Source organism: Schistocerca americana, chromosome X (assembly GCF_021461395.2).
Source record: "Schistocerca americana isolate TAMUIC-IGC-003095 chromosome X, iqSchAmer2.1, whole genome shotgun sequence".
Classification (NCBI taxonomy): Eukaryota; Metazoa; Arthropoda; class Insecta; order Orthoptera; family Acrididae; genus Schistocerca; species Schistocerca americana.
The window spans coordinates 277,356,934-278,510,366 of record NC_060130.1 but is presented as its reverse complement, the minus strand read 5'-3'; the positions used below and the strand labels follow the sequence as shown (position 1 = coordinate 278,510,366).

General features: G+C 43.0%; 2 protein-coding genes and 1 pseudogene across 4 annotated transcripts; 1 reads left to right on the top strand and 2 right to left on the bottom strand.

The window, feature by feature from the left end:
- Window positions 1–445,615: 445,615 nt before the first annotated feature.
- Window positions 445,616–921,082, bottom strand: LOC124554778 (HEAT repeat-containing protein 5B). The gene is made up of 38 exons (XM_047128424.1): window positions 920,984–921,082; window positions 759,149–759,285; window positions 623,852–623,990; window positions 621,555–621,766; window positions 618,399–618,546; window positions 605,234–605,344; window positions 600,816–600,993; window positions 599,091–599,251; window positions 589,081–589,330; window positions 586,060–586,203; window positions 579,466–579,589; window positions 578,009–578,135; window positions 576,033–576,144; window positions 575,843–575,961; window positions 573,760–573,893; window positions 573,568–573,677; window positions 562,869–563,032; window positions 557,288–557,320; window positions 538,252–538,326; window positions 527,893–528,168; window positions 527,091–527,372; window positions 526,452–526,641; window positions 526,178–526,347; window positions 525,931–526,072; window positions 518,088–518,267; window positions 513,811–514,062; window positions 512,031–512,212; window positions 511,215–511,460; window positions 510,733–510,955; window positions 503,298–503,540; window positions 498,689–498,851; window positions 492,981–493,096; window positions 485,067–485,348; window positions 483,897–484,133; window positions 478,137–478,288; window positions 477,824–478,037; window positions 469,617–469,762; window positions 445,616–448,903 (listed from the first exon to the last, which is right to left on the bottom strand). Exons 3-38 carry the CDS (start codon window positions 623,981–623,983, stop codon window positions 448,727–448,729), a joined length of 6,207 nt encoding a protein of 2,068 aa, XP_046984380.1. The 5' UTR covers window positions 623,984–623,990; window positions 759,149–759,285; window positions 920,984–921,082; the 3' UTR covers window positions 445,616–448,726.
- LOC124557264 lies at window positions 805,616–805,733 on the bottom strand (annotated as a pseudogene).
- Window positions 921,083–1,002,288: 81,206 nt separating the features above from the next.
- LOC124555377 lies at window positions 1,002,289–1,148,261 on the top strand. Of its 3 annotated transcripts, XM_047129267.1 has the most exons (12): window positions 1,002,289–1,002,416; window positions 1,027,310–1,027,437; window positions 1,040,850–1,041,013; window positions 1,053,427–1,053,637; window positions 1,053,718–1,053,857; window positions 1,072,226–1,072,383; window positions 1,081,351–1,081,442; window positions 1,096,918–1,097,029; window positions 1,109,161–1,109,246; window positions 1,116,899–1,117,048; window positions 1,134,340–1,134,520; window positions 1,147,418–1,148,261. In XM_047129267.1, exons 3-12 carry the CDS (start codon window positions 1,040,943–1,040,945, stop codon window positions 1,147,465–1,147,467), a joined length of 1,251 nt encoding a protein of 416 aa, XP_046985223.1. In that variant the 5' UTR covers window positions 1,002,289–1,002,416; window positions 1,027,310–1,027,437; window positions 1,040,850–1,040,942; the 3' UTR covers window positions 1,147,468–1,148,261. The 3 variants fall into 3 exon arrangements, with proteins under 3 accessions (XP_046985223.1, XP_046985224.1, XP_046985225.1); XM_047129268.1 differs by lacking the exon at window positions 1,040,850–1,041,013; XM_047129269.1 differs by lacking the exon at window positions 1,134,340–1,134,520.
- Window positions 1,148,262–1,153,433: the final 5,172 nt, after the last annotated feature.

Here is a 1,153,433-nt window from a genome sequence, read left to right as displayed (position 1 = left end):
TTAGTTCCCAACGCCATCTGGTAATGGCAGTTGGATTCCTCACTACTACTGATCTCTATGTACGTTCAAACTAGGCTTCTATACGTATGAACTGTTTTCAATACCTTATGTGCCCACGTTCTTGTGTTTCTTTGTAAGCATTGATGCAACGGCTGACAATGTAATTATATATTTGTTCTGTGGTATGTGGCATTTCATATTGTAATTCATTCTTTTTAACACTGCTATGTTCTGATGATGATGTGTCGAAGCGCGGCAATAGATTAAACTAAGTGCCAATTTTATTCCTCTTGTCCCACTATAAACAACGTTCTTGAACAGCTTTGATCAAAATTTCAGACATTGTAAGTTATACCTGCAAACTGCAAACCGCATTCACTTACCGCAAGAAAAAGCAACCTAACTGATCAAGTCCGGCTGGCCGAATCGTGCTTCGCTCTATACCACGAGTGTGTGCGCTCACGTTGGACAATTCAACTGCTGGCGACTGTATTGTATTTTCGCGCGGTCTTCGCGCCGCGCCGCGCCGCGCTGCGTTCGCAACAGTTTGTTCACGTAGGACAGCGCCTAATACACGTGGCGTGACAAGCGAGCGATGTGACACAAGGTGTGTCAGATACGTGGAACTGACGTCACCTGTATAGCTCGACGCTAACAGAAGTGGGAATAGTTAGTGACGTGGACCACTTCTTCTTCGGACGTTGAAACTTCCCTGGCTTTAGTCGACCTATTTAACATTAATCAAAGGGTGCATCCTTTTATTGAAGTTGAGGAGTATGGCTGCAACAGTGATGGGAGAGTATTAAAATAAAACTGTTGTGAAACCACAGTGCATCCGTATTATGGTATCAATTCGGAAAATATGATGCACTAGTTGTCCGGATGTTATGGGAAAATAGGGACCCATTATCAAATTCTTAGAAATATTATTCCATACTATAATCATAATTGAATCGTGCGTTCCCGAACATGATGTGTTTTGAAATAGATAGAGAGCACATCTGGACAACCGGTGCGTCGTATTCTTCACGCTGATAAAGTTCTGTCGATAAAGCATTGTTTAGTGACGAGCTCCCACTTCCGAATCCTACTCCTTTGCCGCAAGAAGACTCCAAATTTCCTTGTTACTTCGCTGCGTAAAATGCTTTTGCTCTCACAAAACACATAATGAGATCAGATCCTCATAGAAAATTAACTGATGAAAGGGGAAGAAAGTATGTGTGTAATGTTATTTCGGTATGTCAGTGAATAAACTCAAGGTGCTGATGCAAAGGACATCACATTGAATATTTCTTTCTAGTTCGTTATCTTCAATCTTTTCCACAAATTCCTTAAATTAATTTCGATTACTGCACCTCTCTGTGACATCTCACTTGCAATTATTTCTCATTCTGTATGTTCTGTGTTGCTCCGTTCTGTATTGTTGTCGTAAATACATACTCTACAAGATCAACAGAATGAATGTTGAACTCAGGATCATCTCTTATTCTCCTAGGTACATAGACAATAGCAAAAGAAAAGGAGAAAGTCCCGTAAAGTGTTATTCATTATTATAGCACAGCCGTGCAAAAGTGCAGCATGCCACATTCGTCTGTCAGTGATGTGGAATGCCAGAAGACGCGGTTATGTCACATAAGTCTGGTATGCCGCGGCATGCTGCAGCAGCGGTTTCACATTTTTTATTCTACTACTATTGTGGGCGGCACGATAGCTCCCTTCATTTCATTCCTCCCCCGTCTCTCGCACAGTCCCAGCGAAATGAAATGTGCACAAATTTTTGAGTTTTAATTTAACATGGTTTGAAAAAAAAGAATAATACAGTGGATTCACTCACTTACATTAGATAATGTAAAAGCTTTGTTCTTATGCATATTTTTGAGAGAGACGGCTATGAAGCTAAAGATACATTATTGATAACTGGGCTTAAAGAAGTGCAGGCAGCAGGCCAGACACGCGGAAAAATTTCAACAAATAATGTGAAGAACATAATACACACATCAAAAAACGTTTTGCATCACCTCGGATCCGAGAGTTCCGGATCCTATTCAGAAGATTGAAATACAGATCAACATAAACATCTTTTCCGCCCTTTTTATTGCTCATGAAAACCACACATTGTATACTGTACCACCATACAGCGAGACCCTCAGAGGTGGTGGTCCAGATTTCTGTACACACCGGTACCTCTAATACCCAGTAGCACGTCCTCTTGCATTGACGCATGCCTGTATTCGTCATGGCATACTATCCACAAGTTCATCGAGGCACTGTTCGTCCAGATTGTCCCACTCCTCAACGGCGATTCGGCATAGATCCCTCAGAATGGTCGGTAGGTCACGTCGTCCATAAACAGACCTTTTCAATCTATCCCAGGCATATTCGATGGGGTTCGTGTCTGGAGAACATGCTGGACAGTCTAGTCGAGCGATGTTGTTATCCTGAAGGAAGTCATTCATAAGTTGTGCATGATGGGGGTGAGAACTGCCGTCCATGAAAACGAATGCCTCGCCAATATTCTGCCGATATGGTTGCACTGCAGGTCGTAGAATGGCATTCACGTATTGTACAGCCGTTACGGCGCCTTCCATGACCACCAGCGGCGTACGTCGGCCCCACATAATGCCACCCCAAAACATCACCTCTACCTTGCTGCACTCGCTGGACAGTGTGTCTAAGGCGTTCAGCCTGACCAGGTTGTCTCCAAACACATCTCCAACGATTGCCTGGTTGAAGGCATATACGACATTCATCGGCGAAGAGAACGTTGTGCCAGTCCTGAAGCGGTCCATACGGCATGTTGTTGGGCCCATCTGTACGGCGCTGCATGGTGTCGTGGTTGCAAAGATGGACCTCACCATGGACGTCGGGAGTGAAGTTGCGTATCACGCAGCCTATTGTGCACACTTTGAGTCGTAACACGACGTCCTGAGACGACACAAAAAGCATTATTATTATGGTGGCGTTGCTGTCAGGGTTCCTCCGAGCCATAATCCGTAGGTAGCGGTCATCCACTGCAGTAGTAGCCCTTGGGCGGCCTGAGCAAGGCATGTCATAGACAGTTCCTGTCTCTTTGTATCTCCTACATGTCCGAACATCACTTTGGTTCACTCCGAGACGCCTGGACACTTCCCCTGCTGAGAGCTCTTCCTGGCAGAAAGTAACAATGGGGACGCGATCGAACCGCGGTATTGACCGTCTAGGCATGGTTGAACTACAGACAACACAAGCCGTGTACCTCCTTCCTGGTGGAATGACTGGAACTGATCAGCCGTCGGACCCCCTCCGTCTAATAGGCGCTGCTCATGCATGGTTGTTTACATATTTGGGCGAGTTTAGCATCTCTGAACAGTCAAAGGGACTGTGTCTGTGATACAATATCCACAGTCAACGTCTATCTTCAGGAGTTCTGGGAACCGGGTTGAGGCATAACTTTTTTTGATGTGTGTAGATTACTTTTAAACTTCAGCTGGGTCCGAAAACTGGCCGTTTTCTAAAATATAATTGTATAACAGATTACACAGGAGAAATGATTTTAATAAACCAATGAGGTAGACAAGGGTATCGTTTACTGCTTGTTCTTTTTAATATTTATACAGACGACGCCATCCCAAAACGGAAAGAAAGTGCCACAGAACGGATGCATATGAACAAGAATAAATATATTAATATACTATTATATGCTGATGACATTGTATTAATGGAAAATTCTGAAGACGTACTACAAAAATCAATCAGTCTTTTAAACTTTATTAGAAACTATTGTAATTTTAAGGTAGCACTAAATGAAACTAAGGCAGCGGTATTCCAAGGGAAATACCCAGTACGAAACAAAACTGCAACATTTGATAGGTCGTCTAGTGAAAACATAAGACGAGAACTGAATATTTTTCCAGTTAATACGAAGTAGAAGAACACAAACAAGACTGGAACAGCTAGAATGAATGAAAGAAATGAGGATTCCAGATACGACCTTACAATACAAAGCCAGAAGGAAGAGGGACATAGAATGGCCCCTTAAAAGATGGAACTGAGGGCAGAACAGGTCGGCAGGACTAATCTGTGAAAGGCAGAAGAGGAGAAGATAATTCAGTGTAAAGCCGGACGCGGTGGCCGATGCCGGCACGGTAGCTCAGCGTGTTCGGTCAGAGGGTTAGCTGCCCTCTGTAATAAAAAAACTGAGTTAATCGATCAACTTAAACGGATGTCTTACGACATCCGCCCCGAGCAGATGCAACGAACGAAAGCGAACAAAATGAGAGAAAAAAAAAGCGGTTCTAGGCGCTTCAGGCCGGAACCACACGACTGCTACGGTCGCAGGTTCGAATCCTGCCTCGGGCATGGATGTGTGTGATGTCCTTAGGTTAGTTAGGTTTAAGTAGTTCTAAGTTCTAGGGGAATTATGAAAAAATGGCTCTGAGCACTATGGGACTTAACATCTGTGGTCATCAGTCCCCTAGAACTTTGAACTACTTAAACCTAACTAACCTATGGACATCACACACATCCATGCCCGAGGCAGGTTTCGAACCTGCGACCGTAGCGGTCACGCGGTTTCAGACAGAAGCGCCTAGAACCGCACGGCCACACCGGCCGACAGGGGAATGATGACCTCAGCTGTTAAGTCCCATAGTGCTCAGAGCCATTTGAACCAATTCAATGTAAACCATTTTTCAAGTATTTTTAACCTGCACCACCCAATCACCTGATGAAATTTTTTTCCAGGCATTCTATTTCTCTAATTCTTCCCTTACCTCTATGGATTGACCTTCACTGACATTTTGCTGTTGTTTACTAATCTTGAGACAAAACCGAGGAAATGAACTAATACGACCCGACTAGTTAAAGTCGATAGTGTTAATGGCACTGACTGGAAAGAAGTACAAAGTGTGAGGTTTAGTGGCATGTGTAGCGCATCACGCATGCGCACACTGCAAATTTGCAGCAACTAGGTAAGTGCCGCGGCAGAAAAGCGCGTCACTTTGTAACGCTTCCGCCCTTGCTCGGACGTACGTTATCTCTATAAAGCCTGTACTGCAAAAAGTTCACGGGCTTCACCTTATAAATAAGGATTTTAGTACATAAGTTGACCGCGTGTACCTAATAGAAGCAAGATCGGACTTATATTCAGTCAATAACCACAGTGATGCATCAAGCAAATGTAAAGTATAATTACTCTTTCGCATGGACAAGAAGTACACACAGTAGATACTACCTATAATTAACAATTCGGTCGCCAGCCTACTTAGGCAATGAATGAGTTTTTCCTTGTACAAGTGGGTGCATGTACAAGCATAGTAACACGTAGCAATGATGCGTTATATGGCAAAGTTTGGAACCGGAAAAATCCACTGAACTAAAGTTTTCTCTTTTTGTACTAATTTGGACGAGCTAAATTTACACAACACCACTCAGCAATGATTACTACGAACTGCATTTTGTATGTTGAGCAGACTGAAATCGGGCATAGATTGCCCTAGCATCGACAATCTTGAAAGTACACACACAATATCACTATTAATGATGGAAAAACACTAATACACTTAGGATTAATATAGACTTAGCTTTACTGGTCAAATCCGATCAACACATTTCAAGGTTTGAAAGAATGGACAAGAGAAAGGGGGCGGGGCCCTGAAACTGTTATGGTCGTTATACTGAAACTATTAAGTACTGAAGGCAAATTAACACTCAAAATTATCAATCTCTGGATAACTACTCTTTTGTCTCACTTCTGAATTATTTAACTGTCATTATTTCTGTCTCAGATTAATTAAATAACATCGCTAACTCAATCCAACAAAAACTCTCTTCCAATTTAGTCACACTTTTGTTCTTTCTCAACATTTGCAATAACACATAGAAATTTTAGGCTCCTTTATGGCATAGATTAATCTGCTGGTAATTTTCATTAACACTAACATTAAACTTTCAGTTTAGGATACTCGGATTGCACAATACGAGGTAAGGACCCTGTCTAGGACAGTGATCAGGATCAGTAATGGCTAAGGCAATTCTGGTAAAAGTCACGTTATTATTGAACAGTTAGAAACAGTTTCGACACTGGTCCACACAGATACATTTCTAAAGATGAAATAAATGTTTGACCTGTGCAAGTCGGTGCGGCGGTTGGCGGGCAGCGAGATAGCGGGCAGCACGGCACACATACAAGCACGGCTAAGGCTCACACAACATCGGCACTTTCCATCTTCTTAGCGTCGTAATCTTTCCAATTTCGTGCCTCAGAATATAGCCATGCCAAGTAGTCGTCGGAATCGGTTCATCCGAGGCTCAATGTAATCCACTTTTCCTGGGTAGCCTCCTCGGTACAGTACGTGTACTTCCGACTGTTGCTCGCCTCCGACTGTTTTACTGTGCCCGTTGTGCCGAACCGCGCCAGTGTGCGTTTTCCCGCCTCGCCTGCCTCCACCTTTTCCCGCTCCCCTACAGGTAGGGTATTCACCACAGGTTTTCTACTACACATATCCTAATGCATTACCCACGTATGGACCAAGTGTATAAATTACAATTTTCACATCTTACAATAGTATTTAACATTAAATACACTTTCCTTAGATTACCACATTATTTGAAATCTAACATAAATAATAATATTCGTTTCAAAAGTTGCTCACAGTTTCTTTAACATGACACGAAAAGAATCGAAAAAAATTCATCACATTGCTTATATTAATTTATCTAAATTCATAAAGAGAAAAAAATTATTATATGTATAGTTGTCGTTACAACTTACGCTTGATTGTCAGGAAGCGCTCGTGCGGCTGCGTTATCAGGCGAGATAGCATCGGTCATCTTTGGCCCCTTCCGCCAAAGTTAGCAAACTGTACCCACTCTGTCTCGCACACCACAGCCGCCAGCTGGCCACGCGGATAGACCACGCGCCTGGAGGGCTCTACGATGTACCCACGTAATCTTCAGCATTCTTCTGCAGCATTAAAAATCAAAAACGTCTGGTCTTTCCTTGTCTAAAGTGTTTATCATACACGTTTCATTTCCATACCAAACTACACTCCAGATTAATTAACATTTCAAATCGTATTAAAAATTTTCTCTCTTTCATAAACGATTTTCTCGCTATATATCCTCTGTACTTCGGCTATTGCCAGCTATATACCTGCCAAAATATTATAGCTCATCTGCTGCTTTAAGTGTTCCATTTTCCAAGTGTCATTCACTTACCATTGCCTGTTTTACTTCCACTACTCTTTTAAAGACACTATCCAGTCACTATATCTCCCCAACTCTTCTCCAACTGCTCTGCGTTTGTCCTCCTCGACGGAAATGAAATTAAATCGCCCATTTAGGATCAAAGTAACGTAACTCCAAAACCAGTGTTTTGAGATAATTCAATTTAAAAGCTTTGTCCAAGAAACTGAGTACTTTCTAATAGTTTTTCTCAAACCTTACTATAATAAATAAAAAGTTACTTCAGTGGCTGTTGTTTTCTATTAGGTGTAACATATTATAGTCACTCGGTGGACACTAATGAAATGTTTTATGAAATTATGCACGTAGTTACTTTTGTCGGATCCTTATCTGAATGGCTGCTGCTGTATAACATGTGAACGTCAAACAAATGATATGCAGCTTTAAGTAATATTATCATATTAAAGATTACTGCAGTTGTATTAATAATGTCTTTATAAATGCAGATTACACGGAACAAGCTGTAGGAATGTGTGCTGGTGCGATTCAATGAGTACTATAAGCAAGAGAACTGTTTTCCAGCAAGTTTATTATCACTCTATGATGGAGAATACATAAAAGACATTATTATTTTCTCTTTGCATTATTTGTCTGCAGTTAAACTGAACTTAACTATAAATAGTTTACAGGTACCAGAAATACTATTCTTGCTTTTTAATCTTCACACAATAAACATAGCAAAAAGCATTTTAACAAAACACAGTGCTCCCTCAGACCTGTTTCTCTGTTTGTGGATTACTGTTTCAAAAATAATACAACACAGACATTTAAACGAACCAAAATTAGGGGATTACATGAAATAGACAAGGTGATGATCTAGCAGCAGTAATAAAGGAGACAAAACACAGAAAATAAACATGAAGTCTATTCCTGTGATTCTTCCACGTTTTCCTCATTTTCTAAATCGTTAGCAGTATTAAGTCTTTGATATAATGTGTGATAGCTAGGAGGTATAATACCCTTATTACGTGAATCTACAAGAGCTTTTTTCTTTTCTTGACTTATGCACAGTTGACTGTCATATACTGGGCACACAGTATTGTCTTCAGGTCCTGGATTTGAAGAATTTCGTAGGCTAGGTCTTTTCTTCGTACACAAAACTTGAAAGTCACGATCATCGTAGGCATACTTGAAAAACATTATATCAGGCTGATCTTTCCTATATTTCATCCAAACAATCTTAAGCCATTTCACAGTTCCCCCATTCTCAGCGGTTTTCCTATTAAGAATTATTTTCTTCTGAAGCTGGTTGAAATCTAAAATTTGAGTGTTATCCATTTTTGTCACTCTGTACTTGCTGGAGGTCATTCTAACAACTGTATACCACCCAGTGGGATCAAAAACGTACAAATATTTGCTTTTTCCGTCGATGCTCCCATAAACTGAGTCTACTTCCATTTGTGTATGTCCAGGCTCAAAAAATCATTGGTCGATTGTTGGAGTGTCCAGTGTATTCACTGCATGAAAACACATAGTGCTCATGTTGGCATTCCTGTTCTGGGTCCCACATGTATCAGAAAATCAGTTTTCCTTGTGCACGATTTTTCAAAAAATCCCAGACATGAAATCACCTCCATGGACCCCTTTTTTTTGCTGTTGTCTCGTCCCACATGTAGCAATCGGTTTTGTTTTCTCCTACATTAAGAACTGCCAGACTGCACACAGACAGCCTTCTTTTATAGAATACTGCCTTTGCATTCACTTTAGAGCAGTAAAGCACAGCTTGTAACTCAAACTCAGCTAGCAGAGATTCGCCTTTTCTTGCCCTTCATTCCTTAATGTTCTTAAATTCCCTTGCCATTTCTTTCCTTTTCAAATGCTCTTCCTGTTCCCTTTTAAAATCTTTGTCTTCCTTTTCCTCAGCCGAAAGGTGTGAAAACTTTAAGCATTTATCACACATATCTTTTTGTGGCCTGTGGGATTTCAGACTAAATTCCTTTGTGAATATCTGCCTATACAGTAAAAATTTCTGGACTGTCTTTTCTTCCTCATGACATTGTTCCCGATGTAACTCATACATTATCTCGATACTCATATCGGCAGGTAAATAATCTGCTGTACATTCTTTCCTCTTGTAATGAGAAGGAAGGGAAGGAAAAATCTTAATGTGTTTCCTCATAGCCTTTTTACATTCTTCTGGTCTCTTTATACCTGATTCATGACATCCTCTTCGCTCTTTCTCAATTACATGATGTTCATCTCTTTTTTAATAGTAATTCTTACAAAGTTTTCAGAAATGTCAAATATCTAGAGAAAAAACTGCATATACACTCGAATTTCATCAGATCCCTTTATTAGATCAAATTTCTTGGTTCTCTTCCTTCGTGAGTTATCAGGTTTTGCCGTCACACTTCCACTAACTTATTTAGGTACTGCCTTTGTAGCACAACTGATCCTAGATCCCAGTAGGTTCTATGAATATTTTGTCTGTCTTGCTCCGTAAAAGTACTGCTACACCACCGTGGACATTTAGAGCAATCTTTTGGCTTCACATTTCTTGCAGGAACTTCGGAGCTCTTCCTAGAAATATATGCCCTACCATGCTGTCGACTGATTTTTCTTTGATTTCTTTTCCATTCCTCTTTAACTGCTATCCATTTTCGTTTTCTTGTTTTGTTACTATTCTCAATACCAGAATTATCATCTGCAATTTCCCCATCCTGATTGTGTGATTTACTTGTGCACTAACTGCATCCTCAGCAGTTTTTGTGACATTCTTTACAAGGGATGTTCCATGTTCAACACTGCCATCTGTAAAAATAACATGACAGGTAGTCAGAGGAAGGGAAAAGAAAATTAACTGGAGCTGCTATAGTGTCTAGTAATTGTTTGGCTACTCACCAGAATCTGTAGAGTTGTCCAATTCATAGAAAGGATCATCATCTGTATCTGAACCAATGAATATCCCGAGCATCTGCACATCGCGCTCTTCCTCAGATATTAATGTAAACAATAATATGATAATAATAGTAATAATAACAGCAGTAATAGCAATAATAATAATAATAATTATTATTATTATTACAGAACTTACTACCGAAATATGTACACTAAGGAACAGGTTCTAATACTTACAAGATTCCATTAAATTCTGTTCCTTCTCCAGACATATGTTCATCATCCTTCTTCCTCTGGAGTCCATAGTGCTCCCACTTGCTTATAAACCCTTTCACAGCTGAAACAATATTTATCTTCCTTGCCAGGAAGTTGCATTTCATTGTTGTCACAGAGCGACGGCGACAGTGCGACTAAAGAGAAGTAGCGGGAAAAGCAACTTCTAATAGTTCTGTTAGGATCAGAGAAACGTAAGAGCTGGTCCGTTTCACAAATTAACACTACGTCCTGTGATCTACAAACGGATCAGCTCTTCCGTCTGTCTGACCCTTACTATTTTTCGTAAAATGTAGATACGTTGACAACTAAAACGGAAACCACATAAGAAAGAGTTACGCTTGTTTGATCGCAACGTAGTCTTGATTCCGTATACCTTATGGTACTAACAACTCAAAAGTGGCAAAATGTAGTTACGTCTGTCTGATCCTAAATGGGCGAAATGATCGTGTGGCATTGTTGGCTGGGATGCTCCGTCCGGGGAAGTTCGGCCGCCAGGTGCGAGTCTTATTTCAGGTGACGGAACATGGGCGTCTTGAGCGTCGGTGATAATGAGGTGATGACGAGGACAACACAACACCCAGTCCAAGGGCGGAGAAAATCTCCAACCCGGCCGGGTATCGAACCCGGGCCCGCAGCATTGTAGGCAAGCACGTTACCACTGAGCTAAGCAGGCGGACTATTCCCGACGGAATTACAAAGTTAACGGCGAACCTCGAAGTTTTTATTTCATCTCTTTTTAGCTCCATTACGAAGTTTCTCCTTTGTTTTCTTTACTCATTTCCCAATGTGCAGACTGAAATGTCACAACCCAGTCTCACTCCCTTCTCAATTACTACTTCTCTTTCATGTCTTTCGACTGTTATAGCTTCAGTTCGGTTTGTGCACAAATTGTAGGTAACATTTCCCTCCCTGCGTTTCATCTCTGCTACCTTCGTAATTTCAAGGATTGTACTCCAGTCAACATTGTCACAAGCTTTCTCTAAATCGATAACTACTTTTTTTCTTCACTCTATCTTCGAAGACAAGCCGTAATGTTCATATATTTCTCAGGAACCGAAAACGATGTTTTTCGAGTTCGATTTTACAGACCTACCAACTCTTGTGTAAATCATCGTAGTCGGTATTTTGCAACAACGACTGAGTAAACGAAATATCCACACCTGTCAGCAACTGCCTCCTTTCTTTGTACATACATATGAAAATATTAGCACAAAGCAGATAAAGAATTATTACGTTATCAATCCAACCGAAGACTAGCACCTTTGAAGGAAAGTAGTTTTGGATATTATTTACCAAATGACCGTGGTTTATGACAGTGCTTTGCATTGCCAGTACCTCAATCACAGTCCCTAAGGCTCCATAGAAAGCCGAGCAGTTCTCTCGTCCATTTCCTGACGGCAAACGGCGGAAGAGGCGGCCGCACTCGCCGCTGCCGTCCAGGAAACTCCGGCTAATAAATATGCGAAAAAAATACCCGCGCTCCAACGGTGCATTTCTGGGAAGTGCTTCTAACTGTTGAAAAAATCCATTAAGCAGTATTAATGGCTTCGGCCAAATGCGATAGTTAGAGAAGCGGGCGCTACGAGCAATCTAGCAAGGATTGCAGAAAACGATTGAAATGAAGCGTCGTTTTTAGGTAAGGGCGCGCGCCGCCAGCGCCGCGGGCGGCGGCCTTATGAATTATTTAAATTGCGCAGCAGCACTCACCAGATTTGCGTTCCCGGGAGCGGCGCTGCGCCGCGCGGCTCGTCCTCTCGCCTCCCTTCTCCCTTCCTTCCTTCCTTTCCCGTCTTTTCCTTTCCCTCTGCTACGGAATAATAGACGTAAACGAGGCTAACAGAAATACGTTAGCAGAGGGGCGGCGCGCTGGCACGCTTTTCATTTTTGTCACTTTGCTCCAGCGCCTCCGCCACCACTACGCCTCCTACACGCTTTCAGCAGCCTCCTCCCCTCTCCCCACCCTTCGGCCCCTCCCTCACCCCCCCCCCCCCCCCCGTTTCCCGCAACGCACTGAGCTCCAGGGGCGATAAAATTTGCACTTTCGTCGAATTAACGAGAAACGGGAGTGCACGCGAAAATCCCATCATATTTAGCTTCTCATCTCGCTTGTGATACGGCGTTCGTGCCCCCTCCCCTGCGCTCGCAGACCGCTCCGACACTGCAGCCTCCATTAAACTTAGTGCAGGCATTTTCGTAGCAATTCTCCAAACACAATTCTGACACGCGCGCTCTACGTTGTAGCCGCACAAAAGGCTGACGGCCTCTGCTCGCACGGAGCCGCAGATATTGTGGATTGCACAAGGAAAGCCAGTTACCCAAAGGTGATAACTGAACCCAAAAAGACGAATCATATACAAAAAATCGACCAAGTGCCAGTAGGACTCGCTCACTGAGGGTTCTACATCTACTTAGATACTCCACAAGCTACTGTACGGCGCGTGGCGGAGGGCACCCTGTACCACCACTAGCCATTTCCTTTTCTGTTCCACTCGCAAACAGAGAGAGCGAAAAACGACTATCTGTATGCCTCCGTATGACCCCTAATTTTTCGTATCTTATCTTCGTGGTCCTTACACGCAATGTACGTTGGCGGCAGTAGAATCGTTCGGCACTGAGGTTCAAATGACGGTACTCTAAATTTTCTCAATTGTGTTCCTCGAGAATAACGTCGCCTTGCCTTCAAGGGTTCCCATTTGAGTTTCCAAAGCATATCCGTCACACTTACGTGTTGTTTGAACCTACTGGTAAAAAACTTAGCAGCCCAACTCTGAATTCCTTCGATATCTTCATTTAAACCGACCTGGTACATATCCCAAACACTCGAGCAATGCTCAAGAATAGGTCGCACCAGCGTCCTATATGCAGTCTCCTTTACAAACTTAATAATGTGTATACATAGATCAGCCATCCTAGGAATCGAGAATTTCGACAGTTTTGGCCTGTTCTCTATATCGATACAGGCAAGATATCGCTCCCGGGAATTGCAAGACCGTATCAGAATCTCTACAGTAGTTCCCGAAATTAACCCGGACAAAAAGAAGGGGACAGGGGAGTTCGGTTTCTTTGGGTAGAGAGAGAAGATTAAATTAAATATTTTTATATACTAACTAAAACATGACTACAACTTACGTTTTATGTTTGTAGGCTGTAATAACCGTCTCTTACGCTTTTCGCGGATGATGAATGCAATGTAGCTCCTAACGGTAAAAAAATATTATTATGTGATATAATTACACTTAAACAATTTTCAGATTTTCTCCGCTTAGTTGTACGTGAAACCTAGCTTCCCGCCAAATTTCATGATTCTAGGTCAACGGGAAGTAGAGTGACCTGTAGGTTTTGATGAGTCAGTTTGCGAGAATCGAAATACGTGACATTTCATGATTCTAGGTCAACGGAAGTAGAATAACCTGCAGGTTTTGATGAATCAGTTTGAGAGTATCGAAATATGTGACATATTGACAATTTGTTACTGTCTCCTTCCCCCCCCCCCCCCCAAATACACACACCCACACACACTTTTAACGTGCCACGAGATGCCCACGATTTTAATAATAAATTATTTTAATATCATAATAATTTATTTATACCAGTACTAACTACACAGAATTAGTATAACACCAAAGAAATTGTAATTGGCAGACATATAACTTTTGAAATGCATTCATCCGGAAATTTTGAGAACAATGTGTGTCATACAATTAATTTCAGAGCTATAACAGTAGTATACTCTCACAAATTCGACAACGTCATAATTCACTCAGTATAAAATCGATGTGTGCACTCACACTTTTTTGAGTCATTAGCCTTCTGCCTGGTTGGGCGGCCCACCAGTAATTCCTCTCCTATGCCAACCGCTTCATTTCAGAGTAGCACCTGCAACCCACGTCCTTAATTATTTGCTGGATGTATTCCAGTCTCTGCCCTCTCCTATAGTTTTTACCGTCTACTGCTTACTGTTGAGGTGTTTCACAGTATCGACACCACAGCAGGCAGAACGCATCCCGAGGTTCGTAGGAAACCATGCGACAGTCTAGCCAATCCGTCTCGAGGCCACACCTCCGGCTGCTCTCACACGTAGCTCCACCACCGAGCAGGGATAAGCGGCCGGCCCAGTATAGTAGCAGCCTACGAGTGGAGTCAGCCGGAGCCTCAACAGTTTATAGTAGCTACATGTGATTGTGCTTAATTACGACGAACTGGACTGTGAGCGGACTCCTTTTTATCTGCTGTACAAAATTCAAGCAAAGTTATTGAGCCATTCAGATTACATGTGCGGCTACTTTTCTGCTTTGCGTCTAAGCACCCACGTATCCCTTGGCACCCACCTCTGGCGCAACCAACACCTTTATGATCGTGGAGATTATTTCTGGATGCCGTAATGCATGTCCTATCATCTTGTCCCTTCTTCTTGTCAGAGTTTTCCATATGTTCTTTTCTTCAACGATTCCCCGAGAACCTCATCATTCCTTAACTTTACCAGACCACCTGATCTTCAACGTCCGTCCGTAGCAAATCAAAATCTTCGATTCTCTTCTGTTCTGGTTTTCCCACTGTACGTGATTCACTACCATACAACGTGCTCCAGACGTGCGTTCCCTGAAATTTCTTTCTCAAATTAAGGCCTATGTTCGACACTGGTAAACTTCTGTTCCCGTGAAAGGCAAAGGTCCCGAGTTCGAGTCTCGGTCCGGTACACAGTTTTAATCTGCCAGGGAGTTTCATATCAGCGCACACTCCGCTGCAGAGTAGAAATCTCATTCTGGAAACTTCTCTTGGCGAGGACTGCTCATTTTGTCTGTGGTAGCCTGCTTTTTATGTCTTTCTTTCTTCTTCCATCATCGATTGTTTTGTTTTCAAGGTAGCAGAATTCCTTAAGTTCTTCTACTTCGTGATAACCAATTTGTATGTTAAGTTTTTTGTTGCTCTCATTTCTGTTACGTCTCATTTCTTTCGCCTTTTTCCGGCTTACTCTCAATCCATATTCTTGAACTCATTAGGCTGTTCATTGCATTCAACACATCCTGTAATTCGTCTTGTTTTGCACTGAGGATAGGAATGACATCAACGAAGCTTATCATTGATATCGTTTCACCGCGAATTTTAATGCTACTCTTGAACCTTTCTTCTATTTCCGTCATTGCTTCTTCTTTTCCTGAAATGTGCTGTCCCGAAATTTCAACAGTAAGTCTCTCCGTGATGCACAACGCCTCTCTTGTAACGTCTGCCAGTAGAGTTTGTTTAGAATCTCCGTAACGCTCTCTGGCCAGCTAAACTATGCTGTGACGAAACGCGCCTCTCTTCGTTGGATTTTCTCTATCTCCTCTATCAGTCCTACCTGATAGGGATCCCAGATAGATGAACAATGCCCAAGAATCGGGCGAACTAGCGCCTTTCATTTCGATTTCTTCACATTTTTCCTGTAGCCGTTTGGCCTTGTCTGCCCTGCATTCACTTTTTACTTCATTCCTAAGTGAACTGTATTGCTGTATTCCTGTCACTATTATCTCCATTTCACTTAGTCCTATGATTACATTCACTGGTCTGTAGACTATGGATATGTGTGAAGGAAGTGCTATTTACAAAATTGTTAAGGCTTTCGTGGCCACTTGTTGACAAACTGCCTATTGGCTTCTGTCTCGGGTTCTTCGGCCGACGTTCATCTAATGATTTTTCTGACGTTTCGCCAGCACAAGTGGAGGGTGGAGGGTGAAGCTTTGACAATGTCAGCCATTCGTGCTGGTGAAACGTCAGAAAAATCATTACATGAACGTCGGCCGAAGAACCCGAGACGGAAGCCAATAGGCAGTTTGAAGTGCTATTTCTTTCAGTGGCTTCCACCTACGTTCGGGAACTTAGTTTTTTTATTTTTTATTTATTTTTTACCTGTCTGGACGTAAGTCCATCTGTGTGGGCAAGGCCTCACACAAGCAACCGGAAACTACCCTGTGTTAAATGTAGCTTCTAATTTATAGAATCCTTTACCATCTTCGACACTCTTAGTTTTCAAGTTACTTTATTCTCCGAAAGTTAGCTGTGAAATTTGGAAATTGATTTGTGTAAAATACGAATGCTTCTGCTCAAATGTAACGTGGGGAGAGGGGGATCGTGACCCTCGCCTTGGACATGCGCCTGACATTTCCTCCTCTGTTGAAAAAGTTCTCCTGGAGACCCTAAGGGATTGGATCGGACAAGGAAGTTCAGTTGTCCGGCTCTCCTGATCACCGTTTAGATCTTTACCCGTAGGGGCACGTGAAAGGTGCCGGGTGTGTGAAGCACCCTCGAGACATATAATCACTGGGACAACGCGTTCATGCTGCTTAGCGTCGTCCGTACTATGCTGGTGCATTCGAATGGATACGGCAGTCCTTGCGACGTCTATGTTGATACCTGAAGGAATTGGTTCAAATGGCTCTGAGCACTATGGGACTTAACATCTGAGGTTATCAGTCCCCTAGACTTAGAACTACTTAAACCCAACTAACCTAAGGACATCACACACAACCATGCCCGAGGCAGGATTCGAACCTGCGACCGTAGCAGCAGAGCGGTTTCGGACTGAAGCGCCTAGAACCGCTCGGCCACAACGGCCGGCGATACCTGAAGACCAGTAGGGTCACTACGAACACCGCCTCTGGGTCACATGGCAGTGTGTCGTTCACTGGAATGTACCGCACAGGGGGTATCGCTCGGTGTTATACCTTCTCAACAACTGCCTTCCGCAGTTGTTCGATATCAGTGTGTACAATCTGAAAATCACTGTAAATTGCGTGGAAGTGCGTGCACAATATTTTATCGCAAATTGTGCCAAACGTCAATGGAAAAACCTCGTAAAATAATCTTAAGAGAGAGTAGACGCAGAGGCTATCACGAAATGGGTTCAAAAATGCATAATTATACAGTAATCCGTATGCATATATTACACAGAGCACCCAGATTCTTCCTGTTTGTGGGAATAAAATATGAGAGACAGGTAACAATATGTACGGTACACTAGTAAATATTTAACGGGAAAACTAATGTGTCCCTGAATACCGCAGAGACAGTACAAATGGGAGGTGTCTGTCCCCTGGTATGATTCAAATTCTTCATTTGTGTGGCCATTGCGTTCCTAGCTGCTTTACAATAAGTGAAGGTATTCCAACTCCGTGTTTGAAACTACAAAAAAATTCGTATTTACTTTACCAAACGCGTTTCATTTTATTCATTTATAAGGTCGTCAGTGACAGCATTTTAGCCCTACTTTCACTTATATTAAAGTGTTGTCTGCACGCACATTGCCCAGGTATTCCTGCCTTTGGCGCTGAACATTTTGACTACTCTGTTTTGGCTTGCAGCACTTACACATTTCTTCACGTAAAACACTTCAAAATATTTCACGACTAATGTTTGTTGTCGCTCTGTAAATAAACGTATGTGTGTGGCAGATCTGATATATCTTTAATAATACTGCCGGCCGGTGTGGCCGCGCGGTTCTAGGCGCGTCAGTCTGGAACCGCGTGACCGCTACGGTCGCAGGTTCGAATCCTGCCTCGGGCATGGATGTGTGTGATGTCCTTAGGTTAGTTAGGTTTAAGTAGTTCTAAGTTCTAGGGGACTTATGACCTAAGATGTTGAGTCCCATAGTGCTCAGAGCCATTTGAACCATTTTTTTTAATAATACTGTTATTTTCTGTGAGATGTAGCACAAAGGTGTACAAATGGAAAATTCTCGAAGATGCGGTATATCATTGGCTCAGCGGACGGTCATCCTCAGACCAGAGGCGTCACTGGATGTGGATATGGAGGGGCATGTGGTCAGCACATCGCTCTCCCGGCCGTATGTCAGTTTACGAGACCGGAGCCGCTACTTCTCAATCAAGTAACTCGTCAGTTTTCCTCACAACGGCTGAGTGCACCCCGCTTGCCAACAGCACTCGGCAGACCGGATGGTCACCCATCCAAGTGCTAGCCCAGTCCGACAGCGCTTAACTTCGGTGATCTGACGGGAACCGGTGTTACCACTGTACGTTATACTAGACGCCGAATATTCAAAAGAAACGAAAATAGCGTCGGGTGCGTCACAATGAAACGTAATAGGATGGATGTGTTCTCAATATGCAGTACATAAACGATTTACTAATTTGCGTCAGTATCGTTATCGAATTGTTTGCTGACTATGCTGCTGTCTACACAATTGGTCCGTATGCAGGTTTTGGTTTGTGTCTAGAATTAGTCCCCTATGAAATCTGGAAACAGACAAGATAAAGCATATAACGGGAGAGAAGATGCATAACATCTGATTACAAAATTAGTGGTAAACTTCAGAACGCTATCACGCCCTTCCGCTATCTATGTGCAATGCGGTAAAGCGATATGAAATGGGACGAATACCTGAAATCAGTAGTACAGAAGGTGAATGGGATACTTAAATTTGTTTGAGCATGATGGAAAAGTGTGGTGCATCTGTATGATCCAGCGACTAGATGCCATATCTCGAAACATGACAAAAGGCGTCGCACGAATTTCGAGACGCACTTCTACAATTACGACGGATCACTATAGAACATACAAAGCTGTAACGCTGATGCTCATGGAGCTGTAATGTAAATCTCTGGGTGAAAGACGACGTTGTTCTCGTGAAACACTGTTGGATAAATAAAGAGAATCGGTATTCGAGGAATAACTGAGCAACATTTCTATGTATGTTTCGCGTAGGAAGCACGAGAATAAGAAGTGAGGGATTAGGGCACGTATAGAATCACGTAGAGATAAATTTTTCACCCGCTATATACGTTGATATATTAGTGCCGAAACTCATTAATACGAAGTACCCCTCGCTATGCAGTGTACAGTGGTTTGTGAAGTATACACTGGATGACGAAAAAAGTGAAACATCCAGAAGACATGGTCGGATGACTATATACACTCGTGTTCAGGAAAAATAGAACATCTTAAGCGACTAGAGATAGGACATCCTTAATCACAGGACATGTACACTCGTGCTCAAAATTATCCGAACGACCTGAATTGTATTTCGCCTGATTCGCATGCAACCCACATAACGCACCTGACTAGCAGGTCCTCTAATCGTTCCTTGGTATAGTCGTTTGACTATTGAAAATGGCTCCAACAAGTCACCACTAGAAAACTCGGCTCTGTATCGCAGTAACTCAAGATGTAAAGTAATACCACGATACTAGAAATATCAGGGAACACCTTATCACAGATAAGACTGTCCTTAAGGCTTGTAAGCTCACATTTATTACAATAAATGACATACCTGAAACGTTACCACTCTCATTATTACGTCAGATAGGTAATGCACGTAGTAAGTTCGTCGTATTCATGATTCCCTCTTCAAAGTAACATACCGTACTTGTTATTTAACACAAAATGACATTAAAAACTTAAGTTATTCACGAGCAGCTAGTTGAGAATATGTATGAACTTCAAATGACACGACGAACCGTGTCGTTCTGCATTTTGATTCAAACCCAGGTCATGCAGACTAAGATTTCGTGACTGACGGAAACTAAAAGTCATTCCTGACTAGGCATACAGAGAGTGATATACCTCGATTTTACACAGGATCAGTTAGAAAATATCGACTTTAAATTACATAACGTAAACATTTTTAATGGCCGCGAATTCCTACCCAGCATCTATTGTAGCTGTTAACGAACTACGAGAGATGTTAAATATTGCTTCTTCACAAGTAACTTATTTGAAATGCCGTGATGCAAAGCTTTGTGTTGGACAGGGATTCGAACCCAGAACCTAATCGGATTGTTATCGAAGCACAATCAACTTTGACATATCGGATTTTCTCGGCAGTAGCTAGATGTATTAACTGAAATGACGAGACGAAACATTAATTTTTTCCTTCCCAGGACTCCAACCCGGAACCTGTCGCTGTTATTTATTAGAGAAAACGAACGTTAAATATGGGTTTGTTACATCAGCAGCGACATGTGAGCATGTTTGAACTAGAAATAATATGACGAAGAGTTCAATGCTGACTGGGAATCGAACCCCACACATACCGTTGTTGAATACACACAAAGAGACGTCAGCTACAGAATTTTTCTCCACCAGCATCTCGGAATAACATCCCTGAACTTAGAGTGATCTCTCAAATAGTTCTGTGTCTCACTGGGAGTCAAAAATGTCAGAGATCGTTAGTGTTGACAACGAATGAAAATGCATTAAAAATCAAAATTGTTATCCATCAGCAGATAGGTGTTCTCATGCTAGAGGCTGATAATCCATAATGAAAACTTTAGTGCGGGGCCAGCATTCGAACCCATTCCCGCGCAATATGTGGATATGTTGAGGAATCTGCAGTTTTGAACAAACAACAAATTGGAATTCGTAATACGTCTGATTCGCATTTTGGTAACCAGGTTTAGGGACTGGAGCGTAGTTACTAATAATACTCAGAACTGACTGAAAACTAAGCATCATAGATCAGTAACTCTCATAGTTGTTTTTATATTTCTTTCGTAACTGTACTCAAACCTAGGAAACTCATTCACGGACGTTTTCGTGCCTCGCCAATAGTTGAGCACACCAAACAAATAAAAAAAAAATGAGTGTGTGTGTGTGTGTGTGTGTGTGTGTGTGTGTGAGAGAGAGAGAGAGAGAGAGAGAGAGAGAGAGAGAGAGAGAGAGAGAGAGAGAGAGACAGACAGAGAAGAGAGAGAGAGAAATAAAGATAAAGCAGAATGAGAGAGAGGGTAAAAAATTGTTGTAAAGAAATTGAATATCGGTATGTAAAGAAATCTTTCATTAAAATACCACGTTCCACATCATTACGAAGTGTCGTATTCATGATCTATGGAACAAGTATTAATCCATTCTAATCTAATCAATCATATTGCTGACTAGCCGAGAAGAGTCATGAATTACCGAAATTTTCGCCAATATCCGCAACCAAATTTAAACTTGAAAATAAAAGACGACAGTTTTTGTAATAAGCCAGGACTCCTATCACGATCCTTTCATCCCTGTTAACTAACCACGAAAGATGTCTGATATACCTCCATTCACAAGTAACAAAGTGTGTATGCATTTAATGATGAATCGCATGATGTGAAGTTCTGTGACGGAGGTACGAACCCAACGCGTAATCTGATTCTTAACTAAGTAAAATCAAATGTTACGTATCGGTTTTTCTTACCAGCTGCTAGTTGTTTGAATCTAAAATGAGGATACAAATTTTTGTTCCTGAGCGACAGTCCTACCGCACTCCTATCGTTCTTCTTTATCGTCCACGAATATAGCTTAAGTATCAATTGCTTACTCACCAACAGTAATATGTGTGCGTGTTTGACCAGAAATTGTTGGCAACACATGAACAGACATTAAAAATACACGTTAATTTTCACTGGCAGGTCGGTGTGCACGTGATAGGGCTTGAAATGAAATTATGAATATTTTTGTACTGGATCAGGAATCGGACCCACATACTTACCTATGGGGGTGACCTAGAGAAGATTGCAGTCTTGGAAAAAGGAACGAAATGATTGAACTATCCTGTTCCGAGAGATTCAGATCCTCGAAAGTGGAGATACGAATTCGAATCATAGTCCAGCACCAAATTTTTCAACGTCTATAGTTCAGTGAAGTACAAGTAAAATAAGAGCCCCGTTCCTTTAAATGGCTATCGGTTCATCAAATAAAATAAACTTTTGTAATGTAAGTAAGTTTATTGGCGACAGTATTTCTGTTTACGGTGACCTCCGCCTGCGTTATTTCCCAAAGCAAACAGGCTCTGTCCAGTTGGGAATGAAGGAACGTGATGTTTAATGCGGATTCTGGATTATAACGTTTTTCTCTTGAGGTTACCAGAGGTAAAGTAAATCTGTTCGTGTCTCTTAAAAGTAAATGCTTGTACCCACGCATTGCACTTGAGATAGTTCGTTCCACCAGACCACATTTCCCAGCCCCAGGAGTGTGCTGTAACGGAAGATGTGCTTAGCTTACAAAATTAGTCACGGTGGAAAAAATGCGAGTCCATTAAATGGTTAAGTAGAAGGAAGCTTTTGACGCGGAGATTATGCTATTCTCACGTCAGCACTATGTAAAGACTCTTCTAGGCATCATAGCCTCGATGTGAAGCCATTTTGAAATTTTCACTAATTCAGGAAATATCTTAGTCCGAGAAAATCCACTATGAAGCGTGAAGTTACGGAATAATTCAATTATTACCGTACTTATTACTATCATTTTCTTCATACTGCTGGTGGAACACATGTGCTTGAAGATCATTTAATGCCTTTTGGTCATTATGGAAGTAGTTGCCCAAGAACAGGTTCTTTCCCTGTCTACGGAATCCTTTTCATGTTAATATCAAACATCAGCAATTACTCGTAGATTACATTAAAATTAAAGTAATTGATGAAGACGTTACTTGATAACAAAAGCGCTGCCTTTCTTCGTTTACTTGCGGCTAGAAATGGATGTCGAATACTGCCAAAACAAAAGCCAAGGGATCTTACTGCCTTCCGAAATACGTCGCTCTCAGTTCTTCCATATGATTTGGTCGACATGACCTGTTTCAAGTTGAGTATGACAGACAATGTTTTAGAAAATCAATTGTATTCCTTTGCAATAAACAGAAAGATTTTGATTCTAAGCTATCCAAGTTCAAAATTTTCGGAATATTAGTTCAAATTTAATATTCGCTTCTATAATGTAGGAAAGGATTTCACAGTTGCAAAACCCGCATCCGACTCATTGTCCTTACATTTAGTCGCTGACCATAAATTCAAGCTCAGAGTGACACCGGTTTAAGTAACCTAATGTAGCGAAGACTGTTTCCCAGTGCTCTTTCTCATCGGAAAATAAGCACATCACTCATTGGGCTCTATTAGTACACTGTAACAGTAATTTCTGTGTGTATGCAATGCATACGGATTGTAGAATTCAGTGGTGCTCTCTCTTCCACTTCAGTATACAATATGACTGACCTAAACGGTCCCTTTATCATTACAGGCCCTGGGCGGTGCAACATCATACTGACAACAGTAATGTGCTTATACTGACCACCTCACTGTTCGTTTTACCTGATTTTGTAATCATTTAAATAAAACAACATGACCGTCCAGAGGGAGACATTGCGTCCCCCATTTCCTCGTGTGAAATTTGTCAGTAAGCTTTTTGCCTTACAACCAGCGAAATGCGGCAGAGTACGGCCGGTAAACGATTTACAAACCACGATCTAGTGCCGTTAAGACGATTTCTTTAAACATTGGCGTAGCTGAAGGAATTCAGTTTTTTCTTAAATCGTCTTATGCAACAACGTTCACAGATATCTCAAATAGGAAAAGCTCTTTATCCAGGTACGAAGGTTGTAAAACAAACTTCCCATAAGTTGTGTCAGGTTGATCTTTTCGTCTGATAGCACTGCGCAAGTATTTTGTCTAAGAGGTATCACAAGTAGTGTTCCTGTAGCTGTGGGAATCATTGGCTGAAAACTAGTTTAACACCAGTGGGTACAGCACTGCTAAATATTCAAAATGATTATCAACCTACGTCTGAGTTCATCCACAAACAGAGGCGTATTTATAATATTGAAGCTAGACTGTGTATCGTTGTCTTCCTTGAGTGGGCATCGGAAGGAGTTTACACACACGTATACGAGGGTAATCAGAAAAGTAAGGACTCCTAAGGGACACGCATGTGCCAAAGCAGGCACAAACGAGAGATCCTTAATTTTAATGCTAAGCATAAACCACAGTAGTACCTGCATAGTGGCAAACTGGGCAAGAGAACGGATACGAAGGTCTCAGGTTCAATCCGTCGTTAGGCCCATGATTTTTATGTGCCATTTTACATTTATTTCCCGACAGGCAGTGTTTGAGGATGTGAAAAATGCCGAATTGCACTGTGGTCCGAAAGCCACGTTAAGCTGTAGGTTCCCCTATTAACTGACTAGGTAAGTCAACTCAAAGGTCGTAGGGAAGCAACGGCATACCATCATCAACAAGACCGTGCCTTTAAAGCACTGTGGTGTTCACTCTTCCGACTGATGACTGCTTTACTTTCTATGGATTCTAAAGTTAATGATCTTCGGGTTATTAACATTTTTGTGCTTTCATGCTGTAGCTTTGATACCAGTAAACGTAAGTAACCGGGCGAGCACTGTCACCGTTCGAGTTGTCAAGGTGGTAGACGACGATGCTGTCGACCCCAGTTACAGCCTTGGTCATCGCTATGTTTCAGTCGAATACCTCCATGTGACTTTCTGCGTATTTCAAGATATATTTTTATACACTTGGTACGCACCCAAATTTGTATCTGATAGAGCTGTATTTATCAACATGAATCAGATATGTTTTCCGTGCAATTCAGTGCAGCGAGATTTCGTTTGTGTGATGCGCATGGTGCAAGAAATGTTTGTGTTTTGCTTGCTTCTGTGATAGGTTTCACCCAACTGAATGCGAGAAGTTCACGAATAGACTGTCGGTAACTGGAATTACGCAATAATACACTTAAAATTTGTATTTTTGCAGTACGTATCCCAGTGAAAATAACAGTAAACAGGTTAGATGCCTACTTGCTTATTATTCGCGCTTCTCGATGCTTTCCTCAAAAAATAAAAACAAAAATAAAAAAAGAGAGACAGAGAGAGAGAAAACAGAAATGTATTTCAAATATCAGCTCGGTGACGCCATGTTCGACTCGTGATGTAAAGCAAGGATAGTTGATCGGTAATATCTCGTTGTACTAGCGATATTTATGGCTACAGGGTTCTTTCTTTTCTCTCTGCAAACAACCAGAACAGAATTCAGTAACAAAGTGGTAAGAACGCCCATGCAGTGGGCCAATTAAACACTCAGATTTTCTGGGTTATATTGTTAATTGTCTGTAATGCAGTAACATCCTTGATTATTGATTCGTTATTACTACCATCTATCGGCGAGGCACGAAAACGTCCGTGAATGAGTTTCCTATGTTTGAGTACAGTTACGAAAGAAATATAAAAACAACTATGAGAGTTTCTGATTTATGATGCTTAGTTTGTATTCAGTTCTGAGTATTATTAGTAACTACGCTCCAGTCCGTAAACCTGGTTACAGAAATGCGAATCAGACGCATTACGTATTCCAAGCCGTTGCAGCCGCGACTTGGAGACACCCGCTATGGTCACTTCCCAGCCCACTGTAACATCGGTTCGTCTTCGTACTGCTGGTACTGTAACAGATTTGGCAACAAGGCAAGGTATATTTGGCAACTCTGTGATTGACGAGTTACTTCCTGGTGTGCACGGAATTAAGCCTCAAAGTTCACTTGATTTTTCCTGACATTTCCATTGAATAATCTGAGTTATTATCGCTTCAGGTGTAACAAAAGGCTGTAAATTTACGGCTTTCAGCCCAGGAAAGTCGTTGCATGTGTAAATGGCAACTAAACTCGTCCTTTAAATAGCGGTTTACGAGTTCTAGACACTATTGGCCTCGTAAAAGAAATGGGCAACACATACGTCTTCACGAGCTCTGTGGTGACGTGCTGACATCTGAAATAGCGTGTGTTATGGTTCGCGGTTCTAGTCCTGCTGACTGTAACGTTTTTATCCCTTCCGTGAAAGAGCTACAAGCAGTCAGATCAAACATCGATAGGGAAATCGCAAGAAAATACTTTCAGCTCATAGTGCAATGGTGAAAAACTCACAATGCTGCACAACAGGTAACGCCTCGTTCCACTGCTGACAAGCAGATTTTGGGTCTCTAGGAATACCCAGTTTTATCAAAACAGACTTTCGACATAAGGTTATCGTGGGTAGTTTTATTTCATTTCTTTTAATACAGTGCACAATTTTCGTAAGGTTTCTTTTAGTGTTGTTATGAAAGAAAAATGAGTAATACAGAAGATGATTTGGTGGTCTGTTGGATTGATGATAGGTTCCTATGATGATGATCTGGATTCGATTCCAACTTCTGCACATGATTTTTAATAGGGAGAGACTGATTCTATTCTCTTCTGGCTACGCCAAGTGAAGAAGTTATAATGAGAGAGAAATTAATCATCAACGATATATGCGAATTCTCTGATGTGATCTATAACACTCTGACATTGCACATGCAGTTTATTGTGTACATGCATGTAGAAAACTTGTTCTGAGTTAAAGCTGCCAAACAAGGATTGAAGAAGAATAAAATGCCACTACCAGACGACAGCTAATGTAGAAAATACTTTTCTGACTATTTTGGCACGATGCGCTCTCCCCATACATAATGCAAAAGCTTCAAGATGCATCTGCTGCCTGGCCGTCTATTAAACCTGAAAAGAACAAAATGTCGCAGAAGTTAGCCCTTTTTCCACATGCGGCTATTATGTGTTGAGAAGCGAAAGTAATTATGTTCAAAGTTCCATTAAATTGGTAACTTCAGCAGACAGTAGAATTGCATTGTAAAGAAAGTAGCAGCGAAAGAAATGGAACTCGCGACATCTTATCTACGGTGTGTGACACTTACCGTGATGCTACTAGCTGGCATCTACCTGCAGCACCTCCAGAAGTCAACAATAGTTCCTCCAGAACTTCCGCATTCCACAGTGCTGTGAGATAATGCATATGTCCGGCTCTAGACTTCTGAGAGACAGACAGTTACAGCTTTTCTTTTGCACTGCACGACGTATTCAACAAACAGATAGTGCAATAGAGTAGCTCAAATGAAAAGGAACACTTCCTCTTTAAATTTCTGCATCCTACACTATTGGCAGTTCTGTGTAGGTGGCAGTTACATGATTTTATTTTGGTGATTACAAAACAGAGTCTAATCTATGCAGTGGGTAGCCGAGGCAGCTAGTTCGTGGCGATTCGGTCAACCAAGTAAATGAATGTACTGAACATGCTGCAAACCACTACAGCGAGCCTGTGTGTCAGAATTCTCATCGAGTGTGTCGCAACGGTGTTATGAAAGAAAAATGAGTCATACAGAAGATGATTTGGTGGTCTGTTGGATTGATGATCGGTTGCTATCATGATGATCTGGATTCGATTCCGACTTCTGCCCATGATTTTTAATAGGGAGAGACAGATTCTATTCTCTTCTGGCTACGCCAAGTGAAGAAGTTATAATGGCATTGTGGTCTGAAATTCACATAAAACATAATATTCCTTCTCTACCAAGTAGTCGTTAGGTTGCACCACAATAAAGTCAGGAGTGGCGAAATGTGGGAACTCTGTCACCAGTACCCTTTCTTATACTAGTTATTTATTTATAGTGACGAAACAAACACTATGTAGGGTCACAGGACCCTTATTCCATCTCTTATTTGAGCTTCTGTGTGTCGATAAAATTGGTTCTGAAATTGGAATGCAACTCAGACCGCCCTTAACGCGGAATTTGATCCCTTCGTGACAATACAGCTCGACTACAATTTGTTGTTTGTACAAAACTGCAGATTCCTCAACATCTACACATATTGCGCGGGAATGGGTTCGAATGATAGCCCAGCACTAAAGGTTTCATTATGGATTATCAGCCTCTAGCATGAGAACACCTATCTGCTGATGGATAATAATTTTGATTTTTAATGCATTTTCATTCGTTGTCAACACTAACGATCTCTGACATTTTTGACTCCCAGTGAGACACAGAACTATTTGAGAGATCACTCTAAGTTCAGGGATGTTATTCCGAGCTGCTGGTGGAGAAAAATTCTGTAGCTGACGTCTCTTTGTGTGTATTCAACAACGGTATGTGTGGGGTTCGATTCCCAGTCAGCATTGAACTCTTCGTCATATTATTTCTAGTTCAAACATGCTCACATGTCGCTGCTGATGTAACAAACCCATATTTAACGTTCGTTTTTTCTAATAAATAACAGCGATAGGTCCCGAGTTGGAGTCCTGGGAAAGAAAAAATTAATGTTTCGTCTCGTCATTTCAGTTAAAACATCTAGCTACTGCCGAGAAAATCCGATATGTCACAATTGATTGTGCTTCGACAACAATCCGATTAGGTTCTGGGTTCGAATCCCTGTCCAACACAAAGCTTTGCATCACGGCATTTCAAGTAAGTTACTTGTGAAGAAGCAATATTTAACATCTCTTGTAGTTCGTTAACAGCTACAATAGACGCTGGGTAGGAATTCGCGTCCGTTAAAAATATTTACGTTATGTAATTTAAAGTTGATATTTGCTAACTGATACTGTCTAAAATCGAGGTATATCACCCTCTGTATGCCTAGTCAGGAATGACTTTTAGTTTCCGCCAGTCACGAAATCTTAGTCTGCATGACCTGGGTTTGAATCCAAATGTAGAACGACACGGTTCGTCGTGTCATTTGAAGTTCATACATATTCTCAACTAGCTGCTCGTGAATAACTTAAATTTTTAATGTCATTTTGTGTTAAATAACAAGTACGGCACGTTACTTTGAAGAGGGAATCATGAATACGACGAACTTACTACGTGTATTACCTATCTGACGTAATAATGAGAGTGGTAACATTTCAGGTATGTCATTTATTGTAATAAATGTGAGCTTACAAGCCTTAAGGACAGTCTTATCTGTGATAAGGTGTTCCCTGATATTTCTAGTATCGTGGTATTACTTTACATCTTGAGTTATTCCGATACAGAGCCGAGTCTTCTAGTGGTGACTTGTTGGAACCATTTTCAATAGTCAAACGACTGTACCAAGGAGCGATTAGAGGACCTGCTGGACAGGTGCGTTATGTGGGTTGCATGCGAATCAGGCGAAATGCAATTCAGGTCGTTAGGATACTTTTGAGCACGACTGTACATTAGTATGTTCTGCAGAAATGATTAGCATTTCAGTCACCTCGGTTCAGCCTGTGTCCTGTTGCCTTGTAGGCAAAGGGTCCGCCATGAGCCCTGATAACTCGTTCCATGCGTGGTGGCATCGGCGTGTATAAGGAGCGAATGGCGTCCTGTGGTATAGCCATCCATTCTGCATTCACCTTGTTCCAAAGTTCATCTGTGGCGGTCGGCACTGTGTCACTGCGCTGCACCCGTTGTTTCACCAATCCAACACATTTTCGATGGGCGACAAGTCTGATGATCGGGCGGGGCAGAGCAAAAGATCGACGCCCTGTGACACCAAGAAGGCACGTATTCGTGCAGCAACATGTGGTCGTGCATTGTCTTGCTGAATAATGGCATCTGAGGTGGTGTGCACAAAGGGTATGGCTACATGCCGCAGGATGTCGTTCACGTAAGTCACACTGGCCACACTGCTCTGGGCTGTACCCAGCAGCACCCTACACCGTAAGGCCTCGAGTTGGCGCTGTGAGTCTTGTGTGAATTCAGTCACTGTGATGCCGCTCCCTCTGTCTGAGGCGAACCAAAATGTGACCATCATTTTCAAACATGCTGAACTTGGATTCGTCCGAAAACATTATCTGATTGCGTTCCTGTCCACATTGAAATGTCATTCCCAATGGAGAGTAAGAGTGATTTCAGGTGTGCCGCAGCGGAGTGTCGTAGGACCGTTGCTATTCACAATATATATAAATGACCTTGTGGATAACATCGGAAGTTCACTGAGGCTTTTTGCGGATGATGCTGTAATATATCGAGAGGTTGTAACAATGGAAAATTGTACTGAAATGCAGGAGGATCTGCAACGAATTGACGCATGGTGCAGGGAAAGGCAATTGAATCTCAATGTAGACAAGTGTAATGTGCTATGAATACATAGAAAGAAAGATCCTTTTCATTTAGCTACAATATAGCAGGCCAGCAACTGGCAGCAGTTAATTCGATAAATTATCTGGGAGTAGGCATTAGGAGTGATTTCAAATGGAATGACCATATAAAATTAATCGTCGGTAAAGCAGGTACCAGACTGAGATACATTGGAAGAATCCTAAGGAAATGCAATCCGAAAACAAAGGAAGTAGGTTACAGTACACTTGTTCGCGCACTGCTTGAGTACTGCTCACCGGTGAGGGATCCGTATTAGATAGTGTTGATAGAAGAGATAGAGAAGATCCAACGGAGAGCAGCGGGCTTCGTTACAGGATCATTTAGTAATCGCGAAAGCGTTACGGAGATGATAGATAAACTCCAGTGGAAGACTCTGCAAGAGAGACGCTCAGTAGCTCGGTGCGGGCTTTTATTGAAGTTTCGAGAACATACCTTCACCGAGGTGTCAAGCAGTACACTGCTCCCTCCAACGTATATCTCGCGAAGAGACCACGAGGATAAAATCAGAGAGATTAGAGCCCACACAGAGGCATACCGACAATCTTTCTTTCCACCAACAATACGAGACTGGAAAAGAAGGGAGAACCGATAGAGATACTCAAGGTACCCTCTGCCACACACCGTCAGGTGGCTTGCGGAGTATGAATGTAGATGTAGATGTAGATGTAGAGACATCGTTCCATACACCATTGCCATCTAGCACGTTTCTGCACATTTGACAGAAATGTGGACTACACACACGTAACCTGTGCCGCAAAAGACGGCGACGGTCTGTCACCTCTAGTAGTGCACGATATATTACACTGTTCCACTGTTGCGCCAGAGCCGAGGAGGAGGCAGATCTGTCCTGCCATGCCATTAGGATGATGTGTCTATCTTCTTGGGAGGTGGTCTGGGTGGTGTGATTTGACCCATCTCGTCGTGTTGTACGGCCTTCCATGAACCATTGTGAACACACCCGTTGCACTGCCGAACACTTAATCCTACACGAGCAGCAATTTCCTGGATGGATGCATCACATTCTCTCATGCCAACAATGCGCCCTCTTTCAAATTTACTGACCTGACGGTACGGTTCGCGCATACGTCTGCGAGGCACCCCGCACGTCTGCTCAAGTCATTCTGATCCATTCATTACTTTCGGTTTATATCGGCAACGATAGCCGCAGGCACATTTTACCGGTAGGTGGTGTTGCGCCGTAATATCGATGTTGACCCTAAACCCGCGGGCTGACATGGTTCAAATGTGTGTGTGAAATCTTATGGGACTTAACTGCTAAGGTCATCAGTCCCTAAGCTTACACACAACTTAACCTAAATTATCCTAAGGACAAACACACACAACCATGCCCGAGGGAGCACTCGAACCTCCGCCGGGACCAGCCGCACAGACCCTGACTGCAGCGCCTCAGACCGCACGGCTAATCCCGCGCGGCCATGGTTCAAATGCTAATCATTTCTGCAGAATATACTGTCGCACACGTCCTGTGAATATGAACGTCATATCTATAGTCGTTCAAAGTGTTCCGTTTTTTTCTCTGAACATGAGCATAATTTCGTACATGTACACACCGTCAGCGAGTATGCAAAACAATTAAAGTTCCATTTCTCTGTGGCAGGTAGAACAGCCACAATATTACATTAGTGTCGTTTGTGTTTGGTGCTGTTACAGGACCGGTAAGCTATGTAAGATGTGTGAACATCGCCAGATATTCAGTGATCGTTGCCAAGGGCACGGAGATGCCACGTACACGTGTGAGACAGCAATATCAGCAGCTAACAGTATTTGAAGGGCCTCATTTCGATTCTCCATTTCACCAGCTGGTCGAGTCGTGCAATTTCCAGATTCGCGCGGCATTCGGATGTGACAGTGGCCCGATATTTGACAGCATGTAAACGTGAGAGCTGGTATACTTGTCATCAAGGCCCCGGTCGACTACGTTTAACCCCCACAAGGTGGGATCGCCATATTATGCACCAACTGCGAGCACATTTGCATGTGCCATCTGAGAACAAGCAATGGACTCTCTGCAACATTCTGTGTGATCCCACGCAGAAGGCGAGCTGGGGAATTACCGTCCCATGCGTAGGTTGAACACCAGAACACAAACAACTGTGTTTGGAGAGGTGCCATGACCAGGAAGCATGTCTTCAGTGGCGCATTGTGTTCAGAGATGAATCATGCTTCTGCACCGCTACGGATGACGATCGTCGGCGAGTATGGCGGTGAACTGGATAGAAGTCCCAGTCTTTAAATCCTTTGGAGAGGCGCAGTGGCGTTACTCCTCGAGTCATGGTGAGGGAAGCCAGCGGGTATGACTTCCGGTCAAGGCTAGAAGTGAGTGAGAGAACCCTGAAGGCACAATGCTTCGTCATGGACAACCTGTGTCCTCATGTGTTATCTCTCAGGTGGCAGTATCACGGTGTAATTTTTCAACAGGAAAGTGCCCGTTCACACATGACACGTGTCTCCACGAACTGTCTGCGTGATGTTAAGGTACTCCCATAGACAGAAGATTCCCAGATCTGTCCCCAACAGAACATCCGTGGGACCAGCTCGGATGTCAACTCTGTCCCATGGCCAGTATTTAGGGTATCAAGGACCAGCTGCAACAGTGGTGGGCCAACTTGCCTCAGGAGAGGATACAACGGCTTCAAGAAACCTGCAAGAACCGCCCCCTCCCCCCACCGCACTGGTACTAAACCCCCAAAAATGCCTCAGTTTAGCCGGTGAGTCCGTATATGGTGGTATACGGGGAGTAGAGTATAATTAACTACGCTTTCCCACTCGAGTTTTGCGATAATTAAGCCAGTTCGTCCTTGAAGTAACTTCGTGAGCCGCCCCGTGGGAATTCTTCCTACCTGTTATGTGGAGATGCTCACGTAGTTATCGTAGTTTTACGTCCCCTTGCAGAGCCGTAGCAGCGCCGTCGGATTCTGAAAGTGCAGAACTACTGTCTATGTTGCCAGCCCGGCTAGCCGCGCGGTCTAACGCACTGCTTCCCGAGCGGGAAGGCGTGCTAGTCCCCGGCACGAATCCGCCCGGTGGATTAGTGTCGAGGTCCGGTGTGCTGACCAGCCTGTGGACGGTTTTTAAGACGGTTTCCCATCTGCCTCGGCGATTTCGGGCTGGGTCCTCTTATTCCGCCTCAGTTACACTGTGTCGGCGATTGCAGCGCAAACTCCGTTTCCACGCGCGTACACCATAATTATTCTACCACGCAAAAATTTGGGGCTACACTCGTCTGTTATGAGACGTTCCCGAGGGGGTGGGGGGGGGGGGGGGTCCACTGGAGGCCAAACAGCACAAAAACCCTGGGTTCGGTGTGGGGCGGCGGTGGGGTGGGTGGACTGCTGTGACCTGTTGTGGGGTTGTGAACCAATGAGGACTAGAGCGGAACGAAGCCTCTCCGTCGTTTCCAGGTCCCCGGTTCAATACACAACACACACACACACACACACACACACACACACACACACTGTCTATGTTTAACGTAATGAAGCGGTAAGAAGTTTTATTTGCAAATAATTCTAACAAGGAATGCCATTAAGGTGCGTTTATTTAAGAAACATCGTAAAATGAATTTGTTCACGCTGATTATAAGCTAACTATTAACGGTACGAGAGCATGGTCTGCCACATGACTACGACTGCCGACTGTGGCGTACAGTCTGTAACTTGAGCATACAGTCGATATAGTTCGTATAAGATCGTACGTCTTCGGTTATGTCGAAGTTATTCATTTATTTGTTAATATCAATGTTTCCTGGCACTGTAAAATTACTGAAAATAACAATAAGGGTAGAATAAATGTTCTTTCCATATGTATCTCTTTGCTGACTTCACGAGTGATTTCTACATCGGCACCTCATCCCACTGGCTCTGTGAAAGCGCCAGATGGCCAACCGCCTCTGCTAGCTAGTGTGGGAACCCACCGCCCGCACCTCACTGCCCACGTACTGCAGCGCTGATACGTACGTGAAATAGCAAAACTGGAAATAAATTAAAACTTCCTATTATCTGCAAATAAGGGGTATCTCACAACCTCAAACGAATCAGTGCATGCATCTGGGCCAAAGGAGGCGCAATGTCATACTAATAAATGGGCTCATGTTGCCAAGTTCCTTGTAAATTTGACTCGATTTTGTATCACTCAAATGAAATGAAATCACACACCCTCTCAACTAGCGAAGTTTCATATCAGTTTCCACTCCGCTTCTGAGTGTTTCACTTTTTTTGTCAGACAGTGTGTATGTAGATGTAGCTTGATTGCTCATATGCTTCCGTGTGAACTATTAACAATATTATTTTATCTTCACAATACCTACGAGAATGATATGTAGGGGGCTCATGAATTTTAGAGCGTTCTGACGTTGATTAACAGTTCTTGGACCATTCTAACTGGGCTGTGGCGAGATATTATTACTGTGTAAACTCAATGTCCCCTACTAGACTACCATCATACTGAGCCACACAGTTGAGATGCAGCCCAGTGTAGGTCGTACTAATGGTTCGTGAGCACTCTCATTCGTCGATGAACTGCATTTCCCAACATAATATCAATAAATCAAAGCTTACTAATCTGTTACCTACAAATAAGACTACTTAATGTCCCTGCGTATTGTTACTCCCAAATATTCACATTAATTGGAGTTGTTATCCGTTTACCTGCATTACGACCTACTTTCCTATCTCTGCACTACATATTTTGTCAAGATCTTATTGTTGGTTACTCCAATTTTCATCGGCTGACTCTTCATAGATAATTAGGACTTCCAAGTAATGTCTGAGATTTCGTTATCGTTACTCGCTAGGTAATTATTACGTGATGTGGCAGAAATTGACTTATCACACTTCGCTGAGACACACCTATCTCTCCTTTCAGGATCATAAGATGAGATCTTCCAACCGAGAAGTCGTCAGTCTAGTTTCACCCCTGGCTAGGTGTCCAATATGAACGTATTTTCTCTATCAGATGGCAATGTAATATGAAATCTAAAGTTTCTCGAAACTCTAGAAATACCTACTTCATCTTTCTCTCTCTCTTCGTGACTTTGAGAATAAAAGAACACAGCGGATGGATTCTATATGATTCATGTTTCTCATACCCATCTGATTACTATGATAAAGATCTTTTATTCCTAGAACCTCTTCGTGTTCGAACACAGGATAAGTAATGACAGAGAATAAAAACGAATTGTAATGTATATCGTCATAGAAAACATTCACAGTCAAGTTGATTTGTCTTCCAATCGCCTTTTCCTTCTTTTTTACCTAGTCAGTTACGTAACGACTATACACGAGCATTTCAGCTGTTATTTATTTACTTATTCCTTATAGCTGTATTTTTAATTTCATTTTTATGTTTATTTCATGTATGTAAAACCGATTTCGAGACAATGTTGTCTCATCTTCAAGTACCTGTTAAGCGTGCTTCACGAAGTATCTTAACTGTTATCCCACGAAAGAAGCCGAGTCTGTCATGTGTCTGCCACCATCTTTGATAATACACCGAACACCGTTTCGAAAAGAGATGTGTGACACGAATTATCAGACTGTGTACCGGACGCATTAAAGACGCCTCCCTCAATCGAACGACAATTAAGGTACAGGGTGACACGGAATAATGAGAATGTTTGAAATGAGTAGTGGCAACCATGGACAGGTGGCAGCACTGCGGGTTCGTGGCAGCGAGTAAACAGTCCGCGATTTCAGTAATCATGAATCAGTGGAAAGGACAACAACGTGCGTTAGCCATAAAAATGTTTTATAAAAATAATGATAGTTTGGTAGTGGAGCAGAGGGAGTTTCGACGTTTTTATAATTTAGGGCGTCATGATGCCGTTCCGTCGAAACACGCGATAAAATGTTGGATTAATAACTTTGAAGAGGCTGGATCTGACTTCAAGAAGAAACCAACAGAAGGACCAAGAAGTGTGCGTTCTCCAGCGAACAATGATGTTCTACGCGAGTCTGTCATACGGAGCCCACAGCGTTCAGTTCGTAAGCAAGCAGCAGTGGTTGGAACGTTCGCAGAATTATTCATCTTGATTTAAAATTTCATCCGTACAAACTACAGATGGTTCAACAACTGAAGGACAAAGATTACCGGTTACGATTAGGATTCCGTCAAGAAATTATAACAAAAATAAACAAACAATGACGATGAATTTCTAAACAAGTTGTGGATGTCAGATGAGGCACGTTTTCATGTCACAGGTTATGTGAATAAACAGAACTACCGTTACTGGGCAAACACAAATCCCAATGACGTTCATGAGTGCTCTTTACACGCTAGTAAAGTGACAGTCTAGTGTAGTGTTTCAACACATGGCATTATCGGATCGTATTTTTTCGCAGATGAACAGGGAAACACAATAACTGTCAATGCCGATCGTTACGTGTAGATGTTACGAACTTTCGTTATACCTGCGTTGAACAGCTTTCCAAACGTTCAAGAAGCCAGGTTTCAACAGGACGGAGCGACATCACACATTTCACGGCTATCAATGGCATATGTGCAAGAATTGTTTGGCAATCGTATGATCTCACGATTCGGTAACATTCCCTGTACCCCTAGATCGCCAAATTTATCCGTTTGTAATTTTTTTTTCTTGTGGGCCTACCTCAAGAGCAAAGTCTACACGACTCGACCAAGAGCCGTCGATGAGTTAAAACAGAGAATTCGGGATGCAATTCATAGTATCACAGCTGAGATGTTGCAGCGGTCAATGAGGAATCTCAACAGCAGATTTCACGAATGCATTCGTACAGGAGGACGCCATCTAAAGGACATAATTTTTAAAAAATGATAAATGTCATCAATGTTTCGTAAATGTCAAAGTTGTAATGTTTCAATTACTACGATTGCAATTTCTTTCCTTCATCACTTCTAGTTTTATTAGTTTGTGGAAACGTGCCTGTTTTTCTGTGTTACCCTGTACTTAAGGGCATCATATAGCTCTGCTCTAAAACTTGATCAGATAGTACAGCTGTGAGAAAATAACATCTTACAGACACCAGTTACGATGTCATAAGCTGAGTGGCAGTGATAACATGGAACTGAAACAGTGCTTCTGGTTTTGAAGTTAAAATACACTCATGCTGGTAATGAAGTAATGCGAGCTCTATGAACAGCTGTTGTTTTTGTTTCCTACGACACCAGCCATATAAGTAATAGAGCCATATAAGTAATAGAGGACAGTACTTCAGTCTGCAGCTATTGCAGTATTTAAATCTTCAAGGAAATCTTTGCGGTAGGTTCCGACACTCTCCAGAGATAATTTCTTCCCATCTTTTAGAAACGTGGTGAATAATTTAGATACGTTTTTGAAATAGTGCGAAAAGAAAGACGTAAGGTTAAAGCTTAACGTCCCGTCGATAATCGCTTCATTAGAGACAAAGCACAAGCTCGCGCTGAATAACAACGAGAAATAAAATTAGTCGTGAAAATTCCAAAGGACCACTGCAACGTTCTACTCTAGTGGTTTAGGAAACCCGCTCCTCCAAAGAGCCGGTCGAGTATCTTAACTATTGCGACACCCTGATCGCATCATATTTGCGGGATTTAACCCTGCTCCCAGTCAGAGCTTTAGTTCACCTCAAAAACTTCCTATGAGTTTCAGTTGGATCACTGAGAAGATCAAATCGGGAAATTCATTAGGTTTTCTTTAAACCACGATGATACTTACTTCATGGACAGTAATTTTGTCATACTGACACAGAACTACCCCCGAAAGGCAAAGGTCCCGAGTTCGAGTCTCGGTCCAGCTCACAGTTTTAATCTGCCAGGAAGTTTCATATCATCGCACACTCCGCTGCAGAGTGAAAACCTCATTCTGGAAACATCCCCAGGCTGTGGCTAAGCCACGTCTCCGCAATATCTTTTCTTCCAGGAGTGCTAGTTCTGCAAGGTTCGCAGAAGAGCTTCAGTGAAGTTTGGAAGGTAAGAGACGAGGTACTGGGAGAAATGAAGGTATGAGGCTGGGTCGGGAGTCGTGCTTGTGTAGCTCAGATGGGCCCACCGACGTCTCTGGTACACATCCCACCTCCGATGTCACATATCGGCCGTTTCTTTTTGGAGTATAGCTACATATGCACCGAGCTCCCCAGGACCAGGCAGACGACCACCCGCGACATCTATTGCCTTCTCCGAAAGTCTCCACCCCGCAACCCCGTCGAAACACGTCACCCCCAGGTTTCATGGCCTACAGTTTGGAAAGCGATGCACCAACCATATCACACCACTGACACCACCTCTATGTGGTACCTTCTCGTCAACGGCAAGTATACTACAAGACAGAAACCGCATCGCATCGCACTGGTGGACTCACCCCTGTGCCTCAAGTGCAATGTCGAAGATACAGATTTACATCGTTTTGAGTGTGGGCCAGCAGCAGCTGTCTGGACCCTCACACAGAAGATTGTGGCTTCCTACCTCCGAGTACCACCACATCACGTTTCTCCTACCATGATGATATATCCCGACTCGACCTACTTTCCATCGGCTAAGTGGCACGCCATCACATGGATCAGTGGCATGGCTGTCAACTACCTCTTCCGCAACGACATCGTCGATCCGGCAGACTTTTGGACGCGCCTCCAAATACGTCACCACACCCTTCGCCGACATCGACACTATCGGGCCACTTTCGCGAACTATTTACAGAGTATTTTCACCAACCCGCCTCAAAGCTAGAATCTCAACGAACTGTGCCAGCCAAGACTGGACGATCCCACGTTCCCCTTTAATGGTCAATGATAGAATGCATTTTGTTCTGATGGCGCGCCAAAGTGGAGCATGGCGTGGAAAGTATTCCTATTTTATTTCACTTCTCTTTCCTCCTCCTCTTCTAAGTTTTTTTTTCCTTTCACATGTAACAAAAATAAATAAATAAATAAAAGAAGGCCGGTTCGGAAATATAGCTCCCTTTTATGTTTTACGTTTTCAAAGGATATTGTGTTATTTTATGAAGAATGTCGTCTTTTATTTTCATACGCAAGAGGTTTTTATTTGTTTTCTCCTTACCTGCAACTTAAAAAAAAAGAATGTCAATCCTAATGGCCCCGGTTCGATTCCCGGCTGGGTAAAAAAAAAAAAAAAAAAATGAAGAAAGAAAAAAAAAAAAGGTTGGTAGAGCACTTGCCCGCGAAGGCAAAGATCCCGAGGGGAAAAAAAAATGGTAGAGCACTTGCCCACGAAACTCAAAGGTCCCGAGTTTGAGTCTCGCTCCGGCATACGGTTTTAATCTGCCAGGAAGTTTCCGAAGAAAATGTGATTACGAAGTGTTGCGACAGTGTGAGAAAAATTAAATCGTGTAAAATTTTTTCTTAAACGATAGTATTCATTTTGCCATGGATCAAAATTATTGGACCAAATCGAAACGTAGCATAATAGTAAAAATATATATAAAAAAGAAAGACCACTCCTGCTGTCTGGAGGACAGTCATAAGGATAAGATCAAGAAACAGCTTTTAAACTGAACAACTTGCAACTTTGATGATCTCAGAGAGAAGCGTCGCCTTTCGAAAACATGGAACAGAGTTGAGGCAGGTTGCAGGGTGGGCCAAAGTACGCGTAGCACTTGCGGGAAAATCCGAGATGCGGCCAATAACTAGCGCAACACCTTTTTTTCTGAATGCAGGTAGGTTCCAATACACCATATTACTCCCCACTCTTCTGGCTAGAAAATCCTATTTTTCAACATAATCTCCGTTGAGTGTGGCAGCCTTACTGGGAGGGTCCGTGTGCCCACATGGTACTACTCTGCGTCTTGCTGCATCAATAACCTTCCCATCATCCACTTACTGCTGCCCACGGAGTGCATTCTTCATTTGACCAAACAGATGGAAGCCTGAAGGTGCGAGATCCGGGCTGTAGAGTGGATGAGGAAGAACAGTCCAATGAAGTTTCGTTAGCTCCTCTCGGGTGTTCAGAATTGTGCGAGTCCTTGCATTGTCATGGAGAAGGAGAATTTAGTTTGCATTTTTGTGGAGACGAACACGCTCGAGTCCTTTCTTCAATTTTATGAGGTTAGCACAATACAATTCAAAGTTGTTTGTTTCACCATGAGAGAGGACATCAAACAGAATAACCCCTTCAGAGTCCTAGAAAACCGTCACCATGACTTAAGCGGCTGACGATGCAGATTCGAACTTGTTCTTCGGAGAAACGATGTGGCGCCACGCCATGGGTTAGAGTTTTGTTTCCGGTTCGAAGTGATGAACCCATGTTTCATCGCCTGTGACTATTCGACAAAAATTGTCACGATGAGCCTCGTAAAGCGCAAAAAATTGCTCACAAATGTTCCTTCGTTGCTCTTTATGGTCTTGGGTTAGGTGGCGAGGGACGCAGCGGGCATACACCTTTGAATACGCCAACTGGAGGATGAGTCTGTCAGCAATACCAACAGAGACTTGCAGATTGTGGAGCGAGGTGTTTGACTGTGACATGTCGATCAGCTGGAATGAGAGTGTCCGCACGTTTCAACGTTGCAGAAGTCATAGCTGTGTGTGGCCAGCCGGCACGCGGGAGATCGGACATGTTTGCGCGACCTTGTTGCGATGAAGACAGACGCGTCGCCCACGATTCATAAAAAAAAAAGGTCTGAGTACTATGCAGTATGTGAGTTAACATAATAAGGTTATCATCAGTCCCCTAAAACTTTGAACTACTTAAACATAACTAACCTAAGGACAGCACACACATCGATGTCTGAGGCACTGAGGCAGGATTCGAACTTGCGACCGTAGCGGTCGCGCGGTTCCAGACTGAAGCGCCTAGAACCGCTCGGCCACAGCGGCCGGCGCCCACGATTCACCGTGCTTTTGTTCACTGCCAAGTCTCTGTAGACATTGTGCCAGCGCCTATGAATATTTGCGATTCTCTGGTTTCCCGTCAAAAGAAACTCAACGACAGCTCTCTGCTTGGAACACACTGCGTTACAGACGCCATTTTGAAGCCTACGTTATGGCGCCGTCACCTATCGGAACTTCATGGAACTATAGGTGCTGAAGTGGGAATGTCCCAGAACAAATTCCGCATTTTTTTCAACCGAAACTGGCCAAGAAAAAAAAGAGTGCATTACTTATCGAACGCCTTCGTATGTAGCATGTTGAGCGGGGAGTTACGGGCGCTATGAAGCGGCAGGCAGTTAGCTGTTGGATGGTGCGGTCTTATGAACGACCTCTTAGAGGACAGCTCAACGGCTAACAAGCTCGTCAGATACAACGATTATACTGTATCTCGTTGCTGACTGAGTACCTCTCCAGACAAGAAAAGTGCGCGACAGGATGACAAGAGGCAATTCAAATGGCATACCTATATAAGCAGACCAATTAATTTGAATAATTAGAAATGCAAACAGCAAAGCGTAAACTTTGAAAGTTGTTGTTCCAGCGGATCATCCTTTAGTCACTCAACCAACCATCCAGGAAACGCACAAGAAAATGCTTTCCATATAAGACCATGAAGTGATACTCGACGTCAATGGAGAACGTGACGCAATTCGTGAAATACGTGACTAAAACCTATGTAAAAAATGGCTCTGAGCACTATGCGACTTAACTTCTGAGGTCATCAGTCGCCTAGAACTTAGAACTAATTAAACCTAACCAACCTATGGACATCACACACATCCATGCCCGAGGCAGGATTCGAACCTGCGACCGTAGCGGTCACGCAGTTCCAGACTGAAGCGCCTAGAACCGCACGACCACACCGGCCGGCTAAAACCTATGTAAAACGTTATCTACTAGGTCCCCTCTACAACCTCTAGAAGTGTGTAACAGCAACTGTGAAACAGCATTCAAATTTGTCTTATATAGAAAAAATCCGGACAAGTGTGCATAGAACTTGTGCTCTGAGCGTCGCATGCAAACTTATTAGTTCATTCATCCCGGGAATTTGGAATCTGGACGATTTTTACCTGTTATCGATATCGATACCGGCAAGACGTCTGCCCCGAGAATTCCAACACTTTCGAGAGTGTTTTAATTTAAAGTTTGAAGCTCAAATTTTTTGTATAATTTCGAATTTTCTATTGTAATTTTTTATTTATTCTTAATTCTGGAATTATATTAACATAGTTAACTGGCAACTGCAGATGAGCCGACTTCGTCTGCTCTCGTCCCTCTTGAGATTACTGGTAAGATTTGATGGAAGACTCCATAGAAGAAAGCGGTACAGTCAGCCACTGGGCTATTGTTGTTATCAAACGTCGAATTGTTCTACGGATTGCTTCAACGGATAATTTATGGGATATCGAAACGTCCTCCCAAACAATGGAAGTGCAGCCCTGAATCAATTATCAGCATTACTTGAAACATTACAGATGCTGTATGTGCCGTAGGCATGGACTGTCTGGGAATGTTTGTATGTAGAATGAGCAGTTTGTAAAGAAGCTGTGATACCAGGACCGGCGCGGCACAATAGTCGGGCGACCTTCCGCCTAGCATCGCTAGATGGCAAAGGCATCAATTTACAGTAGCTCCTTGTAGCTCAGTCAATTATTACGATATATTTGTAAATTATATTGACTAACCCTTCCTCGTGAATCACTCTATCTATTACTGAAAACCAGGACAAATTTCCTACAGTAGTTCCTGAGCTTTTTAACGTATTAAGAATGGAATGTAAGTTTGTAATAGCAAAAATATTTTTATGTGATATGATTATGTGATATGATTTCGTTTCTTTTTTTTTTACTTTATTTGTGATGTAAAACCTTGCTTCTTACCAAACCGCATAATACTAGGTCTACGGGAAGTACTCTATACGTTTTGATGAGTGATTTTACAACTGTCAAAAAATTTGCGTATTTTTTAATTGCATTGACCTAGAAGTTTAAATTTTTTACACCGCCGTGGAACCGTAAACCTTAGTATGGGACATAAATTTCAACTTGATACCTCAACCTGTTCCAAGGAAAAGTTGTCATTACAGTGAAATCAAATGGCTCTGAGCACTATGGGACTTAACATCTGTGGTCATCAGTCCCCTAGAACTTAGAACTACTTGAACTTAACTAACCTAAGGACGTCACACACATCCATGCCCGAGGCAGTATTCGAACCTGCGACCGTAACGGTCACGCGGCTCCAGGCTGAAGCGCCTAGAACCGCTCGGCCACACCGCGTTGCAGTCGGATAGACACATGGACAACGAGGTGACCATATAAGGGTGCAGTATTTACCTATTGAACCCTATAAACGGAATTTATCTCTCCATACATTGTTTCTAACGTATCTTCATCTATATGAGAAATGTTTTAGAGACGTATTTAGTGTTTTAGAAGCAAAAGTTACCGGTTGTTCGGTTCCGTCTGCACCTCCTGGGAAAAATCTGTGATGCAACCATTTGACAGCTAGCCACTGTTAAGTTCAAAAAATTTCATTGCGTGCATGTGGCCAAACATGGTGTTGAATGTATACTACCTTTTACAAAAAACTGAATAACTACGTTGCAATTGGGTGACCATTCAAAAATTCTTCCAAAGCTCGTTTAACTGGTAGGAAATGATACGGCATTGGCGTTAAAGTTCCAATACCTGTTCACTTTCGGCAATCCATCTTCACGCTTTGCGTTTTCGCCTTGTACGTGACTCAAATATTTGATACCAGTTTGAGGAAAACAGCATTCATTTCAGTTTCATTTTAAAGCATTAACATGAAGTTTACGGAACAGTGTTTCTAAACTTCTTTTACAAGGTAAGGCAGCTAAGACAACCCCACAGATAGATCCAGAAAGAGCAGCTATATCGATCTGCGGTTTTAGATAAGTTTAACAGATCATCTGAGGTCCAATGGCCAAGGTCTCATCCGGGTCTCTGGATTAGCAAAGCCTCAGCACGCACATTATTATGAGGGTTACTACTCGACGGATCGACGACCCTGCATACGAATAATTGTTCTTTACGTTTCGGAGGTGATATCTGTAACTGCAGCTCGGACTTTTGAGTTCTACTACCCATGAGCTGTATCTTTGGCCAACAAGCTTCCTATGCGGCATCTATTCCAGACGAGCAGCCGCGGACACTACATGTGTCTGATTAAAGAGATATCCAGACAATTTACAACAGATTTCTGAGTAATTCCCTTAGGAAGGAGTCGTAAAGTTTCCGGATTAGAGAACAACATGAAATATTACAGGCTTAGAAACGCATCTACAGCCTTCTCTTTCAGTCGGAGGAAACGTGGGTGGCAATATTGGCTACAGAGGTCCCAATGACTTAGTTCCTTCCTCAAGAGGTAAAACTGTTCTTATTGTATTCGCGGTTGCTGCTGCTACTGGAGTTGTTGCTTTCAAGCTGCTGCTATCCCAGAAGCTGTTGTTCCTCCAACTTCATAAACTCTGGATTCGTTATGTCTGTATGACACCACTGAATTTTGAATTCTAAAACCAATCCCACGCCACTTCAAGCGGGTAGTCTTGTCGTCATTTTAGTATCGGACACGACAGTAATGTTGAGCCATAAACATAAATACCACAAATCGCAATCAACAGCAACAAGCGAGAGGCCCTATTCCATCAACAAGGAAGAAGATCAGAATACAGAGTCGTTGGTACGTAAACCGTTTCCAAGCCAAGTCAAAAGTCATAAGAACAGTGAAAGAGAGGAGACTGAACAGATAAATTACGCAGTCCGACATAGACTGGTAACTATGGTTCAGTACACCTACTGCAAATCGTTCTGCTTGTTTTTAAAAAAAAATCTTTATTCAAATCATTACAGTATACATATCAACCCACTACCTGAGTACATTAGTGGGTCCTAATTTCACAGACAGTATTGCAGCTATTTTTCCACACTACAGGTAAATCTTAGATTTTGATCTTACCACTACAGGGTTCCTATTGTCTACTTAATCTACAAAACTTATGCTACCCGCAGCGTTACAGGTGTGCCAGTGATCTATAAACCTCATGGATGGTGGCCTGGCCCACTGAGCTAATTCCAGCACTGGGCTGGCCGCTAACTTGGTATCGCTGCAGTCTCTCCTAGAAAAACTTATCCTACCTTGCTACATGCTAACCTATTTTAAATCTAGTGTCACAATTGGTGCGTGTCCTATCCAGTTAAATGTACACCCTCCCCCCCTAGTCCAGAGCAAGGCGGATCCCAACCGTGAAGCGGCTGGCCAAGTCCAGGCCCGGCGGAACAGGAAAGATGCACGGAGTCTAAATTGGTGTGATTTTTACTGGTTGTCCCTTAGAAATTTCATAAGGACTTTTCTCGAAATCTCGTCTGTCAATTTGTTTAAGACATTGAAGGTGTTGTCTTGCCTTAGCCAATAGTACGTGTCGTTATTCGGAAGTTGTTGTCTTAGTTCGTTTGCTACGTCATCTCATACACCACATGTTCTGGCGTGCCTTGCACAGCGCCACAGTCACACGCGGGTGTAGCCTGCTTCCTAAACCGACATAGATATGTCTGGTAGGGTCCATGTCCTGTAAGAAAGTGTAGCATTCCTCTAGTAGGCATGAAGTACGTCAGCTTTACCCGTTAATCTATGTCCGGTTACAGCTCATAAGTTCTGCGCCCCGTATCCTCGTTGTTCCACTGTTCCTGCCATAGTTCTATCCCTCTCTTTTTAATTGCAGTTTTATCCCCAGCATAAACCCCCAGTATCTCCATTATCTTATCCCTTTTCTCCTTCTTCACCCAGTACCAGGCGGCCTGCTCACGGATTTTAATGTCCAGTGGACAGATCCCCATTAGCACAAGAAGCGCCCCTCTAGGTGTTGTTCCGTATGCTCCTGCTGAACGCAGGAGCATATTACGCTGCACCCTTCTTACGGCCATAGCGGCCATGTCCCTCGTGAGTCTGTGTCCGCAGACCCCTGATCCGTATCCTACTAATGATGTTGGAATACTCTTGTGGTACAGTTTTATTAGGTTGTTTAGCAGTACTGCTTGCTCTCACAAACATTCAGCGGTAATACTTCCCTGTAGTAGACAGCATCGTCAACGTACAAATCGAGAGTGCAGCTAACCGTTCATGCGAGCGGTCATGTGACCCTCCTCTGCTGGCGTAATTCATGGCTGTGAAGTGGTGTGTATGCATCAGTCGCTTGCATGGACTGAACGACGTAGCACGTTTCTATGCGAAGATTTGAAAGGATGACAGAAAGGAGTTGTCGTGTTTGGATGTGCCCGTGTATAAGTTGCCCATTTTTTTGTGTATCAACGCTTAATAACAAACGTGTCTGTAAGGAATAGTGAACCACTTGCAGTCACGCAACACGTCATAATAACACTGGTCGAAAAAAAGATTCTAAGCGATACCAATTGGAGACGAGTCTCACTTCTTGTTAATAGCAGTCTGTTTCAAACCCGACAGGAATTGATGAGTTGCTCGAAGTGGACTTGGTTTAACCTACAGCAACTACTCTACTGGCTACTAAAATTGCTACACCACGAAGATGACGTGCTACAGACGCGAAATTTAACCGACCGGAAGAAGATGCTGTGATATGCAAATCATTAGCTTTTCAGAGCATTCACACAAGGTTGGCGCCGGTGGTGACACCTATAACGTGCTGACATGAGGAAAGTTTCCAACCGATTTCTCATACACAAACAGCAGTTGACCGGCGTTGCCTGGTGAAACGTTGTTGTGATGCCTCGTGTAAGGAGGAGAAATGCCTACCATCACGTTTCCGACTTTGATAAAGGTCGGATTGTAGCCTATCGCGATTGCGGTTTATCGTATCGCGACATTGCTGCTCGCGTTAGTCGAGATCCAATTACTGTTAGCAGAATATGAATCGGTGGGTTCAGGAGGGTAATACGGAATGCCGTGCTGGATCCCAACGGCCTCATATCACTAGCAGTCGACACGACAGGCATCTTATCCGCATAGCTGTAACGGATCGTGCAGCCACGCCTCGATCCCTGAGTCAACAGATGGGGACGTTTGCAAGACAACAACCATCTGCACGAACAGTTCGACGACGTTTGCAGCAGCATGGACTATCAGCTAGGAGACCATGGCTGTGGTTGACCGTGACGGTGCATCACAGACAGGAGCGCATGCGATGGTGTATTCAACGACGAACCTGGGTGCACGAATGGCAAAACGTCATTTTTTCGGATGAATCCAGGTTCTGTTTACAGCATCATGATGGTCGCATCCGTGTTTGGTGACATCGCGGTGAACGCACATTGGAAGCGTGTATTCGTCATCGCCATACTGGTGTATCACCCGGCGTGATGGTATGGAGTGCCATTGGTTACACGTCTCGGTCACCTCTTGTTTGCATTGACGGCACTTTGAACAGTGGACGATACATTTCTGATGTGTTACGACACGGGGCTCTACCCTTCATTCGATCCCTGCGAAACCCTACAATTCAGCAGGATAATCCGCGACCGCATGTTGCAGGTCCTGTACGGGACTTTCTGGATACAGAAAATGTTCGACTGCTGCCTGGCCAGCACATTCTCCAGCTCTCTCACCAACTGAAAACGTCTGGTCAATGGCGGCCGAGCAACTGGCTCGTCACAATACACCAGTCACTACTCTTATTGAACTGTAGTATCGCGTTGAAGCTGCATGGGCAGCTGTACCTGTACACGCCATCCAAGCTCTGTTTGACACAATGCCCAGGCGTATCATGGCCATTATGGTGGTTGTTCTGGGTACTGATTTCTCAGGATCTATGCACCCAAATTCAGTGAAAAGGCACATGTCAGTTCTACTATAATACAATTGTCCAACGAATACCCGTTTATCATCTGCATTTCTTCTTGGTGTAGCAATTTTAATGGCCAGTAGTGTATTACTGCAACGCGTCGACGTTGAACCAACACAACAAACGTAACTATACTGTCCACTGACAGTATGCAGACAATATGGTGTGCGTCCCATGCTATTGTCACATTACATCGTATAGTATCCGCTCACTGATTCCATACAAATACCACTGTCGTAGCAGTATGCCCCGTAACATGATATCACAAAATTACTTACCGGAAACCTGTCATTCTATCCAGCTCAAATTTAGTCTGCTACTTCTGATATTGACAAGGCATGCTGTCTCTTGTTTCCGCTTTTCCACTTCGAGTTATGGCTTTTCATGGCTTGAGCTGATCATAATACTGACTATTCTGTACACCCCATCTGTCACCTTGTAAACGTTTTGTGGTGTCTCCCACTGTAGTCCAAGTTTGTGTGTAGGGAAGGCGAATGGACGATATCGGTTTATTGGGAGAATTCGAGGAATGTGTAGCTCATCTACACCGGGTACAGAACAGTTGAACTGTGCTCGAGTGTTGGGGATACCAACCGGGTCGGATTAAAGGAAGACATCTAAGCAAGTCAGCGACGTGCCGTTAGATATCTTACCAGCAGGTTCGATCAACACGTGAGTGTTACGGAAAGGTTCAGCGAACTCAACTGGGAATCCCTGGAGAGAAGACGACGTTCCATATGCGGTACAATATTGAGAAAGTTTAGAGAAATGGCATTTGCGACGGATTGCACAACAATTCTACTGCCAACAATGTACAAGTCGCATAAGGATAGCATAGACAAGGTAAAAAACGTACCCTTCTCTATTCACTGTATGCTGGCTTGCAGAGATGTATGTACACTGCAGGAAAAAAACGCAAGATCCTCAAGGACAAGGCCATTTTATTGACAAGTGCTTTGGGAGGTATTCATCATTGTAGGAGTATATGGTAACAAATTCAGACCAAATAAAACAGATATGTACCATACAGGATGCCTGAACAGTCGCATCAGTAAGCAGTGTTCTGCCCTCTGGCGACAACGCAGACGTGTATTATGGCATGCAAACGATCTTACAGATACCGAGTTCCCAAGCACCTTGCACCTTTTGTTACATTTCGGCTAAATATGTTGCAGGCTCTGTAGAATGAGTGATTTCACGAGGTCCGCCGGCCGGTGTGGCCGTACGGTTCTAGGCGCTTCAGTCTGGAACCGCGTGACCGCTACGGTCGCAGGTTCGAATCCTGCCTCGGGCATGGATGTGTGTGATGTCCTTAGGTTAGTTAGGTTTAAGTAGTTCTAAGTTCTAGGGGACTGATGACCACAGCAGTTGAGTCCCATAGTGCTCAGGGCCATTTGAACCATTTTTTCACGAGGTCCCATACGTGCTCAATTGACGAGAGATCTGGTGATTTTGCCAGGGCAGTAGTTACACACAATCAAGGGCACATTGCGTGGCAGTACTAGTATGTGGAAGTGCATTATCCCGCTAAACAAGCACATCACCTGCCTGCCGAAGGATTGGCAGCATGGGAATAATAACCTGTACAATGTAGTAGGCACTTGCTATTTTATCTTGCAGAAACACCATATGTCACCACCAGTTGTTAGTGATGGCCCCCACATCATGATGCCTGGGGTGGCTCAAAATGGTTCAAATGCCTCTGAGCACTATGGCACCTAACATCTGAGGTCATCAGTCCCCTAGAACGTAGAACTACTTAAACCTAACTAACCTAAGGACATCATACACATCCATACCCGAGGCAGGTTTCGAACCTGCGACCGTAGCGGTCGCGCGGTTCCAGACTGAAGCGCCTAGAACCGCCTGGCCACAGCGGCCGGCGCCTGGGGTGGGACCTGTGTGTTGTGGGCAAATTTATTCTGGTGTAGGCCGCTCACCAGATTTGTGCTGAACACGTGTACGTCCACCTTCGTGAGCGACTGCAGTCCGGAGTAGACCGTTCACCAGGTCTACGCCGAACATGTGTATGTCCACCATCATCAGCGAATGCACTCCAGTATAGGCTGTTCACCAGGTCTACACTTGAACTCGTGTGCGTCCTCCATCGTGGGTTAATGCACTCAGGTATAGGCCACTCACCAGCTCTATGCTGAACACGTGTACACCCGCCATCGTGGGCGTATGCACTCTGGTGTAGACCGCTCACCAGGTCTACGCCATACTCGTGTACGTCAACTACTCACACACACTCAAAACCTAATCTCATCGTTGAAGATAAGAGAGTGCCATTCCACTGTCCAGTCAACTCTTCCACTACACCAGACCAGCCGTGCTTGGCGGTGTCGTTATGTCAGTGGTAGCCTGGCCAGAGACACTCTTGATCTTAGTACTGCTGCAAGTAGACGATTGCCAATAGTACTTGGTGAACATGTGCCGAGATTTTTTCCTGTATGATGTTCGGTCGGCCACTGCTGCTCTCACAATGCGTTGATGTTGATGTGCATTTCACTACGCAGGCATCGAGAACCTGATCTGCGTGTGTGGTAATGTTCTGAAGACCATTGCTGAAACCAGCGACACACGCGCAGCCCGCCGATACATCCATCCAGCTTCCCACAGGCCAGTAGAGCAATGCTGTTAAAATGCCTAATCTAACTATATAGACTTTCCCGGAGTATCAACAGATCTAATTCGTGTTGGGTCTTCAGCTGGATCAAACTGTCATCTGCACACGCGGTTCACCTGACAGATGAGAAAAACTAAAGCGCTCTCGCCGATAACTGATGCGAACCGTGAACGACAGAACCTTTATATGAAGCGAAAATACACCTCTCGCCTGATGATGGCAGCAAGGTGGACCGTGGAAATATTGTGTGCAGAGGATAGTTTGATCTGGCTGAAGACCCGACAAGAATTTGATGGCTGAAGATGTTTAACAGGAAAACGTACTTGTCGGTGGGGCATGTTAATACTATATAATGAATGTTGCACACATTGTCCACCTCCTAACTCTGCACAGGTACTGCATGCATAGTCAAAATGGGGTGCGCGAAGACATGCTTCCAGAGCGCCATTTGCTCGTCGATGACCGTCATAAATGAATCACTAACACTAAAACCCCCTCATTATGTACATTTTATACCATGGTGCCATAAACAAAGGCCTTGAGGGTGTTGCATTTTTTTCCGGCAGTGTAGATGATAACCGGTGTCGTTCAGTTGCAGAAAGTCCTCGTATCAATAATAGCTGCAGAGCATCCAGTTACCTTCAGCTGTTGCGTACAGCGTACAGCTTATAAACGGTGGAATTTGTAAAGGCGTGGAGGGATACACATTGTCAAGAAATTCGGACGTGTCTCTGTGTGTGGTCAGTTAGATGACAAAATCGTCTACATCTACATCTACATCTACATGGTTACTCTGCAATTCACACTTAAGTGCCTGGCAGAGGGTTCATCGAAGCATTTTCATACTACTTCTCTACCATTCCACTCTCGAATGGCTCGTGGCAAAAAGAAACACCTAAATCTTTCCGTTCGAGCTCTGATTTCTCTAATTTTATTATGATGATCACTTCTCCCTACGTAGGTGGGCGTCAACAAAATATTTTCGCATTCGGAAGAGAAAGTTAGTGATTGAAATTTCGTAAATAGATCTCGCCGTAAAGAAGAGTGCCTTTGTTTCAGTGACTGCCGCCCCAACTCGCGTATCATATCATTGACACTCTCACCCCTATTGCGCGATAACACGAAATGGGCTGCACTTCTTTGCACTTTTTCGATGTCCTCCGTCAACCCTACCTGGTAAGGATCCCACACCGCGCAGCAATATCCCAGTAGTGGACGTACAAGTGTAATGTAGGCTGTCTCTTTAGTGGGTTTGTCGCATCTTCTAAGTGCTCTGCCAACGAAGCGCAGTCTTTGTTTCGCCTTCCCCACAATATTATCTATGTGGTCTTTCCAATTTAAGTTGCTCGTAATTGTAATTCCTAGGTATTTAGTCGAATTGACAGCCCTTAGATTTGTGCGGTTAATCGTATACCCAAAAATTATCGGATTTCTTTTAGTACCCATGTGGATGACCTCGCACTTTTCTTTGTTTAGTGCCAATTGCCACTTTTCGCACTATACAGAAAGTCTCTCTAGATCATTTTGTAACTGGAATTGATCCTCTGATGATTTTACTAGACGGTAAATAACTTTTTTTGGCACATTGTTCAACAGGTGTATGTAACCATTATTTTTATTTCTGGTTATTGATGTTTTCATGACCGTTTGTGTAATAGCAAGGTCGTGAAACCGTCTGATATACAGCTTTTAGTGTTTCTTTCTCATTTGAGAGTTGCTTTGTCTCCCTGTCTCTCGTAATAATTCTTGTAACCACTCAAAAATTCAATACTTGGAGTAAAATGGTATTGTCAGCCTATGCTAGCACAGAAAAGAGATACGTGTGGAGAAAAACGACATTTGATCACCTATTCTTTAACACTTCTCGCAGAACTCCTGCTACTCCTCAGAGGTACTTTGGAGTAAACAGTTTGCAGTATGTGAATGAATTAATGTGTGTGTCCGTGTGTGTGTGTGTGTGTGTGTGTGTGTGTGTGTGTGTGTGTGTGTGTGTGTGTGTGTGTGTGTGTGTTGGCTTGTGAGCGTACGTGCTAACATACTTGTTAACAAGTAACGTACAACGATCAGCAAAGTATTGCATTAGTGCAGTAACTAAAGTATTTTACATTTTTGAATAAAAGTATTAATGATGCAGACATCCTAATTAAAAGCAAACAATTTTAAACAGTGGTTTTTAAGAGGTGATTGAAAGAGACAATACGTGAACCTAGTTACAGTAAACATGTGTAGACCGTATGACATGGCATGAAATACTTTATCATTAGCCATTTGACGTCAACAACCGAATAAAGGCCTCCTATAGACTTTTCAGCACACGCGGCAACGGTAGTACTGCACGTTTACAAATGTCATCTCCCTACCCTCCATTAGGTCATCAACTACCTCTTTTATTGCCTTTTGGAATTCTGCAAAAAATGTTTTCTATCCATTTACTATCCACATGGCTTCATGTTCCACCCACCTCCATGTCATTAATACATCTAATACTACACTTTGTTCCCAAAGACATCCGTTTCTTTTCCAGTCTCTGCCTATCAACAGCTGCACAAAATATCTGTATTTTGTGAGCCAGTGTTATTTTACCCATAATATAATAATTCTCACAAACCTCTCTCTATTGCTGTCTTAGCAGCTCTCAGTTTTTTGGCGGGTTTCATATAAAAGTCCATGGCCTACTGCCATAAACCAAATCTCGTAGTACTGGTTGGTATCTTAATTTTGAAAATTCTGTTTAGTGTGCCACAAACACGAGGGCGAGCTGAAAAGAAATGCATCCGAAATGCTGATGTCAAAACTCTTAAGGATTTTTAAATAAAAGGAATATTATTTACAGTCTTCATCTTTATTCTTCATGCCTACATATTTGCGACCCTCTGATGGTAGAGGACTCCGAATTGTAGCGTGTAACATGGCGATCTGTCAAGTAACTATGTCAGTGCGTGAGAAACAGCGTGCTGTAATCGAGTTTCAAATTTGATGAGTTCGTCCACACACTTCTCCTTCAGCATGACAATGCAAGACCACACACGTGCGCTGCGGCGTCTACAGCCCGACATCATGGGTTCACTGTTCTCGATCGTCCTCCATATAGACCCCATCTGACCTAGTCCAATATTCATCTGTTTCCGAAACTTAAAGAACACCTTCGAGGACTGCACTTTGATAGCGATGACGCGGCGCAAGCAGAGGTGAGGTTGTGGTTCCGTCAACAAAGCCAAACATTCTACAGTGAAGGCATCAACAAAATTGTCTCTCGGTGGGATAGACTTGTGCGTCGTCAGGTCTACTATCTCGAGAAATAAATATGGAGACATGAAGAATAAAGATACAGAATGTTAATAACATTTGTTTTATTTTAAAAGTCTTAAGATTTTTCACATAATAAATTTTAAGATATTAGTTTTCAGCGCGCTCTCGTATGCCAGACCACATTTTCTCTTTAGTTCATTTCCGTTACTGTCCAGCCTGTTGTTATATTTCACTGTCATAAATATAAAAATTTATCAACTGTTTGTGTCACTTCATTCTAATTTTTTATCGTTATGTGTACCATAAGTTATTTTAGTCTTATTCTAATTAATTTTCAGTCCTAGTTTCAGATATGTTCTATTAAACTTTCTCATTCGTTGTTGAGAGTTACGTACACTTGGGGCAAACTACAGTGTCATTACCAAAGCGAACGGGTTTCAGATATGCTCCATTAGTACACATTCCTTCATCGTTTTCCCAGTTCAAGTATCTAAAAACACCCTCTAAACCTGCTGAGAATAATTTGAATGACACAGAATCTCCTTTTCTGACCCATCCCTCAGTTGTAAATTTCCACTCTAAAGTTTGATGTATATACTCTTTAGTATCCCTACATAGATTGAAGTGGGACTAACTCTGGAAGATTTCCACAAACGCATTTCGCTGAAGAATAGACACCAAGAGCACCTTGGTAATCAAGAAAAGCTACAACTAAGAACTGGAAGAACACGGACTGAAAATATGAAGGAAAAATACAGCAAACGAATTTTGGTGTACTGGGCTAGAATTAAATTGCAGCCGCAAGGAAAAGTCAAAGTTCAGTTGAATTAGACTGGCCCGAAGGTGGCCAGTACGAAAAGAATAAGAAGACAGTTTGAATAAGTGCTTTCTTTCTCCAAGGCTGTAGAGAACCGATTTCAAATTAAGTATGAAAATCTGTCGATCTCAGGTCAAGTGGTGTACACAGTGTGTCCCAGTTCTGTCGGGACAGCTTGTGTGAATTTCCAAACTGCAGCGCGACAACGACTCTGTAGAAAAAATGTTCAAATGTGTAAGAGCTCTTAAGGAACCAAACTGCAGAGGTCATCGGTCCCTAGGCTGACACACTACTTAAACTAACCTATGCTAAGAACACCACATCTGCCAGCGTATTCTTCGAATTCGATCCGAATACCGAGAGGCAGGTTCCTGGTCGCTCCTCCACGACAAGCCCCCGCCCAGTGAAGATCGTGCGCGAGTGTTTGGCCAGCAAACGGATCACAGTCCGGGATCATATGCCGTATTCGCTGCATTTGGCCCTAGCCGATTTCTGGTTGTTCCCCAAATCGAACTTGGCAATGAAAGGACACTGAAAAGATGCATCATAGGACATCCAAGTAAATTGTACTTGTTGTAACCTGTTGTGACCGTGACCGGAACGGTCGCGAAGTGGCCGAGAAAGCGCGGCGGGACCAAATGGAGAGCGGCCCGCAAACAAACAAACGGACGGAAAGGACGGACACGAAACAACGAAGGACGATGGAGAGAGAACTTACGACAACACGCAAGAAGCAATGGAGTGACAGGGACAACGAAACGAATCCAAGATGTCCACTAGTAATGAAAACAAAGAACGATAAACACGCTGTTTGTAGTCGAGGCGATGTGTTGAGACTCACGCAACGATTAGACTCGCTGGCTGAGCTTTTTTTTTTTTTTTCTTTATTGAGTTTCGATTCCCCCCGAAGGGGGCGGGCTGGCAGCAGCTTAGTATGCCACTCTTCAGCCTACAGACTTTGTTTTAAAAAGATGAAGATAATAAATAATAAAAACAGGCGATAAAATCGGAGACTTAAATGGTAATATGGCGAAAAAAAACGTGGAACTTAAAACATAGAACAAATGGATGATGATGCTAATAAAATACGCATGAAGCAGACAGGTAAAATAATAGACAGACAATTAAAAAACACAGCGACAGTCTGGTTCCTGTTCGCAAAACACATAAAATTCACACCCAGCGACAGTATGGTTTCTGTTCGCAACACTTTGGAAGGACGAACAACTCTGAACATTCACTGGAACACTGCACTAAAAAGTTGACGAATATGACATACCACAGCCGAGAGCAGGTGGGGGGAAACTGGACAGATGATGGGAAAATAAAAAGGGGGGAAGGAGAGGAAAAGCGAAGGGGGGAAGGGGGAAAGGAGCCGATGGAGGATGAGGACCCATAAGAGAGGTGGGGGGTTCAAAATGGTTCAAATGGCTCTGAGCACTATGGGACTCAACTGCTGAGGTCATTAGTCCCCTAGAACTTAGAACTAGTTAAACCTAACTAACCTAAGGACATCACAAACATCCATGCCCGAGGCAGGCTTCGAACCTGCGACCGTAGCGGTCTTGCGGTTCCAGACTGCAGCGCCTTTAACCGCACGGCCAAGAGGTGGGGGGTGTGGGGCAGACGCGACAGGGAGTGGGGCAGGCAGAGGAGGGGAATATTAAAGGACTCAGGGGGGGGAGGAGAAGGGAGGTAGGGAGAGGTTAGGCGGGGAGAAAACAGGATGGAAGGGGGGGGGGGAAGAGGGAGCCCAGAGAAAGGATAGAGGTAAAGAGGGGAGGTGAGCATCAGAGTTGATAGGAGGGATAAATGGAGAGAGAGAGGGTATCAGCCGGGAGGGGGAGTTGATGGAAGCCACCTTGAGAAAGGAGATGAAGGGTGTAGAGATGGAGGGTAGCGGGGAAACAAGAGTGCAGGCGTGGTAGGGGGCGGGGACAGGAGAGGAGAGGAGCAACCGGGGGGTGAGGGGGATCAAGGTGGTGGGAGGTGTAGGGTATGTGGATATGATCAAGGAATAGGAGCAGGTGGGGGAAAGGAATCAGGTCATAGAGGATCCGTGTGGGGGACAGGAGGCGTATACAGAAGGCGAGGCAGAGTGCATGACGCTCAAGGAACTGGAGGGACTTATAGAATTTGGGGGGGGGGGGGGGGTCCGTAGATATCCAGGTGGGACCGGCATAACAGAGGATGGGACGGATTAAGGATTTGTAGGTGTGGAGGATGGTAGAGGGGGTTGATAGGAGGGATAAACGGAGGGAGAGAGGGCATCATCCGGGAGGGAGAGTTGATGGAAGCCACCTTGGGAAATGGTTGAACTTTTTTTTTCCTTTATTGAATTTCGATTCCCCCCTAAGGGCGCGGGTTGGCAGCAGCTTAGTACACTGCTCTGCAGTCTACAGACTGTTTAAAACGTAAGAAGAAGATAAGAATCAATAAAAGAAGGCGTTAAAATGGTGGCTTAAATTGTAAAACAGTGTATATTGTGGAAAGTAAAAACATAAAAAATATGGTTGGCAACGCTAATAAAATACACAGGAAGCAAAATGGTTCTAATGGCTCTGAGCACTATGGGACTCAATTGCTGTGGTCATTAGTCCCCTAGAACTTAGAACTACTTAAACCTAACTAACCTAAGGACATCACACACACCCATGCCCAAGGCAGGATTCGAACCTGCGACCATAGCAGCAGCGCGGCTCCGGACTGGAGCGCCTAGAACTGCATGGCCACCGCGACCGGCTACACAGGAAGCAGACAGGTAACATAGCAGACACACAATTAAAAACCATGGGAACAGTCTGGTTTCTGTTCGCAAGAGATATAAAAATCACACCCAGCGACAGTATGATGTCCGTTCACAACACTTCGGACAAGACACACAACACTGAACACTCACTGTAAACACTGCACTAAAATGATGGCACAAAGATGACACACCATAGCCAAGGGCGGATTGGGGGGGGGGGGGGGCTCGACAGATGAGGGGGAAAACAAGGAGGGAGGGAGGAAAATCGAAAGGGAGGGGGAACCAAAGGAGGTAGAGGACGCAGGGGGGGGGGGGCAGACGCGAGAGGGAATGGGAAAAGGCAGAGGAGGGAAATGCAACAAAAGGACTCGGGGGAGAGAGGGGGGCAGAGAGAGGGTAGGTGGGGAAAAAAAGAGGATGGAAGGGGGGGAGAGGGAGCCCAGGAAAAGGACGGAGGAAAGGAGGGGGGTGAGGATCAGAGTTGATAGGAGGGATAAATGGAGGGAGAGAGGGTATCATCCGGGAGGGGGAGTTGATGGAAGCCACCTTGGGAAAGGAGATGAAGGGTGTAGAGATAGAGGGTAGGGGGGACACAACAGTGAAGACGTGGCAGGGGGCAGGGATGGGAGAGGAGGGGAGCAACCAGAGGGTGAGGGGGATCAAGGTGGCGGGAGGTGTAGAGTATGCGGATATGATCGAGGAATAGGAGTAGATGGGGGAAAGGAATGATGTCATAGAGGATCTGCGTGGGGGACGGGAGGTGTACACAGAAGGTGAGGCAGAGTGCATGACGCTCAAGGATCTGGAGCGACTTATAGAATTGGGGGGGGGGGGAGTAGATATCCAGGCTGGACTGGCATAACAGAGGATGGGACAGATTAAGGATCTGTAGGTGTGGAGGATGGTAGGGGGGTGCAAACCCGATGTCCAGCCAGAGAGGAGTTTGAGGAGTCGGAGGTGGTTGTGGGCTCTGGATTGGATGGAACGGAGATGAGGGATCCAGGTGAGGTGACGGTCAATGGTGAAGCCAAGGTAGGTGAGGGTGGGGGAGAGGCGGACAGGACGGGCGCAGACAGTAAGGGAGAAATCCAGGAGCTGGAAGGAGCGTGTGGTACGACCTACGATGATTGCCTGGGTCTTGGAAGGATTGATTTTCAGGAGCCACTGGTTACACTATGAGGCAAAAAGGGCTATGTGATTCTGGAGAAGGTGTTGGGACCGTTGGAGGGTAGGAGCGAGGGCAAGGAATGCGGTGTCAGCGGCATACTGCAAGAGGTGTACTGGAGCGGGGGGGGGGGGGGGTTTGGGGCATATCTGCCGTGTACAGGAGGTCAGGAGGTGGAGGAGAAGGGAGGGGAGAGGACAGAGCCCTGGGGCACACCTGCAGAGGGGTAGAAGGTGTGGGAATTGGCATTATGGGTGGTAACATAGGAGGGGCGGCGGGAGAGGAAGGAGGCCAACAGACGGATGTAGTTGACAGGAAGGGCGTAGGTTTGGACTGCCTGAGCTTTTTTCTCCTTTATTGAATTTCGATTCCTTCCTAAGGGGGCGGGTTGTCAGCAGCTTAGTACACTGCTGTGCAGCCTGCAGACTTTTTAAAACGTAAGAAGAAGATAAGAAACATTAAAAGCAGGCGATGAAACGGTGACTGAAATTGTAAAACGGCGGATAATTATGGAAAGTAAAAACATAAAACATAGGGTTGGCAACGCTAATAAAATACACAGGAAGCAAACAGGTAACATAGCAGACACACAATTAAAAAACATGGTGACAGTCTGGTTTATGTTCGCAAGAGATATAAAAATCACACCCAGCGACAGTATGATGTCCGTTCGCAACACTTCGGACAAGACACACAACACTGAATATTCACTGTAAACACTGCACTAAAATGTCGGCACAAAGATAACACACCATAGCCAAGGGCGGATGGGGGGGGGGGGGGCTGGACAGATGAGGGGGAAAACAAGGAGGGAGGAGAGGAAAATCGAAAGGGAGGGGGAACCAAAGGAGGTAGAGGACGCATAGGGGGGGGAGGGACAGGGCAGATGCGAGAGAAAATGGGAAAAGGCAGAGGAGGGAAATGTAAAAGGATTCGGGGGAGAGAAGGGGGGGCAGAGAGAGGGTAGGTGGGGAAAAAAAGAGGATGGAAGGGGGGGAGAGGGAGCCCAGGAAAAGGACGGAGGAAAGGAGGGGGGTGAGGATCAGAGTTGATAGGAGGGATAAATGGAGGGAGAGAGGGTATCATCCGGGAGGGGGAGTTGATGGAAGCCACATTGGGAAAGGAGATGAAGGGTGTAGAGATAGAGGGTAGGGGGGACACAACAGTGAAGACGTGGCAGGGGGCAGGGATGGGAGAGGAGGGGAGCAACCAAAGGGTGAGGGGGATCAAGGTGGCGGGAGGTGTAGAGTATGCGGATATGATCGAGGAATAGGAGTAGATGGGGGAAAGGAATGATGTCATAGAGGATCCTCGTGGGGGACGGGAGGCGTATACGGAAGGCGAGGCGGAGTGCATGACGCTCAAGGATCAATGGCTGAGCGACAGGCAAGCGCTTAAGTACTCTATCGGGGACGCCGCTATTGGCCGCTGGAACCACGCATTAGTGTGGGGGCGCCAAAGTGGAACAACTTTGGCGCCCCCACACTAATGCGGACAAGGAAGCGCGAGCCGCCACAGCTTGTGGCACGATGGTGCAGAGACCTCTATGGGTCTTCGACGTCCATGACGTCTGGCGGGGATTCAAATTCCGCGGCGCGTGGTACCAGAGTACTGCAGTACTAAATGCAACTCCAAAACAGGACTACGGTGACTGTTTCAAAACATTTTTAAAACGATTTCGGCTCTGTATTGATTAAGGTGCAGTCTAATTTGAATAAATGCAGTTATTTTGTGAACACACTGTAATCTATGTACTTTTGTACTTTTCATAGACACAGTCCGAACAGAACTGGGAGGAGGAGGAGGAGATCAATGTTTAACGTCCCGTCGACAACGAGATCATTAGAGTCAGAGCACAAGCTCGTTTTAAGAAACGATTTGGAAGGAAATTGGCCGTGTCCATTCAAAGGAACCATCCCGACATTTATCTGAAGCGATTTTGGGAAATCACGGAAAACCTAAATCAGCATGGTCGGACGCGGGTTTGAACCGTCGTCCTCCCGAATGCGAGTCCAGTGTGCTAGCCATTGCGCCACCTCGACCGTAACGGAACTGGGACACGCTGTATATTATTCTTGCTTAAATAAGATAATACATTAACTACTGAAGACTTCCGATTTTATATGAGTCACCGTTTAAACCTGTCAAGTATATTGAATGCAGTCTGCATAATATATCGTTACTGTTATTCAAATATTTGCCTTATCTCGTCACAACAAATATTTGAATGGAGTGATAGGCGAAGGTAGACAAAACTAGCCTTACAGGATCGCAGTGACAGCTCTGATACCATTCACTGAAGTGTTCCTTTCTCTCTCTTTTTTGTTTCTTTTTTTCAGATATATATGGCTCTTCAGTTAGAAAGGAAAAATATAAAGCACCAATTCTTCTGTCTCCTTGCAGCAAAAGCTTTGGTAGCTCGTACGATTTTAATGAATTGTCCTTTCACTTGGCTTCGTTAAAATTCCTCGCCCGGTCTGCTTTTTATTTGGAACTTCACCAGAGGCAATCCGAAAGAGACGGTTTGTGTGTGTGTGTGTGTGTGTGTGTGTGTGTGTGTGTGTGTGTGTGTGCGTGTGCGTGAGTGAGAGAGAGAGAGAGAGAGAAGCACAAAGTTTCGTCGCTTAAAATGAATAATTAAGCGGCGCAATGACGGCTTTTGGCATCAGGTTTTATTCGTCAGTGTTTTGACACCGAGAGCTCCGAGGAAAAGCGGGGCAGAGCAAGCGCGTGGGCGAAATTCCCAATATACGCTTCGTACATCATGATAAATTCAGTCGTCAGCCTTACTCTCAGACGGCAAATGGCAGACATGAATAAAAAATAAACAGACTTAGGGAATTAGTTTTGTAAATGTAACGTTGAGCGGTAATTAGATTGAGCAAGCGTGGCTCAAACCTATCGCTGCCGCATTCAGGAGCCGGACGCTGGCAACATAACCGAATATAAAGCGCTCTAAAGTGAATGAATAAAAGATGAGGCGGCTGTGTTGTGCGGGGGTCAGCAGCAGACGCGGCCCGTGGCTCCTCCGGCAGCGTCGTGCTCGCGACCGCGACCACGACCACGACCACGCCCCGCCGGCCTGCCGCCACATATTAAAACCGCCTCCTTTTCCCACACCTACGTTCAGATATAAACGGCTGACTTACTCGGTTCGCTACAGTAATCCCTTAAATTAATTCGCCGGATTTTGTGTCGCACGTACGCGCTGGCTCGTGAAAACTGATTACGCCGAGCTCGTCTCTCGCATCGTTCTCCCCTGCAGCCGTAATTCTACAAAGATTTTCTCACAATTTTTGTCGAGTAGGAAAGGAATGTTTGCCAAAAACTGTATAAGTTTGACTCACTATTATTCCACGTTCCCGCTCTGTTTTCTTCTCAAAAGTCTGATTTACGAGATTCTAACAACCCTACCACAACAAAGGTCAAAAATTAATTATGATTGTAGTGTTGCTCACGCTGCTAAATATTGCATTTTCGGGCAACAACAAAGTTATATTATGTGGCAGGTGTCATTAGAGCACAGTTAATAAACCCATTTCTTGAAATAATGGATAAGCTAGGCACTCATCTTTTCGTGTTCCCCACGCTGGTCTAGTTGTGAACTCATGGCTCAATCGTCGAAAATCTAGGTAGTGATGATTCCAACCTCGGATGCAAAGAGGCCTAGGTGTTATTCTGCGATACTCAAAAGTTTTGTAGATGTGTTTCATAAACCATTCTTGAAGATTAAACTTTTGCAAGTTAGGACAATGGTGATGTAAAAAAGTAATCAGCACTCCGAATTTAAGCAACACTTCTTTTTTATTACTTTTGTTGCAATATCACGTTACTCGATCCAAAACATCACTTCACAATATAAAACATACTTGAAAATATCTTCCACACTGTTAAAGTTCACATTTCATAAACTGACTACAATTTGCGTTCTTTTTAACATGACGACCAAAGCTTGACTCTCTAATAACCGCTTACGCGCTCAAAAATCAGAGTTACAAGTACGTGAAAGATCATAGTGAGAAAAGAAAGAATACACATAAGAATAATATCATTGCAATATATACATATCGATGTATCGAAGTACCTCTACATTAATGAAATCAAATCTGAATGTTGTCACAGAAATATGTTAACTATTTTACAGAAACACAGTAGAATATTGCTGGTATCGAGAGGTCGAGGTGAGGTGCCGTAATGGTTACGTAATTCAAATACCATTACAAGATATAAAATATCATTACAAAATATTAATCCAGCTGTTTGCGGGTTTCATTCCACAACATATTAATATTGCGCAGAATATCTATTCGCTGCAAGGTACCATTTATGAAATGAAAGTAAAGAAAAGTGGGACGCAAATATGAAACAGGAACAGTCATATACTTCTAGAATGAAATTTTCACTCTACAGCGGAGTGTGCGCTGATACGAAACTTCCTGTCAGATTAAAACTGTGTGCCGGACCGAGTTTGGAAGGTAGGAGACGAGATACTGGCAGAAGTAAAGCTGTGAGGACCGGGCGTGAGTCGTGCTTCGGTAGCTCAGGAACCGGCACGGTACCTCAGTGTGTTCCGTCAGAGAGCCGATTGGCCTCTGTAATAAAAAAACTGAGTGGAAGGATCAACCACCGAACTTGAACATGATGTCTTGCGACGTCCGCAACGACCGAACACAACGATCAATAACGAAAAAAATACAAAAAAAAAGATGGTAGAGCACATGCCTGCGAAAGGCAAAGGTCCCGAGTTCGAGCCGGCCTGTGTGGCCGTGTGGTTTAGGCGCTTCAGTCCGGAACCGCGTGACCGCTACGGTCGCAGGTTCGAATCCTGCCTCGGGCATAGATGTGTGTGATGTCCTTAGGTTAGTGAGGTTTAAGTAGTTCTACGTTCTAGGGGACTGATGACCACGGATGTTAAGTCCCATAGTGCTCAGAGCCATTTGAACCGAGTTCGAGTCTCGGTCGGGCACATAGTTTTAATCTGCCAGGAATTTTATATCAGCGCACACTCCGCTGTTGAGTGAAAATTTCATTCTAGAAATATCCCCCAGGCTGCGGCTAAGCCATGTCTCCACAGTATCCTTTCTTCTAGGAGTGCTAGTTCTGCAAGGTTCGCAAGAGATCTTCTGTGAAGTTTGGAAGGTAGGAGACGAGGTACTGGCGGAATTAAAGCTGTGAGGATGGGGTGTGAGTCGTGCTTGGGTAGCTCAGTTGGTAGAGCACTTGCCCGCGAAATGCAGAGGTCCCGAGTTCGAGTCTCGGTCCGGCACAAAGTTTTTAATCTGCCAGGAAGTTTCAGTAATATACTTTTTAATGCAGAGTTATTCAGTTTGCCATGGTACCTTTAGTTGCTTCATTTATCTCGTTTACGTCATTTTACCCATAGTGGAGGTTTTCAGAACGCAACCAGTCACAAATAGTTTTATAATGAATTATTTTACTGCAATTATGCCCAACTTCAGACAGCTACAGTTTTATTACAGCAGCCTGCATCTAGTCTGCTCCTATGCTGCATAAGAATATTTAAGGATTTGGCGCCACTTTGTACACCGCGTGGGTGGCTTGTATAATGTAGACAAATATCCTAATGTGCAAGCAGCAGGGAACATATAAAGTAATTGAGTTATGTGCTCTTCCATTTGTTCTAGTGAACGACTGTGTACCTCGAGACGTGAATGTCACCACATTTTTCTATATTATGCAAGTCATCCACGCAGTACGTAAAGTGCTGGTAACTACTCAAATGTTCTTACGCAGGGCAGCAGCAGACGACATTCTGTTAATGATTTCGATGCAAGTGTAGCCGTCTGAAGACGGGCATAATGGTAAGAAAAATAAATCTTCTTAAAACTATTTGTAGCTGTTTGTATTCTTCTTGTGGTGTCACCGCCAGACACCACACTTGCTAGGTGGTAGTTTAAATCGGCCGCGGTCCATGTAGTACATGTCGGACCCGCGTGTCGCCACTGTGATCGCAGACCTAGCGCCACCACCTAGGCAGGTCTCGTGATACGAGAGTGGACTCGACCCCAGTTGTACGAGAACCAAGCTACCGCCCAGTTGTACGCGAACCTAGCTATCGCCCAGTTGTACGAAGCCTTTCTTTCTCATTAGCCGAGAGACAGAATAGCCATCAGCTAAGTTAATGGCAACGAACTAGTAAGGCGCCAGTGGTATCAGTGCCTATAGCTTACAAGTATTCCAGAGAGATGTATTCCAAGGCCTAAATAAAAGATAAGTAAAAAGCATCTACCTACTTTTCTTCTTATTCATTTATAAGTTCTCATGTTCCAGACTTCACGCCCGTCGGCGTGTGTGTGTACGCGTGCCTGCCTTTCTTTTGGCTACTACCGTGTGGCGTAACAGTCTTGTTACGTCACTACAGATTGGCGACGAGTAAAAACTTCTTTCTGATTGCTTACATTTAATTGTGTCATGGCTTCGCCACATTCTCCAGATGTACTGTCCGAATTTTATCGCTTGCAGAATCAGCAGACGCAGGCGTTACTGGATGCCCTTGGACAGCTCGTCCAGGGTCAACGTGCGCTGCACACCGATGCGGCCGCAGCCGCTTCACCGCTACCGCAGCCACAACCTGCCGTTGCACCGCCTTTTAGGCACTACGACCCGAACCACGAGTCCTGGCAAGAGTGGTCTCGTCAGTTTGCATTTCACCTGGCTGCCTACAGAATTCAAGGTAATGAGCGGCAGCCGTTTTTGCTTTCTTGTGTCGGTGTGTCCACATACCGTGTGATAGTGAAATTGTTTCCCCGACGCGACGTAGCAACTTTGTCCTACGAGGAAATTTTGTCGGCCTTAGATGCCTATTTCAAAGAAACAGTTAATGTGGTTGCAAAACGGTATACGTTCTTTCGTACAAAACGTACGGCCGGTCAAACTAATAGGGAGTGGGTAGCAACATTGCAAGGACTTACTAGGGACTGTGCCTTTGAATGTGACTGTGGTCTTTCTTATTCAGATACGATGGTGCGTGATGCAATTGCACAGAACGTTTCTGATGTTCGCATACGGGAGCAAATTTTGAAACTAGTTAATCCCTCCCTTCAACAAGTGATAGACATATTGGATAGACAGGACACACTGGACTGTGCTCAGGAATCTTTTGAAACTTCGCCAGCCGTGTGTAACATTAACCGGCCCGCTGGACGCGCTGTGCGACCCGGTAACCGGGCCTCGCGCACGGACACACAGCGACCGCCGCGTGCTACGCCAGGTGTGCCGCGCCAGCCCACAAATGCAAGGAAATCATGCCCGCGGTGTGCTACTAGACATTCGCGTGAACATTGCCCGTCACGCCACGCTATTTGCTTTTTCTGCAATAAGAAAGGACATGTTCAAAGTGTTTGCCAGAAAAAGTTCAGATCAGACAATCACAATCATTCCAGGCCCTTTGCTTCGCGCCGGAATCGAACCAAGGACACTCAGGCTCGTGGACCTTCGCCTATGGACATTCATGTCGTTAATTCCACTTCGTCCAGTGACACTTTCTCTAACAGTGACTGTGATCGTCCCACAAAAACTGTGCGCCGACGTCGCCGGAAATCACGTCAATTAGCAAGTGATTCTGTACCAGTGTCTGTTCCAATTGCACAAAACAGTCGCTCTTGTCGTCAGCAGGACAATAAACTTTTTGTGGACTTAGACTTTGACGGCCAAGTGATACCATTCCAGCTCGATACCGGAGCTGCAGTTTCATTGCTCAATCACGACACATACAAACAACTGGGCGCACCTCCGTTGCGTGCCGCAAATGTTAAGCTAACTACATATTCCGGACAGAAAATTCCTGTGTTAGGACAGTGCAGCCTTCTTGCAACATTCAAGGGACAAACAAAACTTGTGTCATTTTACGTTCTTCGTTCTTCTTCTGCAGTGAACTTATTTGGTCTAGATTTATTTAAGTTGTTTAACATGTCTATTGTAAATCAGGTCCTATCTGTGAATCAGACTGTGCCTACAGACAGTGTTTCTCGGCTGTGTGACGAATTTGCAGACATTTTTGCACCGGGCTTAGGTTGCGCTAAAAACTATGAAGCACATTTAGAACTGAAGGTAAACGCGCAACCGAAATTTTTCAGGGCGCGCAATGTTCCCCACGCATTGCGTGATGAGGTCGCAAGAACGTTACACGATCTCGAATCACAGGGTGTAATTGAACGTGTGCAAGCTTCTCTCTGGGCCTCACCCTTAGTAATATTGCCAAAACCTTCTGGAAAATTGAGACTTTGCGTGGACTTCAGGGCCACAGTGAATCCACAGCTCGTGACTGCTACTTTTCCTTTGCCCCGCCCGGACGATCTTTTTGCTAAACTGTGCCCGGGAAAATATTTTTCAAAATTGGACCTAGCCGATGCGTACTTGCAAATACCGGTGGACGACGCATCCCAGCGCGTATTGGTGGTTAACACGCATCTTGGATTGTACCGCTTCAAAAGACTGCCATTCGGGTGTGCATCCGCCCCTGCCTTGTTTCAGCAATATTTACAAACTATTTGTGCGTCGGTCCCTACTGCAGCAAACTATCTGGACGATATAGTGATCTCCGGACAGACAGAAGAAGATCATCTTGCGAATTTACGAACATTATTTCAGGTCTTGCGGCAAAATGGTCTTCGCTTGAGGAAGGACAAATGTGTGTTTTTTGCTCGTGACTTACCATACCTGGGACATGTCATTAATGCCCAAGGCATACATCCAAGTCCAGAGCACCTCCGTGCCATACACGATTTGCCTTCCCCTCAAAATCTGAAACAGCTACAGAGTGTGTTGGGTAAAATTAACTATTATCATAAATATGTGCGCAATGCCTCTTCCATTTCAGCTCCGCTTCATCGCTTACGCCGTAAAGGTGTTCCGTTCGTCTGGACGACGGAATGTGAACGCGCCTTTCGCCAGTTGAAATCGGCGTTGCTTTCTAATACTTGCCTTACGCCATTCGATCCCCAGAAACCCCTTTTGTTGATGGTAGATGCATCGGATTTCGGGATCGGTGCTGTACTTGCGCACAAAGTTGGCTCCCATGATCGCCCTATTGCCTTTGCGTCCAAATTGCTCTCGTCTGCGCAAAGAAATTATTCACAGATCGAGAAAGAAGCTTTGGCTCTCGTGTTTGGTGTTACTAAGTTCCATGATTTCTTGTATGGTCGTCACTTTACCATCTTCACAGACCACAAACCTTTGACATCGCTTTTTCATCCGACCAAGCCTGTACCTCCACGTACAGTGCAGAAATTCATTCGCTGGTCTATTTTCCTCTCGCAGTACCGCTACGATATCTTGTATCGGTCCACTGCTAAGCACGGAAACGCCGATGCGTTGTCCCGTTTGCCTGTTGCTGAGGATAAAGCATTCGATTCTTCCGAACTTGCTTGCATGTTCATTGATTCGGAAACCGATGAAGTGGTCGAATCGTTTCCGATTGATTTTCGTCGTGTCGCTACAGCCACAGCTGCTGACCCTGTCCTTGCTACTGTTTTACGTTTTGTTGCTACGCAATGGCCTTTGTCAAAGTCTCGGATCGAGGATCCGTTGGTTCGCCGATTTTTTGCTCACAAGGAGAGACTTTTTGTTCGACGTGGTGTTTTGTTGTTGCGTTCTGATAATGATCAGTCCAGAGTCGTGGTCCCACGTTCGTTACAGTCCTCTGTTTTACGGCTTCTTCACCAAGGACATTGGGGTATAGTGCGAACGAAACAACTTGCTCGTCAGCACTGTACTTGGTTCGGAATCGATGCTGCGATTACGAATATGTGTTCTTCGTGCCCGGCGTGTGCCGAACAACAGTCCGCACCGCCGCGGAAAGTCTTTGCGTGGCCAAAAGCCACTTCCCCTTGGCAACGCTTGCACATTGATTTTGCTGGTCCATTCTGGAATGCTCGATGGTTGGTTCTGGTCGACGCCTTCAGTAATTTTCCTTTTGTTGTCCGGATGTCTTCCACGACGTCCTCCGCCACCATCCAAGCGTTGTCTGCTATCTTTTGCATTGAAGGTCTTCCGCAGACTATTGTTTCCGACAATGGCCCACAATTCATGTCCGCAGAATTTCAGTCATTCTGCCAGGCCAATGGTATTCAACATCTGACATCCGCGCCGTTTTCGCCTCAGTCCAACGGTGCCGCTGAACGATTGGTCCGGACTTTCAAGTCACAGATGTTGAAATTGAAAGAGTCGCATTCTCGGGAGGACGCATTGTTGCTCTTTTTGTATTCGTATCGCTCTCAGCCCCGAGATGGGCGCTCGCCGGCTGAGTTGCTCCACGGTCGTCCTCATCGCACCTTGATGTCTTTGCTGCATCCGCCGCATCAGGTTCCTGTGCAGCGGCAGACTCCTGCTTTTGCTCCAGGCGACGTTGTATTTTATCGCAACTATCGAGGTTCACGGCGTTGGCTCGCAGGGCGCATTCTTCGCTGCCTCGGCCGCGCGATGTATTTGGTTTTGGGGGCCTCTGGTGAGGTGCGTCGGCATCTCAATCAGCTGCGCCTCTGTCGTCGCTCGGGTTCTGCCGCTCCCCGTCTGCTTTCAGCGACGGTGCCGTCCGGTCAGCGCCCTGGGGACCCATCTACTGGCTCGCCTCATCCCCAGGTGTTACCGACGATGCCTTCCATTTTGCCCCATGGCGACGCGCCGCCGCCGCCGCAGCAGCAGCAGCTGCAGCAGCCGCCGCCGCCGCCGCCGACCGCATTCGACGCTTCGTTGCAGCCGCCAAGCGCCTCCCAGGGTCACGCGCCGCAGATCGCTTCCCGTGACCAGCTGTCCTCCGCAATGGAACTCCCGACCGCTCCGGACCACATGATGTCATCGCGCGTCGGCTACCCCGACGCCATGGAGGTGGATCCTTCGGTCCCTCCTGTCTCTTTACGGGCGCATACACCGCATGTTGACGTGCACCCTGGACTAGTTTTGCAGGCGTTTCCTAGCTCCCCTCGGACCGGATGGCCGGGTGCGGGTGGCACAGCCTCGCCTGTTGTTAGGCTCCCCACCTCATCGCATACGTCAACATGTGGTCCTCCCCACGGCGGGCGGAAGCCTTATTACACGACCGTTCGCCGATTTGCGGGGGAGGAATGTGGTGTCACCGCCAGACACCACACTTGCTAGGTGGTAGTTTAAATCGGCCGCGGTCCATGTAGTACATGTCGGACCCGCGTGTCGCCACTGTGATCGCAGACCTAGCGCCACCACCTAGGCAGGTCTCGTGATACGAGAGTGGACTCGACCCCAGTTGTACGAGAACCAAGCTACCGCCCAGTTGTACGCGAACCTAGCTATCGCCCAGTTGTACGAAGCCTTTCTTTCTCATTAGCCGAGAGACAGAATAGCCATCAGCTAAGTTAATGGCAACGAACTAGTAAGGCGCCAGTGGTATCAGTGCCTATAGCTTACAAGTATTCCAGAGAGATGTATTCCAAGGCCTAAATAAAAGATAAGTAAAAAGCATCTACCTACTTTTCTTCTTATTCATTTATAAGTTCTCATGTTCCAGACTTCACGCCCGTCGGCGTGTGTGTGTACGCGTGCCTGCCTTTCTTTTGGCTACTACCGTGTGGCGTAACAGTCTTGTTACGTCACTACACTTCTTCAACAATCCTCATTCCTATATTACTATAGTTCTAGTGTAAGCAATTGCTAAAACGCGTTACTTCATCAATAGTAGTGTTTTATGCAGTGAAACAATGTCAGTCATCTACATCTCTCTTTCATTGCGATGTTTTGCTTCAATGCACATTTCACAGATACTTGCATCTCTGCCATTGGTTTTTATTGCCCGTAGGAGTGGCCGAGCTGTACGAGGTGCATTCAAGTTCTAAGGCCTCAGATTTTTTTTCTCCGGACTGGAAAGAGATAGACACATGTGCATTGTTTTAAAATGAGGCCGCGTTCATTTTCAATACGTCCCAGAGATGGCAGCACCATACGGTAGATGGAATTTCACCGCCAGCGGCGAGAATGAGAACTGTTTTAAATACTTAAAATGGCGACGTTTTCCTTACTTGAACAGCGTGCAATCATTCGTTTCCTGAATTTGCGTGGTGTGAAACCAGTTGAAATTCATCGACAGTTGAAGGAGACATGTGGTGATGGAGTTATGGATGTGTCGAAAGTGCGTTCGTGGGTGCGACAGTTTAATGAAGGCAGAACATCGTGTGACAACAAACCGAAACAACCTCGGGCTCGCACAAGCCGGTCTGACGACATGATCGAGAAAGTGGAGAGAATTGTTTTGGGGGATCGCCGAATGACTGTTGAACAGATCGCCTCCAGAGTTGGCATTTCTGTGGGTTCTGTGCACACAATCCTGCATGACGACCTGAAAATGCGAAAAGTGTCATCCAGGTTTGTGCCACGAATGCTGACGGACGACCACATGGCTGCCCGTGTGGCATGTTGCCAAGCAATGTTGACGCGCAACGACAGCATGAATGGGACTTTCTTTTCGTCGGTTGTGACAATGGATGAGACGTGGATGCCATGTTTCAATCCAGAAACAAAGCGCCAGTCAGCTCAATGGAAGCACACAGATTCACCGCCACCAAAAAAATTTCGGGTAACCGCCAGTGCTGAAAAAATTATGATGTCCATGTTCTGGGACAGCGAGGGCGTAATCCTCACCCACTGCGTTCCAAAGGGCACTACGGTAACAGGTGCATCCTGCGAAAATGTTTTAAAAAACAAATTCCTTCCTGCACTGCAACAAAAACGTCCGGGAAGGGCTGCGCGTTTGCTGTTTCACCAAGACAACGCACCCGCACATCGAGCTAACGTTACGCAACAGTTCCTTCGTGATAACAACTTTGAAGTGATTCCTCATGCTCCCTACTCACCTGACCTGGCTCCTAGTGACTTTTGGCTTTTTCCAACAATGAAAGACACTCTCCGTGGCCGCACATTCACCAGCCGTGCTGCTATTGCCTCAGCGATTTTCCAGTGGTCAAAACAGACTCCTAAAGAAGCCTTCGCCGCTGCCATGGAATCATGGCGACAGCGTTGTGAAAAATGTGTACGTCTGCAGGGCGATTACATCGAGAAGTAACGCCAGTTTCATCGATTTCAGGTGAGTAGTTAATTAGAAAAAAAATCGGAGGCCTTAGAACTTGAATGCACCTCGTACTAGGCGCTACAGTCTGGAACCGCGCGACCACTACGGTCGCAGGTTCGAACCCTGCCTCGTGCATGGATGTGTGTGATGTTCTTAGGTTAGGTAGGTTTAAGTAGTTCTAAGTTCTAGGGGACTGATGACCTCAGCAGGTAAGTCCCATAATGCTCAGAGCCATTTGAACTATTTTTATTGTCCGTATTCTTCTTCTTTTACGTAGCACTGCCTTCCTGGATATTTTTTTCATTTTATGCGAACTGTGTTTCCTTAATAGGGCATATAGTTTCTCTTAGTTAATTTACGGTAAACAGTAAAACCATAAACGTTGGTGGCCGCACGAGGATTCGAAAAATACTCCACTCAAATGCGAATCCAATGCCTTAAGAATCATGTCGCCTCTCTGTTTCATACGGTTGGACTGGCTGTGTGTTAATTTCTCATATCTGTGCCGAACTGAACGCGCAGAGTTACACGATTCTTAAAGGTGAGAAACGTCAGAATGACGTGTATTGCTGAAAGTAAGAAACGGACAGCATATACCTACATCTGCGTAGATACTCCGCAAATCACATTTAAGTTCCTGGCAGAGGGTTCATCGAACCACCTTCACAATTCTCTATTGTTCCAATCTCGTGTAGCTCTCGGAAAGAACGAACACCTGTACCTTTTCGTACGAGCTCTGATTTCCCTTATTTTATTATGGTGATCGTTTCTCTCTACGTAGTTCGGAATCAACAAAATATTTTCGCATTCGGAGGAGAAAGTTGGTGATTGGAAATTCGTGAGAAGATTCCTCCGCAACGATAAACGCCTTTGTTTTAATGATGTCCACCCCAAATCCTGTATCATTTACAGTGACAATCTCTCCCCTATTTTGCGATAATACAAAACGTGCTGTCCTTCTTTGAACTTTTTCGATATACTCCGTCAATCCCATCTGGAATGATGCCACACCGCGCAGCAATAGTCTAAAAGAGGACGGACAAGCATAGTACATCTGTTACACTTTCTAAGTGTCCTGCCAATAAAAGGCAGTCTTTGGTTAGCCTTCCCACAACATTTTTTATGTGTTCCTTCCGATGTAAGTTGTTCGTAATTGTAATTCCTAGGTATTTAATTGAATTTACGGCCTTTAGATTTGACTGATTTATCGTGTAACCGAAGTTTAATGGATTCCTTTAAGCGCTCATGTGGATGACCTCACACTTATCTTTATTTAGGGTCAATTGCCAATTTTCACGCCGTACAGATATTTTTTCTAAATCGTTTTGCAATTTGTTTTGATTATCTGATGACCTTATTAGTCGATAAACGACAGTGTCATCTGCAAACAACCTAAGAGGGCTGCTCAGATTGTCTTACAAATCGTTTATATACATAAGGAGCAACAAAGGGACTGTAACACTACCTTGGAGAACGCCAGAATTCACTTCTGTTTTACTCGATGACTTTCCGTCAGTTATTTCGAACTGTGACCTCCTCTGACAGGAAATCACGATTCCAGTCACATAACTAAGACGATATTCCATAAGCACACAATTTCACTACAAGTCGCTTGTGTGGTACAATGTCAAAAGCCTTTCGGAAATCCAGAAATACAGAATCAGTCTGAAATCCTTTGTCAATAGCACTCAGCACTTCATGCGAGTAAAGAGCTAGTTGTGTTTCACAAGAATGATGTTTTGTAAATCCATGTTGACTGTGTGTCAATAGACCGTTTTCTTCGACGTAATTCATAATCGATATTAATGATATGGGCCTGTAATTTAGTGGATTACTCCTACTACCTTTCTTGAATATTGGTGTGACCTGTGCAACTTTCCAGTCTTTGGGTACGGATGTTTCGTCGAGGGAACGGTTGTAGCATCTCGTGGTCGTGCGGTAGCGTTCTCGCTTCCCACGCCCGGGTTCCCGGGTTCGATTCCCGGCGGGATCAGGGCTTTTCTCTGCCTCGTGATGGCTGGGTGTTGTGTGCTGTCCTTAGGTTAGTTAGGTTTAAGTAGTTCTAAGTTCTATGGGACTGATGACCATAGATGTTAAGTCCCATAGTGCTCAGAGCCATTTGAACCATTTTTTGAACGGTTGTATATGATTGTTAAGTATGGAGGTATTGCATGAGCATATTCTGAAGGAAACCTAAATGATATACGGTTTGGACCAGAAGACTTGCTTTTATTAAGTGATTTAAGTTACTTCACTACTCCGAGGATATTTACTTCTGCGTCACTCATGTTGGCAGTGGTTCTTAATTCGAATTCTGAAATATTTACTTCATCTTCTTTTGTGAAGGCATTATGGAAGCAATACCAGAAACTCACAAGGAAACAGCAGCTGCTGACTATGGTTTTACAGAATACAAAGAAAATCGTGTGTTGATGAAACGTAGTTTAGTAGTCACATAGACAGAATCTGAAGTTATGAAGTATTCATTAATATTGTTCTGTGTTCCACATGCAACTGCATACAAACCTAAACAACAGGAGGAGTTACTTTTTTATACAAAAAAGGGCGTCCTTGAAGTAACAAGGAGAAGGTATTTTTCTGCAACTCGATAACTGTGTCTTTACTAACAGCGTTCCGTTCTTCCACACATAAAAAGAGAGACGTTTTGTAGTATCTAGGATACACAATCGCTTTTAGGCTTCCCATAGGACTTATCACGTAACTGAAGGAACACTGGACGCAGAATATCACTATAGCTGCTACATATAGATTACACATCGCTGTTCTAAGTTTCTCCCGAGGGTTTGTAAGCAATGTGATTATTAGACGCAGAATGTATCTTTTTAGTCTAAGACATTTAAACGAAAGATACACGACCATTCATAGCTACAATTTACAGTCTAAATGCTATAAAGTGTTAAAATCGTGATTTATAAGTCTCTGTCACAAGCGTTAAACCTACAGGCGCTGGGTAAACGAAGTAAGGGGAAGGAAAGAACATTGGGGTTTTAATGTCCAGTTGACAGCGAGAACACTAGAGACGGATCGCAAGCTCGGATACGAAAGGAAAGGATGGGGGAGGAAATCGGTTGTGTTCTTTGCAAAGCAACCGAGAACTACTTAGGAAAAACACAGAAAACTAAATCTGGTTGACCGGACGCGGATTTGAATCGTCGTCCTCCCGAAAACGAGTCCAGTGTGGTAAAATAAAGTTTACGCATGGGTGATATTGTGTATGGCTACCTTTTTCGTCGAAAACAACTTCAGCTCTCCTGGAGATCAAGACGTACATATTCTAAATAGTAGTCGATAACACGTTGCACTCGTCATCGTGAAGAAATTGTTCTAATTCCTTGAGGCCAGCTAGTTCTTAATCATTAATCTAATACAGGGCGCAGTATCTATATGCTATTCATATGCGTCGATTATGCAGGCCGTAGAATATGGATTATTTTGTCACCATGCTAAACAAAATAATCTTGGACATTTCCAGCCGTACGATGGGGGGAATTACCATCTTGAGAGATGCAAACCTCTTGCTGGGAATAATAGTTTATGAAAAACAGAGTGCTATAAACTTCCTTTGTTGTTATCCATAGATAAACAATTCATGCGGTAGTGAACAATGTAAGATTAGACACGCTGCATCGTATTCCACTTTCTAGGGTCAGAGTATCTTGAGAGAATTAGTTACGAAGTTGATCCTATTCAAGGTGTGAAGCATCACAGTCGTGATCACATGAGTTTTACCGCAGGTACACGGGAATGTAACTCGTTCCCTTAGAGATGACAGTAAACAAACGGAACGAAAATGAAAATGCGCGCTAGTCATTCGATCAATAGTCTTAAGTTTGCAGTTAATGCTACAGAATTTAATCAAAGACTGCCTTTGCTGTGCACAACATATCGTTTAAAAGTCCTATACCCGTGTTATAAAAAAGAAAATACACCGAAGCGCTAATGAAACTGGTACAGGCATGCGTATTCAAATACAGAGATGTGTAAACAGGCAGAATACGGCGCTGAGGTCGACAACGCCTATATAAAATAACAAGTGTCTGGCACAGTAGTTTGATCGGTTACTGTTGCTACAATGACAGGTTATCAAGATTTAAGTGAGTTTTAATGTGGTGTTATGGTCCGCGCACGAGCGATGGGACACGAAATCTCCGAGGTAGCGAGACGTGAACGGATATGGAGACAACCTCATGAATCCATGGATCCTGCATGCCGCCAGCAGACTTCTCAAGCTGGTGGAGGCTCTGTAATGGTGTGGGGCGTGTGCAGTTGGAGTGATATGGGACCCCTGATACCTCTAGATACGATTCTCACAGGAGACACATGCGTAAGCATCCTGTCTGATCATCTGCACCTATTGGGCAATTCCAGCAGGACAATGCGACACCCCACAAGTCCAGGGTTGCTACAGAGCGGCTCCAGGAACACCCTTCTGAGGTTAAACACTTCCCTTGGCTACCAAACTCCCCAGACATGAACATTATTGAGCATATCTGGGATGCTTTGTTCAGAAGAGATCTCCACCCGCTCGTACTCTACGGATTTATGGACAGCCCTGCAGAATTCATGATGTCAGCTCCCTCCAGCACTACTTCAGACATTAGTCGAGTCATGCCACGTCGTACTGCAAAACTTCAGCGTGCTCGCGGGGGCCCGACTCGATGTTAGGCGGGTGTAATAGTTTCTTTGGCTCTTCAGAGTATTACTGTTCTAGTAACTTACATTCTCCATAGACGAGAAGCGTTTTTACCTTCTCTTCGGTGGTGTATAAATATGGCATCCTTAAGGAAGTGAGTGAGCAGCGTCACGTTATCGATTCCCAAACGCCAGGCGAAAGCCATTCTAGCATCCTCATTTTTGTCACTCGTCCATATTAGGCTTCCACCACACGTCATACAAATAGTCCGATCCATCCGCTATAGTTGTGCTCTACCGCCACAGAGGGCGCTGATAACACGTACTACATCTGAGCCGTGTATCGACTCGTGCTACACCTTGTGTTTAGATTGTCTTCGTTTTCCTTTTCTTCCCCTGACTTGTTTGTTTGATATGTTGTCTGTCATTAAGTGGCTGCTTGGTTGTATTTCCCCTTTGCTATCGATATATGCGTTTTTGCTTCCGGGAAACCGCTATGGAGGAAGTGAGATCTTTGACCGGTGGTAACTTCGTGTGGTGGCGCGGAAGTGGGGGTGGGTGCGCTCGGAGAGTCTGGTGGACACGGGAGGGCAGTGTGGCTCGCCAGCGTGGACCAGGCGTGGTCGGTTGTACCGAGTCGCCACGTGATGTATGTCGGTTGTGTGTAACGAGCGGGTGGAGTTGACAGAAGAGCTCCCCGCGGGTTGGTTGTATAAAGAATCGCCCCACGAGTAGTTGCTATTCATTGCACCTTGGTTGGACGTTAACAAGCTACTTTAAGTACTCCGTTACAACACTGGAGTTTAAAAAGGCGACACCTAACATGAAAGAGTGGTCACTACCCGTCAACGTTGCAGAGAAGACGAACTCCGGTGACAGAGTGTGTTGTCACGTGACCGTGGCGTGTTGGGTACACTGGCGACGCGTGCGCGGTCGGATGTGTGGATCCTTGCCATTGGAGGTCGTGTACTGCCTGTTCGAGCATAGTTGCAAGTTAAGCTAGTGGAAGGTTTAATCATTAAGTAATACGTTTGCGTAACCAGTGGCTCTTCTGCCTTGTGGCCTCCGGCGATCGGGTTTCCTGTCCCTGGCACCGGTGTAATTGAAGACAGTGATCTTTCCTCCTCCTCTCGTTACTGCCCGATGGGAGGTGTAGTTTCGGCAGTTTGTTTCGCTATTCTATCGTGTGTTATGAGTAAATTCATGCTTTTTGTTGGTTGATCTTGTGGTCGCTCATTCAGGACTGTGTGGTGATATGTTTCCTTGCACGAGGTTAGCTCTAATTCTGTCAGCAAGTTAAGCCATCTTATTACAAGTTTTCGCTGGCTAAAAGTCTGTGCAGTGTCCAGCCTGGGAGTGGCAATTGTGTTTACGGGCGTATTTAAATTGGTCAGTATTCTGCCTAGCCTGAGCATTCCTGAGTGGGTGATTTGTGGCCGCCTTACACGGGTCCGTCATATCTGTTATGTTCTAATGATATTCCAGGACACTTTTGTTTAAAAACTTTTTAAAATTCCTCCATTCCTTATTGCCATTAACCGTGTGTTTGCTGAGACCTTTGATTTTTTTTAGTGGCGGTGTTGGTAGCTTCACTACCTCACCGTACTTTAGTAACAAAGTTCTGTATTTACTTTAGTAGCCTGTTTACCAATGTTCTTTAAATTTTTTAACCTGTTGTATTGCTATAAATCACTTAATTGCCGTTAGCGGCGTGTTTTGAAAGGCTGTTATTGCCGCACTGTTAGCTTCTGTGTTTTTTTAAGAAAGGTAATTTTAAACTGTTGTATTGCTATAAATGACTGGATTGCCGTTTTTAAAAGAAATTTTTAAACTGTTGCATTGCTGTAAATTACTTGATTGCCGTTAGCGGCGTGTTTAAAAGGTTGTTTATTGCCGCACTGTTAGCTTCGGTAAGATATGAATAAAACATTTGTGTGTGAAAATCTCAACTCGACAGTAAACTATTAGATATTTGGCCCCATTTCCCAACTTGTGGTGTGGCTTGTAATAACCGTAACCACTGTGTGTGTCAACATCCTGCTCCCGCCTGACGTCAGACAAATGGTATGCAAATGAACATTCTTCCACCGACTGCACATTTAAGCGGACTCGCAACTTCACTCGGGCAGTTGCCATCAGTCACCAGCAACTCGCCGTCAGTCACCAGCTTGTTGCCATCAGTCACCGGCAAGTCATCATCAGTTGTCACGTCGCCCCAATCATCGCACGGTGTCGCAGGGTATGTTGGTGTCGATGTGTGCGGTATTAAAGAGCTAGAACTTAAGATACTATCACCGACAGTAGAGTCACACTGCAACTGCTATTAGATTAGCTAGTTTTCTATCACTGGAGTTATGTTTAGACATGTGTTCAGATCTTTAACCGCAGTTCCACACCGTCACGTCATCGCCACATTAAAGGTGAGTATTTGTATATATACGCTTTTAAAATGGTTCAAATGGCTCGGAGCACTATGGGACTTGACTGCTGTGGTCATCAGTCCCCTAGAACTTAGAACTACTTAAACCTAACTAACCTAAGGATATCACACATATCCATGCCCGAGGCAGGATTCCAACCTGGGACCGTAGTGGTCGCGCGGTTCCAGACTGAAGCGCCTAGAATGCTCGGCCACTCCGGCCGGCTATATGCTTTTAACAAGCGCTTGTTAATTGCTACTCATTGTATTGGGAACAACGTTTTTGTTGTAGTCCGATTTTGCCCTGTGACGAGACAGTTTCTGCGTGCAAGCCCGCCATCCGAATACAAAAATCCAGAATGAGATTATCATTCTGCAGCGGAGTGTGCGCTGATATGAAACTCCCTGGCAGATTAAAACTGTGTGTCGGTCTGGCACACAGTTTTAATCCGCCATGAAGTTTCATATCAGCGCACACTCCGCTGCAGAGAGAAAATCTCATTCTGGAAACATACCCTAGGATATGGCTAAGCCATGTCTCCGCAATATCCTTTCTTTCAGGAGTGGTTCGCAGGAGAGCTTCTGTAAAGTTCGGAAGGTAGGAGAAGAGATACTGGCAGAAGTAAAGCTGTGAGAACGGGGCGTGAGTCGTGCTTGGGTAGCTCAGATGGTAGAGCACATGCCCGCGAAAGGCAAATGTCCCTATTTCGAGTCTTGGTCCGGCACACAGTTTCAATCTGCCAGCAAGTTTCGAATACAAAAATGTTCAAATGTATGTGAATTCCTAAGGGACCAAACTGCTGGGGTCATCGGTCCCTAGACTTACACACCACTTAAACTAACTTATGCCATTGTGATTGGAAATACTTTGTTTGAACACCACAGAAGGCGAACACCACCTAAGTTGAATGATGGCAGGTACCAGACTGATTATATCATAATTCAAAATAGGTACAAAAACTGCCTAAGGATTTCCAGAGCATACCGTGGAGGAGACACATATTCAGACCACAACTTGGTGGTGACGGACCTGTAAATAAGGTTGAAGAGAGTGGGAGGAAAAAAACCAACAGACAAATTTGACCTAGAGAGACAAAGGAAGAAGATAATGATGCTGAGTTGGAAAACACATTTATGTCAAAATGGGATAGAGGGCCCAATGAAGAGAGTGCAAACAAGAAATGGAAGAGGATGAGACAAAACCTTAAGTAACCACAGAAGAAGTTGTAGGTGTGAGGAAGTTCGAAGAAATATGGAAAGAATGGATATCAAATGCAATGCTGCATGAGATGAAAGAAAGAAGGGAATAGAAGACAGTAGGAACTGAGGAAGAAAGAAGAATGTACAGAAAGCTGAACAATGAATTAAGGAGAGAAACAGAAAAGTCTAGGAAGACATGGGTGAAAGAGAGATGTAAAGAAATAATGAAACTGGAAAAGGAAGGAAAGCATGAAATGCTGTATGGATTAGTTGCTGATCTAGTCTTTGAAGCAAAGAAAAGCGGGACAATTAAGTGAACAGAAAGAAGTGATAGTACTATCGTTCATAAACCAGCAGAAGTGTGAGAAATGTGGCGAGAATATGAAGATTGCCTATATGAGGCTGATCAGAGACACAACGATATTAAACTAGTAGAGGAGACGATAGTTATAGAACAGGACAAAGGATGCTGTATCTTGGGAAGAGAAGTAGAAAGTACTTTAAGAGCAGTGAAGAATCATAAAACAATTGAAACAGATGGATTACCAGCGGAGTTGTTTAAGAGCCTTGTGAGTAGTGGTGTGAAAGAGTTAACATGCCTATGTAATAAGATACAAAAAAAAGTTAATGGCAGGATGAATTTCTCTTGGCATTGATGATACCGACTGACAAGAAACGGAATGTTATAATCTTAGAACTACAAGTTTGATTTCTCATGTAGCAAAAGTTTTATTACTGCTGATAAGTAGAAGACTTCACCGAAGACTGGAAAAAAGTATTGCAGAGGAACAATATGGATTGAGAGACAGTACAAGCGATGCAACTGGATTGCTGAGAATTATAATTGGGAGACACATTGAAAGAGGAAGACAAGTTTATAGTGTTTTCATTGAGTTGGAGAAAGCCTTTGATAGAGCACAGTGGAATAAATTAATGGACACTCTAAGGAAGAATAGTGTCTACTGAAGGGATAGAAAGCTAGTTAAAAACCCATATTTACAACAGAAAATTCGAGCAAAGATTGGGAATGAGACGACAGAGGAAAGCACAATTGGAGGGGGAGTGAGGCAAGACGTCTGTCTCTCCCCTATACTGTTTAACATATATTTGGAGCATATTATTCAGAAATTTTTGAAAGTGAATAGAGGAGTGCGGATTGTAGGTTGGAGGATAAAATGTATTCGATTTGCGGATGGTGTAATGTTATTTGCAGGGAGCAGAAGAACTATGACTGGAATGTTAAAAGAATTAAACAAGAGTTATAAGGAATTCGGAATAAGGATTGATAAGCAAAAGACAACGTGTGTTGTGATAAGTGCAAGAAAAGTAACAACAACTATAAAGTTAGAACAGGCAGATATAGAATAAGTTAGTGCTTTCAAATATTTGGGAGGCATTATTACGGACGACATGAGACGTAATAAGGGGGTGAAAACCCGCATAGCAAATTGCCAAGGAGGCATTTAATAAGAGTAGGTTTCTATGTGGCTGCAGGGACAGGGTCCTGAGGAGGAGACTGGCGAAGTGCTTCAGATGGAGCTTGGCATTATACGAAGCTGAGACATGGACGCAGGGGAAAGAGGAAGCAAGAAGAGTAGAAGCATTTGAGATGCGGATTTGAAGGAGGATGGAAAAGATAAAATGAGAAGACCAAGTGAGGAATGAGGAGGTGTTGAGAACAGTGGGGGAACAGGGAGAAATTTAAAGGTATTCAGGAAGAGAAAACACAACTGGCTTGGACATTAGATGAAAAGAGATTGTTTACTGATGGATGCTATAGAAGGAGCGGTGAATGGAAGGAGAAGAAGAGGACACAGAAGATGACAGATGGTGGATAGCAATTGTGAGGAAACGAAGAGAGTAGCAAACGTCAAGACTACATGGAGAACAACTTCTGAAGATCTGTCCTAGGGCGGAATACTGATGATGATGACGATGATGATGATGATGAACACGTTTCAGATTTGACCTCTCAGACTTTCTAAGTGTGACTGATTAATGGTGAACTTTCGGATGTTCAGTCAAGTTGTTGATTACATTTTTATGTAAAATATTTCGATGTGCGACGCATTAGTCTAGATGCTGCTTCACGAGCTAAGCGAGTACCAGTAATTTCTCGTTGCTGGATTTCTGAAAGATCAGACATGATGATAAATCAGTACAACACCACCGCGATCGAAGATATACTGATGATACAGAAGACTTCGAGTGCTGTTACGTTAGACAGGAAAACATATCTTCCTCGAGAAATTTAACTACAGTTCCGACCATACTGGGCACTACAGTGCTAATTCAAACTGGTTTTCGTATTTATTCGAATATGTAGGCATGGAAAATAATGTCGCTAAATACCTTCGCAGATTTTAACGACGGCTGGATATTAACGTCTTCAGGTTCAATCTTGACATTTTCTCGCCGCACTTTTCCTGACTAATTTGAAGACGTCTGACAGATGCGCAGATGAAATGTCATGCGTGGTCATAAACGATGATCGGTTGCACCCCCGAAACATCACCAAAGCGAACAGGAGAAGGTGACGGAAGCTTCTAGCAAACTGTTAAATTAAGCAAGGAGATGGTGTGTAAATTACGGAAGAAATGTCACTTTGTCGACAGCCTGGCATTCGAATATCCACCCAAATAAATAACAAGTAAAGAACTCACAGTAAGCAATCCTACGATAACACGCACAAATTTTCTAACCGCAGAGATTTCTGCGACATCCATACATATTAGAAAAGTGGATGTGCGTATGCATGTTCCACATCACTTCCTACATCACTGGATCTATTTCAGTCAAACTCTGTCCACATATCACTGGAACGAACCGCCGGGATAATAACCACTTCCCTCTCAAAGCGGTGGTGGTAGGGGTGAAAAGGTATCGACGTGCAAATAGCCAGACTATATTCCTTTAGTATATGAGAACGTACTCGATGAATATAGCCTATAGCATATGAGAATGAATGGAAGAGGACGTAGATGAAGATGAGATGGGAGATATGGTACTGCGTGAAGAATTTGACAGAGCACTGAAAGACCTAAGTCGAAACATGGTTCCAGGAGCAGACAAAATTCCGTTACAACTACTGATAGCCTTGCGAGAGCCAGCTACGACAAAATTCTTCCATTTGGTGAGCAAGATGTATGAGACAGGCGAAATACCCTCAGACTTCAAGAAGAATATAATAATTCCAATACCTAAAAAAGCAGGTGTTCGCAAGTGTGAAAATTACCGAACTATCAGTTTAATAAGTCACGGTTGCAAAATACTAACACGAATTTCTTACAGAAGAATGGAAAAATTGGTAGAAGCCGACCACAGGGAAGACCAGTTTGGATTCCCGAGAAATGCAGCAACACGCGAGGCAATACTAACCCTACGACTTCACATAGAAAACGGGTTAAGGAAAGGCAAACCAAGGTTTATAGCATTTGTAGACTTAGAGAAAGCTTTTGATAATGTTGACTGGAATACTGTCTTTAAAATTCTAAGCGTGGCAGTGGTAAAATACAGGCAGAGAAAAGCTATTTACAATTTGGATGGAAATCAGATGGCAGTTATAAGAGTCGAGGGGCAGGAAAGGGAAGCAATGGTTAGAAGGGAGTGAGACAGGGTTGTAGACTATCCCTGACGTTATTAAGTCTGCATATTGAGCAAGCAGTAAAGGACACAAAAGAAAAATTTGGAGTAGGAATTAAAATCCATGGAGAAAAAATAAAAACTTTGAGGTTGGCCGGCGACATTATAATTCTGTCAGAGACAGAAAAGGGTCTGGAAGAGCAGTTGAACGAAATGGACAGTGTCTTGAAAGGAGGGTATAAGATGAACATCAACAAAAACAAAACGACGATAATGGAATGTAGTCGAATTAAATCAGGTGATGCTGAGGGAATTAGCTTAGGAAATGAGACACTTAAATTAGTAGAGATGATGGTCGAAGTAGGGAGGATATAAAATGTAGACTGGCAATGGCAAGAAAAGCGTTTATGGAGAAGAGAAATTTATTAACATCGAGTATTGATTTAAGTGTCAGGAAGTCTTTTCTCAAAGTATTTGCATGGAGTGTACCCATGTATGGATGTGAAACGTGGATGACAAGTAGTTTAGACAAGAAGAGAACAGCAGCTTTAGAAATGTGGTGCTACAGAAGAATGTGGAAGATTAGATGGGTGGATCACATAACTAATGAGGAGGTATTGAATAGAATTGGAGAGAAAAGAAATTTGTGGCACAACTTGACTAGAAGAAGGGATCGGTTGGTAGGGCATATTCTGAGGCATCAAGGGATCACCAATTTGGTATTGGAGCGCAGCGTGGAGGGTAAAAATCGTAGAGGGATACCAAGAGATGAATAGAGTAAGCAGATTCAGAAAGATGTAAGTTGCAGTAGTTACTCGGAGATGAAGAGGCTTGCAGAGGATAGAGTAGCATGGAGAGCTGCATCAAACCAGTCTTTGGACTGAAGACCACAACAACACCATATGAGAGTGAGAGCACTTTTCTAACTAATTTCAAAACCTTACGAGACCTTTTCTCGTTGAATCCCCACCAAACTATGAAAGGAAAAAATTGATCGCTTATTAGATTTTCGCTATTCATGCATGAAACCTGTCGCATCAGGCGGGACGTTTTAATTTATTACTTCTTTACTGCTGACTCTATTCGCAGTACATTTAGCAGACAGTATCCACGTACATCACTGGATGTACCTGCAGTATATAACGTTGCACGACACATAGTTCAGGAGAGATGACGTCGTGGATAATGAGCTGTGTGAGAACTAAACTGCAGGGAGATATTCGTTAGAGATGCAGGTGAAATATGTGCACAATTATTACTAAAATATGTTAAATATTTGTGAAACATATATTTGACAAGTGCGTGAGTGGGCAAAGCTACAGGAAAAAAGCTCCGCTTAAACCCCTAGATCGATTTCAGCCAACCTTGGCACGCATATTACTTACTGTCTGGAAAGAAGTACTGTGGGGGTAAGAACCAGGAACCTTCTATTGGTATGGGGCAGAGAGAATGGGAAGAAGAATATGGATAGACAGGGGAAAGGAGGATATGGACACACACAGAGGGGAGGAGGCGACGGAGAGAGAGCTAGGGAGGGAGAAATGGACAGAGAAAAAGATGAGGAGGAGATGGACAGAGAGAGGGAGTAGGAGAGTACAGGGAGAGAGGGGTGGAAGAGATGGACAGAGAGATAGGTGGGGAGGAGGAGGAGATGGAAAAAGAGCGAGGGTTGGAAGAGGTGACCAGAAAGAGGGGGAGGAGGAGACTGACAGGGAGAGGACGGAGGAGAAGATGGATTTAGAGGGGGTGAGGAGTAGTTAGAGGGGGAGGATGAGATGGACAAAGGGGAAAGGAGCAGATGGAGAGAGGGCGCGAAGCAGGTGGAATGAGAAGAAGAAGTAGTTTGTGCAAAATGCTACTGAGAAAGTTAAGAGAAACAGCATTTGTGACAGAATGAAGAAGGTATCTACTGCCGCTGACAAACGAGGGCCTGCCGAAAAGAAATGCCCTCGATTTTTTTCTTTTTGTGAAATTCTTCAATCTTGATAAAACGAACGTTATTAACAATCTACATCTATATTCTTCATGTCTACATATTTCTAGCCCCCTGTCAGTACACGGCTTCGAATTGTATCGTGTAACATGGCGGTGTGTAACGTAACTATAGCAGTACGTGAGAAACAGCGTACCACAATCGAGTTTAGAACTCGAAGAGGTCGTCCACACACGGAGCACGATATCCTTCAGCATGACAATGTCAGATCACAAGAGCGCTGCACATCTGCAACAGTCCGACGCCTTGGGTCAACTGTCATCGATCATCCTTCATACAGTTCCGACTTAGCCCCATCCGATTTTCATCTGTTTCCAAACCTTAAAGAAGACCCTCGAGGACTTCACTTTGATAGTGATGAAGCGGTACAAGCAGAGGTGACGTGGTGGCTCCGTCAACAAAGTCAATCATTCTACAGTGACGGTATCAACAAACTCGACTCTCGTTGGAATGTGTTCGTCGCCACGGTTACTATGTTGAGAAATAAATATACAGACGTGAAGGATAAAGATGCGGGATGTTGATAACATTCGCATAAGACCTGCAAAGATACTACAAGAGAAATCAGGGCACGTAATGTAGCATATAGGAAGTTGCTTTTTCCCTCAATCTGTTTGGGAGAGGAACAGGAAAGGGAATGATTAAAAGTTGTACAAGGTACACTCGACCATTAACATTATGGTGGCTTGTGGAGTATGTACACTGAGATGATAAAATTCATGGGACAGCAATGTCTACATATACAGATGGCGGTAGTATCCCGTACACCAGGTATAAAAGGGCAGTGCATGGGCGGAGTTTTCATTTGTACTCAGGCGATTCATGTGTAAAAGTTCCTGAGGTGATTATGGCCGCAAGACGGGAATTAACAGACTTCGAGCCCGGAATGGTAGTTCGAACTAGACGCGTGGTAGATTCCTTTTCGTAAATCGTTAGCAATTCAATTTTCCAAGACCTAGAGCGTCAAGAGCGTGCTGAGAATACAAAATTTCAAGAATTATCTCTAAGAACTGACAGTAGGGTTGGAGTGTGGTGCAAGCCCCACGAAGCCATTGACCCAGGTTGTCAACAAGGCACTGTGCAATTTGGTGGTGGCTCGATAATGGCGTTTTTTTTTTTAATTTTTTATTTAATCGTATGGCTAGGGCCCCCCGTCGGGCAACCTGTTCGCCGGGTCTTTCAATTTGACACCACTTCGGAAACCTGCAGTTGATGAGGATGACAGGGTGATGATGCGGACAGCATAACACCCAGGCCCTGGGCGGAGAAAATTCTCCGACCCAGCCGGGAATCGAACCTGGGCCCAGAGGATTGACAATCCGTCACGCTGACCATTCACATACCGGGGACGGACTCGATAATGATGTTGGCTATGTTTACATGGAATGGACTGGATCCTTTGGTCCAACTGACCAGATCATTGACTGGAAATTGTCATGTTCGGCTACCTGTAGACCATCTGCAGCCGTTCATGCCAAACAACGATGGCATTTTTATAGATGACAATTTGCCATGGGATTAGCCGAGCGGTCTAAGGCGCTGCAGTCATGGACTGTGCGGCTGGTCCCGGCGGAGGTTCGAGTCCTCCCTCGGGCATGGGAGTGCGTGTTTGTCCTTAGGATAATTTAGGTTAAGTAGTGTGTAAGCTTAGGGACTGATGACCTTAGCAGTTAAGTCCCATAAGATTTCATACACATTTGAACATTTTTTTGAATGTGCCATGTCACCGGACCACAATTGTTCGCGATTAGTATGAAGACAACTCTGATCAATTCGAGCGAATGATTTGGCCACCAAGATCTCCCAACGTGAATCCCATGGAACATTAGGGACATAATCGAGAAGTCAGTTCGTGCACAAAACCGTGCACCGGCAACAGTTTCGCAATTCTGGTCGGCTATAGAGGCAGCATGGATCAATATTTCTGCAGGGGACTTGCAACGACTTGCTGAGTCCATACTACGCCGTGTTATTGCACTACGCCGGATAAAAGGAGGTCCAACACGAAATCAGGGGGTATCTCATGATTTTTGTCACGTCAGTGTATAGAGATGAAGATACCCGCCAGGGTAGCCGAGAGCGCTAACGCGCTGCTTCCTGGAGTAGGGTAGGCGCGCCGGCCCCGGATCGAATCCGCCCGGCGGATTCACGACGACGGCCGGTGTGCCGACTAGCCTGGATGTGGTTTTTCGGCGGTTTTCCACATCCTACTAGGTGAATACCGGGCTGGTCCCCACGTCCCGCCTCAGTTACACGACTCGCAGAAGTCTGAAACACATTCACACTATTTCACGATTTACACTAGACGCAGACAACTGGGGTACACTACTTCCATCCCAGGGAGTATGGGATGGCGGTAGGAAGGGCATCTGGCCACCCCTTAAAATTAATCATGCCAGTTCCGTACATATCCCTGCCAACCCTGCGCAGAATGCGGGATAAAGGCAGTAGCAAAAGAAAGAAATAAAGGAAGTGTATATAGATGAAGATCTAGATAATGTAGCATCTCCTTTGAAGAAACTTTATCTCACATTGGAAATCGGTCTTTGTATGACTAAAATCCGCAGTTAAAAAGAACAATCCCTGTACTTTAGATATGTCAACATCTGACTTCTTAAATCAGTGTTCGGCGTAGGCCTCTGAATCACTGAAGTTGTAAGAAAGCCACGCAACGGGCCTTCTTGCGAAAATCTGCTCCGGCGTCGACATTAAAAGAATGATTCATGATATTTAAAGCGGCAGAAGGGAAGCTGCAGAGGCAGAAAAAACGTCGCAGGCGGGGCATATGCTAAGAGGACAGTTTCCCCAGATGACGAGACATTCGTTTGTCAACCTCCGCCGGCTGCATTGTGTTGCAGATGAGGCCGGAGTGCTCGGCTCGTTTAAGTTGCCGGGCTGGCTGGCCTCCTCTCTCCTCGCAACACACATAAAAGGCCTAAGCGCCGAAACAAAACGCTCACGCCCGCCCCGTCACACAGCCGAAAGCTACTTGTACTCAACTTCTAAAGATTACAACTGGCCAACTTTCTCTCGTGGAACAAAGGAAGTAAGCCACAAACTGGAACGTTACATAGCCGTCTTAAACGGAAATGACTTCCCCTGCTCGTATAGCGTAACTTTTAGAGCGCTGGCTTCTGACAGAAGGAGGTAAGGAACAAACAACGGGTGTATGCTACAATAGTCGTCCTAGGCGTGATTTTTAGGAAGTTTCTGCATCTGCCTCAGGAACACAAATCACAAATATTTAAATCACGATTCGTAAAAGTATGAAGTAGACAATATTAGTTGCCGTGTTTGGATGCGTAGGAACTTCGTTTAGTGCCACAATCATGCTAAGCGGCTCTAAGGCTTCCATTCAGTCTCTTGTTGACCAGTCTGGCGTGACAGTTGAAGATAGCAAAACGAAAGCTGAAGTTTTAAATTTCACATTCAAGAAATCGTTGACTCAGGAAAATCGTACAAACATACCGCCATTTGAAACTTCCGGACCGAGACTGGAACTCGGGAACTTTGCCTTTCGCGGGCATTTCACCATCGGACAGATTTCCATATGGACGACATAGTAATAACCATTCCTGGAGTAGAGAAACAACCGAAAGATTTGAAAGCAAATAAATCACCCGTTTCGGATGGAATCCCTGTTCGATTTTACAAAGAGTTCTCTACGGCCCTTTACCAAGCTTGCATTTATCGTGAATCTCCCGCCCAGCGCAAATCCCAAGCGGTTGGAAAAAAGCACAGGTGACTCCAGTGCATAAGATCGGTAAAAGAACGGACCTCAAAATTAAAGACCTATATCCCTGACTTCTGTTTGCTGCAGAAACACTGAACATATTCTCAATTCGAATATAATAAACTTTCTTTTGACTGAGAAGCTTGTTGTTGTTGTGGACTTCAGTCCTGAGACTGGTTTGATGCAGCTCTCTATGCTACTCTATCCTGTGCAAGTTTCTTCATCTCCCAGTACCTATTGCAGCCTACATCCTTCTGAAACTGCTTAGCGTATTCATCTCTTGGTCTCCCTCTACGAGTTTTACTCTCCACGCTGCCCTCCAGAACTAAATTTGTGATCCCTTGATGCCTCAGAACATGTCCTACCAACCGATCCCTTCTTCTGGTCAAGTTGTGCCACAAACTCCTCTTCTCCCCAATTCTATTCAATACCACCACATTAGTTATGTGATCTACCCATCTAATCTTCAGCATTCTTCTGTAGCACCACATTTCGAAAGCTTATATTCTCTTCTTGTCTAAACTATTTATCGTCCATGTTTCACTTCCATACATTGCTACACTCCATACAAATACTTTCAGGAACGACTTCCTGACACTTAAATCTATACTCGATGTTAACAAATTTCTCTTCTTCAGAAATGCTTTCCTTGCCATTGCCAGTCTACATTTTATTTTGCTCCCCAAATAGCAAAACTCCTTTACTACTTTAAGTGTCTCATTTCCTAATCTAATTCCCTCAGCATCATCCGACTTAATTCGACTACATTCCATTATACTTGTTTTGCTTTTGTTGATGTTCATCTTATACCCTCCTTTCAAGACACTGTCCATTCCGTTCAACTGCTCTTCCAAGTCTTTTGCTGTCTCTGACAGAATTATAATGACATCGGCGAACCTCGAAGTTTTTATTTCTTCTCCATGGATTTTAATACCTACTCCGAACTTTTCTTTTGTTTCCTTTACTGCTTGGTCAATATACAGATTGATAGCGTCGGGGAGAGGCTACAACCCTGACTCACTCCCTTCCCAACCACTAGTTGCCTTTTATGCCCCTCGACTCTTATAACTGCCATCTGCTTTCTGTACAAATTGTAAATAGCCTTTCGCTCCCTGTATTTTACCCCTACCACCTTCAGAATTTGAAAGAGAGTATTCCAGGCAACATTGTCAAAAGCTTTCTCTAAGTCTACAAATGCTAGAAACGTAGGTTTGCCTTTCCTTAATCTTTCTTCTAAGATAAGTCGTAGGGTCCGTATTGCCTCACGTGTTCCAACATTTCTACGGAATCCAAACTGATCTTCCCCTTGGTCGGCTTCTACCAGTTTTTTCCATTTCGCTGTAAAGAATTCGCGTTAGTATTTTGCAGCTGTGACTTTTTAAACTGATAGTTCGGTAATTTTCACATCTGTCAACACCTGTTTTCTTTGCGATTGGAATTATTATATTCTTCTTGACATCTGAGGGAATTTCGCCTGTCTCATATACTTTTGTCAGGACTGGCTCTCCCAAAGAAGCTTATGTGCACGAATCAGCACGGTTTTAGAAAGCATCGCTCGTGCGAAACTCAGCTTACCCTTTTCTCACATGCTATACTGAGAACTATGGATGAAGGGCGACAGGCAGATTCCACATTTATAGATTTCCAGAAAGCATTTGACACGGTGCCCCATTGCAGGCTGTTAACGAAGATACGAGCATATGGAATGAGTTCACAGATATGTGAGTGGCTCGAAGACTTCTTAAATAATAGAAAGCAGTATGTTGTTCTCGACGGCGAGTGTTCATCAGAGACAAGGGAATCGTCATGAGTGCCACAGGGAAGTGTGGTAGGACGGCTGTTGTTCTCTATACACACAAATGATTTGTCTAACAGGGTGGGCAGCAATCTACGGTTGTTTGCTGATGATGCCATGGTGTACGGTAAGGTGTCGAAGTTGAGCGACTGTAGGAAGATACAAGACGACTTAGACAAAATCTGCAGTTGGTGTGATGACTGGCAGCTAGCCCCAAACATGTAAAAATGTAAGTTAATGCGAATGAGTAGGAAGATCAAACCTGTAATGTTCGGATACAGTATACTAGTGTCCTGCTTGACACAGTAAATTCGTTTAAATATCTGGGCATAGCGTCTCAAAGGGAAATGAGGTGGAACGAGTACGTGAGAACTGTGGTAGGGGAAGTGAATGGTCGACTTCGGTTCACTGGGAGAATTTTAGGAAAGAGTGGTTCACCTGTAAAGGAAACTGCCTTCCGGACGCTGGTGCGATCTGTTCTTGAATACCGCTCGACTGTTTGGGATCCGTGTCTGGTCCGTTTGAAGGAAGACATCGAAGCAATTCAGAGATGCCCGGCTAGATTTGTTACCGGTAGGTTTGAACAACACGTAAGTGTTACTGCGACGCTTCGGGAACTCAAATGGGAATCCTTGGAGGGAAGGCGACGTTCTTTTCGAGAAACACTATTGAGAAAATTTAGAGAACCGGTATTTGAAGCCGACTACCGGACGATTCTACTGCCGCCAAAGTACATTGCACGTAAGGACCACGAATATAAGATACGAGAAATTAGGGCCCATACGGAGGCACAGACAGTCGTTTTTCCCTCGCACTATTCTCGAGTGGAACAGGAAAGAAAATGACAAGTATTGGTACAGGATACCCTCCGCCACGCACCGTACGGTAGCTTGCACCGTATCTATGTAGATGTAGATGAAGAATCCACGGGGCCAGAGGCGGAACCGCTGCTGGCTTGACAACAGGCGAGGCCCACTGTACTGATCGTCCGCGAAAAGCCTCAAGGAACTGATGACGTTATCCATCAGGTAATCTATACATATTTTGGAAATTAATGGTCCAATAACACTCCCTTTGGGTACGCCTGAAATGACTTTCGTATATTAAGGTTTCTCTCCATTCAGAATGGTATACTGTGTTCAGTTTGGTAGGAGCGCTTCAGTCAAGTCATGCAGCAGGCCTGATATTCAGAACGCTCCTATTTTGTTCACTAGATGGCTGTGTGCAACTGCATCTAACGCCTTCAGGAAGTCAAGATACGCGGCATCAATACGGGTGCCTGTATCAATTGCTTTCTGGGTCTCGAAGACGAAGAGAACGAGCTGGGTTTCACACGATCGTGTTTCCTGTGGCCATTTTCATTCCTACAGAGAATATTTTCGTCCTCCATGAATGTTATAATACGGGAACATAAAAGACGTTCAAAAATTCTGCAACAGACTGACGTCAGAGCTTTAGGCCTATAAGTTTTTGCGTCTATTCCACGACCCTTCTTGAAAACAGGATTGATCTGCACATTTTTCCAGTCATTAGTAAAGCTTCGCTCCTCCATTGTCGGAGGAGATGCAGTCTGAATGTAGCGTGAGAGTGAACTGCGATGCATGTGGCATCTAGTGAAAGAAGTAGTACCAGTTTTGCACACGTTAGTGAGCAGACGTTAAATTATACAGAAGGAGCATCGCAACATAATTGCTTAATGTTTTATATGTTCCTATTGGCAGTAGGAGAGATGGCGTGAAGCTATGAAACAGATTCATGGAGAACTCGATTTTTAAACTTCTCCCGTTTAGTGTTGCTTTCTTTTGGTTCAAATGGTTCAAATGGCTCTGAGCACTATGGGACTTAACTTCTGAGGTCATCAGTCCCCTAGAACTTAGAACTATTTAAACCTAACTAACCTAAGGACATCACACACACCCATGCCCGAGGCACGATTCGAACCTGCGACCGTAGCAGTCTCGCGGCTCCAGACTATAGCGCCTAGAACCGCACGGCCACTCCGGCTGGCTTGATTTTTTTTACTCTTGTACTTTTGCGTAAACATTCCAGCATATTTCAGAAGTCAGAATTCTTGGTACTAACCACAGATGCACAGAACGATTGAGAAATACAAATCTTCGCTTACTCACTCTGCCCGGTGGTGATCCTTTGAAAAGAGTAAGAGAGTAATAATCAACATTGAGCGCTGACTGGACTGCCTTCAACCCTCGAGATTATTCTGCAGAAAAGAATTCCAGGCGTGCACAGATAGGCGTCTAATATACAACGAGCATAAGGCTGCAGGCCAGGTGTAGAAATTCTGGAAGAGATCGGTTGAGTAGTACTACAGTGTTATTTCAAGCCCAAGGAACCCAAACACAGCTTCAGGGAAATTGCCGCAATTATACACAGTCTAGTCACATTAATTCACGTGGCCACCTACCAAAAGACTGAAGAACTACCTTCTGCTACGCGGACCGCTGACAGACATACAGGAAGAGTGTCAATGAAGTACCGACAGGGGTTTGGAACCATGCCGACGTCCTGCTGGTGGATGTCATATTGCCGAAGAAGAAAAAAACATTCCTGTAGGGATGGACATGGTTCCCAAGGATAGAGTCATACTTGTGTTGATCTGCTGTGCCTTCCAGAATGACGAAATCACCCAGGGAATGCCACGATAGCCGGTTTGCGGTGGCCGAGCGGTTCTAGGAGCTTCATTCCGGAACCGCGCGACTGCTACGGTCGCAGGTTCGAATCCTGCCACACACATGGTTGTGTGTGATGTCCTTAGGTTAGTTAGGTTTAAGTAGTTCAAAGTCTAGGGGACTGATGAGCTCAGATGTTAAGTCCTATAGTGCTCAGAGCCATTTGAACCATTTGAATGCCACGATAACATTCCCCAGACCACAATGCTCCCTTCTCCGCCATAGACCCTTCCGACTACTGTTAAAGGGTGATTACTTTGAGAAGTTTCACGCCGTACATGCCGAAGGCCATCTATCCGATGGGGCATGAAACCTGATTCATCTGGAAACATCAACTGTCACCTTAGTGGACGTCCAGTCGCAGTACTGGCGTGCAATTTCCAGCCTTCATCGGCGGTGAGCAGCAGCCAGCATGGCTGCATGGATCAGGCGCCTGCTGCCGTGCCCGATAAGCAGCAACGTTCGCTGAAACGTAGTTGTGGAGACTGTGTTGGTCGCCCTTGGCCCATCGGGATGGTCACTTGCTCGCCATTTGCACGTCTATTCGCCCGCGCGCCTCTCCGTAGGTGCCGGTTCTGGGTAGCGTCATCTTGACATTCACGATATACACTCCTGGAAATGGAAAAAAGAACACATTGACACCGGTGTGTCAGACACACCATACTTGCTCCGGACACTGCGAGAGGGCTGTACAAGCAACGATCACACGCACGGCACAGCGGACACACCAGGAACCGCGGTGTTGGCCGTCGAATGGCGCTAGCTGCGCAGCATTTGTGCACCGCCGCCGTCAGTGTCAGCCAGTTTGCCGTGGCGTACGGAGCTCCATCGCAGTCTTTAACACTGGTAGCATGCCGCGACAGCGTGGACGTGAACGGTATGTGCAGTTGACGGACTTTGAGCGAGGACGTATAGTGGGCATGCGGGAGGCCGGGTGGACGTACCGCCGAATTGCTCAACACGTGGGGCGTGAGGTCTCCACAGTACATCGATGTTGTCGCCAGTGGTCGGCGGAAGGTGCACGTGCCCGTCGACCTGGGACCGGACCGCAGCGACGCACGGATGCACGCCAAGACCGTAGGATCCTACGCAGTGCCGTAGGGGACCGCACCGCCACTTCCCAGCAAATTAGGGACACTGTTGCTCCTGGGGTATCGGCGAGGATCATTCGCAACCGTCTCCATGAAGCTGGGCTACGGTCCCGCACACCGTTAGGCCGTCTTCCGCTCACGCCCCAACATCGTGCAGCCCGCCTCCAGTGGTGTCGCGACAGGCGTGAATGGAGGGACGAATGGAGACGTGTCGTCTTCAGCGATGAGAGTCGCTTCTGCCTTGGTGCCAATGATGGTCGTATGCGTGTTTGGCGCCGTGCAGGTGAGCGCCACAATCCGGACTGCATACGACCAAGGCACACAGGGCCAACACCCGGCATCATGGTGTGGGGAGCGATCTCCTACACTGGCCGTACACCACTGGTGATCGTCGAGGGGACACTGAATAGTGCACGGTACATCCAAACCGTCATCGAACCCATCGTTCTACCATTCCTAGACCGGCAAGGGAACTTGCTGTTCCAACAGGACAATGCACGTCCGCATGTATCCCGTGCCACCCAACGTGCTCTAGAAGGTGTAAGTCAACTACCCTGGCCAGCAAGATCTCCGGATCTGTCCCCCATTGAGCATGTTTGGGACTGGATGAAGCGTCGTCTCACGCGGTCTGCACGTCCAGCACGAACGCTGGTCCAACTGAGGCGCCAGGTGGAAATGGCATGGCAAGCCGTTCCACAGGACTACATCCAGCATCTCTACGATCGTCTCCATGGGAGAATAGCAGCCTGCATTGCTGCGAAAGGTGGATATACACTGTACTAGTGCCGACATTGTGCATGCTCTGTTGCCTGTGTCTATGTGCCTGTGGTTCTGTCAGTGTGATCATGTGATGTATCTGACCCCAGGAATGTGTCAATAAAGTTTCCCCTTCCTGGGACAATGAATTCACGGTGTTCTTATTTCAATTTCCAGGAGTGTACTTTAAACACGGCGGCATGAGATGCCAACAGTTTACAGACTTAACTGTTTCGAAAACGGTTCCACCCTTGGCCTGAAAACCAGTCATCATACCCTTTTGTACGCCAGATAAATCGCTCCATTTCCACATTACGACTGCGACTGCACTATTGTCAGCGTCCCCCCAGACACGCTTTCATACCTTCCACTGCAGGTGGAGAAATCAGAGGAATGGCCTACCTCAGGGAAGCGTCCTCGCCCCAGCTCTGTATAATATATATACAAATGACCAACCAGTGCCAAACATCACGCGCCAATTTGTGTATGCCGATGACACTGCAGTTGCAGCCCAAGGTAACAATTTTATGGATGTAGAGGAGAAATTAACCAGTTCCTTGGAAGCTCTCTCCCAGTATTATGAGGCAAACCACCTAAGGCCGAACCCTTCCAAGACGCAGGTCTGTGCATTCAATTTAAAGAACAGGGAGGCAAATCGTGAATTAAATGTAATATGGAGAGGTGAACATCTCGAGCATTGTAAAACGCCCAAATATTTTGGTGTCACGTTGGATCGCACACTGACCTATAAACATCATTGTAATGCCACAACGGAAAAAGTCTCAACTAGAAACAACATCATCAGGAAACTAATCAGCGGATCCTGGGGTGCAAACCCAAAAGTCCTGAGAACTTCAGCCCTTGCGCTCAGTGTGTCAGCCGCGGAATACGCCGCTTCAGTATGGTCTGCATCAACACACGCGAGAAAAGTTGATGTCGCGGTGAATGAAATGGCACGGATTGTTACCGGATGCTTGAGGCCAACCCTAGTCCACAAGATGTACTTAATCACGGGGATCGCACCGCGCAACATACGACGTGACATCGCTGCCGAAGTCGAAAAAACCAAGCAAGAAAAGGACATGCGTCGTCCTTTATATGGACATCAGCCTGCTGACCGACGGCTTTGTTCGAGGAAGAGTCTCCTGTCACGTACCCGAGACCTGGAAGGGTCAGCTGCAGAGAATCGTTTGAAAAGGTGGGAAATCGACCTGAGAAACCCCCATAAAGATGTAAAAGAAGAACTGGCGCCTGGTGGAGACCTACCATCCCCAGTCTGGAGAACCCTAAACCGTATTAGGGTAGAAGTGCCAAAGTGCAAGACAAACCTGCGGCAATGGGGTTTCCTAAAAGAGAATGAGAACACTCTCTGTCTGTGTGGCCCTGTCCACGATCCTCAACACCCGCTTATCTGTCCATATTTAGACCAGCCCTGCACAATGAATGACTTATGGGAGGCAAATGACAAGGCCATATTGGCTGCTGATTTTTGGAAGTCTGAAGTCTAGTTCCGGACACGGAAAGTAAGTAAGTACCTTCCACTGCCAGTTCTGTCGCCTGCCGCCTGTGAGCGATTATTGCACGTTGACGGGGAACGTAGGCGGTGATCACATTAATGATACTGGATGGTGTATTTGTTTACTGCTTACTGCAGTGTATCTGTGATGGACATCCTTGAGCTGCTGGTTGTATGTAACTCTGTGCTATAACCTTTGATACAGGGGTGCTAGTCCTGATGCTTTATACGAGAGATCGCATGGAGTTTGAATGATGTGGAGAGGATCCAGTGGCTACCTCTAGCCTAAGTCTGTCCGTGAGGAGTGCTCGGACAGTTTTAGCGTTAGCGAAGTTCTAGAGACAGTGGTAACAGATTCCAAGATGCTACTCCAGGCGGGTGTAAAAATGAATGTGCCCAACAGAAAATAATAAACGTTAAAATGAAGATTTGGCCCTGTCTGTCTACCCCCTGCAGCAGATCTTAGGATCTCTTAATGCTATAAATTACAAAAATGGTTCATATGGCTCTGATCACTATGGGACTTAACTTCTGAGGTCATCAGTCCCCTAGAACTTAGAACTACTTAAACCTAACTAACCTTACGACATCACACACATCCATGCTCGAGGCAGGATTCGAACCTACGACCGTAGCGCTCGCGCGGTCCCGGACTGTAGCGCCTAGAACCGCTCGGCCACACCGGCCGGCTATAAATTACAATCTAAACATAAATGAATGATGAGGGCGACTAATCCTACTAAATGATAAAAGTTGTTCCTGCTTATATATTTATTGTACATTAAAATAAAAACCTTTATATTACAAAGTTTACATTTCCTAAGTAAAATTACTGATCAATTGCCCAACTCTGCCTCTTTTATGACTGTGCGGTCTAATATCAAAAACGCAAAACGACTGACATCATCTTCGTACCAAACACTAGAAGACACTACTTTCAAAGATGATCTACGGTGGTGTGGAACCTCAGTGGAAATAAACTAACGTGATCACAGCAGTTTAGCTTTACAGCCCTAATAGGCCGAAGCAGTTTGTGATATCACCGTATGTACTGCGTCTGGTGCGTGGGCGTGCCGGTTCTCTTACTCGTCGGCGTCGATGGAAGAACTCCAGCCGCAAAATAAAACTCAGACACTAGTACGGCAGAAGGTGGTCCTCTGGCTAACATATTCTAATACTGTCTTCTCCTGTCTGTGTTCTACAGACGATAAACGCGCACCCCCAGCCACAAGGACGGAGTTCAGATATTACATAGAGATGGGGCCCCTCCACGCCCGCACCAACGGGGTGACCAAACCAAAAGTTCTACTGTCACCTCCGTCAACATGTTAGTTATCTAGTAAATGGATCACAGGATGCTGGGCTGTGATGTTATCCGTGCGTCTGGGTAAGACTACGCATTAACACGGTCCATCAGGTGACAGATAGTGGACGAAACGCGAGTGAGGGTAGCAATTTGAAGAGCAGAGGGAAAAAAAGTGCCAAGGCTCGTGCCGTGGGAAAAAAACCTCTGCGACAGTGGGATGGGTAGTAAGAGTAGTAGTGGCTTACTAGCTGCGATAGTTCATGCAAGGTTGGATTTGTTAGTATGGGTATCATGCATCATTACCGTGGCAAGCGATGGCGATGTATCCCAGTTGCTGCAGTTGTTCCTGGAACAATCAAGATCGTTATACAGTAGTGGGAGATCGGCCATAGATCATCTCACTGTGTGGGGGATGTGTGGAGCTTGTCTGCATGCAGTGTACGGTACGGCTTCCCTGCGTGGTGCCAGTTTTTCGGCAGTGTATTCCAGCTGGATTTGCAGTAATAGCGTCTGATTAACAGGGGCTCACCTGTACCATTGTGTTTGCGTGTGCTAGGCCATAGATGTTAGGTCCTTACAAGTATGTCTTTTGGTCTTTTATGTTTCCAGCTATGGTTGTGGTCGTAGTTCCCCAGATTCAGAATAAACGGTTTCTGCGAATGCTTGGAGTTTCTGTACAGTCTTGTGGTGAGTTTTTGGATTACCTTCTTGAGAGTCTCAAGTCGGTATTCACGGTGAAGGTCCGCGATGCGTGTGTATCGTGGAGCATTGCTTATGATTTTGAGTACTTTGTTTTGTATGAGCTGCAGACCACGCAGGCGTGTAAGCGCAGCGTATCCCCAGACAGGAGCTGCGTACGTCATCAGGGGTCGAATAAGTGTCATGTACATGGACCTCGACACCCTTCTGTTCAGTGTGCTACGCCTGTTGAGCATAGGGTAGAGCTGTTTGAGCCTCGCGCTAGCTCGGTTGGTCATATGTTGTATGTGGTCCCCCCAGAGTAATTTCCGGTCCGTCTCAACGTAAGTATAGGCAGAAGAGGTGCTTTCAATTACTGAACGCTGCGTACTCAACGACGACTTCCAGCCCGGAGGTGAAGTCCAGAATCGTATAGGTTCGCAACGGTACAGTGCCCACCTGTTCTAACTATAAACTCTTCTGATAGCAAAGACAGCAAGTCCGTCTGTACCAACAAAGCTGATATCGAGCGACCGTCACACATGGGCGCTCACAACAGAAGACCTCGTCTATCCACCGCTGGCCTCCCAGCAAGGCTCAGCTCCCCACCATCGTAATTCCGAAAGCGAATCATATTCCCGAAGCCACGGAATATTCTCCCTCTCTACAGATTCTTCCGAACGCCGACCAACCATATTTTAGTCTTTTGTCGTCCAGCGCGGAAAGTTTGCAAGTAAAAACCTATACTCGTACAATGGTACGCTTCTGAGTAAAAATCCTTGGAATTAACCCAGCCTGCGTGGTTTCCGAGGTGCAGCTTCTTCGTTCCTCGCACCTGCGTCCAAAATTTGCAGAGTTCGGAAGTATTATCCACTTATCATTCTGGCCGGTAGCTCCTGTATTGTGTCTTCGGGCTCAGGTGTCACGACGTCCGTCTAGCTACTTCCTGTGTTTAAGCAGGACCAACACACCTGTGTGGGCCTTCCATCCAGTGCTTGAGTTCCGCCTGCCGTTTCATCTCCACTGGCGTTCCAACCGCTACTAGTATAGGCAATCATTCATTACGCCATTCTGATAATAAGGACACTACGTCACCTTTCATCCAATAAGCGTTAACAATTATTTACAAGGCGCACGCGACAGTGTCAGTCTCCTTTATGTATTCACATATATACGATGTACAACCTATCAAATTATATCTAATTGCGTTTGTAGATCACAACAAAGTATGTGGATGGGTGCTTGCAAGGTGCGAAATTATAGCCACCTTACAAGGTAATAAATGTTCAGAGAGTAGTCATTTGGTACGAAAGAAAGCAATTTTTCAGTTGTATAGGCGGGGAAATCTCCTCTCTTTCATAGTACAGGTTCCTTTCTTGTAAAACGATGAAGAAACTGCGATGTTATTTCGGAGTTTTCTCACAGTTTTAACAAAGTTCTCTCGGTGGGTAGCTGTCGTTTCCTGGTACTGCAAGTGGCAACTCACGTCTCTTTCGTCGAAATACTACTTAGAATCGATGCCGACAGTGACACCGGGAGCAAAACAAAACAGAGTTACGACCCGATCGCAAAGAATTTGTAGGCAGCGAGCGTGATGGTGTTTGTAGCTGCGCCCGCTTTCGTTAAGGAGGCATCTGAAGTCGTTTCCGGCGGGCGCGCTGCGTTGTAAGCGATCTTGGCCGACCACGGACAATATTAATGCAGCGCACTCTGTCCCGGCACATCAAAGAGGGTCGCGGTTAGTTAGACTCAATCAGCAGCTTCTGTGGTAATGTTTCTGGCGAGACCTGTCGCCCGCCGAGACCGGAATGATAATGACTGCTGGTAACACGCAGGTGGAGCCCCGCACAGCCCGTCGTTACGTATTCATCATTCCCGGATTTTGCAGCTCGCTTCTGTGCCGCGCCGCACCGTAACGACGTTTCCGCTAAGACCTCGCTGTTTGCTACTCTGATTACAGATTTCTCTAATACATAGCCCGTCCTTAACGCGAGTAGAATGATAATGGATTGTGATGCAAAAATTAACAGTCTGTCAGACACTGCTATGTTACTGTTAAACACCAATGGGTGCATTTTAAAACAGTAACACTTTCCCTTTATTTGTATATGAGAATTTTAATTGTCTTCAACATAAATACTGTAACCAATGATCACTACACCGTAGATGTGGGAACACTTTATAGTTGTCAAAAGACGAATGTGATTATAAGGCGCACTGCAAAAGTGAATAACTATCCACGTGACGTTGTGGGTAGTACATATAAGGACGCAGCTAATAAATACAAAAACAAGATGACCTATGCAATAACATGGCTTCTAAAGAAAATAATAAGTTTGTTAGTTTACCTTACAAGGGAAAAATGAGTACAAGGATTGCAACTATCCTTGTAAAGTACAATGTGACAGTGTCTTTTGGAACCAAAAATCATTTAGAATGTATTTTGCAACATACTGTATATACAAAGAACCTATTTCATGCTTCTGGAGTTCATAAAAATAAAACTGATTGCCCGGACTGTGGGGCATGTTACGTTGGCCAAACTAGGATGAGGCTAGAAATTAGGTTTGGAGAATACGTCGGGTTGTACAGAATAGATGCCACAGAGAAATCGAGTATGGCTGCTCATTTACTTACAACAAAATGTAAGTTGACGACTTCGACATCTAATGTCAAGACACTGCATAAGTGCGAGAAAAGCTAGAGATTTTTTGCCATTTCAAATATGTTACCAACAGTCTAATTAATGATCAGATCATTACAAAAACTAGTTACTGAGGAGCAGCGAAGGATATTGGCAAGCACGTACAAAGTCGCTTCTGCCGTCTTGCCAATATGTAGCAGCTATTAACATAATACTGCACTAGTACAACGGTTATAACATTGAGCCTATGCAACTGTTTTCATGTTACATTAGTTTAGATGTATGTACATTGTTAATAATAGCAATTCAGTAAACTGGTATTATTGTACCTATAATTAAAATCTGTTTGAAATGGCACAGAGATCAGCACTCTTTACATACGTAACGGAACGGCCAGACACACCAACTATCCATCTTGCTGACATTTGCCACCATCTATGAAGTATTCAGTAAATAATAGGAACCACATACCACGTCGCGATGGTTAAATAAAGAGAAAAATAGTACAAAAGATAAAAATATTTAAATCAAGTCATTTGTAATAGTCACAGCATACAGCATATACCTCTGTGTTCTATAAAAAATTAAGAAAAATTGTTTACCAATTGACGTCTCCTATGTGTTTTAGAGAATAACAAAACAATTGGCCCACAAGGAGTGAGTCTGGCATCTTTTACGTCTTCTACCTTTACTCTTAAATGTGGCAGTAAGTCAGACAGCAACGTACATAATTTTATTTGTATTTTATTTTGTGTTATTCCTATGCAAATTTCAAGTTTCTTAATAGGGACCATAACTGCTTTTGTATGAGTGTTACGTAGTACGTAGTTGATATAGAGGGCCTCATGCAGCCAACCGATGGGTCCTTCGCAGCCGGCCGGTGTGGCCGAGCGGTTCTAGGCGCTTCTGACTGGAACCGCGCGACCGCTACGGTCGCAGGTTCGAATCCTGCCTCAGGCATGGATGTGTGTGATGTCTTTAGGGTAGTTAGGTTTAAGTAGTTCTGGGGGACTGATGACCTCAGCTGTTAAGTCCCATAGTGCTCAGAGCCATTTGAACCATTTTGTCCTTCGCAAAGTCCATCTTCGTTATACAGTAGTCTTGAATGAACTATGACGGAAGCCTGAACAACAGGGACTAACGTACTAGGACATGTATTGAAACTATGAAATAGTGGTATGTAATCGAATGCAAGCAAAAAAATGTTCAAATGTGTGTGAAATCTTATGGGACTTAACTGCTAAGGTCATCAGTCCCTAAGCGTACACACTACTTAACCTAAATTATCCTCAGGACAAACACATACACCCATGCCCGAGGGAGGACTCGAACCTCCACCGGGATCAGCCGCACAGTCCATGACTGCAGCGCCTTAGGCCGCTCGGCTAATCCCTCGCGGTGAATGTAAGCGATGTAGGTTATGACACGAGTTGTAACTTTTTATACTATCGCCTGACTATGTACTTCTTGTATTTTTTAGTGTTGATAATGGCTAGGCAATAGCTGAAATCTGCTTTAATAAGACCTGAAAGGAAAGGATGACTGACTGCTGGGCTCCATCATTTTGAAAAACTGTATAATCAGTCACTCAATTTGAAATTGAACCATTATGTTCACGTACTATTACGCAGCTGCTTTCTGCACTGAAATATACCCCAGACATGGGACACGACACACTAATAACACATGTTAGTAGTGTTACGAAGTTTCGGATATGGTAAAACTTTCGCAAAACGCAACGAAAAAGAAAATCGCGAGCGTGTTACTCGGAAGTAACACAGCTGAAATGAGAATCAGAAAATCTACATGACTACTCTGCAATTCACATTTAAGTGCTTGGCAGAGGGTTCATCGAACCACAATCATACTATCTCTCACCATTCCACTCCCGAACAAAAACAATGGTTCAAATGGCTCCGAGCACTATGGGACTTAAAATCTACTACTTAAACCTAACTAACCTAAGGACATCATACAGCACCCAGTTATCACGTGGCAGAGAAAATTCCTGACCCCGCCGGGAATCGAATCCGGGAACTCGAGCTTGGGAAGCGAGAACGCTACCGCACGACCACGAGCTGCGGACACTACCGAACAGCGCGCGGGAAAAATGAACACGTAAACCTTTCTGTTTGAGCTCTGATTTCTCTTATTTTATTTTGATGATCATTCCTACCTATGTACGTTGGGCTCAACAAAATATTTTCGCATTCGGAAGAGAAAGTTGGTGACCGAAATTTCGTAAATAGATCCCGCCGCGACGAAAAAGTCTTTGCTTTAATGACTTCCATCCCAACTCGCGTATCATATCTGCCACACTCTTTCCCCTATTACGTGGTAATAAAAAACGAGCTGCCCTTTTTTGCACCCTTTCGATGTCCTCCGTCAATCCCATCTCGTAAGGATCCCACACCGCGCAGCAATATTCTAACAGAAGACGTACGAGTGTAGTGTAAGCTGTCTCTTTAGTGGACTTGTTGCATGTTCTAAGTGTCCTGCCAATGAAACGCAACCTTTGGCTCGCCTTCCCCACAATATTATCTATGTGGTCTTTCCAACTGAAGTTGTTCGTAATTTTAACTCCCAGATACTTAGTTGAATTGACAGCCTTGAGAATTGTACTATTTATCGAGTAATCGAATTCCAACGGATTTCTTTTGGAACTCATGTGGATCACCTCACACTTTTCGTTATTTGGCGTCAACTGCCACCTGCCACACCATACAGCAATCTTTTCTAAATCGCTTTGCAACTGATACTGGTCTTCGGATGACCTTACTAGACGGTAAATTACAGCATCATCTGCGAACAACCTAATAGAACTGCTCAGATTGTCACCCAGGTCATTTGTATAGATCAGGAACAGCAGAAGTCCCAGGACGCTTCCCTGGGGAACACCTGATATCACTTCAGTTTTTCTCGATGATTTGCCGTCTATTACTACGAACTGCGACCTTCCTGACAGGAAATCACGAATCCAGTCGCACAACTGAGACGATACCCCATAGGCCCGCAGCTTGATTAGAAGTCGTTTTTGAGGAACGGTTTCAAAAGCTTTCCGGAAATCTAGAAATACGGAATCAACTTGAGATCCCCTGTCGATAGCGGCCATTACTTCGTGCGAATAAAGAGCTAGCTGCGTTGCACAAGAACGATGTTTTCTGAAACCATGCTGATTACGTATCAATAGATCGTTCCCTTCGAGGTGATTCATAATGTTTGAATACAGTATATGCTCCAAAACCCTACTGCAAACCGACGTCTATGATATAGGTCTGTAGTTCGATGGATTACTCCTACTACCCTTCTTAAACACTGGTGCGACCTGCGCAATTTTCCAATTTGTAGGTACAGATCTATCGGTGAGCGAGCGGTTGTATATGATTGCTAAGTAGGGAGCTATTGTATCAGCGTAATCTGAAAGGAACCTAATCGGTATACAATCTGGACCTGAAGACTTGCCCGTATCAAGCGATTTGAGTTGCTTCGCAACCCCTAAGGTATCTACTTCTAAGAAACTCATGCTAGCAGCTGTTCATGTTTCAAATTCTGGAATATTCCATTCGTCTTCCCTGGTGAAGGAATTTCGGAAAACTGCGTTCAATAACCGCTTTAACGGCACAGTCGTCGGTAACAGTACCATCGGCACTGCGCAGCGAAGGTATTGACTGCGTCTTGCCGCTTGTGTACTTTACATACGACCAGAATTTCTTCGGATTTTCTACCAAATTTCGAGACAATGTTTCGTTGTGGAACCTATTAAAGGCATCTCGCATTGAAGTCCGTGCCAAATTTCGCGCGTCTGTAGATTTTAGCCAATCCTCGGGATTTCGCGTTCTTCTGAACTTCGCATGCTTTTTCCGTTGCCTCTCAACAGCGTTCGGACCTGTTTTGTGTACCATGGGGGATCAGTTCCATCTTTTACCAATTTATGAGATATGAATCTCTCAATTGCTGTTGCTACTATACCTTTGAACTTGAGCCACATCTCGTCTACATTTGCATAGTCAGTTCGGAAGGAATGGAGATTGCCTTTTAGGAAGGCTTCTAGTGACACTTTATCCGCTTTTTTAAATAAAATTATTTTGCGTTTGTTTCTGGTGGATTTGGAAGAAACGGTATTGAGCCTAGCTACAACGACCTTGGCCGGCCGCAGTGGCCGAGCGGTTAAAGGCGCTACAGTCGCAGGTTCGAATCCTGCCTCGGGCATGGATGTGTGTGATGTCCTTAGGTTAGTTAGGTTTAAGTAGTTCTAAGTTCTAGGGGACTTATGACCACAGCAGTTGAGTCCCATAGTGCTCAGAGCCATTTGAACCATTTTACAACGGTCTTGTGATCACTAATCCCTGTATCAGTCATGATGCTCTCTATTAGCTCTGGATTGTTTGTGGCTAAGAGGTAAAGTGTGTTTTCGCAACCATTTACAATTCGCGTGGGTTCGTGGACTAACTGCTCGAAATAATTTTCGGAGAAAGCATTTAGGACAATCTCGGAAGATGTTTTCTGCCTACCACCGGTTTTGAACAAGTATTTTTGCCAACATATCGAGGGAAGGTTGAAGTCCCCACCAACTATAACCGTATGAGAGGGGTATTTATTTGTTACGAGACTCAAATTTTCTCTGAACTGTTCAGCAACTATATCATTGTAGTCTAGGGGTCGATAAAAGAAGCCAATTATTAACTTAGTTCGGCTGTTAAGTACACTTTACGTACCATTTAAGTACCATTTTCCACCCATACCAATTTGCACGGAGTACCTGCTTCGACTTCACTACAAGATAAACCACTACTGACAGACACAAACACTCCACCACCAATTCTGCCTAATCTATCTTTCCTGAACACCGTCTGAGACTTCGTAAAAATTTCTGCAGAACTTATTTCAGGCTTTAGCCAGCATTCTGTACCTATAACTATTTCAGCTTTTGTGCTTTCTATTAGCGCTTGAAGCTCAGGGACTTTCCCAGCACAACTACAACAATTTATAATTTTTCGATGACGCTGTCTCTGCGAACGCTTGTCTCGAAGTACTGCATTTACATCTCTGAAGTGCTGTGAAGTTCTTACGAAAGATAACTGCAAGTGCTGCTTATTTACGAAGGTTGGAACTTAAATAGTGGCAACTATTCATTCACAACCGATACAAAAGAGTTACATGTTTGCACCTGTTACTGTCCTTGGTTCAAATTGCTCTGAGCACTACGGGACTTAACATCTGAGGTCATCAGTCCCCTATAATTTAGAATTACTTAAACCAAATTAACCTAAGGACATCACACACATCCATCCATACCCGAGGCAGGATTCGAACCTGCGACCGTAGCAGTCGCGCGATTCCAGACTGAAGCGTCTAGAACCGCTCGGTCACCCTGGCCGGCTGTTACTGTCCTTCAAAGTAGTCACCAGCGTTGTGTAGAACCCGTTGCCAGCGATGTGGAAGACGTAGTATACCGTTAGCAGAGCCTGTTCTGTTGATGGTGCGAATGGAGCGGTCTACTGCCTATCGAATCTCTGGAACAGTTCTGAAGCGAATGCCACGAAGTGGTTCGGTTATCTTCGGGATCAAATCAAAGTCACAAGGACTTCTTCGGGGAGTATGGTGGATGGTACAGTACTTCCCAGTCCCATCGACCGAACAGAGCAACCACAACTTGCGCTGTATGCGCCCGCGCATTGTCGTGCAAAATGATGGGTGGGTTGCGCAGAAAGTGTAGCCGCTTCTTTCGCAAAGCTGGTCGCAGGTGATGCTCCAAAAACGAACAGTAATACGGTCTACCGTGTAGGAACGTAATGCGCTAGGATAACGCCATCACAATCGTACACGAGAATCACCATAACTTTAGACCGCTCCATTCGCACCATCGCCTGGGTATTGACGGTGTGCCGTGGTCTCCGTTGTTCCTGTTTCGAAAACATAGTAACATCGTTACGACACACCGCTCGCTCACAAGTGACTGTTTTCCCTCGATTGTGCGCACGCCGGTGACGTGGGACCGGCGAGTCCATTTCCTCGGAGGTAAGGTAGGAATGTCAACAACGTGTGCTATCAGCGGCAATAGTAGATTCCATTGCATCGTGTCTCCACAGCAGAGTTGCCACTATTTAAGTTCCAACCTACGTATATATCGTAACCCCCGAGCACATTGTAATATAAGTCAGTGGAGCATGTTTCATGAAGCAAATGTTAACACTGTCAGACCTGAATTTTTTTCTGGAGGATCGAAAATTTTTCTTTATGTGGTAATGCTCTTATAAAAAAAAAGCACTCGTTTTGAAAACATACTTTGTACACTTGGCTTCGTTTTATGGACGAAAATAACTAATTATGAAATATTCTGTACTGTAATAAATAGCAAAGGATCATTCAATAATTACCATGTAATTACCATGCAAAATAACAATAACAATATTCAGTTATACAGTGGAATATAGTGAACCAATCACATCCATGTATTCTAGTGGTCATGAGCTGCTGCACACTGCTACAGTGACTTGCTGATTTCTCATAATGATGCCCAACAGTTGGTAGCGCTTGTGCATGATGGAAAGGTTGCAAATGTTTACCTCACGCTTTCATTTGGAAAAAATTATTATGTTGCAGCTAAGACACAGCAAAATTCAATGTACACAATTGTAGCCAGAGGGTCTGAAAAGGTTAAGTATTCAAATATGGAGATATGGGACACGTGGTGGAATTCGTGAGCAAAGGAAAAGTGCAAGATAGTAAATTTGCAAAGGCCAGACGTATCATAAATACAGTATGAAGTCTGAAAAGTCAATATACAGAAGGTTACTGCTCGACGAACATCCCGTCCGAACATCATAGAGCCGGTCGCGGTGGTCTAGCGGTTCTAGGCGCTCAGTCCGGAACCGCGCGACTGCTACGGTCGCAGGTTCGAATCCTGCCCCGGGCATGGATGTGTGTGATGTCCTTAGGTTAGTTAGGTTTAAGTAGTTCTAAGTTCTAGGGGACTGATGACCAGAGACGTTAAGCCCCATAGTGCTTAGAGCGATTTGAACCATTTTGAACATCATAGCGTAAGTATATTCAAAATAAGATAAATAACTTCTGAAACACGATCTTGCCTGTGAGAGGAACTGTTTACTTGGATTTATGGTTGATTAACTCAAAAACGTATACTGATCACCACGTGTTCTAAAGAGATGAAAAACAAGAACAAAGCCATAACGCTTTCCACGCCTAGTTAGAATGCAAAATGCAACACGAAAGGGACGCAAAGCTACAAAATCCCAAAAACATGCGTTAGTACCGACCTTATTACTACAATCAGAATGCTCGGTGTTTGCAAAATCTCACCGCAGCAGTGAAACTTGTCCGTGGCGTCCGCCCATCTCGAATGCAGAAGACAAGTTTCAATATCACGGCCGCGTCATGTGCTGGCAGGAATCAGAGTGCTTTACGCTTAAAGTGCACGAGGCGTTAAAAAATGGTTCAAATGGCTCTGAGCACTATGGGACGTAACCTCTGAGGTCATCAGTCACCTAGAACTTAGAACTACTTAAACCTTACTAACCTAAGGACATCACACACATCCATGCCCGAGGCAGGATTCGAACCTGCGACAGTAACGGTCGCGCGGTTCCAGACTGTAGCGCCTAGAACCGCTCGGCCACTCTGGCTGGCCACGAGGAGTTCCATCTAAAAGATGTACAGTAATCATTCTTATTGACTGACGTAGGTCAAAGCTTTCACGAGTCCCTAAGAGGTACGTGCGGAATCCTACACTACTGGCCATCAAAATTGCTACACCACGAAGATGACGTGCTACAGACGTGAAATTTAACCGACAGGAAGAAGATGCTGTGATTTGCAAATGATCAGCTTTTCAGAGCATTCACACAAGGTTGGCGCCTGTGGAGACACCTACAACGTGCTGACATGAGGAAAGTTTCCAAACGATTTCTCATACACAAACAGCAGTTGACCGGCGTTTCCTGGTGAAACGTTGTGATGCCTCGTGTAAGGAGGAGAAATGCGTACCATCACATTTCCGTATTTGATAATGGTCAGATTGTAGCCTATCGCGATTGCGGTTTATCGTATCACGACGTTGCTGCTCGCGTTGGTCGAGATCCAATGACTGTTAGCAGAATATGGAATCGGTGGGTTCAGGAGGGTAATACGGAACGCCGTACTGGATCCCAACGGCCTCGTATCACTAGCAGTCGAGATGACAGGCATCTTATCCGCATGGCTGTAACTGATCGTGCAGCCACGTCTCGATACCTGAGTCATCAGACGGGGACGTTTGCAAGACAACAACTATCTGCACGAACAGTTCGACGGCGTTTGCAGCAGCATGGACTATCATCTCGGAGACCGTGGCTGCGGTTACCCTTGACGCTGCATCACAGACAGGAGCGCCTGCGATGGTGTACTCGACGACGAACCTGGGTGCACGAATGGCAAAACGCCATCTTTTCGGATGAATCCAGGTTCTGTTTACAGCATCGTAATGGTCGCATCCGTGTTTGGCGACATCCCGGTGAACGCACATTGGAAGCGTGTATTCGTCATCGCCATACTGGCGTATCACCCGGCCTGATGGTATGGGGTGCCATTGGTTACACGTCTCGGTCACCTCTTGTTCGCATTGATGGCACTTTCAATAGTGGACGTTACATTTCAGATGTGTTACGACCCGTGGCTCTACCCTTCTTTCGATCCCTGCGAAAGGCTACATTTCAGCAGGATAATGCACGACCGCAAGTTGCAGGTCCTGTACGGGCCTTTCTGGATACAGAAAATGTTCGACTGCTGCCTGGCCAGCACATTCTCCAGATCTCTCACCAATTGAAAACGTCTGGTCAATGATGGCCGAGCAACTGGCTCGTCACAATACGCCAGTCACTACTCTTGATGAACTGTGATATAGTGTTGAAGCTGCATGGGCAGCTGTACGTGTACACGCCATCCAAGCTCTGTTTGACTCAATGCCGAGGCGTATCAAGGCCGTTATTACGGCCAGAGGTGTTTGTTCTGGGTACTGATTTCTCAGGATCTATGCACCCAAATTGCGTGAAAATGTAATCACATGTCAGTTCTAGTATAATATATTTGTCCAATGAATACCCGTTTACCATCTACATTTCTTCTTGGTGTAGCAATTTTAATGGCCAGTAGTGTATTTGCAAAGATGCATCTCACCAGCAGGGAGAGTCGGCTAGCGTCGGAACGAATGACTAAATTGAGAACGTACAACAGTGTGTGGCTGGCGTTCGACTGAAATCGGGATCCGGCCACGTGAGGTCCGTCGCTCTCTACTTTTGAGATGCCATCGTATCTCGTTGTTTCCGAATTATAACTGGTGTGTTACGACACCGTTTCAAGGCAATGGCACACTGAAGACTTATCACAAATGTGTCACTCTGGGTACAATTTATTATAATTAAATGTGGGTCAATGACACATGAGCGGTAAAAGCCTTCAGGAGATCATAAGATGAACATCGAATTGATGACGGTGATGTGTCATCGCTGTGGTCTTGAGGTTAGAGATTTGCAGTTATGGAACTACAGAAAGCAGGGTCATGTCATTGCAAGTGCTAATATGTTTTTTTTTCCATCTTTGCATCTGTAACACATTTTGGGACTTTCCTGTTTCGTGTAATAGAAGTATGTCCTGCAATATTCGACGTTATTTAATGTAAGACTGTGCTCTCTCATGAAAGAGTTCCTACGGCTTTGTAACTTTAGTCTGATTGAAAAACGAAAGGTGAAATTGCTACAAGAGAAATAACCAGCAATAACATTTATATTCTCTCTCATCACAAATAATTGTCTGTTTTTTCGGATGTGTCACGATTTCTGAGGACTGGTTAGGCAGGAACCAAAAAGCACAGCCGGCCGAAGTGGCCGTGCGGTTAAAGGCGCTGCAGTCTGGAACCGGAAGACCGCTACGGTCGCAGGTTCGAATCCTGCCTCGGACATGGATGTTTGTGATGTCCTTAGGTTAGTTAGGTTTAACTAGTTCTAAGTTCTAGGGGACTAATGACCTCAGCAGTTGAGTCCCATAGTGCTCAGAGCCATTTGAACCATTTGAACCAAAAAGCACAGATAAAATTGCGGAGATGAAATGAGCAACAATGACGTTTATATGCATGCTTGTCACAAATATTTAGCTGTGATGGGGTCCTTGACAATGCTTTCGTGTAGTCGTTGGTCAAGGTAACAAAAATCCCACCACACAGCAAGCGAGGGATGTCACGTGACTCGAATACTAACCGAACACTGTTGTGGCGTCCTCATTTTAGTTGTTCTTAGCGTCGAATCATCTTCGAGTAGGCAAGAAACTTAGGTGTGGCGCGCGATTTGGCTATAACGATAGCCTTAAAGTGGCCGTCTTCCAACTAGTGTTAGATAATGTAATTAAAGGGAGTGTACATTTTTACAAAAATTTTATGTAGTATAGATGTAAATACGTGCATCTGGTTGTAAATATCGATCAATATAATACAATGCTTGTGAATAGACTGAAAGAACCGATACCATTTGCGTATACAGCCAGCAACTAGGCACTGGAATCGATAGTGGGTCTAAGGTATCCAGAACTATCTTCCTGGAGTTATATAAGATGGAAAGTACCGTAAATCTAGGTAAGACAGATGCCAGAATGATATTATCTGAAGCATCATAAGAAAGTGTACATTAGCATCCAACTTTTACTAGTGCTCTGTAGGCTTTCGCCACCAGCGTCAGCTTCCATAAAATACGCTGACCAGCCAGAACGTAATGACCACTGCCCACTGCGACGTTGGGTGCCGCCTTGTGCCGTTGCAGGCATGTACGCGGTATCAAAAGTATGTAAGCGGAGCAAACACGGACAGGAGATCACCCTAGAGAAGATAAATCGGGAAATCTGCTGAGAAAAGAGACTTTGACAGAGGGAAGATTATTATTACGCAGAACCTGTGAGTATCTCTAAAACGGCGGAGCTGGTCGAATGTTCACGTGCTACTGTCGTGAGCATCTACGGAGAGAGGGAGAAAGGCAGTAAAACTACCGCGGGGACGCTAAATGGCTGGGTGTACACGACTCTTCGCAGAACATGGGGTTCTGAGGCTTGTTTGCTCTGCAAATTAGGATAGATGGTGATCTGTGTCATCTCTGATCGCTGCCGAAAGAGCGCAATGGTGATGCACGCACAAGTGTTTCGGAGCACACCGTTCAGCGTACAATGTTGAATATGGAGCTCCACAGCAGACCAACCCTACATGTTCACATGTCGACCCAACGACATCGTCTGTTACGATTCCAGTGGGAACGACACCATCGGGATTAGAGCATCGATCAATGGAAACTTGTCGGCTCTTAGGGTGAATCACATTTTTGCTACAATAGGTTGCTGGTCGTTTCCACAAACGCTGTCATCGAGGCGAACGAGAGCTCGAATCATGCAGCACACCACGGACGCAGGCTGGTGGGAGCAGTATTATGCTATGGGAGACATTCTCCTGCATAGGACCTGTGGTAGTAAGACACGATGACAGCTGCGAACCCACTTGCACCGCTTCGTGCGTGATATCTTCCCTCACGGCGATGTCATCTTTTAGCAGTATAATTGTCTTGTCCCCCCCATGAACCATGGACCTTGCCGTTGGTGGGGAGGCTTGTGTGCCTCAACGATACAGATAGCCATACCGTAGGTGCAACCACAACGGAGGGGTATCTGTTGAGAGGCCAGACAAACGTGTGGTTCCTGAAGAGGGGCAGCAGCCTTTTCAGTAGTTGCAGGGTCAACAGTCTGGATGATTGACTCATCTGGCCTTGTAACACTAACCATAATGGCCTTACTGTTCTGGAACTGCGAACGGCTGAAAGCAAGGGGAAACTACAGCCGTAATTTTCCCCGAGGGCATGCAGCTTTACTGTATGATTAAATGATGATTGCATCCTCTTGGCTAAAATATTCCGGAGGTAAAATAGTCCCCCATTCAGATCTCCGGGCGGGGACTACTCAAGAGGACGTCGTCATCAGGTGAAAGAAAACTGGCGTTCTACGGATCGGAGAGTGGAATGTCAGATCCCTTAATCGGGCAGGTAGGTTAGAAAATTTAAAAAGGGAAATGGATAGGTTAAAGTTAGATATAGTGGAAATTAGTGAAGTTCGGTGGCAGGAGGATCAATACTTTTGGTCAGGTGAATGCAGGGTTATAAATACAAAATCAAATAGGGGTAATGCAGGAGTAGGTTTAATAATGAATAAAAAAATAGGAGTGCGGGTAAGGTACTATAAACAGCATAGTTAACGCATTATTGTGGCCAAGATAGATACGAAGCCCACCCCTACCACAATAGTACAAGTTTATATGCCTACTAGCTCTGCAGATGACGAAGAAATTGATGAAATAAAAGATATTATTCAGGTAGTGAAGGGAGATGAAAATTTAATAGTCATGGGTGACTGGAATTCGAGAGTAGGAAAAGGGAGAGAAGGAAACATAGTAGGTGAATATGGATTGGGGCTAAGAAATGAAAGAGGAAACCACCTGGTAGAATTTTGCGCAGTGCGTAACTTAATCATAGTTACTTGGTTCAAGAATCATGAAAGAAGGTTGTATACATGGAAGAATTCTGGAGTTACTAGAAGATATCAGATAGATTGTATAATGGTAAGACGGAGATTTAGGAACCAGGTTTTAAATTGTAAGACATTTCCAGGGGCAGATGTGGACTCTGACCACAATCTATTGGTTATGAATTGTAGATTAAAACTGAAGAAACTGCAAGAAGGTGGGAATTTAAGGGGATGGGACCTGGATAAACTGAAAGAACCAGAGGTTGTACAGGGTTTCAGGGAGAGCATAAGGGAAAAATTGACAGGAATGGGGGAAAGAAATACAGTAGAAGAAGAATGGGTAGCTTTGAGCGATGAAATAGTGAAGGCAGGAGAGGATCAAATAGGTAAAAAGACGAGGGCTAGTAGAAACCCTTGGGTAACAGAAGAAATATTGAATTTGTTGTGGGTTGGCAGGAGAGCCAACACCGGGTTATGAGAGGAAGCCGAAAGGCACGCGTTTTAACTCACGCAGGCTGGCGTGAGGTCTGGAACAGGTTAAGGAAATTAGAATTTAGAAACACGGACGTAGCTGGTGAAATACTTAACTTTAATCCATAATTGGTGAACGTCGCTCTTGACTGTACATTATTTACAATATCAATAGTAACTGAACATGGCGCCTTGCTGGGTCGTAGCAAATGACGTAGCTGAAGGCTATGCTAACTATCGTCTCGGCAAATGAGAGCGTATTTTGTCAGTGAACCCTCGCTAGCAAAGTCGGTTGTACAACTGGGGCGAGTTCTAGGAAGTCTCTCTAGACCTGCCACGTGGCGGCGCTCGGTCTGCAATCACTGATAGTGGCGACACGCGGGGCCGACGTATACTAACGGACCGCGGTCGGTTTAAAGGCTACCACCTAGCAAGTGTGGTGTCTGGCGGTGACACCACAGAATTTAATTGATGAAAGGAGAAAATATAAAAATGCAGTAAATGAAGCAGGCAAAAAGGAATACAAACGTCTCAAACATGAGATTGACAGGAAGTGCATAATGGCTGAGCAGGGACGGCTTGAGGACAAATGTAAGGATGTCGAGGCTTATCTCACTAGGGGTAAGATAGATACTGCCTACAGGAAAATTAAAGAGACCTTTGGAGAAAGGAGAACCACTTGCATGAATATCAAGAGTTTTGATGGAAACCCAGTTCTAAGCAAAGAAGGGAAAGCAGAAAGGTGGAAGGAGTATATAGAGCGTCTATGCAAGGGCGATGTACTTGAAGACAATATTATGGAAATGGAAGAGGATGTAGATGAAGATGAAATGGGAGATATGATACTGCGCGAACAGTCTGACAGAGCACTGAAAGACCTGAGTCGAAACAAGGCCCCCGGAGTAGACAACATTCCATTAGAACTACTGACAGCCTTGGGAGAGTCAGTCCTGACAAACCTCTACCATCTGGTTAGCAAGATGTATGAGACAGGCGAAATACCCTCAGACTTCAAGAAAAATATAATAATTCCAATCCCAAAGAAAGCAGGTGTTGACAGATGTGAAAATTACCGAACTATCAGTTTAATAAGTCACAGCTGCAAAATACTAACGCGAATTCTTTACAGACGAATGGAAAAAATGATAGAAGCGACTTCGGGGAAGATCAGTTTGCATTCCGTAGAAATGTTGGAACACGTGAGGCAATACTGACCCTACGACTTATCTTAGAAAATAGATTAAGGAAAGACAAACCTACGTTTCTAGCATTTGTAGACTTAGAGAAAGCTTTTGACAATGTTGATTGGAATACTCTCTTTCAAATTCTGAAGGTGGCGGGGGTAAAATACAGAGAGCGAAAGGCTATTTACAATTTGTACAGAAAGCAGATGGGAGTTATAAGAGTCGAGGGGCATAAAAGGCAACTAGTGGTTGGGAAGGGAGTGAGGCAGGGTTGTAGCCTCTCCCCGATGCTATCAATCTGTATATTGAGCATGCAGTAAGGGAAACAAAAGAAAGGTTTGGAGTAGGTATTAAAAACCATGGAGAAGAAATAAAAACTTTGAGGTTCGCCGACGACATTGTAATTCTGTCAGAGACAGCAAAGGACTTGGAAGAGCAGCTGAACGGAATGGATAGTGTCTTGAAAGAAGGGTAAAAGATGAACATCAACAAAAGCAAAACGAGGATAATGGAATGTAGTCGTATTAAGTCGGGTGATGCTGAGGGAATTAGATTAGGAAATGAGACACTTAAAGTAGTAAAGGAGTTTTGCTATTTGGGGAGCAAAATAACTGATGATGGTCGAAGTAGAGAGGATATAAAATGTAGACTGACAATGGCAAGGAAAGCGTTTCAGAAGAAGAAAAATTTGATAACATCGAGTATAGATTTAAATGTTAGGAATGCGTTTCTGAAAGTATTTGTGTGGAGTGTAGCCATGTATGGAAGTGAAGCGTGGACGATAAATAGTTTAGACAAGAAGAGAATAGAAGCTTTCGAAATGTGGTGCTACAGAAGAATGCTGAAGATTAGATGGGTAGATCACATAACTAATGAGAAGGTATTGAATAGAATTGGGGAGAAGAGGAGCTTGTGGCACAACTTGACTAGAAGAAGAGAGCGGTTGGTAGGACATGTTCTGAGACATCGAGGGATCACCAATTTAGTATTGGAGGGCAGCGTGGAGGGTAAAAATCGAAGAGGGAGACCAAGAGATGAATACACTAAGCAGATTCAGAAGGATGTAGGCTGCAGTAGATACTGGGAGATGAAGAAGCTTGCACAGGATAGAGTAGCATGGAGAGCTGCATCAAACCAGTCTCAGGACTGGAGACCACAGCACAACACAACACAACACAATTGTATTGTATTGGTTAAAAACAGTCTTGGTTGCAATTTAAGTATTTTATTCTTCAACGACGCGTTTCGCCTTATTTAGGCATCTTCAGGTTATCTTTTCTAGATGGACGCGAGAGGCACCAAGATCTCCATAACGCATTCCCGTTCACAGGAGCGAGTAACAGAGTAAGATGGGGGCTCAGGTAGTAACCATAATGCTTACTGTGTTACTCACTCCTGTGAACGGGAACGCGTTATGCAGATCTTGGTACCTCTCGCGTCCATCTAGAAAAGATAACCTGAAAATGCGTAAATAAGGCAAAATGCGTAGTCGAAGAATAAAAAACTAAAATTGCAACCAAGACTGTTTTTAACCAATACTGTTAAGCACTGGTTTGCTGTATGCCACATGTGGATTGGAAGAATTAATACAGTATAATTGTCCGTGTTTCGGAGTCAGAACCGTGCTACAGTGGTTTGAGGAGCGTTATAGTGAATTCACGTTGATGTCTTGATGACCAAATTGGCCTGATGTAAGTCCCATGGATCCCATCTGGGTCGCTATTGGGCACCATCTCCGCGTACGCAAATCAGCGACTCGTTATTTACGCGAATTAAATGGCCTGTGCGTAGACATCTAATGCCACATACCTCCATATAACTATCAACAAACTGCCGAATCCTTGATACGCAGAGTCAGGCATGTATTTCACTGCAAAGATGGATAACCATGCTAGTAAGCAAATGGTAATAATGTTTTGGCTCATCAGTGTACTTCTGGGTTGTAGACGACTGCTTCATGTTACAATATGATTTTATGGACACAGAACATTCGAGATCACATATATTTATTTTTATAAACCCTTCCGGACGACAAATCTCTACTTTTATACACACATCGAAAAACGTTTTGCATAACCCTGCTTCCAAGAACTCCTGAAGATAGACGTTGACTGTGGATATTGTATCATAGACTCAGTCCCTTTGACTGTTCAGAGATGTCGCTAAATCCGCCCAAAGATGTAAACAACCATGCATGAGCAGCGCCTATTAGACGGAGGGGTCCGACGGCCGATCAGTTCCAATTATTCCACCAGGAACGAGGTACACAGCTCATGTTGTCTGTCGTTCAACCATCCCTAGACGGTCAGTACTGCGGTTCGATCGCGTCCGCATTGTCACTTGGAGCCAGAAAGGGCGCTCAACGAGAGAAGTGCCCAGGCGTCTCGGTGTGAACCAAAGTGACATTGTTCGGACATGGAGGAGATACAGAGAGACAGGAACTGTCGATGACATGCCTCAATCAGGCCACACAAGGGCTACTACTGCAGTGGATGACCGCTACCTACGGATTATGGCTCGGAGGAACCCTGACAGCAACGCCACCATGTTGAATGATGCTTTTCGTGCAGCCACAGGACGTCGTCTTACGACCCAAACTGTGCGCAATAGGCTGCACGATGCGCAACTTCATTCCCGACGTCCATGGCGAGGTTCATCTTTGCAACCACGACACCATGCAACGCAGTACAGATGGGTCCAACAACATACCGAATGGACCGCCCGGGATTAGCATCACGTTCTCTTCACCAAAGAGTGTCGCATACGCCTTCAACTAGATAATCATCGGAGATATGTTTGGAGGCAACCCGGTCAGGCGAACGCCTTAGACACACCGCCCAGCGAGTGCAACAAGGTGGAGGTTCCCTGCTGTTCTGGGGTGGCATTACGTGGGGCCGACGTACGTCACTGGTGGTCACGGAAGGCGCCGAAACGGCTGTACGATACGTGATTGCCATCCTCCGACCGATAGTGCAACCAAATTGGCAACATATTGGCGAGGCATTCATCATCCTGGACGACAATTCGCGCCCCATCGTGGACATCTTGTGAATGACTTCCTTCAGGATAATAGCATCGCTCGACTAGAGTGGCCAGCATGTTCTCCTGACATGAATCCTATCGAACACACCTGGGATAGATTGAAAAGGGTTGTTTATGGACGACGTGAGCCATCGACAACTCCGAGGGAGCTACGCCGAATCGCCGATGAGGCGTGGGGCAATCTGGACCAACAGTGCATTGATGAACTTGTGGATAGAATGCCACGACGAATACAGGCATGCATCAATGCAAGAGAACGTGCTGCTGGATATTAGAGGTACCGGTGTGTTCAGCGATCTGGACCACCACCTCTGAAGGTGTCGCTGTATGGTGGTACAACATGCAATGTATGGTTTTCATGAGCAATAAAATGGTGGAAATGATGTTTATGTTGATGTCTATTCCGATTTTCTATACAGGTTCCGGAACTCTCAGAACCGAGGTGACCCAAAACTTTTGTTGATGTGTGTAATAGAACGCGGTCTACAACGCAGAAGAATTTTATGGTACCCTTACCAGCGCATACTAACGCCAGCGATAGAGAAAATTCAGAGAAGAACTGAATTATTCGTCATGGGCTTATTTAATCGGCACTAGAACCTTTAAAATGCTCAAACGTTTCTGCTGGCCACCCTACAAGAAAAACGCTATCCATCACGAAGAGCTTTACTTTCAAAATATCAAGAGGTGACGTTCTAAAGCGAGACAGAAAATACATTAGCTCCAACATATATCTCGCGCAGTGGCCACGTTGGTAAAATAGGAGAAATTTAGTAAAGGTTAGAAATGGTTGCCCAGTGAAAAATGCTGAGTTACATAGGGATCCAGAGCACATGTTACGCTGCAGGTCACCCACTATTCAGTTTAAAAGCTGGAGGAAGGGAACGGCGTACCATATCTTAAATATTGTCATGCCTGTTAAAGCACTCTTCGGTAAATATTCAGTCCTACAGGACATTGCGTATTGCTACAAATCCTAGTTAATGTTGCAACATTTCGACCGATACTACGTACATACTACGAACTACATACTCGTACATGACAATAGTCGACCACGTCACATCCGCCGGCCGGTGTGGCCGAGCGGTTCTGCGCGCTTCTGTCTGGAAACGCGTGACCGCTACGGTCGCAGGTTCGAATTCTGTCTCGGGCATGGATGTGTGTGATGTCCTTAGATTAGTTAGGTTTAAGTAGTTCTAAGTTCTAGGGGACTGATGACCATAGATGTTAAGTCCCATAGTGCTCAGAGCCATTTTGAACATGACATCCAAATGTACTTTTGCACTCCTAAATTCATTGTTTTGTGCAACTACATCAACACCCTAAAACTTCTTATGTGTGGGAGAGGATACATTTGTATATATGTTGTATGTTAACCGGGGACCTAGAGACGACGGAAAGGCTCATCCCCCCCCCTCCCCCCGCCGCAGCCTCAGTGGCCCACAACCCCACGATGACTACCGCAGTCCACTTCACCCCTCCACTGCCGCACACCGAACCCAGGGTTATTGTGTGGTTCGGCCCCCAGTGAACGTCTCACACCAGACGAGTGTAACACATATGTTTGCGTGGTAGAGTAATGGTGGTGTACGCGTACGAGGAGAACTTGTTTGCACAGCAATCGCCAACATAGTGTAGCTGAGGCGGAATAAGGGGAACCACCCCGCATTCGCCGAGGCAGATGGAAAACCGCCTAAAATCCATCCACAGACTGGCCGACTCACCGGACCTCGACCCAGGCGCTCCTTCCCGCTCCGGAAAGCCGTGGGTTAGACCACTCGGCTAACCGGGCGGGTTGAGGATACATTTACTTTACAACATATTAAAGCTGCCTCGAGTCCAACTGACGGATGGAACGTAGCAATAATAACTATGTGCACAGGTCTGTGCCACCTGTTACTAGTCTTACTTCAAATTCACTGTTGTTCAGGAGGGATATGTCGACGGTTTAAGAATATTCGTATATTCCTCCCTGAAATTCTTGCTGTAAGCAGCAAGTTTTATTATATCGAAGGCATTTCTCCAAGTGCCTGCCATTTTAGCTTTTGCAACATTTCTGTGCAGTCTCTCGCTAGTCATAAAGCGTGTAATCATTGACATTGTCCTTCGTCTTAAGTATGCTAAATGTTCCCTGCTGTCGTAAACTCATATTAATTTACGAACTTCCAGTACTCTGGAACAATTACAGGCTAGCAACTTCTGTTAATCAGCACAACAGAAAACCAGCCAAAGTTGCAAATCTCTTTTTTTGATTTACTTGACTAGTTTCGTGTCCGGACCCATTTTAAAATCATCTTACAGGACAGGAAACCAAATTTGCGATCATGAACAATACAGGTATTACCAAATTTTTAAGCACACACCAAGAGTACAGGATACATCGTTTCAAGATTTTGCGTACAGATAATCAAAACGGTATTCCAAAAATAAAAAAACCATGTCAAAAATACAGGGTGTTTCAAAAATGACCGGTGTATTTGAAACGGCAATAAAAACTAAACGAGCAGCGATAGAAATACACCGTTTGTTGCAATATGCTTGGGACAACAGTACATTTTCAGGCGGACAAACTTTCGAAATTACAGTAGTTACAATTTTCAACAACAGATGGCGCTGCAAGTGATGTGAAAGATATAGAAGACAACGCAGTCTGTGGGTGCGCCATTCTGTACGTCGTCTTTCTGCTGTAAGCGTGTGCTGTTCACAACGTGCAAGTGTGCTGTGGACAACATGGTTTATTCCTTAGAACAGAGGATTTTTCTGGTGTTGGAATTCCACCGCCTAGAACACAGTGTTGTTGCAACAAGACGAAGTTTTCAACGGAGGTTTAATGTAACCAAAGGACCGAAAAGCGATACAATAAAGGATCTGTTTGAAAAATTTCAACGGACTGGGAACGTGACGGATGAACGTGCTGGAAAGGTAGGGCGACCGCGTACGGCAACCACAGAGGGCAGCGCGCAGCTAGTGCAGCAGGTGATCCAACAGCGGCCTCGGGTTTCCGTTCGCCGTGTTGCAGCTGCGGTCCAAATGACGCCAACGTCCACGTATCGTCTCATGCGCCAGAGTTTACACCTCTATCCATACAAAATTCAAACGCGGCAACCCCTCAGCGCCGCTACCATTGCTGCACGAGAGACATTCGCTAACGATATAGTGCACAGGATTGATGACGGCGATATGCATGTGGGCAGCATATGGTTTGCTGACGAAGCTTATTTTTACCTGGACGGCTTCGTCAATAAACAGAACTGGCGCATATGGGGAACCGAAAAGCCCCATGTTGCAGTCCCATCGTCCCTGCATCCTCAAAAAGTACTGGTCTGGGCCGCCATTTCTTCCAAAGGAATCATTGGCCCATTTTTCAGGTCCGAAACGATTACTGCATCACGCTATCTGGACATTCTTCGTGAATTTGTGGCGGTACAAACTGCCTTAGACGACACTGCGAACACCTCGTGGTTTATGCAAGATGGTGCCCGGCCACATCGCACGGCCGACGTCTTTAATTTCCTGAATGAATATTTCGATGATCGTGTGATTGCTTTGGGCTATCCGAAACATACAGGAGGCGGCGTGGATTGGCCTCTCTATTCGCCAGACATGAACCCCTGTGACTTCTTTCTGTGGGGACACTTGAAAGACCAGGTGTACCGCCAGAATCCAGAAACAATTGAACAGCTGAAGCAGTACATCTCATCTGCATATGAAGCCATTCCGCCAGACACGTTGTCAAAGGTTTCGGGTAATTTCATTCAGAGACTACGCCATATTATTGCTACGCATGGTGGATATGTGGAAAATATCGTACTATAGAGGTTCCCAGACTGCAGCGCCATCTGTTGTTGACAATTGTAACTACTGTAATTTCGAAAGTTTGTCTGCCTGAAAATGTACTGTTGTCCCAAGCATATTGCAACAAACGGTGTATTTCTATCGCTGCTCGTTTAGTTTTTATTACCGTTTCAAATATACCGGTCATTTTTGAAACACCCTGTATATACGTATTGTGAAGTTGAAATGCACAGTTACAGCGCATACAGATAACTGACATTCTACTCCTGCCACTGCCGTAAGGAAATCTCGGAAAGGGGGCGCCCTATCAGGATGTAGGAAACTTGTTGTATTTACAAAATACAAAATATAAGAGGTTTCCTCTATCCTGATAAGGCACCCCTTTCCCGAAGTTTACTTATGGCAGCGGGAGGAGTAGACTGCCAGTTATCTGTATGCGCTGTAACTGGTCATCTGCACTTCATACTTTTGACATGGTTTTTGTAGTTTTGGAGATACCATTTCGACTGTCTGATATGTAAATCTTGAAACGATGCGTTCTGTTTCCTTGGAGTGAGCTTAAAAATTTGGTAATACCTGTATTGTACATGATTGTATTTTTGGTGTTTTGTCATGTACGATGATTTGAGAACGGGTTCCAGCAGGACATTAGTCATCAAGTAAATAAAAAAAGCGAAATTTGCAACTTTGGCTGGTTTTCCGTTGTATTCATACTAATTTCTCACTCTTAATAAGTATAGGCCATACAAAGTTTTATGAACAAATTATTTTGTGGATAAACTACAGTTTTCCACCTTGCCGCCAGTAAAATGAAGACTTCATATCTATAACCGAGCATAAGTGTGTTTCACTTCACATCCCAATAAACTGCCACACTCAGTGATTTGTATGGCAAGGCTGACTTAAGTTATGAATTATTACTCGTTTAGTAAATGAGTACTACATTTTTATGTTTAAAGCCGTAGTCAGTTTTATATCTTTCTACACTTGGAGGTGTTACTCTATATTTGTCAGATATATGACTACATAACGCTACAAGATTTATTGAGTAATACTTCATCATAGGCAACTAAATAATCAGCGCAAATACCGAGACTTCAACTAACGCTATCCTCTACGAGATTAATGCATACATTGAACAGTAATTTCGCTATAACAATTCCCTGAGGCACACTCAGATTACTTTTGTGTCTACCGAAGTCTTTCTGAGTATCTCAGCTTCCTCTCGGTGGTTCGGGAAACCAGTTACAATCCTCACAAGATGCCAAATACTCACACGCCATCGCTTTAACTGAACGGAGGATATCGAAAGGTTGAAGTCATTTGACGCAGCAAGTTCACTGCGAAAATTTCATGCACGATATCCGCCGTTGAAGACTTCGTGGCTACGTAGTCTTGGTATTGCAAGCACAAATAGTATTGCAGATTGAAAACAATTAAGCAGGTTTTGCATATCACATATATTAGCTGAGAGTAAAATTAAATTGCAAATTAAACGGAAATTATTTTATGTTCAACCAGTGTAGAAGGTTTTCGTGGAACGCAAAATGTTTTTTTGTTACTGATTTAACAATGGAACTGTTGTCTCTACTTAATCTGTTAGTAATGGCTCTGAGCACTATGGAACTTAACTGCAGTGGTCATCAGTCCCCTAGAACTTAGAACTACTTAAACCTAACTAACCTAAGGACATCACACACATCCATGCCCGAGGCAGGATTCGAACCTGCGACCGTAGCGGTCGTGCGGCTCCAGACTGTAGCGCCTAGAACCGCTCGGCCACTCCGGCCGACTCTGTTAGTGATCTTGCACTGTATGTAAACCAGTATCTCACCAGCGGAAGAAATATTTATTAACGTTAGGCACTTCAGATAAATTTCTTGAAAAGTGGTTCTCCTATATAGACTTGGTATTATGAACTGATTTCCAATACCTATGACTTGTTACCTCCTTGAACTGATATTCTGACATACTTATTTCATATTACTGAAAATTAATGACATTATTTAGATTATGACGACAAGCCTGTTCATAAATAAATTACAGTGGCTGCTTTAGGCCCAAATATATCTGTCGCATTGTTATCAGCAACATATCTGGCATTTCTTTCATGAATAGTTATGTCTAAAAAATATATGATCACACGCGGGTATTTAATTTCCATTTACGATGCTCTGCACTAATTATTCAACACTTATCAACATCGCTCATCAGCACCTCGCAATATGATTGTTATTAATTTAGTTTAAGGGAATTTTTTTAATATTTCACATATTACCACAAACTTCAAACCATAATGCACAAAATTTTGTTTACCATCGTTTACAAAGCAACTGACAAAGTAATCAAAATAGTCTCTTCCCTATCTAAGCCTTATTTATTCTCTGCTTGTTGGCAGCTACTTCCTGACGTATATCTGTTGGTGCAGTGCCAGCGAGATGGTAGAGGTTTACAAACAACGCGACTTGTAAAACTCTACCAAGTCGCTGGCAAATCGCCACCAGATATTCGTCATAAGTAACTGCCAACAAGGAGACAACAAATCAGGCTCAGCAGGGAAACCATACATTACATATGCAGGTCTCAGCATCCCCAAAGTTGAGGTCTAGAAGAAGTGTCCTCAGGACCACTTCAGTCCTGCAAACACCAAGTACAGCAAGAAAACAATTGTGGATTTCTCGACTTGAACATAACTCTACCTGGCCTCACCTTCGGAATCCTTCCCACCTTGGCATGAACAGAATTGGGTCGCATGGAGGTAATCTAGTCGTCTCCGTTCTGGAGTTGGAAGATCCAGGAATAATTTTCAGAAATGGTGCATCCTTGTGAACACCATCAACTGTGACAATGGAAAACCACAGACCATGGAACACCTACTGGATTATCAACTATCCCCTGCTTTTTGCACAGAAAATTATCTGCTGCTTGCGACTCCGAGCGCAATTGAAGTCATACAGTTTTGGTCAACAAAGGCTAGCTTGATAATCTTTCTTTCATTTGTTTTAATGGTAATTAACATGTATTATATTTATTTATTGCTTGAATAAAAAGAGTGCATAAACTTCTAAAAGAACATTTGTAGCTTAATGTTTGAATGCCAAATTTAAGAAAACTGGCAAACAATAAGTACCATATTCAGAATATCTACAATTTATGTTGTATCTTTGTGGAAACTTGATAGACACATCTTTCTAATGAACAATTTATACCATTGCTTTTTAAGAAGAATCTAAGACCATTTATGTGTTGATTAGAATCGGGCAAATAAAGCCAATGAAGACAGTAAAATAAAAGTAAGTGCGTTTCAGATTTATGTTTATATTTGAAGATGAACTCGTAAACAAAATAAACACGAAGTTGAAGATAAGTCGCCAATGGGGTAAAAACAAAATATTCCACGGAATGACCCAACGAAAGGAAATCACAATAGAACTGTAATGGTCACGCCATAAGTCGTGAACACAAAGACAGGTAAGAGCTTACGAATAACAAGTTTGTTTGTGTGGCCATCCTCCTCAGCAAGCATATAAATACTTGTTTTGTAAATAAAACTGCCTTTTCCTGCTGCTAGTTACCTTATTTATCCCATACGCGATTTTTTACAAAAAAAGTAATGACTTACGATTTGCTGATCTGCGTTTCCTCACATCTGGTCTGGAGGTCGCACTACCACTTTTATCACTGCCATATAATCACATCTTTGTGTTCTCGCCTTCCACACACTGTTCACCATGTTTCTCACTCTTTTTTGTGGTGGACTATTGTTCTTTTGTACACTCGTTGTACACTGCTTTTCACAGCGTAAATATTGCGAATCCATCACGTCTTTCATCTTCTTTGGTATGTTATCCTATTTGTTGCCAACCTAACGAAGTATATGTTCGTTACTAACTTCTGTTTATGATGTCTATATCTCAGCGGGCCGGAGTGGCCGAGCGGTTCTAGGCGCTTCAGTCTGGAACCGCGCGACCGCTACGGTCGCAGGTTCGAATCCTGCCTCGGGCATGGATGTGTGTGATGTCCTTAGGTTAGTTAGGTTTAAGTAGTTCTAAGTTCTAGGGGACTGATGACCTCAGCTGTTAAGTCCCATAGTCCTCAGAGCCATTTGAACCATTTTTGTCTATATCGCATTAAACATGATAGCAGGTAAGTTTCTCTGAGCATTCGCGAAACCCTTCCATAGTATTGCAACAGGGTACTGTGTGATTCATCATTACAAATCATTCGTTTCCAAGCGTCCTCTGTCGAATAACGTAGCTCTATACACCATCTCAAGCATCGCGTAGCATTGATTACAGAAATGTTTGGCATATGAGGAACTGCTCAAGCAAAGTCCTCCATTATTTTTAACTCTGTAAGGATAGGCATTGTGCTAGGTTCACTGCTGGTAGCACTTCGCGACTCTCGAGTCATTCCTTCCTCCATTTCATGCGATTTTTTACATCCATTCTCTGTAATGTTCGACGGCCCTTGTCCGTCAGTACATGATGTCTACCTGGTCTTCATTTAGCTGTAATTGTTTCTTTGCGTTTCTATTTCACAGCAAAAATGGTTCAAATGGCTCTAAGCACTATGGGACTTAACATCTGAGGTCATCAGTCCCCTAGATTTAGAACCACGTAAACCTAATTAACCTAAGGACATCACACACATCCATGAACGAGGCAGGATTCGAACCTGCGACCATAGCAGCCACGTGGTTCCGGACTGAAGCGGCTAGAACCGATTTTACGGCAACATTATCAACAGTCGACTTGGGTAGATTTAGAACAGTTAAACACTCCTGATGGAATTTCTTACTCAGGTGACACCCAATGCGTAGTCCACGTTCGAAGTAACTGAGATCTCCTGGTAGAGTTAGTGATTTAAAAATAAAGTTCTCGAAGATATTTGTCTCTCGTCTCGAATTACATTCTATAAATATTTTTATAAGCAATCGTAGCTACTGGTTCTGCTCTAAAAGTTTTTTAAAACCCACTCAACAACTGGATCGTTTTAGGGAAGGGTGTTGTAGAGGAAGCTTTGGGGTGGGGACAGAGGATCCATCGCCAACCTTGTTGGCATCAGAGATAAAATAAAAGAATTCATTAAAGCGATCTAAATCGAGATACCTTGACCAAAGCAGATAAATACTGGGAACAACAAAGTAAAAGAAAAATTCTGTTTGCGGCCTAGTTCGTGTAAGGAAATACATTAAAGGGGAAAAAATTAGGTAAGACTCCGTCCACTCCGGATGACCAGCTTTTTGTCATACAAAATAGAACCTTCATGCTGCTGTCAGGCAATCTAGGTCGATAAAAATATACTTTGATTACAGACAAATCTTCCATGTTGTACAGTCATTCTCCCTCGCACTCATATGAAAAGTAAGCTGTCACTGTGTCATGTTACATTTGTTCTTTTCGAATAAGTAAATTAAATTGTGCAGTGTTAAAATTTTTGTTTTCAACATCTACGCCTATAGACGTATTCTGCAAGCCAACGTATAGTTCAAGATGGAGGGCATCTTGTACCTCTGCGAGTCATCCCCTTCCCAGTCCACTCGCAAATAGAGCGAGGGTAAAACGACAGGGTATGTGTTTCCGTACGAACATTGATTTCTCTTGGTCTTGTCTTCGCGGTCCTTACGAGAAATGGACGTCGGCGGCAGTAGAATCATTCTGCTGTCAGCTTCAGATGCCGGTTCTCTAAATTGTCCCAGTAGTGTTTCATGAATAAAACGTCGTGTTCTCTCGAAAAATTCCCATTTGAGTTCATGTAGCATCTCCGTAATATTCGCGACCTGATCGACCGTACCGGAAACAGATCTAGCAGTCCGCCTCTGAAATGCTTCGACCTGGTGGGGAGTCCAAACACTCGAACAGTACTCAAGAATCCTGATTCGACTGAGTCTAAAGATGTGTGATGGCGTTAAAAGAATATGGTCCACTTAAATATATCAAATGCGTAACGGAAATTTGTATCGTGATTTCGAGATGACGCTCCAACCTTCACTAATCTTCTCAAGCAAGGGGTGATACTGTCAGTGATCTCATAGGTAATGTAGGAAAATGGCAGAGTGCACTATGGCGAAACAGAAAATAGACTTATGTTCCGTGAAATAAACATTTATTAGCCCTTAAGTTCTTTCTTAACTTGCTCATTATGTACCAAAAACCTTATCGATATGGTTTCTTAAAGTGGGGTAGTTAGCAAGGAATCTTTACCCAGAGGAGATAATGCGTGGATGCACTAACGAATGTAATAAACTCCAGCATTCATTATATCCAAGCGTTTACGCTAACACGGAGCTACAGGAGGAAGATACATAGCATTTGTACACCAATAGGCAACATGATTAGAGGTGAATCAAAGAGGGGTCACAAGCTAACAAGGGACTTGTCCAACCCGATAAGTCGAAACCTGCACTGAAATTTTTGTACAGGAAGAATATACCGAAAGAAACACAATGGCAAAATTTTAGCTGCTAAGACACACTGCAAATATTTTTAAAAAAGTTGTTGGAAGTTGCCAAATTCATAGCTCGCCAGGGCGATGGAGAACTGTACCCTAGCTGCAGCAGACAGCGTATCCGCAACACGACAGGCACATATCCTAGGTAAACAGATAACACAGCGCAAAGCGATAGTAATTTGGAAACCGAGTTACAGTTTCTCCTAATAGTTTGTCAGACACAAGTGTTCGCAGTTACTATTCACTAGAATTTGCAACTCATTGAAGATCCATAATAATTAGCAGTTGCCTTTGTGTTGCCGCTAAGTATTAACAACGTACATAGAGCTGTTTTTTGTATATACTTGCAAATAACATCTTTCTTTATGCAGATTGCAGAGTTCCACAGTAATATGAAATCGAATTAATGTAACCAACTTTGCAAAGCTGAAATGTGATAAACGGGTTACGCAATCGAAATCACCTACTTCTCCTGAATACCTAAATATGTGTTATTTATTAGTTAGTTTCTTGGACATTCATTCGAATGATGTCACCATTTCGTTAGAAATTGTGGGAACGTTAGAAGAAATAAGAAATAATTGTGACGATTCCTTGAATTGTGATTCGAGCAATGATTGTTGCGCTAATTAAAGGCCGGAACAAAAAGACAATATCTACCTAACCCAAAGAATATATGTATAGTAATAGCTTTCAGTGACAAAGAAACTGTTGTAAATTATTTCCTTAAATGAAGGAGGGAGAAAACTCTTAAAGTTAAGAAGAGTGGAAAACCGTTTCGTAAAACGTGAATGTGTATTGTACAAACGGGAGAAATAAATGAAGTTCGAAAAAGTGTGAAAGAAAAACTGTTCGAAAGATTTAGAACTGTGCGTGAGAGTCAATGCACCGTTACCGGAATGAGATCTTTGAGACCAGGTTCTCTAAATTGCAAGTGAGATGAACATTACTAATTTCCAGACTTCTTCGACCTAGTTAAACAGATCCCGAAAATGGTATGGAAAAGGAAGTTGCAAACTTCCGAAGTTTACTTCAAGTAAACATGAAGATGAGACATCATTAATTCAGCCGCGCGGGATTAGCCGAGCGGTCTAGGGCGCTGCAGTCATGGACTGTGCGGTTGGTCCTGTCGGAGGCTCGAGACCTTCGTCGGGCATCGGTATGTGTGTGTTTGTCCTTCGGATAATTTAGGTTAAGTAGTGTGTAAGCTTAGGGACTGATGACCTTCGCAGCTATGTCCCATACGATTTCACACACATTTGAACATTTTGAACATCATTAATTCAGCCCCGCGGGATTAGCCGAGCGGTTTGGAGCGCTGCAGTCATGGACTGTGCGGTTGGTCCCGGCGGAGGTTCGAGACCTCCATCGGGCATGGGTGTGTGTGTTTGTCCTTCGGATAATTTAGGTTAAGTAGTGTGTAAGCTTAGGGACTGATGACCTTCGCAGCTATGTCCCATACGATTTCACACACATTTGAACATTTTGAACATCATTAATTCAGCCCCGCGGGATTAGCCGAGCGGTTTGGAGCGCTGCAGTCATGGACTGTGCGGTTGGTCCCGGCGGAGGTTCGAGACCTCCATCGGGCATGGGTGTGTGTGTTTGTCCTTCGGATAATTTAGGTTAAGTAGTGTGTAAGCTTAGGGACTGATGACCTTCGCAGCTATGTCCCATACGATTTCACACACATTTGAACATTTTGAACATCATTAATTCAGCCCCGCGGGATTAGCCGAGCGGTTTGGAGCGCTGCAGTCATGGACTGTGCGGTTGGTCCCGGCGGAGGTTCGAGACCTCCATCGGGCATGGGTGTGTGTGTTTGTCCTTCGGATAATTTAGGTTAAGTAGTGTGTAAGCTTAGGGACTGATGACCTTCGCAGCTATGTCCCATACGATTTCACACACATTTGAACATTTTGAACATCATTAATTCAGCCCCGCGGGATTAGCCGAGCGGTTTGGAGCGCTGCAGTCATGGACTGTGCGGTTGGTCCCGGCGGAGGTTCGAGACCTCCATCGGGCATGGGTGTGTGTGTTTGTCCTTCGGATAATTTAGGTTAAGTAGTGTGTAAGCTTAGGGACTGATGACCTTCGCAGCTATGTCCCATACGATTTCACACACATTTGAACATTTTGAACATCATTAATTCAGCCCCGCGGGATTAGCCGAGCGGTTTGGAGCGCTGCAGTCATGGACTGTGCGGTTGGTCCCGGCGGAGGTTCGAGACCTCCATCGGGCATGGGTGTGTGTGTTTGTCCTTCGGATAATTTAGGTTAAGTAGTGTGTAAGCTTAGGGACTGATGACCTTCGCAGCTATGTCCCATACGATTTCACACACATTTGAACATTTTGAACATCATTAATTCAGCCCCGCGGGATTAGCCGAGCGGTTTGGAGCGCTGCAGTCATGGACTGTGCGGTTGGTCCCGGCGGAGGTTCGAGACCTCCATCGGGCATGGGTGTGTGTGTTTGTCCTTCGGATAATTTAGGTTAAGTAGTGTGTAAGCTTAGGGACTGATGACCTTAGCAGTTAAGTCCCATCAGATTTCACACACATTTGAACATTTTCATTAATAGATAATACTATAGGTATAGGAGAACTTGTAGCAGACATGAAGACGAAACTTTTTTGTATCAATGTGTGTGACTAGCGCTGCAACGTGCACTTCTATTCGAAGCCAGCCAATATTTTTTAGTATGTTGATGACTCCCAAGGATTGTGTGTTTTTGATTCTTTGTTATCCTCGCGGATTTTGCCGATGGTTTCATCCTACCATACGTGGATGATAGTGTGCTGTCAGGCTCGTCTTTTGACAGTGTTATGAAGGTGCTTTACCGACCATGCATGGTTCGGATCGAATGCTCATCTGCCGTCTCATCCAAGGTTTTGCCGAGGAGTGACATGTTTTTACGCGCACTTGCACCTTGGAAGCCGTGGCACATGAAGTATTAGTTTTATATGACCTGAAAACATACCTCCAAGGTATAAAACCGGACGTCATACAGCGAAAATACAATAAACCACCGTTGCAGATTTGGACTGTCAGTCAGTTTAATATAGACTTTTTTACCATCTCTGATTTTAAATTGTTTGATTGTCCTTCTTCAGCTGTGGTTGTCCGACTTATAAGGTTATTTGCAGTAACTTTAACATCCCTTGTAATACTCTATTTTAGTGCCTATGTTGTTCAGAAACACGATTCAATGCAACTGCGGCGACTACAACCGTTATAAAACACGTGAAATGTATTCGTATTTTAAAATATGGGTAACCATCAGCTGTATAATGGAGTGACGACGATAAAAATCCATGCCGGACCGGGACTCGAACCAAATTTCCCGCTTATCGTGAGCGGTCACCTCTTACCATTCGGCCATCTTTTTTTTTATCTTCCCCTTGCCACTTTTGCCCGGAGTTAAAAAAAAACACTACTTCAGGCGCTGGCCCCTATTTAATTCTGCTCCCAGTACGACTAACCTAGAGCTATGAGGAGGCGAGAGAGGATAAAGGGAAGGAAATCGAAAGAGAGCCATGAAAAGTTAAACATAATTAGTTTTTTATTTATTACTTTTTCTACGACCGCCTTGAGTAGCGGGTCCTGCGTCTGCCAGTATGTCCAAACGCGTCTTCTCGTTGAGCGCACGTAGATTCCGTTATCAGTTCTGCTCGTTTCAGGTAAGTTCAGATCAGTCTTCAGCTTCTCATGGCTTGGACGTTCCACCTACGAGGAGGATCATTAAAGATGCTCCCTAAGAAACTGGAGAAGTATAGCTGATAGCGTTGTCAGTGTGTGGGCGTTACGTTGACGAGTTGCGCAACGGATTGATCTGACAAGTACCCTTTGTCTCCTGCAAGAAGCAATTTCCACCCCACACTACTACAGAAGTTAGACAGACGCTCCTAACGTACCAAAAAGAAATGACTGAAAAACTTTCAGCAACAAATATCTTCTGGAGTCTTCCGCTGTAAGGAAAAGACACAAAAATATTCTATTTTCTTACGTAAGTAGTGGGATACTTGGATACTGGAGTATTGCTAGTTAGTGTAAGGAAAACATTAAACGAACGGAAAATATTATTTATTGCAAAATTTAAGAAAAATCAAATGAAACTTTTATTTATAAACTGATACACAAATTTCCCAGTTCTTTTCGGAATAGGAGGTTACCTCTTATGGATAGGAATCCTGTTAATGACATTTATATATAAAGTGTGGGAAAGCGCTTTTATCCCCTTTCTTTAAGAATGTTTTTACTCGGCAGAATGGCTGAGAGACGCGCCTACTCGACTTGAATAATTATCCGATTGAATTTTTCTAAGTACGGTCGAGGCTGTCGCGTGAGAAATGTAATGGAGTGATTTGAATGAAGTATGTTATTTCTAATGGAAGAAAGATGGGGCTCGCCTACGCTGTAGTGCACAATACCGTGAGCTGCGACGACTGCTGCCTGCGTCGTTCGCCGCTGAAAAATAACAAAACTATCTCTTTCCATCTGGATTGACCTGCGCCAATCGAACTCTCACTATGTCTTGATGAAGTCAAGGACTCCTATCTGCACCTAGTCTAACAATTGGCGTGGTACACCGGTCAGATAACCAGTCCATGCGATGCCACTCAATTTTCGCTCACAGGCGCTAACTAATACTCTGTCTGTGTTCACACCGCACATTAAGTGTCGCGGCCAACACAGTGAACAAACACTTAAATGCTTGTGACTCAATATAATCACTCCGATTCGCTAGCAACAGAGGTGCTGTCTCAGTGCAGTACTGAGTAGAGACTTTGTTCCTCGCTCTCTGTGTACACGCACGAGCGCACTCGCTCCAGCTAGGTGTTCCCGCTACAAGAGCGTCACCAGAACGACTTCCCTCCACACAAAAAGCGAAAGGGTATATCACCCACTGTCTTTCCCTCACTCCTCCGGCTTGTTGCGTCAGAAGTACATGGGTTGCGTGTCAGGACACAGTGTCCTTCGTTGAGATAATTCCAATATCCTAGCAGTGACTTATTGCCAGAATTAAAAAGACAACGGATCGTGAGGACACAGATCCAGTTCACAGAGTGAGTTTTGGTGGTGGGGTAAAAATTCCCCTTCAGAAACAAAAGTTAGTGGATGTCGACCTGAGCGGGTGTTTGGCGCGTAAGAAACACCCAAATACGCCGCGCAAGTGTCCAGACATCAGGCGCTGGATCACAGTGGATCAGGTGGTCGTCTGTGTCGCCCACTCCACAGAGGGCGCAGTTGGGCTAGTCGTCTAGATAGATGCGATGAGGTCGATGTCGGTTGACTTGTGAAAGCGGGCGTGGATCGCTTTCCATGTATGCCACCACACATAGTGGGGATACTTAATTTCGAAGAGGTTGGGCGGGCGGCACTGTTGTAGCACTTTGTAAACTGTCAAACTGAAACAAATGTGTAAGTAACAAAGACCGGTGGACGTAACTGAAGTCAAAGAAAAATCGTCGGATACGGTAAAAGGGGGATGGGATGGTTGATACCAAAACTGGGGCACACAAAGAGGCCGGCGCAAAGTCTTGGAACAGGAGTCCAGTGAGGCTCTGCAGCCAACGATGCCAGAGTTTGAGTTGGGAGCAAGCTGGCCGCTGTGACCGAGCGGTTCTAGGCGCTTCAGTCCGGAACCGTGCTGCTGCTACAGTCACAGGTTCGAATCCTGCTTCAGGCATGGATGTGTGTGATGTTCAAAAATGGTTCAAATGGCTCTGAGCACTATGGGACTTAACAGCTGTGGTCATCAGTCCCCTAGAACTTAGAACTACTTAAACCTAACTAACCTAAGGACATCACACACATCCATGCCCGAGGCAGGATTCGAACCTGCAACCATAGCAGTCGCGCGGTTCCGGACTGTGGGCCTAGAACCGCGAGACCACCGCGGCCGGCATGTGTGATGTCCTTAGATTAGTTAGGTTTAATTAGTTCTACGTCTAGGGGACTGATGACCTCAGATGTTAAGTTCCATAGTGCTTAGAGCCATTTGAACCATTTTTTTGAGTTGGGAGCTGACATACAAGGCCGTGACTCTGGACGGCACATGTATTAGTCCCATCCCGTGGTAGTGCAAGGGAGTCACTTTGCGCTTTGAGCGGACGAAACAGGCTAATGCCGTCAACAGACATCGGCTCAGGATAATTGGCACCGGTAGTGCCTGAGCCACGTGTGGTATACGGGTGTCCACTTGTAACTGGCTAGGTAAGTCATTTTCAAGGAAGGTAACGGCATACCACCTACAATAAGACATCGCTAGCAAAACACGATACCGTTCAAACCAACCTATGGGTTGCTGACAGTTTTACCTTCTTTCTTACTTCAGTAAGATAAAGAAAATTATGATCAGTCTTGTAAAGGGCACCGGCAAAGACTCGAAAGAAATGTAAAATCGATAATACAAGGATCATTTCAAAATTTGTGCTAATGGTAAGACATAACTGAATAAAATAATTTATTTTACAAAGTACCTTTGGAGGCCTTCAATGTAACCTCAGTTTTTTGTTAATGAAAGCTTCCTATCGTTTAGACAACTTCTATGTTATGGATAGGGAATCTTCACTGTTGAACATCCGATTACTGGGGTCACCTCACTGGAAACTTCATCAATTATATCAAAATGTTTTCCACAGAGTTGTTCCTTCAATTTTGCCAACAAATGAAAGTCTGGTGGGTTCATATCAGGACTATGGTGGATGGGGAAGTATTTCCCATCCATATTTGTCAAGTGTTTCTCTCACTGGTAGGGCCATATGTGCTCTTGCATTGTCGTCCAAAATGAGGACACCAGCTGCAGGAATGCCATGCCTTATTTATGAATTTTTGGTCGCAAAAGAAATCGTGCGGAAACTATCAGGCAGCAATTTTTTCGCCGGCTGGTGTGGCCGAGCGGTTCTAGGCCCCTCAGTCAGGAACCGCGCGACCGCTACGGGCGCAGATTCGAATCCTGCCTCGGGCATGGATGCGTGTGATGTCCTTAGGTTAGTTAGGATTAAGTAGTTCTAAGTTCTAGGGGACTGATGACCTCAGATGTTAAATCACCTCAGTTCTCAGAGCCATTAAAGCCATTTGAGCAATTTTTCTCATCTCCAACTTTTCACTTGTTGTTATTGTGGTCTTCAGTCCTAAGACTGGTTTGATGCAGCTCTCCATGCCACTCTATCCTGTGCAAGCTTCTTCATCTCCCAGTACCTACTGCAACCCACATCCTTCTGAATCTGTTTAGTGTATTCCTCTCTTGGTCTCCTTCTACGATTTTTACCCTCCACACTGCCCTCCAATACTGAATTGGTGATCCCTTGATGCCTCAGAATATGCCCTACCAACCGATCCCTTCTTCTAGTCAAGTTGTGCCACAAACTCCTCTTCTCCCCAATTCTATTCAGTACCTCCTCATTAGTTATGTGATCTACCCATCTAATCTTCAGCATTCTTCTGTAGCACGACATTTCGAAAACTTCTTTTCTCTTCTTGTCTAACCTATTTATCGTCCATGTTTCACTTCCATACATGGCTACACTCCATACAAATACTTTCATAAACGACTTCCTGACACTTAAATCTATACTCGATGTTAACAAATTTCTCTTCTTCAGAAACGATTTCCTTGCCATTGCCAGTCAACATTTTATATCCTCTCCACTTCGACCATCACCAGTTATTTTGCTCCCCAAGTAGCAAAACTCATTTACTACTTTAAGCGTCTCATTTCCTAATCTAATTCCAGCTGTATCACCTGATTTAATTCTACTAAATTCCATTATTCTCGTTTTGCTTTTGTTGATGTTCATCTTATATCCTCCTTTCAAGACACGGTCCATTCCGTTCAGCTGCTCTTCCAGGTCCTTTGCTGTCTCTCACAGAATTACAATGTCATCGGCGAACCTCAAAGTTTTTATTTCTTCTCCATGGATTTTAATTCCAACTCCGAATTTTTCTTTTGTTTCCTTTACTGCTCGCTCAATATACAAATTGAATGACATCGGGGATGGCTACAACCCTGTCTCACTCCCTTCCCAACCACTGCTTCCCTTTCGTGCTCCTCGACTCTTATAACTGCCATCTGGTTTCTGTACAAAATGTAAATAGCCATTCGCTCCCTGTATCTTACTCCTGCCATCTACGAGAGCGGAATTGTAAATTATTGCTGATTTTCGATCTGCACTGTCTACCAGTGCATTGTCATGTCTGTTCCTGATCTCAATTATAACAATTAAAGCTGCAAGCTTCGTGTAGGTGTCTTCTAGTCACTAGATGGCGAATGGTTACTACGTAGTTCCAAGCTACATTTTTTACAGTTTTACAGTGGATTTAACATACATCGCAATTACCGTGCGTTCGTTAAATAGTAGGGGTGCGTTGTTACTGTAGTACGATTTACTTGTTTTCTAAGTAGATTATATTAATATGTCCTAAATCGCTTCTGTGGCATGCTGTTCAGATACTTTCGCTCGTTGTTTTGAATTTTATTGTACTTTTAATATGGACGCGTCCCGTCGGTTTTTCCTTTTTCTTCTTTTAACGATCGACCGGGGTGGACTTATATGTGTGCCTCGAGTGTGGTGCTTAAACTCTATGATTACGATTGCCTACAAATATCCTCGGTCAGTTAATAAGCCTGTTCGAGTCACTGCGTCACAACATTTCCGTTGGAAACGTGCCGATATCAATAGTCAGGGAAAAACACCGGAAACTTAGATCTACACGCCCGCCCGAAGGCACGGTTTGACCACTCATGCCATTACAGAAAATCCACAGGGCATCAGAGTAGCAAGGATCATGTTTTACAACGGGAAAAATACTTTTGACTGTGCACTTCCGTAGACATTCTCTGTGTATGTTTTCATTCCTCTGTTGTCGAAGTATTTGGCTTATCACAATTACGAAACTTGACTTTTCCAGTCACTTTGTTTCCTAGAAGTTAAGCAATAACAGTTCGTACATGAATGTTTTATTTACACAATTCCCTTAGTTCTGCTTTCGTGGAAACGGTTTTGTATAGACTCAGCCTGGGCTCAGCAATAACTTTCCTGGAAGTGTTCTTGTTAGTAAAAGTAACAATAATCTGCAACGCTCTCCTGCTTCTCCCAGTAAATTTAGTCTACCTTTCGTTACTGTGATTATCAAAAGTTTGCTAATGAACTACGTGCACTGTCATGACACTAGCTACAGTGTCTTTAGATACTTGTCTATACATATTATAAATTAAAGTCCCGCGCTGCGTTTTTCTGTGTGTATATTACGTCTAATCACGGGAACTACTGTAGTGATTTTGTTACGGTTTTCTCTGTTAGATAGACCGATTCACGAGGAAGGTTTATGTATACGGGATGAGTCAGGAGGGAAGGTACATACTTTGAGGAGCGACAGTATTAGTGATTGTGAACAAAAAGCTTCATAGGGGCGTAAATCCTACTCCGAATGGATTCCAAGATGGAACCCATTTAATACCACATTTGTACGTATTTCTTGAATAGCTCGAAAACTGCACCCTCCAGCGAAAACGTATTGCAGTGCAAAATTAAACTACATTACATTCCTACGAAGAAAGTGATGTCTATGATTTCTCTAGGACTAATAGTTTGCGCGAAGAGAGCACGAGAATATTGAAAATCTCGCACAACACGAGATAGATTTTGTAGGCCGATTTGAAGTAGTTATTCGACTTGACAGACCAGAAGTGTCCCATATGAAACAGTTCGTCTGGACTTCCTCTACACTACTGTGATACGTTGTAAACAATGACAATGTTTGGATAATACAAAAAATAAGCAACAATGTACATTAAATCTGTTAAATGCAGGAGAACATTCGGAGGAGGAGGAGGAGATTAGTGTTTAACGTCCCGTCGACAACGAGGTCATTAGAGACGGAGCGCAAGCTCGGGTGAGGGAAGGATGGGGAAGGAAATCGGCCGTGCCCTTTCAAAGGAACCATCCCGGCATTTGCCTGAAGCGATTTAGGGAAATCACGGAAAACCTAAATCAGGATGGCCAGAGACGGGATTGAACCGTCGTCCTCCCGAATGCGAGTCCAGTGTGCTAACCACTGCGCCACCTCGCTCGGTAGAACATTCGGAATAGTGCATATGCCCATATAAAGTTTTTTGTTCAAATCAGTAATACTATTACCTCTCAAAACATATTCCTTTCCTCCTGACTCACCCTGTATAACTTAGTACCGCTACACCACGTAACTCGTCCGGCCGCAGGTACAAGGAAAACTCGCCATCCCACTCCCCTCAGATTTAGTGGTAAAAAGGTCCAGTGTATAGACCGTCATAAACTGAACACAGATCAAGCATGAAAGCAGCAGCAAGGTGTACGAAACTGTGCAAAGAGAAGCAAAATAGAAACACTGAACGGTCCAAGCTCAAAATGTGCAACATCGAGCGACTTGTAGTAAGTGAGGCATCGTGGTTGTGGGGTCACGATGTTGAATTACAAAACAGGCGATACGAATTCAAATTTCCATATTTCCCATTTTTTCACAAAATTATGAACTTTCCGTCCGGTCATTGAAGTGTCTGTTCTCCATTTGTAGTCTCGGCAATTGTCATACTATACGTTGGTTACAGAACATGAGTCGTGTCGTAAGAATATATTACCGTCGCAAGTAAAATTGTGAGAGCAGGTGAGATACCGCACAGTCCTCTCACAGAAATGAAAACAACAAATAAACGAGTGTGAACTATGTTACAACAAAGGAATTCAACAGTCAAAACTTCCAAAACGGAACGCAGGAGTCCCAACATGTGGTACATGTGTGGAACAAATCGAAGGTACGTACTTCTGGAGGTTCCTTCCTTACACCTCCCTGTTGCAGACAGGCGTTACGCCACAACACAGACACAAATTTGACTACAGCGAACAGACACATCAATGAATGGACGCGCAGTTCACAATTTTGTGAACAAAATAGGGGGCACGAGGGAGATTTGAACAGGGATCTCCCCCTTCGCCCTCCAACACCGTGACTACATAACCACGACGCTATGGCTGTTCAGAGTTCACTCGATGATTTTGGCTGGCTATCCACTGGACCATCTTACCACTAAATGTGATGGTGTTGCGATGGGAAGTTTCCCTCGCTAGTGTTACTCGTGGGAAGACAGGGCGGGTCCCTAGTATTAACTGGGCGATCTTACTCACTGTCCCATATGAGCGAGTAAAGACAACAATTTCTTGTTGGAACACTGTAAGGTCTGACATGACGGTAGATCAGAACAACACCACGACGCGGAAATACTACTAGCCCAGAATACCGGGTGATCAAGAAGTCAATATAAATTTGAAAACTTAATAAATACGGAATAATGTAGATATAGAGGTAAAAATTGTCACACATGCTTGGAATGACATGGGTTTTATTAGAACCAAAAAAAAAATTCACAAAATGTCCGACGGATGGCGCTGGACAACAAAACGTCAGTGACTGCGCATGACAATCGTGTATAAAAGGAGCTGTAATGAGACAGAGAATCAGATGCTCCAGCAGTCGCAGCATGTTGACGTTACCTGAAAAGACGCTTTTGGTGAAGCTGTATTATCAGAAAGGGGAATGAGCTAGTTCAGCGTTACGATCCTATCGCCATAGGAAGGGGATTCGAACGGGTAAAGGTCCGTTGACAAATGCAGCTGTGGCGAGAATGATTTCGAAGCCACGGGTTGTTTAGACGATAGACCCCGTTGTGGCCGACCGAGCACAAGGCGTAATGCTGCTGAGACAGTTCAGGAAGAAATGGAGACTGTAGCGGATCGTCTACGCACGGGGAAGTCAGCGCTCGTGCAGTCGCACGTCGCACCGGCATTCCATACACTACTGTTTGGTTGGCACTTAGGCGTACCCTCCGATGCTATCCGTACAAAATCCATCGGCTTCATGAAGTGTTACCTGGCCATTTAGTGAAGCGCAGGGCGTTTGCGGTGTGGGTGTTTCAAAAAATGGCGGAAGATGACGATTGGTTGAGTAACGTGTTGTGGACCGACGAAGCTCATTTCACGCTCCGAGGGTCTGTCAACGCCGAAAACTGCAGAATTTGGGCTACCGAAAATCCTAGAACTGTCGTGGAAACTCCATTGCACGTCGAGAAAGTCACGGTATGGGTTGGATTTACCACATCTACCGTTATCGGGCCTTTTTTCTTCGAGGAAATGCGTGATTCTGGTTTTGTAACTGCTACCGTGACGGGTGAGAGGTACGCCGATATGTTACAGAATCGCATCATCCCCAGCCTGGCTGATAAACACCTGCTGGAATGTACGATGTTTATACAGGATGGCGCTCCACCCTATATTGCTAGACGCGTGAAAGATCTCTTGTGCGCATCGTTTGGTGATGATCGTGTGCTCAGCCGACACTTTCGTCATGCTTGGCCTCCCAGTTCCCCGACCTCAGTCCGTGCGATTATTGGCTTTGGTGTTACCTGAAGTCGCAAGTGTATCGTGATCGACTGACATCTCTAGGGATGCTGAAAGACAATATCCGACGTCAATGCCTCACTATAACTCCGGACATGCTTTACAGTGCTGTTCACAACATTATTCCTCGACTACAGCTATTGTTCAGGAATGACGGTGGACATATTGAGCATTTCCTGTAGAGAGCATCATCTTTGCTTTGTCTTACTTTGTTATGCTAATTATTGCTATTCTGATCAGATGAAGCGCCATCTGTCGGACATTTTTTGAACTTTTGTATTTTTTTTTTTTTTTTTTTTTTGTTCTATTAAAACACCAGGTCATTCCAAGCATGTGTGTCAATTTTTACCTCTCTATCTACATTATTCCGTCATTTATTCAATTTTCAAATTTATACTGACTTTTTGATCACCCAGTATTTTTAGGAACACATTAAATGTATTCGCAGTTTCGAATACGAGCAACCATCTGCTGTACAAAGCAATGACGACAATGAAAGTTAGTGCCGTATCGGGTCTCGAATCCGTATTTTCCGGGTAACGCAAGCGGTCTCTTTAACTGTTCTGAATATCTTTCTTTCCCCCACAATTTCATCATTGTATCGTACTTCTTAACAACACAAAATCATTTTTATCCGTCGATACCAGGCAGCGACTTTCAGTTAACATATCCTCCCCCTGTACGGGAATTACTTAATGTGCACGAGTGCAGGTTGTGGAGCATGAATGATAACTTATGGAAGTTTGGGTTGCGCTCTGAGTCGTGCACGGTTAGCCAAAGCAGTTTGGGTGACCGCTCGCGTAAAGCGGGATATCCGGTTTCTAGTACCAGTCCGACACAAATTTTCATTAGCGTCATTCCATCATACAGCCGATGGTTGCCCATATTCGCAACTACCAGTGTATTTAATGACGGCTGCATTCACTGTAGTGCTTGTTCCTTCGTTAGTGCATGCATCTCCGAAGGAACACTGCATGTATCGTAGTTCTAGAAACGTTCTGATAGAGGAAGCAAAAAACGACACCATTACGTTACCGAGAGATCAGAAAATATGTGCCTGAGATTAAGAGTTTATATCGAGGTCTTCCTATAATCTTATGTAACACACGTATGCTCATATGTCCTCTCGTAGCTTATAAAAAAACACAGGAAATATTCGCATATTTGTAAATTTGTGTACGAGGGTGAGTCAAATGAAAACCTTAAATATTTTTTTCAATATTATTTATTGTGCAGAAGTGGTATAAGGCTGTATCACTTTTCAACATAATCTCCCCCACGCTCAATGCAAGTCCTCCAGCGCTTACAAAGTGCATAAATTCCTGTAAAAAAAAATTCTTTTGGTAGTCCGCGCAACCATTCACGTACCATGTGGCGTACCTCTTCATCAGAACGGAACTTCTTTCCTCCCATTGCGTCTTTGAGTGGTCCAAACATATGGAAATCACTTGGGGCAAGGTCTGGTGAGTATGGTGGATGAGGAAGACACTCAAAATGCAGGTCTGTGATTGTTGCAACTGTTGTAAGGGCAGTGTGGGGCCTTGCATTGTCATGTTGCAAAAGGACACCTGCTGACAGCAATCCACGTCGCTTTGATTTTATTGCAGGCAGCAAATGAATTTTTAGGAGATCTATGTATGATGCACTGGTGACAGTGGTCCCTCTAGGCATGTAATGCTCCAAAATGACGCCTTTTCCGTCGCAAAAGAGAGTCAACATAACCTTCCCTGCTGATGTTTCTGTTCGAAACTTCTTTGGTTTTGGTGATGAGGAATGGTGTCATTCCTTGCTCGCTCTCTTCGTTTCCGGCTGGTGGAAGTGAACCCAGGTTTCGTCCCCAGTAACTATTCTTGCAAGGAAGCCATCACCTTCTCGTTCAAAGCGCAGGAGAAGTTCTTCACAAGCATCAACACGTCGTTCTCTCATTTCAGGAGTCAGCTGCCGTGGCACCCATCTTGCAGACACTTTGTGAAACTGGAGCACATCATGCACAATGTGGTGTGCTGACCCATGACTAATCTGTAAACATGCTGCAATGTCATTCAGTGTCACTCGGCGGTTTTCCTTCACTACGGCTTCACCTGCTGCAATGTTCTGTGGAGTCACAACTCGTTGTACTTGACTTGGACGAGGAGCATCTTCCACTGAAGTCACACCATTTGCGAACTTCTTACTCCATTCGTAGACTTGCTGCTGAAACAAACATGCATCACCGTACTGAACCTTCGTTCATCGATGAATTTCAATAGGTTTCACACCATCACTACGCAAAAACCGAATAACAGAACGCTGTTCTTCCCTGGTGCTAGTCGCAAGTGGGGCGGCCATATTTATACCGATAGTGCGACGGTATGTGTGCAATCTGCAATATGCTGCCACCTACAGCCTATTCTGCACGCTGTTTATAGCACGCTTACCAACTTACTGAATTTAATTGATGAAAGGAGAAAATACAAAAATGCAGCAAGTGAAGCAGGTAAAAAGGAATACAAACGTCTCAAAAATGAGATCGACAGGAAGTGCAAAATGGCTAAGCAGGGATGGCTAGAGGACAAATGTAAGGATGTAGAGGCTTATCTCACGAGGGGCAAGACAGATACTGCCTACAGGAAAATTAAAGAAGCCTTTGGAGAAAAGAGAACCACTTGCATGTATATCAAGAGCTCAGATGGAAACCCAGTTCTAAGCAAAGAAGGGAAAGCAGAAAGGTGGAAGGGGTATATAGAGGGTCTATACAGTGGCGATGTTCTTGAGGACAATATTATGGGAATGGAAGAGGAGGTAGATGAAGATGAAATGGGAGATACGATACTGCGTGAAGAGTTTGACGGAGCACTGAAGGACCTAAGTCGAAGCAAGGCCCCGGGAGTAGACAACATTCCATTAGAACTACTGACAGCCTTGGGTGAGCCAGTCCTGGCAAAACTCAACCATCTGGTGAGCAAGATGTATGAGACAGGCGAAATTCCCTCAGACTTCAAGAAGAATATAATAATTCCAATCCCAAAGAAAGCAGGTGTTGACAGATGTGAAAATTGCCGAACTATCAGTTCAATAAGTCACAGCTGCAAAATACATACGCGAATTCGATACAGACGAATGGAAAAACTTGTAGAAGGCGACATCGGGGAAGATCAGTTTGGATTCCTTAGAAATGTTGGAACACGTGAGGCAATACTAACCCTACGACTTATCTTAGAAAAAAGATTAAGGAAAGGCAAAACTACGTTTCTAGCATTTGTAGACTTAGAGAAAGCTTTTGACAATGTTGACTGGAATACTCTCTTTCAAATTCGAAAGGTGGCAGGGGTAAAATACAGGGAGCGAAAGGCTATTTACAATTTGTACAGAAAGTAGATGGCAGTAATAAGAGTTGAGGAACATGAAAGGGAAGCAGTGGTTGGGAAGGGAGTGAGACAGGGTTGTAGCCTCTCCCCGATGCTATTCAATCTGTATATTGAGCAAGCAGTAAAGGAAACGAGAGATAAACTTCGGAGTAGGTATTAAAACCCATGGAGAAGAAATAAAAACTTTGAGGTTCGCCGATGACATTGTAATTCTGACAGAGACAGTAAAGGACTTGGAAGAGCAGTTGAACGGAATGGACAGTGTCTTGAAAGGAGGATATAAGATGAACATCAACAAAAGCAAAACGAGGATAATGGAATGTAGTCGAATTAAGTCGGGTGATGCTGCGGGAATTAGATTAGGAAATGAGACACTTAAAGTAGTAAAGGAGTTTTGCTATTTGGGGAGCAAAATAACTGATGATGGTCGAAGTAGAGAGGATATAAATTGTAGACTGGCAATGGCAAGCAAAGTGTTTCTGAAGAAGAGAAGTTTGTTAACATCGAGTATTGATTTAAGTGTCAGGAAGTCGTTTCTGAAAGTATTTGTATGGAGTGTAGCCACGTACGGAAGTGAGACATGGATGATAAATAGTTTAGACAAGAAGAGAATAGAAGCTTTCGAAATGTGGTACTACAGAAAAATGTTGAAGATTAGATGTGTAGATCACATAACTAATGAGGGCCGGCCGGAGTGGCCGTGCGGATCTAGGCGCTACAGTCTGGAACCTAGCGACCGCTACGGTCGCAGGTTCGAATCCTGCCTCGGATATGGATGTGTGTGATGTTCTTAGGTTAGTTAGGTTTAATTAGTTCTAAGTTCTAGGCGACTGATGACCTCAGAAGTTAAGTCGCATAGTGCTCAGAGCCATTTGAACCATTTGAACTAATGAGGAGGTATTGAATAGAATTGGGGAGAAGAGGAGTTTGTGGTACAACTTGTCTAGAAGAAGGGATCGGTTGGTAGGACATGTTGTGAGGCATCAAGGGATCACCAATTTAGTACTGGAGGGCAGCGTGGAGGGTAAAAATCTTAGAGGGAGACCAAGAGATGAACACACTAAGCAGATTCAGAAGGACGTAGGCTGCAGTAGGCACTGGGAGATGAAGAGGCTTGCACATGATAGAGTAGCATGGAGAGCTGCATCAAACCAGTCTCAGGACAAGACCACAAAGAACGAACCAACTTACAGGATAACGGCGCGGAATTTCGCTTTGTTATTACAAATTGACTCACCCTCGTATTTTGCCCTCCTATAGATATTTTTTTTTATGTGCTAGAAACTGTTATTCGTGTCAGACACTCTGTCTCGCACAGAATGCTGCACTGTAACATATTCGAGCAGTCTTCAGTGTTTGTATAGAGTCACAGGAGACCTCGGAATGAAACACACGCGAATTCTTTACCCGTGGCAACGAACACTGTCAAGGATTTTCTGACGCCGATCCGAATACTTCGCGCGTTGCCGGTAAAAAACTGAAAAGAGAGGAAACCCTTTTTCGACCCCTCTCGGTGCAATGAAGTGTGACTGCCACGGAGGTGCGGGCGGGACTCGGCGACATCACCGCTGTTTACTAATCGCGACACTCTGCTGCATATTCATGCAGGAGCTCGCGACACGTCTTTGTGATGCTTCAGCGTATGTGGTCGACTTTCATCCTCGCACTTTGCACGGCGTTTTATATAAATATAAGGGAAAGAGACCGCGAGTGAGTGAGAGAGAGAGAGAGAGAGAAAGAAAGAAAAAAAAAAAGAAGTGTGAGAGAACGAGGGAAAAGGAGAGCGAGAGAGAAGGAGAGGGTGGGACGATGCAAGGGGGTGGGGGAGTGGGTATCTCCGGGAGATATAAAAGAAAATTGCGCCGGAAAGAGTCGTACGGCGAGCTTCTATTAGAGAAGAGCACGCGTCAAAGCGTTTCGTTAAAGGCGTGCTAGATGGCGCGCCTGTGATGTATTATTGACATTAATTCTTGCACCATCAGCCCACTTGGAGGCGCGCTACCGCGTACACACACGCACTCGCTCGCACACAAACACACATCAACGCTCAGACAGATAAAGGTACTTCTCGTTTTTTTCCTTTTTTTTTTTTTTTTTTTTTTTTTTTTTAGAGTTAGCAAGTCGTAAGCCACTCAAAAAGCAAATACGTGTTTCAACAAAGTTTCCCCCTTACAGCGGGAGATGAGTTGCGCTGGCTGGGCTAGGGGAAACGCGGCGCGGATTCGCCAGAGGAATGATAAAATGTAATATGTTCACCGAGAATGAAGGGAAAGTGGCGAGAAATAAAGACCGGCGACAATCGGAAGAGGAGAATGGAGCTGAAATATAGATGGTAATAGCGAGTCAACTGCGGCGGCCATTGCTGGCAAGTTACGCGCCCTAACAATGGCCGCCAGTGCCGAATTTCTTTACGGAGTCGAGTTAGTAAATCACCGCACAGTAAAAAGATAAATGTTTATTGAGCTTCGCTAGCAGCGTATAAACCGCATTTCTTTCTCCAGAATCACAATTCCTTGTTGATTTTTCTGTCGAGCGCGTGGGAAGTTGCTAGAATTCTGGAACGAAGTCTGCTGTTTTGAATATGCCTCGAAGCCGAAACCCCACAAGACTCATTTCTTAGCTTTCTTTATTTTCCGTTAATACGCACAGTTTTATCACTCATCTTATATAACAAATGACTGCTCGATCATGCCTACACAGTTACATAAAAATTGTTAGGAGCGATTCAAAAGCAAAAACTAGACTAACTGTTTTTCGTCCGCAATAATAGGCTATATATTTATTACAAGTTCGTTTTGGGAACATTAGGGTATTTCCGTGTAACAACTGAATTGTGTCCAAGAAGTCACTGATATTCAACAAACCCAAACTAATATACTATATATATTATCACGCACACAACTGATCGAAATGTAGGTAAAAAATGTCATATCAAAGTCTTATCTACGAGGGTTATTCGGAAAGTAAGGAACGATCGGTCGCGAAATGAAAATACAGTGAAAATCTGATGAAGCTGTGCACAGATGCGTTGGGCACTGTGTCTAATACGCCCTTCGTTCGCATTATGTCGCTCTTTTCAGTTCTGAGCTCGTAGTGAGAACGTAAAGATAGCTAGAAATTAGCGTCTCCCGCCAAGTATGAAGGCCTGTCGAAAGATTTCGCCTGAAGCTATGCAATCCACATAACATAATTGTCTTGCGGTTCGTTCTACACGACAATTCTTGGCCGCACTCTGCAGGGGCAATGAAGATGCTCCTGCATCGTTTTCGATGGGAAATGTTTGATCACCCACAATACAGCCCGTAATTGGCTAACCCTGAGGTTCATCTCTGCTCAAATGAACCGCTGGCTATGAAGACAATATTTTGACACAGACAACCAGCTGCGGTCCAGAGTAGAAAATTATCGAAAAGCACTGGCGGCAGTCTTCTATAACGAGGGAATTGAAAAGTTGGTACAAAGCTACGACAGATGTCTAAGTCTGAGTGGCGACTGTGTAGAGAAGTAGCTGGAAGGTGTAGCTAACCGTTGCAAATAAAACAGTTTTGATTTTCACTGTGGTTTCCATTCGCGACTGTCGTTCCTTACTTTCCAAATAGCCCTCGTAGCTTTATGTGTCTCGAATGGTAAGCTACCAACGTTTTCACTAGCGGTCTTCGCTTACTATACAGCGCTACGAATATAGTACACATAAAGAAGCTTATAGTTAATATAAAGTTGCAGTGTTCCCCGAAATCACTGTACAAAGAATATATCAGGTTCTCCTTCCTACTGTTATCGACCGTATGCTCTTCTTGCAGACACTGTCATGAGTTACACTATGCTCACGTGCGCCATCTGTATAAGAACTATGTAACATTTTTTGTGTGTAGCATCGTATTTGAACTGTGTCCGTATCATTTTTCTGGCATGTAGAGTGGGGTATAGCCTGGCGTTTGAATCAAAGACCGTGTGAAGCGGCGCCAGCCACACGTCGTTAATCTTGCGCGTCGATTTGACTGACAAGGGGAGGCCGCCAATTGTGAAATTCAGATTCGATTCATACTGCGCATAATAAAAGCTCATGGCCAGAGGTGTAATGTGGCAAAGCACCAAGATGCACTTCTCAGCCTTTGTCGAGAAAATCGACAGTTAAAAGAAACCGTTGCGGTGAAATACTCTCTACGATTAACAATTTTCTACAGCGTCGTGGCGCAGCGGTAAGCGCTCGGGTTCGTAATCCAAAGGTCGCCGGATCGAATCTCGCGCCATGCAATTTTTTTATTATTAGTTTTTTGTAATTCAAATATATATATATATATATATATATATATATATATATATATATATATATATATTAATGAATTGCTTATGCATGTTGGTGAAGGCGGATCGCTCTCCAATTGTTCCGCCTCCATTTTTCCGTTTTTTTTTTTTTTTTTTTTTTTTTTTTAACAGGGTGTACCAAAGCTCTCCCGTCCGCACTGATTTTCGACGATGTTATAAGTTGCGCTAGGGACCGCATCTACCTTCTTTCGAAGTTAGCAGGCAACTACGCTGTTATGCGGCGTCTCGTTTCGGCCCATCCAACATCTGTGCTCCAAGTGTAACGAGCGAGTAACGGAGTTTATATTTCATACCTGCCACAGCAAATTTGTGTTTGTGGGGTCTCTATTCTAATTCGAACGTTTGACTTACGCTATACGTATTCGTTTCGGAATATCGTTTCTACGTCTTCCGTTAACTATACGTGGTTAACATTATGAAGACAGTTAATAACATTTGTGAAATATATATATATATATATATATATATATATATATATATATATATATATATATATATATTGAATTACAAAAAACAAATACTTAAAAAAAAAGGTTGCATGGCGCGAGATTGGATCCGGCGACCTTCGGATTACGAACCCGAGCGTTTACCGCTGCGCCACGACGCTGTAGAAAATTGTTAATCGTAGAGAGTATTTCACCGCAACGGTTTCTTTTAACTCGATTTTCTCGACAACGGCTGAGAAGTGCATCTTGGTGCTTTGCCACATTACACCTCTGGCCATGGGCTTTTATTATGCGCAGTATGAATCGAATCTGAGTTTCACAATTGGCGGCCTCCCCTTGTGAGTTCTGAGTCATCTCACTGTCCGGTAGGCAAGCACGCTGTGCATTAAGATATAGTAGCAGCTCATATAGAAGGGTTTTTCCCCCTCATCTGTCCAGGTTCACCCCCCCCCCCCCCTTGGCTGTGGTGTGTCATCTTCGTGCCAACTTTTTAGCGCAGTGTCGCAAGTGAGTGTTAAGTGTTGTGCGTGTTTTCTGAAATGTTGCGAACGGAAATCATACTGTCGCTGGGTGTGATTCTTATATCTCTTGCGAACAGAAACCAGACTGTCGCCGTGTTTTTTTTTTTTTTTTATTGTCTGCCTGCTATTTAACCTGTCTGCTTCCTGTGTATTTTATTAGCATCGCCAACTCTTTGTTTTATGTTTTAACTTCCACAATTTTCCACCATTTTACAATTTAAGTCACCGTTTTTATGGCCTGCATTTGTTTTTTATTATCTTCATCTGTTTAAAAAGTTCTGTAGGCTGAAGAGCGGCGTACTATGCTGCTGCCAGCCTGCACCCTTCGGGGAGAATCGAAGTTCAATAAAAGAAAAAAAATAGAAGGGTGTATCTGTACTACATTTCAGTTCAAACATCGTGTGTGTTCCAATTTTCATCAGCCGAATTTAAGGATAGTTCCTTTAAGAAGTCCACGTCAGATTTTTCTACTCCATCCGTGTCCATTCTGAACCAGGGTCCTGTCTCTAATGATATCGATGTGGACATTATGAAAAGGTAAGCTTTTCAATCACTTTTATATCATACATAGTAAAATATATTTAAAATATTGGAATAAACATACATATGTCTCTAAAATTGGTGTCTATATGCCTCTCAACATGCGGATACAATATTTTTACTACTGAAATAACTGAGACCAAACAACATTAACGTCATCTCCCAACACGGTATGTGGCCGCCATGAATATCCGATGTTATATCATGAATGCAGCGGGATTACTGATTCACTCTTGAGGAATTCTGTAAAGAATATTCAATACGTTTCTTATTTTACGAATTAGTTTTCTTTTGTCTGGTTACTACGTACTGCGCTTTTTTAAGTCTGTGTCCGTGTCTGCTTATACTTTAACTGTTTCCACGACGAAAAACTCGTAGCTATTCCGGGAGGTGAACTAGAACTGGAATCCCAACTACCATTCATTTTACTGAAAAAAAGTCATCAAAATTGACTATAAATATATGATAGCTGAATTATTATCACGCCGTGAATTACAATAATAACATGCCAGTTATCAACTAAGGCCTCAAATATTAGATATTACAAGTGTGATTATTCAACACCTATTAGATAAACATGTACCACCTATATAAATAAATATTTCTTGGCTCTATAGTGGTCTTCTAAAGGTATTAAGAAGTGGCTCAATATAATACAGTCTTTGCTAGGCATATGGACAGAACTTAATTAACATTTGTTTTAGCTGGGAGCATTAATTTAAAAAATGGTTCAAATGGCTCTGAGCACTATGGGACTTAACAGCTATGGTCATCAGTCCCCTAGAACTAAGAACTACTTAAACCTAACTAACCTAAGGACAGCACACAACACCCAGCCATCACGAGGCAGAGAAGCTTTAATTTATTCAAAAGATGGATTTCAATGAAAGTAAGTAAATAATCATAATCTTAATCCAGTATCTGTCCAGCGACATCTTTATCACTCTGATAACAAATCATACAACACTAACTAAACAAAAAGAGGCGATCAGAAACTTTCCGTTTGAGGGCACTGCTGCAGCGCATATGCAACGCAAGGCGACTCCGATGCGGCTCTATAAGCACCGGCGTGTTGGCAAGGGATTATTGTGACGTTAATGTCTTTCCGACGTGGGTGCGGTAAATGCAGAAACGTGAACTATGGCGACGTTAATACCAAATGCGTCCAAACAGGGCCAGCTTGCTATTATACTTTTCATGACTGCCGATGGACAAACACAGGTAGACATCCATCGGAGAATGAAGAATGTGTGTGAGGCAGCACATCTGTCGAAAACCAACGTTGTGGAGTGGTGTGCCAAGTTTAGTGAGGATCAAGTTTCGATACAAGACGACAGTCGGTGTAGGAGGCCAGCAGAAGTTACGCCAGCTCAAGCGGAAGACTTTCCAGCACCTGCGCTATAGTCCTGGTCTCTCCCCATACGAGTATCGCCCCTTCGGTCTCTTAAAAAAGCCTTGAAAAAGCGATCATTCCTGTCGTGCAAGGATGTGCAGCGGACAATTACGGACTTCACGCAGTAGGTCACTGCCTTTTACTAAACAGGTCCTCAACCTGCTGCGTCGGTGGTATGATTGTCTCACGGCGATTTTGCTTGACTGGCATAGCGATTGTGGACGTTCGGCCTTCGGACGGAAACTTTTTGATCGCCATTATATATTGCAGCTCTTATTGGAAACTAATAAGTTAATATATGCACAACAACAACGCAGACATAAACATTGAAAAAAGACATACGTCTAAAAAAAAATTGCTAAGATAAAACCGTACTTCAATGTCTAGTGCTGTCTATTATTTAGAACGTAGAAATAACGTTAATGCCTTTTTTCACTAGAGCATTCATTTCCTTATCTGATCTTAAGAATATTCATCGTCGAGCTTCTGGAAGAGCAAAAGCGTCTATCATGACTGGATGCTGTACTAGAGGGTTTCGTAAAGGTTAAATGTAAGGTGGCAGCTGTGAGGTTAGTTTCCACCATCACTCTTCGATCAAAGATGAGCAGACCCACCACTGCCCTACGCGAATAAAGTTGGGATGCTCACAACATATAAACAAGAAAAGTAAGAACTAGCACAAAAATCTGCTTTACAAATTATCACTTAACACTTGCAGTTTGATTCCCCCTAGTTGGGAAAATAATCATAACAATCTACGTCCGTGTTCTCAATTGATACTAGAATTTATTGGAGTCCAGACCAATAAGTGACCCTAATAGCGAACTGTGGTTCTACAGTCGTAGGGGTGGGTCGTCCACCGCTTTGTTTCTGCCCTATTGACTGTCCCAAATGTCTATAATAAGGTTCATCAGGCATGCACCTATATCCATGACGTTCACCATATACTGCAGTAGTTAATGAACGATAAAATAAGTTCAGTAAAAATGAGATATTCAAAATGCTTCAAATGGCTCTAAGCACTATGGAACTTAACATCTGAGGTCATCAGTCCCCTAGACTTAGAACTACTTAAACCTAACTAACCGAAGGACATCACACACATCCATGCCCGAAGCAGGAGTCGAACCTGCGACAGTAGCAGCAGCGCTGTTCCGGACTGAAGCGCCTAGAACCGCTCGGCCACATGGGCCGGCTTTGAGATATTCAGTTGAAACAAAATACTAAATAATGTGGGTAACACGATGGCGAAATTAAGTTGAATACTGAATATTGTATTTTCAGTAATAACAAAAAAAATACGATGACCTTGCATAAAATTATTAAATGCGTGTCGGTATTCACCTTAAGTTAAAGAATTAAAATCGTAGCTCAGTGCAATGAAGAATGCGTGAAACAGCGAATACTATTTGACCGATTCCCTAGTTAAAACAGCTACTTTGAAAGCAAACCGATGTCCAAGTCTTCACTATGCATTACTGTAAAAGTCAATCAGTGATGCTAAAGCTCATCATGAAATACACTTACACCCGAACCACGCTAAGGTTCTCCAGTTGCAACAGGATCCATCACTCGAAAGCTGCTGGAAATTATCTAAATCCCCACGCGCTGCTCAAATTCTATCACCCATAAAATTACAAAATTTTGAAACAGTGCATCTGGATTGCCACCCAGAGACTAAGTTCAACTCGTGCGGAAAACTACCCACGAGCAGACTGAGTGCCTGCAAGAGTTTGAAAACGGAAAACACAAAGAGCAAAATACCAAGACCAAAAGGCCATGAGATACAGCAGGGCGGCCTGTTTAACACCTCATAAACGTGACAACGCTACTTATGTTCATAACTTGTTACAAAATTGCTTTGGAAATGGTGCTTCTTACAACTAAACATACTGAAATGAGTGACTCAGCACGCTAGTCACTTTCCGACCTTCCAAGCAATTCTATCATGTATGTCACATTAAATACTGTTCTTATAACATTAAATTACAAGTAAATATGTATACATACACAAGTGTAAACTAGAGCACAATTTCCTGGTTATTTACATGGCGCTCTTGGTTTTTATTTAAAACGCATCAAATTTGGATGGCGGCTGATTTTGTTCGGTGCCTATCTAGATCAGCTTTCCTAATACTAGATTAAGTAGAGAAGTAGCTTACATATCTAAACACAAATACATTTACGACATAGGAAAGGTACAGGGTAATGCACGCTGACTTCATAATACCGCGCCAGCTAAAATGTGAAACTAAATTAATAAAAATTAGAGAAAAGTTAAGGTTATGGTTTTAACGCTTCCGGTGCTCTACATAGGCCTCTCCCATTTGAGTGCAACGCACAGAACGTTCATACAACTGTCAGAAAAGTGTTTCTTTCTACTCGTGGTTCACATTCGCACCTTCTTTGGTCTTTGCGAACCAGCAGAGAACCATTCTGAAATTTGTCGTTTTGTGGTAGTTCGTAACGTGGTGGCTTTTTCCGGAAAAGAATCCTCCGCGTTTCACATTTCAGTCAAGTCAAGGCGGGCCTCAACACGTATTTCACGAAATATATTCGCAGATGCCATTATGAACAACCATCAGCTGTGTAATAGAATGACGCCAGTGAAAATTTGGACCGGACCGAGATTCGAACCCGGATTTCCCGCTTATAGCGAGCGGTTGCCTTTCCCAGTTGGCGATCCGAGCACGACTCACGGCCATACCCAAAATTGCGTATGTCGTCAACCGTGTGTCTATGATCTATACTCGTACATCCATTACGTATATTCCCGTACAGGGGAGACATTTTACGTGAACGTCGCATGCCCGGTGTCGGCGGATAATTACGATATTGCAGTGCCTGTGTTATTCCGAATTACAATGGAATGTTCCTTCCGCTATGCATGCATGCATGTCTGAAGGGACATTGTATCGTAATTCGGAACAATACAGGTACTGCAATATCGTATCAATACGTATGTTTTGCTCGGGAGTCAAGGAATGCAGAAAAATCTTTGCTCACAGTTTTCTCTTGTTCAAAACGTTCTGGAGAATGTCTTGAACACTTGGTTTAGACATGTTGAGTTCGTTGCACCATTGCATTTTGTGACAACGTGGACGCACTACGGCAGCACGTCCACTACTCAACAGTCCCTGTTTGTAACTGACTGGTCGAATGCACGTCTGTTGTTTACAGCAGTTGGTTCACTCTGCCACGGCGGTTACCCGCAACTTCTTGTGTGGACGGTGTATGTATAATCGTGAAGCTTTTGTTCTGGTCAGTTTAATTGAGTAGTAATACTAATATGTTCGAGTATAATGACTGTTCTGAACACTAGAAATGTACTCTGTAGGAATCAACATGGTTTTCGAAAAAGACGATCGTGTGAAACCCAGCTCGCGCTATTCGTCCACGAGACTCAGAGGGCCATAGATCCGGGTTCCCAGGTAGATGCCGTGTTTCTTGACTTCAGCAAGGCGTTTGCCACAGTTCCCCACAGTCGTTTAATGAACAAACTAAGAGCATATTGACTATCCGACAAATTGTGTGATTGGATTGAAGAGTTCCTAGATAACAGAACGCAGCATATCATTCTCAATGGAGAGAAGTCTTCCGAAGTAAGAGTGATTTCAGGTGTGCCGCAGGGGAGTGTCGTAGGACCGTTGCTATTCACAATATACACTCCTGGAAATGGAAAAAAGAACACATTGACACCGGTGTGTCAAACCCACCATACTTGCTCCGGACACTGCGAGAGGGCTGTACAAGCAATGATCACACGCACGGCACAGCGGACACACCAGGAACCGCGGTGTTGGCCGTCGAATGGCGCTAGCTGCGCAGCATTTGTGCACCGCCGCCGTCAGTGTCAGCCAGTTTGCCGTGGCATACGGAGCTCCATCGCAGTCTTTAACACCGGTAGCATGCCGCGACAGCGTGGACGTGAACCGTATGTGCAGTTGACGGACTTTGAGCGAGGGCGTATAGTGGGCATGCGGGAGGCCGGGTGGACGTACCGCCGAATTGCTCAACACGTGGGGCGTGAGGTCTCCACAGTACATCGATGTTGTCGCCAGTGGTCGGCGGAAGGTGCACGTGCCCGTCGACCTGGGACCGGACCGCAGCGACGCACGGATGCACGCCAAGACCGTAGGATCCTACGCAGTGCCGTAGGGGACCGCACCGCCACTTCCCAGCAAATTAGGGACACTGTTGCTCCTGGGGTATCGGCGAGGACCATTCGCAACCGTCTCCATGAAGCTGGGCTACGGTCCCGCACACCGTTAGGCCGTCTTCCGCTCACGCCCCAACATCGTGCAGCCCGCCTCCAGTGGTGTCGCGACAGGCGTGAATGGAGGGACGAATGGAGACGTGTCGTCTTCAGCGATGAGAGTCGCTTCTGCCTTGGTGCCAATGATGGTCGTACGCGTGTTTGGCGCCGTGCAGGTGAGCCCCACAATCAGGACTGCATACGACCGAGGCACACAGGGCCAACACCCGGCATCATGGTGTGGGGAGCGATCTCCTACACTGGCCGTACACCACTGGTGATCGTCGAGGGGACACTGAATAGTGCACGGTACATCCAAACCGTCATCGAACCCATCGTTCTACCATTCCTAGACCGGCAAGGGAACTTGCTGTTCCAACAGGACAATGCACGTCCGCATGTATCCCGTGCCACCCAACGTGCTCTAGAAGGTGTAAGTCAACTACCCTGGCCAGCAAGATCTCCGGATCTGTCCCCCATTGAGCATGTTTGGGACTGGATGAAGCGTCGTCTCACGCGGTCTGCACGTCCAGCACGAACGCTGGTCCAACTGAGGCGCCAGGTGGAAATGGCATGGCAAGCCGTTCCACAGGACTACATCCAGCATCTCTACGATCGTCTCCATGGGAGAATAGCAGCCTGCATTGCTGCGAAAGGTGGATATACACTGTACTAGTGCCGACATTGTGCATGCTCTGTTGCCTGTGTCTATGTGCCTGTGGTTCTGTCAGTGTGATCATGTGATGTATCTGACCCCAGGAATGTGTCAATAAAGTTTCCCCTTCCTGGGACAATGAATTCACGGTGTTCTTATTTCAATTTCCAGGAGTGTATATATAAATGACCTTGTGGATAACATCGGAAGTTCACTGAGGCTTTTTGCGGATGATGCTGTAATATATCGAGAGGTTGTAACAATGGAAAATTGTACTGAAATGCAGGAGGATCTGCAACGAATTGACGCAAAGCGTTGGGAATGGCAAAATGGCTCTGAGCACTATGGGACTTAACATCTGAGGTCATCAGTCCCCTAGAACTTAGAACTACTTAAACCTAACTAACCTAAGGATATCACACACGTCTATGACCGAGGCAGGGTTCGAACCTGCGACCGTAGCGGTCGCGCGGTTCCAGACTGAAGCGCCTTTAACCGCGTGGCCACAATGGCCGGCAGAGAATGGGAATTGAATCTCAATGTAGACAACTGTAATGTGCTGTGAATACATAGAAAGAAAGATCCTTTATCATTTAGCTAAATACAGCAGTTCAGCAACTGGAAGCAGTTAATTCCATAAATTATCTTGGAGTAGGCATTAGGAGTGGTCTAAAATGGAATGACCATATAAAATTAATCGTCGGTAAAGCAGATGAAAGACTGTGATTCATTGGAAGAATCCCATGGAAGTGCAGTCTGAAAACAAAGGAAGTATGTTACAGTACACTTGTGCGCCCACTGCTTGAATACTGCTCACCGGTGTGGGATCCGTACCATATAGGGTTGATGGAAGATACAAAGAAAATCCAACGCAGAGCAGCACGTTTCGTTACAGGATCATTTAGTAATCGCGAAACCGTTACGGAGATGGTAGATAAACTGCAGTGGAAGACTCTGTAAGAGAGACGCTCAGTAGCTCGGTACGGGCTTTTGTTGAAGTTTCGAGAACATATCTTCACCTCCTAGGTATTTCTCGAGAAGAGACCATGAGGATAAAATCAGGGAGGTTAGAGCCCATGCAGACGCATACCGACAATCTTTCTTTCCACGAACAATACGAGACTGGAATAGAAGAGAGAACCGATAGAGGTACTCAAAGTACCCTCCACCACACACCGTCAGGTGGCTTGCGGAGTATGGATGTAGATGTAAACGTAGATAGAATACACAAAATCGTAGGTTACTGCGGATTGAGTTCCAGATAAACTATTTTGGTATTGTTCGCTGCACAGTTCAACTCCATTTTGACGTATTGTTTGTGAATGTGACAGTATTAGTTCATTAATTGTATCATTTAAAGTATTTTTTCGGTCGTTGTTTGTAGAAATCAGTGTCAATTAGAAACTTCGCACAGTTTCGTGCGATGCGGCATTGAACACGTGACGCAGAGACACATAATTTAATATCTTTATTTATAATTAGGTGTACTGACTTCAGTTTTAGCGTTTTTTTCGTGTAATATTCCGTAGCTGCAAAGTGACACTTTCCACTGACAGCCATGCATTCGGAACAGCCTCTAGCAGCAGAACTCGTTGGGGAAGTTCCACGTGGTCATGTCCACCTTTGCACTCGCGCTGGCCACGCTCCCGAAAATGCACTTCTCTGATGTGTTATACTCAGCTCTGCCCTCCGGTCGAGTCGACGGCCAGTCGGACTTGAAAACTCACACACTAAAGATCGAAAAATCTGCAAATTAAAACGAAAATAAATAACACAGCTGAAAACCAACATATAAACCGTTGCTGTCGACAACAAAGCCGGTTCACGCAAAAGCTAATGCTCGTAAAAAAGATGCAAGCACTAATAAAATGTAATGAAACATTAGTCAATCTAGATAAACACACAAATATTATTCCAATTTTGTCAGACGCCCGTGAAAAAACTACTGAATTAAGCGCTGTGTACAAACACAAAGTGCTGCTAATGGGGATTGCATCGCTACTAACCGACACCACTGCATCCTTATACAGTACACGGCGACCGTGGCAGTACTGATTGGTATAAATGGTCAGCGTAAACACCAGTTCAATTACATAGTTAAACATGGCGGCTGTGGTAAGACTAATAAGTTGGCATGGCCAGTGATTCAACCGAATTCCATAAAATGGGTAAAATGTGTGCAACTAGTAACGATTCCTGTTACTGATTTTGTTTGCTACAGCTGTGATATAAACACTTAGTCCTGCGATCTTCAGCATCAGTTCTAGGATTTGGTTTTAGATTTAAGCTTTAACCTTTTCTTGTGCACCTGCTGAACTTATGAAGTACCTCTACAAACCTTCCATCAAACTGGAGAAAACTTCGGAATACCGTAGTGAATCCTTGTTTTATTATGTATGTACCCTGCTGTTCACGACAGTTAGTAAAACTAAAATATCAAACAACTGGATAAACGGCAAATAAGTTTATTTGCCTTTTCCCTCTACTTACAACTTGACGGATCTACACAGCTCTGTTAACTCTTCAGTTAGACCAAGTAAATACATAATAAAACATTTAAATAGTAAAATAGTAAGCAGAAGAATGAAACGATATTGCTTTGTTTATTATGTCTCTTTGCATTTTGACGTGGTGATACGGATTGGAGATTCATGACTGGCGAGGTCGTGAACGGCTCTGTTGATATTATAGATGGGCGTATTAGAGGCAACTGAGAACGTTTGCAATGTATCGGAGACATTTAGATGCTGGTCGATGTTGGAAACAGGTGGGACGCATGAGTGCTACAGTTCAGAGCTAACGAAAGACTAAAGAAAAAGTGACTGCCAGAATATGGTGTCAAGTCTGCTGGAGGTAAACTTGGTTCTGCAAACAGATTACTTTTGGATTGCAGTGGAAGACGGAGCGGGCAGCAAGAGGTATTAGATGATGGGTGCGAATGCCTTGCCAGTTATGTTGTGTTCTCAACAACAGTTGTGGTAATGTCTTCGCTGGGTGTAAGACAGAGGGAAATGTTTGAATTGAGGAGTCCAGTAACTTGGGGGATGGTGATTCTGAATTCGAGCTTTTTTTTTTTTAAAAAAAAAAAAGATATAACAGCGCTTTATTTCCGAAAGGCTCAAGATATCGAAACAAGGTTTCCGGCAAATGATATGACGCAGAGGTTGCACGTAATTTTTCCACATTGTCAATAATATTAACTCTTTGTACCAATCGAGTCACTGAAGCAAGTATTTTATTTTGACTGTACAGAATGATTTGTCGGTGTTCGAAAGCTAAAAAAAGACGAGTAAAGTGACACAACTTATGTTAATATTAGTGGCGAAACTTTTCTAAAATTTGTCTGAGGAAGGAAACATTGAGAATCCAAGGCGGAGGATACTAGCTAATGCGGCTACGTAGTTAAAAGACGGACATACATATATTTAAAACAGTTCTCCTAATCTCCTTCTGATGCGCAGAAAGTTAGCATATAGTACCATTTACATAAACTATAACTGGAGCTATATCCCTGTCGTATAAAGTAGAGCCAAGAGGAAATAAGTTTTATCTTATACTGGAAGTACCCCAACTCAAACGCTGAAATTGAGTAAAAATTATTTTAAAATACGAAGCTGTGTCTATTCTACCACCCGCCACGATCATTTACCTATAAATATCTGTAATTATGTAGAATCACTTTTAGATGTGACCAGCTGATTCGCAAGTGTCACAGAGACATATTATTTAGCAAAAAGCATAAACAGTGCTTGAAATAATACATGTTAACACATACAGCACTCGCAGAGTCATATCTCACAAAATCGAAATTGTTGTGTTGATGCATGCTCTTAAATCACGGCGGAATGGAACAGAACAGTTCGTGGCAAAAATCTGGACGATGTGATCACTGTGGCTTTGATACTAGACCACAGCTGTGCGGATACACTGAAAATAAGATCGCACCACACATGACTCCCTTGTCAAGTGCACTTACTGTTCCATTCAGCTGAGTTTTGATGTCTTGATTGAAACTCAAAAATTGCACTTCGATGACGGATAAGGAAGGGACTAGAGCAACTCAGCAACTTTTTTGAGGGGGAAATATGAGTGTAGGTACTGTATATACTAACATACGAGGGAGTGCTGAAAAGTAATGCCTCTGAATTTTTTATGAGTAAACTCTTCAAGCTTTTTAAATAAAACGAACTTGATTAACATTCTTCATCTTTATTCTCCATGTGTACATATTTATTCTCAACATAGTCACCCTGGCGATGAACACATTTCTCCCAACCAGTTTATTGATACTGTCACTGCAGAAAGTCTGACTTCGTTGACGGAACCACAAGCTCACCTATGCTTGCACCACTTCATCAGTATCAAAGTGAAGTCATGGAAAGTGTTTTTAAGTTTCTGTAACAGATGAAAATTGGATGGGGGCAAGTCAGGAATGTATGGGGGACGATCGATGTCCGTGAACGCAAGGCGTCGGATTGTGCAGATTTAGCATCGCTCGTGAGTGGAATGGCATTGTCATGTGAAGCAGAGGGTGCTCCATGTGTGGACGAACTATTCGAATTCGAAACTCGATTACAGCACGCTGTTTCTGACGTACGTTACATGCTTCAGTTTGGAGCCCTCTAGCGGCAAAGGGCTGCAACTACTGTATGTAGACATAAACAATAAAGATGTAGAATGTTAATAACTTTTGTTTGATTTAAAAACCTTAAAGCTTTCACGTCAAAAATTCTGAGGCATCACTGTTGAGCACAATCTCGTACATTTCTTCGAACAAATGTTTAGCCTCTTGCCGAATACCTTACATATGACACTACCGAATGCGCTTGTCGAGACTGTACGTTACACGGTTCTGTACCTTCAGCGATTTTTGTTTTTGTTGTCGTTACATTCATAAACCTTCAAATGTTGGTTGCACATAAATTTACTGACAAATCGTCGTGATTGATGGTAGAATAGACAAATCTCGGTATTTTAAAATCTTTCTTTTTTTTCATTTTTAGCCTTTCAACAACATTCGTTGTTGACAGCACACATGTATCTTTTGGCTGCATATGAAGAGTGGAAATGGAAAATGTGCTAAGTACCAAATCTGACTTTTGGCAGGAGAATGAAAGAACAATGTGCCTCTGTTTGCACGTAACTAATTGTCATCCAAAAAAATGAAAACATATTCTGATATCACAGAATTATGACTCTCATCACATCACTGCAAAAAGTAGAGGGACAAATTAGAACATAGATACCTTATTAAGAACGCTATAAGCACCATTTCAGGAAACTGACTAGTTCTAAGAGCTAATAACAAAGTTTTTCCAACTTGATGCATGCAAAGATGAACACAGCAAACAGTCACTGTTATAATGCTATTTGTTTTTACAGAAATGACGTCGTTAATGTTCTCTAAGGGACAGGTTCATCTTCAGACGACTGTTCACATTTATATTACACTTGGTGTTGTTTACATTAATTGTAAGGTTATTTTTTTTCCAAAAACTACTGTAAACAACAACAAATGTATTATAAACGTGAACAGCAGTCTGAAGATTAATCTGTCAGTCCGAAACCGGTAAATAAATAGTGTGTAAATAAATAGTGGTTGGTTTCTGTTTTCTTCTTTGAACGAATCAGCTTACACTTGGTACGCAGCCACAATCTCATAAACGTCACTTTTTGATAACTTAGCAAGAAGAAAAAGTTTTTTCCAAGTTCCATTAATACTGAGGCACGATTTTTTATTTTTGAGAGTGCGGAAATACAACATTAGGTTTCTAACTAGCGGCCACGCGGAGTGGGCGCGCGGTTTGAGGCGCCATGTCACGGATTGCGCGGCCCCTCCCGCCCGAGGTTCGAGTCCTCCCTTGAGCATTGTTGTGTGTATTGTCCTTAGCATAAGTTAGGGACCGATGACCTCAGCAGTTTGGTCCCTTAGGAATTCACACACATTTGAACATGTTCTAACTAGCAGAACTGTAGTCAACAAACACCACTTCTCGTATCTTTTAAATTTTTATATATTTTAAATTTTGGAACTCCAGAGGGAAACGCAGCTTGGCACAAACACAATGCACCATCTACTAAGTCGTGTTTGAAAGACTGTATCCATTGTTTGACACCTGGCTCTTCTCAAGGGACTTGCAACAGAGTACCGAGAACACAACTGCAAAGAAAACGCATTTTGTGAAAAAATTGGTCTTGGAGCGCTATCTGTTTCCATTCGTCGTGTTACTGCGGTACCTGGCATAATATCCCCACTTGGCGTTATTTATACTGCAACAAAGCTTTCCACCCACCTTGTTTCTCAGTTATGGCACATTTCTTAAACAATTTTCTCAAACGTTTCAACCTTACGTTAATAAGCGTTATGTCACTGTACCCGTATTTTCGGGAGCTATTGGAAGCCGTTGAAAAGTATGTGAAGTAGAGGTTGCTCCATTTTTATTTCAATACCTCGATGGAGTCAGCCATACAAAACTACACTAGTGTCCAAATTTAAAGCAACAAACCGCTATTTCTTCGTCTTGTTTCTAATTCACGATATAATCACACAAACCCTCAACCAAATGTCCGTGCGGTTAAAGGCGCTTCAGTCTGGAACCGCGTGACCGCTACGGTCGCAGGTTCGAATCCTGCCTCGGGCATGGATGTGTGTGATGTCCTTAGGTTAGTTAGGCTTAAGTAGTTCTAAGTTCTAGGGGACTGATGACCACAGAAGTTAAGTCCCATAGTGCTCAGAGCCATTTGAACCACCTGCCAAATGTCCGTACGATCGTGTTCTGCGCGGAAGATGGCATTCCGGTCAACGAACAACCCTGCCAACGATGTCGTCGAGTCACCTATGAAACGAGGTAGTGTTTGCCGCGTAGCCCCACATCCGCAAGAGAAGATGCCTACCAGACTCTCTGCGGTGGGCGGCGATAGAAATAAAGGAAGCAGGGCAGTCGCGAACTGACGTGGCACGATGGCTTAATGTGAATCATTCTGTTAGTTCTCAGATGTGGTGAGAATTTATACAGACCTACACAGTATTCCGAAAACCAGGGCAGCGCCGACCACGTGTGACTTCAGAAGAGAGGACCGTTATTTGGCTGTAAGGCTACGACAGTACCGCCTTAGACTGCACGGCAACTGGCATGTGAGCTCGCAGCATCCACTGGACGTGTTGTATGGAGGCAAACGGTGTGCAGAAGGCTTCGGTGGAGTGGCCTTTATAGTCGGAGACATTCTGTATGCCTACCTCAGACGCGTCGTCACAGAAGGGAACGTCTAGAGTGGAGTCCAAAGAAGAGCGGCGCGTTTCGTTACCGGGTTATTTGGTAACCGTGATAGCGTTACGGAGATGTTTAATAAACTCAAGTGGCAGACTCTGCAAGAGAGGCGCTCTGCATCGCGGTGTAACTTGCTCGCCAGGTTTCGAGAGGGTGCGTTTCTGGATGAGGTATCTAATATATTGCTTCCCCCTACTTATACCTCCCGAGGAGATCACGAATGTAGAATTAGAGAGATTAGAGCGCGCACGGAGGCTTTCAGACAGTCGTTCTTCCCGCGAACCATACGCGACTGGAACAGGAAAGGGAGGTAATGACAGTGGCACGTAAAGTGCCCTCCGCCACACACCGTTGGGTGGCTTGCGGAGTATCAATGTAGATGTAGATGTAGATGTAGATGTAGAGTCATCAACATCCCACCTGGACGGTCGAACAGTGGGACAATCTTATTTTCAGAAACGAGTCCCGATTTAGTCTTGAGAGTGATTCTCGGTGGATTCGCTTCTAGAGGGAACGTGAAACACGATTTCGGGACCCAGACATCGTAGAAAGACACCGAGATCGAGGAGGATCCCTAATGGCGTGGGCAGGGATCATGTTTACCACTCGAAACCCTCTTCATGAAATTGTTTGGATGAATAGGCAAGGTTTAACTGCCGTCAGGTATTGTGACGAGATCTTGGGACCTCATCTGCGGTTGTTGCGAGGTGCTGTGAGCCCAGACGTCTTAGTGATGGACGATAATGCTCGACCTCATAGAGCATGAGTGGCTGACGTTTTCTTGGAAACAAGATATTACACGCATTGCGTTGGCTATTCGCCCTCATGATTTTAATCCTATAGAGCATATCTGAGATGCACTACGGAGACGGCTTCCATCACGTCAGCACCCGCCAACCACTCTCCAAGGCTGCAAGCAGCTCTGCAGGAAGAATGGTCGTTACTGCCTCAACGTCACACTGATGACGTCATTCACAGCATGCCCCGTCGTTCACAGTCCTGTATTGCTGCCAGAGGTGGTCACGCCCCATACTGAGCGCATTAATCAGTTGTCGGAACGTGTTTGCAAATCCGTTAAGTTGGAAAAAACGAAGAACATTTTTTTGTCTACCGTTATGCATGTTACAGTTGTTTACGTTCTGTATTCTTTACATTGTTTATAGTTTACTATCACCTGTTTATACTGTTTTGTGGCAAAATAAACGCAATCTTGCAAAATTTCTGTTTGTTGCTTTAATTTTGGACACCTCTGTATGTACCCCTCTGCATGTTATCATTCGCCATAAACCTCATTTTATACAGGGTGAAAAGTATTTAAACCGACAAACCCTGGGAGGTTGTAGGGGACATCAAAACAAATATTTTTCCCTAATGTCATTTTTTCCTATGAGGAGTATTTAAACCGGTAGAGAAAGATTTCTCTGGCGGCAAATTAATTAAACCAACAAACACTTTTCCCTTTTTTATGACCAAGAGACAACACATTGTCCGTTGCTCGTGGTCGTGCGGTAGCGTTCTCGCTTCCCACGCCCGGGTTCCCGGATTCAATTCCCGGCGGGGTCAGGGATTTTCTCTGTGCCTCGTGATGACTGGGTGTTGTGTGATGTCCTTAGGTTAGTTAGGTTTAAGTAGTTCTAAGTTCTAGGGGACTGATGACCATAGATGTTAAGTCCCATAGTCCTCAGAGCCAGCCAACACATTAACACAACCCAATTTCAATTACAGTAGATTTTCAAAAATGCCTCCATTGACACGTAAACAAAGGTTACTCCGTCGGATCATGTTCTGTCTGACACGGGCAAAAACCCCAGAAGTATCCTGAATTGTTCCTGCTGCTGCTACTATCCGGGAAACCAGATCCTCTTCTGATGCAACAGGAGTTGCGTAAACAAAGGTTGCGCATCTCTCCCCACACAAAAAACGTCCAGAGGGGACATATCTGGGGATCGAGCAGGCCACGGTACAGCACCACCTCTGCCAATCCACGTTTCTGGAAACCGTCGGTTCGGGAATCGACGCACACGACTGAAATGTGCCGGCGCCCCATCATGTTGGAACCACATGTGTTGTCTTGTAGGGAGCGGGACGTCTTCCAGCAATTCTGGCAATGCTCTGGCGAGAAAATTGTAATAGTGCCTGCCATTTAATGGCCTAGGTAGCAGATACGGCCCAATTAAACAGTCTCCAACAAGACCGACCCACACATTAACCAAGAACCGCACTTGATGTGCGCTAGTAACCGTGGCATGTGGGTTATCCTCACTCCAAACATGCGAATTGTGCATGTTGAAGACTCCATCACGCCCGAACGTTGCTTCATCAGTAAACACCACAGAGGATGGAAATGTAGGATGCATTTCACACTGTTCCAGGTACCACTGCGAAAACTGTGCTCTGGGTGAATAATCAACTGGCTCCAGGTTGTGGACACGCTGTAAGTGAAATGGACGTAACAACTGCTCTCGAAGGACTGTTCTTACATTCGTCTGATTCGTCCCCATGTTACGTGCAATTGCACGTGTGCTGATTGAAGGATCCCGTTCCACATGCTGCAAGACAGTTTCCTCAAACGGCAGCGTTCTTACCGTACGACGGCGTCCCTGTCCAGGTAATCTGCTAAATGATCCGGTCTCACGCAGACGTTTGTACACAGCAGCACAGGCCGTATGATGCGGGATACGGCGATTAGGATATTGTTGTTGATAAACCCGCTGTGCAGCTCGTCCGTTGTGGTGTGCTACGTAGTACGCACCAACCATATCAGTGTACTCACTCCAGGTGTATCGCCCCATTAGTAAACAGAGACAATGCGATACTACACTGGTGGACAGCAGTTGCCTACAACTGAAGAGCGTAATACGCCCTCTAACAACTGAAGAGTGTAATCCGGCCTCCACCAGTTTAAATAACCCCCATAGGAAAAAATGAGATTAGGGAAAAATATACTCCTGGAAATTGAAATAAGAACATCGTGAATTCATTGTCCCAGGAAGGGGAAACTTTATTGACACATTCCTGGGGTCAGATACATCACATGATCACACTGACAGAACCACAGGCACATAGACACAGGCAACAGAGCATGCACAATGTCGGCACTAGTACAGTGTATATCCACCTTTCGCAGCAATGCAGGCTGCTATTCTCCCATGGAGACGATCATAGAGATGCTGGATGTAGTCCTGTGGAACGGCTTGCCATGCCATTTCCACCTGGCGCCTCAGTTGGACCAGCGTTCGTGCTGGACGTGCAGACCGCGTGAGACGACGCTTCATCCAGTCCCAAACATGCTCAATGGGGGACAGATCCGGAGATCTTGCTGGCCAGGGTAGTTGACTTACACCTTCTAGAGCACGTTGGGTGGCACGGGATACATGCGGACGTGCATTGTCCTGTTGGAACAGCAAGTTCACTTGCCGGTCTAGAAATGGTAGAACGATGGGTTCGATGACGGTTTGGATGTACCGTGCACTATACAGTGTCCCGTCGACGATCACCAGTGGTGTACGGCCAGTGTAGGAGATCGCTCCCCACACCATGATGCCGGGTGTTGGCCCTGTGTGCCTCGGTCGTATGCAGTCCTGATTGTGGCGCTCACTTGCACGGCGCCAAACACGCACACGACCATCATTGGCACCAAGGCAGAAGCGACTCTCATCGCTGAAGACGACACGTCTCCATTCGTCCCTCCATTCACGCCTGTCGCGACACCACTGGAGGCGGGCTGCACGATGTTGGGGCGTGAGCGGAAGACGGCCTAACGGTGTGCGGGACCGTAGCCCAGCTTCATGGAGACGGTTGCGAATGGTCCTCGCCGATACCCCAGGAGCAACAGTGTCCCTAATTTGCTGGGAAGTGGCGGTGCGGTCCCCTACGGCACTGCGTAGGATCCTACGGTCTTGGCGTGCATCCGTGCGTCGCTGCGGTCCGGTCCCAGGTCGACGGGCACGTGCACCTTCCGCCGACCACTGGCGACAACATCGATGTACTGTGGAGACCTCACGCCCCACGTGTTGAGCAATTCGGCGGTACGTCCACCCGGCCTCCCGCATGCCCACTATACGCCCTCGCTCAAAGTCCGTCACTGCACATACGGTTCACGTCCACGCTGTCGCGGCATGCTACCAGTGTTAAAGACTGCGATGGAGCTCCGTATGCCACGGCAAACTGGCTGACACTGACGGCGGCGGTGCACAAATGCTGCGCAGCTAGCGCCATTCGACGGCCAACACCGCGGTTCCTGGTGTGTCCGCTGTGCCGTGCGTGTGATCATTGCTTGTACAGCCCTCTCGCAGTGTCCGGAGCAAGTATGGTGGGTCTGACACACCGGTGTCAATGTGTTCTGTTTTCCATTTCCAGGAGTGTATTTGTTTTGATGTCCCCTACAACCCCCCAAGGTTTGTCGGTTTAAATACTTTTCACCCTGTATTTACCTATCGGGTGTTTGACTGTCTTTGCATTAAACGTGTAGGGCTGATAGACCACGTCATGGGGAACAACTTTTGTTAGAAACAAAAAAAGACAAAAAAGAGTTAAGCTGACATTTTCTGGCGACCTTAGGCATCCTGTTGTATTGGTATGCCCCTGAGATGTCGCAAGGCTTGGGCACTCTGTAGCGTGCGTACGTCTTGTGTGTTGCCTATACTCCAGTCATATTCTCCATATAAAGGGGGTAGGTCCAGCAAAATTGAATTTACTGGTCCGCTTCTAAAATATTTTCGCCCGCTTAGAGACACTAATTCTTCAAGTTTACTTGTAGGAAACCACTCTATCAGTTTACTGGGACAGGTAGTATGCAGCACACCTGGTTAATAGAACCTGTTAGTTCGGTGAAGTGTCGAAGTTCCAGGGACGCTTAGCACCGCCGGGAAGCGTCAGAGAACATTTAGTCTCTAACGTAATGACGTAATCTATCACTCCTACAAGTTTCATGCAAAGACTTTCAGACACCCCGTATACTCTCCACTATCCAGTGAACACTGCTAGGTGGAGAGTATATTGTAGCAATATTATCGATATTCTTTCCTATTCCAGTTACATATTGGGACAGGGAAAATGACTTCTATATGCCTCTGTGCGTGCCCTAATCTCTCTCATCTTATTCCCAAGATTCCTGCGTAAGACATACGATGGTAGCAGCATAATGATCGCGCTGTCTTCTTCGAATACTCCTTCTCTAAATATATCCAACAGGGTTTCGCGAGAACTGCGCCGCCTATCTTTCAAGGACTGCCGTTAAAATTTCCCCGACCACTTCTGTTACAGTGATGTGTGATGTCAGACACCACATCTCTCTCTCTCTCTCCCCCCCCCCTCTCTCTCTCTCTCTCTCCCCCCCCCCCCCCTCTCTCTCTCTCTCTTTCTGTCTGTCTCTCTCTATACCGGATGTTTCCGAAGAGTGTGCAAAAATATAACAAGACATAGAGAATGCTCGACTGAACAATTTGAGATAGGGAACCTGGGGACGGAGAAGCCAGCTTAAGGAGATATGGAAGTAAACTTGTATACCGCTTTGTCTAGCATTATTGTTTCCCAGCTTATTTACAACTAACATGCGTACAAGTTTACACGTAATGTGCTGTTTATTTACATGTGTATTCTTTATTTCCTGCAAGAAAACAAGGAAGACGAGCCTGATTACTAGGAAGTCATGATGCAAGTTTTGTTTACTTTACTGGTCCATAAGGTGGCTCTGTTGTATCGTATTTACTGGGTGATCAAAAAGTCAATATAAATTTGAAACTGAATAAATCACAGAATAATGTAGATAGAGAGGTACAAATTGACACACATGCTTGGAATGACATGAGGTTTCATAAGAACCAAAAAAATACAAAAGTTAAAAGAATGTCCGACAGATGGCGCTTCATCTCATCAGAATATGGGCATTTGGATGACTGCTCGACACAAAGCTTCATGCCTCGCTTGGGCCCGTCAACACAGACATTTGACTGCTGATGACTGGAAACATGTTGCCTGGTCGGACGAGTCTCATTTCAAATTATATCGAGCGATTGGGCGTGTACGGAGTTGGAGACAACCTCATGAATCCGTGTACACTGTATGTCAGCAGGATACTGTTCAATCTGGTGGAGACTCTATAATGGTGTGGGGCATGTGCAGTTGGAGTGATATGGGACATCCGATACGTCTAGATACGACTCTGACAGGTGACACGTACGTGAGCATCCTGTCTGGTTACCTGCATCCATTCATTTCCATTGTGCATTCCATAGACTTGGGCAATTCTAGTAGGACAATGCGATACCCTACACGTCCAGAATTGCTACAGATTAGCTTCAGGAACACTCTTCTAAGTTTCAACACTTCCGCTGTCCACCAAACTTCCCAGACATGAACATTATTGAGCATATCTGGGGTGCCTTGCGACGTACTGTTCAGAAGAGATCTCCACCCCTCGTACTCTTACGGATTTATGGACAGTTCTGCAGGAGTCATGGTGTCAATTCCAGCCAGGACTACTTCAGACATTTGTCGAGTCCATGCCACGTCGTGTTGCGGCACTTTTGGACGCTCGCGTGGGCACTGCACAATATTAGGCAGCTGTACCAATTTCTTTGGCTCTGCAGTATATAAGCGAGGACGACTCTAGGAACTTTCAGTGCAGATGCTCCATAGTTTCCGAACCCCTGCGGGACTTAGCGAATGCTACGAGCACTGGGGCTGACGGATCGGAGCGCTGCGTGCACGTGACAGTTTAAGAATTTGTGTTGCACAGGAAGTGTGTCCGGATGGCCGAGGCGGTTAAGGCGACCGTTATAGGGAAGCAGATCATCAAGGTTCGAGTCACGACCCGGCACAAATTTTCGGCCTTCACCAATAATTTATTTGAATCCTTGTAGGTGGGCCGGCAGGTGTGGCCGAGCGGTTCTAGGCGCTTCAGTCTGGAACCGCGCGACCGCTACGGTCGCAGGTTCGAATCCTGCCTCGGACATGGGTGTGTGTGATGTTCTTAGGTTAGTTACGTTTAAGTAGTTCTAAGTTCTAGAGCACTGATGACCTCAGATGTTACGTCCCATAGTGCTCAGAGCCATTTGAACCTGTAGGCGGCTGGAATTTCTATTACACATTAGGATGGGCTATACCAACCCGTCACCATTGTAGCAGCGCGTCCCTGAATTCAAAAGACGTTTCTTGTCATGTCTACTTAATAAGAACTACAAACACTGGAACAATAACTTAGAAATAGTCGCTCTAGCGTTTTGTGTGCGATTTCCTTTACATACGCATTGCTTTTTACCAAAGCCCTTACCACAAATAAAGATTTCGTGTGCTCGTCGCATTTCATATCGTTTCTTAACATTACTCCTAAATACTTATATGATGTGAAGTGCTCGAGATTTTCATCACCAATCGTTTAGTTATCTAGAACGGCGTCAGAAACGCAAGGTGTGTTACGTCTTACGTAATTCAGTCTGAGTTCTAACGTGCACAACGTTATACTTCCGACTCCAATGTCAGTGTTCACTATGACCGAGCTTCATTTGTCTCCAGCTATACTTACAGCTGCGGAAACTCTGGGCGCATCTCACCAACTACTTTCAACTGAAAATAGGGAGGCTGTATCATCAGAGAGAATGAAGTGCGGTGCAGTTAAGTGTGAAGGAGAGAGTGCAGGCGAGGAAAGGCGAGGCGAGCGGGCCTAGATATTAGCAATAAATCCCGCGCTAAAAGCCAGCGCAACAAGCACGCCAGGCGACTTCCGGCGCGCCGCGCGCCGAGCCGCCTCTCCTCAGCTGATATTGTTTCTCTTTTATTTATTGTTCCGGCACTCAGCGCCGCTCCCATCTACAACTCAAATGACAACGGAAGCGAGCTATACTAAAATTCGCTTCGGGTTTAACTCACTTCTTGCCTGCATAGACAGCATATTATATCACAGTCTCACAAGCCGTGCACTGTTCTCTTGTAATATATATCGCCTTTCGGATTTCCACAGGGCTCTTTGCATTATACAGAATCCATTTGCTGCGCTATCAGGGAACGTCACAAGAGATATTCTGGGCACTTCCTCCGATTCGAGAATCGAGTGTGAGACTGCGAGTGCGTTCTAATTCTGCAAGGGGTCACGTTTTTTTCTCTCGTAAACAGAATTTCTGTTCCACACTCTTTCAGAATATTCATTCGCATATTCACATACGTTTTGATCAATATATAGGCACATTTTGATATAAACATATCGTTTCCGTAGCTCGTTTCTGCCTTATCTGTAACTATAGGATGTCTTTGAAAAGACAGAAAACTGCGAAATTCACCACAGAACGATGGCAGAATGTCTGGTCACTAGGAAGTCGTTGTCGTCGTCGTCGTCTTTGTTGTTGTTGTTGTTGTTGTAGTTTGCAGTCCGATGACTGGTTTGATGCAGCTCTCTACACTACCCTATCCTGTGCAAGCCTCCCCATATCTACTTAACTGCTGGAACCTACATCCAGTTGAACTCACTTACTACATTCCAGTCTTGTTCCGCTTCCCCCTCTAAAATTTGTAATCTCCAATTTTCTCCATTACCAGTTTGACGATTTCTTGATGTCTCAGGATGCCTTGTTGTAGTCAAGGTGTGCCTCAAATTTCTTTTTTGCCCATTTCGAATCAGTACCTTCTCGATAGTTGTTCAGTCTACATACACTACTGGCCATTAAAATTGCTGCACCACGAAGATGACGTGTTACAGACGCGAAATTTAACCGACAGGAAGAAGATGCTGTGATATGCAAATGATAAGCTTTTCAGAGCGTTCACACAAGGTTAGCGCCGGTGGCGACACCTACAACGTACTGACATGAGGAAAGTTTCCAACCGATTTCTCATACACAAACAGCAGTTGACAGGCCTTGCCTGGTGAAACGTTGTTGTGATGCCTCGTGTAAGGAGGAGAAATGCGTACCATCACGTTTCCGACTTTGATAAAGGAAGGGATTGTAACCTATCGTGATTGCGGTTTATCGTATCGGGCCATTGCTCCTCGCATTGGTTGAGATCCAATGATTGTTAGTAGAATATGGGAATCGGTGGGTTCAGGAGGGTAATACGGAACGCCGTACTGGATCCCAACGGCCTCGTATCACTAGCAGTCGAGATGACAGGCATCTTATCCGCATGGCTGTAACGGATCGCGCAGCCACGTCTAGATCCCTGAGTCAACAGATGGGGACGTTTGCAAGACAACAACCATCTGCACGAACAGTTCGACGACGTTAGCAGCAGCATGGACTATCAGCTCGGAGACCATGGCTGCGGTTACCCATGACGCTGCACCACAGACAGGAGTGCCTGCGATGGTGTACTCAACGACGAACCTGGGTGCACGAATGGCAAAACGTCATTTTATTCAGATGAATCCAGGTTCTGTTTACAGCATCATGATGGTCGCTTCCGTGTTACGCGACATCGCGGTGAACGCGCATTGGACGCGTGTATTCGTCATGCCCATACTGGCGTATCACCCGGCGTGATGGTATGGGGTGCCATTGGTTACACGTCTCGGTCACCTCTTGTTCGCATTGACGGTACTCTGAACAGTGGACGTTACATTTCAGATGTGTTACGTCCCGTGGCTCTACCCTTCATTCGATCCCTGCGAAACCCTACATTTCAGAAGGATAATGCACGACCGCATGTTGCAGGTCCTGCACGGGCCTTACTGGATACAGAAAATGTTCTACTGCTGCCCTGGCCAGCACATTCTCCAGATCTCTCACCAACTGAAAACGTCTGGTCAATAGTGGCCGAGCAACTGACTCGTCACAATACGCTAGTCACTACTCTAGATGAATTGTGGTATCGTGTTGAAGCTGCATGGGCAGCTGTACCTGTGCACGCCATCCAAGCTCTGTTTGACTCAATGCCCAGGCGTATCAAGGCAGATATTACGGCCAGAGGTGGTTGTCCTGGGTACTGATTTCTCAGGATCTATGCACCCAAATTGCGTGAAAATGTAATCACATGTCAGTTCTAGTATAATATATTTCTCCAATGAATACCCGTTTACCATCATCATTTCTCCTTGGCGTAACAATTTTAATGGCCAGTAGTGTACTTAACTGCTGGAACCTACATCCATTTGAACTCACTTACTGCTCCAGTCTTGTCCCGCTTCCCCCTCTAAAATTTGTAATATCCAATTTTCTCCATTAACAGTTTGACGTTTCCTTGATGTCTCAGGATGTGTCCTATCAACCGATGGCTTTTTGTAATCATGGTGTGCCTCAAATTTCTTTTTTCCCATTTCGAAACAGTACCTTCTCGTTAGTTGTTCAGTCTACAAATGTAGTTCTCAGCATTCTTCTGTAGCACCACATTTTAAAACCTTTATTACCATCTTGTCTGAACTGCTTATCGTTCACGTTTCACTTCCATACAAAACTAAACTCCATACAAATACCTTCAGAAAAGATTTGCTCACGCATGTAACGACCAAACTGGCTGAGGAAAGTTAATTCGTGAGATGGATTTCAATCAGACGCAACATTATTTCGGCGATTTAGCGATCTTGACCAAGAATGCAGGCTTTCTCCAATTGAATAAGATCCGTAAAATGACCCACAAGAAAAGGGACTTTTTTAAAAAAATATATTTTCTTGGAACTGCTTCCATCTACCTACTTGCTCCTCGAGGTAATTGTGGCGGAGATGTTCACAAAGAGCACCTGAAGAAATGATACGATGCACAATCATACGTAATTGTCAGGCGTTGACGAATATTAAATACAATTTTTTCCACTAGTTCTACTTCGGTTTACCACTTTCTTTTGCAGAAGTGGACTAGTTAGCCCAAACCTAAGTTCATTATATTTATTAGTCTTGGAAGACAATTAAATTTCCACTGGTACAGTCGAGTTCTATAAAACAATAAATACACATTGGTATAAAAATCTTATTTATGGTTTCTGATTTATCCAAAATCTTGAAATATTGACTTCAGCTTTCTGTAGGTACTACAGCGTGTGCGTGTGTGTCCATTATCGGTAGCACGTTTGTGATAGTTGTAGTGTTTAGCTGAGCGATGGCCATGATTTCGTCTCACAGCCCATGCCCAGACCCGAGCGCCAAAGCGCTCAGCTTCGCTTCACGTTTCCCCCATCACGATGCCGCGCTGTCTGGGTGCGAGGAAGGGGAAGAGGGAAAAACAGCGAATGCGCTGCATTTAAATGGCAGAACAGTCGTACTGCAAACGACTTGGTTTTATATTTCACATTTCTCAGCTACATAGACCACAAATAAAACAAGTTTTCAGTATTAATTAATTATTTTTGGCGCCTTAAAGACATTATTTACTTCTTATCTGGTACAAACTGTCGGCATAGGGACAGACGCAGACATTTTCACAGATTTTCGCACTCAGGTTGCCACGTAGTCGTGACTTAGTTAGCTTCCTGAGCGAAAAAACATATTTCACACAAATATGTCAATCGAAATATTGTAGCACTTTGTGCAACCTCATTATGGATACTTAGAAAATCCACCTGAGAAAAGCAATGTAGACGTCCTGGACAGTTTTAACGTAAAAAGATTTATAACTAAAACTGGAAATACCTTGCAGTTCAATCAGTTACATCTCCTCATCCACAAGAGCACTTTCAACTGAAACGGCAAACGATATCGAAAACAGCTTGAAAACAGATGTAAGATTGACAGTGTTCTCAAAACCTTTATAAGACTATAATTGTAATTCTTGCAACGAATTCTTCAAACCCCGCGCTTTCTTTAACGCCAGTGAGCTTAGGGAACTAGACTGTCTTCGTCAGAAAGTGTCCCTTCCGCAACGTGATTTTCTTTTAAGTGCATCCCCATCGAATCAGAAAGAAGTTACTTTGCAGTGTGTTACTGTGGGCAGCGTGCAGTCAAACACACTTAAAATGCGAAGTCTGCAATCCATTCTGAATGTTCTACTTTTCGTTCCTGCACTCCTTTTCCTTTCATAAATTCAACAATTTTTGACTTAACCAACGAACTTCGCAGTGATATATGAAGTCTCCATACTCAACGTTCATTTCCATTGAAAACTGTTGTAACTGAAAAGGGAACAATGAGTGTGATTTCAGACATTTTACTATTCATGCCACTAATTTCTTCAAGTACTCCATGCCTGCAAATTTAGCACAAAGTTCCCCTCGATGTACACAAGAATGAATCTCGTCTGTCAATCGTTGTAATTTTTGCTCTTTCGTTGTCATCTACTAGTTTAAATTCTTTCTGCGTGGTAATGTAAAGTTGTTTAGTAGCAAATAAGCAGTACCCGTTACTTGCGAATTGAGAATCCTCATCACAGTCTTCTGCCATTCCCATCCATTTTAAAGTATTGTGATGATAGATAGCTAGACTGCATCTTTTTGTGCAAATAGCCACTGGACCTCAGAACGTCCTTCATACGACGAACAAATAACGAAGGTTAAACGGCGCTGACACCACGATACTGCGAAACTCAGAGAATCGTGCCGAGCGCAAAACGCCCCCTCGCAATGCTAAATGAAGTCCCATAGTGCTCAGAGCCATTTGAGCAATGCTAAATAAAATGTGGCGCTGTTCCGGGTACGTCCGAGAAGGACCGAACAAAGCCGAGTGAGAAGTCGGTGCTTGGCTCGCCCGCTGTGCGCACATGCTGCACGCATTAAGTTTGACACGCCGTGGCCGGCCCTGGTTTAGCTGATCTACTGTAATGTTGGACTTGACGGTCTTCCGACGCGTGCGAACTATTTATCTCTACATAGGTAGTGTAATTATAATAGTTGTGAATGTGCTAGGGGTATCTGAAGCTAGTGTATTTAGTCAATCTGTGGTGACTGCTTACAAACTAGGACCCATCTGAGTCCACGCATGTATGCATTCGTTCCTTTCACAGCTCGACACAATTTTGCGTATCGTTTTCCATGAAGCTGCACAGGAGCACCAATGTTTTCACCTTTACCTCTTCGACAGTCGCTTTTAGTGAATATTTTAGCCGCGCGGGATTAGCCGAGTGGTCTCAGGCGCTGCAGTCATGGACTGTGCAGCTGGTCCTGGTGGAGGTTCGAGTCCTCCCTCGGGCATGGGTGTGTGTGTTTGTCCTTAGGATAATTTAGGTTAAGTAGTGTGTAAGCTTAGGCACTGATGACCTTAGCAGTTAAGTCCCATAAGATTTCACACGCATTTGAACATTTTTTTGAATATTTTATTTGCAGAAGTAGAAAATTAGTCAAACGTTGCCATCTCAGATTGAGGTGTTTCTCCTAGTTCAAACATTGTTTCACTGATAAAGCATTTTGAACGGACACATTTTTCTGAAGCAAGATTCATCCTTTCCTCCACGACAGAGGGTTCTTCTTACAAGTGTGCGCAACATCTCCAGAACTTCACTACAACGTTTTCGCTTAACTCTTTGTCCGACCCCGGTAGCTGAGAGGAACCAGCACGGTAGATCAGCGTGTTTGTTCAGAGGGCTGCGTGCTCTCTGTAATAAAAAAAAAAAAAACTGAGTCAAGGATTCAACGATCAACTTGAGCGGATGTCTTGTGACGTTCGCCCAGACCAAACGCAACGAACTACGTCTAACAAAATGAAAAAAAACTGTCAGACCTGTTAAGATCAAGAAAACACTAATGCAGTACGATAAATCGTAGCCGCCACGGTAGCTCAGCGTGTTCGGTTAGAGGGTTAACTACCCTCTGTAATAAAAAAAAAAAAACTGAGTGAACGGATCAACGAACAACCTGAACGGGTGTCATGAGACGTCCGCCACGAACACATACAACGAACAAAATAAAACAAAATGAGATCAACAAAGGAAAAAAAAAGTGGTCAGCGCGACAGAATGTCAATCCTAAGGGCCCGGGTTCGATTCCCGGCTGGGTCGGAGATTTTTCTCTGCTCAGGGACTGGGTGTTGTGTTGTCGTAATCATCATCATTTCATCCCCATCGACGCGCAAGTCGCCAAAGTGGCGTCAAATCGAAAGACTTGAACCCGGCGAACGGTCTACCCGACGGGAGGCCCTAGTCACAGGACATTTACACTTTTTGCTTAACTCTTTGACCTCTGGATAGCCAGTCTGTAATTCTAGTGGCCTTGACAAGGACGAATGAACGAATTTTGGACTTAAACATTCTGTCGACGAGTTGGTCATTAGTGACGGACCACAAACTCTGACTGGAAACTGATTGGAAACGAAACATGTCGCGTCCTTTTCAATGAAACCATTACGGAGTTTGTATTACGCGATTTAGCCAATACACGGCAAACCTCAATCTGGATATTCTGGCAGAGATTCGAATGGCTTCAATACTGCACCACATCGCTCAATCTAGATATCGAAATAAAGGATAAGCGCTTCACTGAACACCGGATGACTGATACGTGCTTCCTTCACATAGTTTTCGAATCATACTTAGAAATACACTTCCCACAATCAGTGGTAACACTGATTAAAAAACTAGGCTTTTCATTAATCCGTTCCACATTGCCAGATCAAACTTCCTCACAAGGTTTCTTTGTTTATCATACATTTTTCTGCACCGTTTTAGCACACTTGACTCCGATGTTCACCTCCTCTGTTACACTCGTGAATAGTTTCTCTGTCAATGATTAACATTTCATCAAACACTCAGTATGTAGTCTTATCTTGTTGCTTCTTGATCTTTTGGTATTTTCCTCAATTACTGACGTGCTTGGCAGGTCTGGTCGGTGGTTATCATCAGGCGTGTCCCAAGTTCAACAAATTTCTCATGCCATTCAAAGACATGCGTAAGCTCAAAACACAACCCTCCATATACTTCCGACAGCATCTGAAACGGCACTGTTTTTGAGGTTCCAAGTGTGACAAGAAACTTGGTGATTACTCTCACTGTTCGATTTTAGTACGAGCGATATTTTTTTTTTTCAGATTCCTATCGGTCGCGAAATGGAAACCACAGTGAAAATCAAACGTTTTATTTGTAAAATTTAGCTACACCTTCCAGCTACTTCCCTACATATTAGACGCTCCGACTTAGACATTTATCGTAGAGTGTTACCAAGTTCCCAATACCCTCGTCGTTGATGGGAGCCGCCTGTGAATTCCACCAATTCCCTGTGCTAGTTCGCAGCTCGTTGTCTGTGCGAAACCTTCTCAGGTTTCTTTTGATAAATAGCAGTCTGTCATCTGACTTTCCACTTTCTGGATCTCGGCTGTCATGCGAACTTAAGTCTCTCCTAACTGATACTGCAAGACCCTAAACGAATGTGACTGATTCTAGTGAACTTTCGTCGATCATTTGCTCAGACTATCTTTTAATTTATGTGCAATCTTTACACTACTAAATTTTCGTCACCCGTCAGTTGCCAGGTTTTACACCAAGCCAGGCGCGGATACAAGGCTGCGGGGGAGGGGGGGGGGGTGATGGTGTGGTGTGGTGACCATGATCCCTCCCCGCCCTGCAAAAAACAACAGATTAGTAGAAGCGTTTATACTTTTACAAACATCAGTTTTCTAAATAATAATCTTATAACTTTCGGGGAATGAAATAGCATGAAAACTAAAGTGTATCGAAAAATTATAGGCATTCTATACATTCAAGAAGTTACAGGCTAACTAAAGCAGAACAATTTTCAGCTGCTTCAGTGAGGGCCTCTTCAGGTACAGTTATTTCCACAAGAAAGTGTACGTCATAATTTTAAATGTAATGTCCGCAGTGACATCTGTGGTAGTGGTCTCGAATCTATACTCTATGTGCTTTTGCACGGTGTATAGATAAACAGTGTGAGAGTTCACTGTTTTGTTTTGTTTGTTTCAGGTTTGGCTATTTGCACTTATTTACAGCCAATTCAAAAGCTGAAAAAATGTGCAGTATTTATCAAAAATGCCTTTTGAGGTCCGTTAAGAAATATTTGCTTCAAATGAGACAAACTGTTTGCTTCAAGAGGATAATTATCCGAAACATCGCAGCCGCCTCTGTATCGCGTGGAAACAAGACAACGGGGTGTCCACGACGTATTGGCCTGCAATGTCTCCGAATGCAAATCCGATCGGAAATGTTTGGTCGTATATTAAGATGAAACTTAAAGGAAAGACAATGTTCACTTTGAAGCAGTTGTCATCTCAAATCAGGACGATATGGAGTTCGTTACCGAGAGAATATGCAGAAAATCTCGTGAAAAGCGTGCCAAAAGGTGCCAAGCAATAATCTATAGTGGCGGTGATTCGATTCAACAAATCTGTCACGATTCATGAGTCCACAGATAGAAGCAGCAAACCTCAGGTAGGTGACTAAGGGAAGACAGAGAAAAGGGCCCTCCACCAAGAAAAAGAAAAGGCTGACTTCGCAAATGCAAGCGAAAATGACCGAAAAAAATAGCATTGCTCTCATTTACCCGGTTACATAGCCACAGTCTGCACACCTGTCATCATACTCGTAGCGCTTAGTGATATATTGATTGTGGTGAGTGTACATTTAGGTTTTATATTGTGTAAATTAAAGTTGTGAGAGTTTGTTGCGATAACAGCTCTTAAACAACTGCTTGATACATGTACTGCCCAAATTTTTGGAAGAGTGCCTTTCAGATGCTATATTTCCTTTAGTTACAATTACTTGAACTTTGCGCTAAAGCGATGCATTAACGACTGGTTTTTATCGTCCTCGTGAAACACAATTTGCTCTTTATTCACACAAAATAATGAGTGTTAGTGACAGGGGATCTCAAATTGATTTCATATTTCTAGATAACCAGAAGGCTTATTGATACCGTTCCTCACAAGTGACCTCTAATCAGATTAGTCGTCGCATTTTGTGCGACTGGTTCAAGTTCAAGTGGCTCTGAGCACTATGGGACTTAACATCTGAGGTCATCAGTCCCCTAGAACTTAGAACTACTTAAACCTAACTAACCTAAGGACATCACACACATCCATGCCCGAGGCAGGATTCGAACCTGCGACCGTAGCAGCAGCGCGGTTTCGGACTGAAGCGCCTAGAACCTCTCGGCCACTCCTGCTTGTGCCACTGGATTCTTGTTTTCGTGTCTGGAAGTTCGTAGTAAATGAGAGGAAGTCATCGAGTGAAACAGGAGTGATACCTTTGTAAGTAGGCTGTTTAGGTTTTTATGTTGTTGACGTCACGTAGCGCTCTGTATGAAAATCACTGGCTGTGCCGTGTGAAATCTGTGGCTGGTTTGCATTGTTGGAATATTTGCTGTTGTAGTGTTGGGCAGCTGGATGTGAACAGCGCGTAGCGTTGCGCAGTTGGAGGTGAGCCGCCAGCATTGGTAGATGTGGGGAGAGAGATGGCGGAGTTTTGAGAGCGGATGATCTGGACGTGCGCTCTTCACATCCAACTGCCCAACACTACAATAGCAAATATTCCAACAATGCAAACCAGCCACAGACTTCACACAGCACAGCCAGTGATTTTCATACAGAGCGCTACGTGACGTTAACAACTTAAAAACCTAAACAGCCTACTTACACCTTGAGTTCCTCTAGGAAATGTTATAGGCCCTTTGTAGCTGCATATCTATATAAACAAGTCAGGAGACAATCTTAGCAGCCCTCTCAAATTGTTTACCGACGATGCTGTTGTTTACTTAAGTCTAGTAAAGTCATCAGAAGATCAAAACCAACTGCAACATCATTTAGGCAACGTACCTGTATGATGCGAAAAGTGGTGACTCTAAACAATAAAAAGTCCTAAAATGAATCCGTTGAACTTCGGTCACATGATATATCAACAAGTTTCAAAAATTGTCAGTTTAACTTAGCACCTAGGTAACATAATTACCAAAAACATAGATGGGAACCATCACACAGAAACCGTTGTGGAGAAGCTGAATCAGAGGCTACGTTTCGTTATCAGAACACACCTACTGAAGACGCAGCCACACTATGTCCGTCCGGAGGACGTCTAAAAGATTCAAAAGAGGGCTTTGTCTAGTCGCGAAATAGGAGTGAGAGTGTCACGGATATGGTTCGTGAGTTAGGGGGGCAATCATTAAAACAAAGGCGTTTTTTGTTGAGGCAACATTTTTTCACGAAATTTCAGTGACCAACTCTCTCATCCAAAAGCGAAAATTTTCTGTTGACTCCCACCTACATAAAGGGGAATGGCCGGCGTAATAAAATAAGAGAAATCAGAGCTCTTACAGAAACATTTAGGTGTTCGTTTTTCCCAGTTGCCGTTAGAGTGTGGAACGATAGAGCAATAATGTGAATATGAAGATGGCATCTGTTCCTTCATATCGTTAAAGGCTAACCAGCTGATGACCTTCAGTGCGGATGCACACGAATTGGCTCAACTCTTATGGGACTCGGAGGATTGTCTGCCGCGAGTAATGAGCATAATGACAGGGGCACTACGAATGTGGTCTGTGTACTATAAGTTGAGAATGTGGGTCTCACGGGGAGCGTGCCGGCGATAAGTCCCTACAGTCGCCCTATCCTCTGTGCCCTCCGTGGCTCAGATGGATAGAGCGTCTGCCACGTAAGCAGAAGATCCCAGGTTCGAGTTCCGGTCGGGGCTCGCATTTTCAACTGTCCCCGTTGATGTATATCAACGCCTGTTAGCAGTTAGCGGTATTGAATTAATTGTAATTTCAGTAATGTGAAAGTGGTTGCATGCACGTTCTGCCAGGTACTATAGTGTGAACTGGAGAGTAATCACGTATACATCGATGTGGATTATACTACAACAGTCAACGAAACTTCTCTAGGTATGTGACCGCACTGTCAGTGTGTCCACCCTAAGGAAGGTCAATTGCAACAGTGGCCGAAACGCTGGGGTATTTTACACATTGACAGTACCCTCACATACCCAGAAAGCTGTGACAACAGCCGCGGAAGCCTACTCCTACATATATTACAACAGTTAATACATTTTTAAGTTATTATTATTATTAAAATCGTAGGCAGATGTTGTACTCTAAAAGTCAGCATGTCGGCAAGTTACGTTTGTATAGCGGTGTTGGAGTGGGTGGGGAGAGGAGAAGAAAGAGTAACAGACAGACAGCAACAAACAATGGCCCCCTCCTCTCCCCCCTCTCAAAACTGATCGCTGAATCCTCGCCTTCACTAAGTGCTGATCATCTGCAAGCCTTTTCGTATGTCTTAAAATATTTGTGGCTCTAAGCCCACGGGACTTAACATCTGAGGTCATCAGTCTCCTAGACTTAGAACTACTTAAACCTAACTAACCTAAGGACAACACACACATCGAAGCCCGAGGCAGGATTCGAACCTGCTACCGTAACAACAGTGCGGTTACGGACTGAAGCGCCTAGAACCGCTCGGCCACACGGCCCGCGTGGTTCAGCAGTTGAATACGACCAAAGTACACTTCACACCAAGAGAAAGTTTTTGATAAAAAGAATTTCAGTATTTTCATTTGTAGATAAATTTTTATAAAAAGCGTAGAGTCTGTCCTCTCGGGTGCTAGTTACGTGGGGCTGTTGAGATCGTGCACAGTGTTGAATAAGATTCCCCATGCCCGAGGCAGGATTCGAACCTGCGACCGTAGCAGCAGAGCGGTTCCAGACTGAATCGCCTACAACCGCTTGGCCACAGCGGCCGGCTTTAAAATATTTCTGAAGTGACGTCCTTCCAGTACATAACTACGTATTCCGTAAATTGCTTCAGACAGATGCACAGGTTGTCAGCGACGCTGCTCCTGCCACACATCCTTAAGGTAAGCCGCACTATACTGACAAAGTTACATAATTAAAAACGAACGTTGTGAGTTCGTTTCCTGAGGAGTCTTCAATCCATTTACGTATCTAGTCCGATATTCCATAACCAAGTATCTTATTCCCAGAGAAATGGTGCAGGGCTACTTTCAGCGATTTCGGTCTTGCCCAACCCTTTGAATCAGCCTGTACGTGATTCATCTGCACATCACAAACAAGAAATTCGGGCGACATTGACCCAGGTGTTGACAAGATGTGGCAGATCAGCCATCGCTGCCGGGATGAGCTTATCCCCGGCGACAGAAGGGTTGCGGAGCGCGAGGGGAGCTGTAATTGGAAGTGTGTGCTGGCCGCCGGCTGAGCAAGACAAATGAGCGCGCTGGCCTCCGCACAATGCGCCGCTAAAGCGTTCCGCCGCCAACAATGCGTTTACGACCTTTTATAATTTTATACGCGTAAATCGCTACGCATTATCCCCCTCCTTTCGCTGGCCGCACGTTTCGGGACTCCTCTATTCAGCAACATAAATTTCCCTACACCACATCCGTCACAAAATCAGCAGCCGGTGGAGTGCGTTACGCCTCTGCAGGAAAAACTCACCAGTCCCTAACCGGGTTGGTTTCGCGGAGCAGCGACAGCATGAGTCTCTCTCTGCGTTTTCCACTCCTCTACCCGGGGGCGGCTGAGAAATAATGCCTCAGAATTTAGTATATGAAAACTCTTTAAAGTTTTTTTACATAAAACAAGCGTTATTACAAGGTGTACAACTTTGCTTCCGCCGTTTTTTCCCCAACATTTGAGGCTTTAATGAAACAAATTGGTTACACATGTATCATTCAAAGAATTTTCCATCGCTTGCCACTAGTTTCTCCCATCTTTCGGGCAGTGTACTAATCCCACGTCGAGAAAATTGTCATGTTTTGAAACAATCCACGAATTGATTCAACTTGTGACTTCTTCATGAGATCGGAAGTGTTGGCCAGCCAGGCCATACGCCGTTGATCTAAACAGGTGAAAGTCAGAGGGAGCAATGTCTGGAGAATCGGTGGGTTGGGTAGGACTTCCCATTTTAACTTTTCCAAGTACGTTTTGACCTCTTTTGCAACTTGGGGTCGAGCATAGTCGTGCTGCAAAATCACTTTATCGTGCCTCTCGCTGTATTGCGGCCGTTGTCTTTTAATGCTCTGCTCAAACACATTAATTGCGTTCGATAACGAGCACTTGTGATTGTTTCAAATGGTTCAAATGGCTCTGAGCACTATGCGACTTAACTTCTGAGGTCATCAGTCGCCTAGAACTTAGAACTAATTAAACCTAACTAACCTAAGAACATTACACACATCCATGTCCGAGGCAGGATTCGAACCTGCGACTGTAGCGGTCGCTCTCTTCCAGACTGTAGCGCCTAGAACCGCACGGCCACTCCGGCGGGCGTGATTGTTTCACTTGGTTTTAACACCTCATAGTACATGATGCCGAGCTGTTTCCATCAAATGCAGAGCATCATCTTGGAGCCGTGAATATTCAGTTTGGCCGTCGACGTGGAAGCATGGCTGGGATATCTCCATGATTTTTTACGTTTAGAGTTATCGTAATGAACCCATTATTCGTCCCTGGTCACAAGGCGATGCAGAAATCCCTTCCGTTTTTGCCTCTGAAGCAACTGTTCTCAAACACACAAACGCCGTTCAACGTCTCTTGGTTTCAGCTCACACGGGACCCAAGTTCCTTCTTTCTGAATCATGCCCATAGCCTTGAGTCGTTTTGAAATGGCTTGCTGTGTCACTCCAAATAATCGTGCCACTTCTTCTGAGTTTGACGCGAGTCTTCACTCAGCAGTGTGTCCAATTCTGGACCTTCAAAAACATTCTCTCTTGCACCACTATGACAGTCTACGACGTCAAGATCACCGATCTTTAAGCGTTGAAACCACTCACGACACGTTCTTTCACTAATAGCGTCCTTACCATACGTTGTTGTTGTTGTGGTCTTCAGTCCTGAGACTGGTTTGATGCAGCTCTCCATGCTACTCTATCCTGTGCAAGCTTTTTCATCTCCCAGCACCTACTGCAACCTACATCCTTCTGAATCTGCTTAGTGTATTCATCTCTTGGTCACCCTCTACGATTTTTACCCTCCACGCTACCCTCCAATGCTAAATTTGTGATCCCTTGATGCCTCAAAACATGTCCTACCAACCGATCCCTTCTTCTAGTCAAGTTGTGCCACAAACTTCTGTTCTCCCCAATCCTATTCAATACCTCCTCATCAGTTACGTGATCTACCCACCTTATCTTCAGCATTCTTCTGTAGCACCACATTTCGAAAGCTTCTATTCTCTTCTTGTCCAAACTAGTTATCGTCCATGTTTCACTTCCATACATGGCTACACTCCATACAAATACTTTCAGAAACGACTTCCTGACACTTAAATCTATACTCGATGTTAACAAATTTCTCTTCTCCAGAAACGCTTTCATTGCCATTGCCAGTTTACATTTTATATCCTCTCTACTTCGACCATCATCAGTTATTTTGCTCCCCAAATAGCAAAACTCCTTTACTACTTTAAGTGTCTCATTTCCTAATCTAATTCCCTCAGCATCACCCGACTTAATTTGACTACATTCCATTATCCTCGTTTTGCTCTTGTTGATGTTCATCTTATATCCTCCTTTCAAGACACTGTCCATTCCGTTCAACTGCTCTTCCAAGTCCTTTGCTGTCTCTGACAGAATTACAATGTCATCGGCGAACCTTAAAGTTTTTACTTCTTGTCCATGAATTTTAATACCTACTCCGAATTTTTCTTTTGTTTCCTTTACTGCTTGCTCAATATACAGATTGAAGAACATCGGGGAGAGGCTACAACCCTGTCTCACTCCTTCTCCAACCACTGCTTCCCTTTCATGCCCCTCGACTCTTATAACTGCCATCTGGTTTCTGTACAAATTGTAAATAGCCTTTCGTTCCCTGTATTTTACCCCTGCCACCTTCAGAATTTGAAAGAGAGTATTCCAGTTAACATTGTCAAAAGCTTTCTCTAAGTCTACAAATGCTAGAAACGTAGGTTTGCCTTTTCCTAATCTTTCTTCTCTAAGATAAGTCGTAAGGTCAGTATTGCCTCACGTGTTCCAACATTTCTACGGAATCCAAACTGATCTTCCCCGAGGTCGGCTTCTACCAGTTTTTCCATTCGTCTGTAAAGAATTCGCGTTAGTATTTTGCAGCCGTGACTTATTAAACTGATAGTTCGGTAATTTTCACATCTGTCAACACCTGCTTTCTTTGGGATTGGAATTATTATATTCTTCTTGAAGTCTGAGGGTATTTCACCTGTCTCATACATCGTGCTCACCAGATGGTAGAGTTTTGTCATGACTGGCTCTCCCGAGGCCATCAGTAGTTCTAATGGAATGTTGTCTACTCCCGGGGCCTTGTTTCGACTCAGGTCTTTCAGTGCTCTGTCAAACTCTTCACGCAGTATCTTATCTCCCATTTCGTCTTCATCTACATCCTCTTCCATTTCCATAATATTGTCCTCAAGTACATCGCCCTTGTATAAACCCTCTATATACTCCTTCCACCTTTCTGCCTTCCCTTCTTTGCTTAGAACTGGGTTGCCATCTGAGCTCTTGATATTCATACAAGTGGTTCTCTTTTCTCCAAAGGTCACTTTAATTTTCCTGTAGGCAGTATCTATCTTACCCCTAGTGAGACAAGCCTCTACATCCTTACATTTGTCCTCTAGCCATCCCTGCTTAGCCATTTTGCACTTCCTGTTGATGTCATTTTTGAGACGTTTGTATTCCTTTTTGCCTGCTTCATTTACTGCATTTTTATATTTTCTCCTTTCATCAATTAAATTCAATATTTCTTCTGTTACCCAAGGATTTCTATTAGCCCTCGTCTTTTTACGTACTTGATCGTCTGCTGCCTTCACTACTTCATCCCTCAGAGCTACCCATTCTTCTTCTACTGTATTTCTTTCCCCCATTCGTGTCAACTGTTCCTTTATGCTCTCCGTGAAACTCTCTACAACCTCTGGTTCTTTCAGTTTATCCTGGTCCCATCTCCTTAAATTCCCACCTTTTTGCAGTTTCTTCAGTTTCAATCTGCAGTTCATAACCAATAGATTGTGGACAGAATCCACATCTGCCCCAGGAAATGTCTTACAATTTAAAACCTGGTTCCTAAATCTCTGTCTTACCATTATATAGTCTATCTGGTACCTTTTAGTATCCATACGTACCTGAGAGCATTAGATGAGACCCAGCCGCTGTTTTCTTCATGTTGAAACAAAACAGTAACAGCTCCCACAAATGACGAGAATTAGGCTCGTAAACTTACATTTTCAATCAAGAACAACTTTATGATGCAGACACTAATGTCTGAATTAGGTTATGTTGACCGAGGTCCAAGCTAACTGCCTGACGTCTGCGATCTGTTTCTTTCGACCGCTACTTACCGTTGTCGCCACCTATCGGCAAACAGCGGAAGCAAAGTTGTAAACCTTGTAATATTTTACATCTTCATTCTTCATATCTACATACTTATTTTTCAACATAGATACCCTGGTGATTAACACATTACTCCCAACGTGTGACCAGTTGGTTGATACCGACATTGCATAAAAAGGAATGGACCAAGTCGGAACTGTATGGAGGCTGATCGATGACAGCGAACCCAAGGCGTCGGTTTGTTTCAGATGTCGCAGCGCTCGTGTGTGGCCTGGCGTTTTCATGCTGAAGGACAGGGTGCTCCATGTGTGAACCAGCTCTTCGAGTTAGAAACTCGATTAAAGGACGCTGATTCCCAAGCATTGACATAGTTACATTACAAAATGGTTCAAATGGCTCTGAGCACTATGGGACTCAACTGCTGAGGTCATTAGTCCCCTAGAACTTAGAACTAGTTAAACCTAACTAACCTAAGGACATCACACACATCAATGCCCGAGGCAGGATTCGAACCTGCGACCGTAGCGGTCTCGCGGTTCCAGACTGCAGCGCCAGAACCGCGCGGCCACTTCGGCCGGCAGTTACATTACACACCGCCATGTTATACACTACAATTCAGAGACCTCTAGCGGCAGAGGGCTGCATACATGTAAAAATTAAGAATAAAGATGTAGAAAGTTAATGACTTTTGTTTTATTTAAAAAGTTTTGTTTACACCTAAAAAATTCGGAGACGGTACTTTTCAGCACGCCCTCGTAGTAACATCACACGGGTGACGTATGAAGCTGTCAAATGATACTTTAAATTTACTGTTTCACCGATATTTATTGTTTAACATAGTGCTAAGGAAATACTTCTGTATAAGTCTAAGCGAATCAATGTAAAGAGAGGTTTTACACTTTGGCGATACGCATTTAACTGAGAAAATATAAAAAGCTAATCTCCACATTAAAAATAGATCACGTTCAGTTAAAATAAAATCATATTAGTGTATTTTTGTGCCCGTGTCACCCACGAATGTTCACTGTCTCACTAACTCCATCACCACTATTGCTACGGCTGTCTGAATCTCCAGATTTCTCTTGTTGAAGTCTTTTGTAAAATGCGTAATGCTGTTCGTTCATAACGCCCGTGCGGCAAAGATCCATGAGGTCTTTTATTTTCTCATCCTGAAGTTTTAGTGCTCAATGGTACTTCGGTTCCAACTCGAAGACTGAATTGCAATTTCGGGATTTTCTAGAAACTGGCCAACTTTTGAATTGGTGATCATGGAAATGTTAGAAAAATGTTTGATTAACATCACTTCTACGATGCTGAAGCTGGGTCACCTTAAGCCATCGTGCTCGGTTTCCTTCTCAGTGAATTTTATCATTTTCCGTTCGTTCTCCATAGCAAAGAAATCCAGGATGACCTTCTGGTCGACTTCATACAGTCTTTGTTTTGAAGCAGTCTGAATAACAGTATACCATCCTGAAGGGTCACAGATGCAAATATTTTTTGCATCCCTCTATATACTTGCCTCTTTTCAGCGGGCACAATACGTATTTAAATCCAGTTTTGAGATGTAACGGAAGGAAAGAAAGAAATGCTGAGCACTAATGATGAGAAATAAAAGTGAACAATTGCTGCATACACTCCTGGAAATGGGAAAAAGAACACATTGACACCGGTGTGTCAGACCCACCATACTTGCTCCGGACACTGCGAGAGGGCTGTACAAGCAATGATCACACGCACGGCACAGCGGACACACCAGGAACAGCGGTGTTGGCCGTCGAATGGCGCTAGCTGCGCAGCATTTGTGCACCGCCGCCGTCAGTGTCAGCCAGTTTGCCGTGGCATACGGAGCTCCATCGCAGTCTTTAACACTGGTAGCATGCCGCGACAGCGTGGACGTGAACCGTATGTGCAGTTGACGGACTTTGAGCGAGGGCGTATAGTGGGCATGCGGGAGGCCGGGTGGACGTACCGCCGAATTGCTCAACACGTGGGGCGTGAGGTCTCCACAGTACATCGATGTTGTCGCCAGTGGTCGGCGGAAGGTGCACGTGCCCGTCGACCTGGGACCGGACCGCAGCGACGCACGGGTGCACGCCAAGACCGTAGGATCCTACGCAGTGCCGTAGGGGACCGCACCGCCACTTCCCAGCAAATTAGGGACACTGTTGCTCCTGGGGTATCGGCGAGGACCATTCACAACCGTCTCCATGAAGCTGGGCTACGGTCCCGCACACCGTTAGGCCGTCTTCCGCTCACGCCCCAACATCGTGCAGCCCGCCTCCAGTGGTGTCGCGACAGGCGTGAAAGGAGGGACGAATGGAGACGTGTCGTCTTCAGCGATGAGAGTCGCTTCTGCCTTGGTGCCAATGATGGTCGTATGCGTGTTTGGCGCCGTGCAGGTAAGCGCCACAATCAGGGCTGCATACGACCGAGGCACACAGGGCCAACACCCGGAATCATGGTGTGGGGAGCGATCTCCTACACTGGCCGTACACCACTGGTGATCGTCGAGGGGACACTGAATAGTCCACGGTACATCCAAACCGTCATAGAAGCCAGCGTTCTACCTTTCCTAGACCGGCAAGGGAACTTGCTGTTCCAACAGGACAATGCACGTCCGCATGTATCCCGTGCCACCCAACGTGCTCTAGAAGGTGTAAGTCAACTACCCTGGCCAGCAAGATCTCCGGATCTGTCCCCCATTGAGCATGTTTGGGACTGGATGAAGCGTCGTCTCACGCGGTCTGCACGTCCAGCACGAACGCTGGTCCAACTGAGGCGCCAGGTGGAAATGGCATGGCAAGCCGTTCCACAGGACTACATCCAGCATCTCTACGATCGTCTCCATGGGAGAATAGCAGCCTGCATTGCTGCGAAAGGTGGATATACACTGTACTAGTGCCGACATTGTGCATGCTCTGTTGCCTGTGTCTATGTGCCTATGGTTCTGTCAGTGTGATCATGTGATGTATCTGACCCCAGGAATGTGTCAATAAAGTTTCCCTTTCCTGGGACAATGAATTCACGGTGTTCTTATTTCAATTTCCAGGAGTGTATTTCGCAAATGTTGAAACTGAACCGAAAATAATCGAGAAGACTTTTTACACATTTGTCAGTTTTCGCATTATCATTTACACCAACCCGCTTAGTCCGTCTTCATATATAGGGCTATGTCAAAGTGCCTAAACACATCGTTCAACACACACGTGTTCCTGTAATGCTTGTATCACCAGCGACCATCTGTAATAAGAGATACTTCAGAAGCACCGACAAGTCCTTTTCAGAGAAGCTGAAGTATTTGTCGTGCAGAATCTCTAATGTGGGAAACAGGCGCAGCGAAGTAGGCACCACAAATTTAGAGGTGACCATTTTTGATCATGTAATTGGGTGATTTTCGACTTACTATTGTGTACGTTCATGACTTTGGAATATTATTAACCTTTAAAGTCGTTAATTATTGCGTCCTCTCTTTAATACAATAGTATGTTAGTTTCAGATTCTATGTGCCTAGTAGCTCAGTAAATTTACGCAGTAGTTAAAATACTGGACTCTTTTTCGAATGGAATGAGGTTCACTATTTTAGAGGACCGCACTTCTTTAGTTTTTGCAGTGGTTTCCTTGCATTTCTTCAACAAATCCACTAAGATCCATTGTCTATTCCGAGCTAGTGTCCCATATCTAAAAATCTCCTTGCCAACGGAGCATTAGTCTATCCTCCCTTATATTCCCTCAAAATATTTTATGCTTTTGGTTTAGTGTTTGATGTGTTTCGTAACTAAGCAGTCTAATATTGCTGTGTACTTGCCGTTGCAGTCCCAAAAAGTCATCTACAGGCTCTTTCGCATTGGCGATCTTGTTGCAGCTTCTGCTGTACTTTAAATGTTCACAACATCTTAAAAACACGACAACTGTTCTTCGTGGCAGTGCTGGTGCAAGCTGTAAAACGAAGTATTATTTGCAGCCACGTTGTGTGGTAGTAGACTCGTTCCAGTTGTTTGCTACTTTTGTTTATACTTTTAGATACAAATTCCCAAATTTATCTATTTTATTACTGATTTCGGAATGTGCGAAGTATTCATTAAATAAATACTTAAAACTGTTGCTGCTTTTCAACGCCAGTAACATAGAAATAACATTGAATGGTGAGATTAGCTCAGTTACGATGTAATTCAGGAGAAATAAGCGCAAAGTAGAATAGAGCACAAGTAGATTCGTTTTGCGAGCTGGTGAGGTTCGGTTTCGAATACTTGTGTTTGCTTCACAGCTTACACGAATAAATGATATCGAGAGGCGCAGTGGACAGGGGGATTCATAATTAGTGCTTGGTCATCTTTCATACTTGTACTCTCTGCGATGTAACAACCTCTAACCGTAATTATTTGTCACAGTACAATCCCTTGCGGGTTTAAAAAGTAATTAGCATATTCGTCACGCGGAGACAACACGAATCATTCCACCAATTTTCCATATACACTGCTGGCCACTAAAATTACAACACCGGGAAGTATAGCAAACAACGAAATTTTAATTTTTGTGTAGCAGGAAGAATACGTGATCAAATTTGTAGGTGATTCAGGCGCATGCAGTGCAAAATTCAGTGCCGCGTTCTCTTGTTGAAAGATAACATCGCGGGGACGTCGAAGATAGGGCACAGCCTCCGACCTTCACAGGTCGGAAATATAATTGCTGCTGTCCAAATTACCAGCTGTGTGAACCAGAGGTAATCGTGTTGAGTACTTAACACCATAACGCCAGGTGCTGGGCTTGTATGACGATGACGAGTGCAATGTGTTAACTGTTGTGGCTGTGCCCTCATGTGATGTTTTGTGGTTCCTGTCTGGATGAGGAGAGGATGGTATGATAGATGGGTGGCCGGTTTCCTCTCACTACAACACAAAATGGACACGTGGTTAAAATACACTTTATTTCAGGAACCAATTCACTACTTAACTTCAATGCTTGGATCTTGTCCGAGTCCATATCATAACCACACAGCTAGCTAAGGCGCGAGACGACAGCTATGGCTGTGGAAGACTAGAGCACAGTGCGACGTTTTGAGGTGCAATGCGTAATGAGTCCCGATGCGGCGTACTGAGGTACGGACATTGAGAGACTGAGGCAGCTCGATCTGCGGCAGCAGCCTGCATGCGCGCTGCCCAGGGGGCGATAACCCTTTAATGCGTAGTGTAGCTGATCAGCTACAGACTTCAATTCTTCGATGTATCCTATACTGAGCAACATTTTGTAACAAATCTGTTATGTAGTTAAGTGTATACACTCTACAGCAGCTGATAAGCTGCTAGTAATTCTTCATAGCGATCGTAAATGACAGGATGAACTAAACCAGTTCGACAATCAGCTATGTGGATGTACTGCCGCGCGCGTGTTTTGGCGGAAAGTAGAGACTTTTTTTATGTTTGTACACTGATTTGTCGGGTTGAAAATTACTTTTTTATTTTGAAAACGTAAGTAGATATGCTGTGGAAAGTTAATTCGATTGCCTTTACGATAGATTTGAAATTAGGTCTGTTTTTGTGTTTGTAGCGACTGTCAACAATAATGCTTTGTTTATTTAATTAAAAAATTTTTCAGTATTTTTTTTGTAACGTAGGCCCTATAAACTAAGCGTGGTAATTTTTACAGCTTGAAATAAAAAATCATGCATTTAAGGGCGGCACGAAGCCTGGAGCCTGTCTTGGGTTTCTCTTGTCATAGGCGAGCGTAGTTCAGCGCCTGCTATACAGTGTTTCCTAGTGCCGACCGGTGCGCCAGCACAGTAACGTTCATTCCCCTAAGAGCCTCAGTGTATGTATCTTTCCATCTCGATTCTGTGCGCTGAATCTGAACACGTCCGAAAAGATGAAATGATGCCACTCGTGTGTCTGGTTGGGCACACCAATATCGGACCTCTTCTCTCTGCTGGTACATCAAAGGAAGCCACAAAAATGGTTGCCATGCTGACAGTTCATGGTCCTCCACAAGTCGTCGCAAGGTTCGTGTGGATACGCGTATTGTTGGAAACAAGTCCATTTCCTCACTCAACATACGTGATATCGCTGAATGATCTTGCACGGCCGATGGAGCAATATGTCTTGTACGGTTACTGCCAGTGTCAACAATTCATCTTTACTGTACTGGGAGAAAGATGAATGAGCGCGCTGCACGAGTAGCGAATAATATCCTTGACTCTGTGTTTAACTTAATCTGTGGCTCGCTTGCTCGCCAGTCAGTTGTGCAGCGCTGAGGCATTCTTATTTGAGGCGCAGTAACAAGCAGTTGAGGTTTTAGAGAAGGAGATTTGATATTTGCGATTCTGAGAGAAATTATCTGAATACTTTATTAATAAGATGAAAACTTGTTTGTAAACATATGTTATTGATTCTATTGACGGAGAAGATTTTTTGGAGGAATTTTTCAATACATGTGCAAGTATGAAATTTTTGTCAGAGCTATTAATTGCAAGTAATCTTTGTCCCACAGATAACTATTAACGTTCATGATTAGTGATAATTTGAGCTCTTTGTTTTCATTATGTCATAAATAATGCTGTTGGTTCGAATGTCTGTAATTTTTGTGTTGAGAGTATTTCGAAACTGTTAGGTTCTTCTTATGTTACACAGTCTTTTTTTGACAATAGTCAGAGTTTAATTTCTCAAGAACGACTTTGTTTAAAGTAAAACGCTCCTCCATCATTCTCAGCTAAGCTTCGAAAATTTGGTCGTGTGTACATTGCATCTTACGTCACATGAAGCCACACATTGTTTCTGAGAAACAAAAACAAATTTTGTAGCGAGTAGTTTATTTTTCTTTAGCTGCTGCATCTGCTGATTTCTATTTGCTTTCGAGAACATCAGTACACTAGACACAAAACAGCATGCTGAGCATGAGGTAAGTCACTTTTATTTCAGTATATAATCCGAATTTTCAGGTATTGTGCTAAATAAGCAAATTAATTTACTGTGAACAGTGTAGGTAATCTCAGATAGTTAATTTCTTCTGTTAGAGCAGTATTTTATTTGTGTGGATATTTCAAGTCAAAAATGGCGCTTCGTGTTATGCAACTTTCATAATGTACTTCAGTACTGAGTTTTATTTGAATAGTTTTCACTGGGAACGCAATTAGTTTCTTTTTGCATATAATTAGATTCATTATCCTTATTTCAAATTCAGTATGTCATTAAGATTAAAGATTTGTTTCACGACACTGTTCACATGAGCAACACAAGTCCAACCAACAGTGAGTATGGCTCAGCAAAAAATGGTTCAAATGGCTCTAAGCATTATGGGACTTAACATCTGAGGTCGTCAGTCCCCTAGACTTCGAACTACTTAAACCTTACTAACCTAAGGAGAACACACACATCCTTGCCCGAGGCAGGATTCGAACCTGCGACCGTACCAGCAGCGCGGTTCCGGACTGAAGAGCATAGAACCGCTCGACCACAGCGGCCGGCATGGCTCAGTAGTTGAATACGAAATCTAAAGTACACTTTACACCAAGAGAAAGTTTTTGATAAAAAGAATATTCAGTATTTTCATTTGTAGATAAATTTTTATAAAAAGTGTACAGTCTGTCCTCTCGGGCGCTAGTTACGTGGGGATGTTGAGATCGTGCACAATGTTGAATAAGGTTCCCCAGATTCCTTCTGTTCCACATTTGAATGACAGTCGTATTATCCCGACCAACACGAGCAGCAATAATGCGGAACAATAAGCAGCAGATTAGATTGGACAGAATCCTGCCACTGTCAAATTCTGTAGCGTTGTGGTACACCTTTCTTACGTGAAGCGTAACACGGTCTTGTCACAAGTAAACACTATTTCCTTATGCAAAGAATGTGTATGGCGTTTGTCCTATCTACTATGTGCGGTCATTTGCATATCAGAGCATATAGTACTCTTCATGGCAATTTCCGGTTTGTTGCATGTCAGCCTCACGGTGTTGCTATTTTAACGTCCAGCAGTGTACTTCAGATATTGTGATATTGTTTGAGATATACAGTATCTTGGTTTTAAATGTGAAATAAATATGCAAGGCTCTGAAATGAATATCCTGTTATCAAAAATCAATGAGCATCTCTTAAGTCTCCATTTCACTGGAATTGTTTTCCTGATGTCTGGGTCTGCCTTTTGCACAAGTAGCTCTACGATATTCGCCAGACTTAATGAAGCCTTCCCTATCCAGCTGCGGGGTTAGCTGCCTCGGTGGGTTCCGCCTGATTCTCGCCAACACACGTGCCAGAAGCTGTGCGCTTGGGGTAGCACAGAGCGACGGGCCCTCCACTTCGGCACGCGGTGTGCGCGGATATAAGAGTGCGTGAGACTGCGGCAAGTGTCGGTGCGTGTCAGGTGATTAATGAGCAGCACGCGCCGCGTATTGGCGGGGACGAAGCTCCGCTACTTGTTGAGTCACGGGTATCGCCCGCTCGCCCGCTCCCACGGAACGGAAGGAACGCCGCCAAAGGAGCAGCAATCCCTGACGTCTCTTCTTTATCGAACGACTTGAGCTGTTGGTGAATCTGAGGAATCTATAACGCTAAAAACTTTCCAAAGGACAATTTATCATTTACGGAGTCCAGATGAAAAACTTCTACTTCTGATAGTGAAAGACTGTACTGTTTAAGTAGAAAATACGCTCACTTTTCGACGTTGCCCCTCAATGAACTTTGTTTAGCTTTTTCCTGTGAGTAGATTTCATCGTCGAGAAGCACTCCTGAAAGGTCTACAGTATATCCATCTTTGAAGCTTCCGGGCAGATTAAAACTTTGTGCCGGACCGAGACTCGAACTCAGGAGCACTTGCCCGCGAAAGGCAAAGGTCCTGAGTTCGAGTCTCGGTCCGGCACACAGTTTTAATCTGCCAGGAAGTTTCATATCAGCGCACACTCCGTTGCAGAGTGAAAATCTCATTCTGGAAACATCCCCCAGGCTGTGGCTAAGCCACGTTTCCGCAGTATCCTTTCTTTCAAGAGTGCTAGTTCTGCATGGTTCGTAGGAGAGCTTCTGTTAAGTTTGGAAGATAGGAGACGAGGTACTGGCAGAAGTACAGCTGTGAGGACGGGGCGTGAGTCGTGCTTGGGTAGCTCAGCTGGTAGAGCACTTGCCCGCGAAAGGCAAAGGTCCTGTGTTCGATTCTCGGTCCGGCACACAGTTTTAATCTGCCAGGAAGTTTCATATCAGCGCACACTCCGTTGCAGAGTGAAAATCTCATTCTGGAAACATCCCCCAGGCTGTGGCTAAGCCACGTCTCCGCAGTGTCCTTTCTTTCAAGAGTGCTAGTTCTGCATGGTTGGCAGGAGAGCTTCTGGTAAGTTTGGAAGATAGGAGACGAGGTACTGGCAGAAGTACAGCTGTGAGGACAGGGCGTGAGTCGTGCTTGGGTAGCTCAGCTGGTAGAGCACTTGCCCGCGAAAGGCAAAGGTCCTGAGTTCGAGTCTCGGTCTGGCACACAGTTTTAATCTGCCAGGAAGTTTCATATCAGCGCACACTCCGCTGCAGAGTGAAAATCTCATTCTGGATATCCATCTTTGTTGGACTCAAAATGTGTTCGAACATGAATTTATTTTGATGTGAGAGTAGTTGACAGTCAGATGGTGCTAAATCTGGTGAATGGTATGCGTGTTATAATAATATATACTTCAAATCCCTCACATATCCCACTGTCAAAGCGCTTATGTGCTTTGTCCAGTATCTTTTAATTTCTTTTGCAATCCCAAATTCCTTACACGTATTTTTTATTTTTTCATCTATTTGGCTCTACAAAATCCGCGTAGTATTAGTTAGTTATTGTTCCGTCCCTGACGAGTTAATGAATGAGCAGAATCTACTCCGCATGCCAGAAAACTTCGGCCTCTGCCTTTAGGCAGTAGTAATCGAATTCATTTGTTTGATGCGGGGCTAACTGCTTCACCCGACCACATTGAGTGCTGTTTAATTAATGTCGTCAAACGGTGAATCCACATGTCGCCCGTAGTAAGAAATCGGTGCACAAAACCAGTTTTGTTCGTCTAAAAGGGGCCAAACGAAGCTGATAAATCTGTATTCACATTCAATGAACGCAGTACTCATCTGCCACAAAGCTTTCTCATTCTTACTTCTTCACATAATTTTAATTGTACTCTTCCTTCTGGTACGACTATGGTGTCGTACTTCTCACCCATCTTTAATCAGCGAACGACTAGTACCATATTGTGCTCCTTCTTGATGTTTTCATCTATGGGTGCAGTTTTGACACGCCTTTCACTAGGGCCATCTTCAAGAGACGGATGACGAAATTTGAATTCAGTCCTGCATTCTTAATTGTTGAAAATGAAAGAGTAGACTGTACATCAGCGCACCTGATGATGGTAACGTGGTCGATTGCCGAAATACTGTGTCCTATGCACATTCATACCAGGCTGTTCACCCGAGATTTATATCGTCAAACCTTCACCAGTTTTTCATGGATTATCGATAATGATAAACCAACAAAAGAACGTATCATACGACTGCTCGGTATTCCAGTTTAACAAATTGGGTGAATATCACAAGACAGGACGAGTATTTAAACGGTAAGCTTTCACAAAATTATTTAATCTTTGAAGCTGACTGTCATTTTATTGTGTAATTTGTACCAACGAAAACAAAACAGCACTGATATCAACGCAATATCCATGTCAGACTGGGAAATTTCCACCTTGTCCGGTGTGTAATGACGTTTATATTGAACGACTATCAGCATTGCTACCATTTCTGAAGTTGCAGCACACTTTAAATTATGTTCTCTATCAGTGTCTTTCCGTTAATCTATATCTATCTATGCTGATAATGGAACTATAAAACCGTCGTGTCCTTCTGTTGCCGACTGCAGCGGCTGAGCGGTTCTAGGCGCTTCAGTCCGGAACCGCGCGACTGCTGCGGTCGTAGGTTCGAATCCTGCCTCGAGCATGGATGTGTGTGATGTCCTCAGGTTAGTTAGGATTAAGTAGTTCAAAGTTCAAAGGACTGATGACCTCAGATGTGGAATCCCATTGTGCTCAGAGCCATTTGAACCACTTTGTCCGTCTGTTTATCGGTTTGAACACGCTAGTCACATAAAACTACTAAACATATATTTTAAGGTGTTTTCACAAGTAACCTGAGCGTAGCTTGGGGCTACATACAAGCTTTATTATAAGAAAATTGGACCCCGAGGGAAAAAAAGATAATCTAAAACCGTGGTGTCTGTATGTTTCAGCACGTTAATCTCGAAAACTACTTGACGAATTTTCGTTGGACTTTCATCGGTAACTTTAACGTAGCTTGGGGTGACGTAGACATTTTATTTCATCAAAATCGAATCACGAGGAGTCTGCTCTGCTTAGTAATTCCTGTGTTTACCTTAGTGAAGCCATGATAACGGCATAGTACACCAAAAAAACCAATAGATGGCGTTGCTAGTTTAGTAGTACACCAAAGAACCAATAGATGACGCTATTAGTTTTTTTAACCTCACAATCAGTACCAGTTTTTTCTCGAAGGTTTACGTCAGTGACAGACTTAAGAGGCGCAATCTTATGCTTGGTTTTACTTTATGTATTAAAAACTTAACGAAACTGTTTTTCTTTCAATAGGTTTTATTTATATTTGACCTGTTGGCGGAGAAAAAGTGAATCAATAAGGGTTCTGTATTTACTGACTGAGATGTTCCTGCCGTACTTCGCCTTGTGTTTCTTTGAATCGACCCAGCGTGTGGTTTTTGTGCACAGTTTTTAGATTTTTATCGCCATTTCTACAGTCACCTCTTTTTTACGCTATCTTCCATTTTGTTTCCCCTTTTATATGTCTGTTTCGCCATATTTCCTCCTTTATGTTGTTTTAAATGTGTCCCTGTTATGCACTGTCTCTCGGCTGGAGAGCGGCGCCTCTGCAGCTGCCAGCCCGTCCATTCTGGGGCATTGGAATAGAATAAAGAAAAGAAAGCTGACTGAGATGCGGAACCCCAAAAAGCAACAGTATGCATATGCCCTTCTTTAACTTCCGTTGCGAAGTGCGGGCATTTAACTAGTCTTAATTACGCTTTAGGATTCAAAAGTTAAACCAGGAAGAGGCATAGGCAGTAACACTGTCGTAAGCTGCCGATGTACAAAATTTTCCAAACATTTGTTTCGTAGGCAATCTACATCTGCACGAAGCTACGAGCCGACCCAATCACAACGTGATAGAGATGTGAAGAGAAGGAGTACACGCCCGGGTTCCCGGGTTCGATTCCCGGCGGGGTCAGGGATTTTCTCTGCCTCGTGATGACTGGGTGTTGTGTGATGTCCTTAGGTTAGTTAGGTTTAAGTAGTTCTAAGTTCTAGGGGACTGATGACCATAGATGTTAAGTCCCATAGTGCTCAGAGCCATTTGAACCATTTTTTGAGAAAGAGTAAGCAATAAAATATTTATCAACCTTCGCATTCTCTACTGCACAGCACACAAAACCTCGAATGGTATCGTCTAACACTCACTATAACACGATTTTTCTGAGAAAAAATCCCTAATCGATAATAGTCAGTGAATTCAAGTAATAACTGGTCACTATTGTTCCTTTAAATAGATTGACAGTAAATTGAGCACGCATGGACATGTTTCGAGAAATATAATTAGAGAAAAGATTTCTTTAAAAACAAATGTCAGAGGAAGCAGAAAGTACAACTATAGAGAAAGAGATGATCAGTATGGCGCAATGAACTCTTACTGTGTGTAATCAGTATAAATGTTCTTTAACAAAAGCGTGCCAGGCTTATGATACTGACTTGCATTGAGGGCTATGTTTCAGCTAAAGTTATTAGAAAAATTGAGAAAAAGTACAAATTCGCAATTAGTGGTCATTCATTCGACATTCGAATATTTCTAAAATTATGTATACAGTCTCGAAAAGAATATGGAATGATCTAGAGCAGCAGTATGAGTGACATATCACCGAAGTGAGAAATGGTGCAGATCAAATATTGTGCTAAGTCATTCAACAAGCAAGGTCACAAGACCGCTCATAGGCAAAGTTGACTCCACCGGCAGTTATATTGAGACTGTGTAGTGTGCCACTGATACTGCCTGCTGTAACATGGTTACATATCTGACTCAACATTTTTTCCTTTCGCTGTTTTCCAGTCTCAAAGGTAACATTTTACTGCCCCACGCTTCATTTCAAATACTGTGTATTTATCTTCAGGAGATAGTAAGAATTAAAACACTCATCTATGTCGAATCTGCACCATTTATTGTACCACTTTTATAATATGCCTAAATTAATGAAACTCATTCATTCAGTTGAAAGTAGCTGAAAAAATAGAAATCTCCAGATAATGGAATTAAAATGAAAAAATCTGTGTCAGTGCGAGTACGCTTCGCCGACTGAGGGTTCCGTACAAACTTAATTGTGTACGTAGATAGTTCATGCATCCCGGGAACCGAGAATTTCGATGATTTTTGCCTGTTATCGACATCGATACTGGTCAGATATCAAAATATGTAACATATATGGCTGTGACGTTTGATTGGATTGTCTAGAAGCTAGACGTTTTTACACTGCCAAAAGACCATAGGCATCAGTATGTGAGAAAAATTTCTACTTCATACGTCAACCTGTTCCTGAGGAAAAGGGGTCATAACAGACGGACAGATAACAAACGCCAAAAATTATTTTTTTCGCGGGATATAATTGCAAATTAACAATAACCGAATGTTTTCCTTTACTTGAACTGTGCAACTTCGCTTCTTGCCAAATTTCGTGATTCCATGTCAAGGGGAAGTATCCTATAGGTTTTGATGAGTGAAATTAGAATTATATTAATACCTTCAGCTGCTGACGGGCGTTGATATATATCTTCTTCTGTGCGGACGCACACATGTTCCCCGAACTCTTACGGGACTTGGTAAGAATGTCTTCTACGAGTAATGAGTGTGTTGGGGTGGGACACTACGAATGTAGTGTGTGGACATACAAGGTGAGAATGTGGGTCTCGCGGGAGGCGTGCGCGAGATGGTGCCTGCAGTCGCACTATCCTTTATGTCCTCGGTGGCTCAGATGGATAGTGTGTCTGCCATGCAAGCAGGAAATCCCGGGTTGGAGTCCCGGTCAGGGCACACATTTTCACCTGTCCACGTTGGTATATATCAACGCCCGTCTGCATCTGAAGGTATTAATATAATTCTAATTTTGTTCTACACAGCCGCAGGTCATCAATGGTGTCTGTTATTTCGGACACGTCCGAAAGAACACACACTATATCCATGTAAGTACACTACTGCCCATTAAAATTGCTACACCAAGAAGAAATGCAGATGATAAACGCGTATTCATTGGACAAATATATTATACTAGAACTGACATGTGATTATATTTTCACGCAATTTGGGTGCATAGATCCTGAGAAATCGGTACCCAGAACAACCACCTGTAGCCGTAATAACGGCCTTGATACGCCTGGGCATTGGATCAAACAGAGCTTGGATGGCGTGTACAGGTACAGCTGCCCATGCAGCTGCAACACGATACCACAGTTCATCAAGAGTAGTGACTGGCGTATTGTGACGAGCCAGTTGCTCGGCCACCATTGTCCAGACGTTTTCAATTGGTGAGAGATCTGGAGACAGAGCCACGGGTCGTAACACATCTGAAATGTAACGTCCACTGTTCAAAGTGCCGTCAATGCGAACAAGAGGTGACCGAGACGTGTAACCAATGGCACCCCTTACCATCACGCCGGGTGATACGCCAGTATGGCGATGACGAATACACGCTTCCAATGTGCGTTCACCGCGATGTCGCCAATCAGCAACATGATGCGACCATCATGATGCTGTAAACAGAACCTGGATTCATCCGAAAAAATGACTTTTTGCCATTCGTGCATCCAGGTTCGTCGTTGAGTACACCATCGCAGGCACTCCTGTCTGTGGTGCAGCGTCAAGGGTAACCGCAGCCATGGTCTCCGAGCTGATAGTCCATGCTGCTGCTAACGTCGTCGAACTGTTCGTGCAGATGGTTGTTGTCTTGCAAACGTCCCCATCTGTTGACTCAGGGATCTAGACGTGGCTGCGCGATCCGTTACAGCCATTCGGATAAGATGCCTGTCATCTCGACTGCTAGTGATACGAGGCCGTTGGGATCCAGTACGGCGTTCCGTATTACCCTCCTGAACACACCGATTCCCATATTCTACTAACAATCATTGGATCTCGACCAATGCGAGGAGCAATGGCCCGATACGATAAACCGCAATCACGATAGGTTACAATCCCTTCCTTTATCAAAGTCGGAAACGTGATGGTACGGATTTCTCCTCCTTACACGATGCATCACAACAACGTTTCACCAGGCAACGCCGGTCAACTGCAGTTTGTGTATGAGAAATCAGTTGGAAATTTTCCTCATGTCAATGCGTTATAGGTGTCGCTACCGGCGCCAACCTTGTGTGAATTCTCTGAAAAGCTAATCATTTGCATACCACAGCATCTTATTCCTGTCGATTAAATTTCGCATCTGTAGCACGTCATCTTCGTGGTGTAGCAATTTTAATGGTGATGGTGGTGGTTAGTGTTTAACGTCCCGTCGACAACGAGGTCATTAGAGACGGAGCGCAAGCTCGGGTTAGGGAAGGATTGGGAAGGAAATCGGCCGTGCCCTTTCAAAGGAACCATCCCGGCATTTGCCTGAAACGATTTAGGGAAATCACGGAAAACCTAAATCAGGATGGCTGGATACGGGATTGAACCGTCGTCCTCCCGAATGCAATTTTAATCGCCAGTAGTGTATTTGATGAGTGAGTTTGCGAGTATCACAATATGTGACATAAATTTCCGTATCTTCTGACTGCATTGACTTAGAGGCTTACATTTGCTACACCGCCACGGAACTGTAGACTTTAGTATGCGACATAAATTTCAACTTTACATATGTATTCATTCCTGAGAAAAAGAGTCTTTAATAGTCGCACAGACAGACGGACAAACAGACAGAAATAAGGCATCAAAGCGATCCTGTAAGGGTTCCGTTTTAACCGACAGAGGTACAGAACCTCAAAAAATGACTTTCATTAACACGATATTTCAGCAGTTTTGCAGAAATCTTTGTTGAGCAGCAGAATACTTGACCAAAGGCTCTATAACTCAAATCCACTTTTAACTGCTAGGCATAAAACTTTTTAAATTAGACATCTCAGCTTTGGAATCGTCAATGAGAGACAATCGATGCAGCAGCGAGTTGTATTACACATCTTTCAAAAATCTGTGTATTTGAACCACGAACTAAGAAAAAAACGTGCGTAGATAACAGAATGAATGTTGTGCTGTTAAATATCATGAAATGGAGTTGTTAACACTGTCAGTAGGTGAACTTACATCTCATTTTAGATACCTTTAAATTAGCTTCAAAATTAGTCTAATGAATCCACTAACCCTAGCATTACCAACGCATTTTGTATAACGCGCATTGCCAAGGGGGGTTGGGGTGGGGGGGGGGGGGGGGGAGAGCGGGGGTTACTGGAAGCTTTATGCCCACCCTAAAGAAATTTTAAAAACTCGTTAGTTGTTGTTGATTTATATTAACAATATACTGTTTAAAGAGGCACTGATATGTAGTGGTTGGTTCCACGATATGAAAATATTTATCAGCACACCCTTAGCAATATGAAGACTTTTGCAATAACGTGTACTATCAAGAGGGGTTATTTCATGCGTAGTCTAAAAAGAAATTAAAAATGCAAAATTCTTTAACTGTTGCTAACTTAAGTAAGACCCTGAACGTGAAAATATTGAATATGGTATTCATTGGTGAAAGTGACTTACACTACCAAGACTTAAATTTTTGGATGAAGTTTAACATCGAAATTTAACTCATGTATGAAATCTGGTAGAAGAATTCATTAGAAACAATAAACAGTTTTTCAAAATTTTAAAATATGAAGTATTGTTTGTATTGTATTGTATGTTAACCGGGGACCTAGTAACGATGGAGAGGCTCCGTCCCCGCCGCAGCCGCAGTGGTCCACTTCACCCCTCCGCCGCCCCGCACCGAACCCAGGGTTATTGTGCGGTTCGCCCCCGGTGGACCCCCCAGGGAACGTCTCACGCCTGACGAGTGTAACCCCTATGTTTGCGTGCTAGAGTAATGGTGGTGTACGCGTACGTGGAGAACTTGTTTGCGCAGCAATCGTCGACTTAGTGTAACTGAGGCGGAATAAGGGGAACCAGCCCGCATTCGCCAAGGTAGATGGAAAACCGCCTAAAAACCATCCACAGAGAGGCCGGTTCACCGGACCTCGGCACAAATGCGCCGGGCGGATTCGTGCCCGGGACCAGGCGCTCCATCCCACCCGGAAAGCAGTGCGTTAGACAGCACCGCCAACCGTGCGGGCAAAATATGAAGTAAGTGACTAGATTACATAATTTTCGAAAGGTAGACATCAGGTACCCCTTCGCTGACTAGATTACATAATTTTCGAAAGGTGGGCATCAGATACCCCTTCGCCCCCTCCCCTTGGTATTCCGAGAGTTAATTTGGGTATTATTTTCGTAACAGGAAAAGAAACTGGCAATGGTCAGCAGCTTGGGTAGTCTTTTAGAAATGTATTGCACAAGTACAAAAAGCATTTTTGTTTCATAATGGGTAATTTATTTCTGTATGACACCGCCACAGTTGTACACTTTCAGTTATGGAACAAATGGTTCATATGGCTCTGAGCACTTTGGGACTTAACATCTGAGGTCATCAGTCCCCTAGAACTTAGAACTACTTAAACCTAACTAACCTAAGGACATCACACACATCCATGCCCGAGGCAGGATTCGAACCTGCGACTGTAGCGGCAGCGCGGTTCCAGACTGGAGCGCCTAGAACCGCTCGGCCACCCCGGCTGGCATGGAACAAATGTAATATTTTTCTTCCACTTCACTTGTTTCTTATTCAGATGTGTAAAGAAGTATTCGATTCATCTAAAAATTACTCAGATCACGACGGCCTATCCTTTTCAGTGTTCAGTTAATCCGGAGATTTCCTGCCCCTCCGGGAACGACAGTTTTTAGAGCGTAGGTGGTCGAGGGGACGCTGATATCCGGCTCAATGAGACATGCGCGCATCTCGTGGTCGTGCGGTAGCGTTCGCGCATCCCACGCCCGGGTTCCCGGGTTCGATTCCCGGCGGGGTCAGGGATTTTTTCTGCCTCGTGATGGCTGGGTGTTGTGTGATGTCCTTAGGTTAGTTACGTTTAAGTAGTTCTAAGTTCTAGGGGACTGATGACCATAGATGTTAAGTCCCATAGTGCTCAGAGCCATTTGAATTTTTGAGGCATAATAACAAATGTTTAATAGTTGTAACATTACTGAAGGGAACAGCTGCAGGTAACGGTAACATACCTACCACCGTGGAGTAGCTAGCCACCTGAAGGATATGCTGCCCGGTTTGTGGCCAATCATAAATCATGGCTGCTACCGCTTTCAAGGGAGAGACAGCCCCTCGCTTCATCACCTGACGGCGTAGGCCCACTTCCTACATGAGAAACCAGACCCAGCCGGAGCAAGCAAGGGTGCGAGTGGTACAAAAGCTTCACAGACAGCTGCGTCGTGAGTCCACAGCATTCACTGTTATATCACACAAGCCATGTGTACAGCAATAGGTCCTCTCTCAATTAATTTAGACTTACTTAAACGCAATTCTATGAAGTTTTTCCCATATTACGTAACAGTAGATGCAAGATGAGTATTACACACAGGAAACTATTACCAAAGTAACCGGTGGCAAAATGTGAAAGTGCACCAAAGAAAGCAACGCCGTTTCTACTTGCAGTTTAAAGCATGGCTACTGTTTTTTGGTGTTCTCATGATGCATAGTTCACACACTACCTGCATAAGGATGGAATTGTCACCAGTGGGAATTGTACTATGCTTCAAAAATGGAAAAAGAACTGATGGATGCTGCTGAGACACTCTCCATGTATCTTAATAGTGCGATCACTTCCACTAGCGCACTCAGGTAATGGAACAAGGAACACGGTATGCAGTATGAATCAATCTTTATAAGTCTTTGTGCTCATTGCTGAGCGTCGTGACCCCATAAACCAAGCGTCTCAACCCTTGAGAGTTACCAGCTTCTCTTGAAGCCTGTTGAAGAGATAGACCACAGATCTTCTTGATTTCATCTACCCACCTGCTTGCTGATATTCGCTTCGGACTCTTGTCCTCGATCTTCCCTCCCATAATTATTTGCTCCACGTTTTCTACATCTCCTCTTAAAATATGGCCAAAGAACTGGAGTATTTTGTGGCTGAAAGGAGAAGATAGACGCCTGGAAGTACTGAGTAGCTCAAAAATGGACTATTATACGCGGCATCATGCGCCTGCACCAAACCTCTGCTGGTCTCTGGCCTTAAGTGACAATGTTTCGCAACCATAAAAGAATACGGAAAACATGAGTGTTTCAGCAATCTGGGCCTTTGTGGTGTTTGTTATTGCTCTGTCCTGCCAGATCTTGATGACCTTCTTCATATCCAATCGTCCTAACGAGATCCGTCTCCTCATCTTATCTTCACAGCTTCCCGTGTCGCATATGCTTGACCCGAGACAGATGGAAGAATACGCGACTTCCAGTTCCTTTAATCTACCTGTGAGTTGAACCTGTGCTCCGCGATCAGTTATAATGGGTTTGGACTTACTGAGATTGAGGCCCAAGACATATGTCAGACAAATGTCTTTCACTTTTGTTTGTAGCTCAGAAAATTCATCCTCGCTGCTGGCTAATGACACGGTGTCATCAGCAAATAGAGGTTGTTAGTAGTTCTGTCACCAACGGAGAAGCTTTTGGTCCAACCATCAAGAGCATTCGTAATGACATGTTCCGCATGGATGTTGTACAGTTGCGGGGTTAGCACGCAACCCTGTATGACACCTTTTGGTACACTAAAGAAGTCAGACATGCCACCATTTGTCTTCACAGCTGCGAGGGGATTATTGTATAGACTTATGATTAGTGCTTTTAGGAGTGGTGGGAGACCGAACTCAGCAAGAACCTGCCAGAACTTTTCCCAGAGAACACAATCAAAGACTTTCCTGTATTCACGGAAGTAGATGAAGACGGGAACAAAGAACTCTCATGGTTTCTCGATTATTTGTCACATGTTGCGAATCTGGATTCTCTTCACGAGTTCCTCTTCTTTCAACAGAACCTGCTTGTTTTGTGAATATGTAAGGCTGAATGTATGGCTTCAAATGCTGGTTCAAGATGTAGAGCAAAATTTAGATTGCGTGTTATATAATCCCCAGTTTCCCATACTCTTGTACTCATTGAATGTAGCACATAACACCTTCGTGCCCCATTTCCTTTGTCATCTCACCATGTATACTATCTAGACCAGGGGATTTATAGTTTTTCTGTTGTTTAATTGCGTTCTCTATTTCTTTGCGTAAAATTGTAGGTTGCGCTGTAAATTGCTCATGTGCTTGACTTTCGGTACTGTTGTTAAACCCAAAATACAACTTTTCACAGTGCAGTTACCACCTTGTCTCCGATAGCGTTGCCACTCTCATCGTCTATCACCCATTTTGGAGGGTTAAATTCACCGGTGATGCTGTGAGCTTAAAATGGCATAAGCACTATGGGACTTAACATCTGATGTCATCAGTCCCTTAGAACTTAGAACTACTTAAACCTAACTAACCCAAGGACACCACACACATCCATACCCGAGGCAGGAGTCGAACCGGCGACGTAGCGGTCGCGCGCTTCCAGACTGAAGCCCCTAGAACCGCTCGGCCACTCCGGTCGGCGTTTCTTGAAGAGCTCACGTACTTGACTATGATTTTGATGTTATTCTATCTGATCACATATACCGGTAATGAAATGTGATCTATCCTTTCTGCAATTCCGTTGTATTTCTCTGTCATGATCCTGGGTGGTGTAGATACCAGTTTTCTTCAGATTCCTTCTCTCTACAATTAGTTGCAGTGTGTACTGTGATATCCAAGAATGTTTAGAACTTTGTCGTAATTCTGATGTCGGAAGTAACGAGAAAACGATCTCCTTCACTTGGTCCCATGTTTGTGTTACTTGGTACATCTTTATCAAGACTGATGTTGTGGAGTTTTGATCTTATAAGCTCACTAAATTTCCGAAGAGGTTCCTTGTTTGTGAGTCTTAGTTGTCTTTCTCCTCTCTTCTTATTGGATTTGAGCTTAATCTACATTTTCACGGACAGCAGATTGTGAACACTTCCACAGTCAGCTTCAGGGAAAGTCTTAGAGTCCATTGGAAAGCAGTATGGTCACTGAGCGAGGGGTGCTGATACTAGTAACACATTTTAATCAGACACCAACGCACTGCATTAGTTTGATTTCCTAATAGGTAACTGTATAGGTTAAATGGTACGTATGCATATACAGCAAAGCAGAATCACAGAGTCGCTGCGGGAACAGCTCAGCATACCGTCGTTGTGCTGTTCTTCCACTGCACTCAGTGAACCCATAGACGAGCTCCATATTGGCCAGCTCTTCATCAGTAAGCTTATTCATACTGCTGTATATTACTTTTAAAAAGCAATTAGTACTACTGGAAAAACAAATCCAAGATAGGACCGAGTAGTAATCAATGTACGATATGGCCGAACAGTAAAGCGGAGATTACTGTTGACAACTGCAAAGATCGTCAGTGAATGGAACAAGTTTATTTCCAAATAAACATGGAACGCATACGTCGAAATTTGCACTGTTATATTGATACATTCAGTGCAACAGGGATGCAAAACTAATTGGGGATTTAAAAAAATAAACTAAATTCAGTAACTCTGTAACGAACTGTGGGTCGTTTTATCAATCTAAATGGCTCTGAGCACTATGGGACTTAACATCTGAGGTCATCAGTCCCCTAGAACTTAGAACTACTTAAACCTAACTAACCTAAGGACATCACACACATCCATGCCCGAGACAGGATTGGAACCTGCGACCGTAGCGGTCACGCGGTTCCAAACTGAAGCGCCTAGAACCGCTCGGCCACACCGGCCGGCTTTACCAATCTATTCAGAAGGTATACATCTACATACATTCTCCGCAAGCCACCTATGATGCGTGGTGGAGGGTACCTTGTGCCACTACTAGTCATTTCCTTTCCTGTTCCACTCGCAAATACAGCCAGGGAAACACAACTTCTATGTGTCTCCGTACAGTCCCTAATTTCTAGTATCTTATCTGCGTGGTCCTTACGCGAAATGTATGTTGGCGGTAGTAGAGTTGTTCTACAGTCAGCTTCAAATGCCTGTTGTCTAAATTTTTTCATGGACGTTTCTCGAAAAAGAACGTCGACTTCCATCGAGAGATTCCCATTTGAGTTCCCGAAGTATCTCCGTGATACTTACGTGTTGATCGAATCTACCGGTAATAAATCTAGCAGCCCACTTCTGAATTACTTCGATGTCTTCGTTTACTCCTGCCTGGGGGGAATCACGAACACTCGAGACTTACTCAATAATCGGTCGCACTAGTGTTTTATGTGCGGTCTCTTTTACACATGAACCACAGTTTCCTAAAATTCTCCCAATAAACCGAAGTCGACCATTAGCCTTCCCTTCTACATGATCGTTCCATTTCCTAATGCTTTCCAACGCTACGCCTAGATATTTAATCGATGGGGATGTGTCAAGCAGCACAATGCTAATGCTGTATTTGAAGTGTTACACGATTTTTCCCTCTCATCTGCATAAACTTACATTTTTCTACCTTAAGAACTACCTGCCATTCATCATACAACTAGAAATGTTGTCTAAATGCCGACCGATGTGACCGAGCGACTCTACGCGCTTCAGTAAGGAACCGCGCTGCTGCTACGGTCGCAGGTTTGAATCCTGCCTCGGGCATGGATGTGTGTGATGTCCTTAGGTTAGTTAGGTTTAAGTAGTTTTAAGTCTAGGGGACTGGTGACCTCAGATGTTAAGTCCCATAGTGCTTAGAGCCATTTGAACCATTTAAAGCCGGCCGAAGTGGCCGTGCGGTTAAAGGCGCTGCAGTCTGGAACCGCAAGACCGCTACGGTCGCAGGTTCGAATCCTGCCTCGGGCATGGATGTTTGTGATGTCCTTAGGTTAGTTAGGTTTAACTAGTTCTAAGTTCTAGGGGACTAATGACCTCAGCAGTTGAGTCCCATAGTGCTCAGAGCCATTTGAACCATTTTTGAACCATTTAAACAGCATGTTATTGACGCAGGAGGAAACTTCATCGAACAAAAAAATTAACAAAGATTTGACCAATAGACGGCGCTGCAAGCGGTAGAATACGCACACCAGCAGACTCGCGGCACACGTCTGTTCCTCAGTTTGCGTCCGAGACGTCCAACATGACTGTCTGCATGAAGTATCGCGCGCTGCTGGCATTGCTCTCTTACAAGAACGGTCACTGTGCGCCATCAGTCCTGTAGAGGTTCCGGCCACTCAAGGGTATAAAGAAGGCAGTGGTCCGATGTCTTCTAAAGGTCTGGAGAAAATGATTACAAAATTCGAAAAGACACTTTCTTTTGAAGTGCAGTGTGACAGAGGGAGGAAAGCAGTTGATCCGACGTCTGTCGAAGATGTGGCCACAGTACTGCAGGAGTGTCGAGCGGTGGTGTGCAAACATGCATGCAGTGCATGGTGAATTGACCGAACGTTGGACATGCCTGCGAAAACGGTGCATAAAATCCTACGAAATATCCTGCACTGCTAACCACACAAAATCACCTGTGTTCAGGAGTTGCTTCCTGTTGGCCTGCCAGCAAGACATGTCAAATGTGTGTTAATTCCTAAGGGACAAAACTACTGAGGTCATAGGTCCCTAGACTTACAGACAACTTAAACTAACTTATGCTAAGAACAGCACACGCACCCAAGCCCCACGGAGGACTAGAACCTCTAGCGGGAGAGGCCGCGCAATCCGTGACATGGCGCCTCAAACAACGTGGCCACACCGCGTGGCGCCAGCAAGACAAAATTAATGTTCTGTCTGGAATTTCTTCCACACATGGAAGCGGTCAGTGAATGGCCATGAAACATTCTGTGGACAGACGAAGCCCGTTTCCATCTCCAAGGACATGTCAGTACGCAGAATTGAAGAATATGGGCAACAGAAACTCGGTACGCACATCAACGGCAGCATTTCATTCTGCAAATGTGACTGTATGGTGCTGGTTGACGGCAGCCTGTATCGTATTTTCTCGAGGAAATGTTACCTATACTGTCAGTGGCAAACGCTATGAGAGTATTATGCGCACCAACATAATTCCAACCCTTCAACAGCATGGACGTGTGGGTAGATGAGAAACATAGAAATAGATATCCTCGGAGTAACGAAGCAGCTTAAATCACTTAATAAAGGCAAGGCCGCCGGTCCAGATTGTATACCAGTCAGGTTCCTCTCAGAGTATGCTGATAAAATAGCTCCATATTTAGCAATTATATACAACCACTTGCTCACAGGAAGATCCGTACTTAAAGACTGGAAAATTGCTCAAGTCACACCAGTACCCAAAAAGGGAAGTAGGAGTAATCCGCTGAATTACAGGCCTATATCACTAACGTTGATTTGCAGTAGGGTTTTGGAACATATACTGTATTCAAACATTATGAAGTACCTCGAAGAAAACGATTTATTGACACATAGTCAGCACGGTTTCAGAAAATATCGTTCTTGTGAAACACAACTGCCTCTTTATACTCATGAAGTAATAAGTGCTATCGACAGGGGATGTCAAATTGATTCCATATTTTTAGATTTCCAGAAGGCTTTCGACACCGTTCCTCACAAGCGTCTTCTAACCAAACTGCGTGCTTACGGAGTATCGCCTCAGTTGTGCGACTGCATTCGTGATTTCCTGTCAGATTGGTCACAGTTCGTAGTAATAGACGGAAAGTCATAGAGTAAAACAGAAGTAATATCCGGCGTTCCCCAAGGAAGTGTTATAGGCCCTCTGTTGTTCCTGATCTATATGAACGACATAGGAGACAATCTGAATAGCCGTCTTAGATTGTTTGCAGATGACGCTGTCATTTACCGTCTTGTAAAGTCATCAGATGATCAAAACGACTTGCAAAATGATATAGATAAGATAACTGTATGGTGCGAAAAGTGGCAATTGACCCTGAATAAGGAAAAGTGTGAAGTTATTCACATGAGTACTAAAAGAAATCAGCTAAATTTCGATTACGCGATAAGTCAGACAAATATGAAGGCTGTAAATTCAACTAAATACTTAGGGATTACAATTACAAATAACCTAAATTGGAACGGTCACATAGATAATATTGTGGGTAGAGCAAATCAAAGACTGCGATTCACTGGCAGAACACTTAGAAGGTGCAACAGATCTACTAAAGAGACAGCTTACATCACGCTTGTCCGCCCTACTGTGGAGTATTGCTGTACGGTGTGGGATCCGCGTCAGGTGGGACTGACGGATGACATCGAAAAAGTAAAAAAGTACAAAGAAGGGCAGCTCGTTTTGTATTACCGCGAAATAGGGGAGATAGTGTCACAGACATGATTCGTGAATTGGAGTGGCAATCATTAAAACAAAGGCGTTTTTCGTTGCGACGGGATCTTCTCATGAAATTTCAATCACCAGTTTTCTCCTCCGATTGAGAAAACATTCTGTTGGCACCCACCTACACAGGGAGAAGTGATCATCACGATAAAATAGGAGAAATCAGGGCTCGCACAGAAAAATTTAAGTGCTCGTTTTTCCCGCGTGCCGTTCGAAAGTGGAACGGTAGAGACAGCTTGAAGGTGGTTCATTGAACCCTCTGCCAGGCACTTTATTGTGAATTGCAGAGTAATCACCTAGATGTAGATGTAGGATCCTTTGTATGCAAGATGGCGGTGACCAGCACATTACACAGCCAGTGAAGAGGCTGCTGCAGAGGCATTTCGGAAATTCTGGAATTATCAGCAGTCATTTCCCTACAGCCTGGCCGTCCAGATTACCTGGCCTTAATCCGGGGTTACCTGAAAGATGTTGTGTTCAGTGCTTCACTTAAGAACGTAGCTGAACTGAAGGCACGCATCTTACAACGCTTTCCGAACGTGACCACGAGAGACTCCGATCTGTCGTGAAACAGGCTGTTTCCCGATTCCAGCTTGTGGCAGGAAACAGTGGACAGCATATTGAATGTGTCTTGCCCCAGTCTCACAAAAGTTAGAAACAGATGACATTTTTATGTCGTTTTTGACCCCAGGACAATTAAAAAGCGATGTCATTTTGCTTCTTACGCGGTTTTTGGCCCCAGGATGATTGAAAACCGATTTTTCCCATCCGATGAGGTATGACCTTGCCGTGGGGGATGGGCTTACCTAACTAACAGTGCCACGGTTGTTGAATGTCGAACTTGTTAAGTCATGCGCATTGAATAGTACGTACTGTATAATGCACAACTCAAACCATGGCCGTTGTGTTGCGATTTATCTATCGTTTGTAGGAGACTACGCTTGCATCTCCATCTATTTGTAAAATTTTCTGTAATTTTTTTTTGTTCCATGACGTTTCTCCCTGGTTCAATAATATACTGTTTAAACTTGACGTCATTCTGAGCAGTGGATCTCATTCTATAACGTTTCTAAATTGGAACTTTAATTGTGGATAACCTGTACATTCTGAATACCTTGAAAGTGTCGGGGTTCAGTATCATTACTTTGAGAGTAGTCTATGCTTATCTAAACACACACACAGCTTTCAAGGTATCGATGACTCCAAAGCAAATGAGAAATGCAGGGATACACTATGGAATTCGAGAGAAAAGTTTGCGAAACATTCGACAGAAGGAAAAGGAAAGAACATTAGTGTTTCACGTCCCAAAAATGGTTCAAATGACTCTGGGCACTATGGGACTCAACATCTTAGGTCATAAGTCCCCTAGAACTTAGAACTACTTAAACCTAACTAACCTAAGGACATCACACACACCCATGGCCGAGGCAGGATGCGAACCTGGGACCGTAGCAGTCCCGCGGTTCCAGACTGCAGCGCCAGAACCGCACGGCCACCGCGGCCGGCGTTTCACGTCCCGTCGACGACGATATCATTAGTGACAGATTACGAGTTCGCATAGGGGCAGTATGGGAAGATAAGCGACCGTGTCATTTTCTCTAAAAAATCGTCTTTAAATTTGTCTTAGTGATTTAGGGAAACAACAAAAAACCTAAATACGAATGTCCGGGCTGGAATGCGAATCGTGTGTCACACCACTGCATTACATCACTCGGTTACACTCCGCCTGGAACCGAAGCAAAACTGAGAGAGAGAGAGAGAGAGAGAGAGAGAGAGAGAGAGAGAGAGAGAGTAACATGGTGGTAACAGGCGACATCGTGACATACTCAGTCCCATGTGGACACAGAAAGGAGTGTTAGTAAGTGTGCGAGGGAAGGAGAGAGCGCGCATTAAAACCTGGCGTCGGTCCCCGGAGGATTCGCTTTGGGAGCAATAGGGCGCGTTTAGGCGGCCGCGGACAGATGGGGCTTTAACATAAATTTGCACTTGTATTGCGAGGTGCGATAACATCGGCCGCCCCCTTGTTTTGCCGGCGGCCAGGCCCCGGGCTATCGGCCATCTCCCGCGCCTAATAGAGAGCGCTCCGGTTACTCGCGCTTCATTTACCCACCGCCGCCCGGATTACCCAGCCCCGCCTCTCCCGCTGGTTTCGCTGACTGCTCGGCCCAAGAATCGCCGCAATTATTCACAGAGCACTCGCTTGGGAGAACATTGCGCCGTCATCGATGTACTTTTTACAGGGTGTCCGTGAAATAAGTGCACCACTCTAGTGTGGGGGTAGGAGACGGTCACGTGTGTCCATGCAGGGATCGGAGACCGGAGAAGCTGTTTGCAAGCCTACAGATCACCTCACCGTATGTACAAGTCATTGCAACAGCTTTTTTATTTCATATGCTCTCGGGAAAACTTCAACAGTTAACATATCTGCCAATCAAGTAGCAAAGCGTACATCTACATCTACATCTATACTCCCCAAGCCTCCTGACGGTGTGCGGCGGAGAATACCTTGAGTACCTCTGTCGGTTCTCCCTTCTATTCCAGTCTCGTATTATTCGTGGAAAGAAAGATTGTCAGTATGCCTCTGTGTGACCTCTAATCTCTCTGATTTTATCCTCATGGTCTCTTCAAAAATGGCTCTAAGCACTATGGGACTCAACATCTGAAGTCATTAGTCCCCTAGACTTACAAAAAAAAAAAAATGGTTCAAATGGCTCTGAGCACTATGGGACTTAACATCTGTGGTCATCAGTCCCATAGAACTTAGAACTACTTAAACCTAACTAACCTAAGGACATCACACACATCCATGCCCGAGGCAGGATTCGAACCTGCGACCGTAGCAGCAGCTTGGTTCCGGACTAGAGCGCCTAGAACCGCTCGGCCACTGTGGCCGGCTCATGGTCTCTTCGCGAGATATACGTAGGAGGGCGCAATAGACTGCTTGACTCCTCGGTGAAGGTATGTTCTTCAAACTTCAGCAAAAACCCGTACCGAGCTACTGAGCGTCTCTCTTGCAGGGTCTTCCACTGGCGCCTATCTATCATCTCCGTAACGCTTTCCGGATTACTAAATGATTCTGCAACGAAGCGCGCCGCTCTCCGTTGGATCTTCCCTATCTCCTCTATCAACCAGAAATCAGTCGCATTGATGTTTATTGCATATTTAGAGTTCGGTCACTTCGTGCCCATATTCAGTGCTAAAAAACATGTAAAGGACCAGTTACAATACGGTGACACGCATGCCTTCTTAAATGTAGTGCTGCATAAGCTTTCAGTGCAAGTCAGTCATATATACCAGTAAAGGTAAGTTAAAACGTTAAAAACACTTTTACATGCACGTAGACCCAACTGAACTATTCATATCAGAAGTTGAGTTCACACTGCGACTGCTGTTTACCATTACAACACAGCTGGCTTCAATGTTCGCCATACAAATCTACAGCGCCCTCCTTACACGTATGATGCACTGACGACAACATCTGTTAATATTTTTTACCGAAAAAAAAAAATGGTTCAAATGGTTCTGAGCACTATGGGACTTAACATCTGAGGTCATCAGTCCCCTAGACTTAGAACTACTTAAACCTAATTAACCTAAGGACATCACACACATCCATGCCCGAGGCAGGATTCGAACCTGCGACCATAGCAGTTGCGCGGTTCCGGACTGAAGCGCCTAGAACCGCTCGGCCACCGCGGCCGGCTTTTACCGACACAAGTCGCGTGTTTTATCACTTGATTTATTATTTTATACTTTTTAAAAACTTATGAACATAAACCAAATCAGAAGGTTGTAACTAAAAGCTGTGACTATTGTTGTACAGTTGTACATGGTGCTAACTGTCTGAAGTAGCCAGCGGCATCAGTTACTGCTGCACTTTTTTTTTTTTTTTACAGTTGAACATAGTTTTAAAATACAAAGCATGTTGTTCCAGTAACTAAGTTAATAAAATTTTATTAAACCGTGCTGCATTCCAAGCATAGTTAAAGGCGGTGGAACAGAAACTGTGGTGCTAAAAGTCGTTTTACCATCAACAGTAAGTAGAGAGACCTGGAAACTTTCTGCTTTAAAATGTCCTTTATGAGTTTCGTATAGAAATGCATCATATTTTACACAGTTTGGTGTTAAAACTAGTAAACCGTCGATTATATTACGTAATACGTAATGTGGGAAATGCCTTAACTAACATTTACTGGCATGCATTTTAAATATTATGTAACTGTACATTGAACAAGCCGTGCATGTTACCTTATTGTAACTAGTTCTTCGAATGTTTTCTGGCACGGAAGATGGCCACACAGTGACCGAAATCTAGATGTGCAATAAACATCATTGCAACTTGAAATGAATATAGTTTGCTGGGCACAACTGTTTCCCTATGGAATCAAATCTGATATATGTCAGTGTTATTGTTTTCTTTCATTGTTGAATTACATATCAGTAACAGCAACGATGGTAGTTAGGGCATCGTTTCCAGAGTTTATATATATAAAACAAGCTTTTTAGTACTTTGCTAGCCTACTGATCGATCTTCTAAACTTCAGAAAAAATGTCGTACGACCACAGCTAGGTGCCATGATATTTCTGTCCAGTGTCTTGACTACCTTCGGGAACCTGACTCTGCACCGAAATATTGTGGCACCAAGCTAGGACGTATGACAGATTTCCATAAGTTTAAAAGAACGATTAATAAGCCGTAAAAGCTTTGAAAAACTTGTCTTTTCTGCGAGGGTCATTCTAAAAGTCATGGCAACTGTGGTATATCTTGCGATAATGCGACAACACGTGAATTCCGCAGTGTGCACTAAACCGGTACGGCATTGTGTATATCAACGATAACATAAAATAGGGTTCCAGTACAGGATGTCACGATAAAGGTTGAAAGGAAACACGCCCATTGGAACTCCATGTAAATTTATGAATCAAAATCAACTACTGTGCTTCAAAATAGTCCCCCAATGCCATTGGCATTGCCATCAGTGTGTGCCACCAGATGCTGAAATCGCTACGGTCGCAGGTTCGAATCCTGCCTCGGGCATGGATGTGTGTGATGTCCTTAGGTTAGTTAGGCTTAAGTAGTTCTAAGTTCTAGGGGACTGATGACCTCAGATGTTAAGTCTCATAGTGCTCAGGGCCATTTGAACCATTTTTAGATGCTGAAATGCCGTGGAGACATTCACCTTGTTTGTAAAGCGCCTCCAGCACAGTGTTTTCCTCATTTGTGGAATGAGGTCGACGTATTGTGGACTGTGGTCTGGTGAGCAGGATGGGTTGATGAACACATTTTGTAGCACTGCCACCCTGACGCTGAATGTTTGAGGCGCAGGTACTCGACCATCCTCGCATGCGGTCGCAATCTATCGGTTGATTTTGGTAATGCTTGCCACGAATTTTCGGATGTATTTACTGCGATTACGATAATGAGATACGTTCACACGATATACCATAGTTGCCTTGATTTATGGAATGACCCTAGTATATTTTTCTTTGGCCCCTGTAAACGATTAACTATTTTTACAGAAAAGAAACAAAATAGCATGAATGACTGTGGTTACTGCGTCAGTAATATTTCTCGTTTGACATTACACATTTCGAATTCATGCCCTCTTAATAAGGTGTCTTCACATTAAATTAGGCTTCATTTTAGCTGTTTATGTAGCAATATTTCACTTTTGGTGGCATTAACTCTTCGTGTTATTGTGGTCTTCACTCTAAAGACGTTTGATGTGACTCATGACGCTAGTCTATCTTGTGCAAGCCTCTTCATCTCTGCATGATTAATGCAACCTACATCCATTTGAAATCAATTCTATAGTGAAGGCTTGCTCTCCCCCTACAATATTTACCCCCTCCTCTCTTGCACCTCTCTCCATTACCAAATGGCTATTCTTTGATGCCTCAGCATGTGTACGCTCTCAGTATTTATCCGAAATACCTACCTAATTTCCAGCATTCTTCTGTAGCACCATATTCCATAAGCTTATGTTGCCCTATGAAAAGGGTTTTCAGGAAACGGGTGTCACTCACAGATTTACGTTGATTTACTTAAATTAGCTAACAAACCAACATATTTCGAGTCTGCTGCTAAATGTCGGAATTGACATGAGGACTTGCTGAAAGACGATCAGCTGCGATCTGGTCGTGTTGGACCCAGTTCCTAAGAAACGTTAGCAGTCACGTAACATACTAATGTTTGTAAGGCCTGAGTGCCTCTTGTTGGCTGAAAGCCAGCCCAGGCTGCCGCGCAAGACGGATACCAAATGTAACACCCATATGTCACAGATACATTACTATCAACTGAGTCGCATGCTACTACTACTTAGCAAATTGTGAAGTTATTTGTGGTCTGATGCAAGAAACTGGCGCATGTCTCGTGATCAGGAAGATTAGGGTTTAGTGTGCCGACGACGACGAGGTCATATCAGACGGAACGTGATATGGAATGCCACTGTCAGTCCTTCTGTGTCGGGAAAATACCGGCGATCTCCGCCATGATTCGGGTTAAATATACCCTTGATGTCTCAATCTTCAGAAAAGTTAATGAATATGCACCACAGACTTTACTAATTCTCTGTCGTTGAATAATTTAACTATTCTGGGAAATTTTTTTATAAAAATTTCCGATCGCTTATTGACTGTTCCAAGGATGCCTCAAAGACAAGGCATATTTTTGATGCAGTGGATTTTAAGTTAGTGCTGAAGTGGAATACTTAAGTTCCTTCCACAGCTAAATCTTAATGCATTTCAAATGGGTGGCGGTGGTGTTCTACTGGGTAGACTCCTAGACTCTGGCGCTGCAATTCCCGGGTTTAGTCCCGGATAGGAGCGGGGATTTTTCCTCGTTCCACCCCCTCCAGGGATAGGGGATCCTTCCCGGTGTTAAATGGTGGCTAGCACGATGGACCCACCTGGTATTTCGGCAAAGAAAGATTGTATTCCAACGACAATTGACGACTGGGTATGTTGCAGAATTGTATCTTTAACTTTCACAAATTAAGTACAGGGTGAAACATCGTTACATCATCGATCGTTTAAGTAAAAAGAACTGAAATGTCTGACAGTTGTCGAAAACAAAGTGGAAACAGTTATTCATCCTGTCAGCCTGGGTGCTTTTCACTGGACTTTGAGAGCTTCAATAACGTGTATGCCTTCCGTGAGCTTTTATCACTGCCTGACATCGTAAAGTATACAGATGACACCGTTTGGTATCCGTTCTCATTCTTCACTGAGAAGCGATGAGAGTTCTTGGAGAGTCTGTGGTGGAAAGCGACGACCACGAACACGCCTGGCAAGCATGGCCACATATGCACGATGGGGTTTAGGTAGGGACTCATCGCTGGCCATTCCATTACTTCAATATCCAGGCTTCGCACGACATTTCTGCCGATACCCCCCCCCCCCCCCAACATACACACACACATGAGCCCTGACATTAGAAGAAAATTGAGGGAGACCACCGTGTGCAGCAGCGACTACATGGTCCAACAGGATCTGTTCGATGTATTGCCTGCCGGAAAGACGACCATGGACAACGATAGTATCCGTATAGCTGTCAACACTGAAGTCTCCCCACAACATCACAGAAGCTAGGAAGTTTGTCGATTTCCTGGACAACATTTCGCAGGTACCGTCCACCACGGCTGTCCACACTTAAGCCATCACCTTGCGTCAGATGATATCTGGACTCGTCTGTGAATAACACGGTTCTCCAGAGCCGAGGTTGCCAGTTCATATGGGCAGGACTGGAGATGAGCTGCAAGACGTTGTGTCAAGTGGTGTACTCGAACAGTCAGACCGGACACAGCGGCTCCAATTGGCCCTCTGAGATCGACTTGCAGTGCTCTGGCGGTGTCCGTAACGACGCCGCAACGCAGAGATGGCCAGGTATCGATCTTCATGTGGGATTGTAATGCTTCGAGCACCTTGTCCAGCACGCCTTGTGTACTGACCTGTCTCCCCGTAGCGTATCCACAACTTATGGATAACACATGCAGAGGCAACATCCGCAGCAACACGACCGAAAATCCATCCGTTTTGGATCAAACAGACCAGCCTCACAACTTGCACTGCGTTAAGATGCAAGAGGATGTGCTTGGTTGGATACAACGTCCACAAGTGACAACTGTCATCTGTGTACCTCACTAGAAAACACTGGGACGCAGGTACTCACTTCTTTCCGAGTGACCGCCTGACATTGCAATGCCTAACACAGCCAATATATGGCGAATGGTTTTAATTGTTGCCTTCATGGAAAGCGAAGGTCTCAAACCATGCAATAAGCCCACGGATACTGCCTGTATCAGATTTAACATACCTCCCGTTGATGTATCAAAATACATGTATCATACCGGACGTTGATACACGTGTTCCCCAAATTCTTTTGAACAGTGTACTTCAGTCGGGCCAACAGCCCGCTCACGGGCATGCACCTCAGACAGAACATTTCAAACAGCATTTTACTGACAGAAAATGAACAGTAAGTAGGGGTACATGTCAAGAAAGCCTGCTTTTTCATGTACCCCTTGTCAAAGATGAGCTATGTTACACATGTTGCACGATCGTTTGTAATCGGAAAATGTTAATATTCCAGAATGAGATTTTCACTCTGCAGCGGAGTGTGCGCTGATATGAAGCTTCCTGGCGGATTAAAACTGTGAGCTGGACCGAGACTCGAACTCGGGACCTTTGCCTTTCGCGGGCAAGTGCTCTACCAATATTCCTCCTCCGTACATTAATGTTTAAGTTTTCCCGACTCAATGTTTCTTCTTAAGATCTTACGAACGGAAAATGATTCAAATGGCTCTGAGCACTATGGGACTTAACATCTGAGGTCATCAGTCCCCTAGAACTTAAAACTACTTAAACCTAACTATCCTAAGGACATCACACATATCCATGCCCGAGGCAGGATTCGAACCTGCGACCGTACGAATGGAAAATAATATAATGCAAGTTACAACTTAATGTACCGTCAGAGACAGAGATGGAGCACTATTTCGGAGCGAAACAGATCGAGAGAAAGATTATACTACCATTCTGAGGGAACCCTGCAAACGTCGAAAGTGCTTCCTGGAAATCAGAGAAATGCTGAAGGTTGCTCCTCCCGAAAACCCCTCCTGCGACTTAACCACTGTACCAACTCAACCTGTGCTACAACTCGTCTCGTGATTTTATTTTATCTTGAGTGCCATAATCTGTGTCGAATAAATTTTTGCTCATCTTATACTGAAATTGTTTTCTTGGACAACTAAATACGAATGTGCTACATTAGAGAGTTAAAATTAGTATCTTCGTAAATTTTTATAGGTTCATAAGTGCAGTGTTAAATGGCTTTGAATAAACACGTCTATTTATTTCTGAAGCTCTATATTTGTTTATGCAGGGTTTAACAGAAAGGTACGATCAAACTTTACTCCTCACAAAATATTATATGGACATGGCTTCAGAAAGAGTTCATTTCCACTTTGGAACTCATTTCTTACAACTATACATAGTATATAAATCATGGGAAACACGCAGGAAGAGACCATACCAGAGCAATGCATGAATGTTCTTACACGGAATTTTCCAAATCCTTCAATAGCATTGATGCATGCGTCAACTCACCAACACCTTGAATATTGGATGCGCTGATGTACGAGGGCGCGCAGAAAAGTAATGATCCGAATTTTTTATGTGGAAGTTCTTAAAGTTTTCAAAATAAAACAAACGATACAATCTTTCTACATCTTTGTATTTCATGCCTACATATTTATTTCTCAACATAATCACCCTGGCGACGAACACATTTCTCCCAGCGAGACACCATTTCGTTGATAGCGCCACTGTAGAATGTTTTACTTTGTTGACAGAGTCACAGCCTCAGGTCCGCCATTGCCGTTCCCTAGCCCGGGGCCACATCCCGCAAGTCATGGGACAGGAGGAAGGGACTTAACAAAGGCATATGACTCCATCGACAGACAGACTCTTGATAGGATCCTGAAGAACAGAGGACTTGATGGAACTACACAAAGACTCATAAAATAAATTCTGACAGACACAAAAGCAAGGGTGAGATTCAGAGGAGTACTGTCAGAAGATTTTGAGATCAAGACTGGTGTTAAACAGGGAGATGGATTGTCTCCATTGTTGTTCAATATAGCACTGGACGAAGTGATCAGGCAGTGGAGAGCAATAAACGAGGAAATGGGAATACCAAAGACCCATGTGGGGGACAAAAAGGACAACAGGGCTCAAGTGGACTGCCTAGCCTTTGCAGACGATATAGCAATAGTAAGTGAGACGGGAGAAGATGCAAAGACACAACTCGACAACTTAAGCAAGGTAGCCAGAAATGTGGGACTGAGGATCGCCTATAACAAGACAAAGACATTAAATATCACTGCAGACTGGGAAACACCGGAAGGCAGTGTGCAAATGGTGGACCAATTTAAATACCTGGGAGAATTTATAACAGGAAGGGAGCAATGAGGGAATAACAGACAGGACAAAGAAGATGAGGTCAGCCTTCTGTATGACGAGAGAGATATACAATAAAAAGAATATATCCACAGAGGCAAAGGTAAGCCACTACAAGGCAACGGTGAGGAATGGAGTATTATATGCTGCTGAGACGATGACACTAGGAAGAAATGGGGCAGAACAACTAGAGAAAGAAGAGAGAAAAATACTGAGAAAAATACTAGGTCCCAAAAGAGGTGGATACGAAGACCTAGGGAAGAATTGTACCGGAACATGAGAACAATACCCGGGGAAAACAGACTCAAAAGGGCAAGGTTTGCTGGACATGTAGTTAGGATGAGTATGGACAGAATGACGAAGAGAGTGTGGGAAACAACAGGGAGGACAAGGGGAAAGACAGGAACCAAGTGGGTTGTTGAACTTCGGAAGGACTGGTTGGAATTGGGGATCAAGGTCGAAGGAAAGGAAAATTGGGGGAGCAAGTATACACTGACCAATATGCCGGAGACCAACGACAGAGAAGAATACAAGAAAAGATTAGAGTGTCACCAGTGAAGCCGACAGGAGAAAAGGACACTGAAGATCTCGGAAGAAGAGCAGGAGAGAAGAAGAGAAAGAATGAAGAGGTTCTGGGAGAAGAAGACGAAAATGCAGTCCACAAAGGGACCACCCATTGTCCTACAGAGGCCGTAACGCAAGAAGAAGAGAGTCACAGCCTCACCTCTCCTTGCATAACTTCATCACTATCAAAGTAAAGTCCTCAAGGTGTTCTTTAGGTTTTGGAAACAAATGAATATCGGATGAGGCCGAGCCGGGACTGAATGGACGATGATCGGCGACAGTGGACCCCAGGTGTCGAATTGCTGCCGATGTCACAGCACTCTTGTGTGGTCTCACATTGTCATGCCGAAGGAGTTGGTGCTCCATGTCTGGAATTTCTACGACTTCGTGTTTTCAGTTTTCTAAGGGTCTCGCAGTACCTTGCTGAGTTTTGTGGTGGTGGCTTTAGGCATAAATTCCATTTGCGCAACACCTTGAACATCCCAGAACACTGTGAGCATGACTTTACCTGTCGATGGGATGGTCTTAAACTTATTTGGCGTCGTTGATCTTTCATTCATGCTCTCTTGTTTATGGGGTCAACATGGAAGACCCAGCTTTCATCGTTTGCCACAATGTTGCTAAGGATCCAATCACCTTCTGATTCTAAACGCAAAAGAAATTGTTGAGAGATGTCCAGTCTCTCTGTTTCAAGTCAGGAGTGAGCATTCGAGGCACCCTATGTACACACAGTTTTTTTGTACTACATTTTTGCAGTGATGGCCTGTACACGCTCTCATGATATGCGACACATATATGAGAGTTGGGTCTGTGTTATCGAACTATTTTCTCTTGTGAGATCATCAACTCGATTCCGATGAGTGTCGTCAGTTGCCGTACGCAATCGTCCACTCCGAACTCTGTCAGACACATTGAGGTTAGCGCCACCGTTTCCTTCAAAATGGTTCAAATGGCTCTAAGCACTGTGGGCCTTACCATCTGAGGTCATCAGTCCCCTAGACTTAGAACTGCTTAACCTAACTAACCTAAGGACATCACACACATCCATGCCCGAGGCAGGATTCGAACCTGCGACCGTAGCAGCAGGGCGGCTCCGGACTGAAGCGCCTAGAACCGCTCGGTCACAGCGGCCGGCTCCGTTTCCTTCTTTGCGAGCACGAACAACCCGACGTCACTCATTACTGATGTCGATACAATCATTACCACACACAGCTTTCATTCTTCTATGGATTTCAATTAGAGGCACTTTTTCTGCCGCTAGAAACCCGATTACAGCACACAGTTTCTCACGCACCGACGTAGTTACGTTACACACCACCTTGTTACACGCTACAACTCACAGTCGTCTAGCGGCTGAGGTTTGCAACCTGCATCAGCGAAGCGGAAAACTCAGCCGAGTAATATGCATGACGTGTAATTTCTCAATCGACATTGAGAAAAAAATATTCGGAGGCATTATTTTTCAGTACGCTCTCATATTTCAGTGCTACACCATGTGCAAATAATTGTGTTACTGGAGTCATAGCCAACAGAACTTCACGTGCCGATAAAACCAAACTTGTCGTCCATCAAAATGCGGAACGGAAATGATGCATTCTGTGATGAGTATCTAGACGAAGTCCATGCATACTAAAGTATGGATTGCTTCAGTGTAATACACAACTCACTGTAAACAGTGTGGTAACAAACATGATAATGTCATAGCAGTGGATGGGGCGTTGAACTTGTAACGGGACATCCTCCTCTAGCATTACTTTTCCTCAATAGTAGTTGTCGATACCACCATTATTTTTCGAATTTTGAGCAGGCCAATATTGTCTCAGTTGCTTTCCTGAAAGCTTTCACATAATTTTATACACAATATGTTATATTTGAAGCTAAAATTTATTAAAAGGAATTACTTTATAAACTATTTTAGTTTCGATATTATAATCGATAAGTACTAGTTCTGGATGTAAAGTTAAAATTACTTTTTTTAAAACATTTGAAATTACGAATTATTTGCGTACTTAAAATTTCTATTATTAAGTGCACAATCCTGTACTGTTTACTATGTTTATTTCTGGATTCATTTATCAAATAATAATCGAAATTAATAATCTAACGAAAACTAGTAGGAATTCATTTGTTAAGAAACGTTGTAAACCCTTTGGAAGATTGTTATTTCCGCAGAGTGTGAGAGTCGTAAGCTTGCCTCTGATGTGATCAAACGTATTTTTGTATAATAGTGCGAACAATGTAATTTCGGCTCTGTTAACGTGAAAAATCAATATACCGTATGATATATTAATACGTGAGAAAATCAGTAGAAAATATATGTACGGAAAAAATTCTGCAACAACAATCTTCCAATTTATTTAGTTCAAACCAACCGTGAGGACCTGATGTTAGATTTTCAGCTTCAAGAATCAGACCACTAGACAAAAAGAACTGCATCCATCTCAACGCTACAAGCTACGTAAACTTGAAAGTTTATTATAATCTTTGCTCCTCTCAAAGCTTCATAAATGACCTTGCTTATTAGTTACTTGGGCTGGGCATTGTTTAATGTGGACAATAGATGGAAGAGGGAAGGAGGGGGGAGATTACAAACTAAAAAAAATTCTGCAGATCACCATAGGTCGTAAATCCACCGTTGTGGAGCTAAGGCCGTAAAACGAAAGCCTACCAGCAACGAGAGCACAAAAGTTTGTCCGTAAGCGGACGTGTCTAGATGTGTCTAGTAGCGCATATTTGTCCAAATATGCTGCTTCTCTGTTATACTTACTAACCGAAAAAGTTAATATCTTTATGGTACTTTTAGAGTAGTTGATTTAATAGTCTAGTTATACTCCGTAAGCAACACCAAGAAATTCGTGTCTTACCAGCTATGAACAGGAATTTAAAGTTTTCCCAGCTTTGACTGTTTCAGCTGAAATCATTATCTTGAGTTAACTGAATTGGTAACTGCACTCTCTAGCATAACACGTATTAGCTTGGGTCAGTTTAGATGCACACACTAGCGCAGGCTCGTCATTGATTGGCTGTCGTTCAATGGCCATTTCCCCATAACAGCACATTTCCGGCAGATGGTTTTCTGCAAAATGTGGACTAATTCTATATCCTCTGCCCTCCTCTGACCTTATTATCAGGTTTCTATCTGTCCGCCCTATATAGCGCTAGTTTATGTTGCTTTTCTAAAGCATTGTACAGGGTAATTATAAAGTTTGAAAGTTGCTTGTTAAACAGCACTTTCATTTCATTCGCAATTTTGCTTTCATTAAATCGTAAAACCATCTTTGCCTACATTTCACAGAGATGTCCTGTAATTGCTATTGGTACATCATACAAGCTCTTTGTGCTATATTTTGTGGTACATTGCTGTTGATGAGCTTTTTACCTTTGACGAGTTCTACTTGGTTCGGCCAATCAGGGGGGAGAGGGGCTTAGTGGGCCACGAGGCGGACAAAGTTTGAATAGACTAGATGAGTGTTTTGGATGTAACGACCACTAGTTTTAAGCTGATTGGAGTTGACGGTTGCAGTTGAAGATTTGGTGAGACCGTTGTACTTGTGATTCTTGAAGTTTTTCCAGCCTACTGAATATTCTATGCTGTTTCAGGATTGCTGCCGAATCACGTTGACTTCTTGCCACAATATTTCGGTTGGCAACCGTCCAGCCATCTTCAGTCACTGGCTAGTGGCGGACACTCACCTGAAGATAGGTGGACGGTTGTCAGCCGAAATGTTGGGAGAAAAAGTCAACATGATCCGACTGCAATCCAGAAATCTCATAGAATATCGTTACAGTTATTTACAGTGATTATTAATACACAACCTTTAAGATACTTCAGTTGGAGATATTAGTATTTGCACATTTAAATTGCTGTCATTTCCAATGCCAGTTTGGTGACGAAATGTGAGTGTGGACTTGTATTCAAAGACTAAGAGATTGATTGCTTTTCGTAATCCCGAAGCTGATTACAGTGCTATGTCGTTGTTAATCAATCTAAGCCTTACGCACTCAATTTAGTCACCCTCTCCCACCCTTCAGGATACTTAATGCACTGTTGGAATACGCGTTTAGATAACTTTTATTTCCGTGATTGCTGGAACTCCAGTTCATGTCCACATGTCTTCTTAAGTTCAGGTAGTGTTATTCTATTGTTTGATTCCTTTGAGGTTAATATAGTGTGTTAATTCAACATTGTTGTTACTCAATTATGCACTCCTCAACCATTTCATTAATTTTCATGCATGAAACTGAAGAACATGTCGCGACGCCATCTTCCCCAAGATGACGTTGCCAATATTCCCTTTATCCATTCAGTGATTGTCCATGAAATAATTATTGAAAAGGTTCAGTCATATTCAGTTTCTCCCACGAACTAGTAATAAATATCCCGCTCTCTTCACGTGCAATTTCCAGGATTTGAAAGGATAGTTTTTCCGATGATTCTGGGACGGAGCTTTGCCGTGTCATATTTTTGTGATGTTCCCAAGCAACCATTTGTGCAGAATATGGTGTTTTGAGTTTTTGCAATAGCATGTCTCTTTTTTGTTCTTGGTCGTCGTTATTATTTAATCACTGTAACGAAGCACTTTCTATGCTGAATGATTTTGAGATTAAAGTATTATGATTACAATCAAGCGAAATCATCCCACAGTCTTGAGTTTAGATAGAAGCTAACCACATTACACTCTTTAATTTCGAGAGGTTTTCGAGACTGATCAAACAGGTTTTTATGTTCATTAGTACAAGCTATACATATCATTTTTCCATCGCGTGGAATTTCTGTGTGTGCTACAGTGTTCACCTCTTCTGGTTATTTCGCAGTCCGATAATGTTTTAGAGTTGGTTCTTGGGTCACGAATATTCATATAAAAGAGCATACCTTCAATTAATAAGTACTTAGTCTAACTATTCATGGATAACAGAACAGACAGTACACAACATAGAAGTCCATGACGCTGCTAAAAAATCGGTATAGATAAATGGCGAAGAACAACGAAAGAAGTGATTTAACATGGGAAATACAAACTCTAAACTTTTTTTTTTTTTTTTTTTTGCAATATGTATGAGGGAAATACAAACTCTAAACTCTTTTTTTTTTTTTTTTTTTTTTTTTGCAATATGTATGAATGTTCTATGTGTCCACACATCGTTTCGTGGCCCACATCTAATCGGTAGTCCAATCCTGCTCATATCCGACCCAGAGTGGCGGCAAGAGCAGGTGCGGTGTCTTAAGTCTTGGAGGTACTATGGTAGAAGTGGAACGTAAACGCTATCATCGATGTAACCCTGCAAGAAAAAACCGCAAGAAGTCCGTTCCAAAATGCTTTTTCTACCTGGTCCACCGCCATTTACGGCAACTTCATTCGGTGGCGCCATTGCATTGTTGGTGGTTTTAAAAACTAATTTGCTGGCACCACCTTAAAAAAAAAAAGTTTGAGAGTTTGTTCTGACTTTCTGGCACCACTTTGACGAAATCTTTGTGAGTTTGTTTTTCACATTCTGTTTCATTTGTTACGTTACGTTTAGCCGTTTACTTGTATCTATTGTTTTTTAATTTTTCGTGAACTTTATAATTACAATGTATTACGAAAATCATACTATTTACGTAAAGCGAAACTGAATTCTTAGGCAGAAAAATTTCAAATCGTGCTAGCTGTGTAATAGGTTGGTTTATTATTTTTCAAAATCAGAAGATGGGTAATATCTACTTGAAGTCGGTCTAACAACCCTACCACAACAAAGGTCAAAAATTAATTATGATTGTAGTGTTGCTCACGCTGCTTTAATATTGCATTTTCGGGCAACAACAAAGTTATATTATGTGCCAGGTGTCATTAGAGCACAGTTAATAAAGTCATTTCTTGAAATAATGGATAAACTAGGCACTAATCTTTTCGTGTTTCCCACGCTGGTCTCGTTGTGAACTCATGGCTCAATCGTCGAAAATCTAGGTAGTGATGATTCCAAGCTCGGATGCAAAGAGGCCTAGGTGTTATTCTGAGATATTCAAAAGTTTGATAGATGTGTTTCATAAACCATTCTTGAAGATTAAACTTTTGCAAATTAAGACAATGGTGATGTAAAAAAGTAATCAGCACTCCGAATTTAAGTTACACTTCTTTTTTATTACTTTTGTTGCAATATCACGTAACTCGTTCCAAAACATCACTTCACAATATAAAACATACTTGAAAATATCTTCCTCACTGTTAAAGTTCACATTTCATAAACCGACTACAATTTGCGTCTTTTTAACATGACGACCAAAGCTTGACTCTTTAATAATCGCTTACGCGCCCAAAAATCAGAGTTACAAGTACTTGAAACATCATAGTGACAAAAAAAGAATACACATAAGAATAATATCATTGCAATATATACATATCGATGTATCGAAATACCTCTACATTAATGAATCAAATTTGAATGTTGTCACAGAAATATGTAAACTATTTTACAGAGACACAGTAGAATATTGCTGGTATCGAGAGGTTGAGGTGAGGTGCCGTAATGGTTACGTAATTCAAGTACCATTACATCGGTTATCAAACGTTAAAAAGTCTGTATCAACAGGAGACTGGTTTCCGTTTTGTTTAGTTTCAAACTATCACCAAAGAATATTTCAGAGAAAGGTTCAGATGTGCAAATGACAGCCCAGCAGGCGTGAGTCATTACAAATGATCGTCCAGATTTCGCAAAGGACAACAGGATGATAGGTCCCGTGCCCGTTCCTCACACTCGTAGTGTCCTGCTGCGAAATCCGGATATCTCATTATGTATAGCGCAGTGGCTATAATAACAGCAAACCAATGAAGCAAAGCATTCATAATTGACCAAATGGCTTAACCATAAGCTATTCTCGAGTATTCATTGCATGATTGCGTTAAGCGAACATTTACATGTCGTTCTGGTGTACGGGCGGGAGCACGGATTACCAAGTGAATGGGCAGGACGCGGCTGTGTGAAGAGGCCCGGGGGCTACCCCAGGGCGAAACAGATGCGCCACAGGGCTGTCCAAGCGCCACGGCGCGCTGATGCCTCCTGGCTAGACGGAGTCACACGTGGCCAAATGATTCATTTTCAATCAGACACCAAGAACAGTTGGATTCCGTAGAGATGTTGGAACACGTGAGGCAATACTGACTCTACGACTTATCTTAGAAGAAAGATTAAGGAAAGGCAAACCTACGTTTCCAGCATTTGTAGACTTAGAGAAAGCTTTTGACAATGTTGACTGGAATACCCTCTTTCAAATTCTGAGGGTGGTAGGGGTAAAATACAGGGATCGAAAGGCTATTTACAATTTGTACAGAAAGCAGATGGCAGTTATAAGAGTCGAGGGACATGAAAGGGAAGCAGTGGTTGGGGAGGGAGTGACACAGGGTTGTGCTATTCAATCTGTATATTGAGCAAGCAGTAAAGGAAACAAAAGAAAAGTTTGGAGTAGGTATTAAAATCCATAGAAAAGAAATAAAAACTTTGAGGTTCGCCGATGACATTGTAATTCTGTCAGAGACAGCAAAGGACTTGGAAGAGCAGTTCAACGGAATGGACAGTGTCTTGAAAGGAGGGTATAAGATGAACATCAACAAAAGCAAAACGAGGATAATGGAATGTAGTCGAATTAAGTCAGGTGATGCTGAGGGAATTAGATTATGAAATGAGACACTTAAAAGTAGTAAAGGAGCAAAATAACTGATGATGGTCGAAGTAGAGAGGATATAAAATGTAGACTAACAATGGCAAGGAAAGCGTTTCTGAAGAAGAGAAATTTGTTAACATCGAGTATTGACTTAAGTGTCAGGAAGTCGTTTCTGAAAGTATTTGTATCGGGTGTAGCCGTGTATGGAAGTGAAACATGGACGATAAATAGTTTAGACAAGAAGAGAATAGAAGCTATCGAAATGTGGTGCTACAGAAGAATGCTGAAGATTAGATGGGTAGATCACATAACTAATGAGGAGGTATTGAATAGAATTGGGGAGAAGAGGAGTTTGTGGCACAACTTGACTAGAAGAAGGAATCGGTTGGTAGGACATGTTCTGAGGCATCAAGGGATCACCAATTTAGTACTGGAGGGCAGCGTGGAGGGTAAAAATCGTAGAGGGAGACCAAGAGATAAATACACTAAGCAGATTCAGAAGGATGTAGGCTGCAGTAGGTACTGGGAGATGAAGAAGCTTCCACAGGATTGAGTAGCATGGAGAGCTGCATCAAACCAGTCTCAGGACTGAAGACCACAACAACAAACGACCAAGAACAGTGTGACTTGCAGTCGCTTTCCAGCCACTGTTACAGACAACGCACTCGACATTAACGGCAAGACATTAGCAAGCAGCTTCTTCACAAACAGTTCTTTCGCACGATTTGTGCTGTTCAGTATGTTCATAAGCGTCTCCTGTTCTACGAGAGAAGGAAATAATGTCACAGTCCGGCGTAAAAGATCATTTTTATGTCAGAAATGTACTTATATTTCTACTTATTCTTCTGTTATGTTAATGTGCATTGTCCGACGATTGTACAGTGAGGAAATTTCATCTCCGATTTGCGAGTCTGGAGGGTCTGCACATTTTCATCAACGCTAGAGTTTCCAAAATTTTCTGAGATATCGTTATACTGATTTATCGATACATTAGGTGAATGATATACAGATGCTGACGATATACTGGTTGCAAAAATTGATAATTTAGATATACCAAGTAATCGATGTACCAAATAGGGTGACTCTTATTTGAGGGAAAAAAGGTTTTACGTTCGTTGTAGGAAACTGTTATTTACATTTGTTCTGTGAAAAATCTGTCACTATGAAATTACAATGAAATTAATACCCCCAGCTGCATACGGGCGTTGCTATAAGTCAACTGGGACAGCTGAAAACGTGTGTCCCGACCGGGACTCGAACCCGGGATCTCCTGCTTGCATGGCAGACGCTCTATCCATCATTTTTTTTTAATCTCATTTTGTTCGATATCGTTCGTTGCATTTGTTCGGTGCGGACGTCCCATGACACCCGTTCAAGTTCACTGTTGATCCTTTCACTCAGTTTCTTATTACAGAAGGCAGCTAACCCTCTGACAGAACACGCTGAGCTACCGTACCGGCATCCATCTGAGCCACAGAGGATAGTGCGACTGCAGGGACTTATCTCTGACACGCCCCCCGTGTGACCCACATTCCCAACTTATTGTCCCGCACTATATTCATAGTGCCCCTGCCCATTATACTTATTACTCGCGGCTTTTTGCCGATTCCCGTAAGAGTTCGGGTACTGTTAGTGCATCCGCACAGAAGAAGCTGGTTCTTTTTTGCACACCACAGTTAAAGAACATTATTCGGAAGTTCGAACTAACTGGCGATTTGGGAATTTCTCCTGGGAAAGGGCGATGGCAAAACTTACCACAAATCATTGAAGAAGTTACTGTTGCCACGACTGACAAACCAGGACGCAACGTGTGATCTTGAAGCCGTGGACGAGCTGTGTCGCGACATTCCATGTTCCACCGTTGTTTCGAGCAATAGCAGAGCAATCCCTAGTGTGGTTTCAGGCTGTTTTGGATGCAAATGGTCGTCGTATTGAGCAACGTTTGTAACTTGGAACGTTAACCTTGTACGCAATTAACAAATGTTGACCTCTCATACGACGGGCTTGTTGGCCGAGCGGTTCTAGGCGCTTCAGTCCGGAACCTCGCGACTGCTACGGTCGCAGGTTCGAAACCTGTCTCGGGCATGGATGTGTGTGATGTCCTTAGGCTAGTTAGGTTTAAGTAGTTCTAAGTTCAAGGGGACTGATGACCTCAGATGTTAAGTCCCATAGTGCTCAGAGCCATTTCAACCATTTGATCCTCTCATATGGAAATTAAAAATTGTTTCTTTAAGTGGTTTATTCGTTATTTCTCTTCCACGTGTCCTTACAAATGTTTCCACGAAGTTTCATTGTCCTACGATCTCTCGTTTGTCGTGGGGGGCTCTCAAGTAGCATAAGTTTAATTGCAACCACGCTGTACTTGCTAAATAGAATTTTGAAAGTCCGATATGGCACGGAAATGCATCCATATTATTAATATTTCGATGTTATAATATCGATGTATTACTGTCGATACTATACAAAATATTAACATTTTTGGTATCTTGTTTCCATCTCTAGCAACTACTGTAATAACAATTACATTAAACGGAATATCTTTACATGTCGGAATTGGTGAAAGTCAAACGGCACAAAATTAGATTGATGTGTCGACCATATGCCCTTCAAATTCTCCCGTTTTTAATTTTTGGAGGAACAACAGGAATTTTTTTGATAGCAGATGACTGCCTTCATTTGCAATCTTGGTCTCATGTTACACTTTATTTTATAAAATACATACTTAAAACTTGAGTAGTATTAGCCGACTATTATTTTACCCTTTCCAAGGTTATCGACTACAAAAATCTCTTTATCAGCCCAGAAAACAACCGACATAACCCTTTCGGTACATGAACTCCACTGAAGCGCCAAAGGAACTGGTATAGGCGTGAGTATTCAAATACAGAGATATGTAAACAGGCAGAATACGGCGACGCGGTGAGCAGTGGCTACATCAGACAACAAGTGTCTGGCACAGTTGTTAGATCGGTTACTGCTGCTACAATGGCAGGCTATCAAGATTTAAGTGAGTTTGAACGTGGTGTTATAGTCGGCGCAGTAGCGATGGGACGTAACTTCTCCAGGGTATCGATGAAGTGGGGATTTTCCGGTACGACCATTTACGAGTGTACCGTGAATATCAGGAATTCGGTAAAACACCAAATCTCCGACATCACTGCGGCCGGAAAAAGATCCTGCAAGGACGGGAGCAACGACGACTGAAGAGAATCGTTCAACGTGGCAGAAGTGCAACCCTTCCGCAAATTTCAATGCTGGGCCATCACCAAGTGTCAGCGTGCGAACCTTTCAACGAAACATCATCCTTATGGGTTTTCGAAGCCGAAGGCCCACTTGATGACTGCATGACATAAAGCCTTACACCTCGCCTGGTCCCGTCAACACCGACATTAGACTGTTGATGACTGCAAACATGTTGCCTTGTTGGACGAGTCACGTTTCAAATTTTATCGAGCGGATGGACGTGTAAGGGTATGGAGACAACCTAGAGAATCCACGGACCCTGCATGTCAACAGGGGATTTTTCAAGTTAGTTTAGGCTCTGTAATGGTGTGGGACGTCTGCAGTTGGAGTGATATGGAACCCCTGGTACGTCTAGATACGATTGTGACAGGTGACACGAACGTAAGCATCCTATCTGATCACCTGCATCCATTCGTATCCATTGTGCATTCCGACGGTCTTAGGCAATTCCAGCAGGACTACGGGACACCCCACACGTCCAGAATTACTACAGAGTGGCTCCAGGGCCACATCTGCTGGCCACCAAACTACCCAGACATGAACATTATTTAGTATATCTGGGATGCCTTACAACGTGCTGTTCAGAACAGATCTCCACTCCCTCGTATTCTTATGGATTTATGGACAACATTGCAGGATTCATAGTGTAAGTTCCCTCCAGCACTACTTCAGACATTAGTCAAGTCCATGCGACGTCGTGTTGCGGCACTTCTGCGTGCTCGCGGGGGCCCTACACGATATTGGGCAGGTGTTCCAATTTCTTTGGCTCTTCAGCGTATATTTTTCCTGCTTTTGGTGCATGGCCACAGACTTTGACACATTGTTTTGATTGCTGATTCGTTTAAGGCGTGAAGTGGCGAAACCATGTCTCGTTCACAAATAGAAATCGAAGACCGAAATCAGTTGGATCCTTTTTACAACCGTTCAAACTTTAACGAATATTCCCGTTTGGTTTTGGCCAACAGCCGGCCGCTGTGGCCAAGCGGTTCTAGACGCTTTTCGAATCATGCCTCGGGCATGGATGTGTGTGATGTTCTTAGGTTAGTTAGGTTTAAGTAGTTCTAAGTCTAGGTGACTGATGACCTCAAATGTTAAGTCCCATAGTGCTTAGAGCCATTTGAACCTTTTTTTTTTTTTTTTTTTTTTTTTTGCCAACACTCAAAACATATGCGGATCCATCTTGCTCACTTTCTTTCTTTGTTAATTTACCGAACTCTTTCGTTTGATACGCCCATAGTGCAAGCTGTTCTACTACCAATATGTGCTAATTGTCGAATACCATATTGTGCACTTTCCCTGTTTTCTTAGATTTATGGTTGAAGATGGCGGAAGTCCTTAACGTGAATAACAATCAGCGAACTCAGCCATCCGTTTATTACCTGTTGAAACTGAAGAAGCGGATTCTCTATAAGTTTTCACCAATGCCGCATGTATTTCTGTAAGCGGTAAACCAACTAAAACATAGCGTTTTCAGACGGCAGTGTATTTCAGTTTATTCATTTGAACGAATCGCATACAAGGCAACTACGTTGGAAAATAGTGTTTCTTCGTTACCAACACAATCTCTGTGTCAGGTCCTGGAGCTCTTTTCGGGTTCTAATAACTTATGTTGATTACTATCCGAAAGTCTCTCTCAATCACACAATTCAGTCAGTAATTCATGGTTTTTTTTGTGACAACGTGGTGATGTAAGTGAATGCTGGTCATGCCCATGTGATTGTTGACAGCTTTATGTTTTTAGGAGAGCTCATCAAATGGTCCCTTGTTTGTAAATAAGGAAATCGTTTTACACATATTCGATTTACCCTACCTGTGATATTCTCGGTATCGGTTATAGACCGAGTTACAGAAGAACGTCTCCTGCCACTTCTATTGCCTATATTACCGTCCCCATGACCCCTCGTATAGTTGTCATTCCCTTCGTTATCGAGAACAATAGCGGTGACTGAGATGAAATTTATACTGAATACTAAGAAGATGAGGATACACAAATGACTCGCCCCTCATCTTACCTGTAGACACCGAGAAAGACTACGACCATGTATGGCATACTGGTCTCCTTTTCTAACTTCACTGCTGTGGGCGCTAGTCGGTTACGTCCTCCTAATGGCATCCTTTAAAGCAAACCGTCCATTCTATTTAACAATAAACAACACTCACTACCGCCTTTTTCTTTTCAACTGCATGATCCGTCCAGTCACACCACTCGATGTTCCTAAACCATCTTCTCCCATATTTTTATTGCTGCCACATCATCCATCATCATCCCAACGATCCCTCCAACTACACCTCAATAACTTGCCCTTGGAAGTTGCCTGTAGCATACGTAGACTCTCAGAGTCTCGTCTTTTCCGCGTCTGCTAACCTGCGAGCACTTTTGCTAAGGTAATCTGTGCTCACTAATCGATGTCTGAGGTGAAGACAGACATTACTGAATCGAGTTGGGCAGTTTAAGCTAGTTCCTTGGCGAGCTGCGTGTTTCGGTCAATATGAGATCATCGCGTTCTGTGCCAGTGCAACGTGTTCGGATGCGGACGGGACGTCATGATGAATCTTGCCTTTTTCTTGGGTTGTCACTTGTCTTCATAAATGTACTCAGAATTTCAAAATTACAAGAGCGCTTACAACCTCCTGATGTAACCAGTTGTATCTCTCCATTAATCCTGCAAGAACCAGTCCACCACTCTCAAATTCACCTATTTATAATACGTTGGACCAACTCTTCGTCAGAAGCTGACATGGAACCCCCACATAATAACCATCCAAAATGAAGCCCACAAGAGACAAAAACTATTAAAACAACTGACTAACTAAATATGACACTAATATTACATATCCACAAGACTCTCACCCGCCCCATCTTCATCTCTGTAGATGTTGTGTGGATCTCCGCCTCTTCAGTCTGCTTTCGGCTGCGGTAGGGCGAGGACGTCCGCTGCGCCCCGCCGTGCGCGACCGTGAGCGCTTGCTTGTGTTTACCTTCTCGCGGCGCGAGTTGTATTTGTTCCAAGTTCAGTGCGACTATGGGACACACATGGCGCCACGATACGATCAAAATTACCTTCCAACCAGATCACGCGCGTCCTCGAGCCTATGAAACAGAACAGTTCATACGCGACGATCTACGTTTAGATCCAGCGACTGTCGTCGGATTACATGTTTCTATAACGGCGAGCGTTGTTTATGTTAAAATGACCAGTGCAGAGGTCTGCGCGACAGTGTTGTCTAAATACGCGAATTCACTCAGATTCAAACATTCTGACGGGCACATCGGTGCAGCGATCGTGGATCATGCAGGCATGGGCCAGAGGACTGTAAGGGTTTTTGAGCTCCACTTCGAGGTCCCAGAGGAAGTTGTCAAGGACGCCTTCCGACCATATGGCAATGTCATCAGCCACGTTACAGAAAAGTGGCAAGCTTTTTCGACGTATAAGGTCTACACTGGTGTGCGCCAAATTAAACTTGAGCTCAAGAAACACGTGCCGTCCTATTTGAACATCGGTGGCTGTCGTGCAATCATAATGTACGAAGGTCAACCGCGTACCTGTTCCGGATGAGGGCAGGAAGGCCATGTTCGATCGAGCTGCTTACAACGTAGAATTACGCAGATACCAGTGGGAGACTCCGTTTCCCCGACGGGGTCGACAATCCTGCCCCTCACGTACGCTCAGACGACAATGCGCACCATAGATGAGGACGAAACGGGCGATCGGGCACACCCATCGACGTCAGAAGGACCGGGAGGAAGAGGAAAGACCCCCCGATGCCAACCCAGATGTCGCACCCTCCAATGCAACAACAGCTGCAACATTCCCACGGAATCCAGACGCAACATAACATTCAGGACGAGATGGACGTGGACGCCAACACTGTCCCGAACGCGGCTATCCTAGCGGAAGGTGATACGACGCTGGATTGCCTCCCACATTCGGATACGAATGTCCACGTTTGAAAGCAACGTTCGCCTCGACGACGCAAGCGACGTCGGCGGACCCCTTCTGACGATTGCCTCCAACACACGGCCGGTCAAGAAGGTGACATCTCGTCAGACGGCATGGATGCTGCGCCTGCTGAGGATTTAATGGTGTAGACGGTTCGCTTGCCCATACTACGAGTGCCCAGTTACTTCTTGCACCACAGATGCAGCAGGTCGCGTCGATGGATGGCGCTCCGTCTACCTCTTCCCAAGGCGACGTTGGTGAGAGAGATTTAGGTGCCGATCAGCTACACAGTATCGCGTTGCACCCACTGTGGTCGGACGATGTTGAGGAACTTCATGCAGAGGGCGCGGGTGACACGGGAAGGGATGGGATTGGGGATGCCACTCCTAGCGTGAAAGACTCATAATTTGTGACGGTTTCGGTGCGTTCGGCATCTCTTGCGGTTATTTTCAATTGCCATGGCGTCTACCCTCGGTGAAGAGGCTAGGCAGCACACCTTTCGCCTTGCCACAATCAATATCAATGCGATTAGGCCACCACACATACTGACAATGCTACAACGCATGCTCGATGCGGCGGACATCGACGTGGCCCTCTTACAGGAAGTATGTGTCGCTAGTTTCTCTGACTTCTAAGGATATACCGCCCACATCTCCAACGCCTCTTCTACCGATTGTGGTATGGTTGTCCTGCTATGGGAAGGCTTGGCGGCTACGGACGTACTGTAGCTACCGAGTGCAAGAGCCATGGCCGTAACTGTCAACGGTGTACGACTCATCAATGTATATGCCCCTTCAGGATCAGGGAGACGGAGAGATCGGGCCCGCTTTTTTTCGGAAGATATTACGCGTCTCTTTATGGGCCGCATAGACGATATGGTGATCGGAGGAGACTTTAGCTGTACTCTATCTACGTCTGATCAGCAGCCACATCACGTCCCGTGTGCGGAATTGGAAATGCTAGTGCGTGACCTCCACCTGATCGACACGTGGCGCCACATCCATGGCCCAGCTCCTGGTTACACCCATTATACAAGTCATTCGTCAAGTCAGTTAGACAGGATTTACGTCACAAGCACCCTTTCGACGACGACGAGAGGAGCAGAGCTCTGGCCCACTGCATTCACCGACCACACAGCCTATATTTGCACCATTGCCCTCCAACCTACACGTGTGTGGCGCAGTAGGCCCCCTGGAAACTGAACGTCACCCATCTGGACGAGCCGGCATGTGAAGGTGCTATCGAAGAGTCGTGGTCGTTACCGCTCGACCCTCAGTTGGTGGATTGAATGTGTAGGCGCACCTTCAAGGCTTACGGCCGGGAAGCGGCGGCATGGAGGAGGAGCACGAAAACTTTTATTACACCGTCCTACGGGAATGTCTTGCTATGGAGCCATCACCTGACAGGCAGGTCATAGTCAATCGCCCGAAAGCGCAGCTCGTCTCCTTCGCACGCCATCATTTACAGGGCGCTGTTATACGGTCGCGTGCTCCAGACATGATACAATCAGAAAGGCCATCTATGCACCACGTGCTCTTAGAGCGCAGGAGGCGCCGTAGGGCGCTGGTAACCTACATGGTAACGGACGACGGTCGACACGTGATAGAACAAGCAGATATAGCAGAAGCCTTCTATGGGCATTACGCTCACCTTTATACAGTAGTGCTCCCTGGTATGGCGACGGTAGACACCGTTTCAGCACATGTCCACGGTACAGTTCCACCAGACGTGGTACCGACTTTACTAGGAGAAGTGACAGAAGAGGAAGTGCTCGACGCCATTGGTAAAGGTGCCCCCCATAAATAACCAGGTATCGTCTGATTACCATTATAGTTCTATCGAGCCTTTAAACAACTGTTGGTATCGTGTTGTGTTGAAATTTGTCAGGAATTGATGTCCCCGGGTATACCGTTGCCTGCACGGTTCTTGGAAGGACTGATTGTACCCATCCATGGAATCATGTCCGCGATTATCGCCCGCCCTTAACGTTATTGAACAGCGACTTCAAGATCTTTTCGAGGCTGCTATCAGAACGTATTCGCGGCACACTATTGCACGTCCTATCCAGCGATCAGACGTCCTTGGGCGGACCCAACAACATCAGAACTGCGTTATGTCGTTACAGAGATCTCATCTCCATTGTACGGGAGAGACGTTTGCCGGCAGCACTGGCGTCTATCGACTTTAGCCAGACTTTTGACTGTGTTGGCCACACTTTCCTCAGGGCCGTACTACGGCGCATGGAATACCCCGACCCCTTTATCACAGTGTTCACACGCCTTCTGCATGGTGCCACTTCTCGAGTTCTTGTTAATGGAAGAATGACGGCACCCATGCCGATCCGCCGATCAGTACGACAGGGATGTCCATTATCTACATTGTTATTTGCATTGGCCTTAGAACCTTTGTTGTGTGGTCTCCGAGACAGGCTCACTGGGATACAGTTCGGCGGCTCCATCTATCGCTGCACCGCATATGTGGATGATTTGATCATCGTCATAGGTGGAGCTGACGATGTGGCGGCGGCTTTGGACTGGATTGCAACCTACGGTACAGCTTCTGGTAGCCAAATCAACGTTGACAAGTCCGTTGCCTTGACCATCGTGATTGGGCTACCGCAGAAACACATTGCCCCCTTACGCTTCAGTGATAACGTCCGCTGCTTGGGCTTAGATGTCATGATCGACATGCGACGCGCGACGACGCTCAATTATCGACACCTTCTTAACCAAATTCTGGCCGGAATTGCAAATCAGCGCTTGCGATAACTCAACATCGTTCAGGGGGCGCATTATGCCATTGTATACCTTGAGTCCCGCATACTGCATGTCGCCCAATTGCTACCCATTCCGAACTCCTTGGCGCGTAGCATTATAGCAGCGCTGGGATACTTCGTCAGCGCTGGTATGTTACTGAAGATCAGATACGTATCTCTTACCCTCCCGAAGGAAAAAGGTGGTCTCGGCCTAGTTAACGTCCATGACAGGGCCATTGCCCTCTACGTTAGCTCACATTTATTTCTGCTGCGTCGTTGTCCTACAAGCCTCACGAGTTTGCTTCTGACGGCGCTACGACTAAGAGCGCCGGTGCCGCTACAGGACATCCCAGCGCCCCTCCTTTATATAGGACGTTTCTATTTAAAACAAAGTTATTCCAGTGTAGCGCTCACGACACCACGAATGGCCACAACTCGACACCTATATCACGACATGCTTCAACGCCGCTCCCTAAATGTGGTAAAATATCCTGATGTACGGTGGCGCGTAGTGTGGAAGACAGTGCACGATGCCATGCTTGATTCCGATGTTGTTTCCCAATCGTAAGTAGTCGTTAATGGGAAGCCGGTGACGCAAGAACGTCTCTACAATAGCCACATGGCAGAACTTCCCAATTGTGTGGGTTGTAATTCAGTGGATTCTGACGAGCACCGCCCCAGCTGTGGAGAGGCGGAACCGGTTTGGCACCTAGTGCGGCAGATGCTGGCTTACCTCTTGCGCGTTAGGCCGGAGCATACATCTGCACGCACGTTATTGTTTCCGGATGAGACATTTTACCCCAAGACTCGGACCAACTCCGTCACCTGGATACGTGGGCATGTGGTCCATTACCTCTATCGTGACGAACACAAGAATTTACTTGACATCTGGCTCTATTTTGCAAGAAAGACATCATGCTATCGCCGGGCATACCAGATATCGACAATGTTTCGCAAACTACCTATGGTGTGCCTTTCACAGCCCGCCGTGTAGTTGGAATGTTCCGGGCAGTGATAGATGAGGTCAGAACGAACTGCAAACGATCGTACATTGAATTATCTTTGTCAGTGGGCGCAGTCGCTGGGAAGCCTAACTACGAAGTGGTGGCTTTATTTTCATGTTATTTATGTTTACTATCTTCGATGGTGTCTTCATTCTGTTTTAGTTTTCCAGGCTTGATTAACTATGACTCTTCGCACAGTGATATCTATATAAATAGAAAATAGAAAAAAAACAAAAAAGTGGTTAGCGTTGTTGCCTCAGGATCACGGGGTCCCGGGTTCGATTCCCGGCCGGGTCGCGGATTTTCCCCGCCAGTGGACTGGGTGTTTTTGTTGTCCTCCTCATTTCATCATCATTCTCGAAAATGGTGACACAGGACTATGAAAAGATTGGAAATTTGTACAGGCGCTGATAACCGCATCGCTGAGCGCCCCACAAATCAAACATCATCATCCTTCCGTTTGCCCTCCACTAACAGCACCTCGTACCAGTTGACAGTCAGCAAATCTAATTAAACAGACGAAGTACCTTCTTCAGTCCTATGGTTACAAAAAAAAAATCTAAGCGAAACAGTACACTGTAGCCTCCACCTTTGCAAAACCTGCTTTGCTGCGTCTCCTCTGACACCATATTCCACCTTCATTACATCTTCACCTTCCTGTCCCAGGAAAAATTCAACTCTCTCCATCTCCAAGACTATGAAATTTACCCATCATATTAGCTACAACCTGTCCTACTTCATCGATTCCCAATTAAGGCTCCATTCCACCCTCATCTTGTGTCACAGCAATCCTATTACCCACCTTTCACCACATGCAAAGAAGTCGGCGAAAATCCCTGATAGCTGCAGTGGACTTGGCGCAGTTGCTTAATGTGTCTGTCCCAACCAATCACATACAGAAATACTGTATACGTCTCTATGGCAATGTCTTAAAGCAGTCGCAGCTCTATAGACGACTACTGTTCCAGCCTGCAGCCGTTTGCATTACGCAGATGAAAGCTGGCAACAGCGCTGCCAACTGTCAGTGATCTTCTTTCGCCAGTTCTACTTTACATCCCGTCTCTTGACGCTTCCCAGAAGTCATTCCATTCTCATATCACTTCCTTCCCTGTCCCATTTGCAACCTAACCCCCCCCCCCCCCCTCCGCCCTCGCAAATATCAAATGTTACTAGGGGACACAGCACCATCAATATTATGTTAAGTCAACGCAACATCACAACTGTTTCATCAAGTTTAAGGTCATCGATTTTATTCCCATCAATCTATTTTTATTTTTAAAATATTTTCCAGCACATGGCAGGTATGATACACAACCAGTAATACACGATGAAGAAACGAACAGTCCAAATATTTCATGAGGGCAATTATATGCTGGGACATTCTGTATGCTCGGTATCCCATGTACCTAATAACATCTAATATTCAGTAAGTCATGTTACTTACTAGTAACTCCATTTCTGTTAAATGGGGTAATGCTACTTCTAGCGAAATGTGCGAAGGTCACTCCAAAAGAAATGCGCACTATTTTTTTTTAATCCATCTTTTATTCTACATGTTTGAAAGTTTTACAGTGTGTAGATACATCCTTTAGGAACAATATTTTCATTTCTCCACATATTTTCCATCCCTCTCAACCGCCATACGCCATCTTGGAACCAGCGCCTGTATACCCGCACGGTAAACTTCTGGACCAACCTGTTGGAGCATCTGTTTGGCAGCGTGCACAAGGGAGTCATCATCTTCAAACCTTGTTCCACGAAGAGAGTCTTTCATATTCCCAAAGAGATGATAGTCACATGGAGCCAGGTCAGGACTGCAAGGCGGGTGTTTCAGTGTTGTCCATCCGAGTTTTGTGATCGCTTCCATGGTTTGTTGACTAACATGTGGCCGTGCGTTGTCGCGCAACAGCGCTGATGTGGTCGTACACGACTTAGTCGAGCTTGAAGTTTCTTCAGAGTTGTCACATATGCATCAGAATTTATGGTGGTTCCACTTGGCATGATGTCCACAAGCAAGGGTCCTTCGGAATCGAAAAACACCGCAGCCATAACTTTTCCAGCAGAAGGTGTAGTTTTGAATTTTTTTCTTGGGTGAATTTGCATGATGCCACTCCATTGATAGCTTCTTCGTCTCTGGTGAAAAATGATGGAGCCATGTTTCATCACCTGTCACATTCTTCCAAGCAATTCATCTCCACCATTCTCGTACTGTTCCAAAAGTTCGCTGCATACCGTTTTTCTTGTTTCTATGTGAGCCACTGTCAACATCCTGGGAACCCACCTGACACAAACCTTTTTTAACGCCAACACTTTCAATATTCTGCAAACACTTCCTTCCCCTATCCCAACGTAGTGTGACAATTCGTTCACTGTGATGCGTCTGTCAGCAGTCACCAATTCGTCAACTTTCTGCACATTGTCTGGAGTGTGTGCAGTACGAGGCCTGCCGCTGTGAGGACAATCCTCAATATTGCCGTGCCCGCTTTCATCACGTAACTTGCTTGCCCACTGACTAACTGTACTGCGATCGACAGCAGCATCTCCATACACCTTTTTCAACCTCTTGTGGATGTTTCCCACTGTCTCGTTTTCACAGCACAGGAATTCTATGACAGCATGTTGCTTCTGACGAACGTCGAGTGTGGCAGCCATCTTGAAGACATGCTATGATGGCGCCACTCACGGGAATAGGTTAAACTAAGTTTGAAAACAAGCGGAAAGGATGTGTCTACACATTGTAAAACTTTCACACATGCAGAATGAAAACTGTATTTTTACAAAAATAGTGTGCATTTCTTTTGGAGTGACCGTCGTACATATTTTTTCCAGGCCAATCTGAAGATGAGTGAATCAAACGAAACGTGTCATTGGTATATAGATAATAAATAGCCTCCAGCAGCCAAGTCTGTTCTTTTCTCCATGTTTTTATTTATTTTTAATTGTTTCATTCAAGAGCTGAATACGGGCAACATGGCTGCAGATAGCTCATCACCTTTCCGGGAAAAACTAAATAACAGATAAATAAGAGGAAAACAGATGATGACGATTACATATTTGAACAGGAACAAACATAACCTAAACTTCGCGCCCCACAAACAGATCCTTGTTGCACAGAATCAAAGAACACCTAGATTTGTACCTGGGGAATCCCACTCCACACAGATAGAGCCACGTGGTACAGTGGTTTCTGACACTGACTTGCATTCGTGAGTAGCCAGATTCAATTACCCTCCCACCCATCCAGATTGCTGTTATTCGTGACGGCACAAAATAAAATGAATGCTGGAAAGGACACGGTTGATTTCTTTCCACAACCTTGTCCAATCAGATCTTCTACACCATCTCCAATGATCTCCTGGTCAACAGATCGTTAAAACCCAATTTTCGTTCCTTTTCCCCTCCCCAAAGCCATACCTATGGCTTTTAAAGAGGTATGATGAACAAATTAGTGACCACTCGTACGTTAAACATGTTCGATGGACCACACGCCATGCGAATATGCGGGTCAGTGAAACACTGAGTCTACAGTTCTTCAGAGAGAGTTGTACATCTCTCGGAACATTGGCCTCCTGCCAAAATATGGTATGTGGAGCTGTTTGAAGTAACGGCTGTTAACTCGCATTCTGAAATCTCTGTGATATAGTGATTGATACTCAGATCGCTCTGAGTACGGTACAGTTAATGTCTCATGTTGTGTCTAATGACACTTTAAGCCATGAGTTAGCGTTTTCCACTATGCCGCCAAAGAGAGCGGGTTGCCAGGTGACAGCACGGTAGCGTTCGATACATACGCTGCCATCTCTGTGAGACAGATGGAGCAGGACTTGCCCGAAAAGATAACATGTAGCGAGTCGGTACGGCAGCAAAGTGTTTCATGTGCCCGTGGTAGTCAGGCGTTTTTGGTTTCTGGACAATAGAAGCGAACCCAATGCGGTGCATGCCATAACTCCATCGCACAGCAGGCTGCGTAAGGCCATAGAACTTCGACGATCGTAGCTGTGCGGCATACTACGGCCGTGTGGACGCAATGCGATCATTAGTGATGGGGAGCCCGTGAATGAGTCGTTCAAATGAACGTTTCACTCCAGTGAAGTGTGAACTAACCACTCAATTTCAATGAACTGGTACTTCAGACTCTCCACAGATAGCATACTCCACACTATTTTTCTAGTTCGTTCACTCACTCTCTTCCCCTCTCCCTCTCCCACTACATTGGCGCTACGTCACTCATTCTCCTTTCACTTCGGTCCTCCCTCTACTGCCTGTCGACGAATCGCGCGGTGAAATACACTGACAACAACAGTTGCACTTTGCTTTCCCATCACCTAAATCAGCGAAGAAACCCCAAATTTCACTAGTTCTACGCGATCGCGAGTTGCTAGCCATTGTATAAGCGTGAACAGACACAAAAATTGCTTTCCGAATAAAATAAAGAGGGGTTTTACCTGAAATCGTACCAATGACTACAGGTGACAGTTTACGTTTTGAATTTAGAGGGTTATTATTCTCAACAAAAATAAAATCTACAGGAAAACTTCTGAATAATTACTTAACGTAGGTATATAGACTTTGTGACAGTGGTAAACATACTTATTCTATTCTGGATTAAATTTTAAAAGGAACATAAAATTGGACTGAATTTCGTTAGTAGCCCTAGTTTTCAGTCCATAAATACAATAAATAAGGTTTCACTTGGCAGATGAAGACTCTTTTTGGCGCTTCATGAGAAAATGTCGAGCAAGGTTAAATGTAATACCTTCTTTATATGTGACAGGCTTCTCTATTTATCTTTCCTTTGTCCCCTTCGACCCTTTAAGTTAACTCAGACGCTGTAAGACGCAAAACGTTGCGTGGACGTTACTTCATAGTTCGGCCATCTGTTGGTAAAATTATGAAGTATTACGAAGCTTTATTGTACGAGCGAGGCGAAGCGAGCGTAGCCGCGGCTGAGCGGCGAACTGGACAACTTCGCCAGGCTTCCGTACTTCATGAATGAACTACTTCATTTGAACGCTTCACGGCAAAGAGTGAAATGAATGAAGTACTTCACGAGAATGAACGAGTTCGACCCATCTCTAGCGATCATCCATTTCTGTATATTACAGTTCTAGTGCTAACTAAAGTACTGATGAGTGTGAATTTCGATTTTATATTGTGTAATTTATGACGTTGTCAGAGTTGTAAGTTTGCTACTATTACTGTTTACAAATCACTTGCATGACACATGTACTCCTCAAATTTTCTGACAAATCCTTTCAAATGATGTATTTCTCATAGTTGCAATTTATCGCAAGTTATGGCAAAGTGATGCACAAGACACTGAGTTAAACAAATTATTGATATTATTCTTATATTAATGTATTTTAAATGAATGAAAATCAGTCAGGAAACTATGTTACATTCTTGACACTACTCACAAACTGCATCTTGAAGCACTTTATTTGGAGGTCAACTGTTGGTCAGCTCAAAACCTGTCATCATTAATAAAAAATAGTGATCCATACGGTGTTTCTCATTCATCATACTGAAAGGTGGATGTCTATGACCACTTTCTTCTTTTTTCTTAGGGGTTTTCCTAACAGAGTCGTGTGTGTGTGCTGCACAGATGGGTTTTTCCGTGTGTTGTAATTAGCTGACACAAGAATACGTATGGCGCAACAGTATTTATTTGTTTAATCGCCAGTACCCCTTTTCTTGTACACTCCGCATCTCAGAGTAATCTCTGCAAGTATGAATGTGTGGGTATATGTGCTCGATTCTGTCGGTGAGGAAAACAGAGATTCTCACATGTTGTCTGGTAGTGCAGAGCCAAGTTCGCTAGCCTTCCCCAGAGACGTCTAGCAAGTTGTTTATTTTCGAGTAAGTGTTCTCATTGGTTTCTCTCCGAATCATTGACAATGATAATTACTCCCACACTGTTTGGCAAAAAGATTGGTCTTTGCGGTAACCACAATTGCCTGGCTTTTTTAAACGGTTGACAAAGCTTGATTCTCTGCGAATTAGAACGTTTCCCACTCTTCCATCTCAAGGATAAATTGACTGTGCACCCCACTCTTCTTAAATAAAAACAGCGAACTTCAACGAAAACACCCTTTGGCTGGCCACTCAGGAACTTGGACACTCCAATGGTAAGCATGATTTTCTTTGGACCATCTTCTGATACATCTTTGTGTTACAGTTAGTGAGGATAGAAGTAGTAGAGTAGTGGCGGCGCAAGAACACTTTTGATATCAAATTGATATTCAAATTAATTAAATTAATCAATTAATTCCTCCCTTCCCCCAGACAAAGCGCAGCCCCACACCTGAATAATGTCATGTGTTTTTCACAGCCTGCACATGCGCCCCAGCTCCCTCCCCCCTCCCCCCTCCTCATCCTTCTTCTCCACCACCCCCAACAAACCCTATTGGCAGTAATATCGAATTTTGGCAGGAATTTCGAATTTTGGTTTGAATTTACAATTTTGGAGGGAATTTCTTTGTCCCAGGGCTCTGCCCACCCCACCCTCACCCAATAACTGGTGGGAATTTAAAAATATCAGTACCCTTTCTGGGTCTCGAACACTAGTCCTCCTGGATGGAAAGCACAAGTGTAACCCCCACCCCCCAACACAATTACACCACCAGACACACTTGGCATTGATAGGAAATTAAAAATAGCAATGCTCTTTCTGCCCTGGTTCTACTGGATGGAAAGCCCATGTGCACCCCCAACAGATGGAAACTGTCCAGATGCAGGAGAGGAAGGTTATATTAGTGTACTTTATTTATTTTTGACACAAACATGAAGTAAATATACACTGTGTGATCAAAAGTATCCGGACACCTGGCTGAAAATGACTTACAAGTTCGTGGCGTCCTCCATCGGTAATGCTGGAATTCAGTTTGGTGTTGGCCCTCCCTTAGCCTCGATGACAGCTTCCAGTCTCGCAGGCATACATTCAATCAAGTGCTGGAAGGTTTCTTGGGGAATGGCAGCCCATTCTTCACGGAGTGCTGCACTGAAGAGAGGTATCGACATTGCTCGGTGACGCTTGGCACGAAGTCGGCATTCCAAAACATCCCAAAGGTGTTCTATAGGATTTAGGTCAGGACTTCCTGCAGGCCTGTCCATTATAAGGATGTTATTGACCTGTAACTACTCCGCCACAGGCCGTGCATTATGAACAGGTTCCCGATCGTGTTGAAAGATGCAATCGTCATCTCCGAATTGCTCGTGAACAGTGGGAAGCAAGAAGGTGATTAAAACATCAATGTGGTCGACCGCTGTGGCCGAGCGGTTCTAGGCGTTTCAGTCCAGAACCGCGCTGCTGCTACGGTCGCAGATTCGAATCCTGCCTCGGGCATGGATGCGTGTGAAGTCCTTAGGTTGGTTAGGTTTAAGTAGTTCTAACAAGGGGACCTCCCCATCGCACCCCCCTCAGATTTAGTTATAAGTTGGCACAGTGGATAGGCCTTGAAAAACTGAACACAGATCAATCGAGAAAACAGGAAGAAGTTGTGTGTAACTATGAAAAAATAAGCAAAATATTACAAACTGAGTAGTCCATGCGCTAGATAGGCAACATCAAGGAGATGTGTGTGCGTAGGAGCGCCGTGGTCCCGTGGTTAGCGTGAGCAGTTGCGAAACCAGAGGTCCTTGGTTCAAGTCTTCTCTCGAGTGAAACGTTTGTTTTTATTTTCAGACGATTACTATCTGTCCGTCCGTCCGATGCGAGATAACTGCGCCGTAGTATGGGGGCGTTACACCTAAACAAACATCGAAACATCCACAAGAAAACCTAAATCGGGCAAAGTAGAAGAATCTTTTTACCCATTCGCCAAGTGTACTAGTTAGATGGGTCGACAACATATTCCTGTCATGTGACGCAGATGCCGTCACCAGTGTCGTATAGAATATATTAGACGTGTTTTCCTGTGGAGGAATCGGTTGACCTATGACCTTGCGATCATATGTCTTCGGTTCCCATTCGTCTACTGATCGCACGGTTTTGCGGTGCGGTCGCAAAACACAGACACTAAACTTATTACAGTGAACGGAGACGTCAAAAAAACGAACGGACAGAACTTTGCGAAAATAAAACAACTAAAATTTTCACTCGAGGGAAGATCTGAACCAAGTGCCTGTCGATTCGCAGCCGCTCACGCTAACCACGGGACCACGGCGCTCCTGAGCAGACACGTCTCCTTATTATTGCCTATCTTGCGCATCGACTACTGAGTTTGTATATTTTGCTTATTTTTTCATAGTTCCACACAACTTCTTCCTGTTTTCTCGATTGATCTGTGTTCAGTTTTTCAAGGCCTATCCACTGTGCCAACTTATAACTAAATCTGAGGGGGGTGCGATGGGGAAGTTCCCTTGTAAGTCTAGGGGACTGATGTCAGATGTGAAGCCCCATAGTGCTTAGAGCCATCTGAATAGTCTAATGACTACTGTGGTCACTGATATGGAGTACCTGGCAGCACAATGTACCTAATATGAAAAACGTGTGTTTTGGAGGGTGTCCGGATACTTCTGATCACATAGTGTAGGTCCTAATTACGTAATTACTCATAAAGATTGGACCCAATTACACAACTATATGTGTAGCGCTACACAAGGACAGCCTAAAATCGCAAAACAGCTCAAAAACTGATGTTATCATACAACTGATATTATCCTGCTGGGAAAATTTCCGCAAAACCACTCGAAACTAGTGACAGACACACTCAAACTCTACCTTTGACCTACAAGCTGGTGGGAAAAAGGCAGGGCTGTAAGGCACTACCTTTATACTTTTTGGTGGGACATACTTTCAACTGACGAGATGCTGGTGTTGGACAGAGAGTAGTTTAAAAAGTCTATTACCTGTAAGCATACAGCTGAGGACACTATCTATCGTTGTTTGACGTCAGAGTTTGCTACAGACGCCAGCTCAAAAACCACGCTGCAGCCAAGGTAACCGAAGCCAATACACACTACCACAATTAATCGAAAAAATGCATCACAGTTTTAATTACACTTCAAAATTGTCTTGAAAAAAACCAGCACTCGTAATGAACAGGTACAATGCAACACACGTACTGAGGAAAATCATCGCCCCAAAAGACTGCAGAGGGGAAGGTAGTTGAATGTGCGTTCTCATCGACAGGCATGCACAAATTGCCTCCCTCGCTCCCACCCTCCGTCTACCTTTGGAGGGGGGGGGGGGGACAGGTTTTTTTCAAGCGGCCAGCTGCTCCGCTGAGCGCCTCGTAGTTTTTATGCAGACAACAGCTATCCTCTCATGGTCGCTGGCCACACTTGGCGTTCCTTCATACCCCCATGGACGCTAGCCACCTTGAGGCGACGATCCTTAGCCAACACAACAGCATGTACAGTCAACTAAACAGTAGGGGATAAAACGATGGCCACTCCAAGTGCAACTTGTTCGCATCAAATAGCGACACAGCTTCCACATACCGCCTTCCTGGTCAGGGGCGACCAGCCACAGACTAGGCATGCTCCCAATGCCTCCAATAGGCCTGTCGTTCTGCGATGGACAACACTTTTATTTAACTGCAACTCTTTCTTGTAATCAGTTAAACATATCTCTCAGAAAGTCTGGACCCCTCTGGAACAACAGCGACATTCTGGAGAACGCTCCAGATCGCTTTTTCAAACAGCTTGGTGCTCCTGCTCCGCAAAGCAATTTGTGTTTTTTCTGCTGCCTCACTGCCACCCCTCTGCGGTCACTGGTCTCACTAGGCATTCAGCTACCCTCTGCAGTCGCTTGCGGCATGCAGGCTGGCTTGAGGCGACGGCCCTTAGCCAACACAAAAGGGAAATTTAGCAGCACCACCCTGCTCCAAGTCTGTCCAGCGACCACCCCCAGTAGACATGCCCCCCCCCCCCCTAGCAGCCCACCGTTCTGCGATGGAGAACAATTGTAGAATGAAATTTTCACTCTACAGCGGAGTGTGCGCTGATATGAAACTTCCTGGCAGATTAAAACTGTGTGCCGGACCGAGACTCGAACTCGGGACCTTTGCCTTTCGCGGGCAATCGCTCTACCGATTTTTTTTTTTTTTTTTGGGAAGTGAGGGGGTTTTATTTATTTATTTATTTTATATGAAGGAAGGTAGGAGAAACAGAAACCTTTATTATTCACAAAATAAACATAGTACGTCCTGACACATGATAACTGTCCTGGAAGGAACCTCGCTGCCGTCCTACCATGCAGCATGAAATAACAACAAAATCAAAGTGGGGCCACCTCCGGCATCCTAAAGAAAAGTATTTATGGATATGAAAACAAAATTTGAAGTACATCCATTTGCTAACTGTTCAAGCGTGAGTGTTCCGTAGGTCGCATACTCGCATAGTGTTCTTAGTCGATCACATTACTTGGTCGGTTTCACAACGAAAGCACCGCCGCTCATCTTTGCGCACCCGGCACACCACAAGTATATGGCGGGTCCGCAAAAACCGTTACTAGGAAATTGGCATACCAATCCTTGTACTTTTGTAGCCGTAATAGTTTTGTGTGTCCATCTTGCAAGTATTGCCAGTAATCCAGGACGTTCAGTAAGTTCGTGCGTGTGTCTCTATAGATGTAATAGACCGTCATACCTGTGATCCACGTCACTGCGTTCGTCTTATGACGCGGAAAATACGTTTCCTCTGGAAAAAATACTATGTCAGATCAGACTGCTGTATAGATAGTGCGCCGCATGAACGCTATTATCTTTCTTGCAAGAGTCCAGACAGCCAATGCCTCGCCGCAGACCAGCCGATGGTCGTCCGTATCCAGCTCGCCACATTGCTGGCACAAGGGCGAATCCGCCAAATGTATTGCGTACTTTTTATCATTTGTAGGGTATTTTCGGTTGACGACAATGTACCATGTTGATCTGACTGATGTAGGTAGGTGGGGGTGGTGGACCGTGCGCCACACCACGTGGCAATTAACAGCTGGATGTTTGCGTTCCACTCTTTTCCGGGAGATCTGTCGAAGAAGCAGATGGTACACGTCCTCCGATGTCGACTGTCGGGTCGTCGGTAAACGCTCTCGAACGTAACTGTGTTCCACGATGAACGTGCGCACATACGTTAAAGGTGGCGATATATGGCCGACACTGACTGGAGGAAGATGCGATGTTGGTACGAGTTCTTCGATGATCGTCCCCGTAAGCGAGTGATTCCTGTTGCGCCACCGTTTGAGCATAGTATTAATATACATGGCACGCGCCTTCTCGTGCACGTTCACTAAACCAACGCCCCCCTCTCGCGCTGGGAGGGTAAGCGTGTTGTACTGTACCTTAAAGAGTTGTCCCAGGCACACATAGTACCCAAAAGCCGCCTGAATCCTCATAGCTATCGTGCGCGTCAAGGGGAGAAGGTGTGTCAGGTGGCACATCATGGGCGCGAGATAAAGGTTGACGAATAACACTCGCTGCAGCATATCCATCGACCGTAGAGCGTTTAGTCGTACTGCCGTGCGGACTCTGAGTAACAGTCTTCGGTAGTTGTCCGCAACCGTTCTCGCTGTCTCTTTATGAAAGGTGATACCCAAACAGCGGAGGGTTTCCACCGCAGGTAAGGGTCCTTCCGTTCCTGGTTCTAGTCCACGCCCCACATGCATGAATTGTGATTTTCGGTAGTTGACCACACTTCCAGTTGCCATCCCATACGTCTGTAGCCAATCCAGTGCTGTTTGAGTCTCCCTCTCATTCCGTACGAGGAACACAATATCATCCGCGTATGCTCTGCATTTGAATGATAAATGCCGTAGGGTGATCCCGGTAAGACGGCGGCGAAGGCCTGCGAGGCACGGTTCTAAGGCGAGCGCATAAAGGAGGATCGACGAGGGGCAACCCTGTCTCACTGATCTTAAGATCTTAAAATACTCAGTTCTCCCTCCGTTTACCACCATCGCTGATCTGGCGCCGTGCAACAGCCGCATCACAGCATTGGTCAATAATGGCGAGACACCCATCCTGTTCATCACCGCCGCGAGGTACACATGATCCACGCGATCAAAAGTATGATCGAAATCTACTGCAACCATCGCCCCCCGGAGGCGGCATGCAGCCCCGAGGGCGACGACGTCACGATAGTCTCCCAAGGCTGTGTGGATATTACTGATGCCGCCAAGACAAGTCTGATCGGCATGTATTCGATTCTCCAACGACTTTTTGATACGACTTCCCAGGATGCGCATGAAGATCTTGTAGTCACTATTAAGGAGGGTCAAGGGGCGATAATCACAAGGCCGGTTGCCACCACGGGGCTTCGGTATCGGTATCATGAGCCCTTCCGTGAATTGAATGTGAACCGGTACTTCTTGCCGCAGAAGCTCATTAAACATACATAGCCACATCGGTGTCATAATGGTCACAAAGGCACGGTAAAATTCCAACGGGAATCCGTCTGGACCTGGGGACTTGTTGCAAGCACCTCGTGTAATCGCTTCCTCCAGCTCTTCGCACGTAGTTTCAGAACACCCGTCCGCTTCCCCGGTCACACTCGTCGCGTCTGGGATCTCTTCCAGGACGTTCCCCAGCTCCCTCTGACCCTCCCCGTTGCTCGCATAGAATCTGCCAAAATGATCCGTGAACGCCTGTGCTATGCCCCTTTGTGTTGTAAAACGACGGCCATCGCCGAGATCGATCTCATGTATTAAATTACTGCGTCTTCTTCGTCTTTCCTTTATCACATAATGCATCGAGGGAACCTCGTTGGGCAGGATATCCTGCGACCTCGCGCGTATCATCGTACCTGCCATCCTCTGCGTCGCAAGTTGTACCAGCTTTGCCCTAACTCGGTGGACGGCCATCTGGCGTTCTGGTGTAGGTGGTTGAGCTAACAGTTCCCGGAGAGCGGTAAAGTAAAACTCAGTGGTCGTGCGCTGTCACTGAGAAAACTCCTTCCCGTAACCTATTAACGTCCTCCGTAAAGCTGGCTTCGCGCACTCGATCCACCACTGCAGGACAGAACCGAAAGAATTTCGTCGACGGAGGCAGCCATGCCACGCGTCCTCCACCATGCGTCGGCATTCTGAACGTCTCCGTTCATCTTCCAATTACCCCTCCGTCTCCATACCTGCTGTCTATCAAGGTTAACAGTACAAATATATGCCTCGTGGTCTGTAAACGCTGTCGGCCATATTTCTGCGTCCACCGTCGACATTGCTAACGCCCTTGAAACGTAGATCCGATCCAAACGGCCCGCGGAGTGGCTAGTAAAAAATGTATATCCTGGTTGGTTGCGATACTTCAGGTCCCATGTATCGACTAATTCCATCCCGTTGACCAGCTCCCTAAGTTCTTGGCTAGTAGTATAGTTAGGCTGTTGGTCCTTTCTGTCGAGCACACAATTAAAATCTCCGCCGAGTATGCAACCATCGTATCGCCCCTGGAACAACGGTGTAACCTCATGGGCGTAAAAATCTGCTCTGTCCCTTCTCTTATCCGAGCCTGACGGTGCGTATATGTTGATCAAACGTTTTCCACCTATGGTCACGGCCGTACCGCGGGCAGAAGGCAAATACTCTACTTCGTCTGCACGTATCCCTTCCTTTAATAGTATAGCTGTGCCAATGCCTCTCTCGTCACACGGAGAACAGTAAATGTCGTAACTGTAAAAGTCCGAGGGGGGAAGTACCCGAACTTCTTGTAATAGTGCTATGTCTAAATCCGCAGCCTTCATCATGTCACTGAGCATCCTGATTTTTACCGGCGTCCCAATGCTATTGATGTTAACAGACCCTATCCGATAAGCTTGTTGCATGGCGGTCAACGTAATAAGGTACCGTACGGTCGCTAGTTTTGGCGCACATAGGCTGCTGTCGGACTAACGTCCCCCGCCGTCCCCTCATATGGTCTTCCATTATTCCGTGCACTCTGCCGGTCTTACACCGGGAGAGTGCGTGGGAGCAGTTCCTCCGGCATCATCTGTTCCCCACGGGGGTGGCTCTTCTGACCAGTCCCCTAGTGTCCCATCGTTGTGCGGTGCAGGTGCCGTAGCCTCCTCAGTAGCCTGTTGCCGTCTATCGAGCTCCTTCGCTGTGTCTGGAGCATCGTCAGCGGTAGGACGTGCCGCCGTCCCGCTGGCCACCGTTGCATCCACGCTAGGCAGTTCTGTATCCATGGTCGTCTGTTCTGTACCCGTAAACATCTCAGAATTGTCTGCTAGATCAGAGTGGTCGTTCTCCACCGTGAGGCGGCGCTTCTTCCGGCGTTTTGGTGATCGCTGTTTACGTTGCCGGGCCTCGGAATCAGAGGTCAGCATTGTCTCCAGTTTTTCGTGAGGGGCGTCGGAATCGTGCGCCGTCGCACTATCGACGTCTCAGAGTGCCTTATCTGAAGGGGGCGCAAGCGGAACCGAAGATAGGGCGTCCTGTGACTGCTGCAGGCGGTCCAGCGCAACGTCGTCTTTCTGTGGCTCGCCACGATCCGCCGCTGTCTGTGTGTTCTGGTACGCGTCTGTCTCGCGGCCCACGTCATCGCGTAATGCGGCGACGTAAGTCATGGGGAGCACAGTCGGATGCGGCGTGAGGGGTGGATCACCCCGTGGCAGCTGTAATAACCTTCGTTGAGCACACTCAGAACGTATGTGTCCCTCCTTCCCACACCCAGAGCACGTCCTTGGTTGTCCGTCGTAAATGACAATCGCCCTACAACCGGCGATGTACAAGTATGACGGGACGTGTTTTCGGAGTTCGATCCGTATTTGTCTGACGCCATTGAGGACAGGATACATCTTGAGACTTGCCCATTTTTCAGCCACGTGGGATAGGACCGTTCCGTAAGGACGCAGGGCGTCTGTCACCAATTCTTCTGGCACTTCGAATGGAAGCTCAAAGACGCGGATCGTTCGGAGGCTCATGCCGGCGTGTTCAACTGTTACCGCTCCAACATTCCCGTCCGAATGACAGAAACGAAGTCCTTGTCGGTGTCGAAGTAGTAGTTCGTCACATGCCGCTTGATTTATGAGCTTGACATAGACAACGCTGCTGACTATAGATAAGTGTATTCCAACTAGAACGTCAGGTTCGATTTTCACCTCGTCCCGTAAATAACGTTCGATCTAGTAAGCCTTCGGTCGAGCATATTCGTTAACAAAACTAAGTTTCAGTGTCGATTTGCGGAACGACAAGGCCATGATTCGTTCTATTTATACCGCGACACACCGCTACACACTTAACGTAAACACCTCTCGCGCAGACGTGCGGCAGGGACGTAAACACCGTCCGAACCGCTGCGCCGCCGAAGGCTGACTGACTGAGCTACCCAAGCACGACTCACGCCCTCTCCTCACAGCTTTAATTCCGCCAGTACCTCGTCTCCTACCTTCCAAACTTTACAGAAGCTCTCCTGCGAACCATGCAGAACTAGCACTCCTGAAAGAAAGGATATTGCGGAGACATGGCTTAGCCACAGCCTGGGGGATGTTTCTAGAATGAAATTTTCACTCTACAGCGGAGTGTGCGCTGATATGAAACTTCCTGGCAGATTAAAACTGTGTGCCGGACCGAGACTCGAACTCGGGACCCTTGCTAGTTCTGCATGGTTCGCAGGAGAGCTTCTGTAAAGTTTGGAAGGTAGGAGACGAGGTACTGGCGGAATTAAGGATGTGAGGACGGGGCGTGAGTCGTGCTTGGGTAGCTCAGTCGGTAGAGCGCTTGCCCGCGAAAGGCAAAGGTTCCGAGTTCGAGTCTCGGTCTGGTACACAGTTTTAATCTGACAGGAGGTTTCGAGAACAATTGTATTTAACATCAACGTAACTCTTTCTTGCAATCTGTTAAACGTATTTCTGAGAAAGACTGCACCCCTCTGGAACAACATAGAAACTCCAGAGTACGCTCCAGATGGCTTTTTCAAAAGTTGGCTGCTTGGGAAAGAGGAAGCCTTCCGCCAAAAGCGACCGCAGCCTCACATCGCAATGTCTTCAGTGCAATGCGCCATGGCGAGGACATTGCTGGGTGGTCAGCGTTATCGACGCTGACAAAAACTATGCATACAACAGATTGCCACGCTAGCATCCCTCAGAACAAAATCGTTATAAATCAGAGCTATTCGGACCGCGGGTTGTTTATCTAAAGGGACAGCCGTGATCTCTTAGGGAACTTGGCCACCACGCCATTTCAAGCACTGGGCTGTAGCATTTCCTTTTAACATCAATGCGAATCCTATAATAAAGCCACTATTTAAAAACCGAAAACACAGTTGTGACGACAACAAGCGTCCTCTTTCGGCGAAAATAGGCATAGACCATTTTCTTTTAGTTTTACGACGAAAATCGGTATAGTTTTTACGTTCAGCTGCAAGATAGAATTCGCATCTCATTATTTCTCTACATCCAGCAAAGTGCGCCGCCGCCGATCACAGATGATCAAGTGTGTAATACGAACATTTCAGACACGTGAAATATCGTTAGAGAATTCAATCTTTCATGCCATTAGCTCACATGACGGAAACAAAACACAATCATTAACCGTTCAACAACAACACACTATAATTCGAGGACATAGCTGTTCTGTACGCTTGGCAGGTCTCATTTTACCATTGCGTTGCTATATCATACAGGCATTCACGAAACAAGTCGTGAGAGTCTGTCTTGTAATAGAACCTCCTATAAGATTTTACTACGCGTCTCTTCCATTACGTCGAAACTGCATGCTTACATTTGACATTTTTCATGCATAACTCACCTCTACCGACATGTCTGTAAAGTTGCTGTCATACAGTGCCAGGGACTTGTGTTCTAGTTTTGTAAGCAATTCGGTCATCACAACCTGTTTCACACAATTTACTCACATGTTGAAAAACAATAGTATCATTTCTAGGTTCCACAACGAGCTATAATTCAAGTGTTTTCTAATTTATAATTATAGGCTATGACGTATGAAATAACACCTATTTTTTAAACATGCAATCGTGATGATGATGATAATAAAAAAAAAGTCATGAGTCCACGAGAATAGAGACAGCCGATTCCTATTGGTTTTATGAGCAAAATCGGTTTAGTTTTGAGAGAACTATCTGCATCCAGGCTCTAACTAGTTATATCTCTCCTTGTTGTAGTACATCCTATAAGACTTAACCGCATCTCTCTTTTTTGATATATCGAAAAACAATTACCGTCTGCGTGTTGTCATTGAGCATATTACACATACCGAATAGCTCCATTGGAGCTGCAGGCCAGTGCTCTAAGTCCTTTGCACAGATCTGCAGAAAATTTTGTCATCTGTACTGGAAGAAGACCATATCCAGCAAACTATTAATCATATGAGAGAGTTCCTGTATTGTTCCTTCATAAGCAGTTTAAAAAAATGTCTTTCATTCTCCTTACGGCTATTGCTGCTACCCACATCAAATCCCTACCTTCCCTTACAACAGGACATAGTCATTTTCTTTGCACATGTCAGAACACCCATATACTTGTTAAGACTGCTATTCAAGGCGAATCTATCATGTATCCCTTACTACTACTGAGTATGTATGATGCTTGACCAATAACTGAATGCCGGCGATACGAAACAATACTGAGCGAAAATGAGAGATGGGTAGATATGTCTCATAGGTTTTTTTTCCTTGCGTGTGGTACCACTGTGTCTTAGAAAGGGAGACATAATCGTTCTACAAGCTTCCAGCTGTTAAAAACACCATCACAACGTCCATGTTACTGTCACATGCGGTCTAGGTTCTAGAGGTGCTCACAAGTATAGCTAACGATATTCACGTTAAACCCTATACAAGCCATATAAATCAAGGTATGGAATTATCTCCGAATGAAGTAGTTTTTCCATACAAATTCCTCGAAACTGGGTAGAGATGGTTATCGCCGGTGTGTGTATTAACAGACCGACAGTGCTGATACACGTTTCCAACGGCGTAAGCTCGTAATAAAATCACCGAATTTAGAAAGTGATTCGGCTAAGGAGTGTGGTATGAAACCTGTATTTGCAACTTCCTCATGCCGCCGGTAGATATCTCTCTAGTATTTGTAATGCATTCCGTCTCGATGCCATGTCAGAGGTTCTGCAATATATTCACTAGGTTATAGGCGATGGTTGATTGAGAATGATCACATACAGGTGGTGTGCTGATTGAGATCGAAAGAAATGTACACTGGCTTTTCACATCTCTAGTGTTACGCTTTCCGGTAGAAACGCTGACTGCGATTTGGAATCAAGTCTTTCCATTAAACAATACACATGTGTTGGATCCTATGGAGAAGTGTTTTAATGATTACAGCTGCTAGTGAATCATATTCGTGACACTCTCATATCTCGAAACGAGTCACCTTTTTCGAACCTATCTGTTACAGCAAATTCCAGTGTGGTGTTAGATAGTCCCTATGCATGTTGAGTCTGCTCCTCAGACTCTGCCCCGCCATCCCTGCAGCTTTGCGCATGTGATCGCCCCAATTTAAGTCGGAACTGAGCTGAAGTCGGAGAGAGCTATATCTACCACATTCTGCTACCCCTGTAGAAACAGAGTGAGCTGACTTAAAGCTACAGGACCGTGTTTTGCCCACTTGGTGGAAGTGGGAACATGTTGTCGTAGCTCGGCCAATTATTTACGATGTGTAAGGTCGGCGCCAAACGAAGCCTGCTGTTGCAACACAAGGTAGTATAAAAGACAGTGCGACGAGTTATGGTGCTGTTTCTTATCAGGAAAACTAGGAAGACCCAACATCATACATGTACTGCAGTCCGAAGCAGATCCGCGTCCCTCAGGATCCATTCACGTCTATCACCCAAACATTCTATTATCGTTATTCTGTAACATTCAACTCAGAAAAATTGTGAACTATAAAAGCTCCACTAACTTCATTCAACAGATTTTTACCGCATCTCTCTTCTGATATATCGGAAACAAATACCATCTGCGTGCTGGCGTCGAGCACATGTGGCGATCCTATTAAATATACAGGTAGTGACCCACTGAAGCAGGCGGCCAGTGACCGACATCACTTACACAGACCAGCGTTAAGTTTCACTGTCCGTACTGTACGAAGACCATCTTCCACAGATTATGGATAGTGGCTTTATTATAGGAGCCGTGTTGATGTTAAAAACAAATGTTACAGCCCAGTGCTCGAAACAGCACGGTGGCCGAGTTCCCTAAGAGGTCACAGCTGTTCCTTTAGACAATCAATCTGGGTCTGGGACAGTCCTCATGCAATACCATTTTGTTCTCAGGGATGCCACCGTCGCGCTCTATCGTTTGTGTAGCTTTTGTCGGCATCTATAACGCCAGCAGCGTGCTCTCCAGGGTGCATTGTACCGAAGGCACTGCGATGTGAGGCTGCGGTCGCTTTTGCCGGAAGACGTCCTCTTTCCCAAGCAGCCGACTTTCGAAAAAGCCATCTGGAGAGTACTCTGGAATTTCGATGTTGTTCCAGAGGGTTCCAGTCTTTCTGAGAAATACGTTTAAGGGATTGCAAGAAAGAGTTGCGTTGACATTAAATACAGTTGTTCTCCATAGCAGAACGGCAGGCTGCTGGGGGAGAGGGGGCCTGTCTGCTAGGTTTGGTCGTTGGACAGAGTAGCGCTCCAACTTGGAGCAGGGTGATGCTGTTAAATTTCCCTTTGAGAGGCACCCACATGCCTTGCTTATACTGTGGCATCAAGCAGTCAGGCCTGCAAGATGAGTGGTCTGCCAAGCGAGTGAATTCATTCTTATTTATCGAGTAATATGAACTCTAGTACTCACAATTAAGTTACAAATTATTCTCTTGTATGAATATTACGCAACGGAAACGCACATATGACTATTAGTAATTTACACAACTCTGTTCACTACGCACTGGCAATACCACATTTTCGTTCTTATTCAATGGCTTTGATCAACACGTGGCCATCGCACTGCATATGAATGGCGCACACATTATAAATTCTGGGTATCATGGCAACACACTGTTCGAAGGAAAAGGTCACCAATCTTTTTCTTTTCACTATCTTATTTATTCCGATAAATTCTATAACCTAAACACACAAATTCTATAACCTACAACAATAACACATGAGAAATTCCGCCCACTGGGCACTGCTTTACATGGGTGATTCTCTACCTTATGGTCTCGTAATTATTTAACGCTACAGTGCACTTTCTGGATAGGATGGTGGATCTTTTGCTATATCTCACACTTCGACCCTCACAACCACCATCACGAAACTTTCCTCCAGACCGAGCGGTACAAAAGGAACATGCATAACCCACTGCCTCTGAAACTACCTTGCTACTCTCCCATGCAAACCACACATACTTAAATTACATGACATACACCACACTGCAACATGGAATACAACACAAGGAATAGTCACAACATTATCACTTTCAGCTTTCCCACTTCAATTAGTATTTATCCCAGTTTCACACGACACTGCCCCACTTCGTAATTTTTCTTTCCTACTATGAACTCTGGAGGAGATATGCACGTCTTCCTGTGCAATGCAAGCCAAGTGGCGTTGCTGGATAGACGGCTGACTCACCTTGCTTCTCTCTCAGAGTATTATAGTTTGAATCAAGCGTCACACGGAAACATAGCACGCAAAGTAATATTAAGAACATATTCATCACACACGCGAGTCCTCAACTGATACCATGGACGAGTACTTCTCTTTATCCTTTGTCTCATACACAGATTGAGACTCACACAGTACTCACCACGTGGAAGTACTCGTCTCTAATTTCAAGTCCTGCACACGCCATTTCTTAAATATTTCAACTTATAGTACACACGCTAGTAATTCAGATTAACTTAAGCACTCTGAAGTATTTCAACTTATTGCTACACGTGGTTTCATTGTGACCGTTGGTCACTTCCGAAGATTACTACGATCCCCTTAATATTACCTGCCTGACCTTTAATTCTCCCCACAGAAGTTCCTGAAATAGAGAAATTATTATTCCAAACTACTCCTAAGTATTTCACATGCATACCATGTCTCCACTCTTTTGTCTTTACGGAGCACACCTAAGACAGATTTTACCAACACTAGATCCAGCGCCAGAGTGCTGAAACATGGCCGTTCTTCAGGTTCTCTTGCACCTCTGCCGAAGTGGGGGAGCACCTTGCTACCGTATTGGTCAGCCACATTTCAGGCGCTCAAAGCTCTGGTAAATTTCAACTCTTTGGTTCTACCAAAGGTGACCAAAGGTTCGTCTCGAAGATGATCATATATTCACATTCATTATCTGCGATTAGCAGACGACCATACATTCATTCATTTCGCAGATCTCACCAAACTGGTATTATGTAGGGATTTATTTTGTGGGAGTGCACATGTGATCAATTAAATAAATAAATTGCCATTCTTTCCCACACTGGTATCCGGCTTCGCTGTATTAATTGAAATTGAGTTATTATTAGAAAAAATATGTTGTACTGACAAGAATAACGAAGAATGTTGTACCTATTTTCAATGTCGGGCGGTACTGTACCCTTTCACCTATTGTGTTGGTTAAGGACTGTCACGTCAAGGCAGGCTGCGTGCTGTCAGCGACTGCAGAGGGTAGCGGAAAGCCTGGTCACACCAGTAACCATAGGGGGGTGGCAGTGGGTCCGCAGAAAAACGGCAAAGCTGTTCGTCGAGCAGGAGCACCTAGTGTTGTCCAACCCAGAACGACAAGCCTATTGGAGGTATTGGGAGCATGCCTAGTATGTGGGTGGTTGTCCCTGACCAGGGAGGCTGTATGTGGGGGCTGTGTCGCTATTTTAGACGAACAAGTTGCTCTTGGGGTGGCCATCGTTTTATCCCCTATTGTTTAGTTGACTACACATGCTATTGTGTTGGCTAAGGAGCGTCGTCTCAAGGCAGCCAGCATCTGCGGCGGTATGGGGGAAGGCCGAGTCTGGCCAGCGACCATGATGGGATGCCTGTTGGCTGCAGAAAAACTAGAGGCGCACAGCGGAGTAGCTGGCCGTTTGAAAAAGCCTGTGTTCCTCCCATAGATAGATAGAGGGAGGGGGGGAGGGGAGACATAAAGGAGGTAAGAGGGCATCGGTTTCCAGCAGTTTGTGGACACCTATCGATGAGAATGCACATTCAAGTACATTCCCCTCTGTAGCCTTTTGAGATGACGATTTTCCCCAGTATATGTGTTGCATTATGACACATTCATTACCAGTGCTGGTTTTTTCGCAACTATTTCGAAGTGTAATTAGAACTATGACGCATGTTTTCCATCAGTTGTGGTAGTGTGTATTGGCTTCGGTTACCTTGGCTGCAGTGTGGTTTTTGAGCTGACGTCTGTAGCAAACTCTGAAGTCAAACAACGATAGATACTGTCCTCAGTTGTATGCTTACAGGTAATACACCTTTTGAACTCTTCCCTGTCCAACAGTAGCATCTCGTCAGTTGAACATATTTCCTGCAAAAGGAATAAAGATAGTATCTTACAGACCTGCCTTTTTCCCACCAGGTTGTAGGTGAATGTGAAACGTCCCCTTTTTAAAAATTTATATACGACTGCGCTTAAACTGACACAATATTTTTAGCGCAACGCAATCTGACTTTCAAAAATCCCTACAAAAAAATGGCCCTGACTAACATTAACCTATGCGTTTCACAAATCGCTTACCTCACAAAAATCTTGGTTACTCGAACTACTGCAATACAGATAGCGCCACTACTGCCAGCTAAATAAAAGATTCAAACTATGGAAGACACTAACTACTGATAGGGATAGTTAGCAAATGAAAGATATTGATAGAGAACAAACAATGTATTTACCTTAATATCATCAAAAGTCATAATATATATAGGAGTTCATAACATCCATTCTTACAAATATCAAAACTCCGCCATTTCTCTCTCCACATCCACCACTGCTGGCGGCTCACCTCCAACTGCACAACGCTACGCGCTGTTCACATACAGCTGCCGCTGCCCAACACTACAATGGCAGACAACAATGCAAACTAGCCACAGACTGCACACAGCACACCCAGTGATTTTCATACAGAGCGCTATGTAACGTTGCCAATAAGAAAACATAAACAGCCTACTTACATAGCCCCCACGCTCCCCACAAAAAATTTTACAAATTGTTTTGGGCATTCGCCAATAATGATTTGATAAAATTTTTCATAATTACAATAACAAAGATACCAAATGCACACACTTATTGATACAATGTTGGTCAAAAGCTAAAATTTTCTCACAGTCCATAAAGACAGTCCTGATCGTTCACCACAGTAAAATAGCAGTGTTTTTCTCAAAGTCTGAGCAGTAAAAGAAAATGCACACAGAAGTAGTGGATTTCCATGCTGTCTTGAAGAAGTAGTGTTGTCCTTCCAACGGAAAGACAGTGCTGACTCTTGACATGCAGACAGGTAATGGGCCACAACAGAGCAAACCCACAGCAGAGTCAGTCGAAGTTTTGAAGAATATTGGTAAGTAGGTCATCACAGAGCAGACCCACAGTAGTGCTGGTAGAGACTATGGCATTGGTGGGCCACCAGAGGTGCAGACCCACTGTAGTCCTTGTAGAAATAATGGTATTGGTGGGTCATCAAAGATGCAGACCCACTGTAGTCCTTCTATACATGGCCAGCAGCCATCTGTTGTGACTGTGCAGATGCACAATCACCATTGAAGAGTCTTGTGGATAATGTAGCAAGTCCATAACCACCACTTGTGCACTCACAAAGATTTTGGAATTGTCCTCAGAACCAGCAATGCTGTTATCCAGTCCCTTGCTGAATTATTAACACACGTGCAAACACTAACAGTCCCTACTTCTCACATATTGTCCATATACTATGACCAACAGAAACGTGTGCAGTGAAATGTAACTTACAAGTTAATAATATGATGAACTGGTATCAATTACAATTTTATAACATAAGATTACAATTACAAAGATACAGAATACATCATTAAAGAACATAACAATACAGATAACATTTGTAGTAATAGGGGCTTTACAAAAGAATAGAAATAAACATATACACCAGTGTAACAGGAATTATGACATGAGTACATAGATAAAAGATTAGAATAACTTTCGGAATATCAACTTCACACATGAGCATTAAAACAAAACAGAACAAATAATGTTTAAACATCTTTACAAAGTAAATAACATGGTATTAGAAAAATTCTACAACATAACAACATCAGCTAAACACACAAAGACAGGAAAAACACAAATACACAAGGGAACACAAACAAATAGTGGGATAACACAAGGAAAGGACAGGGTTTCTTTTACTGCAGTATTTTGCAAACAAAACTTTCTTTACTTCTCTGAGATCTCCTTTCGTTCCTCATTATTTCCAAAAAGTCCTATCTATACCTGCTTTCTGTACTTTTTTCGTATGACTTCTCAATGCATTTCTTCCAATTCATCGCAACTCATTCTCTTATATAGTCTACCCCCTCTTAAGCTAACTTAAATCTACTGAGCTCAGATGCTAAAATAAGGGATGAGGCAATGCAGCAGCACAGAACAATTAACACAAACAGCAATGACAAAAAATACAAAAGGCAAAGCAAGCAGCATAAATTACAACTAATATAAGGCAATGAGCAGCAAACAAGAAAAATAAATCAGTAGTAAAACTGGCTTAAAAGAATAATACAAAGTGAAATTTAGTAGCACTATGCCTGGCAAACAGCAGCAGCAAATGCAAAAACTTATATCTAAACATGACATAGCTCAAGCAGAAAAAATATTACACTAAAAATGGCCATGTCTAATACCTATGTCACATCTTAACACTAGAGTGATGCACCACGAGAACTTACACTAGCAGATAAGTTACCAAATCGTAAAGAAATTATTTATGCAATTCCTGTGAAGGGAAATGTCTATTTACGTGCCCTCGTTTTCTTGGAAGTAGATCATAAATTTCTTATTGACTGGATCTGTAGGCATAAATTAACTATATTAGTACATATACGAGGGCAGTTCAATAAGTAATGCAACACATTTTTTTTCTGAAACAGGGGTTGTTTTATTCAGCATTGAAATACACCAGGTTATTCCCCAATCTTTTAGCTACATAACAATATTTTTCAACGTAATCTCCATTCAATGCTACGGCCTTACGCCACCTTGAAATGAGGGCCTGTATGCCTGCACGGTACCATTCCACTGGTCGATGTCGGAGCCAACGTCGTACTGCATCAATAACTTCTTCATCATCCGCGTAGTGCCTCCCACGGATTGCGTCCTTCATTGGGCCAAACATATGGAAATCCGACGGTGCGAGATCGGGGCTGTAGGGTGCATGAGGAAGAACAGTCCACTGAAGTTTTGTGAGCTCCTCTTGGCTGCGAAGACTTGTGTGAGGTCTTGCGTTGTCATGAAGAAGGAGAAGTTCGTTCAGATTTTTGTGGCTACAAACACCCTGAAGTCGTTTCTTCAATTTCTGAAGAGTAGCACAATACAGTTCAGAGTTGATCGTTTGACCATGGGGAAGGACATCGAACAGAATAACCCCTTCAGCGTCCCAGAAGACTGTAACCATGAGTTTACCGGCTGAGGGTATGGCTTTAAACTTTTTCTTGGTAGGGGAGTGGGTGTGGCGCCACTCCATTGATTGCCGTTTTGTTTCAGGTTCGAAGTGATGAACCCATGTTTCATCGCCTGTAACAATCCTTGACAAGAAATTGTCACCCTCAGCCACATGACGAGCAAGCAATTCCGCACAGATGGTTCTCCTTTGCTCTTTATGGTGTTCGGTTAGACAACGAGGGACCCAGCGGGAACAAACCTTTGAATATCCCAACTGGTGAACAATTGTGACAGCACTACCAACAGAGATGTCAAGTCGAGCACTGAGTTGTTTGATGGTGATCCGTTGATCATCTCGAACAAGTGTGTTCGCACGCTCCGCCATTGCAGGAGTCACAGCTGTGCACGACCGGCCCGCACGCGGGAGATCAGACAGTCTTGCTTGACCTTGCGGCGATGATGACACGCGCTTTGCCCAACAACTCACCATGCTTTTGTCCACTGCCAGATCACCGTAGACATTCTGCAAGCGCCTATGAATATCTGAGATGCCCTGGTTTCCGCCAAAAGAAACTCGATCACTGCCCGTTGTTTGCAACGCACATCCGTTACAGACGCCATTTTAACAGCTCCGTACAGCGCTGCCATCTGTCGGAAGTCAATGAAACTATACGAGACGAAGCGGGAATGTTTGAAAATATTCCACAAGAAATTTCCGGTTTTTTCAACCAAAATTGGCCGAGAAAAAAAATGTGTTGCATTACTTATTGAACTGCCCTCGTATTAAATTTTATTTTAACCAATGCTGCAGTGCAGCTAGAAACTATATATTAAAGAAAATGAGCAAATATGTACAAAGGACGGCATGAAACATCATTCATTAGCCATATGGCATTTCATAAGGCAGTAAAAATTCTCTCAATTCTCGAGAAAGACGCTTGTCATAATCAGGTGTGCAGATGTAAGTATCTTTCCAAGTAATGAGCGTGTCGTATTTGCGGTGCTTTCTACAAGGAATGTCAATAGCGAGGATCATGGCCTCCCTTTTTTTTCTTTTCTACCTGTGCCTCTGAAAAGGCACACACTAATGGCTTTTCTCCAGGCGTCTGACACAGCTGGGTGCCCACGACACATTACGTGCAGGTGGTCACTTAACTTTCTTACAGAAATATTTACGACAGCAGTTTCCACTACAGTGGCAGTCTCATATAAAAAATTTCAGAGGTCGAGAATTTGCGTTGCAAATGTGTAGATACAAAATCTTATGAATATAACAGTGTCCAAAAAATTTTCGCCGGCATTGTGATACATTCACGCATTTACACACATTTCATAACTCTTAAAGTACGATTCTTGGTTTCCAACATCCTTTTTCACAAGTCAGAGTCCCTAACCACTATTCATTACTCCTTACCTTATTACACATATAAATATTCGTCAACACTTCTTCAATATTTCATCATAACAAATACGTAGCATAATCAAATAACTCATATAGCATCAGCTTATTGATCATAAACATACCGCAACAGCATTATACACATCATCATCGTAATAATAACATCATAAAACCTCAGCCAAATCTCAAAATCGTCGTAGCTTCCTCCAATAATTTCAAAACCTAAAAAAAAAATTCTCTGCTCATGTCAAAAGTGTCATCTGCCTCAAACGTACTTTAAAAATCGTGATCCCATACCAAATATATCATTCAAAGCTCTCATAATATCACAATGGGTCCGATAAAATATGAACAGTTCACAAAGTATAATTGCGTAAACATGTGACACTGATGTAGTAAAATAATGTTTGTTTCTCTGTTAAATAATCAGGTAGCTGTGTAATTCTGTGTTGGAGAAATATGGTACCGATGTGTAAAGTTGTATAAGTAAATACCATATTAGCTAGGGCTCCTTGTGCTTGCCAAACACATGGTACACAAAGTAAGCGTGTACCCCCCTGAGGATTAATGTAATTATACCCTCAGGTGTTACAGATTACAGCAATGGAATGAAATGTATCATGGAAAACCTTTGTATCATTGTACTTCAAATATCTTTAAAAATAAATGATTTAAGTACAAAATTAATCACTCAAATACGTGTACTGTAGCGCTAAACTGTGCGTCTTGTTGTAAGATAATCTCTGTGGAAGTGTCGTAGTTATCGTCCTCCGAAAGCTAAGTTCTGCAAAAGACAATGTACTTACCTCATGATAAACAAAAGTGAAATGCTTTGCGTATAGATATCTTAGTTATTACGCTTATTGCCGTGATGAAGAAAGTACTATGCTGTAACGTATTGTTGTGCTACGGAAAAGGCAGTCTCATTGTAGCTATACCTCAAAAGTTACTACTAAAACATGTTTTAATTTCCAGAATAATACAGAAAAACTGTGCAGATATAAAACAGAAACACTGAAAAAGCAACATTGTAAATTGTCACTCATTAGTAGCGTCGTGATAAAATCGTGTGGCTGTCACATAAACTAACCACTGTGTCATCTGGTATCTCACGGAAAGTACTTTAAATCCAGAATGTATTTTCAAGTAAACCAAAATGTTGCATTAAAATCTCATTAGCAGTACCAGTATGTGTCCTAAGTATGTAAGCCTGATAGTCGTTACGTAATCGTGCAACTAACAAGCAAGAATGCACAAATACAACACTGTGTCATCTGTTCACTATAACAATTTATTCGTAATTTCTGTTTAAAAATGTTCCCTAGGTTCTAGACTGGATATTTAACTTCAAACATTGTTGCATGTTAACAGTTTCTTAAGTCTGACAAAGCATACTAGAAATGTGAAGTGAAAAGTTTTATGGCAAAGACAAAGGTAAAAAGCAGATTATCTTTCAATAAACGGTTTTACATGTGAAATGTGGTGTAAACCTTTAATCTTCCTAGTATCCAGAGTTTCAACTTCAACGCAATTGTCATGTGGTATACGTCGGATTCTGTAAGGTCCATTGTAAACTAGAAAGAATTTGTGACTCAAGTGTTTCTTCTTATGTGACAATGAATGAGCTTTAATGAGAACTTTCTGACCAATATATAATTTCTTTGCATTTGCTTTACCGTGTAGTTTTCTCCTTTTGTCTGCTGCAGATTTTATGTTTATAATAGCCAAGTCAATTATGACTTTGTGTCGAAGCTTACGTGTATTCGGGAAAGGTACAAGCTCTCTGATTCTGTTCGGTGGTTCTTCATTCTTTAGTACAAGAGTAGGTGGTAAAGCAGTGGAGTCGTGAGGCATTTCATTCAGCACGTTTTGAAATAAGTGTAAATATCTGTCCCAATGCTGATGCTTCCTGTGACAATAAAGTCTGCAAAGCTTATTGATTTCTTTCATAATCCGTTCAGACGGGTTACAATGTGGTGAGTACAATGAAATAAAAACAGGTTTGATTTTATGATTCCGAAGCATGCGTGACCAAACAGCAGATCTGAATTGCGGTCCGTTATCTGAAATGACTTTACTAACGTGTCCGACTTCACGTAAGAAATTTTTAACAAATGCGTTGGATACAGACCGTCCAGTGGCTTTACATAACGGAGTGAAAGAAACAAATTTTGAAGTAAGTTCAACAGCGACTAGAACGTACGAAAATCCATTAGATGTTCTGACAAGCGGTCCCAAGAGATCAACAGCAGCAAATTCTTTTAATTTACAAGGAAAAATAGGAAACAACGGAGCACGATGTGAGACAGTAGATGGTTTCGCCTTTTGACAAAGTTTACAAATAGACAAGACTCTTCGAATTCTCTTTTCCATATTGTTAAAATAACAAGTCGTTCGAAGAATATGATAACATTTTCGTGGGCCAAAATGTGCATAGCTGAAATGAATGTACCAAATGAGCTTATTAAAAAAATCGTCTGGAATGCAAAGTACCCATAGCTTGTCATAAACAGTGCAGCGTTTGAAGAGTATGTTGTTTCTAACCAGGTAATAATTCCGAATTTGTGTGTGTGTCTTTTCATGCCATTTGCTCTTGATGTCTTTCCAAATCGGATCTTTATCTTGTTCATGAGCAATGTCCTTTAAAGGTGTGGTGATGAAGTTTTCAAAGGCGACTTTCTGAATGTAAAGAATACTGAAATTTTTCTGGAGGTTGCCTTCTGTGTTACTTTTCTCAAGCCCAGCCGGTGAGCGTGACAGTGCGTCCGCAACAATGTTCTCCTTGCCGGGAATGTAGACTATTGTGAAGCGGAATTCTTGCAGAAACAATGCTCAACGTTTTAACCTGTCATGATTTAATTTTGAAGACATAAGAAATTGTAATGCACGATGATCACTGTATACTTTTACGTGCTTACCAGAAAGAAAGAAACGGAATTTGTTAAATGCCCAAACGATAGCTAAAGCTTCTAATTCAGTAACGGAATAATTTTTTTCAGATTTTGTTAGCACTCGGCTAGCAAAAGCAATGGTTTTCTGAATGGTAGTGTCATTTTCTATGGCTTCTTGAAATAAATGGGCACCAAGACCGACTTAGAAGAATCCGTGCTAAGGCAGAAATCTTGTGACAGATCTGGATTAGCTAGTATTGGCGCGTTAAGTAGCGATTCTTTCAAAGAATTGAATTCCAACTGTGCTTGTTCGTCCCAGTTCCAAATAGTATTTTTTACAGTGAGAGAACAAAGTTTTGGTGTAACAAGAATTTGCATATTCAGAAAACGACGGTAAAAATTTATGAGACCTAGAAAACTGCGGACTTGTCGTTTTGTGGATGGAACTGGAATGGCTCTGATTGCTTCTAACTTTTCAGGATCCAGCTGAATGCCTTCAGAAGAAATAATATGTCCCAAAAACCTCACCTTTGACCTACCGAGTTCAGACTTTTCCAAGTTAACTGTAATTCCAGATTCTGCAAAAATACGTAACAAACTGTTGAGGATGCGATTATGTTGTTCCCATGAGGCTTCTGCTATTAGAATATCATCCACATACAAGATGATGTGACGTTTTAAGAAATCAGGTAATACAGAATTTAGCCCGCGAATGAACGCTGCCGAAGAAATGTTCAAACCAAAAGGAAGTTTCCGAAACTGATAACAAACGCCGAAACAAAGGAAAGCTGTGTATTTTCTACATTCTGGATGAAGTTCGGTCTGATAAAAGCTGGATCTGAGATCAATAGAAGGCAACACATTTACACCATTAAAATTTTGAAGAAGTTCTTCTGACGTTTGCGGCCTGTCTGTTTCAGGAATGATGATAGTATTGATTTGTCTCGAATCTAAGACAAGCCTGATCGATCCATTTTTCTTCTCCACAACATGTAATGGATTGTTGTATGAGCTTACTGCAGGCTCAATAATGCCCTCGTCAAGCATAGATTGTATTCTGTTCTAACACGGTCTCTATAATGTGCTGGAATTACGTATGGTCTAACACAGAATTTAGTATGCTCACGAACACGAAATTGGTATTGAAATCCCTTGATTGTTCCTGTTTTGTGAGTAAAAACTGTGGAATGTGCTTGTAAAATCTCGAAAAGATCCTGCCTATCAGTGTCATTACAATTCTCAATTGTTTCAAGTTTATTCTGAATTAACTCATTAGTTTCAAATATGCCGTCGATATCATCCCCGTCAGTACTTGCAGAGTGATTGTTAGTGTCAAGTTCCGTCGAAAATTCCGAACTGTTGTCTAACAGGAGGTAAAGCCGATTAATTTCTTCGTCATGGTTTGAGAGCCAATCTTCAAATTTCAAAGCTACTGACTTACCTTCTTTCTCTAAACTTATTTCAGCATTGTGAAAGCTTAAGATTGCTTTGTATTCATTCAGAAAGTCTACTCCCAGTATAATTTCCGTCGACAATAATGGAACAATAAGAAAGTTCATAGAGAAGCTGTGGCTTTGTCAAAAGAATTCTAAATTGGTTTGTTGGCGTACATCTACACTTTTTCCAAAGATTGCACCTTGTAATTTAATCTTACGTAACGGAAGTGTGGGGCAATCGTTCGATATGTTGCATTTTCTAAAAGCTGTTTCACTAATTACTGAAATGGGACTGCCAGAGTCAAGTACTGCCGTAAATTTTACGTCATTTACAGTAATATGAATCACAGGATATGCAATGTTGTTATTTTTTACGTCGTGTTCCTGGAGTAAGATGTCCCTAATGTCTTCCATTTTTACGTAATTACTAGCTACGGCAGCTGCGTCGTCAGTTTCATAAGTACGTTTTGTGGCTGCCAGCGGTATGAGTCATTGCCTATTGTGTCTTCGTTGGCGCGCGTCGTTATTGGGATTTGGAGACCTAACTTTTACAAATTCACCTTGTCGAGAGGGCTCTGCTCTGTTTGAATCCCGCCAGTTCTGATGCAATTCAGGTCTGTCGTTACGATCATATCGTCTGTCGTCACGCCGGTAGATTCCATAGTTTCTTTCTTGTCGGTCACGTGGTGGAGAATTTCTCCCTGAATCGTAACTGCGCGCTGGACCGTTGCGTCTAAAGTTATTCTGTCTCCCTTGATAATAATTATTTTGGTTCCCATATTGCCTGTTTCTCTGATTGTCTCTGTGATAGTCATTACCGCGGAGAGGTGATCTTTCCCTGTAATTATTACTACTCTGCCAACGGTTGTCATACGGGTGGTGTCTGTTTCGGTCACGATTTACGTTGAAAGAATAGCCTTGTCGTATATTATTTCTGTCATCGCGGAATTGAGACGGATGTGATCTGTAATTGTTGTGCTGCTGTTTTCGCGTTCCCCGATTGTCAGTGTCAATTTCCAGTTCTTGTAACAGTCCCTGAAAAGCTTCAATGTCGTCTTTGCAACGTCCTGCTAAAATAATATGTCGTAAATGTTCAGGCAATTTGATTAAGCAAATGCGGATGAGTTCTGAGGGGCTGTATGGGTTTGAAAGATACTGATTCTTATGCAACATGTCTTCAAAATATTTGACAAGACTGGAAAATTCAGATTGTTCAAAGTGTTTATCATCATGATGCTATGTTTTACTCGGTCTTGTGTACCTTGAGACCAATATGCTGAGAGGAAGGCATGGTAAAATTCTCCTTCACTGTGACAATCGTGAATGACCGATCGCATTCTTACAGCTGGTTCATTCTCCAAGTAGCCACACATAAATTCTAACCTGTGCTCCAATGACCAGTTGCGGGGAAAACAATGAGAGAATTGATGGAGCCACGCTTGTGGATGAATGTCGTTGGCAGAATTCTTAAACGTTTTGAATTTACATGTAGTAATGAACAGCTTATCGTCAAAATCATCGTGTCGGCGAGTAACATATCGGTCATTGTTACGTCGTGTCGGCGGTTCCATCTCAAAATTCGGTGCACCTTGCCAATTTCTTTCATAATTTCTGAAATGCCCTGTGTTATTATTTTGTGGCTGTTCCGTATTTCTATGTCCCTCTTCCCGTATTGGGGCGCGAGTGTCCTCTGAAATACGTAATTCTTGTATTACCTGTGTCAGCTGATCTTGTACTTCCCGGATTTCCCTTTTGTACTGTGTATTGATTTGATTTTGATTTTGTTTGAATTTTCTAATTTGTTCGCACTCTTCTGTGTCATTAAAGACTACCGGTTTTGTGTCATTCAGATTATCATCTACCTTCGTAGATAAATTATTTAGCTGATCCGAAAGTTCAACTACTTTCTCTGATAATGAACTAATTTCCTCCATGCGTCTTTCTGAACCAATTTTCAGAGTATCTACTGTGTCCTTTACGTTTTCCTGAGTTTTTGCAAGTTGCGTAACCAAATCGGTAGATGCAACTGAGTCAATTTCAGCTTGCAAGGTCTTATGATTTTCATGTACAATGGTTTGCAGTTCTTTTATGGCTGCTTCGTGATTCTGTAATGCATTTTCATGCCGCGAAAAAATAGGTTGACAATGCTCACAAATTTGTGTTTTTACGTCATTACAGACTTTTTGACATTTCGATTCGATTTTATGTAACTCAGTAGTTAAATCTTCACGTGTGGTGTCTAACTTTTGAAGATTTTGTTCCATTGTGTCTAACTTTTGAAGATTTTGTTCCATTGTGTCTAACTTTTGTAGCTTTTGCTGTGTTTGACTCTGATTTTGTTGCATTGTGTCTAACTGTTGCTGTGTTTGTCTCTGATTTTGTTTCATTTGTTGCATTAATTGCAATAATAATGTATTACTGTCTGGAATCTGTTCCTCTATGCTTTTCGGCAGTGCCTCTGCACCGGCAACATTCACATTTTGACAAGCAGAAAATGCGTCTTGAGCTATTTGAGAAAACGGTGAGGACCCAAAACCTGAATCTACAGTATTTGCGAGATTGTTTCCTGTCATTTCGGATTCCTGAGGCGAGCTGTTGCCGACCGATCGATCGATAATGCTTCCCTGTTCACTAATTGTTTCACTGTGTACACCATTATTTGCAACTCGCTCCATTTCCCTATGCGCAATTACCAAATTACTATTTTGAACAATAGTTAATTCACTACACGGTGGCGCTAACACACTGCTTTCGTCTTCACTGTCATTTCTCAGTTTACTTTGGAGCCTAGTATTACGTTTTTCACACGTCATAATTGTCACAATATTTCACACGACAACACAGAAAAGCACAATTTGAAGAGCAAAAATAAGAGAACACATTAACATAGTACTGAAAATAATATCTAGTTAATTGCAGCTGCGAAATACTTTGTGCAAATCTACATGCGTGCCACACCTGTTTTACTGTACAACAATGAAAGACTGCAACTACAAAGGAAATTCTCTCTATAATTATGCGCTAGCAATAAACAATAGCTACACTAATTACACAAACTACAAGAAAAAAATCAGAAGATTCCAGTGAGGTATCCTAGGCTAAGGGTCGACATATGAAACGTCCCCTTTTTAAAAATTTATATACGACTGTGCTTAAAATGACACAATATTTTTAGCGCAACGCAATCTGACTTTCAAAAATCCCTACAAAAAAATGGCCCTGACTAACATTAACCTATGCGTTTCACAAATCGCTTACCTCACAAAAATCTTGGTTACTCGAACTACTGCAATACAGAAAGCGCCACTACTGCCAGCTAAATAAAAGATTCAAACTATGGAAGGCACTAACTACTGGTAGGGATAGTTAGCAAATGAAAGATATTAATAGAGAACAAACAATGTATTTACCTTAATATCATCAAAAGTCATAATATATATAGGAGTTCATAACATCCATTCTTACAAATATCAAAACTCCGCCATTTCTCTCTCCACATCCACCACTGCTGGCGGCTCACCTCCAACTGCGCAACACTACGCGCTGTTCACATCCAGCTGCCGCTGCCCGACACAACAATGGTAGACAACAATGCAAACTAGCCACAGACTGCACACAGCACACCCAGTGATTTTCATACAGAGCGCTATGTAACGTTGCCAATAAGAAAACATAAACAGCCTACTTACAAATGGTAGAGTTTGAGTGTGTCTGTCACTAATTTCGAGTGATATTGCGACATTTTTTCTCAGCAGGATAACACCAGTTGTACAGTATCGTCAGTTTTCAGCTGTATTGCGATTTTAGGCCAACTTTGCGTAGTGCTACGGATATTGTTCTGTAATTAGGCCCAATCTTTATGATTAATTATGTAATTAGGACATATGTTTACTTCATTTCCTGACCAAAATAAATAAAGTACATTAACCTAACCTTCTTCTCTTGCGTCCAAATGTTGGCGGTGCACATGGGCTTTCCATCCAGTTGAACCAGGCTTTGGGTCCTAGAAAGGGCACCGCCATTTTTAATTTGATGTCAATTCCAAGTGCCTTTGGTGGTGTAATTGTGTTGGGAATGCACATGGGCTTTCCAGCCAGGAGGACCAGAGTTCGAGTACCAGAAGAAATGCCGCCGTTTTTAATTTTCCTCCAATTCCTCTGGGTAGGGGGGGCGGGGGGGGGGACGGGTGCAAAACCCTGTGATAAAGGAACTCCCACCAAAATTCGAAATTCCCGCCAAAATTCCATATTCACACCAAAATGTGGAATTCGATATTCCTGCCAACAATGTAGGTTGGGGCAGGGGTAGGGTTGGGAGTGGGGAGGGAGCAGGTCCCTATGTGCAGGATGAGAAAAACACATTGAAGTCATCTGGCGGTGGGAGTAGGTCTGGTCGGGTCGGTGGATGTCGTGGTCGGGGGAGGAGAGGAATTAATTGACCAGGTTAATTACTTTGCATATCAATTTGATATCAAAATTGTCCTCATGCCGACACTACCCCACTACTGACAGATACTCGTTTTTGTTAGGAAACTGCTTGATTTATTTGATTCAGACCAGTATACTTAACACTGGTCTCTTGCAGAATTCTAGAGCATATTCTGAGTTCGAATATAATCATTTTCCCAGAGACTGAAAAGCTCATGTCCACGAATGCTCTAGAAAGCATCGCTCATGGGAAACCCAGCTTGCTCCTTTCTCACATGATATACCGTGTACTATAGATGAGGAGCAACAGATGAATTTCATATTTATTGATTTCCGAATAGCATTCGACACAGTACCCAAGTGCAGACCGTTAACGAAGGTCGGTGTGCATATGGAATAGGCTCTTATTCAGGGTGTTACAAAAAGGTACGGCCAAACTTTCAGGAAACATTCCTCACACACAAATAAAGAAAAGATGTTATGTGGACATGTGTCCGGAAAAGCTTAATTTCCATGTTAGAGCTCATTTTAGTTTCGTCATTCCAACGTGATCAAATTGTAAATTTTCATGATCAACATGTGTGGGCTGACGTGAATCTGCACGCAATTGTGCAATCACGTCATCAACACAGATTTTCTGTGAACGTTTGGGCAGCCATTGTTGGTGATGTCTTGATTGGGCCCCATGTTCTTCCACCTACGCTCAATGGAGCACATTGTCATGATTTCATACGGAATACTCTACCTGTGCTGCTAGAACATGTGCCTTTACAAGTACGACACAACATGTGGTTCATGCACGATGGAGCTCCTGCACATTTCAGTCGAAGTGTTCGCACGCTTCTCAACAACAGATTCGGTGACCGATGGATTGGTAGAGGCGGACCAATTCAATGGCCTCCACGCTCTCCTGACCTCAACCCTCTTGACTTTCATTTATGGGGGCATTTGAAAGCTCTTGTCTACGCAACCCCGGTACCAAATGTAGAGACTCTTCGAGCTCGTATTGTGGATGGCTGTGATACAATACGCCATTCTCCAGGGCTGCATCAGCACATCAGGGATGCCAGGCGACGGTGGGTGGATGCATGTATCCTCGCTAACGGGGGGCGTTTTGAACATTTCCTGTAACAAAGTGTTTGAAGTCACGCTGGTACGTTCTGTTGCTGTGCGCTTCCATTCCATGATTAATGTGATTTGAAGTGAAGTAATAAAATGAGCTCTAACATGGAAAGTAAGCGTTTCCGGACACATGTCCACATAACATATTTTCTTTCTTTGTGCGTGAGGAATGTTTCCTGAAAGTTTCGCCGTACCTTTTTGTAACACCCTGTATATGTGACTGGCTCAAAGACTTCTTAAGTAACAGAACCCACTATGTTGTCCTTGACGACGAGTGTTCATCGGAGACAGGGGTAACATCAGGAGTGCCTCAGGGAAGTGTGATAGGACTGTTGCTATTTTCTGTATGATCTGGCAGACAAGGTGGGCAGTAATCTGCAGTTGTTCGCTGATGATGCTGTGGTGTGCAGGAAGGTGTTGAAGATAAGTGACTGTGGGTGGATACAAGGTGACCTAGACAAAATTTCTAGTTGATTTGATAAATGGCAGCTGGCTCTTAATGTAGAAAAACGAAATTTAATGTGGATGAGTAGGCAAAACACACCTGTAATGTTCGGATACATCATTAGTTGTGTCCTGCTTGACAGAGTCACGTCGTTTAAATATCTGGACGTAACGTTACTAAGCGATACGAAATGGAACGAGCATGTGAGAGTTGTGGTAGGGAAGGCGAATGGTCGACTTCGGTTTATTGGGAGAATTTTAGGAAAGCGTAGTTAATCTGCAAAGGCGGCCGCATATAGGACGCTAGTGCGACCTATTCTTGATTTCTGCTCGAATGTTTGGGATCCGCACCAGGTCAGTTAGAAAGAACACATCGCAGCAATTCTACATCTACATCTACATCTACATCCATACTCCGCAAGACACCTGACGGTGTGTGCCGGAGGGTACCCTGAGTACCTCTATCGGTTCTCCCTTCTATTCCAGTCTCGTATTGTTCGTGGAAAGAAGGACTGTCGGTATGCTTCTGTGTGGGCTCTAATCTCTCTGATTTTATCCTCATGGTCTCTTCGCGAGATATACGTAGGAGGCAGCAATATACTGCTTGACTCCTCGGTGAAGGTATGTTCTCGAAGCTTCAACAAAAGCCCGTTCCGAGCTACTGAGCGTCTCTCCTGCAGAGTCTTCCACTGGAGTTTATCTATCATCTCCGTAACGCTTTCGCGATTACTAAGTGATCATGTAACGAAGCGCGCTGCTCTCCGTTGGATCTTCTCTATCTCTTCTATCAACCCTATCTGGTACGGATCCCACACTGCTGAGCAGTATTCAAGCAGTGGGCGAACAAGCGTACTGTAACCTACACTCCTGGAAATTGAAATAAGAACACCGTGAATTCATTGTCCCAGGAAGGGGAAACTTTATTGACACATTCCTGGGGTCAGATACATCACATGATCACACTGACAGAACCACAGGCACACTGACACAGGCAACAGAGCATGCACAATGTCGGCACTAGTACAGTGTATATCCACCTTTCGCAGCAATGCAGGCTGCTATTCTCCCATGGAGACGATCGTAGAGATGCTGGATGTAGTCCTGTGGAACGGCTTGCCATGCCATTTCCACCTGGCGCCTCAGTTGGACCAGCGTTCGTGCTGGACGTGCAGACCGCGTGAGACGACGCTTCATCCAGTCCCAAACATGCTCAATGGGGGACAGATCCGGAGATCTTGCTGGCCAGGGTAGTTGACTTACACCTTCTAGAGCACGTTGGGTGGCACGGGATACATGCGGACGTGCATTGTCCTGTTGGAACAGCAAGTTCCCTTGCCGGTCTAGGAATGGTAGAACGATGGGTTCGATGACGGTTTGGATGTACCGTGCACTATTCAGTGTCCCCTCGACGATCACCAGTGGTGCACGGCCAGTGTAGGAGATTGCTCCCCACACCATGATGCCGGGTGTTGGCCCTGTGTGCCTCGGTCGTATGCAGTCCTGATTGTGGCGCTCACCTGCACGGCGCCAAACCCGCATACGACCATCATTGGCACCAAGGCAGAAGCGACTCTCATCGCTGAAGACGACACGTCTCCATTCGTCCCTCCATTCACGCCTGTCGCGACACCACTGGAGGCGGGCTGCACGATGTTGGGGCGTGAGCGGAAGACGGCCTAACGGTGTGCGGGACCGTAGCCCAGCTTCATGGAGACGGTTGCGAATGGTCCTCGCCGATACCCCAGGAGCAACAGTGTCCCTAATTTGCTGGGAAGTGGCGGTGCGGTCCCCTACGGCACTGCGTAGGATCCTATGGTCTTGGCGTGCATCCGTGCTCCGCTGCGGTCCGGTCCCAGGTCGACGGGCACGTGCACCTTCCGCCGACCACTGGCGACAACATCGATGTACTGTGGAGACCTCACGCCCCACGTGTTGAGCAATTCGGCGGTACGTCCACCCGGCCTCCCGCATGCCCACTATACGCCCTCGCTCAAAGTCCGTCAACTGCACATTCGGTTCACGTCTACGCTGTCGCGGTATGCTACCAGTGTTAAAGACTGCGATGGAGCTCCGTATGCCACGGCAAACTGGCTGACACTGACGGCGGCGGTGCACAAATGCTGCGCAGCTAGCGCCATTCGACGGCCAACACCGCGGTTCCTGGTGTGTCCGCTGTGCCGTGCGTGTGATCATTGCTTGTACAGCCCTCTCGCAGTGTCCGGAGCAAGTATGGTGGGTCTGACACACCGGTGTCAATGTGTTCTTTTTTCCATTTCCAGGAGTGTATTTCATTTGTTTTCGGATTGCATTTCCTTAGGATTCTTCCAATGAATCTCAGTCTGGCATCTGCTTTACCGACGATCAACTTTATATGATCATTCCATTTTAAATCACTCCTAATGCGTACTCCCAGATAATTTATGGAATTAACTGCTTCCAGTTGCTGACCTGCTATTTTGTAACTAAATGATAAGGGATCTATCTTTCTATGTATTCGCAGCACATTACACTTGTCTACATTGAGATTCAATTGCCATTCCCTGCAACATGCGTCAATTCGCTGCAGATCCTCCTGCATTTCAGTACAATTTTCCATTCTTACAACCTCTCGATACACCACAGCATCATCTGCAAAAAGCCTCAGTGAACTTCCGATGTCATCCAAAAGGTCATTTATGTATATTGTGAATAGCAACGGTTCTATGACACTCCCCTGCGGCACACCCGAAATCACTCTCACTTCGGAAGACTTCTCTCCATTGAGAATGACATGCTGCGTTGTGTTATCTAGGAACTCTTCAATCCAATCACACAATTGGTCTGATAGTCCATATGCTCTTACTTTGTTAATTAAACGACTGTGGGGAACTGTATCGAACGCCTTGCGAAAGTCAAGAAACACGGCATCTACCTTGGAACCCGTGTCTATGGCCCTCTGAGTCTCGTGGACGAATAGCGCAAGCTGGGTTTCACACGACCGTCTTTTTTGAAACCCATGCTGATTCCTACAGAGTAGATTTCTAGTCTCCAGAAAAGTCATTATATTCGAACATAACACGTGTTCCAAAATTCTACAACTGATCGACGTGGAGAGATATAGGTCTATAGTTCTGCACATCTGTTTGACGTCCCTTCTTGAAAACGGGGATGACCTGTGCCCTTTTCCAATCCTTTGGAACGCTACGCTCTTCTAGGGACCTACGGTAAACCGCTGCAAGAAGAGGGGCAAGCTCCTTCGCGTACTCTGTGTAAAATCGAACTGGTATCCCATCAGGTCCAGCGGCCTTTCCTCTTTTGAGCGATTTTAATTGTTTCTCTATCCCTCTGTCGTCTGTTTCGATATCTACCATTTTGTCATCTGTGCGACAATCTAGAGACGGAACTTCAGTGCAGTCTTCCTCTATGAAACAGCTTTGAAAAAAGACATTTAGTATTTCGGCCTTTAGTCTGTCATCCTCTGTTTCAGTACCATTTTGGTCACAGAGTGTCTGGACATTTTGTTTTGATCCACTTACCGCTTTGACATAAGACGAAAATTTCTTAGGATTTTCTGCCAAGTCAGTACATAGAACTTTACTTTCGAATTCATTGAACGCCTCTCGCATAGCCCTCCTCACTCTACGTTTCGCTTCGCGTAATTTTTGTTTGTCTGCAATGCTTTGTCTATGTTTATGTTTGCTGTGAAGTTCCCTTTGCTTCCGCAGCAGTTTTCTAACTCGGTTGTGTACCACGGTGGCTTTTTTCCATCTCTTACGATCTTGCTTGGCACATACTCATCTAACGCATATTGTACGATGGTTTTGAACTTTGTCCACTGATCCTCAACACTATCTGTACTTGAGACAAAACTTTTGTGTTGAGCCGTCAGGTACTCTGTAATCTGCTTTTTGTCACTTTTGCTAAATAGAAAAATCTTCCTACCTTTTTTAATATTTCTATTTACGGCTGAAATCATCGATGCAGTAACCGCTTTATGATCGCTGATTCCCTGTTCTGCGTTAACTGTTTCAAATACTTCGGGTCTGTTTGTCACAAGAAGGTCTAATATGTTATCGCCACGAGTCGGTTCTCTCTTTAACTGCTCAAGGTAGTTTTCAGATAAAGCACTTAAAAAAATTTCACTGGATTCTTTGTCCCTGCCACCAGTTATGAACGTTTGAGTCTCCCAGTCTATATCCGGCAAATTAAAATCTCCACCCAAAACTATAACATGGTGGGGAAATCTACTCGAAATATTTTCCAAATTATCCTTCAGGTGCTCAGCCACAACAGCTGCTGAGCCAGGGGGCCTATAGAGACATCCAATTACCATGTCTGAGCCTGCTTTAACCGTGACCTTCACCCAAATTATTTCACATTTTGGATCTCTGTCAATTTCCTTCCATACTATTGCACTTCTTATCGCTATAAACACGCCTCCCCCTTCACTGTCCAGCCTGTCTCTGCGGTATACATTCCAATCTGAGTTTAGGATATCATTACTGTTTACGTCTGGTTTCAGCCAACTTTCTGTCCCTAGTACTATATGGGCGTTGTGACCGTTTATTAACGAGAGCAGTTCTGGGACCTTTCTATAGACGCTCCTGCAGTTTACTATTAGCACATTAATATTGTTATTCCCTGTTGCATTTTGCCTACTCCTACCTTGCCGCGTCTCAGGAGGCGTCTTGTCGGGCCTAGGGAGGGAATTCTCTAACCTAAAAAACCCAAATGTGCACTCCACACGTACTCCGCTACCCTTGTACTTCAGGGATGAGTTGCTATATTTGTCACCGGTAGGTTCTATCAGCATGCAAGTGTTACGGATATGGTTCGGGAGATCAAGTGGGAATCCATGGAGGGAAGAAGACATTCATTTCGAAAAACACTACTGAGAGAGTATACTGTACCAGTATTTGAAGCTGACTGCAGAACGATCCTAGTGTCGCCAACATACATTTCGCGTAGGGACCACAAAGATAAGATACTGGAAATTAGGGCTCATATGGAGGCATATAGATAGACGTTTTTTTCCTCGCTCTACCTGAGAGTCGAACAGGAAAGAAAACGACTAGTTGTGGTTCAAATGGTTCAAATGGCCCTGAGCACTATGGGACTTAACTTCTGAGGTCATCAGTCCCCTAGAACTTAGAACTACTTAAACCTAACTAACCTAAGGACATCACACACATTCATGCCCGAGGAAGGATTCGAACCTGCGACCGTAGCGGTCGCGCGGTTCCAGACTGTAGCCCCTAGAACCGCTCGGCCACTTCGGCCGGCGACTAGTTGTGGTGCAAGGTAACCTCCGCCACGCACCGTACGCCTTTTGCATGGGCGGTATGGGATGTTTCCATTGTTGGTTTTGCCGTTTGCCGTCGGGCGGTCGGAATGCCATCAGCCGGAATCTTCTTGTTGCACACTGTCAATCGGTCGAAACCTATGCTTCAGCGATTTGCTTGCGAAACACTGCAACATCCTCTGTACAGACCGGATATTTCATTGTGTGAGTTTCACATCTTGGTGACCTGAAAAACGACATGCGTGGACGTCGATTTCATTCAGAGAAGGAAGCACAAGAGTGGGTGGGGTCGTGGATCTGTCAGCAGCCACCGCGTTATGCGAAACAGGAGTTGATCCTCGTTTCTCAGTGGGATAAATGTCTTGACGCGTGTGGTGATTACTTTTGAATGAAATCTTTCTATGGTCCCATTGTGGCAGGTCATTTGATCGCCCCTTACAAATGAATAGCGTTGCAATTCCCTCTGACAGATAAAACAGCCGCCAGATTGCATTGCTGTTGTTCGTGTTTAGTGTTGTTACCGGGCCTGCTTGGGTATATAAGTGGCATGAGCAGAGTCAGATGTTGATTGGTCACTGTGAATGACCATGGAGATGCCGCGTATTCGTGTGAGACAGCGTTGTCAGCACCTGACGCAGTTTGAACGGAACCTCATTGTAGTTCTTCATTCCAAGCAGTGAGCAACGAAATCTGCTCTCGGCACTAGGAAATTTGTCTAAATATCTAGGAAGAAAATGACAAGATTATCACGGCTGCAATCCCATACAGCGTAATTCGAGCTGCCGAAATGGATATCGGGCATACTTGTAAAGACGTCTTTCTAAAATTTGGCTGACACACTCCTCGGACATGTCCGCAAGGAGTAATAGGCCAATTTTTTTTAACTTTAATTTGTTCATCAGTTGTTGCAAAAAGCGTGACAAGATATATGAACAGACTGCATCTTAGTATAAAACGTCCGTCGTTTTATTATTTCTCAAATTCAAAAAGCTGTGCTATTACTCCGTGCGCAATATTCTATAAATTAAGAAAATTTGCAAACTGCAGGACTTCCGTCATAGACACACCTCATTTTGGACAGATCACATTTAATTCCTCGAATGATGACTTAATGATGACTGAATTTCTCCAAAAAAATCAGAAAACATTGTCCAAGAATCAATAAACAATGTGCAAAGAGATTTACGTTGATTGCTTCATTAGTTTTTCCAAAAAGAATCGTAAAAGTCACTTAATTTGAGGGCTGACAGGAGATGGGGAAGGGAGCCAGACCAAGCTCTCATACGGTTTAACGACCATTGGTCTACAATTCTGGCCAGTCCGAGTGTGTTTCCTTGTTTCCCATGCTTTCCTAGGGAAACGCCGCGCTGGTCGTCAATTACCGCCCCAGGAAACCTGGTACGAGGGCACACAGAACAAAGCTTACACGATACACACAGAGATGGCACACGCGACCTCCCTCCACCCCCTCCCCCCTTTAAGTTCCCTTTTCTATTTTCTGTAAAACTTCACTCTCATAGTCCTGCAATGTATAATATCAACATCTTATCTTCTCTCTGACTTTCTGAGCTCGACATCTCACTCCTTATGGAGGGATGCTGTCCTACATTACAGGATAGTAAATGGGAAGCTGCTGTATACAAAATGAAAAAAAAATATCGCCACTGTAGCCCTGATAACAGATGATTATGTATGTAGTGTTGCACCATGAAATAAAGTGTGAATAATATGTGTAGTGTGCGCAATGACTGTTAGGGAGAAACGGATGAACAATGTAGCACTAGCCTTTCATATAAATTCTTTGTAATAACTTCTTCTAATCCTTTTCCAATTTTTCTCAGTAATTTGCAGTTTGGAGCATGTTCCATTCAAGAGTATACAGCATTTACGATCTTAATTCCATTTGTATGTCACGATGTCCGCGAGTGTCGTAAACACCGCGCGAAATATACGACACGTAATTCCAACTTAACTGTTCCAGTCTGAATTACAAATGTTCATCCATCGATAGTATCATATAATTATTCCACTATATTACTACTCTGAAGCATGTGTTTTTGTCATTGGACAAACAATTTTAATAATCGTGGTTCCCTGACGTTACACAATGTCGTGCTACTCCAGTCTGAATTAACGGAAGGAAGGATCGATGTCATTAGATACCGAACACAAGCTCTGTATGCTTCACGCATGGGGAACGAAATCAGCAGTGCCCTTTCGAAAAAACCATCGCTGCAGTTTCCTGGAGCGATTTAAGGAAGTCTGGAGAAACCTAAGTCTGGATTGCCTGACGCAGATCTGAATCGTCTTCCTCCCGAATTACTGCATCACCTCCCTCAGTTTGACTTAACGGTGGTCCCCAAGTATGTCATTTCGTCAGTTCTCTCGATTTCTGCACACTTCAGAAGTAGCTCGCCATGAATGTTATTCTTCGCGCATATGAAATTACAAATTGTATTTCCATGTATCAACATGTAAAGCATAAAATTCGATAACTTTAGTTATTCTGATGACGTGGTCTGAAGCGTCTTCCATCAGATCTGCGAACATAACAATGTTGTTAGTATTTCTGATGATGGCGAGAATTTGCTCATTAACAAGAATCCATTGTTCCATGATTGTGAGCGCTTCTGGGACGGCTGACCCCGAACTGATTCCGAAATGGACTTCTTGATTCGTATCAGCTGCTACCTATTATTCGACAACGGACGTACTGATTCCCATCAGTTGCCATCTTAATTTCCAATAGCATATGTGTTGATTCCTATTAGCTATCAATAGTGCCGTAACATTTCCCTTCCCATTCTACACAGACTTAGGTCTATCTAGATGCAGTAAGTACGGTTAAAAATGTTTGGCTTTTGATATTCTCGTAACGTAAGTGCAGCAGAAGCAAAGCTGCAATTGTCAACCATAAGTAATAAAATTAGGTAGGTGGACGAAACTTGTAGGGCATGTTTTGAAGATATTCATACCAGTTAATGGTTGAGTCAGACAGCTTTTCCATTTGTTGTTCTTTTATGGAGCTTTGTTTGCGCCGCATTTTTTTAATTTATTTTATTTTATTTTTATTTTATTTTTTTGTAGTTTTCTTCTCGCTTCTCATTTTAACGTAACTTTCAGTTTGAACATCCTTCAGTGTCTCTGACAGCTGGAATATGTTCAAATGTGTGTGAAATCTTATGGGACTTATCTGCTAACGTCATCAGTCCCTAAGCTTACACACTACTTAACCTAAATTATCCTAAGGACAAACACACACACCCGTGCCCGAGGGAAGACTCGAACCTCCGCCGGGACCAGCCGCACAGACCATGATTGCAGCGCCTAAGACCGCTCGGCTAACCCCGCGCGACAGATAGAATATGTCAGGATGGGAAGAGTGAAATTGAGCGTTCAGTTTGAAGTGGAATGTCTCACAGCGGTTAGTAGTCCGTTCAGAATTAATCGAGTGACGTTAACATTTTTTCTTATTCGAACCAAGTCCTGAGTTGTGAGAGTATCAATATCACCATTATGAAATTTTCACTCTGCAGCGGCGTGTGCGCTGGTATGAAACTTCCTGGCAGATTAAAACTGTGTGCCAGACCGAGACTCGAACTCGGGACCTTTGCCTTTTGCGGGCAAGTGCTCTACCATCTTTTTTAAATTTTTTTTAATTTTTATGCTAAGGCCAGGATTATAACTCAGGTCTCCTGCTTACTTTTTTTATTTATTTTTTATTTTTTTATGGAACAAACGCCTACTACATGAGCAAAAAGTTGCAGGTAATGAGACAACAAATAAAAACCTCTAGTATATGAAAATAAAAGAAGACCTTCTTCATAAAATAACACAATATTCCTTGAAAACGTAAAACATAAATAGGTATATTTTCGCAGCATCCTTCTTTTTTATTTTATTTTGTTTTAATTTTTGTAAACGTAAGTAAGCATACAGTCTCACCATCAGCAGCAACCCAACGTTTTTTATTTTATTTTTATGGGGATGCACAGGAGAAAGAAAACAAATTGGCTGCAGATAGGGAGCTATGTGTGAAAATTATAAACATGTGTAAGGGGAAAAAACTTGGAAGAGGAGGAGAAAGGAGAAATGAAAGAAATTAGGAATACTTTCCGCGCCGTGCTCCACTCAGAACAAAGTCCATTCTGTAACTGACCATTAGAAGGGGAACGTGGGATCGTCCAGTTTTGGCTGGCACGTTTCGTTGAGATTCCAGCTCCGAGGCGGGTTGGAGAAAATACTCTGTAAATAGTCCGCCGGATCGACGATGTCGTCCCGGAAGAGGTAGGTGATAGCCATGCCACTGATCTATGTGATGGCGTGCCATCTAGACGATGGAAAGCAGGTCGTGTTGGGATATATCATCGTGGTAGGAGAAACGTGATGTGGTGGTACTCGGAGGTAGAAAGCCACAATCTTCTGTACGAGGGTCCAAACAGCTGTTGCTGGTCCACACTCAAAACGATGTAGATCTGTATCTTCGACATTGCACTTGAGGCACAGGAGTGAGTCCACAATCGCGATGCGATGCAGTTTCTGTCTTGCAGTATACTTGCCGTTGACGAGAAGGTACCATGTCGTGGTGGTGTCAGTGGTGTGGTAAGGTTGGTGGATCGTTTTCCATACTGTAAGCCATGAAACCTGGGGGTGACGTGCTTCGACGGGGTTTCGGGGTGGGGACTTTCGGAGAAGGTGGTAGATGTCGCTGGTGGTCGTCTTCTTGGTCCTGGGGAGCTCGGTGCATATGCAGCTGTATTCCAAAAAGAAACGGCCGACGTCCGACATCGGAGGTGGGATGTGTGCCGAAGACGTCGAAACAGGTGCGAGCTTGGTCGTCAACAATCCAGTAAAACTAGCATTTTGGCTTTTCCATAATCGGAGCATAGTATTGTTGTAAAGTGCCGCAGTCCTGGCTCTCACATTAACCAGATCGAGGCCACCATCCCGCTTCGGTAAGGTGAGAGCTTCATACTGGACTTCGAAGAAATGACCAGAACATATAAAATACCCGAAAGCCACCTCTAGTCTGGCCGCCATTGTCGCAGTAATGGGCAGAATCTGCGCGATATGGGGTAGCCGGGCTGCCAGATGGGTACTGACAAAGGTGACTCTCTGGCACATATTCAGCGGGCGTAGTAGGTGATTTCGTATTTTGGCCCGGATACGTTCCAGTAGCGCCCGAAATTGGTCGCCGAGGTGCGGCAAATGTCTTGCGTGCACATCAACCCGAGACAGCGAAGGGTGTCCACTAGATGAAAGGGGACTACGCTGTCTGCGGGAAGGCCGCGGCCGATCTTCATGACGCATGATTTTGAGACGTTCATAACGCTCCCTGCCCCTGCACTGTAACGAGTAATCCACTGCATCGCAGCTTGTACGTCTGCCGCTGAACGTACGACGAGGGCCAAGTCGTCCGCGTAGGCTCGGTAGCGGAACATATGATCCCGAAGTGGAATGCCTGTCAAACGTCGTCGTAATCCTCAAATGAGTGGTTCCATCACAATGTCATATAGCACCGTCGACAGTGGGCAACCCTGCCGTACTGAGCGTTCAATCCGTGTAGGTTCTATAAGTCTGCCGTTGACGAGAAGCCTGGACGTTGACCCTCGAAGGAGCCACTTAATCACTTGCGTGAACGTTGGAGGAATCGCCATCCGGTCCATCACTGCGTTGAGGAATGCATGACTGACGCGGTCAAACGCTTGTTTGAAGTCGATGGAGATTAAAGCGCGTGGCAGTCGCGAGAGTGTTGCCACAGCGATCACATCTCGATATTCACTGAGGGCTGATTGCATATTACGATCGCGACCTAAGGATGTTTGTTCGTGTGAAACAATGTCTCGTAAGACATGTTCGAGTCGCACTGCTAGAAGGCGTGTGAAAATCTTGAAGTCGGAATTGAGTAACGTGATCGGCTGATAACTGTCGAGTCGTGTTCCTCCTGCAGGTTCCGGACTGGTACGAGTAAGCCTTCCATGAACATTGGTGGCGGGATTGCCGCGCCGGACAAAAGTTCCCACTACATGTCTCTCCATCGTGGCAACATCAAATCTTGGAAAGTTCTGTAAAATTCGAGAGGTAAACCGGGAGACCGATTCAGTGATCCTTTTGCCCACAGCGCCATGGACGTCGTCGGTGGCCACTGCCTCAGTCAGGAGGGTTGCAGCCGCGGTGTTCAGTGTACAATGTATCTCCTGGGCAACCTCAGCAATGGCCTCTGTACCAGCAGGTACTTCTTGATAGAAAAGTCTCTAGTGCGTCGTGAAGGCATCCGCAATGGTAGCTTGCGAAGTCAGCCGTCGTCCATCAGGTAGGTCTAAAGTTGTCATTAAAGCCTGTCGGCGTCGGCGAAAATTTTGAATAATATGATGCATAGAAGGCTCTTCACCGTTAATCCTATCTTGGCTGCGTGCTCGTATAATGACCCCCACTAGACGGCACCTGGTCAAGGTTAAAATCTTTGCCTTGATTCGCTGAGCTTCTTGTAGACGATCCGGGAATGGAGGATGATCCGTGAGCTCTCGTAGAGCCAGCACCCCCTGTAAAAGAAAGCCTGTCCACGTAGTGCGTGACGTCACAACATGCCTACACATGGAGTCTACCTAGTCTTCAAAAGTTTTATGGGACAGTCGGGCGCCGCGTTTCGCGTAAGGCTACTATTATAGTGAATGGTGTTCCTTCGTTAGTGTACGTGATTTGGTTGTTTACTTTCTGTTCACTAAACTGGTGATCTGTTTTTCTCGCCTGTGAAAATTTCGTTGCCTGAAAAATGCCGTTTCGATGCTCTGCGCCGAATTGTAGAGGAAATTACGACGGTGGACAGAAAGTAACTGCGTTTAAATTTCCGGAGGATGAAGCAACGAGGAAGAAACAGTTGTCAAGTATTCGCAGAGATAACTTTACTCCTTCTTCAAGTTCAAGAGTGAGGATTTGTTTTGTTTATTTCTTAAAAGAGGTTAAGTGTGCTAACAAAGAATAGACACTTACGCAGTGTGGAAGGTCAGCGACATATTGACTAATATATAAGATCTTAACTGCATAAGTGCCGAAGAAAACAGTGTTTCGTTTTCTTGTCCTAGCAATTCTACAGTTTAGCTGGTTTAGGTTGTATGAATTCTATATTCTGCAGGTTCAAGTAGTATAGTTTAAGCACATTCATACTTAAGTAGTTAAATATCTCAGTATATCTTTATACTTACTGTTTGTTGTTAGGAATAAAAGTCGGTTTGTGATTAAGTACATGCACATAAGATGCAGACGAGTTTCGATGTATTCTGGTTCTAGTATTTAGTTCTGTTTTTTTCTGCTGTAAAAGTCTTCAGGAAGTTGCCTGTTCAAAAACAAGGAATGTGGTATACCCAAAAATTGAAAATTAAGTAAAAGCGGTGTCTCAGTCGCTTGTTCTTAATAAATTATTGATGGGAATTTGAAGTTCAATGCAAGGAATGTTACTATTAGTGATTATAGTAAGCTGCCAACTTTATAATCTACTAATAAATATTTAGCTTTTAAACGATAGAAAGGAGAAAAGAATGAGTACGTGAACGGATCAGTAGGCTATCAGAAAAGGCAAAGGGAGAAACTGTGAAAACATGCAGAAAATAAAAAAAAAATACTTGTGTATTTTACAAATTCTTACTTTGTGGGTCTGGAATTTCAGATAAATGCCAGTGGCCTACACTGCTGTCTTATAGATACACAACTAAAGTACTTGAAAACAATTGTGTGCTCATGTTTAGCCTAATGGGTAGCACATAACTGGCACTGTATTAGCTACATTATATTGTCAGTTTTTATGTAAGTTATGAACTGGTATATCGGCTAGGGAATAGCAACTGAAATACAAAAGCAAAACAGTGTCTATCTCATAAAAAGCACTACCATGAAGTATTTCATAGTTCTGCAGGACACGCAGTCTGAGAGTTACTTTGAATTATTCTGTTATTATTCTGTTACTCTGTTTCACAGTTGCTTCTACGGACCACACCTGTGTGAGTTTGGTGTAATGCTTTTGTGTATCCGAGGGGTTCTTTACGAATTTTCGTCGTCCGGATCCCTTTACGGTCTACTGCTGTCGCCAAACGGACTGCGAGCAACGGCACCAGACTCTGTGCGTGACGTCACTGAGCTGGCACGCAGGCTTTCCTCTGTAGGGGGTGCTGGTAGAGCGCTATAGTAGAAATCTGTTGTGTGGTGATTCCACCTGGTTTTGGCTGTGCCATAGTGTGTCAAGGTGCGTCGGATGGCCGGTTTAGCGCACAGTAACCACCATTGCAGTGTGGTCTCGTAACGCATGATGAGTTGAACACAAGTGTGCCATGTGTCAGTGACCTGTTGTCGATATTCAGGGTCCCTCAGTAGCGTGACGTTGAGTTTCCAAGGTCCTGCACTGCGCTATATAGATTACCTACGTAGGTTCATGGCAGAGATGTAGATGTCATGATCCGAAAAGGCGAACGGCCAACGTTCCGTGTCAAGGAGAACGGATTTTAGAGCGTCAAAGATGTATATTCTACGAGTCGACTGGCGGAGTGGCTCGTGATGTGTGTATGCCCTGGGCGGTCGCCGCGTACCACCCTCGAAATGTCGAGGAGACGAAGGTGGCGGATGAGGAAGCGAAGTTCCGGACATGTGGTGAAATGAGGGTACTGGTCTGTACGCTCGAGAACAGTTGAAATCTCCACCTACAATGAGGTGATCTTATCTGCCGAGGAATAAAGGTGTGATATTTTCTGTGTAGAACTGGGAGCGATCCCTCCGCTTATCAGTACCCGATAGGGAGTAGAGATTTATGATTTTGATTCCTTCAACTGTTATGGCCACCCCTCGCGCCGTTGGGAGATATGCGACATCGGGAACTGCAATACATTCTCGGAGGAGGAATGCTGCGCCTGTGTGTTCCATAGCTGCCGGGGCAGCTTACGTCTCGTAATCCGTAACACCCGGACCAAGTTGCTGTCCTCAGTTCTTGTAACAGGGCGATGTCTTAGCGTATCACGGACCAGTTGAAGTTTAACGTAAGAACCGATATTATTAGTACTGATAGTACCTATTCGGTACGCCTGGTGGGGGGGGGGGGGGGGGGGGGAATCCATGCTGTCGATAGGCTCGTAGCTGGTGAAGATTGTCGTGGTGGATTCTGGAAGTCCATAGAAGTCGCAGGAGTCGTCGTAGAAACATCCCCCATTTTAGTGTTGGCCTAACAGAGGAACAGATCTCATTTTCGAATCAGGTGGAGGTAGGAAATCCGTGTCATCCGCCCATTAAAAATGTCCGTCAGTTTTAACATCGGTGAGAGATGGCAGCACTGGCCGAGTCGGCTCAATTGCGTCGGTGACGCCGGGCGTGCTACGTTACGTGGCTTCTGGGCGAGGGGCTTGCACATGATCTCTGTTGGACGGCTCACCGTCTTGTGGATGACGCGTTTCCATGACAGAGGAGAAAGAGTTATCGTGTACTCCGTCAGAGCAGCCATTGACATTTGTTTTACTTCTCCACATTCTTTCTTTATTGTTAGTAATTCCCCTCGAATTTGTCCTATATGCGAAATCATTGCCTGAGTGTCCTTCTTACGCTGTTCGTCAGCTTCTTCCTTCTCCTTCTTACGCTGTTCGTCAGCTTCTTCCTTCTCCTTCTTTCGCTGTTCATCATCTTCTTCCTTCTCCTTCTTACGCTGTTTCTCAGCTTCTTCCTTCTCCTTCTTACGCTGTTCGTCAGCTTCTTCTTTCATTGATCGCAGGAAGCTCAGTATTGGGTTTATGTCATCTTTTTGATCCTCTTCAACCATGGGCGATGTAACTCTGGACACCTGGGCGCTAGAGCTCTGACGTGACCGAGCTGGCCCCTGTCTGCTCTCGTTCGTTTGATTATAAACTTCTGCTGCCGTCTCGACCTGTGTGCCTGTCTCTGTTTCATCCTCTACCTCACTATCATAGTCACGGCCGCGACGTTGCTCTAAGATCGCGTCCAAATCACTGTGCTCATCAATGACCCTGTCGTCCTGTCCTGCTAAAAATGTGCCCATCTCATCTCCGAACCTATCCCCGTCAGTAAATTGCCCCTTATCCATTATGCTATCCTCTTTTGTTTTAGCTTCGCTGGATAATAATCGTGCCTTACTTCTCATGATCATTCATGAAGAACTAATTTATCTACAATGCACAATAAAAATAATCTACTCCATATATTTTTCCACATAGACATAAAATTTCAACAACGCAGTTCCAACGCTGTAATTACATGCACGATTTGTTGTGGTACAGAAACTGCACACAAACCCGACAAAATGTGATGTGGTGCGGACACCACATCAAAGAAACACATAAAACAATGAACAAACAAACAAATATATACGCTGAAAACAAAAACAGTAATCATGCGCCGCTACTTAAAACTAACCACGGAACTACAAGAAAAAGAACTTGGGTATTAATCATTAAAAAAAAGTAGAGAAAAAAAAATTGAATGTTCCTACTAAGAATACTGTTTGCTTATCAGTGATTCACAGGAAAGATCCGAGGCTAAGAGTCGCCATTTTATGCGAGGTGCCGGGGCTAGCAGTGTATTTAACACTAAATTCTTCTCGAATCTTCATATGGAAATGATGCTCTAAGCCCCCCCCCCCCTTTTCTAACTCCTACTTTTGCTGTTGCACATGGATTAAGAAGAAACGCGAACTGACTGTAACCGACCCTACAAGTGGAGTAGAAAAGAGTTTGGCACCTGCAATAATTTAATTTGATAGACATTAATTAAATAAAGGAAAGTTTCAGTAACGTAGTGAGAAATGGAAGGGTTGCTCTACCGATTAACAGAATGAAAGTTCTGTCCAAAATAACAATTTGATTTGTTATGACTAAACTCAAAATCATAAACAAAACACATGAAACATTAACAATACATCAAATTGGATCAAATTGGATACTCAAATAAATGCTGTGAAGGTGAAGTTGTCCATAAACTAGATTGTGACATTTATGATGAAGTGGTATGTGGAGCCAATTCCTTGCAACTCAAATCTTAAGAGAAACACACAGCCAACCCAACATTAATTGCTGCTACGGTAGTGATAACTCAGACAATGAACACCCAAGACAGAACAAAGTTAGAAAAGACGAATAGGCGGGCTCTGCTGAGCTCTGATTATCACAGTGCAAATTCCCTAGTCTGCCGGTGCTGCGGACATACATTACCAAGCTGTCTTCTTAACCGCAAGGACACGATCTGGCGTACCGGAAGCGATGGCTAGTTGCTTCGACGTCCCGTCGTGGTGATGATAATGTCGCGAGTATAGCCCGAAACAAATTGTCCTGGTCTGGTTGTTCCAGACTAAAGACTTCCTAGCAATACAAATGCGCCTCTGAGGGAGACGAAGAAGGCTCGCCACACAATCACTGACGGTACAGTGATTGATTTTACCAAGCGAAGTCACACAGTAACTCCAATACAGTCAACTTTAGCCAAAACTGCCCAAGACAGACAACATAGGCCGCTTGTACGCAGAACGCTCAATTGCCAACTGTACTCGGAAAGTTACGTAGAAGTCGAAACTTCAGCAACTTCGTTAAACAGTTACAATCAAATAAAAGTATATTAGACAGCCAACGGAAGGCAGGCTGTCCAGAGCAGTGAGAGCTCAGTCTTGTAACCTACTCCGGCTGAAAGGCGAGAGCCGACTCTCTCAAGAGCACCCGTACAAGCCGAACACAGAACATTCCCGTCCCCACGACAGTGGCCATGGTTAAACGTTCCAATCAGCAACTCGAAATCCGGCGGAAAATTCCACTCTATTGCCGAAGCACTACCATTCCATCAATGGAGATTCTTGGCGCCAATTTCTGCGCCGATTTTGCTACGTCACGGAAATGTGCCCTGAGCAAGCCAATCACAGTTACGATTTTGCAGAAAACACGGGAATTTGCCTGCCAAGACTGGCTGGGGACACAAGTCATTCCCACGCCTCGCTGGTAGCCTGCCAGAAAGTGTTTTCGCTAAGTTTCTTGCGAAGTAACGGAATCTCTAGCCCAGCCGCTCCTTCAGGCCCCTGCGGGCGTGTCTCCGCCGCTATTCTGACAATGTCGGCGTCTGGAAAGCATTCACTCGACTCCCTCACACCCGTCGCCTTAACCCTTTCAAGATCAGAAGAGCCCACCTGTCACCAGACCACCCGGGTGACGAGAGACGCTGCGTGGGAAGTCCGCAACTTTTCACCGCATGCAATTAGAGAGGAAAATCGAATTACTCAGAGTAAGATAGAAATATGAGAGGGGGCTTCTGCCACCTCCCACTGGCACACAGTTTTATTCTGCCAGGAAGTTTAATATCACCATTAGCTATCTCTACAGTCTGGAGCTGCGCGACCACTACGGTCCCAAGTTCGAATCCTGCCTCGGGCATGGATGTGTGTGATGTCCTTAGGTTAGTTAGCTTCAGCTATGGCTGTCCTCAGCCAATTGAAAAGTATGAAAGTCGCACGACACGAAAGTAGCGCATTTGCTGCAGGAAATACGAAACTGCCAAGACGCCTAAGTGAAGTTTTCATACTTTCTGCGACATTATTAGCGCTCTCGCACCTCATTTGTGTTTATATGGACATACTTACACAGTAGACATTCAAAATGATAAAATGTGTAGGTTTATTAGATTACAAAACACAAACTGTTTCACTGTTTCGAAACAGCGTATCGAAACATTACATTTACTGTTTCATTTATTTTGAAACAGTTACGTGTTTCAGTTTGCCCACCTCTAGAATGGAGTAGCGAAGCGTCGCCAGCCGAAAGTTAGCGGAATCAACACGGCTGTTATTATTCGGCGAACTTACCTAAAGTGGGAATCAAATCGTTCACTATTCGACCGCAGGGGGACGTAAAACGGCAGCAGCGTCCGTAACAGTGGCCTCTGAGCACAAATTGAAAACCAAAGGGACAAAAAGGCACCATCATTATGGTCCGATTTGAACGGTAGCATTTTCTGAGTTTGTACCCCCAACTTCGACATGCGCTGATTGATTCCAATAGAGGTTTGTAATAATATGTTCATCTCCGTCATCGTTCCCTATCTCCTTCTGCACGTACTTCAGTTTTCGATGTTATACCTTGTATCGAGGAAGATACAATTTCTTTGCGATTTACAGAGGTACAATCCTAGTTCCGAGACAACGAATAAACTATAGAAAATATGTTTCTCATTGCAGACATTGGACCGCAGTGGTATAGTACACGTAATGCAGTCAACCACAGTGGTAAGAATACAACAGCAGGGGCTGCGCTGTCGCGGTGAGCGAGCTCACCCTAAAGAAGTGCAGGCAATTGATTTAAAGCGACTTCCTGGGCAAACAAGTGTTTAAGAGCGTGCTTAAACTAGCGTGCGCTATCCCTTTTTGATCGTGTGTGGTAAGCACTTAACCGGCTAAGGCCGTGACGGAGCCCGGCCCATTACGGCGGCCATCCATCTTGGCAGCTCAGTGATTCACGTGGTAGCGGTCACCCCAGCCCGCCGCTGCCACAGCCAACCGCACTTCGTCACGCCCAGCCGCCGCATATATTTCGGGGGGCTCCTCCTTCTGCCATCTCAGTTCGCACGTCACTGTTCAGAGGACGCTGCCACCGGAAGGGATAAACGAATCCCATTTTCGGCCACAGGAAATACACAGCAGAAGCGTAATCTACGCACGTTCCCAAGTACACGCTGAGCGCCGATTACTCATATACGTGCGATATATCGGTGTGTCAGGACCAAAGACATTAAGCGTCTAACTGCACGGTGCTGCACATGAAGTCAATCGATATACAGGGTGTTTCAGAAGTGATGGTAAATAATTCACACATGGAAAGTACAGGCCAAACGTAGCTAAAAGGCTCCAATAAACATGGTCCACAAATCACCCGTTGTCGAGATGCAACACATTTCCTGCGGTTCACCAGTGTCTAGGAACACATGGCACCTCTAAACGTTAAAGCAGGTGTTCGAAATGTTGTCCATGCGTCTCAACGCAACACTGAACTCGTCTCTAATATGAGTTACGAATCCTCTCAGGCAGTGCCGGCAAATTCTGTAAATGCTGGAAGTCTGCTTCAATCCTAAAGCGTAATTCCTCAAGGGAGTTGACTTCGGTAGCGTAGTCCAGGCTTTTTGCACGACCGCACACACAGAAATCCATGGGATTGAAATCTGGAGACCTTGGAGGCCATGGCACAGACCCTCTCTACCTATCCAATGTTGGCCATACGTCCGAGTTAGAAGCCGACACACTCGTAAATGAAAATTTGCTGGAGCACCGTCATGCATGAACCACATGTTCAGGCGTTGGTTCAGTGGGACATCATCATGCGTATCTGGAAGTATAGTCCTCATAAACCGTACGCTGGCCGGTTAGTCTCTGTGCTAGCAAGTGTGGCCTAATTATGCGGTCTCCGAGCAGTCCTGCCCAGACATTCAAATAATAACGCTGCTGATGTCGTGATACGTGCGTTGTATTAGGACTGACATCGGCCCAAATGCGACAGGTCATGGTAGTTAAAATACCGTCACGGGTAAATCCAGCCCATCTGTGAACAGAATACTGCTTACAAACAGGGGATTCAGGGTACACTGTTGTTGCACCTATTGACAGAAATTCTCTCTAGTAGGGACGTCTGCATAGCTGAAGGCTTGCACTCACTGGAGACGCTATGTATAGAGTACTTGCCGATGTAAAAGCCGCCACACACTGTTGTGACTCAGCCCGCATCTCGTGGTCGTGCGGTAGCGTTCTCGCTTCCCACGCCCGGGTTCCCGGGTTCGATTCCCGGCGGGGTCAGGGATTTTCTCTGCCTCGTGATGGCTGGGTGTTGTGTGCTGTCCTTAGGTTAGTTAGGTTTAAGTAGTTCTAAGTTCTAGGGGACTAATGACCACAGCAGTTGAGTCCCATAGTGCTCAGAGCCATTTGAACCATTTTGTTGCGACTCAGTACACGCTCTTGGGTAACAATTCTCAATGTTGAAGTACTCGGACGTTCGTGTACAATGCATAACACCCTTCCCTCAACATCGGGTGTTATGGATCTGGATCAGCCTTCTCGTACATGGTGTGCGAAACTCCAAATTTCTCTAAGGCGCTGAAGTAACCGGCTAAATGTACGCCTGCTGGGCTGTTTGTGGAGGGGAAAAGCTTCTTCACACAATCGTGCGGCCTCAAGGGCACTGCCATTCGTTTTCCCATACATGAAGTGCATGTCAGCTGGCTCTTCATTGGTGTCACCTCTGTCCATGGAGCCCTCACTTTCGTAACTGATTGTGAGGCCGGTGTGGCACAGTGCACGGAGGGGGAAAGGGAAGTAGTTGCGCATGCGTAAACAAACAGATAGTCGATCCCAAGCCTTGAGAGACAAACGTAAATACCGCAGTATCCAAGGGCGTATACAGTTTGTTCCCAACTGGAATTAATGTAAAAGTAGCACAGAAAACAAGGAACAGATGCTAAATGCTCCACATACAGTACTATGAACTATACCAACAGTTCATGACCTCGTCATTATGATATTCATTAAACACAATCTGTGGCTTGAGGTTCAGTTGAAACTTTCGATATACCTCTGCGAAGTGCAGCTCCTACTTACATGATGTAGACACTAAATTATGCTGTCAACTCTAAATAAGAATTGAGCAGCACAAACCAACAGATTCATGCTTTGTGTTTTGGGCATATATGGAAATAAATGTCCGAGAAATCGCCGAGGCAGCTTTTTGTGAATGTTTTATGAACAATGTGGGCCTAAATAAACAGATGAAACTGGTTCACCACAAGGCTCTCATGCTTCTCAGCGCCTCAACTGGATCAACTGAAAGGGAACCAGGCTCCCGACATTTTAGAATCGCTGTTGTATTTTACCATGATTACACTGTTAAATTAACCTTTTTATTAGATCCAGCTATCGAATTTATCTCATGATGCGAATAGTTCCCACGCACTCAAAAAGAGCTCGGATCAGTCCTGTTTATAGGAAGACTAAAAGTACGGATGCAAAGGAATCCATATCAATTTCAATGACGTCCGACTATTGCAGGCTTCTAGAGCATATTCTAAGCTCTAATATTATCTTGGGGATGATAACCCGACATAATTCGCTATGGAACAAACACATGAAGTCAGTACTAGGGATGCAAACTGCAGGACTTAGATTTTTTGGGTGTGATGATCATCTGTTAAGGAAACGGGTCTCAAGCTGCTAATGCGACCTACCCTGTAGGTCTACTATATTCTTTGGATTCATTTCTAATGACTTCATCTTCAGTGAGACGTTGAACTCTAATCTCTACCTTCTTCCAGTGTTTGGATGTGACAGCATGTACTGGAACGTTGGGTTGGAGTCCACGCTACGTTCCAAACTTCATTTCACCTGATTCCACCTTAATAATAACTGCTACATAACTAATCTGATTACAAGTTAGAAGTAAGATAGTGAATAATGATGCAGAAGAAAATTTTTATTGGATAATTCCGTATAAATAACTTATTTTAAGAGCTACTGTGAATTATAACTATGCCCAGAAGGAGAGCGTATGAACTGAGACACTAAGAACCAATATGGAGAACTTTACGGTACGTCTCCCTGGAGAGGTGTAAATGGCGGGGTTTCTCATTGACGCAAAGGGAGGCGCCTATTACAGTTGGGTTCGGCGTCTCCAAGCTTCTAGAACACTGGCGCATTCATATTTCCACTGAATCCTTAGTGTACAGCGCTATTTGTCTGTGGGGATGCCACTTCACTTAAGAATAGGACCTCCGTTTACCTGGGCGGAGTAAGCCACGAAGTATTGTACAGCATATCTATATGTACCAAGCGCGTTAGTAAGAGTTGGAGAGTAGAAGGAGTGGCAAACTGCCTGAATGAGGTTTATTAAGTTTTCGAGGTATTTGCAGACAAAGATTTATTCTTAGATACAACAGTACTGAGTTATTTTATCACAATGTATTTTGTCGATGGCAGCTCCAGCGTCGTCGGAGAACTCCAGCAGCTGTTGTAACGCCGTCCACTGGTATAAGAGATGGTGACGTAGCTTCACAACTTGGTTCACCTCTGGTAAGTCCTCAACCCGCTAGCGATTCGCGACTGCGTTCTCATAACGATAGTAGATAATACTAATGTATGCTGGGTCACGGTCAGTACCGTTTCTTCCGTAAGTGTCCGGTCATTCTGTGAGTTTTTGCAAGCCGTGAGCTAATAGTAAGACCTGAGTGACGGAATCAAGATTAAAGTGCGCAATATCTTAATTTAGCAGCGAATTCTGAAAGGTGCAAAAACTTACTCCGACTGGATAGTGCTTTAAGAATTTTGTCTGGGAAGACTCGTACATGCTTGGCATTATATAGGTCGGTTGGCGCTCTCCACTTGGGCGCCACGCACAACTGTAATTTGAAAAGTAGTTTGTTGATTGAGTACAGTTCTAGGAAGCTACAGCCTTTCTAACAAGGGGAGGCCGTTTGGATCACAAATTTACTTCAAACTTTGTACGCATGTAGTATGCCATTAAAACAGCATCTTGTTCAAGTAGTAAGGTGTACTAGTCTGGCAATTCCGAGAAAATAGCAAGAGAAGTTTTACTCGTCTATTATGTTGCTTATGTATCTGTACGTAAGTGCCTGGAGTTACAGTTCATGGCGGCCAAGTGATTAGCGTTTGAGCTTCGTGAAATGAACGTGCATGAGGCGATTGTTGGACTCCCGCTCATACTTATTTAGTAAGCTATTTTTTTTATCACCGGTCATATTATTTAATTTATATGACATTTGAGAGACAATATACTGAAAAAACGATGTGTATTTGCGTAAAGTGTTTGCATGAAGTTTCAATTCATGTTTCCCATGACTGTACGAAATGTACTATCCTGCAACGTGTGATCTCGAGAGCACATCCGACGAGTAATTCTATATTACTCTTGTGGTCTGGCACATTGTGATTTACTATATTACTGATTGCGAATAACGTCATTCGCATCATTATTTATCGAGGTTTGACTTGACTTTTCCAAGCCTATCCCTCGTCCTTGAAAACTTAATTACAAATGGTAAATAGGCAAATACCGAGAAATTCACTACAACTTTATAAAAATGCATGTGGTTTTTTTTCGTTATGTTGCCTCCCAAATGTCATGTAAATTAAATATTGAGGCCAGTGACAAGTGACAGAGGTATTCTAACCGCCGACTCGTCCACGACCCTCTTGGCCACAATTACTTCTTACAATCAGCACCTTCGCACAGATACATCACGTACACAACAGATACGTAAAATTTCTCTTGCAATTTTTTCGTAATTTCCAGAGCGGTGCACCTTACTACTTGCCCATTTTGCTGTTTCAATGACCCACAAACGGTGTACAAAGTTTGGAGTAAATTCGTGATCCCAACGTCGTGGCCACCCCTTGTAAGTAAATAGTATTCCTTTTTAAATGGCGGTTATTTTCTGATTGTCCAGTCAACACAAATTAAAATAAAAACACTCTATTCCTTTTTCACAAGTGTAACAGGGAGAGTATGTCGCATGCTCGATTTTGCAATGATCAATCAGAAGGCAGGTATGGGCAGAGCTCCAGTCCTCAAGTCGGCAGGGCAATACGCAGTATTACGGCAAGTGCGTTCAGGAGGGGATTCAGTTGCACACTATCTGGGCACCAGCAAAGAGGTGGACGTGGGCATCTACCTCACTCGGCCTACCTCTCCGTCAGAATCACGCTGCGGCGCAATCAGACGCTTAAGGGATTTAAAAAAGCGCTATTGCGGTCTTAACAGACCAGTGTACAATTTTTCATCCAAGCTCAATTTTTTTTTCTTGTAGTCTCAACGCCATACTGCCATCTCTCAGTGTTTTAGGAATATTTCAGGATTTTATATGGTAAGGTTACTTATATTTAACAACATCATAAATAGTTTTAAAATTAATGTACTATTTTGATGAAGGAGTTGATGAAATCTGATTGACTGTTATATGAAACTAATTTGCTGCTTTTCAGACAGTTTACATACGAAAAAAATGTGATTCACATCCCTTACTGCTACTTCATCATGTTCACAATAAGGATTATTTCGAGCATGTCTTCGGTGAACATGATTGGGGAATGATCCATAGTAGTCCCGCTATTGCGACTTTAATTCACTTTGTTTACAATGGTCACTCTGGCACACCGAGGTCTGTGACATAGTGACATCATCATCCATATCAGTGACCTTAGTAACATCTAGGCGCTTCAGTGTGGAACCGCGCGACCGCTACGGTCGCAGGTTAGAATCCTGCCTCGGGCATGGATGTGTGTCATGTCCTTAGGTTATGTCCTAAGGTTAGTTAGGTTTAAGTAGTTCTAAGTTCTAGGGGACTGATGACCTCAGATGTTAAGTCCCATAGTGCTCAGAGCCATTTGGACCACTTGGCCGATGCGCAATGACCAGTTTTCGTCCTAAGTGCTGGGCCAGTTCATTTGTTTGTTCTAAAGGAGAGGCTGTCAATGTTTACCACCTTTCGGTTGGCCTGTGATGACAGAATCGAGACGTACGCTGAGCAATCTTTCTCAAACGATTTTTCAGAAACTATTCACTACAAAAAATTGCATTTTTGCATTGCTTATAGCATTATATATCAGCTTCATGATGATGTGCCCATCATTTCGTTAATGCTCATAATTATTGTGATATTTATGTGGAAGTAAGCGATAAAGCCAGAGTGAAATATTCACTACATTCATAAATGGTTTGAGATATGGAAACGAGATTTTAGAAAATGATGGCACGCAATGGGGAGAGTATTCTTCCACATGGTTATTATGCAAATCTTAATTATCTGTCGTATTACTCACATCTACTGACTTTTTCGATGAAGGAATGTAAGTGCCATCGATATCTGATGAAACAAGAAATGTTTCCTTAGTTTCCCACTTAACAATCTTACTAACCACTTTTTCAGAATTCTATAGCAATTGCGTGTGCGCAATTTGTTAGTGAGGTGTCATTGCGTAAATTCTGCTGTGTTATGGCAAAAGAAGCTAATTTTAACACAGCAACAAGAAAAACATGTAGGTTTTACTCGTAATTCTTCTCTCACGACGCTTCTCTGAAACTTACAAATGGTTAACAAGCCAGGCGAAAATAAATCGCTGCATTTCCAGTGGAATTCTTTTTATATACTAACCAAAGCTGAGGTGACAGATTATTTCGAATTATCACCATGCAAGTGTGGGCGTGAAGGGGGTCAATTTAATATTTAAAAAAAAACTGTGAGCACAGGTTTCAGTTTCAAATGGCACTTCCCCTCCAGCGTTCGGAATTCCCCATGCAAGATCTGCCAGTAGCCCCCACCACTACCACTCTCGCCATGCATGCCCTACCGACTGCGCATCTACCAGCCATGGTATTCTGAACGAACTCCATCTAAGTCGACTGCCCTCCCTAAGACAAACTTCAACTCAAAGGTTCAGCCCGTGTCCCCCTTTTCACATACCCACTATTGCTGAGGCTCTTTGACATTAGAATAGCACCCCAGCTTTGTATGTAATGGGGGAAACCTGCTCTTACCCCAGGCATGTGAAATCAGTGTTTAAAGGGAAACACAAACAGAATCCTTATATGGATCCGTTGACAACTGATAGCGTTTCTATGCAATTTTTGCTAGATTTTCTAGACTGGCTTGATGTGTGGAAAGCAAAAGGTTTGTCAAGTGGGTTTCTCACAAAAGAAACATTTTTTGCTATTCAGCATACAACATATGCCGTTGTAGAGATTGCTCGATACTGTACTGAAGAGCTAGGTATGAGCTATTTACTGACAGCCAAGCTACAAACAGATGTGCTTGAGCGGCGTTTTGGAAAGTATAGACAGCTTGCAGGTTCCCAATACAATGTTTCAGTGACACAAGTCTATGAAGCAGAAAAGAAGCTTCGAATTCAAAGTGTAATGCCTTTAGTTTTATGTTCTCCTTCCTATGGCAATATCACAGTAGGGGCCATAAAAAATTTTATGTTTTCTGAAGTTGAAGAAACAGACACATTAGACATAGAAGTCAGTGTAACTCAAGACGATGTTCTTTCAGTGAAAGATATTGCAACGTCTTTAACTTTCATTGCAGGCTACTGTGCTCATGCAGTGATTAAGAAGCTGAAATGTGAGAGTTGCCTTAATGAAATTGTGATTGAAAAGGAGTTGCCAATAAACGAACATTTTAGTTTGATACAGAGACTTGATCATGGAGGACTAAAATACCCATCAGACACTATTTTAAATATGATTGTCTACACTTATATTGTCATCAGCAAACTTCTCAAAGAACATGAAAGAGATTTTCTTGCCTGTACGAATCAACGTGCTATTGCCTATGCAGTAGCACTTGCTACTCTTCACGAAAATGACTTTTTATTATTTGATGGGGTATGCTGCAATGGACATTCATCTCAGGCAATAATGAAAAGTGTTGTTTAGGTTGGTGTCAATATATTTTTAAACAACTACTGTAAAAAGGTTAATGGAAAAAAAATTTCAAAAAACACTCAGCGAAAACTGCAAACTCTTACAACATAACTTTGAAATCTTTATCTTAGATTCTTTTTAAATCATTAATACAAAACCTGTCATCAGTAATATTGCCACATCAACAAATGCCTCTTAAGCTGAACTAGTCAGGTTAATCTGAAACTAGTCAAACTTACCAAATTGTAACTTATGGCTGAGAGTTTGTATAAATATTTTAATATACAGCTGCTAACAGCTATCAACACTAATAGCCTAACGTGAAATTTTTATCAAAGAAATTAATCTTTAATATAAAGAATCTTACACTAATTTTTTCTCAGTTGAAGTTGGGTGGTGAATGATACATACAGGAGGGAGGGGAGGGGGTGTGGCAGGCAGAGAGGACCAATAGTAATCTTTTTCTAGTATGTGAAACCTAAAAATCAATTCGCTTGCTTTTCCGAGTATGACTTAAACCACTTCTTTGCTGCATGCCTTATTCATAGTATTTCTAATTTGTGTAATAAAGTTATGTGGCCCAACATGGCACATGCCTTTGACAATGACAAGACAATGCCATTTTGATCACCTTCCTTTATTATTTTGAGAAAAACTTACACAAACTGTGCTATAGCAGACTCCACTTTTTTTGCAAACAAGGTTACTTTGTTTTGGTGATAAATGGGAGACAAGAGCAAAATTGCTCTATAGTTCTCTACGTTCTCTGCAACACTTTTCTTTGTATACTGAAGTTATTACTTTAGCTTGTGATACATGTGAGAAATCTGCCAATTTGTAATGATTCATTAACTGTCACTGTTGAAAAAGCTACTATAGTATTTATGGATTCTTTAGGTAGACAAATTTCGATTTCACGTAGTGTTTGTGGTGTTCCTCTGTCTTCTACTACTGTCACTGTTATGAGTGCAGATGTGCATGCTGTGACAATTGCCTCTCTTTTTCTGAGTTTACTACTTTCTCTGCAGCTGTTATAACTGTTGTTTTCTCAACATTTTCTTATGTAGATCATGTTTGCATATATTTTACTACTAATACAAATGGAGAAGCCGTTAGGGGAGGGCTTTGCAGTACTTTCATGGCCTTCTTTGTGTATAATGATTGGCAGGTCTCCTCATCTAATAGTAATGTAATTCTGGAACAGCTCTCACTTCTGTTACAAGCACTATTGAGTGCCACTAATTCTCAGGTTGACTAATTACTGAGCATTTTAAATAGATGCTTGCTCTGTGCCATAAAGTGCCTTCTTGTTAGCTCATCTTTGCTGAGGAGAAAAATATCTGAGGTGGACTCTCAGGTATGCCCTTCTGTTGGCTTTTTGAATATATTTGTTTATAAAAGAATATTAAAAAAGCTTAAGCCTGTCACAATTGCTTTTCACTCACCTAATCTAATTAATGTAACCAGATCATATTCCAACACCACTTGACACATTTTTGCCACATAACATACACTTACAGTTGGTAATTACTTGCAATTTACAGGGTGACCTAATATAATGTCTATATGCATCGCCATTTTTCTACTACAGTGCTTTCATATGCATTCTTCCTACACAAAACTTTATGGTGCAGTGTTTTATTTGCATTCTTTTAGTGTCCCACTTAAAGACCTTCCATTACTACCCTGGAGATTATAAAATAGCAATTTAATCATTAATGTTGTTCAAAATTTATCATTATTATTCCTAAAATTATGAAACTTAAGTCTCAAGAATGTGGTTATTGCTAATGTTTGGCCTTGGTGTCCATAAGTCTTAATTATTTTGTCACTACATAGTATTCATGCTGTACATTTATAATTTTCTATTGTGAACCACTATAATCTAAAATTTTTCTCATTCCATGTGTTAGTGATTATTGACAAGAGTGTATGGAAGATGAACAAAAGAAATAAATAAATTCATTCATACACAGAATTTTTTTACTTAATTTGCATTCATTCATATCAGCATGGTCAGTAGATGAAACTTGTTTTCCACTTTTAAACAATTACCAGTATATATATTTTGGAATGATGATCTGTTAAAGTATTGCAACTAAATAGAGCTGAACCACCACCCCCACCCCTTTCCCCAAACTTACATAAGGATGAAGTATCTAAGCCACTGGTGAGTGCAGCCCAAATGTGATGCCAAATGAAGGTAAGTGTTCATTTTTCACAATTATTTCATCACAGGTCACATCACGTCATAAAACTTCTCAACAGATGAAATGAAAGTTTACTTTGTAGTTGAAATTTATTTATGTGCAATTCATGCAAACTGTTTGTTTCAAAGTATATACTTCTTAGTACAGAAACATTCTTTGTTCAAAGGTATTCAGTTTAGAGCAGCGAAATTCTAACCTGGTAATCTGTATTTTGAGACCTCTTGTAATTTCAATACATAATGGAAATTTAGTTAACTTACTGGGAAAAGAGAATTCATTGAAATTTGTATTGGCATACCAAAACTTTATGGCAATACCATTACATACTCATCTCAGGTCAGTGAGATTTTCTTAATGGAAAGAAACTTTCTTAGGGAAAGGTGCACAAACTGAGAAGAGATATCATATCATTCATTAGAACTGCATTTCACTTAAAAAATATTAACAGGAGAAATTTCTTTAAATTTTAAAAAAAAGCATGAATACAAGGTTGCTGAAATGGTGGACTAAAACATATGTAGAACATGTCTTTCAGGGCAGTGTTAGTTTTTGAAACGACTCATACTACTGCTTATTACCAGTGCCTCTCTATAGGGGGTGTTATAATTCGAACACTATTTGCCCAATTTTCGTGTTTCTTTTTTTAATTAACAGGTATATCATCCAATCAGGTTTTAAAATGGATTTTGCTACATAAGGAATAAACAGCGGCAATAACAGTGTCCGTAAAATGTTAGCTGCCAGTGTGCTACTTTGCAAAGTGCCGTCCACATTATTAGACCTGCGTCAAAGTGATGCAATATTTAACTTAAAAAACAGAGCAAAACCCCTAAAAGAAAGTCCGCGAGAGTATACGAGAATCTTTCGCGGATGGCTTTCAATCAAAATTTTTGTCATTAAAAATCGTCTTACACAGGAACTGCAAAACGGAAGAATGGTGAATGGTGGTCAGCCATAAAAGATAAATGTATACCGTTGCAGACGTTTAGATTGGCCCTTTCGAGATTTACAATTTATACTACAGCACTTACAGTTTAGGAATGGTATTGGGAAAGAGCACACTGGTGGCAAACACGTGCACTTTGTGTAGCTGACGATCTTTGAACGGCTAACCAGACTGCCATCAAACAAGTCGTGACAATCCCCATTAAAGCACCTTTAAAATAAACTACAATGAAATGGGTCCATTCATTTGGGAGTTTTGATGCCTCAGATAATGAAAGTTATTACAGCCACTTTTTACGTCGGGGCTAAAAGGTATGCAGAAATAAGTTACAGACAAAAGAACTGGGTCATTTGAGAAAGGAAATCTTGTAATTCATGATAGAGGTATGTCAGATTTCTTTACGAATTTTCCTCGTACGGTTCCCGTAACAGTCTATTGCTGTGGCCAAACGGACTGCGAGCACCGGCACCAGACTACGTGCGTGACGTCACTGAGCGGGCGCGCAGGCTTTCCTCTATAGGAGGTGCTGATCAAGCACGTAAAAAGACGAGGGCTAGTAGAAATCCTTGGGTAACACGAGGGATATTGAATTTAATTGATGAAAGGAGAAAGCATAAAAATGCAGTAAATGAAGCAGGCGAAAACGAATACAAACGTCTCAAAAATAGAGATCGACAGGAAGTGCAAATTGGCTAAGCGGGAATGGCTAGAGGGCAAATTTAAGGATGTAGAAGCATACACTACTGGCCATTAAAATTGCTACACCAAGAAGAAATGCAGATGATAAACGGGTATTCACTGGATAAATACATTATACTAGAACGGACATGTGATCACATTTTCACGGAATTTGGATGCATAGATCCTGAGAAGTCAGAACCCAGAACAACCACTTCTGGCCGTAATAACAGCCTTGATACGCCTGGGCATTGAATCAAACAGAGCTTGAATGGCGTGTACAGGTACAGCCGCCCATCCAGCTTCAACACGATACCACAGTTCATCAAGAGTAGTGACTGGCATATTGTGACGAGCCAATTGCTCGGCCACCATTGACCAGACGTTTTCAGTTGTTGAGAGATGTGAAGAATGTGCTGGCCAGGGCAGCAGTCGAACATTTTCTGTATCCAGAAAGGCCCGTACAGGATCTGCAACATGCGGTCGTGCATTATCCAGCTGAAATGCACGGTTTCACAGGGATCGAACGAAGGGTAGAGCCACGGGTCGTAACACATCTGAAATGTAACGTCTACTGTTCAAAGTGGCGTCAATGCGAACGAGAGGTGTCCGAGACGTGTAACCAATGGTACCCCATACCATCACGCCGGGTGATACGCCAGTATGGCGATGACGAATACACGTTTCCAATGTGCGTTCACCGCGATGTCGCCAAACACGGTTGGGATCATCATGATGCTGTAAACAGAACCTGAATTCATCCGAAAAAAAGACGTTCTGTCATTCGTGCGCCCAGGTTCGCCATTGAGTACACCATCGCAGGCGCTCCTGTCTCTGATGCAGCGTCAATGGTAACCGCAGCCATGGTCTCCGAGCAGACAGTCCATGCTGCTGGAAACGTCGTCGAACTGTTCGTGCAGATGGTTGTTGTCTTGCAAACGGCCCCATCTGTTGACTCAGAGATCGAGACGTGGCTGCACGATCCGTTACAGCCATGCGGATAAGATGCCTGTCATCTCGACTGCTAGTGATACGAGGCCGTTGGGATCCAGCATGGCGTTCCGTATAACCCTCCTGAACCCACCGATTCCATATTCTGCTAACAGTCATTGGATCTCAACCAACGCGAGCAGCAATGTCGCGATACGTTAAACCGCAATAGCGATAGGCTACAATCCGACCGTTATCAAAGTCGGAAACGTGATGGTACGCATTTCTCCTCCTTACACGAGGCATCACAACAATGTTTCACCAGGCAACGCCGGTCAAGTGCTATTTGTGTACGAGAAATCGGTTGGAAACTTTCCTCATGTCAGCACGTTGTAGGTGTCACCACCGGCGCCAACCTTGTGTGAATGCTCTGAATAGCTAATCATTTGCATATCACAGCATCTTCTTCCTGTCGCTTAAATTTCACGTCTGTAGCACGTCATCTTCGTGGTGTAGCAGTTTTAATGGCCAGTAGTGTATAACACTAGGGTTAAGATAGATGCCGCCTACAGGAAACTAATGAGACCTTTGGAGAAAAGAAAACCACCTGTATGAACATGAAGAAAGGAAAGCAGAAAGGTGGCAGGGGTATATAGAGAGTCTATACAAGGGCGATGTACTTGAGTGTAATATTATGGAAATGGAAGAGGCCGTAGATGAAGATGAGATGGGAGATGTGATACTGCGTGAAGAATTTGATAGAGCAACGAAAGGCCTAAGTCGGAACAAGGCTCGGGCGCAGACAAAATTCTGTTAAAACTACTGATAGTCTTGTGAGAGCCAGCCACAACAAAACTCTTCCATCTGGTGAGCGAGATGTATGAGACAGGTCAAATACCCTCATAATTCAAGAAGAATATAATAATTTCAGTTCCTAAGAAAGCAGGTGGTAACAAGTGTGAAAATTACCTATCACTTTAATAAGTCACGGTTGCAAAATACTAACACGAATTTTTACAGAAGAATGGAAAAACTGGTAGAAGCCGACCAAGGGGAATATCAGATTGGAGTCCGAGAAATGGAGGAACACGGGAGGCAATGATAACCCTACTACTTTTCATAGAGGACAGGTTAAGGAAAGGCAAACCAACGTTTATAGCACTTATAGAAAGCTTTTGATAATGTTGACTGGAATACTCTCTTTCAAATTCTGAAGGTGGCAGGGGTAAAATACATGGAGAGAAGGGCTATTTACAATTTGTATAGAACCAGATTGCAGTTATACGAGTTGAGGGGCATGGAAGGAGGGAGGCAGTGGTTGAGAACGGAGTGAGGCAGAGTTGTAGCCTATCCCCGATGTTATTAAATCTGTATCCTGAACAAGCAGTAAAGGAAACGAAAGAACGATCTGGAATAGGAATTAAAGTCCAGGGAGAAGAGATAAAAACCTTGAGGTTTGCCAATGACATCATAATTCTGTCAGAGACAGCAAAGAACTTGGAAGAACAGTTGAACGGAATGAACAGTGTCTTGAAAGGAGACTATAAGATGAACATAAACAAAAGCAAATCGAGGATAATGGAGTGTAGTTGAATGAAATCAGGCGATGCTGAGGGATTCAGATTAGGAAATGAGACACTTGAAGTAGTAGATGAATTTTGCTATTTGGGCATCGAAATAACTGATGGTCGAAGTAGCGATGATATACAGTGTAGATTGGTGATGGCAAGGAAAGCGTTTCTGAAAAATTTGTTAACATCCAGATAGATTTAAGTGTCAGAAAGTCTTTTTTAAAAGTATTTGTATGGAGTGTATCAATGTATGGAAATGAAACATGGACGATAAACAGTTTAGACAAGAAGAGAATAGAAGCTTTTGAAATGTGGTGCTACAGAAGAATTCTGGAGATTAGATGGGTAGAGCACGTAACTAATGAGGAGGTACTGAATATAATTGGAGAGAGGAGGAATTTGTGGCACAACTTGACTAGAAGAAGGGATCAGTTGGTAGGACACGTTCTAAGGCATCAATGTAGTACTGGAGGGAAGAGTGGAGGGTAAAAATCCCAGAGGGCGCCCAAGACATGAATACACTAAGCAGATTCAGAAGTATATAGGTTGCAGTAGTTACTCGGAGATGAAGAGGCTTTCACAGGATAGAGTAGCATGGAGAGCTGTATCAAACCAGTCTCTGGACTGAAGACCACAACAACAACTACCCCAGGTATATGTGATCTATTGATCTGATGAAACAAATTTTTTCTAGAGAGATGTGAGTCCCAACTTTATCTTTGATAAGGATAGAAGCTGAATGAGTGAATTAAAAAGGGGAAAATGAGCTGAAGGTTTTGGTTGATGTTTGTGTTAGGAAAGGCTTTCAGTTTAGTCCATGCAGCGGTGGTAGCCACAATGCTATGCTTCTGTAATGTCTAGCACATCTGCCTAATAAGCAGGAGACCCAGGTTAAAGTCCTGGCCATAGCACAAATTTTAATTCATTCCTGCAGCTTCTATCCGTAATGAAGATTATAATAAATATAAAAACCGCCGTTTTTCGTTGCCAGTGTATTTTGCAGATGTTTTGGAATATTTTGGCACCGAAAAAGCTTCAAAGATATGTAAAATAATTAAATTAAGACACTGTTCTGTCTTAACCCAAGTGTTGGGCAAATATCGAACATTTAACACTTTCACAAGTGCAGACATCTGTTGGTGACAGTGAGTAAATGTTACAAAGAATGAACAATGCGAGTTTTTAACAGTGACGTAATTGGTGAAAGTAACCAAATGGGACATAAAACAGCAGTTGATTTGATCTCGTGTTTTTCTGGGTTTGTGGAGTAGATTTAAAAACTCATGTTCCACACCTACATATTACTAATATATTAATTGTGTTTTATAAGCAAATGTTTGTTATTTATTTATACAGAGTATTCTCATTCCAACATTCCAGAATGAATCATTTATAGCTTCAAATGAAATTTACTAATGTTGACCTTCAATCCTATGGCAGGAGAGCCCCTAAGGCTCTTTTCTCTCTCCTCCCCTGCACTCCAGAAATCCCAACAATCACTCCAAATCCACCACTATCAATTTAGATCCTGGTGTAACTAAAGGCTCCTCAAGATCAACCCCTCCAAAACCCAGGCAATAATAATTATAAGATGACTGAGACACACCTCCAGTCTCCATTACTTTTACCTTACAATTTATGACCAACCTTTCCAGTTAACTAACACACCAAAATGTCTTGGACTAACCTTTGACAGGCAACTGACATGGAAACCTCACCTACTAACCATCCAACAGAAAACGCACAACAGGCTAAAACTACTTACTGGCCAAACTTGGGGACTACATCCTTCCACCATTCTCCACACCTACTAAACCTTGCTCCAGCTCCTATGCGAATGCAATGCTGTGTCGATATCTGCCAAACCGAAGTATTATAAATCCTTCCAAATCCAGGAATGCCATGTACCCCACCTCACTTTTGGCATCCATTTATCTTCCACCACGTTCATCCTCTATCGTTTCATCAAATTTCCACTTATCTTTACCAACGTTGAACACATCTGCATCTCCTGTACTATCCGAAAATTGGATTCCAATAATCCCATTATTTCCCCTCCGATCACCAACTTCTGGTATGCTCCTGTGCCTTTACAAATACATCTCACAATCCCTACACCTACACACACTCCATATCCTATCCCAACGCAATTTCAACCAACTCCCACTCCCAGACAATGAAATCTGCAAGAATATTTATCCATCCTACCACCTATAATAGCTTTCCCCATCTATTTCCACTCCAAATCAGGGCTCCACCCCTCCTCCTCCCTCTCCATTGCACTCCATGTCTTCCTTACCTCATAACACAGCCCTGCTCACAAACCAAATATATCCTTCATTTCCATCTTCCTAATATCCACCTACCTTTTAAACCAAACTTACCCTTCGTTTCCTTATTGCTAATATCGACTCTACTACCTACCATTTTCCCATAGATACGACCTAATGGATTATAAATTTACACCAACAACCTTCCCCCCCCTTATAAAATATGTGATGTTTATTCTCCCCATAACTTTTTACCTAGTGCAGGTCCTACAGCTTTCTAATGAAAAGATTGTCCCATCCATTTTAATGGTTTAAATGTCCATTTTATCTTTTTATTTTTAGCTGCCAGACTTGTTGTTTCCTTTTTTAAACTTTAAACGACTGTGCGGTTAAAGGCGCTGCAGTCTGGAACCGCCAGACCGCTACGGTCGCAGGTTCGAATCCTGCCTCGGGCATGGATGTTTGTGATGTCCTTAGGTTAGTTAGGTTTAACTAGTTCTAAGTTCTAGGGGACTAATGACCTCAGCAGTTGAGTCCCATAGTGCTCAGAGCCATTTTTTAAACGACTATAACGAACCGTACATATGTAATTATTTCTTCATTACATTTTAAAAAGTTTTTAAATTTTGCATCCATAAATATTGTTCGTAATGTCTTCAGTCATATGTGTAAAAGTTCTGGGCTGAAGAGCAGGGTGTTGTGCCTCTCCCTCCCCCTCCCACAATCCATATGAGGCGAGGGGAATGAAATAATAAGAAAAAAAAAATTACCGATGTGACTGGTTATCCAGACCTTAAAGATTTTTTGAAAGTTAGTAAGAAAACATAGTTCATTTATACATGGTTCGGATACATGGACGTACTTTTTTATATATATTTCAAATATTTTTGAGCACAGTCTAGATGGGGCTGCACTGTAATAGTAAAACTTACCTCTGATTGGAGGAGAGGAGATAGAGGTGTGTGACGTATTTTCTGTGAACTATTCAGGTACGTTGTAACTGGCTGTTTCACTTTAATACTAGACTCTGATTGGGGGAAAGGAAAGGATACGGATGTGGGATGTGGAACACTATGCAGTGTGTATGTGCGCGTGCACAATTTTACGCGAAAATGTATATTTTTGACCTTGGAATCATTCGACGACCGTCATTGTTGTTACGCCAGAGGTACGTTTAATTCACAGTCATCTTTGACTTTCACAGGAAATATTGTAACTTGACTCCATTTTTATGAATCATAATACAAGGGTTGGAAATTTAAAACAGTCAACTATTTATTTACAATTTATACAAAATAGACACATGTTTCAAAGTTTTTCTGTCCTTCAAAGTAGTTCAAAATGGTTCAAATGGCTCTGAGCACTATGGGACTTAACTACTGTGGTCATCAGTCCCCTAGAACTTAGAACTACTTAAACCTAACTAACCTAAGGACATCACACACATCCATGCCCGAGGCAGGATTCGAACCTGCGACCGTAGCAGTCGCGCGGTTCCGGACTGCGCGCCTAGAACCGCTAGACCACTGCGGCCGGCCCTTCAAAGTAGTCACCAGCATTGTGTATTCCTCGTTTCCAGCGATGTGGCAGTCATAAGTAGTAGGGCAAAGGGGGCATCACCCCACTCTACATTGTTTGCCAAATTTATTCAAGATGGCGGATACATGATGACGACCATCGATTTGGCAATGTTGCACTGACATCATGGCAGGAAGTTCAAGTTTTGGTGGGTAAATAGGTCAATTGGGCTACCTCCACTAACCTAACTCCCCCACTCTCCCTCCCCCTCCTCCATTCACTCCCCCTCCCCTATCTGGAAATTGGTGGGAAAAGGACTCAGTGCGCGCTGGACTGCTGGATGGGATGAACATAAGTTTTTATTTTGTATGCAGTGTGGTATATTGCTCATTTAAATAGTTTGAATTGTCGTAGGTAGTAGTTCCATCCAGTGTGTTCACCTTGAGGTCCACAGCCCGAATGACTTAGTTCACAACACCACCAGCAGAGGGTGCTGTTGACCCCCTCACCTACCGTAATGTAATCCAGGATTGTGCCCCCAGAAATTGGCTGGAAATTTGCTCAGTCTGTGCTGAGCTTCTCGAGAGGATGGACATAATTGTTTACTGTTACTATGTGTGCAGTGGATGAGATGTCTACGCTGGAGAAGGAGAAATTTAAAGGGTATATTAGCTGTCATCATGCAGGTGTGTACTTAGCCAACTGCACGATGCTTGGAAAAAATGATATTTGGTGAATGTATGAAGAAGGCGAATACGCTTCACCAAATAATGAAGATGCAGCACGATGGGCTAAGTTACACTTCGCAACTCATGTTGATAAATGCATGTGCTGTAACATTAGATCATTCGATAAAAGTCCTATCAGTCTTCTGAAGTTCAAGAGGCAAGGTGTTCACCCACTCTGGTGCAAGTATCCATGTCTACAATTCAGGGAATGGTGGTGATGAGCATGGATGAATTTAATAAGTGTACTACATGCAAGCACACAGCTGAGAACTGTACCCATAGCCTCCTACACAATGAGTGGAAAGGAAAGATGATGGATGAGCATGCAGTGAATACCTTTTGACAAATAATGGTACTGCATCTGAATGGCATGAAGATGCATTTCAGAACTCACACATACAGATGCTTGTGCTGGAAATGTCTACCTTTTTTAATATTGCCTACAACCCCACATCAACTTCACCCTATTCCACAATGAATTATAGGTGTTCACCTTCAGGTTTGGAGACCAACTGGCCTAGTTCACAACACACCACCAGATGGCGCTGTTGGCCCTTCCCCACTCCCTTCCTCCTCCCTTCTGCTCTCATGGTGTAATCCAAAATGGCGGTCTAGAAATAATGATGGGAACCCAATAGGAACGTTGAATCCAGTCACACGATAGGCTTCAGCCTATAGGATGGCAGTATCTGGTGATGTCATTAAAGGAGATATAGGGCCGGACAGCAGCTCCACTACCTCAGTCAGCCAGCAGCAGCAGTAGCAGAAGAAGAATAATGAAACATCAGCAGTGGCAATCGAGATCCAGCACAGCCCTACAAACCAGGATGAAGCGGAAAAGTAAGTATTCCATATCACATCTTTGTCTGTAGTTAGCATTATTATTTCTTATTCTGTATGTAAATCTTCCTCCTCCTTGTTCAGTAGTTGCCTTCGACATGTCAAGGCCGGAAGGGGCGAGCACCAACATGTCGATCTCTGCCACATCTGGACCCGCAGCAACCTCAGCTGCCACTTGTCAAGACCTTCATGGACATCTGAACCTGCAGCAGCAACAACCTCCAGCGTGTCTGAACCTGTACTGACCACATGGATCTTGTAGCACACAAAGCCCTCTTGCTGGAGTAGTACAGGGACCTGCTATTGTCTGTCTCACTCATCGATGTGGGCAGTGAGGGTTCAGTCTTTTCCCAACACCTTGAGTGCTGTTGGTGGTTCTAAACAACAAGATGGAGATCAGTACTGGTCACCGACATATGACCCGTCTCACCAGAACATCCCTGCGTCAGTACAGTAGCAGATTGCAGATGCTGACGGAGTGCAGATGCTGTGGATAGGTTTCTGTCAGATTCCGATAGCGGTCGTGCAGGATCTGGCGGACCCAATGAAGCACGCCCGCTGAGCCACACCTCCAGTGTCTCCATACGATGAGTGTCCTCTGTCACCGTGACATTGGCCAGCCCTGGGCAGCCAGACTGCACATTCACACTTGGAGCCACTTTCCTACTTGACGCTACGCAAACACCACCTGTTGCTATTCTGACACCATCATTTGTGCTTTAGTATGGAGAGTCTCATCCCTGTTGACATTGTGAGCTGGACTCTATTTTTTGCTGCATTATTTGTAATGGGTCTTCGTACTCTTGCAGAAATACAGGTTAAGTAAATCTCCTGTTTGCTGTGGTTACAAATTTGCTAATCATTTCTGCTCCTGTCCATCTTTCCTACAACGACATTTGCCTCACCACTGTGTAGCCCACCTTTCTTACTGTTGTGTATGAAGACGTACATAACAGGGTTCTGGTCAGGACTCTGGGCAGGCCAATCCATTTCATGATTATTATTATCCACGATCAATCAGTTTACAGATGCTGCTTTATGACAGGGTTCACTGTCATGCTGATACAAACAGTCATCGTCTTGAAAGTGTTCCTCTGATGTACACAGTACACGATGCTGTGAAATGTGTTCACATCCTTCTGCACTTTGCATTTTCTTACGTGCAATAAGGCGACCACACCCTAACCACAACAAACATCCCCATACTGTAACATCACTTGCCTCTTACTTCAGTATGGCACTACACATGATGACAGCTAACGGTCTCCAGGCACTCGGCAAACCCAAACCCTTCCAGTGTATTGCTACATGGTATATCGTCATTCATCGCTCCAAAACACTCGTTCCTCGTCATCCACTATACCAATGACCTCGCTCTTTACACCTCCTTAAGCATCACAGGGTACTGACTACAGAAATGTGTGGCTTGTGAGGAGCTGCTCGCCCATCGTACCCCATTCCTTTTAGTTCCCTTCGCGCAGTCATTGGGTTAGCCAGACTGCTGGTATCACTTCAGAGCTCACGAGTGATTCCTTCCGTTGATATGCAATGTTTTACAACGACCCTCCACAGTTCTCGACGGTGTCTTGGTTTGGCTGTGGTCGTTCTTTCACGTTTCCACTTCACAACTGCATCGCCAACAGTCGACTTGGGTAGCTTTCTAAGGGTCTAAATGTTCCTGATGGATCTGTCGCTCAGGTGATATCCAGTGAATTGTCCACGTTCGAAGTGACTGAGTTTTCATGACGTTGTGTCTCTACTGACAACGCAACTCTGTCGTCTCCTTTTCTACTCACGAGTCCACTTCTCGTGACGTCTGGCGGTCAATTCTGCATTACTTAGTGGTGTTGTGATACCATTGATGAGGTAGGGCATCTCTCCCAGCGGCTAGCTTCACACGTGTAGTAAGGACGGCTTATGAACTAACGTGGGCTGAGGCCGACTGAAACAGTGATTGAGGACCTCGTAGTCGCAAGACGCAGTGTCGACTAAATGGTGTACATGTCTTCGGCACTTTCGTATTTTTGGCGTAATGCAGTTCAACATATTTCACAAATGTGTTCAAAAACAAAGAGATTATATGAAGAAAGTATTATAGGAAAGAGAAGAAGCAGTGCCAGAGCAGTATTTGAAAAGAAGGAAGATCGAAAATATCTACACAAAAAGAGCAATCGTAGCGGAAGCATTTTGCGAAGTAATAAGATATCAAATCAAGGAAAGACATTCACTTGTAAATATCAACTTCGGGGTATCTCTCTTTGAGGCTGAGTGCTTTGCGAAATGTTGAAAGCAACTCCCTATTCAACTCATCTCGTATAGAATAGAAGCACATCCGTTTTTAGAGAAGGAATGTCTAAAAATTTAACTATGTGTTATCTACTGACATGAGTCTCATGAATCATGACCAGTACCAAAATGGTTCTAATGGTTCTAAGCACTATGAGACTTAACATCTGAGGTCAGCAGTTCCCTTGACTTAGAACTACTTAAATCTAACTAACCTAAGGACATCACACACATCCATGCCCAAGGCAGGATTCGAACCTGCGACCAGGAGCAGTGCGGTTCTAGACTGAAGCGCCTAGAACCGCTCGGCCACAGCAGCCGACTTGACCACTACCACCGATCTTCTTCAACACGTAATCGGTAACAACTTCGACATACTATTTTCAGAACCATGGATACTTTCGACAACTGTCTGCACGACACCGATGACTATAGCTGAGACTGGAATATGCTTTTGAACTCTGACCAAGATGAAGTCATTTTTAAGGATCAGATTGACAGAGACTAGGCTCACTGCATTACTAATGCTCTTAGCAAAGGACATGATTCACAGCATACTTAATCTCTACTAAAGGTTTACTGAGTTGTTTTCTTCAAGGGAAGACAGAAAAATGAACTTTGTGTAGAAGAACATAGGTATGTTCCTCTATTGTGTGCGGGTAATACTCATGTAATTTTAGAACATTTTGTTTCATTTGTGGTTACATTTTGTAGTAAAACTGTATGTATTTCATATGAACTTTGTTCTGACTTTCATGAGCATTAACAATTTTCAATTCGCATTTGAACACCCAGTTGTGTAAGTTCCGACCCGTCATCTGCCTCTTCTTGCTACAGTGCTGTTCTGTAAGGTCGCAGTCCTTCTTAGATCCAGTCGTTAAGATGTTGAATTTCATCTTGTGATATAGTGTACAATGATGCTTCCACCTCTCGTCGAAACTTGGCAAAGAATTTTTTTCGTCGACATAGACTCGGCTAGAAGACGTCGTACCGTAGCCCAAACATCTCAATGATCGATAGGTCTCATGATCATGCTGGCCACGGGAATGAACAAACACCATGCAGATCGCGTTGGGTAACATGGGAATAGTGTGCAGAAGCATTGTGTGTAGCTGAAACAACACACATCCATGATGTTGTAAGGACGGTAACATAATGGCTTGATGATGTTCTGGAGGCATCCTACTCTGTTTAGTGTTTCCTCGAGAATCATTGAATGTGTGAGGTCATTGTAGGCGAAGACATTCCACACAGTGCTGGTCCTGTATGTCGCTGCCTAACACAATACAGTAGTTCCGCTCTCTTGGTCGCCATCACACTAGCAAACGACTATCATCCGAGCAAAGACAGAATGTACTCTTATCACTGAACACAGCTTTGCGTCAATCATACCAACAGTGACGGCTTTCTTTATGCCGCCAGAGGCTTCATTGCTGGAGGTTCAAAAGTGGCTCTGACCACTATGGGACTCAACATCTGAGGTCATCAGTCCCCTAGAACTTAGAACTACTTAAACCTAACTAACCTAAGGACATCACACACATCCAAGCCCGAGGCAGGATTCGAACCTGCGACCATGGCGGTCGCGCGGTTTCAGACTGAAGCGCTCGGCCACTCCGGCCGGCATTGCTGGAGGTATAAATGGTATTACCATTGTTCTATAGAAATTTATTAGGCTTTCTTTCCTCACCTTTCTATTCAGTGTTCTGTATACGTACCCATTAGTGTACCTGAATCCCTAATTTTTTTCGGTATGTCTTTCTCGTTTGTGAAGAAGTTGGAATTTTCCAAGAAGTTGAATTCATCCGCTCTCGTTACTTTTTGGTACAATTTTGCTTGTGACGGGGTCTTGACCTTCAAAAACCATGACGTTTGTTTTTTGGTCGAGATTATTAAGATATGGCTCTTGGCTGTTGTATGCAGTTAACAAATGGCTTTTTGAAGGGTGTCTGCATTGTCTCTTATAAGAAGTTGGTCATCAGCAAAGAGCGTTATTATTAGGTAATTTCATTGGTTGAAGTTATGAGTGTAAAACTAATTCCTTTAGCCATTGACCCAACATATCATCAACATACATACATTATAGTAAAATCTGAAAAACATCAGTCAAATGTTTTGTAAAACGATTTGTCTAAAAGTAAGAAATAAAGTAGATTAGAGAAACATTTGACGTACCTCATTTGATGTAAATGATTTCCAATACTATTCAAAGGCTCGTCAAATATTTCTCTAATCTATTTTATTCTTTCCTTTTAGACAAATCATTTCACGAAACATTTGACAGACTTTTTTCAATTTTTTTATTTTCAAGTTCTATTAAATTCTGCATGCTTTTCAATTATCTGTCTGATTACAAATTTGTTGTTTGGGCATAACTCTTCCTCAACCCACTTTCACTTTCCAGCAAGATATTTTCTAAAATTGTTAGTTTTTTATTATCTTAAAAAATATTTTATACAGAGTCTTGCCTAAAGAAGTGTCACTATAATTCTCATGCTATTTCTTTCTCCCTTTTTTAAATATAGACGTTACTATAACCAGTTTACAGCTGTTCGCAATTTTTTTCTTTGTCAATGTGTAGCTCTCGGGCTGACTAAACAAAGGAGTGACGAAATGCACTGTCCTCCCTGGATCTGCTTTAACTATTCTAACACCCTTGTAGTACAAAGACTCAATCACAAAATTAAAACACAACTAAACAAAAATGAAAAAAATCACAGAACACAAACGCTACATAATCCCACAAACAATACAGGCACTGCATCACACACAGAAACACAGAACAGTAACACTCGCGACATGACTAACACATAGAAGCGGTACACTTCAACATACAGGCACAAATCAACCTACAGAATAGCAAATATACTAAAGAAACAAGGATTAAACATTGTTTTACAGAACAAGAAGCACACTCCAGTCACATTTACAGAAAACAACAGACAAACCAGCTACATACCTAGGAGCAGGTATACACCAATTACAATGTCAAAAATGTGTATCAGTATATCTGGGAATAACAGGCAGGGATTTCAAAATTAGGTCTAAAGAACATATAAAAGCTGGAAGCATGAAAATAGCCATTATACCTTTGATAAACACCTGACAGAACAACGGACATGTACCATCCAACATGGACCAGAACATGAAAGTTACTAGAATGATCAATTACAACAGAAAACTCCTGACATTATAAGAAAACTGCCATATAGAAAGAGCACTTGCAATGGAAACGAAAGTAATTAGTGACGAAATCAGTATAGGCAATATCTGACTGATTGTGTTAGCCACTAAAACCATAACAAACAGAAACTCGAATCATAATAAGTAATTAATTAATTCCTCCCTGTCTCTCTCTCTCTCTCTCTCTCTCTCTCTCTCTCTCTCTCTCTGACAGACACACACACACACAAACACACACACACACAAATTTATTTACTTATTTATTTTATTTAATCGTATGGTGATTTTATACAATATACAGTTGATACAAGGCAAGTGATTTTATACAATATACATATGATATAAGACAAGATTAAACCTTAAAGTCCGTGTTTTTCAACCAATTAATGGACAGCGTTGGACTAAATGTTCAATTGCCTGCTCTTCTTGATTACATTCACACATTGGTGAACTGATCCAGCCCCATTTGTACCTGAAGTAGCTACAACAACCATGCCCAGTCCTTAACCTGTTGAGGCGGCACCAGAGGTTCCTCGGTAGGTCAAAACTTTTGGCTTCTTTGTGGGATCACGGTAATGGACTCTTGTTCGCAATGTTTTTGTTGTCCATTCATGTTTCCATCTTTCATTTAGATCAAAACCGTCCGTGATGAGTTGTCCTGCAGTAACACTTGCTGGTCTTCTTGATCCCAATCGTTGCTGTGGCGGATGACAGAATTCCTGGTGCAGTGGTAGAGAAGGTGACACAGAGATTTTCTTGGCCTCACTCAGTAGAGCTTGTTTCCTCCTTAAGTGAGGTGGAGGGATGTGACTCAGTACAGGTAACCAGTGGCATGGGGTTTATTTGATGGAACCAGCGTCGTTAAGTTTTGTGTCTACCTTCTTCACATGTACACTCTCCGACCAGGCAGGTGCACAGTACTCAGCAGCAGAGTACACAAGACTGATGCCAGTTAATCGATCGTTGCTCACGTCCGTAGGTATAACCAAAATTACCCTACACGTGACCCCTGTGTGGTGCTAAACGAGCAACAGTGTCATAGGTGATATACAATATGTCCAGAAACACACACAAATGAAGAAATATCAAACCACACAAAGCAAAGAGTAAAGATAAACACACAACAACAGTTGGCACCGCTGCACACTGTAAACACACACACCTTCAACACACAATGGGGAGTGCAAGTGAAGTGTTGTAATAAATGTGTGTGAAGAAACGCCGGAAATCGGCTATCTGGAATATGTGGGTCGAGGAAGCACATCTCCTGGATCACACACATGGACTAGCAACACTGGAAATCGTAACACCAAACGATAATTTAACCCCAGAAACTTGTACTGCAAAAGTTGTTTCTAATCTGAAAAACCAGAAAATAAAATGAGAACACGTAACACAGAAACACACTTGTAACTACTACATAATGCAAAATGGTTCAAATGGCTCTACGCACTATCGGACTTAACATCTGAGGTCATCAGTCCCCTAGACTTAGAACTACTTAAGCCTAACTAACCTAAGGACATCACACACATCCATGCCCGAGGCAGGATTCGAACCTGCGACCGTAGCGGCAGCGCGGTTCCAGACTGAAGTGCCTAGGACCGCTCGACCAAAGTGGCCGGCACTACATAATACACTTATTACACATACATAAAAACAAACATGTATTACAGGTCACTGAAGGTGTTTCATAAATAAAAGAAGCGGAACGCTTATGGCAAAAAAGAAAGTGCCTTTTATTTATATGCAAATACGGAGCATACGTCCATGAAATTATGTCCAGAGTGTTCGGAAATTTCCGTTACAAACTTCTAGGACTTGTAAAGGAACCCATGTCTGGAAACATACAGTTTCTGTTCTACGATGGTTCAGTTCAAATGTGTTATGCGTCCACGTCGTCTGAGGGAAAGAGAAAAGTCTCAGGGTTGCTCGCTACAGTCTGGAGCCGCGCGACCACTACGGTCGCAGGTTCGAATCCTGCCTTGGGCAGGGATGTGTGTGTTGTCCTTAGGTTAGTTGGGTTTAAGTAGTTCTAAGTTCTAGGGGACTGATGACCTCAGAAGTTGAGTCCCATAGTGCTCAGAGCCATTTTGTCCAGGGTTACTTTTCCTGGTATGCATTAGGGTAGAAAGGATGACGTGTACTACGTCAGACGGTCACCTGATGTCACTTAAGGGGCTCCGAAAAGGCTCAAAATCATGAAAAGTTCAATTTTTACTTTTTTGCGTTTTCTGAATCTGCAGACTATTACCTTTTAATAGATATATAATTTATTCAATTCCGAAGACTACAACTATTTTTAAATTTTTTTTGAAATGTGTTCTACATGGGCGTGACCCACTGTGGCGCTGTTAAACTGCTGTCAAATGGTGTTATTATTAACGTCCGTGTTCATCAGGTACATTTTAGTGATGTGAGATAAAGTATGTGTTGTGGCTAACCTGTGATGGTTCAATATATATCGCTGGTGTGATTGTCGATTGTTTCATGTTTATTTACTCTGTCGTTATCTCGAAAATATTCGTAATTAATTCTGTTTCTTGAGTCTCTGTTTTGTTGAAGTATAATAGTGAGTAAAAGTAAAGTTATTAGAAATCCTCTGAAGGCTTTTAAGAAAAGGAGAAATGTTGGAAAGCCAAAGGTATGTGTTATTACTGTAAACAATAAAGACGATAACCAAGTGAGTGAACCTAACCTCTCAAGTACACCTGCCCATAGCAGTCAAAGTGGGAAAGAAAATACTTCACAGAAGAAGCTTGGTTCAATGAGAGAAAACTAAGAATGTTTTATGGGCGAATAGGATGTGAATGAAATATTTGATATGTCGGTTCTCAAAGGAATTTTTTCAAACTGTGTAAGATGTATTCATTGTAGTGAAGTTGGTCTGGAACTCTCCATAATAAAGCACGTAGGACCTGCTAGTGAAATACAACTGAAATGTGATAAGTGTTCATACATGACCACCTTTTGGAACAGTGTTGCAGTAACTGCAACTGAAGAAAATGGTAGCAAAATCTACGAACACAACAACGAGCGATGCTTGCTTTAGACAAGGAACGCCTTCGGGCTGCAGACAGGGCTGTAAAGACTCTAGAAATACAAGCAAGAGTAAACAGGAGGAGGAACAAGAGGAAGCTGGAGGAGGAGTTTGCAGAGGATGAAGATAATCCATCCTATGGACCTGGAATGCACTAAAAAGTTAATCGAATCTTTGTCGCTCGATTCCCAAAACTTTTATTTTCTCATACTAATTACATGTTTTCTAAGGATCTTCCAAACATATTTGTTTCAAACTTTCAGTAAATGTTACACAGTACCTTCTGCATAATTTAACACAGCCTTTTTCCAAAAAACTGTATATTTTTGAATATATAAATAAGAAATTGCAAAAAAATGTTGTGAATTTTCATTACAATTGAAAAAAAATCATCTTTAATAACTGAACTAAAATTTTGTAAAATCCCTGTGTTAAGTTGTAGCCCATATTCCAATAAATAATCTGTAAAAAGTTCAACCTCCTACCTGAAATACTTTGTGAGGAAAGATGTAATTTATAAGCGTTATTTTAACATTGCAAGTATAGGGCGTTCCGGAGCCCCTTAACATCTTACGCAAAGTTTAATTTACGAGACTCCTGAAGGGACAGAAGAAGATCTGCTGGCACAGGTTCTCTTTACTGCACTAGAAACTCAAGACACACCAGGTGGGATGGAGAGTGTGTGCACCAGAACCTTGTTCGTAGGTACAATGTCTGTAACAACGTTGGTGGTCGCCACATAGGGCCGCTGCTGTAATGCATCAGTACTATTCTGTACGTACAGTCCCGGCGGGGTCAGGGATTTTCTCTGCCTCGTGATGACTGGGTGTTGTGTGATGTCCTTAGGTTAGTTAGGTTTAAGTAGTTCTAAGCTCTAGGGGACTGACGACCATTGATGTTAAGTCCCATAGTGCTCAGAGCCCTTTGAACCATTTTTTTTGTACGTACAGTATGCTGGATGTATTTTTGTTTTGAAATAATGTAAACACGTAATGTTTATGTGTTAATACAAACAAATGTGATTTAGTAATAAATATATGTTTCTTTTAGTTTCTTTCGAATTGTTACCTAACAATTGTATTGCATCACCCCTAGTTCAGCGGTTCTAGGCGCTTCAGTCTGGAACCGCGCGACCGCTACGGTCGCAGGTTCGATCCTGCCTCGGGCATGCATGTGTGTGATGTCCTTAGCTTAGTTAGGTTTAAGTAGTTCTAAGTTCTAGGGGACTGATGACCTCAGATGTTAAGTCCCATAGTGCTCAGAGCCAATTTTGAACCACCCCTAATTCAATTCCTCAAGCAGAAGTAGATGAGTTAAACATCTGAATCGAAACTGTAAGTTTCCAGACGTGGGTTCCTATACAAAATATCATGTTCTCGCCCCTCTACAAAACCTAGAAGATTGTAACGAGAATTTCCGGACAGGTTGGGGTGGTGGTGGGTAGTGTTTAACGTCCCGTCGACAACGAGGTCATTAGAGACGGAGCGCAGGCTCGGGTTAGGGAAGGATCGGGAAGGAAATCGGCCGTGCCCTTTCAAAGGAACCACCCCGGCATTTGCCTGAAACGATTTAGTGAAATCACGGAAAACCTAAATCAGGATGGCCGGAGACGGGATTGAACCGTCGTCCTCCCGAATGCGAGTCCAGTGTGCTAACCACTGCGCCACCTCGCTTGGTAATTTCCGGACATCCTGTATTTCATTGCTCCAGCGAGGATCGAAGTGCACACTGATGACCTCTAGTGTAGACTTGGAAAAATGAGCGTTTTGTAAGTGACCTCTTTTGTGCAGACATTACACTTCCGTCAGAGTCTGCAACAAGAGCGCATGCGCAGAAGAGACGAGAAGAGACGAGAGGGGCCGGAGAAGGCAGCAGACGGATCGGTGCAGGAGGGAGGCGGCCTAGCTAAGTCGCGGGCTTTAGCTGCGCATTGTCTGCTAAACTAATTGCTGCGCCGCCACTTTGGCGCACCGTCTGATTCGGCGCTCCCCTGCTGCGCCAGTCCTCAATTCAATTACAGTATACATGACGTTGATTAGAAGCAACCTCCACTTTACGGCTACGAGCTCCACATTAAACCAAACTTGCGCTCCTAACAGAATACTAACATATGGCGCCAGCTCCGGGCGAAGCGCGGACATGTATATATAATGTAAACTAATTGGCACAAAAGCAGCTCGGGGGTCCCCTCGCCTCAACTCGGAGCCAACTCTAACCAAAATTGAGTAATAAGAATTATCGAGTACAATGCCGGCGTCCCCCGGCCGCAATCAGGCGGAACGGATTTGCAGCCGTAACGAAGCGGAACTGCAAGTGGCTACCGGCGACGTCGTTACATTACTCCGCCTAATAAAGCCCGCCAAGATAATTCGGGAGGGGAGGCTCTTTCCGCAGGCAGTACCGAAGCGACGCGCGGCAACAAAAAAAGTAAATAAATAAAGCCAGGCTGCGTAAAGCGCTATTCGAAATTCGCTCTTTCGACGTTTTCACTTTTCTCTAGTGCGACACGGCCTGGTTCTGCTCTGATATATCGTCTCGTTGATCTGCCGTTCTTACTGTTTTACTTCTGGCCTGGAACTAATGACTGTTTAAGAAGCAAAGTTTTGCATGTCAGTCTAGATTGGGCTTGGTTGATTTGGGGGAGGAGACCAAGCTGCCGGCCGTTGTGGCCGAGCGGTTCTAGGCGCTTCAGTCTGGAACTGTGCTGCTGCTACGGTCGCAGTTTCGAATCCTGCCTCGGGCATGGATGTGTGTGATGTCCTTAGGTTAGTTAGGTTTAAGTAGTTCTAAGTTCTAGGGGACTGATGACCTCAGATGTTAAGTCCCATAGTGCTTAAAGCCATTTGAACCATTTTGAAGACCAAACTGCGAGGTCTTCGGTATCATCGGATTAGGGAAGAATGGGGAAGGAAATCGGTCGTACCCTTTTAAAGGAACCATCCCGGCATTTGCCTGAAGTGATTGAAGTAAACCACGGAAAACCTAAACCAGGATGGCCGGACGCGGGATTGAACCGAATGCGAGTCCAGTGTGATAACCATTACGCTACCTCGCTCCGTCACCTAGATTGAGCATACAAAACGGAATATAACTTGACGCAGTATTCATGCGTCCGCACTCCGTTTTGTACACTTTCATCCATTAGTTCGTCGCCAAGCAAGTATTGTTATGATCTATGTTTCCTCTTTGTTTTGTTTTTAAAAATCGAAACACAGTGTTGAGGTGTAAGTAATCTTCACGATAGTTAATACTAGATTACTAAACCCTCGTAAAACTTAGGAGTGCATTTGGTATCTCTTTGTGGTTCCCGCCAATCTGTAGACATTAGCAAGACGTGCTCTTGAGTACCTGCATGGAAAATATAGCTGTTAATAATGGCTGAACTACGTTCTCTGAGGTGACAAAAGTCGTGAGGTAGCGAAATGCACCTATACTGATGGCGGTAGTATAGCGAACATAAGGTGTAAAAGGGCAGTGCATCGGCGGTGCTGTCATCATACTCATTCGATTCATGTGAAAAGGTGTAACGGCAGCTTGACCGGAATTAACAGACTATGAACGCGGAATGGTAGTTGGAGCTAGCCGCATGGGCCATTCCATTTCGGAAATCATTAGTGCCCGCATCTCGTGGTCGTGCGGTAGCGTTCTCGCTTCCCACGCCCGGGTTCCCGGGTTCGATTCCCGGCGGGGTCAGGGATTTTCTCTGCCTCGTGATGGCTGGGTGTTGTGTGCTGTCCTTAGGTTAGTTAGGTTTAAGTAGTTCTAAGTTCTAGGGGACTTATGACCACAGCAGTTGAGTCCCATAGTGCTCAGAGCCATTTGAACCATTTTTGAAATCATTAGTGAATTCAATATTCCGCGATTCACAGTGCCAAGTTGTGCCGAGAATAACAAAATTTCAGGCATTTCCTCTCACCATGGACAACGCAGTGTCCGACAGCCTTCACTTAACGACCGGAAGCAGCGGCTTTTGCGTACAGTTTTCAGTGCTAATAGACGAGCAATACTGTTATCGCAACAGACGAGCGACGCGAGTGCCTTTGTTAACAGCACGACATCGCCTGCAGAGCCTCTGTTGGACTCGTGACCATATAGGTTGGACCCTGGACGAATGGAAAACCATGGCAGGCGCACATTTGTCCCGATCGCAATTGGTAAGAGCTGATGGTAGGTTTCGAGTGTGGCACAGGCCCCACGAAGCCATGGGCCCAATCACTGACTGGATATGGTTATGTGCGGTTACTTGGAGGCTATTTGCAGGCGTTCATGGACTTCATGTTCCCAAACAACGCTGGAATTTTTATGTATGACAATGCGCAATGTCACTGCGGCACAATTCTTCGCGATTGGTTTGAAGAACATTCTGGACAATTCGAGCTTATGATATGGCCGGCCAGATCGCACGACATGAATCAACCCGCCAGGTTAGCCGAGAGAGCTAACGCGTGCTTCCTGGACTCGGGTAGGCGCGCCGGCCCCGGATCGAATCCGCCCGGCAGATTAACGACGACGGCCAGCGTGCCGGCCAGCCTGGATGTGGTTTTTAGGCGGTTTTCCACATCCCCCTAGGTGAATACCGGGCTGATCCCCGCGTCCCGCCTCAGTTCCACGGCTCGCAGGCATCTGAACACTTTCGCACTATGCCACGGATTACACTCGTCGCAGACAGTTGGGGTACACTAATTCCGTCCCGTGGGGTACGGAGTGACGGCAGGTAGGGCACCCGGCCACCCATTACACTACCATTGCCACATCCGATTAACCTGCGTAACAGCGGGAAAAAAAGGCACAAGCAAAAGAAGAAGAAGACAGACCGCACGACATGAATCCTATCGAACATTTATGGGACATAATCGATAAGTCAGTTCGTGCACAAAATCCTGCACCGGAAACTCTTTCGCAGTTATGGACAACCACAGAGGCAGCATGGGTCAATATTTCCGCAGTTCGCATAACTACGCAGTTTTCCAGTCCATATGCACCGACATACCTGCGTAGCAACTGCAAAACGTGTGGTCGAGCCTTTAATGAGACTGGAGTGAGCGTAATGGTGTAGAGCTTGGCGCATCTGGTCAGTATTTCGAAGGAGTGGAATCCAAGTAACCGTCCGGCTTTACAAGTCAAAGTTTCGTTTATTTCACTGCATCACTTCAGTCGAGTGTCAGAAAGCTTCCTTCAGCAAACTCAGAGTCCCACCTCAAGGATGATCAGTTTCGATTTAATACTCCGTCTCGGATGTCTGTGGAACATTAAAGTCTAACCATCCTTCTTTATCATGAATCAACAACGCTATACTCGTAGTTTTCTACTGTAAACTGTGGGTCGCTGTAATTTACGCACGGCAGTCAATGACATCTCCACCATCCTCCGTAACTGATGTACTGGTGCTGCTATCAATTTTTATCACAGTGATTTAGTCAGCAGAGGTTGAGGTAAGGTTCTGATCAGCAGACCACGAGCCAATGTCCTTGGTTAAATCCCAAATCTCGCTTTAGAGTTTCACGGATATTTGGAGAGTGGAAATAGAAACCGTTCTAAGTGTCATATCTAACATTTATCAGGAAAATAAAAAAATATGTTTATCTGTTTGTACATAATTTATTTGTATTCAAAAAAGTGAGAAGGAATTCTGATACCACAGAATCACGCTACTCACCACATCTCTGCAGAAGGTTGTTAGTCAATTAAAAACATAAATACCTCATTAAGAACGTTGTAAGTACCGTACCAGGAAACTGACTGGTTCTATGAGCTAATAATAAAGTTCTTACAAGTTGATTCGTGCGAAGAAGAAAACAGCAACGGGTCACTGTTAATAATGCCATTTCTTTACACAAATAGCGCCTTTACTGGTTTCGGACCGACAGTTTCATCTTCAGACGGCTGTTAACGTTTATATTACATTTGTTCTTGTTTACATTATTTGTTGGCTGTTTTTTTCCTTACAGATAATGTAAACAACAATAAATGTACTGTAAACGTGAACAGCCATCTAAAGATAAGCCTGTCGGTTGTTTTCTATATTAGTTTTTGAATGTTTTCTTTCGAACAGCTAATGTGAACAACAACAAATCAATATCAATATACTATATGTACAAAAATGGGACGTCTGTCCGTATATTTGTAGCCAAAACTGTTCACTGCAGGCCAATGGCGTTTATGCATCAGAGTAGCCTTAAGTCTCGCACTGTACACTATGATGTTTTGGTCGCGTTGGGTGGAAGTAGGTGGTTGTGGGTGGCAAAAATTGTAATGCTGACGTAATTAAGACTTGGCGCTGCCAACCCAAACTGCGTGGTGCACTCTGTGCCTAGCGTGTCTCAATATTATTTATAATAATTATAGGAAAAAATAATAAAGCTAAAATTGCTCTCGAAAACTGTGATTCAGTTCCAATTCAACATTTAAAGGAGGAGTAATTAACATCTGTGTCTAATAATAAAGAACGTGAAAATATATTAGAGCAAAATGCCCAAATGCAGAAGTAAGTTTTCGCGACCCCGTATAGTGTAGAAAAGTCAAAAGATGGCCTGGAACAATGAAACCGATCACGAAAGAGAAGCACGTCTAGCTCTGTCATGACAAAATCCTCAACGAAGAAGAAATAATCTAACAGAACATCAACGTGAAAATATTAAGGAGACACATCTGAGAAGAAAGCAATCATACAGAAAAACAGGAAGGGGATGGGACAGTAATAAAAATTATGAATAGAATACAGAAGTAATAAAAAATCTTCGCTTAGGAAGTATATGCGCGGTACGATCACTGAAGACATCTTCAAATGCTGGATGCGCAAGGAGGCAAGTACGTCATTGTCTTAAAAATGAGGCATTTCATTACTATTTAACTATAAAATATAATGAACATCCAAGCATTGCAATTGGGAGAATGGATAAACTATGTAAATATTTTAAGGCGAAAAATTTAAAGAAGGCACATCAAGTATATGCTGCTCAAATTGTAAAAGTAAATTGCCGGCAGTAAAATTACCTCCACCTGAATTATTCAAATGGTATGAAGGGCGAAACGCTGTTATCGAAAGATTTTTTGAATAAAATAAGACGCTGCTAATTATGCTTCCAAACAACATCCTTTGGAGCAATAACAATAACCGAGGAGAAAGGATTTAGTCTGGTGTAAAGACTTTAAATGTAAGATATTTGTCGGAATTAAAACGAAACGAAACGAAAAAGTCTTTCACTGCTGTTTTTTGTCCATTATTACGTTTATACAACTACTGACAGAAAACTAAAACCCCAGCGAAACGAGTTATTATCAACTAGTTTAATATAAAAGTGGACAGCCATCTGAAGATGAACCTGTGGATAACGGCGATATTTCGGTAAAAAATATAAAAAAGACAGGTTCATTAACACTGGTTGGTTTCTGTTTTCTTCTTTGGAAAAATGAACATGTATTTTGTACCGAGCCACGCTCTCAGAAATGTCAGTTTTCGACAAAATAGCAAGAAGAACATTTTTGTTCCAAGTGCCATTATTACTGGGACACTACGTTTTATTTGTGACAATAGAAGTACAGAAATACAGCATTAGGTTTTTAAGTAGTGGAATTGTAGTCAACAAAAACAACTTCTCATATCTTTTAAATTTTGTAACTCTAGGGGAAGCACAACATCACTACTAACGCATGTCCGCCCCTGGTAGCTGAGTGGTCAGCGCGACGGAATCTCATATCTAACGGCCCGGGTACGATTCCCGGCTGGGTCGGAGATTTTCTCCACTCAGGGACTGGCTGTTGTGTTGTCCTTATCATCTTCATTTCATCCCCATCGACAAGCAAGTCGCCGAAGTGGCGTCAACTCGAAGGACTTGCACCAGGCGAACGGTCTACCCGACGGGAGGCACTAGCCACACGGCATTTCCATTATTACTAACGCATGACTAAAAGACTTTCTCCGTGGTTTGGCACCTGGATAAGGTACAGACACATGCAACAGAGTAACGAGAACACAGTAGCACTGAAAACGTGTTTTGAGACAAAATGGCACTCAGAGCATTTTCCATTTCCACCCTTACTGATGTTTCGTGCCAACATATTATTAAAAACGTAACGAAAAAAAATTTTGGTGTGACGTTGAAACGCAGCTTCAACAATATGCAAATCACAAGTAGAATCTCTCAGTGAACCTCGTTAGCCAAAGACACATAAACACCCTTTTCTTCTTCAGATCACGTTCAAATGTCGTGTGATGGTTTTGAACGATATCTAGTGGTTCCATCCCGTACACCAGAGTAAAAATTGCGGTCACACTACACTCCAAAAGGATAAGAACACGTAAAGTAGGATTGCAGCCCCACAAAGTCTTTAGAGATGGATTCAGTCGTCCATGGGTTGCCAGCAGCGTCAATGGTTCTAAAGAATCTCGCCCTGTTGCACATCGTACTGCAAATTGTCGTTTCCGACCACGAAATGTGTCAAAATAAAAGCCTCAGGACAAGGCGTGGTTTCATTCACACCCTTGACGACACCTCCTCAGGCCTTCTCATGTCGATTGTGAGCAGCAGTGCGTCCGAAATGTTTTCCTCGGACACCCGTAAGAAAACCGCTTGATTTCGACGATGGATGTCGTGGTTCTGACCTTCGTCGTAGAGGCGTCAAGAGCAGGGCTGAGATCTGGGTAATGGGATGTGTAACGACCTTCCCCTTACAACTTGCATGAACTTATGAACACTACCCCATACTTTCTCCTTTTCTTTCCACTTGCACATACCGTCACCTTACTGTCTTAAGCATCGCCGAACCTTCGGTGACGCCGCAGGGCGCCATGCTTTTGCACAACCACACAGTACAGGGATAGGTAGTAGGCACCTTCGAGCCAAATTCCGAACTTCTGCGTTGCAATCAGAGAAAATGACGTTGCTTCAAAAAAGTGACCCTTTAATTTTGTTGCGCAGTGTATTCGGTAACGGCTCCGTACCACACAGCAATACTACGGAAGAGGACGGACAAGGGTAGTTTAGGCGATCTCTATGGTAGATTTGTTGCATTTTGTGAGGTGTTCTACCAATAAAATGCAGTCCCACAACATTTTCTTTGTGATGGTTCCAACGCATTTTTTTCGTATCGTAGTGGCAACATGTTTCGCTTTATCGTAAAATTCTAGTTTCTCTGCTAAGTCTTGCTCTCTGCATTTGGTCATTTCAGAACCACTTACAAAGGAAACATGCAGGCAAAGAATTATGTGTCGTTTATTTGTTATTCTTAAACCCAATTTCCGCACAACAGAATCTATCAATTTCCCTCAAAAACTGGTATTCCATGTAGTGTTGGCAGTTTCGTAGCAACAACTAATTCAGTATATTTATTAAGTCGACCTTAGAACTTTTATAATAACCGGTTTTCATCTTCTTCTTCCCTGGGGAAGATATTTCTGTTCTATTCACCAACACGTGGTATGTACACCATAACTTTCACGCCGTCGTATTATGCTTTACCCTCTTGGAGCCACATTCGGTTACTTTTAGATCAGCACTGTCTGTACTTTTCTTCCTGTCGTCATTTAACATATTAATTTTCTCGTCACTAGTAACAATACAGTCGTTCACGAGCCAATTGATGACGAACAAGCAGAGATGCATATATTGTCACCGGCTGATTGTTGTGATTTTGGCTTAGACCATGCGGTACCCATTAGCCGATTTTTGAACCCTCCCCATTCCATGCAAATATCGCACGATGGTGCAATGATTACAGTTCATCACATCTGCCACTTTTCTAGTACACGGAAGTGGATCATTGTTGGAAAATTTTCTTTGGAAATTTGTGGTAAGGTCTTATGGGACCAAAATGCTGAGGTCATCGGTCCCTAAGGTTACGTACTACTTAATATAACTTAAACTAACTTACGCTAAGTACAACACACATCCATGCCTCAGGGAGGACTCGAACCTCCGACGGGGGTGGGGGGTTGGGGGAGGGGGGGCGTGACAAGACGTCCTAGCCCGAAGGTCTTCCTGAACATCACTGCCGGCCAGAATGGCCGAGCGCCGAGCGGTTCTAGGTGCTACAGTCTGGAACCGCGCGACCACTACGGTCGCAGGTTCGAATCCTGCCTCGGGCATGGATGTGTGTGATGTCCTTAGGATAGTTAGGTTTAAGTAGTTCTAAGTTCTAGGGGACTGATGACCTCAGAAGTTAAATGCTCAGAGCCATTTGAACCATTTTTTTGAACATTACTAATGCCAAAACGATTCTCCTTAAAACACGAGAATACCATTTTCTTGCCGTGCTCTGTGGAATGGCATTATCTCAGACACAGCATAAATGTTTCTGGCTGCCTCTGCTGCTGTTACCCCTCTATTGAACTTAAACAGAGGCATAGGTCGGAAATGTTCCGATTTCTCCACTTGCCACTCCATTTTCTAGCGTCCACAGCTCCTCTCACTATCTCCAAATGACAAAATGAAAATACGTAAACTCAAATAGTAAGAGTGAACTACAGATGAAAATGTTCAAAAATGTTCAAATGTGTGTGAAATCTTATGGGACTTACCTACTAAGGACAAACACACACACACCCATGCCCGAGGGAGGACTCGAACCTCCGCCGGGACCAGCCGCACAGTCCATGACTGCAGCGCCCCTGACCGCTCGGCTAATCTCGCGCGGAAAATGAAAATGACAATCCATAAATAAGTCCACAGCAACCGGAATAATAATATGCAAAACATAACAGCTAGGAACTTATGCACAAACCTAATATATTGAATAACAACTCTAATAGTTTTTGAGATAATGTTAAAGCGTCCGTGTATTACTTGTAAGGAGAAAAATGATTTCCGTGCCCTATTATTTAGAACCGTTCGGGCATTTACCTAGAATAATAAAATCAAAAAAATGGTTCAAATAGCTCTGAGCACTATGGGACTTAACATCGGAGGTCATCAGTCCCCTAGAACTTAGAACTACTTAAACCTAACTAACCTAAGGACATCACACACATCCATGCTCGAGGCAGGATTCGAACCTGCGACCGTAGCGGTCGCGCGGTTCCAGACTGAAGCGCCTAGAACCGCTCGGCCACTACGGCCGACAATAAAATGAAGTCAGTGTCTATACAGATACTTCACCGACCTATACAACTGTGACAAGCTAAGTTAAACGGTTCATCGCACAAGACAGCTTCACCTACGGAATAGTATGGTAGTTGTTGTATTTGCTGAAATATTCTGAAGTCGATGCACCGAAATGAAAAGCTGATAGCTAATGTTGGGACAAAGTAATCTTCAAAGATGTGTACCACTGTTATTTCTAGCTGAATGAAGTCAATAACTTGAAGAAGTATAATGTTCGTGTTCGCTTCCAAATATTATGCTCCACATTGTTACATGGAATTCCCACTTAAAGACCTCATCGTTATTACTCAGTAAAACTGTAGATCTCTTAAGCGTATTTTGTAGATGACATGTTGAAACTACGTAAAAGTTAAAACAATTGCCGACCATTAAACAACTGTGATATTTAAGCAGTTTTATTATCCGTCAGCAAAACTGAGATCTAAATGAGGAAGTTCATCAGATGGCAGCAGTACATTTATGGACGCATAAGCATTCCGTATCTTTTACAAATCTTTTGAGCCATATTATCGTTATAACAGTCCCAGTTTTTATGAAACTCTGAGTAAATAGACGCCTCTGCTACACTAAAGTTTCATACAAAATCAGTTTATCATTGTTCTTTTCACAATCGCAAATGGAACAATCCCCTGAGAAGGCTCTATTTCCATCACAGATGCTTTTCTTCGTATGACGAGGGATGTTTTAGTGTTTTGTCAATATTTATTTCATTGCTGTGGAAGACAGCATCTAGCGGTTCAAGTGTCATAGGCAGAATTCATAAAGAAAGTGTTTGTGCTAAGGGTTGTCAACAGCAGCGACATCAAGAGATCGTTGGAGATGGATCTCAGACTCAGCTGTGTCAGGTTGAGGGAAGACAGCCTTGGTCTTGCCGGGGAAGCCACCCCAACATTCGCCTAAAGTGGTTCAAGGCAATCTCTGAGAACATGTACGAGGACAGTCTAATGGGCACTTGAATACCATTTATCATGAACTCGAGCCCACCTCATCAACCACAGCATCACTTTCCTCCGTAGCTTGGTTAACAGAGAAGGGCAAGAGAGGCTCTGTCCTTTCTGATTCTGTCAAAAAATTACTAACATTAATTTTTAATGGCTATTCGCTTGACGTAATATGGGGAATCTACAGAAAATCTAAAAGGGAATGGCAAAATGGAGATTGTAAGGAAATTAGTGAAGTAGTGCTGGTTTTATAACACTGGACCCGCATTCGAAAGAAGCGTGTTTCAAATCCCCGGTTGGGCATACAGATTTTGGTTTTCGAAGCGAATTTTGAGATGATTCCGATGAATAGGCCGATTTTCTTTATTCAGCGACACATGTCCTTCGTCTCTACTAGTGACACCCACAATAGAATTTTACTCTTTAGCTTTCCTTCTTCCTTAACGAAAGAAAGGTCAGAGTTTAAGCTTTCGTCGATTCCAATACCATTAGAGACAGAGTACTAGCTCAGCTGGACAAGAATGGGGGAAGGAATTGACCTTGGGTTAGTTGGAGGGACATGCCGGGTATTCGGTTGAAGTAACTCAGTGTAATAATGGAATGTCCTACAAAACGTTGACTCGGCAGAGATTTGAGTCTGATGATTCTGGAAAGCTTTAACCACTGCGAGAAAACTAACAATTATTAAATAAAGTACTCATTTTAAAATGTAGCAATTTTACAGTTGTCTGGATCCAGATTCAGTTCAAGTTGCGGGAGTTGTAACGAGATATTTGCAACTACCGATTTTTTACTTTAATTACATACAAACTGCTATACAGTGAACTGTTATTGCTCGCATTGGTATCTTCCCTGCAAATAAATAAAATGCTTTTTTTGAGCATCTATAACATGCTCTCTACCTCTTTTATTTCCGAACCGTCTTCACAGGCAACTTTTCATGATTCATTCTTTTCATCTGTGATACTATATATAAAAAAAATGTAAATAGTAGATACCTATAAAAGCCTTTTATTTATTCTCAGAGACAGTATCCCAGATTCAGGCAGTTTTTTTAGTAACTAAGTGACCGACAGCAGACGTAGAAAAACATTCTTTACACTACTTCAGTTTTTGGAACTTGGAGAAATAATCAAATGCTGATATTTCGTCAATAAAAATCATCAACGATTCCACAAATAGAAATCTTGCGAGACTCAACTCGCTCAGTTCGTCCATGTAATCCAGAGCGCCTTAGACGTTAGCGGTCAGGTTGATGCAGTATTCTTTGACTTCAGAAAGGCATTTGATACAAAAATGTATTCGCGAATTGCGAATACGACTGATGAAAGTGTCTCAAATTCCATCGACAAAAATAAAAGAAAGAGAACACGACGTCAAGCAGTAATGACTCCCAAGATTTTCGACGCCTTTGATAAATGCAAGCTCAGTGACAGAGAACCAGTCCACATACCGATAATTACAAACGAAGTGCTAGGCCAACATGAAGATTTTGTTATCAACAGGATTTCTGGCCGCAAGTCCTGAGAGAAACTCCACGAGAATAAAGCTATTAAAATCAAAAACCGTTTTAAGGATTAAGGCATAGCACGCTGTTACCATCCATTGAGATAATAAATTACTACCATTATTAACAGATAACGATACGGTAGAAAAACTTCCTCCGATTCTTTTAAATTGTGGTGCTTAGAAACGCTTTGGAGTGCCTTCATTGCAATCTGCTACTAGGAAAGAGCGGGCTACAATTGTGTATCAAACTCTCATTAATCCTATTTTGACACAGCAGGATCAAGTACACGAACTTCCATTTTAGAAGAAAGATCTGTTACATTTACGTTACTGTCATCACATATATGAAACTATTTTCAGAAGTGTTTTTGTGGAACGATGGGCTGCAGAAACATATGTCCGACTATAACAATCTTTAAAAAATCTCAAGACGCTTGGTTTGAAATCGGTATTAATGTTTCGAATACTCGATTCCGTTTGAGGTTCATTGAAAGAGAAGTGCCGTAGACAGGACTGTAGGCAAATTTACTTTGGAGAAGCAGCATCTCGTGGAATGTATGTCGAAAGTGACTTTCTGTTCCTTCTGCAGCCAAAGCATCGTATCTGGATTTCAGTATACTTTCAATGCTTATAAACATCAGGTTGTCGATTGTATTATCTCCCAAGTAGCTTTGAATGGTACCTGTCTCCTACATTCTTTGATTATAATTTGTCTTATTCAAAACCGAAAATGATTAACGCATTGAACTCTGAGACAGAATTAACAGTCGAATATATCAAAAGGGTTAAAGTAGGAAGCGTTCAAATCGGAGAAATCACTTTTAATGGGTTCTAACAGTTTGTTTCAAATAAAACAAAATTATTTTTACTAGGTCCTTTTGAATTGGAATGAAAATGTAAACTTAATCAACGTTCTACAGCTAGTCAATAAAACGAAAGTTTTAAATGATCCGGCAGAAACAGGCGTCAGGCTCAAGGAGGATTACAATAAATTATCCGTAAAAAAATGAGAAATATAAGCAGCATTTGCTTCAGGTTGTATCAGAGTATCGCTGTAAGTTTCAAATGCGCGTTAGAGAAACTTTATCAAAGAATAAGTACTTGCAAAAGAAAATTCGAATTTATCGCAATTGCCTCAGAAACATTATACTTAGCAGTGTTGTAGACTGAATTATTACAGTCAATGAAACTAATTGGTTATTTAGCGACTTCTATGTTATATTGCTGAAATAAAAATCAAATGAGATGTTAATGCGATTTTTTTCTTTTTTCCGTTTTATAGGGACCTAGGGCCGCGAATTACCCCTTTCCTGTGTTTCCCAAATTACATATAACTCAATTTTGTGTACAGTGGAGTCAAACGAGGGAGTAGTACAAAGAAAAAATGAAACTAGAAAAATTAAAGCCACGCTAACGTGTCATACAGTTACTTTAAGAACAATAAAAGCAAACTCTCACATCTTTTACAACTTGATAATTTACACAATATACGTGGTTCAATCACATTAATGTGACAGCCGCCTATGTTCGATGTCAACTTACAATAACCACTCACAGATGGCACAGGTAGCAGCACCAGCAGTGAAGGGTCTGCAAAGCGTGTCCGGGGGACGTGAAAAAAAAAAAAAAAAAAAAAAAAAAAAAAAAAAAAGGCATGATCATTTGCTTTGTTCCTTGGTAAATATCGCTCTCCAAAACCGGCGCCGAGGAAGCTGTGGTGAAGACAATGGTGAACGACGGCTGCGGAGACGTGTACGAGCGAGCAAAGGGGCAACTGTTAAGTAACTGACCACCCAGATGAATCTAGGGGCTACAACGACCGTTCAGCGTATGATGCTACATATGGGCTTCCACAATAGGTGCCTGGTTCACGCACCCCTGCTGACTGCTGCTCATCGGCGACCAAGGCTGTAGACTTGGCCACTGTTTCTATGTTTCGATACAGTGTATCGATACGTGGAACTGTTTCAGTGTTTCGGAACGGCTGTGGTTCACTGTTTCGAAACAGTGGTGGTTTCGAAACAGTGGTGGTTCCGCCCCTGTCTCGGATAACCCGACCAGATTCGATCTCGAGCCAGACACAGAAACTGTATCGTTGTTTCAAAATAAGACTGTTTCAGTCCACCTGTGATTAGAACGAACTAATTGTATCGAAACAGTGATGTTTCATTCCGCTCTGTGTCGGACGAGATTCGGGCTCGGCACAGGTACTGAAACACAACATACCACTTCATGAAACACTTTCAAGAGTGTCGAAGTCTTTTTGACAAGCACTAGCATGAAGCTTAATATATCCGAAAATAAAGCTTCGTTTCTAGCTGACTGTCCTATTCCGAAATGGCGTAACATCTGCTTTATAAACACTAACCAAACAATAAAACAACGCATACTATTCACATTCAAAATAATAAATATGTGAAAATCACTCAGTTTAATTACACTTTTATTATAACATACGCTTCTCTGTTCATGTACAGTAATCATATTAAGAAACGCAAGTAAGCCTACAACATTTTGAATAAAAAAAGGCGTAGAGTGACAGTTATTAGACATATACATAAATTTTATGTAGGTGTAATTGCAAGCAATCTGTTTGACATATCACAGATAGTGTAATGGTGTACAGGAAGGGCTGGGAAGCATGGTGAATTTATAGTAACGGTTCGGAACACCTTGAAAGACAAAATTTTTTTCTGTTATATTTTGTTATTTATTCTAATTATTTGGCGTTATTTGTGAGTCTATAGTCACTGTGCCAATTATCCACAATGATTCCCTTTGTGTGCATGGAAAATAGCAGGATGGGTATATTACCCATACTAACGGAATGTGGGAATCCCAGTAGCATATCCGTCGTTTCTGCAGTTTGCTCCCGCCTCCAGTTCCGTTCGTGATGGTTCTTCTGTCTTCAGCTATGGCTGTGCACAGCCAATTGAAAAGTATGAAAGTCACACGACACAAAAGCAGCGCATTTTCTTCAGGAAATACGAAACTGCCAAGACGCCTAAGTGATAGTTTCATACTTTCTGCGACACGATTAGCGCTCTTGCCCTCATTTCTGTTTATATGGACATACTTATACAGTAGACATTCAAGATGATAAAATGTGTAGGTTTATTAGATTACAAAACACAAACTGTTTCACTGTTTCGAAACAGCGTATCGAAACATTACATTGTACTGTTTCATTTGTTTCGAAAAAGTTACGTGTTTCAGTTTGCCCATCTATACAAGGCTGGAATTTGCGCGCCAGTACCACAACTGTACGTCCAGTGAGTGGCAACAGGTGGCCTTTTCAGGTGACTCACGTTTTATGCTCCATCCGACAGATGTTGGTGTGTACGGCGTGAGACATCCGAATGCAAAAGTGTCCGGCCCGTAGGAGGGAGCGTTATGGTCCAGGGAATGTTTTCATGTCACTCCCAGTGTGATACAGGCATTCTGGAAGGACACTGCATCAACACAAGTATGCATCTATCTTGGGGACCATGCCCACCCCTACATGCAGTTTGTTTTTCTTCGGCACGATACCATCTACCTGACCCGTGATGCGGCTGGCTTTGGTGCTGTTTATAGGTTTCCGCCCTCTCTTGGAGGCCAGACGGTATCGTTTAGTTGGCATGGTTGCGGTTGTTTGTCTTCTTCGCGTGTTGATTGGCGCCACTCGGTTTTGCAAGCGTGTCCTGTCCGCTAGTGGCAGCAGCGGCGGTTATCGGTATTTAGTAACTGTTGCCCTATCTTTGGGGCGACGTCGTTGTTTTTCCGGGTCGTGTGAGTGTGCGAGTTCGGTTGAGTTCTCAGGAGGAGCCAGGTCCGCGCAGTGCCAGAACACACTGGGACCGCTGTCGGATGGAAGGGCTGTGGTCACGAGGGTGAACGATCTCGTGGTAAACCGGATCCAGCAAGCTTTAAGAATAGTGCATTTCAATCTAAGTAGAGAAACCTCCATCACTGTGAGTGGAGTGCTAGGGGAAGGCGGATCTGATTAGCTTTCCTCGACTTCTTATTACTATTTACTGCGTTCAAATTGTTACAATTTGTTAAGTTCAACCAGCGGTAATTTTCCTTGCCTGGTGGCCGCTAACGTCCCAGTTCAAATGGCTCTGAGCGCTATTGGACTTAAGATCTGAGGTCATCAGTCCCCTAGAACTACTTAAACCTAACTAACCTAAGGACATCACACACATCTACGCCCGAGGCGGGATTCGAACCTGCGACCGCAGCGGTCGCGCTGTTCCGGACTGAAGCACCTAGAACCTAACGTCCCACCGCCCGAGGTGGCCGAGCGGTTCTAGGCGCTACAGTCTGGAACCGCGTGACCGCTACGGTCGCAGGTTCTAATCCTGCCTCGGGCATGGATGTGTGTGATGTCCTTAGGTTAGTCAGGTTTACGTAGTTCTAAGTTCTAGGGGACTGATGACCTCAGAAGTTAAGTCCCATAGTGCTCAGAGGCATTTGAACCTAACGTCCCAGTTACCTGCTCTGGTATGTAATGGCAGTGTAAGCTTCCTCGCCTTGCCGCTGCTGTCCGGTAAGTCGTGTAGTTTTGACAGCTTTCTTGATTGTAGGCCGATTGGTGATTCTTCTGCTCTGGTGGTAGTGATTCTTTTGTCGTTCTGGTCACTCTAAGCACAGTATTCTGGGGACGTAATGCAGACCGCCGGTTCCGGCTTTGGCATACTGTTCCATCGTTGCATTTGGTTTATCGGACGTCAGGTACCTTCAGCAAGATTATCATTAGTCATTCGTTGGACTGCCACTAGTCTGAGTTACCACCTTGTGAAGTGAGTGCAACTCTTGGCTGCCTAACTCATCCCTCGCGAAAGCGTTTGTTGCCAGACCTCCTCAGAGATCGATTCCTGGAGCACCGTCTGTAGCCCCTTGGTTCTTGTAAGACATGTGTTTTCTAAAAGGAGGTCTGACGGCCAGTAGTTCAGTGTAGTGCGACTGCTACGGTCGCAGGTTCGAATCCTGCCTCGGGCATGGATGTGTGTGATGTCCTTAGGTTAGTTAGGTTTAAGTAGTTCTAAGTTCTAGGGGACTGATGACCACAGCTTTAACAGCTGTGCTCCATAGTGCTCAGAGCCATTTGAACCATTTTGAGTTCAGTGTAACGCTCCTTCAGTCCACGCCTTCTGCGGGTATAATCTGCCTCAGTACCCTTTTACGAACTTATGTTCTGGTCCTTGTGTTTTATTATTGTATTATTTATTACAATACCTTGTAATGCCTACATTAAAGGTTATATATGTCAAGTTAATAGTTCTGGTCGCCTTCTGGAGTAAATCTAGCAGTGTAGTGTTCAGTGGATGCTAAGGGTTCTATTACAAAGTTTACCATCATCTTATTTCACCCGTTTGGTGGTCAATTGCTTGATTTTTAATTAACCTTTGTTATTGTACTTGTTGTTTTACGGCAGGTTTCTAATTTTTTTTATATTATTGCCGTTGCTGGCGTATAAGGCCTTCAGCCGTTATTGTGGTCATTTGCCTCAAAATTCTAGTTTGGTATTTGTATTTTACCAGTAAGCCTTAAAACCTTATTTACTGCAATTCCTGGCGTCGAGTGCCTTCTGCTGTGTTTGTGGCGACTTACCTTTAATATTTCAATACTTGTAATTTGTAAGTTGCAGCGAGTTTTAAACAATTCTTAATTTATTGCCATTCCTGGCGTGTAAGGCCTTCTGCCCAGATCACAGTGGCTTGCTTTTAAAACATTATCTGCTGTATCTGTATTTAATGGTGATTTGCTAAACTGTAACTCACTAAAAACATTATTATTTATACAGTTGTTTATTCCTTCATTAATAATGTGTGGTATTTTTATTTATTGTTGAGTCTGTAATTACTGCTTTAAAATAAATTGTGTGTAACTGTAAAAGGCAACCAATAGTAACTGATTACGGCCCTGTCCACAATCGCAACCGAATCCTACCTTCCCTCGACTACCGGGTTTCACTACCAGCAGAACAATGCAACGGGTCACACAGCTCGCTGTGTACGTGCGTTCTTCGAGGAGCACCAGGAAGAGTTTTACCCTTCTCCCCCGGGCACAAAACTCCCCGAATTAAAACCCATTCGAGAATCTGCGGGAGCACGCCGATCACGCTGTTAGCGCCATGGATCCTCAACCTAGAAACCTAGCGCAGATGGCCGCAGCATTGAGTCAGCAGGGCTCTACATCCCTGCCGGTACCTTCCAGAGCCTCACTGACTCTCGACCTGAACGCCTCGCAGCAGTCTGTGAAAAAAACAAAAACAAAGAAAAGCTGGTTAATCACGCTTTCAATAGGTAGTCACATTAATTAACTGGTCAGTGCAAGACTGTAAACATAGGTCTGCAGGCTATAGCTATACAGGGTGGTCCATTGATAGTGACCGGGCCAAATATCTCACGAAATAAGCATCAAACGAAAAAAAAAAATTCAAAGAACGATACTCGTCTACCTTGAAGTGGGAAACCAGATGGCGCTATGGTCGGCCCGCTAGATGGCGCTGCCATAGGTCAAACGGATATCAACTGCGTTTTTTTTTAAATAGGAAGCCCCATTTTTTATTACATATTCGCGTACTACGTAAAGAAATATGAATGTTTTAGTTGGACCACTTTCTGGACGGTATTTGCTTCGTGATACATTACCCGTGTTAAAGTGGACCATTTACCAATTGCGGAAAAGGTCGATATCGTGTTGATGTATGGCTATTGTGATCAAATTTCCCAACGGGCGTGTGCTATGTATGCTGCTCGGTATCCAGGACGACATCGTCCAAGTGTCCGGATCGTTCGCCGGATTGTTACGTTATTTAAGGAAACAGGAAGTGTTCAGCCACATGTGAAACGTCAACCATGACCTGCAACAAATAATGATGCCCAAGTAGGTGTTTTACCTGCTGTCGCGGCTAATCCGCACATCAGTAGCAGACAAATTGCGCGAGAATCGGGAATCTCAAAAACGTCGGTGTTGAGAATGCTACATCAACATCGATTGCATCCGTACCATATTTCTATGCACCAGGAACAGCATGGCGACGACTTTGAACGTCGTGTACAGTTCTGCCACTGGGCACAAGAGAAATTACGGGACGATGACAAATTTTTTGCACGCATTCTATTTAGCGACGATGCGTCATTCACCAACAGCGCTAATGTAAACCGGCGTAATATGAACTATTGGGCAACGGAAAATCCACGATGGCTGCGACAAGTGGAACATCAGCGACCTTGGCGGGTTAATGTATGGTGCGGCATTATGGGAGGAAGGATAATTGGCCCCATTTTATCGATGGCAATCTAAATGGTGCAATGTATGCTGATTTCCTACGTAATGTTCTACCGATGTTACTACAAGATGTTTCACTGCATGACAGAATGGCGATGTACTTCCAACATGATGGATGTCCGGCACATAGCTCGCGTGCGGTTGAAGCGGTATTGAATAACATATTTCATGACAGGTGGATTGGTCGTCGAAGCACCGTCCCATGGCCCGCACGTTCACCGGATCTGACGTCCCTGGATTTCTTTCTGTGGGGAAAGTTGAAGGATATTTGTTATCGTGATCCACCGACAACGCCTCACAACATGCGCCAGCGCATTGTCAATGCATTGTCAATGCATGTGCGAACATTACGGAAGGCGAACTAGTCGCTGTTGAGAGGAATGTCGTTACACGTAGTGCCAAATGCATTGAGGTTGACGGACATCATTTTGAGCATTTATTGCATTAATGTGGTATTTACAGGTAATCACGCTATAACAGCATGCGTTCTCAGAAATGATAAGTCTACAAAGATATATGTATCACATTGGAACAACCGAAATAAAATGTTCAAACGTACCTACGTTCTGTATTTTAATTTAAAAAACCTACCTGTTACCAACTGTTCGTCTAAAATTGTGAGCCGTATGTTTGTGACTATTACAGCGCCATCTATCACAAAGCGTAAAAAGTGGTACAACTAAAACATTCATATTTCTTTACGTACTACACGGATATGCAATAAAAAATGGGGGTTCCTATTTAAAAAAACGCAGTTGATGTCCGTTTTACCTATGGCAGCGCCATCTAGCGGGCCAACCATAGCGTCATCTGGTTTCCCCCTTCAATCTAGACAAGTTTCGTTCTTTGTAGTTTTTTCGTTTGAGGCTTATTTCGTGAGATATTTGGCCCGGTCACGATCAGTGGACCACTATGTATAAGCGTGTAAATAAAAGTAATGCTATTTCTTTCAGTCGTTTCCACTTACTTTCGGTAAGTCCGTCTTTCGTTAGGGTTTTTTTTTCCTTAGTGGAGGTTCTTTCGCTTTCTTTCTTTCTTACTCAATTTCCTGTCATTTCTCAATTCTACTTGTAGACTTACTAAACGTGTCGGATTTGTTGTTAATAGCGGGTACGGCCTGCACGGGAATGTACGCCGTTATCTAGCTACAACTTTACCTGACAGGTCGAAAGTCCGTAAGTCCATCCACGTGGGCAGGCCCTCACTCAATCAACTGAAAAGTGTCCTGTGTTAAACACAACATGTAATTTCTAGAATTCTTTGCCATTCCAAGGTTCTATTCTTTCATGACACTTCAGTCTCCGAAAGTTAGCGGCGAAACCTGGAAATTAGTGTATGTAAAAATATAAACGCTTCTGCAGCATGCCGGACCTGCGCTTGTACCATCTACATCTTCATCTACATGGATACTCTGCAAATCACATTTAAGTGCCTGGCAGAGGGTTCATCGAACCACCTTCACAATTATCTATTATTCCAATCTCGTATAGCGCGCGGAATCTTTCCGCACGAGCTCTGATTTCCCTTATTTTATCGCGGTGATCGTTTCTCCCTAAGCAGTTCGGTGTCAACAATGTATTTTCGCATTCTGAGGAGAAAGCTGGTGATTGGAATTTCGTGAGAAGATTCCGTCGCACCGAAAACGCCTTTCTTTTAATGATGTCCAGCCCAAATCCTGATCATTTCTGTTACCCTCTCTCCCATATTTCGCGATAATACAAAACGTGCTGCTCTTCTTTTGACTTTTTCGATGTACTCCGTCAATCCTATCTGGTAAGGATCTCACACCGCGCAGCAGTATTTTAAAAGAGGACGGACAAGCGTAGTGTAGGCAGTCTCCTTAGTAGATCTGTTACATTTTCTAAGTGTCCTGCCAATTAAGCGCAGTCTTTGGTTACCCTTCCCCACAACATTTTCTGTGTGTTCCTTCCAAATTAAACTGCTCGTAATTGTAATACCCAGGTATTTAGTTGAATTTATGGCTTTTAGATTAGACTGATTTATCGTGTAACCGAAGTTTAACGAATTCCTTTTAGCACTCATGTGGATGACCACGCACTTTTCGTTATTTAGGGTCAACTGCCAATTTTCGCATCATTCAGATATCTTTTCTAAATCGCTTTGCAGTTTGTTTTGATCTTCTGATGACTTTATTAGTCGATAATGTTTGACGACATAGTTCAGTATTCGCGTCGTTGACGAACTGTTCAGTTGTTGTAGCCTACTTCGTTGCACATTGTAAGATATCATTGCTGACAACAAGTTTAATTTTGTTGAAGATTTATGGCATCTGATTTCTGAACCAATGTTCATTTGCTTTCGCCGCGCGGGGTAGCAGTGCGGTCTCAGGCGCCTTGTCACGGTTCGCGCGGCTCCCCCTATAGGAGGTTGGAGTCCTCCCTCGTGCACTGGTGTGTGTGTTGTCCTGCGTAAGTTAGTTTAAGTGGTGTGTAAACCTAGGGACCGATGACCTCAGCTGTTTGGTCCCATAGGCACGGAAAATTTTAGTTTAAAAATAATGTTGTTTGTAATGGGAAACAAACCAACACTTTCTATACACACTTGACGTCGCATGAAATACTTTACGAGCAGTAATTGTTTGACTAACTCCAGCTACACAACGCAAAAACGAAATTGCAAATATCTGCCGAAACACCAGAAAAAATGCTCCTGGCGACTCTTCGGAGAGAGATCCGGTATAAGCACCGACACGCACGCAAGGGATTAGTGTAGCATTCGTGGCTTTTCGACGTACGTGCCGTAAATGCGGATACATGAGCTATAACGACTTATTACCAATGCATCCAAGCAGGACAAATGTGCTGTTATTTTTTTCTAGGCTGCTGAAGGACGAACACTCCAGACATCCATTTGTCGAAAACCAGTGTCGTGGAATGGTACACCAAGTTCACGATAACGCACGTCCCCAGATAGCAAACCTAAGACAGAAGTTATGCCAACTCATGTGGGAGACACTCGAGCGCTGGGCCTATAGTCCTGATCTCTCCACACGTGATTACGACGCCTTAGATCCCTTAAAACGATGTGCAGCTGGAGGTTAGAGACTTCTTCACGGTTTTTTACCAAAAATGTGCCTTCAGCCTGTTGCGCAGATGGGGTGATTGCTTCAATTCAAAAATGTTCAAATGTGTGTGAAATCTTATGGGACTTAACTGTTATGGTCATCAGTCCCTAAGCTTACACACTACTTAACCTAAATTACCCTAAGGACAAACACACACACCCATGCCCGAGGGAGGACTCGAACATCCGCCGGGACCAGCCGCATAGTCCATGACTGCAGCGCTTTAGACCGCTATTTTTTTTTAATCTCATCTGGTTCACTTTCGTTCGTCGTATCTGCTCGGGGTGAACGTCGTATGACATCCGTTTAAGTTCGTTGTTGATCGATTAACTCGGTTTTTTATTACAGAGGACAGCTAACCCTTTGGACCGAACACGCTGAGCTACCGTGCCGGCTCCGCTCGGCTAGTCCCGCGCGGCGATTGTTTCAATGCTCACAGTGATTTTGCCTGATCCGCATACTGATTCTGGACTTAACAGCCTTCGAACGGAAACTTTAGATAACTCACATATCAATTCACAAAGCGATATCAACAATTCAAATTCTAAACGAAATAATATTAAAATACACTTGGTGAAAACAAAAATACAAGCCTCGCAGGAAGAAATAATCTATTAACTTATATTCCTCTTAAAAAAAACTCAACTTCTCCCGAACAGGCCATGAAGACCCAACGGTACCGACCGGTCGCCGTGCCATCCTCAGCCCATAGGCGTCACTGGATGCGGATATGGAAGGGCATGTGGTCAGCACACCGTTCTCCCGGCAGTATGTCAGTTTCCGAGACCGGTTATATTCCTCTAAAATCAAATATTGCAAAACTTATGGGCAGCGTTTCGACACCAGGAAGGTGAAGTGTTGAAACTGACTCGTAATTTAATTCTGGCTTTGCTAATATCTAGAAAGCATTTGTTAAACTAACGGGGCCTATTCAGGAAGTAAGGTCTGATAGGTCGCGAAATGTAAACCACTGTGAAAATCGAAAATGTTTTACTTGTAACAGCTAGCTACGCCTTCCAGCTATTTCTCTACATAGCCGCCGCTCCGACTTAGACATCTGACGTAGCGTTGTGGTAACTTTCCAATAACCTCGTCATTGAAGGCAGCCGCCTGTGCTTCCCACCAATTCTCTACGCTGGTCTACAGCTCGTTATCTGTGCCAAAACATTGTCTCCACAGTCAGCGGTTCATGTGAGCAAAGATGAAACTCGTGGGGCGGGGTGGGGGGGGGGGGGAGGAGGGGTCGAATTAAGGGCTATATTGTGGGTGATCAAACACTTCCCATCGAAAACCCAGCTGGAGTATCTTCATTGCCCCTGCAGAGAGCACCAGAGAACTGTCATGAAGAAGGAAATGCATGACAGTTATATTATGTGGACTGCATGACATCAGGGGAAACCTCGCACCAGGCCATAATATTCGGCAGGCGACACTAGTTCCAGGCATCTTTACGTACTCACAGTGCGCTCAAAACACGAAAGAGCGACATGACGCGATCTAGGACGTACTAGAGACACTGCCCAACAATCTCTGCAAAGCTTCATCGGATTTTCACTGTGGTTTGCATTTCGCGCCCGATCGGACCTTATTTTCCAGGTAGCCCTCGTAAATTCGATAACATAGACAAGACAGTTCAAAAGTTCAGTTGCACACACCCTCTGAAGTCACATGGTTTCAGCAGTGAATTAAAAAGAGTAATTACTTAGAGCATGAAACAACACTTTTCTGACAGAGGTAAGATGGGAAACTAACGTCCCGTTCGTGTTAGATTCACAGTAAGGATCAATGTCTGGCGTGAACTTGTACCAGTAATGGGACCTCTGCTTGGGCAACATTTTCCAGTAAGGTACTACAGATGTTCTCCATTAGTTGAAATTAACAATATTTGAAACACAGCCTCTTACAAACATTAAAGAAGTGAGTGGTACAGAAACTATGGAATGACCCACTACTCTTTTGTATCTTTATGAAAAACAGTCACAATTCGTGATAAATGTGTTCGCACGTTGTTATCCAGTACGGAATGAGTTGTAAACTCGCCCACTGCTCCAAGCAGATTGGAATGTTGTAGGCCTCTGTGAGTGCCGTGATATCTCTTACCATACATACGCGACATAACTGTCACACAGATTTAATCAAATACCGAGTCTTAAAATTTGGCCAAAGGAAATATGAAGGGCTTATTTCAATAGTGGTACAAGTCCATTTCTCTTCATATTGAGATACAGAGTCCTAAAGTTAAATGAACGCCGTAAAATCTGCAGTTGAGATACCAGAAATATTGAAGCATATGGCTTCTTGCTAGAGATGAACCTTTCTTTCTGTTTGTTTGGCTCATTAATTTCAGAAGCATTATAGACAGAAAAGTGGAGGTAATGGACTTGTACCACTATTGAAATAAGCCCTTCATATGTAACCTGGCTAAAATGTACATTATTTGAAATTACTTTTCATGGACGTCAAGACGTAGCGTAATCCTAAAACAAAGCCTTTCCAGTTCCCTGTTTCTTGTGCTCTATTGGCAAATGTGGTTCCTTTCATAAAATGATACGACTAATTTTGTTCACCATCCTTGTCCTACTCGAGCTTGGGCTCCGATTGTGGTGGGGCTTCCTAAAACATAACGATCTGTTCGCTTCGTATATATTTCGCTAACTTACTCCTAAGTTTCCATTGTTTTCGTTAGCACAACGACCACGGTGGATAACGGCACAGGGTCCAAAAATCATCTTCCTTTTAACACTTCCATATGATGCAAAGGTCTCAGCAGAACTTGGTGCACTTTTAACACAGGAAAAATTACGTTAACTGTTCCTTTCACTGGGTGTTTGAGATAACGGCCTATTTACTGACCTCTTACGTTCGGTGTTCCAATTGATATTTCCGCAGTCGCTCTGGTTATTTCTAGTATCTGGTAAAAGATGGCTTATTTTCACATTAAAAAGAAAACTAAAACCGCCGCGACAGACGAATGTCCTACCGCATCCAATCCGCCTAAAACCTTACATCTGCACAATTGTAGCACAGCGGTTATTCTGGGAGGTGCCTTAATGCATTTCTTTACGACAATGTTGGAGAATCCCGAACTGGTCGTCTGATGTGGTCTCACACATAAGTTTCACGGAACATGTCTGATACTATACTGTGAGTAATTCGTGACGTCTTCATCTGGAAAAACTGACCACCTTATCCCTTAGTTATATCCGAATTAGGCATATCTATAATACGTTTCGTGTAACATGACTGAAGAGAATGGAGAAGAGGGGAGGAAGAAAGCAGATTTTTCTGGACACTAGAGCAATTCTGCACGACTAGACACAGGTTGTTGCTATTGAGTTATGCCAGAGGTGGATATTGTTCAAAAAATAAAACAAAAATTTGAGTATAATTGAAAAGCCAGCAGTGAGCACTCTGGACATAACTAGCTACATGTCTCAATTACGTGTCTGGTGAACAAAACTTTATTCGTGACATTTGCAGGAGACAACTACTTATATTTTCGTTATGCCATAAATCTGTTTGGAAGAGATGCGTCGTCCCCAGTGTATGCTTCATTGTTAACGGTGTCAGCTATTTATTAAAAATTGTTTGTATGACAAAACATAGATATCAATTTGCTTAAGACTAAGAACTATTGCCGATCGCTGTGGCCGAGCGGTTCTAGGCGCTTCAGTCCGGAACCGCGCTGCTGCTACGGTCGCGGGTTCGAATCCAGCCTTGGGCGTGGATGTGTCATGTCCTTAGGTTAGTTAGGTTTAAGCAGTTCTAAGTCTAGGGGACATGACCTCAGATGTTAAGTCCCATTGTGCTTAGAGCCATTTGATTTGAACTAAGAACTATTAAAATGTAACTTTTTTATTGGAACATAAAATACCGGTTGGTTAAAATTAAAATGCAGCTACTCACAGAGGTCCAGTTTTAGCTGTAACTATCGTAAGGCAGCGAAATTCTAATGCGTTAATGCAGAAACGATCTACGCTGGAAGAACTTCTCATAACAAGAAAGACTAATTTTCTCTACCACACATTACACAAACAAAGAACAACGTAAAAACTCTTGCACATTGTTTCGTAAGCAGGAGAATTACTACGTCTGTGGCACTCCGATAACACTGATTTAGAGGTTACATGTTTTCTCCAGACATCTCCAAGAGAATACCGAGGTTGCTCCCCAAGTCCGTTTCTAATGTTGGGCAAAAAAAGTTAACTGTAAGATGTGAATTCTGAAACAGCTCTTCATCGAGTTTCAGCCAGCGGAGACACTGATTCTGGCACATATCACATCGCTTCACGAGCCACGAACTGCATTGAATGAAGTTCAAAGCGAAGGTTTCTGTCGCATATGAAAGCAACAGTAGTGTCTCCGACCTATTTGAAGTGTATTTGAAAAAGGATAATGTTGCTACAGATGTAACAAGAGCGTAGGCAGAACGGCTTTCGTAACATGTTACGGATGATGTAAAAAGAACGTTGTTTGTTAATTGTTGCAGAATATTCTGTCCACAGGTTGACCGGCTTTTTTTCGTACAGTAACAGTTAACAGAAAAGCAGATGTTTATCTTAACACTGCATACTTCGCCCACAGCAGTTTTATCACTACAATAATGTGATGATTCAGAGCGCATGTATATCAGGAGTCACGCAGCAGCTACTGCTCTGCCATCTACTGGCAATATTTCCAGCTACAAAGAACGCGTCGTCGGTAGATGGCAGCACATGTTGGTCACAGGATTTCAGTTCTACGCGGTGATTTTCGATTACAGTGCACATTGCGCTCATTCTCAGTGTTATTTCTTTCTTTTTCAAGCTTCTAAAAAAGTTAAGAACAACTGAGGAAAACTGTCAAAGAAAAGAACTCATAAACATTCATAATAGCGCAATTACAAGGACGGTGAACTGTCATTACACGAATAGGAAAGCCCAACAAATTAAAACTGAGGACTTGGCGGATAATAAAATCAGTGCATTAACTATTTTTCCTCTGATAATTAAGCCTTACTGTGCCTAAAGTACTCCTACGTGAACAATACTGAATGTCTCTTTTGTCAACTGATTGAGCTTTTATTGCGCTTGTTCGCATGTCTCGGTAGCGAGCGAGGTGTTACTTTGGCTAAAACACTGTATGGAGAAGTAGAATCAAATCTCTGCTTGGTCATCGTGAGCCTCATTTTACATAATTGGCTTACAACGCTCGAGGATAATGCTTCGGTGGTTTCATAACGAGGGTGGGGTTAACTGTCCATTCTAGCGTATCCAAATTCACCTAGGCTTCGTCGCTATCGACATGAGCGTCGACCCACTAAGCTCCATTGCTCTCGAAAATGTTTTTCTTCAAAGCAGAAATCTTTGATTGTACGTATTTCTGTATCGCAGAAACGTGGGTACGTAGCTGCTTGCTGCATCCTCCCAGTTTTCCATACAACTTGTAAAATGAAATGAAAAATTACAAATATCTCCAAGTGTACACTGAATCCTGCGGAAGTAATTAGTCGTTCAAGTGGCTCTGAGCACTATTGGACTTAACTGCTGTAGTCATCAGTCCCCTAGAACTTAGAACTACTTAAACCTAACTAACCTAAGGACATCACACACATCCATGCCCGAGGCAGGATTCGAACCTGCGACCGCAGCGGTCGCGCGGTTCCAGACTGTAGCGCCTAGAACCGCTCGGCCACTCTGGCCGGCAATTAGTCGTCACGTCAGACTTAGCAAACGTTAAGAAATCGTATTCACATGTATCCAGCAAACGACTCAACAAAGAGAGATGAGAATCAACGACAAGGTTATCAGAGACGGCGCACAAGTGGAAGGGGCCGTGGCCTTGCTAGGGAACATCCCACCCATAAACAATTTAGAAAATTCACGGAAAACCTAAATCTAGATGGCCTAGCGGGGATTTGGATCGCAGTCCTTCTATTCCATGGATGAATATCTATTTAAAATCTGGTAGCCCATATTTTTTTTCTTTTCTTACAGAAACCTAGTTTTTATGTGTAGTTGCATGAGCAGGATTAAAAAATAATGTGCTCGTTAATGTTAAGCGCTAATTACGTATACGTATTCTGTAAACTGACTCGTTCCACATCGTTTCGATAAAAGAATCGTTCAACTGAAGAACGGAACATGTAACTAACAACCTAACTCAAATACAGGTCGAGTGTCATACCACTGCGTTCCTCGCTCGGTGTGAACGGATCATTTCTTCCTTGCGAAAGCATAATCTACACACCCATGCGGTTGTTAGAGGAATGAATAAGCTCAACAGTTTGTGGACTAATAACCACGTCTCTCTTCATAGTTCATCTATGTACGCTTGTGAAAATATTGAAAAATCTGTATCGTCCTTAGGGGACTATCAATTAACGACAAATAATAAAAATAGATACAACTAAAGGGTTTATACATCGAACGTAATGAAATAATACACACATAAAAAAAGTTTTGCATCACCCCGGTTCCCAGAAATCCTGAAGATAGACGTTGACTGTGGATATTATATCACAGACACAGTCCCTTTGACTGTTCAGAGATGTCACTAAACCAGCCCAAAGATGTAAACAACCATGCATGAGCAGCGCCTATTAGACAGAGGGGTCCGACAGCCGATCAGTTCCAGTCATTCCACCAGGAACGACGAACACGGCTCGTGTTTTCCGTAGTTCAACCATGCCTAGACGGCCAATACAGCGGTTCGATCGCGTCCGCTTTGTTACTTTGTGCCAGGACGGGCTCTCAACAAGGCAAATGTCCAGGCGTCTCAGAGTGAACCAAAGCGATGTTTTTCGGACATGGAGGAGATACAGAGAGTTAGGAACTGTCGATGACATGCCTCAATCAGGCCGCCCATTGGCTCTTACTGCAGTGGATGACCGCTACCTACGGATTATGGCTCGGAGGAACCCTGACAGCAACGCCACCACGTTGCTTTTCGTGAAGCCACAGGACATCGCGTTACGACTCAAACTGTGCGCAATATGCCTTCAACCAGACAATCGTCGGAGACGTGTCTGGAGGCAACTCGGTCAGGCTGACCGCCCTAGACACATTGTCTAGCGAGTGCAGCAAGGTGGAGGTTCCCTGCGGTTTTGGGGTGGCATTATGTAGGGCCAACGTACGCCGCTGATGGTCATGGACGGCTCCGTAACGGCTGTACGATACGTGAACGCCATCCTCCGACCTATAGTGCAATCATATCGGCAGCATATTGGTGAGGCATTCGTCTTCATCGACGACAATTCGCGACCCCATCTTGCACATCTTGTGAATGACTTCCTTCAGGATAACGACATCACTCGGCTAGAGTGGCCAGTATGTTCTCCAGACATGAACGCTATCACACATGTCTGGAAGAAATTGAAAAGGGCTGTTTATGGAAGAGGTGACCCACCAACCACTCTGAGGGATCTACGGTGAATCGCCGTTCAGGAGTGGGACAATCTGGACCAACAGTGCCTCGATGAACTTGTGGATAGTATGCCACGACGAATACAGGCAGGCATGAATGCAAGAGGACGTGCTACTGGGTATTAGAGGTACCGGTGTGCGCAGCAATCTGGACCACCACCTCTGAAGGTCTCGCTGTATGGTGATACAAAGTGCAAAGTGTGGTTTTCATGAGCAATGAAAAGGGCGGAAATGATGTTTATGTCGATCTCTATTCCAATTTTCTGTACAGGTCTCGGAACTCTCGGAACCGAGGTGATGCTAAACTTGTTTTGGTGTGTTTATGTTCGACCTCTCCTGGTAAATCACTGGATCGATTTCAACCAAACGTGGCGCACATATCACTTATTGTCTGGAAAGAATCACTGTGGGAGTAAGAACTACCACCTACTGGTTACAAGGGCGGGGACGGAGGTGAAAACGCAAATTAGCCCATGTTCGCGAATATCTGTAGTTTAATAATGCAGTATTGGAGAATTAGAGTACTTAATGACTTACAACAAACTTTACACGTAATTTCAAACCATTACGAAATTTTTGCCACTGACATCTCCCACAAAATGATTAAAGGAAAAACTTTTATCGCTTTCTACAGTTTCACTATTCATAGAGTAATACCGTCGTATGAAGTATGACGTTTTAGTTTATTACTTCTTTACTAGTAACTGTATTCGCGACACATTTTGGCGACAATATTCGCAAATAACACTGAATGCACCAGCAAAATTATATCGTCGCACGACACATAGTGCAGGAGATTCGACGTCATAACCATTGTACTGCGTGAAAATGAAATTGCAGGACGAAATTCGCTAGAGGTGAAATAGGTGTACAAATACGCGAGAAATATGTTCATTATATGTAAAATATATTTGACATGTGCGTACGCATGCAAAGCCAGTGGTAAGAAGCTCATCCTAAACTCTTGGAGCGATTTAAAGCAAATTTGGTACTCATATCAGTAACGATCTAGAAAGAAATACTGTGGGCTGCTACTGAGGTGAGTGTGATAACGTGGAGAGAGAAGGGAGAACGAGGAGATGGCCAGACAACGCGTGGGAAGCATGAGATAGGCACAGATAGGAGGAGGAAAAGGAGATGAACAGAGATAGGGGACAGGGAATTGGTCAGAGAGAGGGGAGAGGAGGAGATAGGAGGAGGAAGAGAAATAGGTGTACAGAGTGTGTGGGAGCAGATGGACAGAGGGGGTGAAGCGTATGGACAGAGAGAGGGGGAAGATCAGATTGATAGAAAGAGGGGTAGGAGTTGATGGACAAAGAGAGGGGCAGAAGGAGATAGACAGAGAGAGGGGGAAGGAGGAGAATGACTAATAAAAGATTGGAATACATACATGCCCTGGCAACGCCGGGTACTTAGCTAGTGTTTTTATAAAGTCTTTTAAACTTTTATCAAGGTTTATGTATCTCTTTTATTCTTTTATAAAAAGGCAGGCCAATGGATTTTTTTTAAATTTCAAATGTAGACTCTATTGCTCCTCCGAACGGCGATATGCCACTCCCTTCTCTTCGCCAAGCGACTGCACCACGGCATTTCCGTCAGCTTACACAGTGAGGGCTGCAGGAGGCAACAGTGAAGATGGCAAACGAGGGAGTATCGTTCGCCTCAACTACACGCACGCCACCATTCCGGCAAAACTCATCGAGACGTTGTTTAATGGATTTACAAAGTCTATGCACTCTCCTCCCCTCAAAGCAGAACTGGAGGACCACGGATTTTTCGTGCGCGACGTGTCGCGTGCCGAGTCCCCTCAGACACATTACGAGTCACCGACACTCTGAGAACAGACGGCTCTTTCGACTGAAGAAGGTAACCAAACCCGAGGTCACCGTGGAGCCACTGAAGCAGAAGAGAGGGCTGCCACAATGCTTCAGATGCCAAAGGATGCGACGTGTGGCTCACCAGTGCTCCTTTTGGAAACAGCTCTTAAAAGTGCGCTGGCAATCACGCAAGCGCCAACTGGCCACACCCAAAGACGTGCCCAGATAAGTGCGCCAGCTGCGGCAGCCCGCACTCGGAAAACTACGGGGTGATTTTTTTTTTACCGCGTACAAACTCTAGGGACTGATCGATGACAGGATTCAGAACAAAAAAGGTCTAATGAACTTATGCTCGGAAATGCGTAGTTTCCGTGCTAGAGGCCATTTACTCAATCATACTTCGTTACAGAGACTGCCGTCTAATACGCGCTGTACCATGCAGCTACAGTTACAGTATGTGTTGAAAATGGTTTCCATGTGCCTCAACGCATGTGTGTACAAGCCGTAGCAAGTTCTGTGTCACATGGTAACATCGGCCAGGCTGCGTCCGAACAGTGTGAAAGGCAGCTTTAATACGCTGCTCCGGTGTCTCCACATCTTGAATGTGTTCTACGTACACGAGATGGCTCCACAACCAGAAATCGCACGGGTTGAGATCCGGTGAACGAGCAGGCCATGCAACTGGACCCCTTTGTTCAATCCCTGGAGCAGGGAAGACACGATTGAGATGCGTCCGAATGTTAATGGCGAAGTGGAACATCATACAGCAGTCGCATAATCGTTCGAATCATCAGTGGCACTTCTTCCAGCAGGAGAGGCAAAGTCGAAACGCCGATAGTTCCGGCCTGTTATGAGGCATGGAAGGAAGACTGGTCCCAAAATACAGTCGCCAATTGTCCCGACCCATACATTCCGGCTGCACCGATGCTGATGATTCGCTGTCACCATACCATGGGGGTTCTGCATACTATCCAACAGATGACTATTAAGAAAGTTGAAGATATCGCTCCGCGTGAAGGTGGCCTCATCTGTGAATAGGACGGACGACACAAACCCGGGATCGTGGTTGCCTGGTGAAGAAACCAGTGACAAAACTGCTCCCGTTGTGGAAAGCCTGTTGCTAGTAGGCCCTGCACACGCTATAAGTGATAAGGGTAGTAACAATTGTCATGGAGAATGTTCCACACAGCCGTCTGGTTTACCCTGTACTGGAGGGCTAATTGCCTGGTAGTGACACGGCGGTCGCCTTCCACAGTGTTAATCACATTTTCCTCCAAGTCTGGTATCCGAATATTTCGGGTACGTCCTTCATGATTTCCTGCTTGCTGAAACAACCCTGTCTCAAACAAACTGTGAAACTTTTTGGGCAACTTGGTTGTGGAGAGAAGCAGCGATTAGTATGATTAATCCATAATTCAAGAACAGTCTTAATGGCATTTATTATTATTATTATACCGCCAACCGGTTTCAACCCGACATAGGGGTCATCTTCTGGGCGTTTACACCATTGGTCGACTGCTGGTGGTGTCACTCCTGTCTACATAACGGCAGGAAAATGTAGACAGGAGTGACGCCACCAGCAGCCGACCAAGGTTCGAATCCTGCCTCGGGCATGGATGTGTGTGATGTCCTTAGGTTAGTTAGGTTTAAGTAGTTCTAAGTTCTAGGGGGCTGGTGACCTCAGATGTTGAGTCCCATAGTGCTCAGAGCCATTTGAACCTTTTTTTTTTTTTTTTTAACAGAACTGCCGAATTTTGGGTACTGTTAAACCGTGTGTTGTGCACGAACAGCCATTGTACTCGCCGTATGTGACTGTCTAGTGTGGATTCACAAGCACCTTCATTCTCGGTCCGTTCTTCTTTGAATAGAATACACCCAGAGGGCCTGTCAGGTGTACTATGATGTGTGCGTATTATCGAGACCTCCTCGTACAGCATGTGATTATTGCTCTGGAAGAGTGCAACTCTGTGGAAACCATTGTTCTCATACTAGGCGGGGCAACACCTCATGTCACTCCCAGTTAAACATGTCCTTAATGCAACCTTCCACGAACGTGCTGTCTCCAGAGGTTTCCCAGACGCATGGCAACAACTACTGATCACGTCGATTTACGTTGCAGCATCTCGTCGACGTCTCAGGTACTCATACTGAACAAATTGTGTAAGTTCAGGTTAATAACAAAATCAACATTATGCCTTTCTCACTTGTTTGACCTTTTCTGCAAACGTACCGTTCCTAATCCATTACATACGGAAACATTTCTAAATGTGTTTGTTGATTCATAGCGCCAGATTTGCACCTAGTGGCCAAAATTGTAACTAATTTTTTTCCAGCATAAATCGGTTCCACGTTAACGCATTAGAATATATGCCAAGTTTCGCTGCAGTACGAAGATTGCAGCCCACATTGGCCCTCTGTGCACTTTATTTATAATTAACAGTATAAAGTTATTTGGGCTGCATCACGATCACCATAACACCTCCTCACCATGGATCTGCACACCCACACACCCACGTACACACGCACACACACACACACACGGGTACACGGAAGGAGGGAAAGGGAGAGGGAAAGGGGGAGGGAGAGATGGAGATGGAGAGAGAGAGAGAGAGAGAGAGAGTAAAAATAAATAGTGAGTTCGTGCCAAGTGAATAGTCCTCCACCAATGCATTCCACTGTGGAAGAGCAAGGAGATAATTTCTCGGTCTGATGCAGATGGCGTTAATTTTATCTGTGAAAAAGCCAAACTGCACCGTGACCGGTATCCACTTTAAACTGTAGGTTGCTCTATAACTGGCTGGGTCAGTCAGTCAGTTCAAAGGTCGGTCGAGAACAAGGGTGCAGGAGAAGATCGAGCGGTACCAAACATGTAAGTACTATAATACGTTAACTTCACGTAATTACAACACTTGATGTCATAAGAATACACATTCGCTGATTCGTTAGTATCTATTCCACCTTTTGCGTTTTGGTAGCCACCGGCCTTGCCGCAGCAGTAACACCGGTTCCAATCAGAGAACCGAAGTTAAGCGCTTTCGGGCTTGGTAGCACTTGGATGGGTGACCCTCCGGGCTGCCGCGTGCTGTTGGCAACCAAGGTGCAGTCAAACCCTGTGAGGCAAACTGAGGAGCTACTTGACTGGGGGATAGCGCCTCCGGTCACGAAAATTGACAACGCCTCAGAGAGCGGTTTGCTGACCACATGCACCTTCTTATCCGTATGCAGTGACGCCTATCGTTTGAGGGTGACACGGTGGTCGATCAGTAATGCTGGGACTTACGAGGCCACTTCAGACGTAGTTTATTCTTAGTTTAGTTTGTGTTTTGGTCGTTTAAATTTCTGGAGGACTTTATAGGACATGATCTACTGTGTAAAAAATGTCATTTTTGCTGGAAAAAAATTAATTAGATCGTAAACGTTTATAAACTTCAATTTTTGGTCACAAGCTCAGTTAGTTTGTCAAAGACTCTACATCTTCATCTACGTGACTACTCTGCAATTCACGATTAAGAGCCTGACAGAGCCTTCATCTAACCACCTGTAAGCTATTTCTCTACCAATTAGAGTCAGATAATCAACTGCATTAGTTCTAAGTAGTTTTATTGGTTCAAAATCACGACTGATTTCTGGCAATTATAAGCCCATCTTCAGGTGTACGGGACTGCAAAAGGGAAAATGGATAAGCTGTAATAAGAGGTTGTATAAGACTTAAGACCTTTTATTATAATAATAGTGCGGACTCTCTGTCCAACTATAAATGTGAGGTATTAGGTACCGTATTAGGTCGTGTTAGTCAGAATGAAAATACGGGTGTCGCACCAGATAGCCACAAAATAATCTAAGGAAAATGTTTGTTTTATTTTTATCCAACTTTCCACTACTGGCTCGTTTATGGCTTTTTTTATATTTGTAAGAAATTTATTTTATCTTTTATATCCTTTTTAACAAATGATTGGGTACTCTCAACATTCATGCCCACGTACATAATTTTCACGTTTTTTACATTGTGACGATGTACATGTAACCATATTGTTCTTATATATTACGTATTCACCATTCGTTCTTACGCTGCTCCTCACTAGATGGCTTCGCTTTCTGTTGTGGTATGCCGGTCGCTAGCTTCGTGCGCGGCTACCTTCTATGACGGCGTCATTCCGAATTTCGGCTTCCAAGTGCGGCAGCCACCTGCCCCACGGTGTAAGTTATCACGTTAACAGGTGACGTTCTCTTAGTCACCGCCCAGTCCACTCCGTACAGCCCCTGCTACACATGTAGTCACTTTCTGTGTGTAATGGACTCCTGACCTACAGTATTAAGTGGGACCCGAAAACCCACCACCCTACGCCGCAGATCGAGGACTCCTCAGCCTACACGGCCACAGAACCGCCTGAGCCTCCGATTCCAACCATCCACTCGACTCTGTGCCAAACGTCCACAGTCGGCGACGTTACAGATGGTGAGCTCTGCCTTCATCTCGCAAGCAAGACTGGTGGCAACACTTGAGATATCCACCCGAAACCAGTGAAAATGTCTTCCCATCAAAGGCGACATACATCGTTAGTACAGATATGAACCATCACCTGCAGTTGGCTGCACCCTGTGCTCTTCGTGGCATCCGGAAGCGCCTGTTCCACAACTGAGATGACTCCCCCCCCCCCCCCCCCCAAAGCATGGACACAGAATGCCCACTGGACATCTTCCCCCCCCCCTCTCCCCAGCCCCTCCCCCCCCTTGGCAGCCATCTCCCTAAGGAGCCCCATTACGCGTTTAACACTGGAGCTGTCATTTACCAGTAATTCAACCTCTCTGAATGCCCAGATCTTGCCGGGCGACAGACTTCCTCTGAAACAGGCAAGCGACAGCATCTGGCTCAGGTATTTTGTTAGACACAGATAACGCCTGAAATCTTTTCGTCAGACGAATCGAAGAGACCCTTCAGTAGGTCCTCCAGAAAGTGTTACGCTGCCGCCACACCTTGAAACCAGCCCCTACACGACCACGGGGAGAGTCTCTACGTCAGTGTGGGCAGTAACTAGGGTAGCCACAGTGAAGGGTTGAAAGCCAGTCTGCTCACTTGTTCCTTGCTGAAGCCTGCTGTTCGCTGCTACTCGCGGATTCAGCTGACCTCGGCCTTTAGCCTTCACATCTTTTCGTAAAATGATAGCAAGTCTTTACTCGCTTTCATTTTTCTCTTGTTGAACCAAAGCCTGTTTTTTCAGTTGCTCAGAATACTTGTACTCTAGATTCAGGAATCGCCTTTACTCAAAGGGTTTAGCTGACTACCTAAATTTTTAACATGATCGTACATACTGTTTCCCTTTCATCACTGAATGTTCTCGGAAAAACTTTTTTCCATTTCCAGGAGTATATATATATACACTCCTGGAAATGGAAAAAAGAACACATTGACACCGGTGTGTCAGACCCACCATACTTGCTCCGGACACTGCGAGAGGGCTGTACAAGCAATGATCACACGCACGGCACAGCGGACACACCAGGAACCGCGGTGTTGGCCGTCGAATGGCGCTAGCTGCGCAGCATTTGTGCACCGCCGCCGTCAGTGTCAGCCAGTTTGCCGTGGCATACGGAGCTCCATCGCAGCCTTTAACACTGGTAGCATGCCGCGACAGCGTGGACGTGAACCGTATGTGCAGTTGACGGACTTTGAGCGAGGGCGTATAGTGGGCATGCGGGAGGCCGGGTGGACGTACCGCCGAATTGCTCAACACGTGGGGCGTGAGGTCTCCACAGTACATCGATGTTGTCGCCAGTGGTCGGCGGAAGGTGCACGTGCCCGTCGACCTGGGACCGGACCGCAGCGACGCACGGATGCACGCCAAGACCGTAGGATCCTACGCAGTGCCGTAGGGGACCGCACCGCCACTTCCCAGCAAATTAGGGACACTGTTGCTCCTGGGGTATCGGCGAGGACCATTCGCAACCGTCTCCATGAAGCTGGGCTACGGTCCCGCACACCGTTAGGCCGTCTTCCGCTCACGCCCCAACATCGTGCAGCCCGCCTCCAGTGGTGTCGCGACAGGCGTGAATGGAGGGACGAATGGAGACGTGTCGTCTTCAGCGATGAGAGTCGCTTCTGCCTTGGTGCCAATGATGGTCGTATGCGTGTTTGGCGCCGTGCAGGTGAGCGCCACAATCAGGACTGCATACGACCGAGGCACACAGGGCCAACACCCGGCAACATGGTGTGGGGAGCGATCTCCTACACTGACCGTACACCACTGGTGATCGTCGAGGGGACACTGAATAGTGCACAGTACATCCAAACCGTCATCGAACCCATCGTTCTACCATTCCTAGACCGGCAAGGGAACTTGCTGTTCCAACAGGACAATGCACGTCCGCATGTATCCCGTGCCACCCAACGTGCTCTAGAAGGTGTAAGTCAACTACCCTGGCTAGCAAGATCTCCGGATCTGTCCCCGATTGAGCATTTTTGGGACTGGATGAAGCGTCGTCTCACGCGGTCTGCACGTCCAGCACGAACGCTGGTCCAACTGAGGCGCCAGGTGGAAATGGCATGGCAAGCCGTTCCACAGGACTACATCCAACATCTCTACGATCGTCTCCATGGGAGAATAGCAGCCTGCATTGCTGCGAAAGGTGGATATACACTGTACTAGTGCCGACATTGTGCATGCTCTGTTGCCTGTGTCTATGTGCCTGTGGTTCTGTCAGTGTGATCATGTGTTGTATCTGACCCCAGGAATGTGTCAATAAAGTTTCCCCTTCCTGGGACAATGAATTCACGGTGTTCTTATTTCAATTTCCAGGAGTATATATATATCAATTCCTGGCAACCATCTTCAGAAACTTCCTTTTTCTGGCGGACACGCGTCCAGATCGTCCGCTTTTGGCAACCTCTCAAAACTCTGGCATCTCTCTCCCCACATCCACCACTGCTGGCGGCTCACCTCCAACTGAGCAACGCTACGCGCTGTTCACATCCAGCTGCCCAACACTACAATAGCGAATATTCCAACAATGCCAACCAGCCACAGACTGCACAGAGCGCAGTCAGTGCCATGCTGCGGTGGATACACCGGTTCCCGACAGATCCCCAGAGTTCAGCGCTGTCGAGCGTGGCCAGCACTTGGATGGTGACCATCCGGGCCGCCATGTGCTGTTGCCATTTTTCGGGGTGCACTCAGCCTCGTGATGCCAATTGAGGAGCTGCTCGACCGAATAGTAGCGGCTCTGGTCAAAGAAAACCATCGTAAATAACCAGGAGAGCGGTGTACTGACCATACGCCCCTCCTACCCGCATCCTCAGTTGAGGATGACACGGCGGTCGGATGGTCCCGATGGGCCACTCGTGGCCTGAAGACGGAGTGCTGTGCTCCATTACCATCACAAATACAGTTTGAAATTCTGTATTTCATTCGTATAGCAACACTGCAGGACTACACCGAACACAGTATCAACCTAGGAGTGATATCTACTGCCTTATGGCTCTCATAGACAACAGAGCGAGCTGAGTTCCACACAGTCACTGTTTATGCAATGCATGTTGATATTCTGTCTGCAGAAAGGTCATAAGACATGTTCGAAAATAGAACATCTGAATGACGCTAGCAATATAGACCTTTATTTCTGTGCGTCAACTCGACGACAGTTCGTAAAGTATCCTCGGAAAGTAGTTTTTGATAGCAGGACTGAACATGTGTCAAAACCCAGAACATGAACTTTGCAGTGATTTAACACCACCCTACAGTCCTTATGTAGTGATCAACACAACAGTTTCTACATATATTGGTATGTAAATTTAAAGCAATGGACTTTCTAATGAGGACAGCCAACTGACGTTAGCGATATAGGCCTATAGTTGCGTGCATCAGATCGATGACAGTTCTTGAAAATAGGAAATATGCTATGGAGTTTCTATGTCACATAAACCGCTGATAGGTTTCAGGAGGCATATGACAGTAAACTTTTAATAAATTCCAGTTCCTCAATTCTGTTTTTATGTACTGCAAGCGAGGACCTAATACTGAGGTGATTCTGCGTGACACAAGCCTTTCTTGGGTCCAGTGTGATTTTCACTATTTCAGGCAGAATGCATAGAAACCTCAAAAATTTGCAGAACTGACATCAGTAAAATGTATTTCTTGGAGAGCAACACATGTAGCAGAACATGCAGAAAGTCGTAGATATACTTACTGAGTTGTGTGAGAAAACATACATCATATAATTAAAACGATACACAGATAATTTCAATCTGGTACTATAAGGGTTACCAGTTTTCTACAAACGGATGTTACATTGTACGAGAGCGGGGAGAGAATGAGGTGGTTGTACCACGCTTCTGAAGACAATGTTCAGGTGTACAGTGGTCAGAGCTTATCAGGTGTGCGTCCAGGGCTGACAGCAAATGATAGAACAGGAGATTGGGTAGAATAAAGACAGTATGTTTCAGTGTACGGGATACATGAAGTGCACCTAGTGTAGGAAGTTATCAGGTGTTGGTCAGTCTACGAGATCGAACAAATTAAGTAAAGTGGGTTACGGGAAGAGGAGGCGGTTCAGGTTAAGTTCTGTTGGTGACTGGTCGTGGGGCGCAGAACAAGAGGCTGTACCTCCCAAGAAAGTCACCTGTTGTACTCGACATCTGGATCACAAGAGAGAGAAGCAACGGTGTTCTGCTCTGCAGAAACCTCCAGAGTCCACACATGTAACTACCTCCCACGCACTTTATTGCGAAGCCGGTGGCGCGAATTAGCTAGGAGTTTCAGCAGACGTCTGAAGGCGTCACTTGTTAACCAGGCAGAACTACCTAGGTTCTGAAAGGCAGGTAACTTGTGCCGCACAGGCACAGCCGAAGCTGCTCCAGGAGAAAACATAAAGATTTGACTGGGGCCTTTGAAGTGAAATTTGTTAAACTAATTCCCTAAAATACTCCTTGACTGGCTGCCACCTTGTACAACATAGTAACTTGCTGTGTGACCAATATCTAGCCATCTTACGGGCTTCATGGGTAGCTGCCGTCAATTCATTTAGGGAGCATGTACTTTCACGCAAATTGCAGATGAGGAGATGATCAATGATTTACTCTTTCCGCATTTGCACAGGGTTGAGTCACAAGAAATCCCCCCACTTCTTCACCCCTGTCGACTCCAGATCATAGCCTGTTGGCCAGCTTTCTACATTGCCAGAAGGTAAGTTCTCACATGGTACCATTCATTCTGTGATATTGTTGTCTTGACTAGGAATTTACTCTGATTGCCGGAGGTTGTTCAGTGAGGGTTTTTATAGCACGGAGGAGACTCCATCTTGATTTGAGATGGGCAGTTGCTGGTGAGTACTCGTACAGATAATGGGTTTCTAGACGTAGTTCTGACATGTAAGAGTACTATTTTGTTTTATCACATTAAGGGTGACCTCATTTCTGCCACATATTCAAAACTACCATGACTAGAAAGCTGAAAGTCCCACACATATTTCTGATAAACACTGGAGGTAGCTGCTTTTGTCTGTCAGGTACATGTCTATAAGCACAGTATAAACATCTCCCGTTTCGACGAGATTTACGAATCATTTGTGATTAATGTAGGTTTTCTTCATTCAACAAGGAGCTTGCATAACAAGCCTTTTGCTGTCCAAGGCTGTGGATGATGACTGTTACGACTTACACTAAATCCCACGTAACAGTTCAGAATATCCATCAGATCAATAATGTTACAAGGGATTTTTCTAGGGTTCGAGAGGTAACTGACATGGTATGTTTGCACACAACTCCATCAAATTGCATGTGTAGAGCTGATTTCCAGTAGCATCGCAGATGCATACCGGTCAGACGATTTTGATAGCTAGAACATCAACAGGTGCGCTCCATAGACCACTGTCAGTCAATTTTAAGGGTGCTTATGTAGGGAATATGCACTATAATAGTTCATAAAGGCGTGTGGTCGATGTGGCGCAGTGGATGAGATAGTAATGGTTGTTGTTGTTGTTCATTCATTTCATACACTGAAACAGCAGGACCAATGGTGAATTCAGTGAGGTAGTAGCTGTAGATTCACACTACTCATTCAAACAGATTTTCAAACAGCTGTAGTAGATTCATGCCATACATTTTCAACTAACTGTATCATAATGACCATATACTTTTCTCTGATAAATGACAGTGTTATTCTTTAATTAACATTGAATTTTTGCTGTAATGGTAAAAATTTTATATCAGTGAGGATGAAACGTTAAAAATCCAATCATCCTTCCCATAAACAAAAAGTGACCTAATGCTCAGGCTAGCATTGCATTTTTAGTGCTTATTAAGTGATTCTACACATAAATTGCATTTTATTTTGTACATAAGACAGCTAACATTTCCAGTAGTTTTCTAAATGATTACAGCTAAGGAATCTGAAGGTATGAGTGATGTATGAAGGTTTTCATGATCTTAATCGATTGGTGGGGTAGTGGGGCTTCTATTTGCAAACTTAAACGCTTCCACTAGATTTCTAACTCAGTTTCTAATGAATAACGGTATAACTCACTGAACAAGGGCGCCTGTGCAACATGTCTTTTGCTGCTCACGACAGTGAGTGTCAGGACATGTGATGTGAAACAAGCACACATGCGTAGTTCGAGAAATGCTACTACCCTAATAATTTGTAGGACATTGAAATATACTGCTACAAAAAAAAAAAAAGAAAAAAAAACACAACACCAAGAAGGAGTCGTGCTACATAAACGAAAGTTGCTGGGCGTGATTCTACATCTGAAAGATGATGTCTACTTCAATTTAGCGGTCGTGGGCGTTGGCTACCTTTGAGACTGGACGTGGTACGTTGGTCACTCAAGAACGTCTTTAAGGCGACAAGATGCTATTATCAAAACCCCACAGAGCTTGAATGAGGTTCTGTAATCTGGCTATAACAAGCTGGATGATCTTTCAGTGATATTGCAGAAAGACTTGGTACGAATGTAGCCACTGTACAGGACTGCTGGTCACGTGAATGTAATCACAAGAAGACAGGGCTCCGGACAGTCACATCTCACTACAGCCATACATCGTGTTCGACGTATGGCTGTGGCGCATCATATTGGATCTGCAGCAGCAATTGGCACCACAGTGACACAACCAAATGTCACAAATTGGTTACTTCAAGAATGGCTCCAAGTCAGACGTTCTGTTGCGTGCATTCCGCTGACCCAAAACCATCGCCGTTTGCGATTTCAGTGATGTCAAACAAGAGCCCACTGGGGAGCAGGGTTGAGATCTGTTGTGTTTTCTGATGAAAGCTGGTTCTGCCAGAATCCAGAAACAATTGAACAGCTGAAGCAGTACATCTCATCTGCATGTGAAGCCATTCCGCCAGACACGTTGTCAAAGGTTTCGGGTAATTTCATTCAGAGACTACGCCATATTATTGCTACGCATGGTGGATATGTGGAAAATATCGTACTATAGAGTTTCCCAGACCGCAGCGCCATCTGTTGTTGACAATTGTAACTACTGTAATTTCGAAAGTTTGTCCGCCTGAAAATGTACTGTTGTCCCAAGCATATTGCAACAAACGGTGTATTTCTATCGCTGCTCGTTTAGTTTTTATTGCCATTTCAAATACACCGGTCATTTTTGAAACACCCTGTAGGTTCCGTGTTATAGCGTGTTAAGTAGGAAAAGTTTAATTTTAACCACCCGGTACGTCACTAACCAACATTCTCCCAGGTGAAAGGATGTATTCGGGTACTGTGGAGCATTTGAACTGAGCGATAAAAGGGCAAATATGGATGTGTTTTAACCTTCATAGTTCTTAAAAATGGACTTATATCCTCCCACAAATCATCGACATGTTCAACTGCTCTGTCCGTGGTATATTAAAATTCTGGCCTGTTGACATACGTGACAGTGAACTTCTAACTACCGTTTATAGTCGTATTAAAATGGTAGATCGACACAAACAGAAATCTTATGTAGGTATTTCAAAACACAATACAGCATTAGAGAAATCATTCTTCCCAGACTGGTAAACGGAAATGTTTACGGTTTCCAAGGTGCAACAAACAAATCCCAGAACTTGCGTCTTGAAGGATAGTAGCAGTAGTGAAACTGCCAGCAGTTTCTCCACAGAAGAGTTATAGAGAAGCAGTGAACCAGACGTCTTCCTCGTATAACGTGTAGTAAGGCGATGTGGTGGGAGGGGGGGAGGGAGACAGTCCTTATTAAATGATTGGGATTCCCTTCACCGGTTGACAGTTGGGTGGGTGACACTGATTTGATACATAAAGCGTGCAAAATTCAAACAGCACAGTAGCATAACATACATTACTGGTAGCGTTGTTCTCAGTAATTTGCCAGCAGAACTTAATATCCCTTCATATAACTATTGTGGACCTGGAATAAGCTTGAGAAATTACTCGTGCGTGATGACAAGGGAATCAGTCTTTTAGACAAGGCCTGCAGATGTCACAATGACATGTACACAGCAAATAAGGACCTGGGAATCTCGGCATTGGTCCGTGTGTCACCACAATTTTGGTTGATAAAGTAATCCATGCAAAACTTAAATTGGGTGTGGGGTTAAATTTCAATCGAGTTATGAATGCCACTCATTTCAGACTGAAGAATGAGGATAAGAAGAAAGGCAAGTCAAGGTCATTAAGAAATGTATTCAGTGTTCATTGGCTACAGCTAAACGAGCCTCAAAAGGAAAACTGATGAACACGCCTAGAGTTCTATCGCCACCAAGCGCATCAGATGGAATCCTTCTGGTCTTAATTCCAGCCTTAGTATGGCTTTCAGTTGTTGGTTCCCTAGCCAGCGGTGCGGCAGCTATCGCCACAACAGTGAACAATGCGGAAAGCGTGTAGGAGCAGTTTGAAGAGGCCAAAAGGCATTATAGTCATGCAGTCTGTGGGTATTGGGAAAGGACTATATTTAAACTGCACAGGAAATGGCTTGGATTTTTCATTAAGGGAAACTGATAGGTATACTGCCTGAAAAGTCACTTATAAATGTGGGTCAGCTTAAATTCCTCAAAAAGTTTTCTATCCCAAGATTTCGTGGAGTGTTCGTGTGGAACACACTCCCTGACAATATGTGAAAATTCAATGAATGTGGAATTCTAAATTTAGACGTAACATGAGGTCCTGAAATTCACTAGGTGGCTTATGTTAGAAGAAGAACCGAAAATAGTGTTTATTAATTTGACCCAAATGGCGATTTACAACCTCCAGAAGAATTACGCCTCTACTTTGTCGGTAACCATATATTTCGCAATTGTAAACGCTACCAAAAGTTCATTCCGTACCTCTGCAGACATCTATGTCTCATAAGTAGATAGACAAGTAAAGACCTGGCGTGCTTAGGCCACCTACGACATCATCAATGATTCATCAGATTTCCCCACGCCTCTCCCTCCACATTCCTGACAAAGGCCAATTGCCCTGTTTAAAATGGCGGTAAATTCAAATTTTCATGAAAAATTTTAAAAAAGCCAGGAATTTCCCCCCACTCCTATGATGTCGCTATTGTACTAAACACAAATTGGCAGGAAATTCATATAGGTAAGCAACGAGGTTTGCCTTGCTTTCTGCGACCTATCCGCTTCCTCCCTCCGAAACACATGCACATAGATCACTGTAAATAGAAAATGTCTTAGGATTATTGGCAGGTTAGCGAACAAGACAAGCAAACATTCTAGTACAAAATATTTATTAGTTTCTGCACAAACATTTACACGCAGAAAACAACCCTTTCTTTATGTTCGTTTTCTGTAGTTTAAATAATATCCAGCTTAATTTTTAGCTTATAATTTAAATCCACGTTTGAATAAACTATTTCTTTCTTCAACCTGTAATTTGACAGGTATAAAGACGATATTTTCCCAGATTCCAGTAAGCATCTATTTTTTTTTGTAGTCTATCTCTTTTATGGTTTTAAGAAGTAACTCCTTTCCTTTTTGCAAATCTCCTAGCAGAGAGCATTTGGAGAATTTAATTTTACCTCTTATTTCCTGTATAACACTCCTGTCATAGCACTCCACATCTTCCTGGGTGTAAGCTACCAGCTCTTCTGCTACACATTCTTGTGGTGCTTCCATTTAGAACACAATGTTTACAGCCTTTGCAAACGAGTGGTCATTAACTGTTAGTCCGCTGGTTTTAAGCTCTGCAAATGGCTGTTTTGTTGCTAGGTGTACAACTTCTAGTACACCAGTTTTTGACACAAATTAACCGTTCTTTTTAAATAAGTGCAGGGAGATGGAGGTTCATAAACTGATTTTTTGTACGTCCTTTAATTCATTAAATGGGCTCCAATCCATCATTTTCGGCCAGGTCTCCAACATATGGCCACTTACCATTGCTATTAACAGTAAACACAGACATTTCATATTCCCCAGTCATAGCCTGATTTCTCCACACAGTGTATTTCAAGCAGTATTCAAAACCTGCTTGCACATCTACAATAGCATCTTCTTTTTCCAAATGCAGTTTACATTCTTCCTTTGCACCAGTTGTCTTCGCCATATACTCCACCTTTAGCTTCTTGACTTCGATTACCTCCATTTCCAGTTTTCCTTTCCGCACAAATAACACATTAACTGTACTCAGGGGAGTAATTTCTTTTATAGAAAAAGGTTTAAGTCTGTTTGACACATTGGCTCTTTTTCCTAATACCTATGGAATAACATTATTTGTAGGAACCACCCCCAATTCGGCAATGTCTGTATCTGACAGTTTTGTGGAGAACATTGTTTTGGTTTAAGAAAAATATGTTTCTCCTGATTTAATATAGCACTTCTATATAATACTCATATTGTATTTCTTGGAGTCAATGTGTAGTCATGGGTCCTGATTTAACATAGCACTTTTGTACAATACTCATATCATGTTTGTTGGAGTCACTGTGTAATCATGGGTCCTGTCAGATAGACGCCCAAAAAGGGCTTGAAATGTTGTGTGATGTAGCTGGTGTCTGTGAGGGTACTCGTTTTGGAATAACTGAGCTGCCTCTCTATGTTTCCATTTGCGTGATTGTACACAAACACCATCTCGGCTTGTTCCCAACATGAATTCTGCTCCTTACAGTACGCTGTGTCAATCACACAGCCTGCAGCGCATAAGGAACACGTGGCCAGAGGAACTTCCATTTGTCAGCGACATCTACCATGGCCATATAGCCAATAGCATTTAAAAAGAAATTAAAAGAATTTCTGAATGGCAACTCCTTCCACTCATTAGATGAATTTTTGTATATAGTAAGTGGGTAATTTCCCCACCCCCACAAAAAAAATATTCAGTGTCATGTAATATTTTGTGTAATGTAATATATTGCATAGACACCTTTTATTAACCTGACACGTTCCACATCATTGCGACGTGTCGTATTCATGATCTATGGAACAAGTACTAATCTAATCTCTAATCTAATCTAATGATGCATTTCCAGACACATGTTCATGGAACATTTTTCCTCCGTTGCCAGTCAGGAATCCGCCCCTTCAGTTTGTCTGCTTTATTAACGCTCACGCTGCATATGAAGGAACATTGATGATGCTTATATGACGTTGATTGCTTAGGTGGAGCCTGACGTTTCAAGGTGGGGATGTTACCTCACCAGTAACACACTGCTAACTGAAAGAATTACTTATCGACGGTATACATATTAATTTCACAATTCAGTGTTGGTAACATAGTGAAAAAACTTGTGTGATCGATGTATTGCTCTTGCATGTGAGGGAAGGAACCTAATGTTAGAATCTTTGCTAGGATTGAATATTTCGTGTTGAATCTATGGAGTGGGAAAACTACCACAACTCTCCATGGAATCTGCTTCTGAATCAATTGCCAATCACATGACTTAAATCATATTTCAGATGTATGATGGTCTAACAGAAACGCCATTAGTATACACTCATCATCTTGAAACCTCTTTATTTGCTGGCTGAGTTCTATCAGCTTTGAATCAAAGTATTCTTTGATTACCACATCTGACTCTTCAATTGTTATTAGTTATTATTATTTGACGAATTTTCTTGCTTTGATATCGCCGGAATTTGTCCATTGTATGGAATATTTGTTCACATTCCTGAGAAGTTAAACTTCTGTTGATCCGCTACAAATAATGCTGAAGATTGACCAGAAACTCCTGTCGAGTGAATAACAGGGAGGGGAAAGCATTTTAAGCTATATATATATATATATATATATATATATATATATATATTGTGGTATACACCACTTCTAACAAACACCGAACAACGATCTCCAGTACGCGGCCGCCAAATACATCGCTGGCCGCACTTCTCTGGGCGGCCCGCTGCTTCCATCGCTGGCCGTCTTCACACGCACGCACCTTACGGGGCCGAGAAATACATCGCGGCCGCACTTCTCCGGGCGGCTCGCGGCTACCATCGCTGGCCGTCTTAGCGCGCGCGCGTTTGTCAGCACACAGCGATTGGTTTTCCCTGGAAAACAGCGACCCCAGCCGACGGCTCCATTAACTAGCAAGCCTTATATAAACCCGGCCACCGCCGCCGCAAACGACAGTTCTCATCGGGAAGTGCATTACGCCGTGTTCCAGCTGCTTGTGGATGACTCGCCGCACCACTCGAGGTTACCTGGCTGCTCGGCGGAAATCTAGTGACTTCACTTGGAGATACTGAACTTCACTGGACCTCGGAATAATTACGGGACGTGCACCCCACTATGCACATTTGGACATTGGTATAACCAAACTGTAATTATGCACTACTTCTGAGTGTGAGCCTGGGTAGACGCTTGGCTAACATAATTGTTAAAGAGTGGTTTGTGATTTAACAAACCAGGCTGACGAGGTTATTGTGATATTCTTGGTTATAACACAATAAAATGGCGAGGAGCACGCACCAGGAGACGTTGGAAGATCTCCTCAAGGAACTTCTCCAGCAGCAGGACGAGAACCACAGGCTGCTACTCAACATCCTCCAGCCACTTATACAAAGGTTCATGCAGACGCAGGCCACGCAGCAAGTACCGCCGTTTCCGTCTTTTGAAGAAACGTTAGAGGACTGGGAAGCCTACGAATCCCGATTGCTGGAACATTTCCATGCTTTCAAGGTAACTGACGTTGGCCTCATGAAATCTTTGTTTTTGTCTTGGTCTAAACCTGAGATTTATCGGCTCTTGTGCAAACTGGCCCCCTTATCAAAACCTTCGGAGCTGACTTTTGCCGAGATTCGCTCGTTGCTCACTAAATATTACCAGCGCCATACCCATGTTATTTCATCTCGAGCCGCTTTTACCAATTCAAGAAACAGCCGAATCAGACGCAAAATGAGTGGGCAGCGGAATTGCAAGGTTTGGGGCGACGATGTCACTTTGTTACCTCTAAAAATAAGGATTCCTACGCCGAAGAAATGATCCGGGACATGATAATCAGGGGTGCGCCAGACAGAGAGTTCCAACATGAGGCCCTTCAGCTCGTCGACCCCTCATTGGATAAAGTCTTGGACTTGGCACAAAGCTTCGAGGTGACCCGTGCAGCAGGCAAGAAACTAGAATCATGGGTCGACATTGCAGCAGTCAATGTCAACACATCAGAGCCGGCGGCTAAGGCCCACCCGAGTGATGATTCCGAAATAGCGATACTGCGGGCAGGCCGCCGGTCCACTTAGCAGAACCGTCCGCCACCTCGCTCCAACCGCTCAAACCGGTCGTGGGGTGCCTAAACGTTTGCCATCATGTCCTGATTGTTTTAAAAAACATCAACGATATGACTGTCCTGATCGATGGGCCTTTTGCTACAAATGTTCTTCCGAGGGCCATTTAGCTTCTGTGTGTCGAAATCCCGCCGGCCGCAGCAACATTCGAATCTTCCGATGGATATTAATCTGATCGCCGCTATTGATCATCAGGAGACCACCAATAGGCTTTTTATTGAAGTCCTGATTGCGGAAAAACCGATTCAATTACAGGTCGACACTGGCGCAGCCGTGAGCATTCTAAATTACGCCACATATTTGAGACTTGGCGCTCCTCCCTTGTACGACACGCAGCGACGCCTCATGGCGTATGGTAAACATTCCATTCCAGTCCGCGGTCAAGTCGACTTGCCGACGACATACCGGAATGTCACCCGCCAGGTCACCTTCTTAGTCGTTAACAGGGATTTTCGGAAATTTGGTTTTTCAATCGACGATTCTGTGAATTTGGTGTCGGACGAGGTTCCGTACTCGGATCTGGACAGGCTTTGCCATGATTATGCAGACCTGTTCACCCCCGGCCTCGGGTCCGCAAAGAATTTTGAGGCACACATCACACTGAAACGCAATGCGCGGCCTCGGTATTTTCGTGCCCGTGCCGTTCCTTTAGCTCTCAGAGATCAAGTGAAGAAGGAGTTGGACCGCCTCACGGCAAGTGGCGTTCTTGAACCTATTCCTTCTAGTCAGTGGGCTACTCCCCTCGTCGTTGTTCGGAGGCCGTCAGGGCAGCTCCGTTCCTGCGGCGACTTTAAAGAAACAGTTAACGCCCAATCAGAGATCGAGACATATCCTATTCCAAAGCCGGAGGAGTTGCTGTCCAAATTGAAGGGTGGAAAATTCTTCTCGAAAATAGACCTCGCTGAAGCATACCTACAACTCCCACTTGATGCCGCATCTCAGCAGTTCCTGACACTCAACACACTGCACGGGTTATATCGTCTGAAACGCCTTATGTTTGGGATAGCCAGTGTCCCTGCTATTTTCCAGCGGTTTTTGGAACAATTAGTCCTTAAAGTGGATGGATGCATTAACTATTTGGACGACATCGTGGTGACGGGTCGTACGACGGAGGAACACCTTCACAACCTGTAATCTTTATTCCATGTCTTACGGGAGGCTGGCCTAAAATGTAGGAAAGAAAAATGTTGTTTTTTCCAACCTGAAATTGAGTACCTGGGCCACGTCATTTCCTGTTCGGGTGTTCGTCCGTTAGAGAAACATATAGAAGCCATCATCAAGCTGCCACGACTTACAACGCTGACACAAGTTCGTTCCTTTTTGGGGAAGATTTCATATTACCGAAAATTCTCACCCGCGGCTGCGACGGCAACTGCCCCCTTGTCTCAGTTATGCAAAAAGGGGTTCCTTTCGAGTGGACGCCGGCATGCGACCGCGCCTTCCACAGGTTGAAATCCCAATTACTACAGGCCCCGTGCCTCGCACGTTTTGACCCTACTAAGCAAATCGTCATTGCAACGGATGCCTCGCATACAGGCATCGGGGCGGTCCTGGCTCACAGGTAGGCAGATGGGTCGGAGCACCCTGTGGCCTATGCATCGAAAACATTAACCGATACGCAACGCCGGTATTCCCAAATTGAAAAAGAGGCACTGGCCATCATCTTCGCCTTAAAGAAGTTCCATGTTTTTGTGTATGGTACACAGTTTCACCTCATTACGGATCATAAACCCCTCATATCATTATTCAATCCTGCAGCAAAGATCCCTGACCGGACTGCTCACCGTCTTCAGCGCTGGGCTTTGTTTTTGGCACGATACCAGTATGAAATCCACTTTCGCAACACAACCGAGCATACCAATGCTGATGCCCTCTCCCGCCTTCCATGGGGACCGGATTTGGATTTCGACAAAGATGAAATTCTGTGGTTTTACGTTGACGAAGAAGCACAGGCCGCAGTAGAGGCGTTTCCCATTACCAGCTCTCGGGTAGCGGACGCAACCAGTAACGACGAGGTGCTCCGACAAGTCTGTCGTCACGTGCGTCATGGATGGCCCGAACGACCGCCTCCCACGGCTTCTGCGGCGTTTCGTCGACGCATATTCCAGGTTTCCATATACTGTCCGCAGCAACTCTGTTTCCACCTCCAGCACTATTGTAGCCTTAGAAAAAATATTTGCCATTGAAGGTCTACCGGAGGTTCTCGTCTCGGATAACGGTCCGCAGTTCCGCAGTGAGGATTTTCGGGTTTTCTGTGCCCGGCATGGCATTCGCCACATTCCGACGCCCCCCTTCCATCCTCAATCTAATGGCGAGGCAGAGAGGATGGTCCGCACCTTCAAAACGCAGATGAAGAAATACCTCCAGGATCACTCCCCCGACGCATCTCTTACTTTTTTCTTGAGCAGTTACAGGTCCACGCCCATCGGAGATAAAAGCCCGGCGGAACTTCTTCACGGAAGGCAGCCCCGGACCCTCTTGAACCTGCTTCTGCCGACACCTCGGTTGGCTCCGTCGCTGTCTGCTTCTCGTTTCCGCCCAGGTACTCTGGTGTGGGCGAAGGGCTTCGGCCGACAACCAGCCTGGATTCCGGCCACCATCATCCAGGGCAGGGGCAGGAAAGTCTTCCGGGTTCAACTTCCCGACCGGGAGGTTCTTCGACATGCCAATCAGCTTCGCCCTCGCCTGCCTTCCCCATCGTTTTTCTCCTCCCCCTCGGCATATTCTCCTCCCGTCCCCTGCTTCCCCCGATTCCCCACGCCAACCAGAGGTGGACACGCCAGGCAGGTCCTCGCAGTTGGCCCCCGGTCGGCTCACGGACGGCGCCTCCCAGCCAGAGCTTCTTTCCCCGGACGTGGATCAGCCCCAGCCACAGCCAGCCGGGGACTCCGAGGTCTCCCCCGATCGCCACCACCAGGTCACTCTGGATGCCGATGAAGACATGCCGTTGGTTAGTCCTGCACTGCCTCCTCTGCTGCCGCGGTCCGCACGCTATAACCTTCGCCCCCGGCCGGGGCGTTTTCGCCCGTATGCTCCTGTGCCCAGTCTCACCGCCGTCGCCGAGGTTTCGGAGGAGGAGGACGCCATGGACGTGGCGTTCATTCGCAGCCAATGTTTCCACGCTCCCCCACGGGGGAAGGGGTGTGGTATACACCACTTCTAACAAACACCGAACAACGCGCTCCAGTACGCGGCCGCCAAATACATCGCTGGCCGCACTTCTCTGGGCGGCCCGCTGCTTCCATCGCTGGCCGTCTTCACACGCACGCTCCCTTACGTGGCCGAGAAATACATCGCTGGCCGCACTTCTCCGGGCGGCTCGCGGCTACCATCGCTGGCCGCCTTCGCGCGCGCGCGTTTGTCAGCACACAGCAATTGGCTACGCCAGGAAACATTGCGATTGGTTTTCCCTGGAAAACAGCGACCCCAGCCGACGGCTCCATTAACTAGCAAGCCTTATATAAACCCTGCCGCCGCCGCAAACGACAGTTCTCATCGGGAAGTGCAGTACGCCGTGTTCCAGCTGCTTGTGGATGACTCGCCGCACCACTCGAGGTTACCTGGCTGCTCGGTGGAAATCTAGCAACTTCACTTTGAGAGACTGAACTTCACTGGACTTGGGAATAATGATGCGACGTGCACCCCACTATGCACATTTGGACATTGGTATAACCAAACTTTAATTATGCATAACTTCTGAGTGTGAGCCTGGGTAGACACTTGGCTAACATAATTGTTAAAAAGTTATTTGTGATTTAATAAACCAAACTGACGAGGTTATTGTGTTATTCTTGGTTATAACATTATATATATATATATATATATATATATATATATATGGCAGACTGGTTACTGCTTAAATACCACATGTGAATGAATGATGTGTCAGAGTGGTTTTCCACTCTGTGGAATAGCAGACTGTGGGGTGAAATTATATGGAAATACCTAGGAGGCTTAGACAAAAATCCTTTGTCTCAACACCTTTCTAAGAGTATTTTCGTGTAGGTTAACTACAAATAAGATGAAACCCAAGCATCACAAATAACAGGCAGGCTATGACATGTTTGAGATTCGAATCGCACATGAAAATGAATACCGATGCAGTTAATTATACGTCCTGGCAGTGCAGTGTGGTAGTGGTGTCTCCAGTTAATAACAGGGCAGTAGTTTCTCTAGTGACTCAAGCTAGCACACAGAGCTGGCTCCAGGCAGATTGGAGGGGTGGGGAGGGGCGTGAAGCAGCCATTACTGTGACATCACATGCTACCCTGATAGTCTATATATGCAGGCTGGCAGATGGAGCAGTGCAGTATGCAAGGTCGTGGGTGACATAGTGGTCATAGGCAGACTTTCACAAGAGTCCTAGACAATGACAGCAGTAGCTGTGTGACAGTTACGCTACAGCAGCGGCAGCAGACTCTGCATTAACCACAGTCATTTATTTATCGTATGGCAATGCATATTCAAAGATTACAAAACTACTACACGTCGACATTTAAGCACAGCTCTCCAGCATAAAATAATACAAATGATCACAGCTACATATGGGTATCAAGATTATTATTTTATTTTATAATGTCACTCGTTGCTATCAGGAAATCTTCGAAAGGATCCTTGTAGGCATGTGTTGGACATGTCGATAGAACATGACCAACTGTCTGTTGTTCCGCACCACAGTCGCTCTATGGTGATGATTTGCCTCATTTGTAGAGAGTGTGTGCACATCGTCCATGGCCCATTCGGATGTGGTTCAAGGTATTCCAAACTGCCACACAGCAGCACGCTCTTCCGTCTGATATCAGGAGGTGGAATGTGGATCAAGACAGGTAGCCAGAATGTGGGAATAAATCGTATTGACCCACTAACAATGCACATGGCCTCATTAAGTAGTATGTCTATATTTTTTATGTATGGACTGTTAAGCCAGGCACACAGTACTCTGCTGCTGAGTATATCGATCTGAGTGCTGATATCCAGAGAGTGTCAGCTGATGGTCCCCGATGAGCGCCACTGAGTTTATGGAGAACGTTGATCCTGGTTTTGGGCTTAGCAGATGTTCGTGTCAAATGCTCCTTAAAAGAAAGTGTCCAATCTAACGCGATCCCAGGATATTTTGGATACATATTTTGATGAAGTTTGTCTCCCTCAAAATAGACGTCGATAGCTCTGTGTATGCCAATCTATCGGACGGATGAAATCATGGAACTTCTGTTTTATTCGAGTTTGGTTGTAACCTCCGCTGGCCGCGGTGGCCGAGCGGTTCTAGGCGCTTCAGTCCGGAACCACACGACTGATATGGTCGCAGGTTTGAATCCTGCCTCGGGCATTGATGTGTGTGATGTCCTTCGGTTAGTTAAGTTTAAGTAGTTCTAAGTTCTAGGGGACTGATGACCTTAGATGTTAAGTCCCATAGTGCTCAGAGCCATTTGAACCATTTGGTTGTAACCTCCATTTACAGAAATAGTGACTTAAGTTGTCTAGATCAGAAGTTAGGATTTCTTCACTTGTTTCAAAAGTTTTGTGTTGGATAGCTATTGCCAGTCATCTGCATAGCCAAACTTTGTGGACTGTGTTGGAGGAATGTCAGATACATATACTTTAAACAAGAGAAGAGAAAGGACGGATTCCTGTGGTAAGCTGTTATCCAGTACTTTTGGCGAGCTAGTGTCTTTTTCTGTAGTTACTGTAAATACATGACTCACACATTCACCCCGAGCCAGTGGATGAAGCAGTGACCAGCTGGTTTCGTACGGCTATCAGCTGCAGCCCGGTCGGCAACCAGCGATTGTTAGCGTGGAGGATGGTGACGCCCGCAGCAGTGCATTCAGAGTCCATGGAGGTCATTCCTCAGTGTTCGTTTTAATAAATAAAGACTCAGCTGTTCCTACTACATAGCATTACGTTTTCAAGTTTAGACTTTAACATACGGGGAATAAGTAGGATTACGATGCTGTATGACATATGTGCTAGCCAAATTAAAAGCCGGCCTTTGTGGCCAAGCAGTTCTAGGCGCTTCAGTCTGGAACCGCGCTACCGCTATGGTCGCAGGTTCGAATTCTGCCTTGTGCATGGCTGTGTGTGATGTCCTTAGGTTAGTCAGGTTTAAGTAGTTCTAAGTTCTAGGGAACTGATGACCTCAGATGTTAATTCCCATAGTGCGCAGAACCATTTGAACCAAACTAAAACAATTGTTTAAATGGTGACATCAAATGGGAATTGCTTATCTCAGGACAGGCAATATGGAGTTACACACACTTAAAACAATTGACCTGACTTCTGTAAATAGCCCTACAAGTCCCTGTAGGACTGGGCGCTTTCTGTTAGCACAAGTGAACTAATCCCACCAGTATAATAATTTGACATTCTGGATTTTTGATTTCCCGCCAATTTATACTTACGCCGACAGGCCTACATCATAGGAGTGGGCGAAAACCCACCGAAATTTGAATTTCTCACATTGACCTGTATCAGAGGGGATAAGAGAGGGGAAATCTTTTGACTCATCGATGGTGTCATTAATGACGCCACCGATGACGTCGTAGGTGACCTAAGAATGTCTGAACTGGCACTGCCTACCTACTCACTACTTACGTAAATGAAACAGGAAGAAGCTCTAATAACTGGTAAAATGGCAAGTATCCTCTGTTGCGTACTTCACAGTGGTTTGCAGAGTGTACAAGTAGATGTTGTCATAGCGGAATACAGATTCTCGCCTAGACACCACATGTAACATGGATCCATTGCTGATCAGAAGGCTACTGTTGCGCGAATTTAGACCAACGTTGCACCTAGACTGTCAACTGTTTTTCTTCCATATCTTATAACTGTGTACTCGGCCTGCAATGGTGTGGACAACCATACAACTGGAGTGATGAATGGTGCAGTGTTGTGTTTAGTGAGGAAAGCAGATTCCGTCGTGGCATCAGCAATCATCGTTTACGAGTGTGGCGTCACTGGTGATCGCTCACTAGTGTGGCTCTGACAAGGAGAGTGGAAACTACCAGAGCGCACAAAACAGTAGCATACTGGGCTAACTTGGCTCTGAGCACAATGGGACTTAACATCTATGGTCATCAGTCCCCTAGAACTTAGAACTACTTAAACCTAACTAACCTAAGGACAGCACACAACACCCAGCCATCACGAGGCAGAGAAAATCACTGACCCCGCCGGGAATCGAACCCGGGAACCCGGGCGTGAGAAGCGAGAACGCTACCGCACGACCACGAGATGCGGGCATGGGTTAACTCTGGCCATTATTGTGTGGGAACCCATATCCTACAATGACCGTACGCCGTTGTGTATATTGAACAGTGTCGGATATATCCAGAATATCCTTTAGTCTATTTTGTTGCATATACTACTTGGCCAGGGATATGCACTCATATAGTAGGGCATCGGTCGTACACACGCTTCTTTGCACTCTCCAAGATGTTCGTCTCTTTCCTAGTCAATACAGTAGCCAGATTTTTCCCTCATCGAGAACGTCTACGCCATTACTGAAAACATTCCTTGACAATTTTAAAACAGGAGGGAGAAGAATGAAACACAGTTACCCCCGATTGCATACGACACCTTTGTGATCGTCTCTACGCACTAATGGACGATAAATACAGGTAGACTAAGGCTTACGTCGGATTTGGAGTGCATACCACTTTACACCAGAAGGGAAAACTGGAATTTATGCTGCCTTTCACCCACATATGTTGTAATCATAGTGAGAGAAAAGAACGTTTTGATTTTAAAATTCCATAATCTATGCAGAGCGCCAATGAAATATCGACGCTCGATAATAGTATCGCATATGATTGTTTGCCTCCCACATTCTATTACAGGGGATACGTACTAATTAAGAAATAAGTTAAAAAATGGCTCTGAGCACTTTGGGACTTAACATCTGAGGTCATCAGTCCCCTAGAACTTAGAAGTACTGGGTGATCAAGAAGTCAGTATAAATTTGAAAACTTAATAAACCACGGAATAATGTAGATAGAGAGGTAAAAATTGACACACATGCTTTGAAAGACATGGAGTTTTATTAGAACCAAAAAAAAAGCAAAGTATTGCTAGACGCGTGAAAGATCTCTTGCGCGCGTCGTTTGGTGATGATCGTGTGCTCAGCCGCCACTTTCGTCATGCTTGGCCTCCCAGGTCCCCAGACCTCAGTCCGTGCGATTATTGGCTTTGGGGATACCTGAAGTCGCAAGTGTATATTGATCGACCGACATCCCTAGGGATGCTGAAAGACAACATGCGACGCCAATGCCTCACCATAACTCCGGACATGCTTTACAGTGGTGTTCACAACATTACTCCTCGACTACAGCTATTGTTGAGGAATGATGGTGGACATATTGAGCATTTCCTGTAAAGAACATCATCTTTGCTTTGTCTTACTTTGTTATGCTAATTATTGCTATTCTGATCAGATGAAGCGTCATCTGTCGGAGATTTTTTCAACGTTTGTATTTTTTTGGTTCTAATAAAACCCCATGTCATTCCAAGCATGTGCGTCAATTTGTACCTCTCTATCTACATTATTCAGTGATTTATTCAGTTTTCAAATTTATACTGACTTTTTGATCACGCGGTACTTAAACCTAACTAACCTAAGGACATCACACACATCCGTGCCCTAGGCAGGATTCGAACCTGCGACCGTAGCGGTCGCGCGGTACCAGACTGAAGCGCCTAGAACCGCTCGGCCACACTGGCCGGCAAGAAATAATTCCGACGCTAGGACGTGCATAAAGACCTGTATGAAAGTTGTGGAATGTAGTGCGCGTGACTGGAGATTCGGGAGCTGAGGGCCACAGTAAGCAGCGTTGCTGATCGTCCGACACGGACAATACGCCTCGTGACAATGACGATCGCTTCTCTAAGGCCCTTGTCCTCTCTCTGTAAAGCGCGTTAAATAAGCGTCGAATGCCTTACCCGCTGTCTTGTGCTTTTTTGTGTATACCTCTTAGCGTGAAAGTGTCCTCTGGTTAGCATCCCTTCTTTGACGATTGCTGTCTGCCAGGTGCATTCTCTGATTTATTTAACAATGGCGACGGGCATCTTATGGCTCTTGAAACGTCCCCTTAGAAAAATTATTGAATTACTGTGCTGATAAACTTCTTGCGTTATTTGATTTTCAAACAGCTGAGCAGAACTGAACGTACTCAGACATTTCTCTCTTTACTTATTCTGATCAACACTAAACTGACACACAATATTTTTAGCGCAACGCAATCTGACTTTCAAAAATCCCTACAAAAGAATGGCCCTGACTAACAATAACCTATACCTTTCATGAATCACTTGCCTCACAAAAATCTTCGTTACTCGAACTACTGCAATACAGCGAGCGCCACTACTGCCAGCTAAATAAAAGATTCTAACTACTGAAGGCACTAACTACTGATAGGCATAGTTAGCAAATGAAAGATTTTGATAGAGAACAAACAATGTATTTACCTTAATAGTGTTCAAAAGTAATAATATATATAGTAGTTCATGACATCCAGTCTTACAAATTTACTGTCTTTGATGGACACACGTCCAGATCATCCGCTCTCAAAACTCCGCCATCTCTCTCCCCACATCCACCACTGCTGGCGGCTCACCTCCAACTGCGCAACGCTACGCACTGTTAACATCCAACTGCCCATCACTACAATAGCAAATTCCAACAATGCAAACCAGCCACAGACTGCACACAGCACAGTCAGTGATTTTCATATAGAGCGCTACGTGGCGTTATCAACATAAAAACCTAAACAGCCTAATTACACTCTGACTGACTTTATTTTTACCTCTGTCTTCACGGAAGAGTTCATTAACAGGATTTGCAAGAGTATTTCGATTCCCTGCAGTATCGCTGTTCCCCATAGTTTTATGGTAACTGTTACATTCTTCTTTCTGCTTCGTTACCTTGTGTACTTTTTCATTTGTCATATTATTAAATGTATTAGCGGATACATTTCCCATAAATTTAGGATCCAGATCAATCGATACGCCGACTAGGGCACTAGAGCATAGGCTCTATAACGCTCTACTTTAGACGAGAGTATGTTGTTATCAACTGGTTAATGGACTGCTCATTGAGAGCATATTATCTACACTCCTGGAAATTGAAATAAGAACACCGTGAATTCATTGTCCCAGGAAGGGGAAACTTTATTGACACATTCCTGGGGTCAGATACGTCACATGATCACACTGACAGAACCACAGGCACATAGACACAGGCAACAGAGCATGCACAATGTCGGCACTAGTACAGTGTATATCCACCTTTCGCAGCAATGCAGGCTGCTATTCTCCCATGGAGACGATCGTAGAGATGCTGGATGTAGTCCTGTGGAACGGCTTGCCATGCCATTTCCACCTGGCGCCTCAGTTGGACCAGCGTTCGTGCTGGACGTGCAGACCGCGTGAGACGACGCTTCATCCAGTCCCAAACATGCTCAATGGGGGACACATCCGGAGATCTTGCTGGCCAGGGTAGTTGACTTACACCTTCTACAGCACGTTGGGTGGCACGGCATACATGCGGACGTGCATTGTCCTGTTGGAACAGCAAGTTCCCTTGCCGGTCTAGGAATGGTAGAACGATGGGTTCGATGACGGTTTGGATGTACCGTGCACTATTCAGTGTCCCCTCGACGATCACCAGTGGTGTACGGCCAGTGTAGGAGATCGCTCCCCACACCATGATGCCGGGTATTGGCCCTGTGTGCCTCGGTCGTATGCAGTCCTGATTGTGGCGCTCACCTGCACGGCGCCAAACACGCATACGACCATCATTGGCACCAAGGCAGAAGCGACTCTCATCGCTGAAGACGACACGTCTCCATTCGTCCCTCCATTCACGCCTGTCGCGACACCACTGGAGGCGGGCTGCACGATGTTGGGGCGTGAGCGGAAGACGGCCTAACGGTGTGCGGGACCGTAGCCCAGCTTCATGGAGACGGTTGCGAATGGTCCTCGCCGATACCCCAGGAGCAACAGTGTCCCTAATTTGCTGGGAAGTGGCGGTGCGGTCCCCTACGGCACTGCGTAGGATCCTACGGTCTTGGCGTGCATCCGTGCGTCGCTGCGGTCCGGTCCCAGGTCGACGGGCACATGCACCTTCCGCCGACCACTGGCGACAACATCGATGTACTGTGGAGACCTCACGCCCCACGTGTTGAGCAATTCGTCGGTACGTCCACCCGGCCTCCCGCATGCCCACTATACGCCCTCGCTCAAAGTCCGTCAACTGCACATACGGTTCACGTCCACGCTGTCGCGGCATGCTACCAGTTTTAAAGACTGCGAGGGAGCTCCGTATGCCACGACAAACTGGCTGACACTGACGGTGGCGGTGCACAAATGCTGCGCAGCTAGCGCCATTCGACGGCCAACACCGCGGTTCCTGGTGTGTCCGCTGCGCCGTGCGTGTGATCATTGCTTGTACAGCCCTCTCGCAGTGTCCGGAGCAAGTATGGTGGATCTGACACACCGGTGTCAATGTGTTCTTTTTTCCATTTCCAGGAGTGTATAAGGGGCGTTCAAAAAGAAACGAGCCGGAGGCGTAATTACAGAAACCAGTACCTGTATGTTTGAAGTGTTGACTCTGGCTGCTGAGACATTTGTCCCACTATGACACAAGGTGGTGAATGGCTGTGTCATAAAATTCCCGGGGCTGCGATGTTAACCAGTTCCGCACGTACAGCTGGACGTCATCATCCGAGGTGAATCCTTTGCCCCTCAGAGTCTCACCTAAAATGTTCTTCTATACAATGATGAGCCAAAGCATTATGGCCACTGCCCGCCGCGAGACTAAATGCTGCCTGATGGCGCTGTGGGCACTTGACGAGTTAAGGAAATTATATAAGCGGAGCAGAGATGAATGGAGAGTCATTCTATATACGATACGGCTGCAAATCAGGAAATTCACTGACGTCAGCGACTTTGACAGAGGGCAGATTGTTATGCCCCGGCACCTAGGAATCAGAAACGGCGTAGCTGGTCGGAGGTTTGTGTGTTACTCTCGCAAGCGTCTAAGAAAAGTTGTTGAAGGACGGCAAAACCAAGAGCGGGGGACAAGGTGATGGACGTCCACGCCTCATCACAGACCGTGCAGCTTGGAGGCTTGCCCACTCTGAAAATCAGGATAGGTGGTAATCTGTAGCAGATCTGACTACAGAATACAACACTGCTACATGCTGAAGTGTTTCAGAGAACACCGTCCAGCAAACATTGTAGAAAACGCGTCTCTGCAGCAGACAAGCCATATGTGTTTCCATGTTGACTCAACCACATCGTCAGTTACAATTGCAGTGGGCCCGGGATCACCGAAAATGGATAGTGAATCGACAGAAACTTGTCTCTTGGTCGGATGAGTCACATTTCTTATTATACCAGGCCAATGGTCGTGGCTAGATACGCCGTCATCCGGGCGAACACTCCACGGGTGCAGGCTGGTGGAGTCGGTACTGTGATATAGGGGACACGTACCTGGGCGTCCATCGGACCTGGAGACTTGCACTAGGCGGCAGGTCTACCAGACGAGAGGCCCTAGCCACACGACATTTCATTTCACGGGAGCTGTGGCAGTAATAGAAGGCACTACGGCAGCTGTGGACTACGTGAACATTATTGTGGACCACGAGCATCTCTTCACGCTTGATGTCTTCACCGATGGCGATATCATCTTCAAGAAGGATAAGTATCCGTATCATAAGACCAGAATCATGATACAGTGGTTCGAGGAGCGCGATGCTGAACTCACACTGAGCTCGTGGTCTCCAACTTCAACTACTTTGAACCTCATTGAATACATCTGGGACGCTATTGGGCACCAGCTCCGCGCCCACAGACCATCGGCAGTGGTGTGACCAGTACGTACACATGGTGCCACCTACCTAGAATCCGTGCCACGCAGAATTGTTACTGTAGTTTGTTTCAAAGATGGACCAACATATTACACTACTGGCCATTAAAATTGCTACACCACGAAGATGACGTGGTGCAGACGCAAAATTTAGATGCTGTGATATGCAAATGATTAGCTTTTCAGAGCATTCACACAAGGTTGGCGCCGGTGGCGACACCTACAACTTGCTGACATGAGGAAAGTTTCCAACCGATTTCTCACACACACACAGCAGTTGACCAGCGTTGCCTGGTGAAACATTGTTGTGATGCCTCGTGTAAGGAGGAGAAATGTGTACCATCACGTTTCCGACTTTGATAAAGGTCGGATTGTAGCCTATCGAGATTGCGGTTTATCGTATCGCGACATTGCTGCTCGCGTTGGTAGAGATCCAATGACTGTTAGCAGAATATGGAATCGGTGGGTTCAGGAGGGTAATACGGAACTCCGCGCTAGATCCCAACGGCCTTGTATCACTAGCAGTCGAGATGACAGGCATCTTATCCGCTTGGCTGTAACGGATCGTGCAGCCACGTATCCATCACTGAGTCAACAGACGGGGACGTTTGCAAGACAACAACCATTTGCACGCACAGTTCGACGACGTTTGCAGTAGCATGCTGCATCACAGACAGGAGCGCCTGCGATGGTGTACTCAACGACGAACCTGGGTGCACGAATGGCAAAACGTCATTTTTTCAGATGAATCCAGGTTCTGTTTACAGCATCATGATGGTCGCATCCGTGTTTGGCGACATCGCGGTGAACGCACATTGGAAGCGTGTATTCGTCATCGCCATAATGGCGCATCAACCGGCGTGATGGTATGGGGTGCCATTGGTTACACGTCTCGGTCACCTCTTGTTCTCATTGACGGCACTTTGAACAGTGGACGTTACATTTCAGATGTATTACGACCCGTGGCTCTACCATTCATTCGATCCCTGCGAAACCCTACATTTCAGCAAGATAATGCACGACCGCATGTTGCAGGTCCTGTACGGACCTTTCTGTATACAGAAAATGTTCGACTGCTGCCCTGGCCAACACATTCTCCAGATCCCTCACCAACTGAAAACGTCTGGTCAATGGTGGCCGAGCAACTGGCTCGTCACAATACGCCAGTCACTACTCTTGATGAACTGTGGTACCGTGCTGAAGCTGCGTGGGCAGCTGTACCTGTACACGCCATCTAAGCTCTGTTTGACTCAATGCCCAGGCGTATCAAGGCCGTTATTACGGCCAGAGGTGGTTGTTCTGGGTACTGATTTCTCAGGATCTATGCACCCAAATTGCGTGAAAATGTAATCACATGTCAGTTCTACTATAATATATTTGTCCAATGAATACCCGTTTATCATCTGCATTTCTTCTTGGTGTAGCAATTTTAATGGCCAGTAGCGTATTAAGCAGGTGGTCATTATGTTTTGGCTCATCAGTGTATGTACTGACTGCCCTTGAGAAACAAATTATTGAAGCTATAGTGTCCTAGCTTATCGATACTGTCTGAGCCGGCATCTCAAAGATTCCTGTGGGCACGGTGAGCGGTGCTTTGAACATCGCCACCAATGAAGACCGCTAGGACGCAGCGGGCACCTGGGCAACAGACTTCTAGTTCAAGATAACTTCTACTTCCTAGTTGGTGGCGAACGTTACACAGATATGTTGTTAGTTAGCTCTATCGGCAAACATTCAGTGTACTTCGATGCCTCTACTTATAGCACACCACTGCTGCCACATGTTGTCAATAGTGTAGCATTTCTTCACCTACAAGTTGAGTACGATATATTTATTTGAAGTGCCCTTGTATCAATTACTTTGCTTGTCAATTCAGATTTCTGCGGCGAGAGATCCCTTGGCTACCTTCTAGCCATTTATCATTAGCAGTGAGGACATAACATTTGGCTCCCCAGAACATAATAGTTACTACTAGCATCATAACAGAAACTACCTATGGTAAAAGTTTGGAGAATAAATACACCTATGCTACAACTTTCACTAGACTTAGTTAGGATAGCGAATATCTCAGAATTAGAAGACAGGATGAAAGATTCCATATCATCAAAAATATTACCAACAGTCCTGGAGGGAGTCTTCAGGCTCTCAAAATGGGAAAACGATGGAGGAATACATGTTAAGGGGACACATCTAAATCACCTTAGATTTACTGATGGCTTTGTCAGAATATATAGACTTACTAGAAATAAAACTATGGTAGCTTCATTTTTTTTTCAAGGTAACGGGTAAATTTTACGAGTAACTAGCATTTTCTTCCAGAATCATTCCTAAGGCATCAGTAAGCAGAATTGTGAAACAACTGTTGGCCGCACTTGTTTATAAACCTTCTCTAATTTATTTGCCGGTTCCTTCAACAGAGAAACGCTTGGAAATAGGAAAGGAATTTTCGTTAAATTGGCCGTTCTCTAACTGTGCCGATGCTGTAAGTGGCAACCACATAAGGATAATTTGCTTACTTAACACTGGCTCCGTTCATTACACTCATAGAGTGCAGGGAAAGTTATTGTGAGAGAGATTGGCGAGCCACCACATCTTGTGTGGCATTCATGAGTTGCAGTTCAGTAGCTGCACATTAAACTCCTTCATTCCATTGGGTGAAAGGGAGACAAGGGCATATCACCACCAGTAAATGCCTTCTTCCTGCGGCAGTTACGTATCATTGGTCCATTTTACCGTTTTGTTGATTATTCAGGACGAACAATGGGCGCGGTGCATGACGGTATCATGAGTTGTTTACACACGATTAGTACGAATTGCGGTTAGTGTGAACATTAGCTGCTCTCTACACGAAGTTTTAAAGACACTTCTTTCACCACACTCCTACTACAATATTCCAAAAATCCTTCCAGCCGCTGTGGCCGAGTGGTTCTAGGCGCTTCAGTCCGGTACCGCGCTGCTGCTACAGTCGCAGGTTCGAATCCTGACTCGGGTATGGGTGTGTGTAATGTCCTTGGTTGGGTAGGTTTAAGTAGTTCCAAGTCTAGGGGACTGATGACCTCAGATGTTAAGTCCCATAGTGCTCAGAGCCATTTGAACCAGCCAAAAATCCAATACCACGTTGATAGTAAATTACGGCTAAACTGCTTAAGTTTTATGTAAAATGTAAATTTCGTATTGCATTGTTGGCTGGGATATTCCACGGGGTGGATTCTGCCGCCTGTTGAAAAGGGTGTTCTTCCTCCGTTCACATAGTCCCCTTCCCTTGTGGATATGTGGGACTTTCGTCGTGTATGTATTTGTAGAGTGCACTTAGCCTACCACTTTCGAAGAGCATCAGGGAAGCCGCCGAGCTTAATGTCCCTATCCGACGAACGGATCAGCATCAACAGTGCCACACGCCCTCACCTCATTTGACCGTGCGGAGAGATTTTGAGTTTAATCCACGATACTGACGCAAGGACTGGTGATCAGGAGCTTTACGCCACCACCTCTCCTCCCCGTGCCGGCCGAATACCGGCAATGAAAATTTCATTCACCACCAGGATTGGAACCGGCATACCTCAGAGTCGAGTGCCAACGCACAGGTGTGTGTTAGCAACCTCACCTACGGAGGCAGATAACTTAAGTGTAATGAACGTTCCTGGAAAATTAAAACTGAGTGTTGCATTACGACACCAGTCTGCAGCTTTGACTTTCGCGTGAAATACTGTGCTTAGAACTTATCAAGGTTCGCGACTCGATTTAAACCATTAAACTGTCAGTACCTTTATTCCTCTCACAAACTAAAGCATAGCTATGCAGAAGAAGAATCATTCGTGCCATGTGGCTATCAGATCACACTGTTCTATGCTGCTGTCCTCCTCTAGGGCAGGCGTACAAAGTTAAAATTGTTGGAGTGTGCTGAACCAATCGCAGCAGCAGTTCCCCGAACAATAGCCCTAGATGCGACTGTTGACAAATGATCAACCGCACGTGTGTAGGACGGATGTTCCGCCCGGAAAGGTGGCCATTATACTGAATCCGCCTCGGAAACTGCTCAGACATAAGGGCTTCTCCGTTCAGCGGTTAATAGATAGTTGAATGCGTGAAGTTGGAAACGCTGCAGTCATAACGAATCAGATGCGGCACGGCCGTCTTTGTTCTCGTTTGGTACTGGCGAGACGGATCATTCCCTACGCAGGCGGCTACGAGTGACACAAAAAAACAGCGGCAGGAACGGAAACAGGACGAATAGTTACGCGTAATGGCGTAAAAACACAGTGAGAATAAACGGGCTCTGCAGCAGGGGAGCGGGAATGCCGCCGTGGCGAGGTGCCATGCTTTTAACGATGGAAAATGTATACTCATCACTAAACGACAAATGCAGTAGTCTTCGATCACAGAAGTCACAACTCTCAAAGATATAATTTGATTAATGTTGCTATAAAATCCAACTATCACGCCAATACTGTAATACATAAAGAAGAGGCTTTGGTTTATTACCAGATTAGGAAAATGCAGTTCGCTGTCGAAAAAATTGCACATATGACGCTTGTGGGCTCTGCACCAGGTTGAGCTAACATATATCACACAGAGCACACAGAGAAGGGCGGCATGGCTTGGTCACGCTTATGAGAGAGCAGCAAGTAAAATCGACACTGACACACACGCAAAAAAAAGTGCAATCATCTTTTGAAAATATCCTTTATAAAATATCAGCAGCAGATTTTGAATCACGAGCCTACGAATATCCCATTAATGATATGTTGTTGTTGTTGGGGTCTTCAATCCAGAGACTGGTTTGATGCAGCTCTCCATGATACTCTATCCTGCGCAAGCTTCTTCATCTCCCAATACCTACTGCAACCTACATCCTTCTGAATCTGTTTAGTGTATTCATCTCTTGGTCTCTCTCTACGATTTTTACCCTCCACGCTGTCCTCCAATACTAAATTGGTGATCCCTTTATGCCTCAGAATATGTCCTACCAAGCGATCCCTTCTTCTAGTCAAGTTGTGATATATATTATAGTAACTACGAGGGATGTTCGGAAAGTAAGGAGCAATCGGTCGCAAAATGAAAACCACAGTGAAAATCAAAATTTTTTTATTCGCTACAGTTGGCCACACCTTCCAGCTAACACTCTAAATTGTCGCCTCTCCGACTAAGACATTTGTCGTGGCGTTGTACAAACTTTCCAGTACCCTCGTCACAGAAGGCAGCCGCCTGTGCTTTCCGCCAAATCTGTAAGCTGGTCTGCCTTTCGTTGTTTGTGTCATAACTTGTCTTCGTAGCCAGGGTTCTTGCGAGCACAGATGAACAATGGAGGGAGCCAATTAAGGGCTGTATTGTGGGTGATCAAACACTTCCCATCGAAAACGCTGCAGGAGCGTCTTTATTGCCCCTGCAGAATGCGGCTGAAACTTGTATTGAAGACAGAAACGCGTGACATTTATGTTATGTGGGCTGCATAGCTTCAGGTGAAATCTATCACCAAATCCACATACCTGGCGGGAGACTCTGTTGTTTTAGGTATTTCTACATGATCACTTTCCGTTCTGAAGTGAAAAGAGCGACGTGAAGCGATTGCCAGGCATGCTAAAGACACTGCCCGACACATCTGTGCAAAGTTGCATCGGATTTTCACGGTGGTTTCCATTTCGCATCTAATCGTACCTTACTTTCCGTATACGCCTCGTATATGAGCCATATAACCAATGAAGCTTCACATATCTCAATCGTGAGAGAAAAGAGGATAATTATGAACACAGATTTCAATGAAAAGTACGTTTTGCCAAGTGATCTTCAATGATTAGCAGAATTGAGGTGTAGATGTCTATGTAATATGTAAACAGTTCGATTAGCGAACTATGCGTACAGGAACGTAAACGAAGCAAAGTTTGGACTCCAGGCAAACAGCAGTAATCTGACTGTCAGTCCCCAGGCACACAGAATCTGCACATCATAGAATCTACCTGGGCGACTCACGCGCTCTGGCAAGGACAAGGCAATCATTGCATGCAGTCTATACAAAGAAACACTCTTTTACAAATCCAAACAATGAATTCAGATCACAGATTCTGACAGGTGATGAAATTACAAATCGAATGATTGCAATCACGCATCGATCACGTGTATATTAAGGGGAGGTTTACTATCTTTGGCCCGAAAAAAGCATGTTCTTTGAGAATTTTTTTTTCTCGGGATGTGTTATAGATATCAATGACAAATTTGGTCAAAGTGTTTATTGATATTTCCTCTACAAACTGGAATTTTTTAGACCGGGAATGTCGAAGAGCAAAGGCGGAAGTGCCGTCGGAACGAAACAAAATTTCGATGTAGATCTCCAAGCGGCGTATGTCACAGGTCAGCCGGCTCGTCTGAAATCAAAACTGAGTTGACGTTAGCGAAGTATATAAGATTTGTTAGGAGTTGTACCTCGCTTAATTTATTTGGACCATAGGAAACAAAATGGCGGTCATTTGAAAAAAATAGAGATTTTTTTCATCAATTTTTCGACTTCGTCGGCCAAGTAAAAATATTTATAGTTGATAGATCGGAATAAAAGTGCTACAACACCTAGACAATGTAGTTAGCTTCGTCGGAAACAAACAATCATGCCAATCGGTTCATTAGATTTGAAGTTACTATACTGCACGATAAAAAAATCATTTCGAGAAAAACGCATTTGAAGTTCTAACTACATATAAATGTAACATTATGCAACTTACGTTGAATCTGGTATGCCGGGTCCATAAACTAGTCCTTCCTCTTCCTCACAGAGGGCGTTCTGCTCGGTCTGGGCCATCCTGCGCTGCCCCAGAGCCGCTCGTACGGCCGGTGACAAGCGGTTTTCGGCCGCATGAATCCGCTGGTCGTCCGACGTCCATCGTTGTCATGCTCTTCAGAATTGCTGAATAACTTTCGTTGAAGCTGCTCACTGCCAGGAAAGTTGCAATCTCCGCAGTCTTGGCACCAGAATGCAAATGCTTGGGAGCTAACTTCCAAACACACACTTTCAAACTTTCATTTGAATTTTGTGTGTTTTCTCCCAAGCACCGGTACAATAACTCGTCCTCCGAAAGAAAAAAAAACTGGTGGGTGAAAAAGGCCGAATTCAGGCAGGTCCATTTTTTTGTTCAACCGCGAATAACAAACATTTCCGTTCCGTATTCGGAAAAACCGTTTCAGGGGTGGATTCTAAACACTTTTATGGATCCAAAAACGCAAGTTTTAAAAAAATCAATTTTTTGAACCAAAAGACAGTAAACCTCCTCTTAAGCAAGTACATAAACTTAATATGCAAATCTCTCCCAGATAGTCAATTAGGCGCGAAGCTCTGAAACTACTAACGAACTGTGGAAGAGGTGGATTATCAGACAGTGATGTCTGGACCATTTTGTGATTACCATAAATCACTTTCATTGAAATTCCCAGTATGATGGCAAAAGGCCGTTGACGTTCAAATTATGTGCGTGGCCCAGGCGGTCGCAAAAGGAAACGTTTATCTTCGTGTCTTACGTTGGCACTGCGTGGAGAGGGCAACCCTGAAGCTAAAACATTCCTCACCGTCTGTAATGATGTAACAGGGGCGGTAGATGGCAACCGTCACATAGAGTTGACAGTGCGGATTATGTTTTCAGACGTGGAGGCACACTACAGAAGATATGAAACTGCTGGAGACACTGCACTTCATTTCACTCTCTCACTCGAATCACTAGCGGAGTTGACGTGCACATTGGCATAGCAGTCTGCCACCGTGCTAGATAACAGCATTTACCTTGGAGTCAGACTTGCAGAGTCCAGGCTAGCTATGAATTCGACCGCATGACAAGATACAGTATCGACCAACGTCGTGGCATCCACGCACGTCTGGGGTAGACGTTACGATATGCCGCCTACTTTGCTGCTGTTAACACGTCGGTAAGCAATACAATCTCCGCCGCCACTTGTAACGAATCCCTGCAGCTCTCATAGCTAGTTAACAACTCCTCTTCATTCTCGGCATAGTTTTCTCCCGAATTCTTTTGAAATTCGAACGATATTTTTTTTTCGTTTCTTACGCTAGCGTGGTAGGTAATTGGTCAGCCGTTTATGACTTGCTATGGGTTGAAGTAAGCGAACTTTTCTATCTTGTTAGGTTTTTTTTTCCTGTTCCATTTCCCATGCGTGACTCCAAAAATGTAAAAGCTACCTAAACTTACATACGTTTTGTAGAATACAGCTAAATAAAGTTTAATTTCTACTAACTGTTTCTTGTATGTAACCGCTGTACCTGTCTCAATACAGGGTGGTTAAAATTAAACTTTCGCTATTTGAAAGGGTCCCCATGAAAAACGAGTGATTGTAGAACAATGAAACTTTGTGGACACATTGATAAGGTCATGGGGAAGAGAAATGACGAATAGACCATTGAAATAAACACATTTTAATTTTTACACTCTAGCGTAAGATTTGTTAATTGCGTATCATGTTTACGTTACAGGTTACAATTGTTGCTCAGTGTGGCGATCATCTGCATCCACGGTAGCGTGAAACCGCACTAGAGATGGCTCAACTGTTGCCAGAAACAACGATGGATCGTGGGCAGATCGTGCGCTGCTTGAAGATCGCTCATTGCGTCCAACATTCTCAGTCATGACAACAGTAACTTTTTCAACAATTTGTGGTGCAATTGGCCGTCGGCCTTTCCCAGGAGCAATTCCTAAATCGCCAGTTAATTCGAACTTCCGAATCATGTTTTTCAACCCTTTTGCGTAAAGAGGGCCTCCCCGTATTCCTTTAATGCAACTTGGTCTCCAGTGCCCACCAGTGGGCGTTCCAGCTTCCATGGTAGGCGGTACGCGGTAAGGGTTTTAAGAATATTTTCATTAGGTTTTCATAAAATTTTTGCATAAAATATTTGTTAAGTAATTACGAGGGTCATTCAATAAGTAATGCCCCACATTTTCTTTTCTCAGAACATATTTGTTGCTAAGAGGCAGAATTTGGTGACAATATACATCAACATGTCTTGTCCTTGCCCTATTTTTCTACGTAGCCTCCATCACGTTCTATGGCCGTAAGCCAGCGTTGTGGAAGAGCATGTATTCTCAATCGGTAAGGGGTCCTGTAGGCATAGCCATGTTTTAACTGCATGATTGACACTCTCATCATCTTCAAAGTGTATTCCCCGTAGAAAATCCTTAAGCGGCTCAAAGAGATAGAAGTCCCAGAGTGCCAGGTCTGGACTGTAGGGTGGATGAAGCAATGATGCCCAACCCAATTTCGCGATGTGTTCCCGGATTCTCAGATTTGCAAACGCTCTTCCAATGCAGACCGTCTACTGTAGACCCAATTGTCGGGTTGTGATGCGTCGGCTGGCACGAATAATGGCATCTCCACGATTCAGCATGTCTGGAACAGTGGTTGTGACAGGACGTCCCGAACGTGGCTGGTCATGGAGCTCTGTTTCTACATTTCCTGAGGCTGTAACTTTCTTTACCCTTCGCCCAACCGTACTCCTATCGATTGCAGCATCGCCATACACTGCACACAAATGTTTATGGATGTTCTCCACGGTTTCTTTTTCTGCACACAAGGATTCAATAACAGCGTGCTGCTAGTAACATGAGTCGCACGTAGACGCCATTTTGACACTGCACTACGGCTCTGCCATCTGCCAGAACGGTTTGAAACTTCACGGGCGCACAAAACAAACGTCAAATGTGAAGCACGAACAACGACGTTTGGCTATGTACAGGGTTATTACAAATGATTGAAGCGATTTCACAGCTCTACAATAACTTTATTATTTGAGATATTTTCACAATGCTTTGCACACACATACAAAAACTCAAAAAGTTTTTTTAGGCATTCACAAATGTTCGATATGTGCCCCTTTAGTGATTCGGCAGACATCAAGCCGATAGTCAAGTTCCTCCCACACTCGGCGCAGCATGTCCCCATCAATGAGTTCGAAAGCATCGTTGATGCGAGCTCGCAGTTCTGGCACGTTTCTTGGTAGAGGAGGTTTAAACACTGAATCTTTCACATAACACCACAGAAAGAAATCGCATGGGGTTAAGTCGGGAGAGCGTGGAGGCCATGACATGAATTGCTGATCATGATATCCACCACGACCGATCCATCGGTTTTCCAATCTCCTGTTTAAGAAATGCCGAACATCATGATGGAAGTGCGGTGGAGCACCATCCTGTTGAAAGATGAAGTCGGCGCTGTCGGTCTCCAGTTGTGGCATGAGCCAATTTTCCGCGGGCTACGCGTGAAACTTGCCCGCACGCGTTCAACCGTTTCTTCGCTCACTGCAGGCCGACCCGTTGATTTCCCCTTACAGAGGCATCCAGAAGCTTTAAACTGCGCATACCATCGCCGAATGGAGTTAGCAGTTGGTGGATCTTTGTTGAACTTCGTCCTGAAGTGTCGTTGCACTGTTATGACTGACTGATGTGAGTGCATTTCAAGCACAACATACGCTTTCTCGGCTCCTGTCGCCATTTTGTCTCACTGCGCTCTCGAGCGCTCTGGCGGCAGAAACCTGAAGTGCGGCTTCAGCCGAACAAAACTTTATGAGTTTTTCTACGTATCTGTAGTGTGTCGTGACCATATGTCAATGAATGGAGCTACAGTGAATTTATGAAATCGCTTCAATCATTTGCAATAGCCCTGTATATTAGAGGCTTTTTTTTTAAAAAAAATGGGGGGCATTACTTATTAAACGTCCCTCGTATTATTATACGCTTTAGCTCACTGAAACTCTGGTCTACAAATTTTATAAAGTAAAGTTGCTTCCCTACTTTATAAATCACCATGAATGTGGAGATGCCGGGCAGTATTAAAATTTTACTACCAACAGATACAGAAGTGGGCGGTGGATAAAAAAGGTTGACTACCCCTGCTTTAATGTGTCAATACTCATAAGAGCAGCAGCACTCCTGCTGTTGTTTTGAAAAAAAAAAAAAAAAAAAACAGCTTTACGAGTAAAGCCCTGCTTACATTATTCGGACCCATGTTGACTATCTCCTACTGTAATGCACACTGATGTATGTGTTTCGACCCTACGTCACCATTCCAGTGCCGGCTCCTAACGGTAAGTCATGACACTACACTGTTAACAATGCAAATCCTGCAGCGCACCGAGCGGTTCTAGGCGCTCCAGTCTGGAACCGCGCGACCGCTACGATCGCAGGTTCGAATCCTGCCTCGAGCACGGATGCGTGTGATGTCCTTAGGTTAGTTAGGTTTAAGTAGTTCTAAGTTCTAGGGGACTGATGACCACAGATGATAAGTCCCATAGCGCTCAGAGCCATTTGAACCATTTTGACCCTGCAGCGCACAGTCTGAACGTCATTGCTATAAAGTTGGATGCTCATACTGTAAATAGTTTTCCGCATCTACTGGCTCAAGTAGCGAAAGTTTAATTATAATCACCCTTCGTACTGATACAGCAACTTTTAGCAGAAACCCCTGCTGTAAGACAAGAAGTCCGACTCTTCCACACTCGCTGTGACAGGAGATGTTCCCAAGAGGTAAGACATTACTTAACAACGAAAAAGGAAGTAATCGGCAGCTAGGGAAAGACAACAGCCCAGGATATACAAACGTCTCAATATGTGACAACGCAATATCCCTTTGCAAGAAAGAAACACTTGGAACAGTCTGTTCGGGCCGTTTCCCAGCACTGTTCTGAACACCAGCGGCACATTAAGTATGTGAGTCCATATCAGTCAGCGGTGGTCGACACATGTAATTTATGCTTGAAATTTCTGGCTCTCAGACATCAAGGAGGCCGTGAAAATTAACCTTACTTACAGGTACAAGCTACACACTAAGCAAGGAATGGAAACAGCTGCTCGATACAGAGAGACCAGAAAGGGGTATGCGCTGTGCTGTACATCAAGATGAGAGCAATGAGGGTAGAAGACGACGGACCATCATAAACACTGGGCACTGGCCGTCACGGCAATTGTGTATTCCCGGCGTCTCTTTCAAAGATAATTGCTTTTCTGACAAATACTGGAGAATAGATTGTCAAATGTTTAGAATGAATTTTAATTCCTTCTTCGCAACTACACGAAAATGAGTGTTTTTTTTCATCAGGCACGTTTCGTTTTACTGAAATAAAACGTCATCAGTGGTGATATTTCATGTCCCTTTTGCGCTCACAACAGGAAACGCAGTCTGCTTGCACGTTTTTGAGTTATTCCTTCCTTGGGCACTGTTTATTCTGGTCTAATCCCATATTTCTACGCAGATGGTGACAAAAACATGAATTATCTTTCAGTTGCAAAGACGGGATTAAAAATGCCTTCAATAATTATAAACCAACAACAGACAATATGGTAACACAACTGAAGAATTTAAATTAGAACTGACTGAGTGGCAGGGATACCTCGAAGTTATGGTAATATGCAGGATCAACTGCCAGTCACGTAAGTGCGTGAAGTTTCTGTCGGAATACAATTGTGTCTTTCCGTCAGCTGCTGTACCAAACAGTCCAACACATTTTCGGTTTGCTTGCGGGACTAACAGGTCGATGGAGATAACTGTGTTTTAGAATGAATGTAACATTACTATGATGAACCACGAGTACCTAGCTTCACTCTTATGGAAGACTGACATTCGTGGAGAGCTTATCTCAAAGAAAGAAGATAAGACATTACTGTCTCCTGCTTGACGGAATATGCTCCTACAACTTTGCTGACGTACACATTCAAAGACTGTACGAAACAATGACTTTCACGTCAGAATCTTATTTGCAGTTGTTTATAGTGGAGCGCTGCGATGGTTCTGCCGGCCGCGGTGGCCGAGCGGTTCTAGGCGCTTCAGTCCGGAACCGCGCGACTGCTACGGTCGCAGGTTCGAACCTGCCTCGGGCATGGATGTGTGTGATGTCCTTAGGTTAATTAGGTTTAAGTAGTTCTAAGTTCTAGGGGACTGATGACCTCAGATGTTAAGTCCCATAGTGCTCAGAGCCATTTGAACCATTTTTTGTGATGGTTCTTGCCATAAAAATCTTTTTTTTTAATTTCGTGGCAATAGTAGCTGCAGATTTCTGTCAGTGTAAATCTCTCCATGCAAACATTTGGGACTGTCAGCTATGTTGCATACAAAGACTGCGCCAAGTGAGCCACCATTTATCCTTGAGCAAATACAAACATTCAGTTCCATCAGACTCACGAGTCATTGCAGCTTCCTTTCTGAATACATCTCACGTGCTCAGCCACTCCAAGTAATTTTACTGGTATTATATTTCCTAGGACGACGCAGATCAACCACAAAATGCAATACCCACGACGTTTTGAAAAGTCTCTGGTAATCCACCAAGAAAAGTGGGTCTGCAGCCCGACACGAAGTACTTGAATAATGATAACAAAACTAGGGGCTGTATTTGAATCCACGTCGTTTATTCTTTTTAACACACCTACCAGTTTCGACACCAAATGGCGTCATCTTCAAGCCCCAAGCGTAACCTGCCATACACAACCGCTTTCATGTGCTATGAACAGAATCGCTTGCAGCGGGTCAAAGCCGGCCGGGGTGGCCGAGCGGTTCTAAGCTCTACAGTCTGGAACCGCGCGACTGCTACCGTCGCAGGTTCGAATCCTGCCTCGGGCATGGATGTGTGTGATGTCCTTCGGTTAGTTAGGTTTAAATAGTTCTAAGTTCTAGGGGACTGATGACCTCAGAAGTTATGTCCCATAGTGCTCAGAGCCATTTTTAGACAGCGGGTCAAAATTAACTGGATTCCGTACCTTCCGAGGCATGCTCAGAGCCATTTTTAGACAGCGGGTCAAAATTAACTGGATTCCGTACCTTCCGAGGCAATAAAAAGCCCGCTGCATACGATTCTGTTCATTGCACACGAAAACGGTTGTGTATGGTAGGTTACACTTCGGACCTAGAGATGACATCATTTGGTGTCGAAACTGGTAGCATGTGTTGAAGAGAATAAACGACGTGGATTCAAATACAGCTGTTGGTTTTTTTCATCATTATTCAATTGGTGAAAAGCGTCTTGACACACCACTGCTCCGTGTGACCTCAGGCATTGCATAGGAGGACATTCACTATCTGATCAAAAGTACCCGGGCACCCCTATGTGATGCGGAACTGATAACTAAATATCACTATAGGCGGACCCACCAGTATGAAGGAGACAGGGATTATTGTGTTGTCGGTAAAGAAACACTAACAGCAGAATGGATCGGTCAGAACAGCTCAGCAACTTCGAACGTGGACTAGTCACTGGATGCCACCTGTGTAACAAATGCATCTGGCACATTTCAACTCTTCCAAAGCTGGCCAAATCGACCGTTGGTGATCTAGCTGAAAGTGGAAATGCGGAAGAACAACAACATTAAACACAGACCAGGCAGACCTATTCTACTGAACAACAGGGAGCATCGAACACTTCTGAGGTTGGTTGTAAAAATGTGTCTGAAATCATCGGAGGCAACCATTCATGAGTTCTTAAGTGCCACCAGTAGTTCAGCTAGAAAAATGACTGTGCGTAGGGAGTTAAAATGTATGGCGTACAGTGGTCGAGCAGCTTCTCAAGTCACACATTTTTGCAGTCAGCGCTAAACGACACTTGAGGTGGTGTAAAGATGTTTGCCACTGGATAGTGATAGACTGTAAAAGAGTAATGAATCACGCTAGGCAGTGTGGCAATCCGATGGAAGGGTTGGGTTTGGCGAATGCTTGGAGAATGTTGTCTGCCATCATACATAGTGACATAGTGACAACAGTGTTTCTCGTGGTTAGGGTGTGGTCCCTTTATTACGCTTAAGAAAACGCTAAATGCTGAATGATATCACATTTTACAGCACTGTGTTGTGCGTACAGTAGACGAACTTTTCGGAGCCTTTGACAATTTGTATCAGCATGACAATGCACCCTGTCATGAAGCAGCATATATGAGGCAGTGGTTTGTAGACAAAAGCGTACATGAATGGCTTGCCCGGAGTCCCTACCTGACCCCAATGGAACACGTTTGGATCGAGGTAGAACGTCGACTTCACTCCAGCCCTCAGCGTCCAACACCTCTAGCTTCTCCAGTTTCGGCTCCTGAGGAGGACACCTCATTGAATGTGCCCGCACCAGAGTTCAGTCCATAATAAAAGCGAAGGGTGGACACACCCCATATTAATTTCCACTACTGGGTGTCCCGAAACTTTTCATCTGATAGCGTATAATTGCAAGTAAAGTTGGTCAAGATCAAAGGCGCCTTATTTTGAGAAATCGAGTCAATGGGGAACAATGTGTCAGTTCGAACAGTACGTAACTGCGCAGTATCGCAAGTTCAGCCACGACATCCACATCTATACCGACGGAAAAAGAATTCTAAACACTAAGGAGGAGTTGTGCGACATGAACCAGAGTTGGTAAGCGTGTTTCTATACCTGAAATATGATGTCTATTCAAATTTCTAGTAGCGCCACTATGAGAATGTAACTCAGGTTTGCTTTAAATACATGTTGTAACGGTCGTGAGTATTACACTACTGGCCATTAAAATTGCTACACCAAGAACAAATGCAGATGATAAACGGGTACTCATTGGACAAATATATTATACTAGAACTAACATGTGATTACATTTTCACGCAATTTCAGTGCATAGATCCTGAGAAATCAGTGCCCAGAACAACCACCTCTGGCCGTAATAACGGCCTTGATACCCATGGGCATTGAGTCAAATAGAGCTTGGATGGCGTGTACAGGTACAGCTGACCATGCAGCTTCAGCACGGTACCACAGTTCATTAAGAGTAGTGACTGGCGTATTGTGACGAGCCAGTTGCTCGACCACCATTGACCAGACGTTTTCCATTGGTGAGAGCTGGAGAATGTGCTGGCCAGGGCAGCAGTCGAACATTTTCTGTATCCAGAAAGGCCCATACAGGACCTGCAACGTGCAGTCGTGCATTATCCTGCTGGAATGTAGGGTTTCGCAGGAATCGAATGAAGGGTAGAGCCACGGGTAGTAACACATCTGAAACGTAACGTCCACTGTTCAAAGTGCCGTCAATGAGAACAAGAGGTTATTGAAACGTGTAACCAATGGTACCCCATACCATCATGCCGGGTGATACGCCAGTATGGCGATGACGAATACACGCTTCCAATGTGCGTTCACCGCGATGCCGCCAAACACGGATGCGACCATCATGATGCTGTAAACAGAACGTGGATGCATCCGAAAAAATGCCGTTTTGCCATTCGTGCACCCAGGTTCGTCGTTGAATACACCATTGCAGGCGCTCATGTCTGTGATGCAGCGTCAAGGGTAACCACAGCCACGGTCTCCGAGCTGATAGTACATACTGCTGCAAACGTCGTCGAACTGTTTGTGCAGATGGTTGTTGTCTTGCAAACGTCCCCATCTGTTGACTCAGGGATCGAGACGTGGCTGCACGATCCGTTACAGCCATGTGGATAAGATGCCTGTCATCTCGACTGCTAGTGGTACGAGGCCGTTGGGATCCAGCACGGCGTTCCGTATTACCCTCCTGAACCCACCGATTCCATATTCTGCTAACAGTCATTGGATCTCGACCAACGCGAGCAGCAATGTCGGGATACGATAAACCGCAATCGCGATAGGTTACAATCCGACCTTTATCAAAGTCGGAAACGTCATGGTACGCATTTCTCCTCCTTACGCGGGGCATCACAACAACGTTTCACCAGGCAACGCCGGTGAACTGCTGTGTGTGTATGAGAAATCGGTTGGAAACTTTCCTCATGTCAGCAAGTTGTAGGTGTCGCCACCGGCGCCAACCTTGTGTGAATGCTCTGAAAAGCTAATCATTTGCACATCACAGCATCTAAATTTTGCGTCTGCACCACGTCATCTTCGTAGTTAATGGCCAGTAGTGTAGTTAGCGTCGAGATTGGACGTGGTGTGTTGATGTAAGTCCAGTATGCCTTTAGGACGAGAAAGACGCCCATACCAACGCCTCACTGTGTTTCAACGAGGTCGTGTAATACTGCAGATGGACTCGATAGGAATGTAGCCACTGTACATGACTGCTGGCAGCGGTGGTCGCGAGAATATACGGTCGCTAGAAGACCGTGCTCCCGACGGCCACGTGGCACTATCGAGAGGGAAGACAATCTTGTTCGGCGTATGACTCTGGCGCATCATACTGGATCTACAGCTGCAGTTTGAGCAGCAGTTGGCACCACAGTGATACAGTGAACTGCTACAAATCGGTTACTTCAAGAACAGCTCCGAGCCAGACGCCCTGTGGCGTGCATTCCACTCACCCCAAACCACCGCCATTTGCGACTTCAGTGGTGTCAAGTGATAGCTCACTGGTGATGCGTTGTGCTTTCTGATGAAAGCTGGTTCTGCCTCAGTGCCTATAATGGCTGTGTGTTGGTTAGAAGGAGGGCAGTTCAGGGCCTGCAAACAACCCTTCTGCGTCCTAGGCACACTGGACCTACATCTAGTCGGTTGGTTGGTTGATTTGGGGGAGGGAACCAAACAGTGAGCTCATTGGTCCCGTCGGATTAGGAAAGGATGGGGATGGAAGTCAGCCATGCCCTTTCAAAGGAACCATCCTAAATCAGGATGGCCAGACGTAGGTTTGAACCGTCGTCCTCCCAAATGCGAGTCCAGTGTGCTAACCGCTACTCCACTTCGCTCGGTGAGCTACACCTCAAAAATGTTCAAATGTGTGTGAAATCTTTTGGGACTTAACTGCTAAGGTCATCAGTCCCTAAGCTTACACACTACTTAACCTAAATTATCCTAAGGACAAACACACACACCCATGCCCGATGGACCAGCCGCACAGTCCATGACTGCAGCGCCCTAGACCGCACGGCGAGCTACACCTGAAGTTGTGGTCTCGGGTGCGATTTCGTATGACAGCAGGAGCGCTCCAGTGGCTCTCACGCACCCTGACTGCAAGACTGTACTTCGGTCTGGTGATTCGACCTGTTCTGCTGCCATTCGTGAACAACATTCCAGCATAACGCTCGCTCACACACCGCTGTTGTAACCAGACATGATCTACACAGTGTCAACAAGTTGCCTTGGCCTGCTCGATCACCAGATCCGTCTCTGATGAAGCACACGTGGGACATCATCGGACGACAACTCCAGCGTCATCCACAAACAGTATTAACCGTCCTTGTATTGACCGACCAAGTGCAACAGGCCTGGAACTCCATCCCCCAAACTGACATCCGACACTTCTACGACACACTGCGGGCACGATCCCATGCTTGTATTCAACATTCTGGTGGGCACAGCGGTTATTAATGTACTAGCATCTCAAATTTGCAATGGCTTATCTCGCGCTCCCATTAATCTATGATCTTGCAATGTTAGTCAATTATGTTACCTAGACATACACTCCTGGAAATGGAAAAAAGAACACATTGACACCGGTGTGTCAGACCCACCATACTTGCTCCGGACACTGCGAGAGGGCTGTACAAGCAATGATCACACGCACGGCGCAGCGGACACACCAGGAACCGCGGTGTTGGCCGTCGAATGGCGCTAGCTGCGCAGCATTTGTGCACCGCCGCCGTCAGTGTCAGCCAGTTTGCCGTGGCATACGGAGCTCCATCGCAGTCTTTAACACTGGTAGCATGCCGCGACAGCGTGGACGTGAACCGTATGTGCAGTTGACGGACTTTGAGTGAGGGTGTATAGTGGGCATGCGGGAGGCCGGGTGGACGTACCGCCGAATTGCTCAACACGTGGGGCGTGAGGTCTTCACAGTACATCGATGTTGTCGCCAGTGGTCGGCGGAAGGTGCACGTGCCCGTCGACCTGGGACCGGACCGCAGCGACGCACGGATGCACGCCAAGACCGTAGGATCCTACGCAGTGCCGTAGGGGACCGCACCGCCACTTCCCAGCAAATTAGGGACACTGTTACTCCTGGGGTATCGGCGAGAACCATTCGCAACCGTCTTCATGAAGCTGGGCTACGGTCCCGCACACCGTTAGGCCGTCTTCCGCTCACGCTCCAACATCGTGCAGCCCGCCTCCAGTGGTGTCGCGACAGGCGTGAATGGAGGGACGAATGGAGACGTGTCGTCTTCGGCGATGAGAGTCGCTTCTGCCTTGGTGCCAATGATGGTCGTATGCGTGTTTGGCGCCGTGCAGGTGAGCGCCACAATCAGGACTGCATACGACCGAGGCACACAGGGCCAACACCCGGCATCATGGTGTGGGGAGCGATCTCCTACACTGACCGTACACCACTGGTGATCGTCGAGGGGACACTGAATAGTGCACGGTACATCCAAACCGTCATCGAACCCATCGTTCTACCATTCCTAGACCGGCAAGGGAACTTGCTGTTCCAACAGAACAATGCGCGTCCGCATGTATCCCGTGCCACCCAACGTGCTCTAGAAGGTGTAAGTCAACTACCCTGGCCAGCAAGATCTCCGGATCTGTCCCCCATTGAGCATGTTTGGGACTGGATGAAGTGTCGTCTCACGCGGTCTGCACGTCCAGCACGAACGGTGGTCCAACTGAGGCGCCAGGTGGAAATGGCATGGCAAGCCGTTCCACAGGACTACATCCAGCATCTCTACGATCGTCTCCATGGGAGAATAGCAGCCTGCATTGCTGCGAAAGGTGGATATACACTGTACTAGTGCCGACATTGTGCATGCTCTGTTGCCTGTGTCTATGTGTCTGTGGTTCTGTCAGTGTCATCATGTGATGTATCTGACCCCAGGAATGTGTCAATAAAGTTTCCCCTTCCTGGGACAATGAATTCACGGTGTTCTTATTTCAATTTGCAGGAGTGTATGTATGTACAGATCTCTCACGCACAGTGCCAGCAAAATCGGGCTTTTGATTAGCCAAAAGAAAACCGAATATATGGAAACAGGTCGGGTCATAAACCCAAATCCTTACTTTGAAATTGACCAACATTCTAAATTCGGGAAAGTTCTCCAGTTCAGATACCTTGGATCACGTATCAACAGTAAAAATATCATAACAATGGCTATAAATGAAAGAATAGCCTCAGGGCCAAGATGTCGGTACGCACTAAGCAACCCACTTAAAAGTAAAGCTTTGTCAATCACCACAAAGATGAAGATATACAACACTTATCTGGCCCATAGTACTGTACAGTTCAGAAAGCTGGGCGCTTACAAAGAATGAAAGAGAAAAACTGAATGTTTTTGAAAGAAAGGTAACGAGAAAAATCTGGGGACCTGTGTTGGAGAATGGCGTATGTAGAATTCGAAAGAACAATGAAATTTATCAGTTAATGAAGCAACCCACTATCACCCAGAAATTAAAAAGTAGGAGACTGCAATGGGCTGGATATGTGGCCAGAATGGAAAACAACAGAATCACCAGGAAAGCATTTGAAGGAACTCTCCAGGTAACAAGACCATTGGGCCGACCTCGTACAAGGTGGAAAGATGACACAGGGAAGGACATCGCAGCATTAGGAATTTCCGCAGGGTGGAGAGAGGCTGCGAGAGATAGAAGGCGCTGGAAGCAGATCGTTGATGCAGCACGTGGTCTACAGGGCCTGTGATCGCTGAGAAGAGAGAGAGAGAGAAATACACTCCTGGAAATTGAAATAAGAACACCGTGAATTCATTGTCCCAGGAAGGGGAAACTTTATTGACACATTCCTGGGGTCAGATACATCACATGATCACACTGACAGAACCACAGGCACATAGACACAGGCAACAGACCATGCACAATGTCGGCACTAGTACAGTGTATATCCACCTTTCGCAGCAATGCAGGCTGCTATTCTCCCATGGAGACGATCGTAGAGATGCTGGATGTAGTCCTGTGAAACGGCTTGCCATGCCATTTCCACCTGGCGTCTCAGTTGGACCAGCGTTCGTGCTGGACGTGCAGACCGCGTGAGACGACGCTTCATCCAGTCCCAAACATGCTCAATGGGGGACAGATCCGGAGATCTTGCTGGCCAGGGTAGTTGACTTACACCTTCTAGAGCACGTTGGGTGGCACGGGATACATGCGGACGTGCATTGTCCTGTTGGAACAGCAAGTTCCCTTGCCTGTCTAGGAATGGTATAACGATGGGTTCGATGACGGTTTGGATGTACCGTGCACTATTCAGTGTCCCCTCGACGATCACCAGTGGTGTACGGCCAGTGTAGGAGATCGCTCCCCACACCATGATGCCGGGTGTTGGCCCTGTGTGCCTCGGTCGTATGCAGTCCTGATTGTGGCGCTCACCTGCACGGCGCCAAACACGCATTCGACCATCATTGGCACCAAGGCAGAAGCGACTCTCATCGCTGAAGACGACACGTCTCCATTCGTCCCTCCATTCACGCCTGTCGCGACACCACTGGAGGCGGGCTGCACGATGTTGGGGCGTGAGCGGAAGACGGCCTAACGGTGTGCGGGACCGTAGCCCAGCTTCATGGAGACGGTTGCGAATGGTCCTCGCCGATACCCCAGGAGCAACAGTGTCCCTAATTTGCTGGGAAGTGGCGGTGCGGTCCCCTACGGCACTGCGTAGGATCCTACGGTCTTGGCGTGCATCCGTGCGTCGCTGCGGTCCGGTCCCAGGTCGACGGGCACGTGCACCTTCCGCCGACCACTGGCGACAACATCGATGTACTGTGAAGACCTCACGCCCCACGTGTTGAGCAATTCGGCGGTACGTCCACCCGGCCTCCCGCATGCCCACTATACGCCCTCGCTCAAAGTCCGTCAACTGCAAATACGGTTCACGTCCACGCTGTCGCGGCATGCTACCAGTGTTAAAGACTGCGATGGAGCTCCGTATGCCACGGCAAACTGGCTGACACTGACGGCGGCGGTGCACAAATGCTGCGCAGCTAGCGCCATTCGACGGCCAACACCACGGTTCCTGGTGTGTCCGCTGTGCCGTGCGTGTGATCATTGCTTGTACAGCCCTCTCGCAGTGTCCGGAGCAAGTATGGTGGGTCTGACACACCGGTGTCAATGTGTTCTTTTTTCCATTTCCAGTAGTGTATTACCGTCGCAATTAAATTTCATAAATACTGATGGCAGGCGGGATGCTGCATATACGTCCCACAGAAATTAACAGCTGTGAACTATGGTACAACAGAGTACCTCACGAGTCAAAACTTCTGAAACGGAAGGCAAGAGTCACAACATGTGGTACTTGTGTAGAATAGGGGCTACGTACACTATGTGATCAAAAGTATCAGAAAACCCCAAAAACATACGTTTTTCATATTAGGTGCATTGTGCTGCCACCTACTGCCAAGTACTCCATATCAGCGACCTCAGTAGTCATTAGACATCGTGAGAGAGCAGAATAGGGCGCTCCGCGGAACTCACGGACTTAGAGCGTGGTCAGGTGATTGGGTGTCACTCGTGTCATACGTCTGTAAGCGAGATTTCCACACTCCTAAACATCCCTAGGTCCACTGTTTCCGATGTGATAGTGAAGTGGAAACGTGAGGGGACACGTACAGTAAAAAAGCGTACAGGCCGACCTCGCCGCGCAGGGTAGCCGTGCAGTCTAGGGCGCCTTGTCGCAGTTCGTGCAGCTGCCCCCGTCGGAGGTTCGATTCCCTCCTCGGGCGTGGGTGTGTGTGTTGTCCTTGGCGTAAGTTAGTTTAAGTTAGGTTAAGTAGTGTGTAAGCTTAGGGACCGATGAATTCAGCAGTTTGGTCCCATAGGCTCTTACAGCAAATTTCCAAAATTTTTGCCGACCTCGACTGTTCACAGACAGAGACCGCCGACAGTTGAAGAGGGTCGTAATGTGTAATAGGCAGACATCTAGCCAGACCATCATACAGGAATTCCAAACTGTATCAGAATCCACTGCAAGTAGTTTGACAGATAGGTGGGAGGTGAGAAAACTTGGATTTCATGGTCGAGCGGCTGCTCATAAGCCACACATCACGCTGGTAAATGCCAAATGACGCCTCGCTTGGTGTAAGAAACGTGAACATTGGACGATTGAACAGTGGAAAAACGTGTCGAGTGACGAATCACGCTACACAATGTGGCAGTCCGATGGCAGGGTGTGGGTATGGCGAGTGCCCGCTGAACGTCATCTGCCAGCGTGTGTCGTGCAAACAGTAAAATTCGGTGGCGGTTGTGTTGTGGTGTGGACGTGTTTTTCATGGAGGGGGCTTGCACCCCTTGTTATTCTGAGTGTTACTATCACAGTACAGGCCTACATTGATGTTTGAAGCACCAGCCAAAAAAACTTGGGCACGAGGGAGGTTTGAACACAGATCTCCCACTTCAGAGTCCAACACCAGGACCACCAACCACGACGCCGTTACTATTTCAATTTGCTCGATGTCGCTTTTCTTAAGGCTGAACCATTAATTGTTTCTATTTTGCTTCTTTTTTCCCAGTTCTGTAGACCTTCTTCCTGTTTTCATGCTTGCTATGTGTTCAATTTCTGATGCGCTACACTTAGCACTACTTCTGAGGGGGATGCGATGGGGAGTTTCCCTTGTAATAACTGCTTATTCACTCTTCCTAGCAAAAATGCTCTCCTAACCTTCTTGACGGATTTATTAACTTTAATAGCCATCGTCAATATGATGAAATCACGATCACTAATGTCTGTCACTGTACTGTTACTGTCGATAAGGTCAAGCCTGTTTTTAGCTACCAAGGTCTAAATTATTTTCATCGCGTGTGGGCTGTCGAACGAGTTGCTCAAGACAGTTATTGGAAAACGTTCAAAACTGCACTGAAGAGCCAAAGAAACTGGTACACTAGCCTAATACCGCGTAGGGCCCCCGCGAGCACACAGAAGTGCCGCAACACTACGTGGCATGGACTCGACGAATGTCTGAAGTAGTGCTGGAGGAAACTGACACCATGAATCCTGCAGGGCTGTCCATAAGTCCGTAAGAGTACCACGGGATTAGAGATTCTTCTGAACAGCACGTTGCAAGGCATCCCACATATGTTCAATAATGTTCATGTCTGGGGAGCCTGGTAGTCAGCGGACGAATTTAAACTCAGAAGATTGTTCCTGGAGCCACTCTGTATCAATTATGGACGTGTGGGGTGTCGCATTGTTCTGTTGGAAACGCCCAAATCAGGACAATGGACATGAATGGATGCAAGTGATCAGACAGTGTGCTTACGTACGTGTCACCTGTCAGAGTCGTATCTAGACGAACCTAGACGTACCACTCCAACTGCACACGCCCCACACGATTACAGAGCCTCCACCACCTCAAACAGTCACCTGCTGACATGCAGGGTCCATGGATTCATGAGATACCAATACGCGTCCATCCACTCGATACAATTTGAAACGAGACTCGTCCGACCAGGCAACATGTTTCCAGTCATCAGCAGTCCAATGTCGGTGTTGACGGGTCCAGACGAGGTGTAAAGTATTGTGTCGTGCAGTTATCAGGGTACACAAGTGGGCCTTCGGCTCCGAAAGCCCGTATCGATAATGTTTCGTTGAATGGTTCGCACGCTGACACTTGTTGATGGCCCAGCATTGAAATCTGCAGCAATTTGCGGAAATGTTGCACTTCTGTCACGTAGAACGAACGATTCTCTTCAGTTATAGTTGGCCCCGTTCTTGCAGGCTACAGCGATGTCGGAGATTTGATCTTTCTCCGGATTCCTGATATTCACGGTACACTCGTGAAATGGTCGTACGGGAAAATCTCCACTCCATCGCTACCTCTGACATGGTACGTCCCATCTCTCGTGCGCCGACTATAACACCAAGTTCAAACTTACTTAAAACTTGATAACCTGCCATTGTAGCAGCAGTAACCGATCTATCAACTGCACCAAACACTTGTTGTCTTATAGAGGGTGGTCCATTGATCGTGATCGGGACAAATACCTCACGAAATAAGCGTCAAACGAAAAAACTACAAAGAACGAAACTCGTCTAGCTTGAAGGGGGAAACCACATGGCGCTATGGTTGGGCCGCTACATGGCGCTGCCATAGGTCAAACGGGTATCTACTGCGTTTTTTTTTTAATAGGAACCCCAATTTTTATTACATATTCGTGTAGTACGTAAAGAAATATGAATGTTTTAGTTGGACTACTTTTTTTTATTTGTGATAGATGGCGTTGTAATAGTCACAAACATATGGCTCACAATTTTAGACGAACAGTTGGTAAGAGGTAGGTTTTTTAAATTAAAATACAGAACTTGGGTACGTTTAAACATTTTTTTTCGTTTGTTCCAGTGTGATACATGTACCTTTGTGAACTTATCATTTCTGAGAACGCATGCTGTTACAGCGTGATTACCTGTAAATACCACATTAATGCAATAAATGCTCAAAATGATGCCCGTCAACCTCAATGCATTTGGCAATACGTGTAACGACATTCCTCTCAACAGCGAATAGTTCGCCTTCCGTAATGTTCACACATGCATTGACAATGCATTGACAATGCGCTGACGCATGTTGTCAGGCGTTGTCGGTGGATCACGATAGCAAATATCCTTCAACTTTCCCCACATAAAGAAAGCCGGGGACGTCAGATCCGGTGAACGTGCGGGCCATGGTATGGTGCTTCGACGACCAATCCACCTGTCATGAAATACGCTATTCAATACCGCTTCAACCGCACGCGAGCTATGTGCCGGACATCCATCATGTTGGAAGTACATCGCCATTCTGTCACGCAGTGAAACATCTTGTAGTAACAGCGGTAGAACATTACGTAGGAAATCAGCATACATAGCACCATTTACATTGCTATCGATAAAATGGGGGCCAATTATCCTTCTTCCCATAATGCCCCACCATACATTAACCCGTCAAGGTCGCTTATGTTCCACTTGCCGCAGCCATAGTGGATTTTCCGTTGCCCGATAATGCATATTATGTCGGTTTACGTTACCGCTGTTGGTGAATGACGCTTCGTCGCTAAATAGAACGCGTGCAAAAAATTTGTCACCGTCCCGTAATTTCTCTTGCGCCCAGTGGCAGAACTGTACAGGACGTTCAAAGTCGTCACCATGCAATTCCTGGTGCATAGAAATATGGTACGGGTGCAATCGATGTTGATGTAGCATTCTCAACACCGACGTTTTTGAGATTCCCAATTCTCACGCAATTTGTCTGCTACTGATGTGCGAATTAGCCGCGACAGCAGCTAAAGCACCTACTTGGGCATCATCATTTGTTGCAGGTCGTTGTTGACGTTTCACATGTGGCTGAACACTTCCTGTTTCCGTAAATAACGTAACTATCCGGCGAACGGTCCGGACACTTGGATGATGTCGTCCAGCATACCGAGCAGCATACATAGCACACGCCCGTTGGGCATTTTGATCACAATAGCCATACTTCAACACGATATCGACCTTTTCCGCAATTGGTAAACGGTCCATTTTAACACGGGTAATGTATCACGAAGCAAATACCGTCCGCACTGGTTGGAATGTCACGTGATACCACGTACTTATACGTTTGTGACTATTACAGCGCCATCTATCACAAAGCGAAAAAAGTGGTCCAACTAAAACATTCATATTTCTTTACGTACTACACGAATATGTAATAAAAATGGGGGTTCCTATTTAAAAAAACGCAGTTGAAATCCGTTTGACTTATGGCAGCGCCATTTAGCGGGCCAACCATAGCGCCATCTGGTTTCCTCCAAACTAGACGAGTTTCGTTCTTTGTAGTTTATTCGTTTGACGCTTATTTCGTGAAATATTTGTCCAGGTCACTATCAGTGGACCATCCTGTATAGGCGTTGCCAACTGCAACGCCGTATTCTGCCTGTTTACAAATCGCAGTATTTGAATACGCATGCCTATGCCAGTTTCTTTGGCGCTTCAGTGTACTTCGCAAGACTGCCTTGCCTGACTGTACCACCTGCAATGAATCATAGACGTCCCAGTCTATACGCGGTTAGTTTAAGTCGCGTCGAACTAATATAGCATACTCTGGGTATTTCCGAGCTACTGAGCGTAGACTTACTTTGGATGATTCTAAAACTGACAAGGCGGCACTGAGTGGGCGGTAAAAAATCCGAGCCGGCCGAAGTGGCCGTGCGGTTAAAGGCGCTGCAGTCTGGAACCGCAAGACCGCTACGGTCGCAGGTTCGAATCCTGCCTCGGGCATGGATGTTTGTGATGTCCTTAGGTTAGTTAGGTTTAACTAGTTCTAAGTTCTAGGGGACTAATGACCTCAGCAGTTGAGTCCCATAGTGCTCAGAACCATTTGAACCATTTTTTAAAAAATCCGATAATTAACTTGAGCTCACTTAAGCCTGTTCCTCGCTTCCAGATAACTTTACAGTTAGACTCAATTTCGATTGGCAATATATTTTTGTCGACTGAAATCGACATTCCCCCCTCCTACCGCGTTTCATCTGTCTCTTCGATATACGTTCCATGTCCCGTTAAATATTTCGGAGGTTTCTGCTTCTGGTTTCATCCAGCTCTCAGTCCCGAAAGAAAGAAGGAATACTAGGATTTAAAGTTCCGTTGACATCGTGGTTATTAGAAACGGAGCACATGCTCGGCATGTTTCAAGGATAGGGAAGGAAATCGGCCGTGCCCTTTCCAAGAAACAATCCCGATATTTGCCTGGAGCGATTTAGGGACATCATGTAAAACCATAATCTGGATGGCCCGACGAGGACCTGAACAGTCGTCCTCACAAATAGGACTCGTTTCTGAGAACTATTTGAGGGCGAAAACTTTCTTGGAGAGCACTAAATTCCGGAACTTTGTTTCGAATACTTCGACGATTTACTGCTAAGTTTTGACAGTCCAAGTGTCTTTGCTTTGTACGCTGTCTGATTTTGCTCTCTGCGTATCAGCTGACGAGCGTTCATCAGATCTGAAACTACTGCCTGGCCTAAAAAAAGCCCACGTGCCCTCCACAAGTACTCTCCTACCAGAGTATCTGATTCATTTGTGTAGTATACCCCTAACCTATCAAGGGGAATCCTATAATTCTCAGCCCCACAACGCCGGTCAAGAAACCAGCAGCCAAGGCCGCCACAGAATCAATCGACCCTTTAGATATCACCCTCCACTCGGCTCCGAACCAAAGCACCTTGATCAACTCTGGGTATGATGCTGCACATTATGAACTCTGCTTGCACCCTGCGAGAATCTACGGAAAATATATGCTGCTTTTCGAAAATTACACTACTGGCCATTTAAATTGCTACACCAAGAAGAAATGCAGATGATAATCGGATATTCATTGGACAAATATATTATACTAGAACTGACATGTGATTACATTTTCGCGCAATTTCAGTGCATAGATCCTGAGAAATCAGTACCCAGAACAACCACCTCTGGCCGTAATAACGGCCTTGATACGCCTGGGCATTGAGTCAAACAGAGCTTGGATGGCGTGTACAGGTACAGCTGCCCATGCAGATTCAACACGATACCACAGTTCATCAAGAGTAGTGGCTGGCGTAGTGTGACGAGCCAGTTGCTCGGAAACCATTGACCAAACGTTTTCAATTGGTAAGAGATCTGGAGAATGTGCTGGCCAGGGCAGCAGTCGAACATTTTCAGTGTCCAGAAAGGCCCGTACAGGACCTGCATTCGCAGGGATCGAATGAAGGGTAGAGCCACGGGTCGTAACACATCTGAAATGTAACGTCCACTGTTCAAAGTGCCGTCAATGCGAACAAGAGGTGACCGAGACGTGTAACCAATGGCACCCCATACCATCACGCCGGGTGATACGCCAGTATGGCGATGACCAATACACACATCCAATGTGCGTTCACCGCGATGTCGCCAAACACGGATGCGACCATCATGATGCTGTAAACAGAACCTGGTTCATCCGAAAAAATGACATTTTGCCATTTGTGCACCCAGGTTCGTCGTTGAGTACACCATTGCAGGCGCTCCTGTCTGTGATGCAGCGACAAAGGTAACCGCAGCCATGGTCTCCGAGCTGATAGTCCATGCTGCTGCAAACGTCGTCGAACTGTTCGTGCAGATGGTTGCTGTCTTGCAAACGTCCCCATCTGTTGATTCAGGGATCGAGATGTGGCTGCACGATCCGTTACAGCCATGCGGATAAGATGCCTGTCATCTCGACTGCTAGTGATACGATCCCGTTGGGATCCAGCACGGCGTTCCGTATTAACCTCCTGAACCCCCCGATTCCATATTCTGCTAACAGTCATTGGATCTCGACCAACGCGAGCAGCAATGTCGCGATACGATAAACCGCAATCGCGATAGGTTACAATCCGACCTTTATCAAAGTCTGAAACGTGATGGTACGCATTTCTCCTCCTTACACGAGGCATCACAACAACGTTTCACCAGGCAACGCCGGTCAACTGCTGTTTGTGTATGAGAAATCGGTTGGAAACTTGCCTCATGCCAACACGCTGTAGGTGTCAGCACCGGCGCCAACCTTGTGTGAATGCTCTGGAAAGTTAATCATTTGCATATCACAGCATCTTCTTAGTGTCTGTTAATTTTCGCGTCTGTAGCACGTCATCTTCGTGGTGTATCAATTTTATTGGCCAGTAGTGTAAAACGATCTTCGGAGAGAAAAAAAAATCAGCTGTAAGAATATAAAAAGATCTGATGGCAAGCCAATATTAAGCAAAGAAAGGAAAGTTGAAAGATGGTAGGAATACACACTGAGGTGTCAAAAGTCATGGGATGCTTCCTAGTGTGTCGGATCACCTTTTGCCTGGCATAGTGCAGCAACTCGATGTGGCATGAATTCAAGTCGTTGGAAGTTTTCTGCAGAAATATTAAGCCATGCTGCCTCTATAGCCGTACATAATTGAGAAAGTGTTGCCAGTGCAGGAGTTTGTGCATGAACTGGCCTCTCGTTTATGTCCAATGAATGTTCAATGGGATTCATGACGGGTGGTCTGGGTGGGCAGATCATTCGCTTGAACTGTCCAGAATGTTCTTCAAGCTAATCGCCAACAATTGTAGCCAGGTAAGATGGCGCATTGTCACCCACAACAATTCCACCATTGTTTGGAGACATGACGTTCCTCAATGGCTGCGAATGGTCTCCAAGTAGCCAAATATAACCATTTTCAGTCCTTGATCAGTTCAGTTGGACCACAGGACCCACTTCATTCTGTGTGAACATAACCCACACCATTATGGAGTCACCATCTGACTACACAGTGCCTTATTGACAATTTGGGTCCATGGTTTCGTGGGGTCTGCGCCACACTCGAACCCTACCGTCACCTCTTGCCAACTGAAACCGCTACTCGATCTGACCAGGCCACGGTTTTCCAGTCGTCTAGGGTCCAATTGATATGGTCTAGAGCCCAGGAGAGTCGCTGCAATCCATGTCGTGCAGTTACCTAAGGCACTCGCGTCAGTCATCTGCTGCCACAGCTAATTAACGTCAAATTTCGCCACACTGTCTTCGCAAATGCCGCTGTTCTCGGTCGTTAAGTGAAGGCCGGCAGCCAATAAGTGGCCCGTGGTGAGAGGTAATGCCTGAAATTTAGTATTCACGGCACAGACTTGACACTGTGGATTTGGAATATTGAATTCCGTATCAATTTCCGAAATGGAATGTCCCATGCATCTAGTACCAACTGCCATTCCATGTTCAAAGTCTGTTATTTTCCATTGTAATCACATAACCACATAATCAACAGAGTACAAATGACAGCTCCACCAATGAACTGCCCTCTTATACCTCGTGTACGCCATACTACCACCATCTGTATATGTGCATATCACTGTCCCATTACTTTTGTCACATCAGTGCATATGTGTGCTATAGAAAAGAAATGAACTGCAAAACAGCATCGTGTATAGGGAACAGGAAGTAGATGAAGATGAGATGGGAGATGTTATATTACGAGATTAATCTGAAAGAGCACTGAAGATATTGCTGACAAGTGTGGATATTATCAAACTATCGGTTTAATAAGTCATGATTGCAAAATACTGTCGCGAATTATTTACGCTATAGATGAACGGAAAAAAATGGTAGGAGCTAACCTTGGGTTCAGGAGAAATGTTGGTACACGTGAGGCAATACTGACTCTGCAACTTACCTTAGAAGATGGGTTGAAGAAAGGCAAGTCCATGTTTAAAGTATTTGCAGATTTAGAGAAAGCTTTTGATAAGGTTGCCCGTAATACACTCTTTGCAGTTCTTAATTCAGCAGGGATTAAATACAGGGAGCAAAAGGTCATTCACTACTTGTACAGAAACCAAACTGCAGTTATAATAGCAAAGGACATGAAAGAGAAGTACTTACTTAGAAAGGACTGAGACAGTGTTGTAGCTGATCTCAAAGCCATCCAATCTGTACACTAAGCAAACAGTAAAGGAAGCCAAGGAGATGTTTGAAAAGCGAATTAATGTTCACAGAGAAAAAATAAAAATTCTCAGATTTATCTGTGACATTGTAAGTCTGTCACAGCTAGCAAAGGACTGGGATGAGCAGCTGAACAGAATGGATAGTGTCTTGAAAATCAGGTTGTAAGCTGCATGTCAACAGAAGTAAAATAAGGGTAATGAAATGTAGTTGAATTAAATCAGGTGATGCTGATATAATTAGATTATTAAAAGGGAGACACTAAAGAAAGTTAATGAGTTTTGATATTTGGTCAGGAAAGTAACAGATCATGGCCAAGGTCGAGAGGATATAAAATGCAGTTTGGCAACAGCAAGAATAGCACTTCTGAAAAAGAGGGATTTGTTAACATCCAATATTAACTTAAGAGTTAGGAAGTCTTTTTTGGAGGTATTTGTGTGAAATGTAGCCTTGTAAGGACTTTAAATGGGAACAGTAAGCAGTTCAGACAAGCAAAGAATAGAAGGTTTTGAGATTTGGTGCTACAGAAGAATGATGAAGGTTAGATGTGTAGGTCAAGTAACTAATGAGGTGGTACTGAATGGAATTGGTGAAAAACAAATTTATGGCACTACTTGACTAGTAAAAGAAGGGTTTGATTGATAAACACATCCCAATACATCAAGGAATCATCAATTTGGTACTGGAGGGAAATGTGGAAGATAATAATTGCAGCAAACCAGTGTTCATATTGAAGCCCACAACAGTAACAACAACAACAACAACAACAGTGAACATTATCCCTTTTCAGGCAGGTCACAGGTTCGAATCCTGCCTCGGGCATGAATGTGTGTGATGTCCTTAGGTTAGTTAGGTTTAAGTAGATCTACGTTCTAGGGGACTGATGACCTCAGATGTTAAGTCCCATAGTGCTCAGAGCCATGTGAACCATTTTTAAACCAATTGATAACATACACTCCTGGCAATGGAAAAAAGAACACATTGACACCGGTGTGTCAGAACCACCATACTTGCTCCGGACACTGCGAGAGGGCTGTACAAGCAATGATCACACGCACGGCACAGCGGACACACCAGGAACCGCGGTGTTGGCCGTCGAATGGCGCTAGCTGCGCAGCATTTGTGCACCGCCGCCGTCAGTGTCAGCCAGTTTGCCGTGGCATACGGAGCTCCATCGCAGTCTTCAACACTGGTAGCATGCCGCGACAGCGTGGACGTGAACCGTATGTGCAGTTGACGGACTTTGAGCGAGGGCGTATAGTGGGCATGCGGGAGGCCGGGTGGACGTACCGCCGAATTGCTCAACACGTGGGGCGTGAGGTCTCCACAGTACATCGATGTTGTCGCCAGTGGTCGGCTGAAGGTGCACGTGCCCGTCGACCTGGGACCGGACCGCAGCGACGCATGGATGCACGCCAAGACCGTAGGATCCTACGCAGTGCCGTAGGGGACCGCACCGCCACCTCCCAGCAAATTAGGGACACTGTTGCTCCTGGGGTATCGGCGAGGACCATTCGCAACCGTCTCCATGAAGCTGGGCTACGGTCCCGCACACCGTTAGGCCGTCTTCCGCTCACGCCCCAACATCGTGCAGCCCGCCTCCAGTGGTGTCGCGACAGGCGTGAATGGAGGGACGAATGGAGACGTGTCGTCTTCAGCGATGAGAGTCGCTTCTGCCTTGGTGCCAATGATGGTCGAATGCGTGTTTGGCGCCGTGCAGGTGAGCGCCACAATCAGGACTGCATACGACCGAGGCACACAGGGCCAACACCCGGCATCATGGTGTGGGGAGCGATCTCCTACACTGGCTGTACACCACTGGTGATCGTCGAGGGGACACTGAATAGTGCACGGTACATCCAAACCGTCATCGAACCTATCGTTCTACCATTCCTAGACCGGCAAGGGAACTTGCTGTTCCAACAGGACAATGCACGTCCGCATGTATCCCGTGCCACCCAACGTGCTCTAGAAGGTGTAAGTCAAGTACCCTGGCCAGCAAGATCTCCGGATCTGTCCCCCATTGAGCATGTTTGGGACTGGATGAAGCGTCGTCTCACGCGGTCTGCACGTCCAGCACGAACGCTGGTCCAACTGAGACGCCAGGTGGAAATGGCATGGCAAGCCGTTACACAGGACTACATCCAGCATCTCTATGATCGTCTCCATGAGAGAATAGCAGCCTGCATTGCTGCGAAAGGTGGATATACACTGTACTAGTTCCGACATTGTGCATGCTCTGTTGCCTGTGTCTATGTGCCTGTGGTTCTGTCAGTGTGATCATGTGATGTATCTGACCCCAGGAATGTGTCAATAAAGTTTCTCCTTCCTGGGACAATGAATTCACGGTGTTCTTATTTCAATTTCCAGGAGTGTATTTGACCCCAGATTAGGTACAGCTGCAAATTAAGCTTTAGCAATTTATATTTTTCTTACACAGTCAACTCCACATGCATTACTGGGGAAAGTTAGAGGGTAACTGCATATGTTGCACATTCTGGAAATGTTACATCAAATAGTTGGACCACTCCGCTGGTGGTCGTATGAAAAACGTTATTGTTCCAAAGCATAACACAACAGATGCTACAGTTTTGGCATTGTCAAAAGTATTTGCAATTTAGGGTTTATCGTAAGTGAAACTATTGGACAGTGACCCACAGTTCATCGTTCACTTGCTTAAACAGCATTGCAAATAAAACAGAATCAGGTGTATACTCACTCCGTCTTCCACAGGCAATCTGATGGAAAGGCCGAGGGAATGAGTAGGGCCTTCAAGACGTGTGTAAACATCAGCACACATACAGAGCCTTCGCTAGTTTTCTTAGCCCATAAAGGTCAACTTCAAGAGACGTAACAGCCATTTGGAGCTGTTCTGCTGCAAACGGCCCCATAGTCTGCCTTCTGTAGCCATTACAAGAGGATGCAGTGCTAAGTTGTGGAACGCATCTCCAATTCAAGTCTCCCCCCTGTGGGTCCGGGGGTTAGAATAGGCCCGAGGTATTCCTGCCTGTCGTAAGAGGCGACTAAAAGGAGTCCCTCCCCCTCAAGGGGGTAGTTAGCGCCTGCGTCCGGAGACGGACGGTTCCACGACCTATATTTGAGGTCATTTTGGTTTTTCACTTCTTCTCGTTTCTTCCTTCCTTTGGTTGGTTCATTTCTTTGTTCTTCTCCATCTCACTGTCTTCCTTACTCTTTCCCTTGCCTTCTTCTCCTTGCCTTCTTCTCCTTGCCTTCTTCTCCTTGCCGTCTTCTCCATGCCTTCTTCTCCTTGCCTTCTCTGGTCTCCGCCTCGGCGTTTGAGACAGTCTGTCCTCTCTCTCTTCCTTCCTCCCTGTGCGCGCCTGAAGGCCGACCCACGCGTTCGCACGCGTAGCCGGTGACGGGGTAACGCGTAATTCCCCGCCCTGGGTAGACAAGTAAGGCACGCACGTACCCCCTGGTCAAGGCCAGGCCCAGGGAGGGGTGATTGCCTGAGCTGATACCTTCTGACCATGCCGATTGGTCCCTCCGTCTGTTTCTCGGGAGGTGTGACCTGAGATGTCAACATTCACCTAAGGCGGGAGTGCCCTCTGAGAGGGTCCCCACAAGGAAGGAGCGCGCCATCGGAGACGCTGGCAATCATGGGGGATTCCTCCGCAATAGATTTCTCTTCTTCTTCTCTCTCGACTTCTGCCCACAAACGGAAACTTGACCACCCACCAGTGACAAAAGTACTACCGTCTGCCCCACAGTTCCTCGTCGTTTCTCGATCTGAGGACGGAGAGGATTTTTCCTCTGTCAACCCTTTCGTTATCCAGAAGGGCGTAGATGCCATAGCCGGAACTGTTAAGTCTTGTACCAGGTTGCGTAATGGTACCTTGTTACTAGAAACTGAGAGCGCCTTTCAGGCACAAAAACTGCTTCGAGCCACACTCCTGTACACGTTCCCTGTCCGGGTGGAGGCTCACCGAACTTTGAATTCGTCTCGTGGTGTGGTTTATACTAGATCACTCGACGGATTGACTGACGAGGAGATTCAGTCTTTTCTCGCTGAGCAGGGCGTGACGGCTGTCCATAGGGTCATGAAAAAGGTCAACAATGACCTTGTACCAACCTGGACACTTTTCTTGACTTTTGATAGTGTCAAGCTGCCATCGCGCATCAAAGCGGGCTACGAGGTTATTTCTGTTCACCCCTATGTCCCGACACCTACGCGCTGCTACCAGTGTCAGCGTTTTAATCACACTCGCCAGTCTTGTTCCAATGCGGCTAAATGTGTCACTTGTGGCAGGAATGCCCATGAGGGTGACTGTCCACCTCCGTCTCCTCGTTGTGTGAACTGTCAGGGTGACCATGCGGCATCCTCCCGCGACTGTCCCATCTACAAGGAAGAACGCTGTATCCAAGAAATTCGGGTCAAAGAGAAAGTGTCCACCTCGGCTGCTCGCAAGCTATTTGCTAGTAGGAAGCCCACGCTGCTCCCAGCGGGGAAATACAGTACTGTCCTCGCCTCTCCTCGGACTACCAGGGAGGTCGCAACCCAGACATGCGATCTGACCTTCAGCACCACGGTCGTCCGTTCGGCCAGTGCTAAGATCGCGCGGTCGACGTCTCCTCTTCCTCCCGTCACCCCACAGACACAAGCCCCTTCATCAGCTTCTGCCACGACGAAGACCCAGAAGTCAGATGCACGGGCCTTCAAGAAGGAACTGTCCCGTGCAGACTTCCTACGTACCTCGAACTCCCAGCCATCGACCAGTACTTCCACCAAACGACCTTCCAAGAAGGCTCATAGGAAGCACACTTCTCCTTCTCCGCCACGGCGCATTTCTTCTCCTGCGCCACCCAGCGGTTGCCGCCCCAGGCCGTCATCCGTTTCGCCTGGCCGCACCGCTGGTAGCCGACCATCTGGCCGTTCACCGGCGGAGGAAGCTCCCCCTCCCGGCCATCTTACCAAGATGGCCGATGAACCTATAGAACCAATGGACGATGACTGTCCGCCTACTGATAGCGGCGGCAGTGCTCGCTCGAAGCCGGGCCCTCAGCGGCCTTCGAGGTGACCCCTACACTCATCTTCCTTTTCTTCTTACGATGGCACTTATTCACTGGAATATTCGCAGCATTCGCTCCAACCGAGAGGACTTGAAGTTGCTGCTCCGCTTGCACCGTCCGCTCGTCGTAGCCCTCCAGGAAACGAAGCTACGCCCATGCGATCAAATTGCCTTGGCACACTACACCTCTGTGCGTTTTGACCTACCCCCTGTGGTAGGTATTCCGGCTCATGGAGGGGTTATGTTGCTAGTCCGGGATGATATTTACTACGATCCCATCACATTGCACACCGGCCTGCAGGCAGTTGCCATCCGAATTACTCTCCCCACTTTTACATTTTCCATTTGTACCGTTTACACTCCATCGTCGTCCGCCGTTACCAGGGCAGAGATGATGCAAATTATTGCTCAGCTACCTGCACCATTTTTGTTAACTGGAGACTTCAATGCCCACCATCCCCTTTGGGGCTCTCCAGCATCCTGCCCGAGGGGCTCCCTGTTAGCAGACCTTTTCAACCAGCTCAATACTGGCGCCCCTACTTTTCTTTCGGACACATCTCACACCTATTCCCATTTAGACCTCTCTATATGTACTACCTAACTTGCACGCCGGTTTGAGTGGTATGCACTTTCTGATACATATTCGAGCGACCACTTCCCGTGTGTTATCCAAATCCTGCAGCATACCCCCTCTCCGTGCTCATCTAGTTGGAACATCTCCAAAGCAGACTGGGGGCTCTTCTCTTCCAGGGCGACCTTTCAGGATCAAACCTTCACAAGCTGCGATAGTCAGGTCGCACACCTCACGGAAGTCATTCTCACTGCTGCTGAATATTCCATCCCTCACCCTACTTCTTCTCCACGTCGCGTACCGGTCCCCTGGTGGACCGCGGCAAGTAGAGACGCTTTACGTGCTCGTCGACGTGCTTTACGCACCTTTAAACGCCACCCTACAGTGGCGAATTGTATCAATTATAAACGATATTTGGGAGTCATAATTGACGAGAGATGGAACTTTGGAAAACACATAGAAACCGTAACACAGAAAGCCTTACAGTTATTAAACAATCTCATTTCCATTGGTCATAAACGATTTCATCTCCCCCCTCACCTCATCAAACTTTATCATAATAGCATCCTGACATCAGTAGTGGGTTACGGCTCGGGAGTCTGGGCGCACAGGCTCACGCGGGTCGTGCCCGCCATGATAGTGAGAAGAGTCCAGAGAAATATGATATTAAGATCAGTAGGGGCCTACAGGACATCACCAGGGGGAGCTCTGTTAGTTATAATGGGGCTCTGCCCGTTAGATATCAAAATAAGAGAACAAGCCGCATGGTATTGGGCGAAAAAGGGAGATGGGGGAAAAATAACAGATATCATGGGTGTGAGAGTAGAGGGTAAGAGGGAGATAAGAAACAGAGGGGAGGAACTGTGGCAGAGGAATTGGGAGGAAGATGAAACGGGGAGAAGAACATTCCAGTTCCTACCTAATGTTAAAGAACGCGGGACCATGGATTATTTCGAACCCACACGAGGACTCATCCACTTTCTCACTGGTCATGGACCCTATCCGACATACTTATGTCGGTTTGGGAAAAGGGCAACCCCCGAGTGCGACTGTGGCGCAGCGGAAGGAACTCCCGAACATGTGGTTTTCGAGTGCCCTCTCTTCAACGACGTGGCGACAACATATAGAGATAGACTTCCACACAACGAGACATACGACCTTCTAAGACAGGAAGACACTTTTCAGACCTTGAATGCTCTGGCAGAAGAGGTATCACGAAAAGTTCTAATAGAGTACCTAAGGGATCAAGAGTAGATATCAAATTTTCAACCAACCAACCGATTAAGACCTGATCCCAATCCCATACCGCCTGTGCGTGGAATGGCCGACTTTCATCTGTTGGAAACCGCCACGTACGGGATTAGGGGGATGGGATCAATCACACCAACTATGACAATGCACCAATTATGACATAGGTTAAGTTAGTAGAGTAGGACGTAGATTAGAATACTAACATAGGAAACTGCAGCGATTACTAACCTTGGCCGGCCCAGTGCCAGGGGCACGCTCCTCGGGGTTAGCTCGGGGAGCCAGGCCTTTCCAAGTAGGTTTGTACTTACTGGCACACCTGTGACGCTGCAGTTAGTAGTTATTCTTAGTTTAGAAGTAGGTTAAATTAACTGCCCATTGCTACCGTAGGAAATTAACACTAGATCAGGAACTTAACAAGTAGTATTTCACTATACAAATTGTAGAAAATTAAAGTGTCCATAGTCACTGTAGGAATTCAACACTAGCTTAGGAACTTAAATGTAGCGCACTAACACAAATTGTAATATTAGCTGCAAAAATATTCTTCAGATTCATGTAACAATTACGGCCCACTAATCATATTAGGAGGTGGGCTAAATATGTATAATTAATATTGTTGTTAATAAAGAATTTAAAAAAAAAAAAAAAAAAAAAAAAAACGATTACGTGCACAGTGTCGTCGTATTATTAAAGAAAGCAAGAAAGCCAGCTGGGCTGCTTTCACAAGCACCTTCAACAGTTTTACTCCTTCTTCTGTTGTCTGGGGTAGCCTGCGCCGGCTATCTGGCACTAAGGTCCACTCACCAGTTTCTGGCTTGACGGTCGCGAATGACGTCCTTGTGGCCCCTGAGGATGTCTCCAATGCCTTTGGCCGCCTTTTCGCAGAGGTTTCGAGCTCCGCTCATTACCACCCTGCCTTCCTCCCCTGAAAACAGGCAGAGGAGGCTAGGCCACCTAACTTCCGCTCCTCGAATCGTGAAAGTTATAATGCCCCATTCACCATGCGGGAACTCGAAAACGCACTTGCCCGGTCACGGTCCTCCGCTTCGGGGCCTGATTCTATTCATATTCAGATGCTGAAGAACCTTTCTCCTGCGGGTAAAGGTTTCCTTCTTCGTACTTACAATCGCATCTGGATTGAGGGACATGTTCCCGCATGCTGGCGCGAGTCTATTGTTGTACCGATTCCTTAGCCGGGGAAGGACAAGCACTTGCCTTCCAGTTATCGACCCATCTCGCTTACCAGCTGTGTCTGTAAGGTGATGGAGCGAATGGTTAACTCTCGTTTGGTTTGGCTGCTCGAATCTCGACGCCTACTTACCAATGTACAATGTGGATATCGTAGGCGCCGCTCTGCTGTTGACCATCTGGTTACCTTGTCGACCTCCATTATGAATAACTTCTTGCGGAAGCGCCCGACCGCGGCTGTGTTCTTTGATTTGGAGAAGGCTTACGACACCTGTTGGAGGGCGGGCAATCTCCGCACCATGCATACATGAGGCCGTCGCGGTCGCCTCCCTCTTTTTATTCGTTCCTTTTTAATGGATCGACAGTTCAGGGTACGTGTGGGTTCTGTCCTGTCAGACACCTTTCGCCAGGAGAATGGGGTGCCACAGGGCTCAGTTTTGAGCGTCGCTCTCTTCGTCATAGCGATCAATCCAATAATGGATTGCCTCCCAGCTGAAGTATCAGGCTCCCTTTTCGTGGACGATTTTACCATCTTTTGCAGCGCGCAGCGTACATGTTTCCTGGAGCGCTGTCTTCAGCGTTCTCTTGACCGTCTTTACTCCTGGAGTGTCGCCAATGGCTTCCGTTTTTCTGCCGAGAAGACGGTCTGTATTAACTTCTGGCGCTACAAAGAGTTTCTCCCACCGTCCTTACGACTCGGTCCCGTTGCTCTCCCATTCGTGGAGACAACAAAATTTTTACGTCTTACATTTGACAGGAAACTTAGCTGGTCTCCACATGTGTCATATTTGGCTGTCCGTTGTACCCGTTCTCTAAATGTCCTCCGTGTTCTCAGTGGTATGTCGTGGGGAACGGATCGAACCGTCCTACTTCGCCTATATCGGTCGATCGTCCGCTCCAAGCTGGATTATGGGAGCTTTGTATACTCTTCTGCACGGCCATCCATATTACGCCGCCTCAACTCCATACAACATCGGGGTTTACGTCTTGCGATCGGAGCGTTTCATACTAGTCCCGTCGAGAGTCTTCATGCTGAAGCTGGTGAATTGCCACTCACCTACCGGCGCGATATACTGCTTTGTCGGTATGCCTGTCGGCTACTGTCAATGCTCGACCACCCGTCTTATCGTTCCTTTTTTGACGACTCTCTCGACCGTCAATACGGGTTGTGTGTCTCTGCCCTGCTACCCCCTGGAGTTCGCTTTCGTCGCCTCCTTCAACACCTAGATTTTTCACTCCCTGCAACCTTTCAAGTGGGCGAGAGCCACACGCCACCTTGGCTCCAGGTTCAGGTTCGCGTTCACCTTGACCTCAGCTCGCTCCCAAAGGAGGTTACCCCCGGTTCGGTATACCAATCCCGTTTTGTCGAACTTCGTTCGAAGTTCATTAATATGACCTTCATTTATGCAGATGGCTCTAAGACCAATGACGGGGTCGGGTGTTCTTTTATTGTCGGGGCACCAAGTTTCAAGTACCGGCTCCATGGCCATTGTTCGGTCTTCACAGCTGAGCTCTTTGCCCTCTACCAGGCTGTTCTTTACATCTGCCGCCACCGACATTCTGCTTATGTCATCTGCTCCGATTCCCTGAGCGCACTCCAGAGCCTTAGTGATCCGTATCCGGTTCACCCTTTCGTGCACCAGGTCCAACTCTCTCTTCGGCAGCTGGTGGACGACGGTTCTCCGGTTAGCTTTATGTGGGTTCCTGGCCATGTCGGTATCCCTGGGAACGAAGCTGCAGATGCCGCGGCCAAGGCTGCGGTCCTCCAGCCTCGGACAGCTTCTTGTGGTGTCCCTTCATCAGATTGTAGCAGAGTCCTTTGTCGGCGCATTTTATCGCTGTGGCATGCCGATTGGGCTGCACTTACGGAAAACAAGCTTCGGACCTTGAAACCTCTTCCCGCGGCTAGGCCGTCCTCCTCACGCCCTTCTCGGCGGGAGGAGGTCGTTTTGGCCCGGTTACGAATTGGAGACTGCCGGTTCAGCCATCGCCATCTGCTGACGGCTGCGCCGGCGCCGTTCTGCCCATGTGGGCAATTGCTGACGGTCCGCCACATTTTAACGTCCTGTCCGAATTTTAACACACTGCGTCTTGATCTTGGCCTGCCATGTACTCTAGACGCCATTTTAGCGGATGACCCAGGAGCAGCTGCTCGCATTCTTCGTTTTATCAAATTGACAAACCTCTCTAAGGACATTTGATCATGCTGTTTTTTTAATCCTATGCCTGTCAGTCTGTCTTTTATCGTGTTTTCCCTTTTAGTTGCTGTTTTAAACTTGTGCCTCGCGGTGCATTCCTAACGTAGTCTGGGCGCTAATGACCGTTGAAGTTGTGCGCCCTAAAACCACAAAAAAAACAAAAAAAAAAAAACAATCCAAGTCTGCTCCTGTGGTACCACTCATACTTGACAGATGTCATGAATACAATCCATAAGCCCCACCAGTAGGACTACTCGGTAGAGGTCAAGGGCATCCTTCTGAGGAGTCATGTGGACTGGACAGAGCATGTTGCTACTATCATCCGTGGATGTCACCCATATTCTGTAAAAGTCAAGGGCACCTTCTAAGATGACACTCGGACTGGACAGAAGGTCATGAATGTCAACAATATTCTGCGTAAGTAGATGGCGATCTTATGAGGTGCTACTCTGACTGGAAAGGGGGTGTCATCACTAGCACATGTTGGTACCACCTGTACTCTGTGCAGGTTGAGGGTACCCTTCTATGATTCGACTTGGAATGGACAGAAGGTGTCATCACTAGTATCTGTGGACACCACTTGTGTCCTGTGTTGTCACTTGCATCCATGGATGTCACAAGTATTTTTTTAAGGTCAAGGGCGGCTTCCTGGGTTGTTGCCAAATTCACCTGCACCACCAGAGCTGTCCACTACTGCCCTCATTGCCACCAACACCACTGATTGCCCATCAACATGACAGGTTTCAATGCAGGCCACATGTTGGTGCCAATGCAGCTAGACAGCTGCCTGGACACCTACACCAGTGTGAGCCATCTACTTATCCTCATGGACTTGGACCTGCTGGCTTTGATCTTCACCCTTAACAAGCAGGAGAGGCTCCCAGCAAATGTATTATCACTACTGACTGATTCACGAACAGAGGCAATCCCTGCAGGTCAAGGCACATGCGGGGATTGCAGCATTGCTGGTTCCAAACAACAGATGCGGTATGTGCATAGAGGTGCTTTGCACTTCAAGGAAGCATGTATCCTGCCAATTATGCCTCTTGCTTGTTTGTATAGAATTTGTCATTTATCATCATCATCAGATATGACAACTCATAACAAATTGAATAGAAATTCACCAAATAACTCACTACAGTCACATTCAGTGCTCATACCACTGGCTATGACATTCACTACAGAATGTTCAGACCAGTTTATGGGTGTCCATCCTATTGTTCAGAACAGAGTTGAATGTTCACTGTCTGTCAGAGAATGCCTGAGTCTGGTGCGCAGAATGAGACTAAACTTGACCTCCTTCATTAGTGTCTTCAACTTTAATCTTTCCTTCCCTCTCTTCTCAAATGAGAAATGAGCCAGCACAAAGTTGAACACTACTGCCTGTCTGTGCCTACATGGGGGGGGGGGGGGGGGGGAGGAGATATATTTTTTCCAGTAATACTACTGTATGAAAGAAGTACAGGTATTTAATCAGGAGACTGACACTGCTGGATACAGTAATTAATAAGTACTGTGCTTCCCACAGTTGCGTGTGCTCTGTTGCAATCATTCAGCAAAATGTCAACAAACCAGTTGCTGCTGATACAGTCATAACAATCACCACAACATGAAAGCAGTTGCCTTATCAACTCAAGTTACCCAGTGCTCATTGTAAGCCATATACAGTAACTACCGACCTGTGCTTGTTGGACTACAATTTTGACATTTTTCTGCTTACTGCTAGTGGCTCAAACAGTACTTGTATTCTTGCACTAGAATAGTGGAACTCAGTAAATGCATTTTTACTTTTATTTTTATATTGTGTTCATATTCAGTTAACATAATAGCCATAAAACAAATAGAACAACAGTAAAAATTTCAATGGGATCGTTGCTGTGCTATTTACATTGCTTATAGAAACAGCAAAAAGGATGACACTTAGCACACTGCCCTTCAAGACACTAATTTCTTGTCTATAAACCAAAGGCTATGTTCCTAACTCTAGGACAAAAACAGATCTGCTAGAGGGGACTATTACAAAAGTGGAAATCAGTCACCGAAACCCTAACTGTGAGCATACCTTAAGATTTGCACCTCCACACTATTTCACAGAAATCTTCAATGTAAAGTACAAGTGTGAGGCATTGCTCGCACAGGAAAGTCTCCTGATTGCCCATTTCTAGTTTGATCAGATTATTAAGGCAAGTGATACTTTCTGAAACTACTTTGGAAGTGACTGGTGAGTTTTTACATTTCAAAAAATCTGTATTATGAATCCGTTTACCATTCCAATTGGCCTCTTTCTTTTTGAGGGCTACACCTTGATAGCTATTTGTGTCAGTGATATACACTGATGGAGAAACAATGCAACACCAAGAAGGAGTTGTGCAACAAACAATAGCTGGTAGGTGTGTTTCTATACCTGAAAGCTGATGTCTATTCAAATTTCACACCAGTCGCATAAGAATGGCGCTGTAGTGCCACTAAGATGATGCAAATCAGGTGTGCTTTAAAAACACACTGTAACAGTCGTGAGCATTTGTTACCTTTGAGAACTGATGTGAGTTGATGTCAGTCACGAATGCCTTTAAGGTGACAAGGGTGTCATTATCAACGCCTCACTGAGTTTGAATGAGGACGTGTAATTAGGCTACAAGAAGCTGAATGTTCCATCTGTGATAGTGCAGAAAGACTTGGCAGGAATGTAGCCACTGTGCATGATTGTTGGCAGCGGTAGTCACGAGAATTACAGTTGCAAGAAGACCGGACTCCAGACGGAAATGTGGCACTACTGAGAGCCAAGACCATCATGTTCAGCGTATGGTGAATCGCACAGCATCTGCAGCAGCAATCTGAGCAGCAGGTGACACTGTTTTGACACAATGAACTGTTACAAATCAGTTACTTCAAGGACAGCTCAAAGCCAAGACAGCCTGTTGCGTGCATTCCCCTGACCCCAAACCAGGGCCGGCGCAAGGCACGTGCGAAGCGTGCGGCCGCACGGGGCGGCACTTTTCGAGGGGCGGCAAATCTGCCGCCCCCCCTTTTTTTTAACATTCATGCCCAAGCTGTGGCATGGCGCCTCGACTAACTGCCGGCCGCCCCTGTTGAACAAGGGGAGGGAGGAGGACTAATTTCTTCCTTGCCACTGTGGCAGCACCGTCGTATTTACGCGGAGGAACAGAGAGTGGGAAGCAGTCTGGCTTACACGCCAGTATTATTATGAGTGGAGCGCTGCCAGCCTGTTCCCGTGCCTTTACTCACAACTAGTTTTGCTGAAGACGAAATCTAATTTGGAAATTCGAATGCAATGTTCGATACTACGGTTACATGTTAAGCCTGAAGCAATCTTGCTAAGCCCTTCAATGGCAGTTTCCGAGTGTTTTATACTTCCTGCATTATGGAAAAAAATGGTCGAACATTACTACAGTCAAACATGCCCAACACCTACAATGGCTAGAAGTATTCCGAATGGGTAAATACTTATTGTGAGCTTCTTCTTCTTGGGCGCTAGTTTAACCGTCGCCTCGCTGTACCTCGTCACGTGACCTAGTTCCTGGCACTGCCGCGTCACCAGTTCGCCTTTCCAGGCAAAAGGTATTGTTGCGTTCTCTACAACGAAAACTACAGAATTCGTTTCGGTAGTTGGCCGAGGGAGTCAAGATTGGTCAGAAGCACTTTCATTGCGTTTCGTAAGAGTAGAAGAATTGGTGCGTCCGAATTTCTTGCAACTTGGGATGTAATAGGTAAGTGCTTTTCATATAACGTACAGTTAGTATTGCGCGTGTACGTTACTCGTAAGTTAGAATTTTTTTATTTCAAGATTGCAGAATAGGAAAACTTATTTTTCTTATGATCTGTTACTTCAAAAATTGGCAAGTCGGCAGATAAGCACGCGTCGTCCCAATAGCTAGAATGAAAATAAAGTGAAGAAAAGTGAAGTGATACAGTGATGAGTAATTTGTTATCCCTTATTTCATAATCAGACACGAAAAAAGTGACACATGGACGGCTGGACCCGGCGGAGGTTCGAGTCCTCCCTCGGGCATGGGTGTGTGTGTGTGTGTTTGTCTTTCGGATAATTTAGGTTAAGTAGTGTGTCAGCTTAGGGACTGATGACCTTAGCAGTTAAGTCCCATAAGATTTCACATACATTTGAACATTTTTTTGACACATGGAAATTACGACAGATGACGAGTGTCACTTCTTTGAAATGAACAACCGCAGTGCTGTGAGTTAATATATTTCGACTAGCATTAGTACCCGTCGATGCCCGGGTGTGTATTTATTGCATTATTATGTTACTCCTTATTCTTCCTCTCTCCATTGTCTTCCGCCCCATTCTTTGACCGGTTCACCTGCGTCTGTAGTGAAATTCGGCCTGAAATTCAATTTCACGCGGCTCAGTTCTTATGACTTCATCTCCTGAACATAGTATCCTACAGTAATATAATTTTCCGTTTACATGCAGTGGAGTATCAGGAAATTGTGTGCGAAGTCTGTTGCAAATAAAGTTAGTACGCTGAAATCAACAGTTACTTTCAGGTAATCGTTCTTTATAGGCTGGATCGAAACATGTCCGACGGTAGAAAAAGACTGTCTGGCAGTGAATATAGGAAAAGAAGGGCGCTGAAGGAAAATGACGATAAGAAGCAAAAGGGTGCACTACAACGTGGGGGAATTTAGCAGCTTGCACGGTTGCACGGGGCGGCACTTAGGCTTGCGCCAGCCCTGCCCCAAACCACTACCATTTGCAACTTCAGTGGTGACAAGGGAGAACTCATTAGAGGACTGGGTGAAGGGCTGCTGTTTTTTTATGATGAAAGCTGGTTCTGCCATGGGAGTGACGGCTGGGTGTTGGTTAGGAGGAAACCAGTTAAGGGCCTGCAATGAACCTGTCGCTGTACTAGATGCACTGGACCTACACCTGGCGTTATGGTCTGTGGCACAGACAGCAGGAGCACTTTCGTGGTTATCTCATGCACCCTGACAGCAAATCTGTACATCAGTTTGGCGATTTGACTCCTTGTAATGCCATTCATGAACAGTATTCCATGGAGTGTTTTCCAATAGGATAACACTCACCCATATACTGCTGTTGTTACCAAACATGCTCTACAGAGTGTTGACATGTTGCCTTGGCCTGCTCAGTCAGTAGATCTCTCTCCAATCAAGCACATATGATACATCATTGGATAACTCCAGCATCACCCACAAACAGCATTAACTGTGCTTGTATTGGCCTCTGTACAACACAATACATGCACAATTCCATGCTTGCACTCACCATTCTGATGTTTACACTGGTTATTAATGTACCAGCATTTCACATTTGCAATGGCTTATGTCATGTTTACATTACCCTGTGGTCTTACAATGTTAATCATTTAACACATTCCAAAATTTCGTTACTCTACATTAATTATTTTTTGATGTTGTGATTCGTTTTTCGATCAGTGCATATGCCTGGATTGCAGAAAAGAATAAAGATTGCCTCCCACAAGTTGGGCTGCTGAATGTGGTTTAAAATGTCATGGAAGATCTCTTTAGTCACGTTATTCAAAGAGAACAGGAAGCAATAGTGGGTAACAACAGGTCATTTCTATAATCACAGACAATATGGATTAAATATTCCACACCAGAAAGGACTTGCACATACTTGGAAATTCCTGCAGATTGACACTGAGTACCAGACCAAGACTGACACTTGAGATCTTTGCCTTTCTTGGGCAAGTGCTCCACTGACTGAGCTACCCAAACACGAGTCAAAACTTGTCTTCACAGGAACTTTCACATCAGCACCACTCCACTGCAGAGTGGAAAATTCATTTTTTCCCATATTTATTCACTGTTGTAATTTATGTCCAGCTGCAATATATCTACAGCCTCATCTGGGATAATAAATTACGTTCTTTATTAGAGCCTGATGCTTTTGTTGCAGAAGTATTAACTGATGGAGAAGTTAACAGCCTTCCTATTTAATAGTATACCTTTGGTTTGTGATCAATGGCCTTTCCAAAGATCCCTTTGATTGTCTCTGCATTATTGTAGCTTTTGTGGAACAACTTGGGAGATTAATTAACTCCCACCTTGACACCGAGTTCTGTGGTACATTCATGAGGCGTTGAGTTATTGAGAAGTTCATGTGATGACAGGAGGTTGGAGCATATACTAATTTTTATGGGTTCATGTACAGCTAATCTGGAGAGGCCACCATGTTGTGGTAAAATACAGTCACATCTTCTGCAGTTTTCTTGCCAGTAAATTTGTCCTTCCTGCAGGAGTTGTATACTCTTACAACAGGAACTTTGGAAGGTTGGAAATGAATCTCATGAAAGAGAAGGAAAGAAGGCTATCTTAAACTGTAACTTTCAGCTACTCCATAAAGCCTGGATACAATTAGGTTTTACTCTAATATGGAAACCCTTATCAAAATGAGTTTTCCTTCTCCTTTCTCTCTCCTTTGATGATGTGTTCCTGAAAGACAGAATCTGTAGATGGACTTTCTGCAAAATCTGAAATTAAAGAAAATTAATCTGAAATTAAAGAATAAGGCTCAGATGATCTGACACATGCTTCCATTCTTATAAAGTCTTATACCTTCGTTGTTGTAGATGAGGCATGTGTCTTGCAGTAAACAGTGCTGCAATCATGTGCACCACTTTTCTGTGTAGTCACATCCCCGTTGAATGTCATGCCCATATCCCTGCAGCGGGCAGACATTTATGAAGTTTGTCTGGAAAATACATATAAAAGTTGAATAATGTCTTTTTGTTACAAGTTGCAGTCACCGCCAGGTGGGACTACTGCTATAATCAATCCCATCAACGCTCAGTTCGAGTCAGAGCACTCTGCGTGAAGGTGAGACTGTGCGGCAGCTTGTTGACAGTTACCCTTTTTCACCTGCCGTCGGCACGGAGCTCTCTCTGATTGAGGAACAGCGCGTCAACATCAAGTTTCTTGCAAAGCTAGGCAAGAATGGCCGTGAGATTTTTGAGTGTTTGAAACAGGTTTACGGAGACAATTCTCTGAAGGAACCAACCGTGAACAAGTGGTTAAAAAGGTTCCGGGATGGCCGAGAAGAAGTGAACGATGACCCTCGCCCAGGATGCCCGTCGACATCGAGTTCCGATGCAAATGTTGAACGAATTCGAGCTTGTGTTCTTAAAGACCGTAGATTGACAGTCAGAATGATTGCTGACGAGCTGTCAATCCCCAAAACAATCGTTCACGAAATCCTGACACAAAAACTTGAAATCAAGAAATTGTGTGCAAAAATCGTATCGAAGCTCTTGACGCCAGAACAGAAAGCAAAGAGGGTTGAGTGTTGTGAGGATTGGTTGGAAGCAGAGGAACAAGGGGACTTTCTCAACCGAGTCATCACTGGAGACGAGTCCTGGTTTTACGAATTTGATGTGGAGCTCATATCTCAAAGCACGGAATGGAAACTAGCAGGACAACTGAGAACAAAAAGTCGCAAAATTCAAGGTCCAATGTGAAAACAATGTTGATTGATTTCTTTGATTTTAGGGGCATTGTTCACAAGGAATTTGTCCCTCTCGGCCAGAGAGTGAACGGAAATTTTTACGTTGAAGTTCTGACACGTCTCAGAGCTCGTGTGGCCCGAGTTCGACCGGAGCTGGTAAAAGGGGGCAGGTGGATCCTCCTCCATCACGACAATGCGCCCGCTCACATGTCGCTCGTTGTGCGCGAGTTTTTGGCCCGAAGCTCAATCACCGCGACAGACCACCCACTTTATTCACCCGATTTAGCCCCGTGTGACTTCTTCATGTTCCCGAAATGCAAAATGGTGCTTCGGGGGCGGCACTTGGGAGATGTGGAAGCCATCAAGGCGGAAACGACACGGCAACTTAACAACATCACAACTGAAGACTTTCAGCAATGTTATCAACAGTGGGAACGGCGTTGGCAGAAGTGTATCGCGTCTCAGGGCGAGTACTTTGAAGGAGACCCTATTGTAATACCTGAATAATTGTAAAATAAAGTTATTATTCAACTTTTATACGTATTTTCCAGACAAACCTCGTATGGCACTGCCCAGCAATGCTACAGTCAGCACACACACTGGGCTTTTGCCAGCCACGTTCAACAGTCCATCAATCAGACTTCTTGTTTGAGCCCTTGTCTCACTGGACTCCATTTCAACCATCCTCAAGCTCATGCCTCACTGGATCTCACCATTAACCGTCCTTGAGTTCACCATCCTGCTGGACCTTGTCTTCAACTGTCCTTGAGCTCACCATCTTGCTAAGCTTCAAGAGTCAGTGACAGACTACAGTGAAGAACATTGCAGTGAAAGGTCAATTTTGACTTTTAACCTAACCAAGTAATGTGGACTCATGTCTTACAAAAATTGTGTTCTAGATTGTTCATTAGGCTTAATAAATGTATTTTCTTCAAGACTAACTTTTTTCCCTGATCACACACTTTGTACTCTGTTTAATAACATGTCATGTTACATACATTGTAGCGTATTACTCTACTTGATCACAAATACAAAATGTGGGAACCAAAACAAGTGAAATGATTTGACATGCAAGTGATTCTATTTATATGTGATCTGATTCCAGTCACTGGTATAGTTCCACAATGGCAGCTCATGGGAAAGGAAGGCTTACCACTAAAAGTCAAGAAGAGATACCCTTAGAAGCCTTCCCTTAGCTGTTAGGCGACAGATGGTTTGCCATACCTCTCTAAGCTCTTAAGCACTGGACAGTACACATAGGCACAGGAAATATCTGTCCTTGGAGAACAAGAACAGCAGAGTGGAATAGCTTTACAAATACGCAAACTGATGGTAATCTGGCCATGGTAGAAAGAACTTTCCCATGGCCACAAGCACATGCCAGTCAAACATGGAAATTTTGATCACAACATATTTATAAGCAAATTTGTTTGATGGGTGTACGAAGTGTAAACAAGGCAACTTAGTGCACGTCATAAGTTTCTCATGAAAAACAATCACTCAGTGGTCTACTTCAGATGCCACAAACCACTACAGAGACAGATGCGTCATTACACATATCTTTAATCTTTAAACATGTAGGCAAGCCTCTTAAAACTAGAGTGAGACAGATGCCCCAGATGTAATTCACTAATCATTTTTTTAAATGAACAGCTGTCTACACTTTCCCCCTACAGCATTGGTTTGTACAGTCCTTGTGATCCTCGTGGTTAGACTAAAATCTCTGCAAAGACATGCTGAGTTCCACTGGCATGTTGAACAGCAGTTACTGAGGCATGACCAGTGCTGCATCTCAGGAATCTCAGGTTCACAAGGCAAACATAGCCATTATTGTCAATAAAGTTTTTCTGGGTATGTGACAGCATTGCCAATGAGTAAAATACTCTGATGTTTTGGCCACTGTTGCAAATGGCTGTCCTCAGGGTGTTTCTTCTAATTACTGAATCAGAAAATTTTTAATTCTCATATAATGGCAGAAGAGGCTGTTACTTAACTCTGATAGGGTATTGAGGATGAGGAGGAGGGGTGTTCAACATCCTTTATTGGTGTTTCCATTATTTCTTTACACTGGTGGAAAGAAATATCCTTGATTCGTGTTTGCTTTATTGCTTGCCACTGGTGGACATAGCCAAATGAGAAATGGGAAGAAGTTGTGACATAGCACCATTTACTTGCTGCATCTGAGGCATGCCATACTCTGTGTATCTGGAGCCTCTGTGGTCTTCTGCACACCTGTTTGTGTTGCTTTCCATGAGCTGTCATTCCGTATCCCTGTTACTGCTGGCAGCTAAGACACCAGTTGTCAGTACCTGTCATCTCTTTTCACATTTGCAGGTCACTTGGCTGTTTCTAGCAGCTCTCTGATCTCCCTCATGAAGGTAAGGGCTCTTTTGCCTCTTTACAGACCTATCACAATTCTATTTGTTTGCTACTCTCATTCAGATGTTCTGCCACCGATCACTTCGTGTGTTGTCTTATTCGGATATATATTTCATGATCAGACATCAGTGTGCTGATCTAGTTTTTCAGCTGCATCTTTCACTGAGCAAAGAACATCTCTTATTCTCTCTCATTCATTTCATTTGATACTCTTCAGTTCAGTGAGCCCCACACGTCTCCATAAAAGAAATTGTTCAGTTAAAATCCATTTACTAACCCAATCACAAACAATATCTCTACCTCCACAGCTGCAACCAATTCCACACACTTTATCCGACAGTCTGTGCACCAATGGATGGCACATATGTAGTAGCAAACAGTTCCTCTCCAGATATCACTTACTGGGCTGGACCATTTTCCACTATGGCTTTAACTAATTCTTGTTGTGCTCTAGAATAAGTGATATCCTCCAAACATATCACAATGTGGTATACTAGAATTCACCCTAACTACATAGTACCCTTGTCCATCTCTATCGTACCTCTTCTCCCAGTATCCTGTTTGGTGGACTGCATCACCGTGGAAACCACGTTACTTCCACTCGCCACCTCGTGATTGCAGTCTGGTCATTAGCATTTTCTGTCTTATCTTAGGTAGACCCGACTGTGAAAATAGCCATGCTAGCCACCTACTTTTCTGCCATCACAGAACAATATTCCACATAGATATAACTGCCAACTTTCCTGGATAGATGGACATCACCAAACTGTGGCTAAGTGGCAGTTGGACCATTCAGTTCCTGAATATACTGCTCATCATAACATAGTTGACTTCAATGGCTGCTTCACCACCCATGTCACCATATTAATCACGCCCCCCCCCCCCGCCACCAAATCTCCCAGTGGTAACTTTCCTGCATCTGGATATCATCCCCGCTTTTCTGCTAATTTGTGTTATTTATGTGCCTGTGCTCAATTCATCCTCTATTCAATGAGTAGCAATGTACCCTTATGTAGATATTTATTGTAAAATCTGGAAGAACGGCTGTAATAATACACACATAACTGACCACAGTTAGTTGACAATGCATTTAAACAACAAAATGTGGAAGATTTTAAGTATGAGATCAGATTACATGAAATAGATGCTTGAGGTAGTAAGTAATTGTAGACTGCAGTAAATGGTCTAAGCAGTAAGCATGAATAAGAATTTCATGCTAATGATAAACTTTACCTCTTGGTCATTATTTCTGTAATTTGTGTGCCAATATCTGCATTCACACTGAAATCAGCATAAAGGTAGAGAGTGTGCCAAACTATTTTATTCATGAAAACAGTTACAGGAACAAACTATCCTATATACCACCCTCATCACTGTAATTTCTCTTCTCCTAATCCTATGGTAGTTCTGTGAACATAATTTTACATAAATTACTTCACTGTAAATAATATTGTAGAAACTTATTTTACTAATATTTTAACAAGAACTGCTAATGAAAATTGATCCCAGGCTCATGTCTTGCATCTACACACTCACGCAACAATCTTAACCTTTATAGATATTATATTAAGCACAGCACTGTTCCTAAAATATATTATTCCGTGAAGTCTATCCAAAAAGCAATCACCGTTTTCATGTAGCTTGGAAAGTAGTGGTTGGGAATGGAACAGTCACAACACTGACTCACACAGTAGGACAGTGAACTTAGAGCTGTGACAGTGAGAAAGACCCATTGCATATCTTTTTGTCTACAACAGTAATTTCAAAATGAGCATTGCAACTGAAAGTCCTGCTGAATGTGAAATCGATTTGGTGACAGTTGTTTATGGCAAATAATCTCAGAGTTGTTGATATTCATTGTGAAATTTGTACTATACATGAACCAACTGTGATTAGTCAAGTTTATGTTTCTTTGAATGTATAAGAAAAACAGAAAGTGAACTCCATCTGTATTTAGCTATATATTGATACAGAAAACTGATGAAAAAACTCATGAAAACTGGAATTTCATATTGTCTCAACTGTTGTACAATTTATTTTTTTATTTATTTTATTTTTTTGCTGTTTTCTCTGATCATTTTGCAAAATATTGTGGCTACCATAAATTCCGAAGGAGGATTTCCAGATGCTGTCATGCACATATTGCAAACTCAGGCAGCATAATTTTATACAGAGGGAATTTCTCATCTCATTAATAGATATGACATAAGCTTAAATCTGAATGGTAACTATGTAGAGAAGTAATACAAAGGTTTAGACTTAAAAAGTTTCCACAAAATTTTCTTGGGCTATTCCAATATTCTGTTTACAATCTGGTGGAGATTACTTTATGATTAGCCTTCGTACCTCGTAGATGCCTGCAAATCAAAGGGTGGGCAATTATGTCATTACAATTGACACAGCTATCATGTCATCATCATCAAGTTGTCGTACTCATTGCTGAGCACTGTAACCACATGAACCAAGCATCACCAACCCAAGTGGTTACTAGCTTTTTTCAGAGCCTGCTAATGAAGTAGACTGGAGGTGATATAGTTTTGATCTATTCACTTGCTCAGTGCTCCCCTCCTCAGACTCATGTCCTCGATCTTTCATTACATGGTTATTTAAGAAAGACACATGGAGATATTAAGTTGTTTAATAATTGACACATTAGCTCTTCATTCAGTCCATTTTATGCATAACATCCCACACAAGCACCAAAGCTCAAATGCATCAATACAGTGTTTGTCTCTGGCCTTGATAGACCATTTTTCACAGCCATAAAACAAGTGAAAAACAAGAGTATTTCAACAAGCTGGATCTCTGTAGTGTTCATTGTCACTCTGTTCTGCCAGATCTTAATGGGCTTTTTCCCAGTCACTAGTCCTTCTGTAATCTACCTTCTTATCTCATTTTGTCAGCAGCTTGGCAAGTTGTTTTTCACTGCTTACTAAAAGTAAGATGTCATCAGCATATCAGACGTTGTTAATGGTTCTTCCACCAACTGCAATGCCTTTGGTCCAACCATCAAGAGCTTTCTTAATAACATATGTCTGACACAGATGTTGTACTGTTGGGTATATAGGACACAACCCTGTGCAACATCTTTAGACACAGTGAAGTAATCAGGCATGCTAGCACTTGTCTTCACAGCTATATATTGATATAATACACCTTTTCAGTGACAATAGCTACACAGTTTAAAAGCATGGAATATTAACAGGGTTTAAATCTGCTAATAAATGAAATAAACAACTTAAAAAACATGACTCAGTTACTTTAATTTGATTACAAAAACTGCTCTAGGATAGTTAACCATTATTGTACACTTATTTATTGCTGCAAAATCACATTTCATTAACAAAACTCTAAATTTATTTCTAACATCAATTCTGAAGAACAAATATAATTTACTTATTTATTTGTTGGTTTAGGAAGTCATCAAACAGACATTAAAAAACAGAGTATTCTGACACATCGATTGAATACATTAACACAGCTACAAAATATTCTAGGTATCCAGTACTTTACAATTTGCTGTGCACTTTCACCGATATGTATAATAATTACATTAACTACACAGTTGTCTTTTTTCTGTATTCTTATACAGTTCAGGAAAAATTGAAATTAAGCAACAGACCCAAATCATTCAGCTTTTAGTGAAACTGAGAGGAAGACTAGAGATATCACATTGTTCAATGAACATGTGGAGCAAAATAGTGTATCTCATTACACTATATGGAAACAATGATGGATGTGTTGACAAACGATACCTGTATGTAAATAAGTAACTGAAAGTGAGCAAATCAGTTATGTGTGATGGTGATAAAAGGCAGCACAGAAAGCAACTGCATACAAGACACCCCAATGCCTGAAGTCTGGTTTCACAGACTCCTACAAGAATGATGTTCTCTCTCTGCCAGATTCCCAAGGAACCACTCCCCCTCCCCCCTCATCATAATATCATTCACGTCATACCAATCGACAATTTTTCCTGCTATGCCAGTAACAGCTCTACAACACTATTCATCACCATTATGTTGAACTATATACATCAAAAAGCATCAATGTTTAATGTCTCTTGTCTTTTCATTGCATTTTGTGAAGGCTTGTCTTTAACAATTAATTGTAGCATTTTGTATTTGTTGTCAATGCTTACAGAAGCAAACAATACCCATATGGTTTGTTCCTGTAGCACTAATGTATAGCACCTTCTTATAAAGCAACAATGAAAGCTTTATTAATTGTGTCTCATGCAGTCATAAATATGATCTTGATATATTCAACAAAAAGTTTGGAGTAACAGGTGTTGTTGCTGTGGTATACTTTAAGTATTGTCCGCTCTTTAGGTCTTGGAAGTTAATGTATCAGTATTCCTCACACAGTGCAGGAAATTCACACTGTATCAGCTACCAAATGCAAGAATTGAATGTAATTCAAATCAGGAAGACAATGGTGTGTATATACAGCATCTAATTCAAAATTAACGATGATTGAAGGACTGAAAGATGAAATAAAATCCAGTTTTTAATTTCTTATAAGCAATGGCCACAATTTGGCATAATAGTGTAAATTACTCATAAATAGTGTGACAGTGGTGATGATAGAAGTGGTGTGATTTAGCATAGACAGGGTGGAGGTCAGTAAAAACAACAAAAATTGTTAAACAATTTTAGATTACCTGATTTACAGACGTGCATAATGTACTGGGTGGTTATGAAGCAATTTGTGCTTTATGTTGAATCAAACAGTACAAACAGTAAAATTACTGATGGAATGGATGTTAAACTCTTGCTTGTTCACTCCTGAATTCTAAAATGTTTGTAGTAAAATGTGCATTTTTCTCTCATTTTTCTTTTTCCTGCATACAAGTAAAAAATCCTCTTGTGATGGAAAGACTGGTATTATGTTCCTTCTTAATTTGATGTCTGTTGCTATTGTTCATGCCTATATTTACTGTTGTATTTCAGAACCTGGAGAGGTTTTGTGAACACATTCAGGAGAGTTATTCTTTATATGATACAGTTTCTGTCACCATAATATCTTTTAAAATATCATTTCAAACTATTGAAGAGTGTGGTTAGGTGTTTCTGTGTTTAATTTGCCATTTGCTATATGGCCCAATAATGATTTCAACTATCAGCTGAATAGCAGATGTGAAGCAAACCAATTATTTTGGTTTTGTAGCGAATAAACTACTTGACCTAGAGTGTGGAACATGTGATACTGTTTAGTGTTGAAGGAATGACAAAAGTATGACTGGAAAACACATAGGTATTCAATAACTATTGCATTTTCCAAGGAAAGGGGCACTGTTGCAAAAGCAGATTGGAACCTTCACAACGTTTTTTAAAAAATCTGCAGAAATCAAAACAATGATTCACTGTAGTTTTCTTACCAGTTACATTTATCTTGTCTTCCTACATATTGATACATTGTTTAGTTGTTACTTTTATACATTCTTAGAACCTTATCTACACAATATCCGAAACATACAAATATATATCAAACCACCCACCCACACACACACACACACACACACACACACACACAAATCTAGCTCTCTCTCTCTCTCTCTCTCTCTCTCTCTCTCTCTCTCTCTACAATGTCAAACCTTAACACATTAGCTCAGTCTTAAGTCAGCATTAAAATTACTTCACATTCCTAAGGTAAAACGTAACAGCCCTCTGCCAATACTTTACAGTACCATTTCACAAGTCTCTCTTCTATTTGATGTGCTCAATTTGCACTTACAGATGACTTCAATGATTTCAGATACGGGAATCTGATATGCAAAGCCTTCTGTGGCCCTAGTCTATAATATATTTATTTATAAATATCGTTCATTACTATCATCAAACTTTGTGCACTGAAACCAGTCAGCTAAACATTTTGCGAGATTGTGGAGGTGCAATCATACTGACTGAAACACAATAAATAACATTTACACTTGGCAACCCCCATGTTGTGTATATCAAATAAATGCAGATGAATTCAGAATGCCGTCATTAAATTACTGAAATGCTGGTTTCTTCCTTAAAACAAATCAGGCAGTTATATTTGTTCCTAAAATCAAACATCAATTGAAGAAGATCCTAAAATCAAACATCAATTGAAGAACCAGTAGCAAATCTAAGAAATGGTTTTCCCATCATACCTAGCATTATGGAACCAAAAGGAACCTGTCCACACAGCATGACATAGAAGACTATTAAAAAATTAATTTTCCATTCAGACAGGTGGAATTTGTTTAGAGTTACACTCAAAGAAACTATCCTGAGAAATAGAAGTCATACAATTACACAAACAAACATTCCCCTCCACCCACCCATTCACTTTTTTTTTTTACTTCCCGAATTTCCCAATCTATCTCATGGCTCTTACAAAACGCACAACAGTTCATTTCTTTTGATACTATGAAGAAAAATTGCTGAAATCAGTTTTAAGTTTTATTGTTGGTGTCTGTGAAGGAAAGGTCTTCGCTGCGGCACTATCAGCTCTCAATTTCTGTTGAGTTTTTTGACTTGACCTTACAGCCGACTCCAGTTTTGAACGTAGTTCAGTTGACTGACTCATTAATGACTTAAACTCCTATTAAAAAGACAGGAAACAAATATTAGAAAAGTTTAAACACAGTTAACTAACAATGACTATTACAAAATAAGATCCTGTACAATAAAATTAGCACACAGAAATATTTCACACATTGTGAAACACTATAATAATCAGATCATGTTAAACAAATAAACAAACAAATATAACCAAATATTATATTAAGATAGCTAGCCTAAAAAAAAACACAACAGGTCTGTTTGACCAGCACTTCTAACTGTACAATGGTTTCTGACTAATTGCACACCATAAGTTTCAACTCCCATGCATTTTCAATTGGGTTCATATCAGCAGATACCACAGGTATTCCATTTGACTGATTTCTGCCTCCTGTAGGAAGGTGTTAATATGGTATGCACAGTGTACTGGCATTTGATGTTCTTGAAAGACAAACTCTTTGCCAAAATGTTGACTGTAGGGTTGGACAATAGGGTGAAGGGTCCTGTTCCAAAAATGTACAACTCTCAAGTTACCATAACTAATGATGTATGTACAAAGACTTGCACATGACACCAGCCCAAAACACAACAGACCCAGCTTCCTGCTGATTACATCAGACTTCATCCTGAGATGTGCACTCATTTATGATGATCATCAGTGTTAGACAGATCCTACACTTGTTGTGAAGAGAATCCAATGCCACACATCCAGGTACTACTGAGGTGTTCCCTTGTCCATCTCCTTTACACACCAAAGTGCTGGGCAGTTTGTACTACTGTTTGTAATGACTGCCTACAGGCCAAATGGATCGTGTGGAGAAAGTTGGGTACTGTACGGGTCATCACAGCCCTTCCAGCTGCCTCCACAAAGGCAATGGGCATTTATGTTACACTCTTCTCACGATAAATAGAAACCATAATTTGGAGGTAGCGATAATTAGCTCCTGTTGTTAATAGCAGGCAACCACTATGAGGCAGATCTTCAATATTTTTAACTGACTACAGCAGTTGAATGTTCAGATGATGACTGTGGTGTGACCAATTCAGTGGACAACTACCAGTGTTGACAATCCTTGCCATAAACTGACAATGTGAGCGATGTCTAAGTTTGAAATAACCCTTATAGGTGTGCTGTCACACTTAACAGTGTCTGCACATCTGATTTTGTCCCTTTTCTTGTTCAAATTTGAGATACAATACACTCTGAACTACACAGAGAATACTTGTTCATTTGTATCTCCATAACACAGGTGGTTGTAGATAAAGATAAAAATCAAGATACAAAAGTCAAGTCGCATCTACAATATTTTGCCCAGAATTTGTTGCTCAGCAAAGATTTATAAAAGTAACATAATATGTTCCCTGAATTAAAGGATTCATCTCATTGCTCGAAGTTTCCTAAATTCACTGAAATTATCCATGGTCTAATTTCATTTTTCAGGGAGAAATTTAATGGATTCAGTTACATAACTGTACAAAACACCTGGCAATACCACCACAACTGGTTTATCAGTCAATAAATACCTGATAAGCACAATGCTATTTCCTCTAATAGTACTGGAGCACTTTCTCAAAGTGACTATGGCTAGCGACATGTCTGCAGATCCCTAAGCAGTGATGGGATACCAACCTGAATGTCACCCACCTTACAGCCCGACAACCAGGAGTGATGGTGTGGGGTGCCATTTCACTTTATAGCAGGACCCCTTTGGTTGTCTCTGTGACACCCTAACAGTACAGCAGTACTTCAACAACATTCTATGCCCCGCTTTGTTGCCCTTCGTGGCAAGCCATTCTGGTCTTACATTTCAGCAATATAATGCCTGCTGCACATGCTGAGAGTTTCTACTGCCTATCTTTGTGTTTGCCAATGCCCACCTTGGCTATCAAGTTCACACTTGAAGCATTATGGACAGGACCCTCCAATCAGCTCAGGATTTTGACAATATAACATGCCAATGGTACAGAATCTGGCACAATATCCCACAGGAGAACATCTAAAAACTCTATCAATCACCGCCAAGCCAAATAATTATTTTTATTTTTCTGTATGTGTACATCACATCTATTGATATCCACCTCATTTGGACAATTCCTTAGGCGTGCGTAACTTTTTTTTTTGTCATAGAGGGTACACTGTGACCCAGGTATGAATCTGTACTTCTCTCAACTACCACATCAAGGAAAGGCTGTTGGCCCTCTTTTTTAAGCTCCATCATGGATTTTAAATTACTATGGATACAGTTTAAATATTCTACAAACTTTAAGTTTTTCCGCTTTATGTACCTGCTCCACAAACGTGTTGACCGTGTACCAATAAAAACACATTGGTTTCAACTCGGCAGTTTCTAGTGCTTTTGCTTCAAATTATTCCATTTATAAGTTTGCCACAAAGGGAATAACGGACTAGCCATCACCACACGACTGATATTTTCACAAAATTTTCTCTTGAAAAGGAAATAAGTTAATGTCAGAAAATGCCTAAAACGTTCTGTAAAATAATCATCAAGCTTTTCTGAAATTACTTCCAAGGAATTAGAAACTGGTAATCTCAAAAAGAGGGAGAGTACATCAAAACTGACCATAATATCCTTACCCTGAAGCTGCAATTAACTGAGGTAATGTACAAAGTCAGCCGAGTTGTGAATGTGATATTCACACTTCCTCACATATTTGCAGAGAAAGCATCTCAGGTATTTTGCCAACTGGTAAATGAGCCAGTAAAACTAACTACGGGTCTTGGAGGAATTCCTCCCATGCATACCCTATGAAGGTTATGTAGCCATGGTGACATTGCTGCTCATTTTCTAAGATCTTTAATGATGTTACATAGCAAGTCTGACTCACTGAGAAGAATCACCATCTCTCTCTTGATTTTATTTGTAGGAGCAGCATCTATCTGTCTATAGGCAACATCATTTAAAAGATAGAAAATCATCTTACTGCAGTCCACATGTGACATTAGGACCATCACATTGCCCATGTCCACTGTAACAACACAGATTTCTTAATGTTACTCGTTCTTCCTTGGAGACAATGGATATTAGCATTGGTGCCTAGGTAACTGATCAATCTAGTGGGAGAGAAGCTACAACATGCTCCATCAAGCTGGTGTAATATACTAAGTGGGAATGAAGTTTAGCCAGCTCTTTACCAAGAATCTTCCTGTATCCTCATCCAGATGTTTGTCAGGGAGATTAATTACAGTAGAGCTCCCTGCACCTTGTCTTGACTTTTTGTGCACATGACCAAATTTTTCTCTCTGGCTTGCAGATATTTCCAAATGCATTGATTCTGCTTGTGATCATATTATATTGTCAACCCGTTCCCAAGAATCTGCTGAATGTGTCGCTGACATGTAGGGGTGAATACGAAAAAGCTCTTTTGAAGTGACATTCAGCACTCATTGGGTGTCACAAATTCTCTCTCATACCAGAGCCAGAGTGGCATGGCATATAATCTTATTTGCCACTGATGTTTTAATATGATGTTTGACTTTGGCACATGCAGGTACATCTTGTTAGAACATCAGCATACTGAGAAGGCAACCTTTCTTCTGGCGGAGCTTATCCAACTTGTGTATGTTACGGAACATTTCCTCCCTGCTGAGTGAAGAGATGTCATTGGTTTCCACAGCGCAATTGATTAATATTGCACTTCTGGGTGTTCTGCCAAGTTGTTTCCACTCTATCCACAATTATTCAACAACTTACCCAGCTATCTTCTTCAGGTGCTGTGATGTGTGCTGTTATGTGTACTCACTGCCTGAATTATGCTGTCCTATAAACTTGGAATTTTATGCAAGGATACTGGTCTCATCGTACTTCATTTTATGGTTATATTCAAGGCAATGATGGTGATAGCTGATTTGCTTGGTTGTTATAGTCAGATGTGTCACTGATGTTCCTTGTATCTCTCTTCAATTCTTATGATAGTCTGCTCCACGTAGGACATACAGCGTTCACATTGCATGCAATGACCACCCAGATAGTCTTTAACATTACTAAGAATACTTTTTATCTTAGTTGAAGGTAGTGAAATACACTGGATGCCACATTTCAGTAGAAGTCTACTGATATTTTTGGTTATTGGACCAGTATAAGGTAACTGACTAATTTTGACTTCTCTTCCCCAGTCAGTCTCGATCTCTTTCTCAGGCATACTGGATTTTGACTGCACTGCCCATTTAATTTGATGATCTGAGAACCCATTCCTTTGTAACACTATTCGTAGGTGTTTTAATTCTTTGGAAAGGCTCTCCCTGTCTGAAAGTGTTCCGAGCACTATTGACCATAGTCTTAAGCACTGAATTGCTTTGTAGTGGATGGTGATAGCTCAAAGCATGGAGATAAGAGGTCAGTACGTGTAAGTTGGAGTCTACACAGTGAGTAAATATAACAACAAAACTTGCAGCACCTGAAAAAGGAAGCCGGTTAGTCATCAAAAAATTTTGCAGAACATTCAGAAACACAGCATTAATCAATTTTGCTGAGAAAACCCGAGAGATTGTATCACTTCACCCTATGGAGGGAAGATGTTTGTTAACATACATAATTTGGATAAGCTCCACAAGAAGAAAGGTCAACTTCTAAATATGCAGAACTTTCTAAAAAGGTGTTGAGATGAAAAAGTTGTACCTATGTAAGCTAAAATCAAACATCATTTTAGGAACACCACCACTGGACTTCAATACAGACACACATAATCCGATGTGGATCTCGCAGGAGAGTAGTAAAGCAAGCTACCACAGGCTGAACATGCAAAGCACTGTATATACAGAACCACTGAATGTGGTGTTTACCTGGGCTGGGCCTTTCAGTTCTTACACTAATTTCAACTACTGCCAACCTGGCTTCACCTCACACCATGCTCTGTCTCCACATGCTTAGCTGTTCACTACTTCAAGCTGGTCACATTTGTGTATTTCTCCAAAGCTCACCTCTATGCGGTGTTCAGACACACTAATCGCCCATAGGTTGACTCGACACCAAGTTTCTTTCACTCTTCTGGGGTTCAGTTCCACATCTTTACAGTCGGGCTACCATCAGAGTTACTTTTAAGTCAAGATTGACAGTTTTCTGGTGTTGCCTTGCACTGTGCAGGTACAAAAATGGTGGCATAGGATGTTCTTACAAATTTGATGTCGTCCTTTTTTTTCATGGCATTAGTGTGTGGCCACCATGCATCTGCCATTTTTGAAATGTTGGCAAGAGCAGTTGCATCTGCAGGAGCAGCAACAAAATCTGAAGGAGGAACAGATACAGATGCAGGAACTGCTCAACAGTATGTGAAATTCCTCTGCATCCATGCTGCAATAGTGGCAGGCCAGGTGGCTGCAGAGAAGCCATCCACACTGCCACCCCCAACACTGGCTTTGAGGAGTCTGCTGAAAGGTGGGAGAATTATCTGTGCCAGTTCTTGCTGCACTGCCATGTAAAGTGTACTGTCGATCCACAGCCTCATTACTGTCCAGCAGTATGAAATCGTGCAAAATTTGATGTCCTCCAGTGAGTCTGCAAAACTTAACTACAGGAGCTCTGTCAGTTGCTCATGCAGTATTTCAGACGTCAAACCTATATGGTAGTGGCACAGTTGCAGTTTAACTAGCACCCAAAGTGCCCTGGGCAGTCATATGTGGCCTGGATCCCCGACCTGCAAGGTCTTTCATGCAAGGGTTGGTTTAAATGTCCTTAATGTGCTACTTCATATGTGGACTCACTAATTAGGGACACAATTGTCTGGTTAGCACCTGACCCCAAGGTCCAAACTAAGGCACCGGTGTTGTTCGACCCCTTCTTAGCTGGAGCTGCCCAATTTGCTGAATCCCATCAACTAACGGCAATGGCAATTTTCTGACGATTGGCAGATGGCAAAATTAGATATGCATGGTAAGCAGCTACCGGCGCCTCATGGGCTTGACTAGGCAACTGCACTTTCCTCTGAGCCCCCCCCCCCCCCCCATGTGATTATGTCTTTGCCAATTTGAGGATGATGCTGTCGCAGCATTCCCTGCCTTCATCTGTGGCAGTATGCACAAGACAAAGAGTTGTGGACCCCACTTGCAATCTTTTTCAGGCTTTTGGCATCATTCTCCTTCTGCATTTGTTTCAACTCTATGCACAAGTTGACAGTCCTGTCCCAATTATCATGTGGTACATGTTAGACAGGATTGCCCATATGTTTCTGGTATGCCAAAAAGTAGGCCATTTGTGATTAGATTCTGACAGTTGGTGAGCCGCAGAACGGTTGTTGGCGGCCTCCTTGTTTCCCCTGGACACAGGGGCTGCCTCTGACACCCCTCAAGCATTATCCCAGTGTATTCCACTAATGCTGCTCATGAATTGGTGACTGACCGAGTTTCAGGTAAATATGGGAGCAACTGTCAGCTTCACTGTCAGTCTAACTAACTTAGAAACATACACGCTCTTGGGTCACTCTTGTGTTGCAACGGACACAATGTTAAGTTATGTCTTATAGTAAAAACAGTGTATTCTTTACTTTTTTTGGAGTGTGGGGGCGGGAGAGATGGTGGCCAATTCTTTGTCTCAGCATATTAAAAGAATGTGGAGTAGCAACTTACATTAACTCACTGTTGGCACAAAATATTTTTCGGTTAAATGCCTTTTCTGCTTTTGGCTTTCAGTACTGGGCAAAGAACATTTAGTGTCTAAATCTGTCCCTTTACAACAAGATACAACCAGCTGTTTGAGAAAACCTTGGGTTGGGCAATAAATTTCAAGGCACACATCTTCCTTAAGCCAAGAGTAATACTTAAATTTTGTCACCACCATCCCATTCCCTTCGCCATGTGTGACGAGGTCAAGGCAGAGTAGCAGCATTGGCAAGACCTCAGCATCATTCCTCCTGTTTCATCAAGTCAGTGGGACACACTGGGGCCACACACATGGTGATGATTCAGAACACAGATGGCACCTTGCTCCTTTGCAACAATTTTAAACAACAGGCAATGTGTCGTGGACTTGTATCCAGCTCCACAGCTGAAGAAGTTGCTGGCATAATTGCCAGTGGGCCAGTATTTTTCTGCATAGCACACCCGCACAGTAGCCATTGGATACCACATCTTGCAGTTTCTTGGTGCTCAAAACCCCCTTTGGGCTTTATCAATTTAATCATCTGTCCTTTGGAATTCCATCTGCACCAGGAATTTATCGACGATATTTGGAGCAGTTGATTCAGAACATTCTCTGGGGCAAAATTGCCCTGGTGGCTTCTGGTTCATGGGCTGCATGCGTGAGGGCATTTACGAAATCTACAGGTGGTTTCCCAATGCCTTCTGGAGAATGGTCTTCACTGCAAATTGGAAAAGGCACTTTTTCCCCCAAAGGGACATTTTTTGGGTCATGTGCTTAGCAAAGATGACCTCTTTTCTACAGATGAGCACAACAAAGCCACCGACAACTTGCAGATGCGTAAGAACCTCAAGGAGCTCCAGTTCCTTTTGGACAAGATTTCTTGTTATGCTAAGTTCATTCCCCAGGTCATGTACACTTGCCATCCTCATAACTGCCTTTGCCAGAAGAGCATCAAATTTGTACGGTCTGTGGATAGCCAATGGGCTATCCAGTCCTTTAAGCACTGTTTGTGCTCTGCTCCCTGTTTGGCTTCTTTTACACCACTTAAATCACTAACCTTGGCAGCTAACATGTCCAAGTATAGCGTAGGTGTGGTCCTGTCACATCAGAACCTAGATAGCACTGAGCAGCCCATCACTTATGCATTGAAGACACTTTTTGTGGTGCAATCTAATCATTTATTGGTGGTAAAAGAATCACTCACTATCATTTTTGGCATAAAAAAGTTTCATGTTTTCTTGTATGGAGTGAAGTGCCTACCCTTCACCAACCACAAGCCACTGGTTTCCTTATTTGGCCCTCATTCCAAGCTCCCAGATAGGACTGCCCACTGACTGCAGGTGAGCACTCTTTCTCAGTGCTATGACATTCATTACCAGTCCACCACCCAGCAGGTGAACTATCATGGTTGCCAGCGGGACCAGATCCAGAGTTCAACTAACAAAAGGCTTTCATTTTGACATTGTATGATACCTTTTAGCAGACACTGCTCAATTTTTCTTTGTTGGTGCTGGAGGTTATGCCCACTATGGCTGCTGCCCTGTTTTATCGGAAAGTAGTTTCACCAGCCTGGACAAGATGGGCCGAGCGTGCTCCTTCAGGAGCAGGGTTGGCATGGCCTATGTTTCTTTTCTCCTACGTAATTGCCTCAATGTGATCCAAGGGATCTTCATGTCTGCCATGTATGAGCAAAGCTGTTGAAAAGCTGTCCCTCCATTGTTACATCCTCACATACTCTAGCTGCTGCATGGATCAAACTGGGGCATGTAGGCTTTGGCACAGCATCACACCTACTGGTTGGTGATCAATCATGATCTTGAACATCATGTGCAGGCTTGTATGGATTGTGAACAGAACCAAGCTCCGCCACCTAGTCAGTTTCTCCCTTGGCTGGTCCCACAGCACCCTTGGGAGCGCTTCCACAGCAACTTTGTGGGGCCCTTTTTGGGAAGCATGAAGTTGTTGGTAATGGATGCTTTGTCCTATTTCCTATATGTTGCCAAACTGTTTTCCATGACATCAAGAGCTACTATTCACACATTGTGTATCATTTGCTCTATTAAGGGCTCCCCCTCAGACCCTTGTATCTGGTAACGGCTGGAAATTTGAGTCAGAGAGTTTGAAGATTTTTGAATCCACAATGGTTTCCAGCATCTGACTACCAGCCCCTTTCATCTGGCTTCTAACTAAGAAGTGGAGTGCTTTTTGTGTGAAAATTCAAGACCCAAATGAAAAAGTCTGTGTCTGCATTGTCCCACGATGATGCACTTTCTAGCTTTCTCACCATGTACCAATCAATGCCCATTAACAGGTGCAGTCTGGTAGGACATTTGCATGTGCACAGGCCATGGGATCATATGGATTTGTTGCACCCTGAGTCGCATGCCCTGGACAGTTTACTGTGATTTCATCAGAAGGCTGCTTTTGGGCCCAGTCTTTCAGCTGGTGGCAGCGATGATGGCTCCCAGGTCTAGTGGTGGGCCACGAAGGTCGGAAGTTGTTTGTGAAGGATGTCAATTGGGAACAGCTGACTGGTCATTCCAATCAGTTGCAAGCTTTTGGACTCATGACATAGCCATCTCTGAGCAAGCCGGGCAACGGGTTCGGTAGTGACATATTCCTGGTAGGAGCTCCCAATTCCAGCAATGTGCATACCTGCTGCCATCCCCATTGTGCCCTCTGGCAACCTACTTTTGCCCACAGAAGTGCAAGAGGCAATCATTTCTGAGACTTCCGCTGCAAGGCCCATGGTGTTGGAACCATTGCCTTCCTTTATCTACTCGCCTGTGAATGTGTTCCCGTATGCTCAGTTGACCGACAGCACTATATGAACACAGTTCGAATCAATGTAGTTGAAAATGTCTCCAAGCCACAAAGCAAAACTCAGTCACACAAAAATTCAAGACAATATTCAGAGAGGCATACTATAATTAATCTCCCTGACGAACAACCGAGTGAGGATAAAGTGAAGAGCCTTGCTAAAGAGCTAAATTTCACATTTAGTCCTTAAATCACATCGGCTGTACTTGTGTTTTTCTTTGTGCTCGCCTCTTTGTGGTGTTCAGGCTCTCTGCTTCCCTGTAGTTTGACCTACAGATAAAGTTTCTTTCCCTATGCTGGGGTTCAGCTCTGGGCTTTGCAGTCAAGCCGGCACCAGCTAGTATACTTACTTTGTTCTGACAGTGGGAGTTTTGTGGCACTGTCATGCCCTGTGCAGATACAAAAATCTTACTAACACACAAGCAGCAAACAAGATTATGTGCTATGCAAGCCAGACTCTAGTACAGGAAAGACTTCATGACATCCAATGAATACTTAATGTCACTGCAAAAGAACTTCTTGAGCTCCATCTTTACATGTTGGCCACACTCTATGCAGATTATTGGGAATCGACCGACAGCACTATATGAACACAGTTCGAATCAATGTAGTTGAAAATGTCTCCAAGCCACAAAGCAAAACTCAGTCACACAAAAATTCAAGACAATATTCAGAGAGGCATACTATAATTAATCTCCCTGACGAACAACCGAGTGAGGATAAAGTGAAGAGCCTTGCTAAAGAGCTAAATTTCACATCTAGTCCTTAAATGTTATGAACAGCAGATTATATTAGCTCTATAGAGCATACTGTAGCTTCTTTCTCACCAGAAGCAGCAGAAGAGGTTCACTGCGAAACCTGTTGACCACTTACCAAGATGCAAATGTTAAGACCCAACATCTCATAAAGAAGAATGAGTAGTGCTGAGAAATATGTGGGAGGTTAAGGCAACTATACTTGTGCCAGCTAAAAAAGGCAATGCTACTGTGCTAATGTCACATGTGAACTACAGTGAGAAGATTCTTGATCAAAAGATGTAGCTACCTACAGACAGATAGATGTCGATCCTACAAATAAAACTGAGAGGAAGATGAATGTTCTTAATGAGTCAGGCTTGACATGTAACATCATTAAGGGTTGTTACACTGGTGCCAGCTGGATGACATCCTTTGTATGGCGTCGTGTCACTGGTCGAATAATCAGCAGGTACAGCAGTTTGGCAAAGCTAATAGTGACAACCACCCCAACACAGCACTGCAGCTGATGGAACTACACTGCCACACTTTCTGTAGATTCCAATCACTCTTCAGACGATATCACATTACAGTGAGTGCCAATGAGCAAGCAGCTTGTCATCTCGACCAGCGGCAGCCAACCACACGAACTGAGCGCATTCATCCACCTGACAGTATAACCAGTGCCACCAGGCCTCTACAGTGGGTCTGCACTCAGTCCACAGTGAGTTCACAGCAAGAGCATGGTCCAACCAGTCCATGGTAAGAGTTCACACTAAAAAGCCAGTGAGCTACCATCCACAGCAATCATCAGAGAGTGGTACCACTCCCAGAGAAGTGAAGCTTCATGGTCTTTCTAAGATACACAAGGAAGCATTCCTCTATGATCCAAAGTCATATGGGCACACAGACATACCAGATGGCAAAATAACAGAGATGCATTCTTCACAAATATGTGGGGAAGCATGAACACCACATTCACAACTCGTTGACTTTGTATGCCATCTGAGTCAATTTCAGCCCAAGGATAGGGATATTATGTTCACATAGTCTCCCTCTTTATGAGAGTTTCACTGTCCGATTCCTTGGCACTAATCACTGAGCAGTTTGAAGATTATTTCACAGAACTTTTTGAGCATTTTTTGACAACTTATTTCCTTTTCCTATTCATCAGGAAATATGAACAAACCAATGGTGTGGCAATGGGTAGTCCATTACTGCCTTTTGTCGTGAATTTATTCATGGAACAATTTGAAGGAATGGTACTAAAAACTGCCAAGTCAAAACTAATGTGGTTCTATTGGTATGTGGATGACACATTAGTGGTGTGTGACTACAGAAAGCGGAAAAACTTGAAGAGTTCCTAGAAAATTTAAACTCTATCCATAGTAATGTAAAATCCATGATGGGACTTGAAAATGAGGGCCAACAACCTTTCCTCGATGTGCTTGTTTAGAGAAGACTGGATGGATCTCTGGGTCACAGTGTATGTAAAAAGAACTGTGCACACTGACCTCTATCTCCATGCCTCAAGCCATCACCATTTGTCACAAAGAAATTTGGTGCTTGATCCATAGAGCTCAAACACTTCCAAATAAGGAGTACCTTGTCAGAGAATTACAACACCTACGAATAGTGTTCTGAAGGAACAGGTACTCATACCATCTAACTGAATGGGCAGTACAATCAAAATCAGATACACCTGAGAAAGGGGATGAGACTGAGGAAGAGAAGTCAAAAATCAATAAGCTGCCTTATGTTGGCCCAATATCTGGAATGATCGGTTGACTCAAATGGAATCATGGCATCAGAAATATTTTGCTCCCTTGTCACAAAGAGGTTGTAGGATGGGACTCATCAATTTGGCTCAAACAGTGTGAGCAGAAGCAGGTACATGCACCTTTCAAGTTCCTACAATATCTCCCCTGAGTGGGCCATAGTAAATAGTAAGACCCACCGTGAAGATTTTGAGTAGAGTGTGGGTGATACCCCCCACCCTCTCACATCAATGATGTGGCCCAGTGGTCGAGGGCACTGTCTGGCAACTCACCGGCTTGGATTCTATTCTCACTGCTACAGTTTCTTTTTCTTTTTTTCCCCTTTTTATTTCATTCCTCACACTGTTTAACTATCAATTATGAAATTTAAATACATTTAAGCAGTTCAATTTATATACGCAAAAGTAATATATTCAATTTAATTTGATTAATTAATAAATTTAAACAGGGATTATTGTAAATGATAAATTTCTGAATTATATTTACTGTACAGTGTGCTTTGTGATTTCAACCGGTCTTCAGTAGCAACATTCTGTTGTCATCATAACCCCACACTACCCTTTTTCTTTGTTCTCTTTCATGCACTCAGAGCACATGGCTCTGGCAACAGCTCCATATCCCCTATAGTTGGCCCTTACTATACCTTTTTTCCGACTGTTTGTAACACTCTACAGTTGTTAACAGTGTCTCATCACACCTCTGTAGCAATTTTCCATAAAAACTTATTATTTTGTTGGAAAATGGAAATACAACAAGAAATTTTCTACCAGTGAAGTGATTGGAGAAAAAATCTGAACTACACCTTTTGATGAAGGTCTTTTAAAAAATTTCACCAGTGCTTTTCACTTGCACGTTTTCAATTTATAATGAAGCGCCCGTGGTCTAGGGGTAGTGTCTGATTCATAATCAAAATGTCTATGGTCCCGGGTTCGAATCCCACCGCTACTTCAATTTTGATTAATAATCAGCATTGGTGGCCGAAGACTTCCGACATAAGACGTCACCCTCATTCTGCCAATGGCCTTGCCAAGGAGGGTGCAGGAGTGAACAGAGGTTCAGGGCACTCTCTTGTCCTAGGGGTGGGAAACTGTCCCTAAAGGCGGAAGAATCAGCAATGATCAACGGCATGAGGGTGCAGAAGGGAATGGAAACCATTGCATTAAAGACACGTAACATGTGTCTGCAGAACATGTGGCCTGTAATTGAAGAAGTGTCATGATGTCACATTCAATAAGACACTGAAAATTCAACACATTCATCAACAAAAGTGATGTTGCAACTTTGGAAGAAATGGTGGAAGCAGCGGAGAAGTTTTGTACACAGATGAGACATATAATGTCAAACTTCAGCCTTCATTATATAGGAGACCTTAACTTTTCCCGGCGAATTGTGCCTTGAGAATGGCAGGGTGTGCTCCCGCCGAAATATCGGCGGTGGTCAACAATGTCACCCGACAGCAAACCCGTAAAGTATTTGAACATTCAACCTACATTATATAATTAACACGGCCAAGCATTGGTGCCAGTATGAACCACTGTATAACAGGTCACTGGATCACAATGGTGAAAAGACAATCTTGGTGAAAAAAATCAACATTCCCCACCCTTATACAGTGTAGTATAGTTGAACTGCTTCAAGGAAAGTGTCACCCCTTCTATTTTTATGTAAGCAAGATTCTGCCAAAAAACTTGCTCCTTGAGTTGCTGCTACTGTCAAGAAATTAGAAGAAGAATATAAGAATATTGTTATTACTTGCTCCATGCCAGGAAAACTAACAGAAGATCTTTATGGAAAATTCTTGGAAACAACATAAAAGCCATATGTTGCTAACAATAATTCATGGGGTAGCTTGTCTGATGAGACATTCATCAATGAGGAAGGTGAAGTAACATGTACTATGCAGATCATTCCACCAAAATGTACTCATCTTCTTCAATCCTGTGATGTATATTTCTATAACACAGTCAAAAATCTCTAAGAATTGCTGTGAACTGCTACAACAATGAAAATTACTGTAAAGAGAAGGTGAAATTAAAATAAATTTGATTTTGAAGCATCACTTCGATGCTCCTGTTTTGATCCCAATGATTTAGTATGTCTGGAACACATCAAAATCAACAGAGGAAGACCTGGATTTAAAAACTTGCATGACTAGGGTTTTCACTGAAGCTTATTTTGGCAAAATGTTCTTGCTCAAAAAATGATTTCATAAAATGTGCATAGTGTGAACAATATTTATGTTTTAAATGTTTCTTTGATAATCATCACTCTAAATAATGCAGTTCCCCTAATAATACATAAAAAAAACAGATACTTAATGTTAGAAATTTTGGAAAATTTTCCTTCATTCAAAATTTCTTTCAATTATGAAATTAACTGTTTCAATATATTAATTAATTAAATTAAAGTAATATCAACTGAATTAAAAAGTTTCTTTTACATAAATAAACTGAACTGATTAAATATATTTAAAATTTACAATTAATAATTTAACACTGCGAGGCAGAAAATAAAATGGGAGGGAAAAAAAAGGGGAAAAAGTGGTTTCAGTGAGAATCGAACACAAGCCAGTGATACGCTAGATGACTGCGCCATGCCTCTGAGTTCAAAATTACTTTGAAAAAATCTCACTCTCTATCCAAAAATCTTTAGAGTGTTTTACCTTTTCCTATGGCCCATTCAAGTGAGATATTCTACACATTCTACACTGTCGAAGCCACATTAATATGACCACCTGACAAAAGCCTGAATAATAACTTTTCACGGAGTGGACCACTGCAAAACATACAGGAAGAGAGTCAATGTGGTTCTGGAAGGTACTAACAGGGATAAGGAGCCACGTTGACACCAGTGCCATGGCAAACTGCACGAGGTTTGTCAGTTGAGGATCCACGACACAAACAGCCTGATTAAAGTGGTCCCACAGATTCTCAAGTGCATTAAAATACAGGGAGTTTTGAGGCAAGGGGAGTATGGTAAACTCATCCTGGTGCTCTTGGAACCATGCATGCATGTACACTGTGATCTGTGTGACATGCTGTATTGTCCTGCTGGTAGATACCATTGTGCAGTGGAAAAACAAACTGCATGTAGGGGTGGATATGGTCCCCAAAGACAGATGCATACTTCTGTTGATCCATTGTGCCCTCCAGTATGATGACATCACCCAGTGAATGCCACAAAAACATTCCCCAGACTATAACACTCCCTCCATGTTTGCTTTCAAATGTTTCACATCATGCACACCTGTGGTCATCTGTCTGATGGAGCACAAAATGTGATTCATCTGAAAAGGCCACCTGTCACCACTCTTTGGATGTCCAACTGCAGTACTGGCATGGAAATACCAGTCTTCACCACCAATGGACAGCAGTCAGCATGGGTGCATGAACCAGGCTCCTGCTGAGGAGGCCAATACACAGCAACATTCGCTGAACTGTCATTGAAGAAACACTGTTGGTGGTCTCTCGGTTCATATGGGTGTCTAGTTGCGCAACAGCTGCGTGTCTATTCACCCATACATATTTCTACAGCCAATGTTACCCACTGTCACCTATGGTCCATGGTGTACCACAGTCGCCTCAGTGCCAGTTTTGGATAGCGTGATTTTTCCATGAAGAAAGCCCATGATCATGCAATTTTGGACATCAGGTAATTCACTCTATTTCCATACAACAACGACTACACTGTTTTCCGCATCCACCCCCTCCCCCACCAGCACCTGACATGTTTTATATACCCTCCACTGCTAGTGTTGCCACCTGCCATCTGTGAGGGGTTATTGCACGCTGACATCAAACATGGCCTGGGGTTACATTAATGTGACAAGCTATGTAGGGACTCAAAAGGGGCATTTGTCTGGTTCTACCCACACAGTCTTAGCTAAATTGGTGAGCTCCACACCATGTCCTTCCCTCGTAAGGTAAAAAGTATTCTTAGTAATGTTAAACAATATCTAGGTCTCGGAAATCTGGGTGTGCATCACATTCCAGGCGAATGTGGTATGTCTTACATAGAGCAGACTATCAGAATTGTTGAGGAGAGATGCGAGGAACATCAGCAACACATCTGACTGAAACAACCAAGCACTACCATGGTTATAATCATGCCATAAATATAATCATGGAATCAAATAATGGAAACTCTAGGTAGGACTATCAATGTAGGAAAAGACAGACTGTTACTTACCATAAAGAAGACACAATAAGTTGCAGACAGGCACAATTAAAAGTCATTTACACAAAGCTTTCAGGCACAGCCTTCATCATCAAAAGAGAAACACACAGCATTCATACCCAAAAGCAAGCACACCTCATGCACACGACTGCCAACTCCAGCAGCTTGGGCCAGAAGGGCGAGAAATATGACAAGATCAGTATTGTGGTGCAAATTCCAAGTTTCTGGGACAGCACAATTAAGGAGTCTATTGAAATAAAGATGTCAGAAAACCTAATAAACAGGGATGGAGGTTTCAATTTAAAAAAGGCTTTGAGTATAGCACTCAGCTGATAAAGATCTTGTTGACCATTAGATCTATGCATATATCAGAGCTCGAAAATGCTGAGAGAATTTGCATTTCTCTGAATACCAGAGCAAGCTCTGGAAAACAAAAGATCATCAAAGGTCATACTGGGTGTTGGGGGCTAACTCGGTTGTAAATGGTGGCATAAGACCGACAGCAGTTCACATCCTGTTCGGAGTCAGAAACCGAGTGCATATAACAGCAGAACTTGCAGCACCTGAAGAAGATGGCAGAGTCAGTCTTCAAAATATTGCACATAGAACAGAAGCAACAACTCAGCAGAACACCCAGAAGCACATCATTAATGAAACATGCTGAAAAAATATGAGAGCTCATACAAGATATTGATTGTGAATGATACTACTATATACAGAGGGTTGGCATCAATAGGTAATGTCATCAGAACTGTACTGAACAAAAGGGCTATAAATGATAAGTCACAGCTAGCAAATGTATTTAATAATCATTTCTTAAATATCGTGGAAAGCAAAGGGACAAACAGTTCAAGAGAAAATGCACAGCAGAATGTTGAAAAAGTAACTCTCATAAAATTCAGTAGTATGAATATATCATCAACTTCTCCTCCTGAAATTAAGGAAATTAGACATTCTCTTGAAAATACAGGCTTATCTCGTTTTGATGGTGTTTCCAATACAGTACTAAAGATTTGTTCCCATTTAATAAGACCAGTCTTATCCAATATATGTAATGCATCACTAACTCAAGACATCTTTCCAGAGAGGCTGAAATATGCTATTGTTAAACCTCTCTTTAAGAGAGGCGATAAGAAAAATGTCGACTACTATCGCTGCTGACAATATTTCCCAAAATTTTTGAGAAGATGACATACTCTAGAGTAGTATCTTACTTTAGCAACAATAATATCTTCAGTAAATCACAGTTTGGGTTTCAGAATGGTTCCTCTACTGAGAATGCCATTTACTGGTTGGTGTTTTTTTGCAACCTATCTAAGGCATTTGACTCTGTGAATTGCAATATTCTCCTAAATAAACTGAAGTTTAAGGAATGATGGTATAGTCAACCAATGTATAATGTCATATCTAACCAAAAGAATGCAGAAAATTGTACTTAGTAATTCAACCATTGTAGTCTGGGGACTAGTGCGACTAGGGAGAAATCATGTATGGGTTACCCAATGCTCAATCCTAGGGCCACTATTGTTCCTCATACTTGTAAATGATTTCCCAGTTAATATACAACAAGAAAAATTAGTTCTTTTTGCAGATGACACTAGTATTGCAATCAGTCCAAGTACACATACAGAAGCAGAAGAAATAAGAAACAAAGTTCTTAAAAGTATCACTGACTGGTTTTCTGCAAATGATCTCACTCTCAGTTTTAAAAAGACACAGCATATTCATTTCTGCACATCTAGGTGTACTAAACCAATAAAAAGTGTAACACATGGAGAGGAAATAATAAATAATGTGGAAACATCCAAATTATTAGGTGTCCATATTGATTAGAATTTAAATTGGAAAAAGCACATTTTGGAGCTCCTAAAAAAACTTGGTTCAGCCACATTTGCATTTAGAATCACAGCAAAGCTTGGGGAGAGGCAAATCAGTAAGCTGACATATTTTTGCATGTTTTGATTCAATAATGTCATATGGAATAATGTTCTGGGCTCATCTTTAAGAAACAAAGTCTTCATTGTGCAAAAATATGCTGAAAGAATAATACATGGTGCTCACTCATGATCATCTTGTAGACATCTGTTTAAGGAGTTTGGCATTCTGACTACTGCTTCACATTATATTCCCTAATGAAGTTTGTTGTAAATAATCCACTACAGTTCAAAAGGAATGATGTAATTACAATACCAGAAGGGAAAATGACATTCATTACTCCACATTAAGGTGGTCTTTGCACAAAATGGGATGCACAATGCTGCAATAAAACTTTCTGATCACTTACACAATGACATAAAATGACTGACAGACAGCAAAGTAAAACTTGAAAACAAACAGAGAAAGTTTCTCCTTGACAACTCCTCCTATTCCATACAACAATTTCTATTATTATAATGTGTAAAAGGTGGTGGGTAGCAACTACTAACACCCATCTGCACATCTTTTTCTCTGTAAAAAATGAAATAAAATGCAAAATAAACAAATAAAAGTACTTACAAATGTTCAGAGTGCAACCATATGTACAAATTCATGTTCAATGTGAATGTAAAATGACTTGTTCCACAATGTTACGATCTACCATGCAAAATGATCAATGGAACATGTAATTAACTAAATATCTAACTATCTAACGAAATATGCCAAAATTCAAGATAATTTTCAGATGTAAAAAATATACTCAGATCTCTTTCTATATCACTGCTGGGTAAAACCTCAAGCATAAATTTGGCTTCTTTCACCCATCTTCATTTTAGTGTTATGTTGACAACATGTTTATAGTCTGGCCACATTGCATGAAAGCACTTTAGATGTTATAGTAAAATGAAAGTTGGATGGGCATGCTGGCCACTCTGTGTACCATAAGCTGACCCACACTGATTTACATCTCACAGCATAGAGTTTCCACTGTTCAGTCCAGGAGAGAGCCATATCAAATACACTGATATACAGTGCTGAAATAGTTTCTGACAAGGACTACTTGAATTCCAAAATTAATCATCTGAAGTATGGGTTCCACAACAATGGCTACGGTTCACGTGATACAAAATCAGCAATCTCCAAGAAACAGAAACATGAAAATATTGAACAATTATGTGATGAGCCACTGACTGTGCTCCTTCATTTCTGCAGTGCTACGTCCAGCAAAATAGGCGAAGTCCTGGGAAAATGAGGAATAAGACCTACTTTCTGACCACATAAGTAGATAATGGAGATGTTGTGCCTGGTTAAGGACAGTCTCAGCCTCCAGGTCCCTGGGATTTACAATATCCCCTGTGAGTGCAGACGCAACTACATCAGTCAGTCCATACGTATTTTTTTCAGATTGCTGTACAGGACATCAACGGAACATTAAAAAATGGGTACTTGAGATACCAGCCTCATAAATAAACACAAAATACTGTTTGATGAAACAACAGTTCTGTACCACACTTTCACATACTGGAATTTTGTTATTAAACTGGCAGTAGTAATAAGAATGTGCAAGAACAACTTCAACTGGGACACCAGATATAATCTTACTGGTGCATGGAAGTGACACTGAGAAGAAAGAGAAAAATTTGTCACATTATTTATGCTTTTATGGAAGTGGTGGCATCAACAGCGAAGACATTAACACCATTTGTGGCAGCATCTGCTCTTAAGATTCCACAATATCACCTATCAGGAATTCAACAAACATATAATTACTTCCCACACAAAACATAAGCTCATTAAGTTGAAGGAAGGAGAGCTCACACACAAGTACGCAAGTATAAGGGGTGTTCAAAAAGAAACAAACTGGAGGCATAATTACAGAAACCAGTACCTGTAGGTTAGAAGTACTGACCCTGGCTGTTGAGACACTTGTCCCACTGTGACACAAGGCAGTGAATGGCTGTCTCATAAAATTCCTGGGGCTGCGATGTTAGCCAGTTCCACACATACAGCTGGACATTGGCATCCGGGTGAAACGTTTGCCCCTCAGAGCCTTCTTAAGGGTTCCAAAAATGGCATAATCACAGGGAGAGAGGTCTTGACTGTATGGAGGTTAGCCAAGAACCTCCCATTTGAATTTCTGCAGGAGTGCCTTGACTGAGTTGGCCATATGAGGCTTTGCATTGTCGTGGAGCAGAATGATCCCATGGGTGAGACTGCCTGGTCATTTTGATTTGATCGCTTGGCGAAGGGTGGTCAAGCTTTGCGAGTAAAGCTGGGCATTCACTGTTGTCTCATGCTGCAGGAAGTGAATCAGAAGGGGGCCATCTTGGTCAAAGAAGAACATCAGCATAACCTTCCCTGCACTTGTGTGGACAGCGACGTCCAGGTGTACGTGCAGAACTGGTTAACATCGCAGCCCCGGGAATCTTATGAGACAGCTATTCAACGCCTTGTGTCACAGTGGGACAAGTGTCTGAACAGCCACGGTCAATGCTTTTAACATACAGGTACTGGTTCCTGTAATTATGCCTCCAGCCCATTTCTTTCTGAATGCCCCTTATAATCAGCATTCACTCCATGCATTCTCTCTCAATGAAATCGGAATTGAGACTACTGATGCTAGTATACTACATCCCCTTGTGCATACAATAGTGTGCCGAGTACAAACTCATAAACAAAATTATAGTAAAAAGAGTCACTCTGATATATGGCATGTATACTATCTGGATTGTTACCTGTGGATACTGAGGACCAATCTTCATTAATTTCTGAAGGCACTGTTCATGCAGCATCTGGCGGAATTTGTTAGCCTCTTTGAAAGCAGGACCCTCCAATAAGCAACTGATCAAGATGGGAACCAACAGTGACAGCATCTCCACCCCTGGAACAATTGTAATTATCTGTGGGTTACAACAGTCAGTTATCTTTGTTAAAATAATTTACTTAAACAAAACATTAGTGAAGTTCATACATACACTCATTTTCCATGCAGGTGTATTGAAGTCAACTGACTACAGAACACCTTGAAACCAACAAAAAAGTCAATGCACATAGTGCTTTTACGAGTAGTGAAGTTTAGGTCCTTGTAAAGCCATTCACATTTAGGTTTCCTGTGATTTGTCTAAATCAGTATTTGAAACAATTTAGCCATTTTCCTTCCCGGTGAGAGATTGTGCTCAATTGAGACTGATGATCAACATTGTCAGTACACGATGCACATGTCCACTGCAGTGGACAGCTGTTAATGATTGCTTCTTCAGCATTTTCCGTCAGTCCTGAAGTTAAAGATGCAAGTGAGCTGTGTGCACTTGCAGCCTCAGAACTAAATGAAAATGTCAGAGAAGTGCCATTCACAGCAGTCCACTGCAGTGGACGAATGCACCACAGGGTTAAAGACACTTAAGAATCTAACCTTCCTTCCTTCAATGAGCCTAAGGTTAACATTTTACAAGGTGATCTTCACTGATGGAATTAAACTGCGTGGAAGGGTGACTGGAGCCAGGTCTTTGCCATTTGAGGCAATATGTTTACAAGGTTTGAGGCATCATTTTGTGGATGCTGTTCAAGTAGTAAGGGGTCCTCTTCTACAGAGAAAGACCTAGATAACCTTACTGTTGAGCAGCCGAGTTTAACAATAATAGAGAAAAGATCCATGTTTTAGTCCTAGTCCAATGCACAGTTTTATTTTGTTATACACATTGATTTCAAAGTTCAATTCTGGTGTAAAAAGAAAGTTCCATTTTGGAATACTTTTTGAGTGTTACCATGATGCACATAGGTTTGGTCAATAATTATTGTTTCATACACATACCACACCACTTAAGAAGGAATCAAATGCAAGAGTATGCCAAATCATTAAGAGTTTTAGGAATTTCAATCACTGTATAAAATCCCGTCAACAGTAAGCCAAAGTAGAGATCAAAGTTTTTTCCAGTTTACCAAGATTTGGGTACTGAATGGACTGAGGTCTCTGGTCAAGTGCTATCATTGTTTTTGTATGATGATATTTGTAAAATCACTAAATAATAATAACTGAACTGGGATTTCAACTATTATTTTGTAGCTCTACATGTTGCAATGTAGCTTATATAGGAGAAAATCTATCTGTTTGGAAGTTTGCTTGTTTTGATTTATAAGACTCAACATGTCATCAAAGCACACACTATCAACATAATGCTACGTTAGCTCATGCAATCCAACTTCAATGAAATGTCACCTGTTCAACTGTGACAACAGTGACAGACCAAGATTTTTTTTTCATTGTGCTGTACTTTGGTAGATATCATGAGTCTATAGCTTCTATATGGGTATTAAAAATAACTCTTCTTATATCTATGCATGTACACGAAGCTTTATAACTTAACTACAATACATTTCATTAATCACAACACACTTTCCAAGAATCTTGAAAGAAAGTTCATATAAAAACATTGAAAGTAAGTGTGTACACTCTCATTACTGATTTTAAAAAAATGTGTGAATGAAAGTGGACAGGAGTGGGATGACAGAAATTTTTCATTACACAGAAAATTATTTTTAACTGAGAATTTTGAGTATTATTAACAAGATGTTCCAATAAATGTCTAAAGCAGGTGTAGTTTGGCTCTGGATGGACAAATACTTGTTCACGAGCTGATTATAATTTTGAGTATGTAAAGTCATGAACACAGAAAACAAATAAATTTCAATTAATTGGAAAACTGTTTACAAATATTGCCATGGAATAGTAGTTCTGCATCATGCACACCAGCACAAAATGAAAATAGACACAAAATTGCAATAAATAAGAAATTATTATTTAAAATACATTAACCAACAGAGAAATTGATGCCAAAGGGATTAAAAAACACTTATCTACATAAAAATGTAAAAAGGCTATGAGAAACAAACCAAAAGATCACATGATTCTTAAGAATTGTAAAGCAACATGCAACTTTTCTGGATGTACAGGGTTATTACAAATGATTGAAGCGATTTCACAGCTCTACAATGACTTTATTATTTGAGATATTTTCACAATGCTTTGCACACACATACAAAAACTCAAAAAGTTTTTTTAGGCATTCACAAATGTTCGATATGTGCCCCTTTAGTGATTCGGCAGACATCAAGCCGATAATCAAGTTCCTCCCACACTCGGCGCAGCATGTCCCCAACAATGAGTTCGAAAGCATCGTTGATGCGAGCTCTCAGTTCTGGCACGTTTCTTGGTAGAGGAGGTTTAAACACTGAATCTTTCACATAGCCCCACAGAAGGAAATCGCATGGGGTTAAGTCGGGAGAGCGTGGAGGCCATGACATGAACTGCTGATCATGATCTCCACCACGACCGATCCATCGGTTTTCCAATCTCCTGTTTAAGAAATGCCGAACATCATGATGGAAGTGCGGTGGAGCACCATCCTGTTGAAAGATGAAGTCGGTGCTGTTGGTCTCCAGTTGTGGCATGAGCCAATTTTCCAGCATGTCCACATACACGTGTCCTGTAACGTTTTTTTCGCAGAAGAAAAAGGGGCCGTAAACTTTAAACCGTGAGATTGCACAAAACTCGTTAACTTTTGGTGAATTGCAAATTTGCTGCACGAATGCATGAGGATTCTCTACCGCCCAGATTCGCACATTGTGTCTGTTCACTTCACCATTAAGAAAAAATGTTGCTTCATCACTGAAAACAAGTTTCGCACTGAACGCATCCTCTTCCATGAGCTGTTGCAACCGCGCCGAAAATTCAAAGCATTTGATTTTGTCAAAGTCATCGGGTGTCAGGGCTTGTAGCAATTGTAAACTGTAAGGCTTCTGCTTTAGCCTTTTCTGTAAGATTTTCCAAACTGTCGGCTGTGGTACGTTTAGCTCCCTGATTGCTTTATTCGTCGACTTCCGCGGGCTAGGCGTGAAACTTGCCCGCACGCGTTCAACCGTTTCTTCGCTCACTGCAGGCCAACCCGTTGATTTCCCCTTACAGAGGCATCCAGAAGCTTTAAACTGCGCATACCATAGCCGAATGGAGTTAGCAGTTGGTGGATCTTTGTTGAACTTTGTCCTGAAGTGTCGTTGCACTGTTATGACTGACTGATGTGAGTGCATTTCAAGCACGACATACGCTTTCTCGGCTCCTGTCGCCATTTTGTCTCACTGCGCTCTCGAGCGCTCTGGCGGCAGAAACCTGAAGTGCGGCTTCAGCTGAACAAAACTTTATGAGTTTTTCTATGTATCTGTAGTGTCTCGTGACCATATGTCAATGAATGGAGCTACAGTGAATTTATGAAATCGCTTCAATCATTTGTAATAGCCCTGTATATGCAAAAAGAAAACAACTGTGCATAAAAAATAATTCTAAGTTGCATGCACATAAAATAGACTTTCTTCATTTACAACATCATAATTTAATGCAGAATAAAGCCATTATACAAAGTGAAACTTGTAGCTTGTAGCAGCAACCTGATACAACACATCATCAGAAAAAAAAACAATCTTACTAACAGCAGGATCTGCAATAGAATTACCAAGTATAATGTTAATGGAAAATACAGTTTCTTAGAAAAATCTATGCCACAGAAAAAAACTTGTGTAGAATGCAGCACATTCAAAAGTTGAGAGAGAAAATAAAAAGACAATTGTGAAATAATATTACTGGAATGCTGAAAGTTCAGCAGTTTTTAACTTGCCTTGAAATACATCTCCTGTGCAGCACAAAAGAGGTAAAAGTGAACTTTATCCATTATAATGTAATTTTCTATACACCACACAAATTGTACAGAATTCTACAGTTACATATTTATCACATCTTACCACAAAGATGAAGAAGAAGATTATTATTATTATTATTTTGTACTACTTTACAAATGTTCAAATGTGTGTGAAATCTTATGGGACTTAACTGCTAAGGTCATCAGTCCCTAAGCTTACACACTACTTAACCTAAATTATCCTAAGGACAAACACACACACCCATGCCCGAGGGAGGGCTCGAACCTCTGCCGGGATCAGCCGCACAGTCCATGCCTGCACCGCCTTAGACCGCTCGGCTAATCCTGCATGGCACTACTTTACAATTTCATAATGCCAACTGGAGGTTCTAAATTAGGTTTTCATGTCCTGTCGACATTGTGCAAAGGAAACTTAAATAACGAACATTTATTATTAACGCGAAGTATATTCTCCACGTTTCTGTGTCCAGTTTATCCAATCTCCAGACAATGTCACTGAAATATAGTGTTGAAAAGTATTTCCTGAGGGTTCTTTTTGTATACAACATTATACAGTTTATCAATATCAATATACTACCTGTGTTCAAGTTTCAGGAATGATGTGGGTATAGTTTGCTTCTGCATTGTTAGCAAACATTAATATAATCAGAGTGTGATCTCATTTGCCCTTTTGGTACATAATGGATGACTGTTGCAAGTGCCACATCTTTGCAATAATTTCCAGACAGCACTTCTCACAACCTCAAACCAGATATTCTTCCTTTCATTTGAAGGTAACTAATCTTCAAACATCAAAGACATTATAGATAAACTACACTAACTAATATGTGTGGATACAGAAGATGGACCAATCAGCAACTGTCTTGCCAATGTCTCCAAGAATTATGTAGAAATGAACAGTCAATCTTTATCAAGGTAACTGGAAAAGCAATACTTCGAAACCACAGACATCATCTTGCCTTAAGCTGTTATATCAGGTCATTTTAGAAAATACTCATATGGAAGAAGTTTGATTGTATGCATTTAAAACTCTTAACTGATCAGTTATATCATGATTAGTAGCATTAGTTTTTTGCTGCTGAAGATTTCTTGATATTTTTGTAATTATTTTCATTATGTATTATATCTATATTTCATAAGAAAGTCCAAAAGTGAAAGTAAGCTGTGTAGTTAAACACAGTCCGACAGAAAAGGAATGCGTACTTAATTGTCAAACTTGCCATAATCTGAGTACAGGGAGAAACGATTTAGATGTGAGGGATACAAGAAATAGAAATTAAGTGCCTGAAACAGCAAAGAACCATACTGTCAGAGGTTATCTGATCACATTATGAGTGGATATTAATTTCCTTTACTGTACGAACTACACTGTAGAACAGAATTATTGGATCACATTTTCAAAACACCGTAATTCCCACCAGTTGCAATGCTTAAGTTTGAAATTCGCCCTTAAAGGAGCATACAAACTTCCTCTGTAATGGTGCAAAAGCGTGGTGCCCCCCAGTGTCACCTTCAGACTCAACGACGCTTCAAGAGGCATCGACACTTGCGAGGGGGGGGGGGGGGGGGGAAAGCGGGGGGGGGGGGGGGGGGGGGGGGTCACACCTCAGATGTTCATGTGAAGTATAAGGTGGGTTAATGATGTCACATTATCACCAAATTTCACTACAATGGTGCCCAGTGCTCTGTGGGCATGCCATATGATGAGAAGGTCATGACTGCCTGTTACCAACATTTCACCCCTTCTTTTGATGTGTCTGGGATGGAAGTCAGAACTGTGACACCCAGCACTGAAATCATGTGGTTTTCTTATGAGTGGCCAGACATACCACTGCTCAGAATCAGCACAAAAAAGTCACAGGGGGGTTGCATAAAAGACGTCAGTGACACCATCCCTTTCCCTGGGGTGTTGATTCTCACACAGAAGGGGCATTGATTCCCACACTTTTTGCAATGTGATTAGCAATAGAAAGATGTTCTTCACAAACTACAACTACTCTGACATCCTTGGGCATTTCAACCTTTCTCTGACATTGTGGGGCTGCAGCCCCATCAAACATGATTGCACCTCTTTGGAGCACATCCAGACCACAATTTCTGCTCTCATGTACAGATTGAAAGTCAGTCAGGGACCATTCAAAAAAATTTGAATGTCATCCGAAGTAGCTAAGGGTGCTTATTCTTTGTCAGCACTCCTATTTTGTGTCGTCCTGTGGTGTGATCAAGAAACGATGCAACACTGACACATGTGAATACAACAGCAAAGGGTCCTTCTAAAATCCCCCCAGTTTGTCAAAACCTTCAATGGCACCCGCCCACCTTTACTGAGAATTTTGAAAATGTACCTGTACAGACAAAACCTGTGAAATATGCTACAGGCCTGCAAACCAGAAACCCCTTCAACACTGTCCAATTCCATATAGCCTACTTTCAGATGCACAAGCAGGGGGTTGGGGGGGGGGGGGGGGGGGAAGTGTCTTAGAGGCACCCTTTGGTGTTTTATTCACACATGGCAATGTGCATCCTCCCATCCTCAGCAGCTTCAGATCATGTTCAAATTTCGTCACATGGTTTTGGATGGTCCCTACTGGTTCCAACCTGTACAAAAGAGCAAAACTGCATTTCCAAACAGATGTGGTCATGTTCCATGTGGATGCAGCCCCACAGTGTCCTTAAAGATGGGTTGAAATCCATGAGGGCAGTTTCAAAGGTTGTGAAGAATGGCTTCCTGTTGCTCATCACACTGCAAACTGTCATTTTCAATGATGCAATGTGTGGGTATCATGCCCCAAAGGAAGGGGTGGTTTTACTGACATTATTTATGCTACCCCCTGTGGCCTTTTCATGCTGATTGTGAGTGGTTGTCTGTCTGAAATGTTTTCCTCAGCCACTTGTAAAAAAAAAAAAAAAAAACCTGTATAATTTCAATGCTGGACGTTGTGGTTCTGACCTCCATCACAGAGGCTTCAAAAGAAAGGGTGAAATCCATGTAAGAAGAGGCCTAACAACCTTCTGATCATGTGACATGTGGCACTAGGCAGAGCTGTGGTGAAATTTGGTGCCAATGCGACATCCTTAACCCACCTTACACATCACATGAACTTCTGAGCTATGACCATTTATTTGTAGTTGTCAACACCTTCCCTGTTTGAAACATCATTGAGCCCATGGGTGACTTAGCAGGGCACCACACTTTTCCACTTTTACAGATGATGGTTGTAAGCACCTTTGAACTAAATTTCAAACTTAAGCATCACAGTGGGTGACAATTACTGGGTTTCAAAACAGTGATCATTTAATTCTGTTGCACAGAGTAATCACTGTCTCAGTATAACAAGTAATCATCACTTCACGCAGATATTGTGTTCTGCAAAATATGGGCTCCCTAATTTTTGATAACAATGTGTACATTCAGTTAATAATGCTCACTATATTTACTCATATTTGAGACAGATGATGACAATGGCGACTGTTGCAACAACTTTTCCACTTTTCCTCAGATAAAACAAACAGTCACGAGGTTATTTAAGGACCTATCTCAAAATTCTTAGACCAAAAATGACCACGTAGAGAAATCATTCTGACTTTTTTCCATTGTCTCTATTGATGAGCTCCTTTTAATTCTCATACAGTAAATAATAAAAAAATGTATTCTTGAAATACTTCCCAACTGATTCCAATGTTTGTCATAACAAATCTCTGACACCCTGTATAGGAAGAAAGCTATCTCTGTTCTGCAGAGACTTGTAAATTTTAAACAAACTCTGATATTCAGAAGCAAGAAGACATATTCATAGTAGACAAATGATCCAATACAATTTAAGCAACAGCTCCATGGTTTTTTTTTTTTTTAAATAGACACACAGTCAAGGACTTTTCAACTTGTATGCAGTGTAAAGACATGCCAGAGCTACCTGCAGTAGAGCTGTAACAATACTAATGTTGTTCATTACCTCCAAAAAAACTTTTTGAAGCTGCTTCCATTTTTCTTACATTATTGCACCACATAGCAGAAATTTGCTTTCAATTCTGTGCAGTTACAGAAGTTTCAGCATAAATAGTTACTGTGTAAAATGTAGCTGTTTAAGTGAAACTAACACTGTAAACACACAGTATTTCACTGGAGCTGAACTGTCAGGCATCATTTATTTATTACAATGACTCTTCAATGGCACCCTTAGTAACTGTTTAGCTGCTGTCTGGTAATTAAGACACTGTCTCACATATATACTCACTGCATTGTGGCTCTGTGAGGGATGTAAGTGTCTCCACCGTCTGAATGCACTCCATTGTAATCTGTAGTTCCGCCTCGGATGCAAGTTGCCTGCTATCTTCAGTATAGAGAAATTCAATCAAGCGGGGAGCTAATGCATGAATATAAGGTACTCCAACATTTTGGTCAGGGTGAGAGAATATGGTACGCATAGTCAGAATGCATCTTTGTTTGATCTGAAATGGAAAAAAAAGATTATTAGAAGTCATTTATGTAAGCAATCACTAATTAATTCTGATATTCTGGTTATAATTTCAGTTTGAATTAACTCTTACTTGTAAATTGTCACTTTGCAAGCAGTGACGGAACTGATTAATACAAGGATACTGGAGATTTGGTACACAAACCACATCTGAAGGAGCATGTAGTACAAATACTGCAATTGCCAACAGCATTGTTATTTCATCTAATTTGGTCTCTTCAGAGCCTGTAAATGAAAAGACAAGACAAGTCAAGTCAAGTCAAGTCAAGTCACTGTCAAAAAATTTTATTTCACAAACAGTTAACATAACAACAACAAAACGACAACAGCAATAATTTTTAAGTGCCTCATTCATACTTCCACACTAATGGTTGTCAGACTTAAAGCATGTAAAAGTAATGGCCTGAATGATCACATACAAGTAGGACATGAACATCAATGTACAAACGATACATGATTATGACTGCACAGAGGCAGTGCCCACATAGGCCCAAGAGACCCCATCTTGTATAACTGGAAAGATCATTCAATGAAGAGCCAGCAAATAAACTGGAAACATGAAATCCATTGCCAATATGTCTTGCTGACATCAAAGGGTGTAATAATGGTGAGTGATTTCTAATGAGTCTGAACAGAGCAAAACAATCAATCCTAGAAATATGAATACTTTAGGAGTAAAGAAGACCACTCACTGCACAGTAATGGACTAAGGTGGGTGGGGGTTGTATCACATGGTATGGGTAGGGGAGAGAGGCAAAAGTCAGGAAAAGGGGTTGGGGTGGGTAGCTAGTAACTTGGAGGGAGGCAGCAGGTTCGCTGGCTAGGAATGTTGAAGGGAAGGATGACAGGTGCAAGGGCCAGGCATGCGACACACTGATCCAGAGCTGGTAGGGTACAGTGCATGATGAAGGTGATGTGAAGACATGGGCTGGGAGAAGGTGACAGAGCAGAGGAAGGGGAAACTGTTGGATAGAGGGTGTGGGGACAGTGGTTTAATGGAGATTGGGGCCATAAAGGTTACAGGACTGATGGATGGGTTGCATCTACATAGTTCAGAAATGCTGGTGGTGGAGGGATGTATCCAGATGGCCCAAATTGTGAAGTAGTCATTGAGCTTCAAAATGCTGTGCTCAGCTGCATATTGTGCCACCAGGTAGTTAACTCTCTTCTTCAGCACAGTTGTGGCCAGTCATTCTGTTGGGCAGCTGGTTGGTTGTCAAACCAGCATAGGCTGCACAGTGATTGCAGAAGAGTTGGTTTATGCTGCCTTCACATGTGGCCTTGCCTCTGATGGAATAGGATAAGGCTGTGACAGGAATGCTGTAGGAAGTACCGTTTGCATGGTAGTCCATAATCCACCCAACCTACACAAAATCCTAGTCCATCCTTATTCCACTATCACTGCCACAAGGATCACATGTCTGTGGAAGACCCAGGTGCAGAACCTGCCCAGTCCACCCATCCAGCACTTCCTACTCCATTCCTGTCACAGGCTTATCCTGTCTAATCAAACACAGGGCCACATGTGAAAGCAGCCATGTCATATACCATGCTGCAATCACTGCACAGCCTAGCCTTTTATGTCAGTATAGCAACCAACCTGCTGTCCACCAAAATGAATGGCCACTGCAAAAATCTGGTCAGGAACAAAGTTGACCACCGAGTGGCCCAACACACAGTAGAGCACAACATGTTTGAGTTCAATGGCTGCTTCACAATCCAAGCCATCTGGATCCTTCCCTCCACCACCAGCTTTTCTCAACTATGCACATGAGAGTTATCCTTGCAACACATCCTTCACTCCTGTAACCACCTTGGCCACAATCTCCATTAAGCCACTGCTGTAATCAGCTCCAACAGTCACACAGAGCTATCACAGCTGTCGGAGTTTGATGCTTACTTAGCCTTCACCACAGGTAGCACCATGATCTGCAAGCAATCACTGCAAGTGGCACTCTCGGAAGAAGCCACACCCCTAGAGCACACGTCACATCACCTGGTGGGACCCTGTGACCACCCAACTGTCAATAACTGTTCTGCAGCCCGAAGCTGCTATTCTCTCCTGTGATTGCTTGCACAGAACACTCAATTTGCCAGCCACTATCAGTTGACAACTTCAGCATTGTCTCTGAACTTTGTATGGGTTCATTTTCAGCCAGCTGCATTCTATTTCTGTTAAGCCAGATTTACATGTGTTTGTATTAGCTGTGTGCCTCTACTGCATCTGTGTGTTTACCCAATAAATTATGCTCATAACTGCAGACTACAACTGTGACAACGAGTATTTCCAAATCGCAGAGCGTCAATAAGCAGTGGCTTCTACAACAGCATTAACAATGACAGCTTTATCAGCAACTACAGCAGGAACAATGACAGCTTGACTGAAACCTAATGGACCAGAGCAATGACAACTAGACTTATTACAGCAGCAAATAACACCATTATCCACAAGAAACAAGATAACTATGGCAGTTTCACCATTTACATCATTTCTAGATGGTATTGGTGACTGAGCAACACGTTTACAGCAGCTCAACCATTACGTCACTGCTTAAAAAGTAACTAACTGAGAATGAAAAATGGTCTTTTTTTTTTCTTTCTTGGTCTTTGCATAATGTGTTTTCATTGGTACATAAGCTTTCCCCCATGAAAAATTCTGGTGTTTGTCTCTTCCTAAACTTCGTAACCTGTTGTCTGATCATTTACGGGAGTCAATCCTGAGTGGTGCGTGATAGGTTTGAATTTTACTGGCACTATAAACTGCAGTCATAAACCTATATGAACTGCATCACTGACTTTGGAGTCTTAGCTGCTGCTGCACTTTTATGTGCTCAGAAGAAACATGTCACAAATCATATGCTGACTTGACAACTCGGGACTTGCTTCTCCAATATTTTTCCAACGAGGAAGTGTATGCACAGGCTTTACAGCACCGGGATCCTTCCTCAAAGAAGGCACTGAAAATTGCTCAGGCTTTCAAGGTCACAACACAGGAAACTGAAAGCCAGTAGGAGGCTGAGTCTGCAGTGTCCACTATCTCCACAGGTGCAGTGGTAAACAATTCCAGTAAGTACACCTGAAAAACTACGGTGTACTCAGACTGCTCCAGTAAACATGTTAGACTTGGGCAACAGCCGTTCCCTCAGCACAACAGGGTACACGTACACAGACAAAGCAGTGAAACTTCAAGTGCTTCAGAATGTTCGTTTCCTCAGAGTTCAGTTTCGAAAAACTTACAGTCTGAACAGAACTTCAATCAGCACTGTTTACCCTCTTGTCCTCCGTGTTTCCACTGACACCCTCACTCCCACTGCCCACGTTGATCAGCTACCAGTCTTCCATGCAGCATTCAAGGTCACCTTGCTAGTGTCAGTCCCTTGGCACATGGCAGTATAGGTACAACGTGGCATTTGAGTTGAAATCTTGTTCTACTATTTCCTCCTCTGACAGATACAGTTGATTTACACCTAAAGAAGCAGTGCACACTATTGAAACATTAACTCATCTAGTAACACGTAAACCTGCATAACTGTTATTAAAGCTGCAAGAAAATGGCTTTGAGGCCTCTTTTCAAGTGCACTCAGATGGCTCAGGTGATGTTAGATTGCTTGAATTGTCCAAAATGCTCTTCAAATCAACTGCGAACAACAGTGGCCTGGTGACATCTTTCGGAACATGAATGCCATGAATGGTTGCAAATGATCTCCAAGTAGCCGAACATAACCATTTTTAGTCAATGATTGGTTCAGTTGGATCAGAGAACTCAGCCCATTCCACGTAATCACAATCCACACCATTATGGAGCCACCACAAGCTTGCACAGTACCTTGTTGACAACCTGGGTTCATGGTTTCATGGGGTCTATGCCACACTCGAACCCTACCATCAGCTCTTACCAACTGAAACCAGGATTCATCTGATCAGGCCATGGTTTTCCAGTTGTCTAGGGTCCAACAGATATGGTCACGAGCTTAGTAGAGGCATTACAGGCAATGTCATGCTGTTAGCAAGGTCCCTCATGCCGGCTGTCTGCTGCCATAGCCCATTAAGCGTCAAACTTCACTGCACTGTCCTAACAGATACTCTCGTTGCACGTCCCACATTGATTTCTGTGGTCATTTCATGCAGTGCTGCTTGTCTGTTAAGCACCGACAACTCTACACAAATGCCACTGCTCTCGGTTGCTAAGCAAAGACCGTCAGCCACCGTGTTGTCCACGGTGAGAGGTAATGCTTGGAATTTGGTATTCTCGGCACACTCTTGACTTGTGTATATTGGAATAATTAATTCCCTAACAATTTCCAAAATGGAATGTGCCGTGCATCTAGTTCCAAGTAACATTCCATGTTCAAAGTCATTGTGCGACGATAATCACATCAGAAACCTTTTCACATGAATCACCTGAGTACAAATGACAGCTCCGCCAATCCACTGCTCTTTTATGCTCTGTGTACATGGCACTACCGCCATCTGTATATGTGCATATCGCTATTTCATGAATTTCGTCACCTCAGTGTAGATGTTAGAAGTCGTTAGTCTGGCCACAATCTGGCAGCACACATAGCTGACTCGCATAATGGGCAGCTGTCGGGTGAAATCGTTTGTGGGCCACTGGATGCAAAATGCAAACTAACATCCTACACAGTGAGGGCAACTGAATAGCAGTAATTACATCAGGCCAGTTTGAAAGTGTGTACAGCACTTCCTTATGGAAACTTTACATGCTATACTTCTTAACAGCAGTGCCCAGCCACAGGTGGAACAACAAGAAACACTACTTGCTTGGCCTGCACGTTTGCCTGACATTTTGCCCAAGAAACATATCTATAAATACATCGACATCTACTTGATTAATCTGAACTTCACACATAAGTGCGTGTCACTGGGTTCGCAGAAACACTTTCAGACTATTTCTTTACCATTCCACTCTCAAATCACACATGGGAAAAATGAACAGCTCAGTACTTCCAAGCAAACTCTAACTTCTCTTATTTTACCATGATAGTCATTTCTCCTTATGTAAGTGGGGGTTAGGAAAATAATTTGGCATTCAGAGGAGAAAGTTGGTGGTTGAAATTTCACAAAAAAGATCTTGACACTGCAGAAAACACCTTTGTTTCAATGGTTGTCACCCAATTCGCTTAGCATATCCTTCTTTCCCTATATTATGATAACACAAAAGGAGCTAACCATCTCTGAACATTTTTGATGTCCTCCATCAATCCTATCTGGTAAGGCTCCCATACCATGCAGAGCTATACCAGAATGAGAATGACAAACAGTGTACGCAGTCTCCTTAGTAGATTTCTTGTATGTTATAAGAGTTCTGCCAATAAAATGCAGTCTTTGGTTAATTTTCCCCACAACATATTCTATGTGATGGTTGCAATTTCAGTTGTTCATAGTTTAAATCTGTAGGTATTTAGTTGAACTGACAGCCTTTAAGTCTGTCATTTATCGTGTAACAGTGACGTGGTCAGTTGGCAACTAGTTCATCATGATCATCCAGTAACTTCTGTAGGTACATTTTTGATATGCATACAAACTTCATGGATGGAGATTCTCCTTAAACATATCCAGGTCCTCTTTGATAACATGACATGAAATTTTGAGACTGATAATTTAGTATGGGATGAATGTTCATCGAGCTGCAATCAGAATGCATTGCCTAATGATTTGTGTACCATCATATACTTAATCTGTGGTATTCACATCATTTCAGTCATGCATGTTCTCTTTCTTGTTATCATTTTCAAACATTGTATAGTATTGAATGTAATTTTTAATGCACCAACAAGACACAGGGAATCATTAATCAATAGACAAAAATTACCTGTTTTTGCAAGGTCCAATATTTTTGCAAGGGTGCTCTGCAGCAGCTGCTTCCATTCTTCACATGAACGTGCATCTGTAGCATACTTGCTGCTACACAAGGATCTAAGGCAATGCAGAGCTGATGAAACTGGGACAGTTGATGCTAGAATCCTTGGATCATGGATGCTTTTGGTTGCTGTCTCTTTGATGACACCAGTTGTCAAATACAGAATAGTTGGCAACACAACTACTGCTCCTGCGAATGGAAAATAGAAAATTGCTATAAAAGCAAAAGTACTCTCAACAAATTTTTAATACTATAATTACTAAAAATATTATTACTAAAAAAGTACATTCTAAATCTCATTTTGAACAGTTTTCAGTTCACTGCTATTCATCAGCAATTTTTCTGGTTTATCTTTCAACAGCTAAATATTATTTTGCTGTATTATGCGTTTGGAGTTGGTGGAAGACACAGACAGACACATAGATAGAGAGAGAGAGAGAGAGAGAGAGAGAGAGAGAGAGAGAGATCTGTTCTGTATGCCCATCTTTATTTTTAAGCATATAGCAATTAAAAGGGGGAAGCACTTTTTTTATTGGAAAAAAGGTAAAGAACTGCTGATCATCAACTACTTTACAACTTTTAATTATACTATGAACAGTGAAAAAAGTATGTGCCAAAACAGTCACCACTGTCATATCACAGTTTTAAAATTATTAACAGCAGTTTTTTCAGAGCATAGGTCTCATTTCACAGGAATTTCAATTTACGAAGACATTTGAATTACAAATGGGTCTCTGTATCTGAAACAGACTTAGACTCAGTCTTTCTCAAACATGACAACTACTAAAAGTTTCATTACAAGTTCTTTTTATAAATAAATGTTACGAAAAAACGGACACATTTTTGTGCACAGCAGAGATTACATCTCTGCAAATAATTACTTGAAATATGACATGTAGACTATTCTGCACCTACAGCCTCACAATTGCACTCAAATGCTATTTGTACATATTTGTACTTTGTCCAAGAGACACACCATTGATGACAAGTTGTAACTAGACCTACATTTTTAACTGAAGGTTGAATCATCATCACAAGTTTTTTTAGATAAACGTAAGTACAGTAAGTCTACCACAACATCTAAGCTAAAATTTTTATATAACACTATTAAAAACTACTAACCTTGTGGAGAGCACAGTTTTGGTAGGTTCTCCATGCACGAAACTGCAGCAGACATAAGTCGACCAGCTTCTTCTGTTAAATGCAAGGTGCGCACAGCTGAGCAAATCACTGGTGATGGAGAAGGATTCAGAGCTGGTAGCTGCCGCACCAGCACACACAAGCACACTTCAAGCATGGCAAATACTAGTGACTGCCCTGGAACCAAATCACCTTTAGTACCACCTTCACCAAGTAAGTCTACTTCTGGGCAGCTGTTTGAATCTTGATTTGCAGGAACCATTTCTGAAAGATGAGAATACCATATGGTCACAAAACTAAGACACTGGGAAGTCTGGTAATACATGCCACAAAAGGTATAACAGTATGCCAAATTACACTCAGGAGAGTACATTATTCATGTATGATCTAATATACCACTAAAAAGGTAACTTTATTAAGAACTAGTGAGAGAGCCCTTAATGACATACTAATGAGGACAAAGGGAACGAAACAGTGTTCTGATGTTATTTCATCAGTATCCCAAGCTCTGATACTGCTGGGAGAATAGAATGACTAGAAATGACAAAAATCATACATTGCCACAATTTGCCAAAGAGAATAACATGTTTGTCCTTAATAAACCGTTTCATAAGAAAAAATATACAACTGGCTTCTCAAAGATGAAAAAGAACTAAAATAATTTTTTATCACAGACTAAGAAATTAAAGAGAATGTGAAGGTCTTACACCAAATTAGAATTTCACATGCTCACAGACTAACAAAACCTAGAGTGAAAATAGACACAGGGTTAGAAAGAGACAAATGCAACAGGTAGGAAATAATAAATGACATCATTTAATAAGATGGAGGCATACAACATAAAATTAAGCAACAAATTTAGCACCTGTAAAATGAAGACTACACTGACAAGCGAATAATGCTATACAGATCACTTAATGTATTTTTTTCCCACATGTCGTAGATGTGTTTCAGCTACCGTCATCATCAGAACCAAACTTGATAATTGTGAAACACAGTTCAGTGTCAGTTGCAATAAAATCTATACCAAAATGCACCCACACTGGCTTTACATAACAGTTACAAGAGCATGCAGTGCCTAATGCTCACACATTAGTACTTAAATAACTGGCATATTTATATCTATAGCTCACGGGCATCACCAGCTTCTGTCTCAACAGAGTACTAACAACTGGAAGTGTTAGTTGCACAGATATAACTAGCGACAAAACAGTGTGATTCTACTTCAAGCATAACCAGTTTTCTAAACTATCATGATTTTTGTGACAAGCATTCTCAGCACAGCTCCAAATCTTGAAAATGGAGCCGATTATCTGCCCTGCATGCACAATGTGTCCAACCAGTCCATTTACCAACCTGAAGAAGTAATTCAAGGTACATATACAGCCATTTCAGCATTGTCTACTCACTTCATAGTTTTTTTCCCTTTTTTCTTGGTTCCCAATCAGAGAAAGGGAAAACGAAACATGGGAAGATTAATGCAATTAAAAACAAGAAGGAAAGCGAAAAGAGGGGAGGAGGCGAGAGGTACAGGGTACGGGGAGGAGGTTTAACAGTGAGAATGACAGCATGGGTAGGAACTTCAGGGCTAAGGATAATGGTCTGGGAATTTTATACGGTTAGACAATTATTCTGCAGAGGTTATGAGGGTGATAGAAGGGGCTAGTGGGTCATGTGGAGAATATAAAGAAGAAATGATGTCCTGCCAGTGCCAAACTTCAGAAAGTCGTAGCCCTAGTGGATAATCTACAGAGGCAATTGAGGCCTGGGTGGTACTGGGTGACAAAAGGGGTGTTTCTGAGTTTTTTTGGAAGCGGGACAGTAAGAGAAGGAGATTGCCCACAAAATTTGTTTATGGACAAGACCTGTGAAGTAGACGCAGGAGAGTAAGGTCTGAAAGAGGTTGTTGGTGTACGTACTGAGGGGTATCATGCTAGTCAAGGTATATTTATCATGCATGCTTAGGCTGTAGTGAAAGTTCCATTTACCATGGAAGGGATGTCAGTTGCTAAAGTGGAGATACTGTTGCCAACTGGTCAGTTTGATACAGACTAAAGTTTAGATGTGATCACCAATAGGATGGAAGATAACCGCCAGGAAGACAATGTTGGATCTGGAGGAGGGCCAGGTGAATTTAAGCTGGGAAAAGAAGTGAACCTGTAGTAGAAAAAGTGGTGAAGTTCTTTCACAGAGCACAACTGTTGGGAGCTAAGGAACGTCTTTTCCATGCAGCTCATTTAAAGACTGGGCTATGGTGCGGTTCCCACAGCTGTCCTACTAATTTGTTTATAGATCTTTCACCCAAATATGAAGTTGTTATGGCTATGATGCTTTTTTCCTAAGTTCAAAACTTATTCATTTTTGCTAAACACATTAATAACCTTCTCAAAACATAATTCAATATGTTCTCTTACAATTCTTCACTGAGATTTACAACAATTATTGTCATCTGCAGAAAGGACCAATTCTGCCTCTGATTCAAATAAGAAGGTATATTATTAACATAGAGCTCTTAATACTAGAATGTCTGTTATCCAGTTGTGTAAAATGTACGCTTTAATATCTCCCCAAGCATATGGTGCAGTATGAATTACTCTATGAATTACTTCATCATCATAGTATAACTTTTTGTATTTCATTTCTGAAGTAAAACCAAGCATGTTCTGAACAACATTTTCAACAAAAATGTAACTTCTCTTTCAAACTGCCATAACAGATAACAGACACAATATATACCTATGGTAGGTAACGCAAGAGTTGCAACTGGTGGTATTTTCCTATTAAATATAGCAGCTGTCTCATTAGAATGGCCCATTTGTTACCCAAACTGTAACTGGCTAAGTGTCCCATTACTGGACAGGTGGGTGACAACCCTTCAGTACATTACCTTACCAAAATTTTAGAAATTAGGACACAGATGGCAGGTCGTTACTGATATCTGCAGCTAAGAATGGAATATTTTAATTTGTCTGGGTATTTCTTCCAATTAATGGTGTGTCACACATGTGACTATGATCATTACATATTATAAAGTCACTATTATTATTATTATTTCTCTTTCCTGTCTCAGGCGTTATGTCTGGTTAAAAATGGAAAGTGACGCGGACCTTGATCAAGCGTGACTTCCTTTTAACTGTACGGTATATGTAACATTGCATTTAGGAACTTTCGGGTAATTGAACAAGTGTCAATAATTACAGATTTCTGTAGTTGTATATATACGTTTGGATGTAGCTGTATTGCGTTGATGTACAGGTGGATATTGTGTGGCATGACTCCTGTAGTTGATAGTATAATTGGTATAATGTCAGCTTTATCCTGATGCCACATGTCCTTGACTTCCTCAGCCAGTTGGATGTATTTTTCAATTTTTTCTCCTGTTTTCTTCTGTGTATTTGTTGTATTGGGTATGGATATTTCGATTAGTTGTGTTTTCTTCTTTTTATTGGTGAGTATGATGCCAGGTTTGTTATGTGGTGTCATTTTATCTGTTATAATGGTTCTGTTCCAGTATACTTTGTATTCATCATTCTCCAGTACATTTTGTGGTGCATACTTGTATGTGGGAACATGTTCTTTTATTAGTTTATGTTGTATGGCAAGTTGTTGATGTATTATTTTTTCTACATTGTCATGTCTTCTGATGTATTCTGTATTTGCTAGTATTGTACATCTGCTTGTTATGTGATCTACTGTTTATATTTGTTGTTTGCAAAGTCTGCATTTATCTGTTGTGGTATTGGGATCTTTAATAATATGTTTGCTGTAATATCTGGTGTTTATTGTTTGATCCTGTATTGCAATCATGAATCCTTCCGTCTCACTGTATATATTGCCTTTTCTTAGCCATGTGTTGGATGCGTCTTGATCGATGTGTGGCTGTGTTAGATGATACGGGTGCTTGCCATGTAGTGTTTTCTTTTTCCAATTTACTTTCTTCGTATCTGTTGATGTTATGTGATCTAAAGGGTTGTAGAAGTGGTTATGAAATTGCAGTGGTGTAGCCGATGTATTTATATGAGTGATTGCTTTGTGTATTTTGCTAGTTTCTGCTCATTCCGTAAAGAATTTTCTTAAATTGTCTACCTGTCCATAATGTAGGTTTTTTATGTTGATAAATTTCCTTCCTCCTTCATTTCTGCTTAATGTGAATCTTTCTGTTGCTGAGTGTATGTGATGTATTCTATATTTGTGGCATTGTGATCGTGTAAGTGTATTGAGTGCTTCTAGGTCTGTGTTACTCCATTTCACTACTCCAAATGAGTAGGTCAATATTGGTATAGCATAAGTATTTATAGCTTTTGTCTTGTTTCTTGCTGTCAATTCTGTTTTCAGTATTTTTGTTAGTCTTTGTCTATATTTTCCTTTTAGTTCTTCTTTAATATTTGTATTATCTATTCCTATTGTTTGTCTGTATCCTAGATATTTATAGGCATCTGTTTTTTCCATTGCTTCTATGCAGTCGCTGTGGTTATCCAATATGTAATCTTCTTGTTTAGTGTGCTTTCCCTGACTATGCTATTTTTCTTACTTTTGTCTGTTCCAAAAGCCATATTTATATCATTGCTGAATACTTCTGTTATCTTTAGTAATTGGTTGAGTTGTTGATTGGTTGCTGCCAGTAGTTTTTAGATCATCCATGTATAGCAAATGTGTGATTTTGTGTGGGTATGTTCCAGTAATATTATATCCACAATTTGTATTATTTAGCATGTTGGATAGTAGGTTCAGAGCAAGACAGAACCAGAAAGGACTTAATGAGTCTCCTTGGTATATTCCATGCTTAATCTGTATTGGCTGTGATGTGATATTATTTGAATTTGTTTGGATATTAAGTGTGGTTTTCCAATTTTTCATTACTATGTTTAGGAACTGTACCAATTTAGGATCTACTTTGTATATTTCCAATATCTGTAGCAACCATGAGTGGGGTACACTATCAAAAGCTTTTTGGTAATCAATGTATGCGTAGTGTAGCGACCTTTGTTTAGTTTTAGCTTGATATGTCACCTCTGTATCTATTATCAGTTGCTCTTTACATTTTCATGCTCCTTTGCAACAACCTTTTTGTTCTTCATTTAGAATTTTGTTGTGTGTTGTATGTGTCATTAATTTCTGTGTAATGGCTGAAGTTAATATTTTGTATATTGTTGGTAGGCATGTTATGGGGCGATATTTTGCTGGGTTTGCTGTGTCTGCTTGATCTTTAGGTTTCAGATAAGTTATTCCTTGTGTAAGTGTATCAGGGACTGTGTATGGGTCTGCAATGTAATTGTTAAATAATTTAGTTACATGTGAATGTGTTAAGGTGAACTTCTTTAGCCAGAAATTTGCTATTTTATCATTTCCAGGGGGTTTCCAATTGTGTGTAGAATTAATTGCTCGGGTGACTTCATGTTGCAAAATTATCACTTCAGACATTTGTGGTATCATCTTGTATGTGTCTGTTTCTGCTTGTATCCACTGTGCATGTCTGTTATGTTGTACCGGGTTTGACCATATGTTGCTCCAAAAGTGTTCCATGTCTGTTATGTTTGGTGAATTGTCTATTTTAATGTGTGTGTTATCTATTGTCTGGTAAAATTTCTTTTGGTTTGTGTTGAATGTTTGGTTTTGTTTCCTTCTATTTTCACTTTTTTTGTATCTTCTAAGTCGTTTGGCCAATGCTTGTAATTTCTGCTTCTTTTCATCTAATTGCTCTATCGCTTCTTGTTGTGAGATTTTACCTAACCTTTTCCATTTTTTGTCTGATATTTCATTTCTTATAAATTGTGTTAGCTGTCCGATGTCTTTTCTCAGTTTTTCTATTCTGATCTGTAGCCTGTGTTGCCATGCTGGTTTTGTGGGTTTCTTCTGTGTGTTGGTTGGTTCTGGTCTCTGCCTAGTGTGTATATTTAGTGTAGTGAGTGCTCCTACATAAACCAGTAGTTTTAACTCTTCCATAGTTGTATTTTCATTTATTTTGTTGTGTATGATTGTGTTGATAGTTGTTATTGTTGTTTCAACTTGTGGGTTATTTGGTGGTCTATGCAAGAATGGTCTAATGTCCGTATTTGTGTCTTTGTATTCTATATATGTCAACTGAAATTTTTCTTATATATCTAACATATGTGTCACTTCATGTTCTATTTGTGCTTGTTCTGGTGGCTGTCTTAAGATTTCGTTTTCCTCTGATTGTTTAATTTATGCGTGTTGTTCTTTGTTTGTTTGCTCTGGGATGTTTGAGACCATTACTGTATTTTCTTCTTCTTCTTCTTCTTCTTCTTCTTCTTCTTCTGATTGCACATTATTTTGTTCCAGTATTTGTTGTACTTGTTTGATGTTTTCTAATTCTGATTGGGGTATCCTGTTATTTTTTATTACTACACGGATCTGATCAGCTAGTCGCTGTTCTGTTACAAATTTTAATTCTGGGTATCTGGTAATAAATGTTGTGTATACTTGTGATCTGTATCCAGTTGTGTTGGTTCCTAAGTTTGTTGCTTAGTAATAACAGAACATGAGGTGTCGGTTAACTTCATCTGACCATCTCATCCTCTGCCTTTGTTTTCCTTCTAGAGTGGTTGCAGGAAGCATATCCTGCAAAACACCTCTATTTGGATTTAAATCATTTGCCGTGTGGCTAGCAGTGTCGTTACCATTGTGGACGGGCATAGGGTTCAAGCGTCGTCCCCGACCATGACAGCGCTTGTCTGAGGCTTCATTAGTTCTGTCCTGAACCAACTAATCACACTAAAAGGGGAGTTAGCCCTATTAGTGGTTTGTTCTTTTCGTCACCTTTTACGACTGGCAGAACATACCGGAGGCCTATTCTTTTCCCAGGCCTCCACGGGGTTTATTGGTTGGTTGGTCGGTTTGGGGAAGGAGACCAGACAGCGTGGTCATCGGTCTCATCGGATTAGGCAAGGATGAGGAAGGAAGTCGGCCGTGCCCTTTCAGAGGAACCATCCCAGCATTTGCCTGGAGTGATTTAGGGAAATCACGGAAAACCTAAATCAGGATGGCCGGACGCGGGATTGAACCGACGTCCTCCCGAATGCGAGTCCAGTGTCTAACCACTGCGCCATCTCACTCGGTAGGGGTTTATTAGTATTATTATTATTATTATTATTATTATTATTATTATTATTATTATTTAGTATTCTGCCTAGTGGCAGGTCCATGTCTTCGTACGGAGAATTTCTAATTCCACTGTTCCCTGTCTTCAGCCTCTTCCTTCAGTCTGTTGTATCTCCTTCCATCTTTCATATCATTCAGATGTTGAATTCTTCTTTTCCTCGTCCTGTATTTCCTCTGAGTTTCCCTTCAATGACTCATTCTTACTGTTTTATTAGAAGACTTTTATTGTTAACAGTCTTAATGATTTCCTCATTTCATTTAATTCTTGCTTCTTTGATGAAATGTTTTTGTTTCTTTGAATTACTGGTACCTATTTTTTTTCACCTGCCTTTCAATAGTTGTTACATAATATTACACACACGAAAAGACTATTGCAATGCTCCAAACTCTTTAATAAAAAAATAGTGTCAAATTCCATAGAATCTTTCCCTATCTCTGTTTCAACAATATTCCATATTGATTTTGCTTTACTGTCTGAGCTCTAAATTCTAGAGAACATGTGTGTACTCCCAGTTAGTATTTAATTTAGCATGTTACGGATCAATGGACAAAAGTATTATTTTATTACAGAACTGTTTAAAATATGGAAAAAATGTGAATAACTACTTATTTTAGCAATACATAGATGTCCCACTATCATTTCAGAAATGGCTGAGGGGGAGGGGTAAAAATTAGCATAACATTTCAACATGCTAATACCTATTCTCCTTAACTCATTCACCTCTATTTTTCATTACGTACCTCACACACACACACACACACACACACACACATTACCTCTCAGTCTCTTCTTCTTTTGTACATCAAGACACTCTTGTGCAGCTGTCAAAACTTGCTTTAGAACCTCCATCACCAACAGCTGTGTTGAAGGACTGTCTCTGGTCAACAAGAGCCTGAGCAAAAGGAAAAAAAATGAGTTGTGATACATACAATTATTTTCTCAACATCTACAACAATAACAAGAGCATACTACACAAAGTGACTGTTCTCATAGCTTTCTTCCTCAGGTTCCCTAATTAGCCCTCTTCCTCAAAACAATACACAAATACACCACCGCTTATGTCTGCTATTAATGCAATAAATGATCTACTGCAGTATCACACATTAAAGACTGTGATGCAAAATTTTGCTGATATGATTAAATACAATGGTAAAGTGAACAACTTGGGGCCTATGTTTTCACCTTTAAAATATAGGCCCAGAACAACTCTTAAACATTCAGATTGGTGCACTTTGTCTAATGTTTACAAGTAGATTCCACCCCAAAGTTCCATTCTGCAACTTATGCAAAATACTCATCCACAGCCACCAAGACCTCTTCATTGAACAGATGGTAATCATGGAATGTCACATTGTACCTTACAATACATTGTTTTCCCATTGCCAAAGCACCTCTGATTATCCAGATTTTTTTTTAAAGTGAGGGTGAGGGGATAGAGACAGGTTGTGGAAGGTTAAAAAGAAGGGCAGGTAACTCACAACCAAATAAGAGGCACCCACCTACGATAAGGATGAGGGGCTAGAATGATGTGTATACTTTTATGTGTGACTGTCGGCAGCATTGTGCATTTCATCTTCTCGCAGTATGTACTTGGCTGGCTGGTTGGTTTGAGTTTTACAGGGACCAAACTGTGTGGTCATTGGTCTCTTGTTCCATTCAACCAAGTCCATGGGATAAAATGGAAAACAAACAGTACACAACACAAGAATTCTAGATGGACGGAGGAAAAAAAAAAAAGCACAAAGCTGAACACACTGGGGACAACAGAAGACAAGAAAAACACAGACACGTAAGAAACAGGCAGAAGAGCTTAAAACAGGATATCAGATGTCCTGGGCTGGCTGATCACGAGGATAAAAAAGGATGAGCCATCCACTCTGCAAAACATTAAAATCTCTAACCTAAAAGTACTAGGGTAGACAGCACAGTGAGACAAGGGACAGGAACCAAAACTTAAACCGAAGAAAAAACTAGTGTCATGTAGAAAATGTAAAACCAAGTTAGCTGTGGAGGCATCGTTTCCTAAAACCGAAGGAAGTGCATCAGGAAGATTAAAATTCCATTGCAGAACAGCTAGATGTGGACAGTCCAACATAATGTGGACCACTGTTAAGACAGGAACCACAGCGACAGCATGGTGGGACCTCATGCCAGAGAAGGTAGCCATGTGTCAGCCAAGTGTGTGGCCAATGCGAAGGCAGCAGAGGACCACAGAGTCCCTGCGAGAAACCCACAGAGAAGACTTCCACTCATGTGTGCTCTCCTTGAAGCACGGAGTTTATTGGGCATAACTAAGATGCGCCATTCAGCATCCCAAATCCTGAAAACTTTGGGGCATAAAACCGATTGGAAGTCAGCTTTGGGTATACCAATCTCCAGAAGCGGCTTACGAGTGGCCTGTTTGGCCATCCTGTCAACGAACTCATTTCCCGGAATTCCATCATGCCCTGGGGTCTATACAAAGACCACTGAATGACCGGATCACTGGAGGGCATAAACCGACTCCTGGATAGTTGCTATCACAGGATGGCATGGGTAGTACTGATCAATAGCCTGTAAACCACTCAACGAAACACTGCAGACCAGGTAGGACACACCGGGGCAGGAACAGTATGTACTTGCCAGAAATTCTGTCTGATAAATTTTTTTATTCTCTGGAGTGAACTTTCCTTTAACACTATTCTCAACCAGAACTATTCTCAACCAGAGAGAGAGAGAGAGAGAGAGAGAGAGAGAGAGAGAGAGAGAGAGAGAGAGAGAGAGACAGAGAGGGGGGGGGGGAGGGAGGGAGAGGGAGAGAGAGAGAGAGAGAGAGAGAGAGAGAGAGAGAGAGAGAGAGAGAGAGGGGGGGGGGGGTGGGGGGGGGGGGAGAAATAAATTAAACAAATGAATTTAAATGAAAATGAATAGAAGAACCGGAGAATAAAAATCACATAACAATCGAGAGAGGAATAACCCTGTGCTAGCCTCATATCTGAACATGATGCAGGCTGTATAGACTACAGGATCCAACAGTCCTTCATGTTTAACTGCATTAACTTTTATACCTGCACCTAAACATAGCTGGGATACATGCAGTTGCCAGACCCACATAATAGCAGTTATGCTAGTCAACTTTGTATTGTGTAGATGTTGACATTTTCATCTGCATCTACTTATATACTCTGCAGACCACTGAAGTGCATGGCAGTTGGTATTTCCCTCTGTAAATGTCAGGGTTTCTTTACATACCATTCCATTTGTCTATGGAAAGTGGGTAGAATGACAGCTTAGATTCCTGTGTGCGAGATGTAATTAGCCTAATCATGTCTTTGCAGTGCCTATGGGAGCGATACACAACAGGCTGGAATGTAGTTCTACATTCCTCACTTAATACTAGTTCTTGAAACACCCATTGCACTCTACCATGAGTTGAACAAACCTGCAATCACTATACTACCCTTATTTTTATATGTTCAACATCCCCTATTTGGTACGAGTCCCACACACTTGAGCAATATCCTAAGACAGATCAAGAAAGTTTTTGTAAGCAATTTCCTTTGTAGATGGAATGCATTTTCCAGTACCCTAACCATTAACCAAAGTCTGCCACCTGCTTTACCTACAGTTAAGTCAATATGATCATTCTGTTTCATATCCTGACAAGTTGCAACACCCAGGTATTTTTACAAGCTGACCAATTCCAGTGATGGTGCATTGATATTGTGGTTGTAGGATACTATTTTTCTGTGTTTTGTGAAGTGCATAATTTTACATTTCTGAACATTTAAAGCAAGTTGCCAATCTTTGCATCATTTTGAAATCTTATCAAGCTCTGACAATATTTGGGCAGCTTTTTCCAGAGAGTACTACAGTATACATAACTGGATCTTTGGCAAAAAGTCTGAGTTTACTATTGATACTGTCTGCCAGGTCATCAACATACAACATGAACAGCAAGCATCCCAACACACTTCACTGGCGCACACCCAAAGCTAAGTCTACATAGTTTGATGACACTCCGTCCTCCCTATCAAGAAACCTCAGTCCAACCATAAATTTTGTTTGATACCTAAATAATCATAATTTTGTTGATAAGCACTGTGTGGTACTGAGTTGAAAGCTTTTTGGAAGTCAAGAAATAATGTGTAATGAATGCCTTGATCCATGGTTTTCAGAATGCTAGGCGAGGAAAGCATGAGCTAGGTTTCACATGACTGTGGTTTTTGGAGTGCATGCTGGATGATGCGGAAGTGGTCATTCTGTTCAAGCTACCTCACTGCACTTGAGCTCAGAAGTGTTCCAAGATTCTACAACAGATGGATGTCAATTATATTTGACAGTTGTGTCGTGTGTCACTTCTGCTGCCCTTCTAGTAGATTGTTGTAACTCATGCTTTCTTCTGACCACTGGGCGCAGTTTCTTGTCTGAAGGATCTCTGGAATAATATGGTTAAGAGAGGGACTAACTCAGCTGCAAATTCTGTATAGAATCTGACAGCCATTTCATGAGGCCCTGGAGATCTGTTCACTTTTAGTGATTTCAGCTGTTCCTCAATGCCACTAACACTAATACCAATAACAATCATCACTGCAGTAGTGTGAGAATTAAATTGGTGCAGTACTCCAGGATCTTCCTTTGTAAAATATAATCTAAAACAGAGTTCAGCATCTCTGTTTTCTTTCATTTCTACTCCCAGTATTGGGTTCTCTGTCACCTAGTCTCAGGATACTACCTCTGGTGCCTCAGACAACCTTTATACATGGCCAGAATTTCTTAGGGATTTAAGAGAGGTCTTTCAGTGTTTCGGGTGCGGAAGTGAACAGGATATACAATGCACATGAAACCAAGGGTGACATTCACTAAAACTGTTGAAATCATCCATACTTTGGGACTACAGCTTCCTTTACTTTCTCATTCACATTTTCCCATTTTCTTCTATTGATTTATAATATCTGTAGACTGTTGAATGTTTTAAGGGTTTCTAATCCCCACCCCCCTCCAAATGTGCTCATCAACTTGCTTCTTACCAAATACTGGATTCATATTCTACATTTCTTCCAACTCACCTTCACAAACTTCATCCTATGCTTTTCTCCAGGTGTGCATCAGCCACTGAACACATATTTTACCCACCCCCTCTATAACAGAGCAAGGTCAGACTATCCCACTTGTTGTTATACCACTCTTGATGCCAATATTATTATTTTTACATTTCTTATCCTTCTTTGTTAATAGTACATTCATAATAGTTACAGGAAATAACTTGTTTCTTTTTCAAGCAATATTTAATTAAAAAGTTCATGGTGTACTATATCTGCAAACCATTCGGTGTACTATATCTGCAAACCATGTGACTGTAAAAATTCAATGATGCTGAAAGTTGTTTGTAAATTAATATAGCTCATTAAAAAGCCCTCATTCTCCTCTTTTCAACAAACATCTCACTTTTTCTGAGTACATAATATTTCAAAAGTTAATCGTATTTAAAATGTTCATGTCTCAGAATGGTCCAATCTTAAAAAACATTATTGCTGAAAGTCAGTGTCATAGTTTTGTAGCCCCAACTTTTCTGTGACCAAAAATGTGTATGGTTACTTAAATAACCTGTTAGTTTATTAACAATATAAGGAAAACCATAGATTTCTACACACTGTAGAGGTGACATGTTAAGCTACAGACAGGCACAACGGAAAGACTGTTACATATTTAGCTTTCAGCCAAAGCGTTCTTCATTCTGGTCCGAGCTGCCAGAGATGGCAGTTACGTGTGCATGAGGTGTGCTTGCTTGTATGAATGGATGTCTGTGTGTTTTCTCTTCTGAAGTAGGCATTGGCTGAAAGCTGAATGTGTAACAGTGATTTTGTTGTGCCTTTCTGCAACTCAACATGTCATTTTTACAGTGAATAGCAACCTATCCTTTTCCATATGTTATTGATATTCCACCCTGGAGTTTCCAATGTTAGTTTGTTAATCATTCAGTATGCAGATGGGAGTTTCTCTGGTAACCCACTGTCCCCACATCCTCTACCCAACAGTTTTCCCTTTCTCCATCCTGTCACTCACTCCCAATTCATGTCCCCACTTTGCCTTCAGTGTGTGCTGCTCCCCACTGGCCCCTAAAATCATTCATTACATGCATAACCCATACACCTACCTCCCTCTCACATTGCTAGCTGCAAACTGGCTTCCTCCCTACGAGTCGCTAGCCACCCAGCCCTAATCCCTCTTCCTGCTCACCACCTTCTTCACCCTCTACTCATCCCACCCTGACACTACTACCACCATCACAATTAGTCCACCTGCTGAAATACAGGTTAAGTCATCTATTGCTTTTCATGTACTGTGCTTACTGTTCATGGGGGAAACGCATCTGCTTCAATGGGCAGAGGCACAATTTCAGTTCACACAACTTGCGCACAGCTGGCATTTGAACTGAACAGCTCAGAGTACTATATAATATTTAGTTCTTAATACTACCTTAAATGTCATGGGGGCAACTTACCTATGAAGCACATTGCAAAGTTCAATTGGAAGCTTTTCATCACTTGTAAGTACTTGACGAGACCAGACTGAATCTAAAAGAGTGTACAAGGCTTGTAAACATGTACTAATGCTTTCCAATGGTTCTACTGAACGAGGACTGCAAAGAGCTTCCGTACAGATACCTGTAAACAATATTCATTATGTAATTTTTTTTTATTTATCTTATTTTTTCCTTTTTTGAGGATATTATTATCATGCAGCAATAAAAAAAATATGACACATTAAACATAGTGGTGTGTATGTTCACACTTTTTGCTCTATGGAACCATGATTAATATGGATGATTAATTATTACTGTTGTTTTGGGTGCAAAGCAGCTAGGTCATCAGTGCAATCTGGTGATCATATGGACCATTTGGATCACAGACCTACAGTCATAAAATTACCCAATACATAACAGTGGATTAATAGTGTTCATATGTGAAATTATATCAAACTGACAGCATTACAGTAATAAATTTAGAGGAAGTTCTCTCTATGTAGCATCAAACAATTTCAGGCTTAATTACACCAGCATTAATTGTTCATTTGAAAGGAAAACACATTGCACGTTAACTTTTTGTACACATGTGTTTAAGAAGTTGGGTATTGTGACTACTGCTTCACAGTATATTTACTCCCCCTCTAAGTTTGTTATAAAAATCCACTGCAGTTCAAAAGGAACAATGATGTACATAATTACAATACCAGAAGAAAAAATGGCATTCATTTCTCCACATTAGGGTTATCTTAAGCACAAAAAGGGGTGCACAATATTACCTCCAAAATTTTGGATCACTTACAAACCGATTTAAAATGTCTTACAGACAACAATGTAAAATTTGAAAATAAACTGAAAAAGTTTATCTATGAAAGCTCCTCCTATTCCACAGAAGAATGTGATTATTGTAATGTGTAAAAGGTGGTGGGCAGGTATTTCTTATGTCTGAAATATTTTTAAGAAAACAAACCTTGTAAATGGTCAGCGTGTAGCCATATTTACATATAAATGTGTACTAGGAATGTAAAATGACTCTTTTCACATCATTATGATTAATCATACAAATGATCCATTAAACATGAAACTAACTAGCATGTACAGTAAATCATGCTGAAAGGCACTAGGATGCTTTCAAGCAGGTAACACGATAGTGTCGTAATAGGATTACTACCAGTGCTACAACAATCTTTTCATTTTATGCTTTCATTTTTTATTTCTGTATGAAACTCATTGAAAAATGATGCTACACACAACAGCATACTTCACGGATAGTAGTTATGAAAGTTTCACAATTGTACATTTCTGCTGCAGTGATCTAACCAATTTTGCACGTTTGACACTCCCTATTGCACCCCAACCTTGCTATCATGTTGCTTATCTTTCATCTGCAGTATCATTGTCTCTTTTGAGGTAGTGGAGAATGATTTCAGTTTTCTGTTAGTTAGATACAAAGGAAATGAATTGAGAACATTCCCACTGATGGCATAAACTAACTTATGCAATAGTAGGTCACAGACAACAAAATGTAGTTTGTGATTATACTCTTCTATGGTCACTGTCAGCTGCAATAAAACCTCACTGCAACCAACCTCTGCCAGAATCATTGTCTATCATGTTGTTAACAATAGATAATATGAGCATAATGAAGTATCAGCACACAAAAATTGAGGTGACACTGGCCCCGTAATAACTATACCACAGCAATAGATACACCGGTAGCAACAATGGCCAACATGATGTCAACATAATAATGCTGTCACATACACAGAAAAAGTTTTGTTGAAGAATGATATTTCTCTGTTAACTCAAACAAGATGGTCATTGCTTGTAATTTCATGTTGTGGATCTTTATGAAAAAAATTTAGAGCTCCATGTCAAAACCTTGACGCTCTCAATCTTTTTCATTCGTTCTTCTGTCTTTCTTTCTTTCTTCATCTTCCTCACTGAGCGAGGTAACACGGTGTTTAGTGCACTGGACTCACATTTGGGAGGGCAATGGTTCAAACCCGCATCTGGCCACCCTCATTTAGGTTTTCCATGATTTCCCTAAATCATTTAAGGCAAGTGCGAGGATGGTTCCCTTGAAAGGACATAGCTGACTCCCTTTTCCATCCTTCCCTAATCCGAGTTTGCACTCTGTCTCTAATGACCTCATTAGCAACGAGATGTTAAACACTTATCTCCTCCTCCTCCTCCTCCTCCTCCTCCATCTTCCTCCCATAATTTTATGTCAGTATATGTTAATATTTGACAGGACAAATGTGATGCACTTGGAATGTATGTCATGAGCGAAGGATATCATTGGTCAAGTGACTGTTCGTGATGACATGCAAAAAGTCAGAACTGGCACCTGGCAACATTGCCTATTTGGCTGCTACAATATTTCTTATTTCACACTCACAATAATATGGAAAAAATTATGAGCGACTGGTGGATTCTGACAACAGCAGGACTGTTGAAATGCAGCAAGTTAGATTACACTGCCACAGACTTATATGTGCATAAGGTGAGTGTCCTGTGGCAAATTCCACAAGACTGGTGCACAAATAAAACTGTATTACAGCTTGCAGAATACCTGCCAGTGGTGTTATGAGGCTTTTCTACAAATAATATCACCCAGTTGCTGCAGACTGTTGCAATCCTTTTCAGTCACCAAGCACTGATGTCTCTTATTGTAATGAATGTAAATGGGATATAGACTTCTATGACATTGCTATTTTTGAATGACTTTTTTCATCTTTATTCTTGACAGAACATTCGGAGAAATTTAGCAAGTTACATTACACAATAGATTTTGAGTCAGCTTCATGAAAATATGACGTTCTGTAAAGAGTCATTTTACAGTCATATTTCTCAAATAAAGATAAAATAATAAGCTTTAGAGTCACAGAATAATTATTACCCTGAGGCATGATGAAGCAATACAGGGTGATTTTTTCTACCATGTAGAAACTCTAGGGATTGATCAATGAGAGGATATGGAACAAAAAATGTCTAATGAACTTATGTCCAGAAATGCATGGTTTCCATGATACAGACCATTTATGCAGTCATACACTGTTACAGAGACTGCACTCTAATATGCGCTGTACCATGCATCCACAGTTACCGTATGTGTTAAAAATGATTTCCATGTGCCTCAACGCATGTGTGCTCATGCCATGGCACATTCTGTCTCACATGTTCACATCGGCCTGGTTACATTCCAACAGAGTCAAAGGTGGCATGAATATGCTGCTACAGTGTCTCCACACATGGAATGGGCTCTGCAAACATGATACTTTTGAGATGACCCCTACCCAGAAATCACACAGGTTGAGATCCAGTGAATGAGGAGGCCATGCAACTGGACACCCTCGTCCAATCCACTGACCAGGGAAGATACAACTGAGATGCGTCCAGACATTAATGGCAAATTGGGCTGGAGCACCCGGCTGGAGCACCCCATGTAGTAGCCACATAACCCTTCGTATCATCAATGGTACTTCTTCCAACAGGAGAGACAAAGTTACCCGCAAGAAACGCCAATAGCTCCCAGCCTGTTAGGTGACATGGAAGGAAGACTGGTCCCAAAATAGGTCGACAACTACCCCAACCCACACATTCCAGCTGCACCGATGCTAATGATTCTCTGTCACCATACCATTGGGGTACTGAATACTATCCCACAGATGACTGTTATGAAAGCTGAAGATACCACTCCACATAAAGGTGTGAAGGTGGCCTCATCTGGGAATAGGATGGATGACATAAATCCCAGAATCGTGATTGCCTGCTGAAGAAACCAGTGACAAAACTGCTCCCGATGTGGAAAGTCTGTCACTAGTAAGCCCTCCACATGCTGTATGTGACAAGGGTAGTAACAATTGTCATGGAGGATGCTCGCCACGGTCGTCTAGGTTACCCTGTGCTGGCGGACCAAGTCCCTAGTACTGACACGGCAGTTGCTTTCCACAGTGTTAATCACATTTTCCTCCACATCTAGTGTCCAGACATTTCGGGTACATCCTTAATGACTTCCTACTTCTTGAAACAACCCTGTCTCAGGCAAACGGCAAAACACTGTTGCAAATATTGAACACTGTGGTTGTTGTCGGCGGGAATAGGTCTCTTGATACAACCTCACTACACACCGTCCGTTGCCATTTGCCCTTTGAATACGGAACCATTAAGTATAATGCTGTATCACATCCACTATAAGGTGTGAGTCAGCAAGAGAAGTGAATCGGACACAACATTACCAATTACTATGGCAAGAGAGGGCACTATGGCAAGACGTATGAGGAACAGAACCACCATGCTGTAACTGTGGCTGCACGGTGCAGCGTGTAATAGACCGCAGTCTCTGTAACACTGTATGTTTGAATAAATGGTCTGTAGCATGGAAACCATGTGTTTCCAGACATAAATTGATTATACCTATTTTGTTCTGTACCTTCTCATTGATCAATCCCTAGAGTTTGTCCATGGTGGAAAAAATCATGCTCTATGCATATACTGTAAAGATGTGACATAATTTACCATAATTTTTTATCTTTTCTTTACACTTGGAACTTTCTTTAACTGAAATCAACTCAGAAAGACTCACCAAACAAAAGGTAGAAGCGATCATGGCCAGATTCACAAATACTTTTCTTTTTAACAATGCTTTCTTGGCATTCTGAGGACTTCTTTGGAGATTGGCTATTATCTTCAAATCCACTTGCATTTAGCCATAAAGCTGCTGCATGAAGAATTGGAGGCCATGAAGTTAAGTAATATGGTCTAGATGACTCCATGGTGTCTGTAGTATAGAATGCACCACCATCATGAGGTAACTGGCTTGCAAATTCTGGAAGAGAAAAGATGTATGAAACATATACGTATTATGTCCAGTATTATTTCCACTATCCACACTCTGATGCAGCATGTGCACTCAATTTGTATTAGCTTGGAAGAACAAGAAGTTAGTAAATCTCAGTCACATTCTACACCATCTAATGTTTTTACACTGGAAATGTGCAGATACCTCACCAAACAGATGGAGCAAAAATTCATCAATCAATTACAAGAAATAAATTCAATAATAGGTCCCACAAACTTCCATACAGGCTTTAAATTAATAATATTGCACCTTCATGCACACATGACAAAAACTTTAATGTTACGTTAATGCCTGCATCCAAAAGGAATAATTGAGGACAATTGTAATCCTTTCCTTGATGATTAAAAACCTGCCTTGACATCATCTTTTGCAATGTGCAACAAAATAATACCATCTGCAAAAGATGAGGTAGAACCATCAGTACCATAAAAAGAAGGTGATTGAAGACAATGAATGGCCACTAATGTTTAAAAAGGTAACATACACCCTGAAAAAGAAATAAATGAGACAACTGTTATGTTCTGGACCAATGAATTTGTTAGTGCATGGGGAAGGGGAGCTAAGGTAGTAACCAAAATAAATATAAGTTGTACAGAATGGAGTGGTGCAAAAAGACTTTGCTGGACAATCAGAAAAAGATCTGATAACCATAAACATGAGATACAAGTGACAGGTTAAAACTCAAGATAGATAGTAAAGTTCTAGAACAAAAATTAGGCAAAGTTCTGCATATGGATACAACAAACTGTGTGCTACTGAATTAGCCCTGGAGGACAAGTCAGATGTAATTGTGCAAGTATTCATGAGTCAAATTTATTTCTACTGAAATTGTGGTATCCACACCTGGTGAATCTGAGTGACCTCTGTAAAGGATGGAGCTCAATGACAGTCACCAGACAGCACTGTACATCTGCTGCTGCAGTGCTGGTTGCAGGACACATGCCCACCTTACCAGCATATCAGTGCATGCAGCTGCTCATTAAACATCACAGTGCAGCAGCTCACTCTTCAGTTGTGATTTCATTGAGATCTAGTATCGTTGTCGCTACACATCATTGTCTTGGTCATAGTATTTGCTACACCTTAGGTTTTCACATTTGGATTACTCAATGGATTTGTTATTCCACTGCACCATCTCTGTTGACTGTCTTCCTGTTGTTGTCCCCACCCTGTTTATTTTCAGCAACTCATATCCCATTACCTTGATCTGTGAGCGAGTTTCTGCAGGTTTTCAAGTTGTTTCTGGGCTTGTTAGATTATGGTCACTATAAAGGTTAGTAAAAGGTTAGTAGTTACCCATGGACACAAAGCTCATGCAGCTTGTGAAATAGCAACAGCTGCTCCTGCAGCAACAATTGCAACTGCAGTTCCAACAGCAGTTTCAACAACAGCAACAGCAGTTTCAACAACGGCAGCAGCAGCAAATTCAGCTTTTGAAGGATCAATTGTAGGCACAAGGTACTCTTCCCGTACAGGCAGTGGACAGCCATCCACTCACATTTCCACCAGTTAACAATGTCAAACAAGATTGGGTGATGTACTTGCAGCAGCTGGAACAGTACTTCACCATTCTTCGTGTATCTAAAAATTACACTCTCCAATGGTCACTCTTCCTTCTTGAGCTTACCAGGAGATGTTTTTCTTACTAAAGTAGGTGGCTGCACTCTCAAATCCTGTCACACTCATGTTCACAAGTAGATATGTTCATTGTTTTCAAACTATTATTCGTAACAGTTTCATGTAGTCACATCACTCCTCGAGTCTGAGCAAAACTGTTGACAAAATCAAAACAATTTGGAATATTATTACAAGGGAGACAGGGCAACCAAGAGTGCAGAATGACGGCACTACCACCAAAGCAAATGGAAGTCGAAAACATTTTGAATGATCATTTTTTAAATGCTGTAGAGAAAATAGGATCTAAATGTTCATTAGAAGAAGCATGGCAGGTAATGGAAGAGGCCTTACCCACACAATTTGATACAATTGAAATTCCACCCACCTCTCCATCTGAAATTAGGAAGATACTAAACTCTCTCAAGAATAAAAGATCACATGGAATTGATGGCATTTCCAGCAGGATAATAAAAGCTTGTTCCCAAGAGATAAGTGGGATTCTTAGCCACATATGTAATAGCTCTCTGAAGCAGGGTATTTTCCCAGATAGACTGAAGTATGCCATTGTTAAACCACTGCATAAGAAAGGGGATACATCTGATGTCAACAACTGCTGCCCAATCTCTCTTCTGACTGCCTTATCCAAAATTCTTGAAAAAGTAATGTACTGTAGAGTAGCTTCACACCTTTGTAAAAATAAAGTTTTAACAAAATGTTAGTTTGGTTTCCAGAAAGGTTTTTCAATGGAAAATGCTATATACACTTTCACTAATGAAATATTAAATGCTCTGAGTAACCGGAAGTCACCCATTGGGATTTTCTGTGATCTCTCAAAGGCTTTTGGTTGTGTAAATCATGGAATACTTCTAGATAAGCTCAAGTACTGTGGTATGAATGGGACAGCGCTCAAATAGTTTAAATCATACCTAACTGGAAGAGTGCAGAAAGTTGAAATAAGCAGTTCACATAATATGCAAAAAACTGGTGATTTCTCAAACTGGGGAACAATCAAGAAAGAGGTGCCACAAGGGTTTGGTCTTGGGTCCTCTGCTGTTCTTAATATACAGGGTGATTCAAAAAGAATACCACAACTTTAGGAATTTAAAACTCTGCAACGACAAAAGGCAGAGCTATGCACTATCTGTTGGCGAATTAAGGGAGCTATAAAGTTTCATTTAGTTGTACATTTGTTCGCTTGAGGCGCTGTTGACTAGCCGTCAGTGTCAGTTGATGCTAAGATGGCGACCGCTCAACAGAAAGCTTTTTGTGTTATTGAGTACGGCAGAAGTGAATCGACGACAGTTGTTCAGCGTGCATTTCAAACGAAGTATGGTGTTAAACCTCCTGATAGGTGGTGTATTAAACGTTAGTATAAACAGTTTACAGAGAATGGGTGTTTGTGCAAAGCGAAAAGTTCTGGACGGCCTCCAAGAAGCCCTGATCTTACCCCCTGCGATTTTTTCTTATGGGGGCATGTTAAGGATATGGTGTTTCGGCCACCTCTCCCAGCCACCATTGATGATTTGAAACGAGAAATAACAGCAGCTATCCAAACTGTTACGCCTGATATGCTACAGAAAGTGTGGAACGAGTTGGAGTATCGGGTTGATATTGCTCGAGTGTCTGGAGGGGGCCATATTGAACATCTCTGAACTTGTTTTTGAGTGAAAAAAAACCTTTTTAAATACTCTTTGTAATGACGTATAACAGAAGATTATATTATGTTTCTTTCATTAAATACACATTTTTAAAGTTGTGGTATTCTTTTTGAATCACCCTGTATATTAATGACTTGCCATTCTATATTCACGAAGATGCAAAGCTGGTACTTTTTGCCGATGATACAAGTATAGCTATCACACCCAACAGACAAGAATTAACTGGTGAAACTGTAAACGACATTTTTCAGAAAACCATTAAGTGGTTCTCTGCAAATGGGCTCTCATTAAACTTTGACAAAACACTGTATACACAGTTCCACACAGTAAATGGAATGACACCATTAATAAATATAGACTTTGATCAGAAATCTCTAGCTAAGGTAGAGCTTTCAAAATTTCTAGGTGTATACATTGATGAGAGGTTGAACTGGAAAAAAACACACTGAAGATCTGCTGAAACGTTTGAGTTCAGCTACTTATGCTATTAGAGTCATTGCAAATTTTAGTGATATACATCTCAGTAAATTAGCTTACCACACCTATCCTCATTCTCTGCTTTCATATGGCATAATATTCTGGGGTAACTCATCACTAAGTAAAAGAGTGTTCATAGCACAAAAGCGTGTAATCAGAATAATTGCTGGAGCTCATACAAGGTCATCCTGCAGACACTTATTTAAAGAGCTAGAGAGCTTCACTCTAGCCTCACAATATATATATATTCACTTATGAAATGTGTTATTAACAATCCAAACGAATTCAAAAGTAATAGCAGTGTACATGGCTACAACACTAGGAGAAAGGATTATCTTCACTACTCAAGGTTAAATCTAACTTTGGTTCAGAAGGGGGTAAATTATGCTGTTACAAAAGTCTTTGATCACTTACCTAATAGCCATATAGCATTTGAAAGGAAATTAAAAGAATTTCTTAATGGCAACTCCTTCCACTCATTAGATGAATTTTTGGATATAGTAAGTGGGTAATTTCCCCAACCCCCACAAAAAAATTAAATATTAAGTGTCGTGAAATATTTTGTGTAATGTAATATCTTCTATAGACACCTTTTATTAACCTGACACGTTCCACATCATTACGAAGTGTCGTATTCATGATCAATGGAACCAGTACTAGTCTAATCTAACCTAAATACAGAGGGATGCATAACATATTGACTCCCAACAATCCAGACTGATTGTCTAAGGAATAAGTATCAGTGCTGAACAAATCTTTATTCTTTATTTTTTATTAATGAACAATGTATTTCAAACCTTGTGGGTTCTTCTTCAGGTGCTGCTGTGAATACATGCAGTAAGTGTACTTTTAGCAGTACATTAAAATATTTTTAAAGTATGTTTCAATAGATATGAAAAAACATAGTAACTTAAGAAAATTTTGTTACATGCACAGCAGTTACCAAACAATAATAAAGGAGTATGTTATGACCGTAACCAGCACATGAAGATAAACCCTCAGGGTTTGAAGTGCACTAGTATGAAAACATTGTGACTGAAGATAGATTTTATTAAGCTCTGAACTGTCAGAAACAATCACAGTCATAACTTTCCCAGAAAGATAAGATGAGTAATTATTCTGTCGGGGTTTAAATCCAGAGAACACAGTAATATGTGCATTAATTGTGGTGCAAGAAACTGTAACAGTTACTGTATTCCCAGAGCGTCACTGGGAATGAGATTTTTCATGACTGCCTCATTCTTCCTCTAAGCTCTCTTGTCAGCAACTATAGGAGGATGCGAGGGAATTTCGCCGAATCCAACATAGAGTGGCTCTCAGCTATGCTCTCAATATATGGGAATTGTTTTCTGGAGTTTTGGAACAAACCTTTGGACTGTCCAAAGTTGGAGGCTTTCCTGTGGAGTCACATTAACTTTTCTAGTAATAGTCTGAAAATTATGTAACAAGTTTCTCTGGTGGGCAGCAGCAACAAAAGATAGATCTTATTAGCTGTAGATGAATATGAGTCAATGAAAATGACTGTGAAGATGAAACAGGTAATCACTGACACAGAACCAGCCCGCAGTTAAACAGACAGTTTTAGCATTTCATGTTTTCAGTGCAGTTATTGTGTCATAATACGAGGTTCATTCAAATGAAACCTGGTCAGTGCGTCTACCTTTGCCTTACACGTAAGATGGCACCATGTAACTGCCACGTAACATGGCGCCATCTATTGGTAGAGAGACTGACGCATGCGCACCATTTGATGTTGCGTAGTGCCAGTGTGGTTTCACACCGAAGACAAGGTGGTCACACAAGTTATCGTCCACTACCGAACATGCAGGCGAATAAGCAGGAGCAACAAAGAGTGACTCGATTTTTGGTGGCGGAAGGAGTTGGAGGCTGTGAAATGTATCAACAGACACAGGCAGTGTATAGTGAGTACAGTCCGAGTCGTTCAAGTGTTGTGAAATCGTGCAAACGATTTCTTGAGGGGCGCAAGTTACTGGAAGACGATGCTCGTCCTGGACAGAAATGGTTGCGAAAGTGAATGCTTTAGTCTTGGACAACCACAGAATCACTGTGGATGAGATCCATTGGTTATTGGGTATTACTGTGGGGACTGCCCACACCATAATGCATCAACATTTGAACTTTCTGTGCACAGTGGGTACCCCACCAACTGATCACCGAACAGTGCAATGCTCAAATGGCACTGTCTTTGAGTCATCTACAATGTTATCACGAGGAGGAACACGGCTTTCTGTCACGTATTGTCACAGGTGACGAAACATGGTGTCACCATTTTGAACTGGAAAGAAAGCATCAGAGTAAGCAGTGGAAACATGCAATTTCACCACCTCCAAAGAAATCAAAGGCCGTGCGCACCATTTCTGGTAAGGTCATGATGTCCTCCTTTTTTGACCACAAGGGCCCACTGCTTGTCGAGTTCCTTGAATGGGAAACCACCATCAATGCCCAGTGTTATCACGCCACTTTACAGAACCTTAGACGAGCCATGAAGTCAAAACACTGAGGTATGTTGCCCAATGGCATTATCCTCCTACATGATAATGGTCGCCACACACGGCCAATGTGGTGAAGACGACATTGCAGCAATTTTGGTGGGAAACTGCTGGAATGTATACCGTACAGTCGTGACCTTTCATTGTGTGACTTTCATGTGTTTGGATCTCTAAAACAAACTATTCATGGACATTGATTCACAATGGATGACAAAGTGTGTGACTGGGTCCAGGCCTGGATCTGACAGCAGCCTACTTGCTTCTTCAAGGATGGAACCGACTGGCTAGTGTCACAATGAGAGAAATGTGCCAACAGTTTTGGCAACTATTGTTGAGTTTGTGTACTGTGTATCATTTCTGAGTTGATAAAATCGTTACCATTACTTTACACTAGTGACCAAGTTTCATTTGAATGCCCCTAATTTTATCTGCATGTAATCAATCAGTTTTCTACACCAAGGCTGCCAATTCTTATTGAAAAATATTACATTGTTATAGTAAAGCAGAGTTGACTCAGGTCCCTTGATTAGTAGTTTCCTTGCTGACAATCTTATAGTTAGCACTGTCTATTGTAATCGTGCACATGGTGAAGACCTGAAGCTTGGGACCATGGTACAGACAAATATTTAGGATTTCATTCAGCTAAGAAGAGAAGGGGATTGTTGTAACTTTTTCTTAGACTTCAATGAAAGGACCTATAAATTTTAAAGCTCATGATCCAAGTTTAGCCGTTTCATGTTGTTATCAGCACTGTTCAAGTTTCTGTTTTTAGTGTATACAGCACATGATTATTTGTTGCCTACAAATAACTTATGTTTGTACCTAAAAATTAAAACCACTTCTACTTCCCATTAGTATTTTAATATGCCATATAGGTCCTACATTTATTCTATTTACCTGAGGGAAGTGAGAGTAATGCATGGTCTCTGAGAGCTGCAAGCCAGTAATGTGACAAACTGATTAATTCTGGTTGTACAAGTGTAAGAAGACTTTCTCCACGAAATTCAAATTCACCAAAGTCATCCTCACTTCTGCTTTCATGCATCGTGTCAGATGAAGCAAAACTTGCATCCATTTTCTCTGGTGCTGAGTTATCCCCAACCATGGCAACTATATAAACCTATAACGAAGAAATGCGCAATAAGTACTTTGATCAGATACCACCAAAACTACTTACTTCATTACAGCCAGCAATGACAAAAGAAAATCTGTTCAATTGGAACAGTAAAGAGACAATAGATAATAATTACTATAAATTTCTACCCAAGGATTTGTACGTACAATTCCCTGTTGTTCTACAGTCCCAGTGAGGATTCTACTAAAAGTTGGTTACTGAGAAAAAGTGACAACTACGTATTGATGAATTATGCTGCTCTTACTTCTGCCCATGCTTTGAGGATGGAGAGACGCTCAAGAGTTGCAAGGCTTTCATTGTACAGCTGTGCTGTTCCAGAGTCCTGGTGTAGCTTGGTCAAGCTTGAAACAAGAAGCTGATGAACGCGGCGAAGATCATTGAGGTCTCTTGCGACGCCACTGCCTATCCATGCGCTGCACACTTCACATGCTGCTGCAGTTACATGTGATGGTGTCTCAGGAGCAAATGCTGGTCTCAGTGCAGCACCAACCTGTTGCAAATATGTGGCATCTAAGACTTACTGCACTTGCATAATCATTCAGCATCAAAGTCATCAGAACTCTGTTTAATACCAAACCAACTATAATATTATCATGCAACTTTAAAAGAGCTGCATGCAGCGTACACTATACACACAATTTTATAATGAAATTGTCATTACAATCTTCCCTAAATAAGTAGAGGACACACTACATGTTGTATCCTGTTACAGAGTACCTCCACATCCAGTTTCATAACCATCCTTTTGGTTCTTTGTCCAGTTGCTGATTCTCATTATCTTTATATTTATTTCTCTCTCTACATCCTAAATTATTTCAACTCTGCTTTACAACTATGATATTTTGTTCACACATAATTTACTGCTGTAGCTGCAGTTCTTACCTTGACACCATTTCTATCAAAATGAACAGTTTAAATGGATGGTACTAAAATAGAAACATACATACAAAAAACTTTTACTTCTGTCAATCATATAAAATCGTATAAAAAGGATAGGAGCTTGCTGAACTGTAATACAGAAGAATTTATGTGCTGTGAGCAGAGCTGCTACTGAAATTACCTGCGCTTGAAATTGTTCTAGGAGAAGATGGCCAGGAAATTCTGGCTCTGGGACTTTCGCAAACTTATCAATAATCTCTTGAAGAGTTTTAAGACCTTCTAGTCTCAATGGATCAGAGTCACTGGTTGCTGCCATAAAAGCCATTCTCACAAGGTCAGACAGATGTAGCACCAAGTAATCACCTGGAACCAAAATTAACACTCCAAGTCATTAAGTGAATTATTTTAGATGAATAGCTCAGCTTAGCACACTTGATTAACGGCTGTCAATATCACATGTAGTTATATGAAAATAGTTAATGAACATACACAATTTAGGAGTAAAGGAGACCATTCACCGAATAGAAGAAGCGATGAGTTGTCAATAGGACACACAAAAGGACAGAAAACTTGCTATCTTTCAGAATCGATCCTTTCACGAACTAGAGAAAATTCTCTCTCTCTCTCTCTCTCTCTCTCTCTCTCTCTCTCTCACACACACACACACACACACACACACACACAGTCTTCATGGCAAACCACTAATCTTCCCACCAATATAGAGTAAAATATTAACAAGATGCAAATTACATTACAGTGTGTTACCACAAGGTCTTTACACTATCATATTACTGATCCATTTCTAGGCCAGCAAGTAATTTTCTTTTGGTGGTCAAGTGACATAGTCCAGTGATTACGACACTGGACTCAAATTCAGGAGATCGGTGGTTCAAATCACAATTCAACCATCCAGTTAGGTTTCTGATTTTCCTCTAAATCACAATGACAAACGTCAAGATGGTCCCTATGAAAAGCACACAGTTGACTTAATTCCCTTCCCTTCTTCAGCCTACGAGTGAGCGTCATCTCAAATGCCTTCATCATATGCAATGCCAAAACGTAGGCTTCCAGTGGAATACGAAAGTCTGAAATACTGTCCATTGGGCTTGTGTGTTAAGCAAGTAGAAGAGCATTCAGAGAAGTACAGCATATGATGAACTTTCGTTCATGACCATACAGGGCCCTCAAATTAATGCAGACATTTGTATCAAATACTGTTACTTGGACTATTGGGGGCAAGTCTGAGGAAAAAAGTATGCAGCTAAGGCAAATGTGACAATAGAATAACCAAAATTCCAGATGATAGCACAATCCGAACATACAACCCCATACAGGCTTATAGTACAAGCTCTGAAACTTGCAGATAATTGGTACAGTTGTGTCACTGCATTCTTGAACTGTAGACACCATTTTTCAAATGCTTTGCACATGTTTATCAATGTTATATGATGTGATCAAACACCTGGCATTTCAAGTAATGCCATCTTTAATTAGATCAACCACCTGGAGATGTTAACTGTTGAATTGAGCTTATTCTGGAAAAGCAAGCAGTTGAGTCAATAATAGAAAATCATCTGAAGGCTTTTAAAGGGAGCTTGGCATTCTAACACTCGAATTCCAATACACTTGGGTTTTAGTGACAGCTGTTAATGTCAATAAAAGTTGGATTTGGATGAAATATGACATATACTACTGTAAGATATAGTACTACTTCTCGCATAGATTTTGCATTTATAGTGAAGTTCAGCATCACTGCACAAAATTCACTAATGGGTATGTAGCCACACTGTTCAGGAATGCATCTGCAGTCAATAGTCATCTATTTCATAACATTATATATAATATTGCTTTTGTTAACACCAGACATGTTCAAGAAAAAAGTATATTCAAATTTAAAGAACAGAAACACTATTTACACACACAATGATTATAACACACCATGACTTAAATGATCACAGTACCTCTGTTTTTAGTAAGTTGCATTTCCTTGGCCAATGCAAGATCAAAATGAGCTGCTTTATTGCCCTCACAAGCAATGATAATTCTCCGAACACATTCTGCAGCAAAAACTCTAGTTGGCCATCGGGGTTGAACAGCAGGATGAGTCACCTGGTCATCTTCAGCATGGAACTTTAGTTGGTCATCATCCCCTTCAATATCTTCCCCTTCAGTTGACACAGCCACGTTTATGACTTCTTCTCCTATACTTGATTCTATGGAAAGCAAATGAAGAAATGTGACATTTCAGAAATTACAGTATGGCATATTTGGGGCAAATGGAATAAACTTTTGACAAAATACTTGCATGCCCTTTTTTCTTATTGTGGTGGCTTCATGAAGTAGTTGCAACAGATACACACAAAACAGAGAGGAGAAAATGCATGTATTTAATGAAGCATTCATTCTTACAAAACAAAGCAGAACAGAACAGAACACTAGGAGAAACATATTACTAAGCTTCTCAAATAATTAAGTTTGTTCTTCATAAAATTGATGCCTTATGGCATAATTTTCTGGGGGTGACTCATCACTTAGGAAGAAAGTATTGATTTACAAATGTGACCAATGTGAATAATATGTGGTGTTTCCAACTGCACCTCACCTGCTCAAAGAAACGTTCTGTGCATCCGAATACCATGAGAATAACTTTTATGGGAAAAAATTTAAAAAAATGAGCTTCACATTCAAATAAAAAAAATAGCAGAATAAAAGCAATCTGTTTGAAAGTTCAGATCGTAACACATCAATGAAATCAAAATCTGATACTGGGTAACATACAGCATCATGTTGCTCTATACTACGCACTGTAACATGGTCAGATCCTCTTTGGCATGCTGGACAGAATGTAATCAAGATGTTACTGCTCAAGCATGTCTCTTTCTTTGACAACAGACCTCCTGACATCTTCAAGTGTGTCAGAGATTACCTGAAAAATTGCACTGCAAGTTGAAACTTGTCCAAAGCATGTTCAATTGTCTTCATGTGCTACAGGTCTTTCCAATTCATTCCACTGAAGGTGTTAACAAGGTGGGTGTAGTTTGCTCATTCATTACATTGGCAAAATGCTGACTGTAGAAATGGACTCGGCTGAACCATTGGGACGCACTCCTGAGATGTGCATCGGGCACCTGGTTACCTCAAAACTCTTCTGCATTGATCATCAGACAAATCCTCCAGTCAGCGGTGAACAGAACCCAATGACATTGTTTCATGTTCCATTAGGAGTTTTCCCTTATCCACATTTTTTTGCACACCATTACGCTATATGGTATGTACAGCTGTTGTAATGGAGGAAAAATTCATTGTGTGGGGACTGTTGTGAACTTTCTGGGGCAACACGGTCCTCCAGGTGCCCTCAGAAGGAAGTATGTAGTTTCATTGAACTCTCCTTGGGGTACCAAAGAACTGCAATTTGTTGGTAGTGGTTACCAAGTGGTATTACTGATCATTGGCAACAACCACGAGGCAGATATTCTATGATTAGTGTCTCATAACAGTTTAATGTTCAAGTAGCATTGCTGTGGTATATAACTTTCTTGCCATTAAGTGGCATATGTATACAAGCTGCACTGTCCAGTTCACAACTGCACACACAGTGCTGCCTGCAAGACTGCACTGAGACTGGAGGTATACTTTTACCTCTGTTACTGTGGTGAACAGATTATTGAAAATGAGGTATCCAATTAAAAAACTACGCAGGCCATAAGAGGAGTGCAAATCTTTCTTGGGTATTTTATGTACCTGCTTATGAAATTAATTGTAAATAATCCATTGCAATTTGAGTAATGTACATTACTACAATACTAGAAGAAAAAATTATTTTTTTCATTACTAAAGCTACAAATGGTTCATAAATGAGCTGAACATGTAACAATAAAAATACCACTTGTGCTACAGTGCTCAGGGATGCCAGCCACAACAAGCACAATGGCTATAATGTGCGAGTTGCGGAAAGCTATGCTCACGTGGTCTGTAGCAGTCACACAGGATTTTCAAGTATAGCCCCAGACCACCAGGAGGTGCACCGAAAGCTATGGATCACCAGGTACCTTGTAAGGCAACAGCAAGAAGCCACTGGCTGCATCCCAAGACCACACCTACATATGGTCACAAGTTACTTGATGGCAGCATATCTCTTGCTGGAGAATAAGGAAACCCCAGGAACACTGTGGACAGTTCCTGTCACCAAGATCTAGCCGATTCATGCACTGACTGCTCACAGTCCCTCAACTAAGCTCTCGTCCACGTGCCATCAGTGAAGACAGTGTAATGTTGAGAATCAGGCTTCTCCTTTGGAAAACAGTTCGTCGTGTGTTGGTCATTTCAGTGTTTTGTTCTGGCTCCAGGGACTTAGTTGGAGCCAATTCCACAAAACTGTATTTTGGTTGGAACTGCAGAAGAGGTGGAGTTAATTACTTTGTAATTATAAATTGTGACCAACAGGTTTTGAGAAGGAAAATAAAGAAGCTATTATACTACTACTGGGGCTCTCTCTCAGTCAGAAATAATAAACAGGTTTTGCAACTGGCCCAGTAACATAAAATGTCAGAGGTAACAAAACAAATTTAAAATCTAAACTGGAACTCTCGTTTTATAGATGATTATTTCATTAATACTGTTATTATTTGTAGTATGATAGACATAGATACTTACTTTGAAGGTAAATTTGTGTCTCATTTGTAACTTGAGTAGTGATATATGTTCAAGCTTATTAAAAATAACCCACTTTGCTACTTAAGAAACTGTAAATGGTCAGCATGTTGATATACACAGATGCAAATCATGTGAAGCAAATCATGTATACACAAATTAACTCATTCCATTTCACTTAAATAGAAACTGTGCATGTTATCTATGTAACAAATGAACATAACTTAAAATTGTTTAAGATACGCAGGCTTCAACAGCTGGCATCAGTCTCACTAAAGTCCTTGTGGTGTGCTGTTGCATCATCTTGTATAATTCTTATAATACTTTTTAAACTAGCATCGGGCCGACTTGCAGCAGTCTTTCTCAAGATAAAGACTAATTAACTGGGAAGTGGGTGCTTTAATATACAGCTCTTTTAACAGTGCCACAAGACCAACCACTGATGTCATGCTGTGGCCGAGCGGTTCTAGGCACTTCAGTCTGGAACCATGCTGCTGCTACGGTTGCAGGTTTGAATCCTGCCTTGAGCATGGATGTGTGTGATGTCCTTAGGTTATTTAGGTTTAAGTAGTTCTACGTGTAGAGGACTGATGACCTCAGATGTTAAGTCTCATTGAGCTTAGAGCCATTTGAACTGCTGTCATATTTACTGGATTTTATTGGCCCTAATGTAACATTAGTGGGTGTTAAAAGAGAGGCGTGGGGGGTGAGGAACACCTATAGCAAACTATTTTCATGTTGCCGACAACTGGTATCCTGCTACAAATTGGCAACAAGCTTCTGAGGGCTGTGTTTTTCTGCTGTTACTTGGGGAGAAACAATGTCAGTTGTGCATTTGTTGTTTGTTTAGCCAATCAAGGTAGTGTCCAGTGAGGCCACCTCACTGCTGCTTTTAATTTTTCAATATGTATCACAGCTGCAAAATCAGATCTGCAGATGAGTTACCCTCCTAAAATTTCAACTCATTACAAGATTTCAGAAGAGGAGGTGGTTTGAGGCAGTGAAATGAACAGTGTCAGGAGTGAGTTTCTGCTACATACCCTGGTGTCTAGTCTCTTAAGGCAATTTAATGAGATTTTTTATTGTAGCCACATTCCAGTCTTTTCTACTTCTTCATTCAAATTGGGCTCTGACTTATGATATCATACCTGATGAAACAGCCATAGCATAGACTAAACATGGTCTAAAAGAGATGTCTCTTTTTCAAATGATAATGTCATTCAGTTTTATACTTGTTGGTACTGTGTCAGATTTACTCCTGTTTGTCCTGGTGTTTACTTTTATTGGCAATAGAATTTAAAAATTATTTACACTCTACACCATCATAAACACTTTTAACAGTTAATAATTCTTCTCCAACTGTAACATGTTACTTTATTATCAGCAATTATACCTGTAAAATGTTTTGCCTGTGTTCAGGAGATGAGAATTGTCACATAAAAGTGTTTCTTCTGATGGTGTCTAAGCAGCTGACTATTACTTTACAACTGCTGATGCAAAATATTACTTCAATTACTTCTCCAACAGGCCACTGCATTCTTTAACTATTCACATAAGTCATATTTTAAAAGCAAATAATCAGATGTACCTGTAGCAACTGTAAGGACATCTTTACACAGTGAGAGCCACTGTGACAAATTTTCTGCTGCCATTACTTGCAGCATGCTTGTCAATGAGTCATGGATATCTTTGATAAGATGACCATCAGTCTCTGCATCCAACATGGAGAACAGCACACCTGGTAAGCCACTCTCTGTTATCACCAATCCTAAAGAAATAAAATGCACAGAATATTTACATTTACATGCTTTATTAAAATGAGAACAGTACTGTTTGTGTGTTTTATTCACAATGAACTATCGAGTAGTCAATAACAGAAGCACAACCAAGGCCAAGTACAGAACCTGTAGTAGTTGCACACTACAAAAACTACTCAAGATTACTGATAAAAGTTATTAAAAAACCAAGGAACATGCACATTATGTCACAAATCAGTAACTCCAACAACAGACTGAAGGCTATATGGAAACAAGAGACTGAACAACAAGCCACAAAACAGGATAACATCATTATTGAATTAAATAGAAGGGCTATAAACAATGAGTCTCAGGTTGCAAATATGTTTGATAAAAAGTTCTGAAATATAGTAGGAAATATAGGGACAGAAAGTTCAAGAGAAAAATCACAGAGATATGTTGAAAAAGCAACTCTCATAAAATTCAATTACATGAATTTATCACAAACTTCTCTTCCTGAAATTAAGGAAATTTACATTTTTCCATTATACATATAAAACATTCTCGGTATTCTTGCCACGTCAGTTCTGGATAAAATCTCGAGCTTTCGATGATTACCTCCATCGTCATCGTCAGGAGCCGACTGTCTTCACTGCTGCTGCGGTAGCCTCTATATAGCCTGAAGAAGGCTTCTGATTGGCCGGCTTGTGATTGGTTAGCGATTATGTACTGTTGTCGCAGATGGTGTCACTGTGTGCGCTGGTGGCGCCACCGCTTCCGTTTCAACGTAAACCTTGGAAGGAACATCTCTGCTGCTTCTCTGCATCAAGCACTCATTTCCATGCACAGCTCGATGGTATCCGCTATCGTGGTTAAAGTTATTTTGGCTCATTCTTATATCAACAGCCTCCTTAATAACAGAATCCCAGAACGTCGAGGCATGGGACAGAATTTTAGTTTCATCGAACAATATTTTATGTTTGTTCGTGAGGCTGCGCTCCGCAATTGCCAATTTCTCCAGTTCTCTACTTTTAATATGGTGTTGGTGTTCTGCACAGCGGTCGGAAGAGGTACGAATCGTCTAACTTAAAGAATTGCTTCCACACTCACAGGGTATATTATGGTGCACACGATATAAAGGCACGTTCTCCAAAAGAAGGAAATGTGAAAATGCTGCACACTCACAGGATGAAACACCGATTGCGGTTCTTCCTTTTTGTGGCGCGATTTCCAGCAAAATAGGAAGATACCTGCATAGACGAGGCATAAGACCGATTTTTTGTCCTCTTAAGAAAATTAAGAGATGATATGCCCTGTTAAGGACAATCACGGCCTCAGGGTCTCTGGAGTTTATAATATACCCTGTGAGTGTGGAAGCAATTATATAGGTCAGACGATTCGTACCATTTCCAACCGCTGTGCGGAACACCAACGCCATATTAAAAATAGAGAATTGGAGAAATCGGCAATTGCGGAGCACAGCCTCACGAACAAACATAAAATATTGTTCGATGAAACTAAAATTCTGTCCCATGCCTCCACGTACTGGGATTCTGTTATTAAGGAGGCTGTTGAAATACGAATGGGCCAAAATAACTTTAACCGCGATAGCGGATACCATCCAAGCTGTGCATGGAAATGAGCGCTTGATGCAGAGAAGCAGCAGAGACGTTCCTTCCAAGGTTTACGTTGAAACGGAAGCAGTGGCGCCACCGGCGCACACAGTGACACCGTCTGCGACAGCAGTACGTAATTGCCAACCAATCATAAGCTGACCAATCAGAAGCCGTCTTTCGGCTATATAGAGGCTACCACAGCAGCAGTGAAGACAGTCAGCTCCTGACGATGACGATGACGATGGAAGTAATCGCCGAAAACTCGAGATTTTATCCAGAACTGATGCGGAAAGAATACCGAGAATTATTTTATATATAAGTGCCGTCATGAAAAACTTGGTTCCCATATTTCCATTATACATTTTTCCAAAAATAGAAGCTCATCTGTTTTTGATGGTGTTTCCAATAGATTACTAAAGGTTTGTTTCCATATAATAAGCCCAGTCTCATCTGAAATATGTGATGCATCATTAACTCAAGGTACCTTTCCAGAGAGACTGAAATATGCCATTATCAAACCCAGCTTCAGGAAAGGTGCTGACATCATTTTCAAAATTTTTTGAGAATTGATGTATTCTAGAACAGCATCTCACCTTAGCAACAATGATATCTTCAGCAAATCACAGTTTGGGTTTTAGAATGGTTGCTCTGCTGAGAATGTCATTGACATGTTCATTCACCAGATTTTACAGGCATTAAATAATAAAATAGCATCAGTCGGTATTTTCTGCAACTGATCTAAGGCATTTGACTGTGTGAATAACAGTATTATCCTCAATAAGTGGAAGCTTTATGGGCTTCATGCTAGAGCCAAACAATGGATAATGTGATAGCTAACCAAAAGAATGCAAAAAGTTGTACTTAGTAACTCAAGCAACGTAATCAGGGCAAATTATTCTGACTGGAGAGATATAATGTTTGGGGTTCCCCAAGTCTCAATCTTAGGCCTGCTGCTGTTCCTTATACATGTAAACAATATTCCATGTAATATACAACAGGCAGATATGACAAAAGTATTGTAATCAATCCAAGCATACATATAGCAACAGAAGAAATAGTAAACAATATTCTTAAAAGTATCATTCATTTGTTTTCTGCAAATGGCCTCACTCTCAGTTTTAGAAAGAAGCAACATATTCAGTTTCTCACACCTACAGGAACTACACCAATGATACATTTAACACATGGCGAGGAAATAATAAATAAGGTTGAAACTTCTATATTCTTAAGTGTCCATTCTGGTATCCCGGGAGAGTGAGTCTGAAAGTTCACTGGAAGGTATGGAACTGAACGACAGCCACTAGACAGTACTGCTAAATTTGCGGGCGTAGTGCAAATGCTGCTGTGAGAACACTCCACTTTGTCAGTCTGTCAGCACCTGTGGCTGCCCTTAAAAGCCAGTTGCACAGCAGCTCGGCAGTCAATCGTGATTTCTCTGCACTACTGTATTGATCTCACTACACATCATTGTCTTTGTTCGGAATTCGCTACATCTTTGATTTTTTTCTCTTCAATTACTCACTGGGCCTGTTAATCTTCTACACTATCTCTGTTAGTTGTCTTCCTCTTGTTGTTATTCATCTGTTTACTCTGTGGCAGCTCACTGTGAGACCCTCAGCCGGTCAGCCTGTTTCTACTGGTTCTCGAGCAATTCCCGGTCTAGTCCAATTTCATTACTAAAACTGGCGATATACTAAATGGTTAGTGGCATCCCATGGATATAAGGCTCATGCTCCTTGTGGAACAGCAACAACTTCTCCTGCAACATCAGTTCAACAGCAGATTCGAAAACAGCAACAGCACCACTGGCAACAGAAGGAGCTGCTCCGGCAGCAAATTCAGTTTTAAAAAGGATCAGCTACATGTTCAGGGTATCCAACCCCTCTAGGCTATGGTCACTTCCCAGCCAGAGAGCCATCCACCTGTATTTTTGCCATTAAGCGAAGCCAAAGAGGGTTGGGACATGTATTTTCAGTGGTTGAAACACCACCTCTCCTCGTAGGTTTCCGATGATGCTCTCCAACTGTCACTCTTCCTTTCTTGGGCTTCCCGGCAACATTTTTCTTTCTAAAGAAGTTGACTCCAATCTCAAATCTTGTAGTGCTAATGTTTGAGGAGATGTGTTTGTTGCTGTTGAATTATTATTCACAACAATTAAATGTGGTTACATCATGCCTCTAGTTCCATCAGCACCATAAGCAACCTCGTCAGTAATACCACTTGTGGGTGACAGATTTGGGAGGGCTGAGTTGACATTAGGATTTCACTTGCAAAACCTAATATGCAAATTCTTTGTTCCTTTATGCAGCAGTCCAATTAGTTCCTGATCTGGAAGGATGCATTGCTGCAATCAAATTCAACAACCCTTCCTTGGACAAAAAACTTGAAAATTGCTCACTCTTTTGACATTGCACAGTCAATGAATGCCTCATGGCTTGCCCACACGTATCAGTGGTCCAGTCACCACCTAGGGGCAGACTCTTAAGTGTTTTTCCCGACAGCAGCATCATAATTCATCGATTTTGGACATGTCAATGGCCTCCGAACAGCCAGTCACACCCCATCAGCACAAATGATGGGGTCTCTTGTCATGTCCTGACTGTTTCACATCAAACTTACATATGGAATGTCATGATCACTGAATGCATTGCACCCATTATGGGAAAGATGGGCCTCTCCTAATGTCTGTCATAAACCATCAGGATGGTTGGATCCTACTCCTCGCAGGCATTGAATGACGCTGCATGAACTTAAGGCACTTGTTCCCTATGGCAATCCTTCTGCTACTACGCTGTCTATCATTTTCATGACTGCGTACCATTTTTAGGTGGGCAAAGGAGCTACCATTTCCTTAATAAATCTCCACATGTATGCTCATCTTGGTTCTCCTGATTTTGCCCCACCCTCTTGAACATTTATCGCTTATTATAACTGTTTGATTCCTCTCTGTGATCAATTCATAGTGACTGCTGACTACAAAAAGTTCACATGACTGATAACCCTGTGCTCAAGTCAATTGGCCGGCAACATTTTTGGTCTGGATGACTTCTCATTCTTTGAATTCTCCATCACTGTGAAGTTGAGGTTGTTTCTGACACCTCTGTGCTACTTTTCTTTGAACGTGTATTTGAACCTGGTTTGAGATGTGTCACAGACTTCCAGGCGCGTATCTCATTGCATCCAGACACAGTGCCCCACTTCTGTCAAGCACAGGAACTCTATCACCTCCATGACACTGGGCTGGCAGAACCTGTTGAAACCAGCACTCGAGCCAAACATCTGGTATAGGTCAAGAAACTCAATGCATCCCTCCAGCTGTGCAGAGACTTTAAATCCACAGTCAGTACCCCGGCACAGGTGGAAATCTACCCCATGCCATATCCAGGTGACCCCCTCACAAGGATTGTTGGAGATGATATTTTTACTAGATAGACTTTCCTGATGCATATTTGCAAATTCCACTGGGTGAGAAATCATAGTGCATTATGGTCATCAACACTTCCTCTGGCTTATACAAATCCAAACAATTATCCTTTGGGACCTCTTCTACTCTGGCAATCTTTAAGAGTTAGAACAGTTAACAATGTCTGTCCCTGCTTGTAATAATTACGTCAATGACTTAACTGCCACAGGTACTATCATCAGAACCATATGCATCTCTGCACCCTCCTTACTACATTGCATGAAGCAGGGCTCAAAGTGCTTCCTACACAAATGTCAGTTTCTTCAGAACCAAGTGGAATATGATGCACACTTTCTTAACAAAGAAGGGATCCAGCTCCCTGACTGCAATGTTTCTGCTACAGACTCTCCACCCTGCCCCTCAACCCCCTAAACTTACAGGAGCTGCAGGCTTTTTTTTAGGAAAGCTGAATTATTATTCCAAGTTCCTCCCACAAGCAGTATGCATTATGCACCTGCTCAACCAGTTGTGGAAGGAGTGTGTTCGGTGCAGATGAACAGCTGCCTGTAAACATGCTTTCACATAGCTGAAGCATCTGCTGCCTTACACCCTTTCCTCCATCATGTCTCCCGGTTTTGGTTACTGTTGCTTCCCCTTATGGCATTAGTGCAGTGCTCGTACTTATGATTGATGACAGCACTGAGCAACCAATTGCTTATGCGTCAAAGAAGCTGACACCCACTCAAAAGAACTACTTGCAGTTCAGAAAGAAAGCTTTGGTGATTATCTTTGGCATTAGGAAGTTCCATATTTACCTATTTGGGATCAAGTTTACCCTCGTAACAGACCACAAACCACTGGTAGCACTCTTTGGGCCATGGTCGAGGCTTCTGGAGTGAATGGCACAATGGCTCCAATGTTGGGCACTTTTCCTCATCTCCTACAATTACACCATTAATTATATGGCACAACACACAAATGTGGATGCTCTCTCTCTCATCTGCCCTCAGAACCATACCAACAGGAAATCTCCTGTCTCCACATCAATGTGGGATGATAGCACCCAGTTTCTCATCATAGTTATTCTCATCACTGCTGACACATGTCATGACCCTGTCTTGTGGCACATCACATGCTCCACGGGTAGCACACTTATTTTACCAAGTCCGCCGATCCAAATTTCCAGATCTGGGCTCACCTCTCCCACCATCTGTCAGTCGTCTCCGGTGTTCTCTTGCTTGACACAGAAGTGGATAATCACCATGTCATCATCCTGCTTACCCTATGCCCTCATGTTTTGTAACTGTTCCATTGTGAGTATTGTAGTATGTCACAGATGAAAGCCCTCACAAGGCAACATGGCTATTGGCCAGGACTCAACAAAGATGTGGAGGCCATGGTGCACAGCTGCTCTACTTGTGCCTGGCACTAGGCTGCTCTGCAACAGTCTTTGATTCCCTAGCCTGCCCCTGTTACCCCAAGGACTGCATTCATTTGGACTTTGCTGGCCCCTTTTTGGGCTCTATGTGGCTCATTGTCATGGGTGCTTATTGTAACTAACCACATGTAGTCAGGATGGTGTCTACCATCACTGACACCGCACTTAATGCGCTCGTCCACATTCTAGCCATCGATGGGCTTCCCTGCATCATCGTGTCGGACAATGGGCCTCAAATCAGGTTGACAACTTTCAAACAGTTCTGCACCTCCAATGGCATCAGGCACCAGTTCTGTCTGCCATTTGACTTGTCCTCCAATGGTGAGCCAGAGCACATAGTGCAAACATTTAAACAACAAACGTTAAAAGCAGTGGACACTTCCACCACCACAGCTGCACTGACAATGTTTCTGAACACCTACAGGACCAACCCTGTCCACAACCATGGCCCAGCAGAGCTCCTCCGTGGGTTATAGCCATATACTCTCTTTCATCACCTGGCCCAGCAGCCCACGGAACCCCAGATCCAGTAAGCTGGGTGCTTTCTGCTGGGCTCCACTGCTTGGGCATGCTCATACAGGACAAAACTCTTGTGGATGCTGACCATGGTGGTTGCCCTCCATGGGCAGTGCCTCATGATGGTTAACACTCTGGAGGGTCTGTCTGTCCATCTGCACCTACTGACTGCACCACCACTGCCAGTTCAATTGGACCTGGAACACCATCCCTTGGCACTCACTCAGATGGGTACAACCTGGGCCCCAGGGCACCAGCAGCAGTTTGCACGGATACAGGGATGGAACTGGAGATCTCGGTGCAACTTCTGTCCTCTTGGCCTTTGTCACCCACACTATCCTTGTCCACTCTGAAATTTCTTCCCGCCAGAAAGTGATCTGTGCCAGGACTCCACCTGCACCATCAGTTCACCTTCCCAAGCATCACTCTAGGAACTTTTGGCCCTATGCATCCATTATTTAAGACACATCATCAGCAAAATGCATGTCTTTCTGATCCAGTAAACATGAAGTTTCCAGATACAGAGCAAGCTCTAGAGAAAAGGTTTAATTCAATATGAACAATTCATTACAAAAAAATATAACTTAATAAATAATTTTTAAATCAACAGACAAACTTGTTACTACTGCAGATGTTGCAGTAGACTCATATTACAAGCCTCTACTACCTAACAACAAAACCAATTTAAAATAGTCACTGCAACAGAATGAGTTACTGTTTACCTTCTACTACATTGGTCTCTCGATTCTCATTGGCCAAAGTCATTGCGTGTTCACACACTTCTTTTGCTTCTCGTTGTGCCAACTGGCGCAAGCAAGAAACTGCTGCTTTACGTAGGAGAAGGTGATTGCTTGACAAAGTCCTCTGTAAAATATTTCACAGGTATTATTGCACCATAAACAGAACAATTAGTGACAAAGACACATATATAAGAAGAAACATCATCAACAGAATAAAGGAAACACTCACACAGAGGGTAGGGACAAGAGATGAGAGATTAACATGCCGTGGTGCAAAGAGATGCAGCTGCTGGAGGCAAGATGTAGCTTCAGCCTGCACTAAGGGATCTTGATGATCTTGCATAATAGCACAGGCACAAAGAAATGATGACCGTGCCATGCATATTGATGTTGTGTTGCCTATAAAACAAAGGTTGTTCTAAGTTAGCAACTGAAATTACAACTCATATATACCGTAAAAATAAGATTATAAAGTTAATTATAGTAACATGTGTAACACCTACCCTGGAGTTCCGGTCCAACAGTTGTTATTAACGCTGATAAAACTTTCCCAATGCACTGGTGAACATCAACATAGGTTTGTGGTACATTAAGCAATAATTTTAGAGCAAGTGACAAAGTTGGTTCAACATATCCGCGGAACATTGGACCTCCAGAGTCAGCAATTAGGGCCAAAGCATGAAGTGACCAAACCTTGGAAAAAGAATTTTATGATTATGAACATGAAGAACTGTACAAACATATTATTACTGTTTATCATCTGCCTTGTCTCTTTCAGATTAAGTGTACAGCGGTAAACAGAAAATAAATCAACATGACAGACACACATGTTAGATATATGGGAAACATCCAGTAACTCAGTACTTGTTTCTAGGTTATGTATAGTCAATAATTAATTAATTGAATCAAAAGAAGAAGAAAAAACACCACAGACAAATGTCAGTCATTATTTAATAATATATATATTGGAATAGCCATAAAAATAAATGTCTGATGATGAAGAACTTCTCTACAAACAATCAGTATTATTTCTGGAGTCAAGGGGAGGCCTCACACACATTTTCATGAACACTACTTTTTATGTTTTATTGCCAACTAACAAAGTTTTATAACTAACAGTTTATGACTGGTGCTGTACATACCTGAACAACAGGGGAGGTGGTATCTTGTGCCAATGCCAGTAAAATGCTGACACTGGTGTTCAGGTGTTGGTTTGAACCCATACCACCAACATACCGGTGCAGACATCCCAATGCCAGGGAATGGCCAGTTCGTGAAGCAACATCTCGTGCTGATTTCAGCCGGTCAAAACTTGTCTGTGCTAGTTCTGCAGTAAAGCGTGCATCAGCCACTACTTGCGCCATTCGCCCCAGTGATTCACCAGCTGCACACCTCAGCACTGGGTTACTGCTTGTCAGTGTGCCCTGCAAGCAACAGTAGATGCTCTAATTACATACACATATTTTAAGTAGCCAGGCAAAAAATCTTACCTTGTACCAGAGACACACTGTACACATTTATTTTTTATTTTGTTACAATCACCCCAAGTTTCAGTCACAAAACTGAATGATATGTTGAGCAATATTTAATTAAATTAATTGTTGGCCACTGGTCACAATGTTTTTGAAAGTTGCCCCTTTGATTATCATAGTACAATAATTATCTGACTATTTTTCCATCTGTTCTACAGGATAGCTGACACTTACGGAAATGAACACACTCCCCTGAAATATCTGACACATTTAACTGTTGATAACCATAGATTGATCTCCCAGTAACAATCTAAAATCATGAAAAAAGATCTACAATGAATAGTGAAGATTAAATGCTACATAATAAATAATTTCAAAATCTTGCAGAGATTCGGCCCATCTCTGTTAAGTAAAAATATTAGCAGAAAATACTTATCACAAACATTTACAAATATTTTTGAATGTTTCTCACAATTATTAAACTTGTAGCTGATTTCTTAACTTCTTCTTGGCCAAGAGAAGTCTTTGTTTCATTAAGACCTTTGAGACCACTCAGCACTGCTGTGAAAACATTCATTTGTACTGCCTCCTGTCTCGATGATTTAGCATGACGGATACATTCAGCAAAGTGATCCAGCATCTGCAGTCGGTGTTTATTTGCCACTCTTGGAAAAATTTGCCCAAACAAGACAACTGAAGCATCTATTACTGCAACTCCAAGGGGTAATGGGCCAGGTACGAGTTCACCCTGTGGACAAAAAATATCATTCAGTATGCGGATAGGCTTGAAAGAAAATAAATCACTAAAGGATACAATAGCTTTCTGAATGCAGAGTTATTCCAAATTGTTGTGAGCCACAGCTGTTTAAGAGCTATGTATGAAAGTGTAAACAGCACTGCGAACTCAAGCTTTATATCTGTAAATCAGTGTAATTATTGAAAACAAAACTTTTAATAATCTGAATAATGGTTCTGTGAAAGTCTAGCTTACCTAAAATCAAATTATCACAAGTTATGCCTAATTAATGTGCCTGTTGAACACAACTGTGTAGAAATCATCAGAGGCGCTTATTGGAATGGGACAGGAAGTTGCCTTAATAACTTGTGTCTGGAAGTACACTCTTTACAGTGGTTTTAAAGACTATAGACATAGATGTAGAATGAAGTCACAGGAAACCAGTACATTTACAATACAGGAGGTCACCAAGTTGAAGTCACATGCAGTAAAAGGAATATACTGAGCACAGTCAATGAAACATATCTGCCAAGCTATATACTATCTTCTCTAATTCTATGGGTATGTTAAAACTACAAATGTTTTAAGCAAATATGTCACAAAAAATATCCTTTTCAAGAACTGTCACAAAACTGGCCAGCTGATAGTGCCAACTCTCTTTATTATCTACTTGTCAACTATTTTATACCTGGTGGACGGTCACTTTCTGACAAGAATAAAAATTACATATTATTTAGAGGGGAGACTTTCTGACCCAAACAAGGTTAATTCCAAAACCAAAATGGCAATAACATCTATTATGAAGCTCCAGTATACAATTAAGGAAGGTCACTGTACATAATGAATGGATTCCACTTGAAAACACTGGAATCTGTCACAAGCTTCAAATAACTTGAAGGCAGATACCACACTCCGATTTACTGGGAGAATCCCTAGGAAGTGTGATTATGCACCAAAGAGGTCACTTACATAAACCATGTTCAATCAATTCTTAGGTATTGTTCTTCAGACTGGGACCATTACCATATAGCAGTAATGGAAGAGAACGCTCAAGAAGCTGCAATGTAGGCATTGCAAGAAACATGATTCTCACAAAATTTCACATGAAAATGGGTCAAAAAACATGTTACATAATCTCATGTAATGACCACAATGCTATCATATAAGAAATTAGAGCTCATACAGAAGGTTAGCGACAATCTAATTTTCTGTGTACCCTCCTTTAATGGAATAGGAAGAAGGGGAATGATATTAGTCTTCAATGTACTCTCTATGATGGCTCATGCAATATGATGTAGATGGAGTTAAATATGCAGCCTCAAACTCAATCTAAAGGAGTGTAACTTCATTACAAACAGTTGTGGAACACACACCCTTGACTACTTAACCTGTGGGACAACCATTCACAGCAGGAAATGTGTTCCTCTGAAAACAGACATATTGAACTGGAAAACTACTATCCTCATATTTACTTGCAGCCACCGAGGTAGAACATGTGCATCATGGATCAGGCTGACCAGCCAACTAAATATGAATTCCTACGAAAATATCATACTTGTTCAGAAATGACAGCATAATAATAATGATTGTGTTATAGTCTTGAAAACAGGATGTAAGATGAACATCAACAAAAGCAAAATAAGGATAATTCAATGTAGTTGAATGAAATTAGGTGATACTGAGGGAATCAGATTAGGAAATGAGACACTTACAGCAGTAGATGAGTTTTGCTATTTGGGAAGCAAAATAACTGATGATGATCAAAGTAGTGAGGATATAAAATGTAGACTGGCAATGGCAAGAAAAGCTTTTTTGAAGAAGAGAAATTTGTTAAAATGAAGTATAGATTTAAGTGTCAAGAAGTCCTTTCTGAAAGTAGGAGGGCCATTATTTTTTCCAACCTCCTATCACTTAGAAAAGAAGGTACGCGAACGGCAGAAAGTGGACATGTGCTGTAGGCTACTGCGTAACTCTCGCACTACACACTCCGTCATTGCTGACCTCAAGGCATCAGTCTGCGTGGCACTACAGCCACATAAACATGGCTGCGATCAATTGTTGTTCCTGCCAAGTGTGAATCATGAAGTGTAATTTGGTTTCTGCAAGCAGAGGCGAATAGTGCAGCAGAAATATATTGGAGAATGAGCTGAGTGCATAGTGATCAACTTCATGACTGATGGTGTTGTGCGTGAATGGTGCCGAAAGTTTAAAGATAGCTGGAATGACGTGCATGATGAAGGGGGCCAAGGACGCAAGTCTGTCGTTACAGCCGACCTTGTTGAACGAGAGTTGACAGAATGGTTAGAGAAAATCATACGTTCACCATAACTGCTTTGTCTATGGAAATTCTGGAAGTTTCAAGATCTGTCGGCACTATCTGTTATAACCTTTAATCACTAATAAATTGCGTGGATATACAAATGTAGAAACAATAGCTGGTTACATGCTACCAATTCCGTATCGGTCATTCGACTGCCGTGCCGTGACATGCGGCTGGCGCCGTTCGTAGCTAGGTGGTGCTCCCACGCTCAGCCAAGTTGCGGAGCACCTCTATCACCGTTTGCGCGTACTGACGTGGCGGCACAGTTAAATGTCATGTCACCGTCACAACACTTTTCCCCCCTTGAAAAAAAACACTCACTTCCTGGGAGACACGGACAGCGCAGAGACATCCATGGCCTCTTGGGAGGCCCCGAGAAGATCCCGCGGAGAAACACGAGAGTACGGTCGAAAATGTCCAGGACGGAAGCCCGTGCGTGGAAAGTGCCTCCTGGACGAGATGATGGGTGAAAACTCCGGAGCAGCATCCATAGGTGTCGTGGACCTGGGGGTGTGCTCCAGCGAGATGGGTCCCGGAGAAGGCGGCGTCGCGACTGGGGCCGGTTCCGGCGTACTCGGAAGCGGTAGCAACATCGGCTGCAGCAACACGCACGGGAGATCGGCAGCAGCAACAGGACTGGCTTCTCGGGCTGGTGGAGGCGAAAGAAGGGGCGGTGGCACCGGCGTGGCCACCACTCGTGGGTGCATCTAGTCGTAATGGCGAACAACCATGCCGTCGTCCGTACGTATTTCACAAAGCCAGCGGCTGCGAAGAGCCTTGACCACCCCTGGAATCCATTTAGGGCGAGATCCATACCTTCATGCCCACACGTCGGCGCCCACTGAGTATTTTCCCGCACGAGGGGACACAGTACAACGCCTGACAGGGTGAAGCAGGTGGAGTAGAGTGTGCGGTTGGCGGCCATGCAAGAGTTCAGCAGGGCTGCGATCACCCAGAGGCGTGAAACGATAAGAACTCAGAAAATGCAACAGAGTGTCATCTGTGGAAAAATCACTAAGGAATTTTTTCATCTGGCTTTTGAAAGTGCGGACAAGGCGCTCGACCTCCCCATTCGATTGCGGATGGAAGGGCGGTGCTGTAACATGATGAATCCCGTGTCCAGTACAAAAATCACGGAAGGCCTGCGAAGAGAACTGAGGGCCATTGTCCATGACAATCATGGATGGAAGACCTTCTAGCGCAAAGATTTTGGACAAAGCCAGCGTCGTCGCCGCAGTGGTGGGCGACGGACATCGAACAACAAACAGAAACTTCGAGAAGGCGTCAATCAACAGCAGCCAATAAGTGCCGAGGAAGGGGCCGGCAAAGTCAGCATGCACCCGTTCCCATGGCTGCGCCGGGCCAGGCCACGGAGAGGGCATTGTACGGGGTGCAGCCAGTTGTTGAGCACACTGACCACACGCAGCGACCGTGTGGGCGATGTCCGAATCAATACCGGGCCAATAAACATGCCTGCGGGCCAGGGACTTAGTCCGAGAAATCCCCCAATGGCCTTCATGCAACAGTTTGAGAACATCTTTGCGAAGAGAGGCTGGCACCACGACCCATGGAGACGCGCCATCCGTGGCCAGAAGAACAACACCATCACGAACAGACAGACGAAGGCGCAAGGCATGGTAGTTGTGAAGGGGATCCGATGCCCGGCCCTTCGTCCTGTCCGGCCAACCCCGTTGAATAAAACCGATCACCTGATGCAGGACTGGGTCCCGCGCAGTAGCCGACGTGACCTGCGAACCTGTAAGCGGAAAACCCTCGACCGCACGACCTTCTGCCTCATGAATGTGGAAACAGAGTAGTTCATCTCGATTGAAAACCGGGTCGGGGCCCATCGGCAAACGCGACAACGCGTCAGCATTGGCGTGCTGGGTCGTGGGGCGATAGTGAATCTCATAGTGAAAACGAGACAAGTATAAGGCCCAACGTTGCAGGCGGTGAGCTGCCTTATCCAGAAGCGACGCCGATGGGCTGAACAGAGAGACCAGTGGCTTGTGGTCGGTGATGAGGTGAAACTTAGAACCATACAAAAAAATGCTGAACTTCTTTAGAGCATAAATGATAGCGAGCGCCTCCTTTTCGATTTGAGAATAACGCCGTTGCACATCGTTGAGGGTCTTGGAAGCAGAGGCGATGGGTTGTTCCGACCCATCCACATACCGATGGGTGAGAACAGCCCCTAGGCCATACTGGGACGCGTCAGTCGCCAGAACCAAGTGCTGACCCGGACGGAATGTGGCAAGACAAGACGCCGACTGCAAATGAGCCTTCAGGCGGACAAAAGCCTGCTCACACTCGTCGGACCAACAGAAAGGAATGTTTTTGCGTAACAGCTGATGCAGAGGATGAGCTACCGCCGCCGCAGATGGAATGAATTTGTGATAATAAGCAATCTTGCCTAGAAATGCCTGAAGTTCTTTTACCGTAGACGGCCGGGGTAGAGCGGTAATGGCCGCAACATGCTGACGTACAGGACGTATACCCTCACGGGACAAGTGGAAACCAAGATACACAATGGAGGGTTGGAAGAACTGTGACTTGTCCAGATTGTACTTCAACCCAGCCGAATGCAGAACCCAAAACAGTGAACGCAAATTGCGAAGGTGCTCCTCAGTGGAGGCCCCCGTGACAACAATGTCATCCAGATAGTTTATGCAGCCGGGAACGGAAGCCGTGAGCTGTTCCAAAAACCGCTGAAAAATGGCCGGCGTGCTAGTGACGCCAAACAGTAACCGCTGGTACTGATACAACCCACAAGGAGTGTTGATGATGAGAAATTCCTTGGAAGACGCATCCAACGGCAACTGATGGTACGCCTCTGATAAGTCAAGTTTGGAAAAGAACTGGCCCCCAGCGAGCTTGGTAAATAACTCCTCAGGACGGGGAAGAGGATACGTGTCAATGAGGCTCTGAGCATTGACAGTGGCTTTAAAATCACCACACAATCGCAGACTCCCGTTTGGTTTAGAAACCACCACGATTGGCGATGCCCATTCGCTGGAGGTAACAGGAAGGAGAATTTCTGAAGCTGTTAACCTGTCTATCTCAGCCTTGACAGGTCCATGCAACGCCACCAGAATAGGGCGTGCCCGGAAAAACTTAGGGCGAGCTGTAGGTTTAAGAGTAATGTGGGCTTCAAAATCCTTGGCATGACCCAGACCAGCAGAGAACACGGACGAGAATTCAGAACACAATCCATCCAGCTGTTGATACGGAATATCCTCAGATATGAGGTGCACATCATCATCAATGGAGAACCCGAACAACTGGAAAGCATCATAACCAAACAGGTTTTCAGTGCCTGCATGATCCACCACATAAAACGTGAGGGGCCTAACAACAGACTTGTAGGCAGTGGAAGCATCAAACTGGCCAACGATAGGAATTTTCTGTTTATTATAAGTTCTCAGATTTCGCGTAACCGGAGACAAGGGAGGGGAGCCCAACTCCAAATACATACGAGAATTAATGAGAGTTACTGCAGAGCCAGTGTCCACTTGCATGCGAATGTCCTTATCCAGAACACGAACAGTAACAAACAACTTATTTGTTTGAGAAAGCACACAGTTAACATCCATGTCCGATGCCTCGTCCTCGTCAACAGGAACTTTAGGGGACTGACACACAGAAGCAATGTGGCCTTTTTCCCTACATGAATTACACGTGGCCCAACATTTTGGACACGCGGCCCTGTCATGCTGTACGAAACAACGTGGACACGAAGGAAGTGCGGAAGGAACCTGCTTCTGTGGTTGCTGTTTTTGCTGCGAGAGTGGCGGCCCAACGCGACGTTGTTGACGCGAGTGAACCGCCGCCACATCGTCGGTCCCCTGGGAAACAGGCAAATTGTCCGTGTCGAAAGTGGTCTGTATAGCGCCTACATCACACCACGCGCCTATTTGCGCACCAGCAGCATGAGACACTTCAAAAGATTGAGCGATACTTAGAACTTCCGACAACGACGAGTTTGGCAGTTGTAAGGCACGTTGCCAAACTTCTTTATCAGGAGCAAGCCGTAGAATAGCATCCCTAACCACTGAATCAGCATAAGACTCATGATGAGTGTCCGTGACAAACTGACATTTCCTACTCAGACCGTGTAGTTCCGCCGCCCAAGCCCGGTAAGATTGATGGGGCTGTTTACAACACCGGTAGAACGCCACGCGGGCGGCAACAACGTGGGTGTTTTTTCGGTAATAGTTAGACAATAAGTCACACAATTCTTCGAAGGACAGAGAGGCAGGTTCCCGCAGCGGGGCTAACTGAGATAGCAGCTGATAGATCCGTGGGGAAATCCAAGATAGAAATAACGACTTACACATAGGAGCGTCGACAACGCTGAAAGCCAAGAAGTGTTGCCGCAAATGCTTTTCATAATCCTCCCAGTCTTCAGCGGCCTCGTCATAAGGAGGGAACAGAGGCGGAGAAGAGGAAGACAGACGATGGGTAAGCGACGTCGACAACGCCTGAATAGCAGCTGTCAGCTGTGTTTGTTGTTCAATGAGCACTTGCATAAGCTGTTCCATGTCTGCCCCGACACGAACACACAAATCCACAACGCAGGAACAAAAATATCCGACCTCGTCGCCAAAAAGTGTTATAACTTTTAATCACTAATAAATTGCGTGGATATACAAACGTAGAAACAATAGCTGGTTACATGCTACCAATTCCGTATCGGTGATTCGACTGCTGTGCCGTGACATGCGGCCGGCGCCGTTCATAGCTAGGTGGCGCTCCCGCGCTCAGCCGAGTTGCGGAGCGCCTCTATCGCCATTTGCGCGTACTGACGTGGCGGCACTGTTAAATGTAGTGGCACTGTCACAACACTATCGTTACTGAAAATTTAGGCTACAAAAATGTTTGCGCTCGTTGGGTTCCAAAAATGTTGTCGGACTCCCACAAAAGTCACCGAATGGTGCCAGCTTTGAATTTCTTTGACTGTTATCATGATGAAGGAGAGAAATTTTTGAAATCAATTGTTATTGGAGATGAAACTTGGATGCAATATGACACACCGGAAACAAAATGACAATCACAACAATGGATGCATCCAAATTCACCAAACAAACCAAAAAAATTCAAACAAACATTCAACAACAGAAAGGTTATGGCTACCATGTTTTGGGACCAAAAAGGTGTGCTGCTTAGAGGAATGCTGACTTCAGGAATTGTGTTGATCCATGACAACACTTGTCCACACACTGCTGGCACAACCCAACAGCTCCTTGAACAATTTCAAAGAGACATTTTTGATCATCCGTTGTACAGTCCTGACCTGGCACCGAGCGACCTTCACCTTTTCCCTGAACTGAAAATGTGGTTAGGAGGGCAGCACTTTAAAACTAACGAAGATCTTCAAAACAACATCAATGCTCATTTGACATCATTGGCGGGTACATTTTTTGAAGAGGGTATTGCAAAGCTTGTCCACAGGTATGATAAATGTCTCAATCTTTTAGGTGATTATGATGAAAAGTAACCATAAGTATACAAAACTTTTGGTAGTAAAATAATTGTTTTCTATGAACTTGTCTTTTACTTATAGCCTATTGGAGTTGGGTTGTTTTTGGGGAAGGAGACCAGACAGCGAGGTCATCGGTCTCATCGGATTAGGGAAGGATGGGGAAGGAAGTCGGCCGTGCCCTTTCAGAGGAACCATCCCGGCATTTGCCTGGAGTGATTTAGGGAAATCACGGAAAACCTAAATCAGGATGGCCGGACGCGGGATTGAACCGTCGTCCTCCCGAATGCGAGCCTATTGGAGGATGGTGGCGGGGGGAGGGGGGGGAGGTCATGTTTGTATTGATTGTAGCCATGTATGAAGTGAAACATGGACAATAAACAGTTCAGACAAGAAGAGCATAGAAGCTTTTGAAATGTGGTGCTACAGAAGAATGCTCAAGATTAGATGGCTAGAGCATGTAACTAATGAGGTACTGAATAGAATTGAGGAGAAGAGAAATTTGTAGCACAACCTGACTAGAAGAAGGGATCAGTTGGTAGGACACATTCTGAGGCATCGAGGGATCACCAATTTAGTCCTGGAGGGAAGTGTGGGGTTAAAAAACATAGAGGGAAACTAAAAGATGAATACAGGAAGCAGATTCAGAAGAATGTATGTTGCAGTAGTTACTCAGAGATGAATAAGCTTGTGCAGGATAGAGTAGCATCAACATTACAAACATTACAGCATCCCAGTGAGTTCACCCCTGTGGCAATCCAGATGTATGTTTTCTGTCGCTTCCCTACATCAGTATAGGCAATTACCAATGCAATTTCTTTAACAAGATCCTAGAAAACTTTTTCCTGTGTCATTGAGCACTAGCATAGGTGGAGAATCTCTAATGACTGGTATGGAAACACAGTATTACACTTTCAACTTCCATAAGGCATATGTGAAGCAGCAGAAAGGCAAGAAACAATCAAACTGGTGTTTAGAGAATCCATAAAAGGGCTGAAATCCATTTGGGAGGGAGAAGAGAGAGTAGTTGGAGATAATGCACGACTTTCCTTTAGTATTATTTACTCATTACAATATACAGTTTTCCTTCCCTCAATTTACCTTTGTCAAGTCTTTACTTTTCTCTTATTTCTCTCAGTTTATTCCTCCTCCTAGTCACACCACTGCACCATTCCCTTCATTTTTCTTCTCACTGCGTGCGCGCTTTGTAGCTGCTAGTCTTAAAATAGTTCTGAACAGGGTGCAGAAGTGACTAATGGTTTACAAAATTTGTTTCAAAGTATAATGCCATATGCATACAAAAATTCAGTCGGCAAGATGCATCTTCTTTGAAAGGTAAACACAAGATTATCTGATAGTTCTGCAGTAGTAAAACAAAGACAGTGCCAATATGTATTCAAAAAATTCAAAACAAACTAGTTTTGTAAATGCAGAATATGCTTGCTATTTACTTTTGTTTCATGAGGCAATCTCCATCAGTACATTTCAACAGGAATTCCATACCCACTAGGCGTAGTTTTCTCCTAGTAACTATAGTTATTCTTGGTACCAAATGTATATTTTGATTGCTCGTTCTGCGAACAGTCAATCATCAAGTCAACCAAAAGTGCGTGACGTTGCAAGCGACCAAGTCTTTGAATCTGTCTTTGAATGTCCTCAGTCCTGACCCTTGATGACACGCAACTGGTCAAACTGACTTTCACACATGACATTTTATGTTAACTACTACATTTTAGGCCACAAAAACTTACTAAAATACAGAAAATTATCCGTACACATAAATTTTAGTTTCACAAGAGTGGCCATTCTGCTGCAGAGTGAATGCTTCACACTGATAGGTAAGACTGGCTGTCAGAATTCTGTGTTGAGATGTTAGACCCAACAGGAAATTGTGTAATTACTCTAGCTGAGCAGAAATATGACTTCAAGTGAGATATCTCTTGAATCACAAATGGTGGCCGCATTAGCTCAATATCAGTGCTTTACTTTAAGTTACGCCTAAACTGATTCCATTATTTGCTTCAATAAATGTGCACTTCTTTCTCCCTGTTGTAGCATCATTGCAGACACATTATGTACATAGTACACATATTCCATCCTACACCTTCATTTTTTATTAATGATCACATGGTATACTAATATTATGACATTTAATTGTTATAATACATTTACAGCAATAACATCCCAGTCACTTGGTTTAAATTGTTTGCACAGTTAATATTCCACGTGAAATGCATAAACATTGTATCTGTGCCATTAAGAAAAAGTTATAAATTGCAGTTCAGAATATACTTGCCATTGGAATAGGTCGATATAGACAGCAGACATCATGTTCTAAAGCACCAGAGCCAGCTGCACTATTTGGTTGAAGCTGAAACAGACAAAATCAAACAATCGCTACTTTACCTTTACTGTTAAACATTCAAGAGAATCTATATGTCTAAAGCTGCAACAGTGCTTACAAATTTTCACAATGTGTGAGGTCTGTTCAAAAAGTTCGAGAACATTCGTAATTTTGCACCAATGGTGTGTTGGAGCAAAATGCAGTTGGTATCCCTGCCCACACACATTTAATGTGTAACTGCCAGAAGTTTCACTGTTGTACGCCTGTTAGATATCGTTCAGTGCTATAGTGAGTAGAAGATTGTGTGACACAGTTTGCGAATTTCAAGATGGCAGAGTTAGGGGAGCAACATGTCTGCATTCAATTTCATGTGAAACTCAAGAAAACCTTTACAGAGACACACCAAAGGATACAGGAAGTCTACAGCGATCAGTGGTAAAGCTGTAATAAGTGTTAAAAATGGTTCACATGGTTTAAAAATGGTCAGACAGAAGTTAAAGATGACCCTCGTTCAGGACGCTCTTGAACGTCTACCAATGATGCTCATGTCAGGAACATCAACGAAATTGTGCTTGCCAATCGAAGACTGACTGACTGAGAAATTGCAGAAGAATGTAACATTTCAGTTGGATCGTATCATGAAATCTTGAAACAGCATGCATGGAATGCATTGTGTTGTCACCAAGTTCATCCCATGGCTCACGAGTCAAGACCAGAAAGACCTTCGACACACAACCTGTGAAGATTTTTCAGATTGCACAAATGAGAATGAGATGTTCCTTCAGAGAGTCATAACTGATAATGAGACATGGGTCTACAGTTATGATGTTGGGACCAAGGTTCGATCTTCATAATGGGTTGGAAAAGGTTCTAAAAAAAAAAAGCTCATCAGGTCAGGTCAAATGCCAAAGCCATGCTGATAGTTTTCTTTGACTTTGAAGAATTAGTTGATCATTAATTAATGCCACAGTGACAAACTGTTAATCGATGGTACTATTGGGATGTGTTGCGATGCCTGCGAGAAAATGTGAGAAGGAGATAGCCTGAAATGTGGTGAGACAATTCATGGCTCTTGCATCATAACAACACACACGCAGATTCATCCCTGTTGGTGCATGACTATTGCACAGTAAACAAAATCATTGTGCTGCCTCATCCTCTGTACTCTCCAGACCTGGCCCCTGCAGTCTTTTTTTTATTTCCAAAGTTGAAAATCCTGATGAAAGGATGAAGATTTGCAACAATAGATGAGATAAAAGAAAATTCACAGACAGCACTTCACATGATCCAGCAAGAGGTATACCAAGACTGCTTCCGGAAGTGGAAACAGCATTGGGAGCTGTGTATCTATTGTGGAGAAGAATATTTCGAAAAAGACGATGCACAATAAGTAAAAGGTAAGCGTAGAAAAATTTTGTGGATAGAGTTCCAAGATTTTTTGAACAGATCTCATAAATATAAATAACAGGCATTATTTCTGTTTAATCCCTACATTCAGTGTAAAGCACAAACTTGTCAGTGGATCACCACATCAAAACTGAGTATGAACTTGCAGTTATAGCAACATTTATGTTACAGTTAAGTTTGAAACAGCATACAAACACACATTTGTTGCTAATCTTTGTTGCTCAATGATTTCTCAGTTATATTTTGCAAGTACACAATGCACTGTCTTTAGCCATACATACTGCACAATTCTTCATATCCTCTATGTCTTCTCATCATCCCCTGCCTCCCAATTCTTAAACAACATTTTGCTATTGACAGCTTTTGGTTTCCGATGTGATTTTTGGTCTCTCTATTGTCCAACATAAATTATCACTTTGATGAGAATCCTGTTTTTTTTTTTTTTGCCAATCCAAATTTAAATTACTTTTCTTTCTTTAAGTTTCTGTAAACCCATTTTCTTTACACCCAGTAGTACTGCAGAAAATGTAAGATTTACCTTGTTTCCTCTCAAGTCATCTCATGCAGCTTTGACATACATATAGGTTTTATATGACACATCTAATTAACCTGTGTCACCTATATAGATAAAAATCTAAAGCTTCTTATGGCTACCTCCATTATCATTTTAGGGGCTAAGTCTCTCTGTCATGAAGCTGGCGAGACTCCCACTGTTACACTCAGAGGCCATGGGAGCCTTGAGAGTTTCACTACAGTCAGACTTCGCCCTTGAAAATCACGAGACAGGCAGTCATGAAAACTTGGGATTTTATCCAGCTCTGACACAGCAAGTTAATCAAGCCCTTTTTAGGCACGGACTTCATCATAGGAAACTCCATAGCAGTATCACATATAATTATCTCCCTGTCACTGCGGCTCCATGTTCCCTTTACATCCTCATATGCAGTTAAAAATGTTCATCAACAGATTTGGTGCCCCCGCCACGCCAGGTGTGGTAGTTCAGGGAATGGCTGGTGGCCAATATCACATCTAGGGTGCCATCTAGTTTGTGTTTCGTTTACCGTGCAGGTCGAATTTGTCTCAGTCCATGCCCAGGCACTCTGCAGTTAATGTTGGTTGTGATTTAGCTGTTGGTATATCTTCCTATCATTCTGTAGTGAAACTTGTGCACATAAGTGCATTTGTTTTCATTTTATCATTCTTTATCTACAAATTATTTCAAGCACAATTACACACAATTTTATTCTTATCAACATGTCTCAAAACACATTTTAATTTACACTTATTACAAATTTACCTTTGACAGGAAACAATTTCCTCTTACATTCACGCCTGGTTTGAGACAAGTCTATAAAAATTAAATATGTGTGTAATTACACTTGAAATAATTATTTCGTAGATACGGAGCAATACATTGAAAGAAAATGCACTTGCCAGCCCAAGTTTCACCACATAATGGTAGAATGATAAACCAATGACTAAACCGCAACCAACAACTGGAGAGTCCCAGGCAAGGACTGAGGCAAATCTGACTCATACAGTACACAGAACACAGACTACATATTCAGAACACCCTAGGCATGACGTCGGCCACCTGCTGTACCCTGAGCTACCATGCCTGGCAGGGCAGGGCACTGAACATGTTAAGGACTTAAGTGTACACTGAGAGATTAATCTAAGCAGAAATGAGTGGAAAGTACAAAGGACAAAAGAGCATAAAGTCCTCATAAATTCCACATATTATAATCATAAAAAATAAAAAATACACTATCCTAGTATCAACAGTTGAAAGCTAACCTAATTCTAGATATAGTTCAATAGAGACTGTTTTGATACACATTCTACAAAATCTATGAGTTAAATAATTGATGTTAAAAAGATACAGAAACATAAAAATTAAAAATATGGCAGTAAAAAAAAGCATTATTTCATGTATAAAACCACAATTTGAATAAGAATTAATCTTACAAATGGCATTTATAATTATAGGAAAGATGAAAAAAGTAATTGCTTAACATTTCAAATAATGAAAGTGGGACAAAAATAACATTCACTAAAAAGTTAAAAACCCTTGGCAACAGTTGTGTTAAACAATAACTTGCTAAAATAATTTGAGGAGATATTTTGAAATAAATATCACAGCTTACATAGATTATGAACAACATATCCTACTGTCCTACTGGAAACATATCCATATGATCAAAAAATGCTGATAATAATCTTATCCTACTGCATCTCTTTTGGAGAATCGTAAAATTTTTCACTGACACCAGGAAACTAGTGTGAATCACGTCATAGGACTTTCGTTTTAAAACTTGCAGCAACAACTGGTATAAAGTAGAAAAGCTGCCAACAAACAGTTCTCAGAGACTAAACATGAGCAAACAATATTTAAAGACTGATCTACTCAAAAAGCCAGTAGCTCAACTGTATGTATTTGTTCTCTTTGCATACATTAATTAGTCAGTAAAATGAAAACAAACACTGTCAGACTTATTGGAAGTTATACTAAACATTGGGTACGTTGTAGTTTCCTAAAACCTCAAGAACAACCTGGCAGCTTAAAATGAAAGTTGTATCTGCCCTGTGTAACATGTTTCAGTAAGCTGTACAGAAAGTACTGACATTACTACACTACATATTTCTAAAAGTGTGCTGTGTTAGTACATTTTTCATTTATAACTTAACCATCTTAATAAAATAATGCAGCAGACATTACTTCTTCGGATTTTGTTAATGCTCAAAAATGTTTAATTATAAAGGAAAATTAATATATCTTTTTAAAGCCAGTTTCAGAACTGTATAGATATGAAACAAGTACAAAAAAATAATAAGTATGAATAAAACAAAGAGTAGTGTGTGATGGAGTCCAATAGTACAAATCAGGCCTTGTTCATTTGTTTGTTATTGCATGCAGCCTATGTTTAATAAAAATAAGTGAACATTCTGAAAATTTTACAAAATGACTACACTACATATAAAACACACAAAATTTAAAAAAGAAAACAGTATTTCTTGAGGATATCTATAAAATGAAAAGCAAATGTCAAAGCAGAGAATTCACAACCCATGCTGAATGGTGTCACTCGCATAAAATTACAATCTAATCTAGGGTAATGTATTAGAGTTAAAAGCATCAAACAACACACAAATAATTTGTGTCTGTTAGTGTAGCATATAATAAGTGGCATGACTGGAATGTAAGTGCATAAATAATGAATCTCTGACATATTATATCAAAAGTTTTCTATCTACAATGAAAGGAAATGAACATGATTCTGTGTCATGAATAAGCACATGAAAAGTGCAGACGACTGTACTTATGCTATTAACGCTTTAATTGATTTTGAAGAGAGCTTGAATATACTGATGTATGCATCTGTTTCTGAAGTAAATGTGAGTAGATTTCCAAATTTAAAGAAGAATTCGAGTTAGAAAGGCTAAGTAAGCAGATATCTCTACGTTTTTGATCCAATTTGACACTCACCATTTTGTGTGAAGGTTGAATACCTTGACTGTCGTTAATGAAAAATTTTTAAGAAAACATAGGTAGTCAATGTGTCAATTAATTGTGACACATCTTTTAAGGGCATTACAGTACTGCTGGCTGTAGTATTATTTAAGAAACCATACTGGCCTCAAAGTAATTTAGGACCACTACTGAAGGCAAGAAGAATTCCACCATTAAATGCAGAGGAGCGACGAATGAGTGAAAAAAATTACATTCAAGGTCTCTATGGTGATGAGGAACTGTCTGATGATGTGACAGAAGAAGAGATATGAAATACAACATTAGAATCTGAGTTTAACAGAGCTTTGGAAGTCATATATAAAATTATTGTGGAATTTCATGGCAGTAATAGTAACCAAATGAATATTCAAGTTGGTCTGTAGAATCTACAAGTCTGGGGATGTACCATCAGACTTTCAGAAAAATATAAGCCATACCATCCGAAATATAGCAAGGGCAGATAAGTGACAGAACTACAGCACAATCAGCTTAACAACTCAGACATACATGTTGCTAACAAGAAAAATTACACATCAAAGAATGGAAAAGAAAACTGAGGATATGTTAGATGACAATCAGTTTGGCTTTAGGAAAGGTAAAGATACCAGAGAGACAGATCTCACTCTGCATTTGATAATGGAAGCAAGATTTAATAAAAATAAAAGACATGTTTAAAGGATTTTTTGGCCTAGAAAAATCATTTGACAATGTAAAATGGTGCAAGCCGTTCGAAATTCTTAGAAAAAACAGATATACACTGTAGCGAAAACAGGTAATATACAACATGCATAAGAGCCAAGTAGGAATCATCCGAATGAAAAATGAAGAATGAAGTTCTTACATTAAGAAGGGTGCAGATAGCTATGCTGTCTTTCTCCATTACTGTTCAATCTCTACATCGAAGAAACAATAATGGAAAAAAGATTCAATACTGGCATTAAAATTCAGGGTGAGAGGATGTCAATGATAAAATTCACTGTTGACACTTTCATGCTCAGTAAAAGCAAGGAAGAATTACTGGGCATACTGTAAGGAATGGACAGACTAATGAGCACAGAATACGGACTGAGAATAAACTGAAGGAAGACTAAAGTAATAAGTTGTAGCAGAAATGAGATTAGTGAGAAACTTACCATCAAAATTGGAGACTATGAGGTAGACAAAGCATCGGAATTCTGCTACCTTGAAAGCAAAGTAACAAATGAACAAAGTAAGGAGGACATAAAAAACAGACTCGTGCAGGCAAAGAAGGCATTTCTGGTGAAAAGAATCCTACTGGTATCAATCATTGGCCTTCATTTGAAGAAGAAATTTCTGAGGAAATATGTTTGGAGCACAACACTGTGCGGAAGTGAATCATGTACCATGAGAACACTGGGAAAGAAGACAATCTTAGGAGGACTGATAAGGTAAGAAATGAGGTGGTTCTCCACACAACCAGTGAGGAAAGAAACACGTGGAAAATATTGACAAGAAAAAGGGGCAGGATGATAGGACATGTTTTAAGACATCAGGGAATAACTTTCATGACAGCAGAGGCAGCTGTACAGGGCAAAAACTTCATGAGAAGACAGAGATTGGAATACATCCAACAAACAACTGAGGATATCTGGTGCCAGTGTTACTCTGAGATGACGAGGTTGGCACAGGAGAAGAAATCTATGGGCTGTATTAAACCAGTCCAAAGATTGATGCCCACAAGAAGAAAGTAAAAAGTTTGAAAGCCTAAATCTGGAGGGCCAGATGAGAGCTTTAAAATTGTTTGTCACAAACAGGAATCCAGTGTCTTTACAGTCCCCTCTGTGATTGCACATGTTGCATAACAGATATATTTTATCACAAGGTACTACTACTAATAGTGAGCAGGTCATCTGCTTGCATAACTAGGTATTAATAGTGGATACAAATAACAAATTGTAAAATGTTTAGGAGGCTAAGGAGAGAAACTACTTGAACAAAAAAAATAAATAACGCAGAAAAATTCAGTACCGGTACCTAAAATGATAAACAAATAAACTGAGCACACAACTGATGGGTGTGGAACACACGGGGACCAAACAGAGAACATACACTGTTCTGATAGTCAAAAGAGAATTACAAGAGAAATTGTTTTGTGTTTAACATTGTCTATGGCTTGGAAAATTTTATACCTAAGGGCAAATGATTATCTGATTTTCCAACTATTATTCTGGATTTATTTTGGTAACTAACAAAGACAGGAAGTGCCATTACACATTTATGACAAACATGGGCTGTTTGTTCAGCCAGTACAGGGATTGAACAAAATGACATCAATGCTGAAGAAAAAAAAATGATTTACTTCCAAAGTGCTGACATTGCCATTTTGTTTCCAGCTTTATGCTTACAGTGGTGTTTTATTGCTCTACCTTCATTTCGGACCTTATAGACTTGTTGTAAAAGGCAGCCCAAGACTGTCACAAATGTGTAACAGATCTTTCTGCCTTTGTCAGTTAATGTTAGTGCAAATTTTTGGTATCTGCTTAGTTGACACATGCGGCTATTATCTGGAGACAAAGCACACAGCATCATAACTACATGTGGAGATAATTTATTAAAAATAATAGTTAAAAAGGGTTAACTTTATTGATATACAAAGGAGGACACTAAAAGGGTTTGTTATCTCTAATAACAGGGGCACTAAACAGGTTTGTTATCTCTAATAACAATATCATGCAACAAAAGTGACTGATGAGAACGCAGTATGGCAGATCAGTATAAGAATGAAACCTGGGACCTGGACCACCAATGAATGGAAACACGTAATGTGGCCCAACACGTCTATTATTACACAGCAATCTTACACACTATTGTGTGTGTGTGTGTGTGTGTGTGTGTGTGTTTGTGTGTGTGGTGGGCATCACGGAACTTGTACAATCTCAGTTGTCATCTCTTAACTGTGTACCATTATCAAGGTGGTCTGTGATTTGGGCAGAAATATGATGCTCAATGGGTCCTTTTGCAATTGGTAAGAGGTCAAGTCTGTGAATTCATTTGAGGTGATTATATTCATTCGATTGAGCAGTCAGTGATCCATTAGAGGATTGCATCTCAGATCACACATTCCATCTTCTAAAACAATAAGACCAAAGTTTACTTGGTGAATGCAGTGGCCCCTGGAGCACTCTCACTGTTTCAGATATCCAAGATGGCCCTACAGCACGTTATTTCACTGTTCATATCTCGTTCAAGCCACATACAAGAGTCCTGAACAACAAAAACAACAGTAACAACAGCAATGATATGCATCTTGTTCTCTGCATCATTACCATTCAATAAGGTAACACCGAAGCATGAAGTTTCCTTATGCTTGTTGACCATACTTACATATTTTCAGGGTACATATCATTTTTTTACATTGCCTCTAATTAGTGAAATTTCCATTTTTAAGTCATTTTATTATTTTGCAAGGCTTCAAATTCAAAATGTAAACAGAAATTTGGCTCATACAGAAAATGATGTATGCAAGCTTGCAGTTCACAGAGATCGTGCAAAGCCTATGTTTCACAATTCACAAAAATTTTAAATAAATGTTGAGCATCTTGCTCTTCCAAATGATGAACATTCTATGAAGTGTGACAAAAATACTTGTAAGTATATATAAGAAAGTATTTGTAAATATGTAATGAGTGAGATGATGATACTGTTGAAAATACAAGTTTCTGGCAGGTTAAGTGAAGGTATGAGAATATTTAAAATTCCTTTGAGGAACAATAAAGTAAGTCCCATAAATGTTGGAAAGAAAGGACACAAGAACTGTAGTGTAGATATTATTTGCCACCATCTAGTAAAATTTCAAAAATGAAATTCCAGTGAGTTTAGGATGTCTTTCAGGAAGTTCATGTTTATATTATTATTATTATTATTATTATTATTATTATTATTACTAGAAACACATGTTGGACACTGTTAAACAGAAGCAGTTAACATGAGCAAACAGAATATTATATGCATTAATACATTTTGTGCATGCTCAAGGAAGCACATGCTTTGATAACATACTCTTGGCACAAAAGTTCTAGCATTCCATAGTTTTTATACTATCATACACTCCACTAACACTGGAAGCAGTTTTTATCTATATCCCCTCATACAAGAAACTTTTACTGCTTTTAGATGTCTGTGGATGAAATATCAACTTGGAATACAGGATATTGAGATTTCAGTACATTAAGAAACAAAGATTAGAAGCAAAACAGTATAGGTAACAGCCCCATACCATCACAGCACACTTCACACTGGACTGAGTGGCTGCTCAAGCTTTCACTGATAAAACTGTACGTGAAAAACTTTAAAACAGTATTATTTCAGTGACCTTTGTTACTTATAGTCTATGGAAAACAACAGCCAATTACGTCAGTCACCAAACAGTGATCCATTATCAACTTCCCGTCACACAGAATTCAAGCAGAAACGGTGAAGTGCTCCAGCTCGTGCTCCAAGAGCACTTCACCATAAGCAGATACAAAAAATCTCTGTAAAATTTCAAGCTTCTGAAGCAGTGATATAAAATTATGAAAAATCCCAAAATATTGCTCCCTTCACAACTGATTTTCTTAGTGTCCTTACTAACGTAAACATCATGTTCAAAATCTTTGGAAGATATAAACAATCATTTTTAATTCCTGGCAGTACAACTGTAATTTTAGCTACAAGTGAACTGGGGTCGTATACGAAGCAAGTTTCACACCTTGCACTCATTTTAACCAACCTGCTTACAAATTTTCCAAATTAAAAATTTCTGTAGGATACTGATTATTTTTAAATGTATGTTCATGCTTTTTCCACCTGCATGATTCTGAACAAGTTATGACCATGTAAAGTTATTCCAACATCTTATACAATCATAAAAACATACGTCTACATCTACATACATTCTCCAAAAGCCACCATACGAGGCATGGTGGAGGGTAAGCTGTACCATTACCAGTCACTTCCTTTCCTGTTCCACTGGCAAACAGAGAGAGGGAAAAATGACTGTCTATATGCCTCTGTAGGAGCCCCAATTTCATTTATCTTATCTTCATGGTTTTCAGGCAAACTGTACGTTGGCGGTTGTAGAATATGTCTGCAATTAGCTGCAAATGATGGCTCTCTAAATTTTCTCAAAAAGAACTTTGTCCTCTGTCCAGGGATTCCCGTTTGAGTTCCCAAAGCATCTCTATAATACTTGCATGTTGTTTGAACCCATCAGTAACAAATCTATCAGCCTGCCTCTTCACTACTTCAATATCTTCCCTCAATCTAATCTGGTGCGAACACTCAAGAAGTACTCAAGAATGAGTCACAATAGTGTCCTACAGGTGGTCTTCATTACAGGTGAACCACACTTTCCCAAAATTCTCCCAATGAACCAAAGTCGACCATTTGCGTTCCATACTACAATGGTTACATGCTCATTCCATTTCGTATCATTTTTCAACATTACCCCCCTCCCCCCCCCCCCTTTTTTTTGAGCTAGTTGTCATTCATCACACCAACTAGAAATGTTATCTAACTCAGCCTGTATCCTCTTACAGTCACTCAACACAGAAACCTTCCTATACGCCACAGCATCATCAGCAAATAGCCACAGACTGCTGTTCACTCTGTCTACCAGAATAGTTACGTATACAGAAAATAACAGTTGTCATATCACACTTCCCTGAGGCACTCCTGACAATAGCTTGTCTGTGATGAACACTCACCAATGAGGACAATGTACTGGGTTCTATTATGTTACTTAAGGAGTCTTTGAGCCATTCACATACCAGGGAACCTACTCTGCATACTTGTACCTTCACTAACAGTCTGCAGTGGGGCACAATGTCAAATGCTTTTGTGTGGCATGAGTAATTCGTGGATACTAGCTTTTCCATCTCCAGGAAATTTATTGTATTCGAACTGAGAATATGTACAAAAATTCTGCAGCAAACTGACGTTAAGGAAATTGGTCTGTAATTTTGTGAGTCCATTCTTTTACCATTCTACCATTCTTATACACTTCTTACAGGGTGACAATTATTGAACTATATGGGAAAAAAAACAAATTAGTTACAAACTACAGCATGCACACACTTTATTCAACATGTAAACATCACTATAGATATTCAGATTTAGGTTATGACATGTTCGATATGCCTGCCATCATTGGCAATGATGTGGCGCAGACAAACAGCGAAATTCTGCATGACTCACTGAAGTATCAGAACATCGATGCTGTCGATGACTTCCTGAATGGCTATTTGCAGCTCAGCAATGGTTTTGGGATTAGTGCTGTATACCTTGTCTTTAATATAGCCCCACAAAAAAAAGAGTTGCACGTGTTGTCACCCGGACAATTTAGCAACCAATTGAGGCCCATGCCAGTGGCCTCTGGATACCCCAGAGCCAGAATGCAGTCCCCAAAGTGCTCCTCCAGGACATCAAATAATCTCCTGCTTTGTTGGGGTCAAGCTCTGTCTTGCATGAACCACATCTTGTCGAAATCAGGGTCACTTTGGGTAGTGGGGATGAAATCATCTTCCAAATCCTTTACGTACTGTTCAGTAGTCACCGAGCCATCAAGGCATATCACACTGATTATTCTATGACTGGACTTTGCACACCACACCGTCACCTACTGAGGGTGAAGAGACTTCTCGATCACGAAATGCAGATTCTTAGTCCCCCAAATGCTCCAATTTTGCTCACTGACAAACCCATCCAAATGAAAGTGGGCTTCATCGCTAAACTAAACCATACAACACATACTAATTCCTATCATGCCCTGTGGCCAACTGTGCAATTTGAACATCCTAACGCAAACCATTCAGAAGTTGATGATGATTTTATTTCATACAGTTCAATAATTGTCAACCTGTATATATAGGAGTCACCTGCAGTTTTTTCCCTTTCAGTTGGGACATCTACATCTACATATATAATCCACTAGCTCTCGTGCTGGGAGAAAGATTTGCAATAAATACAAGGTAAGTATGGGGCCAATGCTGTAGAGTAATCTTTGTAAAACCGAATTGGGATTCCATCCAGACCTGCGGATCTATTTGCTTTCAACTTTTTCAGCTGTTTCTCTAGGCCAAGGGTGCTTTTTACTATGTCCTCCATATGGGAGTTTGTGCGATGGTCAAATGACAGTATATTCGTAAAACTTCTTAAATGCAAATTTAAAACTTCGGCTTTTGCTTTTGCTATCTTGTACTGCCACACCAGACTGCACAATGATGACTAGATAGAAGCCTTAGACCCAGTTACCAATTTTATGCAGACCCAGAATTTTCTCGGGTTCTTTTGCTATAGCACAATAGTGGTAGTTGTTGTATACTTCGTGCATCAATCCTTTTGCAGCCACATGAATTTCTTCTAACTTTTGACTTCCATCATTTGTGCATTCTCTTTTGAACCAAGAGTGCAACAGCCTTAATTCCTCAAAATTTTCCTAATTTGTTGATAAACCATGGTGAGTCTTTTCCGTCCTTAGTCCAATTACTCAGAACATACTTCTCCAGTGCACAATTTACAATCTCTTTACACTTTGTCCACAATTCCACTATTTCCATCATGCTGGAACTAAATGAAGTCAATTCACAGTCTAACTGGGATTCTAACAACCTGTTATCTGCTCTTTCAGGTAGAAACTCTCTCCTAGCCTTCTTGACTGCTGTATTAACTTGAGTAACAATAGTTGCTATGACAACATCATGGTCACTGATCCCTGTCTCTATGCTGATGCTGTCAATTAGGTCAGGTTTGTCTGTAGCTACAAGGTGCATGTGGGCTGTGTATCTATTCAATATTGCATGCGGGGCATTTCCGTGCTACTGACCACAGACTTTCTTTGAATGACTAAAACTGTCACAACACAATCAGGTCACTGGTAAAAACATCCAACAATTAACTTGGTTTCACCTAGACTTGTTACACATGAGTACATAACTTCACTGTCACACTCAAATTCGACCTAAAAGAAACAGTATTTTTATCAACTGCTATGGACACTCCCCCTGCATCTAATCTGCCTTTTTGATGCATGTTCCATGAACTGCTATATATATCAGAGCTTTCTGCTCTGTGTTTCAGTCAGCCCTCAGTCCCAATAAAAATTTTAGCGTGAGAAATTTCCTGGATGACAGTAAACTCGGGAACATTATTACAAATAATTCAACAGTTTACTGATAAAAGTTTGACAGTCAAAGTGTCATTACTCTGAATCTTGTCTGGTTTTGTTATCTGCAGGTCATTTGGTGAGACTTCATTAAAGTACCTCAAACAACCACATAGCCTAAGAAATTCCACAAATACTCTGCTACCCGAGTAGCTGCTTCCTTTGTGTAGTTCAACCCTAACCTATCAAAAGGGAGTCCTACATTTTCCACACGATAATGGAGGTCCAGAAAGCTACAGTTAACACCATCACGTTAAAAAAGTCCTCCATTCACCTGCAAACCAAACAACCTCGATCAGTTCTGGGAACAATGCTGCAAACTGTAAGCTGCGGGCTCCGCTTGCACTCCACATGCAAGGCCAGCAACCTTATCACTTCTGCCAGTCATGTGTATGAAGTGATGATGGCCTCAGAACCAAAGCAACAGGCGTTGCTGGAGCAGATGTGAGCCACAACTTGCAAACAACTTCACCCTGCATGCTCAATGGTCGCGCAGGTAAGACCGCCTCCACGTCTCATATGAGGCCCACAGAGTACTTGCAATGAATATTGCTGACATGTTTTACCTAATTAATTTTACAATTGTAAAAGCTCAATTATTTCCATCTAACAAATTCCAGAACAGGTTGGGAGAGTGGTTACCAGTTGTCCATATAAATCCTTCTCTGGTGCTCAGCACACCCACAGATTTCCAACACAACCTTAATTTATGCTAGAAATTTTGAGGACTAAAGCAGTATGTCCTTTCTCTTCAGCAGTCCATATTTTGAAATTATATTAGTGTGATTTATCTGAAGAGTACACTTTGTGCAGGTTGTATCATAATTAAAAGGAAAAACTTACACTAGAGAATGTATATGCTAAAACAAGTAAAAACATTTCAGTAAATGTGTTGGCAAATGAGCTGTACGTGAGATAATTGCAACTGTGTGGTTATGAACAGCCACTGATTTCACCACAAAATATTGCTCTATTTAGTATAAATATATATGAAATGTAATTTTTTTTATTAAGTCCCCAGCTAATTGGTCTCAAATTTCACACATTGCCAATGTTACCAAGAAATGCGATGCCACTTCAGCATGTTCAATGTTACAATTTACTGTACACTTGTACTTCTTAAAAGACACATTCCACCTGTCATCCTTGCACTCAGATGCAATACTGCACTCATCTCTGGAGTCAGTTACAAATTCTTTTAATGCCACCAGATTATCTAATAAATCTTGACAAGACTGTAAAATCTGGTGCTACAGTGCTTCAACTATATGAATGGGAGTTCTGTACATTGTACTTTCATGATGATCTTGAATGGCCTCCGAAACCACCTGACCTCAGTCCTCTGGATTTTTCCAAAGTATGGGCCCTGCTTGACCTATCCATATTAGTGTGTTAGAAGACATCTTACATAAGAAGCAAAATGTACATGTGTTCCTTGAATCGTGTACCACATTCACCAACCTTGTGCCACAGGTGAAACCTGAGCCCAATTCAATGGGAACTTAACCAAAATATTAACATTTCAAATACATTTGTATTATCTAGTACAATATTTCATACATAAGTCAGTGACAGCTTGTAGACACGTATTCATAATTATCTTGCAAGCCGCTCATTTGCAGACCCATGTTTATACGAACATTTTGCATCTATTATCACACACTTTCTCCAGTGTCAGATTTTTCTGTTTAATTACAATACACTCTGTATATCTTGATAGAACACAAGGTTCTCTCTGATGGTTTATATAGCACACAATACTTTCATACAATAACATCTATCTGCTTAACTACTGTACTGAAATATCTTCTGATTATACATCTTTAGTAAAACAATTGTCAGACAAGAGACATATAAACACAGTGCTCCTTGGGGTTGTGTATCGTGTCCACCTGTGTTCATAATATATACCAATGTCTTTCCAGACCATATGAGATATGGAGACAGAGTTCTCTTTGCTGATTACTGCAACAACATAGTCACTGATAATGTGATAAAACACCAGAACTCTTATTAAAGAACACAAATGAAACACTCTCAAGGACATGTGCAATTACACCACGCTAACACTGAACACATGGAACAGAATTCTGTCACATTAAACATCGGTGATATTTCCATAGATGGTGTAAAAAGCACAAGGTTTTTAGGGATGGATATTATTGTGAATTAACATGGAATGAACACACAAAAATGCTGACACAAATATCATCAGCTGCAAGTTTTGCTCTTAAGGTTATATCATATGTTTGTAAAAACCAGTGTCTTGGTGGTGACATCCTATTCTTAAGTCCACTCAGTTCTTAACTATGGGTTTCTTTCCCAGGGACCAAAGCCATGAAACTGTAGGAAAGGGCCACTAAAATAGTAACTAGAAGTACTAGTAGGGCTCATTCTAAAGAACTGTTTAAAAAGCTAAGTACCTTTACTGCACGAAATGAGCACATCTACCAACCTGTTGTGCACACCAGGGAAAATATTACTAAGTATATCATTAATAGTTTTATACACAATCATGTAACAAGAGCCAGACTGGACTTATATTTAACAAGTAAACAAACAAAAAAACCAAAAGAGCATTATCTATCAGGGAAGAAAATTGGACGAGGGAGAGCTGAAAAGAAATGCCTCTCAACTTTTATGTGAAAACTCTTAAAGATTTTTAAATAAAACAAACGTTATTAACATTCTACATCTTTATTCTTCATCTGTGCATATTTATTTCTCAACACAGCCACCCTGGTGATGTTCTCCCAATGAGAGACCAGCTTGTTGATACCGTAACTGTAGAATGAATCTGTTGACAGAGCCACGACCTCACCTCCGTTTCCACCACTTCATCACTATCAAAGTTAAGTCCGTGATGGTGACCTTCAAGTTTTGGATACACATGAAAATCAAGTAGGGTCAAGGTGGGACCGTATGGAGGAAGATCAATGACACAGGACACACAGCGTCCGATTGTTGCGGGTGTTGCAGCGCGTATGTGTGGTCTGGTATTGCATGCAGAATGAGAGGATGCTTCACTTACACACCGCCATGTTACACACTACAAATCGGAGCCCTTTGGTGGCAGGGCTGCAAATATGTAGGCATGAAGAATAAAAATAAAGACTGTTAATAACATTTGGTTTATTTAAAAAGCTTTCAGTGTTATCACATAAAAAATTTGCATGCATTACTTTTCAACAAGCCCTTGTATAATACATTGCCAAAGGAGATGGAAAAGGTTACTAAAATACATCTGTTTAAAAAAAGACAGCTAAAAAGTTCTTTTGAAGTAATGCATTCAACACAATCAAAGATTACTTAGAGGATTCAGAGTAGTGGTTAATAATGAAAGGGGATTACTAAATCACCTTGTCACATCAAAATAGTGGAATGCTTTTGCAAGAAAATCATGTGCCGAGATCCTGGGTGCATGATAGAAATGTCTTATTATTCTTGCACGTTCAACATCTCACTCATCATGAGGGGGGGTTGTTGATTTAGTTCTTCAGATGAACCAAAGGGAGAACACGAACAGTTAGTTTTCAGAATGGATTGGAGTTAGCAAAAGGGGTACAGCAGCAAGTTCGTGGTTCCGGATTCCTCAGTGGGTGTCCTTGAAGTGTGCAGCCATGAAGAGTAAAACTGTTTTATATCAAAGAACTATGTACAATAGGGTCTAACCAAATGAGGCAGTGCAGTTGTTAAGACGATGACCTCACATTTGGGAGGATGGTGCTTGCTTTGTCTGGCCATCCTATGCCACTTCCGGCAAATACTGGGATGGTTCCTCAATCAAGGCCACAGTCAACCACCTATCCCATCCTCTTAAAGCATACATGTACATTCTATGTGTACATACATTTTTGAGCTATTTATTTCATTGTATTGTGATGAAAAATCCTATATATCATAAGATGATCCATGGTGAATAAATAAATAAATAGGCTGCTTGTAATGTATCAATCTACAATATAACCATATAATGTCATTATCGTGTAACACTACATACTGTATCATTAGAGACAGAAATTTGGTGAAGGTTGTACCCATTATTGTAGGTGAATGGATTGATAAGGATTATTTCTCAGCACCAACTGTAGTGCCATGCAGATTTCAATTATTCCAACATTTCATTGGTGTAAGGAATAGACATTTTAGCCAAAAAAGGGGCCTGAGCCCTAGGAACCACCTCTAAGTCCTAGTACTTCAGCACCCCTCCCCCCCCCCCCCCCCCCCCAAAAACAAAATAATGCAATGTTGATCATAACTAAACAATCAGAAACTAACTGAAGACCTTGGCTGTAAACAATGGTAAAGGACAGTTGATGAGAAACAGAGTTCTTGCCTACAAAACATGTAAGTGATGTACTTTATTCCTATTAGTTGACGATAGTTCCACAATAAACTGAGAAATGGCAGCCGTATCTCTAAATTCAGATCTTGCTAATGGCAACTTTATCAGGATGTGTGCATGTAAACAGTGGTAAGTGCCAGGAACATAGCTGCCGGTAGTACTAACGCATGCAGTGTTCATGCCAGGGAAATGCTTTTCAGGGGCAATTTTTATGACTTTGACAATAATGTGGATGACTATAACTCAAATAACAATCTTTAATATGTTCCTGAATGCAAATGCACTTCAAAAGTATTTGCTCATCAGGTAAATGTGAACATTTATTTAAGCAAGTAAACAATGTGGTGTCCCTTACCATATTTTATGTCAATTTAAATGTGGTGCGGTGATTGCTAAAATTAATTTTGTATTGTGCTGAATCATAAATTAGTTTTTGAAGTTGTTATTCTTTTTGTTACAAAAATTGTTAATGCAGATCTTAATATCAAAAACTAAACAATTTCAACCTTTTAAATTTGTATTTTTTAGAGGTTTCACGATAATATTTCATTAATTAACCCAGCAAGTAAACTGTGGTAAGTCTGTGCTAACACATGATAAGTGCACTCAGTTAACAGATAAAAAATGTTAAGTAACCATTGATGAATTAGTAAGAATATTTTTATGGTGGAATTTTCCATTTTAAAAATATGTTGTTGATGTGAATATATTTGGAAACAGTGATTTATCTGTATAAAAAAAAAATCACATTGCATACACTTGAAATATCTTATTTAAAATATTTTACTATTTTACTGAAAATTTACTGTGCAGTTTCTCAAAACATCCAGCTTTCCCTTACCAATGTTTGCAGCCAAGGTCTTTAATTCATGGTTACAACTTTGGTGATAAAAATAATCAAATCTAGGATTTATAGAGGAACTGGTGATACCAACTAGGTACCTTCACACTAACAGGTAATGGATTTAGCTAAGAATTTAACACTTTTACAATGTAAACACCTTTAAAGTCAGAATGAGATTTTCACTCTGCAGCGGAGTGTGCGCTGATATGAAACTTCCTGGCAGATTAAAACTGTGTGCCCGACCGAGACTCGAACTCGGGACCTTTGCCTTTCGCGGGCAAGTGCTCTACCAACTGAGCTACCTTCCAAACTTTACAGAAGCTCTCCTGCGAACCTCGCAGGAGAGCTTCTGTAAAGTTTGGAAGGTAGGAGACGAGGTACTGGCAGAAGTAAAGCTGTGAGTACCGGGCGTGAGTCGTGCTTCGGTAGCTCAGTTGGTAGAGCACTTGCCCGCGAAAGGCAAAGGTCCCGAGTTCGAGTCTCGGTCGGGCACACAGTTTTAATCTGCCAGGAAGTTTCACCTTTAAAGCCTTTTTCCTATAGATTTATTCAATACAGGAAGGACTCAAGTGCTCATTAGCTTGTAATTAGCCAACATAAATTAATAACAGCCAACAATTTGCTGCAACATTCCATGTGTATCAGCTTTGCTAAAACTCATGCTAAAAGGCAAGCAAAATAAGACAGGGGTAATGGTCAACGTGTCAAGTAAATACTCACATGGTCCCCATCAGTCCTTCGATTAGGCTCCATCTAAACATTAAATGAAAATACACAGTACATTAATTGATACCCCTCTTGCTTAACGATCTGTCCACAGTTCAGACATATAAAGATGAAATCATCCTGTGACTCAAATCCGTAAGACATAATCCATAAGGCAATAACTAACAACACTCAAGAGTAACTACAACGAACTGCTTCTGTAATACCTTCTTTAACTCAGTACAATCCATTTCCATAGGTGAGTGTAAGTGTGCATTGGGTATGATATGAAAGACGTTAACAATAATGTTCACTATGCTGAAGTTTTGCGTGATTGTTACTGTCACAGTCCTTTAACAACACAAATCTGATACTCATTTTATATGATTGTGATGACATTAAAGGAGAAAAAACTCTGTTTCCTGCAAAACAGATGGATTTATTCTGAAATGGTTTATTACAAAGATGTGTAGCACATCTATGTTGGACTTGTAGAGAAATGGAAGAAAAGCTGTAGTATATCAGAAATCATGCATGTAGACACTAAAGAGCATTCACTTTAGTGGTCTGACTCAGTGATTCATCATTATACTCAACAGAAAGCTCATTAAACTTACTTAAAATCTGAAAATACATAATGTTTGAAGTGTGTCCACTGAACAGATTTTCAAGTCACTTTTAGTTAATTAATCACACTGTAATTTACAAAAAAATTTCATTATTACATATAATTCATAGCAACAATTGAAGTGTCCATATAAAATGAAATTTAATTATATTTTACGGGCAGTACACAGAAAATAAAGCCCCAGTAAAGGTAATATACAGCACAATGAATGTTGCCACCTGATGAATGATACTGTCAAACATAAGCTGTACATATAATTTCCTGCCATCTTTGTTTCATCTACAATAAGACTGTGTTATTTTTATAATTCAGTCATATGTCAACATCCACTTTCTGACACTGATGTTTCTACACAAAATGTGTGCTTATATGTTTCAAGTACCTTGTGAATAATGTATTTACTGCATATATTCTGCCAGGATTGACATTACATACCCAGCTCTTGCAATACTCCCTCTCAAATTGTGCTGCTATACTGTTCATTTAAGACATTACTTCCTTCCACCACACAACAACAACAACAACAATAACAAGCTTTAAATATTGAAAGATTTCCTTCCTCAGTTTCAGTATTTTCCACATTATTTAATTGCACTGTTATCACAGCTTCTACTTAAGACAACTCACAAAGCAAGAATAAATAAGATCTGATCTGACACTTATTATTACTGGACAATTATTCAGAATGAACTCTGTTTAGATCACATGATGACCTTCGACCAAAGGAAGTTTAAACTGCAGTACCACATATGTTGTACTGAACCTGTAGTAACAGACAGGGGCAGTGAATTAAAATAGAATGCAGCAAGTACTAAATTTTTGTAACACACACAGTGTGACTCATTTTGTATGCACTTCATGGGAATACTATAACTCTTTGTAAAGATAGCTGCCAGTAGTGCAATCATCAGAGTACGGTGTACAGAATAAATTTGAGACTGACACAGAATATTGTTTTATTTGTGAAGTGTTACATTAGCCCAACACACAGTACCGCTGAAGAAGAATAAACACTGAACAAGAAATCTTAACTCAAACTATGAGATAAAAGCTGTTGTTTCTATCACATTTTTAAAAAGACATTCAACTTATAGAGCCATGAATTAGTTATAATTACTGAATGCCTTCACTCTTTCCATGTCTGCCTTGTTGTTAACCATTCAGCAAACCACTTTATCCAATGTCATCTCACTTTCTTCGCTACTTTCAGAGAATCCTCTGCAGACTTCATATACTAATGTTCATGACATCCACCACAACCCTACTGAACATTCCATTAACATTGTACCTTTTGCAAATCATTCTGAAGTTCCAAAAAAGTATTGAGAGAGCAAGAACACCTTATTATAAATGCAGCAAACAAATGTTTGGTATCAGTCTGAGATGAGTGCAAAGAGAGAAACAAAGGCAGAGAAATCGAACACAATAGCTATATTTTATACGTACTGTCCCTGACAATCTGGATGGGTATTATCCATGCATAGTTTGGTGATTTTCAAAAAATAAAGAAATTAAGCCTAAAGTGTTCTGTCATCATTAGAATGAATATTTTTGTTTAGAACAAACACTGATTGTGAAGATGTAGATAATAAAAACATCTGCGAATGGTTACGTAGCCATGCCTATGAACCAGGATATGAGCAGCTAAGTGATGCAGATACAGTGAACAATGCATTTAGCTGTTATTAGAGTGTGCAGGACAAAATTCTGCTGACTATACTGATATTTTGACTCTCTGGAAAATGAGAACCAACATAATGAAACATGTGAATGAGAAACAGAAGCATAAAATGGAATAGTATGATTTCTTCTTGATAGTGGGCTGCAAGCAAGTGAAATGAAATATCATGTGATTTAAGTGTAATTTTTTTTAATAAGATGCCAGTTTATGGCAAGTGATGTGTAATAATAGAATGAGTTTTGAACTGTGACAGGTAGTGTATTTTCTGAACGCCATAAATAGCAGTTTGTAGTAAAAATATGTGTATTTTGCATTAAGTACACCTTTTGGTTAACCTTCCAGTATCACGTCTGAATTAACATATATAATTGAGAGCTTCCTATATTTACTTTTGCATGTGTACAAATTTAAAATATTTTCAAGTGAATGCCTGTAAAATATCATCACGCAACTATGAACAGAATGTTGATTAGGCTATACCCAAATGATTATTCTAATTAAACTTGTCCTATGAAAAGTTGTACCACCATCAGATGTGTTTTGTAGTACCACTAAAACCACGCATGGAAACCTTTACAATGCCCGGTGATGGTGTATTGGTAGTTATCTTGCAGAAGCCATCTTAACAATTGAAATGTTCTAAAATACTTTGGCATCCCCAGTTCTGAGAGGAGTGTCTTGAACATGAATAATACAAATGCATCAAAAGGAAAATTGAATTTGAAAAAAATTAATAGCAAACTGGATGATGATGGTGATGCATGATATGAATAGTAATAGACTGTGCCAGTTTCAGCCACGGAATCATGCTGGGTGGATGGTTTATCTTGGTATGCCAGTTGCTGATTTAAACAGAGCCACAAACCAGTCCCTTTTGAAGAAAATATTTAGAACCCACTTGGTTTGTATTTGTCTAACCATGATATCCTTAGTGCTGATTTTTTTATATATACAGGGTGGTCCATTGAAAGTGACCAGGCCAAATACCTCGTGAAATAAGCATCAAACAAAAAAACTACAAAGAAAGAAACTCGTCTGGCTTGAAGGGGAAACCAGATGGCGCTATGGTTGGCCCGCTAGATGGCGCTGCCATAAGTCAAATGGATATCAACTGCGATTTTTTTTTTTTTTTAAATAGGAAAGCCAATTTTTTAGTACATATTTGTGTAGTATGTAAAGAAATACAAATGTTTTAGTTGGACCACTTTTTTCGCGTTTGATAGAAGGCGCTGTAATAGTCACAAATGTATAAGTACGTGGTATCACGTAACATTCCACCACTGCAGACGGTATTTGCTTCATGATACACTACCCGTATTAAAATGGACCGTTTACTAACTGCGGAAAAGGTCGATATTGTGTTGATGTATGGCTATTGTGATCAAAATGCCCAACGGGCGTGTGCTATGTACGCTGCTTGGTATCCTGGATGACATCATCCACGTGTCCGGACCGTTTGCCAGATAGTTACATTATTTAAGGAAACAGGAAGTGTTCAGCCACATGTGAAACATCAACTATGACCTGCAGCAAATGATGATGGCCAAGTAGGTGTTAGCTGCTGTCGCAGCTAATCCGCACATCAGTAGCAGACAAACTGCGTGAGAATCGGGAATCTCAAAAAAGTTGGTGTTGAGAATGATACATCAACATCAATTGCACCTGTACCATATTTCTATGCACCAGGAATTGCATGGCGACGACTTTGAATGTCGTGTGCAGTTCTGCCACTGGGCACAAGAGAAATCACGGAACGACGACAGATTTTTTGCATGTGTTCTATTTAGCGATGAAGCGTCACTCACCAACAGCGGTAACGTAAACCGGCATAATATGTACTATTGGGCAATGGAAAATCCACGATGGCTGCAACAAGTGGAACATTAGCGACCTTGGCGGGTTAATGTATGGTGCGGCATTATGGGAGGAAGGATAATTGGCCTCCATTTTATCGATGGCAGTTTAAATGGTGCAATGTATGTTGATTTCCTACGTAATGTTCTACCGATGTTACTACAATGTGTTTCACTGCATGACAGAATGGCAATGTACTTCCAACATGATGGATGTCCGGCACATAGCTCATGTGTGGTTGAAGTGGTATTGAATAGCATATTTCATGACAGGTGGATTGGTCATCGAAGCGCCATACCATGGCCCGCACGTTCACCGGATCTGACGTCCCCGGATTTCTTTCTGTGGGGAAAGTTGAAGGATATTTGCTATCATGATCCACTGACAACGCCTGACAACATGCGTCAGCGCATTGTCAATACGTGTGGGAACATTACAGATGGCGAACTACTCGCTGTTGAGAAGAATGTCGTTACACGTATTGCCAAATGCATTGAGGTTGACGGACATCATTTTGAGCATTTATTGCATTAATGTGGTATTTGCAGGTAATCACGCTGTAACAGCAAGCGTTCTCAGAAATGATAAGTTCACAAAGGTACATGTATCATATTGGAACAACCAAAATAAAATGTTCAAACATACCTACATTCTGTATTTTAATTTAAAAAACCTACCTGTTACCAACTGTTCGTCTAAAATTGTGAGCCATATGTTTGTGACTATTACAGTGCCATCTATCACAAAGCGAAAAAAGTGGTCCAACTAAAACATTCATATTTCTTTACGTACTACACGAATATGTAATAAAAAATGGGGGTTCCTATTTTTAAAAAACGCAGTTCATATCCGTTTGACCTATGACAGCGCCATCTAGCGGGCCAACCATAGAGCCATCTGGTTTCCCCCTTCAAGCTAGACAAGTTTCGTTCTTTGTTGTCTTTTCGTCTGACACTTATTTCGTGAGATATTTGGCCTCGTCACGATCCATGGACCACCCTGTGTGTGTGTGTGTGTGTGTGTGTGTGTGTGTGTGAGAGAGAGAGAGAGAGAGAGAGAGAGAGAGAGAGAGAGAGAGAGAGAGAGAACTACATTACCAGTGGAAAATGAAGCACTGGCAAAAAAATTGGTAATATAAAATTTTTTCTGATTTTCCTTCTGCAAGAGAACATGATTCCACTGTTGCTGTCAAAGTAGAAAACTACACAAGCATTTTCTGAACAACCCTGCACTGTACAGTCTTCTGTATGTATATGTGGCTGCACTGCATTGATGAAATTTAAATAGTGCCAACTTCAGTTTCAAAGCCTATAACGTCATTTCTGATTGACTGTAGCTAATGAAGAACAACACAAAAATGAAGAAGAACACAGTAATGCAGCCTTAAGAGAGCCATATCGATAATGAGTATTAACAGTAACACTTGAACTAACCTGATCTTCAATTGTTTGATGATCTGTTTCCTGAAGCCATGTTCCTAATATTACAGAGTCATCTGCATGACACACTGCACGCAACTGAGAGGTAGTTGTATTTGCAGGATTTTCTGTGAGTGTGAATTCTGCCACAAGCATACGAAGCAAGTGTGTGTAAGAACCTGTTGAAGAAAAAGAAGCAACAGTAATTCAGGGTGATTCCATGAAGCAACATCCATGAAGGCTTATACTGTACATAGAACATCACAGCCAGTAGAAGGACACAAACATGAGTAAAATGTTTAGAAAATGGCTATCGGGGCTGTCTTAACTATAGTAAGAACATAAATTATATCAACTACATACAAACTACAGCAATGCACAATAATATATATTCCTACCTGACATAACCCCACACACACATGATGGGACTTTACTCAATGTGCATAATTTGCCAGACACTTGTTTCTAACATGAAACACCCTTTCTAATGACACAACTTTAAAGGAGAGAAATACCATGTTGGCCCCCCTATCTCTACATTGAGAAAACCCTTGTTCTGTGTTTTTGAATGTTTTAACTAATTGTGTGGAGCCCTTCTCCAGCCAGTATGGGACATCAGCTTAGCAGTCACTGGAACACAGAGAAAACCACAGCTAGGCAGGCCAGCATACCGGATAAAAGTCAATTAACCCAACCCCTTGATCTGTTCCATGCCAAATTCCCTTCCCAGACTTACAGGCTACTACATGAACAAGTTTGTGGTAATAATATATTATATTTTTTTGTCTTTAGGTCTCCCCCATGACCCATGGATATTGTCCAGGTGCAGTGGCTTGCATGCTTCAGTGATACACATACCCATACAGTAGAAGTAAGTACACAGAAATCATATCTGCAGGGAGAAAAGACTAACAAATGGTTCCTGGAGATGAGCAGAATACTTTTCATTAGTTGCAGGGGCAAGAGCCTGGATGATGGACTGATGTGGTCTTGTAATATTATCCAACACAGTCTTGGTATTTTGGCACTGTGAATGGCTAAAAACAAGAGGAAACTCCAGACTTATATTTCCTGAGGGCATGTAGCTCTTTTTTATAGTTTAATGATGGTTCTATCACAATATTGGGTAAAATATTTTGGAGGTAAAAAAGTCCTCAATTTGGATTTCGAGGCAGGAACCACTCAGGAGAATGGTGTCATCGGGAAAAACAAATCTGGTGCTTTATGAGTCAGAGCATGGAATGTTAGCTCCCTTAATCTGGTAGGTAGGTTACAGAGTTTAAAAATGCACACGAATAGATTGATGTTAGACGTATAACAAATACATGAAGTGTTGTGGCAGCAAAAATAGGATTCTTGATCGAGTGAGAACAGCATTATTACCAATAAATCAAATAGGGGTAACACAAGAGTAGGTGTAATAAAGAATAAGAATATAGGAATTTAGGTGAGCTACTATGAACAACCTAGCGAATGCACTGCTGTAATGAAGCCCAACACAAAGCCAACACCCGCCACAGTAGCAGAATTTTAAATGCCTACCTCATTTTCAGATGACAGTATGTATGATGAGATAAAAGAAATTACTTAGATCGGGCCGGCCACGGTGGCCGAGCGGTTCTAGTCGCTACAGTCTGGAACCACGCGACCGCTACAGTCGCAGGTTCGAATCCTGCCTCGGGCATGGATGTTTGTGCTGTCCTTAGGTTAGTTAGGTTTAAGTAGTTCTAAGTTCTAGGGGACTGATGACCTCAGCAGTTAAGTCCCATACTGCTCAGAGCCATTTGAACTATTTGAACTTAGATCATTAAGAGAGATGAAAATTTAATTGTGATGAGGGACTGGAATTTGATAGTAGGAAAAGGAAGAGAAGGAAAAATAGTAAAAGAACATGGATTGGGGGAAAGGAATGAAAATGGAAACAGCCTGGTAGAATTTTGTACAGAGCACAAGTCAGTCATTGCCAACACTTGGTTTAAGAATCATGACAGAAGGTTACATACATGGAGGAGACCTGGAGACGCCAGACAGGTAGATTATAAAATAGTAATAGAAGGTTTCAACAACGGATTTTAAACTGCTAATTATTTCCAGGGACAGATGTAGACTATGACCGTAACTTATTCGTTATGAACTGTAGGTCTGAAGAAATTGCAAAAATGTGGGAAATTATGAATGTGGGACCTGAGTAAATTTAAAGACCAGAGGCTTCTGAGAGTTTCAAAGAAAGCATCTGACAATGACTGAATGAAAATGGGGGACAAGAACACAACAGAAGATGAATGGCTAACTCTGATAGATGAAAGAGTGACAGCAGCGCAGGATAAAATACACAAAATGACAAAGCCCAGTAGAGATCCTTGTATAACAGGATATACTGAATTTGATCACCAGAAGGAGGAAATATAACAGCACAGCAAACAAAACAGATGAAGGGAAATACAGAGAGCTGAAGGATGAGACTGCTGGGAAGGGCAAAATGGCAAAGTAAGCAAGGGTATAGGACAAATACAAGATTGCAAGATTGGTTGGTTTGTGGGGATGAAAGGGACCAGACTGCTACGGTCATTGGTCCAAGATTGCAAGAGCAAGCATAATTAGGGGAACGATGTATGTCACCTAAAAGAAAATTAGAGAGACCTCCAGAGCAAAAAACAGCAGCTGTATGAATATCAAGGGTTCAGGTGGTAAGCCAGTTCTAAGAAAAGATGGGGAAACCTGAAAGGTGGATAATATACAGTATACAGAGGGGCTACCTAAGGGAAATGAACTTGAAGACAATATTAAAGAAAAGGAGGAGGAAGTAGATGAATAAGAGATGATAGATACGATACTGCAAGAAAAATCGGACTGCACGCTGGAACAGCTCACTAAAACAAAGCTCTTGGAGTAGATGACATTCCTTCATGATTATTGAGATCTTTGGGGAAACCAGCCAAGACAAAACTATTCCATCTGGTGTGCAACATATAAGGGGCATGCAAAATAACCTTAGACTTCTTAAACAACGTAATAATTCCAATGCCAAACAAGGTAGATGCTGACAGATGTGCATATTACTGAACTATCTGTTTAATAAGTCATAGTTGCAAAATGCTGACACAAATTATTTACAGAAGAGTAGGAAAATTGGAAGAGGCTAACTTCAGGAAGATCCAGTTGGATTCTGGAGAAATGTGGAAAACTCCACCGCAATACTAACCCTACGGCTATCTTAGAAGACATGTCACCCCGGCCCTGCAAGTTGGAAAGCCTGCTGGAAGTCAGAGATTTCAATGACAGCCACTAGACAGCACTGCTAAAAATCTGTGAGCACTGCTGTTTCCAGTACAATGATGGCTCCAGAATAATGCTCATTTTGCCAGCCTATCAACACTCTTAGATATGATTTAAAGCTCTTAGTGCAGCAGCTCACACAGTCAGTTATGATTTCACTCATCTTCGGTATTGATCTCACTACACATTGTTGTTTTGGTTCTGGATTCACTACATCTTAGAATTTTGATCTTGGTCTACTTGCTGGGTTTGTTATCCACTGTGCCATCTCTGCTGTTTGTCTTTTTTCCACCTATACTCTCAGGTGACTCACTTCAATGCCCTCAGCAAGCCACCCAGTCAGCTAACCTCTGCAGGTTGTCAGGTCATTCCCAGTCTTGTCCAATTCCAGTCACTACAGATGATACATTAAAGAAAGGCAATCCTCCATGTATAGCACCAGAAGATTTAGAGAAAGGTTTTGGCAATGTTGATTGGAATACACTTTTTGAAATTATGAAGGTAGTATGGATACAATACAGTGAGCAAATGATTATTAATAACCTCTCCAGAAACCAGACTGGAGTTATGAGAGTTGAAGGGTATGAAAGGGAAGCAGTAGTTCAGAAGGAGCATGGCAGGGCTGTAGTCCATCCCCATGTTACTCAGTCTGTACAACGAGCAAGCAAGGAAAAATCTGGAGAGGGAATTAAAGTTCAAAGAGAAGAAATAAAAACTTTCACATCTGCGAATGACACTGTAATTCTGTCAGAGGCAGCAAAGGACATGGAAGAACAGTTGAACAGAATGGCCATTGTCTTGAAAGGAAGGTATAAAATGAACATGAACAAAACCAAAACAAGGATAATGAAATGAAGTCTAATTACATCAGGCAATACTGAGGAAATCAAATTAAGAAATCTACATCTACATATATACTCCGCTAGCCACCAAGCGGTGTGTGGCGGAGGGCACAATTTGAACCAAAGTCATATTTTCCCCCCTCTGTTCCACTTGCGGATCGCGAGAGGGAAAAACGATTGTCTGAACACCTCAGTATGAGCTCTAATTTCCCTTATGTTGGAATGGTGATCATTCTGCAATTTGAAAGTTGGTGGTAGTAATATATGCTCTACATCCTCAGCGAAGATTGGATTTTGGAATTTAGTTAGCAGCCCCTTCTGTTTAGCACGTTGTCTATCTGCAAGTGTGTCCCACTTCAAACTGTCTATGAGATTTATATCTAAAAACAAAGATGATGTGACTTACCAAACGAAAGTGCTGGCAGGTTGATAGACACACAAACAAACACAAACATACACACAAAATTCAAGCTTTCACAACAAACGGTTGCTTGATCAGGAAAGAGGGAAGGAGAGGGAAAGACGAAAGGATGTGGGTTTTAAGGGACAGGGTAAGGAGTCATTCCAATCCCGGGAGCGGAAAGACTTACCTTAGGGGGAAAAAAGAACAGGTATACACTCGCGCACACACACACATATCCATCCGCACACACACAGACACAAGCAGACATTTGTAAAGGACTTTTTACAATTTACATAAACGATGTGGTTTGTAAAGGCCTTTACAAATGTCTGCTTGTGTCTGTGTGTGTGCGCGGATGGATATGTGTGTGTGTGCGCGCGAGTGTATACCTGTCCTTTTTTCCCCCCTAAGGTAAGTCTTTCCGCTCCCGGGATTGGAATGACTCCTTACCCTGTCCCTTAAAACCCACATCCTTTCGTCTTTCCCTCTCCTTCCCTCTTTCCTGATGAAGCAACCGTTTGTTGCGAAAGCTTGAATTTTGTGTGTATGTTTGTGTTTGTTTGTGTGTCTATCGACCTGCCAGCACTTTCGTTTGGTAAGCCACATCATCTTTGTTTTTAGATATATTTTTCCCACGTGCAATGTTTCCCTCTATTATATGTCTATGAGATTTGTTACACTCTCGCGATGGCTAAATGTACCCGTCACAAATCTTGCCACTCTTCTTTGGACCTTCTCAATCTATTGAATCAGACCCAACTGGTAAGGGCCCCATACAGACAAACAATACTCTAATACTGGACAAACTAACATATTGTAAGCAATTTCCTTTGTTGGAGGACTGCATCCGTTCAGGATTCTACCGAAAAACCGCAATCTAGAGTTCACCTTGCCCATTACTTGTGTAATCCGATCATTCCATTTGAGATCATTTCGAATAGTCACACCCAGATACTTGACGGATGTTACCACTTCCAAAGACTGGGCATTTATTTTGCACTCGTACATTAATAGGAATTTTTGTCTTGTTATACGCAGTAGGTTACACTTACTAATATTGAGAGATAACTGCCAGTCATTAGACTAAGCATTTATTTTCTGCAAATACTCATTGATTTGTTCACAACTTTTGTGTGATACTACTTTCCTGTAGACTACAGCATCATCAGCAAACAGTCTAATGCCACTGTCAATACCATCAACCACATCGTTTATGTAAATTGTAAAAAGCAGTGAACCCATTACGCTGCCTGGGGCACACCTGAAGTTACGCTTGTTTCTGTTGAAGTCACCCCATTCAGGACGACATACTGCTCTCTGTCTGTTAGAAAACTTACTATCCAACCGCATCTGTCATTGGACAAACCATAAGCGCACACTTTTTGGAGTAAGTGACAGTGCGAAACTGAGTCAAACGCCTTTCGAAAGTCGAGAAATATGGCATCAACCTGGGAGCTGGTATCTACAGCCTGTTGTATATCATGCACAAAGAGGGCCAGCTGTGTTTCGCATGACTGCTGTTTCCTAAAACTGTGCTGGTTTCTGCAGATGAGCTTCTCAGAGTCTAGAAAGGTCATTATGTCTGAAAACAATATGTTCCATGATTCTACAACAAATTGATGTCCGTGAAATTGGCCGGTAATTATGTGCATCCGATTTTCTATTCTTTTTATAGATTGCTGTGACCTGGGCTTTCTTCCAGTCCCGTGGAACTTTCCACTGTTACAATGATCTCTGATAGATGATGGATAAGAATGGTGCTATATGTGTAGCATAGTCAACATATAACCTTATGGGGATACCATCAGGGCCAGATGCCTTCCTGGCGTCTAACAATCTTAACTGTTTTACAATCCCAGATACACTTAACACTATGTCAGCCATCCTTGCATCTGTTCGATAATTGAAAGGGGGAATGGTGCTGCAGTCTTCTACAGTAAACAAGTTTTTGAAAGCTAGGTTTAGAATTTTGGCCTTCTGTTTATCATTATCCGTTACATTGCCTGTACTGTCAGCAAGAGAAGGTATTGAATTATTTGTTGCGTTCATAGATTTTACATACAACCAAAATTTTTTGGGGTTATTTTTAGAATCTGCAGATAAAATACTGCTTCCAAATTGGTTAAAAGAATCACTCATTGGCCTTTTGACAGCTGCTTTCATTTCGCATAATTTCTGTTGGTCAACGGGGCAGTGACTACGTTTAAAATGACAGTGCTAAATTCTCTGGTTCCTCAGCAACTTCCTAATATGTTTTTGTACCAAGGTGGATCCTTTCCCTCCCCTATATTTTTACTAGGCACATACTTCTCTAGCACTTGGTGGACAATAACTTTAAATTCCGACCAAAGATGCTCAATATCTTTGTGTCCTGCAGTGAATGCTTGTAGTTGACTATGAAGATATTCATTAAAGACACTTTTATTTGCTTTCCCAAACAAGAAAACTCTACACTGTTTCTTTGGTTTTTTTGCAATTTCCACTAACATAGAAACCATAACGACGTTATGGTTGCAAATACCTTCTTCTAGATTAACTTCCTCAAAAAGAACAGGTCTGTCTGTCGCCAAGATATCTAAAAAAAATGGTTCAAATGGCTCTGAGCACTATGGGACTTAACTGTTGTAGACATCAGTCCCCTAGACCTTAGAACTACTTAAACCTAACTAACCTAAGGACATCACACACATCCATGCCCGAGGCAGGATTCGAACCTGCGACCATAGCGGTCGCGCGGTTCCACACAGTAGCACCTAGAACTGCTCGGCCACTCCGGCCGGCCAAGATATCTAACATGTACCCATCTCGAGTTGGTTTTCTAACCAATTGCTCAAGGTTGTATGTTGAGAGCGCTCCTATAGTAAATTCACACGAGTCTTTGCTTCTGCCCCCTGTGATAAATGTGTAATTTTCCCAGTCAATGGATGCCAGATTAACGTCTCCACCTATAACTAACAGATAATTTGGATATTTATTTCTTGTATACTCAAGACTTTCCCTAAAACGTTCTGTGATGTTTGTTGCAGATGCTGTTGGTCTATAAAAACATCCTAATACAATGGTCAATTGACGGCTTTATCTAGACTATTTCACAGTCCGACCCAGTATCAATCTCAACTGCGTTTAAACAGCTTTTAACTGCAATGAACACACCAGCTCCCATAGCATCAGTCCTATCCTTCCTAAACATGGTCCAATCTGAGTTCAAAATTTCACTGCTATTTATGTCTGGTTTCAACCAGCTTTCAATACCTAATACAATATTGGCATTGCTATTGTTTTTTTCGGAGAGTAACTCAGGGACCTCGCTACAGACACTTTGGCAATTTACTAACATGAGGAGAGTAACTCGGGGACCTTGCTACAGACACTTCGGCAATTTACTAACATGAGGTTTAGCATATTTAGATCCTTTGGAATGACCTGTTTAGGTGAACTAACAATTTTTACAGTTGGCACACCCACGTCAGTGTCATGAACTGGTAATTTTTTAGGCCAACGGTTTGTACATATGTTTTGCTACTTGGGCTGTAATATAACTGATGTTTACTGAAACAGGGATGACATAAAATGTAAACTGATGGTAGCAAGAAAAATGTTTGAGCAAAACAAATTGGTTAACATTGAATAAATATTTCAGTGTTAGGAAGTCATTCCTGAAGGTATTTTCCTATAGTGCTGTCTTCTACATAGGTGAAATCCAGAGGATAAAGGCTTCAGACTAGAAAAGAGAGACGCTTTTGATATATAGTGCTACAGAAGAATGATTATCTGATGTGTAGATTCAATAATCAATGAAGAGGTACCTAATTGAAAGAGGAGAAAATAAATTTATGGCACAATTTGATTAAAAGAAAGGATCAGTTAATATGACACATTCTGAGGCATCAACAGAAGAAACATGTTTAGGAGAGGGGGTGTATAAACAGTAGAGGGAGAATCAAGGCTTGATTCCAGAAAGCAAGTTTAGAAGGACATTGGTTACAGTAATTATGTAGAGATGAAGAGATTTGAATACAATGGAGTAGCAAGGAAAGCTGTATCAAACTAGTCTTTGGACTGAAATCAAAATAAAAGGTAAATTCTGATTCCTGTATCACGTTTTCTTAATTCTTTAATATTTCACTTTCACACATCACTCACTTTTAGCCAACCATTTTCATTCAGTTGTATTTTCTGATACTATCCGCTTTACTATATTAAAATTCATAAGTCTGATTACACGTCAGTAACTGTCTAAGCATTCACCATACACTGCATCTGACACAGCATAGAATCTACCTATGATCTCTGTAAACCACGAGAAAATTATAATTTACAAACACAAAAAGACATCCAGGAGACCAACACGGTGATAAAATATCTCACATAGTGTGATAAAATACAGAAACAGAAAAAAAACACAATAAACATAAAACATCATCCAGTGATGAAATTTCTTGACATACCAACTCACAGAGGTTAATCGAAACCTTATGGCTAGATCCTTAATAGTGTGTCAGTCCACCTTCGGGGTGCAATACAGCAGCGATTCTGTCTGGCAGGGATTTGACAAGTCCTTGGTAGGTTTCAGGAGGTATGTAGCACCAGATGTTTCCGTACAGTTCATGCAAATCCCATAAATCACTGGCCAGTGGTTGGTGGGTGCAGAGCTGGTGCCCGATAGTGTTCCAGATGTGTTCCATCAGATTCAGATCAGAAGAATCCAGTGGCTAAGACTTTAATGTGAGTTCACTATCATGCTCCTCAAACCACCATAGCATGATCATGGCCTTGCAGCACAGACAGTTAACCTGCTGGAAGATGCCATCACCATAGGGGAAGACATCAAGTACGAAGGGATGCAGTTGGTACATAGTAATGTTCACACAGTCCACGGTTGTCATGGGCCTTAAATTACTGCTAAAGGTCCCATAGAAGCCCAGGTGAATGTGCCCCATAGGACACTACTATCCCCCAATGAACTGCATCTATAGCACTGTGCACATACTGAGCAACCATTCACCAGATGATGGCATACCTGGACACAATGACTGGCCTGGTGTAGCAAGAAACTTAATTCATCCAACCAGGCAACATATTTTCATTGATACACAGTCCAATCCCAATGGTCCTGTGCCCACTGCAATCATAACTGATGATGTTGTTGGGTCGACAGGGGAACATGTATAGGTCATCTGCTGTGAAGTCTCAAGTTCAATAACATGCGTTGAACTGTGTGCTTCTGAGCACTTGGAACTGCACAAGTACACTTCTCTGCCATCATATCTGCCACAGATCACTACCTATCCTGCTTTACAGAGTGGGCAAGCCTCCGACTTCCACATTCTGTGTGGAAGTGTGAACATCAACAACCATTTTACATAGATTCTCATAACAGCAGCACTTCCATGTTGCTTATTCCCAGGTGATGGGCCACAAGAATCCACCCTTTGTCCAAATTATTGTTGGTGGATTTCCCCATTTGCAGCCCAAATCATCACTAGAATGATTCCCCATTTACCTCAGCTCCACTTGCATTTCCTTACCATGTCACATGCCTGCAATACCAGAAGGTGGCATTCAATCTCACAGCTTACAGTTGTCATAATGTCTAGGCCCTTCAGTGCGTTTGTGTGGTAAGGCAGTTTACATAAACAATCCTTCTGGTTCTATACACAATTATCTTCACTTAAAGAAATAGCATATTTTTCCAGTTTATCTGATCTGTTAGTCCAACAACATAAACAGCATGGCAATACAACTGCACAGAAAATGACATTCCATTTCAGATGGTAGCACTAATACTGATTTAAGTTTGTCCTTTAAACGATTAAATGCTATTGAATTTGGTGTTTATAAATCACTGTTCTTGATTCATTTGCAATTGTACCTTGTCCTATGAAGCCCAATAAAAAATAAAGTAAATAGTTATTAATAGTTCCAGATGTGCAAGGTAACAAACAATGTTCACCCCTGCTGTGCCCCATGGAAGCAAACAAATACAATGTGACAACACACAAGCAGCAGTTTCAACAGCTAATAATTGTTAAAAGGAATTAAGTAAAAGAATACAGTCACATACATAAAAAAATACATTATAAAGAGGGCAGTAAGAAAACAAAATATGAAGCACAAGTTTTTAAAAGTGATCAGGATGTTCTAAAAAATTTTCAAGAGATTTATTTTTGTAGTAAGGAGTTGGTTTTCTTACCTTCAAAGGTATGAGGAGGCAGCATAGAAAGTGTCTCATACAATCGTAGTCGAACCATGGCTGCAGGAGCTTTAAGGTGCTGAGAATAGCTTCTCAAAATCTGTGTCAAACTGCATGGAATGAAGGCACGGAAATTAATGTCTTGGACCACTTTTGCTACCATAATTAAACTAAAATAATAATGGTACTTACTTTGTCAGCATGACAAGAGCTGATTCAACAGGTGTTAGCAAACGCCTGATGATATCATCATTGACTAACTCAGAACAGTTCTGCAGAAAACTGTGCATTGCTGAAAGTGCACCAGCGCGGCCTTCAAGTGTCACCTAAATGAATTAACAAAAGAGCATGAATACCCTATTAATAACCAGATTTTTCTAATTCCATAACACCATCAAACTGTAGAGTGCCTTCAGGAAATTATGTTGTGTTACTACTATTCACTCTAAATATGACAGCGCACTTAAAAAGTGATGCCTCTGAATTTTATGAGAAAACTCTTCTAGCCTTTTAAATAAACTACACTTTATTAACACACTTTCTTTTTACCTTTCGTGCTACATATTTATTTCTCAGCATAGTCACCCTGGCGACAAACAACATTTCTCCCAATGAGAGATCAGTTTACTGATACCATTACTGTAGAATGTTTGACTTGTTGACAGAGCTACAACCTCACCTCTGCTTGCACCACTTCATCACTATCAACGTGAAATCCTCGAAGGCATTCTTAAAGTTTTGAAAACAGATGAAAATGGAATGGGGCCAAGTCCAGACTGTATGTACGATGATCAATGACAGTGAACCCAAGGTGTCAGATTGTTGCAGATGTCACAGTGCTCGTGTGTGGTCAGGCATTGTCATGTTGAAGGAAGAACTCTTCAAATTCATGCGTCCATTTTTCTGAGGGTCTCTCATGCACTGATATAGTTTTGCTACACACTGCCATGTTACACACTAAAATTCGGAGCCCTCTAGCAGCATAGGGTTGCAACTTGCGTCAGCAAAGAGGGAAGTCGACCAAGTAATATGCATGACTTGCAACGCCTCAACTGATATTGAGAACAGAATAAAAATGGACAGGCATTACTTTTCAGCACACCCTCATACACAACTCCCATGTGACTTAAGTAGCATTCCCAATTGTCTAACTTTTCCGTTATAAAAACACCATCATTCCCAAAAGCAAAAACACTTTCCACTCCCATTGCAGAAAAGCCATTATCCCTTCACTATACATACAAAGGTAAGATGAAAGTTCTTTACCAGGTGCAGATATGGCAGCAATGCCAATGAAATTTTATTTCAGTTATGTTGATACATGCTGTAAAATGAGTGTTACCTTTATCTGTAGAATAGTATCAATAGTCATGTTAGGACTGTTTTAAATTAAAATGGATGATTTGCAATGCCATGGACTCAGTCATTGTTTTTGATGGTTTATAATGGAGTAAACTTCATCCAAAGCTTATGAAAGTTTATAAGTGGTCTACTGACTTATTTTAAATGATCAAGAAATGGATGGCTGAATTACACGTGGTCATTCTTCCCTTGAAGATTATCTACATGGTAGATACCCTAAAACTGCACCCCACTGATGAAAATCTTAAGGATGTAGCCAATATTGCATTGGATAAATGGTAAATACAGGTATGTGAAACAGTTGATGTCACAAGCAAAAGGACAAGAATATCAAATTTATACGAACAGTTAATACTGAGGAAGTTGCTTTGGCGAGTTTCGGCCAAAAGCAAATTTCAAAAAGAAATTTCTCAGAAGTGTTTGCCACTGACTGTGTCCACTGATGTGTTACTGTGGAAGACATTTTGATCCACTACACTTCATGCCATAAATTGACTAGCTGACCTCCAAGCTAACATTCAACAGTTTCCTGTACTATTCAAAATACTTCATGCAACATTTGGGAGATGACAATCTCCTCCTCTCACTGCAGATTTCCTGTAGCATGCAAATGTGATGAAGTTCTTTTCAGATAGCATGGAATGTTGTACATAGCATCCCAAACAGTGGCAGCATTAAGGTACTCATGAAGTTCAGAAGGGAAGGGGGAAAAATTTCCTTTCTTAGGTTCAGCAAGCTGTTTGAAACAAAGGACGCACAAGACATCAGAAGTTAAACGAATGGTGTAAGTAATTACACTCTACCCACTAACAGAATTTAATTAAACACTTCTTCAATACTATATTTGAGAGATTACAATGAAATTCATTTTGTGTATCCTGTCACCTGTAAGAAATATCAAAGCAATACTTACTTGCCATGTGAAAGCATCTCCCCTTGCCTTCTCAGAATCCAGTTCCTTGTTTGAGCGAGGGAAAGAGTTTCTCCAAAGTAACAGCATACGTGGCAACAATCCCCTAACGACAGGAACTCCTGCAACACCATGTCATGCAACTATCTCGTTTTCATATAAATAAAATAAGACTGTGTCATTGAGTATTTACCTAGTGTCATTATAGCACCAATTAGCAACCACCCAGCTTGCGTCCGGTTCAATGAAAGCCGGCTGTTTTGACTTGCACTGCGCAGCAATTCTTCAGCTGTATTAAAAATTACCTGCAATCAAACAATGAAGTCACTTATTCCTGAGACAAAAATCCCATCAACTACATACAGCATAAGTGAATGAGTTTGCGGTCGTCAAACTTTATTTGCTCAGGGCCTAAACTGACATTGTGGGGCGGCACCTTGGGCCGCATATGTACTGGTTTTATTATTAAATGGTAACCTTCATGAATTAGTATGTTACAGTGCCCCAACAGACTAACTATAGGAAGGGTGCAATAAGCTGGCTCCAGCCCCCACATGATGACTGTTAAAAGTCGACACCATTCGAAATACTTCATTTTTTAAGTTCTCTGTTTCAGATTTCTGCCATCCTCAGCACCCCAAAGTACTAGCACTGTAGTTGCCTGACAAAATGTTGTTGTGTTGTCTGCACAAGTGGGTGATTGATTAATAACAGGGATTGTACTTATATTTAAATCTATTATTCTGTTGTGTACGACTTCATACACAGTGGTATGGAGAGGTGGGCTACAGAGTGGTGCGCCCAACAGGAGCAGAAATGATTAGTGAATAAGCTAACATAGTAAACAGAACTTAACTTGTATTTCACCAAGTGTATGGAGATGCATTACAAAATATGCAACAAGAAACAGAGTCCTGCTCTCACTGTCAACAGGGATGAGGCTCTTTGAACTAAGCACGAATGATGGTGTCGGAGCCGCGAATAGACAGCATCCGTACAGCATCACATAGCGAAGAGGCTCCGAGCAAGCATGGGGCATCTGGTTGCCACCAGTTGCCGTGGCAGAGAGCACTTGTGGCACAGAGCTGCTGGGGGTGTGGCACAGCAGGCGAGCTTCATTAAGTCTGCTGGATCCCTCACAACCGCTGTCAGCATCTGATGAAAACTTGCAGCTTTGTTGCCAACTTTGACACTGGTTGGGTGGTATCAACATATGATGCCATATATTCAATATGAGACACAATTAGAAACGTTTACCAAATGCTTTCAGTATAAATTTTCTTCTATTCATTGTGTTTTTCTACAACGGCCTTAATTAAATTTCATATTCCTTGTGGCACATATCTGTAGCATTTGAAGATGACATCTCTGAAATGCACATTCAGCAATCAATGTTACTTTCATGGCAAAATTTATACCGTAGCAGCTGATCAATACAAGTTGAGCACACCTGTCTATTGTCAGTATTGGAAGGCAAACAATAAAATATTCCCCCTCTTACATCCTCTAACCCCACAGTGGCCATGCTTCTTACCCCTCTACCCCTGAGGTACACGACCAATGTTCATGGTCAAACCCATCAACATCAATTAAAATCAAGCACATTTTAAACTATTACTATTTCTCAAAGTATTTATGTTTAAAGATTTCCAGAAATTACTGCAAACAGATGACCTTTGTTTCATTCTTCAATTTTTATTTTCCATTACGGACAATAAAAATGGTTGTATTAATTTCTGGAAACCTTGTTCATCATACTTCCAGTGTTCCATAATCATAATTGATACAAGTTTTATTTTTGTTTGTTACTGAGCTGGAAAACTACACTCTTAACACGATATTAACATCAGTTAACTTTTTTGGGGATTCAGCTCTTAGTTGTTACGTGTGCATTATTTTAACATACAGTTGTGAACCACGGGCTCGACAGTTTGACAACCACTGGGTTATACTGTTTTGGAAACTTACATTTTAATATCGATCAGTACAAACAAAATGTTCATATCAAATACATATGACACACAAAATAAAAACTAAAATGCTATCATGTGTTACTTGTGATTTCCAGAAACAAATATTCAATAAATGTTATGGCTAAGTCTGTTTCATTTCTAATAAGTTCCATAAATGAACTGTAACTTCAAAGCTTTAGCAACTTCTGCACGTTACCTTTCCTTTTGTGTGAGGGACTCCAAGTGGTGACAATCTCACGCTACCTAGAACAGCTGCTAATGCACCACTATAGCCTGCTATACCCTCAGGAGACGTCTTCATATTCTCTATTCCTTCCAAACACCTGTAACAATGCAAGCACCAAACATATTTTAAAAATTGGTTGTATTTCAAATGAGCCCAAATTAACAACAGTGCCAGTAATATATGTTCAGAATTTTTTCCACTACAGCTTGATATTTGATGATATCAAGTGTAACCTAACAATATGCAGTTCTCACTAAAACTTTGAAATAATATTAAAAAATTCCTCTTGTCAATTTCTTCCTCCATTGGCTTTATGCTCCAAGTCACAACCAAATTATTACATCACAACAAATAAAAATGTTCAATAAACAACAGGAAACATTTGATAGTGTAGAAACCTAAACAAAACAAAATTCAGTTTGATTGGAAATGAATATTTCAAATGATGTTGCACTAGATCAGTGTTTTAACAAACTGCTGGAAAGTATGAGTGTTGGAACTTTAATTGTGGCAACTATTTATTTACAGCTCGTACAAAATAGATACGCGTTTCAGAGTTTTCCTGACTTTCCAAGTAGTCATCAGCATTGTGTGTAACCCATTGCCAGCAATGTGGAAGTCGTAGGGTACTCTTATCAGTGCCAGTTGTGTTGACAGTCCGATCTGCATGGTCTATTGCCCGACGAATTTGTAGCAGTTCTGGAGCTAATGCCGTGAAGTGTTTCCTTGAGTTTAGAAATCGAGTTGAACTCTCGAGGACTTACGCCAGGTGAGTGCAGTAGGTTTTATAGCACTTAGCAGCCCCATCAGTCAAACAAATCAGTAACAACTTGCACTGTACATGCTTGAGCATTGTACTGCAAAATGATGGTCAGGTCCTGCAGAAAGTGTCATCACTTCTGTCTCTAAGCTGGTCGTAGGTTGTGTTCCAAAAATGAACAGCATAGAGACAGAAGTGATGACACTTTCTGCAGGACCTGACCATCATTTTGCAGTACAATGCTCAAGTACGTACAGTGCAAGCTGTTACTGATTTGTTTGACTGATTGGGCTGCTAAATGCTATACATCCTACTGCACTCCCCTGACTTAAGTCCTCGAGAGTTCAACTCAATTTCTAAACTCAAGGAAACACTTCACGGCATTCGCTTTAGAACTGCTACAAATTCATCGGGCAATAGACCACGCAGATCGGACTGTCAGCACAACTGGCACTGCTAAGAGTACCCTATGACTTCCACATTGCTGGCAATGGGTTACACACAATGCTGATGACTACTTTGAAAGTCAGGAAAACTTTGAAACACGTATCGATTTTGTGCGATCTGTAAATAAATAGTTGCCACTATCAAAGTTCCAACCCTGGTATATACCAACATACTCAAAGTTTTACTGTAGGAAATTGAGAAAAAATTTAATAATGCTTACTTATCAATAAGTGGGGTGGTTTGACTGGGCACAGCTACACACATACACCGCAAGCACCACGCTGCAGCTAGTCTAGCAGCTTGACATGGATGGACAAGCACAGCCAAGGTTGCATCAATCAGATCTGAAAATAAAAGAGTGCAGTGAGTATTTTGACTCTTAGGCAGTTATTCAGTTATAAGAATTTATATGCACAATATCTTAACTTATCATTAAAGAACATAAGGTAGAAGAAAATGTAGTTAAACTTATTTTTAATATTGCTTCACACCTGAAACAGAAAGTTGGATGTTGGGGTGGGGATAGGAGGGGGAGGGGGTGGGAGAGAAAGAAAGAGAGGGAGGGGGAGATGGGCAGACAGAAAGAAAGAGAGGTGTGTGTGTGTGTGTGTGTGTGTGTGTGTGTGTGTGTGTGTGTGAGAGAGAGAGAGAGAGAGAGAGAGAGAGAGAGAGAGAGAGAGAGAGAAGAGAAGAGTTGCATGCACCTGATTTCATGTATGTGTATGCCCTTTGACGTAGTATGCATGGGAAATAACTGGATTTTTGTGATCAGTACATTGTTTATGTGCAAATCTGCTGCTCAATGGAAGTAGAAATTGTGGTATAGCAGTATGTAATTCAGTTTTAAAGGCAGCCATGTGCCTATGCAGCAGATGCTGTTTAGGGGGAGCCCACGTGGCTGTTTCCCACATTATATCATGTGTCATCTGGCATGCTACAGCACTTGAGCACATAGGGAGAAGCTAAATGGTATGCCAGACTGTGATTCCATCATTATCCATTTCCATGAACCAATAGTAATAAAACTTTGTACTATGTTATTGCACAGAAACACGAGTTAACCACATAAACATCAATTCAGTATCTTTCATTGTTTTGGGGGTATACAAATTTCCTTAAAATACAAAATTTACAGTACTCAAAAACAAATTACAATTTGCATGTTGTTAAAATGTATGTGGAGTGTGTTGGAAGTGTGCACAAAAAACGAATTTTAAATTGTAGGCAATTAATAACATGTGAGTGTGTGAAATAATGTTGTGCAGTTATGGAGTGGGTCACATATCCTGAATGAAAAGAAAAACGTGAAAACAGTAGGTAATTATATTTGAAAAGTAATATGTTTACATCAGTCCATGTTACAAGTAGAGACATGGTTGTCTGAAGTTCATTTCCTAAGGAAATAATATTTTGGCAGTTAACACATACTATATTTAAAAGTTATCATTGGTCAATTTGAAGATTTTCTTTGTTAGATGATAATGTGTACAACTCTCACTGACCATCACTAGAATAAGCTGATTAGAGACAAGTGCACTCCCACGTTCTGGAGCTAGGAGATGTAACCGCACTGGAGAAAATGATGGGAGTCATAATCCAGTCACCCTTTGGTAGTGGTAAGATATTATGGAACCAACTTGCTTAGTTAATCGGTCTCACCCTTAGGTCAGGCTGTGTAAGCAGTGAGTGATTATTTTGTTAAAATGTTGCAACAATTTGTGTTTTGTTCAGAATAAAGTGACTGAAGTTAGTCTGATGTGGACATATACAATGATATCTGATTAGGATGATGGTTCTGATAAGTTATTTTGATGAAGTGAAACAGGACTTTATTACTATATATTGTAACTTCCCATGGTTTGTTATGCAGAAGTCACTAAGCAAGAAACTGTGTGGGGGCATAGCAACACACTGAACATCATCAAGTGAAATTTTAACTGTTTATAAACAGACAGAATCAAGATTTAGCAACAGAAGATTGTGGGTTTGATATAGTGACTGTTAATGTGAATGTCACATGTGGAAATACAGCTGAACTTTAAGTAGAAATTCTTGAATAATGCACCAGAGATTTTTAGTTGCAATAAGAGTATGGACTTTGAAGCAGTTTTGTAATCTGCCTGTTCTTAGAATGCACACAATTCATTCTTTAAAGCAACTATTTCAAGTATTTGAGAACCTAATCCAGAAAAGTACAATGTGCTTTCCGTTACTTAGAAGTAAATGTAATGCAGTCTAGGAACACACGCAATGCAGTCATAGTTTTTCACAGCTTTTCCAGGCTGAGTAACTTTGTGCACCTCCCTCAACCAGGCAGCGAAAAGTGTAGAGTTTATTGAGGAGGGTGAAACTATCTCTTGCAGCATTACAGCCACATGATATGACAGCCATGCCCCAGCATGCTAAGTGTCTCATGCATATAGTGGGCTGTTGTCTTTCTGCAAACCATTATCTGCAAACCTGTATCAAAAAGTTACTAGGACACGTAAAGAAATTACACATTAATTCCTCCAACTTTCATTTAAGCAAATCATCACATTGTTATGTCTCATTGTTCTTGATGAATTACCTGAGCACGGCATTTCATTTGGTTGGATATTTGGACTTTAAGGTAATACTCTAAAATCTACAAGGAAATTTATGGACCTTTAATGACATAAATATTAAATATTTCTATTTCAAAAGACCAATGAATGTAAGTGTCAGTAATTTTCCATGTGCATTATTTGTCAGATACACCCATCTTACAGTCTTTGTTACAGGTGATCCACAAACTGATGGAATGTTATTTATTTACTAATTATTTTTCATAGGCTTCACAGTTTTTATCTTTTGTACCACAATATACATTTGCATAGTGAATGATTTGGCACATGTTTCTTTGAGGTCAGAGACTCTTATGCAGGTAAATCAGGTAATGAAGAAAGTTAACAGTCAGATGTATGCTTATACTTCAACTGTTTCAGTGTTTTACTCCCAGTTCAGAATTCACTAAGATAAGTAGAACAAGTGTCTCTAAACCAGACACAGGCTAGTCAATGTACCATATAATCGATATTCAGTTGCCAAGCAGATTCAATTTCTGGCACTGGAAATCACTGTGACTGCTGTCAAGAGATTGAAAGCTGATGCAAAAAGGTTTGTTGGGAGGGCTACCAACAGACTTGTGCCAGACATACCAGAGGTACCTCAAGTATTATCGTCATCTGTGTGAACTGTCTCATCTCCAGGAAGTACAGAACCTCGTCAATATTACTGGGAGTGGCATAACAGTGGTAGGTCTAGGAGCCTTGTAGAAGGTACCCACAGACCAGGGTGTTACACCTATCCCCCAAACCAACAAGTTTCAGGTGCTCAGTTTCCCACTGAAACGGAGTCTGCAAGTCACACTTCAGTTGTTTTGGGAAGACTGCTATATGTCCCATGTTGGGAGGGTAGGGGATGGGGTGGGGGTGGGAGACTAGAAAATGTAAATGGTAGATGTTTGTTAATCACTGGCAGTTCAAATGTATGGCAAATAATGGACCAGTAAGGGAAATAGCGGCAAGGGGTGGGATGCCCCACCTGGCATCTTTAACAGACTGTTCCAGCAGCCACTGAGGGATTAGCTGGTAACCAGCTGCAGATTGTGGTGCAAGTTGGGACAAAGGATGCCTGTTGTCTGGGCTTCAAAGTCACAGTTGGATCATGCCAACAACTGGCCAAGAATGCTAAGAAGGCCAGCCTTGCTCATGGAGTTTCAACAAAGCTCACAATTCCCAGCACTCTCCCCAAAACTGATCTTGGACACCTGGTTCTAAGTCAAGTTAAAGGACAGAACCAGAGAGTTTGAATGTTTTGTGACAAGCTAAGAGTTCCTGGCCATGGGGTTGAGAACTCTAAAGTTCCCCTAAATGCATCAGGGATGCACTACACATATGAGGCTGCTGTCCTGGTTGCTGCATGACTGGGTGCACACACAACCACCAAAGCATCTGCAAAAAAAGTACTTGATTTTTAAGTACTCCTACAAAGCAGTGGAGATTACATAATACTAGCCACAGCAAACTGACTGAAACCAGAAATCAGTAGAAGTAAGATTTCTGGGTGAATATACAGGATGATTCAGATGCCACTACCATTGGGTTTTATGCAGCCCACAATGTCTTCAAAAACCACATACAAGATTTTCTCTTGCTCGCTACACACAAAAATTTTACAGAATAAATGAACAGATCTTTTTGTAGGAAATTTAATGTAGTTAAATTTTGTACTGGGTTAAGTTTTTGCTAGAGGCCACAGTTTTTGAGTTATTCAAGAACAACATATTTGAAAGTAAAGTTTATACCCCATAGCTGCAAAATGTCTTTTGACCTTGTGGCTGCAGTTCTGAGCCTGTTCAGAGTTTTCCACACAAGCTGTCCTTCAATGAAACCAGTAGCTAGATTTTCCAATGGTGTCATCCAGTAGTGTGAGATCATCAGAATAAATGAAAAATCTTCACGTGTTATTAGGCAGGGGTTGATTGTCGTATAAATATTAAATAACAAAGGATCCAAGACACTGACCTGTGGTAACCCTTTCTTTTGGCCACTCCATCGACTGCACTGACCTTGAAATTCTATGAAAAACCTTCTGTTTTGAAGCAGATCTTAAATTATTCATGTAATATGGTAATCTTTAATTATTCCACACATTTTGTGCAGAAGTATCTGATGGTTGATTGTTTCATAAACTGCTGTTAGAGCAATAAATGCTACCCCAGTGACCCTTCTTGTCTCAAAGGTGTCTTTAATATCTGCGGTAGATTTAATATCTGTGCTGTACAATCTTTACCCAGTCTATATCCAGCTTGCTGTGGGATTAAGAGGGGCTCAGCTGCTTCTAAGAGTCTATTATGGATCATTCGTTCAAAGATCTTGTTTGACATAGATGCGAAACTGATCCGTAACTTGCTTCAGAACGGCAGCTGCGCAAGAGCTCCTCCACAACTTTTGGATCCAGTAATTACTGAAACAATTGTTGAAGACAGCACCTTTACCAACTTCAGCATCTGATATTGTCCTCTCTAGTTGTTCTTGAGTATATGGTTGAGAAAGATCGGTCAGTTGCATATTTTAGTTAAAGATTTATGAATGCATTGGTGGTTTACCATTCTGAAGCAGGATATTAACTATTTGATCAGCAGAGACACAGACAGAAACAGATCTCTTAGTCAGATCATTATTTAATCTCCTCAGTAGTTTCAATGCTTTTGACTATTTCTGAGCATGTCTAGTTCTTCCATGAGTTCTATCCACTTCTCTTGTTTGACTTCCGTAATTGAGTTGTTGAGGTGTTGGCCAGCTAGAGTAGTTTCTTCACTCCATGGGTCTTCTTCGAAAAGTTGAAGGTATTTCTTTAGTTGTTGCTCTATGCTCAGAGTACATCCCTGTACATAACAGGTTCTGCAAATTTGATTTTAGTCATCCATGAGCACTGTACTATTTCAGCAAACTGATCATAAGACTCAGGTGTGGAGACTAGTTAGGTTATCTTCTGAGCCAATGTGGATTTGAATTTATCCTGATTGGACTTTCTAAGATTAGACCCTCAATGGAATGGTACAACCTGTGGTCTCATTGCCACTGGCATATTATTGGTTGCGTTGGGTGTTTGGGACATGCACACATACAAGCTTTGCACATTGCCCAGCAATGTTATTGCCAACAGATGATAGGTCAGGACTGTACCCACGCCACCATCTGCTGATAGTGAATGATGTGAGTTGTTTGATGTCATAAATTGATGTTAACTGTAATAGCCTGCCTGTTTGAGAACATTTTCACTGTTTTCATCATCATCATCATCATCATCATCATCATCATCATAACCCCATGCTGTACCATGACTGTTGAAAACTCCAATTACAAACATCACTTTTTCTTTATGAAAGTTTCAGGCTCTTCGAAGTCAAATTTTCACAAAAAGTTGTAGTTCTAGGAACATCACCATCTGAATCAATTTTAGCTATTATCAGAACAGTTTCCTCATGCTAGGCTCCGAATTATTGACATCATCTGCACTGTTTTTAAAATGAAGTAAATGTAGTTTTTGGTGGTAGTACAACAAACAATATTTTTCTCTGGAGTCCGTGTCAATATTAATGTAGGAAATTACTGCTTCACAGCTTGGTAGTGTCCAACACAATATTACAGTACAATAATTCTCCATGCACATTATTTATCTCGGTCACTCATAATTTTGGTAGTATCATACATTTGCCTACAGCATATAAGCCTGTTGGTTCTTCCACTTCCACACACATGTAGAAGAGTCCAGATTTCTGTTCCCAGTACAATCTCTTGTTGATTTATATGTGTATAAACTGTGTGTACATATTTACAACTGACCTTAACAGCACGTTCACTTTACCAGTTCATTAATAGGGAGTTACTTTGTGTTAAGGTTCAGATCTTTAATCTCATGTTTCTGAAATGTAATGCTCGTATCTTAACAACAACAACAACAACAACAACAACAACTTTGTTGCCCTCATCTGTAGGCAAAATTTACCTATAGCTTTTGCTGAGACATGCTACTCCCTAGAGCATGTTCTTTATAGAACATCTGAAGGCATGTTTCCTCTGTTTATCACCACAGAAAGTATTTCTTCATCCACAAAATGTAAAAGAAATTTTATGGAGGCAATGAGCATGTTTCCTTCTTCTAACAAGGTCACCACATACATTTTGAAACAATTATAGTTTAAAAACAATAAAATTAAAATAGTACACAAAAAGCAATCAATGACTAGAGTACAGGTACTACAACACTGATTAGTGGCTATACTTACTTAATGACTGATCTGTAACCAGAGAAACTGCTGTTGTTCCTAGGCCTTGAATTAAGCTGCCAATCTCCTGCAAGGCACACACTAGTAGATGCTGACTAAAAAGAGTCTCCTGGTTAAAATCTTTGGCATTCTCTGGATTAAAATCTGCAATTAAATAAAAAGAAGTAACAATAATTTATTTAAATGTTGTAAATCTGGTGAGTGAATATTTACTATCAATAACATTTCTATTTTTTCAAACTATATATAATATACATTGTAATGTAATGAAATAATTGTAATTCAATAAAATAAGTGACTTAACAATTCTACTTTCAAAGTTTTGTTAAAATATAATGTGCTTAAGCAAGTTTTAACAAAATTGTTCCACCAACTTACTGCTGTAATTTACATGTGTGATTCAGATGAAATGCATGACTATTGCATTTCAGTTTCTTTCTTTTCTGTTAGACTAAGTACAGCAAGAGCCCAAAAAGATCAAGCGATACACCTAGAGTTTACATTTTTTTCCAATAGTTTTCAGCACATCACAATTTTTCTATGTTCTCACAGATTTCAAGCCTTTTCATAACAAAGCTCTGGCTGTAACATGTTTATTTCATTCATAAACAGCACATGTTGTAAATACTTTCCTCATAACTGCCAATAGATGGATTGAAAACAAAGATACAAATGTGTGGAAGGCCCTAAGTCACAGTTCCAAAATGAAATGTGAATTTCAACTCTTGCACTTAACTATTAACTCTCAGAAACAAATACTGCCATTCATATTTCCATGTCAGTTCAGGAACGAGTTATCCCTCTCATTTTTCAAGTGTACTAAAGTAGTACACAGTCTCCTCCTCCTCTCCCTCCCCCCTCCCAATACCCTCACACCACCCTTTTCCTGGCTGAGCATAGGAATCTTCTGTTATTAATTTAAATATTAAAACTTAAAAGAGTTAGTCTTCTCCTTAAACAAAAATGAGCAAATTAATAAAATTTTGACCTTGTTCTTTTCATTATTGGAGGTAACAAAAGGGATCCCAATACCATATAGAAAGCAATAAAAGGGATCCCAATACCATATAGAAAGCAAATATTTTACAGTTCAAAAATTGACAATGACTTGAACTAAAATTATTCAAGGAAGGACCTACAGAAGCACTTTAGAAAAACTTATCAGCCTTTGAATGAAGAATTTTTATTTTGAGGGCAAATCTAAATTATGGACTGTACATTTGTCAAATCAGGTTAAAGATGAGACTACCCAGCCATTGTGTACACATATGCAAGATATTGGGCAAGTTGTGTAATACAAGAACAAGAAGAATCACATCTTACTCCTTTGAATCTTTAGACCAGTTTATTTCTGTATTGTAGCCTACAACATGAACTTCTGCTATCATTTTTGGCATCATTAAATATCACAGAGAAACAAGCACTAGTTCCCATGCAACTTTGCCTTTCAGTTAGGAGTAATTTCGCACTTTGACAAAATGCCTCTAGTGCTTGGGCAAGACTATGCACACTGCTCTACCATATTAAGATAGTTCAAAGAGTTTTAGAGACATAACTTCAGCTTCAAGGATGCATTGCTTTCAGTCTGACTGCCTAGAGCATAGGAAACTTCAGACATACAGGAGTGTGAGTCATATCACTACACAGAGGTCTCCTAGTACCAGTTTGCCTACAATTCACACTTTTCTGATAGATTATAATGAACTCAAGACACTTCATTCATTGTGGGTGCTCCATTCCTTAACTAGGAAGCAAATGACTATCGTGCAAACAACTTTTTAATAAAATATTGAAAGGGTCTACCTCTTTAAAAGAATAATACTGTTACACACAGTACAAGCTGATTTTATTATGATGATGTTCCAACTAGCTCACAAAACAAGAAGTGGATATTTGAAGATGAAAATGCACCTATTACAAGCTCAAAAGAACAGTCTGTTGCAAGGGTGATGGGTTCTGTTTTCTTCACCATAAGAGGAGTATTGTAACACAACTCACTCTCTGACAAAGAAGAAGTTGCATAAGCACTTAGAAAATCATTAGTTTTTTTCACTCTGTGGGTCTAAGTGTTGCAGAAGAATATTATGAATTGGAATGTACTGTCAACAAACCTCTCTGCCACAACTGAAACGCTTATTTAACAGAAACAGTTGTGAAGCCTGTTATTCCATCTTAACACATATACACACTGCTGTATTAGACCTATGTATAAACTCTTGAAGGTGCAATAAATGCAGAGAAAGTATTTGAAAAAGTAAAACAAATGAGGCTGTATTGTAAAATGCAGCATATAGTTCTGATGTCTCATGCACCTATATTTAGACAATTTTTATATTCTTAAATAAATAAATTATTGTAAAAATTTCAACACGAATGAAGATGCATTTGAGGGGAATAAATTTTGTATCTCAAATTAGGTACATGACAGTATACAAATGATTAGGTTTACAGAACTGAACACAATCTCTTACTCTGAAATCCAGTAACACACAAATCCTCACATGCAACTTGCATGTGGTGTCTCTAAACCTAATGGTATGGAATTTAAGAAAGACTGCTTATATCCTAGGGGAAACTCCCTCCATAAGGTTTGTAAAGGAGTCCACAAAATGTAAACAGTAGTTGCTACATGATTGTATTGAACAAATCCCTGGCCAACCATAACTGAGACATGTCCAATGACCAAGATGCTGGGCAAATGTGAGGACCTCTCAAATGGGAGAGCTTAGCATAAGAACAGGGAGCACTGCTTGGTCCATTTTCATGCTGCCTATCTAAAGTCTTCTTCACTTTTGGGGGTACAGTGTTATGTACATTCTCAGAGTTTGGATTTGTAAAAGTAATTCTTCCTGAGTCTTGCAATTTTCACAATTGAAATTATAGTATTATTTATTTCTACAGCCTTAAATAATGATACAGAAGTTAGCAACAAAATAAGGTAGTCGAATAAAAATTATGGACAACACTGTATTTAACGTTATATGGAAAATAATATTGTAGAATAATATTGCTTAATCTTACCCATTGAATTCATTTGTTTCACTACTATATGGACAAGATCTTTGCATGCTGATGCCTGTGATTTTTCTCCCAGCATTTTTCCCAGCAGACTACGCAGAATGAAGTTTATACACTTGCGAGAGTAAACAGCATCAACATGTGATGAAGCTGCTTTAGGGTTTGCAACCAAATCAAGAATATGTGCCAGGAGAGTAGGCAAGTTTCGCTCCAACCACACACTGCCCATTGTCTGAACAAACACCACATATGCCTACACAAGAAAAACATGAATTAAACAGAATATAAAAGACAGTTCATTCCTGCAATAAGTTATCTACAATATGAAATTAGTAATCTACTCGCCAAATGTTCCATAATATAAATCAAGTCAAGGAAATAAATCTCTGTTTTCTAAAATTAGAGATCTCTTAATGAACCACAAAACTGTTTAAAGTATCCTCAGTATGGGTATTTATTACAGCTATTTCTGATCATGTAAACTTTTTATGTTCCCTACATGTGCACATGTGTGGTGCACGCCTGCATCCCCCCCCCCCCCCCCCACAGCTAGTTTAACTAGATTTTTTAGCCATATCTGGTGCCTGACGATGAGACAACAATCTTGAAATCAATTGCACATGAACTGAATATCAAAACAAATACAGCTGTATGGAAATGTTGACACTATTACTTGAATAAAATAAACAACTGAAAAATGCCTACATGGATGTCCTATCCACAATGAACTCCAAGAAAATAAGTTACTTACTCAGCATGCAACAATCACACTGATTAACAAATCAACACTGTGGCACCTATTTGAGAAATGTTGGATCAACATGTGCACTACGACTATGAAAGTTTCACTCTGTGCGGGTATTCTTGAAGTAGAAAATTTCCTACATTTTGCTGCTCTGTTCTGGATAGGAAAGACAAGAATGAACATAAGCTTTCAGTGACAAAGCATGTTGCATTTCTCTGGAAAAGTTAACTGGCACAACAACATAGTTTGGGGAGCACACGGTCATGAAAGATATTCTAAAGTTCGTGTGCCCTCTGCGCTCCCTTAGAAAACGTATGTTCTATTCCCCTCGCTCTTTCTTCCACAGAGAACAGTCTTCAGTCTTTCAACACTGAGTTTTTCTACAAATGCAGAAGAGACATTGAAAGCTTCAGTTATCAACTACACAGTGCAAGACTGGACTGGCACTAGATAGCAAAAGACTTTTTGAATAAGATATTTTTATGGTGGGTTAGGTAACATGGACTTCAATATTTGGCACTTTACATGTGGCCTCCTTGTTTCTACAAAATGCTATTGCACTTCAGGTAATTTACTTGGCATTGATGGGTAAAACTGAGACACTGCCCACAGCTAATACAAGAGACTGAAGAAGCAGGGCAGTTCGGGATGGCCCAGGAGAAGTTACGGTAGAGACTACACACTGATATGGCAAATACTGCCTCCATGTGTCAAGGCAGTTATCATATGCTACAGCCAAGTAGAGGGACCAGAAGCATAGCAGAACAGCAGAGCTGCTGCAGCATGGGAGACCAGATTTTTTCACACCTGACCTGTGGCTCTGTTGTGGCTTACATGATAAAAACTGATGCTTTAGCATAAACAGGGGTGAGCCAAGCCCACATTAGTATTACCCATTCCTAAACAGAGGCACTGCAGTCTGTCAGCTGAAGGGAGGCCTATGATGATCTATGAAACTATATGGATCACCTGTCTCCACCTCCAGACTCTGCCGCTGCTAGCTGCAGCCCTCTGCTAGTGCTGAGATCAATGCTGTGGATTTGGCACCATCCAATCAGTAGGCCACCTGGTGGCCTACAGTTTGAGCTCAGGGCAGTGCACCCACTCAGCCACTTTCGTTTGTACGGGCAAACACCTTGCTGCCTGTCTCCATTTATGTGGACAGACACAGCTGCTGCTGCTGCTGCTGCGATCCATTTCATCCACGCTGAGTCCAAAACACCCCTTAGTATGCAGATAGAGAGCCTCTAGTCTGCAGTGTCCCCAACTGTCTCAGCATCTTTGCAGAGTCACTGTTGTCATCACTCCACCAACTGTACAATGCTGCACACCACCGTGCCACCTACTGATGGCTGCATCTCTTCGCAGGCTACCCACCATTTACATCCACAGCATGTTGGCCTCTCCAAGCATCATCACAAGTGTTGTGGCTGATGAACAATAATCTGATGTTTTAACAATGATGTTTTCATGACAATGTGTAGGATGACAAACAGGCATTCAGTCACAGCTCCTCTGCTAACCCATCCAGGGTGGTAAACTACTGGCCTCCAGGCCTCTACTAACACAGTTCATCCACCAACCACAGAGGCCTGCTATGCTGGCCTCTACAGGGTGAATCAAAACTATTGATTTGAATGAATACAGGAGGTATAGAACATAAAAACAAATATAGTTAGTTATGGTACATATGGTTCCTGACAGCAATTTCTGATGTTAGGGACAATTTATGCAGGAAGTAGTTTAGTGTGTTAATTACAGCAGTGAAATTCACAGGAACTGCTAGAATGCCCGACCACTTGCTCGAACGCATGCCATACATCATTGGACCACTGACTGTCATGTCCGTTTGAAGATTCCTGGCACGTCCACAACGATACCAGCAGTGACGGCAATTCTAGCAATGAGATCTACTTGTGTGTCCACAATGGTTTCATAAACCAGTTGCTTCATCCACACATATACATATACATCTACATCTACATCCATACTCCGCAAGCCACCTGACAGTGTGTGGTGTAGGGTACCTTGAGTACCTCTATCGGTTCTCCATACTATTCCGGTCTCGTGTTGTTCGTGGAAAGAAAGATTGTCGGTATGCCTCTGTGTGGGCTCTAATGTCTCTGATTTTATCCTCATGGTCTCTTCGCAAGATATACATAGGAGGGAGCAATATACTGCTGGACTCCTCGGTAAAGGTATGTTCTCGAAACTTCAACAAAAGCCCGTACCGAGCTACTGAGCATCTCTCTTGCCGAGTCTTCCATTGGAGTTTGTCTATCATCTCCGTAATGCTTTTGCAATTACTAAATGATCCTGTAACAAAGTGCACTGCTCTCTGTTGGATCTTCTCTATCTCTTCTATCAACCCTATCTGGTACGGATTCCACACCGGTGAGCAGTATTCAAGCAGTGGGTGAACAAGTGTACTGTTACCTACTTTCTTTGTTTTCAGTTTGCACTTCTTTAGCATTCTTCCAATGAATCTCATTCTGGCATCTGCTTTACCGACAATCAACTTTATATGATCATTCCATTTTAAATCACTCCTAATGCCTACTCCCAGATAATTTATGGAATATAGCAGTTGCTGACCTGCTATATTGTAGCTAAATGATAAAGGATCTTTCTTTCTATGTATTCGCAGCACATTACACTTGTCTAGATTGAGATTCAATTGCCACTCCATGCACCATGCGTCATTAGTTGCAGATCCTCCTGAATTTCATTACAATCTTCCATCGTTACAACCTCTCGATATACTACAGCATCATCCGAAAAAAGCCTCACTGAACTTCCGATGTTATACACAAGGTCATTTATATATATTGTGAATAGCAACGGTCCTACAACACTCCCCTGCGGCACACCTGAAATCACTCTTACTTAGGATGACTTCTCTCCATTGAGAATGACATGCTGCGTTCTGTTATCTAGGAACTCTTCAATCCAATCACACAATTGGTCTGATAGTCCACATGCTCTTACTTTGTTCATTAAATGACTGTGGGGAACTGTATCAAATGCCTTGCGGAAGTCAAGAAACACGGCATCTACCTGGGAACCTGTTTCTATGGCCCTCTGAGTCTCGTGGACGAATAGCGCGAGCTATGGACATGTGAGATAACATGAACTGGGTGGTCAGGCCACAGGGCCACCATGGCCAATTCATTGATCCCTGAAGGTGGCTCTCAGATGATTCCTCATAGCAATGCTGAAATAGGCTGGCACCCTAGCATGCTGGAAGTACATCCTTTGTTTAACATTCAGATATACATCCTCTAGCAGTACTGGCAACACGTGTTAAATGAAGATGTGACATCTCTGTCTATAGAGGCACAATAGAAGAACATATGGTACAGTTAATACATCACCGAGAATTCTGCCCCACACATTAACACCAAATTTCTGTTTGTGAACACAATTTCAAGTACTACCTCGTGGATTCACATATGCCCAAACATGTGAATTGTGGAGATTGAAACAGCCTTCATGAGTAAACAAAGCTTTGTCGTCATACAGGATCTTGGCCAGAAAGAGCAGTCTGTTGTAAAACCATTGTATGAATTGCGTGCATTGGGGAAAATTGCAGGTGTAGAGATGCCAAGCACTGAAGATGGAAAGGATGAAGCTACTGATGATGTAACACATTCCATACAAGGCTATGCCTGACGCCAATGATGTGTGCAATAATTCATGTATTTACAAATGGAGTGTCATAGAATCTCTTCCTCCATTTCAGGAGTTTGCACTGTTTGATTCCAACCTGAATCATGTGTATGTGCACCGAAAGTACCTGTTTCAAAAAGCATGTGGTTCAGGCATCCAAATGTTTGGTGTTATGGAACCTGTTGGTTTGGATAACGCTGTCGAGACTATCACTGCAGCTCATCCATTTCCATTCACAGACCCATACATCAAATGCATATCAGCCATTTCAGAACATATTATATGCTCCATGTTCATTGGTGTTGACACAAGGCCATAATGATTGCAACTGAATCAATGAGCTTAGAAGGATGTCTCTGTTGTTGTCAAAAGGTGGTGATGCTTGGGAATAAATCTAGAAACCATATGTTCCTCATTGAAATATATTTGTTTTGATGTTCTCTACCTCCTGTATTACTTTGAATGAATAGTTACAATACACCTGTACAACACTTCGAATTTCACAAAAAGAATTTGTGTACATGCTTCCTATGCTAAATACCTTATCTGAAGATACATGGTACAGCAACATTTATTCTGTGAGGATACAACATGTAACCCATCCTTACTGAAGAGTCCAAGTATAGGCTTTAAGTGTGCTTTAAGGCTGAAGGATTCATCACTAAACGTTTGATGAAAAACAGTTTTAGCTTCTACATCTACATCTACATCTACATCTATACTCCGCGAGCCACCTTACGGTGTGTGGCGGAAGGTACTTATTGTACCACTATCTGATCCCCCCTTCCCTGTTCCATTCACGAATTGTGCGTGGGAAGAACGACTGCTTGTAAGTCTCCGTATTTGCTCTAATTTCTCGGATCTTTTCGTTGTGATCATTACGCGATATATATGTGGGCGGTAGTAATATGTTGCCCATCTCTTCCCGGAATGTGCTCTCTCGTAATTTCGATAATAAACCTCTCCGTATTGCGTAACGCCTTTCTTGAAGTGTCCGCCACTGGAGCTTGTTCAGCATCTCCGTAACGCTCTCGCCCTGACTAAATGTCCCCATGACGAATCACGCTGCTTTTCGCTGGATCATGTCTATCTCTTCTATTAATCCAACCTGGTAAGGGTCCCATACTGATGAGCAATACTCAAGAATCGGACGAACAAGCGTTTTGTAAGCTACTTCTTTCGTCGATGAGTCACATTTTCTTAGAATTCTTCCTATGAATCTCAACCTGGCGCCTGCTTTTCCCACTATTTGTTTTATGTGATCATTCCACTTCAGATCGCTCCGGATAGTAACTCCTAAGTATTTTACGGTCGTTACCGCTTCCAATGATTTACCACCTATGGCATAATCGTACTGGAATGGATTTCTGCCCCTATGTATGCGCATTATATTACATTTATCTACGTTTAGGGAAAGCTGCCAGCTGTCGCACCACGCATTAATCCTCTGCAGGTCCTCCTGGAGTATGTACGAGTCTTCTGATGTTGCTACTTTCTTGTAGACAACCGTGTCATCTGCAAATAGCCTCACGGAGCTACCGATGTTGTCAACTAAGTCATTTACGTATATTGTAAACAATAAAGGTCCTATCACGCTTCCCTGCGGTACTCCCGAAATTACCTCTACATCTGCAGATTTTGAACCGTTAAGAATGACATGTTGTGTTCTTTCTTCTAGGAAATCCTGAATCCAATCACAAACCTGGTCCGATATTCCGTAAGCTCGTATTTTTTTCACTAAACGTAAGTGCGGAACCGTATCAAATGCCTTCCTGAAGTCCAGGAATACGGCATCAATCTGCTCGCCAGTGTCTACGGCACTGTGAATTTCTTGGGCAAATAGGGCGAGCTGAGTTTCACATGATCTCTGTTTGCGGAATCCATGTTGGTTATGATGAAGGAGATTTGTATTATCTAAGAACATTATAATACGAGAACACAAAACATGTTCCATTATTCTACAACAGATTGACGTAAGCGAAATAGGCCTATAATTATTCGCATCTGATTTATGACCCTTCTTGAAAATGGGAACGACCTGCGCTTTCTTCCAGTCGCTAGGTACTTTACGTTCTTCCAGCGATCTACGATAAATTGCTGATAGAAAGGGGGCAAGTTCTTTAGCATAATCACTGTAGAATCTTAAGGGTATCTCGTCTGGTCCGGATGCTTTTCCGCTACTAAGTGATAGCAGTTGTTTTTCAATTCCGATATCGTTTATTTCAATATTTTCCATTTTGGCGTCCGTGCGACGGCTGAAGTCAGGGACCGTGTTACGATTTTCCGCAGTGAAACAGTTTCGGAACACTGAATTCAGTATTTCTGCCTTTCTTCGGTCGTCCTCTGTTTCGGTGCCATCGTGGTCAACGAGTGACTGAATAGGGGATTTAGATCCGCTTACCGATTTTACATATGACCAAAACTTTTTAGGGTTCTTGTTTAGATTGTTTGCCAATGTTTTATGTTCGAATTCGTTGAATGCTTCTCTCATTGCTCTCTTTACGCTCTTTTTCGCTTCGTTCAGCTTTTCCTTATCAGCTATGATTCGACTACTCTTAAACCTATGATGAAGCTTTCTTTGTTTCCGTAGTACCTTTCGTACATGATTGTTATACCACGGTGGATCTTTCCCCTCGCTTTGGACCTTAGTCGGTACGAACTTATCTAAGGCGTACTGGACGATGTTTCTGAATTTTTTCCATTTTTGTTCCACATCCTCTTCCTCAGAAATGAACGTTTGATGGTGGTCACTCAGATATTCTGCGATTTGTGCCCTATCACTCTTGTTAAGCAAATATATTTTCCTTCCTTTCTTGGCATTTCTTATTACACTTGTAGTCATTGATGCAACCACTGACTTATGATCACTGATACCCTCTTCTACATTCACGGAGTCGAAAAGTTCCGGTCTATTTGTTGCTATGAGGTCTAAAACGTTAGCTTCACGAGTTGGTTCTCTAACTATCTGCTCGAAGTAATTCTCGGACAAGGCAGTCAGGATAATGTCACAAGAGTCTCTGTCCCTGGCTCCAGTTCTGATTGTGTGACTATCCCATTCTATACCTGGTAGATTGAAGTCTCCCCCTATTACAATAGTATGATCACGAAACTTCTTCACGACGTTCTGCAGGTTCTCTCTGAGGCGCTCAACTACTACGGTTGCTGATGCAGGTGGTCTATAGAAGCTTCCGACTATCATATCTGACCCACCTTTTATACTTAACTTAACCCAGATTATTTCACATTCGCATTCGCTAATAACTTCACTGGATATTATTGAATTCTTTACTGCTATAAATACTCCTCCACCATTGGCGTTTATCCTATCCTTGCGGTATATATTCCATTCTGTGTCTAGGATTTCGTTACTGTTCACTTCCGGTTTTAACCAACTTTCCGTTCCTAATACTATATTCCTTCAATAAGAGATACTAATTCAGGAACCTTGCCCTGGATACTCCTGCAGTTTACCAATATTACGTTAACTTTTCCTGTTTTTGGTCTCTGATGACGGACGTTCTTTATCAACGATGATAATGTCCTCTCTGGTAAGCCGTCAGGTATTTTATCGTTTCGCCCAAGGGGGGGGTCCCTCTAACCTAAAAAACCCCCGTGTGCACGCCACACGTACTCTGCTACCCTAGTAGCTGCTTCCGGTGTGTAGTGCACGCCTGACCTGTCTAGGGGGGCCCTACAGTTCTCCACCCAATAACGGAGGTCGATGAATTTGCAACCATTATAGTCGCAGAGTCGTCTGAGCCTCTGGTTTAGACCCTCCACACGGCTCCAAACCAGAGGATCGTGATCGACTCTGGGCACTATGCTGCAGATATTAAGCTCAGCTTGCACTCCGTGTGCGATGCTGGTTGTCTTCACCAAATCAGCCAGCCGCCGGAAGGAACCAAGGATGGCCTCAGAACCCAAGCGGCAGGCGTCATTCGTTCCGACATGTGCTACTATCTGCAGCCGGTCACACCCAGTGCGTTCAATAGCTGCCGGAAGGGCCTCCTCCACATTACGGACGAGACCCCCCGGCAAGCACACCGAGTGCACACTGGCATTCTTCCCCGACCTACCCGCTATTTTCCTGAGGGGCTCCATAACCCGCCTAACGTTGGAGCTCCCTATAACTAATAGGCCCGCCCTCTGTGACTGTCGGGACCTTGCCGGAGAATCGGCCACTGGCCCAACAGGCGAGGCATCCTGTGGTGGCTCGGAAACGATGTCATCACCACTAGGAAGCACCCCGTACCTGTTGGAAAGGGGTAAGGCAGCTGCCACGCGGCCAGATCCCACCTTCGCCTTTCGGCCAGGCACGCGCGAGCCCACCACTGTCCGCCATTCACCCTGGAGTGATGGCTGACCGGTAAGATGCTCACTGCCGGAAGACACAGCGACATCAGGGGTTCCATGTGATTCCAAGGCCACCGAAGTAGGCATAGGTCTCACCACAGTTGCCCCAACGCCACTACGAGCCGACGCCTGCGCCTCGAGCTCGATGAGCCTAACAGACAAAGCCTCCACCTGCCCCCGAAGAGTGGCCAATTCTCCTTGCGTCCGCTCACAACAACCACAGTCCCTACACATGACTATGTTTACCCTACTCTATACGGTGACAAATTCCCAAGATAATCTTCTGATGAGCTACTCTGATAATCAAGAAACACTCACTGAAATACGAGACGCGAAAACTACGCTAGGTTTTCCCAGAAAAACTATTTAAAAGCTAAGCGCAGCAAATAAGTACAAAAACGCTTTATACAAACAGTACTTGCTGCTGCTGGTGCTCTCGCTCTGGCTGTCACAAGACAACTGCTGATTCAAGTGACTAGTGGCTAACGGCCGCGAAACAAACAAAAGACGGTTTTAGGGCGCTTTCTGTTCTAAACGATCAAGAAAACACTAAAAAATCTAACACGAAAACTACGTAAAGTTTTATCAAGAACTGTTAGTTACTATGCAGAGCAGATAAACACAAATAGAATCCCTTCCTTAGTGGAAGGTCGTAAACAAAATGCAAAATAAACGCTTTATACAAACAGTACCTTTGCACTGGAAAAAAGTATAACACAAAATAAATTTGATCTGCAAGATATCTTTTAAAATATTTGTCATTAATGGACATTTTTTGCTAAACAAAGTGGAGCAGTGGTTGAGGCACTGGAATCCCTTTCTGGACAATGACAGTTCAAATCTGTGTCTGATCACTGCGATTTATATTTTTATGGTTCTCTCAAGTGATTAAGGCAAAGGCCTGGTTCAGTCTCTTGAGATGGAAACAGTTGATTTCTTTTCCCATCCTTCCTCACACCAAGCTTGTGTTCCATCTGGAAGGAACTTGTCAACAAAGTGATGTACTACCATAATATTCCTCACTTTTTCTTTTTTATTCTCTTCAAAATAAATAACATTTTTAGCAAATGGTATATTTTGGCAGTTCATGAAACACATTTCAAAGACAACACTCCTTAAATCCATTAGAATCAGTTTTTACTTCTGATTTTCTGAAGATGAATGACAGTATTTTCGAAATTACAATGACAAAAACAGTCCTACAATTGAAATTAATATTCAGTAAACAGTTTAGGAGTATACTTACATGTGTCACACCAACACGCACTTCTCTGTTCACTCCTGAACTTCCTTTAATCATTTCACCAGTGCCTTTCAGAAAACCACTGCCACCACGAAGAAAGCCCGTCATAAGAACTCCCAGCGCTTCTTCTAGTGACAGTGGTTTAATTCCCTTATTCTGCTGGCCTGAAGTAAGGAATAGATTAACATAATAAAATTTTGAATCAGAGTCTTGTTGAAAATGTATAATGCACACCTATTTCCAAAAACAACAGAGTAAAATGAAGTATCAAGAAGACTTACCCGCAACATGCTTGCACCCAAATTTTTATATGATTGACCACATAATATACTCAATGGAATAGGTTATGAATGGGCAGACTCATTAATAAGACTCCTCATTTCCACGATAGCATGGCACTATTGTTAGTATATGTAGATGGTTGGTGAGACCAGCACAGTTACATCATAAAATGAGCATCTTCTTTCGAGGGATGAACACCAATCAAAATCAATGGGGAAAGAGAAATAGACAAGTGTGTCACTTTCTGAAGTGCGCAGTCATAAGTTCACTAGAGGCTAAGAAGTCATTGATGACAATAAGCAATTGAGGCAGCCACTCACTGGTGAAAGAGGATCAGCTTTGCTTGTACCTTGGCATTTTGTATGGTAGTGAGTATGAATTAATGGAAAGTAAACTCCACTTGTGTCACATGAACATGCATTTCTTTGTTTGTTCCTGGACTTCCGTCTTCCTTCAGTCATTTTCATATGCCTTTCAGAAAACTGCCTTTTGCCACTAAGTTTCCTTGGGGTTACACACACACACACACACACACACACACACACACACACACACACACAGAGAGAGAGAGAGAGAGAGAGAGAGAGAGAGAGAGAGAGAGAGAGAGAGAGAGAGAGAGAGATATCTGGAGCACAACCACACACAATCAGGAAAATTGTAATGCTGCTGCAACGAGATTGAAAGGTTAATGGATGAATATTTCATTTCAAATAAAATGTGGATGTAGCACTTTATCAGTGAATCTAGATGGAGATATTAACACTCACTTGTCACTAAGAAATTACACCAAACATCACCCACCAGGAAGCTGGTGTTAACAACCTTCTGTTATAAGTGAAAATCACTTTTACTCAGTTTCCAGTCTTGTCACTTGTCACCATCAATGAAGGCAACTACTGTGGCACACACACGTCTGCTAGCTGCCATCAGGTAAAAGCACTCAGGGCTCCTCTCAGAGCAATGTGATTCTCTATTAAAACGGACAAACAGGACCGCCAGCTGACAGCAATTCAAACGGCAGAGTCTCTAATGCACTATATAGTCCAGACTTCAAGGTTGGTTGGTTTGTGGGGGTTGAGGGGAGCAGACTACAAAGACCATCGGTCCCCCAGACTTTAACCCAGTTATCACCATGAGCAATGTGCTTGATTCAATGAAAACGTTTATGGCATGAAGAAGATACTTCTTTGGCAATGTTGTGAAATGCACTGCACAGCTCTGGCTTGAATTCAGTGCCAAATTAGAACCACCAAACAAGTGGTAAAATGAGACAAATGACTGAATCACAGAAGAAAAATGTGGTTAGGTACTTAAAGCAACTTAAAAACTTGATCATATTATGATTTCTTTGTGTGTGCCATTGTCAGCAAAAATACGTAAGGGCAAAGTCTTTTTGATTCATCCCAGTGCAAACAAAATTTTAGAAACACATTTACTTTTACTCACTGGAACTGTTGCCTTTCTGCATTAGCTGAGTTGCAGCAATCAATGAACCAAGGAGTTTTGATACAGCACATCTTACTTCATAATTAGAACCATCAAAGGCACGAAAACACAGGCTAGCCAGGCTCTCTAGTTCTGACGTGCACAGGAACTGAGCATGAGTTAGCAGTTCTTGAAGACACTGAAAAGAACATTAATAATAAATAAAATGTATGATGAAACATCTCACTAAAAATAACAGAATTTGTAAGCAGTAATAAGAAGAAATCAATACTATTTAGTTCCATGTTACACAGATCATTTGCATGATAAATTGCACTAATGTAGAAAAAGCTGTCATACTTCACATCACAAAGTAATTTGTATATATGGCTACATGCTGAACATTTACAGTGATTTTTTTTAAGCTATACATATGTGAGTTAGTAATTTTTACACATTAAAATAACAGAAATTCTTCTACAGAATAGGAAGAGTTTACAAGGAGGAACTTATTCAGCTTCTTTTCAAATTTTACTTTACTGTATATCAAGACATTTTATATCACTGGGTAAGTGAATGAAAATTTTACTTGCAGAATCATGCACTTCTTTATGTGCTAAATACAATCTTAATGTGGAGTAATGAATGTCGTATTTTCCTCTCGTATTGGAATTACGTACATCACTGTTCCTTTTGAACTGTAGTGGATTATTTACAACAAAATTCACTGGGGAATAAATATACTGTGAACAGTAGTCAAAATGCCAAACTCCTTAAACAGAAGTCTACAAGATGATCATGGGTGATCACCATATATTATTCTTACAGCACATTTTTGAGCAATGAAGATTGTTTTCTCAGAGATTAGTTACCCCAGAACATTATTCCATACGATGTTATTGAATTAAAATTTGCAAAATATATCAGCTTACTGATTTCTATCCCCCCAGGATTTGCAATGATTCTAAGTACAAATGTAGCTAAATAAATTGTCTTACAAGTCCCAAAATGTGCCTTTTCCAGTTTCAATTCTTCTCAGTATGAACACCTAAAATTTTTGAAGTTTCTACCTTATTTGTTATGTCATAACCATGTGTTACACCAATCATTGGTGTATTACCTATAGATCATTGCTATAGTACCTCTAGACGTGTACAATTGAATATGTTGTGCCTTTTTTAAAATTGGGTGTAAGACCATTCACAGAAAACCAGTCAGTGACACTTTTAAGAACACTTTTTACTATTTCTATTATTGCTATATTTATGCTTGGACTTACTACAGTACTAGTGTCATCTTCAAAAAGAGCTACTTCTGCTTGTTTTATATCAGACAGAAGATCACTTACACATATGAGGAACTACGGCAGACCTAAGATTGAGCCTTGGGGAACCCCATACATAATTTCTCCCCAGTTAAAAGAATATTCCCTGATTACATTGGCTGAATTATTGAGTACTACTTTCTGCATTCTTTTGATTAGATATGACATTATCCATTGGTTGGCTATACCATCAGTTCCTTAAAACTTCAATTTCTCTTGGAGAATATTGTGAGTCAAACAGTCAATTGCCTTAGACAGGTCACAGGAAATACCAATCAGTGCTATTTTGTTATTTAATGCTTGTAAAATTTGGTGAGTGAATGTGTAAACACCATTCTCACTACAACACCTCTTCTGAAAAGCAAACTATGATTTACTAAAGATATTACTGTTAAGCAGGTGGGGTACTATTTTAGAATACATAACATTCTCAAATATTCTGGAGCACAGTGTTAGTAGTGAAACATGATGGTAGGTATTGACATCTTTCCTATCACCTCTCATATAAAGGGATTTAACAATGGGATATTTCAATCTCTTGGGGAAAATGCCTTGAGTTAGTGATGCATTACATATTTCAGATAATACTGGGCTTATTATATAGGAGCAAATCTTTAGTACTCTGTTGGAAACACCATAAAATGTACATGAGCTTCTATTTTTGAGAGAATATATAATTTTCTTAATTTCTGCAGAAGAAGTTAGTGATTTCATGAGAGTTGCTTTTTTTCTCTTGAACTGTCTGTCCCTCTATTTTCAACTATATTTTTAAAAAATTTATGAAACATATTTGCTTGCTGTGACTCAGCATTCACAACCCTTCCATTTAATTCAATACTGACATATATTATCCTTCAACTGTTTGTCTTATCTCCTGTTTCACCACATTTCTCAGTCTGTAGTTGGAATTACTAACTTCTGAGATAATGTGTATATTCCTTGACTTTTTAATAATTTTTCCTAGTAATTCTGAGTTGATTTTGTCCTGTGCAACTACTTCATGATCTCTTCTTGTTCTTGTCAACAGCTACATTTCCCTCTCCCTTTCAGAAGATACTTTAGTCTCTCTAGTAATTCATGGCTTTTTACACGAATGTTTTATTGCCCTTTCCAATTACATTATGCAAAAAAGCTATCTTCAAATAACAATAAGAATTTATCAGGGAATTGATTAAATTTTATGTCAGCATGTGATTCATTATAAATTTCATCTCATGTCACCTCTTGTAAACTATTCTCAAAAACATTTGTTCTGGAGTCAATAATTATTCTAACTGATTTCTCCTGAGGAGTATCAATATCGAAGACACTTGTTATTTATCTTAAGTGTGTATGACTATCACAGAGAGCATTTGTTGGTGGGTATGCATTTATTTTCTTGCTTTGAACCTCATCAAAGGAAACATTGTCAATTAGGGTCCTACTGTCTTTGTCCACCCGTGTTGAAACATTAATTACTAAGATTAGATTACAGCATCCAAATAGTTTCCAGATCATTTTCCTATCAGAATCCTTTAGAAAATCTACTTTGAAATCACCATAGACAATTAACAGCTTGCTGCAGTCTGACAGAGAGCATAGTAAGGGGTCCATATGCATCATTAACAGTTCAAAATTTCCCAGCAGAGTTCTGTGTTCAGGTACAATTGACTGTTTAGAGATGTCACTAAAGTCACCCAAAAATGTAAACAACCATGCATGAGCAGCGCCTATTGGACAGAGGGAGTCCGACAGCCAATCAGTTCCGGAACTCATTCCACCACGAAGAAGGTACACAGCTCGTGTTGTCAGTAGTTCAACCATGCCTAGACAGTCAATACCACGGTTCAATCGCTTTGTTGCTTTGCACCAGGAAGGACTCTCCACAAGGGAAGTGTCCCGGCATCTTGGAGTGAACCAAAGTGATGTTCTTCGGACACGGAGGAGATCCCTTCCAACAAATTATGGCTCGGAGGAACCCTGACAGCAACATCACTATGTTGAATAATGCTTTTTGTGCAGCCACAGGACGTCGCGTTACGACTCACACCGTGCACAATAGGCTGCATGATACGCAGCTTCACTCCCAACGTCCATGGCGAGGTCCATCTTTGCAACCATGACACCATGCAGCACAGTACAGATGGGTCCAACAACATGCCGAATGGACCGCTCAGAATTGGCATCACGTTCTCTTCACTGATGAGTGTCGCACATGCCTCCAACCAGACAATTGTCGGAGATGTGTTTGGAGGCAACCCGGTCAGGCTGAATGCCTTAGACACACTGTCCAGTGAGTGCAGCAAGGTGGTCATGGAGGGTGCCATAACGGCTGTACGACACGTGAATGCCATCCTCCGACCGATAGTGCAACCGTATCGGCAGCATGCTGGCGATGCATTCCTCTTCAAGGATGACAATTCGCGCCCCCATCATGCTCATCTTGTGAATGACTTCCTCCAGGATAACTACATTGCTTGACTAGAGTGGCCAGCATGTACTCCAGACATGAACCCTATCGAACATGCCTGGGATAGATTGAAAAGGGCTGTTTATGGCCGACGTGTCTCACCAACCGATCTGAGAGAGCTACGCCTAATGCTGTTGTGGAGTGGGACAATCTGGACCAACACTGCCTTGATGAACTTGTGGATAGTATGCCACGACGAATACAGGCATGCATGAATGCAAGAGGGCATGCTACTGGGTATTAGAGGTACAGGTGTGTACAGCAATCTGGACCACTGCCTCTGAAGGTCTCGCTGTAAGGTGGTACAACATGCAATGTGTGGTTTTCACGAGCAATAAAAAGGTCAGAAATGGTGTTTATGTTGATCTCTATTCCAATTTTCTGTACAGGTTCCGGAACTCTCGGAACAGAGGTAATACAAAACTTTTTTTTTATGTGTGTACTTTTAGTATTGATCCGCAAGCAAACACTTCTGGGTGGTAATCACTACAAAATCTACTTGTCTCAATGTTTCTGAACTTGTGTTCTGCCTTAATATATGTAATAATTTCTCCTTTTCCTATATTAGTTCTACACGAGTACAAGAGTGTAACCCATAATTCATTGTAAGCTTGAGGACCAGTGATTGTTAAACAGCACAGCAGCTACAACATTACTTTTACTCACCTTTGCAGCAGCACATCTCACTGCCATCACTCGGTCTGTTAGACCATGCCGAGCAGCTTTATAAATCTCCTTGTGTACATTAGAAATGGCACTACCCATTCCAGCACACACCTGCAAAGAAGAGTACACTTTCTGGAATATTATACATTTTTCTTCAGTTCATACAATGGAATGTAAATGACACACAAAAGAACATGTTCTATCTCCTAAAGATTTGATGTAGAATAGAAAATTAGTTACTTAATTTCATCCATTCTAGTTCATATAACTTGGGTAGAAAATGAAATAGAAGTCTATCTCCAGTCACAACTCTTAACATTATTGCAGATGTACAACATATTTCAGGCCCAGCAGTCCCTCTTTCCAGTGTTTATGTCATCTTTTCATCCATGTTTATAAACAGTTCTGAATGTTTCCATGTAAACAGCTCAGCTACAGTACAGCACAATTACAAGTAAAATAGCATAAAAAAAGAAACATAAGGTATTTACTGGTTTTAGTTGATTTCTTTTTTAAAAAGAAATAATAGTAGAACATTGCTGAAAAAAACAAAAAGCAATCATTTCAGTGACGATTATACTGTCCTGTGACGTAATTGTTTCTTTACAACAACAATAGCTGCTTGTGAGTACTTATGAGATACTGATATAGCTACATGAAGATTAGCGTCCATGAGTCAAAACACATCAAGCATCTCTCAAAAAACCAAAATCTGTTACAAAAGGTTGACAGCCTGCACTGCACTTGTTCATCCACTGCTAGACTGTTGCTGCATGGTACGGGATTCTTACCAGATAGGATTCATGGAGAGCATCAAAGAAATCCAAAGACGAGCAGCTCATTTTTTACTATCACAAAATAGGGGAGCAAGTGTCATGGATATGGTAAGCGCATTGGGGTGACTATCGTTAAAACAATGGCATTTTTCGTCGTCGTGTGATCTTTTCATGAAATCTGAATCAAAAACTTTCTCCTGTGAATGAGAAAATATTTTACTCTCACAAACCTACACAGGGAGAAATGATGATTGTAATAAAATAAGAGAAATCAGAACTTGCCAGAAATATCTGTGTGTTCATTTTTCCCATATGCTGTTAGAGTGTCGAATGGCAGACACATAGTCTGAAGGTGGTTTGAAGAACCCTCTGCCACATACTTAAGTGGGAATCACTGAGTACTCATGTAGCCATAGACTTTTATCCCATATTTTATGAAAATTTGGCAACTACAATTTTACAGCAGAAATGGAATAACTGCAATGGCAACTGAGAACAGAAATAATCTGAAGTAAAATCCAAGAAGAAAAGTAAGAAGCAAGTCTATTGTATCAATACAAAACAATATTAATTGTTTTAAGGAGGATCATTTTGACATTAGTGACTCTCCATGTTCAGGAAGACCTTCAGGGTTTAATGAAGATTGCTTAAATTCATTAATCCACTATGACCCACATCAGTGTACTTGACAACTGGCAAAGGTGGCGAACTGTGATCATTGCAGCACCATGTGAGATCTGCATGCAATGGGGAAGATTCAAACATTGGGTTCATGTGCACCACACACTCTAAGGAGGCACACGAGCTAGTATGGGTATTGCAATGGGACAGTGCAGAAACATGTCATTGAGGGCACAAGCAACACACAGGGTGAGCTGATACACTCGTGCAGTTTTTTACCTGCGGCCGGCAGTAGACGGGCACACCAGTGCTTACTCAGAAATCGAGCACTGTGGACCTCAACTAGTGTATCGCACTGTGTATTGTGCCAAGTGCTTAGCCCACTGGCCGTCCACAACGGCCACACACTTAGGTCTTCCTGTGCTTGTCTCTATGTGGGTTGGGACTCTCTACTTCCATCAGATAGACTCACATAGTGAATTCGTTACCCACTCATGGGACCCTGTCCCCCAGTTATTATCAAGCCACCATTGGCCTGTGAAGTACCAATGCCGACCATGTAGTGAAGCAGCTTCATTATGCGTGTGCACGAACTACAGAGGCACCAAAGGATGTTATTAAAATGTGACACCCCTATATTTTCATTCCCATTTTCCTTGTGTTCACTTGGGCCACCGTGGACCCAGCATTTCTGCAATACTGGCAGGAACAGTTGTGCCTGCAGATAGAGCAGCATCAGCTCCTGAAACAGCAGCAACAACAGGAGCAGATGCGGGCACTGATAACCCAGAATGTGGATTTGCTTTGTGTGGTGGTATTGCCAGTGGAGGGCCAACTACTCAGTGAGTCGTTTCCTGCACTGCTCCCACCACTCTCGATGCTGTTTGCCAGTTTCGATGAGTAGACAGAAATGTGGGAGAATTACCTGCACCAGTTCTTGCTGCATGACCGAGTATGGTGTATTGTTGATCCAGTTGATAAGAATGCCTTGTTGTTGTTCAGCAGCACTTGTTTATACGAAGGTGTCCAAAATTTTGCACAAGTGTAATTTTGAGTGTCCCAAATGTGTTACCTCTTATGCAGACTCATTAACTCGGGACATGATTGACAGGTTAAAGATGTTCAGAGCAGGGCACTGACTTTGTCTGACCCTTTTTCAGCTGATGTTGCCAAAACTGCAGAATCACATGAGCTTACAGCTATAGCAAGGAACATCCTTTTTGATAACCGGCAGGTGGCTCAATTGGGTGCGCATGGTAAACAGCTCTGGTTCCCCATGGTATGCCTCAGGTGGCCTCATCTCCTGCCAAGTTGCCGCGTGTTGCCATCGTTGACGATGCCTCTGCAGTGATGTGGCGGCACTGCCTGTCACTCGGCCATGCCAAACTCAGTGGGTTCGCGGCCCTCACAGTGTTATAATTCCCGCCAGAAGCTTTTTCTGGTTCCTCAGCATCATTCTCCCTCCACTTGTTAGTCGAGCCAGTGGTCCTGCCCCCAATTGTCATTTGTTGCATGTTCGCCTTCATTGTCTGCATGTGGAGGCAACGTGTGTGGTATACCAGTGGATAGGTCTTTTGGCAACCTTTTGTGACAGTCGAAGGGCCTGTTTGTCAGTAATCAGGTACCGGGGTGTTTTCACTGGAGTCTGGTGCTGCTGCCACTGATGCCCTGCATATGTCTCCCCGACGTATTTTGCTGACAGGGTACTGGTCGGACGGCTAGATGTATTTCAGGCAGACGCAGGAGTCACAGTTGGCCTAATTAATTTAGATTTGTAGACGCTCTTGGGGTGCCCGGAGCTGAAATAGCCACTATGTCAGGTTGGTCTTATAGTAAATGACGCACTCCTTTGCGGAGACAATTCTCCGTCTCCATGCGTTATAAGAATGTGGAATGACAACTTATGTTGTTAGGGGTCAATTCACCATTGGTCAAAATATCTTTGGGTTCAACATATTCTCTGTTTTTGACAAAGTGCATTTAGTGTCTCAATCTGTTCCTTTTTGTGATTTGGACTGCTTACTATGGTCCTACAGCACGCTGTTTGAGCATACCTTGGGCTGAGCAGAAAATTTTGAGGCACATTTCGCTCAAGCTATCAGCTCTACCCAAATTGTGTCACCCCCATCCCATTCCCTTCAATATGGGTCACTAGGTAAAGACTGAATTGCAATCTCAGCTGGATCATGGCACTGTTTCTCCTGTTTCATTGAGTCAATGTGGCCACCGCTTTCACGGTGGTTCAGAAGCCCGATATCACTGTTTCCCTTTGTGGCGATTTGAAACTGATGATCAATGTGCAGCATGTTGCAGATTTTGATCCCATTCTGAGCCACACAGAGCTGTTAGCAAACTTGTCAGCAGGGGGTTGGGTGGAGGGTATTTTTCCTCCATTGACTTGCACAATGCTCACCTGCAGCTGCCATTGGACTCATTTTCTTGGACTTTCCTGGTCCTCAGTACCACCTTTGGGCTTTAGAAGTTCAGAAGTTTAACTGCTTGCCTTTTGGAATCTCATCTGCACTGGGAATTTACCAACGCTATTTGGAGCAGATGATTCAGGACATTCTTTGTTGTGTCAATTACCTGGATAACATATGGGTCATGGGCTCTAATCGGGAGGTATGTTTACAAAACCTTCAGTCAGATTTCCAATGCCTCTTGGAGTTACAAAACCTTCAGTCAGATTTCCAACGCCTCCTGGAGAATGGCCTTCATTGCAAGCAGGAGCAGTGTAGTTTTTTCTCCCTCGAGTTGCATTTTTTGGGTCATGTGTTTAGTAAAGATATTCTTGTTCCCACAGATGACCACATCAAGGCCATTGTCAATATAACGGCTCCAGTCTTTCTTGGGTAAGATTTCATATTACACTCAGTTCATTCCCCAGTCTGTGCCCATCTGCCAGCCTCATAACCAGCTTTGCCACAAGGGCGTTAAGTTTGGTCTGCAGATTGTCAATGGGGTTTTGAGTCTCTCAAGCAGCGTTCGTACTCTGCTCCTTGTCTAGTTTCCTTTATGCTGGGTAAACCTTTAACCCTGGGCTGTGACACATCAGAGTATGGCACTGGTGCCATTCTGTCCCATCGAAACCCGAACTACTCCCAGTAGCCCACTGCTTATGTATCAAAGAAGCTTCCCACTGTGTGGCGTAATTACTCACAGGTAGTAAAGGAGGCAACAACTATTATTTTGAGGGTTACAAAGCTCCACGACTCTTTGCATCGGGTGCAATTCCTCCTCATCAGCAACCACATGCTGTTGGTTGTTCCAAGCCATCAGATAGTACTGTCCACCTACTGTAGTGGTGGGACCTCTTTCTCACTAGCTATTGTTATGACATTTGTTACCACTTCACCATCCAACATGACAATGCTGATGCACTATTGCAGCTACTGGTGAGGCCTGATTTGGCGTTCGATCAGCAGGAGGTTCTTGTGTCCATATTAGATGATGAATTGCAGCAAACCTTGTCGGACTTTCCACTGGTGTCACGCGAAGTTGTGACCGCCAAGGCCGCCAACTCAGTTTTAAAGTGAATCATTTTGGCAGTCCAGTTGAGTTGGCGGGAGCATTTCTCTTCAGGTGCGGATCTAGCTAGGTGCACATTTTTCCTTCTAAAAAGTGTACAACTTTGCTTCCACTGTTTTTCCCCAACATCTGAGGCTTTAATGAAACAAATTAGTCACACATGTATCATTCAAAGTATTTTTCATCACAGGCCACTACTTTCTCACATCTTGCGGGCAGTGTATGAATCCCACGCCGAAAAAATTGTTCATCTTTTGAAGTGATCCACGAATTGGTCCAATTTGTGACTTCTTCATGAGATCGGAAGTGTTGGTCAGCCAGGCCATGCGCCATTGATCTTAACAGGTGATAGTCAGAGGGAGCTATGACTGTAGAACACGGCGAGTGGGATAGGACTTCCCATTTTAACGTTTCCAAGTACATTTTGACCTCTTTTGCAGAGTGCAGTCGAGCATTGCCGTGCTGCAAAATCACTTTATTGTGCCTCTCATTGTATTGCGGCCGTTTGTCTTTTAATGCTCTGCTCAAAGGCATTAATTGCATTTGATAATGAGCACCTGTGATTGTTTCGCTTGGTTTTAACACCTCATAGTAGACAACGCCCAGCTGGCCCCACCAATGCAGAGCATGATCTTGGAGCCATGAATATTCAGTATGACCGTCGACGTGGAAGCTCGGCCAGGATATCCCCATGATTTATAGCGTTTAGGGTTATCGTAATGAATCCATTTTTTGTCCCCAGTCACAATGCAATGCAGAAATCCCTTCCGTTTTTGCCTCTGAAGCAACCGGTCACAAGCACACAAACACCGTTCAACATCCATTGGTGTCAGCTCACATGGGACCCATGTTCCTTCTATCTGAATCATGCCCATAGCCTTGAAACATTTTGAAATGGCTTGCTGTGTCACTCCCACTAATTGTGCCAATTCTTCTTGAGTTTGACGTGAGTCTGCACTCAGCAATGTCTCCAATTCTGCATCATCGAAAACATTCTCTCTTACACCACTATGCCGGTCTACGACGTTAAAATCGCCATTCTTGAAGCGTTGAAACCACTCATGGCATGTTCTTTCACTAATACCATCCTTACCATTCGTACTTGAGAGCATTCGATGAGACTCAGCCGTTGTTTTCTTCACATTGAAACAAAACAGTAACACCTCCCGCAAGTGATGAGAATTAGGCTTGTAAACTGACATTTTCAATCACGAACAACTTTATGATGCAGACAGAAATTGACTAATGTTTCAATGAGGTTATGTTGACCGAGGTCCAAGCTAACTGCCTGACATCTGCGATCTGTTTCTTTGACCGCTACTTACCATTGTCGCCACCTATCAGCAAACAGCGGAAGCTAAGTTGTACACCTTGTACATGACTGACTCAGTGTTGTCCAGGGGATCATCGTGATTCTCACAGAGGAACAATGTTGTCATGTGCTTATTCCCCTGGCATTGTATCCTCAAATACTCCAGTTGCTGCATGCGTCACTCTGGTGTATGACACGTATGAATGTGCTGGCGCGACGTCGTGTCTACTGGTTGGCGATCGATAGTGACATCGAACATATGGTGTGTCCTTGCAGGACTTCTGCACAGAACCAGGCTGCACCACCACACCAGTTCTCTCCTTGGTCGTTCCCGGAGCACCTTTGCAACAGGGTGCACACTGATTTTGCTTGCCCCTTTTTGGACAGCATGCGATTTTTGATGGTTGACGCATTGTCCAGTTTCCTGTACATATCAAAGTTGTCCTCCACATCACCAACTACCACAGTCCATGTGTTGTTGGTCATTTTTGCTATTGAGGGTTTCCCCAGAAGCCAGGTATCTGACAACAGTCGACAGTTTTTGTCACCGGAGTCTGATGACTTCTGCATTCACAATGATATCCACCATCTAACTACCACTCTGCTTCGCCTGGCTTCTAACTCAAAGGTGGAGCACTTCATGCGTACATTTAAGGCCTAGATGAAGAAGTCCATGTCTACCATTTCCCATGATGATGCATTGTTGAGCCTTCTGTGTGAAAAGCAGATGATACCGGTCAATGGGCGAAGTCCAGCAGAACATTTGCACAGGCGCCAGCTGTTTGTGGTGGATGATGGTAGGAAGTAGCTGACCCGACACACAAATCAGCCCACACCCTTTTGGGACTTCACTGTTGCCGCCTGCTGGGCAGCAAGTTGGGTCATCCCAATGTTCCGGGTGAGGCTTCGCACTTGCAGCAGCATGCTTCCTCTTGCTGCCCCCTCTCCAAGCTCTGCTGCCCTTCCATCACTTGCAGCAGCAGCCACCAGTGAAACCCACACATGCAACTGCCGATGTGGAGCATATGGATTTTGATCCATCCTCCTCCCCCCTTCCCCTTGGCAATAGAGGTGGCATCATCTACACCATCACTGGTGGACCCCTCATTACTGCAGCCTGTATGCCCTTCCAGCAGTGCCGTTGGCATATGCGTGTCCTCCTTTGGCAATTGGTCAGTTGTTGGGGCCTCTCGTGTTCTATGCTGGAGGTCATGGCCCAAGTCGAGTCATTTTCAGCCATATGTGGCCTTTTCAGGGGCCAAGTGGAATGGCCGTGTGGTTAGAGGCACCATGTCACAGACTGCGTGGCCCTTCCTGCCGGAGGTTTGAATCCTCCCTCGGGCATGGTGTGTGTGTGTGTGTGTGTGTGTGTGTGTGTGTGTGTGTGTGTGTGTGTTCTTAGCATAAGTTAAAGTTAGATTAAGTAGTGTGTTGGTCTAGGGACCAATGACCTCAGCAGTCTGGTCCCTTAGGAATTCACACACATTTTTTTCTTTTTCAGGTGGAGGGATTTAGTATCCCACCAGCGGACATCAGGATGGAGATGAGCTAGAATGGGTAGAACTGTGGAATACTGCAGAAACATGTCATGGAGGGTGTGTGTAATACATAGGATTATGAAATGCTGGAGGAGGTTTTTACCTGCATATGACAGTATGCCGAGTGCACCAGTGCTTCCTCAGAGTCCGTCCACCACTGACCTCAACTAGCAAAATGAGCCATGTGTTGGGCCAACTGCTTAGCTGGTTAGTCATCCATGCCCGCCACGCGCTGCATTCTACCCATGCTTGTCTGTACGTGGTTTCAGAACCTCTGTTTCCCACTGACTGACTTACACAGCTAGTTCATTTCCCTCTCATGGGGTTCCATTTCCCAGATACTATTGAGTCACCATTCTCCCATGAAGTATCCACTCTGACCATGTAGTGAAGAGGCGTTGTCATGCCTCTGGAGACACTAAAAGATCCATTATAGCTGTCATCTATTCCAGAGTGGTATTTGATGTCAAATGCTGCCTCCAACTGAATCTGGACAGAGTTTGCCTTATGAAGTTCCAAATTCAGGGGGTTCTCCAATGGCTGGTAATTACAAAATGCAGAGATAACTAGTCACTGTCAGATCATCACGAACATTTCACCACAACAGAGGAATGTTGACTCTACTATTATCATTACAGACTATGATAACGTTACCTAAGAATACTTACATAAATGTAAAACGTTAGAGAAAAGTACAGTACATTTTAATATCCCCATGTGTACCTTGTTTTTAGGATACCAAACTATCACGCATGTTGGGTACTCAATATTTATAGTACCCTGTCATAACAAACCAAGCAGTCAAGCCTCATTTCAAATGCTGACAGAATACTTTCATCAACATCAAATACAGCCAGAAACTGATAAGCCTCAGATGAATACTGAAGATTTCCATGTAGTCCTGTAGCTCAATATGCAGCACTTTACATGGAGCCAGACTCGAATAGAATCTGTCTGCTAGATTAATAATTGTTGGGCTAGTACATCAGCTATAATAATTATGATTTCAAGACAGTTTTGTACATTTGTCTAAGCAAGTGTCACACTGGTTTCCCAGCTCAGCCTCAGAGACACAACACACAAGCAGTTCAAATACGTATAAAGATATAATGAAGCTTATAAGACTCACGGCTATATACAACACACTTTAATCATTTAATTTAACTGACATTTGTTACTCCAGAAAAGGCAAATGACCACATAATAAAAATAATTGACAAACAAACAGTGTGTGTGTGTGTGTGTGTGTGTGTGTGTGTGTGTGTTTATCAATAACACACATTGCCATATGCAGGGCAAACACCAGAAAAAAGAACATTCAAGGGTTTTTCTTCATCACACTAGAAGATACTTTTATGAAAATTTTACTTAATGAGTAAGCCATCATGTGCATGCACTTCATTTATATACTATCAGTGCCAGAATAAAGAGAGAATTAGGAAAGGTTTGGAATGTAAGGCATCAAGTGGACAAGACAAACTCTCTTTTTCAGCTTGTTGACAATAGCCCATATATGCTTTGTAAGCAAATTCTTGTGTTCCTTCTGTTAGTATTGCTGTTATTACAGTTAGACAAGAAAGTGTGTGGCAGCATTGTGGTACAGTTTTTCACAAAGACTGCATTTCAAGGAAATGTCTCCAGGGTATGGAGAAGATTGTCCATGACTGAACCGTAATCAGATGGTTAAGAAAGTTCTTTAAGAAATGCCCCCACCTCCCTCCAATTTGCCATCCTACATCATGTAGTAAAGACAACATTACCGCAATTGTCAACTAAAAAGTTCTGTAATGGGACACCTCACACTGTGAAAAAAAACAGCCTATGGAATATGGCATTACTTTGTTATTCTAAATGAGTTCAGAAACAGTATGTCTGTGAATGAATATGGTGCATGTCTCACAGTCAAAAAATTTCAGTCTGTCAAAAACATTAAGCACTGTTCACAGTAATACATGGGCATGCTGAAAAGTAATGCCTCCAACTTATTTATATGAAAACTCTTAAAGCTCTTTAAAAAAAATTAAAGTCATTAACATTTTACATCTCTATTCTCCATGTCTACATACTTGCAGCCCTCTGCCACAAGAGGGCTCCAAATTGTAGTGTGTAACATGGTGGTGTGTGTGGCAACTACATTGGTGCATGAGAAACAGCACATTATAATACAGTTTCAAATTCAGTTTATCCACATATGGAGCTCCCTCTCCTTCGATGTCATAATGTCAGACAATACAGGAGTGCTGCAACATCTGCAATAATCTGATACCTTGGTTCCACTATCATAAAGCACACTCCATACAGTCCCAACTTGGTCCCATCCGATTTGCATCTGTTTCCAAAACTTAAAGAACACATTTGAGGACTTCAGTTTGATAGTGAAGAAGCACAGCAAGTGGAGGTGAGGTTATGGCTTCATCAATAAAGTCAAACATTCTACAGTGACAGAAAAACAAACTGGTCTCTTGTTGAGAGAATTGCGTTTGTCGTCAGGATGGCATGTTGGGAAATACATATGTAAAACATGAAGAATAAAGATGCAGAGACTTCACATAAAAAATTGGGAGGCATTACTTTTCAGCACACCCTGGTAACACTGGCCTCTATTCCTCATAGTCTCATTCTCCATGGCGTGGTAATCCAATTAATAATGTTGGTAAGCATTAGGTGATAAATATACTGGACTGTGGGGTAAGGATGTAGACAATGTGAATATGAAAGTATGGTTCAGTCCAGGGAATGTGCATGGATAGTCAAAGTGGTTAAGGTGACCACTTGTGATAAGCAGGAAATCAGGGTTCGAGTCCAGGCCTGGCACAAATTTTCCTGTGTAGTACATCTCTGCCTAATACAGCTGATGACAAGGAATTTACAGTCAGTGAATAAATTTCGAACTATTTTGTCCCTAGCAAATAAGATAGGAACTAAAACTGAGGATAGCAAAGCAAAAGCAGAAAAGATTAACTCAATTTTCAAATGTCCTTTACAAAGGAAAACACAGAAGAATTGTCTCAATTACATCCTCGTACCACTGAGAAGATGCATGAAATAAGTATTAGTGTCAGTGGTGTTTAAAAACAGCCGAAATCGATAAAACTGGGTAAAGCTCCAGGGCCCGATGGAATCTCAGTCAGACTCTATACTGAATTTGCGGCTGAGTATGCCCCTCTCATAATTATAATATATTGTAGATTCCTGGAACAAAAAACCATGCCCAATTCTTGGAAGAAAGCACAGATCACACATGTCTACAAGAAGGGTAGTAGAAGTGATACACAAAACCACCATCTAATATCCTTGACATCAATTTGTTATAGAATCTTAGAACATAGTCTAAGCTCAAATGTAATGAGGTATCTTTAACAGAATTACCTCCTCAATGCATGGATTCCAAAAACATCAATAGTGTGAAAACCAACTAGCACTTTTCTCACATGACATACTGAAAGCTTTGGATCAAGGCAACCAGGTAGATGCAATATTTCTCAAAATGCATTTGACTCAGTACTACACCTACACTTACTGTCAAAAGTATGATCATACTGGGTATCAAATGAAATTTGTAAATGGGTCGAGGACTTTTTTGTAGGGAAGTCACAGCATTTTATCTTGCATGGAGAGTCATTATCAGACATAGCAGTAACTTCAGATGTACCCCAGGGAAGTGTGTTGGGACCCTTGCTGTTCTTGTTGTATATTAATGACAACATGCATAGTAATATCAGGCTTAAGACCCACCCGGTTTCCATGAGGTCTAACGCACTGCTTTCTGGGTGGGGAGGAGTGCTGGTCCCCGGCACGAATCTGCCCGGCTGATTAGTGTCGAGGTCTGGTGTGCCAGCCAGTCTGTGGACGGTTTTTAAAGTGGTTTTCCATCTGCCTCGGCGAATGCAGGCTGCTTCCCTTTATTCCACCTCATTTACACTATGTCAGCAACTGCTGCACAAACACTTTCTCCACATACATGTACACCATAATTACTCTACCACGCAAGCATTGGGGTTACGCTCGTCTGGTGTAAGACATTCCCGTGGGGGGTGGGGGGGGGTCCACTGGGGGCCAAACTACACCATAACCCTGGGTTCGATGTGGGGCGGCGATGGGGTGAGTGGACTGCTGTAGCCTGCTGTGGGGTTGTGACCCATTGAGGGCTATGACAAGGACGAATCCTCTCCGTCGTTTCTAGGTCCCCAGTTCCATACAATACAACAATACAGTATCAGGCTTTTTTCAGATGATGCAGTTATCTAAAATGAAGTACTATCTGAAAGAAGCTGCATAAATAATCAGTCAGATCTTGATAAGGTTTCAAACTGGTACAAAGATTAGCAACAAGCTTTAAACGTTCAGAACTGTAAAATTGTGCACTTCACAAAACAAAAAAAATGCAGTATCCTATGACTATAATATCAATGAGTCACAGGTGGAATCGGCCAACTCATACAAATACCTGAAATAGAATTATCACATAGACTCATTCATGGGTAGAGCAGGTGGTAGGCTTTGGTACATTGGTAGAATACTGGGGAAGTGCAATCAGTCTACAAGGGAGATAGCTTACAAATCACTCATGTGACCCGTATCAAACAGGACTAACATATGCAGAGAAGGGCAGCATGAATGGTCACATGTATGTTTGAGCTGTGGGATAGTGTCACAGAGATACTAAAGGAAATGAACTAGAAGACTCTTGAAGATAGACATCTGTTAAAGTTTCAAGAACTGGCTTTAAATGGTGACTCTAGGAATATACTACAATCCCCTACATACTGTTCACTTAGGGACTGTGAGAATAAGAGCAGAATAATTACTGCACGCAATGAGGCACTCAATCAATCATTCTTCCAGTGTTCCATACGTGAATGGAACAAGAAGAGACCCTAATAACTGGTACAATGGGATGTACCCTCTGCCATGCACCTCCCCATGGTTTGCAGAGTATAGATGTAGATGTAGCTGTGGACTGTCAACAAGATCTGTTCTTTCAGACATGCAAGTAAGTAAGAAGTGTATTGACATATGTGATTCTTACATTTTTTTTAAAAAAAACTGCTACTGGAATGTGGCATAAACAACACTGATTTCAATGCACAAAGTTCTAATTTACCCAAAAATGAAGATCTATTTTTTTTTATATACAAAAAAAAAATCATGTTACAGTTCAAAATTTATCCTTGCAGCCAAAAATTTGGTATTACAACATAAATATCTATTTAAGGATACAAGACAACTCAATCAAATGGAGGACGCATAATGCTGCCTCTCTCTCTGCGCCCCCCCCCCTCCCCACACACACACACACACACACACACACACACACACACACACACACACACACACACACACACGTAAACACACACATTTTTTAATGAGGTACAGGAGAAAAACATTACCTTTTCTAATGTGTGCATAATTTCAATTCGTGTCTGTGATTCAGCATTTCTCAAACTTTTGACAAGAATCTGAACAGTTTCTTCATATGATCGGCCCATCATGCGGCCTAATTTTTCATACATGCACCCAACACAACATATTGCAGCCCTGCAAGGAAAGAATTTAACACCGCTACATTATTACGAATTACAGTGTGGCAGCTTTACATGACAAACAGTTATTTACAGACTGTACAATCTGATATATCATAAATTAAACACACAGAAATTTGTTGAGGATGATTGAACACGTATTACAAATGCTGAAACACACTGAAAACTACAGTGGCATACCCCAATATTAGGTGTGCAAAACATTTATAAGTAAATTCTGGAAATGCACATTATGAGATGCAACATTTTCTCTGTCCCCAGTAATAAGAGATCTGATAACAATCTAATAGCAGATATTTAATTACTGTTAAGAGTTTGCAAAAAAGTAGCAATTATCAGTGGTAACAAGTATTTTACAAAGTAACCCAGATAACACATGGAGCAAAGGTTTGGGCAGGTGAACATCAATGATCTGCATCAAAACCAAAATAATTTCACACAGTCCTGAAGCAAGAAAAAGTCCTGAATAAGGCTAGAGATAGATGAAATGCAAATGTGAAACCAAAAGGTGGAAAAATGGGGAGAAGGGGGCTGAAACTGAAAAATGTCAAAAAGAAAATAATCAGGGTGAATGAGAGAATATTTGCTCAACACATTCCAGAATGTGAAATGGAAAATGTCAAGACAATGATGAAAGTATCACATTCATATAATTAGCAACTCCTTACTATTTATAGTACTTACTAGGAAACATTACCAACTCAACCTCATATTTTAAGGAGAAAAATAAACACCTGCAAGATATCAATCCCAGTAATCTATCCCGCATGAAAAATTGGGCCATTAAACTTCGCTCAATCCCACTGTAGCAGCTGCAAGTCAGAGTGTGAAGTGCTGTGCAGATGAGTGACAACTACAGCCCTCCTTTTTGTGGGATGTTGAAGGTGAGGGAAGGTGAGATGGACATATATGCCCAATGTGCTCTGAAATCTTGCTCGAGAACACATGTTATTCTGCACGAAAGATAGTAGATAACATTAGTACGTAAGTCGACCTCACACACATATATGTTCAATATTATTTTAACAGTATTCTCATACCGATATTCTTCGGATGCATATCTGAAAATTAATAAACCTGAGTAACTGAAGGATAATTATTAAATGAAGTCAATGAGTTTCAATTTGCAATTTAATAATGCATATCATGTTGAAGAATAGTGCATCTCCTGCAGGTGCACTTAACTCTAACAGTGTCATCTTTAAAATACAAAGAAAATGACGCACAACAGTGATCATAATAATTACGGAGCATTATGCTATTTCTTTAATGATACACCAATTCATTTGCACTGCATTTGTGAATCACAACATAAAAACATTCAAAGCGAGGAGATCTCTAGCACCAGCTACAGGTTAGAAAGCACACACTTTTGACACAACAAACAAAGCATGTTACCTATGACAACACCAGTATTTCACGACCCTCTTACTCTGCTGTCAGGAACTTTGAGCTCAGGCATTCAATGGCTGCAGTGGGATGGAGCAAGTGACAAATGGTGAGCACGAAACATCAAATGCTCTACTTTCAGGTCATAACTGTGTACTATTAGGTTGATGTGTAAGTTCATAGCCTTTTTGTTTTGCACATTGATATTCTGGTTGCTACGGATTTATTTATCGATTGTTATTCTTCATTTGTAGTTCAGTACTGCTATTTGACTTTACATACTGTCATTTTGTCATTCCGAGATAGCAAGTGGCTCTGTGGATGCTAGAAAATGGAGTGCCAAGTGGAGAAGCTGGAACATTTCCGACATATTCTTCTGTTTGAGTTCATGAGAGTAGTTACAGCAGTAGAGGCAGCCAGAAACATTTGCGCTGCGTATGGGGTTAATGCCATTGGATAGCGCACGGCAAGAAAATGGTTTTCTTGTTTCAGGAGTACCGTTCTGACATTTAATGATTCTCCACATTCAGGAGTATCATTGGGGTTTGATCCACATCAGTGTACTCGAGGACTGGCAAATGTGATGAGCTGTGATCATTTCACCATATTTCGGCATCTGCATGCAATGGGAAAGTTCAAGGATCGGGTGTATGGGTACCACATGCTCTAAGCCAAAATCAACAGGTGGGCATATGTGCATCTCTACTTGTTCAACATCAATTGGCTCGTGAACACCACCAACCATTCCTATTTTTTAATGTAACTGGTGACATAAAATGGTGTCTTTATGCTAACATATGGAAAAGAAAGGCATGTTTGAGCCTAAAAAAGGCAGGAACTCCCTGTACAAAGATCGTGCATTTACAAAAGATAATATTATGCACCTGGTCGAACAGTGACGGTATGCTGTACTACAAATTGCTTCCCCGAGGTGTAGCCATCAGTGCTGACACTTACTGTCAACAACTGAGATATCTTGCCAGATGTAACACAAGAACAATGACCAGGAAGACTACATGACGTGATGCTTCTCCACAATAACACCTCCCTACATTCTGCTACACTGGCAAAAAACGCTATACAGGACGTGGATTGGAAAGTCATTCCACACCCACCTTATTCACCTTGTGCTCTCAGATTTTCATTTTTTCTGCCCTCTGTCGAACAACCTTCAAGGAACTTCCTTTCCACATGAAAATGTGCTGCGAACAGGGCTCAATGGGTTATCCGTCTCAAAACCACATGATTCCTATGGTCACCAAATCGAAAAGTTACCCCAGCATAGTTAGACTGTTGTAAATAGTGAAGGAGAATATATTACTGATGACTAAAGTCTGTTCTGTGTATCCGTTATGTTCATTAAACTTATGGAAAAACATCACTAATTTATGCACTAACCTAATATCAGAATTACCCAAATTTCCCACGAGATTGATTGCTGGGGCTGATATCTTGCAAGTGCGCTTTTTTCTCCTTAAAATATGAGGTCAAGCTGGTAATATTTTCTTGTTAGTCTGCCCTTTTCTTTATTCTTATTTATTATTTTTACAGTCTAGTTTAGTGTCAGTACTAGTTGTAGTGTGAAGCACTTGTTTAACAATGAATGTTGCTTACAGCTTCGTCGGTAGAAAACTTGGTGAATCATCTTTATTTTTCAAGATATCATTGCATTTGTTGACAGTATCGAACAGCAGAAATGTGTCACCAACACTGAAGAGAGTCGCTAAACATCGTGCTATCAATTTTCTTGTAGGTGGACCAGGTGATTCCTGTATATGTTGAGTCAGTTGCTCTACAAGTTTTTTCTGGCACCCTTTGATATCAGACTGTAACAGAAAATTACGAAAGATGTTAATTGAAAAAAATTATCTATCAAACACAAGTGTAGTTTCATCTAAAAAATGTTCGCACAGCTGCATTTTTTATCTGTGAATTCCTCATCAGACAGCTCTCGTAATTATAAGATAACAATGTACTCAAACAGATGATGAAAGTTTTCTTCTACAGAATGTAAAAAATTAAAGTAATTTTTTTACTAATAAAGGAAATAGATTTCCTGGACGAGCCTGTGATTAATGTAAATATTTTGTGAATACAGTTACTTATAACACTTAATACACTGAGGTGACTAAAGTAATGGGATAGTGATATGCATATATACAGATGGCAGTAGCATCATGCATATAATATATAAAAGGGCAGTGCATTGCTGGAGCAGTTATTTGTACTCAATTGATTCATGTGAAAAGGTTTCCAATGTGATTATGGTTGCATCGTGGGAATTAACAAACTATGAACACAGAATAGTAGTCTGAGCTAGATGCATGGAACATTCCATTTTGGAGATCATTAAGGATTTCAGAATTCCAAGATCCACAGTGTAAAGAATGTGTCGAGAATATCAAATTTCAGGCATTACATCTCACCACGGACAATGCTGGGGCCAACGGCCTTCACTTAATGACCTTGAGCAGCAGCATTTGCATAGAGAAGGAACGTTGAGCAAAATAACTGCAGAAATTAATGTGGGACGTACGATGAATGTATCTGTTGGAGCAGAGTGGCAAAATTTGACATTAATGGGCTATGGCAGCAGACGACTGAGGCAAGTGCCTTTGCTAAAACGACATCGCCTGCAGCACCTCTCCTGGGCTGGTGACCATATTGGTTGGACCCTAGATGACTGAAAAACTGTGGCCTGGTAAGATGAATCCTGATTTCAGTTGGTAAGAGCTGATGGTGGATTTCCAGTGTGGCGCTGAGCCCACAAAGCCATGGGCACAAGTTGTCAACAAGGCACTGTGCAAGCTGGTGGTAGCCCCATAATAGTGTGTAGCCTGTGCTTACAAGGATTGGACTCAGTCCTCTGGTCCAACTGAAGCGATCATTGACTGCAAATGGTTATGTTCAGCTACTTGGAGACCTTCTGCAGCCATTCATGGACTTCATATTCCCAAACAACAACGGAGTGTTTATGGATGACAATGCAATATGTTACCGGGCCACAATTGTTCGTCACTGGTTTGAAGAACATTCTGAACAATTCTAGTGAATTATCTGGCCACCCAGATTGCCCATCATGAATCCCATCGAACATTTATAGGATATAATAAAGAGGGACAGACCAGTTCATTCACAAAATCGTGCACCGGCAAACCTTTTGCGATTATGGACAGCTATACAGGTAGCATGGCTCCTATTTCTGCAGGGGACTTCCAAAGACGTGTTGAGTCCATGCCACATTGTGTTGCTGAACTACGCTGGGCCAAAGGAGGTCCAATGCCCTATTAGGAGGTATCCAATTACTTTTGTCACTTCAGTGTACACATCTATACATCTGTCTTCCTTTTTATTGCCTGCACAATGGGCCATTATACCTTTGTGTGCTTGATTATATATGTACAGTACCTTCAGTATGACAGTGATATTTTTAAACTGCACAGAGGAGTAAAAACCTGCTAAATATGGTTATAACACAGATATACAAACAGCACTTTAACTTGAGATAGGTCACTACAGCATGACATATTATAGTACAGAGTACATTAAATAGTAAAATCAATAGCAATGACATCTCCTTTACTCTTTTCATTTCGTTTATACCTAACCTATCCCCTTTTCCTTCTATTGCTCTATTTGTTTTATTACATGATTCTAATAGAGCTGACTGTATCTTCTTTTCATATGTCATTCACCTTCTCAATAAATAGTCACAAACGAAAATAAAACTAACTACTTTCTTGCTTTCATTTGAGTAGAAAGTTGAAATGGAAACAAAAACTTAAATATTCTACAACCGTAACAGCTAAATCCTTTATTTCCCTCTCAAGACTAAAGGAGCATACCACTAAGATGATGATCACCTATGAAAATCATATTTTGTAATATCATCAGTAAGAAGAAAGGCTTACTTTCTGTGCTGCTACAAGAACTTTATCGAGGAAGCGAAGCCATTCAAATACAAATACTGGTCTCTTGGCCTCCGGAATCTGACGCAGGGCCTCTTCATTTAGCGTCAGACTATGGCTCAGCTCCATCATCATGGCAGGGCTAAAAACAGGAAAATGTCATTGATTACAACCATTATTATCGTCATCACAGGGTTCACAATTTATATAGTAGCCTGTGATATTCCAATTACATTTAAGTTGCAACATGATCTTACACAATTTCAGCATTTAAAATACGGCAAATTAAAATACGACCACATACTTTTGGCAATAACGCAATATTTGCTCCGCTGGAAATATGAAAAATAGCGTTATTTACTATGAATAGCATACTAACACTTCTAGATGTTTAATAAACATAGCAACATTTATTACCATGGGATTTTACGCTTAAAAGCCATCACCTTGCAATATTCCACAGATAACATATGAGATTTTACGCTTAAAAACCACCACCTTGCAATAATCCATAGATAAAGTAAAGGAAAAGTTTCATATGCATAAAAATTAAGCTGGTTTTGACTTTAATATATGCTGAGTCGGTCCTTCCGATGATCATTTCCTTTTCAGTTTCTTCACGATATGATAAAAGTGTGTAATTCATGGTTTTATCACCTGACGATTATATTTTTATATATCGCATAACATGATGCTGCGAATACATTTGTGAACCTGATAATGGTCAGACGATTGAAACTGGTTGTGTAAGTAAAGTACAGCTGCTCATGGTGGTAATATGACATATTTCACATACTCTCACAGGAAAAAATCTCTGCAACAAAAAATAATTAACGTTGCGTAGTGAAATTTCGAGACCACATCTGTAACACTGTTGATTAACACTGCAAGATCGCAGGTTGATGTACGTGTACGATAAGCCATAGTAAATGTGAAATGCTAGTACATTAATAACCGGCGTAATCGCCAGAATGTTGAATGCAAACTTGCAGACGTGCACGCTTTATGTTGTATAGGTGCTGGATGTCACTTTGTGGGACAGAGTTCCATGCCCGTTGCACTTAGTCGGTCAACACACGGACGGTTAATGTTGTTTGTAGATAACGCTGGAGTTGTCGTCTGATGATGTTTCATACGTGCTCGATTGGAAACAGATCTGGTGATTGAACAGGTCAAAGCAACATCTCGACACTCGTTGGGTCACAATGGCGGTATGTGGATGAGCCTTATCCTGCTGGAAAACAATCCCTGGAATGTTGTTCGTGAGTGGCAGAACAGACCGAAGCACCAGACTGACGGACAAATTTGCAGTCAGGATGTGTGGGATAACGACAAAAGTATTCCTGCTGTCATATGAAATCGCACTCCAGACCGTAACTCCAGGTGAAGGTAAAGTGCGACTAGCACGCAGACAGGTTGGCTGCAGGCCCTCAACAGACCTCCTCGTAACCAACACACGGCCATCATTGGCACCGAGGCAGAACCAGCTTTCATCAGAAAACACTGAAGACCTCCATCTCGCTCTCCAATCAGTTCTCGCTAGACACCACTGAAGTGGCAGATGGCGGTGGTTTGGGGTCATTGGCATGCACGCTACAGGGCGTCTGGCTCGGAGCTGCCCTTGGAAGTAACCGATATGCAATAGTTCGTTGTGTCACAGTGGTGTCAACTACTGCTCAAAGTGCTGCTGCAGATGCAGTATGATGCGCCAGAGCTATACGCCGAACACGATTGTCTTCCCTCTCGGTAGTGCCACGTGGCCGTCGGGAGCACGGTCTTCTTGCCACCGTATATTCTCGTGACCACCGCTGCCAGCAATCATGTACAGTGGATACATTCCTACCAAGTCTTTCCGCAATAACGCAGAAGGAACATCCAACTTCTCGTAGCCCTACCACACGACCTCGTTCAAACTCAGTGAGGTGTTGATAATGGCGTCATTGTCTCCTTAGAAGACATCATTCGCTACTGGCGCCATTCAATGATAATGGCGTCATTGTCTCCTTAGAAGACATCATTCTCTACTGGCGCCATTCACTCTTATGCGGCTGGCGCGAAATTGGAATAACGTCATCGTAGAAAGACGCCTACCACCAACTTTCATTTATGTCGCACAACTCCTCCTTGGTGTTGCGATTCTTCTTTCCGTCAGTGTGTATAAGAGCTGTGGGGAACCACGTTCTGACAGTATATGTGGGAGGAAGCAAAATTTTGCTTCATTCTTCGACGAATGTAAGGTCTCGGAATTTTAACAGTAAACCAACGTCCTCTACGACTGCTACATACGTGGTGAGCAAAAGCGCTCATACCACAGTATGTAGGGGGGAGGGGGGGGAGGGGGCTGGGAGAGGGTAGAGCCCGACCCGGGATATGGTGTATTTTTAATATTTTTGAAGACGAATGGCGACTTGTAAGCAGCCATAAAAATGTTCCAGTTCGACCTTGTTAAAAATCTACATAACACAGACTTGTAAATCATTTTCTAGGGAAAAAAAAGAACCTAGCTCTACGCTTGCCCCTGGGGTATGAGCGCCCTCGGTGGAGAGGACACATCGCTTTAATGTCAAACCTAGCTTCTTGTGATGACACCCTGAGAAGTATGAAAGAAGTAAAATCTGATTCTTTGACGACATTCTTCTGAACTTCATCTGTGGCTCCCAATGTGTTAAAAGAGTGTCCAGTAACACACGAGTTATGTCTCCGAATTTGTGTGAAGACTCTTAAAGCTCTTTAAACAACTCTGCCGTTAGTAACATTCTACATCTTTTCATTTCATATTTACTTATCTGCAAGCCCTCTGCTGCTAAGGCCCGTCCACACGCAACGATCTGTCTGCGCAAATGTCTGCGCGCATCACATCTGTGCAGACAGATCGTTGCGTGTGGACAGAAGATTTGCACCAACCTGAGGTGTGTGCCAAGCTGGAAGTTGGAGTTGGAGGTTTGAGCGAAACCTCTCAAATCTGTGGGTTCAAACCACATCTGCGCAGACAAGTTGGAGCGTGTGGACAGGAGATCGCCGCAAATCTGGCGCGAAACAGCTGTTTGCTCAGTCTTGTGTTTGTATTTGTGCGCACAGGGCATTAAAATGGCTGATACTCGTCAGTGTTCTCGAGAGTTTGTTACTGAATTCATTGAAATATATAGAAACCACCCATGTTTGTGGAAGATTAAAAGTAAAGAATATAGTGACCGCGACAAAAAGACAGCACAATACAATGCTCTGATTGAAAAATTGCGGGCAGTTGACGCCTCGGCAAACAGAGAAACAGTAATAAAAAAAAAAATTTCGTTGCGAACTGTTTACTGAAAAGAGTTATCCAAAGTTCAGAAATCTAGAAGATCTAGTGTAGGAGTAGATTAAGTATACCAGCCAACGTTATGGTATTTTGATATGCTTGGCTTTCTTAAGGTTCGCCCTGCAAATCTCGCAGTAAATTTACGTGAGAAAACTGCTTTCGCTTTAGTAGCCATTGTCTACACCATTTTGACCGCTTTCTCTGTTTCCTGCGGTTAGTCTGAATGTTTTTTGCAACACAAGTTGCGAACACAGACCACAACAGAACTTCCTCCATTTCTATATTTCAAAATAACTTAATTAAATTTTTGACGTTTACGGGGAGCGTAGTCGCTTGCCACTGATATTTCTTTTCTACACCGACAGATGGCGGGCGAGTAGTAGATTGGAGTTTGTGTCGTGTGGACACACCACTTTTGCAGCGATCTTTTGCATGTACAGACATCTGCGCCGATGTCTGCGCAGACAGATCGTTGCGTGTGGACCGGGCTTTAGAGCGCTGCGAACTGTAACATGTAACATGGCGCTGTGTAAGATAACTATGTTAGTGCAGAGAAACAGTGTATTGTAATCGAGTTTCGGATTCGAAGAGCACCCTCTCCTTCTGCGTGACAATACCAGACCACACACGAGCGCTGGAAAATGTGCAACTGTCTGACGCCGTGGGTCCACTGTCATCGATCATCCTCCATACAGCCCCAATTTGGCCTTATCCGATTTTCATCTGTATCCAAAACTTAAAGAACACCTTCGTGGACTTGACTTTCATAGTGATGAAGCGGTGCAAACAGAGGTCAGGTTGGGGCTCCGTCAACCATGTCATTCTACAGTGACGGTACCAGCAAACTAGTCTCTCACTGGGCAAACGTCGCTAGGATGGCTATGTTGAGAAATAAATATGTACACATGAAGAGTAAAGATGAAGAATGTCAACAAAGTTTGTTTTATTTAAGAAGCTTTAAAAGTTTTCACATAAAAAATTCAGAGGCATTCCCTTTCAGCACGCCCTGTTGTCTATTGGGAATATTTGAAAATTTGTTTCTCTGTACACTGGTAACAGCGGTCCGCTGGACTAACGAGTTTATTCGACAGTTATTGCTGTAACACTTAAAATGCATACGACAGTGACCGAACCGTTTCTAATTAATACATAACATTCATCTACGTCGCTATAATCCCATACGAGACGCAGACGTCACGTGCGGAGTTAAAAATCGCTTAAATGTTCTTCGCAATCAAAACTGAAAGTGTCTTACATATCTACATGCTTAATAAAGATCCTAACTGCAACAATTACGTACACTTATCCCCAGGAAAGGAAACAGCACGAAAAAGAATGAAGTACAACTCATCAACTTAGCACTTAACAATGACTACCCGACACAATATCGTCAGGCAGGTAAACAAATGACTACCGGCCGACGCCTTCAGACGTCTACAGACTTCTACCGATTCAGAACTACAGTGCAGAGAGGCTAACTTACTGATAACTCACTGTACTATTCTCAGTACATTTTCATCCAACTGTTTTTTCCTCGTTTCGAAGTGGGTGGCATACGATACAGCACGACCGTTTTCCTCTTATAAGATTTCACCTTCGCATCATAACGGTAATAAACGGACAAATTTTTTGAGCTCACGTTTCTAATTAAGAACAGTTTCAGCTTCCAACCAAACGTGTTGTCGAAGTACTGCACGACGAGTATTGGAAAATTATTGCCATTTTAAAGAGCACCTCACCACATTCAATGTCTTCAATGGCGCAGCTGCTTGACATAACTACTATATCGGTCGAAATCGTGTGAATTAACAATAGTAACGTTAACTGCGTTGTTCTTTATGAGAAATGCAGAATAATATATCGCGTCCAATCGATTTTTACACTGTTAATATAGCGCCTCTCATGAAACTGCTCGCTTCACCCTGAGATACAACGAAGGTAAAACATCTAAATCCATGCTCTGCAAACTGCTGCGAAGTGAATGGCTGAGGAAACGTCCCTATACCAGCTTCTCCCCGTTCCATTCACGTATGGAGTTGGGAGAATGATTGCTTAAATGGCTCTGTGCGATAAACCATAAGTTATTGATTAAGTGTAGATATTACACTTAATCAAAAATTATTTACGACGTCCCTCAGAAATTAACACCTTGACATTTTTAACAAAAATCTTCATCTTCTTCTTCAATCACGTACAGGACTTTGTAGAATGTTTTTACCTCTACTTATTTCAAACTTAAGCTAAAGCATTTTTCTTGCATATGTAACAACTACATGGCTATTTATTTACGCATTTCGCATGCGATGCCAGGATATTCGAAGAAATTCCTTTAATTCTGTATTTTTCTTCAGATTTTTCTGAGTATCAGTAACTCTTTATTGCTTGCAGTAAGTCCAAACCTATGGTTTTTATTTGATAGTGGGATATTGAGCTATGCTGCCCTGTATTTCCAGGCGGATGAATTTGAAACTATTGTTTATTTTGTGTGACTATTACGAATGTGGACGCTGACTGTCTAGTACTGAAGTACGTAAGTACTACATAAAGCATTTTTGTCATTTTATTTTATGGGTGTCAATATCAAATTGTAACCATATTTACATTTCATATCATGTTTTAGCTTATGTTACAATTTGTTACACACTACTTTGTACATCGAGCAGCCACGAATAAAAAAACACATTGTTAATATTTAAGAATCTTCAAACGTTTTTTTACTAAAAAGTTCTTATGAATTGATGGGATCTTCAAGCCGCTTTAGCTGTTGTGTAGTCTTTTATTGTGTTTCCAATAAAGGCCTACTAACAGCTACAGTGGCTTGGAAGTCTTCATCACCGTGAATCTCATCAATTCATAAGATCTTTTTTAGTAAAAAACAGCCTGAAGATGCTTAAATATTACAATGTGTGTTTAGTAGGAAAGTCTAGTTTCCTTTTTAGGTAATGTTAGCATATGAGTTTCTATTTTAGCATATGAGTGTCTATTTTATACTAACACATGGAACGCATTCTTAACATTCTGTACTGCGTTTTTCTCATGTTGTATTGCAACCACATGTACATTCCGCATTTACAGTCGCGAACGTATTTTTATGACGTTTCGCGTATTAACTTTTTTACAACTTGATGTTAGAATGTCAAAGCACAGATTTTCATGCATAAATTTCATTCTTTTAACCTCTAATGGACGGGGTGGCACTGTCTACTATGTATGACAGTTGACAATGGTTGAGAAGCAATTCAGACGTTAATATTCATAACAGTCACGCAAAATCAACCATAGTTACAAAGTCATCTTCTTGGAAACAATGAGCAGAATAGTTCAGTTATTTCGCTATTAAATAAAAACCATAGGTTCGACTTAATGCAAGCACTTACGATTTGACAATGACCGTAAAGTTTTTTTTATTACCTACGAACATTTTAATAGCATACGAATAAGCACACAATCAACATTTTTAAAGAATCAGTGCTGGTTTCACAAAGGAATTTTTTTTTGTACTGTATCCAATAGTTAAATGTGCAAACTGCACCTTAAGCTTACTTTATAAGAAAATTTTCTTTACATGTGAACATATAATTATGCGTTAAATGCAAATACAGTTATCAGTTTATAAGAATTAAGTACCTTCACCAAAATTATTTTTGCACTGTATCCAATAGTTTATGTTCAAACAGTACTTTAAGTGAAGAATTCCTCGGACGTCTGAAAGCAAACTGTCATTTCCGTGCGAAACAGTTTCTGTAAATCATGAAAAATTCGTGTCATGCGAAATTAATTTTGATGAGAAACGTAGATTTCTATCTATTAGGCGTGCACTATGGTTTAACCGCTTAAGGGTGATCATAAATGTGGCTTGATACAGCAAAAACACCGCTGAAATCAAAAGTGGAGGAGAAGGAACAAGAAAGCCGGTTGAAGGAGAGGGGATGGGGGCAGAGGGAGAAACCCGTGGTGTGGGTGAGGGGTGTACCTCCAACGAAAGGCAGTGCAAATGTTAGCTTGGCCTGACATTTTGTAGAAGTACCTCGTCATTACAACGCGTGGAAAGGACAAACTTAGTCCTGTGCAAAGGCTGTGGACTGAAAAGACGCTCAGATGGAAACGCTTACGGAAGATGTGCCGAACACAGGCAGACAGCAGCAAAAAGTCGCTCTTCTCGTATTCTCAATAAAGCAATTCATTAAATACGTAGTACGTTCTGTCATTCACCTACCCATTAGTTTCTCCTTGAGCTTTACCGTACTACTGCCAGCAAGGTCATTAGCTCTAGATAAATAATATTATACATGCGGGAATGCCAAAAACGTTGGTGTTGTGAACAATGGTGCTTGATGTTTCCGAAACTTACACTCAGTAACAAAAATGAAAAATCTTGTTTGCATTTTTGAAAGCTATATGCGAAGTACAACTTCCGATTCAAAAACGATAGCAGGAAACAGCTCCAGAATACGCAGGGTAACTGGAGAGATCACTAACTGATTAAAATAATCATGGCTAGTATTCTTGATACAACAGCTATTTCTGTTAATTGGGAACCAGATGACGGTTCAAAACACCCACGACTAGCTTCACTAATTTCTAGTGGTTATTAGGGAATATAGCGTACCCTTAAAGTTACACAGCAATATATAATTTAGAAAACGGACCGAAATCCCATGTATAGGTACATTATGCAATAAATATACATAAAATTGGGACACACACACACACAGCCGGTCGCGGTGGTCTCGCGGTTCAAAGCGCGCAGTTCGGAACCGCGCGACTGCTACGGTCGCAGGTTCGAATCCTGCCTCGGGCATGGATGTGTGTGATGTCCGTAAGTTAGTTAGGTTTAAGTAGTTCTAAGTTCTAGGGGACTGATGACCACAGCTGTTAAGTCCCATAGTACTCAGAGCCATCTGAACCAATTTGAACACACACACACACACACACACACACACACACACACACACACACACACACACACACCACGTCGTAACCGTTTTCCAATTATTCATCGCTGGACGTAAGGCATGCTGCACGTTCTTGTATATGATGAGGAGAACCACAGTTTTCGCTCGCATTTCTTGTAGCACTGTTGCAAGTCAAAAAAAATGTGCTAAACGCATTCTCTGAAAATTATTTCGAGCAGTTAGTTCATGAGCCCAGTGGAATAGTAAACGGTTGTGAAAACATACTTGATCTCTTAGTAACAAATAATCCTGAGCTAATAACGAGCATCAAAACGAATACAGGTATTAGTGAACACAGAGCTGTAGCGAGACTGAATATTGCAACTCCCAAATCCTCTAAAAATAAACAAAAAATACATCCATTCAAAGAAGCAGATATAAATTCGCTTGACGCCTTTCTGAGAGACAATCTCCACTACTTCCAAATTAAGAATGTAAATGTAGACCCGATGTGGATTGATTTCGAAGAAATAGTTCGAAAGCAATTGGGAGATTTAACCAAATGAATTAACAAAGGGTCAGAACACTGTTGCATAAACAACTAAAAAAGCTTGTCAAATTTAAACGAACGCAAAATCTCCTAAGACTGGCGATCCACAAAGGAAACTTTGTCTCGAAACTTGGCAGAAAATCCAAAGAGATTCTGGTAGTACGTAAAGTATGCTAACGGCAAGACACAATCAATGACTTCTCTGCGCGATAACAATGGAAATACTAATGATGGCTGTGCCACTAAAGCAGAGTTACGAAACACAGCCTTCCGAGATTCCTTCACCAAAGAAGACAAAGTATACATTCGAATTAAGAACAGCTGTCAACATGAGTAACTTAGAAGTAGATATCCTCGGAGTAGTGAAGTAATTTAAATCACCAAGTCTTCTGGTCCAAACTCTATACCAATTAGGTTCCTTTCAGAGTACGCCGATTTAACAGCTCTTTACTTAACAATCATACACAACCACTCGCTCGATGAAAGACTGTACCCAAATACTGGAAAGCTGCACAGGTCACACCAATATTCAAGGAAGGCACTAGGAGTAATGCACTGAATTACAGGCCCATATCATTAACGTCCATTTGCAGCTGGTTTTTGGATCATATATTGTGTTCGAACATTATGAATTAACTCTAAGAGAACGGTCTATTGACACACAGTCGACACTGATTTAGAAAACATCGCTCTTGTGAAACACAACTAGCTCTTTACTCAATCGAAGTAAGGGATTTCAATTTGTTTCCGTATTTATAACATTTACAGAAGGCTTTTGACACCGTACTTCACAAACGGCTTGTAGTCAAATTGAATGCTTATGGAATATCGTCTCAGTTATGTGACTGGACACGTGATTTCCTGTCAGAGGGGGTCATAGTTCGTGGTAAATGGCGGAAAGCCATCGAGTAAAACAGAAGGGATTTCTGGTGTTCCCAAAGGTAGTGTTATAGGTGCTCTGCTGTTCCGTATCTATATAAACGATTTAGGAGACAATCTAAGCAGCCGTCTTAGGCTGTTTGCAGATGATTCTGTCGTTTATCGTCTAGTAAAATCGCTAGAAGAGCAAAACAAATTGCAAACCGATTTAGAAAAGACATCTGATGGTGTTAAAATTGGCAACTGACCCTAAATGATGAAAAGTGTCAGGTCATCTACGTGAGTGCTAAAAGGAAACTTCGGATGTACGATAAATCAGTCAAATCTAAAGGCTGTAAATCCAACTAAATACCTAGGAATTACAATTACGAACAACTTAAATTGAAAAGGAAGGAAGACTGGGTTTAACGTTCCGGATATCGATGTCATTAGAGACGGAGCACAAGCTCGGATTGTGTCAAGGATGGGAACCATACCGGCATTTGCTTGGGGCGATTTAGGGAAATCACAGAAAACCTAAATCTGGATGGCCGGACGAGGGTTTGAACCATCATCCTCCCGAATGCGAGTCGGGTGTGCTAACCATTGCGCCACCTCGCTCGGTAAATTGGAAAGAACACAAAGAAAATGTTATGAGTAAGGCGAACCAAAGACTGTGTTTTATTGGCAGAACACTTAGAAGATGCAACATATCAACTAAAGAGACTGCCTACGCTACACTAGCTTGTCCATACTCTTTTGGAGTACTGTTGAGCGGTGTGTGATCCTCACCACATAGGATCAAGGGACCACATTGAGAATGTTGAGATAGGATTAACGGTGTGCACCGAGAAAGTTCAAAGAAGAGCAGTACGTTTTGTATTATCGAGAAACAGCGGAGAGAGTGTCACTGACATGATACAGGGTTTGGGGTGGACATCGATAAAACAAAGGCGTTTTTCCTTGCGAAGGAATCTTCTCACGATATTTCTATCACCAACTTTCTCCCCCGAATGCGAAAATATTCTGTTGACGCCGACCTACATAGGGAGAAACGATCATCATAACAAAAAAAAAGGGAAATCAGAGCTGGAACGGAAAGATATAGGCGTTCGTTTCTTCCGCGCGCTGTTCAAGATTGTAGTAATAGAGTATTATTGAGAAAGTGGTTCGATGAACACTCTGCCAGGCACTTTGTGTTATTTGTGGAGTATCCATGTAGATGTAGAAGTAAATATAGATCTAGGACAAGGATATTGCCTAGTTTGTGATATTATTTTATGGTGCCTAGAGAGGTTATTCTTTCTGTATTATATGTAATAGAGAGGAAACATAATAAAATAACCAGGCAAACATTGGCAACCAGACGTTATTTAAACTAATAACACACACACACACACACACACACACACACACACACACACACACACACACACAGAGAGAGAGAGAGAGAGAGAGAGAGAGAGAGAGAGAGAGAGAGAGAGAGAAGACACTCATACCACTACCTAAGCAAACAAAATGGTTCAAATGGCTCTGAGCACTACGCGACTTAACTTCTGAGGTCATCAGTCGCCTAGAACTTAGAACTAATTAAACCTAACCAACCTAAGGACATCACACACATCCATGCCCGAGGCAGGATTCGAACCTGCGACCGAAGCGGTCGCTCGGTTCCAGACTGCAGTGCCTAGAACCGCACGGCCACTCCGGCCGGCAAGCAAACAAAAGACGAAGGCATCCCACAATAGCAAAACCAAAGACACACGACGGCGAGATGACAGTAGTTTTTCACAACACAAATACGTGAATATATTTAGCGCCGTGAAAGTGTCGTGTGCTAAAATCTAACACAGACATCTGGAAGAGCGAGAAGAATGACGTAAACAACAAAAAACCGCGAGTAACAATTACAATTAATACTGCTTTTAGTAGTAACTGAAGCATGCGTACTGATCCTGATGCCAGAAAACAAAACTGTAATACAAAAATACTATATTTTAGCCGGCCGCGGTGGTCTAGTGGTTCTAGGCGCGCAGTCCGGAACCGCGGGACTGCTACGGTCGCAGGTTCGAATCCTGCCTCGGGCATGGATGTGTGTGATGTCCTTAGGTTAGTTAGGTTTAAGTAGTTCTAAGTTCTAGGGGACTGATGACCACAGCAGTTAAGTCCCATAGTGCTCAGAGCCATTTTTTACTATATTTTACAGTGACCACTGAAGATGCTTCAAAACAAAGCGAAATGCGTTTGGTCTTAATAAGACTTCCATTACAGTTGCAAAAGGCGGTATTTAACATATACAACTTGTATATCTGCAACTGCAGAAAAAAAGAGGCTGAAAAACAGTGGACAACACGTGTTTAAAGAGCATCGAAGTTTCCACTAGGCCCTACTAGAATCTGATTATTTGAATATACTGCCAGTATTGCATTAATTTTCACCATTTTTACGATAAAGTGGTCTGCTACGAAACCACAAAGCTAACTTCATTAATTAAATAATACTTGCTTCCTCAGACACAAATGTTATCCACGCATCGCATAATAGAAGCATCATCGACTTTCATCTCATAAAGTAGCCATTCTGTGTTGATAACTCCACTAAGTCGCACATCCTATCACTGTAGCATAGTAAACCATAATCGGAATAACGTGTTTTGGTGGGATCCTTAACGCAGTGGTCCATTGGTCGGCTGGTTGATTGGTTTGTGGTATAAAGGGACCAAACTACAAGGGCATCAGTCCCTTTTTCCTGACGCAAGCAAGGCTCAAGGTACAAAAACATCCGACACGACACCTAAAAAGAAAATGAATGGAACGAACAAAAAACGGGGAAAACATACACTACAACGAAAAGTAGAAGATGGCATTAAAACCACAGAGCATATGGTCTGGGCTGGCTGATCACAACAATAAAAGATGAGCCAGCCCACTCTGCAGCACATTTAAATGTCCACCCCAAAAAGACAAGGCTAGATGAACACACGTAGGGAAAAGACGACCATCAAGATAAACAAATGCAAAGAAAGTGCGACAGAGTTAAAACGGAGGGAGGGCGGCGACCTCAGAGAGAAGGCTAAATGCCTACCGTTAGAGGGTACGATAAAAAACCCCTTCACGAATAAAACGTAAAACTAAATCTGCTGTTGAGGCATTGTCGCCCAACAACGAAGGTAGGGTGCTGGGAAGGTCAAAAGTCCGCCGCAGGGCGGCTAAAGGAGGACAGTCCAGCAAGATGTGGACGACAGTCATATGTTAGCCACGGTGACACCGAGGTGGGTCCTCGCGACGGAGGAGGTAGTCCTGTGTTAGCTACGTATGGCCAACGCAGAGCCGGCAGAGAACCACAGAGTCCCTGTGAGAGGTCTGAATGGAGGTCATCCACACATTCGTAGTCTCCTTAAGGGCACGTAGTTTGTGGTGCATACTGTCATTATGCCATCCCGTTTCCCAAAGCTGAAAAACCTTGCGGCGTAATAATGATCGCAGATCAGTTACAGGGCTGCCGATCTCCAGAAGTGGTTTCCGTGTAGACTGTTTGGCCAGCCTGCCGGCAACTTTATTTCCTGGGATTCCGATGTGGCCTGGGGCCCACACAAACATCATGGAACGATTGGATCATTCCAGGGCATAGATGGACTCCCGGATGGTCGCTACCAAAGGATGGCGAGGTAGCACTGGTCGATAGCTTGTGGTCTGCTCAAGGAGTCAATAAAAAGAAGAAACGACTCTCCAGGGCATGAGCGGATGTGCTCAACAGCACGAGAAATGGCCGCCAGCTCTGCAATGAAAACACTGCAACCACCTGGCAAGTAGTACTGTTCAATATGTCCTCCATGAACATACGCGAAGCCTACGTGGCCATCAGCCATCGAGCCATCAGTGTAAACCACTTCATGGTCTGGGACATGTCAATAATCGAGAGGAAATGACAGCGGAGAGCTGCAGGGTTAATTGAGTCCTTAGGACCATGTGAAATGTCCAGGCAAAGCTTCGGCCTAGGTGTACACCCTGGAGGTGTACGTGAATGGACCTCAAGTACAGGTGGTAAAGGCAAGGACTCCACTTCAGACAGAAGAGATCAGACGCGAACCGCAATCTGGGCCTCCAATGTGGGAGATGAACAGCCATGGATGGGAAAAGGATATGGTACTTCGGATGCTCAGGAGAACTACGAATGTGTGCCACGTAACTGGCGAGCAGTTATGCATGCCTAACCTTCAATGGAGGGACTCCGGCATCCACCAGGACGCTGATCACCATACTCGCCCTCAAAGCTCCTGTTTGCAGTCGAACGCCACAGTGGTGCACTGGGTCGAGTAAACGCAACGCTGAGGGCGCCGCCGTACCATAAACCAGACTCCCATAGTCAAGGCGGGATTGAACAAGGGCTCTGCAGAGCTGCAGCAGCGTAGAGCGATCTGCACCCCAGTTGGTGTTGCTCAGGCAGTGGAGGGCACTAAGGTGCTGCTAGCACTTCCGCTTCAGCTGACGTAGATGAGGAAGCCACGTCAATCGGGCGTCGAAACCCATTCCTAAGAATCGATATGTCCCCACTACAGTGAGTGGATTGTCATTAAGGTAAACTTCTGGTTTCGGATGAACGGTACGACGACGACGACGGAAGTGCATAACACACGACTTCGCGGATGAAAACTGGAAGCTGTGGGCTAGAGCACATGACTGCGCCTTCTGGATGGCTCCCTGTAGGTGTCGCTCAGCAACATCAGTACTGGAGGAGCAGCACGAAATGCAGAAGTCGTCTGCATACAGAGAAGATGAGAGCAACGGCCCGATAGCTGCTGCTAGACCGTTAATTGCCACTAAAAGTAGAGATACACTCAATGCAGAGCACTGTAGGACCCTATTCTCCTGGATATGTGGGGAACTACGGGAGGCACCAACTTGGACACGGAAAGTACGGAGCGATACGAAATTTTTGGATAAAAATCTGGAGCGGCCCCAGACACCCGACTCATGTAATGTGGCAAGAACATGATGTCGCCAGGTCGTGTCATAAGCTTTTCGTAAATAAAAAAAGACGGCAACCAGATGTTGGCGTCTGGAAAAGGCTGTTCGGATGGCAGGCTCGAGGGAAACTAGATTACCAATGGTAGAGCGACCCTGGCGGAAACCGCCTTGGTATGGAGCCAGCAGGCCACGTGACTCCACGACGCAACCCAACCGCCGACTTACCATACCTTCTAACAGCTTACAAAGAACGTTGGTGAGGCTGATGGGCCGATAGCTATCCACATCAAGCGGGTTTTTACCGGGTTTGATCACTGGAACGATGGTGTTCTCCCGCCATAGCGATGGAGAGACGCCATCGCACCAGATCCGGTTGAAGATGACGAGGAGATGTCGCTTGTAGTCGGACGAGAGATGCTTGATCATCCGATCTGGCCCAGGAGGTGTGTCGGGGCAATGTGCAAGGATGCTGAGGAGCTCCCAGTCTGTAAATGGAGCATTATAAGGTTCACTGTGACGTTCAGTGAACGAGAGGGCTCTCCTTTCCATCCGCTCTTTGAGGGTGCGAAATGCTCTGGGATAATTCTCTGACACGGAGATTTGAGCATAGTCCCTAGCAAAGTGCTCGGCAATTGCGTTTGTTGCGTTTGCGTCGGTAGATAACACACCACTGATGTTAATGCCAGAAACAGCTGTCGGGGTTTGGTACATACAAACCCGTCTTATCTTCGTTCAGACTTGGGAAGGTGACGTATGGCACCCAATGGTCGAGACGTATCTCTCCCAACACGCCTGTTTCCGTCTTTTTATAAGCTGGCGACCGCGGGCATGGAACCGTTTAAAAGCTATTAGGTGCTCTAGGGAAGGGTGCCGCTTATGTCGCTGTAGTGCTCGCCGACGCTCTTTAATGGTCTTAGTGATTTCCGGTGACCATCATGGTACAAGACTTTCGTCAGTGGCACTCTAAAGAACAACGGATCGTGTTTTAAGCCGCATAAACGATCGTTCTAGTGACCTGCAAAAATAACACATCTACCGTACCATGTGGGGGAGATTCAACGGTGACAGTAGAGGTGGAAGCTTCCCAGTCTGCCTTGTTTAAAGCCCATCTAGGTAGACGTCCGTGGAATGGCGCAGGGGGAGTGACAGGAAGATGGGAAAGTGGTCACTACCACACAGGGCATTGTGGGCTCTCCAGTGGACAGATGGGAGAAGTCCTGCGCTGCAGAAGGATAAATGAATGGCTGAGTAAGTGCCATGAGCTACACGGAAATGTGTGGGGGCCGCAGTATTTAAGAGGCAGAGGCCGAGTTGAGACAGGAAGTTCTGACATCTCTACCTTGGCCAGTAAGCACAATGCCACCCCACAAGGGGTTCTGCGCATTAAAATCTCCCAAAAGTAGGAAAGGTTTAGGGAGTTGTTGAATCAGTGCAGCCAATGCGTTCAAGGGTACTGGACCATCTGGAGGAAGATGCAGACAGTTATTTCCTGTGTCGTCCATATCCTGACAGCCACAGCTTCAAGAGGGGTTTGAAGGGGCACAGCTTCACTGCATGCCGAGTTCAGGACATAGACACAAACTCCACCTGACACTCTACTATAGTCGCTGCGATTCTTGTAATATCCCCTATAGCCGCAAAGGTTAGGGGTCTGCATTGCCAGGAACCAGGTTTCCTGGAGGGCAATGAAGAAAGCAAGTGTAAAGCTTAACAGTTGCCGTAGCTCAGCCAGGTGGTGGAAAAAACCGCAGCAGTGCCACTGGGGGATGACGTTATCGTGAGGCTGGGAACGCATGAAGCAAGCAAGGAGGCAGGTTACGCCTCAGGGTTACCTGCTGCCACCGACTGAGTATTTGTATTCATTCCTGTTGTGGATGGCCGGCCAGGCATGGATGTGTGTGATGTCCTTAGGTTAGTTAGGTTTAAGTAGTTCTGAGTTCTAGGGGACTGATGACCTCAGAAGTTGAGTTCCATAGTGCTCAGAGCCATTTGAACCATTTTGACCTGTTGTAAATGAGACATCAGTGAGATCCAGGTCCTCAGAGGACACCAAAATCACCACCTCATCCGCAGGTGCAGAATTGGTAGGGAGTGGTGGTGTTGGGGCCACCGGAGGGTCCTTTTTCGTAGCAAACTTCTTTGTTTGCTTGTCCTCTCGCTTCTCTTTAGGGGCTTGCTGGGAGGACGTCTCTGAAGTAGCTTCAGTTGTTGTTGTTGTTGTTGTTTTTGGGGGAAGAGACCAAACTACGAGGTCATCGGTCTCATCGGATCAGGGAAGGACGGGGAAGGAATTCGGCCGTGCCCTTTCAAGGGAACCATCCCGGCATTTGCCTGGGGCGATTTAGGGAAATCACGGAAAACCTAAATCAGGATGGCCGGACGCGGGATTGAACCGTCGTCGTCCCGAATGCGAGTCCAGGGTGCTAACCACTGCGCCACCTCGCTCGGTAAAAGTAGCTTCAGGCACAGAGGAAAACCGTGAAGCTCTTCGTCCAGCAGCTTTTGGCTCCTTTAGCCGCTGGCGAGTGTCTGCTGTGGCATTAGTGGAGACCTTGGGAGAGAGGATCCCAAGGGACCCTTTACACACGAGAGGAGCTGGGGGGGCTGGTGCTTCTCCGGCTGGGGGAGGGGACCAATGTCCCCTGTGTTTGGGGGAGGGGGGGGGGGGGGCTTGCTCCCAAAGTAGGTACTTTGGGTGCAACAGAAGGAGATTTTCCCCTACTACCAAGAGGGCAGATGTATTCTGGAGGCCCAGAGGGCCCACTGTTCGTGGCACAGTGTGTGGTGTGACTAGTACTTGTGATGGCAATGGTAATGTAGCTGCACCATATGTGGACGTCAACCGAACAGGGTGTAATCGTTCAAATTTACCTTCAGCCTCTTGCTAAGTCAACTGGTCCAGGGTCTGATACTCCATGACTTTCTGCTCCTTTTGGAGTACTGTGCAGTCTGGCGAGCAGGTGAGTGCTGCTCTCCACAGTTGATGCAAATGGGAGTAGGCGCACAGGGAGTACCTGGTCTGGATGCAGTGGACGTCCGCAGTCTCGACATGTGGCACTGGAAGTGTAGCGGGAAGACATGCTCGAATTTCCAGCACTTAAAGCACCACATAGGGGAAGGGACGTATGGTTTAACGTCACAGTGGTAAACCATCACCTTGACCTTTTCAGGCAATGAATCACCCTCAAAAGCCAGCATGCAGGCACCAGTAGCGACCCTGTTGTCTTTGGTTCCCCTGGAAACGTGCCAGATGAAATGAACACCCCGCCGTTCTAGATTGGCGCAGAGGTCGTCGTCAGTCTGCAAGAGGAGGTCGCGAGGGAAAATAATCCCCTGGACTGTGTTGAGGCTTTTATGGGGAGTGACGAAAACAGGAATATCACCCACATGCCCAGGATTGGGCTGAGGATGCTGTCCTAATCAAGACTGAGCCGCTTCTCATCTTTGACGGTGCTGTCACTTCCCCAAACTTACCCTCAAGATGTTGAACAAAAAATTGACGCTTCATAGGTAGAAACGAGTCCCTGTCCATTCTGCTACAGACTAGATACTGAGGCGAATATGACTCCCTTCTATCTGTAGCCCTACGTTCTACCCATGGTGTAGTGAGGGAGGGAAACTATTTAGGGTCATATCTGTCAGCATTGTACTCAATCTTGCCCTTGTTAGAGACTGCTGGCGCCGTATGGTCGCCAGCAAGAGATGACTTAGTCCGCTTCATTGCGGGTGATGCCATCCACTCCGATCAGGGGCTCTCCCCACGGGCGCCACAGCAAAGGCCACCTGGCATGATAGACATTGGCGGGAGTCCTGATGCCCCAGGAAGACAGGCATCTACTCCTTGGCATACGTGGGGAGCTTACAGCTCAGGCATCAGCAATGTGATTCCTGTGTTGTCAGGGGGCTACCACCAAATGGGTACATGACGGCACCACCACAACGAACTGGCTACCGTGCTGGATATTGGCCGCAGAGAAATCCAATACTGTCATGGGAGCGAAAGAGGACAGGAGAAAATGGAAGAAGATGACATACCCTGGAAAGTGTCCTCGCCCAAATAGTTCAATTGCAGGTGGAGACGCAAAGCCATGACAAGAAGTTCAAGAGATCAAATCTAAGGGCACTATGGATAACTCATGCACTACGTAAGGCGTCCTTCCCCAGATAGCCCACACTTCTGAAGAATTTGGAACGTGGCAGGTCAAATCACAAAATGGGACCTGAACTTATAGGGCCCAGAAGTGAGAGACTCCTTTTAAGTCGCCTCTTACGACAGGCAGGGATACCTCGGGCCTATTCTAACCCCAGACCCGCATGGGGAGCAGTGGTCCATTGAAACTAAATACACGCAGATATAAATATGAAAAACATCAAATGCCGCATGTTGGCTTCAAACGTGGGGTCTCTTCTGACGCTGATCAGCGGTGAGAAAAGGAAAATTGCGTCACAAAATTAAAGGGATTTTAACTTTTGTGGCATGGCGTTTTTGCCTTCATCTCATATATCCATTCTGCATAACAACCTAGTACACACAAAAACTGTATCCACAACGCTACCGCAGTGCCAATTGCATAACGCTGACATATGTAAGTTCACGTTTTTATATTTGTTTACTAACAGCCGCTCACACAGTTGCAGATGAAATTATATATGCCGAGAAAAACGGCAACAGAAAAACACAGAAAATGTGCCGCAAACAGCGACAACAATCTTAAAACCACGCACTGACCTACAGTAAATAAAGTGTTATGAAAATATTCACAATGTCTAAAAAAACAAACAGTACACATGTACTAATGTTTGAAACGTTTTATAACTATGCTATCTCTGCATGTTTTAAAATTAAAAAAAAAACCTGATGAAGGCAATATTTGTCGCTGAAACTAGAAAACTTGAAGTGGAAGAGATCGGAGCCAAAAATTGTTCAAATGGCTCTGAGCACTATGGGACTCAACTGCTGTGGTCATAAGTCCCCTAGAACTTAGAACTACTTAAACCTAACTAACCTAAGGACAGCACACAACACCCAGCCATCACGAGGCAGAGAAAATCCCTGACCCCGCCGGGAATCGAACCCGGGAACCCGGGCGTGGGAAGCGAGAACGCTACCGCACGACCACGAGATGCGGGCGGTAAAATTAAATGACCCCAGCTAGATGAACTGCTGGAAGGAACAGAGCTAATCGTCAAATCTATAAAACAGATAGGTGACAAGAAAAAAATGAGATATCTTTTGGAATTCGAGAACATACCTTCTATGTACCTGTCTAATTACTGGCTGGAGAAACAATTAGAAAAGTCCAATGTAGATTTAAATTAAGTTAAAAATTCAGCTAGATGTTATCCAAACTACACAAAATTAAAATAGAGTTGTTTCCTGAGTGTGAATGTGCAGCCAAGAATAAATAAAGTTGGTGAATATATTAAAGCTCCTGGCAAAAATCTGGATGTGCATCCCATTTATGATGATCTACATGTGAGGGATGTAGGTAGTTGCATGACCTTGAAAAGTAGCTGAAATTAGGTAGTTGAAACCACAGCGAGAGTAATAGGGCAATGCAGGTTGCCTACATGAGGGGCAGCATACAGTCAGGGGAAAACTAGTTGTTCTCTTTTGACTGACAGGTTCTTCTGCTAAGTGGATTATGACCCCCTGGGGATAATCCATCCTTCTGAGAAACGCCCCCTTACCCCTACCCCCACCCATCCTCATCCCCATCTTCATCCCCGTCTCCCCCCCCCCACCACCACCTCCTCCTCCTCCAACATTCTAGTGATCAGGAAATACCAGACTTACTCCCTGTCTCTGTCTCTCTCAAGAGACGACTCTCTGTAACCAACGCCTCGAAACACGAGGACAGAGGTTTTCATCTCTCCTCAGAATACTGTTTCTATTGTAATGCTGGAGACAAAGGGAGAGCTGACAAAATTTCGATATCAAAAATAGAGTGAAATAATTCATTTGCATGACCCTATCAAGTTAATTGTTTAACAATTTACAGGACTCAAAACACTTATCTCCTGCTTACGATGATCCTTCTTCATAATAAAAAATATTGGTAACGTCTGAGTATCATATCCAAACATTATGTAAATCAAGTAATGAAATTTCCGTCACAAATAGATGGTAGTGCTAAATATATCAGAGGTCTTGTATGTACCGACATTTGAGAAAACGAACACCAAGGGACATAGTATCGCCTCGCGAGCGCCTTTGCGGAGAGACCCGTACACGCACCAGCTATGATGGCAGCTGCGTACCCATCCTCCGGCATCCACACGCCCGCTGTATCGAACGCTTAGAGGTCGGAGAGAGACTGTCACCAAGTAGCCAACCGATCAATGTACACGGGTGGAATAATCGTCCAGTGCAAACACCCATCATACTGAATCTTCTCACGCAACACACGTCCACTTCTATCGCCGCTCACTCAGCACACGGTTCACTTCGCAAGTCCGCGCTGCTGCGGGCAAGAACAACGAGGTCAGCACATTCTTTGTACCTAACTGCCCGTCACAGGCTGAGGTAATCCGTTACTACCGGCCGCCGACTCCTCATGACCACCACTGCCGGCAGCCGTGGTGCACTGTGAAGCAAACAGCTGTGTCTTGGATGTATGTTGTAGTTCTAAACAATTCCACTCCAGTTTAAAAAATCCACTTTACCCAATCCGAGACAGCGATGTTGTTGACCATATATGTCGAATTTCTCATGTAAAATCTAGGTTTCTCCCTTTTATAAAATTACTTTCGAAGACAAAAGAAATCGGGGCATACACGCATTTACACATTGCTAAAGTATCATTACTTGTTGTCAAAAATCCCATAACAGTATGACATAGGCAAAATTTCCTCTAAGTATTTTCTCATCAGGCAGAAAAAAATCTGTTCTAATCAGCTTAATATCTGTTACTACATACATCACAGGACTACAATATTAAACTCATTTTTTTGGCTCATGACAGAGTGCTGAGATCACAGGACACCTCCTCACTATCGAACTCCCTTAAAATAATAAAATGCCTCGCCACATACGAAGTCTCTTAAGGTAACAGCATAGAGAAGTTATAAATACCAGGTTTATAGTATATATCACGTTATAAATTCTGTAATAAATTTGATTTTATTATGATGGTCGACTCTCCCTGTACAGATGGGAGATTGAAATTTCGTTAAAAGATATCGCTGCAAAAAAAAAAAAAAGAACAAAGCCTGGCTACTGGTCCAACTCAAGAATCACATCCGTGGTGTCCTAGCCATCACTTCCACCCGCCAGGTGACACGAGACTGATATCAAACTGATAGGCTAATTAATTAAATTGATCGTGAGAGTCACTTTTCATGGCGAGTAATTTTCTTCCAGCAGTCGGATTACACTCACCAGGTAGCTCAATTGGTAATCCCTGGAGGGAAGACGATGTTCTTTTCGAGGAACATTAGTGAGAACCGACATCTGAAGCTGAACGCAGAAGGATTCTACTGCTGGCAACATACACTTCACATAAGGACCACGCTATTAAAAACATGATCACAATGGCTACGTTACTGTCACCCTGCATAAAAAGCAATCTCGGTTCTACAGGCACACACAAGAGTCACTGTTAGTGTTACACTTTCAAGTAGAAATGCTGTCTGCGATTTAGAATCAAGTCTATCCATTCAAGTATATACTTGAAATGGATCCTATGGAAATGTCTTTCAATGACTACAGCCACTGGTGAATCATATTCGTGCCACTCTCGTGTCTTGAAACGTGTCACCTTTTTCGAACTTTTCTGCTAAGGATCCCATGCAGCAAAACTCCAGCTTGGTTTTTCAGACAGTCCCACTGCATCTTGTAACTGTTCCTCAGTCTCTGCCACACCCTCCCTGCAGTTTTGTCTATGTGATCATTCCAGTTTAAATTGGAAGTGGACAGAAGTCTGAGAGTGCTATATTTATCACCTTCCGTATCCCGTGGAGAAATAGGGTGAGCTGAGTTAATGCAACAGGACCACTTGGTGAAAATGGGAACATGTTGCCATAGCTGCACCAACCGTGTACGATGTGTCAGACCAGTGCCAAACGAAGCTCTCTCCTGCAACATGAGGTACTAGAAGAGACACTGTTGTTCTTTCATAAGCAGTTTGATGCATTTTTTTTTTCCTGCTGCAACACATTCAAGCAGTGTATGACTACAGCTTTGTACACCACCGTCATTTTTCTTTTTCCAACAAGACTTCGAGGTCTGTCAGGTGCTAAACCAAAATTAACACATCTCAATCCATTGGCTCTCACTGAAAGCTGGACATTGCATGGTGTAAACTGTGCTGCCCCACAACACACCGGAAGGTTGAAATTAAATATACAGGCAGTGTTTCTTATTAACAAAATTGTGGAAGACATCACGACACATGGAAACTGGAAGAGTTTGCGGCATTGTGGGATGTTTCCATACAGCTGCCCAAAACTGATTGATAACCTCTTCATTTAAATTCGCCTTCCACAGTGATGTGGTAGCAGAGGTCTAGGTGTTCCGTTTCAATTGATTTCTCATACTGCAGTCATTAACACGATCACTGTTTCCTGCAGGCCATCCCCAGAAGGTGCTGCTCTCACCAACGCACTCTCCATCTCAAACAAGCAGTACCAGTTAATCATTATGTGCTAATCAACATCGTACCAGTGGACAGATGGGACGGAAAAGACGCCGTCGATATGGGGCGATGTACTTCAATAAGCATCACAGTTGACAGTGCCATCAGTTTTTGCAATTTTACCATTTTTCCCTAATTTCAGTGCCAACCAATGACACTACAACATGCTTCCAGATTTCTTTTTCATTGTTACCCCACACCTCCACTACTTAGCGTGTAACATACAGATGACAGATAGATGAGTGTGCAATACATCCATTCATGGTCAATTCTCGAACATATACACCTAAGTATGCCAGACAGCGCCCTATACCGATGCAGTTATGTTATCTACGTATTTCTAGCACTTCGATCATAGTGCATAATTTATCATTACGATTGCCCATCTTTCCTATGTGGATGGCAGACACAGAGGAGTCTCACATTCTTAGGATAAAGTTGGAAGTTGAAATATCTTCTGGCACTGTGTTTGACAAACCCTCCCTACAACACTGTTCTCGATTTAATTTGCAGCTGATCAGAAGTACCTTCCACATCTCGTGAAGGAACTGCTGTTCAGTGAAGACTGTTCCACACCAATCTTAATCACGTCGCCCATCCAACTGCTCAAGATCTCTTCAAACGCGCGCGTGTCGAGGAGGTTGGCATACGAGAGAGTTGTGATGAAATAACATACTGTTAAGAAGAAACGTGTGGTTTATCCATGATGAGCTCTAGATGGACATAGTGTGAAACATTTTACGCACATCAACTGTGCTATCAATTCTGAAGTATTGTCCCGGTGTTTGGTGTCCATACCCAGAACATATCGCCATCTGTGTATGTGCATCTCGCTGACCCCTGACTTCTGTCACCTCAGTGTAATACTAGTGACAAGATGGGAATAGGTCCCCCCAGCCAATATGACAGACACCATAGTACTTCATTTGATGTCTACAGGGTGCAGCACTTAAATCTGGACAAGTGAAATTCTTTAAAGCAAATTTATTACAACAAAATACAAATGAAAATGAAAATCCTTTCTCATATAAGTAGTGGTATCTTTCAAAAATAACATTACTCGATGTAACCCCCTTTAGCCGCAATGACCGCGCCTCCTATCTTGTTCTGAAACGCTTGCACACACGCTTTAAAACAGCGCTGTCCATATTCGCGAATGCTGCTTCGATAGTGGTGCGACATTATGGTGCCTCGTCTTATTGGTAACTTTTTCGACTACACTCCAAACATAGTAGTCCAGAGGGTTGAAATCTAGGCTGTTCGGGGGACAGAACTCTTTTGACCAGAACGTGTAAACGTTTTCCAAAAGCCATCTTCGGACTAAATGGCTTGTGTGAAGTCCTCATCTGCCATTCGACGTATAGTTTGCTCGCTGACATTCAGTACTGAGGCCAATTTCCTCTGGGATTGCCCCACGTCCTCCGACATCAGCTCTTGAGCCTTTTCGATAACTGCCGCAGTTCGTGACACGCGCTTCCTCGAATGAGGTTTCCTCGCCGTGTTAGCGGAACCTTTCCTAGACAGCTCCACAGCATTATAATTGGTCGCAATATCGTAATAAGTTGATCTTGGGTACCCGAAGGACCGAACTATCTCAGTGGACGAACGCCCAGCGTGAAGACTTTCTATAATCGCGGCTCTCCGGTTGCACTCCGCACTTGTCCGTAACATCTCGGCCATTTTGAGATTCTGCCTGTTTACTAGATGCCTATGGCTTTCAAGAAAGTCAATCACAGCCTCCAGCGGATCTACCATATGGCGGGAAATTCGGATTGAAATTTGTCTGGATTTAAGCGCCGCACTAACTGGCCATTAAAATTGCTACACCAAGAAGAAATGCCGATGATAAACGGGTATTCATTGGACAAATATATTATACTAGAACTGACATGTGATTATATTTTCACGCAATTTGGATTCATAGATCCTGAGAAATCAGTATCCAGAACAACCACCTTTGGCCGTAATAACCGCCTTGATACGCCTGGGCATTGAGTCAAACAGAGCTTGGATGGCGTGTACAGGTACAGCTGCCCATGCAGATTCAACACGATACCACAGTTCATCAAGAGTAGTGACTGGCGTATTGTGACGAGCCAGTTGCTCGGCCACCATTGACCAGAAGTTTTCAATTGGTGAGAGATCTGGAGAATGTGCTGCCCAGGGCAGCAGTCGAACATTTTCTGTATCCAGAAAGGCCCGTACAGGACCTGCAACACGCGGTCGTGCATTATCCTGCTGAAACGTAAGGTTTCGCAGGGATCGAATGAAGGGTAGAGCCACGGGTCGTAACACATCTGAAATGTAACGTCCACTGTTCAAAGTGCCGTCAATGCGAACAAGAGGTGACCGAGACGTGTAAACAACGGTACCCCATACCATCATGCCGGGTTATACGCCAGTATGGCGATGACGAATACACGCTTCCAATGTGCGTTCACCGTGATGTCGCCAATCACAGATGCGACCGTCATGATGCTGTAAACAGCACCTGGATTCATCCGAAAAAATGACGTTTTGCCATTCGTGTACCCAGGTTCGTCGTTGAGTACACCATCGCAGGCGATCCTGTCTGTGATGCAGCGTCAGTGGTAACCGCAGCCATGGTCTCCGAGCTGATAGTCCATGCTGCTGCAAACGTCGTCGAACTGTTCGTGCAGATGGTTGTTGTCTTGCAAATGTCCCCATCTGTTGACTCAGGGATCGAGACGTGGCTGCACGATCCGTTACAGCCATGCGGAAAAGATGCCTGTCATCTCGACTGCTAGTGATACGAGGCCTTTGGGATCCAGCACGGCGTTCCCTATTACCCTCCTGAACCCGCCGATTCCATATTCTGCTAACAGTCATTGGATCTCGACCAACGCGAGCAGCAATGTCGCGATACGATAAACCGCAATCGCGGTAGGCTACAATCCGACCTTTATCGAAGTCGGAAACGTAATGGTACTCATTTCTCCTCCTTACACGAGGCATCAGAGCAACGTTTCACCAGGCAACGCCGGTCAACTGCTGTTTGTGTATGAGAAATCGGTTGAAACTTTCCTCATGTCAGCACGTTGTAGGTGTTGCCACCGGCGCCAACCTTGTGTGAATGCTCTGAAAAGTTAATCATTTGCATATCACAGCACCTTCTTCCTGTCGGTTAAATTTCGCGTCTGTAGCACGTCATCTTCGTGGTGTAGCAATTTTAATGGCCGGTAGTGTAAATACCGCGTCACATAATAAGAGAGAGTGCATAATACGGCAGGTCAGGTCAGTTCTACATTTTGCACAAAATACGAACAACTACGATCGCGCTGTGTTGTCAGGACATTTTTTTTATCATAAAATATTTGTGCCCTGCAAACTATGCGTTAGCGCAGGAGATTCTCGCCCGCCACGTTTCGCCGATCGGCTTTCCGCGCAACACGGCACACGCCGGAAGGCCGCGGGCAAAGCGCGCGCCGCCAGGGGAGGGGGCAGGCCATCGTGGCAATCTATCTATGAGCGCACCTGCAACTCATATGAAAATAATGAATTTATCGTACCCGCAGATCGTATAATAATACACTGACGGAAAGAAACCGCAACACCAAAAAATAAATAATGTAATTAAATTTCGGGCATACGTTAGTCTAGGTAACATATTTAAGTGACTGACATTACAAGATCCCAGTTTAATGTAAGCGCGAGGTAAGCCATTGAAAATGTGAAATGCTGCTACATTAATAACCGGTGCAACCGCCAGAAACGTGCACGCATTGTGTTGTACAGGTGCCGGATGTCAGTTTGTGGGATAGAGTTCCAAGCCTGTTGCATTTCGATGGTTAATACGGGGACGGTTAATGCGGTTTGTGGATTATGCTGGAGATGTCCGATACTGTCCCATATGTGCTCGATGGGAGACAGATCTGGTGAACGAGCAGGCCAAGGCAAAAAGTCGACACTCTGTGGATCATGTGGGTTACTACAACAGCAGTACGTGGACGAGCGTTATCCTGTTGGCAGACATCGGCTGGAATGCTGTTCATGAATGGCTGGACAGTAGATCGAATCATCACATTGACGTACAAATTTGCAGCCAGGGTGCGTGGGATAACCACGAGACATCTCCTGCTGTAATACGAAATCACACTCCAGACCATAACTCCAGATATATGTCCAATGTGTCTATAACGCAGACAGGTTGGTTGCAGGTCCTCAACTGCCCTCCTCCTAACCAACACACGGCCATCACTGGCACCGAGGCAGAAATAGCTTTTATCAGAAAACACAACAGACCTCCAAACTGCCCTACAATGAGCTCTCGCTTGACACCACTGAAGCCGCACATGGCGGTGGCTTGGGGTCAGTGGAATGCAAGCTACATGGCTAGTGGCTCGGAGCTATTCTTGAAGTAACCTGGCCGGCCGCGGTGGTCTCGCGGTTCTAGGCGCTCAGTCCGGAACCGCGAGACTGCTACGGTCGCAGGTTCGAATCCTGCCTCGGGCATGGATGTGTGTGATGTCCTTAGGTTAGTTAGGTTAAAGTAGTTCTAAGTTCTAGGGGACTGATAACCACAGATGTTAAGTCCCATAGTGCTCAGAGCCATTTGAACCATTTTTCAAGTAACCGATTTGTCGATTTGTAACAGTTCGTTGTGTCACTGTGGCGCCAACTGGTGCTCAAATTGCTGGTGCACACGCAGGAGGCTGCGCCAGAGCCATGCGCTCCGTAGTAGCACGTGGCCATCCGGAGTCCGTTGTTCTGGCGACCGTATATTTCCGTGGCCACCACTGCCATCAATCATGTACAGTGGCTACATTCCTGCCAAGAATTTCTGAAATATCGAAAAAGGGACAACCAGCTTCTCGTAGCCCTATTATACGACCTCGTTCAAACGCAGTGAGAAGTTGATAATGGAGTCCTTGTCGCCTTAAAGACATTCTTGACTAACATCAACTCACCACGTCCAATCGCAAAGGTAACTAACGCCCACAACCGTTACAGCGTGTATTTAAAGCAAGCCTCACAGTGGCGCCAGTACCACCACTCTTACAATTGTATGCCTTGCCACGCCGACAGCCAGCAGTCGCTCGCCCTTCTTCGGAGTGCAACTAGCAGCGGCAGCTGCCCCTCTCTCCTGGCCCGAGCGCACGTCCGCTTCTGTTTGTAAATAAATGGATGTATGTAGACGTCAAATGGAGCGGTATAGGGGCCACCATTCTCTTTGGGGGATACCTATACACATCTTGACACAATTAGTGGTCCAACTGTATCGCAGGACGTAAATCATTCTTTGGTACTCATTTACGACAATTTCCCAAGTGGCCTTGAGCACCCCATTGCCTAATTCTGATGAAGTGGGGTTGGGGGAGGGGTGCCACGAATCATTCTTTTAAACCCAGAAAGTTATCCTGCAGAGGCAGTGGCGATAACTGTTGATAGGTCATTAATCATCCGTGCCAGAAGTCCCAGTTCCCCCATACTCAGTGTGTTAGCTGGAATAAAAAAATTTTGGGCACTCGCCTTTACCGTAGTAGTTTCCATGGAGTACGATATTCAGGAAACACTGTATTACCCTCTTGCTTCCTCCAAGCTGTTTCATCCGTTAATCCCCAACCCACCACCAGCCACGTTTTCACGATTGTTGACTGCAACAGACATAGTTTGGGATAAATATTTCTGGGAATGCTCTTCCCTCCCGCTACCACCAGACTAAAGCACTGCCCACTTTATTACAATAGATTCTGAAATTGGGAATGCTAATTTCTTAGTTAATAGTGACCTCATTTTACAATTCAGATTCTGACTTTCTTTTAAAGTATGCCTTTGACACGATGTTGCATTGGCCACGGAGCGTACCACAGTTATTAAAACATTGTTCTAGGTACTCTTGCGGCGGAATAAGCAAGAAACCTTCAGCGTTCAGGATTTCCAGCAACAGACTGCGAAAACATTTTCGATTTTGGGAATGCAACGGTATCCCACATCGCTTTAACAGAGATACAGGAATGGCTGGATGGTATTGGCTCTAGTCATTTCTTAGACGATTTCCTGTCTTAGTGAAGAAAAAACCCCAGAGTCTATCTACGACGGAGCTACAGCTATCAGCAGAAAGGATACCGAAGAATACTTTCAGTTACTGAGTGATGTCATACCCAAAACAACAAATCTTTTCAATAAACCAGCCCATATGTACAATATGAATGAAACTGGTTTTCAAATGAATCCGAAACTGGGTGTTGTCACCGGTAAAAAACTTACTCCAACATTGTATCAAATGACAATTGGAGGCAGAGGAGAGACATTAACCGTAACATTTTGCTTCATTTTATATCTCCTAACTGTATTTGCAAGGCGAAAAAACAGGAAACCTGTATGGGAAGTTTCTGTTCCCAACAGATCCAAAATTTACGCGAATGAGAAAGCCGGGTATGTGACCTCTGACCTGTTCATGTGTTGGCTGACATAGCAATTCATCCCAAGAAAACCAGATAGTGAAGTGTTACTGATAGTGGATGACCACTCGTCTCACAGCATTGATCCAGACATGACAGAACTAGCTAGTAATCATGAGGTCATATTGTCTCCCTGCCACCTCACTCGACACATTACTTTCAGCCTCTAGATCGGTGTGTCTACATCAGTGGTTCACAACCTGTGGGCAACTACCCCTGAGGGGTAAAATGAAATTTTTTGAGGAGTAAAAACTCGAAGATTCGATTCTGTTTTAGTCACGAAACTAATTTTTTTGAACGATCATTACTATTATTACAATTTTGTAAGACTTTAATATTGATTATATCAATAATTACTTTTTCACAATGAGTAGCATTCATGCGGTAGAGGTTACAGGTTCCTCACATAGTCCACCCATTACACACACTTGTACTTTGTCCCATACATCGCTGATGATAAAAGTGAGACTTGTATGCAACAAACACTACATATTTCAGGCAAATGTGTTCTCCAGGTTGTAGATATTACCGGCAGTAGTCCACAAGTAGCTTCATTACTCCCTTAGAAACGGACAAATGAATAAATTGACAGCACGACACAGGAGTAACTACATGAGGGCTAATGCAGTATTGTACACAGTATTCTTATTATTATTACTTCCACTATTATTGTTACTATTATTATTATTATTATTATTATTATTTCTTGTCCCAGACGTTATGTCTGGTTAAAAATGGAAGGTGACGCGGACCTTGATCAAGCGTGACTTCCATTTAACTGTACGGTATATGTTAAACTGCATTTAGGAACTTTCGGGTAATTGAACAAGTGTCAATAATTACAGATTTCTGTAGTTGTATATATAAGTTTGGATGTAGCTGTATTGCATTGATGTACTGGTGGATATTGTGTGGTATGACTCCTGTAGTTGATAGTATAATTGGTATAATGTCAACTTTATCCTGATGCCACATGTTCTTGACTTCCTCAGCTAGTTGGATGTATTTTTCAATTTTTTCTCCTGTGTTCTTTTGTATATTTGTTGTATTGGGTATGGATATTTCGATTAGTTGTGTTAATTTCTTCTTTTTATTGGTGAGTATGATGTCACGTTCGTTATGTGGTGTTGTTTTATCTGTTATAATGGTTCTGTTCCAGTATAATTTGTATTCATCGTTCTCCAGTACATTTTGTGGTGCATACTTGTATGTGGGAACGTGTTGTTTTATAAGTTTATGTTGTAAGGCAAGCTGTTGATGTATTATTTTTGCTACATTGTCATGTCTTCTGGAGTATTCTGTATTTGCTAGTATTGTACATCCACTTGTGTTGTGATCTACTGTTTCTATTTGTTGTTTGCAAAGTCTGCATTTATCTGTTGTGGTATTGGGATCCCTAATAATATGCTTGCTGTAATATTATTATTATTATTATTATTATTATTATTATTATTATTATTATTACTATTATTATTATTTCTTTCCTTTCTCAGGCGTTATTATTATTATTATTATTATTATTATTATTATTATTATTAGTGGCTGTGATCAGACACAAAGCAACAACAACAAAATGGTTCAAATGGCTCTGAGCACTATGGGACTTAACTGCTGAGGTCATCAGTCCCATAGAACTTAGAACTACTTAAACCTAACTAACCTAAGGACATCACACACATCCATGCCGGAGGCAGGATTCGAACCTGCGACCGTAGCGGTCGCGCGGTTCGAGACTGTAGCGTCTAGAACCGTTCGGCTACACCGGCCGGCCAGAGCAACAACAACTCTACGTCTTCCAATTCATGCCAGTTCGACAGTGCAGCAATTAAGTGATATACGATCAATAGGTATAGTGCACACATTTTAATTGCTTGATTTTAAATGGAGTTGTAGTATGCAGGTCAAGCAAGTCCCGCAATGGAGAGGAGTAATGCAGGGGAAGTATGTTTTTTAACAAGTGGATAGTTAGCTTTCTTATCTGAGCAGTTGTGAGTAACACTTGCGATGCACCACGAATTCCTTCGTCATGCATTCTAACCCCCCCCCCCCCCACCCCCACACACACACACACACATTTTAAAAATAAAACTCTATAGTTTAATTAGGTGCTGAAGTTGGTGATAATGTGGGGGAGGGGGCGGAGCGCAAGTTTGGATTGTGTCAAGGATGAAGAAGGCTGTGCCCTTTCAAAGGAACCATCCAGGAATTTGCCTGGAGTGATTTTAAGAAACTCATGGAAAGCCTAAATGTGGATGGCCGGACGAACTACCGCGCCACGTCGCTCGGTCTTTGTGCCTTAGAGTTAAGGCGCCTTCACCATCACAACAACGTGAATTTCTCCTAATTCATCTTCATTATGGAACCTGCTATTTTCACTAAGGAAGGAGTATTCAACGCCGACAACTTTGATCAGTGAGCGTAGGAAAATGCTCATCACATTCAAGAGCCTCCAAGAAAGACTTTCAGTAAACGACTGGATAGGAATTGTCGATGAGAAGTTATCCGGAAATTCCGCCTCAACTCCCGATTAATTCTTAAATACTCGCGTTGCTGTACTGAATGCACCACTTCTCCATTTTTGCTTATTCTTTGAGGAAACTGCGTTGCTCTCTCTTGGCCTTGCCTAGTGTGGTAAAGTTGTGATCTACACTTTTGCTTTATATTATGTTTAATTATTGAACCTTCCTTTGCTGAACTCTCTTTTTTTTTTTTTTACAAACTAAACTCACATCATGTCTACAGTAACCATAAACTGTCGCACTTACATAATTTTAGGCCTAGAGTGGGAATAAGGAGGGTGGCGTCCATAGTACACCACGCGGGAAGTAACAGAACAAAAAAGAGGCGAGACTATTTACGGGTTAAATGGACATAATTGTTCACAATTTCTGAGTGTCAGTTATCCATGCTGCTCGAGGCGATGAAGGACATGTCGCACTTCGCTCCGGTGGACAGGCGACATTCGATCAAAGCACTCTGAGGGCACGAGTGGTCGCGGTGGTGCGCGAGAGGACTTCCGGATCCCCCAAATTAACATGACTGGTCTGTAGGGTTATATCAATGAGCTGTTCGTAAGAATTTTATAAACCTGGGCATTAGTCGCAAACACCAGAAATTTTTCGATATTGTGCGCCAATCATTTCTTCCCAATTATCAATTTTGTACTAATATTGCAGGAACACATTTCGAGCGTTTTCTGTATAAATTGCGATTTGAGACGACGAAATTGTTTGGAATTTACATTGTTTTGTTTTCTTTTTCATCAGTTTCCTAGCTTAAAGCGGATATATTTTTCAGAATAAAAGGTCATGTTTCTTAACAGCTAAAGAAACAATATTATAATGAGGGCCCTTTCAGTATCATTATTTTCGATATAGTGTCTCACTGTCCCTCAAGTGTAGTACTTCACTGCAGTGCCGTTTATGTTGTGTCCCTTATTAAGTAAACAAATTAATGACATTGCGGCACCCTAGTGTAGCCAGTGCAACAATCAAGCGTTACTCCGTAAATCAACCTCCGTCAATTCAATTAACCTTGGATATAAATCTAAATTTTCCCTGGCTCTGTCTGTTCTGGTTAAGCACTGAACATCAGCTAGTTTAACAAGTACCTATGCTCTTTAACACAGCAAATTCGAGCTGGGGTCAATAGGGATAAATTCACATAATTAAACATCCATTTATCGCTTAAGCACATTTTTTTTATTACCTCTTGAACATTACATGTTTACGTTATTCCAAAACTAAAATGAACCCAGCATACTATAAAGTACAGAATAGTACTGATGCATTACAACAAAAGCTCGGTGTGACGACCACCAACGTTGTTACAGACTTTGTATCCATGAAGCATGTTCTGGTACACACTCTCCATTCCGCCTGTTGTCTCTTCAGTTTCTTGTGCAGCGGCCAGAACTCGAGCCAGTATATCTTCCTCTGTCTCTGCAGGAATCTCGTAAATTAAACTCTGCATAGGGCTCAAATGGCTCTGAGCACTATAGGACTCAACTTCTGAGGTCATCAGTCCCTTAGAACTTTGAACTACTTAAACCTAATTAACCTAAGGATATCACACACATCCATGCCCGAGGCAGGATTCGAACCTGCGACCGTAGCGGTCTCGCGGTTCCAGACTCTAGCGCCTAGAACCGCACGGCCACTCCGGCCGGCAAACTCTGCATACGACCGCACAACAAGCAGTCCATAGGATTACACATCATCCTGTTTATCCCAGTGCACACCAGGTCAAGCAACTCTGCGACTTCTCTCTTTCTATCAGCACGCGTGGACGCGTTACACATCTGAATTGAAACTGTCGTAGAACGGAAAGGGTAAGTTTCCCGACTTGGGCTCCTATTCAAAGTATTATGCAGGGTGTTCATTTTAACAGAAGACATTGAAATATCTCGAAAACTACAATCGGGTTTAAAAAGGTTATAATTACAATTTATTTGTCTCGAAGGGAGACATCCAATGATCCCACACTCGACCCCGTATCCAAACCCGTAAACCCGTGCGTGGCTGGCGGGGGCGTGAGAATTTTGAAATCTTCAATGGAAACCCGCGTTGTTTATTGCAGATTACGATTCAACGGCAAAATCTACATACGTTTAGTCTGAAGCATTTTCTTCGTTTCGACACACATGGCGCTGTAATGGAAGGAATAGAAATGGGTAAAAACTAAACTCCTCCCGAACAGGCCATGAAACCCCAACGGTACCGACCGGCCGCTGTGTCATCCTCAGCCCACAGCCGTCACTAGATGCGGATATGGAGTGCCAAGTGGTCAGCACACCGCTCTCCCGGCCGTATGTCAGTTTCCGAGACGGAAGCCGCTACTTCTCCATCAAGTAGCTCCTCAGTTTGCCTCACAAGGGCTGAGTGCACCCCGGTTGCCAACAACGTGCTTCCAAGTGCTAGCCCAGCCCGACAGCGCTTAACTTCGGTGATCTGACGGGTACCGTTGCTACCACTGCGCCAAGGCCGTTGGCAAAAGAAATGGGTACACAATCGTAATTTACGACATGCTGCTCAATGACCCCTGAATATCTGAAATAAAGCATAATCTGGAATAAAAAATGGGGGCCCCCAATGAAGATTTCAAAGTTGCCCCCCACCACCCATGCACTGGGTGCGGTGGCGGGTCGATTGTGGTATCGTTGGATGTCCCTTCCTAGACAAACAAACTGGAACTATAACCTTTTTTATACAAAGGGTAGTTTTCGAGATATTTCAATGTCTTCAGTTAAAATGAATACCCTGTATACTCACTCCCATCCTAGAAGTTTGTAACGAGAATTTCCGAACACCCTATATATGCACAACACACTCTGGAGATTTTTTTGACAAATGTTGTTGACTCCTAAACCTCAAACCATGGTGTTTGCGAACCTCTCGGATTATCTGTATTTGATGTTGACTTCTACTTTCACTTAATCTGATAGCTGTAATAGTGGAAATAAAAGTACACATGAGATTTGCATGTTCAACTTGTTTCAAATAAATAGGTTATTTCTGCAGAGAATCTACTGTGCCATGTTGCTGCCAAAATCCCTGTGTATAACTGAAAACTGACGTGCTTCACTGCATGACCAATTAACAAAAGAAAACTGTCACACCACCTTTCGATTTCTGTCAGCCACTGTCGTTGCGACAAATTAAAAACCTACGAGCTTGAGAAGTTGCATCCTGAAATTGCCTATGAAAAACTTTAACAACAGGCGCGACTGCTTGCGCGCAAATTATCATGACACGGGCAAGTGGCAGCCGAGTCAGCAGGTGGTGTGGCAGCTAGGGGCCCTATTCCGTATCGTTCATACCGATCGGTGCAGTAGGTTAGCGTCGGTAGTGACTTCATTTTCGGTAATTTATCCGACTTTCCTATTCAGTAATCATCTGTTACCGATTGGTGCTCCTGCCGATTTTTCGACAACTGTACAGACAGGTTTTCGATTTCGGTATGGCCCTCTCGTTCGGTTCGGTGTGGTTTATTTACATCTAGAATTTGTTATTTTAAACATATTGAGCGGTTTTAGCTTCGGATTTGGTGATTGTGTTACTGAAGAGTCGCCAGGACGCGTCCGGGTGGATAAAGAGTTCATAATAGACTATTTTCGTTTGTTAGAAATATGGTTTGTATTGTTGTTACTGTGAATGATTGTAGCATAAAAAACTGTTTCAGTCAATATTCTAACAAAATACCTGTTATTATTACGTATTTAAGAGTTTAAAAAAATCATTAAATTTCAAAAGGTCTTCTCTGCTTACGTATATCACATGAATGTTAGCTAAAATTCCTTCACCATGGAAGACGAATGGAACATTCCAGAATTTGAAACACGAACAGCTGCTAGCATGAGTTTCTTAGAAGTAGATACCCTAGGGGTTGCAAAGCAACTCAAATCGCTTGATACGGGCAAGTCTTCAGGTCCAGATTGTATACCGATTAGGTTCCTTTCAGTTTACGCTGATACAGTATCTCCCTACTTAGCAATCATATACAACCGCTCGCTCACCGATAGATCTGTACCTACAGATTGGATAATTGCGCAGGTCGCACCGGTGTTTAAGAAGGGTAGTAGGAGTAATCCATCGAACTACAGACCTATATCATTGACGTCGGTTTGCAGTAGGGTTTTGGAGCATATACTGTATTCAAACATTATGAATCACATCGAAGGGAACGATCTATTGATACGTAATCAGCATGGCTTCAGAAAACATCGTTCTTGTGCAACGCAGCTAGCTCTTTATTCGCACGAAGTAATGGCCGCTATCGACAGGGGATCTCAAGTTGATTCCGTATTTCTAGATTTCCGGAAAGCTTTTGACACCGTTCCTCACAAGCGACTTCTAATCAAGCTGCGGGCCTACGGGGTATCGTCTGAGTTGTGCGACTGGATTCGTGATTTCCTGTCAGGAAGGTCGCAGTTCGTAGTAATAGATGGCAAATCATCGAGTAAAACTGAAGTGATATCAGGTGTTCCCCAGGGAAGCGTCCTGGGACCTCTGCTGTTCCTGATCCATATAAATGACCTGGGTGACAATCTGAGCAGTTCTCTTAGGTTGTTCGCAGATGATGCTGTAATTTACCGTCTAGTAAGGTCATCCGAAGACCAGTATCAGTTGCAAAGCGATTTAGAAAAGATTGCTGTATCGTGTGGCAGGTGGCAGTTGAAGCCAAATAACGAAAAGTGTGAGGTGATCCACATGAGTTCCAAGAGAAATCCGTTGGAATTCGATTACTCGATAAATAGTACAATTCTCAAGGCTGTCAATTCAACTAAGTACCTGGATGTTAAAATTACGAACAACTTCAGTTGGAAAGACCACATAGATAATATTGTGGGGAAGGCGAGCCAAAGGTTGCGTTTCATTGGCAGGACACTTAGAAGATGCAACAAGTCCACTAGAGAGACAGCTTACACTACACTCGTTCGTCTTCTGTTAGAATATTGCTGCGCTGTGTGGGATCCTTACCAGGTGGGATTGACGGAGGACATCGAAAGGGTGCAAAAAAGGGCAGCTCGTTTTGTATTATCACGTAATAGGGGAGAGAGTGTGGCAAATATGATACGCGGGTTGGGATGGAAGTCATCAAAGCAAAGACGTTTTTCGTCGCGGCGAGATCTATTTACGAAATTTCAGTCTCCAACTTTCTCTTCCGAATGCGAAAATATTTTGTTGAGCCCAACCTACATAGGTAGGAATGATCATCGAAATAAAATAAATCAGAGCTCGAACAGAAAGGTTTAGGTGTTCGTTTTTCCCGCGCGCTGTTCGGGAGTGGAATGGTAGAGAGACAGTATGATCGTGGTTCGATGAACCCTCTGCCAAGCACTTAAATGTGAATTGCAGAGTAATCATGTACATGCAGACGTAAAATTAGTAGTGACTTGGCATACTTTTTTCCGCAAATGGTTTTCTTATTAATTATTGAAATGCGTTTAAAACTTTTAAGTAACAATGCAAAGGAATTTTTTGAAGACTGATAGAGGAAACCTTCCAAATTCCATGCATTTGCGGCTTACGCCCGCATTGTGCGGCAACAAAGTCAGTCTGCGTCTATCTCGGCTGGAGTTATGTGAAATATAGCGCTGCAGGCAAGCGTGTAGTAATAGCACAGTGGGTAAGGCAACAAACTGCCGTGTCAAAGGATAACGCTAGGTTCCGAAATATTTTGTTTCCTCTTCGTGTTTGTAACACATTCTGAGATTTCGTTAATCGTCAAAGTTAAGCATTGTTCTGAAATATACGCAGTCATTTACACATAACAGAGCGCGTTATCAGCAACGAGTATCTTCGATTTCGTGACTTCCATATGTTTAAGAAACGAAAGATGAAATTTCTGTACGTGAAACAATTGCCAGTGACATTTATACTTTTTCTTGTCACAAATAATTCACCATTTTTTTTCTGAATATGTAGCGATTTCCCAGAGTGTGGTCAGACAGGAATCTAAGAGCACAACATAAATTACTGCGAATGAAACTAGCAGCAATCGTCTTTATACTGTAGCTTGTTACAAGTATTTTTCTGCAATCGAATCCTTAACAACAGTAGACAGAAATGAAAGATTCCTGCCACAATATTTTCAGACTACACCGCCATATACGAGACATTTTGATTCATCAGATGCATGTTATACACTACAACGAACTTTTATAGCTGCACTGCTCTCGAAAAGGCGTTTTTTTCAAAATTTTGTTTTTATGAACCAAATCGTTGTCCTGTCATACAGGACAGTAGGCTACTTCATCATTTGGATCTCTAGGAGCGAGTTACAGCCATCTTCTATGCGTCTTCTTAATCTTTGGCACTCTCAAACAAAGTTTCGGGTTCGTGGAGATGTGTTCCGTCTACGCAACTAATTGAAGGCAGTTTGTTTATTGCAATACACGTTTCGCTTCTTTTATTTGTGAAGCATCTTCGAGAATAAAAGAAGCGAAACGCGTGTGGCAAATCTTCACGAATAAAAGAAGCGAAACGCGTATGGCAATAAACAAACTGCCTTCAATTAGTTGCAAGACGTACCTCCACGAATTTTGAAGCAACAAAAGAAAGAGGGAAATTAAAAAAAATGACGAATTTTTCGAGTGTGTCTATAGATGTATTTGTACACTGTGGTACTACACTCCATTCGTAACTCATATTTCGTAACGTAGAATATAAAACAAGACGTCGACGTGAATGAGAATAAAATGACGCAATGTGGTATTTATGACAGTTTCCAGAAAACAGTCAACATTCTATCGTTATCATGCATTCATGGAAGCACGTGGTCAGCGAAATTTGAACAGTATTACGCACTCTAACCACACTTCGGTACTGTGAAGAATAGCATGCCTGTGTTGGCTGTTAGCCGCTTCGAGTTCGTGCCGCTGTGGCGCTGCAGTGCGAATGCGCAGATCTGAGGCAGATTGCTTTTGATTGGTAGGCGCGAGGAGAACTGACAAAAGCGTTTCGGTTTGCTAGGACCTTACGGCATCGCCTTCAAAATTCTTACAGAATAATGGTGGTGCTCTCCTTCCAAAACAAGACCGTTCGGTGCGGTCGCGTACCGAACCGATCGGCAAAATGTTGGAAAGGTACAGGATAGGGCCACAGGAGAGCGAGATATGACAGTTGTGGACCATGCTACGCTGGACGAGCTTCGTGGCGTGGTGAAGAGGTGGCAGCACCTTTGACGCGCTATGGGCGGAGCTGAAAGTATGAGAAATCCTGACTGCAGGTCAGCTAGTCTGACGCTCGGAACACGCGGTGGTAAAAACCCGACCGTTTGAGTTGTCCAGTGCCATTGGCTGAACTAACAGAATAAAGAAACTATGAAATAAGGGAAACTCTAAATAAAAACTGAACAGACAGTGACAGAGACAGTGGCAGTGACAGACCGCCCAATTACGTGGTTCAAATGGCTCTGAGCACTATGGGACTTAACATCTGAGGTCACCAGTCCCCTAGAACTTAGAACTACTTAAACCTAACTAACCTAAGGACATGACACATATCCATGCCCGAGGCAGGATTCGAGCCTGCGACTGCTACAGACTGAAGCGCCTAGAACCGTTAGGCCACACCGGCCGGCCCAATCACATGGTTTAAAAATAAAATTAGAGGACTGCGTGAGTGAAGATACACCTCCACTACAAGATTTAGTTCAAAAGATTTAATTGTTAACTGTTTTGGATAGAAAACGATCTTTAAAAATTAGTAACTCACTAACGCCTTAACCTACTCAGACAAATGTCGTGAGCGCTGTCGAACCGTTTTAACAGATTTTTTACAAATATTTCGTCTTTCAAATTACAGTCTGGAATGTATTTTCTGCACATCAAAAAGCGAATTTTCTGGCAAATGAAACATGTAACAGTAAAGATAGTGGCAGCATTAGTAAATAGAGGTAACAAAGGGATTATGACTGTAATTGGTTTAATTGTTTAATATTTATTACTGACATAAAGACGCAAGATGGCGCCATACACGCAAGAAAACTATTTTTTGTGAAAACCATTAAGGCTACACGAAAACTAAAAGCAGCAGTGAAAAGTTGATGAAATTTACATTTACATTCATGTGTAATATGTCTATATAACATTAAATTTATAGTTTATACACGTTTTCGAATGTCGGAAATACTTGAGTTGATTTACATTCAGTGGGAGCCTGTACGTTTGGCGGCCATTTTCGCGCGAAATATTTCTGCACTCTAGTGATGGGCTAAACTGCGATTTTCCGATATCAGTGATTTCTGTGAATGCTACTTTTCAGTATCTGTTATTCTTAACTGCGATTTGTCGCAGTTAAGAGTCGCAGTTAAGGAACATAGGTCGTGTATCCCTCCGCCACTGCTACTTCCGCGACTTCTGCTACTTCCGCGACTTCTACTTCCGCGACTTCTGCTACTTCCGCGACTTCTGCTACTTCCGCGACTTCTGCTACTTCCGCGACTTCTGCTACTTCCGCGACTTCTGCTACTTCCGCGACTTCTGCTACTTCCGCGACTTCTGCTACTTCCGCGACTTCTGCGATTTCTGTGACTTCTGCGATTTCTGTGACTTCTGCGATTTCTGTGACTTCTGCGATTTCTGCGATTTCTGCGATTTCTGCGATTTCTGTGACTCCTGCGATTTCTGCGACTTACCACTGTATGAAAAAGTTACATCTGTCAACACAGAAAGTTGCATCGCAACAAACCTGTCATTGGCAAGTATGTTTTACGTTTTTTCTTCCGTTGGCTTTAATTTTGTATTAAAGAAACAACTGCGAAAATATTAATAGTGTAATTAATATGTAAGTAGCCGTACAGTACCGTAATAGTTCGTATTTAGAAAATGAATTCTAACATATTGTTATGTTCACAGGTACCTGAACTACATTTCAGTCACTCAGTAAAGTGATAACTCAAAATATCATTGTCAACAGATCTGAAGAAATTGCCACTGCGTCTTTAGACCGTTTTCGTCAGACGAGAGGTTAGTTTCTAAGCGTTTCGATGGACTTAATTACTTCAGTGAGATCGTTCTTGCAAATGTGATATTCATTATAGCAAATATTAGCAATCTACTCTGTCAATTATATTGCTAGTAATTAATGAGAGCAAAAACTGTTTAATAACCCTTGTGTTTTTGCAGACACAGTTCTGACTCTGATTACTGGTTGCTGTACATATCTATCCACATCAAGGCTGTTGGGAGAGACTCGTGAAGATTCAAGACAGCTCTTAGAGGATTTGCAGTTTAAAAGTGAAATAAGTGTGTGAATGATTAAACTGTGTTTTATTGAAGTTGTTGTGCGATTTTAAAGGAATAATAAATGTCAAATACAGTGAGTGAATAATAAAAATCTCATTTTCCACATGTTTAAGCCGTCCTATACCCATAATTTTCCGCCACTTGCTTATTGGTAAACACTTGTTGGAGAGTGACATGCCGCCCCCCCCCCCCCCCTTTCTCCACAATCTTGGTGTGACACTGACCTGTAACATATCCCGAAGTCTACAATATGCATTTTGAGGCTGTTGATATGAAAGTGGGAAGTACAGATCTTCCAGTTAAATGAGGAATAGCTTAAGTGCATTACTTGAAAGTAACACAGGAAAAGGTTACTTATGTAGGTGGTAGTAGTGTCGGCAAAAAGTTCTTGTGTGTGAAGTTGCCATGTAGAACACCAGGTGTAAAACTTTTCTCCCGAGTCTTGAACTGTGTCGGAACAAAAGTGAGGCATTCATATGACTGTTTTCATTACTCTACACTTATACAGATGTCTGAGTTCTGCTGTGTTAACATTGCAAAGTCCTGTAGGCATGTGGAGTATTAACGAAAACTGTCATATTGGAAGCAGAATCAAACACATTTGTTACGTTACTTGATATTTTCAGGAGAAAAAGGCAATGTTGCTTCGTATTAATATAATACATTCAGAGTCACAGCAGTATTTGACCAACCATAACTGATGCTGAATGTGCATGTCGTCATATAATATGAAAGGCTTATTTCAATAGTGGTACAAGTCCATTACCTCCACTTTTCTGTCTATAATGCTTCTGAAATTAGTGATCCAAACAAACATAAATAAAGGTTCATCTCTAGCAAGAAGCCATATGCTTGAATATTTCTGGTATCTCAACTGCAGATTTTTCAGCGCTCATTTAACTTTACGACTCTGTATCTCAAAATGAACAGAAATGGACTTGTACCACTATTGAAATAAGCCCTTCATATGCACACACAGCACATCGATCTCGTGAGCCACAAGGCTTTCATAACGAAGTACGTACGTCGGTCAACAGATGACACTAGGAAAAGTATGTTAACTGCGCTTTTTAGTTGCTACTTGCGACTCTTGGTTGCGATTTGTCACAGAAATCGCAGTTTGACTCGGTAGCGAATAGCGTAGTATGAACTTTGCTCAACAGATGGGAGTGCTAACTGCGCTTTTTAGTTGCTACTTGCGACTCTTAGTTGCGATTTGTCACGGAAATCGCAGTTGGACTCAATACTGCACTCAATTGGAGCGCAGCTCGCCTACAGACAGGTCGTTATGTACGGCTGGAAGTCGCCTCGTGTGTGTGTGTGTGTGTGTGTGTGTGTGTGTGTGTGTTTCACCTACGACAATTGCGAATAACTCAAATAATTGTAGCTTGTTCGTACTTACAAGAAATTCACGTCGCGTGAATGGTTAGTTGGGACTTGCAAGTACAGGGTGATTCAAAAAGAATACCACAACTTTAGGAATTTAAAACTCTGCAACGACAAAAGGCAGAGCTAAGCACTATCTGTCGGCGAATTAAGGGAGCTGTAAAGTTTCATTTAGTTGTACATTTGTTCGCTTCAGGCGCTGTTGACTAGGCGTCAGCGTCAGTTGATGCTAAGATGGCGACCGCTCAACAGAAAGCTTTTTGTGTTATTGAGTACGGCAGAAGTGAATCGACGACAGTTGTTCAGCGTGCATTTCGAACGAAGTATGGTGTTAAACCTCCTGATAGGTGGTGTATTAAACGTTGGTATAAACAGTTTACAGAGAATGGGTGTTTGTGCAAAGGGAAAAGTTCTGGACGGCCGAGAACGAGTGATGAAAATGTAGCACGCATCCAGCAAGCATTTGTTCGCAGCCCAGGAAAATCGACTCGCAGAGCTAGCAGAGAGCTGCAAATTCCACAATCAACTGTATGGAGAGTCCCACGAAAAAGGTTAGTCATGAAATCTTATCGTCTGAAATTGGTTCAAGCACTGTCTGCAGCTGATAAGATTAAAAGAATCGATTTCTGTGATTGTATCCTTGCTCAAATGGAAACGGATGAATCATTCGTTTCAAAGATTGTGTTTAGTGATGAAGCAATTTTCCACACTAACGGGAAAGTCAACCGTCACAATGTCTGTATATGGGACACTGAGAATCCGCGGGAAACAACTCAGTATGAACGTGACTCGCCAAAGGTGAACGTTTTCTGTGCCATTTCAGCCAATAAAGTTTTTGGTCCCTTTTTCTTCGAAGGTGCTACTGTAACTGGACTACAGTATCTGGAGATGTTAGAGAATTGGCTGTTCCCTCAGCTCGAACAAGAAGCACAACAATTCATATTTCAGCAGGATGGAGCGCCACCACATTAGCACTTATCTGTCCGTAACTACCTGAACGTCAACTACCCGAGGCGATGGATCGGCCGCCAGGCAGCCCGTGACAGAGCACTTCATCACTGGCCTCCAAGAAGCCCTGATCTTACCCCCTGCGATGTTTTCTTATGGGGGTATGTTAAGGATATGGTGTTTCGGCCACCTCTCCTAGCCACCATTGATGATTTGAAACGAGAAATAACAGCAGCTATCCAAACTGTTACGCCTGATATGCTACAGAGAGTGTGGAACGAGTTGGAGTATCGGGTTGATATTGCTCGTGTGTCTGGAGGGGGCCATATTGAACATCTCTGAACTTGTTTTTGAGTGAAAAAAAAACCTTTTTAAATACTCTTTGTAATGATGTATAACAGAAGGTTATATTATGTTTCTTTCATTAAATACACATTTTTAAAGTTGTGGTATTCTTTTTGAATCACCCTGTATGACGCATGTCTCGATCGATAAGGGTTTGAGAACACTGTACAGCGTTTGGACTCTGAATAATATTGGTTAGTCGACTTTGTCTAAACATCTATGGACTGTTCCGCAGTTAATTTTGAAGTGCTCTTCAGTTAAAAATACCATTATTTCGCCGTTACAGAACCTCAGGTTCGAAGCGTGCTGAAGCACCCTGAATAATTTTCGTGACTTCGCTGAAAGTTAAACGGAGACGTGATGGTGGCCGACCTACTTAGGTTACCGCACTGACTAATGTTATTTTAATAATAAGCTGTGGTGAATAGTGTGAAAGGATATTTCGTTTGTTTTTCTAGAATAAATGAAGCCAGTGAAGAGTGAACATTATTTCACCCCAAATTCCTGCCTACATTTTAATGAACTTGTGACTGCCTTCATTTACGGTTAAATGCGACGGATGCATTGGTTGGTCTCTGGACACTGACGAAGCCAATATTCTGAAATCCAGCCACACATTGGGACGCCCTATCTATGAGCACTGTTTTTCTTGCTTTATTTAATTTTTTATTCGTGCTGAAGCAGGACGGGTCTTACGAGCCGAACTTTTGTGGAAGCAACATGTAATGGGACGCCCTCCTCTAACATTATCTTTTTTATAGAAGTAACCGATACCATTTATACTGTCGAGTCTTGTATAGATCAACATTATCTCAGTTGTTTAACTAAAAGAATTTCATATGATTTTGTATACTATGTATTATATTTCAGACTAAAATGTATACAAGGAAATTAATGTGTTACACTCTGTGTGTATAGTTAAAATTATTCTTCTTTTAGAAATATTTGAAATCACGAAATTTCTTGTATACGTCAAATTCATATTATTAATTGCACAATCTAACGCTAATTACCAAATTTATTTCTGGATTCATCAGAAAAATAATGTTATATCATGGTGATGATTATTCTTTTCTCAAGAAAGTTTGTAGACTTTTGCTTTGCAAACACTTTGGAATATTGTGAGTACTGCAGAATGTAATAATAGTGAGCATGCCTCCGATGGAGACAGACGTATTTATATAATCGACACTAACAATGACATTTGGAATAATAAGTGGAAATTGTAAAAGCGGTGTGATATTGAAAAATTTGACAAAGAATAAAATTCAAGAGTAGTACAGGCAAATATTCATCAGTTATTTAGTCATCAGGAACCCACAACGTTCAATCAAAATTTCAGCCGCAAGAATGTACCCCTAGAAACAAAAACTGAAGCCAACAACAACAGAAAATGCAGATAAGTTAAGAGGTTTTCTTTTGTATATCTCACACCTCTCGAAGCTTTCAAAAATTGTGCAGAGACAAAGAATTTTAATAGTGATGTGTGGGAGGGTAAGGTTACAAACAGTTAATAACATCACCGTTAGCCATTTACTTTTAAATTAAGCAAGAAGAACATAACATTTTAAAAAGAACCATTTTCGCGTAGAGTTGGTCCCGTTCGGGATCAGACAAACATTTCCTCCCCACATATATTTACCCCACCTTACGTCGCAAGCTACATCTCCACATTTACATCCACATCTGAAATTCGCAAACCACCTTACCGTTTGCGGAAGAATGTACTTCACTGTTGGTTGGTTGGTTGGTTTGGGGGAAGAGACCAAACAGCGAGGTCATCGGTCTCATCGGGTTAGGGAAGGACGGAGAAGGAAGTCGGCCGTGCCCTTTCAAAGGAACCATCCCGGCATTTGCCTGGAGTGATTTAGGGAAATCACGGAAAACCTAAATCAGGATGGCCGGACGCGGGATTGAACCGTCGTCCTCCCGAATGCGAGTCCAGTGGGCTAGCCACTGCGCCACCTCGCTCGGTGTACTTCACTGTGTCGCCATCATTTCCTCCCTTTCCTTTTCCATTCGCAAATGGCGCGATGGAAGACGACTGACAGCAAGCCCCTGTGTAAGTTAGAATTTCTTTGATTTTTCCGTCATAGTCGTTTCGTCAAACGTACGTGAGAGGCAGTGTTATGTTGCCTGCCCATTTTTGGAACGTATGTTCTCGGAATTTTAAGAGTAAACCTCACAGTGACGGTCACCGCCTCTATTGTAGCCTCTGGTACTGGGGTTTGATTGGCGCCTCCGTGACGCTCCTGCGTTTATTACACGAAACCGTGACAACTCGCACCACTAAACAGTTTATTGTTAGATGGTCACTAGATATGTGCTTGGTCCACCGAACAATTTATTTACAGTAGTTCCTGGAGAAGGTACTTAACACGATAATTTACCTATGAATCGTAAAATAAACATTCAGTTCTCGTATTGTTGGTAGGAAAAATATCGTAACTCCTTTTATGTCACATCGCAGTACTGCACTGGTTCTTTCTGAGGCATTGCGCGATTGCTCTCGTTGATTGTGGAGATGATGAACAGTGACTGTAAGCCCACATCGGACATCCCTCTCTCTAACAGTGCTCTAATCAATCAGTTTCGTGAGACCCAATATTGATGCTTTTGACGTTACATTCCTTGTGTTACGTGTTGTTATCTATGAAGTCTTCTCCAACTTCAGGTGACATGATGATCGATGGTCCTCTACGCACTGCTGGGTATTGTTTTGTTCCTCAGCTCTTCCACGATTATTCCAGTGCTTCCTTTGATGCCCTCCACCTAACTTCTCCTTGGTTTTCCTCTACACCTTTGCCTTTATGTTCTTCTGAGCATCACAGCTTTTTCAGTTGTCTTCTGGCCTCATGATATGCCCAAATATAATTTCATATATATTGGCATCCAAAGACTTTTTTGGTTTTATTTTTTTTTAGAACTGTCTTATTTTTAACCTTTTGACTCCGTGAAATAGTCTAGATCCTTCTCCAATCCCACATTTTAAATGAACTGATTTTCTTACGATCCACTTTTTTTTTTACTGTCCACAACTCAAATCACTACAAAACTATGGGAAAGATCAAAGTTTCAGCCATTTTTATTTTGTTCAATAGCGACAGTTTGCTTAGCAGGAGCTGCATTTTGTTATCCTAGATTTTAAAAATACACTGTAACACAAAAAAGACACACCACCAAGGTATTGTCCGAATGGGATGGAATTCGGTAGATGTGATGTACATACACAGACAAACAAATGATTGTAATGACGGCAAAATGGGATGATTAATTCAAGAGATAGGGCTTCACAAACTGAGCAAGTCAACAACACGTTGGTTCATCCGTGGTCTTATGTAAGCAGTTATTCGACTCGGCATTGATTGATATAGTTGTTCGATGTACTTGTCGCGGACATCGTGCCAAATTAAGCCTAACTGGTGTGTGTTAGATCGTCGAAATCCCGAATTGGAGGGTCCTACCCATAATACTCCAAATGTTCTCACCTGGGGAGAGATCTGGTGACCTCCCTGGCCAAGATAGAGTTTGGCACTCACAAAGACAAGCAGTAGAAACTCTCGCGACGTGCGGGCGGGCATTACTTTGCTGAAATGTACGCCCAGAATGATTTCCCAATAAAGGCAACAAAACGGGGCGTAGAATATCGTCGATCGTACTGTTGTGCTGTAAGGGTACCGTGGATGACAACCAAAGGGGTGCTGCTATGGAATGAAATGGAACTCCTGGCTGTCAGGCCGCAAGACGGGCGACAGTCAGTTCCATATCCCACCGCTGTCCGGGGCGTCCCCAGACACGTCTTCGGCCTCAAATCTCATTGACTTGGGTAGAATTGTCTTCAGTGACGAGTCCCACTTTGAGCTCAGCCTCGATGACCAGCGAAGAAGTGTCTGGGGACGCCCCGGATAGCGGTGGGACACCGACCTCAGTGTCGCACGCCGTACAACACGACAATCATGAGTGATGGTCTGGGGTGGGCTTTATTTTCGTAGAACCCCTTTGGTTGCCATCCCTGACACCATTACAGCACAGCTGTATGTCGACGATATTCTACATCCCATATTTTGCCGTTCATGGCAAACAACCGTGTACTTACGTTTCAGCACGATACCGTACGCCCGCACACGGCGAGAGTTACTACTGCTTGCCTTCGTGCTAGCCAAACCCTACGTTTGCCAGCAAGGTCTCCGGATCTCTCCTCAATTGAGTACGTCTGGAGCATTACAAAATGGTTCAAATGGCTCTGAGCACTATGGGACTCAACTGCTGAGGTCATTAGTCCCCTAGAACTTAGAACTAGTTAAACCTAACTAACCTAAGGACATCACAAACATCCACGCCCGAGGCAGGATTCGAACCTGCGACCGTAGCGGTCTTGCGGTTCCAGACTGCAGCGCCTTTAACCGCACGGCCACTCCGGCCGGCTGGAGCATTACAGGCAGGGCCCTCCAACTAGCTCGGGATTTTGACAATCTAACGCGCCAATTGGACAGAATTTGCAACGATATCCCTCCAACAACTATATCAATGTGCCAAGACGAATAACTGCTTGGATATGGACCAGGACCTACGCCTTATTAACTTACTCAGTTTGTGAAGCTCTTTCTCCAATTTTTCTAAAAGTGTAATCATTTGTTTGTCTGTACATTTACATAACATCTGACGATTTCCGTCCCATTCGGATGATTCTTTCTTGGTGTGTAGTTTCTTTTCCCTTACGAGTGTATACGTTTATCGACTTTCTCGACGATATCTCCATCTGTGCCATATTAGCGTCCATTCCTGTAGTCAACCTTTCGTTTGTTTTCTTCAGATTTAGCCTTAGGCCAACTGTTTCACTTACTTTCGTAGTGTTTCCGTTATAATTTTAATGACTTCTTCAGTGCCTGCTGTAAGTGTACTGTCATCCTAATATCTTAAGTGAAATAACATATTATGTACTTATATAATTCTAACGTTGTCAATTAAGTGCTCCCCCCCCCCCTCCCCCCCGCAATTTTACTTCGAGTTTTCATTTATGTTAGTCCTGCAGTTCTCATTACATATTCACCATACCAACAAAAAAGAAACAGAGATAGTACACACAAGCCGACATAGTACACACACCTGTCTGACTCTTTCCCTATCCCTAAAGTTTCTGTAAATTAACTTTCCTGGCAAATTAAAGCCGTATGCCGGATCGAGATGCGAATTCGCTGGCAAATGCTCTACCGACTGGGCTACCCAAGTTCGACTCAAGAACCGTTCTCGCAGCTTTACTTCCGCCACTATCTCATCTCCTACGTTCCGAACTTCATAGAAGTTCCTGGAAGGAAGGATATTGCGGAGACATTGCCTAGCCTCGGCCTCGGAAATGTTTCCGAAAGAATTTTTCACTCTGCAGCACAGTGTGCGCTGATATGAAACTTCCTGGCAGATTAAAACTGTGTGCCGGACCGAGACTTTATATATCTTCTTCCTGTACTTTTACTGCTGCTTCTTGGTGTTTGTGCACTTTTGATTTGCTGTATAATGGTGCTTGGGTATTCCCATGAAGCCTAGTATTTCTCACATTTTCGAGCGATTTACACAGTCAAATGCTTTCCTGTAGTCTATAAAGCAAATAAATAAGTCGTGTTCATATTCTCTAGCATTTTCCACGAACCATCTGACGTTTGCTATTTGCCTCTACCGCTCATGGACCCTACTTGTTCCCTTGGAAACACACTTTCCACGTACGGTTTTAGTTTGAATAAAGATACTGGTTCTTGCAGTTTGCATTGGGCACTGGACGTAGCCATTACAACTTTGATGCGATGATGTAACGGCCAACAGTCTAGCCTCTAGAGGAAATTGATTAGAAAAACGAAGAGAGAGAGTCATCCCATGTTTATCTCAAACTCGAGCTGAGATTTCTCAAAATGTGCCACAGCTCTTACAGGATTACATAGAAGTTACCTACTCGGTAGAAATCAATACAAACAGGTCATTAGAACAAGTAACTCGCTCATGAGTGACAATACGATTATATGATGGCATTAAAATGTGTTATTTTGGGTCACAATTAGTGATTGCTGTATTAGTTGTGTGAAATTTAAACTTATCGTTTTCCAAAGCAGGTACAACGTAACATACTTGCGACACAGCACAACCAGCTGATATCGTTATCCACAAAGCTCAAGTAAAAACGAGTTTTCACCAGCAGGTATGAGGCTACATTATACTGCGACCCCAATGTTTTAGATTATGAAATTTCCATGCTTGTGGTGACGACACGGACAGAATTTACGTGGTGTTGGGCAAAAATGAGAAATGGAAATGTGGCGTATCAGACCATTTATTGGTGGTGGTGTGTGTGTGTGGATTTGGCGGGGGGGGGGGGGGGGGGGGGGGGTTGTAACTCATGCGGAAGAAGAGCAGGGACCATCTTTTTTTTTATTACAAGGATATTTACAAAGGGCAAAACGAGACTACAGGTGCACAAAATACTCTATTCAGGCCAATCACGCCATTCAGCAAATGGATTGCTGATATCTGAAGTCGCATACCAATAAAGATCGGCAGATGAATGTTCCTCGATACACGAATTTGCCTTTGCCCTACGAGATATTTCCGAACAATAAGGCATATTTGTCGAATATGTTTCTGAATGGAAGTAGTTGTTCGACGAGTAGCCCAACGATGTGGACAAATAACAGTTGATGTTGATCAATCCTTAACAAACACTTAAGACGTCATATTAAGTGGCAGACAGTGAATAAGAATCAATCATATAACGCTCCATATCATTAAGTGCGCCACAATGCAAGAAATGCTTATCTATCCGCCCTAGTTTTCGTTCATAAATATGTTGCAGTTTTAAAAGTTTTCCAAATTATCAATGAAGTTGAAGGCACACACTTCAGATACAATATGACTTCTGCTATGAACACGTAAGTTCAGCACTACGACATTTATTTCCCTCTCCAATAATTAGACTTTATCTATTGTGGATGCTAAAAGTATGTTGACATTCAAAAAGCGGATTGAGTTGATTAACATTTGTGTTGCAGTTTTGTATCAATTGCTTGCCCCCTCGTACTGTTAGTCTAATACTCTTCATAGTATACGAACAGCAGGGTTAACGTAACTATGAAAGAATATTTTAAATTTTCCTTTGTCTGATTTTTGTAATCTCCGTAAAACATACCTATTAATCACAGTAGAAACGTTATCTCCTCTTCCGATTCCAATGCCTATGGAGATGGATAATGGATGCATTTAGTTTGAAGAGTTTTTCAGTGATACGACAATATATCCACAGTATACTCCTTTGTACGAAGAATCTAGTATAACGGTTCTGACAACTAAATAACAAATGCGAATGCGCAGAACGGTCAACACGTCAGTTTATTCTGTGTAATAAAGAATTTTAAAAAAATAGTCAGAAATGCCAACAATAAGAATGGAGCGACACTCAGAATTTTCTGAGAGAACAAGTCAGAGGGCTTTCTTACTGTTTCAGAAGTCATAAGAGGCCGGACAGTGAGGCAATTTTGCCCGTTACTATCTCTTGCTGAGCCTAGTCACCACGGTGCTAAAAACCTGTAATGAGCTATTTCTATCTGCGAGCGCAGTTCCTTGGGCGATGTGCTTGAAGATGCTTCGCCACACGAGTGCTCTCATGTTGCCCACAACCTATATTCACATGCAGTCAAAGTTTTGTTTTCACTCAACTACAACTTGTCATGGCTTGACTGATTTCAAGCTAATGGAGGTAAATTTTCGTTTTGCTAATTTCCTGTTCGTTCTGATAAACCATACTATCAGAGTTTCGCCTACAAAATAAACAAAGCCTTATAGCCGTAAGTAACGCAGTAGCAGCAGCGATTTGACACCCACTGATCAATAAAGGCTTCCCCCTTCATCATCATCATTATTATTATTATTATTTCTTTCCTTTCTCAGACGTTATGTCTGGTTAAAAATGGAAAGTGACGCGGACCTTGATCAAGCGTGACTTCCTTTTAACTGTACGGTATATGTTACATTGCATTTAGCAACTTTCGGGTAATTGAACATGTATCAATAATTACAGATTTCTGTAGTTGTATATATAAGTTTGGATGTAGCTGTATTGCGTTGATGTACAGGTGGATATTGTGTGGCATGACTCCTGTAGTTGATAGTATAATTGGTATAATGTCAACTTTATCCTGATGCCACATGTCCTTGACTTCCTCAGCCAGTTGGAGGTATTTTTCAATTTTTTCTCCTTTTTCTGTATATTTGTTGTATTCGGTATGGATATTTGGATTAGTTGTGTTTTCTTCTTTTTATTGGTGAGTATGATGTCAGGTTTGTTATGTGGTGTCGTTTTATCTGTTATAATGGTTCTGTTCCAGTATACTTTGTATTCATCATTCTCCAGTACATTTTGTGATGCATACTTGTATGTGGGAACGTGTTCTTTCATTAGTTTATGATATATGGCAAGTTGTTGATGTATTACTTTTTCTACATTGTCATGTCTTCTGATGTATTCTGTATTTGCTAGTATTGTACATCCACTTGTGATGTGATCTACTGTTTCTATTTGTTGTTTGCAAAGTCTGAATTTATCTGTTGTGGTATTGGGATCTTTAATAATATGCTTGCTGTAATATCTGGTGTTTATTGTTTGATCCTGTATTGCAATCATGAATCCTTCCGTCTCACTGTATATATTGCCTTTTCTTAGCCATGTGTTGGATGCGTCTTGATCGATGTGTGGCTGTGTTAGATGATACAGGTGCCTGCCATGTAGTGTTTTCTGTTTCCAATTTACTTTCTTCGTATCTGTTGATGTTATGTGATCTAAAGGGTTGTAGAAGTGGTTATGAAATTGCAGTGGTGTAGCCGATGTATTTATATGAGTGATTGCTTTGTGTAATCTGCTAGTTTCTGCTCGTTCTAGAAAGAATTTTCTTAAATTGTCTACCCGTCCATAATGTAGGTTTTTTTATGTCGATAAATCCCTTCCTCCTTCCTTTCTGCTTAATGTGAATCTTTCTGTTGCTGAATGTATGTGATGTATTCTACATTTGTGGCAGTGTGATCGTGTAAGTGTATTGATTGCTTCTAGGTCTGTGTTACTCCATTTCACTACTCCAAATGAGTAGGTCAATATTGGTATAGCGTAAGTATTTATAGCTTTTGTCTTGTTTCTTGCTGTCAATTCTGTTTTCAGTATTTTTGTTAGTCTTTGTCTATATTTTTCTTTTAGTTCTTCTTTAATATTTGTATTATCTATTCCTATTTTTTGTCTGTATCCTAGATATTTATAGGCATCTGTTTTTTCCATCGCTTCTATGCAGTCGCTGTGGTTATCCAATATGTAATCATCTTGTTTAGTGTGTTTTCCCTTGACTATGCTTTTTTCTTACAGTTGTCTGTTCCAAAAGCCATATTTATATCATTGCTGAATACTTCTGTTATATTTAGTAATTGGTTGAGTTGTTGATTTGTTGCTGCCAGTAGTTTTGGATCATCCATGTATAGCAAATGTGTGATTTTGTGTGGGTGTGTTCCAGTAATTTTGTATCCATAAGTTGTATTATTTAGCATGTTGGATAGTAGGTTCAGAGCAAGACAGAACCAGAAAGGACTTAATGAGTCTCCTTGGTATATTCCACACTTAATCTGCATTGGCTGTGATGTGATATTATTTGAATTTGTTTGGATATTAAGTGTGGTTTTCCAATTTTTCATTACTATGTTTAGGAACTGTATCAATTTAGGATCTACTTTGTATATTTCCAATATTTGTAGTAACCATGAGTGGGGCGCACTATCAAAAGCTTTTTGGTAATCAATTTATGCGTTGTGTAGCGACCTTTGTTTAGTTTTAGCTTGATATGTCACCTCTGCATCTATTATCAGTTGCTCTTTACATTTTCGTGCTCCTTTGCAGCAGGCTTTTTGTTCTTCATTTATAATTTTGTTCTGTGTTGTATGTGTCATTAATTTCTGTGTAATGACTGAAGTTAATATATTGTATATTGTTGGTAGGCATGTTATGGGGCGATATTTAGCTGGGTTTGCTGTGTCTGCTTGATCTTTAGGTTTCAGATAAGTTACTCCATGTGTAAGTGTACAGGGAATGTGTATGGGTCTGTAATGTAACTGTTAAATAATTTAGTCAGATGTGAATGTGTTGAGGTGAACTTCTTTAGCCAGAAATTTGCTATTTTATCTTTTCCAGGGGCTTTCCAATTGTGAGTAGAATTAATTGCTTGGGTGACTTCATGTTGCAAAATTATCACTTCAGGCATTTCTGGTATCATCTTTTATGTATCTGTTTCTGCTTGTATCCACCGTGCATGCCTGTTACGTTGTACTGGGTTTGACCATATGTTGCTCCAGAAGTGTTCCATGTCTGTTATGTTTGGTGAATTGTCTATTTTAATGTGTGTGTTATCTATTGTCTGGTAAAATTTCTTTTGGTTTGTGTTGATGTTTGGTTTTGTTTCCTTCATTTTCACTTTTTTTGTATCTTCTAAGTCGTTTGTAATTTCTGCTTCTTTTCATCTAATTGCTCTATCGCTTCTTGTTGTGAGATTTTACCTGAACTTTTTCGTTTTTTGTCTGGTATTTCATTTCTTATAAATTGTGTTAGCTGTCCGATGTATTTTCTCAGTTTTTCTATTCTGATCTGTAGCCTGTGTTGCCATGCTGGTTTTGTGGGTTTCTTCTGTTTGTTGGTTGGTTCTGATCTCTGCCTCGTGTGTATATTTAGTGTAGTGAGTGCTCCTATATAAATCAGTAATTGTAACTCATCCATAATTGTATTTTCATTTATTTTGTTGTGTGCGATTGTGTTGATAGTTGTTATTGTTGTTTCGACTTGTGGGATAGTTGGTGGTCTATGTAAGAATGGTCTAACGTCTGTATTTCTGTCTTTGCAATCTATATATGTCAGCTGAAATTTTTCTTCTATATCTAACATGTGTGTCACTTCGTGTTCTATTTGTGCTTGTTCTGGTGGCTGTCTTAAGATTTCGCTTTCCTCTGATTGTTTAATTTATGCGTGTTGTTCTTTGTTTGTTGCTCTGGGATGTTTGAGTCCATTACTGTATTTTCTTCTTCTTCTGATTGCACATTATTTTGTTCTAGTATTTGTTGTACTTGTTGTTTGATGTTTTCTAATTCTGACTGGGGTATCCTGTTATTTTTTATTATTACACGGATCTGATCAGCTGGTCGTTGTTCTGTTAAAAATTTTAATTCTGGGTATCTGGTAATAAATGTCGTGTATACTTGTGATCTGTATCTAGTTGTGTTGGTTCCTAAGTTTGTTGCTTGGTAATAACAGAACATGAGGTGTCGGTTAACTTCATCTGACCATCTCATCCTCTGTCTTTGTTTTCCTTCTAGAGTGGTTGCAGGAAGCATATTCTGCAAAACACCTCTATTTGGATTTAAATCATTTTCCGTGTGGCTAGCAGTGTCGTTACCATTGTGGACGGGCATAGGGCTCAAGCGTCGTCCCCGACCATGACAGCGCTTGTCCGAGGCTTCATTAGTTCTGTTCTGAACCAACTAATCACACTAAAAGGGGGGTTAGCTCTATTAGTGGTTTGTTCTTTTAGTCGCCTTTTACGACTGGCAGAACATACCGGAGGCCTATTCTTTTCCCGGGCCTCCACGGGTTATTATTATTATTATTATTATTATTATTATTACTACTCCAGCTTGAACGCTAGTGGATTATGTGATGTACAATAAGGGATATCTTCAGAGTTTTGTTTTGCTCCTATCAAATTCATTATCTCATAATGGGCTCTTTTCTGCTCCTCAGACAAAGTTGTTCCATCCTTCTTGGGGTTTTCTGCAAGGCAAACTCTCCAGTCGCGAATTTTCTTCCTAGATTCCTTCATGGTTTCTGTTACCACACCTATCCATTTATATTTTAAATTTTATCCGAAATCATGTTGCTACACTTTTCAATTTCTGTATTTGCTCTTTGCTTCTTCAGTACAAAAATTGGAGAGGAATTCTAACTTATGTAAGACACCATCTGATTAGTTTTATTTTGCCCAAACAGGTATCAGCACTTTCTGTGCTGCCCTCAGTAAAGTTTTATTTATTTTCTTTCTTATTACATGTTAACATATTGTGAAGATTATATGAATTTTAGGGTTAAAGTTATTTACATGTATAACAGCGCGATAATTTTTTTAAGCATGCCTCAACTCTGTGACACATGTCTTTAACTGTATATGGAAACTAACGCAAAATTTGACGCATAATTATCGTTTCTTTACACAAGTAAATAATTTTACAATATAAACTCATATAATCTCCAGAAGATGTTAACATTTAATCATATTTTTCTGAAAGGAAAAAAGTACGTAATAATCCACTGAAGTTAGCACACATTCTGCTGAAATATGTTTGGATAAAGTAAAACTAATAAAAAGGTATCTTACGTAAAGCGGAATTTCTCTTCGATTTCTCTTAGCGAGCAAGGGAAATAAAAGAAGCTACAACAGCCGAAAGATGTTTCTTCAGTATAACCCGGGTCCTAAAACATTTTGGTGGCTAAAAAAAAAGAGTGAAAAAATAGCACTTAGAGCCCAAGTCCCCACCTGGGAAAGCTCGGCCACTGAGTTGAAAGTTTTTCAGCTGACGCCACATTGGGCTACTTGCATGTCGATGACGAGGACGACAAAACACCCAGGCCCCCGGCGGAGAAAGTCTCCGACCCGGCCGGGAATCGAACCCATGCTCGCTGCTTGGCAGTCAGATGCGCTGACCACTCAACTACGCGGGGAAGTATAAAATGAGTGATTCAGTCCTATAAAGACACCTTCGTTTCATGACGTATGATGTAGTGTCTCAGTTTGGTGTATTTTGCGAAGCATTTTTTTTATACAGTAGTATGCAAATTAATATAACTGGGACAAGCTCATAACTTAACAACGAACTGAAGTTGGATAATTGTAACCAATTTTATCCGCCAAACTGTTGGACTCTTGGCGGACAATTCTTACCTTGAATATGAACAATTGTAGGCCCCCTCCAGTTCAGTTGAGTTCTTGTATGTGTGGCAACAGCGTGTGTTAATTCTGTATTCTCGGGAGGACAACTCTGCATTAAAATGAAAATTCCACCTAAGTAGCGGGCAAAAATGGCTGCTCTTCATGAACACAAATCTATGACAACAAGAGACATTACCTCTGTCGTTGGTGTTGGAAAACCTAGTGTTTTAAGACTTATTAGGGCATATAGTCATACTGCCTCATTGTCTCCCAAGACAAAGGGCGGATGTGGACGAAAACGAAAAATGACCCCCTAGAACTGGCAAATCTCAACTTAGAAACAGTAGAATTCATCCTCTCAAGGCAAGGACCTTCAGACAGATTTATTGGCTCCTATGGGCGGAAGGCATGAAATCCAATAAACAACAGTTGTTAACACCTGCCATGAAGAAAAAACGGTTGCCATTGGCCAAAATACATAAATCTTGGACCTCGAATGACTAGAAAGGTGTAATTTCAGTGCTGAGTCACATTTTAGTGATTAAGGATATAAAACAACGGCTGTCAGGCGAAGCATCCTTGAGGCAGTGAAAGCCGAGCGTGTTGAACAGACTCGCAAAAATGTTTTGGTGTTTCTTCACTGCAAGCGGCCCTGGGGCACAAGTTCCAGCCGATGGTATGACGAATACAACCAAATACATGGAAATCCTAGGCGCAAGATTGTATGAGTCACACAGACATTTGCAGATGGTGGAGGAACATTTCAACATGATCTGACACTGTGCCACTCTTCTAAAGCAGTCAAGACGTTCATGGAAGGAAACATTACTGAGCTTCAGTGGCCTGGTAATTCACCGGACTTAAATCCCATCTAAAATTTGTGGAGTACTGCGAGAATGCATCTTGGTAAAATGGAATGTTCAACAAAACAGTGCGTGTTAGTAAATGTGATAAAAGGGTAGTTTCATGACGACGACCTACGAAACATTTCTCTAGCCTGGTCGAATCTATGCCACAACGTGTTCAGAAAATCATTAAAGCAAAAGGAGGACGCATTAGTTTTTAATATTCAGTAAGCTATTAACAGCATAGTAATAAATGTGCACAGATAAAGTTTAATCGTCTTGTTCCAATTAATCTCCACATTGCTGCAGATGTCTATGACAAGCTTGAAGGCTGTTTCCATTTAGTGACAACGAATTTCGCAATCTGTCTTTTCCAGGCTAGCGTCCTGAATGGTTTCAACTTAATGTCTCAACTGAGAACATTTCTTGATTTTCGCAATTTTTAGAATTGTGGGTGCCAGGTTGTTGTTAGTCGTGTATTGGAGCGCGACTCTTTTCTACTGTTTCTTCAAGAATTTCTATTTGTATCTGTGTTGTTCGTGTGTCCTGACACAGAATCACTGGGTCCTCTGCAACAGCTAAGGAGCCTATCCTAATAGTGGTTCATCCTAATTTGATAGGTTAATTTTAAGTTCGGATTTATGTTTCGGCCACTCTTCGATTACTTTTTCTATGACACGGTAGAACAGTGATGGAGTCTGTCTATCACCTTCTCTGACTGCTCCTTTAATTTGAAAACGTGCCGAAATTTCTTCCTTGAATTGTATCATATTCGCTGCATAATATCCTATTAACACAACAGATTGCTGTTATTAATGGCAGGTGATGTTATACAATAATAATTTTATTACTTATAATACATCACAGCCGGCCGGTGTGGCCGTGCGGTTCTAGGCGATTCAGTCTAGAACTGCGTGACCGCTACGGTCGCAGGTTAGAATCCTGCCTCGGACATGGATGTGTGTGATGTCCTTAGGTTAGTTAGGTTTAAGTAGATCTAAGTTCTAGGGGACTGATGACCACAGATATTAAGTCCCATAGTGCTCAGAGCCATCTGAACCATTTGAGCCAATACTTCACAGAAAAAAACTGCACAGGTCACCATAGGCACATAAATGCATTTCACTAGACATCATATTACTTCAAATGCTGGCATGAGGCCACGCGGGATTAGCCGAGCGGTAAGGGGCGCTGCAGTCATGGACTGTGCGGCTGATTGCGGCGGAGGTTCGAGTTCTCCCTCGGGCATGGATGTGTGTGTTTGTCCTTAGGATAATTTAGATTAAGTAGTGTGTAAGCTTAGGGACTGATGACCTTGGCAGTTATGTCCCATAAGATTTCACACACATTTGAACACTTTTGACATGAGCAAAAAAGTTTTTTGTGGAGTATATTACTACACATAGTTTAAGGTATCGATAGTGACAAACTGTAATACCAATACGGAGTTTTTAACTACCTTTTAACAATTAGTATGATGCGAGGAATTATTGTTAAAATGACACTAACATTTAAATGAAGGTAATCAAAATTGATTATCGAAAATTTTGGCATATCACACATAATTTTAAATTTTTTTATGTGTAATAGTATATTAGTACAGGTTTCTCAAGAAGCATGTAGCAAATTTACTTTTAATTATCAGACTGTGTTCAGACTTGTGTTTCAGCATTCTTTAAAAGGTCTGATAAGTATTACAAACTATTTGACACCATGGATGCGCTATTCTTTAAGTCCTCACCATGGATGCGCTAATATTTAAGTCCTACAACATAATACACAAATATGTTCATTTGCCTGTGCCTGTCTATGAATCAAAACCATGACTAGTTAAATATATTGAGCTTACAGTGTGACCTGAACAGAGTTTTCTGCTGTATATTTTAAGCAGTCGACAAGTAATATTAACGTCACATCATCTTTCATAAATAATAATTGTTTGCTGTAATATTTATGGAAATTATACTGAACTACCAGCCAGTATTTCGCGAAAACGATGTAAGATCAGCAGCACTTCCACTTCCATTTACCCAGTAACGGGACAGTCCACCTCAATATCAAACTAAATATTCTTGTTGACGCGAATAAAAATAGTAGTGACTGTATGCGTTGGGATTTCTTTCTTTTTTGACATTTAATAATTTCTGTCTCGAGAGAACAGTGTTCAGTAAATATGAATGGTGATGTTTCCGTCCGAAGAAACCCAAATGTACTGCTAGAGAAGAACTAGCTAGTTACGTAGCGGGAGCAATGTCCTGAATAGGTCACGCGTACACTAGCCGCAGGAAACAGCTACTTTAATATCAGTGAATGAAGTTGTTGATATCCATTGTACAGGGTTAAAAAAATCCATCAGATCTTACGCATATTACTCACCAAATATAATCGAGTATTAATCGCATATGTAGTCTTGCAGATCTCCAAAAACGTACACCTCGTATTGGCTAACAGTGGCGTTCAGAACAATGTCCAAGAGGCACTGTCCCCTCCCAAAGACAGGTGATGCCCGCGTAGTACTTGGAACGTAAAGGTGGTTGAAACCAGAAGTAAGTGGCAATGAAACATAATTTTAAATTGAATACAGCCCAGAAAGGTGAGATAACCCTAATAGTTGCACCGTGTTTACAGCTATAAAAAGTGTCACGACTACAGGGATAAATACCGAAAGAATCTCAGCGAAGATAGGTGTAAAATGCGGGCCAAAAATAGTAACTGATTGTTACTATTGGCTACCAATACCAACTCTGGAAACGACTGAATGTTTTTGAGAAAACTTCGAGAATGACGAGGTAAGGTCCTTGATATTGCAACAGATTAGGAAACTTATGCAGTTAGTAATGTCTGTATAGACAAAGATTGGCATAATACTGCACTAAGCGTCATTTCCTAGAAGTAGACAACTTACTCGTGGTGGTAATACCTTTGAGCTTATGATAACAAACAATCTTCCACTTCTCTACTTAATGAACAGGAAGGCATCTCCGACAATAAGGCTCCTACAGTATAAAGGGTTACCGAATTTGAAAGTCACGGTAAGGAAATAATAGAAACACCAGTGAGGAAGGAAACTGCAACCGGTCACATTATTTTTGAATTAATAATTTATCACACAAAATAAATTACACAAAAACAGTGTGGCTGGTTGTGATTTTTTCCTTCACTGACGTTTACAGAAAGGAATCGGCCATGTACTTTGAAACTAATCATTCCAGTATTTCCCTTAAACTATTTTCGAACGGAAATTTCAACTTATGTTAGAAACATGCCACGAAAGCCGGCAAACATAACGCAGATTTGAATGAAATCACAGTATTGTTGGTAAAAGAAATCCGAAAAATTAAAAGTAACAATAAAATAAAATAATAAAGATTTGGAATCAAAATTCAAATGTCCTAAAGTTCTAAAAAGTTTCGATCTTACGTAAATTTAGCTAAAGAATCAAAATCACATATCCAGTCGCTCATTACTGAAAATGGCACCAGAAGGGGAGACGGTTAGTTGCAGACTGAAAAACTAAATGTCTGAATGGTAATATTTTACCACACTGACTGTCATTGGATAAAGTAAGAACTACCTTTATTTTGTTTCCGTTTCTGTACATTTTTGGCTGTGAAGCGATTATCAAAAGTGTACCTAGAAAATGTATCAGTGTAACATGCTTCAGAAACAGCCACAGGCTGTGTTGGCGAAAGGATTTACCAAAGAACTCTTACATAAGTAACCCCCCACCCCCTCAATGGTCGCTCAGAATTCTTTTCCATGCATATATCTGAAAATTGCTTCGCAGTTCAAACTGCATCGTAATGGAAAGGAATAATGGGAAGTTACACTTCATCTAGTGACAGACAGTGGGGTAAAATGTATCATTGTGACACTTTGTGGTGACTGTGCATCCTTGTATGATCTAAATTTCAAAATATTGACTTCAATTTCCCCTTAAGATCGCGAAGTGGACAGAAAAAGGCACAGCTCTATAAAGATTTTGGAATAAGTATGGTATATAGTGACTTTAAAGAATTGTGAATTTGAAGGTGGACTAACGATTGGATGTCACCTTGAGTAACAAATCCAACAGGGACACTTCAACGCTTCTAAAGCTGCCCAAGTCGACTGCTGGTGATGTGACTGTGAAGTGGGAACGCGAAGAAACAACCACAGATAAACCAAGGCCAGGCAGACGTCATGTATTGATGGGAAGGTTGCTGTAGAAAATCGCACGAATCCAGCTGAAGGATTCACTCGCCAGTTCCAAAGTGCTACCACCTGTCCAGCTAGCACAATGACTGTGCGTAATATGGGCAAGCAGCTTCTCATAAGCCGCCCACTACACATGCTAAGAGACGATTGGTGTAAACAGCGACGCCATTGGACAGTGCATGAATGGAAACGAGTGATTTGGAGTGATGAACCATGCTACACCTTTGTAGCAATCCGATGGAAAGGTTTGGGTTTGGCGAATACCTGGACGTTACCTGCCATAATGTGTAGTGCCAACCGTGAAGCACAGAGGTGGTGGTGTTACGTTACGGGGGTGTTATCCATGGTTAGGGTGTGGTCCCCTTGATGCACTTAAGAAAACGCTAACCATACACCATTGGCCATTAAAATTGCTACACCACGAAGATGGCGTGCTACAGACGCGAAATTTAACCGACAGGAAGAAGATGCTGTGATATGCAAATGATTATCTTTCCAGAGCATTCACACAAGGTTGGCGCCGGTGGCGACACCTACAACGTGCTGACATGAGGAAAGTTTCCAACCGACTTCTCATACACAAACAGCAGTTGACCGGCGTTGCCTGGTGAAGCGTTGTTGTGATGCCTCGTGTAAGGAGGAGAAATGGGTACCATCACGTTTCCGACTTCGATAAAGGTCGGATTGTCGCCTATCGCGATTGCGGTTTATCGTATTGACATATTGCTGCTCGCGTTGGTCGAGATCCAATGACTGTTAGCAGAATATGGAATCGGTGGGTTCAGGAGGGTAATACGGAACGCCGTGCTGGATCCCAACGGCATCGTATCACTAGCAGTCGGCCGTCCGGAGTGGCCGAGCGGTTCAGGCGTTCAGTCTGGAACCGCACGACCGCTACGGTCGCAGGTTCGAATCTTGCCTCGGGCATGAATGTGTGTGATGTCCTTAGGTTAGTTAGGTTTAAGTAGTTCTAAGTTCTAGGGGACTGATGTCCTCAGCAGTTAAGTCCCATAGTGCTCAGAGCCATTTAAATCACTAGCAGTCGAGATGACAGGCATCTTATCCGCATGGCCGTAACGGATCGTGCAGCCACGTCTCGATCCCTGAGTCAACAGACAGGGACGTTTGCAAGACAACAACCATCTGCACGAACAGTTCGACGACGTTTCCAGCAGCATGGACTATCAGCTCGGAGACCAAGGCTGCGGTTATCCTTGACGCTGCATCACAGACAGGAGCGCCTGCGATGGTGCACTCAAACGACGAACTTGGGTGCACGAATGGCAAAAAGTCATTTTTTCGGATGAATCCAGGTTCTGTTTACAGCATCGTGATGGTCGCATCGGTGTTTGGCGACATCGCAGTGAACGCACATTGGAAGCGTGTATTCGCCATCACCATACTGGCGTGTCACGCGGTGTGATGGTATGGGGAGCCATTGGTTACACGTCTCGGTCACCTCTTGTTCCCATTATCGGCACTTTGAACAGTGTAACGACCCGTGGCTCTACCCTTCATTCGATCCCTGCGAAACCCTACATTTCAGCAGGATAATGCACGACCGCATGTTGTAGGTTCTGTACGGGCCTTTCTGGATACAGAAAATGTTCGACTGCTGCCCTGGCCAGCACATTCTCCAGATCTCTCACCAACTGAAAACGTCTGATCAATGGTGACCGAGCAACTGGCTCGTCACAATACGCCAGTCACTACTCTTGATGAACTGTGGTATCGTGTTGAAGCTGCATGGGCAGCTGTACCTGTACACGACATCCAAGCTCTGTTTGACTCAATGCCCAGGCGTATCAAGGCCGTTATTACGGCCAGCGGTGGTTGTTCTGGGTACTGATTTCTCATGATCTATGCACCCAAACTGCGTGAAAATGTAATCGCATGTCAGTTCTAGTATAATATATTTGTCCAATGAATACCCGTTTATCATTTGCATTTCTTCTTGGTGTAGCAATTTTAATGGCCAGTAGTGTATTTTACAGCATTCTGTGCTGCGTACAGTATAGGAAAAGCTGGGACACGATGACTATCAGAATGGCAATGCACCCTGTCATAAAGCAGATCTTGTAGGCAACAGTTTGTGGATAGTAAAATTCCTTAAATGGACTGGCCTGCCCAGAGTCCCGACCTGAACCTGATGGAACATCTGTGGGATGAGTTAGCATGTCGACGTTGGTCCAGTACCCAGCGTTTAACAACACTATCATATCTTGTCTCGGATCTTGGGAGAGTGGGCTGCCATTCTTCCACAGACATTCCGACACATCTTTTAAAGTGTACCCGGCAGAGTCGAAGCCGTCATGAAGTCGAAGGTTGCGCACACACCATATTAATATCCACTAATAGGTGTCCGGATACTTTTGATAGTGTAGATGTTTCGTACTATTTAAACATCGTTTCTAAGGCTCACTGGTGCACAATTGTTTGTGGTTGAAACATGACAACTCGTGAAGAAGAACTGAATTCAGGAGGTACTATGAACACTTTGTGGGACTGTTCGAAAAACAGTTTCCAAACTGGTACCAGAAGACTTTTATCTTTCAACAGGATAACGACGCAAATAGCAGGGCAGTGACTGAGAAGGAATGGTTTCTTTAGAACGTCGGGTAGTCACAGAAAACCAGTACACAATCACCACACATTAACTAGAACTAACACACATTAACTAGAACTAACACCTGTGGGCAGTGGTTGCTTAAGGCACCAGCAAGGTGAATTGTGTCCTAACATAAAGCAACACAAGAGCAAAAAGGATTGATCTCACAAACAGAAACTCAAACTGATGCTGAGTCGTAATTGTCTTTACAAGAAATGTTCACTCTCCACAATAATAATGCGCTGCACATGATGGGACCGATTAATTACTTTTACTACACTACAAATTTGTTCTTACTTTTCTATCTGGCTTGCAAAAGGATTCGTATTTATATAACATACTGTTACTGTATCCTAAACAACACCCAAAGTATGAGCATAGATAAATGATGTAATTTCTGTTCGAAAGCACAAATCAAATTACACGTAAGTATGTAAATAATGATCAGCATGTGAGAAGACTTGTTCTCGTTTGATATTAATTAACTGTATTTTCGATATACGAAGGGTCAAGAGCTAACTCATGCAGCAGATGTGCAGAAGCAAAAGCAAACCCAAAATTTATATAATACACTGAGAAAGTAATGGGATAGCGATATTCACACATGCAGATGGCGGTAGTAGCGCACACAAGGTATAAAAAGGCAGTGCTTTGGCGGAGTTGTAATTTGTACTTAGGTGATTCGTGTGAAAAGGTTTCAGACGTGATTAAGGCCGCACGACGGGAATTAACGGACTTTGAATAGTACTTGGAGCCGGACGTATGGGAAATTCCGTTTCGAAAATCGTTAGGGAATTCAGTATCCCGAGATTCACAGTGTCAAGAGAGTCCGGAGAATGCCACATTAACGGCATTACCACAGACAGACAGACAGCGCAATGGCCGACAGAGAGCAGTGGCGTTTGCGTAGAGATGTCTGTGCTAACAATCGAGCAACACCGCGTGAAGTAACCACAGAAAACAATGTGGGACGTATACGACGAACGTATGCGTTAGGACAGTGCAGCGAAATTTGGCGTTAATAGGCTATGGCAGCAAGACTACCGCGGCAAGTGCCTTTATTAACAGCGCGACAACGCCTGCAGCGCCTCTACTGGGCTCGTGACCATATCTGTTGGACCCTACACAACTGGAAAACGTGGCCTGGTCAGATGAGCCCCGATTTCAGTTGGTAAGACCTGATGGTAGGGTTCGAGTATGGCGCACACTCCACATAGCCATGGACCCAAGTTGTCAACAAGGCACTGTGCGAGCTGGTGGTGGCTTCATAATGGTGTGGGCTGTCGTCTGGACTAAATGAACCGATCATTGACTGGAAATGGTTATGTTCGGCTACTCTGAGACCATTTCAGCCATACATGGATTTCCTGTTCCGAAACAAATAAGGAATTCTTATGGATGACAATGGAACAGGTCACCGTGCCGTAACTGTTCACGATTGGTTTGAAGAACGTTCTGGACAGTTCGAGCAAGTTATTTGGCCACCCACATCCCCCAACATGAACTCCATCGAACATTTATGGGACATAATTGAAGGGTCTGTTCATGCACAAAATCTTGCACCAGAAACACTTTCGCAATTAAGGTTCAAATGGCTCTCAGCACTATGGGACTTAACATCTGGGGTCATCAGTCCCCTAGAACTTAGACCTACTTAAACCGAACTAACCTAAGGACATCACACACATCCATGCCCGAGGCAGGACTCGAACCTGCGACCGTAGCGGTCGCGCGGTTCCAGACTGAAGGGCCTAGAACCGCTCGTCCACACCGGCCGCCGCGCAATTGTGGACGGCTATAGATTCAACATGGGTTAATGTTTCTGCAGGGGGCTTCCAACGACTTGTTGGGTTCTACGCTGGGCAATAAATGGTCCGACACGATATTAGGAGGTATCCCATGACTGTTGCGCGTTAGTGTATAAGGGTGGAGGGAGACTCGAGAAGAAAATTTCTACTTCAACATCATCATCCTTCCAACAATTTTAAGACTTTTTGAAAAAGTAGTTGTGACACAGTTGTTCAATACTCTCGATGAACTGTTCAATCGACCTTGAGATACCATCCTCCCCTACGTTACCTTCCACTACAATCAGTCGAGCTATAACTAAACTTCTCACAAAACATGAAAATATTCTACATCGAACGGTGAACAAACACTACTACTGTGCAATAGTGTACTTGTGTCGCCTTTCAAATTGTGTAAGAACGCAGTAAATCTAAAAATGAGTAGGATATGATAACATTTGTGTGAAACGATTGTATCAGTTACGTGCAACGTTGTACTTCACTATTTCACAGGCTGAAATATCAGTTAATGTAGGTTAATTCTTACAAAGAAGAAAACAGCAACCAGCCACTATTAATACTGCTATTTATTTAGGCAAATAGCGCCGTTACCGGTTTCGAACTGGCAAGTTCATCATCAGACGGCTATAGATGCAACATGGGTCAATATTTCTGCAGGGGGCTTCCAACGACTTGTTGGGTTCTACGCTGGGCAATAGGTGGTCCGACGCACAAATGTTATCACAGCCGTCTGATGATGAACTTGCCAGTTCGAAACCGGTAACGGCGCTATTTACCTAAATAAATAGCAGTATTAATAGTGGCTGTTTGCTGTCTTCTTCTTTGTAAGAATTAACCTACACTAATTGTACACAGCCACGGTCTCACCACGTCAGTTTTAGACAAAATAGCATGAAATATCAGTGTTTTAGGGGGATGAAAAGTTCTGAATGTTCGGGTGACGGCTTCTCTGCTATCTATAACATAGTGTAGTGGCATGTCCAGTGGATCTACACTCAATAATAATAGTCGATTATTAATTCTAACATGAGGGAAATAGTTGAAGAGCGTTCCACTTTCATATATCCGTATCTTGTCACAACGAAAACGGTATACATTTCCAAGATTTACAAGATAAATCATTCAGGTTTAACGGTAAATACTTGACTAGTTGAAATGAATACGTCTTCTGAGCAGTTCTTAATATAAATGATGCTGTCGAATAACGACAATTACAAATATTACTTATTCGTAACACCGCGAACAATAGCATAGCACCACTCAACCCAAACACAGTGTCCCTGGAAATCGAAACTAAAGTCCTGGTGTATAGGAGCGTACGTTCTTGCCAAGAGCTGGACCACACAGTTCAGTGACAGTGCAGAAGCTGAATGAATCCAACCCTATATTTTCACCTTGTGATCTCTGCGCAAAGAAAGTCTCTGCATTTGTAATACCGAACTCGAAGTGTCGCAAATAGGTCTTTGGATCACTGTTAATTGTTTCCAGAAAATATAACTGTGATGGTAAAGCAACAGCAGCTAAACGTACCTGACGTCGCGAAACATCTTCCGGTGGCGGTGATTACGTCTTCCGGAATTACTGAGTTCTGCTGGCCAAGCAATGAAACGCGTCGCAAAGGTCCTTTTAACAAACGAGGAGTCACGAAGTGCAGCTGCCTCTGCGTTTTAGCTCGGCGCTTCACAGCTTGCGACTCAGCTGTTGCGTAACACTAGCGGGCGAGCAGCACAACGGAAGTGGGAAGGCGAGCACGTCAGCTCACGAACAGTAGCATCCGGGGAACCACGCGGCCCAGTTGACGGCGCTGACTGCGGCCGCTTTCTGCTTGCGAACTGCGGGCAGCGGTCGCGCCGTTGCTGAACGCACAGTCGTAATCGTAAACAGTGACAGTCGTCTCCTGGCATGAAGCTACGTCACGAAGGAGAAGTGGGAGGTGGGCGTGGAAGGAGCGCCATGTACAGCAATCGTATTACACAATCTCTTTCGCTCCTCGTCAGTCGCTCCACAGCAGTGTTCTATTCCCACGTGGCCTTCCTCGTCATCTGTTTTACATGAAGTTAACTACATAGTACAGTTATTTTTGGCTCGCGTAATAACTAACATGGTCCGTTTCGTTGTGTTTTGATGCGTCAGTTGTAAAGTGTATACTGATTGAGTTTTTGTCTGTTAATTTTAGCCGTTTGAGTTGCTCGAGAGAAATATATTTAATTTTTGACAGAAGCTAGTGTTAGTGTGGGCGACGGAAAATGTGTGTAAAGTCCAATTTTGTAACGAGGGCACCCTAAACATTTTTGCCGTACACAAGGAATGTGTCATCGAGGAAAGACGAGCAAGAAAATGATTTTCTCGCTTCAAGACGGTCGTTTCGACACGAATAATGTTCCAAACTGATGAAGAGCTTAGACGTGGGATCCTCGTCAGCGTATATTAAAAATGGAAAATGTGACGAACTCTGACCATTGAACTATCGCATGAAATTTGCATTCAGTGGGCAAGGTTCAAAAATCTACCGTATAGGAGCATCATGCTCTACGAGTTTCGACCAAAACAAAAATCTGAGGGTATGTCAACTTGACTGCACAAAAAATGTAGGGAGTTGATATTTCAACAGCCTGTCACGTTACGCAGGAGCCAGTCTCACTAAAGGGCGTACAATTCTGCTTGCTAAAGAAAAGAACGCTTGTAATTGTATCATTAAGGGGTAACACCTACTTGACGCTCTGCATAAGACGGTACCATCTAAAAACACATATGAAAACTGTGTTGTCACCGCCAGACACCACACTAGCCTTTAAATCGGCCGCGGTCCGTTAGTACACGTCGGACCCGCGCGTCGCCACTATCAGTGATTGCAGACCGAGCGCCGCCACACGGCAGGTCTAGTCTAAAGAGACTCCCTAGCACTCGCCCCAGTTGTACAGCCGACTTTGCTAGCGATGGTTCACTGTCTATGTTGTGGATTGGCAAGACAGCCAACCCACTATGAGGGGAAGCCGAAAGGCACGCGTTTTAGCTCACGCAGGCTGGCGTGAGGTCTGGAACAGGTCAAGGAAATGAGACTAACAAAAAACGTACGTAGCTGCTGGAGTACTTAACTTTAATCCATAATTGGTGAACATCGCTCTTGACGGTACATGTTTTACAGCATCAATAGTAACTGGTAATAGCGCCTTGCTAGGTCGTAGCAAATGACGTAGCTGAAGGCTATGCTAACTATCGTCTCGGCAAATGAGAGCGTATTTTGTCAGAGAAGTATCGCTAGCAAAGTCGGCTGTACAACTGGGGCGAGTGCACATGACGTACAGACATATGCGCGGAACAGCGGTAAAAACACCTCGATACTGCGGTACCTAGGATACCTAATGTCTTTCTAACCCGGTGGCATACTCTACAAACTGGAATCCAAGTGTGTGATGGCAGGATCCGGTTAATCTCCCTCTTATGGAAAATAATTGTGTTACTGATATTGCGTTGATGTGTTTAATTTGTAGAAACCACGAAGTTAACAGAACAAACATTTTAAGATCCGTATGATATATTTTCGCTTTCAAAAGGGCACAGAATTCATTCCTTTATTACTTACTATGTCATCCAAAGGCTTACCAATTTCAGTGAGTATATTCACTCTACGAGGGCAACGGCCTTGCCGCAGTGGATACACCGGTTCCCGTGAGATCAGCGCAGTTAAGCGCTGTCGAGCGTGGTCGGCACTTGGATGGGTGACCATCCAGGCCACCGTGCGCTGTTGCCATTTTTCGGGGTGCACTCAGCCTCGTGATGCCAATTGAGGAGCTACTCGACCGAATAGTAGAGGCTTCGATCAAGAATACCATCATAACGACCGGGAAAGCGGTGTGCTGACCCCACGCCCCTCCTGTCCGCATCCTCCACCGAGAATGACACGGCGGTCGGATGGTCCCGGTAGACCACTCGTGGTCTGAAGACGGAGTGCTTTTTTTATATTCATTCTACGAGGAAGTGAGTACATGAGGACGGCAAAATATACATTTCTCATTTTCTGCTACATCCTACCAAACAGGTAGGGTTGCCGTTCCACATGTTACGACTTGTTCTTGGCGCGGGTCATTTTTCTCGCATTTTGTTTCATCTCTGCCCATACGCCTTCAGTGGGGTTCAGGACTCTACCAGAATAAGGGCAGTCATAAAGAGAAATCTCATTCTGTTTTGCAAACCACTGCTGGATCCTTGATGACATGGGCAGTTCAGACTGATCATGCTGAAGCAGATTAATGTCTTAGGGATATAGTCATCCCGCTGATGTGGGTAGCAATACTACTTACAGTGCGGAAATTCTGGGCATTAAGTTGAACGTCTACCCTGTGAAGCATTCCAAATCCACGAGAACTAATCTAATCATGAACAGCCATAGATATGCGGCCACTGCAAGATGACTTTCGGATGTATTTGGAGTCGAAGTGGGTACCTTGTGGCCTATATACTCGCACTGGACCACCATTCACCGAGAAAAACCATTATTCGGTGGAAAATATTACATTCCGCCAGTCACGATTGACGTTGTCCCCGGTAAAGGCCAACTGGTGGTTAGTGTCCCCCACGGAGCTTTGTAATCCGGCCTCCCAAAGCCAACGCCCTAACCGTCTTCATCGACCCGACAAACGCAGTATTTCGACTGCACCGAATTGAAATAAGCATTTGCTGTGACGTACTGACACGTTCATTATCCTGGACCGATCTTTTTACACGCTGAAGTCCAGTCCCCACGCGCCGTCTACATTGTCCAACATCTCGACATTGTTTTTATTAGCCGATGCGCAGTGCGCTCAGGAACGCCGCAGCATGCTCCGGCCTTGAACGCAATAAAACACTTCCTCCACAACAGCGAAGACGCGGTCACAGACAGCTTGCTGCCTACGAGGCAGCGCTCATGAATAAAACAGCTGGACTCAAAGTGAGATGTAGCAGGTATCTTGTAATATTTCTGGCTTATTCAGCCATCATATTAGGCTCCAGGAAGCTATTCCCAGGGCAGTGGAGATTCAAGAAGCATAGAGATGACGCAATGTGGGATGAGGTACCGGTGACAGATGTTAGATTCGGTACCATTCCCGTGAGAAAGACCGCCTGCATGATGCTGCTGCTCTGTGATTGGCTGCTGTGTTCGGCGATAGGGCGTAAAAACGTTAAACTTTAGTTGCTATTATTAATTGAACCTGTCATCCAAATTACTTCATTTTTTTAAAATAAACATCTCTCAACAGCCAGCTATCAATTAGTAATTTCAAAATTATTAAAATCAAAGTATTACTAAAACAAAAGACACGATATCACTGCCGATGCACTTCGGTGGCGTTCGGGTCACGCCTTGCTGGCTTGGCGCGCGAAGTGTCTCGGGCAGTCCGGCTCTCCAGTTCCGACGGTTCCAGTAGACAGACATGTTGTTTGTTATAGCAGTATTTGTTTCATGCAATTTTATTTACTACAGTTCCGACCGTCGCTAGGTACAGACATGTTGTCTGTAATAGTAGTATTTGATTCATGTAATTTTATTCTGCAGTTCTGACGTTTCCAGTAGACAGACATGTTGTCTGTGGCAGGATGTATTTCATGTTATTTTAGCCAGATATAATGACTGTGGAAAGATATGTTCAATACGTTGTGATCAAGAATAGTTTCTCGTGTTTATATCAATAAAAACGCGATTGGCATCCCAAATGAGTTATAGTTTATTCGTAGCAGCAGTTCCTTGCGAAGTTAACTTCAGCCTCAAGAAAAAGAATCCACGACCTGCGTGCTGTTTTCTGCGCTGGGGACATCATCATCATGAAGACAGCGGGTTAGTGAAGTGTACAAGAACTTACGTATTCCACACAGGGCAGTGGAAACAACTAGGCACCTCACGTGTACTGCATGCACAGTACAAATGTGCTCAGTGACACGTCACCTGCAGTAATGCAGAGGAGGTAAAGAAGGATGAAAGTATTAAGACTATCTCACTTTTATTCCTTTTTCTTGCCGTAATCTGACCACGAATTTTGGACTGCCATGGCTTATTATAAAACGTTTGGGGGCGTTATACTCTTACTATCAGTCTGGGCACAACTACACAGCCACCACACGCAGGGTTACGTCTAACGTAATGAGTTATTTTATATATAAAAAAATTACGTTAAAGTGCTATTTGGGCACAAGACACCGATGCGGGCCGAAGTTGAGAGGATATAAAGTGCAAATTTGCAATGGCAAGACATGCGTTACTGAGAAAAAAATAATTGTTAACACAATGTCAATTTAACAGTTAAGAAGTCTTGTCTAAAGGTCTGGAGTTTAACACTGTACAGAAAAATAAACAGTCCAGATATGAAGGGAATAGAAAGTTTTGACATGCGCTGCTACAGAAAAATCCTGAAGACTGGTTGGGTAGGTCGGATAACAAATGAGGACATAATCGAATTGGGAACAAAATAAATGTATAGCACAACTTGACTAACAAAAAGGATCGGTTGACTGGGCGTATCCTGTGGCATCAAAGAGTCGCCAATTTAATAATCGGAGGAGCTTTTGACAATGTTAACTGGAACACTCTCTTTCAAATTCTGAAGGTGGCAGGGGTAAAACACAGGGAGCGAAAGGCTATTTACAATTTGTACAGAAAGCAGATGGCAGTCATAAGAGACGAGGGACATGGAAGAGAAGCAGTGGTTGGGAAGGGAGTGAGACAGGGTTGTAGCCTCTGCCCGATGCTATTCAATCTGTATATTGAGCAAGCAGTAAAGGAAACGAAAGAAAAGTTCGGAGTAGGTATTAAAATCCATGGTGAAGAAATAAAAACTCTGAGGTTTGCCGATGACATTGTCAGAGACAGCAAAGGACTTGGAGGAGCAGTTGAACGGAATGGACAGTGTCTTGAAAGGAGGGTATAAGATGAACATCAATAAAAGCAAAACGAGGATAATGGAATGTAGTCGAATTAAATCGGGTGATACTGCAGGAATTAGATTAGGAAATGAGACACTTAAAGTAGTAAAGGAGTTTTTCTATTTGGGGAGCAAAATAACTGATGATGGTCGAAGTAGAGAGGATATAAAATGTAGACTGGCAATGGCAAGGAAAGCGTTTCTGAAGAAGAGAAATTTGTTAACATCGAGTATTGATTTAAGTGTCAGGAAGTCGTTTCTGAAAGTATTTGTATGGAGTGTAGCCATGTATGGAAGTGAAACGTGGACGATAAATAGTTTAGATAAGAAGAGAATAGAAGATTTCGAAATGTGGTGCTACAGAAGAATGCTGAAGATTAGATGGGTAGATCACATAACTAATGAGGAGGTATTGAATAGAATTGGGGAGAAGAGGAGTTTGTGGCACAACTTGACTAGAAGAAGGGATCGGTTGGTAGGACATGTTCTGAGGCATCAAGGGATCACCAATTTAGTACTGGAGGGCAGCGTGGAGGGTAAAAATCATAGAGGGAGACCAAGAGATGAATACACTAAGCAGATTCAGAAGGATGTAGGCTGCAGTATGTACTGGGAGGCGAAGAAGTTTGCACAGGATAGAGTAGCATGGAGAGCTGCATCAAACCAGTCTCAGGACTGAAGACCATAACAACAACAACAACAACAACAACAACAACAACAACAACGAGGACGTGTTGGGTTTAAAAATTGTAGAAGGAGACCAAGGAATGAATTAAGTAGGAAGATTCTAATGACTGTAGGTTGCAGAAGTTATGAGGAGAACGTCTGCCACACGATACACTATATGCCCAGTCTCGTCTCTCCAAATGCATGCAACAAGTGGAAACAGAACATAAGAGTGCAGTGCACAACTTTCTCATTCTGGTAATGGACAGTTATTTCAGTTGCAATAGTTTTCTGTCGTGTTTCAATGCAAACATTTTGTGTTTTTTTTGTTATGATCATCTTTGACTGTCGTACGTCATCTTATTTTCCGTGCTTCCGAAGAAAAATTGGAGAAAAAATCCGTCTTACGCATGAGAGCTTAGTATTTTGACCATCTTCAGCGACTGTAGTCGTATATGATGAAATAATAAGCAACCGGTTGCATATAAGAAATTTAATTTCTTGACTGGTTTCAGTCATTTAGGCCTTTCTTCAAAAAGTTACGCCTATCGCATTATTTACGAGTGTCAATAATAGCGTGTTATCTTCAGTGGGTTTTCGTTTATTACAATCTATCAAATAACGCTGTAAGTTATTTTGTGCTGGTAGTTTTATATGTAACACGCATTGTAGATGTTGTCATGGTTTCTAATGCTATAAGCTACTAAGTCGAAACAAAGGACTTGGAGTAGACAGCATTCCCTCGAAATTATTAGGATCCTTTCGAGAACCACCCACAACAAAACTGTTTCACTTGGTACGCAAGACGCATGCAACGGGCGAAATACACTCAGACTTTAAAAATAATGTAATAATTCCAATTCCAAATAAAGGCCCGCGGGAGTGGCCGAGCGTTTCTAGGAGCTACAGTCTGGAACCGCGCGACCGCTACGGTCGCAGGTTCGAATCCTGCCTCTGGCATGGATGTGTGTGATGTCCTTAGGTTAGTTAGGTATAAGTAGTTCTAAGTTCTAGGGGACTGATGACCTCATCAGCTAAGTCCCATAGTGCTCAGAACCATCCAAACAAAGCATGTGCTGGCAGGCGTGAACATTACAGAACCATCGGTTTAATACGCCACGGCTGCAAAATACTAACACGAATTATTTACAGATGAATGGGAACACTGGTAGAAGGCGATCTGGGAGGAGATCAATTTGGTTTCTGGAGAAATGTAGGAATTTGCAAAGCAATACGGACACTGCGACTAATCCTGGAACACCGGCTGAAGCAAAAGGGAAACCTATATTTATACGATTTGTGGACTTATAAAAAGTTTTTAATAAATTTTACTGGAATATGCTCATTGAAATTCTTAAGGTAGGGATGAAATGTGCGGAGCGAAAGGTTATCTACAACCTGTACAAAAACCGGATTGTAGTTGACGGTTGTAGCCCTCCCCGCTTGTTATTCAGTACACTGAGCAAGCGATAAAGGAAACCAAGTAAGAATTTGAAAAAGGAATTTAGGTTCAAGATGAAAAAATAGAAACATCAAGATTTGCCGATGACATTGTAGTCTTGTCAGAGGCGGCATAGGCCTCAGAAGATCAGTTAAACGGAATGAAAAGTGTCTTCAATAATGTTTTCAGATGAATATCACAGAAGTAAAACAAAAGTAATGGGATGTAATCGATTTATATGAGTCGATGTTGAGGGAATTAAAGTACGAAACGTGACATCGAAACCAATAAAAGTGTTTCACGATTTTTGGAGTAAAAATAACACACGATGGCTGATATACAGAAGATGTAAAATGCTGACTTGCAGTAGCAAGAGATTTTAGAAACTACCATAAATTTAACTGTTACGAATGCTTTTCTGAAAGATTTTATCTGACGTGTAGCCTTGTACGGAAGTGGAATGTGGACGATATACAGTAAAGTTAAGAAGAGAATAGATACTTTTTTAATACCGAGCTATACAAGAATGTTGTAGACTGTATGGGTAGATCGCATACCTAATGTCATGAAATGTGTAGCGCAACTTGACTAAAAGAAAGGATCGGTTGATAGGCCACACCAAGAGACATCAAAGGTTTGATTATGATTATCTGATTATGGAAAAAGTGAGAAAGTTGTTGAGGGAGACCAAGGTTTCGTTTCAGTAAGCACGTTGAGATGGACATGCGTAGCGATAGTAATGTAGAGATGATGAGGTTTGCACATGACAAGACTCGAGTGGAGAGCTGCCTCAAACCAGTCTTCAGACTGAACATTATTTTTATTTAGTTATTTACTTGTGTATTGAACCTGGGACCTACAAACGATGGAGACGCTTCGTCCCCGCCGTAGCCCTCAGTGGTTCACAACCCCAAAACAGACTACAGCAATCCACTCACCCCCACCACCGCCCCACACCGAACCCAGGGTTATTGTGCGGTACGGCCCCCCAGTGGATACCTGGCCAGCTATTGGGACAGTGTTATTAAGGAGGCAGTTGAGATTAAATTAGCGAGCAACCTCGTTAACAGGGATGGACGTTTTTGTTTAAACTCTGTTTGGAATCCGGCTCTCTCCCTTGTCAAAAAACAAAGGGACAGAGTCAACGCTATCTCGCCTGCGAATTCGTAGTCTCACTATCGATAGCTCTGACTTTGGTCATCTTTGGTGGCACTAGTGTTCAGTGTGTGTGTTATCTTTCCTGCTTCAGTCCGAGAACCGAGGTTTTAAATTTGCATGTACGTCGCCTGTCCGTTGCAATTTGCCTTGAAAATGGCGGGGTATTCTCCCGCCGAAATATCGACGGTCGCTGAAAGTGATACCTGGCTGAATTCCGGGAAGTTATTTGAAAGTTGTATACGCCAGGAGAAACTCAGGTCTCACAGTGTTCGCCTTTACGGGGAGGAAATGTATAGGTGTTTACGTAAGTTGGATAAACTTCGTAGCTGTCGAGTTAGACTGCAATGTGCTTTGTCGTTTTTATTGAGATGCCTTGATGAAAATCATGTCCCAACATTTGCCAAGGTTGTGCACCATATTAATTCTCCTGCCGCCAATCGCATCAAGCAACGTGCTGGCTTGGCTCTTGTTCGTTAAAGGATTCGTTTTACTCGTCGACGTTTGGATTCTGTTTCCAAAGAATTGTACCGTTTTCATTTAATGGTTGCATCGAAATTGTCTGATTTCACTTGGGATTGGTTGGACGGTGCCTCATGGACTCAAGTTGACTGGGAATACAATTTCGTTACTGTCCGGCATTTGGCAAAGTTTGAACGTTTTCATTGCGCGGAGTCTGATGTTGTATCTCGACCTTCTGTGATAAATCTCACAGAGAAATCTTTTGACGACGCAACCTTATCTGTGCTTGGGAAGGGTTTAAATTTTGCACCCACTCCGAAGAGTTTGCCGGTACTTGATTGTATTAGTTCAATTGAACAGGCAGTTTGTAAACTATCTCCTGACGCTGCAGAGGAGGTTAGGAGGGGGCATGCCGTGTGTTGGCGAGGGCTCGTCCACCCAAGAGTAATGTAACAGCAGCAGAGATGGCTGCTTTACGCTCTCTCAAAGTTGATCCTGATATTGTTCAAATGGTTCAAATGGCTCTGAGCACTATGCGACTTAACTTCTGAGGTCATCAGTCGCCTAGAACGTAGAACTAATTAAACCTAACTAACCTAAGGACATCACACACAGCCATGCCCGAGGCAGGATTCGAACCTGCGACCGTAGCGGTCCTGCGGTTCCAAACTGTAGCGCCTAGAACCGCACGGCCACTCCGGCCGGCCCTGATATTGTTATTTTACCTGCGGACAAGGGCAATGCCACCGTTGTTTTAAATAAACAGGATTATCTACAAAAGATGCAACGTTTACTATCTGATTCAGCGTATCGCAGAATCGATACTGACCCCACAAAAAGTGTTGAGAGAAAGACCAACAACCTCCTAAAGAAAAGTGGTTTGTCGCAGGACACTAACAAGGGTCTTAACACCTATAGTGCTGTTCCCCCTAGGTTATATGCCTTCCGAAGGTTCACAAGGAACGGGTTCCTTTCCGTCCTACAGTGAGTAACATCGGCGCTCTGACATATCGTATAGCCAAACATCTTACTTCCCTGTTTAGTCCACAAGTAGGTCAGTGTGAACATCATATCAGGAAACCAGCTGATTTTTTACATCGTTTGGAGGGACTGCGGTTGAATAACTCTGATATTTTAGTGAGTTTCGATGTGGTCTCCTCTTCACTCGGGTTCGTCTGTCTGATTCGTTGTGGTTAATTGAGGCTAGGTTTGGTGCTGAATTAACTAATCTCTTTCGGCATGTGTTGACATCCACATACTTTTTATTCTATGACCAGTATTACGAGCAGACAGATGGAGTTTCGATGGGTAGTCCGTTGTCTCCTGTGATCGCAAATTTGTTTATGGAAGACTTTGAGGAACGTGCATTGGAGTCGGCACTTTTGAAACCCGCCTGTTTCTTTAGATATGTTGACGATACCTTTGTTGTTTGGCCACATGGTAGGGAGAATTTGAATGCCTTTCTAGAACATCTGAACTCGATCCACCCGAACATTCGTTATACATGGAGGTGGAAGAGGATGGTTGCCTTCCCTTTCTTGACGTATTGGTTCGGAGGAAGGATGATGGATGATTGGGACATGCAGTCTACAGGAAACGTACTCACACCGACTTGTACTTACAGGCTAATAGTTGTCACCATCCGGCTCAGCGTGAAGGGATACTTCGTACCTTGGTACACAGGGCACATGTCGTTTCTGACGCTGAGACTCTGCCAGCTGAGCTGTCCCATCTTGAAGTTACATTTCGTCAAAATGGTTATAGTGATAGACAGATTGAACGTGCGTTGTGCTATCGACCAACTGTACATCAGGTGATTGATGATAATTCTGAGTCTACACCTAAGTCTACTGTCTTTTTGCCTTACGTAGGAAACACTTCCAACAAGATCGGTCGTATTTTGCGCAAATACGACGTGAAATGTGTTTTCCGACCTCCATCTAAAATCAGAGCACTTTTGAGTTCTGTTAAGGATTATCTTGGTCTGCGTAAGGCGGGTGTATATCGTATTCCTTGTAGCTGTGGCATGGCATACATTGGTCAAACTATCAGGACCGTGGAGGACCGATATACTGAGCATAAACGGCACACAAGATTACAGCAGCCAAGTAGATCTGCTATTGCCGAACATTGCTTGGATACTGGTCACCCCATGTTATATGATAACACCGAGATATTGGCATGAACGTCCACTTATTGGGACAGTGTTATTAAGGAGGCAGTTGAGATTAAATTAGCGAGCAACCTTGTTAACAGGGATGGACGTTTTTGTGTAAACTCTGTTTGGAATCCGGCTCTCTCCCTTGTCAAAAAACAAAGGGACAGAGTCAATGCTACCTCGCCTGCGAATTCGTAGTCTCACTATCGATAGCTCTGACTTTGGTCATCTTTGGTGGCGCTAGTGTTCAGTGTGTGTGTGTGTTATCTTTCCTGCTTCAGTCCGAGAACCGAGGTTTTAAATTTGCATGTACGTCGCCTGTCCGTTGAAGTTTGCCTTGAAAATGGCGGGGTGTCCTCCCGCCGAAATATCGGCGGTCGCTGAAAGTGTTACTTGGCTGAATGCCCGGAAGTTGTATACGCCAGGTGAAGACAGTGTTTGCGCAGCAATCGCTAACATAGTGTAATTGAGGCTGAATAAGAAGAAACAGCCCGCATTCGCCGAGGCAGATGTAAAACAGCCTTAAAAACCATCCACAGACTGGCCGGCACACCAGACATGGACACTAATCCGCCGGGCGGATTGGTGCCGGGGACCGGCACGCCTTCCCGCTCGGGAAGCAGCGCGTTAGACCGCGCGGCTAGCCGAGCGGGCTAGTTATTTACTTACTTATTGTTGCTTACATTCTCCACGCCTGACACCTAGAATCCAGAATGGGTCGTATTTCCACACAGCTACAGAAAGATGTATACAGCTATGATTAAAACATTCACTCCCTGATTTGTTAAGTAGTTTAAGCATTTACAGTAACTGGTGAAATTAAATATGAAATAAAGAGAGAAAACCATCTAAAACCCTAAAACCATGGTACTAAGGTTGTTTATCATCTACACTACCACGCAGCAGATGTTTTACTGACAGATCTGATCTTAACCACTGCAACACCGGAGAGTTAAGGAAGTTATATCCCTCAGGAAGCCCCTGTAGTGTATTTCTACATCTATGACCTCTGCTAACATTATTTACGTCTATCAAGCAAGTCCTCGATTTCTGGCGACAACACTCTACATCTCTACAAAAACCCGAATGCAGGAAATCCATAACATCCCCAAACTATCCCGAACCCACAGCGCGTTTCAGTCCTGAGATGGGACCACAGGTGAGCTAGCACCTTCATCTGAAGTCCTAGTGAGGTCAACTAGCGATACTTAGGGTCTTCCCCCTTCCCTCAACCCTCGTAGCCACCTCATGCTGCTGGTTCTGCCATAGCTGAAACGTTGTTGGCCACATATCCACTGCTTCCGATCGTCCTCTGAGTAGGAGTTAATTCTCACGCCGGTGAATCCTCAGTGATATTCACTGCACTCATAGCGTTCACTTCAGCTATTGAGTTTATTTTCTAAATATTTTGTAAGATGCCTTATCCGTTGCTTCGTTCATCAGGTGCTATTAGTCTTTCAGAAGGTTGTTTAGTGTTCCAATGCATACTAAACTGACAGAAAAAAATCACAACACAAATAAAGGAGAAAAACCACCCACAACCCTACATCTACATCCATACTCCGCAAGCCACCTGACGGTGTGTGGCGGAGGGTACTTTGAGTACCTCTATCGGTTCTCCCTTCTATTCCAGTCTCGTATTGTTTGTGGAAAGAAAGATTGTCGGTATGCCTCTGTGTGGGCTCTAATCTCTTTGATTTTATCCTCATGGTCTCTTCGTGAGATATACGTAGGAGGGAGCAATATACTGCTTGACTCCTCTGTGAAGGTGCGTCTCTCTTGCAGAGTCTTCCGCTGGAGTTTATCTATAATCTCCGTAACGCTTTCACGATTACTAAATGATCCTGTAACGAAGTGCGCTGCTCTCCGTTGGATCTTCTCTATCTCTTCTATCAACCCCATCTGGTACGGATCCCACACCGGTGAGCAGTATTCACGCAGTGGGCGAACAAGTGTACTGCAACCTACTTCCTTTGTTTTCAGATTGCATTTCCTTAGGATTCTTCCAATGAATCTCCGTCTGGCATCTGCTTTACCGCCGATTAATTTTATATGGTCATTCCATTTTAAATCACTCCTAATGCCTACTCCCAGATAATTTATGGAATTCACTGCTTCCAGTTGCTGACCTGCTATATTGTACCTAAATGATAAAGGATATTTCTTTCTATGTATTCGCAGCACATTAGACTTGTCTACATTGAGATTCAAGTGCCATACCCTGCACCATGCGTCAATTCGTTGCAGATCCTCCTGCATTTCAGTACAATTTTTCATTGTTACAACCTCTCGATATACTACAGCATCATCCGCAAAAAGCCTCAGTGAACTTCCGATGTTATCCACAAGGTCATTTATATATATTGTGAATAGCAACGGTCCTACGACACTCGCCGGCCGAGGTGGCCGAGCGGTTCTAGGCGCTACAGTTTGGAACCGCGCGACCGCTATGGTCGCAGGTTCGAATCCTGCCTCGGGCATGGATGTGTGATGTTCTTAGGTTAGCTAGGTTTAAGTAATTCTAAGTTCTAGGGGACTGATGACCTCAGAAGTTAAGTCCCATAGTGCTCAGAACCATTTGAACCATTTTTGAACGACACTCCCCTACGGCACACCTGAAATCACTTTTACTTCGGAAGACTTCTCTCCATTGAGAATGACATGCGAATGAGCGTTGTTTTAGATTTGTCAGCAGTCACTTGAATTCAACGAAACAGGAATTGCTCATCTCGTCTCCCAGCGGGATAATGTCTTAATGTATGACGAAATTACTTTCCAATGGAACCATTCTATGGTCTCAACGTGGTGGGTGTTCAGCTTTCATTTGACTGCCCCTCATAAATGAGTTGTCTGAAGTAACAGTCAACCACGCTCTAGAAAACATGTACAAAGCAGAACAATTAGAGAGCTACAACAGCAAAAAATTATCGCATGAGCTGTAACATAACTCCAAAAAATACAATCATATGATAAGACTGTCAACGTCACATAACAGTGCCCAGACACCTGAAAGAATCTCTGTTAAGTTCTGCTCCACGGCAGATCCATTGAGTAGAGACACGTTACTTGTCACTGGCAAAGACCACAAGTCACATCTACATAAAAAGGAAGCAGAACCTACGTGCTGCAGTTGTGATCATCTACACTACTATCGGAGCAGACGATTTACTGGCATATCCTGAACTTAATCACTGCCACACCGGAGGGTAAAGTAAGTTACATGCCTCAGTAAGCCCCTGTTGGAGTTGTGCGATACAAACGAAAATTGGTAGGCGTGTTTCTACATCTGAAAAACGACGTATCTTCAAATTTCGCGCCAGTTGCGTAAGAGTGCCGCTAGTAGCGTCACTATGAGGATGCCTATCAGGTCCGCTTTAAATACACGCTGTAACGGTCATGAGCGTTAGTTACCTTTGAGATCGGACGTGGTGAGCTGATATTAGTAAAGAATGCCTTTAAGGCGACAAAGCCGCCCATTATCAACACCTCACCGAGTTTGTAAGAGGTCGTGTGGCAGGGCTATGAGAAGCTGGTCGATCCTTCTGCGATACTGTAGAAAGACTTGGCAGGAATGTAGCCACTGTACATGATTGCTGGCAGCGGTGGTCACGTGGCACTACCGAGAGGGACGACCATTGCGTTCGGCGTGGGGCCCTGGCGCAGTGTACTATATCTGCAGCAGCAGTGTGAGCAGCCGTTGGCACCAAAGTGACACAACGAACTGTTAAAAATTCGTTACTTAAAGAAAAGACGCTAGCCAGATGCCTTGGAGCGCATCTGACCCCAAATCACCGCCATTTGCGACTTCAGTGGCGTCAAGCGAGAGCTCACTGGTGGGCAGGGTAGAGATCTGTTGTGTTTCCTGATGAACGCTGGTTCTACCTCTGCGGAGGCCAGTTGAATGCTTGCAGCCGATCTGCCTGCGTGCTAGACACACTGGAGCTACACCTGGAGTTGCAGTCCAGTCGTATGACAGCAGGACCCTGACTGATGATGATGATAAGACTGACTTAAACTTAGTTTCTCCAATGTTTGGTAGCATACTGGGCAAAATGTTTGCTCCAGCGACCTCGATTAGCTGGTAGGTTTTCAGCTTCGTCCCAGTTCATGTGCATGCGTTACAGATTTTATGCAAAAGTTCGTTTCCATGAGTTACGAGGTCTTCCTATACTTCTCTATCCCTTCATTGGTTCCCACAACAGTGCCGATTTGAAGAGTCTTACATCTTCATGCATATAACATGCCTTGCACGCTTCAGTCTTCTTTCAGCAACGATTCTGTGCAGACTTAAAAAAATGTTCAAATGTATGTGAAATCTTACGGGACTTAACTGCTAAAGTCATCAGTCCCTAAGCTTACACACTACTTAACCTAAATTGTCCTAAGGACAAACACACACACCCGTGCCCGAGGGAGGACTCGAAGCTCCGCCGGGACCAGCCGCACTGTCCATGACAGCAGCGCCATAGACCGCTCGGCTAATCACGCGCGGCTCTGTGCAGACTACGTAGACCATTTCTTCTCAGCACATCATCATTTGAAACTTGTTCGCGGGAATTAATCATCGAAGTTAGCCTCAAGCATCAGTGGTAAAAAACACTGAACTTGTGTGCTGATTTTGCTGACATTTTCAAGGCCTCGTATATGGCCATCAGCAGGATGATAAAGGAGTACAGCTGAAGCCTTTGCAACGTACCTACAGAATCCAATTGCCATTTGGGTCGCATTCGTTGGAAGACTGTACAAGATCTCCCAATGGTTCTGCTACTGATGCCCGCTTCTACGACCCCGTCCTCATTGCTTAAGTTTTCTGAGATATTGAAACTGAGCAGTATCTCCTACACAGTTCAGTCACATTAATGTGACCACAGCCTTTGTTTCAAGTCAACGTGCAATAACCACACAGTGGGGAGTATATAAATCGTGTTGAGGGGACGCGGAAAACAGTGCAGTAGTTGTCGTAATGCGGAAACGGAGTGATTTATCTAATGTCCAAAAGGGTTTTATCATCCACTTTCGAGCCAAGCGTACAAGCATTTCCCAAACGGCTAATTTTGCAAACTGATCGTACGCCACTGTGGTTTCAGTATACCGTGCATGGCAAAATAGCGCTATCCAAAATTGGCATTGAGGTATCTGTGGTGCAAAACAGGACATATATAACAGGGGTGAATAACAGATGTGGAGATGTGTACAGGTGAACAGTCATGCAACTATTGAGCAAGTGACCGCCCAAATGAACCAAGGGGCTACCAACAGTATCTCCTTAACGACCGTTCAGCGTTCCACAGAATGCACGTGATTCATGCACCCATGCCGACTGCTGTTAGTCGGCGACGAAGGCTGGAATTTGCACGTCAATACCGCAACTGGACGCCTTTTCGGATGAATCACGTATTATGCTCCTTCGGACAGGTCGCCGTTGGCGTGTACAGCGTGAAACGTCAGAAAGCAAACACCCTGCATTCGTTATGATCTGGGAAATGTTTTCTTGGCATTCCCTGGGTGATCTCGTAATTTAGGAAAGGAACAATGGATCAACACAAGTATGCTTCTATGCCTGGGGGCAACGTCTACCCGAACATGCAGTTTGTCTTTCTTTGGCACGATGGTATCAATCAGCAGGACAACGCAACATGTCACACAGCTCACAGTGTACATGCGTGGTTCCAAGAGCACCGGGTGTTGTAGCTTGGACACACAACACAACCAAGAATGTTAGTACAACTTTATTAGGCTGTGGTACGCCACTCACCGTAACATACACTGAACACAATAAGGCAAATGTATGCAAACAGTAATAACATGATAACTGAGCGCTAGCGTACGAGAAGTGTTTGAAAAGTCCGTGATAAGTCCGAGAGATGGCACCACCGGTCCGTATCGAGGTCATGTTTAGTTGGTAGCATATTTGGAAAGAACGCACACAAAGTTTCAGCCATTTTGGTCTATTTCTTTGTGTTTGGCATTCGTGTGAATAAAGGAAGTCGAGTGATTGTCAAAAAATGGACGAAAAAGAATTTTGTGTGGTGATTAAACATTACTTTATGAAAGACAAAATGCCTCAGCAGACTAAAAAGAAGCTTGATAAACATTACGGTGACTCTGCACCTTCGATTAGAACAGTTTATAAGTGGTTTCAAAATTTTGGAAGTGGCCACATGGGCACAAGTGATGCTGAACATTGTGGGCGCCTGTGGAGGTTACGACTCCCGAAATCATTTATAAAATCCATGATATGGTGATGGATGACAGAAGAGTTAAGGTGCATGAGATTGCCAGTGCTGCGGGCATCTCGAATGAACGGGTACATAATATTTTGCATAAAAATTTGGACATGAGAAAGCCATCCGCAAGATGGGTCCCGCGATTGCTCACGCTTGACCAAAAACGGAATCGTGCGAAGTGTTGCAAGGATTGTTAGTAGCTATTCAGGAAGAATCCTCAGGACTTTAAGCATCGTTTCGTCACTATGGATGAAACATGGCTACATTACTATACTCCTGAGACCAAACAACAATCTAAACAATGGGTTACCAAGGGAGAATCTGCACCAAAAAAGACCATTCCGTCGGCCGGAAAGGTTATGGCGACTGTCTTTTGAGATTCACAAGGGATAATCCTCATCGACTATCTGGAAAAGGGTAAACTATTACAGGTGAATATTATTCATCGTTACTGGACCGTCTGAAAACAGAGCTGCAAGAAAAACGCCGGCGCTTGGACCGCAAAAAAGTTCTTTTCCATCACGACAATGCACCAGCACACACCTCAGAAGTTGTGGTCACAAAATTAATGGAAACAGGATTCCAACTCGTTTCACATCCCCCTATTCTCCAGACTTGGCTCCCTCGGGCTACTATTTGTTACCTAATTTGAAGAAATGGCTGCGGGACAAAGATTTTATTCAAACGAGGAGGTGATTGCAGCAACTAATAGCTATTTTGCAGACTTGGACAATTCCTATTATTCGGAAGGGATTAACAAATTAGAACAGCGTTGGACGAAGTGTATAAGGCTAAAAGGAGACTATGTCGAAAAATAAAAAAAGTTTACCCCAAACGCGTAAGTAGTTTTTATTTTTGCACGGACTTTTCAAACACCCCTCGTAGCACGGCAGCGTTTAAATAGGCGTTCGCCCTTGGGTGGCTCTGTCGGAAGTTCCCAATACAGCTCTTTCGCGGCGCACTGCCACGGATGACAACACACTGCCAATGCGCGCGGCTTTCAAGTGCGCGCGTATTACTCCACTGGGATGCGTTTGCCCTACTCCCCAGCCACCAAACTGCTCGGATTTTAAACATAATGTAGAATGTGTGGGACCACCTCTATCGTGCTGTTCGCGCCATCGATCCTCGACAGAGAAATCGAGCGCAGCTACCCACGGCACTGGAGTCGCCATGGTTCCACATTCCTGTCAACATCTTTCAGAACCTCACTGACTCTCTTCCTGCACATCTCAGAGCGAGTATGTGGGTATTCAGGCTTTTGACAGGTGGTCACATTAATGTGATTGTAGTACCTTCTGTTGTATTATAATTAGAGAAGATACATATCCACTTTTTATGCACACTGATTTCATCTTGCCAACATTTATTTTGAGCCCTACAGAACTGGCCAGTCTATCCAACTAGGTGGCCATTAGTTGTAAATTTTTTGTGTTTCTACCAGAAGTATAATGTCATGAGCAAACTCCAAATCAGTAGGCCTAGACTGTTCATTTTTACATATGCCCACGTTGGTGAGGTCCATAGTTTTCCTCATTATGAAATCTAAGATTAATATGAAAATGAGTGGTGACAAAATGTATTCTTGTCTGACGCATATCAGAATAATAAAGAAAGGGGTTTGCCCATCTTCTGTTCTTATACAGCAATTCGAGTCTAGATGCACTCAAAAGTTTTTTAAAAATCAACGAAGTGTAGATGCAGTGCAGATCTGAATTCTATGCAGTGTTCTATTACGTTTCGCAAAACAAATATTTGTTTGGAGCAGCATCTCCCATTTCAAAATCCAGCCTTTTCTCCTTGTAATCGAAACTCAGTTGCTTCTCGTATCCTTTTTAGAAGAACGAGGCAAAAGACTTCGCCTGGTACCAATGGAAGTGTGATACCTCTCAGTTTGTACATTCGGGTAGGTTCTCTTTCTTCGGTAGTTTAACAATGAAGCGACCTGCCTCGTCTTCTGGAATTTGCTCTGTTTGCCAACAGGTATTGCACAGTTTAGTAAGGTGATGAATTAAGTCTGGACCTCCATATCTCAGAATTTCAGCTGAGATTTCATCCAAATCAGCTGCTTTATTTTTTTAGAGTGTTCTCATTGCGGCATACACCTCTGTTTCTCTGATATCACAAAATACCGGCTCCGTTCGAACGAAAGGTCTGGTGTTAACCATTACTCCATTTCACCACTGTAAGAAAGCGGAGCACCGATTTGGCGACAAAACCTGCAGTATTTATACGGGCTAGAAATGATACAAATTCGTCCGAAGTCCCTCTCGTAATAGAAATCTATAATAAGTGAAGCATGCCCGATTGTGAATAAATTTTAATATTATTGGAATAAACTAAATATTTTGCATATTATGCTGGACATTTACATCGCCACACCTTCGAATACGCAATGAGTTGCACAGAAACTACGTGGTCCAAAAGATCGCAACGGAGTTACTTAGAAGCCACCATAATGTAACGAATGTTTAGAATGAAAAAGTATCACACCGCCGCTGGTTTATCTGATTTTGTAAAAGCTTCAACATGAGGTTTTGGAGGTCAATTGACACGTGCAAATCCCTACGCCAAGTAAACAACACTGTAACTAAAATTTTGCGTTACATGACTTCCTAGTATTATCACTGCTTTAAGCAATGATTTACATTTCAGAGATGTTTCCTAAGTTAACACAGAAGATCAACGTTTTCACGGACGGTAAATCGCCAGCATTTTGAATATTCGCAGCATGCTCAGCCGTGGACTATTTTGAGATGGTCAGAGACATTCAGGTATCCCTCATTTCACACTACCTGAGATGATTGTGACGTCATTATGACGTGTAAACACTGTACCGAAGATGACAGACGCCCTGTAGCGGCTTTATGTGGTCCTTCGAGACTTTAAACTGCAGTAGCCATTCTAGCATACAAATTGCACGAGCAGCTAGCTCATTAATAGCAGGGGGTTGGGGTTACGAGGACGCTTTTGACATCAAATTGATACGCAAATTAATTAAACTGATCAATTAATCACACCCGGCCCCACTCAGCTCCGCCCCCGCGCACGCCCCACCCCGTCCCCCAGATGACGTCACGTGTTTTTCACAGCCTGCACGTGGGCCCCAGCCCCTCCCCTCACTCAACCTACCCTATTGGCGGAAATTCTGAATTTTGGCGGGAATTTCGAATTTTGGCGCCCCACCCCTCCTCCCCACCAGGAAATTGGCGGGAAATTAAAATTGGCGGTGCCCTTTCCAGGACTCAAACCCTGGTTCACCTGGGCCAAAAGCCCAAGTGCACGACCCTAAAGCAAATAAACCACCAGAGGCGCTTGGCCTTGACGCGAAATTAAAAATGGCAGTGCTGTTTCCGGGACTCAAACCTTGAGTCTACTGGTTGGAAAGCCCAAGTGCACCCCCCCCCCCCCCTCCCTAACACATCGAAACTGTGTTGAGTGTACATGCGAGAGAGGAAGAAACTGACCCAAAAATCGATCCTCATTATGAAATTAATTGTAAAGAATCAGGCCTAATTACATAACTATATACATAGCACTACACAAGAATGGCCTAAAATCACAATACAACACGAAAATTGGCGACACCATACAACTGGTGTTATCCTGCTAGGAAAAAATTTCGCAATACCACTCGAAACTAGTGACAGACGCACTCAAACTCTACCCTCCACCTACAAGCTGGTGGGAAAAAGGCAGAGGTGTAAGGTACTATCTATATTCTTTTTGGCGGGAATTATGTTCAATTGACAAGATGCTGGTGCTGGACAGAGAGGAGTTTAAAAAGTGTATTATTTGTATGCATACAGTATCAATCTGGAATAGGATTTGAAGGTGGATCCACCGCGTGTTACACCCGGAGCGATATTGGGATGCGGATCCACAACACATCACATATGAGATAGAGCCCTAAGGTGGAACAATCACGCGTTACATATGGAGTTGTGTTCGGTGTTCGAAGTTGGATCCATCAGCAGGAAGAGCACATCATGGGAGCCTTCTGCGACACATTCACAGACAAAGACATACATAAAACAGAGTAAAGGAGCTGCAACTGTAGAATATGTGGTTGGAGGTGATTGGTTGCATTCGAGTACAGTGCTATACTAAGCCGCCCGACCAGAAAAATAGTGCATTTGCGCTAGGTGTTGGCAGCTGTACTACATTTACAAGCAGTTTTGGAACACGGGACGAGAAGTGGTGTCGTGATTGCATGGTTAAAAGTGACATAAAATCTATAAAATGATGGAAAATAAGCATAAATTGAGGGAAAATACGCCGACATGCAGGGAAACTGAGGGAGTACTTGCATGTCTTCTGATTAGTGCACAACAATTCTTGTACGTGGTAGCAAGTATGCAACAGCAAGAGGAATACGGGAAAACGGCGAGATGGAAGCACCGTGAACTGAGGATACAATTTTTTATTTTTCGTCAAGGAAACATTCTATTCCACGTCTGTTGTAATAGTGACACGCGCGAGTTGACTGCTGTCTTTGATGTTTTCCTGGAAAAAAGAGAACCATCTGCCCCTAAACTTACTTGTATATGCGTTAAAAGGACGACAGAGAGTGGATGGAGTGATCGGTTGAGATGGAGTTGTAACGAGGTAGGATTTAATGGTAGACTGATGCATTCTAGAGAGAGAGGGACATGTCTCTGTAGGTCATTTGACCATTTTTTCCGTTGTTCCGTCGGGATGCATCAGTTGTGGGACATAACCTGCGTTCGACTCGCATACAACTGCGTGTTCTGTGTCTCGCTTAGAGCACTGTGCCGGCCGCTGTGGCCGAGCAGTTCTAGGCGCTTCAGTCCGGAACCGCGCTGCTGCTACGGTCGCAGGTTCGAATCCTGCCTTGAGCATGGATGTGTGTGATGTCCTTAGGTTAGTTAGGTTTAAGTAGTTCTACGTCTAGAGGACTGATGACCTCAGATGTTAAGGCCCATAGTGCTTACAGCCATTTGAACCATTAGAGCACTGTCTACTATCTGTCGGTAATCAGAGGACTTCCACTCTGTTCCGACACATTCCTCTAGACGAACGAAGATATATGCAACGTACTCTATACCCCTGCCGCATCTTTGGCATGAAATCGAGTCTTCAGTTTCATAACTGCAGTAATTCTAAGTTAGTGAAAGGCGTTTATGAGGTACTACAATCCACGTGTGTACATCTGCTTGACAGATGTCCAGTTTACGGAGTAGGTGGCAGCATGACGTGTAATTTCACATCTCAAACACCGCTGCTATACGTTTCTCTCTTTCTTTCTAAGAGGCATTTTCCGCTACTAACGATCATTTTAGATAGCACTGATGTGAGCATAGTACAATTTCTGAACTGTGAGGGTGAGGGTTAGTGTTTAACGTCCCGTCGACAACGAGGTCATGAGAGACGGAGCGCAAGCTCGGGTTAGGGAAGGATTGGAAAGGAAATCGGCCGTGCCCTTTCGAAGGAACCATCCCGGCATTTGCCTGAAACGATTTAGGGAAATCACGGAAAACCTAAATCAGGATGGCCGGAGATTCTGAACTGTGATCGGATGTGAATAGTGGGGGCTATACACCTCTGGAAAGCTATATTGTACATGTATCGCAAGGAATTGATGTTTTGAGGAAGTAGTGTATCATTTAAAAAAAAAAAAATGGTTCAAATGGCTCTGAGCACTATGGGACTTAACATCTATGGTCATCAGTCCCCTAGAACTTAGAACTACTTAAACCTAACTAACCTAAGGACATCACACAACACCCAGCCATCACGAGGCAGAGAAAATCCCTGACCCCGCCGGGAATCGAACCCGGGAACCCGGGCGCGGGAAACGAGAACGCTACCGCACGACCACGAGCTGCGGGCTTCATTTTTCAGGTTATCACCATAGTTTATCGTACAGAAACATGCAAGGAGAATGTATGTCATGCGCTGGAAATATATTTCTTACATTGAGGTAGTAACAGCGTTACATTCCATGTGACTAATAGGTTGGAAACCGCACCGATCTAACATTACAGCGTGTTTTAAGTGCAGAACCTTGTAGCCTTAGGAGTCCATGTGTTGATGTTCTCTCTTACCACTACCTTCTTGGTAATGACCCAGACACTAGAACAACACTTTAGAATTGATAGCGCAGTTGATTTACGTAATATTCTGCAAACTCCACAATTCTGGAGCTCCATCATGCATAAAAGCCACCCGTTTCTTGTTCTTAAGCATCTGCTATATCATCACAACAGATTCATATCTATTATACACTGATAAGGGGTACTAACCTCCTCTACATTCGAGCATCTGGAGAAATCTTGTGCTCTTGGAAGGGGGCGGGACAGCAGTTATAGCCTTTGTTCGCACTGTTCCTACACGAAACGTGGAATGTAGCAGTTTACTTCTGGTCAGTTGCAGATTAAATAGGTGCCAGTGCTGCAGGGAGCATTGGTCAAAGACAATGCGAGGAGATCTTTCGGTCTCTAACTTTATCCTAAGAATGCGAGAGTGCCCTATGACTCCCATCCACATCGAAAAAGATCGTAAATTATGGACTATCATCGAAGTGTTAGAGATATGTAGGTCTCTGTCTGGTATACTTTAGTGTGCATGTTCCAGAATTAACAATGAATGAACATACCGCACTGTCATCTATTTACATTCGCGGTGGTACTCGCAAAGTAGGAGGGGCTGTTTAGCGATGATACAGAAATTGGTACGCATGCTGTCGCATCATTGGTCAGGGTTGAAATTACGATAAAGTTGCAAAAATTGATCGCACTATCAACTGTGATACTTATTATTACAGTGCATCAACGGCATCTTTCCCATCTCAACAGTCCCCTGGTATGCTGTTGATTATCACATAATGATTGACTGACATCGCTTGTCCGAGATGGAGAAAGAGTCTTGGTGGAGGAGGCATCACCTTCTGGCGACAGTTAACACCGAAACAGTGATCGCGTGCATGGCAGCAATATGAGGAATCAGTCAAATGGAACACAGCGCCATCAGCTATCCCGTCACTGTGAATGATGAGTTTAAATGTAGAGATCGTCAAGCACCTTCGGAGAGCAGTTTGGAAATGCTCCACAATGCCTCAAAACTCTTCCAGTTCCCTTATGTTGTGACTGTCTTTTATTTCAATCACCCAGTGTGTGGGCGTGTTGGGGGATCAGCAGCACCAACATCATTTACACCGTGCAATGTCTAGTTTTCTGGGGAGCCAATGGACCAAAACGTGTTAATGTCAGTTTAGAATCTGACAGACGTCTAAGTCGTGGCGAAAAAAAAAGAACAAAATGTATGGCAGTATACAAAGCATGTTACAGCAGAAAAAGTGGTGTATCAAACAACGAAACAGGGACCCTCACCGAGCGAGGTGGCGCAGTGCTTAGTACACTGGACTCGCATTCGGGAGGACAACGGCTCAATCCCGCTTCCAGCCATCCTGATTTAGGTTTTCCGTGATTTCCCTACATCACTCCAGGCAAATGCCGGGATGGTTCCTTTGAAAGGGCACGACCGACTTCCTTCCCCGATGAGACCGATGAGACCGATGACCTCGCTGTTAGGGCTCTTCCCCCAAACAATCCAATCCAATCCAATCCAATCCAATCCAGGGACCCTCTCCCTTGACTGACAACCTGTGGGAGAGGGTACTCATACAGTACAGGCGATGAAACTTTACACCGGTCTGTGCAAGCGACGTTGATCACTGGCCACCTGTATAAATCCCATATATTTAATGGGATAGCTGGATATGCTCCGTGCCGGCATCTAGACGGTATTCGTTTTCGATATATCGGGAGCGAGAGATGCGGTAAAAATCTATCGGATGTAGTTAGAGCAGCTTATATACTTCGTAATTTTTCCCTGTTGGAGGGTACAGAATAACGATGATAGGATGTTTGGGTTATAGACGTGAATGGATCCTGAGGGACGCGGATCTGCTTTAGACTGCAGTACCTGTATGATGTTGAGTCTCCATAATTTTCCCGATACGTAACACCATTGTAACTGTTCGTACTGTCTTTTATACTACATCATGTTGCAGGAGCAGGCTTCGTTTGGTGCTGAGCTTACACATAGTACACAGGGGCAGAGCTACGACAACATGTTCCCATTTCCACCGAGTGGTTGAAACACAGTCCTAGGGCATCAGCTCACTCTGTACCTAGACGGGTTGCAGAATGTCATAGATATAGCTCTTTCCAACTTATGGGTAAAGTTGATCTCGCTATCAACTGCGGTGTTTATTACAGTACAGCCGGCCGCGGTGGTCTAGCTGTTCTAGGCGCTCAGTCCGGAACCGCGCAACTGCTACGGTCGCAGGTTCGAATCCTGCCTCGGGCATGGATGTGTGAGATGTCCTTAGGTTAGTTAAGTTTAAGTAGTTCTAAGTTCTAGGGGACTGATGACCAGAGATGTTAAGTCCCATAGTGCTCAGAGCCATTTGAACCATTTTTTTATTACAGTACATCGTTCCATATCAATAGTGTCTTTCTCATCCTGACTGTCCACTGGGTACGCTGATGATTACCGCATAACGATCGACTGAATCCACTCGATTGTGATGGAGGGAGCCTTGGTGGAACACCAGATATCTGCTACTTGTCGATGTGGAGCATGGGATTAAATGTAGAGGTCATCACCTCCATACAGCTGTTGGGTAGCGTTCCTCAATGCTACAGACTGGTCCTATTTCCATATTCTGCGATGCCCTCCACACGTCTTTTTTTTTTTCACCGATAAGATGACAGTAACACTTTATTTGTACCGCCCCACGCGTGTTGTGAATAGCACCTTCCGGCGATGGTCAACACCAGAACAGTAATCATGTACATGACTGCAAAATGAAGGAACAATGCTTTTCGAAATGGAAGACCGAGACATCCGCTAACCTGTCGATGGGGAATATATGATTCACTATACAGGTCATCACCTTCGAATAGCTGTTGGAAGCACTCTACAACACTGCAAATTCTTCCAGTTTCCATATGTTGCGATGTCTTCCACATTTTTGTCAATGAGAAACATCGCCTCTGTGCTTTATTTCTATCAAGGATCAAATCCCGCACTACACACCTTGTCCGGAACTGCGTATGGTGATTCACAATCATCACTTGTGCGATACGTGAGAAAAGATACACGGCGACAGCTATGTAGACTCACGTCTTAACAGTGATACAGCGAGCTGATTGGATCGCATATATGTATCACACGGTCTTACACATGGACTCATGGCGCTGAACGATGGCCTCTGACCTTCTCTGATTACAGTGGCAATCTCTGCACGATGCATCTCCACCATCAACAAGTATGGCGTAGTACCGTTCTTTGGAAGATGAATGTAACACACCTCCAGGATCCGGACTACCATTGGCAAGTTGCCACAACGTGAGCCAGCTGTGAATGACGTCAGTGCCGAAACCACTAGACTATCATGGTACCTCCTCTCCGGCAAATCGGCAGTGCGCAAGATACTTATGTAGTCTGGCAAGGGCATGGCTGCGTGGTACCGGCAGACTCTGGACTTTTACTATGCGGCTCTGCGGGAGCTCGACGCTGTACCTCCATCGCCGGATAGACAATGAGAAAGACACGAAATCAAGGCTCATGTACTACCGTTGACGAACTTCCAATCAGAAGGCTCCATAGTCCGCTCGCGACGGGACAACCGAACGCCCTCGGAGGTGCCCTCCAGACAGCACACTGTGGCGGACATGCGCCGGCGCTGCCGACAGTTAATAACACGCCTTACGACGCGAGACCGTCGCTCCTTACGACCCATGCAACCATAGTGAATGACATGGAGCATCATTTTTCTTATCTTTCCCAGGAAAGAACCGCAGATGACGCGGCCACTGCGGAAGTGTTGCAGCAGATGACACGCACTATCGACACGGTAACAGTGACGGCATTAAAGTGCGCGTCATTTATGTTGGCGGCCGAGTTTAGGTTCGTTCTGCGCATCTGACGTCACAAAACACAGTCAGCCAATGAACAGAGAACGACGTTGCCACATCTCAACTGCAGTGCAGAGCATGGACGAGTGTCTTCAGTTTTAGAAACGTTCAGTTATAAATAAAGTAATAGAACAAAAGCAATGTCTTCATAGCAGACATTCTTTTATAGAAAGTTTGGAAAAAGCATTCTTTATACCAATTGCTTCATATTCTATTAATTAATTAAACCAAACAAGCAATAAGACTCCTAATTCAGGCGATAGCAAGGAAAGGTGTTTGTATCACTCTCACGAACCGCTTTTTCGCAATAAAGAACAGTGGTAATTGTTTATTTCCTGTTGTACTTCGACGAAGCGTGAGTAATTCATAGTCATACTAACAGTGTTTATCAGTATTTTGCGTGCCGTGTTATAATCTTAGCGTAACGGTTAAGGTGTTGGGCTGCTACGCGAAAGGTTATGAGATCAAACCTTGTGCACTGCTTAATATTTTCATTATTTAAAACCAATATCGAAGTGTCTTACTTCACGAATTATATTCATTTGAATGCAATTTTTTGAAATTTCTAGTGCTTTGTCTCTTCATTAACCCTTTCGCTGCTGCAGACACGTGCTCGCCGCATTCTGCGCTGTGCGCGATTTGGTCATCACTGCACTGCTCGCCTGTGCAGACACAGTGTTCCCACTGCTTTGACACACTTATCATTCGATTTCACAAAAACTATTTAGCCCAAAAATCTGATTTTTACACGTCTTCTTGACTGATACCTTCCCCCAATAAATGACTTAATTTTGTTTCGATGTTCAACGCAGTTATTATGCAGCATTAAATGTGGTAAACCATTGCACGAAATTTTGAAGAGTTTGCAGAGGTAGAAGTCCATAGCGTATACTTTCCGCATGGTCGATTTTAGTTGCCACAATGTTGAGAATGAAATGTGGACAAGATACCTAAATTTCATATAAAATTTACTGTATCACAATATCTCATTTAATTTAAGTACGACATAGGTGTCGTATGTAATATTGAGAAATATTCCGTCTTTCGCGACTGTAATAAAAGTATTATTGACACCGGACGCGTTTGGCTTTATTTTAAAGCACTTCAAGCAAGGAAAGGTATGGCACATACACAATGGTACTCATGTTTTCTTTCTTGTTTTTGTTCCACAGTCGCAGTTTTACCAATGGTACTGAAATATATTCCTCTTCTGCAACTGTAATAAGGGGCTTATTTAAACCAGACGCGTTTCTCTCTTTTGAAGCATCTTCAGTGGACAATATTTTGTCTCCTCCATTGCCAAGTCACCTTTCGTAGTTTTGTGCTGCGGTAACACAATATTTAACGTTTGTGTTGGCAGATCAGTGTTTTAGCAAATAAATGATGTTTGTGTGTGCCACACACAAAAATTATATTTGACATAGCTCAGAGCACTTCACTGATAGACGGTATATTCAAGTCCTAATGTTTTTGTAAGTCCACACTTTTGTTTAATGTATTTTGTCTACTTCCTTTTGATTGATTGAAGTGTTTTAAAATAAAGCCAAACGTGCTCAGTGTAAATAAAACTTTTGTTACAGTCGCGAAAGACGGAATATTTCTCAATATTACATACGACACCTATGTGGTACTTAAATGAGCTATTGTTATACAGTAAATTTTATATGAAATTTAGGTATCTTGTCCACATTTCATTCTCAACATTGTGGCAACTAAAATCGACCATACGGAAAGTATACTCTATGGACTTTTACCTCTGCAAACTCTTCAAAATTTCGTGCAATGGTTTACTATATTTAATGCTGCATAATAACTGCGTTGAACATCGAAACAAAATTAAGTCATTTATGGGGGGAAGGTATCAGTCAAGAAGATGTGTAAAAATCTCATTTTTGGGCCAAATAGTTTTTGTGGAATCGATTGATAAGAGTGTCAAAGCAGTCGGAACACGATGTGTCTGCACAGGCGAGCAGTGCAGTGACAAAATCGCGCACAGCGCGGAATGCAGGGAGCACGTCTTTGTAGCAGCGAAAGGGTTAATGCGGCCGTGGTGGCTTTACTTCATGAACTGCGCGCTCCCCCCTAAACGTAAGCTTGCGAACTATGCTATACTATGGCGCTGCTTCTATTGGCGCGTGCGTCGTGTGCAACTGGCAACGCAGCAATCTCCCGCGTCTGGGCGGGCGTGCGCGAGCCGCCAAGATAAAAGAATTGAACTGTAGTGGAGGAAGTCTCGTCTGAGGTGGTGGAGGACTCCTCGCACAAAGGTGCCACGAATATGTCTCCAGGACCCCGCAGATCCGTGGTCGAGTTTTAGCCGACTTTTCATGAAATCATGATGCCCTGATGCGTTACAGTGTTCGGAGAATTCGAGTCCCTGGACGGCACAACACCGTCTACCTCAGTCGAAGGATCTTTCACACCGGTACACAAGCAAGCGGGAGGGCAATCAGTCAATGAGTATCAGCCACGTACAGTGTTGAACGCCGACTACAAGATCTTCGGCAGGGTGTCGACAGGCCACATTAAAAAGACTGGCAATGATTTTCGCCCGAGAACAGACGTCGCAGCGGTGTAGATGCCTTTATAACAATGGTCACCGGCGATTGCAGGGACTTAGTAGCCATCGCCTCGGCGTGCCGCCTGACAGTAGCAATCTTCTCTATAGATTTCAATCGGGCCTTCGACAGAGTTCACCATAACTTCCTCCTGCAGGTGATAAGACCTTATGGGATTTCACCCCAGAGTCGTGGCCATCCTATGGGACCTTCTGGCAATAGTCAGCTCTCAGGCCCAGGTCAACGGACGGGCAGTGGACCCATTACCCATTAAGAGGTCTCTTCGACAATATGGCCCCCTTTCTACCTACTTCTACACAGTCGCACTTGAGCCACTTCTCAGAAGCCTCAGCCCCAGCCTGTGTTGTGGTAGTTGTACAGTTTATGCCATTGTGATGTTCAGCTTTCTGTGAGAGCCAGAGCATCGAAACGTGTTAATGTCGGTTTAGCAGCAGCTGACATGGATCTCTAAGTCATGGTAGAAAAAACAAAGTGTATGACTGTGTACACTGATTGAGTGTGTTAGAGCCTAAAAACCAATGCATTAAACTACTTATGAAGGAACAATGCAGGAACCCTCTCATGTGATTGATAGTCTGTTGGATATTGTCATCCTACAGTACAGGTGATGAAACTACACTGGTCTGTGGAAGCGAGTTCGATCACGACCAAGATGAAGAGGAACTGTCAAAAAAAAATAGCGCTGGAGTTTTTGCTGAATGGGATACTTAGGAGATAGGTTTGAAGAAGGTGACTCGATTCGAGATATGAGAGTGGTGCGAATATGATTCATCAGTAGCTGTAATAATTAAAAGACGTCTGTACAAGATACAACGCAAGTATATGGTAGAATGGATAGACTTGATTCCAAATCGCAGACAGCATTTCTACCCGAAAACGTAACACTATCAGCGATTCTTGTGTCTGCCTGTAGAGTCAAGGCCGCTTTTTATGCAGGGTGATGGTAACACAGTCGCCACGAACATCTTTTTAAGATAGCAGTTCTTACGTGAAAGGAACAATGTCTTCCCTCCACAGATTCCCATTTGACCTACCTAGTGACCGAAAAAAAATACTCGCCTTTCACTTTCAAATGGACTCTCATGATCAATTTAATTACTTAGCCTACCAAATTGATATCAATCATGTGCCGCCTGGTATGCGGAGGAGATGGCTAGGGCACCACGGAATGATTCTTGAAAGGGGTTTCTTTGTTTCCGTTGTGGCGATGTCTTTTAAGGAAATTTCAATCTCCCACCTACACAGGGCGAGACAGGTTCTCACGATTTGTTTCGTAAACGCTAGTATGATATAGCATCGCAGTGGTAAAAGGGGACCTGTCATAGTGTACAAAACAGCTACGTTCTCTTGAATTATAGCTTGTTGTTGTGAAAAGTAAAATGAAAGTTTTTTTCCGACATGTCAGCTAATGATATGAAAGATTATCTGAAATGTTTGTAACACGCACGTGCATGACAGTTTATTTACAGACACTGAATGAGAGAGACGCTCTCAGGTCGTGTAATTTGTTCAACAAACTGAAAGAAATTGCTTAATATACATATTTTTTTCTTTGGAGTTTATATTCTCACTTTTTCTTTACTCCGATGACGGTTTCGATATAACGAAAACATTCTTCTGTGATGGGTAATTTTCGTAGCAAAATAGTCGAAGTTTAAATGTTTTCCATCGTAGAACGAGAGGCCTATTGGAGGCGTTGGGGACCCGTCTAGTCTGTGTCAGGTCGCCGCCGCAGGTGCGCACCCGAACCACTAGGGGCGGCTGTGTCACTAACTATTCTTTAGACGAAGAAGTTGCACTTGAGGCGGCCGTCCTTTTATCTCCTATTTTTTAGTTGACTATACACGCTGTTGTGTTGGTGCAGGAGCCTCGCTTTAAGGCGGCGGCCAGATGATGGAAAGCCGAGTGCTGTGGACCATCTGGACCGTTCTCTGGAGCGGCGGGATTATGCCGGTAAATTTCCCTTTGTGAATGAGAAATCGTCAATTGCATGCTCGTTATTTATATAGATAGGGTGTTTCAAAGTCTTTCAGACAAATGTCTATGGGTGACAGGCTTCTGTTGGAGACAACTGTTTGCTGATGCTTCATGGCGACGATAGGCGTCGTTCAGGACTGGTTATGGCCCTGAGAGGCAACAGGACGTATGCACTCTGTGGTGTTCGTATGCAGTGAGAGTTCCCCTCTGAAATATTTTGCTTCGCTTACAGACACCCAGTGCTACGTTTTTCTGAGTCATCCTGTAGGGTAGGTAGTAAGCTGCACACCTGGTTAGTCGGCCCTGCAAGTTCAGTGAACTCTTATCGTGCCAGGGCCTGCGTATACTAAAAGATGCTGTAAGAAGATAAAGCATATCTCTGTGTAGGCCTGCTGAAATGCAGTTTAGTTGAAGGCGGTGTTTGAACTACACATCTACGCGGCATGTGAGGGAAGGGGGCACGCACGCTGCCTCTGGTCGTCTTCTGCTCTGCCAGAAGACATTACGGCCGAAAGGTCGCCACGAGGTCCATCCGCGTTGTTCCAGACATGTGAGTTTTTCGTGTGGCCGTGACTTCAGCAGCCATCGACCGTTGGAAAGCCTCACTTGCGCATGTGCAGCACAAACCCTATTATGGACAGACACACACGAGGTGTTATACGAAAGAGGGTTCAATTACGCATCTGATGATATAAAGATATCATCTGAGTGTTACATGTAAAAGAAGTTACAGATACAAACAGATTTACTTCTAACGTACGCACAAGATAATTCATAACTTTTAATGAAATCGCGCCACCAAAGAAATTAAGCAATCAAATTGTTGCTTTTGATGAGACAAATCCATTGAGGTCATGTTATGATCCATAACTCTGATTTTAAGAAGAGAGAATCAATTTAAGTGGAAATCAATAAAATTCAGCGTAACTTATATACAAAGACAGATACACTGACAGCATGGCAGTATGTGTTGGCAGCGAATATTATAAGATTATTGTTCATTATTAACCATTTTTATTGCTTAATGTTAAATTTACGTATTTTTGCCCATAGTTTGAATTTCATCACAGATACATTCTGAATACAGCAATTTATTTATGGCGACAACAGCAAATATTGAGAAATACACGCAGTTTACAATCATACATTTAAGGATTCAGGCAAAAAAATAATACGTCCAAATTCTTAAAGTTAATAATTCAATAATACTAAAAGGAGGAATTTAAACTATAAAACTAGGACTCTTAATTAAAACAGATACAGTAAGTAAGAGTTCAACATCTGCTGAATGAAGTTAGTTGATAGCAGAGGGAGCAGCAATATTAAAATCACTGAATGGTCCTGGTTACTTTCTCAGAGCACAGTCTCTCACAATATGCTCAACAGTTTGTTCTTGGGCCCCACAATCACAGGCTGGAGAGTTCCGGAGTCCCACTTGCGCATCAGAGCACTGCACCTGGCGTGACCGGTTCTTATCCTGTTGAATCGTGTCCCCTCACTTCTCTTCAGATCAAATCCTGGCAGACTGGCAGATGGGTCTTGAACACGCTGATGTTTTATTGTTGCAGCATTCCAACTCCTGCACCACTCTTTTTTTAAGGTCAAACTTCTTGTTGTTTCTTCCACTGTGCCACAGTGGAGTGACTGATATCAAGCGGTCTGGAGGAGGGTCATTTACGGTCTTGGGGATAGTCGCGGTGATGCAGCTTCCTCCATTCTCTATCGGTTGCTTTTTGGCGTCGCATGTCAGCAATGAAAAGAGGAGACAAAATCTGATGGAAATACTTTTTCTATTTGTAGTTGTAAACTAAATAACGAAGATGCCAAGAGCAGAAACAACTTTCGCCGTTGAAAGTTCAAATTGTAAATAATTAAACTCTGATTTACGGGTAAACTATGGTACTTCGAAATTATTATGATAGATGTTTTTGAAGTAGAATTTTAGCGGGCAGCTAATAGCGCAACTGGAATATCAATTAAATGTATGTGTAAAAAGTTGTATATTTGTACTGGAAATCACATAAAGGACCTGTGTGATGTCATTCTGTCGGCATTTCGCTGGTGCGAGACGGTAACAGAAAGGGATAGTTTTTGGGGAGGACGACCGAGGCTTTAAAAGGGCTGAGGTTAGGTTCCTTGAGGTCGGTCTATCTGTCGGGGTCTGTGTGTCCGTTGCAGCCTCGTGAGTTAGTGGTTGGACACGATCGTGTTGAGCGGCGGTCTTGTGAGTTACGTGTTTGAAAATATTTCGCATTCCGAGTGGACTCTGACGAAGTCTGTGCATTTTTCGGCTTAGTTTCTGACACAGTTGCAGGACTTAGTGGTATTCGGGATCATTTTCGACTCTTGATAATTTTTGTGCCACAACAGTTAGTGGAAGCGCTATTTGAATTCCATATCAAATCGAAATGTAGGACAATACATCGGTGTTGGTTAGCTACACTTGAGTAAGGATATTTTATCGTAATTTCTAGCTGTGAATACAGTTTGGTATTTTCTATTTAAGGATACAGGGACTTTTCCGGCCCAATATTATGTGAAAATCAACATCTACAGTATTTCTGTCGGGCACTGTTTATAATGTCATGTTTTACAGATTTTTTGTTGATATCAGGTAATGCATATACACAAATCAGAAGTATGTTGAATATTTTTGAACCTGCTTAGTTTTATTAAAAAAAATTGCAAAGAAATTGATGCAACTTTTTTCCAAAATGCTTTCTTAAATTGAGGTACCATTTAATACAATGTTATACATTTGAAGGAGAAAAAATTTTTACCGGATATGCATGACATGATGGCCGAGATACCAGACCTATTTAATTCCACCTATTATTTATATTACAAAGATAAAAAACACCACATCTTATATTTTAATTTTTATAATTTTTTCCTCATAAAAATGATATTTTTTATAAGATTTAGTTGATTCTGCAATAAAGCTTAGGTATAATACATACGTATGGACTATCTCTAGTTACAGAAAAAATTAGAACAATGCTTTATAAACTTTAGGAAATATTTGTGTCTGAATTCTGAAAAATACAGCTTGTGGGAAATTGCGAATGAAGATATGAGTCCAATTAAACTGTGCCTCAGAACATTCCTGAAGCATAGTCTTCATCCTGCAGCATTTCTTCATCTTCAAGATTCCTCTTGGAATTCCTTTTAGCACTTCTTGCTTCTTTGGTAACCTGAAGAGCATATCTTTCAGCTACATGCACCCGTTGTCTGTCACACGCAAGCAATTGATCTTCCATATTAGATCCACATTTTACATGCCAGGTTAGCCGAGCGCGCTAACGCGCTGCTTCCTGGACTTGTGTGGGCGCGCCGGCCCCGGATCGAATCCGCCCGGCGGATTAACGACGAGGGCCGGTGTGTCGGCCAGCCTGGATGTTTCTAGGCGGTTTTCCACATTCCCCTAGATGAATACCGGGCTGGTCCCCACGTCCCGCCTCAGTTACACGGCTCGCAGACATCTGAACACTTTCGCACTAATCCATGGGTTACACTAGTCGCAGACAGTTGGGGTACACTAATTCCTTCCCGGGGGGGGTACGGGGCGGCGGCAGGAAGGGGGCATCCGGCCACCCCTTCAACTAACATTGCCACATCCGATTAACCATGCCGACCCTGCGTATCCGCGGGAAAAACGGCACAAGCAAAAGAAAGAAAAAAATTAGGTCCACATTTTATGCCTAAATTTCGCAGGACTTCTAAACTTCCTATCACTCCATCATTGAAACATATCTCTGCACCTAGTACACGAACTTTTAATGTATTTAGTCCTACAAAAACTTCTTGGGTAATTTTTCCCAAATGCAATGGTTGAAACTTTCATTTGTGTTCTGATATACGTATAATCGCTGGAAACAGGAAGTTCACAGTTCCTTTCGAAATAATACTGGTTTCTGTAACAGAAATAAAGGGGGCGTGGTGGCATACATAGCTGTAACTTTAAAATTTGGTATATATATGTCATTTTCCATTTGAAACCCTATAATATATATATATATATATATATATATATATATATATATATATATATCAATGTTATCAGGGAAGACTATAGAATTTGATAAAGTCATAAGAAATTTCGATTTTTCCGCCATTTATAAGTACCCTGTATCCTTAATTTATTAAATTTATGGTGCGTTGTAATTCACCATTGGCGGCTCGAGTCATATCACCCCTGCACAATAGCTTGTGTTGATCACCAGAGAACTATAACATCTGATCAATGGACAATAAATGCGATTTTTGCAAGCTTAGATTACTCGTAGGAGGCGAACAAAAGCAGAGCCCAGCTTCAGCATAAATTATAATTTAATTATACACATCTCTCCGTCGCGCCGCAATGCCTAGTTTCGCTGGATAGCATCACCGAACATTTTGTCTCTAACAAAAGTTATTCCTCATGACGTGATTTACCATTCGTCGCAGAGACTTTGAAACAGCCTGTATATTACGAAAAGTAACAGAATTCTCCTACATTTGTAAATATGTGTCTTCTTATGTTGAAGAGGCACATCTTGTTGCACTGTGGTTCAGTATGTAACAGCTACTCCTAGGAACATAGTGGCCCTGTGATCAACTCACTACGAAGCAAAAACTTCTTTTCTTTTGCCTGAAAAATGCACCAGGTTGCACCGTGGTACGGAATTCATGTTTAAGTCGGTAAGTTAGTTCTAAGATCGGAAGGAGGAGGCAAGGGCATGCTATAGGTAACAGCGCCATTGTAGTAGCAGCAGTATTCACTTATTGTGACAGTATTTAATGCATATCCTGGCTCTGTAAACCACTGCGAAATGCATGTTAGAGGATAGTTTCCATTGCACCACATAATGGCTTTGCTTCTCATTTCAGTCACGTATGCAGTGAAGAAATCTAAATTCTTCACTTAATATTCGTTCTGGGACTTTGTAAGTTGGCTTCTACTGGATGACTGGCATCTCTCTTCAAGTGTCAGCCAGTTCATGCTTTTCACCATTTTAGTGACGCTGTTTCGCAAGTCGAACAATCCTGCGACAATTTGTGCTGCATTTCTTCGTGTGCATTAGTAGATTCTCTCTTCCAGTTCTGGCTGAGATAACGATTCAATAACATCCAGTGTCGTGTTACACCAGGAAACCACCTGGAATGATCAAGTTCACCCAGGGGAATCAACCACGCAATTGTGCGACTTATATTCAAGGGCATGATGTCACGTGACATAAAAATTCGAGAATCACCTCCTAGCCACTGGGAGTACAATAAAATGGCGGGAAATTAAATGGACCAATTGGAATTGAACTTTCCCCTCCCCTCCCTTTATTATATTATGAACCCAGCAGCCTGAGCTCCCTATCTTTTGAAGAGTCAACTCCATGCTGGGAGGATGATGAAGCAGCAGGGATCAGCCAAAGCCCTCAGGCACAAGAGGAATAAGAGAATAAGTACCTAATAATAACATGATTATTACTATTGATATTAGCAAATATACATTCGAGTATACACTTATGGTCTGTTACTGTTCCAGCAGTGCAGCACACCCCTGCACCTGTGGTAGCGGAACTACCAGATGAGGACACCCTCATACCACTCTGGAGTAGCAGCGGTCCGCAGATGGGCTTCCTGATTTATCCCACCTTTTGTCTTTCAAGTATACTGTACAGCCGCCCCAGATAATGACCCTGCTGTGGTTACTGAAATTGGAAAGCGCAGTGCCTTTGTTCTGAAGTTCAATATTCACGGCATGAATGGGAATGTAAGAACAGTAGGGTTATATACAGAATGTACTGCTAAAACACGCATGTACTGATGTCCAAAATCTTGAAGACAGATGCTGTTTTGCATGGTTGCTTTTGGGTAGCGATAGAACTTACCCCAAATATACATCTAATCCAAGAACAAACAAAACATCCGATGTCAGCACGCATTATGATTTCCGAGGCATCGAATTCAACGTAAAGCTCCAGGACATTCCAAACTTCAATAGGCGGAACCCTGATAATTCAAATTCACGTTTACATCCTCGGAGTCCATGAGGCAGATGATGACGACGACCATGAAAACACTGTGCAGAACAAAGAAGTGAAGCATAAAGTAGTTGGATCTGTCTACATTCCCAAATTAGCCAGTAAATGCCCCAGATCAGTTGCTCATCTCTAAGGACTAGCAGCAACACTACACGTGGACAAAAAATATGCTCTTCCTAGCTTCCTTCCAAATGAGTAAATACTATCATAAACGACATTTTTGTCGTGCGTATCTCAATTCGTTTACCACGAATGAGAATCTTAATAGGTAAGTCATTCACTGCTCGAGCCAGGAACCAGTACATGTGGAAATGCCTAACGAGTATAAAAATTTCTTAAAGTTTAAGATCACCCACGCCCAGGAGAGATATTCCTTTGTCATTTACGTCAATTTCGAGGCATTGTAGCTCCTATGGCACGTTGTGAAGGCGACCTGTCTGCCTTCGAAACCACCTTTACAGAATAGCTGCACATCAAGTAGCGTGCATGTATGATTCTATCGACACACAGTTGCATCATACATCAGAGATAATCCTGTGAGATGGTTGCTCGATGAACTCGAAAAAGTTGTGTGGGAAGTTGACTGTGTTTCTAGCAATGTCTCCATTACTAACTCCGAGGAGAATGATGCATTATTCAAGAAGGCAGTTGACTGTCATATTTGTGGGCTGCCATTGGACAGAGATGAGGAACCTCCATGTCACTGTCATCTAACTGGAACGGTCTGTGGTGCAGCCGAAATTACATGCAACTCGACGTACCAACTGCCATGGCACATACAATTCCACAATTTGAGTGGCTATGATGCCCAGTCAGTTCAACACTTGGATGATTTCGGGTTGAAGGGTGAAAGGTCAATGTCATTCCTGATACCGTTGGGAAGTACATCTCATTTTGCAAGAGAATCACACCGAAAATAACGCTCCAATTTCTATATGCCCTTCACTTCATGCACGTGTCTCTTCAGAAACGTGCTGAGACAATGCGTCCAGAGGATACGCATATCACCAGAGCTGCATATCCTGATGATGCAAAGTCTCAGCTAGTGACGACGAAAAGGGTCTTTCAATATGAATACCTGGATTCGATGGAGACACTCCATGAAACCACATTGCCCGACATAACCTCATTCTCCAGTAAACTAACAGGCACTGCCATAACGGATGCAGAGTATGAGAACGCGATGACGCTTGGTATCACCGACTTACGCGAATATACAAAATTATACATGAATACTGACGTCCACCTGCTCGCAGGCATCTTCAAAACGTTCAGGAGTGTATCTCCGGGCAAATGATTTCTGGATCCTGCCTTCCGTTTCCCCGTGCCTAGGCTTTTATGGGAAGCAGTGTTTAGAATAACACGTGTCAACATCGAACTGCTGACTGATGTTTACATGTTGCTCCTTTTCGAACGCGGGATTCGTGGGGGACTTCGCCAGTATATGCACAGATACGCGAAGGCAAATAACCTACGAATGAGTGAGGAATATAGGCCTTCTGACAATCTAAGTTAAATCGTTTACTTGGATGTAAACAACTTCTATGGGCAAGCTATGCAACAAAGTCTACCATTTGGAGACTTCCAGTGGCTGTCCAAGAAGAAAATCGACTTATTTAAGGAAGAGATCCATCATGGGCCTGACGATATTGGTGAGGGAAATGTTCAGGAGGTACACTTTGATCAAAAGTATCCGGACACCCTCCAAAACAAACGTTTTTCACATTAGGTGCATTGGGCTGCCACCTACTGCCAGGTACTTCATATCAGCGACCTCAGTAGACATTAGACATCGTGAGAGAGCAGAATGGGGCACTCCGCGGAACTCACGGACTTAGAACGTGATCAGGTGATTGGGTGTCACTTGTCTCATACGTTTGTACGCGAGATTTCCACACTCATAAACATCTCTAGGTCCACTACTTCCGATGTGATAGCGAAATGGAACGTGAAAGGACACGTACTGCACAAAAGCGTACACGCCGACCTCGTCTGTTGACTGATAAGAGACCGCCGAAAGTTGAAGAGGGTCGTAATGTGTTATCGGCAGACATCTATCCAGACCATCACACAGTAATTCCAAACTGCATCAGGATCCACTGCAAGTACTAAGACGGTTAGGCGGGAGGTCAGGAAACTTGGATTTCATGGTCGAGCGCCTGCTCATAAGCCACATATCACGTCGGTAAATGCCACACGACGCCTCGCTTGGTATAAGCAGCGTAAACATAGGACGATTGAACAGTGGAAAAACATTGTGTGGAGTGACGAATCACGGTATACAATGTGGCGATCCGATGGCAGGATGTGGGTGAACGTCATCTGCCAGCTTATGTAGTTCCAACAGTAAAATTCGGAGGCGGTGGTGGTATGGTATGGTCGTGTTTTTCATGGAGGGGGCTTGCACACCTTGTTGTTTTGCGTGGCACTATCACAGTACAGGCCTAGGCCTACATTGATGTTTTAAGCACCTTCTTGTTCCCACTGTTGAAGAGCATTTCGGGGATGGCGATTGCATCTTATAATACTGTCGAGCACCTGTTCATAATGCACGGCCTGTAGCGGAGTGGTTACTCGATAGTAACATCCCTGTAATGGACTGGCCTGCACAAAGTCCTGATCTAAACCCTATAGAACACCTTTGGGATGTTTTGGAACGCCGACTTCGTGCCAGGCCTCACCAAACGACATCGGTACCTCTCCTCAGTGCAGCACTCCGTGAAGAATGGGCTGCCATTCCCCAAGAAACCTTCCAACACCTGATTGAACGTATGCCTGCTACAGTGGAAGCTGTCATCAAGGCTAAGGGTGAGCTAACACCATATTAAATTCCAGCACTACCGATGGAAAGCGCCACGAACTTTTAAGTCATTTTCAGTCAGGTGTCCGGATACTTTTGATCACATAGTGTAGATCTGGAACATCCCACCCATTTGCACAATGAGCACAGCGACCTGCCGCTATGTCTGGAGCGCCTAGTCGCGCAAAATGTTTCCATCCTGAAACTGCTGACAACGCTGGGGAACAAACAGCGTCATATTATTCACTATACAAAACCTCCAGCATTGTCTCAGGTTGGGGATGAAACATGTTAGTATCACCCATCAAGAAGTGTCCCTGGTTGAAGGAGTACATTGATTTAAATACCAAATAGTGGGTTCTCGCGACATGTGATTTTGAGAACAATTAATGAATAATGCAATTTTCAGAAAAAATGGACGATGTTACAGAATACGGCGATATTCAATTAGTTTACCGGTGTGATGGGCGTTATGGCGCAAGAGGCGCCAGACCAAATTTTAAACGGGCCACCATCTTCAATGAAGGACTTGTCGCTGTGAAGATGGCCAGAGCTTCAGTGCAGTTCACAAAACCCGTCTACATCGGTAAATGTGATCTGGACCTCTCCAAACTCCACATCTGTCACTTTCACTACGACTTTATGATCCCTAAGTTTGCTGGCCCCGAGTTTCTTTATCTGGATACAATGTAACTGGAAAGATAAAAAATCTACTCACCAAGTGGCGGCAGGAGAACCCGCTTGGTGAATAGATTTTTTATCTAATTACATTATATTTACAAAAACTGATTATTTTTGTTTATCTGAATGTAGATAGTTTCTTCCGCTGGGTTATAGGCTACGATCCATATGAAGTAATTACGTAAAATCATGAAGAATTTGACGTGTCTGGACGTGCGGCCTACATGCCTGTCGGAAATTAATTGAAATGATCGTATAGCATTGATGGCCGGGAGTTCCTACAAGGGGAAGTTCTGACACCGAGTCTTTTCAGTTGACGCCACATTGGGCGACTTGCATGTCAATGATAATGAAATGATGCTGATGAAACGTAACAGCCAGTCCCGAGGCGGAGAAAATCTCCGACGCGGTCGTGAATCGAATCCGGGCCCGATGCATGGCAGTCAGACGCGCTGACCACTCAGCTAAGAGGGCGGACAATTCTTCACAACAAAATGACTATCAGCCTAATGAAAGGCGAGGTGAATGGAACACATATTAACAAGTTTGTAAGACTCAGATCCAAGATCATGTTTACCATAGAGATGCAAGGTGTTATCCAGAGGCGGGTTAAGGGTGTGCATTGGGTGGCCTCAAAGGCTCTCGCGATCGAAGATTACAAGAGGTGCCTTCTCAAGGAATTGGTGCAGCTGCACACATGGTGCGCCAGGTAATCCTTGTATCGAGAGGCAGTGAGGTACATACTGCACGGCAACTGAAAGTAGTGCTGTCCTGCCACGACGACAAACGGTTCATCTGCGGGAACAGGACTTGGACCCTCCTGTACTCACACTATTCTCTGGAGTGATTGAGTGTGTGGCTGTCCATTTGTTTGTAAATAGTAGGTTTGTTTTATGTGCGGAAAAGTTTGAAGAGCAGTTTGTCGCCGGCAGTAGTGGCCGTGCGGTTCTAGGCGCTGCAGTCTGGAACCGAGCGACCGCTACGGTCGTAGGTTCGAATCCTGCCTCGGGCATGGATGTGTGAGATGTCCTTAGGTTAGTTAGTTTTAATTAGTTCTAAGTTCTAGGCGACTCATGACCTCAGAAGTTAAGTCCCATAGTGCTCAGAGCCATTTGCACCATGTAGCAGTTTGTCATAGAGTGTAATTGCTTCAGTGCACGCTATGTATGCATATACATTGTCTGCACACTATGTGTGCTTGTAAAAAAGTACTATATATATATTTGTGTGTGTGTGTTTGTGTGTGTGTGTGTGTTTGTGTGTGTGTGTGTGTGTGTGTGTGTGTGTGTGTGTGTGTGTGTTTTCGCCTGTCCCCGTATCCCATGTACATATTGTAAAAAGAACGGAAATCACTGATTAAATATTGGATATATTGAAATAACTCTGTATATTGTAAATTGAAAGAGCTGAATGATTGAAATGTAAATGTACAGAAGGAAATACTGGATATAATGAATGATTATAACGGAAACGTAGTATTTTTTAAGTTCTGGCTGTGATGTACATGACAGTATTACATCATCAGAAAAAAGTACTTCGTGAATAAAGGCAATGTGTGTATGTATACGCGCAAACGCTTTCCTTGCCATTGCCAGTCTACAATTTATATCCTCTCTACTTCGACCATCATCAGTTATTTTGCTCCCCAAATAGCAAAACTCCTTTACTACTTTAAGTGTCTCATTTCCTAATCTAATTCCCTCAGCATCACCCGATTTAATTCGACTACATTCCATTATCCTCGTTTTGCTTTTGTTGATGTTCATCTTATACCCTCCTTTCAAGACACTGTCCATTCCGTTCAACTGCTCTTCCAAGTCCTTTGCTGTCCCTGACAATGTCATCGGCAAACCTCAAAGTTTTTATTTCTTCTCCATGGATTTTAATACATACTCCGAACTTTTCTTTTGCTTCCTTTACTGCTTGCTCAATATACAGATTGAATAACATCGGGGAGAGGCTACAACCCTGTCTCACTCCCTCCCCAACCACTGCTTGCCTTCCATGTCCCTCGACTCTTATAACTGCCATCTGATTCCTGTACAAATTGTAAATAGCCTTTCGCTCCCTGTATTTTACCCCTGCCACCTTCAGAATTTGAAAACGAGTATTCCAGTCAACACTGTCAAAAACTTTCTCTAAGTCTACAAACGCTATAAACGTACGTTTGCCTTTCCTTAATCTTTCTTCTAAGATAAGTCGTAGGGTCAGTATTCCCTCACGTGTTCCAACATTTCTACGGAATCCAAAATGATCTTCCCCGAGGTCGGCTTCTACCAGTTTTTCCATTCGTCTGTAAAGAATTCGCGTTAGTATTTTGCAGCTGTGACTTATTAAACTGATAGTTCGGTAATTTTCACATCTGTCAATACCCGCTTTCTTTGGGATTGGAATTACTATGTTCTTCTTGAAGTCTGAGGGAATTTCGCCTGTCTCATACATCTTGCTCACCAGATGGTAGAGTTTTATCAGGACTGGCTCTCCCAAGGCTGTCAGTAGTTCTAATGGAATGTTGTCAACTCCCGGGGCCTTGTTTCGACTCAGGTCTTTCAGTGCTCTGTCAAACTCTTCACGCAGTATCATATCTCCCATTTCATCTTCATCTACCTTCTCTTCCATTTCCATAATATTGTCCTCAAGAACATCGCCCCTGTATAGACCCTCTATATACTCCTTCCACCTTTCTGCTTTCCCTTCTTTGCTTAGAACTGGGTTTCCATCTGAGCTCTTGATATTCATGCAAGTGGTTCTCTTTTCTCCAAAGGTCTCTTTAATTTTCCTGTAGGCAGTATCTATCTTACCCCTAGTGAGAAAAGCCTCTACATAGTTACATTTGTCCTCTAGCCATCCCTGCTTAGCCATTTTGCTCTTCCTGTCGATCTCATTTTTGAGACGTTTGTATTCCTTTTTGCCTGTTTAACTTACTGCATTATTATATTTTCTCCTTTCATCAATTAAATTCAGTATCTCTTCTGTTACCCAAGGATTTCTACTAGCCCTCGTCTTTTTACCTACTTGATACTCTGTTGCCTTCACTATTTCATTCCTCAAAGCTACCCATTCTTCTTCTACTGTACTTCTTTCCCCCATTCCTGTCAATTGTTCCCTTATGCTCTCCCTGAAACTCTGTACAACCTCTGGTTCTTTCAGTTTATCCAGGTCCCATCTCCTTTTTGCAGTTTCTTCAGTTTTAATCTACAGTTCATAACCAATAGATTGTGGTCAGAATCCACATCTGCCCCTGGAAATGTCTTACAATTTAAAATCTGGTTCCTAAATCTCTGTCTTACCATTATATAATCTATCTGAAACCTTTTAGTATCTCCAGGGTTCTTCGATGTATACAACCTTCTGTCATGATTCTTGAACCAAGTGTTAGCTATGATTAAGTTTGCTCTGTGCAAAATTCTACCAGGCGGCTTCCTCTTTCATTTCTTAGCCCCAATCCATATTCATCTACTACGTTTCCTTCTCTTCCTTTTCCTACTGTGGAATTCCAGTCACCCATGACTATTAAATTTTCGTCTCCCTTGACTACCTGAATAATTTCTTTTATCTCATCACACATTTCATCAATTTCTTCATCATCTGCAGAGCTAGTTGGCATATGAACTTGTACTACTGTAGTAGGCGTGGGCTTCGTGTCTATCTGGGCCACAATAATGCGTTCACTATGCTGTTTGTAGTAGCTTACCCGCACTCCTATTTTTTTATTCATTATTAAACCTACTCCTGCATTACCCCTATTTGATTTTGTATATGTAGCCCTGTATTCACCTGACCAAAAGTCTTGTTCCTCCTGCCACCGAACTTCACTAATTCCCACTATATCTAACTTTAATCTATCCATTTCCCTTTTTAAATTTTCTAACCTACCTGCCAGATTAAGGGATCTGACATTCCACGCTCCGATCCGTAGAACGCCAGTTTTCTTTCTCCTCATAACGACATCATTGTTATTATTTACAAACCCTCTCACTACTGGGTACAACTGAGTAGGCCCATGCAGTTGAACTGTGTAGAGGAAATTATTGTTGATAATTTGCTGCTGTATATAACAAACCTACGCCTGTTCCCCATGATGCTCAGACATCAAATGAAGAGGCCTACACACAGCTGTGGTAGTTATGAAAGATGCTATGGGCGATGGGGTGGGGGTGTTTCATTCACGTTGGTCCATTGGGGCTACCGCCGTTTTATTATGCTCCTATACGCTGAGAGATGTTCCCGTCATTTTTATGTCACGTGACAACTATAGAGTTAAGTCTTTACCTAGTATGTCAGAAGCATAATTGCCTGGGTGGCTCCCCTGTGTGAACTTCATCAGTTCCCGGTGGTTCCGCGGGGGAGTGGGAGTGGGGGGACCAAGGAGTCCAAGTGGCTAACCCTGACACCGGACGTGTAACATGACACGGGATGTGTGATAACTTCGTTATCCCAGCCAGAATTGGCAGAGTCATCTACTATTTACGTACAATATTCCCCGTTTGTAATATGTGCTATGGGCCTCACATATATGAGCAATATTCTAAAATGGGACGCACGAGTGTTTGTAACCAGTTCTTTTATGGTTGCCCTGTATAACAGTTTCGGGAGCACGTTGATTTACAAATATGGAATTAGTTTTCTTTTCAGTTTCACTCTTCTATTTTTCGAAGGTTGCGCCCTCTAACGCCAGTCTCTCTATTACATAGCAACCCATGTTGTTAGAAATGTTATGGAATGTTTTTGTTATGCAATTTCTATCCGCAAATTGTGCACAATTTAATTCTTTCACAGGCGTAGACCTTGCAACGAATCAAAAACGTATGCCAATTACATATACTCGTGCTTGAAAACTTGCGAAACCTTTCAACATTTCACACACTTTCGTACGAAATCCATTCTTGAACAACACCACTACGAAGGATAACAGTGCCTTGCCCTCTCCTCCCAATCTTGAAACTAAGTTATCGGACTTTAAGAAAGATTCTGTACCACAGTGTAAATTGGAATTTTTCACTGAAGAAAGAAATTACAGAATCACAGTATATTTTTACGTGAGACCACTAGCGTCGTAGAAGCAGCGCATGAGCCACGATGCGATAACAACTTATTGTTAGGTACTTTTCGTGAAGGTGGAATGTTCCCACCTTCGAAGAAAGAAAAGGCAGCTATAGCTTCCAGAACTGCAGTGGATGTACCAATTGAAGATATAATGAACTGCTCCTTTAACTCGTCTGCTAGAATGGCAACGGCAGCTTAGAATCTCGAGCGATCACAAAAGTCGGTACACGGCTTCTGTCGTTTACGATACAGGGTGTGTACATCAGGAGGACGTCACATTCGTCTTATTTCGTGTGAACTGAAGGCTATTCGAGCTATTCACGCTGCTAGACCTATGATTCGTAGTTGGTCACGAATAGAACTAGTTGTTGATGCAAGAGTTCTCTTCCTTCGTATAAGAAACGGCACATCGTAAGCTAAATTTATTTCACCCTACGTGAGTTAACTGCTATGCAACACTCGAGTCACCCAACTGATATATCTCAGGTTGTTTTATCATCATTTCATATGCATCTGTGTACATCTAAATTATAATTCAGTATTTGTCGGTTTACGAATACAACTCCAGATAGAAGCTAATTTGTTTTTAAGCCAACGCTTGCACACACAGTCGTACAGTATCCACAGAAAGCATGCTTAGAAAGGACTGTTTTTTCGTAGGCAAACTCGCTGCTCAATAACACTAGTGTTTCTCACAGTTAAGAATCAGTAGTAGCACAACAACTCTAGAATAGTGTGTCGTGTAATGTTTCTTCGTTTTGGTGTGTGTGTGTGTGTGTGTGTGTGTGTGTGTACTAACGAAACCATGCTGACAATGACGTGAACAAATATGTGTGGAAAAACTGTCAGTATACATAATACATCAGTAAAGGATGTTACGACATTAGAAGAAGACATTCCTTCATACTACACAATTTATGAAAAAAAAAAAAAATCACAGATTAAGAAATAAAGTAAGACAACGTGAAACGCATGATTTCCTGGCCGCGCTTGTGTGCTCTTCCTGTGGCTATTATCTACATCCTGGGCGATATCACGGGGAATGAAGTATTTTCCAGACTGAAGCTAATGGGCTGGTTCTTCCCTAATCCTTCTAAATTAATTGTGTTGGAGACCTACGCGGTCGGTTCATGGAATAGTGAGTTTCCCAGGAATGCAGGAGTTTTCGCGCACCTGCTAGATTAACTTCAGTAAAAACTTGGCAGTATGCAGTATTTTGCAGTGGAGCGATTAGCGCGAGCGGGCAATTGCCAATGAAATTACCTGCACGCGATTACTAAGTTTGATTGGCCACAAGGCAGGAATCTTAAAATAATTTCTTGGAGCGACTTGCAGCTCGCGAAATCGGTGAGTCGGCCGGCAGCCCACGTGAGGTTGATGTGGCGAGTTGTGTGCTCTCTGGGCCGGGGTTTGTGTTTTATAGTGGTTCTCATTCGGGAGTCAGGAGTTAGTTAACTTTCGCAATAAAAGAGGTTAATTTTCCGGTACGGAAGGACTACAACGCATTCAAAACTGCATTCCCGTGCGAGTGCGTAGTATTCTGATAAGGCACTTTCTCGTGGTTTTTTTTTTTGTTTCTTTTTTCGACGAGAGTTGCAGCTTTTTCTTAATTTTTTTTTTAATTTCAATTTATCGGCTTCCGGTTCGTGCCCACGCACCTACCTCCATAGCAGAAAGACGATACGACATGTATGTTTGAGGCGATTTTGTTGACAGTAAAGACGATACGAATGTAAGGATAACAGAACAAACAGTCCCCGAACGGAGAAAATCTCCGACTCGGCCTGGAATCGAACCCGGTTTACTTCGGCACACAATCTTCTTGTCGCGGATGAGTGAGCGTCGATTTGTTCCGCATGAGGGGGGCTTCAGGGTAGTCTATGGAACCATTAGCTAACTGGAGATGGTGGAGGATAAAAGTGAAGGAATTTGCTGCATCTACATTGTTTGTCTGCAATTCACAATTAAGTGCCTGGCAGACGGTTCACTGAACCACATTAAAGCTTTTTCTCGACCGTTACACTCTCGAACAGCGCGCGGGAAAAACGAACACTTAAATCTTTCCGTGCAAGCTCCGATTTCCCGTATTTTATTATATTTTTGAGCTGCCATTGGATGGAGATGCGGAACCTCCATGACACTGTCATCTAACTGGAACGTTCTGTGGTGCAGCCCAAATTGCATGCACTCGAATTAGCAACTGCCATGGCATATACCCATCTATTTCCACAATTTGAGTGGCTATGATGCCCACTTTCTAGTTCAACACTTGGGTGATTTCAGGTTGAAGGGTGAAAGGTCAATGCGATTCCTGATACCATTGAGACGTACATCTCATTTTCCAAGAGAGTCACACCAAGAATTACACTCCAATTTCTGTATTCCTTTCACTTCATGCACGTGTCTCTTCAGAAACGTGCTGAGACAATGCGTCCAGAGGATACGCGTATCATCAGAGCTGCATATCCTGATGTTGCAAAGTCTCAGCTAGTGACGACGAAGAGGCTTTTTCAATATAAAAACCTGGATTCGATGGAGACACTCCATGAAACCACATTGCCCGACATAACCTCATTCTCCAGTGAACTAACAGGCACTGCCATAACGGATACAGAGTATGAGAACGCGATCAAGCTTCGTATCACCGATTTACGCCAATACACGAAATTATACGTGAATACTGACGTCCACCTGCTCGCTGGCATCTTCAAAACGATCCGGAGTGTATCCCCGAGAAAATGCTTTCTGGATCCTGCCTTCTGTTTCACCGTGCCTGGGATTTTTGGGACACAGCGTTTAGAATGACACGTGCCAACATCGAACTGCTGACTGATGTTGACATGCTGCTCCTTTTCGAACGCGGCATTGGTGGGGGACTTCGCCAGTGCGTGCACAGATACGCGAAGGCAAATAACCTACGAATGAGTGAGGAGTACAAGCCTTCTGACAATCTCAGTTACATCGTTTACTTGGATGTAAACAACCTCTATGGGCAAGCCATGCAACAAAGTCTACCATTTGGAGAGTTCCAGTGGCTGTCCAAGAAGAAAATCGACAGATTTAAAGAAGAGATCCATCATGGGCCTGATGATGTTGGTGGGGGATATGTTGAGGAGATACACTATGTGATCAAAATATCCGGACACCCCAAAAACATACGTTTTTCATATTAGGTCCACTGAGCTGCCAGGTACTCCATATCAGCGACCTCAGTAGTCATTAGACATCGTGAGAGAGCAGAATGGGGCGCTCCACGGAACTCACGGACTTCGAACGTGATCAGGTGATTGGTGCCACTTGTCACATACGTCTGTACGCAAGATTTCCACACTCCTAAACATCTCTAGGTCCACTGTTTCCGATGTGATAGTGAAGTGGAAACGTGATGAGGACACGTACAGCAGAAAAGCTTACACGCCGACCTCGTCTGCTGACCGACAAAGACCCTCGCTTGGTGTAAGCAGCGTAAACATTGGGCGATTGAACAGTGGAAAAACGTTGTGTGGAGTGACGAATCACGGTACACAATGTGGCGATCGGATAGCAGGGTGTGGGTATGGCGACTGCCCGGTGAACGTCATCTGCCAGCGTGTGTAGTGCCAACAGTAAAATTCGGAGGCGGTTGTGTTATGGTGTGATCGTGTTTGTCATGGAGGGGGCTTGCACCCCTTGTTATTTTGTGTGGCACTATCACAGTACAGGCCTAGGCCTACGTTGATGTTTTAAGCACCTTCTAGTTTTCCTCTGCTGAAGAGCATTTCGGGGATGGCGATTTCACCCTTCAACACGATAGAGCATGTAGCTGGGTGCCAACAAAATATTTCTGCTTTCGGAAGAGAAAGTTGGTGATTCAAAATTCAGGAGGAGATCCTGCCACAACGAAAGACCCCTTTGTTTTAATGATTTTCACCGCAATTCGCGTATCATATTGGTGGCACTCTCTCCCTATTGCGTGATATCCCCTATTTCGAGAGAATAGAAAACGTGCTGCTCTTCTTTAAACTTTTTCGATGTACTCTGTTAATCTACATCTACATGGTTACTCTGCAATCCACACTTAAGTGCCTGGCAGAGGGTTCGTCGAACCATTTTCATACTATTTCTCTACAATGGTGCGTGGGAAAAAGGAACACTTAAATCTTTCCGTTCGAGCTCTGATTTCTCTTATTTTATTATGATGATCATTTCTCCCTACTGTACTGTCTGCCATCGGGTTCCCCTGAATGGCAGGCAGCACCGCATAACAGTCACGCTATGAGGGAAACAAACCAACAGCCAAACAGGTGAAGACATCAGGTAAACACGGCTAAGATTCCAGTCGATTAATAGGAACCTTTCCTTGCAGAGGTCGCCGCGACATATCAGGCCACGGATTCCTACGCCGGGTTTTTATTGGCTCCAGCTCACTATATAGGCCCGGCCGGTCGAAGGCACACCAGTCTTCGTCCGCTGCTAATGGCAACCGCTATAGCAGAGTCTCCGAGAAGATATCACCGAACCCGCTGTACTGCACCGCTGATAGAAGTACCAGCCGACCGAGAGGAACCACATCTCCGGCTAGGTCGACGGACGTCTACATCTATTGTACAGCCAGCTATTGTATTGTGGAAGAAGTTACGTTCAATAAACTGTTGGAGAACACAACACCTACGTAGGTCGGTGTCAAAATATTTTCGTATTCGGAAGAGAAAGTTACTGATTGAAATTTCGTAAATAGATCTCGCCGCAAAGAAAACCGCCTGTGTTTCAGTGACTGCCACCCCAACTCGCGTATCATATCAGTGACACTCTTACCCCTATTGCGCGATAACACGAAACGAGCTGCCCTTCTTCGCACTTTTTCGATGTCCTCCGTCAATCCTACTGTACCTGATGCGGATCCCACACCGCGCAGCAATACTCCAGAAGATGCTGGAAAAGCGTAGTGTAGGCAGTTCCTTTAGCAAAGCTGTCGAACGTTCCAAGTGTTCTGCCAATACATCAGTCTTTGGTTCGCTTTCCCCACAGCATTATCTATATGGTCGTTCCAATTTATGTCATTCGTAATTGTAATCGTGAAGTACTTAGTTGTGTAATTTGATGCAAAAAAATTTCATTTGTTTCCGTGGAAATTTGAGTCCTGTTTCTGTGTCATCTTTCACATACTGACTTTAAAACAATACTCTGATTTTTCTGTCGTGGAGATTGTCTGCAGAAGTTACTAGTAGCCAGTTGAAGGCGGTGTACATATACCAGACCAGTGGTCGGATCTTGTAATGTTTCTGCTAGTGGTCGGCTCAATGGGCACCGTGAGCTCAGCCCCTTTTCTGTGAGCCGCCTATTGACGTTCCTTGCGATCACTGAAGCGCTACTTGCATGTCGGATCGATGATAATGACAAATCCGGTGCTCTGAGTGCCTCTCCGATTATTGTTCGGTCTTCTCCCTCTGTCGTCTCTCTAGATCGACCGCTTCCTTCTTGACGCTGTGTTTGTCCATGGTCCACCCATCGTAGAACAGTGGAATCGTTCCTATTCAAACGTCGAGCGATTCGCCGATTGCTCCAACCGGCTTCTTTGAGCACAAATACACGTCCTCTCTCAAATGCTGACATCTGCGTATATTGTTCACGCACCTGTCTAAGAAGCATAGTTACTGTTCAAATGTGTGTCAGATCTTATGGGACTTAACTGCTAAGGTCATCAGTCCCTAAGCTTACACACTACTTAACCTAAATTATCCTAAGGACAAACACACACACCCATGCCCGAGGGAGGACTCGAACCTCCGCCGGGACCAGCCGCACAGTCCATGAGTGCGGCGCCTGAGACCGCTCGGCTGATCCCGAGCGGGCAGCGCCTTAGACCGCTCGGCTAATCCCGAGTGGCATAGTTACTGTCCAGTTGAGTACACGGAATGATATTTGCAGACTTTATGCCTTAGTATCGGCATGTCCCGTCGCACAGTCATCCATCGGCCACGAAGTTTACAATTTTGCATTTTCCGTAGGTACCTGTGTCAATATCAATTTATGACCAATTTGCATAACCCCTTCGTGGTGCGCCTTTTCTTTTTTGTCTCAGAAGGCAAATTGATTAATTTGTTTATGTTCATATACTTCTGTTTAATAGATAATGGCCGCGCGGGATTAGCTGAGCGGTCTCAGGCGCTGCAGTCATGGACTGTGCGGCTGGTCCCGGCGGAGGTTCGAGTCCTCCCTCGGGCATGGGTGTGTGTGTGTGTTTGTCCTTAGGATAATTTAGGTTAAGTAGTGTGTAAGCTTAGGGACTGATGACCTTAGCAGTTAAATCCCATAAGATTTCATACACACATTTGATTTTTGATAGATAATGTTGAAAATATGAAACTTCTCTAAGAGGAAATATGTTACGCTTGGTTTTTAATATGTTATTTGTTAATCGTTATCACGTGAAGTGATGCAGACTGCTTCCAATTTTGAACGGAAATTTTTACAGTCTGCCGCAGCTCAAGGACAAAAGTCTTCTACTGACTTAACTTTCCCACTCTGTGGGTCCAGGCGTCTCGACCTTTTGTCATAATAGACCCGGTAACGAGCCTACTTCGTCTGACAGGCAAAGTTATAGCAGTGGACGTGCTGAGTTAAATTATGGTACGGAACGCGGATAAAAGTCACACGGAACATTTCATATGAGACATGGCTATGTAACTGAAAAATGCGTTTTGCAGAAGACTAGTTTATTTAAAGCTAATTAACAAACTGATTAAAATAATACACTGACGGAAAAAATCCGCAACACCAAAATATAATTAATGTAGAGCAATGAAACTTCGGGAATACATTTGCCTAGGTACCATATTTGAGTGATTACCATTGCGAGACCACAGGTTAATGTAAGTGAGAGATAAGGCATTGCAAATGTGAAATGCTTGGACATTAATAACCGGAATAACAGCCAGAACGTTGAATGCAAGCATGCAAACGCAGATGCACTGTGTTTTAGAGTTGTCGGATGTCAGTTTGTGGGAGTTCCATGCCTGAAGCAATTGGTAGGTCAATACAGGGACAGTTAATGCTGCTTGTAGATGACGCTAGAGTTGTCGTCCGAAGATGTCCCATATGTGCTCTACTGGAGACAGGTCTGGTAATCAATCAGACTAAGGCAACACGTCGACACCGTGTACACCATGCGGGGTTACAACAGCGGTATGCGGGCGAGCGTTATCCTGTTGGAAAACACGTTCTAAAATGATGATGATGCATGGCAGCACAACAGGTCGAATCACCAGAATGAAACACAAATTTTCAGTCAGAGTCCGTGGGATAACCACGGGAGTGCTCCTGCTGTCATACGAAATTGCACTCCAGGCCTCAACTCCAGTGTGTCTAGAACGCAGAAAGGTTGGTTGCAGGCTCTTAACTGGATTCCTCATAGCCAACACACGGACATCACTAGCACCGAGGCAAAACTAGCTTTCATCAGAAAATACAATAGACCTCCATCCTGCCCTCCAATGAGCTATTGCTTCACACCACTAAGGTCGCAAATGGCGGTGGTTTGGGGTCAGTGGAATGTACGCTACAGGGCGCCTGACTCGAAGCTGTCCCTGGAAGTAGCCGGTGCCAGCTGCTACTGAAATTACTGCTGAAGATGCAGTTCGATGCGCCAGAGCCATACGCCGAACGCGATGGTCCTCCTATATCACTAACGTCGATTTGCAGTGCGGGTGTGGAACATATACTGTATTCGAACATTATGAAGTACCTCGAAGAAAACGATTTATTGACACATAGTCAGCACGGTTTCAGAAAATATCGTTCTTGTGAAACAACTAGCTCTTTATACTCGTGAAGTAATAAGTGCTATCGACAGGGGATGTCAAATTGATTCCATATTTTTAGATTTCTAAAACGCTTTCGAAACCGTTCCTCACAATCGTCTTCTAACCAAACTGCGTGCCTACGGAGTATCGCCCCAGTTCTGCGACTGGATTCGTGATTTCCTGCCAGTAAGGTCACAGTTCGTAGTAATAGACGGAAAGTCATCGAGTAAAGCAGAAGTAATATCCGGCGTTCCCCAAGGAAGTGTTATAGGCCCTCTATTGTTCCTGATCTATATTAACGACATAGGAGACAATCTGAGTAGCCGTCTTACATTGCTTGCAGATGCTGCTGTCATTTACCGTCTTGTAAGGTCATCAGATGACCAAAACCAATTGCAAAATGATTTAGATAAGATATCTGTATGGTACGAAAAGTGGCAATTGACCATTAATAAGGAAAAGTGTGAAATTATTCACATGAGTACTAAAAGAAATCAGCTAAATTTTGATTACGCGATAAGTCACACTAATCTGAAGGCTGTAAATTCGGCTAAATACTTAGGGATTACAGTTACAAATAACCTAAATTGGAACGATCACGTAGATAATATTGTAGGTAGAGCAGACCAAAGACTGCGATTCATTGGCAGGACACTTAGAAGGTGCAACAGGTCTACTAAAGAGACTGCTTACACCACGCTTGTTCGCCCTATTCTGGACTATCGCTGTGCGGCCTGGGATCCGCATCAGGTGGGACTGACGGATGGCATCGAAAAAGTACAAAGAAGGGCAGCTCGTTTTGTAATATTGCGAAATAGCGGAGATAGGGTCACAGACATGATACGTGAATTAGAGTGGCAATCATTAAAACAAAGGCGTTACTTTCTGTTTTGCTAGAAATCTTACGAGAAGGGTAAGTAAATTAGATTACTTAGTATTTTAATATTGAAAGTCTATTTATGCCAGCTGTATAAAATACCTGATTAAAACGAATAATCGCGTATTAAATAACCTGAGTTGAAAATGGTGTCTTATAAATGGGACACCGACGTGTTACAATATCCGCGCCCTATTTCCTTTTCGTTCAGGAATTCCAATATGTATCGGTAGAAAACACTGAAATCGGCCAAGGAGGCTGCAGAATATTTGTTTTCTGAGGAGACAGATGCAGATATGGTTGCATTACCACCTGATGTCGATGAACTGAAAGATGAGTGGAGTTTCGATGATGATGAATATGGGACTTAACATCTGAGGTCATCAGTCCCCTAGAACTTAGAACTACTTAAACCTAACCAACCTAAGTACATCACACACATCCATGCCCAAGGCAGGATTCGAACCTGCGACCGTAGCGGTCGCACGGTTCCAGACTGAAGCGCCTAGAACCGTTCGGCCACACCGGCCGGATGAGTTTATCTTCTATTGTCGGTTTGTAGTACAGGCTTTGGCTGGATTTCAGTACTTTTAAATTTGTCGCTATTGTAGTTGGGTGATGGTTATGTGCTATGGGTGCTGTTACTTTTTAGAGCTCTGAGGTGTTCTGAGTATCTTCTTTTGAAGTTCCTACAAGTTCGTCCCATGTATACTGATTGGCAAGTGTTGCATGTGAGTTCATATATTCCAGATCTGTTGAATTTATCTATGGGTGTCTCCTGCGTTCTGAGTTTTTTCTGTGTTGTGTTGTCTGTCCTGTATCCTATTTGAAGTCCGTGTTTCTTCAATATGTTGCCTGTTCTGCGGATAATTTTGTTACTGTAGGTAAGCTTCAAAAATAGTGAAATCCAGCCACAGCCAAGACCACAAACAACAGAAGAGAACTTCCATATACACAAGGCCCTCAAGTTTTACATGAAAACACCACACTCTGTAAAGGCACAAAATCACGTTTTTTAAAAATCAAGGGCTGTGTTAACTCGCTGATGAAATTCACATTTAGCCGGCCGGAGTGGTCGAGCGGTTGTATGCGCTTCAGTCTGGAATCGCGCGACCGCTACGGTCGCAGGTTCGAATCCTGCCTCGGACATGGATGTGTGTGATGTCCTTTGGTTAGTTAGGTTTAAGTAGTTCTAAGTTCTATGGGACTGATGACCTCAGATGTTAAGTCCCATAGTGCTCAGAGCCATTTTAACCAAATTAACATTTACATCGTTTGGTTTGCAAATGACAAGCTATCAGTACAAGACACTATACAGACGGTCCTGCAAAATCGTGCAATATAAACTCACGGTAAGAAGAAAAAGGAACAAAAACTTTCTTTAGGTCTTCACTTTCTTAGACCAGTTACAACCTAAAATATGTTCACTTATTACAGTTTTCAGGAAACAAAACCCACTGATGATGGCACAGAGGTGCCGAAACATGTTTGGGTAACAAGCAAAAACAGTGTTTTCGCATAAAAAGCGGAACCTTTATCCAATAATTTAACCGCAAACACGGAAAGAGTTGCAGATCCAAAAGAAGAATAAATGCAGTAACGGGAAAAGTGCTAAGAGCGGACACCCAACACTACAAGAGCTATTTTTGACGTAAACGAATAAGACAGAGAGTGCATGTACTGCGAAGAAAAATTTTCAGATTCAAGGCTAGAAGTGCAGTGAATTTAGTGCCAGTTTTACTCTCTCTGGGACCGTGAACTACGTACAGAGATTGAGGAACATAGTTTGACTATTATTAGTGAAAAGTGTAAATAAGTTAATTTGAATCATGTTTTGTAATAAAATATATGTAGTTCTGTGTTAAAACAGTTTCTTATCCCTTATTTTTGGGTTTAAAATTAAGTGGCAACTTTGTCCGCCACTTTGTGAATATTGAACTGTTTGAAGTACTAAATTTGATCCTAAGATATTTAAAGCATTCGATATAATACTTCAATAATTGCAGATTATAAGCACTCATTTCTCTATTACGTCTATTGCTACTCAGCTTAAAAAATAGGTATATCTTTGTCTTGCCACTTTGCCCGGTTCTCCCCTATGCGCATCTCCAATGTGCCCTATTACCTTTTCAGGCACAACTAAAAGACAATCATGCGCTAACTTGCAGTTTGACGAAAAGCATAGGAATCGTTCTGACTAACCGTGACCTGTCAGAATCACTGCACGAACAACTTTTAGCCGCCAAAAACTGTTTCAATTTGATGAAATCGCTGCTCAAACATAGCTTTCGCTATACGTATGACTGCGAAGCTTGGGAACTACTGTTTGAATAAGGCATACAATCATCTGATTTCAACAAAGGTTCCTCAATGTGAATATCGCATTCTGGTTTACAAGTGCAGGCACGGCACAAGGAAGTCTACGGTACAGAGACCCGCAGAGCATTCTGGTAGTTATAAAAGCCTTGCCAGTACCGCACATCATGCCAGCAAGAGGGCGGCTGTTTGGCGTGTTATGGACCTCTTGCAAACTTGGGGTTGGCCGTACTTATCGGCTTAAGGAAAGCGGCTTTGTTCTCGAGGTAGAGAACGAGAGAGCGTGTCCGCAGGCAGCGCCCCCGGCTCGCCAGTGCACAACAGACTACTAGACCATCTTGCTGCATAAGGTCGATTCACACTTGTCGAGAAGGAACGTCAAAACATTGCGCAACGCATTTCAAGTGGTGGCATGTTCACAAGTCTTAGGTTGTCAACAGAATTGGACGTCAACGTCAAAGTGTCTCGGGAAGAATGCTCTGATGTTCACATTGGGGAGGGCCTCCTACCGCTAGAAGTTGACTTATTCTCGCCACGTTCACTTATATTACAATAGTGGTTTCCGGTTTTGTGCGGTCTTAGTCTTTATTTTATTGTGTCTTGACTTTCGCACGTATTCCATATTCCATGACGACCTAGATTTTTTTCTATAAGTTTCCTTCCACAAAAGAACTCAGGTATCTAAAGGCGTGAAATGATTTAGGTTCTGCAATATCTGGACAAAGAAGAAACACTGGCTATAAACACTGGCTCTGTCTCAGGCTGATACTGATCTTCGGCCTGACATGGCTGCTTGTCCTGTTCCAGAGGTTGCCCCTCAGTCTGCAAGATCCGGGCAGTCGCAGAGGGTGGGCTTACTGGTAGTTGGGAGCTCCAACGTCAGGCGCGTAATGGGGCCGCTTAGGGAAATGGCAGCAAGAGAGGGGAAGAAAACCAATGTGCACTCAGTGTACATACCGGGGGGAGTCATTCCAGATGTGGAAAGGGTCCTTCCGGATGCCATGAAGGGTACAGGGTGCACCCATCTGCAGGTGGTCGCTCATGTCGGCACCAATGATGTGCGTCGCTATGGATCGGAGGAAATCCTCTCTGGCTTCCGGCGGCTATCTGATTTGGTGAAGACTGCCAGTCTCGCTACCGGGATGAAAGCAGAGCTCACCATCTGCAGCATCGTCGACAGGACTGACTGCGGACCTTTGGTACAGAGCCGAGTGGAGGGTCTGAATCAGAGGCTGAGACGGTTCTGCGACCGTGTGGGCTGCAGATTCCTCGACTTGCGCCATAGGGTGGTGGGGTTTCGGGTTCCGCTGGATAGGTCAGAAGTCCACTACACGCAACAAGCGGCTACACGGGTAGCAGGGGTTGTGTGGCGTGGGCTGGGCGGTTTTTTAGGTTAGATGGCCTTGGGCAAGTACAGAAAGGGCAACAGCCTCAACGGGTGCGAGGCAAAGTCAGGACATGCGGGGACCAAGCAGCAATCGGTATTGTAATTGTCAACTGTCGAAGCTGCGTTGGTAAAGTACCAGAACTTCAAGCGCTGATAGAAAGCACCGAAGCTGAAATCGTTATAGGTACAGAAAGCTGGCTTAAGCCAGAGATAAATTCTGCCGAAATTTTTACAAAGGTACAGACGGTGTTTAGAAAGGATAGATTGCATGCAACCGGTGGTGGAGTGTTCGTCGCTGTTAGTAGTAGTTTATCCTGTAGTGAAGTAGAAGTGGATAGTTCCTGTGAATTATTATGGGTGGAGGTTACACTCAACAACCGAACTAGGTTAATAATTGGCTCCTTTTACCGACCTCCCGACTCAGCAGCATTAGTGGCAGAACAACTGAGAGAAAATTTGGAATACATTTCACATAAATTTTCTCAGCATGTTATAGTCTTAGGTGGAGATTTCAATTTACCAGATATAGACTGGGACACTCAGATGTTTAGGACGGGTGGTAGGGACAGAGCATCGAGTGACATTATACTGAGTGCACTATCCGAAAATTACCTCGAGCAATTAAACAGAGAACCGACTCGTGGAGATATCTTCGACCTACTGATAAAAAACAGACCCGAACTTTTCGACTCTGTATGTACAGAACAGGGAATCAGTGATCATAAGACCGTTGCAGCATCCCTGAATATGGAAGTTAATAGGAATATAAAAAAAGGGAGGTTCAAATGGCTCTGAGCACTATGGGACTCAACTGCAGTGGTTATCAGTCCCCTAGAACTTAGAACTACTTAAACCTAACTAACCTAAGGACATCACACACATCCATGCCCGAGGCAGGATTCGAACCTGCGACCGTAGCAGTCGCACGGTTCCGGACTGCGCGCCTAGAACCACGAGACCACCGCGGCCGGCAAAAAAAGGGAGGAAGGTTTATCTGTTTAGCAAGAGTAATAGGCGGCAGATTTCAGACTACCTAACAGATCAAAACGAAAATTTCTGTTCCGACACTGACAATGTTGAGTGTTTATGGAAAAAGTTCAAGGCAATCGTAAAATGCGTTTTAGACAGGTACGTGCCGAGCAAAACTGTGAGGGACGGGAAAAACCCACCGTGGTAGAACAACAAAGTTAGGAAACTACTGCGAAAGCAAAGAGAGCTTCACTCCAAGTTTAAACGCAGCCAAAACCTCTCAGACAAACAGAAGCTAAACGATGTCAAAGTTAGCGTAAGGAGGGCTATGCGTGAAGCGTTCAGTGAATTCGAAAGTAAAATTCTATGTACCGACTTGACAGAAAATCCTAGGAAGTTCTGGTCTTACGTTAAATCAGTAAGTGGCTCGAAACAGCATATCCAGACACTACGGGATGATGATGGCATTGAAACAGAGGATGACACGCGTAAAGCTGAAATACTAAACACCTTTTTCCAAAGCTGTTTCACAGAGGAAGACCGCACTGCAGTTCCTTCTCTAAATCCTCGCACAAACGAAAAAATGGCTGACATCGAAATAAGTGTCCAAGGAATAGAAAAGCAACTGGAATCACTCAATAGAGGAAAGTCCACTGGACCTGACGGGATACCAATTCGATTCTACACAGAGTACGCGAAAGAACTTGCCCCCCTTCTAACAGCCGTGTACCGCAAGTCTCTAGAGGAACGGAGGGTTCCAAATGATTGGAAAAGAGCACAGATAGTCCCAGTCTTCAAGAAGGGTCGTCGAGCAGATGCGCAGAACTATAGACCTATATCTCTGACGTCGATCTGTTGTAGAATTTTAGAACATGTTTTTTGCTCGAGTATCATGTCGTTTTTGGAAACCCAGAATCTACTATGTAGGAATCAACATGGATTCCGGAAACAGCGATCGTGTGAGACCCAACTCGCATTATTTGTTCATGAGACCCAGAAAATATTAGATACAGGCTCCCAGGTAGATGCTATTTTTCTTGACTTCCGGAAGGCGTTCGATACAGTTCCGCACTGTCGCCTGATAAACAAAGTAAGAGCCTACGGAATATCAGACCAGCTGTGTGGCTGGATTGAAGAGTTTTTAGCAAACAGAACACAGCATGTTTTTATCAATGGAGAGACGTCTACAGACGTTAAAGTAACCTCTGGCGTGCCACAGGGGAGTGTTATGGGACCATTGCTTTTCACAATATATATAAATGATTTAGTAGGTAGTGTCGGAAGTTCCATGCGGCTTTTCGCGGATGATGCTGTAGTATACAGAGAAGTTGCAGCATTAGAAAATTGTAGCGAAATGCAGGAAGATCTGCAGCGGATAGGCACTTGGTGCAGGGAGTGGCAACTGACCCTTAACATAGACAAATGTAATGTATTGCGAATACATAGAAAGAAGGATCCTTTATTGTATTATTATATGATAGTGGAACAAACACTGGTAGCAGTTACTTCTGTAAAATATCTGGGAGTATGCGTGCGGAACGATTTGAAGTGGAATGATCATATAAAATTAATTGTTGGTAAGGCGGGTACCAGGTTGAGATTCATTGGGAGAGTCCTTAGAAATTGTAGTCCATCAACAAAGGAGGTGGCTTACAAAACACTCGTTCGACCTATACTTGAGTATTGCTCATCAGTGTGGGATCCGTACCAGATCGGTTTGACGGAGGAGATAGAGAAGATCCAAAGAAGAGCGGCGCGTTTCGTCACAGGGTTATTTGGTAACCGTGATAGCGTTACGGAGATGTTTAGCAAACTCAAGTGGCAGACTCTGCAAGAGAGGCGCTCTGCATCGCGGTGTAGCTTGCTCGCCAGGTTTCGAGAGGGTGCGTTTCTGGATGAGGTATCGAATATATTGCTTCCCCCTACTTATACCTCCCGAGGAGATCACGAATGTAAAATTAGAGAGATTAGAGCGCGCACGGAGGCTTTCAGACAGTCGTTATTCCCGCGAACCATACGCGACTGGAACAGGAAAGGGAGGTAATGACAGTGGCACGTAAAGTGCCCTCCGCCACACACCGTTGGGTGGCTTGCGGAGTATAAATGTAGATGTAGATGTAGATGTAGATAAATTGGTTAAACCACTTTCATTAAATAGCTTTTTGTTTAACTGTGAAAAAGTCAGCATTACTGAAAGAACAAAAACACAGTTAAGACATAATGACGTTAATCGACCGTGACTGTTTGAAAAACTTCCCTATATTTTTGAGAGATCACTACCAGTCACAAAATTTTTGTTGATTTACTTAAATTACTTAATGAAGCAACATGTTTAGAGGTACAGACCTCACCTTCAGGCTACTACGATAATACAAAAAATATTTAACAGAAGTGAATGTGATAGGGTCATTATGCGGAGGAAGAGAAAGGTAACTTAATCTTAAGTCCTCCTCCTCTTGTTCGCAGTTCGTCGGCCAGTTGTTACCGTCACTGCAACTACATGAGTGATGATCAACCTGATCCCTACCGACCATTACTGGGCGTTTCAGCTTTCATGGTGAGCAGCAGGCGGCAGGGGCTTAAAAAGTCATTAGGTTTTCATAAAATTTTGACAAAGTGTTTGGTAAGTAATTATTATCAAACACCGATCAGCTAAAATATTATGACCACGGACCTACTATCGATATAAACCCGTCCAGGCGATAGCAGCGTCACCTGACTAGTCAGGCGCACGCACGTTGCATGTGTAGTATCAGTGAATGTCCTGTCCGTGTGTAGAGTGGAAGGTGCGCGGTCGATCTGAGTTTGACCGAAGGCAGATTGTGATCGCCCAGAGGCTGGGCACGAACATTTCGGAAACTGAACGACTTGTCGGGTGTTCGTGGAGTGCTGTGGTGAGTCTCTTCAATATGTGGCGAAAGCAAAGTGAAACCACGTCCAGACGTCGTGGGGTTGGTCAGCCAGCCCTCATTACAGATGTCGGACGTCGTAGGCTGGGCAGACTGGTAATGTTGTGACTTGGCAAGACAGCCAAGTTACTATGAGGTAGCCGAAAGGCACGCGTTTAAGCTCACGCAGGCTGGCGTGAGGTCTGGAACAGTTAAAGGAGTTGAGTCTAGTAAAAAAAGTACGTAGTTTCTGGAATACTTAACTTTAATCCATAATTGGTGAACATCGGTCCGACGGTACATGCATCACAAGATAAATGTCTGTTGATAATGGCGCCTTGCTAGGTCGTAGCAAATGACGTAGCTGAAGGCTATGCTAACTATCGTCTCGGCAAATGAGAGCGTAATTTGTCAGTGAACCATCGCTAGCAAAGTCGGCTGCACAACTGGGGCGAGTGCTAGGAAGTCTCTCTAGACCTGCCGTGTGGCGGCGCTCGGTCTGCAATCACTGATAGTGGCGACACGCGGGTCCGACGTATACTACCGGACCGCGGCCGATTTAAAGGCTACCACCTAGCAAGTGTGGTGTCTGGCGGTGACACCACAGGTAAAACAGGACAGGTGGTAACTGTGGCGGAACAAAGACCAGACTTTACTGTTGGGCAGAGTACAAGTGTGTCTGAACACACAGGGCACCAAACACCTTAACGATGGGCCTCCGCAGCCAACGACCCACGCACTTTCCCATGTTAACACCACGACATCGGCAACTATGACTGAAATGGGCATGTGAATCGGCAATGAATGTTTGCGCAGTGGCAGAGCGTTGCGTGGTCTGACGAATCCCGATAAAATCTTCATCATGCCGATGGGAGGGCGTGAATCAGTCGTCTTACAGGGGAACAGCTCCTTGACACCTGTACTACGGGACGGAGACAAGTTGGCGGCGGCTCCATTGCAATATTACTGCGTAATATTCACGTGGGCATCCATGCGGCCGGTGGAGCTCGTGCAAGGCGCCATGACGGCAAAGGGGTGAGGCCTACCGTACACTGGTTGCAGACCACGTATACCCCTTCATAAGTATTATTTTTCCCGACGGCAATGGCATTTTTCGACAGGACAATGTGCCATGTCACGAGGCCAGGACTGAGATGGAGTGATTCGAAGAATAAAGTGGCAAATTCCAACTGATATGCTTGTATCCCAACTCGCCATATCTGAACCCGAGCAAACACATCTCGGATGTGATTGAACGTGGTGTCAGAGCTCATCGCCTCCCTCCCCGGAATTTATGGGAGTTAGGTGACTTGGGTGTGCAGATGTGGTGCCAACTCACTCCAGCGACTTAACAAGGCCTAATACAGCTTCCATTACACGACGCATCGCCGCTGTTATTCGTATCGAAGGTGGACACACCAGCTATTAAGTAGGTGTTCATAATGTTCTGGCTGATCACTGTAATTTTAACTTGGTATAACTCTGCTTCATAAATTTTATAAAGTTAGTCCCTTACTTTACAGATGATGATTACCGTGGGACCAGTGGCTGTGTAGAAAATTTTACTACTAACAGAGATACAAAATCGGACGGTAGGTAAAAAAGGTTCGCTACCCCTGCTCTAGATCGCGGGCTCCCGGGTTCGATTCCCGGCCCGGTCGGAGATTTTCTTCGCTCGGGGACTGGGTGTTTGTGCTGTCCAAATAATTTCATTTCATCTTCATCATAGAAACGCGCAAGTTTCCGAAGTTACGTCAAATACAGAGATTTTCACCAGGCGGCCGAACTACCCCAGACGGGGTCTCCAGGCCAGTAATGCCATACCATCATTTCATTTCATCCTCCTCTTTGTCCACAGAATGACTACAGCACATACTAAGACCGTATACATTAACTCCAATATTTCTATGTTCTTTTTTTGTACTAACACTGTAGCCTGAAGATGTCTTTACCTCGAAACACGTTGCTTCATTAAAAAACTTAAGTCAACAAAATATTCATAAAAAGACAGCTGTTTCTGGCGTTATTTTGTACTTAGCTGGGAGAAAACCACCATGAATGAGGTAAATAATTTGTATGTATTGTTTTGTAAATATTTCTTGTTGTGTTTAATATGTACATACACTGTACCGCCATAGACACTGGTATAGGCATGCTTATTCACATACAGTGATATGTAAACAGGCAGAATACGGCGCTGCGGGCGGCAACGCCTACACACGACAACAAGTGTCTGACGCTGTTGTTAAATCGGTTACCGCTGCTACAATGCCAGGTTATCGAGATTTAAGTGAGTTTGAATGTGGTTTTACAGTCGGCGCACGAGTGATGGGGCACAGTATCTCCCAGGTAACGGTGAAGCGGAGTTTTTCCTGTACCAGCATTTCACGAGTGTACCGTGAATATCAGTAATCCGGTAAAATATCAAATCTCCGACATCGCTGCGGCCGGAAGAAGATCCTGCGCAAGAACGGGACCAACCACGACTGAACAGAATTGTTCAACTTGACAGAAGTGCAACCTTTCCGCAAATTGCTGCAGAATTCAGTGCTGGTCCATCAGCAAGTGTCAGCGTGCGAACCATTCAACGAAACATCATCGATATGGGCTTCCCGAACCGAAGGCCCATTCGTGTACCCTTGATGACTGCACGAGGGACAGCTTTACGCCCCGCCTGGACCCGTCAACACCGATACTGGACTGTTGATGACTGGAAATATGTTGCCTGGTCAGACGAGTCTCCTTTCAAATTTTATCGAGCGGATGGACGTGTACGAGTATGGGTATGGAGACGACCTCATGAATCCATGGATACTGTATGTCAGCAGGGTGTTCAGGCTAGTGGAGGCTCTGTAATGGTGTGGGGCGTGTGCAGTTGGAGTGATATGGGGCCCCTGAAACGTCTAGATACGTCTCTGACAGGTGACACGTACGTAAGCATCCTGTCTGATCACCTACGCTCCAGGAACACTTTCTCTTAGTGGACGAGAATGTCCGTCCATGTCGAGTTCTTCAGGAGGCTAAAAGCCTGCCAGGTGAAGTCCCGTGGACGGGCCAGCGAGGAATCCTAACCGCATAACCATAGAGCATGTCTGAGCTCCAATAACGAAATCAAGTGCAGACTGTCCGCAGCTCGTGGTCGTGCGGTAGCGTTCTCGCTTCCCGCGCCCGGGTTTCCGGGTTCGATTCCCGGCGGGGTCAGGGATTTTCTCTGCCTGGTGATGAATGGGTGTTGTATGATGTCCTTAGGTTAGTTAGCTTTAAGTAGTTCTAAGTTCTAGGGGACTTATGACCACAGATGTTGAGTCCCATAGTGCTCAGAGCCAAGTGCAGACTCTTCAGCCTCCAACATCGCCTTTTCCAGAATTCTCCAAAGCTCATTCCCTGGGATACATATCTTAAGCCATTTCATACAGAGCATGCCATGACGCTCCTAAGGATATGTGGAAACTAGGACTAACAATAGTTCCTATTAACACTCTGGTTACTGTTTAAGTAGTTCCCCCATTTTTTAGTTTTCAAGTGCCTTTTCGGTTTCATGTGTTTTAAGTATATTTTTAACAATCTTGTATCCGAAATGTCTTGTGATATAGCATTGCTTGTTCTGTAGTTATTCAGACCTCCTACTCAGCAAAATGGTCTCTTTCACTGATTATGCCTAACTTTAGCACCAAAGTCAAGCTAAGCCACAGCACACGGTGTTTAAAACGAGAAACAAGACCATATTTAAATTTAGTTATAAAGGATGGACAACTAAGAAATCGCTCACGAAAACATGTAAATATTAATGGATAACAGTGTGATTCCAAAATGCACTAAAGGTATTGTAGCGGCAATAGAGAACCGTTAAGTAACGAAAGTTTACATTTTTCATTGAAATTATCTTACGCGAAAGGATGACGAAATGCCTTTAAAACTTCTTTTCCGTTACTTTCAGATATACACCTGTTGACAATCCATCTTACTGTGTGATTTACAGTAAGAGAGAAGGATGGAAAATTCAGTCAGGTAACTCCAGGAAGACAATTTAATTTAGAAATCTTGCCATCAAACGCGGTTAACAAACGTCTAGAATTTATAAATCTTTTTCAAGTTTCCATCCGCATCAAGTGTTTCAAAATCACAAGTATTCCTCTTCGCATGGACTTCATATTTCTCTTCTTTAGTTCACGTCTATATATAGATACTTGAGCGTAGACCTTTGCACTGATATTTTAAGACACAATGAGTATTTAACTTTAAAATTTAAATAGAATATGTTTTGTGCAGAAACTTGTTGATTGCAGTATGCATCAATATTTAATGAACGCAGCTTCAGGATGACTTCTTTAAGGGTATTTGACGATATACTGAGAATTAAAACCTCCAAACAGCCAGATTCGTTACACTACTGAGAACATGAAATAAATTTAACAGTCACCAAAATATTTTTTCTTCGATTGTTGTTCTTAATTCTCTTTCTTTTCTTTTTTTTGCCTCAAGTTTACTGCACTATTATCACAGGATAACAGGGTAAAGAAAGGATGTAAGCTCACCTTGTAGAGAAGGTCGCTGAGAGCAGCAGCGTGCCCAGGTTTATAGTTGACGGCTTGAAGGTGGTGGTGAAGCAGAGGGCTGTTGCCTCAAGGAATGAAATCTCCCCGTCACTATTAAAAAGCTAATGCATTGTAACCTGAAAAAAAAGAAAAATATCAATATTGACAGTTCCCAATTGTCTCTAAAACACAGACTTAAAATTGTTCAGCTTTGGGTAGTGTAAGGGTCTTTCGCGATTTTAGCAAACATTGTCCATTGTAATTAAAACTTCCGGGCTATGATTGTCCATTGTTTTTCACTGTACCGTCTCCTGACCTGAATATCATACTACACTGCTAGGAAGGTATTCAGTCTACCAGATTATCTTAATAAAGTGAATAACAGTGCACGAAAATGACGCGTTTTAACACACATCATTAATTTTTTTATATGTGTAGTGCCTGTTCGTTCGACCGTGTCCGAACAGACACCATTAATGATGCTGCAGCTATACATAAACGACGAATGACAAATTCCGTCATCAGCTGCAATCGGGCACTGAAATAAATCCAATGGCTAGAAGTAAAAATTTGTGCCAGACCGGGACTCGAGCCCGGATTTTGTACTTGTCGCGAGAGGTTCATTAACAACTTCGGCTATCCGAGCACACTTCTCATCCAACCCAAATTCCCGTATGTCGCACATTACATACTTAATGACCCCTGTGAGGACAGCGCTCGGACAGCCAGTTGCTCGTTGCTGATTATTTCGATATATACAACTACAGTTGCTGAAGAGGGATAAAATACTAAATTTTCACTTGTCACCACTGGATTTATTTCAATGCCCGATTGCAGTTAATGTTAGAAATTTTCTTTCGTCGTTAATTTTTTAAATTGTTTATACATAAATAATTTTTCTGCCGATTCTCCGCTACTGAAAATTGGGTCAAGAGCTATAGAGAAGTAAATCACATTGAATTTTGTAGAACTAATGGTAGTTACCAGAAAGCTTTACTCCACGTAAACTATTAAACACAAAACCAAATATACTATTGCGAATATATCTGAACTCATAAGATTCAACAGGATTTTCAACAAATTACATAGTCTTATTTATAAAAGGTGACTTCGTATTTTGCAAAGAAAATGCGTAAACATCATTTTCTCGGAACACTTACTGGATGTGATGGCAATGAGCAGACAGAAAGATTTGATTGAGTGTACATATAGGAATCATTGACCACAAGGCAATTACAGCATCAGTGATCATTGTTCATTGTTGTCGAACGTCAGTATGATAGGTAAAAAGATATTCCTGTTTAACAAGTGCAGTAGGGAACTACCTGAGCAGTCAGCTAAAACATTGAGGTGTGATTATTAGAATATGAGAGATCTGTGATAAGAAATGCATTTGCTACGTCAGTTAATGTCGTGGAAGGTAGTGATGGATAGAAAGATTCCGTAACGGATCAGTAATATCGCGAAGCGACTGAAAAACCGGAGGGTGCTTCATAGAACATTCGTCAAAGACGAAACCTTGCTGACAAAGAAAGGCTAAATTAAATCAAAACAAGCTAAGGAAAACTATTCAAGAAGCGTTCAAAGAAAGGTCTTACCTGATGAGTTGTCAAAAATATCCTCAAATGTTTCTGTACTACGTACAATGTCCAATGTAACAAAGCGGCTCGTCTATTATGATAGCACCGAAGCGAAAAATAATAAGATGAAGGCCAAAATGCTGAATTCTGTTTTTCTAAATTGCTTCACCGAAGATCACAACACACGTCCTACTTTCGACAGTTGGACGGATTTGAAAAGACAAATGCAAACATATAAAAATTGATGGATGTACGTGTATATACACATATTCGTTGTTCCACATCTCCTCCTAAACCACTGCATCAATCTGTACCAAACTTGGTACACATATCACATACTGTCTGCAAAGAATTGCTGTGGGGGTAAGAACCACCTACCTATCAAAACGATGGGGGTGGGGGCGAAAAAGCAGTGTAGCCCGCGACGCGCGTTTAGTCATACTTTCTAATCCAGTATTTGATAATGAGAGTACTTAGTGACTTGCGTCAAACTTTACACGTAATTTTAAACCTTCTCGCTGAAAACCCTCATAGAATTATGAAACGAAAAAAGTTTATAGCTCACAATATTTTCAGTGTTCACGCAGTAAAACTGCCGCATGAAGCATGACGTTATAGTTTATTACTTATTTACTACAAATTGTATTCGCTATACATTTTGCAGAGAGTATTCACATACACGATTCAATATGCCTGCGAAATTATATCACTGCACAGCGCACAGTTCAGAAGATACGACATGATAAACATTAAGCTGCGTGAAAGTGGAACTGTAGGGCGAAATTCGATAGAGATACAGGTAAAATGTGTGTACAAATACGCGTGAAATACACTTGACACGTCCGTAGACGGGCAAAGCCATGGGTAAAAAGCTTATTCTAAACGCCTGGAACGATTGTAGCCAAATTTGGTACCCATATTAGTTACGATTTGGAAGGAAATGCTGTGGGGGAAGAACCAGCAGCATCCTATTTGGGCGAGCGTGATAACCTGGAGAGAAGAGGAGGCAGGATGAGATGGACAGACAGCGAGGGGGAACGAGGAGAAGGACTAACAGAAGACTGGAAAAACACAGCGCCAGCTACTCAGCTACTACAAGCTCGTGGTCTAGCGGTTAGCTTTGCTGCCCCTGGATCACAGGGTCCCGGGTTCGATTCTCGGCCGGGTCTGGGATTTCCTCCGTCCAGGGACTGGGTTTTTGTGTAGTTCTCATCATTTCATCATCATTCAGGAAACTGGCGAGACTGTAATGTGGAAAGATAGAGAATTTGCACAGGGCTGATAAACGCGTCGTTGAGCGCCCCACAAACCAGTCATCATCATTAGCTACTCGTAGTATAGAAATAAGTGAACTAGAAATAGAAAAACGACTCAAACCGCTCGGCACAGGAAAGGATACAGGACGTGACGGGGGTGCTCTTTATAGTCAGTATTCAACATGCGGTGAAAGTGACTCCTCTTCTAGTATCACATAAGCATAGGTCGTTAGATTAACGCAGAGGGGCACGTGTATGGTAAAAAAAAAAAGACTAAGATGGTTCCAGTTTATAAGAAGGGACGTAATACAAGCAAAATTTTAGAACTATAACTGATGTCAATTTCTTGCAGAATTATGAAATATCTGTTGTGTTCGCGTATGACTTTTCTGGAAACCGAACAATTCCCATGTAAGAATCAGCATGATTCCCGTAAGCACATATCGCAAGAAATCTAGCTTGCTTAGTTGATTCATGACGTCTCCAAAACAGTAGATAGATGAGCTCAGGTTGTCGGCCTGTCTTGACTTCCAGAAAGATTTCGACATGGTTCTACATAGTTGCCTACGAAACAAAATACATGTGTACGAAATTTTCGAACAGCTATGCGATTCGACTGAAGACGTCCTAGTGAACTAAACTTAGAATGTCGTTCTCAATGGAGAGTAATCGTCATAAGTGAAAAAGGAGGAAAATCAGGATGTAACGTACCGCAGACGATGAGTTCATTAGAGACGGAACACAATTTTGGATCAGGCAAGGAAATCATTCATGCCATTTCAAAGGAACCGTCCCGGTATTAGCGGTAAGTGATTTGCGTAAATAACGGAAAATCTAAATCTGGATGGCCGGACGAGGATATTAGCCACCGCCCTCCAGTGTCTTACCACTGCTCCCCCCCTCCCCCCTCTCGCTATTTGGAAATAGATTTTATCGGAACTGCTCCATTAAGATGGTTGTCAACAAGTACTGCATTAACGAGGCCATTATTAGAGCTATTTTACGACCTGCTACCTGCTCAGCGGCGGTGAAAATTAAGATGGGATTTATGTCGCTGCTTATAAATACAGAAAACTACATGAGCTGTGAATATATTGAAATTTGTAACCAGTTTTCTCGCTCTGAAATGGTTAATATCACGACTTAACGTATTACACTGTCCAGTCACATTATTGTGAACCCCTGTCAAAAGCCTGAATAACCACCTTTTGCAGCGCGGATCGCTGTGAGACGTGCAGGAAGAGAATCAATAAGGTTCTAGAAGCTACCGACAGGTACGCGGAGCCTTGTCGACTCCAGTGCCGTGGCCAAGTTTCTCGACTGAAGACCCACGACGCGAACAGTCCAGTCGAAGTGGCCCCACAGATTCTCGATTGGACTTAAATCCGGGGAGTCTGGTGGCCACGGGAGTACGGTAAACTCATCCTGGTGTTCTTCGAACCGAGCTGTGTGACAAGTCGCATTGTCCTACTGGTAGATGCCATCGTACACGCCAACGGCCATCTGCCCGATGGAGCATAAAGTGTGATTCATCTGAAAATTCCATCTGTCTCCAATCCAGTCGCGGTACCGATGTGCAAACTCCAGCCTTCTTCGTCGATGAACAGCAGCCAGCATGGGTGCATGAACCAGGCGCCCCCTGCGGAGGCCCACACGCAACGACGTTCGCCAAACAGTCGTTGAAGATACAGTAATTGTAGACCCTTGGTTCATCTGGGCAGACACTTGCCAACAGTCGCACATCTATTCGTCCGTCCACATCTCCTAACCATCATACCTGTCACCCATGGTCCGTGGTGCAGCACAGTTGCCTCAGTGCCATTTTTTGACAGCGCCATTTTGCCATCCACTGTGTGCTATACACACAACCGTTTTAGAAATGCTTCCTCCGTTGTCCCTAAAGTCAATGAGCATGCCCCTTTGGACGTCAGATAAATCGCTCCGTTTCAGCATAACGACAAAGACTGCACTGTTTCCGCCCCCCCTCCCCCCCCCCCACGACATGCTTTATATACTCTCCACAGTTAGAGCTGACACCTGCACGTTGACGTCTAACATAAGCGGTGGTCACATTAATGTGACTGGACCATGTATAATACAACACTGATACCCGAACTGACTGAGATATATGACAGCACTGTTATCACTGGGATTAATAAGAGCACGATCTTGGTCGAGGGGAGAGGTACCAGCAACAAATGGACTGACTGGGAACGATTTGCGGCTGCCACTAAAGAAGCTAAACTACTGGCCATTAAAATTGCTACCACAATAAAGGTCACGTGCTACAGACGCGAAATTTAACCGACAGGTAGAAGATACTGTAACATGCAAATGATTAGCTTTTCAGAGCATTCACACAAGGTTGGCGCCGGTGGCGACACCTACAACGTGCTGACATGAGGAAAGTTTCCAACCGATTTCGCATACACAAACAGCAGTTGACCGGCAACGGCCTGGTGAAACGTTGTTGTGACGCCTCGTGTAAGGAGGAGAAATGCGTACCATCACGTTTCCGACTTTGATAAAGGTCGGATTGTAGCCTATCCCGATTGCGGTTTATCGTATCGCGACATTGCTGCTCACGTTGGTCGAGATCCAATGACTTTTAGCAGAATATGGAATCGGTGGGTTCAGGAGGGTAATACGAAACGCCGTGATGGATCCCAACGGCCTCGTATCACTAGCAGTCCAGATGACAGGCATCTTATCCGCATGGCTGTAACGGATCGTGCAGCCACGTCTCGATCCCTGAGTCAACAGATGAGGACGTTTGAAAGACAACAATCATCTGCACGAACAGTTCGACGACGATTGCAGCAGCATGGACTATCAGCTCGGAGACCATGGCTGCGGTTACCCTTGACGCTGCATCACAGACATGAGCGACTGCGATGGTGTACTCAACGATGAACCTGGGTGCACGAATGGCAAAACTTCATTTTTTTCGGATGAATCCAGGATCTGTTCACAGCATCATGATGGTCGCATCCGTGTTTGGCGACATCGCGGTGAACGCACATTGGAAGCGTGTGTTCGTCATCGCCATACTGGCGTAGCGCCCGGCGTGATGGTATGGGGTGCCATTGCTTACACGTCTCGGTCACCTCTTGTTCGCATTGACGGCATTTTGAACAGTGGACGTTACATTTCAGATGTGTTACAACCCGTGGCTCTACCCTTCATTCGATCCCTGCGACCGGGGTGACCGAGCGGTTCTAGGCGCTACAGTCTGGAACCGCGCGACCGCTACGATCGCAGGTTCGAATCCTGCCTCGGGCATGGATGTGTGAGATGTCCTTAGGTTAGTTAGATTTAAGTAGTTCTAAGTTCTAGGGAACTGATGATCTTAGAAGTTAAGTCCCATAGTGCTCAGAGCCATTTGATCCCTGCGAAACCCTACATTTCAGCAGGATAATGCACGACCGCATGTTGCAGGTCCTGTACGGGGCTTTCTGGATACAGAAAATGTTCGTCTGCTGCCCTGGCCAGCACATTCTCCAGATCTCTCTGGTCAATGTTGGCCGAGCAACTGGCTCGTCACAATACGCCAGTCACTCTTCTTGATGAACTGTGGTATCGTGTTGAAGCTGCATGGGCAGCTGTACCTGTACACGCCATCCAAGCTCTGTTTGACTCAATGCCCAGGCGTATCAAGGCCGTTATTACGGCCAGAGGTGGTGGTTGTGGGTACTGATTTCTCAAAAAAAAAAAATGGTTCAAATGGCTCTGAGCACTATGGGACTTAACTGCTGTGGTCATCAGTCCCCTAGAACTTAGAACTAATTAAACCTAACTAACCTAAGGACATCACACACATCCATGCCCGAGGCAGGATTCGAACCTGCTACCACAGCGGTCGCGCGGTTCCAGACTGTAGCGCCTGGAACCGCTCGGCCACTCCGGCCGGCCTGATTTCTCAGGATCTAATATACTTGTCCAATGAATACCCGTTTATCATCTGCATTTCTTCTTGGTGTAGCAATTTGAATGGCCAGTAGTGTATTTTCTACGAGTTAACTTTACCCCAATAGCTTCTTATTCATAAATTTCAGCCATTCTTCTTTGCATCGGCACTTAACTCTGTACCTCAAAAGCAAGCTCTTGGTATGCTGGAGGATGGCTCAGTGAATCATGGAATTTCCAGTACGTGCTTCCCTGGCTGCTAACTACTAATCTGTTTGCCTGCTGGGTTCCCAAGTGTCCTAGTAACCGGAACAATGATACTTTCTCCAGTCGTTGTAGGCGGATAAGGTTGTCCTGGATGACCTGGACTTTTTCGTTTCCTCGGTACATCCACCGTATAGGTTTAAGGATACTCATGGAGTTGGTGCGGACAAAGATTTCCACAGTGTAAGTGTGTCTCATCTCCTGCGCTACCCTCAAGATCTCATGTATTCGACATAGAAACAGTACACTGGTTTGGTAAACTATTGACGAGAACAGTTTACTAAAACTATATGGCAACTAAGGGAGTTCCTTTGGCTAAATCCACGTGAAAATATTGTCACGTAACTTTAGTGCTCATTTAAAATTCTATAAAACATCGAATTAAGAAATATCCAAGAGAAACACATTTCCTATACTGCAGTAAATATAAAATAATTTTAGAGCCTCTTGAGTAACCACGGCAACAGTCATTCCTCAATTTGGATTAGCGCTGTTATTAATCCCGCACCAAGTCTCACTAGGCCGTGCTTTGCGCGAATTCCTAATGATCTTGTTATTTGCGATTTACGAAAATCAGTCAAATGACAGGACGACTTCTGATAATCTAATGATATTTCAACATAGGTTTCACAGAATGAGGTCAAGAGGACTTACATAGGTATTTGACTGCCCGATCCAAAAATACAGCCATAGAAAACAACACCTTCCTTCTTACGACGTACAGGGTGTTCATAAATTATCTTTACAACTTAAGACTTCATTGAATTTCAAGCTATACTAGATATGAACAAATGGTTTCCAACATGTGACAAAATAACTCAAAGTTTTTTTTATTTCTTTTTACTTTCCATGTGATGCAATTATGGCGCAAAACTGAACATGAAAACCTGATAAAATGTGATCGCCATAGGAGAAAGCTCAGTGTGTGTCCGATAGCGAAGTGCAACATAACTTTTGAACCACCCTCCCGATCAACTACTCGGGGTTGGAATACTCCATTTATGAAAGCGAGTAATGCTCTGTGACGGAAGTAACTGCGAAATTGTGTGACGCATCCATTTCGCAGAGAATGCATTTTTTCGGCAGGCTAAATTGGTCCACTCACGTTCAATGAAGTGCTTTTATCGGTTCTTTCGGCCGTAACAGCATGTTACACCTCCACAAGCCTGGATATTATCTGCTGTTCGTTGTGACATCGGCTGCACACGGCGTTTCACGCAACAGATATCATTTTCCAAGCAATCTTGCTATGACAGAACTAGCAGATCTGTAAGATGCAGTATGTACCGTAATGCGCAGCATATGGTGTGTTATTCCACGCAGCGCTAAAAATTTTCACTGCGGTTCAAGTAAGAGAAGTACGCGGCCTGTCCGGATTTGCGATTTTTTCTGTACGTTCCTTTTTGAAGTAAGACAGACATTTCTCCGCGAAATGCGAGAAATGTCATTTTACAAGATATGCCTGATAATGTTGCAAAGTTCGAGCGACTCGTGAGGGCGCGCTCACCAGCTCCATCCACTAGAGATCAATGTTACTTTTACACTTTTCATGATTCCCCTGCTGGTCAAAAAATGATTGTCGCACGTATTTGGACAGCAATGGGAGGAGAGGTGGCTGCCTAAAATTTTTGATCACCAGATATTTCGCCCGTGTTCTTGGTTAAATTCAGACCTCTCCGCAATGTCCCATATGTGAGGGAACGTGATACTGTTGGTGGAGATCCGTCCGTGGGATGACAACGCGATGGTGGAGATCCATCCGTGTGATGACAACTCAAAGCTTGCGATGCTCTTGATGGTTGGTATTCGAAAGAATTGGTCTACAGGCCAGCACCAGGTTTCACCAACTCCCTTCTGTCATCATCATGACATCGACACAAACATAACACCACAAACTCATTACACTGTACACGAACCCATCACTGTCATTTTCATGAGACATTACACGTAAAGAGGCCTGATCACTATGCCACCAAGTGGTGTCAACTGAAAGGCTTGCACCAGGCCGTGAGCCACAAGAGTACATAAAAAAATTTCCATTTGATAAGGGAAAGATGTGCCGTTCTGACAGCTTTTGTTATCCTTATCAGCCAAGGGGGCCGTGTTGACGCTACCTGTACGGTAAACTGTGGTGCAAGTTGGGGTCATTACTTATACAGGGTGACAATTATTGAACTATATGAAACAAAATCGTCACAACTTCTGAACTGTTTGCGTTAGGACGTTCAAACTTCACGCTTGGCCGCGGGGCATGATGGGAACTAGTATGCGCATGCGCACGCGCCTTGATGTTGTCGGCCATTTGCACGTGAAAACGTCACGGTACATCGTGTCTGAGCGTATTGCGCTTGTGAGGACCTACTATGCGAGCAATAACAGCCCAACTGCGGCTCAAAGAAAGTTTGCGACCTACTTCAAGCCGAGGACAACCGGTTCAAATGTGCTAACAATCAAGAATTTGATTAGCAAGTTTGAGAGAACGGGTAGTCTTCGTGAAGACAGTGTTGGCAACATCGGTCGTCCAAAAAGGGTGAAAACGCCTGAAAACATTGAGAAGACACGTGCTGTGTTCCAAAGCAGCCCCAGGAAATCGATCAGACGAGCTGCAACAAACTGTTGTTGAAGACCTGCATCTCTTCCCATACACATTTCAAATCCATCAGCCATTAAGCCCCAAGGCCATGGAACAGCGGTTGTGTTTCGCTAACACTATCAAAAAAATGGTTCAAATGGCTCTGAGCACTATGGGACTTAACATCTATGGTCATCAGTCCCCTAGAACTTAGAACTACTTACACCTAACTAACCTAAGGACAGCACACAACACCCAGCCATCACGAGGCAGAGAAAATCCCTGACCCCGCCGGGAATCGAACCCGGGAACCCGGGCGTGGGAAGCGAGAACGCTACCGCACGACCACGAGATGCGGGCGCTAACACTATCGTCCACAGAATTGATGAACAGGACTTTGATGTGAATATGGTTTTAGCGACAAAGCCCACTTTCTTTTGGATGAGTACATCAATACGCAAAATTTGCGCATTCTGGGAACTAACAATCCGCATTTCGCGATCGAGAAGTCTCTTAACCCTCACCGAGTGACTGTGTGGTGTGCAATGTCCAGTCACTAAATAATCAGTGCGATATTCCTTGATGGCACGGTGACTACCGAACGCTAGGTGAAGGTTTTGGAAGACGATTTCATCCCCATTATCCAAAGTGACCCTGATTTCGACAAGGTGTGGTTCATGCAAGACGGAGCTCCATCGAAGCAGGAATGTGTCTGACGTCTTGGAAGAGCTCTCTGGGGACCACATTCTGGTTCTCGGGTACCCAGAGGGCACTGGCATAAGCCTCGATTGGCCGCCATATTCTCCGGATCTGAACACATGCAACTATTTTTTATAGGGCTATATGAAAGACAAGGTGTACAGCAATAACATCAAAACCATTGCTGAATTGAAAACAGCCATTCAGGTGGTCATCGACAGCATCGATGTTCCTACACTTCAGCGGGTCATGCAGAATTTCGCTATTCATCACCACATCATCGCAAATGATGGCAGGCACATCTAACGTGTCATAACCTAAATCCGAATATTTGTAGTGGCGTTTACATGTTGAATAAACTGTGTGCACGCGGTGGTTTGTAACTAATTTACGTTTTTTTTATATAGTTCGATAATTGTCATCCTATACCTCCCAACTGAGTACTTATTCAGAATGAATTTGGAATACGACTCCGACATTTGCCTTTCAGCCAACGAAGACCTCCAAACGCATTGCCAGAACTGTTCATTTCGCCTCGCTAAGCACAGTGGTCACAGTCCCAAGGGAGGCTGCCGTCACGCGTACCGTCAGCCAAGACACCATCGGGGCTATAAATGTTTCACGGATATACGAACTGTCCCTATTGTCTTCTGCCAATTGTCATTTCTCGCGGATAAATGGCCATTTCCTAAGTCTCTGGCACCTGCCAGAACGGTTCGAAACTTCACCGGCGCACAAAACAAACATCAAATGTGAAGCACCAACAAGGACGTCTGTCTACGTATATTAATGCCTTAAAAAAAAATTTAAAAAAGTGGGACATTACTTATTTGAACGACCCCGTACAAAGCTAAAATTGTAAGGCGTCGTAGAGCGTCCAGCGCGGATATACGAGGGTAATCCCGAAAATAAGGTCTCCTAGATTTTTATAAGTATATAGACCTGTTTATTTCTACAATAGTTTACATCAGTTTACAGCTTGAACATTTAGCTATTTTTCGACATAATCACCATTTCCGTCGATGCATTTTTGTAGACGTTGTGGCAGTTTTTGTATGCCCATGTCATACCAGTTCGCCGCCATGCTCTTCAGAAAAGTATGAACCTCTTCTTTCACCTCGCCGTTGGAGCTGAATCGCCGGCCAGAGTGGCCGAGCGATTCTAGGCGCTACAGTCTGGAACCGCGCGACCGCTACGGTCGCAGGTTCGAATCCTGCCTCGGGCATGGATGTGTGTGACGTCCTTAGGTTAGTTAGGTTTAAGTAGTTCTAAGTTCTAGGGGACTGATGACCTCAGCAGTTAAGTCCCATAGTGCTCTGAGCCATTTGAACAATTTTTTTCGGAGCTGAATCGCTTTCCGGCGAAATGTTCTTTTAACTTAGGGAACAGGTGATAGTCACTGGGCGCCAAGTCAGGACTATAGGGTGGGTGGGTGATTATGTTCCACAGTAACTTTTGCAGGAGGGCAACGGTTTGCCGAGCGATGTGTGGGCGAGCGTTGTCATGGAGAATGTGTACGCCCTTGCTCAACATTCCTCTTCTCCGGTTCTGAATTGCCCGTTTGACTTTTGTCAGAGTCTCACAGTACCTGTCAGCGTTAATTGTGGTCCCTGTGGGCAAAAAGTCGACCAACAATACCCCTTTCCGATCCCAAAACCCGTTGTCATGACTTTGCCGGCAAACTGTATCTGTTAGAATTTCCGTGGCTTTGGCGAAGAAGGATGCCCACACTGTCGTGATTGTTGCTTGGTCTCAGGTGTGGTATGCCCAGGTTTCGTCACCCGTGATAACTGAGTCCAGAAAGTTGTCTTGTTCGACTGCAAGGCGGTGAAGTAATGCGCGGGAAGCATCAACTCGTTACCGCATGTGGTCCTCAGTCGGCATGCGTGGCACCCATCTTGCGCACACCTTCCGGTAGTTCAATGTTTCCGTTAAAATTCTGTGAGCGGTGCTTCGGGAAACCTCAGGAACCAACGTGCAGAGGTCATCCGGGGTGATCCGCGATCTTCAGGCATGCTTTGCTCAACCTTCAACACTGTCTCCTCACACACTGACCCTCTCCCGCTCCTTTGTTCGTCGTGAATTTGTCCGACCAGCTGCAAACTCTCTACACCACTTACGAACATTTTTAACATCCATGCACGACTCACCATACACTTCCGTCAATTGGCGATGAATTTCAATCGGCGCAGTTCCCTTTGCGTTCAAAAACCGAATAACTGCGCGCAATTCGCACTTGGCGGTAACATCCAACGGGAGCTCCATTCTCAACGGCTGCCAAGCCAAGACTGAGGGCGTCAGCATGGCGTGCGCATGTTTACACACAGGGCGTGAAGCACTCTTCATAACAGTGTGACCAACTGCCACACAAACAGAGTTCTGTACTTATATACACTCCTGGAAATTGAAATAAGAACACCGTGAATTCATTGTCCCAGGAAGGGGAAACTTTATTGACACATTCCTGGGGTCAGATACATCACATGATCACACTGACAGAACCACAGGCACATAGACACAGGCAACAGAGCATGCACAATGTCGGCACTAGTACAGTTATATCCACCTTTCGCAGCAATGCAGGCTGCTATTCTCCCATGGAGACGATCGTAGAGATGCTGGATGTAGTCCTGTGGAACGGCTTGCCATGCCATTTCCACCTGGCGCCTCAGTTGGACCAGCGTTCGTGCTGGACGTGCAGACCGCGTGAGACGACGCTTCATCCAGTCCCAAACATGCTCAATGGGGGACAGATCCGGAGATCTTGCTGGCCAGGGTAGTTGACTTACACCTTCTAGAGCATGTTGGGTGGCACGGGATACATGCGGACGTGCATTGTCCTGTTGGAACAGCATGTTCCCTTGCCGGTCTAGGAATGGTAGAACGATGGGTTCGATGACGGTTTGGATGTACCGTGCACTATTCAGTGTCCCCTCGACGATCACCAGTGGTGTATGGCCAGTGTAGGAGATCGCTCCCCACACCATGATGCCGGGTGTTGGCCCTGTGTGCCTCGGTCGTATGCGGTCCTGATTGTGGCGCTCACCTGCACGGCGCCAAACTCGCATACGACCATCATTGGCACCAAGGCAGAAGCGACTCTCATCGCTGAAGACGACACGTCTCCATTCGTCCCTCCATTCACGCCTGTCGCGACACCACTGGAGGCGGGCTGCACGATGTTGGGGCGTGAGCGGAAGACGGCCTAACGGTGTGCGGGACCGTAGCCCAGCTTCATGGAGACGGTTGCGAATGGTCCTCGCCGATACCCCAGGAGCAACAGTGTCCCTAATTTGCTGGGAAGTGGCGGTGCGGTCCCCTCGGCACTGCGAAGGATCCTACGGTCTTGGCGTGCATCCGTGCGTCGCTGCGGTCCGGTCCCAGGTCGACGGGCACGTGCACCTTCCGCCGACCACTGGCGACAACATCGATGTACTGTGGAGACCTCACGCCCCACGTGTTGAGCAATTCGGCGGTACGTCCACCCGGCCTCCCGCATGCCCACTATACGCCCTCGCTCAAAGTCCGTCAACTGCACATACGGTTCACGTCCACGCTGTCGCGGCATGCTACCAGTGTTAAAGACTGCGATGGAGCTCCGTATGCCACGGCAAACTGGCTGACACTGACGGCGGCGGTGCACAAATGCTGCGCAGCTAGCGCCATTCGACGGCCGACACCGCGGTTCCTGGTGTGTCCGCTGTGCCGTACGTGTGATCATTGCTTGTACAGCCCTCTCGCAGTGTCCGGAGCAAGTATGGTGGGTCTGACACACCGGTGTCAATGTGTTCTTTTTTCCATTTCCAGGAGTGTATATATATATATATATATATATATATATATATATATATATAAAACAGGAGACCTTACTTTTGGGATTACCCTCGTAAAATCGATCACTAAAACTACCTTTTAACTGTCCATATTTTTTTCATTTCCGGAAAAGAAATGCAAAAGAATAAGGAAACGGAACAAGTACGACATGCTCATGGAGAACCTGAAGTAGTACCATAACGCATCATTTTCATTTCACCCACAGATCGGGATGTGACGCCAGCAGCAGCAGCAGCAGCAGCAGCAGCAGCAGCAGTAGTAGTAGTAATTTTTGTTGTTACTAGTGTGTCAGTGTTGATACAACCATTTACTTGCTCTTTATTGGAGTGGTAGAATGGACGAACGTAAAAGGAAAAAAACTTTGAACAGGATGCACCGATTTAATGCCACAGCTTCTCATCCAAAGCATCATTATAATATTTTCAGAATTTTACAGTTGATGACGTCATTCTGCATTTGTTCCAATGTGTTGCCTCTCCCTCGCAAAGGAGTTCCAAACAAGGCTGATCAATAAACGATTTGGGTTGAGGAGTACAAAAAACAACAACGATATCTTCGTGACACCAGATAAACGGCATATGTTGCTGAGATGAAACTGACAGCAGTCAGCGTTGACCTACTGGGTTATCCGCAGTTTTCTACGTCGTCAACTTCAAGTCCATTTTCATGTCCGCTATTGGAAGGCTAGCACCGTGCTATGTATCTCCTCTCACTCATATAGTTGAAGACTTGTCAGCACCGCAACATTCACTTCCTTTTTTCAAATCATCAACAAATACAATGCTTATATTGTTATAGTTAGTGGCTATTTTTCCTCAATCGATAGCTCAGTGATGTTTAGGTACAAGATTAACTATGACTCGCCTGTGATAACTGAATTTTATTTTGTTTCACATTCAAACGTTGTCTAAACTTCTTTAGCCATTTGCATCAACTGATATTGTAATGGCAGTTTCTCGTCACAATAACTTCGTTTTTTCGTCACAATAGCTTTGTTATGAAGTGTTAATACCTAGATAAAAAACTGCAAAATTCGTTCAAACGGCTCTAAGCACTATGGGACTTAACATCTGAGGTCATCAGACCCCTAGACTTTGAACTACTTAAACCTAACTAACCTAAGGACATCACACACATCCATGTCCGAGGCAGGATTCGAACCTGCGACCGTAGCAGCAGCGCGGTTCCGAACTGAAGCGCCTAGAACCACTCGGCCATAGCGGCCGGGGATAAAAAAAACTATTTACAGGTAGTTTACAGGACGGTTACTATTGCAACAACCAATCCGAGAATGAGCTTGGTCACGACTTACGTTCTTCTCATCCTAGGTATATTGGTCAACTAACATAGGTACCAATAAGCTCATCAGCTGAGGCTGCTATCGAAACATATGACGCGCTCATACATACTATCGCTGCAAACATCGTCATCTAACAGTAACCCAACGCAACCCACGTATGTAAATAACGTCTTGTAACAATAACAAACGTGGACAGCGTCAAAAATGAAATCCTAAAATACAGTGGAAACTCTACCCGCCTGAAACTGCTACATCTGTTCACTATGAAGTGGAAAAGAAGTACATAACAAGAACATGGCACCAAGCAAAAGTTGTACCGCTGTTTAAAAAGGGGGATAAAAGTAACTGCCAGAATTATACAGGTATTAAATTTACCTTCTAAATAAAATGGTCTAAGACCACAAAACGACTTTACCGAAAAGGAAACGTAAAATAATTTTTTTATAGGGTGGGACCTCATGAGAACAAACGTTGTGGTGAACACAGTAGTAGAACAGGTCAACAATTTGGATGATTTGGGATGTGATACCCCACACCAGTATGAGAAAACTACAGACAAGAAACTGACAAAACCTGTAACCGTATGTGGAACAATCAAGAAGCGCTTCGAAACGAGACACAAAAGAAAACGAAAATGAAATTTATAAAGTAATGGCCGCCCCCCCACTTGTGAAGTGTGTCGTGTGTCATTTACAGCCGGTCACTGTAGCCCAGCGGTTCTAGGCGCTTCAGTCTGGAACCGCGCGACCGCTACGGTCGCAGGTTCGAATCCTGCCTCGGGCATGGATGTGTGTGATATCCTTAGGTTAGTTAGATTTAAGTAGTTCTAAGTTCTAGGGGACTGATGACCTCAGAGGTTAAGTCCCATAGTGCTCAGAGCCGTTTGTCATTTACAAACGACAAGAAAGTAAGATCCAGGCAGATGAAATGAGATTTCTTATGGCTGTGACAGGCTGTACCACAGAGACTCCCTTATAAAGTCCGAACTTATAATTCGGTAGGCCGAAGAAGTCTGGGAAGGCCAAGGAAACGAAGAGTACCGTAAGAAGCAAAGGTATAACGCTTGAAGTGAATAACATAAACAACAATCTGTAAGAAATCAATCAAAATTACCTCCACTAATAATCTGGCTGTATTGCGCAAGATAAGACGCCAAGAAATCAGATACACGATGTTGGATGTACCCTCACATTGCGAGTGATGGGAACACAGAACAAACACAGTCTTTTTCACGGTCCAGGTGTTAGGTGTGGGGAGCATAATATTGCATGGCGGTACTGACCTCCAGACCTTTGAACACAGAACACTCGCTGGTTGACATCATTTGGACACTGTACTTCTTCCCCATGTGTGTCTTTTCAGGGGTGCATTCGGCCCTGACTTCATTTTCATGGATGACGATGCGCAACCGCACCGAATTGCACAGGTGGAGGAGCTCTTGGAACGAGACGGTATTCGGCGAAATGGGCTGCCATGCTTATTCCCCCGACTTAAATCCCATCGAGCACGTGTGGGATGCGTTGGGGAGAAGTGTTGCAGCCCGTCCAGATGCACCAACGACTATTCAGCAGTTGCCAACCCCGCTGGTGGAGGAATGGAACGCCCTATCACAAGAACTCCTTACCAACCTTGTATCAAAATGGGAGATCGTTGCAGAGCATGCATTGCCGTCCGTGGTGATCACACGGTCTGTTATGAACGATGTCTCGCTTTTTGTAATGTCCAGGGGATGACCATTAAATAACGGTGACTTCAGTGCAGTTATTGCCTATGAATAAAAGAATCACTATTGTTCGCCTAGTTGCGTATTTCTTTCAGTTAACTTCTGTACTAAACAGCAACAGTCCTTTCTATATATGGTCCAAGTTTCATCGAGCTATGTCACTTGCACTGACACATCATGCTAAAGTTTTGCACACCATTGTAGATCCAGATAAGCGGGACAAAAAAAAAATGGTTCAAATGGCTCTGAGCACTATGGGACTTAACTTCTGAGGTCATTAGTCCCCTAGAACTTAGAACTACTTAAACCTAACTAACCTGAGGACATCACACACATCCATGCCCGAGGCAGGATTCGAACCTGCGACCGTAGCGGTCGCGCCGTTCCAGACTGTAGCGCCTAGAACCGCTCGGCAACTCCGGCCGGCTAAGTGGGACAAAGAAACCTATACTACTGGTAGTGGATTTGAAATAACGACGCAAGATTCAGTTTCATTCTACATCGGTTTGTAGAAATTTTCCTTCTTGCTGGCGCCTTATTTGCTATGTTGCAACAAAGAACTGACGACATTAGCTAAGGTGTAATAAAAATTAATAAATTCCAAAGAACTGTTGAAAACCAAATCTGTCGGATTTCTAAGAAAACGGAAAACAGTCATTGATGACCAACATATGGGTGGCCCAGTAACTAAACGTCCTTGGCATAACGATAATGTCAATTTAGAAACACATTTTAACAGAGCCTGCTGTAAAATTTTGGACATAGTGACGGGACAGTTACAAAACAGAGTCAGTAATTTGAACTCTGTCTATAATGATCGAAACGATCTAGCTTTAAAAGTTCAAAAATTGACTATGTTGCCCGGAAATTGCAATGCTATCACTTCAAAACTGTTACGGATCTTTTTTTTTTTCCACTTAAAATCACAGCTACTCGTCGTGTATACTTCCTGAGAAATTACTAATAAAAGTGCTGTTAATTTGTTGAATGGACACCAGACTCCATAATGTAAAACTTTAAAACTCTTTGAATTTATTTTGACAGTTCGTGCATCCAGTGCGTCAGCTGAGAGAAGCTCTTCAGCTATAAAAAGGATAAATAATTACGTATGTAGTTCATTTAACTCAAATACAGCTTAGAAACTTAGCCGTATTACCAACTGAAAAGGATTTTCTTCGGCAGTTGCAAAAGATAATTTCATGTTTTGAAAAAGGACACCTCATTCTTTTGTAACCGCTTGCCTTAACGAAATGTTCAGTAAAACCACTGCTACGTCCTCATGTCTTTCTTATGCGTGAGTATCGTGATGTTATTTTTCAACAGGAAAATGCTCGTCCATACGTGGAAAGTTTCTCTATGAACTGTTTGCGTGATGTGGTACTCTCGTGGACAGCAATGACACCCTTCCCAACCGAATCAATGCATGCAACCAAGGCAGAAGAAGTGTAACGTCATACTGACAAGTTCTTTGTCAATTTGACTAGATTTTGTAATCACTGCAATAACATCACATACCCTCTGAATCTACGTACTTTCATTTCGTTTGCACCTCCCCTTATGGGTGATTCACTTATCTGTCAGGCTGGGGATTTTTAGTTCATTAATGTGACCCATTGTCGAACCGACGTATATTCATTTCTCTTGTGGTGTCGAGACAATAATCTAAGAACGACCGCTGCCGCTGCGAAAGAAAGTTCGAAAGTGGGTCACGATAATGAGCTAGAAATCCACTGCCTGACAGCAAAGTGAATCACTCAAAAGGGGAGGAGCAAACGAAATGAAACTGCCTAGGTTCATCGGGTGTGTGATGGAATGGTGCTAGGAAAGTTTTGCAATACAGCTTTAGTAATTTAACTTTTTGAAGTAATTTCCACCACATGGAATACACCTCTCCATCCTCCAAAACCAATCCCAAAACCAGTTCTCCCAAGTTCCTGTTGGGAGTAACGCACACTCGTTGTCCGAAGCCCTCAGGAAGTCCTCATCATTTGAAAACTGCACTCTTTACAACTTCATTTTCACGGCGGGAAGGGTGAAAACTCAGAAGGAGCAAGATCTTAACTGTAAGGAGGGTGCTCAAGAAGTTTCAGTCCTGTACCCCGCAAATATTCGGTGCATTCTTTGGCGCTGGAGCGTTGTCATGATGGAGGAACCAAATGTCCATTCTTGACTTCGGTCGCAGGTTTTTCAAAGAATGGATGACTTTGGGCATGCACTTCTCAGTCTTCCACTTAGCTGTGACTATCTTCTATGTCTCCAAAACTACACGCTCTACAATTCCACTTGGTATGAAAAGAACAGCTATCATTTTCTTCTTTACTGATAAGCATTCTGACCGTTTTCGTCCTCTTCAAAGACCCAAACTTTTTTTCTCAGTCTTAGTCGGCACGTCATAATAGTCCAGCCAAGTCTCATCACCTGTCACGATGTTATTCACACACTGAGGGGATTGTTCCTTAGAAAACTTCTTTAACATCTCCCGGCACCAAGTCACACGTCGTGTCATCGGCTCTTCCATCAGCCTATGCGGCACCAAGAGACAACAAAGTTTCTTTACTTGCAAACGATCATTCAGAATCGAACGAATTGCTGGTGCGTTTAGCCCTAAGGTATTCTCTACCTACTTATAGGTCACTCGCCTGTCTTCGTCTAGCATTTTCCTCCGTAACTGATGATCGTGGACTTCCCGTCCTCTCAGCGTCCTCCAGAGTGAAATTTCCTCTTTGTAATTTTCTGTACCACCTGAATATAGTTGTATTATGTGCACACACATCACCAAGAGCAAGAGTCATTCCTTCATAGCACTGATCTATGTTTAAACCACGCACGAAATTGTACCGCAAAATTGCCCGAATCTCACTTCGTGACCACGATGCCATAGCAAATATTTCAAACTAACCCTGCTAGTGAACGACTACGCCCACAGACTTGGCACAGCGGCTACAATGCAAGTATGAAGTGTTCAGAACACAGCAACAACCAGTCTCCAGCGACTTATTGTTGCGTCGTACTGCAAAACTTTCCTTGTATAGCTATCCTCGTATGCCTGCGGAATTAAATCAGACTGACCTGCTGTATCGGACATGGAAATGAAGTTACGACAGTACTGCTGCTTGTCGGTCGTCCTGCAAGATTTGAAAAGACGATTTCTCAAAACATTGCTTTCAATTAATATTATATTATCTGTCATACTGATACATTATATGTATATTTAATCTAATTACTATATCACATGCCAGACTGTTATTCTTTGGTCGAACCTTACAGAAATGTAATTCATCCACAAACAAAGTGGCGTTCCCAAGACTCGTTCGACCAGTTCTTGAGTATTTTTCACCAGCCAGGGATCGTTACCAAGCAAGATTAACAGGAAAGATATGGAATTCTAAAGATGCGTTTCGCCAGGGGATCGTTTACACCGCGGGAGAGCGCAGTTACGCAGATGCTACAAGAGAGGCCTCGTCCATCTCGGAGAGGTTTACTGTTGAAGTTTTGAGAGCGTACTTTCCAAGAAGAGTCGGGCAAAATATTAATTCCTCCCACATATGTCTCGCGAAATGATCGCTACAAGAAAATCAAAGAAGTTAGATGTGATACAGTGCTATATCGAGATTCATTTTTCCCACGCGCCGTTCATAAATGGAACAGGAAAGGGGGAAAGGATAGAGGCAAGGTTGTACCAGAAGTACTCTCCGCCATACACCATAATGTGGCTCACGGATTGTGGATGTAGATGTGGTGCTCTGTATTCACATTGCTGCGTTCTTTTCTTTCCTTTTCTTGCTTTTCTCTAGGTCCAGTGCAGACGACTGCAAATAATGTAGAAAAGGCGTTTTCATAGTTGTACGCCCAGAATGGCAAACAGAGCATCCAGTGGACAAATGAGAAATAAAAGGAATTTTTGTTCTATATACCATATTTGTAAGAAGAGCACATAATGATTTAAACTGAAAGACCTGCTAAGGAACGTTATATACCTAATCTAAATAACTTACAGCGAAAAAAATATTGTGAGAAAATAAATTTCCGTTGTGGGGCATTGAAGATACCTAAAGTAATTTGTTAAGCATGTTTGGTTAAGCGACAAAATAAAATTCGGTTACAAAATACGGGAAAAAATATTTTTCATCTGCAAGATGAACAATAAACACAGTTAATAAAAAAAAAATATGGATGGCCATAGCCAACCTTGTTATGGAAAAATTTGAAGACATCGCCTTGGACACGGCTCCAGCTAAGCCAAGTTGCTTTTATCGTTACGTCGATGACACTTTTATCATCTGGCCCCATGGTCGTGAAAACCTGGGAGAATTTTTAGAACACCTGAACAGCATTCACGGCCACATCAAGTTTACGATGGAAGTCGAGACAATCGTGCATTGCCTTTCCTTGATGTCCTCGTTCGACGGAAAACCAATGGGCACCTCAGCCACAGTGTCTACAGGAAACCGACACACAGATCGGTATCTGCACGCTCTCAGCCACCACCATCCGGCACAAAAACGTGTCGTTCTGAATACCCTCGTCCATCGTGCTAAAGTAGTCTCAGACGCAGTAGTCTGCCAGGAGAACTGAGCCACCTCCGAAAAGTCTTCCGGGAAAACGAGTACAGCCACGGACAGATGTCACAGGCTATGTCTGGTGTGACACGCAAGAAACTTGTGTTTTTGCCTTTCCGTGGTGCAGTGTCGAGAAAGATTAGCCGGCTCCTTAAGAGATATAACATTTCATCGGTGTTCAGGCCCCCAGCAAAAATTCGTCAGCTCATGATGCCTGTGAAGGACGATCTAGGCCTTAGAACGCCTGGAGTGTACAAGATACGATGTCAGTGTGGCTGTTACTACGTCGGCCAAACAGTACGCGCTGTGGAGAAAAACATCACTTTCATGTTGCAAGAACGGTAAAAGAACAGGTCTAACAACATTCTGTACGTACCGAGCCATGGTTAGCGTCCCCCAGACGGAACATGAGAGGTGCTTACGCCTGCGCTATCCAGAAATATCAGCCGTGGCAGAACACGTCTTAGAAAATGGACACTGAATTCTATTCGACGAAACATCTGTCGTTATGAAGACGAGGGGATTTTGGGAGAGTGTCATAAAAGAAGCTATTGAAATAAAAACCTCTGAAAACACCATCAACAAGGACGGCGGTTTGCAGCTCAGCACAGCCTGGGACCCGGCTATCGCGATGTTAAAACGGGCGCGACGGACGCGGGATGAAAACATTACCCTATATGGTGAGGAAGAGAACACCAGTGACGTAACAGCCAGTAGTGCGGCTATGTAACGACGGGGCCACGGTGACACAGCAGTCAGTCTTACCACTTGACAATGACCAGGAAGAGCTCGGTCGAAAGATCGTGGGATTTTAACCACCTGACGCGGCTGAAAGCCCCAGAAAATTTTATTAATTCATATCGTCGCGAAACCATGCATTCATACAAAAACAAACACAGCATTCGTTCGCAAGGGCTTACTCGCATGAGTCCTTGCATAAAATGCTTCTGATGTTCCCACCGGCGTATGATGTTAGTTTTCCCTAAACGTTTCGAATGTTACCTCCACCTCAGCCGAGAGCAGAACTGACTTCCGCTGCTGCTGTACTTCTCCCTTGGCCCGTCAACCGGTCTTGGCTAGGAGGCGGGATGAGACCACACTCCTCCATTGGCGGGATGAGACCACATCCCTCCATTGCCACATCCTGCATTTTGTGCTCCACAATCCGGCCAGTTCAGTAACTATATAATGACGTCATCGAATAATTGCAACAATTACGCAACACTTGCGGAGGCATGTAGAGCAGCGCCAGTAGTAGCTGTTACTGCTGACGTAGAAGCCGGAGTTGGTCTTCAAAACAAATGGTGCGGCTGCAACACTCTAAGTCTTTTTCTTTCGATCAGACGTAATAGATTTCAAATACTAACTGATTTGGCTAGTGAGATAGTGCCGGGCTCGACGTATATACACTGCCGAAAAAAATTTTTAAAAATTAAGATATCTGGAAAGACAATGTCGATTTTGAACTGATGACGGCAAATGCCACTTTGGGGGAGGGGGAAGTAGATTCACTGATGATGGTTTCAACGTCATTCGCCAACACACAGTGCAGAGGCATAGCTACCAGGCGCCATCTGTGTCTACTCTTTAATAGGCAATGCTCACACCCAGAAGGCTCACTGTGGTGCAAACGTGGCGTTCTGAATACCCTCGTCCATCGTGCTAAAGTCGTCTTAGACGCAGAAAGTCTGCCAGTAGGGGGCGGGGGGGGGGGGGGGGAGAGTAGATGTACTGGTGATGGTCTCAACGTCGTTCGCCAACACAAGTGTTAAAATGTGTGTGAAATCCTATGGGACTTAAGTGCTAAGGTTATCAGGGCCTAAGCTTACACACTACTAAACCTAAATTATCCTAAGGACAAACACACACACCCATGCCCGAGGGACTTGAACCTCCGCCGGGACCAGCCACACAGTCCATGACTGCAGCGCCCTAGACCGCTCGGCTAATCCCGCGCGGCGCCAACACACAGTGTAGAGGCATAGATACCAGGCGCCATCTGTGTCTACTCTTTAATAGGCAATGCTCACACCCAGAAGGCTCACTGTGGTGCAAATGTGGCGTTCTGAATACCCTCGTCCATCGTGCTAAAGTCGTCTCAGACGCAGAAACTGCCAGTAGGGGGGAAGTAGATGTACTGTTGATGGTTTCAACGTCGTTCGCCAACACACAGTGTAGAGGCATAGCTACCAGAGCGCCATCTGTGTCTACTCTTTAATAGGCAATGCTCACACCCAGAAGGCTCACTGTGGTGCAAACGTGGCGTTCTGAATACCCTCGTCCATCGTGCTAAAGTCGTCTTAGACGCAGAAAGTCTGCCAGTAGGGGGCGGGGGGGGGGGGAGAGTAGATGTACTGGTGATGGTCTCAACGTCGTTCGCCAACACAAGTGTTAAAATGTGTGTGAAATCCTATGGGACTTAAGTGCTAAGGTTATCAGGGCCTAAGCTTACACACTACTAAACCTAAATTATCCTAAGGACAAACACACACACCCATGCCCGAGGGACTTGAACCTCCGCCGGGACCAGCCACACAGTCCATGACTGCAGCGCCCAGACCGCTCGGCTAATCCCGCGCGGCGCCAACACACAGTGTAGAGGCATAGATACCAGGCGCCATCTGTGTCTACTCTTTAATAGGCAATGCTCACACCCAGAAGGCTCACTGTGGTGCAAACGTGGCGTTCTGAATACCCTCGTCCATCGTGCTAAAGTCGTCTCAGACGCAGAAACTGCCAGTAGGGGGGAAGTAGATGTACTGTTGATGGTTTCAACGTCGTTCGCCAACACACAGTGTAGAGGCATAGCTACCAGAGCGCCATCTGTGTCTACTCTTTAATACGCAATGCTCACACCCAGAAGGCTCACTGTAGTGCAAACCTGTGAAGCAAGCAGGTAACCATAGCACGCGGACACACACGTGATTCCTAGAGCCAACTGAGCAAGTTGGAAATGGGTCATATTGTGGCCTTCCGAGTGACAAGATTGTCCTTTCGGAGAATTGCCACCCAAACTGAACGGGCTGCGTCATTTATGCAACGATACTGGTATCAGTGGTCACGTGAACATTCTTACACCCGTAGGCGAGGTTCTGGACGTCTATGCAGCACAAACGCCCTCCAGGACCGTCGTATTGTAAGGGCAACAATGGCAGATCGTACAGCTACCACAACACAGACAAGAGGGCTTGTGAGCCCAGACGTGTCAACACGAACCGCTGCGAACCGGTTATTAGCAGTGGGATTACAGGCAAACATACCCATAACCCATTTTCCACTCACGCCACAGCATCGACGCGCACGGCTCGACTAGTCCCACCAGAGGATCGCTCGGAACATGGAATGGCTTTCCGTGGTCCTCAGCGATGAAGGCAGATTCCGCCTGCACGCAAGAAATAGTCGTTAGCGTGTACGACTTAGACCTGTTGAGAGCTGTCTTGTAGGGTGCATTCGTCCAAGATACAATGGCCTCACCGCAGGATTTGTGGCCTGGTGTGCGATAAGCTAAAACTCTCGTTCACCTTTGTTGTTTCCGTAGGGGACGCTAACCAGCGTTCGGTACGTACAGAATGTTTTTAGACCTGTTCTTTTACCGTTCTTGCAACATGAAGGCGATGTTTTGTTCCAACAGGATGATGCTCGCCCACACACTGCTCGTGAAACTCAACGTGCTCTGAAAGACGTGCAGTAGCTTCCCTCGCCAGCGCGATCTCCGGACTTGTCTCCAACCGAGCACGTGTGGGACATGATGGGACGAGAAGGGACTCGTGCGTCTCGTCAACCAACAACTTTTGATAAACTACGTGTACAGGATGAGCAGGCGTGGCATAACGTATCCAGGGACAGTATTCGCCATCTGTACGATCCACTAGATGCCAGAGTCAGCACCTGCATTGCCGCCTGTGGAGGTTACACCAAGTACTAATATGGGTGTTTCAGCACGGGTTGATACGTGGTACCTCAGAACCACTTGTGCTACTGATCTATAAATGTAATGATTTCATGCACTCCATATGGATGTACTAATTTTTTTCCGGCACTGTACATGGAGAGTTCACTTTCCTACCCTATCACCTAATTTAAAGATACCTATCTTTCCCTACCCCTTTAAATGTACTGCAGAGCCGAAGGAATGTCTCATAATACTAGGCTCGTTTGATGGAAAATCCGGAAATTCAGCTGCGAATGGTGGAGAGTGGGCAACTTCCGTAAGAGCCTACAATGCACAATATGAGTATCCTGCAGCAAACTCGAATTTATCTACTACCCTGAGGGGTGCAGGTAACATTTCAAGCAAAAATATTATAGAAATCTGAACTCAGAAGAAGAATAATCTCATGGCTCAGAATCTTGAAAATTTGGTTTCTAGTACATCATAATGACCTTTTCTGTACGGTGAAGGGCAAAATTTTCACGTGTGCCATCAACATCAAAAAGAGGTTTTTAAATCCATTTATTTTCGTCCGCAGGGCCAGAGGAGGCCCCACGCGGTATTAGGTGCCTAGCCCATGACATATGCTAAGTCAGTGTGTTATCGAGATCTGGCTGGATAGATGTGCAGATTATTTCTTTAAGTAGTTCCTTCCAAATGGCTGCATCAAGTGCAAAAATTCTAAGGCTCTACCAGGTCAGTCTATCATGATCACCAAGATTCCCCTCCCCCCCCCCCCTCCCAACTTCCTTTTGCCATTCCCGAAGTTACTTCTACATCTGTCGATGACGCTGCATCCTCCTGATCGAGAAATCTTCAGTCGGGTCAGAAATTTCTTTTGATACACCATCTGATCGTACTTTCGGTAATAAAGATGGCGTGGTACTGAGTTAAATACTTTTTAGATGTCAAGAAATGCTACATCCACCTGATTTCCATGGCCCGTGGCTTTCAGGATGTCACGTGAGAAAAGTGAGAGTTATGTTGAAAGACTAAGCAAATTTTAGCCAGGTAATTCAGGGGGCTTTCCCTTAAGTTCCACTTAGCAGCCGTCACCGATTCACAGTGAAACCAGGTTGAAAACCAAAATATTCTTGGCGCCCAGTTTCAGGCAGCTCCGAGACGGGGGAATGTCCACAGTCCAAATGAAATGCTGTTGATTTAATAGCTTGTTTAGCACCCATATCTTACAGAAAAATTAAGATACAAATTTGGAAAAAATAACCAGTACGACAGTAAACATCACACTATACCCGGTCAGTTTGCTTGTGGTATGGGCGATGTGTAGATTGTAGACCATGCTAGAATTGAAAGCAACTGTGGGGCGTAAAAGAAATGTAAGAGCTATATCATGTTATTGCGGACTACAGGAATGTACATGTGAGAGAAATAACTAAAACATGCGCAATGAAACAGTAGTAGCTATAGTAGCAAAAACAAACGTATTTATGTAAGTCTGTGAAAAGTAGAACAACAAGGACAAATTACTGATAGGTAGATGTAAAGGAAAGGCACTAGCAGCAGTGGACGTGGAAGACGGAGTAGAGGACATTTATCGTGACTCTCCCGCCCAGCACAAAGTCCCAAGTGGGTGGAACAAAGTGCAGGTGACTCCTGCATATAAGACAGGTATAAGAACGGACCCAAAAAATTACAAACCAATACCCCTAACTTCGGTCTGCTACAGAATCCTTGAACATATTCTGAGTTCGAATATAATAAACTTTCTTCAGATTGAGGAACTCATGTCCACGAATCAGCATGTTTTTAGAAAGCATCGCTCGTGCGAAACTCAGCTTGCCCTTTTCTCACAAGATATACTGGATGAAGGGCAACAGGCAGATTCCAAATTCTACAATGAAGTGAAAAAAATAAAGAAAGAAAGAAAGAAAGAAAGAAAGAAAGAAAGCCGGCCGGTGTGGCCAAGCGGTTCTAGGCGCTACAGTCTGGAACCGCGCGACCGCTACGGTCGCAGGTTCGAATCCTACCTCGGGCATGGGTGTGTGTGATGTCCTTAGGTTAGTTAGGTTTAAGTAGTTCTAAGTTCTAGGGGACTGATGACCTTAGAAGTTAAGTCCCATAGTGCTCAGAGCCATTTGAACCAAAGAAAGAAAAACTGGTATAGTCATGCGTATTCAAATACAGAGATATGTAAACAGGCAGAGTAGGCTGTGGTCGGCAACGCCTATATAAGACAACAATTGTCTGGTGCAGTTGTTAGATCGATTACTGCTGCTACAATGGCAGGTTATCAAGATCTAAGTGAGTTTCGACGTTGTGTTCAGCCGTGTCCTATGTGAGCGACAGAAGCGAACGACGGCGAGCGACAGCTTCAGGCCACAAAAAACAACCGCAGGTGTAGTTACAGAAGTGTCCTACGTGAGTAACATCTGTGTCACCGCGTGGCTCCCGCTGCAACTGGCGACGTTTGAATTCAAACGTGTTTGAATCTTATCGCTGCAGGACGCGTGACAGAAAGCGACAGCCACGTGTCTTTTCGACAAAGCAGTGGATCCGATTTTAAGAAAACTATTCGGTGAAAAATTTTATTCTTCCGCATCGTACGGTGGCTTGCAGAGTATCTGTGTGGATGTAGATAAAAGAACACAAGTAATAAAGAAAGGGAGGAGGATAGATAGCGCCGAGATTAATAAAGGAAATGAGAAAGAAGCACAACTGGAAAGAGATGGAAATATTTGCTTTTGTGTTTGACAAAGACATACTGGCCATACATGTTAATTTTTTAATGGAGTAATTATGAGGTTCATGGAAGGAGGTGCTTCAACATTTCCTTAAATACAACAGGGCATTGATTTATGCGCAGAGTGCAGGGCAAAGTCCCAGCTGCTGCTCTGGCAGCAGCTGACACGAAGTCGTTTGCAGAGCAGATGCCAATTCTGGTCTGTTCGTGAATGCAAGAGCCATGGCATAGAGCCTGCGTTCCGTAACACCCCATATATGCTAGATGGCGTTCAAATCTGGGCTCCCCGGTTGCCATCTGAGCCTTTTATCTCCTCTATATGTTCCTGGAACCATTAATGGGCGACATGGGAGCGTTGTGGCTGCGCGTCATTATCTTGAAACATCATAGAACCATCAGCGTACCGGGAGGCCAAAAATGGGTGGAGGTGGTCCCCGAGCAGCTCAAAATATCGCGGACTATTCAAGGTGCCTTCCAGACCAACTAGGAAGCCCATTCCTTGCCAGGGAAATGCGCCCCAGGCTATAACAGAGAAACCATCCCCTTGGGCCACGCTTTCTTGGCAGGCAGGACCCATCGGTTCATGTGGTCTGTGCCACACACTGTGTAGCTGTAATCGTGATTCGTCAGATTATTTCACGTTCCGTCACAGTTCCAGTGTCTACCCTGGCGACTGGCGACAAATGCAAGTCGTCGTGCCTGATGAAGTTGGGGCTCCCATGCCCCATGGAACCCATGTTCCGACGGACTGTCAACTGGGAGATGCGCCCAGCCTTTCCTGTGCTGAATTGAGCCGCAATTTGTTGCAATATTCTGCCACTACTGACGATCCGTCTCAGTTGTCGTCGGTCGAGGTCATCGATGGTAGCTTGTCGGCCGGTAGTTCATCTGTTGTGGGCTGTGACACCCTCATTCAGCCTGGACATCCTCCACCACTGTAGAAATCGAAATTCTCATCCGTCGGGCAACGACCGTCATACCCCGCTGGAAAGGCGACAGCTCACGACAATGTTGCATGTTACACAAATCACTTGCACAACCTCTTCTCAGAAGGTTTCCTATACGAATGCAGCTGGCACAGGGGAAGTGTGGTGCGCATACCACACATCCGCGCCAGCTATGCCCCACTGTCCGTGACATTTGCTATGGCAGTGTATTTTAAAGTGGTGCAAAAGATTTGCTACATGCTTTACATTTTCAGGAGTATAAAACCGTCTCCTTCGCAAAACGCAAAAACAGGGAACCATATCTTATGATTACTGATTCCAGTAGTGACGCATTGACATTGAAAACTCCTAAAATACCTGAGTGTAACAATTTGTAGAATTATGAAACGGAACGATCACATACGGTCAGTCGTGGGTAAAGCTGGTGGCAGACTTCGATTCACTGATAGAACGCTACAGAAATGTAACGAATCAACAGAGAAAACTGTTAACAAAACTCTCGTGCAGCACTTCCTAGAATATTTCTGATGTATGTTGGACCATACCAAATAGGACTGACAGGGGATATAGAACGTATAGAAAATTGGCCAGCAAGAGTGGTTGCAGGTTTGACTCACGCGAGGGCGTCACAAAAATTTTGAAATCCCCCGAACTGGTGGACGCTTGAAGACAGACCCAAATATCTCGCGAAATCCTATTTACAACATTTCCAGAATCAGTATTAGGTGAAGAATCTAGGAATATACTTCAGCCCCCTATGTATCGTTCCCGTATGAACCGCGAAGACTAGAATAAGGTAATCATAGAGCACACAAAGGTATTTAAGCAATCATTCTTCTCATGTTCCATATGTGAATGGAACGTGCATCAGCACTAATAACTTGCACCATGGGAAGTACCATCTGTCATCCACTTCACAGTGGTTTGCAGGGTATGGATGTAAATTTAGGTAAAGTAATTGTAGGATTTCGTGAGGTGAAACAGTTCAGTTAGCGCTTTGGTGTAAACGAAGCCATTTCCTTGCGGAAGCGGGGCGCTTGTATTTCTGTGGCTTGTAATTATACAAGAGCATTCCAAGCCAGCAGTAACGTAGAACTTCGCCGCGGATTGCTAATGAGCTTTAAATTTCTGAGGAACGTTCGATACAGGCGCGAGGGCAATTGTGTTGGTCACGAACTTTATCTCGATAAATAAAATTGCTAATGGAATCTCAACATACAATGTAGAATTTTTTCCAAGGAAGCGATGGAGATAGAATCAGCACCGCATCAGTACATTCTGCAGATAGGTAACGGCAAATGAGTGCGAGTTACAGCAACAGAAAGATACAGTTCTTAAGTACAGTTCACCAATCTTTTATAATAGCCTCCATCACTTACACGTATTGCCAGAAATTTCTCACATCATTTGCGTGAATCTGGATGAAGAGCAGTTCTTCGGCCGAAAGCTTTGATAACTTCTTTCATAACACCTTCTTACAGAAAGAATACCAAGAAGCTTCAACTCTGTTGTTATACCATGTTTATCAACTACGAACAGCGTGATCTTTAAATTCTGTTTAGCATCCTAACTAAACTTAAAGCACAAAGGTCAACTAATCTAAACAGATGTGTGAAGCTAATTATGCACGGGATTTAACAGACAGAGAGAGAATTCTAACTTTCTGCCTTATTACGTGTTTGCATATGAGATATTGTCAAGAGGTGAAACATTAAAGTCCAAAAACTACGTCAGTAGGATTCACGTCAAACCTTATCCACGACTCAGTGAGATACGTTGCCATATTCCTACACTCTTGTAAGTCTGGAGTTATACAACCCGTTGCTGCTATTATTGACAGTAGACTGTTTGTACAGGTGCTACGGGGGACGTATGTGTCATGGATACTGCTACTGTGGATTCGCTCTTAGTCTACGCGGTGTATCGCATCCCTTGTTACCCCAGCGTCGGCCGACAGTCATTTCGGTATCATACTCTTGAAAATATGTAAGCGAAATATTATTGCAGTTTCCTGGTGTAATCACTATGTACAGCTTCGTAAGTATGTATCGATTAAAGTCTGATAGCAGGTTACACTTAATTTCGTGCATTAAACTGGTCTTGCTATTTATTTGCCACTTCGTTACGCACGAATATTTTGAACGAAGGAAGATCAGTGTTTGGAGTCTCGTATATGAAGACGTTATTAGATATACAGCATACGCGAGGACTGGAAAATGGTGGGGAACGAAATCGACTGTGCTCTTGCAACGAACAGTTACAGCATTTGCCTTAAGCGATTTAGCGACATCAGGGAAAAACTACATCTGGATTACCCGCCGACTTCCCGAATGCCAGTCTTGTGTCTCACCAATGCTCTCCCTCGCTCGGTGAATGTTTGGAGGGAAAGGCACACAAGTGTAACTGAAGCTGCAATTTAAGTCTGGAGTACAAGTGTATTCCACTGCGCGTAGCCGAGTATGTACAGTGATCAAAATAAATGTTGTACATTGATGTTCAGAAAAAAAAGAATACCTTGAACAACTAGAGATAGGACGTTAATATTCACAGGACATGTGGATTAGTATGTTCTGCATTTCGGTTCAGCATGTGTCCAGTTGCCTAGGAGTCACAGGCAGGGTCCGCCAAGGGCTGTGATAACTTGTTCCATGTGTGATGGCATCGAAGCGTATATCACGCGAATGGCGTCCTGTGGTACAGCCATCCATGCTGCATTCGCCCGTTTCCAAAATTCATCTGTGGTGGTTGACACTGGGTCACAGCACTGCACCAGTAGTTTCATCACGTCCAATACAATTTTCGACTGGCGACAAGTAGTGATGGTGCACTGTCTTGCTGAAAAATGGCATCTGGGGTGTTGCACAGAAAGGGTATGGCTACGGGTAGCAATGATTTTTTGTTGTACCCAATAGCATCCCACACCATAAGGCCTTGAGTTGGCGTGTTATGTCTTGTGCGAATGCAGTCACTGTGATGCCGCTCCCCATGTCTGCAGCGAACCAAAATGCAGTCATCATTTTCAAACTAACAGAACCTGCATTCGTCCTAAAAACTATTTGATGTTATTCCTGTCTCCAGTTATGTCGTTCCATACACCACTGCCGTCTAACAGGTTTCTGCACATTCGTAAAAGATAGGCGGAGGAGTGGACGACGTGCACGTAGCCCATGTCGTAATAAACGGCGACGGACTGTCACCCATGATAGTGTACGATGTGTTACACTGTTCCACTGATGCGCAAGAGCTGACCGAGGACGACTCACATCTCCCCTGCAATGCCATTTGGATGAGGTGTTGATCTCCTCGGGTGGTGGTCTCAGTGGTTCGACTTGACCCATCCCGTCCTGTTCTATGGCGTTCCATGAACCATTCTGCACACACTGCGCTGCTGAAACACTTTGTCCCACAAGAGCAGCGGTTTCCCGGATGGATGCATCACATTCTCTCACGCCAATAATTCGCCCTCTTTCAATCTCACTGAGTTGACGGGCATACGTCTCCGAGGCATTCTGCACGTCTGCTCAAATCACACTGATCCATTACCTTCGGTTTATAGCAACGAGAGCCGCACATTTTGCCAATAGGTCGTGTAGCGCTGCGATATCCGTGTTGACCTTGAACCCGCGGGCCGACATGGTTCAAATGATAACCATTTCTGCATAACACACTAATGTACATGTTCTGTGAATATGAACGACATATCTCTAGTCTTTCAAGGTGTTGTGTTTCTCCTAGTGTATGTTGCTTTATTGTCAAAACTGGACATTCACTGAAGCGCCAAAGAAACTGGTATAGGCACGTTGTATTCAAATACAGAGATATTTAAACAGGCAGAATACGGCGCTGCGGTCGGCAACACCTATATAAGACAAGTGTCTGGCGGTTATTGAAGTGGGGATTTTTCCGCACGACAATTTTACGAGAGTACCGTGAACATCAGGAATTCGGTAAAACATCAAATGTCCGACATCGCTGCGGCCGGAAAAAAAGATCCTGCAAGAATGGGACCAAGGACGACTGGAGAGAATTGTGTGCAATTGGAGTGATATGGGACGCTGATACGTCTAGATACGACTCTAACACGTGACACGTACGTAAGCATCCTGTCTGATCACCTGCATTCAATCATGCCCATTGTGCATTCCGACGGACTTGGGCAGTTCCAGCAGGACGATGCGCCACCCCACACGTCCAGAATTGCTACAGTGTGTCTCCAGAAACATTCTTCTGAGTTTAAACACTTCCGCTGGCCAACAAACGCCCCACTCTTCAACATTATTGAGCATATCTGGGATGCCTTGCAACGTGTGTTCAGAAGAGATCTCCACCACCTCCAACTCTTACGCATTTATGGGCAGTCCTGCAGGATTCATGATGTCAGTTCCCTCCAGCACTACTTCAGACATTAGTCGAGTGCATGCCACGTCGTGTTGCGGCACATCTGCATGCTCGCGGGGGCCCTACGTGATATTAGGCAGGTGTACTAGTTTCTTTGCCTCTTCAGTGTAATAGGAAACAAAACTGATTTTGTTCTATCAATTACAGTCATAAAAAACCACAAATAAAGAAGATAAACACATTTTCACATGATGAACACAAACAAAAACAAAACATTACGAAAGATTCCACTGCAAACAGCACAGTTTCTCCTCACTGTCACCTTGCATAAAACATTGTTTATGAACCAGTTGGCCCTCCTCGTAAATGGAGACACTTTTGAACGTGATTAGGCATTCTCCTTACCAAATTGTCTAGGTAAGCCTGTGGGATATTGTCCCATTCCTCCACAGCAGCCTGTATGATGGCCTGTAAGGTCCCTGGTGGAACAAGGCGATTGCAGACAACTCGTTTTAGACTGGCTCACGCATTCTCAATGCAGTTGAGATCCGGATACTATGGAGGCCATTTCATCCAACTGTTCGTATGCTCCATTAGGAAGGTGTTCACAAAACTGATACAACGGGGCATACACTGCCATCCATTAGCGTGAATCCCGTTTCAATAGAGGTTATTTCAAAAAGGATTTTACAATTCTGAAAATTCATATAAATTAATTTATAGTACCTACAGAGTAGTAGTGTTGGACACCCGTAGCGTCAATTTGTAGGGATATACATCAAGTTTTGTCACGCATAGTTCGCTAGTGGCGAATCGCACCGTGAGGAGCGCTAGCGGCAGCTGCGTTAAAGATGGCTGCCTTCACTGGGCCAGAGCGTGCTAGCTGTGTGTTTTGGTTTGAAGACTCGAAGTTGGCGACAATAGTTTAGCGTAATTTACGCACCAAATTGATAAAGTTCCTTCTAGTAGGCCTACAATTTATGAGTGGCATAAGTTTTTTGTAGAAACAGGGTGCTCGGTAAGACATGGGTAATAATCAGGTCGTCCAAGTATATGTGACGACATTGCTGAGCGAGTAAGACTACGTTTTGTCAACAGCCGTACGAAATCGAACCGGCGTGCATCTCGCGAACTGCAAATCCCACATACAACTGTTTGGAGTGTGTTGAGAAACAGTTTGCATTTGTAACCGTACAGACTGATGATCGTACAAGCAATAAAAGACACAGATAAAATTGCTGAAATGGTTCAAATGGCTCTGAGCACTATGGGACTTAACTGCTGAGGTCATCAGTCCCCTAGACTTAGAACTACTTAAACCTAGCTAACCTAAGGACATCACACACATCCATGCCCGAGGCAGGATTCGAACCTGCGACCGTTGCGGTCGCGCGGTTCCAGACTGAAGCGCCTAGAACCGCTCGGCCACTCTGGCCGGCTAAAATTGCTCGCAAGAACTTCTATGCGGATATGTTAAATCGATTACATGAGGATGAACATTTCTTGGACAAAATCATCTTTTCTGACATGTCGACTTTTCACTTAAATGGCAAGGTTAACACACACAACTGTAGGATTTGCGGCAGTTAAAATCCACATTACACAATGCAACATGTTCGTGATAGCCCAAAACTGGACGCTTTTGTTCATCGAACAAAGAACAAAGTGTTTGGCCCCTTTTTTTTTCGTTAGAGAACCATAAATGGGATGTGTGCATGGATATGTTACAACAATATTTGATACCACAGATCGATGTGGATGAACAAGAACGAAATGTTTACTTCATGCAAGATGGTGCACCACCCCATTACCTGACTGACGTCCGGGATTTTCTCATTGACCGCTTTCCAGGTCAATGGATTGGCCGTGCGCCAATTGTATGGCCCGCACGTTCCCCAGACCTGACACCACTTGATTTTTTTTATAGGGATTCATCAAGGATATCGTGTTTGTACCTCCTGTGCCAGCTTCTCTACCTGAACTTAGAGCAAGAATTTAAGCCGCCGCTGAAAAAGTTACACTTGCAATGCTACAGCGAGTTTGGGAAGAAATTGACTTCCGATGGGATGTATGCAGGATAGCCAACGGAAGCCACATACATCCTTCGTTTAAAGTAAAAAAAAACTTGACATGTTTCCTTACAAAATAACACTAAACCCAGCTCTATATCCTCTTTCAATAAGTTTATATGAATTTTTAAGGTTGTAAAGGCCTTTTTTAAACACCCTGTATGTTCACCAAGTGGAGCCACAGGGCGTGCAAGGATGTCGTCCCTATACGTCACACCAGTCATCCTCCCATGTACTGTCACAAAAGATGTCCTGCAACCATACACGATTCCAGACCAAAACAAGACTGAACCTCCTTGATAAGGATGGCGATTTACGATAAAGTTAGGGCGTAAGTGTTGTCCTCGTTGTCTCCACACAAGAATATCAGTTCTGTCATGGTGCAGCGTGATACAGGTCTCATCAGAAAAGATCGTTGTCCCCCACTGCTGCCTGGTTCACCAAGAGTGGTTTCGCGCCCATGCGACACGACCCTCTCTCCGAACACGATTTACAAGAGAAGCCTCGAGATATCTTGTGGCACGTGCCCCCTGCCCATGGAGCCTATTTCGTATGGCTTGTGTTAACACATGCACTCCTGTATCTGTTTGGAACTGCCGCTGTATCGTTTTTCTTCCGCAGTCACTTCTGTAACGATCCTCTGCTGATCCTGTCGCTAGAAACTTGTTCCAAATTCCAGAGACATCACTTTGATTCACAACGAGATTCGCTGCGACGTCCACCTGTCTTATTCCATGTCCCATTAAAGTGATTATCCGTAGCCTGATCGAACGTTATTGTTATCCGAACCATACCGAAGCAACATAAGTCTCATAATGACACACGGCACAAGTACTGCAATGTTAACAGGTGACACGGTTGCCACATACTGCTCCTCACGGTCGAAACATGGACTGTTCCACCTAGAATGACATTACAAACAGATTAATGTATTGAACTAACGTATTTCTGGAATACGACGTTCAGTATTAAAGTTTCGGCAATATGCAACATTTACTTTGACCACTGTACTATCAATCGTCCATCACCAGCATGCAGTAACCTTAAGGGTAAAGAATCGGAGCGAATCGCTTTAGTTTCTACCTCGAAAGACAGATACTATAGCAGCACGAACTATTTAACAGTTCTAATGGAAAGTTCTGATGTAGTTTGTGATTTAAACTAGGATTCTTCCACAACCCCCATTACATTCATAGAACTATCGCTACGTTACTTTACGACAGAATACGGTGGAGGCAGGGGGAATAAATGCCAGAAACATGACGCTCCACGAATAGTGCAGGGGATTTTTCAGAATATAAGTCAAGAGTGCCAGTTCCAGTGGTTTATAATACGCAGCCTTAAATTTTGGACTTCTTTCTTTATTCAACTCAATGTTTCATAGAATGTAAACATTTAGTTTGTTCTAGAGAACGAGATACGGCTCAGTGATAAAGTAAGTTTAGGCGCACACGGAGAACAGGAGACAACTGCAATCTCCAGTACTGATAAGAGAGATACGTAACTGGTGAGATTAGCTGAGATCGCTGAAAGCGGTATTTTACACATACTGCTATAGCCATGCATTTTGTCTTTGATTAACTGCTGTTTTATATTGTTTTATGGAAGCAACGGAGGACACCGAACGGCAGTCTCACATTCCCACAAAATTATAATTTTACATTGTGTCTGCCAGACGGAATTATAATGGACAACACAAACTCATGAAGCCTCGAGCGCAACAAATTATACGATCATCTACCTTAATATGAATTTAAACACCATAATGCCATTTTACGCACGATCCTATTATATTTTGTATACCCTTGCATTCCTCCGATCTGAGAAATTGCTCACTTAGCTATATAGTTGACTTACAGCTTAATGAGTAGTTTCCAGTCCGCTTAATTTTGGGTCCACATGGCAGAGATACGAATTATAACCTGAAATCCTCTGATCAATACTATCACAATTACCCAAATTCTAATTTTGTTTCTGTCGCCACATTATATTTACAACTATATACCACTGAAAATAGGTTATTTACAGCACAGAAGTTCTAAGCCTATTCTTTACAGTTATAAGTAATATGTTTCTTTGAGAAAGCCCTTACTAAATTGCGTATAGTTTCATTTCGTAGTTATATTACAAGGTTTACAACTTTGCTTCCGCCGTTTGCCGATAGGTGGCGACAGCGGTAAGTAGCGGTCGAAAGAAACAGATCGCAGACGTCAGGCAGTTAGCTTGGACCTAAGTCAACATAACCTCATTCAAACATTAGTCGATTTGTGTCTGCATGGCCGGCCGCGGTGGCCGTGCGGTTCTAGGCGCTTCAGTCCGGAACCGCGAGACTGCTACGGTCGCAGGTTCGAATCCTGCCTCGGGCATGGATGTGTGTGATGTCCTTAGGTTAGTTAGGTTTAAGTAGTTCTAAATTGTAGGGGACTGATGACCTCAGATGTTAAGTCCCATAGTGCTCAGAGCCATTTGAACCATTTGTGTCTGCATCATAAAGTTGTTCTTGATTGAAAATGTCAGTTTACGAGCCTAATTATCGTCTTTTGCGGGAGGTGTTACTGTTTTGTTTCAATATGAAGAAAACAGCGGCGAGTCTCATCGAATGCTATCAAGTACGAATGGTAAAGACGCTATTAGTGAAAGAACGTGTCATGAGTGGTTTCAACGCTTCAAGAACGGTGATTTTAACGTCGTAGACCGGCATAGTGGTGTAAGAGAGAATGTTTTCGAAGTTGCAGAATTGGAGACATTGCTGAATGAAGACTCGCGTCAAACTCAAGAAAAATTGGCACGATTAGTGGGAGTGACACAGCAAGTCATTTCAAAACGTCTCAAGGCCGTGGGCTTGATTCAGAAAGAGGGAACTTGGGTCCCGTGTGAGCTGAAACCAAGACACGTTGAACGGCGTTTGTGTGTTTGTGAACAGTTGCTTCAGAGGCAAAAACGGAAGGGATTCCAACATCGCATTGTGACCGGGGACGAAAAATGGGTTCATTACGGTAACCCTAAACGCAAAAAATCATGATGATATCCCGGCCATGCTTCCACGTCGACATCCAAACCGAATATTCACGGCTCCAAGATCATGTCATGCTCTGCATTTGGTGGGACCAGCTCGGCGTCGTCTACTATGAGGTGTTAAAACCAATTGAAACAATCACAGGTGCTCGTTATCGAACGCTATTAATGCGTCTGAGCAGAACATTAAAAGACAAACGGCCGCAATACAGCGAGAGGCACGATAAAGTGATTTTGCAGCACGACAACGCTCGACCACACGTTGCAAAAGTGGTCAAAACCTACTCGGAAACGTTAAAATGAGAAGTCCTATTCCACCCACCGTATTCTCCAGACATTGCTCCCTCCGACTATCACCTGTTTAAATCAAGGGCACATGGCCTGGCTGACCAACGTTTCCGATCTCATGAAGTCACAAATTGGGTCGATTCGTGGATCGCTTCAAAAGATGAACAATTTTTTCGACGCGGGATTGGTACACTGCCCGACAGATGGGAATGGGAGAAAGTAGTGGACAGCGATGGAAAATACTTTGAATGAGACATGTGTAACCAGTTTGTTTCATTTATGCCTCAAAGGTTGAGGAAAAAACGGCGGAAGCAAAGTTGTACACCTCGTAATTACTGTGTTTTTCAAATAGAATTATTGTAATTCCTGTTGCTAGTATCGTAGTTCTAAAAGAAAGGAATTCAATGGCGTTTCCTTCTTCCAAATACGGTTAGTAGTTTCGGAGAAATTACGACACTTAGAACCTTGGATTTAACTGTTCTGAACAAGAAATCGATTGCTGTCTTACGCGGAAGTTCGTTTTGTAATACGGAACTGTCGCGTCAGTCTGAGGGCGCTCTCCAGCTTGACACAGCTAAAAGAGTCTACTTACAAAAGCGGAATGCTAGAGAAAATCTCAATTTAAAACTGATACTAAATCACACTTGGGTAAGTATGGTTGGGTCAACACGCCAACTGGAAAACAAATGACAGAGCATCTACTGGTGACTTGCCAGTTTACCGCGGAACCAGTTCTGCTCTTTTTGCGAGACCCTTGAAAGACAGGCACATATCAAAAATCCAAGGAATTTGTAAAGCAGGGAACTGAGATATAAAGACTGTTGAATAATAATTTCCCGTCATGAGTTTACTGTCAAAATACACATTTACATTGCCAAATTATACCAGCAACAACAACAAAATGGAAATCAGAAAAGAATGTGGTCGTAAACACTTTCGTAAAGTTCTTTCTGTGTCATTAAGAGTTTGAAATGCACCCGTCTACTGGGATATTCCTTTTCAAGGGCTTCCCAACAATGTGAAGAGACTCAGGGGTATTATTACACATGGTGTAACAACATGATTCTCTTGGGTCGTCGGAGCTTTTGCATAAACTTCATCTTCGAGTTTATCCCACAGAAAAAAGTCCAGTGCTGTCAAATCCGGCGAACATGCAAGCCAGTTGATAATTCCGTCAAGCCCTACGCAGCTGCCAGCCGCTGGTGGCCGAGCGGTTCTGGCGCTACAGTCTGGAACCGCGCGACCGCTACGGTCGCAGGTTCGAATCCTGCCTCGGGCATGGATGTGTGTGTTGTCCTTAGGTTAGTTAGGTTCAAGTAGTTCTAAGTTCTAGGGAACTTATGACCTCAGCAGTTGAGTCCCATAGTGCTCAGAGCCATTTTTGAACCCTTTGCAGCTGGTACGGCATACATCTATGTACTTCAAGTGGTAACTCCTCTAGCAGATCGGTAAGAAATTGTGCCTACGTTTCACTCGTTAAGGCTTCTTCAATCAGGTAATGACCAATGTCACAGTCCAGTGGCCGCTCGTGCAAGATAATACCAACGAACTACAATGTAGTGGTCTGTAAGTTTGGACTTACAAGCTCAGTAACGGTAACTAAATTGAGTATATTAAGTTTCCGTATGTAAATTGAACTGTTTAAATATATTTAAATTTTATAATTAATAGTTTAACATTGTGAGGAATGAAATAAAATTAAAAAAACTGGTGTCTGTGAGAATCGAAGCCAGGTCGGCAAGTTGCCAGTCTGGGCTTTAGACCATTCAACCACGGTGCCGCCACGACAGCGGTCCTTTAAAAATACCTCATTCTCATACACTTGCACAATGCACTACATGCGATTTCAAAGAAAAATACTGGCCTTTTGAATTCAGTAAATTGCCGCAATCGATTGACTTCAGATCAAGTATTTGTTCAGAACATGATATGCCCTTTCTAAAACCACCTTTATATTCACCTAAATTACTCTCCAGTGTTGTTTCTACTCTGTTTAGTATAATCCAGGAAAATATGTTATATGCAACTTGTTGCAAAGAATTCTTCTGTACTTGTTAACATATTGTTTATTGACTTTCTTATGTAGTGGATGTAGCAAGGCCACTTTCCACTCTCATGGGAGTTTTTCTGTTTTCCAAGTTTCCTCAAAGATTAATTTCAGCAGTTGTTTATTTTTGGTAGAGACTACTCCAAAACCTCTGCTGTAGTAGAGTCTTCTCCACTAGCTTTATTAGATTTTAATAGCTTCTTAGATTTCTTTCATAGTTAAGGGTAAATAATCTAAATTTTCATAAGTGTTTGAGTACTAGAGCTTACGGATTGGTTCTGGACAATTAAGAAGCTGATCAAAATATTTTGCAACTATTTCGAAATTTTCAGCGTTACATAAGCCACATTGGTGAGCCTCGTCACACACCCCTCTGTAGTTAGATTTACATTTGAAGTACATCCACCTAATTGCTTATAACTCACTTTTTCCTCCAAAGATCTACTGGAAAAGGGCCTCTTTAGGAGATCATCTACAGAAAAGAGTTTTATGTTATATTTTGTCGTGTACTCACTTATTTTACTACCATGCAGCATGAAATGAAAAAAGTGTTGGCAACAGCTGGAATCGAAACGGGATCATAGATGGTTGGATGATTTAAGGGACCAAACTACAGGTCATTAGTGCTTTCTTCCTCAGACAAACAGGTCTACATGATTGTGCATTAGAGATGGCCGACCGCGCAAAACCCAGGGCAAGAAATCCCCAAGGTCTATCTCAGGTCAACGAAGGCTAGATAAGGCATAAAAAGAAGAAAAGGAGACATAGCGGGAATGAAAGGCGAGGTGCCAAGTCCAGAGGGGAACTAGAAGCCCGCGGAAGTAGAGTGCAATGAGGGGATATAGCCCTACAGCCCACGATCACTTACCAGTGGTACCCCACTTAGAAACTGCCGATGGAAGACTAACAACACGTACAGGGCAGGAGAAGCACAGATACAGGAAAGACGAACAAGTCGAACAGACCACGCAAGAGGGGGAGGAAGAGTAAAAGAGCAGGTAGGGTGAGGGCCTGGATGGACCACCAAGCCCAGACAGCCACAGCCCGGTCTGGGTAGAGGAGGCAACAGAGTGTACTGCCAACCCCTCAATAGGCCGATAAATTTAAGTGGTTCTCGCTTAAAGGGAGTGAGAAAAGCTCCTTCACGAATAAAACATAAAACTAACTAGGCCACTGAGACATCGCCTCCCAATATCAGGGGTAGCGAGTCATGGAGATTAAGAACTCGTCGCAGGGCGGCTAGGGTGGGACAGTCCAGCAAAATGTGGACCATCATCAAATGGGAACCACAACGACCGTGGGGTGGGTCCTTCGGACGGAGGAGATGACCATAAGTCAGCCAAGTATGGCCGATGTGAAGCTGGCAAAGGACGGTAGAGTCTTTGTGAGAGGCCTGCATCGAGGACCTCCACAAACCCATTGTCTTCATTATGACCCGTAGTTTGTTTGGCCGCTACGGTCGCAGGTTCGAATCCTGCCTCGGGCATGGATGTGTGTGATGTCCTTAGGTTAGTTAGGTTTAATTAGTTCTAAGTTCTAGGCGACTGATGACCTCAGAAGTTAAGTCGCATAGTGCTCAGAGCCATTTGAACCAAGTTTGTTTGGCGAAGTTAGAGTGAGCCGTTCCGTATTCAAGATCTCTAAAACTTGATGGTGTAATACCGATCTCAAGAGTCAGTTTACTAGTTCCCAGTTTGGACAGGCTTCAGCCGGTTCATTCTCCAGGATCCCAATGTGACCCTGGGTCCAGACGAAGGTCACTCAGCATCCACTTTGTTCAAGAGAATATTTGGAATCCTGGATAGCCATGACCAAGGGATGGCGAAGGTAACACTGGTCGAGAGTTTGCAGACAGCTCAAGGGGTCGCTGCAGATGAGAAAGGACTCACCACTGCAGAAGCGGATATGCTCAAGAGCACGAGAGATGGCTACCAACTCCAAGTGAAAACACTACAATAATCCAGCAAAGAGCGCAGTTCAGTATGTCCTGTGTGAGTCTAAGCAAAGTATAAGTGACCAGCAACAATCAAACCATCGGTATAGATTACTTCTGAAACCCGGGATGCGTCAAGCATGGAGAAAAATTGGTGGCAGAGGGCCTCGGGATGAACCGAGTCCTGTGGATCTTCTGGGTCACTGAATTACCAGTCTGTTATTTAGCCACTCGACCACAGTGCCGTCACAATACTTTACAAATCCGTCGTACTGTACACTTGCAAATACACTACATGCCGTTTCAAAGAAAAATTTTGTGCTGATGCTGTGAACAACGTAGCAACATAGTGCTGAAAAGGATGATATCACTTCACAGCAAGCGCAATAGAAAACAGACAGCTGTGTCGCTCCTCTGAGTTGATTATAGTGAGGCTAAACATAATTTCAGCACTCGATAATGGTTTCTAGTTATCGTCTACAGAGCGCTACAAAATATATTTTCGTCCATTTTATTTGCAGAAAAGCACGCATTCGAAGAGAAATTGTGTAATTTTAATGCGATTTCCGGCTCGTATTCAAAGAGAAATGGCGCAATTTTAGTGCGATATTTACAGCGTGCTTTAATACATTAGCACGTGACAGCCGGCCGCCACTGACATATCTCTAATTATGCCGCACCAAACGTTCACACTGCACTGCCTCTGATAATGAACGGCCTCATTCAGTGCGGTGTCTCAGCAGCCCAATAATGCATAATTCTTACATTCAGCTTCCCATGATTCCTAAAGGTAGCTTCAATGGAAAAGAGAATTCTTTGAGAAAATAACACTGTCCTGACGTCACATCAGAACCGAACGACTGATTTCCGTATGCATCTCATTGGTTAATCTGCCGGTGAAGTGGCACAAAATACAGATGGAAACTGCGTGTAAAAAGCGAACAAATCTGAACTGATGTAATCCAGAGGCACTCGCAGTTTCTCTGGAACTAAATGTATAATATGAACAACAGCTACCAGAACATCAATTCCTTCGCTCCTCTCGTTATAAGCTTGCTGCTCACTCTCTGTGTAGTAGAATAGCAATTTTTTGCACATTCGTTGAATTGTCATTCTTATTGGAAACTGCCTGTCGGGATAATTTCGTAGGGACAACTAACTATACTCTTTGCATTCTTTCTGCACTCTTTGTAAAGAAGTATCAAATAAGATTTCTTTTAGTCTGTTAAGTTTTTTTGAACCAATGCGCACTCGACACACGTGAACGACACAGACGGAATTAAAACCACACTTCCTCTGTGCCCCTTATACACCGTATTGCGACGGTGCAATACTGTTTGCACCTTACCCAACGTGACGTATTTCCTTATTTGGGCATTAAATCACGTACTTTTGCATAAGAGAGCAATCTGTCTCGTGTTCAAAACAGATGAAACGTAAGTTCTAAACATTATAATTACTATAATTACTCCGGAAATAGTTAGCTGAATTTTGTGGATGAAACACCGTTGTAATTGTCTCTTTTAGAACTACGATACTAACAACCGAAACTACTATAGTTCCACTTCAAAAAGTGAAGTTGATACTGATCTCTCTTAATTAATGTAGCTGTGAAAAGATACCATACGTCATTTAGTGAGTTCTTATTCACAATTTATTTGGGCGCAAACAGAATTCGGGTATCTTAAACGGTTCATTAAACATCTGAGGTGAACAGCTTAGCTTAATTACCTTGTATTACAGTATCATTGATTGTGGCACCAACGCTGAATGCGAACATCGGTAAGAAGACTAATTCACTCGACTGGAAACCCGGAAGCTTCTTATTAGTTCAACTCGCTGAGAAAGATGACAAAATAATATCATTTCACTGGTATTTTTTCGCACACCAAACAAACCCAGGACGAATCACGCACCTTTTCTTTGAATCTTCTAATCTCTTCCTTTAACCCAAATTAGTAAAGGTCCTACAATACCGAAAAATACAACAGAAATGCGACCTCCTACCTGGGTAAATTACACTTCCCTACGTTTCTAAATCGTGGACCAGCTGTCCAGTGGAAAAACTTGCATGGTCATGGTATACGCAAAGTAAACGCTGCAGCTAATCCCACTGTCCCTGACGAATAACTGAACCGATATTTCGCATTATCCATTACCACAACTGAACCACAAACGAAATGGAGACTCAGCGATTACTTCATGGGGATAAACGACTGAAGACACGAAAAATTCTATCTACAGTATGTTACTTGCAATACCGTCAAAAAAGTCATCCTGCGTATCACACAAGCACCTACTGGCATCACATTCCAAACGATGAGGCTTGTTACTGACCCACTACTGCCCACTGTAACACGTATCCTCAATCACTCCTTAACCACAAGTGTTTTCCCTGAGGCCTGAAAATAGGGAGTAGTTAAGCCACTACCTAAAAAGGACGTTGCCACAGCACCCTCTGATTACCTAATTATTTGCGTTTTTCCTGCACCGTCCATGGCGTTAGAATATATAGTCCACGACCAGCTAACGAACTACCTAACTGCCGGCCGAAGTGGCCGTGCGGTTAAAGGCGCTGCAGCCTGGAACCGCAAGCCCGCTACGGTCGCAGGTTCGAATCCTGCCTCGGGCATGGATGTTTGTGATGTCTTTAGGTTAGTTAGGTTTAACTAGAGCTAACTTCTAGGGGACTAATGACCTCAGCAGTTGAGTCCCATAGTGCTCAGAGCCATTTTGAACTACCTAACTACAAACAACATACTAGTAGAATACCAATGTAAAAGATGACCTGAAGCTTGCCATGGATGCACAAGAGGCAACAATCATGTGCTTCGTAGACATCAGGAAAGCCTTTGAAACTGTCGACTTCGACATTTTACTTGCCAAACTTAGCGGCCTAAATTTCTCGGCAAGTGCAAAGCAATAGTTTCGCTCATACCTGACGTCTCACCACCACTGCGTCATGTCCGGCACCATAAAGTCACAATGGATGCAGGTAGTACCAGGCGTCTCCCAGGGTTGGGTATTAGGTCCTATATTCTTTTCACTATACGTCAATTATGTCCTCCTGCAAATACCACATGTGCGCTGATGACCTCCAGTTTATCTTAGTGCAAAACCAATAAACCTAAAAGCAGCTACCAAGAATCTCAATTTTGACCTGCACGCACTATCAAAAGTAGCGCAGGTTCAAAGCATCCAAACCGAAGCCGTATTGGTTGGTCATTCTACGCTCATTAGCCCGAAATATTTGGAATCGCTACCATATTTAACCCTAAATGGGCATGTATCAACTTCTATGCTTCAGCAAAGAATCTCTCCGTCGAGTGGCCTACCGGGACCATCCGACCGCCGTGTCATCCTCAGCGATGAATGCGGATAGGAGGGGCGTGGGGTCAGCACACCGCTCTCCCGGTCATTATGATGGTATTCTTGACCGAAGCCGCTACTATTCGGTCGAGTAGCTCCTCAATTGGCAACACGAGGCTGAGTGCACCCCGAAAAATGGCAACAGCGCATGGCGGCCTGGATGGTCACCCATCCAAGTGCCGACCACGCCCGACAACGCTTAACTTCGGTGATCTCACGGGAACCGGCGTATCCACTGCGGCAAGGCCGTTGCCTCAGCAAAGAATCTAGGGGAAATAATAGATGAAAGTCTTTATTGAACTGAGCTACGTAACTGCAATGTGCAAAAAATCATCAGCGTCTCGCCACAAAAAAAAAAAAAAAAACTATTCCCTCTTGACCTGAAAAATAATTATACTTCCAATGATTGATCACGGTGATGTTATCCTGCAACGCCTTTCCCAGGAAAGCTAACGGCGTCTGAAACTGGTTAGGAATGCCTGTGTTCATTGTATCTGTGATGTTCGACTCTTTGATCATATTTGACCATGATATGCACAGCTACCCTGGCTGTGTGCAGACAAACGCAGATATTTTCATACCCTCTGTCTTCTTTACTGTCTTTCATAGAACACTGTCCTTCATCTCTCTCCTCGACCTTAACGCTCTCGTATGAACAACATAGCAGGAACACCCATTTCCGTCAGAGCAAAATCCTTTCTTCCCACTCCATCGTTCAGACACTATTTCAAAGCCCTTCTTGATACCAGGAACCCGATTCTGGTATAACCTCCACATTATATTGGGGAACTGAATAACATCTCAAGCTTGAGAAGAAAGTTAATGACATATCTACTGAAGCAAAAATAAGATTTACCATTGTTCCTACACGCTCTTTCAACCCTTGTACATCCTTCTTTCCAATCAGATCTTCTCATTTCCCAGTACTGTTAGCTGGCTCAGTGTCAAATTTCCTTTCGTCAGTACCAGCTATATCAAAAAACATCCATTTTGTTCACCAATCACGTCTTTTTATATCTGCCACTATCAGTGTTATTACTGTCATCATCATCATCATCATCATCATCATCATCATTATCATCGCCACTATCATTATCATTACTACCACTATTAGTGGCAGCTGCAGTAATACAAATACTGCCAGTATTAACTTTATTAGTTCATAGTCAGTATTATTTACTCGCATTGCCACTTCAAACACTCAAATCATTTTAACACTGTTTGTCATATGAAAGTTGTTATTTCTTAGGTAACTGTAATGTAAAATGGTACTATATGCATGACGCCCTGGTCCGATGTAATAGAGGGCCTGATGGCCCGAAGTGCACCAGGTTAAATAAATAAATGCACTACAGCAACAATAACACCTGTAGTTGCAGAGAGGTGGTTTTCAGTGATGAAGACCCAGGACTAGTTTTCAAGATACGACTGGTTTAAATCTTTTTACGGCTATCCCAGTTTCAGTTTTTGATAGTTTTCACAAGTAATTTCGGCTGAATACGTGGATGGCTCCTGTAAGGCTCAGTACGATTCCATCCCCTCCATCACTCACCCAGTCTTTGTGGGACAAAGACAGTGTGTTCCCCTTCTGAAGACGTCATCGTCAATTTCCAACACAAAGAAGGGGAAAGGAACGCTGTTTCAAAGGCGTTACAACTCAGGATGATGTCTTCATCTCAGTCGTTAGTGTGTTGTCCACACACGTGTAATCTTTCAAATAGTTTCTTTGTGGTGTCGCCCGCTTGTTTCAGTTTATTGAGATTTATTTTTTATACCTGGCGCAGTTCTCTTGCATCATTTCATTACAACTACACGGGAGACGGCCATGGAAAAAAGAGATGTCGGGTATCACATGTACCAGGCCTCTGTGGTTTTCAGTCGATAAACTGCGTATTGTGAGTAATACTACATTGTACAACAAGTTTCATTTCTGTTCTCCAATTATGTTCGCTGTCAAAGACAACAATTAACCCTCAGATAATCAATTCAGACCGAGAAGGTTGCATGTCATCCCTGGCATGTCATCCACAAACAGTTATCAGACCCGAATTCGAGAATGTGTCGTTCTTCATATAAGCAAAGACTAGAAACTGTTCAATCATCTCTTCAAAATCAGCTTCTAAAAACGTCGACGGGACGTTAAATTCCCACGATCCGATTTGAAAACAGCGCAACATAGACCTGCATTTAGCGCACTAAATTAAAGATTTGACCTGGATCGAATCTGTGCCCTGCTCGATAAAGGCTTCCGCATCACAAATAAACGGGGTGCGTTTGAACATGTAAAGGGATTTCTACGTTCATAGCGACTCAGGTGGTCTACCGAAAAGGCTTCCTGGTTTAAAGCTCATTTATATTTATACTTACACATTACACTGCACACCTTCGGCCACAACAGGGAGTCAACCTGTGATCCTTTTGTTGCCATGTATCAGTTCTCGTGCACGAATCTGGTATGTCACTACTAACTAGCTGCCCACAGGAATGCCAACTCAGTGCTGTAAATCAATACTCCAAATGCTAATTGAAGAACAATCTAGCTCGTGTAAAAAAAGGAAATATCATCACTGCAGGGGCCAACAACATAGTGACGTACAGCAAGATGATGTAGCGATAAAACAATTGGCTCAAATCTAGGCGATCTTCGGTAGGCTCTTACCGAGAAGGCAACACGCGATGGTAAATTTGGAGAAAAAGAACCCTGCTGCGCGCCTTCTTAACCTTCAGATCATTTCACGGCGCGTTTCGGAGCCTACGCCCCATTCTCGTGTGGTACACAAATCAAACAATTCTTTTTTGTAGTGGTCTCGCGGTAGCGTTCTCGCTTCCCGAGCACGGGGTCCCGGGTTCGATTCCCGGCGGGGTCAGGAATTTTTCCTGCCTCTAGATGACTGGGTGTTGTTGTGTCGTCTTCATCATCATCATTCATCCCCATTACGGTCAGAGGAAGGCAACGGCAAACCACCTCCATTAGGACCTTGCCTAGTAAGGCGGTGCGGGTCTCCCGCATCGTTCCCCTACGCTCTGTAAAGAACCATGGGACTTCATTTCCATTTCCAGTTCGGCTGCTTCACTTTTCGTCACCAAAACCCATCTTGTTTAGAAAGAACTGCAGAAGTTATAATATAGCTTTAGCAATGGCGGCACATACCTTTTGAAGACATCAGTTTCGTGGCTAGGAATAAATGCAGACGGCCTCGACTTGGTTTGGCACTTCGACTTATCAATGACGTACAGTATACAAGCGTCTTACAGCAAGCAAAGTCCGTCTACAGAAGTTTCTAGCCCCGAAAACGAAATGTTACAAGAGAGGTACTGGCCACAGTTACTAAGAGAATATCTTAACAATTCTCGAATGTATAATGTGAAAAGTTGTAGTGATTTCTTTCACGCAGGAAACCAGAGACGTTATGGTGACGCAAAAGATGCAAAGAAACTAAACAGAACAAGGAAGAGAAATTAAAGTTTAACGTCTAATCAACGACGTTGTCATTAGAAAGGGAGTAGAAACTCAGATTGGGAAGGACGGGGTAGAAAATCATCTGTGTGCTTTTGAAACGAACCATCGCAGCATTTACCTTGAAAGTTTTAGGAGGAACAACTAAAGAACTAAACGTGGACAGTCGAACGGGGATTTGAACCCCAGCCCCTCACGATACGAGATCGAAATAGAGTTCTATTACTTGTATATTATCTGAGGCTGGAGCATACACTCCGACACACACTGTTATGAACAGGAAAAGTTAAAGGCGAAAACCGTAACAAGTCTCGATTTCTTCTTCTCCAATGTCAACAGTCGCAAGTGTGACGTACATGTAACAACACGGCCATGTTTAAAATAACGTGCAATATCTAGCAGTACGACCAGCCTGAGCATTAAAGATGATAACAATTATTATGTTTTATTTTTCTTCGCAGAGTACCACAGCTCTTTAGGAAAGGAAAATAAGGCTTTAACGATCCGTCGACGATGACGTCATGACATACAAAGGACAGGCTCTGGAGGAAGAAAGGATGAAGAGGTAAGTGGGGAGTGTCCTTTTCAAAGGGATCATCCGGGCATTTGCCCTTAAAAGATTTAGAAAACCACCCAAAACCAAGTTCTGTGTGCAAACCATTACGTCATCTCGCTCGCCTTAGTTTTATGGATTTCAAGGCATTAGCCTTGGTACTCAAATGGTGGAAAACTACGGGGAGCGTTCAATAACTAACGGAACTTTCTTTTTTTTTTTTGAAAGCAGGTTGGTTTTACTCAGGATTCCAATACACTAATTTATTCCCTACCCATCTGACTACAAATCCGTGTTCTTCAACATAATCTCCGTTATATGCGACGGCATTATGCAACCCAACTAGGAGGGCCTGTATGCGCCTGCACGGTAACACTCTACTGGTCGACGTCGGAGCCAACGTCTCGCTGCATCAATATAACGTCCCCATCATCCACGTACCGCTTCCCGCAGAGTGCATCCTTCATTGGGCCAAACACATCGGAGTCGAAGGTGCACGATCCGGTCTGCAGGATGGATGAGGAACAACAGCCCAATGAAGTTCGAAGTGATGAACCCGTGTTTTATCGCCTGTGATGATTTTCAACAAAAAATTGTCACGATCGGCCTCGTAACGTGCAATCAATCCCGTACAGATGACCCTTCGTTGCTCTTTATGCTCTTCTGTTAGGCAGCGACGAAACCAGCGGGCACACACCTTTGAGTAATCCAATTGGTGGACGTGTGTGTCAGCATTTTTAACAGAGTCGTCCAGTTGCGCACCGAGGCTTTTGATTGTGATCCGTCGATCACCTGGAATGGCAGAGTCCAACAATGCAGGAGTAACAGCTGCGTGCGGCCGAGTAGAAGCAGTGTCCTTCTATTATTCTAGGACATGTATATAATCCTGAAAGATTAATGATTCACTACACTCTCAGAAACGTGGACAAATTTCAGCACACATTACTTACTATCCTTTTAACAAGGAAGAGCCTCTGCCCAATGTTCTTCGCCAAATACTTGATAACGTTTAGCACCCTGGCAGCCACCCATCCATTTGAGGCCGCACATGAATGATTTCTGTGGCACGAAAACTCACTTCTAGTGTTTCGCCGTAGCGTCCCACAAAACTAAATCTCAGCAGCAAACGATGCCTCTTCGATGAATCTCGACCTATCAGTGGACGTTTACACCTCGCAAAGGAGCTGCGGCCTCGATTCAATAGAGATGTGTCGAGCACAATCAAAATATTCGTATGATGGTTTCCACAGAGTTGAGGCAGACTACAGAAACGGTTATGGTTCGGCCGGCCGAAGTGGCCGTACGGTTAAAGGCGCTGCAGTCTGGAACCGCAAGACCGCTACGGTCGCAGGTTCGAATCCTGCCTCGGGCATCGATGTTTGTGGTGTCCTTAGGTTAGTTAGGTTTAACTAGTTCTAAGTTCTAGGGGACTAATGACCTCAGCAGTTGAGTCCCATAGTGCTCAGAGCCATTTTTGGTTATGGTTCAAATGGCTCTAAGCACTATGGGACTTAACATCTGAGGTCTTCAGTCCCCTAGAACTTAGAATTACTTAAACCTAACCAACCTAAGGACATCACACACATCCATGCCCGAGGCAGGATTCGAACCTACGATCGTAGCAGCCGCGTTGTTCCGGACTGAAGTGCCTAGAACCGCTCGACCACTGCCGCCGGCTGGAAACGGTAATACCTCGCGAAAACATTAACCAACTAACACGAAAGTTAAGCACACTATTACTTCAGTAGTAATTCACTCTGCCGCTTCAAAAGCAGCAGTGCTACTACTTATATACTCCGTATTTAAGTTTCAGACAACATCATGTCTGGAAGCCGGACAGCATTTACTGTTGAGTGAGGAAAAAAGGGATCAGATATCCAACGACGTCAGTAACGTCGGCGTACCATTTACCGGATGCACTACAATGGAAGATCATTGACAAACTGCAATGGAAGGTCATTGACAAACTGGAAACCGGTGAAATTCATCAAAAGTGGCAAATGATTAGACGTTTTTTAATCTGTTGTTCATAGACTGTGACAACAATTTATGACTACAGGTTCAGCGTCCGAAAGGTTCCAAGGTCTAGGATGCGTGGTGATAAGAACTTGCTGTTCTACACTCCAAAATACAGAAACGCATCCACACCTGCCCTTAACGCAGTTAAAGAAACAGTGACATCTTCGATTACTGAACGCAGAAAGGATCACGAAGCTTGCACATTATCTAACACCTGTTAGTGGCTACTAATATGAACTATGCCCACCCTTCGCCTTTATGAAGGCCTGAACTCTGTTGAAGACACTTTGATTCAAGTTTCCGAATGTCTGTGGAAGAATGGCACCCACTATTTCTCAACAGCTGAAACAAAAGAAGTTATTGATATAGGACGCCGAGGTCTAGAGAGTAGAAAAACAAGGAAGAAAGATTAGGAGTTAAAGCCCTGTCGAGAACGAGGTAGTTATAGATGGAACACAAGGTCGAATTGTATCAAGGATTGGGAAGGAAATTGGTCGAGCCCTTTGAAAAGAACCATCCCGGCATTTGCTTCGAATGATTTAGGGAAACCATGGAAAACCTAAATCTGGATAGTTGGTCGTGGATTTGAATCATCGTCACCCCGAATGCAAAATGGTTCAAATGGCTCTGAGCACTATGGGACTTAACTTCTGAGGTCTTCAGTCCCCTAGACTTAGAACTACTTAAACTTAACCAACCTAAGGACATCACACACATCCATGACCGAGGCAGGATTCTAACCTGCGACCGTAGCGGTCGCGCGGTTCCTGACTGTAGCGCCTAGAACCGCTCGGCCACCCCGGCCGGCCCCGAATGCGAGTCCAGTGTGCTAAGCAATGCGCCACCTCGCTCGGAGCGAAAAGCCAGTCATTTCAGGAATATTACTGTCTACAAACCATTGCCTCACAGATGCTCCAGGGTACATTCTCATGGTGATAAAGTCAGCCGGCCGGTGTGGCCGTGCGGTTCCAGGCACTTCAGTCTGGAACCGCGTGACCGCTACGGTCGCAGGTTCGAATCCTGCCTCGGGCATGGATGTGTGTGATATCCTTAGGTTAGTTAGGTTTAAGTAGTTCTAAGTTCTAGGGGACTGATGGCCTCAGATGTTAAGTCCCATAGTGCTCAGAGCCATTTGAACCATTTTTATGATAAAGTCAATCGGCGTCTCCGAGCTGTTCCTCTACGGTACGCAGTAACAATGCTGTAAAACGAGTTCATATCCTTCCGCATTTAGCGCTTTCTTAAACACAATTAGGAGACCATAACCTAGCCACGTGAAACATCCCCATACCGCAACGCAACCTTCTCCATACTTCACTGTTGGCACTACACATGAAGCCAGCGAACTTTCACCGGGCATTCGCCAAACCGAAACGCTTCCTTCGCTTTGACACAAGGTATAGCGTGATTCATCACTCCAAATCACTCGCTTTGAGTCATTCACTATCCAGTAGCGTCGCTCTTTACATCACCTCAAGCGTCGCTTAGCACTGACAACAAAAAAGTGTGGCTTATGAGGAGTTGCTCGATCATTGTAACCTATTCTTTTTGACACTCTACCCAGAGTCACTGTGCCAACTGGACTGCTGGTACTGCTTTGGAACTGACGAGTGATTCCTTCCGCTGATTGCATGAAATTTTTTACAGCTATCCTCCGCAGTGCTCGACGTTTCGTCAGGCAATACATGAGGTCTGCTGGTCTTGGTTTAGCTGCGGTTGTTCCTGCGCCTTTCCACTTCACAATGACATCACCATCAGGCGACTTGGGCAGCTTTAGGATTGGAATGTCCCTGACGACTTTGTTACTCAGGTGACATCCAGTGAGTAGCTCACGTTCTAAGTCGCTGAGCTCACCTGACAGACTCATTCTGCTGCAGCCGCTTCCCTATGCACTCTGTCGTGTGGTGCAAATATGTTTACATGACGCCATTTAGGCAACTTGCGTGTCGAGAATGATTAGAACAAAACACAACTCCCACTCCCCGAGTAGATAAAAACTCCGACCCATCCGGATATCGAACCCTGGTCCCTTCGGCTGACATTCAGCCACGATGACCACTCACAACAACACGGAACACTGTTATGACCACGACTGACGCTTGCAACGTATTTACGACATTGCACAGGTGCCGTCCGTGGTCATATACAACAGCGCAACTGCAGGCTTGGCTAGAATCTGCATTTATGTTCAAGCACCCATTTCTCTCAGTGTTTGCACATTTTTGTCCATCCTCTATATCCGTCGCAATGACGAATGGAACAGTAGGGTCTCTCACGCCATCAGGCATTGTAATGGTCGTCTGTGTGAGAGTTGGGCGCAGGGTGGGCAATAGGCGCAATATCAAAGCAAGTCACTGTGTATATCTGACCGCATGCGGCACTCCCAACACGGACACCGTGAAGACCCTAGTCCACTCACTTTAGTCAGCACCTCGATTCGGACAAAATCACTGCCGCCAGAATCAACTGCCGCGGGCAAATAGGTTTGGTGATAGCGGTCAACGTTGGCTATTGCGGATTGCAACAGATGTGCCAACAGATGCGCCACAGGTCAGCAAATCACTCGCTAATTAAATGCTGGACGCCGACAACCAGTGAGCTGCCATGCCTTCTACAAATCTCTCCTATTTGTTGATGAGCACAGAAACTCCCACCCCACGCATGTACCTCTGTTCAATGCAGACTACAAACACAAATATTGACAGTAACGCAAAAAAAGCCACTGGACGCTCTAAATATGATGAAATGCCCTCTGGATTTATGGGCTGCAGTATTCGTTAGGTCACGTCGATGCTAGGGTAGAAGTACGTCGAATACCACATGAGGAAAGCTTACCAACTGTCAACATGACACTGTTCAGACAAGTGGTAGAGGTACCCTCGTATGGGGGACGTTTACTTCTGATAAATACAAAGGAGCCCCTAATGCATCTGACTTCGTGTCTCACCAGCTAACGATACAGCAACAACTATCTGATCGTGTGCATGCGTTTGTTCACCTACTGTAGAAGGTGTATAGGAATGTGCGCTATTTTGAAAGTTCCTGGCAGATAAAAATTGAGTATTGGATCGGGAATCAATCCCGGAATCCTACCTTCCGCGGACACTGCTTTTACCGATTGAGGTATCCACGCACGCCTTTGATGCTCAGTCAGTAAGAGTACTGACTGTCGGCGGAAGGCACGGTTCAGGTATCGTGTGCTGAATCGGCACAGTATTAACCGGCAAGAAGAAAGCTTTGTGATACTCCGATAACTTTTGTATGGAGACCACAACTATAATCTGACACCGTTTTGTGGATGTACGACGGATCAGTCCCAAAACAATGTGTACACATCATCCGTCCTGCGCACTTGAATATGCCGAACTTCACAGACATTCAAATGGCTCTGAGCACTATGGGACTAAACATCTGAGGTCATCAGTCCCCTAGAACTTAGAACTACTTAAACCTAACTAACCTAAGGACATCACACACATCAACGCTTGAGGCAGGATTCGAACCTGCGACCGTAGTGGTCGCGGGGTTCCGGACTGAAGCGCCTAGAACCGCTCGGCCACAGCGACCGGCTACAACACTAACGTGCACTGAGAAGAGGCGTAACTTCATCTCTCCTTCCGCTCTTACAGTGTGCGGCAAAAGCAACACCGTGGAAAAGCTACTGAGGAATTTTGTTTTCACCGTACTCGTAAAACCAACTCGACCCACAGTATACCCAAAGGCATCGCAGGAACGCTGCGCAAGCTTTCCGTAGAAATTCAGTCTTTCGTTTTCGAATCATGTTGCGATTAAATCCGGTTTTCCGCTGGGAGAGACAAAAGTTCGCAATGGTACTTGAGCAAAATCAATAATCTCTGTTGGCGGCGAGTGGAAGCTGTCTCCCACGCGCGCGCCGGTGCCAGTTCACAAGCCTCGGAGCTACAAACCTCTCTTTCTGGCTCAGATTTACAACACGTTTCGCAGTTTGTCGGTACTACAACCGTATTCACTGACATCACACGTTAATTAAAGACACGAATAGTTCTCTGTACAAAACACACCATTTGGCGTACCCAAGCGCTGCGACTGATTTCGCCCACGGGCTGCCAATAGAGGTGCATTTCTGTGGGTGCTTTTCGTGTTGCTTGTCAGCACTGCGAAGTCTCTCCAAAAGTTCACAGCACACTGATGCACGTAATTTGGTCAAAAGGAAAGGCGACTGGAGGGATTCTGGTTTAAGGATTCCGTTGACGTCACGTCTGCATTCGCTTTACTCGGTATAGAGAATTTACGAAAAACCTCAAAATATCTAACTGAACAGGGGATTTAAACACCGCTGCTCCTGAATGCAGGTATGTGTCTTACCATTGCACCATCTCGTTAGGTAGAATTTCACGTATCGTAAGTGTATAAACACAACAAATTTGTTGTCAGATATGTAAAAAAGTTATCTAAGTAAAAATTACGGCGTCAAAATCAATGGCGTGTTCTCTCATAAGTAGTCAACGGAGAGAAAAAGAACTCAATGACAGACCTATTCGTAGAGAGGCAAAGGACTCAGCTTTTATGATCCCACTTCTGTCCCAAAGTCGAGGAGAATAACAACGAATGCTCGACGTCGCTTAAAATCACTTGACACGTGAATTTAAGTACCTTCAAGAAAAATGCCTTTTCTTCGCCCAGATCCTGGCGCTCTGACGGTGTAAGATTATCTGCAAGATTTTCTGCAGTCAGAGTGTTACCGAGGTGATTTCCGCTTTAGATGGAGAGGTTTTACTGACTGTCGGCTGCTTGTTTGTGGAGTGCTTCGGCTCGAGAGGAAACGTGAATACGAGTACTGGTGTACGTACAGATGTTAACGAGAAGATTTTTATAAAGTATTTCAGGATGGATGAAGAAAGTAAGTTTCATGTACTACCACTGGTTACTCCTGTTATTATGAAATATGATAGCATTTCTCTCCACAAAAGACTGAGGCGATGCAGAGGCTTTTACGTACCCAAAGAACTTACGAAGGTCTTAAGGTATATAATGCAAGAAACGCGACGAGTTATTTACGAGGCCCTTCGTACGAATTATATTAAGGTAAGAAAGTAATTACTGCATTATTGATACACCGACAGAATTTTTTTCAAATAGGCTTAAAACACTGTAAAACACATCATTGTGGAGTGAATAATGTTCCATCACTAATCACTTCGCACTTTTTCCACGAGGCGCGAAATCTATGTAATTAAAAGGTTTCGTGCTCATTAACTGGCGCGGATGTTTCTAAACATCTATTCAAGAACAGTTTCCTTCTCTTCCTTGTGAGATCCATAAGCAAATTGTAGTTTCTCGTTGTTTAAGAATATTACCAGAGTTAATGATAACCTCAGGCCAAGGTGCTGACGAAATCTGAACCACCACAACAGCCGATTTACAGAAATCAGTAACGTAAAACAATTGACGCTCGGAAAACAGATATTTGATCGGACTAGCAAATTCGAATTAGCCCGAATGTGTAAGCACGCAGCGACAACCGGTTTCCGAAATTGGATTTTCATTTTCCGCAAGTTCTGTCGCATGTAAGCGCAGAGGTCGACTGGGGTATGGGCTAAAAGCGTGAGTTTCAACTGCACTGTCTCAGCACGCAGCCCGGTACGGAAAAAAGTTTCTTGATCTGCTTTTGTGAAATTAGCAGTCCATTTCTGGCCAGAGAGACTTCCTCACAGATATTGGCGCAATCCTCAAGATTTGGACTGTTAACTTCAGACCTCGAGGATTATCTATGCAGGTGTGGCAGCTTTAAGTTATTTGCATGTAACGTCTTCAAGATTCACAGTACGCAACGTGGCATGGAGATGGACATTTGTGGACCTCGCGGGAATGTGGAGGGCGCTCCTTACTTAACTGATATGTCATAAACTGGGGCTATTTTGCTGATTTCGTTTAGAAGTCTTAGTTTCCATCGACAGAGAAACTTAATACAGAAAAGCACACTTCCCATGCTGTGGTAACAGATCGAAATGGGATCTAATCTGTATCAGCATGATATGTTCCTGTCCTTAAAGCAAGGACCACTGCATTGTGGTTCGACGAAAATCGGGTGGATTTGCCAGACCTGTCTGCTAAAAGCTATAATCTGAACGCTATCGATTAGAATGCACTAGAGAATCATCTTCGTATAGGACTAACTCAAAAACTCGTTAAGTAGTACAAACCATATTAGATACAATTTCCGCCTTGAATCTTTTAGAACATATTGCAAATGTCTTACTGAAAAATAAATAAGTAAAATATTTACATTTGTTCAAACAGTAACCAGTGTCCGGAAATTTTTGGCCACTCAGTGTATTTACAGGGAGTCTCATGTATCGTGGATACCCATAATGTTACCTGAATGGTTGAAGATATAAGAAACAAGGTTTTCAACAAGTGGTAATACGCAAAGAGAGAAGTGTTATTCTGTACCGTTAATACACAGAACGATTATATCTAGCGAGATATTGAGACAATTCCACCTTTTTAATGGAATGTTACGCCTTCCGTAACTGTATTGGATAGTCCTTGAAGAGAGGACCATAGTGATACAACGTCTGGTTGTGTTAGCAATGATTTGTTCCCTTAAAGATATACAGAAGGACGTGCGAAATGTGGAAGGCTCAGGCAGTCGGCTGACTCGGTAAGCATCCGCTATGCTACTGTATATTTACATGTCAATGGACGTGAAATTGGGCTGTCCCGCTTACCAGAGTCTTTATATGTAACACACCCTACTAAACGTTTCGTGGCAAACATTAACGAATGTCATATTAGTGTAAGTTTCTATACAAAAGCTCTCTATTTTTTGTAAAACTTAAATGCTTCAATATTACTGCAGATGTAACAGCCAATATTATTTACATAATAAATCAAAATACTTATACGTTTAAGTAACGTCAACATTTAGGAAATACCGGGTGTACCCAAGTTACGTGCCGCGTCCTGTACATATATAAGTAACACTGTTAGCTGCGAGGCAGGATAACAGATCCGAGCCACAGGATGCATTCTCATAGTCATCCATTTTGTTCTTCGGGATGCAATTATTTTTATACGTAAGAGAATATTGCGAATCATCTTAGATGTACTGAAATCATCCGTTTCCAAATCTATCACATAATTTTCTCACAAGCTATTCAGTACGAGGATCTTTGAAAGGTGTTACGAGGTAAATGTTATTTGATGTATGCACGAATTATGATTAACACTTGTAAGCTTCACGATCCGCCGATTTCCAAATTCATGACACTGGGCTCTCATTTAGGAAATGTGGGGTTACAATTCCCAACCAGCAATCCAGATATTGGTTACCCGTGTCTTCAATGAATCGAATAACGTGAATACTGCGATGGTTTCTTTTAACAAACCACGGCCGAGTTTCTTCCTCATCTTCGTCTAATTTGAGCTTTTATTCTGTATCTAACGATTTCGTTGTCGACGAGACGTTAAGTACAGGACTTATTTCCTCTAATTCTCCCTTGAAAGAATACGGCCGATTTTCTTCCCCGTCCTTGACACAATCTCAGCCTGTGCTTCGTCTCTAACGACCTCAATGTCCACGGGACGTTAAACCCGATCTTCCTTCCTTAAATTCGAATCCTTCTCGTTAGGTGATATTAATTCCCCTACTGTAATACACACATTTGCTGTCTCTTCGGGTTACGTTAATTAACGCTTCTCGTAACTTCCGTTTCTTTCGAAACCATCAAAGTCTAAGTTTTATTTCTTCGTAAGCGTGTAAATTGACAGTTCTCTTATCTAAGATTGAAAAGCATTATGAGCAGCAAAATGGTTCACAGCACGCTTCAACAGCATGAGCTGATGAATGCATTTTATTACTGTGTTATCCCCCTCCCCTCCCGGCCAAAATGTCAATCAATAACAAATACCACCCTCAATCTTGAATTCCCTATTCACCACTTCTTAGACTGCCGTCGCAGCAAGTGTTATTAGCAACTACTGAAAGTAAAAAACCAAGTATGCCAAGCTTTGCTCAAAGAAATGTGTATCCCATGTTGGTATAGTGTAACATTTCATAAAGGATTACGATGTTACAGCAACGGCTACAACACCTGTGAAGATAGACTGAAGATGTAATAAGGAACGAAGCAATTCTGCCATAGACTAACAAGATACAACACAAGATTAAGTCTAGAGTTTTATAACAAAGCAGTTTTGATCCTTTTCGGGATTGGAAAGAAAAATTATCTGTAAACTGAAGATAAAAGCGGTACCTCCATATTCTAATAATAAACAAAATATGCATTAATAGCTAACTAGTAAAACACGGTGGTGAAAAACAACGAAGAGGTGGACTGATAGGACGCAACAGTTCTGTTGGTTAATTCACGAAGTAGATGACAATGATGACGACGACGACGATGATGATGATGATGATGATGAATGTTTAATGTAACAGATGAAATTTCGGTAAATTAAAAATGGATAACACATGGCGCAAAGAAATTGGAAGGGATACAGGTGAACTCCGAATAATTCCCTAAGATATTGAGGAATAATTGCCACATAGAAAGAAATTGCAAGGCAGCAAAAGTTTCCATGAAAAACCCAAAAAGAAGACTAATCACTTGAACAGACGAAAGAAGAGAGAAAACCAATAAATGATGAAACAAATGTGTTAGAAAAGATAGGAGAAACAGTTAAAACAGGAGTAGTCCATAGTGGCTAATACATGAAAGAAGAAGAAGAAGAAGAAGAAGATGATGATGATGATCATGATGAAATATGGCATAACGCATCTTACAAATGGATGTAAGTATTTCCAAAATGTGATCCACAATCTCCAAAAACGGGAAGTATTATCATATCACATAAGTACTATGTAAAATTTCAAAGTTACAGCGTAGGATACCTACAACCCAAAAGAGCCATTAGGCACATGCTTCATCCATGGTACAACACAACTTTATGAATACACCACAACCTACAGTAATTTTTCTTGATTTTTTAAAGCAAAATACAAAATAAAAATTCATTAAGCGTTATTGTAGGAGTATCAAGTGTGTATCATTTTAATATCGACGATGCTGTTCATTTTCAACTACGCAACTGTTGCGATCCCTATCCCGTTTATTCAATGTCTAAATGTATAGTACCGTACGCCCATAAATATGACAGACAGAAAATCATATCCAACTGAACAAACACTATTCAGCTTACACCGGCATGTAAACAAAAAGTCTCGAAGGTAAACTTTCGGAACGATTAGTATACTAAACAGATGCATAACACTTCGCTTCGAAGAGAAATCATGCTACTGTCAGCACAAGACATATTCTAGGGGAGGTGAATTGACATCTGTTCAGAAGACAAGGGGAAAATATCCCACTTCTTACTTCTGAATTATCAACATACGCGACGGTACGGAGCTGGCCTGGAAAAATTCATTATACGAAATGAATACAACTGAAGACTTGCCAGAAAGTAGTCTATAAGCAAATGAAGTTTGTTCAAGATTAAATCAGTTACAATAAATTCAGGAGGAACTGTGAATTTGTAACTACGGAAGGAATTAGTTGTTTCCAAGTGCTATGGGAAGCTAACCGGAATAAAATGAAGGGCGTCGTGTATTTACGGATATTATCAAACACGGCAGATGTAACAACATAAACCTGAATGTCCTTGGCAGGCGTTTAATAGCTTCATGTTTACGTAAATGACATACTGTGATACGTTTCTGAAAGGATATTGAGGACAGAAAGTAGATTACCGAATAAAGAAAATTAGAGATGTATTTAAACACGACGTACTGCCGTTCATCTCCGTGGCGAAACAAGTTATAAGAAAGGCAATCATGATGGTTAATGTCCCCCTGGTAGCTAAACAGCATTTGCTCGATACATTATTTTGCTTCTGGACAAAAAGTTATTTGGAGGTGGTCAAGATGATTGGGACACCCAATATATACAGGGTGTTACAAAAAGGTACGGCTAAACTTTCAGGAAACATTCCTCACACACAAATAAAGAAAAGATGTTATGTGGACATGTGTCCGGAAACGCTTAATTTCCATGTTAGAGCTCATTTTAGTTTCGTTCTTCCACCTATGTTCAATGGAGCACGTTATCATGATTTCATACTCTACCTGTGCTGCTAGAACATGTGCCTTTACAAGTACGACACAACATGTGGTTCATGCACGATGGAGCTCCTGCACATTTCAGTCGAAGTGTTCGTACGCTTCTCAACAAGAGATTCGGTGACCGATGGATTGGTAGAGGCGGACCAATTCCATGGCCTCCACGCTCTCCTGACCTCAACCCTCTTGACTTTCATTTATGGGGGCATTTGAAAGCTCTTGTCTACGCAGCCCCGGTACCAAATGTAGAGACTCTTCGTGCTCGTATTGTGGACGGCTGTGATACAATACGTCATTCTCCAGGACTGCATCAGCGCATCAGGGATTCCATGCGACGGAGGGTGGATGCATGTATCCTCGCTAACGGAGGACATTTTGAACATTCCCTGTAACAAAGTGTTTGAATTCACGCTGGTACGTTCTGTTGCTGTGTGTTTCCATTCCATGATTAATGTGATTTGAAGAGAAGTAATAAAATGAGCTCCAACATGGAAAGTAAGCGTTTCCAGACACATGTCCACATAACATATTTTCTTTCTTTGTGTGTGAGGAATGTTTCCTGAAAGTTTGGCCGTGCCTTTTTGTAACACCCTGTATATAAACACTACAGGCCACAGAATGTTTATTTGAGATTCATGCGACATTGTATCTGTTGGAATTTTGAATGACAAAGAACTAAAAGGTACAATAGTTCTGAGGAGTATTGATAAAGAAAGGTCAAAGTTTAATGCATAGACGACATCGAAGTCAATGAAGACGGAGCTCTACCTCATTTCGACAAAAGTGCGCGGAGAAATCGCCCAAGAACTTTTTAAAGTAATCTCACGAGTAATAGCCTGAAATGATTTCGTTAACGCACGGAGAACTTACAATTCAAGCAGAGTTATCACTATGTTAATCACTGCACGAGCACGTTCAGTCCTCCCGAGAGATTTATTTTGATTGTCCGATACACCTGTGCAACAATACTTCAGGACAAGTAACTTCTATATGAAATACACGCACAGTACATGAGGGGCACGCCTGATTAGCTTAGAGGAAGCCGTCACCTGAGAACACCGCTCATCCACCGTGCGCATGCCTAGCAAATCAATATGCCGCGGCCAGCTATGAGACCGATACATTTCAATTCACAGCCTTCCGTGCTAACAACAGCATCTAAAACGTTAGCTGTACACGCGACGAGACACAAGAGCAAAGGAATCTCAGTTGTCGGTACATGTAAATATATTCTCTCACGTGGTAAGCCTCGTTTGGTAGCAAAACAACTTTAACAGGCTTCGTTCTACTTAGTCCTGCCGACGAAGGAAAATTAGGGGGAAAAATTCGTGTAGTCGCAAATTTTGTCATGAACAACATACTACAGATTTCCATCGTTGGGGGTTGGGGCGTTTAAAGGTCATTTTTTATGTTTTTCTTTAACTCTAAAACCGCTGCTTCTAGCGAAAATGTTTCCCAATGAAAAATTAAACTACATTCAATTTGTACAAAATTAAATTTCCTACAACAAAGGTCCTATTCTTTTTTTCCCCCTCTAGGACTAAAAGGTTCCCTGTTTCAGGGGACGGAAAAATCGCAAATTATTAAAAATAGTTTTTAATGGTATTAAATCGATAGTTTATTGTTGAATGAAGTGGGTTAAGGATAGATATTAAATGAGTGTGCCACGTCTAAGTGCAAGAGCCATATTAAGAGATACATTGTGTTTTGGAGGTGTAACACGGTGGAGGGTAGAAGCGCGAAGCAAGGTAGGTCGCCGGACTGTGGTCATGCAATTGAATTCCCTCCTTCAAGCATCTGCAATCTGAAGAGGGAGCAGATGATTTCCCATTCCATCAACGCCATTACGTCACAAGAAGCAACTACAGGATATTTTGCAATGTTATATCGACACTCCGCAGTGCGCCTTACGAATCACTGGCGATGCAGTGCACAGACATGCCTGGGTATGTTTATTTTCCAAAAAGTACATTAACACTTCCTGGAATACAGATATGAGTTACTAACACTACTTCCGGATTGGGAAGGAGCGCCTGGTCCCCGGCATGAATCCGCCCGGTGGACTTGTGTCGAGGTCCGGTGATCCGGCCAGTCTGTGGACGGTTTTTAAGCAGTTTTCCATCTTCCTCGATGAATGCCGGCTGGTTCCCCTTATTCCGCCTCAGCTACACTATGTCGGCGATTGCTGCGGAAACAAGTTCTCCACGTACGCGTACACGACCATTACTCTACCACGCAAACATAGGGGTTACACTAGTCTGGTATGAGACGTTCTCTGGTGGAGGGGGGAGGGGGCGGGGGTCCACCGGGGGCCGAACCGCACAATAACCTTGAGTGGTTCGGTGTGGGGGCGGTGGAGGGGTGAAGTAGACTGCGGTAGTCGTCGTGGGATTGTGGACCACTGCGGCTGCGACGGGGACGGAGATTCTCCGTTGTTTCTAGACCCCCGGTTAGCATACAATACAATACAAATAATACTAATGCAAGATACGCATATGCGCAGAATCTACGAAAATCTCTGCACACTATTCTAAAACGCTAGAGGGGAAACTGATTCTTGGTCATCCTATACGGCAGTTTTATCGTTCTTCCGAGATAGTCAGTTTCCTCCAACAAGAGCGCTGCTTGCTTCTCAGTTTGCAGACTAACTATATCTTCCCGGCAATTGCAGTCCAGTTCTCTAATGTGAATACACAAACTAACTCCACTGGGATCGTATTGATATATAGTGGAGTTGCCGGTTTATTAAATGAGTACTTATTTGCAGTTGTTAAGTGAGCTTGTTACGGTAAACCAGGGTCGGCCACGGCGTAGCAAACATCACGCACGCCCGATATGTGGGTCCACGCTCGGCCTGTCCAGGATTTGCTCGGTCGTTCTCGGAAGTACAGCGAGACATTTCCTTTAGCATTTCGCTACGGTATTTTTCAGTCGGCACGAAGTTCTTCATTTCAGCAGAATCGTGGTGTCAGCCCTGTTTACGCTTCGCTATTTGTTCGTGGATTAAAGAAAGTTCACAGTCCAGTGGCTACTTGCACAAAAAGGGGCAATCTACTGATTTATCATCACTAGCATTTAAAAATGAATGAGAATGACGGAAGAGAAAGATGAGAATTCTTAAAATAAAACGTGAACATCAATAAAACCGACAAACTGCAGATACGTATTCTTGACGGTAATGGAGGAAAAAAGGTCCTATGAACATGTGTCCGGAAATGCATCGTTGCCACAGGAGATTGCGCTAACGAATGACAGTTCTTCTGACCACGTGCCTTGTGTTCATTGGGTGTCGCAGGTTATATGATTGACGCAACATACTGTAATCAGCAGAATGGTCCGGTATTCGGGTCGGGAACAAGACGAGATGGTGTTTGTGTACGGCCAAGCAGATTTGGAGTGCCTGGTTCTGCAGGATATTGAGACGAACCCTAGTACAAGCTACAGATATGGTCCAGTGTTCAAGCAGGGAACAAGCCGTGCGATGGTTGTGTGTGTGTGTGTGTGTGTGTGTGTGTGTGTGTGTGTGTGTGTGTGTGTGTACGGCCAAGTGGATGGAAGCGTTTGTATGATCATGGGTCCTTTCAGATGGACGAACGTGCAGGGAGGCGGCGGACTATGCGTACTCAAGATCTGTAGCTTGTACTAGGGTTCGTCTCAATATCCTGGAACCAGATCCTCCAAATCTGCTTGGCCGTACATGAAAAACCATCTCGGCGTGTTCCCCACACGACTACCGTACCATTCTGCTGCTTACAGTACGTTCCGTCAACCATACAACCTGAAACACACGGCACGTGGTCAGAGAAACTGTCATTCCTCAGTGCCATCTACCGTGGGAACGATACATTTACGGACACATTTTCACGGGACATTTTTTTCTTCATTTCCGGTCAGGAATCCGTCTTGTAGTTTATCGGCTTTATTAATGTTCAGCTTGAATATTATGTGGTCGTACAAAATCGACGGGTACCGGTGGTTTGCTGTGGAACAACTTCACATCACCATGCAGCTAGAATTTAAAGATGTTGATGACGAAAGAGCAAAAAATCACGGAGACCAGCAGACGCGATTCATTGTTTTGTACATCAAGAAGCACTTCATGATAAGCCGGCCGCTGTGGCCAAGCGGTTCTAGGCGCTTCAGTCCGGGACCGCGCTGCTGCTACGGTCGCAGGTTCGTATCCTGCCTCGGACATGGATGTGTGTGATGTCCTTAGGTTAGTTAGGTTTAAGTAGTTCTAAGTCTAGGGGACTGATGACCTCAGATGTTAAGTCCCATAGTGCTTACAGCCATTTGAACTTCATGATAAACTAGCTGAGTACCTGGCATTGCCTGGGTATTTATTTATTTCATTCTTCTAATTCCCTCCCCCCCCCCCCTCTCTCTCTCTCTCTCCCCATCTCCTCCTTCACCTCCTCTCCGTCACTCCCTCTGTCTATCCACCTCTTCCACCTCCCACTCTGTCCACTTCCACCCCTCCCCCTCTCCCGCCCGTGTCCTCCCCTCCCCTCTCCCCGACCACTTCTCCCTCCCCTATCTCTGTCCATCTTCTCCTCCCCCTTCTCTATCAATGTTATCATGTTCACCCCAATAGGAGGTTGGTGGTTTTTACACTACAGTATTTCTTTCCAGATTGTAACTAATATGTGTACTAAATTTTATTTAATTCATTCCACGGATTTAGGATGAGCTTTTAACCCATTGTTTTGCCCGCATATGCATGAGTTAACTATGTTTCATATGTATTTAACATATTTCACACATAACTGTACACATATTTCACCGGTATATCTAGGTAATTTCACCCTGCAATCTGATTTTCGCGTAACTCAATGTTAATGACGTCGTATCTCCTTGTAACGTTACGTGCATGTAGCCGTGCTAATCAGTAGCCTAAGTTGTTAGAAGCCGCTCCGCGCCCGATCCGGTTAGGTGACCGGCACCGGCCAGCCAGGTACGAAGACGAGCAACGTGGCCGCAAATGGGGAAAATCTCAGAAGGTTGAGCTGGACAATGGTCGTTCGCTAAGCGGAATGCGGAATGCAACAGCAATGGCAGACTGAGACAAGCTGAAAGATAGCACCTGACAGCTCTCTGATACTCGACAGTAATTCACAGTCAAATAATAAAGCAAATCTGAATACATCTGCGACTTTAGAAAAAAGAGGCGCATCCAATGACAACGAAATTTTCAATATCTTTAAAACAAAAAGTTAGTAATTTACAGTGACAAAATGTTTTCACAATGAGCCCCCGCCGACCAGTGTGGCCGAGCGGTTCTAGGCGCTACAGTCTGGACCCGCGCGACCGCTACGGTCGCAGGTTCGAATCTTGCCTTGGGCATGGATGTCTGTGATGTCCTTAGGTTAGTTAGGTTAAAGTAGTTCTAAATTCTACGGGACTGATGACCTTAGAAGTTAAGTCCCATAGTACTCAGAGCCATTTGAACCATCCGAATTAACAAATTTGAAACACGTAATGCGATTTCTTCAAACGAGAGTCCAGATGATATCATTGCACTATACACTGATTAGCCAGAACATTATGACCACGTACCTAATAGCCGGTATGTCTACCTCTGGCACGGATAATTGTTGCAATACGTCGTGGCGTGGAAGCAATGAGGTCTTGGTAGGTCGCTAGAGGGAGTTGGCAACACATCTGCAGACACATATCACGTAATTCCCGTAAATTCCGGGGAAGGGGCCGATGAGCTTTGACGCCACGTACAATCACATCCCAGATGCGTTCGATCGGGTTCAGATCTGGGGAGTTGGGGGCCAGCACATCAACTGGAACTCGCCACTGTCTTCCTCGAACCACTCCAGCACACTCCTGGCCTTGTGGCATGGCATATTGTCTTGTTGAAAAATGCCGCTGCCGTCGGGAAAGACGATCGCCATATACGAGTGTACGTGGTCTCCAACCAAATTATGATACTCCTTGGCCGTCATGGTACCTTTCACGAGCTCCACTGGACCCATGGATGCCCACGTGAATGTTCCCCGGAGTGTAGTACTGGTGTCAAGGAGTTGTTCCCAGGAATACGACGGATCGCGCCCTCCCATTGGCATGGTCAAGAAAGTAAGAAGAAGGTATCGGGATTCATCAGACCATGCAATGTTCTGCCACTGCGCCACCGTCCAGTGCCGATGGTCATGTGCCCATTTCAGTCTCAGTTGCCGATATCGTGGTGTTGACATTGGCACATGCGTGGGTCATCGGATGCAGATGCCCATCGTTAGGAGTGTTCGGCGCACTGTGTGTTTACACACAATTGCACTCTGCCCAGCATTAAAGTCTGATGTTAGTTCTGCCACAGTTTGCCTCCTGTCCTGTTTTACCCATTCTGCCCGGCCTGCGACGTCCGACATCTGTAATGAGGGATGGCCGCCCAACGTCAATGACGTCTGGACGCGGTTTCACCTTGGTTTCGCCACGTGTTGAACACGTTCATCACAGCACTTCTCGAACACCCGACAAGTCGTGGAGGTTCCGAATTACTCGTGCCGAGTCTCCGGGCCATCACAATCTGTCGTCGGTAAAACTCAGATAGATCACGCGTCTTCCCCGTTCCACACATGCACAGTACGCTCACTGATACAACATGCAGCGTGTGTATGCCTGACTAGCAGTCATTCCTCGCCGATATCCCATGAGCGCATTTATATACGTAGTACGAGGTTTGTCCGGAAAATACGTATAAAAGTTGAATAATGTCTTTATGTTAGAAGTTGCAGTCACCGCCAGGTGGGACTACTGCTATAATCAATCCCATCAACGCTCAGTTCGAGTCAGAGCACTCTGGGAGAGTGCGGCAGCTTCTTGACATTTCACCTGCCGTCGGCATGGAGCTCTCTCTGATTGAGGAACAGCGCGTCAACATCAGGTTTCTTGCAAAGCTAGGCAAGAATGGCCGTGAGATGTTTGATTGTTTGAAACATGTTTACGGAGACAATTCTCTCAAGGAACCAACCGTGAACAAGTGGTTAAAAAGGTTCCGGGATGGTCGAGAAGAAGTGAACGATGACCCTCGCCCAGGATGCCCGTCGACATCGAGTTCCGATGCAAATGTTGAACGAGTTCGAGCTTGTGTTCTTAAAGACCGTAAATTGACAGTCAGAATGATTGCTGACGAGCTGTCAATCCCCAAAACAATCGTTCACGAAATCCTGACACAAAAACTTGAAATGAAGAAATTGTGTGCGAAAATCGTACCAAAGCTCTTGACGCCAGAACAGAAACCAAAGAGGGTTGAGTGCTGTGAGGATTGGTTGGAAGCAGAGGAACGAGGGGACTTTCTCAACCGAGTCATCACTGGAGACGAGTCCTGGTTTTACGAATTCGATGTGGAGCTCAAATCTCAAAGCAAGGAATGGAAACTAGCAGGAGAACCGAGAACAAAAAAAGTCGCGAAAATCAAGGTCCAATGTGAAGACAATGTTGATTGTTTTCTTTGATTCTAGGGGCATCGTTCACAAGGAATTTGTCCCTCCAGGCCAGAGAGTGAACGGAAATTTTTACGTTGAAGTTCTGACACGTCTCAGAGCTCGTGTGGTCCGAGTTCGACCGGAGTTGGCAAAAGGGGGCAGGTGGTTCCTTCATCACGACAATGCGCCCGCTCACACGTCGCTCGTTGTGCGCGAGATTTTGGCCCGAAGCTCAATCACCGTGACAGACCACCCGCCTTATTCACCCGATTTAGCCCCGTGTGACTTCTTTATGTTCCCGAAATGCAAAATGGTGCTTCGGGGGGCGGCACTTGGGAGATGTGGAAGCCATCAAGGCGGAAACGACACGGCAACTGAACAACATCACAACTGAAGACTTTCAGCAATGTTATCAACAGTGGAAACGGCGTTGGCAGAAGTGTATCGCGTCTCAGGGCGAGTACTTTGAAGGAGACCCATATTGTAATACCTGAATAATTGTAAAATAAAGTTATTATTCAACTTTTATACGTATTTTCCGGACAAACCTCGTAAGTCGGTTTTCATTATGTTGTGGATGATGAGTATGTGTCAAAGGCTTTCTTCGACCATGAAACTAAATAAGTCACGATTACGTGGCAACATGAGAAGAAAAATCTATGAAATTGTCTGCCTCTGCCCGTACATCGACAGTTTGCACCCCATAAAAAACGTGCGTCTCCAGTGCGCCAAAAATAAATGAAAATTTGTTTGCCTGTGAGCTATTTTCTTGAGAAACATTGAAGATAACACCTCAGTGCGACTGCATTGCCATTTAAATGCAACGCGTTCACAGTCTGCTCTTTGTCAAAGTCGCTTATCTCAACGGATTTCGCCGTTTTCAACCTGTATCTTCGCTAGGGTGATCCCGTCCGTGTCTGCTCCGCTTACCTACTTTTGTTACCGCGTCAAGGGCCCGCAACGCCACCAGGCAACATCCAAACGTCGCCGTGAGCAGTGGTCATAATGTTTTGGATTATCAGTATATCTAAGTTCCATAACACCTAGGTGACCTAATTCTATTGCAGAGGGAGACAATTTAAGCTTCTTGGCCTCATCAGCTGTTGGGAGAGCTCAGGCTTTATGCCCATCATGCTATGAAAAGTATTGCAGGCAGTGATAGGGTAGACAATGAAACTGACATTGTCGAATACATACTGACAGTATGTTACACTCAGGGCATGCTCTTCAGTGTGACAAACAGTTGACAGCTCCAGCTGTTGAACATTTTTTCATAATGCTCACTTCAAAACTGCAAATAAGTACTCATTAAACTGAAACTAATTTCATTATGTATACACAAGCACAGTGAAGTATGTACTCACATTACAGAACTGGACAGCAATTACTGGGAAGATATAGACGATCGGTAACCTGAAAAGCTAGCAGCGCTGTTGATGGGTAAGTTGCCTTTCTCCGAAGAACCCTACAACTGGCATATAGGATGACTAAGAATCAGTTTCCCCTGTAGCTTTGTAGAATACAGATTTACGCACATTCTGAGCATATGCGTTTCTTACATTAGTGTTATTAATAACTCATACATTTATTCCAAGCAGTGTTAATACATATTGGGAAAATAAACGATTCCGGGTATGCCTGCGCACTGCATCGCCAGTGATTCGTAAGGCACACTTCGGAGGGTCGGTAGAACTCCATAAAATTTGTAAATAATAGATTTTAGCTATCAGTCGTCCTTTTTAAATTTTATTGGCAGATCTAGATTTCAGCTAGAAACTGTGGATGAAGTCGACCAACAGGCATTACATGCATTAATCAAAAATGATAGTGCATTGAGAATAGCTAGTTTCTAGCTGAAATCTAGATCTGCCAATAAAATTTAAAAAGAACGACTGATGACTTGTAAATAGTAGATTTCAGCTAAGATAACAGTCGCTGCGTGCAACAGCCTTCTAAATGGAAGGTAACCTCACTTTATAAAATATTCTGCAGTTTCTCCTTGTGTGAAGTAGTGGGGTAGGTGAGATAGGAAATCATCTGCTCGCTCTTCAGTTTGCAGACCTATGAAGGCGGAAACTGAATTGCATGGATATGCTTCTATCCTCCACAGCCGCAACCCAATTTATCCCTTAATACGGCTCTTGCACTTAAACGTGATATACATATTTAATATTTGTTCATAACCCACTTAAAGTAACAGTATACGTTAATTTTATACCATTAAAAAGTATTTTCAATTATTTGTGATTCTTCCATCACAAAAAAGCAGCTACCTATCACGAAAGAATTAGGCGAATGGGCCGGCCGGAGTGGCCGAGTGGTTCTAGGCGCTACAGTCTGGAACCACGCGACCGCTACGGTTCGTTAGGTTTAAGTAGTTCTAAGTTCTAGGGGACTGATGACTTCAGAAGTTTAGTCCCATAGTGCTCAGAGCCACTTGAACCATTTTTAGGCGAATGGAATGGGGATGGGTAGACGTTACGCACCTCTACAAACAAACAAATGATTAAAATTTCTGAAAAAGTGGATGATTTATTCCAGATAAAGAGGTTTAAATATGACCAAGTCAATAATGCATTGGTCAACATCTGGTCCTTATGCAGGCAGTTATTCGGCTTGACATCGATGGGTGCAGTTACTGGATGTCCTCCGGAGGGACGTCGTGCCAAATTCTGTCCGCTTGTGCATTAGATCGTCAAAATCCCGAGCTAGTTAGAGGGCCCTGCCTATAACGCTCCAAACGTTCTCAATTGGAGAGTCCCGGCGAACTTTCTGGCCAAGGTAGAATGTGGCAAGCATGAACACAAGCAGTAAAAATTCTCGCCGTGTGTGGTCGGGCATTATGTTGCTGAAATGAAAGCCGACGATCTCTTTCCACGATAGGCAACAAACCAGGGCGTAGAATATAGTCGATGTACCGCTGTGCTGTAGGGGTGCCGTGGATGGCTACCAAATGGGTTCTGCTATGAAAAGAAATGGCATCCCAGACCATCACTCCAAGTTTTCAGGCCGTATGGTGGGCGACAGTCAGATTGGTATCTCACTGCTGTCCGGAGCGTTTGGAAACAAGTCTTTTGCTTGGAATCTCATTCACTGGAGAAAAACTGCCTTCACTGGTAAGCCCTGTTTCGAACTTGGCCCTGATGACCAGCGAAGACGTGTCTGGAGACGCCCCAGACTGCGGTGAGGTACCAACCTGACTGTCGCCCACCATACCACTTGACAATCACGACTGATGATCTGGAGTGCCATTTCATTTCATAGCAGGACCTCTTTGGTTGTCGTCCGCGGTACCCTTACGGTACAGCGGTACATTTCCCTGTTTTGTTACCCGTCATGCCAAGCCATCCTGGGCTTATATTTCAGAACGATAATGCGCGTCCGCACACGGCTTGAGTTTCTACTGCTTCTCTTCATGCCTCCCATATCCTACCTTGGCCAGCAATGTTGCTGGCTCTCTCTTCAAATGAGACGTTTAGAGCATTATGGGCAGGGCCCTCCAACCACCTCGGGATTCTGACGATCTAACGCGGCAGTTGGGCAGAGTTTGGCGCGATACCTCTCAGCAGAACATCCAACAGCTCTGCCAATCAATGCCAAGCCGAATAACTGCTTGCATACGGGCCAGAGGCGGACCAACGCATTATTGACTAGCTCAGATTGTGAAGCTCTTTCTCTTAAATATATCATCCAGTTCTTCTGAAACTGTAATTATTTCTTTGCCTGTACATGTACAGTCGTGGACAAAACGAGCGACACCCCTCGCCTTTTCGTTATGCTGATCCGCACAGCTTTAAAGTCCGCTACGCAGCATACAAGGCAAGGCGACGAAGTGCTACCAACATTACTATGCATAGGTGTGAAATTGAAAAACCATCCGAACTTTGTCAGACAGTTTTCAGTCACGTGTAAGACTATATTAATGCTGGTTAGTGTGTTAAACACGTAAATATAAGATACAAATGAAAGAAGAAACGCTAATTAGTATGAACTGTACAAATGAAAATGAATTTCTTACACCACCAAGGGACTGCATACCGCAGGAAGTGCGATACATTTCCGCTTATTAGGTCTATCTGTACTCGATATTCAAAAATGGTTCAAATGGCTCTGAGCACTATGGGACTTAACGTCTGAGGTCATCAGTCCCCTAGAACTTAGAACTACTTAAACCTAACTACCCTAAGGACGTCACACACGTCCATGCCCGAAGCAGGATTCGAACCTGCGACCGTTGCGGTCGCGCGGTTCCAGACTGTAGCGCATAGAACCGCTCGGCCACCCCGACCGGCGTACTCGAGGTAAATGGGTTTTAAGGGTTGGGTAGACAGATGACGGTCAAGAAAGTGAGACTAGTAGGGTTCCATTTTTACCGATTTAGGTGACGAAATCGTAAGAACGAAAATAGCTACAACAGTTACTGAAGTTGAGGGCAACATAAATAATTCCAACTACTCTTTATTCGAAATGTTGTAGTTGCAGTCCATGCATCAGCATATTAATCGTAGATACGCTTTCGATCCAAATCACGTTTACAGGAATGCAAATAAAATACATTTGCCTATACACGTGGTAATTCAGATCCCAGTTAATGCCACCGCGTTTTAGAAGTGCGAGCATTCCCATTGCTAGCTAGCTTAAGAAACACTTCGGCTAATGAACGTTTTCTGGCTGTGGCGAGTCTAATGGAGAATTCGAAACATTGTAGAATACGTTTGGAGCTATGTACCCGTTTATTTCCTCGGGTGGTGCAGAATTATCCTACTAAATTTACTCGCTAATAACAGTATTTTGTTATTTCGAGAAACATCCCGAATGATTGTAACATAAGCGGTCACATAAAAGCAGAAAATTCATGCTTTTGGCTCCAGAAAGCTCTATGCAACAGAAACTGCAGATCATTTTGCCATTTTCAGTGCGAAATTGCCGGCTTATTCATGTGTGGGGTAATAATAGAGGGCTGTTTGCCTGAGTTGTCTGCTAGCGTAGTGAAAGGTGTTTGCTACTACAAGGGAGGTCTGGTTTGTTTTCGGTTCTAATCTCGATGGAGGCAGATAGACTATCAGTAAAGCAATTGTAAGAAATTGTCGTGCCCCCCCAAATACGTTTTATTGCTACCTTTATTATGTACCGGCGCCCTGTGGATGTAAATATGAAAATCTTGTAGAATTTCATACTTGTTACTGCTTACTTTTTCCTCTTCTGTCAATAAATGAATTGACTTAACGGTGGCAATGAATGCTTTTTAACTGAATTTCGTTATGAATCTTCACGAATTGCTAAATTTGTAAATTTTCATGGTAGGTCAGCAACGGTAATCTAGTATGACTGGTCTGAACGTTGACACAGACCGTTTTGCGGCCGAATGCGCATAATATTTTGCTAATTCGTAGCCATCTGGGGTACTTAGTCTTACTAAAACAGTTATGTTATCTCGATAAGCTGAAATTAATTATTATTACTAGAGTTCATACTAATTAGCGTTTCTTCTTTCAATTATGTCTTACACTTACGTGTTGTGTTTAACACACTAATCAGCATTAATATAGTTTTACACATGATTGCTAACAATCTGACAAAGTTCAGATAGTTTTTCAGTTTCACGCCTGTGCATAGTATGTTGGTAGCACTTCGTCGCCTTGCCTGTTATGCTGTGTAGCAGACTTTAAAGCTGTGCGGATCAGCATAACGAAAAGGCGAGGGGTCTCATTCGTTTTGTCCACGACTGTACATCACAGCTACCGATTTTTTTTCCCATTCAGATAATTTCTTCGTGGTGCGTCTTTTTGTCTTAGAGTGTACTAGTATTAGAGAAATAAAAGCAATTTTTTGCTAGAAGTCGCGGTTTTCAAATTATTCGATAAAAAGGTAAAGAGTCACCTTTATCTCCCGCTACCCCCACCGGTGGAGATTTGTCGTATGTAGTTCAGGACACCCCCTCCTACCGCTGCACAAAAATTTGCAACTGCACAAATATTTCCCCTATTCGACCATTTTTGGCCTTCACTGGCTTGGCAAACACTATACCATTACCTCACTGTTTCACACGCCAGGCTTCATGGCTCATCCTTTCTCTATAAATATATTTCCTTACAATACTAAAGTGCGCGTCATTTATGTTGGCGGCCGAGTTTAGGTTCGTTCTGCGCATCTGACGTCACAAAACACAGTCAGTCAATGAACAGAGAACGACGTTGCCAGATCTCGACTGCAGTGCAGAGCATGGACGAGTGTCTTCAGTTTTAGAAACGTTCAGTCATAAATAAAGTAATAGAACAAAAGCAATGTCTTGATAGCAGACTTTCTTTTATAGAAAGTTCGGAAAAAGCATTCTTTATACCAATTGCTTCATATTCTATTAATTAATTAACCCAAACAAGCAATAAGACTCCTAATTCAGGCGATAGCAAGGAAAGGTGTTTGTATCAATCTCACGAACCGCTTTTTCGCTATAAAGAACAGCGGTAATTGTTTATTTCCTATTGTAGTTCGACGAAGCGTGAGTAATTCATAGTCATACCAACAGTGTTTGTCAGTATTTTGCGTGAACTATTATAGTCCTCATGGCATTATGCAGTCACACGAGGTGTGTTAGCCTAATGGATAAGGTGTTTGGCTTCTATGCAAAAGATTATGAGTTCAAACCTTCTCCGGTGCTTAATATTTTCATTATTTAAAAACAATATCGAAGTGCCTTACATCACGAATTATATTCGTTTGAATGCAATTTTTTTGAAATTTCTAGTGCTTTGTCTCTTCATTAACCCTTTCGCTGCTGCAGACACGTGCTCGCCGCATTCTGCGCTGTGCGCGATTTGGTCATCACTGCACTGCTCGCCTGTGCAGACACAGTGTTCCCACTGCTTTGACACACTTATCATTCGATTTCACAAAAACTATTTGGCCCAAAAATCTGATTTTTACACGTCTTCTTGACTGATACCTTCCCCCAATAAATGACTTAATTTTGTTTCGATGTTCAACGCAGTTATTATGCAGCATTAAATGTGGTAAACCATTGCACGAAATTTTGAAGAGTTTGCAGAGGTAGAAGTCCATAGCGTATACTTTCCGCATGGTCGATTTTAGTTGCCACAATGTTGAGAATGAAAAGTGGACAAGATACCTAAATTTCATATAAAATTTACTGTATAACAATATCTCATTTAATTTAAGTACGACATAGGTGTCGTATGTAATATTGAGAAATATTCCGTCTTTCGCGACTGTAATAAAAGTATTATTTACACCGGACGCGTTTGGCTTTATTTTAAAGCACTTCAATCAAGGAAAGGTATGGCACATACACAATGGTACTCATGTTTTCTTTCTTGTTTTTGTTCCACAGTCGCAGTTTTACCAATGGTACTGAAATATATTCCTCTTCTGCAACTGTAATAAGGGGCTTATTTAAACCAGACGCGTTTCTCTCTTTTGAAGCATCTTCAGTGGACAGTATTTTGTCTCCTCCATTGCCAAGTCACCTATCGTAGTTTGGTGCTGCGGTAACACAATATTCAACGTTTGTGTTGGCAGATCAGTGTTTTAGCAAATAAATGATGTTTGTGTGTGCCACACACAAAAATTATATTTGACATAGCTCAGAGCACTTCACTGATAGACGGTATATTCAGAAGTCCTAATGTTTTTGTAAGTCCACACTTTTGTTTAATGTATTTTGTCTACTTCCTTTTGATTAATTGAAGTGTTTTAAAATAAAGCCAAACGTGCTCAGTGTAAATAAAACTTTTGTTACAGTCGCGAAAGACGGAATATTTCTCAATATTACATACGACACCTATGTGGTACTTAAATGAGATATTGTTATACAGTAAATTTTATATGAAATTTAGGTATCTTGTCCACATTTCATTCTCAACACTGTGGCAACTAAAATCGACCATACGGAAAGTATACTCTATGGACTTTTACCTCTGCAAACTCTTCAAAATTTCGTGCAATGGTTTACTATATTTAATGCTGCATAATAACTGCGTTGAACATCGAAACAAAATTAAGTCATTTATGGGGGGAAGGTATCAGTCAATAAGATGTGTAAAAATCTAATTTTTGGGCCAAATAGTTTTTGTGGAATCGAATGATAAGTGTGTCAAAGCAGTCGGAACACGATGTGTCTTCACAGGCGAGCAGTGCAGTGACAAAATCGCGCACAGCGCGGAATGCAGGGAGCACGTCTTTCTGGCAGCGAAAGGGTTAATGCGGCCGTGGTGGCTTTACATAATGAACAGCGCGCTCCCACCTAAACGTAAGCTTGCGAACTATGCTGTACTATGGCGCTGCTTCTATTGGCGCGTGCGTCGTGTGCAACTGGCAACGCAGCAATCTCCCGCGTCTGGGCGGGCATGCGCGAGCCGCCAAGATAAAAGAATTGAACTATAGTGATGCCAGAAACTTTGCATGAGATTTCCACAATAAATTGACAATGTCATTTAGTATTAAGGATACATTCCGTGGTGCATGGAATACGATGACGTTCTTGTGCAGCACATTTTAGGATGAAAAGGTATACTCCTTCGTATTACAGCTCCACTTTAAAATTATTCAAGATTCTCACACCAATGACCCTTTCGAGACCGCAAGCAATGTATTGTGTATGGTTAATACTTGATGATGGTGGTGTTTATTTTCTAAAATTACATGGCTTTAATGGTTCAGAGCATACTCCTATGAGCTTTACCGCAGCGATGCAGTTTTTTTAGCTACCTTATTTTTTATGGAACACCTGTCGATATCGATCTCAATCAAGTAAGTAGATTTTATATAGTAGCTTCGGGTAGAATTATCACTGCCGTACCCAAAACTAAAGTATTTCAGCACTCTATTGGGAAGTACTAGGCTATTCAGATACACTACCGGAAAAAAATAGTAAACCCTTTCAGAGGGCCGGCAGGGGTGGCCGAGCGGTTCTAGCCGCTACAGTTTGGAACCGCGCGACCGCTTCGGTCGCAGGTTCGAATCCTGCCTCGGGCATGGGTGTGTGTGATGTCCTTAGGTTAGTTAGGTTTAAGTAGTTCCGAGTTCTAGGGGACTGATGACCTCAGAAGTTAAGTCCCATAGTGCTCAGAGCCATTTGAACCCTTTCAGAGCTTTCCAATTCACTAAAGATGTACTGTTGCAACAATGGATATGGAGTATATGAAATTATTACATGTAACATCAATAGCACAAGCGGTTCTGAGGTACCTGGTATCGACCAATGCTGAGCCACCCATATTAGCACGTGGTGTAGCCTCAATGGGCGGCAATTCACGCGCCGAGTCTGGTATCTAGTCGATAGTAAATATGGCTAATACTATCCTGGGATACGTTATTCCACGTCCGCTCGACCTGTTAACGTAGCTCTAAAAGAGTTGTTGGTTGACAAGACGCACGAGTCACTTTTCGTCCCATTATATCCCACACGTGCTCGACTGGAGACAATCCAGAGATCGTGCTGACCAGGGAAGTTGCTGCACGTCTTTCAGAGCACGTTGAGTTTCACGGGCAGTGTGTGGGCGAGCATTATCCTGTTGGAACAACACATCAGCTTCCTGTTTCAAGTATGCCAAAAGAACGGGTCTAACAACATTCTGCACGTAGTGAGCGCTGGTTAGCGTCCCCTCCACACGAGCACAAACGGTGAACGAGAGTTGTAGCTTATCACATCCCAGACCATAAAGCCTGGGGTGGAGCTAGTGTGTCTTGGACAAATGCCCTCTACGAGACAGCACTCACCAGGTCTATCGTACACGCAGACGACCATCACTTGCATGCTGGCAGAATCTGCTTTCATCGCTGAAGACCACGGAGCGCCACTCCATCTTCCAAGTGATCCTCTTACGGAACCAGTCGAGCCGTGCACGTCGATGCAGTGGCGTGAGTGGAAGACGGGTTAGAGGTGTACGCGCCTGTAGTCCCACTGTAGTGCCACTGCTAATAATCAGTTCGCAACAGTTCGTGTTGACACGTCTGGGCACACAAACCCTCTTTTCTGTGCTGTGGTAGCTGCACGATCTGCCACTACTGTCCTTACAATACCACGATGCTGGTGGGCGGCTGTGCTACGTGGATGTCTAAAAGCTCGTTTACAGCTGTGAGAATGTTCACGTGAGCACAGATACCAGCATCGTTGCACAACTGACACAGCCCATCCAACTTGTGTGGACGTTCTCTGAAAGGATCATCCCTTTGACCCCTTTCAAACTCACTCAGTTGGCTGTAAGAAGCACGAACGCGTCTCCGTGGCATGGTTGCCTGCTTGCTTCTCACGTCTGCACCACACTTCGCCTCCTGGCTGTCAGCATTCCCTATTAAAGGGTGGACACAGATGGCGCTCTGGTAGCTATGGCACTATGCTATCTGTTGGTGGTATATGCCATCATCGGATCAGTCTTTCCGGATGTACTATCCTTTTTCCGACAGTGTATGTGCAAAACGTGTTACATGGGGCACACTACTTTTCTTTGGAAAATCGTACCACACTTTCAGTCGCAATAATTGTATCAGTACAGTCGTATCGTTTCATATTAAATGTGATAAAGTTACTTTTGGATTTAAGTCCGTTCCGTAGCGAGGAAGCTAACAGTGATACAAGTTGGTCACAGAAATTTACACACCTGGTGATGCAAGAAATCAAAAGGAGAGAAGCATTAACTCCGTACAGTTTCTGATTAACAGATTGCGCGCAAAAGTCCTAGCGTAAATCTGAAATCTCCCCGTTTCGTGGAATGTAGACTACGATACTGCAACAGATGGATGTTTGGGACATTGGTATGTAATTCTGCGCATCTGGTCTTTTTCCCTTCTTAAAAACAAGTATGACATATGCTCTTTAGCAGTTACGCAGGGCTATTTCTTGCGAGAGAGGTCAAAAACATCAGTATTTTACATCAAAAGTCTTCAGGCAATGCAGCCTACACTCACTAGTCTTAGTATCCCTTTCACGCGTACTTTTCTTGTTGATCTTAAATTGGTTTCATTTCGCTGATTGCTTTTTCGTCACACAAACTCAACAACAAACACAGTTAGTGTAAGCTTGTCTTAACCATTGTAGACACCGGGTTGCCTTTCTTGAGGAACTTTCTCTGACGATGTCTGCTCAGGTTATTAGTCGAGTCGTAGTGTCGCAATGCTGCGACGAGTTTTCTAATTATCTTCGCCTGAAGTTTAAAGAGGCTTTCGGGACGTTTCCATACAGCCATCTCAACAGTACAAGATATGACAGTGTGTTTCAAAAAAAAAAGGTGCAAATGGCTCTGAGCACTATGGGACTTAACATCTGAGGTCATCAGTCCCCTAGAACTTAGAACTACTTAAACCTGACTAACCTAAGGACATCACACACATCCATGCCCGAGGCAGGATTCGAACCTGCGACCGTAGCGGTCGCGCGGTTCCAGACTGTAGCGCCTAGAGCCGCTCGGCCACACCAGCCGGCCAGTGTGTTTCGACAATTCACAATATTCATTAGTGACAAGCCGTACCCTGGTACGAAGTTGCATACCGTTAAAATTGTCGTGTGACGCCACGGACGCGATTGTCTTCTCAGTTATGACGCGACGAAGATAAGGACAACGCAACACCGCGCTGACCCCGCAGCTACCTAGGCGGACTTCGCCTGAAGGTTATGAGTAGGAAAGTCGTCGAAGCGTTGCGACAACACTACGGCACGACTTGGCTTATAATTCGAAGAGATTTCAGCAATGAAATTCGCCGAGAAAGCCTGCATTCCCACACACGCTTTTAATTCCTTCAATTAGCCTCGGAGAAACGAATATTTTTCTGTGAACAATGACACCGAAAACCACTTCCCTTGGGGCGTGCGCTTTATAACAAAACTAGCTTGCGTTTAATGCCTAGCGTTTCGTTAAGCACAAAGTAGGCTCCTGCGTTATGGAGCCTAGTGAGTAGGTTGCACGGATATGCGCCCACGGCAGTTAAGCGAAGGGCAGAATGTGGGACGCGAGAAAACGGTTGTCATGCGAGAGAACTGCCTACGTACAGACCACTGTGGAACACTTTCAGCCGTCTGCGCTGTACAGGCCACGCGATGCAGCGCTCTCTCTCTCTCTCTCTCTCTCTCTCACTCTCTCACACACACACACACACACACACACACACACACACAGAGAGAGAGAGAGAGAGAGAGAGAGAGAGAGAGAGAGAGAGAGAGAGATTTCATTGTCACCACAGGTGTATCACCTGAGACCACATGTAGCAAACAGACGCACGCATGGACGCCCGGGCTGTCACAAATACACAAATTACTGTGGGCGTCATAAAGGTGCAATCATCTAGGGATATGAAATGCACAGAAGAAAACGGGGGGGGGGGGAGTAGGAGGAGAGGGGAGGGGAGGGGAGGGGAGGGGAGGGGAGGGGAGGGGAGGGGAGGGGAGGGGAGGGGAGAAAGAGCAGAGGGCCAGTATTCCATAGGCCTGAGGTGGTGCAGTGTACAGTACGTCGCCAAAACATCTCGTATTCGTTCGAAGCTGGCGAATTGATGATGTTTTCCACTTTTATTATACGTACCGGTTTAACTTGTTCCGTACTGACCGTCCCAACATTAAAATTTCTATAAATCAAGCAGAAATCACAGAAGTGATAACTTCAAACAGTATGAGTTAAAATACTGAAATTTTGCTCTAGTCTAGATCACACGACATCAAATAAAAAGTAAAAAAAAAAAACTTGAAAACACACTCAGACAAATAATTAACGTCGCAACCCAGAACATATATTCAATATACAAAATGAAGGGAACAGTCTACAACAGGGCTAGTACTGTCAGGGCACAGTGTTAATACTTATGTTCAACTGCGATACGAGACATACAGCGATGTCTGATGCTGGTAATGATTGTGCCTACGAACTCAACAGGATGTCAACTACAGTCTCCTTGCAAAGCCACTCTCATACCGACGAGGCTCAAGGGAGGAAGACTGCTAGTATCAAAACGTCTCCCGAGAGCAACCAAACTTGACCAATGGGGGTTCAGGTTGGGAGAGGCAACTAGTCATTTACTGGATTAAATTGTTGCCTATTCGTAATATTCATTCACGAGACAACAGCTGTATAGTTTTGTAAGAGGAAATCACTTGTGGCAGAGCGATAAGGACTTACGAAAGCATCAAGGATGAAAATCCTCATAGACCTGTACAATCAGTCCCACGAGAAAATAAACACACAAAAATGTTTTGCATCACCCCGTTCCCAGAACTCCTGAAGATAGACGTTGACTGTGGATATTGTATCACAGACACATTCCCTTTGACTGTTTAGAGATGTCACTAAACCCGCCCAAAGATGTAAACAAGCATGCATGACCAGCGCCTAAGAGACGGAGGGGGTCCGACAGCCAATCAGTTGCAGTCATTCCACCTGGAAGGAGGTACACGGCTGGTGTTGTCTGTAGTTTAACCACGCCTAGACGGTCAATACAGCGGTTCGATCGTGTCTGCATTGTTACTTTGTACCAGGAAGGACTCTCAACAAGGTAGGTGTCCAGGCGTCTTCGAGTGAACCAAAGCGATGTTGTTCTGACATGGAGGAGATACAGAGAGACAGAAACTGTCAATGACATGCCTCGCTCAGGCCGGCCATGGGCTACTACTGCAGTGGATGACCGCTACCTATGGATTATGGCTCTGATGAAATCTGACAGCAACGCCACCATGTTGAATAATGCATTTCGTGCAGCCACAGGACGTCGTGTTACGACTCAAACTGTGCGCAGTAGGCTGCATGATGCACAACCTCACTCCCGAGGTCCATCTTTGCAACTATGACATCATGTAGCGCGGTACAGATGGGCCCAACAACATGCCGAATGGACCACTCAGGACTGGCATCACGTTCTCTTCACCGGTGAGTGTCGCATATGCCTTCAACCAGACAATCGTCGGTGACGTGTTTGGAGGCAACCCGGTCAGGCTAAACGCCTTAGACACACTGTCCAGCAAGTGCAGCAAGGTGTAAGTTCCCTGCTGTTTTGGTGTGGCATTACGTGGGGCCGACGTACACCGCTGGTGGTCATAAAAGGCGCCGTAACGGCTGTACGATACGTGACTGCCATCCTCCGACCGATAGTGCAACCATATCGGCAGCATACTGGCGAGGCATTCGTCTTCATGGACGACAATTTGCGCCACCATCGTGCACATCTTGTGAATGACTTCCTTCTTCAGAATAACGACATCGCTCGACTAGAGTAGCCAGCATGTTCTACAGACATGAACCCTATCGAACATGCCTAGGATAGATTGAAAAGGGCTTTTTTATGGACGATGTGACCCACCAACCACTCTGAGGGATCTACGCCGAATCGCCGTTGAGGAGTGGGACAATCTGGACCAACAGTGCCTTGATGAACAAGTGGATAGTATGCCACGACGAATACAGGCATGCATCAATGCAAGAGGACGTGCTACTGGGTATTAGAGGCAAAGATGTGTACAGCATTCTGGACCACCACCTCTGAAGGTTTAGCTGTGTGGGGGTACAACACCATGCAATGTGTGATTTCCTTGAGCAATAAACTGGGCCAAAATGATGTTTTTGTTGATCTCTATTCCAATTTTCTGTACAGGTTCCGGAACTCTCGGAACTGAGTTCATGCAAAACCTTTTTTGATGTGTGTAGAATTACTACGCCTCCGCTTGCACACTCACACAATGTGTTAGCCAAATGCACTCCTTTTACGGGAACAGACTTCTCTACACGTCAAAATACCTATGTTGTCACTAAGCTAAATCGAGTGCCGTCTGTGGTAAGAATAGTCCTCTGTTTACAGAGAAGGGACAAAAATATGGAATCGCAAAATAGCTTCCAGTCGTCTCGGATTGGATAAATACAGATCACAGATGGTTTTCAAGGTAATGTTTTACCATTCTTCCTGCAAAGAAGCGGCAAGTACCGGTAACGATAATGGAGGTGGATGGCGACTGCGCATCCTTCTCTCCGATGTAGACCACAAAGGCTCAATAATATTGAGATCTGGTGATAGTGGTGGCCAGCGGCGATCCGACAATTCATCCTCGTGCTCACAAAATCAATCATGGACAACGCGAACTGTGTGAGGAGGGGCTCTGTCGTCTTGGAACACAGTATCACATTGGGAAACAAACATTCCACCATGGGATGGACCTGATCAGCCAAAATGATCACATAATCCTTGGCGGTATGCGATCTTGCAGAGCACGCATGGGTGCCATGGAATACCACGATATCGCTACCCATATCAGCATCGAACCCCCGCCATGTTTCAATCTTGGAACGTTAAACTCGGCCAGAAGTTGGAAACAGTGTGAAACAAGACTCATCCGAGAAAACAACATTCTTCTATTGCTATATACGCCAGGTTTTATGGCTTCGGCACCACGTTTTCCTGTTACGGGCATGTAAATCAGTGACGAGTGCTTCTGAAATTCGAGCTCTCCCTGAAATTCCTTGCTTATGGAGCTCCCCTCGCGTTGTTTTGGAGACAACAGGGTTCGCATGTGCGACATTCAATTCTGCAGTGACTTGCAGCTGTGACCTTATTTTTCGTCACAATCCTCTTCAATGACCGTCTGCTAGGATTACTCAACGCACATTTTCGTCCGCGTTGTGACTTAGCCGATGATGTATTGCCCCTTTCCTTTTATGCGGTATAGATCGTCGATGCGATGCCTCTTGACACATCACACACTACGGCTACCTCAGTTACGAGAGCACCCACCAAGTAGCACAACTATTTTCCCACATTCTGATTCACTAAGCACCGACATAATGCATTCACAGCTACACAGAACACTGTTATGATCACGACCGACGCAACGTATTGAGGACACTGCGCAGGCGCGGCTCATGGTAAAATACGACAGTGCAACCTGAACGCTTGGTTAGCATCTGCATCTGAAATCATGGATTTCTCGCAGTGTTTCCATATTTTTTTCCAGTTGTATCTGCACTGAAGTGGGAAACCGGGTGTTGGCTGTATACGCTCCTATCTATGACGAACGATAGTCAGCCCCTGGTAGCTGAGTGGTCCAGAGAGCCGGTTGGCCTCTGTAATAAAAAACTGAGTGAAAGGATCAACCACCGAACTTGAACAGGATGTCTTGCGACGTCCGCAATGACCGAACACAACGATCAACAATGAACAAAATGCAACAAAAAAAAGTGGTCAGCGCGACGGAATGTCATACCTAACGGCCCGGGTTCGATTCCCGGCTGGGTCGGAGATTTTCTCCCCTCAGGGACTGGGTGTTGTGTTTTCCTTATCGTCATCATTTCATCCCCATCGACACGCAAGTCGCCGAAGTGGCGTCAACTCGAAAGACTTGCACCAGGCGAACGGTCTACCCGACGGGAGGCCCTAACCACAGGGCATTTCCATTTTATGACGAACGATGAGCAGTATACGCTTGCTGGTGCCCTCGAATGCACACAGTCTTCACGATGCCTTCTATACAGTCAAGTCAAATTAGTGTTGTTAAATCGACGGAACAAGAACCAACGCGTTTGCCCAACTTTTTTTTATTAAGGAAACTAAAATTAACCACCAACAGTATCACACTTTTCAGAACCAACAAAACAATAACGATCCCCTCTGCGGATGAATCAAGTAACAACTAATTCCTATAATCAGAGTTCCTTTCGACTCTATACCCGTACAACTGTTCCATGTCGAAATCGGCTGTTAGCAACTGTTAGATAGCCTAACACGACGGAAGCGACATCTCACAGACGTTGCGGAAGAGAGAACGGTCGGGGTGGTACACCGCTGTACCAGCCGATCGAGTCGATAGCTGCCCCCTGAACGGCCTGGAGCCGGCTTATCTAGCCTCGGGCGGAAGGATATTTCCGGGAGTGTTTGCACACACGTGATCGCCTAGAAATAGTTCGTTGATCGTCGTGCCCCCTTCCTCTGCTGCTGGCTGATGCCCTCTGATGGACTTTGGCCGTACCTACGTGCTTTTTATCAACTGTGGTACTTGCTTGTAAAAACTCTTGCGTCGGACAGACTTCGCACCGGTGTCGGCAACCCGCGTCGCTGGTCTGTCTACGGAGTTGCCAACACAGTAGGCGTCTGTGGTGACTGCAGCAAATGTAATCACCGCCATGTTCAACGTCATCGTTCAATAAGCACTCACAGATGGTAGGTAGCAGCACAAGCAGTGGAGGGCATATAAAGCGAGTCGGAGTACGCGGGAAACAGTGCAGTCGTTATCGTAATGTGGAAACGGAGCGATTTATACGCTGTCCAAAAGGGCAAAGTGTGGAAGCATTAGTGTCCGCGTACCGCCACAGTTAAAGTATACTGTGCATCACAAAACGTCCCTAACGAAAAACAGCGACAAGGGAAATGTGGTGGACCACGGGTCATAGATGACAGGGGTGAACACGGCTGAACAGATATGTAAAGGCGAAAAGATTCGCAACTGTTGAGCAACCGACCGCCCAGACGAACCATAGTGCTACCAACAGTCTCCTCAACCATCGTTCAGTGAATGTTGCTGCGCATGGATCTCCGCAGCAACTGCCTGGTTCATGCGCCAATGCTGACTGCTGATCATCGGCGACGAAGGCTGGAACTTACACAACAATACTGCAACTGGACGTCCACTTAGTAGCGACAGGTGGCCTTTTCAGATGAATCACATTCTATGCCCCGTCGGATAGAGGGACGTTGGCGTGCAAGGCATGAAACGCCTGAAAGCGAACACCCTGCAACAGTTATGGTCTGGGGAACATTTTCGTGGCATTTCCTGGGTGATTTCGTCATTCTGGAAGGCACAAAGGATCGTCACAAGTATGCATCTATCCTTGGGAACCATGCCCACCCTTACATGCAGATTTTCCTCGGCACAGTGGAATCTACCAGCAGTACAAGGCAACGAGTCTCACAGCTCAACTAGTCTCTATTGTTTCTCTGGATTAGCTAATGGTTCTCGCTAACTGACGTTACCTAAATTGGACCTGCCAGGTTTCATTTCCAATAAGAAAAGAGATTCCATTACATGGTTCAAATGGCTCTGAGCACTATGGGACTCAACTGCTGTGGTCATCAGTCCCCTAGAACTTAGAACTACTTAAACCTAACCAACCTAAGGACATCACACACATCCATGCCCGAGGCAGGATTCGAACCCGCGACCGTAGGAGTCGCACGGTTCCGGACTGCGCGCCTAGAACCGCGAGACCACCGCGGCCGGCTCCATTCCATGAAATTATTATGTTACGTATTGCCATTCATACACTGTCTGCGCATGTTTCTAGATAAAAAAGTTCACAGTTAAGAAAAGAGTTTACTAGCATACACGACTACGGATCTACACTACTGGCCATTAAAATTGCTACACCAAGAAGAAACGCAGATGATAAACGGGTATTCATTGGACAAATATATTATACTAGAACTGACATGTGATTACATTTTCACGCAATTTGGGTGCATAGATCCTGAGAAATCAGTACCCAGAACAACCACCTCTGGCCGTAATAACTGCTTTGATACGCCTGGGCATTGAGTCAAACAGAGCTTGAATGGCGTATACAGGTACAGCTGCCCATGCAGCTTCAACACGATACCACAGTTCATCAAGGGTAGTGACTGGCATATTGTGACGAACCAGTTGCTCGGCCACCATTGACCAGACGTTTTCAATTGGTGAGAGATCTGGAGAATGTGCTGGCCAGGACAGCAGTCGAACATATCCTGTATCCAGAAAGGCCCGTACAGGACCTGCAACATGCGGTCGTGCATTATGCTGCTGAAATGTAGGGTTTCACAGGGATCGAGTGAAGGATAGAGCCACGGGTCGTAACACATCTGAAATGTAACGTCCATTGTTCAAGGTGCCGTCAATGCGAACAAGAGGTGACCGAGACGTGTAACCAATGGCACCCCATACCATCACGCCGGGTGATACGCCAGTATGGCGATGGCGAATACACGCTTCCAATATGCGTTCACCGCGATGTCGCCAAAAACAGATGGGACCATGATGATGTAAACAGAGCCTGGATTCATCCGAAAATATGACGTTTTGCCATTCGTGCACCCAGGTTCGTCGTTGAGTACACCTTCGCAGGCGACCCTGTCTGTGATGCAGCGTCAAGGGTAACCGCAGCCATGATCTCCGAGCTGATAGTCCATGCTGCTGCAAACGTAGTCGAATTGTTCGTGCAGATGGTTGTTGTCTTGAAAACTTCCCCATCTGTTGACTCAGGGATCGAGACGTGGCTGCACGATCCGTTACAGTCATGCGGATAAGATGCCTGTCATCTCGACTGCTAGTGATACGAGGCCGTTGGGATCCAGCACGGCGTTCCGTATTACCCTCCTGAACCCACCGATTCCATATTCTGCTAACAGTCATTGGATCTCGACCAACGCGAGCAGCAATGTCGCGATACGATAAGCCGCAATCGCGATAGGCTACAATCCGACCTTTATCAAAGTCGGAAACGTGATGGTACGCACATCTCCTCCTTACACGAGGCATCACGACAACGTTTCACCAGGCAACGCTGGCCAACTGCTGTTTGTGTATGTGAAATCGGTTGGAAACTTTCCTCGTGTCAGCACGTTGTAGGTGTCGCCACTGGCGCCAATCTTTAGTGAATGCTCTGATAAGTTAATCATTTGCATATCACAGCATCTTCTTCCGGTCGGCTAAATTTCGCGTCTGTAGCACGACATCTTCGTGGTGTAGCAATTTTAATGGCCAGTAGTGTATTACTGAGCCAAGGTCGAGGTGCCGACGGAATGTCCCTCAATAACAGCTACAGTTTAGGCCTCTCTAGAAACATTCTGTTTCATACCCAGGATATAATTTACTTTATAAGGTTTTCTCTCGTATCAACTTATTCTGTCAATTGTGTTACAATGAATGATTATCATCAATTATATGAAAGGTTGGCCACGCAGGATACGTTCTCGTCCCCATGTTCTAGAACGCTACCTTACTGCATTCATGCGACACGCCCAACTCTGCGCACGACCTCGTTCCTTTCTGAACTGCCGTCCGGTCTCGACTTGCGGCCTGGGCTGCGCTCAATGCAGCTCGCTGCACGAGTTGTGATTGCGCGAGCAAATACGCGCCCCGACTGAGAAATAAATGATAAATTAAATGAGGGCTGTGACCTGGAAACGTTACAAACTGCCTTCGCTGGTAAACGATTCCTGGATGCCATTCGACCACGTTGGTTAATCGAGTAGTCATATTACCACCCTCCGTTCTCTCAAACACGCACGCTAGCTGTGCTGAGACGAGCCGAGGGGATTGAACCGTCGATGGTTAGCTTCTAGTAGTTTTATATACCACTGGTTTGGTAGTGACGCAATCAACCTGCATGTCTATTATTTTGCGCATTATTGCTGTATGGTCCATAATTTACAGATCCAAATTGTAAGAAAGATTAACTATCACATTGCCTTCACATGCCTTCCCATGTTGCAAGTTATTTTATCGACTATTTTATAGCTCCGACGCACTGTTAAGGGCGACAACGCAGAGCAGGTGGCTACATACATCTGACTATTTTTGTGAAAGTAATGACGGAGTGGCTATGACAATGTTCAAAGAACTATCTCTGCAATGATACATGAAAGCCACGGGAAACAATGGACAGCAAGACTGGTGTAGTTTTCGAGGCATAGCACCCCGGCTAGGAGCATGTCTTACTGATAATGGCACTGAAACTTGTTTTACAAGTTCTAACTTTTCATCTGGTGATGGCAGCAGCCGGAATGAAAGTAAAGAAGAACATCTAGATGGTGTTATTACCAGAATACTGATAATGGTCACGGGCTTATTCAGCAAGTTAAATTCCTTTATAAAAACCCGCTTAAAACAACGGGGAAAGTCGGCGATCGTGGAGCATTGCTTGGAAATGGGGCCACTTCATACATCTCAACAAAACTAAAGTACTGACACAAATCTCAAACTTCTTGAATTCCATCATAACAGAAAATTTATTAAAACGGTTCAAATGGCTCTGAGCACTATGGGACTCAACATCTATGGTCATCAGTCCCCTAGAACTTAGAACTACTTAAACCTAACTAACCTAAGGACAGCACACAACACCCAGCCATCACGAGGCAGAGAAAATCCCTGACCCCGCCGGGAATCGAACCCGGGAAAAATTTATTAAAATCACCTAAAACCTACGATGGCAAGCTGAAAAATAATATCTCCTAACTTTTGTCTGAAAATAAAACAACGTTATTAACTTTCTACCTCTTTATTCTTCACGTCTATATATTTATTTCTCAACATAGCCACCCTGACAACGGACAAATTTCTCCCAACGAGGGACCAGGTTGCTGATACCGTCACTGTAGAAGGTCTGACTTTGTTGACGGATACACACCCTCACCACTGCTTGCGCCGCTTCATCACTATCACAGTGAAGTCTTCGAAGGCGTTCTTTAATAAAAAACACAGATAAAAATTCGCTTAATGCCTTCTCAAGAGACAATCTCCATTCCTTCCATACTAATTACGTAAGCAACGACCAAATATCACTTAAATTTAGAGAAACAGTGTAGACGGCAATTGAGTATTTTGTACCAAGTAAATTAATAAGAGACAGAATAGACCGCGATGGTACACAAAACAGGTCCGGACACTGTTGCAGAAGTAACGAAAAAAATCATGCCAGACTTAATAGGACGGAAAATCTCTAAGACTGGAACGGCTTACAGGTGCTCGAAACTTAGTGCGCACTACGATACTTTCCATAGTTTCCACAACGAAGCTTTGTCTCGAAATCTAGCAAAAAATCCAAAGAGGTTATAGTCTTAGGTAAAGTATACTATAGTCAAGGCGCAAGCAATGAGTTCACCGTGTTATAGCAATGGTGACCTTACCGACATCCTCACTAAAGCACAATTTTCTGAAATTCTTTCACCAAAGAAGTTGCAGTAAACATTCCAGAGTTCGAATCAACAACAGCAGCCAACATGAGTAATTTGGAAGTAGATACCATTCGTGCAGTGAAGCGACTTGTCACCCTTTTTTTTCCTATCGTTTCGGCCTGCTATGGACCACGAAGATTTTTATCTCTTCTCTGATTGTGTTTTCGTCTTTTGCCAGTAGATTTTCATTTTGGCTGATTGTGCTTCTTTTCTCTGTTTTGACTATTTGCAGGCAGGACGTGGGACTGGCGTAGTAAGCGAAATAAGGTTTTTAGTAATTTTGACTTTTTCTCTGAAAACTTCTCGATCCTGAATGTCATCAAATAAAATTTCAGCTTCCAGTAAATCCTTTCTAACTTGGCTTGTCCGTTTTGAATACGATTTTGTTTTTGAAACTGATGAATGTATGCGATGAGTAAGTCTTTGCGGGTTCATTCTTTCCAGATGACCATAAAACATCATTCTCCGCTTCCTCATGCTGGTAACAATGTATTCTGTATGTTCGTATAATTCCGTTTTCTTTGATAGGGCCAATGATTTTCCTCAAAATTTTCCGGTCTTTTATTTCAAGTTTTCGTAGTGGTCCTTTCTTCGTCATGTTTAAACATTCTGATGCATACAAAGCTGACGGTCTAATTACGGTGCTATAATGACAAAGTTTTAAGTTTAAAGACAGGCTTTTGATTTTGTATAAGTCTTTGCACTGACGAAAAGCACCTTCTAGTTTAGAACACCTACTTTCTACAGCTGCATTTTCTGAACCGATAGGTGTAATTATTTCTCCAAGATATTTAAATTTCTTCGATTGCTTGATTTTCTCTTGTTGTATTTCAATATGAGGAGGAGAGTGTTTGATGTTTGTGATGAATTCAGTTTTGTTAAATGTTATTTTTAGGCCAGTCTTAGCAGAAATTGATTGTAGGCAGGACACTTGAACTTTAGCTTCGTCAATATTATTTGCAATGAGTGCCAGATCATCAGCAAAAGTCAAACAGTTTCCGCAAAGGCCATTTCTTTTGTGTCCAATTTAAATCCCATAACCTGGCGGTACCCTTGTTTTCCATTCTCTGATTATCTTTTCCAGGACACAGCTGTTAAGCAATGGAGAGAGCAGGTCATCATGTCTCACCCCTGTACAGATCTCAAATGCTTCTGATAGTTCGCCTCTGCACTTGCCCTTTGACACTGTGTTATTTAAAGTGACGCTTATCAGATTGATTGTTTTCCTATGCAGACCAAATTCGGCAACGGTGTTCTTTATTGTTTCTCGATCAATTGAGTCATACGCTTTTTGAAAGTCGACAAAGGTCACAACAAACGTTTTTGATCTTGATTTGGAGTATGATATATCATACGCCATTAGGCTTGTCAATTAAGGAAGGTTTTCCGGTCCAAACTGCACACCAATTGGGTTGTTTTCAGAATAGATAGCTGGTGTTGTCTTCAGACTGAAGACTCGGTCGATGGAGCTCTCCACGCTTGCCTATGTTGTACCGTCCTCTTCATCTCTGCATACCTACTACCACTTACAGCAATTTGAACCTGCTTACAGCAATCAAGCCTTGGTTCCCCTCCACAAGTTTTACCCCTCCCCCTTCCTCATCCACACACACACACACACACACACACACACACACACACACACACACACACACACACAAACACACACACACACTTCTTTCTATTACCAAATTAACGATTCCTGGATGCCGCAGGATGTTCGTATCACCCAATCCCTTCTTTTGGTCAGGCTTTGCCAGAAATTTATTTCTCCTCTGTTTGGTTCGCTTCAGTACTTCCTCGTTATTTATTCGATTACCCATCTAACATTCAGCATTTTTCTATAGCACTTCAGTACTCGGTGTGTGCTGATGAAACAGTTCCGCTTTTAGCATTCATATCCAACCGCTCGCTCGACGAAATATCCGTACATAAAGCTGGAAAGTTGCACAGGTAACAACAATTACACAGTGATTTAGACAAAATATCTACATGGTGCGAGAAATGGCAGTTGACCCTCAACAATAAAAAGTGTGATTTCCTCTACACGAGTACTAAAAAACACTCCGTTAAATTTCGGTTATACAGAAATTTAAAGGTTGCCGATTCATCTAAATACCTAATGATTACAAGCATTTTAAATTGGAACCATCACACAGAAAATGTTGTGGGGAAGGTAAACCAAGGTCTGTGTTTGATCTGCATAACACTTAGAAAACGCAACAAATCTACTAATGGATGCGCAGCTTGTCCGCAATCTTCTGGAGTACTGCCGCGCAGTATGAGATGCTTACTTGATAGGATTGACGGAGGACACCGAAAAATTTCGAAGAAGGGCGGTTCGTTTTATATTATCACGAAACAGCGGAGTGTGTGTTACGGATATGACGCGCGAGTTGGGGGTGTCAATCATTGAAACAGGGACGTTTGTCGCTGTGACGAGATCTTCTCACGAAATTTCGACTACAAACTTCCTCCTCCGAGAGCGAAAATTTTTTTATGACTCCCACCAACATATTCATAAAGAGACATGACCACTGTTTCTATGTTTCGATAGAGTGTATCGATACGCGGAACTGTTTCAGTGTTTCGAAACGGCTATGTTTCACTGTTTCGAAACAGTGGTGTTTCATTCCGCTCTGTCTCGTATAATGGGACCAGATTCGATCTCGAGCAAGACACAGAAACTGTATCGTTGTTTCAAAATAACGCTCTTTCAGTCCACTTGTGCTTGGAACGGACTAATTGTATCGAAACCGTGATGTTTTATTTAGCTCTGCCTCGGACGAGATTCGGGCACGGCACAGATAGTGAATCACGTTTAACATACTACTTCATCAAACACTTTCAATAGTGCCGAAATCTTTTTGACACACAACAGCATGAAGCTTAAGATTTCCGAAAATAAAGCTTCGTTTCTAATTGACTGCCCTATTCCGAAATGGCGTAATATCTGCTTCATAAACACTAACAACCAATAAAGTAACGCACACTATTCGCATTCAAAGTAATAAACGTGTGAAAAACATTCAGTTAAATTTCACATCTCTTATAACATACGCTTCTGTTCATGTACAGTAATCACATTAAAAAAACGCAAGTAAACCTACAACATTTCAAATAAAAAAAGACGTAGAGAGGCAGTTTTTAGACATGTACATAAATTGGATGTACGTGTACTTGAAGCAGTAAGAGGAAATTTCTATGAACCTTTCTTCCAATAGACTAAGAGGAAAAAAAAGCTTATGGTGTAACGTTCAGTCGACAACGAGGTCAAATCTGTTGTGTCCATTTTAGTGCCGCCATCATTGCAAGCGATTTAGGGGAACCACAGAAAGTTAAATCTAGATTCTAGGGCTTCGAGCCGCCGTTCTCCTGAACGCGAGTCCAGTGTCTTACCCCTGCGCCACCAAGCTTAATACCAGCAGATGTGACAGAGCGGAAAACACTGCTTACGTTTCTGACCCTATAGCTCATACATCTCTCTGTGTGCTTTTATTCAGACTACTAACAATCCTGCGTCCTACACATGTGAGGATTTTAAGGGTTTTTTAGAAGTATTTAGTAGATTTGCATGAAACACCACTTTTCAAAAATTATGCTCGAGGGTGTATCAGCATCGGTTTCTTCTTCACCATTAATCCCCGCTCTCTACTTTGCATCCCAGAATCACTTTACACGTACACCGATACAGATATGCTTTTTTTAAATGTATGTTTAATGACCTGTCAGGTAGAAGCTGTTAGAGACGAAGCACTGTCTTTAGCTTAATCTATGCAGGATGATAATCAAGCTTTGAGTGCATATGATGCCATATGCTCGCTAAATATTTACCTTACGTTCATATTACACTTGGCACTGAATAAGCTAAATTTTTGGTACCTGATTGACAGTAGGAACCTAAATTTGAGACGGTTTTCACGGTTGTAAATGTCACGACCAAACGGTGTCCCTCTGCCTTTGTTCTCTTTGGAACAGTCCGCCTCATTATTCACAGCGCGTACTGTCACAAGCGTGTGATAGGAGCGGATATCTGGAACATGGCTGACGGCCCCATTACGGCGACACTAACCTCTGGAAGCAAATTCTTAAAAGAAGGCATACCACGTTTCGCAATCATTTTTTATTGCTCGCTTTCCGCTCAGTTTTTCCTTAGATGAAGATGGGGTAACGGTGCCTCTGTGTAATGTTTGGCGGACAAATGAGATCCTAAACTTTCAAGCAGTAATTTGCACTGGCAGTTGCATCGATCAGCAAGTCATGTTGATTAACACTAATTGTTATTTGCAAGCTTAAGCAAACTTAAAGAAAACTATGTCGGATGACGAATCTATTATCTTTACATATGAGCTGAGTGGTGAGTTACTATTTCGCCCTGAGTCAATCTACATGTTTCTGCATCGCTGGCCGGCCGCGGTGGTCTAGCGGTTCTAGGCGCTCAGTCAGGAACCGCGCGACTGCTACGGTCGCAGGTTCGAATCCTGCCTCGGGCATGGATGTGTGTGATGTCCTTAGGTTAGTTAGGTTTAATTAGTTCTAAGCTCTAGGGGACTTATGACCACAGGTGTTGAGTCCCATAGCGCTCAGAGCCATTTGAACCATTCTGCATCGCTGTTGTGAAGAAAACACACACAATGGCGAGAAATACGGAAACATCAAACTTAAACAGCCCGAAACTGTTGACATGTTACTGCAATGATCACATGAAATACTACTTATAAAGGAAGAAAATAGTGGCATACAGAAACGTGGATCTGTTTCTAGTTAGCTGTAAATACACTCATGGTGCGTATAAACATTCCAGTCACATGATGAAGAAACTGCACGATAAGACAGATGAATGTTAGCGCTAGGACTATGAGAGCATCTAATGCAACCTAAGTCGTGCGCGCGAATAAAGGAAATATTTTCATGCGATAGTGACAAATCTGGATAGGTACGTTACTAAACTGTGACAGTGTAAATAAATAGGTCAACATTTCGCGAGTAGTATTCCTTAGCGCAACCCAACTGCCTCTCGCTGTTGCAGCCAGTATTTACAGAATCGGGCAGAAAGTTTGCTACTGATCGGTATCTCTAAGCAGTACGTCGAGTACAAATGTAGAACGAGCATGGTTTTCCAGACTTTGGCGAGTGCTGGTGTAATGGCATGTCACTTAAGATTGGATTCATTGTCATGTTCTCTCTTCAAACCAAGACAACTACGTCATCCACGTGATAATGTTCTTACGCCACGGTTATTGGAATCAGAGCTACACTGCACTTTGAGGCCTGTACGTACCGGAAGAAGGGTTACGAGAGTAATTACTACCGAAATGTTTAACATTTCCGATGAACTTACTCAGCTGAAAAACTCCAGAACTTTATATTAGCAACAAATATTCATTCCTTATGAAGGAAATTGTCAAAATGTTGAGGCAAAAATTCTAGCTAAAGTGGCTGGAATTCTCACCTTAACATCTCAAGGTAAACATAATTTACTTCTGGATATGTTCATTGCAGGGAAAAACTCACCTCCGGTAAATTAAAACAGGAGCAACGCGATGTTTACTCAACTGTGAAAATGATGTTTCGTAGGAGAGCAGCACATATGTAATCGTAACCGTTCACGTAGTTATCAATTCCCCTCCACAAACTGCACCTCATATATTCGTAATATACACAGGTCTGAAGGTGTACATGAAATTACTAAGTACCAGAATCATCAGCGATTACATGGATATGTGGCAAATAATTTACCTACTTCCAATTCACAGCACGGAGACATGAACTTTATAATGGAATCAAAACTATATCACGAGAATCATTCAGAGAGCAAACTGACTGACCGAAGTATGTTGGTAACTGGATCATGGAACCCAGTAAACACTATGACATACTAGCAGTTGCATTTTCCGAGTACCTTAGTGCGTCCCGTGCTGTACATGGATATATGCGACGTTTCTGCTCTTACCTAGGGTTTTAAAATAAATTAACGTTTATTTTTGTTAGTGCCAACGATCTTACCTAGGCAGTGGAACGTGTTACACGGCTAACTAATTTTTATGGCTAATCTGTGTCAAAAGGGTCATCGTGCACTGTCGCATTCTGTCCCTGAAAATATTGTTCCTCGGAAACACTTTTAAATTCTCCTAATTATGATGGAGAAATGAAGTTGAATTAATTGTTTATTATCTTCAGACGTACGTGAAGAGTGCACGAATCTCAAGAGAAGGATTTGACTGAATCATCAAACTTAAATTCTACAACTCCCATCGAATACACTGAAGCACCAACTAATTATTCTAAGTCCAAACAACTTTCAACATTGGAACCTAGTGTCGCCCCCAGCGCTTAATCCCTTCAAGAATTAAAGGATCACGAGTAGCTCGTCAGGCGCCGAACACAAAGTCGCTCCGAAAGTTGAACTCCTGAATTTAGCACTTCTCACGACAAATGCTTTATCGAGCCGGCTGAAGTACCGCCCCAACCGACACAGGTACCTTGCACAAACTGTTGTCCTTCCTAACATTCGCGTATCGAAATCTATACCAATTGCCCCACTATGTGTCTCCAAACAACACGGCCTTTATTCACCAGACTCGAAAAGTTCATATCTCTTCAATAAAACATAGTATTTACAAAATAATTGTACCATGACGTATACGTTTAATTTCTGCACTAGCTAACACTAAACACTATATATAAACTTAAATATCCTATGAGTTTGGCTATTGGAATGGCATCTGGCCGCCCATTAAATTGGCCATGCCAAATCTGTTAATAACCTCCCAACCTTGCGCCGATGAGGGACAAAGGCAGAAGAAGAAGAAGAAGAAATATCCAATTAGTTGCCGTGATTTGTAGCATCTGCATAAAGTACAAATGTTTGAACAACCAAAATACATCTTAATTTTATGTTGTACAATAAATTACACGACTTCTCAATGTTAAAGATGCCCCTCTCTCCAGTTATGGGCTCAGAAATGATGTAGCATTTCTCGTTCTGACCTAATTGGCGACACTATTAATAACCACTTCGCGTCATCTAACTGTGATCTTAATTTACATAAAAGTGTAGACATTTACAATTATTCAAATACCTAGGTCTTAATATTACTGCATGCACCTGTGTGTAATATTCTGTTAATTATGAGCTTCTCGTAGGTAATCAACGAATTACTGAGGACCTCAGTCCATTAAAGCTATTACGTGAATGATGTAAGTCAGTATATACTTAGGTGACAAAAGTCATGGGATACCTCCTAACACCGTATCGGACCTCCTTTTGCCCGGCGTAGTGCAGCACCTCGACGTAGCATGGTCTCAGCAAGTCGTTGTAGGTCCCTTGCAGAAATACTGTCATGCTGCCTCTATAATTGTCCATAATTGTGAAAGTGTTGCTGGTGCAGGATATTGTGCACGAACTGACCTCCCGATTACGTCCCAGAAACTTTCAATGGTATACATGTTGGGCGATCTGAGAGGCCAAATCATTTGCTCGAATTGTCCACTATGTTTTGCAAAATAGCGAACAATTGTGGCGTGGTGACATAAAGCGTTGTCATACATAAAAAATCCATCGTTGTTGAGGAACATGTAGTCCATGAATGGCTGCATATGGTGTCCAAGAGGTTCAGTTGCACCAGACAACCCAGGCCGTTCCACGTAATCACAGCACACACCATTATGCAGCCGCCACCACCACCTTGGACAGTGCCCTGTTGACAAATTGGGTCCATGGCTTCGCGAGGTCAGCGCCACACACGTACCCCACCGTCAACTCTTACCAACTGACATCGGAACTCATCTGACCAGGTCACGGTTTTCCAGTCGTCTAAGAGTCTAACCGAGCCCAGGAGAGGCGCTACAGGCGATGTGCTGTTAGCAAAGGCACTCGTATCGGTCGTCTGCTGCCGTAGCCCAGCCATTAACTTCAAATTTCGCCGCGTTATCCGCCTGCTTAGCTGAGTTGTAACGTGCTCGCCTCCCATGTAAGCGGGCCCGGGCTCGATTCCCGGCCGAGTTGGTGATTTTCTCCGCTCGGGGCTGGGTGTTGTGCTGTCTTCATCCTCGTTTCATTCCCATCACCGGCGCGCAAGTCGCCCAATGTGGCGTCCAATGAAATAAGACTTGCACTTGGCGGCCGAACTTCCCCGAATACGGGCCTCCCGGCCAACGATGCCATACGGCATACGCTCATTTCCATTATTTTTTTTTCGCCGCGTTATCCTAACGGATACCTTTGTCGTACGTCCCACATTGATTTCTGCGATTATTTCACGCAGTGTTGCTTGTTTGTTAGCACTTACAACTCTACGCAAACACCACTGCCCTCGGCCTTTAAGTGGAGGGCGCCGGCCACTGCGTTATCCGTGATGAGAGATAATGCCTGAAATCTGGTATTCTCAGCACACTCTTGACACTGTGGATCTCGGAACACTGAAGTCCCTACCGATTTCCGAAATGGAATGTTCCATGGATCTAGCTCCAACTAGCATTCCGCGTTCAAAAACTCCCGTCGTGCGGCCACAATCACGTCGTGAATCTTTCCGCACGAACCATCTGAGTACAAATTACAGTTTCACCATAGCACTTCCCTTTTATACCTCGTGTACGCGATAATACCGCCATCTGTGTATGTGCATAAAGCTATCCCATTACATTTGTCACCTCAGTATATTATATTTTTAGATAGCTCTCACCGAGATCTGTGCGTTGAAACCTAGCTCAGTATCATATCAATTTTATTAACCAAGTTAATAAATCTGAAACTACGGAAATGAATTTTTTTTAATTTGTTGTTGCTATGGAACCGCTGGTAATATTAGAGAGCTCTGGAAACCAGTAATTCCATCTGAACTTTATCTTCAATTTGCCGTTTCTGCCCATTCGATATATTTATTCCTTTAATACAGAATGCTGCTACGTACATCATTTTTATAGTGTCTGACAACAGCCATGTCTTCAGTTCTGGACAGCTCGCATGGTTCTCAACGACCAGGTTTTTTCCACCACGACACAATGACAGCCCATCTTCTGAGATGAGAGAAGGCACCTCCTCCCCGAGGACGCGTACCTGTATGAAGCCGCTCGCCGGCCGGAACACACTGACTCACCAGCCGGCCGTTGTGGCCGAGCGGTTCTAAGCGCTTCAGTCCGGAACCGTGCTGCTGTTACGGTCGCAGGTTCGAAGCCTGCCTCGGGCACGGATGTGTGTGATGTCCTTAGGTTAGTTAGGTTTAAGTAGTTCTAAGTCTAGGGGACTGATGACCTCAGATGTTATGTCCCATAGCGCTTAGAGCCATTGAACCATTTGAACCGACTCAGATCTCGTAAATAAGCACACCACATCGAGGCTGCTAGCTTTCATTCTGCTGGTACACTGCTCATCCTTATCGATCACCAGCTTCTCCCTCACACCTCCGAATTATGCCTGGAATAATTACTCCACTTATGACGACGGACCTTGCGAAGAGGAAGAAAGCAACAGTCGCCTAGAACTACTCATGGAGGCTGTTTATCCTCAAAACGAGTGTGGACCCGGATTCTAGTTGTTAGATACACCGACTGCTGCGCCTAGGTGACTTTAGGTTCACATCCAGTCCTCATCGAACTCTTGGTACACGTAAGGAAGGAACCTTAGGGTTCAATGTCGAGTCGACGACGAGGTCATTAGCGACGGAGCTCAACCTCGAACTGCGGAAAGGATGGGGGAGGAACCGGACGTGTTCTTTACAAAGACACGATCCTACCATTCGCCTGCGGCGATTTAGGGAAACCACGGAGAACCTAAGTCTGGATAGTCGAACAGAGTTCGAAGCGTCGTCATTTCGAATGTGAGTCCAGTGCCTTACAACTGCGCATCGGAACTCGTGTTAACGCGATAACGCACACGGTGTTTGACATGTCAATGCTGACGGTGCTAATGCGTAAACCTGTACTGCACATTCCTATTTCCAGTGTACACTCGTCACATCCATATTTTAGAGGAGACGCAGCTGCGTACTATAGCCATGTGCTTCGCCGGGGGCTCAATGGACACTAAGGTATCGGTGAGTTCTATAATACGGCTGGCCCAACGCCTCACATGGGTGTTTACATTGTTATTTAGGGAAGTGCTACATTATCATCAATCCCCAACACACCGCTAGTAGACTGGTATATTACGCAACAAAACAAACTGTAATATTAGCTTAGGTAATGTAGCGTTAGGAGCCAAGCTTTCGTGCAAATATAATCAGTAGTTTAACATGAGTTAATAAATGAGTTCACTATCACTGAATTCTTAAAAATGCGGTAAAACTTAACAGTTGGCAGCACAGTCATGTTTGTGAGCAAATGAAAGAGGAAGGAGAGAGAGAGAGAGAGAGAGAGAGAGAGAGAGAGAGAGAGAGAGAGATATCAATAATTTACACTCAGATATTCTGTCACACGTGAAATTCCCGGTAACAAACATTGATCGGCACTTCAAAGGAAAAATGCCCAGTGGAAAGTAGTGACCTGCACTTTAGTTTTGGAGGCTACTCCTTGTAAAATGGAACTTTGACATCATTTATTTACGGTCTATTGTGTGAGAATCCACGTCTCGGTTCAGTAAACCAATCACCATTTGAAATACAATGCCCTAGATAGCATATTAACTCTCAGAAAAAGTATTCTATCTGAGAGGCCTCATTCTGTGCGACAAAAATTGTGACGTTTTGGTTCAAAAATGGTTGAAATGGCTCTGAGCACTATGGGACTTAACTTCTGAGGTCATCAGTCCCCTAGAACTTAGAACTACTTAAACCTAAGGACATCACACACATCCATGCCCGAGGCAGGATTCGAACCTGCGACCGCAGCGGTCGCGTGCTTCCGGACTGTAGCGCCTAGAACCGCTCGGCCACTCCGGACGGCTTGTGACGTTTTCACAGAGTTAATAATTACTGATGAGCCAACACATTACACTGGTCCATAAATTTTCACTTTTCATTTTTTACAAAAACGAAAGTAGCTATGATTTATAGATTTAAATGTGCTGAACGCGAATATCAAAGTTAAAATTGTCTCGTAACTCAGGACTACGAGTAAATAATATGTTTACGTTTCACAGTCAACATTTATGGGACATTATAAGAGCTTCTTGCAAAGGCATTATGACAAGGGTTCCTCTGCCATGTGTGAGTGAGGCCGACACTTCCAGTACAATTTGGCAACACTGCTTTACACCATGACTCACTTGCGCACCTTCAGGCACTGAGCATTGTTGAATGTAGCAACTAGCCGCGATTTTGATTACCGTTTGTCACGGCTGCGCGCTCTTGCGCTACGTTAGTTCAATTGTTACTTGAACGAGTGTCATGGCGGTGGGTAGTGAATGTATGTGAATCTAAGTGTCGAGAATGAAGAACTGTGTTATTGTGCGCTTGTACGCTTTCACAAAAATGCCCCACATCTGCAGTAACAAACATAACTTTCGTTACATTTGTGGAAAGATTGTTAGTGACTCAAAAAGGCGACCAGTGACTAAAGCAGTGAAATAAGGATTCGCCTTTTATTTCAGGTATAGAGTTAGAGACCAAGATAAATTGCAGGCTCCATACGTGTTGCACCTAGTGGCCGTCCGCGGTGGCCGAGCGGTTCTAGGCGCTACAGTCTGGAACCGCGCGACCGCTACGGCGCAGGTTCGAATCCTGCCTCGGGCATGGGTGTGTGTGTGATGTCCTTAGGTTAGTTAGGTTTAAGTAGTTCTAAGTTCTACGCGACTGATGACCTCAGAAGTTAAGTCGCATAGTGCTCAGAGCTATTTGAACCATTTTTTGCACCTCGTGTTCGTCTACAATGAACGTCGGGATGCATGGTCAAAACGTGTCCATGAAGTTTGGTGTGCCTGATAGGCTATTTGGCGCGAACCCACAAATCGTGTATCGGATCGTTATTTTTGTATGGTACCTCCCTTGAGGATAGAAGCCAATACCAAGAGGAAGAGGAATACATATCCCGACATCCCATGTGTCATTCGACTTGTGGCTCATGGCGATGGATTGCCAGTTCTTGTTCCCCAACAAGTACCACCGTCAAGTAGTGATAGCGATGATGCTGAACTGGCACAGACAGCCGAGAAAGTACAGTCATCCGCCAGTGGCACTGACCCCACATCAATACCAACATCGTCATCTGGAGAATCACGGAAAATAACACAATGCGAACTCAGTGATACGAATCGGGATTTAGATCACCCAAAGCGTAAAGCCGAACTCTTGGCCTCGCCACTTCACTACTGAAATGTTCTTGCTAACACAGTAGCTGTGTCTGTGTTTCGAGAGCATCAGAAAAAAATGGAGTGTCATTTCCGCATTGAAGGCGACATTAGATTTCTGAAGTGACATTGACGGTTTGTTGGAAGACCTGAACCTTACATATAAATCAGGTGAGTGGAGACTCCTTATAGATGGCTCAAAACCCAACCTGAAACCCTGTCGCTGCAGAAGGTGCCTTAGCTAAAGAAACGTACATGGTGTCTAATTCCATTGTAAGCTGTGTTAATTACAATAAGGAGGAATGGATGTTATGAAGAGATTACAAAGTTATTGCGATGCTGTTGGGTTTGCAAGAGGGTTACATTAAGTATTGCTGCTACCTATGTGAGTGGGACTGCCGCACAAGAGAAAAATACTAACACAGAGGGCATCGTCTCCAGAAACAGCTCTGGCGCCTGGGTCAAAAGATATTGCCGTGGAACTTCTCGTGAATCCGAACAAAATTGCTCTCCCACCATTGAACGTCAAACTGGAACTCATGAGAACATTTGTTAAGGCTGTGCACAGGAATAAAGCAGCACTTCAGCATTTTTGTGAGAAGTTTCCACGGCTCAGCAGAGAGAAGCTCACAAAGGGTATATATTCGTTGGTCCATAGAAATGCCAGCTGTTGGAGAACACTATAAGAAACCCCAGATAAGCTGCATGTGTTGCTATGTTTTCTTAACGTGACGACATTGTTCTTGGGAAACAGGAGAGCCGAACACTTCAGGACACTTGTGGACGAACTCATTGATGTTTGTAAAGTCATTGGCTGCAACATGACAATGAATATGCACTTCTTTAACTCCCGCCTGGATGTGTTACCAGAGGACTGTGGTGCATTCAGTGATGTACATGGCGAGCAGTTCCACCAGGATATTTCTCTCGTGGAACAGCCGTACACAGGACGGTGTGCTACTGCTACGTTGGCTGATTTCTGCCGGATGCTGCAGAGAAATGCTCCAGGCCCCACCCACAAGAGGAAGGCAAAGAAAAATTGTGAATAAACTAGGTAATTTCAATTAATGTGCACTGACGTGATAAAAGTCATGGGACACCACTCAATTTCGTGCCGGACCTCCTTTTGTCTCGCGTAGTGCAACAGCTCGAAGTGGCATGGACTCAACAAGTCGTTGGAAGTCCCCTGCAGAAATACTGAGGCATGTTGCCGGTGCAGGAGTCTGTGTGCAAACTGACTCTCGATTACGACCCATAAATGTTCCGTGGGATTCATGTCGGGCGATCTGGATGGCCAAGTCATTGGCTCGAATTGTTCACAATGTTCTTCAAATCAACCACGAACAACTGTGGTTCAGTGACATGGCGCACTGTCATGCATAAAAATCCCATCATTGTTTCTGAACGTGAAGTCCACGAATGCCTGTAAATGGTCTCCTCCTAGGTGAACATCACCATTTCCAGTCAGTGATTGGATCAGTTGACCAGAGGATCCAGTCCATTCCATGTAAACACAGCTCAAACCATTACGGAGCCACCACCAGCTTGCACAGTGCCTTTTTGAAAACTTGGATCCACGGCTCGTGGCGTCTGTGTCACACTCGACCCCTAACATCAGATCTTACCAACTGAAATCCGGTCTCATCTGACCAGGTCAGGGTTTTCCAGTCGTCTAGGGTCCAATTGGTATGATCACGAGCCCAGGAGAAGTGATGCAGGCAGTGTCGTGCTGTTAGCAAAGGTAATCGCGTCGGGCGTCTGCTGCCATAGCGCAATAACGCCAAATTCCGCAACACTGTCCTAACGGATTCGTTCGTTGTACGTCCCACATTGACTTCTGCCATTATTTCAGGCAGTGTTGCTCGTCTGTTAGCATTGACAGCACTACGCAAACGCCGCTGCTCTTGGTCGTTAACTGAAGACCGTCGGCCAATGCGTTCGCCGTGCTGATAGGTAATGCCTGCAATTTGTTACTCTCGACAAACTGCTAACACACTGGATCTCGGAATATTGAATTTCCTAATGATTTCCGTAATGGACTGGCCCAAGCGTCTAGCTCCAACTACCATTCCACAGTAAAATTCAGGTTATTCCCTACGTGCGGTCATAATCACGTCGAAAATCTTTTCATGTGAATCACCTGAGTACATACAACAGATCTGCCGATGTACTGCCCTGTTATACTTCGTGTAAACAATACTATCGCCATCTGTATTTGTGCATCTCGCTACCCCATGACTTTTTCACCTCAGTGTATACACACAAATAAAGAGAAGTTTTGCATCACCCCAGTTCCCAGAACTCCTGAAGATAGACGTTGACTATGGATACTGTATCACAGACACAGTCCCTTTGACTGTTCAGAGATGTCACTAAACCCGCCCAAAGATGAAAACAAGCATGCATGAGCAGCACCTATGAGACAGAGGGGGTCCTACAGCCGATCAGTTCCAGTCATTCCACCAGGAAGGAGGTACACGGCTCGTGTTGTCTGTAATTCAACCATGCCTACACGGTCAATACTGCGGTTCGATCGCGTCCGCATTCTTACTTTGTGCCAGGAACGGCTCTCAACAAGGGAAGTGTCTAGGCGTCTCTGAGTGAACCAAAGTGATGTTGTTCGGACATGGAGGAGATACAGAGAGAAAGGAACTGTCGATGACATACTTCGCTCAGGCCGCCCAAGGGCTACTACTGCAGCGGATGACCGCTACCTATGGATTATGGCTCGGATGCACCCTGACAGCAACGCCACCATGTTGAATAATGCTTTTCGTGCAGCCACAGGACGTCGTGTTACGACTCAAACTGTGCGCAATTGGATGCATGATCCGCAACTTCACACCCGACGTCCACGGCGAGGTTCATGTTTGTAACCACGACACCATGCAACGCGGTACAGATGGGCCCACCAACATGCCGAATGGACCGCTCAGGTTTGGCATCACGTTCTCTTCACCGGTGAGTGTCGCATATGCCTTCAACCAGACAATCGTCGGAGACGTGTTTGGAGGCAACCCGGTCAAGCTGAACGCCTTAGACACACTGTCTCTACATCTAAGTGATTACTCTGCTATTCACAATAAAGTGCCTGGCAGAGGGTTCAAGGAACCACCTTCAAGCTGTCTCTCTACCGTTCTACTCTCTAACGGCACACGGGAAAAACAAGAACCTGAATTTTTCTGTGCGAGCACTGATTACTCTTATTTTATGGTGATGATCATTTCTCCCTATGTAGGTGGGTGCCAACAGAATGTTTTCGCAATCGGAGGAGAAAACTGTCGATTGAAATTTCATGAGAAGATCCCGTTGCAACGAAAAACGCCTTTGTTTTAATGATTGCCACTCCAATTCAGTTATCATGTCTGTGACACTGTCTCCCCTATTTCGCGATAATACTAAAAGAGCTGCCCTTCTCTGTACTTTTTCGATGTCATCCGTCAGTCCCACCTGATGTGGATCCCACACCGCACAGCAATACTCCAGAATAGGGCGGACAGACGTGGTGTAAGCAGCCTCTTTAGTAGACTGTTGCACCTTCTAAATGTTCTGACAATGGATCGCAGTCTTTGGTTTGCTCTACCCACAATATTATCTATGTGATCGTTCCAATTTAGGTTATTTGTAAATGTAATCCCTAAGTATTTAGTTGAATTTACAGCCTTCAGATTTGTGTGATTTATCGCGTAATCGAACTTTAGCTGATTTCTTTTCGTACTCATGTGAATAACTTCACACTTTTCCTTGTTCAGGGTCAATTGCCACTTTTCGCACCATACAGATATCTTACCCAGCAAGTGCAGCAAGGTGGAGGTTCCCTGATGTTTTGGGGTGGCCTTATGTGGAGCCGACGTACGCTGCTGGTGGTCATGGAAGGCGCCGTGACGGCTCTACGATACGTGAATGCCATCCTCCGACCGATAGTGCAACCATATCGGCAGCGTATTGACGAGGCATTTGTCTTCATGGACGACAATTTGCGCCTCAATGGTGCACATCTTGTGAATGACTTCCTTCAGGATAACAACATCGCTCGATTAGAGTTCAAAATGGTTCAAATTGCTCTGAGCACTATGCGACTTAACTTCTGAGGTCATCAGTCGCCTAGAACTTAGAACTAATTAAACCTAACTAACCTAAGGAGATCACACACATCCATGCCCGAGGCAGGATTCGAACCTGCGACCGTAGCGGTCGCTCGGCTCCAGACTGTAGCGCCTAGAACCGCACGGCCACTCCGGCCGGCTCGATTAGAGTGGCCAGCATGTTCTCCAGACACGAACCCTATCGCACATACCTGGGATAGATTGAAAAGGGCTGTTTGTGGACGACGTGACCCACCAAGCACTCTGTGGGTTCTACGTCGAATCGCCGTTGAGGAGTGGGACAATCTAGACCAACAGTGCCTTAATGACCTTGTGGATAGTATGCCACGACGAATACAGGCATGCATCAATTCAAGAGGACGTGCTACTGGGTATTAGAGGTACCGGTGTGTACAGCTATCTGGATCACCACCTCCGAAGGTCTCGCTGTATGGTGGTACAACATGCAATTTGTGGTTTTCATGAGCAATAAAAAGGGCGGAAATGATGTTTTCGTTGATCTCTATTCCAATTTTCTGTACAGGTTCTGGAACTCTCGGATGCGAGGTGATGCAAAACTTTTTGTGATGTGTTTATATCCTGCTGATTTCGGTAGTTGTATGTGTAAAACGTCCGCCATGCACCGTACAATGTCTTGTGGAGTATTTACTTTTACACATGGAAAATATTGTTATACATTATGCAACAATCGTTTATTAATATGACATATTCACAACGTTTATAGAATCTTGAACTTATTAGCGTCACCAGACCGAGAAACAAGAGAGATATTCACTGAACTTGAGAGAGAGAGAGAGAGAGAGAGAGAGAGAGAGAGAGAGAGAGAGAGAGAGAGAGAATAGGCACGATGTAATGCTACTGACCAGTTCACGATATTATGAATGGCGGCGGTCGTTGATATATTGGCTTTCGAATGCGTGAGAGAATTCACCATTTTGTGGGCCTGAATTCCACAAAGCCTTTCTCAAAGGCCAGCGGTCGAAGTGACGTAAGCCGGTGGAGCAGCACGCTGCTGGCTTCTTCGCTGAAATCGTGCGCGTATTCGCCAAAATATCGCGAAGCGAGCAGCAAACACGGCCGGCGCAGGTCTCTGGCCGTGCTACAACAACCAACAGCTAAAGCTGAGCCCTGGAGAATTTTCCCCCAACACGCCGCCCACGAGGAGGGAAGCCCCATTCCATTCGTACATTGAATGCAGCAGCTAGGGGATGCGCCCTTTCATACGGACGTCGCGATGAAACAATGCTTTCTGCCATGTCCGCAGCTGTGTCACTGAAGCCGAGAAAACAGTCAAACGAAGGATTTGAATTACAAACTACATCAATATTCTCTAAAAATTTCTTTGAGAACATCTGGAACACGCACAGAGAAAAAACATCGACCCGGATCCTAACAGTGGAGCAAAATGCCAGGTAAGATCGTCACTATTGACTGTCGTGACCCATCAGCCACAGCCCCATGGCGCTGGGTCCCTTAATATCCGTTTCACGTCCATATACTTGATCTCTGGAGACCGCAGCTGCTGCAACCGCCACTATTCAATGTATAGCACCTCTGAGACCTGAATGACATTCCAAATTTAAGTCTGAACGAGAGCTAGAATTCGTGTAAATATCAAAGCATCCCTGAAAATTTTAATTTATACCGGCATTTCATCCAACCTTCTAATTCGGTTGAGTTCTTTTTCATTAGTGATCCGATCTGCACATTTAATATACAGCATTTTTCTGTAGCACCACATTCCAAAACCTTATATTCTCTTCCCATCTGAACTATTTATCGTCCATGTTTCACTTCCGTGAAAGGCCACGCTCCAGACAAATACTTTTAGAAAATATATCCTAACACCTTTAATTATTTCGATGTTAACAGACTTCTCTTCTTCAGTTTCGTGTTATTGACAGTCTGCATTTTATATACTCCCTACTTCGACAATAGCCAGTTATTTCAGTGGTCAAATAGCAAAACTCATCGAGTACTTTTAGTATCACATTTCTTAGTCTAATTCACTTAGCATCGCCCAATTAATTCGACTACATTTCATTATCTTATTTTCATATTTGATGATAATCAACTCAACATCTCTTCTCAACACACTAGCCATTCGCTTGAACTGATATTCGAAGTCCTGTTGTCTCTGACAGAATTACAATGTCATTACGAAACCTAGAAGTTTTTGCTTGTTCTCCCTGAACTTCAATTTCCTTTCTCCGTGGTTTCCTTTACTATTTACTCAATTTATAGACCGAATAACACGAGGGATAGACCACAAACCTGCCTCACTCGCTTCACAACCGCTGCTTCCATTTCACGTCATTCTACTTTTAAACTGGCGTCTGGTTTCTGTACAAATTGTAAATAATAACCTATCGCTCCCTGTGTTTTCTCTCTGCTACCTTCAGAATTTCGAAGATTGTATTCCAGTCAATACTGTCAAAAGCTATCGTCGATGTAAGTTTGTCCGTGACGTACTGAAAAACTCAGTAGTCCCTGAGTGCACGTGATTACTTCAGGAACAAACTATCGGTGAAGATAAGAGAGCCTACACGAGGTAGGGACAACATGAGCTCCGTGAAAGGAGTCAAACGTAACTATGTGGGCTCATTCATCCTATGTTTTTTCTGCGTCTAAAAGAGTACGGACGACGCGCTGTTTTAGTGTATGTTCGCAGAGAATTGATACACTCGTATGCTTATACGTGTCATCACCTGTGTTCTTCGCTGGCCTTTAAAGTAGCTCCTACTGGTATGTGACAGTTACATTAGTTTGTCATTCTTTACATATATGCATCTGATTTGCCAACCATGTGAGTCGTACTTCTCATTACATTAGCCAGTATTCTACACGATTGCTTAATAACTCATATAAATCAACTTTTATAATTCATTCATTCAGTGATCTTTGTAAAGTATTCTAATACGCAAAACCTTCATCTTTTCCCAATAAGCATCTAAACGTTTCATAGCCAAAAAGCTTCAGATCTATCTCTAATACCATACACCCACGATCCGCAAAAAAAAAAAAAATTGCTGTCATGGATTTCTATTAAGGTTGCCCTCGTCATAGGTGGTAAGTTCCTATGGGACCAAACTGCTGAAGTCAGCGGTCCATAGGCTAACAGACTACTTAATCTAACTTAAACTAACTTACGCTAAGGACAACAAACACAACCATGTCTGAGGGAGGACTCGAACCTATGACGGGTGTGTAAGGGGGGGGGGGGGAGGGGGGGAGCCGCGCGAACCGTGCAAGGCGCCGAGACCACGCGGCTACCCCGCGCGGCTTCTCGTCATAAATTTTCTCGACTTTATATGTGTAGTAGCAAAGTCGACAACGCTTCGCAATTGCTAAACATGTATGGAAATTGGATGTATGTACTAATTTCCTCCTCCCCCTCTCTCTCCACCTCTTTCTGTCCACCCCCCCTCCCCCCTGTCTATCCATCTACTCCAACTCTCTCTGACCTTGAGCCTTGTTTCCGTTATTCTGTAGTAGTATTCTAATAATAAGCCGTTAAAGAAATGAATACAACACTTGCCTAAAAACCTGTTTTCCATCATAAATCAGGTTCATTTGGTCTTCATACATAACACACGGTAGCGCACACTAGAGCTGATTCCTCTGCAAAGGCCGGCCGAAGTGGCCGTGCGGTTAAAGGCGCTGCAGTCTGGAACCGCAAGACCGCTACGGTCGCAGGTTCGAATCCCGCCTCGGGCATGGATGTTTGTGATGTCCTTAGGTTAGTTAGGTTTAACTAGTTCTAAGTTCTAGGGGACTAATGACCTCAGCAGTTGAGTCCCATAGTGCTCAGAGCCATTTGAACCATTTGAACCTCTGCAAAGGAAAGAAAATCTATAGAAGAAACAGTTTCTCTAATGGTTTAAATCCCCTACTATCATCTCATTCAAAACTGCCTGCGAGAAAGAAAACAAAACCCCTCATATTCACAGCAGAGCACAGGACAGCATTTTATTTCTCACAACGGTTTTTAACAGAAAACCTGTACATTGCTGTTTGAAAAATATGTAGTCTATGTCCATCTGAATGTTTATTAAAGTGTGCTGTAAAATTTTGAACTAAATCGGTCAACAACTTTTCGAAATTTTTGGTAGTAACGTTCTCTTTATATATTACATACATATTTACATGTTATATAAAAAATAGATATCCTATGTCTGTCCGAATGCTCATTACAGAGTCGTGGAAATATTTAAAGTAAATCGGTTGAGTACTTTCCGAGATTTTTGGTAAAGTTTCCCCTTTGCATGTTACATATATATTGTACATTTGTTGAAAATATGTACCTTAAGTCCATCAGAATATTCATTAGAGTATCGCGTTAAAGTTTGAAGTAAATTGGTCAATAACTTTCCGAGATTTTTGGTAACAGTGTTTCCCCTTTATAAGTTACGTTCATATTTACATATTATATGCAATAAAAACATATAGCCAGTGCCCATCAGAATGTTCATTAGAGTATCGCGTAAAAATTCGAAGCAAACTGGTCAGGAAATTCTCGAGATTTTTGGTAACCTTCAAAATGGTTCAAATGGCTCTGAGCACTATGGGACTTAACTTCTGAGGTCATCAGTCCCCTAGAACTTAGAACTTCTTAAACCTAACTAACCTAAGGACATCACACACATCCATGCCCGAGGCATGATTAGAACCTGCGACCGTAGCGGTCGCGCGGTTCCAGACTGTAGCGCCTAGAACCGCTCGGCCACCCTGGCCGGTTTTGGCTACCTTTCCCCCTTTATATATATCGCATATGTCAGTCCGTAGGTTTGCTGTAGTATTATGTAAGAATTTGAAGTAAATCTGTCAAGAACATTTCGAGGTTTTTGGTAACAACATTTCCCATATATATATTATATACACTAAAATATATAATTTACATTATAGTATCATGTAAAAGTTTGACATAAGTCGGGCCAGTATCTTTCGAGATTTTTGGTAACAAAGTTAAACAACGACTTGTCTTTATACAGTAGTATGGATTTTCATACCGTTAAAGAGAGAAGAAATACTCCCCAGAGAAGTTAATTAAAAGTTTATATACGCACATTTTACAAATTTGCTATACATTCCTCCCCGCATCTCCGCTCGCTCGCTGTACCAGACGCCTTTGGTTTTTGTCTTTCAGCGCGGAATCTTGAAACAACATACAACGCCTGTGGCCGTCGTCAGCAACGGAGATGGAACTCATCTGTCTCCAGAAACAGCAGGAGGAAGGGGAATCTCTACCCAGGGAGCTCGACGCGTTTAACTGTAGCGAGACCGGAGCAGTTAAGGTCAATATCGGGTTTCCAGTCCGGCCAGTAGGCGTATCGTCTGCGCAGCACCGCCATGGAGCACTGGCGCACAGACGCCGAATGTCTTTTCTGCAAAGAGGACAGACGCTTGGGAACACAATCTCTTGGTGCCACTGACACATATGATCCACAACGGAAACACACATTAAAAACAACTGAATGAAACATACAGGGAATGGCTCACTGACGTAACAACAAACATTTCAACGTATGAGTAGTACACTGCGCACGAGAGAAAGGTGAAATTTATCTAACTGACGATGACAGTGATGCTTAGGTAAAAAAAATCGTTTTGTTTTCGACGTAGATCCATCTTAGGTCAATGAACGTTCTCTAACGTCTTTTAGTAAGTAAATTACATTATTGAAGTACGATTCAGGCCTACGACTCAATAGACAGAGTAGTGCTCTGCAAGACGCTGGAAGAATTCAGCATTGACAGAAAGACAAGAGCAATCATTCAGGAAACATTAACTGACACAGTCTCCAAGGTTAAATTTATGGGGGATATCTCGGAACCATTTGTAATCCAAACTGGAGTGCGACAGGGTGACGGACTTTCACCATTACTCTTTAATATCATTCTTGAAAAAATCATCAGGACATGGGAAAAAGAAGTCAAAGGAATCCAAATTGGCATTAGAAAAGATAATAGATTCAATGTGAAGTGTTTAGCTTTTGCAGATGACCTTGCAATCCTCACAAATAATAGAAAAGAAGCCACTAACGCCATAGAGAAGTTACACGAAATTGCACAAAGAACTGGCCTGCAAATCTCATATGAGAAAACCCAGTACATAGAAAGAGTGCCACAAGACAAATTGCCTATTGTGACAACCCATGGGAAAATCATACAAGTACCACATTTTAAATACCTGGGAGAAATCATTCAGCCATCAGGGATCAACCTAAAGGCCAATGAGGAAAGAATAAAAAAATTACAGAAAGCATATAAACTCACGTGGAACTATTATAACAAAAAGTCCATATCCACTAACGCAAAATTGAGGCACTACAACACTGTCGTACTTCCGGAGGCACTGTATGCATCTGAAACAACACAAATAGGTGGGCAAACTAAAATCAAAGAAATAGAGAAACAAGAAAGGAAAATTCTCAGGAAAATTTTTGGCCCGATACAAGAGCAAGGAATCTGGAAGAAGAGACCAACATCAGAATTATATAAATACACAGACAAGATTACAGATACAGTAAGGAAAAGAAGAATGCAGTTCTACGGACATATCCACAGGATGAATGAAAACAGAATTTCAAAGCGAATTCTTAAAGTCATCAACTCAGGCAGGGGAAAAACAAAATGGATAAAAGAAGTTGAAGAGGACCTCAGACAAGCACAAATAACAGTAAACGATGCAGAAAACAGAACTGAATTCAGGAACATCATCAAAAAACATAAATTTGACACCACAACACAGAAGAGACCAGGATGCAAATGGACAGCGGAGCGAAAGAAACAACACAGTGAACACATGAAGAAAATTTGGGCTCAGAAAAAACACAAACAATCATCATAAAGGAATTCAAGTTCAAACGCTCTCTTAAATGGGAATAATCGAAAATAATAATAATAATTGAAGTACGATTCCGCAATGTCTGTAAAACACCCTTCTACAGCTATGTATACATTTTACGAGCAGTTAACGAAAATTTGTGGCCGACCGGAATTTTCTGCTTTTCCCGAGCAGTTCCCGTAACCATTAGGTTACCTGAGCTCACTTCCAGGCATGACTCCAACATTCACTGCCGCTGACTGTCTTGTCATTACTTTCGAACAAATACAGATTTGTAAATAATAGATTTCAGCTATCAGTCGTCCTTTTGAAATTTGATCTAGATTTCAGCTAGAAACTAGCCATTCTCAATGCTCTATCATTTTTGATCAATGCACGTAATGCCTGTTGGTCGGGCTTCTTCCACAGTTCATTGAATACAGTTCAGGCCGACCAACAGGCATTACGTGCATTGATCAAAAATGATAGAGCATTGAGAATGGCTAGTTTCTAGCTGAAATCTAGATCAAATTTCAAAAGGACGACTGATAGCTGAAACCTATTATTTACAAGCCAATATAACAGTTGCTGCGTGCAACAGCCTCTGAATGGAGGGTAACCTGACAAATACAGATGATTATCCATTCCGAAACAGGACCACCAGACGAACGGATACGTATAAAATGAAAACTGCTCACACAAATTTGTAGAGTTCTTAGAGGAGATAAAAAGAAATACCTGTTATTCCACACAAATGTAACAGGTAACCCGTTTCCCAGCTAGGGTCCTCGAAAGGTTTGACGCTGGACTTCCTATAGGCCAATGTTGTCTTGACTGCTTCGTGTGCAACACGTTGACATTGGAATCAGCTACGTACATCTTACTGCTAAGAAGGAAAGTTTTCACTATTGTCAGCAGATTCCACGTCCCTGGATAAGCAATTACATCATTGTTTACGTTATGTCGTGTTTCCTTGGAAGTTTCTACTGATGGTTACAGGTTGTTGATGGCTGCTTACACTCTGAATGAGTTACACGACATGCATCTCATTCATGGGGAGGCACGCTGCTACAGTCTGCAGAGCAGATATTTTTCTCTAGCCCACCACAAGGTGTGCAGTAGGGACGACTGCCACTCTGTCTAGCCTTTCAAACAAAGATAGATTATCATAACAAAATACGTTTTATTCTTCTGACGGTAGATTCAGACTATACGAAAATATACGCGTCATTTTATATATCACAAAGATCAATCTGATTAGCATTCAGAAACTCGATGAATTAACTGTCAGTTAAACAGTATAAACCTAATTTTCCTCTGTAGTATGGTATCACCATAGGCTTGGCTAACCAGAGGACTGTTATCTCGTGGGGGCGGAGTAAATTTCAAAGCCTCGGTTTAATTATGCATAGTAAGTCTATTGAGTCCCTTGTTGACCAGTCTGGTGTGGCAGTTGAAGATATACAACGAAAGCCGAAGTTTTAAAATTTCATGTTCAAGAAATCGTACACACAGGAGAATTGTGCAAACATATCGTAATCTGCCCATCGAACAAACTCCCGTATAGACGACATAGTAATAAGCATCCCTGGTGTAGAGAAACAACGGACGGAACCCAAATTCGGTTTTACAATGAGCACTCTACGTCATTGGCCCCTTACCTAGCCTGTATTTATCGTGAATCTGTCGCCCAGCACAAAGTCCCAAGCGATTGGAAAAAAGCGCAGGTGACTGCAGTATACAAGAATGGTAAAAGAACGGAGCTGCACAATTACAGGCCAATATCCCTAACAGAACCCTTGAACATATTCTCAATTCGAATACATTAAACTTTCTTGAGATTGAGAAGCTTGTAACCACAAATCACTATGGTTTTAGAAAGCATCGCTCGTGCGAAAGCTTGCCCTTTTCTCACACGATATACTGCGAACACTGTATGAAGGGCAACAGGCACATTCCATATTTTGTACATTTCCGGAAAGAATTTGATACGGTGCCCCACTGCAGGCTGTTAACGAAGGTACGAGCATATGGAATACGTTCACAGACATGTGAGTGGCTGGAAGGCTTCTTAAATAATAGGACCCAGTATGTTGTCCTCGACGGCCCCAGGAAGTGTGATAGTATCGCTGTTGTTCTCTATATACATAAATGATTTGGCGGACAGGGTGGGCAACAATATGCGGTTGTTTGCTGATGATGTGGCATAAGGTAAGGTGTCATCGTTGACTGACTGTAGGAAGATAAAAGATGACAGACAAAATTTCTAATTTGTGTGACGAATGGCAGGTAGCTCTAAACGTGGAAAAATGTAAGTTAATGCGGATGAGTAGGAAGAACAAGCCTGTAATGTTCGGTTACAGTATCACTAGTGCCCTGCTTGACACAGTAAAGTCATTTAAATATCTGAGAGTAGCGTTGCAAAGCTATATGAAATGGAATGAGCATGTGAGAACCGTGGCAGGGAAGGCGAATGGTCGACTTCGGTTAACTGAAAGGATTTTAGAAACGATTGGTTCAGCTCTAAAGGAAATCGCATATAGGGTGCTGGTGCGACTAATTCTTGAGTACTACTCGAATGTTTGGGATCCGTATCAGGTAGGATTGAAGGAAAACATCGAAGCACTTCAGAGGTGGGCTGCTTGATTTCTTACCAGTAGATGTGAAGAACACGTATGTGTCACGGAGCCGGCCTGGTGGTCTAGCGGTACTGGCGCTGCAGTCCGGAACAGCAGGACTGCTACGGTCGCAGGTTCGAATCCTGCCTCGGGCATGGGTGTGTGTGATGTCCTTAGGTTAGTTAGGTTTAAGTAGTTCTAAGTTCTAGGGGACTTATGACCTAAGATGTTGAGTCCCATAGTGCTCAGAGCCATTTGAACCATTTTGTCACGGAGATGCTTCGGGAACTCAAATGGTAATCCCTCGAAGGAAGGCAACGTCCTTTTCGAAAAACTCTATTGAGAAAATTTAGAGAACCGGCACCTGAAGCTGACTGCCACGTGTTTCTACTGCCGCCAACACACACTACTGGCCATTAAAACTGCTACACCAAGAAGAAATGCAGATGATAAACGGGTATTCATTGGACAAATATATTATACTAGAACTGACATGTGATTACATTTTCATGCAATATGGGTGCATAGATCCTGAGAAATCAGTACCCAGAACAACAACCTCTGGCCGTAATAACGGCCTTGATTAGCCTGGGCATTGAGTCAAACAGAGCTTGGATGGCGAGTACAGGAACACCTGCCCATGCAGCTTCAACACGATACCACAGTTCATAAAGAGTAGTGACTGGCGTATTGTGATGAGCCAGTTGCTCGGCCACAATTGGTTCAAATGGCTCTGAGCACTATGGGACTCAACTGCTGTGGTCATAAGTCCCCTAGAACTTAGAACTACTTAAACCTAACTAACCTAAGGACAGCACACAACACCCAGCCATCACGAGGCAGAGAAAATCTCTGACCCCGCCGGGAATCGAACCCGGGAACCCGGGCGTGGGAAGCGAGAACGCTACCGCACGACCACGAGATGCGGGCCCGGCCACAATTGACCAGACGTTTTCACTTGGTGAGAGATCTGGAGAATGTGCTGGCCAGGGCAGCAGTCGAACATTTTCTGTATCCAGAAAGGCCGTACAGGACCTGCAACATGCGGTCGTGCATTATCCTTCTGAAATGTAGGGTTTCGCAGGGATCGAATGAAGGGTACAGCCACGGGTCCTAACACATCTGAAATGTAACGTCCATTGTTCAAAGCGCCGCCAATGCGAACAAGAGGAGACCGAGACGTGTAACCAATGGCATCCCATACCATCACGCCGGGTGATACGCCAGTATGGCGATGACGAATACACGCTTCCAATGTGCGTTCACCGCGATGTCACCAAACACGGATGGGACCATCATGATGCTGTAAACAGAACCTGGATTCATCCGAAAAAATCACGTTTTGCCATTCGTGCACCCAGGTTCGTCGTTGAGTACACCATCACAGGCGCTCCTGTCTGTAATGCAGCGTCAAGGGTAACCGCAGCCATGGTCTCCGAGCTGATAGTCCATGCTGCTGCGAATATCGTCGAACTGTTCGTGCAGATGGTTGTTGTCTTGCAAACGTCCCCATCTGTTGACTCAGGGATCGAGACGTGGCTGCACGATCCGTTACAGCCATGCGGATAAGATGCCTGTCATCTCGACTGCTAGTGATACGAGGCCGTTGGGATCCAGGACGGCGTTCCGTATTACCCTCCTGAATCCACCGATTCCATATTCTGCTAACAGTCATTGGATCTCGACCAACGCGAGCAGCAATGTCGCAATACGATGAACAGTAAACACGATAGGCTGCAATCCGACCTTTATCAAAGTCGGAAACATGATGGTACGCATTTCTCCTCCTAACACGAGGCATCACAACAACGTTTCACCAGGCAACTGCTGTTTGTGTATGAGAAATCGGTTGGAAACTTTCCTCATGTCAGCACGTTGTAGGTGTCGTCACCGGCGCCAACCTTGTGTGAATGCTCTGAAAAGCTAATCGTTTGCATATCAAAGCATCCTCTTCCAGTCGGTTAAACTTCGCGTCTGTAGCACGTCATCTTCGTGGTGTAGCAATTTTAATGGCCAGTAGTGTACACTGCGCAAGGACCACGAAGATAAAATACAAGAAATTAGGACTCATACGGGGGCATATAGACAGTCATTTTTCTCTCACTATATTTGCGAGTGGAGCAGAAAAGCAAATGACTAGTAGTGGTACACGGTATTTTTCCACGGAGTTGGCCGAGAAAAAATTCTTAGCATTCGCCAGTCATCGCTTAACCCCCTCCCGAAATAATAAATCTGCCTTTCAAGCGGATGAAACCGACTTATAATATTTTGATGGATAGTCAGAAGCTTGCACTCACTACTTACATTGTTGTTTCGTTTCCTGTGTGAAATATTGTACACTCGTCTCATCCATAGTAATAAATCTGCAAGACTCTTCTTAAAAGGGAGTGACCATTAGCGAGATATTTTTTCACATTTGTTTTTGATCTGCTTTCAACAAATGCGGTATCTATCGCGCAAATAGCTTTTTTGCAGGAAATTCTTTGTCTAAAGTGCAGTGCAGTCTTTCTTTTAATGTGCATATGTCGTTGCCTGTTTCACACACTTTTTATCATCGATCGTCCCACAGCATATTCTGAATTTGTCGACGTTTTCATCTGTGGTGGTTGCACTTTGGGCCGTCCTTCATGTACGTCATCTACAAGAGAAGTACGACTACGTTTGAATTCACCTCTCCAGTTTCTAGATGCTGAAAGGGAAGGAGTAGGCTCTTTATAACGCCTCACCAACTTTGTATGCAATTCTGTTGGACATATACTGTCCAAAGCTAACAATTTTGACGGCACGGTATTGAAGTTTTTCCATTTGAATAAAACACAAATAACACTACCACTTTTAAGAGGCGCACTAACAGAAACATTCCGCAGATCAAGCTGCTTTGCTACTGCAGAACATGTACTAACGGAAAAGGAACAATACATTGTAGGTATAAAAGATACCATTGTGCTAAGAGCAGCTCATCATCTCCACTAAGACAGTCAGGTCGCGTTTTCCAGGTTCTACACCGACTGAATTGCTTCACAAGCTTAATTATGTGGGTTGTGGAACGAGAGGGGGATGGAAATTGCAGAGCAAGTGAACAAACTTTGTTTAGAAATTTCTCTACAAACACAGTAGTTTTAACGGCGTGCGATTTAGGCGTGCCTCGAGGAATAGTGTTCAAATGTGTGTAAATTCCTAAGGGAAAAAACTGCTTAGGTCATCGGTCCCTAGGCTTACACACTACTTAAACTAACTTATTTTAAGGACAACACACACACCCGTGCCCGAGGGAGGACTCGAACCTCCGGCGGGAGGGGCCGCGCAGTCCGTGACACGGCGCTCAAACCGCGCGGCCACTCCGCGCGGCGAGGAATAGTGACAGGGCCCCTATTATTCACCACCCACACTCATGACTATGCATTTGAATTAGGAAGAGACCAGCAAACTTCGATTTTTAAAGAACAGAACTCCCTTGTGTAACACAGCTTCAAACGTCTGAATACAAATAAGTTAATGTGTAAACTATTTGACGTTAAGCATGCAACCGAGAAGACGTTTAGGAAATATTTGAAATTATGCTTAGAGTTTTTTTAAAGTCGCTCCAAGTGCTCACATTATCAAACAATGGATGTATATAATCTAGTGATACGCGCTCCACTTTAAGAAAAAGTTAGTTTCTCACGCATATCAATAATTATAACGTCATATATTCTGAATAACGTGTCGTAGAAGGATATAATTTCACAAGTATATTCACAGGTATATGTCGATAGTGTCCGCGAACTGTCTCGGAAGTCATGAATCAATATATTAAAACGTCATGCCTGACGAAGTTTTACTGCAAATCAGCGAAAATATAGCAAGCTATAAACTTTTTTTCCTTTCGTCAGGTTGTGGGGGATCTCAGCGAGAAAAAATTCGTAAAGAATTGAAATTACGTGTAAAGTTACAGATTTTAAGTCTCCTCACCCCTCCCCACAAAATACAATTTGCTGTCACCCCCCATTTATCATGCCACAGACGACTAGAATTATATTAATAATGACAATAAAATATATAAAATGTTTTCTTGTACACTGACGGAAAAAATCGCTACACCAAGGAGGAATTGTGCAAGATTAACGAAAGATGGGCCGGCCGGCGTGACTCTGCGGTTCTAGGCGCTACAGTCTGGAACCGAGCGACCACTACGGTCGCAGGTTCCAATCCTGCCTCGAGTATGGATGTGTGTGATGTCCTTAGGTTAGTTAGGTTTAAGTAGTTCTAAGTTCTAGGCGACTGATGACCTCAGAAGTTAAGTCGCATAGTGCTCAGAGCCATTTAACGAAAGATGACGTCTATTGAAATTTGCCATCAGTCAGATAAGAGTTGCACTAGTGGCGCCACTATGAGGATTGATGATGCAAATCAGATTTGCTTTAAATACAGGCAGCAACAGTCGTAACGTTAATTACCTTTGTGATTTGACGTGGTGAGTTCATGTTAGTAACGAATGCCTTTAACGCGACAAAGAGGCCACTATCACCACCTCATTGAGTGACAACGAGGTCATGTAATAGTACTACGAGAAGCTGGGTGTTCCTTTTTCGACCTTTTTCGATACTGCAGAAAGATTTGGCAGGAATATAGCCCAAAGAAAGCAGGTGCTGACAGATGTGAAAATTACCGAACTATCAGTTTAATAAGTCACGGCTGCAAAATACTAACGCGAATTCTTTACAGACGAATGGAAAAACTAGTAGAAGCCGACCTCGGGGAAGATCAATTTGGATTCCGTAGAAATATCGGAACACGTGAGGCAATACTGACCCTACGACTTATTTTAGAAGCTAGATTAAGGAAAGGCAAACCTATATTTCTAGCATTTGTAGACTTAGAGAAAGCCTTTGACAATGTTGACTGGAATACTCACTTTCAAATTCTGAAGGTGGCAGGGGTAAAATACAGGGACCGAAAGGTTATTTACAATTTGTACAGAAACCAGATGGCAGTTATAAGAGTCGAGGGACATGAAAGGGAAGCAGTGGTTGGGAAGGGAGCGAGACAGGGTTGCAGCCTCTCCCCAATGTTATTCAATCTGTATATTGAGCAAGCAGTGAAGGAAACAAAAGAAAAAATCGGAGTAGGTATTAAAATCCATGGAGAAGAAATAAAAACTCTGAGGTTTGCCGATGACATTGTCAGAGACAGCAAAGGACTTGGAAGAGCAGTTGAACGGAATGGACAGTGTCTTGAAAGGAGGATATAAGATGAACATCAACAAAAGCAAAACGAGGATAATGGAATGTAGTCGAATTAAGTCGGGTGATGCTGAGGGAATCAGATTAGGAAATGAGACGCTTACAGTAGTAAAAGAGTTTTGCTATTTAGGGAGCAAAATAACTAATGATGGTCGAAGTAGAGAGGATATAAAATGTAAACTGGCACTGGCAAGGAAAGCGTTTCTGAAGAAGAGAAATTTGTTAACTTCGAGTATAGATGCCAGGAAGTCGTTTCTGAAAATATTTGTATGGAGTGTAGCCATGTATGGAAGTGAAACATGGACAATAAATAGTTTGGACAAGAAGAGAATAGAAGCTTTCGAAATGTGGTGCCACAGAAGAATGCTGAAGATTAGATGGGTAGATCACATAACTAATGAAGAGGTATTGAACAGGATTGGGGAGAAGAGGAGTTCGTGGCACAACTTGGCTAGAAGAAGAGATCGGTTGGTAGGACACGTTCTGAGGCATCAAGGCATCACCAATTTAGTATTGGAGGGCAGCGTGGAGGGTAAAAATTGTAGAGGGAGACCAAGAGCTGAATACACTAAACACATTCAGAAGGATGTAGGTTGCAGTAGGTACTGGGAGATGTAGCAGCTTGCACAGGATAGAGTAGCCTGGAGAGCTGCATCAAACCAGTCTCAGGACTGAAGACCACAACAAACATGACCGCTGGATGCGGTGGTGACGGCAAGGTACGGTCGCAAGAAGACCGGGCTCCGGACTGCTGCGTAGCACTACCGGGAGGGCAAGATCGTCGTGCGCGGTGCATGGCTATGGTGCATCGTACTGCGTCTGCAGCGGCAATTCGAGCAGCAGTTGGCGCCACAATGACACAACGAACTATTACACATCGATTACTTTAAAGATACCTCCTAGCTAGACGGTCTGTAGAGTGCATTCCACTGACTACAAACCACCATAGTTTGAGACTTCAGTGGTGCCAAGCGAGAGCTCATTGGAGTGTGGAGTGGAGGCTTGTTGTGTTTTCTGATGAAAGCTGGCTGTGTTTCGTTGCCACTGATGGCCGTGTGTTGGTTAGAAGGAGGGCAGTTGAGGGCCTTCAACCAACCTGGCTGCGTGCTAGACACACTGGACCTGCACCTGGGGTTATGGTCGGAGATGCGGTTTCGTACGACAGCAGGAGCACTGGCGTGGTTATTCCATGCACCTTGATGGCAAATTTGTACGTCAGTCTGGAGATTCGATCTGTTTTGTTGTCATTCTGAACAGCATTCCAGGGGATGTTTTCCAAAAGAATAACGCTGGGCCACATACCGCTGTTGCAACTCAACATGCTCTACACAGTTTCGTCATGTTGCATTGGCCTGCTCGATCACCAGATACGTCTCCAGTCGAGCACGTATGCGGCATTATCGAACGACGGTTCCAGCGTCGTCCACAACCAGAATTAACCGTCCCTGTATTGACCGATCAAGCGCAATAGGCATGGAACGTCGTGCCACAAACTGACAGCCGGCACTCGTACAACACAATGCATGCACGTTTGCATGCTTGCATTCAACATTTTGTCAGTTATATCGTTTAATAATGTACCAGCATTTCACATTTGCAATGGCTTATCTCGCGCATAGGCCGGCCGGAGTGGCCGAGCGGTTCTAGGCGCTACAGTCTGGAACCGCGCGACCGCTACGGTCGCATGTTCGAATCCTGCCTCGGGCATGGATGTGTGTGATGTCCTTAGGTTAGTTACGTTTAAGTAGTTCTAAGTTCTAGGGGACGATGACCTCAGAAGTTAAGTCTCATAGTGCTCAGAGCCATTTGAACCATTTTTATCTCTCGCTTACATTAACCTGTGACCTCGCAACGTTGATCACTTAAATATATAACCTACACAAACGTATTCCCGGAATTTCATTATTCTACATTACTTGTTTCTTGGTATTGCGATTTTTTTTTGTAAGAATTGAATCGTGTTTAGTATAGTGGTTTTGCTTTTGTGGAGGGGACATGGATCCGCTCAAGCCTACTGTCCGATCACGACCATCCGTTTGTCTTCCTCACACTACCTGAACCATAAGCACAACAGTGCACCAAACTATCTTCTTAGACTCGTTTTCGGAACAATCCATCAACATTGAGCGACGTTGTGTGCTGACCCAACACCCCTCACCGACACACCACCTGATGTGATAACTGACATCAATCCTACAAAGCAAATCAAAATAGGTCACTATCAAGAGAGAAGTAGGCGCCATGGCCCAAGCTCCCATTCACATGCGTCGGCGGTTGAGCAGGTATGGATCTAGATGGCTCCCCAACGCATTTGGTGTTTCGTGGGATCCACGCAACGGCTGTATTTAATTCAGCTACTTAAGAGTGAACATCAAACACTTTATCGATAGTGTCAGAAGGTCTGACAAGATTGTTCACGGATGATGCTCTCGTTCACAGTGGTGATTCACGTGACAACTGTCGTGACAATCGAAGAACTCGTATCTTCTGAAGATTAGTTGCAGGGTACGGAAACTGGCAGCTATCTTTAAAGGTAAACAAATGAAAGTTCGCCTGAAGACAGCATACGATCAGCGATAAATCGTTAGAGTCACCGTGTGCGCACAGTTATTAGTTAGAATTGTGGTTTACTTTCATCACAGTTCGTGGGACATATTAAAACACTAGCGTAGGATGCGTTAAACGTCCTCGTTTACCGAGCGTGACAATTCGGAAAGAAAGATGAGCGGTTGGCGTCGAGGAAACGTATGAGCCGGAAGGAAATTAGCCTCGTACTATTCAAACGAATCATTCTGGCATTTGCCCTAAGTGTTTTAGACGTGAAGTATTTGATCGACTAGTGGCGAAGGGGGTAGAAAGCGGTCGCACCTTGTTTTAACACGTTATTTACGAGCTACAGCCCAACCTGAGAACCAGAATCGTGTGCTGTGCTTACGTCACATCGAGGACTAATATAATTTCCGAACGTGAGGGTGTGCTATATGCAAAAACGCATACATACGTCAACTGCAGCGGAATGTCGCAATAAGGCCTGCATGCTGTCTGCACGCACGCAAACTACGAATTGTTCAGCATGTGCTCGTACATGTTGATGCCATAGCATTCAGGTTGAGAGAACGTGGTGGCCATGGTACTATCCCACCTGTCCCAATCCAATATTTGCGGAAAACACCAAGTATTTGGACATAAACGGCAAAGTGTGGTGTGGTCCCGTTATGCTAAAACTACACCGAAAAGCCAAAAAAACTGGTACACGTGCCTAATATCGTGTAGGGCCCCCGCGAACACGCAGAAGTGCCGCAACACGACGTGGCATGGGCTTTAATAATGTCAGAAGTAGTGCTGGAGGGAATTGACACCACGAATCCTGCAGAGCTGTCCATAAATCCTAAACGTACGAGGGGGTGGATCTCTTCTGAACAGCACGTTGCAAGGCGTCCTTGGTATACTCAATAATGTTCATGTCTGGGGAGTTCATGGCCAGCGGAAGTGTTTAAACTCAGAAGAGTATGCCTGGAGCCACTCTGTAGCAGCGCTGTCCTGCTGGAATGCCGGAATGAACAATGGACATGAATGGATACAGGTGATCGGGCAGGATGCTTACGTGTCACCTGTCAGGGTCGCATTTAAACGTGTCAAGGGTCCCATATCGCTTCAGCTGCACACGCTCCACATCATTACAGAGCCTCCACCAGCTTCAACAATCCCCCGCTGAACACACAGGATCCATGGATTCATGAGGTTGTCTCCACATCTGCACACGTCCATCTGCTCGATACAGTTTAAACGAGATTCGTCCGACCAGGTAATACGTTTCCATTCATCAACTGTTCATAAACAGTCAAATGTCTGTGTTGACGGGCCCAGTCGAAGCGAAAAGCTTTGTGTCGTGCAGTCATTAAGGATACACGAGTGGGCCTTCGACTCCGAAAGCCCATATCGATAATGTTTCGTTGAATGGTTCGCACGCTGACACTTGCTGAAGGCCCAACATTGAAATTTTCAGCGATTTGCGGAAGGGTTGCACTTCTGTCACGTTGAACGATTCTCTTCAGTCGTTGCTGGCCCTGTTCTTGCATGATCTTTTTCCGGCCGCAGCGATGTCTGAGATTTGATGTTTTACCAGATTCCTGATACTCACGGTACACTCGTGAAATGGTCGTACGGGAAAATCCCCACATCATCGCTACCTCAGAGATACTGTGTCCCATCGCTCGTGCGCCGACTATAACACCAAGTTCAAACTCACTTAAATCTTGATAACCTGCCATTGTAGCAGCAGTAGCCGATCTAGCAACTGCGGCAGACGCTTGTTGTCTTATATAGGCGTTGCCGACCGCAGCGGCGAATTCTGCCTGTTTACATATCTCTGTATTTGAATACCCATACGAGTTTCTTTAGCTTTTCAGTGTATAATCGTTGCTTGACTGTCAGCGGGACAATATCCCAAAACGTCCGGTGATACTTCACGGGGAAAGATACGATAATTTTCGCCACGAAGCGTGTTGGCAGAAGATACGGGACAGTCAGATGGCCGTGAACAATGCCAGCCCACCCATTATGGTAAACGTCTGTTGCTGGTGGAATACACGAGTTGCCTTAATATCTCCCATTTCCCAGACATGGCTATTATGATTGTTGAATATTCCTTCTCTTGTGAAGTCTGACTCGTCAGTAAACCAGCTGATGGGTCTTGCAACTTCTGGTAGTGGAATGGATGCATGCTCATCTCGCACGGAACATTCTGCACACTGGCTTTGGATGTACGTATTACCTTGGTAATTGATTGTGTGCCGGGGCTGGGTTGCCCTCAATTCGCTGTAACACATCTTCCTCAAACTGAACATTTCAACTGTGAGCTCCGCAGATTCACGTTTGCCCGATCTAAGGGATCCTGCTTCACGAAGAGGTCTTCAAGCCTTTGAAGACTGACATGTTTTGGTGACCTCCTCCCTGGGAATCCTCGACTTGTTGATGTTGCGGCTTCCGTTCGGTGTCTTTTGAAAGAACGAACGTGGTGTAAGGGAGGTAGAAATTAAAACTGCTGCCCGACTGCCGATTCCCAATTAAGAGGTATATTTAACCTTACCTAATAATCTTCTGATGTCTTGACAGTGGCCACCACCGGACTTCATCTCGTCTAACATGGGTTTCTGATTATCAATTAAAGAGTTGTAGGAGGCAACAAGGGAATTATTCAGACCAGAAGTCTGACAGGTCTGGTAAAATCTTGCATATATTTCCTTAAACACACACACACGGAAATGCGAGGTAACCTGTTACACTTAAAATATTGGATACGAGACACACAGGAATAGCATAAACCTGACACAGAAAACGTCTTGCTGCAGTACAAAAAAAGGGAAAAATTATGCAATATAAACGAGCGTTCTGTTAGCTCTTCCACTCCTTGATCAGAGAGAGAGAGAGAGAGAGAGAGAGAGAGAGAGAGAGTGGGTACACTGAGAGATAAATTGCAATGATCATTATCCAAGAGAAAGAATAAACTAAATCCCAGGAAGGGACAGTACAAAGCCCAGTCGCGCGAGAATGGTTAGTTTTGTCGCGCCTGCCGATCGATATGCAATCCCAAGACGTCAGTGTTGCTGCTCCTTTGAGTGTGATCTGAAGAATGTTTTTCTGGGTTGTAATTGCTATGACCTAGTCTGATCTTTGTATATGTCCAGTTAGTGGACAAGAAATCAAATCCAAGCACACCCTCGCAACGTGTTTCATTGTTTGATACTATTTGCACCCTCGCTGTCTATTCTTCTTGGCCTAAACATAATTCTATGCCAACCTCTGAGTGGCTACGTAACTTACCGCTGTTTAACCCGTGCACCTTTAACTGTGGCTGTCTTAACTTACCCCTTGTATCAATGCAACAACTCACTAGTGACGTCTGTACTCTTGTGTCAATAAGTAACTTGATTTATCGTCCACAATATACAAAGTCATTTTCGGTGGAGCTAACACGAATCACTGCCCCGCGCATGTGGTGGACTGTGAGGCGGCACGAGCGTCCCGTACACGTTTAACTATCTACCAAGTTGTCTGTTGCTCACATTATCTTATCTTTTATAGCGGAAATCCCTCGATAAATGATCCCGTATTCCACAACTGCAGGAAATTCGTTTCCCCTTAGTCTTTACGCTTGTGATTGGGCTTCTTAGATCTGTATCGTTTTACATTTCTGTTGAATACGCGACGCTCTTCTATTCGCGCATCAATCGGCCGTCTTAATGATTCCACAGACCAAACAGCTGCTTCTACTGCTTCATGCAATGTCTTACACCGCGACAATCTAACTGCTTTGTTTACTTCTCCATACAACCCGTGCATGAATGTATCCAAAGCTCTCTGGTCAGCTTAGAACATCTGAATGCGATTCTTATCCTCGTCTTCTCCAAGATCGTATATTTGAGTATTAATTTTTCAATCAAAATATCCACGGGTGTACAGTGTCCAACGAGCACAATATTTCGGCGATCATACATGTCGCCATTATCGGGTGAACTGACGGACTGAGCGAGCCCCTGTGAACGTGCCGGCACGGAGATCCGTACGCTATGGCTGCTCAGAGGGAACTGGCTTCGGTCGCGGCGGCGGCCGATTTAAATACCCTCCGCCCGCGGCGCGCTCCCTCCGCTGTCCGCGCCCCGCGCAACGCTCGCGCGGTGGAACAGATTGCGACGGCGTCTGAGATGACGTCGGAGTAATGGCTCTGTCCGCCGTTGTCGTCACAACTATACGTTTGCTCTTTTTACTCTTGATTAACCCAATCGCTGGTTCCCTAGCCTTGCTCAGATTATAGCCACAGCCACGGTTTATGAGGTCGTCATTGGTGCGAATTTCGATGGCCTCTCTAACAACGCTGTCCCAGTATCTCGACGTCTGTACCAGAATCCTCGTGCGTTCATACTCCATAGCGTGATTTTCCGACAAACAATGATCAGCGACCGCCGACTTGCTCCCATCAGTCAAGCGTGCCTCTGGTGTACACGACATCGATCCTCGACGGTACGCATCGTCTGACCAACATACGACTTGCCACATTGACACGGAATCTGGTACACGCCGGCCTTCCTCAAACAGGGGTCATCTTTGGCGCTCCCCACCAGTGCACGAGTTTTATTCGGAGGACAAAACACAGTTCCGACCCGGTGTTTCTTCAAAATGCGGGTGATTTTCCCCGAGAGTGCGCCTGTATATGGAATAAACGCAGTGCCTACCTCCTCCCTCGTGATTTCATCCATCTCCACAGGTTGTGCTGTAGTGGTTGGGCGGAGAGCACGTTGAATCTGCCACTCTGAGTACCCAATTTTTCGAAATACAGTTCTCAGATGTTCCAATTCCTGGGGTAGACTCTCTGCGTCAGAGATAGTGCGCGCCCTATGTACTAGAGTTTTAAGTACCCCATTCCTGTGTGAAGGGTGGTGGCAGCTGTCTGCGTGCAAATACAGATCAGTGTGCGTTGTCTTCCGATACACCCCATGACGTAGGGTGCCGTCAGCCCTTCTCTTGACCAAGACGTCAAGGAAAGATAATTTACCCTCCTTTTCAGTCTCCATAGTGAATTTGATGTTGGCGTGTATGGAGTCACTATGGAGACTGAAAAGGAGGGTAAATTACCTTTCCTTGACGTCTTGGTCAAGAGAAGGGCTGACGGCACCCTACGTCATGGGGTGTATCGGAAGACAACGCACACTGATCTGTATTTGCACGCAGACAGCTGCCACCACCCTTCACAGAGGAATGGGGTACTTAAAACTCTAGTACATAGGGCGCGCACTATCTCTGACGCAGAGAGTCTACCCCAGGAATTGGAACATCTGAGAACTGTATTACGAAAAAATGGGTATTCAGAGTGGCAGATTCAACGTGCTCTCCGCCCAACCACTACAGCACAACCTGTGGAGATGGATGAAATCACGAGGGAGGAGGAAGGCACTGCGTTTATTCCATATACAGGCGCACTCTCGGGGAAAATCACCCGCATTTTGAAGAAACACCGGGTTGGAACTGTGTTTTGTCCTCCGAATAAAACTCGTGCACTGGTGGGGAGCGCCAAAGATGACCTCGGTTTGAGGAAGGCCGGCGTGTACCAGATTCCGTGTCAATGTGGCAAGTCGTATATTGGTCAGACGATGCGTACCGTCCAGGATTGATGCCGTGAACACCAGAGGCACACTTGACTGATGGGAGCAAGTCGGCGGTCGCTGAACATTGTTTGTCGGAAAATCACGATATGGAGTATGAACGCACGAGGATTCTGGTACAGACGTCGAGATACTGGGACAGCGTTGTTAGAGAGGCCATCGAAATTCGCACCAATGACGACCTCATAAACCGTGGCTGTGGCTATAATCTTAGCAAGGCTTGGGAACCAGCGATTGGGTTAATCAAGAGTAAAAAGAGCAAACGTATAGTTGTGACGACCACGGCGGACAGAGCCATCACTCCGACGTCACCTCAGACGCCGTCGCAATCTGTTCCACCGCGCGACCGTTGCGCAGGGCGTGGACAGCGGACGGACCGCGCCGCGGGCGGAGGGTATTTAAATCGGCCGCCGCCGCGACCGAAGCCAGTTCCCTCTGAGCAGTCATAGCGTACGGATCTCCGTGCCGGCACGTGCACAGGGGCTCAGTCCGTCAGTTCATCTGATCATGGCGACATGTATGATCGCCGAAATATTGTGCCCGTTGCACACTGTAGACCGGCAGTACACCCGTGGATATTTTGATTATCAAATACGCCGGGAGAAACTCAAGAATCACATTAATTTTTCAGATTCTGTCAGCAAACCGCTTGATAGATTCTTCCCGTCGCTTCCGCAGAATATGAAGTTGCTCTCCGTATAATCTGACAGCATTTTTGCATTTGAATCTCTGAACAATTGTCGTTTTACACTCATTGTAATCTTCTGATTTCACCCAAGTGGGTTCCACGATAATGAAATATTGACGGCTCCCTGAATTCCTAATTTAGCAACTACTAACCTATCTGAATCAGTAAATGAACCCAAGATGGCAGTTTCTTAAAGTATCCGAAATAATACTTTTCATCTTCCTCTGGTTTCTCGCTAAACACGGGTAATGACGTCGAGATATTCTTTACTGGGCCAGCACTGCACGAGCTATCATTTGACACGTCGCATGGAAGACTGCGCTCACTTCTGTCTGTTTTTGGACGCTGAATTTCGTTTCGCAAATCGTTTATAATGGTCTGGAGATCGGCCTTGTTGCTCGGATTAGATTCTGCCATATTGATTGAGCTACGCCAATGAAATCAAGTACAGGAAAAAGTTTTACAAATCCATCACTACGTTTCGCATTGTAGCCAAATTCGAGTAGATCAACCTGAATTGCAGCTTTGGATATCCCCGCGTTGTCGGATGATGTTCACGCTGTTTTTGCTGTAGCTGCGCCACGGAGAGATGGCAGGAATTCTCGGAAGTTCACACATTGCTGCACCTCCTCATTACTGTAGGATTTCCAGAACTGATCCCCATGTTGACACCACTTCTATAAGGGGTTACGGGTTTCGCAACCTCGGCTGAGGCTCTGCTATTTCTCGGGATTATGCAGGCACTGAGGCCGTGAGTTACACAAATACGCGAACACCGAATAATACTTTATTCCATATAAACAGTTAATAATAGTAACAACGCACTGGTTAGGCCGACCCGTCATAAATGTGTTTGTCGCCCTAGCAAGGATAAATACAGGCTCATCGAGCCTCTGGGAGCCAAAAAAGACATATATTCCGTGTCGAAACCGCGCGAGTTAAAAAACAAATCTGAAAGAATTTCAACGTATTGTTGGTGTTGTTAAAAGGTGTTGACAGGCCTTGTTTGTCAAGGACTTGTTTCAGTCAGGCAAACTGGTTATATTCACGTTCGGTGACGCTTTTTTCCCCACAGTTCCAACTCGTTTGAGGATGAAGCAACATTTTAAATTGTTCCGCCAATATGTTTATCCTTACCTTGAAGCTGCAAATTAAGGGTACTTACATTTTCGGTGATGTCTGCGAGAAAGACAAACGTCTGCAGCCAAACTGGATCTTTTAGTTCAAGGAAGGATTCGCCTCTTTCTTTCGAAAATTCTAAGGCAAGAAGCAACTCTTTAAAACGTTGTAAAACTCTGCTCTACTAAGTCAACGAACTTCCGTATGAAGCAGTAGTTCATCATATTGCCAATCTAGTTCATCGGTCAGTGTACACAAATATCTCGGAATTGCATGTGCTCTAACTGCGATCACTACTTTTATGACTGTTTTCATTACATGGTTCATATTTAAAAACTTTCCACGCAGTGACTGCTGACGTGTTACACAGTCATACGACACAAATTTCGGAAAGCCGTTACCTCTACGACACGAACCTACGAATCCCTTCTCTCTATGTACCACTGCAGGAACTACGTAAGTTGCCAAGCCCACCAACTTCTTTACTGAAGTATTTGCAGCGTTGATAAACAGTTATATGTTCCGTCCAATGGTGCAGCCTGTTAGTGGTACATTCTTTACCAGCGACTCTTTCCTTTCGAAATTACCAAAAGCCATTCTTGCAAAAACAAAAAATGTTCAAATGTGTGTGAAATCTTATGGGACTTAACTGCTAAGGTCATCAGTCCCTAAGCTTACACACTACTTAACCTAAATTATCCTAAGGTCAAACACACACACCCATGCCCAAGGGAGGACTCGAACCTCCGCCGGGACCAGCCGCACAGTCCATGACTGCAGCGCCCTAGACCGCTCGGCTAATCCAGCGCAGCTTGCAAAAACAGCCAATTCAGCTTTATCAGTTATAACAGTCAATTGATCAAGATGTATGGAGGTATGCCTGCAACCATCAAAGTGAATTTTAAGCTGTGAAGTAACGTCAGCACTCGTAACCTCAAGCCTCCCCATTACAGTATTTGCAAAAAGCTGTACACATATGATAGCAGACATTATCTCAGTTTTATTTTTGAAAGTATCAAAGAATAAATCTGCAGCTTCTAAAAATGCAGTTTTGATTAATTCACTGTCTTCGTACGGTTTCATAGCTGGGCAATAATTTTTGAAACTCAGAATTACGCCTCAGTTGCTGCTTTATTCTTGTTTAATGGTTTTTAAAATGTTGAGTACTAAGTTAGATGTTAGCCCCTTTTCATTTCTTTTCCTTCCTGAGAGCAGAATCCAGTGGGAAATCATATTCAATTCCTTAGTGAACGGTATTAAACTGATATTCGACGTTCCCATTTTTCCCAACTGATGCACTTACACAGCACAGTAAACAAACACATTTGTCATCTAACTGGATAAAGAAGTAATCGGTTTCCCCATTCCGAATGAAAGTGATAATTTTTTTTTCTTTTTGCTAGAACACGCCATCATTAGAACAACCCTAGCTTAGTATCAATGCGTGAATCACATTATCAACGTCAGCAAATGTTTGATGTACAAACCTCACGTGAATACAATCGACTATGAGGTTGACATTGGAGAATTCTTAACACTGACACTGGCAGTGGCGCGGGAGAAACAAGCAATAGTTGTCGTGAGCGCGGTCTGAGCTTATTGGGCAATCCACGCTAGCCAACTTGAGCGTTGCCGCAATTGACGGTTTGCTGATCACAACAATGGTTGTCCATATTCGCAATTGCGAATACATTTCACTTATTTCATAACGGCTGTAGTCTCCGTACTGCCTGTTTCTTCGTGCATCGTAATTCTGAAAAACACAGGCGCTGCAATATCGTATTTATCCGCCGACACCCGGCAAGCGACTATCAATTAAGGGGAGGTTTACTATCTTTTGGTTCAAAAAATCGATTTTTTTTAAAACTGCATTTTTGGATCCACAAAATTGTTTAGCATCCACCCCTGCGACGGTTTTTCCGAATACGGAACGGAAATGTTTGTTATTCGCGGTTGAACAAAAAAATGCACCTGCCTGAAATCGGCCTTTTTCACGCACCAGTTTTTTTTTTCTTTCGGAGGACGAGTTATTGTACCGATGCTTGAGAGGAAACACACAAAATCCAAATGAATGTTTGAACGCGTGTGTCTGGAAGTTAGACCCCAAGCATTTGCACTCTGGTGCGAAGACTGTGGAGATTGCGACTTTTCTGGCAGTGAACAGCTTCAACGAAGGGTATTCAGCAATTCTGAAGACCATGACAACAATGGACGTCACCCTGGGACTCTATTCGAAGCAGTTCGCCAAGCATTTGGACGACCACCGGATTCAAGCGGCCGAAAACCGCTTATCACTGGCCGTACGAGCGGCTCTGGAGCAGCGCAGGATGGACCAGATCGAGCAGAACGCCCTCTGCCTGGGGCATGGATGTGTGTGATGTCCTTAGGTTAGTTAGGTTTAAGTAGTTCAAAGTTCTAGGGGACTGATGACCTCGGATGTTAAGTCCCATAGTGTTCAGAGCCATTTGAACCACGAAACACCAACAAAACTTTCATTCTTTCAATTATTATTGTACTATAATACAACACTGCATACACAAATTGTGAATGAATGCGACGATTGTATACTATTTCATTATTACAATCGTGATTGTTAGTCGCGTATTTAATGGAACGTAGGGTCCGTCGTAGTACATAGGCGACGGACCACAAAAATCATGCAGCGAATAAATACGTAGTAGCATATAGGCCCACGCTCGCACAGCCGCTCAATAAGGGCAGCCAGTGCTGATCGCACGCCGACCGCAATATAAATTAGAATCAATGTCCAGCAAAAATAAACCGTTTGCGGGATGCTTGGTTACAGAAAAGGGTGGCCACGCTCGGCTTCATCACACACTTCATTCTCTCACAGCTCGCCTTCAAAAACCTAGCAAAAGGGACCCCGCAGGTTAAGGGATGAATGTAGAGCAGCAACAGCTGGTGCGTGCATCAGGGCCAGCTCCGGAAATCATAATGGAGGAGAACCACAGCCTAAAGTGACCGTGTTGAGAGAACACTGAACAATGAAGAAGAGATCCAGAATACGAACCAGAGCGTTATTCTGCTGTTCATACGTCAGACACGTGCACTCCGCCTGCAGATCATAACGCGAGCACATATTTCTCCCATCATCCAGGCCGGCCAACAAGACATTGCAACACCCCCGCAAACATGGTCACGAAACGGGCGAGGAAAGTGATGGGGCGTCATCCAATCCAGTCTAAATCATTTACAATCATTTGACAAACTGCAACTGGGAGAATTATTATACCGCAACGTGACTTCCAGCATCTCTACGTCGACTCTATGCACTGCTGTAGGACTGACATACTGCCTTTTGGCCTTCTTCTCGGAATCTCTGGTCGACTATCGTTTAATGATTTTTTTAGCGATTCGCCAGCACGAGTAGCTAGCAGTGTCAAAGATTCATGCTTCATATCACACACGCTGAGGAACTGCTGGAAAATTTATTAAACAAAGGTTGTACGAAGACACCGGAAATTCCTTTCCTTATCCCCATTCAATCTAATCTTGTGCTCAATCTCTAATCACATCAAAGCCGCCAGGAAAAATAAATGTCCTATCCAATTACAGAGTCTAAACCTTAAGGAGAAAATGTATATACAGGGTTAGTCAAAGTCAGTTTCACTAACAATACTAATTTTTTTTGCCTAGCATAATGATAGTGAACTACACTACAGCGTAATATCCGCAAGTCAGTTGACACTAGCACTCTGAGGTTATATTGTTTGTTCTTACCTTATAAACAATGAACGGAAATGTAACTACCGAACAGTATGCCTTTGTTCTGCAAACATGGTGGAAACATGACCATATTTACATTGTAGTTGTGATTTGTTTGTGGAACGTTTTCCAAATATCCACTCTCGATCTCGAGAGGTATACCCATATTACACTATTGGCATTAAAATTGCTACACCAAGAGGAAATGCAGATGATAAACGGGTATTCATTGGACAAATATATTGTACTAGAACTGACATGTGATTACATTTCCACGCAATTTGGGTGCATAGATCCTGAGAAATCAGTACCCAGAACAACCACCTTTGGCCGTAATAACGGCCTTGATACGCCTGGGCATTGAGTCAGAAAGAGCTTGGATGACGTGTACAGGTACAGCTGCCCATGCAGCTTCAACACGATACCACAGTACATCAAGAGTAGTGACTGGCGTATTGTGACGAGCCAGTTGCTCGGCCACCATTGACCAGACGTTTTCAATTGGTGAGAGATCTGGAGAATGTGCTGGCCAGGGCAGCAGTCGAACATTTTCTGTATCCAGAAAGGCCCGTACAGGACCTGCAACATGCGGTCGTGCATTATCCTGCTGAAATGTAGGGTTTCGCAGGGATCGAATGAAGGGTAGAGCCACGGGTCGTAACACATCTTAAATGTAACGTCCATTGTTCAAAGTGCCGTCAATGGGAACAAGAGGTGACCGAGGCGTGTAACCAATGGCACCCCATACCAAAACGCCGGGTGATACGCCAGTATGGCGATGATGAATACACGCTTCCAATGTGCGTTCACCGCGATGACGCTAAACACGGATGCGACCATCATGATGCTGTAAACAGAACCTGATTCATCCGAAAAAATCACGTTTTACGATTCGTGCACCCAGGTTCGTCTTTGAGTACACCATCGCAGTCGGTCCTGTCTGTGATGCAGCGTCAAGGGTAACCGCAGCCATGGTCTCCGACCTGATAGTCCATGCTGCTGCAAACATCGTCGAACTGTTCGTGCAGATTGTTGTTGTCTTGCAAACGTCCCCATCTGTTGACCCAGAGATCGAGACGTGGCTGCACGATCCGTTACAGCCATGCGGATAAGATGCCTGTCATCTCGACTGATAGTGATACGAGGCCGTTGGGATCCAGCACAGCGTTCCGTGTTACCCTCCTGAACCCACAGATTCCATATTCTGCTAACAGTCATTGGATCTCTACCAACGCGAGCAGCAATGTCGCGATACGATAAACCTCAAACGCGATAGGCTACAATCCGACCTTTATCAAAGTCGGAAACGTAATGGTACGCATTTCTCCTCCTTACACGAGGAATCACAACAACGTTTCACCAGGCAACGCCGGTCAACTGCTGTTTGTGTATGAGAAATCGGTTGGAAACTTTCCTCATATCAGCACGTTTTAGGTGTCGCCACCGGCGTCAACATTGTGTGAATGCTCTGAAAAGCTGATCATTTGCTTATCACAGCATCTTCCTTCTGTCGGTTAAATTTCGCGTCTGTAGCACGTCATCTTCGTGGTGTAGCAATTTTAATGGCCAGTAGTGTAAATTTAAGATTTGAGGAGACCAGGTCGATAGTGCAAGCTCTTCGTCCAGGTAGGCAAAAGTCTGTTACAGCACTAGAGGATGTTAATGTTGTCGCGCAGTGTTTTGTGCGTCACTGACTAAATCTCAAAGAGGAGGTCCAAGAAATATGGAATATCAAGAACAAACCTACTAAGAATTCAGAAAAAGCTGAAATTGAGACCATATCGAACTACGTTACTTCAAGGCTCTTAAATGGAGATGAACCGGACAGATATATGGAATTCCGCGAGTTGTACACAATCCGACAAGACGTCGATCCCTTGTTTTACAAAAGTATTCTTTGGAGCGACGAAGATATTTTGAAAGCGAATAGACAACTATACCCACTGGGATTCTACGAATCCCTATGTGGCGATGGTGACAGCCTTAAACTCTCCTAGCGTGAGTGCATGGGCAGGCATTTTCAATGGTAGGCTAATCGGGTCTCATTTTTGCAGTGGTACTGTCAACTCTGTAAATTACCCAAATATGCTTCAAGAAATATTGTTAGAACTGGGAAATATTTCAGTTTTTGACCACCTGCAGTCGCTTAAGGAAAAGTTGATGTGGCAAGATGGAACGTCCGCGCAAGATGGGGTTATTGTGAGAGACTTCCTAAATGAATACTTTGACGAGTGGATTACCATACGGGGAACTACTAAATGGCCTACACCATCGCCAGATATCACACCCATGGATTTTTCAGTTTGAGGTGTACTAAAAATTGAAGTTTATTCCGTCAAGATTCGTGATGTTGAGCATTCGAAGGAACGAATCCATTAGAATTTGAAAACCTACAGTCCCAGTATATTTGCGACAAAAGTTGTAAATAGAACAGCGTGGTCATCACTTTAAGCATCTTTTGTAGGTTCACTGAACTCTATATGCATTTCTGCGTTGATAATAAACTTGTATCTTCATTTGCTTAATATTATTGCACCAAATGTATTTCTGACAACTGACTTATGGCACACTCTGTATATATAAGACAAGAACTGACCACATCGCACCTCCGTATATCCCATCAGAACTTTCGGGTTTTGTACCAAATGCCTATTAAGATTTAACCCTGGGCGGAAAACAGGAGACTATGACAAACATATCCTAAATTATTAAAAGTGGCGCAAGGAGAGATTAATAGATAATCTACTACATTATAGTGTACTCACTATTAACAGTTACAAAGGAACAAATTGCTTTCATAACAAAAGAGGACTGGAAGAAACGCTGTACGCATGTAAATAAAACTGAAGAGCAGTATTTTTCAGGTGAAGGTTTGCTGGACCAAGCGTTTGAAATGATCATAAACGTAGGAAGTAGTACAGACTCGAAATGTGAAAGTGAGAGTGATGGAAGCTGAAAATGAATGAACTGACACTAACAGTGGAAGCGGAACAGACACGGCTACTGAAACTGAAGAGACACAGGGTGCAGCATTTTCTAAATGTGTTTTGTGTGAGGAAATAGTGACAGTGAAATATCCATAGTATTATGTCAAACCATGAACTGCATTCCAGAATGAGAGTTTCACTTTGCAGCGGAGTGAGCGCTGATATGAAACTTCCTGGCAGATTAAAACTGTGTGCCGGACCGAGACTCGAACTCGAGCACTTGCCCACGAAAGGCAAAGGTCCCGAGTTCGAAACTCGGTCCGGCACACAGTTTTAATCTGCCAGGAAGTTTCATGAACTGTATTATTTTCAATGTGCAACTGCGTCTGCAATTACTCTAAAGTCTGTGAACGTCTTCTTAACAGTGAAGCTACCGTTTACGGCCAAATTGTACGTTTCACATTGCTATGCTTGAAAAATAGACCTGCTTAGATTTTCTTAGGTGTGCTCGTCCCGCTTCTAACTCCTTTGCTCATTCGTTACACTGCAATACCTCTTCCCCTTCCTTGCATTTCCGCTCTTGTGAATACGAGTGTCCTCCGTTTGCATGACGTGTTCACGATTCGCAACAATACCTCCACACAATAATTTTCTGACTTTGGTTAACTGGCGATTATGGCAACGCGCAGAGCAGCCACCTAGGTTTCAAAATACGAACAATTACCTAATCTTGGTTGGGCAGTTTCCCATGATTAGTGGACATGTCATTAGCGGGACAAATTCTGAAAAGACAGTATTAACAACATGTATATTTTTGATAAGGACGGCCGGCCGGAGTGGCCGAGCGGTTCTAGGCGCTACAGTCTGGAAGCGCGCGACCGCTACGGTCGCAGGTTCGAATACTGCCTCGGTCATGGATGTGTGTGATGTCCTTAGGTTAGTTAGGTTTAAGTAGTTCTAAGTTCTAGGGGACTGATGACCTTAGTAGTTAAGTCCCATAGTGTTCAGAGCCATTTGAACCATTTGATAAAGACGTCCCGGAATTTTGGTTTCATGAAGCGGCTTTATTCACAGTACTTATTAATTTCTCATTTCTATTTACTTTTCCATTACAGGCTCGGCTTTCATCAGTCGCAAAATGGAATTTAGAGCGTGCAGCGAAGGCGGCTGACACGTGGCTGCTAAACCTAGACCAAGGAAATTTCGACATCTAAATGAACTCCTCGTTGTTCAATGAAAAGCAGCGTACTTCCGCTGAACAGCAAACTGTACGCGAACGCCGTGAATTAAGTTCCAAATCCCTGCGCAGTTTCTTCTGGAGCAAACAAATTCTTTCGCCTACTTGTGACATTAAGCTCCACGGTCCCGTCAAATCTTTTTATAAAGTGGGAAGTTACTTACTGGTTAAAAACAGTCTTGGTTGCAATTTTAGTTTTTTTTATTTTTCAACGACGCGTTTCGCCTTATTTAGGCATCTTCAGGTTATCTTTTCTAGATAGACGCGAGAGGCGCCAAGATCTGCAGGAACGGGAACTCGGTATGCAGATCTTGGTGCCTCTCGCGTCTATCTAGAAAAGATAACCTGAAGATGCCTAAATAAGGCGAAACGCATCGTTGAAAAATAAAAAAAATAAAATTGCAGCCAAGACTGTTCTTAACCAATACACTATATTTTTGTAATTACATCACATCACTACATCACTCCTGAACGTTACCTACAATGTACAAACAATTGGTAAAATATACTGGGATGATACAAGTTTTCCGAAATGATGCATAGGGGCAAATGTATCAGTTTGAGATAGAGAATACCCGCCCCGAAAAGACCGATCGACTGGTATAAGTGGAAACGAGATCATTTCACTTTATCTGTTGAGATGCTGTCGATGATAAAACACAAGCTGAAACTTATTGTAATCATTTCATTTAGAAGCACAGCTTACACAAGGTGCTACAATCTAAATATTTGTCAAAACTAGCGTCTCCTCCGGCTTCAGTGCAGTCATGACGTCCTCACAAAGAGAGCCCGAACTGGCGGTGTTCACACTGCAATGGCCATTCTGGCCGCCTTGCCTTTCAATGTTAGCACATTTCTGGATTACTTTTGAGGAAACGGAGCCCACGAGAAAAGTGGGCTCCGCAACGAACTTGTAACGTCACACTAATCGCCTTGTCCGCCATACTTAGCAAACGCTCGGCCCACGGGAAATCAATATGCCAATGAAAAGGTACCCACTAAAGGTCTTAACTTTGTCATGCGCTATCGTAAGCTTGCATGTACTTAAAGGCGCAGTTAAGAATTATTAAACTCGTTGAAATAGTTATTCGCTCCCCCCGGAGATGGCTGCTGGTACTGGTAAGACCTGCAGTGTCACGTGCTGTGACGTAAGCGCCGCGGTCAGTCATTCTAGGGTGGCTCGTGCAGAATGTTTCAACGTCAACATTAACAAGCATTACATACCCTTTCAAGAGCTTTCAGAAGCCGTTAAATTACATCGTTACATTTAAACAACCATATCTGCATCAACATCTTGGTTAATACTAGATTTACAAGGATTAAACACTTTTAGTTTCTATCATTTGCTGGAAATCTGGTTTCGATATCTTACAGCCGTTCACGAAATAATACCGGTTCTAGGTCTGACATGATTCGTACTGTATAACCAGCAGCGTACAGATCCTTCGAATAAAGAATGTTTGGCTACGTACGGACGCACACAGAAGTCATTTCTCTCTTGCTTCTTGTACAAGACAAAGTGACTGAATTTCTCACTGTCATTTACTTTAGTGGAGGGTTTCAAAATAAATACGTAGATGCAGAAGTGGTGGAGGGTTGTAACAGGAAAATTACAAGAATAAAAGTTGTGAAGAAACTTAAATCACTTAAAAAAAAAAAAAAAAACAAGTCTTCAGGTCCAGAACGTATACACCAGTTAGGTTTCTTTCAGAATACGCTGATTCAATAGCTCCATACTTAACATTCATATACAACCGCTCGCTCCGTTCCAAAAGAGTGGATAGTTGCACAGGTCACATCAATATTCAAGAAAGGTAGTAGGAGTAATCCACTAAATTACAGGCCCATATCATTAATGTCGATATGCCGCAGAATTTTGGAACATACATTGTGTTCGAACATTATGAATTACCTCGAAGAGAACGGTCTATTGACACACAGTCAACTTGGATTTAGAAATCACCTTTCCTGTGAAACACAACTACCTTTTTACACACACACACACACACACACACACACACACACACACACACAAAGTGTTGATTGCTACTGACAAGTTCAAAATGGCTCTGAGCACTATGGGACGTAACTGCTGTGGTCATCAGTCCCCTAGAACTTATAACTACTTAAACCTAACTAACCTAAGGACATCACACACATCCATGCCCGAGGCAGGATTCGAACCTGCGAAAGTAGCGGTCGCGCGGTTCCAGACTGTAGCGCCTAGAACCGCTCGGCCACTCAGGCCGGCTACTGACAAGTGATTTCAAACTGATTCCGTATTTCTAGTGTTCCAAAGGGCTTTTGACGTTACACCCCACAAGCGGCTTGTTATGAAATTGCGTGCTTACGGAATATCATCTCAATTATGTGACTGGATTCGTGATTTCCTGTCAGAGACGTCACAGTTTGTAGTAATCGACGGATAGTCATCGGGTGAAACAGACGTGATTTCTGGCGTTCCCCAAGGTAGTGTTATAGGCCCTCTGCTGTTCCTGATTTATATAAATGATTTAGGAGACAATCCGAGCTGCCGCCTTAGGTTGTTTTCGGATGATGCTGTCGTATATCGTGTACTAAACTCATTAGAAGATCAAACCAGACTGCAAAACGATTTGGTTCAAAATGGTTCAAATGGCTCTGAGCACTAAGGGACTTAACATCTGAGGTCATCAGTCCCCTAGAACTTAGAACCACTTAAACCTAACTAACCTAAAGACATCACACACATCCATGCCCAAGGCAGGATTCGAACCTGCGACCGTAGCAGTCGCGCGGTTCCAGACTGAAGCGCCTAGAACCGCTCGGCCACACAGGCCGGCTCAAAACGATTTATAAAAGATATCTGAATGGTGCGTAAATTGGCATTTTACCCTAAATAATGAAAAGTGTGAGGTTATCCACATGAGTGCTAACAGGAATCGGTTAAACTTCGGTTACACGATAAATCAGTCAAATCTAAAGGCCCTGAATCCTACTAAATGTATAGGAATTACAATTACGAACAATTTAAATTAGAAAGAACACACAGAAAATGTTGTGGGAAAGGCAAACGAAAGACTGCGTTTTATTGGCAGAACACTTAGAAAATGTAACATATCTACTAAAGAGACTGCCTACACCACTCTTATCCGTCCTTTTTTGGAGTTTTACTGCGTGGTCTGGGATCCCTACTAGATTAACGGAGTACATCGAGAAAGTTCAAAGAAGAGCAGCACGTTTTGTGTTATCCTGAAATAGGGGAGAGAGTGTCACGCACATGATACAGGATTTGTGGTGGACAACATTTTAAAAAAAGGCGTTTTTCGTTGCGGCGGTATCTTCTCGCGAAATTTCAATCACCTACTTTATCCTCCGAATGCGAAAATATTTTGCTGACGACGACGTGCATGGGGAGAAACTATCAGCATAACAAAATAAGGGAAATTGGAGCAGGTACGAAAATAAATAGGTGTTCGTTTTTTCCGTGCGCTGTTCGCGATTGGAATAATAGAGAAGTATTGTGAAGGTAGTTCGATGAACCCTCTGCCAGGCACTTAAGTGTGATTTGCGGAGTATCGATGTAGATGTAGATGCCGGATTCGCAGAAAATCTTTTCTGGCGGAGGTTTCTCTGTGAACCGCTGCCTTTTACTATAAGAACAGAGAAAGCCTAATTGTCAAGATCCATCCAGACGAGTTGTCAGAACCACAATTAAACTAGAAACTCAGCCCATGTGTCTACGTCAGCTGAGAGCAGTTTTTTTGTGAAACAGGCAACGTTCCCGCCGCTCTTGCCTCATCCGTGCGAGATTTAACTATGACGCGCTTGCTCGCACACTCATCAAGCTCTGTTCCCCACTTCAGCTGGGAGGCCGCGCCTCGCATTAGTCTTCTACAACGATTATCGCATGCAACCTGCCTCAGCAAAACAGTACCCCACTTGTGGCAGCATTTAGCTGATAAGCTACGCTCAAACTTGCTAAGGTGGGATAAAATACAGCAGTAATAACTCACGATTTTGATTCGAAATAGAACTGTGTGACAGCAAATTAACGATGAGAATTTTGATGACGTCAAACCTTTGACTGCTATGTGCGAGACTCAACGGCTGTCTCTCGCGTGCTGAACACTACCCGACGCCCTCGCCATTTCTATTTTTTTTTTCTGGGGGTATTTATTTACATATTTAAATCATGTATGACGTATTATTATTGCACATATATAAAGGCTTGTTTACAATTATGACATATTCCTACATTCTCTCAAAACTGGACTAAGTAAGATTACTTACCCGCTGAAGTCACCCAGCATTCTTTACAGCACAACTTAGTTTGTATCCGTACACTATTTTCTGCAACAGACTAGGTATGTCTTGTACTTTTCCCACTGATCTGGTAAATGCGACGACTCGGCGAATCTTGTAGGGCCATTACCTATCTATCGTTCCACGTGAAAGGTTTGAAATGAAATGAAAAAATTTTGTTCATGTATGGGTCCACAGCCACCAAGAATTTTGTGAAAGAAAACATTATCGTTAGTACGCTATACAGTTATCCATTATTTGCTGTGCGATTGGCCAGCTCTGACTAATTCATTTTTTAGCACTTATTCATAAGCAGTGCGCTATATGTCCTGCATGTTGTGGCGTGCAATCGAAAAATCCATTCCATGTGTTCGTCGGTACGTGGAATAATGCATCTGCATTGCAGTCCGAGATCGAAAACATCGTACTAGAAGCAAATAACCATTTCACGTCATCTGCTGGATATGACTTCCAGTCGAAATTGGCCAATCGCGCAACATATAAAGGATAAATATAGAGCTAACTACGGACAATGTTTCGTTTCAATGAAACGTTTGGTACTTCAGTTTCGTTACATATTTCCAGAATAAGTGAAATTTGTTGAACATCACCATTTCCAAAATACGGAGGAATAATTTCCTGTACAGATCGCGAAGGTTGGAAATTATTATGTGCGGATCATAAATCACTTGCGGAAAAAACTACTCCGTCTGCCTCTGCTGATGAACCTTACGATTCTACAGAACGATGTTGTCTCAGCGTCTACGAGGGCTATCCGGAAACTAAGGTTACAAGGCATGAAGCTTTAGCATGGAATGTCCGTGGGGGAAGTTGGTATCACTGCCGTGTAGTGAGAAGCCTGCGGAAGGAACAAGCATTCCCAACAATTAGTAGCTCGTCGATTAATGTTGTGGTGACTGTTCGGCATGAACGTTATCATTCCGGGTCCCGCCAAGTGCGAAATGCGCGATGTAATTCGCTAACTAATCGCTAAGGGCATGAACGCCGCAGCGATTCATCACGAAACTGTTTTCTTATCGCCGTTCGACAATGGATGACCTGCATGCATTTTGCCCAAACATTTCACGAACTGTTGTTCATGAAATCGTAACTGATCCACTAAATGATCACAAGTTGTGAGCGCAATAGGTGCCCAAGATGCTCAGCGAAGCACACAAAATGAACAGAGTCAGTGCAGATCGCGAATTTCTTGACCGTTTTGAGACTGAAGGCGTGGCTTTTCTCAATTCTATAGTGACTGGGGACGAAACCTGGGCTTATCACCCTGTTCCTGAGAGCAAACGACAATCAACGCAGTGGCGCCATACTCATTCTCCTTCAGCCAAAAAATTCAAAAGTCAGCAAACAGGAGGAAAATCATGGTCCCAGTGTTTTGGGACGGAAAAGGGGTTATGCTCGTTGACTTTTTGGGAAGAGGTGAAACAATAAATGCTGCAAGATATTGTGAGACCATTAAGATGTTGGCTCAGCATCTACATTATCCCGTAGGAGGTAGTAGCTTTTTTTCCCGTCGTGACGATGAATAAGCAGCACTGCCATCTAAAGACTACGTATTCGGCCACCGTTAATCGATACACATGCCTCTGTATCAGAACTTCTACAGATGTCGACCTCACCATCCCAGTGTACGTTCGGTGCTGAACTACCGTGGAGATCAGCTGCACTCAGAGCACGGCGCTTTCGGACTGCTGTGGCAGTTCTACCTGTACATCCGCATCTGTACTCTGTATGGTGTGTGTTGGATGGTACATTGTGTAATACTGTCACTTCCCCAACATCTTGTTCCAGTCGCGAATGGTTCTTGGGAAGAACGACTGTTTGTAAGCCTCTGTGGGAGTTCGACTCTCTCTGCTTTTACCTTCATGGTCTTTTCGCGAGGTATACTTAACATCTGAGGTCATCAGTCCCCTAGACTTAGAACTACTTAAACCAAACTAACCTAAGGACATAACACACATCCATGCCCGAGGCAGGATTCGAACCTGCGACCGTAGCAGCAGCGAGGTTCCGGACTGAAGCGCCTAGAACCGCTCGGCCACAGAGGCCGGCGTTGTAAAACAACACTGCATCGTAATTATCGGTAACAGACCGGTAGGATAGGATACAAAATTTCGGGGGCGCGCAGTCGCATAAGGCCACATTTTTTTTCCTACCACTATTCGCAAATGTATGAAAGTATTTGTTTGGAATGTAGCCTTGTACGGAAGTGAAACGTGGACAATGAACAGCTCAGATGAGAAGAGACTAAAAGTTTCTGCCATGTGATGCTACAGAAGAAAGTTGAAGATTAGATAGGTTGACCAGGGAAATAATGAGGAGATACTGAGTCGAACAGTAGAGAAACGAAACTTATGACACAATTTGACACAAAGAAGGGATCGATTGATAGGAAACGTCTTTAGGCAACAAGGAATCGTCAATTTGGTAACGAACGGAAGTGTGGGGAACAAAAATCGTGGAGGGCGACGAAGGCTGAAGGCAGGTTTGTTTTATTCAGGATTCCATATTATTCCTCACTCTTTTGGTTACAGAACCTCTATTTTTCAACATAATCTCCAATCAGTGGGACGGCCCTGGGCCACCTTACTGCGAGGGCCTGTATGCCTGCGTGGTACCACTCTTCTGGTCGACGTCGGAGACAACGACTTGCTGCAGCAATAACCCAGGCGTCATCCAGGTGCTGCTTCCCACGGAGTGCACCTTTCATTGGGCCAAACAGATGGTAGTCGGAAGATGTGAGATCCGCGCTGTAGGGTGGATGAAGAAGAAGAGTCCACAGAAGTTTTATGAGTTCCTATCGGGTGCGCAGACTTGTGTGAGGCCTTGTGTTGTCACGGTGAAGGAGAAGTTCGTTCGCATTTTTGTGGCAGCGCACACGCTTGAAGTGGTTTCTTCAATTTCCTGAGGGTAGCACAATATACTTCGGAGCTGATAGTTGCACAATGACGTTGGACATGAAACAGAACAACACCTTCAGAGTCCCAGAAGATAGTCGCCATGACTTTACCAGCTGAGGGTGCGGCTTTGAACTTTTTCTTCGGGGGAGAGGTAGTGTGGCGCTTCTCCATGTAATGCCGTTTTGTTTGTTCAAAAATGTCCAAATGTGTATGGGACTTAACTGCTACGGTCATCAGTCCCTAAGCTTACACACTACTTAACCTAAATTATCCTAAGGACGAACACACACACCCATTCCCGAGGGAGGACTCGAACCTCCGCCGGGACCAGCCACACAGTCTATGACTGCAGCGCCTTTGACCGTTCGGCTAATCCGGCGCGGCACCGTTTTGTTTCCGATTCGAAGTGACGAACCCATGTTTCATTGACTGTGGCGAGTTTCGACAAAAAATTATCACGATCACCGTTGGGACGTGCAAGCAATTCCGCACAGATGGCCATTCGTTGTTCTTCTGTTATGAGGTGAGGAACTCGGCGGTCACACACACACACACACACACACACACACGCCTCGCCTAACAACTCACCGTGATTTTGTGCACTGCCAAATCTCCGTATACATTCTGCAAGCGTCTATGAATATTTGCAATGCTCTGGTTTTCCGCCAAAAGAAACTCAATAACAGCTCTCTGCTTGGAACGTTCCTCTGTTACAGACGCCACTTTGAACTGAAGCAGGAATATTCCACGATAGCCCACAACAAATTCAGCAAAATTGAAAAACAACCGCAACTGGCCGACAAAAAAATGTGTTGCATTAGTTACTGAATACCCTTTCGTGTTCACGAGTCCAATTGGAAATTATAGTGCAATTATGTACACAATGTTTCATTTGATAGTGGAACTTAACCGAGAGTAACTCATGGAAAGTAATTACTGTTAATAAGCAACTCTCAGAGCTTCCACTTGGCACAAGCGCTTACTTAGTACTTCGAAATTCTAGCATGAAGAATCCCATTTGTGACAGGATTAGGAGAACGTCTTCTCTACCAGAAACTGGTAGAGAAACCTTAATGAGAGTGACAGTCGATTGTCAATACACTTGGTATGGTGGGCGCGGATGAGCATAGATACAGCTTCGTTTCGTTAAGTTGTTCTAGACATAAAGGGCTTCATGCTGTCGCGAAACTCTAAAACTTCATTTATACAGAGGGTTCCGAAAAAAAAAATGTATCCACTGTTTTAAAGTCCATAACTTGCCATAACTTGTCTCATTTTTGGTGAAAGTGTAGCTTAAAGTTGCCATAACTTGTCTCATTTTTGGTGAAAGTGTAGCTTAAAGTCCAACTTAAAGATATCACTGTAGGTGTTCGAAATGGTCACCATTAACATCCACATAAATGATGCCGCCGAACAGCACGAACTACTGGCTGCAACGTGTTCAGTTGGATATTTGCACATGAATGTACGATGGATTCTCGAAATTCATCCAATGTGCGTGGCTTTTGTCGATAAACGACGTCCTTTACTGTTCCCCATAGGTAAAAGTCCAGAGGAGTTAGGTCTGGAGAACGTGGTGGATACTCCACAGCACCTCTATGGCCTATCCATCTTCCTGGTAGATTTTCGTCGAGATACGCCCTAACACTCTTCCGTCACCACACAAGTCTCGGATGGCAGGTAAAATGGATATCTGAAGCTTCTGAAGGTACACCTCACCGGTAAGTGTGCTATCAAAGAAGAATGGCCCAATCAAGCCCCGTAAGACAACCCACACCACACAGTTACTCCTGGCAAATTCACAATTTTGTCTACATGGACGTTCGGATTTTCGGCGGCCCAGTAGATGCAATTGTGGCGATTTACTGTACCATTGAGTTTGAACTGTGCCTCATCAGACCACATAATCATCTCTGCAAACTCTTCATCGTTGCGCACCATGTTAGTAAACCACTCGCAGTACTCCATTCTACGATCTGGGTCGTCCTCGTCCATTGCGTGTAGCAATCGTGGGATGTAGCACTTCCACTTTGTTGTCTTCAAAATTCGCCGAACATTTGGGCAACTCACTCCAGTTTCACGGGCACACTGTCTCACAAACTACTGTGGTGAGCGAGTGAATGGTTGTAACACACGACGGGAGTTAGCTGGACTTGTTACTATTACAGGTCGTCCAGATCGTTGCTTGTGTAGATCTTTAACACAGCCTTAGACTTCAAATTTGTCTCGAATGCGACGAATCGTTAAACGTGTCGGTGGCTCTGTTTGATACTCATTTCGCCATTGCCGTTGAACCTCATTAATGTTTTCGTACTTAAAATACCACTTCAAAACTGACTACCTTTCATCGAATGTAAGCCTTGCGCCAGCCATGTTTACTCGAGTAACTAGGTGCAACTAAGAACAAAACACTGACTATCCGGCGACTGTCATCTGACAAAACAAAACAACGCAATACAATGCTTGTGTGGCGATTGCCGGAACTGCAAACTATTACACTACGAAAGATGAGACAACTCCGTCAATTAGTTTGCCAGTTATGTACTTTTAAACAGTGGATACATTTTTTTGGACCCCACTGCATTTACCACTCCGTACTGCTCGATTCGAAAACTCCGATGAATTTCACTCAGAAGGATGCAAGACTTCTCAGTATTCACTGTCTCTCCAGTTTCCAAGAATATACACTGAAGCGCCATAGAAACTGGTATAGGCATGCATATTCACATACAGAGATACGTAAACAGGCAGAACACGGCGCTGCCATTGGCAACGCCTGTATAAGACAACAAATGCCTGGCGCAGTTGTTAGATCGGTTACTGCTGCTACAATGGCTGATTATCAAGATTTAAGTGAGTTTCAAAGTGGTGTTATAGTCGGCGCACGAGAGATGGGACACAGCATCTCCAAGGTAGCGATGAAGTGGGGATTTTCGCGTACGAGCATTTCACGAGTGTACCGAGAGTATCAGGAATCCGATAAAACATCAAATTCCCGACATCGCTGCGGCCGGAAAAAGATGCAGTAAGAACAGGACCAGCAACGACTAGAAGAATCGTTCAACGTAACAGAAGTACAACCCTTTCGCACATTGCTGCAGATTCCAATGCTCGGCCATCAACAAGTGTCAGCGTGCGAACCATTCAACGAAACATCGCCGATATGGACTTTCGGAGCCGAAGGCCCACTCGTATACCCTTGATGACTGCCCGACACAAAGCTTTATGCCTCGCCTGGGTCCTATCGAAACCGACATTGGACTGGTCACGATTGGAAACATGTTGCCTGGTCGGACGAGTCTCGTGTCAAATTGTATTAACCCGATGGACGTGTACGGAGACAGCCTCGTGAAGCAATGGGTCCTGTATTTCAGCAGGGGACTTTTCCAAGCTGGTAGAGTCTCTGTAATGGTTGGGGCGTGTGCAGTTGGAGTGATATGGGACCCCTGATACGTCTAGATACGACTTTGACGGATGACACGTACGTAAGCATCCTATCTGATCACCTGCATTCATTCATGTCCATTGTGCATTCCGACGGACATGAGCAATTGTAGCAGAACAATACGACACCCCACACGTCCAGAATTGCTACAGGATGGCTCCAGAAACACTCTTCTGAGTTTAAACATTTCCGCTGGCCACCAGATGCTCCAGATATGAACATTATTGAGTATATCTGGGATGTGTTGAAATGTGAAGTTCAGAAGAGATCTCCACCCCCTCGTGCTCTTACGGATTTATGGACAGCCCTGCAGGACTCATTAGTCGAGTCCATGCCACGTCGTGTTGTAGCGCTTCTGCGTGCTCGCGGGGGCCCTACACGATATTAGGCAGGTGTACCAGTTTCTTTGGCTCTTCAGCGTACAGAATATACACCTGCAAATGCACAACAAGATAATACAGCTATACGACAGCAAACCATTTACGTCCTCTCATGCATAAAGATCTGTACCGCGCACGGCATTATAAAGTGCAGGGCAACAGCACCGGTAAATAGCCACTTCACGTACTACAGCATTTGCGAATGGAAGTAGAAAAATTAATAAACTGATGCCTCCGCATGAGATTTATTATGGAAGGCGACAGAACTCTTGCACGGTCTACCTCGAATACTGTTTCTCTAATTTTACCAAACACGGAATCGCGAGAAGAGCACCGTCCCTCAATGATTCCCATCTAAGTTCCCGTGCATACTTGTTATATTTTCCTATGAGCTATACCGACTTGTTACGAACCTAGCAGCGCGTCTCTGAATCTCTTCAACGTCTAACGTGGAGCTTCCTTGATAACAACTTCAACACAGGAACAGTGCTCTTGAACAGGCTGCTAGGCGAATACCAGCGCTGACGCTTGCTTACCGCCTGAGCGCTCGCGATAAAAGGTGGCTGTCAGACGTCATTCTGTAGCGATGGGAAAGTGTAAACCGTGCTGTCTTCAGAGGAAAGACAGCACGTGAAATTCCCCGTAGTTCTAAACGCAGCGTATATACCGGGTGATCAAAAAGTCAGTGTAAGTTTGAAAACTGGATAAATCACGGAATAATGTAGATAGAGAGGTACAAATTGACACACATGCTTAAAATGACATGGGGTTTTATTACAACCGAAAAAATACAAAAGTTCAAAAAATGTCCGACAGATGGCGCTTCATCTGATCAGAATAGCAATAATTAGCATAACAAAGTAAGACAAAGCAAAGATGATGTTCTTTACAGGAAATGCTCAACATGTCCACCGTCATTCCTCAACAATAGCTGTAGTCGAGGAATAATGTTGTGAACAGCACCGTAAAGCATGTCCAGAGTTATGGTGAGGCATTGGCGTCAGATGTTGTCTTTCAGCATCCCTATAGATATCGGTCGATCACTATACACTTGCGACTTCAGGTAACCCCAAAGCCAATAATCGCACGGACTGAGGTCTGGGGACCTGGGAGGCCAAGCATGATGAAAGTGGCGGCTGAGCACACGATCATCACCAAACGACGCGCGCAAGAGATCTTTCACGCGTCTAGCAATATGGGGTGGAGCGCCATCCAGCATAAACATCGTACGTTCCAGCAGGTGTTTATCAGCCAGGCTGGGGATGATGCGATTCTGTAACATATCGGCGTACCTCTCACCCGTCACGGTAGCAGTTACAAAACCAGAATCACGCATTTCCTCGAAGAAAAAAGGCCCGATAACGGTAGATGTGGTAAATCCAACCCATACCGTGACTTTCTCGTCGTGCAATGGAGTTTCCACGACAGTTCTAAGATTTTTGGTAGCCCAAATTCTGCAGTTGTGGGCGTTGACAAACCCTCGGAGCGTGAAATGAGCTTCGTCGGTCCACAACACGTTACTCAACCAGTTGTCATCTTCCGCCATCTTTTGAAACGCCCACACCGCAAATGCCCTCCGCTTCACTAAATTGCCAGGTAATAGTTCATGATACCGATGGATTTTGTACGGATAGCATCGGAGGCTACGCCGCAGTGCCAACCAAACAGTAGTGTATGGAATGCCGGTGCGACGTGCGGCTGCACGAGCGCTGACTTCCCCGTGCATAGACGAACCCGCTACAGTCTCCATTTCTTCCTGAACTTTCTCAGCAGCATTACACCTTGCGGTTGGTCGGCCACTACGTGGTCTATCGTCTAAACAACCCGTGGCTTCGAACTTCGAAATCATTCTCGCCACAGCTGCATTTGTCAACGGACCTTTATCCGTTCGAATCCTCTTCCTATGGCGATAGGATCGTAACGCTGAACTAGAACATTCCCCATTCTGATAATACAAATGGCTCTGAGCACTATGGGACTCAACTGCTGTGGTCATAAGTCCCCTAGAACTTAGAACTACTTAAACCTAACTAACCTAAGGACATCACACACATCCATGCCCGAGGTAGGATTCGAACCTGCGGCCGCAGCGGTCGTGCGGTTCCAGACTGTAGCGCCTTTAACCGCTCGGCCACTCCGGCCGTCTCTGATAATACAGCTTCACTAAAAGCGCCTTTTCAGGTAACGTCAACATGCTGCGACTGTTGGCGCATCTGATTCTCTCTCTCATTACAGCTCCTTTTACACACGATTGTCATGAGCAGTCACTGACGTTCTGCTGTCCAGCGCCATCTGTCGGACATTTTGTGAACTTTGTTTTTTTTCTAATAAAACCCCATGTCGTTCCAAGCATGTGTGCCAATTTTTACCTTTCTATCTACATTATTCCGTGGTTTATTAAGTTTTCAAAATTATACTGACTTTTTGATCACCCGGTACTTAATGATGCAGTGCTTAAAGTAGGGAGTAGTTCTTTCAAAATGGATGAAAAGCAACATTCTGGACATGTTAGGAACTTCAAAGTTAACAGACACACCAGTATCAACTCGCATGTCAGTACAGGACGCCTCTCTACAGTAAGAACTTATAAAACTACAATGTGACAGGCAGTTGAGTGATAAGTTTTACAAAAAATATATCTTCAAGACTCACATAAAAATTGTCTTCAACATAAACGTCATTATTATGTAAATTGATGGTGGATGGGGGAGAAAAGAAAGGAAAGGAACTAATGATATCAGCTGCATCGGCAGTTCATGTGGAATCAGCGGCGACTCGAACCCGGAATCTCCTGCTTACTATGCAGTTGCGTTAGTCACTGTGCCGCACGGACACGGTGTTTAATCGCAAATGCGCGGACTATCTCAGTCAACTCCCCGTCTCACCCACACTCTCACCTGGTGCTGCCTATCCACAGTCCCACCCCTGTCTTCCATGATCGCTAATTTTAAATGCCCGCTGGAAGTCGAACGTAAATGGGCACTCGCAATGAAGGTTGTGAATTAACTGCCCATTATAAACAAATTTCCTTACCTTTAAGTTTGTACCTACGATTATGTCGATGTCTGGACTCTTACATATTTGGGGGCGAGCAATTTTTTCGTAATGAAGAGAACGAAACCAGTCCCCAGAAGCTCAGTGACAGACTTCGATTTAGATATGTACTGCATCTATTGTTTTTACGAAAGCATGAAAGCCGTTTGATGATTATTTGTGTAAATTCGAAACCGACGAAGGAACTTTTAGAATAAAGTAACCTAGAACCAATTTGTGGCTGGTTTCTGCACACTCGCTGCTATCCATGTTGCATTCTGGCAAAGGTGATAGTATTTGTAGCTCATCATTACCGACATGTGCACGTGGCTCACTTTCAAATGTAATGTTAATATTTTTGAATCATGGCTCCGGTGTTCATTTAATTTGTCAGGACTAAATTCTTATGCTCACTTCCTAGCCGCCGCCGATTGTGCTGCACAAAGACGAATCAATACATAAATATGCACAATTAAGGTAAGCCTACTTTGTGTTTCCAGTAGCCGACACGTGAGCACACCATTGGTTCCTTACCATCGTGGAGGCTTATATACTGGTCGCCTTTTTAGCACGATAGCACCATCCTGTAGTGTCTCGGATTCACCTCGAAATCTTACATTTAGTGTAAAAGCGTTTTGTCGTAATTCTGAAAAACGCAAATCAGAATCTCATTCGATTACAACCACGATGATCGCCTAAGCTATAAATATTCCGGCGCAGCGATGACACAATGGACTCGTTTTCGAGTTACTTTGCAGAAGATGCTTCGGGACATGACCTCACGAAATAATCGCGGGCATTCGTTTTATCTTCAACGACCACCTGATTTGCGCGTCCAGACTGCGCCTTGCAACCCCCCCCCCCCCCCCCCCCCCAAGCTTTATTGTGCCGCAAGTGAAGGTGCACTCACTTAAAAAGAAATCGCAACACACAAAATTAATGTACAGTAATGAAATTTCGGGAATACATTTGTCTAGGTAACATACTTAAGTGACTGACATTGCAAGATCACGGTCTAACGTAAAAGGCATTGCAAATGTGAAATGCTGGTTAATTAATAACCGGTGTAACCATCAGAATGTTGAATTCAAGCACGAGTTGTTTTTTTAGAGGTGCCGGATGTCAGTTTGTGTAATGGAGTTCCTTGCTTGTTGTACTCGATCGGCCAATACAGGGACGATTAATGCTGTTTCTGGATGACGCTGGAGTTGTTGTACCGTGATGTGCCACATGTGCTCGATTGGAGACAGATGTGGCGACCAAGCAGACCGAGGCAACATGTCAACACTCATTAGAGCATGCTGGGTTACAACAGCGGTTGTGGACGAGCGTTATCGACTTGGAAAATACCCCTGGAACGTTGTCATGAATGGCAGCACAACAGGTCGAATCACCCGATTGGGATAAAAATTGGCAGTCACGGTGCGTGGGATAACAACGAGAGAGCTCGTGCTGTCATACGAAATTGCAACCCACACCAAAGAGCTCTCGCTTCAGATCACTGAAGTCGCCAATGGCTGTGGTTTGGGGTCAGTGGAATGCACGCTACAGGGGTCTGGCTCGGAGCTGTCCTTAAAGTAACCGATTTGTAACAGTTCGTTGTGTCACCATGGTGCCAACTGCTGCTGCAGATCCTGTACGATGAGCCAGAGCCAATCGCCGAATACGATAGTCTTTCCTCTCGGCAGTGCCACGTGGCCGTCCAGAGACTGGTCTTCTTGCGACCATACATTCCCTTGACCATCGCTGCCAGCAACCACGTGCAGTGGCTACGTTTCTGCCAAGTCTTTCTGCAGTAGTGCAGAAGGACCATCCAGCTTCTCGTGTGATGCCGTAATTCACTGTTGAACTTCCGGTAGTAAAATTTGTGTTATTGGTCGGAAATAAGGTAGACTTACTTTCATTAGTGTGCATTATATTCCTTTGAGAAGGTCGTGGTTACCCTTTCATACCTAGCATTTTTTTTTTTTTTTTTTTTTTTTAAGGGTGGAACGTCGACAACGAGGTCATTACAGGCGGAGCACAAGTTCAGTCTGTTTCGAGGATGGGGTAGGAAATCGGGCGAGCCCTTTCAAAGGTGCTATCCCGGCATTTACCCGGAGCGATTTAGGGTAATCAGGGAAAATCTACATCAGGGTGGTCGGATTTGAACCTTCGTCCTCCCGAATGCAAGTCCATTGGGTTAACCACTACGCCATCTTCCTAGGTGTTTATTGGAAGGGTTCTAGGAGAGTAGCTAATCCACAAAGGAGCCTGTGTAAGTAGCTCCTCCATAAAGAAGCCTGTGTTCAGAACAGCGATGCGGCCCTTTCTTGAGTACTGTTGCACTAGAGTACAGAGTTCTTGACTGCTTGGAATCCCCCCCCCCCCCCGTTCTCCTCTCCAAGTCGGATTAAAAGAAGCTACGGAAACAGTTCAAAGATGTGGTGCTAGATTTGTTACCTGTTGGTTCCATTAACATGCGAGGGTTACGGAAATGCTATGTGAATTCTAATACAAACCCTAGAGGGAAAAGGGCGTTCTTTTCGCGAAAAACTATTGTGAAACGAGTTTTTTTGCGTGGCCATCCTCCGCAGCAAGCACAGAAATATTTGTTTTGTAAACGAAGCCCGCCTCGATTTTTGCTGCACTGTATTTTATGTCTCTCAAATGCGTTTCGCCTTTTTCACTTTAAGGCATCATCAGTAGGCTCTAAAGTGATACAGTTTTGTTTTGACATAGTTATTTGTAGATTATGAACAGTTCACGTCTCGTTTTTTATGCAAGTCTGTGATTACGTACAGTTCTTCGAATTTTTTGTTGGCATCTGAGTTTTCTCCATTTGCCCACTTGCCGGAGGCCGCTCTACAGCTCTGTTTACGAAACATAAGCATGATTTTATGTTCCGAACAGTTTTCTTCCCACTTTTCATCTTGTTTGCCCTTTATTCTTGTGATGCACTACCAACCTTCTGCCATATAAATATTTGATCGAAAACTGTGATTTCATGACGTAACTAGTGTGAGTTCACTGTGTGTCATCCTGTTTGGTTTGTTTACGTCGTACATGCCGCCAACCTAACGAAGTACATGCTGAAAAAACCAACGTCTACTCATTTCTGTTTTATATATATATATATATATATATATATATATATATATATATATATATATGTGTGTGTGTGAGTGTGTGTGTGTGTGTGTGTGTGTTTGGGGAGGGGGCGGCTCGCTCTCTCTCTCCACTTGCACGCTAAGCGTGTGTGGATGCATTGATAACATGAGACTGGTCGCACCTTTGGATCACACCAAAGTGATGCAGTGACTTAGACAGTAGTGAGGAAACTAGCAGTCATGAACAGCTGGGATCAGTTCCTTCTACAGACACGCCGATTTAGGTCCTCCTTGATTTTCCCAACTCATTAGAGGCGAAGGTCGGGATGTTTCATCGAACAAGGCCATGATAATTTGCCTTCTGCAACTTTCTCCACGCTGAGTTAGCGCACCGCCTCTAATGACTTCTAGTCGACGTGGAAACTAAAACGTAACTTTCTATTGTGTGCTATAGGGCTCCCACTTTGAAGAAAACAGTTTGCTGCTTTAAGCAGACAGCTATCTTAAAAACTAAGGTACATTTACACCTAACCTAAGAAAATAACACACACAAAAATTGTTAATTGATTTTTCACAGCAACGGCGCTTCTTCGGAACCATATTTGTTATCCGACCGTGTATTCCCTCACATCTATCTTAATATACAACAATCACGTGTAGAATCGTATGAATAGCGACGGAATATGATCCAAATACAACGATGACGTAACAATACAAGCAGGCAGACTCTAACAAGCATAAATGCCGTTTGTTACAAGCTTACGGAGGTGGACTTCTTGAACTTCACAACTATTTCAGACACTGGCGATCGAGTCTTGACACAGCATGCACTAAGGTGAGGTAATCCCGTGGATAGGTTAAGCAGTCTCTAACTAGTTTCCGGAAATGGCAACAAATAAGAGTTGACGAAAATCTGTATAAGAAAGTAAGGTCGATACGACACGAACACTGACATATGTATTGTTTATGCTGTTTTCCACCCCATTGTTATTATTATTATTATTATTATTATTATTATTATTATTATTACTGGGAATATTTTGTAAATATTTCTTGATATGTATTTTTCCTGCTCTGGTCAAGCCGAATAAACAAACCCTAGCGACCTCAAAATTCTGATTTCGTGTCCATGAAAACAGCGTCTTTCACGAAGACCATCAACACAATACAATCAAATTACAGACGCATGTTGAAACTAGCGAAATCGCAAAGCAGGCGCGGGGTATATGGCACGGAACGCTTCTACAGAAAAGGAAAACGCAAACGTTGATACAATCCATTAAACGAGATACACTATCTGAACAAAATGCAGAATTGACCACTAGATGTCACGAGAGGCGAGCGCGCCAGTATAAAAGGACGCGGGGCGTACTGTGTTGTCAACAAAGAAGCAGTAACATCAAAATGAGTCGATCAGGTGAGCTAAGTGACTTCGAAGGTGCACTAGTCACAGGAGGTCACCTCAGTAAAAATTCCATCAGGGATGTTTCAACCCTTCTAGAGCTGCCCATGTCGACTGTTAGTGATGTGATTGTGAAGTGGAAACACGAAGGAACGACCGCAGATAAACAAAGACCAGGCAGACATCTTGTACTGACATACAGGGACTTTCGAACATTCCTGACAATGGGTGTTAAAAATAGCATGAAATCAGCGGAACGAATCACTCGTGAGTTCCAAGTTGGTACCAGCAATCCACCTAGCGCAATGAATGTGCGTATGGAGATAAAAAGTATGGGGTACAATGTTCGAGCAACTCCTCGTAAGCCAAGCATTTCTTGTAGTCAATGATAGCGACGTTTAAGGTGATGTAAAGAGAGTCATCACGGGACAGTGGACGACAGGAAACGAGTGTTTTGGAGTGGTGTAGTATCATCACCTTGTCATAAAGGAGAGGCAATGGTTTGTGGATAACAACATTCTTGAAATGGACTAACCTGACAAGAGTGCCGACTTGAACCTAGTGGAATACCTATGGGACGAGTTAGAACGTCGATTTCAGTTCAGGTGTCAGCGTCCAACATCACTACCTTTTCTTGTTTCGACTCTGAGGAAGAATGGACTGCCAGTCCTCCACAGACATTCAGGTACCTCATTGAAAGTGTCCCCAGCGGAGTTCAAGCCGTCATAAAAGAGAAGGATGAATACACGCCATATTAATATCCACTAACAGGTGTCCAGGTACTTTTGATTAGATATTGTACAGTAAATTTAAGAATGATTAAAGAGGTTCTGCACATTTTTTTAAAAAACCTAACCTCATTTTGCTTGTAATTTTCGTAACCTTCTGCTTCGTGCAAACTGTAGAAAAATATCGCTGTCGGTGCACTGCGAGTTCATTTTGCAAGGGGTGGAAACATTGTATGTGTCTTACCTTGAACTAGGATTTCTATCGAGTAATATTCAGTTAACGAGACTTGCTAAAACATTAACTGTACAAAGAGATAATTTAATGATCGTGATTTCTACAAAATGTGTGCCCCTAGCAATCACGGCTATGAAAATTAGTCTCGAACTCTGAAACTGTGGTACTGTATTTCCATTCTCTCTAGTTGGGTGATCTGAATACGACATAGTCATTATATACACCAGCTAAAAAGGACTAATTCCGTGTGTTCCTGTGATATGAATGGTATTGATGTTTACACGGATGATATCTGATATGTCACTTTCGTTCCGGGATAGAACATGGAAACAGCAGCATAAAAATATTTTGATGAAATTTTAATACACTGAAACGGTCATCGTGTAAAAGGGAAGGATTATTTGGGTAATGTGTGTCCTTGTTAAGGAGCAAGCGGTAAGACATGCGAAAGGTAGTCACTATTTTTTGTGTATATATAAGCTATTAATTTAATTAGCTGACAAGCGGTGCAGAAGCTATCTGATGAAAATAATTGGTAAATGTCATCTAAGCTCATAATTAGTCTTCCATCAAAATATGTATTGACCACCTTACAAACTCGCAGTACTAGTTTTTATTCAGAATATTTTACTATAACTAGTACCTCGAAACAACAGGTAAAATATTTTAAGGGAGTTGCGGTACAAACTGCACGTTTTGCATATTGAGACATCAGAAGCGTTTGCGAAACTGTCAAACGAGCGTGTGTGCCGCTGGAGAAAAAAAACGTGTCACAGCATCCGGAGCAGAGTACTGGCCAAACGTGGAATCACACAAGAATCAAATGATCTGAACTCTCCTCAAGCTATTATTCCGATTGCTTTGGATGAATTCTCAACTGCAGGCATGAAACTTACTAAACAATACACTGGTTGCCCGCATGCTACACTATTAAAAAAATAAAAAATGACTGCAGTTTTAGCTTTTATATTTTCGGGCATCTTCTCACTGTATGAGTCACACATGAGACATACGAGGTGACTGCATTATCCTCTTACAGTTAAACTAAAATTTCTTATATTTTTGATAACGATAACCAGTAGTACCATTACGAAGTTCATATTCGGAGTAACAAAGCTCAATTTAAGTTTACGGAAACCTAATACGCAGAAATGTTGTCTTCTTTTTGCGACATAAGTGATTAGTGATTACTGTACGGCATTTTCAGTGCGAAACTGATTAATGAGATGATCTGAAGAGAGATGTACGGTCCGACACATGGGCTCGATTAGCTGTAGACATATCTATCCATACCGGTCAGTATAATTATACTGCCCCTTAACTAAAGTTCGAATGCATGGAAAGAAACACTGACAATTTTAAGTAATAATTAATACTTGTCTCTCTAAACATTTTCCGTTCTGTTCACGATAACGGAAACATTTTTTACAGAAACTTGTGCAGACCTCTATCTTACCAGGCGAAGGTTAACGGCTTGCACGTTTCCACGTTTAAACTAACATAATCTCTACTGAACGCATAACGAGTATAGTGTAGCAGCAGAAACAATGCTAAATGAAGTAGGAGACGAGCTATTACTAATGTAATACCTCACTATCCTTTAAACTGGCAATTACAGATTACTAATTTTCCTTTCCGTTAGAAACAATAATCAGTGATAAAACACTTACCTGAAGTAGTCAATCACGCATCATTTCGTAGCATACACGTGCGAATACTACAACAAAGTTACCACCATGTACACAAAACACAACGAACAGAAGCGATGTAACTCGCTTACTGGGCTACCGTCATCTGTCTGCTGCGCTCGCAGTCTTTCTCCATGGTGCTGCCATCTGTTACGTGACTGGCGAAACTCTTCTACCGCGAGGTTTCGAAGAGGCTCGGCGCAGAAGGTTCTCTGACAGTTTGTCCGATAACAACTGGAACAGACCTCTCCTGTTTATTTGGCTTTCTTTTAAACAGCCAAAAGAAAAATAGTAAGTGGTTACTGTAACTACAATTTTCTCCCCCTTTGATTTTCGTCATGTAATTGTTTATCTAATACATTGGTATAAAACTAATTCAGGAAAGAAAACCTGTCATTTTCTTATTACGTGAAACTAGCAGAAGTGCTGTGTGATGGTAAACGAAGGGAAAAACTTAAAACGTTTTCATTTAGTAGCGATGTTCACTGCAGCTTCTAAAACTACAGCAACATAGAAACAAGTGTCCTGTGTATTTCCGGGTTATTGCAATTTCCGCTGAAGTTGTGGAAGGAAAAGATGCTTAGTGGTGAATTTAGAAGAAGCAAGATGGTTAGTGTCTGTCGTGAACGAGTACTGCAAACAAAAAAAATCAAAAAGTTTATAGTGGCCCTTTAATAGAAATTTCGTGTTTTCTGACGTCGTCAAATCGAGACGCAGTATCGCATTCTCGTCGTATCCTCAATTTCTTCCGCAAAAACAATTTAAAATGTTCCCCACCTGTATTTTAAAAGAGAATTTCTTGTAAACTGATCCTAGCAATAGGTACTGTGATATGCTGCCACTATTTATACTGTTTGTCTTTAATACTGAACTGATATGATTTTTATCAGAGGAGTACGGATATCGAGCGATGTGGCATGGTTGAAACACTAGAGTCGCATCCTGAAGGAACGGAACTTAATTCTCCGTCTAGGCATCAAGATACTCGTTTTTCATGGTTTCCTTAAATCATTTATAACGAGTACCAGATCACGGCCGATTCCCTGCGCCCATCATTATTCAGTCAGAGCTTGTTCCCGTGTCGAATTCGACGTGGACCCGGTGTAAACCAGTAACTTCTTGTCTTTACGAGTAGGGCCTACAGGTACCCATTTTATAAATAAGATAAAATGGTGTCTACATATCAAAAATAAATGTATCGATGCACGCAATTATCATTCCGTTAGTGTACAGTTGTGGTTACTTATTTAATTCCTGCAGAAGGTTGGCGGTAAATAGATCTTTTTCGAACGTGACGATGAACAGTCATCCATGACGAGCGTCTCATCAGCACATCATTGGAGCATTCCGAGGCTACTAAAGAAGATTAATAGCGGAGAAGAGTTGCTCTGCGTACTACAGAGTTCATGAGAGCTTTGACACTGATGTCAACTGTTAGTTACTGCTAGTTAGTTTCACGGTCCATGGATCATTTGCGGGACAAACCGTAATGATGTGTTAAGAGTCATATTCTATTCACATGACAAATTCTTTCAAAAATATGGCTACATACTGATAATTTACAAGGATTTTTTAAAAAAAGAAACATACAGAAGTGAGTTAGTAATCCGACCCACCACCTTTCACATACTACAATAACGGAAATTATTTTACGGAATGACAGGAGCCGTCAGGGAGAAACTTTTTCAGTTTGTTTTAAGATTTTACTTTGGTGTCTGCCAGACATTTTGTATCACCGGATAAGTTATCAAAAATTAGGTTGCAGCATTGTGCACCCCTTTTTGTGTCAAAGGCAACCTTAATGCCGAGTAATGAATGTCACTTCGTCTTCTGGTATTGTAATTATGCACATCATTCCTGCTTTTGGCCGGCCGAAGTGGCCGAGCGGTTCTAGGCGCTACAGTCTGGAGCCGCGCGACACCTACGGCCGCAGGTTCGAATCCTGCCTCGGGCATGGCTGTGTGTAATGTCCTTAGGTTAGTTAGGTTTAAGTAGTTCTACGTTCTAGGGGACTGATGACCTCAGAAGTTAAGTCCCATAATGCTCGGAGCCATTAGAACCGTACTTGCTTTTGAACTGCAGTGGAATATTTGCAACAAACTTCATGAGGGAATAAATATACTGTGAAGCAGTAGTCAAAACACACAACTCCTAAAACAAGTAAAGATGATCGAGGATGACCACCACATATTATTCGTACAGCACGTTTTTGAGCAATGAAGACTTTCTTTATTAATGATGAGTTACTCCGGAACATAATTCATTGAATGGAAATATGCAAAATACACTACTGGCCATTAAAATTGCTACACCACGAAGATGACTTGCAACAGACGCGATGCAACAGGAAGAGGATGCTGTGATATGCAAATGATTAGCTTTTCAGAGCATTCACACAAGGTTGGCGCCGGTGGCGACACCTATAACGTGCTGACTTGAGGAAAGTTTCCAACCGATTTCTCATACACAAACAGCAGTCGACCAGCGTTGCCTGGTGAAACATTGTTGTGAAGCCTCGTGTATGGAGGAGAAATGTGTACCATCATGTTTCCGACTTTGATAAAGGTCGGATTGTAACCTATCGCGATTGCGGTTTATCGTATCGCGACATTGCTGCTCGCGTTGGTCGAGATGCAATGACTGTTAGCAGAATATGGAAACGGTTGGTTCAGGAGGGTAATACGGAACGCCGTGCTGGATTCCAACGGCCTCGTATCACTAGCAGTCGAGATGACAGGCATCTTATCCGCATAGCTGTAACGGATCGTGCAGCCACGTCTCGATCCCTGAGTCAACACGTGGGGACGTTTGCAAGACAACAACCATCTGCACGAACAGTTCGAAGACGTTTGCAGCAGCATGGACTATAAGCTCGGAGACCATGGCTGCGGTTACCCTTGACGCTGCATCACAGACAGGAGCGCCTACGATGGTGTACTCAACGACGAACCTGGGTGCACGAATGGCAAAACGTCATTTTTTCGGATGAATCCAGGTTCTGTTTACAGCATCATGATGGTCGCATCCGTGTTTGGCGACATAGCGGTGAACGCACATTGGAAACGTGTATTCGTCATCGCCATACTGGCATATCATCCGGCGTGATGGTTTAGGGTGCCATTGGTTACACGTCTCGGTCACCTCTTGTTCGCACTGACTGCACTTTGAACAGTGGACGTTACATTTCAGATGTGTTACGACCCGTGGCTGTGCCCTTCATTCGATCCCTGCAAAACCCTACATTTCAGCAGGATAATGCACGACCGCATGTTGTAGGTCCTGTACGGGCCTTTCTGGATACAGAAAGTGTTCGACTGTTTCCCTGGCCAGCACATTCTCCAGATCTCTCACCAACTGAAAACGTCTGGTTAGTGGTGGCCGAGCAACTGGTTCGTCACAATACGCCAGTCACTACTCTTGATGAACTGTGGTATCGTGTTGAAGCAGCAATGGGCAGCTGTACCTGTACACGCCATCCAAATTCTGTTTTACCCAATCCCCAGGCGTATCAAGGCCGTTATTACGGCCAGAGGTGGTTGTTCTGGGTACTGATTTCTCAGGATCTATGCACCCAAATTGCGTGAAAATGTAATCACATGTCAGTTCTAGTATAATATATTCGTCCAATGAATACCCATTTTTCATCTGCATTTCTTCTTGGTGTAGCAATTTTAATGGCCAGTAGTGTATATCAACTTACAGATTTGTCTCTCCCCAAGATTTGAAACGATTGTAACTGCAAATGTGGCCTGACTGGGTTGTTTCAGGAGTTCCCAAATGTGCTTTTCCCAGTTTACATTCTCATCAATGGGGATACCTAAAAATTCAGATGTTTCCACCCTATTTATTAAGTCGTCACCATGCATTATAATTATCATTGGTGTAGTACTTCCTGTTATGCAAAACTGAATATGTTGAGTCTTTTTAAAACTGAGAGTAAGACCATTCACAGAAAACCAGTCAATCATACTTTTAAGAACGTTGTTTACCATTTCTTCTGCTGCTCTGTGTATGCTTGGATTGATCTGCACTAAAATAAGTTGGTTTTCGTCACAAACTGATTGGTGACGAGTAATACTTATTCCTGATTTTTCCATTGTTACCTGTTACACTGCTTAGGAAACTCAAATGACGTTAAAATTAGCAAAGAGGAGTTACAAAGACAAATGTACATCTGCATCTACAAGCCTCAAGCCATTCTTTGGCGTATATCAGATGGTACCCCTGCTACCATTATCATTCCTCCACCATTTCCATTCACGAATGGTGAGCGGGAATAAGGCCTGGCGATATGATCACTGTTGTCTCTGATTTTCTCGTCGTGGTTATTTCGCGAGGTGTATGTGCGACAAATTCTTAGAATTTTAACATATTCTCGACTGAGTTTAAATCCGGGGAGTTTGGTGGTCATGATAGTACGGCAAACGCATCCTGTTGCTCTTCGAACGACACACGTACACTGCGAGCGGTGTGACACGTTGCATTGTCCTGCTGGAAGATGCCATCGTGCCGACGAAAAACAAACTTAATTTGAGGGTGGACGTGGTCGCCAAGGATAGATGAATACTTGTGTCGATCCATTATGCTTTCCAGAATGACGAGGTCACTCAGAGAATGCCACAAAACATTCGCCAGACCATAACGCCCCCTCCTCGTTGCAGGGAGTTTGCTGTCAGACGTTTCACGTATACATCAACAGTGATCTCTCCGATGGAGTATAAATCGTGATTCATCTGAAAATGCCACTTGTCGCAACTCGGTGGACGTCCAACTGCGGTACTGGAATCCAAATTCCAGCCTTCGTCGCCCATTAACAGCAAGCAGCATGGGTGCATGGACCAGGTGCCTGCTGTGGAAGCTCATTAGCAGCAACGTTAGCTGAACAGTTAATTAGTTTTGAAACCTTCCCGTCTCCTCTCTACCTCTTTTGTTATTGTTAACCTTCCCTTTTACAACAAACTATGTAACCTTTTCTTAGGATTTCTATCTCTTGCTTAATAATAACAAAAGAAATCTTCCCTTTGAAATTTATTCTCTTTATCTTCGCATACAAATTTTATTGCTGCTTATTAAAAGTGATTTTCTGATTATTTCGACGAAACATAGAATGTGTCGTCGTCGTGGCCCTTAGTCGTTATCTGCAATAACCCAAAACTGTTCCTTACCTTTTTTAATGTTACTGGATCGCCATCTGACTGCTACATCGAACTGCGACATGAATATACTAAAATGGTTCAAATGGCTCTGAGCACTATGGGACTTAACATCAATGGTCATCAGTCCCCTAGAACTGAGAACTACTTAAACCTGACTAACCTAAGAACATCACACAACACCTAGCCATCACGAGGCAGAGAAAATCCCTGACCCCACCGGGAATCGAACCCGGGAACACGGGCGTGGGAAGCGAGAACGCTACTGCACGACCACGAGATACGGGCATGAATATACTTACTCTGTTTTACTGTACTCTATTAGCTGCTGGTGGGCTTTCATAATAAGTGGCTGTATTTATTACCAAAGCTGACGTTATTCTTTAGTAGCAAAGCTGACATTATTCTATAATTAATTTGACTGAAATTACGTAATTCATAGTTAAACTTTTTCTTGACAACAATAAAATTTTGCGAAGTTTTACTTTGATGGTTTTTGGGATGGATTATAATTAGAAATGCAATATTGCTACCAAAAGTTAATTATATTCTGAATGAAATGATTTTACAAACGTTCAAATGGGACTTACTTTTTACAATAATCTTACAACTAGCAGTGCGCAAATATACCTTCAGTAGTCTTGAGTTTCTCAAAAAAATTAATTCAATAATATTAGTTCCTCTTATTATAATAGTTAGCTGATGTATCTGTACATCCGTTTATAATCTCTTGTAAATCATAGCTAGTGGCTGGCAGGCACACCGCTCCTCTCAACCTCTCGCTTCAGACCTGCTACCGACTCGCTTCACTTCTCGCTTACTACTGACTTCCTACGAACGCTAAAGTGCGGTCTCTCCTGCCAACAATGCTTTCTGGTGCAGACATCCCTGCTACCATTACAAAATGTATCAATGCGCGGTCTTTCCCGCACTTTTCTTAAAATGTAATCTCTCCCGCCCTTTTTAAAATTGTATCAATTTGCAGTCTCTCTTGTCAACAATACTTTGGTGCAGACATTCCCTGCTACCACAATTATTTCCAACATGACAAATATTAATTATTCCTACTTAATCCTATTAATAAAATATAAACATCTTTCATAAATTGTGATTTGACAATAAACAATAGAAATATACACGTCTTACAGTTTGATGTTCCATTGATCAATCTCGTGGTTATAATGTGGAACGTGTCAAGTGCATAAGAAATGCACACATGAATCAAGGTTTTTTTCTCTTTTTTAAGCTTAAAAATTTCATTACACTGAAATGAATACCTCCAGCTGCACACAGGAGTTGATATAAGTCAACGGGGAGAGATGAAAATGTGTGCCCCGACCGGGACTCGAACCCGGGATCTCCTGCTTACCTGGCAGACGCTCTATCCATCTTTTTTTCATTTTGTTAGATATTGTTCGTTGCGTCTGGACTGGGCGGACGTCACAAGACATCCGTTCAAGTTGATCGTTGATTCCTTTACACAGTTTTTTTTATTACGGAGGGCGAACAGCCCTCTGACCGAACACTCTGAGCTACCGTGCAATCTGAGCCATCGAGGCCACAGAGGATAATGGGACTGCAGGGACTCATCTCTGGCACGCCTCCCGTGAGACACACATTCGCAACTTATTGTCCCGCACTATATTCATAGTGTTTCAAGTGGCTCTGAGCACTATGGGACCTAACTTCTAACAAGGGAACCTCCCCATCGCACCCCCCTTCAGATTTGGTTATAATTTGGCACAATGGATAGGCCTTGAAAAACTGAACGCAGATCAATCGAGAAAACAGGAAGAAGTTGTGTGGAACTATGAAAAAAATAAGCAAAGTATACAAACTGAGTACTCCATGTACAACATAGGCAACATCAAGGATAATGTGAACATAGGAGCGCCGTGGTACCGTGAGCAGCTGCGGAACGAGAGGTCCTTGGTTCAAATCTTCCCACGAGTGATAAGTTTAATTTTTTATTTTCAGACAATTATTACCTATCCGTCCGTCCGATGCGATCACTTTTTTTTTTAGTGATTATCACATCCACAAGAAAATCTAAATCGGGCAAGGTAGAAGAATCTTTTTACCCATTCGCCAAGTGTACAAGTTAGGTGAGTCGACAACATATTCCTGTCATGTGATGCACATGCCGTCACCAGTGTCGTATAGAATATATCAGACGTGTTTTCCTGTGGAGGAATCGGTTGACCTATGACCTTGTGATCAAATGTTTTCGGTTCCCATTGGAGAGGCACGTCCTTTCGTCTACTAATCGCACGGTTTTGCGGTACGGTCGCAAAACACAGACACTAAACTTATTACAATGAACAGAGATGTCAATGAACCAACGGACAGATCATAACTTCGCGAAAATAAAGAAAGAAATCTTTTCACTCGAGGGAAGACTTGAACCAAGGACCTCTCGTTCCGCAGCTGCTCACGCTAACCACGGAACCTTTTATTGTGTGTGTTTGTTCGTTGCGGACGTCACATGACATCCGGTTCGTTTGTTTGTTGATCCTTCCACTCTGTTTTTTATTACAGAGGCCAACCAGCTCTCTGGCCGAACACGCTGAGCTACCGTGCCGGCTATTTTTTTATTTTTAACACACACACACACACACACACACACACATACACACGCCCGAGGGAGGACTCGAACCTCCGGCGGGAGCGGCCGTAACCACGGCGCTCCTGAGCTCACCCTCTCCTTTATGTTGCTTATGTTCCCATGGACTATTCAGTTTGTATATTTTGCTTATTTTTTCATAGTTCCACACAACTTCTTCCTGTTTTCTCGATTGATCTGTGTTCAGTTTTTCAAGGCCTATCCACTGTGCCAACTTATAACTAAATCTGAAGGGGGTGCGATGGGGAGGTTCCCTTATAAAGTTATCAGTCCCCTAGAACTTAGAACTACTTAAACCTCACTAACCTAAGGACGTCACACACATCCATGCCCGATGCAGGATTCGAACCTGCGACCGTAGCGGTCGCGCGGCTCCAGACTGTAGCGCCTAGAACCGCTCGGCCACCCCGACCGGCATAGTTAAGGCTCACCTGCAATTTGACCATCTTCTTCTGTGAGGATGCACAAACAGTGCCCGAACTCTTACGGGAATCGGCAGTAAAGCCGCGAGTAATGAGTATAATGGGCAGGGGCACTATGAATATAGTGCGGGACAGTAAGCTGCGAATGTGGGTCTCACGGGAGGCGAGCCAGAGATAGTCCCTGCAGTCGCATTATCCTCTGTGTCCTCGGTGGCTCAGATGGACGCCAGCACGGTAGCTCAGCGTGTTCGGTCAGAGACCCGGTTGCCCTCTGTAATAAAAAAAACTGAGTAAAGGAATCAAAGATCACCTTGAACGTATCTCATATGACGCCCGCCCAGACCACAAGAAAACGAACAATACCGAACAATATTATATAAAAAAGATGGATAGAGCGTTTGCCATGTAAGCAGGAGATCTTGTGTTCGAGTCTCGGTCGGGGCACACGTTTTCAATTGTCTCCGTTGACTTATATTAACACCTGTATGCAGCTAGGGGTATTCATTTCATTGTAATTTCATTCTAACGAGCTGCATGGTCGCTGATGGTATCTGTTCTTTCGGACATGTCCGAAAACACAGATACCACCTTCATATATTAAAATATTCATTACCTACCGCATTCCCTTAAATGGCACAATATGCAGATAGTATATCTATAGATTTATTTATTCCTATTCAAGAATTCATCTATGGTATAGATGGAGTTGTCAAGGAGATATGATTTCAATTTGCTTTTGAAACTATTACTGCTGTCTGTCAGACATTTTATTTCATCTGGCAATTTACCGAAAAGTTTTACAGCAGCATATTTTACCCCTTTCTGTGCCAAAGATAGGTTAAGCACAGGATAGTGTAAGTCTTTTTTTCTTCTGGTATTACAATCACGAATGTCTCCGTTGTTTTTAAACTGGTCCATGTTGTTGACAACAAATTTCATTACTGAGTAAATGTACTGTGAGGCTGCTGTAAGAATTCCTAACCTTTTAAACTGATGTCTACAAGGTGTGCTACTATGAGCCCCACACATTATTCTAACCACTTCCTTTTGAGCAATGAATACTTTTTGCCTAAGTGTTGAGTTACCCCAAAATATTATTCCGTATGACATCAGAGAGTGAAGGTATGCAAAGTATGTTAGCTTGCTAATTTCTGTACCATCAGAATTGGCAATTATTCTGATTGCAAAGATTGCTGAACATATTCGCTCTAGGAGACCCAAAATATGAATTTTCCAATTAAGATTCTCATCTATATGTACACCCAAAAAATTAGTGTGTTCTACCCTGGCTACTGACTTCTGTTGATACACTACTGGCCATTAAAACTGCTACACCAAGAAGAAATGCAGATGATAAACGGGTATTAATTGGACAAATATATTATACTAGAACTGACATGTGATTACATTTTCACACAGTTTGGGTGCATAGATCCTGAGAAATCAGTACCCAGAACAACCACCTCTGACCGTAATAACGGCCTTGATACACCTGGGTGAGTCAAACAGAGGTTGGATGGCGTGTACAGGTACAGCTGCCTATGCAATGCAGCTTCAACACGATACCACAGTTCATCAAGAGTAGTGATTGGCGTATTGTGACGAGCCAGTTGCTCGGCCACCATTAACCAGACGTTTTCAGTTGGTGAGAGATCTGGAGAATGTGCTGGCCAGGACAGCAGTCGAACATTTTCTGTATCCAGAAAGGCCCGTACAGGACTTGCATCATGCGGTCGTGCATTATCCTGCTGAAATGTAGGGTTTCGCAGGGATCGAATGAAGGGTAGAGCCACAGGTCGTAACACATCTGAAATGTAACGTCCACTGTTCAAAGTGCCGTCAATGCGAACAAGAGGTGACCGAGACGTTTAACCAATCGCACCCCATACCATCACACCGGGTGATACGCCAATATGGCGATGACGATGTCGCCAAACACGGATGAGACCATCATGATGCTGGAAACAGAACCTGGATTCATCCGAAAAAGTGACGTTTTGCCATTCGTGCACCCAGGTTCGCCGTTGAGTACACCATCGCAGGCGACCCTGTCTGTGATGCAGCGTCAAGGGTAACCGCAGCCATGGTCTCCGAGCTTATAGTCCATGCTGCTGCAAACTTCGTCGAAATGTTCGTGCAGCTGGTTGTTGTCTTGCAAACGTCCCCATCTGTTGGCTCAGGGATCGAGACGTGGCTGCACGATCCGTTACAGCCATACGGATAAGATGCCTGTCATCTCGACTGCTAGTGATACGAGGCCGTTGGGATCCAGCATGGCGCTCCGTATTACCCTCCTGAACCCACCGATTCCATATTCTGCTAACAGTCATTGGATCTCGACCAACGTGAGCAGCAACGTCGCGATACGATTAACTGCAATCGCGATAGGCTACAATCCGACCTTTATCAAAGTCGGAAACGTGATGGTACGCATTTCTCCTCCTTACACGAGGCATCACAACAACGTTTCACCAGGCAACGCCGGTCAACTGCTGTTTGTGTATGAGAAATCGGTTGGAAATTTTCCTGATGTCAGCACGTTGTAGGTGTCGCCACCGGCGCCAACCTTGTGTGAATGCTCTGAAATTCTAATCATTTGCATATCACAGCATCTTCTTCCTGTTGGTTAAATTTCGCGTCTGTAGCGCGTCATCTTCGTGGTGTAGCAATTTTAATGGCCAATGGCCAGTAGTGTATGTTATATTTGTTGAAGCAACTGCAGTAGAAATATGGATGTACTGTGTTTTTTTAAAGTTCAGAGCGAGCCCATTCGCAGAAAACCAATCAATAAGTAGTTGGCGAGACACTGTTGGTAGTCCCTTGGTTCATCTGGGCGGTTAGTTGCTCAATAGTTGCACGTTTATTCGTCCGTCCACATTTCTGCAGCCGTCGTTAGCCTCTGCCAACTATGGCCTGTGGTGCACCACAGTTGCCTAGGCGCCGGTTTTGTATAGCGCCATTCGGCCATGCACGGTATACTTTAACCACAGCGGCACGTGAATAGTTTACAGACTTAGCCATTTCGGAAATGCTTCCATCCTTGGCCCCAAAACCAATCCATTTTGAACGTCAGATAAATTGTTCCCTTTTCGCATTACGACAACCACTGCACTGCTCGCGCGTAAATAGAGATGGGGCCCCTCCACGCCCGCACCAACGTGGTGACCAGACCAAAAGTTCTACTGTCACCTCCGTCAACATGTTAGTTATCTAGTAAGTGGATCACAGGATGCCGGGCTGTGATGTTATCCGTGCGTCTGGGTAAGACTACACATTTACACGGTCCATCAGGTGATAGATAGTGGACGAAACGCGAGTGAGGGTATCAATTTGAAGAGCAGAGGGGAAAAAAGTGCCAAGACTCGTGCCGTGGGAAAAACTTCTGCGACAGTGGGATGGGTAGTAAGAGCAGGCGGGGTTTCGCCCTGGGAAAACTTGCACTGGACAGGTCTGGAATCCTACCCAGTTTATAGAGCATGGGTACGAGAACCGTCTAATTACTGGAGCCGTACTTGTCGATCTCTCATCCGCATTCGACACTGTAAATCACAAACTGCTGCTCACTAAAATATACGCTATGACTAATGATTTCGGGCTGATACAAATTATATCAACTCTTCTCAGCAACAGACGGTTCATCGTAAACCAAGGAGGGAAGCGAAGCCGATGGCGTATCCAGAAAAATGGACTACCCCAAGGCAGTGTTCTCGCACCCACTCTTTTCAACATATATGTGAATGATCAACCAGTTGCACCAGGGACTAGGAGCTTTGCTTACGCGGATGATTTTGCAATAGCCGTGCAGGGTCGGAACTTTAACGACATAGAAATTAGCCTTACGAATGCCCTCAACGGTCTAACGCCATACTACGAAGCCAACTGCCTACGCCCGAACGCAGCAAAAACATTATCCTGCCTATTCCATCTTCGAAACCGAGATGCCAAACATACCCTAAACATCACGTGGAACAACCAACGGATTGCGTTCAGTAGCACTCCTTGTTATTTAGGCGTCACCCTTGATCGCACACTTACTTACAGACATCATGTAGACAAGGTCAGGGGCAAACTATCAACAAGAAACAACCTCAATGTAGACAAGTATAATGTGCTACGAATACACAGAAAGATAGATCCTTTATCATTTAGCTACAAAATAGCAGGTCAGCAACTGGAAGCAGTTAATACCATAAATTATCTGGGAGTACGCATTAAGAGTGATTTAAAATGGAATGATCAATATAATGTTGATCGTCGGTAAAGCAGATGCCAGACTGAGATTCATTGGAAGAATCCTAAGGAAATGCAATCCGAAAACAAAGGAAGTAGGTTACAGTACGCTTGTTCGCCCACTGCTCGAATACTGCTCAGCAGTGTGGGATCCGTACCACATAGGGTTGATAGAAGATATAGAGAAGATCCAACGGAGAGCAGCGCGCTTCGTTACAGGATCATTTAGTAATCGCGAAAGCGTTACGGAGATGATAGATAAACTCCAGTGGAAGACTCTGCAGGAGAGACGCTCAGTAGCTCGGTACGGGCTTTTGTCAAAGTTTCGAGAACATACCTTCACCGAAGAGTCAAGCAGTATATTGCTCCCTCCTACGTATATCTCGCGAAGAGACCATGAGGATAAAATCAGAGAGATTAGAGCCCACACAGAGGCATACCGACAATCCTTCTTTCCACGAACAATACGAGAATGGAATAGAAGGGAGAGCCGATAGAGGTACTCAGGGTACCCTCCGCCACACACCGTCGGGTGGCTTGCGGAGTGAGGATGTAGATGAAGTTTCTGAGTAAGCTCATCTCCACAAAATGGGGTGCCGACCCACATACTTTACGTACGTCGGCACTTGCACTCTGCTACTCGGTTGCTGAATACGCTGCCCCAGTTTGGGAAAGATCAGCGCATGCGAAACGAGTGGATCCTCTGCTGAACGATGCCTGTCGCGTAATCACGGGATGCCTAAGACCCACCCCTGTTAGCCAACTTTATTTGCTTAGTGGCATAGCTCCACCCAACATCAGACGAGCTATAGCAAGCGAAGCAGAGCGCCTCAAGCAGCTGCGCGACCAGCGCCATCCTCTCTTCGGACAAAACCCTCCACACACACGTCTAAAATCAAGACGGAGTTTCCTCGCCTCAGTTCAACCGATCGAAACCTCAAAACAAAAGGCCAGATTGTCAAAATGGAAAGCAACACTGCCTACGGGAGTCCAGGCACCTCTAATCTCACCCAACGAACAATTGGCCTCTGGTAATGAACTAAAATGGCCATTATGGAGAACCCTCAACCGCCTACGAACTGGGGTGGGCAGATGCAACGCAAACATGTGTAAATGGGGATACCGAGACGGGACGGACACGTGCCAGTGCGGACAGACCCAAACAATGGACCACCTCCTGGAATGCAGCAACATGGGGGAAATGTGCAGGAAAGAAGATCTGGCAAACGCTACGGCAGTGGCAGTTAAATGCGCTGAATTTTGGCGGGACGTGATATGATATATATATATACTATGTTTGTCTTTATATTGTAATGTGACTCCCCATTTTGGGTTTGTTTTACTTATACGTATGTGTATTGTATTTGTATTTGTGTGTATATGTAATATGTGGATTGTCTATGGCTTGGACACGATTAAATAAATAAAATAAGTAAGAGCAGTAGTGGCTTAGTAGCTGCGATAGTTCATGCAAGTTAGATTTGTTAGTATGGGTATCATGCACCATTACCGTGGCAAGCGGATGCGATGTATCCCAGTTGCTGCAGCCGCTGCATTCCTGGAACAATCAAGATCGTTATATAGCAGTGGGAGATCGGGCGAGCATCCCACCGACAGACTTTATATACTCTCCACTGCTAGTGCTGCCACCTGTTGTCTTTGAGTGGTTATTGCACGTTGACGTCGAACATAGGTGGTGGTCACAGTCGCGCGACTGGACGGTGTAAAAAAAAGTCTGTATGTACTTTATGCTTGCTTTTATGCATCTAGGGACAAAATCATATGTAGGGGGTTTCACCAAAGTTTGAAACCACTTTGGTATGGAGCAAAGGAAGAAAGAGGTCGAGAAACGCGTCTCTAGCGCATACTAAACGACCCGGTCACGAAACACATCGTCCTTTTTAGAATCTTCTTTATCTTCTCTATTAATTGTACCTTGTAAGCGTTCCGCCGGCCGCAGTGGCCATGCGGTTCTACGCACTTCAGTCCGGAACCGCGTGACTGCTACGGTCGCTGGTTCGAATCCTGCCTCGGGCATGGATGTGTGTGATGTCCTAAGGTTAGTTAGGTTTAGGTAGTTCTAAGTTCTAGGGGACTGGTGACCTCAGATGTTAAGTCCCATAGTGCTCAGAGCCATTTGAACCATTTTTGTAAGCGTTCCAGGCTGACGAAGAATACTCTAGAATCAGTCGAACGAGTGTTTTTCAAGCCACTTCTTTTTAGGATAATCACATTACCTTGGGATTCTTCCAGTGTGCCATCAGCTTCTCCTACAATCAGTTTTGTGTGGTCGTTCTACTTTAGGTTGGTCCAGATGGCTACTCCCAGGTATTTTATGGTTACTACTGTTTCTGGTGATTTATCGCCAATAAAGCAATCGAACAGTAATGGATCTTTCCATCTGTTTATTCGCAGTACGTTACATCCACTAAGGTTGAGGGGCAGCTGTCAGTTCCTGCACCAAGCGTCGATCCTATACATGTTCCCCTGCATTCCGCTGCAATTTTCCTATGTACAACAGCATCATCTGCGAACACCCTCACGAGACTTCCGGTGTTGTCGACCACATCATTTATGTAGGATGTTTGTTTTGACTTGAGACAGCTAAATATCTCGTAAACAACGTTCCGTACGAAAAAAAAAATGCTCTAGGTGAAAAATTAATATTAGTTACCGGCACATCAGTCTGCGCTACGACTGGCCACCTCGTAACCACCCCTCCTACATGGCCGGAGTCAGCTTTATATTTTCAAATGGGAACCTTATTTATTAATTCGTGCGTGGAAAGCATCTATATCTACATAGATACTCCGCAAGCCACCGTACGGTGCGTGGCGGAAGATACCCTGTGCCACTACTACTCATTTCCTTTCCTGTTCCATTCGCAAACAGAGCGAGGGAAAAACGACTATCTACAGGGTGGTCCATTGATAGTGACCGGGCCAAATATCTCACGAAATAAGCGTAAAACGAAAAAACTACGAAGAACGAAACTCGTCTAGCTGGAAGGGGGAAACCAGATGACGCTATGGTTGGCCCGCTAGATGGCACTGCCATAGGTCAAACTGATATTAACTGTTTTTTTTTTTTTTTAAATAGGAACCCCCATTTTTTATTACATATTCGTGTAGTACGTAAAGAAATATGAATGTTTTAGTTGGACCACTTTTATCGATTTGTGATAGATGGCACTGTAATAGTCACAAACGTAAAAGTACGTGGTATCACGTAACATTCCGCCAGTGCGGACGGTTTTTGCTTCGTGATCCATTACCCGTGTTAAAATGGACGGTTTACCAATTGCGGAAAAGGTCGATATTGTGTTGATGTACGGCTATTTTGATCAAAATGCCCAACGGGCGTGTGCTATGTATGCTGCTCGGTATCCTGGACGACATCATCCAAGTGTCCGGACCATTCGCCGGATAATCACGTTATTTAAGGAAACAGGAAGTGCTCAGCCACATGTGAAACGTCAACCACGACCTGCAACAAATGATGATACCCAAGTAGGTGTTTTAGCTGCTGTCACCGCTAAACCGCACATCAGTAGCAGACAAATTGCGCGAGAATCGGGAATCTCAAAAACGTCGGTGTTGAGAATGCTACATCAACATCGATTGCACCCGTAACATATTTCTATGCACCAGGAATTACATGGCGACGACTTTGAACGTTGTGTACAGTTCTGCCACTGGGAACAAGAGAAATTACGGGACGATGACAGATTTTTTGCACGCGTGCTATTTAGCGACGAAGCGTCATTCACCAACAACGGTAACGTAAACCGGGATAATATACACTATTGGCCAACGGAAAATCCACGATGGCTGCGACAAGTAGAACATCAGCGACCTTGGCGGATTAATGTATGGTGCGGCATTATGGGAGGAAGGATAATTAGCCCCCATTTTATCGATGGCAATCTAAATGGTGCAATGTATGCTGATTTCCTGCGTTATGTTCTACCGATGTTACTACAAGATGTTTCACTGCGTGACAGAATGGCGATGTACTTTCAACATGATGGATGCGGTTGAAGCGGTATTGAATAGCATATTTCATGACAGGTGGATTGGTCGTCGAAGCACCATACCATGGCCCGCACGTTCACCGGATCTGACGTCCCCGGATTTCTTTCTGTGGGGAAAGTTGAAGGATATTTGCTATCGAGATCCACCGACAGCGCCTGACAACATGCGTCAGCGCATTGTCAATGCATGTGCGAACATTAGGGAAGGCGAACTACTGGCTGTTGAGAGGAATGTCGTTACACGTATTGCCAAATGCATTGAGGTTGACGGACATCATTTTGAGCATTTATTGCATTAATGTGGTATTTACAGGTAATCACGCTGTAACAGCATGCGTTCTCAGAAATGATAAGCTCACAAAAGTACATGTATCACATTGGAACAACCGAAATAAAATGTTCAAACGTACCTACGTTCTATATTTTAATTTAAGAAACCTACCTGTTACCAACTGTTCGTCTAAAATTGTGAGCCATATGTTTGTGACTATTACAGCGCCATCTACCACAAAGCGAAAAAAGTGGTCCAACTAAAACATTCATATTTCCTTACGTACTGCACGAATATGTAGTAAAAAATGGGGGTTCCTATTTTAAAAAAACTGCAGTTGATACACGTTTGACCTATGACAGCGTCATATAGCGGGCCAATCATAGCGCCATCTGGTTTCCCCCTTCAAGCTAGACTAGTTTCGTCCTTTGTAGTTTTTTCGTTTGACGCTTATTTCGTGAGATATTTGGCCCGGTCACGATCAATTGACCACCCTGTATACGCCTCCGTATGAACCCTAATTTCTCGAATCTTCTCTTCGTGGTCGTTAGGCGCAATGTATATTGGCAGCAGTAGAATAGTTCGGCGGTCAGCTTCAAATGCCGGTTCTCCAAATTTTCTCAGTAGTGTTTCTCGAAAACGACGTAGCCTTCCCTGCGGGGATTCCCATTTGAGTGCATGTGCACAGCTTAAAAGCACTGTGAATTGCTATTACGATGAGAGGCAAGGGGACTCAGCGAAACCAAGCAGCTGTAAGGGTCACAGGCTTGGACGCAGCAGCCACGATTGCGAGCTGGCGTTATTGTGGAATGCTGACGAAGTGCGGTGCCAGTACACGCCGGCCGCAGAGCGCCTCATATATACAGTAGTTGCGTCGACTCGCTGGCCACCTGCACAAGCAGACCAGTTTCCAACGCGCGTCGTTCAGACGTGGAATTATGTCTTTTTCGACTCACAGTGGAGTATTGATGGTGGTGGTTAGTGTTTAACGTCCCGTCGACAACGAGGTCATTAGAGACGGAGCGCAAGCTCGGGTTAGGGAAGGATTGGGAAGGAAATCGGCCGTGCCCTTTCAAAGGAACCATCCAGGCATTTGCCTGAAACGATTTAGGGAAATCACGGAAAACCTAAATCAGGATGGCTGGAGACGGGATTGAACCGTCGTCCTCCCGCATGCGAGTCCAGTGTGCTAACCACTGCGCCACAGTGGAGTATTGACAAATCTGTACTTGTTCCTGGTAGAACGTCAGACACAGTTACAATGGGTCGGCGTAGCGAGCACGTTCTTATAAATGTCTTCATAGAAATAAAGTGGTGATGCCTAATAACTCGTAGCTCTCACATCTCTCTACCTCATGAACCCAATGCCCGCAATAATTCTGACAAATACCAAGGGAGACCCTCAGCCGAGGATACAAACCTCATAAACGTCTTATACACCCCAGTCGTGAGAGGAAAGGGGACTCACCCATATCAAGCATTTCGATAGGAAAACTATTACATTGTTCCTGGATCATGCTAAATGTAGTTCCTAACCAGACATTGAAACCGCTGACCATATTGTACAGTACAATCAAATTTGCAACACTTAACTAAATTTAGAACATAAATATCAACCGTTAGAACAAAATGGCTCTGAGCACTATGGGACTTAACTTCTGAGGTCATCAGTCCCCTAGAACTTAGAACTACTTAAACCCAACTAACCTAAGGACAACCGTTAAACACAAAGGTTTACATTTATATCGTAAACGAAATGTAGAATAGAATGCATCGGTTCTTAAATGCAAAAACAGGTGCAATTGATGTTTGTCGATTACAGTGCCGTCTACCACTAATGAAAAACAATGGTTTGAGTAAACCGTACGTATTTTTCGACATAGAATTCGAATATACAATAATAAAAAGGGGGGGGGGGGGTCCCATTTGAGAGGACAAAGTTGACCCCGTCCACACAGAAGGGCTGATTAAGACGTGGTCATTTGTATCACAGACAGATGTAACCTTCATTAATATTAACTTTTCACCTCGAGTCCGCAGCTCGTCGTCTTGCGGTAGCATTCTCGCTTCCTGAGCACGGGCGCCCGGGTTCGATTCCCTGCGGGGTTAGGGAATTTTCCCTGTCTCGAGACGACTGGGTGTTGCGTTGTCATCATCATCATTTGTCCCCATTACGGTCGGAGGAAGGCAATGGCAAACCACCTCCACCACGACCTTGCCTAGTCGGCGCTGCGGGTCTCCCGCATCGTTCCATACGCTCCTCAGAATATGGGACCCCATCATCATTTAACGTCGAACGTTTTTTTCCTATGATGTGTCGTTTTCGAGATATTTAGTTGCCTCGAGTTAAAACAAACACCCTGCATATATCGAGAACAATAATGGCCCTCAAACAGTTGCTTATGTTACTCCCTCATATACCTTCACATTTGACAATACAGCCCTTTACGAACGAAGTGTCGAGTGCAATTGATTATGACTCAAAATACACTACAGGAATTTCACCGAAAGCGATTTCAAACAATTTTATCATTATTTACTTATTTTTTAAATTAATTCACGAGACGTACAGTTAGTAGACGAATAAAGACAACGGTAGTTCAATATACAGTGGGAAACGTTCGTGTAGTAATCTTCTATGAACATGGGAAGAAAAACGAAAAACAAAATTAAAAACAGTAATCGGGTTTCGAACACGGAGCGCAAAAAGTGTGAAGCCGCGATGCTAGCCCCCATACTACCTCTTTAGTTTCATTGTTTCATCACTAAAACGCACATATAGTACCTCCAGAACTTTGACCGTCGTTTTCTCGGGAACGGAGGAGGATTTATTGATAAGCCAAGACACATGTTCGTTCATTTTGACACCTCTTCCACTGAGCGAAGTATTTGGGAAATCGGGCTATGACACTTTCCGTATTCTGCCACAACAACAACAACAATGCAGATACCTGAAACGGGTATCTTAATCATATCACAGCACTGTACTGCCCTCACTAACAGGAGACTCGTCGCTCGGCCAATCTACATTTTAAGGCAAAAGAAAAACAACACACCATGAAGGAGTTATGCAAATTGGTCACAAATTGATATTCATACAGGTATCACCGTAAAATGCAAAACTTTAAACGTGCAAGGTGGCTATAATTTCGCACCTTACAAGCAGCCATCCACATACTTTGCCGTGACCAACAAACACAATTAGGTATCATGTGATAGGTTGTACATCGTATATATGAAGATATAAAGGAGACTGACATTGTCACGTACGCCTTTTAAATTATTGTTAACGCTTATTGCATGAAAGGTGACGGTGTGTCTTTAATATCGTACTAGTAGAGGTTGGAACGCCAGTGGAGATGAAGCGGCAGGCAGAACTCAAACTCTGGGTGGAAGTCCCGCACAGATGTTGGTCCTGCTTAAACACTAGAAGTATCTAGACGGATCTCGTGAGACCTGAGCGCTGGGGCACAATTGCGTCACGCCCGGTCGGTATTGTAGCCGGACGGGAAGGATTATACTTCGGAAACTACGACAATCTTGGACGCAGCTGAGAGGAACGAGGAAGCGTCACCTCGGAAACCACACAGGCTGGGTTATTTCCAAGGATTTTTATTCAGAAGCGTACCATTCTACGAGTATAGGTTTTTCCTCGCAAACTTTCCGCGCTGGACGACAAAAGACTAAAATATTGTTGGTCGGCGTTCGGAAGAGTCTGTAGAGAGGGAGAATATTCAGTGGTTTCCGAGGTCTTCCGTTGTGAGCACCCGGGTGTGACGGTCGCTCGATATCAGCTTTGCTGGTACAGACGGACTTGCTGTCTTTGCTCTCAGGAGAGTTTATAGTTAGAACAGTTAGGCACTGCACTGTTACGAACCTATACGATTCTGGACTTCACCTCCAGGTTGGAAGTCATTTTGAATACGCAGTGTTCACTAATTGAGAGCACTTCCTCTGCCTACACTTACGTTGAGACGTTATCTGGACTTCGTCCTTGTGGCTGGGGGTTCGAGTTTCTCGTCTGTAGAACACAGAGAGGAGAAGACAGTATTAGAGTATATTAGTCAGAGGACCGCCTTCTGCCGTCCTAGTGTTTGAAAGAGTTTATTTGTGGCTGGAGTTCTTCCATCGTCGCAGACGAGTACAAGAACCATCACTTCGACGCACAGGCGCAACACACATGGTGAAATCGCAAATTGCTTCGGCTTATTAGGGCTATAAAGGGTTAACAGCTGTGATCAGGTTAGTTTATTTCCACTGAGGTTCCACACCACAGTAGATTATCTTTGAAAGTAGTGTATTCTAGTGTTTGGTACGTAGATGATGTCAGTCATTTCGCGTTATTGATATTAGATCACACAGTCATAATAAGGGGCAGAGTCGGGTAATTCATCAGTAATTTTACTTTTGAAATGTAAACTTTGTAATATAAAGGTTTTTTTCAATCTCAAATAAATATACACTCCTGGAAATGGAAAAAAGAACACATTGACACCGGTGTGTCAGACCCACCATACTTGCTCCGGACACTGCGAGAGGGCTGTACAAGCAATGATCACACGCACGGCACAGCGGACACACCAGGAACCGCGGTGTTGGCCGTCGAATGGCGCTAGCTGCGCAGCATTTGTGCACCGCCGCCGTCAGTGTCAGCCAGTTTGCCGTGGCATACGGAGCTCCATCGCAGTCTTTAACACTGGTAGCATGCCGCGACAGCGTGGACGTGAACCGTATGTGCAGTTGACGGACTTTGAGCGAGGGCGTATAGTGGGCATGCGGGAGGCCGGGTGGACGTACCGCCGAATTGCTCAACACGTGGGGCGTGAGGTCTCCACAGTACATCGATGTTGTCGCCAGTGGTCGGCGGAAGGTGCACGTGCCCGTCGACCTGGGACCGGACCGCAGCGACGCACGGATGCACACCAAGACCGTAAGATCCTACGCAGTGCCGTAGGGGACCGCACCGCCACTTCCCAGCAAATTAGGGAGACTGTTGCTCCTGGGGTATCGGCGAGGACCATTCGCAACCGTCTCCATGAAGCTGGGCTACGGTCCCGCACACCGTTAGGCCGTCTTCCGCTCACGCCCCAACATCGTGCAGCCCGCCTCCAGTGGTGTCGCGACAGGCGTGAATGGAGGGACGAATGGAGACGTGTCGTCTTCAGCGATGAGAGTCGCTTCTGCCTTGGTGCCAATGATGGTCGTATGCGTGTTTGGCGCCGTGCAGGTGAGCGCCACAATCAGGACTGCATACGACCGAGGCACACAGGGCCAACACCCGGCATCATGGTGTGGGGAGCGATCTCCTACACTGGCCGTACACCACTGGTGATCGTCGAGGGGACACTGAATAGTGCACGGTACATCCAAACCGTCATCGAACCCATCGTTCTACCATTCCTAGACCGGCAAGGGAACTTGCTGTTCCAACAGGACAATGCACGTCCGCATGTATCCCGTGCCACCCAACGTGCTCTAGAAGGTGTAAGTCAACTACCCTGGCCAGCAAGATCTCCGGATCTGTCCCCCATTGAGCATGTTTGGGACTGGATGAAGCGTCGTCTCACGCGGTCTGCACGTCCAGCACGAACGCTGGTCCAACTGAGGCGCCAGGTGGAAATGGCATGGCAAGCCGTTCCACAGGACTACATCCAGCATCTCTACGATCGTCTCCATGGGAGAATAGCAGCCTGCATTGCTGCGAAAGGTGGATATACACTGTACTAGTGCCGACATTGTGCATGCTCTGTTGCCTGTGTCTATGTGCCTGTGGTGCTGTCAGTGTGATCATGTGATGTATCTGACCCCAGGAATGTGTCAATAAAGTTTCCCCTTCCTGGGACAATGAATTCACGGTGTTCTTATTTCAATTTCCAGGAGTGTATAAGCAGGGACAATGTTTATCATTTAGTAGGATTAGTTGCCTTCATCATTCATCCTAAGACCTGCTTCAGGGGGTAGTCAGACAGGGCCAAATCTACATTTTAGCGTTTGTTATTATCCGTCGTGCACATTAATTTTACACCCACCTGGAGTAGCATCTTGGAAACTTCAATGGCCGATGGATGAGTCCGTCACGTTGCAGCGCAGTTGCACCGTATAGCTGCCCAGGTTAGTAAACAGGGGACATGTCGATACCATGGCATAAAAGTCTTAGCGAATTTGATTCCGTGTACTCAGGTGGACAGTAACGATGCCTCGCAGACAGACGCGTGAGCGGGAGACACAGACGTCAGCACTTTGGAGAGGACGTGTAGTTGAGCTCAAGAAAGCCGGCAGGAGTAATCGGTGTATCGCTCGACATTTAGTAGGAGAGATGCTACTATTAGACGATGTTGACAGGTGTGGATGAACACAGCGCAAAGAAGGAACCGATCCACCAAAGGAGACGACAGAACTTGAGGACCGAGCGGTCGTCAGAGAGGAACTCAGAACCGCGGAGTCATGGTTATCATCAGACCGATGTGCAAGTAACTGGTGTTTCAGTAACCACGCCGACCATTAAGAGGCGGCTCACAGAAGGAGGGGGTGGGGTGGGGGGTGCGCTAACAGCGCCGCTAGCGACGACTATCATGACTATCATGACCACTGCCCGTCTGCAGTAGAGTCAGGCACATTCTCCCTTGGTTGTCATCCGTGACACCCTTTCAGAAAAGCGGTACGGCGACGATATTATGCGCCCTTTTCGTTGCCGTTAATGGCAAGCCATCCTCGGCTTACATTTCAGCACGATAATGCACGCGCGCACTCGACGAGTTTCTACTGCTTGTTTTCATGCCTGCCAAATCCTATTTTGGCGAGCTAGGTCGCCAGATCTCTCCCCAGTGGAGAACGTTTGGAGTTTTATGGGCAGGACCATCCAACCAACTCGTGTTTTGACGATCTAACGCATCAGAGGACAGAATTTGCCACGATATCCCTCAGGCGGACACCTAACAACTATGTCAATCTGTGCAAAGCCGAATAACTTCCTGCATAAGGGACGAAGATGGACTAACGTTTTTCTGACTTGCTCATTTTGCGAAGCTCTTAGTCTTGAATAAAACATCCAGTTTTTCTGAAATTGTAATTATTTGTCTGTCTGTATATCACGTTTACTGATTTCTCTCCCATTCGGATAGTTCCTTCGTGGTGTGTCGTTTTTTTATTTTTATTTTTATTTTTTTTATTTAGTTATTATTTTTTTTAGAGTGTATATACGGGAACCAGTGTGCATTTCGTAGCACGGATAATTTCTTCGTGGTGCGCCGTTCTTTTTTTTTCCTTAGGATGTATATACGGGAACCGTCCGTCCACATAGCTGAGTGGTCAGCGCGGCTGTCTGTCACGCCAAGGGGCCCGGAGTCGATTCCCGGCCGGGTCGGAGATTCTCTCCTCTCAGGGACTGGGTGTTGTGTTGTCCTCATTATCATTTCATCATCATCTGTGGAAGGCAACGGGAAACCACCACTCGAATCACTTCCCTAGACGCTCATGCGGTGGACCTCTCCGACGAGTCTTCCCCCATGACAAGACCTGCCGTAAGGCAGAACACAAAGTTATGTATGGGAACCAGTGTGCACTTCGTAGCACAGATTCGTAGTCGGGGATGCAGCTAGCTACTGCAGGAACTCCAAAGTGATGCACACATGTGAGTCATCCATCCAAGATCAGTTTCGTGGTATTTCAAGCGTCCACCTACGTCCTTTCTGTTGTGGATTGGCAGGAGCCAACCCACCGGGTTTGGAGGAAGCCGAAAGGCACCCGTTTAAGCTCACGCAGGCTGGCGTGAGGTCTGGAAAAGGACAAGGTAGTTAGACTAGAAAAAAAGGATGTAACTGGTGAAATACTTAACTTTAATCCATTAATGTTGAACGTAGCTCTTGTCTGTACATTCTTTGCAATATCAATAGCAACTGATAATGGCGCCTTGCTAGGTCGTAGCAAATGACGTAGCTGAAGGCTATGCTAACTGTCGTCTCGGCAAATGAGAGCGTATTTTGTCAGTGAACCATCGCTAGCAAAGTCGGCTGTACAACTGGGGCGAGTGCTAGTAAGTCTCTCTAGACCTGCCGTGTGGCGGCGCTCGGTCTGCAATCACTGATAGTGGCGACACGCGGGTCCGACGTATACTACCGGACCGCGGCCGATTTAAAGGCTACCACCTAGCAAGTGTGGTGTCTGGCGGTGACACCACACTTTCCTTAACGTAGCGAAGTTTCTTTGTATTTCAAAGGTCCGACTGCGTCCTTTCCTTAATGATGCCAGTTTGTCCAGTGGCGTCAGATTGGCTGAAGTACTTCTGTGGTAAAGTGCATTATTTTTCCAAAAGCGAACTGATAATTTTCGATGATATTATTGCTGACTTATTGATGTAGTCCAGCGGGCACTTGGCAACAAATCTGCCTCAGTTGCTGTTACAATCCAAGAGAACTGACAGAGATCCCTGTTATCTATAAGGCAGCTGACGCATGTGTGCTACTCCTCGACCGAGATAGCGCAGGGGAAATATACTAGACTCATATTCTGGAGGATGGTGGTTCACATTCCCTTCTGGCCATCCAGATTTAGGTTTTCCGTAGTTTCCATAAATTGTTTGAAGCAACTGCTGGAATGGTTCCTTCGAAAAAGGCATAGTCGATTTATTCCCCATCCTTCTCCCAATCTCAGTTTGCGCTCCGTCTCATGACTTCATCGTGAACAGGACACAAAACCCCTATGTTCCTTCCTTCCATGAAGCAACCAATGGCAATCCCTTGTCAGATGTCTTTTGTGTTGCCATTCCTGAACTTGCTTATTACTCTGGTGGGCAGTACTAACAAGTAAGTCCAGACGCCTCCACAGCTAGTGCAGTTGCGCCTGACCCTGTCGTGACTAGCTTGAAACCTGGTGGTGCAACATTTTTCACCAGTATTTGGCCAGCAAGGAGAACAAGGGAGGTGATGTGCGTGGAAGATCACTGCCGGCACAGGAACAGCAAACTCAGCATTCCTGGAATCGCTGACGTCAGTATCAGCATTTCCAGATTTCCCTCCCCCCTCACTCGGCAACGTCATCACGCTATTTGTCTATGGAGTGCAAGCTCGCCCTCGCCTCCTCCCCCCCTCCAATCCTTCGAGCAATTTAATTTTTTTAATAATTCGATTACGTGAGAGTCGCCATTTATTCGATGTCTGTACATATGTATATATGTCATGTGTTCAACTGACGAGATGCTTTCGTTGAGCAATGAAGACTTTAACTAGTCTATTTGTTGTAAACATCTACCAAAGGAGTGTACTCACAGCTTTCTGCATCAAGAATGGAGAGACATGATAACGAAGGAGCATATGACCACAGACAAGAGGAATATTGTTCAACAAATGATGGCAATGCAACAGAATGGCAAGAAGATGCCTTATCTGATTGAGTCCACCAACGCAACATGTTGCGTTTACTGTAATTGTATACCGTTTTTAAAATGTCTGTCCAGTCTCCTACAACGCAAGAGACGGTTGTGAGCTATGCAGGAAATACCTGTCAGTAAGTATTTCATCTACCTCTAAATACTATTATTATTATTATTATTATTATCAATATGTGCATATGTCGTTATACTTAGGACTTTGGTACTACTATTGCCTGAACCGTCACCACAGCCCCAATAATCCACTGTGCGACGTGCAACATGGAAGTGCACTTCTACATCAAGTTTATTCCGACCATCAAGCGATCAGGAGGAATGTATCATGATAAAGATTGGCTATTACTGTTTTGTTGTTTGCAAATAAATGTATCGCAAAAAATGTTTTATTCTCAGCCCTGATAAGCAATAATACTACACGCTTGCCGCTTATAAAGTGATAGCAGTTGAACTTGCAACAGCAGAGTCTTGTAACTGTCAGCAGTATCCCAGGATGAACCCACCCTCATAAACACACAACGACATGAGTTTGAATTGTGGAAGGTAAATGGACAGCACACACACACAATCGTTGTTGCTTTAGTCGATCTTCATACACTGAGATATAAAGGAACAATCAATGTGGTGTACCCACCCAAAGCAAGACAGTCATCATATGAGTATTAGAATACTATTTGAGTTTGCTCTGACCAATTTAGTTTTGACAATTACTCCACAATTACGCCACAATTACGCTATACATATGTTACAATTACGCCACATACGTCGCAGTTACACTATACATATGCTGCGCATGTCACTCTGTACGCAATGTGCGTGCATTGCTCTCTACTTTGCCCTCGAGACACACAGAGGCTGTTGCTGTGTGCGCGACAGCCACAAACAGCTTCCCGCTACGTGACATGCTTCTCACTAAAAAGGATGCACTTCACAGTGCTCACAATGCACCTAGAACACCTCAACTTGAAATCTGTTGCACCAATGGAATTGCATAATTTCTATAAATAAAAGGTTTCAAAATGGTTCAAATGGCTCTGAGCACTATGGGACTTAACATCTATGGTCATCAGTCCCCTATAACTTAGAACTACTTAAACCTAACTAACCTAAGGACAGCACACAACACCCAGTCATCACGAGGCAGGGAAAATCCCTGACCCCGCCAGGAATCGAATCCGGGAACCCGGGCGCGGGAAGCGAGAACGCTACCGCACGACCTCGAGCTGCACACTAAAAGGTTTCACCACTCAAGTATACACTCACTGCTAAGATAACAATGAGCACTATATTTAGTGTCAAAGATAATAACATTGTTCAGTTTACCAAAACCTATATATTTACAGCTATAGACAAACTGTTCAATCAGTCATGTGAGAACTCTCAAATGGTGAAGGTGTCAGAGCCTATAACGGCAAGATGGTTATCATGTAAGTATTAGTACTGATGGTGAATACAAAGAACGCCATTGATAATATATAATATGCTTAATTAATAGTTTGTTCTCGTTATAGATGAGTCGCAACCATCACAGCAGCGGCAGCAGTCGCCCAGCGTGGAACTAATGTTACACGACCATTTAGTTTAAACGAATATGGTGCTAAATGTGTCATTGTGCGAATGAAGTTGGATCGTGAATTCTATGCAGTGGTGGTATTTCAAAACCCACGATTTAGTGGTGTCAAAATAACATTATATCTGGATGAGTATTTTCGTTTATATGGTGCTTCAATACAGATTTCTGCTTTGTTCCATAAAATCGTGCACTCCTCCATGGTGATACAGGGTGAACATACTGCATCTGCAGGGGACTTACTGTGAACAGTTAAAATATTTAGCGGCAGAGGGTGTACACATCTACAGGAGCACACCTTTGCTACTTGAGCAATACAGCGTAATATAGAGCAGGGTTTCCCAAATTATGTTTTGTGAGTTGCGAGTAAGTGCTCCTTAGAGAACTATTAATAATATGGCTTCTTTCCCTAAATTTTTTCTTATTCTTTTAAAAAATGATTATGATTTATATGTTATTAGTTATGACTTAAAATTGAAGTTATCATTGAATAAAACAAGCTTTTCTCATTTTAAAAAATTATTGATCTTACTAACCTTCAAAATAAACAAAGCATTCCATCAAATTAGCAGCATTCTCAAAGAGTTCCATCAGAGGAAAAGTTTGAGAACCCCTGATCTAGAGTGTAGACTAAGCTGGCAACCGTACGTCTACCATTTCTTTGAGAAATTGTAGAACAGTCTGTTGGATGTGGCATGCAAAACTTGTTGACCATGGACTGCAAGTCTAGTGTGTGTTGATACAAGCACAAATGCATGAATCAACTGTGCCATGTATAGCCAAAGACCTATGCTTTTAATTAATGAATTTCATATCCTCTGTTATAAGTAAGGATTTATAAAATAAAAAATGTGTAAGAGTTATATGTGTGTTATTTATTCCTCTGTACAACCTCCTATATACTAATATAAACAAACATTTCAAAAACCCTATTTTAGCCTAAATATCAACTATTACAGGAAATTTTACACTGCATTGATGGGGTAACCTACCAAACACTCAGCAAAAGCAATGATATTTCACCACCTGAGAAAACAAAGCTAAACAGTGTATTCATATTTCATAACATCTTAGTGGAAAATGAGAATGTGATATGCAAATATTTTTGTTTTGGCTGCTTTATGAAAGGTGGTGTAATTTATTTGAGCCAGACATATCCAAGGACTCTGAAGCAGTTGGTAAGGGATAATGCAAATCTTATTATTCCATTCAAACAGGACAATATAAATTTTAAACATATTTACGAAGCACATGTCGGAACCGACATGATGTTCAATAAATTTGTTAGAATATGCAGTGATTGCTGGAATCACATGCAGTATGGCTATCTGGTGGCTGATAAAACGAGGAAATTGAATGATGGTCGATATAAACGAAACTTCCAGGAATTTCTCCTTAAAAGGTAGTACACCAAAACACAGCTCTATCAGTATACTATAGACTATGGACAAGTTTGCAAGTGTGTTGCACACTTGCTCTGAAGGTGTAGAGCACATACATCTATACTTTGACAGACAGATCGAGATAATCAACGTAACATTAATGGAACTAGAAAGTCTTATCGAGGCAATAGCTAGAAAAGATTAGATGTTCAATGATAGAATTGAAGCAGTCACTGCAATACAAACGGATGTGCTTAGTTTTATCAGAGCAAGCGATACGAAGTAATTTCAGCGTATTTATAAGTCGTATGCCATCAAAAAACTGGCTTAGTGGACTACAACATGTCAGCGATAAAGTGGAAAGCTACTGAAGTGCGGAAAGCTATTAGAAGGGAATTATGACTGCTAAAATTAGGACAGCTGTAACCAGAACAATCTCTCTCAGAAATGCTTAAGCCAGTAACAGAAAGTCTGAAAAGGTTCTCAGAAACTATGTATGGAGGCAGAAGAGTAGAAGAAGAAGAAGAAGAAGAGGATGGGAGAAGGACATACTGTTACCGATTATATTAATAAATATAGTGACAGAGTTAGACACAATACACAGGGTGAGCAACAACGAGCTATATATGCTAGGTAACCAGCCTATGCTTGTAGCCAAGGATGCAATACAGGCCAGTAATACAAAATGTGAGAGAACACCTGATTTATTAGAGGAAATATTCTTCAGGGCTTCAAGGCCTGATAAGTACTTATCGAAAGAGAAAGAAACTTATGCCAAAATGTTACATACGGCTAACACTCAAAGGAAAGGCAACAACCCCAAAATATGAATGAAAGAACGAAATAGAACAATATTGTTGGACCTAGTTTAAAAGGTATGTAAGGTGTTGACCTTCTGCGTAAAAGACTGAACGTTCTACATCTGGAGTGCATATACTACGATCACATGAACGAAATCATAGAACAGTCATGACTGTTCACAGCATTAGCTGCAGCAGGGAACACAGCTCATGTGAATGAAATTACACCAATCATTTCAGAGCTTTGAGAAAGACATATCATTGAGTAATTATGGAAATTAACAAAGCTGAACACAAAACATTCCCACACAGGCATGTCATAATATCTGATTTAGATGATTTATGGCAAGTCAATCTTGTAGATATGAATCAATATTTGCCTTCAAATATATTTTAACGTCATAGATAAGCATACCAAATTTGCCTGGGCCCTTCCTGTCTAAACAAAGACGGGGAAGGAAGTTGTATATGTGTCTGTGCAACAACTGCAGATGGGGATGAATCGGTTTTCTGACAAACTTCAAACCGACCATGGAGGTGAATTTTACAATAGACATTTGAAGACGTGCAGAAAAACGGGCTAACCTACTAATGTGAAAAACTTAGAGATAAGTGCTGGCATCTGTTGCTGGGTACAGGAACTATCCAAACTGACAATGGTCTCACTCCTAAATATCACATTAAGATGTAATATAACGCAGAGATTTCTTGCGTGCCGCTAGATATCATTTCTTTAATGTCAAAAACGGTCTAAGCATCCGAAACACCCCGGCTTCCCTCCAACAGAAAGAAGCTGAGTAGCTGAGTAGCAGGATACCCAATACTGTGCCATACGATAATCAAATAGATAATTAACTGTAATTTGAAAAGGTTTGGGAACTGAGGTTGATTATATTGGGATCAATAAAAGTATAAATATAATCCTTGTGCGATATGTAATATTAGTCATTTTATGAAACTAGTTTAGAGTGTTTAAAATGTTCATTTGGCATATTCAGTTCAGAATACAATTAGTGAACATGACGGATGTAGAAATGTTGACGAAAGTGTGAAGGATCCGTGGAAGTTATCGACAGAAGAAGCGTAATCCACAGAACAGGTGCAAAGATGCCGAGAAGAAGAAGCGTAACAGTGGTGAAGAGTAAAGTAATTATAAGGGTGTAATGAAGAAGGCAAAATCAAAAGGTTCAGATTGAGCCTATGCGAGAAAATGCTTCGATATTGTACCTGCAGGTACTCGCGAAAAGTTGTTTCGTGATTTCCGAAATCTAAGTACCAATGATCTTCAAATATCTTACATATTTGGATGTGCGATAATGAATCCTGTTAAGCGGAGGTTTACTGATGATTCAGAGAGGACTGGGTGGCAGACAACCAACATCTATAGGGCTACTGTAGGTGAAGTACACGTTCAGATTTGTAGAAAAGCTTATCTAGCATCTTTGGTATTAGCAATGGACGCCTATCCCATGTAAAGCCCGCCCGGTTGGCCGTGCGGTCTAACGCACGGCTTTCCGGGCGGAAAGGAGCGCCCGGTCCCCGGCACGAATCCGCCCGGCGGATTTGTGTCGAGGTCCGCTGAACCGGCCAGTCTGTGGATGGTTTTTAGTCGCTTTTCCATCTGCCTCAGCGAATGCGGGCTGGTTTCCCTTATTCCGCCTCAGTTACGCTATGTCGGCGATTGCTGCGCAAACAAGTTCTCCACGTACGCGTACACCACCATTACTATACCACGCAAACATAGAGGTTACACTCGTCTGGTGTGAGACGTTCCCTGGAGGATCCACCGGGGGCCGAACCGCACAGTAACCCTGGGTTGGGTGTGGGGCGGCGGAGGGGTGAAGTGGACTGCGGTAGTCGTCGTGGGGTTGTGGACCACTGCGGCTGCGGCGGGGACGGAGCCTCTCCGTCGTTTCTAGGTCCCCGGTTAACATACAATAGAGTACATACAATCCCATGTGAATCAATACAAGGAAACATCTGGAGCTCCTGAAGTTAGTTTCTATGTTTCATTAAGCAACGTACATTCACAATGATAGATTTATGTGTAACATGACATTAAAAGCTAGATGTTTTGTTTAAGGTGGATAAGCGGGGGAGACACAGCAATCGCTCAAATAAATGCAGCACGGAGGACCATGAATGTGCATGGGCTCACGTACGAGTAAATAGTTTTCCTACACAGTCACGTCACTACTCCAGGTTCAAAAATGACTCTGAGCTCTATGGGACTTAAGATCTGAGGTCATCAGTCCCCTAGAACTTAGAACTACTTAAACCTAACTAACCTAAGGACATCACACACATCCATGCCCGAGGCAGGATTTGAACCTGCGACCGTAGCGGTCGCGGGGTTCCAGACTGTAGCGCCTGGAACCGCTCGGCCACACCGGCCGGCCGTCACTACTCTAGGAAAACGAATCCCAACATGACGTATCTGTGTGCAGATTTAAACATTAGAAAGATGGACAGTCTTTATCAGGATAAGTGCAAAGACAGCAACAAGGAACCCCTTAGCCTTGGCATGTATTGTAAAAATTTCATCAGTTTTTCAATATTGGCTTTGCTAAACCACATAGAGGCATCGGTCAAGTGTTTTCACCTTAAGATGCAATTTTCATGTGATAAAAACGGTCAGAAAAAGAAGAACTAGAACAAAAGTGAACTTCCTTATTAAACAGGCTAGTACTGCCTGTGAAAATCTCAAAACGAACTTAGAATATTCAAGAACTTATAATTCTGTTATCGTCATTGCTTTCATCAATGGATGCACAATGAGCCAAAGATCACTGCAAATGCACAAATAAGGAAATATTTTGTAGGCCCCTAATTCCAAATGACTGAATACCGGTTGTATTAAAAACATTTATAAGTTGAATAGATTGTATAAGTTTACACTTTTTAAAGTGAGATTAATGAAATAAATAGATTGCATATAGCTTGAAATTATACATATTCATCACCCTTTATTTCTCTTCCGACTCTGGCCGATCTGTCTACGCACTATGGGATTTAACAAATGGTTCAAATGGCTCTGAGCACTATGGGACTTAACATCTGTGGTCATGAGTCATCTAGAACTTAGAACTACTTAAACCTAACTAACCTAAGGACATCACTCACATCCATGCCCGTAGCAGGACTCGAACCTGCGACCGTAGCAGTCGCACGGTTCCGGACTGACCACCTAGAACCGCTCTGCCACCGCGGCCGGCGCAAACTGACCAGCCATATCCCGAACTTAAGGAAAGATCGCACATTGGCCGGTCAATTTACAAAGACGATGGCCATTTCCTGGCTTAAACAATCTGAAATTGTTCAAGCAAATCTGTTTAGCTTCTGAGTTTGGCCGATCTATCCTAACCACTTCGCGAACTGGCTGGCCGAATCCCGAAACCAGTAAAGATCGGACATTGGCCGTCCAATTTAAAGCGACATTGCCCACTTCGCGACTTGACCGGCTAGTTCCCACTTTGGCCGACTTCGGGCTTTGACCGTAACATATATACACCCTATAGACGAAGGTGCCACACAAACATGTGCTAAGATTGTGTATTGTACGGCCTCACAGGCTTATTCAATTGAAGTCTGCAAGGAGCATCCGTTCGGTACTGATATGATGCGCCAAATAGTCTTTCGGTCGCGAGGCCATGAGGTGCATACTCCACTGTAACTGAAAGCCGGTCTGTCGCGCCATAACGACAAACGCTTCACCTGTTTGGCTAGGATCTGGACGCTCCGTTCTCACATGATACCCTTGGGTGACTGAGTGTGCGTGTGCTTGTGTGTTTGTTTGTGTGTGTACGTGTGGAACAGATAAATGAACCGTTTGTCATAGTTATTTGTATGTGTGTGACTGACTGTTCAGCATGTGTCTTTGCAAATTCCATTTATTATTACTATGTGTACTACGTACAATTTTTCTCGCATAGAGATATGTAAACAGTCAGAACACGGCGCTGCGGTCGGCAACGCCTATATAAGACAACAAGCGTCTGGAGCAGTTGTTAGATCGGTTGCTGCTGCTACAATGGCAGGTTATCAAGATTTAAGTGAGTTTGAACGTGGTATCATAGTGCCGCACGAGCGATGAGACGCAGCATCTCCGAGATAACGATGAAGTGAGGATTTTCCCTTACGAGCATTTCACGAGTGTACCGTGAATATCAGGAATCTGGTAAAACACCAAATCTCCGACATCGCTGCGGCCGGGAAAAGACCCTGCAAAAACGGAAACGGGACCAACGACGACTGAAGAGAATCCTTCAGCGTGACTGAAGTACAACCCATCAATACTGGGCCATCAACAAGTGTCAGCGTGCGAACCATTCAACGAAACACTATCGATATGAGCTGTCGGAGCTGAAGACCCACTCGTGTACCCTTGATGACTGTACGACAAACATCTTTACGCCTTTCCTGTGCCTGTCAACACCGACATTGGACTGTGGATGACTGGAAACATGTTGCCTGGTCGGACGAGTCTCGTTAAAATTGTATCGAGCGGATGGACGCGTACAGGTATGGAGACAATCTCATGAATCCGCGGACCCTGCATGTCAGGAGGAGACTGGGCAAGCTGCTGGAGGCTCTGTAATGGTGTGGGGCGTGTGCAGTTGGAGTGATACGGGATCCCTGATACGTCCAGATACGACTCTCAGAGGTGACTCGTACGTAAGCATCCTGTCTGATCACCTGCATCCATTCATGTCCACTGTACATTCCAACGGACTTGGGCAATTCCAGCAGGACAATGCGACACCCCATACGACCAGAATTGCTACAGAGTGGCTCCAGCAACACTCTTCTGAGTTTAAACACTTCCGCTCTCCACCAAACTCCCCTGACATGAACATTATTGACCCCATCTGGGATGTCTTGCAATGTGCTGCTCAGAAGAGATCTCCACCCCTTCGTACTCGAACGGATTTATGGACAGCCCTGCAGGATTCATGGTATCAGTTCCCTCCAGCACTACTTCAGACATTAGTCAAGTCCATGCTACGTCGTGTTGCAGCACTTCTGTGTTCTCGCTGGGGCCCTACACGTTACTTGGCGGGTGTACCAATTTCATTGGCTCTTCAGTGTACATATGTGTGTGTTTCCTTGCGTGTGTGTCTGTATGTGTGTGTGTGTGTGTGTGTGTGTGTGTGTGTGAGAGAGAGAGAGAGAGAGAGAGAGAGAGAGAGAGAGAGACTGCATGTATGTGTGGTTCTTTCTTATTCACCTGAAGCCACCATATAATGTAATATTGTACATAGCAAATCCATAGAGTCGTGATGTTCCTTTGATGTATCTCAGCATTCAGCTGCTGTTAGTTGTGTAAATGCGGTATAAAAACAACAAATTGGATTAGTATGATGTATCTCTGCGTATAAGAAATCAGATGCTGCTAATAATGTATCTACATCTACATCTATCTCTACATGGTTACTCTGCAATTCACACCTAAGTGCCTGGCGGAGGGTTCATCGAACCATTTTCATACTACTTCTCTACCATTCCACTCTCGAATGGCGCGTGGGAAAAAGGAACACTTAAACCTTTGTTTTCGAGCTCTGATTTCTCTTATTTTATTATGATGATCATTTCTTCCTACGTAGGTGGGTGTCAACAAAATATTTTCGCATTCGGAAGAGAAAGTTGGTGATTTAAATTTCGTAAATAGATCTCGCCGCAAAGAAAACCGCCTTTGTTTCAGTGACTGCCACCCCAACTCGCGTATCATATCAGTGATACTCTCTCCCCAATTGCGCGATAACACGAAACGAGCTGCCCTTCTTTGCACTTTTTCGATGTCTTCCGTCAATCCTACCTCGTAAGGATCCCATACCGCGCAGCAATATTCCAGCAGAGGACGGACAAGTGTAATGTAGGCTGTCTCTTTAGTGGGTTTGTCGCGTCTTCTAAGTGTTCTGCCAACAAAGTGCAGTCTTTGTTTCGTCTTCCCCACATTATCTATGCGGTTTTTGCAATTTAAGTTGCTCGTAACTGTAATTCCTAGGTATTTAGTCGCTTGTGAGGGACGGTATCAAAAGCCTTCTGGAAATCTAGGAATATGGAATCTATCTGAGACCCCTTGTCGACAGCACTCATTACTTCATGGGAGTAAAGAGCTAGCTGTGATGCACAAGAACAATATTTTCTGAATCCGTATGGTTATGCATCAATAAGTCATTTTCTTCAAGGTGTTTAATAATGTTTGAGTGCAGTATATGCTCCAAAATCCTACTGCAAATTGAGGTCAGTGATATGGGTCCGTAATTCAATGGGTTCCTCCTATTTCCTTTCTTGAATATTGGTGTGACCTGTGCTACTTTCCAGTCTTTAGGAACAGACCTTTCGTCAAGTGAGCGGTTGTATATGATTGCTAAAAAAGGCGCTATTGTGTCTGCATACTCTGAAAGGAACCTGATTCGTATACCATCTGGACCGGAAGACTTGCCTTTCTTAAGTGATTTGAGTTGTTTCGCAACACCGAAGAAATCCACTTTTATGTCATCCATGCTAACAGCTGTTCTGGTTTCGAATTCTGGAATATTTACTTCGTCATGAATTACGGAAAACTGTATTTAGTAACTCCGCTTTAGTGACACCATCATCGGTAACATTTCCAACGCTATCGCGCAGTGACGGTTTTGACTGTTTTTTGCCACTGTTGTACTTTACATACGCCCAGAGTCTCTTTGGATTTTCTACCAGATTTTGAGACAATGTTTCATTATGGAAACTATTAAAAGCATCTCGCATTGACGTCCGGACTAAATTCCGAGCTTCCGTGAAACTTAGCCAATCTTGTATATAAAATCATTATCCTCCTCTAGTAGTATTAGTTAGATATATCTCTGCATACAAACGGATGCTTCTAGTCATGTATAAAAGCAATGAATTGTATTAGTGTGATGTGTGTCTGCATATAAGCAGTCTCTTTTTGAAAAAAAAAAGAATAACTTAAAAAAATGTAAATAACTTTGAAAAGATATATTGTTAATGATAATCAATCATTAATTAATTTGTCACATCAGTGTTATTCTTTATTAAAGACCTTAATCCTTTCACCACAAAAGTTACTGTAGTTACAGACAGAAAAAAAAATCGCAACATAAAGAACGAGTCGTGCGACATAAACGAAAGTTGCAGGCCTGTTTCTACACCTGAAACATGATGTCTATCCAATTTTCGCACCAATTTCACAGGAGTGGCGCTAGTAGTGCCTCTATGAAGATGCAAATCCGGTTTGCTTTAAATATATGCTCTAACGGTCTTGAGCGTTAGTTGCCTTTGAGATTGGACGCGGTGAGTTGATGTCAGTTATGATTGCCTTTAAGGTGACAAAGACACCATTATCAGCACCTCACTGAGTTTGAACGAGGTCGTGTGATATGGCTACAAATTGCTGGATGTTCCTTTTGCGATATTGCAGAAATACTTTTCAGGAACTTAGCCACTGCACATGATTGCTTTCAGTGGAGGTCACGAGAATGTACGGTCGCAAGAAGACTGGGATCCAGACGGCCACATGGCACTACAGAGAGGGAAGACCATTGTGTTTGGCGTATAGCTCTGGCGCATCATCTGCATCTGAAGCAGCAATCTGAGTAGCAGTTTGCACCGCAGTGACACAACGAATATCTGATGAAAGCTGGTTCTGCCTCAGTGCCAGTGATGGCTCTCTGTTGGTTAGAAGCAACCCAACTGAAAGCCAGCGAACAGTCTTATCTGTGTGCTCAACATATTGGCTACTCTTGCAGCTATGGTCTGGGGTGCAATTTCATATGACAGTGGAAGCACTCTAGTGGTTATCCTATGCACACTGACAGCAAATTTGTATGTGAGTCTGGTAATTCGACCTGTTGTACTGCCATTCATGAACAGCATTCCTGTGGGTGTTTTTCAACAGGATAACGCTTGCCCCCATACCGTTGTTGTAACACAACATGCTCTACAGAGTCTTGACATGTTTCCCTGGCCCGCTAGATCACCAGATCTGTCTCTAATCAAGATCATATGGGACGTCATCAGATGACAACCCCAGTGTCATCAGCAAACAGCATTAACCATCCCTGTATTGACCAACCAAGTGCAACAAACATGGAGCTCCATCCCAAAAACGGACATCCGGCACCTATACGGCACAATGCATGCATGATTGCATGCTTGCATTTAACATTCTGCTGGTTACACAATTATTAATGTACCAGCATTTCATATTTGGAATGGCTTATCTCACACTTGCATTAACCTATGATTTTGCAGTGTTAATCACTTAAGTATGTTACCTAGAGAAATGATTCCAAAAACTTCATTAGTCTATATTATTTATTTTTTGGTATTGTAATTTCTTTCCAACAGCGTGTATACATATTTACAGTCACTCAGTTTTATAGCATTCTCCACATAATTCTTTTCTATATGGCTTGAATGCGGCATCAACTGTAGTCTGGTCCATAGGTGCAATTACATACATAGACATTCCTTCAGTAAGTTCAGCCTCCCTGGATTTTATGCTGATACATCCGTGTTTTGGTTTTGGATGAACACAGGCATTTATACACTGTTCTAATTGATTACATTCACCCTGTGCACATGCAAATAGTCAATAAAATCACAGTATTCAGCTCTAAAATAAGGGTGCCAGCTGCTCAGTTGCCCTGCTGCGATCAGTAAAGCATTGTACAGGTTGCTTAAGTTCCCCACACTTGAATGTTTATTGTATATGACTACACCTTCAGATTTTAACTCAACCACTGCCTCTCGAAACATACTGACGATACATGCCTCACCCTTAAACGTATAAATGTCAAAATGCGTATGCAGTTTGCTGTATCCAGTCGTTATGTATCTCTCAATGAACTATCATGCTACACAGGTAGACCCATTCGCACCATGCATCCTGCACTCTAGTATCAAGACACTGAACGCTCTCTATCTCAATCACCACAACAAAGTTGCTCTTGGGTACCAGGCCTACAGTCACACTCTTAGATCCACTTACAGTCAAATTGAATGTATTGGTGAATAGCAGTATTCTGCTAGCATTTATTGTCCAGTCAAATGGTGATTATTAGTGGAAGGTTTTTAGAAGGTTTTTGACAAGCTTTTTATATATTTTAAAGTGTGCTGAACCCGAATTTCTAAAGTTCAAAATTTCGGCCCGTTAATGGGTCGAAAATGGAAAAATCACAAAAAATTGACGTTTTTGAGTTTGTCGCCAATAACTCCGAAACGTCGCAATCTTCGGCAAAGTTGACTATTTAGGGAAATAAAGAGGATAAAATTTTCCACAAAATAGGGCTCAATGACTTTTTCATCAGCACATGTTGAAATTAGCGTACTTTCAGGTTCCACCACCAAAACCCAACTCCTTATGTCCCAGTATGCCATGACGTCCTCTCAAACGGGACAGTGAAAGCTTTCATCACGCTTACAGTTAAAAGTAGCTCAAATAACTTATGTAAATGATATAAAACTTTTTCTTCATTTTGCATTTGGAAACGATAATAACAATTATCATAATATTAGAGCATCAATACAATAATTTTAAAGAAACCTGAGAGAAGGTTCATCCTCTTCACATTTCGCGAACCACTGCCCTCGCCTTTATTTGATTCATCTGCGAAATGAAAATATGTATGAGCATGTTACAGCTAAGTAGTAGTTTCATGCCAGATAATAAGTAAGTAATTAGTCTTGAAGCCAATGTACAATATTTGTTACAATAATGAGATCGTGAGATTTCACAACGAGAAATTATAACAACAATAATGTGAAATATGACTTACCTTATCGAAGACAAATTGAAATGATGTAGATGGATCAAATTCCAGTCCCTTTGCCATCATTGCTGACACCTCAAAACGTACTGTTTCTGTGTAGGAGACACTTTATCCTCAGGTAGACAGTACATCAACTAGTTTCTGAGAGCGACACATCTTGTAGATTAATACAGCCAGATACCTGCAATGGTGGTAAGAAAGAGCTGGTTCTGGCAGTTGCCACCATGCTACGTGCTATGGCCACACTTCTTGTCTTCCATTTATTCTAGTTTCCTCGCTTCTTCATCACTAATCGAATAACAAAATTTTGGAAAGCACTAAGGATGAAAACTTCGTTCTCTACAAAATACTGGTCTGGTGGGGAATATTCCATTGTGTCATAAACCTCCGAGCGAATATCTTCAACAAGATTATCTGCCACTATTTTAACCACACATCGGCTCTCTTCCTGTATAGATGGCCTTTTAGACTGATACCAACTACGAGTAAGAATTTTGTACCCAGAGTTTTTGAAACAAACAAGAGTTGATTTCTTCACAGATGAGGCAATCAAGATACAGTATCTCTTCTGTACTTCTTCAGCAGTTGAGCTTTCACATTCTTTCATAAGGATTGTAATCCCTCTGGATCTGTTCTTCGAAGAGAAAATTGACACTCCTCATCTTTTCCACTGAGGTAGTTGAAAATTTGCTTCATAGCACCACCAGTTTCATTGGCGTCATATGGACCTCGTTGTATTGTTTTTTCCTACCTGCTATGCATTGCTGTGCAGGACCTTCACGCATTTGATGTGGTACTGGACATCTGCTGCAACCAAGCCAGGAGCTGTCCCATTTCGAATGATTATTGAGCGTCCTAATTCATTGTTTTGTCTCTCAGCAAGATTCAGAACAGTCTCCCGCAGCCCCAGATATGCACACAGTACAACTAGTTTCATCGATTAGCTTGTAACACTACGCTACTGCGCACGATACTTATTAAAGTCCGTACTATAGTAAGTTGACGGGCTTCACCTTATAAGAAAGGATTTTGGTATATATGTGGACCGCGTGTACCTGAATGGAGGCAAAATCAGACTTTCACCCACTCAGTAACAACAATGATACGTCAAGCAAGTCCGAAGTGCAACTACACGTTAGGACGGACAAGAAACAACACAGCAAATGCTACCAAATTGTTAATAATGCGGTCGCCAGCCTAATTAGGCATTAACTGAGTTTCTTCCCAGTACAAGTTGATGTACGTTCATACCAAACAACACGTAACAACACTGCATACTATGGCAAATTTTAGAACCAGGAAATCTACTGAACTAATAATTTCACTTTCTGTACTAATATGGACAAGCCATAAATACACAACAATACACTATAATGTTTACTACAAACTTCGTACTGTCTATTGATCTGATTAAAATCGGGCATAGGTTACCCTAGAAATAGCACTTTCGAAACACACATACAATGTCAATTTTGAAAAGGGTAAAACACTAATAAATTTTGGTTTTATATTGACTTTAACTTTGCTGGTCAAATCAATTCAGTACGCTTCTGAATTTAAATGAATAGAAAAGAAAAAAGGGGGGGGGGGAACCCTGAAACTGTTATGATCACCGTACTGAAATTTTTGATTTTCGAAATCGTTAACCACTCAAGATTTCCAATATATGAGTTACTACTCTTTTTGTCTTATTTCTTGCTCATTTAACTACCATTATTTTTGTCTCAAATTAATTAAACTTCATTACTAAACCAATTTCAACATTATATTCCAACTTTGTCGGAACTATATTATTTACCTATATATTCATTAACAACAAAGTTCTTTTTTTAAACATCATTCTAACATAGATAGGTCTGCAGGTAATTATTATTAACATAAACTTTAAACCTTCATCTCGGGACACTCGGATTGCACAACATGTGGAAAGGACCCTGTCTAGGTTAGTGATTAGGATAATTAAATGATAGGACAGTTCTGGTAAAAGTTAAGTTGTTATTGAACAGTAAGGAACAAAAGTAACACTGGTCCACACGAATACAGTACTAAAAGTTTCAACCCGTTCGTATCGATGTGGCGGTTGGCGTGCAGCGAGATGACGAGGCGCAGATCACACATACAAGCACAGCTATGGCTCTTGATGTATCGGCACTTTACTTCTTCATAGCGTCGCAATATTTTTCCATTTAGTGCCAATGGAATACTGCCATGCTGTATAGGCGTCGGAAACGGCACATCCGAGGCTCAACGAAATTACGTTTTCCAGGAGAGCCTCCTCGATCCAGAACGTGTTACTCAGACCGATGCCCAACTCCGACTACTACTGCTGAGCCCGTTATGCAGTGCCGCGCCCGTGTGCATTTTCCCGCGCTCGCCTGTCATCCACTTTTTACCGCTCCCCTACAGACAGGGTATTCACCCGAGGTTTTGCATTCCACATATCCTAATACATTGCCTACGTATGGACCAGACGCACAAGTACAACTTTGACATCTTACAATAGTTTCAACGTTTCTTACATTTCAATTCTGTTATAACATTGCTTGAAACTTGACATAAATATTAATATTCACATCGAAATTTGTTTATAGTTTCCTGAACATAATGGCATGAAACAAAAAAGAAATGAAATCAGAACATCGATTACACTAATTTATCGAAAATCAGAAGAAAAAATTATTATATGTACAATAGTACAGCGTTGTTGTTGTTACAAGCTGGCAGCTTGTTTTGTTGACACAGAAATCCTGGCGCAATAGCTGACAAAAAAAAAACCTAGTTGATTTTGAAATCAAAATCCGGTTGTGCAGATGAAATTTCTTTTCAGCTGCAATCAGCTGCAACCCTCTTAGCCTCCACAGCAATTAATTTTTCGATAGTGTACTTTTTTCGACATGATTCGTGAACCTTGCAAACGTTCACTATGAAAGGGTCACTATGAAACCCCATCAATGGGGACTAGCCACTACCTTGAAAAAGCAGAAGAAAACTGAAAGTATGTAATTCTCCATCAGTTATTAATATTGTTGTCATCAATATGTTCTATTGTACTTACTTTTTTCAGCAGTGCAATGGAACTCAGCTAAAATGCAGCAGCAGTCTACAGGCAGTTTTCCTAATTTACCAGATTATTGTATGCCACCACCATAGCAGCAGGAAATGCAGCTGGTGTATACAGACCAGGAGCAGTATCACAGTCATAGGCCATTTGATACACAGCAACTGTTCCCAGATATTGAATTCTCATTATCACCATCATCAGCACCACTCGTCAGACTGCTACCATCGCACACCCTGCCTATTAGGGTGATGTTATTCTGTATAACATACAATCTAAGTGCTTGTGGTAGTAAACGAATGGTTATAGGTTTATCCTCATTCATGGGCTCAACAAAGTGATAAAAACTGAAAATGTTCAATATAGTGGTTTGGTTCTAATGCTCTCACACAACGAATGGCATGTATTATGTCAGAGTTTCTCTGATATATGTGGATTGTTCAATGGTCAAACGTCTCCTGTGTTTCTAGGTAACCACACAGTATGTGCTGACGAATCCCTGAGAACAGTTAAGATACATGGCAGCTGTACTACTGAGGAGTGCATTCACATTCAGGAATCAACATTTAGGAACTTGTTGTGTGTTAGCTAGACCACTTGGAGTACTGTGAATGGGCATCTCGGGTGGTGTGTGTCAGTGTACAGATTTTTACAAAATGTATCATATGCACTTATGGAATTCACATGCCAGAACACAAAAAAGAAATTTTCGGTAGCCATTACAAAGCATGACATTGCTTTTAAATTTGGGTTGTAAGCTCCAACTAGCCAGGAGTTGTTGAGATGATGAAAAAAAAAATACCCCACACACATCTTTCTCCCCCCCTCCCCCTTACAATGTAGTCCCATACAGGTTGTGCTTTAAAAACGACCAGTATGGACCATAATAAATTGTTAAAATGGCTGTAACATTGGTCACACAAACTGGCATGAAATTGATAGAATAGATAAGAATGCAGATGTTTGTAAATAATTAGCTGCCAGATGTTAAGATAACAAATCAATGCCATCACCTCATTTTGAGAAATTGCAGCAGTCTAGTCACAGTAATGAGAAAGGACGACCAGTAAGAATCATCCAACAACCATAATTAATGACAAATTGGCTGTAAAAATTGGCAAACTGGTCGTAAAATAGGCAGAAAATTGGCTGCAAAATTTGCAGATTGCTCGTAAAAATTAGCGTGAAATTGGTAGGGCACACAAAAATGCATATGTGTGTAAATGCATCTATTCTTGTAGAAACTGTAAATAATCAGCTGTTGTACAATAAGATAGCAAATTTATTCCAACTCCTCCTTTTAAGCCGGCCGAAGTGGCCGTGCGGTTAAAGGCGCTGCAGTCTGGAACCGCAAGACCGCTACGGTCGCAGGTTCGACTCCTGCCTCGGGCATGGATGTTTGTGATGTCCTTAGGTTAGTTAGGTTTAACTAGTTCCAAGTTCTAGGGGACTAATGACCACAGCAGTTGAGTCCCATAGTGTTCAGAGCCATTTGAACCATTTGAACCTCCTTTTAAGCAATTGCATTTATACACTGTAGTGAAGGGATTGGGTTTTTCGTAGATAATAGCAGTAATACATAAAAAAATAAGACACTTTAGCATAGCATGTCGGTGTGGAAGAGCTGGGCGGTAATGTCACATCCAGTCTTTGCTAGTCAGCACAACGTCGATGACGCTGCTATCTGCACCATCGACTGGCCTTGAGTCCACCAATCAGTGTCTAGGTACTCGGGCAACTCAGCACTCTTGGAACTGTGTTGTAGGGGATCCAGCCATCCCCCCTCTGCTGAACTATCAATGAGGGACTTCCTCACCCTGTGACACTGGGGGCGAGATCAAGTCCAACATATTCACAATGGCCATCTTTGCCAGACCGACCACAGCAAGAGGTGGCAGTAACACAACACTTCTCTGACTCAGCGCAGATACAGCAGCGGCGCATTGTTACCACTATAATATACAAGGCCTGGGGCCCTATTCTGAACAAGGGCAGGGGCTCTATTCTGTATCTTTCCGCCATTTTGCCGATCGGTTCGGTACGGGAGCGCACCGACCAGTCTTGTTTTCGAAGAAGAGCCCCAACATTATTCTGTAAGCATTTTGGAAACGATGCCGAACGGTCCTAGCGAACCGCAACGCTGTTGCCAGTTCTCCTCGCGCCAACCAGTCAAAAGCAATCTACCTCATATCCGCGCATACACACTGTAGCATCACAGTGGCAGAAACTCGATGCAGCTAGCAGCCGGCACAGGCACGCTGTTATTCACAGTTTCGAAAAGTGTGGTTAGAGTTCAAATTTCACTGACCACATGCTTCCATGAATGCATGATAACGATGAATTATTGACTTTGTTATGGAAACTGTCATAAATGTCACATTGCGTCATTTTATTCTCATTCGCATCGACGTTTTTATGGATTTTACATTTTGGAATGTGAGTTAGGAATGGACTGTAGCACCACATCTATAGAAACACCCGAAAAATTCGTCATTTTTTCTGTTTTCCATCGTTCCTTACTTGCTTCAAAATTTATGGAGGCTGGTTTCAAACGGCTCTGAGCACTATGGGACTTAACATCTATGGTCATCAGTCCCCTAGAACTTAGAACTACTTAAACCTAACTAACCTAAGGACAGCACACAACACCCAGTCATCACGAGGCAGAGAAAATCCCTGACCCCGCCGGGAATCGAACCCGGGAACCCGCGCGTGGGAAGCGAGAACGCTACCGCACGACCACGAGCTGCGGACTGAGGGTGGTTTATACTCACAATTGTCCTCTGTGAGAACGCATCTCTACCTGGACTAGAATCTTTTGCCGACCGAGATGTCATCGCCTACAAGACCTGGCACTGTGGAATCGACCCGAAGACGCAAAGTAGACCTAGTTTTGTTTATAGTAATATGCCTTTTAGTCTGTATACCCGCTCATGTAGAAAAGTTTCTAATGATGAGAAACTATGCAACTAACTGAAGGCAGTTTTTTTTTATTGCCATACGTGTTTCGCTTTTATTATTCGTGAAGATTGCCATATGCGTTTCGCTTCTTTTATTCGTAAAGATGCTTCACAAATAAAAGAAGCGAAAGGTGTACAGCAATAAACAAACTGCCTTCAATTAGTTGCATAGACGGAATCCACAAACCCGAAAAATTGTTTAAGAGCATGTCAAAGAATAAGAAGGTGCATAGAATGTGGTTGTAACTCGCTTCTAGAGCTCCAAATGACGAAGTAACCTACTTCCCTGTATCACACATCAACGATTTGGTTCATAAAAACAACATTAAAAAAAAAACCTTTTCGAGAGCGTGTGGCGATTGCAGCTAGAGAAGTTCGTTGTAATTTGTAATATGCACCTGATGAATCAAAATGTTTCATATATGATGGTATAGTCTGAAAATATCGTGGCGGGAATCTCTCATCTCTGTCTACTGTTGTTAAGGATTCGATTGCAGATAAATACTTGTGACAAGCTAGAGTATAAAGATGATTGCTGCCTAGTTTCATTCGCAGTAATTTAACTTGTGCTCTTAGATTCCTATCTGACCACACTCTTGGAAACTGCTACATATTCAGAGAAAAATTATGAATTATTTGTGACAAGAAAAAGTATAAATGTCACCGTCAGTTGTTTCATGCACAGCAATTTCGTCCTTCATTTCTTGAACATATAGAAGTCACGAAATCGAGATAGTCGTTACTGAGAAAGCGCGCTCTTACTTGTAAATAACAACGAATATTTCAGAAAAATGCTTAATTTTGACGATTAACGAAGTCTCAGAAACGGTTACAAACACGAAGAGGGAAAAAATATCTTCCTGCACAGCAGTATGCGAACCTACGACTTCTCGCACGGTAGCTCGTTACCCAACCAACTACACTACTTCATTCCGTATAATTCCAGTAGAGAGAGATGCAGGCTGTGAATCCTTGAACGCCATGCTCTCCGCCTTGCCTATCGCATCCGTCTCCCTTCCCCCACGCGGATCCTGTATGACCTTATCCCCTTCCCCCACCTCCTCCTCTTCCTCGAAAGGCTACGAATCCTCTACACCTCCCGTAAACTCGATCCTCCTCACCCGCTCGTCTCCCCGATCCTCTCCCACCCCCGCCCGCTGCCGCGCCTGTACTCCCATGTCCCACCCGGTCTCCATCTCTCCACCCTCCTTACCCTCTCCCAAGGTGGTTTCCGCCAGCTCCCTCTCCCTGATGATGTCCTCGTCCCCTCCATCTACCCCTCCTATCAACTTTGACCCTGCCCCCCCTCCCTCCTGGTGTCCTTTCCCTGCGGCACCCTCCCTCCTTTCTCTTCCCTTCCCTTCTCTCTCCTTTTCCCCCATCCCCTCCCTCCACCCCTCTTCTTCCGGGCTTCCCCTCCCCCTTCCTCTCTCCCCCCTCTTTCCCCAGCCCGTGGCGTCCCTGCTCTCCCCTCTCGCTTTCCCTCTCCCCCTCCTCCTCTTCCTCCTCCTCCTCTCTTGGCAGGTCCCCGGACTCGCACACGCATCGTGAACTTTCGCGCGCCGGAGATCATCGCCCTCGGATTAGTGTCTGTGCCGTCGTGTCTGTGCCTCAGTGTTTTTCGCCGTCCACGCTCCTTCGTTCACGTGTGTCATCTACCTCGTCAGTGTTTGTGCCCAGTGCCGACGGTTTTTCTTGTTTGTTTCGTCAAGTGTGAACGGCTTCATGTTTTTTTAACTATTGTATCTCCTGTTTTTTAACCGCCATTCTGTTACTTGTCTGTCTCCCTTTCTTTTTTCTTGTACTGCTTATGGCTGAAGAGCGGAGTACACTGATCCGCTGCCAGCCCACCTTGTATGGGGTGTCCAAATTACAATAAAGAAACAAAAAAAAAAAAAAAAAAAGATGCAGGCTGTCTTTGTTGCCGAATGATGCGGGCGTAAGCCGTAAATGCATGACATTTTGGATGGTTTCCTCTATCAGGTTTCAAAAAATTCCTTTGCATTTTTACTTAAATGTATTAAATGCGTTTCAATAATTAATAAGTAAACCATTTGTGGAAAAAAGTACGTGAAGTCACTAGTAATTTCAGCCAACACTCATGTGATACACACTCCTGGAAATGGAAAAAAGAACACATTGACACCGGTGTGTCAGACCCACCATACTTGCTCCGGACACTGCGAGAGGGCTGTACAAGCAATGATCACACGCACGGCACAGCGGACACACCAGGAACCGCGGTGTTGGCCGTCGAATGGCGCTAGCTGCGCAGCATTTGTGCACCGTCGCCGTCAGTGTCAGCCAGTTTGCCGTGGCATACGGAGCTCCATCGCAGTCTTTAACACTGGTAGCATGCCGCGACAGCGTGGACGTGAACCGTATGTGCAGTTGACGGACTTTGAGCGAGGGCGTATAGTGGGCATGCGGGAGGCCGGGTGGACGTACCGCCGAATTGCTCAACACGTGGGGCGTGAGGTCTCCACAGTACATCGATGTTGTCGCCAGTGGTCGGCGGAAGGTGCACGTGCCCGTCGACCTGGGACCGGACCGCAGCGACGCACGGATGCACGCCAAGACCGTAGGATCCTACACAGTGCCGTAGGGGACCGCACCGCCACTTCCCAGCAAATTAGGGACACTGTTGCTCCTGGGGTATCGGCGAGGACCATTCGCAACCGTCTCCATGTAGCTGGGCTACGGTCCCGCACACCGTTAGGCCGTCTTCCGCTCACGCCCCAACATCGTGCAGCCCGCCTCCAGTGGTGTCGCGACAGGCGTGAATGGAGGGACGAATGGAGACGTGTCGTCTTCAGCGATGAGAGTCGCTTCTGCCTTGGTGCCAATGATGGTCGTATGCGTGTTTGGCGCCGTGCAGGTGAGCGCCACAATCAGGACTGCATACGACCGAGGCACACAGGGCCAACACCCGGCATCATGGTGTGGGGAGCGATCTCCTACACTGGCCGTACACCACTGGTGATCGTCGAGGGGACACTGAATAGTGCGTGGTACATCCAAACCGTCATCGAACCCATCGTTCTACCATTCCTAGACCGGCAAGGGAACTTGCTGTTCCAACAGGACAATGCACGTCCGCATGTATCCCGTGCCACCCAACGTGCTCTAGAAGGTGTAAGTCAGCAACCCTGGCCAGCAAGATCTCCGGAACTGTCCCCCATTGAGCATGTTTGGGACTGGATGAAGCGTCGTCTCACGCGGTCTGCACGTCCAGCACGAACGCTGGTCCAACTGAGGCGCCAGGTGGAAATGGCATGGCAAGCCGTTCCACAGGACTACATCCAGCATCTCTACGATCGTCTCCATGGGAGAATAGCAGCCTGCATTGCTGCGAAAAGTGGATATACACTGTACTAGTGCCGACATTGTGCATGCTCTGTTGCCTGTGTCTATGTGCCTGTGGTTCTGTCAGTGTGATCATGTGATGTATCTGACCCCAGGAATGTGTCAATAAAGTTTCCCCTTCCTGGGACAATGAATTCACGGTGTTCTTATTTCAATTTCCAGGAGTGTACATAAGCAGAGCCAACCTCTTGAGATTGAATGATTTTTTAAACTCTTAATTACGTAAAAAAACAGGAATTTTGTGAGAATATTGACCAACATTCACAGTAACAACAACACAAGCCATATTTATAACAAAGGAAAATAGTCTATTATGAACTTACTTTCCACCTGGACATATTATGGTAATTCTTCAGTAACACAGTCACTAAATCTGGAACTGGAACCGCTCAATATGTTCAAAATAACAAATTCTTGGCCTAAATAAACCACACTGGACTGAACGAGAGTGCCATCCCGAAATCCAAAACCTCTCGGTACGCTTGTCGAAAAATCGGCAGGAGGACTGATCGATAACAGGTCTCAGAAGCTTACTGAGTGGGAACTTCGGTTAAAGAACCGAAAATGACGTCACCACCGAGGCTAACCTACTGCACTGATCGGTATGAACGATACTGAATAGTGCCCCAGGCCGTAGTTCAGTGTACCGAGAGACATTAAGACAGCAGGCCAAAGTCTAATAAATGTGAATAGACAGCAATAAAGGGTTTCCTGTATTCGTGAGTTGCCTACTCTGCTGTACCCACACTTATCTCCCAGTAGAGAGTCACCACCCTCACCTAGCCATCCTTGATACATCGTTATAAGGAGGGCAGGACAGTGTCACCCTAAACGTTTGGGTTGCCTCCCCTTCAGGGGCAGTATTCGGGTTGCCTCCCCTTAAGGGGCAGTGACTTCAGCTGATGACGCGAGTACCGTTACCCAAGATGGCGGCCATGACGTCAGCTGATGACACAAGTACCGTTATCCAAGATGGCGTCTTTTGGCGGGAATTTCGAATTTTGGAGGGAAGATAAGCCAGTTGGGCTACCTAAGAGCTTACTCCTGCAGCTGAGGGAAGTTATCATGGTGTTGCCTTGACTAGAGGCTTCTCATGATGTAATTCAATTCGAATATAATTTGTTTAAATTTTTATAAATTTATTAAAATTTGTTTAAATTTCTTGAAATTTTGTTTAAATTTATTATCTACTTACAGCATTAGTGTCGTGACACCACCACATAAGGCTGAGATATCAGTTGTCGATGTGGAACGAGCATGATGCCAGACAGGGAGTGTTTTAATAGATGTATTACACGCACTCATTCACCTGAGGAATGTAAGCAAGTATTAATACTTGAACAAATGAAGAAGAAGAGTACGGTTCTGCAAATAAATGTTTCGCAAAACGCATGGAAACATCTGTCACAGCTCCCACCCCACAAGGGACAACTGCCTCCGATCCAGCATGCTGAGAACCTGTGCTAGTGGGTCCTGCATCGTACTGGCCTCCATCGTATGCACCTTCCGTTGAGCAACACAGAAGAGACACTCCAGCATCAGTGCAAGAACAGATGGCTAACTGCGCTGGCATGGATACCAACCTCCAGTGCACTGCCACCTTTACTATTCGCCTCATGCTATGTGTTAACGGTTAGCCGTTCAAAACGTCTTCATGTAGGAATTGAAGTTTCACAAGACGGTAGCTTGTCAACTGTGGTAGTGCTCGAAAATGTGCCGAAAAGTACTGAAGTATGGTTTTCAGACTACGAGAGGTATAAACTCTGTTGCACAAAAACATACATCAAGAAGAATATGACTAAAGAATATGTTCCATCCCGTTCCTACCATGACATCTGCTGCAGCAGTCTGATAGCAAGTATATTATCAATGCATGATGATGCTACACTAACAAGGGGAGGCCGCCAATTGTGAAATTCAGATTCAATTTATACTGCGCATAATAAAAGCTCATGGCCAGAGGTGTAATGTGGCAAAGCACCAAGATGCACTTCTCAGCCGTTGTCGAGAAAATCGACAGTTAAGATAAACCGTTGCGGTGAAATACTCTCAACGATTAATAATTATCGACAGCGTCGTGGCGCAGCGGTAAGCTCTCGGGTTCGTAATCCGAAGGTTGCTGGATCGAATCTCGCGCCATGCGATTTTTTTTTTTTGTATTTGTTTTTTGTTATTCAAATGTGTCTACACACACACACACACATACACACACACACACACACACACACACACACACACACACACACACACACATATATATATATATATATATATATATATATATATATATATATAATTCCCGGCAATCAGTTGCAACAATTATGCATATAATAAGTTGTTGAAGGTCGTTTGTCGTGGAAAAACTGGCGACTTCGAACATCATTATGTTTTCCGCAAACAAAGTTGTATTTCACAAATGTTATTAGTTGTCTTCATAATGTTAACCACGTATAGTTAACGGAAGACGTAGAAACGATATTCCGAAACAAATACGTATAGCGTAAGTCAAACGTTCGAATTAGAAAAGAAATCCCACGAACACATTTTTCTGTGGCAGGTATGAAATATAAGCTCCGTTACTCGCTCGTTACACTTGAAGGACAGATGTTGAACGGGCCGAAACGAGCCGCCGCATAAAAGCGTAGTTGCCTGCTAACTTCGAAAGAAGGTGGATGCGGTCCCTAGCGCAACTTACAACATCGTCGAAAATCAGTGCGGACATGAGAGCTTTGGTACACCCTGTTAAACAAACGGAAAAATGGAGGCGGTACAATTGGAGAGCGATCCGCCTTCACCAAAATGCATAAGCAATTCATTAATAATTTATATATATATTTGAATTACAAAAAACTAATAATAAAAAAAGTTGCTTGGCGCGAGATTCGATCCGGCGAAGTTCCGATTACAAACCTGAGCGCTTACCGCTGCGCCACGACGCTGTATGAAATTATTAACCGTAGAGAGTATTTCACCGCAACGGTTTCTTTTAATTGTCGATTTTCTCGACAACGGCTGAGAAGTGCATCTTCGTGCTTTGCCACATTACACCTCTGGCCATGAGCTTTTATTATGCGCAGTATGAATCGAATCTGAATTTCACAATTGGTAGCCTCCCCTTGTAAGTGCTAAAACTGCTGAGGATCAGGGTATTTACACGCAGAACTTGCCTGTTGATAAGTTTTTCAATCTGGACTCAGCGATAACTACTACAATGTAGAGACTAAATAGATGGCTCCCATATATTCACACAGCATGGCGCGCGAGCTGGTATGACATGGGCATACAAAAACTGCCATAGCGTTTACAAAAATGCGTCGACAGAAATGATGATTATGTTGAAAAATAGCTAAATGTTCAAGCTGTAAACTGAGGTAAACCAATGTAGAAAAAACCAGGTCTATGTACTTATAAAAAATATGAGACCTTACTTTTGGTATTACCTTCGTATATTCATAACATCAAATTTGTGTTTGTGTTATTTCTCTTGACAAAATGATCCTACATAGAAATTTCACGCACGTTTACGCATGTAAATGCACGTTTACTCACGTAAATGCACGTTTACCTCGCATTTTGTGTTAAAATGTTCCTACATAAAAGCCTACTGCACGTCAGTACTTAACACAGAAGATATCATGGCAGGCTGGGTGAAGCACCCTCGCCACAAGGACTTCGTTGTAGGTGACTGGTCTTGCGATGATGATGAAGATCCTGCTTGGGAAACAAATTCGCAGTACCTCTCCAAAAGACTCTTACTCAATTACACTGCTCTTCCACTGAGGACAGGAATGGAGACCGGACGGGAGCGATGCCCTATTTGCAGAGCAACTCACCCTTGCACACGCTGCAGAAATCGTTCCATTGCTTCCGAGTATAGCACAGGCTGCTTCCTCTTCCTCACGATCCTAACGGGACATTCGAGCTGCGTCTAGCTGTGCTTACCTGACCAGCGTGACTGACGCATCGCCACGAAATGTGTGTGTGTAGCTACACACCATTTAAAGCACATCTAAAAAGGTTCTCTATGTTATACTGATGTCACATGGCTATGTAAAATAAGAACAAAGTCGAGATATGGGAGAGAGTGTCACAGAAATGATACAGGATTTGGGCTGGACGTCATTAAAAGAAAGGCGATTTTCTTTGTGACGGAATCTTCTCACGAAATTCCAATCACCAACCCTCTCCTCTGAATGCAAAAATATTTTTTTGACACCGACCTACATAGGAAGGAACGCTCACCATGATAAAACAAGGGAAATCAGAGCTCATATGGAAAGATATAGGTGTTCATTGGGAGTGCAGGCTTTCTCGGCGAATTTCATATATGAAGTCTTCACGGGTTATCAGCTGAGTAGCATCGTCATCTCGCTGCAATGTTTCAATGGAATGCCTCTCCATCATCTTCAGGCGAAGTGTCGTGACATCGTCGGTCGTGGGATATACCCCAGCACAAAGGATGCCCTATGAATGAATGGGGCATTATGATTGGCTCTTATCGAATTTACCCACTGAATTACTGATGACGCCGGTGTGGAAGCACCGTCCGCCTTTCTTTTTTCCTTCTGCAAACAAGGCTTTCAGTGGCAAAAAAATATTTTACACCAACCACCATATTGCGCCGACAATTAAACCTTGCAAAATGCTCTACATATCGTCAAATATGGAAAGACTCAATTACAGTGCTCTCCCACTGAGGAGAGGAGCTTGAATATTGGAGCATGAAACCGATCTCCAAACCAGCAATATATCATCGCACAACATGGCTATGTATTAAACGTACAATTCTTATCCTGCACTAAACAAAATCACCCCTTTTAAATCCTTTGTGCATATACCTCGAAGACACACAGTATGCGCACATGCACTAGGTATTTCCCTTCAAGGTCGGGTGGTCATCCTCTCCTGATGTGTGACCAAAGTGCCCTCAGTGGATCGAAGTCACTCTCAGAACTGTTGTGCAAAGACTGGCTCATTTCCACCTCAGCATAAATGCGTTACTGTTTCTGGTGCAGACCTGCTTGCTTGTTTGCTTTTATGCACACATCTCCAGACCCTGGGATAATAAGAACATAAGTAATTTCGCATGGTTGCTAGAATATCATACCATTTTCACCGTACTTCTCAATATTAAGCACATAGCAATATTGCTTGCATATCAGCATCGCTCGCGTGTCGTAATTCCGATGATATAGACTGGAAATTATTTCTCTAGAAACCTGCAAGTTTAGCGAGTTGTGCTGCAAACCACAGAGTAACTGGAAACTTATCCTGTCTGCGAAGACCTTTACGTGAAAAAACTCGAAAAAAAATAGAAGAAACTGATATTTCCAGTCGGTGATGTAACAGATTCCAAGTCACCCCTATAATTTACAAAGTCAACTAAAGTGTTTCTCATGTCTAGAGAACCAGCAAACGTGTCTTTCACCTGCTAGATGCACACACCAAATCAATGTTCTCTCAACTAAATAAAGCCGCGAAATGTGAAGAAGCAATCAACTGAATAATTTACGTGGGTGGGAATAATAGCCCAGCTCAAACACATGTCCATTTTGAATCTCCTCAAATTTCCACGTGATCACGAAAGCTACCCAACACATACTAAATATTAGTTAGCTATTCGGCCATCTAGAGGACGATATGATTATGTCAGCTACATTCCTACACTCCCAACACACCTCTCCATTCGGACAGCTCCTGCCATTAACAGGAAAAGTGAATCATTCCCACTACAGGTCACCGGCACTGCACGCCAAGCACACATAGGCAGAATCGTTCTAGGAAAAAAACCGGCCTCATATGTATCTGATCGCTATGCTTACAATTAAATGTTACGATCGCAGTCTTAATTGAACGACATTCGACAATGAGTGAAGTATCGGAAATACACCCTGCTGACAGCTGTGGCTCTGGAAGTAGAAATATCTATACCATTCTTATGACTTGCTATCACAGTATTCCACAGTCATTTCCTTGGTACATGTCGGAACACAAACACATACTGTATAAGCCTGATGCTCATAGCGAACCTATCATGCACGCCCTACTACTAAGTATAATACTTCGCCAGTAACTGATTGCCGGAGATGCGAAATAATACTGGCCGAAAGTCAGCTATGGGTGGACATGTCTCATAAGTTTTCTTGCTAGTGGTACTACTGTGTCTTAGAAAGAGAGGCGTAATCGTCTCACAAACTGCCAGATGTTAAAAAACACAACCATATTACCATCACAAGCGGTCTTGGTTCTACAGGTGCATACAAGTATCTATGTTAAAAGCTATACTGCCTTTCTAAATCTATGTACGGCTTTACCTCTGAATGAAGTGCTTTTTCCAGACAAATACCGTGACACTGAGTATAGATGGTGATCGCTGGAGTGTGTAGTATCAGACCAACAGTACGGTTACAGGTCGCCAACGGTGCAACATCGTAATAAAATTACCGAATTTTGAAAGTTATTCGGCTAAGGAACGTGGTATGAAACCGGTACTCGCAACTCCCTCATGCTGCCGTCGCTAGATATTTCTCCAGTATTTGTAATGCATCCCGTCTTGATGCCATGTCAGAAGTTCTGCGATATATCCACTGGGTTATAGGTGAAGGTTGATCGAGAGGGATAACAAACAGTAGTAGATGGTTTGCTGATTGAGGTCGTAAGAAATGTACACTAGCTTTTCAGGTCTCTAGTGTTACGCTATCCACTAGAAATGCTGTCTGGGATTTGGAATCAAGTCTTTCCATTCAACCACATACCTGCGTTGGATCCTATCGAGAAGTCCTTTAATGATTGCAGTCACTAGTGAATCATATTTCTGGCACTCTCATATCTCGAAACGAGTCACCTTTCTCTAGCCTATCTGCTACAGTAAAATTCCAACCTCGTTTTAGGTAGCATCCATGCATCTTGCAACTGCTGCCATTTCTCCAGCTTTATGCATGTGTGCAATTTAAGTTGGGACTGAGTAGGAGTCAAAGGAATCTGTATCTATCACCCTCTGCAATCCATGTAGAAACAGGCTAAGCTGTGTTACAGTGACAGGACTGGGTTTTGACCATTTGACGGAAATGGGAAGTGGGAGAAGGACAAGGATTTCTGTTATCGCACTGTTGTGCGTCCACAAACTACATACGAGTACTACAGATCCGCGTCCATTCACATCTATCTTCCGAACGTGCTATCTTCGTTATTCTGCACCATCCAACAGAGCAAAATTACCAACTATAAAAGCTCCACTAACTTCATCCGATAGAGAACTCGAAACATTTTTACAGCATCTCTCTCCTCCCATATATCGAAAACAATTACTGCATGGATGCAAGCATCGATCACATGTGACAATCCTATTACATATGGAGGTATTGATCAACTGCACAGACCAGTTTAAGGTTTCATCACCTGTACTGTAGGAGGATGCCCATATCCCGTGGACTATACTGTAAGTCGCAAGCAGGCGCGGCTCGTAATTAAAGGCTCTGAGACGCAGCCACCCCAAAATGTATGTTAAAGTAAATTTCGCAAGAACGTATCACATAATTTAAATTATCAGGACGAATTTCACGTATTTCCCATTCCGATTAAAATAACGACGGTCAACGTTTTTGGAACTGTTTGTATCGATAGATCTTTTCCGAATGGTTAGTAGTGTTTAGGCTGCGCCTAGGAACTTCCGTTTAAGCTGCATGTAGTAGCGGTTTGGGGGCGTGGCTTCTACATAGTACTGCTCTTTATGTGCGACCCGAAGGCAGCCTAATGGTGTCATACCAACCACCACACATTTATCACGTTCCACTATCTATGTAATAAAGGAATGTATTGTGGCCGAAACTTCGCTATCCAATCTCTGTCTCTGCACATCTCTACTTCGCTTCGATGCGTCATTAATCGACGTTTAGTGTTATTGTTTTGATAATGTTTTACATAGTTGTTTTGTTTCTGCCATTGGCTATTTTATCCACATTTTGAATAAGTTTGCAAATATCCCGACAGAGTGCACTAGACTACAGTAACATAACAGTACTGCCATCTAGCGAGAGTTTCTTAAGTGATTAGAGGACAAAGCGCGCGAAATTTGTCGCGTTACTTTACTTTCCTTGCTTGCTGATGCTGACTGCTTTTGTTGATACCGTGTGATATTTGCAAGTTTCTTTTTCGGAGTGTATTTTGCAAGATTTTAGTGAGTTTTACTTGCTTGTGAATATCTGCGACATACCACGAGTGTGAAACCAGCGCAATATGGCCGGCCGGTGTGGCCGTGCGGTTAAGGGCACTTCAGTCTGGAACCGCGTGACCGCTACGGTCGCAGGTTCGAATCCTGCCTCGGGCATGGATATGTGTGATGTCCTTAGGTTAGTTAGGTTTAAGTAGTTCTAAGTTCTAGGGGACTTATGACCACAGATGTTGAGTCCCATAGTGCTCAGAGTCATAGCAATATGAATTCAGTGTGCAATTTAATAGGTAAAAACTTGGAACACGGCCATAGGATGAAAGTGAAAGAACTTGGTGCACCCAGACCCGATCTAACGATCAATCAAGAACAGAAACAGTGCAAATCTAGGCAAGGACACAAACGCAGTTGTAATAGAGCAATGTACGATGCAGCGGGGTGGTTGTGAAGTGAAAAATCCATTTTTCTGTTTCACCTGTCTTCTTACAAATAGTATTGATAGTGCCTGGACTGAAAGTGGTATCACTGACTTAAAGAATTTTCACGCAAAGGTGAAAAAACATAATTCCAGCGAAAAACATTTAAATGGTTTCATTGAGTTTTCAAAGCTAGGGAAAGTGGACATTATGTGCCAAGTAGACAGTGCTTCCCGCCGTAATATAAAGATATATAATGGAAATGTATCAAAAAATCAGTCTCTTCTGGGTAAACTGATAGACTGTATTAAATTTTGCGGCAAATTCGAGCTTGCGTTAAGGGGCCATGGCGAAACAAAAGATTCCAAAAACCCAGGAATTTTTCGAGGATTAGTCAGTATTATGGCAGAACTGGACTGCGTCTTTAAGCAGCACATTGAGAAATCATAAAACCGTGTTTTCTTAGGCCTATCGAAGACAATTCAAAATGAACTCCTGGTATCAATTAATGAGGTATGCCTCAATCTCATCAGGAGTGAACTGTCGAAGGCAAACTTTCTCGGAACAGAAGTTGATGAAACTACTGACTGCGCAAATTTGTCACAATTGGTCCTAATAATTCGCTATGAGCTACTGGGTCAAATAAATGAAAGATTTATTTCCTTTGTACGCCCAAAAAGTCACAGTGCAGACGATGTAACTGCAGCTGTTCTCTGCGAGCTAGAGAAAATTATTTTATATGAAACACCTGAAAACTGATAGCTCAGTGTTACGACGATGCTCCTGTTATGTTTGGCCATAAAAGTGGAGTTCAAACTAGAATTAGAGAAATGTACAGGAATGCTCACTTTATTCACTGTTACGCCCATCAGTTAAATTTAATTGTTGAACGTTATGTGACGGGCAATAAACAAGTGCGGATCTTCTTTAGCAACTTGGAAGGAATTTCCACCTTTTTTTCCCGGTCTTCTAGCCGTACAGCCATTCTTGACGAAGTAATGAAGAAGCGAATTCCTACCTGTCCTCAGTCCATCAGATGGAATTTTAAATCACGGAGCATAACCACTGTGTACAAATTCCAAAAGGAAATTGTTGAGCGCCTAGAAAGAATTATTGATGATGATGCCAGTGATTACAAGTCAATAAACAAGGCCATGGGACTGAAGGGTTTCCTGCAAGACGAAGATTTCCTCTTCTGGTTAAATTTTTTTAATACAGTCATGCCCCACTGTGACATTCTCTTTAATCAACTGCAGCAGAGGAATATTGATGCAATGTGTGGCCGAGCGGTTCTAGGCGCTTCAGTCTGGAACCGCGCGACTGCTAGGTCGCAGGTTCGAATCCTGCCTCGGGCATGGATGTGTGTGATGTCCTTAGGTTAGTTAGGTTTAGTAGTTCTAAGTTCTAGGGGACTGACGACCTCTGATGTTATGTCCTATCGTGCTCAGAGCCTTTGAACCATTTTTTTGATGCAGTGAAAACTGTTGAATATGTATCGCACTTTGCAGATTCTGTCCAGCAATTGAAACTGACGATCACTGGGAACAGGTAGAACCAACTGCAAAAAGGGGACGTTTCACAGAATCAAGAATAGTGTGTGCACGAAACGTTTGCGACCTCATCACAACTCAGATCAGAGAAGGATTCAGTTTCAATGATCACTTATCGATTGCACAGCTGTTTGATCCATCGTTGTTTGCAAAACATCAAACTATTTTTCCGGAAAAAGAGCTTAAAATAGCTGTTAATTTGTTCAATTTACAGTCTTCAGATCTACGTCATGAGCTGAACGTGTTGTACAGCCGAAAAGATTTTATGAAGGCGTCAGGTGCTGTGACCTTGTTGAACTTTCTTTACGATAACAATCTGGCTAAAGCTTTTCCTTAAAGTGTAAAACTTCTGCAAATAATAGTAACCTTCCCTATGACGACCGGAGAGGCAGAACGCTGCTTCTCTACGTTAAAGCGAGTGAAAACATTCATACGCAACACTATGAATGAGGACAGACTTTGTGCGCTTTCAATGTGTTCCCTAGAAAAAGAATTATTGAATCGTCCAAATTTCAATGAAATGGTCATAGACCATTTTGCTGCGCAGAAGGGGAGACGAGCTGACTTCGTCTATAAACAAATGAATTAAGGTAAGCAAAAGTGCATTCATAATTCATAAGAGGTAATTTCTTTATATTAAGTCCTACTTAGCCTATTAAGCGAAGTGAGTAAAAAAGGGTAGTGTCATGTTTAGCCAGTCATAAACGTGATGACATTTTCCGAAACGAATCACTTTTGGTACCGGTACAGTGTGTTGCGCTACAGTGTCACATTTTGTGTACTTCAGCACAACAAACCGTACTAAAAATGACGTATTTTGGAGAGATCTTAATTCACATAAATGCATATTTTCATAATACGCAATAAATACTAACTGTTCGCTTCTCAAACATGTAAATTAATATGGCAGTTGCACGGATTGCTCATGGCACCCAATCACAGCACAAGATTTGTGACGTCACCAAAAATCACAGTATCATCATGCGAACTCTTAAACATCGTGCTTTGGAGGTAAACCACAATAAACGCCTTAAGTTTAGAACTGAAAACACCAAAAATATTAAGCAGCCGCAAAGTTAATATTCATCGCAGTAAAGATCTCTCCGAAACGCGTCTTTTCATATGATTTGCTGCAAAGTGTCAGAAAATGTAATGATACGTATAAAAACGCTAACCAAACATTTTAACCCGAAATTTGCTTCTAATGATATGTAATACCTGATTATAGAAGATACAGCACGTAAAATTATGGGTAGAGTGTGATCTGCCCAACCCCCTCCCCCTGAATTCTTAGTTGTTTATGTCAGACTAATCTGTAGCGTAACCTGAGGTCTATGTTGGCTCCGATCGATAAATGCCGCAGGCTTCCCCAGTATAGAAACCACGAGCCGCGCCTGGTCGTAAGAGACGCGCCCTGTAATCCTGTCTCGTTGTTTGAAACATTGTTTTTTTTTCTGCTCTGACACGTTTTGTACACTGCCAAACATTTGGTTTTTCCACTATGACTTCGAGGTCTGAGTCAGGTTGTAAACTGACATTAACACGTTCTGATCCACAGCCTCTCACAGAAAATTAGACGTCGCACGCTATTACTGCTGTTACCATAACACACCACACACACTGTATGATTTTAAATAAAGGTCAGTTACAACATGAGGAAATTGCAAGAGTTTTGCGGCGTTGTGGGGAGTTTCCAAACTACAGTCCGAAGGTGATTCATGAGCTCTACACATACACTTTGGGTTGTGACTCAATTCGATTTTGTGTTGTTGTGTAAGACATTTCTGGCATTGTTCATTTGTACTGATTTGGGCACACATTACTCGCAGAGTCACTGCCCACTCTCTGTGGCGATTTTGGGCATTCACTTTGCGTTGGTTTTTGTTTCCAAGCGCTACATTGCTTTTGGTAGTAACATGCATACCTAGTGACAAACAACTACTACCAGCCAAAATTTTCGATCAACCATTTAAAACCTATATACTTTCATGTCAATGTACAAACACTTCATACAAAGTAAATAGACCAAAAAAGTAAATAGTTTCTCTCTGTGTCATTAGGTTTGATACAATTTAGTTTAGATTTTAGCATCTTCAAAGTATCCACCCTTTGCCCTCAGAAGAGCTGCACAAACTCTTGACGTTTTATGCTAAGATTGTAACACCTCTTATACTGAACCTTTAATTCAGGCTAGTGCTGTTAGGGAGTCTGATCCAAATGTAAGTGAAGTTCTTCACATATGACAGTCATCTGAAACTATATCAGAGGCACAACGTGCATTTGATGTTGACTTGTCAGTGTAGAAAATGCATCCGACATTGACTCAAGTATGACAAAATAGCACACTAGACAATACCGTTCCTGATAATCAACTGACAACAGAACAATGCCGCCCCCTGAGGCACTCTGCGGAATCGTAAGACAAAGGTGGTAAGGGATGTTGCCCATAATTCCCCCTCAGCACTGGCCTAAGCAAAGATACTCCTGTGCGACAGTGGTTTGAAAAATACTCATAGTCGGCTATAGATTGCAGCACTAGGTGCGTGATTTTTCCCTCCATAGGTTGGTAGTACTTTCAACAGGCTCCGTATGAAATTGTGTCATTTCATCAAGTAGTTGGCAGTAGTGAGTTCTCTGAACAAGCTGCAGAGTGTGAATTCTCGGAAGTTGAGAAACTCGAGTATCGGGCAGCGATAAAGTCTTTTTTTTTTTATACAAGATTAGACATCTTCTTCATTCGAGATTCATTAAATAATGTGTATGATCACTTTTCTCCATGAATTTCAATTCACTGCGTAGAAATGGCATGCCACATTTAAAAGAGCACATTAAAGCGTCCAAGATGATTGACATGAAGGGTGTCTGAAAACTGCAGCCACACTAAAAAAAAAAAAACATCAAAAATGCACGATATCGTCGTGGAAGATCAGCGTACACAGGTTCGTAAAATTGGCAAGATTGTAGGGATTTCAGCAGAACATGTGGACATCATTTTGAATGAAAAATTACACATGAGAAAGCATTGCAAAATGGATGCCTAAGCTGCTCACGGCTGATCAGAAACGAGAAATGAATTTAAATAATTTCCAGATAGCGTATGGTGTGTTTAGTTAAAAATACTAGTGATTTTCTGCTTTGGTATATGACAATGGAGGACACATGGATTCACCACTAAACACCAGAACCAGAACAAAAATCGAAACAGTGGACAGAATCTGGTTCTTCAATTCCAAAGAAGGGGAAGGCAATTTCATCAGTGGGTAAGATCTTGGCATCGAGCTTTTGGGATATGAAAGGAGTTTTGTTAATTCGCAATTTTTAAAAGATAAAACAATAACTTCAGAATATTATTTAACCTTAGAAAGGTTCTGTATATAAAATACGGGAAAACGCACCTGGCTTGCAGAAGGAAAAAATCGTCTTTCATTAAGACAATGCACAATTGTGTCGTGGCAATGCGAAAAATTGAGAGATATGTGCTATTAAGTGATGAAACATCCTTCTGTTCTCCATATTTGGCTCACTCAGATTTCTCCGCCTTCCTAATATTCGAAGTGTTCCTTGCCGGTAAGAATTTTTCGTCCAACCAATGAAGCACTATATCATTAAAACCTATCGCTGTTCTTCACTTTTTGGGCTCAATCCATGTTTTTTGCTATGATATAAGCAGTTAAAGTGATTTAGAGATTTAACGCAATCTGACACTTATCATATCTACCCAATGAGTGGCGCCCATGGTGGTGAGTGAAAAACATAAGGGTACAATATGAGTTTGTGGCTGTTATAAGCATCTATTGATGCTCAATCAAATGCAGATGTTTATTTAATTCTTCGCCCTGAAGAGCTACTGGTTAAGTCATCAGGAAGCCAGTTAATTCTGAAATAGATTGAGTTGGCACTTAGGTGGAATTACTTTTAAATGCAGAATCAAAGCGTTTTATGGTAATCAGTATGCCTTAAAGGTTAAATCAATATAATAAGTTTTCCTTTTATTGTTGTGAGTGCTCCTACAACATTTCAAAAATGCTTAGAGTAGCTTATACAGGGGCTACCACAAACAGCAGAGTATTTCTATGACATTATAATCACTGGGTCTATCAGGGAGTAACAGTTAAACAATTTAAAACAGCTATTTAACAGACATATAGTTAGTGGGTGCAGCTATAAATTAAATAACTGTAATATTTTCCAACTAAGTGTTTAGTACCTCAGCTGCATACTGATCTTAGATGGTGTCAGGCCCACATCAGCTCAGACCAAAACGAATGACAAATGTTCTGTACCCAAAAATTTGAAGGAACTCCAATCATTCTTAGACAAGATTAATTAGTACAGCAAATTCAAACTGAATGCCATGCAGGGAACGTTTTACCCTGGTGATACATACTTCAAAAATTGGGAAGAATGTTATAGTTTCATGTAAGTCCATGAAGGCATGGAAAATTATCAGAAGCGCAGATGAATTAGGGCTAAACAAAAATGGTGGCACTTACTATTTTTTACAGTATCAAGGAATCAGAAACAAAATTCGAATTGGACATTGATAATAAACCTCTAATTTCGTTTTTCACCCAGAAGAAAACCTATCAGATTAGACAACAAACGAAATACAGGGATAAGCGCTGTTTTTAAGCATTTCTCATTGTAAAATCCGCTACCAGTCCACTGTTTCCTGCTCGATAAAAACATTAAGGTCATACTTTACAAATTCTTCGTGACAGTGCAGGAGATTCACAGATCAACATCTACGGTCTGCATAGAAGTATGTTACACATGTTTAAGTTCGCCACATTTTAGATTCAGCACAGACTAAATGTTAATCAGGGAGTATGTGTGATGGTAACAGAAGAGTCCTACAACTGGGTTGTGATCCCAGCTATGCTCAAGTGTCACTGTCTCAGCCTAATACACAAGACACACTTGGTGACATCTAGGATGAGGATATTGGAAATTCACCATGAAAAATTGGCTGAAGACTGGTGCTGGTATGGAGAGTGTGGTTCAGGCCTGCCAAAAATTCTCATGAGATTACTTGGGTACAGTGTGGTATCCCCCCCCCCCTTATTCTTGATAAGTCATGGGACTGTAAGCACATTAGCTTTGCTCTGTCTTACTTCCCATACATTGTCTAGATATCATCAATGAGATCAGCCGCTGTAATCCAGGCACTAGCTATGAAATTCACCTTAGAAAGGGCGCTACAAGCCATTATATCTGACAATGACCCACAGTTCACTTCAGGTGAGCTCTGTTACTTTCGTCAAATCCTGAAACAGAGAAATTGGTGTGTACTTTCAAGGCCCAAACACAATATTTATAATGAAGACTTATGAGGAAATGGTGACATGCTTCCTTGCTTTGTATAGATTTATCCTCATACACAGCCATTGCCCAGTCAAAATGCTGCATGAGTTTCCTTTTTCTATATATCCTGCACTCAGCCCAGTGGGCACAGTCCTCATATGTACTACAATACAGGCTCTCTGGTCTGGGATCTCCAAAAAGGCTGTACAGTAGGGTCGACTCTAGTAATCATTACTGGTCATAGGCATCATTGATTGTTTGAAGTAGAAGCTAAACAAGAACAGCTGTAACTACAACAACTAACTGTCATTACATCCTGACATGACATCGTCATTTTCCAATAAATCACGCGAGGCTTTCTTTGGTACTGGCTATTCCTCCCAGCCAATTGAGGTCCAGAACGCTCCAGTCAAGACTTCCACACACTGTCCACTAAAGCTGCTTGCCTCCAGCTGTGGTAGGACATGGGTATGACCTCTAACAAACCTATAGCCACGCCAGGCTGAGACCACAGGCAATTAGCTAAGGGGAGTTATAGTGATCGAACCACTGCCTCCAATTGTGGAAGCCCTATCGCTACCAGAAGAACAAGTCTCTAAGACCCTGCCCAAGACACCAATTCTTACTGAGCTGTTGGAAGCAAGTCCCATGTCCCTGCCAACTTATGTCACTGATTCTGGTAGTTCTCGCCCCCCCCCCCCAACCAGGGGATCTAGTACCCAACCACTCCAGTGTCCAGTGATATGGAGACCAACTCAGAGGACTGTGGCGATAGTAAGGATCCAGAGAGGTCACTGTGAACATGTCACATGGAAATGGCTATTGGCCCTCTACAGGAGAAAAATACTTGGCTTGATGAGTGAATCGCCAGTTTATCACGTTACTGGAGCCTCTACACACTGATTCTTGAATACATTGGCGTCTCGCTTTTTAGACATGACCTTTGATTTGGAAGTCAGTCTGATTGTGTGTTGACGTGTAAGACTATTCTGGATTTGTTCGCCAGTGCTGATTTGATTACCCATTACCTGCAGTTATAATGTCAGCTCTGTGCAGCATTTTCGGACCTTGACAATGCAGTGATTTTGATTTCCATATGCTATGTGGTTTGTGGCATTGACTTGTCAGGCTGTGACACAAAGATGTTAATTCTTGAGTCTTCCTTTTCTGTAGTTTCAGTTAGTCATGTTGGTAACAAGGGGGAATATTTTTGTGCCCCTAAATTAGTTCTTTTCTTTTCTCAGTATTTTTAGACCAATTTGTTACATTCTTTTCATACTTAATATTAGTAATAATTACTTACCTTTTGATCATTTTGTACAATGCTATGAACAAATCAGTTCAAAGAAGTGTACAATACACAGAATTAGGTAACAGAGCATGGAAACAAAAGTTTGTCTTAATCATCCACAAACACTTATAGAGTTACACACACACACACACACACACACACACACACACACGCACACATCCCTTATATCACTTCAGACACATAATTTCACTCACGTATTCATTGTCACTCTTCTCCAGGCTCACTTCAACAGCTTTGTGTGTGCCCTACTCCTGAAACAATCTAAACATAGAAGCAGCAGCATATACTTTCATTATAAAAAGAACATAGTGTAATACATCATAAATATTCATGAATGAAGTGGAAAATCTACATCAATGTGAATAATTCAGCTATTTCTCAATGATATATAAACTATTAGATTTTAGAACTTTTTAAAACTTTCTTAAATATACCTAACATATTTAAAATCTTTACTACCGCAGGCAGTCCGTTGAAGTTTATTTTAACTTTATATCATATACTTTCCTTGTGTATCATGATCTTGCAATGTACTTCTCTATGAAAATTACTCCTACTTCTAATTTTGGAATTTGTAACTTGTGTGTTTAATACTAAAGATTCCCTACGTGATTTAAAGCAAATCACATACACACACACACACACTCTCTCTCTCTCTCTCTCTCTCTCTCTCACTCACACACACACACACACACACACACACACACACACACACACACACACACACACATATATATATATATATATATATATATATATATATATATATATATATACAGCCATTTGAAAACATGTTTGCTAGGTAGATATGAAATGGCATAGTTGTAGTGGTGGGTACTTACATCGGAATGGCTGATGTCATTTGATGTCTATCCTACCTCTATGACCTGGTTCAAACCTCATTCACATGTCTGTGAGTATTAGAGCAACATGGTTGAGTACGTATTTGTAGAATATAGAACATGATCCTTCTATATGGTGAAGCTCACATTAATGGAAGAGCTGTTCATTGCTTTTATCAAGATCGTTATCTACAACATCCAACTTCATTGCAAGCCCTTTTCGCCACAATTACGCAACTTCTTCAAGAAAGGGTTACCTTCTCCGTCAGCAGATGTGACTGTGGTGCTCCAAGGAGACACTGCATACCTGAAGTGGAAAAGGCTGTACTGCGTCATGTCGAAGAGAACATGTCAATGAGTACATGAGCAATTTCTTTGGTTATTAATGAATGCAACTGTAAAACAAGTGATGCACTGGGTCACACCTAGTAAATTATTTGTGAAAGTTGTCGTGTTACCAATATGTTATCAAATGATTGTAACATGGAATCGTAGGTTTCCGGACATGGGTTTGTATTCAAAATATGATGCACTCATTCTCTTCTACAAGCCCTAGAAGTCTGTAACAGGAATTTCTGAAACCCTGTAAGTATACAAGGTATAATATGAATAAGTGCAGATACTTCTGCTGATGACTGAGGAAGGTGTATTGAACAACATTAAATTACTGTTTCCATCATTTGTATACTAATAATTATAGCCATTACGAGTTGTATGGTTTTAGGTTGGCTAGTCCCTCCAAGTACATGTGGCAAGAGCAAGCTGCTAATGCTTATTCTCTCCTGGGCAGGTCAGGTGTTGAAACGTGGACATGTGGATGCAAAATGTTAAATCTACACTAACAAGTTTAGTCCACTTAACGTTACTATTATCTATCCTTTTTTAGCTAGTTCACTGTTACTTGAATCTCGGGTGTGAGGTGTATCAGTTTTATGTGGGACATCATATATACACTCCTGGAAATTGAAATAAGAACACCGTGAATTCATTGTCCCAGGAAGGGGAAACTTTATTGACACATTCCTGGGGTCAGATACATCACATGATCACACTGACAGAACCACAGGCACATAGACACAGGCAACAGAGCATGCACAAGTCGGCACTAGTACAGTGTATATCCACCTTTCGCAGCAATGCAGGCTGCTATTCTCCCATGGAGACGATCGTAGAGATGCTGGATGTAGTCCTGTGGAACGGCTTGCCATGCCATTTCCACCTGGCGCCTCAGTTGGACCAGCGTTCGTGCTGGACGTGCAGACCGCGTGAGACGACGCTTCATCCAGTCCCAAACATGCTCAATGGGGGACAGATCCGGAGATCTTGCTGGCCAGGGTAGTTGACTTACACCTTCTAGAGCACGTTGGGTGGCACGGGATACATGCGGACGTGCATTGTCCTGTTGGAACAGCAAGTTCCCTTGCCGGTCTAGGAATGGTAGAACGATGGGTTCGATGACGGTTTCGATGTACCGTGCACTATTCAGTGTCCCCTCGACGATCACCAGTGGTGTACGGCCAGTGTAGGAGGTCGCTCCGCACACCATGATGCCGGGTGTTGGCCCTGTGTGCCTCGGTCGTATGCAGTCCTGATTGTGGCGCTCACCTGCATGGCGCCAAACACGCATACGACCATCATTGGCACCAAGGCAGAAGCGATTCTCATCGCTGAAGACGACACGTCTCCATTCGTCCCTCCATTCACGCCTGTCGCGACACCACTGGAGGCGGGCTGCACGATGTTGGGGCGTGAGCGGAAGACGGCCTAACGGTGTGCGGGACCGTAGCCCAGCTTCATGGAGACGGTTGCGAATGGTCCTCGCCGATACCCCAGGAGCAACAGTGTCCCTAATTTGCTGGGAAGTGGCGGTGCGGTCCCCTACGGCACTGCGTAGGATCCTACGGTCTTGGCGTGCATCCGTGCGTCGCTGCGGTCCGGTCCCAGGTCGACGGGCACGTGCACCTTCCGCCGACCACTGGCGACAACATCGATGTACTGTGGAGACCTCACGCCCCACGTGTTGAGCAATTCGGCGGTACGTCCACCCGGCCTCCCGCATGCCCACTATACGCCCTCGCTCAAAGTCCGTCAACTGCACATACGGTTCACGTCCACGCTGTCGCGGCATGCTACCAGTGTTAAAGACTGCGTTGGAGCTCCGTATGCCACGGCAAACTGGCTGACACTGACGGCGGCGGTGCACAAATGCTGCGCAGCTAGCGCCATTCGACGGCCAACACCGCGGTTCCTGGTGTGTCCGCTGTGCCGTGCGTGTGATCATTGCTTGTACAGCCCTCTCGCAGTGTCCGGAGCAAGTATGGTGGGTCTGACACACTGGTGTCAATGTGTTCTTTTTTCCATTTCCAGGAGTATATATATATATATATATATATATATATATATATATATATATATATACTACCTAAAGTTTTCTGCATGGTTGTAACTGCCCCATGAAGTGGACTATGCGTGTCAGTATATACTATTCATTTTCTATCCATGCATCACACTTGAGAACCTGACCTGCTCCCCAGGGGAAAATAAACATTAGTGGGTTGCATGTGCCACAATTACTTGGGGGTATTAAACAACCTAAAAATATACTACTCGTAATAGATATAGTTACTAGCATGCAAATGAAGTAAACAGTGATGTAACATTGTCCAGTACAATGTCCTCAGTCACCAGTAGAATTATCTGCAACTACACCCACAACATGCTGTCTATTAAAACTGATAGAAGTTTCATTTAAATTGATTTGTACGTATTAGGTTCAAATACCTCAGCTATATGATAAAAATAGTGTTCCATTTAAAAAGTTATAACATCTTGCTGCAACTTTCTGGAAAGGGAATTAATAAACTATGTTCATAACTCTGCAGGAAGAGTATAGTCTTGCATTTAAGTAAATTTTCTTGCCTCTATAATTTTGTTAGCTACAGAGAAAAGTACCTTATCTGAACACCCTGTATTCTCTCTCTCTCTTATCTCCCCCCCCCCCCCTCTCTCTCTCTCTCTCTCTCTCTCTCTCTCTCTCTCTCTCTCTCTCTCACACACACACACACACACACACACACACACACACACTATATAATGCTGAGGCAGAGGTTTCGAAACCAGATTTTAAACTGCGAAACTTTGTAGGGGCAGATGTGATCTCTGACCATAATGTATTGATTATGAGCTGCAGAATAAATCTGAATAAATTGCAGCAAAGTAGTAAATTAAGGATATGGGACCTGGATAAATTGAAAGCACCATCAGTATCCTGAAAGAGTAAAAATTTTAAATTCTTTAAAAAATGTTCCTACATGATTCTGTATTGATTTTTCAGTCATTATCCATTTTACTCGTTTTTGTATTTGAAATGGTTGTTTCGCAAAACTTTCTTTTCGTCAGAACATCAGGCTATGGACATCGCCATAGTAAGCATATAAAGCGTCATAGTAAGCATATAATACTCTTTCAATGTTACAGTAAATCCTAAGCATACTTAAAACGTAACAGTATTCACTTAGTTTTTTGTTAAGTAGTTCAACATTTTTCCCGTCTTAAATTATAATTTATCCAAACTCCTAGAAGCTTTGAGTAAGATGTTTCTCAGCGCTTCAGTACCCTAATTCCAATGTTACATTGCTTCTGGCTCATGTCTGTAAAGCTCATCCACGCCATTTTCCTTTCATTTACTACTGTGGCAGATGTATTGGGAATTGATGAAGTTGAGAACAGTCGTTAAGATACAAACAAGCATTGACCTAAGAGTGTGCAAGTGATCTTTGCCTTTTACACTTTTCTTATTATGATGTTCTTTGCTCTCTCTCGTTGTTTTAATGTGTTCTAGACCTCATGTTGTTGTATGGTGTGGAAAGATAAGAGTATAATGAAGTGTCGATATTAACAAACTTGTGTCTTAAATGATGTGATACTGGCATCCCCTAAAGTGGTAACCTCAAAAGTGAATGGTGATTCTTTCTTTTATTGTCATGCTGCATACACTACGCAACAGATTCTCACAACAACACTTTGAAGACGGAATGTCAAGTTTGCCGTCAGCTAGTAGTGTTGTACTGCCGCCAACTGCTGTTGTTCTCCGCACCGGTTCAAACAATAACATTGTTAACTTAGTCTGCATCATAAAAATTGCGCTCTTCTGGCATACAAGAGCAAAACTTTGACTTAAGCGGGTGGAAGCCATTTCCGGCTGCATGGCATTGTCTCAGATAGAGATCAGTTTACTTTGATTATTTCCCAGTGTAATTAAGTATAACTGAACAACTTGGCGATATTCTGACTCAACAATTGGATAGGTTATTTAAAGAAATTGTGCTGTAGCATTTTCTTTTACCGCCGAAATCGCGACTTAAGCGGATTGTGGACAGACAGTTTTGTGGTGGTGTTTCCCCATCCCAGATGCTTCAGTCATATGTTCTGCTGACGGGAAAAGAATTGTTGTCAGAACAATCATTGAAGCTGTTTCGTCTCCATCCCCTGTCTAATAATGTGCAAGCTGTTCTCTCTGCTTTCCCTGAACTCTCTGTGGATGAAATGGCACATAAGGCAGATGCTGTGGCGATTGCCTGTTTAAACGGTAATTCGTGCGCCGCGATGAGTAAGGTTATGTGTGATGGCCCCCAATCATGCATGCAAGCAGTGACGACTGCAGTGGGCCCAGACTCGCTAATTTCACAATATGCGTTGAGTGATACAATGAAGGCTTTCACGACCGGGTGGTACTGTTGTTGATAGTTCTTCCGGGTCATATGGCCGTGGTACATGGAATACTTCTATTCCTAACGTTTTGTCCAATACTACGCTGGACATCCTCAGAGGTATGGCTGATCCTGTTGAGTCCTGAGTATTCCATGGAACACGGCCATGTGACCTGGAAGAATTATCAACAACATGCGCTGAGTGGTTTGACAAACTGATCAACGAAATGGCCAGGCTTAATTCGCGGCTTTCAAGGAAGGGAGGCTACGACGGTAGTGACAAATGTGCCTCTCCCACACGCCACAGATGCCGGTGCTGGTACCTCGAGCGTTTTGGCAAAGCTACGAGACATTGCACCCGTCCCTGTGTATACGCAAGAAGGCGCAAGTGCTCTTCCAAATCCTACATACCGCCAACCATTCAACAAGATAGCTACAGTATGGGCAGCTGATGGTTCCGCAAGATTATTAATCACAGACAAAGCGTCAGGAGATCGTTTTCTAGTAGATACTGGTTCGGAATTAGTGTGGTTCGCCGCGCGGGATTAGCCGAGCAGTCTGGGGCGCTGCAGTCATGGACTGTGCAGCTGGTCCCGGCGGAGGTTCGAGTGCTCCCTTCGGCATGGGTGCGTGTGTTTGTCCTTAGGATAATTTAGGTTAAGTAGTGTGTAAGCTTAGGGACTGATGACCTTAGCAGTTAAGTCCCATAAGATTTCACACACATTTGAACATTTTAGTGTGGTTCCAGAGAGAAAAGGTGAATTCTACCGATCCACCGGCAACTGCTAACGATTCGTACATTGTGACGTTTCGGAAGAAGGCGCTGAGATTGGTATTTGATGACAGGTTTTATCCTACTTGGACGTTTGTGCTTGGTGACGTTTCAGGATCAATCGCGTGCGTAGATTTTCTCGAGCATTGTCAGATGGTACCTAATTTAGTGCACTGTTGTCTGATAAGAATACTTCTGTCTGTCAAGCTCTTGACCTACCGAGCCTGCACTGCACAATGCTGCTCATATCGGCTGCGTAAAAATATCCAAGCTTTCCTTGCCTACCGCTCCAGACGATTTGCATCTGTCTCCTTTCTTGTCTGGGCAACGGCCTTGCCGCAGTGGATACACCGGTTCCCATGAGATCACTGAAGTTAAGCGCTGTCGGGCGTGGTCGGCACTTGGACAGGTGACCATCCAGGCCGCCTTGCGCCGTTGCCATTCTTCGGGGTGCACTCAGCCTCGTGATGCCAATTGAGGAGCTACTCGGCCGAATAATAGCGGCTTCGGTCAAGAATATCATCTTACAACTGGGAGAGCGGACCCTATGCCCCTCCTATCCGCATCCTCCACCGAGGATGACACGGCGGTCGGATGGTCCCGGTAGGCCACTCGTGGCCTGAAGACGGAGTGCTCCTATCTTGTCTGAATGCGGAATGCACTTCTGTGTATTACCGAGAAGCTTGCGATTCCTGATCACGTGACAGTCGTGAGGTGCTGAGTTATGTGAAGTGCGGTTGATGCTTGACGCAAAAATTTGTGAGATCAACGTATTATACGCTAAGAAAGTCGTTATCGTACTACATGAGAACAATGCTCATTTGAGACTGAATGTGGCAGGCACTGGAGAATGGTTGAAAGAAACAATCAATGTATTATGGCGCCTGCATGACACGGTGGCTGTCTTGGGGCTGAGCTCTTTTCTTTCCCCTTCGTCCCCCTCCAGGTGCACACCACTGACGGAGGACGGCCTTGGTCAGATGCTCCTGCAGAAGTTCCCGGCGCTGACGGACTCCATTGTGTCTTAGGGTAAAGTGAGGTTTTATACTACTCTTCACATAACAACTTTTCCTGAGCAACCAGTGTTTAGTCAGCGTAAAGGTTTGCGTCCCGAGAAACTGCACGCAACTGAAGTTGTATTTGATGAAATGGGACGGTGTCAAGATCACATAATGCACGGGCATCGCCACTACAGATGGTGAAGAAAAAAGATAGATCATGGTGAATTTGTGTGGATTAAAGGGGTCTCAATGCTTGTACTGTCCCTTATACACATATCAAAAAAACATTTGCATCACCCCAGTTCCCAGAACTCATAAAGTGAAACGTTGACTGTGGATGTCGTATCACAGACACAGTCCCTTTGATTGTTCAGAGATGTCACTAAACTCGCCCAAAGATGTAAACAACCATGCATGAGCAGAGCCTATTAGACAGAGGGGGTCCGACAGCCGATCAGTTACAGTCATTCCAACAGGAATGAGGTACACGGCTTGTGTTGTTTGTAGTTCAACCATGCCTAGACGGTCAGTACCGCGGTTTGATCGCGTCCGCATTGTTACTTTGTGTTGTGGACTGGCAAGACAGCCAATCCACAATGACGGGTAGCCGAAAGGCACGCGTTTAAGCTCACGCAGGATGGCGTGAGGTCTGGAACAGGTCAGGGATATGAGACTAGCAAAAATAGTACGTATCTGTTGGAATACTTAACTTTAATCCATAATTGGTGAACATCAGGCTGACGGTACATGTATCACAAGATAAATAGCAATTGATAATCGCGCCTTGCTAGGTCGTAGCAATTGACGTAGCTGAAGGCTATGCTAACTATCGTCTCGGCAAATGAGAGCGTAATTTGTCAGTGAACCATCGCTAGCAAAATCGGCTGTACAACTGGGGCGAGTGCTAGGAAGTCTCTCTAGACCTGCCGTGTGGCGGCACTCGGTCTGCAATCACTGACAGTGTCGACACGCGGGTCCGACGTATACTAACGGACCGCGGCCGATTTAAAGGCTACCACCTAGCAAGTGTGGTGTCTGGCGGTGACACCACACTTTGTACCAGGAAGGGCTCTCTACAAGGAAAGTGTCCAGGCGTCTCGGATTGAACCAAAACGATGTTATTCGGACATGGAGGAGATACAGAGAGACAGGAACTGTCGATGACATGCCTCGCTCAGGCCGCCCAAGGGCTACTACTGCAGTGTATGACGGCTGCCTATGGATTATGGCTTGGAGGAACCCTGACAGCAACGCCACTATGTTGAATTATGCTTTTTGTGCAGCCACAGGACATCGTGTTAACGACTCAGACTGTGCACAATAGGCTGCATGATGCGCAACGTCACTCCTGACCATCTTTGCAACCACGACACCATGCAGCGCAGTGCAGATGGGCCCAACAACATGCCAGATGGACCGCTCAGGATTAGCATCACGTTCTCCTCACCGATGAGTGACGCCTATGCCTTCAACCAGACAATCGCTTGAGACGCCTTTGGAGGCAACCCGGTGAGGCTGAACGCCTTAGACACACTATCCAGCGAGTGCAGCAAGATGGAGGTTCCCTGTTGTTTTGGTGTGTCATTATGTGGAGCCGACGTATGCCACTGGTGGTCATGGAAGGCGCCGTAACGATTGTACGATAAGTGAATCCTCCGACCGGTAGTGCAACCATATAGGCAGCATATTGGCGAGGCATTCGCCCCCATCGTGCACATCTTGTGAATGACTTCCTTCAGCATAACGACATCGCTCGACTAGAGTGGCCAGCATTTTCTCCAGCTATTAGCTGAAAAAAAAAAAGAAATTCTTTCATAAGCTTTTGATAATCACCTTGCTGTGGCATCTTTGGACGTGAAATAACCAGTGAATTAATCTCTAATGTCTTGGGCATTCTGCATTGGATGCCGTCGAATGTTTCTTAATCCTGTAAACATTGCAGGAGGAGTGATCTCATTTCTCCAAGTTCCTGGCGCTAGGTGCTGGTACTCCTCATGATCCACTGCTCCTACAGTTGCATAAATTTGTCAGTCAGCAAAAGTATTTCGCAGGAAATTATGAAGGTGTGTACAAGTCATACTACAATTTGGGGTTTCTCAGGCTGTAGTAATATAGGCTTTCTTAGTATCCAGAACATGGAAGAATGTATTTTGAAAGCATTTTCCACAATCCGCCGTGCTCTTGAAAGCCTGTCGTAAAAAGTTTTCTTTATTGACCTCCAAGGTTGTTATTCACAATATGATGCTTCATATGATTGTTGAGGGGAAACGCATCATCTGTGATAGTAATGTTCTCTATCCAGATAGAAATGACTGAAAAGGAAGCATAGCTCCGTTAATAATATCCTCTGTGGCTTTTGCAATACAGTGTATAGATTTTACCACTACATATAATTTTCATGTGGTAGCAACAAAAGTGTCTGCAGCTCGTGGTCTTGTGGTAGTGTTCTCGCTACCCACGCACAGGGTCCCGGTTTCGATTCCCAGCGGGATCAGGGATTTTTTCTGCCTTGTGATGACTGGGTGTTGTTGTGTCGTCTTCATCATCATCATTCATCACCATTACGGTCGGAGGAAGGCAATGGCAAACCACCTCCGCTAGGACCTTGCCTAGTACAACGGTGCGGGTCTCTCACCTCCTCCTCGGAGTATGGGACCTCATCATCATCAGCAACAAAAGTGCCTATATCATCACAAGTTTTAACTATAATCCCAATGTATTGTCTGTTGAGATCTAAAGTAACAATAATAAAATGATACTCACTATTTAATCAGTTAAACCCACCAATTTTAATACATGGAGACTTTAATGCTCATAATTCTTTATGGAGCTGCAAAATCAATAACATCTTGAGAGAAGCCATTTTGGAAGCAACGGTTGAATTTAATTTATTCATACTAAACGATGAGTCTCTGACACTGTTTACTATGCCACACAAGAGAAACTCGGCTGTTGTTGATTTATCTACTGGTTTAGCATTCCTGAAAGACACATTTGAGTGGAAAGTTAGCTCATATCCGATAGGTTCCAGTCACTTGCCAATTGAAATATCAGTATATAATTCCCCAAAAATGTTATCTACGAACCAAAATCGAGATGGAATGCAAGGAAAAGCAAACTTTAACATAGGATGTATTACATTTTACCTATCAGAAGAATGCCATAGTTTCTATACTTAATTTGTAAATGTGGTCAGTGCAGTAGTGTAAACCTCCATTCCTCAAACGAAGGCGGCAAGAAATCTGAAATTTCGATCTGTATTGTGGTGTAATTCTGAGTGTTCACGTGTAAATGTAAATTAGCATTTACACAACAAAAGCATAATAACGCGTGGGAACAGTCTTGCAACTATGAGAAAGTAGGTGTGAAAGCTAAACGATTCCTTAAGCTCCAAAGGGCAGCTCCAAAGGGCAGCTTCCTGAAAAAAATGTTGTGAAAGGTCTGCAAGAAACGCCCCTCTCTCAGAGGTATAGGCAATGATAACAAGAATCAACAACAAACCTCTACTACCAAAACCTATAAAAAATTGGCTTTGAATCTTCTCTGATATTGTTACGCCTCCATCAGCAGAATGGGAACCATTGCAGTTTAAAAAAGCATTTACAAAGAAGCACAGCCATCTAGTGAATCATTTACAAAACCTTCTACAATCCAAGAATTAGAAATGGTACTGGTACTTAAAAGTCCAAATAATACAGCACTGGGAATATTACCCTAAGATATCCAGTAGCAGCAAAAGACATACTGTTGCAAGTCTTTAATAGAATATCGGTAGAAAGCGAAATTCCTCAAGAATGGACCACACAAATTTGCATTTATACTAAAACCCAGTAAAGATGCTTCAACTGCAGATTCGTATCATTCAATAGCACTGTCATCGTGCTTAGCAAAGATTTTTGAACACCTTCTCAAATCACATTTCGAGAAGTGGTTGGAACATAATAAAATTTTGCGTGTCACAGTATGGCTTTCGGAAAGGTGTTTGGTATCCTCACTGTTGTGTTGGCAGAAGAGCCAACACAGTGTTACGAATGGAGGCCGAAATGCACGCGTTTTAGCTCACGCAGGCTGGCGTGAGGAGGGAAGGACTCTACTGACGTGAGGTCTGGAACATGACAAGGAATTAGAATTCAGAAAGCGGACGTAATTAGTTTCATACTTAACTTTAATCCATTACTGATGAACGTCGCTCTTGACGGTACATGATTCGCAATATTATCTGTTCAGAATAGTAACTGAATATGGCGCCTTGCTAGGTCGTAGCAAATGACGTAGCTGAAGGCTATGCTAAACTGTCGTCTCGTCAAATGAGAGCGTATGTAGACAGTGAACCATCGTTAGCAAAGTCGGCTGTCCAACTGGGGCGAGTGCTAGGGAGTCTCTCTAGACTAGACCTGCCATGTGGCGGCACTCGGTCTGCAATCACTGATAGTGGCGACACGCGGGTCCGACGTATACTAACAGACCGCGGACGATTTAAAGGCTACCACCTAGCAAGTGTGGTGTCTGGCGGTGATACCACACTCACAATGGAAACTGAAAAAGTTTTCGATGAGAAAGATTATACATTAAAAGTTTATCCTTCGATATATCGAGAATTTGTACAGAAACCAGATGGCAGTTATAAGAGTCAAGGGACATGAAAGGGAAGCAGTGGTTGGGAAGGGAGTGAGACAGGGTTGTAGCCTCTCCCCGATGTTATTCAATCTGTATATTGAGCAAGCAGTAAAGGAAACAAAAGAAAAATTTGGAATAGGTATTAAAATCCAGGAAGAAGAAATAAAAACTTTGAGGTTCGCCGATGACATTGTAATTCTGTCAGAGACAGCAAAGGACTTGGAAGAGCAATTGAATGGAATGGACAGTGTCTTGAAAGGAGGATATAAGATGAACATCAACAAAAGTAAAACAAGGATAATGAAATGTAGTCGAATTAAGTCGGGTGATGCTGAGGGAATTAGATTAGGAAATGAGACACTTAAAGTAGTAAAGGAGTTTTGCTATTTGGGGAGCAAAATAACTGATGATGGTCGAAGTAGAGAGGATATAAAATGTAGACTGGCAATGGCAAGGAAAGCGTTTCTGAAGAAGAGAAATTTGTTAACATCGGGTATAGATTTAAGTGTCAGGAAGTCGTTTCTGAAAGTATTTGTATGGAGTGTAGCCATGTATGGAAGTGAAACATGGACAATAAATAGTGTGGACAAGAAGAGCATAGAAGCTTTCGAAATGTGGTGCTACAGAAGAATGTTGAAGATTAGGTGGGTAGATCTCGTAACTAATGAGGAGGTATTGAATAGGATTGGGGAGAAGAGAAGTTTGTGGCACAACTTGACTAGAAGAAGGGATCGGTTGGTAGGACATGTCCTGAGGCATCAAGGGATCACAAATTTAGCATTGGAGGGCAGCGTGGAGGGTAAAAATCGTAGAGGGAGACCAAGAGATGAATACACTAAGCAGATTCAGAAGCATGTAGGTTGCAGTAGGTACTGGGAGATGAAGAAGCTTGCACAAGATAGATTAGCATGGAGAGCTGCATCAAACCAGTCTCAGGACTGAAGACCACAACAACAACAATATCGAGAGCAAATCACTCTGTTGACCTTTACTTACTCTTGTAGAAGTAAGACCACTTAGTTGTTCCACACATTTATCTTAATTTTCTTCAAACTTATTTACACCGTATAACCGTTTCTACATCTACATCTATGCATATACTCTGCAAAATACCATGGTGTGCATGGTTGAGGGCATGTCCCATTGTACCAGTTATTAGGGTTTCTTCTTGCTCCATCCACGTATGGAAAGCAGGAAGAATTATTATTTGAATCCCTCTATGTGTGCAGTAATTATTCTAATATTCTCCATATGAACCCTATGTGAGCGATATGTGGGGGATTTTAGTATATTCTTAGAGTCATCATTTAAGGCTGGTTCTTAAAACTCTGTTAATAGAATTTCTCAGGATAGTTTACATGTATCGTCAAGAATCTTCCAGTTTAATTCCTTGAGTATCTCTGTGACTCTCTAACACAGATCTAACAAACCTATGATCATTAATGCCGCCCTTCTCTCTATAGTTCAATATCTCCTGTTAACGGTATTTGGTACAGGTCCCACACACTTCAGCAATATTCTAGAAACGATCACATGTGTTATTTGTATGCAATCTCCTTTGTTGACTGATTCTACCAATGCTACCCATTTTACTCACAAATGAGACTATGTGATCATTCAGTTTCAGACCCCCACAGAGTGTTACATCCGGGTATTTGGATGAGTTGGCCGAGTCCAATGATGACTCATTGATATTATAGTCATAGGATACTTCGTTTTTCTGTTTTGTGATGTACCCAATTTTACATTGCTGAACGTTTAAAGCAAGTTCCCAATCTTTGCACCATTTCGAAATCTTGTCAAGACCTGACTGAATATTTATGCAGCTCCTGTCAGACAGTACTTCATTTCATATCACTGCATCGTCTTTTAAAAGCCTGATATTGCTATTAATATTGTCTGAAAGGTCATTAATATACAACATGAACAGCAACGGTTCCAAACACTTCCCTGGGTTACACCTGAAGTTACTTCAACACTTGACAATGACCCTCCACCCAAGGTAACATGCTGTGTCCTCCCTACTAAAAAGTCCTCAATCCAGTCACAAATTTGACGTGATACACCATATGATCGTTCTTTTGACAATAAGCGTAGGTGTTGTACTGAGTCAAAAGCTTTTCACAAATCAAGAAATACCGCACCTACCTGACTGCCTTGACCCAATATGTCATGTGAGAAAAGTGTGAGTTGGGTCTCACTGAGTGATGTTTTCGGAATCGATTCTTGTTGCCACTGAGGAGGTCATTCTGTCCAAGATAGCTCATTATGTTTGAGCTCAGAATATATTCCAAGATTCAACTAGAAAACAAAGTCAAGGATAAGGATGGTAGTTTTGTGGATCACTTCGACTACTCTTCTTGTAGAAGAGCGTGACCTGTGCTTTTTCCCAAGAAGTAGGTACGGTATTTTGTTCGAAGGATCTACCATAGATTATAATTAGAAGAGGGGCTTACTCAGCCACAAATTCAGTATAGAATCTGATAGGGAATCCCTCGGCCCTGGAGCTGTGTTCAGTCTTAATGATTTCAGCTGTTTCTCGACACCACTGACATTAATACTTATTTTATTCACCTTTTCAGTGGTATGAGAATTAAACTGGGGCAATTCTTTTGTAAAGGAACATTTGAAAACGGAGTTAAGCATTTCAGATTTTTCTTTGTTATCCTCAATTTCAGTTCCTGCCTCATTCGCTAGGGTCTGGACAGTAACTTTGGTGCCACTAGCAGCCTTACGTAAGAGTAGAATTTCTTTGGGTTTTGTGAAATATGATTTGTCAATATCCTGCTACAGTAGTCACTGAAAGCATCACACATTCCTCCCTTAACAGCCAAACGCGTTTCATTCAGCATATCTCTACAATCTACATATAGCCCTACACTTTATTTTACACCTGTTACGCAGTAAGCTCTGTTTCTTTACATTATATAGGAAGACAAGAGTTTATATGCACCTTTCTTAGTGTGGAAAGGAGTACCTCAAGGAGCTATTCTAAGTCTCCTCTTACATGCCTTATTTATAGCAGATTTGGAAAACATATTTGGCCTCACTAATCATGTGCTACAATTGGCAGTGATGTCTGCTTTTTACAGCATCTATCAGTCTGGAATTGTGTTGCTCACGGATGAACAATGCTGCTGATCTACTATTTGTATGGTTGCTGAAGAAAGGTCTCAGTTTGTCACCATCAAAATCTCTGTAGTTTTCTTTACATGAAAACACCAAACATACCCAACAAATTCGATAGGCCTGGGAACTTTTAAATTTCGTGTACGAACATCAGCAAAAGTGTTTCTGGATAGCAGGCTGTACAGAACATGTTAATCATGTTGCAATTGTTAAATGTCTCCCCGCTGTGGCGTCAATTTAGTTTTATTTGGATTCCTGGCTTCATTTTATTGAATTATTCGTTGACCAGCGTTCAGGTATTCATTTCGTGATCGAACAGTACTGATTCAATCACTGAATAATGATTTACTTTACTTTGTTAAGTTCCTTATGCATAAACTACGTTGTACCAAAGCTGTTTCGCGTTAACGACAAAACACATTCACCCTCATCAATAGTTTATCTTTGATCGTATTAGTTGGGTTGCGCATGCTCTGTGTTGTGGCGGGGAATGCCATGAAATTGAAAGGAAATGTGTTTCGAAGAGTTGACGTATTATGTTACTCATCATCATCATCGGAAAACGCGAATGTGAGTGGCTGTATATGTGTGCACCCCATTTTTGTTTCTGTTTATAAATCGGAGTTACGTGTAATGTACGTTCCTCGTACAGACCTGCGAAAAATACGTTATTGAGTACAATACGGAGGCAAAGCATCTATATTTTCTTATAACTGTTCATGTAGCTAACGATTTGTGTATTGCATTCTGTTTTACACCCCTATTGTTTCCTAACCAGTTGGATGTTTATGTAACGCCAGAAATGTATATTTACATACTTGGAGACGAACTACATTCCTGATGCACTGGTCTTGGAATACTACTATATTTTTTTATTGTTCATTGTGGAAGCTATGGATCCTGATGAGCTGCGAGTAGATGAACACTGTTGAGAGTTGGCTGTTCCATGTGGACGAATTAGTACAGTGTAGGGAGTCGAAATTTGGGTTACAGTAGTACTGTTGGGCACCAAGTTTCGGGTGACACATCAAATGTATAACGCTCATTCAGTTATTTGCTGTGGTTTTGTTTCTTCATCCGAAGATACATATTATTGAGCGTCACTTCGGAAGTTGCTTGCAGTTTTATGGTGAAGGGCAAGGATATATTTTTTTTCGTCACTTGTTTCATCACAAATCTCACAAGTCAATGTTCGCAGTTTTTTTGCTATCTGTTAAGGGACATCTTTGTAGTTATATTGGAAGACATTTTTGCAATACATTTACGATGGCCTGAGGCGTCTCCTTAATTATGTAAAGATACCAGTTATTTGCAGAAAGATAGTTGTTTCAGGGGGAGAGGGAGGACCTGTCAGATTATATTCCCACCACAAGTCAGACGGGGAATCAGTGGATGCCTATACAAACGTCTGAGTTTCTGTAGCGTACCCATATAAATTTAATATTCATGATTTGCGTTAGGTACCCATAACTGCTAGTAAAAAAATTACTCTCCTAGTATACTTCTATTAGAAATCAAAACATAGCATTAAACAAATTTTTGAAGGTGTATCAGTGAGACTAAGTAACATGGGGGTGTATGGGATTGGCAGAATATAAGGAAATGTGGGAATGTTAATCATAGTGGTGTGAATGTTTATGCTACATATAATGGTTAAAATTTTTCCTAGACAAACAGTGGCACACACTCTCCAGTTTGCATGGTGAAGATTTTCTAAAACTAACTTTGTGGTATGATTTATGTTAGGAAAATATGTATGCTAATACCAAAGTAACACATTCTGGGTACACATCTTTCAGCTAATAACCTGATGACTGAGCTTAGTGCTCAACACACATCACCACCTACCACCCCCATAATAATATTTATACACTTGCTAGTGTATATTTTAGTTAGTGTAATAGTGAATCACCTGTGACATCTTGGATATGGTGACAGAGAGCTCAGGAGCATAAAAAGACATCTGTCAGTTTGGAAACTGATAATGTGGTTGTGAGTTGGCAAAACTAATGAACGTAAAAGTGAAATAAAGATTGCGGTAACAGACTGATCAATAGCATCGTTTGATGTCTATGTTTGTGCCATATTTAACACACTTTTTGCTATATAAACTAAAATTGTGAGGTAAATTTAGAAAACGTGTTTGATAATGTACAAGTCTTTGAGTATTTTGATACATATCATATACATAAACTATGAGAAAGTGCAACAGGATTTCACTACATAATTTCCACAAGTAGGCTTATATTTTTTCTTCTGTGAACCATTTGAATTTGGTACTTTGACATTTTCACCAACCAGTAGGAATGCTATTTGTATCACTTTGATAGGGGACAAAATCTCCTTTTGTGAGGATATCAACATTTTTGCAGATGTGGTACTAAACAGCCTTCTTGAACTTGCCACTATAATCTACCGTATTAGTTCCCTCAGACAAAACACGATGCCCAGTTCTTGGAAAAAGGCACAGGTCACACCTGTCTGCGGGAAGGGTAGTAGGACTGATCCACAAAACTACTGTCAAATATCCTTTGACATTGATTTGTTGTAGAATTGTAGAACATATTCTGAGCTCAAAGATAATGAGATATCTTGAACAGAATGATCTCCTCCATGCCAATTGGCAATATTTTCGAAAACATCGCTCATGTGAAACCCAACTCTCACTTTTCTCTCATGACATACCGAAAGCTTGGAATCAGGGCCACCAGGTAGATGCAGTGTTTCTTGATTTCCAAAAAGCGTTTGACTCCATATTGTACGTATGTGTATTGTCAAAAGAACAAACATATGGTGTATCAGGTCAAATTTGTGACTGGATTTAGGACATTTTAGTAGGGAGGACACAACATGTTATTTTGGATGGAGAGTTATCGTCAAATGTAGAAGTAACTTCAGGTGTAACCCAGGGAAGTGTTTGGAGCCCTTGCTGTTCATGTTGTATATTAATGGCCTTTCAGACAATATTAATAGTAATATCAGCCTTTTCAAAGATGATGCAGTGATATGGAATGAAGTACTGTCTGACAGGAGCAGCATAAATATTGTCAGGTCTTGGCAAGATTTCGAAGTGGTGCAAAGATTGGGAACTTGCTTTAAACGTTCAACAGTGTAAAAGTGTGTACATCACAAAACAGAAAACGATGTATTTGACTATAATATCAATAAATCACTATTGGAATCGGCCCACTCATCCAAATACCTGGATGTAACACTCAGTAGGGATACAAAATAGAATGATCACATAGGCTCAGTCATAAGGGTTGAGCTGGTGGTAGACTTTGGTTTCTTGATAGAATACAGGGGAAGTGCAATCAGTCTACAAACGAGATTGCTTACAAATCACTCATGCAACCCATCCGAGAATATTATTCAAGTGTGTGGGACCCACGCCAAATAGGACTAACAGGCAATATTGAACATTTACAGAGAAGGGCAGTACAAATGGTCACAGGTTTGTTTAATCCATGGGAGAGTGTCACAGAGACACTGAAGGAAATTGAATTCTTGCAGACAGACATTAACTATCCCGAGAAAGTCTATTAACAATGTTTCAAGAACCGGCTTTAAATGATTTCTGTAGGGATACACTACAGCCCCCTACGTATCACTCACATGCATTGTGGGGATACAATTAGAGTAATTAGTGCACGCACAGAGGCATTCAATCGATCATTCTTCCCGTGCTCAATATGTGAATGGAACAAGAAGAAACCCTAAGAACTGGTACAGTGGGATGTACCATCTACTATGCACATCATGGTGGTTTGCAGAGTATAGATGTAGATATAGAGTAGATATAGATATGTTATGCATTATTTTTGACAAATTCAGTACCAACTGAAGAAGAACCATCTAAGAACATTTTCAGGAGTGAAAGTATTCATATTCCCACTAACCCCCCATTACCAAATTGGACCAAGGATCTTCATGGCATGGTTTCCGCGTATCAGTGGTAGAGAATGATACTGTAAGTGGAACATTGTTAAGTGAGTATGTGTGAAAATACCATACTAATATATGTATCCTGAAGAGGGACAGCAACATTTTTAGTTGTTGACGAGCAACAATCTGGATGTTTTTCTGATCTGGCCCTATAACATTGACATGACTTGTCTTGCTGGTACTGGGAATTACTGAAAGTAGGGGAAAATGCAGCTGTTATGTTTCCCAAGGACATGCACCTGTTCTGTATAGCTTCATGTTGATAATGTCCCCTTGGGTCAGATATCCTGGAGGTAAAATAATCCCATTCACGTCTCTGTGTGGGACCTAATCAGGATGATGATAGAAAAAAAAGCAAAACTGACATTCAATGAATAAGTATGTGGATCACTTAATGGAGTAGATACATCAGAGAATTTAGGAAGTTTAAGTGGCTGGGTTGAAGTTATTGTGGGAAATAGTGCAGTTTCAGGGAGAACAGGACTTCTGGTCAGGCGAGTGCTGGGCTATAAACACTAAATCAGATGGGGATAATGCAGGAGTAGGTCTAATAATGAATAAGAGAATTGGAATTTAGGTAAGCTGTGACACCATACTAACATTATCATAGTCAGGTTACACATAAAGCCAATTCCCATCATAGCAGCGTGCTAACTATGCGGGTGAAGAAGAGATTGAAATACTGTGAAGTGAAAGTTAAGGGAGACAAAAATTTTTGATGGTTGACCGGAATTTGAAAGTAAGCCAAGAAAGAAGAGTAAACATAGGAAAGCAACATGTGCTAGAGTGTAAGGAACGAAAGAGGCAGCTGGTAGAATTTTGTGCAGAGCACAGTTTAGTTATTACTAATATTTGATTTAAGAATAATGAAAGAAGATTGTATACGTGGAAGAAACCTAGAGAACAGGAAGGTTTCTGATATATATTTATTAGGTTTGTAATATGAAACAACAGCTAGCTGCAAGTATGGTGCAAACAAGTTTATTTGAATCTCTAACAAATCCGTTTTCAAATGGCTCTTACAGACTCTTTTTGCTTTCATATTGGGGCCATGTTTTGTAATAATTATTTGTTTTATGCAGTAGTTTACATTTCTGTGTGGCAAATTTGTCATGTATTTGTTATAGACCTACATTTTAAAATTTCCATGTTTTGGTACTTGCAGTGTTTCAGTGCTGTTAAATTCTTGCAGAACTTGTTAATGCACTCCCTCCCTCCCTCCCCTTTTATTCTTAGTAATAAAGTCAATGAATGATACATGTAAGTTTAAATGTAACACTTAGTAACTTTTAATGTCGGGAGTATCGTCTCGTCCCTTATTTTAATGTAATTCTTGCTGTAAAAATGTTAAAAAGTACTTTTATAAATGCCCAGATTTTGGGCATTTAAAACTGCTTTGGACAAATTCCCAGACAAGTGCCCATTTATAAATGTCCTGCGCTCTGGGCATTTGCCCAGCCTACATCACTATCCAAGATTGGATTCGAAGCATAAAGCCTCATCCTCAGTTGCCACAAAAGAATTATGAAAACATAAATGTATAACTGACTTTCCCAACTGGTACGCATTTGTGTGTTCATAATTATTTAGTAGCTCCTGAAGATGGAGCTTTGAGCTTCAAAACTGGTCTTGGAATAAATTTAAAAATTACTAGCAACTGAAGCAGATTTTTATTCTCTAAATACATAAAATAGACTTAACATAAGAAGCGATACTGACTATGACATTTTAGAATATTAGTTAAAGAAAGGCAAACCTTTGTTTTTAGGGTTGGTAGACTTAGAGGAGGTTTTTGAGTGTGTTGAGCGATGCAATAATGTTTGAAATTCTGAAGGTAGCAAGGATAAAACTCAAGATGAAAAGGGTGTCTGCAACTTGTACAGAATATGGACAACTGTTACAAGAACTGAAAGACAAGAAAGGGACACAATGGTTGAGAGGAAAGTGAGACATACTTGTAGCCTATTCCTGATGATATTTGATCTGCAGATTGAGTGGGCTTGAGGAAGCTAAGGAGAAAAGTAGAATGGCAATAACAAGGAAAGCTTATTTAATAAACACAGTTGTGATTGCATTTAAGTTGTTAAATTTTATTTCTTAGATGACTGGTATTGATCTTCTGAGAGACCATCATCAGATCTATACTCCTTGACCACCGTAGGAACCTGCAGTGTTCTCCATGCCTGTGCAGATGAACTCGCTTGATGCCAGCAATTCCTCCTGTCATCAAGGAATATAGAGCTGATGGTCTCATAGAAGATCAAAGCCGGTCATCTAAAAAATAAAAATTAGCTGCTGAAATCCAATCACGACTTTGTTTATTAAGTCAGTCATAATATTAATAGATCACTGTTTGTCCTGAAACAATGTTCCAAGGAAAGCATCTCTGGATGTTCATTGTGTGGCCTTGTTTACTAGTGAAAGTGGATGATAAACAGACAAAAAGTGAACAGAAACTTTATAAGAAATTTGAAAATTAGATGGGTAGATTGGATAACTAATGAAGAGTTGCTGGACTGAACAGAGAAGGAAACTTTTCTAAAAGAAGGAATTGGTTGCTCAAACACAACATGAAGCGTAAAGGAATTTGTGTGTGTGTGTGTGTGTGTGTGTGTGTGTGTGTGTGTGTGTGTGTGTGTGTGTGTGTGTGTGTGTGTGTTTTGGGGGAGGGGTCATGACCCCCCATAAATTCCCCCGCCATCCTCCCCATCCATCCCCCTCGTATCCAATGTAAACATGTACTAAGCAAACTAGTGAAATGGTTATGACACTGGATTTTTACTTGGGAGCAATGTGACTCATAATGCTGTAAGGTAGTATTAATTTAGGCATTTCTCAGGAAGGAATAAATGGCTCGGGTGAACTTCTCTTGAATCATGCTGTAGGTCCTGTTTAGCAGCTGGGTACTGGATGTCCTTAAGGTGGACAGTTCTCTTGTTTCCATTTCTGTTTACTGCCAGTTTAATGTTAGGCACTTTTGCTCTTCATATTTCTTAATTACCTTATTCTTTTTATTTTCCATGTATCTTTTTTTTTAAGTGTTGCTTCTTAGTAAGACCCTTCCATCATCTCTGAGCAGGAACTGCACAGAGTGTACCAATGGACGATCTTTGGCCTATTCTGGCACATTCTCCCTCTTAACATATGCTTCCTTGTTATTGCAACAGGTGTGGCCATCCGAATCTTAGAGTGGTAATGACATGTCTCCATCTCCTTCATTCTAATCTTCCCCAACTAACCCTGCTTTCTTCTGTGAAATTTAAGGTTACTTTCTGCTTGTAGGACTGGGAATTGGGCCTCCTGGAGGTAAGCTTCTATCCCTCTGATGAGATTAGGCCAGCTTGGATTAGATATACATTTTGTTCCAAAGGATCCATAGTGAAACGAGTCTCCAAGATGTGGATGTCAGTAAAACAAGAATATGCAATAAATATTAAAAACAAACAAACAAATATTGTAATGCACATTCCACAGATCCCAAGTGAAATAATCCTCATGAATGTGGGAAATAAATTGTAATATTGTTGTTTAAAAGGTAATAACTTGTCACTACAAAGGTAAATGCTCATTACATTGAGGTGCATACGATAATTCTTTTACTTTTGTACCCACACATCATCAAATTGAAAAATCATTTTACAGCACTTATTTACAATGATCCCATTACTTCATTGAATTTGTGCAGAAGCCAAAATACTAGGGTCATTTGATATCATCAGTAAAATTCACACATAAGATTGTTTAACCAATAAATTCATCACAGGAGTGAAAGGAGTTAGCCACCAATAAACCCTTTAATCTTGTCTTAAACTCAACTTTATTACTAGTTAAATTTCTTATGACTGCTGGCAAGTTTTTAAAAAATCTGTGTTCCAGAGTAATGGACACCTTTCTGGACCAAATTGGCTTTATCAAAGGTTTTTATTTCTAGTACTGATTCCATGAACTGAGCTGTTGGTTTAAGAAAGATATATCTGTAATGACAAATTTCATTAAGGAGGAAATATCTGGGAAAGCAGTAATTAGTATCCATAGTTCCCTAAACAGACATCTGCAGGATGTTCTTGAGTTCACGCTACAAATCATTCTTATTGCACATTTTTTTACCCGGAAAATTTGAGCTTGGCTTGATGAGTTACCCCAGAATATAATCCCTTATTGACATTCCTGTCAGAGGCAGATGATTTCAACCATTTTGCTGCATACCCTGTTCCACTGTAATGTCTAATTTACTTAAAAGGATAGTGTGATTTTTCATAGTCAAATGTCTTCGACTATTACAAAATACACCAGCAGCGTATAATTTATTGTCTAATGAATTGAGTAAATTCTTACTGTGTGTGTAAATAATCTTCTCAGTATCAGAAATCTTTAGCAATCCTAACTGTGACTTGGACAATATATTGTTTGCTGTCAGGTGCCTAAGAAGCTTAGTGTGTATTACCTTAACTAAATTTTTTGAGAACGTTGGCAAAAGTGAAACTGGTTGGAAATTTTGATGGTAGTTCTGTATTGTCTTTCTTAAACAAAGTTGTAACTTCAGCCTATTTCAGTCATTCAGGAAATGTTTGTGATAAATGACTGGTAGCACAGATAGCTCAATACGTTGTTAAACCCAGAAGAACAGTTTTTAATTAACTTTGTTGATGTGTTATAATAACCAGTAGATTGTTTGATTTTGAAGATTTTTTGATGGACATTTATTGTATTGGTTTTGTAAGGTTCACTTTTATTTTACTGAAGATATTTGTAAAGAATTGCCAGAGATATTCCATGGCAGCACCAATTGAATCTGATAACCCCAACTTTTCAGTAACAGTTATGAAATGCTCGTTAAAGTTTTGCAACAAAGCTTTCTGCTCCTCTTCACACCTGGTTCTGCCAGTCTCCTACTTCACTATTCCCATATTATTATCTTTATTTTGCTTTCTGATCTGATTATCTTTCCCTCGTAATATTTTTGCTTTGATGTCTGTATTACTATCGTCAGTATTTGGCAGTGTAATGAGCTATAGCACCATCAGAGCTCTTTCTGACTGATGGAAATTGTTTCCTTTTTATTTTACAAGATACCTTTATTCATTGAGTAATCTGTGGTTTCTTTGTAGACTGTAGTCGAATCAGTGTTAGTTTTAGGGGAAAACAGTATTCTAGCAAAGGAAGGACATTATTACTAGTCTCATATTTTTCATTCATTCCATGAGCACTTTAGACATCACTCTCGTTCATGTCTTCGAGGAGTGTCCTAAAAGAATAGCATTTTTGCTTACTAACTTTCCATTTGAATAAGAATTAGTAGATTTTATATCATATTCAGTATTAACATTTAACAAAGGGAACTGCATGTCATGGTCTGAGATACCATTGACCATTACTTTCGTAATGTAATTTTGTTCATTAGACCTCTCCATAAAGATGTTACGGTTGTTAATGAGCAGTTGACTACCCTAGTTGGGAAGTTTGCAATAGGAATTAAGTTGAATGGTTGTGTTCCTGACTAGTAAACTCTTCCAGTAAGAGTTGTTAAGAAAATGTACATTAAAATCTCCACGAACCATGTCCGCAGCTCGTGGTACATCTACATCCATCCATACATCGCAAGCCACCTGACGGTTTGTGGTGGAGGGTACCTTGAGTACCTCTATCGGTTCTCCCTTCTATTCCAGTCTCGTATTGTTCGTGGAAAGAAAAATTGTCGGTATGCCTCTGTGTGGGCTCTGATGTCTCTAATTTTATCCTCGTGGTCTGCTTGCGAGATATATGTAGGAGGGAGCAATATACCGCTTGATTCCTCGGTGAAGGTATGTCCTCTTACTTCAACAAAAGCCTGTACCGAGCTACTGAGCATCTCTCTTGCAGAGTCTTCCACTGTATTCTATCTATCATCTCTGTAACGCTTTTGCGATTACTAAATGATCCTGTACTGAAGCGCGCTGCTCTCCGTTGGATTTTCTCTCTCTCTCTCTCTTCTATCAACCCTATATGGTACGGATCCCACACCGGTGAGCAGTATTCAAGCAGTGGGCGAACAATTGTACCGTAACCTACCTCCTTTGTTTTCGGACTGCATGTCCTTAGGATTCTTCCAATGAATCTCAGTCTGGCATCTGCTTTACCGATGATTAATTTTATATGGTCATTCCATTTTAAATCACTCCTAATGCCTACTCCCAGATAATTTATGGAATTAACTGCTTCCAGTTGCTGACCTGCTATATTGTAGCTAAATGATAAAGGACATTTCTTTCCATGTATTCACAGCACATTACACTTGTCTAGATTGAGATTCAATTGCCATTCCCTGCACCATGCGTCAGTTCGTTGCTGATCCTCCTGCATTTCAGTACAATTTTCCATTGTTACAACCTCTCGATATATTACAGCATCATCCGAAAAAAGCCTCAGTGAACTTCCGGTGTTATCCGCAAGTCATTTATATATATTGTGAATAGCAACGGTCCTACGACACTCCCCTGTGGCACACCTGAAATCACTCTTACTTCGGAAGACTTCTCTCTATTCAGAATGACATGCTGCGTTCTGTTATCTAGGAACTCTTCAGTCCAATCACACAATTGGTCTGATAGTCCATATGCTCTTACTTTGTTCATTAAACGACAGTGGGGAACTGTATCAAACAACTTGCGGAAGTCAAGAAACACGGCATCTACCTGAGAACCCATGTCTATGGCCCTCTGAGTCTCGTGGATGAATAGCACGAGCTGGGTTTCACAAGATCGTCTTTTTCGAAACCCATGCCAATTCCTACAGAGTAGATTTTTAGCCTCCAGATAAGTCATTATACTTGAACATAATAAGTGTTCCAAAATTCTTCAACTGATTGACGTTAGAGATATAAGTCTATAGTTCTGCACATCTGTTCGATGTCCCTTCTTGAAAACGGGGATGACCTGTGCCCTTTTCCAATCTTTTGGAATGCTACGCTCTTCTAGAGACCTACGGTAGTGACTAGTGTTGCTGCCTCTAGATCACAGGGTCCTGAGTGCGATTACCGGCTGGGTTGGGGATTTTCTCTGCCCGGGGAATGGGTGTTTGTGTTATCATCATCATCATCATCATCATCATTTGTGACAGTGGCTAGATTGGATTGTGTAAAAATTGGACTGTGTAAACATTGGGACATTGTATGGGCGCCGATGACTGCACAGTTGAGTGCCCCACAAACCAAATATCACCACCACCAGCAACCACAATTTCTTCGTATTTTTCTGATAAATAGAATGGCATTGCACATTAACTGAAATAGAATTGGGTGGAAATAAAATTTCTACTGATTGCTGAAAACGTTCAACCAACAGATGTTTGTGCTGATGCAATATGCCAAAATTAAGTTGTTTGGTTTCTTTCTCTAACTGAAAGTTTGTTAATCCCTCTTAACTCTTAGTCCATTTTATTCTTCGTACGCAGAAAAGTCGCATTTCTGAGCTTTGTAACCACTGGTGTTTTATTATTAGTAACAGTGTCTACTCCCCCTTAAGTTTTTTGCTATTAGCCCAGTCAGTTTACCCATCCCACTCCTGTTGAGGTCAAGGCCATATCTTTTATAATCCCATCTACTAGCAGAATCAGTGGAAACATTTCAATGTGTGACTTTGTACCTGACATAAGCAGCCATCACAGTTCCAGATTAACTCTGCTGGCCGAGGTCAGATGAGGTCGGCATGGCGTCAACAACAATGGCATGTCATGATGCTGATGCAGTTATCCAGGTCACATTCTATATTATACCCAGGATCTCTGTCAAACTATTACCCGGCCCATCCACTATAAGCATGGGTCTTCCTTGGTGAAGTCTTTGCCAAGTGATCCTAAATCCTCTTGTGACCTTCTCCAGACCAGCACTAGGTTTAAAAAGTTGGTGACCTGATATTGTGATTGTAGTTTATCCTGAAAAATTGTCCAACACATCTAGCATGAAGACTACCTAACAACAAAACCTCTGTCCAAGACTTGACAGTTTCTAACTGGTGTAACAGGTCAAACTTATTTATCACTTTCACCACAAAGTTGTCATTACCCTTTGCCTCTTCACAGCTCCCTTTACCCTTCTTCCTCCTTAACCCGACCGTATCTTTCCTTGCCTTCTTAATTTAGCCTGAAGAGCTTCATTTCCCCCTCCTGTTTCATCTTCATGTGTCAGCTACATATCCTGCAAAACCACTGAAAAACCTCATTTACTTCTCGAATTCCCAAAGCACTACAGTCTCCACAGTGGAAAAGAAAACCACAGCATCCATCACACCAGACCCCGGAACAAACAGTTCTACAGCATGTCTGGCACTTTTTGCTTGTAATAAAAATCATACTTCAGTAAGAAAAAAAAAATTGGCCTATTTTTAAGTGTGTGTAAACTAACTACTGTTGCAAAGATCTGACTCAACTTAAAATGTATTATACTTTCTGGAAATATGAGCTAAATGAAGGTATATGCTCTACTTAAATTGCTGGAAAGAAAAATTAATGGTTAAATGAGTTTGTTACTGTGCCAAAAATCATAATGGACTGAATGAGTCTTTCAAACTGAAATAAAATTTAAGATGTAATATGTTATTTTTAAAAAAAACATATGATTAGGTTGAAGGAATTGACAGTGACACTCTGTACAGTAGTAAGGTATTACTCATAACCAATTTAGAAAAGTGTTGAAAATTTTAATTATGGTGGCGTGAGATTGGATCAGTTAACATCTTGAGAATGAATCTAAATTTGACTGCTGCACTGTTCCTTTCATAGATACAGATCTCCATGATTGGCTATAAGCACAGGGAATGAGAGCGAAAGTGCCCATTGTGCTTCAGTAACTGACTAGAGCAGGTATTTCAGTATTAGCTTCCTGTAGCTTTTTTAATTAGTTCTGGTACTGAAATGAGAAATGGAATACACATCACGCTCTTACAAAGAGTGAATGCTATGCCTGAGCCGTGTATGTGGTGCTGTATTTCAAAAGGTAAAGAATTACACATAATGGCTAAAGTTATTCTGAATGCATTGACCCACACTGCTTGGAATTTTCACCCGTAAAGTTTTATTGGTATTTGGGATGTTGCTCTAACTCAGTTTTAAAATGTGTGCGTCATTCTATGTTGCAATGTTCCCACCACTCCTCCTTACAAGCTATAATGTTAGAATTTCTACGTAGTTTTAAGTTTCAGCATTGTCAATTGTGTTGAAAATACTTTCCAGTTTGAATGTAAAGCGTGAAGTAAAGGATTAGTAGAACATACATTTAAGTGCTAAATATTAAAAGTTAAACAAAATAAAACTGAGGAAATAATTGGTGTTAGGTTGCAGAACTATACAGACAAACAAAAGGTGATCGATCTATTGTTTATTAGGGATTCCTTCATCCTGCAAATGAAAAGGCTGCAGGAAATGAAACTGTTCTTGGATTAACTATGAAAGTTAACAGTTCAGGGCAGGCATAGCAGAAATGATAAAAATGGAAATTGGGCAAGAAATTAATAAAATTAGTTGGTGTATACCTGTATAGAAAAAAAATCACCATGTGTCCACTTTCTGTGTGCATGTGTGATGGTGTGAAAAATAAATGTTGGACTGTTTATTCTTGGCATTATTCACTGATGGGCAAAAGCATGACGACTACCTGTTTAATAATGTGTTAGTCTACTTTCGAAATGTAATGCAGGACTGATTCTGTGTGGCATGAATTTTACAAGTCCAGAGATATGTAGCAACAGATTTGTATACACAGGTCACAAAAATCCCATAAATTATCGGCTTCTTGTTTGTGTATGTGGAGTTCGTGCCTGATAGCATCCCCGATGTGTTCCATTGGGCTAAGATCAGATGAATTTGGTGGTAAAGACGTCAAAATGAGTTCACTATTGTGCTCCTCAAACCACTGTAGTATGTTTCTGGCCATGTGATGTGGACTTTTATCCTGCTGGAAAATGTCATTGTCATTGGAGAAGACATCAAGAATGAAGTGATGCAGGTGTGCAGTAATGTTCACTTATTCGCCAGCTGCCGTGGTGCCTTTAATCAATACCACAAGCCCATGGAAGCTTAAATAAATGTCCTCTATTGCATAATACTACCTCTAACGACTGGTGTCCATGTGGCTTTGTATGTTGAAACCAGTTGTACACTTGGATGATTGTGTACCTGGACATGATCATTGACATGGTGTAACAAGAAACATGTTGCACCTGATGAGGTAACAAGTTTCCATTACTCCACAGTTCATTCTCTAAGATCTCATGCCCACTGATATTGAAACTGATGATGCCATTGGGTCGACATGGGAACATGTAAGGGTTGTACTGTGGGCCTCATGTCCAACAGTGTGCACCGAATTGTATGCTCCAGAACATTTGTGCATGCACTGGCATTATACTGGCACCAGATCTGTTACAAATTGTCCCCTATCCTGCTTTACAGAATGAGCAAGACTCCAACCTCCACTTTCTGTGATGAGACTTTGACATCCAAAACCTTATCACCTATTTGTGGTTTCATCATCCTTCACCCACTTTCCATAAATGTTTGAGATAGTAACATGCGAACAGCTAACCAGTTCGCTGTTTCAGAGATAACTCATTCCCAAGTGCTGAGCCATAACAATCTGCCATTTATTGAAGTCACTTACATCGTTGAATTTCCTTATTTGCATCCCATATCATTGGTAGAATGAATGCCCCATCCATCCCTGCTGCACTTACATACTTTCCTTACTATGTCATATGCCTGCAGTGCTACCATGTGGCATTGAATCTTGTGGTGTACAGTGGTCATGATGTTTTGGCTCATCAGTGCCATTGAAAAAAGATTATTGTTTCTTTATGTGTACTTTCAATATACTCAACAGTGCCAATTGAGTTAGTTGCAACTTGGTTGCTCAGGATGTAAGAATGTTGGGAGATAGGTTAATTGATGTGTAAAAGTAAAGCAAACCGATGAGCTTGTTGTAAAATAGTTGGGCTATGTGGTAATTTATGGTTATTTTCCATTGTGTTTCTTTGATCTGGTTTTGAGGGGCTTATTGTTGAAATGAAGATTTGTTTGAGATGGTATATTTAATGTGTGCATATTATTGCTGAATTTGAATGTTGAGTTAAAGTTATATAAAAAATCTAGTAGTCTGGTGACTGAACCCAGAGCTAGTGGGTGACTGAGGTGATGTTTCAGTAAGGGAGTTACCAAGCCACTGTAAATAAAATGTCTTCGGATAATTAAAATGTTTGTGGCTTTTTTTTTTAACTTTAAGCATTGATTGTGAAACTTGATAGACAAACCTGTCACAATATATTATTGCCTTAATTTGTTTCACATACTGCATTCTAGACCCAGTTTCTCCCCCCCCCCCCCCCCCCCCCCCCCTGCGGGTCTGAGGGTTAGAATAGGTCCTAGGTATTCCTGCATGTCATAAGAGGTGACTAAAAGAAGTCTCACACGTTTCGGCTTTTATGTGATGGTCCTCTGACGGGTTTGACCTCCAGCTTTCTAAATTTTCCCCAAGAGTGAGCCAATTCGGGAAGGGTGCCTTACATGATGCAACATGTCCATCATGCATTGAGATCTTTAGCCCACTTTCTCGTTGTCGCATTTCAGTCCCACTCATTCTCCATCTCTTGGGCAAGGACACCTTCCTGGGTGCGTTTTCCACCTTACACTATGCAGTGACGCTTTCTGCGCCGACAGTGACCATGGACTTCTTAGCGCCTCATATCTAGCATGGTAGCCAGTCCGTTGTGGGTTTTGGTGAGGCCGCCATGTACCCTGTTGGTTGTAGCCCCCTGAAAACACAGGTATCGCTCTGCTGATGCCTGTACTGTTAACTTCCCATGTATGCCATGGAGTAGATGCCCTTCTTTCTGGGACATCGGGACTCCTGGCAAAGGCCATCCTGCCAGGTGGCCCTTCCTGAGGCTGGGTGGCGCCCGTGGGGAGGGCCCCTGGTCGGAGTGGGTGGCATCAGGGCGGATGGCGCGCCATGAAGCGTAGTACATCGTCTCTTGCTGGTGGGCCACTGCCCCCAGTCTCTAAGCAGGCGAAGTCTAACATCAATGCTAAGAAATATGACTCCAAATCATTGCCCTCCATGGCCACACCATGGTAGGAATGCCAGGCTAAGGATGACAGTGAAACTTATTCGCCGCGGTACCTCGTATGTATGAGAGTTGATGGGGAATCTTTCATGTCCATGATGCCTCAGTTTTTTGTGAAGCATTTGGAGGACTAGTTTTGGGAGGTGGAGGGCTTGTCCAAAATGCGCTCTGGGTCAGTCATTTATAAAAACAGCATCCTGTACCCAGTCATGGGCATTACTGGCATGTGACAAATGGGGGGGCTGTTTCTGTTACCATCACGTATCATAAGAGCTTAAATATGGTCCAGGGTATTATATTCCACAGGGACCTTCTTTAGCAGTCTGATGACGAGCTGCGCACCAATTTAGAGCAGCGAGGTGTTAGTTTCGTCCGGCACGTCCATAGGGGTCCGAGGGATAATCAAGTTGCCACCGTGCCTTCATCTTGGCCTTCGAGGGTGACACATTGCCCGAGAAGGACAGGGTGATGGTCTACCACTGTGATGTCAAGCCCCTCTCCCGATGCGGTGCTTTAAGTGCTGGAAGTTTGGCCATATGTCTCCCCGCTGTACTTACAGTGTCACATGTCGAGATTGTGGACATCCATAACATCCCAGTACTACATGTGCCCAGCCTCCCATCTGTGTCAACTGCGGAGAGCGTAATTCATCTTGCTCACCAGACTGCAGGATTTTACAGAAAGAGAGGAAAATCATGGAATATAAGACCCTGGACCAACTGACCTACACTGAGACTAATAGGAAATTTGTGCGCCTACATCCTGTGTCTATGGCCTCCTCTTACGCTGCCGCTACGAGAACAATTTTCACCCCATGAGTTCCTCATATTCCTGTCACCTCTCAGAACCAGAAGAGTACACCTGCCCCCTTGATGGTGTGGCACTTCCTTCCCTGTTGCTGTCGCACCGCCTACTTAGGGGCAACACCCCCCCCCCTCCCCCCCCCCCCTCTCCCCAACCATCGGGGATATCAGTCCCCACTTCTGAGCCGGAGAAGCGTAGTCCTGGAGACTGAATCGGTAAAGTCCTCCCACCCAGGGAAACCCAAGGAGCAGCGAGAGAAATCCAAAAAGACCACGGGAATTGCTGTGGCACCCACTCCACTGCTACCTACAAGCTCTGCATCTGCGGATGAGGTGAAGATTCTGGCGTCTGCTGAGGACCTAGATCTTGCCAGACCCTCAGCCAAAATGGATATAGACTGCTCAGGCAAAAAGTCAGTGGCAGCAGGTGACCCTGAGGCGTAAACTGCCTCATTGAATTTTACATGCCTTCCCAATCTCATGATGTCATCATCCTCCAGTGAAATTGCTGCGGTTTTTTCCACTGCCTGGCTGAGCTACAGTAACTGTTAAGCTTTACACCTGCTTTCTGCATTGCCTTCCAGGAAACCCGGTTCCCAGTAATGCTGACCCCTGCCCTCTGCGGCTATAAGGGATACTGCAGGAACCGTTGCGACTATAATCGACTGTCAGGTGGAGTTTGCGTTCATGTCCTAAACTGTCTGTAGTGAACCTGTGCCCCTTCAAAACTCTCTTGAACCTGTGGCTGTCAGAATAAGGACGACACAGGAAATAACTGTCTGCAATGTATATCTTTCTCCAGATGGTGCAGTATCCCTGAATGTATTAGCTGCACTGATTGATAAATTCCCTAAACCTTTCCTATTTTTGGGAGATATTAATGCCCATAGCCCCTTGTGGGGTGGCACTGTGCATACTGGCCAAGGCAGAGATGTTGAAACTTTTCTGTCTCAGTTCAGCCTCTACCTCTTAAATACTGTGGCTGCCACACATTTCAGTGTGGCTCATGGTATTTACTCGGCCATTGATTTATCAATTTACAGCCCAGGACTTCACCCATCTATCCACTGGAGAGCACATGACAACCTGTGTGGTAGTGACGACTTCCCCATCTTCCTGTCACTGCCCCGGCGTTACTCCCCACAGACGCTTGCCCAGGTGAGCTTTAGACAAGGTGGACTGGGAAACGTTCACATCTGCTGTCGCCGTTGAATCTCCCCCATGCGGTAACATTGATGTGATGATTGAGTAGGTGACAACAACAATCATTTCTGTGGCAGAAAACATGGATCCCCTGCGAAAGGCAATCCCTTCGTGGTCGCTGGAAGTCGATGAAGCAATTGAAGAGTGTTGGCAAGCTCTACAGCGGCACCCTTCCCTGTAGCACCTCATAGCCTTTAAATGGCTCTCTGCCCGCGTTCGCTAACTTAACAAACGACGGAAGCAGGAGTGTTGGTAGAGATATGTCTTGACTATTGGGTGCCATCCGTCACCTTCCCAAGTCTGGGCAAATGTCAAACGTGTTTTCAGGTACCAGACCCCAACAGGTGTTCCCAGTGTTAACATAAATGGTGTGTTATCTACAGACGCAAACACAATTGCTGAGCACTTTGCTGAGCACTGTGCTCGAGCCTCTGCGTGGGAGAATTATCCCCCCACCTTTTGCACTCTCAATCGGCATGCCACAGTGAATCCTATAACACCCCACTCCTCAGTGCCCTTGAACATTGTCCCAACACACCTCCTGGGCCAGATCGGATCCACAGTCAGATGATTAAACATCTCTCATCTGACTACATGCGACATCTCCTCATCGCCTTCAACCGGATCAGATGCGATGGCATCTTTCCATTGCAATGGCGGTAGGGCACCATCATTCCGGTGCTCAAACGCTGTAAAAACCTGCGTGATGTGGATAGCTGTCAGCCCATCAGCATCACCAACGTTCTTTGTTAGCTGATGGAACGTATGGTGTGTTGGCTGTTGGGTAGGGTCGTGGAGTCATGTGGCCTACTGGCTCCATGTCAGGGCAGCTCCCACCAGGGTCACTCTAACACTGGTAATCTTGTGTCCCTTGAGTGTGCCATCTGAACAGCCTTTTCCAAACGCCAACACCGGGTTGCCGTCTCCTTTGATTTACGAAAACAGTGTGACACCACCTGGCGACATCGTATCCTTGCAGCATTATAGGAGTGGGGTCTCAGAGGCCTGCTCCCGATTTTTATCCATAATTCCCTGTCCCTTCGTACTTTCCATATCCAAGATGATGCCTGTCGTAGTTCCCCCAATACCCAGGGGACTGGGGTTCCGCAGGGCTCTGTATTGAGTGTTGATTCGTGCTCCATCGCCAGAGGGCATCACGGTGCTTAACATGCGAACGCTGGCGGCTTTTGTAGAGAGAGGACATACTAGTGTTTGGGCAGTTGGTGGTAGGTGGTCTGCGTGGATGGCTGTGTTTTGCGATTGGGATTGTATCATACGGTGAACTGTTTTGTTGTGGGAAGCCATGCCTCGTCGCAGTTTGTTTTGCGACTCATCCAGAAGGGCGGTGTGTTTTGAGGCATGAAGCACGATGTTCTGCCATTTGTATTATCGAGTTCCTGGCTTCTTGTGTTAAGACTGCTCTTTCCTTATGCATTGTACCCCCCACCCCGTTGAAGAGGATGTGGTGGTTTAACTGTGGCCTTTGGTCTGTGAAACTGTGGCCATTGTTGTTCGAAGCTGCCTCACGCAGACTAGACTCGTGGTTGCTAGTATGGGCCAGTTGTTTGCTATTTATTTTGCTGTCCTCACGGTTGCATCGACGAGATTGCCTCCTGGTAGAGCGACGCTCACTGTTGGACAATTTGACTCTGCCTGTGGTCGCACGTGTGTGTGTTCACCGTTAAATGGTAGATTGTCAACTTGATCTGCAAGTTTGCATCTTGCAGATTAGTGTTGTTTCTTTCTTGTAGTGTTCCCCGATTTTCGTGTTGTCATTAACGTGCACTGTTGAATGACAATTTGTTTAACGGCAAGCACTAAGAAGAGCCCTTCGACAGAATGCCGTTGAGTGTTCAGTGAGCATACAGTCGAAATTACTGTTACAACCAAATAGTTCATTGTTCTGTGATTATTAAATACTGTTGGTAAGATTACTACTTTTCAACAGAGTGCTGTTGATATTCCTGTTGTTGTTAATGTTTGCTGTTGAATGGCAATTTGTTTAATGGCAAGCAACTAGAAGAGCCTTTCGACAGGGTGCCGTGGAGTGTTCAATCAGCATACAGTTGAAAATACTATTATTACCAAATGTTTTACAGCTACTAGCAGTTGTACTCTGTGACTTGGTTGATTACATTTTTCTAGTTTTATGTACATACGTACTGTTTAAATCTTTGTATAAAAGTCTGAAAATTAAGGTATCATTATTGAGAATTGTGCCCTGGTTGTTGGTATGATTGCGTAACGGCCATAATTTTGTTATATCCTATTATATACATTCTTCCGACTTAAGGTTTGAGAAGACAAGAAAAGTCTGTATTATGATCATTGCAGGGCCTACATTGGTTTCCGATGTTCTGCACCCAACCGTGATCCTGTATCCTGTACCTTGGGGGCGTATTTGGGTTGAGAGAGTTCCCTATTCTGAAGCGCGCCACTCACTATCTCTGTCGGAGCCTGTATTGCTCGATCCCCCGGAACTGGGCCTAGCCCTCCCACTCCCACTCATACTTAACAATAAATCCAGACTTGAGTAGGACCTTGTCAAGTGTCTATTTTTAGTTGTCATTAATGTTCTAGCAGCAGCTGTAGGGCCGTCCATTTCACCTTCTCTGTATGAAGATGACTTCTGCATTTCGTACTGTTCCACCAGTACTTATGTTACTGAGCGGCGTCTACAGGGAGCCATCCACAAGGTGCATTCATGGGCTCTAGCCCACGGTTTCCTGTTTTCAGCCGCAAAGTAATGGGTTGTGCACTTTTGTCAGCATCGTACCATTCATCCAGAACCAGAACTTTACCTTAATAACGATCCACTCACAGTAGTGGAGACACACAGATTTTTAGGACTGGTTTTCGACACCCGATTGACTTGGCTTCCTCACCTTTGTAAGCTTAAGTGGAAGTGCTGGCAGCACCTCAATGCCCACTGCTGCCTGAGTAACACCAATTGGGGTGCAGATCGGTCTACACTGTTGCAGCTCTGCAGAGCCCTTGTTCAATCACACCTTGAGTATGGGAGTCTGGTTTATGGTTCGGCGGCCCCGTCAGCATTGCGTTTACTTGACCCAGTGCACCACTGTTGTGTTCGCCTAGCAACAGGAGCTTTTAGGACAAGTCCGGTGACCAGTGTCCTTGTGGAGGCTGGAGTCCCTCCATTGCAGGTTAGGCATCCACAAATTCTAGCCAGTTATGTTGCACATGTTCATAGTTTTCCTGCACATCCGAATCACCGTCTCATTTTCCCACCCATGGTGTTTAATCTCCCGCATTGGCGGAGCAGGTCAGGGCTTCCAATTGCTGTTGGTGTCCGATCCCTTCTTTCTGAACTGGAGTCCTTGCCTTTACTTGAGGTCCATTCACCTACACCTCCAGGGTGTAGACTTAGGCCGCAGCTTCATCTGGACCTTTTTCATGGCCCTAAGGACCCCGTTAAGCCCACCACTTTCCGCTTTCACTTCCTCTCGATTCTTGACGTATTCCGGGGCTCTGAAGTGGTTTACACTGACAGCTCAATTGCTGATGGTCACGTGGCTTTGCATATGTTCATGGAGGACATACTGAGCAGCATTCGTTGCTAGTTGGTTGCAGTGTTTTCACTGCAAAGCTGGTGGCCATATCTCGTGCCCTTGAGTACATGCACTCATGCCCTGGCGAGTCATTTCTCCTGTGTACTGGCTCATTGAGCGGCCTACAAGCTATCGACCAGTGTTACCCTCGTCACCCTCTGGTAGTGTCTATTCAGGAGTCCATATATGCCCTGGACCAGTCCTGCCATTCTGTGGTGTTTGTGTGGACCCCAGGACACGTCGGAATCCCGGGCAGCGAACTTGCCGACAGGCTGGCCAAACAGGCGATGTGGAAACCGCTTCTGGAGATAGCTCGAACAGAAAGATTTAGGTGTTCGTTTTTCCTGCGCGCTGTTCGGGAGTGGAATGGTAGAGAGGTAGTATGATTGTGGTTCGATGAAACCTCTGCCAAACACTTAAATGTGAATTGCAGAGTAATCGTGTAGATGTAGATGTAGGCATCTCCGAAGCTGACCTGCATTCTGTCTTACACTGCAGGGTTTTCCAGCTTTGGGAGACGGAATGGCATAACAGCACGCACAACAAACTGCGTGTCATTAAGGAGACTATGAATGTGTGGAAGTCTTCTATGCAGGCCTCTTGCAGGGAATCAGTTGTCCTCTGCCAGCTCAGGATTGACCATACGTGGCTAACGCGTGGTTACCTACTCCGTTGCGACGACCCACCTCAGTGTTGCTGTGGCTACCAAATGACTGTTGTCCCACCTCTTGCTGGACTTCCCACTTTTAGCCACTCTGCAGCAGACTTTTAACTTTCCCAGCACCCTACCTTTGGTGTTGGGCGACAAAGCCTCACAGCAGCTTTAGTTTTACGTTTTATCCGTGAGAGTGGGTTTTATACTTGTATCTAAGTTTTAGCGCATGTCTCTGTCCCTCTGTGTCCTCCACCCTAGTGCTTTTAGGGTGAAGGTTTTATTGTACTGCAGAGTGGCTTGCTTTCCCTTTTTATTCTTGTGGTTGGCTAGCCACTCTAATCTGCTTTCATGTTTTACTCTCTTCTGTTGCTAGTGCCTTTCTGTTGTTTTCTTGTCCTCTTTTGTTGCTTTTAGTGTTCGTTGCCTTCCCTTCATTCTTGTGGCTTGTCCTTCTTTCCGTTTTGTGTTATATGTTTCGTCTGTTTTATTCTCACACTTGTGGCATTGTTTTTTTAGGACCAAGGGACTTATGACCTCATAGTTTCGTCCCTTCTCCCGCCTCTAAACCAACCAACCAACCAACCAACCAATCATCCATCCAACCATCCTCTCGATTCTTGGCATGTACCGAGGCCTCGAAGTGGTTTCCACCGATGGCTCGATGGCTGATGCTCGTGTTGGATTCATGGATGTCCATGGAGGACATATTGAACAGCATTCCTTGCCCGATGGCTGCAGAGTTTTCACTGCTGAGCTGGAGGCTATATATCGTGTTGTTGAGCACATCCGTTCATGCCCTGGGGAGTCGTTTCTTCTGTGTACTGACTCCTTGAGCAGCCTACAAGCTATCGACCAGTGCTACCCTCATCATCATTTGGTAGTGACCATCCAGGAGTCCATCTATGCCCTGGAATGGTCCAGTCATTCAGTGGTGTTTGTTTGGACCCCTGGTCACGTCGGAATCCCAGGCAACAAACTTGCAGACAGGCTGGCCAAACAGGCTACGAGGAAACCGCTTATGGACATCGGGTGCTCTGCAACTGACCTGCGTTCAGTACCACGCCGTAAGGATTTGCGGATTTGGGAGACGAAATGGCATCACCTCAGCACACACAACAAACTGCATGCCATTAAAGAGACGATTAATGTGTGGTAGTCCTCCATGCAGGCCTCTCGCAGGGACTCTGTGGTTTTCTGCCGGCTCTGCATAGGCCACGCTTGGGTGACACACGACTACCTCCTGCGCCGTGATGACCCACCTCAGTGTCAGTGTGGTGCCCGGCTGACAGTGGGCCATATCTTGTTGAGCTGTCCTTCTTTTGCTGCCCTGCGATGGACTCTTCAGTTACTGGACTCGTTGCCATTAATTTTAGCTGACATCGCCTCATTGGCTAATTTAATTTTATGTTTTATACTTGACGGTGGGTTTTTGTCACTCTATATATATTTGCAGAGACCTTTGTTAGTATGGGATGCGAACATTGTTGCCCAGGTCTTTGCTGATGTATGTCGGCAGGTGAGCCATTCATTACAGGAATGCTTAAGGTAGATGCTTGATGCGTCGGCCAGTAACTCCACCTGCTGTTGTATCATTTCACCAGATTGGAATTGATTGTTAAAGTTTTCTCAGCGTGACGGGTATTCCATGACGTTCTGGGATTACAGCCAGATGATGCTGACATTTTATCACTGTAACAGGAATCTGGATGAATGGAGTGTGTGAATAGCTCATTAGTGACGAGGGGAGATGCAGGCACTGTTTGCAACCAATTTGTTGTTAAAGCTTTTTACTTTCAATCACAAAAAAATAGTGCACCGTGTCTGCAATCCAAACCAGCCCAGTGGAAGACAGCTGAACTGTCCAGGTGGGTACTCTTGCGTTGGTAGTGGCAGAGCACTGGCCACCAGGTGGCAAGACTGTCAGGCAGTGGTTGTTGGTTTGCAGCTCAGCTACATTGATGGTAACTGCGTAGGGAAAATTTCATCAACCCTGCAGCAAAGACTGACATGCAGTGGGTGTTGTGTATGGCCTTGTCATGCCAATGACCTGATCTGCTAGCGTGGAGTTATATGTATGGAGAGAGTGGATTTGTTAATGCGGAAGACAAGGGCTGCCGCATATTTTCAGTCCAGTGAAGTCATTGCTAATGTGGGGGATGAGGGCTGCCATTTACTTAAAGTATATTGACACTTGCTGAAGTTTGGTCACTGTCAGGAAAACTGGGTCGTTTTCCAGGAAGCAGCCAGTACGGCAAAATGCTTCAGTGACTTACTGTGACAAATGCCCTGGAAACAGCAATGGACCCTGACTTTGACTTGTGCTGTTACACCTTGATATTTTGGCTGACAGCCATTCAGCTGTCTTAGATGTCATCTGTTTCATCTGTATTAAGCCCTATTAGTCCTGAGGTGTAGATTGCTTATGAAGACTCCCCATATAATGGTCTTTAAAACAAACAAGTTGATTATGAAACCTCAGTGGGAGGCTCTAAATTTCAAGCATCGTAGTGGCGATGTGGATGTGTCAACGTGACCAGAGTGGGAGAATTCTCAAATGCACCATACACAGTGGTACTTTGACAAGATTCAAGGCCAGAATTCAGTACTGAATTCAGAAAAATCTTCTGAAGCAGTAGGTTGCTATTTTTTCAGGAGGAACAATATACCACAACTAGTGCTTCATCCAGCTTGATTTAGCAGTGTTCAAGTTCTAATTTGGGTTCTTATCTGTTTCCAGTATTTGTCATTTTATGTTTATGCGCTCTGCAAGATTTTTGAATGTTAACAGTGACAGACATTTGATTGTTTGAGGAAATTCAGTTTTGCTCTTAAAAAGGAACAATCTTTGTGTAGGTGGTAGTTTAGATCCATTAATGAGCCTATCATATTTTGTGTGCTAAACCTGCTTTCAGTATTGAGTGCTGGCATTCATTGAAAACCATACTCTCCTGCTTGTCACATGATTCTGATGACTACATGACAATAATTGCTGGATTGTTAGCATGTTTAAAGTAGTCTCAAGTAACATGAAATTGTGAATGAGTGGGCAGTGCTAATGTAACACTTGAAATACATCTAGGTAAATAATTTCTGGCAAGTGATTTATGCACTACGTTGTTATAAATGAAGCGTAATAAATGTAATCATGATGGGTTTTTTGAATTGCTTATTTTGTGTAAATGATTTTTGTTTATTCCAGGTCCTTGGTGATGGTTCAGTGAAACATAATTCTTATTAGCAACAACCATATATTACATAAAGTAATGATAGTTTGCCACAAGGGAAATCTTCATTTGCTTGCATTTCTGAAGATAAGAAAGAAGCAAGGTAGTACAGTAGTTTCAGTATCTACTTGTTGAAAATTCATTACTACTTGTAAAGTTGAAAATGTGCTAAACTTAAAAATTCACAAACACAGTTGATGCTACATATTGAGACATTGGCTTACAGACATGGTATGTCCTGTTTTTACTGCCCAAGAAAGAAAAAGCTTATTGTAGATTAACAGTTTAAATTGAAAATCTGTCGTTGTCTGATGAGAAGTTTTGAATTGTTACAGTAAAAATGGTTCATTACCATAACATGCAAAATATAATGAAATATTTAGCAGTTCTCAAATTGAATTATTAGATTTCTCAAGATGTTAAACAATTATTGCAGATCTCCTCCACAAATATTAATGGACATTTGTTCCTGTTGTGTTTAATCTGTTTCTGCCTATGGTTTTTCATAAGATTTGTACTTGTAACATAACTGACTGATCGCAGAATCTGAAAAGTGTTCGATAGGCAGAGACTACACTGTTACCCCCTCTGCTTATTTGGCTGAAGGGTGCTTTTCAGGCTTTTGTGACATATTATTTGTTTGCAGAATACTATCCTCGAGTAGTTACATGAGCAGTGAAGACCAGATGATGAACAAACTTAATTTTGAATAAAAAATGGCAACTCTTCTTCATGACTGCAAAATTGTAGGATGTTACTGAAGTTGCTAATTTAAGTCACTCATTTTTTTGTGTCTTGCAGTTTTGGTGATTGTGAAGCAGTGGGCCTGACAAACAATATATTTATGTTTGTGCCTATGCTTTCATTTAAGTATGGTTTTATTTAGAAATTCCTCACCTCACAGCTACATGCTCCATGTTGGGACTCTGATGATGGAAGCCAAAGTGTACTCTTTGTTAGAGAATGGCACCCTCTGCATTTGAACAGTGTTTAAAAATGGCTGATGTTTTCCTTGTATTCCATTTGATTGGTAATACTACTATGTCAGTAGGTCTCGCATTTCTTTGTGGTGTTTGACTGTGTTTGACAACACACTGTGTATTTCACTCATTTCCCTCTCTTGTGATATGTCATACTAGAAGATGCTTTTGCTGGTACATCAGCTTGTTATCTTTCACTAGTTAGTATTTCTCATCAGTGAATACTTCTGTAGAGTGTGTGTGTGTGTGTGTGTGTGTGTGTGTGTGTGTGTGTGTGTGTAGCTTAATCAGGACAGAAACAAACTCCCTTTCGAAATAATTTAAATCAGAACTAATCTATAGTTGACATAAATGGACCTGAAACAAATTTGCTCATACATTATTCACTTCTATGGCTACGAGCGCTGTTTATTAATAATTCAGCTCCCAGGATAGGCACATAAATTAGTCACCCAGTGTCATCTCTTCCTGGTTAAAATTGCAGTGCTACTTGGTCCTTTGACTCATTTGCGATTAAAATTGCACTGGGGTTCCAGGTTGCTAAAGTGCTGTAAGAATACTCAAATTCTAAAGATTCAGAAGCTTGAATTTACTACTGGGTGTCTAACAAGAAAATTATCACATGTGCTTGATAGGTACACCTTACCATAAGCTCTTTCTTGTTGCTATTAACACCAAACATCAGGATTACTGTTCCATGTCGCTCCACATTAGAAGGAAGATAATGATTATGTGAAACTGAAGGAACATAAATGTGGTCCTTCTGTGGCCAGTCACTTAATGCTGTTGGATAGCAGCAGTTCAATACCCGCTGTTTCTTTAATGACTTTAATGTAGATGTACCAAACACAAATTTGCCAGTTGGCACAGCAGACTTCTATGGTTGTGTGGAATTAAGTGTGAATAGCATTGAGTGCTGACCTTGCAAATTTACTTGGAGTTAAGAGAAATATAGGTAGAATCTCTAATCCGTAATAAACTACGGAGGTGTATACCATAAAAGCCAGATTTTCTCAAAGCTGTGTATAGTGGTGAAGTTGAACACAAATTTTATGTGGATGTATGTCATTTAGAGATGCTTATCTTGACTTTCTGTGTTTCTTCTCAACTCTCATGTACTTGGTGCAATGTTTCACTATCTACATATACTGCTTTAACTTAGCCATCAACACAGAACTGGTTTTCTCGATGACTACTATGACTTACATTTAGCAGCAGGTAGTTAGTTGATAATTTCATAAATCAGGAACTTAGTATTGCCTATGTTACTGTGGAGAGTTTTAACTTTGGATTCCAGAATTAGTTAACTTTTGAATATTGTTTAAATTAAAACATGAGTTAATCTAGTTAAAAGACGCCGCTGCATTAAAAGATGCCACTGCTGAATAGGTTGGGGGAACTTTACAGACTGCAGGATTAAATGAGTCTCTCACACTATACATTATACAGGGTGATTGAAAGAAGCGTTTACAAACTGAGATGGCATGTCAAGCATACAACAAGGATCAGTAGTCACATAGGAACCGGATGTTGTAAAGGCCATCTGGGACTGCCAAATTACATTGCGGTTATTTGGTCACAGCCTTCAAATGGATGCCCATTACAGGAAATGCTCAAAAGTTTTGTCCAGATGCACAGACACTCGCCTGATGATGATGCTGCATTGAACAGTGCACCCTCTCAGAGATACGTGGTGTAGCCCGAAGACATCCTGCTGCTGCAGCAATCCCGCCCACTAGGTCCTCCAGCGATGTAAAAGGCTTTTCAAGCAAAGGTCCCTCAGATATCCTCACAAGAAAAAATCTGTTGGGGACAGATAGTGATCGTAGTGGCCATGTGACAGGCCCACTGTGACCAATCTAGTCGCCAGGAAAGGTTGCCTGCAGATGTGCCCTCACTTATTTGCTGAAATGCACTCGGGCTCTGTTGTGCTGAAATCAAATACGGTAATGAATAGTAATGTGAACATTATTCAGCGTGTCCAGCGGAACCTCTCGCAGGAATAAGACATAGCTGCGACCATAAAGTCAATCTGGGAGAATGTACAGCCGTGTCAAACAGTCTGACAATGCCAGACCACACATTAAGGGTAAATTAGCATTGTGAGGCTTTCATACATATAGTGTCCAGTGAAGCTTTTGTTTGCAGTGGATTCCTGCAGAAACCATTGTGCAAACCCTCTGTGCTTGTCGTAGTGCCCCAGTTACAATGCCTGGGTGCACAGAAAATGAAACGGATGCTGTCCTTCACTATGTACAGTGCACCATATGAAGGGTTGGGGGATATTTGTAGCACAGGATACGTCTCGTGTCCTTATTGATGGATTATGCTGCACCCTTTAGAGAACGATACCTTCTGCTGCCAACGAGCATCCAGCTTGTGCACATGGAATCAGCCAGTTTTGCACAGTCGGCGATGTACAGTGGTGAATAATTGTGGCACGGCAACTTTCTGTTGAGACATTTTGCACGGTACAATTGCACAACTTCTAGTCCATTGCACTTGGCTGCGCCATAAATTGAATGCATTTCAATCATTTCACAGTACATGTATGTAGCTATGTTACTCCAAGGTGTGAACAGAATAGTCTCTGTGCACTCCGCCCATATTTATACAGCAGTGCCCTCATGTGACCATAGCACCCTCTTGTGTTGCTTTTGTGACCCCCCCCCCCCCCTCCCCCTTTCCTATGTGATCCTGGTTGTGTCCCTGATGTGCCATGTCAGTTTCTAAATATTTTTTGAATTGCCCTGTATTTTATGTAAGTCATCTTGGAAAAGTGTAAGCTAGATGTAGTGATGTAATTAAAATTGTGTGATGTAGTAATTGTGTGTACTTATGAAAGTCCTCATATCAATTATTCTTTTTTAAGCAGCAGGTAGATTTCAGAATATATCGTGCATATGTTGGGAACAATTGTGAGATTCGGCATCGGTGTAGTGCCCTTATTAGTCAATTTTATTGGAAGCTAATGTGGAAAGATTGTATTATGAGACAATGGATGTAATTTTTTTCCTTATTAGAATGACAGGAATTTTCTGAAAATAGGTGCATATGGTGATGTAAATTGACTGTCAGTTTGTGAAACTGGAAGTGTTGATTTTTAAACTTTTTACTAGTCCAAGGTTTGATGGCAGCCGTATAAAGGAGTGCAAGACAAATGGGTGTCGTGATATCAGTGTGACTTTAAGAAATTTCTGTTACATTCCTACTTCATTCATCCATGTGAGTGGTCTATGTGTGATATTGAATTGTTATTTATGTCCGATATTATATGCTCAAAGGGAATTACATTAATTAAAGGGCCTACTGCCTTTGTCAGTGTAATAAAGTGTGAACATTTACATCAGGGAGGAAATCCAAAATGAGTGCTCAGAACCACAGTCTTCATTGGTATTGCAGAATGTTGTGTTTTTGGAGTTGACTTTCACTTATACAAGGAAAGAGTGCAATGAAGATGCAGGTGACTGTACTGAGCTTCATTCAGAGTTACTGTTTCTATTCATTACAAATTGATAATACCTAGTAGCACATTCTCGTGCTTTGGTGCATGCCTGTATTCGTCGTGGCATACTATCTACAAGTTCATCAAGGCACTGTTGGTCCAGATTGTCCCACTCCTCAACAGCGATTTGGTGTAGATCCCTCCAAGTGGTAGGTGGGTCACGTCATCCATAAACAGCCCTTTCCAATCTATCCCAGGCATGTTCGATAGGGTTCATGTCTGGAGAACATGCTGGCCATTCCAGTTGAGCAATGTCGTTATCCTGAAGGAAGTCATTTACAAGATGTGCACGATAGGGGCGCGAATTGTCGTCCATGAAAACAATTGCCTCACCAATATGCTGCCGAAATGGTTGCACTATCTGTTGGAGGACAGCATTCACGTATCATACAGCTGTTAAAGCGCCTTCCATGACCACCAGCGGCATGCGTCGGCCCCACATAATGCCACCCCAAAACATCAGATAATCTCCACCTTGCTGCACTCGCTGGACAGTTTGTCTAAGGCATTTAGCCTGACCAGATGGCCTCCAAACACATCTCCGACTATTGTCTGATTGAAGGCGTATGCGACACTCATCTTTGAAGAGAACGTGATACTTTAAGTGCTGGAAGTTCGGCCATATCTCCCCGCTGCACTTGCAGTGTCACAGGCCAAGATTGTGGACGTCTATCACACCGGAATACTCCATGTGCCCCATCTCCCATCTGTGTCAACTGTGGAGAGCATCATTCGCCTTGCTCGCCAGACTGCAGGATTTTACAGAGAGGAAAATCATGGAATATAAGACCATGGACCGACTAACCTACACTGAGGCTAAGAGGAAATTTGAGTGCCTACATCATGTGGCTGTGACCTCCTTTACGCTGCTGCTGCAAGAACAGTTATCGCCCCATCAGTTCCTCGCATTCCTGTCACCTCTCAGAACCAGAAGACTACACCTGCCCCCTTGATGGTGAGGGGCACTTCCCTACCTGTCACTCCCGCACCACCTACTTTGGCAGCAACAGCCCCCCAACCATTGGGGATATCAATCCCCACTTCTGAGGCGGAGAAGCGCAAGTCGTAGTCTCCTCTCGCTAGGAAGGGGTCCGTTGGGTCACTCCCTTCCCAGATTTTTGCTAGTGGGAAAGATGACACCCGCCAGTGGCTGAAGAGGCCAAAAGCAGCTGGTTGTAGGGCCTCATGCTCATCCTCAGTCCTGGAGACTGAATCAGTGAAGTCCTCCCAACCAGGGAAACCTATGGAGCAGGGAGAGAAATTTAAAAAGAAGGTCCCCAAGACAAAGGGAATTGCGGTGGCACCCACACCACCGCTACCCACAAGCTCTGCATCTGCAGATGAGGTGGAGAGTCTGGCATCCACTGAGGACCTAGGTCTCGCCGAACCCTCAGCCAAAATGGGTATAGACTGGTCAGGGAAAAAGTTGGTGGCAGCAGGTGACCCTGAGGCGTAAACTGCCTCATTGAATTCTGCATGCCTTCCCAATCTCATTATATCATCGTCCAGTGAAATTGCGGCAGTTTTTTCCACTGCCTGGCTGCTTTACACCTGATTTATGCATTGCCTTCCAGGAAACCTGGTTCCCAGTAGTGCCCCGCTCTCCGCAACTATAAGGGATACTACAGGAACCATAGCGACTGTAATAGTGTGTCAGGTAGGGTTTGCGTTCATGTCTTAAGCTTTCTGTAGTGAACCTGTGCCCCCTTCAAACCCCTCTTGAAGCTGTGGTTGTCAGAATAAGGGCGGCACAGGAAATAACTGTCTGCAATGTATATCTTCCTCCAGATGGTGCAGTATCCCTGAATGAATGTATTAGCTGCACTGATTGATAAACTCCCTAAACCTTTCTTATTTTTGGGAGATATTAATGCCCATAACCCCTTGTGGGGTGGCACTGTGCTTACTGGCCGAGGCAGAGATGTCGAAACTTTACTGTCTCAATTCAACTTCTGCCTCTTAAGTACTGTGGCCACCACACATTTCAGTGTGGCTCATGGTAGTTATTCGGCCGTTGATTTATCAATTTTTAGCCCAGGACTTCTTCCATCTGTCCACTGGAGAGCACATGACAACCTGTGTGGTAGTCATTTTCCTGTCACTGCCCTAGTGTCAGGCCCAAGTATGCCTGCCCAGGTGGGCTTTAGACAGGGCCCACACAATGTTAACATAAATTGTGTGTTATCTACGGACGCAAACGCAATTGCCGAGCACTAAGCTCGAGTCTCTGCATTTGAGAATTACCCGCCAGCCTTTCGCACTCTCAAAGACCAGCTGGAAGGGAAAGTCCTCTCGTTCACTACATGCCACAGTGGATCCTATAACACCCCATTTACTGAGTGGGAACTCCTCAGTGCCTTGCATATTGCCCCGACACAGCTCCTGGACCAGATTGAATCCAGTCAGATGATTAAACATCTCTCATCTTACTACATACGACATCTCCTTGTCATCTTCAACCGGATCTGGTGTGATGGCGTTCTTCCATCGCAGTGGCAGGACAGCACCATCATTCTGGTGCTCAAACCCGGTGAAAACCTGCTTGATGCGGATAGCTATTGGCCCATCAGCCTCACCGACATTCTTTGTAAGCTACAGGAAGATATGGTGTGTTGGCAGTTGGGTTGGGTCCTGGAGTCATGTGGCCCACTGGTTCCATGTCAGGGCGGCTTCCGCAAGGGTTGCTCTACCGCTGATAATCTTGTGTCCCTTGAGTTTGCCATCCGAACACCCTTTTCGCTACGCCAATCCGTGGTTGCCGTCTTTTTGATTTAGAAAAAGCGTATGTCACCACCTGGCAACATCATGTCCTTGCCACATTATAGGAGTGGGGTTTCCGAGGCCCATTCCCAATTTTTATCCAAAACTCCCTGTCGCTTCGTACTTTCCGTGTCCAAGTTGGTGCCTCCCTTAGTTCCCTCCATATCCAGGAGAATGGGGTCCCTCAGGGCTCTGTATTGAGTGTCTATTTTTAGTGGCCATTGACAGTCTAGCAACAGCTGTCAGGCCATCCGTCTCATCTTCTCTGTATGCAGACAACTTCTGCATTTCGTATTTTTCCACCAGTACTGGTGTTTCTGAGCAGCGCCTACAGGGAGCCATCCACAAGGCGCAGTCATGGGCTCTAGCTCACGGGTTCCAGTTTTCGGCTGCAAAGACGTGTGTTACGCACTTCTGTCGGCATCATACCATTCATCCAGAATCAGAATTTTGCCTTAATGACGGTCTACTCACCGTAGTGGAGAGATGGAGACATATCGATTCTTACTACTGGTTTTTGACCCCCGATTGACTTGCCTTCCTCACCTTCATCAGCTTAAGCAGAAGTGCTGGCAGCATCTCAATGCCCTCGCCTTGACTATGGGAGTTTGTTTGGTGGCGCCCTCAGTGTTGCATTTACTCGACCCAGTGCACCACTGTAGTGTTTGCCTAGCGACAGGAGCTTTTAGGACGAGTCTGGTGACCAGCGTCCGTGTGGAGGTCGGAGTCCCTCCGTTGCAGGGTTGGCAGCACAACTACTGGCCACTTACTTTGCACACGTTCATAGTTCTCCTGCACATCTGAATCACCATCTCATTTGCCCACCCACGGTGGTTCATCTCCCACATCGGTGGCCCAGGCCAGGGCTTCCAATTGGTGTCCGATCCCTTCTTTCCAAACTGGAGTCCTTTACCACCTATACTTGAGGTCCATTCATGTACACGTCCATGGTGTACACCTTGGCCATTTGCTTTGCGTGGACCTTTCACATGGCCCTAAGGACTCACTTAAGGCTACGGTTCTCTGCTGCCCCTTCCTCTAGATTCTTGACATGTACTGAGGCACAAAGTGGTTTACACCAACGGCTCAATGGCTGATGCTCATGTTGGATTCGCATATGTCCATGAAGGACATATTGAACAGCATTTCTTGCCCAATGGCTGCAGTGTTTTCACTGCTGAGCTGGTGGCTGCATCTCGTGCTCTTGAGCACATCTGTTCATGCCCTGGGGAGTAGTTTCTTTTGTGTACTGACTCCTTGAGCAGCCTACAAGCTGTCTACCAGTGCTACCCTCGTCATCCATCGGTAGTGGCCACCCAGGTGTCCATTCATGCCCTGGAACAGTCCAGTCATTCAGTGGTGTTTGTCTGGACCCCAGGTCACATTGGAATCCTAGGCAACGAACTTGCTGACAAGCTGGGCAAACAGGCTATGCATAAACTGCTTACGGAAATTGGCTTCTCTGCAACCAAAGTGTGTCAGTACTATGCTGCAAGGTTTTGCAGTTTTGGGAGACGAAATGGCATCACCTCAGCACGCACAACAAACCGCTTGCCATTAAGGAGACTACGAATGTATGATAGTCCTCCATGCAGGCCTCTCGCAGGGACTCTGTGCTTCTCTGCCGGCTCTGCAGTGACCACGCTTGGATGACACACGGCTACCTCCTGTGCCATGATGACCCACCTCAGTGTTGGTGCTGCACCCAGCTTACAGTGGCCCGTATCTTAGTGAACTGTCCTTCTTTGGCTGCCCTGCGACACTCTCTTCAGTTACCGGACCAATTGCCATTAATTTTAGCTGACAAAGCCTCAGCGGCTAATTTAGTCTTATATTTTGCAGGTGATGGTGGGTTTTATCATTCTGTATAAGTTTTAGCACATGTCCTTTATCTCTTTGTGTTCTCCATTCTAATGCTTTTAGGGTGGATGTTTTAATGTGTCGCAGAGTGGCTGGCATTTCCTTTTTATTCTCGTGGTCGGCCAGCCATGGTCGTTGCTCTCTTGTTTTCACCCATTGTATCCGTTTCTTGCTTCTCTTTGGTTTTTTTCCTGTTTTGTCCATAGTAGTGTTGGTTTTCCTTTTGTCGTTTTCTGGTTTTTCCTTCTGTTATTGTGCCGTGCGTCTCCTTTCTTTTCTTTTTTCCCTTGTGTAATTATTTTTCTGTACCAAGGGACCCATGACCTCACTGGTTGGTCCTCCCCCCCCCCCCCCCCCCCCCCCTTTTAAACCAACCAACCTCTTCATGAGACATGACCACAGGCCCAGATTCCATTCACAGCCAGATTATCGAACACTTTGACGTTCCCCAGAGGCAACTCCTACTCAGTGTCTTCAACTGCATTTGGCTCAGGAGTGCTTTTCCGTCACAATGGCGAGACAGTATACTTATCCCCATCCTTAAGCCCAGGAAGAACCCAGTCTCTCGACAGCTACTGTCCAATTAGCCTATGTAATCTGCTCGAGAGAATGGGGAGCTTCAGATTATGTTGGATACTTGAATCTCGAGGCCTTTTGCCCCCATATCACTGTGGCTTTCGGTCAGGACAATCTCAAACTGACCATTTACTCAGATAGGAATCAGCTATCCGGCAGGCTTTTACTCACTGCTGGCACCTTGTCATGCTCCCTTTTCGACCTACATAAGGCGTACGACTGGGGGTTCCTTGGTCCCCTTCCGACTTTTATCCGCGAGCTTTTATTTCACTGCCTCTTCCGGGTTCTAGTGCCACTTTACTCAGCACCCCTAGGATTCAAAAGAATGGTATCCCACAGGGTTGTGTGCTAAGTGTCACTCTCTTCCTCGTTGCCATCAATAGACTTGTGACCTCTGTTGGGCCTCTGGTTACCCGGCGTTGTACATCGACATTTTTGCGTCTGGTGCAGCTCTCACTCAATAGCACCTGCTGTGCACCGGATCAAGGTGCCATCCAATTGGGCCTGTGCGTGGGCCACCTCCCATGGTTTCCAGTTGTCTCCCTCCAAAACGCAGGTTATGCCTTTTTGTCGTCAACCCACCGTACACCCCGATCCAGAACTTCATTTAGTCGACCAGCTCTTCTGTGTTGTAGCAATCCAGTTTCTTGGGCCTTATATTTGATAACAAGCTGACATGGGTGCCCCGCATTTGCCACCTAAAGACTGCATGTTTGCGGAAGCTTAATGCTCTCTGCCTCCTGGCCCACACATCTTGGGGTGCAGACTGTTCCACTGTTCTCCATCTTTGCTGTGGTCTGGTCTTGTCCAGACTAGATTATGGTAGTCACGTTTATGGATCAGCAGCTCCTTCCACTTTGAAACTGATTGACCCTGTTCACCATTGTGGGGTGCATCTGGCTATTGGTGCCTTTTGCGCTAGTTTTGTTGATAGTCTCCTTACAGAAGAGGGGTTCCCCCCCCCCCCCCCCCCCTTTCCCCATACAATGGAGCCAACTCCTGGTTTCTTACGCAATTGCCGTTCACCAATTCCACGACCATTCCGTTTACCCTGTGCTCTTTGCGAACGAGGGATGCGCAGATATGCGGATCTACATCAAATCTCTCTTTGCCCAAAAATATTATGACATCTGGTGCACTACTTCTTATAGTAATAAACTCCGCACAGTCAAGGAGTCTACTGCAATTTGGCGCTCTTCCTTCCACTCCTCTCTGAGGGAGTCCACTGTTTTATGCTGTTTACGCATTGGTCATACCAGACTCGCCCATTATTTCCTCCTGCGTAACGACCCACCCCCACAATGTGTTTGTGAAGCCAGACCGACGATATCTCACATATTGATGGAATGTCCCCTTCTTTCGGCCCTTCGTGCTGAGTATAGTCTTCCTGATTCCTTAAATTTGATATTAGCAAATGATTCTCGGTTGACTGAACTGGTCCTCAGTTTCCTCCGTGAAAGTGGCTTTTATTTCCACTTGTAAGTTTCTACTTTAGTCTTTGAGCAGAGGCAGGTTGGTTGTGGTTGAGACTTCTTTTCCAGTCTTCTCTGTCTATGACCCTTTTAAATTTGGTCTCACCTTTTATACCTTTTACTGCGTGTGTTTAATCATGGTTGCCATAGGTTCTGGAAATCAGGGAATAGCAGGGAATTTCAAAAGCATCAGGGGAATATAAGGGAAATTTGAAGAAAAAAAAAATGGAAAAATCTCACTTTTGTTTCAGTAGGTGAAATGGTTGTTTACTGAGGTGTCATGCATTGTCACTGGCTGGGTGCTGCTGAGCACGTGCGCCACTTCCCTACTCCTTCATTACTACTGCTTCTCTCGTCCCTACCACTCCCTTCAGCTTGCAGTCAGTGCTGCCACCACTTCTTGCTGCTAGCTTAGCAGCTGCTGACGAGATGCAGGGAAGCATGAGTAGTGTTTGTTTGGATCTGATTCTCAGAGACTGTAGACACAGTGGCCGGAGATGGCGGTCACATGTGCATGAGTTGTGTCTGAGTGATTGTGTGAATGTGTGTGCGCTCTCATTTTCTGACAAAAGCCATGGCTGAAAATTTGGTTGTGAGAGTGTGGTTGTCTTTTCTACATGCCTATCTGCAGCTCAGCAACCACCTTTATAGTAAGCTGCTACCTATCCTCATTATTATTGATTCTCAGAGTATTTGAACAAGTTACATGTTGCATGATTGATCACCGTGGTCCCATTTCATCAACATGCCATCTGTGGCTCATGAATAGCTAGCCACATGAATGGATTTCTGTGACAGGCCAAAACTACAGGCCGTTTCTGCAGATATCTGTAATGGACCGGGTGTGCTGATCTGAAGCCATTCAGTTTCCATTAATGTGCAGGCCTTGCCTGCTGTATCTAGTATCACCAACCTGCCTACAGGCCAGGTCTGTCTGTGTGTGGTGTAATGCAGCGGATTTTCATGATTTATCCTTGCAGCCAGGACTGCAGTGACCCTCAGCAGGTCAGAGGCCATGGGTGATGGATTTCAGGAATAGCGACTGTCTCACCACGAGTAAATTGTACAGTGTGGCATTCTTAGACAATTTATTTGTTCTAGTACCTTTTGGCACTTCAGAAGTAGTTCATATGTTAAAAAGTATGGACGATAACAAGAAGAAAATTGTCAGTCGCTGGTGGTTTGTACGCTATGTACTTATGTATTTCTCGATAGAAAAATCACAAAATACATGTAAAATAATAGATATACCACAGTGGGTAATAACCGACAGTAACGAACATAGCAGAACCGACACTTTACAGGCAGTCACCTACAGTGTTGGTTTACACAATTCTTCCCTGCCTTATACTCTTGAAAGAAGAGACATACTTGTTTCTGAGGTTATTTCTGAAGTTAGTGAAGGTATTTTAAATCTGTCTTGTGACTCCAAGAAAATGCGTATTTTTGTCACCAAATGTGTTTTGTTTTATTGAAATAAAATAACATCATTGGTCTTAATGAAACACACATACCATTTGGCTTGCTTTCTCCATCTAAAAACAGTTCATTATGAAAGATATTGATGTTAGTAATGAAGATTTTTGCTCGCATCAGGAAACGCCATCTACTTGCAAGTTTTTAAATTATTTCCTTGCTTGCACTATTGTTTCTTGTATTTTAGCTGCACAAGACAGATTTTCAACTTATGTCTTAACTTACCCTTGAGATCTCAAAGTTTGTCAAGGAAAAATGCTAAAACTTCTCTGGAAATCAGGGAATTTCACTTGAGGCAACCCTGTTAATGTTTATTATGTTATAATTGACGCCCCTGACTGGATCCGTCCACTTTTGGTGGACCGTCTTTCTTCTGTGACTAACTTTGGAATCGCGGGACTGATGACCTCGCTGTTTGGTCCGATAACCTCTCACAATCAGTGGAGCAAATTAATTCATTTGATGCAGTACTGAATTTCTTCTCATTATTCAACATACATACTGTGCTGCATCAAATTAAGTGAAACATTGCACCCAGTTTTAAAGAGTTTGGAGAGGTAGATACACACTGTGTAAACTTTGCGTATGGTTGATTTTAGCTCGTACATTGCAGGGAATGAAATGTAGATAAGATATCAAAACTTTATTTTAAATTGAGAGCGAATGATATCTCGTTTCATTTTAAAGTTATTGGGTTTCATATCCAACGGATGGTCACTTGCAGTGCAGCCTTTCACGTCATTGCACATCACAGATCACATGGTAATAACAATCCTCATATCTCATAAATGATTCAAGATATCAAAACGAAGTTTTTTTGCAAATGATAGCATCTAGTGAGGCACATGTGTTGAATGATAAATACTCAAAACTTTTTTGTTCACAGATACATGGATGTCACTCATTCATAGCAGTGAGAGGTCAGTGGTTCAGGAAGCATACAGAAGTCCATAGCACTGTAGGAAAATCCAAGTAACAAATGTACGCTAACCACAGCACATGGGGAAATGGCGTAGCAGGATGTGTATACACACCCACGGCTGCAAAAGGGTTAATTAACTTTGTTGATGTTTTATCATAACCACTAGAATGCTCGGATTTTAAAGATTTTAGTATGGATGCTATTTCTTTTGGCGAAGAAAATGTAACTGAATTTATTAGTAAAGACTAATCTCAGGTATTGTAGGGCATTATTTACTGACCCTGCCAATCCTTTGCTTTTAGCATCAGAGATTTATTTGCTAAAGAGTTTTGCCACACTACACACACCTGTTTGCAGTGTATCATCTATGCTTAAAGCTATCGGCTCCTGTTCCATTACAGTTTTACCAGTCTCCTCCTCCACTATATCCCATACTGTTTTTATTTAGTTGCCTAATGTTGCTATCTTCTTCTCATAGTGATTTGCTTAGATATCTGTATTACTTTGCTTATTATTCTGCAGTATTTCCTGTAATGAGCTACATCATAAACATTAGAGCTGTTTCTGGCTGAAATGTAGTGTTCCTTTTTTTTCGTACAAGATACAGTTATTCTTTGGATAATCCATGGTTTTATTGTAGACTTCTGTTAAAAATGTATTACTTTCAGAGGAAAACTTTTTTCAAACATGGTTTTCATTGCTTGCCAAGTGGCTGGAGACATGTACACAATGTATGAAATAAGTGATAGTCCAACATGAAACTTAGTCTTGATTGTTTATTTTCATTTGCTTATGACACATGATATTGTATTCTGGGGTTACTCTTCCATTCACAAAAAGTATTTTTGTCTAAGAAATAGGTAGTTTGAGGAGTATGTAGTATAAGTTCATGAACCTCTTGTCGACTCCTGTTTCAGAATCTGGGCATTCTGACATTGGTCTCCCAATAATATATATTTTCTTTAATGTCATTTATTGTAAACAGTATGAACTTATATTCACAATAGTTAAAAGCTTTCACTCTGCACTCTGTTAATACTAGGCATAAATCCGATCTGTGTTTGGATCACATCTCCTTGACTCTTGTGCAGAAGGGCATGCAGCATTTTACTGCATCCATTTTCAACAGGCTACCATAAGAACTAAAAAAATTAGCTGTAATCCATGCACTTTCAAGTCTAAACTGAAGAATTTACTTGTGGATCACTCCTTATAATCTGTCAGGGCTCTTGCAAAAATGAAGCCAATCCCTGTGTTGTACTGTTGATATGGTAGTATAGACACGCAGCTTGTCATATGTATATGATTTCTCTACATTTCATTTTTTTATTTATTTTACACATCTAGTTCTGTAGGACCAAATTGAGGAGCAAATCTCAAAGGTCATGGAATGTGTCAGTACGTGAAATTACAACATAAAAGTAATTACAGATAAAATTAAATGTTTATGAACCCAAAAAAGACAAGCCATAAGTTTATGTAAATACAATCAACAATATAACACAGGAATCGGCTTAATTTTTCGAGAAACTCCTCGACAAAATAGGAGAAGTGACCCATGAGGAAACTCTTCAGTTAGGATTTGAAAGTGCATGTATTACTTCTAAGACTTTTGACTTCTTGTGGTAGCTTATCGGAAATAGATGCAGCAGTATGCTGCGCACCTTTCTGCACAAGAATTGAGGGAGTGTGGTTCAAATGCAGATTTGATTTCTGCTGTTTCTCAGCCAAAAATATTCTTTGAGAAGGGGAAGAGTTACCCCAAAAAATAATATTGTACGCAATAAGCAAATGAAAATAAGCAAAGTAGACTACTTCTTGTGTGAATCTATCACTTGCTTCAGATACCATTCGAATTGTAAAAATGGCAGCAGTAAGTCTTTGAACGAGATCCTGAATGTGGGCTTTCCATGACAGTTAGCTATCTGTCTGAACACCAAGGAATTTGAACTGTTCAGTTTCACTAATCATATGCCCATTCTGTGAAATTAAAACTTCGGGTTTTGTTGAATTATATATTAGAAACTGTAAAAACTGAGTCTTACTGTGATTTAGTGTTAGTTTATTTTCTACAAGCCATGAAGTTATGTCATGAACTGCACTATTTGAAACAGTCCCAGTGCTGCACACAACATCCTTCACTACCAAGCTAGTGTCGTCAGCAAACAGAAACATTTTAGAATTACCTGTAAGACTAGAGGGCATATCATTTATTTAAATAAGGAACAGGAGTGGCCCCAGCACTGATCCCTGGGGCATCCCCAACCTCAGTTGACCGTGCCTCACTCAGACCCCACATCATAGCCATTCTGAACTCTGTAAATAATGACCTTTTGCTGTCTGTTGTTAAAGTAAGACGTAAACTAATTGTGAACTATTCCCCGTGTTCCATAATGGTCCAACTTCTGGAGCAATATTTTGTGATCAACACAAACACCTTAATTAAATAAAAAAAGGTGCCTAGCATTTGAAACGTTTTGTTTAATCCATCCAGTACCTCACAGAGAAAAGAGAATATAGCATTTTCAGTTGTTGAACCACTTCTAAAACAGAACTGTGCAGTTGATAGCAAATTACGTGAAATAAAATGATCAATTGTCCTTACATACACTCTTTTCGATAACTCTAGCAAATACTAATGGCATAGAAATAGGTCTAAAATTGTCTGCATTATCCCTTTCTTCCTTTTTATGAAACAGCTTTACTACTGAATACTTTAATCGTTCAGGAAACTGACCATTATTAAAGGAAAAATTACAAATATGGCTAAGTACAGGGCTAACATGTGTAGCCCAATACTTCAATATTCTTCTAGGTATGCCATCATATCCATGAGAGTCCTTACTCTTTAGTGATTTAATTATTGACTCAATCACACCGTTGTCAGTATCACAGAGGAGTATTTCAGACATCAGCCTCGGAAAGGCATTTTCCAAGAGGTATATGATTCCCTGTAGAAACTATGTTTTTATTTAATTCACCAGCAATTCTCAGAAAGTGAGTGTTAAATACTGTACATATATCTGACATACAGAAATAATTTTACTATGAACTAACTGTATATTGTTGACCTTGTGCTGCTGACCAGACACTTCCTTCACAACTGACCATATGGTTTTAATTTTATCCTGTGAATTATCTATTCTATTTGCCTACCACATACTCCTTTTCCTGGTAACATTTTTAAGCACATTTCTATGCTGTTTCTTTAGCTCGATTTTGACTACTTATAACATTTTGATATAATTCCCACTTTGTGCCACATGATATCATTATCCCAGTAGTCAGCCACCCCAGCTGCCTTTAACTGCTAGTACCCTGTTTAGAATGTTAAAATAGAAAGCAACTTTCAAAGAGCTTGAGAAATGTGTAAGGAAAGCATTAAATTTGTTGTGTATGTTATCGGTGCTATGAACATCTGCTACTCTTGTCCCTTAAAAATAAGTGTAAAAACTCTGTTGCTATTGGATTAGCTTTTCTACATAGTTTGTAATTATATATAATATTTGTTTGTGTAAGAAAAAAACCGTTTAGTGTTAAAATTTGTGTATCATGGTCTGAAAGGCCAGTCACCCTTTTACTAACAGGATGTGCATCTAGTAATGAAGAATGAATAAAAATATTGTCTGTGGCTGTGCTACTGTTCCCTGCACCCTGGTTGCAAAAAACACAGTGTGTGTCAGATCATATGAATTAAGGAGGTCTTCCAGCATTCTTTTTCTTGCACAATCACATACAAAATTCATATGGAAGTCACCACACGTAACTAATTTTTTGTACTTCCTATAAAGTGAACGAAGAACCCTCTGTAGTATGAGCAGAAATGATCTGAAGTCAGAGTTAGGGGACCTATTAACAACAACAATTAGAAGTTCAGTTTCACTAAATTCAACTGCCCCTGCACAACATTAAAATATCTATTCAGTGCAGTGCCATGACATGTCTATGGACTCAAATGGAATACTGTTTTTTATGTACATGGCCACTCCCTCACTCCTTGAAAAACAGACAGCCAACCTGTATTCTGGTAAAGGAAGCCTCTGAATTGTCAAATTATTTAAGTGGTGCTCCGATATACCAATATTGTCAAAGTCAACATCTATAAGCAGTTCACTAACTTTCACTAATACCTATTATATTTCGATGAAATAAGCTAATTCCACCACTACTTGGATACCAGGCCCCTCCCTTTGAAGATGATTCGTTTGTTAGAGATACTTCCTTTAAACATAGATAACTATCAGCTGACTTCAGTCTAAAAAGGGTGCAGCTATAACACCAAACTACTGCAGGAATTTTCCCGTGAGTGATCCCACCACTGCCCATTACACTGTCACCTATAAGCTTTGCCAGCCTCCCTGTCTCATACCTATTGAGGTGCAGGCCATGCCTAGCAAAACCGATCTGTTGATAGACTCAGCTGGCACCACTGCAATGTGAGCCATTCCCTCTGCCATCAGTGCCTTCTCCAGCCCCATGTCAACACGCCTAACAGCAGCGTTAAGATGAGGCCGACCATGATGCTGAAACAGTTGCACGAAGTGCAATTTCATATATGGACTCATTCCATGATCACGAAGATTTGCCTCTACTCAGTTGGGTCCTATGGAACTAGACAGGTAAAATAAATCTTCTTCTTTTTAGCATTCATCCCATGCTAGCAGGGTCCACTTGTTGACACACATGCCTCCATTTGGGTCTGCTAAGGCTATCTTCATAGGTGACATTGATGAATTCCATATCCTTCTTGGGTCTGCCACGAGGTCATCAGCCATTTACGACCTGGTGCATAGCTGTTCTTGCCACAGTGTCTCCTTTACTGTGCGTGACATGTCCGTACCATCTTAACCTGCTTTCCTGTAGTTTGTCTGAGATGGGTGCAACTGTAAGTCACCAAAAGAACATAGACGTTTGTTGCATTGTCAAATCGGATAAGTCCAAGGGACCACCGAAGCATACGCATTTCCATCACGTGGAGAGTGTGCTCATGCTTAGCTGTCGTTGGCCAACACTCCGACCTGTAAAGTGTAATTGGGTGTACTATAGTCCTATAAGCCTTTGACTTCAGAAAGGCATACGGCGATCACACATGATGCCAGTCACATGTCGCCATTTCATCCAGGTTGTTTTAACATGGGCACAAACGTCTGGGAGACTTTTATCATCACTGTGTATGAGTGAGCCAAGATATTTGAATTGCTCCTCTTTCTTCAGGTCTTCTCCACCGACTTTGATGGTCCCATCAGTTGAACACCACACTCCATATATTCTGTCTTCTTGATATTCAGCCGAAGACCAAATTTACCAAGTCATTGATTCCATTGCTGCATCTGTTCCTGGAGGTCTTCATGGTGTTTGCTTGCTAGTAAAACCAAGGGTGGGGTGACTGTAGGTCATATGTCACAGTGTCCATACAAAAGTTGAGGTGACAGTGCTGAACCTTGATGTACTCAGACATTGATAGTAAAAGGGAGTGATGTTCCCACTTCGCATCAGACGTTGCTGGAGACATTTTGATACAGCAATTGGACCCATCGGACATAAGCTTCAGAGACATTGAGATCTTAAAGCATGCTACATAAGGTGATATGGGACGTGGTCAAAAGCCTTTCCAGATCTAGGAATGTTGTATGAATATCTTCTCAAAGTGTTTCTCAATAAGTAACTGAGTGGCATTCATGGCATCTGTGGTTCCGCTTTGATAAATGTGCATTTATTTGGGGTGATAGAAACAATTGGCTGGTGCCTGTAACCTGCTCAATGATCATCATGATGTCACAAAGCAGTTGAATTGGTCGATACTGTGAGCATTTTGTCACATCACCTTTTCTCTTCCAGATTGCTAGTTGTCCAGACTGCTGGGATTGTATCATCAATGATTCTGTTGAAGAAGGTAGTAATAATTGAGGCACATTTGTGGCCAAGGATCTTCTATACTTTAGCTGGTATGTCATGAGGGCCAGTAATCTTCCCATTCTTCATCTTCTTGACCACTTCCTTGACCTCCTGGATGGTGATTGGTAGTACAAATCCACCAAATGGTTCAGCACTCAGTATTGGAGGATGGTCAAATTCCTCATTGCTGATTTTGGAGAAGTGATCACTCCATCTGCAGAGAATGTTGAGATGGCCTTGAAGGAGTTAATGGTTTTCGTCCTTTGTGTTTGACATGACCACTGTCCTGGGTTGCTTGGTGGCATACTTTGGCGAGGTAATAAATTTTATTTACTCCTTCAGGTTTATCTATTTCATTGTGCACACGATAGTAGTAAGAGATTCTGCAACTGCTCTCTTGGCAGCCAGTTTTTGCATCTTGTAGCGTTGCAGATCTTCATTAGTGTGGGACTGGAACAGTAGTTTAAAAGTCTTCTTCTCCCTCACAGCTGTTCGGCCATCTTAATTCCACCACCAGACTTCTTTATTGATTGCATGTTTGCCTGGTTTTGTCCTGCTAAGAATGTTATTTATTGCACAGTGAACTTGGCTGGTAATGCTGTCCCATGTGCCTGATACTGGCTGGTCTGTGTCTATGTTGATGGCCGTAAGAGCAGCGGTGAGCTGAGCTTTGATTCTCTGCACTCCAGTGATTTGAGGATGATTTTCATTGTGGATATTCAACTTGAGGTTACTAGCTTCAGGTTGCATCTTGTAAGCAGATGGTCAAATTGAGTCTTGTGCACACCACTTGTATAGGTTATCAGATGTGTATGGTTCTTCTTGAAGAATGTGTTGGCCACCATAAGCCCATGTGCTTGAGCAAAATCCAGAATCTGTATCCCGTCCTCATTGACAGTGCCATATCTGTTTCCACCATGATATTGGTGATACTTTTTTCTTACTCATCCTACATGACCATTGAGGTTGCCTCCTATTATTATGTGGGGTTGTTCGGAAAGTAAGTTCTGATTGGTCGCGAAATAGACACCACAGTGAAAACCTTATGAAGCTTTGCACGGATGTGTTGCGTAGTGTCTCTAGTATGACCGTTGATCGCATCAAGATGCTCTTTTTCTAGATTTGACCTTAATTTCCCAAATTTTTCTATAGTACGAACCAACTGTGTAGGCTGTTATTTGCACCTCAAAGCCAACATGATAGCCAACATGATAGCCAATCTGACATGTTAGGGGTCGTTATGTATCCTTTTGGTTTAGCCACCTGACAATACAGGGATCACACAGTTGATGCCTGATCTGGTAAGTTCCTACACATGTAAAGGAGTAAATGGACATCTTCCTGCAGAATTAGGACTTCCAGCAATGTGTATCATGCCAGATGGCCTTTGCTGTGGCTGGGTGGCACATTCCTAGTTCCCCTGAGTATCTGAATTACCGTCTCTTTTTCCCGCCCGCAGCAGTCCATCTCCCGCATCTGCGGCCCAGCCGGGGCTAACGATTGCAGTTTGTGTGCGGTCCCTTCTCTCTTGTCTGGAGTCGTTCCCTTTACCACCTCTACTTGCGGTCTGTTCACATATGCTTCCATGGTGTACGCCTCAGCCGCAGCTTCGTCTGGACCTTTGCATGGCCCTAAGGACTCCGTTAACCCCGCCGCTCTCCGCTATTATTTCCTCTTGATTCTTGACGTGTTCCGGGGCTCTGAAGCGGTTTACACTGACGGCTCAATGGCTGATGGTCACGTAGGCTTCGCAGTGGGCTGAAGTGTTTTCACTTCAGAGCTGGTGGCCATACCTCGTGCTCTTGAGTACATCCAGTCATGCCCAGGCGAGTCATTTCTCCTGTGTACTGACTCATTGAGCAGCCTACAAGCTATCAACCAGTGCTACCCTCGCCACCCTCTGGTAGCGCCCATTCAGGAGTCCATCTATGCCCTAGAACAGTCCCGCCGTTCCGTGGTGTTTGTGTGGACCCCAGGACACGTCGGAATCCCCGGCAACGAACTTGCTGACAGGCATGGCCAAACAGGCAATGCAGAAACCGCTTCTGGAGATAGGCATCTCCGAAGCTGACCTGCATTCTGTCTTACATTGCAAGGTTTTCCGGCTTTGGGGGACAGAATGGCATAACAGCATGCACAACAAACTGCGTGTCACTAAGGAGACTGTGAACGTGTGGAAGTCTTCCATGCAGGCCTCTCGCGGGGAATAAGTTGTTCTCTGCCGACTCTGCATTGGCCATACGTGGCTAATGCATGGTTACGTACTCCATCGCGAGGTCCCACCTCAGTGTCGCTATAGCTCCCAAATGACAGTCATCCACCTCTTGCTGGACTGCCCACTTTTAGCCGCTCTGTGGCAGATTTTTAACTTTCCGAGCACCTTGCCTTCGGTGTTGGGCGACAATGCCTCCACAGCAGCTTCAGTTTTATGTTTTATCCGTGAGAGAAGGTTTTATACTTCTATGTAGGTTTTAGCACATGTCCTTTGTCCCTCTTTGTCCTGCACCTTACTGCTTTTAGGGTGGAGGTTTTAATGTGTTGCAGAGTGGCTTGCTATCCCTTTTTATTCTCGTAATCTGTAATCTGCTTTCATGTTTTACTCTCTTCTGTTTCTAGCGTCTTTGTTGTTTTCTTTGCCTCTTTTGTTCCTTGTAGTGTTTGTTGCCTTCCCTTCATTCTTGTGGCTTTTCCTTTCCTTCCGTTTTGTGTTATATGTTTCGTCCATTTTATTCTCACACTTGTGGCATTGTTTTATTAGGAACAAGGGACCAATGACCTCGTAGTTTGGTCCCTTCTGCTGCCTTTAAACCAACCAATCAACTAACCAACCAGTCTTCTCAGTTCATTCCCTTTCAGCTACCTCCCTCCTCCCCCGACCTCTCCCCTGCCCTCAGTCTAACCCGCAGCACTTTGCTGTCCACCGCGCCCACCATACTATCCCTCCCCCTTCCTGCTCCAGCCTCCTCCTTACCGCCACCCAATTGCCACTCCCATAATGCACTGGTGCTGCTGCTCACAGTGTGGTTTCAGTTGCCTTAGACTGTAGTTGTGTGTGTGTGTGTGTGTGTGTGTGTGTGTGTGTGTGTGTGTGTGTGTGTGTGTGGGGGGGGGGGGGGGGGGGGGGTGTTTGAAGGTTTAATGGCCGAAAGCTATAATTGTGAGTGTCTTTTTGTTGTGCCTATCTGTGACTCAGTGTCTCTGCTATATGGTGAGTGGCAACTTTCCTTCTCATAATATTGGCAGAATTAGACTTGATAGTTCATATGACAACTTAATGAAGATGGACGCAGCAGAATGCTGCATGCGTTTCTACAAAAGTGTCATGGAGGTGTAATCCAAATGCAGATTGCATTCCTGCCTAGTATTAACTGTGTGAAAGCTACTAATTCTTGGGAACAAGCTAATATTATTAACAACAAATGACATTAAAGAAAATACATATTGAGAGGCCAATGACAGAATTCCCCGACTTCGGAACAGGAGTCGACAAGAGGCTCACGAGCTTACACCACATATTGCTCAAACTACCTGTTTCTGAGCCAAAAATACCCTTTGTGAATGGAAGAGCTATCCCAGAATATAATACCATATGTCATAATCAAATGAAAACAAGCAAAGGGATTCATTTTTGTATTGGACTACCATTTATTTCAGACACAGTTCTAACAGTAAATATAGAGCAGCATTAAGTTATTGAATAATAATGTGAACTTTGGCTCTCTGCAACAGCTTACTGTCTATTTGCATCATGGAAATTTGAATTTTTCAGACTCACTGATCATATGCCCGTTCTGTGTAATTGTGTCTTAGAAACTGTAAAAACTGAGTCTTTGTGTGATGTAGTATAAGTTTATTTTCTACAAGTCACGAACTTGTGTCTTGAACTGTGGTATTTGATACGTTGCCTATGTTCCACACAACTGGTTCCTCCTGCTTTCTTAGCCTTTAATGAATATAATGACAGCAAATTTGGTGGCGTAAAAGCATACATGCATGCCCACCCTCATACTTCGTTAAATATGACTCGGTAGGGAGGATCATTAGCTTGAAGAGCTAAAATAGAATTAAAATGATTAAGTATGTGGATGTGTGTGTTGTACCATCCATCATGATCATATATCTGTAAAACCTGCCATTTGTGTACAGTAGATGTTTGTAAGTAAATGACTCTACAGACAACAGAGGCAAAAGTTGCAAGAACCACAAATGAGATATTGATTGGCCAGAACTGAACATTTGCTTGAAACAATGTATTAATGCATGTAATACTTACAAAGTCATACTTATCAAGATAGCTGTTGACATATTGTCATACATTTCCTTGGAAGTATCATTGTGGATACTGTTAAAAGCATCTTGCATTGAGTTTTGCGCTAAATTTTGTGCTTGATTTATTGAGTGGTTGCTTGAGGGTGGGGTTATGGGACATAGGTTTCCTTCATTCGTCATTGCAGATGAAATGTAAAGTTTCTATGAAGTCATTAAAATGCAATGGTAAGGAACAGCTCATAGCAAAGTTCTAGATACTGTGATTACTGTCGCTTTTGGTTCTGGACTACTACTGTGCTGATACACTGAAAAGATGCATATCCACATGTTACACATGGCAAGTGTGCATATTTTTCCATTCCACAATGTTTCAATCAGCTCATTGTGGTGCCACATTAATAATGAGGAAGGGAAGAGCGTAGCCCAAACCAGCAGTATCTGTTCTGGGAAGGATGATTTTGTGGGTATTTAATGTACTAAAATGTTGTTTCAAGTAAATGTTTAGCTTTTGGTCAATTAATATCTCTTAAGACTTGTGTGACATACGCTTTTATATTCCCTAGATTCATTCACCTTCAGAAATTCACTGTACACATAAGCATGACTGTGGGTTCAAAAACATAAACTCTTTCTTTATCTTAAAATCAGTTACATTCAGTTTTAGCTGCTCGAGCTTGTTTGTTGTTTTTAAATGTAGATGAAATTACACTTCTTTTTTTGATAGGCTCTGCTCCTTCCCTGTATCAATGTGAAGTCCGATTGCTACCCCAACAATTATTTGCATATTATTATGAGATGTTTATATTTTCCCATCTCCGCGTTGCAAATGTTTGGAGTGAAATGCCCAGTCGATGCGTTGTTGTTTTCACATCAATTCTACCAACATTGAGAGATATTTAGTTCTCGGGGTTTTGTAAAATTCCTGGATTCATGTCTCATCGCTGTGCAGCCTATGAAAAGGATTGCGGAAGACTCCCAAATAAATTCCAAAATACAGTGCAGTTTTAATACCAATATATTTCCAGGACTCTGGTGTCCGAGCCTGGTGAACTGTACCGGTTACATCACATGTACCCAAAGTTGACATCAAACGACACAGTTCACAACAATCAACAAACGAGTGAGCCTACAATACATTTGCTCGCAACCCTAGCCAAAAAACGAGTGCCCCAAGGCGCCTGCATCACCTCTATTTATACTTTTGTTAACAATTACCTACAATGAAAATTACAATTTTATGTAAAATTACAATTAAAAGTTAAACTGAATATGAGCTACACATTGCTAAAAATTTACAATCTCAGTGCTGAACAAGGTGAACCTATTTTCAACTTAGTTACGAGTTAATATAACATTTTCTGACTAATTATGTTACAGGTAACAATTACATTTCTAAATTGGTTTATAACAAATCAACTAGTGCCTGAATTTTAGTGCTAACATATATTGGAGATTCAATTAACATGCTTTATTTATATGTTCTATTTAATTTGCTGTAGTAATTTTATACTGATAGGTTTACTGGTACATCCTGACCATGTGCTAAATTTATTTCGATTAGTTACAGTATTAATTTCACATTTATATTATGTTTCTCACATAAGAACAATGTTAATCAGCAAAGCATCGTTTTCAAATTATATGTATACTGAAATAGTGTTTATTTTTGTATGTAATTTGGAAACAGGTCACTTCACAATTGGACAATTAGGACTGGTGTTTATCTTTAATGCTCTCCGAGGGGTTCTGATAGGTAGCAATGAGATACAGTAATATTTCAATTACAAGCTTCTTAGTTTCATTTATGTCAGCTTGAATTTGATTGTGGTAGTTAGATGAAGTATGTCTTGCAGTCACTTAAAAAGTATCAAAGATGCCTTAGCTTAATATCAAATTTCGGTCTCTCTCTCATTCTTCTTACATTGAAAAATCTATCTTACTTATCCGTAAATCAATTGAAACTGTCTGTGAAGGCAAAGTATTTGCCTTCCAGTATGAAATAAGGTATTTAGAATTTCTCATTGCCACTGTGAAACGTGTGTGTAATGAAGCAAATGGATATTGTGTCAGTGGCATCAGATATGCAATGTGTTGACAGCTGCAGCTTCTTCATTATAACTAAGCATTTTATTGGCATCCATTTCTCATATTGTTTTTCAAAGCTCCTGTTGTCCACATCCCAGTAAATAGTTTATTAGTAAATATGAAAAAATATGTATGTCAAAGATTTCACTTTGAATTTGTGTTTCCCAATTAAGAATGATGATTATTCTTTTTATTTATTTTTATTTTGTTTGAGCGTATGTTGTCTTAACTGAAAAGACTCCTGAAATATTATGAAATGTTATGAAGAATGCCAATGGTTGATTACTTTTAGGTTTGGCATGGTCCAAGAGATGAATAAATATTCACAAACTAAAGACCTGAGCAGTCCCTCAGAAGACAGTGGATGTGCAGAAGTTACTGGCTGTTCCTCAGAGGATTTTTCAAGAACCTCATTTGATCGTTCCATTAGAAACCCATTCTATATCAGCTATGTGGACAGACTGAGATATCCAGTATGCAGCCCTTCTCTTTTCAAAAGCACTGTGAGTCATAGAATTTATATAGAGTAAGTTAATGAAAGCATACAAGAAAATTAGCTAATTTACTAAATTAACTTTTTCAGGGAAAAACGAGAGCTGATGTCAACAGAGAAACTGATATATCATCATTGGTATCCTGTGATTTTGATGAAAGTGAGAGCGTAATTTTTGATGAAACATTGGATCCTGAGACTGAAAAAGCAGCTCAAGAAGCCATTTCAAAGTATTAACTTCGTGTTTTGTCTTGCCTTATCAAAGTTTAATAGTTTCTTTCAAGAACCAGTTCTCCCTCCCGTCCTCTCCTGTCCCCTCCCATGCGTGTGAGAGAGAACAAGTAGCCATCTCTAGAAACAAAGAAGCTACTGCACATACTGAAAGGCACTTCTACTGACTTCTTAATGTGGTTAACTTGAGGGTGTAGTCATCAGTCTGTGGAAATGGTGAAGGTTTATCTAGATTGTACAGAAGGTCATAGAAGATCAGAATGAAAGCAGCCGCAGTGACATCAAGAACACAAGTACTAGACCATAGCAGATATTTGTAGCATTCAAAGAAAAGCCAGTTTCAATCATAATCTGTAAGGGAACTGATTCAGTTAATCAACACTTCATCCGTCCCAAGTGCTGCACTCTTATCTCGCAGAGTTTGTCGTCCTGTCTCAACATTGCTTGGTACATATCCACTTCTTAAGTCCATCTCAGTGTTGCTCAGCCCTTCTTGGCATATCATTTAAATTTAACAGTGCAATACTACAATGTTTCTTCTGGCATTTGGTGCAACATTTTTTGGTTAGCACAACATTCAATTCAGGAGAATTATAGTGGCAGTGCTGTTTCTCTCTTGCTATTTGCTCTTGGTTTAAAGGAAGTTCATAGGTCCAGTAGCTATTGCTGTGGGAGATACACAAAGAATCAGTCTGGTGACGTATTTGTCACAAGCGTTTGAAAATGAATGGAATTTCAGTGCTTTTTTGAGGAGAAGGATGGTAATTTTCACCTGTTACTCCACTGCATAATCATTGGGCACCAAACGTTTTCTGTTGAACAGCATATGTACAAAGACTTTCATGATTTAGCTGTCATGTTAACAGAATCGTCTGTCAGTTCTTGGTAGAACAAAATTATAATAAATGAAAAGCACCAGTTTGCTTTTGTTCTACAATATTACTTTTATTGTTAACCGGTTTTTGGCTTAGAAGACCATCTTCAGACATTTACTGAGTATTATCACCAAAGAAGTTACAATGTTTGGAAGAGAAGTGACATGTTTAGACTGAAGTAGAAACATACAGAAAGTAACATCTTTGACAGTGTGGTGGTAATGCAATGAAAAAGTAAAAATTGAACAGTACATAAATAACAATGGAATAGACAGGAAAACCTTTAACACAAAATAGGAATAGCATGAAGAGATAACACGAAAAGTCAGAAAAATGTATGAGGGAAGTGAGAGTTGTGTGGAAGTGGGGAGGGAACGTACTGCATGGTTCAAGCTGGAAAATGGGCTGCGACAGGGAAGTGCACTTTCGCCTTTATTGTTAATTATTGTTATGGATGAAATCCTACAGCAAGTATCAGATGCACTTGGAGATCATAAAATGAAAGCAGTGCTTTATGCCGATGACCTGATGTTATGGGGAAATTGCGAGAAGGAGGTGCAAGAGCAGTTAGATGTATGGGAGGCAACGGCAGCACAATATGGAATGCATTTCTCTGCAAAGAAAAGTGAAATAATTGTCACAACAAGGAAGAAGAATAGGCCAAATGTGGATATAACTTGTGGAGGGGAAAAACTACAAGTGGTAGAGAACTTCAAGTACCTGGGAAGCATGATTGAAAGTAAGGGGGGAAACGCAATGGAAATAAATGAAAAGTGCAGAAAAGTAGGGCAGTTCTACAAATGCATTAGGGGGCTTATTTGGAGCAAGGAGGTGCCACAGAAATCCAAGGGAATTATATACCGAACCTACTTTGTCCCCATATTGGCATACGGAAGTGAGACATGGGTAATGCACAAAAGCGACAAAAGTAGAATACAGGCTAGTGAAATGACGTTCCAGAGGAGCAGGTTGAGTGTAACAAGACGAGACAGATTGCAAAATGTGTATGTGAGGGAAAGACTAATGGAGGAACCAGTACAGGACGGGATAGAAAAATCAAGACTGCAGTGGTATGGACACATGAAGAGAATGGATGAGGGAAGAATTCCAAAGAGGATGTTTGATCTGCAACTGGAGGGGAAGAGGCCCAGAGGAAGACCAAGAGATAGATGGGTGAAAGGAGTGAAGGAATGTGTGACGAGAAGAGGAGAGAACTGGACGAAGGTGGAAGAGGGGGAATGGTGGAAAGACAGAACACGATGGAGAGGCTTGTGTTCCCGACAGACCCAGCCAGTGGCTGGAAACTGTCCAAGATGATGATGATGCCTACATACTAAGTGTAAATATTTAGTAGCCTGAGACTGAACCACTACTTCAAAATAGTCAGTGATGTTGCATAAATAGATAGGAATAACAATGTAAGACAGGGCCAGCCACAGCTTGCCGAACTTAATGCGGACTGAATGTGCAGGCCTTGGGTGGGCCAGGGTCTGGCCTGCCACTTGGTTTTGCGCGGTCCTTCTTGGAAATACCCAGAACAGCGCGAAATTTCATGTGGCATTGCAGTACGATAGTTTTTGGTCAGCAAAAATCTGTGTTTGGCAGAATCGAGGTCCCAGTGCTGTTTACCCTTCGCTATTGTTTGTGGTATGGGGACGTTCACAAGTCCAATGGCTGTTTGCACAAAAAGAGAGAGTCTAGTCATTTGTCATCACAGTCCTTTAAAAATGAATAACAGTGACAGAAGAGAGGGATGAGAATTCTCAATTTGCATAAGCGATGGATGTCGTATATTTACTAAGAAACTACGTTACAATCAATATTGTGCAGAAAGAATTTAAAGATTTAGTTGACAATGAAACAACCAAAAATTGCAATGATTGACAAATGGTATTCATTGTTCTCTACATCAAGAAACACTTTGTGCTAGATTTGCAGGTATGAAGCACGTAAAGAAATTGGTGATACAAACAGTAAAATTTCGGAATTTGCACATATTACTCCATTGTCAGTTGCAGTCGTTTTCAGTGAAACTGAACAAAAAGCATGGAGGCTTCATATATCACTGCACTGTACATTTGTCAAGTCAAGGGGCATGTTTGGAATAATTTTTCATTTTAAAACTTACTATTGTTGAATTTGTGAATGACAAAAGAGTGCAGTAACGAAAATTAGAACATATGGAATGGATTGCAGACCTCGCATTTTAAGTCAGCTTGACTGAACACTGCTTACAGAAGACATGGCAAGGTAACTTCTTTCTGATTTGATGGGGATGCATTTAAAAAGAAAATACTTTTGTAGAAGAGATAAGATTTGACAAAGGCAGTCCAGTTCCCTAAGCTCACTGGCGTTAAAGAAGATGTGAGGTTTGAATAATTTATTGCGGCCTTGAAAGAATTACAAAGATGGTTTCCTAAATGTTTTGAGGACACTGCCAGTCTTACATTTTCAAACCGTTTGCGGGACCATTTACCATGTCATTTGGAAGTGGGGCTGTGCGTGTGCAGAAGTAACCGTTTGATCTCGAAGGCAATTACTGTTTCAAAGACAAATACCTTTAATGTTAAAACAATCTAGGAAATACAAATTGCTTTCCTAAGGTAGAGTTTCCACGTCTCCATGATGGGGTTCCAAAAGTGCTACAATATTTCAATCAACATCTGTGTGAAAGAAGTTTTTTCGATTACAAAACTAAATACGTCCTGATTATATGGCAACCTGAGTTCGAAAATCTGTGAAATTGTCTGCATCTGTCCATATACCTACAGTTTGAGCCATATAAAAATTAGAACATGTCTTCAGTGCTTCAAAAACTATCAAGTAATTCTGAAGATTTGTTTTGTTTTTGGTCTGTGTTATTGAGAAGTATGAAATATAAAATTTAGTCGTATGTTGTGCGACTGCACTACCATTCAAATGCGGCATGTTTGCAGTTGCCCCTTCTTCCCCCTCCACACTGCCAGACAGCGTAGTGTGGTGGTGGGGGTAATATGCCAGCCTGGTTTAGCTCTGTGGCACTCGTGCCAGGGCATGGCTCGGGAGCCAAATCCTTGGCCACCCCTGATGTAAGATGAAATGAAATGAAACCATTACATAGCTTCAGACATTTGTAAAAGATGTGATGGGCTGAAGCCCTTTCCTAAGGTTACTGGGAAACTGTAGTTTGATTGTGGAGAGATTCCTTTCAAAATGGTAGTGACATGTATAGGAATTCTTGCTTGAATGTGTGGAAATGATGAGACACATCAGGGAACTGAAGCATACTCAATGATAAGAAATAGAAAGTCACCGCATAGAACCAGTTCAGAGTTCAGTAAATAAATATCTCCCAGTCTCCTAGATAGTGGTGTATTAGAGAATGTATGAGAACAGGAGAACATATTATATTACTTACAGCTTCCATGAGCCCTAAAAATAGTTCTCGGGCACCATCTGTGTATGAAATGGAGAGAAGATTTTATAGTGGTGTATTAAGAAGTACCATGTCCAATGTAGATTAAAACCTTATAAATAAAATTAAATCTCTTTTTGTGAAAAATGCGTTGTTAAAATATGATTTCAGTGACAGTATCCATGTGACCGAAATCCTTGAAGCCTAAAACCTACATGCTGGAGAAATAAGGGAGCTAGTCGGAGGAAAAACAGAGTAACGAATGTGATTAATTTCTTAATTTTAGTACTAATTAAAGTGGGGCTGCTGAGTGTTTCAGGATAGTGTGCTGAAGTTGCGGTGATACATAAGAAAAACTAATTCTGAAGGAAAGGTACAAGTAACTGTAATTTGTAATCCTCCCTTGGATTTGCAATATTGATGACTGGTTATTGTCTGAATAGGAATAGTATTTTTTTTTTTCTTCAAAATTTTAATCCAAGTTTGAGAAAGGTCATACAGTGGAAAGACTTGACTCACATTCGCGTGAACAGTGTTTCAAATCCCTGCTCAGCCATCCGGGTTTTCATTTTTTGTGATTTCCGTAAATTGCCAGGCAAATGCTGTGATGGTTGCTTTGAAATGGAAGTAGCTGATTTCTTCCCCATCCTTCCCCAATTAAAACGTGTGCTCAGTCTCTATTGACTCTGTCAGTGGGCTGTTAAATCCTGATCTTCTTTCAAATGCCAATAATTTTGCTTCTGCTTTTTATTTTGTTTCAAAGGACATGACTGATTTCCTTCTCCATCCTTGCCCTATCTGAATTTCTGCTTTGTGTTTAATAACCTCAACAGGACGTTAAACCATAATTTTTAGTTTCTTTAGCTTAACAGTAAAATCTTTAGTACAGAGATGGTACAGGTACTATCAGAAGATCTTTTTATAAATATAATTTGCACATATGTCAAAGTTGTTTCAACATAGTCATTATTGGAAATTTGTGGTAAGTTCCTATGGGACTAAACTGCTGAGGCCATCGGTATAGTCATTATTATCCCATATTTTAAATACCAGTTGATACAAAAAAGATTTCAATTGTTTATTACAGACAAACTATAAAAGATAGAAATACATTGTGCATATTACTGGATAGGGGAAGGTTCAAAGTTTTGACACAGCTGTGCTGTTGTTGGTTTTTTTTCCTAGCGACATGGTGAATACACCACAAGAAGAATCATTTTATGCATTTGAATTTGTATGAAGTCATGCAATTGCCCAATTGCAACAAGCATTCCGCCATCAATTCAGCAAGAAGCCGCCTCTGTACAAGTAGATTTATGACTGGCATACAAAATTGTTAGAAGTTGGCTGCATCTGCAAAGGGAAGAGGACTGGTCGGCCACACATGTTTGGTGAAAATGCCCAGCGTATCTGAGATGTGTTTACACACAGCCTGCGTATGAAGCCTTACAAGTTGCAGTTTCTGCAGCAATTGGGTCCTGGTGACCTTAACAGAAGGTGCAAATTTTGCATTTCAGTTATCCAGAATATGGCAGGGGGCACTTTTTCCGAATGACTCATCTTTATGGACAAATAGACTTTTCATCTAACGGGTGAAGTAAACTGTCATAATGTAAGAATTTGGAGGTCAGAAAATCGTGGCATCATCATTGAACATGAGGGACTCACTGAAACTGAATGTGTTTTGTGTCATTTCTGTCCACAGAGTTTCTGAACTTCTTTCTTTTTGTGGAGGAAACTGTAACATTAATTTCATACCTGGACATATCGCAAAATTGGTACTTTCCACAACTTCATGAAGATTTCAGTGATACCATTTTTGTGTAAAACAATGCCCTCCCTCACTTTCACCTTGAGGTGCAGCAGTATCTTAACACCACCACCCCGCAATGTTGGATTGGAAGAGGTAGACAACAAGATCTTGTTCATTGCTTTTGGCCTCAGAGGTCAGTAGACTTCACACTTTCTGATTTTATTTTATTTTTTTCTGTAGGGTTACATAAGTGTCTTTGTCCCACCCATGGCAGCTACTCTTAAGGAGCTGAGAAATCGAATTGTTGAAGTTAAGTTTTTAAACATGGACGTGTTGATTGGCATGTGGAATGAAATGGACTACCATTTCAATGTTTCTTGAGCAAGGCATGATGCTGATGTTGAGTGTACAATATATTGTCTGTGCAAACACAAAAGTTTGAACCTTCCTCTATCCAGTGACAGGTGCAATGTGTTTCTCTCTTTCATAGTTTGTCAGGAATAAACAATTGAAATTTGTTCATTCTTTTTGAATCATCCAGTACAATAAATAGTGTTGTTACTGTAATCTCATTGCATACTACATAATAGTGAAATTAGCTTCTAAAAAATTAATCAAACGAAAAGCAGGGCATCTGTGGATAAACAAAGAGAAAAGCTATATAAAGTAAGACACATGTGAAACAAACAACTGCTAACCTTATATTTAACAGTAGCCAGTAGTGTGTGTCCTTGTATGTGGATTGTAGTCAAAATAATTTACATTATTTACTAGATTTTTAAGACGTGTAACACATATAGCAAGAAACTAATTCATTGCAATGCAAACAAAGTAAACAGAACACTGTATAACAAATAATAGAAGCTACAGAGAAATAGATCTGATGTAGCAAGACTTCATACAAATGCAAAAATTGTGGTGGGCCATGATAGGAATAAGTTGTTAGAAATGGAATGTTAACAGTAAATTACCTCAAGATCAGCATAGGGAAGATATGAATAGGAAGCAGCAGCCAAGCAATAAGGCCTAAAGCAGATGGAAAGACAATGTTTTAGTGACAATGCAAGCATATGGCTATGTACACAAAAGTGAGGAATTCATCAAAGAAAATAATATTATGTAGTTGGAAACCTTTTTCAGAAGATTTGAAGTGATATGCCCATGTATAGTTTGTCTATTGGGAAGGAAGACACCTCTTCTACATGAATCACAAATGTGCACTGTTACAAAGTCGACAACAAAATCAAACTGAAGTTGGTTAAGCAAAAGGCTACCTCTGAAAGCACATCAGCAGACAAACTTTATCATAAACTCAATGAAATATCCAGAAAGTCCTCATTTAGGGAAATTTAGTTTACAAAAAACAGTGTTCCATAGGTTAGAGACCTGGAGGGTATGCGCATTCTTTTCATTGCACATTTTGTATCTTTAAAAACAAGAAGCTTAAACTCCTGCATGCAATTAGTACAAGATATGTATGTCATTAAGAACAATTTGCTAAATATGAAAGACCCTTTCTACAATATTAAGAATTGTGCAGTCTAATTTTATGTTACTAAAATTTCAAATTGAACAATGTGTTGTACATGTAGCTAAATGTACTGGAATTGAACTGTCTCTTTTTGATACTGTTGCTGATACATACATAAACCATTATTGCTGATACCTACAAGAACCACCATAAGCAGTAAATATTTCACAGCAGTGGGCCATGCATGAAGAAATAAGCTACCAAAGATATGAAGATGACTGTTAATAAAAAGAGAAACAGGGTCACTGGAAAACCTAGATTTTTGGATAATTTATGGTACAAAATAAAACACGCAATAGAACCCAAGGAAAAGTGTAATGTAAATTCCTGTGACCTGTGTATATAAAACCACAATTACAGACTCAGCTTTACAATTCACAGAAAGGAATCATCTCGTTATTTCCCTGTATCTACGTATATTTTTATGGACCTGACTATTAGCATACAAACATATATGCCTTCTCTGTATATTTTTCTTTTTTCCAGCCTGGCACCAAATTTCAGCAAGACTTTGTCATTTCTCATAGCCTCAGGCGTTTGACAAGACTTCCCTTCGGCATCTTCCTCCCCACTCACTCCCACCACTCTACAGATGCCCAATTCATAGACACTTCCAAGATCTAGAAGATAAGCCATCCCGATTCTGCCTGATTACTATATCTCTACTGAATTAATCTCTGTTGTTCTAGATGAACACTGTAAACTTGCTGCCCTCAGTCTATCCTCCCATGTCCAAGACACTAACCATTTCCCTCTTATGTCACCACCTCCCAAGGAGGGGGGGGGGGGGGAGGGTGGTACTACATTATCATTGGCACCTTCAGTGCCAGATGCCAGATGGGAGTGTTTGTGCACCTCAATGAAGCTAAGTGTTATGCCGGCAGTAGCATAGCTACTGGCAAGCTACCCAAGCCAGACAGATCTGAACAGAGGGGCCTGATACAGTGTCTCCCACAACATACGGAAGAGAGGGCTGTGTGTTCCCAGGGAGCTCCACAAGCTGTGGTTGGATATGGGTATGGCAACGCTGGGGACTTGACAGCAGTGCCGGACGTTTTCTACTGAAAACTCTGGGCATATTTCAGGGACCACTGTTAAGCACGATGATGGAATTTTGTGTGTTTCGGAGAGTTGGGCTCTTCGCTTAAAAAAAAAGAAAAAACACAACACAACCCTCAACCTCAAGGTGTGCAACGTGCTGATGAGATGAATGGCTCTTCAGACAAGACAGTCTCTAGTGGGCAACTTCAGGTATTTGCTACTTCTTTTGCATTGGCACTTAGGAAACCAGTCACTCAGTGTGATGCCTCCACTCTGCCCCAGACCAAAGATTCAGTCACTTGTCATTGTATCTGTCATTTGTCATTGTACCTATGAGGGGATAAGCCACACTTTAAACCAAAATCATTCAGAAGCCGTCAACACCAGATGTGAGACCTCAGCCACATGCAGCTGCACACCATCAGAAGCCCACTAAGCAGTCGTCTCTACCCATGCAAGAAACTTCTCCTATAAGTAAGGGGGGGGGGGGGGAAATCACACAAAAAGTTCTTCGAAATCGAAGAAAGTAGCAGCTAAACTTTTGGATTGATGAGCACTCTCCCTATTTGATTGTGATTTTACTTTCGAGGATATTGATATCCAAATGGATGAACTGGAGAGCCGAGCACCATTTAATGTTCCCTCTGACCTCTTGGGACAATCATCACTAGCCTTTGCGTCCATAAGGCCTTCTTTGTTGCAGTGGAACTTAAACTGATCCTTACTTGATTCACATTCTCCTCAGTAAGTCACTAAAAAGCCTTAACTATACATACACTGTCATATGCAACCCAAACTGATCATTACACCCAGAAAATATTGGCCATGATAGCCTACTGTTTTGGAAAAAAAAAGAAAGAAAGCAAAATATCCATTGTATTTAAAGTCTGACTGTTCATTAAGCAAGTTATCGAGCCCCTTTATCATGTTGTTATAAATCCCAAGTTCCTCTAAAATTTAAGCCAGATAAGCTGCTTAATGAACAGTCGGACTTCAAAATATGATGGATATTTTGCTGGTTTCAATAAAGGGGTCCAATATGGCCAAGGTCTTACGGGTCTAGTGATCAGTTTGAGTTTCAAGACTTCCATATGTGACAGTGTGTTAATAATAGCTTTTTAGTGACTTACTGATTAGACTGTGCGAGTCAAATAAGAATAGTCAGCCATTGCACTTTTATAGGTGAAAAAGAAAATAAAATTTTACATTCATTTTCATTAGGTCAGTGTTGTGTGGCCACTGTTATTTGCTACCAGAGTAATTTTAAAAAAGTAGTAATGCTGCATATAAGTGGTTGGAAGCTTTATCATTGTAATTTTACTCTGGGTTTTACATTTAGACAACGAAGTCATTTAAGGTATATAAATAAATCGACTGGCGATAGGGAATCTTCCGTCAATAATGTAAATTTGTACACATCAAAAACTGACACCTAATGTTGATGACAGGTGTTATGCTACCGATGCGTCAGTTTTCAGTAGTAAACTATGAATGACAGTCAACTGTGATTTGACAATAGCTTTTAATCTGGATAAGAGGTTTCTTTTGGGAGTACAATTTATGTGGTAAGGTGGCATTCCATAGTCACTGACTTTTTTTTTACTACAGGAGACTTATTTGGTATGTTTTAAGCATTCTGTTACTTGATTACATGTGCACGGTAGTATGGTTCTGTATATTTAATCTAGATATTGTTTTATGCCACTTTATGTGATGAGCATTTTTGCTCTATTCAACAATATTATGAAAAGGATAGTTGCTACTCACCATATAGTGAAGGTGTTGAGTTGCAGATAGGCACTACAGTTTTATGTTTTATTTGTAGACTGTAATTAGAGGTAGGTTTTAAGAAATAAATTGATTATTTGGTTAATGCTAGCTAACAATACCATTTTAAGGCAGCTGGCAGATCGTACTTTAGAGGGTGCATAGGTTCTCATCCTTCTACTAGTGACCCCTGGCATATATTCTTCTAAGTTGCTGCAATGTCATGTATCAGTTGTACTAGTGCTGTTTGGCAAGAAGCACTGATAATATGTTGTAGGTGAGTTTGTACATGTTCATGATTGCAGATTGTGGCTATTTCCAAGTACACTGGTTGTTAGTGTTCTTACAATGAAATTATCTGTCTGTGTATAAAAGCAAGATATATGTTCTCCACATGTGAAATTGTTCATTATAAAAGTAGTTGGTCACAACTGCTGTGATTTGTTTATAAGTGATGGTTTGATAATGGAAGTCATGTCTGAAACTAATCAGTGCAAATGAAGGATTGTTCTTGCCACAAAGTTGACAGAATTACTAATAATTGTTTCAATAAAAAAAAAGTTGCTTACATGTTTCCTGCATCATGCTATAGGTTCACAAACTCCTGCATTCCAGGTGTTCTGTAGGACTGTGGGATGACGAGCCTTCACTACTTCTTGTATAATGAGGTGGTTTAGAATTTTCCATTGTATACATGGGAATTGTAATCAGCTCTGTCAGTGCCCAGGGACACTGCTCCCATACATGATCAGATTCATTATCTGATGCTCCGTTATCTGTGCCCTGAAGCCCAAAGGAAAGTTCCTATCTGATTTTGAGCAGACCTGGTGTGATGGGCAGTACCCCACAACTTGGAAGGAGGCAATATTAATTCCATTATGGAAATCAGGCAAGGGTCAAACCGATCTTGGCAGTTATTGGAGTGTAGCCCTTACCAGTTGTACTGGTAAGACTCTTGGGCACACGGCCAACCACTGCCTCGTCTGGCTCCTCGAATCTCAAAGTTACCTGTACCACTCCCGGTGCAATTACAGGTGTTACTATTCAGTACTTGATAACTTAATTCTACTGGAAATTGCGATATAGGAATTCTTCTTATGCCGAAACTATTTGGTAGGTGTATTTCTTGACCTCGAAAAAGTGTGTCACGACTTAGAAATAAGACGTCCTTCACCAGCTTCATGAGTGGGGACTACATGAATATCTCTCTCTTTTTATCCAATCCTTCCTGCGGGACTGGTGCCTTTGATATCATGTTGGTGATGCCATGTCAGATTGCTGCGTTCAGGAGAATGGGGTCCTCAAAGGCAGTGTACTCAGTCATATGGCTTGCAATTGCTACTAATGAAATATCCTCTGTTGTCAGAAGTCCTGTTAAATGCTGTTTGTTTGTGGATGACTTAGCAATCTTCTACCCTTCCTCCAGTCTTACGAAGACAATGAGGTAACTACAGACGACCATCAGGAGGCTGGAAGCTTGGGCAAATAAAACAGTTTTTAGATTTTCACCAGGGAAGACTAAGAGTGTTAATTTTAACCACACTCGTTGAAGTTCTAAGCAACCAGAGCTCATAATATTTTGCATTTTTAGGTAATTGTGTCCTGCCACCTGAAACACCTACTTCAAATCATTGAATATTTTGAAATGCCATAGTGGAAAGGCAAAGTGAGCTGACAGGTCTTGTCTCCTGCAGCTTCATAGGGGATTTCTCAGATCACATTTTGGTTTTGGCAGTGTGGTCTGTGGGTCAGCTTGTGTTTCCTACCTCCAGATTTTAGACACTGTCCATCATGAGGCCATTCGAATATCGTGTGGACCCTATCGGACCAGCACAGTTCAGAGTCTGTGTGCAGAGGCAGGTGAACCACCGTTCTGGATTTCACGATTCCTCTATCTGACTCAACAGGCCCTGAAAATCTCAACATGGTCTGTCATTGGCATTCAGTGCAGCAATCCAACACCTTTGAGTGGCTCTCTAGGAATCAGTCCCATGCAACCAAACCATTCAGGATATGTGCTACTTGATAGTTTCAAGGAATTGCTTATATCAGTCCTCTGAATGCATTGCCAAGGATGGAACAAATTGGTGCCTTTAGAGGCCCAAAATGATTTTGAGTTTGATGCTGTGGAAGAGAAATTGTACTCAATATTAAGTTTTTACAACTCTTGTTTACTTCAATTTTAAGTACATACTTTGTCATTGTTTTTATGGATGGATCCCAGCAAGAGAATGCCCTCAGTTGTTTTCGATGAGGTGTTTTCAAAGTGCACCTTCCAGAACAGTCTACATACTATGATGCTGGTATTATGGCGGCATTGGAATGGATTCACAGACATTACAATACAAGGCTTCTAGTCTATTCTGACTCGCTCAGTGCGCTACAAGTGGTCCACCAGATGTATCCGGTAGACCAGTTTATCCAGCTCGTCCATGACCCCTTACCTCATCTACAATACACTGACGAGGTGTTGGTCTTTTGCTGGGTACCTAGACTCATCAGGGTACAGAGAAATGACATATCCAACAAAGCAGCCAAAGAAGTATGTAGGGATGGTGGTGTCTGTCAATATGCCATACCCTTGCAGGCCATCATTTCATTATCTGACAGTTGATCATGCATCATTGGGAAACTGAATGTTTGGAGGTGGTGGGGAACAAACTGCAGTCACTCAAATTGACCACGCAGGCATGATGATGGACGCCATGCCAATCTCACCAATGGAAGGAAGTGCTGCTCACCAGACTGCACATAGGATAAAGCCTTTTAACAGTTCCCTCTTCCAGCAGGATGAACCGCCACTCTGTGAAATTTGTGATGTGCCACTTTTGATTCAGCATATTTTGGCTACATGTATGGTACATAAACAGCCATTGGTTTGGCTGGAGATCTGTCCACAATCCTGTCTGACAATGATGCCAGTGTTAGATGGGTTCTGAAATTTTGTGTACTTTTGGGTCTTCTCTTTAAAGTGCTGGGGAGGGGAGGCAGACTTCAATGCATTGTAAACTATTCCATCTGTGGGTACAGCCTTCACCTTTTTTTCAAACTGTGTGGCCACCCATGGCAGACATACTGCAAAATAACCTGAAGAGCTGGGTCACAAGCAGTTGATCCAACATTATGCTGAAAGTTGAGAGGAAAATTTTGAAGAATTTCAAAATTCTGAGTGTCAGTTTGCTAACATGACTCCTCAGAAGATGCAAATGCCATGTTGGTACCGACTAGTAATGAAGACGAGCAATCACTGTATGTTGTGCAGTGGGCATTTATAACAACATGTATTGATAATTACACAGTAACAGAGCCCAATGTTGCAGTTTTTGTACTGTCTATGGTGGGAGAGGCTTGCAAGGATTGAACAAAGTTGTTAAAGGCTGATTATCTGCAATCAGTTAGAACGTCTGACCATACAAATATTGGTGAAACTTTGTAACAACATAAATAATGGAGAGAGCCTCTTTTTCAAATTAACTATAATTTCACTATACTTTGTTGAGAGTATTCGAGGCAAAAGTAATAGGTTTATCAGATGAACCAATTCTACGGGAGAGCACAGCTCCAGTCCTGTAAGGCGATGCATGCATAGGTAACCCAACAGGCTTAACTAGATCAAAATGGATCAGATGACGATGATGACATAGACTTAACAATTCATCCTTTAACTGCTGAATGGGTCCCAAAGTTGTTGGGGCCACAAAAGAACACCTTTCCAGTGCAGCTGGTTTAGCAAAGCTGCAATTTGCCCAGCATTTGCAATAAACTTATTGTAATATATGATCTTCTGTATAAAAGAGTGGAGCTCCTTCACATTACAGGGCTCCGGGAGATCTTTATTCGCAGACAAGTGTGAATTAGCAGGTGAGTGCCATGTGCATTTATAACATGTTCTAAGTATTAAAGTTCTTCATTTCCTTGTTACACTTTTGCCAGCTGCAGAAAGTACTTAAAACAAACAGTCTAAATTTGTGACATGTTCAGGAGGCATGTAATCTGGTGACAACAATGTTGTCCAGATAGTTTGTACATGAAGGGACTTTGGCTATTAATTGGTCTGTGAACCACTGAAATACAGTAGCAGCTGAGGTGCTTCCAAACAGTAGTCTTTCAAACTGGAACAAACTCAGGTGAGTGTTGATCACAAAATATTGCTTGGACTGCTTGTCTGTAAGTATGCCTCGCGTAAATCAGTCTTGAAAAAGAATCTGCTCTGTCCTGATCTGCCCATTGATTCCTCTAGTAGTGGAAGAGGAAGTGAATCCACAACAGTTTGTGGGTTTTCTGTGGCTTTGAAATCAGTACACAAGTATAAATCTCATGATGGCTTTTTGAGAATGACCAATGGGGATGCCCATGGACTTGCAGAAACATGTTACATCACCCCGTTGTCTTGCCATCATTGCAGTTTGTGAGAAGCCTGCTCCCATATTGCATGGGAGACAGGTCTAGCAGGAAGAAATCATGGCTGTGGAATGTTTTTTTAACAGTAATGTGTGCATCAAAATCCTTAACTCTTCCTAATCCTGGTTCAAACTGTTCACTGTACTTTCTACACAAGTCAGAAACAGTGTGAGGCACTGAAATACTGAGTTGTAACACAGTCTTGTACACACATATTGAACAAGTCAGACAAGTCTAAACAAAAAATGTTTGCACTGTTTCTAGAACATAGTACATGAAATGAAACATATTTTGTAACTTCACCGAAACTTGTGGCGAACTGCAAATGTCAAGTACTGTTATTTCATATCCGTTATATGCAGACAAAACAAAAGGCAGTTTCTGTTAATATGGGCTACCAATTATTTCATAAGTGTCCTTATAGATGAGGGAAACTAATGTCCCTGTGCCTTATTGAAACCTTGTCTTTTGAGCCACCATTGACTGGAAAAACAACTTGTTCATCTGTCTGTGGACTACAGCAGGAGTCTTCTACAGAGCGGAAATATTCTGCCTGAGTAGGTGCCATCCATGGTTGTCTGGACTCAACGACATGTACTTGCTGAGAGCTACACTGTTGCCTCACGGTAGACTGGCACTGTGAATTGCAATGCAGTAAACATATGGCCTGTATATGATCATGCTTACCACCCTGGAGACACTTTGAATTATGACAAGAATGACCTTGTTTATCATGCCTAGAAAAACAGCGAGGACAAGCTTTCCTCATATGGTTCTGATGTTTCTGATCCTTGTTTTTATTCACTTTTACATTCACTTTAGATTGTGTCACTTGTACACTCTGAACAAAAGAAATAGATGGAGACTCAGAATTAACTTCCATTGTGTACACCAATCTTAGAAATTCTACAGTAGACAAAACTGTTTTCAGATCCGGATCTAGTAATTTGAGAATAGTAGCATGAATGTTTGCGTGTAACACATTTTGCATGATTGTGCGGTATCAGCCATTATCTGGTCGACTGCAATTTCAAATATGCCTGCCGTCAGTTATGCCGCAGTGTTTCCCACAGCCGCCACCATGGCACGAAGGCACTGCCATGAATGATTACACAGCTGTTAATGAGATGCAAGCATCCCTTCTCCGGAGTTCCAGCAGAGGGTGTACTCAAGTTCGGACATTCATGCACTGGCCCCATTTTGTGTGTTTACCAGTTGAATAACATTTACAGATTTTCGTAGTGACCAGGGCTTGACATCTGAATAAACATTGTATTGAAAAGTGACATTTAAAATCCTTTGTATCTGTATGTATTTCTATGTTCAAATCTACTGTTAGCAACTGATACTGCAACAAGGTTATGTTCTTCCTTACTTTTTGATATTAGGTGTAGAATAATTTAATATCTGAATTCTGTTAATGAACAGCATCTGTTCCTGGTCCTGCATCCACTAAAGAACCACACAACAGACAAAGGAAGACGTAACAGATTGCACCATATAAAACCATCACTACAGCTTAATCCACAAGAACACTGGAACTTGCTATGTCTTGTTAGCCCTTTAAGTTAGCAATCCACTGTTTTAAAGATTGCTGCTTCTTTAGATGAAAGAATTTAAATTTCACTGCCGATACATGAATTTGAACATCAAAATACTCATCAAGCTTACAAACGAGGTTGTTGTAAACAATGTTTTTGGGATGAGACTCTGGGCACCACGTAAGACACAATCTGTACACACCGGCTCCTGCCATTGACAGAAAAAAATCGATGTGTGCCATACCTTTAATGTTGTAAGCTGTGAAGTGGGCCTCCAGCTGTGTTCAATATTCAGTCCAGTCCTAGTCTTTACTGTTAAAGTGGCATAACTTGGGAGCAGCAACCGGTTGTGGAGCTGCTCGGTACAGCAGCAGTGTAATTAGTTGTTGGACTGAGCAGCAGGCGTTCAGTCTGCTGCATCTAAAACTGAAGAACTTCATTTAGAGATATTTCTTTTGGAGGTTAAACACTGTTACACTGAAAGAGAGAGAGAGAGAGAGAGAGAGAGTTGAAAATGTGCATGGCACCAGAATTAGCTGTTCCTGATGAGCCACAAGGCAGGTGCAGGAAGTCTATTCACTGAAGAAATGTGATCCCTTCAGTGTCACCATTATGCTGTATTGTAGCAAAATAAATCACTTCAGGAGGTGGTCGAGCAGATACACCTCACAAATTATTAGTAATTTATTAAAACTTGATCATGGTAAATACTTAACTTTGAAACAATTAGTGTCCATACAGATGACATATATTAGATAATTTCACTGATACATATCACATTTAAAACTTTGTCATTGTAGAATGGAAGTGTCACATCAGGGTACAATTGTCTTTAACTGGACATAAATTCAAAATAAGTCTTATATTGGCATGGAGCGAGATCTATTCTCTGACAATACTGTCATTGTTAATGATGACTACAAGCAATTGCTGATTACATTGGTTACATAGAGACTGGAAGGAGTGGCACTGTGCTTGAACTAGCTTTCTGACTGCAGTGGCATGAGGAAACACTTGGGGGGGGGGGGGGGGGTGTCTGCACTGATGTCTCCAATCCATTGCTAAGTTTGTCAGTGAATGTCTTTACTTGTGGTGATGTCGTGAGGTACCAATTTTTGCATGAGACCTTGGTCTGCAGATATAGCCACACTAAGCACCTAGCATTTTTAAGCCTCTCAATAGCCCAGGTTCATTCATGACATCCTTAAGGCTTGGGTCCAAGGTTCAGACACTAACCTCATCCTTCCAGAACATCAACACTTCCTGTCCCACTAATTTCACCATGTCCTCCTTGGTTCAGTGAGCTACTTTCGTGTGTGTTGCCTTCACTTCATTGATCTTCGTAAAACATATTCACGTTCAACCTACCAATAAACAACAGTATCTCTACTACAACTACTGTCGTCTAGTCCGCTCTAAAAAGTCCCTCATACCCAGCCTGGCCAAATGTGGGCGCCACATTTTTAGTCGGAAGCAGCTCGTGCCCCAGGAAGCTGGAAGTCTTGCCAAGGTTTTGCAGATGCTTGAGCTTCTTCACTTTACACAGAAGCATATATGTTCTGTTCTTTATCTCCACATTCCTCACATACATGATCAGCCATGAAGGAATACCAGCCAGTAACATACAGGACTGTTACAGCAGTTTCGTTTATTGCTCTGAAATGAGCTATACAGGATGACCGAGTCATCTAAGCAGTTCAAGTCAAGTTTTTATTTTATTTTATTTTTATTTTTTTTCTTCTGAAAGAGAGAGTGGGTGCAGATACAGTGTGTGAAGATACAGATCATTCTTATAGTGAAACCATATTTTATGTGGATACGACATTTTAAATTGCATGAATGGCACAGGGCATGGTAAATCAAATGTGTTGTTGTTGTGTTATAGATAAAGATAGTTTATAACTGATATCAAATTGCTGAGTCCACCACAGGCAGGTCCTTGTCACCTCACAAAGTTACTCAGTGAAGTGCTCTCGGCTAAGCTGTCAGAAAATGTTTGCTGCAAAAAATATTTGCTCATTATTTACATTAAACAGCCCTAATGAAGACTAATTCGCTTTTCAGGTTTTTTGCAGATGAATCTAAAGATCTCTTTGTCACACCTGACAAAGTGGTAAATTCATTTTTATTAAATCCAGAAGAGGAGCGGGATGATGAGGATATTTCTTTGCCATATACCTGTGACCCATCAACTCTTCAGCATGATATTAATCTTAGTACCAGTAAGCATATCTTCATTTCTTATTCACAGAACAAGCCTGTCTCAGTTTTTAAATGTTGTTTATCTGTTTATTGTGGCTACCTTGAGAAAACAAAAAATTGAATAGGAAGAGAATTAGAAAAATTCATACATTAAAATCAGTAATTTTAAAAAGTTTCAGTTTCAAGTAGAAATTGGGTAAGTGGTTCAGTGAGAGTTTTGAGCTATCATGTTTATTTTAGTATAATAATGTGTTTCATATTGGTGAGTATCAGAGATTCTTGTTTGTATGCCTAGTTGTTTAAACAGTTGTCTACAGGCTACATGAGCACATGGACTGCATGTTACCGCTACTGCACATTTATATGCAGTTAATATTTTTTGCCCAAGTGTTTGTTTTCATTAATTATAGAGAATAATAGTCAACAATTTTACAGAAGATAATGTGGAAACTATTACCAAAATAAGAAAAATTACAGCACCCTTGCATGTGTGCATTTTGCTTTTCCTCAACCTGCTCAACAGTTATTGATGAAGATGCATCACTTATTGTAATATCTTGAAAAGTGATCAGAAATTTTATTGCAAATTTAATTAGTTGTGCTTTTGATTGATGTGTCAGTGGATTTTGATTGTGATCCATACTAACAAAGTGACTGGTTTGTACTTCTTCAGATCAATATAATCAGATGCTTGTTTGTACTTCTTCAGATCAATACAATCAGTTGCTTTTGCAAGGTCATACGAACTGTTTTATATCTCCCGTACTGATTCTGGAGCATCTCCAGCCAGGCTGATTTGGTATGAATCCACAGTTCATAGATACTGAGAAAGGGGTCATCAGTGGGGCTTTTACTGTGTGACAGAATACCTATATCTTAAGGTGGGTAGGACGTCAAACGGGCCGACTTGGAGCAGGAGAGACACCACAGAACATTTTAAATTCCATTGTCTATACTTGTACAAATAAATTCATAAAACTGTGTCAGCATGACCAGGAAGGATTCAGGATTCACACTCGTAGCAGTAAAAGCTCAAAAACATAAGGAAATAAATTTTTTTTTTACATGTGAAATTTCATAATTTTTTCACTTACTATTCGCTTCATTTGTTGCTATAGGTACACTTTTCTTCATAAGTAAGAGAGATTCTTCCACGAATTTTGCACTGCTTGTTAAACACAAACTCCTTAATGCAAAACTCTAGAATTTTCCAAATCTATTAAAATCTGTGGTAAGAGTTGAGATAAATAATTATAAAATTTGAGTTTCTTCTAAACATGAAGTTAAAAATGTAACAGCTCATTCATTTTTCCATAAATTAATAAATTCTAGAGTTTCATACACATGTAAGTATGGTTTGTATGCTGTGCAAAATTCATCGAAGACTCTCTCTTACTTATGAAGAAAAGTGTACCTATAGCAACAAATGCAGCAAAGTGAAAAAATTATGAAATTTCACTTTTTAAAAAAAATTATGAAATTTCACTTTTTAAAAAAATTATTTGGTTATGTTTTTGAACTTTCATTGCTATGAATGTGAATCTTGAATCCTTCTTGGTCATGCTGACAAAGTTGTAAGAATCTATTTGTGAAAGGATACACAGTGGAAATTAAAATACCCTGTGGTGCCTCTCCTGCTCCAAGTCGACCCATTTGACGTCCTGCCCCCTTAAAGAAATCGGTATGCCTAGTAAATGTGCAATACTATGTGACATGTATAAACTAAAATAGCGAATTTTGTGGATGTGGTCAGGCATTGGTTTTTGGAGTATAATGGAAAGTGTGTGCCCTTGACTTCTGCAATTTCCCTGGCATAACCTTACATGCTGAGATTGCCCTAACTCAGTAGTTGAAAAACTCACTGAATCCACCTTGAGATCCAAAGGATTATTGATAGCTACCTTTTCGTAGTCCACTAAGTAAGTCTTTATCTGGTGTATAGTTCAGGTAGTACACAACAGTGTTTTACTAGGCTTTAGAGACCCCTCAGACGAACAATTTTAACAATGAAACTGAGTGAGACATATCTTCATTTGTGCCTGACTGTGAGTTGAAGTGTAACATTCAGGTACGTAGAGAGAAATTTAGGTACAAGTTCTTATCTGTGTGTAACACAGCATGCAAGAGTGGCACCTGGAAGGGCCATATGTAAATGGTGCAACTCGCACCCAAGTATGTGCAACTGTGTGGAGTTCCATCACTTCCAAAATCGTGCATTGTTTATGGATTAGTTGCTGTCATTTTCCATGAACTGAACTGAACACACTTTATAACCACTACTGCAGCAGTAGGTACTGCAGTTACCAGTATGAGCATAAATAAAAGATAATGTGGTTCTGTGGGTATAAGTACAGGTATTGTCACAATCTTATCCCTTTGATTAGTTATGAGACAGTTACCAAAGTAACTATTGAAACTATTAAAGAATGAACAATGTGATATGATATTGGATATCATCAAAGACTACCCCATCATCAGTTGTATACTCATTGACTTCATCAATTCCTTTTTGGTCAATACCATATTCATCATTCTCACTCAGCAAGAGATTTACCCTCACCCACAGAAGCATACATGTTATAATACCTCACACTGGCAGCTCTTGATCAATGGTAAAGAAAAGCAAATCGTAGTACAACAAAGATGGTACAAAAATATAAGAGAGAGACCTTCCACTTAACTGTCACAAATTTTCTTTAGTTTCTTTCTTCATCCAGCATGGGGAATCTCATGATCACGTCACATACTACAGGTTCCTGGCAAGAATCTGTGGGAGAGTGCACAACAATCGTTTCATGTACTGTAGGCAACTGAGAAGACCCTTGTGAGAATGTCACATGCCATGCATTGCTGCATTTCTGTTGCATGCACATTATCAAAATGTACTGGCATGCAGGTACAGGATGCATCTGACCAGCATCTTAAATACACATGTGTCTGGATCATGAGATGGCATCTGCATGGACCCTAAATGGCATAGTCATGAGTGTCTGTGTGAGGGGCCCCTATTGGATGATACGGGTCTTCCATCATGTGGAATTGAAACTAGGCAGCTAGTTAGCATTTTTCACATACACAATGCATTGTCAAAGGTGAAAGCAGTGACAGGAAAGGTTTAAGACTTGACATGGGATTGAACCCAAATCTTTGGATTTGTTGCCTGTACCATATCTACTCAGTCACTGAGCTACAGTCAGTCCATAATGACAAAGCAAAATCTTGCTGTACACAGTGGTCTCCAGGATCCAGATCTCCAGATTACTAGATAAAAAAAAATGCATCTCCTTATCTGATGTTTATATTGTAGTCTGAGAGGTAGATGGCTTTATTGGATGTCTTAGACAATATTGGCAACAGTGCTAAGGAACAGCGAAAGTGATGGCTTTAGTGCAAATAACTGTTCTCCCACTCTTTCCCTCTTCTATAACAGGTGGTGAGAAGCCTTTAGCTTAACTGATGACTTAATACTGTGCAGCCACAGTGTATTTTCTGCTGCAACCATTCTGAGTAGCATTGTAGGGAAGTGATGACTACCATATTCCTTTGTACATGGTGTGCAAGTGCCTGATTCACACATACGCCATCAGTACAACTGTGATGCTGTTGTGAATGATTGTCTTTTGTGTGTCTACTGTTTGGTACAGTTGATTTTTCTCATATATGTTCGCTGCATTCTGTTCAGTTTGTTTTTGGTTTAATATCGCCCATTTCCAAGATACTGGGACTCAAATGAAGGGTATTGTGTATAAAGTGTAAAAATTTTTGTTTGTGACAGAGAATCCCTGTTGAATCTGCAGAACTGTGACAGAAGCAGCATGCAATATTGTACTTCAGATGGTTCAAAGAAAATTTACATGCATATGGCTAATGGAAACTTGTTATCATGGCAATAAATTTGTCCCAGAGGGAAAATAGTGGAAGAAATGTTAGCATTCAGTTGATGTCCATGAGGATGATACTAAAAATAGGAAGGTTCAACAGTAATTCTAAGACTGAAATTCTGTTGCAGTATTGTCTGATGACTAAGGTCAGTGGGTGTTGAATAACATGTATATTACTGGAATGAAATGCAATTTGTTTGCTTTTCACCCATAAATAAAATATGCTACATATCTTGAAAGCCTATCTTCTTTCCATTGTTTGGATTACTGGACCCTTCTCATATGCAGGATTTGTGAAGTTTTAGCACAAGTAGGCTGGCCTTTTCCCAAGTTAGTTATTGGATTTAGTATTCTGCATTGGAGACCCTTTTGTTCTGCTATGAACTTTAAATATGTAGTACCTCAACAGTAGCATTGGGCACTTATACAATGTATCTTATATGTCAGCTCATAAGACTCGGGATTCATTCCTGTGGGCATAGGCTGCGTCTTGTGAAATGAGCACATGCCAGGAGGAAGCACACAGAAAAGACAGTGTGGAGACCTCAGTTATTTGACTCTACAGTTCTCACGTTCACTGCTCCCTTGTGTAAGAATTTTGAGTTCTTGTAACAGAAGGTAAAGATGCTTACATTATCCACTTTTTTCAGTATGTTCATGTTACCATATTATCAAAGCTGCTCCCCAAACATTTTATATGGCATGTCCTAGCCTTTCTTGCAGTGGATGTGCATTCTTCATTGCCCATTCTGGTTACTAGGAATGTCTGGAACACTGCCAGCTAGGAAATGCTTCAGCATTGTTTTTCAGTTCTCATTATCTTTAAATTTTGAGTTTTGATCAAAGTAGCTTAGTTGGCAACACCCTGGAACATACTCAGCGAATCCTTGATTTGATTGCTTATAATGCAAAGTTTCATGGGTCCAGAATGAGTCATTCACTCTGCAGCGGAATGTGCTCTGTTTTGAAACATTCTGACAAATCAAAACTGAGCAGGACACTTACTTGGCAGGCAGTGTTCCAGATTAGAAGTCTGGTTGATACACAGCTTTTATGTTTCACAAAAGGTTTTTATTGCAACTGATGGTTCTTCATAAAATTCTGATTTTGGTACTTGTACTGTATTCGACTGAAACTTTGTAAAACCTGTATTCTGTGTGAGATACATTTTGTCTTTTTATGGTTTGTTAATGGTACTGTGTTCTTTTGTTTTGAGGAACACTGAATGAAAAACTTCAAGGGGAAAACCTTAGCATAAGGCTATGATTGTATATTTTGGCTGTGTTGATTGTGGATTGCTGATAGTGGAACGCTTTTTATGTGGTAACAAAAATTAAGATTACAGAGCTATTCTTTGTGCTGAGTGAGGTGTCCTATTCTCATTACACACGTGTAAATTCATATGTCTGTTCCTTGTATGAAGCTCCTGTGTCATTGTAAAATAATCCTTAGGGAAATAAATTACTGTGCTGTTTAAGTCCCCAGACTCACAGACCGACCTTCCTTATGGAAGGACTGAAGCTGAAATATCCATCTGACCATCCATATTGTTTCACATGGTTTGCCCAAATCACTTTAGGAAAACGCTAGAATGGTATACTTTAAAAGGGCACAGATAATATCCTGCTTCCCAATCCTATTCCTGCTTGTGCATTGGAAGACCTTGTTGTCAGTGGGGCATTAAGTCCCCAATCTTCCAGCTTTCCTTTTGTTCTTCACTGACAAATCAGTGAATGAAACAATATTACTGTAAAGCAAAACAAATGTCCAGACGTATTTTCTTCCTGTCTTCCCCTTGCAAGTAATCCATGAGAGATGTTTTTGTAGAGCTGTTTTTTGGGAAGCAATTGTTTATGAAAGGGACATAATTTCTCTTAGTGCAGTGCTATGATTATGTTTATCTGTCATTTTCTGATTTGAAGTTTTTATTGTGCTGTTACACATTGGATTTTGCACACTTGAAACTTATGAATGTTTTTCAGGAGAGAGCAAGTGGAAAAAAAATCTTAACATTTGATATATATTGTTTGCTCTGGGTGAAGACAGCAAGGTAGTTCGGAACACTTACATCCATGGTTGTTGTGGTTGGGCAGGGAGGGAGTGGGTGTGAGTTATGGTGTGGTAGACTGTAACAGTTGTTTATCACTTCCAAACTGAGGTGACAGTCTACTGCAAAAGAAGGAAAAAAGAAAAAAATGGAAAAAAGAAAAAAAAAAAAAAAAAGACGCTGCCAGAAAGACACAGGCATATGGCGTTTCACTGCAATGAACTAGTTTATTATGGGTCTGTGTTTTGTGTAGGTTACCAGGGTGTGGATGCTATTCACCCACTGCTGAGCAACTCTTTTTTATGAGCAGAAAATAAGCCTGAGCTACAGTCCGACAAGTGGGAGTTTAGCATCGTGGATTAGCAGCATGTAGAGAGAGTCTCTGCAAGTCTGTCCATCTGTGCTGTCATATTACAACCTGCTGACTCTCATCTGAGTATTGTGGCAAGATAGAGGCATGTTTGCTTTTGAAGAGAGGGCTGCTTTGGGTCACGGTTCCAATCTCGCTGAAGACAAGAATTTGTAGCGTTTTCGTGACAGAGCAAAGGCATTCAGATCCAAAGTCAGTAAATAAATTATAACTATGAAATGCCAAATTTGTATACTGTTTGTGTTTGACATACGACAGCAAACAAAAACATACTGTTTTGAAGTTGAGAATGAGTAATATCTTATTCGTTCGTGCTGTTATGGACATGCTAGTGTTACAGTACTTTCTGTTCTGTTAAAATAGATTTTCGTCGTAAGGTTACCATGGTAAGCTGAATTATGCTTAGTTGTTGGCAACAAACACCAGCTGCGATAGATGCAACCCGGGAGAGGGTTTTGTAGTGCATGACATCCTCATTGAGACACCTGCTGAAAAATGTTATGTCACACTGCCCTTTCCTCAAGGTGATGTCTTTTCTTATGGCCCAACCATCAATTTCACTTAAGAAGTTAACATAAAGAAATCATAACTAGACACCAGTAACAGTACTGCTTAGGAATTCTCAATGAGTGAAATGACGACGTTCGATCTAAAATGCATTAATAGTCCCACCTTTTATTTTTACTGTTTTACTATAGTTAAATGGTCACGGTTCATCATGTATGTTTGTTAATGAGACTTCCTGAATGTAGAAAATGAGTCATGACAATGAACGACATTTCTTGAAACAGTAAAATCCTTTGCTGACATGTTTTGCCCAAAAGCACATGCTCCACCCACAGTGAAAGTATACTTGAGCTGCCTTGCTGTCCTCACACCTCTGTTAAACCCAGAGCAAACTATGCATTTCAGATGTTAAGACTTTTTCCACTTCGAACTCTATTTCACAACTCTTGAACAACATTCATAAGTTTCGTACTTGCAAAATCAAATACGTAACTGCAAGATGAAAGAACTTCAAATCGGAAAATGACAGATAAACACAATCATAGCACTGCATCCACCTGGTCGTACGACGCCTGATGATGATGACAAGCGGAGTGCGGCTGGTCGCTAGCTACGGAGGGCTGCTGTAGGGTGAAGAAACTCCCACGTGTAAACTTCGTCTTGAGACATCTGTGACCTGTGTGGTGGAATTGTTGTGGAGATTTCTAGTATTGCTGGTGAGTTAGATTGTGAAGGGAATTACTTTTGAGCTCCATCAGACTGACTACTTCCGCAGACAATCAAAATGTGACGAACGCAAAAAAATGGAATGGAATGGAGTGGATTCGATCTCATGACTTCATGGCTACATTGCACGACATTTACCACCATGAGTAGTTACAGCCTTTCAGCTTCTCAAGGAAAGGACAAGATTTCCTCCAGACACTTCCACATTCTACAGTGTTGTGAGATCATGCATATTGCCGTAATTAGAATTCTGAGGGGTGATTAACTGCATTGGCCACCTTAAGTGAACGACTTGGACTTAGCCTCTGCAGCAGCTGGCCAGTTATCAGTTTTTTTGTCAAATACTGTATGTGCTGATGATTAAATGATAACATTGACCAACAGTGAGAAACTTTCAGTGAAAGGTGCTTATTATCGTAACTATGGCCTTTTTCAAAAGGATTCATCTGATTTCCCCAAGACCATATCTTCAATGGAATGAAGGTCTTTGCCTCTGATGTGGTGAATATTTAGATTATGCAGATATTTTATTCTTTGGACTCTTGTTATAAATTTATGTAGACAAGAGCCTTTACCAGTGAGCAAATACATTTATGCATTTATTCTGACATAAGCTGAATGTAAGCTGGCTGCTGTTTTAATTCATGGCATGTGGTTTTTTTGACTTTTGTATGACTTCTATATATGACAACAGCCGCTCAGCTTCAGCTAATGCAATTTACCACCATGTGATATAACAAGGCCCACTTCTTCTGAAGATGTGTTTAGAAATATTGAAACCTAGGTCAAGGGCTGAATAAACCTTTGGTTTGCAACTGAGGCAGTTTTTTTTCCAAATTTATACAGTTGCTGAATGGCAGCCATGTTTAAGATTTTGAATTAAAAAGACTAAGTGAGAGTGAAGCTACAAAGATGTGATATTATTCGAGGATGGAGTTATTAAGTTCTTCAGAATCAAAAAGGATGTAACCACCATGCTGGAAAAATTCAGCTAGTTATGTTGCTTGACGAGCAGTCACCTCAGTTTTTTTCCCTGAAAATTTGGGCGTTGTCAGTGGGGAATGAAATCAACACTTCAGAATCGTCAGACTAATGGAAAGAGTGTTCAGGGCTTATGAAATACCAGTATGATGAGACAGTCCTGTTGATTGCTTCACTGACACACACAACAGGCAGTTCTTGGTGAAAAAGCTACTTAGATGCTTTAATGAGAAGTAAGAAAGGGTATATGATCCAGTGGACGCAAAATTCCAGAGTAATAAGGTTGTGTAAAAACACTTAAATAAAATCCTGTTCGTGTTTAAAAGTTAAATTACCTTTTGTTCCAGATACACGTTTTGCTAATTTCCTGGTTCATTGAAGTCATGTTGTGACAAAACTATATGTGATTTTTGCCCCATGTGGATGCTTTCATATCTTCAATGAATAATGGATATTTTTTTTGTCTTGCTTTAAGCTTGGGCACAAACAAACATCACATTCCCTCCAAATCTACCTGAGGAAGTTGAGGCAGCCTTAGCTTCATACAGAAAGCAAGATGAAAATGAGGTAGGTCTACACAGAAAACTGCTAACTTTCGTAATTTGTGGACAGTTTTTTGCTCCTCAATTATTTTGCTGCTGTAGTACATGTACAATGAATCTGCATGCAAGCATTGTGGTTATTTTTAAAATACATGTTGGAATTGGAATTAACTATGCCTTGATTGTAGATTTGCCTGGTCAGATATATGTACAAAGGCAAATACACATAAAATAATACTAAAGTCCTCTGTAAATGTAAGTGACAACTTAAATGATTTGTTTGTACTAGATGTGTATTACTAATAATACACTCCTAGGTCATTTTTCTTTTTCTCTTGGTGCATGTAACTAAACAGTGATTAGATTCTGTAGCATAAAATGTAAATGTGGGGAAACAGTTATCCCTTGTGTATTAGGTTGGAACCAGACCGAACAACTGAGGTTGTGACAAAACCATTGCCTTGCTTATCCCTTTTCACAGGGGTCCAATCATGAATTGGGCCTGAACAGTTTAGCAAGAGCATTGCCCACAAATCGCCAGTCTCTAGGTTAGAGTCTTGGTCTGGCAGACAGTTTTAATCTGTCAGGAAATTTGGCCTGTATGAGAGATCCATAAGTAATAGGTGTTTGCAGCTGATTTCCCATTTTCATATGTTTCCTGTGCGAAAGTGTATTCTGATACACACTTGGTTAGGGAGTGTCGTCAAACGTGTAAGAAGACTGTGTCCTGCTTGTCTGTTTTTAGTAGGACTGTAATTGCAATTACCTTAGGACTGTATTTGCAATTATCTCTAAGTGATAAATTGTGTATGAGGAGGAACCCTGTAGAAAGACACTTCTTTGTGAAATGTGTTATTTTGATTAACAGTGAATAGATTGGTTGTATTATTTAGAATCTTTCCTGCAGAAATCTCTGATTTTGATTGTTAAATCTTTAATCTACCTGAATTTTGAATGATAAGTGTACTTAATTTGGAACAGTTAGTAAAATTTGTGGGTATCCCATTTGATAGTGAGATTACTGTTACAGGATTTCAAATGAATAACTTTAAAACTGCTAAAATCTTAGCCACAGAGTATGGAGATTTGACAGAGTACATCTTTATCAGATTTACATTGCTTTGAGTGATCTAGCTTGGCTATAGTTGCACTCTTGTGTGTTTCCAGAAGCTTATCCTACCTGAAAATAATGAGGGGAGGATGGTTTAGTATGGAAAACGGCATTTTAACATGTTTTTGTTACATCATTTTCATGTATGTTGGTATGTTCAGAACAACTTTTGCAATTTATTTCTAACTAACTTCCTGATGACCTAGAGATTCCAAACTTTCTACACAGCTCAGAACTAGATGACAGTGTAATACTAAGTCACTTTCCTGTCTGGTGCGTGGCAAAGGGTACTTTGTATTCCACTGCTATTTTCTCCTTTTTCTGTTCGTTACATATGGTTCATGGTAAGAATGAGCTCAATTGTCTAATTTTTTTACCTTCATGGTTTTCCTGTGAGATATACATAGGAAGAAGCAATATATTGGTTGGCTCAGCTGTCAGGAAACTGAAATAAACTTGAAATTTATCTCTCTCTTTTAATCTTGTGAAAAAATTTTTAAATCAGTTGAAAAATTTGTCACACGCAACAGTAAAAAGCAGAAAATAATTATTAAAATAAAAACTTTAATAAAGCATATTTTTAAAACAGACTGAAAAGTATAAAATGTTTTCTCTTGGCCCCAAACAGGTAGTCCTGATAATTTGTGCTTGGATATTTTTGATAGCTTAGGCAATAGTTGTAAAGTTTAAAATGAAAAATGTGGCGCACATGCAATAGGTAATAATAAGAGTAGAGTAGCTGCTAAGAAAAACCGCACATCAGTTCATGTCATTTGCAGTGGAATAAATTTAATTTTCAGTAATTAATAATATGTATCTACTATGTGTGATTAGTGCCTGCGGTCAAGCTTCATTTGTGCTGATTGAGGTAAATTTTGAACTTTGTGAAGTGAATTCATGTTTAGGTTACATAACAGAATAGATTCCTGAACAGAGTTCAATTTCTGAACTAGGGCTAAATATCATCTCCATTCAGCAATGTTCATACAATTGACCGTAAGACTTTTTTATAGCATCATACATTGATGAGAGGTTAATAACTGTAGCTGAAAGAAAGATGTGATTGTTGAAATATGTCACTGAATTGGGACATTAGTCTCAAAATTAATGAAATATTATTAACTTGCCTTCAAATAGATGATTTATTTGTTTAGGAATATCAGTGGTAAAAATTCAAATATATTATCTTCTCTGTACAGTAATAAGGCATAACAGTTAGATTATTCAGAATGTGGGAACTATTTTAGATGGCAACTGAAGTTACAGGTTTTGTATCCTGCCTGGAAGGTGGTGCGTGGGTCTGTTCCTGTGATCTGCAAAATAGGCCGAATTAAGGAAGCAAGTAGGAGCAGGAGAGGTGAAGCACATCGGTATTGTGTTTAAAATTAAAGATGTTTACTACAGGCAATAACAAGTTTATAAATGGTTACATAACTTTGCGATGATGAGCATGTAGGTTCGAAACAGTATTCCCGTTGTAAGTCGCATTCGGGAGGACGACAGTTCAATCCTGCGCCCGGCCATCCTGATTTTGGTTTTCCGTGATTTCCCTAAATCGCTCTAGGCAAATGCCGGGATGATTCCTTTGAAAGGGCACGGCCAACTTCCATCCCCTGTCCTCCCCTAATCTGATGAGACCGATTATCTCGCTGTCTGGTCTCTCCCTTGAAAAAATAACACCCTCCCCATTGTAAGTAGTACGGAGTCTCAATAGTAAGTAAACACTCTGAAGTTGAAGCGATGTATCCAGGCCGTCTGCTCTTGATGAAATAGGGCAGAAAGCAGAGCAGCACTCGTTGAGCTCCACAACGTCAGCGAGAGGGACCTGTGGTCGGCGTAGTTCGTCTGCTGTTGTAGTGCCAACCTACGAGCGTGCATCTACACTGTGCCATCGGAACTATCAATACTAAACCCCTCCCCCTGAAGCGGTGCACCGTCGTGGAGTAGTGCTTCCGACGGTGGGTGGAGGGACCCAGGGGCGGTGCAACTGAGGGGGCAGACAGCGGAACTGCTGGGGCACGTTGCACACCTGCGTCTCCGAATTGCTCGCGAGGGGGGCGAGGAAAATGTCCCGTTCAAAGCCTGCCCGTGGCCCACACCGCCACTGGGTATGCTCGGATGGGGAGGCGGAGCAACAACCTCCATGGGTGGTGGTGGTGTGACGGCAGCCGCAGCGTCCATTGGCTCCGGCACTGCGGAGGAACACGGCAGTGACGGCGGTCAGAGGTGGGGCCACGGCGGTCGCGAGAGGTGCCTGCCTGATGCTGCAGACTGGACTGGCGGCGTAGGCAATGGTGCCCTCGCCACAGATGCCGTCAGTGGAGTCATGGGCTGTGGCAGTGGAAGCCATGGAGCATCCAATTCTGCCGCAAAAGAACCAGCGGCAGAAAACCGAGGACAGCACAACAGATCTGGTTCCGTTGTCGCTTGACAATTCCAGAGGGGCCAGAAATGACAAATGGGGCACAGCCAAGCTGGTGAAGAATGCACCCTTGCTTCCAGCGTTGCCTGCCACAGAGAACGCGACAGAACACCAAATCATGCGGTGCCAACCCAGAACGAGGCAGAGTAGTGGGAGTGCGCAGCAGCCGGTGGGCACGGCCATGTAGCAGTTCTGCTGGGGAACGGGCGCCATGCGGCTGGGAGCAATAGGAAGCAAGGAAATCTCTTGTGCGAGTGCGTGGCTTGCAACTTGCTCATCTGAGACTTAAACGTACACACAAAGCGTCAGCCTCGCAATTCGACTGGGGGTGGAACGGGGCTGAGGTCAGATGGCGAATGCCATTAGCAGCACAGAACCCTTCAAAGGAGTACACGAATTGGCAGCCATTGTTGGATACAATAACTTCAGGAAGGCCCTCAATACAAAACAGATATTTCAAAGCCCGAACAGTACTGGCAGATGTAGTAGAAGACATAGGTACAACAAAAGGGAAGTTGCTGTATGCATCAATAACTATCAACCAGCAGGTGTCCCAGAAAGGACCCGCAAAATCAATATGAACGCGCTGCCAAGGTGCAGGAGGAGTCAGCCACGCAAAGAAACGCTGACGGGGAGCAGATTGATGCTCCGCGCAAGAGTGACAGTTAGCGAGCAAATTCTCAACTTGTTTATCAGTGCCGACCCAAGTGCAGTGACGACATGCTAATTGCTTTGTCCGCACTATACCCCAATGACTAGCGTGCAGTAAGTGGAGGCTTTCCAGCTGCAATGAACGAGGTACGAGAGTGAGTCAAATGAAAACCTAAAATATTTTTTAAATGTTATTTATTGTGCAGAAGTGGTACAAAGCTGTATCACTTTTCAACATAATCTCCCCCACACTCAATGCAAGTTCTCCAGCACTTACAAAGTGCATGAATTCCTTTAGAAAAAAATTCTTTTGGTACACCACGCAATCACTCGTGCATCGCGTCGTGTACCTCTTCATCACAACGGAACTTCTTTCCTCCCATTGCGTGTTTGAGTGGTCCAAACATATGGAAATCACTTGGGGGCAAGGTCTGGTGAGTATGATGGATGAGGAAGACACTCAAAAAGCAGGTCTGTGATTGTTGCAACTGTTGTACGGGCAGTGTGGGGCCTTGCATTGTCATGTTGCAAAAGGACACCTGCTGACAGCAATCCACGTCGCTTTGATTTAATTGCAGACTGCAGATGATTTTTTTAGGAGATCTGTGTATGATGCACTGGTGACAGTGGTCCCTCAAGGCATGTAATGCTCCAAAATGACGCCTTTTTCGTCCCAAAAGAGAGTCAGCATAACCTTCGCTGCTGATGGTTCTGTTCAAAATTACTTTGGTTTTGGTGATGAGGAATGGCGCCATTCCTTGCTCGCTCTTTTCATTTCCGGTTGGTGGACGTGAACCCAGGTTTCGTCCCCAGTAACGATTCTTGCAAGAATGCCATCACCTTCTCGTTCAAAGTGCTGAAGTTCCTCACAAGCATCAACACGTCGTTCTGTCATTTGAGGAGTCAGCTTCCGTGGCACCCATCTTGCAGGCACTTTGTGAAACTGAAGCACATCATGCACAATGCGGTGTGCTGACCCATGACTAATCTGTAAACATGCTGCAATGTCATTCAGTGTCACTTGGTGGTTTTCCTTCACTATGGCTTCAACTGGTGCAATGTTCTGTGGAGTCACAACTGGTTGTGCCTGACCTGGACAAGCAGCATCTTCCACTTACGTTACACCATTTGCGAACTTCCTACTCCATTCGTAGACTTGCTGCTGTGACACATTCGTAGACTTGCTGCTGTGACAAACATGCATCACCGTACTGAACCTTCATTCGTCGATGAATTTCAATAGGTTTCACACCTTCACTACGCAAAAACCGAATAACAGAACGCTGTTCTTCCCTAGTGCAAGCCGCAAGTGGGGCGGCCATCTTTATACTGATACTGCAACTGTATGTGTGCATCTGCATTATGCTGCCACCTACAGGTCATTCTGCACGCTGTTTGTAGCACGCTTGCCAACTTACAGGATAACTGCGCGAAATTTCGATTTGTTATTACAAGTTTAAAGTTTTCATTTGACACTCCCTCGTACAACCGCATGAGACTCATTATTGTCAGTTCGTAACAAAATAACACAGTGGTGTACAGCAAAGTTGTGACTTTGCGTAAAGTAACATCAAACAAGGGGATCACTAATCTACATAGCAGATGGAGTCCATTGAGTACAAATATACTGCAGAAGAATATGCAAAGAAGCATTGCCAGCTGTCGGAGAAGCAATGCGACGAAAATCCACTGGAAAATAATCAACTAGTTCCTTATCTTGCGAATCAATTAACGTGCATGACAGTTCGGAAGAATCAAACTCGTCAGGACCGATAGGGAGGCGAGACAAAGCATTGGCATTGCCATGCTGGGCCTCAGGCCGAAACAAAATTTCATAGTTGTAGTTAGACAAAAACAAAGACTAACGTTGCAACTTTTTTGCAGTACGGGTTAGAACTGGCTTTGATGGGTGAAACGACGATGTCAGAGGCTTATGGTCGGTGACCAAATAGAACTTACGACTGTACAAAAAATCATGAAACTTTGTCACTCCATATACAATAGCTAAAGCTTCTTTCTAGATTTGAGAATAGTTTTGCTGGGCAGAATTGACCAACTTAGACCCAAAAGCGATCGACAGAATTAATGCGGTGCAAGAGAACTGCTCCGATGCCATGAGAAGATGCATGGACAGCCAAAACAACTGATTTGGAGGGATCGAAAGGAATCACACAGCGATCACTCAGCAAAGAAGATTTGAGCTTGTGGAAAGCAGCATCACATTCCAAAGACCAAACAAAAGGAACATTCTTATGCCTAAGGCGATGCAAAGGCGCTGCAATCTGCGCTGCATTTGGTATAAACCGAATGTAAACATAATATGTAATTTTGCCAAACACAGACTGAAGTTCTTTCAAGTTCCTGGGTGCTGGCAAGTCCCTAATCCCACAGAGATGTGATGGTGAGGGGTGGATACCCTGTCCGTTAATCATACTTCCTAAATACTGAATCTCAGCTGGAAAAAAATTGTACTTGTCTGTTACACTTGAGTCCTGCCTGCTAGAGTACAGTAAATAAGGCACGCCAATTCTGCAAGTGTTCGTCAGGGATTCGACCTGACATAACAACCTCGTCCAGATAACTGGAACAACCAGGGACGGTGGCACACAACTACTGCAAGTTTTCTTGAAAAATAGCAGGAGCCGAAGGACTACCGAACGGAAGTCGGTGAAACTTGAACAATCCAAGGTGGGTGTTGACCACAAAATAACGCTGCGACTGCTCGTTGAGCGGAATTTGAAAGCATGCATCCCGCAAGTCAATCGTGGAAAAGAATTTTCCCGCACCAAGCTTATCAAAAATGTCTTCAGGACATGGTAAGGAAAACGTAGCGACCACTGTCTGGGATTTACCGTAGACTTAGTCAGCACAAATCCAGAGACGACTGTTTGGTTTCATCATACATACTATAGGTGAGGCTCATTGCGAAGCAGAAACGGGTTCAATGACACCACTGTCTTGCAAATGCTTAAGTTCAGCAGCAACGACGTCGCGCAGTGCGTGCGGTACTGGGCGTGTGCGCCGGAAAATAGGCATGGCATTGTCTTTAACTACAACATGCACTCCAAAGTCTGTGCCACAACCAAGGTCATCAGAAAAGAGTTCAGCAAAATCATTGCATAGTGCGGCAACACTGTCTTCATGGTCACTAGTGTTGATACAAAGTACATTGTCCTGGATTGCGAGGCCAAAAAGTTCAAACGCGTCCATGCCAAAAATGTTCATAGCATCACTAGAGTGGATCTCATGGAAAGGCACTGTTTTCGTCATTGCACTATATGTGACTTGCAAACAACAATGCTGAGCATTGAAATTTCCTGTCCAGTAAATGCAGTCAAGTGTGGAATGTGAACGACAAAGCGGGTGCGAACAAAGCAAGTCATATGTTAATCTGTTCCGTAAAGAAACACACGCACCAGTGTCCATCTGCATCCGAACAGAACGTCCACAAATGTTCAAAGTCACAAAAAGTTTCCTTGCATCGCGCTGAATGTGAGAGGAAGCATCTGGCAAAACTTGTTTATTCACATGACGAGCTGTAGAAGCACGTGAAGCAGAAGGCCTTGAAAAAATGGCATTAACATCCATAGTCTGATGATGTGAATCATGATCACGGCAGTTTCCATTGCGGTGATGACCACACAAATCACGTGAATGGGTAACAGGTTGTGAATTTGTTTATCTTACTACACACAGCTTGCATATGTCCTTTCTTATTACAAAAATAAAACTGTGCCTGACGAGATGGGCAACTGTCCTGTGGGTGGGCACGAAAACAGTTCGGACAAGATTTCAGTTTCTTAGTGGGTTCCTGGTTGGAAACTCGTTTACTTGCACGCGAGCAGCGCAGTGCGGCGCGGCACTCTTGCCGGGGCCGGGTGGGAGGGCCGTGCCGTGCTAACAGTTCACACACCCCAGGTCATGTCGAACGCTTAAGTAGCCATATCGAATGTATCTTGTCTGTCTAGCAAGTCCACTACTTCCTGCAAAGACGGGGTTTTAAATCGTAAGATTTGGTTGTGGATGCGGTGGTCCACCACATTCTGTGCAATAGTGTCTCTAATCATGATATCTGCATAAGAGAGTCCACATGAACAATTAAAGTCACAATCAGATGTTAGTCCCTGAAGGTCCACTAACCGAGATTTATTAGACTAAGACCTCGCCAGAGATAAAAGAATTTGTGGTGTGCGGCTTCCACATTTACACTGTCACGGAAGTGGGAGTTCAATGCATCAGTCACTTCTGCGTAAGTTTTAGTCTCTGGGCGGATCAATTTTATGAGCACACGGTATAACGCTCTTGGTAGTGCCAACCTACGAGCATGCACCTACGCTGTGGCATCGGAAGTATCGATACCACAACAGGCTTGCCTTGACCACTCATTGTTTCTTCAGAATGGTAAATAGGGATGAAGGAATGCCTCCAATTTTTAGTAGTTAGTTACTATTTTGCTAATACGTGCTGTAGGCAATGTGGTCCAGAGAGACTCACAAAGGCAGTATTTAAATGTGGCATGCACATTGAACAGTGGGAGCTTTGTAGGTCATCATAAATCACTCATTATAACAGTCTTTCATTTTAATCATGTTATTATGTAATTGGTCTTGAAAATCAGACAAATAAAAATGGAACAGGTGGTAGGGCAGACAAGCTATTAGAAATAAATTTATGTAATAATAAGCTTCTGTAAGAAGTTAATGATTTTTGTAACATATTTGGAGTAACAGCAAACTAAATTTAATTAGAATTGTAAAAATCAGTCTTTATCACGAAATAGAACATAATTTATTAGTGTTGACCAGTTTGTCTGTACAGATTATCTTCAGAGCCTAAGGTATCTCAGAAAATTTAACGTAAATTTTCTTAGAGGGAGATCAGGAAATATTAAACATACAAGGGCAGTTTGTGTATTAAGGTCTGATAAGTTGCAAAATGGAAACCACAGTGAAAGTATGATGAAGCTTTGTACAGATCTGCTGGGCAGTGTCTCTAGTAGGTCTGTTGATCGCGTAACACTGCTCCTTCGTCCTGAGTGCGCAGTGAGCGTGTAAAGATGCCTAGATAATAGTCTCTTGCCAAGTATGAGTGCCTGCTGAGAGATTGTGCCTGATTTTATGCAGACCACATAATGTAACTGTGTCCTTGTTGTTGAGAAATTCTCAGCTGCTTACTGCAGATGCAGTGAAGACACTCACGTAGCGTTTTGTCTCTGCTCACATGAGCTGCTGGCTGTGAGGACAACATTTTGACATAGACAATGAGCTGCAGACCAACATAGAAAATTTGTGAAAAGCGCAGGTGGCCGCCTTGTATGACAAGGGTATTGGAAAGTTGGTACAATGCTATGTCAAATGTCTAACAAGGGAATGGTCCAGTAAGACATGTCGAAACCTACCCTGAAATTTTTGACGCGGGTAAGACAACGAAAGAAATGCACCGTCAAAATTTTAGCTGCTAAGAGGCACTCCAAGTATTAAAAAATACTTGAAAATTGCCATATTTGTAGTGTGCCAGCCGGCGGTAGAAATGTACACCCCTACTGGCGCTGTAGCAACTGAGCATGCACAACTAGGCACACAGACAGCCGAGGTGGGTGCTATGTTTATAAACAGGAAACATGACTCAGCCCGATCGTAATTTGTAAAGGGCATTTCAGGTTACTTTTTGTTGATAGTTTCTCTGACACTACATCACACAGTTACTATTCTCTCGAATTAGCCACTCGAGTAACATCTATTACAAATTATCAGTTGCTTTTTGCGGTATTCATAAGTATTGACAATAGAGATAAAGCTGAATTAATATTTGTGCTTTCATAAGGCATGCCTGCTAATAGTACCTTTTTTTTTTCTTTGTTTCACAGTAATGTGGAATTCAGGTGATGTTCTCAATTTACCAATGTTGGATGAAAAACTGTTTGAAAAACTGTTTGAAATATTTAGAACTGCTCATGAGAGGCTATGCACCATTGCCAATGGAGTTCTATGAGACTGAGCCCTCCAAATTGCATCTGACATGAACATTGTAATTTCCACACTTCGTTGACCTGGCTATGCAGGTTCAAGAAATTGTACAGAATAAGAAGTCGCAAAATTACCAAGTTCACATCACATAAATGTGAAGAGCAGCTGCCAGCGATACCTAATGCTATAGAGAAATTCATGGCTGACGTAAAGATGAAACTTGCTTTACCCCCACAACTGCTGTTTATAGTGCTGATCAGTCAGATTTCCTGAAAGAACTGCGTGTGTGCACACTGCACTTGATCATTTCGGAGTGTGTGTGGGGGGGGGGGGGGGAGGGGGGGGGGAGGAAGGCCGAGCCAGCTGCCCAATCAACGAATGCAGTGACGCATCATATACGATAATGCCAGTGATAAGTGTGAGTGGTTTACTGTTTCTGCAGCTGTATGCCTGTCTTCAAGAACCACAAAGCAAATTTGTACCAAAAATTACACTACACTGCTAGATTTATTCCAGAAAGTGACCAGAACTATTAACTAGACATATATAACCTTTAATGTAGGGATTACAAGGTATTGTAATAAATAATACAATAATAAAACGCAAGGACCAGTACATAAGTTCCTTAAAGGGTACTGAGGCAGATTATACCCGCAGAAGACGTGGACTGATGGAGCATTACACTGAAGTACTGGCCATCAGACCTCTTTTTAGAACACACATCTTACAAGAACGAAGGGGCAAAAATATTGTAATCGGCGTATCAAAATCTGGAAAAATTGGAAAGAAATATTTTCAACATTTCATTCGAAAGGTATTCCTACCATCCATAGAAACTAATTCATTGGTTTTGTTGGATTCATGGTCTGGACAGAACGATGCCTCTGTTTTTGTGGATGACGATGAAAAATCTGTAGATGTAATGTGGATTCTGCCTGGAACTACTAGTGTGATTCGACCTCTTGATAAAGAATTTTTTTGGCAGTGGAAAGCATTTTTCAGGAAATTATCAGACAGCATAATTTCAGGTTTATCAGCAGAAGAGTATTCTTAAGTTGCAGTCATTTGTGCATTACCAGTTTTCTTCACCATGCTTTTCGAATTTGACAAAGTATGCCTGGTATGCAGTGCAATATGCAGAACAATGGCCAGGACCATTTCTGACACCATCCCAGTTCTGTCTAAATAAAACTAGTGGTTACTGTGAAGTGCCTGGCTGCATCAATTTTTCCTTTGTTCGGTGTGCCTGGTGCAAGAAAAATGTTTGTTTCTGTCATTCAATAGACACTTTACATTTGTGTGACGACTACAGGGTGTAAACAAAGAACTGTTTCACTGATAGTCAAATGTACAACATTCAAACATTATTGTAAGGAATGGCCTACAGGAATTGTTATAAAATGTAGTACTGCACGACACATTTGATTTTGACAAATTACAAGTCTTCATTGATGGACATCAAAAACAGCCATAATTTTATTTTCTCTACTAGCCACTTTTATTAGAATTACATGTGCAGGAATTGAACTGTCGATATTAAGTTATTCCAAAAGAATGTTTGTATAGTTTAAGCCAGGTTTTCACTGGAGCAAATAAGCTAACAAGCACGAGCAAAAGAGAATTCTGTCTGGTCTACCCGGTAGGCCTCTTGCAGGTTTTTCAACTGGATGCCACTGCAGTTACTTACGTGTCCCTAAGCTTCCCCAGTTACCTAATCAGAAAATGGAGACCTGCAGGTAATGTGGAATTCGAACCACATGTCTTTCATGGCCACTACAACTTCTGTGAAAAGTTAATGCTTGGTTCAAAATCATAGTGAAAAAGTTGTGGGCTGGATGGTATTTAATCCTGCGCTCTCTGGATCAGAAGCATGCAGTTTGCCACTAGATCATTTTTGTTTTAAGGACGAATAAAAAAAAGAATATGACCATTAGACCTTACACACATAGTGGAAACGCTAGCTGTGTCACCTCTTGAGATGATGCTCAACATCAGTAATTAGTGCTCTGTTTATAAATTTCCCCTCAGTGGTAACGAGAAGCCAGGGAAAAATGACAGCCTACTTATGAGGAAAATTTTGGACCAGTGCTAAGGAGAGATGGAGATGCAATTCTGTGTAAAGTGCACAATCTCCACGCATGTCACGCTTTCATACAAATTGAGACATTTAAATTCTTGTTTCCCTGCGCCATTTTGCATACTCTGTCAAGAACACTATACTCGCTATGCAAAATAATCCTCACTGAATAGCAACATTTCACATTGTGGCTCTTACAAGATAGAGTTGTATCCTGTATGCCGAATATTAGCTCCATAAACTAAAAACTAATAACACAGCATTCATAGGCAATGTTCGCTACCTTGTGTTCTCTTCCATTTCCTGTAGTATAAACGATTCTACCCATGTACAAGTGAATGGCAGTGAATTTTCTGCAAATGCTCATTCACACGTGTTCCCTTCCATTTGCTCCATTGTAAACCAGGCTTTAGGTGCTTAAAATTTGTGTCTGTGAACTATGGATAATTTTGCTATGCGGCGCTGTGTGAGTGATTTGCCGAGTCACACGCTAGCTGGGCAGGGGTGTACAAACCGCTGTTATAAGTTGTTCTTCACCTGGCAAAAATGTGTAACTTCAACATGTCTTATTAGACCATTCACTTGTAAGTTGGAACGGTGACTTAGTGTAGGTGAGGAGCTGGAAGGTGTAGTTAACTGGTACAAATGAAACATTTTTGATTTTCAATATGGTTTTCATTTTGCGACCAATCGTATCGTACTTGGATAATAACCCTTGTATTAACAGTATACAGAAAAGGCAATATACATTAAAATAAAATTGAAGACATTTATACTCTTCCGTGATCTGCAGAGGTGCAGAGCAGAGCTGAGCTGAACTGTATTCCAGGAGGCACATTTATCGACTGCTGAATAGAGTAAAAAGGTAAAGCTCTATCCGCCATTTAGCCCATGATCACAGAAGATCCTAGTGAGAAGAAAATATGATGGTATCATACAAAATTACACTGATAAATAATAATGAGTAAATTAAAAGGCTGGGGAATATAAATGAGATGAAACACATCACTATTCATTGTGTTATGCATTAAACACATTTAAATAATATAGTGGAAGGAATAAATAGGACAACCAATAGAAAATGGTTACAGTGACCAGAACTGCCATCTGTGGGCAGTATGTGAAAATAATAGACTGTAGCCTTGATTAGTGACTGTAGGAAACTGGAAATTAATGCAAAGATGTATCCAAACAATTCCACCAGTCACCATGGAGATGAGTGGTTTCAACTTCAATGATGAAATGTGCCTGTGACAGTGCAGAAATCAGTCCAGAGATGCACTGATAAGGGACACCATCAGTCACCATGGAGGCGAAAGCATTGATGTATGCTGATACAGCAAACGTTGCCATGAAAATAGCCGGCTCGAAGTTAAACAAGAAATGTATGTCTTTGGGTATGATATTTTGGCACTAGATGCCATCTGTCGCAATGGGGATGAAAGATGTAAATTAATGAGATGTCGTACTTATGTAGGTCCATTTCTAGTAAAATATTATACCTCATGGCCAGCTGTAAGCTGGTAACATTTTATATTATTATTTAATAACTGATGAAAAAGGAAAATTAAATTTAAAAGTTAATTGACAAAAGCCAGTAATATAATTGACAAAAAGTGCAATAAAAAGAAAGATGAGACCTAAAAAATCTGTAACCTCGTAGCATAGAGGAGGAAATAATAAAATATTTTATTTCCTATACTATGCTTTGAACTTAAATATTTTTTCTAGTCTTATATATCTTCTATTTTAAATTTTGCCAATTATATTACTGGCTTTTTAAAATTTAATTTTCCTTTCTCACGAGTTTTTAAACATTTATATGCAATATTGCTGTTTATAACTGGCCCTTTGGTATGGTATTTCACTATAAATGGATCTATATTAGCATGTCATGTCAATAATTTGATACCTTTCATCCCTATGGTGACCGATGTCATCTAGAGGCAAAATATCTTCTCTTGTTAAGCTTCAGGCTGGCTATCTCTATGGCAGTGGGCATTATATTGCCATATATTGATGCTTTCATCTCCTTGACAACTGACAGCTCCTGTTGTCACTGTGTATGTGGATGTGTGACTGCTCCGCCATAGACAGGTTTCATCAGTGGTCTGAGGCCATTTGTCTGGTGGCTGCTGCCATTGTTTCGTTACATCTTTGTATTGATGTCTCGTTCCCTTTACAAAGACTCCAGTGTTCATTATTTTCATGTATTGGTCACAGGTGGTAGTTGTGGTTACAGTAACCTTTTTCTATTGGTTGTCCTTTTTGTTAATTACGTTATATTGTTGAAATGTGTTTAATGTATAACAACACAATTAGTATTGATGTGTTTTGTCTTACTTAAAAATGTTCAACTTTTTAATTTACTCAGTGTTATTTCTTGATGTAACTATATATGATACCATTGTAATTTATTATCATTGGGGCCTTGTTTAGTCATGTGTTAGGTGGTGGATGAATATTTTGTAGCACTTTTACGGTATTCAGCAGTTGATGAATGTGCCTTACAGCATACTGTTCTGTTCTGTTCAGTGCCTCTGTGGATCACTGAAGGGTATAAATACTTTGAATTTTATTGTAATGTATATCTCTTTTCTGTATACCATTGAAATATGATCTCTCTCTATGAACACCAAAGTTAAATTTTCAGTTATGTTATGGTCTGCAAATCTGTATAGATTGAAACTTGTCACTGCTAATAAATTATATTATATTCTGTTTTGCAATCAAGACTTGATTTTTTTATCATATAATAAGTTCGATACTTGATGGGCTTTTTGGTACCAACTGTTAATGGCATTCTAATTCTTGTTGACTACATAATTGAGTGTCATATGTGTTGGCAGCCCTAACACAGTATTATTTCTTCCCCAGGAATTACTAACTGAATAGTCTTCAGATAAGTGCAACGGTTCTGACCCTTTTTTTCTGACTGATATGTCTGTCAATTTAGAAGAAAAGAAGAAATGATTTAAAACTTGAGTGCTACTGTTCATATTTTGTGCATATTAACTGTATTGACCTGGTACTGACTTGAAGATCTGCACCAGTAGTGTAGTATTTTACTCTTTTTTTAGATGCATGTTTCTGCTCTGCAAATTATCGCGTTCAGGTAAGTTAACTCGTGTGCAACTTTGCAGTCAACTCCATTTTCACATTGTTGCAAAGTCTTAAATAAACTATGAGCAATGTATCTAAAAAGTAATAGGGTAGTAACTGTAGAATGCACCATTCTTTACTGTTCTGTTAACAGTGGTTTTTGATTTTCAGCTTCTGAAGTTAGCTACATGCAGAGTATGTGATACAGAATGTGGGAGACACTCACAAGGTACTCAGGCTGATGACCAGGAAATGAATCTCAGAAGTGTTAAAACACTTGAAAGTAAGTGAAGAAATGTTAAATTATTCCTACTGTAATGTATAAGATGTTTTTGTTTTAAAATTACAGTTAATTTTAGAAGTGTGAGCTTCCTGTTGTCAGTTGTTTCCGCTGAAATCTGTTGTAGACATTTTGATAGAATATATTGTGCATTGCAATCTGATCAGAGTGTAATGTACACAGGCTAGCATTAGAAACTACCACTTAGCTATAGAACTGTAACTACAAAAGAAGGAAAATCAGAAAGTGCAATTTTTCTCTTTTTGCACTTATCAAAAGTGAACGTCACTGTAGCTTCTGTATTTGTCAATAAGACAGAATGTGGCTTTGCATGGTGGCCCATGGCATGGTTTTCTGTTAGTTTTATTAGAATAATTTTATGTCTTTTTTTCCAGGTGGCAGTCACAAGACAATAGTTTTTCTTATTGATTGGTACACTGGAATCTCTCTGAAATTGTGAAACAAATAGGCTTGCCAATTTTTAATGTTCTACAGCCAAAGCCCTTATCCACTCTTATAACAGAGGTGATCAACTCCTCTTAAGAGTTTCAGAGTGTTGAGGGTATCTGAACTGTCTCGTATGTATAGGAGGAAAACACTTCATCATAGTACCGTAATTAAACTGATTTGCTTTCTATTCTTTCCCCCTGCTCATTCTTATAAGGGTAGTTGGTATAGGATGTTATTTGCATCACAGTTAAAGTGCTATTTTTTGAGAGTTCATCATTTTATCAATGAATTCATCGATGGAAAAGTAATCTGCATTTGAAGCCATTGACTAGTACAGGCATCCCTGTTTCATATTTTGGTAGATGAGACAAGGTTTGTGCTGCAAACTTATTTAAATGAGGCATTACCCAGAACTTGAAATAGTCAGCAATGCAAAAAGAAACAATTCAGTGCACAGCTTTGTTGAGCATATTATTTAGTTGATAATGCATTCCACATACTGGTTATGATATGGTATGTATTCTTCAGGATCAGTGAAACAGATATTGAGATTACTGAATGTATTGCAGAAGCAATTTAATGTTAGCACTGTTTATGTACTAGTGGACAGTAAAATCAAAAGAACCCACAGCTGCTGAAACTAAAAGACAGTAAGCCCATACATGCATTCGTGGTAACTGGATTAACCAATCAAAGGTGTTTTGATGCTGCAATTGAAATTCGTGAACATTTTGCACATTACTGTTGCAGAAGATGAACTGCACAACAAAAACATAAATTAATTTATATTAAACCCAAAAATGAAACAATCTTCACTTTGAACCTGGAATATAGGTAATGGTTTTATCCATATTTTTGCCTAACAAGTTGCTCCAGAAAGGCACAGTTTCGGGAGTTCATTAATATGGTGCATCAGTTAAACTGCACAGTTTTGTAGGGTGCAATATACATCAGAAACTCATCAAATACGGCACTTAAACTTCACAAGTACGGACATTAATATGACACCTCTTAGTTTGCATCTATGCCAATCAGAGCACAGAACACGTGACGTCATGCAATCGTGTTTCTGGTGTAGAAACTGAGAATGTTTATTTCAATATTTATTAAATATTAGTTTCTCTATTTTATGACTGATGGTTGTGGTGATGGTGACCTATTGCGTACACTGGGATCTGGGTTAGGTTGAAAGGCAATCAGACACTGTTGATTTATGTGTTTACATGACTAAAGGGCTGTGTTTGATACTTCTCGTAAATATGCTTTTGTCTACAAAAATATGTAGGTTGAGGCACTGCATTAAATGTTTTTTACCATAGGTTGTGCGAAAGTGTCAGAAAATAAGTCGGTGACAAATTGTTACTGGAACTGCAAGTAGGGCATTCTCATTTGGTGTTGCGTTTAGAGCCATAGTTCTTTGTGCAAGAAACCAATCCAGATTCTACAAAGTTGAGAAGAATAGTCAGTCAAATATGAGTATTAAAAAACTATCAGTTACCAATATTAATAAACTATGCCCCCTCCCCCCATCCCATCCCCCCCCCTCCAGTTTTACCATATTTTTACTCAGGTACAGGGAAATATGCAAAATTTTGTGACACTTCATAAAAATACCGCTTTCACATTATGTAGCTAAATATCGCAGATTACATGTTATTTTTTACTTCATCATTTGCGCAGAATTTTCCTGTCCCGTCCCGAGTTAACAGTTTTGATGACATTGTTGTGTAGACACTTGAGTCATACGTTACTTTCATCCTAACACTTTGTATCTTCTTGATAGTTTGTTGTAATACCCATTAGTTCAGTACCATATGCCACATAGCGTTTTGATGTGCTGCCTATAATGCAGTTAGACTTTAAAAAAATCAACATTTTGCAACTACAGGTACTACAGTTGCTTGAAATTCTCTCATTCTTCACAAAATGTAAAGACAGAAACATTCCCAAAGCTGAAACTTCCTGGCAGATTAAAACTGTGTGCCCGACCGAGACTCGAACTCGGGACCTTTGCCTTTCGCGGGCAAGTGCTCTACCAACTGAGCTACCGAAGCACGACTCACGCCCGGTACTCACAGCTTTACTTCTGCCAGTACCTCGTCTCCTACCTTCCAAACTTTACAGAAGCTCTCCTGCGAATCTTGCAGAACTAGCACTCCTGAAAGAAAGGATATTGCAGAGACATGGCTTAGCCACAGCCTAGGCAGAGGGCCCGAGTTCGAGTCCCGGTTGGGCACACAGTTTTAATCTGCCAGGAAGTTTCATATCAGCGCACACTCCGCTGCAGAGTGAAAATCTCATTCTGGAATATTCCCAAAGCTACATAAGAATACAGCTGGGATCATGAGCTTGTTGGGGTGAATATACTGTGGTGACTAGCTCTTCTCTGCAATGAAGAGGATAACAACAAAAAAAAAATAAAAAAATGCAGAATTCATTGCTTCAGGATCCTACAATGAGAGTTTGTTGTGCATTGCTGCAACAAACATGATATCACCTTGATACAATGCCACTTGCCTCGCCAAAAAAAAAAAAAAAAAAAAAAAAAACAAAATCAGTTGTTAGTTCTGCAAAGGTTGCATGTTATTTTGTTCTGCTTGCCTCTTCCACACAGCCATCTCATCCCTTTCCAGGTGTTACATTTTTATGATATTCAATTTGAAGTTATGACCAATTTCATATAGAAATGAAATGTAAAGACATGGTCCTGCCACATTAACGTGACCACTGCGTATGCTCGACATCAACTTGTAATAATCATTTACTGGTGTACGATATGTAGTGTGTGTAGGGGGATGCAAAAACGAGTGCAGTTGTAGTCGTAATGCGGAAACAGTGTGATTTATCTGCCATCCAAAAGGGCATGATCATAGGCTTTCAGACCAAGGGTGGAAGCATTTCTGAAGTGGCTAGTTGTGAATTGTTCACATGCTGCCATGGTTAAAATTGTACCGTGAATGGCAAAATGGCGCTATCCAAAACTGGCAGTGAGGTATCTGTGGTGCACCATAGACCATAGGTGATATGGGTGAATGATTGTTGCAGAGATGTGTACAGGCGAATAGAGGGGCAACTGTTGAGCAACTGACCACCCAGATGAACTGACGGGATACCGACTGTGTGTCCTAAATGACTGTTCAGCGAAATTACTATTCAGCGATTGTTACTGTGTATGGGCCTCTGCAGCAGGCACCTGGTTCATGCAGCTGTGCTGGCTACTGTTCATTGGCGACAAATTCTGGAGTTTGCTCACCAATGTCAACTGGATGTCCCCTCAGTGACAACAGGTGCCTTCTCAGATGAATCACAATCTATGCTGTATTGGACAGATGCTGCTGCTGTGTATGGTGTGAAATGTTGAAAGCAAACACCCTGATATCTGGAGGGAGCTTTATGGCCTGGACAATGTTTTTGTAGCATTCCATGGTGAGCTCATCATTCTGGAAGGCACAGTGGATCAGCAGAATATGCATCTATCCTTATTGACAATGTTCACCCCCTACATGCAGTTTGTGCTTGCCATGATGGCCTTTACCAGCAGGACAATGTAATGTGTCACACAGCTCACAGTGAACATGCGTGGTTCAAAGAGCATCAGGATGAGTTTACTGTACTCCCCTGGCCACCAAACTCTCCGAATTTAAACCAATTCAAGAATCTGTGGGACTGCCTTGATCAGGTTGTTTGCATCTTGGATCCTCAACCAAGAAACCTAGTGCAGCTGGCCACAGCACTGGAGTTGGCGTGGCTTGACATGCCTGTTGGTAACTCTCTCCCTACATGTCTCGCAGCAGTCAGCTCTGCAAAAGGGGGTTATTCTGGCTTTTGACAGGTAGTCACATTAATGTGACTGGACAGTGTAGAATAAGTGATTTCACAAACAGCTGATCCCAAGGTGGGATATGGAGTGCAGCTGCAGTTCCATGTAATGTCACACCCTGTCTGGCTCCTTCACTTGTACAGTTGCTCGCCACATCATTGTCCCCATACAATAAAAGACAATACAACCACAGTCCACCACTGAGAGGTGGTGCCCCATGGGCAGGTGGGTGCTCCCAAGCTCATATTCGAACAGACATGCTGGACCAGGCTGAATTTGGGGGAAAAAAAAAACCACCCCTCCATGAGCTCTGGTCTGCGAACAAAGTGTGAACCCCGTAATATTAAAGCTGAAAAAATTCAGGAGGCTGACGGTGGTCACTCAATTCGTTCTCCAAGGCTTAAAATTGAAGCATTGCAATATGCTTATCAAGTGCAATGAATATGAGCAACAACGAGGGTACAGCAGCATCATAATAAAATTTCTTGAGAGGCAGACACTTTTCTGCATAGAACTGCATCAACACCTACTTACGCTTTATCACTGTACTATTTTTACATCTAAATGGAGTTAGAAAAAAGTATTTTGCTGTTGAAAAACAGTATTACAACTATATTTATCTATAAAGTTCAGTATAACAAGATATTATCCTCTTTGTATAATATCATTCGCCAAAGACGTTGTTTTGACTTTCCTTGCTACACTCCTGGAAATGGAAAAAAGAACACATTGACACCGGTGTGTCAGACCCACCATACTTGCTCCGGACACTGCGAGAGGGCTGTACAAGCAATGATCACACGCACGGCACAGCGGACACACCAGGAACCGCGATGTTGGCCGTCGAATGGCGCTAGCTGCGCAGCATTTGTGCACCGCCGCCGTCAGTGTCAGCCAGTTTGCCGTGGCATACGGAGCTCCATCGCAGTCTTTAACACTGGTAGCATGCCGTGACAGCGTGGACGTGAACCGTATGTGCAGTTGACGGACTTTGAGCGAGGGCGTATAGTGGGCATGCGGGAGGCCGGGTGGACGTTCCGCCGAATTGCTCAACACGTGGGGCGTGAGGTCTCCACAGTACATCGATGTTGTCGCCAGTGGTCGGCGGAAGGTGCACGTGCCCGTCGACCTGGGACCGGACCGCAGCGACGCACGGATGCACACCAAGACTGTAGGATCCTACGCAGTGCCGTAGGGGACCGCACCGCCACTTCCCAGCAAATTAGGGACACTGTTGCTCCTGGGGTATCGGCGAGGACCATTCGCAACCGTCTCCATGAAGCTGGGCTACGGTCCCGCACACCGTTAGGCCGTCTTCCGCTCACGCCCCAACATCGTGCAGCCCGCCTCCAGTGGTGTTGCGACAGGCGTGAATGGAGGGACGAATGGAGACGTGTCGTCTTCAGCGATGAGAGTCGCTTCTGCCTTGGTGCCAATGATGGTTGTATGCGTGTTTGGCGCCGTGCAGGTGAGCGCCACAATCAGGACTGCATACGACCGAGGCACACAGGGCCAACACCCGGCATCATGGTGTGGGGAGCGATCTCCTACACTGGCCGTACACCACTGGTGATCGTCGAGGGGACACTGAATAGTGCACGGTACATCCAAACCGTCATCGAACCCATCGTTCTACCATTCCTAGACCGGCAAGGGAACTTGCTGTTCCAACAGGACAATGCACGTCCGCATGTATCCCTTGCCACCCAACTTGCTCTAGAAGGTGTAAGTCAACTACCCTGGCCAGCAAGATCTCCGGATCTGTCCCCCATTGAGCATGTTTGGGACTGGGTGAAGTGTCGTCTCACGCGGTCTGCACGTCCAGCACGAACGCTGGTCCAACTGAGGCGCCAGGTGGAAATGGCATGGCAAGCCGTTCCACAGGACTACATCCAGCATCTCTACGATCGTCTCCATGGGAGAATAGCAGCCTGCATTGCTGCGAAAGGTGGATATACACTGTACTAGTGCCAACATCGTGCATGCTCTGTTGCCTGTGTCTATGTGCCTGTGGTTCTGTCAGTGTGATCATGTGATGTATCTGACCCCAGGAATGTGTCAATAAAGTTTCCCCTTCCTGGGACAATGAATTCACGGTGTTCTTATTTCAATTTCCAGGAGTGTATATTGTGCATGATACAAGAATATTTTCAGGCTCTGCAGAAGACTGGACGTCGTGACATTATACTGCAAAAATTGTGGCTCTGCATCAATTTTACCTGGAAAATACATCTGGCTGCTCACTGCAGAAGCATGCAGTTGGCTGTGTATATAATGTGCATTTTGTGCTACTGACAAAATACAGTCCTCTGCATTTAACACCCACAGCCTGGCACGGGAGTACTTAGCTGTGATGGCAGGCTGCACAGTCTCTGACTAGATCTTCAATCCTCGGAGACATGCTGAACGTTGTTCATTTGTTACAGTTCATCTTATAACTGCTGCAGTATGTACAAAAAACGTTTTATGGTGGATGGCATGGTGTAGTCACATCTGGTAAAAAGATAACCAATCTGAATGCAATGATACTATACAGATACTGCAGAGTTTTATTATCTTGCAGAATTTTGATGAGAACCACCCGTACCAGCTAATATTCTTTATTAGTCATCTTAAAAATATCTTGTGCTTTTCATATAAGTAGGCCTGGATGCTAATCCATAAAAATTCTGATACTTTCTTTCTGTCCAACTTCTGTGTTACACTTTTACTATTACACAATCTGTGGGTTTCATTGCAGTGAACATTGCTTACCAAAGCTGTAGAGGGTTTTTGAGATGTAATGTATGATAGACTTTGATATGTAGACCTTACATGAAATAAAAGCTGTGGATTGAGCTTTGTTAGGTTTAATTACTGGATTGTTGGATTTGACTTGAGCAGTCAAAATTTTGAGAAATGATTTTGATGTGTAAAATCAGAAATTCTGAGTCTAACTTAAAATGTGTGCTTTTACATAAATTGTACATCTTGGTGTAACACTTACCAGTCCTATCAACTGCTAATTTTTTTAAAATTCCAGAATTTGAGGTGTTTTCCATCCATTAGTGTGGAGTTGTTTAGAAGCAGCTATCCTCTTAGTACAGCATTTCCTCTAATATGTTTCTCATTTTTGTTTTCCCTTATCAAGGTTTTTGTGATATTAAATCACAATAAGGACTTGTATAAGTGTTGTAGGAAGGTTCTAGTAGAATGTAAATACTCTTGGATTAAAGGAGATATCTCACCAAGAAGCATAAGAGTAGAGTTGTCAACAGGCATTTACAAAAAGAAAGAAAAACTCCAAAGCTTCTGGAGTAATCCTTTCTTGAGCTAGAGTTAAATACAGACATGAAGGCTTGTAAAGGAGAGAACCACAGTGCACTTTGACATATAAAAGGTAACAGGTCAAAGGTCTTGGATGTACCATACTTTAATGGATATTATTTTTAACAGTTAATAAAGTCTTGTATAGCTTTTATTTTATAGTGTTGTTCTTATCGATGCATAAGACATGAGTCTGCTAATATTCCATATATTGTGCATGCATATTTCTACTCTTTCTGTTCCTTGTTAGATAAGTTTTATTCAACAAGGAATATGGAGAAACAGATATTGATGAGTTTCATGAATCTGTATACAGATTAGCCCAAAGGTCATGGGTTCATTTTGCACTCACTCTTAGGATTTTACTGTCCCTTATCACTTTTTTACCTCTGGCACTGTTTGTCAGTGTGACAAATGGTGAGTTGACCAGTGGTTTGGAGTTACTCTTAAACTGTAGGTGCTCCTGTCACTGGCTGGGTGAGCCAGTTCAAAGGGTGGAGGAAGGCAATGGCATCCCACCTCAAAAAGGACTGTGCCTTGTAAAGCAGCATAGCATTCAAACCAACCTTCAGATTCATGTTTACTTTTTCACACAAATTAATAACTGTTGTATGGCTCTAGAACAATTTCATTTTATGGCATAAACATGATTTTCATAGAATTATCAGAAAGATAAATTTCAGTCATGAAGCAAATTGCCTCTTTCTACTTGTAACATACTTGGAGCACTATGTTGTTTGATGTTTCAATGGGTACAAGTTGTGAATTGTGCCTCTGGTCTACTAGCATCCCTCTTCAAACAATACAACGTGCTTGAGGTATTTAAATTCTGTGTGAATTATCAATTTCATTTAAGATTTTCTGGCCGAACAAAATCTTAAGTTTTAAAGAAAATGTTTCACACAGATGTTTTGCGGAGGAAACAGCTGTTCAAATGGGGGACTAAAAGTAAAGATACCAATTCATCGCACAGTGAAGGCATGGAGTAGTAGCAATGGTTGTGGTCATAATATGGATTCAGAGCCAAGACACACGTTCTTCTTTCTTCTTCGCCTCATGTGAGCCACCGCCCTTGGCATTGATATCTTCTTCAGTTAGATATGTATACAGGGTGTTACAAAAAGGTACGGCCAAACTTTCAGGAAACATTCCTCACACAAAAAGAAAGAAAATATGTTATGTGGACATGTGTCCGGAAACGCTTACTTTCCATGTTAGAGCTCATTTCATTACTTCTCTTCAAATCACATTAGTCATGGAATGGAAACACACAGCAACAGAACGTACCAGCATGACTTCAAACACTTTGTTACAGGAAATGTTCAAAATATCCTCCGTTAGCGAGGATACATGCATCCACCCTCCGTCGCATGGAATCCCTGATGCGCTGATGCAGCCCTGGAGAATGGCATATTGTATCACTGGCATCCACAATACGAGCACGAAGAGTCTCTACATTTGGTTCCGGGGTTGCGTAGACAAGAGCTTTCAAATGCCCCCCTAAATGGAAGTCAAGAGGGTTGAGGTCAGGAGAGCGTGGAGGCCATGGAATTGGTCTGCCTGTACCAATCCATCGGTCACCAAATGTGTTGTTGAGAAGCGTACAAACACTTAGACTGAAATGTGCAGGAGCTCCATCGTGCATGAAGCACATGTTGTGTCGTACTTGTAAAGGCACATGTCCTAGCAGCGCAGGTAGAGTATCCCGTATGAAATCGTGATAACGTGCTTCATTGAGCGTAGGTGGAAGAACGAAACTAAAATGAGCTGTAACATGGAAATTAAGCGTTTCCGGACACATGTCCACATAACATCTTTTCTTTATTTGTGTGTGAGGAATGTTTCCTGAAAGTTTGGCCATACCTTTTTGTAACACCCTGTATATCAAACCCACCAGCAACCAACAATACCATATTTTCAATAGCTACCATTACTTTCACATCAAAAGATGTATTCTGTACAGTCCTGTGAACTTAGAATGATACATCTGCTGTGATGAACAGTCCCTCACATAGTGTGCTGAAAGCCTTCCCATATCTTTCACAGAATTACTACACCCTGTTGTAACTTTCTTTGCGTGCTGTGTGGTTCTTTAGTGGATACAGGAGTGAGGCTATTTGTGAACAGATAAGCCGGATATTAATTTGTTCTATATCTGATATCAAATAGTAAAAATAATACATAACTTTGTTGCTGTAATGGCAGCATCAGTTGCTAACAGGAGATTTGAATGTAGAAATCTAGAGAGATGTAAAAGATTCATAAATCTGTCGCTCTTCAATAGATGATGATGATGATGATGATGAATCCTGGCCACTTTGAAAGTTTGTAAATGGTGTTCAGCTGGCAAACACACACAGTGGGGTCAGTGCATGAATGTTCAAACTTGAGTATACCTGCTGCTGGAGCTTTGGAGAGGGGATGCTTGCATCTCATTGGCAGCAGCATAATCATTTGTGACAGTGCCTTCGTGCCGCAGCGGCAGCTGTAGGCAATGGGGTGGCACAACTGGCATCGTGTGTATTAGATAGCGTGGTTGACGAGATAGTGGCTGGTACCACACACCCAAAAAGATTGTGTGTGCTGTATTCTGCCATGTGATTATGGAATCAGAGGTTTCAGTAGAGGAATACTTACAAGGGAACCTCCCCATCGCACCCCCCTCAGATTTAGTTATAAGTTGGCACAGTGGATAGGCCTTGAAAAACTGAAAACAGATCAATTGAGAAAACAGGAAGAAGTTGTGTGGAACTGTGAAAAAATAAGCAAAATATACAAACTGAGTAGTTCATGGGAAGATAGGCAACGTCAAGGACACTCCGAAGGCAGGAGCGCCGTGGTCTCGTGGTAACGTGAGCAGCTGTGGAATGAAAGGTCCTTGGTTCAAATCTTCCATCGAGTGAAAAGTTTAATTTTTTATTTTCAGTTTATGTGACAAACTCTTATGTTTTCATCACTTTTTTGGAAGTGATTATCACATCCACAAGAAAACCTAAATCGGGCAAGGTAGAAGAGTCTTTTTACCCCTTCGCCAAGTGTACATGTTAGGTGGGTCGACAACATATTCCTGTCATGTGACGCACATGCCGTCACCAGTGTCGTATAGAATATATCAGATGTGTTTTCCTGTGGAGGAATCGGTTGACCTATGACCTTGCGATCAAATGTTTTCGGTTCCAATTGGAGAGGCACGTCCTTTCGTCTACTAATCGCACGGTTTTGCGATGCAGTCGCAAAACACAGACACTAAACTTATTACAGTGAACAAAGACGTCAATGAACGAACGGACAGATAATAACTACGCAAAAATAGAGAAAATAAAATTTTCACTTGAGGGAAGCTTTGAACCAAGGACCTCTCGTTCAGCAGCGGCTCACGCTACCACGGGACCACGACGCTCGGGAGCTCACTGTCTCCATGATGTTGCCTATCCGTCCCATGGACTACTCAGTTTGTATATTTTGCTTATTTTTTCACAGTTCCACACAACTTCTTCCTGTTTTCTCAATTGATCTGTGTTCAGTTTATCAAGGCATATCCACTGTGCCAACTTATAACTAAATCTGAGGGGGGTGCGATGGGGAGGTTCCCTTGTTAGTGTCATGCAGGGTCTTATCTGCCCCACACGACTAGTGCCATAGAGTACAAACATACTGTTCATTCTTAAATCTTGACTCAGGTAATGGCTTGTTTGCAGCAAGACAGGTATCCACAGAGACAGTGTAATAGCATCTGGAGCATCACAAACTGTCTGCACAGTGACTATTATTGTGGCTTCCTTTGATGCAGCAGCAAAGAGAGACAGGCCATTGCTGGTGTGTCCAATGACAACACTGAACACAGGAGTGGCACAATATATTTTCAAATGAGTCCCAGGTCTACGTACAGCAGGAGAATGAAAGTTGCCAGCATGCAATCAGTATCATAATATTGGCTCAGCACCTGGGGTGATGGTACAGGGTGCTATTAGGTAGGCAACATTGTCATCTTTTGTTTGCAAATCTGTTAATTTGGACAGTAACCAAAACATTTGATTTGTTGAGGCAGGGATTGTGACTTAGCTTTGAAGTCTCCATGATCTTTCACCAAGATAACATAAGACCACATGTTGCTGGTGCTGCCCTGATATGTATTGATACAGAGGGTGAAGTTTGACTTCATGCACAGCTGAATTAGAGCAATATTGTTGCTGCAGGAGGTCGCAGCTCTGTGTACTAAATTTCACACCCTGTTAACCCCCAAATCACTTACAGACTAAATTATGTATTCTCCCTACTATACTGCACACACACACACACACACACACACACACACACACACACACACAAGTAAAATTTCATTATTTGGTGTTCTTCATTGTTTCACAATTTTATTGCTCAGCAATATAAATAGTACTTCTATGTATGATGAACTATCATATTAATGGCAATAATTTTCGATTCATTGTATGTTTAAATTCATTCTTGTTATGTATACTTTGTTTTCTCTGACTTTTTCGGAAACATTCCTGTAGCACACTGTAGTATAAACATTTATTCTGAGTATTGTTTTTCACAGGTGGTTCCCAGACAGTTCTGAGCCTCTCGAAAAGACTGCCAGAAGCAATGGAAGCCCTCTTATCTACGTATGAAACGTTCATTGAGGTAAGTTGTTTTAACAGTTACAAGCCCCTTGGTTTCTGTTTGACTGCTTTCATGAAACATCTGCGTAGAATGCTCAGTGAAACCCAAGGTTGCGTGATATAAATAATAATTGTTGTAAGACAAAGTATGTAATCCACATGAGTAATTTTCTAACATACAGGAGCAGCTGAAGAGGCCAGACCCCCTGCTGTTCATATTGTATATTATTGACCATGCAGACTGTGTTAATCGTAACATCAGGCTTTTTGCGGATTATACAGTTATCTATGATGAAGTACTGTCTGAAAGAAGTGGCATCAGTATTTAATCAGACCCTAATACCATTTCAAAATGGTGGGTTGGAAACTTGCTTTAAATGTTCATAAATGTAAAATTTTGCACTTCACAAAACAAAAAAAGAGTAAAAAAAACATAGTATCCTATGACTATGATACTACTGAGCCATGAATATAAAAAGTCTCTATAAGAATTGGCCAATTGGGAGTAACACTTCGAAGGGATATGAAATCAGTGATCATGTATGCTAAGTCGTGGGTAAAGCAAGTGGTAGACTTCGGTTTATTGGTAGAATACTGGGAAAATGCAATATGACTGCAAAGGAAATGGCTTACAAATCACTCGTGTGACAGTTCAGAGCCTATTGCTCAAGTGTGTGGGAGACCTGTACCAAATAAGAGTAACAGGGGATAGTGAACGTATACAGAGAAGCCACAACAAATGGTCATAGGTTTGTTTGATCCATGGGAGAGTGTCACAGAGATTCTCAAGGAACTGAACTGGAAGAATCTTCAAAATAGACGAAAACTACCCAGAGAAAAAGTTTCAAGAACCGGCTTTAAATGATAACTCTAGTGATATACTATGATCCCCTACGTATCACTCACGTAGGGTTTTGAGGATAAGATTAGAATAATTACTGCAGTCACAGAAGCAATCAATCAATCATTCTTCCAGTGCTCCACATGGGAATGGAACGGGAAGAAATCCTAATAATTTGTATAATGGGATGTACCCTCTGCCATGCACCTCGAAAAAAGTGGTCTGCAGAATATAACTGTAGATGGAGATAAATTCCTTAAGAGTTTAATTTGGAATTAGTTTAAAAGTGTCACTGCTAAATGAAGTGTTTAAGCAGGTGTCGATAATGGTATTGAAGAAAATGAGTGCTATAAGAAAATAGTATTATTCATCTGTAAGTCTAATGGAAAAGATAATCATCTGTGGTGGTAATGTGGCCATAAATGAGAGGCATTAATTAGGATACACGCCTGACAGTCTGCCAGAATGGTGGGGATCAGCAGTGTAATAAACTCAGAATAAAAACTTCAAAAAGCCAAGATCACTAGTAAATGATTTATTTGATTAATTAGGATTTCATTTATAGGTAGTTCATGAAATATATCATGTGATAAACTGATAGGCAAAGAAATAAAATGTCACTAGTTTTCTGAAGAAAGAGCTAGCACACATCTACCAGAATAGTTGTAGATCGTGTATGGGACTTTGGCTTCACCCTCACATTAACATTTTCAAAAAGCCTTTCAGAGGCTAACTTGGGAGAATTATGAGAAGGGCATTATGAAAGATGAATAAGTTTTAGAACACGTTGAGCATGAATTTATTACTGAATTTACATTATGGCAGCAGAAATTCTTATTTTAGAGCAACTAAATCAGTCATAAAATAAAAGCTTTAATGTGTATATCTGGATTGCACTTTTTTTAAAATCTGAATGCCACTAAAAATTAATGTAAATAACCTGGTTTATTATAGAATTTTAACTTACATCTCACCTCTTTAAACTATCAAAGCCTTCTAATTGTATCACACATTTCATGTGTGCTGCAAAATTTGAGTGCATATTATTCCCAGTCCCAGCTTGAAAACTTTCTAATTAAGCTGTTACGCCACTAGACTTGGTGTTGGCAGGGGAAATTTTCTAATCACCATTTGGCCATCAACCCCTAGATTTTCCATGGTTTCTTAGATTGATTGAGGTAAAAGGCATCAGCAAATCCTTCCTATTCATCATCAATGATTTTTTTTCCCCTGAGAAACCTTTGAACCATTTTCATGTAGCTCATCATTATTTCTTTATTGTGGAAAATATACATGAATTTGCTTAGAGTACCTGCCCTTACCTTCGTTGTTGGTGCCTATGGTATCCTCTTAAATTATGACTAACGTTAAATAAAGTGAAATGATTGTCAACCAAAGATTCATGCAACCATCACAGTCCTTTACAAGGCATGGTCCTGTTGGAGGTGGTATGCCTTTGCCTTTCTTGATCTTTCAATTGAATTACTCAGCCAGTCATAGAGGGAGCTACAATTTAATATTGATACAATGATGCAACTCGGTATTTTCAACATCAAAAATCATTGCTTGAGGTGTAAAAAGTGATAAGTGACAGAATAAAATCATAGGAATGGCCAGTGATCCAAATTGTGATGATGCAATTTGTAGTTTGACACTTTTCCAACAAGCCACTGAGATCCACTAAGCATATTACAAATACTTCATCTTTAAATCTTAAAAGTAACATGAGTTACACCCTGGCTTCAGTAAACTATGATTAGGAGTGTTCACCCAGTTACTGTCTTCATTTTATGGTTGCTTAATGGATGAATGTAAAAACTGCAAATCCAATAATTTTGAATTTTTTTTACAAACTTTGACTCCAGCCACTGGTTTTTATACATAAAAAAATGACAAATTGTTCTCTAGTTATGTTCCACATTAAGCTCTAAAAATCCTCATCCTGGCATATGGAAATTGTTCTTGGGTTTGAGGAAGTCAAAGGCATACAATTAATTCCATTGGACAATGCCTTCTAAATCACTTTCATGTGACGGAAACAAGTAAGAATCGTCCCCGCCCCCTGCACTACTTAAGTAAAATAGTCAGAATTAGAAATGGATTTTATTCTCTTCTTCCTTCGGGAATCTGTTAAATGTTGTAATTACATCCATGAAATCATGTTTAAAGGTAGAAGATTTAATACATCACTATTATTGTTAATCAGATAAATTTGATAGGAACTGGCAGTTAATGTGAGGTGTATTAATTAATGATTTTAATTTCAGTTGCTAGTGAACAGGGCTTGTGTTGTTCAAACCTGTACAGTGCTCTTTTTTTATCAAGATGTCTGCTGACTGTAGATATTTTTATTCCAGATGTTGTTGTTTTAAGCTTACAACCTTGTATTTGAAACCCAGAGTACTTGTGTGTCTCACGTGGTAGAGACAATCTATTTTAATGCCATTCAGAGGTCTAACATGTTTTAACTATAAAAATATAGATGTTAAATCTGTCAGATGTAGAGAGATGCCATATTTAAGATAGATCTTTTTATGTTATGGACACCATAACAGGGTAGGGGGACATGAGGAACAAGAGAGGCAGTTCTGGCACTGAGACTTCTTATCAAAAAGGAAATAGGGAGAACTAAACCAACTTACTCTTTGTAGAATTGGAAAATTCAGTTGATAATGTTATGGAGCCGCGCGCGACGGGTACTGATGTCTCGTCTCGGTGTGGCTTGTTTATTCCATCCGCCGCCACCAACCTGCCTCCATCATTGCGCTCGTCTCATTCTTGATAATGTTGTGTTCCATGCGCTGCTGAGTTGGAAGCCACTATCCCGATTGACCAGGTTATCACTGACCTGTATCTCCACTGCCAAAACTCAAATTAGATGTGCTTTCAAGATGGGAAAGAAGAAGAAGAAGAAGAAGAAGAAGAAGAAGAAGAAGGACCGTCAGGAAGAAGAGAACAACAAAGGTCTGCTGTTCCTCCCATATGCAGGGCCGCCCACAGCCAAGATTGCCAGGATACTGGAGAAGAATAAGATAAAAACCATCGTCCATCCTCCAGCAAAAATTAGAAATATGCTGGGCTCAATGAAGGACCAATTGGGTCTAAGAACACCGGGTGTCTACAGTATTTCCTGTGAATGTGGGAAACAATATATCGGACAGACACATTGTTGCATAACACAACGCATCTCTGAACATCTGAGAAGCGTCCGCCTCGGACAAACAGAAAAATCCACGGTAGCGGAGCACAGCCTCAGTGAAGAACACACATTTCAATTTGAAGAAACCAAGAGACTGTGTAGAGTGAAAGGTTTCTGGGACTCTTATTATTAAAGAGGCAGTGGAGATACGAGTCAGTGATAACATGGTCAATCAAGATAGTGGCTTCCAACTCAGCAGCGCGTGGAACACATTATCAAGAACGAGCCGAGAGTGCACCGATGGAGGCAGGTTGGTGGCGGCGGATGGAATAAACAGGCCGCACCGAGACGTCAGGACCCGTCGCACGCGGCTCCTCCCCACCACGTACCGCTGCGCCGATTCTGCTCGCACCCGATTGGCCTGACCGGCGCCGTGGATGCAGAGATGCCCGTGGTCCAGCGGCTATAAAGATCCGGACAAGACATGAACCTGACACTTCGCCTGAAGATGGCAAGTAAGAAACTTTCTGAAATGTTGCTGGAAAACAACACATAGACTCGGCTGTCAACCCGAGAAGATTTTATCATCAAAGCATAACTTAGATCGCTGGAGGTTAGTGTATTTGTGTTGGGGGAAGCATTGTCACCCTCCCACAGTGCTTCCATCAAAGACCCTTGTCGTTTGGTTTTGTGTAAGCAGAACTGACACAGGGCCCTGGGGGGTGACAATTGCTTCTGTATTTGTGCAAGTCACAATTGAGCTTGTGATGCACCAGAAGTACTCTCTTCATTTCAGAATAAGAAAACAAACAGTGCAAAGCATATTGGAGTACCAAACCATTTGGTAATGGCTACTGCTCAGTTTCTTGCTGAGGATTGGTAGTGTCATAAAGCTGCTAATTGAAGCCCACCATAGTTCAAAGCACATCACGTAAAACTGCCATGTTCCCGCATAAAATGACATGCTCAGTAACAAGTTTTGCAGCACAATTTTTTTCTTTGTTGCTACCTTGTAATGTAATGAGTGTTCACTCTCGAAAGGTTTATTCTTGCAGCAAATATAGCTGTGTATAACAACTGCTATCACAAGGGTCCATTAGTTGAATTGTTACTCATAAAATGCCATCACGAAGGTGAAGGCTCTATTAATAAGTGTGTGTGTGTGTGTGTGTGTGTGTGTGTGTGTGTGTGTGTGTGTGTGTGTAGCTGAGAACATTAATCTGAGAGGAAGGAGGAAACTCTTTAATGTTGAAAAGGTGACTTTTCCAGAATTGTTCTCTTCTTAGGATATGGTTTTTCTTCTAAATGATAAATTGTCAAAGTTACATTGGGGATCTTGTTGACTAGTTAATATTGTGACTGAGAACAATGCACATAAAAAGAAAAAGCTCCCAAGTAGGGAAGTAACACACCCTTTATTGGGAATAGTGGAAATAAAGACACTGCCATAGCCACATGGGTTGTCATTGAATTGGTCATAGAACAACACAAAAAGCAACTTCTGAATGTAATTTGTTGTACTACAGTCTGATGATAGTTTTGTTAATTGATGACTATTTCTAAGTATGCATCTGCTATGAGAATCATAGTCTAATGCCTACGTGCTGTCAGGCTACAGGCTGGGCTGCTATCAGATGTTCACAGTAATAAAGTCTACAATAGTTCGATTCCACGTCCGAAGCTCTGAGTCATCAGAGACCGTGGTTGATGAGGCTAAGGCTTGATTAGAGTGGCTGGTAGCTCAGGAGAATGGTGCAGGTGAAGACAGAGAAAAAGTCCTAGGCCAGAGTCCCCAGAGGCCCAGGTCAATAAGGTGAAGGCTCGTGGTTGGCTAGGTGGCTGCTCTAGAGGATGGTGCAAGTGAAGTGGTCCTAGATTGGCAGCTGGACTCAGTCCAGAGTTGGCAGCTGCACTGTCTTGGACTTGGTGCTGAATACAACTGTTTCAGTGCTGTGACTGATCTGGCTGGCTGTGGCCATGCATTGTCATAAATACTGTAGCAGTGGAGTTAAATGGCACGGCCTACTTACAGACGTGACCTTGCAGATGCGAGAAGTGCTGTGATTGTCATGCCTTCTCCTGGTGCTGAAAAGCATGCCTGTTGATGACACAGACACAGCTGGTCACTACAGCATCTGCCATAGTTTCGCATGATGACTACCTGTTGCCACTGATGTTTTCATCCTGGACTGTTGTTTGGTTCTCAGTGATGTGACCCCAGGAGGCCTGCGTTGTTGCTGTTGTCATCTGGACTGTTGTGATCATTCATTCCTCAATGATGCGTCACCAACAGGCATGTGATTCAGCAACCTACAAAAATGGTCTGTATTGCTGGCAGACGACCTCTCTGTATTCAGCAGTTAGCACATTACAAATTTGTTACAAATTCTGTCGTTCATATAATTGCAACTTTTTTCATTCTTAAGTGTTAATCTTTGTAGTTTTAGAATTTATTGTTAATAGTGATCACTTTTTACTACTGTAAGATTAGAAAATAAAATTTAGTAAGAGTGCCTTCTAAACCATTCTGAAATAAATAGCTGCACTGACTTTGATTCCTCTGTCTTCTTGTTTTTTGAAGTATTAACATGAAACTGGAAATTTCTGCATAATACAGAGATAACCACACAGTAATGCTGCAGCCTGAATGAGTTGAAAGCTTAGTTTGAAATTTGAAAGTTTAGTGTAGTATATGTATCCTGCTGTTTAATACCTCAACTATATGGTGAGCATACATTCCATACCTGTGAGTAATAGGTTATATTTACAGTTTATGCCGTGTAATAACCACACACTGCTTCATTTGCATAAAAACCATTAATCCTGCTCCAGTCCATGGCTGATTTAGGCAATGTTAAAAGGGTGCATGTCATTTAATTCTTCATAAGTCAGCTGTTGGTTTTAGCATGACTGAAACACTTTACAAATGAAGCAGTATGTTTGTATGACAAATACAGTCAAAACTGCGGTAACTGGACTTCCCTTTTTGCCTCTTTGGCTACAGCAGTGTTTCATTCTTTCAAGAATGATTGTGTAATTTCCCTTTGACAATCATTTCTGGATCAGATGTATGCAAGCATGTGACCAAGCTTTATTTCATGATAAACAAGACCCTTTTCGTAGTAAATTATTTCTAGAAATGTTTTATCTATTAAAGTCGTTTTTATATTAAATTAGAATTACATATTTATTAATTATGTGCACACATTAGAGTACAACGAAGGAAGAGACATGTGTCCAAAACACATCTGAAAATAAATTTTGACAGTTACTAGTAGCTTATTCATTTTACAATAGGTTGCAATGTTGCTGAATACAGGTAACGTAATGCAGTTGTTGTCGCTGTTCATTTATCTTTGTTACTTTTCCTGTCATTAATACCAGAAGCCCTTCAGTGATACCACCAAGATTTGGATAAATAATTTTAAAATTCTGTCCCATTTACCATTACATTTCTGATATGCCCTTCATTGTGTTTGTCAGCTTGTTAATTAAATTTTTATCAGTTAATTTATTAGCACTCTGTTTGCGTTTTGAAAAGTTTGGTGAAGGAGCAGAATTAGGTAGTTCACATGAATTACCATTGTGTAATGTTTCCATCCCTTGAAAAGAAATGTGACTGAATATTTAATATACTGCGAGAGCAAATTCACAATTATGATATAAACATAAATTTTCATATTTTTCCCCACAGCAAATCTGCACTGATATAAGGATGTCTATGATGAAACGTCAACTGTTCAGTGAACATTGTGCTTCATCTCCCCAGTTACATAGTAGCAGCCCTCTGTCAATGTTAAATGATACTAGTCCTCCACAGAGTGGGTCATCATTTACACCTCAGGTTGGTATCTTATTGAAGTGTAAGAATAATTTCATTTTGCTACAATTAAGACACTCCAACTTTACCAAAACTAAGTATTGAGAATGAGATTTGGCATGCATACAATTTGTGGGTTACGCAGGAGAGAAGAAATTGTGTAATTTTTTTTAAAAAATTGCATATGTCAAGAATGTTCTGTGAATGCAGAGGGCAAGTAGCTTTCTACCTGTTTCCAACAGTATGAAATCATATAGATCTAAAATTACTTATGCATTATTGAAGTCACTTTGTAAGTATTTTCCAGCAGCACTTGGTAATGGCCTAAGGCCAAAATTGCAATAGTGTGATAAAAACTTATAACAGTCACTGACGTAAAGATGATGTCCTTCAAAAAAAATTTTATAATTTTATGACTGTGAATCACAGTGACAAGTGGATTGATCACTTTGTTTGCCGCACAGACTCAGTAACATACAAACGTAACTTCCACTGCAAGCAGGTCATTTAGCAACACTGTTGGCCTATATTTGAGGCTCAGACTGCCATTTTTGCCTGTGGCTACACTTGTAAGTGTCCATCCAATACAAACATAATTGAATGATCAGTTAAGTCTATTGTAATAAATTGTGAAGAAAAAACAGAAACATTCCAAACTGAAAGCCTTGGTTGGCTTAGAGTTCAAAAAATTTCTAAAGGCATTTGGACCACATTCATGTGCTCAGTTCACAGCTCACATGAAACTCGAGTTTGAAAAAGGGGGAGGGAGTGTGTGACTGGAAGATCAGAAAGTGGTCAGATCCAGTGAATGGCGTGCGCGCACGCGCGCGCGCACACACACACACACACACACACACACACACACACACACACACACACACACACACAGAGAGAGAGAGAGAGAGAGAGAGAGAGAGAGAGAGAGAGAGATATCTACATCTACATGGATACTTTGCAAAGCACACTTAAGTGGATGGCAGAGGGTTTGTCCGTGTGTGCTCCGATTTTCCTTATTTTATTATGATGATAGTTTCTCTCTATGTAGGTTGGTGTCAACAAAATATTTTTGTATTTGGAGGAGAAAGATGGTGACTGAAATTTCATGAAAAGATTCTGCCACCACGAAAAGCACCTTTGTTTTAATGATGCCCACTGCAAATCCTGTATCATGTCAGTGACACACTCTCCCCTATTTCACGATAATACAAAATGTGCTGCTCTTCTTTGAACTTCCTCGATGCACTCTGTTGATCCTATTTGGTAAGGATCCCAGACCGCAGAGCAGCACTTCAAAAGAGGATGGATAAGTGTAACATAGGCAATCTCTAGTAGATCTTCTATATTTTCTGAGTATTCTGCCAATAACACGCAGTCTTTATGTGTGTTCTTTCCATTTTAAGATGTTTGTAATTGTAATTCCTAGGTATTTAGTTGAATTTATGGCCTTTAGATTTGACTGATTTACTGTGCAAGGATTCCTTTTAGCACACATGTGGATGACCTCAAACTTTTCATTATTTAGGGTCATTTCCCATTTTTTCACCATTCAGATATCTTTTCTGAATAGTTCTGTGATTTGTATTGATTTTCTGATGACTTTACTAGATGATAAACGATAGCATCATCTGCAAACAACCTAAGGCAGCTGGTCAGATTGCTTCTAAATTGTTTATATAGATAAGGAACGGCTTAGTGCCCCTAACACTACCTTGTGGAACACCAGAAATCACTTGCGTTTTACCGAATGACTTTCTATCAGTTACTACAGTGTGTGACAGGAAATCGTGGATCCAGTCACATATCTGAGACGATATTCCATTAGGATTCAATTTTACTACAAGCCGCTTGTGTGGTACAGTGTCAAAAGCCTTCTGGAAACATAGATATATGGAATCAATTTCAAATACCTTGTCGGTAGCACTCAACACTTCATGATAGAAAAGAGCTAGCTGTGTTACACAAGAACATTTTTTTCTAAATGCGTGTTAACTGTATGTCAGTAGATCATTCTCTTCAGGATGATTCATAATGTTCAGACACAATATATGTTCCAAAATTATGCTGCATATCAATGTTAATGATATCGGCCTGTAATTTAGTGGATGACTTCAAGAAAGGCATTGAATATTGGTGTGATCTGTGTAGCTTTCCAGTCTTTGAGTACAGATCTTTTGTCTAGTGAACAGTTGTATATGATTAGTAAGTATGGAGCTAATGCATCAGCATACTCTGAAAGGAACCTAACTGGTATACAGTCTGGACTGGAAGACTTGCTTTTATTAAGTGATTTAATTTGCTTCACTATTCCGAGCGTGTCTGCTTTTTGAGTTACTCTTGGTTGCAACTGTTCTTGATTCGATATGTGGGGAGCTTTTGTGTGACACTCTGTATTTTACCTTTTTTGATCTTACTGTGTGGTACACGTAGGAGGATGCAGTATATTGAGTGACTCTTCGGGGAATGTACGCTCCAGAAATTTTAATAGTGAATCACATCATGATTCATAATGCATCTCTAGTTGCATCTGCCACAGGAATTGGATGAGCATCTCTTTGACTATCTCACATTTACTTGACAAACGTATGATGAAATGCGCTGCTATCCTTTGGATGTTCTTTATTTGTTGTGGATCCCAGATTGATAACCAATATTAAAGTATTCACTGAACAAGGATTTTGTAAATGATCGCCTTTGTGAGTAGACCAAACTTCTTGAGAATTCTTCCAGTGAATCTGTTTTGCATTTGCCTTCACTGTGTTTAGTTTTATGTCATGATTCCATTTGAGAATTGCTCTATACTCAAAGTCCCAAATATTGAATGGATGTAACTTCTTCAAGAGATTGTTCAGCCGTCATGTAACCATACAAGAAAGGATCTTTTTGCCTATTTATGTGCAATACATTACATTCATGTTGAGGGTCAACTACTGATCTCTGTAGTAACTGTTGAGCCTAAGGAGGTATTCCTACATTTCGTTATAGTTTCATAGAGGTGTAACTTACCTGCATACAGCAGCATCATCCGTGAACAGCTTCATGGAGCTGCCAGTATTACCAGCTAGGTCATTAATGCATATTTTGTGAACAGTAATGGTGCTATATTATTCCCATGATGTATATTTGAATCTACTTTCAGGTCTGTAGGTTTCTATTTGTTAAAAATGATATGCTGTGCTATATTTAATAGGAGCACTTCAATCCAATCACAAATCAGTTTTGATATTCCATATGCTTGCATTTTGTTCATTAGGTGACTGTGTGGAATTGTATCAGACACCTTCTGGAAGTTAAGGACCATGTTGTCCTGGAGGCAGATATTTTACTGCTTTCTGGATCTCTTGGATGAACAGGATGAGCTGGACTTAACATAATTGATTGTAGGATCCATGTTTATTGCTACAGAGGACATTTCGGTCTACAGAAAGGTCATAACATGTGAGCGTAAAATCTGTTCCAAATTATATATCCGACTGACGTCAGTGATACAGACTTGTAGATGTTGGTTCAATGGCCCTTCTAGAAAATGTGAATGTTTTCCGCATTTTTCCAATCACTAGTAACATTTTGCTCCTGCAACAACCTATGATATATTCCTTCTAGAAGAGGAAAAAGGCCTTTCCCATACTCTGTGCAGAATTGTGTAGGTGTCCCATCAGATCCAGTCCTCTTTCTTGTTTTGAGTGAGTGATTTTAGTTGAGCTCTGGATGAAGATTGTTTGCAATGTCTACAAATAAGATCATTTTGTGACTACATTATGTTGGCTGGTTCTGGCATGAGAGAACACCTTAAAATACTACCCAAGTGAGTTGAATATTGCATATGGGTGAGTGTCCATTACAAAACAAATCCAATATAGCTGTAGCTGAATATAAAATCTATTTGGATGTAAGTAGGGAGAGTGGAGCAGTAGTGTATTCATATAATTTAAGTTGGTGAACTTCCCCCATGAACCATGGACCTTTCCGTTGGTGGGGAGGCTTGCATGCCTCAGCGATACAGATAGCCGTACCACAGGTGCAACCACAACGGAGGGGTATCTGTTGAGAGGCCAGACAAACGTGTGGTTCCTGAAGAGGGGCAGCAGCCTTTTCAGTAGTTGCAGGGGCAACATTCAGGATGATTGACTCATCATGCCTTGTAACACTAACCAAAACAGCCTTGCTGTGCTGGTACTGCGAACAGCTGAAAACAAGGGGAAGCTACAGCCGTAACTTTTCCCGAGGCCATGCGGCTTTACTGTATGGTTAAATGATGATGGTGTCCTCTTGGATAAAATATTCTGGAGAGAAAATAGTCCCTCATTCGGATCTCCGGGCAGGGACTACTCAGGAGGACGTTGTTATCAGGAGAAAGAAAACTGGCGTTCTACAGATCAGAGCATGGAATGTCAGATCCCTTAATCCGGCAGGTAGGTTAGAAAATCTAAAAAGGGAAATGGGTAGGTTAAAGTTAGATATATTGGGAATTAGTGAAGTTCGGTGGCAGGAGGAACAAGACTTCTGGTCAGGTGAATACAGGGTTATAAATACAAAATCAAATAGGGGTAATGCAGGAGTTGGTTTAATAATTAATAGGAAAGTAGGAATGTGGGTAAGCTACTACAAACAGCATAGTGAATGCATTATTGTGGCAAAGATACATACGAAGCCCACACCTACCACAGTAGTGCAAGTTTATATGCCAACTAGCTCCCCAGATGACAAAGAGATTGATGAAATGTATGAGGAGATAAAATAAATTATTCAGATAGTGAAGGGCTGTCTGGTAGAATTTTGCACAGAGCATAACTTAATCATAGCTAACACTTGGTTCAACAATCATAAAAGAAGGTTGTATACATGGAAGAAGCGTGGAGGTACTGGAAGGTCTCAGATAGATTATATAATGGTAAGACAGAGATTCAGGAACCAGGTTTTAAATTTTAATACATTTCCAGGGGTCAGATGTGGACTCTGGCCACAATCTGTTGGTTATGAACTGTAGATTAAAACTGAAGAAACTGCAAAAAGGTGGGAATTTGAGGAGATGGGACCTGGATAAACTGAAAGAACCAGAGGCTATAGAGAGCTTCAGGGAGAGCATTAGGGAACAACTGACTAGATTGGGGGAAAGACACACAGTAGATGAAGAAAGGGTAGTTTTGAGAGATGAAATAGCGGAGGTAGCAGAGGATCAAGTAGGTAAAAAGATGAGGGCTAATAGAAACCCTCGGGTAACAGAAGAGATATTGATTTTAATTGATGAAAATATTAAAATGCAGTAAATGAAGCAGGCAAAAAGGAATACAAACGTCTCAAAAATGAGATCGACAGGAAGTGCAAAATGGCTAAGCAGGGATGGCTAGAGGACAAATGTACGGATGTAGAGGCGCATATCACTAGGGGTAAGATAGATATTGCCTACAGGAATATTAAAGAGACCTTTGGAGAAAAGAGAACCACTTGCATGAATATCAAGAGCTCAGATGGAAACCCAGTTCTAAGCAAAGAAGGGAAAGCAGAAAGGTGGAAGGAGTATATAGAGGGTCTATACAAGGGCGATGTTCTTGAGGACAATATTATAGAAATGGATGATGATGATGATGATGATGATGATGATGATGATGATGATATAGGAGATATGATACTGCGTGAAGAGTTTGACAGAGCACTGAAAGACCCGAGTCGAAACAACACCCCGGGAGTAGACAACATTCCATTAGAACTACTGACAGCCTTGGGAGAGCCAGGCCTAACAAAACTCTACCATCTAGTGAGCAAGATGTATGAGACAGGTGAAATACCCTGAGACTTCAAGAAGAATAAAATAATTCCAATCCCAAAGAAAGCAGGTGTTGACAGATGTGAAAATTACCGAACTATCAGTTTTAATAAGCCACGACTGCAAAATATTAACACGAATTCTTTACAGACAAATGGAAAAACTGGTAGAAGCCGATCTTGGGGAAGATCGGTTTGGATTCCATAGAAATGATGGAACACGTGAGGCAATACTGACCCTATGACTTATCTTAGAAAATAGATTAAGGAAAGGCAAATATACATTTCTAGCATTTGTAGACTTAGAGAAAGCTTTTGACACTGTTGACTGGAATACTCTCTTTCAAATTCTGAAGGTGGCAGGGGTAAAAAACAGGAAGTGAAAGGCTATTTACAATTTGTATGGAAACCAGATGGCTGTCGAGGGGCATGAAAGGGAGGTAGTGGTTGGGAGGGGAGTGAGACAGGGTTGTAGCCTATCCCTGATGTTATTCAATTTGTATATTGAGCAAGCAGTAAAGGAAACAAAAGAAAAATTCGGAGTAGGAATTAAAATCCATGGAGAAGAAATAAAAATTTTGAGGTTCGCCAATGACATGGAATGGACAGTGTCTTGAAAGGAGGATATAAAATGAACATCAACAAAAGCAAAGCGAGGATAATGGAATGTAGTCAAAATAAATCGGGTGATTCTGCAAGAATTAGATTAGGAAATGAGACGCTTAAAGTAGTAAATGCGGTCTGCTATTTGGGGAGCAAAATAACTGATGATAGTTGAAGTAGAGAGGATATATAAAATGTAGACTGGCAATGGCAAGGAAAGTGTTTCTGAAGAAGAGAAATTTGTTAACATCGAGTATAGATTTAAGTGTCAGGAAGTCGTTTCTGAAAGTATATGTATGGAGTGTAGCCATGTATGGAAGTGAAACATGGACGATAAATAGTTTAGAGAAGAAGAGAATAGAAACCTTCGAAGTGTGGTGCTACAGAAGAATGCTGAAGATTAGATGGGTCGATCACATAACTAATGAGGAGGTATTGAATTGAATTGGAGAAAAGAGAAATTTGTGGCTCAACTTGACTAGAAGAAGGGATCGGTTGGTAGGGCGTATTCTGAGGCATCAAGGGATCACCGATTTAGTATTGGAGGGGAGCGTGGAGGGTAAAAATTGTAGAGGGAGACCAAGAGATGAATACACCAAGCAGATTCAGGAGGATGTAGGCTGCAGTGGGTACTGGGAGATGAAGGAACGTACACAGGATAGAGTAGCATGGAGAGCTGCAACCAGTCTCTGGACTGAAGACCACAACAACAACAACAACAACAACAACAAGAAGTTGGTGAACGCTGATTCTCTTGTTGAATTTTACACATCACATTGGTTTATATTAGGCCTGTTTAGGAGGTGACCAGGCAATCGAGAGTGCTCACACACTCTGCCTGAGAAGTGCAGTTAAACGGGGCTGTTGGATGACATTACTTAGTGCAGGGGAACTGCAAATAATACCCTGAGTTCAAAGCGGTGTCCATTGTTATGTTCCTGGACTTGCATACTTACGGCGCAGTGCATAAAGTAAAGAGTACCACATTTCAAATTGATGAAATGTAGCATGATGGCTGGGTGAGGAATTTCAAAGTGAAAGTCAGACATACCAACATTGTGTGAAGATGGACTTTGCCACAGAGCGAGGTAGTGCAGTGGTTAGCACACTGGACTCCTCGCGTTTGGGAGGATGGCGGTACAAACCTTCATCTGGTCATCCTGATTTCCTCAAATTGCTTCGGGCAAATGCTGCGATGGTTTCTTTGGAAGGGCACGGCCAATTTCCTCCCCTGTCCTTTCCTCATGTGATGGGACCGATGACCTCGCTGTTTGGTTCCCTCCCTCACAAATCAGCTAACCAACCATAAACTTTGCTAGAAGATGATGAATATGACGCTCTTTGAAACATCATGATATTGTAACACTGCTATCTGGCTGGAAACTTCAGATACTTTCCTCAACACAAGCACTAATTTACAACATGTTAATGCAGGATACTGATACATTTAAGCTTCTCAAGACACCATTGCATACCATAGTGTGTGTTTCAAAGCTCTGAGCACTATGACAAAAATTTAATGTACAATGACATTACAATATGTTGTATGCAAAAGATTATAGACACTTGGAAGACAAAGAGCGAGAAGGGGAAATGCAAAAATTAAAGCACTGTTCAACAATGTGACTGAAGTAACTATTCATCATGTGCGAGCAGAGGAATTAGTGATTTTTTCCCCCTGTAATATTCCCGCTATGAAAATGCGCCTCAGTTGTAGCAGTTTGAGCAAGTTACCATACTGATGTTTATATTGTCCAAGCACTGAGCAGTTTCACTGAAGGAGAATTTACAGAGACATGTTTAGGACCTCCATGTGGACAAATAGCTCGTGAGAGACTTGAAGAGTTCAGGCTCGTTCAACCATTTGATGCAGACTCAAGAAATAGCTGATAATGTTTCAGGTAACTTTTTTGCAAAAAATATTATCACCTTTTATTAGTGCTGGATGAGTGCGTAGGTGTTTCTGATACTACTCAGTTGACAGTTTGCGTTCATGGAGTAGATTGCAGTATCATTGACACAGAACAGCTGATGGACTTAGTTCCAGTGCAAGACACAAGAACAAAGGCAGATATTCTGGAGTGTGCAAGAGAGTGATCGAGTATGGGTCTGCAGTGGAAGAATCTCTTTTCTGTGGCTACAGACGACTCAGTGGCTGTGGTTGTGTGTAATTTTAGTTTCTTTTTTTTAAATGAGAGATGCTAAAATTTACCCATTCCACATGAGATTTTTGCAGTACATAACGTTCTCCATCAAGAGAATTTATATACAGAATTAATGGTGATGTGCTGTATCACTGTGAAATGCGTGGGCTGAGCTGAGAAACTTTTTTTATTGAGATTTTTTGAATTTCAGGGTGGAATATGTATTTTTATCAGGGTGTGTACGACCCGGGAGATTCGGGAAAAACCCAGGAATTTTTTCATCCAGGAGAAAAATGGGAAAAACCGGAAATTTTCTAGAATTCCGGGAATTTTTTATTGTTTTAGTTTTCAGTTAAATTTTTGTAATTTTTACTGGTAAGAACCAATACTCTAACAAAGGCTATTACTATATCCCCCTACTGCAGAATAATACTTCAACAATAAAACATAAACGAGAGAAAAAAATGATAATAACTTAAATTGCAAAGGAAATACGCCATACACAACAGTGACACACAGTGCTAATGCAATCGTCTGCCAACAGCAAAATGTGTCAACGGCTTTAGGAAGACTATGAAGTGCTTCATAACAACAAATTGCCTCCAATGATCATGAAGTCACAACTGTTTACATTACATTCGTTTTAGCAGTTACGAGTTTGTGCGCATGCGCAGTTGAGTCGCGTTTGAGTAGTAGGTTCTCTCGCTTCTGGCTACAGGAGTGTGGCTGTTAGCTGTGCAGTCAGACGCAGCAAGCAGCTAGATGCTACTGGGAAAAGGGGGCGCTGAATTCATTTCTTGAGGGGGGAAAAAACTTGTTTCACAAAGCACCCAGCATCCAGCGCACCTTTGTCTATCGATTATTCATATGATTATGAAATGGTTCCCTGTTGGTTTTTGAACATTTTTGAACACATTTTAAGTTGATTTCTGAATTATTCATAAATTGATTTTTGAAAGCGTGCATAGTGTATGTGATGTCTGTCAGGAGAATCCTGGTCACATCTAGAAATAAACTTTCCGCAGAAGAAAGGGGACAGGGCTATACAAGCTGAGTGGACTAAAGCCGAACAGATGAATGCCAATCGCTGTCTGATTATGTGGTTGATTGGGTTTGCGAATGATCAGTGTTGTTATAATTACTAGCGATATCCATAGATTCAGACTACCAGAACAGAAATAAACGGCTGACAGGAATAACAGGTGAGAAAGATTACGTACTATCTTCTTGGTTTACCCAAGAAAATGAAATTTTGACACAAAATTTTTGGCCAGGTCACTACACTAGTAAGGACCAGTTGTACAGTCCCTGGCTAGCAGCTGCTTAAGTTCTGTTCTGGAAGTAACGTGGAAAACGTGTTGTACAAACACGTAATAAAGCCTAACCAGAAAACAATCACGGGATAACTAAACCTGTGATTCTGGCAGGGTTAGTGAAATTAATCGGTGAACAAATTTTGACAATGGCAGGAATAGCTGCAGAATTGGTGATGACAAGATTGTTTGTTAGAACGAGGAAGGAGAAGAAACGGGCACAGACACAAATTATGGAAGAATAAGACAATTCCAAATTTATATAAAAATTTCTTAATACTACTTTTCCATCTCATGCTTGAGAAGCTGGTGGGTATGAAGGAAATGTGAAACTGTTTTCTAACATAAAGCCTTTTGCTTGTAGTAGGCCTAAGAGGCATTTGATATTGGCACTTCGTGAATTACATTCTGTCGTGTTATAAATATGGCCATTTGTGCCAAAACAGTCTCATTTGTTTGGTGTGTCTTACAAAATCGCTCCAATATTACAAAGGCTTTTTTCGTTTTATCTAGGAGACAGTGACAAAATAGAAGTAATCAGATCGAGAAACCACACCAGTCTTGGGTATTATTTGCGTTAACAGCTTTTTCAGTATTAGATAACAACATTTAGATTTTTCATGTAGCAAATCGTTTGACGAGCTTTGATGAGGTAATAGATTCTTTTGCAGAAAGGGAAGCATGCCATGTTAAGCTGTAGCAAGATTGGAGAGGAAAAACAATGCTAGGAACTAAAGATTGAAGAAATGTGTACTTTCTTGCTTGTCTCTTTTCTTTATTGGTTTTATGTATCCTATATTTAATTTTATGTCACACAAAGCAGCGAGTTATTAGCTAATAGGCAATAAAGAGTGCAAATTTTCTGGAGAGTTCTTGTTCTCCCGGTTACAAATAATCCCATCCGCTATTGCAGGCTGTCAAATTGGCTGACTGGGAGTAGGAGAAGCATCACAGGACATCTCAATTTCCACTGTCCTGAATATAGTTTGATGGCATCCAGTACAAAATATACACGTTTCAGTTCCGCAGAGCGAACTGCAGTGACCTGTGATAGAAGAATGCTTAATGGAGAGGCGTGGCCCTGCACTTCGGCACACTTAAGACCAAATAACGTCTTACATTTCCTCGAAAACATATGTTTTATGTTTCAGACGGTTCAGAAAGTTGAAGATGAACATTTTTTGAAAATTCGATTTCGATTTTTTATTTTTTATTTTTAGTATTTACCCGGTTCGCAAATACTGTAGATCCGAGGCAGATGCGCAGAGCAGTCTGAGTTATAGGGGGGTAGTCTCCACGTGACCTATGTTTACATTTAGTGATTTTGCGGTTTCCCCTTCGTTTACTCTCGCGTCAAATGAAAACAAAACGGATATCTGTGGCCGGAAGCTATCAAGTGAATTAAAATACATTCTCGTAATTATGGAAGGCTAAAATATGTCATTAGTTTCAGATTTTATTTTATTTCCACCTTTCTGTCAAGTATTAATCGCCATGCAGAGCAATTAAGTTATTTTTGTCTGTTTGCTAAAGAAATTTGACTTTTATTAACCTTTTCTGCAGAGGCAGTCAATGTATTTGAAATGAAATGTTTAATTCTACAGTAATGGCTAGTTTCAACTGTTCGCTGCATTTCAGGTGCACGTTGTCATCTTCTAGCACGTATGGCATTATGCCATAATAAAGAACCAAACATGAAATAATACAGTACTGGTGCTCCAAGAAAATTTACATCCCGAAAACCACTCTGAAAAATTTAATATGAGGTCGAGGTCTTCTTCATTGGGAATCTGGACATATGAATGTGCACTTTAAGTATGCACTTTAAATGTGCACATTTTAGCATGGTTCACGAAATTCCGATGCTCTTGGAGTATCCTCTGATGTCTTGTTTCTTTTGTGACATAATGTATGATCTTTCCATGTCTTACACGTACGTACATACGCGCTTTCTACGCCATGGTAGCTGCACAAGCGTGGTGACGCCTGGTATCTGCACTCTCTGGCAACTGATGAAACGAACCTATTTCTAATAGCTCGCGGGAAAATATTGCGGATGGTAGTTTCAAAAGCGTTACTTTCAAAGTAAATATCCTTTTACGCAACTATGTGCAAGAATGTACCATGAATTTATTAACTCACAGAGTGTTTGCCTCTCGTTTAAACATCAACTCTTCGATGACGAGCCAGTTAGAAGAATTTTGAACCCTGAAGTGATATATCTTAAAGTGTAACACACGCAAAAAAGATCAGCATTATATGCACAAGCTTAGCTTCTCTTGCTGCTTATTAACCTTAGAGACCAATATTATATGTAAAAGCTTTGCTTCTCTTGTAGCAACACTATGTATATTAATTTAAACTATTAACTTTCCTTGTTTGTGTGTTCCTGATACGTAACAGTGATGTTGCTGTTGGCTGACTGCATCACGTGTCCTATGCTCTGAACATCCGCTGTAATTGGCTGCCGAGATCACATGACATGCGCTATGACTGGCTTACAGAAACGCATCGCAATATTGATTTTCAATGATTCAGAAAGTAACATGCAGTGTTTGGTGGAACACCAATGTATAATTTCGTAATACGAAAATACACAACGTACATGTTGCTGCACATAAAAGGTATTTCCAAAACGTGTCTTTTTCTCTGAGTTTCGTTTTCTGAAGTGCCAGGAGATTCTACGCCCATGTGTAAACCCTTAACCCTTCAAAGGATTGATAAAGGAAAATATACTGTCACTTAACATGGAAAAAGCGTGTTTTCACCCGGGAGAAAGTGTATTTTTAACTGGGAAATCCAGGAAAAATGTGGAAATTTTTCTTCCTTGTCCGCATATACACCCTGATTTATGGACATGAGTGGTAAGCCTATTGCAGAACCGAATACTGAACAGTGGATGTCCAATTAGGCCATCTAATATATCGTCATACTTAGGAATGATCGAATGCATGTCTAAAAGAATAACTTTATTAACAAAACCAAAACTCAGTTATAATGTCCTTGGATAATAATGCACACAACTCAGTTCAACAGAAATGTGTCTTATGATGTTTTTGTCTGTGATGTGCCTATACGGCGAGCCTTGGAGTTATGGTAGATGGCGGCATCAAGACCTGGGATGTTACTAGGCCTGTTTTGCCAGCATGTTATGGCTGACGTGCTGCTAGTGCAGACCCGGATGAAATGGGCTGGATCTGTCAGCATGGAGCACTGAAATGAAACTGCTGGTACTGCTGACTGGTTGCACTGGGACTGAACTGCTGATGCGGCTGGACGGAACTGCTGGTACTGCCAACTTGAGGAGTACCGTGTGACTGACATCGCAGGGGCCAGCAGTGGTGTAAGTAGTAGGTAACAGGTGGAGATCCACATGGTGCCACAATGGAATGTGACCTGGTGTAGCAAAGTAGTGCCCTCCTGATGGTGCTCTCTACTGGACAGGCATGCTGCCTGTCAGTGAGGTTGGCACCCCCAGATGCTGTTGAGGTGGTGTGTAACTATCTGGTAAGCAGCCCAGTCCATATAAGGAAAACATCTTAGTGTTCATGAGAGCTGTTTATGTACATCCTCCTGGCAGGGCGGCTATGCGCACCGCCTGCCTTGGGTGTGGAGGAAATGAGTGCCAGGCGGATACACCACCATCCTCTGTGATTTTATTTACCATCTGAATGTTCTGAATTTAGCATTCCAGGGTTAAAAAAAGTTTCAGAAACAGATGACTGCATTCAGGGGTTCAAAATAAAACACTCTTTGTGGAATAGACAGGTAGGAAAAAGGCACACTGTTCATTTATCCAAATTGTCATGTTTAGCAATGGGAGCAGAGTGGAATTTTGAGTTGTCCTTGAATTTGAGACTCATTTCCAGGATTTTGAAAAGTTTAATGTCTTTTCACTTACTGTTTCATTTGACTAGCTCTACAGCTATTGGTGAGCATTGGAATTTGGAAATGTGTGTGCAGTATGTTGGCATTACCAGCAGTTCCATCCAGCCACATCAACAGTTCAGTTCCAGCAAAACCAGTCGATAGTACCAGCAGTTTCATTTTAGCACTCCATGACGACAGACCCATCTCAGTTCATCCTTGTCTGCACTATATTCAAAAGTGGGCTCAAGTTGTGTTCCATGAATGTTCACGGCAGACCACAGTATTCAAAGAAAAAACTATTTTATCAGAACTGTGGGAGCAGTTTGAGACATGGAGACGCCTTTCTGTCACGGATTGTGATGAATGACAAAACTTGGGTACATTACTTTGAACTGGAAACAAAAAGGCAGTCACTGGACTGGCATCACCTGCAGTCATCAATAAAGAATAATTTGAAAGCAGCTCCATCTGCTGTCAAAGTCACATTGACAGTCATTTGGAGTCATTGGATTGGATCATTCGTGTCAGCATGTGCCCAAAAGGGTTGGCCATTATTGAGAGGCATATGGGAAGACGCTGAACTAACTCAAGAACTGTTTGCAATGTGTTCCATCTTACAAGAACATAAAAGAAATGTTGCTTCAATGTGACAATGCATGCTCACATACAGTTCTCAGTACGTGGTAACACACAACCAAATTTTGTTGGATGTATTGAGTCATATACTCTATAGTCCAGACCTGGTGCCATAGGACTTTCACCTGTCTGGGCCACTTACGGATTCTCTGTGTGTTATTTACTTTGAAGATGATCAAAGCATAATTCATGCAGTGAAAACATGGCTATGCACTGGACAACAGCTTCTACAACGGGGAATACATGCTCTTACACAATGCTGGCATAAGGCCATAAATGTGATGGAGACTATGTAGAAAAATAATACATGTAAAATAAATGTTAATTGATGTTATCACCAAATTCTAACTGTTAAGACTAAATATGTTCAGAGAAAAAAATTTGGTGTTATTTATTGAGTGACATTTGTATATCAGAGTATAAAGTGCAAAAGTTAATGTGTAAGCTTTCAGGTCCATGTTCTCTAATAATTCCTTAACAAAGCCTTGGTTAATTTTTCTAAAATTTTTGTCATAGCTGAGGCAGTGCTCTGCCTGAGGTCTTCTCATTGATAACTTTGATCACTAACAAAAGAACTAAATATGGTTTAGGCTTCAGTGTCACTGTTTTGAAATTCAAATAAACTACTGTGATACAATGTCCACTAATGGAGAAAGACAAGATTTTTTGTGAAGAATTATGACACAATGTTCCTTTGGACATGCGTTGTGCTTCGTCACAACACAGGCACTGCAATTTCATATTTATCTTCCGATTGTGGGCCTACAGCTTACAAATAAAATGTCTCCCCTCTACAGGATTAACTTTAATGGGATGTTTGAGTACAGATATGACACATGGATGATACATGGAAGTATGGGTCTGGCTGTGGGGCATGTTTGGCTAGCAGGAGTGATTAATGCAGCCACTTGCATAAAATGGGGAAATCCGGCTTCAGTTCCCAGTCCAGCACAAATTTTCATAGTTGTTACTCCAATATACAGCTGGAGGTGGTTTGTATTCACAACTGCAAATACATTTCAAGATTTTTGGGAGATTGGAAATTGTATTTATTACATGTGCAAAAGGTTTTTCTTTTATTCTTGTTCCCTTATGCTAGTTGTACACACAAATGAATGAGATCTTTTTATGAGTCTGTTACTAATAAGCCCTACTTTTAGCGGCATCTGGATGATAGAATGTGAAGAAACAGTCCCTTGATTGATGGTGGCAGAGTTCGCTAAACCACTACTTATTATTTGGTAGCAAATTCTCTTGGTATGTGCTGAAATGATTTCACCCAATTAGTACAGTTTTCAGTGGTCTGACATCATACTGTAGTCAAATGACTATTGTTTTATGTTTGTAAACAATGAAATAAAAGTCCTGTACTTCAAATACTCATACTGTTTGTTTTGGAGAGTGCTTTTTTTCTTTGTGCTGTTTTTATCTACTACTATAAATTTCCACTGAAAAGACGTCCGTATGTTTATTCTGTTGTTATGCACATTGTGTGCCTTAAACATAATTTCAATTTCAAGTGTTAGTGTTTATGGTATTGGGAGTTGTGTCTCTTAAAGGATGTCTTTCTGCCTCTTCTTAATTTTAACTATGCAGATTAGTATGTTAATTGTGGTGCGCGTATTGTAAGACCTTCGGTACACACACCATCAGATTATTTGACTTGTCGCTGTAACGAAGTAGGCGAGTGTCAGCGATATGTCTCGTGGTCTTATTGTGGCGTGTTTATCTTCTGCCGTTAGATCAGATGATAGAAATGCCACTTGCACGCTTAGAGTAGCAGATTGACGGTGACCAACTTTAAACAGAACTTGATTAATTTTCACATACATTTTTTAAAATAATAATAAACATAGACATTACGTAACTTGATTCTGGATGCTGTATACAATTAACAATCTGAAGTTCCTTTAGTCTTGGTACGTTAATCTTATTCTCACATATCTCTGATACTTGAAAAAGTGTCTATACATTTCTCTTCATGGCTGTGTACAGGAATATGATAATCTTATTAGGCGCAGACTGAAACTTGACTACAGACTGATGCAGACTAAGGCAGACTGACTAATCGGAGGTCTGTACACTCGTTATAATACCTCGAGCATTCAGGTATCACTGCGTGAGTGTGATCCGCGAGGTGAAAAGGTTCTACGTTAGCAGCAGTCTCACTGGCTGCGTTACGTATTAATACACGGATCGGTGGAAGCAGAATTTGGTCCGTCTCTAAGACAGCGCCATCTCGTAGTGCGGAGACGGACGAGCGCTGCGCCTGCGCTGTTGTGCTTAGCGGGGCGCGCTCTAGCGGGAAAGTTGTGCACGCGCTGACTACGCGGAACTATGTACACAACATTAATACAACTGATCCTCGTGCTTGTGTTGAGTGTTCAGTCATTTCCCAAAATTGTATTTCATGGTAGGGGTGGCTCCATATTTATGAATGTTAATCTCTGAACATTCATGGGCACCTATAGGCATTTCAGTGTACTTAGCAAATCCAGTCATTGCCTTCAGGGTACACAGTGACCATTGAGAAATAATATGAAGTTAAACCACACAGTTTGCATATTATTTGCTGTATTACTAGTTTCACTCTATGAACGAGAGCATCTCCCCTATTGATTGCCCTGATGATAACATGTTGAGCTTCACTTATCATCATCATCCTCAACACATGATGCAGAGTGGAAATTTGAACCTGTACAGTGATACCATCAGGCAAATGGTGTTCTTTCTTTGACCCAGAAGGCATTGATTTAAATCAATGCCCATTCACAGCTCTAGTGTTCTTAATTTCTTTGTGTCTTAACATTAAATGGTTGTATGTGAACATTTTTGGATTCTTTGTTAAGACAAAGAACTAGGCATTTTTTCCTTACCAGAGTTTGAACAAATACAAAATGTTTAGCATTAAGTGAGCCACTTTTCCGAAAAAAATTATGTATAGCAGTGTAATGTTTACTATATGATATGGTGTTAATTCTGTTACCAGTGTGCTGCTGTCAGGTTAAGACACCATGGGTCACCAATGGGTGACATTTTATCACCCACAGGTGTGTCACCTATTGCAAGACCTTCAAGGGCAAACAGATTTCTATCAAAATTGGATTTTGTTAATTGTCAGTTTGAGAGAGCATCGTCAATGTCTCCTCCAGCATTCTTGCGACTGAAAGGTAAGGGTGTGTGTGTGTGTGTGTGTGTGTGTGTGTGTGTGTGTGTGTGTGTCCGTCCTATAAAGCATAAGACTTATCTGTTGCGTACCATTACTTTATAAGGAATCGAGTAGTTGGCTCAAACAATTATTAAATTTATTTGAACTGTTGTTCTGTGTCCTAGTACAAATAAGATATGCTTATGCTGTTTATGTTCCTTTGCTGGCTCATTTGTTGATTTGTTGTTATTACATAGATAATTCGCAGAGGGCTCATTATTGTTGTTGTGCTGTAATTTAACAATTGCAACTCACTAATTCAGCAGCCGAGTTGTGTGTGTTTGATACTTTAACTCTTCCTTGCACTCCGTTACAGTTAATTGATTCTAAAGGGTATATTTCTTCATTGTTGAAAAGTAGTCAGTTTCCTTTCAAATGTTTTTCACTAACCAAGGATTTTAGTGCTGACTTGACTGTGGGTCAATCTAAGTTTTAAAGTAGTTAACAGTTTGGGGTTGCCATTAGGTGCGTGCTATTCACTATTTAAAATGTGTGCTTTGCATTATGTGTGTAATCTGCAATCATCTGTATCTACATACATATTCCACAAGCCACCATGAGGTACATGGTACTGGGTATCTTGTATCATTAGTGGTCATTTCCTTTCAGAACTGCTTTGATGTCTTCCTTTAATCTGACCTGGCGAAGATCCCAAACACTTGAGCATTACTCAAGAAAAGATCACGTTAGTGTTCTGTTTGCGTTCTCCGTAATAGACTAGTAATAAATAAAGTCTACCGTTCACCTTCTTTACTACTAATCTGACTAGCTCGTTCCATTTCTGTTCACTTGGTATTGTTGCACTGAGATATCTGTATGAGATTGATGTGACAGTGTTAACCAGCACTCTACCAATACTGCACTTGTACATTATGGAACTGTTTTTCCTACTCATCTCCATTAACTTACATTTTTCTACATTTAGAACACACAACCTAGAAATTTTTTGTAAGTCATCTTGTATCCTCTGAAAGTCCCTTAATGACAACAACTTCCTGTACATCCACTTGTTGCTGTTCACACTGTTCATCAGATCATTTATGTAGGGCTGTATAGAGAATAAGGGTGGTGTTAGCACACTTCCCTAGTGTACTACTCATGAAACCCTTGTCTCCCATGAGACAAGGGTCTTCACGAGGACAGTGTATTGTGTTCTGTTACTCATGAAGTCTTAAAGCTTATTCCATATGATTGGACCTTCATTAAGTCTACGGTGGGGCACCATGTAAAATGCTTTCCAGAAATGTAGGAATATGGAATATGCCTGTTGTCCTTAATCCATGGTTTGGAGGATATTGTGAAAAAAAGGGCAAGCTGTTTCACTTGAGTAATGCTTTCTAAATAAATGCTGATTTGTGGACATAAAATTCCCCATCTCAAGGAAATTTATTATATTCAAACTGAGGATATGTTCAAGAATTCTGCAGCAAACTCATGTTAAGGATATTGGTCTGTAATTATGTGGGTTCATTCTTTTACCCTTATTGTACAGGGTGTATCAGAAAGAATCATCTGATTAAAAAAAAAAAAATCATAACTATTATGTTGTTGGAAATATGTGCGTGAACAACATACTGTTGAAAAGACCAAACTATCAAGTTTCACATAGTTCCCACTAGGTAGCAGCAGTGTGCACCCATTTCAGTTCTTGTAAAAATGGTGTTGGGACAACAAAAGGTTTTTTGGGTTCTACGTTTTGCGCAGTGCAGGTCATAGTAACTGTTCAGCATGACTTTTGTACTAGGTATGATGTGGATCCTCCTACAGGACAGAGCATTAGATGATGGGATGAACAATTGCGAGAAACAGGTTGTATGTGTAACAGCAAATCACTGGGACATCCCTGAGTGTCTGACACAGACGTTGAATACTTCTGCCGTAGTTTCACAAGGACTCCGCAGAAATCCGTTCACCGTGTGGCTTAACATGCCTCCGACGTCAATCGGGCATGTGTTGCGTCGATGTTTACACATGAAACCATACAAAATTCAGTTACTGTGAGCTCTTCATGAAGGTGACAAACATCATCATGTGCAGTTCTGTAATTTCGTTCTTGGCAAAGATGGAGTATGACAGTTATCTTCCACACTTAGTGTTTGATGACGAGGCAACATTCCATTTAAGTGGAAAGGTGAAGTGTCATTATGCAAGAATGTGGGGTACAGAACAACCACGTGAAGTTGTACAACATGAGAGGGACTCTCCAAAATTTAATGTGTTTTGTGCAGTTTCACGGGAAAAGGTGTACGATCCATATTTCTTTACCAAAAACACTGTTACAGGAAGCACTTATCTTGAAATGCGTGAGAAGTTTCTTTTCCCACAGTTGGTGACTGATTCAAATGACTTCATTTACCAACATGATGGAGCACCGTCACACTGGTATCTGGAAGTGCGGGAATTTTTAAATCAAAGGATACTAAACGGTGGATCAGTCGCACTGGACCAAATGATTCAGCCTTACATTACTAGCCTCTAAGAGCATCAGACCTGGGTGTATGTGATTATTTCTTGTGGGGGTTTATAAAAGACTTTGTGCCTCCATTACCAACAACAATGATTGAACTGAGACGTCGCATAACAGCCGCTGTGGAAGCTGTAACTCAAGACATGCTTGCTGCAGTGTGGGAACAGTTTGAATACTGCATTGACATATGCTGTGTATCTCAAGGGGGGCATATTGAACACACATGAAAAGGTATGGGGGGAAAAATTAAGTTCCCCATTCATCAAAAACCAAAATTTGTTGTACATGCTCATTAATTTCAGAAATATATACTTGCCAAATCGGATGATTCGTTTTGATACACCCTACACACTGCTCGACACTTGCAAAGGAACAACTGACACTTGCTAATGAAAAATTGCTAATAATTGCTACGAAACAAGTGACAGTTGCTGTGGAACACCTGACCAATCATAGTAAAATGAAATCTAGAGGGCGGGATGTGTTAACTGCATCAAAGTCTGGGCATGAACACTCTGTATGCATTAGACAGTTCATGCAGTAAGGTGTTTGGCAAAGGTGGTTGTGGAAAAGATCAGCTGGATGACTTGAAGACGGTAAGAATGTCACTACTGTTCCCAAAGCAGTGGGTGTGTCCAAAAGTGTCATCTTGCGATTAAAAAAGGCTGCTGAAGGTGGAAATGCTATGCGCAAGTATGCCGGTGGTCGTATACGGACCATCACACTGCAAGAGGATTGACATATACCCTAGTGGGGTAAAGAAACACACATTTCACTCCTGGGCAGATCACTGCAGGACTGCAACCAGTACATAAGTGTTTGCCAGAACCATATTGTGGTGATTAAATCAGGCTGGTTGATATGCTCGGAAGCCTGCTAAATGTATCCCATTTCAGCCACGTCATTGTCGAGAAAGAGTTCATTGGCATAGGAAGCATGTTGGTTGGGGTCAGCAGCAATAGTCCAGAGTGATGTTCTCCAGCAAATTCCGTTTCACTGTGGCTAATGACTCTGGCCATCAGTTAATGTGGAGAGAGGTGGGAACACATTACACACCACAGAATGCTCATGAACATCATCGGTATGACCTAGGCTTTATATTGTGGGCACGCATTATGCATAACAGCCGAACATTTCTGCATATCATTGTGCGAGGTACCATTACAGCACAGTGGTATTGCAGGGAGATTATTCTGGATCACGTCCATCTCTTGAGGGTGTGGTAAGTCCCAGCTTTGTTTATGGATGACAATGCCTGCCCACACAGGACCACTGTGGTGTCAAACACATTGGAAAGTGAGGATATTGAATATATGGAATGGCCCCTGTAGAACATGTCTGGGATGTTCTTGGCAGACACATTCCTCAATGGACATCCCCTCCCTGAACTGTGTAAGAACTGAAAACTGCCTTGAGATTGGAGTGGGATAATATCCCCAATGATGTCTCAGCTGTTTGGTAGTCAGTGTGCAAAATGTGCATTAGTGCCAGAGGAGGCCATATTCCTTACTGAGAAATCAATATCAACCTTCATGTTGGGAATCTGACATGTGTCAAAAATGAACATTATTTATGCCTTTTATCCTGCTTTCCCCTGTGGTGAAATAAGTACCCATTTTTTATAGTAAATATACCACTCCAACTCCGTTATCACTGTCATCTGTCATTGCCTGTGATTATTCCTATACAACAATGTCTCTGTTCCTAGCAGTTGTCAAGCATTGTGTACAGCAGTCATCTGCATTTTTTTCCGTTAGCTTGGGTCATTGCAGTAGGCAAGAAATTGGCAATAAATACAAGATAAGTAAGGGGCCATAGCCATAGAGTGCCCTCTGTAAAACCAAATTGGGATTCAGTTTGGACCTAGTGACTTAGTTGTCTTGTAGTTACTTCTCTGCACCAGGAATACCTATTACTGTGTCCTCCATATGGAAGTCTGTGCGATGGTCAAACAATGGTATGTTTGTATTATCTTCTTGTGTGAATGATTTCTTAAATGCAAAATTTAAAACCTTAGCTTACCATTTGCTGTCATCTATTGCGGCACCAGACTGGATAGAAGCCTTCAACCTACTTAGTGATTTTATGTAGAACCAGAATTTGCTTGGGTTCTTGGCAATATTTTTTGCTAAAGATATGATAGTGGATGTTGCTGTATGCTTCACACATTGTTGTTTTACAGATGCACTTAATTTCCATTAAGTTTTGCCTGTTGTCATTAGAGTGTTCTTTCAGAACAAAGTGTGCAATAGTCTGCTGCTGCATCAGCATTTTCTGAATTCTGTTACTAACCCTTCCAGTACCACAGAGGTCAGTGTGATCCCATAAGCACATTCATAATATATGTCTCCCTTGTTTCCAAAACTATTGTTTTCAAAATATGACAGTCTCCCTCCGAGTCAGTTGTATCCAATGATTTTATGTCCAGTTTTATATTTACAACTGATAAAAATGTATTCATTTTTTCTGCTGAATTATGTGACCCCCAATCAAATTTCTTTTTGTTTCTTAAATGTAACGTTTATGAAATCGGAATTATGACTGTTACATAGAAGAGCTGTAATAATGCTTTTATGTTAGTTCATTAAAATACTGCCAATTTCTCCCATGTAAACTGCTTGGAGTCTTTACGACACCAGTGGTACTCTGTGAAACAAAAACCTGGTAATATCAGGATTAAACCACAGTAGGTCGTAGTCATCCTTAATCCACTTGCTCGACACATACTTCTTCAGAATGAAATTTAAAAACAGTTCAAACTTCGCCCATAATTCCTCTACATTCATCGTACTGGAACTAAATGATGTCCACCCATTGTCCTAGTGGTGTGCTGACAACTTCTTTTCTGCTGTTTCTAGGAGAAATACTCGCATAGCCTTCTTGACGGTTTTATTAACTTCAGTAATGATAATAAGATACCATAATCACATGATATTTGTACTAACTGTTGATGAGCTCAGGCCTGTTTGTAGCTACATGGTTTAAAATATTTCCATCGTGTGTGGACTGCCCAACCAGCTACTCAAAACAGTTTTTGGAAAACATCTTCAAAATGACTTTACAAAACTGTTTGTCTCTACCACCTGCAATGAATCCATAGAGGTCCCAGTCTATACGTGGTAGGTTAAAGTTGTCTCCAACAAATATTGCACGCGCTAGGTATTTCTGCACTGCTGAGTGTAGACTTCCTTTGAATGATTCTAAAACTTTAATGGTGGAATTGAGTGGCTAGTAAAAGCATTCAATAATTAACTTAAGTTCATGTAGGCCTGTTGCTTGCATGCAGATAACTGCACAGTTAGACTCAGCTTCGACCTCAATAGACAATGTTTTTTGTCAACTGCAGTGAACACTGCTCTTCCTGTGGTGTCTGTCTGTATGTTATATGTTCAGTGCCTTGCTAAACGTTTTGGAGCTTTTTACTTTGGGTTTCAACCAGCTCTCTGTTCCGAGAATAATTTGAGTGTAACTTCCTGGAGGGCAGTAAATTCAAGAACTGCGTTACGAATACTTAGACAGTGTACTATTAAAATTTTGGCAATCAATGTGTCTTTACTGTGTTGCTATCTGATTTCACTCACTGCGTACTGACTGGCAAGGGTTCATTAGAAGACTTCAAAGTATCACCTAGCTGAAAAAACCCCCATGTGCACTCCACAAGTACTCTGTACCCAAGTAGCTGCTTCCTTTGTGTTGTGTACCCTGACTTATCAATTATCCACCCCATAACACAGGTCCAGAAATCTGCACCTGAGATCATCATAGAATCGACAAAGCCTTTGGTTCGATACTCCACTCTGTTCCAACCCAGAGGACCACAATCAACTCTGGTAATGTTGCTGCAGATTGTGCACTCAGTTTGCACCCTGTGTGTGAGGCTAGCAATCTTCACCACTTTCGTGTCAAGTATCTGAAATATGGTAGCCTCCTGACCATGCAGTGATCACATTTTTGGTGCGTGCACTACATATTCCCCATGTGTGCCAAGGAGTATGTGCCCATTGTGAGTGCAGCATGGAGACTCCTGGCTAAGGCTTACTGGCCAGGTAACTGTTACTGTTGCTGGGTGGTGCCCATGAGGAGAGCTCCCCGTTTGGAGTGGGTGCCACCGTAGCGGATAGTTTGCATGTGAATTGACTGAAACTTTCTCCCACTGGTGGTCACATGGCCCCAGCAGCCTCTTCATATGGAAAGGTCCAATGCGTTCCCTTCCCTGGCCACATTGTGGAAGGAATGTAGGACTAAACACTAAGGAGCAAAATCCTCCCCCAAATACCTGGTCTGTACTGGGACCAACTGGGACATGTTTTTGGGCTAAAGCCTGTATTTTTTGTTTGAACACACTGAGGACAAATATGGGGAAGTTGTAGCTATCTCTAAGATGCAGAGTGGTTCCCTCCTGATAAAAAGTCATCTCCTGACCAGTTACAGACGCTGCTGTCTTGTGAAAACGTGACATTCCTTTGACTGTCACTCCCCACATGAGTCTCAGTATGGTCCAGGATGTTATCTTTCACCATGATCATCTTTCACAATCTAACGATGAGCTGCGGGCCAACTTACGGCAATGGGGTGTGCACTTCATATGTCGTGTCCGTAGGGGACCAAGGGAAAACAGAGTTGCTACTGGGGCCTTCGTGGCTTTCTAGGGTGATACAGTGCCTGATAAGGGCAAGGTGATGGTCTGCCACTGTGACATGAAACCCTATGTTCCTCCTCCTCCTATGAGATGCTTCAGGTATATGTCTTATGTCTTCCTGTTGCACTGCTTCCCCATTTCTGCAGGGATTGTGGATGTCCTCTGCACGTGAACATTCCTTGTGCCCCTCTCCCCACTTGTGTAAACTGTGGCAACTTCCACTCTCCCTGCTCACCAGGTGGCTCCATTTTCAAGTGTGACAAGAAAATCCAGGAGTATAAGACCCTGGACAAGTTCACCTTTCAAGAGGCCAGAAGAAAGTATAAGCTTCATAATCACGTACAAATGACGCAACATTATGCTACAGCCGCAACGTCGTCCCCATCTTTGTTGACATGAGCTCTGAGTCCCCCGCTAACATCAAACCCCCCCCCCCTTCCCCCCTCCCCCGCCTGTTGGCGTTCCTTCTGGTGCTTCACTGCACCTACTTCGGGAGCATTGGCTCCCCATCTGCCGAGTACAGTGGTCTACATCTCCCAGTCGTAGGCGCCTCCTCATCCTCCTCTCTTTTCTAGCTAGGAAGAGGTCCCTCGGGACTCTTCCTTCCTTGGTTCTTGCTGATCCACTGCCAGATGCCAATGAGTGGCTGAAGGAGCCACAGGCTGCTGGCTGTCAGACTTCTCGTTCTTCTTCTTCTCCTGAAACCAATTCAGGGAAACCTTCTCAGTCCTCATATTCTAAGGAGGAGGACAACAAGAAGGATAAAAACAAGTCTTCTAAGATGAAGGAAACTCGAGTGGCCCCCACACCACTGGACTCTACATGTACTCTGCACAAGTTGGAGATCCCGGTGGCCCCTGAGGCACTGGATCTCCTCAGGCAGTTTGTTGCAGAACCTGTGTCGGTGGATCCCCTGATGGCTCAACTGGTGCAGCACATGACCGTGGGTCATAATCTGCCTCCCTGTCCCCCCCCCCTCCCCCCATCTCACCCCCCCCTCCAATCTCACTCCCTATCCTGGTCGCTCCATGCCCCCACTGTATTCAGACAGTGTGATTCTGCAGTGGATTTTTGAACCACCTGGTTGAGCATTGGCAGCTTTTAAGTACTTACCCTGCATTCTGTATTGCCATTGCCACTCAGGAAACATGGTTTCCAGCAACATGGGCCCTTGCTCCTTTGTGGCTACTGAAGTTATTTTAAGAATCGTACTGACAATCAGAAGGTATCAAGTGGAGTTTGAACTTATGTATTGGACTCTGTATACAGTGACCTTGTGCCTCTTGATACACCACTGGAGGCTGTGGCTGTTCAGGTAAGGACGCATCAGGATTTTACCATTTGTAATGTTTATTTCCCTCCCAGTGATGTGTCCAAAGATGTACTGTCTGCATTACTCTCTCAGCTCTTTCCACATTACTTCAACTGCTATAACCCTTTGTGGGGTGGTACAAGGATTGCTGGCCATGGTAAAGACATCGAAACTTTACTGGCACAGCTCGATGTTTGACTATTGAACTCTGGTGCCCTCACACACTTCAGTGTGGCACATAGAACTTATTCGGTCATTGATATCTCCTCCTGCAGCCCTGGTATTCTAATATTTATCCACTGGAGGGTCCCCAATGACCTGTATGGTAGTGACCACATCCCTATCTTCCTGTCACTTCATCTCTACTGTCCTTGGTTCCCAATTGTAAGGCAGTATTGATGTGGCTGTTCAGTGTATGACAACAGCCATTCTTTTGGCTGCCACCCAAGCCATCCCCTCTTTGTTTCCTCAGGATCCCCCGTTCAGAAGACAGCACCTTGGTGTACTCCAGAGATTGCTGCTGCCATTAGAGATCGTAGGCGGGCTCTCCAACACCATAAATGGCACCCTTCGTTGGAGCATCTCATTGCCTTTAAATGGCTCCGTGCCCACATCCGTTGCCTCATAAAACGACAACAGCAAGAATCTTGGTAACAGTACGTTTGTACCGTTGGATCACGTACCTCTCCATCACAACTGTGGCCAAATATCATACACCTTTACAGTTTCCAGTCCCCTGCAGGTGTACAAAGTATTTTCGTAGATGGTACCATTTACTCTGATCCAGACACTGTCGCTGAACATTTTGCTGAGAATTACGCCCACGCATCTGCGTCTGAGAACTGCCACCCAGCCTTCTGGCTCATTAAACAGCAGGTGGAGTGAATGTGCCTATCAATTACTACCAGCCACCTGTAGCCGTATAATGCTCCATTCAGTGAATGGGAACTTCAGTGCCCAAGCCTATTGCCCTGATATGACCTGAGGGCTAGACCGTATCCACAATCAAATACTGAAACATCTCTCGGTGCACTGTCAGCATCACATACTCGCCCTCTTTAATGGGGTCTGGAACGAGGGTGAATTGCCATCTCAGTGATGAGAAAGCATGGTAGTTCCTGTGCTGAAACTGGCCCTGACCCCGTAGAGATGGACATTTATCACCCAGTCAGCCTTAATGACATTCTGTGTAAGTTGCTCGAATGCACGGTGAGCAAGTGGCTGTGTTGGCTGCTTGAGTTTTGGGGCCTATTGGCTGTGTCTCATGGCAGTTTTCGCAAAGACTGCCCCACTGCTGATAATTTGGTTCATCTGTAGTCCATCTTCCGAGTGACCTTTGCATGTCGTCAGCACCTCGTCAATGTCTCTTTCGATCTATGGAAGGCTTAAAACAGAACATGGCATCATCACATCCTTATTATGTTTCATGAGTGGGGTCTCGGGGTCCACTCAGCATTTTTCTCAAGAACTTCCTGTCACACCGTACACTCTGGGTTCAAGTGGTTGCTTCGCTCAGTACTGATATCCAAGAGAACAAGGTCCCACAGGGCTCTGTACTGAGAGTCCCCATCTTCCTGGCTGTCATCAATGATCTTGCAGCGACTGTGGGGTCTTTGGTATCGCCCTCCTTGTATGCCGATGATGTTTGCTTTTATAATTGCTCCTCTAGTATGGGTGTCACTGATCATTGCCTTCAGGGTGCTATACAAGTGGTGCAGTCATGAGCTGTCACCCATGGCTTTCAATTTTCAGCTATCAAGACTCGTGTCATGCACACACCCAGATCTTTACCTAGACAATCAATTACTACTTTTAGTTTATATGCACCACTTTCTGTGACTGGTCTTAGATTCCTGGCTGACGTCGCTTCCCCACCTTTGCCAACATAAGTGAAAGAGCTGGCGACACCTCAATTCCCTTCGCTGTCTCAGTAATACTGGCTGGAGTGCAGATCGCTCTACCCCTTTGTGGCTCTACAAAGCCCTGATTCTGCCCCTATTGACTGTGGGAGTCTTCCATATGATTCAGCATCATCCTTGGCACTGTGGATACTGGACATCATTCGTCATTATGGAGTCCAACTTGTGACAGGAGCCTTGCAAACTAACCCTGTGAACAGCCTACTAATCAAGGCCGGAGTCTCTCCATTACCAGTCAGGTGCCAACAACAGCTGCTGAATTACACTACACATGTTCATAGCTTCCCTGAACGTCCCAATTACTGTTTCCTTTCCCATGGAAGGGAGTTCCACCTCCCAGAACAGCGACCCAGAACTGGGTTTACAATTGCTGTGCACGCCTCCAGTGTCTATGTTTAGAACTGCAACTTCCTCCATTGTTGCCTCTGGTCAGGGAGACATCACATCTACCCCCCTAGTGTGTACTATGACCTCGGATTTGCCTCAAAGTCATCTTTGGTGCTGAAGATTCCGTTGACACCACATTTTTTTGCTGCCTGTTCTTGGCTGTCCTTGGGACACATCTGGTTTCAGAAGAGGTATTCAGCGACAAATAGGCCAGACGTCTGCAGTGTGTTCACTGCTGAATTGATTGTCATTAAATTAGCCCTCAGCCATTTTGTCCTTGCATCGGCAAGAGTATCCCAGTCTGTAGTGACTTCCTCAGTAGCCTTCAGGCTATAGCCCATTGCTACTCTACTCACCTACTGGTTATGGATATCCAGGGTCTTGTTTCTGGCCTGCATCAAGCTGTGGGACCAGTTGTTTTTGTTTGGACCAATGGTCATGTTGGGATTTCGGGGCAAATGAACAAGTTGACTGGTTGGCCAAGCTGGACACCAGGATACTGATTCTGGAAATGGGGGTCGCAGAACCGGACCTTCAGTCATTTATACATCATCAATTGCTGGAAGTCTGGATCTCGGAATGGTCAACTTTGATCTTTCCAAACTGAGGGCAATTACAGAGACCATGACCACATGGCAGTCTTCCCTTTGTGCTTGTTGGATGGAATCCACTGTCCTCAGTTGACTCTGCATTGGCCACACTTAACCGACCCATGGCCACATTCACAGATATGTGGAACCCCCTCCCCCCAATCCCCCAATGCCGATGTGGAGCCCACCTGACCGTGGTCCACTTACTCATCGGCTGCCCTAATTTGGCTGCTTTGAGGCAGCATCTTAATGTTCCTGACACGTTCCCTCTGCTACTAACAGATGACCACCCACTGATCTGGTGGTTTCTGTTCCTCCCTGTAAGGTAGGGCTTTTTGGCCTCATTTACCGCCTGAGGGGTTGGTGGGGCAAACCACATACCCCCCGCTGCCCTCCAGGGTTCCCTTGGCAACCCTCTCTCATTTTTTGCTTTTAATGCCTTGTCTTGACAGATTTTTTAATAACTTGTCTGCACTGTTGTTTCCTGGGCTTTTATCTCTGTTTTTTATTGTGTTAGTTACACTTCGGCATTCCAGAATTTGCTTTACACCTCCTTCCTTCCACAACCACTTCTGATTTGCCGCTTAAAGGGTTAAGGGGCTCATGACCTTGCAGTTCAGTCCCTTGCATTCCAAACCAGCTATCCCACTGCCCCCCCTCCTAATTGAGACATGACCATCACTGGCACTGAGGCAAAACCAGTTTCTTTCAGAAAACACAGCAATCCTCCACCCTGCCATCCAATGAGCTCTTGCTGGTCACCGCTGGAGTTGTCCTTGAAGTAAATGATTTGAAGCAGGTTATCGAGTCTCTGGGGTGCCAACTGTTACTCAAACTGCTGCTGCAGATGCAGTACGATGTGCCAGAGCTATACACAAAACACAATGATCCCTCTTGGTAGTGCCCAGTGGCCTTCTGGAGCCTGGTCTTCTTGCAATCGTACATTCTCAAGACCATCAACTCAGTCATGTACAGTGGCTACATTCTTGCCAAGTCTTCCTACAGTATCGCAGAAGGAACACCCAGCTTGCAGCCGTACTACAGGACCTTGTTCAAACTGAGTGAGGTGTTGCTAGTGGTATCTTTGCCATCTTGAAGGCATTCTTGACTAACATCAACTCTGCACGTCCAATCTTGGCGGTAACTGATGCTCATGACTGTTGCAGTGTGTGGTTAGAGCAAACCTGATTGCAACCTCATAGTGGCACTACTAGCACCACTCTTATGTGATTGGCACAAATTTGAACAGACATCATCTTCCAGATGTAGAAACATGCATACCACGTTTTGTTCATCTCTCTCAACTCCTTTTTGGTTTGTGATTTTTTTAAAGGTGCATATTCTCAGCTAGTTTTCATAATGGACAGCTCCAGTAATGTGAAATATTAATGAAACATTTTTTTCCCCATCAGTGTATTTTGAATTCATCAAAGCTACATGTACTTACAGAATTGATGTTCTTTGCTCTATATTTACTGTAACTTTTTGTGATATAGTTCAATAAAGCAATAATGTTTTAGCAAGTTGTTGATGTTCCTTTTTCAGGTTCAGTTTTTCCTATGTCAGAAGAAGATGAAAGCTCACAAAGGAACTAAGAAGCCACTTGTAATGCATGTTGTGAAAATAGGAATTGATCTATTTTTGCTGTTCATTGTAATGCATTTTTAATCATGTGCCATCTTTTTGTAGTGTTTATGAAATTAGTATTTAATGGTGTACACTAGTTTTAAAATTTTAAACTTGCCTAACAATTGGGTTGTAATAGAAAATGGCATTGAAACTGTTATATGTGGGGTACTCTGCAGCTTGTAATATTTGTTAAAAGGTATCATGCTGTGCACTATGAGCCCCATAAAAAAAAGCCAGACCAGTATTAATGCACCATCACCAGTGGCATCCACCCAAATTCCAGTCTGACAATTAAGTATTTGTAAGTGCAGTTGATGATGCACACCAAAATGTCTTTTAACAGAAACTTAAAGTATATTATAATCGGCAATTATTTTTAAATCAAGTTACACAAGAAATTCTAGAATGACTGATACATGAATTTCAAAGAAAATGTGGTGAATATTGTGAAATGACTATTTCCATTTATTGGAACTGCTATTGTGCATTAAGTTGGAATATCAAGAAGTTCTAGCTATATTTGATATTTGGAACTCAAACAGTGCTTGTTGAATATTGGCACTATTTATATTTGCGGGAATTGTTGTGATAATATAGTTCACAGTTCAGTGTCGGAAGCATTTTACACTTTGGATGCAGTGCCAGTTTATATTTTAAAGTTCTGATTTAGTAAATCATGTAATGAACTTTATAGTACTGAAAATGAATGTGGAGCTATTTTTATATTTTTTTTTTAAATAAAAATGTTTTTCAGCATTGATTTAATGTTAGTGACAGTGTTTATTGTTTTATTACATGTCATTATAGATCTACGTCCAGTAAAGGTGGCATTCAAACAATCCAGGCATCATACCCAGAAGATGTGCATCAATTCAGAGTTACAGCAGGTTTCACTGACTTCACCAGCTTGTTAACTAGAGCCGTTTGACCCCAGTGTGTTCATGACACTACCTCCAACAACACAGTAGTGCTTACTAATGAAATTAGTGTCAGTAGACAGGGAGCATTTGCATATGATAATGAAATGAAAAGAGTTGTCAGCATTTATACTAAACCTTATCATGAAACTACTATGTTAATTTCAAAATGTTTCTGAACATTGTATAGTAACTTATATGTACAGTTAACTCCATAACAGAAAGGGTATTCTAACTTGCCCTGATCTTATGCACCTGAGAATGAATGGACAAATAGCAAGGAAACAGAGGGAAAAAGTGCTATAACTCGGTATGTAATACTTGGATACACACAGCAACATTAGGCCACTGGCACACTACACTTCAAATATTCTGTCAACAGCATCTGTGCATGCTGCCCACCAGAAGCTGTCTGTAGTGAGCCACATGACATGTGCACACAGCATGGCATGGCATCCACCTTGCTGTCTACCAAAGCCCTTCTTTATACAGGGTGTTTCAAAAATGACCGGTATATTTGAAACGGCAATAAAAACTAAACGAGCAGCGATAGAAATACACCGTTTGTTGCAATATGCTTGGGACAACAGTACATTTTCAGGCAGACAAACTTTCGAAATTACAGTAGTTACAATTTTCAACAACAGATGGCGCTGCAAGTGATGTGAAAGATATAGAAGACAACGCAGTTTGTGGGTGCGCCATTCTGTACGTCGTCTTTCTGCTGTAAGCGTGTGCTGTTCACAATGTGCAAGTGTGCTGTAGACAACATGGTTTATTCCTTAGAACAGAGGATTTTTCTGGTGTTGGAATTCCACCGCCTAGAACACAGTGTTGTTGCAACAAGACGAAGTTTTCAACGGAGGTTTAATGTAACCAAAGGACCGAAAAGCGATACAATAAAGGATCTGTTTGAAAAATTTCAATGGACTGGGAACGTGACGGATGAACGTGCTGGAAAGGTAGGGCGACCGCGTACGGCAACCACAGAGGGCAACGCGCAGCTAGTGCAGCAGGTGATCCAACAGCGGCCTCGGGTTTCCGTTCGCCGTGCTGCAGCTGCGGTCCAAATGACGCCAATGTCCACGTATCGTCTCATGCGCCAGAGTTTACACCTCTATCCATACAAAATTCAAACGCGGCAACCCCTCAGTGCCGTTACCATTGCTGCACGAGAGACATTCGCTAACGATATAGTGCACAGGATTGATGACGGCGATATGCATGTGGGCAGCATTTGGTTTACTGACGAAGCTTATTTTTACCTGGACGGCTTCGTCAATAAACAGAACTGGCGCATATGGGGAACCCAAAAGCCCCATGTTGCAGTCCCATCGTCCCTGCATCCTCAAAAAGTACTGGTCTGGGCCGCCATTTCTTCCAAAGGAATCATTGGCCCATTTTTCAGATCCGAAACGATTACTGCATCACGCTATCTGGACATTCTTCGTGAATTTGTGGCGGTACAAACTGCCTTAGACGACACTGCGAACACCTCGTGGTTTATGCAAGATGGTGCCCGGCCACATCGCACGGCCGACGTCTTTAATTTCCTGAATGAATATTTCGATGATCGTGTGATTGCTTTGGGCTATCCGAAACATACAGGAGGCGGCGTGGATTGGCCTCCCTATTCGCCAGACATGAACCCCTGTGACTTCTTTCTGTGGGGACACTTGAAAGACCAGGTGTACCGCCAGAATCCAGAAACAATTGAACAGCTGAAGCAGTACATCTCATCTGCATGTGAAGCCATTCCGCCAGACACGTTGTCAAAGGTTTCGGGTAATTTCATTCAGAGACTACGCCATATTATTGCTACGCATGGTGTATATGTGGAAAATATCGTACTATAGAGTTTCCCAGACCGCAGCGCCATCTGTTGTTGAAAATTGTAACTACTGTAATTTCAAAAGTTTGTCTGCCTGAAAATGTACTGTTGTCCCAAGCATATTGCAACAAACGGTGTATTTCTATTGCTACTCATTTAGTTTTTATTGCCGTTTCAAATATACCGGTCATTTTTGAAACACCCTGTAAGTGCAATGCAGCAGGCACTTGCCTTCATATTGTGTTCATACTTATTGTCAGCAACTGCTAGTGTCGGTACCTGTATTGTTCCTGTGTTGGAGTTTTCAACCTGGTTTGCTTGTACATGTAAAAATAATAAACTTTAGTTCGTGGTGACCGTGCTGGTGTTTGTGTCCTACAGTATGATACAAATGGTGACAAGTGTTGTGTTCACTTCTGTGTACTCAGTCGATTTGGTTGTTCCCTCAGTTCTCTTGTCCATGGGGGCAGTGCTCCAATCTCTCCTCGAGCAGTGCAAGCTCTTACGGTTGTTATCGTAAACTTGTCAGCTGCATTGACTATGCAGGCTTCCATGCCGTTGTCGTACCCACTGCCCTTTCCACCATATGCAATGTGGTTGAAGACTGGGAGGCTTAGGGGAACTGACTTTGGCAACACTTCCTCACTTTTGGTGTCAATGCTGCAATCATGTTTAGGGCTTTGTTCCTTTTTTGAATTTCTCCTCAGATCTACTAGTTGTTGTGCCAGTTAGCCCCACTCCAGGAACCTGCGTTGCTTTTGTTCAGCAAAATGTGTAAGTTTTTGTCCAGTTATCACAGTAAATGCATGCATGTCACTGCAATGCGTGTAGAGCGCTATCATTGTAATTAACAGCCCCACCAGTGCTACCAGGCTTGAGAAGCTGAACTTCACGAACTCGGTCATCATGGTGTCTGTGCTAAATCTATGGTCTGTGATACCATAATTTGGTTGGCTCCTGACTAGGTACATCAATGTGCACTACAGTGTGAGAATCCCTCTTTGTCTGGAGTATTAAATATTGTTCAATCTTTCGATGTATCTCATGCTATTAGTGATCAGATTTAGGCTTAGTGTGACATCGTTGCATTGTGTCCTGTTCCTGGTGGTCGGGTGTTAGTCAGTTTTGGGGAGTCGGCGATGTGGCAGTCATAAATGCAGCCTCCCCACAGCTATGTGTCAAACCACCACCACCACCACCACCACAGCAACAGCAGCGCTCCATGCTTCCAACTTTTCCGTTTCGTGCAACTTGACAGGACTGTGTGCCATAAATGCTGGGCGACTAGCAACAACTGTAGGAAAAATAACATATGACATCTGTGTCTCTTCCCAGTCACCTCTTGCAGATGTGGACATGGATGTCAATTTTTTGTCTCCAGTGCTTACGAATCATAACAAACTGTTTATCAAAATGTGAATGATGGACAAAGTGATCGTATTACAAATGGTTGTGGGTGCAGCTGCAACTTCACTGAACTCACAAACTTATGGGGATTTGGGATATCAGGTGTTGTCTCCAGGTGGTGAGGTACAACAAGAACATAGTCCAATTGTGGGGAAAATGTTGGCTCCCAATATGTATAAATGTGTGGTTCGTACCTTGGCTTTTTTGGTCATGGATGATGCTGGTACCGCGAATTTGTTCGGTCGTGATGCATTCAGTGCTTTTGGTTTTTCCGTTTCGGATACTGTGCCCCTCATTTCTGACCAGGCCACTTACTAGCAGTTAGATTCTGTGTGTTCTGAGTTCTCGTCTCTCTTCTTGGATGACTACATGCATGCACAAGCGCAATACCCTCCACCTCCTGGCCCATGTATCTTTGGGTGCAGACAATGCTACTCTTCTGCAACTTCACCGCACTCTGGTCTTGTCCAGACTAGATTATGTTAGTTTAGGTTTATGGCTCAGCAGCTCCTTCCACTCTGAAAATACTGACCCTGTTCACCATTGTGGAGTGTGTATGGCTGTTAGTGCCTTTCGCACTAGTCCCGTTGACAGTCTCCTCGCAGAAGTGGGGATTACCTTTCTACAAATACCACGGAGCCAACTCCTAGTTTCTTAGGCAATATCACCATTCGCTGATTCCCTGACCATCCTGTGTACCCTGTCCTCTTTGCAAACAAGGGATGTCTCCCTCCTGATAACCACCCACAAGTAGGATTGGCAACTGGAATGTGTCTTACTTCCCCCTTTCAGGATTTCCAACTCCACTCACTGGAATGTGTCCTTTGTATTTCCTCCCACATTTCCCCCCCCCCCCTCTTGGATGGTGCCTAGACCACAGGTTAGGGTGGATCTATTCCAGGGGCCTAAGGTCTCTGTAACCCTTATGGTCTTCGGGCATCTTGTATGTGGGTTCAGGGTGCCACCATTTTCTACACTGATGGTTCTAAGACGATAGATAAGACGGGATATGCTTTCATGTCTCCTACTGGTTTAGAATACCATTTATTGCCAGGATCATGTAGTGTATTCACAGCAGAGCTGCTAGCCATTCACAGGAGCCTCCTTTTTGCTACTAAGGGCGATCCATAGTGATTTAATATCTACTGACTCAGTGAGCAGCATGCAAGCTATCAACCAATGCTACTCTTGCCACCCTTTGGTCTCTACTACCATGACCACCTCTCTGCCCATGGTCATGCCACCTGCTCAGTTGTTTTTCTCTGGGTCCCACATCATGTGGGTGTCCCAGTGAATGAATTGGCTGACCGTTTAGCTAGAGAAGCAGATACTTACCCCATTGCCTTTCTTGATTCCAGCTGTGGATATGCGGATCTACATCAAATCTCTCTCTTCGCCCAAAAGTGGAATGACATCAGGTGCGCTACTGCCCTCAGTAATAAACAATGAACAATCAAGGAGCCTACTGTGGTTTGGCACTCTTCCTTCCTCTCCTCTCGGAAGGAGTCCTCTGTCTTATGCCATCTACATATTGGCCATACCAGGTTCACACATTGTTTCCTCTTGCCTAACAAACCACTCCCACAATGTGGTTGTGGAGCCAGACTGATGGTATCTCCTATATTGGCCCTTTGTACGTAGTATAGTCTTCCAGGTTCCCTAATTTTAATGTTAGCAGACAATTCATGGATGGGTGAAGTGGTCCTCAGTTTCCTCCATGAAAGTGGTTTTTTGTTTACAGATATAAGGTTTTGCCTTACTCCTGGAGCAGGGGCAG

Excerpts from the sequence above, each read along its gene's own strand:
- LOC124554778 (XM_047128424.1), bottom strand. The coding sequence starts at position 623,983 with ATGATGATGGAGCTGAGCCATAGTCTGACGCTAAATGAAGAGGCCCTG. Across the intron at positions 589,331-599,090 it reads TGCGTGTTGGTGTGACACAT|GCATATGTGGTGTTTGTTCA; the intron begins GTAAGTATACTC and ends TTTCTTGTGTAG. Across the intron at positions 578,136-579,465 it reads ACCACCCCACTTATTGATAA|GTGTTTGGAAGGAATAGAGA; the intron begins GTAAGCATTATT and ends GCATTGTTACAG.
- LOC124555377 (XM_047129267.1), top strand. The coding sequence starts at position 1,040,943 with ATGTACGCTAACCACAGCACATGGGGAAATGGCGTAGCAGGATGTGTA. Across the intron at positions 1,041,014-1,053,426 it reads ACACCCACGGCTGCAAAAGG|GTTTGGCATGGTCCAAGAGA; the intron begins GTTAATTAACTT and ends GATTACTTTTAG. Across the intron at positions 1,053,858-1,072,225 it reads GCTCAAGAAGCCATTTCAAA|GTTTTTTGCAGATGAATCTA; the intron begins GTATTAACTTCG and ends TTCGCTTTTCAG.